This window comes from Lissotriton helveticus, chromosome 12 (assembly GCF_964261635.1).
Source record: "Lissotriton helveticus chromosome 12, aLisHel1.1, whole genome shotgun sequence".
NCBI classification, from domain to species: Eukaryota; Metazoa; Chordata; class Amphibia; order Caudata; family Salamandridae; genus Lissotriton; species Lissotriton helveticus.
Window position 1 is genome coordinate 617,092,430 of NC_136073.1, and position 1,084,551 is coordinate 618,176,980.

The 1,084,551-nt window shown below is 45.1% G+C and overlaps 1 protein-coding gene and 1 pseudogene across 1 annotated transcript; one reads left to right on the forward strand and one right to left on the reverse strand.

Moving 5' to 3' along the window:
- Nucleotides 1-390,393: 390,393 nt before the first annotated feature.
- On the reverse strand, nt 390,394-950,709 carry LOC144797634 (SLAM family member 5-like). Its single transcript, XM_078668328.1, has 5 exons — nt 950,604-950,709; nt 624,805-625,134; nt 538,901-539,146; nt 444,953-445,094; nt 390,394-390,917 (listed from the first exon to the last, which is right to left on the reverse strand). Exons 1-4 carry the CDS (start codon nt 950,644-950,646, stop codon nt 444,967-444,969), a joined length of 747 nt encoding a protein of 248 aa, XP_078524454.1. The 5' UTR covers nt 950,647-950,709; the 3' UTR covers nt 390,394-390,917; nt 444,953-444,966.
- Nucleotides 627,057-628,616, forward strand: LOC144799255 (uncharacterized; annotated as a pseudogene).
- Nucleotides 950,710-1,084,551: the final 133,842 nt, after the last annotated feature.

The window sequence follows — 1,084,551 nt, forward strand, 5'->3', positions numbered from 1 at the left end:
CCTAAAGCGAGGAACTGTCAGTAGAGCTTGGTTGGAGGAACGGAGCTCTCTGGCCGGGAGGTAAGTAGATATAATCTCACAGAGGAAGGCAGGGGCTGTCCCAGATCTGGCCTGGTAAGTCATGCAGCCCAGCTTGAAGAGGGCCCTCTCCTTCACCGGTAACCAATGCAATGATTGCAACAGGGGAGTGGTGTGGTGAAATTTAGGGAGTCCATAAATCAGGCGAGCAGCCTGATTCTGAATCTGCTGAAGTCGGTGGATCAGATAGTCTGGGGCGCCATTGTAGACCACATTCCCATAGTCAAGGCGCGATAGCACCATGGCCATGAGGATGAGCTTAAGGGCAGGAACGGAAAAAAAACGGGAAACCTTACGGATAGTGCGAAGGGAGAAGAAGCAGGAGGACACCACCGAGTGAACCTGAGTGTGAAGCGAAAGCTGGGAGTTGATAAAGATACCGAGGGTTTTGACCTTGGAGACCGGGGAGGGAGGGGAACCAAGAGAGTCGGGCCAGAAAGATGGGGACCATGGGCTGCAACCACCCCCAGTCAAAACCAACTCTGTTTTGTCGGGGTTTAACTTGAGGTGGTTGCAGTTCATCCAGTTTTGGATGAAGAGCATCACCCTCTGAAAGTTCCAGGCCGAAGAAGGGGAGTGAGAAAGGTTAAAAATAAGTTGGAGGTCATCGGCGTAATTGAACACCGAGACCTCCATCTGCTGTAAAGCAAAAATGAGGGGTGAGATGTATAAATTAAATAACAAGGGGGACAAAGAGGAACCCTGGGGAACGCCGCATGTCACTCTGCGAGGGGGGGCGGCAAAATCTGCCAGGTGGACTGCCTGCTCCCTGTCCGTTAGAAAGGAACGGAGCCAGGCATGGGCCGTGCCCCTGATGCCCGCCGCCTCGACACGGTTCAGAAGAATGTCGTGATCCACCGTGTCGAACGCGGCGGACAGATCTAAGAGGACCAAGGCCTGGGGGGTGCAGATGTCAGTGCCCTCCCTCAGTTTGTCCATCACTGACACTACCACCTTCTCGGTTGAGTGAAGTGGGCGGAAGCCTGCCTGACGGGAGGAGAGGCGGCCTGTAGACTCCACAAAGGAACTCAGAGTGCAGGTGACATGAGCCTCTGAGACCTTCGCCAGATAAGGGAGCAAGGAGATGGGGCGATAATTGGCAGGTAGGGAAGGATCAGCGCCTAGCTTTTTTAAAATAGGGATAATAACTGCAGATTTATGGGCAGTTGGGACAATGCCAGAAGTGAGGGAGTTATTGATTAAAGTGAGGGGGGGGGAGTAACAACTGGAAAAGATCTCTTTAAGGGCGAATGCCGGTCCGATGTCATGCGGTGAGCCCGATTTGACCCGAGCCAGTAAGGGGAGAAGGGTGTCCCGTGTCAGAAGGGGGAATTGGGTAAGAAGTGAGGCAGCGGCATGCGGGTCCACAGTGGACAGGATAGGAAGTGAGGGAGGGATATTCGCCTTGATGAGAGCCACCTTCTCTATAAAAAAGGAATTGAGGGAATTGCATAGGGATTGGGACGGGGGAATTTTGGAGATCACCCTGTCTGAGGCAGCGAGCTCGTGCACCGTGGCGAATATTTCCTTCGATTGATTTGCAGCTGTCAAGATCTTACCGGAGAAGTACTCAGCCTTAGCCGTTAATATGTCTTGTTTATATTCCTTGAGTACAAGGCAATACTTGGCTTTGAGAAGGGGGCAGTAGGTGCGTCGCCAAGCTCGTTCCGCTCTGCGCGCCTCCAACTTCTTAACTTTAAGAAGGGGGGAAAACCACCTGTTAGCAGCGTGGGCTCGCTTAATGGCTACTTTCTTAAGGGGAACAATGCTGTTGCATGCCTTTTGCAGCCAGGTGTTGATGGCTGTGAGCTGAGTGGGAAGAGAAAGATCACAAAGCTCTGGGCAAGATCCCGCGAGGGAGGAGCAGACATCAGGGAGGACGGCCTTATCCCACTTCCTAAACCAGGTGTTTTTAGGCAGGGGGGGTTTAGGTGGACGACCAAGGTTCAGCGCAAAGGAGATGAGGAAATGGTCTGACCAAGGGCAGGGCGAAACGGTGGGGGGGTTGGTAGGGATGTTAAGGGTCCATATTTGGTCGAGTTGATGACCTAAGGTATGGGTGGGTGTGGAAAGCTGGGGAAGAAAATTGAGACTAGTGAGCAAGGCAGAGAACTCCTTAGATCTAGCGTCCTCGGCCGGATCACTAGGCCAATAGTTTAGGTCCCCGAGGAGCAAGACTGCTGCGTTGTTTACCACTAAGGTGGCCAAGAGATCCTCAAGAGAACTGAGGAATTGGGGGGTGGACTGGGGAGGACGATAAATCAGAACACAGGTCAGGGGAACCCCAAATGAAGTGGAGCGGACTACTAAATAGTCCACAGCGGGGATGGGGGGAGAGGAAAGTGTGTGAAAATGAAAATCGGTGTGAGTAATCAAGGCTACGCCACCTCCTGTCTTGCCCCCAGGGCGGTCCATTCTAATGGCTGAATAGGTCGGGGGCAGCGTGGCTAAGAGGCTCGGAAGGGAGTCATCCCTGAACCACGTTTCAGTGAGAAACAATAGGTGGGGTTGACGAGAGTCGAGCAGATGAAATAGCTCATGCTGGTGCGCGACCGCCGACCTGGTGTTCAGGAGGATCGCATTGATGGTGGACTGGGGGGGGGAAAGAGGGGTGGGAGCGGGGAGAGGTGACGAGTGAGCGAAGGGAGGCGAAACCTCAAGCGACTGATGTGATGGCAGAGCAGAGCATGGCTGTGTAAGGGGAGGTCTGCATAGTCCAAGAGAGGAGATACGCTCCAACACTGTGAGGGATGGTGGGCGCGAGTGACACAATAAGAGCATAGTGGCCGGGAGATAACTAATGACCGGAGGAGCAGAGTAGCCAGCCCCTGGCCCCGGCCAGCCGCGGACGGGCGCAGACGGGCTTAACTCAGGCGCAACTCCGGCGCGAAGTCGGCGCGCCCGCTGCGCTCGTCCGCTGCGCTGACGCATATGAAGCGTTTAAGTAGGCAGATGCGAGGGGGGTGGGCGGAGTTAACAGGGCGGGTTGGGAGGCGGGTTAAAAAAGACCCAAACAAGCCAGCCGCTCGTGGTCAGCGGGGCAAAGGACTGCTTGCAATCAGCAGCAGAGAAAGTAAATAATTAAAAACCAAACGTGCACACAGCCTCGCGCTAGCCCTCTGCCACCGGGCTTACACGCAACACTGAGGCCAGGGAGAGAGAAGCCTAAGTAGGCAGATGCGAGGGGGGTGGGCGGAGTTAACAGGGCGGGTTGGGAGGCGGGTTAAAAAAGACCCAAACAAGCCAGCCGCTCGTGGTCAGCGGGGCAAAGGACTGCTTGCAATCAGCAGCAGAGAAAGTAAATAATTAAAAACCAAACGTGCACACAGCCTCGCGCTAGCCCTCTGCCACCGGGCTTACACGCAACACTGAGGCCAGGGAGAGAGAAGCCTAAGTAGGCAGATGCAAGGGGGGTGGGCGGAGTTAACAGGGCGGGTTGGGAGGCGGGTTAAAAAAGACCCAAACAAGCCAGCCGCTCGTGGTCAGCGGGGCAAAGGACTGCTTGCAATCAGCAGCAGAGAAAGTAAATAATTAAAAACCAAACGTGCACACAGCCTCGCGCTAGCCCTCTGCCACCGGGCTTACACGCAACACTGAGGCCAGGGAGAGAGAAGCCTAAGTAGGCAGATGCGAGGGGGGTGGGCGGAGTTAACAGGGCGGGTTGGGAGGCGGGTTAAAAAAGACCCAAACAAGCCAGCCGCTCGTGGTCAGCGGGGCAAAGGACTGCTTGCAATCAGCAGCAGAGAGAGTAAATAATTAAAAACCAAACGAGCACACAGCCTCGCGCTAGCCCTCTGCCACCGGGCTTACACGCAACACTGAGGCCAGGGAAAGAGAAGCCTAAGTAGGCAGATGCGAGGGGGGTGGGCGGAGTTAACAGGGCGGGTTGGGAGGCGGGTTAAAAAAGACCCAAACAAGCCAGCCGCTCGTGGTCAGCGGGGCAAAGGACTGCTTGCAATCAGCAGCAGAGAAAGTAAATAGTTAAAAACCAAACGTGCACACAGCCTCGCGCTAGCCCTCTGCCACCGGGCTTACACGCAACACTGAGGCCAGGGAAAGAGAAGCCTAAGTAGGCAGATGCGAGGGGGGTGGGCGGAGTTAACAGTAAACTGTAATCGTATATGATGAATAGACATTTACACTGTAGAGGAACGTAACGGGCGGGCCATTAGGTTGCAAAAACTAAGGTGTCTAACAGTTACGGAATCGGTGGACGTACATTTTATAATTAAAATACGACAGGGCCAGTTACAATAAAATTATCTAGATATACATTTGCGGGCAAGTACCATGGGTGACGTTAATTCGAATTTTCAACAGTACAGTAATCAATAACACATCAGAACTTAATATCAATAGGGATGTCGAAATATTCAATCAATTCTCGTCCCCGCCCGCCATGTGCTTCAAAACTGCATACGTATCTCGTGATTTCAAGGTTCTGCAACCAGTACACAACAAGGAGTTACGAGTCCCATTTATTCCGGCGCCATTTTGGGCGAGGACGGGCAGGTCCAGGATATAGTCAAAATGTCTCTACCAACCATCGACTATGATGATGTTCATATGCTGTATTTATTAGAGTAACACTCATCTGCCCACATGAAATTAATTTACCACAATCTAAACATGTCATTTTAATCTTTCCAAAGTTCTTCTAAATATTTGGGACCGTTTCCCTTGCCTCTGAAGCTCTCAGTGCCACTTCTTTGATGAATGTACTAGCAGGTCAGGGGTTCTCCTCCAAATCTCTCTTTTATGCAGCACTATAATTAATTGGTGCCACCTCTCCATATGACGATGCATGGTATAGTTACCACAACTATATATTTTTTCGGTTCCTCTGGAGAGTTCATCGTGGCAGATGAAGCGTGTAACATACCGGGCATTTACCTTTTTTTGCATGTACAGGAAAGGAAAAAAAAATCGAGCGTTCGAGTTCTTAGGTGTCCCAGGGCCATTTTAGTGGACCAGGCCCAAATCCAAAGAACAGCTATCTCACAGGCTAATGGGGCGACCCACGCCGAGTTTCAGCATTGTAGGATGACCACACAAGTACAGCAACTTGCTAGACATCACCTCGGTGCCATCCGGATCTCGGCGCCCCACTGCAGATGAAGTGCCTCTCAACTATGAAACCACCACGGTGACATCCGGATCTTGGCGCGTTGTGCTGCCTTCGGCCTATTCGCACATCGGTCCGCTACTGACGCCATCTCACAGGCTAATGGGGTGACCCACGCCGAGTTTCAGCATTGTAGGATGACCACACCAACTTGCTAGACATCACCTCGGTGCCATCCGAATCTTGGCATCTCAACGCCTAGTGGTATCTTCCATACAGAAAATATTGTTACGCTGCCTTTGGCCCCATTCGCACATCAGTCCGCAACTTAGACATCACCTCGATGCCATCCGGATCTTGGCATCTCAGCGCCTTGTGGTGTCAGTCAGAAAATATTGTTGCGCTGCCTTTGGCCCCATTCGCACATCAGTCCGCTACTGACACCATCTCACAGGCCAATAGGGCGCCCCACGCCGACTTTTACCATTGTACGATGGCCACACCAGTGGCACAACTTCCTAGACATCACCTCGGTGCCATCCGAATCTTGGCATCTCAACGCCTAGTGGTATCTTCCATACAGAAAATCTTGTTACGCTACCTTTGGCCCCATTCGCACATCGGTCCGCAACTTAGACATCACCTCGGTGCCATCCGGATCTTGGCATCTCAGCGCCTTGTGGTGTATTCTCTTCAGAAAATATTGTTGAGCTGCCTTTGGCCCCATTCGCACATCCGTCCGCAACTTACACATCACCTCGGTGCCATCCGGATCTTGGCATCTCAGCGCCTTGTGGTGTCTTCTACTCCGAAAATATAGTAGAAAATATTGTTGCGCTGCCTTTGGCCCCATTCACACATCAGTCCGCTACTGACACCATCTCACAGGCCAACAGGGCGCCCCACGCCGACTTTTACCATTGTACGATGGCCACACCAGTGCCACAACTTGCTAGACACCACCTCGGTGCCATCCGGATCTTGGCATCTCAGCGCCTTGTGGTGTCTTCAAATCAGAAAATATTGTTGCGCTGCCTTTGGCCCCATTCGCACATCGGTCCGCTACTGACGCCATCTCACAGGCCAACGGGGCGCCCCACGCCGACTTTCAACATTGTAGGATGGCCACAGAAGTGCGACAACTTACTAGACACCACCTCGGTGCCATCCGGATCTTGGCGCGTTGTGCTGCCTTCGACCTATTCGCACATCGGTCCGCTACTGACGCAAACTCACAGGCCAACGGGGCGCCCCACGCCGACTTTCAGCATTGTAGGATGGCCACACCAGTGCGGCAACTTACTAGACACCACCTCGGTGCCATCCGGATCTTGGCGCGTTGTGCTGCCTTCGGCCTATTCGCACATCGGTCCGCTACTGACGCAAACTCACAGGCCAACGGGGCGCCCCACGCCGACTTTCAGCATTGTAGGATGGCCACACCAGTGCGGCAACTTACTAGACACCACCTCGGTGCCATCCGGATCTTGGCGCGTTGTGCTGCCTTCGGCCTATTCGCACATCGGTCCGCTACTGACGCAAACTCACAGGCCAACGGGGCGCCCCACGCCGACTTTCAGCATTGTTGGATGGCCACACCAGTGCGACAACTTACTAGACACCACCTCGGTGCCATCCGGATCTTGGCGCGTTGTGCTGCCTTCGGCCTATTCGCACATCGGTCCGCTACTGACGCAAACTCACAGGCCAACGGGGCGCCCCACGCCGACTTTCAGCATTGTAGGATGGCCACACCAGTGCTGCAACTTGCTGGACACCACCTCGGTGCCATCCAGATCTTGGCGCGTTGTGTTGCCTTCGGCCTATTCGCACATCGGTCCGCTACTGACGCCGCCTCACGTGCCAACGTATTTTCTCCTAATTTTACACCCTATGCCGCATAACAGGTCATGTGACTTGTTTATAAAACTTTTCATTGGTTCATTTTACTTTTGGTTTCCTAATGATGGAAGGCTTGATCATGTGACCTAAAAACAACACTTTTCATAGGATGAAAACTTTTTTTTTTCCCCAAACGATGAAAGCCCCACCTTGTTTCTGGATGTTTCAGACTGAAGCTGGCGTCAGCATGAAAGCACCACCATCTCGTAGCTCAGTCGTGGTCATTCCGCGAGCAATCATGGCAGCCGCTCCCCACCAGAAGCCTGCAGGAGTCGGAGCCCCCAAAACTTTTGATGAATTCTCAAGGCGGAGGGGACGCTTTCGAGAATGAGGTCCAAGACCTAGCAGACAAGCGTCCGATTTCCAAGGTGTCCCAGGGCCATTTCAGTGGACCAGGCCCAAAAAGGAAAGAGCCTGCCGCCATTTTGAGAGTCCTGTGACAGCCGCCTATCGCTGCACCGCAAGAGTGGGCGCAACTCAGCTGAATTGCGGCTTTGACACAGTGGACCAAAAACGGACGGAATGGCAACTGAAACGGTAAAGGGGCGCCCCACTACAACAGATGACACTCCACCTGGAGAGGCCCGTTCACGCCGCCTCCCCCGGGGCGCTCCACGCCGTTATTCGGAGCAGCATTGTAGGATACCAAAACCAGTGCGGCAACTTACTGGACATCACCTTGGTGCCATCGTTCTGCTGCCTTGGAACTATTCGCGCAACAGTTTGCTACTGATGACCCACCCCCCGCGACGCCCCATGCCGTTATTTGCTGGGTGGCAACTTACTAGACATCACTTTCGTGTCATCTAGATTTCAACGCGTTCTGCTGCCTTGGAACTATTCGCACAACAGTTTGCTACTGATGACCCACCCCCCGCGACGCCCCACGCCGGAAATCTGGACGTTGTGCTGCGTTGGGACTATTCGCACAGCCGACCGCTACTTCGTTGTTTTTCCCTAAAAATGTTTATATGTTATTACTATTTTTGTTTTCTTGTATATATTTATAAATTATTAAAGTTTTATAATCTTACTACTTTGTCGGAGTGCTATATATTTTTAATGTGACACATAATTGTAAAAACTTTGATGTACAAACAGTCATCCCTGGAATCTTCCGCTTCAGGCTCGGTCCCCTCCCCAATCACAATACAGGATGGTTTTCAGATAATAGCAACGCTTCTGCTGTGACGAATCTCATCGAGTGTGGGCCTTGATCTACTATAACTCCTTTGAAGAGGGGTGATTCTTTACAGCTGTGGCCATAAACTACATCTGCAGGGCTAGCTGATACCCTAGGACCAGCCTGGACAATCGGACACAGAGGAAAAGGAGTGTCAGAGGGTGCGGTAGTGAATAGGGCGAAAGGGAGGTGTCGGGCGGGCACAGGGTGTGATTCTCAGGGAACAGCAGCGCAGATGGGGGAGGTTTATTACCCATGCATAAGACAGAGAGCGGGGGTGACCACTGCCTGGGGGAGATGTTTGCGAGGGTGGGGAGCCATGCTAAGGATCGACAGCGTGCACAGAGTGGGTCTGGTCAAGGCATCTAAAATGGCTGCCGTGCACGACAAAAGTGTGGCATTTGAAAAAAGACAAGATGGCGCAGACAATGTTTTTCAACACTTCCTGATTTCCTTCGAATCGAACGTTAACAGACGTTGGGGCATATTACCAAAGTTAAGCGATATTTATCCCTAACGATGCTTAGCAACGATTTTTTTACCGTCAGAAATTATCGCAGATAAACCTTGCTATTATCAAGGTTTATCGGAAATACGATAAAAAACGACCGCAATGCATTAATATCGCTGAAAACTCAGCGATATTCATGCATTACCGAGCTAATGCTCTTAGCCATGTTATCCACCTCCCATTGGATAACATGGCTAAGAACTGCTCAGGGCAGGTGGTAGCTTTTAGAGATATTCGCCCTTATCTCGAATATTTCCAAAAGTTGATAATAGGAGATAGCGATGTTAGCGACTGTTTCCAGTCGCTAACATCTTGGCATGCCCACTTTGCATGTCATTAGTGATAAATATCACTCACATGCAAAGTGGGGCCCAAGATGGTCGCTATCTTCTACTAGCCGTCGCTAACTGGTGTTAGCAACAGCTAGGTAATACACATATAATTTTATCTCCGCGAAGCGGAGCGCTGTTACAGATATATATCTTGTTTCTTAACGTTAATTTCTCAAAATGCACTGAAGCACATATATTGAGACCTAGCAAAGGCACATCGGGCTACCAGTCCCTACAATTTTGCCAAGTTTCGTGCAAATCCATTCAGCTGTTCGATCCTACCGAGAGACAAGATGGCGGCCGCTACGGACTGTTTGGAATGTTTACAGACACCGGAGAGCCAATCAGCTTCGCTTCGCAAAGCTCCGTAACGCGAAAAGTACGCGAAGCGGTGCGCTGTTACAGATATATACCTTTTTTTGAACGTTAATTTCTCAAAATCCACTGGAGCACATATATTGAGATCTAGCAAAGGCACATCGGGCTACCAGTCCCTACAATTTTGCCAAGTTTCGTGCAAATCCATTCAGCTGTTCGATTATTATTATTTTTAGTTTTTTTTTGCCCCGCGGGGCCCTTTTAAAACCTCCACATCAAACCTAGGGGGTGAGCGACAATGTACTATGCCCCCTTATGGTCATTTGCCCCTTCGCTTCGGCCTCCTCTTGTCTCTCGATCCTACCGAGAGACAAGATGGCGGCCGCTACGGACTGTTTGGAATGTTGACAGACGCCGGAGAACCAATCAGCTTCGCTTCACAAAGCTCCGTTGCGCGAAAAGTCCGCGAACCAGTGCGCTGCCCGGTCCGCTGTTACAGATATATATCTTTTTTTAAACGTTAATTTCTCAAAATCCACTGGAGCACATATATTGAGACCTACAAAAGGCACATCGGGCTACCAGTCCCTACAATTTTGCCAAGTTTCGTGCAAATCCATTCAGCCGTTCGGGCTAAAAGTGAGGCCAACCGCCCTATGGAAAACTCAATGTTAAAAACACGTTTTGGGACCCCCCTTTTTTCTCGGCCCCCACTGGACGAACCCCCCCCAAATTTTCAAGGGCTGCTCAGAAACAAAATGTGCCATTTTCCTGAAAATTTCAGCCAATTCCGTCCACAAACGCCAAAGTTATTAGACATAGAATTTTCAAAAAACCCATAGAGAAAAAATCCTAACTATATATACCTACTGGCGACCGCCAGTAGGTAATATATATATATATATATATATATATATATATATATATATATATATATATATATATATATATATATATATATATATATATATATATATATATATATATATATATATATATATATATATATATATATATATATATATATATATTGCTGCTTCCTTATTACGCCAAGCCAGGCACTCCAGCACGGGTGCTTCCTTGCGAGGGGCGTACCTCGCATTAATCAAAGCTGCTTTCTTCTCGTTTATCAAAAAAGAGTCAGCACTCACGGGAGGAGGATCAACGATTTTATTCTCGTCCTCAGAGCACCAGACGCGTTTCGGCTACTGCCTTTGTCAGTGGTACACTGACGCGCCATTTTTTGGTTATTTAAATACCCTTCACGTGACATACCTCGTCGTGGAGATTTAAAGAGGACTTTCCTCACTTACACCATTTTATACAGAATATCAACAGTTTATCACCACATGTGATACGGCTTGGCGTAATAAGGAAGCAGCAATTTCAAACGCCGAGCACCGCCACGACCAGGAAACAAAAATGGGAATGAACGGACTGATTTAAAAGACCGGAGCCCTGATAAGAAAAGGAAGTGGCGCACGAGGGAGTGAGAGCAGGAGTATTATTGAAAAGCAGTACTCCATTGGAATATAATCAAAAACAACATTGGCGAGCCATGTACAGCAATACTGACCGTCTGGAGGCGGCAGAAAATGCCTTTAAGAAACGCCCACAAAGGAGTGAGACAACGAAACAACATGAGGTAATAAAAGGGACAACTCTTACAACACGATTGAATAAATTGGAGAGACTGTTTGAAAGAGAAATCAGGAAATGGTGGGAGGCAACCTCCCTACAAAATTATGTAGAGGTGAAACGGGTGCCAAGAGGACTACGATTCTATACAGTCCCAGCGTATGAGAACCCAGACCCCCAGTTATTAGAAGAATGGTCAGAATATACAGGAGAATTCTGTCAAGGACTGTTAAAGTTGCTGATTAAGTTCGCGTGGAGTGATCATAGTAAAGCACGCGAAGAAATAGCAGAACTTGAAAATATAATTGAAGCAATGGGGGAGGATAAGAAAAAGCTGGAGGAACTCAAAGGTGCCATGGCGAAAAGACTGAAGGCATACGAAGATAAAATCAGAAAACGGAAACAGGAGAAATTTGAAAGAGACGAAGGAGACTATGAAATGGGCAGAGTGCTGACCTTTGCCAAAAGATATGATGCACAAATAAAAGCCTTAAGATCTAGAATAGATAAAACGACAGTTAGAAGAGGAGATGACTCAGAGGACACAACCGATTCAGAAGTCTCGGAGAATGAAGAAGCGAGAAAGGATAGAACCACTGGGGTGAGCGCGGAAACACGCAAACTCCCTTTTCACGACGAATTTCAAGTAATCAGACAGTCACGACAACAAGGAGGCAGGGGGAAACCCCCAGAGCAACAACAGAAAAGCGGTGCACGCAGAGGGGTGGGGAATGGAGGAAAAAGCAAAAGCAATTACTCACCACCCACAACCCGCAGTGCCAGATCCAACAAAAGACGATCGTAGACGAAAGAGAACAAGAAAACCTGACTATTGTGAACCTGAGCAATCGAATTTTAACCATAGAAGAAGAATATGTCTTGAAACTAGGACTCTCTTTCTGTCCTTTTAAACCAATGGAATATACGCAAACTAAAATAGATCTCTATAAATTCTCAAGGAAGCTGAAACTTCATAAATTTTATAAACTACGCCCAAAAAAAACAGTGAGAAATCCGGACCGAGAGGTGAAACAGGCACTTCAGGTAAAAGATATACCTGCACTGGAAGCCATGCAAGAATTAAGAGTGGAAGGGGCTAGTCAACCTGAGAATTTGTCACAAGTAGGGATGGTACAGAGAGGAGGAGAAACCAACTTCAAACCAACGTCAACTTTTGTGCCGCAAATGCCTAGCGACAACATAGACCTGTTCATGGAATCCGTGTCCAAAGATCTGAGAAAAATGGAAAAGAAAGGCTCCACAAATAAACAATGGAACTTGTCATGGAAACACCGACAAGCGATAAAAAACGTACAGAGTGATAAGAAACTAATAGTAAAACCCTCGGACAAAGGGGGTAATGTGGTTTTGTTGACATATGATGCCTATAATGAAGAGGCTTTAAGACAATTACAGGACATCGAGAGCTACCGGAAAGTGGGAAAGAAGGAGTACCAGGACAGCATTACAGAATGTCATGAAATGCTGAAAAAATGGTATGGAAAAGGGATAATTGAGACAGAAGAATATCTATACCTGCGATGTTTAAACCTGACAACACCTTGCTTCTACCACTTACCAAAGGTGCACAAAGATAACAAGAAGCCACCGCGACGACCAATTGTAAGTGCCCAAGGGAGCCTTTTGGAACATTTATCAATTTATATAGACTATTTTCTAATTGATCATGTAAAGACTCTAAAAAGCTATATAAAATATACCAAAGACCTTTTGTGCAAATTGGAACAGTTAAAGGTGAGAGAGGGAGATCAACTTATAGTGATGGATATCGCTAGCCTTTATACGAGCATAGGCCATGAACATGGCATGCATGTAATAGAGAATACTTTAGCAACCAGAGAAGCAAGTTTTGCAGATCATAACGTTATGCTTTTAGAATTTTTGAACTTCAGCCTTAGAAATAACATCTTCTTATACCAGGACCAGTATTATAAACAACAGATGGGGGTGGCCATGGGCACTAGCTATTCACCTAGTTTTGCTAATATTTTTGTAGGATGGTGGGAGGAAAATGTGGCATGGAATCCCCGATATGGAGAATGGACCCAACATATACTGGTATGGTACAGGTATATAGATGATTTACTGCTGGTCTGTCGTGGACCAGTAAGTAAGGCAGAAGAGTATATAGAAAAACTCAACACCAACATATATAACCTGCGTTTCACAGTAGAAATGAGTAACAGCACAGTCAATTTCCTAGATTTAGAGATAAGAATGGACCAAGGAAGGTTATGCACACAGCTATTCAGAAAGCCCACAGCAGGGAATTTGATACTACATTCTAAAAGTAGCCATCCACCAAAGTTAATCTATAGCATTCCATATGGAGAATTGCTACGTATAAAACGCAATTGTACATCAGAAAAAGACTATATAGAAAATGCCAAAAAGAGCGTGGAGAGATTCAGAGTGCGAGGTTATGATGAGAGGTGTCTGGAAGATGCCCAGAGAAAAGTAAATAATATTTCACGACAAGAAATATTAAAAAATAAAGAGAAAGAAACTGAGAAAGAAGGAAAATTTAGGTTCATCACCACCTTCTCAGAAGGGGCAAGAGAACTAAGGTTAGTTTTGAGAAAAAACTGGAAACTGTTAACTACAGATCCAGTAATAGGTACAGACATTCCTAACCAACCAATGGTGACATATAGGAGAGCAAGAGCACTTAGAAATTTCTTAACGAACAGTTACCTTGCACGCCCAGTGGATAAACCATTTGGAAATCCGATACCAGGATTTTTTCCATGTGGACGTTGCAAAGTGTGTAGAAATTGTAGAAAAGTTAGCTCCTACCAAGTGAGGGGAGAGACACGCAACATCAGGGTATTTCTAACATGTACAACAGCATTTACAGTCTATTGCCTAGTTTGTCCCTGCGGACTTCGTTACATAGGTAGCACGGTCAATCCAACGAAGATGCGTATCTTAGAGCACCGTAGGGCAATAACGAATTGTGACCCGACGTACCCAGTTGCTAGACACTATAAACAACATCATAAGAGTAATAGTGAACAACTGGTGTACTTTGCATTAGATCATGTACCGGCTAATCCTAGAGGAGGCGATAGACTCTTAAAATTGAGACGATTAGAATCTAGACACATTATAGATATTGGAACTAAGAATCCCGAGGGCCTGAATAGCCACGAAGAGATGACAGTGCACCTGGGTTAATATTATTCCTATGTAAGCAGAATAAAGACACAGTAAGAATAATTCCCGAAATCCTCAGTAATGTGGAAAAAGAAAAAAGATAAATATTTTATGGATTGTTTTATAAGATTGTTTTAGGATTTTGGTAAAGGGATTATGATTTCTACAGGGTGTGAGGAGATGCGTCAGGGGAGGGAAGAGGAGGACATAAGCCCATCAAGGGCAGGAGAATGAAGGGAAGATACTAAACCACATTTACGCAATGGGAGTGTGAGAAAAATATTAGGAGATAAGCCCATACAGGGCGTAATGGTTATGCAATATCTCCGATAAGCCCACACAGGGCGGGATAGAAAAGAAATGTAAAATAGAACAATTACGCAATGTGTATGTGATATAATGAAAAATTGTTAAGGATTGTGAAATCGTCCAATTACATACCAGATAGCCCATGTAGGGCGTAATGTGGTGATAAACTGTTGATATTCTGTATAAAACGGTGTAAGTGAGGAAAGTCTTCTTTCTATCTCCATGACGAGGTATGTCACGTGAAGGGTATTTAAATAAACAAAAAATGACGCGTCAGTGTACCACTGACAAAGGCAGTAGCCGAAACGCGTCTGGTGCTCTGAGGACGAGAATAAAATCATTGATCCTCCTCCCGTGAGTGCTGACTCTTTTTTGATAAACGAGAAGAAAGCAGCTTTGATATATATATATGTTCACTGAAAAAACCATAGGTTATAGACCATATATTGTTAGGAATTAGCATTTATAAAACCTTATTTTACTCACACAAAACCATTAAAATTCGCATATATAGTTAGTTGCACTAACTATATATTTCGCGCACCCGCAATCCACTGCTGATGATGTCACATATTACATCATTCATGACATGGTCAGTGACATCACTGATGACATCACTGATGACATCTCAAATGACATCACTGATGACATCACTGATGACATCTCATTTGACATGACTGATCACATCACTGATAACATCATTCATGTGATAATACGATGAACTTCTTCAGACTCTAATATAACCTTATATACACTCAGTGTAAACAGACACTCACAGACTGTCACTCATCCATGGAGTTACTCACACACCTAGTCAGTCATGCAAAGAATCAATCACACCTCCATTTCCTCAACTATACAGTTATACACACCTTTACACACCTTACTTATTCAAACAGATACTAACACATATTTACTCTCTTATACAATCCCTGATACAATTTCATAATGATCCATACAGCCACTCACACATTCACTGGCTCTTACGCACAGTTATTTATATATGTCAACTCTCACATATACTGTGTTTTACATATGTCTATACTTTGACATGTAGCACTGAGATATCCATTCACTCACCAATACACTCATGCACACAGTCAACCACCCATACAGCTGTTTCCACATGCACTTTTGAACCCATACATCTAGTGAATCAACTGCTCACACATCTATGCACAGAGTCATACACCTCTCAACCACCAACACACACACTCAGTCTCCCATACAAATACTTGGGCAACCAATCAATAACCCATATAGTTACTCATATAGCTACTGATCAACACATGCAGCAGTTTACAGAACAACAGACATAATGATGCACAAATTAAGACAGTTTAGTCACTAACCCATGCACTCAGTGAGACATATTTAATCACTCACTCATACAGTCAGTCATGCACCTACTAATTCCTTCATCCAGACACTTCTACATCCACTCATTCTTCAATATGTAAGACATATTTAAACTTTACAGAAACATAAAATCACTGGATGTTGTTATCAGTGATGTCATCAGTGATGTCATTTGAGATATCATCAGTGATGTCATCAGTGATGTCACTGACCATGTCATGAATGATGTAATATGTGACATCATCAGCAGTGGATTGCGGGTGCGCGAAATATATAGTTAGTGCAACTAACTATATATGCGAATTTCAATGGTTTTGAGTGAGTAAAATAAGGTTTTATGAATGCTAATTCCTAACTATATATGGTCTATAACCTGTGGTTTTTTCAGTGAATTTTCAAGGTTTTGTAAATGCTAATTCCTAACTATATATGGTCTTTAACCTATGGTTTTTTCAGTGAATATATATATATATATATATATATATATATATATATATATATATATATATTCACTGAAAAAACCATAGGTTATAGACCTTATATAGTTAGGAATTAGCATTTACAAAACCTTGAAAATTCACTGAAAAAAACATAGGTTATACACCATATATAGTTAGGAATTAGCATTTACAAAACCTTATTTTACTCACACAAAACCATTGAAATTCGCATATATAGTTAGTTGGACTAACTATATATCGCGCACCCGCAATCCACTGCTGAAATGGTTGCTGAATAAAGAATTTATAATTGAACTTCAAACCCGGTGTGGTTTCGAAATTTCTCACACGGGAGTGCATGAGGAAACAAACTTCCCCACGGGAAAAGCTGAATTCATATATATATATATATATATATATATATTTTTTTTTTTGTTTCGCTACCGGTCCGCGCACCGGGTAGCTTTCCGTTAGCTCAATTTGGTGCCGCGACCCTGTCCGCGAACCGGTAAACGTTCTGTTAGCGCAACTGTCGCGTTACAAAACAACATCGTGACATGTCGCGTAAGCGCGACGTATCGCGTTGCCGCGTAATGCGTCTTATGACGCGCCGCGTTAGCGCACCCGGAAGTGCTCCGGAGCGCGAACTGAGGCGCGAAGCGCAGCACCCCGGAAACGATCCGGGGCCCGGCGCGGAGCGCGTAACGTAAGCGTAACAGGTCATGTGACTTGTTAATAAAACTTTTCATTGGTTCATTTCACTTTTGGTTTCCTAATGATGTAAGGCTAGGTCATGTGACCTAAAAATAACACTTTTCATTGGTTTAGAACTATTTTCTTTCCCAAATGATGAAAGGCCCCACCTTTTTTCTCACTCTGACTTTCAACTTTGTGAGAGGAAGACCTATTTTGATTCATAAGAAATGGCTTCATTAGTAGCTGCAGCTGGTGCACCCCCACCAACACCACCACCTCCTAGGAAGAGAGGACCACCTCCTCAGGTTATCCTTCAGCAAGAGGAGGAAGAAGAGGAAGAAGAGGAAGAGGAGCAAGAGAAGAGGCAGTTTTTGCCTGAAGTGCCGAGGAGGTCCCATGTGAAAGAAAATTACATCTGGCAATTTTTCACATTTCCCCGGGGCCAAAAAAAAGTAAATGCCCGCTACGTTACCTGTCTCATCTGTAAAAAAGATCTCTCCAGAGGGACTGATAAGAAGTACAGCTATGACAATTACACCATGCATCGGCACATGGACAGGTGGCACTCTATAAAATATAGTGCTGCGCAGGTACGTGACCTGCAGGATAACCCCCCCTCCTGTGGCCAGTACATCATCGGAACAGGCAGTGACGGGACCAGAGGCGAGGGAGACGGTCCCAAACATACAGTTGAAGTTCGGGGACGTGAAGCAAGTCTGCATTTTTTGCGGCAAATTAATTTGCTACAGGGAGAGTAGCATAAATTTGATCAACACAGCTATTGAAAATCACAAATGTCCAAAACGCCCCAGAAAATAAATTAACTTTTTTTTTTGTTGCTCCTGTTGAGCCCTTTACAATGAGTGATTTTCGTCCCCCCCCCAAAAAAAACAAAAAAAATATAAAACCGTTCAAAAAATACAAAAAAAGTAAAAAAAATTCAGAAAAATAATAAAAAAAATATAAAACAACAAAAACAATTAAAAAAAGTTCTTTTCAGAACTACCTCGCCTTTATAAAAAATGCTAGAATGTTTAGCACTCTGGCAACCTCTATTTCTTTTGATTTGCTTCCCGGTTCGCGCTCCGGTACGCGAACCGGAAGCGAAACAGAATTTTTTTTTTTTTTAAAAAGGAAGAGTGAGTATAAGGGAAGGAAACAGAGAGTAATGTTAAAAGAAAGACAGCTAGAGGGAGTAACACAGAGATACTGTTTAATAGATCCATTTACCGAAGAAAAGATGTAAGAGGGTATAATTGAGAAAAACAAAATAGATAAGGAAGTGAAAGAAAAAAAGGAGAGTAGAAGAATAATAAACAAGAGTTTCTTAGAGAATGTGAGTGAATGTTCAAATTAAGAAGAAAAACAGTAAAGGATGTGGAATGAGAGGTAGGGATAGAACCGGACTAAAAGAACAACCCTGAGGGAAAGTGTTAAGAAAACAGTGAGCGAAAGTAAATAGGAATAAAACAAGATGTATGACAGTGACTAAGGTTAAAACATGTGGAATAACAGAGAGAAAAAACAGAAAGCAGAAAAGAAGAAGTGACAGAAAAGGAATGATTGAAAGAGCAAAGAAATGTAAATAACATAGTGGGCTTGAACTACAGGGAGAAAGCATAATGAACAAGTAGTGAAAGAGTGATGAGTCAGAGACAGTGAGAGTAATAGAGACGGAGTGAGTGAACAGGAGTGAGGAACTATGAGAACAGAGGGACTGAGAAAAGGAATGGAAGGAGTAGAGTAAGTAAGTAATAGAAAAAGGAATGAGGGAAGTAGCAAAGGCAGGAAACTGAGGGTTAAAGAAATGAAGCAGTGGAACTAATAGAAGTTAAAAGTGATAGAGATGTAACGAAAAGAGTACAAAACACTTACCTTATAATTGTCGTTAACTTAGTCACTTGTTATTTTTATACTTTCAATCTGTGAAAGAAAGAACAAAAATTTGAAAAATATTAAAACATGTATTTAAAAATTAGAAAAGACAAGGGAAAAGATTGAAAATCATCCAATTTTACAAAGAAATAAAGTTAGAGATAAACATGCAGAAAAAAAGAGAAAGAAACGGTGATAGACAGTCAGAGACAAAAAGAAATTGTAATAGAGTAAATTACTAAGTGAAAAAAAGGAAGATACTTTCAGTGACAGAAAAGAAGGATAGAAGAGAAAACTAAATTGAAGTTGTGTAAGCTACTAAAAGAAAGTGAGTAAGGTAAACTATATAAGGAAAGGGTGAATAAGGAAAAGAGAGTGAGGGAGAGAGGAGGCAGAAGAAGTGAAGGAAAGAGTGTCAGATACAGACTGAGTGAGGCAACAAAGAAAGATAAATGAGTGGAGTGAGTTATACTAACTGATTGCACCAAAAAAGGAGAACCCAAAAATATTTAATTTAGAAAACAAAGGGAGGAAAGATGGAAAAGACAAGCAAAGCAGAAGGTCTAAAAGCTGAAAAATGGTGCAAGGGAGAAAAGAAAAAAGCAGAGTTGGAATAGGGAAACAAAGGTTGAAAGATGAGTGGAGTTAGAGAGCAAGGGTGAAAGAGAATAAAACAAAAGGCAATGTGAGTATGTAAAGAGGATTGATAGAAGGTAGTAAAGGATGAGTGAGCATGAGACAAGACGAGTACAAATTAAAATTCACTATACAAAGTACAGAATTAATTATACATGTTAAATGGTTTATTTTTGCTGTTCTCAGAATGTATCAAATTTCACTAAAAACAGTGAGTTGAAGGTATTCATCATATAACAGCGGGGAAAAAAAACACAATCAAAATGATTGTGTTTAAAAAACCCATATAACATAACCAATCAGAAATCAGAACTCCTCAAAAGTAACTTACTTTCCATGACGTCGAAGGATGTCCTATGAACAGCTTATACTCTGTTGTGCTGCTATTATTTTCTGCCCGCCACTTTCTGAAACAAAAGTTCCATAGTTTTGACAAATATGTTACATACAATAAATGACTTCTCGCTCTCTACCGCACTTCTCCTCAAGGCCAAATAGTGTAAGAGCCATTTATAAGTCTTGGAATTCTTCTAAGCAAATCCCGTCATTTTCTTTTTCCGCAACTTTCAGAAAGAAAACGTTCAAGATAACTTTCACAATCCTGTACTAGTAATATCTCACCCTTCTTGCTCACTCATGTTCCACATTTCCTATGACACTGATACTGCTTACTGTGAGGCACACTTACACTACCTCTATGACTACTACAATTATTTAATTCTCTTGATCAATGTTAATCACAAAGCAATTTAAAACAGTACATAAAATTATATCAACTCCTAGAATCATTATAGGCCAGTTACCTACCCTAAATTCTCTCTTCTGAAAACACAAAATAAGAATATTTTAAGTCAAAAGGCAACATTGTTTCATAGTCAAATGGGAATCATTTCCGAAACACCAGCTTTTTTTTACATTTTAAATAAGCTGTGTAATAAGCGGATGTTGTCAAATGACCATCATGTCATATAATAGCTGCAGTTACAAATGTTCTTCCTAAAAACCACGACTGTGTAGCCACAACATTTGTAATTAAAGTTGAAAACTTACTTTCATCAGGTTTATATAGTTGGAATTTTAAAATGACATTATAACCAAATGTTTGTACAAATAATGTGGACAGCATTGCAGACTTACATTACCTCTACTCCATGTTTTGATTGGCTGCTTGAATTAGCTTATTAAAAGAAACTGTTTTTCTGAACTCATTCAAAGTGCAGTTATTTTTCCATGACGTCAAGTGTTATGGTAAGAACACCATTTGCTTTGGGAAATACTCTGTTGTCCTTTAACTAATCCGTGCCCACCACTTTCTGTAAGAAAATGTTCTTTTTTTCCAGGAACTACTTAAAACTCAGAAATAACTTTTCACTCTGTACTACACTTATCCTCAAGGCCAAATAGTGTAGGAGCCATTAGAACCTCTTGAAATTCTTCAGAGCAAATCCCGTGATTCCTTCCCTAAAAGTTTGGTTGTAAAAACACCAGGTAAGAATTTTTAAGGTCAAAAGGCAATCTTTTTTTGAAAGTTAAAACAGAATCATTGCAGAATGACCAGCCGTTTCCAGACTTCAAATAAGCTGTGTAATGTCCTGATGTTGTTGAAGGACCGTCATGATATATAATTGCTGCAGTTACAAAAGTCCTTCCTGATATTGACAACTGCCAAGCCACAAAATTTTTAATTAAAGTTGTCAATTTTGTTCCATCAGGCCTACATCGTTGGAACATTAAAATGACATACTGGCCATATGTTCGTATAAATAATGTGGACAGCATTGCAGACTTACATTGGCTACACTCCATGTTTTGATCGGCTGCTTTTACTAGCTTATTAAAGGACACTGATTTACTGTCTGGCAAAGTTAAATATATAAATCTTTCTGAGTCTACACTAGTAGTACTTGAAACCCTACAGTTCTCGCAGTCATGCTGCCATTGATAAGAAAGGCCAAACAGATGATCTACATCTACACCTTCATCTTGCAATACATCAAGCATATACATTAAAAACTCCTGACAATCTTGCTGAATATTTTGAGAGAATTGCGTTTGACCTGAACATTTGTCTAACAGATTTCGAATTTCAGACACACTTTCTATTTTTGTTCTATCAGTGCTACATTTCTCTAACACAAAGTTCAGTAAACAGCAAAAACTTTGATCCGAATTGATCACAATCTGTTCTTTTAAAGTTTCTAGAGAAAAGACAACATTAACCACTACATTAGCATAGCAGTTGACACCAGAACTATTTTCAAATTGAAAACCAACAACATCTTCAACAGAATCCATTTTCTTTCTGCTTATAATTTCAGGTTCATCAACTTTTCGTCTTTTTGCTACAACCTCCCTACTATTGGTCACATTTCTTCGTTTCCGGCCTACCACACGTTTCTCAAACAAAGGATATTGAGGCAAATGTGGCGCATACTCTCTTCTTAACCTATTGTATTCCTTAACACAATCTAGATCTGCACAAATGTTTGTGACATCACACTCAATCAAGTACAATCCCGATAAAGTTCTGACTCGTGACAGTGCCACATATGCCATACCCTCCTTGAACACAGAACTGACAATATTCACCAATGCACTGTCTACACTTAAACCTTGCGATTTATGGATTGTCACCGCATATGCCAAGCAAACAGGAAACTGCTTACGGCGAACATATAAGTCTTTTACAAGCAAAACAACCTAGCAGAGCAACAACCAATTAGCTGTACTTCCTCAATGCCATCAAATTTAATTTTTAAAAATTCAATTCAATCTCTATTTCTGTATTTCTCAAAATCAACAACATTACCCATTGATCCATTTACCAGACCTCTTTCAACATGTAAATTCCTTCTCAAAATGATATGGCAATTTAAGCACACATTCAGAGTCTTTTCAAAACCAGCAGTTTTAGATATAGTCTTCTCTAATGAATCCAATTTAGATTTCAAATTCTCAGACAAAATAATTGTTGCTCCCATATGCTCTATTCTGTCAATAGCTTCCAGTTTCACAATCTCTTGGTTTTCTAAATTCAACATTTTGTTGTTGAAGATGGCACATTCTGCAAGAGTTGGCATCAAACATATTCCAGATTTCTTCTCAGTAATTTTCTGAAAAATATTCTCTGGCAGAACGTCTTCTTCTGGATACAAATTTGACAGTAATCGTGCATGTACAGCTTCTTTCCCATGCTCGGTCACTTTCCCGATTCTAACATCTTGTAGAATATTCTTGTAATCTTCATCCTTCGCCTGACGCATATTTTCACGCAGTTCAGCATAATAGAAGTTTAACCATATGTTAACGTTGCCAATGCTCCCTAGGCACTTCCTGGTATCTTCATGCATAAGCAGTTTAAACACTGGTTGTCCTTTCACTGGTGTCAGCTGCAGAAGATCACTGAAAACAATGATGTGTTTGCCACCAAATAACACATCATACTCTGTTTTAAGAACTTCCTGCATTCTCAAATGCACAAAGGCAAGCATGACATTGGAAACCATGCTTACTTCGTCAATGATAAGAAGTTTCATTTTCCTCAAGACTCGTGAAACTTCACAACAAGCATCTCCAGATAACTTGTGGTATTGTAATTTGTTATCATGCTCCACTGGCAGCATCAGTAGACGATGCAAAGTAATACCTTTAATGTTATGTGCTGCCAGTCCAGTTGGAGCGGTGACAACACAAGACAGCGATGACTCGGTCCTTTTCTGCAAATAACATGAAATTGCTTTAATGAGGAAACTTTTTCCAGTTCCCGCTTCTCCGCTCACGTACAGTCGGACAGGCTTCAACGACATACATGAGCACTCTTTCTTCTCATGACTTAATCCATGATCAATTTGGTTGGTAACTTCGTCATATATTTTCCTCTGCTCAACGTTGAGTTGTCTTTCCAAATCTTCTAAGTTAACCGCATCCTCCTGAGCATGTGCCATGGCTCTTTCCACTTCAATCATGGCAGTGGCAGCTTCATTTTCGATAACTGGTCCTCCTAGTGGATCCTGACTCAATGAAACAGAACTCTGACTGTCCTGAGAACTGTCTCTAGCAATCTCTGCTGCAATTGTTGCTTCCTGCTCGATTTCCGCATTCAACATTTCTAGATATTTTGGAAAAACAGGACATTCTATGGTCTCTTTGGCTGCATTGAAAGAGTCTTCGTAACAGAGGAAATCTCCAAGCAGTTCCTCTTCTGCACGCCAAGGCTTGAAAAGTTGCAAAAGAGCTAAATAGAAAAAACTCTTTTCTTTCAGGAGACTCGCCACTCAATTTTCGATGATTTACCAATTGGCATTTTCTTTGCTTGACCAGACATCCCTCACTTCCAATTACAGCATACACTCCTTTATCAATATCTTCTTTGATGTTCCTCTTGAATATGTAATTTTGTAGAACCTCATACAGACAAACATTCTCGAGGTGACTGCTTCTATTTGGATATTATGTATCCAACATGTTGGTCTTCAAAATATCTGTACTGTTTGGCTCCTTTTCCGCCAAATACTCAATTTCCCGTACAGGTTTCAGAACTCGATTACGCGTTGCAGCAAGACCAAGACTCGCCCAAATGATACTCCTAGATTTGGCATAGAGACTTGCTGAAGATAACCGGTCAGAACATTCGTAAGCTCCGATTTCTCGATGCGCCAACATCTTCAGACTGAAACTGTACAACTTCTTACTGAGGCTCTTTTCATGGGAAATGTCCTCCCACATATCCTTCAATTCTGTCTTTTCTTTTTTTGTGATGTAAGATGTCACATACCGAGCCACAGCCATACAGTTATCAGCCACAAACTGTATATCCATGTTAGCATTCCACATGGACAAAATCACTGGGTTGTAGTCGTTGATGTACTTGGACTCTTCGTTTCTTTTCAAATTGTATGTATTTTGGGTGATTTCCTCGTCACATTATGTCGCAGCGAAGACATCAAACTGTTCACTCTTCCTTTAGAAATCACCGGTCGTGGAAAGCCGAAACGACATTTTGTGTAGAACTTGTCCTTGTTTCTGAATTTACGACGACAGTACTTTCCACAACGATGGCTTTGAAAGCGTAAAACTTGTTCTCTTGGGCTTTTGTCTTCCTTTGTCTTTGGAACAGCACATGTAGAATACTGTTCTATGAAACTCATCACTAAGTCATCCGGATCTGTTCCAAATTTGGGTGCATCTTTGATCCATAGCAGCATATGTATATGAGGAGCACCTCTTGCTTGGTACTCCTTTCTCCAGAAGAAATCCAACACCTCTCCAAGAGGTGGATTTTTCTTGTTCATGATGAAAGACATCATAGCTTCAAATCTATGATTGAAGTACCTGCATACATTCACTGGATCCAAAGAGCACAGTTCTCCGGGTGTCTTGAATTCGATATTTTCAATGTTTCCATTTGCCTCTCGTAGAAATTCAAGTAAGTCTTCCCAGCCATACTCGGCACAGCTGAGAGTGAGGAACCATGTGGGAGTTCCTAAGTTCCTCAGCATACATTTTAAATCACCATGACGTCGGTACCAGTACTCATTAGTACCACGCTGACATGCCATGAGATTAATCAGGTGAGAATCCAAAATACTGTCTTGCACATTGACTTTATCCATAAAGTCCCTTGCCGAGATATTTTGCATCTGTACACCACTTTTCAAGATGTGGTTCACTGCATATGACAGTCCAGACAGATCGCTTTCAAACAGTAGATGAAACAAATAGGGAATGCATTGACGAAACCGAGGATCTTCTGCATACAATCGTAAAGTCCGGTATTCAGAAGCAGGAATTTGATCAGGTCACTCATCATATCTTCCTCCTTGACCTGTTGGAAATAGCTGTGGGAAACACCGAGCTTCCAAACTTTCCTCCCAAACACTAATGGGACTCCCTTTAGCTTGTTTCATTTGAAACAACTCAATAGCATTCCCCATGACTTCCTTGGAATGCAAAGGATGAACACTATAATGTTCATATATTTCTTCATTTTTAGAGGCTTCTACTTTCTCAATTTGTCCAGCACACAAATCGCTGTCCTCTTCTTCACTTACTTCCTCTTCTGCAACACATACATTCTTGTAGTGCTTGTTGTTTTTCATCAAATACAATGTTGCCTTTTTGACTTTCCTAACATCCACTAAAACTTGCCAGATGTTCTTACTCTTTGTCGGAACCCCATTAACTAAGATAACCAGAGGTTCCTCTTCCACTTTCTCTACTCCAATTGTATTAATGTTTTCTTCAAATCTAGAGGCAAATAAACAACTCTTCCCTTTAATCCTCTCTGTAAATCTGATGGAGTCAATTTCCCTGTCTTTGGCTCCATTCGTACAATAGCCTGAAAGGGATGGACACTTTGAATCAAAATAGATTCATAAGCATTTAAATCCTTCAATTCAGAAGGAATGTCAACCAATTCCAGATTATTATGAACCGCTCTAGCAGGCATCTGGTTTTGATTTAATTTGTTACAACAATAAGTACACACACGTTGATCTGATCCCAAATCAAAACAATTTTCTACCATCAAGTATGTTGCGAAATCCTTCCATTCACTATTATTTTCCCTTTCACTTTTTGCATATAAATCCACTAACTTAGTCTGATTCTTATAATAAGTGCGTCGACAACACACACAAGTGAAATTAGGCCTCTCACTTGATTTCATCTGAAACGTGGCAATTTCCTTCTGAAAATTATCTGTACTGGAATTCTGTACACTCTCTTCCACATTACCTTCTTCTTCTGAGTCAATTTCAACATTGTTCTCTTTACTAGCAAAGTAACAAAACTCAATTTCTGCACAAATATACTTCACATCTACTTCTGAACCATGCAAAAGAGCAGTGCATAATTGTTTAAGCATAATTGCTGGACTCTTAGCATAATACAACATTCTAACTAATTTCCTCACTTTATTATGATGCACTGCTAGCATCCTGAAATGATGAAAAACACTCTGGCATACTCTCCTGGAAAGACAAGCCAATGAATGACCATGCAAACCTGTCACTTCTCTCACTCTGCAAGGATCTAATTTTTGCAACAACTTCATTTTCTGTTTTAAACTTTTCTTATTAAATGTCCGTACAAAATCACAAAGCAAATTAATGGAATCCTGTCGCACACTGCAAATACTACTACACTTCCAGGTGTACACTGGTCCCTTAGGACGTCATCCTAAAACCTCATTACCTAACACCTCTTCTGCCTCTGTTGACACAAGTTTTTCTTTTTCCACCGGACAACCATCTTTCACCTCATATGCTCGACCACTGGTGTCAACTGCATGCACCAAATCATTATCCTGGAAATAACTCTCCTCATTAAAAAATGCCTCACAACTTGAACTATGCATCCATTCTCCTGAAAAAACTTCACAAAAATTACTACGATTAACTGTTCTCTTCCATCTACTATTTGTTTTGAAATCATAAATTGCCTTGTTTAGTTTCCTAATTCTATTGATTATCAAAATAAATAACTTTCGCTTAATTTCGAATGCCTGATCAATAATTTTCTCAACGTGTTTCTTTCTCTTATAAAAAGCCACTTTCTGTTGACCTTTCTTAATATTTTTTAACAAATTGCCAATTATCCTGTTGCGGAACATTCGTCTACGAATGTCCCTAAACTGATTTTTCCTTCTACTACCATGCACAGAGTTTTCTCCTGCTCTAGCAGTAACATTTTGGAGTGGCCTTTCCTTTCCGTTTAAATTGGCTCTCTTCTTCTGGACTAAAACATGTTCTGTAGTGCTACTTTTTTTTCTGGAAATATTTCTTAGGAAAGATTTCGTTGTCTTACCCGGAGCTTTCTTGGTGACTTGACGAGTTTTTATTGTAGAGGACTGCTGAAAGCATGTAGTAAGCTGCTGTGTTTGACGTTTTGTAGCCTTCCTCCTTCTTTGCCTCGAAGGCATACTTTAATTTTGAAATGATCTGCAGTTGAATCTGTGGTAAAATATAATAAAAAATGTTATTAACCACTATTACCAAACAGTAAATCAATAACAGTCGTCAAAAAATTAACACACTAGTTGTCAATTCTACATACAATCATTTTTAGTGCATTGACACATTTAAAACTCACAAATAGTAGCAAAAAAATTGAATGCTTCCACATTTGACCTGTGCTCTTTTATATGTGAATCTGAACTAATTTTATTAGCATATTTCACTATTTCATTAAAGACACTTCACACAAGCTGTTTTGAAGTTGTATTTAATTTTAAATGAAACAGTTAACATGGTTACTTTTTATTTCCAGTTAATTAAATTTATTTTTAAAAGTCTTTATAGTTCAGTGGGCTCCATCAGGTCAGCTGCCCACCCTATGTCATACAATTCTGACAAATCAGCATCCTCATCATATTCTTCATCATCCACAGGATATAAATCATCCAAGGGATCTACGTCCACTGACGTTTCAATGACAAGTTCAATGATAAGATCGAGATCAACAGATTGCTCATTATCACTCATGGTTGATGTTGTCGTTATCTTTAGAGAAAGAGAACAACAATGAGATGTTGCAGAGTAAGAGACAAATCTCAGAGACTATAATAGTAAAATTGTTTAACAAGAGTAACATTTTGCAGATATTATTTAGCCATGTCCAGCGATGCTGAGGAGGTGAGGCCTATGTCCAAGTTTTCAGTGAGCAGGACTCATCTCTTCTTAACCTTGGATAAGCCTCACCGACTCTGTGTCCCCTGCTCATACTTAAATGTAAAGGGGCAGATTTATGTTAACTGGCGCATCCCCAGGGATGCACCAGTTAACGTGCGCCGCTGCTCTGCCACCCATGATGTGCCGCATTTACAATGCGGAGCACCATGGAGCAAAAACAGCACAGATGCGTCACGCATCTGTGCCGCAAAAGCGGCGCATTGCAGGAATCACATCGTAAGCTCGACATGACTACTGTAATGCACAGGGGCAAGCCACACATTGCATGGTGCGTCACTCCTTATGCCTGTTTCAAACAGGCGTAAGGATTTGATTCAGCAATGCCATAAAGCTGACTCAGTGAAATCTTGTAAATTTCACTGTGTTAGTTTTACAGGGCTTTCATGCAAGTGAATGCCCACCCTGCAACAAAACGCCCACATGAAACCTGACGCAGGTTTCATGTGGCGCAGGACTTTACAGCGTGACACACCTGCCTAGATGCATCAAGTTGTAAATATGTCGCAACATAGCGCATCTTTTGCGCTGCCGCTGCGTCACAAAAGTGACGCACAGCGGCGCAAAAGAGGCGCACGGCCATCATAAATCTGCCCCTAATATTTTAAATGATTGGTTCAGGATGCCGATAACGTGTGGCCTATCCAGAGGTTTGTTTGAGGTGAGGCCTACTCAGGGTTACAGATGAAATTTAAGCTTGTTGAAGAGTACAGAGGAGATAATACATGTGCAGGCCTACCAATGAAGTGAGTCATGTCCACTGCACTCTTGAACAAAGGCCAGACCTCCTCTGTCTCCCTGGACAGGCCTAAACCTCATCTGCACAATGTGATTCGTAATGTTAGGAAACACAGGTGATGTAATTGAAAAACGTGCAATTTTTTTTGCTCATTTCACAATCACATCACCTGTGTTTCCTTTGCTTAGGTATCTCATTGTGCAGATGTAGTCTAGCATATGAAAGAGTACGCAGAAGGTGAGCACTGTATGCAACAACTTTGACACTTACAGAAGCCTCAGCTTCTCCATGCCCCCTACACAGTCCTAAATGTATACAGTTTAAACTGACGGTATCTTGTTGCAGATGAAGTGAGGCCTATATTGCAACATGGTGCATCTTTTGCACCGCTGGTGCGTCACAAAAGTGACGCAACAGCAGCGCAAAAGAGGTGCACGGCCATCATAAATCTGCTCCTAACATTTTAAATGAATGATTCAGGATGCCGATAAGATGTGGCCTATCCAGAGGTTTGTTTGAGGTGAGGCCTACTCAGGGTTACAGATGAAATTTAGGCTTGTTGAAGAGTACAGAGGAGATAGTACATGTGCAGGCCTACCAATTAAGTGAGTCATGTCCACTGCACTCTTGAACAAAGGCCAGACGTCCTCTGTCTCCCTGGACAGGCCTAAACCTCATCTGCACAATGTGATTCGTAATGTTAGGAAACACAGGTGATGTAATTGAAAAACGTGCAATTTTTTTTGCTCATTTCACAATCACATCACTTGTGTTTCCTTTGCTTAGGTATCTCATTGTGCAGATGCAGTCTAGCATATCAAAGAGTACGCAGAAGGTGAGGACTGTATGCAACAACTTTGACACTTACAGAAGATTCAGCTTCTCCATGCCCCCTACACAGTCCTAAATGTATACAGTTTAAACTGACGGTATCTTGTTGCAGATGAAGTGAGGCCTATCTTGCAAAATGGTGCATCTTTTGCACCGCTGCTGCATCACAAAAGTGATGCAATGGCGGCGCAAAAGAGGGGCACGGCCATCATAAATCTGCCCCAAACATTTTAAATGATTGATTCAGGATGACGATAAGGTGTGGCCTATCCAGAGGTTTGTTTGAGGTGAGGCCTACTCAGGGTTGCAGATGAAATTTAGGCTTGTTGAAGAGTACAGAGGAGATAATACATTTGCAGGCCTACCAACGAAGTAAGTCATGTCCACTACACTCTTGAACAAAGGCCAGACCTCCTCTGTCTCCCTGGACAGGCCTAAACCTCATCTGCAAAATGTGATTCGTAATGTTAGGAAACACAGGTGATATAATTGAATAACGTGCAAATATTTTTGCTCAGTTCACAATCACATCACCTGTCTTTCCTCAGCTTAGGTATCTCATTGTGCAGATGTAGTCTAGCATATCCAAGAGTACGCAGAAGGTGAGGACTGTATGCAACAGAGCAATGTACATTACTCACCTCCCTTGACACTTACAGAAGCCTCAGTTTCTCCATGCCTCCTACACAGTTCTAAATGTATATCATTATCATCATAGTGACTATGAAACTCTAGCAGTACATATTGTGAATCCTAAATGTCTTAAAGTAACGATTTTTTAACCAACAAACAATTAAAATATTCTCCCAGATTGATGGTGAGAAGTGATATATTTATTTAAAGAAGCAGACACCTTTTTGTCATTGAAATAAATGTAAAAAGCATTCCTTTTCTTTATGAACCATTTTCATGTCATAATTTGAAAACACAGCACAACTCCTATGTACAAGTACACCCTGTCAGTATTTAAATTTGCCAAGCACACATGGGGGCGTATTTACAAGAGCCTTGCACCACAGAGAAATGACTTAAATTTACCAAGCACTCATGAGGGCTTATTTACAAGGACCTTGCACCACCTTTAAAGTCACTTTTAACATGGGGAAAATGACGTGAATGTGGCTCATAAGCTTTGTAAATTTGCCCCCATGTTGACTATGAAACTCTTGCAGAACATATTGTGAAACCTTAATGACTTCAAGAAACGTGTTTTTAAACCGGCAAACAATAAAATTATTCTCCCATATTCATGGTGGAAAATGAAATATTTATTTAAAGAAGCATACACCATATTGACCTTCTTATAAATGTAAAAAGCATTTCTTTTTTTAAAAAAACGATTTTCTGGTCATAATTTGAAAACACAACACAGCTCCTATGTACAAGCACACCCTGTCAGTACTTAAATTTGCCAAGCACACATGGGGGCGTATTTACAAGGACCTTGCACCACGGGGAAATGACTTAAATTAAAATGGGGAAAATAACGTCAAAGTGACTCAAAGGCCTTGTAAATATGCCCCAAGCAGCCTATGAAACTCTAGCAGTACATATCAAGAAACCTAATTGACTTCAAGAAACGTTTTTAAACACATCAAGTAAACAAATTAATCACCCAGATTCATGGGGAAGTGACTTAAAATGCCCTAACACACATGAAAGCGTATTTTTAAAGCCCTTGCACCATTTTTGCGTCACTTTTAACATGGCTATGTAACTCAAATAAACAAAATCTATTTGTAAAACACTTGACAAAAAGCAACATTTTAAATACACAACTGTCTTCATAATTTTATTTACAAGGACCTTGCACCACGGGGAAATGACTTAAATTAAAATGGGGAAAATAACGTCAAAGTGACTCAAAGGCCTTGTAAATATGCCCCAAGCAGCCTATGAAACTCTAGCAGTACATATCAAGAAACCTAATTGACTTCAAGAAACGTTTTTAAACACATCAAGTAAACAAATTAATCACCCAGATTCATGGGGAAGTGACTTAAAATGCCCTAACACACACGAAAGCGTATTTTTAAGGCCCTTGCACCATTTTTGCGTCACTTTTAACATAACTATGTAACTCAAAAAAACAAAATCTATTTTTAAAACACTTGACACAAAGCAACATTTTAAATACACAACTTTCTTCATAATTTTCTCCCTAAAGCATACTATTCTCTATCTAAATTAAATGAATCTTTTCTCACCTTAGCAAATACTTTTTGAGTTACAAAACAGTCTCAGACACACACCAATTTTTCTTTAGCAGAGCAAAGGGTAAGCACTCCAGAGGCTGCAACCAACAAAGGCACAGAAATGCTGTAATTCATCACAAATATCTCTCATGTCACCCAATCAAAACTCTTCCCTCACTTTTTTCAAATCAACACCCTTCCCCCCTCTGCCCTTTCTGCCTTTTTTTCCATAGCAACCACCTCCTGAAACACCTCTCATGTTTACAAGTTCACACAACAATGTTTCAATTGAACTCTGAGCTCTCAGTACACCTGCGTATCCAGTGCAATCTTTCATAAAATGATTTTTTCTTGACCATTCAAATTACATCTTTCAAAGAACTCATCCATGCACCCTAACTTTCTGTTTTCAGCAATCAAAATCCACCAATCACTGCTACTGAATCATTAGCACAGAAACTCCTCAGTTGTTTTCATTACAAACTCCTACTGTTTCAACTGCCATTTCATTCCCACACTTCATCTGACTGCAGCAGAACCTCCTCTCACCATGTTTTCTGTCTGGATTGTTGGACATAGTTACATTCACTGGGCTCAAAGGTATGTAGATAACAGAAATTTACACAACCTCAATTTACAAAATGTGGAAATCAACTGGATTGGCCACAGAGGATTAAGATGTCACCAATTGATACCATTGGTGAAAACCTTTTTGCATTTGCCAAAACCTGACCTGTTAATTGTGCACTGTGGAGGAAATGACTTGGGCACTTTGACTGGGGTAGGTCTGGAAATGCTTTTAAAGGACACCTTTGAGCAATTGATGGCACTTTTTCCTCAAACTGCCTTGGTATATTCAAATATATGCCAAAGACAGAAATGGAGGTGGTCCAATCAATTTTGTTCACAAATTGAGAAATCGAGGAAGCATGTAAATAAGTCTGTTTCAGCTTACATGAGAGACCATGGAATGGGCTCCATCTACAACAATAACTTGCGTTACTACATGCAAGATATCTACAGAGGAGATGGAGTTCACTTCTCAGATGAGGGGAACAGAGTTTTCATCCTGAATTTAAGACTATGTATTGGTACCTACTTATAAGTACCTAAATCTACCACATACCCAAAAGCTCTTTTCAGAGCTACTCTAACTATGATCACTCTAAAAAAATGTTAAATGTAACTTTTTTTTTACAAATTTTCACGATTTACGCTTTCCGGAGCGCTACCCGGTTCGCGCACCGGACGCTAACCGCGCGAAAATTTGAAAAAAATGTGGGTTTTTTTTCGCATATATGGGCCTCCTCAGCCACCCTCAGAAAACCTAGGGGGTCAGGATACGTCTCCCGTGCCGCCTTATACCCATTTCCCACATTGTTTTTCCTCCATCTTGTGATTAAATTTCACCGAAACACAACATGGCGGACTCCCGGTACGCTACCGGTTAGCTACCCGGTTCGCGTAACGGGTAGCGCCTCTACCGCGAAAAAATGATTTTTTTTTATTTTTTTCCCCGCGGGACCCTTTAATAGCCCCCTCATCAATCCTAGGGGGTCAGGAGGGGTCTACCTTGCCCCCTTTCATTAATTTCCCCCTTCGTTTTTCTTCACCTCTTGTCTCTCGATCCTACCGAGAGACAAGATGGCGGCCGCTCCGGACTGTTTAGAATGTTGACAGACACCGGAGAGCCAATCAGCTTCGCTTCGCGAAGTTCCGTTACGCGTCAGCTACGCGAACCGGGGCGCTAACCGGAGCGCTGTTACAGATATATATATTTTTTTGAACGTTAATTTATCAAAATCCACTGGAGCACATATATTGAGACCTAGCAAAGGCACATCGGGCAAACAATATCTACAACTTTGCCAAGTTTCGTGGAAATCCATTCAGCCGTTCGAGCTAAAAGTGAGTCCAACCGCCCTATGGAAAATTGCTGGGGAAAAACGCGTTTTGGGACCCCCCTTTTTTCTCGGCCCCCCCTTGACGAACCCCCCCCCAAATTTTCAGGGGTTGCTCAGAAACAAAATGTTCCATTTTCCTGAACATTTCAGCCAATTCCGTCCTCAAACGCCAAAGTTATTCGACATAGAATTTTCAAAAATCCCATAGGAAAAAAATCCTAACTATATATATATTCACTGAAAAAACCATAGGTTATAGACCATATATAGTTAGGAATTAGCATTTAAAAAACCTTATTTTACTCACACAAAACCATTGAAATTCCATATATAGTTAGTTGCACTAACTATATATCGCGCACCCGCAATCCACTGCTGATCATGTCACATATTACATCATTCATGACATGGTCAGTGACATCACTGATGACATCACTGATGACATCTCAAATGACATCACTGATGAGATCACTGATGACGTCATCCAGTGACTGTATAATTCTGTAAAGTTAAAATATGTCTTACATATTGAAGAATGAATGGATGTATAAGTGTCTTGATGAAGGATTTAGTAGGGGCATGGCTGACTGTATGAGTGACTGATTAAATGTGTCTCACTGAGTGCATGGGTTAGTGACTAAACTGTCTTAATTTGTGCATCATTATGTCTGTTGTTCTGTAAACTGCTGCATGTGTTGATCATTAGCTATATGATTAACTGTATGGGTTATTGATTGGTTGCCCAAGCATTTGTATGGGAGACTGAGTGTGTGTGTGGGTGGCTGGGAGGTGTATCACTCTCTGCATAGATGTGTGAGCAGTTAATTGACTGGATGTATGGGTTCAAAAGTGCATGTGGAAACAGCTGTATGGGCGGATGACTGTGTGCATGAGTGTATTGGTGAGTGAATGGATATCTCAGTGCTACATGTCAAAGTAAGTACATATGTAAAACACAGTACATGTGAGAGTTACCATATATAAATAACTGTGCATAAGAGCCAGTGAATGTGTGAGTGGCTGTATGGATCATTGTGAACTTGTATCCAGGATTGTATAAGTGAGTAAATATGTTTTAGTATATGTTTGAATAAGTAAGGTGTGTATAACTGTATAGTTGAGGAAATGGAGGTGTGATTGATTCTTTGCATGACTGACTAAGTGTCTGAGTAACTCCATGGATGAGTGACAGTCTATGAGTGTCTGTTTACACTGAGTATATCTAAGGTTATATTAGAGTCTGAAGAGGTTTATCGTATTATCACATGAATGATGTCATCAGTGATGTGATCAGTAATGTCAAATGAGATGTCATCAGTGATGTCATCAGTGATGTCATTTGAGATGTCATCAGTGATGTCATCAGTGATGTCATTTGAGATGTCATCAGTGATCTCATCAGTGATGTCATTTGAGATGTCATCAGTGATGTCATCAGTGATGTCACTGACCATGTCATGAATGATGTAATATGTGACATGATCAGCAGTGGATTGCGGGTGCGCGATATATAGTTAGTGCAACTAACTATATATGGAATTTCAATGGTTTTGTGTGAGTAAAATAAGGTTTTTTAAATGCTAATTCCTAACTATATATGGTCTATAACCTATGGTTTTTTCAGTGAATTTTCAAGGTTTTGTAAATGCTAATTCCTAACTATATATGGTCTATAACCTATGGTTTTTTCAGTGAATTTTCAAGGTTTTGTAAATGCTAATTCCTAACTATATATGGTCCATAACCTATGGTTTTTTCTGTGAATTTCATTGGTTTTTTAACAGCTAATATCTGTAGCTGTAAAATGTATTCTTCTTTAAATCCAAAAATATATTTTATATGTTTATGAATAATTTTTTTTTAAAATATTTTTTTTTCTTCGTTCCCGCTTCGCAAATCGGGAAGCTTCCCGTTAGCTGACCTTGATGCCGCGAAATAGACCGCGAGCCGGTAAACGTTTCTTTACCGCAAGTGCCGCGTTACAAAACAACATCGTGACGCCTCCCGTCCGCATGACGTTTCACGTTGTCGCGTGATACGTCATATGACGTACTACGTTAGCGAACTGGTCCGCGAAGCGAGTCGCAAAGCGCAGGTTTCTGGAAGCAAACCGGGAGGCCCTGCAAAGCGCTTAACGTAAACACAGCAAGTCATGTGACTTGGTAATAACACTTTTCATTGGTTCATTTCACTTTTGGTTTCCTAATGATGTAAGACTAGGTCATATAATCTAAAATGAACACTTTTGATTGGTTGAGAACTCTTGTTTTTCCCAAATGATGAAAATCCCTCCTTCTTTCCTCACTCTGACTTTCATCATTGTGAGAGAAAGACCCTTTGTGATCACTGAGCAATGGCTTCTTTAGTAGCTTCAGCTGGTGCTTCCCCACCACCTCCACCACATCCAAGGAAGAGTGGACCACCTGCTCAAGTTATAATTCAACAAGAAGAAGAAGAAGAGGAACAGGAGGACGAGCACGAAGAGAGGCAGTTTTTGCCTGAGCAGCCCAGGAGGTCTCACCGGAAAGAAAACTTCATTTGGCAATTTTTTAAAATTCCCAAAGGTCAGAAAAAAGTAAATGCAAGATACGTAACTTGCCTTATATGTCAAGATAGACTGTCCAGAGGGACCGACAAAAAATACAGTTTCGGAAACTACACAATGCATCGCCATATGACTAGGTGGCATCCTAACAACTACAGTGCTGCACAGTTTCGGAACGACCTAGATAATCTCCCTATTATGGCCAGAAGATCTGTTGTACCGGAAGTAACGGGACCAGAGGGCAGGGAGATGGTGCCAAATATACAAATGAGATTTGGTGATGTAAAACACATCTGCGTATTTTGCGATGGATTCATTTCCTACGGAGAAAAAAGCATCACTCTGATCAACAGAGCTATTGACTATCATATGCAAGTTTGTACGAAACGCCCAAAATAATAAATACTTCTTTTTTTTGTTTTGTTGCTCCTGTTGAGCCCTTTACAATGAATCGTTTTCATTGCCCCCTCCAAGAAAAACCCAAAAAAATATAAAACTGTTCAGAAAAATTCAAAAACAGTAAAAAAATGTTCAGAAAAATAAAAATAAAAGTTCTTTTCAGAACTACCTCCCCGTTATTAAAAAATTGGTACAATATTTGGAACTGTGCCAACCTCTATTTCTCTTAGTTCGCTTCCCAGTTCGCTCGCCGGTACGCGAACCGGAAGCGAACCAAAAACAGTAAGTATAAGGGAAGGAAACAGACACTTATGTTAAAAGAAAGACAGCTATAGGGGAGTAAATTAGAGATACTATTACCCGTAATCCACTGCTGATGATGTCACATATTACATCATTCATGACATGCTCAGTGACATCATCAGCAGAGGATTGCGGGTTTTTTGGCAACATGCCTTATCCACGGTTTAATAACGCTGCCTTTTGCTTTATATAAGTTTTCAAATTGTATGAAATATATACCAATAGGTCGTTATGAACCTTTAGGTAGTGCTTTTCTTCATGAGGTCTGGTCGCTTCCATACACATACAGATGTTTCAAAGATGATCAAGAAGTTTATCTGAATGGAGAGGAATGCACTGAGACGCCAGATCATTCACTAATGTGTAGGCACATACAGTTACACGGTTCATGCAACAAACACCGACCAAATATGGCTTGCGTGTTGCAAGGCACGCCAGTTCCTGCTATCATCCCCACGTTCAAGTTGTTGGAAAATGGTAGTTATTTGATGCTCAATAATGAAGATTGTTCTGAGTTAATTAAAAGTATTCCTTTTATCGTAACAGTAAGTGAACGGGTTATTTGCTGCAGAAATGTTCTATTTCCTCCCACACATGAACATAGGGAGTTTTCAATCTGGCCACAAATACCAACCTTGGGACACGTTTCAACGGCATGGCAAGAATAAGAGCTCTTTTGTCTCAGAGAGAGGTGGCCTTGAGTTCGGCCCGTGAAACTTTCGTACTTCACATAGCGAACACCCGTACAGAGGTGCACACCCTTTTCAATTAAGATTTGCCTTTCAATTTCAGCAACATGTTTCCGACTATCTTTAACGCATCCTCCACAAAGTCCCTGGCGCACTTTTTTAAAGTTGTTACCAGTGGTCTCGTGACTTCATTTGAGAAAATCTTTGGAGTCATCCCTGCTTCCTTTCATTCTATTTTCTCCACTCTGGTTCGTGGATTGGCATTTTTACTTGCATTACCAGCGGACGCTCTTGTGCTTTTTTACATTTTTAAATATGGATGTCCCTCCTATGCAACCTCCCACCCTGCAGCTGCTGACACTGTTCCGCAATCGCATGCTAGAATATTATGGCACAATGCCGTTGGCGATATTAAGCACGGCATATGGATTATCTTTTCGATTCTCCTACTTCACCTGTGTCCAGCCTGTATTTCACTGCCTGACCTGTGATTTCGATTGGGCCATTGATTTGTGTCTCTGCGGACCGGTTTCTCCTGACGTCGACTTTAATCAGCTGATGACTCCTATCATTACTCACGAGTTGGTTTGTCCTGGCGAAAGGATTATGGCTGTGGCATTGATGCATGGACTACTTGGTCCCTGGAATTTACTGGCGGCAGCACAGTCTTTCTTGGAACAGAGCTTTCTTGAAAACCCACCGAGCTGTCCTCTGATGGTGATAGAGGATCCGGTGCTGGGAGAGCACGTATGTTCTTTTCCGCTTTTAAATTGGATGGCTGAACTGTTTTCGGATGAAGACGGTGACTTCCTATTGGAGGCTGTTGCAGCTTATTTTGCATACACAGTTATGTCATAGACCTTTTTCATGTTTGATATGCTGAGTACTAGCATTTCATTGACAATTCATTGACTTATTTGTCAAGTTTTTATTATTTACCTTGCCTATTGGCTTAAGACTCGATAAAGTACTTGGCTGTTTTATTTTTCTTTAGCATAAAATTTTCCTAGTTCTTAATGCTTTACCTTGCGGACCGTCCACATATAAACTTGCAATCTGCTCTCATGAGATGGCACTTCTATTATCTTATTCAGTTCGTTTCCGGATCATGGGGAGGTGTCATCTAGGTCCTGGATATCTTTACACCGTGTTAAGTTAGCATGGGCTCATTACCGGTTTAAACGCCATTTTTCCTTTTTTGCAACTTCTGCACACGACACTTAGTTGTTGCTTTAGCTTTCCACCTAGTAGTTCATCGTGGTTTACATGAGAATAATATGTTATTGCTCTACTATCTGCTTTGCTTGTTAAACTATATCTGTACAGCGAGTGCTAAAGTTTCAAGAACAACACGATACAGAATTGTTATGAGGTCTGATCTCCACGACTTCATACTCATAACATAAGTGCAACTTCTGCCAATTCTGGGCATGAGGCGGGTTTTATATTGCTTTGCCGAACACACATACACAACAGTTGATGCGGTTCACATGAAGAGAGAGCTGGTGTATGCTGATGTGATTCCTTCAAATCTAAGACACTAAAGTATGGGCACGCCCTAAACCAACACAAAGAGACCTTCTTAGCAAATAATATAATATGTGTATTAGGGAGGGTGAGATATAAGCAGCCGCGGGCCGTGGAGGGAGTTACGATGGTGCAGGGAGGCGGGGAGGGGGAGAAGCAGGGTGGAGCCCTCTCTACCTTGCCCCTCCCCCTCCCCGCCTCCCTGCCCCACCGTAACTCCCTCCACGGCCCGCGGCTGCTTATAAGTGTTGCTAACTCTTATTCATTTACAGCATGTTAACATACTGTCACCATTCGCTTTTTATGTACTAGTAACTATGCTGGTAATTTTGCTACTGATAATATGTGTACTTGTATTCTCCACCCTGCCCCTCCCCCTCCCCGCCTCCCTGCCTCACCGTAACTCCCTCCACGGCCCGCGGCTGCTTATAAGTGTTGCTAACTCTTATTCATTTACAGCATGTTAACATACTATCACCATTCACTTTTTATGTACTAGTAACTATGCTGGTAATTTTGCTACTGATAATATGTGTACTTTTATTATCTAAGGTACTACGCCTGAGAAGACGGCATTAGTAAATAAACATTTCAAATGCACATCTGTTCTTCTTAACTCCATGTTCTGGTTTCTAAGAAATCTATAACGACCGACTGTTCATGAGTTCCACGTATCCTGAGGTACTATAAGTTCATATTCTGGATTGTCTAAACATTGAGAGTTTGTTATATCCAATGTGACACTGTACCTAGCTTGCTAAGGAGTTTTTCATTACTAACGTGAGTTTTGGGACACCCTAATTCGCCGAGGTTCCAATCCTCTGTCCACAGTTCTGTGTGAGAACAGAAACCCTGCGACAGGGGCACCCCCAACCCTTGCTGGAGCTTCATCACACTTGCGATACAACTCCAGCAATGCATTCGCCGAGGTTCCAATCCTCTGTCCACAGTTCTGTGTGAGAACAGAAACCCTGCGACAGGGGCACCCCCGACCCTTGCTGGAGCTTCATCACACTTGCGATACAACTCCAGCAATGCGCCACCTTTACGGCACAGATACATCACGCATCTGTGCTGTTTTTGCCCCATGATGTGCTGCATTGTAAATGCAGCACACCATAGGTGACGGAACAGCGGCACAGAATGACTAACACATCCCTGGTGATGCGCCAGTCATCATAAATGTATCCCTATGCTTCTTATCTTGTTAGAGATGAACCGCCATATGTATCATCAAAGTTTTTTGCATTTCCTAAATAGCGAACATTAAGGAATAAATAGCGATTCTTTACCATTCCTAGTTTGCGATGAGCTATTTGCTAATTAGCCGAATGTAGCCCAATGAAGCCCAATGTAGCCCAATGTAGCCCAAAGATGGCCGCCAGACACACAAAAAAACAAATGTAGCCCAAATATCAGCCAGATGTAGCCCAACTATAGCCCAGTGACAGAATGACCAATCAGCTTCGCAAACCTCCGTTACGCGAAGCGGAGCGCTGTTACAGATATATATCTTTTTTTGAACGTTAATTTCTCAAAATCCACTGGAGCACATATATTGAGACCTAGCAAAGGCACATCGGGCTACCAGTCCCTAATATTTTGCCAAGTTTCGTGCAAATCCATTCAGCCGTTCGATTATTATTATTATTATTTTTTTTTGCCCCGCGGGGCCCTTTTAAAACCTCCACATCAAACCTAGGGGGTCAGCGAGGATCTACTATGCCCCCTTATAGTTATTTCCCCCTTTGTTTTGACCTCCTCTTGTCTCTCGATCCTACCGAGAGACAAGATGGCGGCCGCTACGGACTGTTTGGAATGTTGACAGACGCCGGAGAACCAATCAGCTTCGCTTCACAAAGCTCCGTTGCGCGACAAGTACGCGTCCTGGGCCGCTGCCCAGTCCGCTGTTACAGATATATATCTTTTTTTAAACGTTAATTTCTCAAAATCCACTGGAGCACATATATTGAGACCTACAAAAGGCACATCGGGCTACCAGTCCCTACAATTTTGCCAAGTTTCGTGCAAATCCATTCAGCCGTTCGGGCTAAAAGTGAGGCCAACCGCCCTATGGAAATTAACATGGGAAAAATGCGTTTTGGGACCCCCCTTTTTTCTCGGCCCCCCCTTGACGAACCCCCCCAAAATTTTCAGGGGCTGCTCAGAAACAAAATGTGCAATTTTCCTGAAAATTTCAGCCAATTCCGTCCACAAACGCCAAAGTTATTAGACATAGAATTTTCAAAAAACCCATAGAGAAAAAAAATCCTAACTATATATACCTACTGGCGACCGCCAGTAGGTAATATATATATATATATATATATATATATATATATATATATATATATATATATATATATATATATATATATATATATATATATATATATCCGAAACTCCAAAACACCAGCCGGTAGCACTCGCGGGCGGGTGCACGCCAAACGGGGGTGTGCCCGTTACAAAATCTCAGCTCCACACATCCAAGGACAATAATCCAAAAGGAAAGCAGCACTTGCAGGGGGTAGTTCCAAACCAGTTTATTAGTGGAGGAACTAAACAGCAAGTTGCTGTTTAGTTCCTCCACTAATAAACTGGTTTGGAACTACCCCCTGCGAGTGCTGCTTTCCTTTTGGATTATTGTCCTTGGATGTGTGGAGCTGAGATATATATATATATATATACATATATATATATATATATAATATATATATATATATATATATATATATATATATATATATATATTCACTGAAAAACCCATAGGTTATAGACCATATATAGTTAGGAATTAGCATTTAAAAAACCTTATTTTACTCACACAAAACCATTGAAATTCCATATATAGTTAGTTGCACTAACTATATATCGCGCACCCGCAATCCACTGCTGATGATGTCACATATTACATCATTCATGACATGGTCAGTGACATCACTGATGACATCACTGATGACATCTCAAATGACATCACTGATGACATCACTGATGACATCATCCAGTGACTGTGTGTTTCTGTAAAGTTTAAATATGTTTTACATATTGAAGAATGAGTAGATGTATAAGTGTCTGGACGAAGGATTTAGTAGGTGCATGACTGAATGTATGAGTGAGTGATTAAATGTGTCTCACTGAGTGCATGGGTTAGTGACTAAACTGTCTTAATTTGTGCATCATTATGTCTGTTGTTCTGTAAACTGCTGCATGTGTTGATCAGTAGCTATATGATTAACTATATGGGTTATTGATTGATTGTCCAAGTATTTGTATGGGAGACTGAGTGTGTGTGTGGCTGGCTGGGAGGTGTGTGACTCTGTGCAGATCAATGTGTACTTGTATCAATGATTGTATAAGAAAGTAAGTATGTGTTAGTATATGTTTGAAAATGTAAGGTGCTCTATGTTTAACTGTATAGACAAGAAAATGGAAGTGTGATTGATTCTTTACAGGACTGACTAGGTGTGTGAGTAACTCCATGGATGAGTGGCAGAATGTGAGTGTCTGTATAGGTGTATGAGTGCATATGATAGTGTTGTAAAGATGAGTGATTGTATGTATGAATGATTGTATGGGTGAATGAGTGAATGTGTGTGTAGACGTAGGAATCAGTGAGTGCGTATGTAGTAACTAGTATTGGTGTGTCAATGGTTTCAAAAATTATACTCTGTATTTAACACTGGGTGAAACAGAGGTTATATTAAAATGTGAGGAGATGCATTGTATTGTCACATGAATGATATCATCAGTGATGTGGTCATTGATGTCAAATGAGATGTCATCAGTGATGTCATCAGTGATGTCATTTGAGATGTCATCAGTGATGTCACTGACCATGTCATGAATGATGTAATATGTGACATCATCAGCAGTGGATTGCGGGTGCGCGATATATAGTTAGTGCAACTAACTGTATATGGAATTTCAATGGTTTTGTGTGAGTAAAATAAGGTTTTTTAAATGCTAATTCCTAACTATATATGGTCTATAATCTATGGTTTTTTCAGTGAATTTTCAAGGTTTTGTAAATGCTAATTCCTAACTATATATGGTCTATAACCTATGGTTTTTTCAGTGAATTTCAATGGTTTTTTAATAGCAAATATCATAAGCTGTCGAATGTCAAGTACGTGGTAAGTGAAAACATTTTCGTGTTTATGCACACTGATCTGCTTTGAATGGTGCCCCCCCCCTCATTTCTATTAGGAGTACTCTCTCTTTGCAGATAGTGAAAGGTAGTTAACGCAGGCCTTTGCCCCCGTTGTAATACGTCGTGCCTGCTTCTCTTTCCATTTGATTGATTGTTATCCAAGCATTTACTGTTTTAGAATTGGTTCTCTTTGGTTCATTCTCTATTTACAAACAAACACAGAGTCGCAATACTCTGTTTAGTCTTTGCAGATAACGAAAAATCGTGTAAAAAAAAAGAAAAGGAATCGAGCAAAATCAGTAGGCCACTAATGGGATCTCTTTTTGACCTCGCTAAAATAGAAACATTAGGAACAACCCCTCATGACAAATACAAAACTAGTGAGATGAACTGAACTCCACACAATGATAGCTGCAAAACAGCTCGGCTCCGCCACCCACCCCGCCCAAAATAACGATAAAGAGCGGCTGCCATGATTGGTTGCGGAATGGCCACGACGGAGCTACGAAATGGTGGTGCTCTCATGCTAACCCCAGCTTCAGTCTGAAACATCCAGAAACACTGTAGACTACCAATTCGATCAGTTCCGGTAGCGCCCCAATGTAACCCGGTAGAGAAGAACTAGCCCTCCCCTCTTTGACTGATGGTTCTTGTTGCCTGTCCCTTCTGTTGTCATTTAACAGAACTATTTAGCCTGCTGAAAGGGGTTGTGTTCCGACCGCTGGTTGGTGGAGACATTTTGACTATATTCTGGACCTGCGTTGTCGCGTAATGCGTCATATGACGCGCCGCGTTAGCGCATCCGGAAGTCATCCGGGGCGCGACGCGCAGCGCGTAACGTAAGCATAACAAGTCATGTGACTTGTTAATAAAACTTTTCATTGGTTCATTTTACTTTTCTTATTCTAATGATGAAAGGCTTGGTCATATGACCTAAAAATTACGCTTTTTATTATTTCCGAACATTATTTTTTCTTAAATATATGTTATAATGTTCCAGGCTAATGTACTTTCCCGGAAAATTTACAACTGTCCTGCAAGTAAAATATATTCTTTTTTCGAGAAAAAGAGCGTTTCTTCGTCCCATGACGGAGCCGTTGAGCAAAAGAGGGTCGACCTGCTGTCTTAGTCGCCGATACGCCTGAATATGAGATTCTTATCGATCACTTTATGTTGCAGGAGTAGAAAACACAACAGCCCTTGACCATTTATCTTTACTGCGTTCCTGCGTAATATACCTTTTACCCTTCATGTAATTGGTCTGCTTTATTTCACTTGCCTTTTAATGATTCTAAAACAGTGACTATTATTAAAAACTTTACCAATGTATATACTACTACCATGTTTTCTTTTAAAAACCTTTATTGTGAAAATTTCATTATACAAATACGAGCCTATAACCACGTGGGCCGGCCACGGAGCAAACTGTAATCGTATATGATGAGTAGACATTTACACTGTAGAGGAACGTAACGGGCGGGCCATTAGGTTGCAAGAACTAAGGTGTCTAACAGTTGCGGAATCGGTGGACGTACATTTTATAATTAAAATACGACAGGGCCAGTTACAATAAAATTATCTAGATATACATTTGCGGGCAAGTACCATGGGTGACGTTAATTCGAACTTTCAATAGTACAGTAATCAATAACACATCAGAACTTAATATCAATAGGGATGTCGAAATATTCAATCAATTCTCGTCCCCGCCCGCCATGTGCTTCAAAACTGCATACGTATCTCGTGATTTCAAGGTTCTGCAACCAGTACACAACAAGGAGTTACGAGTCCCATTTATTTCGGCGCCATTTTGGGCGAGGACGGGCAGGTCCAGGATATAGTCAAAATGTCTCTACCAACCATCGACTATGATGATGTTCATATGCTGTATTTATTAGAGTAACACTCATCTGTCCACATGAAATTAATTTGCCACAATCTAAACATGTCATTTTAATCTTTCCAAAGTTCTTCTAAATATTTGGGACCGTTTCCCTTGCCTCTGATGCTGTCAGTGCCACTTCTTTGATGAATGTACTGGCAGGTCAGGGGTTCTCCTCCAAATCTCTCTTTTATGCAGCACTATAATTAATTGGTGCCACCTCTCCATATGACGATGCATGGTATAGTTACCATAACTATATTTTTTTTCGGTTCCTCTGGAGAGTTCATCGTGGCAGATGAAGCGTGTAACGTACCGGGCATTTACCTTTTTTTGCATGTACAGGAAAGGAAAAAAAAATCGAGCGTCCGAGTTCTAAGGTGTCCCAGGGCCATTTTAGTGGACCAGGCCCAAATCCAAAGAACAGGCCGCCATTTTGAGAGTCCTGTTGCAGCCGCCTGTCGCTGTAGCATCAAGAGCAGCCGAAACTCAGCTGAATGGCAACTGAAACGGTAAAGGGGCGCCCCACTACAGCAGACGAGCCTCCACCTAGGAAGGCCCGTTCACGCCGCCTCCCCCCCCCCCTTCGGGCACCCCACGCCGTTATTCGGAGCAGTATTGTAGGATGGCCACACCAGTGCGGCAACTTGCTAGACATCACCTCGGTGGTAACCGAATCTCAGCGCCTTGTGGTGTCTCCTCTTCAGAAAATATTCTTGCGCTACCTTTGCCCCATTCGCACATCGGTCCGCTACTGACGCCATCTCACAGGCTAATGGGGCGCCCCACGGCGAGTTTCAGCATTGTAGGATGACCACACCAGTACAGCAACTTGCTAGACATCACCTCGGTGCCATCCGGATCTTGGCATCTCAACGCCTAGTGATATCTTCCATACAGAAAATATTGTTGCGCTGCCTTTGGCCCCATTCGCACATCGGTCCGCTACTGACACCATCTCACAGGCCAACAGGGCGCCCCACGCCGACTTTTACCATTGTAGGATGGACACACCAGTGCCACAACTTGCTATACACCACCTCGGTGCCATCCGAATCTTGGCATCTCAGCGCCTTGTGGTGTCTTCTATTCAGAAAATATTGTTGCGCTGCCTTTGGCCCCATTCGCACATCGGTCCGCTACTGACGCCATCTCACAGGCCAACGGGGCGCCCCACGCCGACTTTCAACATTGTAGGATGGCCACACCAGTGCGGCAACTTACTAGACACCACCTCGGTGCCATCCGGATCTTGGCGCGTTGTGCTGCCTTCGGCCTATTCGCACATCGGTCCGCTACTGACGCAAACTCACAGGCCAACGGGGCGCCCCACGCCGACTTTCAGCATTGTAGGATGGCCACACCAGTGCTGCAACTTGCTGGACACCACCTCGGTGCCATCCGGATCTTGGCGCGTTGTGTTGCCTTCGGCCTATTCGCACATCGGTCCGCTACTGACGCCGCCTCACGTGCCAACGTATTTTCTCCGCATTTTATACCCTATGCCGCATAACAGGTCATGTGACTTGTTTATAAAACTTTTCATTGGTTCATTTTACTTTTGGTTTCCTAATGATGGAAGGCTTGATCATATGACCTAAAAACAACACTTTTTTTTTCCCAAACGATGAAAGCCCCACCTTGTTTCTGGATGTTTCAGACTGAAGCTGGCGTCAGCATGAGAGCACCACCATCTCGTAGCTCCGTCGTGGTCATTCCGCGAGCAATCATGGCAGCCGCTCCCCACCAGAAGCCTGCAGGAGTCGGGGGCCCCCAAAACTTTTGATGAATCCTCAAGGCGGAGGGGACGCTTTCGAGAATGGGGTCCAAGACCTAGCAGACAAGCGTCCGATTTCCAAGGTGTCCCAGGGCCATTTCAGTGGACCAGGCCCAAAAAGGAAACAGCCTGCCGCCATTTTGAGAGTCCTGTGACAGCCGCCTATCGCTGCACCGCAAGAGTGGGCGCAACTCAGCTGAATTGCGGCTTTTGACACAGTGGACGAAAAGCGGACGGAATGGCAACTGAAACGGTAAAGGGGCGCCCCACTACAACAGACGAGACTCCACCTGGAGAGGCCCGTTCACGCCGTCTCCCCCGGGGCGCCCCACGCCGTTATTCAGAGCAGCATTGTAGGATACCAAAACCAGTGCGGCAACTTACTGGACATCACCTTGGTGCCATCGTTCTGCTGCCTTGGAACTATTCGCACAACAGTTTGCTACTGATGACCCACCCACCGCGACGCCCCACGCCAGAAATCTGGACGTTGTGCTGCGTTGGGACTATTCGCACAGCCGACCGCTACTTCGTTGTTTTTCCCTAAAAATGTTTATATGTTATTACTGTTTTTGTTTTCTTGTATATATTTATAAGTTATTAAAGTTTTATAATCTTACTACTTTGTTGGAGTGCTATATATTTTTAATGTGACACATAATTGTAAAAACTTTGATGTACAAAGAGTCATCCCTGGAATCTTCCGCTTCAGGCTCGGTCCCCTCCCCAATCACAATACAGGATGGTTTTCAGATAATAGGAACGCGTCTGCTGTGACGGATCTCTCTATAACTCCTTTGAAGAGGGGTGATTCTTTACAGCTGGGGCCATAAACTACATCTGCAGGGCTAGCTGATACCCTAGGACCGGCCTGGACAATCGGACACAGAGGAAAAGGAGTGTCAGAGGGTGCGGTAGTGAATAGGGCGAAAGGGAGGTGTCGGGCGGGCACAGGGTGTGATTCTCAGGGAAGAGCAGCGCAGATGGGGGGTGGTTTATTACCCATGCATAAGACAGAGAGCGGGGGTGACCACTGCCTGGGGGAGATGCTTGCGAGGGTGGGGAGCCATGCTAAGCATCGACAGCGTGCAGAGAGTGGGTCTGGTCAAGGCATCTAAAATGACTGCCGTGCACGACAAAAGTGTGGCATTTGAAAAAAGGCAAGATGGCGCAGACAATGTTTTTCAACACTTCCTGATTTCCTTCGTTAACAGACGTTGGGGCATATTACCAAAGTTAAGCGATATTTATCCCTAACGATGCTTAGCAACGAATTGTTTACCGCTAAGCATCGTCAGAAATTATCGCAGATAAACCTTGCTATTATCAAGGTTTATCGTAAATACGATAAAAAACGACCGCAATGCATTAATATCGCTGAAAACTCAGCGATATTCATGCATTACCGAGCTAATGCTCTTAGCCATGTTATCCACCTCCCATTGGATAACATGGCTAAGAACTGCTCAGGGCAGGTGGTAGCTTTTGGAGATATTCGCGCTTATCGCGAATATTTCCAAAAGTTGGTAATAGGAGATAGCGATGTTAGCGACTGTTTCCAGTCGCTAACATCTTGGCATGCCCACTTTGCATGTCATTAGTGATAAATATCACTCACATGCAAAGTGGGGCCCAAGATGGTCGCTATCTCCTACTAGCCGTCGCTAACTGGTGTTAGCAACAGCTAGGTAATACAGAGATAATTTTATCTCCGCGAAGCGGAGCGCTGTTACAGATATATATCTTGTTTTTGAACGTTAATTTCTCAAAATCCACTGAAGCACATATATTGAGACCTAGCAAAGGCACATCGAGCTACCAGTCCCTACAATTTTGCCAAGTTTCGTGCAAATCCATTCAGCCGTTCGATTATTATTATTATTATTTTTTTTGCCCCGCGGGGCCCTTTTAAAACCTCCACATCAAACCTAAGAGGTCAAGGAGGATCTACTATGCCCCCTTATGGTCATTTGCCCCTTCGCTTTGGCCTCCTCTTGTCTCTCGATCCTACCGAGAGACAAGATGGCGGCCGCTACGGACTGTTTGCAATGTTTACAGACGCCGGAGAACCAATCAGCTTCGCAAACCTCCGTTACGCGAAGCGGAGCGCTGTTACAGATATATATCTTTTTTTGAACGTTAATTTCTCAAAATCCACTGGAGCACATATATTGAGACCTAGCAAAGGCACATCGGGCTACCAGTCCCTAATATTTTACTAAGTTTCGTGCAAATCCATTCAGCCGTTCGATTATTATTATTATTTATTTTTTTTGCCCCGCGGGGCCCTTTTAAAACCTCCACATCAAACCTAGGGGGTCAGCGAGGATCTACTATGCCCCCTTATGGTCATTTGCCCCTTCGCTTTGGCCTCCTCTTGTCTCTCGATCCTACCGAGAGACAAGATGGCGGCCGCTACGGACTGTTTGGAATGTTCACAGACGCCGGAGAACCAATCAGCTTCGCTTCACAAAGCTCCGTACCGCGAAAAGTCCGCGAACCGGAGCGCTGCCCGGTCCGCTGTTACAGAAATATATCTTTTTTTGAACGTTAATTTCTCAAAATCCACTGAAGCACATATATTGAGACCTAGCAAAGGCACATCGGGCTACCAGTCCCTACAATTTTGCCAAGTTTCGTGCAAATCCATTCAGCCGTTCGGGCTAAAAGTGAGGCCAACCGCCCTATGGAAAACTCAATGTTAAAAACACGTTTTGGGACCCCCCTTTTTTCTCGGCCCCCCCTTGACGAACCCCCCCCAAATTTTTAAGACATAGAATTTTCAAAAATCCCATAGAGAAAAAATCCTAACTATATATACCTACTGGCGACCGCCAGTAGGTAATATATATATATATATATATATATATATATATATATATATATATATATATATATATATATTAAGGCTTCTATACCGACTGTATTCTTAAATATTTCCTCATGTAACTGTGAAGCGCTCTGATACCCTTGGAGGTGGAGGTGTTGGGGACTGGAGGGAGCCCTGGGCACAAGAGATACAGGCACGCCTGCAACAACACGGCCCCTCTTTTGCGAGGCACACTCAGCGCTCATGTGAGCACGATTGGGCTGACACACGGACTACTTCTGGTGCATGCTGGGAGAGGTAGTTGGACATTGTACTGCCACTGCCCGAACTACCAATGGATCAGTTGACCTCCCACCTATGGGAGTGCCCAATGAGGTTCAAAAGAGGGAGAAGGCATCACCTGGCGGTTACCAGCATCTGAAGAAGGCCAAATCGCCGAAATGCATCATGCTGTACACTGCTGTGAATAAAGGGCTCCCGATACTTACCCCGCTGTGTCCCAGGATTACTTCTTTGCAAGTGGTCGTGTGTAGATATTTTCCGCGTCTGCCAGTAACGCGGTACTGGGACCCGTCTCACAAGAGTCCAGGGACATTGCTGGCAAAGAAACTGTTGTGAATCGAGGTATCGATAGTTCCCTGTGACCGCCCCAGCTACGAGCAAGTTGTGTGACCGCTGTCATTGACAGGCTGTAACTGCACGGGGAGGCGGGCTGATTCCCTCCCGCTTCAGGGGCCGACTTGTTCTACAGATGGAGGTGGAGGCGTTGGGGACCGGAGGGAGCCCTGGGCACAAGAGATACGGGCATGCCTGCAACAACACGGCCCCTCTTTTGCGAGGCACACTCAGCGCTCATGTGAGCACGATCCGGCTGCCACACGGACTACTTCTGGTGCATGCTGGGACAGGTAGTTGGACATTGTACTGCCTCTGCCCGAACTACCAATGGATCAGCTGACCTCCCACCTATGGGAGTGCCCAAGGAGGTTCAAAAGAGGGAGAAGGCATCACCTGGCGATTACCAGCATCTGAAGAAGGCCAAATTGCTGAAATGCATCATGTTGTACACTGCTGTGAATAAAGGGTTCCCGATACTTACCCCGCTGTGTCCCAGAATTACTTCTTTGCAAGTGGTCGTATGTAGATTATATATATATTAAGGCTACTATACCGACGGTATTCTAAAATATTTCCTCATGTAACTGTGAAGCGCTCTGATACCCTTGGGTCACATTCGCGCTATATAAAATTCTATAAATAAATAAATAAACTTGTGTTGGAAATGGGATTTGTGGTTCGCTAGGGCAAGCACCCAAGCAAGGCAGAAACCACCACTCTAGTCAGGGTAAGCGAGTTACAAACCGAAGATAACCCCTGCTCACACCCTTGGTAGCTTGGCTTGAGCAGTCAGGCTTATCCCAGAGGCAATGTGTAAAGCATTTGCGCAACACACTCACACAGCAGCGACACACTAGGCACACCACAAAAGAAACTGCACAAAAGGTTATATAAAAAATTAGCTTTGTATTACTCATAAACACATTAGATCACAATCACAAATATACACTGTGCCAACTGGCACTAGGTATTACTTTACAGGGGATTATATACATGGCAGGGCCAATCGGGCCTGTGTCAGAACCTGTCGTGCTTGCATTCGTGGTTGGCAAGCCGATGATTGGCGGAAACACGGAGGTGCCCTCAGGGCGCATGCGCGAGAATCAGCGTCTCTGCCGTAAGAAGAGTATTTATACCCGCCCCATGCTCCCGGATACGCTTCGCGTTTAGCCAGAGTTCAGTGTTGACGTTCCGGGGTTTCATGCGTCCGAGGAGTCAGTGGCGTGGCGTCGTGTTTGTCGGAGCGCTCCGCGTTGTATGTAAGTACTTGCCTGGTCAGCTTTGTCGCCCTTTGAATATTGCTTTCCTCGCTATGGAAATTGCAGCGAGTTGTTAATCTTGAGATTCAATGTGTGCACACGGGAACCGAGTTCCCGCTTGATATTGAGACACTACAGTCCGCCCGTATTTTATGCGGTCATATCGCGTCTTGCGTATTGAAGTCAATTATCGCAGGCGTATTGGATGCTGAATTCAAGCATTACGATTTATGCCATAGCTACATTGTCCTTATCTGTGAAATAGAACAGATTAGATTGTTCCTATGTTACTAGATAGCCTTATTTAAGGAGCCGGGTAGATAGCCTCCAGTTGGTTAATGCCGGTATAGTGTTACACTCTTTACTATCTACTGCAGTTCATGTTAAGGTGAGCAGAGTACACATAGACGCCTACAATTACTTATCTTACCAATCAGAAATATTGCTAAACTTTTGTTCCCTACTTTTAGGTCCAGAATCCTGTCTTATTGTATGATCTATGCCTATGAAGAAATAGAATAGAATCAACACCCCACTCTCTAAGGTATCCGGGGATTCATTAAGAAATATATATATCTACTAGGGGCAGAAGAATAGGGAGGGCTTGTATTAATGTTCTGCTTTCTCTTTACGTAGTTTCTACACACACCGAAGATTATCAGGAAGCCTGGCCTTTACGAAGACTGCAGATTGCTGTTCCTTTACCCCTCCTACCCTTGTTTTGTTTCCCTCTTTCCCCCTGGTCACCATCTGAGTGTTAGTGTTATCTCCTGACACTGGTTGGTGATAGGGTGAAGTTGGGTACTTATCTTCGAGCCTCCACGACACTCCCGAGACAACAAGGCGTAAGCAGGTCAAAAAGCGAAGCCTTTATACATTTGTCTCCTGAGTGCCATGGATCTCACTCTCGCAGATTTGGCTAATATGATAGGGAATCTCCAGACTGAAACCCAAGCTCTTTCAACTAGAGTAGAGAATTTGCAGAGAGATAGGGAAAGAGGAGCAGGAGCTAGTGCTACCGCTCCTGTGGTGCAAGTGGTAACCCCGCAAACCATCCCTTTAGCTCCTCCTGAACGCTTTTATGGTGACCCTAGTAAGTGTGCGGCATTCCTTACCCAATGTCAGTTACATTTCCTATGTAAGGCTCCATGTTTCCCAACTGATCAAGCAAAAGTAGCGTTTGTTATTTCCTATCTGGGAGGTTCGACTGCAAATTGGACCATACCTCTAATAGAAAAAGACAATCCTCTTTTGTTAAATTATGAAGCATTCAAGAGAGAATTGCGCACGCTGTTCGACAAGCATACCTTTACTCATGCGGCAGACACTGAGGGATTAAACCTTAAACAAGGGTCCAAAGATATTACAGCCTACATATCCACTTTCAATAGGCTGGTTGCGGAAGCTGAATGGCCTGCTGAAAAACATAGTGCCCTTTTTTATAAAGGACTACGTGACGAGCTTAAAGATGCCTTAGATCATGTGGTAGATCCCCCTGACACCTGTTCCGAACTAATCGATCTTGTTGTGAAATTAGATCACAGATTAGGTGAAAGACGAAAAGATAGAGTTAGATTTGAGTATACTAGGACTGGAAGCCGAGACAAGAAGACACCTGCTGAAAGTAACTATGCAGTAGGAGAAAGAGATCTTCTCGCCATCAAGAAAGTACTAGAAGAATGGCGTCAATATTTGCTAGGCACACATCATACTGTAACGGTCCTAACGGATCATCGTAACTTGCAGTATCTAAAAACAGCACGAGCACTCTCCATGAGACAGCTGAGATGGACCCAATTCTTTAGTGAGTATGACTTTGTTATCCATTTCCGAGCTGGCAGAAAAAACGGTAAAGCAGATGCTTTATCGCGCATAGGGTTTGAACCCTACCCCAGTGAGGAAAAACCCCCCACGATCATCAGCTCTCACAAATTCATAGGGGTACTTACCAAAGAAGAGCAGTTTCTACAACAGATCAGAGAAGCCCAGCAGGATCCTTCGATGCTGACACTGTTAGGCCAACACAATTCACAAATTAGGGAAGGCCTACATTATGTGCAGGGTGGGTTATTTGTCCCTACTCAAACCTTTCAACAACAAGTGCTAGAGTGGTGTCATTCCCATGGTGTTGCAGGTCATCCTGGGTACAAAAGAACATTGGAACTGGTAAGGAAATATTGTTGGTGGCCTCATTTAGCCAGTGATGTCCAGCAGTATGTACGTACATGTTATGTGTGTGCTCAAGGGAAGGCTTCCCATGAAGGATTGGTGGGGCTGTTACATCCTATTCCCACTCTTCCTGGACCATGGCACACAGTGTCCATGGACTTTATAGTGGAACTGCCATGCACAAAAGGGGGAAATACTACACTTCTTGTTGTAGTGGATATGTTTACCAAAACTGCCCATTTTATACCCTTAAAGAGTCTTCCTACATCTAACGTTCTGGCCAAGGTCTTCTTGCATAATATAGCCAGACTACATGGTCTACCTTCAGTGTTAATAACAGGCAGAGGAACGCAGTTCGTTTCAAGGTTCTGGAGGCAATTATGTAGCATACTCCACATAGACATGCGCCTGTCATCCAGTCACCATCCTCAAACGGATGGACAAACTGAAAGGGCTCTTGTAAATTCAAACCTAAATCTGTAGGTCCCTTTGTTATCTCCCAAGTGATCAATCCTGTTGCCATGAAGCTGATTCTGCCACAGTCTATGAAAGCACACCCCGTGTTTCATGTTTCTCTCTTGAAACCCGTCGTACCTGACACCCGTCTGCCAGCCATACCTGCTCCCACACTAGTAGATACCAATGAAGAGTATGAAGTTGGGGCCATTGTGGATTCGAGAAGGGTGCGTCGTCGCCTCCAGTATTTAATACACTAGAAAGGATATGGCATTGAAGAACGTTCTTGGGAGCCAGCTAGTCAGGTACATGCTCCTCGCCTGGTTAGGGCCTTTCACATGAGACATCCCAACAAACCCAAACCTTTGGGGGGTATTGTCGGAGGGGTGTTCTGTCGTGCTTGCATACGTGGTTGGCAAGCCGATGATTGGTGGAAACACGGAGGTGCCCTCAGGGCACATGTGCGAGAATCAGCGTCTCTGCCGTAAGAAGAGTATTTATACCCGCCCCATGCTCCCGGATACGCTTCGCGTTTAGCCAGAGTTCAGTGTTGACGTTCCGGGTCACGGGGGTTTCATGCGTCCGAGGAGTCAGTGGCGTGGCGTCGTGTTTGTCGGAGCGCTCCACGTTGTATGTAAGTACTTGCTTGGTCAGCTTTGTCGTCCTTTGAATATTGCTTTCCTCGTTATGGAAATTGCAGCGAGTTGTTAATCTTGAGATTCAATGTGTGCACACGGGAACCGAGTTCCCGCTTGATATTGAGACACTACAGTCCCTCCGTATTTTATGCAGTATATCGCGTCTTGCATGTTGAAGTCAATTATCGCAGGCGTATTGGATGCTGAATTCAAGCATTACGATTTATGCCATAGCTACGTTGTCCTAATCTGTGAATTAGAACAGATTAGGTTGTTCCTATGTTACTTGATAGCCTTATTTAAGGAGCCGGGTAGATAGCCTCCAGTTGGTTAATGCCGGTCTAGTGTTACACTCTTTACTATCTACTGCAGTTCATGTTAAGGTGAGCAGAGTACACATAGACGCCTACAATTACTTATCTTACCAATCAGAAATATTGCTAAACTTTTGTTCCCTACTTTTAGGTCCAGAATCCTGTCTTATTGTATGATCTATGCCTATGAAGAAATAGAATAGAATCAACACCCTGCTCTCTAAGGTATCCGGGGATTCATTAAGAAATATATATATCTACTAGGGGCAGAAGAATAGGGAGGGCTTGTATTAATGTTCTGCTTTCTCTTCACGTAGTTTCTACACACACTGAAGATTATCAGGAAGCCTGGCCTTTACAAAGACTGCAGATTGCTGTTCCTTTTCCCCTCCTACCCTTGTTTTGTTTCCCTCTTTCCCCCTGGTTACCATCTGAGTGTTAGTGTTATCTCCTGACACTGGTTGGTGATAGGGTGAAGTTGGGTACTTATCGTCGAGCCTCCACGAAACTCCCGAGACAACAAGGCGTAAGCAGGACAGAAGCATTAGAATGCAAGTAGTGAAAGTAAAACAACCAGCAACTACTGGTATTAGCACTTATGCATGAACCACATTAAGCATTCACATTAGGCATAAACACATTCTGCACCATCACCTTAGGCCTAAGTCAAATTATGCATCATATCACAGTAGGGCCATAAGAAATACTGAGAACGTGCCCCCGAGAACACTGTAATCACCATATGATGCGTAGAGTATCAACCCTGGGCAATGTGATCCTAAAACCTAATCACATCAGGCCATAACATAAATCATGAATCCCTGGGCCAATCGGGCCCCATTGTTATCACAGCACACATAGGACTCTAAAGTGAACACCTAATACCTGCAGGCCCCCAACACGTGGAGTAGCTAGGTCGAGCCCCCAGCACAGGAACCACTCCTGGTATCAGGTGTTAAAACAACTGCACTCAGCATGAGTATGACACCCTGATATCAAAATGATTGGCGTTAGCATGAGCTGAAGCCATCTTGTTTGTGGCATCCATTTTTTGTCAGCTATGTAATTCTTCCATCTTCACTGCTGCTTGCCTTTCAATTCTGCTTGTGTCATCAGCTTTAGTTAACTCCTTCAGTACTGAGCCAGAGCAATGTATGAGCTCAGAAAGGCCTGTAGCTGCTAGAATGCACCTGTTTAAGAATGTAACTGTTTACCATTTCAATTCTGTTTCCCCTCCCACTCTGCTGACTAAGTGATATTCATCTGCCCATGTTTGTCAGAGCTATTCCTGTGAATGCGTGTACCTTCTATTTGAGTCTACATGTTTACTCTGCAACAAACTCAGTATAAAAGGGCCATGGTCTGTGTATTCAAGTCACTACCTCCTGGAACACTTGAGGGTGTTGCATGGACATGGTCTCACTCATGAGTGAATAAACTTGTTATTTTGAATTTCAGCTTCAGTGTCAATCTCTATTTTGTTGGTCTGAAGGACACATGGACAAAGATAAGGGTGACCCCTTCAAAGGTGTGCCCCTAAAAAGGCACATTTCCACAAACGTTCCTCGCCGTAACTAGGAAGCTGCTACTCATCAGGACCGGGACCTCTGGTGAGGGTTTCCTTCCCAGCCTGCATCAGATTCCAAATCTCTTGAGGCTTCCCCACAGTGTGCCCACAAAATGCTCCTATGTCCTCGGAAGCCCTCGAGCTTCCCAGCTCACAATCTGCCCCCAAAGTCAGGACACACTATAGGGGCCCTGTACTGTGCTCGCCCTCCAAGGCCCCAAAAACAATGCCCGTAATGCAAGGGGGGGCGGGATGCCACTCACCCTTGACTCCTTCCTTGGAGTCTGGCCCGACGTTGCAGCTGCCAGCGAGCCTGCGGCGCAGCTGTGACAAGTTTCAGGAAAAACAAGTATGCCAGGCTGGCCCTACTCACCAGGGCCTCTTTGGTCAACTCTCCGGCAGCGTCGTTCTGGGGAGGTGGCCCTGTCCACAACCAGACTGTTTCCTTCCTTCCGGCGACTCAACCTCTCCTTTGACCGGGCCCCCTGACATCACCACACTGCGGCCCGGGTGGAAATGAGAAAAAGAGGCTCAGCTCCCCGTTGCAGCTGCCCGCGCTGACTTCTCCTTTCCTTAGGCACTGAATGCCTGCGAGGCTTTGTCTCTCTGGCCGGTCACCCTGCCCACAGACAGGCAAGAAGTTTGTCTGACTTCCAGCTTCCCCCGCACTTTCGCTGTTTTCTCTAAAACAAAGGGAGGGAGAGCGCTACCTCACTGCAGCTCTCCCCTCCTTACTTCTGGAGGAACTTCTCTCTGCTGCCTGATGGGCTTTAGATAACACACAGGGCTCTCCCTTCTCTCACGGGATCCCCGCTCACAGTCAGGCAAGCGCCACCTGGCTTCCTGTTTCTTCGCTCGCCTGGCTTGCGGTCCTGTCATTTCATGGAGCTTGGTCTCCGTTGCTCCTGCCGCTTCCTCTGCCACACAATGTGGAGCAGAGACTCTGGCACTTCTTGGTTTGGGGATTGTTATTGTTAGGTAGTTTTATAGAGCGCGCAGCTGCCCCAGCAAAGGGGCGTCCCGGGATGGGTGCTGCTTCACCCCAGCCTACAGCACGGCCACACGCTGCTCCTCGGCTCTGGCTTACAGGGACAATGAACCTAGAGCGCATACAAGGCGCTGGTCAGCAGGAGCCCCCCTTTCTTAGGCTCAGGAAAAAGCCACGCGCTTGCTGCCAAATCACCACCTGGCAGTCTGGGCAATAATATAAGAGGCTCCCACCTGAAGACATCAGCAGGGAGCAATAAGCACTCCCCTCCAAGGAGTGCACAGGCAGGCCAGCGCACTGGGGCTCCAGGACAGACAGCAGACCCCTCAGCTGCCAAGCAGTCAATCCCAGCGGTGGTTCCTCCTGGCAGACGGGCAGTCTGCCGGTCTCAAGTAGCACCAAGCAGCACTTTTCATGGCGTCACAGGCCCAATACTTATACCCCTTATGCCTTTGTTCTCCCCCTGGTCCCGGGCTCTGGGCCCAGTCCAAACCAGTTCTGGGGGCACTCACACCTTTCTCTAAAGGTGAACCACTACCCCCTTTGTCAGTGTAGGCCATGGCCCCAGACACACCACAGGGGGGCAGAGCCAGCATTGGGGAAGGCAGGTACAGTCCCATTCAGTCCCAGGGGCACTCCCACTGACCACTCCAAATGCAGATTGGTCTATTCAGCCAGGTGCTGACTCACCCAGCCCTTGTCACTCCCGGAGCCAGACATGCAATACATATCAGGTAGGCACAAAGACACATAGCACACAGAAATGCCCACCTCTAAAAGGGGCATTTCTAAAATAGTGATAATAAATCTGCGAACGCCATTGCACAGCATTTATTACCACTATTCCAAACATACCAAACTTGACCACTCTACTCCTCTCAGATCAGGAATTTCCATTGAAGCATACATCAGGGAATCCCCAATGTATTCCTATGAGAGAGCAGCCTCATAATAGTGAGAAACCAAAAGGACTGTTTGTCACTACCAGGACATGTACACAGTTAAGGCCCATGTCCTACCTTTACCTACAATGCACCCTACCCCTAGGGCTAGCTAGGGCCTAACTTAGGAGTGACTGATATGTAGTAAACGGGGAGTCACTTACGTGGCACCCATTTTATGTGCCATGTTACAGTGGCTGTAAACTGCGCGTGCAAGCCCTGCAATGGCAGAGGCCTGAGACAGGTTTGAAAGGCTACTTTGGTGGGTGACACAATCAGTGCTGCAAGCCCACCAGTAGCCTTTAATTTACTGGCCCCGGGTATATGAGATACCACCTTACTGGGGACTGACAGGTAAATTAAATTAGCCAAACCGGTGTAAACCAATCTTACCACGTTTTACCATAGAGAGCACACACACTTAACACTGGACAGCAGTGATTTTATTTTTTTTAAACGCATTTTATTTAGTTTTTAAATATGTGACAGACATCAGCATGGCAAATAATCGACATACATTTTCTTTCACGCAATGAATTGGCGTACAACATTTGCTTCACAAAGTTACAACAATATCAGTGTTACAAACAATAATCATTATGCGCAACTCTGTAACTCGTTGCGGATCTTCCGTGTATTTGGGTTGTACATGTACACACAATCCTTATTACTTATAAACATTACCCAACTCCCCCCCACCCTCTAATCCCCTGTCTCAGTCTATCTGCGAAGAGTGTACATGAACCATCTTTGCTATCATATATTCATAAGTAATGCATGCATAGCCACACAACTCTTCTTGATATACAATTTGTTCGAGGCATGGGCACCCTTCATTATGCCGTCTTACAATATGCTTAACCTTCTTGGTCTGTATCCAGTAATCTCATCTCTTCTAACATAGCCTCACAGTCCAGGGCTATTGGCGTTTTCCGCAGCCCTCTTATCTCTTCCCTGCGCAGCGCGACACCTTCTGCACAACTCCACCGTAACATTTCCATGTACCAGCTGTGTATGTCTGAGGGTTTATGTGACTTCCATCTCATAGTGACGGTTCTGATAGCCAGTAGTAATGCAAGGTCTATGAATCGGTATTGTACCTTATGTTTGGATAAATGAACATGGAGACCTAAGATGCATTCCTCCACTGTATTGTTGATGACATGATGTGCGGCCGTCCCAGTTATTCTTCTCACCGTGTCCCAGTATCCCCTTACCTTCGGGCACTTCCAATAACATCTGAAGTAGAACCGCTCCTTCTGTCATACATCTCGGGCATGAGTGTTGTGTCTGGGGAAACATTTTGTCTAGCCTAGTCGGGGTCAGGTAAGCGCGGTGTAGGACCATTGTCTGGATAAATTTGAATTTGGCATTTCTCGAGACTTTCCTGGGGTGTTCAATTACTGCTGACCATTCCTTGTCTGTCAGGTCTCTACCTATATCCATTGCCCATGCAGCCTTCAGTGTGTCTAAGGAGACCCGTGTGTGGGAGCTAATACCAGCATATAACCATCGGATTAAGTGACGTCCCCTACCCATAATGCACCATTTTGATCAGCTCGTTACTGGGAGGTACTCTCCTCTGTGGAGCCCAATGTGCTTTTATATATTGAATCAGAGCAGCATGTGTTAAATACAGTTGTGCTGGGGCTCCTGTTTCATTAATAAAGGTGTCTTGGTCAAGCAGTGTCTCGTCGCCGAATAGATCTGCCACTGTGCTAATACCTACATCCATCCAGGGGGGCAGTATGCGTTTATTGAGCCTGCCGCTTGCCAATGGGATACCTAATATCGGTATGTTGCCCGCGTATGCAGGAGGTGCGTTTGTGTACTGTAGCGCCGCTTTCCAGCACTTGAGCGCCGTGTTTAATAAAGGGGAAGATCACTCGAGGTTCTATTATCAGGCAACATCAAGGCATGTAATGCCCCATTGTCAATGTCCGTGTCTGTGTAATCTATTTCCTGCAAATTACGTCCCGCTGTCCAATATGACAACCATTGCAATTGGCAGGAGTAATAATAGGCGCGGTAGTCCGGTACACCCAGACCCCCCATACGAGTACCCACTTGCAGTTTTTTCAGACTAATCCGTCTTCTGCCCTTTCCCCATATTAGGTCTATAACCAGAGTATTCAGTACTTTAAATGTGGCCTGTGGCACTACCAGTGGTAAATTTGTAAAATAATACAGTAATCTTGGCAAGACGACCATTTTTGCCATGATAGACAATGGCAGCGCAGTCCAAAAAGTGACACTGGATCGTAAAGTTCTGATTGCTCTATTTAAATTGCCATCTAGCATATCTTCATGTGTCCTGTATATCTGGATGCCCAAATACTTGAAGGTGGATGGTGTTACCTGAATTCTGGTATCCCCGAATTCTGCGTCTGTGATGTCCGTATGGTCCGTGAAGAAAAATGCGTGCTATTTTTATAGTGTTTAAAGCCAGGCCCGATAAGAGTTCAAATTGTTGGTACGTCTCAAACATTGGGGTCAGGGGCAAGCGGAGATTGTGTATATATATAAGAATGTCATCGGCATAGGCCGAGAATAAGTGTGTTGTGTTCCCTATCGGTATCCCCCAATCTAGGAAATCCAGTCTCAATTTTATGGCTAAAGGTTCCAGTGCCAAAATAAAGATGAGAGGCGACAAAGGACATCCCTGTCTGGTCCCCTTATGTATGGTGTATTCTTCCAAAATGTGAACCCCCCATTCTAGCGCGTGCCGTTGCGGCGTTGTATAATAAGCGCAGCCAGGATATGTTCCCTCCCGGAATCCCAAATTTTGATAGCGCCTGAAATATATATTGCCAATTCATGGAGTCTGCTTGCCTTAGATCTAACAAGACGCATCCAGCATGAGGGTATTGCTTCAGAGCCTCTGTCATCAGGTAATGTAGTTTCCTAATGTTTAGTGAGGTACTGCGTGCCGGCAAAAACCCAGTTTGATTTATATGAACCAGTTTCGATAAGTGTGGTAGTAGTCTGTTAGCCAGCACTTTACTCAATATTTTATATTCTGTGGATAATAGCGATAGTGGGTGGTAATTAGCCATGTTGGTATGGTCTCTACCCGGCTTTGGCAGCAATATGACAAGTGCTTGCGCTGTGGTGAGGGGTAGGGAACCCTTGTCCCATATTGTTTTGAACAGCTCCACTAGCTGGGGCAATAGGGCTTATGCATATGTGGCATAGAATTCAATGGGGAGTCCATCCATGACGGGGGTTTTATTGCGCGGCAGACCTTTCATAGCGACCTTGATCTCATGTTGTGTGACGTGTCCAATGAGTTCTTTCAGAGCCGATATCGGTAGTTCTGGAAATGTAAGTGGATAGGAAAGCCTCAGTTTGCTCCCTTGTGGCACAATCGGTCGCCCCGTACAGTGTGGCATAGTATTCCCTGAATGTGGCATCGATAGCTTCCTGACTGGTCACCGTGGTCCCATTCCCTGTGTTAATTTCATGTATACCCACTGCAGGGGGAGTATCTCGAATCAGTCTAGCGAGTAGCGCTCCTGCATTGTCTGCCTCAGCGTGCGCACGTTGTGTATATGCCTGGTAATCTATGACCCTTAGCAATTCTAAAAGCTCAGCGTGCCTGATTCGCGCCTCTTGCAATGGGCCCTTTCGCTCTACATCAGTCACTGCTTCTTGCTCCAATCTACCTATTCTCTCTTCCACGTCCATGAGGGACCTATGCAGTTCCTGTCGCGTTCCCACTGTCACACTAATTGCTTTCCCCCTTATTACTGCCTTAAAGGCATCCCATTCCATCAGTCTGCTCGTGGCCGTATTGCTGTTTTCTGCAAAATAACATTCTATAGTGTCAGAGAGGTCATTGCGAAACACTGGGTCTTCCAGCATCTGCGGCCAGAGACGCCATGTAGGGACCGGGGTGGGCACTCTGCCCCATGTGACAACTATCTCTAGCGGGTTATGATCTAAGAACGTTTTGGGCAGATACGTAGATTGAAGCACTTGCATGACTATTCTATCAGAACAGAATATCCTGTCAATTCTAGTGTGGAGATCGTGTACTGTGGACTGGAAGGAGTATTCCCTATGTGTAGGATGTCTCATCCGCCATACATCACATAGCCCCCATCCTCCAGCCCACCTTCTCAATGCTTCGGCCTGCTTGAACATCCCAGTGCCATGTCAGGGCGGGTGCGATCTATCCAATGATACATCCATTACTGCGTTGCAGTCCCCTCTCACTATCCACGGATATGCATTCATCCTGCCAGTGCCCCGCTCACTACGTCCCAGTTCTTATTTTGGTCAAAGTTAGGGGCGTATATTGCACCCAGTACTACCAATTGTCCGTCTAGTGTCCCCTTCACAAATACATGTCTGCCTAGTTTGTCAATCCTCTGTTCCTGTGCCAGAAAAGGCACTCCATGCCGTATCCAAATTGTGGCCCCCCTCGCATAGTTAGAATAAAGGGTTGAAAAGATTTGACCCCTCCATTTCTTTCGGTGTTTCACCACCTCACTTTCCACCGTAGGTACACTATCTGCGTCTTATCGCGTTGTAGGTGTGCATGTATCCTGTGACGCTTTTGTATTGTGCCCATACCCCGTATGTTCCATGTTATGACAGTGTATTTCCCAGTGTATTCATCGCAACATGTTCTGTATCAAATAACTTCGCAATATGGTACCCTGGTAGGTTATCGTATCTACAAGTACAGGCAGGTTGAGACCGTCCCCCCCAACATTCCCACTTCTCGGTCTGGTCGCCACACTATACCGGACCATAAAACATCATTTAACCAATAATAACATAATGGTCGTGGAGAGAACCTTCGCCATGTGGGGGACAACGCTAGCGCTTTGCATGGGGCTGATTCGTCCTTATAGTAGTACTCTGAAGCTTCTACGGTACCCTGGGCCTTAATACTATTATGCCTTCCACTATTAATCTGCTAGTACCACAAATGAGTCAACCAGGAATACATACTACAATTACAAAGAGAAAATGATACATGCACGAGTCCAGTTAACCAAACAGATCGTTATTCAGCTGCGGGGTGGCTGAAGGGAACAGGGCCACACTGCCCTCAGAGTCTGATTCACGTGGCATGTCTTCATCTGAGGAGGATTTACTGTCCAGCTGTGGAATGTTCGTGAAGGTGGCTGTACAATAATCGCTTGGGACTTATTCTGCTGTATCTGCTGCGAGGTAACATATTTACGTGCCGGGGTTCGGCACGGCCGTCCATCCCTACGACCCGCTGCGAAACCAGCGGAAGGCCGGCTCCCGTCCTTAAGTTGAGTGGAAGTCTCCGCAGCATTGGTCAGTTAGAGGTGTGGCGCCGCGGCCAGGGTGACTGACTCCGGAATCTGGGGATCACGGTTCGATCCCCGGCACCGGCAGCAGATTAGCCCAGCACCATGTGACTCTGGGCAATAGCTTGCTTAATCTTCCCGACGGCCCCCAGCGCCTAGAGACCCTTACGGTGATTGTGCGCTTTACAAATGTGGAGTATTATTATTATTATATCACCTCCAGCCAGTCTTCAACTTCCCCAGGGCTTTAAAAAAAATAAGATTTCTGCTTGTGTATTATTTTTAAACATGCCGGAAAGAGCAGTGCATATTTCAGGTTCAGATCCCTGAGTCTCCGTTTTACCGCCATAAAGGAGGACCACTGCCACTGCACCAGCATCGTGTAATCAGGATACAATGAGATTCTTGCATTCTCAAAGTTTATCGGGGCTGATTCCCTGGCTTTTTGCAGGAGAGTGTCCCTATCACGGAAGTTAAGCAGCTTGATTATGAGTGGCCGCGGCGGAGCTCCCGGTTTTGGCCGTCTTGTAGGTATTCTGTGCACGCGCTCAATACAGTATTGCTCGGAGAGGCCCTCCGTCGTGACGTGGTCTCTAAACCATTGTTCCATGTATCGCGGTGCATCGTCTCTTTACTTTTTTCTGGCATTCCAATCACTCGGATTTTGTTCCTTCATGCCCTGCCTTCTGCATCCTCCACGCGGTCAAGTAAAGTCGCCACCTGTGTCTGCAGTTGCTTCACATCAGTTTCGATCTGTTTCTGTTTAAGTACCACTTCAGCCAGCTTCGTCGTATTTTCCTTCACCTTGTCCGACGTCTTGGCGTGGTCCACCCGGAGCAGATTAAGGCCACTAGTCAGGGTCCCAATCTGGAGCTCGATTGCTTGTCTAGAGTCACGCACTTCTTGTAGGATAAGAGCCAATGTATCCACTGGTGTAGTGACAGCAGTAGGCGGGATACAACCAGAGACAAGCGTGCGGTCTGTTATGTCCTACACAGAGTCTGTGCAGCCTTGGTCCTGTTGTTTCGCCCTGTTTCGCCCCATTGTCCTTGGCTAGTGAAATGATTGGCAGTGAGATTAGTGTCCTCCAAAGCAGTCGGCCTCCAGTGCATCCAGTTGTGCCGCAGCAGAGACCCCAATCCCTACCTCAGTGTGGCCAGTATACACCTTGCGCAGCCTGTAATATGTTATCTACAGGTGGATTGCCTCGGGCGGATCACAGGGACATCACCATCACTGTGCTTCAACTTGCTGAGCATACCATGTGCCCCACCAGTCGCCAACTCCTCAGGGCCAAGGCAGTGTTCATAATAGGATCACCGCGTGGCAACAGCCAGGAGTCCCGGACATGGCAAAGCACTGGACCCAGTCTCTGTAGTTTCTCCTGCACCAAGTGCCTCGCCCCACGGAGTCCAGGGCCAGCTAGGTGAGCTGCTACACCAGTCCCGACTGTGCCTATGTGGTCCCCGCGTCACTCAATGGGACACGAGAGTCCCCTTCTTCAATATCGTACACGGGGTCTGGAAATGGGCGCCAGTGCCTCCCACAGTGAACTCACTGCGGGGGCTGCCAGGTTTCATCAACGGCGCCGGAGCTCACCGCAGTCACAGCTGACGCTGTCCCGGTCCGGGGAGCAGCTGCGGGCAGCCGCTGCCGCTTCGGTTGGGGGTACAACCCCAGTGTTAGAATTCGGGACCGCCGCAGTCCAAGGTGCAGTCACGGTCCCGGGCGTCGGAAGGGTACCGGCGCCGATGCAAACAATATGTTCAGGGGCCTGGTGTAAGTACGGGAGCCAGAGTCACTCCGCAGCCACTGCCTAAGTATGGGCAAAATGCGTGAATTTGCGGTACGCGAATTCACGCAAAATCGAATTCGCGATCCGCATTAACCCGCGAATTTGTGCGAATTTGCAGATTTGTTTTGCATGTTCGCAGGGTTTTTTGCGTATTCGCGGACCGCTAGCAGCGCACCGACCGCGAAGTTGCCCATGCGGTCGTACATGGGCGCGGCCATCTTGTGCGCGTTTCGTATTTCCGTTTCCGGGCGCTATTGGCAATCTCGCGTTGTGTGCGGCGCGCTATTACGAGTTTGCGCGTGTTTTTGCGTGCTCGCGGGGGAAATATTGCGCGAACTTACCCACGCGGACCTCAATGGGCGCGGCCATCTTGTTTTTCATTCATTGCTATGGTTCTGGGCCTGGCTTTTCTATCCTCTGGTAATCTTTCCAATCCTTTGTTTCTTTGAACTTTTTTTTGCTCTTATTTGCTCATTATCTATCTCTCTATTTGTCTAGATCTATATTTTTTGTTTTTTTCAACTTTTTGTTACTTTAATAACTACTTTTTTTCTTTAGCTCTCTCTTTTATTTTATTTATTTCTTTCCCCCTATTGTTTTCTTCTTTCGGCCAGGACCATGGCAAAGGGAGCCGGCAAGTCAAAGGGGAAGGGTCCCGCACCCCGTAGCCGGCTCCCTTGCTGGCGATTGAGGGGAGTTGATGTAGTGGCCAGGGAGGTTTTTACCGAGGTGGAGGTGACCACCCTGATATTTTTTGTTCAGCTCCATCTCCCTAAGACCTTAGCAGCAGGGGGCAGGCCCGGTAAAGGGTATGGCCTCCGGGAGCATCAGCAGCGGTGGGATACGGTGTGCCGGGCCATGCAGAGGGAGTCGGGGGTCCGGCGCACCTACGACCAAGCGAAGCACCGGTGGGCCGACGTCCTCGACCGGGAGCATGACCTGCTCCACCTGCTAGGTGGGGAGATCCCTGGACTTGGTGAGTAGCTATTTAATAACTACTTTGTATTCTTCTGCTCTGTGTTACATTGCTAATATATGTTTTTCCCGAAGAGCAAGAATGCTGCAGATTCGATTACATTGCAGGTAAATTAATGTTTAAATAGCTTCTGTGATTGCAGGTGCTCGCCTGCTCAGTGGCGTTGCTACTATGCTTACTTGTTTGCAACTTTGTGCTCATTTGAGAGCAGAACTGCGTAATGCTAGAGAGACTAGAGACTCAAGTCTAGTCCTTCCTTTGTACTCCTGCTGCCACTAAGAAGAAGAAATAGTGATGGATTGATAGGTTGAGTATATTATGACTTGTTATTAGTAGTAGGACATTTTTTAGTGCTCTGCAATCATGATGACGGACTGTGTCTGTCACGTCGCGTGCTGCTGAGTGCTGGCAGTCGTAGTAGAACCTTTTTGTTGTTGGTTTAGTTAGTGATTTACATAACTTTCCAAGTAGACGGTCTGTGAATCCAGCAATACTGTACTAGTATCCTCCTAGTTGACCAGATCAGATAGGTCAATACATGTAGTGCAATTGTTGCTAATTTGTTTCCCCAAGATAATTTTAGATTGTGGTCAAAGAAATCAAATATTTCAAAAAAACAATCATCCATGTTGTGTTTCTTTATTTCATGATCATCAGCACCTCCCAGGGGCATGGCGACTAGCACCATTGAGACTCCGGTGGAAGAAGGTGGACAGTCACAGGATCGGTCCCTTGCAGGCTCTTTTGCTGGCCCCAGTAAGTTGTTCTATTGTTATATTAATACTTCTACTTCCCTAACTTTTACAGCTCCTATTCATTACAAACGGTTTCCTAATTCTATTTTTTACAAAATAGTCTTTGATCTTCTTCTAATCTAGACTACTTTCTACATTCTTATCCTGCCTCTACCATCACTCTCTGTGCTACTACTATTTACAATTATTAGTCGGCCTGTGTAGGTAGGTAAGCTTGCCCAGTCAGCAAACGGTGTTAAACAAAACTCTGATCCAGCAATAGCTCTAGGCACTGAGTGCAGTCATCTGGGTTGCCCATGCTGTCTATTCCAGTCTTCTTAATGTAAGTGTTTTGACAATTTCCAACAACAAAATGTCAATGTTTACACCAAGAAAAAGGTAGCAGTTGCCTTTTTTGATTTGCTAGGAGCACATACCATACCGCTAGTGTTTCAGGGACTATTCTGCACATAAAGAAGTATGGACAAGAGAAATAGGACATTATTGAAGATAGGTGCAGTTCGACTTTCCACATACCTCAGTCCGAACAGAAGTTGAACCCACAATCCCCTGACCGACTATCTAGTGTGTCTGACCAATGATTTTACGACCCAGAAGAACAGAAGAAGACTACCGCCGAGTACCGGCCTATCTGAATCACTGAAACATGACTGCCAAGTGCAGTAGTTCAAATCGTTCCGCTCACTTACTCGTGAACAAAAACCACACAGTGTTTGTTAGTTTTAAAGTTTTATTTTCAATTAAGAAATTAAAAAATTATTGCTTTATTTTTAATAGCGTAGTATTTGGAGCGAGCACTGCTGATAGATGACGTTAAAGTTTAAACAACATTCCCATAAATAAAATTACTTTAACGTAATAGTTAACAGACACCTGAAATTATTAAAATAACTGTGCGGGAGCCCCCAACATCTTTAAAGTACTTAACGTACAGCTGGTGATGACTCACTAGTAGATGGTGAATCGTCCTGTTGGCAGAAGGGCAATGTAATCTTCTTTATGTAATTAGAAAAATGGTGCAGGTTAAGCAAGCATTCATCAGTTGTCCTAAGAAGTGTAGCATTTAATGGAATAAGCAAAAAAAAGTTAACACCCTCCCCAAAACGGTTACTTTTTTTCAATCCCAGTAATAAAAAATGTGTTATGTAACATTTTCTTCCATTACGAGACGAAATAGGGGGTTGTGTATGGCATCTGAAAATATGACATGTTTTTTCTAGACGTCACAACATCTGATGCAGCACAGATGACCACCAGTGCCGGGGCCAGCAGTGCGGAGGGCTCCACTCTAGGGGCGGATGCGGCGGCGCCACCAGGAGGAGCTGGGGGGGAAGGCTCAGCGGCGGCGGATGGTGGTAAGTTATTATACTCCTTTCTTATTGAAATTTTTTCAAGTAGGCTCGTAAAGGAGTGTATGATGTACTGTACAGTACACAGTACACTAGTAAAAGTACACTGTATTGTTAAGAACAGTTTCTAATTTAGAACTACTTTTTGGGCTTGACTTGTAATAGCATTAGAGGCGGTACTTCTTGGGTAAGCAATGGCCCCCTCTATTTGACTTCAACTCAGCTGGCAAACTTTTATCGTGAAGCCAAGTCATATCAGATGTACTTTAGGGATGTGAAGAACGAGAAGTGAAAGAAGGGTGAAACGAAGGATGAGCGAGTCTCAACATTTATGACTGTAAAGAATGGTGTTTTTGAATGCAAGTCAAGAGAAGAAGACGGTGGCTTTCAAAATATAATGAAAAGAGTGTTAGTTGGTTTTTGAGAAAAAGAAAACTTGGTACATTTGAGACATTAAGAAGAATGATAGACGTACTTTGGAAGCCTGGATGTTATCTTCTTTTTCCTCATCGATAGCAGAGGTGTATGATGTAGTAGAGCAGATGCTGAGTGGATGAAGATTGTTACTTTGAACATCATTTCCGTGCCAGAGTAGCAAAGCTGAGGAAATCCAAATACTAGAATTTGTGATTGTTCACAAATACTCCCTGCCTTGACTAACAGTACAGTACTTTACTTTGCAAGCATGGCATCTATTGTGTATGGATTGTATAGTTGACAACATTATATCAAGTCAAGTCCCTTCCTCTGCCAATTATGGGTATGTCACGGGGTCACGGGATCGGTCATAGTATCCCCAGTGACTGGTTTTCAATCTACTCCACAGGATTGGACCGGGCCCTTTAATGAAAGCCTGGACTTTCCTGAGGTAACGCCCCCCTCCGTGACGTCGGATTTCGTGGGCCTATCCGCTTCAACGTTTCACGATGAAAAGGTGGACCCGGAAGAACACAGCGTCGGAGTCGTGAGAGGAGGAAGCCGACCTGAGGAGAGGACGACGAAAGACCCCGAAGGAGTTCCACACCGGGAAGAGGAGTCGACGCAGCTGAGGACTTCTAGTGACCCCGCGGGAGCACCCGACGAAGAAGACGCGACAAAGGAGAAGCCAGGAGGCCACCGTCACTACTCTTTGCCCAGCCACGCTCAGGAAGACACATGGCTCAGAAAGCCGTGACGAGGTAACCTACTCCGAAGAGCCGGAACGAGACCAGAAGGACCAGACTAAAGCACCGGACTAAACCAAGACAGTTTCTGCCTGCATACTGTGTACCCAAAATAAACCTTCTTTCAAAAAGCACTTCCTTACTATTGGCTCCTTCCCTCCTTGTTAACCCCGAAAGGTTACAGGGTACCACACTCACTCCCTATGTTAATAATTTTATTTCAGCTGTGTCATGGATGACTATCGCTGTAGTTCACTCAATCTATCAAAACAAAGCACCTAAAGGCATCCATCATATAACCAAAAATCATGTGATCGGCAGGATAATGATATATGATCAGAATTGAATAATCTTCATTCTTTTTTTGTAGTAGTCAAGGCCCGGGGGGGCAGTGCGAAAGACATCATTACATTGAGCAGTAGCCCTTGATGTAACCGAGTATGGCCAGTGGCAGAGCCACCCCTATAGAAAAGTAAGAGCTTCCTAGCCCCACCTGCATGTACTGCTTAAAGTACTGCAAGTCTGCGTCATCATGGCTTATGTCTGTTTTTCTTGGGTGCCAGCTGAATGAGCTGCCATGCCGGCTACCACAATTTCACGTACCAGTAATTTCTTTTGCAAAACAAGAGAACAAAACAGAAGACTATTTTTAGTACTCTCTGACTATGTATGTATTAGTGAGTCCATCCATAGTCCTGCTAGTGGAATTCCTGAAACTCCCAGTAATGTCAAAGGCCTACAAAGACGGCGGAAAGATACATGCCAAAATGTTATACTGTGTTTGCTACTTGCTGGTGTTACTGAGAGTCAACTTTCCGTTGAATTATTTTGACTTTATGTTAAAGACTATTGGCTACAGTATTTTTCTTTCTTTCTTCATATAGATGCTACTCCGAAAAAGCTCACCCGAAAGGAGATGGCTGTCCAGGCCAGGGCCCGTAAGTAGGAGGCTATTTGTGCCGAGTATCGGCGGCTGTGGGCAAAGGAGCAGGAGGAGGAGACAGCAACCACTGCATCATCCTCCAGTGCCCCCGTGTCCACCAGCCAGAAGCCTCCAGCCAAACGGAGCCGTGGCCCGACAGCCTCCCGCCGCGGCCGCACAGCAGCAACACAATCAGCTGCCCCCCCCCAGAGCCTGGATGGTACGTCAGCCCCGCCTCCGTAAAAGAGTGGAGTACCTGGAGCGGTTGGCCGAAAAACATCAGCACCAGCTCCGGGACCTCCGCAAAGAGTTGCGGGACGTGCAGCAACAGCTGTCCACACTACGCCACCGGAGGAAGTAACTGTCCCTTGCCCCTTTTTTAAAGACTGTTGGGGGGTGGGAATTGGGTGTTTGGGAAAGGGGACTTTTGGACTTTTGGACATTGGTTGGGGTTAGGCAGGGGGGTGAGCTGGGTTAATTTATTTTATTTTTGGACTACGTGAATATATTTCTTAATAATTCTTTTCATTACCAAAACATAGTATACGCGTTCATATTATTTTGTGTGGGGGTGGGCGGTGGTTACTGGACGTTTGGTTTCTTCCAACTTACCAGCATGAATGAAACATCTAGTCCTGAAATGTACCAAAGTGCCAGTAACCGAGTTAGTGAATTCAGTAGCCGTACTAGTACTCTACTAGTAGTACTGGCAGTCTCTGCTCTCCTCCCAGTCCTAGCCCATTTCTACCTCTCCAAAATGCTTATCTTACCTGTGATTTGTGTTTGAGAATAGGGGTAGCCACATGGCTGCCTGCATGGCAAATGGTGATTAAGGTTGGTTGTTGACTTGAATCCTCGACGGATGAAATATCATTGTTGTGCTGGTAGTAGTAGTGGTACACACTGGCAGTAGCAGCAAATGAAAAAAAAGGAAATGGAACATTGAGTGGCCTGAGCGTAGCATTAGAAACAGTACGATAGATAGTACGCTACAGAACAGTGCCATAATTGTAGCCTAAGCAGTGCTAAAGTATTCTAAATATAAGTACTAGTTTCGTGGACTATGGCTACTATAAGAAATATTATGAAGGCAAAGGATACTTAAACATAAGAATTAACCATTTGATTTGTCATGTGTACGAGCATGATGTTTGATGCTCAATCCATGATGTCGCACATGAAATTCCATTTTCCAACATTTTTCTGTTGCTTAGACCTTATCCTCCCCTGCAAGTGTGTGGAATTTCTTGTTGTCATTTAGTCATACCTCAGTGAAAAACCACACAGCCCGGGGGAAGAGGGTTAGGGTTTTTGAAGATTGGATGGAAATGAGGTTTTTTGGGAAAAGTTTTGTGGAGAGAAGAAAAAAAACACTGCATGGCAAACAACAAATGAAGAGAAACAAATTTTTGGATTCAAAGATAACCATAAATCTTTTAAGGGACATAAAGGTAGTGCGCATGAAGTTGTTTGCTAAATGGATGGTTAGGTTACTGAAAAGTTGTACTTACTACATCTTATTAGTAAGTATGAGGAAACAATTTGACATTGACACTAGTACAGGGCTGCATTAATTACGCAATTTCATTTGCCTTTCTGCCCTCATAGAGAATAAACACTTATTATTAGTACATTAAGTTAGTTATAAAAATAGCAAGGAAACGTATGAAAAAGCTGGAGAGATGACTTTGAAGCAGAGAACAAAGAAACGCACCTAGTCACATTTGTAGAAGTTCAAGTTTACAACAATAACATTTAAAAGATAAGGAGAAGTTAAGAGAGAATACTGTAACTTTATGTTGTAGTTGTCCTGTTGAATTGGTCAACTTGCATGCATCCAGCCATTCCTCTTATTCGCGATATACTCCTCCATTCCATCTTACGCTCCGTCGATCAATATTGGTGACCAGACACACTGTCCACTGGCTGCCTGACGAGTAATTGCAGATTGCGTCTGAGTTCAGCGTTTGTTCCATGGCACATGGTAAAAGCCGTCCTGTAATTTTTGATGGAAAAAAACAGGAAGTGAACCAGTTAAAAAATCTAAGGTACGCTGTGTAGTGCAAAAATAACACTTTCAGTTTTCAGAGCTCACATTATTATTATATACAATCATCACTTCAAAAGTGCATAACCTGGTTCTCCTTTACAAGGATAGTAATAGTAACTATGGTTGAATTCTGCGGATCCACCATGGATTTCCTTAAAGAAAATTGCAAACAAAATTAGACATTCCCAGGAGTGCTCCCAGACCCCTGAACAAGTCAAGTCAAGTCAAGTCAGGTCATTTATATAGCGCGCTACATACCCGGAGGGTCTCAAGGCGCTTGAAGAAGGGTGGGAAATTACTTAAGTTGCTTTCTGAATGCTAGGTGGTTCTGAGTAAGGCGAAGGTGAGTGGGAAGTGAGTTCCAGGTTTTAGCTGCTAGGTAGGAGAAGGATCTACCTCCCATGGTGGTTTTGTTGATGCGAGGTACAGTGGCAAGGGCTTGGTTGGAGGATCGTAGCTGGCGGGAGGGGGTGTAGAAGGACAGTCGTGTGTTGAGGCATTCGGGTCCGATTTCGTAGAGTGCTTTGTGTGCGTGGGTTAGGAGCCGGAAAGTAATCCTCTTATTGACGGGGAGCCAGTGGAGGTTTTTCAGGTGACCAGAGATGTGTTCTTTACGCGGGATTTCTAATATGAGCCTGGCTGAAGCGTTCTGGATGCGTTGGAGTTTTTTCTGGAGTTTTGCGGTGGTACCGGCGTAGAGGGTGTTTCCGTAGTCCAGTCGGCTCGTGACCAGAGCGTGGGTGACTGTTTTTCTAGTTTCGGTGGGGATCCAGCGAAATGTTTTTTTGAGCATGCGAAGAATGTTGAAGCAAGATGAAGAAACGGCGTTGACTTGTCTGTTCATCGAGAGTGAGGAATCCAAGATGACGCCCAGGTTCCGTGCGTGGTCCGTCGGGATGGGTGCTTTTCCAAGGGCCTCTGGCCACCAGGAGTCGTCCCAGGCGGAGGGGGAGGTGCCTAGGATGAGGACTTCTGTTTTGTCTGAGTTCAGTTTCAGACGGCTGTGCTTCATCCATTCGGCTACTTCTTTCATTCCTTCATGCAGGTTGGTTTTGGCAGTGTTAGGGTCTCTGGTGAGTGATAGGATCAGTTGAGTGTCGTCGGCGTAGGAGATGATGTTGAGGTTGTGTTGGCGTGCGATGGCCGCGAGGGGGCTCATGTATACGTTGAAGAGGGTGGGGCTGAGTGAGGATCCTTGTGGTACGCCGCAGATGACTTCAGTGGCCTCTGACTTAAATGGTGGAAGGCGGACTCTCTGGGTTCTTCCGGTGAGGAACGAGGTGATCCATTCCAGTGCTTTTCCTTGGATTCCGACGTTTCTGAGGCGTTGTAGAAGGGTGCTATGACAGACCATGTCGAAGGCTGCGGAGAGGTCGAGGAGGATGAGGGCGACTGTGTCACCATTGTCCAGTAGAGTTCGAATGTCGTCTGTTGCTGCGATGAGGGCGGTTTCAGTGCTGTGCTTGGCTCGGAAGCCGGATTGTGAGGAGTCGAGGGATTTGTTGGTTTCGAGGAATGCAGCGAGCTAGTTGTTGACCTCTTTCTCGATGACTTTGGCCGGGAATGGAAGGAGTGAGATAGGGCGGTAGTTTTTGAGTTCGGTGGGGTCAGCTGTGGGTTTCTTCAGGAGGGCGCTGAGTTCGGCATGTTTCCAGCTTTCCGGGAAGGTAGCGGAGTTGAGGGAGCAGTTGATGACGTCTCGAAGGTGCGGTGCTATGATGGAGTCTGCTTTGTTAAAGATGTGGTGAGGGCATGGGTCTGTGGGGGATCCTGAGTGGATAGAGTTCATCAGACGGATGGTGTCCTCAGTGGAGATTGGCTTCCAGTCATTGAGGATGTTCAGGGGGGGTGGGGGTCCTGCAGGGGGTTGGGTGTGTTGGTCTTCGGGTCGGTTGTCGAAGCTGTTGTGGATGTCTGCAATTTTGTTGTGGAAGAATGAGGCTAGGGAGTCACAGAGGGCTTGAGAGGGGGTGATGTCGTTGGAGTTGGCCGAGGGGTTGGTAAATTCCTTGACGATGTTGAATAGTTCCTTGCTGTTGTGGGCGTTGTTATCTAGTCGGTCCTTGAAAGCGGCTTTCTTGGCATTCCGGATCAGTTGGTGGTGTAATCGGGTGGCGTTTTTGAAGGCGTCCTTGGTGCTGGTGTTTGGGTCTTTTTTCCAGGCCTTCTCAAGGGAGCTACAGAGTTTCTTGGATTTCTTAAGCTCATCGTTGAACCAGGAGGTCCTCTTGCTGCCTAGTTTGATTTGTCGTTTTTTCAGTGGTGCTAGGTTGTCGGCGCTGTTGGATAACCATTGGGTGAGGTTGGTGGCTGCTTGGTCTGGGTTTGAGGAGTGGGCTGGGGGGTTTTGAAGAAGCGATGAGGAGATCTGGTCGATGGTGGTTTTGTTCCAGTTTCTTTGCAGAGTGGGTTGGGGGTGGTTGTTGGAAGTGGGCTTGTTGTAGGTGAAGTGAACGCAGCTGTGGTCAGTCCAAAGGAGAGCTGTGGTGTTTGCTGGAGGTGAAGATAGGGTCGAGTGTGTGACCTGCGATGTGGGTGGGGGTGGTGACAAGTTGCTTAAGTCCGAGGTTGGCGAGGTTGTCCAGAAGGGTGGTGGTGTTGCGGTCGTTATTCTTTTCGAGGTGAAAGTTGAGGTCTCCCAAAAGGATGTAATCCTCGGAGGGGAGCGCGTGTGGAGTGATGAAGTCCGTGATGTCTTCACTAAATTGTGCGCGGGGTCCTGGTGGCCTGTAAAGGAGGGTGCCTCTAAGTGTGGTCTTGGGGTCGGCGTGGATCTGGAAGTGAAGGTGTTCAGAGTTGGCGAGATTGACGTCTGAGCTGGTTGAGATGCGGATGGATTTCTTATGGACGATAGCGATGCCTCCTCCTGTGTGGCCGGTACGGTCCTTGCGAGTGATTTTGTAGCCTTCCGGGATGGCAATAGTGATGTCTGGGGCTGAAGAGGCATTCATCCATGTTTCTGTTAAGAAGGCGACGTCCGGAGAGATGGTGTCTAGTAGATTCCAGAGGTCAATGGCGTGTCTGTGGACCGAGCGGGTGTTGAGCAGGATGCATTGTAGGTGGTTGGGGTCGGATATCTGTTGTGTGTTCGAAGATGAGGAGTTGTTCTTGGTGCCGTCGAACTTGCAGGAGTTGCAGGCAAAGGGTCCATGGGTGTGTCCAGGAGCGGCTTGGACGCAGTTGGGGGAGCGGCCGGGGTTAAGGGCTAGGAGGGTGGAGGCGTCGTAAGTAATGCGAGAGGGGTGGACCTTACGAGGACCAGGGGCTCTGGCGCTGGGCGCGGGCCCGGCGCGGACGGGCGTAGACGGGCTTACCTTTGGGGCACCTTCGGCGCGGCCGTAGCGCGTGGACGCTGCGCGTGGGACCATCTGCCATTAATACACCTCGAGGGGGGGGGCGTGGGAGGGGCAGCAGGGAGGCGGGAGCGGTGCGAGGAGGAAGGGCTACAACAACAAACAAAATGGAGGTAGAGACAAGTCGAGTGAGGCTGGGGCACAGATAAAAGTTCACAGGCGCTTTAAACATGCAGATTGAAGTAAACAGGTAGAGCGCAGCTCCGTTTCCGTCGCGCTAATTAAAAATGCCTAAATTATGTTGCGCTGCAGAATACCTGAAACGTGCCACAAACTGAGCGGAATGAGAAGTAAATCACAAGCGCTAAAACAGATGCACAATCACAAGCGCTAATGCAGATGCACAAATCACAAATCACAAATCACAAGCGCTAATGCAGATGCACAAGTACACAGATGGTCTGAGGTAAGGGTAACGATACCGTCAGGAGCCAGGGAGCGTGGGAGCGACCGTGTCTGACGAAGTCAGGGCGGTCACAGTCGGCAAAATGTAGAACACCCCAAAAGTAGCCCCCTAAAAACATGCGATACTGCTACCAGGTTGAACCCTAACTTCAAAAAGGTGCCAAAACGCACTCTGCAATTAGGCCCAGACCCCCCTTTTCCACCGTGGATTTTCTTCAAAACGCTTGCAATCAAAATTAGACATTCCCAGGAGTGCCCCTAGACCCCGTAACCCAGGTGCAAAACTGTAGAACCCCCCCAAGTAGCCCCCCATAAACATGCAATACTGCGACGGGGATGAGGCCTAGTTAAAAATCAAGCAGAAAGCGCACTTTGAAATTAGGCCCAAAAGACCCCTTTTCCACCATGGATTTTCTTCAAAACACTTGCAATGATTATTAGACATTCACAGGAGTACTCCCAGACCCCTAAACCCAGTCGCAAAAATCTAGTACCCCCCAAGTAGCCCTCCGCAGAAAAGCAATTTTGGTAAAAAAAAAAGAATTTCACCTTGGATTTTCTTCAAACCACTTGCAATCACAATTACACATTCCCAGGAGTGCTCCCAGACCACTGAACCCAGTCGCAAAAATGTAGAACACCCCAAAGTAGCCCCCACAAAAAATGCAAAAGTGCTAACCCTAACTCCAAATCGTGCCAAAACGCACTCTGCAACTAGGCCCAAACCCCCCTTTTCCACCATGGATTTTCTTCAAAACACTTGCATTCAAAATTAGACATTACCAGTAGTGCTCCCAGACCCCTAAACCCATTCGCAGAAATCTAGAACACCCCCAAGTAGCCCCCTAAAAACATGCGATACTGCTACCAGGTTGAACCCTAATTACAAATCGTGCCAGAACCCACTCTGCAGCTAGGCCCTAACTCCCCTTTCCCACCATGGATTTTCTTCAAACCACTGGCAATCAAAATTAGACTATCCCAGCAGTGCTCCCAGACCCCAGACCCACCCAAAAACCTAGTACCCACCCAAATAGCCCCCCAAAAACAAGCAAGTGAGCAAAAACGCAAAAACTTTTTCACCCTGGATTTTATCCAAAACACTTGCATCCGATATTAGACCTTCCCAGCAATGCCTCCAGACCCCTCAACCCACCCGCTAAAAAGTAGAACACCCCCAAACAGGCCAAAAGCAAAAATGAAAAATGTGACACTTAGAACATTTTCGGCCTACCAGTCAACATCAGTCCAAACGCATTCTACAGCTAGGCCCTAACTCCCCTTTCCCACCATGGATTTTCTTCAAACCACTGGCAATCAACATTAGACTACACCAGCAGTGCTCCCAGACCCCCCCCAAAAAAAACTAGAACCCACGCAAACAGCCCCCCAAAAACACGCAATACTGCTAGGCCTCAGTTTAAATAGTGCCAAAACGCTGTCTGCAACTAGGCCCAAGCCCCCCTTTTCCACCATGGATTTTCTTCAAACCACTTGCAATCAATATTAGACCTTCCCAGCAGTGCTCCAAGACCCCCCGACCCACCCCCACAAATCTAGAACACCCCCAAACAGCCCCCCAAAAACATGCAATACTGGTATATTCAAAACATGGCAAATTGCGCTGTTTACAAAAAATTGCTGTTTTCAGCACTTCCACTACTTCGATCCTCTTGAAACTTATCTGGACACTTGTTCCAGCGATTCTTAAGAATCTCAGCAAGGCAGAACAAAATCGAACCACTGCGCTCTTTGAAGAAGAAGAAGAAGAAGAAGGTCTACGACTAGTTTTCACTTAGTTTTCACCCAAACACACGCGCCCGCAAAACACCAAAAAAGGCCATAATTCTGCCAATTCTGGACCAAAGAACACCAAACCCCCCTAAAACCTTGCCAAAATCATTATGAAGGAGCCTGCATCGGACCCCGAGCCCTAGACTCAGCGGGAACCCTGCCAGCTTAAACCCAAAAACCCTAGTAAATCGCACTGAACCCTAAACCCTAGATATGCTTTGTCTGTCTGTGTCAAAGAGCCTAGGTATGCTACATCAGGATGCTTCACTCAGTGGTGCCTGCCTTGACCGTCTGCATGGCCCTGCCGCAAGCATGGGCCAAAAATCCGTTCCGCCCAAGAATTTGCGATTTTTCGGTAATTTCGCGAGATTCGCGAAAAACTGAAAAACAGCAAATTTCGCAAACATAACGGATGTTTGGCCCAAGCTTTAGGCAGTGCCATGCAGACGGTCAAGGCAGGCACCACTGAGTGAAGCAACCTGATGTAGCATAGCAAGGCTCTTTGTCAGACAGACAAAGCATATCTAATTGTATGCAGCAAGCCACATAGCCCCAGTTTTACATGAACTGCTGTCTGGAGTGGACTCTGCCTGGCATAACAACAACAGTACACTGCCTCGCCCTCGACCACTACATACCAAGAATAGACAGACATGTAGTTCTGCTGTAGTAGTTGTTGTAGACTGGTTTACCTGTTTGGTCCTCACGAATTGGCCATAGTTCTTCCGTAAACCGACGCTGATGATCCATCCATCCCAGTGAGTGACTGTAAAGAAAAAAGATATATTATTTAATCAATCCTCATGGTATATTGGCAAGTGAGTCCACTCCAAGGACATTTTGCATATTGTAAAATGCAACATAGTGGCCCCTGAATTCGAAGTACAATTTGAATTAAACAATGTAAAAAAACAGAGTAGTTGACATGAGTTACAATTACTGTGTAAAAGATTAAATAATAACTAAGACAAGACATATGATTCATTTCATGCACAAAAAACAAACAGCAATTGGTTTCATCAGAGCCAGACAACCATTGCTGTCCACTGCATGCCATCTTCTCAATTATTCATTACCTGTTCTACTTTTTGTCCGCATCTTCTTCGGAAAATGAGGGCCCACAGGGCAGCTTCTCCTGTCAATTTCAGAAGTAACTCTGTCAGCAATCAGCAAGCATGTAGTCAGTCAGTAATTTCAGTCCCACTTGAGGGGACTCGTCTATGAAAACAAAGTTTCTTTATTCTTGGTAATCCATCTGCCTTGAGGGAAATGGATAGGTGGAGTCTGGAGGAGGAGGATAGAGGAGCATGATTGAGTTGTGAACTTGTGAACTTCAGGAATGCAGACTGCGGCACCTTCAAATCAATAAGGAAAATAAGATGAAGACAGTGCTTCTAATGGACTTGTTGTAATAGTTTGTTGTGGTAAAAGTTGCAAAACAAAGAAAGACACACAGGAATAAAAGTGAATAAGGACGAAAAAAAAGGAAGTCATTTTCAGGCCTCGGTGTCAGGGAAGTAGAGCTCGTCCTCAAACTCTATGAATTGAGACGGGAGTAGGTCAGCTAACAGAGAAGAACTTCCGTTACCTAAGTCGGTGTCCTCTTCTTCCTGCGTGCATTCACGTATTTTGTAATCTGGTGGTATGAAGTGCTGATTCATCTTGATCAGAGTTAACCTCTCCACATTTTTGGGCGAGAGGCGGGTCCTTTTTGAAGTTACAATGGCACCAGCAGCACTGAAAACACGTTCAGAAGTCACGCTTGCGAGTGGGCAAGACAAATAATTTAGAGCCAGGTTGGTGATCAGTGGCCATAGAGGCCTTTTCCTATACCAATACAGCAATGGGTTCTGATTAACAAAGACCTCTGTTGGGTCATCCAGATAGGCCTGCACCATCGACTCAAGGTTATCCACGGTTGCTCCACTTTGCGTCCCATCTGTGGCCTTTGCAGCACTGGAACGAGCAAACCCTTTATGAGTTAGCCAATCCGCTTCCGACAATATTATGTCTGGGCCTGGTGCAGGTGAGGATGATGATACGGTTGCTGCTGGTGTTGTTAACGGCTGTGAGGGAAAGTGACTCCCTTCGGCCACAGATTCAGAAGTGGAACTTGACGCCGGATGGCCTGCTGATTCAGTTGTACTTCTGCCGGCTCCTTGAATTTTCTGCCACTCTTTTTCGAACCGAGTGGCTGACACAGCTAGCCAATGTTTGTACTTTGAAACATCTGCTTCATCAAAAGGAATGAATTATTTGCTGGCCACTGCCTTTTTGTACCGTGGATCCAGAATTGTGGCACAAATGTAATGTTGTTCTGTATGTATGGTTTTAAGCCTTTCATTGGCAACTAGGCAGCTTAATAACCTCTCCGCCAACTGATATGCGTCTTGCTTTTTAGCATCATCTCGGAACGTTGAAGACACCGCCTTCAGTTGATGCTCTAGCATGACCAACAATGAGATAGCTTTGCCCCAAGAACAGTCATTCCTGTTGACTTTACGTGTGAAGACCTCAAAAGGACGAAGCATGTCTGTCAGGCTTGCAACTAGCTTCCATTCCTCCAACTCTAGCCTCATGTCTTTCATAGTAGAACCCAGTTTATAGACATAATCATTTATTACCCCCCACTGCTCAGACAGTCGCTCAGGCATGTACAAGGTTGAGTTCCAACGTGTTGCCACCTCCTGGATGAATCCTTTGACTGGCAGTCTACGTTCATGTTGAATGCTCCTCAGCTCCTTCCGGGGCTTAAAAGAATGGCTGAAATGTGTGCAGATTCTTTGGCAGGTGGTCAGTAACTTGCTGACTGTGTTTTCTTTTTTCAAGAAATCTTGCACCACGATGTTAATACTGTGCGCCAAACACGGTACTCTGAAATAGCCACCTTGCTGCATGGCCTTAACTATATTACTGCCATTATCCATGGAAACATAACCAACTATGCGATTTCTTGGATGCAGCCATTCAGAGACTTTCCTACCAAACTCGTCCAAAAGGTTAGGTGCAGTATGAGTTTTCTCCATGGCAAACATGGCTAATGTTGCATGTTTCCGAGTAGCTTGAAAAACTGTGTCCGGGTCAACACCTGCATTTGTCTTGTCTCTAACCCCTGCAAAAGAGACCCAGTGTGCAGTGATGCACATGTAATCAAGGGCTTGGCAACTGGTCCACATGTCTGTTGTCAAGTGGATAGTGTGAACAGCACTCTTCTGCAAAGCTGCCCCAATCACCTCCAGCACATCTTGATGTAGTGCTGAAACCGCAACTCTGGCAAAATAGGACCGGCTAGGAACCTTCCATTTAGGGCAGACTGTTGCCACAAATTCTAGAAAACCCACCCCTTCCACGAAAGAAAAAGGGAGACGGTCCAGCGCTAGCATTTTAGCCAGCTATGCGTTGGGTGGTTGCGTTCAAATGGCGCATCCGACCAAAACATGCTTCTAATGGTGGGCTGGACTGTTTTACGTGATGATGATGATGCAGACTTCTTCAAACCAGTTAGGCTCATTGATGTCGTTTTTCGCATTGGTGTCTCTCCCAGACTCTTAGTGTGCCTCATACTTGTTGCAGGGGTAGAGGGTGTGGGCGCTACCACTGCAGTGCTACTGCCAGGGGTACTGGGTGTACCCGAAAAAATGTCTGTCGGTTCTTGACTTCCCCCCTGCAGAATCAGCCCCTCATCAGCATCAGATGCAATGTGAATGGATACATTTGGATCAGTTCTACTTTGGGCTTCCCAGATGTTCCTTAGGTGCGCATCCCACTGGATAGTGTGGTGTTTTTTTAGATGACCTCTCTGGCCTCCGGTACCATAGTTGGTACGAAGCTTACCCCGACTAACTAATACTTTACAAATGGAAAAAACAACCATGTTTTCCGCCTTTTGGCTAACAGTAAAGAAGTCCCAAACTGGGGACTGGAGATGTCTGCTGGTGGTGGAGGTGCTACTTTGACTTTCAATGCCAGATGAAGTGGAGGATGGGCGTGGCTGAATTTGTTTCTGTTGTTCACTTACAGCACCACTACTTGAGGTAATGGAGGTCGAGCTGGAAGGAGGTCCCTGCCGGCCCTTCTGACTAAAAAATATGGAAGCTGTAGGTCGTGTTGGTGTTGTAGTTAACTGCTTTGGTGGTGGTACCAGTGCCACGCCACCCACATCCCGCTCAGCAGCCATTCGGGAGAGGGTGAAAATGTCTGTCTGCTGCATGCCCGCTGGGGCTGGAGTGACGACTGTGATGACTGGGTCGTCGTCTGACTGTTCATAAGCATCAGAAGACACCACTTCTTGTTTGTCGTCATAACCCATAAGTCGAAGCCTTGCGGGAACCTTCCTTTTAGGCTTAGCTACCTTTGTCGGCTCATGGCGTGCCTCACTCTCAGACTGCATTTGTGGGTTCCAATCAGGATCAAGGTCATCAGAATGAAGGGGGCTTGAAGAAGAACTTGTTGTAGTAGTAGTAGCCCTCCTTGACCTTTTTCTTGTTGGGGATGTGGAAGACAATGGATCATCATCAGGAGGAGTGGCTTCCCCGGATGATACCTCCACTTGAATATCAATTTCCTGATGTGCCCCTTCTTCTGGAGGAACAAGCGTTGTAGGCAGTTGTGCCGCTCCATGAACCTCTAGTTGCACCTCTCCATGCGCCTCTCCTTGCGCCTCTCCTTGTGCCTCTCCTTGTGCCTCGCCTTGCGCCTCTCCTTGCGCATGTACTTGCGCTTGTACTAGTTGCACCTGTGGTTGTCGTTGCGGCTGTGGTTTTTGAACACTCGTCAGCTGAGTTACACCCGGCGTTGATTGGATGGTACTTTCTTGTGATGAGTCTACATCACTGGTCGATGGTGATTGAGAAAGTAAAGTGGCTGCCTCAGCAGCACTCATGGTCTTGGACCTAACTTGGCGTGGTGGCACTGAGCCCAATGAAGCAGAGGTGCTGCTTCCAGCTTGGTCCCCGGCGGACACCGCTGCTGCTGCAGGAGTAGTTTTTTTTCTCCAAAAAAAGGTGTTGGTGGGCACACCAGTCTCCTTGGTAGGTGGTGCCCCTTGCTTCTTCTGCTCCTTCTTACTGGCAGTGGCACTGGCAACTTTTTTCGCTGATGCGCTACGGCCACCTTTCTTTGGGCCCATCTTCTTCAGATGTCAGAACAGCAGGCCGCAGTTGCACGAGTTGCAGAGTTGTCTTGTCTGTGGCCACACGTGACGTCACTGATCGTTCTCTTGTGCACCTAAAAGCAATGGAAGCCAGAGGAACATCAGTTAAACACCCCAAAAAGTCGAAAACACACAAAAATCAACACAATCCAATGCCATCCATGCCCTCAATGATGTTTAAATTCAAGCGACCCCACACAAAGCATTGGTCCATGCACCACTCACTACCCCTGGGCATAATGGGTGAAAGCAGGGCAGGCTGGGTGCAGGCCTATGGCTCAAAGCACACTGCCTGGCTTCAAAATGGCCCCTTGTCCCCCAGCCACATGGCCAGGCCCTGCCTGGACCAGGCCTCAAAATGGCCACCACCCACATGCGGTGCAAAAGGGGGTGGTAATGGACGGAGCATCTGAACCAATCAAACACTCACACCCAGTCAAAAGATCTGGGTTTAATCCATCACCGTTCTTTAGCCCACTCTGCCACCCTAGTTCAGACATGGCTATATGCAAATCAGTCTGACCCTGTGCCTCATGGGAACAGTCCAGCCCGAACTGCCAAGCCATGCCTTCCCTGGAGCGGAAACAAGCTTCAGAGGAACGGTTTCTGGCATTACAGCCGTCTTCAGCCCGGCTTGCTTGAATCCAGTGGCAAAGTGAGCAAGGGACTCATGTCTGAGCATACCCTGCCACACTTATGGCGGCCAAAAGCGGTGCAAAAGGGGGTGGTGATGGACGGAGCATCGGAACCAATCAAACACTCACACCCAGTCAAAAGATCTGGGTTTAATCCATCACCGTTCTTTAGCCCACTCTGCCACCCCAGTTCAGACATGGCTATATGCAAATCAGTCTGACCCTGTGCCTCATGGGAACAGTCCAGCCCGAACTGCCAAGCCATGCCTTCCCTGGACCGGAACCAAGCTTCCGAGGATGGGTTTCTGGCATTACAGCCGTCTTCAGCCCGGCTTGCTTGAATCCAGTGGCAAAGTGAGCAAGAGTCCCATGAGGCACAGGGTCAGAATGATTTGCATATAGCCATGTCTGAACTGGGGTGGCAGAGTGGGCTAAAGAACGGTGATGGATTAAACCCAGATCTTTTGACTGGGTGTGAGTGTTTGATTGGTTCAGATGCTCCGTCCATCACCACCCCCTTTTGTACCGCTTTTGGCCGCCATAAGTGTGGCAGGGTATGCTCAGACGTGAGTCCCTTGCTCACTTTGCCACTGGATTCAAGCAAGCCGGGCTGAAGACGGCTGTAATGCCAGAAACCGGTCCTCGGAAGCTTGTTTCCGGTCCAGGGAAGGCATGGCTTGGCAGTTCGGGCTGGACTGTTCCCATGAGGCACAGGGTCAGACTGATTTGCATATAACCATGTCTGAACTGGGGTGGCAGAGTGGACTAAAGAACGGTGATGGATTAAACCCAGATCTTTTGACTGGGTGTGAGTGTTTGATTGGGTCAGATGCTCCATCCATCACCACCCCCTTTTGTACCGCTTTTGGCCGCCATAAGTGTGACAAGGTATGCTCAGACGCGAGTCCCTTGCTCACTTTGCCACTGGATTCAAGCAAGCCGGGCTGAAGACGGCTTTAATGCCTGAAACCGGTCCTCGGAAGCTTGTTTCCGGTCCAGGGAAGGCATGGCTTGGCAGTTCGGGCTGGACTGTTCCCATGAGGCACAGGGTCAGACTGATTTGCATTTAGCCATGTCTGAACTGGGGTGGCAGAGTGGGCTAAAGAACGGTGATGGATTAAACCCAGATCTTTTGACTGGGTGTGAGTGTTTGATTGGTTCAGATGCTCCGTCCATCACCACCCCCTTTTGTACCACCACCCACATGGCCAGGCCTCAACACCCCAAAACTTCGAAAAACACACACAAATCAACACAATCCAATGCCATCCATGCCCTCAATGATGTTTCAATTCAAGAGGCCCCACACAAAGTATTGGTCCATGCACCACTCACTACCCTTGGGCATAATGGGTGAAAGCAGGACAGGCTGGGTGCAGGCCTATGGCTCAAAGCACACTGCCTGGCTTCAAAATGGCCGATTGTTCCCCAGCCACATGGCCAGGCCCTGCCTGGACCAGGCCTCAAAATGGCCACCACCCACATGGCCAGGCCCCAACACCCCAAAAAGTCAAAAAACACACAAATCCAATGCCATCCATGCCCTCAATGATGTTTAAATTCAAGACACCCCACAGAAAGACTAGGTCCATGGACCACTGAGTACCCCTGGGCATAATGGATGAAAGCAAGGCAAACTGGGTGCAGGCCAGAGCACACTGCCTGGCTTCAAAATGGGCCCTTGACCCCCAGCCACATGGCCAGGCCCTGCCTGGACCAGGCCTCAAAATGGCCCCCACCCACATGGCCAGGCCCCAACAACACCCCAAAAAGTCGAAAAACACACAAAAATCAGCACAATCCAAAGCCATCCATGCCCTCAATTATGTTTAAATTCAAGACACCCCACAGAAAGACTTGGTCCATGCACCACTCACTAGCCCTAGGCCTACTGGCTAGTGAGGCTTTACAGGCACCCCAAAATAAAAAAAATCAACATATAACAGTAAGCTAAAATGACATAAATGAGAATTAAGTTAAAAAAGAATCACAGAAACAGTTGTATCATGCACCCATGACTAACCCTGGGACTACTGGATACTGTGGCTACCCACAATATATATTTTTTTTAAGTTGTGAAAAAAGTTTTAAAACTGTAGTTGCAGCAACTGCAATGCCCCAAACAAACAACACCAACTTACTTGTAAAATCTCAAGTCCAAAAGTGATCCAAACTCCAAAGTCCAAAAAGTCCTCAAATACAAATATCCAGCAGCAGCCACAAAAAGTACTCCTTCCAGATCCAGATCCAAATCAAAAGTGACCAGGACATGGAAAAAGCACTGGGAGGAGCCTGCTAGACAGGAACAGGAAGTTGGAGACTCTGGGGCACTTCCTCCCCCCCCCCCCCGAAAATGGACTCCTTGCACCAAAAAGTGCAGCCAAATGTCAATATGAGGAGTTATTCTGATCAAAATCATCATTTTGAGAAGGTTTATGCTGCCTGCGGTGGATTTCTTTTGCAGAATTGCAATTTTTGCAATTTCGGGAAAGCGAGCTGTTCAAATCTCCCGCCGGAAGTCAACTGCGCGCCGCATCTACGTGTTCGGCATTGTTTACTCCCGCAATCCGTAATCGCGGGCCCTTATGACGTACTCGCATTGTCAAACTCTCGCTGGGCAAGATGGCGAGCCGCGATGACGTAATAGCGTTCGAAAAACTCTTGCGCGATTGCGCGATCACGCAGCAAGATCCAAAATGGCGCAGCACACGCAAACCTGGAGAAAAACAACTCGGCGGACTCAGAATCACGGTAAGTCAACGCCGCGTGCGCGATATTGTATTTTTCAAGCTCCAAAAATCCGCAAATTCCGCGAATGGAACGGATTTTACGCCCAACCTTACCGCCGCCCCACACATGCTGATCAGAGGGCGGAAAGCGGCCAGCGCCCACATTCGTGTCTCCGCACCTCGGCCTAATGTCCCACTGCAGTAGAGAGGGGATGCGGGAGAGGAAGGCCGCTCCGCAGCCCCGGCCTTACTTGCGTCTGATGTCTGTCATGCGGGCCCATCCTCCGCCCCTCGTGCCATCCGCAGGCCGAAGTCCGCACCACCTCCACTCTCCGGCGCTGGTTGTTGGTTCGCTCACACACTGCAGCAGCACCTCCCCGCCACAGGTCCACGGCGGCTAGCGGCGATCTGCCAGGCCTCCAGCTGCAGATCCAAGATGGCGCCTCCAGATAGTTGCGATGTCAGGCCCGCACGTCGGGGTTCCCGGATCTCGGCGAGTTGTCGCATCACCAGCAGTAAGGTCGGTCTGTTATCTTTCCAGTGGTTATAACGTCTGGTACATTCTTTGTTGTGTGTATTTGGTGGATCTATGTCAGAATATTGGAGGCCAAAGTCTGGAGCTCGTCTAAAAGACGACCGCCATGTTCAGCGCGTAGCCACGCCCCACACTGGACAGCAGTGATAAAGTGCCCAGAGTCCTAAAAGCACCAACACCAGGTCGGAAAAAATATCAGGAGGAAGGCAAAACGTTCAGGGATGACCCTGCAAAAAAGGGTCAAGTCCAACAACTTGTCTTTCTTGTTTAAAGAACAGTCACCAGTGTGTGAGAAACAAAATACAGGTCTACATATGCATAAACCAGTGTCCAATGATACCCTTAGCGGCTAATGCCATAATTGTTGATGGTCTTTAAGCAGGTTGAGAGGAGGTTTGGCTGAGAATCCATCAAGTGCAACTGGTTTCTCACTATATTAAAGGCACACAACAAGTCGACCTATCTAAAACAAATAGGACTCCAGTGCAGGCATGTGAGACGGACATATGGTCAGTGCCTTGCGTCTGAACTAGAAGCCTATTGATGTGCTAATAGAATGGTTGATTTGGGAGAAAAGTTGTGTTTTTTTGCGTTGAGACAAATAATGTGACCTGAAATGGGGGATCCACTATTTCAAGAGTGAAGACAAAGAAAACTTACTTGAAAAGACCTGCAAAAATATTGTCATATTTCGATATAATCAACAGGGTACACAGCAAGGTCGTAATCAAGTACAACGAGAGATGAGGCTTATTAGTGAGCAAGTCAAGGCATTTAATACAGTTGCTACTGTGTGTAAGTGTACTGGGTATATACTGGGTATTGGAGTATGTGCACAACCCCCAGCATATATTTGTGCTAACACATTTCAGATGTAATATATATAATTCATAGTTTTATCTCTTTTACCCGCTGAAATAATTGGTCGGCTAAATTGGCCAATTCCCCATGTGATAGTGTTTTGGAACAAAGCACATTGCGCCTTTCTTTGTTTTGTAAATATTATGAAATTCCTAGATTGCAAATTTTAAAGTCGCTATTACAGATATTTAATTTTAGATAGTGCAGGCCGGTGCTATTTTTTCTGCAACAACAGCATTCTACTGAAATCTGTTTTACTGTATCCAAATTTCTGTGGAGGGCTAGTACGATACATAAACAGTTGGGTGTGTAAGCTGTTTTGAATGAATGTTTATTGATCAAAGTTTCTTCTTCTGTAGTATGTGGATTTAAATGTAACAACTTTTTATGGAAGTGTTATTTTATGTTGTGAACTTTGTGGTTTTTAATATGAAAAACCGAATAAAGTATATTCTGACTTTGACAATGAGCTTGGGGTACAGAGGTCTTAGGCGGGAAGAAGATGGTATTCAAACCCAGATTAGGTGATGAGGTAACCGCGGGATGTGCTATGCAAGGAAAAAAATGGGTGTCAGGATTAAGACTTCTAGAGCACCTGCAGCAAGTGGTGACCCCACTGTGGTTGTGATTCCGTGGTTCTCCAGGACACAGAATGAGCGCAGCCAACACAGTAGGAGTGACAAAGGAGAGTGCTCTGTGGCAATGGTAAGCTGATTCTGCAGGAGTGTTGGGGATATTCTCCTAAAATGATGGCACTTTTTGCTGACATTATTTGCATATTTTGTCCTAATGATTTCCACGTATTGTGGTAATAAATGCACATTCTATGGCTATGACTAGCTCATTCTGTGGCAATGATTGCATAGATTTTTGCAACTATTGATATTTTGTGGCAAAGATAGCATTTTCTGTGTCAATGTTAGTATATTTTGTGACAATTATGTTAGGTTTCATGGCAATGATGGTATATTCTGAAGCAATGAGGAGACTATATTGCTACAAAGATACAACGTTGGCATATTCAGAGGTACTGGTTGCCCATAACCTGTTCAAATTATAGTCGTTTCTGTGACAATAATGTCAATGGCATGCCTTTACTGTGACAACGATGAGCAAATTCTTTGAGAATGACGGGCATGTGCTGTGCAATCATGGGCTTAAGGCCGGCTTTAGGGCAGTGCGACTGGTGTGGCCACACTGGGCGCTGACCTGTGGAGGGGGGCGCTGACCTCAGAGAGGGTGGGTGGGCTGTGTTTTGCAATATCTTATAATTAGAGAGATGAGGGGCACTTTTGCCTGGTGGTAGCGGGAGAACCCAAGGAAGCGGCAATGGGGCTTGTGGGATGCCAAAAGTGATGGTCGCACAGGGTGCCACCAGTGCTAAAGCTGGCCCTGGATGGTCCTATTTGGAGACAATAACCTTTTTCCAACGTAATGATAGGTCGGTACGGTGTGTGACTCGCAACTATAATGGGCTTACACTGTGACAATAACGGGCATGTTTTACTCTAAAAACTTGTTTTACGAAATTATGGCTGACTTACTTTCCATTCAAAATCACAAGTTTGTCTTGGTAGTCATTCCTACATTGAGGGATATTTCCAAGTCACCTTCCCTCAGTCAGGCTCGAAGCATCACAGGCAATGTTGAGAAGTAAATAGGTCCTGGTGTCCTTTCAACAGATTGTTTTATGCAATTATCGCGCGAAAGAAACTCAGAGTAAACAAACAGCACGTTCGCCAGAACCATTAAGTCATAAAGCTCTGCTCTGAACATCATCCCACAATCTTGTCAGAGGTGAGACACACATTCCCCCCGCTCAGCACACGCCTCAGAGGCTCTAATGGCGCATCAGAGGAGGGACGGCCAAGGTCCCGCGCAGCACTCACTCCATCAGCGTCTGAGCTCTCCCGGCTTCACAGAGCGAGCTGCGGCTCTCAGGTTACCGGCTGGGGAATACGCGACAGCCCCCTCAGGAGCGGCAGAGTATAGGACAACTGTGTACACTGACCCGAGTGACACGGTGAAATGGAGCCATAAGTGCGCCAGGCCCGCCAGACGGCGGAGGCCATTTCACGCGCAGCAACGGGGCTGGTCTGAGGCCGCAATGATAATAAGCTCGAGTTTGCATTCCTCTAGTATTTCCTAGGCGGAGCTGAGCATTTGTACAGATGCAGTGCTTCAAAAAGAAACCTAGAAGTGCTGCTAGTCACCACCCCAGAGCACGACCCCTGCTGGAAAGTGCAGGTTTACTTGCCCTCGCATATGTAAGAAGTGCAGGCACTGGGTACCTGCCCATTTAATGCACTAGGTATATGCCAGTGACCAGCATTTGACTTTGCTTCTAGAGAAGGCACGACGACTTCCAGAAGCAGAACTCAGCATTGTGTGAACACAGCTGTTCTTATCCCTTATAAAATCCTTTCTTTTCAGTCCACCTTAATAGGAAGTAATAGCGTTTCTGTGTCTTGAGCTTTCTGCGTTATGGTGTGTAAGAGTGAGGGGATGGAGAAAAAACTAGCAGGGCCACTTATCTCGCTTGCCTGTTATCCCCACGCTGGAATGAGAATGAAGCTAACGCACAGACTTCTAGTAAGTTTGCAAGCAGAAGAAGTCTGAAAAAAACAGTCCTTAGCATGAAGGTTAGCTAATGTAGTTGCAAACCCTATCTCTGTGAGGTGTGTGCCTTCCACCCATTTTGAAATCCTTTGCATCTGCACTGCCAAATAATACATATGCCAATCATGGAGACACCAAATCCGGTTACATCTAAGACATACACACGTTAGCACTGGTCAGCAGTGGTAAAGTGCCCATAGTCCACACACCAGAAAAACAAAGTCCAGCACAGAATCAAAAACAGGAGGCTGCAAGCAAAAAGACAAGAGAAAGCATGTCAAAAGATGACAGGTCTAACATTAAGTGATAAAGAAAAACATAGTCCCTAAATGTGAACAGTGGAAGCATATAGAAGCCAGCCCGCTAGCAAGGTGGTAAAGAAGGTATGCTCCAAGGATGGCATCCACAAGATGAACAGCAAATGACTCAAGAGTTGGCTCTTTCCTACATAACCTCCATACTCAAACCCAAATGTACGGCATATCCCTGTGTATATAAACATTTAGTTTTATTACAAGTATGCACCTAGACTTGTATTTCTTGATATACATATCTATAATAATATGTACATATGTTACATATGTATCTATATATTAATTACTTTACTCCTACAGTTAAAAAAACATTTGACTCTCTCCAATGCACAACCCTATATTTCTCCCTATACCTCTCTCAATATATCCGCTCTCTGACTCTTCCCCTTTCTCATTCTACGACTATGATCTGCAAAATAACACTTTCTAGACACTTCCCTCCTCTATCCCTCCTTGGATCACCCCAAACCTCACTTTAACGCCTTCCATGCTCATGACGGAGCCGCTCCGTCATGAGCCTCGGTTGAGCTGTGCTCATGACGGAGCGGTTCCGTCATAGCCCGCTCGGCGTGCCTGCGCGGCGCGATTTCCGCGCCTGCGCTGGACGTTCCATTGAGCGGGCGGGGCCATGACGGAACCGCTCCGTCATGAGCACAGCTCAACCGAGGCTCGTGACGGAGCGGCTCCGTCACAAGCATGCGAGCGCCGCTCGGCCCCCCCTCCCCCCTAGCACTGCGGCGGAATTGCCGCCGCAGCGAAAGGGTTAATACTATGATCTCCCAAAACACCCCTTCAAAATTCTTCCCTCACCTATTCCTCCTTTGACTCATCCCAAAACTCATTTTACTACTATGATCTCCCTAATCCAATTCTAAAGATTTTCCCTCCTCCATCTCTCCTTGTACTCTTCTCAAACCTCATCTTACTACTATGCTATGCTCTCAATAAACACTTTATAGACTCTTCCCTCTTCTTTCCCCCATTCTCCCTTTCAATCCACCTAACAGACTCACATGTAAACTGCTCAAATTTCACTGTTCTAATCCACCACCAATCAGGACACTGCATGGCTTTTCCTGTCCTTGTAGATATGGCCCCTTTACACGTAGCACTTTGCGTGAAAGGGGCGTTCCATGGGAGTTGCTGTTAGTGTTCCCACACAACACCCATGGAATCAGACACATTTCCAGATTTACGAGGGATTGTAAATCTGGAAATGAGGGGTGGCGTAGCGAGGTGCAACTAGGAGAATGTTTTAATTTCTCCTCTGTTTTTCCTCTTTCAATGCATGCTGCATTTTACAGCCCACATTGAAAGAGGAAAATGCCTGTAGTGATTGTTTTTGTGCAGGAAGGGGCACATTTCTGCACAAAAACAATCTCCCCGTGACGCAGGCATCCTTGCACCATGGTGCAAGGGTGCCTGCGTTGGCGCATGGCAGCAGTTTGTGCGCTAGAGCCGGAGAGATCACAGGAATGCAACATATTATTGTAAATATGTTGCATTCCTGTGCTTTGGAAGTGCCGCAGCTTGGCGCAGCCAAAGGGCTTGCGGTGATGGTACACACTTGCGTCAACATTAGTCTGATCAAATGTGATCATGCACTTTTCAGGCATCAGAAAGCATTTTAGCGATCCGATTTAATTTTAGATTCAAATTCCTGTTGAGAAATTATTTTTGGACTCACCTGTTATTGTAATTTTATATTGTGAATATTTTTAAAATAATGTGAAAAATGTACACCCAATTAATTCGAATCAAGCACTTCATTTAAGCAAATTTGCAGCAATTCCGTTCAGTGGGGCTTCATAGTTTAAATGTGAAATTTATACTTTGGAACTCTTCTCCCTCGCTGATACCTGACACCCCCAAAAAATCTGCTCACACATTTCTAAGATCAGCATTCGGAACATGCATATCTTTAAGACCATGTTAGATAGCTTCATCACACAAGGAGGAAACTATAAGGGGTAAAACGTTTTTTTTCTTTTTTATGGAATAGCTGCCTCATCCTTAGCGTCTTTGAGTCTGTACTGAGGGCTATGTAATTTATAATTTTAGGAGTCCAACACAGTACGGTCATTGTATGTGCAGTTCATGGCAGCTCCTCTACATCCTGTTGCCATCCTTGAAGGATGTAGTTTTTCAGTGGTTGTATAGTATCTCAAGTTTGCTTCCTTAAAACCTGCCTGAAGCATTACATCACCTACAGCTTACCATTCATTTCTATCTGTTCATGCATATACGCAGTCTTTGATGGTGATGTTGAATAGGCCCAGGTGAAATTTTCATAAAACCGGTGTAATCTTGCGTAATTTCCAGCATTTTGCACTACACTTGTTAGGTGAAATTCTTGAAACTACATAATTATGCCTAGTTGTGTAATTAAAGACCGTTCAGGTAAAAATGTGATTGCGGAAGCAGTTGATTATTGCGAACAACCAGAATGCAAGCGGTAGTTGTTGGCAGCACTTTTGATCTTTACACTATCTTTTTAGCTTGAAATACGCCCTCATATTCTAAAATGAAAGTGATCACACTTTTTTCCACTAAAATATATTGCAAATTGGCGAATTATCATTGAAATATTCCCCGGCTCCGGCGGCAGGTTAGCCCAGCACCATGTGACTCTGGGCAATAGCTCGCTTAATCTTCCCGACGGCCCCCAGCGCCTAGAGACCCTTACGGGTGATTGTGCGCTTTACAAATGTGGACTTTACTTTTACTTTACATGTCATGCTGCATAATTTTTCTGAAATTGTGCATAATTGCGCAAAAGGAACTTTAGCACTTCTCTCCTTCCCCTAGTTTTGACTTCATATGTACTCGTGTTACCCTCTGAAACGTCTTGTCACACATTCTATCACAAACAAGGACCACTTGCAGAACTTTGGAATCTACGTACTCTGTCACAGACCCTCTGTATTCTTTATGGTCTGGCTTGACAATGCAACTGTCCTCAGAAAATTATATGAGAATCACAAGCAGAGGGGCTTTGGCTCCACCCACATGTTGGGAGCCAGGAGCACATGTTTTGATTGGGTAGAGGTTGTGTGCTGCCACAAATAAAGTGCTTGTCCTCAACACAACACAGCTGAGATCATTTTGTTTATTTATCCAGCTGCTTGACCTTGAACTTTCAGGGACACACATAAGAGACATTGTAATGTTATTAAAGTGCCTTAGCAAACTAATTGATGGTGTTTTTCTCCAGCAACAGCAAAGATGGTAGGAGGATCAGTCAGTAACCTACCTTGATTTTTAGCTCTGGTTAGAGTGCAACGATCACCTTAGGGAGAGGTGTGGCGCCGTGGCCAGGGCGACTGACGCTGGAATCTGGGGACCACGGTTCGATCCCCGGCTCCGGCAGCAGGTTAGCCCAGCACCATGTGACTCTGGGCAATAGCTCGCTTAATCTTCCCGACGGCCCCCAGCGCCTAGAGACCCTTACGGGTGATTGTGCGCTTTACAAATGTGGACTTTACCTTTTAAACTACACCAATATTATTCTACAGCTCTTTGCTTCCACACAAATACATATTCATCCCTATATTATCTACTTCACATTAACATATAACATTTCTTTAAAGCCAGACCTATTGGCATCGCCAATGCTTGAAATGAAGTGGAATGTGGAGCCCTTAATAGGGAGGACATACAAAATTGGGAAATTTCAGATGATCCCTAACCCAGGTTAGAAGCCACGTTTGATAGACTGATAGTGGGATATATATGTCTGCCTGATGCAGTGTAAAGCATCTTCACAGGACCCGTGAGAGCCATTCACATAATGTACCAACATCAACGCGGATCACAAATCAAGCCCTAATGACTGCTGTGCCAAATTACTTTCATGCTATAAACATGTCGTGCTTGCTCAAGCCCCACCCACCTCGCGGCGCCCACGCCTGCTCTCTTAGATGACACCCCTCTGTCTGTTTCCTTCCCCACAGCCCCCCCCCCTTTCTGATTGAGCCTTGATTCATTGCCCATTGATCGATGCTAATCGCTATCAGCATTCCCATCCATTTGACACCGAGGTCTTCTGCAAATGGAAGCGGCCCATTTGTCACTGGTCGGCTGTGAGGGATTTATGGAACCCCAAGGATAGCCCAGATCTGCTAACATGCTGTCCTCTCCCTGATGCATGGCCGTAAACGCGTATTCAGCACAATTCTGCACCGCTCCGTGCTCAAATGTGAGCCGGAGGCTCAGAAGACGTGCTACGTGACTATCAGGGGTTACGCCGCGCCACTGACTCGCTCTGTGACGTGAACATTTATTACGTCATCAAAGAGCGACACGTCGCTGTGACGTGCTCCTCCTCCCAAGTAGTTTTCTTATGGCGTGTAAATGATCCATAACTTCTTTTAGGACCTGAAAGCCGCCACAGTTCAAACAGTGACCCGAGGACATATATTTCACCACTCACGTACCACACCCATGCCAAAGTGCCCTCGAACATTCTCTGACTGCGCCATGTGCAAAATATAAAAAGAAGTTGTTAGGCCATGTGCTTTAAGATGCGGCTAGAAAAAATGTAGCTGATGAGGCCGAAGCCTAAGATTATTAGTAATTGGGAGAAGCCGTGAAGATTACCTGTTCGAAGTCATGCTGTGTTTTGTTAAATGTGTTTATGTTGTATTTAATAAGCTAAACCCACCACCCCGTGCTTTATGTCTTGGGCTGTATGCTATTCATGACATGCAGTCCCAGCTTTGGAAACCTAACAAGAAAGCTTCTAAAGGAATGGAAAATGCAACTGAAAAAAAAAAGTATGGGGCAGATTTATAATTATTTGACGCAGCGCAGCAAGCCACCATGCTGGGCTGCGCTGCGTGAAAGGGAAAGGGAAGGAATGCACAGCATTTAACATTATTAGGCGCATTCCTGTCCTTTCCTTGCACTGGTGCAAAATGTGCTGCCTAGCGCCCACGCAGGCACCCCTGTATCGCGGTGGGGTGCCTGCAATGCAGGTAGGATTTTTTTGTGTAGGAAGGGACACCTACCTTCACAAGCACAATCCTCTGGGACATTTTCCTCTTTCTATGTGCACTGCAAAATGCAGCACATATAGAAAGAGAAACAAGCATTGGTAATGCATCGGTTTTGCCTATGTAATGAATAAAAAGCTTTTTGTTATCAATCGTCACCCGTGACGAAGGAAAGAGGTCCCTGACAAGTAACACAGGAGTGGAGAGGATGTGGCACAGTGGCCAGAGATGCTGACTCGAGAGCTGGGGATCCCGTTTGAGTCTCAGCAGCGCAACATCATGTGATTCTGGGCAAATCAATACATCTCTTCGGGTCATGAATTGCTATATAAATCTGCTGCAAGACAGAAAAGCAAAAAGAGGCAAACCTTTATGACAAAATAGCTCCACCAAAGCGAATGTTAACATTATTTCGGCTATGGGAAACTGACAAGAGAAGCAGACGAGAAAGAAGCATTGATAAATGCAGGAAAATATGCTACAGCAAATAGAAATGAGGGAAAGGTAAGTGACACTCATAGGAACCAATGAAAAGCTAGGAAAGAGAGGGGGTGGGATATAAGCCACTTTTTCATATGTATTCAAAATTATAGATTTCACAAGCAAAGCGAAATCGCTGGGTAGGCAAAACCTAAAAACAAGGAGAAATAAAGATATTTCTACTCATTACACCTCACCTGGGGAGGCGTAGCATTTTGACACATTCCCAGGTCTACGGATATTGGTAAATCTGGGAATTCATCAAAATCCATGTGTGGATGCATGGGAACACCCATGCTCCACCCATGGAATGCCATCCTGGGTCGGAGTAACACAACATATTGATTTGTGCTGTGTTGTGTTGCTCTTGACTTATCAAGTCACTCAGGGCCACGCAAGGTGAATTACTTGCATCTTAATGGTCGAGGGGGCAGCTTTTCCACAGTCTATCAGCCCGCCAAAATAGTAATCAGGCTCGGGGCTTCATGTAGTGACCCCCTTTTGCACAAGATTCTGCTTGCCCTGCCACTTTACTACAAAAAAGACTCAAACTGAAACTCCACCATCTAGCAAGCAGTAATGTATCTTGGCTGAAACCAGTACATGGACCCTCTTTGCACAAGACTCTGGTTGCACTACCACTTTATTGCAAACTCAAGCATAGTGAGGCACTGGCACATTATGGTCATTAAGTGGATTAAATGCTTCTGAATGGTCGAGGGGGCATCATTCACATGGTCCAACAGCCTGCCAAAATGGTAACCAGGCTTGGAGCTTTATGTTTGAAATGTTAGTGCTGAATTTGTAACAGTTAGTCTTTCTGTATTTTATTGTTTTATACACAATGTATTGTATATCTAAGCCACTTCTATTTTGCACAATCAGTTCCTCCATCACTTTATTGTTCTTAAATAAATGTATTGTTTTATTATTTTCAGAGCAAAGGTTTTAATTAACTCTGCACTCAAATAAACTTGAACAGGTGGCCTTGAGTAGCTAGATAAATCTGACTTAGTAGTTGCGTGGCGCAAGGGCGACGCAACTCAATGATACATTTGGCCCATTATATTTAAGAACATCTGCTCCACTACCCCAGAATCCGATGAACTGACTGCATGTACGCAATGCTCCTAGCAGGCAACCCGGAGAACTCTCAAACTGCACCAGTGCAGATGTGCCTTTGGCGGTGTTGGACTGGACCAGAAAATAGTCGTAGGCACCAAAATAAAAGTGGCCCCCATTAGTGAACCAAATAGCTTAAAAGTGTTTCACGATTGCGAATCGAGGCAGTTTCAAACTTGTAAAGACAAGCTGTGTAGCTGTTTCTCAAGGTATAGGGGACTGCAGGCATTTGTTTTTGCTTCAGGTAATATTTGTGGTAACAGCAGGAAAATCGAGAGATACAGCCAGCCCACCAGACAATAAAACAGGACCACAAGCTGTCAATAAACTGGCCCATACACTGACCTGTCAGACCAGTTCTTCTGGCATGGCCAGATTGCCCGAAAGGCCAGTCTGACCTTGCCTATTTTAAGGACACTGTATTGAAAAAGATAGACATTTCCTCCTCCTTCTTTTGGATTGTGCACAGAGTAGTTTGCACACCTGTGACATGCTGCAAGGAACACATTGTAACATTGATTGAGTGCCTTTTTTGCCATACAGTAATCGTTTTTCCATGCACTATCCTTTGAGCTGTGCTGGCACACCAGTCATACACAAAAATACACACACATGTTCAGCATGTTCCATACTCCAATAACAGAAGAATTAATTCATGCTTCCCCGGTTGGCACAGAATCTTCCAACAGAGGTCAAAGCTAGTACACCTTGCTATAAAGGGCAGCAGGTGCCTCCTCAACTTAGGAGGAGGACCTGCCACATCAGACTTTCACTCACAGCTATGCGAGCATCAGGGCGCATCACTGTTATAATATTGATCCAACAAATATAGAAATATGCAAATATAGGAAATTAACAATCAAGAACAAAAATATTGACCACGTATACATAACTATAAAAATCACAACTATCAAGCACTGTGGTAAATAAATAATTTATTACCGGATCTATTTTTCAGAACAATCAATAAACAGGTAGCTCAATAAATAAGAGTCAAGATTCGAGGTAGCTGGAGTTTACAGGCTTTTAATCAGGCATAAAGGACAGGAACAGGACAGCCTGTACGGGAATAGGATGGCAGCTGCCGGGGGCAGGATCTGGGAGCATAAGGAATAGGCTAACTTTTAACTTGCGAGTACAGTATATATACTTAAACAAAATACATTACATTCAATACAGTAGGCGTAGCAGTAGGCGTGGTTCGTAGCAGTCGCGAAAGATAAGGGCAAAATGATGTAACAAGAAGGCGTGTACAGGGCGTATACATAGACATGTGATGTAAACGTAACAGAAGATGTCATAAACGGGGCGGAAACATGGAGGGGGCTACCTGAGCAGCTGGGACCTCTAACCTAGTGGTGCGCGCAAACGGGCAATGACGTGTTACCAGGGAGAACTGGGGGCTATGACTTCTGCGCTAGAAGAGGAGACTAAAGTCTGGAGTGTCAGAGCGACATGTACCCAGGCATATCTAGTATCTGGTGTTTAGAGTACATGTTGATAGAATCCAAAAGTTATCAGGGCAAAGGCTAACAGACACTAAGACTGGTGCATGCATTATTCTACATGTAGTGCGTGTGTGAGGAATATTCTATGAACATTAATACAGTATTTCTCTTACATGGAGACATAAAGGCTAGACCGTGACGGAAACTATTGATGCGATTCAGTAGCTTAGGAATGCAGAGAAGGAGGGCTGGACTGATAACTAGAAACATAACATATTCTTGGCAGACTGGGAGGCAGAGCCAGGCCGGGCCGGGCACTGCGAGGCAGGAAGTAAGCTAAGGGTCAGGGATGCAGGTGGGGGCTGTATCGCTCCTCGGAGAGGGTTCAGGAGACAGGAGCTGAATCTGAGTCCGGGCCTTTTTGAGGCCTAGAAACGGGGACAATTCGATGAATTAACGTGCACACTGTAAAATGTGGCAACGTAGGTTTACATAGGCCTAATATTCGTTGCTTTCACGAAGACTGGAAACTGGCATACTAGAAATGGACACAACTGTAATTGCGTCTTTAATCGATCAGAGGGGAATACATGCATATCGATCATGCACATATAACATAAGATGGGGAACACGTAGGCACATACAACATGGCAAAATGTACTTTTCCACATTCCCTCCTTGTGCCCTACGTTTCCATCAGGAAACATCAATATTCATGATACCATCTATCATTTCATATAGCATCAATTGCTCGTCTCTAATTGTCTTGGAACGGGATTTAGGACTAGGAATACAAGAGGTAGCACACATGCCGCAAATCGCAGGGCCACATTGTATACAGAGGCAGCAACTGAATATGATCATTACTGCAATACCTAGAAATGACAATACTTTCCATCCCCAGGCAGATATAATATTCCAGAGCCAACCGGACCATGTCCAGGTGCCTGGATTCTGGTGTAACTGATGGGCAATATTATGAAGTCTGGTCATAGCTGAATAAACAGACGGCGCGTTATTAGGAATGAAAATGCAGCAACTAGATCCGATGACTCTACATGCTTCTCCTCTATCGGCCAGTATGACGTCAAGAACGAGACGATTTTGGAGCACGACAAATCTCATAGCAGATTGCTCTTCAGTTAAGTTACCTAGAGCAGAAGTAGTCTCATTCACTACTGCTTCAAGGGTTCTGGTTAACCTACGTATTAACTTACTATTCTGGACAGGTCCTATAAAGAAGAAGAAACCTTTATTAAAGTCTTGATACTGTTCTAGAGTAGTTTCAGTTTGATCGACAATTGGGGACTCGATCTCCCTTCTAGGTCTGACGTGTACTAGATGTGTGTTTCTGTGATAATCAGATGGGGCTAGGAAAACTGGTGGCAGTAGGAAGGCAATGTAACATGTTCCATCCCAATCGAGGGGCAGACGAACATGTGCGGTCTGACCACAAACAAAATAAGAATGACGTGAGGCTTTGAAAATAGATTTCCCACTGTCACTATACTCGACAATAGTAGTACAATCACTATGTCCTACATGTGCGGAACCATTCTTTCTGACACATAATTCGCCTTTGACTGGTAGTACTGAAATAGCAGGCAAATCCGGAGTAGTATCGGACTGAACATTCAGGACCATAAAATTCGAAGAATAATTACCTAAATCATATACTTCATTTTCTAGATCTAACCCTGTTCTATGGGAGAGACCTTGCTTGTCTGGAAAACATGTTCTATTCAGAAGGGACATATCATTGGAGGATGACGTTAACGTGGACCATGCTCCACACGAACCATTATGTGAAAACGGATAAGGAAAGAGTGGCAGAACTCCCTTTGGTGTCTGGAAAGGGGGGAGTCGACCACACACCCAACAATTAGTGGCATTGCTGGTCTGGTGTGAATAGTGTAACATTCTGATAAATGTATTATTTCGCATAGCAAGACGATAGGATAGCTCGTGAGGAGGCAGATCACTAAATGTGTGCTCTACTGTAGCATTAGAAAACTTATTTACATGTGAACTTGGAAAACATAAATGTAAAGCATAACTTGTGCAGGTAACCATTAGACTCACATATAATAAAAAAACTTAGAACAATGATACATCGTATAGAGTTTTGACTAACTCTCTCACTATGGGGGTCTATCTCATACATGTCAGGGACCTGTCTAACCGTTTCACCCGAGAGGGACTTAGACAATTAAACTGGCTGACTTATTTTACTAGACCGGAGTTTCAATTTATACTCCTGTTGCGGAGTTTTCTCTAACAGAGGGACTTTAAGTTCCGAGTCAAGTTCAGAGTCTGTTTTTAGGCAGTCTTTAGGAATAGAACAGTCCTTTGCAAAAGTCCTTTCACGAACTCCATGGAATTTCTTGATGTGGGACAGGTGGACCCATCCTTTCCTGCCCTCGAGTTTCACTGCAGTCCTTGTTGTTAATAAGACAAGACGAGGCTCCTTCCAACGGGGCTCCAGCGGACTTGAACGATCAAAATTCCGCACCAACACGAGGTTTCCTGGAATTACTTCATGCGGTTTCACCTCGGTGTTGTCTGGAAATGCGGCGGCAACCTGTGAACGACAAGAGTGTAGGGCAGACATCAAGGAAGCTAGGTAATCTGTCAGCATATTACTGGAAACATCTGTAATACTGCGGGGTCTAGGTGTACCCCACATGTTTGGGGGGGCGGCCGAATACGACCTCATACGGGGACAGACCTGATCTGGAATGTGCAACCATCCTCATAAAAAATAGAGCAACTGGCAGGGCAACTAGCCAGTCTACACCTTTCTCTTTACATATTTTGGCAATGCGAATTTTCAGGGTCTGATTATGTCTCTCTACGAGACCGGCTGCTTCAGGATGGCGCACACAATGGAACTTCCACTGGTACCCTAACAGAAGGGAAACATGTTTCATAAGTTCAGATGAGAATGGCTGGCCGTTATCAGAATACACGACCCTAGGGAGTCCATAGCGGGGAAAGAATTCACGAACTAACTGCCTGGCAGTGGTCGTGGCTGTGTAATCTGGAACTGGATATGCTTCTGTCCACCTGGACAAAGCGCATACAACTACGAGGACATACTTGAAACCTCGACATCGCTCCATCTGAATATAATCCATCTGGAGGACTTCAAAAGGGTGGTCAGGAGGTTGGAATCCACCTTGTTCCACCGGGACACTTTTACCTGGATTGAACTGACAACATATCATACAGGTACGGACTTTCTGCTTGGCTGCAGCTCGTAAATGCTTGTTGAACCAAAGGTTCTGAATACTGTCTAACATAGCTTTTTCTCCTAGATGTGCTGGACTATGTGCGGTATTAATAATGACTTGAACCATAGAGTCGGGGAGAAACCATGTGGCTTTTCCCTTCGTCAACCATCCCTGATCTGTCTGGACCCCTCCTTGTTCCGACCATTTCTTGATTTCTTCGGGAGTAGCATGTAACTGTATGTCTATGACATCTTGTGTAGGGTCCTTAACTGTCATACAAGTAGTCTGATCTAAAGTGAATGTCTGTGTCGTGTTAACTTGAATGTCTGGAGTCTGAGCTGTAAGCTTGGCTGTTCGATCTGCTAGATCGTTACCTTGGGAAATGATGTCAGTAACTTTCGTATGTGCTTTGCACTTCATGATAGCGATAGCTGTCGGTAAATGTATTGCATCTAACAGAGCTTGAATGAGGAGACCATGCTGAATCTTGGTTCCATGAGAAGTCATGAAACCTCTCTCCTGCCAGAGCACTCCGAAGTCGTGTACGACTCCGAATGCGTAACGTGAATCTGTATATATGTTTACTTTCAGGTTCTTGGCACGTATGCAGGCTTGGGTCAGAGCCACTAGCTCTGCTGCTTGAGCAGACAGGGTGTCAATACGATGTGTTTCTATAACTTCAGTTTCAGTAGTCACTGCATACGCGGCTACTAGTTCTCCTGTACTTGTTCTCATACATGAACCATCCACATAAAGTGTCAGGTCGGGATTAGGTAATGCAATGTCTGTCAGGTCTTGTCTTGGCTTTGTCATAATGTTAACAACTTCCACACAGTCATGTGTGGCAGGATTTGAAGTAACTGACGGTAACAGTGTAGCAGGATTTAGAATGTTGCAGCGTCTGATTTCTATGTGTGGCTGGAACAGTGTCAGTTCATAACCTGTTAAGCGTGCAATGGTCAAGTGCTGAGTCTGTGTTCGGTTTAAAAGAACTTCCACGGAGTGTGGAACTTGTACTGTCAGGGAGTGTCCTAACACTATGGAATCACTTTGTCTGATAGCTAGAGCTGTGGCTGCAACTGACTTGAGGCACGCAGGCAGAGCCTGGGCTACTGGATCTAATGTGCTCGAAAAATAAGCACAAAGCTTGTACTGTCCTGCTTGATCTTGTGTGAGAACAGATAATGCAGTACCATCACGTTCTGTGACAAAAAGTGTAAAAGGCTTACTGTAGTTCGGTGTTGCCAGAACAGGTGCTTGGCATAAGGTTTTCTTTAATTCATTGAAAACAAGTGTATGTTCCTGGGTCCAAGGGAGGACAGTCGATACGGCTGCCTCCTGTGTCGTTAACTGTATCAGTGGCTTGGCTAGAAATGCATACTGAGGAATCCATTGTCTGCAATAAGAAGTGAGGCCAATAAAAGCTCGTACCTCCTTCTGCGTCTTGGGCTGTGGAAGACTCGCTATTAACTGGATACGGTCTGGTGTCAACTGCCTACCCCACTTGGACAGTAAGTGGCCTAAGTAGATCACTTGCTGGACACAGAATTGTAATTTGGAAGGGGACACCTTGTGCCCCTGCTCGGCCAGAAAATACAGAACTATAAGTGACGCTCGCTCGCAGTCACGTTCAGAACGGGCTGTGATCAGTAGATCATCGACATACTGGAGCAGGGCATTGTCAGTTGGCATGTGAATATTGTCTAGTTGTCTCTTAAGTGCTTGACTGTAAATACTAGGACTTTCTGTGAAACCTTGAGGAGCTCGTGTGAATTTATAGCTCCTTCCATTTAAACAAAAACCAAAAAGGTACTGGCTGTCTGGATGAATGGGGACACTGAAAAATGCGTTCTTGAGGTCGATAACAGTGAAAAATGTAGCTTCAGAATCAATGGCTGTCAATAGGGAAGAAATATCTGGAACTACTGGATACTGGGGTATGATACATTTATTAAGCTCTCGAAGGTCAATCACTAATCGATATACTGGAGGTGCATTTGGATCAGTACGTTTCAAGACTGGAATGATAGGAGAATTACATACATTGGAGTCAGTTTCTACAACCACTCCTTGAGCAATAAGCTCGTCAATAATTTTGGACAAGGCTGCTACAGCCTCAGGTGGCAATCTGTACTGTCTGATTCGTGGCAAAACTATACCTTGTTTGAGAGTCACACGATGGGGTGTGATGTGCATACAACCTACATCAGTTGGACCTTGCGCCCATAAATGCTGCGGTACATTCAGTAATCTGGGATCAAAATCACGTAATACATAGTGACCTTTAAAGTCGCGTAAAAACAATCGGACTCCTTCTGGGGAGCAGCAAATTACTGCACCTAATTCTTTCAGTGTTTTAATGCCTAAATAATTTTCTGGACATGATTTCGTGAGTAACAAATCAGTAGTTCGGGACAATGGACCAACTTCTAGAGAAACTGGTTTTGAAATTTCATTAACAATAGGCTTTCCTGAAAATCCAAGGGAAACATTTTTAGAGCCTGAGAGCGGAGCCCCTGGAACCTCGTCATCACTGATAGTAGTCCTACTTGCCCCTGTATCAATCAGAAACTTTCTGTCTTTCCCTAATACTTGACTGTGTACATAGGGACCCTCTTGATCTACAGGTATCTCGATGAGAGGCAAGCCTACCTCCCTCTCTAGGCTGTTTCATGAATACTGTTGATACTCTGGATACTCCGACTGAGCATACTGGTACATTTGCTGTGTAACATGCTGTGTTGCAGCGATAGGCTGCGGTGCTGGAACTGTCTGTTGTGCATTCTGTGGTGACTGAGAAGTCTGTGAAACTTGTTCTTGTCTAGGCGGACGTGGTCTTTCTTTAGTCTTACCATTAGCTATGTTGTGTTTCAGAACTGCACACTCGTTTATAAAATGACCTGGCTGTTTACAGTAATTGCAAGTCCCTTTAACGGGAGATGCAGGATGACTGGCTTGATTCGGACCCCTCTTCTGACTGTCTTGTGGAACAGATTGTGCAACTAATACTTTCATTTTCGTATCTTTCATACGTCTCCTTTCATGTTCCTGCTCTTCCCTGATTCTGTTCTGGTGGTACTGGAGCATCTGTAGCATTTGTGACGGAGTATTAGCTTGCCAGGTACTTTCGACTTTCAATACTCGATTTTTAACTTGTGGACTTGAATTCTCGACTAGTTTAGTAACAAAAAGATGAGGGTACGATTCACTACTCGTCTTCAGACCACTGTTAATAATAAAACATTTTTCAAATCTAGAATAAAAATCACTAGTGTCTTCATCCTGTTTCTGTTTACATGCTGATATTGCATCCCAATCTTCCTTTTTCGTGGCTAGTAACCTTGGCAAGACCTGTATCAATAACTCGGGCAATTCTTTAACTTTACCCCCTAGACCGGTACCTGGTACTCGTGAAGTATCTTCAGCTTCTAGAGCTGTCCAATCAATCTTTTTCTCTCCCACCTCCCATTCTTTTTCCTTGAGTTTTTCATATACCCCTGCGGGCAACAGGACCTTTAGCATTTTAATGATATCAGGATATGTGTATTCTCCCATACGGAGCATGTCTTTTAATTCTCGATGGAACCCTGCTGGATCTTTGTCGTGACAGGGAATTAACTTTTTCATCTCTAAGAGTTCCATCTTTGTGATAGGGGTGTAAACAAATACTCGTTCTAGATCACCACCCGTTGTCCTAACTGGGTGTACTTCTCGTAACGGATGCTGTCTATCTATGTAAAATGATTTACTTTCTGGAGGTGAGACATGAACAAAATGCGGATTCAGAAACGTTCGATATTTGTGGCGCTGTTCTAGAATGACACTAATTAAATCAGTACTTAGACCTCTCCATCTATACTGGAGTAACTCGTTCAGAACATCATGTAACGGACCTGGATCAGAATGCTGACCCTCATACAGTGTAATGAGGTGCTGGATCATATACATACCCACCAGTCGCTGCTCGGCTGGGGGCAGTTTCAGAAACATTTGTGCCACGATTTCGTCTGGAAAAGTGGTAGAATCAGTAGTCCATTGGACCGCTGATCGGGCTAGTTCTTGTTCATGCATGGTACTAAGTTCACTATAACCGATTCGTGATTTCAGAATGTGATCGGTAGCTTGAAATACTTGCTCAAGAGAACCTTGTTCTGGTGCTGGAGAAGGAAAAACTTTCTTGTGTTCTAGGCGTGAATGTCGGTCGGGAAGTCTAGTTCTACCTACATACGCTATTCTGGAGGGATTCTTGTCGTCTACCTCTTCAGTATCAGAATTGTCTTCTTTCTCGTTTACTCGTACTGCTTCTCGTTTCTCGTGTAACTTTATTATTTCCTTACGGATTTTCTTGTACATACTGTCTATACAGTTCTGTGTCTTGTGTCTTCCCTCGGCTATGTGGTCACTCCACCTGGTCAGGACTTTCATTTCTTCCGGATCTTTATCCGGATAATCTTGTTCTCGTATTAAACAATTAATTAGAAACTTTAAAAGCATGAGCTGAATCTCGACTTTTCTTTGAATCATGGCCTCGCCAATACTTCCTGGATCTGCTCCTGTACGGATGAAACGATATATTCTGTCTAGATAACCTTTCATATTCGGTAGGGTGTCCAAATATTCGGTCACCTGTCTTACACGCAATGAATATATAACCATATCATCATCGCCTGGGACTGGATCATAACGGCATTCGGTAAGGGCTCGCTTGATATCGGCAACGGACTGATGTTTGGGCGCACGCTGTAACGCTCGGGCATGTAGCTCGAGTAATGTCACACGTCTGTGTTGAGGCGGGGTTCCAGGAGTACTTCCCCCCGCTGCTCCTAGACTAGAATCGTCGACGGGTATTGTACGTGCTGGCAGAGTGACTGATGTAGCGGGTACTTGTACTGTGGGCTGGACCGGGGGTACTGTAACAGGTGCTGTAACATTAACTGGACCCACGGGGCCAGCGACTGGAGGAACAGGAATCACATTATTTACAGGAGCTGGCGGAACTGTATTTGCATATTCTGGGACTGTGTCGTCCAAATAGGACGAGAGAAAAATATCAGCTGCGGTCGGGTTGTGACGTAGCTTAATCGGAACTAATGGCGGCGGAAAATTACATGGTGCTTCCGGGGTTGCTTTCGGCAAGCCCTCGGCAAGAAGAGGATACATACCCTTAATAAGGGCATTTCTCTGTCTGTCTGACTGTTCGGCTTTAACTCGTTCACCTACTTCGATTAATTCCCTTTCTTGGGCTCTTTCTGAGGATTCCCTACTTAATTCTGTTTTTCTGATTTCTTTCTCGGTTCTTTTATGAGATTCTTTGTGCCATAACTCGATGGCATCTTTCTGGGACTGTCTGGATTTCTTTTTCCATAATGCTTCTTCTACTCGCATGATGCACTCGGCATCCCATGTACCTGACATGGGCCATCTATATTTCTCTTCTAATTCCTTGGTGTACTCCACCCATAAGTCTAGATATAATATGGCACTTAAGCCATGCTTATGATACATAAAATGACCTGGACTGTCCCTAGGCGGGACAGGAACTGCTTCCTCCAGCAGACCTTTTCTAGTTTTTAACTGACGTAATTTCGAGAATAGAGGCATGACTTGGACTGGAATCTGGACACAAATACAATACACGATAAACACAATAATAACTGAAAAAAACAAATCATTCATACCACGACATTGAAAACACATGAAATAACATTTAACACATGAATTTCTTGAGAACAGAACTTACTGGACTGACTAGATGCACTGCTAAGACAGCACGAAACTTACCGGTCCCATAAAGAGACACGTCAGGACCCGCGTCCACCTAGGTGAACACTTCGTGTTGGATCTGTGTACCCAAACCCACGGACCAGAGACAAATTAATTGACCCTGTCTAGATACTACCCCAGCAACGGTACTCACCGGGCAGCAAGAACGGAAGGCCTCGGACTGGACTGGACTGCTACGACGACGGACTACGAACTTCGGACTTCAGTTACAGGTGGGCCTCCGGATACCTCGGACCTTGGACTCTCGGCTTGGGCTCTGGTCGGGACTCGCCGCGTTCCTCCACCGCCTCGTCTGGACGCTGGACCGCAACCTCCGTCTCCTCCGTGGGCCTGAGGGATACTTGAAGCAGAAATATCTGCACGTGCACGGTATGGTTCCGTCACGGCTGCAGAGGATCAGGGGGCCTGCGTGGCTTCTCCGGCGCGTGGGGAAAGGGCAAGTCCCTATTCGGGCGCCATTATGTGGTAAATAAATAATTTATTACCGGATCTATTTTTCAGAACAATCAATAAACAGGTAGCTCAATAAATAAGAGTCAAGATTCGAGGTAGCTGGAGTTTACAGGCTTTTAATCAGGCATAAAGGACAGGAAGGGGACAGCCTGTACGGGAATAGGATGGCAGCTGCCGGGGGCAGGATCTGGGAGCATAAGGAATAGGCTAACTTTTAACTTGCAAGTACAGTATATATACTTAAACAAAATAGATTACATTCAATACAGTAGGCGTAGCAGTAGGCGTGGTTCGTAGCAGTCGCGAAAGATAAGGGCAAAATGATGTAACAAGAAGGCGTGTACAGGGCGTATACATAGACATGTGATGTAAACGTAACAGAAGATGTCATAAACGGGGCGGAAACATGGAGGGGGCTACCTGAGCAGCTGGGACCTCTAACCTAGTGGTGCGCGCAAACGGGCAATGACCTGTTACCAGGGAGAACTGGGGGCTATGACTTCTGCGCTAGAAGAGGAGACTAAAGTCTGGAGTGTCAGAGCGACATGTACCCAGGCATATCTAGTATCTGGTGTTTAGAGTACATGTTGATAGAATCCAAAAGTTATCAGGGCAAAGGCTAACAGACACTAAGACTGGTGCATGCATTATTCTACATGTAGTGCGTGTGTGAGGAATATTCTATGAACATTAATACAGTATTTCTCTTACATGGAGACATAAAGGCTAGACCGTGACGGAAACTATTGATGCGATTCAGTAGCTTAGGAATGCAGAGAAGGAGGGCTGGACTGATAACTAGAAACATGACATATTCTTGGCAGACTGGGAGGCAGAGCCAGGCCGGGCCGGGCACTGCGAGGCAGGAAGTAAGCTAAGGGTGTGATCGGTAGCTTGAAATACTTGCTCAAGAGAACCTTGTTCTGGTGCTGGAGAAGGAAAAACTTTCTTGTGTTCTAGGCGTGAATGTCGGTCGGGAAGTCTAGTTCTACCTACATACGCTATTCTGGAGGGATTCTTGTCGTCTACCTCTTCAGTATCAGAATTGTCTTCTTTCTCGTTTACTCGTACTGCTTCTCGTTTCTCGTGTAACTTTATTATTTCCTTACGGATTTTCTTGTACATACTGTCTATACAGTTCTGTGTCTTGTGTCTTCCCTCGGCTATGTGGTCACTCCACCTGGTCAGGACTTTCATTTCTTCCGGATCTTTATCCGGATAATCTTGTTCTCATATTAAACAATTAATTAGAAACTTTAAAAGCATGAGCTGAATCTCGACTTTTCTTTGAATCATGGCCTCGCCAATACTTCCTGGATCTGCTCCTGTACGGATGAAACGATATATTCTGTCTAGATAACCTTTCATATTCGGTAGGGTGTCCAAATATTCGGTCACCCGTCTTACACGCAATGAATATATAACCATATCATCATCGCCTGGGACTGGATCATAACGGCATTCGGTAAGGGCTCGCTTGATATCGGCAACGGACTGATGTTTGGGCGAACGCTGTAACGCTCGGGCATGTAGCTCGAGTAATGTCACACGTCTGTGTTGAGGCGGGGTTCCAGGAGGACTTCCCCCCGCTGCTCCTAGACTAGAATCGTCGACGGGTATTGTACGTGCTGGCAGAGTGACTGATGTAGCGGGTACTTGTACTGTGGGCTGGACCGGGGGTACTGTAACAGGTGCTGTAACATTAACTGGACCCACGGGGCCAGCGACTGGAGGAACAGGAATCACATTATTTACAGGAGCTGGCGGAACTGTATTTGCATATTCTGGGACTGTGTCGTCCAAATAGGACGAGAGAAAAATATCAGCTGCGGTCGGGTTGTGACGTAGCTTAATCGGAACTAATGGCGGCGGAAAATTACATGGTGCTTCCGGGGTTGCTTTCGGCAAGCCCTCGGCAAGAAGAGGATACATACCCTTAATAAGGGCATTTCTCTGTCTGTCTGACTGTTCGGCTTTAACTCGTTCACCTACTTCGATTAATTCCCTTTCTTGGGCTCTTTCTGAGGATTCCCTACTTAATTCTGTTTTTCTGATTTCTTTCTCGGTTCTTTTATGAGATTCTTTGTGCCATAACTCGATGGCATCTTTCTGGGACTGTCTGGATTTCTTTTTCCATAATGCTTCTTCTACTCGCATGATGCACTCGGCATCCCATGTACCTGACATGGGCCATCTATATTTCTCTTCTAATTCCTTGGTGTACTCCACCCATAAGTCTAGATATAATATGGCACTTAAGCCATGCTTATGATACATAAAATGACCTGGACTGTCCCTAGGCGGGACAGGAACTGCTTCCTCCAGCAGACCTTTTCTAGTTTTTAACTGACGTAATTTCGAGAATAGAGGCATGACTTGGACTGGAATCTGGACACAAATACAATACACGATAAACACAATAATAACTGAAAAAAACAAATCATTCATACCACGACATTGAAAACACATGAAATAACATTTAACACATGAATTTCTTGAGAACAGAACTTACTGGACTGACTAGATGCACTGCTAAGACAGCACGAAACTTACCGGTCCCATAAAGAGACACGTCAGGACCCGCGTCCACCTAGGTGAACACTTCGTGTTGGATCTGTGTACCCAAACCCACGGACCAGAGACAAATTAATTGACCCTGTCTAGATACTACCCCAGCAACGGTACTCACCGGGCAGCAAGAACGGAAGGCCTCGGACTGGACTGGACTGCTACGACGACGGACTACGAACTTCGGACTTCAGTTACAGGTGGGCCTCCGGATACCTCGGACCTTGGACTCTCGGCTTGGGCTCTGGTCGGGACTCGCCGCGTTCCTCCACCGCCTCGTCTGGACGCTGGACCGCAACCTCCGTCTCCTCCGTGGGCCTGAGGGATACTTGAAGCAGAAATATCTGCACGTGCACGGTATGGTTCCGTCACGGCTGCAGAGGATCAGGGGGCCTGCGTGGCTTCTCCGGCGCGTGGGGAAAGGGCAAGTACCTATTCGGGCGCCATTATGTGGTAAATAAATAATTTATTACCGGATCTATTTTTCAGAACAATCAATAAACAGGTAGCTCAATAAATAAGAGTCAAGATTCGAGGTAGCTGGAGTTTACAGGCTTTTAATCAGGCATAAAGGACAGGAACAGGACAGCCTGTACGGGAATAGGATGGCAGCTGCCGGGGGCAGGATCTGGGAGCATAAGGAATAGGCTAACTTTTAACTTGCGAGTACAGTATATATACTTAAACAAAATACATTACATTCAATACAGTAGGCGTAGCAGTAGGCGTGGTTCGTAGCAGTCGCGAAAGATAAGGGCAAAATGATGTAACAAGAAGGCGTGTACAGGGCGTATACATAGACATGTGATGTAAACGTAACAGAAGATGTCATAAACGGGGCGGAAACATGGAGGGGGCTACCTGAGCAGCTGGGACCTCTAACCTAGTGGTGCGCGCAAACGGGCAATGACGTGTTACCAGGGAGAACTGGGGGCTATGACTTCTGCGCTAGAAGAGGAGACTAAAGTCTGGAGTGTCAGAGCGACATGTACCCAGGCATATCTAGTATCTGGTGTTTAGAGTACATGTTGATAGAATCCAAAAGTTATCAGGGCAAAGGCTAACAGACACTAAGACTGGTGCATGCATTATTCTACATGTAGTGCGTGTGTGAGGAATATTCTATGAACATTAATACAGTATTTCTCTTACATGGAGACATAAAGGCTAGACCGTGACGGAAACTATTGATGCGATTCAGTAGCTTAGGAATGCAGAGAAGGAGGGCTGGACTGATAACTAGAAACATAACATATTCTTGGCAGACTGGGAGGCAGAGCCAGGCCGGGCCGGGCACTGCGAGGCAGGAAGTAAGCTAAGGGTCAGGGATGCAGGTGGGGGCTGTATCGCTCCTCGGAGAGGGTTCAGGAGACAGGAGCTGAATCTGAGTCCGGGCCTTTTTGAGGCCTAGAAACGGGGACAATTCGATGAATTAACGTGCACACTGTAAAATGTGGCAACGTAGGTTTACATAGGCCTAATATTCGTTGCTTTCACGAAGACTGGAAACTGGCATACTAGAAATGGACACAACTGTAATTGCGTCTTTAATCGATCAGAGGGGAATACATGCATATCGATCATGCACATATAACATAAGATGGGGAACACGTAGGCACATACAACATGGCAAAATGTACTTTTCCACAGCACACAAATATCATTGTCAAAAAGTATCGAATTCTACATATATTGATAACAAATATAGAAACACAAATATCGTCACCTATGAATAAATATATAACGACAAAAAATAGTGATTCCCACATCAACTACAATATTATTGCTAACATAACAAATAAATCTTTAACAAATACACCCAAAAACTATTTTAATATAAACAAATCGCACAACTAAAATACATACAAAATAAACACCAAAAGCATTAATATTAATTATAAACTTTTAAACACAAACATGAATATACAATAATATATCTAAACAAATACATTAATATGTAAATAAATCAAGCTATATATTAAACTACAAAAAGAAAACATAAGTTACGGTTTAGCAAAGAAGGATTCAACTCATAAAAAAAGCTCAATCTATACTAAACCAACCAATAAAATAACACTATAAACAACTTTAACAAATAAAATGAAACAAGCAATGACACCGACAATATTAAAGACACACTAACGGAAACAACTAAATACTCCGAAAATGACAAACGCTTCAAGCAGAGGAAACTCTGCCGGATTCTCACAAAAATGAGCAAAAGGTAAATAATACATCTCAACAATTACATAATCAAGTAACACGTATATTTAAGGTAAAATATTACTTTTCTTAAACTTACAAATATTACTTAACAAATAAATAGTAACACACTCCGTAACTTTGATCTTTTTACATAGACTATACCTAATCAAAGAAAAATACAACTTCCAAACCTACAAATAGCGAGAAAGTACCAACTATAACAAAGCACAAACAACATGGGGGTGTGGCTGACCACCGAAGACAGCAAACGCATCTCTCTAGAGCTCCCGTTGGGTGCTCAAACTCCATATATTATCCCACACAATCAGTGCTCTATAATGGGATAAACCACTATCCCTGAAGTCCACCAGGGGGCATTTCGGACAATGTTTATTGCTGTGGGAGTTGGCAGAGTCAAACGACTCGAGATTGCCACATGGAGGATGCCATGGCAAGTGCGCAGCTTGAAGGCTTCCTTTCCTCCCTGTGGATCATAAAACTGAGCCAGGGTGTCGGCCTAGGGACATCACTCCCATAGGGGACCCTTCTGCTCTCCTCCCCTGAGGCAGCCTTGGATAATTGCGGAACAGGGGTGAGCCCCTGGGTCTCGCTCATACTACTACGAAGCCTGGTGGCCTATGGCAAAAGGCGCTGGAAGCTCCAGACGAGACAGTTGAATCGGTCCGGCCCCAGGGAACTCTTCATGCTTGCTACTATGCCATCCAAGGGTGCTAGATGATCAGTGGGATGCTGACATGAGTCGTTAGCCCCTTTTTCGCTTCCCCAGCCTACGTGGCGGAGTGAGCGGGGGGCTGTGCTGCGAACAGTGGACTTCAGCACACAGGTGAGCCAGAAAAGCTGGGCCTCTGAATACTTGCAATACAATATCAATGGGTTCTCTCCATTCCCAGGACACTGTATGGATCCAGTGCTACATGATGGGATTGTCATGGACAGGGAGCCTTACTGCCATGTGTATTGAGCATTGATTACTTGCTCCTATGGGATGACTCCCAATTTGGTTCTTGTCTACAGCTGAGATTTTAAGCCTCTCCCCCATCCTAGGAGGCCCGATGGTCAGGTGGAGTGTTTTCTTAGCTGGCACGGTGGCTTCTTCCCAACTAAGGGAGTTATTAGGATCTCGGGCAGATCGCCACTGCCCGCATGGCGGTGGCGATCCACCCAAGATCCGTCCCCGCCCGCCACCCATTTCCCCCACCATATTACTATGGCGGGGGGACCACGGCGGACGGAAAGACAGTCTGCCTATTTTTCGACCGGTCGACAAGTTGACCGAGCGGAAAAGAGTTTATTATGGTGGCGGTGTCTGCTTGACACCACCATCCATATTATGGTGGGTGCGGACACATGCCTTTCCGTGGCGGAAACCCCACTGCATAAAGGCATGCATGAATCTCTTGCGGGGGCCCGTTGCAGGCCCCCAGGGACTCTGGGGGGTGGGGGTGCACATGGGTTGCATTTCAATATACAATGTGGCAGGCACTGCGCAGTGCCTGTCATGTTGTGGATTGAAATGGATGACGTGCATTTTTAGCTTTGCGGCGTGCGGTACTTTCAGCACTGCCTGCCGCAATGTTAAATATGAGGGATGCGCTCGCCACTGTGGCAGGACCCCCGCCCTTCTGGCGGGCGGCCTCTTTTTACGTTGGGATGCGCCATCCTAATGGGCCCCTAAGTTGGGCACTGAATCAGGCCTAAATCACTTAACTTTGGGATCTCCTTCTTCGGCCCACATGGACTTCCTTGCTTTCTGTGGGCAATTCCTTTATGATTTCATATGCCACCTGATTGCCCAGGTCTAGTGTCATATTTACTTATCGAGGCACAAAACCAGGTATGTCCTACAGAACATATTTCAATGTACATAAGTGAAAGAACACACACTAAAATCGTCAACGGTTGTTTCTATATTCAATTTGTAGCGTGCTGAACAAGGGTCTCACTCTCTGATCAAAGAATGTATTCATGAACCAAAATGCTGCATTCCCTGTTAGGGTCCATCCCATCTAGCACTGTTAGGCTCATCATCCTGGGGTTATTCAACTCTCATTACACTCAAAGTAAAATTTAAACACAGTGTGTTCCTTGTTTTAAGGTGATATTTATTAATTATCGCCTTCTTCATTTTTGTCCAACAGACGTTTCTTCAAAAAATGATATATATCAACTAAGGCAGTTAATTACACTCCTCCATCCCAATGCATTTCAGGCAGAAGCCCTTCTTCAAGGGATATCAGTTCTATGAAAATATACATAATAACCCATGAGAAAACCATCCTGTCAGATAGCAATTCTCAACCAACACCCCCAGGTGCAGTGACTGATAGTTTAATGGATTATGATGTCATGCAACTGATTAAGGCTCTGTGTTCCTAAAGTCTCTATGTACCTCAAAAGTGCCAAACCAACTGACAGTGAACCACACATCATGTGTTCAAGCCATAAATAAACTGACTGCTCAAATAAGCAAAACGAGAATCATGACAAAATGAACTATGATAACACATTTCAGTCGTTTGTGTGTAACATGCATAATGTGTACTCCATGCATTATCATGCCAGTTCATGCAATTAGCAGTACAAAGATCACAGAGTGCACTACTACGTGTGTGTAACGATGATTATCATGCACGGTTCATATGCAACAGTTCCGTGTCATGCACATTCAAAACTAGTACCCGTGAGCCCAAACCTTCACCACGCTGCTCGCTCCAGTACACGTTCGCTCCCACTTGTATTAAAACCTGCTTAGTACCAATCTTTGGTATGCTCCAGGATGTTACACGTACATGCATACATCCCCGCATTCGCTCCCTCACAGTTTCCCCACTTACTTATGGACTCCAATCGTGGATGAGCTCCTGAGTGACAGACAGTGCAATCTCGAGTTGGTCTAACGTGTGTGTGATTCAAATGTCCTAACAAGCAAAGTAGGACTACTCCGTTCTGAACGGCGGTCATGTTATACAAAAATATGAACATGCATAGCGGGGGCCATTTTCAAGGAGATTGTAATGCATTATAATGCGTTGTGATAATTTTCTAACATACCCAGCCTACAGCGTAAATGTGTATATTATACTCGTTCTGCGAGCAAGTCTAAAAATGCTCAATATGCTGAACTGTGCCTAAGCCCAAGTTGAGGGATTATACCTAGACAATTTTTGTAAGAACTACGTAGAACAGAACATGTAGTATATTAACTGAACATTGTAGCCTGTAATGAATATGCGAACAATTCTTCTACAATAATACATTCACCTAGTATTGTGCATATTATGCATTTGCATGTGTTAACAAACTAATGAGAGCAAGATCAAAATTAAGAAACTAATGAAAAAACAAATGAGAAATGCAGACCTAATATTAATATTCAATAGCCATTGACTGCAGCAATGCATCCTAAACACTATAAACAGCCCCAAAACTCTATCCTGTCATTAAGACCATTAGGTCTCAAAGCATCCAGATGCTTAATCCAGAAGTTCTCCCTTTGCAGCAGGCTTTTGTTATTGCCTTTGCCTTCTTTCTTTTTAACAATTTCTAGAATCAAGAATTTCAATTGACAGACATTATGACCATTTTCCAAGAAATGACTGGCTACTACAGACTTCACATTTTTAGTACGAATTCTGCTTTTTTGCTCATTTACTCTGGTTTTGATCTTTCTTTCGGTTTTGCCCACATATACTAACCCATGTCATTTGAGCAAGTATATGACATTCTTCGAGTTGCAGTTCGCAGAAACTCTGACATCAATTTTGGTTCGTTTCAAAGGGTGTGAAATCCATGTTCCTTTGATAATGTTATTGCCGTTGCTGCAATTATAACAAGGAATCGTCCCTTTGTTAGTGACTTTTTTGATGTTACAGTCTGCTTGCGTGAGCATTTCTTTGATGTTTTCTCATCTTTGGTATGCAAAAATTGGGGTCTCTGCAAAAATGCCTCTGAAATTAGGTTCTGTGGTAAGTATAGGCAAGTGTTGTAGAATTTACTTTTTGAAATGAACACTCATCGTTGAGTATTTAGAAATCAAAACCATTCTTTTGTTTTATTTTTCCTTTTGAGTGTGCATGAGTAGTTCCTGTCTGGGTTTGTTGGTGCAACGTTCCCTGGCCTGTTCCAACACCTCTCTGGGGTATCCTCTATCAACAAATCTTATAAGCATCTTTTCCATTTGATCCTTCAATGTATCAGGGTTGGATAATATCCTTTTCACTCTTAGAAGTTGTGAATATGGCAAATGGTTCTTTAATGATTTTTAGTGGAAACTATTATAATGCAACACGTTGTTTCCAACCTTCGTTTTTCTGAAAATATTGGTTTCCAATCTATTGGGTGACCTTGAAACCTGAACATCCAAGAATGTGATGTTATTATCGTCGATGTCATATGTGAATTGTATTCTTTTGTTGACTTGGTTCAATTATGTTAATGCTCCAGGTAAATCTTCTCTGGACCCTCTCCATAATGTGAAGATGTCATCTATATACCTTAAAAATAATATAGCATTGGTCTTTCATAGGTCTTTACCCAAGATTATGTCTTCCTCAAATTTGCTCATAAACAGATTCACATACACCGGAGTGGCTCAATTACCCATAGAAGTTCCTGTGAGCTGCAGAAACCATTGATCATCCCATTTATAGTAACATTGGTACAGTGTGAAGTGTAATAACACACCATGTTTAAATTTTACTTTGAGTGTAATGAGAGTTGAATAACCCCGGGATGATGGGTCCTACGCAGTGCTAGAGGGGACGGACCCTAACAGGGAATGCAGCATTTGCCTACAGAACATATTAACATTGGTCATGGGCCGCACCAAATGAACCAGATTGAATCACTTGCAGTATCGCACGGCTTCTCAACATTGCAAGAATGTATTCCACCTAAAATAATGGATCCCTCCTGATAAACTGGATGTCGTCCTCCAAGAAATATGTGACTCCAGGGCAGCCATCAAACATTTCATTGGTACACTGGATGCAGATTTAGGCCTGCTTTTAGATTATTACCATAAATTATCAGGCAGGGTCAGGTCTGCTGAGACTACATTAGCTGATCTGGCTCCTCAATAGGCGTCACAGTCTGCCACTGTCGATAACCTGCCTAAGCAATTTCCTGTCTTGCAAAATAGAGCTGAAGATGTCGAAGGCGAGCATGTTGCAATAATGTGGGCATCATCGGAATGCCGGAGGGGATGGAAGGATCCAGCGCCACATTATTTATCAAACAATGGCTTCAAACCAGGGTGGCCCTGCTGGGCCTCTCAACTCTGTTTACAGTGGAGAGGGCACACAGAGTCCCAGCACACTGGTTACCTCCGGGGGCACCACCATGACCTATTATGACAGAGATTCTCAACTTTATAGATCGTGATGTGGTCCTATAGAAATCTACAGAGAGTGTGCCGAAAGTTGTGGACAGCATTTATGTTTCCCTTTTCCGGGACTACACTTTGGCAGTCCAGCGCAGACGAGCGACCTTCCTGGCCACCAAAAAAGCAACTTAGAACAGAGTGTCTCACCTATGCCTTGATATTCGCGACCTGGCTAAAAGTCGCCCATAAACAATGCTCTCTGTTTTTTACCACTCCGGAAGCTATGTCAGACTGGTTGAAACAGCAATATATGAAAGCACACCATCCGCCATCTGAGCCACCATCTCAAGTGCCGCAGAGACAGCCCAGCAGAGTTGACTGGTCATCACCAGATTGACAACATCTAGACCAGCCCCTTCCCCACAGCAAGTCCTGAAAGGTAGAATGGCAGAAAATGCAACAGTGTCCTAAATTAGATCACAGCAGCTGTTTCTCCAATCCAGTTCTTTGGTGAGTGCAGCTTCTGATTTGGACTCCAGTTCCAGCACATCTCTTTTTCCTTCAGTGACAAGACAAACGGCTAACAATGTAATATCATCATGATGTTGCTTTGAATGTGATCTCACTGTATTGGTAGGTCTGGTATATTTTGTTCAATATGCCCTTTGTTAGCATTTACATCAGGAAAGGAGTGTCATCCCCATTGGTCCAATTTGCTCTGACCTGCAGCATTCCACATGACATTATTATTTTCCTGTGCCCTACTGATCTAGGGTTTACATGCACACATAGACATATGCACCTCTCTTCCTCCCTTTCATTCCCTTTTCCTAGGAGGCTTAACATGATACAAACATGAGGCACCCCTTATTACTTCCTCTCAGAGGCATATTTTCTTCAATTCTACACATCGATTCCCCTCCCATTGTATTTCCTTATTATTCAGGTTTTGAGGCACCCTACACAGGGTACTGTACCTTTGTTATTTTGTAAATCTCTATCCCCCTTCCGAGCCTCATTGGCCGACCCCCAAAGCATTTACCCATGTTACTCTTTTTTATGGCTTTACAGTTTGGTCAAAAGATCATTCTTTGCTGTACCTAGTATTGAGGAAATTGTTCTTTTGTTTTCAGCTATTGTATGTGCCTACTGATCTTAAGTTGCATATTGTGTGCAATGTAGGGATTCTGTAGATGCATTGTTTGTTTTATTGTTAGATGTCAACTGCCATACACATTATAAAATATTGACCTGGAATTTCAGGGCAATGGGCTTTGTTCTTTAACGCCACAGAATAAGGCACATATGGTTTATTTACAGGAATCACTTTTTTTCTGCCACCAAAATAGTTAAGCTCCAGACAAAATGGAGAAGACAATTATTTGCTACAACAGATTCAGCATTTAAACTTGGAGCAGCAATATGATTGAGGGCTGGAGTACCATTTGAAGCAAAGAACACCAAAGTAGATACAAATGGTATATACGTATTTGTCCATGGGGTGTTGGACGGGGAAGCCATAGTGCTGGGTAGTATTTATGCCCCAAACATGGATGAAGATGTTTTCCTAGCCCACCTCTCCTCTGTACTAGTGGAGTGGTCACACCTCTTGTGGTTAATTGGTGGATAAATATTTGGACCTTTCATACCCTCCCCTACTGAGTGCTGGCTCAGGCAAACAAGCCAGGGCCTGCAGAACTGGGTTGGTCTCTGACTGGCACATGGAGGGCTCATATTATAGGGCTGAGGGAATATTCCTTTTACTACCCCTTATATAAATGACATGGCTGTTTAGATCATATCCTCTGCCCCACACACACTACAAGTGAAAGTTATGAATGCCATTTACCTGGGAAAAACACTATCAGAGTTGGGTCCCAACTCCGATTTCGAGTGGCGGTTGCAACTGCTTTTTGCTCGAGGACATTGTCTTTAAGGATGCCCTGGCCACCTTTAGAGATACCTTTTTTGTGGACAATACAGGCACTACTTCCTCCCCATTAACAGAATGGGAGGCAATTAATGTTGTGTTGGGGAGAGTGGCTATTGCCACCATCAACAGGGCATGATGGACTGCTATGGAGATTTCCAACATGTTGAAACCAGGTTGGGGTTAAATTGCAGCAGTAAATGACAACACATGTGTAGATACAGTGCAAGACAACAGAAAAAATATGCAGAGCTCCTAGGGTGCCTGAGTGTTCTAGATTATAATGATTATTCATAGAAATTGCACGATGAAGGTGATAAATCAGGTGCGTGCTTGTCCCATATGATTAATCCGATACTGTCCCCTACACCATACCTTTCAGTGATTACACCCTCTGAGGCCCATTGTACAATTATACAGGGCTCTAAGGACCCATAGCGGTGTCCATTCCTTTCTCTGAAAACTGAAATTGCCACAGGTCTCAGTTGTCAATAGGTAAAGGCTGGGAGCCCTGCTGATATCGGGTTAGTGATGCCACATAAATGAGTATATGAAGCATAATAAGATGTCTGGAGTGGATGGTTTCCCTATTGAATTTTATGCTACTTTTGCCTTTGGATTAATTCCACATATGTTGGACATGGGCAAGCTTAATAGATTATGACTGCCGGGAGCTGTGTAACCTCTTCAACTTCCATTATTGCTGTAGAATGTGATAACATATTGGAGGAGTGTGCTTAAATATATGAACTCACCTTCACACTATGCCCCTAATTTACCATTACGTGGCCTACCCACCCTGGCAGGCACACTATAGTTGGGGGGGTTGGTGCTGTGGGAAACTGCAGGGGTCTTGACAGTTGAGGATCTGTTCACAGGGGGTGCTCTGATGACCCATTGTGACTTCATACAGCTCCATGCACACCCACATTCGCTTTTGGTGACACATTGCTAACATTTTGCAATGTTTGTACCCCCTGGACACAGGCAGGGACTGAACCAGAAACATACACAGATTCAGAGGGTCTATGAAATGGGTACTGGCGGATATCTTGTCAAGTTAATCTATATGGGATTATGGGCTGCTTACACAACCCTTTCTGAGGGCTCAGTGGGAAACTGATCAACACTGTACCGTACATGATAAGTAACAGCACTTTCTCCTCGAATGCACAAGTGTGATTTCCTGGAATTCCCACTTTAAATTCATGCAATTTTCACTCTTACACAGAGTGCACTTGGCACCATTAAATAAAATCTACCCAACAGCATCACTCAGTTGTCCTAGGTGTCAGGCAGGTCCTGCAGATTTATTGCATATGTTATGGGCTTGGCCCTCACTATCATCTTATTGGGGGAAGAAGCTCACTCTCTAAACTCACTGGGCTTACCCACTGGAATATTGGAAGATTGTTTCTTGGGCCTATATCCTTGACCTAAGTTTTCCAAGACTATGGAATGGTTTGTGGACCTGGCACTCCATCTGGCTACACAACAGATCACAAGGCATTAGAAATTCCCCATGGTCTACCTTGTCTCAAGCTGGCGGGAGGAGGCTGCACAATGGGGCATGGCAGAGAGATATGCTTTGCACAGAGAGGAATTCTGTGGATTATTCAAACATCCTATAGCAATAGTGGTGGATGACTTACCGGAACAGTTTAAATAATCCCAGGAGGACAATGACCCATGATCACGATCCAGATGTTGGTGATGGTGCCCGCCCACACCCCTGACATCAAACACATCCAGATGATGAGAACAACTGAAATACAGTTACCTGTTTAAGGATTCTAGGGATGGCAGTTTGGAGCCCTTCCGACAGAATTGGTCAGTGCCGGCCGGATTCTTTCCCGACCGAGCCATTCCGATGGGCTCGGTCGGGAAGGAATCCGCCTCAGATTTCTGGATTGCGGACGACAGGCTCGAAGAGCCTGTCCGCAGTTCGGAAATCCTCCAGTACTCCCCCGGTCGCCTCTGTGCGACCGAGGGAGTACGATGGCAGCTTTTCACTGCCTTTTCGTGCCGGTCTGTCCGGCACGAAAAGGCAGTCAGAAGCTGTCTCTGTGGGCCCCCAGCAGGGCCCCCATGGGTGTGAGGCCGCCGGATGGTGGCCTGCGGGCACCATAGCCTCCGTTGATCCCTGCACCCGGTGGCAGGCACCTTGGGGTGCCGGCCACAGAGTGCAGGGATGAACTGCACCCCTGCTTTCTACATTGCAAGCATGCTTTCTGGTCCGAAAGCATGCTTGCATTGTAAGGTATACGAATGCGACCGAACCCTGTCCGGTCGCATCGTACTAGCAGGGCTGTAACTGACGACAGCAGGTTGGTCGGTTACAGCTCCTGTCCGAAGTCCGTCCGACATCGGAATAGGCCCCTAAATGTTTACTTTTACATTTTTTGTATGTATTTTTAATATCTTCATGAGTGCCCAGGATGTTGCTTGGAATATATATATATATATATATATATATATATATATATATACTGTTGTGGTTTATGTACACGTGCTCCAGGATGATGCATATTGCCAAGGACTATGCTTGACAAAACCATTATGTTTGGCTCTAGCAGAGATGCATGACTATTCCTTTGTTTGCTAAGGAAAATGCAATAAAATACGTTTAAAAAACAAAATCGCACCAAGAGCATAAGTATACATACATAAAAGTTATACACTCACCCAAACAGCGACTAATAATAAACCTAACTTCCTAAACCTAGACAAACTAGCAACAAAATACCATTTTTAATTAATCTAACTTTTTTCACTTTCATCAGAAAAGTAAGCACCTGCTCCACATTAAAACAAGCTAAAATAAACAGCTGCAAAACCATGCGAAACATCTCAACAAAACATACAAGTAAACAAATTACAAGAAACTGCATTTTTTAACATGTTAATAACAAACGTGTAAAAGTTAAATGAAAATATATAATTATTCTAATAAACTACTTACAGATACAATGACAGAAGCCGCCAAATATACCACTTTACAGAAAGGAAAGCAATTATTAAATCACATCGGCTATACCTACAGCCAAGAAAGTGCATCAACAGAAACTATAAACTGGAAATATACTAAATATTACTCTAATGCATGTTAGGGGAGGGCAACTACAAAAGCTAATGTTGTAATTAATGTTAGACAGAACAACCACCCCCCAAATGTGACAGAAATAGAGGTATGAGAAATATAACAAGATATAAGAGAGGCAAGCACCATCCCCCTCAACCTACAAGCAAAATCCTTAAAGCAAAGTCCCAAACACATAACAGGCCAACAACCACCTATCCCAATTTAAAATGTATATTTGCGCACACTAAAAAAGCCATCAGCGATACCCGGCCTGAACCCTGACAGATACCAATACATAGACATACCTGGCCATTTTAAAAAAAACACATTGGGATCAATTATGATTAGGGCTCCCGGTTTTCCGTTTTTACGGATTTATACATATAAATACAGACGGAAATCGATATTTCCTTTGTCTGTATTTATATGTATAAACGGCAAAATACTACTAAATGTTGCTGCGCGCTCTGGCCTTTATTTCGCGGGCTCACCTGCCTATTCTTCCTGTTTGCCTTTCACTACAGATGACTGTTTCCCTGCACTACGGACCGCCAGGTGTGAAGGTGCCTTACTGTTGCCACCGTCGGCTTTATCTCTGCACCAGCCCGCTGCCATTCCTATTCACAATACAAGTCTCTAACGAGTCAGAATTGCTTGTTGTGGCGGCTCTTCTTGAAGTGCGTGGGCCGCACAGTTGGGGGCATCACCTCGGCTCTCAAAGCACGGGCAGCGGGTGGAGGAGCGACTGAATCACCCAGGGGGCCCCTGCACTGATTTCCCTGCCAGGGGCATGTGAGCATGTATGGTTTCTCTGCCTATGAACTGGCCTTGGAGTTGTAAGTGTTTATTTACGCATTTCTCCAACCGTGATTCTCTCCTCCATCATCCCGCCTCGCAGTCTACCTCGACTGACCTCATGTTGTGAAGTACCCCCACCAGGCCCTCACTGCCCCCACCCCACTCCCCCACCCCCCCTCCCCCTCACAAGTCCCCTACCAGCCCCCTTCTGAAGTTGCCCAACCCAGGAGTGCACAACCACGGGTGCTTTTAAAACACGAACTTGAGAGGCACCTCTTTTATTAGATAGCTCCAAGAAGCTTTCCTATCCTTTATTGGGCGCTCGGTGTCTGTTTAAGAGATCCCAATGTTTATAATACCTTAGTGCCAGGGGCGGAGTTTGTGTGTCGAGCAGGACATTGTTACCATGGTGTAAAAGAAACGAGGTCCGGATGGGCACATTCAGAACACTGGAAGTGTGTGAAATAGCAGGGCCACATCCACGTGGGATTTCATTGAAGAAAGATGACAAAAGAGAAAAAGCGCAGAATACATTTTGTAAACTTGTGGAACGTTCAGATGTGTTTGGAATAGAATTTCGCTCTGCCACTGGGTTGCGGGGTGAAATGCCGCCCCAAACTCTTGATGTTCATTGAAAAAGTGTGCCATAGGGCAAGGCACGCACCCAGTGATAAGCACGCAGTTGCTAAACATAAATCTTTAAATGGACTAACTTGGTGAAAATTCAGTGTGCGTTCAAACCTCTTGATGGATGTAAAAGAAACTCAGACATTTATCGTGCATGTTCCCCTAGAGAAATGTTTTAAGATACAGCTCACTTTAGAGCCAGTTTTTGAATACACATCCACATGAGAGTAAATCGGAAGTGACGTGTGTATGTATGGAGGGTGGAAGTTTCACACCAATCGCGCTTTTGCCTTTAGCGTTCATTGATTTATTTAAGGTTTTTGTGGAGCGCAGACCACATCACGCTGCCTAAGAGAACTTTGCATTGGAGTGATGCAATGAGGAGAAACTAGTGAGCATACATACATAAAGACTGTATATTTTGAAATGCCATTTTACCCACACGTACTCTAATCCCAGAGAACAGGCTGGATTAGAGCAGCAAACAGACATTCTTAGATTACAGTGGTTCCTGTTCAATGCTAGACATTAAGATCTAATCTAGAAACAATGAAAGACAACGGAAATTGTTATGTGGGATGTTCCAGAACCACAATTGAGAACCAGGCATGTCCAAGGTGTGAGATATGGTAACTGTAATTTTGTGTTCAACTAGGAGCGCTTTCATTCCTCTTGAATGTGCTGTTTGTAGGGACCTTTCTCAGGACGGAGGAATGCTATTCCACGTCTTGGTTGCTGCCCAGGGAAGGATTGGTGAAGATGTTTGCGCTTTTTGAATTTAGGGGGCTAGTGTGCATTGTCAAATTAAATAAATGCGGAAAAATACTAGCTGTAGCGGCGTCTTTTTCTTGTGGCAAAAATAAATGTGGATAAATACAGACGGAAATGGCAAAAAAATAAATACCATAAAACCGGGAGCCCTAATTATGATGTCGGGTGGCTGGCAGTCATAAAGTGCTCCTTTTCACAGCGGCTTGTGCTGCAGCCCAGGAAAAGGACCGCAGCACAAGCTGCCGAGAAAAGGATCACTTCTTGCACGTCTGTGGACTGAGTGCCATGCACTATGTGGTGCAATGCTGCCTGTACATGGGGGTGTTGCTGCCATGAACAGGCTGTCAAAATGGGATATCAAACTGCTGATGGTGGTGCCTGGCTCAGCACCGCCGCCATTAAGTGCTGCGACTTGGACCACCACCCCATCGGGATCTTGCCCTCCTCCGCTTCCTCGCCGCCTGGGAAATCCTTGTGAAAACTGCACATGCGTGCACACCCGCGGATGCGCATTTCTCGCAAAAAATGCGCATGCACAGGTGTGTGTGCATGTTCTCAGGATTACCCAGACGGCGAGGAAGAGGAGGAGAGAAGCCCGGGGACGCCGCGGTACAGGTAAGTGGTTTTTAATGTAATTTTTATTAATGTAGAATTGTTAATAGGGGGTGGTGGCGAGGTCTGGCCAACTCCTCTCTGCTGCGGACTTACCTGTTCTGGCGAACAGCAGCACCATATCACAACTAGGTTCCTGTAAAATACACCCAAATAAAACCAATAGACTACAAAATAGATGGGAGCGGTTAAAAAAAATGGCCGCCAAATGAAACTAAAATAAATGACTATCGCCCCATAGAAATGAATAAGCAACATAGTAAAATTGTTTAATAATTGTAAAAAACTGTGAAAAATTATTAAAAATTATCAATTAAATAATAGTATAATATATTTAAAAATATTTAATATTTACTAATAGAGAATATGTTGAAATAATGTAAAAAATAATTTATTTTAAAAAGCTAAAAAATGTTAAACATATCAAATAATATAAAACATTTTGAAAACATTGTGAAGTATAAATTACATAATATTATATAAAGATAATAAATAATATGTTAAAGTAATATTGAAATAAGTATTTAAAATGGTTAAAAATATCTAGTTGCATTAAATGAAAAATAACCTTAAAAAATGTACATTATACAAATATATATAACATCTGATTTACTTCTGCTTTTTATAATTAAACAAAATACAAAAAATATTTTATTTACTTCACTCTATAATTGCTTTTAATTTTATTTAAAACATATATTTGTAAAAATGGAAACATATACAAATAATTTAAATTGTAAAAATAAAATATGTGTAACATCTCTTTATTGTACTAAATTAGGTGAGTATCTTACATCCTAAGAGGGTGTTGCACACCAAAGAGGTGACATTAACTGTTCCAACTCCAATCTAAACCAACTTGGGTAAGGTGTTGACCACTAAAGTGGTGACATTTACTATTCCCACTTCCATCTAAACCAAGTTGTGGAGGGATTTGGACACTAGAGGGGTAACATGTATTATTCCCTCTCCAATCTAAACCAAATTAGGAAACGTGCTGGACACTTAACTGCTGACATTTACTATTCCCCCCTCCAATCTAAACCAACTTGAAGAAGCTGTTGGACACAAAAGGGGTAATATTCCCACTCCAATCCAATTCAACTTGGGGAAGGTGTTGGACACTAAGGGGCCCATTAGGATCTCGGGCGGATCGCCACCGCACTCATGGCCGTGGCGATCTACCCGAGATCCGTCCATGCCGCCACCCATTTCCCCCGCCACATTACTATGGTGGGGGGACCGCGGCAGACGGAAAGACCGTCCGCCGCTTTTTTGCCCAGTCAACAAGTCGACCGGGCGGAAAAGAGTTTAATATGGTGGCGGTGTCTGTTAGACACCGCCAGCCATATTATCATGGGGGCGGAAACATGCAATGCCGCCACGGAAAGGCATGCAGGAATTGCTTGTGGGGGCCTGTTGCGGGCCCCCAGGGACTCTGGGGGGTGCACATGGGGGTACCTATGGTACCCCCCTGCAGTTCCATGCACAACATGGCAGGCACCGCGTGGTGCCTGTCATGTTGTGCATGGAAGTGCACGACATGCCTTCCTTGCATTGTGGCGTGCGGTGCTGAGTGCACTGCCCGCTACAATGTCAGGTATGCAGGATGCACCCGCCACTGTGGCGGGCTCATCCTAATGGCCCCCAGCGGGACCCCTGCCCTTATGGCGGGCGGTCCATTTCCTGATAGGATGACGGGCGGACAAAGCCAGCCAGCCATCCTTATGACCCCCCAAGGACCCGATTATAACGCCGTCCGGAAAGGCTCAGAACGGCATCTGATTCAGTCGAATCCGATTCCAAACCCACATTTCCGACCGACTCGGACATGTTTCCCAACGACCGATTCCAATGGCAGGAAAACGTTCAAACTGTCTGACTTGGTTCCAAAAGGCATTGGGAGTGACAGAGTTGTTCGGAGCCGAATCGTAGCAGTCTAAGGACCGTGTTTCCAGCCGAGTGATTAGGATGTCAGATTCAGACAGGCTTTCCGAATCAGTTGTACCCGCACGGATCAGCTGGTGGTATCCTACTTTGGAGGTCTGAGCAGGCCCTTCTTCACCCAGGGCCCTCTGAAATGGGCCCGTAGTCTTACCATTGGGTTCCCTCTTCCCGTGCATGCACAGTGTGGCAGGCACAGTGGGTATCTGCCACAGGGTGTAAGCTTTTCCCCACTCACCCCTTCTTTCAACTGGAGCCTGTGTAGTCAGTCAGACACAGGCTTCCATTGAAGTCAATGCGAGTCCGACCGAACGATGTCTGGAAGCATCATAATCATTCGGTTGGACTCGCAGGAACCGATTCATTCGGAAATGAGTCCAGAACCGATTCGGTTGGACTGCTCTCCGGACAACATTGTAATCTGACCCTAAACGGTAACATTTACTATTCCCACTCCAATCTAAACCAACTTGTGGAAGCTGTTTGACACTAAAGGGATAACATTTACTATTCAAATTCCAATCCAAACCAACTAGGGGAAGGTGTTGGACACTAAAGGGGTAACATTTACTATTCACACTCTAATCTAAACCAAGTTAAGGAAGGCGTTGGTCACTAATGGAGTAACATTAATTATTCCCACTCCAATCTAAACCAACTTGGGGACAGTGTTAGATACTAAAGGGGAACATTTACTATCCCCACAGTGATCTAAACCAACTTGGGGGCAGTATCGGACACTAAAGAGGTAACATTTACTTTTCTCACCCAAATCTAAACCAAATGAAGGAAAGTGTTGGATACTAAAGAAGTACCATTTACTATTCCCATTCAAATCTGAACCAAGTTTAGGAAGGTGTTGAATACTAAAAGGGTACAATTTACTTTTCAGGCTCCAATCTAAACCAAATTAAGGAAGGTGCTGGGCAGTAAAGTAATTATTTTACTATTCCCACTCCAATCTATACAAACTTGAGGGAAGGCTTAAGACACTAATGAATTAGACTGTTTTTAAATCCAGTCCAAAATAAAACAAAATCTAAAATATTGTAAAAAATAATTTGCAAAATACACAATTAATTCTGCTCATTCTCACATTTTAGAAAATTATAAAATCAATAAATATAATATATTAAAACTGACAAATTTAAACTACTAACCTTTATATAAAAACTTTATCTTCAAAATGTTAAATGTACAATTTATTTAGTATTACAAATTACAATACTCTTTAAAATATTTACTAACATGAATACACTTAAACAAAAATCACATATGATTCTAATAACGAAATTATGAATACATTAAAAAAATATTTTTAAATTTTTTACATTTTACCCATTTTGTAAATATGTTTTTAATTTTTCAAAATATATTTGTATTTAATTTTTTATATACAGGTAACAATTTATTAAAAATTATGTCATATTTCTGACTCAAACATCTAAATAAATCCAAATATACTACTTAATGAAAAATTATAAAAGATTCTTTTTATTTTAAAATATTAATTATTCATTTTCTAATTTGCATATTGTAAAATTATTACATAGACATTTAAATACATATTTTTCTAAACTTTCGCCACCCTTATCCCTAATAACCCAAAATCCAGCTACAAAAATATAATAATTAAATACATTATTACAATGTAAAATACAAATGTAAACAATTTTATAAATGACAAAAAATGTAAAATTATAAACATATAATAAAAAACATTTCATATTAATAAACACTAAAAAAAACAATATATACAACAATATTTACTATGTCGATATTTTTGACAACAGTATTAAAAACAAAACTAAAAACAATATTTTTACCTTTGATATTCCAGTCCAAGACATATTGGGAGTCCCGATATTCTTGACATGATATTTCTGTAGCACAATATTTTTTTCCGATATTTGTGCAAACACCCAACAGTTCACCAGCATTTTATACAGCAAACATCTCCTTGGGTTAGCCTGTGCTCATGTTGACCAATGCGCAATTCAAAAGATGCAAAACTCACCAAGTCACAGTTACTGGACTCTAACAATAACAGCACAATGTCGAGTAGATTTTTGTCGCCTTATAAAGGCACATAAACAGGGGGCAAAACTTTTTACCTCTCAATTTTTTCTAAATGTTAACAGAATTAACACACACAAGAGTATCCTCACCTGTGAGCTATAGAACATAACGCATTCCAACAGACATAATTTAGTCTATCTTTGCAACTTAGAAGAGCCCTCTCGAAGCGTATGCTAATTTGATTGGTTTATATACTTGCTGAGCCACATAATGAAATATTGAACTATTTAGGAGCTTACTGTACTGCTGAAGATCTATCAACTGATATTACTGCACTGTTGAGGACAAAACGCAGATCGCTGACAGTACTCTGAAGAGTGATCAAATATTAAACATTTGAAAATCCCTGGGAGCACTAGTCCTGAACTAACAGGGGTATAACATCTCTATTTGTCTATATATTATTTATACATTCTTATGCTTTAGATCCCAGACAGCAAAGAATAAGACTTTGTCATATAAGAAAGGATTTTGTTACATACTTTTTTATGCAACAAGCAATGCAACTGGATAGAGGTAATATGTGGTGATGTTTATTTCTCACTTCAGTTTTGTGATTCATGAATGAATTCTTTGAGTAGAAAAATAGAATGCATTCTGTTATGCATTTTGGATATGGGATATCATTTGAAAATATTCTGAAATATTTGAAATTGATTTGTACTGATATTAGAAAGCAGTGGTGGTTCGCCGAGGGAGTGCTGCGGGCGTTGGGGCAGGGCGTGGGGATAGTGGAGTCTGACAAACGACGGACAGGAGTAAGGAAAGTCAATAAATAAATAAAACAATTTAGCTTGTGCGCGCTGCATCAGCCTCTTCAGACAGGATAGCTTGATTCCAGAGGCACAGTGAGCCCAGGACCCATGCCTGGCATACCTGGGGCACTTAGGGCGAGAAAGCAAAAGACACACAATTGCTACCCTGAGTGGGATGGGTATGCCCAGACGTGGGTTCCGTGCTCTCCATGTCACTGGAATCAAGCTATCCTGGCTGAAAAGGGGTAAAACTGCGAAACTGGTCCTAGGGTGCTTATTTCTGGTCCAGGGAGGACCTTGCTTGGCAGTTCAGGCTGGACTGTTCCCATGAGGCACAGGGTCAAGACTGATTTGCATATGGCCAGGTCTAAACTGGGGTGGCATGGTGAGCAAAAGAATGATGGATTTACCCCAGATTCTTGAGTGGGGGTTAATTTTTGATTTGTTCTGCATTCCGTCCATCAATTGTGTGTCTTTTGTCTTCAGTATGAAACTTTGTCACTCAGTCTGCTGGGTTATGCCATATTTGTTAATTACCTCTCAGGTTAAAGGTTGGTGGCAAAGCAGATATTCTCAGGTCTGAACCCCACCACCCCTCAAAACTATGTTCCCAGACACACACCTGTGATTCATCTTACACATGACATTGGACTCATTGCAAGGTGTTTTAATCAGGTTTAAGAAATCCAGAAGTAGTTCTTACAATTGTATTGGGAAACAGACTAAGGACGTGCTCCCAGATGCCAGTGTTATGTGGGAATCTAGGACCCTAGTGTAAATTTCCTGATGCATGCCCATATAAATCACCCAATCCTTATATAGGCATATGAATCATTGCCTTATTTAGTCTTAGCCTGTGCAGCCCAAATACGGCATGGCTACTTCCACTAAACTCAGAGAATCCACAATGATTTCTTGGAAAAACCAGCCTTCAGCAGTCAGGGACTTCCCCCTGCTTGAATACTAATTTATCCAAGAACTCCTGGAGTTTTCAAGGAACTGAGGCACTAGTGACGATATTATATCCAATCTTACCTCAAACTCGGCACCTTCAAAGTATAAATATGCCTACATTTGCCCAGTCAAACACACGGTGGTTTAGGAGCAGGCCGACTAACTACTTGCCTGACGCCCTGCTGCTGCAAGTGCCGAAGGAAGCCGACCCTCCAACTGACGCACTGAGAAGACGCTGTCTTTTCTCTTGCCGAGAAATCGAGCTCCGGTGTTTCCAGGCTACCCTTGCGGGTTGCTGGGAGATCGATTCCTGAGAGAGTGATACAAGACCTCTATCATTCTAAAACCAAGGTACGGAGCTGATTAGACCCTTAGAGAATTCTTGGAACAGATTCTTGGCAGAAAATTACTAGACTAAAGCTGCACCACACTTACTCCTCCCTCGTACTAGACTTAGGTTAGGTACACCGGGGTAGGCATATTTTAGAAGCACCAGTTGAGTACTTTTAGCCACTATTTTATCACTGTATGTATTTTATGCATTTTATGTATTCTATGTATATGGCTTCGAAACCATATCATGCTCTTACAGTACTATTTTATAATACTATTCATATTATATGCATTGTATTTCTTAACTAGCATTTCAATTGTAGCAGTGCATTTCTTATGCTTAAGAAATAAGACTGTTCAATAAATACTTTTATTGAAAACGCCCGTCTCTCTATTTCTAAGCAACTCTGGTGAAACGAAGCATGCACATCTGACTGAGTGAAATAGCCGTCTATTGTTTCCGCGACTCTATAGATACGTTTCATTCTGGGGAAACAAAGTTGTCATGTTATATGGTTGTCAGAGACTAATAGTTTTTAACAAGAGGGAGAATTATTTAGACAAGGGCAATCACCACTCCTAATGAGTGGTAGGTCCAGCCTCAGCTTGCGCCCTAAAGTGAAGAGTAAGTACAAAAAAAGGCTGGGCGGTTCCTGAGGTTAAAGGAATGTACGTATCACAATAGTGTGCAGGATGTTGAGTCCTATGATTGGGCATCCATTTTGTTGGATTTAATGCCCTCACACACCCTTTCAGGTGTCATGCTTCATCATCTGGGCTGCTCCTCGTTGGGTCGGCGGTGCAATACCCAACTGGCGACACCTCAAAGTAGGGCTCTTTGGCGGAGATCTTTTATCCAACTGCCGTTTAGATGAAGTGCAGGTGTGGGGCCAGAGAGGTGTAGACGTGTTAGTGTGGGTTAAAATCAAGCTAGGAGTACCAGGAATTACTTTAGTCTAGAGGTCCCCTGCTCTAATTAAAAACAGAACTAACTGGTACTCGCTGGAATATTATGCTTCCAATTACGAATCACGATTTAGTGTGTGCCATAGTCGGTCAACATGTTTCTCGCTCTTGTGCAGTGGCTAGCGATTCTTCAGGACCTACAAATAAAGAATGTATCTTAGGTTTCAACTGTCTACATCAGTATAATTACTCTAGTATCTAATGTTAAGATTACATTCAAGTTAATAAGCTAACAGAAAAATTGTGTTTCCTGTGTAATACCTGTGTTAAGCTGCATCTACCTGGATTGGGAGAAAAGGAGCAAATCACAACAGGTTCAAAATAAAACATCGGGTGATGAAGTACATTCCTTGTATCATGCTAGATCAGGTGCCACTAGCATGTGAATTCAAAACTAATGACCAGGTGTTCGTGCAAATCCTTAGTGAGCAACATTGTGGGCATGCTCTTCTGGACAACTGTAATTAAAAGCTATTGGTTAAAATCACAAATGCAGCATCAAATACTTAGGTGGTATGGCTTCTAACTCACCTAAGTGGTTAAGTATACAGACAACAACAGTATCTGGCGGGTTATACAGCGGGTGTTGTCATCCGACATCTGGCTGATCATGGAAGAAAACCGTGGTTAAAGGCTTGTAACTAGTAGTGTGTGTCGCAGGCTATCGTTACCTAACAGTAATATCGTGGGTGGAGGTGGCTCAAAATCCCTGTCACGTGCTCTGTGGCTCAAGGTATGTCTAGCACAGAGAGAGCCCTCCCCTTGCTGGAGGTGTCCCCAGTGATTAGGACCCCCCTAAAGCCAGTAAAGTGTATCCCTAGTGCTTGGCTAGCTCAGACATGATGGTTAGTGGTCCTGTGGCTACGCCTTTTGATTGTGTGCCCGTTGTCACGTGACCGCGTGATAATGCGGAAAGGTGTGTCTCCTGTATTATAGAGAGACCATAGCGGCCATGTTGTAGTGGGGTACTGTCCATAGGCTCGTGTGGTATATAGCCAGGATATGGTTGGTAAATAGTGTTACATTTCTATTCATGCACACTGAAAATAACGAGCGCGAAAAGATTTTAGGAGAGTCCTTTGTGGTTCGTGTGTTGACGCGGGTTATATTCCTTAGTAGAGTGTGCGCTAGGTACTTCTTGTTGTGTGTCGTGTCCAGAGTGGAGGCACGAGTGAATAAAAGGGTAGGGGTTTTATATTATAAAGTTGCCTTAGTCTACCTCAGGTCACATGACTGAGGGCGTTAGGCAGGCGGCCATGACAGAGTGGAGCTCTGCAAAAGGAATCTGATCAGGTGCCACTGATAGACCTCCCGTATATTGGGGCAGGTAAACCATACATGGTGTAGATGGTGGTGGTAGTGTGGGGCCCTGCTGCATAGGTTATCCCTGCCACAAATAAGTGTCTATCATATTGATTGCGGTTTGAAAAGGTTGTCTGCTGGGGAGCTCAGTGTGTAGGTATGTGGAGAGGTTAGCTTACAGGGCGCTGCATGGTATTTCTTCGTTAAGTCCTCTGCTGTCGGTAGATAGCTATGTATCCATCGTTGTTCTTTAAAGAACAAGCTCTGTTTCGATGTTCTGGGATTCGCTTCCAGGACCAATCATTGTAGTGAATCAGGTGTATTGTTCATCTCTATGTAGTGTCTGCACATCTTTGTATTGCTCTTTTTACACCGGAATTTGCTCCGGTGTTCGGAAATTCGTGTCTTAATTGGGCGAGTCGTCATCCCAATATAGTACAGTTTGCATGGGCATATTAAGAGGTAAATGCAATTGGTAGTGTTGCAGTTCGTATGTCACTTCATCTCCCAAGTGAAGGTATCGGACAGAGTAATTGTCTTGTGTGTTTTAGTAAACGGGCAAGCACTACAACTGCCGCATGGGTAGTGTCCCTTAACTGCGGGTAATTGCCATAGGGTGGTTTGTACTCGTGTTGTCTTTTGCTTCTTAGGTCTTGTCTGTACCAGAATGTCCTTGATGTTTTTGGACCTTTTGAATGCGAACCTGGGTGGTTCTAGTTCAAGGGTTCCTGTGTTCAGGATCTGCCAGTGTCGTTTCACAATTTTCCTCACTTCGTTGGAGGCTGGTGTGAAAGTTGTTACGCATGTCATGGGTTGGTTATCTAAGGACTCCTTTATTCTGCGTTCTAGCAGGCTCTCCCTGTGGTTATGTTGTGCCCTTTTCCTCGCTCTGGTGATTTCCCTAGATGGGTAATCGCTATCCGTTAAGTTCCTGGAGAGGATCATGGATTCTGCTCTGTAGTTCTCCAGACTACTGAAGTTACGTCTGACCCTTAAGAACTGCCCAAATGGTAGATTGACTCTGAGAGCCCTGGGATGATGGCTTGTGAAGCGTAGGAGGCTAGTGCGGTCAGTACTCTTCCTAAACATGGTTGTGCTGTGTCTACCCCCTTCCTTCTTAATGGTGAGGTCTAAAAATGCAATCTGCGAAGCAGATGCCGTGATGGTGAATTTGAGGTATGGATTCAGTGTATTTAACCAACTGAAGAACTCAGTGTATGCTTCTCTGCTACCCGCCCGGAAGACCAGGATGTCATCTATAAAACGCTTCCACAGTTTTATGTTGGTCTGGTAGGGGTTAGACTGTATGGAGATGTGCTTACCCTCAAAGTTGGCCATGTATAGACAGGCCACACTAGGGGTGAAGGTGCTCCCCATCGAGGTACTCTGCGTCTGGTGGTAGTACTGTCCCTTGAACTCAAAGTAGTTCTGAGTTAAGGCTTTTTCCGCACATTCCATGATGAATGTGGTGGGTGTCGGTGACTCCCATGGGTCTGTATTGAGTACTTTCTCAATTACTTTGAGTGTGGCCCTCTGGGGGATGTTGGTGTAGAGGGCCTCCACGTCAAGGGTAATGAGGAAGTCTATTTGGGCACAGTCATCAAAATCGTGTAGTAGGCGCAACATGTATGGGAGCTAAAATTATAGTGTACGCAGATGACACGCAACTTTTATTTACGTGGCCTGATGATGTAACTAATACTGAGGTTATTTGTTCATGCCTTTCTGCTGTGTTTAACTGGCTAGCAGCAGCACAGCTGAAATGCAACGAAGACAAGACTGAAATTTTGTTGTATGGCCAGTTTCCGCCTAATTTCAGAGAACTCTTGTGGCCGTCTGATTTTCCCCAACCAGGCTCACTTACTATCCCTGCAAAGAATTTGGGAGTTTGGCTCGGAGAGGATCTGAGATTTGAAGCACACATAAAAAAACTTACAGTGGTGTGCTTCGGATCCCTTAAAGCCATGAGAAAGTTCTTTCCTTATTTACCATCTTCAGCAAGAGAGTCGGTTGCGAGGGCTCTAAGTTTATCTCGGCTCGACTATGCCAACTCTCTTCTTAGCGGAACCCCTGCCTTCTTAGTAGCAAGACTGCAGATTATCCAAAATGCGACGGCGTGCTTGTTGTGCAATGTGCCGAGTAGAGAAAGTGTTCGAATACATATGAAGGAACTACATTGGCTGCCGGTTGCGCAGAGGATAATTCTTAAAATCCTTACATTTGCATTCAAAGCAGTCAATGATCTTGGGCCTTCTTACCTGAGGAAAAGATTTAGCCGCTACATCCCCACTCGATCTCTACGCTCAGCTGATTGCAATTTTTTGAGAGTACCCCGCTTTCAGCGAGTACGTTTAGGAGGTCAGTCACTTGCTGTTCTCGCAGCTAGGACCTGGAACACTTTGCCTCTACCTTTGAGATCGATTGAAAATTTTGTTCCTTTTAAGAAGGCACTAAAAACTCATCTTTTCAGAATTGCCTACTAGTTCTTACAATTTTTTCTGTTTGCCACTTGCTTGTTTTTCTCTTCGCGCCAGGATACTCTGGTAGTAATTGAGCGCGCTATAAAACAGCTAAAATAAAATAAAATAAAATAAATGTCCATTGTATCCTGGATGTAAGAAGGGATATGTCTGACCAGCGGTTGGAGGAAGTGGTTGCAGAACTGCGACAGGGGTTCCAGTACTGAGTCGATCCCGGAGACTATCGGGCGACCTTGGACTGGTGTTATCCCCTTATGGATCTTCGGGAGGATGTAGAAATAAGGGACCCTTGGGTCTTTCTTGACCAAAAATTATGCCTCCTTTTTGCTCATCCACCCCTAGCATTCAGCTGATTCAACCATCCCTGAGATGGTGTGTTTGAGGTGTTCGGTGGGGTTCTGGGGAATGGGTGTATAGTAGCGTATGTTGCTCAGTTGTCTATGACATTCTGCGTCATAGTCTGTTGTGTTCATTAACACCGTAGCACCCCCCTTGTCCGCCTGTTTTATCGTGATTTTAGAGTCACTATCCAGAGACTCCAGTATCTCCATTTCTTTTTTGGAGATGTTGATGTGATTATTGCGTCCAGTGGGGGTTCTGATGTCCTTCAATACCGCCTGTTCATAGGTCAGTATCTCATTGAGGACCAACCCGCTGTTTGTTGTGAAAGTTGTGGCATTACGGAGGCCCGAGTCTTCACTGGTTTCCTTAGGTTTACCCTCAAAGAAAGCTTTTAGCCTGATTTTACAAAAGAACTGTTGTATTTCAACTGTTTGTGGGAAGCTTTCTATTCTGGGAGTCGGGACAAATCCGAGACCCTTCTGTAGGACCCTCTCTTCATATGGAGTGAGTTGGCATGTAGAGAGATTCACTACCAAACTCACTTCCTGTTGATTTTGCTCCTGGTGTCCATTCCCTGTGTTGTGGCATCCTCCCATTGTACTCTCTTTTCTTTCCCGTTGCCTCATTTTCAACCTCGCCCTCTGCCCCAGCCTCTGTCTAAAAAAGGTTGGTTGTTACCTTGTGGGGCGAATTGTGGTGGGTATTGAGGACCAAACGGTGGCATTGTTTGTGGGAATGTGGGCTATTGCCAGAAAGGAGGTTCCTGGTAAGGGGGTTGCGGGTTGTTGTATTGTCCTCGCCTACCTCCTCTAGCCCCTCTACGCTGGCGGGGTTGCCAATCCTCACCACTTGAGTTGCTGTCACTATTACAGCCTCTCCTTGAGGAATTGGCGCTAGAGTCAGAGAGGTAGCCTGTACCTGGGGGGATGTAATCCGCTTTCAGGTAAGGATAAACCTTCTCCTTCTCAAAGCGTTGGATGTCCTTCTGAAGTTGAGTGATTTTTTGTTTCATTAGGTACTCCTTGTGGTCGGTCTGTTCCTTGTTTATTTCATCTAGTTTAGTCTTGAAGCCAGGGTTGGGGACAGAGCTCTTGAGTGTGCTCTCCAAGGTCTGCATACGCACTAGTAGTTCATCTGCTAGGCGTTTGGCTGTATTCACTATCAAGATCAAAAGATCATGTGTGCACTTCCAGGATATTTGGGACCACTCTATTTTGAACTGGCCATCTTCCCCAAAAACTCCTAGGAAAGTTCTTGACGATTAAACCATTGGGTGCTATCTTGGCCTTAAAATATTCTGCCATGAGAACACCATGGAGGGAGATTCTTACCCATTCTCTCTTTAAGTCTGTGAGAGTCTGCAAATCAGCTGAATTACTCCCAGTGGCACTATCATTCTCTAAGCCAAGGATGGAAGGTGTCCTAAGGATTGCTGCTGCATCATCTTCCTCAAAGCTCAAACCTTGGCTGTCCATGGTGAACTTTTGGGAGTGAAGAAAGTAAAAAACCACCCAATTCGTGGATGATAATGGTACCCTCTTATGAATAGAGGGTGCCGGGCGGGGGATAGAACTATTCTTACCCACCTCAAGGTGCTCCCACGGTGGTTAGCCGTGCAATGTATAGTTTATATCAGGAGGAAGAATTATTTAGACAAGGACAATCACCACTCCTAATGAGTGGTAGGTCCAGCCTCAGCTTGCGCCCTAAAGTGAAGAGTAAGTACAAAAAAGGCTGGGCTGTTCCTTAGGTTAAAGGAATGTACGTATCACAATAGTGTGCAGGATGTTGTAGGGCCTCGTTGAGTCCTACGATTGGGCATCCATTTTGTTGGATGTAATGCCCTCACACACCCTTTCAGGTGTCATGCTTCATCATCTGGGCTGCTCCTCGTTGGGTCGGTGGTGCAATACCCAATGGGCGACACCTCAAAGAGGGGCTCTTTGGCGGAGATCTTTTATCCAACTGCCGTTTAGATGAAGTGCGGTTGTGGGGCCAGAGAGGCATAGACGTGTTAGTGTGCGTTAAAATAAAGCTAGCAGTACCAGGAATGACTTCATTCTAGAGGTCCCCTGCTCTAATTAAAAACAAAACTAACCGGTACTCGCTGGAATATTATGCTTCCAATTACGAATCACGATTTAGTGTGTGCTATAGTCGGTCTACATGTTTCTCGCTCTTGTGCAGTGGCTAGCGATTCTTCAGGACCTACAAATAAAGAATATATCTTAGGTTTCAACTGTCTACGTCAGTATAATTACTCTAGTATCTAATGGTAAGAATACATTCAAGTTAATAAGCTAACAGAAAAATGGTGCTTCCTGTGTAATACCTGTCTTAAGCTGCATCTACCTGGATTGGGAGAAAAGGAGCAAATCACTACAGGTTCAAAATAAAACATCGGGTGATGAAGTACATTCCTTGTGTCATGCTAGATCAGGTGCCGCCAGCATGTGAATTCAAAACTAATGAACAGGTGTTCGTGCAAATCCTTAGGGAGCAACATTGTGGGCATGCTCTTCTGGACAACTGTAATTAAAAGCTATGGGTTAAAATCACAAATGCAGCATCAAATACTTAGGTGGTATGGCTTCTAACTCACGTAATTGGTTAAGTATACAGACAACAACAGTATCCTGCGGGTTATACAGCGGGTTTTGTCATCCGACATCTGGCTGATCATGGGAGGAAACCGTGGTTATAGGCTTGTAACTAGTAGTGTGTGTCGCAGGCTATCGTTACCTAACAGTAATATCGTGGGTGGAGGTGGCTCAAAATCCCTGTCACGTGCTCTGTGGCTCAAGGTATGTCTAGCACAGAGAGAGCCCTCCCCTTGCTAGAGGTGTCCCCAGTGATTAGGACCCCTCTAAAGCCGGTAAAGTGTATCCCTAGTGCTTGGCTAGCTCAGACATGCTAATCTAGCAAAGCGTGCTATGGGTCCCACGTGTTAAAGGAACCTAAGAAAAGTCTTCAGGTAGGTGCAACCGGTTTAGCAGTCCCCCAGAGTGATGTGTTACCCCGTAGTCAATGAATCGGCCCGTTAGTAAAAGCAACGAGGGTTCTCCCCTTGTGAGGCGCGTATGCCTTCTCTACAGCTGCTTAGTAGCAGTGGGCTAATGCACTTACTTGATTGCTCCTGTGTAAACTCCTATGGCACCTAACCCTCGCCGCCGGAACCGGGTGGTGGTTAGTGGTCCGGTGGCTACGCCTTTTGATTGTGTGCCCGTTGTCACCTGACCGCGTGATAACGCGGAATGGTGTGTCTCCTGTATTATAGAGAGACCATAGCGGCCATGTTGTAGTGGGGTACTGTCCATAGGCTCGTGTGGTGATTTTAAAATATATTAAATCAATTCCTAGGCCTATATAGCCAGGACATGGTTGGTTAATAGTGTTACATTTCTATTCATGCACACTGAAAATAACGAGCGCGAAAAGATTTTAGGAGAGTCCTTTGTGGTTCGTGTGTTGACGAGGGTTATATTCCTTAGTAGAGTGTGCGCTAGGTAGTTCCTGTTGTGTGTCGTGTCCAGAGTGGAGGCACGAGTGAATAAAAGGGTAGGGGTTTTATATTATAAAGTTGCCTTAGTCTACCTCAGGTCACATGACTGAGGGTGTTAGGCAGGCGGCCATGACAGAGTGGAGGTCTGCAAAAGGAATCTAATTAGGTGCCACTGAAAGACCTCCTGTATATTGGGGCAGGTAAACCATACATGGTGTTGATGGTGGCGGTAGTGTGGGGCCCTGCCGCATAGGTTATCCCTGCCACAAATAAGTGTCTATCATATTGCTTGCGGTTTGAAAAGGTTGTCTGCTGTGGAGAGCTCAGTTTGTAGGTATGTGGAGAGGTTAGCTTACAGAGCGCTCCATGGTATTTCTTCGTTAAGTCCTCTGCTGTCGGTAGATAGCCTATGTATCCATCGTTGTTCTTTAAAGAGCAAGCTCTGTTTCGATGTTCTAGGATTCGCTTCCAGGACCAACCATTGTAGTGAATCAGGTGTATGGTTCATCTTTATGTAGTGTCTACACATCTTAATATTGCTCTTTTTGGAGGAGGAGCATCGCGCGCAACCAAGATGGTCGCGTGAGCACAGGGCTCCCGGACCTTCGCCACCTCCGTCGTTTATCCTGTACCCTATCCTGACTTAGAGGACGGGTAGTTAATGGCACAGCCCTGCTGATCATTTATTTGTTTTCGGATCTCGATTTGGACTCCGGGAGCCGAAGTTACGAGTCTCTGAACTTTGTTGGCCTGCTCCCTGGTGCCACCCCGGGCTCTGTTTCGCTGCCAGCCGGCCAGCAATCGAACAACAACGGATTGCCCGAGTCTCCCCGGCTCGGTCGTCTACTTTCGGTTTCGTTTTTCGCCCTGCGACCTCTCCTACTCTGTCTGGATCGGCCCATCTGGGTCGCCTTCCACCCAACCATGACTCAACAATTGCCGACCTGGCCTACTGCGTCTCACTGAATGGTGTGAAGTGCCCACTTTCTTTTTTGACATTGTTGCGGGCGCATAGAGTGTAGCCATTTTCACCAGGTCTCAGGCTACCCTTCGGGGCACGATATCTAAGATGGCCACCAAGCCCGAGGGCGAAAAGCGCAAGAGCAAGCCGGCTCTCCGTGGGGGTTCCGTACAGTCGAATGTCATGGACAGGTACACTCTCGCCAAAGGCTCTCCGGGAGGACCGACCAAATCCCCGAATAATGTTGGAGAGGACTCCTCTACGGGTGAGGACTTCTCGCTAAAAGACGTCATGGGCGCCATTGATGGCATGAAGGTCGCATTGGGTCAACAATATGAGGCCCTGGCCCACAAGCTGGACACAGTTGCTATCGATGTTACCCTGATCAGGGCAGATCTTGCGAAAACCAACGAGAAGGTCAAATCCCTCGATCTTAAGACATCCAGCCTCGTTACTGACGTCTCCGATTTACAGGTAGAAGTCGGCAACCTGCGATCCTCCCATGACTATTTCTCTCGGCGCTTGGAAGACTTTGAGAGCCGTGCACGATGGAACAACGTCCGTCTAGTTGGTGTCCCGGAGGAATCGGGAGCCTCTTCGGTGGACCTGCTGGTGGAGGATCTAGTTCTGAATCACCTTGCGCCCAAGGGCCTCAGCAAGTTCTTTGCCGTAGAAAGAGCACATAGGATACCGGGAGGCCCGCCTAAGCAGGGAGCCACCCCACGTCCCATCATTGCTCGGATTTTCCATTTTCGGGACAGAGATGCGATTCTGCAAGCATCGCGTCAGGCGGGCCCTATTGCTTTTGAAAACACTACAGTCAGTTTCTATCCGGACTTCACCCAGCAGGTGCAGAAGCAAAGACTCGGATTTCAAGAGGTGAAAAAGAGGCTGAGAGACAGAGATATGAAATATGCCATGCTTTTCCCAGCCCGGCTACGTGTGGTGTACAATGATCGAACATTTTTCTTCGACCATCCCGGGGCTGCAAGTGACTGGCTCGACACGCTGCCCTCGGGGCAGGAACACTTTGACCACTTTGGACATTCCGGAGGAGCGGAGGGCGGCCCGGTGGAGCAGGAATAGGGGGAGACACCGGCTCCCGGTTCACCGTATTGACTTTCAGCTGTGGTTTGATGCTATGCAACTATTGCCAGCAACTGTTTTGTCTTTTCGGGGTGTGGGTGGGGGGTGGGTGAGTCTTCCTCCTCTAGGGTTCTTTTCGTAGATTAGTTATATGTTGGGGCGACAGGCACACTGCAAGTTGGGGTGGCTTTTGAGTCTTACGCAGGGGTGCAGGGTGGGGGGTACGGTGTTTAGGGTCTTTTTGGGGGTCGGGGGGTGCAGTTTTTGTTTCTTTGTTCTCTTCAAGGCATAGTATTGATGATCTCCTGCTATATGGTGTTACGTCTGGTGTGGGGTGGGGATGGGGTCGGATTCTGGGATGGGGTAGGGGACTTAAATTGTTGTGTTGGAACGTCAACGGGTTGGGGGACAGGATAAAACGGGGAGTGGTGTTGCAAATGCTGCGACGTATCTCCCCTGATGTAGTGTTGCTCCAGGAGACGCACTTGATTGGCAATACGTGCCACGCAATGAATAGGCGTGGGTATCGACTCCTGGCACACTCCGGTTTCACTTCTGTCTCTAGGGGGGTGGGTGTTATGGTCCGGAACTCCCTCCCTCTTGCTGTTGACGACGTCATCCTTGATGATAGGGGGCGGTACGCTGCCATTGTGGGGCGCTTGGAGGGGAGGGTTATCACCCTGCTCTCCGTTTACGTTCCGCCTGGATTGCAGACTACTACCTTTGCCGATATGGGAAGAGTAATCCTTGGAGTCCCGTAGGGTCAGCTTGTAGTGGGCGGGGATTTCAACTCTGTAGTATCGGGGATGTGCGATCGCTACCCTCCCCGGGAAACTGCAAGGTCTCAATCTTGGTTGGGGGACTTCTTAGATACTCTGGGGCTCACTGATTGTTGGCGACTGCTCCACCCTGGGCAGTTGCAATACACCTTCCACTCTGGGGCCCACGGCAGTCTCTCGAGACTGGATTATGTGTTGATGCCCTCCTCGCAGGCCTCCTCTATAAGGGAGATAAAACACCTTGCCAGGGGTATATCGGATCACTCCCCTTTGTGGTTGGTCGTAGACACGAAGCGAGGGACTGGGGGACGAGTGGCTCCGATTAACCCCTGGTATCTCCGTGATCCTAGGGTGAAGACAGAACTGGTTAAAGCGCTTGATCATTACTTCGCTGAGAATGTGAGCTCCGTATCCTCCTCTGTCACATTGTGGGAAGCGTACAAAACTGTGATTCAGGGCCAAGCACTTTCCTTGATTAGCACTGTTAAGAGGGTTAAACAGGAGGAGGTTGTTCGAATTGAGAACGAAATCACTGTCCTCGAGGGGGAATTGGAATCCGAGGTCACCCCGGATAGACTACACCTCCTGGGTCTTAAACAACTTGACTACAGAGCACTGGTTACTGATGCGGCGAAAGAAATGGGCAGGGAACAGCAGGGACGTATGTATGATGTGGGTGACAAAGCTGGGAAGTTGCTTGCTTGGCTGGATAAGAGGGAGCGCGCGAGTCGTGTGGTCCCTGTGATTGTGAATGCGAATGAAGTGAGTCTCACTGACCCCGCTGACATCGTGGAGTGTTTCGCGGACTATTTCCGGGATGTGTACTCCCCTGTGTCCGACAGACCCGAGCATGACTCCCAGTTGCTTCTGCGAGACATCTCACTGCCTTGTTTGTCGGACCCTGAAAGGGAGCTCCTCGAGGCGCCCCCCACATTGGAGGAAGTAGCGACTGCCATCCACTCGGTTCGCTCGGGGAAGGCCACGGGCCCTAATGGGCTCCCTATTGAGCTCTACAAGCTCCGTCCGGATACGATTGCTCCATATCTACGGTCAATGTTCTTGGAATCGTTAGTGACGGGTTCCCTTCCTCCTGACCAAAGATTGGCCTCCATAGTTGTGATTCATAAGGATGGTAAGCCACGCGACCGCTGCACTTCCTTTAGGCCCATATCTCTGATCAATGCTGAACCGAAGATCCTAGCTAAGTTGCTGGCTAACCGCTTAGCAACTGTCATAGGCGACCTGGTTCACCCGGACCAATCCGGATTTATACCACACCGCAACACGGCACTTAACCTTCGGCGCCTGCATGGTGCCCTCGCGCGGGCGGGGACACTGCGAGAACCGGCCATCTTGGCGTCTCTAGACGCCACTATGGCGTTTGATACGCTGGAGTGGCCATACCTTTGGGCGGTCCTCTCTAAATTTGGCTTCGGCCCGACCTTCATTAAATGGATGAAACTGCTCTACACTGATCCCTTAGCACAAGTGGTCGTAAACGGCCATGTCTCCGCACCATTTGCCCTCGGCAGGGGGACGCGCCAGGGCTGCCCTTTGTCTCCTCTTTTATTTGCCCTCACTTTGGAGCCTCTGGCGGCCTGGTTGAGGTGGGAGCCATCTTTGAAAGGCATTAGATGGACCTCGGAATTTGAGGACCGGGTATCTTTATATGCGGACGATATCCTGTTGTACCTCACGTCGCCTCGGAAGTCGTTGATCGTCCTCTTTGACGTATTGACTTCTTTCCGTAAAAACTCTGGCCTCGTCATCAACTGGTCTAAGTTGTGTGTCTACGTTCTCTCGGGCGAGGCTCCTCTCCTGCCCCGTGGCTGTCCTATTTCGGTTGTGCGGGAAGGTTTTAAGTATCTGGGGATTTTTATTTCCTTGGACCCCGTACTTCGTTATGAGCGCAATCTGCTGCCACCGCTTCAGCGCCTTCGAGCTGATGTTATCGCGTGGGGCAGGCTCCCTCTTTCCCCCTTGGGACGAGTGGCGCTGTTCAAGATGATGTCGCTGCCCCGATTCCTTTATGCGCTACAAAACACTCTCGACACGGTGCCTGCTAGCTACTTTCGGGAGATTGAAAGTCTACAGAGACAATTGATATGGGGGGGCCGTTCCCGCATTGCTCTTGCGAAGATGACGCTCCCATGGTATGATGGTGGCATCGCGCTTCCCGATATTCGCCGTTACTATTGGGCCTCTAAGCTAGGGGCGATTAACCATGGTACTTACGGTCCTTTGCCTAACCCGGCGTTTGAAATGGACAAGTGGCTGCTACCCGGCAGAGAATATACCAGGGCTCGGTACACGAGATCTGTCTGCAAGACTCTTACGGGCCCTACCATGACAGCCGTACAGGTGTGGTATCGGTCAACGGCGGCTCTGGGCTGGGCTGACAAGCCAACTCGCGCGACTCCACTTTACGCGTCTGATAAGCTCGGGTCCCTTTGGAAGTCGAAGGGTTTTGGGTGGGATGTGATCGGTATCAGCAGGGTGAATGATGTGTGGACCAAGGGTAGGGTCAAGACGTTTGAGGAGCTGAAAGCTGAGTATGACTTGAATGATAGGGAGTTCTTTCGCTATGCGCAAATTCGGCATGCAGTGCTATCTGTCTTTCCCTTGGGCACGGATATTCCGGAGGCGTCCCCACTGGAGGACCGGATCCTGGACGGATACGTCCCGGACAGCACAATTTCGCTCATATATAAAAAGTTGATCAACAACAGGATTGACCTCCTCTGTCACCTTCGTGAGGTTTGGACCAGTGATGGTTTGGAACTTGACGATGAGGATTGGCAGGCTGCAATCTCTTCCCCGAAGGAAGTGGCTATCCAGGCGCGCCTTCAGTTTGTACAGCTCAAAATTCTTCACAGGGTGTATGTGACTGGTCCCCATCTGGTGCGCATGGGATTCTCTTTGGATGGTCTATGCAGGCGTGGCTGTGGTCTCGTGGGTACGTTTCTCCATATCATTTGGGAATGTCCAGAGGTGACGCGCTACTGGACTCGGGTGCACGAGGTAATGAGTGAGGTCACGGGTGTGCAGTCAATGCCTGAGGCGAGGAGATGCTTGCTGAATGTCTGGGAGCCGAATGACTATTACGTGGCGCAGCTTCGATGGGTGACCCTGGGCAATATGATTGCAAAGAGAGACATAGCCCAATTATGGGGTGCTCAGAGGCCACCAACGGTTCGGCTGTGGCAACAAAACATGGATTGGTGCATGTTTCGAGAGAAGACAGTATATGTTGCCCGTGGCACACCCCGTAAGTGGGGTAAGATCTGGAATCAATGGAACACATACCGTGGTGACATATGTACCCCCCCTCCCACAGATTTGGAGAACGACCTGTCTTCCTACCACCCTGATGTTTCCTCCGCGATTAATTAGACATTTTGCTTGCTCCTGGTCTCTTCTCCCCCCCCCAATCCATGTATGATTATGCAAAAAAAAAATATATATATATATATATTGCTCTTTTTACACCGGAAGTTGCTCTGGTGTTCGGAAATTTGTGTCTTAATTGGGCGAGTCATCATCCCAATATAGTACAGTTTGCATGGGCATATTAATAGGTAAATGCAATTGGTACTGTTGCAGTTCGTATGTCCCTTCATCTCCCAAGTGAAGGTATCGGACAGAGTAATTGTCTTGTGTGTTTTAGTAAACGGGCAAGCACTACAACTGCCACATAGGTAGTGTCCCTTAACTGCGGTTAATTGCCACAGGGTGGTTTGTACTCGTGTTGTCTTTTGCTTCTTAGGTCTTGTCTGTACCAGAATTTCCTTGATGTTTTTGGACCTTTTGAATGCAAACCCGGGTGGTTCTAGTTCAAGGGTTCCTGTGTTCAGGATCTGCCAGTGTCGTTTCACAATTTTCCTCACTTCGTTGGAGGCTGGTGTGAAAGTTGTTATGCATGTCATGGGTTGGTTATCTAAGGGCTCCTTTATTCTGCGTCCTAGCAGGCTCTCCCTGTGGTTATGTTGTGCCCTTTTCCTCGCTCTGGTGATTTCCCTAGATGGGTAACCCCTATCCGTTCAGTTCCTGGAGAGGATCATGGATTCTGCTCTGTAGTTCTCCAGACTACTGCAGTTACGCCTAACCCTTAAGAACTGCCCAAATGGTAGATTGACTCTGAGAGCCCTGGGATGATGGCTCGTGAAGTGTAGGAGGCTATTGCGGTCAGTACTCTTCCTAAACATGGTTGTGCTGAGTCTACCCCCTTCCTTCTTAATGGTGAGGTCTAAAAATGCAATCCGCGAAGCAGATGCCGTCATGGTGAATTTGAGGTATGGATTCAGTGTATTTAACCAACTGAATAACTCAGTGTATGCTTTTCTGCTACCCGCCCTGAAGACCAGGATGTCATCTATAAAACGCTTCCACAGTTTTATGTTGGTCTGGTAGGGGTTAGACTGTATGGAGATGTGCTTACCCTCAAAGTCGGCCATGTATTGGCAGGCCACACTAGGGGTGAAGGTGCTCCCCATCGAGTTACCCTGTGTCTGGTGGTAGTACTGTCCCTTGAACTCAAAGTAGTTCTCAGTTAAGGCTTTTTCCGCACATTCCATGATGAATGTGGTGGGTGTCGGTGACTCCCATGGGTCTGTATTGAGTACTTCCTCAATTATTTCGAGGGTGGCCCTCTGGGGGATGTTGGTGTAGAGGGCCTCCACGTCAAGGGTAATGAGGAAGTCTATTTGGGCACAGTCATCGAAATCGTGTAGTAGGCGCAACATGTCTATTCTATCCTGGATGCAAGAAGGGATATGTCTGACCAGCGGTTGGAGGAAGTGGTCACAGAACTGCGACAGGGGTTCCAGTACTGAGTCGATCCCGGAGACTATCGGACGACCTGGGACTGGTGTTATCCCCATATGGATCTTCGGGAGGATGTAGAAATAAGGGACCCTTGGGTCTTTCTTGACCAAAATTTCTGCCTCCTTTTCGCTGATCCACCCCTGGCATTCAGCTGACTCAACCATCCCTGGGGTGGTGTGTTTGAGGTGTTCAGTGGGGTTCCGGGGAATGGGTGTATAGTAGCGTATGTTGCTCAGTTCTCTATGACATACTGCGTCATAGTCTGTTGTGTTCATTAACACCGTAGCACCCCCCTTGTCCACCTGTTTTATCGTGATTTTAGAGTCACTAGCCAGAGCCTCTAGTATCTCCATTTCTTTCTTGGAGATGTTGGTGTGATTATTGCGTCCAGTGAGGTTTCTGATGTCCTTCAATACCGCCTGTTCATAGGTCAGTATTTCATTGGGGACCAACCCGCTGTGTGGTGTGAAAGTTGAGGCATTACGGAGGCCCGAGTCTTCACTGGTTTTCTTAGGTTTACCCTCAAAGAAAGCTTTAAGCCTGATTTTACGAAAGAACTGTTGTATTTCAACTGTTTGTTGGAAGCTGTCTATTCTGGGAGTCGTGACAAATCCGAGACCCTTCTGTAGGACCCTTTCTTCATCTGGAGTGAGTTGGCGTGTAGAGAGATTCACTACCAAATTCACTTCCTGTTGGTTTTGCTCCTGGTGTCCATTCCCTGTGTTGTGGCATCCTCCCAATGTACTCTCTTGTCTGGCCCGTTGCCTCTCTTTCGACCTCCCCCTCTGCCCCAGCCTCTGTCTAAAAAAGGTTGGTTGTTACCTTGTGGGGCAAATTGTGGCGGGTATTGAGGATCAAACTGTGGCATTGTTTGTGGGAATGTGGGATATTTCCAGAAAGGAGGTCCCTGGTAAGGGGCGTGCGGGTAGTTGTATTGTCCTCGCCTACCTCCTCTAGCCCCTCTACTCTGGCGGGGTTGCCAATCCTCACCGCTTGAGTTGCTGTCACTATTAGAGCTCCCCTTGAGGAATTGGCGTTAGAGTCAGAGAGGTAGCCTGTACCTGGGGGGATGTAATCCGCTTTCAGGTAAGGATAAACCTCCTCCTTCTCAAAACGTTGGATGTCCTTCTGAAGTTTAGTGATTTTTTGTTTCATTAGGTACTCCTTGTGGTCGGTCAGTTCCTTGTTTATTTCAGCTAGTTAAGTCTTGAAGCCAGGGTTGGGGACAGAGTTCTTGAGTGTGCTCTCCAAGGTCTGCATACGCACTAGTAGTTCATCTGCTAGGCGTTTGGCTGTATTCACTATCAAGATAAAAAGATCATGTATGCACTTCCAGGGTATTTGGGACCACTCTATTTTGAACTGGCCATCTTCCCAAAAATCCTAGGAAAGTTCTTGACGATTAAACCATTGGGTGCTATCTTGGCCTTAAAATATTCTGCCATGAGAGCACCATGGAGGGAGATTCTTACCCATTCTCTCTTTAAGTCTGCCAGAGTCTGCCAATCAGCTGAATTACTCCCAGTGGCACTATCATTCTCTAAGCCAAGGATGGAAGGTGTCCTAAGGATTGCTGCTGCATCATCTTCCCCAAAGCTCAAACTTGGCCGTCCATGGTGAACTTTTGGGATTGAAGAAAGTAAAAAACCACCCAATTTGTGGATGATAATGATACCCTCTTATGGATAGAGGGTGCCGGGCGGGGGATAGAACTATTCTTACCCACCTCAAGGTGCTCCCACGGTGGTTAGCCGTGCAATGGATAGTTTATAACAAGAGGAAGAATTATTTAGACAAGGGCAATCACCACTCCTAATGAGTGGTAGGTCCAGCCTCAGCTTGCGCCCTAAAGTGAAGAGTAAGTACAAAAAAGGCTGGGCTGTTCCTTAGGTTAAAGGAATGTATGTATCACAATAGTGTGCAGGATGTTGTAGGGACTCGTTGAGTCCTACGATTGGGCATCCATTTTGTTGGATGTAATGCCCTCACACACCCTTTCAGGTGTCATGCTTCATCATCTGGGCTGCTTCTCGTTGGGTCATCGGTGCAATACCCAACGGGCGACACCACAAAGAGGGGCTCTTTGGCGGAGATCTTTAATCCAACTGCCGTTTAGATGAAGTGCGGGTGTGGGGCCAGAGAGGCCCTTCTACTACTTTCGAGAAAGTTTCTAGTAACCTCTGAGCTAGCTGGCACTCACAATTAAGTCTAATATATTCGGCAGAGACCTAGTCGACATAAGTCCTATGTCTAAGCTGCAGGATATATTATTCCAATGTGCAGAGCCTATTGGGAATATAGGAACTACACTACATGGCGCCCAACGTTTGGTAAGGCGATAATTTAACACTAGATACTAGAGCAGAGCTTTCCAAACTCTGTGTCGGGACACAATACTGTGTCGCCTGCCATTTGTGGGTGTGTCGCGCGCTGATGCATAGCTGCCAAGGTTTGAGATTGCTATCATGGTTCCCTCTACAATACGCGCACTTCAAAGGATTCCGCTGCATTCAGTAAATACTTCAGTGGAGCCTCTGAAGTGCAGCTGATGGTGATGCTGCTGCACTTCCAAATGCATTTCTAAAGAAGTGTTTTTCATCTTTAGAAATGCAAATGGGGGATGTTTAAATACCTACAGGGTTGTCATTAAACAGCAGGAGACAATTCACAGAGCTTTCTCTGCAGCCATTTTCCCGTTTGCCAAGTCCACAGACCTCTGGCTCCTCCACCTCTCTTAGAGGTCTTACTTTCGTTACAGGGGGTGCGCTCTGGAAGTATCTTGTCATCCATATGAACAACATGTCCTGTAGAGTGGGTGTGAGCTTTAATTACCTTACACTGGTTTTGCACGTTTCAGCACCTCACTGCTTGCTTGTCACACTACCCCATGATTTGATCCTCATGCGGGTTTTGAACCGATGCATGTCAAGGGTTAAGTGCAGCAGCAGGAGAACTGTATGCCCAGATCTTACATCTGCATAAGCTGTCAGATGGCAGTGGCAGCACAGAGCTTGGCCTGTGTTCTGACATCAGCTTGGTAAGAAAACATTCCCAGTGCTAATCCTGCACCTTTTGTTCCGCCACTTGCACTGTATCTATGATGGAGTATTTTGGTATTTATTTATTTGACTGCATAAGTTAATTAAAACCATTGCATTACAATAAAACAGAAAGAAAAAGACATCACAATTCATAGGAGTAAAACAGGATCTGGAAACGTGCAATAGTTAAAATGCCAGCATTTGTCTAGGGGCTTCTTATCATGTTTTAAATTGGGAGTTACTTTTTGGGTAGTCCCATAGGAAAGTGTCACTTTACTGGCTTCAAGGCTTGCTTTAATTTATTTTCTTTTTGCTGATGCTCTTTAGCGTGTCGCGAAATGATGCATGTCTAGAAAGTGTGTCACCGACATGAAAAGTTTGGAAAACTGTGTACTAGAGTAACTCAGTCGTGCTTTTCACACAGACCCCTTTTTACCCGTAAAAACTCCAAAAGACGTCTGGAGTGGGCAAAAGGAAAATATCCGCCAAAACTGAGTAGGATGAAAAATCCTATGTATTAGTTTTTGGTTTATACAACGTTGAAGGGTACAGTGTTCCAAAATATTGTGCACCTAATCTTTGTTTCCTTGGAAACTTTTTCTGCAAAACTCTCAGGTAACTAAAATGTCGGATAGTGATACCGAAATAGAGAGAGCTGCAGCAGCAGCTCAAGCGGCTTTAGATGACGCTATCTTAGAAAATGACACGGATGCTATACTGCTCCCGGTAAATGTAAGGAAAAGTATAACTTACAGACTCATAAATAATGGAGTATCATCAAAAGGTGGCAGGGTAATCTTTGTCATAGAGGCACATGAGTATCGGCAGACAGAGGTATTCTATTCATGGATTCAGTTTCCAGCAGCAAATGCGGGAACACGTGAGTTGCACTACTACAAAGCAGAGGAACCTCCCGCAGAATACGTTCCTTTCGAGGACGTTGAAATTCTCACCGCTTGAGTTGCTGTCACTATTAGAGCTCCCCTTGAGGAATTGGCGTTAGAGTCAGAGAGGTAGCCTGTACCTAGGGGGATGTAATCCGCTTTCAGGTAAGGATAAACCTCCTCCTTCTCAAAACGTTGGATGTCCTTCTGAAGTTTAGTGATTTTTTGTTTCATTAGGTACTCCTTGTGGTCGGTCAGTTCCTTGTTTATTTCAGTTAGTTAAGTCTTGAAGCCAGGGTTGGGGACAGAGTTCTTGAGTGTGCTCTCCAAGGTCTGGATACGCACTAGTAGTTCATCTGCTAGGCGTTTGGCTGTATTCACTATCAAGATAAAAAGATCATGTATGCACTTCCAGGGTATTTGGGACCACTCTATTTTGAACTGGCCATCTTCCCAAAAATCCTAGGAAAGTTCTTGACGATTAAACCATTGGGTGCTATCTTGGCCTTAAAATATTCTGCCATGAGAGCACCATGGAGGGAGATTCTTACCCATTCTCTCTTTAAGTCTGCCAGAGTCTGCCAATCAGCTGAATTACTCCCAGTGGCACTATCATTCTCTAAGCCAAGGATGGAAGGTGTCCTAAGGATTGCTGCTGCATCATCTTCCCCAAAGCTCAAACTTGGCCGTCCATGGTGAACTTTTGGGATTGAAGAAAGTAAAAAACCACCCAATTTGTGGATGATAATGGTACCCTCTTATGGATAGAGGGTGCCGGGCGGGGGATAGAACTATTCTTACCCACCTCAAGGTGCTCCTAAGGTGGTTAGCCGTGCAATGGATAGTTTATAACAAGAGGAAGAATTATTTAGACAAGGGCAATCACCACTCCTAATGAGTGGTAGGTCCAGCCTCAGCTTGCGCCCTAAAGTGAAGAGTAAGTACAAAAAAGGCTGGGCTGTTCCTTAGGTTAAAGGAATGTATGTATCACAATAGTGTGCAGGATGTTGTAGGGACTCATTGAGTCCTACGATTGGGCATCCATTTTGTTGGATGTAATGCCCTCACACACCCTTTCAGGTGTCATGCTTCATCATCTGGGCTGCTTCTCGTTGGGTCATCGGTGCAATACCCAACGGGCGACACCACAAAGAGGGGCTCTTTGGCGGAGATCTTTAATCCAACTGCCGTTTAGATGAAGTGCGGGTGTGGGGCCAGAGAGGCCCTTCTACTACTTTCGAGAAAGTTTCTAGTAACCTCTGAGCTAGCTGGCACTCACAATTAAGTCTAATATATTCGGCAGAGACCTAGTCGACATAAGTCCTATGTCTAAGCTGCAGGATATATTATTCCAATGCGCAGAGCCTATTGGGAATATAGGAACTACACTACATGGCGCCCAACGTTTGGTAAGGCGATAATTTAACACTAGATACTAGAGCAGAGCTTTCCAAACTCTGTGTCGGGACACAATACTGTGTCGCCTGCCATTTGTGGGTGTGTCGCGCGCTGATGCATAGCTGCCAAGGTTTGAGATTGCTATCATGGTTCCCTCTACAATCAGCGCACTTCAAAGGATTCCGCTGCATTCAGTAAATACTTCAGTGGAGCCTCTGAAGTGCAGCTGATGGTGATGCTGCTGCACTTCCAAATGCATTTCTAAAGAAGTGTTTTTCATCTTTAGAAATGCAAATGGGGGATGTTTAAATACCTACAGGGTTGTCATTAAACAGCAGGAGACAATTCACAGAGCTTTCTCTGCAGCCATTTTCCCGTTTGCCAAGTCCACAGACCTCTGGCTCCTCCACCTCTCTTAGAGGTCTTACTTTCGTTACAGGGGGTGCGCTTGGGAAGTATCTTGTCATCCATATGAACAACATGTCCTGTAGAGTGGGTGTGAGCTTTAATTACCTTACACTGGTTTTGCACGTTTCAGCACCTCACTGCTTGCTTGTCACACTACCCCATGATTTGATCCTCATGCGGGTTTTGAACCGATGCATGTCAAGGGTTAAGTGCAGCGGCAGGAGAACTGTATGCCCAGATCTTACATCTGCATAAGCTGTCAGATGGCAGTGGCAGCACAGAGCTTGGCCTGTGTTCTGACATCAGATTGGTAAGAAAACATTCCCAGTGCTAATCCTGCACCTTTTGTTCAGCCACTTGCACTGTATCTATGATGGAGTATTTTGGTATTTATTTATTTGACTGCATAAGTTAATTAAAACCATTGCATTACAATAAAACAGAAAGAAAAAGACATCACAATTCATAGGAGTAAAACAGGATCTGGAAACGTGCAATAGTTAAAATGCCAGCATTTGTCTAGGGGCTTCTTATCATGTTTTAAATTGGGAGTTACTTTTTGGGTAGTCCCATAGGAAAGTGTCACCTTACTGGCTTCAAGGCTTGCTTTAATTTATTTTCTTTTTGCTGATGCTCTTTAGCGTGTCGCGAAATGATGCATGTCTAGAAAGTGTGTCACCGACATGAAAAGTTTGGAAAACTGTGTACTAGAGTAACTCAGTCGTGCTTTTCACACAGACCCCTTTTTACCCGTAAAAACTCCAAAAGACGTCTGGAGTGGGCAAAAGGATAATATCCGCCAAAACTGAGTAGGATGAAAAATCCTATGTATTAGTTTTTGGTTTATACAACGTTGAAGGGTACAGTGTTCCAAAATATTGTGCACCTAATCTTTGTTTCCTTGGAAACTTTTTCTGCAAAACTCTCAGGTAACTAAAATGTCGGATAGTGATACCGAAATAGAGAGAGCTGCAGCAGCAGCTCAAGCGGCTTTAGATGACGCTATCTTAGAAAATGACACGGATGCTATACTGCTCCCGGTAAATGTAAGGAAAAGTATAACTTACAGACTCGTAAATAATGGAGTATCATCAAAAGGTGGCAGGGTAATCTTTGTCATAGAGGCACATGAGTATTGGCAGACAGAGGTATTCTATTCATGGATTCAGTTTCCAGCAGCAAATGCGGGAACACGTGAGTTCCACTACTACAAAGCAGAGGAACCTCCCGCAGAATACGTTCCTTTCGAGGACGTCGAAATTCCATTAACTTACCAAGAGCATCAGCTCTGGTTTAAAGGCGCCCTAAAACATCAAAATCACATTACCAGGCTCGGTCCACTAGGTAGACCAGGAGCTACATGGCGGTACTAGTCAGCTATACACCACATCCAGACATTGAAAGGATGTCAGATGCAGAATGGTTAGCTCAGCTAAAGCAGTTAATTAAAATACATAGACAATTGTTTCAATATGTCATGCGGACATTAACAGTCCAACCAGCTGTAAGAATTCCACAGACCACTCCTCACCAGGGGAATAGAAATAAAATCACACCACAGACTATACAGTCAGTCATTGGTAAATTACCAGCAAAACGGGAACAAATTCCGTTCTGGTTAGCACAACATATTACTCAAATAGAGGCAGTATTTCCTGATAGTACGCCTCATGAGAAACAAGGGATTCTGACAATCTGCTTACCTATGGGGATTGCACCACACGTAGAGGATTGTGACACTTGGGGCACAGTCTTTGCTTCAATCTACACTAAAACACATGGGGTTTCGTCCATGGCGGTAATACCAGACGTTCTAAGACAGATTCAAAATGAATACAGTCCAGAACCGGCTTTAAATCTAGGTATGAAATTACTGAAAGATTTCAAACAGGTCTCGGCTATACTATTAGCCAACATTAGAGGTGAAGCAGCATCAGTGGCAATCCACCAGAAACTAAAAGAAACAGACATTACTGAGCAACCTTTGAGCTTGCCAGAATTATTGAAAAATCCTATGAAGAACTAGGTAGAGATAGTTGGGGAGGGGAAACCACTAAAACCACAACTAACAGAGAATCTTAAAAAAACTTTTATTAAAAATAATCTCACTACTCCTAAAAAGAAGTGGGAGAACACTAAACAAACGCTTCCTAGAGAGAAGCATTCCCAGTCCAGAGGAAGATCTCCCCAACGAGGAGGTAGGTCTCCCCAACGGGAGCCCTCTGAAAAGAGGTACAACCTCAGAAGTAGGGATACTTAAAAAAAAACCTGATAGATATCAAGATAATGATACACGTTCCTCTCGTACCTTTCAGACTTCACCGCAGAAATCAGAAAGAAGAGGACGGTCAGAACAGAAAGAAGAACACATGAAGTCCAAAGACGAACAGCACGTTCCAAAAAATAATAAAACTCAATTCACCAAGAAGAAGGTAGCAAGTGTAAAGATCAGAGATGCCGAAGATTCTGAGGACACAACTCAAGAACGGGGAATGGGCTCAGACAATGCTAGACAGCGCAGCAGAAGTAACCATAGTTCGCAAGATCCTGAAGGATCATCTGGAGACAGTGGACTTGAAGGAATGCATTCAAGATGAAACTGCCGACACAAGGGTTAGTGTACCCCACAAGTTATATGAAGTAACACTCCGGATGGAGGGGGACGTTACTAGAAAAATAAAAGCTCTCTTTTGGGACAAGCTTTCCAAGGGTTATGACATACTTCTAGCTGAAAGAGACTGACCACCTGCAGTTGTTAGGGAGTGCCCACACGGCGAAGAGATAATTATGCTAGCCTTCTCAAAACACATTCCAATTCATAAAAAATATACATATGCCAGGAAATGGGCAGTAGCTCAGGCTCCAGCATTATATAAAAATCACATAGGATGGGATGAGGATTCTCCTCACCACAAACTCCAGTTAAAAAGTCAACCTACTGCTCAGAGGCAGTATCCTGTCAAGCAAGAAGCTAAAAAACAAGTCAGGGAGATCTTAGATGAACTTGAATATCAAGGGGTGATTGAAACATGCACCTCATCTATGAACAATCCTTTGTTTCCTGTCTCCAAGCCAGACAATTCATATCGTCTAGTTTTGGATTACAGACACCTAAACTCTTGTTGCAAATCTTTTGCAGTACAAAATTCACATAGTGCTGCACTGATGAATAACATCGTGCGCAAAAAATATAAAACCACATTAGACATTTCAAATGTTTTTTTCTGTCAAAGCATTGCACCGGAAAGTAGAAACTTGACCGCTTTCTTAATCTTGGGGACACAGGGACAATTTTGCCGTCTCCCCCAGGGATTCAAGAATAGTCCAGGGTTACTTTCAGCCAGAGTAACAGAAATACTACAAATGTACGATGATGAGGCATTATCTTATGTCGATGACATATATCTTACAAACAATGATTTGGACGTGCACTTGAAAAGAGTGAACACCATAATACTTGGGTTCGCTTCTGAAGGGTACAAATTCAATTTTAAGAAAGCACGAATTGCCCACCTCAACGTCCTATTCTTAGGATACAAGTTGTCAAGTGAAGGCAAAAGCCTGGCAGCAAACTTTCTTGAGAAATGTGCGCTGCTCCAACCTCCAAAAACACTGAAAAACTTACAGTCAATTCTAGGTTTCCTGAATTTTGAAAGACCTTATGTTCTAAATTACGCAGAAAGGGTTAAACCTCTCTACGAACTAATAAAACCTGATTTCAAAACAACAAATTGGACTCAGAAACATACAGAAATTCTGTGTTCAGTACAAACAGACACGTTAGCAAAAACAATTAGATACACGCAACAATACGCGCAATCTCGTGATCCGTGTCATCCCAGGGAAATACGGATTCACATACCTGACCTTTAATGAATGTGAAAAGGTACCAATTTCATTCAAATCACACTTGTACACACAAGCTGAAATGAAGATCACTTCAACAGAAAAAATTCTGACAGCGGTTCAAACTGCAGTAGCAAAAGAGAGAGCTCTCGCGCAGGGTAAATGTATAATGATCGTTACACCTGTACCTGGTTTAAAGGCAGTGACGAAAGCGAGCATTCCAAATGCAAAAGCTTTACATGCAAGATGGATACAATGGGTTAACTCTCTTGCTGCAACAGACGTTGAATATGTTTTTGTCCCTTACTTGAAGACACAAGAATTCCTACAATAGGAATACGAATGCCCTCTGCCTCTAGAACATTACGGCTGTATAATATATATGGACGGATCAGCACAGCCCGCAATTGGGGGTAAACAAGCTTATAGTGCTGGGTGCGCGATCGTTAAAGGTCGTTGGCGCGAAGGTAAATTATGGTCATTAAAACTCAATCACTCGGAGACTGTACAGCTCAGCGAGCTGAACTACAGACTTTCAAGATGGCGCTTGAAAATACCGATCGCGAATTCCCCACACTAATAGTGTGCGATTAGTATTTCTGTGTTGAATCTTACAACAAACACTTGCAGAACTGGGTTCAAAACGGTTTCAAAAATTCAAAAGGTGTCATAATTAAGCATAAAACACTTTGGGAACAAATAGTTCTTTTAAAGAAAGAACTACAAAAGATTCATACACGGAGTCATCAACGTGATGGTGTTCACGTTACAGGGAATTCATTGGCTGATGAAGCCACGAAGGCAGCTGTGCAAACGGCTTCCGTAGCTACAATCACTCGTTCGAAAAGAGTAATAGATGGTGAAACGTTACTAGCAGTAAAAACCTCAACGGAAGGCTGCTATGCAGTGTTACCTCTAAACTATCCACTCACAAATACATACATAATTGATGCAAACTCCGTTCCTTTTGCTCAAATCCTTGGAGTGGGGGACAGAGTAATTCCAAACAGGAATAGGAGAGCTGCTTTGGTACACGAAGCACATATGGGAGAGGGTCTGAGACATCAAGGGATCTTGAAATCTTTAATAGAATTAGAAAAGATGTACTGGTGGCTGGGAGTTGATGTGTACAATTTCGTAATATATTGCCCTAACTGCAACAGAAATTGCAGCAACGAAAGCCACCAGATACCTGACTACAGAGTAGCCAGCCCAGTTCAGATACCATTACTAGACAGCATTAGACTGTCTACCTGCAAACGTCCTAATGGACGAATGCAGTCCCACAACTACTAGGACAAGATTTATTTGGATATGGCCCCAGCGCTCGGCTGACGCCAGAACTGTTATAAAGGATTTGCGAGTCTTTATCGGCACATACGCAATTGGCACGCTACATTCTGACCAGGGTCTTGCGTTTAGCTCTCGAGCTTACAAGGAGGCCATGGCTAGCTTGGGCGTTGCATTGCGGTATTCTAGTCCCTTCCATCCTGAGGGTAATGCGGTAGTGGAAAGAAAAAACCGTGACATAAAGCAATCCATACCAGCTAAGGTATTAGGTTCAGGTGATGGGTGGGTCAAACATCTAATAAGTGTCCAACGTAGTCTTAACAATCTGCCAAGAAATTCTCTGGGTGGAGTCACTACGTATGAACTAATGTTTGGTACTAGAACGATAATCGAAGACCTCGATTGTCAGACTTCAGTGGTGGAACAAAAACCCTTTGATGTCAAAGATCGTTTGACTGTTTTACAGGACTTAAATGAAACAAGAAGAAGTCTGAGTAATACAATACAGAAGCAAACGCCCACTGAAGGAAAACCACCTGTCCCAGCAAGGCCTGTCTGGATTCCAAAGATTGGGGATCTGGTCAGGGAGAAAATCGTGGTAAAGAAGGAATTTGGGCCTTCTTACAGCAAAGCAGTACCTGTCTTGGCCATCCACGAAACAAGATCCGTTTTACTACCGCCCCTTGCTGGTGAAAGGGAGAACATGAAGTACTGGGTTGTTCGGAACCGATAACCCAGCGGTGTCAGGGACAACACCCTAAGACTTCGAGTCCTTCCTGTTTTAGACTACAGAAACACAGAGTCTTCTTGGTGAAGTCAAAGATCGAATTTATTGGCTGCAGCCAGTAACAGTGTATCCTAGAAGTACAACACGGTGTATATTCTCAGGAGACTGCTCAACCTTACAAAGCCAGCCTTCTCTTTTTATACAAAATATTATGCTTTAGGCAAACATTCCTTATTTTACAGTTGACCATTCACATATTTTCACTACAAAGAAAAAGCAGAGTCATGATGACAAGCCCATATTTCAGTTTGTTCAGCCCACAATCAATTATCCGGCAAGGCCCAGTATTTTCATCAGATATCGACGGACCCTCAATAAAAACGGGCACCTCCTCCTCGTAAAGCAAGTCATAAAGAAAGAAACAGGGACAGGTGTGTGTAAGATTAGGCATGGTTTGTGTGGGATGAAAGGTTTACGGTATGTTGTGCCTTGATGCTATCTCATTCGGCCACTGGGAGAGGAACTGACCGAACAGGTTTGGCTTCTGGCAGTGGAGTCAGCTTGCCCAGGTCACAGGGAAGTCAGCAAAGGTGTACGTGTCCTTCAATTCGTTTTTAGCCTTAGTCATCTGCCTATGTGAGGGCAACACACAAAATGGCTGCCGTACACAAAATGGTACCCGAGGGTTCAGGACGAAAACTATGATTACAGGGTGATTTCGTCACTCGAACATGATGAAAATGCTTGTGCATAGTCTACTAGTCATTCTCGGTCTGCTGATATCAAAATCGTCATGATACGATTATGTTTATAACACGGGTCCAGAATTTTCAGTACCACAGACCCTCCTTTTGCCCTTACATAGGCAATTAACCTATACTCATGCTAATCTGAGTCCAGGTCTATATTTGTAAAGTCATTGAGATGTTGCTGTAGCATCATCCTATTACTTAGCTCGTCCCTTGATAAAGGTTTCCTTAAACATGATGTAGCACAGAGGCCACATATTGCAGGAGCACACGTACGCACAGACAGAACAGGAAAAGAATGGCTAAGATCATCCCAATGACCATCAGAATTTTCCATCCCCAGGCGGATATCAGTTCCCAGAACCACCCCATCAAAGACCAATCTCCTTTATCCACGTGAATAGAGTCGGAGATCTTGTGCAGTTTGGAAATGGCCTGGTACACTGTCGGAGCATTATCTGGAATGAAAACACAGCAACTCGATTGGATCACTTTACATACCCCACCTCGGTCTGCAAGTATGACATCTAACGGGACCCTATTCTGAAGGGTCATAAGACAATCCGACTGGAGCTCAGCAGTCAAGTTACTAAGGGCACCAGCAGTTTCAACTACGGTGGATTCAACCACCCTCGTCAATTGCCTAATGTTCCTGCTGTTAACCATGGGTCCCCAAAACGGCAGAAAACCCTTCACGAAGTCTCCAAATTCTTGTCCAACAGTGTCTTCTTTACTGAAGACACCTCTAACTATCCTTGTCTTATGGTAATCTGCCGTAGCTGTGTAGGTGGGAGACAACAGGAACGAAACAAAACATGTGCCCGAAAAGTCAGGGGGCAACCATGTATAGGCTCTATCATGGCAGATGAAATAGGTACCCTTAGCTGCTAGGAACGAAGGGGAAGTCTGGGACGCAAAAACATACGTTTCAGTGCAGGTACTCTTCCCTAACTGAGCTCTGGGATTCTTGCCATTACCTTGCAGACATAGGTGACCCTGATTGGGTACAATCCAAATCGGGGAAGATCTCTTAGCTTGCTGCTTCTCACTCAGAGTAACTCCATATCCGGTCACGTTCCATCCTATATATACTAGTGTCTCATCTCTCGGGATAGTCTCATAGGAAATATCTTCCCTAATCATATCTACTATACCCTTGACTAGAGCACTATTCTTAGGATTATCTTTCACAGAACGTAGGGGGTAGACTTCATGTGCGTAGATGAACATTGTTCTGTATGCCTACACAGAACCATTATGGCTGAAAGGCAGGACCAGGTAAGGGATACCTTTATCAGTAGTATGAGGCATAAGACCACACACCCAGCAGTTAGTCGTGTTCACTACTAATTGGTGTTGGTGCAACAGCTGAACAAAGGAGTTATTAATAAACTCTAATCTCCTAGCGGTTTCATGTTCAGGAAGAGGATGAAAAGAATGTGAGGCAACAGTAGAAGGAGGAGGTATGGGCGATGTAGTGGGTGCAAATGTCATTTGAAAAGAGAATAAAACATATCCTATTAAAAACATCATTACACTGAACAACATAAAAATACATAATATCAAAAAGCGTTTCTTGGTCATCATTCTACAGATTTTATCTTTAGAGTTCGTCTCTTTGGCAGGTCTCTCCATCTCGAAAAACTCCATCCTCTCTAATATGCTGCTCGCGATGGTAGGGTGTTCTATGCTACGGAATGCTTCTGTCAGTCCAGGGCAACTCCCTTAGACCAACCAGAACTGTCGACCTAACGTCATCAGCTGCACCTCAAAGACTTGGGCAACCGCGACCCTACAGCTGAACCCGGATGGTGGTTCGAAAAACAAAAATAAAAAAGTTTCTCAGATGAGAGAGCTGCACTTTGAAAAATAACAAAGGAAAAGTTTTATTAGTCCATAGGTCTCGGCCTTAGATTATAACGTTTCTTCCCAGGTACTGTCTGGTCCTGAAACAGGAGTTCAGGCTTTGTAGTGTCCAATCGAATTGACGGCGGCACAGCTTCTTGCAAAAGATTGTCACTTTCTTGTTCAGAAATTGTTCCTTTTACACGTGCATCACTGAAAGGCAGAAAACGAGGCACAGTTTCAGTCTCTGAGTCAGCGATACCCTCCTGGACCCACTGGTCGTACGGTAGAGGAAAAGGAACCCTCTTGCAGTGGACACCGTGGATCCAGTTCTTCTTTCCTTCCACTCGAACGGCTGATCTCGTTGAGAGAAGAACTAGATGGGGGCCGGTCCAGCGGGGCTGATCATTCTTTGTTCGCTGAAAATTCTTGACCAGCACCCATGTTCCAGGATCGATCGGATGTCCTGGAGCTTCAGAGACCTGAGGCAAAGTATTGTGAACCTGTTGGTGTAAAACACGCAATTTAGCCGTCAATTCGTACAAATAATCAAGCAGTACAAGGTGTTCGATCTCACTGAATTTTGTCGGCCTTGGCACTCCCCATATGTTGGCCGGACGGCCGAACACTATTTCATATGGACTAAGTCCCACTCGCGAATGCACAGTCATTCTTGTTGATAGGAGTGCTAAAGGCAGAGCGTCAGGCCATTTAAGACCAGAGCTCGCTTGAATCTTGGCCAACTTTAGTTTTAATGTGCCATTGTAGCATTCTACTAGTCCAGCTGATTGGGGATGATTTGCAGCGTGGAATTTCTGTTGGATGCCTAGCCCTTCACATACTTTCTTCATCACTCGACCCACAAATTCACTCCCATTGTCACTCCAGACCATTCTCGGCATTCCAAATCTAGGTAAAAATTCTTTGACAAGGGCTTTAGCTGTGGATAAGGCAGTGTTGTCTTTAAGGGGGTATGCTTCTATCCATCTCGAAAAGGCACAAACAACAACGAGTACGTATTGCAGATTGTTGCACCTTTCCATGTGGATGAAATCTAGCTGCAAAACCTCGAACGGATACGTAGGAGGCGCAAAATGACCAGCTGGAGTTGGGGTTCCCCTACCAGGATTGTATTTCAGACATACCTTACAATTCTTGACCACATTCTCTGCACACTTAGGAATTCCAGCATTTTGCCATACTGGAGCCAACAACTTACAAATCCCTTTTACACTGATATGAGCCATTCCATGTGCCATCATAACCACTGCAAGCACATACGCATCGGGTAGCAACCATCGCTGATGCTCTGACAATTCAATCCAACAACCATTTGCATCCATTTTACCCGTACTCTCTCTCCACACACTCAATTCTTTCTCTGTAGCTTCAGCTTGAATAGACTTCACACTCTCTATCGTATCTTCGCACATTCCAACATCACCAACCCATCTTGCAGGGCCTGCAACATACATGCGACTCATCACATCCCTTGCTGTTTCTTTTGCGACTTCGTCAGCAAATGCATTTCCACGACCAACATCATCAGTAACCTTCTTGTGTGCACTGCATTTCACAATCGCAACTTGCAACGGCAAAGTAAGTGACTCGAGAAGCTCATTCACCAACTGACCATGCTGTATCTTAGCTCCATGCGAAGTCAGAAACCCACGTTCTTTCCACAATCGTCCAAAACTGTGAGCCACACCAAACGCATACTGGCTGTCGGTATAGATGGTCACTTTCATTCCTTTTGACAACACACATGCTCTTGTGAGTGCAATCAACTCTGCTGCTTGAGCTGAATTATGTGGGATACGTGCAGCTTCAACAATCGTATGCAAAGTCGTAACAGCATATGCTGCAGTCGTATCACCATTCGGAAGCTTGAAACATGAACCATCCACCCATAAGGTACAATCACACTTCACAAGAGGAGTATCTTTTAAGTCTACTCTCCCTTTCGTTTCTTCTTCTGTCCTGAGAAAACAATCATGCTGTTCTGAAATATCTGTCTCTGCTACAATCGACAACAATGTAGCTGGATTCAACGTGTTGCATCTCTTTATGTGCACATGACTCGCTAACAGTGTCAACTCGTAACCTGACAATCGAGCACTAGTTAAGTGCTGTGTCTTGGTTCTGTTTAACAACGTGTCTACTGCACGTGGAACCATCACAATCAATGTATTATTCATCACTAAAACAGCAGACTGCCGAATGGAAACAGCTGCTGCTGCTGTGGCTCTCAAGCAACTCGGCAACGCTTTAGCTACCGGATCCAAAGTCGACGAAAAATACGCGCATGGACGCTGCTTGTCTCCGAACAACTGTGTCAACACTGACAATGCACAACCTTCTTTCTCATGGACATACAATGTAAAGGGCTTACTGTAGTCGGGGGTACCCAACACAGGAGCCGAACACAATGCATTGCGCAATTTGGAAAAACTTTTCTGACACTCTTCAGACCACGGAAGGGGATTCGGTGTATCTTTACAAGTTAATGCCACCAAAGGTTTGGTCAGCAAAGAAAAATTTGGTATCCATTGTCTGCAATAGGATGTAATACCTAGGAAAGCACGTACTTCTCTCTGTGTCCTTGGCACACTCAATTTTGCAATTGCCTGAATTCTTTCTGGGGTCAGTTTCCTTCCCTCCTTCGATAAGAGATGACCTAAGTAGGTCACTTCTTGTCGACAATATTGCAATTTCGAAAGAGACACTTTGTGATGCAAATCAGACAAATGACGCAACAACGACAACGTGGCTTCTTTACAGATCTCCTCAGTATCTGCAGCGACGAGCAAATCGTCAACGTACTGAATAAGTGTAGCGCCATCAGGTAAAACAATCCTATCAAGCTGTGTCTTTAAAGCCTGACTATATATCGATGGGCTTTCACAGTAGCCCTGGGGAGCGCGTTTGAAGCGGAAGCTTCGGCCTCCTTAACTGAAGCCGAAAATATCCCTACTCTCCTCGGCTATCGGGATGCTGAAGAAAGCATTCTTCAAGTCAATCACCGAAAACCAAGTCACAGAAGCTGTATTCATAGTCAATAGGGCAGTGATATCAGGAACAACTGGAAATTGTGGCACAACAATCTTATTGACCTCTCTAAGGTCAATCACAAACCTGTAAACAGGTGGCTGAGAAGGATCAGTACGCTTCAAAACAGGCAGAACAGGGCTATTGCAAACATTACCTCTTGCCTCTTCAATTACATCTTTTTCAATCAAATCGTAAATGATCGCTAGCAATGCCTTTTCACCTTCACTAGAGATCTTGTACTGGGGAATTCGTGGCATTTTAACATTGGCTTTCAATGTCACAACATATGGCGGTATTTCCAAAAGACCCACATCATTAGGACCAGTAGCCCAAAGAATATCAGGAAGAAATGACAATTCTGTCGGCAGTTTATCCTTCGATAAATACATTGGAGAGATCACTTTCTTACCCAGTGTAAGTTGCACTCCCGAAGGAGAACAGTACAAAGTCGCATACAATCTTTTCAACAAATCTAGTCCCAACAAGTTCTCACCACAACCTGTTGTCAGAATAAGGGGTGCTTCGAATTCACAAGGTCCAACAGAAAGGGACATAGGATTAGAAATCGGGTTCCTAACCGGGGCGCCAGAAAAACCTACTGAAACATTCATTTTGTCAGACAAAGGTGCGCCAGGGAGTTTTGAGTGCATAATAGAACTTTTTGTAGCACCAGTATCCAACAGAAAAGGCTCTGACACACCTGATGTAATCACCTCAACATAAGGTCCCCTCTGATCTACTGGAACTGAAACAACTCCCTCTCTTTGTCTATGGCTGTCCTAACAATCATTACCTTCCATATGCTCTGCTTGAGCTGAATTATGTGGGATACGTGCAGCTTCAACAATCGTATGCAAAGTCGTAACAGCATATGCTGCAGTCGTATCACCATTCGGAAGCTTGAAACATGCACCCTCCACCCATAAGGTACCATCACAGTTCACAAGAGGAGTATCTTTTAAGTCTACTCTCCCTTTCGTTTCTTCTTCTGTCCTGAGAAAACAATCATGCTGTTCTGAAATATCTGTCTCTGCTACAATCGGCAACAACGTAGCTGGATTCAATGTGTTGCATCTCTTTATGTGCACATGACTCGCTAACAGTGTCAACTCGTAACCTGACAATCGAGCACTAGTTAAGTGCTGTGTCTTGGTTCTGTTTAACAACGTGTCTACTGCATGTGGAACCATCACAATCAATGTATTATTCATCACTAAACCAGCAGACTGCCGAATGGAAACATCTGCTGCTGCTGTGGCTCTCAAGCAATTCGGCAACGCTTTAGCTACCGGATCCAAAGTCGACGAAAAATACGCGCATGGACGCTGCTTGTCTCCGAACAACTGTGTCAACACTGACAATGCACAACCTTCTTTCTCATGGACATACAATGTAAAGGGCTTACTGTAGTCGGAGGTACCCAACACAGGAGCCGAACACAATGCATTGCGCAATTCGGGAAAAAAATTCTGACACTCTTCAGACCACGGAAGGGGATTCGGTGTATCTTTACAAGTTAATGCCACCAAAGGTTTGGCCAGCAAAGAAAAATTTGGTATCCATTGTCTGCAATAGGATGTAATACCTAGGAAAGCACGTACTTCTCTCTGTGTCCTTGGCACACTCAATTTTGCAATTGCCTGAATTCTTTCTGGGGTCAGTTTCCTTCCCTCCTTCGATAAGAGATGACCTAAGTAGGTCACTTCTTGTTGACAATATTGCAATTTCGAAAGAGACACTTTGTGATGCAAATCAGACAAATGATGCAACAACGACAACGTGGCTTCTTTACAGATCTCCTCAGTATCTGCAGCGACGAGCAAATCGTCAACGTACTGAATAAGTGTACCACCATCAGGTAAAACAATCGTATCAAGCTGTGTCTTTAAAGCCTGACTATATATCGATGGGCTTTCACAGTAGCCCTGGGGAGCGCGTTTGAAGCGGAAGCTTCGGCCTCCTAAACTGAAGCCAAAAATATCCCTACTCTCCTCGGCTATCGGGATGCTGAAGAAAACATTCTTCAAGTCAATCACCGAAAACCAAGTCGCAGAAGCTGGAATCATAGTCAATAGGGCAGTGATATCAGGAACAACTGGAAATTGTGGCACAACAATCTTATTGACCTCTCTAAGGTCAATCACAAACCTGTAAACAGGTGGCTGAGAAGGATCAGTACGCTTCAAAACAGGCAGAACAGGGCTATTGCAAACATTACCTCTTGTCTCTTCAATTACATCTTTTTCAATCAAATCGTAAATGATCGCTAGCAATGCCTTTTCACCTTCACTAGAGATCTTGTACTGGGGAATTCGTGGCATTTTAACATTGGCTTTCAATGTCACAACATATGGCGGTATTTCCAAAAGACCCACATCATTAGGACCAGTAGCCCATAGAATATCAGGAAGAATTCTGTCGGCAGTTTATCCTTCGATAAATACATTGCAGAGATCACTTTCTTACCCAGTGTAAGTTGCACTCCCGAAGGAGAACAGTACAAAGTTGCATACAATCTTTTCAACAAATCTAGTCCCAACAAGTTCTCACCACAACCTGTTGTCAGAATAAGGGGTGCTTCGAATTCACAAGGTCCAACAGAAAGGGACATAGGATTAGAAATCGGGTTCCTAACCGGGGCGCCAGAAAAACCTACTGAAACATTCATTTCGCCAGACAAAGGTGCGCCAGGGAGTTTTGAGTGCATAATAGAACTCTTTGTAGCACCAGTATCCAACAGAAAAGGCTCTGACACACCTGATGTAATCACCTCAACATAAGGTCCACTCTGATCTACTGGAACTGAAACAACTCCCTCTCTTTGTCTATGGCTGTCGTAACAATCATTACCTTCCATATGCTCATCTTCTGCATAGTAGTCATCAGCATAGTACTGAGCCGTCCTACCAGACGCGTTATTCTGCTGATCAAAGCTATTCATCGAATTTTGAGGCGGAAAGGGACGCGCGTTCTGGGGGAAATTTCCACGTCCTCTACCTCTAGGAGCTTGTTGAACACCTCGACCTCTTGCGCCAGAAGCACCATTTGTGCGCTGTAACAAAATAGGACAACTATACTTGAAATGACCTTCTTCTTTACAGTATGAACACTGATTGGGACCTACAGGAACACGTGGTTGAGAAAACTCGAACCTTTGCGAGTTTCTCTGATACTGTTGAGGTTGCTGATAGTTGTTCTGGCCACCACGTGGCGGATACACCTGCTATAAAAGAACCTTCGTTTTTAACTCTTTAGTTTTCTTGTCTGCTCTATCCTCCTCATCTTTATCTCGATTTTCATAATACTGTGCAGTAGCCAATATTTGTGCTGAAGAGGAAACGGCCCAAGAACTTTCTGAATCTTTTAATTTCTTACACAACTCGGGAAGCAAATTATGCACAAACTTGTCAACGAACAACCGTTGACCACCTTCTGTACTCATATCTTGACCACTGTGGTCGACAAACGTTTCTTCAAACCTGGTGAAGAAATCAGATACTGTTTCATCTTTCTTCTGTTTACACGCAGACAACTTGTCCCAATTCACATGCATCGCAGGCATTAAAGTCTTCATGTAATTAATGATCCTACCAGGAAGGTCTGCTACTAAAGGCTCGGGTTTAGCACCACCAACTTGTCGGCCATCTGCAGCCCTAATATTAGCCCATGTGTCACCTAACTCTTGATCATGATCCGCATGACGAATCTTTCCCCATAAAGGCTGTGGAACAACATTTCCAAACAACATGTCTATATCAGCTAGATTCATAATGCATGAGCCTGCAGTCTGTGATAATTCCTTGTAATACCCTGCAGGATTCTTACGGGGATCAGGCAATGTCTGTTTAAGAGCCAATACTTCAGCGCGCTTCCATGGAACATGTCCCCAAACACGCTGAAAATGACCCGGAACAGGTGGGATAGCTGCTTGGTCCCCATCCCTCCAAACTGGGGGAACTTCTCTTATGGGGTATTGTCTCGCCCTCTTCTTAACGGAAGAACCAGGCTCAAACAACGACTGAGAAATACCCTCACTCCTAAACGACAACAATGTGGCAACTGCTCTCTTAACATCAGAACCTACAATCGTGCCTTTTGCAAACTCGAACCGGACGCGGCACAACTCAGGCGGATTGGATTCCAAATCATTTTCCTCCAATTCCTCACAAAGAAAAACACACATTTTCTCAAAAACGGATCTCTGTTTCGGTGCTTCCCACTGGTGGAAGACATCCATAACAGTTTCTAGCTCGTATGTTGTCGGGTCAGTAACCCATTTATGGGCCAAATAATCCAACGTTTCCTGGTCTCTAGAGTCAGGCAATTGGCTACGCAACTGTTTGCGCTCTGAGACAGGGATTACATTTGTTGCTCCAAAAAGAGGATACAGAAGACTAGCAACAGTGTCAGTCATTCTCTGTCGAACAGAAGGAGAAGTCGACAGAACGGGAGAAAAAGCAGACTGAGAAAATGGCAACGGAGGAGCAGTAGTGTTAGAGGTAGCAAGAACAGGTGAAAAAGTTACAGGAGATAAAGTCTGAGTAGGTAACGAAGCAGGTAGCAAAGTCAGTGGCCCTTGAGGAGGCAGGACCACAGGAGTAGGAGCCACCTGAAGAGGGGCTGGCGGTTGTGGAGGAGCAGGAGGCAACACAACCGGAGGCTGTGCAACTAAAGGTTGCGGAGGTGCCGTAGCACTCTGCGCATAAGGGGGTGGCGAACTCAATAGGTGTGACATCAAGGAATCTTTTTCAAGTTCTTTTGCTGCATCTTGCTGAAGAGGCGGCAAAACTGGATAACATTTATCAATCGCCATTTTACGTTGTCTGTGCAACTGCTCACTTGCCTGTTCTTCTTCATTATCTTTAAACTGCGTAGCAGCTTGTATTATCGAAATACCCCTTTCTCTCTTATTTTTCTTCGCTAATTTAATTTCTTTCTGTTTGGCTTCCTTACGCCATAGGCGGAAAGAGTCAAACATCGCCGGCCGGGCTTTCTTCTTGAAAAGTTTAACTTCTAGATTATCCAAAATCTCTGTGTCAAAACTACCATATAGGGGCCATTTTAAAACACCATCCTTTCTGGTGTATCGGATCCATACTTCATTGTATGTGATGGGGCCTACTCCATGTTTCACATACAATTCATAGGTTGGAGTTCCAATCGGAGGAACCGGACACGAGTCCTCCAATCGGGAATCCCTATTACAACCAAGACAAAACAAATTTCCAAGTCTGCTAAGACCAGGCATCTTCGCTCTCTAGTCTAGCTTCAAACTTCAAAGGATTATCGAATACGATATTCTCGTGAATACACGAGTCCCTCGGCTTTGGTACTTGCAAGTTCCAAATCAAAGATCCCAAGGGGATACCCAAACTAAGAACCAAACTAAGGACTGGGAGACACTCCACTTATACTTAACTGAGGTATCGATGACGTCACCAGAAGACTCGTCTAACGTTTCGCTCTACCAATCATCAAGGGTCCAAAACAGGACGATAGTCAGGGCAGCAGTCCTTCGTAGCCGTCGGGAAGCGGGGAACCTCGCAGCAAAGACTTTTGGACCACGTCGACATGCAGGGGTCTATGAAGTGGCGGCCTTCCTCCAGAATTTTCACACGAAGCTCCTCACGAACCTCAGGCTTGGACCAGTACCGCTGATATCGCCCCACGTTGGGCGCCAACTGAAGTACTGGGTTTTTCGGAACCGATAACCCAGCGGTGCCAGGGACAACACCCTAAGACTTCGAGTCCTTCCTGTTTTAGACTACAAAAACACAGAGTCTTCTTGGTGAACTCAAAGATCAAATTTATTGGCTGCAGCCAGTAACAGTGTATCCTAGAAGTACAACACAGTGTATATTCTCAGGAGACTGCTCAACCTTACAAAGCCAGCCTTCTCTTTTTATACAAAATATTATGCTTTAGGCAAACATTCCTTATTTTACAGTTGACCATTCACATATTTTCACTACAAAGAAAAAGCAGAGTCATGATGACAAGCCCATATTTCAGTTTGTTCAGCCCACAATCAATTATCCGGCAAGGCCCAGTATTTTCATCAGATATCGACGGACCCTCAATAAAAACGGGCACCTCCTCCTCGTAAAGCAAGTCATAAAGAAAGAAACAGGGACAGGTGTGTGTAAGATTAGGCATGGTTTGTGTGGGATGAAAGGTTTATGATATGTTGTGCCTTGATGCTATCTCATTCGGCCACTGGGAGAGGAACTGACCGAACAGGTTTGGCTTCTGGCAGTGGAGTCAGCTTGCCCAGGTCACAGGGAAGTCAGCAAAGATGTACGTGTCCTTCAATTCGTTTTTAGCCTTAGTCATCTGCCTATGTGAGGGCAACACACAAAATGGCTGCCGTACACAAAATGGAACCCAAGGGTTCAGGACGAAAACTATGATTACAGGGTGATTTCGTCACTCGAACATGACGAAAATGCTTGTGCATAGTCTACTAGTCATTCTCGGTCTGCTGATATCAAAATCGTCATGATACGATTATGTTTATAACACGGGTCCAGAATTTTCAGTACCACAAACAGAGTTGTGTCCATCAACCTGGTCAAACCACAATCATGTGGCCGATAATAAGTATTAAGCCTAGTGGACTCCCGAGAAGTAGCAGACGACCAAATCTTGCTACAAACCAAGAGGTTCAAACTGAAAGACTTATCACTTTTGATAAACCTGCAGTAAGAAAAGAAGGACTATGCAACAAAGTCATGGAACTTGTACTTCTGGAAACCCAAATAACAGTTCGTCAAAACAGGCCTGTCTACAATGATGTGACATCTGACTATACAAACATGGCGAAACAAGAAACAGCTCCAGTGATTTGAAGTAATCCTGATGCAATCCCAACAATTGACAGAGCTGCTTCTGGCTACTTTATCAACTTCGATAACTTTTCTGAGGATCCCAGTGAACCTGAGGATAAGCCAGCAAAGAAAAACTTCAAGGAAAAAGTAACAGAACTCCTTCATCTACTGTAAAAAACATATCTGGTTTCACCATGGGTTGAATTTTGAATTGAATTAGGTATATTTTTCCTCCTGCTCTGGCTCGTACTAGTGTTAAGCTTGGGAAGGATGATTGATGGAAAATATAGTACTATGGACACAGCAAGTAAGAAAATCAACTTGGTCCTGAAACCTTACAAATCATCTCATCGTGAAAGAAGAGGTCTGTCAGCAGTGAACATCACAGCCGTTCCTATACCTGGGGGTATAGCATGGGACAGAACTGATTATGACATCTATGGTCCGGTGGAATTATTGAACATTTCACATCAGTTTAAGGTTTCTTTGCGTGACTTTGTCGCACCCAGTACATTTTCTGATGATTGGGACTTTAAGACTGTTAACAACATGATGAAAGATTTAGAAATGTCAGCTAAATTTACAGAACATGACTACTTAGAAGGGTCGTCAAATTATGAACAAATGTATTGTTTTAATCATTATGGTCACCATTATTTGCATAAATCTGCAAGCCCTAGAAATGTGTTTCACTACAATCAATGGAAACATTGTCCAACGCCGCCAAAAGGCAGCTATAAAACATTTCAAGAAAAGTTTTCGTACTTCTCAGGGTTTAATGTTACCAATCCAGAAACGTTTTATTTTAAAAATATAAATAAGACAGGAATGTAAACAATGTTGACCAATACAAACAAATTTATTCTGCAAACTTTTATGCTCAATTGTCTGCATTAGGTTTTAACTTTTGGAAAGACAACATTGAGACGAAAACTGTCTGGGGCACTAAAGATTGGCAGGTACAGGGTATAGAAGCCTTATTTAGAGCCTGCATCATCCCAGAACAAATTATGGGCCATATGTATCAAGCCTTTTTCGATTCGCAAAGGCCGGAATTCGCCAAATTCCGGCCTTTGCGAATCGCAAAAGGCTTTTTTGCATGTTTTGATATGTAAGAAAAATCGCATCATAAGGAATCGCAAAAATTTGCGATTCCTTATTTTGCTATAACATTTTTCAATAGCGAATTTAGCTTAAGAAATCGCAATTTACCACCAACTTTCAATTGGTGGTAATTTGCGATTTCTTATAAAAATGCACAAATTGGCATTTTTGAATGTGGTATGTGAGGCACATACATGCCCATAGGGCATGTATGTGCGCCATATGCACAAACATGCTGATTTCAGGGGTGCAGCAGGGTGTCCTTGAGACACCCCTGCACCCTTGAAATCAATCTCATTTTGCGATTAGCAAATTGCGAATTGCAAAATGAAATGCATTTCACAATCATTCCTATGGGCCTCCTGGCCCATGGGAATGAATGGGAAATTATTCCTTATTTGCGAATTCGCAAATTGCGAATTCGCAAATAAGGAATATTTGGAAATCGCTAAAATATAGCGATTTTCTACATACATACCATTTTGCGATTTAAAAATTGCGATTCATTAAAAATCGCTATTTAGAAATCGCAAATGGTGATGATGATACATATGGCCCTAAGGGCCATATGTATCAAGCCTTTTTCGATTCTCAAAGGCCGGAATTCGCCGAATTCCGGCCTTTGCGAATCGCAAAAGGCTTTTTTGCATGTTTTGATATGTAAGAAAAATTGCATCATAAGGAATCGCAAAAATTTGCGATTCCTTATTTTGCTATAGCATTTAAGGAATCGCAATTTTGCGATTCCTCAAATGCTATGTATGAAGCATTTTTCTATAGCGAATTTAGCTTAAGAAATCGCAATTTACCACCAACTTTCAATTGGTGGTAATTTGCAATTTCTTATAAAAATGCACAAATTGGCATTTTTGAATGTGGCATGTGACGCACATACATGCCCCTAGGGCATTATGAGCGCCATATGCACACACATGCTGATTTCAGGGGTGCAGCAGGGTGTCCTTGAGACACCCCTGCACCCTTGAAATCATTCTCATTTTACGATTAGCAAATTGCAAATCGCAAGATGAAATGCATTTCACAATCATTCCTATGGGCCTCCTGGCCCATAGGAATGAATGGGGTATTATTCCTTATTTGCGAATTCGCAAATTGCGAATTCGCAAATAAGGAATAATTGGAAATCGCTAAAATATAGCGATTTCGACATACATACCATTTTGCGATTTCTAAATAGCGATTCCTTAAAAATCGCTATTTAGAAATCGCAAGTGGTGATGATGATACATATGGCCCACAGTTTTTAAATGACACTGTTCAACAAACTTCTTGTCTTGGCCTAGCTAAGATAAAAGTTTTAAATAAACCGTCTATACCTAAACCCACATCTGACAGTGATAATGCTACAGAAGAGGAGGTGGACGTACCATATATTTTTAAACAGAACAGAACTAATCCTGATTGAAAAAAATGGTTAATCTGGCCCACAGACACAAATAACTGTCAAGCTAGATTCCTGAACAAGGCACAGGGGTTCAAAATGAAAAGGCCAGATCCAAGATATTCCCAGAAACAACATCCAGGGATAGTAACCACTTACAGTGTAGGGAAGCTGTGCCTTGAGTGGCTTCAGAAATCTACACTTCCAGAAATTAAACAACACTTATCTTTACTTAAAGAAAGCAATGATTTGCGATATTTCTTAATGGGGCCTCGCAAACCACGGCAAAAACGTTTCATATACGCCGGAATATATGCGGCATACAACAAAATATGTAAAGTGACACAAATGGAAACTGCAGAAAGAATACAAGAAATTGATCGTATGAATTTTGAAAAAAGCCTCTCTGTAGTGGACAATGGGTTAACGACTCTTCCTCCAGAATTTATTCTTTGGACAGCATCGTGTCATCTGCCATTGACATCATAGAGCAAGAATTGATAATTCATGGCACCATTACGATACCAGTGACGTCTTTCCTGTTTCAGTATTGTCTGGAGCAAATACCAGTGGGCCTGTATGAAAGGTTGGGTAAATAATACATTAAGTCGACCTGGGTTTTACCATACACACACAGATGTTGGAATGGGGGACATGAAGTATTCCTTAGTGGTAAGAATTGTACAAACTCACTGAGTGGTACACTTTTGTACCAGGGTATTAATTTGCACGGAGCCTGCGACGGTTCTACAAATTACCTCTCGTGCCACCTGCACGGTTCCCCCTCCACAGCGATAGTACCAATTTTCAGGCAGCTATCCAATGGCAGCTACGTTATGCTCAACGATCACAGCTGTTTTGGCATGTTGCCAGGAAAAAGTTATCTCGTAACTGTGTCATCCACGGTCACTTGTTGTATGCAAGTATTGTATCCAAAAAGTGAGACAGGAAGGGAGATGGCTTTATGGCCTTCACTGAATATCTCTTCTATACAAATTGATACTTTAAGCAGAATGAAAGCCATTCTTTTACAAAAAAATGTGCCACTGACCTCGTCTAGAGAAACGTATGATCTGCAAGTAGCAAGGTCTTCTACAGAGATCCATGCGTTATTATCAACAAACTGCCCAGTACATTTCGCAGAAATGTTAAGTCAAATATTAAACATGTCTGATACCAGCGGCATCGCACATGTATTTAAGACGATTAGTTTCGGGACTGTTAACACCATTTGAAGCAGTCCTCTGTATTTTTCCAAATTTCGTGCACTCTGTGTTCGGCGGCCTGCCTCTCATCTTGCGACTAGTAGCAGGAATTCTATTTTTATTCCTTCTGCTCCGATATGGCAAGTCCGGTCACCAGCAACACCCAGACTACCATGAAACAATGCCTCCTTGCCATGAGGTATCGTGAAAGGATTTCACAGATTCTTGGCTTGGCTCGTTTAAGAGATCTGAACACAACCTGGTTTCTATCATTCAGACCAATCTGGAAAGATTGCATCTTACGAGTTCTTCGATGCCTGCTTTGCGGACAGGAATGCGTGTTGGACATTTGTCTTACACTTCCATCAGTACTGCCAACGGATGTTGACGCTTTGATGAATGTACCTTTGTTTCATTTAATGAGAGAATATATGCTCATGATTTATGCTTGATTTCAGATAACGTCTATAACTTTTGCATACAGTATATACTCATTTCATGTAAACAAGCCTATTCAAATGCATTTTTGTATTTTGGAGTGGGATTGTGAACACTTTGCATTAGATATGTTCGGTGCTTAGGTGTTATTGAACTTAATAATCGTGGAGTGGGTGTTATGTGGTAATCTAGGACCCTAGTGTAATTTTCCTGATTCATGCCCATACATAGGTATAAATCACCCAATCCTTATATAGGCATAGGAATCATTGCCTTATTTAGTCTTAGCCTGTGCAGCCCAAATATGGCATGGCTACTTCCACTAAACTCAGAGAATCCACAATGGTTTCTTGGAAAAACCAGACTTCAGCAGTCAGGGACTTCCCCCTGCTTGAATACTAATTAATCCAAGAACTCCTGGAGTTTTCAAGGAACTGAGGCACTAGTGACGATATTATGTCCAATCGTACGTCAAACTCGGCACCTTCAAAGTATAAATATGCCTACATTTGCCTAGTCAAACACACAGTGGTTTAGGAGCAGATTGACTAACTACTTGCCTGACGCCCTGCTGCTGCAAGTGCCGAAGGAAGCCGACCCTCCAACTGACGCACTGAGAAGACGCTGTCTTTTCTCTTGCCCAGAAATCCAGCTCAGGTGTTTCCAGGCTACCCTTGCGGGTTGCTGGGAGATCGAGTCCTGAGAGAGAGATAAAAGACCTCTATCATTCTAAAACCAAGGTACGGAGATGATTAGACCCTTAGAGAACTCTTGGAACAGATTCTTGGCAGAAAATTGCTAGACTTAAGCTGCACCACACTTACTCCTTCCTCGTACTAGACTTAGGTTAGGTACACTGGGGTAGGCGTATTTTAGAAGCACCTGTTGAGTACTTTTAGCCACTAATTTATCACTGTATGTATTCTATGTTTATGGCTTAGAAACCATATCATGCTCTTACAGTACTATTTTATAATACTATTCGTATTATATGCATTGTACTTCTTAACTAGCATTTCAATTGTAGCAGTGCATTTCTTATGCTTAAGAAATAAGACTGTTCAATAAATACTTTTATTGAAAACGCCAGTCTCTCTATTTTTAAGCAACTCGGGTGAAACGAAGCATGCACATCTGACTGAGTGAAATAGCCGTCTATTGTTTCCGCGACTCTAGAGATACGTTTCATTCTGGGGAAACAAAGTTGTCATGTTATATGGTTGTCAGAGACTAATCCCTTCTTGTACTTTCGAGAAAGTTTCTAGTGACCTCTGAGCTATCTGGCACTCACAATTAAGTATAATATATTCGGCAGAGGCCTAGTCGACATAAGTCCTACGTCTAAGCTGCAGGATATATTATTCCAATGTGCAGAGCCTATTGGGAATATAGGAACTACACTACACCAGCTGGTTTCAACTGACTCCTGAAACCACAAGAGATCATAGCATAAGATTCCACAAGCTGATGTTCTAAGTTAGCTTAAAGCTCCAGCATATTTCCTTTCTTATACATACAAAATAGATTAGGATATGATTACTAAAATATGCATCACCTAAGGGAACTGTTGTAATTTTTTTTATAGAATGTAATTGCACAAAAGAATGATGGAAATAATCTTCATAGCATAAAGTCATCCCACCAGATAGGTGCTCTTCGAAATGCAAGAAGTGTGATTGTTTGAAACTCTCCTTTCCAACTCTTCCTTAAGGCAGGTTGTTTGAGTTAACTAACAATACCATAGGCCTAACTTTGGTTCCCCATCTCACGTTCAATCCTGCCCAAAATTTCCTCATCAGTCATCAACATCAACTCATTGCAAACCTCCAAACTTTCACTTACCTCATTGCACTTTCATTTCTTTTGATACAAAAGTATTTTTCTTCATTTTCTAAGTCTTTACAGTTCATATGGCCATTTTCTCACCCTAAAGTGTGCTTTAAACTTCAACAATCCAGATGAAACTCTTCCATATACATTGTGAACCGAATCTCATTTCTCAGCCCTCTGTGGAGACATGCATTCAATGGGTTCCGTATCTTTTTTTCCACCTTCAGTGAGCTCATGTAACCAAAAATGCACCAACTTGGATCCATCCTTTCTACCCATGGTCTTGCAAAATGGCGAAACTCCACTTTAAATATTGACTGTAGTATGAAACGTCCTCACCATGTCTCTGACAGCCGCATATGCTCTCAAACCAGTTTAATTGCCACATCTTGGATTCCCCTCACTAACCTGTTGGAACTTTCTAGCAGGCCTTTAGATTCTGGGTAAAGCGAAATCGTAATATGCCTGATTACACTTCTAGTAAGAAAATCTCTCATTTGTTCTAAAACTAAATATGTTCCATTTCTGTGATAATGTACTCCAATACACGTTCCCAGTTAAGAACTTTTATGAAGCATGATGAGTTGACATTAATCATGAAGATTACTTCTGGCATTGAGAGTGATGATCCATTATGACAGTGGCAAATTGCTGTGATTCAGGAAGGAATGAAGGCAGACCATTGAAATCCAAACAGATCTTTACCCAACGTAAACCTGAATCTCTAATATATTGAGGCTGCCCTCCTTCATTCACACCAACTTTTAACCGCTTCTCAATTTCCTTGCAAATGGACCACACAATTAAGCTTCTAGTTATGTCTACCTCTAGTCCTCGCCAAATCTCTCTTGACCCTCTTCCTGGCCAATTCAATTCAAATCAATAAAAACGTTATTCTCTTTAAGAACAAACAATAAAAGCACATCATAAAAATGTAAGTATTTGGGGGAATATGAACAATGAAGTGGCGGAGCGTGTCATATGCCTCCTGGGCTCAAGGACACGCTCCGCCACTTCGGAAACGCAAGGCTGCATCATATTTACAAGAATGTGGTGCAGCCTTGCGTTTCCCCTAGAGTGCAAGGGTGTCTGTGTGCATGGTAGGATTGGTTATGTGTAGGAGCGTGTCCCTTCCTTCACACATAAAATACTAAAATGCCACTTTGTAACTTTCATGTGTGCTGCATTATGCAGCAAACATGAAAGTTACATTTTTTTTTTAAAGGTTTATTTATGTACAGGAAGGGGCACTTTCCTGTACATAAACTAACCATAGCTGTATTGAAACCGAACCATTTACCAGTCTTGATTATTATATCAGTTGGCTGGGTTCATCTTGTACTAAACTAATGGTCGATTTTTTCGTTATGGAAATCTTTTTTCTATGTAACAAAATGTTACGCACAATGTTATGAGTTCCATGTTCACTTAGGTACACCAGGCACCTAGTTTGAGTACTACTGTAAATACTCATGTATAGAAACATTCTGAAATTACTAGTATTATGCTGTATTTGGTCTCACTTCACTTTTTGACATCCTTCCTACTACTGTATTATTGCCATTGCGTATTACAATATTATATGCCCTACCCCTCGATCTCCGTCTGGACCCATCGGAAACTAGTTTCCGGAGGAAACTAAAAACACACCTCTTTTTAAGATAGTCGGGTCCACTCCTTATTTCTGTTTGAGTCTGTATTTTTTCAGTTAGCGCGGAGACACACTTCTTAGCGTACCAGGCGCTTTATAAATTTCCCCTTTATTATTATTTATTTATATATTGTCTATACTTTTTTCCAGAGGAACCACTGTTTCTGGTTATAGCTTACGTACCCTGGTTCTTTGTGAGTAGGATGTCCATTGTTGTCCTTACACGCATAAACAAAACATGGCATTTTGCTTTTTCCATGTGTGCTGCACAAGGCAGGACACATGGAAAAAGCAAAAACGAGGAGAAATAATGCATTTCTCCTCATTTCGGCCAACTTAAGACCAGGGTTTCCCTGGTCTTAATTTTGGCGCTGCCTCCTATGTACACCACCCTTGTACATAGGGGGCAACATCAAATACAATGGGTGTTGCGGTGGGACACCCACCACAACACCCACTGCACGCCCCTATCACGCTAAACATAGCGTGAAAGGGTGCCTTATGTACAAGGCAGTGTTAAGCCACTTAACATGGCTTTACGTTGCCTTGTACATAAGGCAAGGCCCCTATCACCACAGGAACGTCACAGCACGTGCTGTTCCAATGGCGATAGGGGCTTGTACATATGACCCTTAAAGGTTCTATGACACACATACAAAATCAAACAAAACAGATTTTCAATTAGGAGATAAAGTGCATAAGTGCATAAACAATTTCGAAATTACAGGCTACAATTCAATAAAACCAATTTAAAAGAGAGAGAATGTTTCCAAACAACAAAGCCGACCATAGCACTTCTTCTATTTCCCAATGTTGCTCCTGACTTTTAAAGCAGAAGCAATAAATCTAAAGATAGTGAGACATTTCTCACCAGTTTGCAATAGCTGTAAATATTCCATTACCTCTTTACATTTCCTAATATTTAAATACCTCAGTAATGGCCTTAATATCCAAAATCTTTGGTCTTTATACTGATCACAAAAGAACATCATATGTATTTGTGATTGGTGGACATTTAAATTACATGGGCACAACATCAGATATTTTTTATTCATTATAATCTTTATTTCGGCACAATAGAGCCATAAAAGATACATAAAAACAATAATTACATAGCAAAATCTGTATAGAAGAGTTGATAATCTTACGGATAATGATACGGTTAGGAAATCGTAACATTAAAAAATTAATTTAAATAGACTAAAAAGGCATCAAGTTATAAAAAGCACATGGGAATCATATATAAATTCATCTTTCCATCATTTCCCATTCCTACTAATACTTTAAAAATCTAAAAATATGTATACAAAATAGCAGCATCATTTACAACCAATTTCATTAAAATTATATTACAATTGTCTTTATAGCTTCAGACCCACTTTGTTACGTACAAAACTTATTGCTAGTAGGAATCTACTAACCCCAAAAACGATCACCTGCCTAGTGTCGGCCTTGAGAACCCTTTCCACTTCTTTATATGAACGCACTCCTAGATTTCGACAGAGAGGTTTAATCCATCTTTTCCTAGCTGCCTCATACCATGGACAGAAAAAAAGAATATGAGACTCATATTCTTTTGCATTACTTAAACACATAATACATTGATCACCAGTCTTTTCTTTACATGAGCTTGTCCACCTGGCAATAGTCTTATTTATTTTCAAGGTTCCATACCTGAATTTCATATATAATGTTTTAGCCAAAGGTGGTCGAACCTCGTCTAGAAACTGTTCAAAATGAGGACTATCTTTGAATACAAGAAAGTTGTTTGTCAAGGTTCCACCTATTTGGTCATTTGCCAAGCTGTGATCAATATATGCCCAAAATGCAGTTTTGAATAGTTTTTTCGAATTTTGGGTCAATGTTAAAGGCTCTTCCCAAAAATGTGCCAAACCAATTCTTTTTAACCATGTACGCACGTGTTTTAGCCAAACATTTGTGGTATTACAATCTAATCTTAATATTTCTTGGAGGCCATTTTTATAATCAACTAGCTCTGGTGTACACCAGAGTCTCACCCACAATGATAATGGTCTCAGAATGGCATAATTGTCAGTGCGTTTCATATTTAAATCAAGCAATACAGGTATTAAGGGTGTACTTAACGGCAGTCTCAGGAGTGCCCTAAAGAATTTGTTTTCGCTACTCGCGAAAACATTTCTACACATTGGCCCACATATTTCCACCCCATATAATGCAGCAGACTGGGCCTTAAACTTGAAGACCTCAAGTGCCGGGGAAACAGCCTTACTAAGACTCTTCCCATGTTTTTTCACGATTGGCAATGTGTTCTGTGTTAGTATCATTCTACTTTTTTCTACTTGGGTTTCCACGATAGTTTCGAATCCAGTGAAACGCCCAAGTATGTAAAGTTCTGCACAGATTCTAGTTTCTGATCATTTAAAAACAAATTCCCCCTGAGAGTTTTATGGGGATTTATGGCCATGTATTTTGTTTTGTTAACATTAATTTCAAGGCCCTTCTTGTTGCAATATGTTTGGAATAAGTTTAAAAGAGATTCCAGGCCTCTAGGTGTTTGAGATATCAATATGGTGTTGTCTGCAAATAAAAGGGCTGGAACTAAGCATGGGCGGATCTAGCGGATCTCGCGTACGCGAACTTGCGGATTTACGGATTCGCAATCCGCGAAGATCCGCGAACTCTAGCGGATTTGCGGATTTTCCCGTTTTTTGTGTTGGCGCGCGTTCGCGCCGATTTTGGGACAAGTTCGCAATTGCGAACTTACTTTTCGGCTCGCAACGGCCGCGACTATGTTGTTTCTACGTCTGGTTTATCATCACAGGTTCACAGCACCCTCTGTTTCACCACTGCCACCCTCTGGGACACCCATGCCCCCCTCTGGTACATCCTCACTGCCACCCATTAGGTTTATTTATCACTGTAGATTATGGTGGTTGAAAAAAGCAAGCACACCTGCCCTTCTTCAACTGCCATCAATTAATTTGTGGGTCATTAATGTGTCAGTAATTTTGAAACTTCCAGTCTGGCTGGCACCTGCTTCCTTCCTTATCTGTAATTTGCTTTTTGTTGCAGTGAAATTTTTTTTCACAGGACCTTTATGGTCTACTTGTAGCTATTCTATGAGCCTGCTGTTTGGGTCATAGCAGGGTCATAGAATAGTTGCAAACTCTGGAGGGGCCCCTCAGGAAGCACTACCTTGAATGTTACTAATGTTAAGTTTGAACTTTTGCACCTGCTCATTGCTTTCAGTTTAGCTAAAATCGTTTTTTCTGCAATTTCGCGCGTTTTTTGGGGCTCGAATCCGTGCGAGATCGATTTCGGAAGCCGCGAATACGTGCGAATACAAAATTGTTTTTTGTGCGACGTGTATGTTCGCGTGATCTTGCGCGTGTTCGCGAGGCGCTTCTAGCTATACGTTTGCCAAGTTACCCTATCGGTCGTACACGGGCGCGGCCATCTTGTTTGCGTGACGTAATTCCGTTTCCGGCCGCTATGTGTAATCTCGCAAAGTGTGCTGCTCGCTAGTACAATTTCGCGCGTGCTCGCAAGGAAAATCTCGCGCGAACTTACCCACGCGGTCGTGAACGGGCGCGGCCATCTTGTTTCTCATTCATTGCTATGGTTCTGGACATGCTTTCTCTATCCTCTCTCAATCTCTGCCATCCTTTGCTTGTTTGAAGTTTATTTGATCTAATTTTACTTATTATCTATCCCTCTATTTTTCTAGCTCTATATTTTTGTGTTTTCTGCTGCTTTTAGTTACTTTTAAACAACTTTTTTAAACTCTTTTCTTTTCTTCTTCACTATTCTATTTCTTGTTTATCATTTAACTGTATTTCTGCCCAGACCATGGTAAAGGGAGCCGGGAAGCACCCTGAGAAGGGGAAGGGTCCCGCACCCCGTGCCCGGCTCCTGTGCGGGCGTTTGAGGGGGGAGCAAGTGGTCCCGCGGGAGATCTTCAGCACGGAGGAAGTGGCGGCACTGATCTTCCACGTCCAGCGCCGCCTCCCCAAGACGATCCTGGGAGGCGGCAAGATCGCGACTGGCTATGGCATCCGGGAGCGCCGCAAGCGGTGGGAGAAGGTGTGCCGGGCCATGTATAAGATCTCTGGGGTCCGGCGCACATATAACCAGGCCACCCACCGCTGGACCGATGTCATGGACCGGGAGCGGGACTTGCTGGACGCGCTCGGCGTAGAGGTCCCCGGGCTTGGTGAGTAGTAGTAGCTATTCATTTACTACTCTGTTTTATCCGGCTCTGTTATTTGCAAATCTTTGTTCTTTACCAAGAGCAATAATGCTGCCGATTACATTGAGGTAAATTATATTTCAAAATCTTCTATGCATTTCAGGTGCACTGCTCTCCTTCTTAGTAGCCTTGCTTGCTACTATGCTTCTTTGTTTTGTATGTTGTGTTCAGAAGCATTTCATTGGCCTGAGAAATTATGTATGAGTGTAGTGTAAAGATAAGAACTGCGTAATGCTAGACAGTAAGGGTCATATTTTCAATTACCGGCGCATCCTTGCAAAGTAGCAGGGATGCGGCAGTAATTGTGTGCCATGCCACCACCACCCATTGGCCCAAAACGTCTCAGAAGCCTTACGCATCTGTGCCGTAAAGGCAGCGCATTGCTGGAGTTGCGTGCCAACGATGGCGCAGCTCCAGCAATGCTCTGGGGTACCCTATCTCCCCAATGCTGCATCAAGCCGTACGTCGGCTTCAAGCGCGCAGGGTTTGAGTCATGCATCATTGTCCTAAAAGTGACTGATTGACATCTTGTAGATTTCCCTCAGCCACTTTTAGGATTCGTTCCTGCGCAGGTACGCCCTCCCTTGCGCCGGAACGCCCCCTGATGGCGCAGGGCTTTACAACGTGATGCATCGCCCATATGCCCATATGTGTTTTTTTTTAATATATACGCCGCACCAACACCATGGCGAGTCTTTTGTTCTGCCGCTGCGTCACAAAAGGCACGCAACAATGGAGGAAAATGAGCCGCAAGGGACTTCTAAATCAGCCCCAACAGACTGAAGTCCAGTCCTTCCTTTAGACACATGGCTATAAGAAGAAATAGTGGCGGTGGTGGGTGGATTGATAGTTTGAGTATTCACTGATCTGCAAGCAGGATGGACTTTGTCTGTCACTTCGCGTGCTGCGGACTGCTGCCTGCAGTGCCAGGCCTAGGCAAACCTCTTTAGTAGTCTGTTTATTGAGTTACATAGGAACTTTCTAAGTCAACGTTCCGCAAATCAGGCAATACGAATAACGTAGTATACCACATGAGATAGATCCCGTGGAATAGTTGTCTATCTATTTGCTATTTCTCCAAAATATTTTGTTATTGTTCTTTTGAAATGTTTGATTTGGTTGAAAAATCTCATCCATGTTTTCTGGTTTTTCTTTCTTTCATGTTGTACATCAGCTCCCCCCCAAGGGCAAGAGGACACAGGAGGAGGGTGCTGAGGATGCAGGGCAGGATCGGGCAGGCGAGGGCTCCTTTGCTGGCCCCAGTAAGTTTACATTTTAATAAACAGTACCTATTTTTTCCTAGCGTTCCTCATTCGACTTTTTCTAAATCGTCTTTGATCTTCTTGTAGACTGGATATAAATTCTTATCCTGCCTCGAATATGACTCCCTGTGGTATTACTAGACTATTCTTATTAGTCTGTCTGTGTAGCTAACTAAGATTGGACATTTGGCAATTCCATTGGACTCCCATTCTATTCAGCAATAGCTCTATGCACTGTCTCCTTACTGACTAGATAGTGTGGCAGAGTCATTCAGCTCCCGAAGTCACCGATGATTGATCCCCAATGATCTCTAGATTATCGTACGCAGGACAAGAGAGTACGGAGTCACAGCACAGTCAAGAAGTGTCAGAGGCACTCATGCTTGCAAAAATTCCAAAACCTTTAGCTCATCCACTCTAGTCTGGAGGAACAAAAACCACAGAGTCTATTTAAGTTTAAAAGCTTTATTAAAAGTAAACACATTTATTAAAATCTACTTTGTCATAAAACTATTTAACTGAAAACGGAAAAGTGGTTAGTGCTGACGATTAATTGGACACATTTCTTGTGGTCGAGCCGAGCTCTCACCTGGTTTGAACTTGATCCTGGTCGTGTTCTTAGGAGTCAAGCTTCTGTCTGTTAGGAGAAAAAGTGGTGCGTGTTAAAAATCAAAAGCAAGCATTCATCAGTTGTGCATAAAAGTGCAGCAAGACAACAGCCTTCCCTGGAAAATGGGACATTTTTACTATGGAGTAGACAGTCACAAATTATTAATTGTATTCAGTTTTTTTTACATTTCTCCTAGACCAAATATTATATAGTAGTGAGTGGTGTATTCTAACATTCTTAAATGTACTTTGTAGGTGTAACATCTGGTGACGGGGCCAGCGCGGAGGTGGCTGTGTTGGGTGAGGACTCGGAGGACTCTGGGGAGGAGGCGGTGCAAGAGCCGGCGGACGGTCCTGTGGGGGTTCAAACGGTGGTGGCGGAAACAGGTAAGCTATATATTCCTTACTTATTGAGATTGAAGACTGCATAGTGTGCTTTCTGCACGGGTGTATTACAATTACAAATCAACCAGGTAGTAGCCTCCTCGAAATGTACTTCGACTTAGCTGTGAAGTTTTTGGTGAGAAGAATCCCAATAAGTTCTTAGACGAACGTGATGGATGGGATGAACGAAAAGCAAAAGAAGGGTGTAAGTAAGTGGGACGCGAACTTGTATGATGGCTGGCAAAGAAGAACGATATGTGTTTGCTTGGCCCCCGAGGTGGCTGGGAAGGAAAGAATATGGTATGGTGCATGGCTGGGTCAATGATGAAGCAAGGATGGGTGGAAGGACAGCAGCCTGGGTGGGTGAAACAGAAACTGTATGTGTGCGTATACTTTGACTGAATGGATGCCTGGAGCATGGTATTCTCTGACTCTTAGATAGCACATGTGTATCTAGAGAGAGTAGATGGTCGCCAGATGAAGTAAGTGTTACCTTGAAGAGCATGTACCACCGCACCCGCACGTCCGTTCCAGTGCAGGGAAGGCAAGGAAAAGAAATTGTAAATGTGTCCAATACTACCATGAATAGTAGCAGTACTTTGTATTGCGTCTGCAATCACAGCATATATCTGGTTATTACGGTGGACACTCCGTACCTCTCTTAATAACTTTAGTTTACTTGTAGTACGTCATTCATGTGTGGGTGTATCACTGTTCACTCAATATTAAGCAAAGCACCTAAAGTCATCCCATATGTCATCAAATACGTCCCATGTGAAGTGATAGATAATCAAATTAGTTAGCTTCTTCATTTTCCTTTTCTAGTACTCATTTGCACTGTAGGGTGAAAGGTAAATTAATTAAGCAGTAGCCCTTGTAACAGAGTATTCTCAGTGCCACCCGTAATAGAAAAGTAATAGCTTCACCACCTGCATGTACTGGACCGGTACAGTAACGCAAGTCTGTCTCACTCATCATGGTGTGCAACTTTTTTTCTCGGGTGCAAGTTCACTGTGCTGTCCATGTCATTCTGCCGGCTTGCATAAGATAACGTACCAATTTCCCTAAACAAGAGAGAAGAAGAAGAATAAGACTGGTGTACTGTCATAGTCGACTGTAATGGAAGTCCATAGTGGTCGTAGAATTTGTTCATTAAACTACCACTAATGTTAGAGCAAGGATGCAGAAGTGGGAGGTTACATAGATACTGTCCTCAATAGTTATGTACTGTGCTTTCAATTTGCTACTTGTACTGTGACCCAACTTTCGGCTCAATCACTTTGTGTTATTAATGCTAAGGAGCATTGGTTACAGACTATGTCTTTCTTTCTTCATATAGTTGCTCCTTCCAAATCAACAACACGGAGGGAGCAGGCTAGACTGGCCCGGCAACGGAGGCTGGAGGCCACTGTCGCCGAATATCGGCGGCTGGTGGCCCTGGAGGAGGAGGAGGACACGCAGTCGAGCGGGGCAACAACAACATCCTCGACTGTGACCAATGCATCCTCCTCCGTGACTAAGCCAGCGGGACCGAGCCGGGCTAAGAAAGACAACCGCCACCGCCAAGCAACAGAAATACCAGCTGCCCCCCACAGGAGCTGCAAGGAACGCCAACGCCGCCTACGAGTCCGAATGTCCAACCTGGAGCAGGAGGTCCTGAAGTATAAGAACTTGGTTAAGGGCCTCCGCTCCGAGCTTGCCACCCTCCGCAAGGAGTATGATGCCCATGCCGCAAAATGCCCCAGCACCAGCACCCTCCAGTAGTGGAGTGTCCCTTGCCCTTTTTTTATAGACTTTTGGGGGGTGGGATTTGGGAGTTGGGATAGTTTTGGGACGTTTCAAAGACAATCGTTGGGGTTAGGGTGGGTGAGGGAGATTATTTTGTTAGGGCTACATAAATATATTTTTAAACTTTATCTGACCATACCTGTTTTTTACTGCTTTTCAGTCTGGTGGGTGGGGGGCGGGGGTGTAACAGTAACTTTGTTTTCCTGAACAGTCGTAGGACTTTAGTAGTACAACCGTCAATCTCTTGTCTACTCCGAAATAATACTCCATTATACTACCTCCCACCAAACGCTTATCTTACCTGTAATTTGTGTTAGAAATTAGGGCTAGGCCCAGGGCTGGCTCCACGTGAAATGGGGATTAACGTTGTCAATCCTGGGCGGGTGACATTTCCTCATTGCGGTGGTACTAGTGGTGTGACACAGTGGCAGTTGCATGCCTATGGAAAAAAAGAAAACGAAACCTTGTTTGTCCTTACTGTAGCATTACAACGGTTACGGTACGATCGAGAATATAGCAGGTGACAGACAGAACAGTGCCATAATGTAGCCTAACAAATGGTAAAGTATTTGCTTGCAAGTATAACTAGTACTTGCGTTGAATTTATTTGACATTGGCTACTACTACTAGAAGATATAGTACTGAAGCTGAGTAAGTCTAGAAGATATCCTCGTATTCCTTCACCAGCCTGTTGCTATGACCTTATCCTCCCCAGCAAGTGTGTGGAATTATTGATGTCATTTTAGTCAGACATCAAGCAAAACAACACAGCCCGGGGGAAGAGGGTTAGGGTTTGTAAAATGGATGGGAATGGGGGTTTCTTTTTGGGTAGGTTTTGTTGAGAGAAGAAAAAAAAGCAGAGCATGGACAAACAATAATTGAAGATAAAGACAATCTTTGGTTACAAAGTAAAGCTAAGCACATGCAGTCACACTCATAGAATAATACAATGGATACTGTATCTGTATTGCGTATGTTTTTGGTGTTGTCCTTGAATTTGGTAAGTAAGTTGCATGCAGCAAACAATTCCTCTTATTGGCGGCACTCCTCCATTCCAGCTGACGCTTCGTCCATCAATGTTGGTGACCACTGACAGAAGACACCCTGTCCACTGCCTGCCTGGCGGATGTTGACTGAAACCCGGCCTGTAATTATTGAACGGAAAACAGGAAGTGCTATTACAATACCACTGATAAATAAATAAAAGGTATGTACGCTGTGTGGTTCAAAATGTGACACTTTGATTTCCCTAATAGACAGTACAATATTTTTGAAATTGCGTGCTCTGTCGGACTCACCTTTTTAAAGATAAATAAGTATGGCCAAAATATTATAGCGGATCTTTCCCCTCAATTAAGGTGTACTATAAACTGTGTTTTAGAACAAAATTTGACCTTCCCAGCAATGCTCCCACCAAGACCCTTACTAAAGCCAGTCGCAAAAATGTAGAAGAACCCCAATCAGATCTCCAAAAACGATGCCTAGCAGAAAAATGGTTACAAAACGTACTTTGAAAGTAACAGTAGGCCCAAATACAGACCGTGGATTGTATTCCAACCACTTGCAAGCAAGCAAAAGTATCCATAGCCAGCATCGCTCCAACAGTGCTCTACAACACCAGAACTGCGTTGCAATAGAACCCCCCGAAACACATGCAATCGTGCTGGTAGGGCTAACCCTAACGAACCCTAACTTACAAAAAGTGCCAAAACTGGTGTTTCCTTCAGGATTTTGTCCAAAACACTTCTATCCGGTATTGGACCTTCCCAGGAATGCCCCAGGCAAGACCCGCCAACCCACCCGGAAAAAAACCACCCGACAACACCCCCAAACAGCGAAAAAGCTAAATCTCATACTTACAATATCTCTCGGCCTTCGGTCCAAACGCGGCGCTGTGCAGCTAGGTCATCATCATCATCAATCATCATAACTCCTGTTTTCCACCACGGATTTCCTGAAAAGCAAATGCAATCAAGATTAGATTGTCGCAGCAGTGCTTCGACAGAGACCCCGGCCGCAACCCACCCACGAACAGCAGGAAGCCCCCCAAAACGCTACATTGAGCAAGATGACAGAAGAAATAGCAAAAAAAAGGCTGTTCCTTCAGGATTTTGTCCAAAACACTTCTATCCGGTATTAGACCTTCCCAGGAATGCCCCAGGCAAGACCCGCCAACCCACCCGGAAAAAACCACCCGACAACACCCCCAAACAGCGAAAAAGCTAAATCTCATACTTACAATATCTCTCGGCCTTCGGTCCAAACGCGGCGCTGTGCAGCTAGGTCATCATCATCATCAATCATCATAACTCCTGTTTTCCACCACGGATTTCCTGAAAAGCAAATGCAATCAAGATTAGACTGTCGCAACAGTGCTCCCAGACACCAAAAATTACCCACAAACACCCGGAACCCCGCCAAAGAGCACCTCAAAGGCAAGCAAGTCAGCAAAAACAGCAAGAAATTTCCACCTCATATTTGGTCCAAAACACTTTTGTCCATTATTAGAGCTTCACAGCAATGGGCCCAAATCCGTCAACTCACCCGCAAAGAAGTACAACACCCCCACAAGTGCTGAGTCTTTCTTCATTGGGCGTAATCCAGCACTCTACTTTGAGGGAAATCGCAGTCTGGAGGAGGAGGATAGAGGAGCATGTTCTTCAGAACTTGTGAACCTGAGGAATGTAGACTGCGGCACCTTCAAATCAATAAGCAAACAAGTGAAGACAGTTCTGAGGATGGTCTTGTTTTTGGGATTAGGTGATTAAAGTTTGAATTAAATTAACTGTGCAAAACAAAGAAAGAGAGACACAAAGCACACAGGAATAAAAGTGAATAAGGACGAAAAATAAAGTTCTTGATTGATTGTCTCATTTTCAGGGCTCGGTGTCAGGGAATAAGAACAAGATTTCGTCATCATACTCTGCGAATTCAGGCTGGATGAGGTCAGTGCCACCGAACAGAGAACAAATCCCCTCATCTACGTTGCCGTCCTCCTCGTCTTCATGCGGCGTGCTTTCTCGTACTTTGTAATCTGGTGGTATGAGGTGCTGATTCATCTTGATCATTGTCAGCCGCTCCACATTTTTGGGCGAGAGGCGGCTCCGTTTGGGAGTTACAATGCCACCAGCAGCACTGAAAACACGTTCAGAAGACACACTTGCGAGTGGGCAAGACAAATAGTTTATAGCCAGGTTGAAGAGCTGTGGCCACAATTGTTTTTTGCCATGCCAATACTGCAATGGCTCATCATTAAGAAAGACCTCTGTTGAGTCATTCAGATAGTCCTGCACCATCGACTCAAGGTCATCAACGGTTCCTCCACTTTGCTTACTTTTTGCTGTGGCTGTGACATTTTTTCGAGAACCATACCCAAGCAAACTTAGCCAATCCTCTACAACAGCCACTGTTTTTGTTGTGTGTGGTGCAGATGATCCAGTTGCCGGTGTCTTTAACGGCTGAGAGGTCACTTGTGCCCCAGCCACAGGTGCAGAAGTGGATTCTTGTGACTGGGGATGGCCTGCTGATGCTGATGCTGATGTACTGGCTTCTCCTTCAATAACCTGCCGTTCTTTTTCAAACCTCTTGGCTGACCAGGCTAACCAATGTTTGTACTTTTGAACATCTGCATCAGCAAAAGGAAAGAATGCTTCGCCTGCCAGCGCCTTTTTGTAGCGTGGATCCAGAATAGTAGCACAAATGTAATGCTGATCTGACTTGATCTTTTGAAGACGTTCATCACCACGTAGGCGCTCTAATAATTTCTCAGACAAAATAAAATGGTCTTTTTTTGGAACATCTTTTTCAAACTCAGAAGACACCGCCATCAGTTGGTGCTCCAGCATGCACAACAATGGGATAGCTTTTCCCAAATTACAGTCCTCCTGGCTGACTGCACGCGTGAAGAACTCAAAAGGACGAAGCATGTCTGTCAGGCTTTTAACTATGTCCCATTGCGCCGCACTCATCCGCAGGTCCTCCTTCTGAGATGTACCCTCTGTGAAGAAATAGTGATCGAGTACCGTATACTGCTCATACAGACGCTCAAGCATGTAGAAGGTTGAGTTCCAACGTGTTGCCACCTCCTGGATGAGTGCTTTCACTGGCATTCCACGTTGAAGTAGCAGTCTCCGCAGATGCTTCCGGGCCTTAAAAGAATGGCTGAAATGGTTGCACATTTTGCGGCAGGTGGCCATTACCTCGAACGCTGGACTCTGTTTATCAATCAAGAATTTTTGAACTACCAGGTTGATACAGTGCGCCAAACACGGCACTCTAACATGGTCACCCATCAACATGGCCTTAACTACATTGGCGCCATTATCCGTGGAAACATAACCAATCTTGCGTTTTAGGGGGGATAGCATTTTCAAGACCTTTTTGTCAAACTCTTCCAAAAGGTTTTCTGCTGTGTGACTTTTCGCCAAGCCAAACATGGCTAGTGTTGCATGTTTCCGAGCAGCTTTGAAAACTTTGTCCGGGTCAACACCTGCGTTTAGCTTTGCTTTAACACCTGAAAAAGAGACCCAGTGTGCAGTGATGCACATGTAATCAGCGCCTGTGCCACTGGTCCACATGTCTGTTGTCAGATGTATTGTGTGAACAGCACTCTTCTGCAAAGCTGCCCCAATCGCCTCCAGCACATCTTCATGTAGTGCTGGAACCGCAACTCTGGCAAAATAGAACCGGCTCGGAACCTTCCATTTAGGGCAGAGCGTTGCCACTAATTCAAGAAAACCTACCGCTTCTACAAAAGAAAAAGGTAGAAGGTCCACAGCTAGCATTTTAGCCAGCTTAGTGTTATACAGACGCGTCAGTGGGTGGTTGCGTTCATATGGCACGTCTGAAGTAAGCATTGTTCTAATGTTGCCCTGGACCAAGCATTTACGGGCTGATAATGACTTCGTTGACCCAATTTTGCTCGCTGGTGAACTTTTGTGCGTTGGTGTCTCACTCGCTCCAACACTCTTAGTGTGCCTCACATTGGGTGTGCTGCTCACAGGGGTACTGGGTGTAAGGGAAGTGTTTGACACGTCTTCTTCCTGCTCGTCATCATCAGATGAAACATCAACGTTTCCTTGAATTTGGCCTTTCTTGATCGCATCTAGGTGCGCAAACCATTTGACAGTGTGCTTGACCTGGCTTACCACGACTAACTGCTTGCTTACAAATGGTACAAATGGCAAACTTTGGATTTTTTGGACAAACAGTAAAGAAGTCCCAAACTGGGGACTTGAAGTGTCTGTGGGACATGGAGGAGGCGGCGATACTGGTGGTGGTGGTCATGAAGCTAATGCCAGATGAAGTGGAGGATCTGGATTGCCCAACTTTTGTACGTTTTGCACTTTCACCGCCACTAATTAAGGTCGAGGTTGACGGAGGTCTCTTCTTGCCAGAAAGAAATATGGAAGCGGGACGAGTTGGTGTACTACTTAACTCCAATGATTGTGGTGTTTCCACTGCCTCCTCATCGACAACATCATCATCATCATCACACTCAGCAGCTCTTCGGGCTAGGGTCAAAATGTCTGTTTGCTGCATGCCCGCTGGGGCTGCAGTGACCTTTATGATGACTGGGTCGTCGTTGGCAGAGTCTTCATCAGCAGCAGTATCCGCCACTTCTTGTTGAGACTCATCACACTCCATAACTCTGAGACTTTGGACGAGCTTCCTTTTACGCTTAACTACCTTTGTCGGATCATGGTGTGCCTCACTCTCAGACGGCTGTGGTGCTGGTTCCCAAGTTTGATCCGTATCATCAGAAGGAGGTGTGCTTGAAGAAGATGTAGACACCACCCTTGATCTCTTCCTTGCTAGGGGTGTGGAAGACAATGAAGGATCATCAGGAGGAGTGGCTTCCTCAAATGATACCTCGCCTTGATTGTCGATTTCCTGATGTGCCCCTACTTCGGGAGGAACAACTATTATGGGCACTTGTGACCCTCCATGCACCTCTGCTTGCGCATCTCCTTGCGCTGCCTCTCCTTCCACATGTACTTGGGCTTGTACTTGCACATGTGATTGTTGTTGCGGCTGTGGTTGTGCAACACTCGTCAGATGAGCTACAACAACCTGTGTTGATTGAGGGACATTGCTGCTGCTTTCTTGCGATGAGCCAACATCACTGGTCGATGGTGATTGAAGAACTATACTGGCTGCCTCTGCAGCACTCCAGGGCTTGGACTTAAGTTGGCGTGGTGGTGGTGGTGGCACTGAGCCCAATGGAGCGGGGGTGCTGCTGCCAGCTTGGTCCCCAGAAGATCCCGCTGCTGCTGCTGCAGGCATACTTTTTTTTTTACTCCCAAAAAAAGGGGCGGGCAGCAAACCAGTGTCCTTGGTAACTTGCTTCTTCTGCTCCTTACTGGCACCTTTCTTGCTAGAGGAGCTACGGGTTACTTTTTTTGGGGCCATCTTCTTCAGAGCAGGTCAGCACGGCAGCAGTTGCACGAGTTGCAGAGGGTTCTGTGTCCAGACGTGACGTCGCGTGACGTTATGCTGCACACACACACACACCGCTGCAGGACGTCTTCCTGGCACTGGTGGTTCTCTTGAGTCTTTTTGTGCACCTAAAAGCAATGGAAGACAGAGGAACATCAGTTCAGTTATACACCCCAAAAAATCGACAAAGCACAGAAAAATGAGCACAATCCCATGCCATCCATGATGTTTACATTGAAGACACCCCACAGAAAGACTAGGGAGTGGGACATGCAAGTATGCAACACTCAGTCACTACCCCTGTGCATAATGGATGAAAAGTAGGCAAAATAAGTGCAGGCCTCAGACACTGCCTCTCCTCAAAATGGCCCCTTACACCCCAAGCACATGTTGCCTGTACCAGCCAGCACTCAAGATGGCCACCACCACCACCCACATGGCCAGTCCACATCAACAGTACACCCCCAAAAAACAGAAAAACAGCCAGAAATCACCACAATCCAATGCCATCCATGATGTTTACATTAAAGAGAGTGAGACCACACCACAGGCACACTCAGTCCATGCACCACCACCCCTGGGCAAAAGGCCACACCAGCAGCCCCCCAAAAACGACAAAAAACAATAAAATCAGCACAATCCCAGCCCATCCATGGCCTTCAATTATGTTTAAATTCAAGAAGACACCCCACAGAAAGACTAGGCCCATGCAACACTCACCACCCACCCCTGGCCAAAGGGCCCCACCAGCAGGCCCAAAAAACCGACAAAAAACAATAAAATCAGCACAATCCCAGCCCATCCATGGCCTCAATGGTGTTTAAATTCAAGAAGACACCCCTCAGAAACACTAGGCCCATGCAACACTCACTACCCCTGGGCATAATGGATGAAAAGTAGGCAAAATAAGTGCAGGCCTCAGACACTGCCTCTCCTCAAAATGGCCCCTTACATCCCAAGCACATGTTGCCTGTACCAGCCAGCACTCAAGATGGCCACCACCACCACCCACATGGCCAGTCCACATCAACAGTACACCCCCAAAAAACAGAAAAACAGCCAGAAATCACCACAATCCAATGCCATCCATGATGTTTACATTAAAGAGAGTGAGACCACACCACAGGCACACTCAGTCCATGCACCACCACCCCTGGGCAAAAGGCCACACCAGCAGCCCCCCAAAAACAACAAAAAACAATAAAATCAGCACAATCCCAGCCCATCCATGGCCTTCAATTATGTTTAAATTCAAGAAGACACCCCACAGAAAGACTAGGCCCATGCAACACTCACCACCCACCCCTGGCCAAAGGGCCCCACCAGCAGGCCCAAAAAAACGACAAAAAACAATAAAATCAGCACAATCCCAGCCCATCCATGGCCTCAATGGTGTTTAAATTCAAGAAGACACCCCTCAGAAACACTAGGCCCATGCAACACTCACTACCCCTGGGCATAATGGATGAAAAGTAGGCAAAATAAGTGCAGGCCTCAGACACTGCCTCTCCTCAAAATGGCCCCTTACACCCCAAGCACATGTTGCCTGTACCAGCCAGCACTCAAGATGGCCACCACCACCACCCACATGGCCAGTCCACATCAACAGTACACCCCCAAAAAACAGAAAAACAGCCATAAATCACCACAATCCAATGCCATCCATGATGTTTACATTAAAGAGAGTGAGACCACACCACAGGCACACTCAGTCCATGCACCACCACCCCTGGGCAAAAGGCCACACCAGCACCCCCCCAAAAACGACAAAAAACAATAAAATAAGCACAATCCCAGCCTATCCAGGGCCTCAATTATGTTTAAATTCAAGAAGACACCCCACAGAAAGACTAGGCCCATGCAACACTCACCTCCCCTGGGCAAAGGGCCACATCAGCAGGCCCAAAAAAAGGACAAAAATCAGCACAATCCCAGCCCATCCATGTCCTCAATGGTGTTTAAATTCAACAAAACAGTTGTATCATGCACCCCTAACCAACCCTGGTCCTACTGGATACTGTGGCTACCCACAATATAATTTATTTAATGTTCTGAAAAAGTTCCAAAATTTTACTTGCAGCAACTGTAATGCCCCAAACAAACTTACTTGTGAAAGTTGATTTCTAATCCAAAAGTGATCCAAAGACAGTCAAAAAGGCCTCAAATCCAAATATCCAGCAGCACCCACAAAAAGTAATCCTTCCAGCTCCAGATCCAAATGAAAGTGACCAGGAGATGGACAAAGCACTGGGAGGAGCCTGCTGGACAGGAACAGGAAGTTGGAGACTGTGGGGCACTTCCTTCCTCCCCCCCCCCCAAAATGGACTCCTTGCAAAAAAAAAGGCCATGCAAATGTCAACCTGAGGAGTGATTCTGATAAAAATCATAATTTTCTGAAGGTTTATCCTGTTTGCTGGTGATTTTCTTGTGCGAAATTGCAAAATCTCTATTTCGCAAGTGCGAGATTGTTCCTTTCCGCCGCAACTACGTGTTCGCAATTGCGAACTCTCGCGAGGTGTGCTGTGCAAGGTGGCAAGCCGCGAGTACGTATTCGTGGGCGCCAAACTCCCGCGGGAACACGCAGCAAGATCTAAAATGGCGCGTCACTCGCAAAGAAAAACAACTCGGCAAACGCTAAATGACGGAAAGTGAACGCCGTGCACCACGCCGCGCGCCGCAACCAAGCAAAAAATCCGCCGCGAGCGGATTCACGGATTTTCGACAAATTCGCGAGAGTTCGCGGATTGCGAATTTGCCGAAAATCCGAAAAATCCGCGAGCGGAGCGGATTTTACGCCCATGCTTAGCTGGAACCCTTTCTTCATTCAATTTCGGTGCGTCATTATTACAGCCCTCCAGGTATGATGGGATATCATTAACAAACATAGAGAATAGTGTGGGAGCCAGCACACATCCTTGGCGGACTGCCCTCTTGATTGGAATAGCGTTTGTTAGTTCACCGTTTGGACCCCATCTTACTTTGGCAAAGTTGTTCTCATGTAACCTTATGATCCGTTGCAGAAGACAATCAGGAAGCCCTTGAGAATGTAATGATTCCCATAACAGTTCACGTGGGATGAGATCAAAAGCAGCCTTGAGATCTACGAATGCGACATACAAATGTCCTTTCCTTATACTAACATATTTCCAGCATATGCAACAAAATCTAAAAACCTGATCTACAGTACTTATTCTGGGTCTGAAACCTGCTTGAAACTTCGTAAGGACAGAATTTTCCTCCATCCATATATGTGTACGATTTAAAATGTGCCTTGCGTAGATTTTTTGTAAAATGTCCATTAAACTGATAGGGCGATAGTTTCCTGGTTCATTCCTATTGCCCTTTTAAAAAATCAATACGATTTCCGCCCCTCTCCAGCTATCCGGAAAGTCTATGCCTGCTGCCAAGGCGTTGCATAGATAATTAATGTAGGGTGCCCAAACATAATTTCATGCTTATATAAGTCACCCGGAACTTTATCTAGTCCGGGTGCCTTTCCACCTTTCACTGCATTCATAGCTGACACTGTTTCCTCCAATTCAAATTCCAGTTTCGCTACACTAGGGTTAAACAATAATATGTCCTTGTCCAGAGCGCCAATATTTTCTGGTGCCCTATATAACATATAACTGGGTAAAATGTTCAACCCAAGTCGTTTCATCGAGAAAAACGTCCCTAACCACTCCTCCCGTAAGGTTCCCTTTTGCCACAAATCTCCAGAACCCTACTTGGTCCTTGTTCTTAGCTGCCGTGAGCAGATCTAACCAACTCTCCTCATCCCAATTTGTCCTCGCCTTCTCTTGTATTTTCTTATATTCTCTTCTAGCCTCCTTGATCTCAGTAGAATTCTTATTTTTTATTGCTTGCAGTAGTCTAGCCTTGCCATTACGACAATCCTTATCATACCAAGGTTTTTTATTTGACATATTTTTAAACTTGGGGTGACTTTTTTTTGGCATTTTAGTCACCAATGGTATTAGTGATTTAAAGAAACCATTGTGAAAATCTACAAAAGCACTCCCTTCAAGGGGTATGGTTAGGTGGCTAGCAAATATACCGGCTAGTGAACTATACATTTCCGCTAGTCCTTCGCCATGCTCCAATATATGGGCCCACTTTAGTGAACCGCGATTGTTGCTAGCTAATATAACACCATTCGATCCATCGGCTATACTGCCTACTTCGTTATTCGTAGTTATACTGGACAATAAGCTACTAGAAACTAGCAATTGGAGCAGGCGATGGTCGCTCTCAATCCTAAACATAACCTCTATAAGACCAAATATCAAGAGAGACCATGACAAAGCCAATTTTACTTTGGCAATTATTCCTGAAGAAAGTAGAGGCCTTTAATGGATCTGATGGCAATCTTCCATTACATGCTTTCAATCCATGGTTAACTGTCAGCCTCGTAATTTGAACTGCCAATACAGTACATGGGGCCGGATTAACATTATGTAACATAGGTATATTAATGGCAGTATCCTCATCTTCAAAAATTTCTCCAAGCCCTATAATTGGCTCATAATTACAATTCAGATCGCCACCTAATATTATACTTGGTTTCTCATCCAGACAATTTAAGAATGAGTCCAACTTTTCTAATATTGGTGACTCTTTTGATAAAGGGCCTGGTCTATTATACACGTTGAATAGGTATAGCACCCTTCCTTCCTTTGTATTCATTCTTAGACCCAATATATCCACTGAGTTGATATTTAATATTGTTATTCTAATCTCAAGGGTTACTCTTACCCATATTACCAGCCCCCCGAGGGCCTACCTGTTACAGAGGGAACTGCATCAACATTGTATGTTCTATACCCCACTCTATGCGGGGTATTTAACATCCAAGTTTCCTGCAGGAGACAAATATCACTTGTTTCAATGTACTCATTCCACTTCGGATCACTAACATTTTTCCTAAGTCCCGCTATATTCCATGAAATAACTTTTATTCCTGGGCAGTTACTACCACTCATGACTGTGAGACAGGGCTCGAAAAATCATATAAAATGCACTAGACCTGCAGGTCTACTAACCTACAAAATCTCCTCGACCTAACTGAAAGGCACTTGACCTCTAACTCTGAAAGCTGAGCAAATGTGACAAATGAACATGATTTAAAAGCATTTTTTGTAGTGCTCATTTACTTTGTGAGCAATAAAGATGCCTTTAAATCTTGCAATCTTGTAACATTTGCTCTGCTTTCAGAGGCAGAGGTCAAGTGTCAGTTTGCATTCCAACTCACCAGAAAGGGCGAGTAGGACCTAAAAATAGCTCGTCCTGAATTAATGTGACTCGCAAATGCGAGCGGTCGAGTGAATTTTTCGTGCCCTGTGTAAGAGATTCATCTGGCAAAGTATCACTTAGACACATATTTTCTCCTAACAATGTTATTTCGACACCCATATTCGATGCATTTTTTCCAATCACTAACCCATCCTTGCCCATATCTGCCTCCTGTACCTTCAACATATTGGTGTGAAATACAATATCCGGCACAGCTTTTATCCCCTTCGTCTCTGTTTTTATTGGTACAGACTCTGTTCCATCTCCCAAAGTTATTAATGGATTCAATCAATCGACACCCTCCAGGGAAGATAACTCTTGGAACCTATTTGAGGTATGAAGTGGGAAGAGATTATCACAATTCTTACGTGTTTCTTCCCCATCCGGTCTATAAAAGTACCCCAAGGGGAGGGCATGGATGTTAGTATTCTGTGTCATGGACTCCTCATGTGTTCTTAACAAATTACTAACTATATGTGGGCGCCTAAAATGTACAACTATACAGTCGCCTTCGATATTTTTCCTATGGGCCCCCACCCACCCTACCCTACGCACCATTATGATTTCGTTCATTTTGTGTGGGCTGAACCTTTTAAATCTTTGGAGCCAATCTACAACCTTGTTTCTGAGATTGGGCCATGTTTCAGTTTGATTCCTCCTTAAAGCTGGCACACCAGTTAGTATTAAAACATACGGGCATACTGCTGGAGGTAGATTTAGGTTATCCTGATTGGGGATCTGGTCAATTAAGCTTGGGCTAGGTACTGGTGCCCTTAAATTACTATTGTCAGAGTGTTCTAGTCCCTTTATAGCTTGGTTTACTCCTCTCTCTTTTAAACGAACAAGCTTGCTCTGGGGTTCATCTTGTTTTAGGATTTGGGCTCTTCCATCCGCATTGCCAATACCATTGGTTAGATCTATTCTTTGTTGGACTAATGTGTTTCCATCATGGCACGCATCTTTGGATTTGTGATAGATATTGCTATACTCTAGAAGTAGTTTGGCTCATTCTTCAATGTTCTCTTTCTCCTTCCCCAGCATAAGATCTAATTTAGATACAGCCTGATTTATTTTGAAAATGTTATCATCTAAGTCCTTCATTCTAATACTCAAATTGTTGTTTATTTAAATAAGTCCGCCACAATATGTTTCAATGTCTCAACCATACTGTCTGCTCTGTTTGAATACAAGGAGTTATCAGTCTCGGTTTGGGTTCCAAAAGACCTACTTAAGGGCCCCATACATTCTACCTGTTCTCTATGCCCTTTCTTAGATATACCTAACCACCCGGATTCCCCCTTTTTATTAGTATTCCTTTCCCCTTGTAATATAATCTTTGTTTTGTTTTTCACTAGGCCCCCCTGTCTTACCCCTCGAAGCCTTGTTGCTATGGATGTTATTGGTGGCGCTTCCACCTCTACTTGAACATTAACATTAGGGATGTCGTTTGCCACGGGGCTAACTAAAATCGGGGAGATTGGTGCAATGCAGTTGCTCGGCGACGTCGGCAATGGGTCAGCTAAGTTTAATTTACCGGGTTCCTTATATGTTGGGAGTTTATCTGGATCTAGGGATAATCTTCTTTCAGCAAGAGCAATTTCATGAGTTATAATCGATTCTGCTCTTAGGATAAAGTTATCCAGAGTCCCCGCCATACATTTTTGTTTACTCATGATGATATACTGTGTTTAAACTCCCAATTATACAATATGAAAAGCGAAATTGCTTTACTAGTATTTACTAGAGAAGATTTCCCTGCTCTCAAACCAGAGAACGAGATAGATCTACACTCAATATGTAGTCGTAACTACATTGGCTAAGCTGTGTAACGTTAAGATACACTCCCTTTCTCCTTGTCACCTTCAATACCTTGTCAATATAATCGACTAACAACAGTAGCCCAGTGCATAAAAATCACAGTTCAGTGTGCTCTTTCCTCTCAGACCAACACACCCTAATTTTAGTAATAACCACTCACTTTAAAAAAAAGTAGTTAGCAACAGGTAGCAACACATAAGAAAAACCATGTATGTAAATACCCAATAAGAATCTATTGTTGTTTTTTAACACAATGGCCAAGAGGGGTGGCCCAGCCCATCCTCCTTCGGCCTCTGATGGCCGCAGACGGCCCCGCCCTTGTTCCCGGCTTCTCCCAGGGCGTGCCGCAAGAAGTTATATGGCAGCTGTGGGCGGTAGTGGGCGGGCCTCATGGGAAAGGTAGCAGCAATACCGGGGCTCCTGGGACTGCGAGTCCGAGTCCGTCGGGAACACCTCTCCCCCAGCAATGTTCAACACAGGCGGCAAAGTCCTTGAACAGCAAAGCGGCACCCCATCAGATATTCATTGGCATATGCATTGGAGGGGTAAGACACCAGGAAATGAGCCTGACCCAGCCTGTATATTAAAAGATAAAATCTCTGGTGGCTCAATGTTGTGTGCCCAATGGAAGATAAGACGCCACCAACCTCTTCTTGAGTTCGCCCTCTTTCCTCTCAACTGCTATATGCACAAGGAGTTTGTCTTTCACTGCTAATCTCATCGATTGGGTGATACTACATGGGGTATCAAACAAATCGATTCTATTAATGAATCAGAGCTCATTTTTAACATATAACAGCCATTTAAATGTATGTGCTTCCACATGATTTATACAGTCAGTAATGACTGTTTGTGGAAGAGGTGTGGCGCCGCGGCCAGGGCACCTGACTCCGGAACCTGGGGATCGCGGTTCGATGCCCGGCCCCGGTGGCAGATTAGCCCAGCACCATGTGACTCTGGGCAATAGCTTGCTTAATCTTCCCGACGACCCCCAGCGCCTAGAGACCCTTACGGGTGATTGTTTGCGCTTTACAAATGTGGATTATTTATTAGCACTGCTTCAGGTCTGGACCAGACTACTAACCACAACATAGGTCCTAATTACGATGTTTGTTGGTTGTACGATTGTCGGACTGACATTGTAGCAAAAACGGACTACCCAACAAGTAGTCTGCGATCCCGCTTCCACAATTATGATGAGACCTCCTTCACGGCTTGTGCTGTGAGTTACAGCACCAGCCTAAATAGAAAATATACACCTTTAAAACATCCCTGCACTGTGTGGAAGGCACATGGATGTTTAGGGGGGCACCGCAGGTGCCCCCGGACCGCATAGCAGAGGACCATGGTGAAAGAGGTCATGCTAGGGGCACCCAAATTAACTTTTCTACAGCCTTTGCATTTTGGAAAGGCCAACATGGAAAGGCTGTAGGAAACAGACATAATAATCATTTGGGGATTATCTGTCCTTTCGACGTTCCAATGGGCTTCTTGAGCCCGTCGGAAGTTGAGCGGGATTCCCCTTCGACTGCCAGTATCATAATACAGTGGTCAGATGGAAACCTATGATGTCAGGTGGAAAACCTTTGACGAGCTGCCAGATGGCTTTCTGTCCAACATCATAATCAGGCTCTTAATTGATGCTAATCTTACAACATCTCCCAAATACCGTAGCCCCAATTCCTCATGGGCTATCAGAGTTGGAGCGCCACGCTGGAGTGATAATAATCTGCGCAGACATTTTTTTCACTAATTTGGAGTTGGGAGTGGTCAGTATAACCCCACACCCCTGCGCCATCGGTGGCTATAAGTATGGTTCTGGCTTTGTAAATAGTGGTGATGGTATCTAAAGGCATACAGCCTAATTTTGCAGAAGATTTAACCAAGGTAGCTTTGGCTTGTTTAAAAAGGGTAACACTCACCCCTCTCAGGTGTTTCCTTGTGCTCAAACTGTTAAATGGATCCCCTAAATAGGTATATTCGGATACCCTTTTGAGATCTGTACCACCGGTGGGAAACTGAGTTAATCTGCTCCAAGGGCAGCCACAAATCATGGCAAAAGATTTGGTTTTGTTTGTGGAGAGGCCTAAATCATTCTTAAAAGCTACACAGGTGTTTAAAAGCTTCCGCAGATCTTCGCCCATTCTTGACATAAGCATGCAGTCATCTGCGTACATGAGTACAGGTAACAGGCAAGGCCCAACCTTAGGAGGATTGGCTGCCGCATCTATCAGGACACTATCAAGATTGTTAATATAAAGACTTTATATAAAACCTTTGCACAGAACGGCCTGCGGAGGATTGAAGGAGGCGACTCAGTCCCACTGCTTTTACCGCCAGCACCAGGCTCAGGATCAACGGACTACGACTTGCCGGACCCGCTGCGCGGGTCCCGCTGCGGTGAAGGACACTCTGCGAGGGTCTCTGGGGGAGCACAAAAAGCCATCAGCCACCTTGGTCATCCGGCAGGGCTGCGAGCAGGCGAGCAGGGACTCCATTGCCCAGGAGTCCCTGCGTGCAACACCTGTGGCCGCTCTCCCTGCCGGCAACGCCCCCTGACAGCGGCTCAAAACTGCAGCACTTCCCGTGCTGAATCGGGAAACCTTTGCACAGAACGGCCTGCGGAGGATTGAAGGAGGCGACTCAGTCCCACTGCTTTTACCGCCAGCAAAAGGGTCAGGATCAACGGACTACGACTTGCCGGACCCGCTGCGCGGGTCCCGCTGCGGTGAAGGACACTCTGCGAGGGTCTCTGGGGGAGCACAAAAAGCCATCAGCCACCTTGGTCATCCGGCAGGGCTGCGAGCAGGCGAGCAGGGACTCCATTGCCCAGGAGTCCCTGCGTGCAACACCTGTGGCCGCTCTCCCTGCCGGCAACGCCCCCTGACAGCGGCTCAAAACTGCAGCACTTCCCGTGCTGAATCGGGAAACCTTTGCACAGAACGGCCTGCGGAGGATTGAAGGAGGCGACTCAGTCCCACTGCTTTTACCGCCAGCACCAGGCTCAGGATCAACGGACTACGACTTGCCGGACCCGCTGCGCGGGTCCCGCTGCGGTGAAGGACACTCTGCGAGGGTCTCTGGGGGAGCACAAAAAGCCATCAGCCACCTTGGTCATCCGGCAGGGCTGCGAGCAGGCGAGCAGGGACTCCATTGCCCAGGAGTCCCTGCGTGCAACACCTGTGGCCGCTCTCCCTGCCGGCAACGCCCCCTGACAGCGGCTCAAAACTGCAGCACTTCCCGTGCTGAATCGGGAAACCTTTGCACAGAACGGCCTGCGGAGGATTGAAGGAGGCGACTCAGTCCCACTGCTTTTACCGCCAGCACCAGGCTCAGGATCAACGGACTACGACTTGCCGGACCCGCTGCGCGGGTCCCGCTGCGGTGAAGGACACTCTGCGAGGGTCTCTGGGGGAGCACAAAAAGCCATCAGCCACCTTGGTCATCCGGCAGGGCTGCGAGCAGGCGAGCAGGGACTCCATTGCCCAGGAGTCCCTGCGTGCAACACCTGTGGCCGCTCTCCCTGCCGGCAACGCCCCCTGACAGCGGCTCAAAACTGCAGCACTTCCCGTGCTGAATCGGGAAACCTTTGCACAGAACGGCCTGCGGAGGATTGAAGGAGGCGACTCAGTCCCACTGCTTTTACCGCCAGCACCAGGCTCAGGATCAACGGACTACGACTTGCCGGACCCGCTGCGCGGGTCCCTCTGCGGTGAAGGACACTCTGCGAGGGTCTCTGGGGGAGCACAAAAAGCCATCAGCCACCTTGGTCATCCGGCAGGGCTGCGAGCAGGCGAGCAGGGACTCCATTGCCCAGGAGTCCCTGCGTGCAACACCTGTGGCCGCTCTCCCTGCCGGCAACGCCCCCTGACAGCGGCTCAAAACTGCAGCACTTCCCGTGCTGAATCGGGAAACCTTTGCACAGAACGGCCTGCGGAGGATTGAAGGAGGCGACTCAGTCCCACTGCTTTTACCGCCAGCACCAGGCTCAGGATCAACGGACTACGACTTGCCGGACCCGCTGCGCGGGTCCCGCTGCGGTGAAGGACACTCTGCGAGGGTCTCTGGGGGAGCACAAAAAGCCATCAGCCACCTTGGTCATCCGGCAGGGCTGCGAGCAGGCGAGCAGGGACTCCATTGTCCAGGAGTCCCTGCGTGCAACACCTGTGGCCGCTCTCCCTGCCGGCAACGCCCCCTGACAGCGGCTCAAAACTGCAGCCCCTACCGTGCTGAATCGGGAAACCTTTGCACAGAACGGCCTGCGGAGGATTGAAGGAGGCGACTCAGTCCCACTGCTTTTACCGCCAGCACCAGGCTCAGGATCAACGGACTACGACTTGCCGGACCCGCTGCGCGGGTCCCGCTGCGGTGAAGGACACTCTGCGAGGGTCTCTGGGGGAGCACAAAAAGCCATCAGCCACCTTGGTCATCCGGCAGGGCTGCGAGCAGGCGAGCAGGGACTCCATTGCCCAGGAGTCCCTGCGTGCAACACCTGTGGCCGCTCTCCCTGCCGGCAACGCCCCCTGACAGCGGCTCAAAACTGCAGCACTTCCCGTGCTGAATCGGGAAACCTTTGCACAGAACGGCCTGCGGAGGATTGAAGGAGGCGACTCAGTCCCACTGCTTTTACCGCCAGCACCAGGCTCAGGATCAACGGACTACGACTTGCCGGACCCGCTGCGCGGGTCCCGCTGCGGTGAAGGACACTCTGCGAGGGTCTCTGGGGGAGCACAAAAAGCCATCAGCCACCTTGGTCATCCGGCAGGGCTGCGAGCAGGCGAGCAGGGACTCCATTGCCCAGGAGTCCCTGCGTGCAACACCTGTGGCCGCTCTCCCTGCCGGCAACGCCCCCTGACAGCGGCTCAAAACTGCAGCACTTCCCGTGCTGAATCGGGAAACCTTTGCACAGAACGGCCTGCGGAGGATTGAAGGAGGCGACTCAGTCCCACTGCTTTTACCGCCAGCACCAGGCTCAGGATCAACGGACTACGACTTGCCGGACCCGCTGCGCGGGTCCCGCTGCGGTGAAGGACACTCTGCGAGGGTCTCTGGGGGAGCACAAAAAGCCATCAGCCACCTTGGTCATCCGGCAGGGCTGCGAGCAGGCGAGCAGGGACTCCATTGCCCAGGAGTCCCTGCGTGCAACACCTGTGGCCGCTCTCCCTGCCGGCAACGCCCCCTGACAGCGGCTCAAAACTGCAGCACTTCCCGTGCTGAATCGGGAAACCTTTGCACAGAACGGCCTGCGGAGGATTGAAGGAGGCGACTCAGTCCCACTGCTTTTACCGCCAGCACCAGGCTCAGGATCAACGGACTACGACTTGCCGGACCCGCTGCGCGGGTCCCGCTGCGGTGAAGGACACTCTGCGAGGGTCTCTGGGGGAGCACAAAAAGCCATCAGCCACCTTGGTCATCCGGCAGGGCTGCGAGCAGGCGAGCAGGGACTCCATTGCCCAGGAGTCCCTGCGTGCAACACCTGTGGCCGCTCTCCCTGCCGGCAACGCCCATTGCCCTATTTCAATTTAAGAAGCAGCGCCTCCGCTGCGCGGGAGCGCGCGGGAGCGAAGACCGGGGGCGAAGACCGGGCTAAGAGCGGGCCGTTTGAGGCCGTTCGAGGTCTTAGAGGGCTGGGCTGGGCCACGTCCCTTGGCTGCACCTTTGCTACCTCCTTCACCAGCGGTGAGCGCGTATACTGCTAATTGTGTTTTATTATTTTCACCTTGTCCACTATGTGTACACGCGTAACACGCAGCAACACTGCTAGGGGGGCCAGTAAATCTAATGGGACTTTGGATGACTTTTTAACAAAGACTAATTTGGCTATAGATGCCGAAATTACAAAAATGCAACATAGGGTTTCACTGGAGTTGGATGCTGCTCGGAAATTGTCCCCAACTATTGCTTCCTCGAAGAAATCTTCATTAGGCAAATTTGCCTCTGCACTCACCCCAGAGCGTATAGTAGGCCCTCGCTCCTTGCTCACACAGGCAGATATACATCACCGCCCATCTTTGTCACCATGCGATCGAGTAGAGGATCTTTCACCAAACCCCCGGAGGAGGAAGTGCCACCCAATTGGGTAGCCGGTGTTAGGCCGCAAGAAATAAGTAAGACGCCTAGGGCGGTTACGAAGGATAACAAAAATGTTAAAAAAATGGCACTGCGGCAAAAGAAAAACCTGGCTAGATCTGCATTTGCCCGTAGAAAGGCAAAAATTGCGAGAGCCCAGTTTTTTAATTGCCGCCGACAATTGGGTGCTCCTGTTCCTGTGGCAGCAAGTGATAAACCCCTCACAGATAACTCCTATATAGATCTGCATACAAGTGTCACTAACCATGTTCTGGAGGGAAAAGGGGGGGTTGAACGGGTTGGAAGCCTATCTGGCTTAAGCAAAGATGGCGTAAGGGAGGGAAGATTGAGTGAGGACGGGAGGGACAAGAGGGGCGATGAGGAATTCGTACAAGCGGTTTGGGATACTCTTAAGAAGTTACTTACCCCCCTGGAACTTAAACTTTCCAGAATGGAAAATCACCTGCTTGAAATGGATAGGACTATTGTTACACTGGCCAGCCTTAGTCTCAAGCAGATGGAAGCAAGATTTTCACAGGGAGAGGCACCCCCACAACCGTTAGAAGTAGGAGCATCTGATCCTCCCTCCTTAGGGCCCAAACCTGTACCTATACCTAAACCTCGCACTCAAATCGGGAATATTATCATCCCCACCCCAAAAGCTAGGTCTGGCCCTGCTAAAGATGCTCCAGCGCTAGTCAAACCTAAGCACACTATCTCTCGTGCTGGGGCTGACTCATATTCCCAGCAGACCACTATATGTTCTAAACCTGTGCCCCTAGCTGATCTGCAATCCAACTTGCAAACCCTTAATACCCAGCCACCTCCTGCTCCTGATCCAAATAGACCCAACTTCCGCGGGGGCTATATCGACTTACCACCGGAGGCTACTCCTTATGTTATAGTTTTGGCCGGTGTACCTGTCCTTGGCCCATTAGCGAAAGAGGACCATTGGTCCCTTAAGAACAAAGTAATACACTGGCTTGAAACAAATAGACAGCTCCCTAACCACCAGAGAAGCCATGTACTCATGGTGCGCAGAGTACCATGGGTTGGACCGAGCCACAAATCTATCATGGGTGACTGCATTGTGGTGACTTTTGCGGATCCCCACACTGCACGCCACCTTTCCTCATGGGTCCCTAGCAAAGACGATCATACTGTTGTAGTCAGACCCCTCACTTTTTTTTACCCCCCTAGGAATCAGCATAGGTTGGGTGGGGCATGGACAACGGTACAAAAGTCTGGGAATAGGGGTTTTGGAATTGGGGGACCCAGTGATAGTGCTTGGTGGCAGGGTGCTCCGACATCTAATATGTTTGGTTGCCTTGAGGAGGTCGACTGACTCGGGGTGGCGACTCCAATAAGGAAGATGGTAGACCCTAAGATGAACTCCACAAAAGGAACTAGTGTAGCTTGTTCCACGCTACCAGTTGTACAACAGATAACACCTGATAATGCCACTACCCCCCCCCTGGCTGAGGTTGCGATCTCAGTTTCACCAGTAACTTGTAACACCAATAATCCTGTAACCTGCAATATTAATAATTCTGTAAATGAAATCAAAATAGCTTCATGGAATATAGCAGGGCTTCGGGGCCGCCTTGAGGATGATGATTGGGTAGATTATATCTTATCCCATGATATCATCCTCTTTCAGGAAACCTGGTCAGTTGCCCCATTGTTTAGATCTGGCTACCTAAACTTCTATAAACCTGCTGTACAGGGAATGAAGGGCAGGGCTTCGGGTGGTCTCACCATATGGCTGAGGAAAAACTTGGGTTTCACTGTTAAAGAATTAGAGGTGACGAATCCAGACCTTCTTTGCATATCCTTAAGCAAAGAGAACTGCACGGATCTAATCATTATCAATATCTATGCTAGAGGCTGTCAGGGTGGTCGGAAACAACCTATCATTAATGATCTGGAAGATCTTTTAAATGAGCACAAAAACGACCAGCTTACAATAATAGCTGGGGACTTGAACTGCTCATTTGAACCGATCTTAAACCTTGCCGAGGATGTCTGCTTAGAAGAAGATCTTATTTGGAAGATCCCCCCGTTATTAATTACTAAGGGCGTTAAGGGAACAGAGGCTGCCCTTAACTGGTTTGGGTTCTGCCTAGAATGGGGCCTCCGTGCAGTTAATGGTCGTAGCATTTCTGATAAGGAGGGAAAGCCAACCTTTGATAATGGGTCCTGTACTAGTCGTATTGATTACATATTAATCAATATCGAAGCTTGGGCTTCAGTAACAGACATGACTATTGACACCAGGCCGGAGAGTGATCATAATCCTCTCTCATTATCACTTATGGTCCCAGGACTAGGGCCCCCTCAGGTGGAATCTGATTGCCTCACATCTGACCTCACCTTATGTGACAACAGAAGGCGGGTCAAATGGTCCAGAGTGACAGCTGACCATGAGCTTGTTAATCAGATTGAAGAATTGGTCCTACAAACCAAAGATAAAATGATAGCACCTACCGCCATTGCCATGCCCAATTCCAGCAATGTTGACCTCCATGAGGCATGCTTTGCGGCCATTAAAGAACTACTTACCAGGCCGTGCCGTAAAAAGAAGGCAATCCAACCAAAGGGCTGGTATAACAAAAAATGTAGAGAATCCCATGGCACCCTTATTGCAGCTGTCAAATCTAGAAACACACTTGATATTAGGGCAGCAAGGCAGGTATATAAACGTACCATCTGGGAGGCAAAAAGAGACTGGGATGACTCATATTGGTTGGACCTCCTCCATGCATGTGAGAATTCCAACCAAACTAAGTTCTGGGAGATAGTTAGGCGGGGCAGGGGTACGGACACACTATCTCCTGAAAACCATGTCTCTGCAGCAGATTGGGTTAAATTTTTCTCTGCCCAATTCATTAACCTAAATGCCCCTCAATTGGCAGAAAGCCCCTTATCTGGGTCCATATCAGCCTCACATGGGGATAAACTTATCTTTAGTAGATCGGACACGGAGCATGCACTAGGCTTGATTCAGTCTGGGAAAGCACCTGGTATTGATGCCATCCCAGCTGACCTTTTTAAATTGAACTTAGATCTGTGGGTCCCCTACATAACTATTTTAGCAAACTCTATTACTGCCGGGGAAAGGATACCTCAGTCCTGGAAAGGGGCTGAGATCATTCCGGTTTTTAAGAAAGGGGATCGATCTTCACCTAAAAACTATCGTCCTATTAGCTTGATCGACACCATGCAGAAAGTGGTCTCACGAATGGCCCTTGCTAGAATCCAGGGGTGGATGGAGCAAAACAACATACTCTCCCCCATGCAGGCGGGGTTTAGATCAGGCACCAGTACCCTTGATCAGGTATTTCGTCTGACCATGATCTATTGGAAGGTAGTCCTTCTGGGCGGTGGAATCATTTACGCTGCTTTTGTCGACCTTCGGTCGGCGTTCGACCTGGTTCCCAGAGCTAAACTCTGGGATGCCTTGAGAGATATGGAATTTCCTCCTGAGCTATTAGATCTGGTCAGGCGCCTTCATGAGGACAACTTTGCACGTGTAAGATGGGGCAATCAGGGTCAGGTGACCACTAGCTTCCCTGTCGAACGGGGTGTCCGGCAGGGTTGTGTGCTGGCCCCTACCTTGTTTCTCCTGTTTATCAACCGGGTAGTCGCATTTTTTAAAGATACTAATACTGATGCACCTATCTTGGGGGGGTCAAAGTATCCCATGTTAATATTCGCTGATGACACCCTGCTCCTTTCAAGGACTCGAAGCGGCCTACAGGCTGCTTTAAATAGATTTTCTGAATTCTGTGCCACAAACGACCTCCAGATCAATGCTGATAAGACTAAATTTATGATTTTTAACAAGAATAAACCCATCTCCAGTTCATTTACATTAGAGGGTGTCCCAATAGAACAGGTTAAAGTCATGTCCTATTTGGGCGTGACCTTGGACCATCAATTAACCTGGAAACCCCAGCTAGAGGTGCTGACTCTTAAATTTGTCCGCCTCACAGGATGTCTGTTAAAGGAGCAGAAAAAAACCCTGACAAAAACGCATCGCACCGGTGCTAAAAATATATGAGGCTAAGGTGAATGCTGCCACCCTTTATGGTGCGGATATTTGGGGACACAAAGGGTTGCCGGCTCTTATTAGTGCTCAGAATAAGTTTCTTAGGAATCTAGTGGGGCTCCCCCAATCTTCCCCCATAACACCATTGCTCTTAGACTTGGGTTGTAGACCTCTGGACGAGATGGCTCAATATCGCCTTATAGCTCTTTGGCGCCGCCTCTGGACGAGCCAAGAGCTTATCTTGTTTGCCCAAGAACTAGGTGAGGTTAGGGCTCTATGGGGTGCACAGAACATTCCTTGGCTACGGGAGGTTAAACGAATATTATACTCTATGGGCCTCCCAGAGCTATGGTTGCACCCAGAAAGCTCTATCTTCCCATCGAAAGTGGAACTTAGAGACCTGTACTGGGCTGATAAAAAATCTGCTTTGATTACACTTTCTTCTGCCACCAACCTAACAGGTCAGTTTTTAATGCATAAGATATCCCCATTTCTCGAACCTTACTGGGACTTGATAGGCAAAACACTTGATCGCAAATTGTTCCACCAGTTCCGAGTGGGAACTTTGCCTATCAAATCTTTTACAGCAAAGTGGGCAAAGAACCAAAGTAACAAATGCCCCTTTTGTCCCGATCAGGTAGAAAGTCTAGGCCATATATTCTTTGCATGTCCTGTGTACAGATCACCTAGACTTAAATGGTTGAAGCCAATTTGCGAAACACTCAACTGCAGAAGTAGTCAGGCAGCCCTGCTTAAATTAAGAGATTTACGCACTACAAAATCAGTGATTTGCATAGCGAAATTTTTGGGCTGGCTGTGGCTTATTCGCATCAAGAAATTGTAAATTGTTCTTCTTATTTGTTTTAATGTTACCAAACTGTTATATTCAAGTCATTTCCCTTTTATCTGCTTATGTATTGGGGGAATTAATGCACAATTTTACCAAATTTGGGAAATGTTTATATTTACATGTATTTGGTTGTCTTTTATGAATTTTATTCGAAAATAAAGACTTATTGACTTGACTATAAAGACTAAAAAGGAAAGGGGCCAGTACACAACCTTGCCTGTCCCCCTCCTAATTTTTATATATTGGATACATTCCCAATTAGAACCGTACCTGATTCTGCCTTCTACATCTGCGTGCAGCAGAGAAAGAAGGTGAACTAGACTGCAAGCTATACACCAAAGTCCTAGCCACCAGACTAAACAAAGTGCTCCCTCAGTTGATCTGCAATACTCAGATAGGCTACCTCAAAACACGCATGTCTCACGACAACACCAGACTCCTCTGCCAGATAATAGAGCATTCCTCCAAATCATATGAATCAGCGGTAGCAATCACGCTTGATGGAGAAAAAGCTTTCGACAGAGTATCCTTGCGATTCCCAGAAAAATGCATGCAAGCATACAACCTAGGAGAAAGCTTCACGAAGAAAGTCATGGCACTGTACAAAAGCCCCAAAGCGCAGATTGCCATTAACGGAACAACATCGGCCCATTTCAAACTCGAAAGAGGAACGAGACAAGGCTGCCTGCTATCCCCGCTGCTATTCCTGCTGGCACTAGAACCCCTAATCAGAGATATTCTAGCCAACAGAAACATAGGAGGCGTAACCATTAACAACACTACAGCCAAGCAGGCAGCCTATGCAGATGATCTCCTCATATTAACGGAAAACCCTACTCAATCCATACCTGCACTCATGCACACCATCGAAACGTACACCACACACTCAGGATACAAGCTCACTAGAGATACATCTGAATGCATGCCCCTCAACATGCACACAACCAAAGGCATAATAGGAAACTCAGGGTTGGCCTGGCAATCCGGGTCTATCAAATATCTAGGCATCCAATTCAGGAAAACCCTGAGACTCACCCTAGAACAGAATGAGAAATCCACACTGGAAAAGATCAAAGGACTACTAGAATCCTGGTCACCCAAATTCATCACCTGGTGGGGAAGGATAGACACAGTTAAGATGATTATTACGCCCATTGTAAATTATCTGGCAGGAATGCTACCCATGGCACTCACGGACGAATTCCACAGGAAAACAGACCAAATGCTAAACAAATTTATATGGAGAGATAAGAAACCTATAATAGGCCTCAAAAAACTCAGACGGGGAAATACACTTGGGGGGCTCAACGTGGCTGACCTAAAAACCTTCCAGACAGCCTTTATAGCCAGGCAAGGGATGCACTGGGTACTCGCGAACCAACCATGCACACCAACATGGCTCTCTATTGAGAAGGCCATACTAAACAATAATGATCCCCTAACTCTCCTCACCGCCAACAAGCAGGCACAACTGAACAATCCGATCTTTAAGATCACAAGACCAGCGCTGCTCATAGTAGACCAGAAGCTCGAGCACAGTATCAGACACTCACAGTGGGAAGCACTCTGGGAAAACCCCAAGATCATATATAGGGGGAAGTCCCTGGACATAATGTCGTGGAGACAGCTTGGCTTCTTCTTCCCAGCCCAGCTAGAGACAGAAGGGTCACCCTACACTTTCAATCACTTGAAAGCTCAACGCGCACTCCCAGCTAGAGAACTATACAATTTCCTGGCTATCAAAACTTCCCTAACAAAATCAAACCTAACTAAGCACAAACCTTCACTCTCCTGCAATACATGGAATATATTCAAATCGAGCTTTATTCGATCATATACATATAATCATAAAGGCACACATCAAAATCTATACAAAAAATAAAACACAATATATAAAACTACAGATCTTGAGAGAATGGTAAAACTGTACATTTTAAAATATTTATACACAAAAAGATTTAAAAGGAGAAAGGCCCATCAAGGATCAAAGAACATACTTTTCCTCAGCCACACAGCTTTCTTCAAAAATCTAGAAACCCTCCAAGCCACAAATCCATTCTCTAAATATTGCAATCGAATAAGGGCTGGATGACATTGTCTTAGGCCGAAGGAGCTTAGAATAGGAAGTATCCAGAATTTCCTTAATTTATTAAAAAATTTACAAAAGAAAAATAAGTGAATGGTAGACTGTTCTGATGTCGAATCACACATACACCGAGGAAGTTCTCTTGACCAGTCATTCATTAGCAGAATAGTCAGAATTCTATGGACTATTCCTAATCGCAATCTCATTAACAACATTCTGTCATGGTCTTTGGAGACAAAATTTAAATAAGTTCCATATCGAAGGTTGTAAGCCTTAGCTGATGGTAGTTGACTGTGGGTTTTGGGGCTTCAACCGCGAATCTCACAAGTCTCAATGTGTCCAAACAATCTTTCTTCAAGGATTTCCTTGACATTTGGGTCATTGAGTTCGGTTTTAAATAATACTCAGGATGACCAAGATCTTTGGCAAACTGGAATATGTACCTGAGCCAAGAAATTTTCAATGCTCCATCTAGCTTCATGCAGTCATGCAGGATATTGCGATTTAATTGGGTCTGTTCACTAGACCAAATCCTGTGCCAAAGGAGTATAGGCTCAAGTTTAATAAGATCCATAATATATGAAAGACCCAACTTCTCATGGCAAACAAAAGAGGACGTACCAGGTGGGGCACCAAGAATAAAACGAAGAAAGAGATTTTCTACTGTTTGCAGGGAAGTGGTATTAGAGATGCCCCAAACCCCAGCCCCATATACCACAGACGATACACACTGAGCCTTATATATATGTATAAGCTCCGTGGGTGGTTTCCTCCCTAATCTTTTAGTAAAGGTGGACAAGGGACTAATGGATCTTTTAAAGGACAGTTTTTTCTGGGCGCTTGCTTGACTCCAAGTATCGTTGTAGCTAAAGAGGACACCAAGATATGAGAAGGTCCTTGTATTAGCTATCTTACTTCCCTCCAGAAAAATGTCTCGGCCAGTAGTGCTCCGAGACCCAGATGCACAATTCATTATGAAGGTCTTAGAGAGGTTTATTTTTTGTCCAAGTTCACCCATAAAAGTACTAAAACTGGTCAGGGCTTTTTGTAGGCCATTGCCTGTGCACGCTATGATGACTGCATCGTCGGCGTAGAGGAGAGCAGGGATTCCTCTCCCGCCAACTTGCGGAAAGTCTGAGCCCCCCTTAAGAAGTGCCTCTGCCATACCATTTATATATAAGTTTAAAAGAAAGGGGGCCAGCACGCAGCCCTGGTGCACCCCTCTTCTGACAGGAAATCCAGAAGTGCATTGCCCCTTCATCCCATATCTAACACTAGCTGAAGCTCTCTCATAAAAACGGTGCAGGAAATCGATTAGGCCATGATCCACCCCAAGATCGACAAGGGTCTCCCATAGCCTCACATGGACAACAGAATCGAAAGCTGCAGTCAAGTCGACGAAAACTAAATATAGTTTCCCATTTTGTGCTCGAGTGTACTTCCCGACTAACATAGCCAGGTTAAGACTTTGTTCCAGGGTACCCAGGCCCTCCTGGAACCCATACTGCAGTTCAGATAAGACATTAGATTCAGTTGCCCAGTCCTGCAAGCGTTGGAGGATAACTCGGCCCACCACCTTTACCATGGAGTCAAGAAGGGAGATCGGTCTGTAGCAAACAGGATCTTGATGATCTCCCTTCTTGAAAATTGGCACATTGATTGATTCAGACCAGGTCGTAGGAAAGGTGCAGCCACCACTAGCATTAATCAGCTGTGTTAAAATAGGGGCCTATAACCTTACATTTGACTTGAACAGATCTACTGGAACCCCATCGGGACCAGGGGCCTTGCCCCCCTTACTGCGCTGAAGGGCTAACATAGTGTCATCCAGAGTGACATGAAGGGTGCCCTTGTACGTGGACGGGGACTGCGGAAGTGGACCATTATATAAGGTAGAGTAATGGATTATCCAGTCCTTTTCTAAAATGGCCAATTCGATGTTAGGTCTCCCATCCCCTATCATGGGTGGAGTTCTTAGAATTTTCCAAAGAGCCGCAGAATCCTTTTTTTGTGTGGTCTCATGTAACTCCCCCCCACGCTTCTTCCCTCAGGGATCTCTTTCTATCTGCTGTTGCTTTCCTATAAGTGGCTCTTGCCCTCTTTACCTCCTGTTGTAATCTAGGTTGTTTATGAAGTTCCAGTTTAAGACTGGAATACGCTTTAGAACAAGCGCTATCAAACCAACCGGTTGTTGTAGGGGAAGAACCGCATTGGACAAACAATAGCTTTTTGACCTCCTTAGTTATCTCATTAAAGGAGGAGGTAATTTCTTCCGGACAAGAGAGCTCACTGAGGCAGATATCAAAAGCAGTTTTATGGGTAGAGATTAGCCGCTTGGTCAATACCTCGGGTTCAACATTCGACCAGCGAATAGCATATCCATTGGTTCTATTCAATTCCAGTGTGCCCGCCATACTCTTAACAGTTGTATTCCTCACGGGCCCAAAAGCTTGCAAATGGAACTTAAGACGAAGCGGGTAATGATCGCTCAAAGCCACGGTCCCTATATCAAAAGATAGCAGGCTAGGGGCAAATGTAAGTGAAACCAAAATGAAGTCTATAATAGAGGATAATCCTCTTCCATTAAAAGTAGCAGACATGGAAACGGGACAAGGAACTAAATCGTTGGCGAAACCCAAATCATAATGAGACATCAGATCATTAAGGTGGTCGCCCGGCTTAGAACGTGTAAAATGACAATTGGAGAGCCCCATGTCCATCGGGTACCCACAGATTTTAGAACTCAAAGGTCTATATAATGGGAAATTGAAATCCCCCAGCCATAAAATAATATAATCCACAGTAGTCAGGGTACAAATAGCATCCAGGGTCTTGGCAATGCAAGAGAACTCAGCCCCCAGATTCTCTGCAGAAACGTTATTATAAAAATTCACCATAAGAATTATTTTTGTGCTTGTTACTGAGAATTGAACAATCTGATGGTGGCAATCCCCCCCTTTAGTTGTAATCTTGTCCAGACATAATGAGTTGGATACATACGTACACAATCCTCCCTTGGGCCAACCTCCTAGACCTCTTACGGCCGGAGTGTTAAAAGTCAAATAACCCTGAATATGAACAGGTTCCAACGCCCACGTTTCCTGAAGGCAGATGATATCTGCTTTTTCTATATATCCAAGCCATACTGGGTTTGTAGCCTTTTAACGGAGCCCAGCAATATTCCAAGAGATGATGTTAATGTCAGATAGTTCTTTTCTACGTCTGGATGACACTCCCGTAGTAGTTGGATTGATTTTAGCATTGACAGGTATCTCTTCTATTCTGGGCAGAATATTGTCTAGACTACCATGAGTTGGACTTGGTGTACAATTAGAAGCTATGTTAGAAGTTTCAGGGTGAAGCTCCAAGCTGTCATTTTGCCCCTCGGGGGGTCCCACACACTAGTTGTTTCTAATAACCACTGTGATATCGCACTGTGTGGGGGTGGGGATAGACAGTCAGTCAACCGCATCTAGATTGCAAAGTGGCTCGTAAAAGTTTCTAACTGGTATAGAATATCCAAAATGTGGCAAAGGACCGTCAGGCACCCTCCCACGTGGTTGTTGAAATCTATCAGGTTTGTAGAAGAATCCCAATGGTACTATGTTGACTCCCTGCGGCTTTATTGGAAAAAAAGCCACTCTACTGAGAATTGTATGAACCAGCAGTGGTGAGGCAAAAGAGAGAACAACACAGTCCCCCTCCAAAGATTTTACAGAACCACCCTTCCAGTCTATCCTACGGGCCATCTTAAAGTTCGAAAAAAGCTTGTTTGACAGGCCCGTCCTCCCAGATAGAAAATGAAGAGATCTATTACGCAAAGTTGTCCAGTTCTCAAATTCCCCTTGACGTAGTGTAGGAACATTTGCTAGGACCACAGTTAATGGATTAGCTTCTGGCGGCAAGTGGAATGAGCCTGGAACATTAAGACCCCCCTCTATCTACCCTCTGTTGCGCTTGAGCCATCCTTGATTGAGTTGCTATCTCTTTACTTAATGCGTGGCGATCAAAGATAGATGTAACATGTTCAGGGATCAAAGGCCTTGTTGCCAGCCATTATAGCAGTTCCTATTTAAGAGCACCAGCCCACCAGGAGGAGGCTGCAAGGGAGTGTTCTCAACAAGATTTCCACTAGTAGACGAGGAAGCAGTAGAAATAGGGGGATTACCTAGACATGGTGGAAACCCAGACACTCTATTTAAAATTTGAATTTAAAAACATTTATTGAGCGCGCTTTTACCAAGCGGTTTCATGGCGCTTTAAGGATTACGACCAGCAGATAGCAGCAGAAGAAGGCATATTAAGTAGAAAAGGCGCTAGAAAAACAGAAAAGTTTTCAGATTTTTCCGGAACTCTAAATAAGAGGATGAAGTACGGAGGGCCAAGGGGAGGGAGTTCCAGAACACTGGTGCAAGGGCCGCAAATTTTGCCCCGCCAGCTTTCTTTTTCTTGAAGCGGGGGATGGTCAGAAGTGCCATGTGGGTTGAACGGAGTTCTCTGCCCGGTAAGTAGGGACTGATGGCTGAGCTGATGAACTCGGGGGCAGTGCCCATCCTGGCCTGGAAAGTGAGGCAGCCTAGTTTGAATAGGGATCGCTCTCTCATGGGCAGCCAGTGCAGTGCCTTCAGCAATGGGGTGGCTCGATGGTATTTGGGCAATCCATGAATCAGGTGGGCAGCCTGATTCTGCACTAGCTGCAAGCGATGTATGGCGTAGGCCGGCGCGCCGTTGTAGATTATGTTTCCATAATCAAGGCGCGAAATCACCATAGCCATTATAATGACCTTTAACGCCGGGAGGGAGAAAAAGCGAGATATTTTCCTAATTATCCTGAGGGAAAAGAAGCAGGAGGATACCACCGAACTAACTTGGGAGTGCACAGAGAGTTGTGAGTTAAGCAGAATCCCAAGGGTCTTGACTTTAGGGACCGGGAGTGGGGGAACACCAAGTGAAGGGGGCCAAAATGACGGCGACCATGGACTGCAACCACCTCCAGTCAAGACTAACTCAGTCTTGTCTGGATTGAGCTTGAGGTGGTTGCAGTTCATCCAGTCCTGAATGAATAGCATAACGGTTTGAACGTTCTGAGCGGACGAGGGGGAATGGGAGAGATTGAAGATTAGCTGGAGGTCATCGCCGTAGTTAAACACCGTGACCTCCAGCTGCTGCTACATAAAAATGAGGGGGTAAATGTATAAATTAAACAAAAGGGGGGAAAGTGATGAGCCCTGGGGGACGCCACACTCCACCTTGCGGGAGGCGGCAGTGAAGTCAGCAAGTTGGACAGCTTGAGCCCTGTCACATAGGAAGGACTCAAGCCGTGAGAGGGCTAAGCCCTCTATGCCCGCCGCCTTGACACAGGTGAGAAGGGTGGAGTGGTCCACCGTATCAAAGGCGGCGGACAGGTCCAGAAGGATAAGGGCCTGCGAGAGATTGGTATCAATGCCCTCGCGAAGTCCATCCATTACCGAAATCACTACCTTCTCCGTGGAGTGTAGCGGTCGGAAGCCTGCCTGGCGGGGGGAGAGACAGTGATTTGCTTCCACATGAGCACTCAGGGTGGTGGTGACGTGAGTTTCCAAAACCTTTCCCAAATAGGGTAGCAGGGAAATGGGGCGGTTATTGGAAGGGGATGAAGGGTCAACACCAGGTTTTTTCAGGATTGGAATAACGACCGCTGCTTTGTGGAAGTTGGGAACAACACCATTGCTAAGCGAGTCGTTAAGGAGTGTGAGGGGGGGGACAGGACAATTTAGGTAGATCTCTCTAAGAATGTGAGCAGGGCCGAAGTCCAGAGGAGAGCCAGATTTTACCCGTTGGAGCAACGGGGGAAAAGAGTCCATGGTCAGTGGAGGAATAATGGTCAGTTTAGAGGCAGTGGGAGGGGGAGAGGGGTTAACGAATGTTGGTGAGGGAGGGGGTATGTTGATTTTGATTTTTGCAACCTTCTCAAGAAAGAATTCATTGAGCGAGTTGCATAGATGTTGGGAAGGGGGGATCGTGGCCGTGGCTCTGTTGGATGAAGCTAATTCGTGCACCGTGGCAAAGATTTCTTTGGACTGGGACTCGGCCGCTAATATCCTATTAGAGTAGAACACTGTCTTGGCCTCAAGAATGGCTTTTTTGTAGGTCTAGAGAGCAGAGAGGTATGCGATTTTCAGTGTAGGGCAATAAGCTCTCCTCCAGGCTCGCTCAGCTCTCCGCGCAGCTAGCTTTTTTGCCTTAAGGTCTGAGTTGAACCATCTGTTGGCTGCGTGAGCCCTTTTAACCGTAACCCGTCTCAGGGGAGCAAATTCATTGCCTGATTGAGTCACCCAGTTGTTGATGGTTGCCAGCTGAGCAGGGGCAGTGAGGCCTGAGAGGTCAGGGCTGGTCTTAGCCAAAGACGAGCAGAAGGAAGGCATGTCAGCTTTGCCCCATTTCCTGACCCAGATGTTCTTACGGAGTGGAGGCTTAGCATCAGGGGCTAGGGCAAGGGAAAATGAGATAAGGGAGTGATCGGACCAGAGGCAGGGGGAAACAATAGGAGGTGATGTGGGGACATTTAAAGCCCAAATCTGGTCCAACATGTGACCGTGGATATGAGTGGGACTGTGAATGTGAGATGTAAAATTGAGACTGTTCATGAGGTCAGTAAAGTCCCTAGAATGGGGACTTTCAGCTGGGTCATTTGGCCAGAAGCTGAGATCCCCTAGGACTAAGACTGAAGAATTATTAATCGCCAAGGTGGCTAGGAGTTCTTGAAAGCTAGAATTGAAAGACGGGGTAAGTTGTGGGGGGCGATAAATGAGGACACAAGTCAGGGGTGTCTGATAGGAGGTCGAGCGTGCTACCAGGTAGTCCACTTCCGGAATTAGGGGGGAGGGAAGAATCTGAAAGTGGAGGTCAGTGCGAGCTATCAAGGCCACTCCTCCACCCCTCTTGCCCTCCGGCCGATCCGCTCGGATGGCAGAGTATGAAGGGGGCAATATAGCTAAAATATTGGGTAGGGAGTCCGCCTTGAACCAAGTCTCTGTTAGAAACAAGAGATCGGGTGCATGCGTGTCGATGTAGTCAGATAGCTCGTGCTGGTGACTAACCGCTGACCTGGTATTGAGTAGTGTGGCCGAGATGTTAAAAGCCGGAGCTTGGGGAGTGAAGGGATGGTCAAGGATCGGGGATGATGAGACATGCGAGGGTATCATTTGTGACACAATCGCGGGAGGGGAACGGGGAGGGGAGGTAAACAAGCCAAGGGCAAACATATAGGTTGCTACAGAGGAGGAGATGGTGCCAGGAATCCAGTAAGAGCAAAGTTGACATGAGGAATAGGTAATCAGACGAACAGAGTGAGGTGCCCCTAGCCCCTGCCAGCCGCGGACGGGCGCAGACGGGCTTAACTCAGGCGCAACTCCGGCGCGCCTTCGTCGCGCCCGCTGCGCTTGTCCGCTGCGCTGACACATGTGGGCCGTTTATATAGAGGAGTAGCGAGGGTGGAGTGGCGTGGGTGGAGTTCGCCGGTCCTGCCCGACCCAAGGCGGCCGCTGTGAGCCCGCCAGAGACAATCAGCCCACAGCCAGCCATGCACAGCCCCTGAAAAGAAGGAAGCAGGTTAGTAACCTGTTAACTTTGAGGGCAGGTTAGACATACAGTTAAAAGCACTGAGGTAACACCAATTAAAAGAGCGTGCCACCGCTCGCAATCAGCGGGACAAAGTGATATTAAAAAAGAATAGCGACCATCCAGCTACCGCTAGCAAGCCCACTGCCACCGGGCTGCTCGCAATCGCCGGGAGGGTGCAAAGAACACTCCTAAATAGAGGAGTAGCGAGGGGGGAGTGGCGTGGGTGGAGTTCGCCGGTCCTGCCCGACCCAAGATGGCGGCCGCGGCCGCTGTGAGCCCGCCAGAGACGATCAGCCCACAGCCAGCCACGCACAGCCCCTGAAAAGAAGGAAGCAGGTTAGTAACCTGTTAACTTTGAGGGCAGGTTAGACATACAGTTAAAAGCACTGAGGTAACACCAATTAAAAGAGCGTGCCACCGCTCGCAATCAGCGGAACAAAGTGATATTAAAAAAGAATAGCGACCATCCAGCTACCGCTAGCAAGCCCACTGCCACCGGGCTGCTCGCAATCGCTGGGAGGGTGCAAAGAACACTCCTAAATAGAGGAGTAGCGAGGGGGGAGTGGCGTGGGTGGAGTTCGCCGGTCCTGCCCGACCCAAGATGGCGGCCGCAGCCGCTGTGAGCCCGCCAGAGACGATCAGCCCACAGCCAGTCACGCACAGCCCCTGAAAAGAAGGAAGCAGGTTAGTAACCTGTTAACTTTGAGGGCAGGTTAGACATACAGTTAAAAGCAGTGAGGTAACACCAATTAAAAGAGCGTGCCACCGCGCGCAATCAGCGGGACAAAGTGATATTAAAAAAGAATAGCGACCATCCAGCTACCGCTAGCAAGCCCACTGCCACCGGGCTGCTCGCAATCGCCGGGAGGGTGCAAAGAACACTCCTAAATAGAGGAGTAGCGAGGGGGGGGTGGCGTGGGTGGAGTTCGCCGGTCTTGCCCGACCCAAGATGGCGGCCGCGGCCGCTGTGAGCCCGCCAGAGACGATCAGCCCACAGCCAGCCACGCACAGCCCCTGAAAAGAAGGAAGCAGGTTAGTAACCTTTTAACTTTGAGGGCAGGTTAGACATACAGTTAAAAGCACTGAGGTAACACCAATTAAAAGAGCGTGCCACCGCTCGCAATCAGCGGGACAAAGTGATATTAAAAAAGAATAGCGACCATCCAGCTACCGCTAGCAAGCCCACTGCCACCGGGCTGCTCGCAATCGCCGGGAGGGTGCAAAGATCACTCCTAAATAGAGGAGTAGCGAGGGGGGAGTGGCGTGGGTGGAGTTCGCCGGTCCTGCCCGACCCAAGATGGCGGCCGCGGCCGCTGTGGGCCCGCCTGAGACGATCAGCCCACAGCCAGCCACGCACAGCCCCTGAAAAGAAGGAAGCAGGTTAGTAACCTGTTAACTTTGAGGGCAGGTTAGACATACAGTTAAAAGCACTGAGGTAACACCAATTAAAAGAGCGTGCCACCGCTCGCAATCAGCGGAACAAAGTAATATTAAAAAAGAATAGCGACCATCCAGCTACCGCTAGCAAGCCCACTGCCACCGGGCTGCTCGCAATCGCCGGGAGGGTGCAAAGAACACTCCTAAATAGAGGAGTAGCGAGGGGGGAGTGGCGTGGGTGGAGTTCGCCGGTCCTGCCCGACCCAAGATGGCGGCCGCGGCCGCTGTGAGCCCGCCAGAGACGATCAGCCCACAGCCAGCCACGCACAGCCCCTGAAAAGAAGAAAGCAGGTTAGTAACCTGTTAACTTTGAGGGCAGGTTAGACATACAGTTAAAAGCACTGAGGTAACACCAATTAAAAGAGCGTGCCACCGCTCGCAATCAGCGGAACAAAGTGATATTAAAAAAGAATAGCGACCATCCAGCTACCGCTAGCAAGCCCACTGCCACCGGGCTGCTGGCAATCGCTGGGAGGGTGCAAAGAACACTCCTAAATAGAGGAGTAGCGAGGGGGGAGTGGCGTGGGTGGAGTTCGCCGGTCCTGCCCGACCCAAGATGGCGGCCGCAGCCGCTGTGAGCCCGCCAGAGACGATCAGCCCACAGCCAGTCACGCACAGCCCCTGAAAAGAAGGAAGCAGGTTAGTAACCTGTTAACTTTGAGGGCAGGTTAGACATACAGTTAAAAGCACTGATGTAACACCAATTAAAAGAGCGTGCCACCGCGCGCAATCAGCGGGACAAAGTGATATTAAAAAAGAATAGCGACCATCCAGCTACCGCTAGCAAGCCCACTGCCACCGGGCTGCTCGCAATCGCCGGGAGGGTGCAAAGAACACTCCTAAATAGAGGAGTAGCGAGGGGGGGGTGGCGTGGGTGGAGTTCGCCGGTCTTGCCCGACCCAAGATGGCGGCCGCGGCCGCTGTGAGCCCGCCAGAGACGATCAGCCCACAGCCAGCCACGCACAGCCCCTGAAAAGAAGGAAGCAGGTTAGTAACCTTTTAACTTTGAGGGCAGGTTAGACATACAGTTAAAAGCACTGAGGTAACACCAATTAAAAGAGCGTGCCACCGCTCGCAATCAGCGGGACAAAGTGATATTAAAAAAGAATAGCGACCATCCAGCTACCGCTAGCAAGCCCACTGCCACCGGGCTGCTCGCAATCGCCGGGAGGGTGCAAAGATCACTCCTAAATAGAGGAGTAGCGAGGGGGGAGTGGCGTGGGTGGAGTTCGCCGGTCCTGCCCGACCCAAGATGGCGGCCGCGGCCGCTGTGGGCCCGCCTGAGACGATCAGCCCACAGCCAGCCACGCACAGCCCCTGAAAAGAAGGAAGCAGGTTAGTAACCTGTTAACTTTGAGGGCAGGTTAGACATACAGTTAAAAGCACTGAGGTAACACCAATTAAAAGAGCGTGCCACCGCTCGCAATCAGCGGAACAAAGTAATATTAAAAAAGAATAGCGACCATCCAGCTACCGCTAGCAAGCCCACTGCCACCGGGCTGCTCGCAATCGCTGGGAGGGTGCAAAGAACACTCCTAAATAGAGGAGTAGCGAGGGGGGAGTGGCGTGGGTGGAGTTCGCCGGTCCTGCCCGACCCAAGATGGCGGCCGCGGCCGCTGTGAGCCCGCCAGAGACGATCAGCCCACAGCCAGCCACGCACAGCCCCTGAAAAGAAGGAAGCAGGTTAGTAACCTGTTAACTTTGAGGGCAGGTTAGACATACAGTTAAAAGCACTGAGGTAACACCAATTAAAAGAGCGTGCCACCGCTCGCAATCAGCGGGACAAAGTGATATTAAAAAAGAATAGCGACCATCCAGCTACCGCTAGCAAGCCCACTGCCACCGGGCTGCTCGCAATCGCTGGGAGGGTGCAAAGAACACTCCTAAATAGAGGAGTAGCGAGGGGGGAGTGGCGTGGGTGGAGTTCGCCGGTCCTGCCCGACCCAAGATGGCGGCCGCGGCCGCTGTGAGCCCGCCAGAGACGATCAGCCCACAGCCAGCCACGCACAGCCCCTGAAAAGAAGGAAGCAGGTTAGTAACCTGTTAACTTTGAGGGCAGGTTAGACATACAGTTAAAAGCACTGAGGTAACACCAATTAAAAGAGCGTGCCACCGCTCGCAATCAGCGGGACAAAGTGATATTAAAAAAGAATAGCGACCATCCAGCTACCGCTAGCAAGCCCACTGCCACCGGGCTGCTCGCAAGGCCGATGATGTCTGGTTGTGGCTGCTCTGTAAGATTTTTTTTTTTTTACACTGAGGGCAAAATGAAGAGCCGATAGGTAACCACCTCAGCACCGGTTTTTCAGAACGCAGGACCCAGCCCACTAAAACCCTGTTTAGCTCCTTTGTATTTAGAGGAACGTGCCGCGAGACAACTTATGCTGGCAATGAACAGCACAGATGTCCTACCTAGCGTGTCAGCCTTCTTCGCCCACAGCTGCAGATGAGATTTTACTAGCGTGTTGCCATTTCAGTGCCCGAGTGCAGCCCCTCATCACCGTTCACGTCAGGCAGGCCCTCAACCACAACTAGACAGATCCCAGAGGAGACCTCCTCTTGCCGGCTCTCCCTGAGCTGCAACCACGCTAGAATCTCCATTCTCCGACGCACACGGCGCGTGGACGCGCTCCGTCCGTCTCCAATCAACTCTTACTAGGTAACTCTATGCTGTTCGGTAGTGCATGTGGGGACTATCGGAACAATGGTTGATGCTGAGGGAGGGCTTGTGGCCGGATGGGAATTTACTGAGATAGTGGGCGTACACAGTTTTTCCAAAGTGGCCAATCTTTTTTCCATATTAGCAAGTGACGCCATTAAAGGGGAATGTGATCACCCTAACTATATCTTCCAATTTTTGCCAAAAATTCCTACTTCCCTCTACGGCCAAGACAGCTCCCGCCGTCTCCGGGGCAAAAACTTGCTCCGGAGGAGGTGGAAGTAAAGGCGGCTCGGGGAGATTAGGATGACCCATACCCGTAGTCTGTCTTTTGTTGGGAAGACCAAGGCTGTTCACTAATTTTCGTTTCTTGCCCGGAAGTTTCATTTGGGCTGAGCATGAACTTTTGGCTTTTTGGGCCCTGGTGATAGCCTTAGGTCTAGCACCCTCTTTATTACAATAAACAGAATCTTTAGATGGAGCTACCAGTATTGGACAGTCAAGAACGGGAGATATAACAACAGGGGCAGTAGGTGAGTCTACTTCCTGGGAATGCAAAACAGTTGATGTCCCTGTAACCAGGGGATCTAGAGAAAGCCTACGCTCTGTTATGGCAATCTCATGCATTAGGACTGACTCTGCTCTATTCAAAAAGGCATCCAGCGTGCCCGCTACCCCTTTCTCCGTAAGTGACTTTCTTTTGACCATTCTCAATTCCACTACACAATGTAATGTTGGTTTAAAACAACTAGTCCTGTCCACACGACCACACCACAGCAATGTCTCAATAAAAAATAGGGATTATACACAAATGATATTGGTAAGGGCTGTTAGGGCTCACCGCAACAATAGTATGATGTACAAAATGTCAAGAGGGCGGCCCAGCCCGGCCTCTGTCGGCCTCTGACGGCCTAAGACGGCCTGCCCTTGTCCCGGGCTTTGCCCGGGCACGCCCACGTGCGTCCCCCGCTGCGGGAGGCTGTAGGTGTTTTTAAGCGCCTCCTGGCGCTTGCGTGTGACGGCGTCAGTGGGCCCATGGGAAGGTCACCGGGAACTGTACTCCCTCCGCCCGTCAGCCCCTCGACCAGAGCAACAGGGCTGGAAACAATGCGGCAGCGGGAGCAAACATGGGCGATTTCCTGGGCCCCTGAAGAACAGCAGCAGGTAGGGCAAAAGTCCCACAAAATGCCCGAAAGTAAGCCTGGAGAACCTGCGCTGCAGGAGGCTGTAAGTGTTTTTAAGCGCCTCCTGGCACTTGCGTGTGACGGCGTCAGTGGGCGCACGGGAAGGTCGCCGGGAACTGTAGTCCCTCTGCCTGTCCGCCCCTCGACCAGAGCAACAGGGCTGGAAACAATGCGGCAGCGGGAGCAAACAAGGGCGATGTCCTGGGCCCCTGAAGAACAGCAGCAGGTAGGGCAAAAGTCTCACAAAATGCCCGAAAGTAAGCCTGGAGAACCCCTGAATACATGGAAACAATAAACGCAGCTGGCCACCAGGTCTCACACCTGTACAAGCTCCTCCGCCCCACTTCCACCAAACTCAACGCCAAAAACACCAACTACCGGGAAACACAACTAGGTACCAAACTCACGTAACAGGACCTACAAACCTTCTGGGCAGCCCCATCGAAAAATATGATATCACCGCTGCTAGCGCAAACAAAATTCTGGCTACTACACCAGGCATACTGGACGCCAGCGCACCTAGCATCGATGGGCCTGAGAGAGAACGACAAATGCTGGAATTGCGAAACAGAGAAGGGGGACCTCGCACACCTCATATATCAATGCAGTAGGGTCAGTAAATTTTGGGGGAAGGTAGTCAGCTTCATCAACAACACCATAGGCTGCAATCTTGTCCGAACATTCGCCACAACTACCACTGCCTACATCACAGCAGATGTATCCACCCAACAGGACAGACTCCTCCTAGACTTCCTCCTAACGACAGCAGTCAAATCAGTCCTAGCCAAATGGAAAGATACTTCCAAAGTCACATTTAAGGGGTGGTTGAACTGGGTAACCTTTCTCAGAGTGGCAGACAATACTGCACTCAGACACACACCATGGAGGAACCCCAACAGAGGACTGTGGGAAAAACTAGACATATTCCTAAACCCCTGCAAACCACCATGAATATTGAATAAACCCAGAGCCAAACCGGCCGATAAACCTGAAACAAAACAAACGCACGTCAAATTTATGTTCTATGTTACGTTTTTTGTGTATACTACAACCAAACCGCAACCACCTGCTCCAACATATATGTTCAATGTTATATGGGCGCAAGAACGATGGGCAGACTCAAAAAAACTGTACAACCAATCTCCGCTAGATACAAACTCAACCACCATCGAAACCCGGAGGGCCCTATGTAAATGCCCGACTAACCGGATATCTGTTGTATGTCACTTTATATTCTGTATCATGTAAATACCAATAAAAATATTCTGAAAAAAAAAATACCTTAAAACAAAATTACAGATGAGTCTGTGTAGCAAAAGGTAGCTGTTCAACCAATATCTGCAACTGGTGTATGGTAATGTTCTGAGCCCATAGATATAAATTGAGTGATGACCTGCAGGCATCCACTTTATCTAATGGTAGTCCACACTCCAAGCCTAAGGGAGAGGTAGCAAATTTACTAACAGCGGTTCCCAAAATGTCCTGCTACTCTTCCCAATTTTATTTTCTATTCAATCTTCTTTTTTGCCACCTACTGGCCAAGAAGAAAGGATTGTTGTTTTTTCTGGAAAATGCAGGCCCTTGTACACCTGAGTCAGGAACCTTGAAACTGCAGCGGAAGCCATAGTTCAATAGGCAAAAAAATTTTTTACGGGCCAAGCATTCGGCCAAGGGTTCAGACTGAAATCTGATTCTGTGATAAGCCTGCCCCTATTTATCTTGACCTGATTCCCCTCCTGAACACCCATCACCCAGCAACCAATGGGTGCACATTGTGGGATGGCCCATAATAATTCAAACAAAAAACCCACCACTGACTGCCACCCTTGATGGGTCTGACCCGCCCGCACCTGTCTCCGGGGCCTACAATCTCATGTCCTGGCTCCCCGAACAAGACTTAAGTTGAAAAGGCATTGTGAATGTGATACTAACTTCTATAAAAATTATCAGTGACCATGTACTTTCCCGCTCCTTCTGTCAACTCTCTTAATGCAGGAATCTTTCAGCAGCCAGCGTAGATCGGTCATGATTATTAATCACTTTAACTCAGTCAAATCATATGACTTCATATTGATTTGCTGAACTGAATTGTTCAAAGGGCAGCAAGGAGACACAGTTAAACTCAGACACTGCTTTACTGCCAGGCTGCCCTCTCTACATAAAGAGAACACACTATGCTATAAAGCAGGACCAATGTAGCAGGCTTTGCCAAGATACACAAGTTTAAATGAAAATGATCATTTGAGCAATTATAGCTAGGATGATTAGTTTAGCAAAATGGTAATATGTTGCACTTAATTAATTCAGCTGATCTGGTAGTTTGTAATTTATCTCAGTGCATCGTCTGCCGCATACATCTTTGCTGTTAATAACACATCATCACATTTTGACAGCACTGGCTCAACCGTGAATGCTTGCACAGCTCTTGTAATATTTGCTGTAATGCTGCAATTACTTACCGGTAATAGCATTACTCTGAGTCCATCTCTTGCAGTGCTGAGTCATGTAGTGAGGTTCCCATGCCTCCAATCATACACCTTCCCAACTCATAAAATTCCCCCCCCCCCTCCATACCTCCTGTTCCATACCAGGACCAAACACCAAACAGTTGGAGTGGGCTGAAAATGTCCAGGCGGGAGGGCCTGAGTCAGCACGGCAAAAGACAAGCTCAGAGTAATGCTATTTCCGGTCAGTAATCACAGCATTACCTTCTTATCCCTCTCGCCATGCTAACTCACATAGTAAGAAGTACCCAAAAACCCAACGAGAAAGCATTCCGTAAACAGCTAAAGACCTGGCTATTCTCCAATACTGAGGGCAAAATATAAAACGTACTCAGCAACCATAGTCTCTCTCCTGCCCATGTCTCAGCGGGGGGACACACCGCTGGTGTAACCATGCGCGCTACAAATGAATAAATATAAATATAAATGCAAAGGCGAAGAACAGTTTACAATACGGAAGCCAGCACCCGGGAACCCAACAAATCCAGGACTTCTGGACTCTGGGCCACCCTAAAATGGGACACAAAAGTGGAAGGAACAATCCAAATGGCAGCCCCATAGATCTCGTGCAAAGAAGTACCCTGCACCTCAGCCATAGAAGCAGATATTCCCCATGTAGACACCTCCTGAATCTTCAGAGGAGAAGACAGACCAAACTGCTTGTAGGCCAACAAATTCACAGACTTGATCCATTTGCTTAAGGTCTGAGGTGAAGGCTTAGCCCCCTTCCAGCCAGGCTCAAACTAGACAAAGAGGAAGATACCCGGAACCCTTTCACCTCATCCAGGTGAACCAGAACGGCCCTACACACATCCAGGGAATGAAGGGTCACTTCCACAGGGGACTAAGGGTTCAGACAAAACATCAGAAGAATAACTTCCTGCTGACAATAAAACAAAGAACTCACCTTGGGCACAGTACCTAGCCCTAAACGAAGAACAAGCCTGTCTTCGAACATACAAAAGAAAGGAGACAGACAAGACAACGAACCCAACTCCCCCAGCCTGCGAGCAGAGGTGACTGCCACCACAAAAAAAAACATTAAAAGTCGGAAAGCATAGCACCACATACTCCAACAGCTCAAAAGACAGATACTGAAGAGCCCGCAATACCAGCAGCAAATATTCACACCACCAATATGCACTCACCCTCTGGGGGACTGGACGGAGATTATAAAATCCTTTAAAGATCCTGGAGACCAGACCCTGATCCGTCCACCAGCCTTACCTTTCCACCAACAGAGCCTGAAAAACCTTAATCGCTGCTCACTGCACCTTAAGTGTGGTAAGGCTCATATCCAGCTGAAACTGTCCTGGAGAAATTCCAGTATCTGAGGCAGAGAAACAGACAGAGGCAGCAACCATCGTGGAACAAAACAGGAGTGAAACGTCTTCCAGTGCCTAGCATAAGAAGACCGGGAAGACAACCGTCTGGACGCCTGCACAGAAGAGGAAACTGAAGGCGAGAAACTTTGCACCATCAACCCCCCCTACTCAACCGCCAAGCCGTCAACTTGACTCACGCTACGGAGAACACCTGAAGACACGGAAACCACAGGGGAGACAGGACCAATGGAAACCTCCATTTCAGACCACCTTCATCTTCATCAACAGAGGTAACCAGACAGAGTGGGCCATGCTGGAGTTTCCAGAAAAACCTGAGCCTTCTCACTCCGAACCCCAACCAGACACCTCTGGGAAGGCAAACAGCAGGCCCACGAGCCACACACATATCAGGGCATCCACCAAGCCAATTCATTTCTCCCCTAGGAAAAGAACCGGGGAAGAAGTGCATTGCCACTGCTCGCTAACAGGTCCACCCGGGACCGGTCCCACAGGTGACACACTTTGGCAAATATCAGGGGTGAAAGACAAAAGTCCTGAGAGGACAGAATCTCCTTGCTCAGGTGATCTGCCTGACAATTCAGAGCCCCTTGAATAACCACAGCCCTCAATGAACCCACATTGCACTGAGCCAAGAGGAGCAGATGATCTGAAATTGCAGACAATGACAGGGCCCTCGTCACCCCTGACAATTGACATATGATTTGCCGGTTGTGTTGTCTGTCTGGACGATAACATCCCTGTCCTTCAGAAGAGGAGAAAAAAAGCAGAGCCAGCTGAATCTCCTCCAACTCCCACCAGTCAGAAGAATGGGACCTCTGGCCCGCAAGCCACAGACTCAGTACCATGAAAGACCCCAACCAGGCCCTCTAGCCACTCTCGCTGGCATCCGTCGTGATGATGTTCGGCTCCCGGATCCCTGAAGGAGACCCCTTTCAGGATGTCAGAGGGATCGAGCCACCACTTCAGTTCCTCCCAGATCACCTGCATCACAGGAAGAAGACAAGTCAAATCCTGCACTTTGGACACCCACCAACCCAGAATGAACCACATCAAAATATTGAGGTGCCACTGAGTCCAGGGCACCAAAATGAATGTGGCAGCCAGATCGCCCTCCACACTCATGCAAAGGGAAACCGGCTGAGTGGCAGCAGACAGCAGGGTCAGCAGATGAGAGTGAATCTTGTGAACACTGGCATCTGGCAAAGTGACAATGCCCAGATCCATCCAGAACCAGGCTCCAATGAAGATGCAATCCTGAGAGGGAACCTGACATTCACCAAGAACCCACAAGCTGACAGGAGACCCAAAACCCTCTGAAAATGTGAACAAGTCAGGTGAAGGGAATTCCTTTTCACCAAACAGTCATTGAGAAATGGGATGATGGCAATCCCCTGGAGATGAAAAATCGCTATCAGAGGGGCTAACACCTTGGTAAAATCCCAAGGAGCAGAATTCACACCAAACACCTGGAATTGGGAATGCGCTGCCCCTACTGCAAACCTCAGAAAATGTAGATGACTCGGATGCATGGGAACATAGAGGTACACATCCTGCAGATTGATGGTGGCCAACTAATCCCCAAGAGCCACCAGGGGAAGGAGCTGCTGCAGAAACTGCATCTTGAACGGAATGGTCGCTGCCCACCGTTTGAGGAGCTACAAGCCCAAGACTGCCCGAAAGTCCCTTGATGTGAGAAAGTGCCATCTTTCTTGCATTGGGATGCCCCCACTTTTTGATGAACTGCTGATCAATCAGTCAATCAGTCATTTGTTAAGCGCACTACATGCCCGTGAGGGTCTGAAGGCACTGGGGGGGAGTTGGGGGCCACTACTAATCGAACGGCCAGGTCTTTCGTGTCCCCCTAGAGGTCAGCAGGTCTTGGGTCTGTCGTAGGCTCAGTGGGAGGGTGTTCCATGTCTTGGCGGCGAGGTGGGAGAAGGATCACCCGCCGGTGGTTGTTCTTCAGATGTGCAGGACGGTGAGAGGTCAGCAGGGCATAGCTGGTGGTTGGGGGTGTAGAAGGAGAGCTGTCTGTTGAGGTAGGCTGGGCCGGTCTTGTGGAGTGCCTAGTGTGCGTGGATGAGGAGCTTGAAGGATATCCTCTTGTTGACGGGGAGCCAGTGCAGGTTTATCAGGTGGGGGGGTGATGTGGCCGTGTCGTGGTACATCGAGGATCATGCTGAGGCATTTTGGATGCGTTGTAGTTGATTGATGAGCTTGGTCGGGGCTCCCGTGTAGAGGGCGTTTCCGTAGTCGAGTCTGCTGCTGACGAGGGCCTGGGTGACTGTCTTTCTTGTATTTGTCGGGATCCATCTGTAGATCTTTCGGAGCATGCGGAGGGTGTTGAAGCAGGAGGAGGAGACGGCGTTGACTTGCTGGGTCATGGAGAGCGTTGAGTCGAGGATGATTCCCAGGTTGCGTGCGTGGTCGGTGGGGGTCGGGGCAGCCCCCAGTGCTGTTGGCCACCAGGAGTCGTCCCAGGCTGACGGGTTGGAGCCAAGGATGAGGACCTCCGTCTTGTCCGAGTTCAGCTTCAGACAGCTGATCTTCATCGAGTCGGCGACGGCCTTCATTCCTTCATGGAGGTTGGCTTTGGCGGTGATGGGGTCCTTGGTGAGGGAGAGGATCAGTTGAGTGTCGTCGGCGTAGGAGATTATGTTGACGTCGTGCTGTAGGGCGATGTGTGCAAGCGGGGCAATGTAAATGTTGAATAGTGTTGGGCTGAGGGAGGATCCATGGGGTACGCCGCAGATGATCTCGGAGGCTTCGGGATGGAACGGGGGAGGCGGACACTCTGGGTTCTGCTGGAGAGGAAGGAGGTGGTCCATTCCGGAGCCTTGTCTCGGACCCCTGCGGCATGGAGGCGTGCGCGTAGTGTGCGGTGGCAGACGGTGTCGAAGGCAGCGGAGAGGTCTAGGAGGATGAATGCTGCAGTCTCCCCATTGTCAAGCAGGGTCCTGATATCGTCGGTGGCGGCGATGAGGGCGGTCTCTGTGCTGTGGTTGCTGCTGAACCCTGACTGGGAAGGTTCCAGGATTCTGTTCTCTTCGAGGTATCGGGTTAGCTGTCTGTTAACGATTTTCTCGATTACCTTGCCCGGGAAGGGGAGCAGAGAGATGGGTCGGAAGTTCTTGAGGTCTCTTGGGTCTGCCTTGGGTTTTCTGAGTAGGGCGTTGATCTCGGCGTGTTTCCAGCTCTCTGGGAAGGTCGCAGTCTCAAGGGAGAGATTGATGACATTGCGTAGGTGGGGTGCGATGGAGCTGCTTGCTTTGTTGAAGATGTGGTGCGGGAATGGGTCTGACGGAGAGCCGGAGTGGATTGTGCTCATGGTCTTGACGGTGTCATCGACGCTCACGCTGGTCCAGTCTAGTAAGGGGAGGTGGTCGATGGTGTGCGGAGGGTCGGCTGTGTTGCTGTCTGTTGGGGCTGTCTGGGTGTTGAAGCTGTCGTGGATGTCTGCTATTTTGCGGTGGAAGAAGGTGGCAAGGGAGTCGCACAGGGCTTGCAACGGCAGGATGTCGTTGGTATTGGAGCTGGGGTTAGAGAGTTCCTTCACGATGTTGAAGAGCTCCTTGCTGCAGTGTGCGTTGTTATCGAGGCGGTCTTTGAAGGAGGTCTTCTTGGCAGCCCTTATGAGGTGGTGGTGGTTGCGGACGGCGTCCTTGTGTGCTGCATGGCTGTCCGGAGTTTTTTCACTGTGCAATTTCTTCTCTAGTTTCCGGCAGGCTTGCTTGAAATCTAGGAGTTCTGTGGTAAACCAGCTGGCCCTCTTGCTGGTGTCTCTGTGGGGGAGGGTTCTTCAGCGGGGCGAGGGTGTTGGCGCAGTCCTCGATCCAGCGTCTGAGGTTGTGGACAGCTACATCGGTGTTGGAGGGTTCGGTGGGTAGGCTGAGAGAGAGGTTTGCATGTAGTTGGTCTTCGGTGATTTTGCTCCAGCGGCGGCGGGGGATCTGCTTGGTGCGATGGTGTGTGGTGGGTTTCTGGAAGGTGAAGTGAATGCAGCGGTGGTCGGCCCAGAGGAGTTCAGTGGTGTGGCTGACGGAGACGTGCAGGCTTGAGGAGAACACGGGGTCGAGCATGTGGCCGGCGGAGTGGGTGGGTGTTGTGACGAGTTGTCTCAGTCCAAGGTTGGCGAGGTTATCGATCAGGGTTGTGGAGTTGTTCTCGTTGTTGTTCTCAAGGTGAAAGTTCAGGTTGTAGTCGGTGGAGGTCGGGGTGTGCGTGCTGATGAAGTCGGCGATGGAGTAGCTAAACTGGGGGCGGGGTCCGGGGGGTCGGTAGACGAGGGTGCCTCTGAGGGTGGAGTTGGGGTCTGTGTGGATCTGGAAATGCATGTGTTCGGGGGTGCTGAGCGCATCGTCGGTGCTAGTCGAGACCCTGATGCTGTTCTTGTGGACAGTGGCGATTCCTCCTCCGACTCCGTTGGTGCTGTCTCTGCGGGTGATCTTGTAGCCGTCTCGGATGGCTATGGCAATGTCGGGTGCGGAGGAGTTGTTCAACCAGGTTTCTGTTGGGAAGGCGACATCCGGGGAGGTTGTGTTGAGCAGGTCCCAGAGCTCGACAGCGTGTTTGCGTGCGGAGCGAGTGTTCAGTAGTATGCATCAGAGGTGGTTGAGGTCTTTCTTGGCGGGTGGTTCATTTGCTCTGTGGCTGGTGTAGCTGCAGTTCCAGCAGGTGAAGGGACCGTGTGTGCGTTTAGGGGTGGCATTGAAGCAGTTGTTTGTCCGTCCGGGGTTAAGAGTGTGCAGAGTGCTGGCGTCATAGTGGTGGCGGTCATCATAGCATGTGTGGAGGCCAGGGGTGCTAGCGCTGGGCACAGTCCAGGCACGGACGGGCACCGCGGCCGGCATGTATGGGGAGATGGGAGTGAGGAGCAGCTAGGAGGCGGGGGCAGCGAATGGGCAGTCAGGTGGGCGGAGCCGCAGGGGACGCAGGGGTGGGGGCAGTGAGGGGCGACGAAGGAAACAGAAGGCAAAGGGCACAACAATTGAGGGGTAAAGTAGTGGCACAGAGGGCAGAGAGGTCACAAAGGGCAAAAGGTCACAGAAAACAGGGGAAACAAGTGGCACAGAAGGCAAAAGATCAGAGAAAACGGCAGAAAGTTCACAAAACACGGGGGAAATGAGTGGCACAGAAGGCAGAAAGGTCACAGAAATGCAGGGGCAGCTAAGCAACAGAAGAGAAAAACGGGCAGAGAGACACGGGGGCCGCGAGGGGAGCAGAAGAAAAACCAGGCAGAGAGACACGGGGGCAGCGAGGGGAGCAGACCACGTACAGGCAGCGGGGGAGACAGACAACAGCAGTCACAGACACAACAATGAAAATGCAGTCACTACAACGGGAGCAATGAAAGAAAATACAGGCAATACAATGGAGGACGAGCAAACCTACGGCCTACCACTGGCTACCAGGGATGAGGCGCAGGTGGAAGCCTGTGGGTGGAGGAGGGCCTCGAACTCCCTCAGCAGTGGGAGCTGGGGCAGGGACACACAGGCGGTGCTGTGCGGAGGGGGAGCAAGCAACCTACCTGGAAGGGTCAAGGGTCGCTCTCCTCACCACGCAGTGGCTGGCCTATATGGGGAAGTGGGAGGGAGGAGCAGCTGGGAGGCGGGAGGTGGGGGCAGCGAATGGACAGTCAGGGGGGTGGGCCGCAGGGGATGCAGCGGTGAGGGGCAAAGAAGGAAACAGAAGGCAAAAGGGTACAACAATTGAGGGGGAAACGAGTGGCACAGAAGGCAGAAAGGTCACAAAAAGGGCAAAAGGACTGAAATATACAGGGGGAAACGAGTGGCACAGAGGCACAAATTCCCAAGAAAGGGCAGAAAGGTCACAAAAAAGGGGGGAAACGAGTGGCACAGAGGCACAAAGGTCCCAAGAAAGGGCAGAAAGGTCACAAAAAACAGGGGGAAACGACTGGTACAGAGGCACAAAGGTCAAAAGAAAGGGCACAAAGGTCAGAAAAAACAGGGGGAAACGAGTAGCACAGAGGCACAAAGAACACAAGAAAGGGCAGAAAGGTCACAAAAAACGGGGGGAAACGAGTAGCACAGAGGCACAAAGGTCACAAGAAAGGGCAGAAAGGTCACAAAAAACGGGGGAAACGAGTGGCACTGAGGCTGAAAGGTTGCAAGAAAGGGCAGAAAGGTCACAGAAAATTAGGGGAAACGAGTGGCACAGAGGCACAAAGGTCCCAAGAAAGGGCAGAAAAGTCACTAAAACGGGGGGAAACGAGTGGCACAGAGGGCAGAAAGGGCCCAAGAAAGGGCAGAAAGGTCACAAAAAATGGGGGGAAACGAGTGGCACAGAGGCACAAAGGTCACAGGAAAGGGCAGAAAGGTCAGAAAAAATGGGGGAAACGAGTGGCACAGAGGGCAGAAAGGTCCCAAGAAAGGGCAGAAAGGTCACAAAAAACGGGGGGAAACGAGTGGCACAAAAGGCAGAAAGGTCACAGAAATGCAGGGGCAGCTAAGCAACAGAAGAGAAAAACGGGCAGAGAGACACGGGAGCCGCGAGGGGAGCAGAAGGAAAAACCAGGCAGAGAGACACGGGCGCAGCGAGGGGAGCAGACCACGTACAGGCAGCGGGGGAGACAGACAACAGCAGTCACAGACACAACAATGAAAATGCAGTCACTACAACGGGAGCAATGAAAGAAAATACAGGCAATACAATGGAGGATGAGCAAACCTACGGCCTACCACTGGCTACCAGGGATGAGGCGCAGGTGGTAGTCTGTGGGTGGAGGAGGGCCTCGAACTCCCTCAGCAGTGGGAGCTGGGGCAGGGACACACAGGCGGTGCTGTGCGGAGGGGGAGCGACCTACCTGGAAGGGTCAAGGGTCGCTCTCCTCACCACGCAGCGGCCGGCCTATATGGGGAAGTGGGAGGGAGGAGCAGCTGGGAGGCGGGAGGTGGGGGCAGCGAATGGGCAGTCAGGGGGGTGGGCCGCAGGGGATGCAGCGGCGAGGGGCGAAGAAGGAAACAGAAGGCAAAAGGGCACAACAATTGAGGGGGAAAGGAGTGGCACAGAAGGCAGAAAGGTCACAAAAAGGGCAAAAGGACACAAATATACAGGGGGAAACGAGTGGCACAGAGGCACAAATTCCCAAGAAAGGGCAGAAAGGTCACAAAAAACAGGGGGAAACGAGTGGCACAGAGGCACAAAGGTCCCAAGAAAGGGCAGAAAGGTCACAAAAAACAGGGGGAAACGAGTGGCACAGAGGCACAAAGGTCCAAAGAAAGGGCACAAAGGTCAGAAAAAACAGGGGGAAACGAGTAGCACAGAGGCACAAAGGTCACAAGAAAGGGCGGAAAGGTCACAAAAAACGGGGGGAAACGAGTGGCACTGAGGCTGAAAGGTCGCAAGAAAGGGCAGAAAGGTCACAGAAAATGAGGGGAAACGAGTGGCACAGAGGCAGAAAGGTCCCAAGAAAGGGCAGAAAAGGTCACAAAAAATGGGGGGGAACGAGGGGCACAGAGGCACAAAGGTCCCAAGAAAGGGCAGAAAAGTCACAAAACGGGGGGAAACGAGTGGCACAGAGGGCAGAAAGGGCCCAAGAAAGGGCAGAAAGGTCACAAAAATGGGGGGAAACGAGTGGCACAGAGGCACAAAGGTCACAGGAAAGGGCAGAGAGGCCAGAAAAAATGGGGGAAACAAGTGGCACAGAGGGCAGAAAGGTCCCAAGAAAGGGCAGAAAAGTCACAAAAAACGGGGGGAAACGAGTGGCACAGAGGGCAGAAAGGTCCCAAGAAAGGGCAGTAAGGTCACAAAAAACAGGGGGGAAACGAGTGGCACAGAGACACAAAGGTCACAGGAAAGGGCAGAAAGGTCAGAAAAAACGGGGGGATACGAGTGGCACAGAGGGCAGAAAGGTCCCAAGAAAGGGCAGAAAGGTCACAAAAAATGGGGGGGGAAGCGAGTGGCACAGAGGCACAAAGGTCACAGGAAAGGGCAGAAAGGTCACAAAAAAACGGGGGAAACGAGTGGCACAGAGGGCAGAAAGGTCCCAAGAAAGGCCAGAAAGGTCACAAAAAACAGGGGGAAACGAGTGGCACAGAGGCACAAAGGTCACAAGAAAGGGCAGAAAGGTCAGAAAAAACGGGGGGGGCGAGTGGCACAGAGGGCAGAAAGGTCGCAAGAAAGGGCAGAAAGGTCACAAAAACGGGGGGGAACGAGTGGCACAGAAGGCAAAAGGTCACAAGAAAAGGGCAGAAAGGTCACAAAAAATGGGGGGAAGCGAGTGGCACAGAAGGCAGAAAGGTCACAGAAATGCAGGGGCAGCTAAGCAACAGAAGGCAAAAACGGGCAGAGAGACACGGGGGCAGCGAGGGGAGCAGAAGGGACCCGGGCAGAGAGACACGGGGGCAGCGAGGAGAACAGAGGGAAAGAACGGGCACAGACCACGTACAGGCAGCGGGGGGACAGACAACAGCAGTCACAGACACAACAATGAAAATGCAGTCACTACAATGGGAGCAATGAAAGAAAATACAGGCAATACAATGGAGGATGAGCAAACCTACGGCCTACCACTGGCAACCAGGGATGAGGTGCAGGTGGTAGCCTGTGGGTGGAGGAGGGCCTCGAACTCCCTCAGCAGTGGGAGCTGGGGCAGGGACACACAGGCGGTGCTGTGCGGAGGGGGAGCAACCTACCTGGAAGGGTCGCTCTCCTCACCACGCAGCGGCCGGCCTATATGGGGAAGTGGGAGGAGCAGCTGGGAGGCGGGAGGTGGGGGCAGCGAATGGGCAGTCAGGGGGGTGGGCCGCAGGGGGTGCAGCTGCGAGGGGCGAAGAAGGAAACAGAAGGCAAAAGGGCACAACAATTGAGGGGGAAACGAGTGGCACAGAAGGCAGAAAGGTCACAAAAAGGGCAAAAGGACACAAATATACAGGGGGAAACGAGTGGCACAGAGGCACAAATTCCCAAGAAAGGGCAGAAAGGTCACAAAAAATGGGGGGAAACGAGTGGCACAGAGGCACAAAGGTCCCAAGAAAGGGCAGAAAGGTCACAAAAAACAGGGGGAAACGAGTGGCACAGAGGCACAAAGGTCCTAAGAAAGGGCACAAAGGTCAGAAAAAACAGGGGGAAACGAGTAGCACAGAGGCACAAAGGTCACAAGAAAAGGCAGAAAGGTCACAAAAAACGGGGGGAAACGAGTGGCACTGAGGCTGAAAGGTCGCAAGAAAGGGCAGAAAGGTCACAGAAAATGAGGGGAAACGAGTGGCACAGAGGCAGAAAGGTCCCAAGAAAGGGCAGAAAAGGTCACAAAAAATGGGGGGAAACAAGGGGCACAGAGGCACAAAGGTCCCAAGAAAGGGCAGAAAAGTCACAAAAACGGGGGGAAACGAGTCGCACATAGGGCAGAAAGGGCCCAAGAAAGGGCAGAAAGGTCACAAAAAATGGGGGGGAAAGAGTGGCACAGAGGCACAAAGGTCACGGGAAAGGGCAGAAAGGTCAGAAAAAATGGGGGAAACGAGTGGCACAGAGGGCAGAAAGGTCCCAAGAAAGGGCAGAAATGGCACAAAAATCGGGGGGAAACGAGTGGCACAGAGGGCAGAACGGTCCCAAGAAAGGGCAGAAAGGTCACAAAAAACAGGGGGGAAACGAGTGGCACAGAGACACAAAGGTCACAGGAAAGGGCAGAAAGGTCAGAAAAAATGGGGGGATACGAGTGGCACAGAGAGCAGAAAGGTCCCAAGAAAGGGCAGAAAGGTCACAAAAAATGGGGGGGGGGGAACGAGTGGCACAGAGGCACAAAGGTCACAGGAAAGGGCAGAAAGGTCACAAAAAATGGGGGGGGGGGAACGAGTGGCACAGAGGCACAAAGGTCACAGGAAAGGGCAGAAAGGTCACAAAAAACGGTGGGAAACGAGTGGCACAGAGGGCAGAAAGGTCCCAAGAAAGGGCAGAAAGGTCACAAAAAACAGGGGGAAACGAGTGGCACAGAGGGCAGAAAGGTCGCAAGAAAGGGCAGAAAGGTCACAAAAACGGGGGGGAACGAGTGGCACAGAAGGCAAAAGGTCACAAGAAAAGGGCAGAAAGGTCACAAAAAATGGGGGGAAGCGAGTGGCACAGAAGGCAGAAAGGTCACAGAAATGCAGGGGCAGCTAAGCAACAGAAGGCAAAAACGGGCAGAGAGACACGGGGGCAGCGAGGGGAGCAGAAGGGAACCGGGCAGAGAGACACTGGGGCAGCGAGGAGAACAGAGGGAGAGAACGGGCACAGACCACGTACCGGCAGCGGGGGGACAGACAACAGCAGTCACAGACACAACAATGAAAATGCAGTCACTACAATGGGAGCAATGAAAGAAAATACAGGCAATACAATGGAGGATGAGCAAACCTACGGCCTACCACTGGCTACCAGGGATGAGGCGCAGGTGGTAGCCTGTGGGTGGAGGAGGGCCTCGAACTCCCTCAGCAGTGGGAGCTGGGGCAGGGACACACAGGCGGTGCTGTGCGGAGGGGGAGCGACCTACCTGGAAGGGTCAAGGGTCGCTCTCCTCACCACGCAGCGGCCGGCCTATATGGGGAAGTGGGAGGGAGGAGCAGCTGGGAGGCGGGAGGTGGGGGCAGCGAATGGGCAGTCAGGGGGGTGGGCCGCAGGGGATGCAGCGGCGAGGGGCGAAGAAGGAAACAGAAGGCAAAAGGGCACAACAATTGAGGAGGAAAGGAGTGGCACAGAAGGCAGAAAGGTCACAAAAAGGGCAAAAGGACACAAATATAAAGGGGAAAACGAGTGGCACAGAGGCACAAATTCCCAAGAAAGGGCAGAAAGGTCACAAAAAATGGGGGGAAACGAGTGGCACAGAGGCACAAAGGTCCTAAGAAAGGGCACACATGTCAGAAAAAACAGGGGGAAACGAGTAGCACAGAGGCACAAAGGTCACAAGAAAAGGCAGAAAGGTCACAAAAAACGGGGGGAAACGAGTGGCACTGAGGCTGAAAGGTCGCAAGAAAAGGCAGAAAGGTCACAGAAAATGAGGGGAAACGAGTGGCACAGAGGCAGAAAGGTCCCAAGAAAGGGCAGAAAAGGTCACAAAAAATGGGGGGAAACGAGGGGCACAGAGGCACAAAGGTCCCAAGAAAGGGCAGAAAAGTCACAAAAACGGGGGGAAACGAGTGGCACAGAGGGCAGAAAGGGCCCTAGAAAGGGCAGAAAGGTCACAAAAAATGGGGGGGAAAGAGTGGCACAGAGGCACAAAGGTCACAGGAAAGGGCAGAAAAATCAGAAAAAATGGGGGCAACGAGTGGCACAGAGGGCAGAAAGGTCCCAAGAAAGGGCAGAAAGGGCACAAAAATCGGGGGGAAACGAGTGGCTCAGAGGGCAGAACGGTCCCAAGAAAGGGCAGAAAGGTCACAAAAAACAGGGGGGGAAACGAGTGGCACAGAGACACAAAGGTCACAGGAAAGGGCAGAAAGGTCAGAAAAAATGGGGGGATACGAGTGGCACAGAAGGCAGAAAGGTCCCAAGAAAGGGCAGAAAGGTCACAAAAAATGGGGGGGGGAACGAGTGGCACAGAGGCACAAAGGTCACAGGAAAGGGCAGAAAGGTCACAAAAAACGGGGGGAAACGAGTGGCACAGAGGGCAGAAAGTTCCCAAGAAAGGGCAGAAAGGTCACAAAAAACAGGGGGAAACGAGTGGCACAGAGGCACAAAGGTCACAAGAAAGGGCAGAAAGGTCAGAAAAAAACAGGGGGGGACGAGTGGCACAGAGGGCAGAAAGGTGGCAAGAAAGGGCAGAAAGGTCACAAAAAATGGGGGGGAACGAGTGGCACAGAAGGCAGAAAGGTCACAGAAATGCAGGGGCAGCTAAGCAACAGAAGGCAAAAACGGGCAGAGAGACATAGGGGTCGCGAGGGGAGATGAAGGAAAAACCAGGCAGAGAGACACGGGGGCAGCGAGGGGAGCAGAAGGGAACCGGGCAGAGAGACACGGGGGCAGCGAGGAGAACAGAGGGAGAGAACGGGCACAGACCACGTACAGGCAGCGGGGGTACAGACAACAGCAGTCACAGACACAACAATGAAAATGCAGTCACTACAATGGGAGCAATGAAAGAAAATACAGGCAATACAATGGAAGATGAGCAAACCTACGGCCTACCGCTGGCCACCAGGGATGAGGCGCAGGTGGTGGCTTGCGCGTGGAGGAGGACCTCGAACTTCCTCAGCAGCGGCAGCTGGGGCAGGGACACACAGGTGGTGCTGTGCGGAGGGGGAGCGACCTACCTGGAAGATGTGCTTTGACTGAGTGTGCCCTGGGCTCCTGCCAAGCAGGTGCCCAGGGCCTGTGTTGTTCCTTCCCTTAACATGTGTTGAAACAAACCCCATTTGGCATCTTTGGCCACCTATCAGCCCCTAGCAAATGGTACCCTAGGTACCCAGGGCATGGTGACCAGAGAAGACCCCTAAGGGCTGCAGCACTTATGGTGCCACCAATACGAACGCCACAGCACCATGATGGCTTCACTGAAGACTGAGAATTTTGGTTTCAATCTGCTCAGCACAATAAACCGGCACTGATGCCAGTGTGAGGTGATGTAAAATGCACCAGAGGGCATCTTAGAGATACCCCCTGAAACCTAACCTACAATCCACGTCTGGACTGAGAGGCTGCCTTGGCTGCCATACAGCAGACATTTTGCTGGGCCCCTGGGTGGATAGCCCCCCGCTCTCCTGGGCCTGCAACAATGCACATAATGGGTGAGGTGCAAGGTCTCCTCCCCCAGGATGGGCAGGGGGAAGCTTCAAAGGCCTACCGCCTCTGTGAGCTTCTCCAGACCATTTGCTGTACCCAGCAACTGGCCCCCACCAGCTCTGACCCCCACTCTGGTGGGAAGACTGGAGGGAAACCCTACGTCGGGAAGGGGGTTTGCCAGCCTGTGCCAACCCCACCCCTCAGGTGGGAGAGGCGAGGTGAAGCACGACCCCGGGCTCCGGCCATCTTGAAGATGGGGAGCCCTGCCCAATCACAGCTAGGTTCCGGCCCTCCTCCCGCAGGAGTGGTGCAGACTATGGGGTGTACCCACCCCAGGACAGGGACCTATTGGTCCCTGCCTTTGCCCTACCGGTAATGCCCCTAAATTCAGTATTTAGGGACTCCCTGAACCTTCCTTCCTAAGATCCCCATTTTGAAAAACAAGAAGAACAAGAAGAGGAACAACCTGCCGTGCAGCTGCTAACAAAAGGATGATGACAACTGACTTGACCCCAGCCCTACTGGCCTGTTGATCCTTGAACCTGCTCCTGCTGAACCCCGGTGTCTCCTGCGGGCAACAACCTTGAGAACCCCGGAGGACCTGCCTGCCTTGACCCTCTTAGAGTCTGGGACTCCCATGAGCAGAGGCTCTGCTCCAACAGCAACACCCCTGGTGCCAGCCAGGAACCGCAAATCCAGCCGACTCTGCACCCGCCGAGCCCAGTCTGTGCCCGAGTGAACCAAGACCACGAGGACAACCCCCCGGTGACTGGGACCCGAAGACCAGTACCCAAAGACCCTCCTCGATGGACCAGACGACGCCTGCAGCCTCAGAACCAGAGACCCCTCCAACCGCGACCAGCCGAGGATAAGATTTCCCGACACCAAAAGACACCCCTGCACCCGGCTCCCTGCAGCCCCCTGTGCCTTTCTTTGGGGTACCTACCTCTTCTCCAAGATCCCAGCTTACCTCTCCAAGTGGTGGTCGCACCTGAAGATTCACCGTCCCCGAGTCTGCAGCCTTTGTTCCCTTTTTACCTTTTCCATTGAATAACATTGGGTGCCCGACGGCTCAAAAGCACCCTGCACCCAGCCGCCCGAGTGCCGCTGGAAGTGCTACGACTACCCTTCTCTACTTCCCCACTTGCCCTTAGTAAGTGACCAGGAGCTCAGCTTCCACAGCCGCGTGGCCTGCTTGCATGCAGCCACCAACCGAAGGCCCCCTCCCCTACATTCGATAACATTGGGCCTACCTACCTCTGCACCCGGCTGCCCCTGTGCCGCTGAGGGTGTACCAACTGTACCTACCTGACCCTGGGGGACCCCTGAGTCTATGCCCAGAACCTTAACTTCACCAGTCGAGTACTCACCTGGAAACCGATAACTCACTTTCCTGCCATAGGATAACATTGACTGGTTTGATTCGGAAAATCTTCATAGTGTGAAGTTTTGAAACTCTAAAATATTCCTATGAAATCAGCCGAATACCATATTCCGAAGTACTCACCTGTGATCAGGAGAGAAGCCAGAACTGTACCTTGTAGCCCAGTACTGAACCACAAAAGTAATCCTAACCGGGTTTACTAGTACCCTGTATTTTCTCCATAGGAATCCATTGTCTGCTTTTCTGTGAAATGTCTTCTAAGTGTCTACTTTTGAAAACTTGAAATATTCCTTAAAAATCGTACCAACTACTGAAACGCAATTACTTACCTGTCTTAAGCAGAGATCCCAGTGCTGGACCTAGGAGCGCAGTACTGGATTACAAAAGTAACGAGAACGTACTTTACCAGTAACCTGAATTTTCTCCCACTGGATAACATTGCTAGATTTTCACTGAAAAGTTTCTAAGTGTGAACATTTAAAATACCTTTATATTACTTAAAAATCATTGCAATAACCAAAACGTTTTTACTAAACTGTTTTCAGCTTAGACCCCAGGAATGAATCTAGGATCCAGTCCTGGAATTTTAAAAGTAATTTAAAAAGTAATTGTAGGAGAGTAGGGTCTGCTTTCCTATGGTCACCCCACTTTTTGCTTTTTGCTTTACTGGTTTTCGACTTTAATGTGGCTGTGGGCCTGCTAATCAGACCCACAGCCCAGCTGTTCTCTCTCTAAATTCACACCATGTACTTTAGGTACATTACCAATTGGAAATTGGGTCACCTTTGTGAGCCCCTGTATAGTGTACCATAGGTACCCAGGGCATAGGTGCATCCAAGGCCTACCAGGGGCTGCAGCATGAATTATGCCCCCCCTGGCTGGCCCTCCAGATTGACACAACTGGCTGATCACTCAGCTGGGGCAAGGTCGTGTAATCACCCCTTGCTTAAATATAGTATTCCTATATCTAACCTTATAAATAGACACATATGCACCTATAAGTCACTCCTATGGCAGGCCGTAACAATCCCGAAGGCAGAGTGCTTGGTTTTATGTGAGATGAGGCTCTAGCATGAGCTGAACCTGTCTACAGCTTTCGAAACCATGTCCTTATAGCTGTTCTAGGATATAGCCATACCATATACTCTTAAGTGCATTATAATCTTCGCGGTTAAATGCTAACTCTGGTTTGGCTTTATCAAAACATGTCGTGTAAGGTGTCATACCCTTTGGAATACTACCCCCTCGACAGTTCTGGCGACGGGGGTAGCATTCCACCCTTCTAGAGGGAGAAGATATGTTGTTCCTGTTAATCCCGGTTAAAGTTAACCAGAGCCTCAGCATCACAAAATGGATGCTGCTGCCACCGACACAAGTCTGACCTCCTGCTGCTGGCAGTCCTTCCAGCGAGGGAGGCTTGGACAATAGATTTCCTGCCTTGGGAGGTGCTAGCACCACCCCAGACAGGCCTTAATGTATTGGGCAGGGAGGTCTGAATGAAATGAGACACTGCCTGGGGCACACATGGTGCTCCATGCATAGTCCGATTCAAACCAGTTGCTGGGGCACTCCAGCCCCAGCTCTGGCGCGAAACTGGACAAAGGGAAAGGGGTGTAACCACCCCCTTCCCATGTCCCACCCATAGGAGGGACCTAGCAGGTAATCCAGCCCCTTTGATTGGTATAAAGGTAGGAGCTGAGCCAAGAGACTTTAGATTTATCCTGAACTGAAACTTGAAACAAAACTCTGGACCTTCAACATTCTATTGCAACTAGAAGACTGAAGAATCTCCCTTGTGGTCAAGGAGTGACCACCCTGTGCAAACAGGCACCATCCAGAGATCTGAGTTTGCTTTGATGACGCTCCCACCGGAGCCCGAGCACAGAGCCTGACAAGAACAGGACTTCCAGATTTCCTTGAGCCCGAACCACAGCCACAGCAAAGCTGAGACCTGTGGATGCAACGAGTGACGTGGGACCGGACATCTTGAAAAACCTGCTCATTGCTACTTGTGCAGCTTGTGAGGCACCCTCGAAGTTATGCATTGGAGATTGGGAAGCCCCAGCCCCGAGCACCTTTTGCACCGACGCACAGCCCTCCACACTCACCGAGTGCCGCGTGGGGCCTGCTGGTACTTTTGTGCTCGACGCGTCTGTCCGGTCACTTGCCCGTTGGCTTGTGGCTTCTGTGACGAAGAACCTTTGAATTTAAACCGCCTGCCTGGTTGCTCCAGGTTGGTCCCTGCTTCCCTGAAAAGGAGAACCCCCCAGACCTTGCTGGTCTGCCTCGAAGCGAATGTTCGATTCCTGCGTGGGTTGCATTTGCCAAGGCCTGTTGACTCCAATCCGGAAGCCGACGCCGCCAACAGCGATATCCTTTGTGGGACAGTCCGTATCCAGCTCCTGGTCATTGTCGACACCTCCTGATCTACGTGGCTGAAGAGTCAAGCTTCAGGACATCACCTGATTGCTTCGCGACATCGCCTGGTTCCTTCCTGGTCACTAGCTAGTGACCCAGACTCTGTCCCCTCTGCTTTCAGGTACTCTTCATCCTCGATCCGCCCTTGGATCCAACCGGACACTTCTCTCCTGGTCACCTGCAGCATCTTTTTGCAGGTCTCCATAGGATTCAGCGACGAAACTCGACACAACTTGACACCTATGCACCCGGCTCCTGTGGATGAGGTAACGCGGACACTCCGGTGCTCCTGTGGGTATTGACTATCCTAGTGTCCTAGTTTTCAGTAGCTTTTTCTAGTTCATCGGAAGTGTCCTAAATCAACTAGTTTCTAACTCTTACGTTCCCATTGTATTCCTATGAGAACCCACGTGTGTGTTTAGACACTGCACACGCATCCCCGGGGTCTCCTGCTTCCTAACTCTCGTTAGCTCAGTGTAGCCCCAGCGATTCCCTAGGCCCTAGGCCTACTCCCTGTTCATGACGTGGTTCTTATACCACTATTTTAATATATGGTTTGCAACACCCCCCGGGCACGACTATGTTTTGTGCAACTTATTGTATGATAATTGAGTAACTTGTTATGTGCTTTGGCCTCTGACCTCAGAAAGAGTTCAGAGGGGTTGTGTTAGTAATAAATACATATATATATTATATATAACCTGTGTGGTGTCCTTTCATTTGGTATTCAAGGGGTTACATATGGTAAAACAGCTGGCTTCAAATGCTCTCTGAAGTTTTAGCCTAAGACTGCTTTGTCCATGCTATCACTATGATAGCTGGTCTATAAGGTTGACTTTACAACCATCACCATAAGGGTTGTTTGGAATGGTGCAAGGTGCTCACTAGAATAGTGAACATCATATACCAGGCCAACTTTTCACATTGGTGTGCAGCGGTTAGGATAAGAGCTTGCTGTTGTTTTACCAATTGTAATCTTAAGATATCATTTGAAAGATCAATTAGGTACCTATAGGTACATATAACGAGTCTTATAATACTTAAGTTCTACTGAACTTAGTTGTTGTAGAGCAAAGGGCTTAGCACACCCTGACTACTAGGTTCTAGTAGGAAACACTTACTGTAGGTAGGTGCACACACCACACCTCACTAGATCATGTCTACCTCAGGAGAGCCTAGTGTGACTCTCCCTGTGGGAAGTGACCCTGCCAGGGTTCCTTCAAGATATGATACCCTAACCTTCCATGAGTTGAGGCACTTGTGCACATCTAGGAGGATAAAACAGGGTTCCAACCCTACCCTCAAGCACCTGATAGAGCTCATGGAAGGATATGATGCTCAGTAGGCCTCTAAGCCAGGCCCCTCATTTAATGCAGATGAGGTACTACCCTCAGCAGAAGATGCCACTGACCCTACAATCATAGATGATGAGGAAGAGGTGGAGGCAGAAGATTCTGGGGAGGAAGTAGACAGCCAGGTCCAAGTTAGAAGACTTAGCCAGGCTAACCTAAGCCTACATGGGGCTTATGATGGGCTAGCTCCATACAGGCCTCTCCTCTAAGTGGACTTAATCAGAGGTACAAGAGGAAAAGGTCCCACTCCAGGGACTCTCTCCACTCTAATGCTTCTAGGGGCTCTGCTCAGAGGGGAATGACTTATCCTCAGAGGAGAGAACATCAGGCAAGGATGCAGGTAGTCAATCTGAGGATCCAGAGGGAGGAAACTGCCCTCGCCAAGGAGAAACTTGCCCTTGCCAGAGAGCAAAAGTTGAGTGGGTTAGAACCCACTGGTGGCAGCACTATCCCTAAGGATAAAGAGAGGGCCTATGATAATAGAAACCTGAGTAAGATTGTGCCCCCTACAAAGTTGGCGATGACATTCACAAATGGATCACTGCTTTGGAGAGGGCCTGCAAAGTACAGCAGGTACCCCAAAATCAGTGGGCAGAAGTCTTGTGGCTCTCCTTTTCAGAAAAAGGAAGAGACAAGCTCCTCACAGTTAGTGATGATGATGCTAACAATTACACTGTCCTGAAGAGTGCTCTGATTGATGGGTTTGACTTACCCACTGAGCAATACAGGTTGTTGTTCAGAGATACCCAGAAGACACAGACTCAGGGCTGGACTGATTTTGTTGATTGTGCCACTAAGGCTCTGGAAGGCTGGTTGCTGGGAAGTAAAGTTAAGGACTATACAGGATTGTATAATTTGATCATGAGAGAGAAAATACTTAACAATTGTCAGAACCAGTTATTGCACCAACACCTGATTGACTCTGATCTGACCTCTCCCCAAGAATTTGTAAAGAAGGCAGACAAATGGGTCAGAACCAGGGTTAAGCAGAAAAACCAGAACCAAGGTGGTGATCAGAAAAAGGCAGACCACATAGGTGGGGATCAGAAACCAAAAGATCGGAAGTCTTCTTCAGGTCTCCAAAAAGCTTCTAATGAGGGGGGGGTCCCAAACTTCTAAGAAGAAGAAGAAAGATGGCCAAAAGAAACGTTGGTATAACTTTTGTAAATCTGCCTCTCACTGGTTCAGTGAGTGCACCAAGAAGGACACAGCTCCTACCACTGTTGCCCCTAAGGCATCTGCACCCCCTAGTTCAGTTAACAGTGGTAATTCTCAACCCAAGGCTATAGTGGGGTTAACCATGGGTACTGAGATGGATTCTGGCCTAGTCAGGATTCCAACTCAGGCTGTTCTTGTCTGTGATGTGGACATGGCTATGTCCTCTACTGTGAGTCCCAGTACTCTGGACAAGTACAGGCAAACTCCTTTGAACAATGATAAAGTGGCTCAGGCCTACAGGGACACATGTGCCAGTGTCACCATGGTGACGCCTAGCTTTGTGGACCCTGGACAGATTATACTGGGTGAAAATTACCTGGTGACCAATGCAAGTAATGTCACTACTACACATAGTGTGGCAGTTGTTAACTTCTCCTGGGGAGGGGTAACTGGCCAAAAACCACTTGTGGTAAGTGCAGACCTTCCTGTGGAGTGTTTGTTGGGCAATGATCTTGAATCCTTAGTCTGGTCAGAAGTGGAGTATAGGACTCATGCAGAGATGTTAGGCATATCAGCTCATGTCCTTGCTGTGACCAGGTCACAGGCCAAAAGGTGCCTAACTGAACAGGCTTTGGATCCTGAAACTAGGGACCAAGAGCCACCAAAGAGAAAGAGCAGTAGGGTTAAGGCAGTGCCTTCCCCCTTGCCTCAAAGTGAAGATCAGCCTTCTCGGGAAGCTGATAGTGAGACCCCTGAGGGAATTGTCCTAGAAGAACTTGAACCTGACCAGGTTGAGTTTCTTGGGACAGGGGGACCTTCAAGGGCAGACTTGAGGCAAGCACAGTTAGACTGCCCCTCTCTTGAACCCCTCAGACAGCAAGCTGCTGCTGAGGCTGCTGGGAATGCTACAGGTACCCATAAAGTGTACTGGGATGAAGGACTCCTTTATTCAGAGGCTAGAGACCCCAAGCCTGGTGCTTCCAGGAGGTTGGTCATACCTCTGGCATTTAGTGGTTTCCTTCTTACCTAGCCCGTGATATTCCCTTAGCAGGACATCTTGGCCAGAATAAGACTTGGGACAGGCTTGTCCCTCACTTTCACTGGCCCCATATGTCAGAAGATACCAAGGAGTTTTGTCACTGCTGTGTGACCAGCCAAGCCAGTGGCAAATCAGGTGGCACAACAAAGGCCCCCCTTATACCACTACCTGTGGTTGGGGTTCCCTTTGAAAGAGTAGGGATTGACATTGTTGGACCAATGGATCCCCAAACAGCCTCTGGGCACAGATTTATACTGGTGGTAGTGGATCATGCCACCAGGTATCCAGAAGCTATTCCCCTAAGGACCACAACAGCACCTGTTGTGGCAAGAGCCCTCCTGGGAGTTTTCTCAAGAGTGGGCTTTCCGAAGGAGGTTGTCTCAGATAGAGGTGCAAACTTTATGTCTGGGTACCTAACTGCAATGTGGAAGGAGTGTGGTGTAAATACAAATTCACTACACCCTACCATCCACAGTGCAATGGCCTTGTTGAAAGATTTAACAAGACCTTGAAGGGCATGATTGAGGGTTTACCTGAAAAGCTTAGGCGAAGATGGGACATCCTTCTGGCCTGCCTTCTGTTTGCTTACAGAGCGGTCCCACAAAAGGGTGTTGGCTACAGCCCTATTGAACTTTTGTTTGGGCATCCTGTAAGGGGACCCCTATGTCTGGTGAAGGAAGGATGGGAGTTACCTCTCAAAAAGCCTAACCAATACATAGTGGACTATGTACTTGGTCTCCGCTCCAGGATGGCCGAATACATTAAGAAGGCTTCTAAAAACCTTGAGGCTAGCCAAGAACTTCAAAAAGCTTGGCATGACTAAAAGGCTGTGCTGACTGTGTACCAGCCAGGACAGAAGGTGTGGGTGTTGGAGCCAGTGGCCCCAGCATCACTCCAAGACAAATGGTCTGGACCCCACACAATTGTTGAGCAAAAGGGAGAGGTCACCTACCTGGTGGACCTTGGAACTCCCAGGAGCCCCCACAGGGTGCTCCATGTCAACAGACTCAAAGCATATGTTGACAGGGCAGACATGGGCTTGCTCATGGCTACAGATGAGGGGCAGGAGGAAGAGAGTGACCCTCTCCCAGACCTGCTGACTCAGAACCCTGATGATGGTTCAGTTGATGGTGTGACCTTAGCTGGCACCCTCACTGGCCAGCAGCAACAGGACTGTAGACAAGTTCTCCAGTCCTTCAGACATATGTTTTCCTTGACACCTAGTCAGACAAACTAGTGCATCCATGAGGTTGACACTGGTGACAGTCTGCCTGTGAAGAGGAAAATCTACAGGCAACCTGACCATGTCAGGGAGTGCATTAAGACAGAGGTACAGAAGATGTTGGATCTGGGAGTTATTGAGCCCTCAGAGAGCCCCTGGGCCAGTCCAGTAGTCCTTGTGCCAAAGCCTCACACCCAAGATGGTAAGAGAGAGGTGAGGTTTTGTGTGGACTACAGAGGTCTCAATGCTATCACTAGGACAGATGCCCACCCAATTCCAAGGGCAGATGAGCTCATAGACAGATTGGCTTCTGCCACGTTTTTGAGCACATTTGACCTGACAGCAGGCTACTGGCAAATCAGACTAGCTGAGGATGCAAAAGCCAGAACTGCTTTCTCAACCCCAGGAGGTCATTACCAATTTGTGGTGATGCCCTTTGGCTTGAAGAATGCACCTGCCACTTTCCAAAGGTTGGTGAACCAAGTCCTCACTGGGTTGGATGACTTTTGTGCAGCTTTTCTAGATGATATTGCTGTCTTCAGCTCCACCTGGGAGGATCACCTGATCCACCTGAAGAAGGTTTTGGAGGCCCTGCAGTAGGCAGGCCTAATTATCAAGGCCATTAAGTGCCAGATAGGGCAGAGTAAGGTTGTGTACCTAGGCCACCTTGTAGGTGGGGGTCAGGTTCAACCACTGGAGAGCAAGATCCAGACCATAAAGGACTGGACTCCTCCAACCACCCAGACACAGGTCAGAGCTTTCTTGGGCCTGTCTGTTTATTTCAGAAAGTTTGTTAAGAATAATGGGTCCATTGTGACACCACTTAATGACTTGACCTCAAAGAAGATGCCAAAGAAAGTTCAGTGGACAGTAAGCTGTCAGAAAGCATTTGATGACCTGAAGAAGGTCATGTGCTCTGCACCTATTCTGAAGAGTCCAGATTACTCCAAAGAGTTCATTGTCCAAACAGATGCTACTGAGTTGGGGGTGGGAGCTGTACTTTCACAACTGAATGTAGATGGTCAAGACCAGCCCATTGCTTTTATTAGCAGAAGGCTGACCCCTAGAGAGAAACGTTGGTCAGCTATTGAGAGGGAGGCCTTTGCTGTGGTTTGGGCCCTGAAGAAGCTGAGGCCATACTTGTTTGGCACTCACTTCAAGATTCAGACAGACAATAAGCCCCTCTTGTGGCTAAATCAGATGAGGGTGAACATCCCTAACTGCTCAGGTGGTCCATTTCCCTACAGGGGTTGGACTTTACAGTGGAACATAGACCCGGGACTGACCATGGCAATGCAGATGGCCTCTCCAGATATTTCCACTTAGAACATGAAGACTCAACTAGTCAAGGTTAGTTTAATGTCCCTGCGTTTGGGGGGGGCTGTGTAGGAGAGTAGGGTCTGCTTTCCTATGGTCACCCGACTTTTTGCTTTTTGCTTTACTGGTTTTCGACTGTAATGTGGCTGTGGGCCTGCTAATCAGACCCACAGCCCAGCTGTTCTCTCTCTAAATTCACACCATGTACTTTAGGTACATTACCAATTGGAAATTGGGTCACCTTTGTGAGCCCCTGTATAGTGTGCCATAGGTACCCAGGGCATAGGTGCATCCAAGTCCTACCAGGGGCTGCAGCATGAATTATGCCACCCCTGGCTGGCCCTCCAGATTGACACAACTGGCTGATCGCTCAGCTGGGGCAAGGTCGTGTAATCACCCCTTGCTTAGGTATAGTATTCCTATACCTACCATTATATATAGACACATATGCACCTATAGGTCACTTCTATGGCAGGCCTTAACAATCCTGAAGGCAGAGTGCTTGGTTTTATGTGAGATGAGGCTCTAGCATGAGCTGAGCCTGTCTGCAGCTTTCGGAACCATGTCCTTATAGCTGTTCTAGGATACAGCCATACCATACACTCTTAAGTGCTTTATAATCCTTGCGGTTAAATGCTAACTCTGGTTTGGCTTTATCAAAACATGTTGTGTAAGGTGTCATACGCTTTGGAATACTACCCCCTCACCAGTTCTGGTGACGGGGGTAGCATTCCACCCTTCTAGAGGGAGAAGACATGTTGTTCCTGTTAATCCTGGTTAAAGTTAACCAGAGCCTCAGCATCACAAAATGAATGCTGCTGCCACCGACACAAGTCTGATCTCCTGCTTCTGGGAGTCCTTCCAGCGAGGGAGGCTTGGACAATATATTTCCTGCCTTGGGAGGTGCTAGTGATGAAGCAAAGCTTCGCATATTTTGCGACTTGCCGAATTCATGAACCTCGTTTATGTGTAACAAGGTAATAATTTGTACGTCTTACTAACGTTTATTTTATGTTTGAACGAGGTCCACGAAGCTTGCCTATGTGTTTTACTAAAACGACTTATCTGAGTCAATAAAAATGGCCGCTGCTTTGAAATAAGTGTCTGCGCATGCGTCAGTCACACTCACGTGTCCTGATGTGTTCGCGGTTTTGGAGGGAAATAGTTGCGCATGCGTAATGCATAGCTTTGCCAGTAACGTGGTACTGCTCGTGCCACTGCTCTTGTGTACGTATACATGTAGCTAACATTTAGACTGCATAAGTATATTTTTAGTGATAAGTTGAAAGTACAAACTCAATGATGTGTTTTCATATCGTTATTTCTATGTATTAATTTGTTCTCGCTTACTTTTCATGTACCGCGGGGAATGGGGGTCTGACTGAGCCGAATGCCATCTTGGAGGGCCTTTCTGCGCATGCCCCTCCGTCTGGGGAACTGACAACCTTGGCTGGTGGAACTTGGCCAGCTGGCAGGGATGGGCAAGATGCTCCTGAGAACTGACCTGCGAACCCAGCAGAACGGAGTCATGTGTCCCTATTCCGCAACAATGTAAAATTTTCATTGTATTTCCCTGCAGTTTCTCATGGGAACCCCAATCTTGCTAGGCGGTACCCAAAGATGCAAATTAGGCATCCAAATAGTGTGTTATGATTGGTGTGTTACCCAAATCCTACCTTAGGACCAATCCAAATTGAGGGATTCTGACACTTTGCAACATTGGGGGGTGGTACACTGCCCCAAAACAGTATAACTACCCTGGGTTCACCTAGGGAAATTGTCCGACTTGTCTGGTTTAGCTGACCTGTCACTGACCCAACGCACTCAATAGGTGACTGAAGATACAGAGAGCTGCGGAGCACTCTGTCCGAAATTGACCATAGACTAAGGTTCTACTGAACCTTAAAGTGCTGGCGAAGCACTTTGCTGGGAGTTCGCTGACCCAATCGGGGTCTTGATCGATAGCTGCAGAGAGGGTGGAGCGCAGGCGTTGCTTCCAAACTGCGGGTGCGGTCCTGTCCTGAGCGGTCCTGTCCTGAGGGTTTGCTGTCCTGTCCTGAGGGTCCTATCCTGATTCCTAATCCGAGGGTATCCTGTCCTGTCCTGGGTGTCCATTCTGCACCTGCTGTCCTTTGAGGGGTATCCTTCCTTGAGGGTTTCCTGTCCTTAACTGACCCTTGGCCAGGGTTTGGTTTCCACACCAGTCTAGGTAAATATTGCTCTAAATTCTTTAAACTTGCACCTTTCTATTTTTCTGTCTTTTGCTTTAATAAAGAGACACCTTTGCATATGTTGATTTTTCCATGCTTTTGCCGCAACTATTGAAACGTAAAGTCAATTGCATATTTTCTTAAAATGTTCCCATGTTACCCTACCTGTTAGAAATCATATTTTGCATTGCAGTTTGTCATTTTCTGATATGGTCTAGAACGGCCTTACTTAAACTGTCTAAAGAACTTTTACCCTAAATGCATAGCGTTTCCTGTTGCATCACATATTAGCATTTTACATGATTACCCTGACTTTATTTCTCTATAGTTATGTACTTTTCATTATCTTGGTTATTGATTGCCTCATTCTTGTAAATCTCATGCTAGAAGAAAACGAACTTTAGATAAAGATTTTAAAACTTCCAGTTGTCCGTAGTCATTTACAACAGTATTGAATGTCATTTTGAGGTTGTATATTTGCTGCCTTTCCTTTACAGCTAGCTCCCTGATCCGTTGTGGTCATAGGTACCCGTGTCGGTGGATGGTAAGTCGGGTACACTGAGGAATAACAAGTAGGGAATTCACACAAATTGGTAGCAGCCCGTGAAGTCGCCCGGTCAATGTATATTGTGAATTGAAAGTATATGGGCCGGAAACGGCGAAATTATTGGCTGGGTGACCTCGCGCGCTCTATCAGTTTTTCTGGTAGCAGAGGATGTTTAGGGACTAGCTAAAGGTTAGGTAGGACTAGTTAGGCTAGTTAAGTCGGTAGCTGCTAGTATATTGATGCTGCTAGAAGAGCGGTTGTTCCGAGGGACCTGATCATTCCCTTGTGAATAAGCGGCTTTGAAATTCATGAATTGTTTTATCATCGTTATTCTTGTTCTTATATTGTTATATGTATTAATCCATGCATTTGTAAACCGTCTCGTTTTATGTTGTCCGAACTCCCCGGGGAATTGAAAGGGCAAGTGGTGAATAGAATCCATTGTCCTGAGGTCGCAGGCTCGAGGAAAGTTAGGTGCAGGTTAGGATAACCGGGAAGCACTAACTAGGGTTTTTCTGAATACATGTGTGAATAAATGACAGTAACGAGGTTCATTGGCAAAATTCCCATAGTGGCGTAACCTAGTAAGGGTCACATCGGAAGAGTAGCAGGTTCATCGGAGCTTGGGTGAAAGCAGAGGGGTCCGCTGGGAAACCTTAGACTCGGATATATCCCGGAGAAGTGGATGAGTTTAGGGGAATAACAGGTTCACTGATGCTAGAGTGAAGGGTAGGCGGAAGAGATCTACCCGCAGCGCGTGAAAAGTAAATGGAAGTAGTTTACTTGCAGTAAAACAACGCTATCCTGTCTAGACACTTGAGCACTGTGGCGAATGTATATTCGTTGTTAAATAACCAAGCACTGAGCACTTTAGAAAGAAAGAAAGTTTCCGTTACCTTGCGAAGCGTCTCTGACGTCACTCCGTGCCGCGCTGGGATTAGTAGAAGCAGCGGGCGGGTAGCGGGGCTGGAATTGTAAAGGAGGGGTGAAGCACCGGAGCGTGAGGACAGTCTCACGAAGGGGCCGCGCACCCATTGGCCGAAATTATTTGAACGCGTGCACCCCATTGGTCGCACAGAATTATAAGACGCGTTCTGATTGGAGGTAACTTTGTAAACAAATTTAAGCATAGAAATCGTATGTGGCACTCGTATTGTCCAGAGACTAGACCCGATCCAAGAAACCAAGGGTTTGAAAGGGATCAGTGGAAAGCCAATAGATACGATATTATGTACGGAGCTAAGAGAAAAATGTCCCTTGTAAATAGGGTAAAGAATTATTTCAAAACGGACAAACCGATTAAGTCCAGAGAGGGCGTTATTGTTCCACCACCGAATACTCCCGCCTCGTTCATGATGTTTGACCGAGGGTATAATACCTGTGTGTGGTTGGAAAATTGGGTAAAGTACACAAAAGATGACGGAATATTGGCTTTTCCGTTAGACGGTACTTTCAATGGCAGGATTTTATTTAATTTGAGGACCCGAATGAATGAATTGCATCCCAGACCGAGACTAACGCAGTATGAGGCATTAGAGGAATGGGAGATTGAGGCTTTTGAAAGAGAGAAACCTCGAATGGACAAAGGTCTGACCAAGTGGTACCCAAGGCTGAAACAAGAGACCAGGGACAAGAGGATGAAACAGTGGAGACAGAGTATGATTGTTGAGGGTCTGTTTCCCATGATGCCAGCAGGTAACCCTTCTGCGGGAGAGAAAAAGACAGAAAAGAGTAAGCATTGGGGAGCGCTTGGGGAGTCAGACGATGAATTATTAGATGACATCTTTACGAGAAGTCCGCCCCCTTATAATGAGGGAGCCCGACCTTCCAGTGCAGGAGAAAATCCCCAGCGTCAATCTATTAAGGAGGAGGACAGATCCCTAAATAGGGGGGGAGGTGGGCAGGTACTGCCCTATTTTGAGAATCCCGGACCCGCGGAGGTAAGAGAGATATATCCTAGAGTGCCCGTGAGCCCGGAAGAAAAATATTCCCGTGAAAGAGCCTTTTTCCCCAGACCTCTTTATGAAAACGAAGAAAAACAATTGAGTTCAGGAATACCTTTTTTACCGCCTCCGTATGGGGAAGAGCGTAGGTCATTTGGCACAGGAACTTTGTTCCCTAAACCAAATTATGGTGGAGGACCGAGTGAAACGCATCCTACTGCCCCGAGTTTTACCCCTCACCTGACCCCACAGATAATACCTCACCGAACATTAGGAAGAGCACTAGATGAAAGGGAGCAAGAGGCCATAGCTAGACAGAGGACAGAAATAATTCAGAAGATCTCCCAGTTAAATGCCAGTCCTGAAGCTTTGACTATTCCGGTTACAATCGGACCAGTAGTTCCATTGTACGGGAATAATCAAGGAAGTCTAAACCCTCCAGTTATGAACACAGTAATGGCCCCGCCGAGGCAAGAGCCCCTACTGATAGACGATCAGTCCAGTGAGTGCGAGTCCGAAGTTGTGTTTCTGGACCTGCCAAACAAACAGAACGGAAAGGGAGTGCCGAAGAGGCAAAATCCTTTTAATGCGAAAGAAATTAAATTAGAATCAACGTCAGGTACTAGGAGTGTCTCTCTGGTAACTCCGGAAGAAATTGAAAACTGGAGTCGTGAATTAGAAAAGCAGACTCCGCAAACGAAACCTTTAGACCTCTACAAACTGAGAGTAGAAATAGAGGAATTAATGGCAGGAAATGTGGGATTAGACAGATTAAATACTTACTCGGAAGAAGAGTTGCTGTTTATGTGTAAAAGCCTTACCAGAAGTACAAGAGTGCTCCATGTGAAACTGACAGACACCGCAGCTAGTATGGGGATAGATATTTCCAGATCGAAGCCCTTGCAGAAACCATACCGAGCTGAATTCTCAGACAAGGATATAGAGAACTTGAATGTGTCAGGGAAAAAGTTGCAGATTAAAGAGTTGCTAGCGATTTTGCAAAAATGGGGAGACGTGGAAAAATGGAAAGGCAGGTGGGCACGAAAGAAAGATGAGGCTCGATCCAGACAAGCGACCCCTGAGTTCCCTTTGAGAGAAGTAGACAAGCCCGAAACGTTATGCCCCATGCGTGAAGTACCAGGTGGGAGGTATGTGCACGTTCCATGGTCCAGACAGGATATTGTGTCCTTTACTAACGATTTCCCGAAACTGCGCGAGAAGCCAGTTGACTGGTACCGGCAAGTGGAAAGGTTCGTAAAGGTGCAAAAATGTCTGTGGAAAGACCTGGATGGATTTTTCGATATTGTGGTCCCGGTAGATCTATGGACCGAGTGTAAAATTGCCATAGGCTGGCCTAGTGAGGAGTACCCGAGGGACTCTAACACAGGGGAGCCGTCGATTGAAGTGATGAAAAAATACGAACAAGTAATGCTGCATTTGAAGAATAAGGTGCCGCAAAGGAAACAGATTGGACCAGGATAGATAGAACAACGCAGGAAAGAGACGAGACAGTACACTCCTATTATGAAAGGCTGTTGCAGGTGTTTAAAACATACAGTGGTATAGATAACATCGAGATGAAGGATATGACGCATTTCATTTACAGGTTTGTAAACGGTTTAAGGCCTGAAATTTGTCAGTGGATAAAAGATAACAAAATCTGTTGGCACTCCAAAAAGATAGACGAGGTCCTGCGGTACGCAAAGTACTGCGAGGACGAAATGGCAGAAAAGAAAAAGGCTCTCATGGAAAAGGTCATGTGGGCTCAGGTGAAGCTCGCAGAACAGCAGGAAAAACAGTTGAGTAACATGGTCAAAACAACTCAGAACCAAGGTCCTGGGGGTGGGGGAGGAGGCAAGCCCCGGCCCAAAATGAGCAGGGAAGAAGCTATGAAGAAATTTCCCTGTCACCAGTGCCGAGAAATTGGACACTGGCGTAACGAGTGTCCTTTTTGGCCTGACGATAACCCCAAAACACCTGATTTAACTCCACAGACGCAGAAAGAAAGACCAAGAAAGACTCAACCACAGGTAAAAACGGTTCAGGTGCCCCGAGCTCATAAGCAAGTACATAAGGGAAAAGGCGCAGAGGGTGATGAGATAGAAGTCTGGGAAAGCAATGAGAACAGAAATGCAGCAACTTCGCAGTATTTGTTAAACGATACCTTCCTTTGTGATGACCAGTACTGACGGGGCCTGAGAGGGGAGGACGAGGAGTGCGTACTTGGCGCCTCCTTGCCGGTAGACCAGTCCGGACCATACATTGAAGGAAAGGTTGACGGAAATGATGTCACTTTTCTGTTGGACACTGGTGCTACCCGTTCTACTGTGAGAACAGTGGACGTTCCAAACCTACCCCTCTCGGGAGAAGCCATCCAAGTAGTGGGTGTATCTAATCAATTGATTAGTACTCCTGTTACCAAGCCCATGGAGATCTCAATTGGAAACTTTAAGGAAATGCATAGGTTTGTCGTTTGCGACACCAGTCCGGTGAACTTACTGGGACGTGATTTGCTGTGCAAAATGAACTGTACCATCTTTTGCACACCAAAGGGTGTTGAAATTCAGACCCCAGATGAAGATGGCATTTATAAATTAATGCTAATCAGACCCGACACAGAAATTAAACGAATGCCTATGCAGGATTTGCCCAAAGAACTTCAAGAAGCAGTGAAGCCAGAGGTATGGGACTTTACTGGGAAAGATGTAGGGTTAATGAAAAATGTGGACCCCATACAAATAGCAATAAAGGACAATGCGGTATACCCCAATACTAAACCCTACAGAATGAATGCAGAAGTGAGAGCTGGTGTTACTCTGGAAATACAGAAATTGCTAGAAGGAAACATCATACAGGAAGTAATGAGTAGCCCATGTAACTCACCGATTATGGGCATCAAGAAGCCTAGTGGCAAGTATAGAGTAGTGCAGGACCTACAAAAAGTCAACAAAATAGTGGTCCCCTGCTGCCCTATTGTCCCGAACCCAGCAGTAATTCTGTATCAGATTCCCTGGGATGCTGAGTGGTTCACTGTGATAGACCTGTGTCATGCATTCTTTTCCATTCCCTTGCATCCAGATAGCAAATTTCTTTTCTCATTTGCCTTCAATGGTCACGTGTATGTCTGGAATCGGGTCCCTCAAGGGTACACAGAGAGCCCCTCTATCTTTAATCAGATCTTGAAAAAATGTTTGGAAACTTTGGTCTTACCTGGGAACTCTGTCCTAGTGCAATACATAGACGACCTCTTGGTGGCGTCTAAAAGTCATAGGGATTGCGTGATTGACACCATTGCCCTACTGAATCACCTGAGTGATAAGGGACATAAAGTGGCCCCTGAAAAATTACAGTTCTGTACAAAATCGGTGAAATATCTGGGGCACCAGATAGAGAAAAGTGTCAGGAAAGTGACATCCGAAAGAGTGAGAATAATTCAAAGGATGCAGTTACCTCGTACTCAGAAAGAGATCAGAATGTTCCTGGGAGTGATAGGATACTGCAGGCAGTGGATTCTGGGATTTGCAGTCCTGGCTAGGCCCTTGATAAAAATGACCAAGAGAGGGACTCCAGATATTGTAGAATGGGATGATGAAAGCTTAACAGCCTTCACCAAACTGCGAGATTGTCTGTGTACAGCCCCTGCATTGGGAATGCCAGACTATTCCAAGGAATTTGCCCTATTCTGTGACACTCGCGATATTTGCGCGTTGTCAGTCCTGACACAAAATCATGGCACAACGAGGAGGTCTGTAGCATATTTCTCTGCCACCCTGGATCCAGTGGCTGCTGGATTACCAGGTTGTCTGAAAGCAGTAGCTGCTACCTGTGCAAGTTTAGAGCAGAGTGAGTCAATTGTCATGGGACATCCTGTAACAGTGTATGTTCCACATGGAGTGGTAATTTTACTGACCAGGACGAAGACCCAGTATCTCACCCCTAGTCGGCTGACTAAATACGAGAGGATTCTTGTGGGTGCTGCAAATGTAAACATTGTTAGGTGCAGTATTCTGAACCCAGCCACTTTGCTCCCCGACCCAATGGATATGGAAGGGGGGGTGGAAGATGAGCATGATTGCATTGATTTAACAGAATTCAACACCAAGCCACGCCCAGACATTAAAGAAACACCATTGCCTGTGCATGATAAGGAATTATTTGTGGATGGTTCATGCCTAAGACATGAACAAGGAGGCCTGAGTGCTGCCTATGCGGTAGTCTCCTTAGACAAAATTGAAGAAGCAGGTTATCTATATCACATAAAGTCTGCACAAGTAGCCGAATTGATCGCTATGATAAAAGCTTGCCAAATTGGGAAGAACCTACGCATAACAGTGTATACTGACAGTCAGTACTGTTATGGGGTTGTGCATGACTTTGTCCAGTTGTGGCTACAGAGGGAGTTCCTGACTTCATCAGGTACCCCTATTCGAAATGGAAAAGTGGTTCAAGACCTTTTAGAGGCAATCCAGTTACCAAAGGAACTGGCAGTGGTAAAATGTGTTGCTCATCAGAAGGGCATTGACACTGTATCACTGGGAAATGATTTTGCTGATCGAGTGGCCCAATGGTGCGCCAGAGATCGGTATATCATAAATCCAAAACGAGGGGGGCCAGGAACCAGCTGCCAACTTCAGGTGTTTGAAGAAGTGCCTACATGGGATGAAGTGAAAGAGTGGCAGCAGGCGGCACCTTGGCAAGAAAGAGAGAAGTGGAAGGAAGATGGGTGTCGACCAAGACGTGTGGATGGTGTCATCTTGGGCCCAACTGGTATGCCTGTGTTACCTAGACACTTACTTAGCACAATGGCGAGGTTGATACATGAAGGATCACACATTGGTAGGGACGCCATGATTCTAGTGTTCCAACAGACTTGGTACAGTAAAAAGTTCAGGAAAGTAGCAGAGTCCCTCTGCCAGAGGTGCCTGTCATGTCAAAAGATGAACCCAGGGAAGAAAACTGTGGTGGAACTGGGGAAAATTGGGAGATCAGGAGGTCCCTTTGTGAGAATACAGATTGATTTCATCACCATGCCCCGTTGTGAAGGGAAGCGATATGTCCTTGTCATGGTCTGTTTATTTTCGAAGTGGGTGGAAGCTTTCCCTACTCCCCAAAATGACGCAAAAACAGTAGCTAAGTGTTTACTAAAAGAACTAATACCTAGGTTCGGGGTTCCAGTCACTCTTGAATCAGATCAAGGTTCACATTTTCAGAATGAGGTGATCGCCGAACTCTGTAAGGCCTTTGGAATATCACAAAAGCTTCACTGTGCCTACCGTCCAGAGGCTTCTGGAATAGTGGAACAAATAAATGGAACTATCAAAAACAGACTAGCAAAACTGTGTGATGCATCTGGCATGACCTGGGTGAAGGCCCTGCCCCTGGTCCTGATGGGACTCAGAAGTGTTCCTGACCGCAAGACAGGCCTAAGTCCCCATGAAATCATTATGGGAAGAGTGATGAGACAAGCATGGGTGCCAGGAAGCAAACTGTTGAGTATTACTGATGATTTGGTGCTTGAATACTGCAAGAGATTGGGTGACCAAGTGCGTTCTATCTCTCGCCAGATCGGAGAAGACGCCATCCTCAATCCAACAACTCCTCTCCACAAACTGGTCCCGGGGGACTGGGTCAAGATAAAGAAGCATACTCGGAAGAGCTGCCTGGAGCCAAGGTGGGGAGAGAAACGTCAGGTGATCCTGGTAACTACCACAGCAGTAAAGTGTGCAGGGGTTCCACGTTGGATACACGCCAGCCACACCCAGAAGGTATTACCAGACGAGGAGCCAGAAGCAGAAGGGCGTCCAGCAGAGGACTCTGCAGGAGCAAGACCGGAGGTAGCTGACAACGTACAGCCCAGTACCAGTCGAGCTGCAGAATCAGCAGACGTTGGCCCAAGAATAGTTGACAACGAACTACCAAGAGCCCAACCTGCTGAAGGGGTCCAAGAAGCTGAGCCAGAAGTAGCTGAAGACGAGCTGCCGAGCATATGGCCAGAGGAGTGGATTCCGTTGATTGATCTCACTGAAGACCCCATTCGAACAAGTGAGAGACTTTGGGAAGGTAGAGAGTGGACTAGAGAGGAAAAGAAAGGCACAGGTGAAGAACCTCAGGATCTTGAGATTCACATCAAAACTGAGGAAGGAGAAGGTCAGACAGGGACAGAGCAAGTGATTGATACTCCTCCACTGACTCCTGATATCGAGAAGGGACAGACTAGACATAGCGTAATAGTTTGAGCAGAAGAAAATCCAGAGATCGAAGTGCTTGAACAGGATCAGATAGAAGTAGAAGAACGTGTTCAGGAACCAGAAACAGAGACATTTGCAAAGCAAAAACAAAACTGTCCTGAACAAGGCCAGATTAGTAACCAGGCAGAAGAAATAGATGCGAGCCCTGGAATTAGTCAGATAGAAGAGGAAGAAACTGAAACAGAATTGCCACAAACTAATGAAAACAAGAGGGCAAGAGAAGAAAACGAAGTCCAAGTGCCAACTAAAAGACTTAAGAAAAGAAAGCACGTAGAGCCTGGCTTCGTAAAGAAATTAAGACTAAGGATATAAACGGTAGAAGAAAAACGTGCAGAAGAAAGGAGAAGTGCTCGCATAGCTGAGCAACAAGAAGGTACTTCCAAAAGAAGGAGTGATCGAATAAAAAGACAAAACAAGAAGTACAAGTCTCCTGAATGGACGCTCGTTTTGGAAGAACTTGAAGATCTTGATATAACTGACGTAAGCGACGGCGAGCCCGTCCCTGAGTACTCTGACGAAGAAGAAGAAGAGCCACCGTGAATTTGCACGAAGTAAGATACTTGTGTAAAGTCACAAAGAGGGGTCGAGAAACTTCTTCTGAGCCGAAATGTCTGATTCAAACGTGAATGGTAGACCTAGTTGCAGTCGTTGCAAAACATGCTGCAAGGTATGTGTATGTAGTATAGTTGTACTGATATTAGTTTGGATAGGACTAACAGTTTTCATTCCCTTTGCGGTGAGCAAAAACACTAATATTGTCCCTACTGAAATTGTAAATACTGACAGTGAGGAGCTGGCAACACGGAGTGTAGCAAGACCTGAGAGAGCACTGAAACAAACACAACGAGACTTAGAAGCATCAGATGAGGGAGGACTACATTATCATGGAGTTAAGAACAAGACACATTTAAATGTTTTCGCAAACTTGTTAATACACCTTGTAGAGCCTATGGAAATTGAAGATTGCTATGTCTGCATGAAGCTACCTACCTCTGTAGCTGAAGGCGTGACATACCATCACCTGCCCTTGACATATGGAATCTCCTGTAGCATTTTAGCTAGTTTATTTTACAAAAGAGGACCGTTACAGTACTACTATTCCAACAATGACGTGATCTTTTCTGAACTTCCTATACGTGGGAACTTGAATCCTGTACATACCAAAAGTGACGTTACTCGCTATATGGACGAATACTTTCTGACTATAGGTAATATCGACATAGGTGACGCACACAGAGATAACTTGACCTGCTCTTTGCGTGAACAGGAAAAGATGCTCCTGAACATGGCAGAGAAAAGGAGAATTAAAATACAAAGAAAGGCAGATGACGAAAAACAGAAAAGACCAAGATGGGCAGAGAACATGGAAGGCACCTCAACTGGTGGGGCGGGTCCTGCTCTGTTGCTGGATTTTGAAAAGAAAGGCAAGCTATGTCTTCACCGCGAGAAGACTAGCTATTATAATAACATTTTCATTGGTTCCAGTGAATGCGAACATAATTACAAGGTAATTGGAGGATGGGGTTTCAAAAATGGGTCAGAGCCTGTGTTTCCTGGAATTTATTATATTTGTGGGGACAAGGCTTATTTCAAATTGCCGGATCACTGGTATGGAAGCTGCTATTTTGGCATTGTCTTCCCGAAAATATACCATGTGAATGGAGTTGCTGGAAGCAATGAAAATACTAATGGCTTAGTGCGTAGTAAAAGAGAAAGTGTAGGTGAAATTATGGGTAGTATTTTCAGTGCACTGATACCTGGAGTGGGATTGGTTCTGAACACTCACAGAATTTGAAAATTGTCTACTATAGTGGATGTGTTGTCTACTGACACAGCTCATGGATTTCTGCTGGTCAATACCGAAATGGTTGCGATCAGATCAATGGTTTTACAGAACAGACTTACTCTTGACACCTTATTAGCGAAAGAGGGCGGAGTCTGCCGGATGTTGAAGGCGCAACATTGTTGCACTTATATTCCGGACAAAAGTGTACAGCTCAAAAGATATGTGAAAAACATTACTAATTTGGAAAGGGAACTCAAACCACTCGAGGTTGATAGTGCCTGGAAGAGGCTGGTAGATGGTCTCTCAAATGTAGGTCATTGGCTTGCTAGCTTAGGTAAAAGCTTATTGTTTAAGGTACTGATGCCAATTGGAATTATAGGTCTTATCCTATTCTTCATCTTTGTCTGTTGCAAATGCCGTAAACACACCAGAAAACATCAAGTGAATGCAAGAGGAGTGAAACGAAGTGTGGATGAGCTCGAATTAGAGGAGATAAATAATCAGATCTACAAAAGGGTGAAGAATTCTCACCCTACAAAAGATGAGAAAGAGAAATTGAATCGCTTGCTGGAAGAGATAGAATTGTATAGAGTGTAAGAAAGTTGGCATCTGGTTCCATTTATTTTGTGATGATAGTAAATATCATCAAAGAGGGGATTGATGAAGCAAAGCTTCGCATATTTTGCGACTTGCCGAATTCAAGAACCTCGTTTATGTGTAACAAGGTAATAATTTGTACGTCTTACTAACGTTTATTTTATGTTTGAACGAGGTCCACGAAGCTTGCCTATGTGTTTTACTAAAACGACTTATCTGAGTCAATAAAAATGGCCGCTGCTTTGAAATAAGTGTCTGCGCATGCGTCAGTCACACTCACGTGTCCTGATGTGTTCGCGGGTTTGGAGGGAAATAGTTGCGCATGCGTAATGCATAGCTTTGCCAGTAACGTGGTACTGCTCGTGCCACTGCTCTTGTGTACGTATACATGTAGCTAACATTTAGACTGCATAAGTATATTTTTAGTGATAAGTTGAAAGTACAAACTCAATGATGTGTTTTCATATCGTTATTTCTATGTATTAATTTGTTGTCGCTTACTTTTCATGTACCGCGGGGAATGGGGGTCTGACTGAGCCGAATGCCATCTTGGAGGGCCTTTCTGCGCATGCCCCTCCGTCTGGGGAACTGACAACCTTGGCTGGTGGAACTTGGCCAGCTGGCAGGGATGGGCAAGATGCTCCTGAGAACTGACCTGCGAACCCAGCAGAACGGAGTCATGTGTCCCTATTCCGCAACAATGTAAAATTGTCATTGTATTTCCCTGCAGTTTCTCATGGGAACCCCAATCTTGCTAGGCGGTACCCAAAGATGCAAATTAGGCATCCAAATAGTGTGTTATGATTGGTGTGTTACCCAAATCCTACCTTAGGACCAATCCAAATTGAGGGATTCTGACACTTTGCAACATTGGGGGGTGGTACACTGCCCCAAAACAGTATAACTACCCTGGGTTCACCTAGGGAAATTGTCTGACTTGTCTGGTTTAGCTGACCTGTCACTGACCCAACGCACTCAATAGGTGACTGAAGATACAGAGAGCTGCGGAGCACTCTGTCCGAAATTGACCATAGACTAAGGTTCTACTGAACCTTAAAGTGCTGGCGAAGCACTTTGCTGGGAGTTCGCTGACCCAATCGGGGTCTTGATCGATAGCTGCAGAGAGGGTGGAGCGCAGGCGTTGCTTCCAAACTGCGGGTGCGGTCCTGTCCTGAGCGGTCCTGTCCTGAGGGTTTGCTGTCCTGTCCTGAGGGTCCTATCCTGATTCCTAATCCGAGGGTATCCTGTCCTGTCCTGGGTGTCCATTCTGCACCTGCTGTCCTTTGAGGGGTATCCTTCCTTGAGGGTTTCCTGTCCTTAACTGACCCTTGGCCAGGGTTTGGTTTCCACACCAGTCTAGGTAAATATTGCTCTAAATTCTTTAAACTTGCACCTTTCTATTTTTCTGTCTTTTGCTTTAATAAAGAGACACCTTTGCATATGTTGATTTTTCCATGCTTTTGCCGCAACTATTGAAACGTAAAGTCAATTGCATATTTTCTTAAAATGTTCCCATGTTACCCTACCTGTTAGAAATCATATTTTGCATTGCAGTTTGTCATTTTCTGATATGGTCTAGAACGGTCTTACTTAAACTGTCTAAAGAACTTTTACCCCAAATGCATAGCGTTTCCTGTTGCATCTCATATTAGCATTTTACATGATTACCCTGACTTTATTTCTCTATAGTTATGTACTTTTCATTATCTTGGTTATTGATTGCCTCATTCTTGTAAATCTCATGCTAGAAGAAAACGAACTTTAGATAAAGATTTTAAAACTTCCAGTTGTCCGTAGTCATTTACAAACAGTATTGAATGTCATTTTGAGGTTGTATATTTGCTGCCTTTCCTTTACAGCTAGCTCCCTGATCCGTTGTGGTCATAGGTACCCGTGTCGGTGGATGGTAAGTCGGGTACACTGAGGAATAACAGTAGGGAATTCACACAAATTGGTAGCAGCCCGTGAAGTCGCCCGGTCAATGTATATTGTGAATTGAAAGTATATGGGCCCGAAGCCGGAAACGGCGAAATTATTGGCTGGGTGACCTCGCGCGCTCTATCACTAGCACCACCCCAGACAGGCCTTAGTGCATTGGGGCAGGGAGGGCTGAATGAAATGAGACACTGCCTGGGGCACACATGGTGCTCCATGCATAGTCCGGTTCAAACCAGTTGCTGGGGCACTCCAGCCCCAGCTATGGCATGAAACTGGACAAAGGGAAAGGGGTGTAACCACCCCCTTCCCTGGTCCCACCCATAGGAGGGACCTAGCAGGTAATCCAGCCCCTTTGATTGGTATAAAGGTAGGAGCTGAGTCAAGAGACTTTAGATTTATCCTCAACTGAAACTTGAAACGAAACTCTGGACCTTCGACATTCTATTGCAACTAGAAGACTGAAGAATCTCCCTTGTGGTCAAGGAGTGACCACCCTGTGCAAACAGGCACCATCCAGCGATCTGCGGTTTGCTTTGTCGACGCTCCCGCCGGAGCCCGAGCACAGAGCCTGACAAGAACTAGACTTCCAGACTTCCTTGAGCTTGATCCACTGCCACAGCAAAGCTGAGACCCGTGGCGGCAACGAGAGACGTGGGACCGGACATCTTGAAAAACCTGCTCATTGCTACTTGCGCAGCTTCTGAGGCACCCTCGAAGTTGTGCATTAGGGATTGAGAAGCCCGAGCCCAGAGCACCTTTTGCACCAACGCACAGCCCTCCACACTCACCGAGTGCCACGTGGGGCCTGCTAGTACTTTTGTGCTCGATGCGTCTGTCCAGTCACTTGCCCGGTGGCTAGTGGCCTCTGTGATGACGAACCGTTGAATTTAAACCACCTGCCTGGTTGCTCCAGGTTGGCCCCTGCTTTCCTGAAAAGGAGAAGCACCCCAGACCTTGCTGGTCTGCCTCGAAGCGGATATTCGATTCCTGCGTGGGTTTCATTTGCCAAGGCCTGTTGACTCCAATCCAGAAGCCGATGCCGCCAACAGTGAGATCCTTCGTGGGACAGTCCGTATCCAGCTCCAGGTTTTCGTCGACGCCTCCTGGTCCACGTGGCTGCAGAGTCAAGCTTCACGACATCACCTGATTGCTTCACGACATCGCCTGGTTCCTTCCTGGTTCCTTCCTGGTCACTGGCTAGTGACCCAGACTCTGTCCCCTCTGATTTCATGTACTCTTCATCCTCGATCCGCCCTTGGATCCAACTGGACACTTCTCTCCTGTTCGCCTGCAGCATCTTTTTACAGGTCTCCATAGGATTCAGCAACGAAACCCGACACAACTTGACACCTATGCACCCGGCTCCTGTGGGTGAGGTAACGCGGGCACTCCGGTGCTCCTGTGGGTATTGACTATCCTAGTGTCCTAGTTTTCAGTAGCTTTCTCCTAGTTCATCCGGAAGTGTCCTAAATCAACTAGTTTTTAACTCTTACGTTCCCATTGTATTCCTATGAGAACCCGCATGTGTTTTTAGACACTGCACACGCATCCCGTGGGCCACCTGCTTCCTAACTCTCGTTAGCTCAGTGTAGCCCCAGCGATTCCCCTGGCCCTAGACCTACTCCCTGTTCGTGACGTGGTTCTTATACCACTATTTTAATGTATGGTTTGGAACGCCCCTAGGTCACGACTATATTTTGTGCAACTTATTGTATGATAATTGAGTAACTTGTTATGTGCTTTGGCCTCTGACCTCATAAAGAGTTCAGAGGGGTTGTGTTAGTAATAAATACATATATATTTTATATATAACCTGTGTGGTGTCCTTTCATTTGGTATTCAAGGGGTTACATATGGTAAAACAGCTGGCTTCACATGCTCTCTGAAGTTTTAGCCTAAGACTGCTTTGTCCAAGCTACCACTATGATAGCTGGTCTATAAGGTTGACTTTACAACCATCACCATAAGGGTTGTTTGGACTGGTGCAAGGTGCTCACTAGAATAGTGAACATGATATACCAGGCCATCTTCTCACAGTAATCAACTGCATTTTTTGTAGAAAACCCATTGAGCTCAATGTTAGATTGTGTTTAGAATTGTGTTGCCTACTGCAACCCCTGTACTGTTGTGTTTACAAAGTTATTTCCTTTCTGCAAAATAATTACTTGAGATCACTCATAATTGAGAAAAGTATATTTTTGATACCTGTTGGTTCTAAAAATAAAACAACTACATCTTTTTGATATAAAAACAATTGGCCTGGAGTTCAGTCCTTGAGTGTGTGATTTTTTTTGCTGACTGAGTGTGTACAACAAGTGCTTTAAACATTCATCTGGTACTGCCTTACCAAGCTACCACTTTTTGAGAGTAAGGTCAGCCCTGACTTTAACCTTTGTTATACCTCTGGGGTTGGTGGTCTCTATACACACTGTACCTTACTTTGGTCCAGTATATATAGAGCCACTTTCTCACACTTGACACCTTTTGCACAAGGAACAGGATTGAGGACACCCCCTGGCCAGCCTGATCCACAAGCACTGGTCATATTGCTTGTTTCCTCAACCAAGAATCTTATCCCTTTCAAAAGTGCCACCCTTTTGGCAGGAGACCTGGGGACAGGCATAGGGATGCACCCCGTACTTGGTGGAAGTGAGACAAAGTCTATAAGATAATCTCTCCGAACTATACCGCTCACCCACAGGCTGGTGATGGACAGCAGTCAAGCAGGAAGGAACGCCTCAATCCGAGTACCCACTGGAAGAGAGGACGTGAGAGACCCATAGTCAGGAGTGCTGACTGGATGGCCCTGCTTTGGGTGTGACATCCTGCTGCTTTGCCCTCCAGGGCTGGAACCTCTTTCTGTGAAAGGCGAAAGAAGGGTGTCCTTGCGAGGGAAATCTCGGCTCTCATGAGCCTCTGAGCAGTTCCAAGATCTTTGCTCTCACGAGCCCCTGAACGATTCCAAGACTTTGATGTCTTTGCCAGTAGGAGCACCTGTAGGACCACATCTCAAAAGGTAGCTTCAGAAAGGAAGCCTTCTCTGCCAGCTCTGTCTTCCAATCTCTCGATGACAGGTTGCGCCTGGCCATGATAGTCGCAGAGGAGGCCACAGAAGCTGCTTTGATGACATAATTCAACACATCCACCAGGAACTTAGCCTGTTGCTCCATGTGAACCAGAACATCAGACACATTGGCCCCCTCCAGTATGGCCGCCGCCAATGCCTTGAAGTCCTTCACCAACAACTGAACAGTCAATGCCCCAAATTAAGGTGACCGGAGCACCAGGTTGGAAGCCGAGAAGTATTTCTTAAGGCCACCATCCACCTTGCGGCCAACATGATCGGAAGGCAGGCAGTCATTCTAATTCAAAGAATACCCAATGAGAGGAACCAAGATGGAATCCACCTTGACAGCTCATCCCCGTCCTCTAGTACGTAGAACTCCTCAATACAAAAATAAAATAATAATAATTAAAAAAAAATAGTACGTAAGACTTCTGGAGGAACTGCGGAACCTGGCAATGTTCAGGCTCTTCCCAGGACCTACAAATCACCTCCTTGATTTTCAGATGCAAATGCAAAGCCAGCGCTGCAGGCTTAGTGAATTTCAAGAACAGAGCTTTTGCAGTACCATCCACCGGAGGCCACTCAAGGCCCATATTTTCTCTAATATGGTCCAGAATATCTGACAACTCATCCCAGGAGATGAACTTCCCACCAGGGAACACGTCTCTCAGGACCAGACACAGTAGAGTCCCCATCATCATCCAGTCGGGCAGAATGAATCCTAGCCATGCGTTTGGCAGACAGGGTTTTAGTGACAGCGGCATCAATCATAGCCTGAACCTAAGGGCCATCAGTGATACCGAAGCCCCAGATAGTACAATCCCAGCACCCCCATTTGAAACATTCAAACGGGAACCACTGTACCACAAATCCGGGGAATGCGACCTTCTCCTATTCACTCCAAGCTTCTCCATTGCATTCATCAACTAAACATACCCTCAGAAATCTCAGAATAAACATGACTCTAGAAGTCTCTCCCACGGGTCGAGAACCAGTAAAAATAGAGCATGTCTTCAATGGACATTCACATGGCCATGAAAAACCTAGAACAAATCCCGAACACACCAGGCCCCAGAATACCGGGCCACAGTCTCCACCCTGTAAGCTTGTATGCTAAGCCAGAAAGCCAGGAGGATTGTCTTGTCCAAAGCGCCAGGGGCGGGCCCAGCTGTGACACAGCAATCCCAGGAGACACCTTCTACCTGGCAGGGCCAGTTCTAGGTTTTTCGGAGCCCGGGGCCAAAGGGGAATGTGCAAGGACCTCTAATTTACATAAGTGATGCAGATCCTGAAGCTGCTTTGTGCAGACTCCGCCTGGACAGCAGCTCCTACTCCCAGCCTCCTACAAGCACCTCTTTTACAGCTCCCATCGGGCTGAAGGTGTGACTATTGATTGTGGGCTGTAAATTAACCTCTTCATCGCAGCAGACATTCCGGCCGTGGAGCTGAAAAATACAACGCATGCACGGTTCGGACGGACCCCGACCATCCTCCGCACACGTCCACTGTGATGTCCGATGCATCGAAGAGGATATAACTGTGGGGGCGCTAAAATGCTGGACAATTGACAATCCGCACTGTCTCTGAATGGTCTCCTTGCAATTGGGACAAGAGGAAGTGTCTCCCTCCCCTAGGTCTCCCGACACCAGGCGACATCTTTCTTTCAAATGGATCACCAGGGAAACAACATTCTTTCAAATGGATCACCAGGGAAACAACAGGACACACCACCGGTGCGGGGCCCCATGCTGGTGGGCTGATGCGAGGCCCTGGGCAGCTGTCCACACTGCCCATGCCTAGCACCGGCCCTGCTCACTGGAAACAAGGACCCGCACCCTAGCCGCCGGAGAAAAGCACCGGAGACCTCCGGCCAGATGCAGGAAGAGAGGCTGACAAGAGCCCTGGCCGCCGAACCCTGCACTGACCTGTAGCACGCCATCATGCCACCTCCAAAGACCAGACGCGCCAATGCAGCATGCCTCCAATGGGTTCTTACGAGCTCCCCAACCCTGCCGGCAATGCTTGGCCAAGAATGAGCCGCAACAAAACGGTGTAATGGACACAAAAAAGGAACAGGCGGTATGGATGGGAGGGGGGGGGTTATGTGTTGGGAAGGTGTGTGATTGCAGGCAGGCAGGGCTCACTATGTGAGTTAGCACAGTGAGAGGGACGAGGAGGTAATAACAGCTTTATCTAAGGGTCAGCAGAATAAATTGTTTCCCATGTGCTATCTAAATATTAGTTAATATTATATGAGCACCCTACTTGAAGTTCAGCCACTCAGAACTCTTGAAACGCGGGGACCAGCCAGTGTGAGTTGCCTGCATTTGTTGTGCAGCAACAGTGAGAAGCCGGGACAGGAAAGATAGAGTGAACGAGTTTATGGGATGTGCTAAATAAAATTAGGGAGCAGTTGCTCATGCCCTTATAGCGAAGATGGAGTAAGGCGTTATGTAATGCTTCCCTTTATTGTGCGGCCACACCTTGGGTAATGCCCGTCGATAAGGAAAGAGTAATTCACGTCCCAGCATTTCTCCCTTTGCTTGTGATTACATGTAAAACACAAAACACGTGTGTGATTGTGCTTTTGAATTTCGAACGGCCCCATTGAGTAAATAAATATCTTTGCTTTAAACAGATATTCTCATAACCCAAATCATGCTTGGTAACTTTCCTTTAAAATAACGGACTAGCTGACTAGCTTTCTCGCCTTCATTCGGCATATTCTGGATTCGTAGACTAATTCAGCGGCACTATACTGCCATCTAGTGTATAAATGTAAGAGTTGCAAGTAAACAAAACGATCGTATGCCCAGCGTATTTATCTAATATGTCTGTAAACGTGCATTCTTAATTTAAGTTGCTTCCTGGCTACAAATGGGTTTTGTCCAAGGGCAATCGGGGGAATTGTAGGGAATATACAAAAATACCAAGGGAAACTAATGCACACCAAAAACGAACTCGCGTACCAGTAAATTGATGGAGTGGAACCCTTTTGCAACGGTTCAACAGACGAGAGGATGTGGTCTCACGGCTAGACTGCCGACTTTGGAGCTGGGAAACCAAGGTTCGAGCTTCGAGGTCGACTGCACATCCTGTGATTCTGGACAAATCACTTTGGGCCTCCTTTATGAAAAGTGATGCATCTCTGCATGAAAACAGCGGTGTGTCACTTTTCATTGCGCCCTCCTTGCGACATGCTAGATGCGTCAATATGACGCATCATGTCGCAAGGAGTTACAGATATGTCAGTATTTCTGACGTATCTGTAGGCGTAAAAATGACACATTGCTGGAGTGGGTCACAAAAGTGACGCAACTTCACCAAAAGGGTAATTTAACATGGGCAAGTCCCATTTCAATGTGCCTGCGTCAATGATATGCCTGCAGTAAGGTAGGCGTAAGATATTGACGATTTCGCTGCGTCACTTCCACGAGGCTTACTTGCGTCAGAACGTCCAGCCTCCATACATTATACCTGGTGCAGGTATAATGTGGCACAGGGGTTTACAAGGTGACGCATCTATATAGATGCGTCACTTTGTGATTAGGACGCAGCATCTTTTGTGCTGCTTGTGCATCTCAAAAGTGACGCGCCTGCAGCGCAACAGCTGCGTACGGACGCGCAGCGGCCACCATAACAAGGGGAGGTGGGAGGGAGGAGCAGCTGGGAGGCTGGAGCGAGGGGGGCGGCCCACAGGGGAGCAGCGGTGGGAGGCTGAAACGCTGGGAGGGCTACGGGGGGGGGGGAGGGAGAAAAACCGGCTTACACCATTAAAAACAAAACAGAATAACAAACTACAGCATATAAAACATGGGGCAGCTGGTGACATTTGAAAGTGGTGAGGCGTAAAACTGATAATCATACTGCACCGTAGCGAGCGAGCGGAGCGAGCGAGCCCGAACCCCCTAAGGAGGGTTCGGGGGGATTTCCCCACGAGAAAATTTTGAAAAAAGCGTGGACAAATGGTGCATTTTCAAGCAAATTTGAGAAAGCAGGAAGGTTAATAAAGCAATTGCGAAAGTGCAGTTATTAGATTAATAGATGTCATAACATAGGTAGCTGCTTATTCAGTATAACCACAGAGCTTCATACATTCTGTCCTATTACGCTGCTGAATTCAGACTATAAGACTTTCATGAAAATCTCAGCTCTAAGAGTAGCAAGTAACAAAAGGATCTCTCTGACAAAAGCAGTGACTCACTGACCTATTTACATCATATGCATGTTGTGATCTGCATCAGGTACATCTATGCATTTATCTATCTGTCGCTGACTCTCCAACTCTTTATTTATATCTATTTGTACACATACATGTCTGCCTCTCTTTGTATCCACTCATCCAACATTAATCCATTTATCAATCAATCAATCAATCAATCAATCAATCAATCAATATGCCTGTCTGTCTGCCTATCTATCTATCTAGCTATCTATCTATCTAGCTATATTTTACCTGTCTACCTGTCTATCATATTTTCAATCCATCGACTTGTCTTTGATCAACCCAGCAGACAACCGCTCGAAGCAATCAAACTCACTCCTATCCTACTATAAATACATATTTGCAAATACAGGCCGGAGGCAAATGTATGTATTTATTTCACAACAATGGCCTTTGCAGATCAGCAAAGTTTGCTTGTCATGCAGAATCAGACCCAGAGCAATGCAACTCCGCTGTGCCCTTAACTAGATGAGTCCAAACATAAGCATAGAGAAAATTAAATATATCATCTTTTTGTGAACCCCTATCATTTAAAACTGACTGCACATGTGAACTGCACCTACAGTAATTTGACTGACTTGACCAATTCGTCCACCGTGGGATTCTAATTACCCACAACATTCTCCTGAATTAGTTTGCTGTCGGTATTGACCCTTAGCTGGTCACAATCATCTCATTTGTCGACGCAAGTTACACATGGAAGATAATCCACTGTTAGGAACTCATCAACAACTATCCCTGCTTTTGCCTCCTGGTTTTGAAAATGATACTGCTGAAGCCTAGTCATTTTTGTGGGCTTAAACCTTATTCCCAGCCTCATTACTGCCTCCTCAAAGCCATCAAACTCCTCTCCCTATCAGGTGCTTCAACCTTTGGCATTGGCAATGCGCGACGATAAATGTCCGGGCCTTCTGACTTCAGACAATGTAGCATGTCCCTCTAGGATGATCATGTTTTTTGTATTTCCTGTAAACCTACCAATAGAATTCTGCAGAAAATTGGTAATTATTGAATAGACGAATTCATTGATTAAGCGCCAAGATATTTACCTCGATTATGAACCCTTCATTATTGGTTCAGTATTTATGAGAGACAATAAATAATGCAAGCATTAGAGTCCCTGTGAAAATCGGGCATAATATGTATATTTGGGGATTCCTGCACCTTAATTCACATGATTCTATACTTACCAGGCCTTTTCACCTGGTAAATTGGTGCCAAACACTCTCCCACTGACTCCCGCCCTAGGCTTTTATCACGGTCACGGAGTGAGGCATGGGGGGGGCATTTCACTTCAGCCTGGGCCTTCGAGAGGCGGGGCATGCTCATATCTCTCTTCAAGCACACCCAAACTGTATACATCACATCACAAATATGAAGGGGATAATAAGGTGCCAGAGGTCATAATGTGTACTGTATCCGACCCTCGTATTGCCCAGCAGAGTCTGTGCGACACTGCGGCAGACATTGCAGCAATCTGTGGTGACTACACCATAACGGACTCGGAGTCGAGCTCTCTCTCTTTTTAATTACAACCTCCAGAGGGTCTTTTGTGGCTGCTTTTATGGGTAGAAGAGAAGACACTGGCTGCTCTTCGGTATCTAAAATCAGAAGTGCAGTTGCACAGGTCAGAAGTCCAGTGTGAGCATCATGGCAGAGGACAAACTTGGGTGCAGCCCTGGAGAGTGCAGCAGGGTCCTGCTCACGTTACTACAGAGCAAGCACTAGACACTGGAGCTTAGCACTACTCATTTGTGCAATGTTTTCTGTCTGGATTGCTCTGAAATGAAACATTAATTATTGGCATGACTAAATATAGAGGTACTGCCACAAACGCCTATCCTATCACATGCAAGGCTGGAGATGAGCTCCCTCCAGGTGTCTTTAGCGTCTCGAGTCTCGAAAAGAAAAAGCAAGATAAGGCTGACTGACAAAATTATGTGCCCCGACCAGAACGGAGTAAGTAACCCAGCGCTAGGGAGCGGACACAAAAGATAACCCAGTTTAAGAGTAAGCTTAGTCTAAACAAAAGAACCAGGTTGGTTTTTTGTTTCTTTTGGAACTGAAGTTCGGAAGCCAGCTGCCAAATTCACATCAGAAACGGACGGTTTTTACTGTTTATTTCCTTGACATTACTTACCAAAAACATTGCCTGCAGCAAACACAAATGTCATGTGTACAGTCTCGACTCTCCCACGCCTTGCCAAATACCCATACAGCATGTCTGAAGTGTAAAATGGCTGGCCCCGGCCTGTATTAATTTATTAATATTAGAGGCTGCGACATGCAGCAGAAATAAATCCGGACCGCAGCCGAATTGAAAACATTATATGCAGAACGCACCTCAATACTGTGTCTGTGATGTGACTGTTGTGGAGTACCGTGTGGACCGTCACACGTCTGCTGGGCTGGGCTGGGCTGCTGCTGGCTCTGCACGTGGCGACGACGACACTAATGTGAAACAGAAACAAACTACTACTTCAAGAACGACGTCACGGCACGCGCGTCCTCCCGAATTTGGCCAATCACTGCATGGCTTCATGCTGAAGTCACGCAGTGATTGGCCATGATTATGCAGTGCTAAGCAGTGTGCCCCCACCCACGCGCGGCATCCAATGATGGATTTTGCGCGGTGGACCAGCCAATCCTGGCGCTGCATACAGTGCCAGGATTGGCTAGGGGGGAACACTGAGTAATCGCCCTGACGCCTATGTAAACCCCGGGGCCTGGCTGAAGCAGCACCCCCGGCCCCTTCGGACCCTCTCTCACTACGGAACTTCACTGGGTGTTTGTCGCGCATGCTCGGGCAAGTCACAGCCCTAACATCCTCATGCGCACAGTGCTCCTGGCCTGCTGCAGACTGTCACTCAAGCTGCAGCAGACCAGTAGCCCCACCCCCACCCCCTGCACACTCCCCAACCCTGCGCATAACATCGTCTGTCCCCGTGTCCCGGTACTATTGAAGCTCTGCGCTGTGGCGCTTTATTGTGAATTTTAAATGCATGTGAATAGCTTGCCACGGTGCGTCCAGGCCTAGTGGGGCTACGCCCCTACGCCCCAATGTACGCACCGCGCCTGTTTAAAACAACAGCAGCACAGAGTACTACAGGAGACAGACAAATAAAACAGCAGAGAAAAATGCAAAGAGTAAGCAGACAGATACTTGCGACCCACCACTGGGCCACCAGGGATGAGGCGCATGCGGGAGCCTGCGGGTGGAGGAGGGCCTCGAACTCGCAGCAGCCGGGAGAGTTAGGAGCAAGGTACAGGGGCACGACAGGTGGAACTATGCAGTATGGGGAGCAACCTGCCTACAGCGGATATATGACGTTACCACGCGTTCTTTTACCACGCAGACCATTACCACGCATTTTTTACAACGCAGGACCCTTTACCACGCATACCATTACAACGCTGGTATTTACAACGCAGGTACTATTACAACGCATACCATTACAACGTAAGTATAGGTAAGTAAATAATATGGTAAAATAATTTAATTATTAATAATATTTTTTTAATTAATAAATTATTATTTTAATATTTAATATTTTAATTATTTATATTAATATTTATTTATTAATTTTTAAATATATGTTAAAAATACCCCTGTACCCCAAAACCCAAACCCAGCCCTAAAACCTAAAAATACCCCTGAACCCCAAAACCCAAACCCAGCCCTGAACCCTAAAAATACCCCTGTACCCCAAAAACTGAAAACTGACCCTGAACCCTAAAAATACCCCTGTACCCCAAAAACTGAAAACTGACCCTGAACCCTAAAAATACCCCTGTACCCCAAAAACTGAAAACTGACCCTGAACCCTAAAAATACCCCTGTACCCAAAAACTGAAAACTGACCCTGAACCCTAAAAATACCCCTGTACCCAAAAACTGAAAACTGACCCTGAACCCTAAAAATACCCCTTTACCCAAAAACTGAAAACTGACCCTAAACCCTAAAAATACCCATTTACCCAAAAACTGAAAACTGACCCTGAACCCTAAAAATACCCATTTACCCAAAAACCGAAAACTGACCCTGAACCCTAAAAATACCCATTTACCCAAAACCCAAACCTAAAATATTTTAAATAAAATTATATACTTACCAATACTTACGTTGTAATGGTATGCGTTGTAAAGGTACCTGCGTTGAAAATACCAGCGTTGTAATGGTATGCGTGGTAAAGGGTCCTGCGTTGTAAAAGTTGCGTGGTAAAGGTAGGTCGTGGTAAAAGTTGCATGGTAAAGGTTGTATACCCCTACAGCAGGGTCAAGGGTTGCTCTCATCACCGTGCAGCGGCCGCCATAAGAAGAGGAGGTGGGAGGGAGGAGCAGCTGGGAGGCGGGAGCGATTGGGTGTGTGAGGGTCCCACGCCACTTGTGAGTAGCGGCGGGAGGCCGAATCGCTGGAAGGGCTATGGGGGAAGGGAAAAAACCGGGCTTACACCAGTATAAACAAAACAGAATAACAGACTACAGCATATAAAACAATAGCAGCACAGAGTACTACAGGAGACAGACAAATAAAACAGCAGAGAAAAATGCAAAGAGCGAGCAGACAGATATTTACGACCAACCACTGGGCCACCAGGGATAAGGCGCAGGTGGGAACCTGCGGGTGGAGGAGGGCCTCAAACTCGCAGCAGCAGTGAGAGTTAGGAGCAAGGGACACGGGCACAACAGGTGGAGCTGTGCGGCGTGGGGAGCGACCTGCCTACAGCAGTGTCAAGGGTCACTCTCTTCACCGCGCAGCGACCGCCATAAAAAGGGGAGGTGGGAGGAAGGAACAGCTGGGAGGTGGGAGAGATTGGGTGTGCGAGTGGGGTGGGGCCACAGGGGAGCAGCGGCGGGAGGCTGAAATGCTGGGAGGGCTACGGGGGGAGGGAGAAACATGGGCTTACACCAGTATAAACAAAACAGAATAACAGACTACAGCATATAAAACAACAGCAGCACAGAGTACTACAGGAGACAGACAAATAAAACAACCTTGAAAAATGCAAAGAGCGAGCAGAAAGACACGACCCACCACTGGGCTACCAGGGATGAGGCGCAGGTGAGAGCCTGCAAGTGGAGGAGGGCCTCGAACTCGCAGCAGCAGCGAGAGTTAGGCGCAAGGGACACGGGCACAACAGGTGGAGTTGTTGTCAGAATCGTCAGCAGCACAAGAATATATAAGTCGTCACTAACCTGTCTCTTGTGACCAGCAGAGACGATGACAGACAAAATCCCTCCCTATTCCCTCTGTCGCAACTCCCGGCAGAGGAGGAATACCTACTGCTTGAAATTGCACCCAAAGGGAAAAGGGAAGTGGATAAAATAATAAACTAGCTGTAGTTTCTGTACTCCCCTCAGGGTCTGGTCAAGTAGGCAGCACAGTCGAGGAAGGGGGTTTGTACTGCAGGACAAGGAAACAAGTAGACAAACATTAGAATTCGCTCTCTTTATAGGAACTCTCTCGCTCTCAGCTCTAATCCTGCTCCAACTCACCAGGAGATATACAGCCTCGGCTGGAATACGACAGACAATGTAAGATGAAATTCCAAAGTAGTTTAACCTGGGAGTAGGCAAATGGTTCTTCGACAGGAGGCTACAAGGATCCACAAGGTATAGGTGTTGTTATAGTCACAACACGAATAGAGATGATCCGGAATGAAGGATCACCCGTTAATTATTCGTCTACACGTAGTACGCCAGCCCTATCCCTCTGAATACATAATTCGATGTCCTCGAGGAAAAGGCAAAGTATCAAAAGCGCACATTGGAACAACCAGAGACTGCTCCAAAATACAAGCGCTAACTAGCTCCTTGTCGGAACACAGCAGAGACCCAATACAATGTAAAGAAAAGGAAAGGAAAGTACTTGGGACTCTAGATGCGCTCCCTCGCGCTCTGAGTACCGATGAGAACAAGCAAAGAAACAAGAAGTATAATTAAAGGGAGGAGGCGAGCCCGCACTCCTTCCTCGATACCTGGGAATCACCGAGGAGCCCTCGGGGAAAGACGTAAACTCTCGGTTAGCAGGGAGCAGAAAGTCCGCAGGGCGGCAAGGAACACGGAGAAGAATGACAGCGCAGGCTTTTGATCGGCGTCGGTATACTGACCACGCAGGCTCTTGATCGGCGTTGGGTAGACTGACCACGCAGGCCCTTGATCGGCGTTGGTTAAACCTCTGGCTGAAATCCGGTGGGGGCACACCATACCGCTATTCCTGGTACTGGGAGGTTTGTCAAGCACCTTTCCGGTGTGGGGGAGGTGCTTATATATGACCCGCCCTATGCCGGGTTCTCATGCGCCCCATGGCCTGCTGGTAGCAGTAGTTCCTTATCCCATCTTTCAGCGAGAAAAAGGGAACTACCCTAAACCGCTTTCTCCGTCTGTACGAAATCTCTGCAGTTGTGCGGCATGGGAAGCGACCTGCCTACAGTATAAAATGAAGCAAGAGAAGTACAGAAAGAGGAAGAATGGTGCAGAAATAAGCGAGAAAAAGGGAACTACCCTAAACCGTTTTCTCCGTCTGTACGAAATCGCTACAGTACCCCCTCTCGAGGACAGCCGACACGGCGGTCGACCCGGCTTACCCGAATGATCTTCATGAAACCGGTCAACCAAGGCAGGGCAATGGAGATGGTCCTTAGGGTCCCAAGTCCGATTCTCAGGACCGAACCCTTTCCAGTCGACCAAGTATTGAATCCTGCCCCTCACCATGCGGGAGTCCAATATAGCCTGGACCTCATACTCCTCCTGTCCGTCCACCTCCACAGCCAGAGGTCGAGTCGGCAACCTCATACTAGGGGGACAGGGTTGAAGCAGGGAGACATGGAATACGGGAGGCATCTTCCATGATACAGGCAGTGACAACTTCATAGCTACGGGGTTGATCACCTCACTGATACCATAGGGCCCTACGTATTTCGGCTTCAGCTTATTAACCCCTCTCAGATGTAGGTTCTTTGTGGAGAGCCACACCTTGTCCCCCACCTTGTACGCGGGTTCCTGGGACCGCTTCCGATCTGCAAACAGTTTCTGAGACTCTTCAGCCGCTGCTAGATTACGCTGCGCATCTAACAACACTGCTTTGAGATATGCATGGTGTTCGTGTATACAGGGAACTGGGGAACTGGTAGGCCATTCAAATTGAAAAAGGTTAGGGGGAAACCCATTGAGGCAATAAAAAGGTGAACAACCTAGGGTGGCATGTACAGCGTTGTTGTAGGCGAATTCTGCCATCCATAAGAGAGTAGTCCATTCAGAGTTGTTCTGTAGGGTGAAACAACGGAGATAGTGCTCCAAGGTCTGATTCAGACGCTCTGTCTTTCCATCTGTTTGCGGATGGTAGCTAGAGGAGAGTCGTGCTTCCATTTTCAAGACAGTACAGAGGGCCTTCCAGAAGTGCGACGTGAATTGAGTACCCCTATCAGTTATCTAGACACTTGGTATTCCATGTGCACGAACAATGTGTTGGAGAAACACCTGGGCTAATTCCGATGAGGTAGGCAGGCCAGGTAAGGGAATGAAGTGTCCCATTTTCATCAGATGATCCACTATCACCACAATGACTGTCTGCTTTGCACAAGGAGGCATCTCCACGATAAAATCCATGGATAAGGTATGCCATGGCCGTGGAGGAATGGGTATTGAGTGACGTAAACCTGAAGGTTTAGTATGGATGGTTTTTCCTTGTGCACAGATCGCACAGTTCTTCACATATTCTTTTACGTCTTTACGTAAACCGGGCCACCAGAAGGAGCGTTCTACGGTGGCAGTGGTTTTATAGACACCCATATGTCCACCCAACACTGAATCATGTGCCCAATTTAGCACTTGTTGTTGCAGTTTCTCTTGTGGTAAATACAATGCATGGAAGTGATAGGCAAAATCTTCTTTTTCGCAGCGATGTTCTGGCTCATCCTGTATCCGTGCTTGAAGGTCCACATCTGCCACTGCTATTTTTACATCCTCCAAAAACTCCTGTGAGGTGATCAAGGCTAGAGTTTGCTCTGGATGTTCTGTTTCCATCAAGATGAGAGGTGGTTCAGGTTGTATACTACCACTCTCTTCCCCCAGACGGGAGAGAGCATCAGCTTTTTCATTATGGGAACCAGGTCTATACCTAATCACAAAATCAAAGTCAGAAAAGAAGAGGGTCAACCTTAGTTGCCGGGGCGTTATGGCTTTTGCTGTTTATCAGAAATAACAAATTACGGTGGTCCGTAAAGATCTCTACCGTATGTAAAGCCCCCAGTAGGTACTGTCGCCACTCCTCACACGCACTCTTAATCGCCAGTAGTTCCTTGTCCGTAATGGTGTAGTTAACTTCACAGGGAGTGAGCTTTCGTGAATAGTATGCTACAGGGTGTAGTTGTCCTGTGGTGGGATGGCGTTGGGATAACACCCCGCCCAGAGCATATTGCGAAGCATCAGTCTCCAGAACGAAAGGCATTTGTGGGTCTGGATGACGTAGAATGAGGGCCTGAGTAAATCTTGTCTTCAGGAGTTGAAACAACTCCTCCGCTTCTTCCCCCAATATAAAAGGAGCATTTTTTCCCAATAGACATGTGATGGGCTGAATGATTTTGGAAAAGTCCTTAATGAATCGTCTGTAATAGTTGGCAAAGCCAAGGAAGCTTTGCACGGATTTTATATTCTGGGGTGTTTTCCAGGTAGTGATTGCGTGGACCTTACTCATGTCCATCTGAAATCCCTGGGCGTTGATAACATAACCTAAAAAGGCAACTTCCTGTACATGAAAAAGACACTTTTCCAACTTGGCGTACAGTGAGTTTTGTTGCAGTTTTCCAAGGACTGTTTTCACATGAGTAATATGTTCCAGGAGTGTGGTTGAATAAATCAAAATATTGTCGATGTAAACGACACAAAAGGTCTCTAAACAACCCCTCAAAACCTCATCCATAAAGAACTGGAAGGCGGCTGGGGCATTGCAGAGACCAAACGGCATCACCCGGTACTCGAAGAGACCAAATTTGATTCTGAATGCCGTCTTCCACACATCTCCTTTCTGCACCCGGACCAGATGGTAGGCTCCACGGAGGTCAAGTTTCGTAAAGTAACGCGCGCCCTTTAGTTGGTCCAGTAACACTGGTATCAAAGGAAGCGGGTAACGGTTTTTGACAGTTACCCTGTTTATAGCTCTGTAGTCAATACAGGTTCTCAGTTCTTCGCAATCTTTCTTCGGAATGAAGAAAAGAGGAGAGGACGCTGGGGACGAGGAATGTCGGATGAATCCAGAGGCTAGATTGTCTTCAATATACATTTTCAAATACTGTGTCTCTTTCTCTGTTAGTGCATACACACGGCTGCAAGGGATGTCAGCTCCCGGTGTCAATTCGATCTTGCAGTCATAGGCCCTATGGGGTGGTAACTGTGTGGCTTTCTGTTTGTTAAGCAGAGCGTGATACTCTCGATATTCTGTAGGTAGGTAGGACAGTGGCACAGCAGAAGTGGTCTTGGGTGCAAGCAGCCGCCAGATATGTAGCAGGTGATGGTTCTTGGTTCTCAAACAAGGAGGTCTTGTTATTGCAGTGTTCTTTGCAATACTCCGATGTCATGGTAACAGTGCGAGAAGCCCAGCTAACCAAGGAATCATGTAAGGTGAGCCACGGCATCCCTAATATGAGGCGGAATTGGGGTGCATTGATGAGGTCAAACTGAATGTATTCATGATGGTCTCCTTCTGATTCGGGACCATTAGTTTTCCGCAGGTTCACTGGTTCTCGAGGACGCTTGTAGTCGGGGAACAAAGGTTCTTCCTGGACCAGAATTTCTGGTTCAGCATTCTTTGATGAAATGCCCCCCTTTTTCACAATATAGGCACAGTTTTAGTCTACGTCTCATATCCCTCTCTTCAGATGTGAGAGGCCCTCTTATTCCTCCGATTTGCATAGGTTCCGGCCCTTCAGTGGTCTTTGGGTGGTCTTCCACCAATACTTTTGGTCTGGGAGAGAAGAACCGGCCTTCGCCTCTGCCTCTGTCCCCTTTTCTTTCTTGTAGACGGTGGTCTAACTGAACCGTTAGATCAATAAGTTCCTCGCAGGTCTGTGGTAATTGTACTACCTGTGCTAGCACGTCTTTAAGCTCTCCTCTGAGCCCTTGATAGAACAAGGTTATCCTCTTGGAAGTAGGCCAGTCCGTCTCAACCACTAGACGATTGAAAGTGGTGATATATGACAACAGGTCTTGGGACCCTTGACGTAATGTAAGCAGTTCTCTGTCTAGTGACATCATATGAGATTTCCTATCGAACAACTTTTGTAATTCAAGACAGAAATCTGAAAAGTGCTGTAGGACAGGATCGTTTCTTTCCATCAAAGGGATTGTCCAACTAGCTGCATTGCCACCCATATAGGACATCATAAATGCCGTTTTTGCAGCCTCATCATGGCTTACATAAAAAATGAAGACGGCATTGATTTAAAAATGTCTCAAACTTCTTTGGGTCCCCGTAAAACCTCCCAGGGGTAGCCAAAGGTATTCCAGTATTTTGTATGACTTGGACCGTTGGTACTGTATCTGATGGGGCAGGGGGTGTAGGAGGTGTAACAAAAAAACCACCCCCTTGAGCGCTTGCGGAAGATGCCGGTATGGTAGGAGGAGGCAGGGTGGCTGGTCTGATGTAGGAATCCCGTCCAGCTCCCCGATGGGTAAGGCCTGCTACCTCCCTACGCATTGTGGCCATTTCCCTATGTATGGTCTGATTTTCTAAGCGCGTATTTTGTACCTTCTGCTGCAACGCATTGACGCTTTCCAGCAACGAGGCCAAAACCTCGTTCGTATCCATCGTCCGGGCTGGGCGTAACCCTTGGGCTTGACAATCTGTCAGGATCGTCTTTAGCGCAAGAATATATAAGTCGCCACTAACCTGTCTCTTGTGACCAGCAGAGACGATGACAGACAAAATTCCTCCCTATTCCCTCTGTCGCATTTCCCGGCAGAGGAGGAATACCTACTGCTTGAAATTGCGCCCAAAGGGAAAAGGGAAGTGGATAAAATATAAAACTAGCTGTAGTTTCTGTACTCCCCTTAGGGTCTGGTCAGGTAGGCAGCACGGTCGAGGAAGGGGGTGTGTACTGCAGGACAAGGAAACAAGTAGACAAACATTAGAATTCGCTCTCTTTATAGGAACTCTCTCGCTCTCAGCTCTAATCCTGCTCCAACTCACCAGGAGATATACAGCCTCGGCTGGAATACGACAGACAATGTACGATGAAATTGCAAAGTAGTTTAACCTGGGAATAGGCAAATGGTTCTTCGAAAGGAGGCTACAAGGATCCACAAGGTATAGGTGTTGTTATAGTCACAACACGAATAGAGATGAACGGGAATGAAGCATCACCCGTTAATTATTCGTCTTCACGTAGTACGCCAGCAAGCACCTATCCCTCTGAATACATAATTTGATGTTCACGAGGAAAAGGCAAAGTATCAAAAGCGCACATTGGAACAACCAGAGACTGCTCCAAAATACAAGCGCTAACTAGCTCCTTGTTGGAACACAGCAGAGACCCAACACAATGTAAAGAAAAGGAAAGTAAAGTACTCGGGACTCTAGATGCGCTCCCTCGCGCTCTGAGTACCAATGAGAACAAACAAAGAAACAAGAAGTATAATTAAAGGGAGGAGGCGAGCCCGCACTCCTTCCTTGATACCTGGGAATCACTGAGGAGCCCTCGGGGAAAGACGTAGACTCTCGGTTAGCAGGTAGCAGAAAATCCGCAGGGCGGCAAGGAACACGGAGAAGAATGACCACGCAGGCTTTTGATCGGCGTTGGTATACTGACCACGCAGGCTCTTGATCGGCGTTGGGTAGACTGACCACGCTGGCCCTTGATCGACGTTGGTTAAACCTCTGGCTGAAATCCGACGGGGGCACCCCATACCGCTATTCCTGGTACTGGGAGGATTGTCAAGCACCTTTCCGGTGTGGGGGAGGTGCTTATATATGATCCGCCCTATGCCGGGTTCTCATGCGCCCCATGGCCTTCTGGTAGTAGTAGTTCCTTATCCCATCTTTCAGCGAGAAAAAGGGAACTACCCTAAACCGCTTTCTCCGTCTGTACGAAATCGCTACAGTTGTGCGGCATGGGAAGCGACCTGCCTACAGTATAAAATGAAGCAAGAAAAGTATAGAAAGAGGAAGAATGGTGCAGAAATAAGGAAGAGAAGTACAGAAAGAGGCAGTTGAAGTGCAGACGGAAGCAAGAGAATATAAGAAAGAGGCAAGAGAGGTGCAGAAAGAAGCAAGAGAAGTACAGAAAGAAGCAAAAGAGGTGCAGTAATAGGAAGAAATATGCAAAAAGAGGCAAGTGAGGCACAGAAAGAGGCGATTGACGTGCCAAAAGAGGCAAGAGAACTATAGAAAGAGGCAAGAGAAGTGCAGAAAGAGGCAAGCGAGGTGCAGAAAGAAATAATAAAGGCACAGAAACAAGCAAGAGAAGTAGAAAGGTGCAGATAGAGGAAGAGAGGTTCAGAAAGAGGCAATAGAAGTGCAGAAAGAAGTAGAAAGGTGTAGAAAGAAGCAAGAGAGATGCAGAAAGAGGCAAGAGAAGTGAAGAAAAAGGCACAAGAGGTACAGAAAGAAGCAAGAGATGTGCAGAAAGAAGCAATCAAGACACAGAAACATGCAAGGGAAGTGCAGAAAGAGGAAAAAGGGTGCTGAAAGAGTAAGAGAGTTTCAGAAAGAGGCAAGAGAAGTACATAAAGAAGAAGAAAGGTGCAGAAAGAAGCAAGAGAGGTACAGAAACAAGCAGGAGAGGTGCAGAAGTGAAAGAAATGAGCAGAAAGAGGAATAGAGTTGCAGAAAGAGGCATGAGAAGTGCTGAAAGAAGCAAGAGAGGTGCAGAAAGAAGCATGAGTAGTGCAGAAAGAGACAAGAGAAGCACAGAAAGAGGCATGGAAGAGCATAACAAATCAAGAGAGGTGCAGAAAGAGGGAGTAAGGTGCAGAAAGAATCAGGAGATGTGCAGAAAGAGGAAAGAGAAGCACTGAAAGAGGAAGAAAGAGAAATCTAGAAAGAAGCAAGAGGGTGCATAAAGAAGCAAGTGAGGTGCAGAAAGAAACAAGAGAAGTGATGAAAGAGGTTAGAGAGGTGCAGAAAGAGGCAAGAGAGGTACAGAGAGAAGCAACAGAGGTGCAGAAAGAGACAAAAGAAGTACAGTAAGATGCAAGAGAGGTGCAGAAAGGGGCAAGAGAAGTATAGAAAGAAGCAACAGAGGTGCAGAGAGAGGCAAGAGAAGTGCAGAAAGAGGTAAGAGAGGTGCAGAAAGAGGCATGAGGGGTGCAGAAAGAAGCAAGAGAGGTGCAGAAATAAGCAAGAGAAGTGCAGAAAGAAGCAAGAGAGGATGTCTGAGTGTGTGCATGACTGACTATATGAATGAGTAATTAGGTGTCTCAGTAAATGTATGGGTCAGTGACTGGTTGTATGAATGTGCATATCTGTCAGCCAGTTAATGTGTAAGCGAGTGTGTTAGTCGGTATGTGAATGGCTATATGGGTAATTGATTGGTTGTCTGATTACGTCTATAGTTGTCTGGGTGTCTGTGTGCGTGTGTGTGGGTGAGGAGGTGTGTGACTACCTGTATGGAACAGTGAGTGGGTGAGTCACTGCCTGTATGGGGTACTGTTGTGTGTGTGTGAAAAGCTATATTTGTGAGTGAGTGTCTGTATGGATGTGTTGGTGAATGAGATGATGTGTCAGTATTGGTTGAGCAATTGAGTATGTGACAGCCAGTTTACATGAATTATGGGATATATGAGTGACTGTATGCGTGAAGCACAGTAGTTCAGAAAGGGGGCGGGGCCTCCGGCAAGTTGTGTGGTCTCTGTTTTTTTCTCCTATATTAGGAAGTGGGACTGGGTGGTCCCCTTTTCCTTGATACTTTTTGTACCCTGTGTACCCCATCACACAGGGCCTGGCCTATACAAAAGTTAATAAATAAATAAAAGGGGAAGGGAGCAGCACGGCCCTCCTCCCGAGGCCAATTTTTGCCCCAAGGACCCCATCCCCTGGGGTTGGGCCAGTTTTAATATCATTTCTTTTTTTACGGAAGGGGGCCATGTGGCCCCCCTTCCCCGGAGCCCCCATTCCTAGGGCATGGGCCCATCCTCTGCTGTAAAAAAAATAAAAATGGGTAGGGGCCTGCACGGCCCCCCTACCCAGGATATTTTCGGCCCCAGGGGCCAGGCCATTTTTTATTTAAATTAAAAAAGGGAAGGGCGATGAATGGCCTCCATCCAGGGCCGTTTTCGGCCCCGGGGATCCCATCCCCTGGGGCATGGCCATAAATTTGGGTACCGCGGGGGGAGCCCCAAGGCCCCCACAGTCCCTGCCAACTCCCCGCCTCCTGTGGGAGCTGGCGTTGCTTTTGAAGAAAAGAAGCTACTAACATGCAGCTTCCTTTGCCCAAAAAGCAATTCTGCTTCGCTTTCTGGAAGTGAGAGCATCTTGTCTGCTCTCGCTTCCATGAAGCAAAGCAGAGTTTGTTATGGCGTGGTGGAAACGCTGCTCCTGCCATGCCATAGCAAACTGCAATATCCCTGGGATGAGCACCACTGGGACATTGCTGGAGCCAGCCCTGGTGGGTGGCAGTCCCCAGACCATAGAGGTCTCCTGGAGGGGGCAGCATGGCCCCCTCCCATCTTGTGTGTAGCCCCAGTGGAGATGGTGGTCAACAGGTCTGAGGGTCCACAACAGACCCCGCATTTAATTAAAGTGTGCCCCCAGGGAGGTGGTGGTCTTCTGGGCAGTGTAAGGGGATTTGGGCTCCCCAACTTCATTTTTACAGATAGGCCCAGGGAGGTGTCAGTCCCTGGGGTTGCAGGGGGCATTTGGCCCCCTGCATTTAATGACTATAGCTCCGGGGAGGTGCCAGTCCCCAGGGCTGGGTGGGGGGAAGAAGCCCCCACACATTTTTAGAAAAAAATAAAGCCTCAGGGAGGTGGCAGTCCCGGGGATGGGGGGGCCCACGTGGCCCCCTCACCCTTCATAAATAAAGCCCCAGGGAGGTGGTGGTCCCTGGGGCTACATGGGGGTGCAGGAGCCCCCCCATGCTTTTTTTTAATAATAAAGCCCTGGGGAAGTGGTGGTCCTTGGGGCTACGGGGGCCGGATGGGCCCCCGCATATCTGATTACAAATGTCCCCAGCAACTGGGGATTACAAGAAAAAAAGCATGGGAGCCCGCTCTTTGTTTTAGTTTTTTCATTTTTGGCCAGATACGTGCCTCCAGCGCGAATCCTACCAATTTTTTTTATGCCATTCTTGGCCCTGAGTGTTTGTGGATCCTTTGTGGTAAAATATGGATACCTGTAAATAATTACATTTCTCAGGAGCCACTGAACGGATTTACACCATTTAACAGAAAGAGTACACTCTGGGCCAAGAGCTACCTTTCTGCCAAATTTAGTGTATTTCTGTCCAACAGTTCGGGCTTTAGCTGCATCAGCAGTTTCCTATGGAAATGAACATGGAGAAAAAGATTTTTGGGATCCTCCCTTTTTCTCTGCCCATGCTTGATGAATCACCCCGAAAATTTCAACACAGGAGCTGACTGGTCCCAGCCAGATCCTCGCCTCCTGCTGGAGCTGGCATTGCTTTTCCACATGGGGAGCTTCTAAGATGCAGCTGCCCGTCTGGAAAATCTATTTGGTTTGCATTATGAAAGAGGTTTCCCTGCTCGCTCTTTCAAAATGCAAACCAAGTTTGCTATGGCAGGGCGGGAGCTGCGAGGCACCTGCCAAGGCAAACTACAGTGTCCCAGGGGGTGGGCACCCCGGGACACTGCAGGAGTCGGCCCTAGGGGGGTGGTGGTCCCCAGGGCCACGAAAAGGCTCCAGGTGGGGGGCTGCATGGCCCCCCTCCCACAACCTACAAAGCCCCGGGGGTGGTGGTCCCCGGGGCTTAGGGGTCCCTCACGGACCCCCCAATTTACATATTTAGAGCCCCAGGGAGTGTGGGGGGGCTTGAGCCTCACCACACAGGGTATTTTTTTTTAAAAAAGCCCCGGGGGATGGTGGTCCATGGGGATGGGGGGGCCTGAGAGCCCTGTCAGGATGAGCCCCAGCCAGGCCTACCAGTGCTAGGGGTTCGCCCTTCTCTGCACAAGTCCTCAGACCAATAGGAAAGAAGTTGGCACGGAAACTGCAATATAAAATAGAGCGCTTTATTAACCTCAAGAGGTGGAACTACATTCACATAACACCCTTTGGTAGTGTATGCAGTAGCACACTGAACAGAAGGAACATGCTACTTTTATACCCACACATTGGCTCAAAAGAAGGCGGTACAAGTACAGAAAAGAAGGGTTCCATACATTAAAGGTCATACAGAAATGCACTGTCAACAAGTGGGAGGAGCTAGCAATTGCTAATTCTACGAAACACATCCTGACAGTTACACACTAAGGACAGATGCATGGACAGTCAAGGTCTCCTCTGTGCATGTGCAGAGTGGCAGAGCCTAAATATAGTCTGTCTCTAAGCAGAGTACAAGAGCAAACGACAGCAAGGTAGGACAGAGCACTTTGTGAGCACATGGCAGAAAGATGGCTGCAGAAAACAAGATGGCTTCAGCTAAATGCTAACCCCGATCGCTGCCAAATTACAACAGCCCCCCGCAACTAATTTATAGAAGCCCTGAGGGTGGCGGTACCCGGGGCTGGGGCGGCCTGAGAGCGCCCGCACCTAATTTCAAGAAGCCCCGGGGGATGACGGTCACTGGGGCTGTGGGGGCCTGAGAGCCCTGTTGTGACGTTATTTCTCCTTTTTGGACTCGGCTGCGTCCGGTCCCTGTTTACGTAATTTAGAATGTTCATGTCACAGCAACATTTGGTTTTAGGCTGGCATGAGGTAACACGTCTTTCTTGCTGCTTAGAGGATCGTCTTTGTTAATGGTAATAAACCGCTCCAGTCTTGATCCTGTGTCCGGTGTCATCACTACATTTTGGTGGCGACGAAAGCCAGCCGCTTGTAGTGACATCTGTGCAGCTAGAGGCTTGTGCAGTAGACGTGGACGCCAGCCTGTGGAGTCCTGTCAATGAAAACGTCTACTGAGGTGTAGCGCGGAAGCAGCGCACGAAGATTGTTTAAAGGAGTGTCTTCGGAAGGTCAGTCAGAGATTGACAGGGTCCATTGTGTAATATACAGAAGAGTGGCGTTTGGCGAGAAAATTACCTGTCATGTCATCACGAAGAGTGGGAGGAACGCATGTGAGAGGAAGCGACCTACCCTCTGGGTAGGTCGCTTCCCTACCGCTGCAGCGCCACCTCTGCCTGTGACCCCGCCTGCTCTGCTCCCCTGTGTGCCAGAGTCTGCTGCCCCATCTCCATTTTTGTGCCCCCGTGTGCGAGTGCCTGCTGCCCATTTTCTTCCTGTACCCCGTGTGCCTGTCGCCCTTTCTCTCCTTTTTACCCTTGTAGCCTTCGCTCGCCACTGAGCCCCCGTTTTTCCCGCCGCTGCCTCCCGTGCAGCCCCGCCCCGTGCCCATTCGCTGACCGGCCTACCGCCTCCCAGCTGACCCCTCCTCCCCAACTCCCTTTAAATGGCAGCCACTGCGAGGCCGCGCAGCAGGCGCGCCGCTGGTGCGCCAAAGGCAAGCCCGTCTGCGCCCGTCTGTGCCTGGACCGCGCCCAGTGCCAGAACCCCTGGCCCCAGCCGATGCCAGGGCACCCAGCTGAGGTACGACAGCACCACCCTCACCGCACTCAACACCGGACGACCTGCCGCCTGCCACCGAGCTACCCCGAGGCGCACTCATGGACCCTTCACCTGTCAAGCCTGCAAATTCACCTGCCTCCGAACCTGCACCCCGCCCACCGAACACAGCAACGACAACAACAACCACCTCGAGTGCATCCTGCTAAACACCCGCTCCGTCCACAAACACGCCGTCGAACTCTGGGAACTCCTTGATACTACAGCACCAGACGTCGCCTTCCTCACGGAAACCTGGATGAACGCCTCCTCGGACCCCGACATCGCCATAGCCATCCCGGACGGCTACAAGATCACCCGGAAGGACCGCGTCAACAAACCTGGTGGAGGAATAGCCATCATCTACAGGAACACCATCAGCGTCACAACCAACTTGGAAGACACCCTCACCGCCGCCGAACACCTACACTTCCAGATCCACACCGACCCCCAGACCACCCTCAGAGGAACGCTCATCTACAGACCCCCAGACCCATGGACACAATTCAGCGAAACCATCGCCGACTTCATCAGCCCGCACGCCCTAGCCTCACCAGAATACATCCTCCTAGGGGACCTTAACTTCCACCTGGAGAAAAACAACAACACCTCCACCCTGCTCGACAACCTCGCCTACCTCGAACTCAAGCAACTGGTGGACACGCCAACCCACCTCGCCGGCCACACGCTCAACCCCATCTTCTCCGCCAGCAACCACGTCTCCTTCAGCCACTCCACCAGACTACTCTGGACAGACCACAGCTGCATCCACTTCACCTTCAAGATGACCCCCTCCCACCTCCAGACGTCACAAATCCCCCGCAGATGCTGGAGCAAAGTCACCGCAGACCAACTGACCACATCGCTGAGCCAGAACCCGCCTGTAGACACCCCCGACACCAACGACGCAGCACACAACCTTGCACAGTGGATCACCAACTGTGCCAACGACCTCGCTCCTCTGAAGAAACCCCCAGGCAATCAAGCAACAGAAAAACCACATGGTTCACAGACGCCCTCAGAGTCGCAAAGATATCATGCCGAACCCTCGAAAAAGCTTGGCGCCACGAACGGACATCAGAAAACATGACAGCCCTCAAGAGCGCCACCCGCGAATACCACCAGATGATCTGCACCACCAAAAGGACATCATTCAAAAAGCGGCTGGAAAACAACGCCCACAACAGCAAGGAACTCTTCAGCATCGTCAAAGAGCTCTCCAACCCCAGCACCAGCAACAACGACATCACACCGTTGCAAGACCTCTGCAACTCCCTCGCCATATTCTTCCACCGCAAGATCGCAGACATACACGACAGCTTCAGACCCCAGACTCCGCCTCCAGCCACCATACCAACGACCCCCACCACCAGCCTCAGCGCAAGGACCCCCATCAGCACTGAAGACACCACCCGAGTCATGAACACCGGCCACTCCGGCTCCCCATCCGACCCATGCCCTCATCATATCTTCAACAAAGCCGACACCATCATCGCACCCCACCTACGGAACATCATCAACAGCTCCTTCACGTCAGTCACCTTCCCTGGAAGCTGGAAACACGCAGAAATCAACGCCCTTCTGAAGAAACCAACAGCGGACCCCAAAGACCTCAAGAACTTCCGCCCCATCTCTCTTCTCCCCTTCCTGGCTAAAGTCATCGAGAAGACTGTCAATAAACAGCTGACTGCATTCCTCGAAGAAAACAACTCGCTCGACCCTTCCCAGTCTGGATTTCGAGCCAACCACAGCACCAAGACCGCCCTCATCGCAGCCACCGATGACATCAGGACCCTGATGGACAACGGTGAGACAGCCGCTCTCATCCTCCTGGACGTTCCGGCAGCCTTTGATACCGTCTGCCACCGCACCCTAATAACCCGCCTCTACAATACTGGGAACCAAGGAAAGGCCCTGAACTGGATCACATCGTTCCTCTCCGACAGAACCCAGAGAGTCCGCCTCCCTCCCTTCCGCTCAGAAGCCACCAAGATCATCTGCGGTGTACCCCAGGGCTCCTCGCTCAGCCCAACCCTCTTCAATATCTACATGAGGCTACTCGCCACCATCGCACGCAAACACAACATCAACATCATCTACTACGCCGACGACACCCTACTGATACTCTACCTCACCAATGACCCTCTCACCGCCAAAGCCAACTTCCAAGACGGAATGAAAGATGTCGCGGAATGGATGAAGCACCGCCGTCTGAAGCTCAACTCGGACAAAACAGAGGTCCTCATCCTCGGACAATCCCCGTCCTCCTGGGACGACTCCTGGTGGCCCACGATGCTGGGCACCGCACCGACACCCACGGACCACGCACGCAACCTGGGATTCATCCTGGACTCCTCCCTCATGATGACCAAGCAAGTCAATGCAGTTTGTCCTCATGTTTCAACACCCTGCGCATGGTCTGAAAGATCTTCCGGTGGATCCCCACCGAAACCAGAAAGACGGTCACCCAGGCTCTCGTCACCAGCCGACTGGACTACGGGAACGCCCTATATGCAGGAACCCCAGCCAAACTTCAGAAACGCCTTCAACGCATACAGAGCGCCTCAGCACGACTCATCCTCGACATCCCTCGCCACAGCCACATATCCGCCCACCTGCGAAACCTGCACTGGCTCCCCGTCAGCAAGAGGATCACGTTCAGGCTGCTCACCCACGCACACAAAGCGCTCCACAACATGGGCCCCGAATACCTCAACAACCGCCTCTCATTCTACACCCCCACCAGCCAGCTACGCTCCACCAGTCTCGCCCTCACCACCGTCCCACGGATCTGCAGAACCACCACCGGAGGAAGATCGTTATCCTACCTGGCAGCCAAGACATGGAACTCCCTCCCCGCACCCCTATGACTGACCCAGGACCCTCTCACCTTCAGGAAACACCTCAAGACCTGGTTATTCGAGCTATAGCGCCCCCCTTCAGTGCCTTGAGACCCTCACGGGTGAGTAGCGCACACTGCAAATGTACTGATTGATTGATTGATTGTCAGAGCCAGAAAAAAAAACTGTCAGTGTGGCATAAGATCATTAGAAAGATTCAGCTGAAGGAACAGCGAGGCAGTGGTGAGAGGAGTGTTAATTTAAATAAAACAAGCATTGTTGTGCTTTAGTAGCTTGTGAATGACAGAGGATTCACATAGCGCGAAGAGAAAATTCCATCTGAGCACGAACTGCTGTGTGGGAAGAATGGGGACAAACGCAAACAGAAGCTGACTCACGTTGTTCAAGTTATGTGAGCGCTTTCAGCTCAGTTATTCCTTAACTCTTTAAACAGCTGTTTTCCTTCATTTCAATCACGTCAGTGTAGAAGGAAGATCAACATCTGTAGGCATAGTGAGCCCTCTGCTGGTTGCTGGGCGCATTGCATGTATTCTGAATAACAGCATTCATTTCTGGCCCGGGGAACTTGGCCAAGCTCCCTCGCCATCGACTAGGGCCAAGAGCCTGGGGGTCATTATCAGCCAGGACCTCACGTTGAAGGCTCAGATAGGGTCAGTGATCTCTACCTGCTTTTTCCAACTTAGGAAAATAAAAAAGATCTGCAGGTTCCTCAACTATGAAGCTAGAACCCAGGTGATTCTTGCTATGGTTATGTCTCACGTTGATTATGCCAATTCACTTTACTATAGGAAACCGAACGGGTCTTGGCTCCTAACTACAGCAAGGCTGAACCAATATACTACGTAATAAACACAACAATTGCCAGTGCTGGGGAATTTCTTTAGAACAAACTATTCAACCTTATGGCGTGCATCACAAAGGACATACACACCTGCTTTAGGAATTGCAGTGATTATTTATTTCTTTTGTTATCTGATTTTTAGATCTGCATCATTTTTTGATTTTATGCATGGGAACAACAAACACTTTCTATATACATTTATATACAAACAAAACTAAATAAACATGTGATTCGGTATGTACAATGAATAAACAACTTCCATACAACTCATTCATGGCCTTCCATTCATACAAAACATACACTCTGGTCCCAGTGTCAAATAAAATGTTAAATTCAACCAATGTACAGTCTATTCTTGATCTACTTTAAGTTAAATTTTAACTTTTCAGACAAAAAAGGAAAAACAAAACAATTTTTTTCTCGTGTTCCCCTAAGGGGTTCCTTTAAGGTAGACTCTAGATGATGACCTGGGACCTGGTCGGTCGACGCGTTTCGAGCCCTGTAATTGTCAGGGTTCTCTTCAGGACCAAACATTTACTGCAAGGGAAAGGAACAAACTAATGAATGTGGATTCTAAGGGTTCAACACCTAATGAGCACCAAATCCTATCTCAGCCTACCTCTAATGTGGGTCATAACTCCAACACGGTGTTCCGTGATGCAGAAAAGAGGAAAGGCTAGAACAAGTTGAAAGAGAGGCAATTAGTGCACTACATTTATACTTGCACATTCAACTAATTGGGGTGGCATGGTGGGGTGAGCCTACCTGTTCTGTGTGTTTTCAGTTCGGCAGGTGGAATCTGCAAAAGGGCAGAAGGGGGAAGACGTAAGTGTTGGCTGTTTGGCGGATAAAGCTTTTGGCTGTGTCGGCGAGGCGCCGTAGGCGTTGGCTTACCCGTTGCGGAGTGTAACTCCGCGTTGCTAAGGTAGTCGGCTCTCGCTCCAGTCAGAGACTGTAAAGTCGGTAGTGTTATGTAGTCAATACATGCCCTGGAAGACAACAATTGGAGACGTATGAGCGAGCTGTTTGTCTCTCGCACTTCTCTCATATGAAACGGCGGCCGCGGGGAAGCGGTGGGTCTCATGGTGGTAGATCTTACCATTAGTTTGAATGCCGTATAGAGTATGTGCCGCGCTGGTTCTCACTCCTTCCTCTTTGGACTGTGGACGCTGAGTGTGACTCCTACCAACGAAACGCGCTGTGGGAGTGGCTTACAACCTGAGGATTCTGGGACCTGTAGTCCGCAAAGAATTTTAGGAGATATTTACGTGCTTGGTCTATAAATTTCTGACAGTTCGTTAAGTCCATTCACTGCTGCATCATATTTCATTATGAGCATCGCTTCTCTCTGGTTTAGTCTTGATTCAATATTCCCACCTCTTGGGTCATTTTCGATTTTAGAGATTACAGTCCATTTTATCCTGGCTTTGTCATGTTTCATGGTGATCCAGTGGTTGACCAAGGGTGCATTCGCTACTTCCCTCCGTATCCTCGACTTATGTTGGGTGATGCGTTGCCTGATTTCTTGAGTGGTTTTACCTATATACAGCTTCGGGCATGGGCATATTATTGCGTACACAACATTTTTCGTCTTGCAATTTGTAAACGTCTCATGTTTCCAATTAATGTTATTAAAAGAAAACACTGACTCTTCAATTGTCTCCTCACAACAGGTACATGATCCACATTTGTGGTGTCCATTGATCGGTGGAAAGCCGAACAAACTTCTCAATGTCGGGACTTTCTCGCTGGGTAAGGCGGCTCTGACAATGTAATTAGCCACACTTTTTTCTTTCTTATGTGCAAACAGCGGTAATATTTTCAAGTCTTCATGTAGTCCTTTTATCAGGTGCCAGTTTGATGTAATTAGTTTCTTCAGTTGATTTGATGCCGGGCAAAATGTAGACACGCAGACTATCCGTTTCTGTTCCTTTTTGGGCCTTTTCTGTAGGAGGGATTCACGGGGCGTCCACCAAGCTCTCTTCAAAGAGTTTTTTAATAGTTTGTTGGGGTAACCTCGTTGGAGGAGTCTGTCTTTCAGTTGGTGGGCATGTTCGAAATAATCCTCCTTGCGTGAGCAATTCCTTCGTACTCTAAGGAATTGGCCGAAGGGTAAATTCTGCCTCAGGCCGCGTGGATGATTACTAGAATAGAGTAGTGCTTTATTCCTATCGGTCGCCTTACGGAAAAGTGTGGTTGCTAGTCCTCCATCTAATGGTTCTACTTTAACGTCCAAAAATGTAATTGATCTACTAGATGAAGTGCAACTAAACTTAATGTTGTTGCTTCGTGCATTCAACCAGTTCACAAATTCATTTAGGCTCTCGGGGCTACCAGTCCAGATGAGGAATACATCATCGATGTATCTCATGTAGTGGGAGATTTGCTCTTTAAACGGGTTGTCATTATAAATGAATTTTTGTTCATACAACCCCATGTACAATACCGCTAGCTCAGGGGCAAATGGACACCCCATAGCTACTCCTTTTACCTGTAAGAAGAATTCTGAGTCAAATATAAAGAAGTTTTTTTGTAGGGCCATTGTCGCCAATTCGACTAGGAAATCCGTTGGTACTTGAAAAGGTCTTTCCCGTTGGTCCAGGAAAAATGTTAATGTCTCTATGGCTTGGTCTTGAGGAATTTGTGTGTACAATGAAACAACATCTAATGTCACCATTAGTTGTTGGTTTTGGTCAAATTGTACATTCTCAATTCTTTGAAGGAAAGCGGTTGTATCCTTCAGGTGAGCTGGCACTAATTCGATGAATGGTTTTAAAAAATAATCTATGTACTTAGCTATTGGCTCAAAGAGGGATTCGCATCCAGATACTATTGGACGTCCGGGTGGATTGCTTTCGTCTTTGTGTATTTTTGGGAGAGCGTAAAATACTGCAATTCTGGGGGTTTTATTTTGTAAAAAAACCAATTCCTTTGGTCCGACAAACCCTTGTTCGTATCCTTTTTGTATGATTGGAAATAGTTGGTTCTGGAATTCAATCGTAGGATTTTTCGTGATACGTCTGTAACAGGTAGTATCGTTTAGTTGTCGGTGGACTTCCGTTTTGTATTTATTGACATCCCAGATCACCACTGCACCCCCCTTATCCGCTTGCTTTATGACAACTGATCTGTCATTTTTTAATGCTAGTAATGCGTCTTTTTCTGTTTTTGGTAAATTGTATTTCACGTAGCTTCTTTTTTTCTCAAACGTAGAAATTCCTGATAGAATTGTGCGCTCAAAGGTAATAACTTCTTTAGGTATTTTTGACCCTGCAGGGCAGAACGTGGATTTATTCTTTAAACCTGACACTTCTAGTTGATGTTCCTCAATGATGTCCGAAAAAAATGTTTTCAGTCTGATTTTGCGACAGAATTCTAGAACCTCTAGTTTCATTCTGACAAAATCTGTTGGTCTAGATGGAACAAAAGCTAAACCTTTGGTAAGAATCGATGTTTCCGCTTCTGTTAGACTTTTTTCCGATAAATTAAATATTGGGGGAAGGTTTAATTCTTGTAGAATCGGGATCGTGTCCTCATTTCCCATGGTTGTACTGGGCGTGTACGACCTCTCCCCTTCTGTGGGTCCTGGCCTAAAAAAGAATTCTGATTCTGTTGTTGTCTTTGTTGTTGTTCTGATGGGTTGCTTTGTCTATTCTGATATGATCTGTTTGAGCTATTTGCTTCACTCCCTGAGGAGGATGTATCAGAAAATGAAATGAACTTGCGACGAGACCGTCCTTGATTATCCTGTAGGAATCTCCTTGATTCTGAGTTACTATAAAAATCTTTCCTTAAGTACGGGTAGACGGACTCCAGGGAAAAATTCTTCTTATCCTCCACATTAGAGGTAGGCTGAGATAGGATTTGGTGCTCATTAGGTGTTGAACCCTTAGAATCCACATTCATTAGTTTGTTCCTTTCCCTTGCAGTAAATGTTTGGTCCTGAAGAGAACCCTGACAATTACAGGGCTCGAAACGCGTCGACCGACCAGGTCCCAGGTCATCATCTAGAGTCTACCTTAAAGGAACCCCTTAGGGGAACACGAGAAAAAAATTGTTTTGTTTTTCCTTTTTTGTCTGAAAAGTTAAAATTTAACTTAAAGTAGATCAAGAATAGACTGTACATTGGTTGAATTTAACATTTTATTTGACACTGGGACCAGAGTGTATGTTTTGTATGAATGGAAGGCCATGAATGAGTTGTATGGAAGTTGTTTATTCATTGTACATACCGAATCACTTGTTTATTTAGTTTTGTTTGTATATAAATGTATATAGAAAGTGTTTGTTGTTCCCATGCATAAAATCAAAAAATGATGCAGATCTAAAAATCAGATAACAAAAGAAATAAATAATCACTGCAATTCCTAAAGCAGGTGTGTATGTCCTTTGTGATGCACGCCATAAGGTTGAATAGTTTGTTCTAAAGAAATTCCCCAGCACTGGCAATTGTTGTGTTTATTACGTAATTCACTTTACTATGGCATTCCCCTCTATCTTTCCAAATGTTTACAACTGGTTCAGAACCAGTCGGCTCGCTTGATTACTCATCAACTCAGACATCTCCACATTACCCCCCTCCTGAAACAACTCCACTGGCTCCCAATAATCCAGCGTTGCGCCTTTAAGGTTGGGTGCCTCATTCTCAAATCCCTCAATGGGAAAAGTCCTAAATTTGTGAACATGTGAACAATCTGCTTCACAAGTATGGTCCCACGCGCAACCTTTGTTCAGCACACAAGCAACTGCTGTCTCTGCCTCCCCACAGACTAAAGCGCATTGGTGGCGCCAGGTTTGCTGTCCTGGCCCCCATGTTCTGGAACTCTCTCCCCTCCGAAATACGCCTCTGTCCCACTCTTCTTAGCTTCAGAAGCTGTCTTAAAACTTGGCACAACCGGGGCATCTATCTATGCCATGGGAGGAGTGAACTGACCTATTTGAAAATTACAACGTGGCATTAGATGGACTGGAATTCTCAGCAGGGAGGATAAAAGCACTTCTTTTGGGCACTATTGGAAAAGAAGCACATCATATTTTCAAGTATTTGCCACAGATGCTCGGAAGTGGTAATCAGGCAGTTGAGGATGAATACCAGGAAGCCAAGTTAAGGTTGGAGAAAAGGTTTGCTAAAGAAGAGAATGTCGTCCTCTCACGATACGAGTTCTACACTAGGCCACAAAAACAAGAGGAATTTGTGGAAGATTTCATATCAGTTCTGCATGAGTTGTCAATCAAATGTAACTTTCGGCAAATGGCAGATGAACTTATTCGCGGTCAATTCATCGTTCAATGCCACAGCAAAAAGACTCAAGAGCGCTTATGGGCAGCTCAGAACCCAACACTTAAAGACGCGATTTTAATTGCAAAAGTAGTAGAGGAGTCTGAGCGATGTATGAAGGTCATGAAAAAGAGAGATGAGGATTTAGAGAAGGTGGCAGTCTTGGGAAGGAAGGATTACCCTGTGAAGTCTACAAGTGAAAAGTCAAGTTTTAAAGTGCAGAAAGGCACAAAGCAAAGGCGATGTGCAAGATGTGGGAGTTCAGTACATAACAGTGATTCAAAATGGTGTTTCGCGAGCAAACAAGATTGCAGAATGTGTGGACGCAGAGGTCACTATGCAAGAATGTGTAAGACGCAGGACCGGTCAAGATTTGCTGTTGCGGAAGAATCGAGTTTGGATGGAGATAATGAAGAAAGTGTCCTGATGGTCCTTCCAGGCAATGCAATTGAAGGGAAAAGGCGACGTCCAAAGGCAACATTTGACATCCAAGGCAAGCAGGTGGAACTGATGGTGGATTGTGGATCTTTGTGGACAATTGTGCTGAAGTGGATGTGGGAAAAAGAGTGGCTGCAAGTCCCTCTTGTACCTAAGGACATTGATCCGAGAGGAGACCAAGGAGAGACCATCAATGTCTTAGGCTTCTTCATTGCTTCCATCAATTTCAAGTCGAGAAAAACTATGGGGAAGGTCTACGTGGCTGAGGCTGGACCTCCTATTTTAGGGTGGGCCATCAGTTTGATCTACATATCATCATAGATCCGCATGCTGTGGGGCAAGTTCTCTGTTTGTCGGATGCGTCCACTGAAGAAGTACTAAGAGAAATGGAGGGAGTCTTCGCTGGGGGATTGGGAGAGTTGAAGGGGTACAGCCACAAAATTATTTTGAAGAACGGCATGGTCCACGTGAAATATAAGATGAGGAGGGTACCTGTTGTGGTGAGAGAAGAGGTCAAAAAAAGTTACAGCAAATGTTGGAAGAGGGAGTCATAGAACCGGTCGAGGCCTCAGAATGGGTCTCTCCCGTGTTTATCAGCAAAAAAAGTGATGGGAAGTTAAGGTTCTGTGTGGACTTGCACAGTCTTAACCAGCATATTGTAACTGACACCTTTCCTCTTCCTAACATTAATGAAATGTTGTTATTGCTTGGGGGTGGTAAGTACTTTTCAAAACTTGATTTGAAGAGTGCTTACCACCAGATCAAGTTACACGAGGAATCAAAAGACCTCACATTGTTTGTCACCATGGAGGGAATCTTTAGATTCAGGAGACTGCCTTTCGGGCTATCCTCTGCATCCAGCATCTTCCAACGCATCATGTCAGAGGTGTTGAGGGATGTTGAAAGAGTAAACTATTTTCAGGATGACATTCTTGTGTTTGGGAAGTCTGTTCAAGACCCCAACAAGAGCTTGAGGGAAGTTTTGGGTAGACTGAGAGATGCTGGCCTGACCCTGAGGAGAGAAAAATGCAAATTTTTGGTGGAAGAAATTGAATACCTGGGGCATAACATTTCGGGTCAGGGTGTTCGTCCCAAAGTTGACCTAATAGAAACCATACACAAAGCGCCCATTCCTAACGACAAAGATATACTTAGGTCCTTTATGGGCTTAACCGAATATTACGCTAAGTTTGTCAGTTCCTTTGCCACAAAAACCAAAGCCTTAAGACTACTGTTGAAGAAGGGATGTTCCTTTTTATGGGGAGAGGCACAACAAGAAGCTTTCGAGCAAATTAAAAGAAACATATGTGATGCTGGCTTACTGGCACCTTTTAACACCCGACTTAGCACCTTTCTTACTGTAGACGCAAGTGCATGTGGTCTGGGGGCTGTCCTGTCCCAAAACCATAAGGGATGTGAATGTACTGTGGCGTTTACCTACCGTACTTTGACTGAGGGCAAATGCAACTATTCAGTCATAGAGCGGGAGGCATTGGCTGCAGCATGGTCTGTAGAACACTTCAGGACCTTCTTGTGGGGTCTTGATTTCTGTATCCGTACGGACCACAACCCCCTGGTGAAAGTGTTGAGCCCTGGTGGTGCTGGAAAGGGTTCAGCAAGATTAGCCAGACTCGCGTCTCTGCTGCAGGAATACAGGTACAAGGTCACACACATTCCTGGTTGGAGAAATGCACAGGCGGACTGTTTGTCACGGTTGTCATTAAAAAATAAGGATGTAATGAATGGAAACTCTTTGTGGGAGCAAGAGGGTGCTGTTGCCTCTTTAGGCGATGTGGCAGAGTGTGGAGGAGGTGCATTTTTGAGAGAGGAATGGAGGGCGAACATGGATCCTGACACCATCCTTAGAAAGGTAGAACATATGTTGATCGCAGGTGGAAGAAGAGAAATTGCCGTTGTGTCAGACCTTACATAAAGATATTGGATGAGTTGAGCATGAGCGAGGCTAAGGTGTTAATGAGAGGTGAAAAATGTGTACCACCCAGTGGGTTGAGACGTAAGATAACCGCACTTGCACATGAGGGTCATCTTGGCCAAACCTTGACAAAGAAATGAGTGAGAGAAAACTTTTGGTGGCCTAGTATGGACGAGGAAATTTACGCGTGGGTGGTTGATTGTGAGGTATGCTTGCAGAGCGAGAAAAGAGTCAAGACTCAAGACTTGTCCTAAGTCTGTCATTGGGCACATCGAGGATCCAGGACTATCCTGGAGTACGGTCTGCTTAGACTTCATTTGACCCATGCATGGCATGGGTGAGGAACTCAAAAATGCGCTGGTCATGGTAGATGTCCACTCCAGGTGGCTCATTGTGCATTTTATGCCTGAGATCACGACTTTTAGCACCATTGAGAAGCTTAAAGCTGTTTTCAAAGGGGAGGGTCTTCCCCATGTCCCTGATCACGGATAACGGGACCCAACTTGTATCAAAAGAAATGAGAGATTTCCTGGACAAGTGTGGTATCACTCACCATCGTACGGCCTTGTACAACTCACAAGCTAATGGCATGGTTGAACGGGCCAATCGCCTGGTCATGGGTACCATTTCAATGGCCATCCAGAGTGGGAAGAATGTGAGAGTGATGGTGGATGAGATGGTGTGGGCGCATCGAACTACTGTGCACAGGGTAAGTGAGTCTTCTCCATTTGAGAAAATGCGTGGGAGGAAGTCAGGCACTAAACTCATACCTGCATCGCTTGTTGCACCCACTACTGAAAATGTGAAGGAGGTTGTAACCAGATCAAATTCTGCTATGATCTGTGCCGATGACTTAGTTAAAATCAGGCACGGAGGGACTGTCAGAGGTCTGTCCAAGTTTTGGGGTCCATTCAGAGTAAAACAAGTGTTTACAAATTACGTTGTGCTCAATAATGGTAACAAATGGAACAAACGCAAGGTTGCATTGTTTCGAAAAGGTGGAGGAAGATGGAATAAAGCCGACAGTAAAGACACTATGGATTCTGAGAACATTTCCAATGACTTCTGGCTTTTGAGTGATGTAGAAAACAGTGTTAATGACAGTGTTGTGGGTGGTAACGGTCGTGCTGGGCCCTCCTCAGGTGGAGCACTAGACAACCTTCTCAGTAAATCTTCTCTCCCTTTGGGGGATGAGTCCGTACGTCCTGGCCGTGACCGGAGACCACCTCGTTATTTGGCCAACTATGTACTTACATGATTTACTGTGCTAATTCGTTTTATGCATTCTCTTCCTCCTCTTTCTTTCCCTCACCTTAATTTTCGTCTTTGCTCTGCTGTCCTTCCAGGTGAAGGGAGGGGGGTGTGTTGTGACGTTACTTCTCATTTTAGGACTTGGCTGCGTCCGGTCCCTGTTTACGTAATTTAGAATGTTCAATGTCACGGTGTTCCGACGGCGACAGTTGGTGTTAGGCTGGCGTGAGGTAACACGTCTTTCTTGCTGCTTAGAGGATAGTCTTTGTTTATGGTAATAAACCGCTCCAGTCTTGATCCTGTGTCCGGTGTAATCACTACAAGCCCCCCGCACATAATTAAAATAAGCCACGGGGGTGGCGGTCCCTGGGGCTTGGGGCCCCTCTGGGCCCCTGTTAGAAATGGGGGTCTCTAGTTGGCAGTTGCTGGCCCCAGTCCAAGTAGGGACCCTTCTTCCTAAGTCAGAGTAAGGGGGCTACACCCTTTGATAACCCCTGCTCAACCCTGTGGTATCGTAGCACGAGCAGCTAGGATTATCTCAGAGGCCGTGTGTAAAGCATTTATGATCATACACAGTAACACAGTGAAGGACACTACAAAGGGACACCACACAAGTAGTTATAAAAAATAAGTATCTTTATATATAGACTTAACACAAGACCAATAATGGTAAAAAGCCAGAATACTGAAAAAGGGGGGTACTCTTGACAAGCTGGAAAAAGAGTTCAAAGTGTTCAAATAGGGGTTCAGTTCAAAGCAGGGGTCTCTGCGACCCTTTTACTTACAAAGTACCTGGATTTCATAGCAAAACACGCAAAATGTCGCAAAGGAGCTGTAGCGATGACTTTTCCCACACTGGGCCGGCGATGCGTTGAATCCTTGCCGCAAGGGAGGATTACTGAAGGAATATGCAGGAGAGGACTGACCTTGTGACTGTGTGTTGTTTCTTGGTCTGGCCTGCAGTAATTCCCCTTGGACTTGGAAGAAGAGGGAAAAGGACTTTTGAGAGACTTTTATTTTGCTAAATCAATCCCGCAAGGGCTAGAAGAGAGCTAGCCTCCTGCTGGAGTCACAGGCACATCTGACTCCCCCACCAGCCTCCTGATTCCTCCCAGTGAGGATTTCTATCGGCAGGTAAGGCCCCTGTGAGTTCCAGGGCCTCTAGTTGTACTACAGAGACGAGAGTGCTGAAATCGCCGCTAACGCCCATTTGCGAGCAGCTGCAGCTGAAGAGCATAAGAAAAATCATTGCGCTGCTGCCGCCGAGCGCTCGCAAACCCATGATCATTGCATCACAAGCTTGCGGGCCACAAAGTGCTCGCTAACCCCCAGATTATCGCATTGCACATTTGCAATCATCCTCCCTCACGGCAAGGATTCAACGCATCACCGGCCCACCGTGGGGAAAATCATCACTACAGCTCCTTTGCGACATTTTGCTTGTTTTGCTACGAAATCCAGGTACTTTGTAAGTAAAAGGGTCGTAGAGACCCCTGCTTTGAACTGAACCCCTATTTGAAACCTTTGAACTTGTTTTCCAGCTTTTCAAGAGTGCCCCCTTTTTTCAGTATTGTGGCTTTTTACCGTTATTGGTCTTGTGTTAAGTCTATATATAAATATACTTATTTTTTATAACTACTTGTGTGGTGTCCCTTTGTAGTGTCCTTCACTGTGTTACTGTGTATGATCATAAATGTTTTACACACTGCCTCTGAGATAAGCCTAGCTGCTCATGCTACGTTACCACAGGGTTGAGCAGGGGTTATCAAAGGGTGTAGCCCCCTTACTCTGACTTAGGAAGAAGGGTCCCTACTTGGACTGTGGCCAGCCACTGCCAACTAGAGACCCCCATTTCTAACATTGGTGGTCAGCGGTGAGGATCTGGTCTTGCATTTGTGATCGCATACAGTAATTATAGTGTACACTACTAGTGACTGCAGACCATAACGCAACCACAGAAATTTTTGAGGTTTTTGATTCTATTTTTGCTTGATATCACTAGATATTTCTACAATGAGCAAGCCCAGATCCAATGCCTCGGAGGATCTCTCCTGGGAAGAAGAAAGAATAGATATCTATAATGTCAAGCAGCTCAAGTTTTTTTTCAAAAGTTTCACAGTCCCTATCACAGGCCTCACCAAGAGAGAGGAATTTTACAAAGCACTGAGGGCCTGGCTAGAAGCCTGGGATGCCCCTAAGAATGTGGACAAGCCTGGGGAGGAGGGACAGAATACAGGAGAGCAGCAGTTGAAAGCAATAGATTTGGTAGGAAGTAAAGCGCTTTGCAGCCCGGGCAGTAGTGTGTCCTCAAGGGGCCTGTCTCCAGAAGAGATGGAGGACAGGGAGAGAGATAGGCGGCATAATATGGAGATGGCTAAGCTCAAGATGGGGGGCCAGAGGAACCTAGAGAACAAGAAGTAAGAAGTTGAGATAATGAAGATGAAATTTGAGCATGAGAGAGTATTGAGGGAGTTTGAGATTAAGGCAAAGAGTGTAGTGATCTCCTCCTCTGGTGGCAGCATTCCCGAGTGCATACTGAGAGTAGAGTGTATATACCCAAAGACGTTATTAAGGATTTACACAAAAGTGAAGATATTGGACAGTGGTTTGCAGCATACGAATTAGCCATGGTGTCCCACCTGGTCTCTGAGAAGGATTGGGGAGCTGGGTTGTGGGGGCGCTTTGTTCGTGAGGGGAGGGATACCTTGTTGGACCTGCCCCAGGAACGCAGACTGGTTTATGACCACATGAAGGAAGCTTTGATGACCAGCTATGGTTTGACCCCTGAGATGTATAGGCAGAGATTTAGGATCTGCAAGATGTTAGCAGGTACCACGTGGGTTGAATATGTGTCTTATTTTTTGCAGAGCAGTGGAGCGCTGGGTAAAAGGTAGCAAAGTAGAAACTTTTGAGCAACTGTATGATTTGATTGCATGGGAGCATTTATCTAGTATCTGTTTTCCTGAGCGATGCCAGCACCTGATTGATTGCAAGCTAACTAACCCTAGGAAGCTTGTTGAGGAGGCGCACTGCTGGGTGACCACCCGGGTTTGCAAGGGTCTGATGGGAGACTTTGCCAGAGGTGGGCAGGGTCCTCAGCAGAGAAGTGGGGGGACAGGGGTAAACCAAGGGAGGTTCCAAGAGGGCCCCAAAGTAATTCCCAAGGGAACCAAGCAGTGGTATCCCAGCCTCCCCAAGAGCAAAGGTCAGTGCCCCCGACAGGTAGGCCTGTTCAGAGGGGGCCCCTTTCTTGTTATAAATGTGGTCAAGTAGGCCACCGGTATTTTGATCCCCAGTGTCACCTGAGGGACCACCCTGCACCAACCCGTGCACCACCCCGCCAGCTTGCTAGTGTAGCCCTGGGAGAGGAAGATATGGGCGCCCCAGAAGGGTGGGACCCCGTAGAATTGACCCTTGTTTCACTAGGAGACTTTGAGATGGTCCCTAAACCTGCGCTGCCTGAAAACACTAAGAAGTACCGGCAATGGGTGACCATCAATGGCCATAGAGTGGAGGCTCTAACGGACACAGGAGCCAATGTGAGGTGGCTCAGGTTCCCTTTGAGTGGGGGGGGGGGTCTCAGGAACTCTTCAGGTAGCTGTGAGGCCCGCCATGCCTGTAGACTGTCTGTTGTCTGTTGGGCAATGATTTAGAGAACTCCCCGTGGGCTACGGTGGAGAGGAGAGCTCACTTACAAATGTTGGGTCTGCCTGAGTGGGCGTGTGCTACCACTAGGTCCATGCAAACACAACAGTGATGGACAGAATGTGGATCAATGTCACACATTCACCCCAGTCCAAAGATCTGGGCCCAAATCTATCGTTTATCCACTCCACACCACCCTGGGTCAGACAATGGCGATATGCAAATCAGCGCTGACCCTGTGCCCCATGGGAACAGTCCAGTCCGAACTACAAAAGCCATGTCCTTCCCAGAACGGAATCAAGCATCCGAGGACCGGCCCGGTTTCGAGGTAACACCTCTCATCAGCCCGGCTAGCTTGACTCCAGTGGTGTGGAGTGCCTGGGACTCACGTCTGAGCATCCCCAGTACACTTAGAGCGGTAATTGCAAACACAACAGTGATGGACAGAATGTGGATCAATGTCACACATTCACCCCAGTCCAAAGATCTGGGCCCAAATCCATCGTTTTTCCACTCCACACCACCCTGGGTCAGACAATGGCGATATGCAAATCAGCGCTGACCCTGTGCCCCATGGGAACAGTCCAGTCCGAACTACAAAAGCCATGTCCTTCCCAGAACGGAATCAAGCATCCGAGGACCGGTCCGGTTTCGAGGTAACACCTCTCATCAGCCCGGCTAGCTTGACTCCAGTGGTGTGGAGTGCCTGGGACTCACGTCTGAGCATCCCCAGTACACTTAGAGCGGTAATTGCAAACACAACAGTGATGGACAGAATGTGGATCAATGTCACACATTCACCCCAGTCCAAAGATCTGGGCCCAAATCCATCGTTTTTCCACTCCACACCACCCTGGGTCAGACAATGGCGATATGCAAATCAGCGCTGACCCTGTGCCCCATGGGAACAGTCCAGTCCGAACTACAAAAGCCATGTCCTTCCCAGAACGGAATCAAGCATCCGAGGACCGGCCCGGTTTCGAGGTAACACCTCTCATCAGCCCGGCTAGCTTGACTCCAGTGGTGTGGAATGCCTGGGACTCACGTCTGAGCATCCCCAGTACACTTAGAGCGGTAATTGCAAACACAACAGTGATGGACAGAATGTGGATCAATGTCACACATTCACCCCAGTCCAAAGATCTGGGCCCAAATCCATCGTTTTTCCACTCCACACCACCCTGGGTCAGACAATGGCGATATGCAAATCAGCGCTGACCCTGTGCCCCATGGGAACAGTCCAGTCCGAACTACAAAAGCCATGTCCTTCCCAGAACGGAATCAAGCATCCGAGTACCGGCCCGGTTTCGAGGTAACACCTCTCATCAGCCCGGCTAGCTTGACTCCAGTGGTGTGGAGTGCCTGGGACTCACGTCTGAGCATCCCCAGTACACTTAGAGCGGTAATTGCAAACACAACAGTGATGGACAGAATGTGGATCAATGTCACACATTCACCCCAGTCCAAAGAAGCCTTTTTGCGTTTTGCGTGTTTTTTCTTATGTGTCTTGTGCCTCATTTCTACCGATTGAGGTAAAGAGTGGCTACAAGGGATTTCATTTATCTATTGACTTGTGATCAATTTATGAGTTAGTTAACAAAGATCTAACTCTAATGTATCCATAGGATAACAGCGAAACTTTTCTTTAGTGGAAACAATCAATGATAGGTAAGGAATAAGGGAAGAAACACACGAAGGAATGATTTTATCTGAAAAATATTGTATTGAATAGATCAACAAATGCATATACGGAGATATGATAGACAAATCAATAAATGCAAAAAATGTTATGGACAGGTGTATGTACTAATCAACAGGTCATTTCATAACAGTTCATGAGCTCCTTCAATTCATGGACAATAACCAAGTCAGACAATGTACGATGGTTAATTCTTGGTGCAGGTGAATTGCTTTTGGAGATGATGGAGAGGTCGACGTTTCGGTCTTGGTTGCGGATGTCTATAAGACCATCTTCTGGACAGTAATGTTTTTGCAATGAGTGCCCCTCTGCAATAAGGCGAAAAATGCTCGAATGGATGAATCACTAGAGGTGAGTAGCTACAACGCTCTAATCTGTCACAGTTAGCTGCAAAGATCCAAAATTCAAATCTGAAACCTGCAAAGTTGTCAGGTCAAAGAAGCCGCGATCTGTAGTTAGGCAGGCGCTTCAAAAAGGCAACGTGTTCCGTGTTGAGGACCGATGTTATTTAGCCTCAAGTGTGGAGTTTTGGAACTTACAAATATTCCTCTAAAATCATCGAAACTACGAATTCCGATTTACTGACCTGTTATCAAGAGGGACCTCAGTGCTGCATCTTAGAGCCCAGAGCTGACACTGAAAAGTAATTCTAACCGTACTTACCAGTAACTTCAATTTCCTTCCATAGGATATCATTGCCTGCTTTTTGCTGAAAAAGTTTCCAAGTGTCGATTTTTGAAACTTATAAATATTCCTATAAAATCAGCCGAACTATGAATTCCGATTTACTCACCTGTTATCAGGAGAGACCTCAGTGCTGCATCTTTGAGTCCAGTACTGATCCTGAAAAGTAATTCTAACCATACTTACCAGTATCTTGAATTTCCTTCCATAGGCTAACATTGACTGGTTTCACTTGGAAATTCTTCTAAGTGTGGAGTTTTGGAACTTACAAATATTCCTCTAAAATCAGCCGAACTACGGATTCCAATTTACAAACCTGTTATCAGGAGAGACCTCAGTGCTGCATATTTGAGCCCAGTACTGATCCTGAAAAGAAATTCTAACCGTACTTACCAGTCATTTGAATTTTTGTTCCATAGGATATTATTGCCTGCTTTTTGCTGAAAAAGTTTCTAAGTGTCGATTTTTGAAACTTACAAATATTCCTCTAAAACAGCTGAACTACGAATTCTGATTTACTCACCTGTAATCAGGAGAGACCTCAGTGCTGCATCTTTGAGCCCATTACTGATCCTGAAAAGTAATTCGCAGACGACACACAACTGGTCGTCTCGCTGTCTCTCTCAGAAAGTCATGGTGAAAAGTTTGCCTCCTGTTTATCAGGCATTATGTCCTGGATGTCAGGCTTCCTACTAAAACTCAATGGCACCAAGACGGAGCTGATACTCCTGGGCAACTCGGTTACCTCTCTCCGAAAAACCATGTGGCCCCCCTGTCTGGGTGCCCCCCCCCTCCCCTAAGGATGCAATAAAAAGCCTGGGGGTTTGGTTCGAGCCGGAGCTGTCAATGGGAACACAGGCCAAAAGGGTTGCGGGGACCTGTTATGTTATCTTCCGCTACTCCCGCCCAACTCCAGGAAACTTCTGGTACAGGGGCTCATTCTATCTAGGCTAGATTATAGCAAAGCCCTATTCCTGGCGGCCCCAGATTCAACCCTCAATACGCTCCAAAGAGTCCAGAACGCGGCTGCCAGGCTGCTCACCGGATCGGCAAAAAGATCTTCTGCCAAAACTGCCCTTAAGGCCCTTCACTGGCTGCCGATCCGAGCAAGAGTGAAGTTCAAGTCCCTCTGCATTGTGTTCAGATCACTTCAGGGCGTCGGCCCTCCTATCCTGAGGGACTTGATCCGCCCTTACAAGTCGTTGCGCTCCCTTCGGTCCGACCATGGCAATCTGGTGACTATTCCGAGATCGAAGAGGGCACGGTCTGGTGGCCGCCGGTTTTCCGTTAATGCCGGTCAGCTGTGGAATGCCCTCCCAGTTGCGATTCGGAAGGAACCAAGTCTGGGGAAATTTCGGAAAGCCCTGAAAACCCACTTATTCCCTCTTGACGTCTGACTTTTTGGTTCATGCTGTTGGTAGCTTTGTGTTTCTTTTAGCGCTAACCGTACTTCCCAGTAACTTGAATTTCCTTCAATAGGCTAACATTGACTGGTTTCACTTGGAAATGCATATAAGTGTGGAGTTTTGGAACTTTAAAATATTCCTCTAAAATCAGCCAAACTACAAATTCGGATTTACTCACCTGTTATCAGGAGAAACCTTAGTGCTGCATTTTTGAGCCCAGTCCTGATCCTGAAAAGTAATTCTAACCGTACTTACCAGTAACTTGAATTTCCTTCCATAGGCTAACATTGACTGGTTTCACTTGGAAATTCTTCTAAGTGTGGAGTTTTGGAACTTTATAAAATTCATCTAAAATCAGCCGATTTACGAATTCCGATTTACTTACCTGTTATCAGGAGAGACCTCAGTACTGCATCTTTGAGCCCAGTACTGATCCTGAAAAGTAATTTTAACCGTACTTACCAGTAACTTGAATTTCCTTCCCTAGGATGTCAATGCCTGAGTTTTGGTGAAAAAGTTTCCAAGTGTCGATTTTGAAACATACAAATATTCCTCTAAAATCAGCCGAACTACAAATTCCGGTTTACTCACCTGTTATCAGGAGAGACCTCAGTGCTGCATTTTTGAGCCCAGTACTGATCCTGAAAAGTAATTCTAACCATACTTACCAGTAACTTGAATTTCCTTCTATAGGCTAACATTGACTGGTTTCACTTGGAAATTCTTCTAAGTGTGGAGTTTTGGAACTTTAAAATATTCCTCTAAAATCAGCCAAACTACGAATTCCGATTTACTCACCTGTTATCAGGAGAGACCTCAGTGCTGCATCTTTGAGCCCAGTATTGATCCTGAAAAGTAATTCCAACCGTACTTACCAGTAACTTGAATGTCCTTCCGTAGGATATCATTGCCTTCTTTTTGCTGAAAAAGTTTCCAAGTGTCGATTTTTGAAACATACAAATATTTCTCTAAAATCAGCCGAACTACGAACTCCGATTTACTCGCCTGTTATCAGGAGAGACCTCAGTGCTGCATCTTTGAGCCCAGTACTGATCATGAAAAGTAATTTTAACCGTACTTACCAGTAACTTGAATTTCCTTCCATGGGATATCAATGATAACAACGTAATCACTTGCCTGTTTTATATAGAGGTCCCAGTGCTGAACGTAGGAGTCAAGCACTGAATTACAAAAGTAACGTGAACATACTTAGCACATGGACTGCTTCAAACGCCTATCCACTATGCATGCCGTCCTGTAACCACCTAGACACTTGTCTTTCACACCTTCAATTCCCCAGTCAGTTTCCATACACTTCCAGCAAACACCCTGTCACTCGCCTTGCACTCCTCTAGTGACCCATTCAGCACCATGTACAAATCCATTCACTGCGCCAAAACCCAAACACTATAAATTCACCCAGGCACTCTCCTTGCAGTACTCTAATCATTCAGTCAGTACATGCAGTGAGCCAGGCCTTAGCACATGGACTGCTTCAAACCCCTATCCACTATGCATGCAGTCCCCTAACTAACCAACACATTTATAGTTCTGTACTAATATATTCAACAACAAAAAAACATTTCAGTTTCAATATTTTAAAAAGACATTTTTATTTTCCATTTATATTAAAAACATATAATGTAATTTAAAAAATAAAATATGTAAAAATAAACAGTTAAAAAACTGTAGAAAATCAGTATAAAAAATACATATAACTATTATTACATTTAAAAACTATCATTTTAAAAACCCTTTGAAATTAACTGAAAAAACCATAGGTTTCAGATATGTTATAGTTAGGAATTAGCATTTTAAAAAACCTTAGAAATTCACTGAAAAAACTATAGCTTTCAGGGCTGTTATAGTTAGCTGCACATTTCACTCAATGTTTAATCTTTTGAGTGTAAATGACTGTTGGATATGAATACTTAATTTTGGAACTAAAATAAGTGTGTTTTGAGATATATTTTCATGCCTCAAATTGAGCAGAATTCAAGCTTCTGAGTAGGAGGAACAGTTTCTTAACATGGTACTTTTGGTCACTGTGAGGCCCTAAAAATGGTTATACAACATGAGGCATGATCCAGTTGATATATTGAATACTTTTTTGTACAGTAGAAAAAAATCAATTTTCTGATGAAAAACGACGACCCCATACCTCACGAACATTTTCCAGATGGTCAGTAATAGTGATTTTTGAATGTTTAATCTATTGAATGTAAATTACTTTTGGATCTGATTTATCGCATTTGGAACTAAAATAAATGTGTTTAGAGTAATTTTCCACCCCAAAATTAGGCAAAATACAAGCCTCTGAATAGGAGGAAAAGTCTATAAAAATGGCAATTTTGGTCACTGTGACCCCTGAAAAGTGGTTATTCAACATGAGGCTGGGTCCAGTTGACATTTTGAATATTTTTTTGTACAGTCCAAAAACTCAATTTTCTGATGAAAACCGATGTCCCCAGACCTTACGAACTTTCTCCAGTTGATCAGTAATAGTGATTTTGACTGTTTAATCTTTGGATTTTTAAATTCTTTAAAGAATGGGAATTATCACTTTTGGAACTAAACTAAGTGTGTTCAGAGTCATTTTCCTGCCCAACATCAGGCAAAATACAAGCTTCTGTTTAGGAGGGAAAGTCAATAAAAATGGCAATTTTGATCACTGTGAGGCCTCAAAAAATAATTATTCTACATGAAGCGCGATCCAATTGACATTCTGTATAATTTTTTGTACATTGCAAAAAAACACGTTTTTGGATGAAAATCGATGACCTTGCGAACTTTCTCCAGATGGTCAGCAATAGTGATTTTTGAATGTTTAATGGGGTTGAAATTTTTTTCATCACAGCCGTTCGGTGTAGGAAAAAGTAGTTTTTTTAACAGTCATCATGTTTTGATTTTTGCATGTTTTTATTTTTAGGCCCACTATGAGTCATACACTGGGACTACATTAATAATACTACTTTATTCGATAGCAAGGTATCATAAAAGTAAATACATCATAAGTTGAATTAAAATGCAATTACATCATAAAAAGAATAAAAATTGCTAAAGGGATATTCAGATATACATTTTGTTTAAAAAAAGGAGTTTTTCTAAAAATTCAGAGTTAGTAAAAAGGACAAGAGTCCAGATGAGTATGTCACAGCAAAAAAGGTGCTAATAAGTAAAGTGCTAATTCAAACAGTTTTACAGAATTTAAACATCTACCCAATACTCAATCGCACCAGCTTGGATCGTATTTGCCATGCACTCCCCAGAAATTTTGCAACCCCGGCAATTATCATCATGGAGGTAGTGTCCGTTGTCAGGATGCGAATTGCCACTGAGCACTGCCTTGTCCCCAGTTCTCTACAAACTGGGTTTAGCCATCTTTTCCTTGCCCCCTTGTATGCCCTACAGGCAAACAAGAAGTGACCAAGCGTTTCAGTGGGATTAAGGCACCCCGGACATGCCATTTGATGATGTTTAAAGTTTTTCCACCTGCTGGTAAAGATATTCAGGGGTAAGGTGCCATGCCTCATTTTAAGGAACAAAGATCTGTCTCTTGGTGAGGTGATAAAATCAAGGAATGGCTCCAGCCTTGGCATTGGCTTGTGTGATAGGAATTGGTCGGTTAGAGCACCCCACTTTGGGTTTAGCGAGTCCCTTTCTTGGATCCTCTCCCAATACAGCTTTTTAACAGTGTCTTTCGGCGGGGGCTGCTGTGATAGCCATTCTTCTTTAAGTCCCAAGTTAATCACCCGGTCCCTTAAGTTTTTCAGCCAAGGAATCACCCCAAAGCCATTCAACTCAATAAGTTTGTCAAGGACTGCAGCGTAGTGGCTAAGATCCGGCGTCCTTCTTAGGTGGACCCAAAATAATAAAAGTCGGAGGCCGACAATGTCTCTGATTGAACGGCGTCCTAAGTCATGGAGTAACGGTTTAATAGGGGTGGAGACCGGGAGACCCAATAGCTCTCTCATAAATTTGTGCTCAGCTGTGGGTAAATCAGAAACTCTTTCAGACCCCCAAATTTCGGAGCCATAGGTTGCAGCAGACAGTGCCTTGCCCTCGTACACAGCTAGGACAGGGCTAATGGGTTTGCTGGATGTCAAACGGTGATCTCTGGCAATTGCTCCTGTCACCCTTTTAAAGTTAAGCAACATCTTAGCAATATGAGCATCCCACTTCATTTTACGATTTATTCTGACCCCAAGGTAATCAAATGCATCAACCTCCTCCAATAAAGTGTCATTCAATGCAATGTGGATTTTCTTCGATTTTTTGTTTCTAGACAATACCATCAATTTGGTTTTGGTGGTGTTAATTGTAAGGCCACGGTCTTTACAAAAGCCGATGAACCAGTCTAGAAGTTTCTGGAGACCAGAGGGGGTTTTAGACATGAGGAGAGTGTCATCAGCAAAGAGGAGGGTAGGTGTTTTTTCCCCAGCCAGGGTGGGGGCATCCGCTGGGTCCTCCCTCAAATGGCCTGCCACTCCATTTATAAAGAGGGAGAACAAAGTTGGAGCCATCACACACCCCTGGCGGACCCCCTCTGCACAGGTATTCTCTCTGTCAGCTGACCTTCATTCCCCCATCTGATTCTCGCATATGTACCATCATGCAATCTTTTGATTAGTTCCAGGAGGTATCGTGGAAGGCCCATCTCGTGCAGTACCTGCCACAATTTGACCCGGGGGACAAGATCAAAAGCAGTTTTAAGGTCAATGAAGGCCAAGTATAACGACCCTTTACCAATAGAAACGGTCTTCCAATAGGTCGCTGTGAATCTAAATACCTGGTCCATTGTACCTATTTTTTGTCTAAAACCCGCTTGTAAGTGTGTTAAAATGTCCCCCTCTTCAAGCCAGGCCCCCATTCTGGAGATAAGAACCCTGCCAACCACCTTTTGGATGACATCAATTAGGCTTATTGGCCTGTAGTTGGCAGGGTCCTCTTTCCCCCCCTTCTTGTGAATTGCGACCACCTCCGCTCCCTTCCATGAATCTGGGACTGGGTAGCCCTTTAACAATAAATTCATCAGATGAAGGATAAGGTTGGCCCATAGTGTGGGGTCATGAAGAATTAGATCACCTGGCAGCCCATCTGGCCCTGCGGCCTTCCCACGGGTTATACTTTTGATAGCTGACTGGACTTCAAAAAGTGTAAAACAATCAGCGGGTTCAGGTGGCATAGGCACTGTCTCGGGGTCTGGGGGGACGATCAGGGGTTGCTCTGACCTTACCTCGCTGCAATAAAGATTTGAAAATGCATAAACCATTGTTGTTCGGTTATGGTATTAGGGATGGGATCTGAGCCCCTTCTAGTTAATTGATTTATTAAGGCCCAAAAAATAGTAGAATCTTTTAAGTAAGCCGCCTTTTTTAATTCCTGCCAATGGTCCTCCTCCCAAACCCGTTTGGCAGATTCTGTAGATTTTTTATATTCTTGTCTGGCCAGCCTTACAGCTACAGGATCTTTTTTCTGTAAGGCTGAGGAAATGGCATTCCTTCGATCTCTACATTCATTAGTGAACCATGGATTACCTTTTTTAAGTACACGATTTATCCCTCCCTTGGACCCCCTAATTTTAAAGTGAGAACCTATGTTTTCTATAAGTTCCTTATAGGATTTTCTAAGGTCTACACTGATTGTTGTTTCAAGCGCGGAGTTAAGCTGGGAAAATTCTACCACCTTTGAAGCCACTTTAAGTCCTATACCAACTAATATATCCTCTTGAAATGCTACTTTATTCCATTTGAGCTTTCGATTACAATTGGTAGGGATCACTGCTTTTGAAGCTAAGTGAATATTTATGGTGTTTCCACTAGTTTCCCATCTAATGTCTGCACAGAGTGGATTGTGATCACTATCTGGCATCTGCTTAACCTTCATGTCAACGACATATCCCCATGAATTTACATCTAGGATAATGTAATCAATACGTGAAGGCCCATTCAATCTGTTAAAGGTCATGGCCCCGCTAGGGTCCGAAATAGTTCTCCCATTGAGTGCCCGTAGATTAAATTCCATGGTCAGGGAATTGATTTGTAGTGCCCTCACCGTCCACCTCTTGATGGGAGATAGATTTAGAGGGGGGACAGAGTATTTAATATCTTCCTCCTGGGACCCTAGAAGATCTTCAATGCTTAGGGGTTCATATGTGCAGTTCAAATCCCCTCTCAAGATGATGTTAGAATGTGGGGGATGCCTGCCAGGGCCATTTCCAAACAGGAGATTGTAACAGAGTTTTGGTAAGACGGGCCTCCTCTTGCATATACATTGAAAAGGTAAATTCTGCTACCATTCAATGGCCCTTTAAAGGATAAGTGGAGGATATCTTCTGAGTTGGCATTGTGGACTTTAATGTTCAAGTTCAATGTTACTTTTACCCAGATGTGGAGTCCCCCGAGGGTCGGCCCATGCCTTGGGTCACTGCAGGTATATAAAAGGTGGAATAGCCAGGGATATACAAGGGTTCCAAGCTCCAAGTCTCCCGGAACATGCAGATTTCATGTTTATTAATAAATTCATGCCAATCAGGGATGGCCAGTTTCTTTTTGAGACCTGCAATGTTCCAGGACAAAATATGGATTATTCCGCGGTTGCCCTCTCCTACCTCACCTGCCTCTCTCATGATCTGATTTGGAGGGTCCGAGCTAGGAACAATCAGGGAAGCATTCGGTGCCTTTGAAATGTTTACCACCGGGCTCCCCTCGGAATAAGAAACTTGAAGAGAACTAGAATTGCTACCTGTTAGTCAGTCTATTCTATTAAGGCCTGAGTCGTCGTCTGCCCCTTCAGTAACCGATGAGGGCAGGCGTCTAATCTGGATGTTGGAATGACTAGGTGGGGAGGACCGGAACTCCAAATTCACCAAGTTATCCGCCATGCTTTGGTTATTAAATTGAATTTCAATACAGTCACTACTGGAGCTAAATAGGGACAATCTCTTGACACTTATCAGGTCCTCTCTAATGATGGTTCTACAGCCCCTGACGTGTCTAAGCCAGTGTATGGTTTTTTTATGTATGGAATCCCTGGATTCAAAGCCCTGCTGGTTGTTTAATTTTGGGACCCCGGTCATGTAAACTATCTTGTTAGCAGTTCTTGTGGTGTTAGGCACAGGTGTAAAAGACGAGCTCCCCTTGGCCAAACTATCTCTTTTCATCCTCGCATTACTAGATGATGGGGCAGTTGAAGGACCAGGCTTACTTTGCGAGTCTGTCCCTTGCGGTCTTATGGTATCAGCATATGATTTGGGATAAGACTTGGTGCTCAATGGTGTGTTCTTCGGGTGCTCACAAATAGATGAGGACCTAGAAGCGGGGTGCAATAGTTGTTGTAGTGGTGTTGGAATTAGTGTAGGACTGCCTGAAGGCAGAATTTTATTTGGCAGAGCTGCATTCCCTTTATGGTGTAATGTCGCCAGAATTTTCTTAATATCCACCATATCCTGTTCCAGTTTCTCTAATTTAGACAGGATAGCTTTAATCGAGCCAGAACAATTTGGGCAGCCCTCAGATCTTTCAACACAAGTGCCTATTACATTATCAATTACACCCCTTTTTGCCGCCTGCGCAATTACATCTGCTGCATCACCTGTTTCCCCCTCCAAGGCGGCATATTTATTACTACATAGAATTGTAATATCCCCAGGGCTTGGCTGTAAACACCCATTGTCGGTGATAGAGCCTTTAGCCATTGGTGGGTCATCATCTATAGATCCTGATGACCCCACTATAGCCAGCACAGAGCTATTCTCTGGTTGGGTATGAACTAAGCAGATAGGTAAAGATTGTGAAGTATTATTTTTTTTTTTTTAAATATCTGGGATCACTTTCCCTCTGCATTTACCTGGTTCTTCTGTATTGAGGGTAGTAATCACCTCGAGTTGTGGTGTGTTATCAGCTAAGATTTCCTCGAATTCACCGACAAGATTTTCAATGCGTGTCAAGGTGGATTCTGAACTATTGACAATAGGCTTTTTTGTCTTTTTCCCCTTCTTTGTTTTCGGCTGCTGGGCACCCCCCTCCATAGATTTCCGTTTGCCCATTCCACTGGTAGTTATCCAATGGAGTAGTAATGTCACACAACAGCGAATAACCTTGCTATGTTCCCCCTGTTAAGACCCCAATGTACCTTACAGACAGGGTAGGATGTCCAAGCTATGATGAGTGGGTTTTGTTGTAGAGGTTAGAGGATGGGCCCAGCCCTGCCTCTTCCTGCTGCTGACGGCTGTAGACGGCCCGCCCTCTGCCCGGGCTCAGTCCGGCGCTGCCCGCACGCGTCCCGCGGGGCGGGAGGCATTCGATGATCTTAAGGCGCCTCCGGGTGCGTTGGGAGCGTCACAGGACTGCCCCGGTCCCCAGTGCTGCTGGGGAATGTAGTCCGGTGATGCTGGGCTACTGCCGTTCCCCTCACGGCGTCCGTGGATGGAGGGAAGTGCTGCTGGAGCCTAGCGGTGGTACCGTTCCCCTCACGGCAGGCAGCGTTCTGCAGGAATGCCCCTGATCGAGTTTACTCTCTCGGACTTTGCAATTTATATAATGCTTTTGCACTATATGTGCTTTAGATCTCGGTCACCCGGTTCGATATCAGGAATGCCATCAATGGAGACTTTTTGTATCCGTCTGAGTTGTTCTTTCGCACCTTGCACTTTATAAAATGTTTTGTACTGTATTATATCTTAGGTTTCGGTCTACTGGTTTGATATCAAGAATATTATCAATAGGGATTGTTTTGGTATTTGACTGAGCTGGCTTTCTTGCATCTGGTATTTTATATAACATCTATGGTGGATATTAGGAATGTTAAAAAAAAATAGGGACTATTTGTACTTGAATGAATTTGCTAATTTGTACATTGTATTTTATATAATGTCTCAAAATTGTATTGTATTGTATTTTAGGCCATGGTCACTGAGTGGATATCAGGAATTCTTTAGCTCTCTTTAATTGTGTAAATGAAATGTATGGTTGTATGATATGATTACTTTTATGGCATTAAGTTGTCGAATAATGCATTCTTCACTGACTGACTTGACTGACTGAATGTCTAATCTTTTGATTGGAAATTACTCTTAGATGGGAATTATCAGTTTTGGAACTAAAATAAGTGTGTTTAGTGTCACTTTCCTGCCCGAAATCAGGCAAAATACAAGGTTCTGAATAGGGGGGAAAGACCATGAAAATGGCAAAATTGGTCACAGTGAGGGCTCAAAAATTAATTATTCAATATGAAGTGCGATCCAATTGACATTCTGAATCTTTTTTTTGTCCAGTGCAAAAAATCAATTTTCTGATGAAAAATTATGACCCCAGACCTTAGGAACTTTCTCCAGATGGTCAGTAAAAGTGATTTTTGAATGTATTATCTTACAATTGTAAATGACATTTAGATGGGAATTATCACTTTTTGGAACTAAAATAAGTGTCTTTAGACTCATTTTCTGGCCCAAAATCAGGCAAAAGACAAGCTTCTGAGTGCGAAGAAAAGTCTATAAAAATAGCAATTTTTGTCACTGTTACTCCTAAAAAAGTGGTTATTCAACATGAGGCGTGATCCAGTGGATATTTTGAATAATTTTTTGTACAGTCCAAAAAAAATCAATTTTCTGATGAAAAACAATGATCCTGGACCTTACGAACTTTATCCAGATGGTCAGTAATAGTGATTTTTGAATGTTTAATCTTTTGATTGTAAATGACAGCTGGATGTGAATACTCACTTTGGGACCAAAAATAAGTGTGTTTAGAATCCTTTTCATGCCCCAAATCGAGCAAAAATACAGCTTCTGAGTAGGAGGAAAAGTGTCTTAACGTGGCACTTTTGGTCACTGTGACCCCTAAAAAAATGGTTATTCAACATGAGGCGTGATCCAGTTGACATTTTGATTCCTTTATTGTACAGTCAGAAAAATCAATTTTCTGATGAAAAACAATGACCCCGGTCCTCACAAACTTTCTCCAGATGGTCAGTAATAGTGATTTTTTAATATTTAAACTATTGATTGTAAATGCATTTTAGATGGGAATTATCACTTTTGGAACTCAAATAAGTGTGTTAGAGTCATTTTCCTGCCCGAAATCAGGAAAAATCCAAGCTTCTGAATAGGAGTAAAAGTCAATAAAAATGGCAATTTTGGTCACTGTTACTCCTAAAAAAGTGGTTATTTAACGTGAGGCGCGATCCAGTGGACATTTTGAATACATTTTTGTACAGTCCAAAAAAATCAATTTTCTGATGAAAAACAATGACCCGGGCCTTACGAACTTTAACCAGATGGTCAGTAATAGTGATTTTTGAATGTTTAATCTTTTGATTGTAAATGACAGCTGGATGTGAATACTCACTTTTGGAACAGAAATAAGTGTGTTTAGAATCATTTTCATGCCCAAAATCGAGCAAAAATACAGCTTCTGAGTAGGAGGAAAAGTGTCTTAACGTGGCACTTTTGGTCACTGTGACCCCTAAAAAAGTGGTTATTCAACATGAGGCGTGATTCAGTTTACATTTTGGTTCCTTTTTTGTACAGTCAGAAAAATCAATTTTCTGATGAAAAACAATGACCCCGGACCTCACAAACTTTCTCCAGATGGTCAGTAATAGTGATTTTTGAATATTTAAACTATTGATTGTAAATGCATTTTAGATGGGAATTATCACTTTTGGAACTCAAATAAGTGTGTTAGAGTCATTTTCCTGCCCGAAATCAGGAAAAATCCAAGCTTCTGAATAGGAGTAAAAGTCAATAAAAATGGTAATTTTGGTCACTGTTACTCCTAAAAAAGTGGTTATTTAACGTGAGGCGTGATCCAGTGGACATTTTGAATAATTTTTTGTACAGTCCAAAAAAATCCATTTTCTGATGAAAAACAATGACCCGGGCCTTACGAACTTTAACCAGATGGTCAGTAATAGTGATTTTTGAATGTTTAATCTTTTGATTGTAAATGACAGCTGGATGTGAATACTCACTTTTGGAACAGAAATAAGTGTGTTTAGAATCATTTTCATGCCCAAATGCGAGCAAAAATACAGCTTCTGAGTAGGAGGAAAAGTGTCTTAACGTGGCACTTTTGGTCACTGTGACCCCTAAAAAAGTGGTTATTCAACATGAGGCGTGATTCAGTTTACATTTTGGTTCCTTTTTTGTACAGTCAGAAAAATCAATTTTCTGATGAAAAACAATGACCCCGGACCTCACGAACTTTCTCCAGATGGTCAGTAATAGTGATTTTTGAATATTTAAACTATTGATTGAAAATGCCTTTTAGATGGGAATTATCATTTTTGGAACTCAAATAAGCGTGTTAGAGTCATTTTCCTGCCCGAAATCAGGAAAAATACAAGCTTCTGAATAGGAGTAAAAGTCAATAAAAATGGCAATTTTTGGTCACTGTTACTCCTAAAAAAGTGGTTATTCAACATAAGGCATGATCCAGTGGACATTTCAAATCATCATTGTACAGTCCAAAAAATCAATATTCTGATGAAAAACGATGACTCCGAACCTTACGAACTTTCTCCAGATGGTCACTAATAGTGATTTTTGAATGCATAATCTTTTGAGTGTAAATGCCAGTTGGATGTGAACCTTCACTTTTCGAACGCAAATAAGTGTGTTTTGAGTCATTTTCATGCCCAAACCGAGCAAAATACAAGCTTCTGAGTAGGAGGAAAGGTGTCTTAACGTGGCACTTTTGGTCACTATAAGGCCTTAAAAAATGGTTATTCAACATGAGGCTTGATCAAGTTGATATTTTTAATCATTTTTTGAATGGTGCGAAAAATCCTTTTTTTGATGACAAACAATGACCCCAGACTTCGCGAAGTTTCAATGTATCGTAAATAATAGTGATTTTTGAATGTTTAATATTTTGATTGTAAATTACTCTTAGATGAGAATTATCCGTTTTTGAACTAAAATAAGTGTGTTTAGTGTAATTTCCTGCTCGAAATCAGGCAAAATACAACCTTCTGAATAGGTGGAAAAGTCTATAAAAATTGCAATATTGGTCACAGTGAGACCTCAAAAATTAATTATTCCATATGAGGTGTGATCCAATTGACATTCTGAATCATTTTTTGTACAGTGCAAAAAACATCAATTTTCTGATGAAAAACAATGACCACGGACCTTAAGAACTTTCTCCAGATGGTCAGTAAAACTGATTTTTTTAATGTTTCATCTTTTGATGGTAAATGACATTTGGATGGGAATCATCACTTTTGGAACTAAAATAAGTGTATTTAGACTCATTTTCTGGCCCCAAATCAGGCAAAATACAAGCTTCTGAATACGAAGAAAAGTCTATAAAAATGGCAATTTTGGTCACTGTGACCCCTAAAAATTGCTTATTCAACATGAGGCATGATCCAGTTGAAATTGTGACTCATTTTTTGTCCAGTCCGAAAAATCAATTTTCTGATGAAAAACGATGACCATTGACCTTACAAACTTTCTCCAGATGGCCAGTAATAATGATTCATGAATGTTTAATATTTTCATTGTAAATGAGTTTAGGATGGGAATTACCACTTTTGGAACGAAAATAAATGTGTTTAGAGTCATTTCTCCACCCAACATCAGGCAAAAAACAAGCTTCTGTATAGGAGGAAAAGTCCATAAAAATGGTAATTTCGATTCAACATAAGGTGCGATTCAATTGACATTTTGAATCTTTTTTTGTACAGTCCAATATATCAATTTTCTGATAAACAACGATGACCACTGACCTTTACAAACTTTATCCAGATGGTCAGCCATTGTATTTTTTGAATGTAGGATATTTTGACTATAAATGACTGTTGGATGTGAGTACTCAATTTTGGAACTAAAATAGGTGTGTTTGGATCATTTTCATGTCCCAAATCGAGAAAAATACAATTTTCTGAGTTGGAGGGAAAGTGTCTTAACATGGCACTTTTGGTCACTTTAAGGCCTTACAAAATGGGTATTCAACATGGGGTGTGATCTAGTTGAAATTGTGAATCATTTTTTGTCCAATCCAAAAAAAATCAATTTTCTGATGAAAAACAATGACTCCGGACCTTACGAACTATCTACAGCTGGTCAGTAATAGTGATTTTTGAATATTTAAACTATTGATTGGAAATGACTTTTAGATGGAAAATATCACTTTTGGAACTTCAATAAGTGTGTTTAGAGTCATTTTCCCGCCAGAAATCAGGAAAAATAAAAGCTTCTGAATAGGAGTATATGTCTATAAAAATGGCAATTTTGGTCACTGTGAAGCCTCAAAAAGTAATTATTCAACTTGAGGCGCAATCCAATTGACATTATGAATCATTGTTTGTAAAGTCCCCCAAAAAATTCTGATGAAAAACGACTCCTAACCTTACAAACTTTCTCCAGATTTTAAACAATAGTGATCTTTGAATTTATAATCTTTTGATTGTATATGACTTTTGGATGGGAATTATCACTTTTCGAACTAAAATAAGTGTGTTTAGAGTAATTTTCCTGCCGTAATTAGGCAAAATACAAGCATCTGAATGCGAGGAAAAGTCTATAAAACTGACCATTTTGTGTCACTCTGATACCTAAAAGGTGGTTATTCAACATGAAGCATGATGCAGTTGATATTTTGAATAATTTTTTGTACAGTTCAAAAAATCAATTTTCTGATGAACTTTCTCCAGATGGTCGGCAATAGTGATTCATGAATGTTTAATATTTCGATTGTAAATGACTTTAGGATTGGAATGATCACTTTTGGAACTAAAATGGGTGTGTTTTGAGTCATTTTTCTGCCCGAAATCAGGAAAAAAACAAGATTCTTTATAAGCGGAAAAGTCGATAAAACTCAATGTTGATTACTGGTAGGCCTACTAAAGTGGTTATTCAACATAAGGCATGATCCAGTTGATATTTGGAATCATTTTTTGTACAGTCCAAAGATATTCAATTTTCTGATGAAAAACAAGGACCTTACGAACTTTCTACAGCTGGCCAGTAATAGTGATTTTTGAATAGTTAAACTATTGATTGTAAATGACTTTTAGATGGAAATTATCCGTTTTGGAACTAAAATAAGTGTGTCTAGTGTCATTTTCCTGCTCGAAATTAGTCAAAATACAAGCTTCTGAACAGGAGGAAAAGTCTATGAAAATGGCATTTTTGGTCGCTGTCAGGCCTCAAAAAGTAATTATTCAACGTGAGGCGCAATCCAATTGACATTCTTAATATTTTTTTTGTACAGTGCAAAAAATCAAATTTCTGATGAATAACGATGTCCCCGGACCTTATGAACTTTCTCCAGATGGTCAGTAATAGTGATTTTTGAATGTTTATTCTTTTGAGTGTAAATGACAGTTGGATGTGATACTCACTTTTCAAACATAAATATGTGTGTTTTGAGTCATTTTCATGCCCAAGCTGAGCAAAATACAAGCTTCTGAGTAGGAGGAAAGGTGTCTTAATGTGTCACTTTTGGTCACCGTGAGGCCTTAAAAAATGGTTATTCAACATGAGGCATGATCAAGCTGATATTTTTAATCATTTTTTGTATGTTGCAAAAAATCCTTTTTCTGATGAAAAACAATGACCTCAGACTTCACAAACTTTCTATGGATCGTCAATAATAGTGATTTTTTTAATGTTTAATATTTTGATTGTAAATTGCTCCTAGATGGGAATTATCAGTTTTTGAACTAAAATAAGTGTGTTTAGTGTCATTTTACTGCTTGAAATCAGGCAAAATACAAGCTTCTGATTAGGAGGAACATTTTACAAAAATTACAATATTGGTTACTGTGAGCCTCAAAAATTAATTATTCAATATGAAGTGTGATCCAATTGACATTAATAATCATTTTTTTGTACAGTGCGAAAAATATATTTTTTGATGAAAAACGATGACCCCGGGCCTCAGGAACTTTCTCCAGATTTTCAGTAAAAGTGATTTTTGAATGTTTAATTATTCGATTGTAAATGACATTTGGATGGGAATTATCACTTTTGGAACTGTTACACAACCTGATTAGAGGGTGCAGCAAAGACCAATAATGCCATAGAAGGATAGTACAACTCCTTCAGTAAATCAATTAGCAAATCACACCCTAACTTTTATCATGTTTTGAAAATTTTGAGGAAGGAGCAAAGTTTCCAAGAAATGAGAATTACGCAATCATTGTCTGGTATTTTGAACCCCATGAACTTCTAAAAGAACTAAACAAATGTCTGAGAGACTATTGGGACAGATTCAACAATTTTTGCTGATGGGGGCTTCAGACTACCTAGACAATATTGCACACATCCTTCACTTTTAACTCTCACTCACACTAAGGGGCCGAGTTGGGAAGGGCACCTTATGGCATTCGCTAAGAGCACATCCGACTCAGAGCCGGGGTTTCCGACCGACTCATCCCCCATTCCGAATGACCATGTATGATGCGAAGAAGCTGTCCACACTAACCGAATTGTTTCCTGATCTGAACCAGTCTGTCTGACTCGTTAGGAGCAGAATCGCACTGTGCAATGTATGATGAGCGCGTCTGTCAGCCATATCTACTCGGACTTGCCGATACGAAATGCCTCTGGGAATCGGACTTTGGAGGGCTGTAGCAGGCCCCCCTTCACCCGGGACCTTCCGAATCAGTTGCGGGTGGGTACCCAAGGGTCCCCCAGATCCAAGCATGCACAGTGTGGCGGGCACCAAGGGTTACCTGCCGCAGGATGTACGCTTTTCCCCACCCACCCCTTTTTTGCTTTGGGAGCCTGTGTATGCATTGGTATATCCGACCGAACCAAGTCCGTCACTATACAGATTCATCGGAATCGGTTGCTCTAAGTCCCGGAGCACGATTAGCTCGGAAAGCCCTCCGGATCTGAGTCGCACAGAGGGCTTTCATAGCGAGAACGTAATCAGACCCTAAATCTATGTTGCTTGCCTGTTTTACTTTTTTTTAAACAAATACAAATTGGATTTTATAAATCAAAATCATTTTAAATACAATTGAAAAATGGGTACCTTAAGTTGTTTTCTGTCTTCATCTCTTGTTCTTCACTACAAATCCATACACATACAAGAGATGCCAGCTGAACAAAGAACCTAATTGCTTCAGATTTTTCCTTAATCCACTCACAAGCCCGTGCATATTTCTCCCAAATAAAAACACATTGGCTTTTACCCTTTTTTCAGCACGTAATTACGCTAATTAATCTGTACACCCTAATAAATCGCTTCCCAAATAAAAAAACCAGAAAAAGATTTTTAGATTGTCAAAAACTGCAAAAAAAAGATTTGAACGCTTAAATCCTGTAAACTTCGATGTCATTTACACAAAGTGCAAAAGTCTAAAAAATATACTTTTAATCCTTCAAACATTTTGAAGAAGCATCACAAAATTAATTCCTTTAAAAATGCCAATTCGCCATTGATAACTTCCTTTAAATTTATGCTATCTGTAAATTCCCAAAATGCACGTGCTTGTTGATCCATACATGCCTTTTATCCAAAAAGTCAAAAGTCCACAATTTACATTGTTTAAAAAAAAAAAACGTTTAAGTATTTTTTTGAGTGTGTTAATGAAAAACCTATGACCTCGATGTAAGCGTAAAGCAGCTGCATGTAATGGAAAAATGTTGTTAGAAAACTCATAAACATAATCCTAACCACTTCTTACTAACATAATACCTCCCTCCTCTCTCCTTACACTAAATGTTGCCAGCTACATTCTGTAAAAGATAAATGTATTGTGACTTACCCGACCGCAGATCTTCCTTCCATCCTTACTTGCTTACGACGCTCCACAGAATGAAGAAAGAAACACCCAACCGCATGCGTCACCGGCATATGTAAAAAGAAAAAAAGGGACAATCTTCCCAATTGAAAGCAATGGGAAAACGTGGGAAAGTTTTCAAAAATGTTATTGTTTAATGTTTGGAGAGTTGTGGTCCTTTTATTTCTTTATAAAAATATAAACTAAGGGAGTCACTTGGGTAGCGGGTGGATCGCCACCGCACGTATGTTGGTGGCAATCCGCCCGCTAAAAACCTCCACCCGCATAGGATTTCCCCCGCCACATTACCATGGCGGGGGGGACCCGGCGGACGGAAAGACCGTCCACCGGTTTTCCGCCCAGTCGCAGAGTCGACCGGGCGGAAAAGCTGCTAACATGGTGGCGGTGTCTGGGAGATACCGCCATCCATATTAGCATAAATGTGGGGTTGTGCCTTTGCGTGGTGGCCAAAGGATGGCGGTTTTCGCCATTGGGGGCCCGTAGCTGGCCCCCAGGGATTCTGGGGGTGGGGGGTGCACATGGGGGGGTACCTATAGTACCCCCCTGCAGTTCCATAAATAACATGGCAGGCACCGCTCAGGGCCTGCCACGTTGTGCATGGAAGTGCACAACATGCCTTCTTGGCACTGCAGCGGGCGGTCCTAATGACCCCCTAAATTTGGAGAAATATGTTATTCTTTTTTGTATATTATTTTGAAGCATATTCTGTGTTTTGTTCAATAAAAACATTATTCAGCAAACACATTAAATTTGGTGCTTTGTTTTTTTGACAATAACACTTTTTATAGTCTAAATTATTTATTAGCATTTTTCTCTTGTTTAAAAACATGCACACCAGAAAGAAAATACGTTAAAAAAATTATTAAAATTTCTAATCTAATTTTCTATTAAATTTAAATTTATAATTTCTTTAAAAAAATATTCTGATTACATTTCTGAGTTCAATTTTTTCTTTATTTTTTTCTCTTAATTTTATTCCTTTAAAAAGTTTCTTTTAAATCAACTATAAAATATTAGAAATAAAAGTGAAACTCAACAGCTTTGATTTTTTAAACTTTATTTACCATTTTCAATCAAAACAAACAAGGTTGCATACAAGTCACAGTTGGTCACATTTGGTACAAATATACAAAAGGAAAAGAGCATATATACAGGTAGCTTTATAACAACAGAAGTTCATAGTGGGTTCAACGTACTAGGGCAATAGTTGTGGTGCAGCCACATGGCATTTTTAAGCAGTGTGTGAGTGATTTAGAACACAGAAAGACAGGAAAGACGCTGTGTTTCTGGCATGCATGCGTGGAAATGTGAAAGCCAGGTATTGGAGCAAGTAAGGTGCAACGCGTTTCAGTTTGGATGTGATGTCAGGAAAAAATAGAGGTGGTAGCAAGATTTATTGGATTTACAGTCTGTTTAGGTAAGCTTATGGGTTTGGGCGCGTGTGCAGAGCATGAGTTGTTGCGTCGATGTGGGCAGCCGCCCTATCTTTTTTGATTATGTAAATCCATTATTAATACATAGCTATTCAAACCAAGCCCATGTATTACATGTTAATTTTTTTATAATTTTGCTGCTTTAACTTCCTCTTTTTACTTTAAAGTAATCCTCATCTTGTATAAACAAAATAGCTGAACTTTTTACATTTATCATAATAAACTAATATTACATTATTAATCTGATTACTCTGCCTAAGCTACGGACTTTTGTGCCTACCTTTGGGGCTTCTGCATTGGGCTCCTGCCACACGCCCTGGTTCACTGCTGCTCGTGCGGGCTCCTGACATCAGCCCAGGTCCCCCCCAGCTGCCGGAGACGCCAGACCATCGCGCGCCACGGCCGCCGGGAGGGGGGGACTACAGCCCCCAAGAGCCTTTGCGGCTGACGCCGCCCACTTCCAGCCAGCACCCGGAGGCACTTAAAAACAAGCCAGCCCTTCGGCAGAGCGGGATTACTCTGCCTAAGCTTCGGACTTTTGTGCCTACCTTTGGGGCTTCTGCATTGGGCTCCTGCCACACGCCCTGGTTCACTGGCGCTTAAAAACAAGCCAGCCCTCCCGCGTTGCGGGACGCGCGCGGACGAATCCCGGGCAAAGGGCGGGCCCTCTGAGGCCAGAGGAGGCTAGGCTGGGCCACCTCTCTATCTGCGACGGACCTACATCACGGATGTCTACTACCAAGGACAAACCGACCATGGCAGTAGGCGATAAACGAGGTACTCTTGACAATTTTGTCACTCGACCCTTATCGGTAACTGACAGGGATATTGCACTTTCTGAGCGGCGATCTGAGAGACACCGCTCGATCGAATTAATAAAAAATAAACGATCTTCCCTGGGACGTATCCAGCACGCTGCATCACCCCCACCTGCCACGATTTACGAGAGTAAGGAACATGATGTGTCTTTCAATGATAGCATTCCTCTATTGTTTCAGGATATAACCTCCCCAATGGTGAACCCTGTGGGAACTGGCTCATGCGCTGATCTTTTCAATTGTTCTGATATTCCCTTTGTTCCTGTTGAGAAAGTCGGGAATCAGTTAGTCACAATAGCTTCTGTACATGCACCTATAGATGCAAACGGCGGCCCATTGGAAGACAATTCCCCCTCCCAATTGGGCCCAGTATCACCAGATAGGCAACTTATTGCACCATCATTAATGCACAATAGGAAGTCAAGGGAAGTTTTGACCACTAAGGCTACGAAGGTAGCCTCTATTGGGGCTATTAAACACACGCTAGGCAAAAGAAAGGCCTGTAATCCCCCAAAGGGCAGCAGACAAAACGCCAAACAGCCTAGAACTACAAAAACAACTCTGGAGCCACCAGAGCAGAGGGCGGACATCGCAAAAAGTAGTACGGATAAGGTCACGGCCACGGTTGAGGTAATAGATCTAGAGAAGGGCTCACACGAGGGAGGAGGTCTCAAGATAACGGACTTTGTTACACTTCTAGATGAGCGATTAGCACACTACATAACACTAGTTATGGCTAAATTGAACCAAATAGAAGTGAGGCTAAGTTTAATGGAGAAAAGAAGGCACGGGACAAACATTAGCTTAAACAAACAAACAAGGTGCTGATATAACCCTTGCACTGAGTAGGATCATACCTAGAGTAAATGATCCGGTAGACCCGTTGATAACTCCCATGACCCCAAGCACGGTATCTAATATTGTCCCGGGCAATCACACTACAAACACTCCTTTAAGGCAGGGCTCCCAGGATGGCCCCGTGACTATGGCTGGGAAACCAGGCCCACGGGCATTTCAAGCAAAAAGGGAGTTCTCTCTTAATCTTCCACCAGAGGCGTGCCCTTATACAGTTATATTGGCAAATGTACCAAAAATTAAGGAAGCTCGTGCTGAAGCTTGGAATGCTCTCAAAAACAAAGAACTACACTTCCTCTCTGCCAAAACTGTGTTGGGGGAACACTTATGTAAACACATCAAAATGGTGCGTAGAGTGCCATGGGTGGGTACTTCACGGAAAATGATGGAGGGGGATTGTGTGGTGGTGAACTTTGGTTGCCCAAGGCTGGTCTCTGACATTTTAAAGCAGGCGGGCTCAGGCAAAATTCAACATGATTTTGTTAACGTTTTGTCTCTGGGCTTTTTTTATCACCCATCAATTGCAGGAATAGCGGTGAGTAGACAAGTAAATCACCTGACACCACCTGTGCTTAGTGAAATTAGGCTAAGTAATCGCTATCAGGCACTTAGCTCACTGGATAGCAATGATTGACTGCCCATCAGGAAGATCATGGGGCGGGAAAATAGAGGGAATAAATCGGGGAATGATCAAGTAGAGTGGAATGGCAGGGCAAAAAAGCAATCTGCACCCGATGTTATAAGGAATGTTGACAACCAACACATAGGAAGGGCAGTTAGCTCCTGCACAAGTGCCCAGATACCAGAGGAAAGAGTAGCATTAGTGGAGGGGGTTTGCATGCAGAATGAAGCCAGTATAGAGGTCCCGAGTATGGATTGTGGTGTGGTCAAAATCATCTAATGGAATATAGCAGGAATAGCAGCTAAATTTAATAATCACGAATGGCGCACATATATCAGCCAATATCAAGTGATCATCTTGCAAGAGACGTGGGCCATGGATAATTGCCCATTCCACATACAGGGATATAAGTGCTTTTTCGAGCCGGCACAAGAATCCAGATCGGGGAGAGCCAAGGGCGGCCTATCAATTTACGTGAACTTGAGTTTGGTGGGTAGTTGGTCAAAGGTGGGCAGGTCTGCATGTGATTTACAGGTAGTACAGTTTAGGGGGAGAGGACTCATCATGAGAATTTTTAATGTTTATAATAGAGTCAGCGATAGTAGGAATCACTCAGCTCTATTAGAATTGGCAACAAGACTGGGAAAAGTAAATATAGAAAAGAAAGGGGTTACACCCAGTATCATTATAGCAGGTGATTTTAATTGTCATCTTTGTCAAGCGCTGGATCGCACTGATGAAACATGGTCATCTTGCCCAGTTGCTACCGGACCCCACTTTGAACATTCGGAAGCTGGCCTAATCCTCAGTAGGATTATAGCTAAGCATGACCTTGTGCACACTATGAGTATGATGGCTAGGGAAGAGAATGGCACCCTACCGCCCACATTCAAAGGGAGAGGGTGCCTGTCATACATTGACTTTATACTGGTGTCAAGGGCACTTAAAAATAGAATAAATACTGTAGGAATTATATGGAGCGCATTTAGTGACCATAACCCTTTAGAACTTAACCTGCAGTGTGAGGAAGCGTTTGGGGCCCGCAGAAAAAACACTGGGATTATGGAGAAGGTCACTGATCAGGGACGCCGGCTCAGGTGGGCTAATCTAGACGAGGCACGTTTCTACAAATCATTGATGGAGGTAGGCAGAGCCAGCATAGAGGATTGTTTAGACATGGAAATAGAGGGACAATTATTGCTGAAAACATTCGGACAATTAACTGATATAGTGGATGGGTTGTTGAGAACTAAGGCACCATCAAGAACCAACTCAGCACCTAGATGGTTCGATGGTAATTGCTCTCGAGCCTTAAGGGAACTCAAACATAACGTAAAAAAAAGACCTAGGGACAATTTGGAAATACTACGGAGCAGACAGGCTTATAAAAAGGAAATCAATAGAAGGAAAGAGGCATTAAAGGTGGAGGCCTGGGCGGATCTTAGAGAAGCCGCAGAGAGCAAGGACATGTCAGAGTTCTGGAGGGTAATTAGCAACCCTTGTTTTAATGAGACTACTGTTAAGAACATAGGGTCTAACATCCTACCGGAAAAATGGATTGAACACTTTAAGGGCCTATACAACCATTAGGCTGCAATAGGGGGGGGTGACGTTGGTAGCATATCTCATCGTATACCAATAGAATTCACCCTTAAAGAGATTCAAGATGGGATGGAGAGCTTGTCAAAAAATAAAGCCCCAGGCCCAGATGCGCTCCCCCCTGATTTATTTTTGAGCTGTATGGACCTTTGGGCACCAATAATGACACGAGTCAACAATGCGGCTATTAAGTCGGGCCTCCCACGATCATGGTTGACCGCCATTATAGTTCCCATTTTTAAAAAAGAAAATAGGGACAACCCGAAATGCTACCGGCCTATCTCCCTGATAGATGTGTCAGCTAAGCTATTAGGGAGGCGGATTCTTAATCGCCTAACTGAGTGGTCGGAGACAAACTATTTTATCTCCAACACCCAGTACGGGTTTAGGTCAGGAAGGTCCACGGGTGATCAATGCTTGAATCTTTATATGTTAATAGCTAAATACACTAAAGCAAGCAATGAGAATATGTACTTGGGTTTCATGGACCTGGCGGCTGCATTCAACCATGTAAACCAGGAAAAATTATGGGCCATGATGTTGAGTATGGGTATTGAGGTGGGCCTGGTTAATATTTTAAGGGAGCTTCATACCGAGACCTCGGCAAAAGTACGGTACAACATGGAGGGGGGTTTGACTGATTCGTTCCCCTGCAGGAGTGGGGTTAGGCAGGGGTGCATTCTTGCCCCCTTCCTATTCTCACTCTACATTAATGGGCTGGAACACCTGAAGACCGATTGTCCTAGAGCTGGTGCACGTTTCATCCCAGTACTGCTATACGTGGACGATGCGGTTTTTCTTACCTGCACCCCGAGGAGTCTTCAAACCCTAATAGAGGGGTTTGTCAGTTTTATGGGAGAACTGGATCTGTCTGTAAACCTGGGGAAATCATTTGTGATGGTAGCAGGGCACAAATCAGGGGTAAAGCCAGTGTTCACGATAGGAAACCATAAGATCCAAAGAGTGAAGTCATTCTCATACCTAGGCATACTGTTCGATGAAACCTTAAAATTTGATAGCCTGGTGGAAGATCGGTGTTCCAAAATGTTATCCACCAATGGAGCCATTGCAGGTTACGGTAGGAGGGTGGGTAGATGGTGCCCGGAGCAAATAATGAACCTGTACAGCTCTATGTGTTGTTCGAAACTTACGTACGGGGCTGAAGTATGGGGTTTTGTCAATGTATGCAAAATAGGCACTTAAGGTCTATTCTCAAAATTCCCCAAAGTGTTCCAGCATTAATAGCTCATAGAGAATTGGGAATGCAATACTTGGAAGATTTGATTAAAAGAAGTCCAATACTGGCTTGGATTAAAATATGGTGTAATCCTGAAGCCACTCTGAGTAGAGAAATCCTAAGTGACTGCCTTAAAAAAGACAAATGTATGAGAATATCATGGCTCAGCTATGTAAAGGCAAATTTGGATGCATTGGGGTACAGCTCCCTTTTTAGTAACCCAGAAAAAATTGTTCCTTCGCATAAGCTGCATATAAAGAAGTCTTTTTTAGATTCCAGAATAAAGCTTAGAGCTGAGGCAGAAGAGGCGAAAATTACGGTAAGAGCACACAATCTAATAGTAACCACTGATGGTATGGAGCCTTACTTGCGCCTAATGCACAATGCCCAGGAGAGGTATTTTATATGTCGTTTTAGGCTCAATTTATTACCGTTCTTATTAGCATCCCCTATGGGTTTTAACACTTCAATTGAGCAGAAGGGAGCCTGCGGCTGCGACAATAGGTCTCCGCAGGATTCCCTTCATTTTGTACTTTTATGTCCTATTTATTCGATGCCAAGGCGAAAATTTTTAATCAGGGTTATTAAACGTGCTAAAATTAGACATGCCAAAACAGCTCTATTATTCCTGCAACAAGTCAATGACCCCTGGGTGCTATGTTGTGTAATTAACTTTATTAAAATTGCAGTGAGATTAAGGAGGTCCCTAGGGGATGAGTAAAACTTCTTGTGATCAGCCCTATATATAGTGTATAGTACTGCACTATTATTAGTTTTATACTATGTATTGGATTGTATTATGTAACTTGATTTTTTTTATGAACTGTATTGCAAGTCGGGTTCATTGCTGATTTAATTGTTCTTTTAAATTGTGCTTTTATGATGGTTTTTAACCGTCGAATAAAGAACTCTTGACTGACTGACATTAATAATCATCAATGATTTTTTTTTTAAATAGTCCAAAATATATTATTAAAATTAACGAACAAGATTATCGCTTTAAATATTCTCAAATATACACTCTAAATTATATTATAGGATATAAAATAATCATCCTCCATTAAAATAGCTCATATTTGTAAGTGTTTTTATAAAATGTTATACTCCATAAATGTATCTTTAAATGTAATCATCCATTACTATTTTTTTAAATACTCTACAAAATACTGTAAGATTCATTAATATATCATAAAAATAATACTTAAGTATTATTCAGTATTTCATCAACTTCATTTTTCATAATAAACTAATAATACATTAATAATTATTTTAAAAACAACTCCAAAATATAATATTAAAATGAACATTCATGATTTTTTTTATACTCTAAAATATATATACTCTAAAATTATACTCTAGGATACTTTAAAACATACTAAAATTAATACTCAAGTACTCATTTTGTACATCATTAACTAGATTTATTAATGAAATATTAAAACTTACCTTCAACTTACCTTATGCGTTGTAATGGTCAATACGTTGTAATAGCATGTGATGTAAAAGCATGCGTTGTAATAGTAAATTTGTTGTAATAGCATGTGATGAAAAATCATGCGCTGTAAAAAATGCGTTGTAAATTATGTCTCCCATGCAAGCTTTCCTGTGGAAGGATGGCACTCACCTTCTCCTCCCCGGAAGTAAAGGGCACATGTGGTGGAGGAGGGGCACCACCAGTCTGTAGTGCGGCCTCATGTTTTTTGCTGTATTCTTATATTAGATTTTGACCCTCCTTCTCACATCGTACCACCTCTTCTTGATATCAACCAGTGTGTGCCGGACAGGTGCTTCTGCATTGAAAGGAACTCAAATGAAAATAAAATTTGGAAAGGGCAACACATTACCCGGGGTATCTAGGTGCTGAGCAGATACTTTGCTTGGAAGTCCAGAAAAAACAAAGTTATTTACTGAAGAGCCAGGTTTTTCAGGTTTCCTGAAATCCATCAGATATGTCTTAAGTTTAAGTTCTATAAGAAGAGTGTTCCATAGCCTTGAGGTGCATACAATGAAGCTCCTCCCTCCCCAGTTAGCTTTTTTAAATCTGGTGACCACGAGATTTCCGCTTGTGGATGAGCGAAGGAGCCTGTTGGCACATAGCGTTGAAAACGCTGTATCAAGTAGTCAAGGCCAACGGCATGTAGAGCCCTAAAGGCAATGCAAAGGGCCTTGAACAGAATGCGTTGACCTTGTGGAGTATCTTGTCCCACATCTTAGTTTTCTGGCTGATGGGGGTCTGTTGGACTAGGGTCCTGAATAAATGTGGCTCTACTTTGAGGATTTCATCAACAAGAACTATCAACTCCTTATCTTTAAAACATGGCTGCTTCTTCTTGGGCATGGTGAGGGTAAGGGTGTGTGTGAGAGTGGATGTGAATTAGAGGGTGTTTTTAACAAAAGGAATCTGAACAAAAAAGTGATATGTGCAAGTAGTGGTGTGAATGCAGTGCATGAGTGTTTGCAGGGCTAACGGCAGTGGCTGGCCAAAAACTTCTGTCTGGGTCTTGCAGCAGTATTGTGTGAGCAAAGGATCACGGTAATTTTTTGCTCTTTATATAGGTGGATAGGTGGGAGTGTCTACCATTTAATTATTTTTTTGGACGCTGCCTATGCTGGTTGTTGTTAGGCCAGATTTTTCTGTTTGACACTTGCCATGTGGCACACAAACCGCTATGGTTCCACAGCTGCATCGGATGCATCCTAATCTGCTCGGCGGGACAACCAATGCTTGATCATAACTGGAATGCCTATAGGACAGCCTTTCTGACTGACTGGGTCAGACTGGACTTTTATCAGACTGACGCAGTCAGGCCGCAATAGTCTCCGACTGACGTGGTCGAAGTTTTGCCTGCTATACATCATAATACGGCATTTTGAAAACATCAGGGAATAGTCAGTCAGAATGCTTTCTGACCGATATTGTAATAAGCCCCTTAGAATCTCATTCATTGGAATCATAATATATCAAGTTAATAGATAAACATGAATTAAAACACTTGTTCATAGCATCACTTAATTATTGTTGCATACTGGGCTATTTTGAAGCTCACTATGTATTTTTAAATGCTCAATACAGTTTTTCAAGCCAAACATATATTGTGTGACTTTGACTATCACATGTTTAGACGTAGTATTTTGGATCTTCTTTAAGTATGAGTGTAAAATCCGTTCCGCTCGCGGATTTTGCGAATTTTTGGTAAATTCGCGATCCGCGAACTCCCGCGAATATACCGAGAATTCGCAAATCCGCGAGCGGCGGATTCCGGGGGCAAAAGTTGAAGCCTGGCTGGCCTGTTGTAACTATTTTACGATGGCGCCGGCAAGCTGCCAGCGCCATCCTAAAATAGTTACTAAGTTAGCTTCAACAGGAAGCTCTAATAGATAAAATAAAGCAGGTGCTCGAACACCTGCTTTATTTTATCTATTAGAGCTTCCTGTTGAAGCTAATTTAGTAACTATTTTAGGATGGCGCTGGCAGCTTGCCGGTGCCATCGTAAAATATTTACAACATGCCCTTCCTGTGACCAGGAGCTTTTGTCAGGTGTGCCTTCTTCCCAAATCTACCGTCGAAAATCAGCTGTGATGCTGGATAGAGGCCTTTGCATCCTTGACTTTCACGAGTGCAATCCTCGTGCTGTTCCTGTGGCCAGGAGCTGAAGGGACCCCTGCACCCTTCGGGGCTATTGCATAGTAACACACACATGGTCGCTGAAACTAGTTGAAGCTCAAATTCAGTGACTCATTCATCAGCCCAAAAACAATCGTGAGCGTCGTCGAGGCTGGGCAGGTGTGCCTTCTTCCCAAATCTACAGTCGAAAATCAGCTGTGATGCTGGATAGAGCCTTTGTATCCTCCTTTTATACGCACAAGAGGCATGTGCACTCGCATGGAAGCCCCGCCCACACACTTGCAGTGTGCACCGTCTTCCCGCCATTGACCCACTATGATGGACAGCTCACCCAAGGGACCCCTGCGCCCCTCGGGGCTATTGCATAGTAACACACACATGGTCGCTGAAACTAGTTGAAGCTCAAATTCAGTGACTCATTCATCAGCCCAAAAACAATCGTGAGCATCGTCGAGGCTGGGCAGGTGTGCCTTCTTCCCAAATCTACCGTCGAAAATCAGCTGTGATGCTGGATAGAGCCTTTGTATCCTCCTTTTATGCACACAAGAGGCATGTGCACTCGCATGGAAGCCCCGCCCACACACTCGCAGTGTGTACCGTCTTCCCGCCATTGACCCACTATGATGGACAGCTCACCCAAGGGACCCCTGCGCCCCTCGGGGCAATTGCATAGTAACACACACATGGTCGCTGGAACTAGTTGAAGCTCAAATGCAGTGACTCATTCAGCAGGGCAAATCCGCGGATCCCCAAATCCGCAAATCCGCCGATTTTGCAGATCCGCGATCCGCAAATCCGCAAAATCCGCGGATCGTGGATCCGCAAAATCCGCCCATGCTTTCTTTAACTAGACAGTATACTTGAGTTGTCATGTTGTTTATTGTTACAACTGGACATTATGAATAGCTCTCAACTGAACTGTGGGAACCTCTAAAATTGACTGTTCGAAAGTCGAATTTGAATTTGCAGTTGAAAAACATTGGCAAGGGTGAAGACTAATTGAGGGTCACAGTGAGAAGCATAGCTTTTTTTCCCTAAAATTATGCAAAAATGTTTGCAGAATGAGTCTTACCCAAAACAAGTGCAACTTGAAAGCGTTCATGTAATGCACATGAGGCATACTGTACCCACTTGACTATTGGCCAGAATTACATTTTGCATACATTTCTTTATGTATTTTCCAAGCCTCATACCTCCTCGATACATCAACCCTCCAGCCTTATGCTATACTCTCTGGGTATGGCCTAAAGCTCATGGCATTCTACAAATTATGTTGATAGCAACCATAAGCGTTACGTTGCTGTACACATCATGCAGCTGTCCATTATTTTGTTTAACCATTTCTTCTCCCTCCTTGTTTCCTTCTGTATTGATTTCTTATTAAAATATCAAGAGAAATTTTGAACAAAAAAAAGAATGCACCGTTCCAGTATACAGTGGCAACACACTGACAGCAAGTGAGAAGTCCTGTGGGTTCATTTCCTTTGATTTGATTGTCATTTCCTATCATATCACTTCCTGTGGTGTCATGGGTAGTTCAAAGGGCATGTGATTTAACTTCCACTACCCATGGCATTGTGATGCATTGAAGTCCATGGGCTAAAGGTGTTACATTCACTGCCGGTCTGCCTGTAGGATACTATTTGCTAAGGGTTCGGAGGAGCATCATGGAAACGCAACTACTCCGTTACCGCCAAGTTCCCCTTTTTAGGGCGAGACCTGCATAGGCTGCGCTTGCGCAGTCGCAGGGAGAGATCTTATGTTTCTTAGTGTGGGGGCTTGAACCCACCCCTCTTCTCCATTGGCTGGCTTCCTAAACGGAGGCCAGCCATTGGAGGAGAGGGCCGTCACTCAGTTCAAGACGGAATTCGGGGGGTGTTTTTGGTGTTCTTTCTCTCCCTGACGTCATCGGCAGAGAGCAGCCCCTCATCACGCTGCCTGCACGCTCAAGTCAGCTCTCTGATTGGTGTTCCTTATTAACCAAAGGGCCGAATGGCGCGAGCAGGCAGCGTGATGAGGGGCTGCTCTCTGCCGATGACGTCAGGGAGAGACACATCCAACAGTGATCTGTTCCTCATAGATGGTTCTCTTCCATCCAGTAGTGAGTAGTGTACAGTCATGGAGAGACCTCATCGTGATGGCCAAACATTAAAACAGTACGAGTAAAGATAACACTCAATAGCACTAGGTGTTCGATACTTTCAAATCTAAAGGCACTGGAAGCAGTCGATGGCAGCATAGAAGGTCTACCGCGTTAACACGTTTTTCTGCCCTTATGGGCATCAACAGAAACGCTGGAGCAGTCGTTGTCGCTACATGGTAGGGTTCACACGCAACTGTAATGGTCGGCATGGAGCATCCTGCGGTGGGTGGAGCGGCCCCAGGAAGAGGGTCAGACACTTAAGGGGCGGGGGAAAGGGTATTCTAATGTGTCTGAGTTGTTACACAAGGGCGAGCTTCCTTGGTGCCCAGGCAGAGAGGACCGATAATGCTCCACTCAGGTGTGTGGGGTGGCGTCATTAAGGGTTCAGTTTGCCCCAGCTGGGGTGAGTGGGGTTACAAGTCTGTATCACCCAAAATGCGTAATGAAAGCAGTAGCGGACTGCAGACAAAATCATATTGTGAGCTGGTTATTGACGGTCGCGCCTCGACAGTCGACAACAGGTGCGCAGCCCTCTTCTAGGCGCTGTCACGCGCTTGCTTCCTTCACGTGCGTGTCTCCTCACTCACCACTGCCAAAGTCAAGTCAGGGCCTGTGCAGCACACTGCAGGTGCAGCTATTGTTGGGAGACGTGAGAACAAACAGCCCACTCGGCTAAGGCCTTCCACATGCCTGGACTGCGTCCATACTGCTGGGAAGGGTGGGAAACGGAGGCGGAGAAAGGTTTTATTTCCACTTTGCAGGTAGCACAGGCCGACGGGCGTACAAGTTACATCAGCGCTGACTAGTGAATTGAGCCCTTCAAGGAGGGGAAGGCTGGGGCAGAATCAGGCACAGCCTTAGTTTGCACCTCCCGAGCAGAGCAGGGCGGCGGGCTCACCTCGGCTTGGTCGGCAAACTCGCCAGGTGTTTGTACCCACTGCATTCTTCAAAGAAGTAACGCCAGCAAGGTAGGCTTTCCGCTCTGCCTTTCAACGCCAGCTTTGAAGTCAGCTCACACCACAATAACAGCCTACGGTGTTAGGCACCGGTGCCATCTGACAGCGATGTCCTTGATAAAATAAAATCCTGCTAAATTACAGAGCCACTCCGTGTCAACACTTTCAAAACATTCAAACCCCTAAAATGAGTTAATGTTCTCTGTTCACATCACGAAGTAAGCTTTACAATACAACTCAAGTCACCAATTATTTGTTTAAACCACAAACCTAGAATAATACACATCTTTACCCTCATTTTACAAAATGTTTTTGGAGCACAGCCTCGTGATTATTTATTGCACGTTATTGCTACGAGTTCCCATCATACATTCCAAGCGCTAAGGTAAATATAATATAAAATATTTCTAAGCATATATATTGTTAAACAATAAGAATCCTGTAAATACATGATTTGCAGCGAACATAATGATATAGTAGGCGGCCCAATGTTATAGCCTCTCAAAAATGTATTAATGGTGATTAATCCAATATGCTGAGTCGGACATGAACAGACCCCCCTCCACACACACACACACACACACACATCCCTCTCAGCGCCTTGAGACCCTCAGAGATGAGTAGTCGCCCTTAACAATTACTGGTTTGTTGAAAATGCTCGCACATTGCATCTACTATGTACTTTGGTATAGTCCTGGACTAAGGGGGGACGCTTGCTCACAGCTAAAAGGAAAGATAAATGAATCGGGGAATTATAGTGGGCAGTTTTTTTTTAAATGGAAACCGAGAACTCCAGCATTTTGGTGATAATCGCAGTTAAAAGTATTATTGCCTAGAAGTGCTGGTAGATTCCCATTCAGGTTAAACATTTGAAGGTACCCCAGTGCCTAAAAGCACCTCTCCTGTTAAAACGCAGGTAAGTGGTGTCAAAGGATATCTAACGTTCAAAAACATTTTGTAACCAACTAAGCCATGGAAATACCTGTACACCCATCCATGTTATAATATGGTATTCTATTGAATGGAGGTTCGATAGGGATAAATGACGAGCTAATTGTCCCTGTTTAGGAATGAGGTTTCAGATTTCTAAATATTTGCCTATGCCTGACATGTACTGGTGATTCGTCCTGCATAGGTTTCTTACTTGGGGAAAATGTATCCAAACCATATTTAGTGAATGGTTTGAGGCTGTACGTTAACTTTACATAGGTGTTTCATAAAGAAAGACAGTCTGGGCCTTGCAACAATATTATGGTGTGTGTGTTGGGCTCTGTGTGTGTGTGTTGGGCTCTGTGTATGTGTGTGTGTTGGGCTCTGTGTGTGTGTTGGGCTGTGTGTGTGTGTGTTGGGCTCTGTGTGTGTGTGTGTGTGTTGGGCTCTGTGTGTGTGTTGGGCTGTGTGTGTTGGGCTGTGTGTGTGTGTATGTGTGTTGGGCTCTGTGTGTGTGTGTGTGTTGGGCTCTGTGTGTGTTATGCTCTGTGTGTGTATGTATCTGTGTGTGTGGCTCTGTGTGTGTGTGGGTGCGTGTAGTTCTGTGTGTGTGGGTGCGTGTGGCTGTGTGTGTGTGTGTGTGTGTGGGGGGGTGCAAATGCAATAGGTCTTGCATTTGCGAGAGATTAAGCTATTGGCATTGTAAATGACAATGCCATTTATCGGTTTTCAAAACCAACACATAAATAAAAATGTTGTCATTTACAATGCCAATAGCTCTAACTTTTGCAAAGGCGAGACCGTTGCATTGTAAATGCTTGTTGTTTTTTTTACAAATTTCTTGTGGGAATTAAGACCTGAATATACTATATCAAATGGTGTGTGAGTCATTGGGAAGGTGCACAATTATAAATAATATTGATGAAAGATAACCCCATAGTTCTGAGCAATGGTTTGAAGCAATTGAGTGAAACCCCCAGATTGTTGCTTACTGAGCCTTGTGCAAAACATTTTTTACACAAAATAGAGTTCTTGACACATGTCCCCTTTCTAAACTCGGTCTCCTTTTCTTTACCATCTGTAAAAGGCGGTTCAAGAGCACGTAATAGGCATGTAAAAAAATGATCTGGCTGTACTCGTTAAGTTATGTTTTGGTTGTACTGATTTATGTGGTAGTGTGCTTTTCTGTGTTGGACATTTGAAGCATTTAGTTTCCTTTGCTTTGTTGGCTGCAGACCTCATTCTCTGCCCTCTTAAGATGTCTGGGCAGTTGGAAGAGATGGCAGGGTGCCCTTCATCACTGTTCTATTTATTCCACTCAAATATGCTAATGTACCTACGTGCTTTGCCATCTCTCATTGGATCGTATACCCCCATAGCCATTATGAGATGTTTTTTTTTTATTTTCCTGCACTTTGCAAGCAATGTGCTTTTTACTTTTACTTTGTCATTACCAGTACCACTGAAATTATGCGATTCTAGAGTGGTAGAATTGTCTGTGTAAATATAACTTTACTCCACTAACCACATAATTCGCTATCTGCTCACACTTTATAAATAAAAACGCAAACATGATGCCACGCAGTGGGAGACCCTTGGAAATTGGTAACTAGTCTCCTTTCATTGCTGATTTCTGTACTCGTTTTTAGTGCCCAGTGTTGAAACAGCAGTACAAAAGGGAAACTTCTGCCCAGACTGTACTATGTGTTAAAAAATAAAATAGTAAAATAAGTCTGTTGCTGAACGTGGCACAGTATGCATAATTTACCCTTTCACGTCTCATAAATTAGTCAACCCTGTGCGCAATTTTGCCCATTTTTGCACTATAAGTCTTCAGGGCCTGTGCATAAGAAACGCACATAAAGACACACACTTTATGCACAGACTTTTTTTTGTATATTCTACTTTTGTTATTGCGCTCACTACGTTATTTCACAGTTCGCAACATTGTGTGCAGTGTTAAAACGTACTTATTTGCAACGCTGATTATGAAAAGTAAATTCTGGGAAGTTAATTTCCCAAATAGGTAGGTTACCGAAGTTTGTCTCAAACCATCTTTCTACGGCTTTGATTTCAGAGTACGAACCATGTGCATCCTTTTTTGGTCATGTTTTTCTGCATTGAAGGAACCACTACAGAGCGGCTAGCGCACGAAATCGGCCTGTCACAGTCCCAGATAAAGATATTTTGCTGCTGATTGGAATAATTGTTGCATTGTTTTAAAAGCTTGACTACGACGTTTTTTAATTTCAATCTGGTTATATTTTTAACTTGCCGTTGTGCTTTGCACAATTGAGTAAATAATTGTTAGCACCTACCTCACACCCTATTCCCTGTTCCGCCGCGGGAAGTCCCGTTTGTTGCGAAGGGAAAACTTGGGTATTCTCGGGCCTCCCACACAGCAGCCATCTTAGGACTGGTGGGGACTGCTGGGGACGTGCTCTAGCTGTCTCTCCATTCGGGCACAGGCTATTAAGGCAAGCCCCCGGACAGAGGATTAGTGATTGAAGGAACCACTACAGAGCGGCTAGCGCACGAAATCGACCTGTCACGGTCCCAGATAAAGATCTTTTGCTGCTGATTGGAATAGTCGTTGCATTGTTTTAAAAGCGTGACTATGACGTTTTTTAATTCCAAGCTGGTTATATTTTTAACTTGCCGTTGTACTTGGCACAATTGAAGTAAATAATTGTTAGCACCTACCTCAGACCCTATTCCCTGTTGCGCCACGGGAAGTCCCGTTTGTTGCGGAGGGAAAACTTGGGTATTCTTGGGCCTCCCACACAGCCGCCATCTTAGGACTGGTGGGGACTGCTGGGGACGTGCTCTAGCTGTCTCTCCATCCGGGCACAGGCTATTAAGGCAAGCCCCCTGACAGAGGATTAGTGATTGGAGGAACCACTACAGAGCGGCTAGCGCACAAAATCGACCTGTCACGGTCCCAGATAAAGATCTTGTGCTGCTGATTGGAATAATTGTTGCATTGTTTTAAAAGCGTGACTACGACGTTTTTTAATTTCATGCTGGTTATATTTTTAACTTGCCGTTGTACTTTGCACAACTGAGTAAATAATTGTTAGCACCTACCTCACACCCTATTCCCTGTTCCACCGCGGGAAGCCCAGTTTGATGCGGAGGGAAAACTTGGGTATTCTCAGGCCTCTCACACAGCCTCCATCTTAGGACTGGTGGGGACTGCTGGGGACGCGCTCTAGCTGTCTCTCCATCCGGGCACAGACTATTAAGGCAAGCCCCCTGACAGAGGATTAGTGATTGAAGGAACCACTACAGAGCGGCTAGAGCACAAAATCGATCTGTCACGGTCCCAGATAAAGATCTTTTGCTGCTGATTGGAATAATTGGTGCATTGTTTTAAAAGCGTGACTACAAAGTTTTTTAATTTCAAGCTGGTTATATTTTTAACTTGCCGTTGTACTTCGCACAATTGAGTAAATAATTGTTAGCACCTACCTCACACCCTATTCCCTGTTCCGCCGCGGGATGTCCCATTTGTTGCAGAGGGAAAACTTTGGTATTCTCGGGCCTCCCTCACAGCTGCCATCTTAGGACTGGAGCTAGAAGCGCTAATTACGGAGCACTCCGCTGACCTTGTGTTTCTTACAGAAACATGGGCGACCGAAACCTCAGGGCCTGACTGGAACATAGCAGCCCCCGACGGTTATTCCGTGGCACATACCGAAAGGACGGGATCAATAGGAGGCGGAATTACATACTCTCCCTCAACAAGGTCTGGAGGCAGAAACAATGAGCTTTAACGTCAAAGATAGAAATCAAACAGTATTCTCTGGTCTACTGGTCTATAGGCCCCCAGGACCCAGAGCTCCTTTTACTAAAGCACTCCATACCTTTTTGGAATCTACCTCAGACGCAGTCACCTACACTATTTTAGGAGACTTTAATTTTCATCTAGAGGAAAACAATGATTCCGAGGCAGCTGCTCTAATCGATAACTTTCTTAGCTTCGGGATGAGCCAAATAGTCACTAAACCTACACATGTAGCAGGCCATACACTCGACGGTATCTTTACCAATAACGGCCTTATAAAATTAATATCTATCCTACAAGTCCCCTGGTCCGATCACGCGGCCATCCTCTTCAATTTACAAACAAATCTCTCTATCATCCGACGCAGAGATCTTTTGCTACCAGAAAAAACACGCCCCTGGAAGAAGCTCGAAGCCTCCCAGCTAGCCAATACACTATCTAGAAACCTCCCATTACCCGAAATTTATAACAGCGATACTGGAGCGAATCATTTCCACAGTTGGATCTGCCAAGCAATGGATGAGCTGGCCCCAGTGGAATATAAAGACCTAGAAGACGCTCTGCCACCGCCCAATGGTACACCCCTGATGTGAAATTAATAAAACTTAAATGTCGACGCTATGAGCGAATCTGGCGCACCGACTATAGTCCTCACAACAGGATCTAATACACCAAAATCCTACACGAATATAAGACAAAGATAGCTCAGGCCAAATCGGCCTTCTTTACAAAAACAATTCAAGAAGCTTCAAACTCCTCCAGAGAATTATTTAAAGCGGTTGCCCATCTTGCAAAGAGCCCCCGTGACACCGCCTTTGTGCCAGATCAAAACTTTGTAGAGAACATGGCAACATTCTTTCAACAAAAGGTCCAGGCGGTCTACGATGACCTTCACACCTCTGCAGCAGACACACCTGCTACTCACCATGAACATACAACACCAGCTCTAACCAATTTTTCTCACTTTCCACTCCTAGAAAATATGCAGGTCATCAATCTTCTCACCCAGACTAAATCAGGGTCACCATTGGACCCGTGTCCTCCCTATATACTACATCTGATTCCTGAGATAATAAGTGCAGCTCCGACCCCTCTGCTAAATGAGGTCACCAGCTCGGATATATTTCCTTGCAGCTGGAAGAAAGCCTGCATTAGGCCCATTCTCAAAAAAGATACCTTAGACCCTACGGAACCCAGAAACTATCGGCCGATATCGTGCCTCCCTTTACCAGCTAAGATCCTGGAAAAAGCTATGAATCATGAGTTAATGAGGTACTTGGACTACAACAACTTACTAGATCCCTCACAACATGGTTTCCAGCCTTGCCATTCAACAGAATCCGCCTTAATTATGGCAACCGAGGATATCTGCAGGATGATGGACGAAGGTGGAAGAACGACCCTGATGCTATTGGACTTAACAGCGGAGTTCGACACCGTGAATCACGAGGTCCTACTGAACAGGCTGAGGGCTCTGGGAATTACGGACACTGCCTTAACTCTTCTCACGTCCTTCCTAGACGCAAGAATCCAGCAAATTCACTGGGGAGGCTTCCAATCTGATGAGTTCTCTCTTCCAGGTGGGGTACCCCAAGGTTCAGCCTTATCGCCGACATTATTCAACCTGTATGTAACCCCTCTAGCTGCACTAATAAAATCCCATGGTCTACACCTAGTGTCGTACGCAAATTGTAGTGTCACTCTCCCAGACGATGGAAGCCATAGCAGAACGTTTCAGAAACTGTCTCTTGGACGTTAAAAATTGGATGAGCCATAATTTCTTAAAACTTAACACCGAAAAGACAGAAGTAATAGAGTTCGGCCAGAAACCATCTATCTGGAACCACCTCTGGTGGCCTCCGGAGGCTGGCACCTGTCCTGTCCCTGCGGGTAAGGTCAGAAACCTCAGCTTTATGATCGACAAAGACCTCTCCTGCACAGCACAAATAAATCAGGTAAAATCGGCCTGCTTTTTCACCATTAAGGTGCTCAGGAAAATCCTACCGTATATTCCACTCAACCTAAGGAAGACGGTGATGGGAGCCCTTATAATGTCACGGGTGGATTACTGCAATTCACTATATTTAGGCACTGGGGAAAAACAGTTGGCAAAACTACAGGAAATTCAAAATGCAGCAGCAAGAGCCCTTATGAACCTGCCAAAACATCACCCACAACCAAAGCCATACGTGAATTGCACTGGCTCCCAGTTCAGCGAAGAATTCAATTCAAGGTCCTCTGTCTGGTCCACAAATCCCAATATGGGAATGGGCCAGAAGATCTCTCCAAACTCTTTCCTCGCTATACCCCGCAGCGTACACTAAGATCAGCTAGCCAAGATCTGGTTCGCCTACCCAGAATACGGAGAGCCCGATGGGGTGGGAAATCCTTTTCCCATCAGGCCGCTAAACTGTGGAACTCCTTGCCCCTCGCGCTGCGGTCTGACAAGACCAGAGTGGGTTTCAGGAAGGCATTAAAAACATGGCTCTTTTCCATGCCCTAACCAACCTCTGTATTTTCTTTCGTACTACAGCGCCAAGGGGCCTCAGCATAAGAGCGCTCTAAAAATATTTCAGTCAGTCAGTCATTCAGACCCGCTGTCCTCCGTGTCGAAATGAGGAACAGGCAGTTAACACCGTAACTCACCATGTGCATCTGTGACCACAAGGGTTGTCTAAATTTACCAGGCAGAGACCTTGACTTCAATTTCATATAGTATTGGCAGGTTATGGATGAGTGAATGAATACTTTCATCTAAGAATCTAATGTATGTAGCATTACCCTGGACCAGCCGTTCTTAACCTTTTGGCTTCTGTGGACCCCCACTGAATCAATACTGGAATTTGGATACCCCCACTGAGTCATTATTGGAAGTTGGAGACCCAGATCTAAGTTATTTCAATGATTTGAACTTCAAAACAACACACACAAATACAAAAACTAGTACACATCAAACAAATGTTCAAATATTTTGATTAAGTTACCATTAACTACAGAAAAAGTTTTCACATTTTCAATGTTGCTTCTTTGTTCGTATATACTTTTGAAAATGTAATATTATTTAATTTGAGCGGGCCTCGTGGACCCCCAGGGTTACTCGGACCACAGGTTGAGAATTGGCGAAGGCTTCTACAAAAACTGAGTCAATGACAAAATGCTTGTGGGCGCTGCAAGATGCTTTAGAGGGCACAGCCATACACCATGCCCTATATCTGCTGAGCATGAGCCTGTCCGGTGCTGGCTTGACACAGCAGTAGGCATCGCCTAGTGACCATAGGGGAAAGGCTGTGGTCTGACGGCTATTTTGCAGACGTTGGAGCTGGGAAACCCAGGTTCGAGCCCCTGGGTTGCGTCCACATCCTGTGATTCTGGGCAAATCACTTAATCTCCCTGTCCCTACCAAAAAAATGAATGTGTCCTTGTGTAATGTAACCAGTGCTAATGTAAAGCGCTCCAATATCTTTGAGTCGAATTTGCGCTATATAAATCTGCAAAAAAAATTTTTAAAGTCCAGGAGTACATAGCACATTGCACGGTCACAGACTTTGCCCAGTGGGGTACTAGTAACATGAGTACTTGCCCGCGGGCTGCAGGCCGTGCCCAGCAGCCTCACGCTGCCTATTGTCTGCTGTGTATAGCCTATGAATAGGTCATTGGGCTGATAGGGCAGCGGATTCGGCTGACAGATGCACTAGGGAAAGGAAGAGGTCTGCATAACTTATCCTATGCCTCAGAAGTGCTGGTATATCCCAAAAGCCTTCATTCTATCTAGCACGTCTTTTGTCATGTGAAAGTGTTGTTATATGCCCCCATTACCAAGACAGGGTCTGGGCTCACTGGCAATAAGGACAAGCCTCAAATATATAACTACAAACCATCACGAGCACCACTATTGCCTACCTATTTCAACTTGGATCCTTAATGATCGCTCGAATTACTGAAAAAAACAGTAACTCTCAGGAGTTTCTTTTTCCGGAATGAATCCAATGATTTTTATTAATTTTGCATTAGAACCACCATATGAATGGACACAATTTTTTCTATTTTTAGTACAAAACAACACTTATTTAACTCCACATCACATATAAAAAGACATAATCATCCAACATAACGACTTTCATTCAAAACACTCATACACAACAGCACATTAATATAAACAACGGTCTATTTTCTAGAACTGTACAACATTATTTACAATTTCATGGTTAAAGAGAACGTAGCACTGGAAAATACAAATAAAGAGGTTTGTATGATTTAAATTCAATCAGATACTCCTAATGCTTGATAGGGGGGTCTACGCGTTTCGATAACCCCTTGGTGTGGGGAAATCTCATCAGGACCATGTGCCTGTAAGTGAAGGACAAAGATAAATCAGCCTGGAGGGGGAAGCCAGTGGTCTGTCACTACAGTGAGGAAGGGGAAATAAATCCTACCTCTTCGGTGCTCGATTTTCTTTTTGTAAGATGTAACTGAAAGCAAAAACAAAGCGTCCTTAGCCTCTAATTCAGATGAAAAATAAAACTCTCTGTAGCTCACAGACTCATGCGTGTATACTCACATATATTTGTGACTACCACAGTTAACCACGTTTGCAGGAAATGGAGATCTGAAAAAATTAAATAAAGCGATTTTTATAGCGCATGGCCAGGAGTGCGGGTGCCTGCACTTAATTCGGAAAGGGAATGGGGCCGACTTACTTATGGGCGTGTGCGTCAACCGGAGATTAATTCCGGGCTCTTGGCGGCGGTTCTTCCCGCTGCTGTTTAGCTGCAAAGAAAGCGGAGACCTGGGTCAGATCTCAGTGTACGCCTACTGTGCCTCGTGGGGCTGGGCTGTCATCGCGCTAGCGTTTTACCTTTGAAATACGGTACAACTGAATCAATCAGGGTTTCCACGCTGTCTGGCCTCTGTCAGTCAATGCGGGGGCCAGCGCCAACTGAGCGATGTCGGTGTCCTTGCGTCTCTGTATTTTTCATACTTCCTGGTTATTTAATTTTTTCAGATCTCCATTTCCTGCAAACGTGGTTAACTGTGGTAGTCACAAATATATGTGAGTATACACGCATGAGTCTGTGAGCTACAGAGAGTTTTATTTTTCATCTGAATTAGAGGCTAAGGACGCTTTGTTTTTGCTTTCAGTTACATCTTACAAAAAGAAAATCGAGCACCGAAGAGGTAGGATTTATTTCCCCTTCCTCACTGTAGTGACAGACCACTGGCTTCCCCCTCCAGGCTGATTTATCTTTGTCCTTCACTTACAGGCACATGGTCCTGATGAGATTTCCCCACACCAAGGGGTTATCGAAACGCGTAGACCCCCCTATCAAGCATTAGGAGTATCTGATTGAATTTAAATCATACAAACCTCTTTATTTGTATTTTCCAGTGCTACGTTCTCTTTAACCATGAAATTGTAAATAATGTTGTACAGTTCTAGAAAATAGACCGTTGTTTATATTAATGTGCTGTTGTGTATGAGTGTTTTGAATGAAAGTCGTTATGTTGGATGATTATGTCTTTTTATATGTGATGTGGAGTTAAATAAGTGTTGTTTTGTACTAAAAATAGAAAAAATTGTGTCCATTCATATGGTGGTTCTAATGCAAAATTAATAAAAATCATTGGATTCATTCCGGAAAAAGAAACTCCTGAGAGTTACTGTTTTTTTCAGTAATTCGAGCGATCATTAAGGATCCAAGTTGAAATAGGTAGGCAATAGTGGTGCTCGTGTTGGTTTGTAGTTATATGCCCCCAAGCATGCCTTCTGCCTTTGTGCCTGCACTTAGCAAACATAATCTCATGCTCTAACAGTGATGTAACTAATGATGCAATTGGTGAGATCATGTGTAAGGTCAAGACCAGTGCGTTAGGGCCCCAGGGGTATTCCCTCCCATCAAATTAAGTCATAAGTGAATACTGTCACAATGACATTATTCAGATGAATATAATTACATCAAAAACCACATGATTAAAACATTCCATCCATCTCGAAAAAAACTTAGCAAGGTTCAGTTAAGGTTATTTTGGAATCACAAAAATACTAATTTCTCATTACACATATTTTAATATTCCCAAGATAAACATCAGTAGAACTGTCACTACGTAGGGCACTCAAAACAGCAAAACCTCAAACAGCTCTGTAATATTGTTAGGTCCCCCGTGCACTGATCATGCCTCTAGCTTTATTTTCACAGATCCAATTGTGAGGCATAGGATTATGAGGTCATTTTTGGGACTTAAATTAATGTTAAAACATTTACTTTGGGTTTAAGGTTGAGGTGATTTCCCAAGGTTTCTTTTGAGACACCAGTCCTGCAGCTGCAGAGAAATTTCATTTATGCGGGCGAAATTTGCAAAATTGCTGACAGGCTAATTTGCATGTAGCCAGGTTCTGAACTGGGATGGTGCAGTGAGCTAAAAACGGTGATGGATCAAGCCCTGATCTTTTGACTGGGTATGAGTGTTCTGCTTAATTCAGATGCTCCGTCCATCACCACCCCCTTTTCTGAATCGTTTTGGCCACTATAGGAGTGGAAGGGTATGCTCAGACATGAGTCCCTTGCTCACTGCATCATCAGGATTCAAGCAAGCCGGGCCGAAGACGGCTGCAATGCCAGAAACCGGTCCCCGGAAGCTTGTTTCCTTTCCAGTAAAGAATTGGCTTGGTAGTTTGGTCTGCCCTGTTCCCATGATGCACTGGGCCAGGGACAGGCTAATTTGCATGTAGCCAGGTTCTGAACTGGGATGGTGCAGTGAGCTAAAAAACGGTGATGGATCAAGCCCTGATCTTTTGACTGGGTATGAGTGTTCTGCTTAATTCAGATGCTCTGTCCATCACCACCCCCTTTTCTGAATCGTTTTGGCCACTATAGGAGTGGAAGGGTATGCTCAGACATGAGTCCCTTGCTCACTGCATCATCAGGATTCAAGCAAGCCGGGCCGAAGACGGCTGCAATGCCAGAAACCGGTCCCCGGAAGCTTGTTTCCTTTCCAGTAAAGAATTGGCTTGGTAGTTTGGTCTGCCCTGTTCCCATGATGCACTGGGCCAGGGACAGGCTAATTTGCATGTAGCCAGGTTCTGAACTGGGATGGTGCAGTGAGCTAAAAAACGGTGATGGATCAAGCCCTGATCTTTTGACTGGGTATGAGTGTTCTGCTTAATTCAGATGCTCTGTCCATCACCACCCCCTTTTCTGAATCGTTTTGGCCACTATAGGAGTGGAAGGGTATGCTCAGACATGAGTCCCTTGCTCACTGCATCATCAGGATTCAAGCAAGCCGTGCCGAAGACGGCTGCAATGCCAGAAACCGGTCCCTGGAAGCTTGTTTCCTTTCCAGTAAAGAATTGGCTTGGTAGTTTGGTCTGCCCTGTTCCCATGATGCACTGGGCCAGGGACAGGCTAATTTGCATGTAGCTAGGTTCTGAACTGGGATGGTGCAGTGAGCTAAAAAACGGTGATGGATCAAGCCCTGATCTTTTGACTGGGTATGAGTGTTCTGCTTAATACAGATGCTCTGTCCATCACCACCCCCTTTTCTGAATCGTTTTGGCCACTATAGGAGTGGAAGGGTATGCTCAGACATGAGTCCCTTGCTCACTGCATCATCAGGATTCAAGCAAGCCGGGCCGAAGACGGCTGCAATGCCAGAAACCGGTCCCCGGAAGCTTGTTTCCTTTCCAGTAAAGAATTGGCTTGGTAGTTTGGTCTGCCCTGTTCCCATGATGCACTGGGCCAGGGACAGGCTAATTTGCATGTAGCTAGGTTCTGAACTGGGATGGTGCAGTGAGCTAAAAAACGGTGATGGATCAAGCCCTGATCTTTTGACTGGGTATGAGTGTTCTGCTTAATTGAGATGCTCTGTCCATCACCACCCCCTTTTGTGAATCGTTTTGGCCACTATAGGAGTAGAAGGGTATGCTCAGACATGAGTCCCTTGCTCACTGCATCATCAGGATTCAAGCAAGCCGGGCCGAAGACGGCTGCAATGCCAGAAACCGGTCCCCGGAAGCTTGTTTCCTTTCCAGTAAAGAATAGGCTTGGTAGTTTGGTCTGCCCTGTTCCCATGATGCACTGGGCCAGGGACAGGCTAATTTGCATGTAGCCAGGTTCTGAACTGGGATGGTGCAGTGAGCTAAAAAACGGTGATGGATCAAGCCCTGATCTTTTGACTGGGTATGAGTGTTCTGCTTAATTCAGATGCTCTGTCCATCACCACCCCCTTTTCTGAATCGTTTTGGCCACTATAGGAGTGGAAGGGTATGCTCAGACATGAGTCCCTTGCTCACTGCATCATCAGGATTCAAGCAAGCCGGGCCGAAGACGGCTGCAATGCCAGAAACCGGTCCCCGGAAGCTTGTTTCCTTTCCAGTAAAGAATTGGCTTGGTAGTTTGGTCTGCCCTGTTCCCATGATGCACTGGGCCAGGGACAGGCTAATTTGCATGTAGCCAGGTTCTGAACTGGGATGGTGCAGTGAGCTAAAAAACGGTGATGGATCAAGCCCTGATCTTTTGACTGGGTATGAGTGTTCTGCTTAATTCAGATGCTCTGTCCATCACCACCCCCTTTTCTGAATCGTTTTGGCCACTATAGGAGTGGAAGGGTATGCTCAGACATGAGTCCCTTGCTCACTGCATCATCAGGATTCAAGCAAGCCGGGCCGAAGACGGCTGCAATGCCAGAAACCGGTCCCTGGAAGCTTGTTTCCTTTCCAGTAAAGAATTGGCTTGGTAGTTTGGTCTGCCCTTTTCCCATGATGCACTGGGCCAGGGACAGGCTAATTTGCAAGTAGCCAGGTTCTGAACTGGGATGGTGCAGTGAGCTAAAAAACGGTGATGGATCAAGCCCTGATCTTTTGACTGGGTATGAGTGTTCTGCTTAATACAGATGCTCTGTCCATCACCACCCCCTTTTCTGAATCGTTTTGGCCACTATAGGAGTGGAAGGGTATGCTCAGACATGAGTCCCTTGCTCACTGCATCATCAGGATTCAAGCAAGCCGGGCCGAAGACGGCTGCAATGCCAGAAACCGGTCCCCGGAAGCTTGTTTCCTTTCCAGTAAAGAATTGGCTTGGTAGTTTGGTCTGCCCTGTTCCCATGATGCACTGGGCCAGGGACAGGCTAATTTGCATGTAGCTAGGTTCTGAACTGGGATGGTGCAGTGAGCTAAAAAACGGTGATGGATCAAGCCCTGATCTTTTGACTGGGTATGAGTGTTCTGCTTAATTGAGATGCTCTGTCCATCACCACCCCCTTTTCTGAATCGTTTTGGCCACTATAGGAGTAGAAGGGTATGCTCAGACATGAGTCCCTTGCTCACTGCATCATCAGGATTCAAGCAAGCCGGGCCGAAGACGGCTGCAATGCCAGAAACCGGTCCCCGGAAGCTTGTTTCCTTTCCAGTAAAGAATAGGCTTGGTAGTTTGGTCTGCCCTGTTTCCATGATGCACTGGGCCAGGGACAGGCTAATTTGCATGTAGCCAGGTTCTGAACTGGGATGGTGCAGTGAGCTAAAAAACGGTGATGGATCAAGCCCTGATCTTTTGACTGGGTATGAGTGTTCTGCTTAATTCAGATGCTCTGTCCATCACCACCCCCTTTTCTGAATCGTTTTGGCCACTATAGGAGTGGAAGGGTATGCTCAGACATGAGTCCCTTGCTCACTGCATCATCAGGATTCAAGCAAGCCGGGCCGAGGACGGCTGCAATGCCAGAAACCGGTCCCCGGAAGCTTGTTTCTTTTCCAGTAAAGAATTGGCTTGGTAGTTTGGTCTGCCCTGTTCCCATGATGCACTGGGCCAGGGACAGGCTAATTTGCATGTAGCCAGGTTCTGAACTGGGATGGTGCAGTGAGCTAAAAAACGGTGATGGATCAAGCCCTGATCTTTTGACTGGGTATGAGGGTTCTGCTTAATACAGATGCTCTGTCCATCACCACCCCCTTTTCTGAATCGTTTTGGCCACTATAGGAGTGGAAGGGTATGCTCAGACATGAGTCCCTTGCTCACTGCATCATCAGGATTCAAGCAAGCCGGGCCGAAGACGGCTGCAATGCCAGAAACCGGTCCCCGGAAGCTTGTTTCCTTTCCAGTAAAGAATTGGCTTGGTAGTTTGGTCTGCCCTGTTCCCATGATGCACTGGGCCAGGGACAGGCTAATTTGCATGTAGCTAGGTTCTGAACTGGGATGGTGCAGTGAGCTAAAAAACGGTGATGGATCAAGCCCTGATCTTTTGACTGGGTATGAGTGTTCTGCTTAATTGAGATGCTCTGTCCATCACCACCCCCTTTTCTGAATCATTTTGGCCACTATAGGAGTAGAAGGGTATGCTCAGACATGAGTCCCTTGCTCACTGCATCATCAGGATTCAAGCAAGCCGGGCCGAAGACGGCTGCAATGCCAGAAACCGGTCCCCGGAAGCTTGTTTCCTTTCCAGTAAAGAATAGGCTTGGTAGTTTGGTCTGCCCTGTTTCCATGATGCACTGGGCCAGGGACAGGCTAATTTGCATGTAGCCAGGTTCTGAACTGGGATGGTGCAGTGAGCTAAAAAACGGTGATGGATCAAGCCCTGATCTTTTGACTAGGTATGAGTGTTCTGCTTAATTCAGATGCTCTGTCCATCACCACCCCCTTTTCTGAATCGTTTTGGCCACTATAGGAGTGGAAGGGTATGCTCAGACATGAGTCCCTTGCTCACTGCATCATCAGGATTCAAGCAAGCCGGGCCGAGGACGGCTGCAATGCCAGAAACCGGTCCCCGGAAGCTTGTTTCTTTTCCAGTAAAGAATTGGCTTGGTAGTTTGGTCTGCCCTGTTCCCATGATGCACTGGGCCAGGGACAGGCTAATTTGCATGTAGCCAGGTTCTGAACTGGGATGGTGCAGTGAGCTAAAAAACGGTGATGGATCAAGCCCTGATCTTTTGACTGGGTATGAGGGTTCTGCTTAATACAGATGCTCTGTCCATCACCACCCCCTTTTCTGAATCGTTTTGGCCACTATAGGAGTGGAAGGGTATGCTCAGACATGAGTCCCTTGCTCACTGCATCATCAGGATTCAAGCAAGCCGGGCCGAAGACGGCTGCAATGCCAGAAACCGGTCCCCGGAAGCTTGTTTCCTTTCCAGTAAAGAATTGGCTTGGTAGTTTGGTCTGCCCTGTTCCCATGATGCACTGGGCCAGGGACAGGCTAATTTGCATGTAGCTAGGTTCTGAACTGGGATGGTGCAGTGAGCTAAAAAACGGTGATGGATCAAGCCCTGATCTTTTGACTGGGTATGAGTGTTCTGCTTATTTCAGATGCTCTGTCCATCACCACCCCCTTTTATGAATAGTTTTGGCCACTCTAGGAGTAGAAGGGTATGCTCAGACATGAGTCCCTTGCTCACTGCATCATCAGGATTCAAGCAAGCCGGGCCGAAGACGGCTGCAATGCCAGAAACCGGTCCCTGGAAGCTTGTTTCCTTTCCAGTAAAGAATAGGCTTGGTAGTTTGGTCTGCCCTGTTCCCATGATGCACTGGGCCAGGGACAGGCTAATTTGCATGTAGCCAGGTTCTGAACTGGGATGGTGCAGTGAGCTAAAAAACGGTGATGGATCAAGCCCTGATCTTTTGACTGGGTATGAGTGTTCTGCTTAATTCAGATGCTCTGTCCATCACCACCCCCTTTTCTGAATCGTTTTGGCCACTATAGGAGTGGAAGGGTATGCTCAGACATGAGTCCCTTGCTCACTGCATCATCAGGATTCAAGCAAGCCGGGCCGAAGACGGCTGCAATGCCAGAAACCGGTCCCCGGAAGCTTGTTTCCTTTCCAGTAAAGAATTGGCTTGGTAGTTTGGTCTGCCCTGTTCCCATGATGCACTGGGCCAGGGACAGGCTAATTTGCATGTAGCCAGGTTCTGAACTGGGATGGTGCAGTGAGCTAAAAAACGGTGATGGATCAAGCCCTGATCTTTTGACTGGGTATGAGTGTTCTACTTAATTCAGATGCTCTGTCCATCACCACCCCCTTTTCTGAATCGTTTTGGCCACTATAGGAGTGGAAGGGTATGCTCAGACATGAGTCCCTTGCTCACTGCATCATCAGGATTCAAGCAAGCCGGGCCGAAGACGGCTGCAATGCCAGAAACCGGTCCCTGGAAGCTTGTTTCCTTTCCAGTAAAGAATTGGCTTGGTAGTTTGGTCTGCCCTTTTCCCATGATGCACTGGGCCAGGGACAGGCTAATTTGCAAGTAGCCAGGTTCTGAACTGGGATGGTGCAGTGAGCTAAAAAACGGTGATGGATCAAGCCCTGATCTTTTGACTGGGTATGAGTGTTCTGCTTAATACAGATGCTCTGTCCATCACCACCCCCTTTTCTGAATCGTTTTGGCCACTATAGGAGTGGAAGGGTATGCTCAGACATGAGTCCCTTGCTCACTGCATCATCAGGATTCAAGCAAGCCGGGCCGAAGACGGCTGCAATGCCAGAAACCGGTCCCCGGAAGCTTGTTTCCTTTCCAGTAAAGAATTGGCTTGGTAGTTTGGTCTGCCCTGTTCCCATGATGCACTGGGCCAGGGACAGGCTAATTTGCATGTAGCTAGGTTCTGAACTGGGATGGTGCAGTGAGCTAAAAAACGGTGATGGATCAAGCCCTGATCTTTTGACTGGGTATGAGTGTCCTGCTTAATTGAGATGCTCTGTCCATCACCACCCCTTTTCTGAATCGTTTTGGCCACTATAGGAGTAAAAGGGTATGCTCAGACATGAGTCCCTTGCTCACTGCATCATCAGGATTCAAGCAAGCCGGGCCGAAGACGGCTGCAATGCCAGAAACCGGTCCCCGGAAGCTTGTTTCCTTTCCAGTAAAGAATAGGCTTGGTAGTTTGGTCTGCCCTGTTCCCATGATGCACTGGGCCAGGGACAGGCTAATTTGCATGTAGCCAGGTTCTGAACTGGGATGGTGCAGTGAGCTAAAAAACGGTGATGGATCAAGCCCTGATCTTTTGACTGGGTATGAGTGTTCTGCTTAATTCAGATGCTCTGTCCATCACCACCCCCTTTTCTGAATCGTTTTGGCCACTATAGGAGTGGAAGGGTATGCTTAGACATGAGTCCCTTGCTCACTGCATCATCAGGATTCAAGCAAGCCGGGCCGAGGACGGCTGCAATGCCAGAAACCGGTCCCCGGAAGCTTGTTTCCTTTCCAATAAAGAATTGGCTTGGTAGTTTGATCTGCCCTGTTCCCATGATGCACTGGGCCAGGGACAGGCTAATTTGCATGTAGCCAGGTTCTGAACTGGGATGGTGCAGTGAGCTAAAAAACGGTGATGGATCAAGCCCTGATCTTTTGACTGGGTATGAGGGTTCTGCTTAATACAGATGCTCTGTCCATCACCACCCCCTTTTCTGAATCGTTTTGGCCACTATAGGAGTGGAAGGGTATGCTCAGACATGAGTCCCTTGCTCACTGCATCATCAGGATTCAAGAAAGCCGGGCCGAAGACGGCTGCAATGCCAGAAACCGGTCCCCGGAAGCTTGTTTCCTTTCCAGTAAAGAATAGGCTTGGTAGTTTGGTCTGCCCTGTTCCCATGATGCACTGGGCCAGGGACAGGCTAAATTGCATGTAGCCAGGTTCTGAACTGGGATGGTGCAGTGAGCTAAAAAACGGTGATGGATCAAGCCCTGATCTTTTGACTGGGTATGAGTGTTCTGCTTAATTCAGATGCTCTGTCCATCACCACCCCCTTTTCTGAATCGTTTTGGCCACTATAGGAGTGGAAGGGTATGCTCAGACATGAGTCCCTTGCTCACTGCATCATCAGGATTCAAGCAAGCCGGGCCGAGGACGGCTGCAATGCCAGAAACCGGTCCCCGGAAGCTTGTTTCCTTTCCAGTAAAGAATTGGCTTGGTAGTTTGGTCTGCCCTGTTCCCATGATGTACTGGGCCAGGGACAGGCTCATTTGCATGTAGCCAGGTTCTGAACTGGGATGGTGCAGTGAACTAAAAAACGGTGATGGATCAAGCCCTGATCTTTTGACTGGGTATGAGTGTTCTGCTTAATTCAGATGCCCTGTCCATCACCACCCCCTTTTCTGAATCGTTTTGGCCACTATAGGAGTGGAAGGGTATGCTCAGACATGAGTCCCTTGCTCACTGCATCATCAGGATTCAAGCAAGCCGGGCTGAAGACGGCTGCAATGCCAGAAACCGGTCCCCAAAGCTTGTTTCCTTTCCAGTAAAGAATTGGCTTGGTAGTTTGGTCTGCCCTGTTCCCATGATGCACTGGATGAGGGACTGGCTAATTTGCATGTAGCCAGGTTCTGAACTGGGATGGTGCAGTGAGCTAAAAAACGGTGATGGATCAAGCCCTGATCTTTTGACTGGGTATGAGTGTTCTGCTTAATTCAGATGCTCTGTCCATCACCACCCCCTTTTCTGAATCGTTTTGGCCACTATAGGAGTGGAAGGGTATGCTCAGACATGAGTCCCTTGCTCACTGCATCATCAGGATTCAAGGAAGCCGGGCCGAAGACGGCTGCAATGCCAGAAACCGGTCCCCGGAAACTTGTTTCCTTTCCAGTAAAGAATTGGCTTGGTAGTTTGGTCTGCCCTGTTCCCATGATGCACTGGCCAGGGACAGGCTAATTTGCATGTAGCCAGGTTCTGAACTGGGATGGTGCAGTGAGCTAAAAAACGGTGATGGATCAAGCCCTGATCTTTTGTCTGGGTATCAGTGTTCTGCTTAATTCAGATGCTCTGTCCATCACCACCCCCTTTTCTGAATCGTTTTGGCCACTATAGGAGTGGAAGGGTATGCTCAGACATGAGTCCCTTGCCCACTGCATCATCAGGATTCAAGCAAGCCGGGCCGAAGACAGCTGCAATGCCAGAAACCGGTCCCCGGAAGCTTGTTTCCTTTCCAGTAAAGAATTGGCTTGATAGTTTGGTCTGCCCTGTTCCCATGATGCACTGGGCCAGGGACAGGCTAATTTGCATGTAGCCAGGTTCTGAACTGGGATGGTGCAGTGAGCTAAAAAACGGTGATGGATCAAGCACTGATCTTTTGACTGGGTATGAGTGTTCTGCTTAATTCAGATGCTCTGTCCATCACCACCCCCTTTTCTGAATCGTTTTGGCCACTATAGGAGTGGAAGGGTATGCTCAGACATGAGTCCCTTGCTCACTGCATCATCAGGATTCAAGCAAGCCGGGCCGAAGACGGCTGCAATGCCAGAAACCGGTCCCCGGAAGCTTGTTTCCTTTCCAGTAAAGAATTGGCTTGGTAGTTTGGTCTGCCCTGTTCCCATGATGCACTGGGCCAGGGACAGGCTAATTTGCATGTAGCCAGGTTCTGAACTGGGATGGTGCAGTGAGCTAAAAAACGGTGATGGATCAAGCCCTAATCTTTTGACTGGGTATGAGTGTTCTGCTTAATTCAGATGCTCTGTCCATCACCACCCCCTTTCTGAATCGTTATGGCCACTATAGGAGTGGAAGGGTATGCTCAGACATGAGTCCCTTGCTCACTGCATCATCAGGATTCAAGCAAGCCGGGCTGAAGACGGCTGCAATGCCAGAAACCGGTCCCCGGAAGCTTGTTTCCTTTCCAGTAAAGAATTGGCTTGGTAGTTTGGTCTGCCCTGTTCCCATGATGCACTGGGCCAGGGACAGGCTAATTTGCATGTAGCCAGGTTCTGAACTGGGATGGTGCAGTGAGCTAAAAAACGGTGATGGATCAAGCCCTGATCTTTTGACTGGGTATGAGTGTTCTGCTTAATTCAGATGCTCTGTCCATCACCACCCCCTTTCTGAATCGTTTTGGCCACTATAGGAGTGGAAGGGTATGCTCAGACATGAGTCCCTTGCTCACTGCATCATCAGGATTCAAGCAAGCCGGGCTGAAGACGGCTGCAATGCCAGAAACCGGTCCCCGGAAGCTTGTTTCCTTTCCAGTAAAGAATTGGCTTGGTAGTTTGGTCTGCCCTGTTCCCATGATGCACTGGGCCAGGGACAGGCTAATTTGCATGTAGCTAGGTTCTGAACTGGGATGGTGCAGTGAGCCAAAAAACGGTGATGGATCAAGCCCTGATCTTTTGACTGGGTATGAGTGTTCTGCTTAATTCAGATGCTCTGTCCATCACCACCCCCTTTTCTGAATCGAATTTTGTCTTATGCGGTTTTCTGGAAATTACTTGAAATTTTGTTTTTATTAACTCTTGCATCATATTTGCTCATAAAAGCCTTGTTTGTGGAGAACAAAACGTGTAAAGAGACATTTTTTACTGCTTGAATAATTCTCCTGCTGGTATCGTATGAGAATTCTTTACCCAAACCCTGTGGTCACATGGAAAAAAGTAATCAAGATAGCATCAAATTAGAGAGGTGCGCGGTAGCGGCAAAACAAGATGGCCACCGCTTGAAGAGCTCCGTCAATTCGAGCTCCGCTCGTTGACAAAGGAACCGCAAATATGCAGCGTATCTTTACCGCATCCGCTGTTTCTGATGCAGGAAGTGCTCGGGAGGAACACTGCAAGTTTATAGACCCTGGGATGGTCTATTTGTTCTGTTATTAGCTTAGTGAATTTCCTCCTCAAAGCGGCTGCCATTTTGTGCTCTCCTGTAGCAGCACTCCACCCAACCACGATAGAAATGATTTCCTGGTAATTTCTGCAGCATTTATCTTCTCGTTAAGACTGAGTATGAAGCGCTATCATGTACCAATGAAACAGACTAGTCTATTATAGTGACTTTAAAGTTGAGAGAAGTAATTGGTATGTAGCTTGATAAGTACTCTTTCCCTACTATATTGCTGGAACCAGCTTCTGTTTATATTTTGGCAGTAATGTCACCTTTTTATTCAAGATGTGCATGCATTTTTTCTCTTTTTTGCTGTAACAAAAAATATATATTTTTTAATGCACACCTGTCTCTGAGTATTTTTGGGCTGTTCGCTATTGGTGCATTCTGCTTCCTGTCTCATATTTGGTGATATCTTGCTGGTCATACTCTTTTGGTTCTTCTTCACTATTCCAACAACGTGTCTTTTTGGCTGGCCTTTGCATCATCTACGGCTGCTTGTCTATCGCCATTGTGGATTCTCAGCATCCACATAAATCTCAGGGGGCTTCTTCTGGTGGTCAGAAAGTCGCAGCTACTTGTTCTGGTAAACGCATAATGAAGGACCCTCCCTCTCCTTCTCAGTCTCCGCTCCCTCTCACATTGGAGGATATAATGTAGGAATTACATCTCATTCGCCCCTTTATGACTAATACTGCTGCAACCCTTCAATGGTTAGATGAGAAGTGGTCTGGCCTTGGTTCACGACTTTTACAAGTGTAACAAAAAGTTAGCGATGTCTAAGATGTTCTTCCCAGAGTTGACTCCCCCACCAAAGAAGTCAATTTGCTCAAAAAATCTACAGAGGACTTAGAAAATTGAAATAGGCGTAATAATCTACGCATTTATGGTATTCCGGAAGGTTCTGAAGGATCAGATATGATTACATTTTTGAAAACACAAGTCCTTCAGATAGCTGGTCTCCCAAAAGCCATGGACTTTAACATTCAAAGACCTCATCAGTTGGGTCCACAGAGTGCATCCTCCTCATCTAAACCAAGAGGTATAATTGTCTACTTTCTTCTCTACTCGCATCTCATGGCAATCCTGAACGCAGCTAAGCAACACAAACAGATGCTCTGGTCCGGCCATAACATTTACTTCAGTCAAGATGTCTCCAAGCCAACTTCTAACCGGCGGAAGGAATTTCTTGACCTAAGGCCTGCATTGAGATCCATGAATGCCCGCTATGGCCTAATACATACTTGCTTCTTTAAAGTAACCATTAAAGAACAAACTTTGAGCTTTGATGATCCTGCTGACCTTCGAAATTCATCCATACACACACAGGAGAACTCATGGAACTGAGCAAGCCTTAATTGCCTTATGTTGTAGCTTCTTTTTTTTTTCTTGGTCTGTTTTATTGTGATTTAGTTTGTTTAGTGTGATTTAGTTTGCATTTTGTAACCTCAAACTATGTCTTTTTGTTATCTCCCATATTTCTTAGGGTCCCCTTCCACGGACTTGATGTTGATGTTCCTCACCTCTGTTGCCCCCTTGTCTGTAATGTGTGACTCGCTATGCTGCAATTCTCTCCACTGTGTGGAGAGTTCCCTTCCTCTTGTTCCATTAGTTTGCCTTTGGGATTTTTTTCCCACTCCTATATTTATTTTTAGGAGTAACCTTGTTCTTTTCTCGGTGTCTCTTTATCTGCGTGGTTGTCTTGTTCCTCGCCGCCCCCCTCACACCTCAATGTTCTTCCTCGCAGTGTTCTTTATGACTAAAGCCTTTGGGTTTTTTGTAATCTTCTTTCTGTTATCTCTTCTTGGAAGACTATGTTCTCCACTCTTGCTTTCTCTCTTTCCCTCTTTTCCCTCCTCGCTAGTGATCTTCTTCTCTCCAGCTCTTACTTAGCGATTTTACTTTCTCTCCCAACTTTCTTTCCTTTTTCTTTTCTTCTTGTCCTTCCTCAGTCCCTTTCTATACTGTTCTTTTTGTTCTCTTTTTTCTCTTTCATAATAGTGTTTATTTATTTTCCTCTTTACTCACTCCTTTTGTCGTACCAAGCAACTTTAGATATTCTCTTTCCTTTTTGCTATTCTCTTTTTCTCCTCTACTTCCTTTTTCATACTTGTATCCTGATTTATTTATTCACCCTCCTTTCTATCGAATTTTCATACTTTATTCACTAGTTCTCTTGCACCTATCATCTCTAATGGTTGTTTATCTTTCCACAAACCTTACCTATGGAAAGTCTCCGCATCATTTCATGGAATGTAAAAGGTATGCGTAATCCTGTTAAGAAGCTGAGAGTGCTGTCTCATCTTGCAGAATTGAAATGTCATATTGATTTGTCACAAGAATCACACCTCAGGTTACAAGATTTACCTTCATTATGTAAATACTGGGTGGACGAAATTTTCTGCTCCCCAGCTGACAGTAATAAGAATAGTGTTGTTATCCTGTTCCATAAATCATTAACTGTTCAATTACAAAATGAATCTAAAGATACTAATGGTAGATGGCTCTTTTTAGATGTTACTGTTAATAACACTCCTATTTCTTTTTGCAGGGGGAGAGAACCATTAGGGGGGAGAGAACCATTACGCTGCCTACCTGCATCACGCTTCACGCTCTGGGACAACGAAGGCTCCTGGGTCACCAACGCTGCAGTCTCGCCGCGCCGCCTTGCTCCATCACGCGGCCAGCGGCTTGAGACTACAGCTCCCAGGGGGCCTAGCGGTGACTTCCGCTTTGGCCGGTACATCTGAGGGAGGCTTCCTCGGTGGAGCGGGGGAGAGAACCATTACGCTGCCTACCTGCATCACGCTTCACGCTCTGGGACAACGAAGGCTCCTGGGTCACCAACGCTGCAGTCTCGCCGCGCCGCCTTGCTCCATCACGCGGCCAGCGGCTTGAGACTACAGCTCCCAGGGGGCCTAGCGGTGACTTCCGCTTTGGCCGGTACATCTGAGGGAGGCTTCCTCGGTGGAGCGGGGGAGAGAACCATTACGCTGCCTACCTGCATCACGCTTCACGCTCTGGGACAACGAAGGCTCCTGGGTCACCAACGCTGCAGTCTCGCCGCGCCGCCTTGCTCCATCACGCGGCCAGCGGCTTGAGACTACAGCTCCCAGGGGGCCTAGCGGTGACTTCCGCTTTGGCCGGTACATCTGAGGGAGGCTTCCCCCGCGTCGCGGGACGCGCGCGGGCGACGCCGGGCGGAGCCCGGGCAGAGGGCGGGCCGTCTGTGGCCGTCAGGGGACGACAGAGGGCAGGACAGGCCAACCCTCTAACATCCACGGACGAAAAATGGGTAAGAGAAAACTCCAGACTTCGCTTACAGGGGGGGCCAGCAATGTTAAAATTGCACGCAAATCGAGTGCTCCAGGAAATATTCTGACTTACCTTACCACAGCTGTGGGGAAGCTCAATAAGGAAATTGCTGCGAAAGAACGGGAACTAGGGCTAGAGGGAGCCTCGACGGATCACAACGAGCCAAGGGTACCCTTAGAACCCAACATTGTTATCAATGGGGCACGTGACAATTTACCTATTGCCCAGCAGTCGGTACACTCGGAGCACTCTATAGTGGTTTCTGACCCCCCTGCGTGTACCAAAGCTCAAGGGGGGGGTGCCAAGATACGTACTACCCGGAAAAGAGCTAGATTTTATAAAACCTTACTCCCTCAATACAGAGCCAACGCCAAAATATGTAAATCGCTAGCTAAACTTGAAGGCTCTATTAACGAGAGGCTAGAAAGGGTTTTAACAGACACTATAGAAACCATGCTCATTAAGATCTCAAGCGATATAGTCGAAACCCTTAAAGACTGCGTAGCGGGTATTATGACCCGTTGTGAAAGGATGAATTCCTTGTTGCTCCATAAGGTGGCGGAGCATTTAGCTAAAGATTCCCTACATGCCACAGGGCAAAACGGCCAACCCATGGAAGTGACTAACACTGGCACTATAATGCCCAACACAACACATCTGCCTCTTTCTCCGATAGGGATGGCTGTAAATAACCCTAAACCTGTTGGCAACAATTTGAATCCTAGCAGGCAGAATAACCCGGACCCAATCAGAAATAATAGCGAGGCAAATAAGGGGGCCACAGAGAACACACTTCAAAGGAGAACGGGGGATGGGCCGTATCGCAAGCCTAAGGTTAATTTACCCCCGGAGGCAACCTCTTTTGTGGCAGTTCTGGTGAATGTACCAAGACTCACTACGGGAGAATCAGAATCCCAAAGAACCCTTATGGAAAACGTAAAGAGCTGGTGTGATAAGAACTGCACAGGTGCTAGTGATGTTTCTGAGTATGTTAGTCTGGCAAGAAGAGTTACCTGGCTGGGCCCGACAGCCAAATGTTTCCCTGAGGATTGTGTTATTATTAATTTCAGGATACCACATGTTTGTTCAAGACTTTTCTGGGATGCAACTGATATTAGCCAAGGGCAAATACGTGCAGTTCCACTGGGTTTTTTCTATCCTCGCCCAACACAACAAACTACCCGGGACTTTGTTCACAGGCAAAATATTCAAAACATTCCAAGACAACAAGTGCCTTTAGCTAACTGGGCTACTCTACCCCTTAGCTCACATTTGTCCTTAGATTGTAACCACCATGTGGCTTCACCTCCTGGCCTGGAGCTAAGTAATCGTTTTGATGCTCTGGGAAACCTGGATACTAACATCTGACTGGGCACCAAGAGGGGGTTGCAGGAACCTTCCGGGTCAAAAGGGGCTTGCAGAAATATGAAGCTAATGACTTGGAACATCTCTGGTCTACAATCCAAAAGAGATGATAAAGAATGGCTGGGAATTATTAAGCAACATGAAGTGATTGCACTCCAAGAAACATGGGACACAGAATGTAACTTTTGGGTAGATGGTTATGTATCCCATTTTAAAGCAGCTCAAAAGTCTAACAGAGGTAGAAGTAAGGGTGGTCTTGCATTGCTAATTTCAGTAAGTCACCTTGGGGCGATGAAAGTTATAGATATTAACTCCCCTAACTGTCTCATCTTAGAGGCCTCGCTGAACACGGGGGAAAAACTTCTATACGTAAATTTTTATAACTCAACAGAAGGGTCACAAGGAGGCGAAAATATCCTAATGTTGACTGAATTTTTAAATAACTATAAGAAGAGTCAAACTACTTTGGTTTATTATATTGTGTTTGGTGATTTTAACACACACCTCTGCCAACATAATTGCTATAATGGTAGTTCCTATGATGATGACTATTTGACACATCCGCATTTTGAACACACGGTAAAGGGGGGTGCTCTAGAAGAGATGCTGATAGATATGGATATGTCTGAACCCGCTTTTGCGAATCCGTTAGACAGAGTGGTGACCTATAGTGCGAGAGGTAGTAACACCATCATTGATTATATCTTTGTGTCTCCCAGAATTCTCATAAATGTCATCTCATATAATGCTATCATTACTGCATTTAGTGACCATAATCCGGTCGTTATGGAGCTGATTAACATAAACCCCACCATAATTAATTGCGACCAACAGTTAACCTACCCTACTGTAGTCAAGACCCACGACCAAGGTAGACGGGTTAAATGGTCTAAAATTGATGTTGAGGAATTTTTTACTAAACTTTGCTATGAATTAAGTGATGAATTTAACATATGCAGGAACCCTCTGTCTACAGGAGGAAATGTTATAAAAGCTTTTGGAACCATATGCAAAAATGTTGCAGAGACCCTTACTATCAAATCATCTGTTAAGCCACGGATGGCACAGGGATGGTTCAATGCTGATTGCTCAAAGGCGCATAATAAACTTCTAGAAGCCCTTAAATGTAAGCCCCGTAATTTAACTGTAGTGTCCCAATTGAGGAAAGAATATAGGCGTGCGACCGAGGCTCGCAAAAGAGAATTAAAAGATAAGGCTTGGGAAGCACTTTATGATAATCTTACTTTAAGGGACAGTGCCCATTTTTGGAAAATAGTGAACTCTCCTTTGTTAAGTGGAACTGGGAATGAGATATTAGAGGCCAATATCACTGAGAATCAATGGTTAGAGCACTTCGAAAACATCTATGGAAGCAAGACTTCTACTACCCCTTTTACTCCTATAGATTCTTCTCCCTCAGACACACCACTAAGGGTTTCGGTAAAAGAAGTACTAAATGCTATTGAAAACACTGCCGGCGGGAAAGCCCCAGGCCCGGATGGGGTCCCCGCCGATATGTACAAAGCACATCCACTTATATGGTCTATAGTACTTGCGAATGTTTTTAATTTAGCATGCATGAACTTGTCTGATACCCCTACCACTTGGTCACATTCGGTGATCATACCTATTTTTAAGAAGGGGCAAAGGGGCGATCCCAGGTGTTATAGACCTATATCGTTACTTGATTCCTCATTTAAAATACTGGGCAAAGTTATATTAAATAAAATTAACCTGTGGGAAAAGGATAACGCAATTTTATGTGATACACAATATGGATTTAGAACAGGGAGGGGTACCGAGGAGCAGTGCCTGAATTTGTACATGACCGTTTCCAAATATACTGCTGCCTCTAGTGGGTCAATCCACCTAGCTTTTATGGATCTGTCCACAGCGTTCGACCTAGTTAATAGGTCGAAGCTGTGGATAATTCTTTCTGAGTTGGGTCTGGACCCTGCTTTGATTAACTTCTTAGCTTTCCTGCATACCGACCTGACGGCTTCGGTCCGTATGACCATAGGAGGCAAGTGCACTACTGGGTTTAGATCAGCAAGAGGGGTGAGACAGGGGTGCATTTTGGCCCCCATGTTATTTTCCCTGTATATTAATTCCCTGTACTCTGTTTTAAAAACTGCTACCCCAGATATACCGAATATGGGTGGGTTACCGCTGCCTGTACTGATGTACGCCGATGACACGGTCCTTATTGCCAGAACCCCTAATGGTCTACAACTGCTCCTTGATTCATTTGGAGCTTTTATGAATAAATTAGACCTGGTTGTAAATATGGGTAAATCGCACGTTATGTCCCTAGGGAAAGGAAAGAACACCACTAAAACCCTGCGATGCAATGGAGCGATTTTAACCAAAGTTAAAACATTTACATACCTCGGAGTCATTTTTGACGACACGGGTACATGGACCCCACAGGTTGTTAACAAAGCAATGGCTATTCGGCGGTCATTCGGAGCAATACAGAGCTTTGCTAAAAGACTGGGGGGCAAACCAACGGAAGCTATTCTCAAGTTGTATAGAGCCAAAACTTTGGCGCTGGCTAGATATGGGGCTGGAATCTGGGGATTCAGGGATCTGGCACTGATACAGAAGGAGGAGAATAGATCCATGCGTTCATTATTGGGCTTACCACAGTCTACACCCATTTTTTCGGTGTTGACAGAACTAGGGCAGGGATTTATTGAAGATACTCTTAACCTGGCCCCCCTACTTCTATGGGTGAAATTGTGGTTGAACCCGAATTTGACGTTAAATCGACAGATTATCATTGATTGCATGGGGAGAGACAGAGCCTACGATATTAAATGGCTGAGCTACATTAAGCTGGTTGCTACTCGTCTGGGCCGTGTTGACTTGTATAGTAGCCCGGAGAGACTGTGCAAAGAAGATGTCACATGGATTAAGACACAATTTTTAGAGACTAGAAACATGCTGCGAGAAGCCCAGGAATTAGAGAAAACCACTGTTAGGGCTCACTATATTGTAGTATCGACCATGAACATCCAGCCATACTTAAGGGTAGTGAATAGGCCTTATCATCGATGGCTTCTTACCAAATTTCGTTTCAACCAGATGCACCTCCTTCTGGGAGAATACTTGAAATGGAACAAGCCAAGGGACCATGCCCCATGTAAATGCGACTCCTTTTCCGACCAAGACCAGTCCCATTTTATATTTTTCTGTCCCTTTTTTGCGGAGGGGAGGAAAAAATATATCTTACCACTATTGAGAAACAGGGGATTTGTGCAAGTGAAACCGGCATTGTTGTTTTTACAAACTATGGAGACCCCTATTGTGATGTATGGAGTCGCAAGTTTTTTGGTTGCAGCAATGAGAGCAAAACGAGCTAGATCATTGTGCCACACAATACCCGATTGAACCATGTAAATATAAGTGTCACATATTATATAATCTATCCCTGCAGACTTGTATAATAATCTTGTCCAATATAGTTTTTAAATAGGTTGTATTTTAAACATTTTAAACATCATTTTAAACGTATACGACTTCCTTGCACTGCATTTGCTGAAATTTGTATGAAATGTAATTTCAATTTTATCATTCATTTATACACATTTATGTGCTTTTATATGTTTTTCATGTGTTTGTAGTATACTTTTATGATTTTAACTAATCGAATAAAGTATTTTTGACTCTATTTCTTTTTGCAATGTATATGGCCCAAATGGTATTGATTCCTCCTTTTGATCAGATTTTTCAAATCTTCTCTCCTCACATGCGACAAATAATCTGATTGTGGGCGGAGATTGCAACCGACTCATGGACACCTTTCTTGACCGAAAATCTCAAACCAAATATGTCCCCAACAAAATGCAAAAAACCTTCCATGAAGCAATTACTGCAAGGGGATTAGTGGATGCATGGAGAACATCACTACCAGATGTTTTAGAATTTTCCTTTTTTTCTCCTGCCCACAGATCCCGCTCCCGTATTGATGATATCTTCCTCACTCAACATACCCTACAATGAATAATATTGAGATTGGCTCTTTTCTCATCTCTGACCATGCCCCCATTATTTTAGATATAGATCATCTTTCTCCTACACCCTCATCTTAGCGCTGGTGCTTTAACAACTCTCTTCTCCTGGATCCTCAATTTGTTGAAAAATTCTCGCTCTTTGTACAAGAATTCTTTCTCCATAATATCTCATCTGTTTTTCAATTTCATTTAATCTGGGACACATTTAAAGCCTCTGCCAGAGGTTTTATTATTGACTTTGTCTCCCGGAAAAAGAAAAAGGCACTCTCAGAGTCAACATTTCTCCTTAAATAAATTAAATTGTTGGAACATCAGTATTTTTCCGCTAAGTGCCCGGACACACTATCTAATCTTATTAAAGCAAAAATGCAATACAACAAACATTCATGGGACTCTGCCTGTAATAACCTTAAATTCAATGCGAACATGTATGGTGGATGGAATAAAGCTGGCAGATCTTTAGCTAATTATCTTAAAATTAAAAAGCAAAAAACTATAATTGCTGCTATTAAAGATCCTTCGGGTGTGTTACATCTCTCTGATGCCAAAATTCTCGACTGCTTTACTGATTATTACACCTCTCTATATACCCAGAATCCTCCCCCTCCACTGATATTTTTGACTCCTTTTTTTAACGTTTTCCTAAATCTTCTGAGAAGCAGGCTGATCTCACTTCTTTGAACGACCCCATCTCAGAAAAAGAAATTATTGATGCCATCTTCCTTTTGCCTAAAGTTAAGACGCCGGGCCCTGATGGTTTCTCTGTTCGATTCTTCCTTCAATTTAAATCACTTTTGATTCCTCACCGCCTTTCTTTAATGAATTACTTTCATACCCCTGGTGCAGCACATGGTACTTTTACTCAAGCTATGCTTTGCTTGATACCTAAAAAAGTTAAAGACCCGTCTCTTTGTAAAAATTACAGGACTATCTCTTTGATTACAACAGATTGTAAAATATTTGCAAAGCTACTCGCCTTACGTATTAATAAAGTTAGCCCTGATCTCGTTAATATATACCAATCCGGATTTATTATGGGTCATTCCATTACAGATAACTCATGCACCTTCCTTAATATCATCCACTTGGCTTCTAAATTAGATTCTCCTTTAGCCGCCATCATGTTAGATGCTGAAAAAGCATTTGACAGGGTTAACTGGGAGTTCATTTTCGGTGCACTTAAGTGGCAAGATTTCAGCCCTCCTATCCTTCAATATATTAAATTACTTTATTCAGCCCCGACCACTTCTGTTTGGGTAAATGGTTGTCAGTCTCGTTACTTCCCTCTTCTTAGAGGAACTAGACAGAGTTGTCCCTGTTCCCCCTTCTTTTTATCCTAGGATTGGAACCCTTTCTAGAAACAATCAGACGTTTTACTCACTATACAGGTTTTCAGTACAAATCACTAGATATTAAGTATGCATATGCAGATGATATTCTTTTATATATTTCTAACCCACCCACTTCCTTGCCAGCTTTCTTCTCACTTTTACAGGAATACTCAAAAGTCTCTGGTTACAAACTTAATGTAGATAAATCTGAGATCCTACCCCTTAATAAGTTCTGCCTTCCATCCATGTTTTCAGTTACGGGTTTTGAATGGAATTCTAATCATATCATATACCTTGGAATCCTCTATGTTAACACCATCAAGGAAACCATTAAAATCAACCTTGGACATATCCTTCAGAAAATGTCTTTTCTTATTGAAGGTTGGTCTCTGCTTTTTCTTTAATGGTGGGGTAGGATAGCTACCATCAAAATGATGCTTCTCCCTATTATAAATTTCTACTCATCCATGCTTCCTGTTTCTCTTCCCAATTCCTTATAAATAGATCTCTCTCCAGATTCCTTTGGAATAATCGCAAAACCAGGATCTCATTGGTCCGCCTTCAAATATCCAAAGGTGTTAATTTTCCCAATATTCGCTGTTACCATTCTGCTTTCACCCTAAAGCAAATTTGGACTTTTCTAGATGAGACCTTTGATCCGCCTCTAACAGGTTGGCGTTCGTTAGAACAAGCTCAATATTCTCCTTTTTCTTTCATCTCTGCTGCATGCTGTCCCAACCTCCTAAACGGTTCTCTTCTCCTATTTTCATTCACTTCAAAGCAATAACTATCTGTCTGCTTCACTCTCATTTCCCATCTGTTGACCCTTTTATACGCACCCCAATTTGGTATAATAAATTCATTAAGATTAATAAACGTACTTTATTTTGGAAAGAATTGATTGACAAGGGTATTATTACCCCTTAACACCTAATGAAAGATGGATCTTTTATGGATTTTTCAGATCTCCAAACCTCTTACAACCTTTGTTCTTCTCATGCCCTTCACTATCCTTGACTCAAAGAATCTCTTACTCGCCTTTCTCTTCAGGGTTCTCCCACGACCACTCCTGAACAGACTCTCTCTGCCTCCATTGATTTCTCTACTCAATTCAAAACTTCTACTATTTATAAAATACTATCTAATTCCTCGAAAATCAGGACCAAATCCAAATTAGAGCTTGTATGGTAAAAAGATCTAGCCCTAGTAATCCCTTTATGCACATGGAATAACTTGTGGACAAAAATTCACACCTCCTCACTTCCCACTAGCATCACAGAGACTTTATATTATTATTTTTACAACAGACTTTATCTCACCCCTTGTGATATGTACACATTCCACTTAATAGATTCCCCGAAGTGTTGGTCTTGTCCTAACAATAATAGTGATTTCCTTCATATGTTTTTTCTTTGCCCTCTTGTTAAAAGCTTTTGGTCTCAAGTTTGGTTAAAATTAAATGGAATTGTATCTACTAATGTAACGTTTGAGATTTCACATGTGTTTCTGGGCAGTTGTTCTTCTGTTTGGAATGTTCATAATACTGTTGGTAAGTTCATTGACTTATTTTTCGCTATCACTCTTCAAATAATTACTACCAATTGGAAAGACACTTCAAAAATTTCCTTCCAAGCTTGGTGGAACTTGCTATGTCATCACCATGAACTTGCTCGTGCTTTTGCTAATTCTACTGCCCTGCTGATGAAAAAAGATCTGTCATGGATGCCTCTAACTTCTTTTTTTTCTAGGTTGAACAATTAAGCTTGTATATGCATTTACTATGGTGTCTTTTGGTTTCTGTACCTAATCACTGCTACACTTCTTATTTTTCTTCTTGTATCAGGTTCTTTTTTTTTTCTTCTTTCCCCTCTTTTCCTTTTCTCCCTTTCTCTTTCCTCTCTTTTCTTCTTCCCTTCTCCTTCTTCTCATAATCTTAAAAATGCATTTGAATTTGCATAGTACTCTCAACCGAGGTGTGATTCATTTTTGTATCTTATTGTTAAACTAAATCTAGTATTGTCATTCCTCATCATAAATTCTGTATTGATGTTTTGCTATGATTATCACTTCAATAAAGCTTTCTAAACTGAAAAAGATAGCAGCAAATCACATTTCCCACTTACGAGCATAATTTCTTGAAATTTGTATGGCATTTCACTAAATGTAATGTGGATTTAATATGCAATTTAGTTTGCCCTTAATTCTCGACCACATGATACCAGGAATTTTGAAATCTTATCAGGCTGAGGTAAACTGAGTTGCTGCAGTCAAGTTAGGAGTTAATGAGAGTTCCTGCTATTGCCGGACTATTTTCAGCGTGGCAACACATGCTTAAACCTATGAAAGTTGTGGTGTGGTGTTTTCATGTGCTGATCACAGCTCTTTTCTGAGTATCCAGAGTCACAGTAGAGCTGTGGGAGACAGTTATAGTTTTGACATCGGTTGGGGCAGGCATGAGAGGCTATATTTGGACAGATGGTCACTTGGTGGTATATTTACAGCTGAGGATAAGTAATCCATTTTTAGATCCATTAGGTTTTGGAAAGCTGCTCCCGCATTTTGCTTCTTGACAATGGAGTGACAGGGTCTAGTCAATCAAACACACAAAAGGTGATGGGAGGAATGCTTGCTAATTGTCTATTCACTGGCAACTGCTGGGGTAACATTCCAATCCCTTATTCTTTTGTCCTCCATGCCACCTCATATTAGACCCAGCCATATGCAAATCAGCCTTTGCCCTGCTTCAATAGGAACATTCCATTCTGAACTGCCAAGCCACATCCTCTCTCAGCCGGAACAAGAGCAAACCGAGACCCATTTTGGCTTGATAGGACCTCTTTAGTCAGGTGCAGCTGAGTTCCAGTGGCACAGTGAGAAAGGGAGACATGGCTTGGCAGTTCGGGCTGGACTGTTCCCATGAGGCACAGGGTCAGACTGATTTGCATATGGCCATGTCTGAACTGGGGTGGCGGAGTGAGCTAAAGAACAGTGATGGATTAAACCCAGATCAGTTGACTGGGGGTGAGTGTTTGTATTGTCAACGCTCCGTCCATCACCACCTATGGTTTTTCTTTGTTCACCCTAAGTTGGCAGGGTATGCTCAGACTTGAGTCCCTTGCTCACTTTGCCACTGGAGTCAAGCAAGCCCGGCTGAAGACGGCTGTAATGCCAGAAACCGGTCCTGGGAAGCTTGATTCCGGTCCAGGGAAGACATGGCTTGGCAGTTCGGGCTGGGCTGTTCCCATGAGGCACAGGGTCAGACTGATTTGCATATGGCCATGTCTGAACTGGGGTGGCGGAGTGAGCTAAAGAACGGTGATGGATTAAACACAGATCAGTTGACTGGGGGTGAGTGTTTGTATTGTCAACGCTCCGTCCATCACCACCTTTGGTTTTTCTTTGTTCGCCTTAAGTTGGCAGGGTATGCTCAGACGTGAGTCCCTTGCTCACTTTGCCACTGGAGTCAAGCAAGCCCAGCTGAAGACGGCTGTAATGCCAGAAACCGGTCCTGGGAAGCTTGATTCCGGTCCAGGGAAGACATGGCTTGGCAGTTCGGGCTGGACTGTTCCCATGAGGCACAGGGTCAGACTGATTTGCATATGGCCATGTCTGAACTGGGGTGGTGGAGTGAGCTAAAGAACGGTGATGGATTAAACACAGATCAGTTGACTGGGGGTGAGTGTTTGTATTGTCAACCCTCCGTCCATCACCACCTTTGGTTTTTCTTTGTTCGCCCTAAGTTGGCAGGGTATGCTCAGACGTGAGTCACTTGCTCACTTTGCCACTGGAGTCAAGCAAGCCCGGCTGAAGATGGCTGTAATGCCAGAAACCGGTCCTGGGAAGCTTGATTCCGGTCCAGGGAAGACATGGCTTGGCAGTTCGGGCTGGACTGTTCCCATGAGGCACAGGGTCAGACTGATTTGCATATGGCCGTGTCTGAACTGGGGTGGCGGAGTGAGCTAAAGAACGGTGATGGATTAAACCCAGATCAGGTGAGTGTTTGTATTGTCAACGCTCCTTTAATCACCACCTTTGTTTTTTATTTGATCGCCCTAAGTTGGCAGGGTATGCTCAGACGTGAGTCCCTTGCTCACTTTGCCACTGGAGTCAAGCAAGCCCGGCTGAAGACGGCTATAATGCCAGAAACCGGTCCTGGGAAGCTTGATTCCGGTCCAGGGAAGACATGGCTTGGCAGTTCGGGCTGGGCTGTTCCCATGAGGCACAGGGTCAGACTGATTTGCATATGGCCATGTCTGAACTGGGGTGGCGGAGTGAGCTAAAGAACGGTGATGGATTAAACACAGATCAGTTGACTGGGGGTGAGTGTTTGTATTGTCAACGCTCCGTCCATCACCACCTTTGGTTTTTCTTTGTTCGCCCTAAGTTGGCAGGGTATGCTCAGACGTGAGACCCTTGCTCACTTTGCCACTGGAGTCAAGCAAGCCGGGCTGAAGATGGCTGTAATGCCAGAAACCGGTCCTGGGAAGCTTGATTCCGGTCCAGGGAAGACATGGCTTGGCAGTTCGGGTTGGACTGTTCCCATGAGGCACAGGGTCAGACTGATTTGCATATGGCCGTGTCTGAACTGGGGTGGCGGAGTGAGCTAAAGAACGGTGATGGATTAAACCCAGATCAGTTGACTGGGGGTGAGTGTTTGTATTGTCAACGCTCCGTCCATCACCACCTTTGTTTTTTATTTGTTCGTCCTAAGTTGGCAGGGTATGCTCAGACGTGAGTCCCTTGCTCACTTTGCCACTGGAGTCAAGCAAGCCCGGCTGAAGACAGGTATAATGCCAGAAACCGGTCCTGGGAAGCTTGATTCCGGTCCAGGGAAGACATGGCTTGGCAGTTCGGGCTGGACTGTTCCCATGAGGCGCAGGGTCAGACTGATTTGCATATGGCCATGTCTGAACTGGGGTGGCAGAGTGAGCTAAAGAATGGTGATGGATTAAACCCAGATCAGTTGACTGGGGGTGAGTGTTTGTATTGTCAACGCTCCGTCCATCACCACCTTTTTTTGTTGTTGTTTTTTTTTAATTTTTTTTTACAGTGAGCAAGGGAGCCATGTCTGAGAATACCTTTGGCCCATTAAGGCATTACATTAAACACAGAAAAGGTGAGGGAAGGGATGCTTGCAGTTTGTCTAACCACTGGCAACCCCTCGGTATAGCATTCTAACATATCGTTCTTTTGCCAAACATGTCTTTGCAGATTCAACCCGACCATGTGCAAATCAGCCGTGACCCTACTCCAACAGCAACAGTCCAGTCAAAACTACCAAGTCAGTTCCTCTCTGAACTGGAACACAAACAACCCAAGAGTAATCTGGGTCTAATCTGAGTTGGAATTGTGGGCAAAAAAACAATGGGCTGGAATGCTATTTGCAAACATTCCTCCCAGTCCTTTTGTGTGCTTGAGAACGGAGTCAAGCATCTTCAAATTAAGATTGATGGAATTAGCAGAGGAGCATTTTCAAAACACAGGGGACAGAGAAGGCCTTGGCAGGACTTTAACACGGACTGGCAAGAGTTGCATAGGCAGGGCCCTAGTGTAAATTTGGAGGAAGCATGCAGTCTGTAGAGGGAGAAGTACAAGACCCCTGCTCCCTCAGAAAGGGGATGACACTCTTGATCCACCATGTTGGCAGGTGCATTGAGGTCCATAGGCAGAAGGAGGAATGTCTTACCTTTGTTAGGTGCTTTAAAGAAATGGTTACATTTTGAAGATGGCTGTTTCAGCACCATCACCCAGCTGGATAATAGAAAGCAATGAGTGCAAAACGCAATTATTGACCTGGAGTTTGAAAACATATTTTAAACATGTCAGTGGGCACGGGAGACATGATGTGTCTGCAGATGAAAGTCATGACTTGGTCAAGTTTGACTTTCTTGAGTGTGGGCATGATAATTGCTTCAGTTTACCTGGAACTTTGCCTTCATGTTATGACTGTATTTTAAATCATTTATATGTGGGGGCCTAGATGTCTGTGCATTCTTCCAGGATTTTGTCTGGATATGATGTCATAGGCAGTGAAGCTATCTCATAAATATCCTTAGTAGTCACTTCAGAAGTCAATGGAAGCTGGATGGAAAAAGCAACAGATTTGTGTGTGTTTTTTGTTGTTTGCTAAGATGGTTTGTTTTGTAAAAGTACTTATATACAGTCAAATGTAGTTACAGCTTTTTTTGTCACTTTGTCACAGAAAAAGGTACGAATTAGTTTGCAGAATTGATGGGACCCCCATTTATTTTGGTTCAAGAATGCCTAGGAAATGGTTTTGATTGGTTCCCAAAGCGATGTGTGGCAATAGTTAGCATTGTAGGTAAACTGATTTTTCATTAACAACAATATATTATGTGTGGTGCGTAACACTTCCAAATAAGGATTGGACAACCTTTGTTTCTTTTTATAGGACTTGGTGGCAACTTCAACTTTTGGACCAGCCGGTTGCTACTGGAAATGTGGAGTCTCATTAGGAATTAGATGGGGTGACCATTTGAGGAATGTTCTTGGAGCTCTCGCCAAAGGGTGTCCCACTTCCCATTTAGACACTCAATCAATCAATCATGACATTTGTATAGCGCGCTACTCACCCGGAAGGGTCTCAAGGCGCTGGGGGAGGGGATATGTTACTGCATGAACAGCCAGGTCTTGAGTTGCTTCCTGAAGGAGAGATGGTCCTGGGTCAGCCGAAGGTGGATGGGGAGGGAGTTCCAAGTCTTGGCTGCCAGGTAGGAGGAGGATCTTCAACCGGCAGTGGCTCTGCGGATGCGTGGTACGGCGGCGAGGGCGAGGCTGGTAGATCATAGCTGGTGGGTGGGCGTGTAGAAGGTCAGGCGGTCGTTGAGGTACTTGGGGCCCAGGTCGTGGAGAGCCTTGTGTGCGTGGGTGAGGAGCCTGAACGTGATCCTCTTGCTGATGGGGAGCCAGTGCAGGTCTCTCAGGTGGCCGGAGATGTGGCTGTGACGGGGGATGTCCAGGATGTGTCGTGCGGAGGCGTTCTGGATGCGTTGGAGTCTTTTCTGCAGTTTGGCTGTGGTTCCGGCGTAGAGGGTGTTTCTGTAGTCCAGTCGGCTGGTGACGAGTGCCTGGGTGACCGTCTTCCTGGTCTCGGTGGGGATCCAACAGAAGATCTTACGGAGATGAAGAGTTCCTTGCTGTCATGGGCGTTGTTGTCCAGTCGTTCTTTGAATGCTGTCTTCTTGGTGGTGCGGATCAGCTGGTGGTGCTTGCGGGTGGCGTGCTTGAGGGCGGTCATGTTGTCTGTGGTCTGGTCGTGGCGGCTGGTTTTCTCGAGGGTGTGGCAGTTCTTCTTGGAGTCCTTGAGTTCGTCGGTGAACCAAGGGGCTTTCTTGCTGCCGGGCCTGTTGAGAGGGTTCTTTAGTGGTGCGAGGTCGTCGGCGCAGGCGGTCAGCCACTGAGTGAGGTTGCTGGCTGCTTTGTTGGGGTCCGTTGTACTGGCGGGAAGGTTCTGGCTGAGGGAGGTGGTTAGCTGCTCGGCGGTGATCTTGCTCCAGCTTCGGCGGGGAGCCTGTTGTGGGTGGTGGTGGGTAGTGTTTCTCCTGAAGCTGAAGTGGACGCAGCTGTGATCGGTCCAGTGTAGTCCGGTGGAGTGGCTGAAGGAGACGTGCTTGCTTGCGGAGAAGACGGGGTCTAGCGTGTGGCCGGCTTAGTGGGTGGGGGTGTTCACCAGTTGCTTGAGTCCGAAGTTGGCGAGGTTGTCCAGCAGGGTGGTGGTGTTGCTGTCATTGTTGTTCTCCAGGTGGAAGTTGAGGTCCCCTAGGAAGATGTAGTCAGGGGAGGCGAGGGTGTGCGGGCTGATGAAGTCTGCAATGTCTTCGCTGAATTGTGTGCGTGGTCCCGGGGGTCTGTAGATGAGGGTGCCTCTGAGGGTCGTATTGGGGTCGGTGTGTATCTGGAAGTGGAGGTGTTCGGCGGCGGTGAGGGTGTCGTTGGAGTTGGTCGAGATGCGGATGGTGTTCTTGTGTACGATGGCGATGCCTCCTCCAGTCTGGTTGACGCGGTCCCTCCGGGTGATCTTGTATCCGTCCGGGATGGCTATGGCGATGTCGGGCGCTGAAGAGACGTTAATCCAGGTTTCCGTGAGGAAGGCGCCGTCTGGTGATGTTGTGTCGAGCAGGTTCCAGAGTTCGACGGCGTGTCTGTGGACGGAGCGGTGTTGAGCAGGATGCACTTGAGGTGGTTGCTGCTGGTGCTCGGCTTGTCGGGTGCGGTGCAGGTCCGGAGGCAGGTGAACTTGCAGGCTTGTCAGGTGAAGGGTCCATGGGTGCGTTTCGGTATGGCTCGGTAGCAGGCGGGCGTTCGGCCGGTGTTGAGTGCGTTGAGGGTGGCGGCATCGTAGGTCCGTCGTGAGGTCTGGCGATGTCGGGGGCCAGGGGTCCCAATCGGCGCACCCGCTGCGCACGTCTGCTGCGCGTACCCGTGGGCGTCATAAGTAAGGAGCCGGGAGGGAGGATCAGCTGGGTGGCGGGAGCGGGGCGGCGAATGGGCTGGCGGGGGGCGGAGCCGCAGGGAGGCAGCGTCGGGAAGAGTCTGGGGTGGGCGGGCGGCTCAGCGGCGGCTGGGTCGCCCGAAGCTGAAAAAAGAAAAGCGGCAAAATTAGGAAGCGTGGAGGCTACCTAGAAGGTAGCAGGCAGCAGTGGAGCGTGGGAGCGACCTAGCCTGGTAACAGGCCCAGCAGTCGCTCCCTACCAGGTGAACACGGTCCCCTTAAGTAAGGAGCCGGGAGGGAGGATCATCTGGGTGGTGGGAGCGGGGCGGCGAATGGGCTGGCGGGGGGCGGGGCCGCAGGGAAGCAGCGGTGGGAAGAGTCTGGGGCCGGCGGGCGGCTCAGCGGCGGCTGGGTCGCCCGAAGCAGAAAAAAGAAAAGCGGCAAAATCAGGAAGCGCGGAGGCTACCTAGAAGGTAGCAGGCAGCAGTGGAGTGTGAGGCGACCTAGCCTGGTAACAGGCTCAGCGGTCGCTCCCTACCAGGTGAACGCGGTCCCCTTAAGTAAGGAGCCGGGAGGGAGTATCAGCTGGGTGGCGGGAGCGGGCGGCGAGAGGGCTGGCGGGGGGTGGGGCCGCAGGGAGGCAGCGGCGGGAAGAGTCTGGGGCAGGCGGGTGGCTCAACGGCAGCTGGGTCGCCCAAAGCAGAAGAAAGAAAAGCGGCAAAATCAGGAAGCGTGGAGGCTACCTAGAAGGTAGCAGGCAGCAGTGGAGCGTGGAGGCGACCTAGCCTGGTAACAAGCTCAGCGGTCGCTTAGTCAGAAAGATGCGTAAGTAGAGATTTTCTGTAGAAATTTCTGTAGAGTGTGTATTTATTCTAACTTAGGCCAAAAGATACGTTTCAAACAATTCCATCCATTGCTTCCAAGGTCCACCTCTGTCTTTCTGTTAGAAACAGAGGTGGCTGTGATGTTTGAGCAGCTACATTTTTAGAACCAGAGTAGGAGAATAAGAGAGGAAAATCTGGAAAGGATAATCATTCACAGTAAGACAACAAACTATGATAACCATGTCATATAATTAAGTAACTAAGAAATCTTAAATAAAGGTCCAAAATAATATATTAGGAAAACAACATTAAAGCTCAATTGAGATACACAGATTGTTCCATTTCTTAGTATGACAAAAAGATCTTTAATGAAGTAAGCTTTGCTATCAAGAAATGAAAACTCAAAAGCTACATTTGCTGGCTATACAATCTTTCTACAGTATAGCTGGAAGAAACCCTGTCGACTACAGGTACATGCTTCTCAGCTTCCCAGGACTATATGTCCTGTGCTGCATTTATATGAAGATGTTTTCTCTGTGAGACTATGAGTGGTAGTTCATTCTGCCTTTTGAAAGCTTATGTTTGCTCAATAACCCCAATTTAGATTGTGACATGCAGCCCTGGGAAGCTTGAATCTGGAAAGGAAAATCAATGATAGTAAGATAACAACTATGATAACTATGTAATATAATCAAGTAACTAAACAATTTTAAATAAAGGTACAACATAGTAGATTAAGAAAACAACATCAGAAAGTTTTGGTCCTCCAGTCCTGGTCCTTGGAAGTGGTTCTAAAGATGCCCAGATAGCCCAAATCCGACACTTGGGACTTAGAAAATGTTCTGACAAATAGTGCCCTGAGAACCGAGGGATGTGTCCTACCTGCTTGCTGATGCCCCTGAGGTGCATCGCCTGTTAGTCTGACTTCGCAGTAGCTCCCACTAAGTTCTTCTCTGCAGCTGCAAGTCCTGTACAGCGGCTCTTCTCTGGAAGGGTAGGTACCCCACCTTCTGGAGCCCTCGTCGGATGCAGCGTTATGCTTACTCCCACTGGAGATTTTCAACTTTACAAAAATAGACTAAGTCCAAATGTAGAACTCTTCACCATGATTTCGTTTGGCAGTTCCCTGATGACAACTCCTCCACAGACACCATCAGCTGCCAAGCCCCACTGAACTCTACCTTCTCAGACATTTTTTACAAACTTTCTTCTATGTTTGAAGGTAAGTGGATATGGGGCCCAATTCACTTAGGGCCTCATTACGATGTCGGGTGGAAAGCCTCTGCCCGACAGTCGAAATCTTTGCAACTGTGTCAGAGTCCTTCCAATCGACTCAGTCAGTTACAGACGACCGCCTGATTGCGATGTTCGCGGTTGGAACGTAAACCAGCCGATCATTCCGACTCAGTTCCGACCAACTCGCAGAGTGTTCCTGTTGGTCAGAACTGCACCGTACCCTCTATGGATGGCGATTCTGCCATTGGGATTATGATGTCACTTTCCAACAGCCTTCCCATGGCGGCCTGTCCGACATGGAAAGGCTGTAGAAAAATGCACTTTGGGGACCTCTGGCTGGGCCCCCTAGCCCCAACGGCCTATGGTTGGTGATCGAGGGGGCTCCATGCACTGTGTGGCAGGCACCTAGGGGTGCCTGCAGTAGGGTGTAAGGTTTTACACACACACCCCATTTCCCCATAGGAGCCTGTGAAATTACCCGTTCTCTGGCATAACATGAGCTCCCATTAGAAACAATGGGAATCCGACTGAACAGTGCTCGGTCACATCGCAATCCGGCAGTCGGAACCGCCGACCGCAAGTCGGTCAGTCCCGAATCTGAGAAGGTGTCGGGCAGAGGCTTACTGCCTGACATCGTAATGAGCACCCTAGTCTATCCGACCTGCGCTCCATCATGGTCGGCCAAAACGCAATTAGTTGTCTGTGGTTGGCACTTTGATCTTTTAGGTATTAGTTTTCACTTAACACTTTATAAATTCATAACTCCAGTTCTACTGATTGTTTTTTGTCCTTTTGGTGTAAAATAATTTATTACAATATGCTATATTTTTTCTAAATTATTTGGGATTTTTCTTGTGTTGCGTTTTCACATTATTTCTGCTTGTGTGCTGCATAAATACTTTACACATTGCCTCTTACTTAGGCCTGATGACTTTTGTGTCAAGCTACCAGGGAGTTAAGCACAGGGTAATTTGGTGACTTTTTTTGTGGTTCATCGTGACAAGGATTGGGGCTGTTGCTTGGGTAGAATTTTACACTCTCAACCAACAACCCAATTTCTCATAGTCCTCGATAGTGGTGTGCCATGCTATTGTAGGTGTCAATATTCAGTAGCACAATCTTGAAAAATAGTAAGCAAAACAGTAGTTATTTCCGTGTTCTCTCTTCAGTCTTCTACCACACAAGAGAGTAGTACTGGCATTACATGCAGATAAAGGACGTTTTTCTGAACGGTATGATGAGTAACTAAATGCAAGTAAACTCCACTAAATTCCGATCTTGCCAAATGGCCTTTGACATCATAATTTCTGTGACTGCATGTGTCCAGTAGCTTATCCAAACAGGTATTGTCTTTTAGTGACACTCGATTCAGATCCTGTGCTGACAAGGGGCTAGTGATCACAGTAAGTTCGTTAAGAGCAAAAACAACTGTTGCACTTCTCTTTTTCAGTGTTAGACTTTTTTTTTTATAAATTAATTATCATTTATGGGCTACCCCTTTGGTCATGAGATAATGTGACCACTGACTGCTGACAAGACCTACAATTGAGCCCATATTTATTGTCTTGGTCCCTTGCCACTGCCAATATTTATATATTTTATCATTGGTGTGCATCAGGAATATCTACGACAGATTATTGAAGGATCACACATAATGGCCAGTATTTCGAGGGAAAACATATAGAAAGGTAAATTATCTATGTATATCTTCTAGGTATGTAGATGTGGAGTTAAGAATTTAATTTTTCTATTCAAATAGTTAAAAAACATCACTTAGTCATGAGTAGATTTCACAACAGTGAAGTAATAAAATATGAGCTTGAATAATACCATAGGATTCATCTGGGAATGAAGTTTAATTTGTCATGGAAGCAATTTAAGCATTTTAATATACCATGTTAATGCTTTGAATAAGCTAAAAAGTGATATATGCATCTTATCCTAACCCTGCATGTTCTTGCTCTGTGTGTTGCACACTACATTCATGACAGAGGTGCGACATTTTGAGGAGTGTTACAATTAACATTTCATCTCTGTTTTCACCATTTAAAAATATTTTCCTTTACATGTCTACCCTTAATATGGATACTCTCAGAAAAGAGAAGAGATTTTAGGGTTCTCATTTTCTGTATCATTTAAACCTGGACAATTCCTGTGTAATTTGGATGTAAGTAAGGATAATAAAACAAAAGTGTCAATCTGTACCAATTGTGACTCAATAGGTTTGCACCACTTTTACCCAGGATTAATCCGACCTCTGCTTTAACACTCTCTTGGGATTAGCCACTGTTATAAACTGGCCATTGGTTCATTATTTGTGAAACAGGTATAAAACCAAGCCTTATAACTTTTTCCAGAGTAAGAGAAAGTCCTCATTCACAGCACAAACCCTTACACAAGTCAGCAAAGATTTAGGGCTATATGTATCATCAACCTGATTAGCGATTCTGAAATAGCGATTTTTTAGAAATCGCTATTTCAGAATCGCAAATAGGGATGTATGTACAAATTCGCAATTTTTTTGTGAATTCTTAGTATTCCTTAATTGCGATTAGCAAATTGCGAATCGCAATTAAGGAATACTTTCCCATTCATTTCTATGGGCCAGGAGGCCCATAGGAATGAATGGGAAGTTATTCTCAATTTGCGATTCGCAATTTGAGAATCGCAAATTGAGAATAATTTCAAGGGTGCAGGGGTGTCCAAAGGACACCCTGTTGCACCCCTGACATAAGCATGGGTGCACATGTGGCGCACATACATGCCCTAAGGGCATGTATGTGCGTCACATGGCACTTAGAAAAACGCAAAAATTTGCATTTTTCAAGGAATTCGCAAATTACCACCTACTTGAAGTTGGTGGTAATTTGCGATTCCTTAAGGACAATTTGAATTTTTGTTTTTGCTTCGTACATTGCATTTAAGTAATTGCTAAATTTGCGATTCCCTAAATGCAATTGCAAAATAAGGAATCTCAAATTTTGCGATGCCTTGTTTTGCACCAGATTTTCCTTAATACATACCATTTGGTAAATTCGCATTCGCAAATGCTGAAATTCTGCGAATTTCGGCGTTTGCGAATGCGACTTTGCTTGATACATATGGCCCTTAGTTGGGAGAAATGGCTCCAAACCTTAGTTAATCACTTTTATTTATGGGTTATTTACTTACCAACAAAGACAACGCATATTGTTACAAAGTAAGCTGTGAGACTTGGCAAAGATGTTAATTACAGTTGAAAAACAGTGGCACAGCTTGTGGGCTTCACAAGCACGAAACAAATATATATCTTTCATTATAGCTGTATTAAATGGCTCATATATTGCTCTTTTTAAAGTCTACTTCTAATATGAAGTTGCTGCAGTTTCCATCCAAGTTTTCCATGTGTTTCACTCAAGTGATATTTTCCCCACTCTTTTCAGGCGACCTTGGTACACGGTGAGGTCTTTCTGTTCATCTTGTTCTGCACAGGAAACACACATTCATTTTAGTTATCAGCATAAACAAAACTAGTTTTAACTTCAATGATGTAACAAAGGTACAGAGTCGACACACATAAGAGCATATGTACAAGCCCCTATCGCCAGGGCCGGACTGGGAACCAGAACCGGCCCTGGCAAAGTGCTCGGCCGGCCCCCGTACCCCCTCCGGGACGACCGCGCTCTGTGCCAGGGCTGCAAAAACGGCCCTGCAACAAAAACGGCCCCCAGGGGCCCAAACCCAGCACCCAACCATGAGGCCCACCGGGGGATTGCCCGGTGCCCGCAACGGCCAGTCCGGGCCTGCCTATCGCCTATCGAAAATCCTGGTCTTAAGTTGGCGAAACAAGGAGAAATGCATTATTTCTCCTCTTTTTTTGCATTTTCCATGTGCGCTGCCTTGTGCAGCACACATGGACAAAGCAAAATGCCATGGTTTGTTTTTGTACAGGAAGGTACCCCTTCCCGTACCTAAGAAAACCTTTTCAAAAAATCCAATTTTGTAACTTTCATGTGTGCTGCATAAAGCAGCACACATGAAAGTAACAAAATGACATTTTAGGATTGTTTATGTGCAGGAAGGGAAACCTTCCTACACATAACCAATCCTCACCTGCACACAGACACCCTTGCACTCCAGTGCAAGGGTGCCTACGTTGGCGCTAAGTTGTTAAACTTAGCGCTATCTCAAGGGGAAACCCAAGGCTGCACCACATTCTTGTAAATATGGTGCAGCCTTGCATTTCCGAAGTGGCGGAGTGTGTCGTTAAGCCCAGGAGGCAAACAACACGCTCCGCCACTTCATTGTACATATCCGCCATAATTTGTTGATGTGTAGGATGAAGGAAAATTCCAGAATGAAAGATAAAAATAACTTGACTAAATTAAATATACATTTCCGGTGCCAGTGAATGTATGTTTCAGAATCACCCGAATATATTAAAATTAAACAGCTAACATAGATCAACTATTGTAATTAAACACGTTCCCTTTCCTTTTATTAGCACACAGAAATTGTGTTGAGGTTCCATATCGAAACAACCTTCTTAAGTACAGAATATGATTCAAACTTTAGGTCATTACAAACAACAGAGAGGTATAATGCCTCCAGTATATTGACTACTACAGCAATATTAGCTAAAGTAACGGTATTAACAACAATAATAAAATTAACATTAATGATAATACTGTTAACAATTGACTGCCTTTGCAATACATTCAAGGCTCAGATTAATAATTTGTCACATAGTCTGATTAGTGCTGTTGCCGACCTGGGAAAGCGCGCCTCATTCTTCCTGCAGACACTGATTACATTGATAAGCTAACTAATACTTTGTGGTGTGCTTTTGTTAAGTCTAGCCTTACTCTAAACTAGTTGTGTTTATTTCTTTAAGGAGACTGCAGTTTTGGTACTGGACGTGTGATTCAGCGTCCATGTAGCTCTCTTTCACTTTAAAGAACCCATTTACATCCACTTTCTCCCCCACAGTTTGCGTGAGGCTCAGCTCTCTTCACCAACACCCCCAAAGAACTGTGGAGAGGTCTTCCTCTCCAGCAGTCCTGTGACAGTTTTGCCTGTCTACCTAATCATGTGACCTTTGCCTAAGGACTGGGTCTACCTGCCTTGACCACATTTCTGTCAATTCTGTGATGCGTCCTTTCCTCATTCTGGGTGGCGGAAGAGGTGTCTTCTTGAAGCTGGTAAGCACTTTGTAGTATCCTGCATTTGTAATGAAATGTATTTCACACCTCCTAATCAGCCAGTGCCTGTGCTCTGTGCTCAATAGAATGTTGGAGTCATGATGAGCCTCAGAATGTTGGGACACAGAGAGGTGAAGTGAGAGTTGAGCATGGTCTGAGCAGCTGACAGGCTGCTCCTGATGGGGCTCTCCTTCACAACTTAACTACCTGTTGCCTAGAACTATACTACTTGTTACCTGCTTTAATAAATCATCTTAAATACTACTTCCTGCGTGGACCTCCTCACTACATTTATTTGGCAACGAGCTGGCGAAGAACCAACGCGTTACATCTGCACTTCAGAGACCTGCCAAAGAAAAGAGGATCTGAAGACTACAGAACTACACACTGCTTTTGTGGGCGGAAAATAGTACACAAGGAGGTATCCACTGTAAACGAATAGGTGCCAACATGAAACAAGCGTGTTCTACAATTCCTTTGCTCTAACTAGATACTGTTTGCATTGTTAAGGCTAGCTATTATTTTCTGACAGTGTCTGTGTCCCGGACCATGCTTGAAACATATTGTGGTATTGTGGAAATGTATTCTCAGAATCTGTTGTATTTTGTTACTGAAGGTCTGAGTATCCTCTTTTCGGCCTTCCCATTTGAACCCCTACACTCCATAGATTTTACTGCGACTATGAAACTAGTTTCTGAAATGACAGATCCATCCTGATTTCCACCTTGGAAGAGCCAGAAGACTATAGTCAATACAAACAGAAATGTTTCCTGAACTTACAGATATCTTTGATAGAGTTGCCCATTTACTACTGTGGCCATCAAATCTCAGCGTTCGGTAAAGCAACTGGAGATGTAGGAGCGACCACCTACTACTCGTCAGACAAGTCATTCCTCCCAAAAATCGTGTATTATGTAGATCTGTAAAAGGATTTATTTTGTTTTATTCAGTACTTTCATTAGAGTGGGCTGCCAGGAATATCCTGAATACGATCTTGAATCCTTATTCTAATGACGTGATGAGTAGTACCCATTCAAAGGCCTGTGTCATGCTGAGACAGAGAGGACATTTCACAAAAGCATTTATGAGTATGGGAAGTACTCTTCAATGTTTGCCTTAGTGAATTAGGCCCAAAATTATTACAGAATGAAAATGTGCATAAAAGACCTGGTACTTGACTGTCAGTGTACCATGTGCGCATCATTTCCACACAGTTTTATAACTTTGAAGGAGGAAGTTGAAAGTGAGTGAGAAAACACTTTAACTAGGTCAACCAAAATGGATGAGGTTTCAGTCCATTATGATGGCGGAAGATGCCCTTGGTATGTACAGAGACTGAAAATGTTTACAGTTGACTTACAGAAGTATAGATTTCTGAACCATATTTAGTCAGATAAAAACAGATACTTCAAGGAGGAAAAAAATAGCTTTTGTGTGTAAAGACCAGGTGCTAAACTTGCTTCCGAGGCTAGCAGGACTGATATCAATACCCCATGTTTACATGCTTATACTACATTACATTTTCTCCACTTTACCTTGAACTCCCTCTGCAGAACATACACCGGATAACTCATCATCTCTTGAATTTTTTGGACGGTGGAATTGTATTTCTTGAGCCAACCAAAGGCTGCAACTTCCCACCTGAAAAGATTCCACAGCTTCAGAGGTGGAAGAGCTGTACTTTGAGTCTTGTCACGGCGGTATGTCACCCCATTGTGTCTTCTTCTGCCATCTTCCTCCTCTAACATTCTTCTTATATCCTTCATTTTTTCTTCTAACTTTTCTACTCCTTCATTTATTTGTTAGCCCTTCACGCTTTTTTTTCTATCATTGCTTTTGCATATTCGGTTGTGACAAGACTCAGCAGCTGCACCGGATGTGGCCCTGAACTTTGACTTCTCTCAGATTGCAAGTGAGGGCAATCTCATAATTTGTTGTCATTAAATTGATTAGCAAAGGTATGCTGTGAATGGGGCATGCTGTGCATTATGAGTGGCAAGATGGGAGTGGGAAGCATTTCCAATGTGGTGGGCCAAAGGGCAACCCATGTCAGGGGTCGTGGCCCGCCACTCAGTAATATTGCGGGGGCTCGGAGCCATCATGGGGCTCACGGCACATGGTAGTGACGTGGTACAGAACCAACACAGCTTTTATAGGTGGGCGAGACCGAGGTTCGGCCTTTTTCAGCCTTCAATGCTCACCCGCTCATTGCCTGCCGCTGTGCCGCAGGGGAGATCTGCAACTGGACCCTCACTTCTTTCTGGGGGGGGGGGGGGGTAGATAACCAGTGAACCATGCTGGCCTGTGACGGGATTACTTCATGGTTGGCAGGTCACCCTTGAAAGTCATTAAGTAATGCATTCACAGCTCAACAGATGCATGGTGGAACTTTTTGGTACACTGGTCCTTTGGGGGTTGGAGAAGTCACTCCTTGCCAGGGTACCAGGTAATGGCCCATTTGCACGGGCAGGCTCGATGATGGGTGCGCGGTTATATGATAATACAACGCTAACATGTACCACGCATGGCATCACCACGCAAATTTTACTTCACAAGTGGCTTTACCACGCAGCATTTTAGAACGCAGGATTATACAACGCACATATGTCATTGAAATGTACATAATGATAGTGATAGCCTAAAAAAATATGTGCAGATTATTATTAGCGTTTGTCTTTTGTCAATTTCACTGACAGAGTAGGCTCTATCCTGGAAAAGGAGGCAGGGAGAGGTGGCAAGTAGAGGGTCATTCTACAGAAGGAAAGGAGACAAACACTTCATACTTTTAAGTCAGGGTAATTTTTAAGTTTAAAGATTCGTTTTCTTACCTGACACCTGTACGCCTTTCACCAGCAGCCGTTACTTCCACCAACCACGGAAACAAGCATCAATACACGTCTAGCAAAATTAAAAAAGGACTTCTATAATGACGTACACGCTACGTCGCTGGGGAGGCTCTTTCGAGCGTTTTTTATGTAAGTTTTCTTCTTTTTTTTTAAACCGCTCGTTTTTTTGGGGGGTGGGTGGACCCCCCCAGCCCACCCAAGCCCCCTTTTTTTTATTGGACCTTTAACTCACATTCCTTTACTACCTATTTCGTAGTAAAGGAATGCGTGGTAAAGGTATAGTGGTAACCACGCATGCGTTGTAAAGCATGCGTGGTTAGTGCATTTGTGCAAACGGCCGCGTTGTAGTGGCTGTTTCCCTGGGTGCGCGGGCCCTCGAGGCGTAAACGCTCAAGGAGCCACTAGTTTGGTCACAGGAGTGTCTCGGTAAGAAATACTCAGAAAAGGTACACATAATGAGTGGGTCCTGGAAAGGTCAGGAATGACCCGGGGGCGAGGCAACCATGAGCTCACTGGAAACGAATTCCTGAGGTGGTCGAGTGCTTAGATAACTCGGTTGGATGTAAGGTCACCTAGATCGTTTTTGATGTTTTTGATGTGATTTTCCCGAATTTTAGTTGACTTCTGATTGTTTGTTTGCCATTTTAAGCATAAAGTACAGGCTGAGATGTTTTGAAATTCTCTAACCAAAAAGGAAAGAGAGGTCTCAGGCTGGGTTATTTGTGGGGGTCCACCGGATGGGTGTGAGATCGGGGTTTGGCATTTTTCGTCCTTCACTGCCTGTTCACTCATATCTTGCTGCTGCACTGCAGGGAGAGACCTGCAACTGACCCCTGCTTCTTTCTCCCACCCACGTGACCCTTAGGTTATGTGGTTTGTTGGGTTTTATTGATGTTGAGATAACTTCGCCTTTTATTTTCAGGTTTGTGCAAGCTTTTGTGTTGCCTTTAGTCGTATTGGGGCGGGTGGGTTCATGGTTGGCAGGAATTTTCAGGTCATCCTAGCAAGTCATTATATAATGCATTTATGATAACTTTGTCTGTGGGACCTCAAAGGGAGTGCTTGCAGCATTCAGTAAAGAAGCTGCCAGTGGAAGAGTTGGGATGGCCGGTTCTGCAGCCCCAGCCTAGCTCAACACATTTGTTGTGCTGCTTTTTGGTACACTGGCACTTTGGGGGTAGGAGAGTGCGGTAAATGCCTGGGGAACAGGGCAAGGCCCAGTTGCACGGGCTGGCTCTATGAAGGGTGCTGGTGGTGCACGAGGCGTAAGTGCCTTGTTGCAAGCACGTCTTCCACTTGTGGCTTAAGGATACACTAGTTTGGTCAGCAGGAGGAGCGTCTTGGCAAGAGATGCTCGGAAGAACTTACACACAGCGAGTGTGTTGCTGAAAAGGCTGGGTGACTCGGTGAGGAGTCAACCATGAGCTCACTGAAAACGAATTCCTTGGTGGTAGAGGGGTTAGGTAACTGGATGTATAGCTGACTCTGTTAAATACCTGGCTGAATGAAAAATCATGTAAACAGTTTTTGATGTTTTTACTGGCCACAAACAGTGAGCAACGGAGGCAGTGCGATGGGCCAGCTCATGAGGTGGGGGACCCTAACAGAGGGGGGCACAAGACCCCCTACATTTAGTGACTCAGGTGGACAGGCTAGTGCCATGGCAACCGGTTTTAGGGCAGCCCGTGACGGGAGGGCAAATGGGGCATTTAAGTTCTGGTTGGGGCCCAGGACCATCGTTTCACTAATTGGGTGCACCAGATATGTCGATCTTTGGTGGAGGTATCCCATTATGGTGGCCTCCATTCCTTCCTGGGTCATGGGACACTGCAAGCAAAGAGACAGCTGTAGCAGCAGCAGTCAGGAGCAACAGGGGCAGGGCTGTGAAGGCGGCCTCTTCGGTGTCCAGTCACGGTTTGGCGTGGGGCAATTAACCTGTCATTAACCTGTCATATAGGAAACTGAGTAAAATAGAGGAGGAAGTATTAGGAATGGGTTTTAAATTTGTCCCTACTTCTAAAATTAATAAGTTTCAGATGGAGAAAGACCTGAGAGCTTTCTTTAGGAAGGTAAGATTGAGACGCTTCTTCGAAAACAGACCAGAAAGGGAAGCACAGGTGGACTTGGGTCTCCGAGCAAGATCCACATTCACACCTAGTTTAGGAATGGTGGGAAAAAACATTGAATTTTTTGAAGCCATGGTCAAGATGGAAGTGGGACATCTTTTAACAGAGAACCACTTTCAAACACATAATATATCTAAACTACACAAAGAAGCCATGGACAACCTCTTCAAGGACTGCACTATTACCATAAAACCTGCAGACAAGGGAGGTGGCATCGTAGTTTTTGATACAAATGACTATGAAGATAGAGTGATGTGCCTCGTATCCAATGAGTAACACTACCAAAGGGTCAAACAGTTAAGACTTGACCATCTGAAAGTGGAGGTGGAAACCATGTTAGAGACAGCAAGAAACATTGAAATTATCACAGGAGACGAATTTAAGTTTCCTAATAACCAAAATTGTAAAATCCCAGCATTCTACGGACTACCTAAGGTCCATAAAAATCTAGACAACCCGCCCTTAAGACCAATAGTTGCATCCATAGAATCATTGCTGGAACCTTTGAGCCAATATGTGGATAAATTCCTTACCGATATTACAGAGACACAAATCCTACATTAAAGACACTACCGATATGATCACTAAAATTGAAGGTATACAGTTCAATGAGAGCAATGAATATATGGTGACCCTCGATATAGAGGCACTGTATACGAATATTCCTCAAATAGACACCATTGAGGTTATAAGAGAAATCCTAGAAGAGGTAGAGATTGTGGGAGCTGATAGGAGTTTTATCCTAGATTGTGTATCAAAGGTTCTTCTGAAAAACATTTTTTTATTTAAACAGGACCTGTACTTACAACGCAAAGGGACCATCATGGGCGCAACCTGCGCACCAAGTCTGGCGTGTATATATGTAAGCTCTTTTGAGGAGCGACATATATACAATGAAATAAGTCAATATTTTGAAAATATAAGAAACTGGGCCCATTTCATAGATGATATTTTCTTTATATGGACGGTGTTGGACCTGGCCCTTTGGGCAGGTTCACCCCGAAACTTTTTGCTTTTTCCTAGCCTGTTTCTGTGACCTGGTGTTGGTGATTTTAGGCCTCTGCGCACTTTTTCACTGTGGTACAGTGTAAAGTGCGTGTGCTCTCTGTGTATGTGTGGTGAGTGACCTGCCCTCCCATAGGAATGAATGGGGAATATGTATGCCCATGGTAGTTCCTGATGTGTGGGGAGTGCAGGGTCGAGTTTGATATGTGCGAACTCGTGAGATTGAATGCTGCGTAATGGTGTATGCGGCATGGTTGTGTCTAGTCTAGAAGTGCCACTTTGAGAAGTTGGCATATTTGTGTAATTTGTGCCTGGCATGTGATTGGCTGGTGAGCCTGGCCCAGAGTGCCTGGGCCTTCTTGTGGATTGACTGTCTGGTTTGAGTGTGACAGGGGCTGCAGAGCCCCCAGGAGGTTGTCTGAGTCAGCCCGTGGATGAAAGGCAGCATCTGCTGCCAGGGAAGTGGGTGGAGATTGCACCTGATAGTGAGTGAGGCTGTGCCTGCCTGCCACAATGCTGGCTCCACCCCCCCGCTGGGCGACTGTCACCTCTGTCCCTGATACTGACAGGACTTCCCTATAACCAGTTCTTGCTGGTTCTCACACTGCCTGCACAAAGACTTCAAAGACGTTTCTGTGTATAAGAAGGGGCTGTGTCCCCTTCCAAAATGTTCTTGTTTTTGGACTTGAATCTGCCAGGGGCGTGCTGCTGCTTGGGCTCAGGGGAATCCCTGAGCTCTGCCCAGCCCCTGGACTCCTGATAAACTTTCCTGGATGCCTGGAGGACTCCTGGGGGACCCCTCTGCCTTGCCTGGGCTGATGGGGGGGACTTGGCTTTGCCCCCTGGGAATCTCTGGGACCTTTTTGCAGCATGGAGAAGCTGCATTTTCCTGCAGGAAGCGCTGTGCTTCCCCCTGAGCGCCTGGGAGCGCTCTGCCTGTTTTCTAGCGCTTTGGAGCGCTTTATTTCCCCCAAGCGCTTGAGAGCGCTTTATTTGTTGCCCTAGCGCTGGGGAGCGCTTTTGTGCACAGCCGGTGCATTGGCCTGCATTTTGCGTGGGGAGCGGCGCGGGAGCCCACTCCGCTATGTTGCCGACTTCCATGCCCCTCTATCGAGTGCCCACCTCGACTTATTGTTGATTCTTGGTTAAGGACGCCGGTGCCCACCCGGCATTTGCTCCCAATTCACCGCCACTGCCCGGGGCTTGAAATGGCCGAGAAACCGAAGGAGCAGAGCCCTGATTGGCCGGAAGCGTTGAGCCCCCTCAGCAACGCCGCGCTTGGATTGGTTCCCGGGCCGTCGCGTCATCGGGAAAGCCGCGCTGTGAGTGGCTGCAGTCCCGGTGTCACTGGGGGCTCGCCTGCAGAGCTAGGCAACGATTGGAGGTGGCACGAAGGAAGAAGGCTGATGGTGCTGACGGGGCTCCCGTCAGGAGGAGGGAGCCCCGGGAGGAGAGGAGGAAGCGTGGCCTGATGCTGGGGCTCCCGTGTGCGGAGGGAGCCCCGGTGAGAGAGAGGAGTCCGGCGCGAGGCTCCCCGAATGGAGGGAGAGCCCCGAGTGAAGAGAGCCGCCGATCGTCTCACCGACCGGTGAGTGGGGCAGGAGAAAGGGAGGGGCGCCGGACACATTGTCAGTGTCCGCCCCCCCCCCGTAGCGCGAGCTCGCGCTCCTTGTCAGTGTGAAGCCACGAGGGCTTCAAGGGTGGCCCCGGTTGGCAGTGGGTCGCCCCAACGTGTGTAGAGCCATGAGAGGCTCAGGGCCCACATCGTTATTTAGAGCCCAGTGAGGCTCTTGAGGGCAGTGGTATTTACGAGCCCAGCGAGGCTCGAGGGGCCATGGTTTGTAGAGCCTGAGGGCTCCATGGGCCATAACTGTTTTTAAGAGTCTGTGAGGCTCTTGGGGGACACAAGTGTTATGCCAGAGCCTGTGTGGCTCCAACGCGTGTAGAGTGTTTCCAGAGCCTGTGTGGCTCCAGCAGTGGGCGCAGTTTGCGCCAAAGGGTCAGTGAGGGCCCTGCCACAGTTTTGCTGATGATTCCTAGCTGCCCAGCAACTAGTGGGCAGCTGCACCGTTTAGGTCTGGGATGTTCCCAGGTGCCCAGCAAGTAGTGGGCACATACACCGTTTAGGCCCCTGACATTGAGACTCAGGGCGTCCTAGCCCCAACAAGGCCAGTTGGCCTAGGGACTGCCACAGGTGGTGGCTTATGTAGGTTTTGCGCAATGGTGTGGTTATTCCTGCACCTCTGAATGTTTTTAGACATCATGTGATTTCTGCGCTATTGTATTGTTGTGGTACCTCTGAATGTATTTTTTATTGCATCATGTGCTTTGTTCTTAACACCGCTGAATGTGTAGTTTTATGCATCATGTGTTTCCCTTTACTACTCCTCTGAATGTATATTTATGCATCATGGGTAATGTGTTCTTTCCTAGACCCCTAAACGCTGTGTGATACTTAGGTGGTTTTCCTTGAATACTCCTCTGAATGTGTTTCATACATCATGGGTAATGTGTTCTTGCTTATACCCCTAAGTGTATTTTATTCTTAGGTGGTTGTTCTTTTTAGTGCAGGTGGTCCTAGTGAGGTCCTGGTCCCCTGCGTGACATTCTCCTAAGGTGTTTAGGGTTGCGTAGGTGGTACTTACCTGTTCCCAGTAGTTACTGGATGTGATTTATAACTGTTATTTTATGTTCTTTTATTCTAATTGCTGACAATTTTTCTATTCCTACTAAGTGCTGATTATGACAGTGGCCTATGTGGCCCTGTCTTATAAATAATCCCTTGTGAATATTGCCCGTGCCAGTTGGCACAATGTACATGTGTGATTTCTATCTGATGTGGTTTTGACAATACAGAAGTTATTTTTATATAACCTTGTGTGGAGTTCCTTTTGTGGTGTGCCTAGGATGTTGTTGCTGTTGTGCGCTGGTGCAAATGCTTTACACATTGCCTCCGAGTTTAGCCTTACTGCTCGTGCCAAGCTACCAAGGGGGTGAGCAGGGGTTATCTTGGCGTGTGACTTCCTTGCCCTGACTAGAATGGTGGTTTCTGCCTGGCTTTGGCGTCAGCCTTAGCCTACCAGAAATAGCCAGTTATAACAGACGGGACCCGAAGAAGAACTTATAGAGCTTTTAGATTTGATCAATCTTGGAGATAAAAATGTGAAATTCACAGGTCAATACAGTAATAATAAAGTAAACTTTTTAGATATTAGCATCAAACACGACAATGGAGAGTTGGCAGTAGAACTATTAACGAAGGAAACAGATAGGAACACCTTACTACATTACAACAGCTACCACCCCAGAAGCCAAAAAGATAACATTCCCTTTGGAGAGTTTCTTCGTTTGTGAAGAGATTGCACCTCATTAGAAGACTTTTATAAACACTCTGAAAAAACTAAGGAAAAGTTTCGAGCTATAGGCTATCCCAAAAGACTTATCAATCACTCATCTAAGAGAGCTAGATTCTACAACAAGAAATCCCTACTGGAAGGCAAAAAACACCAGGAAAAGGAGGATAAAATAGTGATGATCAGTCAATTCCCGAATATTAGCAATAAGGTGAAAAATATCATTAACCACAACTGGAAGGTAGTTAATGAGGGAGAGAGTATCAAATTACCCAAACCTAGGTTCACATACAAGAAGAACAAGAATTTACGTAACTCACTAGTCTACACATATAGAGAAGATACAGTGGAATACCAACGGACTATCCATGGGGATAAGGCAACGGGGAATCACAGATGCGGAAATTGCAGTATCTGTGAACTCTGTATAATCACTAAAAGTATAACTCTAAACTCAGTCAAACACGATATCAAGACCCTCAATAATTGCAGAAGTAAGAACATCATTTATCTTATCCTATGTCCATGTGGCTGTGGATACATAGGAGAAACAGGGAGAGAGCTGAGGCAAAGAATATGTGAACATAGATCTGCTATAAACACTAGCAAGGAAAACGCACCGCTAGTTAATCACTGGAGAGAGAAAGGTCATAAGGCCAATGAAATCAGATGGGTCATTTTAGAAAATATGAAAGAACAAAGAAGGCTAGAGAACAGTGTACAACGGAGAAAACAGCAGGAACAGTGGTATATGGTAAGGTTTGATACAATTAGAAATGGGCTCAATAGTAGAGAGGATTGGGAGAAGATCATTACAACCTAGACATACGTAGGAAGATACACCTATGATGAATATATTGAGAACCCATCAAAGGAATCTAAACTTTGATCTGGAATAACTGGAATAGGATAATAATTGATGTAATGCATCTTTCATGTGTATAGTTAAATGTTATGTTTCATATAAAAAGCAGGGAAACAAACCTTAATAAGTTTGAATCTCATCCATATATGTAAACTCTGTGGACCCGTGTGCCTGCAGCTTAGATAATTTATATATTTATATCTATGCACATCAGGCACGAGCAGTCACCCATATTATGTGGCCTGCACAGAAATAAACAGCGAGTGGAAGGAAATTGTTATTTAAACACAAGGGAGTGTATGGGGTCAGCGACACGCCAACTTATATGATCAGAGGCTTCAATTGATTTTTCACGATAAGGGCAAACATTAAGGAACAGGGGATATCATATGAGATTTTAACTACCCGAAATGCTGGTACTGAGACTACTAAATTGGGTTCTAATATGGAATACACCTAATATGGCCGCCAGACATGCGCAGTTAGTCACGCGATGACAGCACGCTTGACGTTCAGCGTATTCGTGCAAACATTTAAATAAGGAGATGTGGAATGGTGTCTCCTATACATAGGATGCCGATGATCAAAACGCAGGCGTGAAGAGGTAAGCGGGAATAAAAAATCCGGGGAAACGAGAGTAGACCCTGTGAATGCGCGCACCTTGATAGAGTCGGTCCTTAGATAACGGGCGGGCAAGGTGTGTAGAGCGCTAATTTACTAACTGGGTCAGGGCACCTCGACCACTATATTTATATAAAAAAAAAATATACCATCTAGGGGGCGAGAGGTGATATCCTCAAATAATTTCATCATGAAATAGGGACCCCGTTTAGCGGCAAAAAGAATATGACACATAGCACCGCAAGTCAGAGCAGAACGTAGGTATTGCCGTTACTACGGTACCGGATACGTGACAACCCGGAAAATTAGTGTAACAATTGAGTCATTAGAGAACAGCTGCCACATACAAAAAAGAGGGGAATATCATTAGAAAGCGGGCTAACATTATTAAATCATGAAGTAAGGCTATTAATCATAAGGAAGATCAGAAAGGGGACAAGGATAGAAGCTATATAACTGAAATGTAAAAAGGCTTCCCGGATTATTATTCCAACAGATATCATCAGGAATTGAAATCATGAAATTCCGGTGCACCCACATTTATAAACGCATCAGAAATCGCTGGGTGTTTTTGACTACATATTAAGATGAGATAGGATACAAATTCCGCGGAAAAAAAGACTCATGCTCATATCGAGGTAAGCAGTGTTAAATTCTTTTAAATAATGAACAAAACCTAAAGAGGCAATTGAACTTAATACTATAAGATCATCTTCGTTATCTCTATACTTTCCTGCAGGGAACCACCAACCTGTATTCCAAGGGAGAGACTAAAACGAAAGATACAGGAGAGCAAGGTTTTAATGAAAACTATATAACAAGCTGCATAATTAGAGAGAGAGGGATATATCTCCCGTAATAAACAGAAGGTAAGATAGTTAATTTGGGAGTATAAATAAAGGCGAAATATGTATATATTTATATATACTCAACTATAATAAGGGTTTTCCCCTTTATGAGTCCCAGCTATAGCAAGCGGACCAAGGATTGGAGTATTTTTTAAGTCAAACAAGAGATATGGTCAAAAGGCCACCATTCATCCTATCCAATGGTTAGTATAGGAGCTTGAAAAGCGATATATTGTTTATGTATGAGCTTGTACGCCTGTATGAAGTGATGTATTCGGATGTACATGGGGAAGGCCATATCTTCCTAGTAGGGACCATTCAAGGGGGTGGCACTTTTATTAATGAAATCTAGAAAGGAAGGTAGTGCTAAACAGATTAAAATGAGGTTTTGGAATACGATAAGATGATTATGTTGACTAAAGTGTTATAGGAAGTTAATATAGGGAAATGTAAATGGAAAGATGTTATTAATAAATTAAAGAAATCCCATGTATCTAGGGGATATAAGAGAATGTTTTGCTTATTTTAATACTAAAATATTGGACATTAGGCTGACATTTGTTTTTCTTTGTTTAGATTAACCAGTTGAAAAATTGGAAAAGTAGACGCTGCGTCTATAATTTTTAGTCCTGAAGAAGGTGGTTGGGTAATAGGAATTGACACCACCGAAACGACGCACTCGTTAAGAATCCAATGTAGAAGGGCTTTCAGGACAAAAAAGAAAATACAGTCCTTTGCTGAAATCACCCTTATATCACACATCTGGATTGGATCAAATGTTTGGCCACAACTATATTTTAATATTGGGTTGTTGAGGTCATAGGTCTTGTGTTTTTGTATTGTAAATTGTGTACAATTGATGTTTCTTTATATATATTTTGTATGTTTTTAAACGGATCAGCATCCTCCATAAAAACCCATGAAGGAGCTTTTTTTAAAATATTTGTATTAATGTAATTATAAGCCTGTGTAAAGTAATAAATTGTTTTTATAAAATAAACTCAAATTTGCACTACTTTTCAGTTTGGTTCTAGATTCATGCCGCAGCGGGGGCAGTCTTGCAAGGACACTAGTTTAAGGGGAGAGTGAATGTTTTATGCTGACATATTTGTGAGTAATAAGTAGTACTGGATGTGAATACATATCTGTAACCTAAAGTCCAGGGGAACCCTTTTTGCTTTCTGTGGGGCAAAGACCAACAAGGCGCATGTCCTCAAGACGGCAACCTTTGAGCACTAGCGACTAATCCAATGGGCAGGATAGCAGGAACAGGAACGCGGCCAGTGAATACATGTGTCCATCACCTGGGAGTCCACCAATGACAGCCAGGGAGACTGGGCCAGTGTAATAATGAAGACAAAGAGCAAGTAAGTGTAGAACTCTTCTTTATTCGTCTTCACACCACCACAGGTTCCAGACAGCAGAGTGTACTGTGGAATGTTGGCGAACAGGGACCAGGACAGTACCAACAGGGACAGGGAGGGGAGGGGGGTCCGAAATGTACCAAAGAGAGGAGATTACAACAGCCAAACAGCTTGATACCACTGTCAGTAAAGGAGAAGATTTGCCAGAAAGAGTATATTCAACTCTTCTTGCAACTGGATATCAGGCAGGCATAGTTGGACCTGATCCAAGAGAAAAAGGAGAAGGATAGCAAGAACAGGAGGAAACCCAGGATAGACAGATCTTTAGAAAACTGTCTGCATCCGTTTCAGACACTGGATTGTGTGATGGTAGAAAAGTTTCCAGACAGCCTTACTCCTCTTGTATGAGCAAGAGATACTCAGCGCCCAGCGCATGCATCATGGGGACGCGTGGCTGAAGTACGATAAGGGTTTCAGGGTCAAGATGCAGACGTGGCACAGTATTGAGTGGGGCTTTCAGGATGTAACAGACTACGCTGAAATGATGGTGGCGGCCAGGGGTAGAACCAGTTGCAGTACATGTAATGGCAACATCCAGTGAGCGAGTGTACTAAGGGTAAGCCCCGCATAAGAAGAACCCCCACATAGAGGAGGTACTTTTAAACAGGCACACTCACAACCAAGGGACAAGAGGGGGCAGGGGGTCGAGGTGAGCACAAAATGCAATGCAGACTACCACAGCAATTTCACTGGGGCCCACACCCATTCACACTCAGAGGTTATACCAGTTACTGAATGAGTACCACAGTAGGGTGGACGCTACCCTCCTGGCCCGTGGGGTTAACAAGGCTTTTATTATACCAACCAAGGGGCAACCCAGAGGCAGGCAGAGCAAAAAACTGAAGTCTATCATATAGCACATGAAAGTGGCCAGGCTGAAAGTAGCCAAAGGAGCTAGGTCTTGGCTGCATGACAGTGCATTAGGAGGCCCCGCTGCAGGCACACTTAGTGGTTTCCCCTGGGATCGTCCCCATGAAAGAGCTGAGGCGGTTCTGACTCATTAACCGTTGAGCATATCCCGAGGGATTATGGGTGAATGACGGCGTTGACCAGGACCAATACTCTGGGTCTTACAACCACATTTGACGATGCTGTCAAGCTGGTCAAAAAGGAAGGAAGAGGCGCAAAGATGCCAAAGGCAAACATACCATCTGCATTCAGGTTACTCCCAGTCCACCCTGAGAACTTCCACCTCTTGGGGTTTCAGCTATGTGGCCAGTATTACGACAAGTGCCTGTCAATGGGTTATGCCAAATCGTGTGCATACTTTCAGCACATTTCTGGAATGGGTGGTGGCACAGAAGCATCTAGAGAGAGGGTGTCAACACTACCTGGATAACTTCCTCTTTGTCAGGGAGGCACAGTTCATTGAGTGCCAGGGACTCCGGGGCACCTACATGGGGGTGGCAGACTGGCTGGGCATTCCTCTGGCACCAAACAAGCCAACAGGCCCCACTACGAGGATCACATTTCAGGGGATCAAGCTGGATTCAAGGGAGGGTGACAGCTGGCTGCCCGAAGACAAAGTTCAGGGTCCATGACAGAAAATTCAAACATTACTGGACAAGAGAAAGGCGACCCTAGCGAAGTTGAAGAAGTTGATGGGGAACTGAACTATCCTGGTACTGCGATCCCAGCAAGGCGTTTTTTTGTGAGGCGGTTGGCTTGGCTGACGAGCACTTTGATCAAGAAGCCTCACAGGGTTAGGCTCCCGGTGGGGGTGCACCAATCTGGAGCAGTAGAGGGTCCTTCTGACACTCTTCAGTGGCATCTTGGTTTATAGTGAACCATGGTTAACAGCCAAGCAGCTAGAGCTGCTCACGGATGCGTCTGCAAGGCACGGTTTCGGGGCAATCCTGGGTAAGGAATGGTGCAAGGAGGCCTGGGCAGGGAGCTGGGTGAAAGCCAGCCTCACGAAGAACATTATGCTGCTTGTGCTCTTTCTCCTAGTCGTAGCTATTTCAGTCTTGAGGGGGAGGCGGGCAAACAGGCAGGTCACACTTTGGTCCGACAACCAGGCAGTGGTGCAGCTAGGGAACAATAAATCAGCACCTTGAGACAGAGTTCTCGCCTTACTGCCACTTAGTGGTTTGCCAGCTAGGATGAAATATTGCAGTCAGGACCAGGCACCTGCTAGCTTTACTTAATGAGGTTGCTGATGCTCTTTCTCGGTTTCAGTGGGCGCGATTCAGAATACTGGTCCCCAGGCAGTCCATAGAAAGATGGTGGTCCCAGAGGAGCCTAACGAGATTAATTGAGAGCCCTCGTGGACAAGGCCTTGGCCCCCAAGAAAGCCAACAGATACCACAAGAGGGTGTCGCAGGCAGAAGGTCTGGCTAGTTGGACACTCCACATCACGAGAGCACAGAAGAGGATGCGTGGGAGGGAGCAATATGAGGGCTCTGGCTCCACAACAGGGACCTTACCTGGCTGGGCAGGTCAGGGATGCAAAGGGAGCAGCTGTTTCCCACGGTATGCAGCACACTAGCAAGCAGAGGGCAGCCTGATGTACTAGTGGTGCACCTGGGTGGGAACGACTTGACTGTCAAAGACAGACGACACCTCCTGGAGGTCATGAAAAGAGAACTTATAGAGTTATCCAGCTTGGTAAGACCAGGGAACATTGTGTTCAGTCAGAGATTATGTCACAATTTGAGTGGAGGGGGGCTCAAGAGCATGATGCAATCGAAGAGTCAAAGAAGAAGCTTGACATTGCAATGAGCAAGTTCTGCAGGGGCGTGGGATGGGACTTCGTCCAGCACAGATTGATCATCTTACGGGTACCTGACTATTACACGGATAACAAGGTGCACTTGTCACGGGTCAGGAGGTAAATCTTCATGTTAAACTTCGTGGGTGCACTTGAGCTCATAGGGTAATGAGCGGGAAGAGTGGTTGGAAATGCACAGCACTTGCAGCCTGGGTGGGGGCCGGGCAGGGCCCACAGATGCCACACTCTGGAAGCAAGGGGGTGTGTGGAACCTGTAGCTCTCAACCCCAGGGGGGCTTGTGCTGGACCTCCAGCTGTGAGTGATTAAGGACTTCAGAGTGAATTATGACTTACCAAAATGATTTATGAGACAGTAATTTATCACATGTATCTGTCAAAAGGATTTATGAGGATATGATTTATGACCTAAGTGATTTATGACTCTCTGGTGTCATGACAACTGACAATGATTATGACGAAAGTAATCAATGTAATTGTGCAATAAAGAAGATAGAGCCCTGCACCTCATCAGCAATTAATAAACTGCAGCCTTCTTTTCTCCACACCACAGTCAGAGTGTCTTTCAGCTCAAATAGAGGGCGAAGGAGGCAGGGAGAAGAGAGGTGGTGCACAAGGTGCTGCAGAAGGAGGGCAGTGGGGGGGGGGTCCGCGCCTGGATGGCATTGAAGCTAGGGCCAGGTAGGACGCAGGATGGACATGAGGGGCCTGACCTAACACCAGCCGGATGGGACAGCAGGGCCAGAAATGGGGGCCCAGGAATAAATGGAGGAGGCAAGGCACCCGAGTAGTGTGGCCCCCCACCCTAAGTGAGGATCGTGGGACCAAGGAGAGGCAGATTGGCCCCTTTGAAAAAAGCAGGCGAACTTCACAGCTGTGACGTGGGATAGCTAAAAGAGCTCCAAGGCACCCACCTCGCCACTCTTCTCTGCACAAGCGCAGATGCTCTGAACCAAGATCGAGACCAACATTGCCCATGTACACACACCTTCGAGCTAGGCGGTGTCAAGGCCGCTATGCAGAGGGGGGTGCCAAGCAGATAGTGTCCCATTGGATCATTAACAGGAAATACTAATAGCAGTGGGGAAACAATTGGGAACAAAGCATGGTCCTACTGTGGTCCTTGAGATGCCTAACGGCAGGGAAACCTAGAGGCAGTAAAAGGAGATCCCATACCCAAATGGGAAGAGAGGTTGGACAGGCACGAATGCCACACTCTGGTAGCAAAGAGGGGGCCTGAAATGAACCTACAGTGCTTAACCCCATGGGGGACTCAAGCCGGACCCTCCACAGCAAGTTATTTGTGACTTCAGAGTGATTTATGACTTGCCAAAATTATTTCTCAGCTGGTGATTTATTACCTGTATCTATCAAAATGATTTATGACAATATGATTTATGACCCTTGGTCGTCATGGCAACCAACAATGATTTATGACCAAAGTAATCAATGTAAGTGTACAATAAAGAAGACAGGGCCATTCACATGTCATCAGCAATTAATAAACTGTGGTCTTCTTGTTTCACGCCAGAGTCAGAGTCTTATTCTGCTCAATCGCACCCCAACAACCCGCCTCCACAACGCTGGGATCCAAGGAAAAACCCTAGACTGGATCACCTCGTTCCTCTCCGACAGGACCCAGAGAGTCCGCCTCCCTCCCTTCCGCTCCGCGGCCACCGAGATCATCTGCGGCGCACCCCAAGGCTCTTCGCTCAGCCCAACCGTCTTCGATATCTACATGAGCCCCCTCGCCGCCATCACACGCAAACACAACCCCAACATCATCTCCTAAGCCGAAGACACCCAGCTGATACTCTCCCTCACCAAAGACCCAGCCACCGCCAAAACCAACCTCCAGGAAGGAATGAAAGACGTTGCGGAATGGATGAAGCTCAGCCGTCTGAAACTGAACTCAGACAAGACGGAGGTCCTCATCCTCGGACCATCCCCATCCGCCTGGGACGACTCATGGTGGCCCACAGGGCTGGGCACAGCACCGACACCCACAGACCACACATGCAACCTGGGATTCATCCTGGACTCCTCCCTCACGATGACCAAACAAGTCAACGCCATCTCATCCTCATGCTTCGACACAAGGCGCATGCTCTGGAAAATCTTCCGGTGGATCCCTACCGGAACCAGAATGACTGTCACCCAGGCCCTCGTCACCAGCTGACTGGACTATGGGAACGCCCTATACGCAGGAAGCCCAGCAAAATTTCAGAAAAGACTTCCGCACATACAGAACGCTTCCGCATGACTCATCCTCGACATCCCTTGCCACAGCCACATATCTGCCCACCTGAGAAACCTGCACTGGCTCCCCATCAGCAAAAGGATCACGTTCAGGCTCCTCACCCACGCACAAAAAGCGCTCCACGACATGGGCCCCGAATACCTCAACAACCGCCTAACGTTCTACACTTCGACCCGCCAACTCAGCTCCACCAGCCTTGCCCTCGCCAACGTCCCACAGATTCGCAGAACCACCACCGGAAGAAGTTCGTTCTCCTACCTGGCCGCCAAGACGTGGAACTCCCTCCCCGCCCACCTACGACTGACCCAGGACCATCTCACCTTCAGGATACACCTCAAGACCTGGCTATTCGAGCAGTAGCAGCACCCCCCCCCCCCTTCCCTTCAGCGCCTTGAGACCCTGACGGGTGAGTAGCATGCTCTACAAATGTATTAATTGATTGATTGATTGAAAAGGGGAAGGAGGGAGCGGGAGGCAGGGAGAAGGGAGAGTGTCCTCAAGGTGCTACAGCAGGATGGCAACAGAGCCGGGGCAGCGATCCCTGTCTGGATTGTCTTAAAGCAGGGGCGTAACACCCCCCCCCCGCAGCCCCCGCGGTGCGGGGGGGGGCCCAGTCTTGGTAGGTGAATGGAGCCCCCTCAGCTCTTTGTCGAGATCTGTGAGGCTCTGAAGCAGCAGCTGCAGTTTGCAGCCTGCTCTGAGCCCCTCGCTCTGACCCAGGACTGAAGAGAAACAATGTAACAGCATACAATGTTTCTCTTCAGTCAGAGCCAGGCCCAGAAAGAGGATGGGGGTGGGGGCCTCAGAGAGCAGGAGGCAGCACAGAGCACTGCTCAGGACCCTGACAAGGATGGGAATGGGGGCCCTCAGAGACAGCATTCCCCACAGGGCACAGCCTCTGAGAAGGGTGAGAACAAGGATGGGGGTGGGGGCCCCAGAGAAAGCGCAGGAGGCAGCGCAGAGGAGAGCTGACAGGGGAAAGGATGGGGGTGGGGGCCCCAGAGACAGCGCAGGAGGCAGCGCAGAAGAGAGCTGGCTGGAGAAAGGATGGGGGTGGGACCCCAGAGACAGCGCAGGAGGCAGCGCAGAGGAGAGCTGACAGGAGAAAGGATGGGGATGGGGCCCCAGAGACAGCATTCTCCACAGGGCTCTGCTCCTCTGAGGAAGCACAGAGCTGACTTCGGCCATAATGTTTGCAGCTCTAGAAACAGGATCTGCTGGGACGCATTTGAAGGTGAGAGTTAGAGCTATTGATGTTGTAAAGGACAATGCATTTTACCTATGCATTTTACCCATGCGTTTTCTGTTTAGAGTGGAGGTAATATGTGTGGTGTCAAGTTGACATATATGGTTTGGATTGAAATTGTTGGTTGTGGAATTGTGTTGCGTTGATTGGATCTGTGTAGTGAAATAATGTGGCATGGTGTGCAGTGTAATTATGTGGTATTGAGTGGAGTGGGTTTGTGTGTCTTGGAGTGGTATTATCTGGAATGGTGTTTTGTGTTCTGGAGTGGTATGTAGTAGAGTTTACTTATGTGGTGTGCTGTTAAATATTGTAGCATGAAGTGGAATTTTGTGGTGTAGATTGGATGTATGTGGTGTGTTGTGCATTTGTGGTGTTAGTCTGAATTGTGTAGTTTGTTGTGAATTATGTGGTGTGGAATGGAAATGTGTAGAGTTGAATTGTGTGACGTGGAAGTTGCGGTGTTGAGTGAAATTATGTTGAGTGGTATTATGAGGCATGGTGCGAAGTGTAGCTATGTGGAGTGTTGCTACGTGGCATAGACTGGATTTATGTGGAGTGTATGTATGCAGTATGGAGTAGAGCATAATTATGTGGAGGTTAATTATGTGGAGCTGTGTGGTATGTGTGGAGTGTTATTATGCTGTGTGACAAATGGCGTGGGGATGAATTGTGGAATTGTGTGGAATTATGTGGCGTGGTGTATAATTATGCGGAGTGGTATGATGCAACATGTTGCAGAGTTGTATTTGTGGAGGGTAATTATGTGTTTTAGAGTTGAGTGTAAATATGTTGTCTGAAGTGTAATTATATAGGTTGAAGTTGGTAGTTGAGTTGTGTGGAGTGTAATTATGATGTTGTTGGGAGTGGTATTAAGTTGTGTGGAATGTTATTCTGTGTTTTGGACTTATGTGGTATGGAGTAAAGTGGAAATATGTGTATTTTTAGGATTATAATTATGTGGTATGGAATGTTGCATTGTTAAATTATTTATAGTTGAATTGTATGGTGTGAAATTATAAGCAGGGGCATAACACAGGCCTCAGGGGCGTAACACGGCCCCCACAGCCCCCATGTTGCGGGGGACCCCTGCGCTATAGGGGCCCTCTCTGCGGTGCCAGCAAGCACTACACATCAGTGACCGTCTGGGATAGGTAATTAATTATTATAGGTAGGTTATGTAACTTACGCTCGCTCTAGACTTTTTTTCACAAATTAAATGGTAAAATGTAACAAAATGGTAATGGTGCACACTGCGCAGCATGCATATGTCTCCACCGCCGCGTCTGCGTGGTCTTACCCGTCACCCTTAGGGTGGGGCTGGTGACCAATTGTCATGCGCATTGCTGGCTGATGAAGCGAGGAGGCATCCCAGAGGCCAGAGTGGAGACAATTGAGAGGTGACATGCGATTTCTCTGGCTAGCCTTGTTTGCCCTGTGTTCTGCGGCTCGCGCAGGTGAGTCTGTCTGTTCCCCTAGTCTATGCCACCCCCCTCCCCCGCAGACAGTGCACCCTACCCAAAATTAATTGTGACAACCACTTGTGTGCGTAAGGTCTCCAGTTTAGAGTGAAGTCATTTAGTAAAAGAAAGGCACCTTTGGTACATTAAGGTTGTTTGGAAAAGAGGGGGGTTATGTTACGCATTAAAGATTAAAAGTGCGTGTCATCAGATTCACCTGCAATTTATGTTGATTTGCGGATTTTACAGAAAACACAAAAATTGTCTTTGAGGTTTGTGGGCGCAAGAAAATGTACCTTTCACCTATGAATTTACACCTTTGTCTGTGACTTTGGGAGAAGTTTCCCGGTTTCGCCCGACTTTATCAGGGCAAAGTGTTACCCACTTCCCCCCAAAACTGACCCGATTTCTTTTGTCGTTGATTTCTAGTTGCCGACTGATGTCAGTTCTGAAGGGGCGGGGTCCAGCTGAACTGGACATCAGGGTGTGAGTGGGTGGAGTGGGGGAGGGTTGGGGCAGAGAGGGTGAGGATTGGGGCTGTGGTGGCAGTAGTGTTACATAAATTGCAGCTTGCAGAAAGAAATAGTTTCTAGCTGAGACAGATAAAAGTTACTAAAAGTACAGCAACATGCATTGCTGCACAGTCGAATGCCCTTCGCCAAAATTGACAGGCCACCTTTCAGTTACACTCTGCTGTTTGGTTGTTAAACTGAGACTGACGTGAAACGTTTGCCAGAACAGTCTTAAAAGGTGTAAAAATTACAAAAAATTAAGTATAAGAATCACAAAATGTGCGGCATTTTACCGCATAATTTGCCTTTTCCTGCTGCATAATTGAGTACCTGCAGCATAATTCTCATGGCACTGCATACCATGTACTTCCCCTCTGTTTACTACTGTCACAAAGAGCCACCAATCCTACCCCATTCATATGAAAGGAAAAAAATAACATTTACAGCCTTTCTACGTTACGAAACATGTTCTACCAGAGGTTGTACGTGACTTACGTGGAACCAGACACAAGCATGTATAACTATCTTCTCTTTCTGGACTTTTTTTTTTAACACCTTCACAACCTACCACACTTGCAACCTTTGAACTGTGGGGCGCTCCGTGCACCTTTCCGCCCTGAAGCCGTTGTACTCTGCTCAGTAGCAGTAAAAGGATCAACGTTTCTGGTCCATAAATGTCTCCAAATCCCTGACCCTGTGGGTGTGATAAGATCACCCAGCAACCTGACCCAGAAACCTGCCAGCCCCAGAGACCTCTCCAGGCAGAGAAACCTGTCAGTCCTACAGACCTCTCTGGGCACAGATACCTGCCAGCCTCACAGACCTCCCCAGGCAGAGAAACCAGCCAGCCCCACAGACCTCCCCAGGCACAGAAACCTGCCAGCCCCACAGACCTCTCCGGGCACAGAAACCTGCCAGCCCCACAGACCTACCCAAGCACAGAAACCTGCCAGTCCCACAGACCTCCCCAATGAGAGAATCCTGCCAGTCCCACAGACCACCCCAGGCAGAGAAACCTGCCAGCCCCACAGACCTACCCGGGGACAGAAACTTGTCAGTCCCACAGAACTCCTTGGGCAGAGAATCCAGTCAGTCCCACAGTTTTCCCCAGGCACAGAAACTTGGTGGCCCCACAGACCTCCCCGGGCACAGAAACCTGCCAGTCCTACAGACCTCCCCAGGCATAGAAACCTGCCAGCCCCACAGACCCCACATTGTACAGAAGCCTGCCAGTCCCACAGACCTCCACAGGCACAGAATCGCCATCCCCACAGACCTCTTCAGGCAGAGAAACCTGCCAGCCCCACAGACCTCCCCAATCACAGAAACCTGCCAGTCCCACAGATCTCCCCTGGCATAGAAACCTGCCTGTTCCATTGACCTCCCCAGGCACTGAAACCTGCCAGCCACACAGACCTCCTAAAGCACAGAAACCTCCCAGTCCCACAGACCTCCCCAGGCAGGGAAACCAGCCAGACCCACAAACCTCCCCGGGCACAGAAACCTGCCAGCCTCACAGACCTCCCTGGGCACATAAATCTGACAGCTCCACAGGCCTCCCCAAGCAACGAATCCTGCCACCCCCACAGAACTCCCCAGGCAGAGAAACCTGCCAGCCCCACAGACCTCCCCAAGCACAGAATCCTGCCAGCCCCACAGACCTCCCCAGGCAGAGAAACCTGCCAACCCCACAGACCTCTCCAGGCAGAGAAACCTGCCAGTCCCACAGATCTCCCCAGGCAGAGAAACCTGCCACTCCCACTGGCCTCCCCAGGCACAGAAACCTGTTAGCCCCACCGACCTCCCAGGGCACAGAAACCTGCCAGCCCCACACACCTCCCCAAGCACAGGAACCTGCAAGTCCCACAGACCTTCACGGGCACAGGATCAATCTACCATCCCCACAGACCTCTCCAGGCAGAGAAACCTGCCAGCCCCACAGACCTTCCCAAGCACAGAATCCTGCCAGCCCCACAGACCTCCCCAGGCAGAGAAACCTGCCAGTCCCACAGACCTCCCCAGGCAGAGAAACCTGCCAGCCCCACAGACCTCCCCAGGCACAGAAACCAGCCAGTCCCACAGATCTCCCCGGGTACAGAAACATGCCAGTCCCACAGACCTCCCCAAGCACAGAAACCTGCCAGCCTCACAGACCTCCCCAAGCACAGAAACCTGCCAGTCCCACAGACCTCCACGTACATAGAATCTGCCATCTCCACAGACCTCTCCAGGTAGAGAAACCTGCCAGCCCCACAGACCTCCCCAAGCACAGAATCTTGCCAGCCCCACAGACCTCCCCAGGCAGAGAAACCTGCTAGTCTCACAGACCTCCACAGGCACAGAAACCTGTTAGCCCCACAGATGTCCCAGGGCACAGAAACCTACCAGTCCCACAGACTTCCCCGGGCACAGAAACCTGCTAGCCCCACAGACCTCACCAAGTACAGAAACCTGCTAGCCCCACATACCTCCCCAGGCAGAGAAACTTGCCAGCCCCGCCGACCACCCCAGGCACAGAAACCAGCCAGTCCCACAGACCTCCCCAGGCACAGAAACCTGTTAGCCCCACAGACCTCCCCGTGCACAGAAACCTGCCAGCCCCACACACCTCCCCAAGCACAGGAACCTGCAAGTCCCACAGACCTTCACGGGCACAGGATCAATCTACCATCCCCACAGACCTCTCCAGGCAGAGAAACCTGCCAGCCCCACAGACCTTCCCAAGCACAGAATCCTGCCAGCCCCACAGACCTCCCCAGGCAGAGAAACCTGCCAGTCCCACAGACCTCCCCAGGCAGAGAAACCTGCCAGCCCCACAGACCTCCCCAGGCACAGAAACCAGCCAGTCCCACAGATCTCCCCGGGTACAGAAACATGCCAGTCCCACAGACCTCCCCAAGCACAGAAACCTGCCAGCCTCACAGACCTCCCCAAGCACAGAAACCTGCCAGTCCCACAGACCTCCACGTACATAGAATCTGCCATCTCCACAGACCTCTCCAGGTAGAGAAACCTGCCAGCCCCACAGACCTCCCCAAGCACAGAATCTTGCCAGCCCCACAGACCTCCCCAGGCAGAGAAACCTGCTAGACTCACAGACCTCCACAGGCACAGAAACCTGTTAGCCCCACAGATGTCCCAGGGCACAGAAACCTACCAGTCCCACAGACTTCCCCGGGCACAGAAACCTGCTAGCCCCACAGACCTCACCAAGTACAGAAACCTGCTAGCCCCACATACCTCCCCAGGCAGAGAAACTTGCCAGCCCCGCCGACCACCCCAGGCACAGAAACCAGCCAGTCCCACAGACCTCCCCAGGCACAGAAACCTGTTAGCCCCACAGACCTCCCAGGTTATATACGCCTGCCAGTCCCACAGACCTCCCCAGGCACAGAAACCTTCCAGTCCCACAGACCTCCCCGTGCACAGAAATCTGCCAGTCCCACAGACCTCCCCAAGCACAGAAACCTGCCAGCCCCACAGACCTCCCCAGGCACAGAAACCTATCAGCCCCACAGACCTTCTAGGGTACAGAAACCTGCCAGTCCCACAGACCTCCCCAGACGCAGAAATCTGCCCGTCCCACAGACCTCCCCGGGCACAGAAACCTGCCAGTCCCACAGACCTCCCTAAGCACAGAAACATGCCAGCCCCACAGACCTCCCCGGGCAGAGAAACCTGCCAGCCCCAGGAAGAGAAACGAGCCAGTCCCACAGACCTCCCCGGGCACAGAAACATGCCAGTCCCACAGGGCTACACAGGCACAGAATATGCCATCCCCACAGACCTCTCCAAGAAGAGAAACCTGCCAACGCCACAGACCTCCCCAAGCACAGAATCCTGCCAGCCCCACAGACCTCACCAGGCAGAGAAACCTGCCAGCCCCACAGACGTCGCTGGGCACAGAAACCTGCCAGTCCCACAGACCTCCCTGGCCACAAAAACCTGCCAGTCCCACTGACCTCACCGCCGGGGCACATGAGAATGTTTTTCTATTTTTGTGCTGTGGCCAAAATAGAATAAGCTTACTATGGGCTAATTATTGTTGCTATGTCAGTGCAAAATGAATTTGTTCTGTTTCTTACCTGGTGTTAAAGTGGACTTATGGCCCGAAGTAGTACGTCTGTTGTGTTTCTAATGAGCTAGCTCCATTACTGAAATAAGAGGCATTTCTGGCATCTTCACAGTGGCATAATATTAGCCCCCGCGGCCCCCTCGGTGCAGGGTGGGCCCTCAAGCTCCAGGGGGCCTCCTCTGCAAAAGTGGTAGGTGGTGGCACGGGAAGGGGGCCCCTTCCATGTACTTTGCAGGGGGGGCCCCCTCAACTTTCGTTACGCGACTGTGTTAAAGCGAGGTAGTTGCAGGCTGGACGTTAGGGGCCTGGGCCTAATGCCAACTGGATGGGACGGCAGGGCCAGACGTGGAGGACCAGGAAGAGGTCGGAGACGCACAGTCACCTAAAACCTCTTCCAGATTTAGCAGAGTTCTGCTAGCGGTGGAATTCCGGTCCATCGTACACGCTTGTGTAAATTCAATCTTCCCAGTAGTTTAGAAGAAGTCCAGGACACAAGTTTGTACCTGGTACAGTGGCGGCTTCTGTTCCAGGCCATTTCCCTCCCTGTAACTTGCCTGGCCAGGCTGGGATTTGGGCAGAAGGGAGATTTCATCAGAGGTGGGGAATTTCAGACAATTGCCCAATCTGCGCTCCGGACGCCTGGTCGATGCTACTTACTGGCACTGCGGAGGGGTGCAAGCAAGCCTCTGTGCTGCTGTCCCATGCTGAACAAAAGGCCTGGATCCCCATCTCCATCACCTTATGGCTTTCCCACTCTGCAGTGATCCTTACGCACTGCTGGAGTCAGACCAGACACTATTCACAGGCGGTGGACCTGATGCATGATGATTTGGTACAAACTGGTGTTTTCCTTTTTCTGTGTTTGCAGTTTGGAAGACACCTTCTAAGAGACAACACATATTTGTGTCGGTGCGCTGCTTTCCTTGCAGGGTGAACAAGGTGGCCATATTTAAAGGGCTCTTCCGTATCACTCTCTAGAAAGATCAAACGGTGACAGGTGAATAGATTTTAACAATATGCTGCTTGCGCTAAACGTGTTTTCTCTTTCATCTTGTTCACGTTCTGGTCAATATTATTGTGCACAGTTAAGGCTCTGAGCAACACTAAGTGCATGGCACCTGGGGAATGCGTTAGCTTAATGATGTGCTCTTGTTGACAGTATGTCGAAAAAAACAGAAACTTCTGGCCATCTTCTAACGTCCTAAACTGTATTTGCCTGAAAGTAATGCCACGGACAACGTCGCATTCCAACAGTTATTAGCAATCAATGAAAATCATATTTTTCCAAATAGGAACGTGTATGTGCTTTGTCTTTAATTTAATAGATCTGTAATAAAATAGTTGACACTTATTGTTTTGTTTTTCCTCCAAAGCTTGATTTTCAAATAAAACGTCAAAGGTATCAATGAGCAAAGCGGGCAGGCACATTTTAGCCTTTTATTTTGCGTGTTTGTGGATGTTTTACCACTAAGAACCCCATCTCAAAGATGGCAATCTGCCTTACGATTGTCGTGTAAGCCTGTCTTTTGTTTCTAAAGGGCCGCCATAACCTGTTTGCCTGGAGGAACGGGAGGCTATAGATTCCGCTGCCTGGTGTGGCCCTGATGCGGGAAACATCCTTTACAACGAAACTTTTACAATGCAGTGCTTTTACAACGCAGGTTTTACAACGAAAACCATTACAACGCATTGCGCTGGGGGGGGTGCTCTAGGATAGGGAATAGATTTAATTTACTATCCAACACCTTCCCTAGTGTCCACGGGGACTGGAGTTGGAATAGTAAATTAAACTATTCACTATCCAGCACCCCAAAGCGCTATGCGTTGTAAACGTTTGGGTTGTAAAAACTGCGTTGTAATAGCATGCGTGGTAAAAGCATGCGTTGTAACGTCATACATCCCCCTGATGCTGGGAAGCTGTCATATCCTATGCTGTACTCACACACCAATAGAAGGTGATGCGGCTGTATAAGAAAGCTCTTACCCATCTGGAGTCCAGGGTGGTGTTCTGGCACCAGAAAATACACTAACCCTGCAGAATGACAATCTCCTATAGTTCTCCATCAGCACTGTCACCTTGACCCACCCCTGTGCCAGCCAGAGTGCGAGACTTGTACGAGTTGCATCACCACAGTGTAGGTAAGAGCACGCTTGCCCTTACACCCCAGGGACTCCAGTGCAGGAGGTTATGCGCAGTTCAGTTATATGCCCCTATTCCCTCGATCATCTGCCGAAATTGTCCCTTTGCATGTTAACCTTTATTAGGGGTGGCATTGGTAAACTCTGCTACACTGTGGAGCTTTTGTCAAACTCCACACTCCAAGTGGAGCGCTGAGTGACAAAAGTCTGCGAACTCCCGCAGTAGAAATAAGTTTACCGCCCACTCCTATTTATAAGCCAGTGATTTATGGTATGTATCTGTCAGAATAATTTATGAGGATATGATTTATGACCCAATAAGGTATGGACCTCTGTTGTCATGGCAACTGACTTTTTTTATTTATTTTTTATATTTTTATTGGGAATCAAAATGCAACACAGAAATAGACACAGAACATTGATAAATTAGTCCGGACATAAAAACATAAAATAATCAACAAGCTTAATGTATAAATATTCTCTACAGATGATACAAAAGGTTCAATGAATAGATATTTCCTACAGATAGTACAAAAAAATGCATAAAACCTCCAACGGTGAGTTTGTACAAGGCCTGAATCAACTAGTTCAAAGTTCATGGAACAAGACTTAAATAAAACCTAATGATAAAACAGGTAGAGTGCCAAGATGCGACTCAAGCTATTAGCTTGGACTGCCTCCAATTTGTAACCGGGGCCCAAAACCTTCTTCCAAAGTCCCGTGTTTTCCGCCCCTTTCGCTCATACAGACATGTTTCAATGTTGTGGATTCCAAGAAGCCTAGAGAGCCACATTTGAAAGGTAGGTGCTACAACATCCTTCCAACCTGCTGAAATCAAAATCCTGAGCACAGCCACGGATATAAACACCAAAGCTGCTTCATCTTTCCCCAGATTTAAATTAGAGTCTGTTCCCAAGATCATAAGGGTAGGGGATAGATCGATCTTATGACCTAGCAGCCCCTCCTAGAATGTTTCAATCTCATTCTTTACTGGGGTCAATAGTCTGCAATTAAAAAACATATGCAATAAGTCAGCTTGTCCATCCCCACATCTTGGACACGTATCATCTGCACTAACCCCCCATGCGAATAATTTCGCTGGTGTATAATACAGGTTAAACACAGTTTTATAATGCTGGGCTCTTAAATTTGTGGCTCTAAAAATCTTTTTATTTAATAACAGGGCCAAGTCAACATCTATATCTGGGTTTCCCAGTTTTCTAGACCAAGCTACCTCAGTCTTGTCAACATCGTCTTGTATCTCTTGGATAAGAATGTTATAAAGGGTCCTGATTTTTTTACAACGACTCGACAAAGCATCTAAAAGGGGGCTGTTGTCGGGAGGAGGAGGTCTTGGTTTTATAGCCTTCAAGGAGCGAGCCAGTTGGACATAGACAAACCAATGATTACTTGGGATTCCGAAACCGTTTTGTAAAGCCTCAAAGCTTACGATCCCTTCTCCGTCCAATAATTCCCACAGAGTCTTAATGCCCAGCCCACTCCAAACTTTTAAGATCCTTTCTGCACCTAACCCTGAGAAAAGACTAGCATTATATATATGAATATATGGATTAATTTTGGGGATGTTACACAGATTTCTACAAGCCTTCCAGACCCTCCAAACACCATCAATAATCTTAAATCTTGCTTTTTTATAGAATCTTCGATCCACCTCACAAAGCAACAAACCCATTGCCTTTCTACCTAGCAATAACTCAAAAATAGAAGGGGGCTGCTGTACTTCGGGGCTTAAGTCACTGTGGGAAGCCACTGGCTGTAAAAGCACGGTCATTTGGGTCAAGAGGCATGTCCAATGATATAATCTTAGATTAGGCAACGCTAGTCCACCCCTCTCTTTTGGAAGAGACAAAAGGTTTGTGGATCGCCTTACCTTCCCAAATTGCCAAATAAATTTGATAAAAATAGATTCAAGATTCGCGATTATTTTCTCGTCCAAAAATAGAGGTATGGCACGGAAGAGATATAATATCTTAGGGAACATCGTCATTTTGACAGCATTTACCCTTCCAATCAAGGAGAGATGTAGCCCATCCCATCTTCTCAAATCAGTCTCTATTGATTTAATGAGCGGTAAATAATTTCCTTCCACTATCTTCTCGACTGTGGCATTAATTGTCACCCCTAAATATACAGCGGCATCCACATATCTTGAATCTAGTTTAACCATATATTTTGTGCAGATAATCTGGGTCTTTGCTTCATTTAATAAATACCCTGAGCTAGCACCAAATTGTTTTGTCAACTCGGACAGGATCATCATTGCCTGTTGGGGATCGGAGGAAAATACAGCAAGATCATCAGCATATGCTAAAATCTTGTTCTCAAACCCATTAATGACAACTGGTCTTAGTCTAGAGCACCCTAAGATGGCCTGAATAAGAGGATCAATATAAAGAGAGAACAGAATCGGAGAGCAAGGGCATCCTTGACGGATTCCCCTCTTTATAGAGATCAGTTCCGATTTCTCGCCCATGACCGTAACTCTAGCAACTGGCTCTTGATACATCGCTCTGAGCGCTCTGATGGTTTTCTGCCCAAAACCTCTTCCTGCCAAAACCCCCCAGAGAAAGCTCCAGACCACACGGTCGAAAGCCTTCTCTGCGTCGAGCAGAATCATGGCCATCTCCTCTTCCCTGGCAGCATGGGCGTCAAATAGAGCACTCGCTCTACTGGTATGATCCGTCGTGCCACGACCGGGGACAAACCCATGCTGCCAAGGGGAGACGAGACCGCCAATAATCCTGCCCAACCTCAAAGCCCAGATCTTAGAATAAAGCTTGGTATCGGAGTTGATCAATGAGATTGGTCGGTATGACCCCGGATTCTCACTAGGTTTTCCCTTTTAATGGAATATAATGTTTGTCTCTTTCCAAGAATCCGGGATCAGCCCAGTACAAACAATCCCATTAAAGAGATCTACCAGCAAACCAATAATTTCTGATTCAATGCGTTTAAACACTTCCAAGGGAATGCCGTCGGGTCCGGCGGCCTTCCCTGAGGCTAACTCCTGAAGGGCAGTCCTCACTTCCATTTCGGTGATGTCCCTATCAAGTTCTTCTTGAAATGAGGCTTCCAGGCGTGGACCTGTGTCACACATATTTACCTGCTGTCCTCCACTTCTTGTCTCCTCGTCATATAATCTCTGATAAAAATCTCTGAACACCTGTAAAATCTCTTTTACTTCTGTATATTCCCTACCGTTTTCAACTATCTTTGTGATTACATTTTTAGACTGCTCTTGGCTAAGACGAAGAGCCAGGGCTCTACCGGCGTGTTCTCCTGTTTTGTACCGGTTGGTTCATGTTGTCATGGCAACTGACAATGATTTATGATGAAAGTAATCATAATTGTGCAATAAAGAAGATAGAGCCATGCAAACATCATCAGCAAGTAATAAACTGCGGCCTTTCTTTTTCCACACCAGAGTCAGAGTTTTATTCTGCTCAAAAGGGGAAGTAGAGAGCAGGAGGCAGGAATAAGGGAGGAAGGCCACAAGGTGCTTCAGAAGCTTGGATGTTGTTTGGGCAGTGACAGTTGGAGGTGACACCACTGCTGACGCCACGGCATGCTAAAGCCCAGACACCGGGTCTGAGGCACATCTTGAAGTGTGCGCAGCGTAGGGAATGATGTACCTGGGGATGAAAGACCTGAGGTTGCAGGTAAGTAAGGGCTCCTTCCATGATCCTGAGAGCCAGTTGAGGTCTGTGACAGCCCCCATCACAGACTGGTGCACAAAGGGTGATCCCATGATGAGGCAGTGTCAGGGTCTGCATCAGGGGAACCTGCATGTAGCATGTGGAAACTGTCCATCTCTTGGTTCATCCGCAGTTATTCTCTACCCTCAGGCCCACCAAGGGCCGTATGTGAAACTTGCTTTGTCCGCAGAGGTCCTCGGTACCAGCACAATGTTTTCACCAGTGTCCATGATGACATCCAGAGCACCATGAGCTCTGCTTCGGCAAGGACACCCAGGACCCAAATCAGTTTCAGCCTCTGAGCAGCGGGGGAGGGAGTGGCAGGCGGAGGGTGCTTTGCTGGGGCACTGCAGGTGAACCTATGGAGCAGAGCTGACAGCACTTGGCGGGGCAGTGGAGTGGTTCGAGAGGTCTAAGAGCTGCCTTGTGGATGACCTAGAAGGACAATTCAGGATCCAACTGTAGGTTGCAGAAGGTGTCCCAGTGAGGGCCGAATGGCATCTGGTGCATGGTTCATAAATGGTGGAAGCAGAGTGCGCATCAGTAGGGCAACTTGATGGCCTAGGGGCAGCATGTGCTGTCCATATTTCACTTAGGGTGGCAGCAGAAGTTGTACCCAAAGGGCCCACAGGCTGCCTGTGTTGAGCATGGTATGTGGATGGTGGCTGCAGAGGGTGCACCAGAATGGCACATTAGGTTACCATGTCTTTCTCAGATGGTGGCAGCAGTGGGCACATTGAGCACTAAGGCCAGAGGGGTATCTGGTGGTGTGGTTCATGGGGGGTGGCAGCAAAGGGTGTACCAGGAGGGCACCTTGTGGGCCTGATGTCAGGCTACACTGTCCCAGATTCACAAATGGTAGCATGAGTGGGTGCACCTGGGGCAGCTTACACTGGGTACGGTTCACAGAGGGTGGCACCAGGATGGCACCTTGAGATCTAAGCGGCAGTTGGCCTTGTCAGTCAATAAGAGAGTGGTGTGTGTGCAGGGTGAGTGGTCTGTGTGTACTGGAACAATGATGAGCGTGTGCAGGTGTGGTGTAGGAGATGTGTCAGAATGGTATATGAGAGCAGGGCCATTAGATTGAGTGCACTGTGAATGGTAGATTAGTTCATTGTGAGTGGTGCTTGGTGGGTGAGCGCTGGGTGAAAGATGGACAGATGACTGCTGAGCAAGTACTAGATCAGCGCTTCATGAGTTGTGTGTCGTGCTGTGAGCACAAAGAGCAGTCTGAGTTTAGAGAGAGTGTGTGGGAGTACAAGGTCAAGGGTGTTGGTGCACAGTGAGCAACATCTGAGTGCAGGGTTGGTGTGGAGAATAAGGGTATCCGACGGCAAGCTGACAGGTGTCTTAGTGAGTTAGAAACAGTGTTATTGCAGGATGAGTGCTGTTTGAGTGAAGGGTGAGTGGTGCCTGAGTTGGGTGGGGCAGTGTGTGAGTGCAGGCTGATAGGTGTGTGAGTGGTAAGAGTGAGAGGTGCATTAGTAGAGAGTATGTGATGTGAATGTGAATGTGAAAGGTGAGCAGCATGTGGGTTTAGGGTGAGTGGTGCAAGTGTGTAGGGTGAACAGTTTGTGAGTCCACAGTGGGAGGTATTGGACTGTTCAAGGTGAGATGTGAGAGAATAAAGGTTGAGCAGTCAGCGCAAGTAATGATTTAGTGGTTTGTGAGTGCATAATTACAGTTGCATGAATAGTGTCTGGGTTAAGGACGAGTGGTGTTTGTGTGGAATGTATGACGTTACAACACATACATTTACAATGCATGCCTTTACAACACAGTTTTTACAACGCAACATACTTTACAACGCATTCTTTTACATAGCATACCATTACATCGCATTTTCAGAAACTACCTTTACAACGCATTCCATTACATCCCATCACACCTTTGCAACACATACCATTACAATGCATACCATTACATTGCATTTAAGTTAAGTGTTGGATAGTATAGGGGTAATAATTCCTATTCTAACTCCAGTGAGTTTAACAGTAGGGTAAGTGTTGGATAGTGTAGGGGTAAAAATTACTATTCTAACTCCAGTGAGTGCAACAGTAGGGTAAGTGTTGGATAGGGTAGGGGTAAAAATTACTATTCTAACTCCAGTGGGTGCAACAGTAGGGTAAGTGTCGGATAGTGTAAGGGTACTATGCTTTGTAATGACTTGTGATGTAATGCCTGCTTTGTAGTGACATGCATCGTGATGACATGCGTTGTAGTGACTTGCAATCTAATGGCTGCATTGTAATGACATGCGATGTAAAGGATGTTGTGATGTAATGACTGCTATGTAGAGGTAGTGTGATGTAATGACTGCGTTGTAAAGGCGGTTTCCCGTTTGTTTGCAGTGTGGACTGTGGTTGAGTGCAGGTTTAGCTTTGGTTGAGGGCAGAGTGTGAAGTGTAAGAGTGCAAGAGATGTGGTGTGTGACTGCAGGGTAAGTGGAGGGTGAGAAGTGGGTAAGAGGGGGAATAAGGGCAGAGCTTGCTGTTTTTGGTGCAGGTTAAGAGATGAGTGGTGTTCACATGTGATTGCAGGATAAATGAGTTTTAGGGTGGAAGGTGTACCCATGGCAATGCAAAATGAGTGCCATGCGTTGGTGAGTGCAGGGTGTAGCACAGTAATGCCAGACTTATTTGCATTGCCAATGCATGTTACTTCTGTTCACACACCTGACAAACAAAAGTTTCTATTGACTTTAATGGGATCACCCTGTATCACCTTCAAAAAGGGTTAATTCTTCACTGATTTTAATGGGATCACCCTCTTAAATTCTCTCTTAAATGCCTGGCTTTGCTCAGATTTTTGAGGGAGGATGTTGACAGGTATGTTAGTGATGCAGTCTCAGCTGTGCCCCTCACTTGTCACTGAGAGCATTACAGCGACAACAAGATCTTATCTAGCCTTCATTTATTGATTCTTGTTCACCCTTTCCCATCTCACAGTGTCGGGTGGGGCCAAAGAAGCTTGCTGATCCCAACCCACCCTGTCGGCAGATTTTAAAGAGTGGTGACTGCTGGTGACATGGATGTAGGCTAGAGGGTAAAATACCCAAAGCTATTTTCGGTAGGCACTGATTTGAACTAGACAGTGGAACAAATGCACATGTGATCCAAATAAATATGAGGGCGGAGTATAGGCAAGCCTTAGGAATGCTGCAGCCCTATTGACATTCTTGCACATGCTTTGAGGACCGCTCTAAATGCCTGTCTGCCCTACTTTCATTCAGTCAAGCACGATCTTGTATTATATTTTAGATTATTTACATATTGTGTCCACAAATGGGGGTGGATAGGAACCCCAACACCCTTATACGTGAGCCACATCTGTAAGTGGGTGGTGGACAAAACTATCAGATTAAATGAAAATGAGGGAATATGTATTGTTTCCTAATCCCTATACTGAGCAGAGTCCGTTTTGTATTACGTTTCATACATGGACATAGAACATAACTTATTTTTGTGAAGGCTGCCCACACCCCCTTGCTCCTCAAAATAGTGTACATTAAGGCACACACTAACCATACCTAATCTGATTGGCAGCCTGTCGGAACGGCCTTAATCAAGGTACTTTTTCTCAGTAATTTGTGAAACAGCAGGTTGTTTCAGCAATTATCGATGGTCTCTCTTAACGTGTCAGAATAGCTGTGGCACAACTGCATGTGGCTTGTGTAAGGAAACTAATGGTAATTGGGGTTGTGAGGAGCACTCCGAATCTAAACAAGTCCTTTAAGTTCCTCCAATGGTGCTATGATTAATCAGGAGAGTCACTCCTGAATACTTGATAAATGGTTATGGTGGGTTTTAGCTCACCTAATCATGCACTGTTCACTTGGTGCTCCGCACCTTAAAAAATAAAATGTTTAACAACACTCTTTTTGGTTCATTTTTACACTTGGTTGTGCATTTATTTTACTATTCCTCTATGTTGTTTGTTGGCTTATGTTATTTTCAATATTCATAACAATTTCCATAAACATTTATAGATACATTTGCATCAAAAGTTGTATACAGGACATTATTTTACAAGCATTTGTAAATAGGCCCAATGCATTTCGGCACCCGAAGTGGTGCCTTCATCAGGGGCAATTCTGAAAGAAATGAAAAAGTATTCAGTGTAAGAGTGGAATGTAGTTTATATGGTTGATCATGAGGGTGTGGAAATATATTAGATAAATGGCGTACCTGTTGTCAACTGAAATTCAATTGTTGGTATACTTGGGTGATGGCCTGTATGTCTGAAGCGCTATGTGAATGAAAAAAATGATAATAATAAGGACTAAGAATATCATGTTTTTTAGAACCTCTGTGCCTATGATGGTAATAACGACATACCTGCTTGTCTTGCTCTTGGTAAGCTGTAACAACAGGCATATGTCTAATAAGTATTCTGATCGTAAGTTAGAAACAACATAACCGTGTTTCAATAAGATGGGACACCCTACCTTATCTTCGTTACTGAGATTCTTTATCTACAAAATCAAAAGAATGTCACGCCGTTACTACCTCGTTAATTGTAAACGTTCCCAGTGTCACGCACTGTCATTCCCTGACAATAAATACCTGTCATGTAGAAAAATTCGACCCTCATTGAAAATAGCCGCCGCTCGGTAAATGTTTGCTCGTGTTCGTCCCGGAGGTAAACTCCATTTGAGCTCAGTCATTACGTTGCGTATGCGCGGTGTGGAAACTGAAAACGGGCTCACTCTGTGCAGATCGCTCAATGTGGTGGTTACTATACGCGCCATCTTGGGGTTGTGATTATGTTAATCAAACCGGCTCTATTTCTCGACAAAGTCCTGGTAGGAAGGGTGATAAACAACCTATTATCTGCAGTAAATTGATATTTCATGATATCTTAGCAGGCACGCTATCTTAGTGTCAATATCAAAATTATTTGGCTGTGATGATATGTGGGTCTCTACTTTGTATGGATTTAAAATATAGGCGCACGTGTGTGCTCATTTCTCATAACGGTTGGAGCGGAGGGGTAATTATGTTGGTTAGTTGATGGATGTTAGTGTACAGTGTCGCATGTTCACAGTGGTTTCAAGAAACATATTCACAGTGGTTTCAAACTAACATAAAAAAACATATCAATCCTGATTCATCACAATGAATAAAGTAAATGCATGCTCTCAATGCAGTTATTGTGAAAAATACATCAACATCACTACTACTAAGTTATTACATATAAATCGCTAAATACTTGAAATATCAGTACAAGAAATCCTGATTAAACGTGTCTTCCACTGTTACGAACTTTTACAAACAGTGTTATTTCATTGCATCCGTTGTAATGAACATTACCAGTTGGAAATACCATCACTATGTGCATATTGTGCATTACTTTAAGTATTTTAGTTGGATGTAAGAGTAATGCTAGTATCAATTCATGAATCCTATAAGTAGCAAGCCAGATCATATTTGTCATTAAGACCTGTTGGTGACAGGGTCCCTAAGTACTTAATCCAAAATAGTTCTCGTTGCAATAACCTCTGGTGATTGTCTATACCAAATTGGATCTGTACATGTTCAATAACGAAAAATCTCAATTGAGAAATTGTGTGACGTGCTTCTCGCCAGTGTGTCACCAGTGGTGAAGTCATATTCTCATTGCGGATACGACTTTTATGCTCCGTAATCCGTACTTTTATTTTGCGTTCCGTCTTCCCAATGTACATCTTGCCACATGGACATTTGATGGCATACACCACATTTTTGGTGTTGCAATCACTTGAGTGTTTTAGGTTGATGAGTTTGCCAGTCGTGGGGTGTGTGCACGTATTACCGATGATTACATTGTTGCAATTAGTGCAGTTTAAACATCTAGTTGTGCCATTGTAATTAATTGGTTCTGTAGGTTGTTGTTTCCGTTTAAGTCTTTCCCTTAAATTTGGACCTCACGTATATGCATGTAGAGGTGGATCTTTGAAGATTCCATGAAAATCAGGTTCCATGGATAAAAGTTCCCATCTTTTGTTCACAATTTTTTTAATCCTTGTAGACAAAGTTGTGTATTTAGTGACGAATACCATCCTATTCTGTGATGTTTTTTTGCGTTGTTTCAACAGATCCAATCTGTTCATTTGTTGTACCCTAGCCATTTGTGCTGCTAGTACATCTGGTACATATCCTCTATCTTGGTACTTTTGTGCCTGATGTTCCAGTGTGGTTAGGCATGTTTGTTCATTTGAACATATTCGTTTGATCCTGATAAACTGGGATACTGGTAAGTTCCTTATGAGATTTTTTGGGTGAAAGCTTGTGTATTCAAGTGCACTATTGCGGTCTGTAGACTTAGTATACAATGATGTTTCGAATCCATTAGCTGTTTTAGTGATTCTAACATCTAAGTAGTCAATGGTGTCCTTGCTTATTTTGTGTGTAAATTGCATTCTAGTGTCCACTTGATTTAATTGATTGATTAGTAGTTCAAGAGATGCAGGAGTGTCGTCCCAAATTAAAAAAATATCGTCAATGAATCGACTATACATTTTCACATGTCTCCACTCACTAGATGACATCAGGTTGTCTGCTTCATACTGGGCCATAAAAGTATTCGCGTACGCAGGAGCCCCTGCAAAACCCATGGCTGTTCCATTCAGTTGTGCGTAAAACTCATCTTTCCATATGAAGTGGCTGTTGTGTAGACAAAATTTCAATAGCTGTAGTAAAATTTTTTTTTTAGTGGTGGGTAAGTCTTCCATTTTGAGCAATGCCCATTCTGTCGCTTCTAGTCCAGCTTGATGAGGTATAGAGGTGTAAAGTGCCACCACGTCTATGGTGCACATAATCCAATGGTCTTGATATCCTTCTTCTATCCACTTTAATTTGTTCAAAAAGTCTGTCTTATCCCGTATGTAGGATCCCCATTGCTGGACAAATTGTTGTAGATAGTGGTCAATATATTTGCCAAGGGGGTCAAAAATTGACCCACAGCCTGACACTATAGGTCTGAAGGGTGGATTTGTAGGGTGTTTGTGGATTTTCGGGATCATATACAGAGTAGGTCGTCTAGGATTTTTTTGTGCGAGGTACATCGATGTTTGCTGATCTATCCATTCATTCTCTCTAGCTGTTTGTAGAATGGTATTTAACATTTGTTGTAGTGTTGTCGTAGGATCCACTGATAGTTTGAAGTAAATATCTTGATCGGCCACGTGTTCATTAATTTTGTGTTCATAAAAAGTTGTGTCCATTAAAACAAGGGCGCCGCCCTTGTCTGCCGGTTGTATCGTGATTGTTGCATTATTTGCCAAATTGTTGATGGTGTTTAATTCTGCTTTGGTTAAATTGTTGTGATAAGTCCTTTTGTAATTTAACGCTTGCAAGTCTTTTTTAACCATTACCTCAAATGTATCTAGCATTTGATGTGATTCAGGTGCTTGAAACACGCTTTTTGGTTTAAATGTTCTCTCTGTGGTGTGTTCGCTCTGTTCTGTGGGTTCCACCACGTTTTCAAAGTAATGTCTAAGTTTTAATGTTCTCATAAATCTAAAGAACGCACCTTCAGTCTCCATTTCATTAGTTACCACTGTGGGTACAAATGTTAAACCTTTGTTTAATGTATTCGTTTGTTGTTTTGTTAATGTCATTGATGATATATTAATGATCAAACCACAGTTCGTCCGCTCCTCAATTCTTTTCCGGCCGTTTCCTCGCCTTGTTTTCCTTTTGTTGCAGGTGTTTCTGCTTGTGGTGTTGGTGGTTGTCCTTGAGTTTGAGCCTGTGACAAAAAAGCTGGGTCTCTACTGGTGGTTGCTTGATTGCTGGCCTCAGAGGATAGTATGACACCCTCTTGTGTAGCTGATATTGGTCCCCTGCGTATAGATGTTTCTCTATCTGTGACTAAACTTTCTTCCGAAGAGCGATTTGATGGTGGTGTTTTTTTGGGGATGAATTGACGCCGGGCATAGATGTCAGCCCATGTATATACTTCGTTAAGTTTATAGTCTAGAGTGTCACGTTTATATTTACGCAATTTGCCCTCCTGTAGTTCTTTTTCGTATTTATCCAATTTGATGTTGATGTTATCCAGACTGATTTTCCAAGAATCTGTTTCCATTCTGGCCTCTAATTCTGACTTTAGTGTGTAGATCTCTTCTTCTAATTTGCGTATTGTTTTGGCTAATTCCTCGATTATAAGTAGGATCAGATCCAGGGAACATTTGTTCAATATGCTAAACCATTTATCCATGAATTTTGAGTTTAGGTTAAAACGGAATAACATTGGTTTTATTGATAAGCGTAGTCCTCTTGCTATCCGTTTAGCTCGGTGATATTGAATAAGTGTAGAAGCATGCATCCTTTGGTTCAGTTGGCGCCTTGTTAAGTACTCCAATTGTTTTAGTTGCTGACTAATAGATCCCCCATGAACATCCATGTTTTTCACTTCTTTTATGAGAGAATAAATTTGATCCGCCTGATCATTTGTATAGGCCAATGTGCTGGCCCTATTGTCCGTCATGCCAGTAATCGTGTCAAATTGCATCTTTATTCAGTCAGTGGGTGCCTCCTCGCTGAAATGACTGGTTGAAAACTAATGGTAATTGGGGTTGTGAGGAGCACTCCGAATCTAAACAAGTCCTTTAAGTTCCTCCAATGGTGCTATGATTAATCAGGAGAGTCACTCCTGAATACTTGATAAATGGTTATGGTGGGTTTTAGCTCACCTAATCATGCACTGTTCACTTGGTGCTCCGCACCTTAACAAATAAAATGTTTAACAACACTCTTTTTGGTTCATTTTTACACTTGGTTGTGCATTTATTTTACTATTCCTCTATGTTGTTTGTTGGCTTATGTTATTTTCAATATTCATAACAATTTCCATAAACATTTATAGATACATTTGCATCAAAAGTTGTATACATGACATTATTTTACAAGCATTTGTAAATAGGCCGAATGCATTTCGGCACCCGAAGTGGTGCCTTCATCAGGGGAAATTCTGAAAGAAATGAAAAAGTATTCAGTGTAAGAGTGGAATGTAGTTTATATGGTTGATCATGAGGGTGTGGAAATATATTAGATAAATGGCGTACCTGTTGTCAACTGAAATTCAATTGTTGGTATACTTGGGTGATGGCCTGTATGTCTGAAGCGCTATGTGAATGAAAAAAATGATAATAATAAGGACTAAGAATATCATGTTTTTTAGAACCTCTGTGCCTATGATGGTAATAACGACATACCTGCTTGTCTTGCTCTTGGTAAGCTGTAACAACAGGCATATGTCTAATAAGTATTCTGATCGTAAGTTAGAAACAACATAACCGTGTTTCAATAAGATGGGACACCCTACCTTATCTTCGTTACTGAGATTCTTTATCTACAAAATCAAAAGAATGTCACGCCGTTACTACCTCGTTAATTGTAAACGTTCCCAGTGTCACGCACTGTCATTCCCTGACAATAAATACCTGTCATGTAGAAAAATTCGACCCTCATTGAAAATAGCCGCCGCTCGGTAAATGTTTGCTCGTGTTCGTCCCGGAGGTAAACTCCATTTGAGCTCAGTCATTACGTTGCGTATGCGCGGTGTGGAAACTGAAAACGGGCTCACTCTGTGCAGATCGCTCAATGTGGTGGTTACTATACGCGCCATCTTGGGGTTGTGATTATGTTAATCAAACCGGCTCTATTTCTCGACAAAGTCCTGGTAGGAAGGGTGATAAACAACCTATTATCTGCAGTAAATTGATATTTCATGATATCTTAGCAGGCACGCTATCTTAGTGTCAATATCAAAATTATTTGGCTGTGATGATATGTGGGTCTCTACTTTGTATGGACTTAAAATATAGGCGCACGTGTGTGCTCATTTCTCATAACGGTTGGAGCGGAGGGGTAATTATGTTGGTTAGTTGATGGATGTTAGTGTACAGTGTCGCATGTTCACAGTGGTTTCAAGAAACATATTCACAGTGGTTTCAAACTAACATAAAAAAAATATCATTCCTGATTCATCACAATGAATAAAGTAAATGCATGCTTGTGTAAGGAAAGGCATTGTCACAGAAGTCTCTGTGGAAATCAGGTTAAATTCTTCATTTTACAACAACAGGTAAGTGGAATTGATTCCTACAAAAGGCCAATTCACACTGGAATTGTCTTCTGCTCTCAGCAAACAGGAATACATAATGTTATGCCGGGCTCTACTTTTGCAACAGTCCATCGACAGGTGGTTGGCTGTGTATATAAATTGGATGACATATGAATGGATACGGATGGATGCTTGAGCATGAATAGATGCTTTAGTGTGGATGAATGCATAACTGTGTTTAGGAGGGCACATAATGCATGGTGCGCTTGGGCAGATAAATGAAAGAATGGCCGGAGAGGTGGAAAATTGAATGCATTGATTTCGGTAGATGGATGGATCCATTGGGGTGTTGCTTGTTAACCAAATGGATGAAAGGATGTAGAAGGGGGTATTTGGGCATAGATAGATGAGTATTGATGGATGGATAAATGCATATGTGGTGTGGGTGGATAGACTGATGCATACTTAAAGCAGATTTATGGGTTAGTGAATCCACTGGTCTGATTTGCTAAATGCATGAATTGATGGATAGGGGTAAGTGGAACTCTCAGAATTTGACTATGTGGAATTCCACAGAGTTACATAAAAACTCTGCGAGATTTCAAGGAGTTCCACCAATGGGTGGAAATTTGTAGGTTCCACTGCTCGCACTGTAACTTAGCGCCATTTGTGCGAGCAGTGCAGAAAAAATCAGCACGAGCGGCACCATGCACTGTGCAGGAGCATGCAGCCATTCAAGTTGATTTTGCTGCCTCTCAAGTAGATTTAGTTCAGTGGCAACAAATCTACTCAAGAACAATCCTTCTGACCGAGACTGCTCGCATTAGAAAACCGCGCTGGGGATGCCAAAATCTCCCTACTTTTTCAGTAGGTATGCACTTTTGCACAGGCAAAATGCCTTCACTGACAGGGAAGACAGCCATTTGCTGAAGAAATCTGGCCTAGCCTCATGCTGTATGCTTGGTAGCCTGAAGCAAAATGCAAAGGGCTGAACAAAAACATCGAATCTGGGAGAATTCTGAATGGTAGTAAGCAAGTGAGAAGGCACACCACAGTCAAGTAAGGGCAGATGAAGAAAGGGGCTGATTTTGACTTCTATTCTGAGACCAGATGAGCTGTACACTTATGGAAGATTAATAATATTTACATTTTTATATCTACCATTATACACTTTCAAGCACTTGCACTTTACAGTTCATACAATTTATGAAACACTCTTCAATTACTCCGAAAACATCATGTAAAGTGTTGATTGGCTATCAGTGAATGCTGTTAAGTTTACAGGACCCAAAAAATGTGAATAACAAAAACACTTTACAATTAATCAATGCCAACTTCAAATGAGTGGTAAAATATCAGTGTCAATTATCCCCCACTTTAAAGTACGGTTAGCCATGCCGATAAGTATCCGTAATTTAAATATAGACATAGTCCGTGGAACACAGTCTTTTTATGTTGTTATTACTGTATAGTGCATGTTTTCATAACCGTAGCGAAAGGAAATCTAAAATAAAATGCCTCGCACCGGAAATACAGACAATGCGGGAAAGGTAATTGTAATGATAACAAGTGTTGTCTTGTTTATAATTTAACCAGCGTTGAAAATATGTATTTTCTGACAATCCCTGTTTTTATATTTATAAAAATGCCGAACATAACAAACCATTTTTACAACAGAAGCAATTCCGAAATTGCCCTGTTAATGTGCATGTAGGATTAAGGAATCGCAATATTTATTGTATACCCGCATTTGAAATAAACTCAAGGGGGCAGATTTACAAGCCCCTTGCTCTACTTTTGCGTCACTTTAACATGGGAAAAAGACGTAAAAGTGGCGCAAGGGGCTTGTATATCTGCTCCAAGGACTTTTGTCATCTTGAATGAGAGGGCGAATGTGATATTGCGTGTCACACGGATCAGGCCAGTAAGTAAAAGCGCTGCTATTTTATCAATTGCTTTTGAAACGGTTGACTTCAAATAATTCTACTAAGTGATAAATTGGGAGGAAGGTCAGTGGCAGCAGTGCTTAAATGGGCCTGCCCGGTTCTCACCAGTACTGAGTATTTGCACTTCCCAGTTTTCTCCCTCAGAGGACCAGAACTTCTCCTTGGCCAAGGAGAGTGCCGGTTATCCTAGTGGCTGCAGGACCCAGGATCTGAAGTATGGGTATGTGAGCGCAAACGCTGCTGAAAATTATCCTTTCAGATGGAGCGTATCTATGTGCTGCTCGGACAGGCAAAAGCCAGTGTACAGGTCTGGGGCAGGGGCTAATTGAGGGTCGCCATGGAGGGGGAGTGGTGGGCAGGTGACTGTTGTCAGTGCGTATGATGGTTTGGCTGGCCGTCTCAGGCTGGCCAAACATATTACCTTCGTTATGGGAACTTTTGACAGAATTAATTCAAGTCACAACACCTTCATTCCAAGAAGACTCCCCTCTTCGTACCTATTCCTTCGAAGGATCACGCATGAATTTGGCTAAATAACACTCAAGCCAAACTCAATAAAAATGGACGGTGAATGTTTAGTGATTCATTTAAAATGTTTACAGGGGTACAAACTGTCTCCCCCCACTTTCTTGCAGTGGGGTGCTTAATTAAGACATTCCCTTTTTTGAAGACGTGTGGAGGAAGAATAAAAGCACAGAATGCGGCCCCCGGGGGAAGTGAAGGTCGCAGACCAGTCTTCCCCCGTGGTGTTCGCGCAATAGCGGAAGGACAAGGCGGGGGCGGGACTAGAGGGGTTAAAGGGAGTGGGAGGACATATTAGGTGTCAGGAGAGGAAGATCCGGCCTCTTCCTGCCACCTGACCACCACCGGGGGGAATTAGAAAAGTTTGTTAGGAAAGTTTGTAGACGGTTGGAGGGTGGTTGGGGCAGGTTGCCGATTTGTCAAACGGCGGGGGGGTTTATGGATCAACAGTGTATCAGGGAGGGCTAGGGAGACTTTCTCCGGGGTTGTGGTGCCCGATGGAGACATCCGACGCGGCAGCTGGCTTTGCCGCGATGTGTGCGCGTGACCGAGCGGGCCGGGCGGAGCAGTTGTGGCCGGGCATGTGCAGCAGGCGCAGGCCGGGATGGCCTGCATGCATGGTAGACCGAAGGTACAGGTGCTGCTGCGGTGGTGGCTTGTGAGGAAGAGCCACCACCGGGAACGACGGCTGTGGCAAGTGGGGGGGGCATTCAGTTCTGGTGACCGGGGGAGAGGGGGCGGGTAGCAGAGCCTCGCCGCGTGCCTGCCCGCTGCTGCGTTACAGGGTGGTGTAAATGCCGTCATCACCCGCGAGTGGGGGGGGTGGGCGGGAGCCAGAGTGCGCAGCTGTTGGAGGCTCAGAATCGACCGGAGGCGCGGGAGTAAGGGCAGGGGCTACCGGGCATCTACATACCTGGCTACGGCAGCAGGCAGTGAGGAGGGCGCCGGTGGCAATTATGAGGGGGAACAATATTGCCCCTGCCGTTATTGGTAGGGAGCTGGCCGGCCTTTCAGGGTTGATGGGGAGGGAGGGGGGGCTGCTAGCGCTGCAGTGCATTGGGGGTCCGGAAGCTTGTTTCCTTCCCAGTATAAGAATTGGCTTGGTAGTTTGGTTTGCCCTGTTCCCATCATGCACTGGGACAGGAACAGACTAATTTGCATTTAGCCAGGTTCTGAGCTGGGATGGTGCAGTGAGCTAAAAAACGGTGATGGATTAAAACCATGATCTCTTGACTTGGTAAGAGTATTCTGCATCATTCAGAAGCTCTGTCCATCACCACCCCCCCTTTTCCAAAATCGGTTTTATCCACACTATGTGTGGGAGGGTATACTCAGACGTGAGTCCCTTGCTCATTGCACCATCAGGATTCAAGCAAGCCGGGCCGAAGAAGGCTGTGATGCCAGAAACCGGTCCCCGGAAACTTGTTTCCTTCCCAGTATAAGAATTGGCTTGGTAGTTTGGTTTGCCCTGTTCCCATCATGCACTGGGACAGGAACAGACTAATTTGCATATAGCCAGGTTCTGAGCTGGGATGGTGCAGTGAGCTAAAAAACGGTGATGGATTAAAACCATGATCTCTTGACTTGGTAAGAGTATTCTGGATCATTCAGAAGCTCTGTCCATCACCACCCCCCCTTTTCCAAAATCGGTTTTATCCACACTATGTGTGGGAGGGTATACTCAGACGTGAGTCCCTTGCTCATTGCACCATCAGGATTCAAGCAAGCCGGGCCGAAGAAGGCTGTGATGCCAGAAACTGGTCCCCGGAAGCTTGTTTCCTTCCCAGTATAAGAATTGGCTTGGTAGTTTGGTTTGCCCTGTTCCCATCATGCACTGGGACAGGAACAGACTAATTTGCATATAGCCAGGTTCTGAGCTGGGATGGTGCAGTGAGCTAAAAAACGGTGATGGATTAAAACCATGATCTCTTGACTTGGTAAGAGTATTCTGGATCATTCAGAAGCTCTGTCCATCACCACCCCCCCTTTTCCAAAATCGGTTTTATCCACACTATGTGTGGGAGGGTATACTCAGACGTGAGTCCCTTGCTCATTGCACCATCAGGATTCAAGCAAGCCGGGCCGAAGAAGGCTGTGATGCCAGAAACTGGTCCCCGGAAGCTTGTTTCCTTCCCAGTATAAGAATTGGCTTGGTAGTTTGGTTTGCCCTGTTCCCATCATGCACTGGGACAGGAACAGACTAATTTGCATATAGCCAGGTTCTGAGCTGGGATGGTGCAGTGAGGTAAAAAACGGTGATGGATTAAAACCATGATCTCTTGACTTGGTAAGAGTATTCTGCATCATTCAGAAGCTCTGTCCATCACCACCCCCCCTTTTCCAAAATCGGTTTTATCCACACTATGTGTGGGAGGGTATACTCAGACGTGAGTCCCTTGCTCATTGCACCATCAGGATTCAAGCAAGCCGGGCCGAAGAAGGCTGTGATGCCAGAAACCGGTCCCCGGAAGCTTGTTTCCTTCCCAGTATAAGAATTGGCTTGGTAGTTTGGTTTGCCCTGTTCCCATCATGCACTGGGACAGGAACAGACTAATTTGCATATAGCCAGGTTCTGAGCTGGGATGGTGCAGTGAGCTAAAAAACGGTGATGGATTAAAACCATGATCTCTTGACTTGGTAAGAGTATTCTGCATCATTCAGAAGCTCTGTCCATCACCACCCCCCCTTTTCCAAAATTGGGGGATCCAATATTCCTTGCAGGGCACCCCGGGTAAGACCCAAACAGACTTTTTTTTTTGGGGCCTCCCTCCCGGCGAACTCGCACCCCAGACAGGGGGGGGAGACCCCGGGGGCCCTGGGGCATCGGGGGGTGCCAGCGGGGAGGGCGAGACTGGGCCCTGGTTAGGGGTTACGGCCTGGGAGGGAGGTGGGGGGGCGGGTGCAGGGATGCTGTCGGGGCGTGCATGTGACACTTTTAGGGGTACCCGGGGCAGGGGCAAGGGACTGCCAGCACGGCACGCGGCCCAGTGGTGCTGGGGTTCGCCTGGTTGGAGCGACCTGGCGGGGGGGAACCAGGGCCGATGTTTGAGCCCGGCAGTAAGGGGTGATGCCAGCGGGTCGCACAACGGCCTCAGAGCGCTGGCTAGAAGCAGTAGGGGGGTCCGCGGTGGCCTGCCCTCTGTCGGGGGATCGCACAGCGAACAATACAACATTCTGAATTTGACAATGTCACGAATATCATTTGTGAGAGATGGCATGGATGTTGAGGGAAAGAGTGGGGGTCGGTGGGGGTGGATGTGAGGGACAAAGTAGGAGCTATGGGAAGGTGTGCGACGGGGTTGAAGTGTGGAATGGAAGTTGAGGTGAAAAGGGCTCAGGCTGAGTGGGTTTGCTACAGGGAGGGGGGGGGTACATGGTAACCGGACTGTTTCATTGTTGTTGCAGGAGTCAAGTGCGGCCACAGACTGACCTGAGGGCATGGAGACTTAGGCAGCAGGAGCTCCGAGCAAACGGAGGAGGTCCTGGACTAACCCTCAGGTACAGGATTATGGCTGAGGCCTGGGGACGCAGAAATCAATACTTGGGGACTTTGGCTGGTCAGCTGAGGTGTGCTATGGGTGTGAGGGATGTTGCGGATATACAAGTGCTGCTGCGGCAGGCGACGGGAGACATGACGGGAACCCAACGTTGGGTGGCATGGGTCTGAGAGGACAATACGGCAACCAAGGGACAGACGAGTGTCAACAAGGGGTCACTGATCACAAGAGCACATGGGGCTGGAAGTGCCGGTCAGCACACAAGCGGTCATTGGTGGCAAAGCATTGGGGATGCAAATGATGGTAGGGCTCAGGGGCCAGGCACTTGCCCCGGCGGTAGCTGGGGGGCGCAGTGAAGGACGAGAGGACTGAGGGGTTGTTTCCGCTGGGTTACGACAGGTGGGGAGTCAGGTCAAGGTGGGCCCAAGCGTGACGATGCCAGGGGGGGCGTCAACGCAAGATGCAGACATTACCCGCAGCCAGGGCATGCTGGCGATTTTGGCAGCATTACGTGGGCTCAATTCTGTAGCGGAGACGGGGGCAGAGCGGATTGGGAGGGCAGGTTTCAATGGGACGAAATATACCTGACAGGTCCCTCTGGGGACAGGGGGACCGGATACCCAATGACGTTACCCAGGCAGTTGCGGGGGTGATTCGGGGGCCAGGGGGTCCTTCCTGGTTAACTGGAGGCCATGGGTCCATGGTGCTCGATGTCTCCTGAGAGGAAGCCAGGCTTCCAGCGACGATGTAAGAGGTGGCATGCTTCACATCACGGCCTACCGAATGCGCGGGGTGGGCTTGTCGGATAGGCTGGCCACACTCTGTGGGGGTTGGTTGCGAAGTGCTATATAACAGAGGGTACAAGGGTTAGTATCGGGGACTTGTTGCATTGTATTTTCTCTGAGGGTGGGGGGTCACTCGAGACAAGTGCGGGATGTAAGGCACGGTCCACGACAGCTAATACAGGGTTGAACAGTGCGACGCAAGGGGTACGTGGGATGAAAGTACTAGGTGGACAGGCGGCTGACGCGCAGGCATGGACGGGGCATTTTTTGTGGTACAGTAGGGGGTGGGGTTTTTAGGCGGGGGAACAAGCGGATACTGAAGGCCTGAGGCATGAGTGCAGGGGTGCAGGTGGAGGCTCGGGGGGCAATTGTTTGGACAAGTGCGAATGGTATGACAAAGGCGTGTAATGTGGGGTTTGTGCGGGGATGGCCAAGGAGGTAGGGAACAGGAAGACGGAACACTGTGGTAGTCATAGAGACACTGACAATATGATATAGTCCAAGGGTTTTTAGTTGAACTGGGTGTATGTTAATGCATGCCCTGGAGGCAGGAGGTTATGGTCCAGGTGGAGCTGCAGACAAAGGGGGCTGTGGTGAGGGACAGGTTATGTAGCGCTGGGTGTTTGGGGGTGACAAAATGGGGCACATGAATTTCGAGCAGAGCAGCGTTGGTGCGGTACAGCACAGATGTGAAAGAGGTGTGCCCGGCAGTAGAGGTGGGGTGTAGAGGCTCTGTTGGTGGTGGTTTTTTGGTGAATGGGGGAGTGTGCGTGTCAAAATAGCAAGGGGAAGCAAAGAGAGGGCATGAGGCAGTGGTGATTGGGGGGCATGAGAGTGAAGGCCATGGATGGAGGACGATGTTTTCCGAAGGGGGAAGGTCATTTCTACAGGTCATTATTGGCCTGGTACGAAGTCCGGGTGTTTGTGGTAGGGCTGTCCTACGGAGACGTATGGTTCTTGTGTATTGGGGGCTGTAACAGCTGTGGTGTCAGGGGGGCCCGGGGGAAGAGGGCTGCAGACTGGGGACGAAAGGAGTACAGTAAGGTGTTTCTGTGGCGACATAGGTACTGGGCTAGGGGCTTTTTGGATGGGTTTAGAATGAATGCCGTACGAGGGCTGAGGGAAAAGGATGTATTTCTTGCTGGACTAACTTTTCTTTTTCTACCATAGGACCTGGGAGTAGAGCAGGAGCCAGGGCAGTCGCCTGGATGGGGTGGCCATTCTCCCGGGCATTTGGACAGCACAGGAGGCGAACTAGCAAGTGTACAGACGTCACCGGGCGGGGACCACAGTCATTGGGCTGTGAGATGATGGGGGAAACAGTCGAATGTAATTGGGGGGGTGTTGTTGCCAGTACGGCTGACATTGTGTCACAAGAAATAAGAAGTTGCCCCGATCTGAGGATACATGCGGGGGAAAAAAGTTTTCTGGGATATGTCAGGACTGGTGTTATCCTATGATGCCTGGACTCGGATATGGTTCAAGGGAACGGAGGGTGGGGCAACCTGGTCATGTGCATGAATTGTGCATTGCAGAAGACCGGATTGGGGGTTTATTGAATTGGATGGCCAGGTCATGGCACACTGGTGATGAGACTGTTTTCAAGGTGAAATGGGGGGGGGGGTCTTGTTCAAAAGGGGGCACCTGTCACAGACAAGGATTGGTCGGGAACTGTTCCTCATTGACATTGGGACACAGGTGCAGGTGGCGGATGGTCGTCCACAGGGGACGGGGGGGCACCTCTCATGGATGAAGATTGGCCCGAGCATGTTCCGTGTTTACAGGGACGCAGGTCCAGGTGGTGATTGGTTGTTCACTGCATTGGGGGTACCTTTTTACTGACAAGGAGTGGTCCAAAATGTTATTGTTTACAAGGGACACATGTACAAGGGGTGAATGGTCATTCTCCACGAGGGGGGCTCCTTGTGTGAACAATGGATTGGCCCGAAAAGATTGATTGTTTGCTGGGGACACAGGTTCGGGTGGCGTATGGGCGTCCACTGCGATGGGGGCACCTTTTTACGGACAGGGATTGGCCCGCAGATGTTAATTGCTTCCACGGGACACAGGTACAGGTGGTGGATGGTCAATTGCCGTGAGGGGGGCAATTTTCTTGGTCAAGGATGGGCCCAAAAAATGTAGCCTGCTTACATGGGACCCAGGTCCAGGTGGGAGTGGTTGTTCACTGCGAGGGGGGGCACCTTTTTTGCGGACAGGGATTGGCCCGAAAAGGTTACTTGTTCCACGGGGTGCAGGTCCAGGTGGTGGATGGTCGTTCACCGCGAAAGGGGGCACCCCTTTTTTGGTCAAATAATTGGCCCAGACATGTTGCTTGTTTATACGGGACACAGGTCCAGGTGGTGGATGGTCGTTCACCGCGTTGGGGGCACCATTTATGGCAAGGAGTGGCGCCATTAAATTTTACTTGTTTACACGGGACGCAGGTCCAGGTGGGTGATGGACAATCACCGCGTTTTGAGCATCTTTCATGGTTGGGGTTTGGCCTGGGAAAGTTAGTGGCTTGCAAGGGACGCTCGTTGAGGTGGATGGTCATTCACCGGTGTGCTGTGGAGTGGGGAAGTGTTTAGGCGCACAGAACTGAAGGGTACCAGGTCCCACTTAGGATGGGCACCTTTCTTGATCAACGTTGGTCCAAATAATTGTAATTTTTTTACAGGACACGGGGGGGGGTGGATTGGTCGTCCACTGGGGGGCTCAGGGTCGGCTGACAGGAGGCGAAAGTTGCCCAGGAAAGTGGGGGGGGGCAGGTAACCGCCCTACGGCGATTTCCTGGTTGGCGGTACTTTGGAGGGGTGGTGAGTCACATATGGGTGGATCCATCCTTTGGGGGAGAACGGTACACAGGTGGCTGATAGTGGGGCGAGGGAGGCAATGAGCAATGAAGGCAAAGTAAACAGAGGATGCTTGGATGGCAAGTGAAGGTGAGAATCGGGAAAGGAAGGAGGTTACAGAGTGAATGGGGAAGAGCCAAACAGGTGAGATGGTTTTGAGAAGGCCGAATGGAGAATGTGTGGGTATGGGATGGGAAAGTATATTTCCTGCATTCATGTAGTGTTAATAAGTCTAAATGATTGCAACCTTGTCCTAATAAAATGGCCTTTTTATGCTTCAAGTAACAGCTTGGACTGTAATTATTGTGCGATGCGGCTCCCGGGGGAAGTGAAGGTCGCAGACCAGTCTTCTCCAGGGGTATTCGCGCCATAGCGGAAGGACAAAGTGGGGGTGGGACTAGAGGGGTTAAAGGAGGGGGCAGGAATGGTAGGGCATATAAGGTGTCAGGAGAGGAAAATCTGGTCTCTTCCTGACACCTGAGCACCGCCGGGGGGAGTTAGAAAAGTTTGGCCATCCACCCACCCTACAGGTCTTAAGCAAAGGACTAAAGGTGGTTTTTTGGGTCTGAGAGTGCCAGTTTTGGGCACTGGGCAGGCTGCGAAGCAGAGACGTTACGGTACTTTGGATGGGTGGTGAGTCACATACGGGCGGATCCACCCCTCGGGGGGGAGAACGGTGTGCAGGTGACTGATAGATAGGGGTGGGAGGCAATGAGCAATGAAGGCAAAGTCAACAGAGGATGCTTGGAGGTAAAGTGAAGGTGAAAATGGGGAAAGGAAGGAGGTTACAGAGTGAATGAGGAAGAGTCAAACAGGTGAGATGGTTTTGAGAAGGCCGAATGGAGAATGTGTGGGTATGGGATGGGAAAGTATATTTCTAGAGTTTATGTACTGTTAATAAGTCTAAATGATTGCAACTTTGTCCTAAAAAAATGGCCTTTAACGCTTCAAGTAACAGCGTGGAGTGTAGTTATTGCCCGATAAAAGAGGCCGCACACATTACAGCAGGTGGTCAGAAAAGGATTGTGCTCTTGCAAACATCAATTGATTTCGCAAGCCATTTACAAAATAAAGTGCTCTTGTTTACGAATCTGCCCCAACTTAGAGTGCGAAGCAAAATCTGTCATAGTGATACATATTATATTAGCAGAGAGAAAACTTTCGCTTTGCATTGAATCATTTCAAAAATCTAATGATAGTGCCTTTTAAGTCTACTTCTTTCAAAAATCCACTCCAGTTATTCATAATCTAGAAATGACTATTTCAAACTTGCAGTGTTTTGTCTTATCTAAAGTCTACTACGAATTGTGAAAAAAGTAGATCTGAAGTTAACAGAAAGCCACATCATTAGCAAACACATATAGAATTGTAGTGCAGCACTCCAAAGTAGCAATTACATTAAATTAGCAAATAGCCACCTGCAGTTGTATAATGTAAATTTTTACCTTGCTAGTCTTTCCTAGCACCGTATAGTGATAACAATACCGGCAGCGACAGCAACGAGGATAATAGCAGCACGAACATATGGAAAAACACTTGTACTTGAATCAAGATCACCGAGAGAATTGCAATTTGAGTGATTGTAGCCTGTAGGAGAAGAAATAAGCATGAATAAAACACACAAAAAAGATTTTTAATTCCACATATTATAGTTGGTTCTCTATGCACTTGTTATGAAATTGTAATTTTCATATCAGCAAAACTGTGTCCTACAAAGACCTCTTCATGGTCAATAATCCTCAGAATTCTACTGTGGGCAAACAGACATTGTGACTTTTAGCCTCTTGTATCTGCATACATCGATGAGTTGAAGGGGAAGCAGTTACAGTTAAAATTGGAGTCTAGGTCTAGAGGCTCCAAAGGAGAAGTAGGATGTTTTAATTTGTCGGCAAGTTCTCACTAGATGTTTTCTCACTTGGTGTGTTTTTAACTTAAAATTCACACGTTCTTGCTAACAGTTTCTCACTTAAAATGTTCTCACTTCTGTTTAAAATGTTCAACCTAGATGGTGCCTTGATAGATGACTCTATGCTCACTTTCAGATTAAGTAAGAACTCCATATTACTGGCAGTGGGAGGTAAAGGTGAAAGTAGTAATATGATGTACTGTAATGTAATAAAAACTCTGTATTCGAATATACATCATAATCATAAAAGATAAAAACATAAAAAACACATAAATACATTAAAAACATGAAAATATATAGGCCACCATATGGTGCTCAAGATCACACATTCTATAAACAGTGGGTACAATTTAGAGGAAAACAGACCAACCTATCAAATCATTGTAAATTAGCCGCTCATAATTTTATTCCAATATAGAGCTCCTTTTGAATAGGAAGTAACCACCAGCATCACCGCAAAATCAGGTAATAGCTGTAAATGTGAAAAGGCAGCCCGAAATTGGAAAAAAACCTGGATTTTAAAAGTGGTGTTAAATACTTTTTACGCAAAAAATCATAACATTTACAGAATAAAACCCGATGTATCAGGGTTTGAGAGGAGCAACTGTCACAGGGACAAACTAGAAGTGCATGGGGATCAAACTGACCGGGGGATACAGATCAATGTACGGATAGAACCCAGATGGAATTTTGTAGGCAATGATCTGTCCCAAATATGTCTAACAGCTAGGAGCAAAAAGGATCTGTTAGTGTATTTCTCCAGCGCCCTGGCTTCTTTCTCATCCTTCAGTTGGTTTAAGAATCATTACCTAAGTCTAGGGAGCGAGCAACGGTTTTAATGTAATTTAACCACGGTATCTTGTGGCGATACATACACCGAGACAATCCTCAATCCCACTCTTGTTAAAATTCCGTTTCTCGCCACACCATATTGAAATCCAAAGTAACAATGGGGCCAATTTAACTTTGTCCTCCACATAATCCAAACCCAGTTCTTTATGAATAAAAAAGGATGCACATAAGAAGCGGTGAGGCAAGGGTCCCATGCTGTGGGACGCCTATTGCATTTTTGTGGTGCACCGGCACACAAAGATGACGTTGCGGCCTCCGGGCCTCCGGTCAAGGCAAAGGGTGCAGGAAGGTGTGGTCTCTCTCCCTCCGAACCAGAAACAAGAAGCAGTGAGTCAAGCGTTTAATTAGTAATATGATTATATGTGGAAGGTAGGGGAGGTTTTAGAGGAGTTCAATATCAAGGAATGGGGAGCAATACAGGGCCTTAAGATATTTGGAAATGTTAGATTGGAGTTATGGTGACAAGTGTGGAATTGAGAAGATGCACATGTAGATGAAAGGTAGAGGTTAAAGAGGCTATGATGTCACAACGAGGAGAGTGTATAGAGAAAGAATAATAGATGAACTACGATAAATCCAGAGGCAATACAGCTGATATCGGAGTGGGAGAGGACCACCAAGAAATAGTGGTAACAGTGATCCAAAGAGAGAACCAGATAACAGCATTCCCAGAAATGACAAGTGCTGGAAGAGCGTGGAGCATAGTAGAGAGTTAAAAAGTGTTGAAGGTGCGGAAAAAAATGATGGAGCAGACTTATTGTGGTGGACGGATGTGAGGACGTTTGAGAAGAGTGAGTGATCCCTTTTCCATGTAGTGAAATTGTTGGAAACTAGGTTGTAGTGGATAAAAAAGAGGTGAATTAAATTGTTCACGTCTTGAACACCAGCATTTAAAGGCGTTTGGAGAAAAATACAATTTGAAATTCTGTATGGTTGCTGGATGGGGATAATGACTAGCAATTATTTTTTTAGTATTGGCAGAAAAACTACAGGTTTCAAGCTTTCAATGTAGATATATACTAGGAAACTGATTTGGAAGAGTGAGATCAGCAAGGAAATAATATTTTGGTAAAGCACTAAGGGCTGTTTGAAATGATTGTTTGGTTGTATGGTCACTATGTCTGCAGATTGCAAGTTGTAGGTGTTTGCCAATACAAAAAAATGGACTTTGTGAATATATATTGAATGCATTTTGGTGAGCACATAACTGTTCAGGGAGCCACTGAAAGCTCCCCACAACTCCCTTTGCATTATGTCAGTGTTTTCTAATATAGCATGTAAGAAAATGCCTCTTTTTAGCATGATCACCCCATTTGTTTGGACTGATGCTTCTGGTTGTTTGACTCTGGGCACGGGAACTTCCCTAACCAGGCCCCAGTGCAAATGCTCGTAGCCTTAAAACATGTTAAAATTGACCATACTCCTAATTTGTACCTTTAATTTTCTGATAAACCCCTGATATATAGTACAACATGTACCCCAGGTCAATAATTCAAATGGCACTAGTGGACTGCAGCACATATTGTGCCATCACTAAAGGGAGAATGCTAAACATGACTGCAGGCCTGTGGTCAGTAACCTGGCTGTACAAGTTTAAACTAGGGTGGTGCGCAACTTATTTCATTCCATGTACCACATTCATGCAGGTCTACTCAGGAATTCAGCGAGATTATGCAAATTACATAGGTATAGTATTTCTGCCTTTAGTTCTATTACTTAGCGCAGAAATGCCTCTTTCGATGTGTGATGCATTTTATGCTAAAAAAAAAGCACTAATTGTAACAGAAGACAAATAATGAGTGCGTAATGTACTCTTGGGGTGGATTTTTCTCCAACTTACTTCCAGCATCTAGTACTATTTTCTTAAGGCAAAATGACCCCTCATGTCCAAAATTGATGAGAGGATGCATTTTGCGCTAAGAAATAGCGCTAAATGCGATAGGCAACAAATAACGAGCGCAAGCAGTCACTTGTGCTTGCTAAATGTACTCTTAGGAATGGATTTCCCCCCAAAATACTCCCGGCATTTAGTGCTATTTTCTTAGCACAAAATGCATCCTTGTGTCCAAAAAGGACGCAGAGGTGCATTTTGCACTAAGGAACAGTGTTACATGCCACAGAACACAAATAGCGAGCAGGCACTTGCTAAATGTGATCTTGCTATAGTATTTTCCCCAAATATTTACTCTTAATTACCAGGAGTAATCCTGTAATAAAAAGTAATACGCATTAAAAAGTAATGTGGAATTACTAAAATTACTCCTATTACTCTGGTGTAATCAAAAATCCTCCCAGGCGTAGGCTAAACTGCAAACCTGACCTGTCAAAATAACCCCTTTTAGCAGGCATAAATCCTCCTTTTAAATATGAATAAGTCATCCAAAAGTAGACCTTAATGCTAAATAAGGCAGGGTGCATGGTGTTTAAAAGTAGCACATGTAAATGTTTAATGTAACACGTCCTTACAATGACAAGTCACCAAAAGCTGTTTTCACTGTAGCTGGATGAGTTGGTCCATTAGAAGGCATAGAGATATAAAATGAAAATTAAAAATGCATCTTTGCCTGGGAACCAGATAAAAAAGTCAATTCTTTGACTTTTTAAAATATTTTATAGGAGTCCAGTGTATTGGTAAAACTGGATTTGTAATAAGTATTTGACAACAGGTACTTTTACATGGTCACCTTTAAGTTGCATAAAGCCTCTAGAAACCCACTTGCCTGAGCTAACAACTGTCACCCAGGGACTAAATAGCTCCTTGATGAGGTGTGAACAGGATCCCAGAGTGGCAACAAATGCCTTTGGTGTTCAGAAAGGTTGACCTTCCCTTGAGAAAATGGCCTGGGAGCTGTGCACAGCCCCTTGTATAACTTCAAAGGATGCTTAAAATGTTACTGCCATATGTAGCTCACATCTGAGTCTACCTCTCTTTTGTTCTCCTAGCCAGTCAGGCCCCAATCCCAGTGGGTGGGAAGCTGGCCCCAGAACTCGTTTTGAGGCACCACAGAGGAGGGTTTGCTCATTTGTCTGACCACATGTCTTGGGTGGACACAGGAGCTCTGCACAAGGGAAGAAAGGTTCTGCCAAGTTGGATTTAACAGAGAGGGGCATTGGATTTAACTGAGAGAGGCATTCTGAGATTGTTTTGCAGTAGGACACACATAGCAACTGCTGCAATAATAGATGAAGTTACCCCTGAGAACATTTTCCCTATTGGTTAGGGAGAGGCCAGGAGTCACCCCAAACCACAGGCTAGTGCCAGGCATAAATGTGGCACCTCGTGTACCTTTTTAGGAAAACCACTGGATGTGTGCAAGACAGAAGGACTGCATTTGCTATTGAGACCTTTGAGGAGAGCCCAAAAAGCAGTTCCCGCTCACAGTTGTACCCAAGACATGAAATGCAATGCAAGGGTCACTTGAGTGACATCCTGCTCTGCTACAGACAAAAAAGCAGCAAGAACCCAACTGTCCTGAAAGAGTCCAGGTGACGAGTTTGAACTGAGCTTGCCCTCAATCCTTCTGCCGGCATACCTGGGAGTGAATCATGATAACCTTTGCTGTTCCTGAGGCTCTGAAAACCTTGGCTGTTGTCAGAGTGAGAGTGTACTCCTCCTGCCTGTAGTAAAGTAGGATATGCTTCTTATGGTTACCCCCACTTGTTGTTTGATGTTGCACTGTTTTGACTAGTCTGACTGGGATCCTGCTAATCAGGACTCCAGTCTATCTGCTTTCTCCTTTAAATTGTTATGCATGTACTTTGGTACACTTCTGATTGGATGCTGGGGTACCCCTATATGTCCCTAGTATATGGTACCCATGTACCCAGGGCATAGGTTCCCTAGAGGCCTCCCGTGGGCTGAAGCATGTATTATGCCACCTATGAGAGTCCATGCAAAATGGAACTACAAGTCTGCTACTGCAACCTGTGTAAGCTGGTGCTTGCACCACTTACTTTAGATATAGGTTCACTATATCTATATGTCACTACACTTAAAACGTTTAAGTTACCCCTATAGCAGGACTTATCATTCCTGAAGGCAGGGTGCTGGGTTTTACATGAGAGGGTGCCCCTGCATGAGCAGAGCCTCTCTGCAGCCTTCGGAGACCATTCTCCCGGATTGTCTGTGACTCAGTCGGACATATAGGTGGAGGTGCATTATAACCTTGCGGTAAATGCTATCTCGAGAACGGCTGCATAGAAACATATCGTGTTTGGTATAAAACACCTTCGAATCATACCTCCACACTGGTAACCGGTGTGGGAGGTATGATTACACCCCTCTGAAGCGAGCTTCATGGGGTCACTGGTCTATCCGGGGCCAGACTTCTCGACCCAGTCAGCACAAATTGGATGCTGCCGACCAGAGACATATTTCTGCCCTGCTGCTGCTGAGCCAAGCTCGAGCAGAGGAAGGCAGCACAATAGGCAGCCTGTCACAGGGAGGTGTGACCACCTCCCAGACAGGATTTAGTGTTTTAGGGCTGGGTGGGTGCACTCTGAGAGTGCCTGAAAGTCTGCACCTGGGGCACATTTGGTGTCCCTGTGCATAGTCCAGCTCAAACCAGTTCTGGGAGCCGTTGGCTCCTGCTCTGGCATGAAACTGGACAAAGGACAGGGGAGTATCCTCCCCCTTGTCCTGACCCTCCCCTAGGAGGGTCCCCTGAATCTGTCCAACCCTCTCCTGTGGGTACAAAAGAGCTTACCTGACTGTAGCTCTTTAGATTTGACTTGGACAAGATTCTACAAGAAGAAACCACTGACCTTCAACCATCTGGACATGCTGGCCTTTGCTGGACTTCGACTGGGACCGAATTCATCTCCCTTTCTGTCCAAAGCTCCATCTGTGTGCTTGCTCCATACAGACTCGATGCAGGACCTGTGGTGCTCTAAGGACAACTGAAGAATCTCCCTTGGGGTGAAGGAGTCACTCCCCTGCATTGGCAGGCACCTCAATGCAACTGACCGGTCTGCTGCTCCCAAACTCCTGTAGCCTCTGAAGACTCCAGAAACACAGAAGGTGGGTTCTGAAGGTCCCTGAGGTTGGTCTGCCCTCTCAGCAAATTTGAGGCCAATATCCCTCGTGGGGACTACATAACCCGGATCCAAATGCACCATGTCTATTTGCAAGTGCATATGCTTGTTGGCGATTTCCGAGATTGTGCATTGGATTCTGTATAGACCTCACCCCAAGCAGTATTTCCACCAAAGAACTCCGGCCTCTTCACACCTAGTGCTCCGTGGGATGGTACTTTGTAATCTTGCTGAAGTTCCCCTTGTGACTCCTCGTCATTCGACCTGTGGGTCCTCCTGAGGGTCCTCTTCATTTATGTTGGGATTTCCTGGTTGCTCCAGATGTGCCCTGACTCTCTGTTGCTTGGTGAGTCCCCTGGACCTTGCTGGTCCGCACCGAACCTGCTTGACCTTCCTGCTTGGGTTGGTTTTGTCAAGGCTTGTTGGTGCTCCAGTCAGACACCGACCCCTCAACACTCAACGTCCTTCGTGGGACAGCTTACATCTGGCTCCTGGTCATCATCGACATCTACTGGCCCTCGTGGCTGCAGAGTCAAGCATCCCTTCTTTGCACCTGAAGCACCCGACATTGGTGAACATTTGTCTACCGAGCTCCTGGTCACTCTAAAGTGACCCAGACTCTGTCCCCTCTGCTTTCAGGTTCCTTCCTTCCAGAATCCCGGCTTTGTTTCCACCGGACCCTTTTCACCTTCACAGCAGCAGCACTTCTTTGAAGTCTTTCATAGAGAACGATTGCAGTTTTGATGCCACTTTATCCCTATGCACCCGGCTCCTCTGGGATAGGTAACTCTGGTACTTCGGTATCCACGGGTGTGGTGGCTCTCCAACCTCTTATGTTCTGAAGGGTTTCCTCAAAGTCCTCCCAAAAGGGTCCTTAAACTGTAAATTTGGAACTGCGACTTCCCCATATTATTGTACGGAGCCCGCGGTCGTGTTAGCACATTGTACCCGTCCTCCGTGGGGTCCCTATCTACTCACCTTGGGTGGTTCCTTGGGATCCCACTGATTCTACGTGCTCCAGGCCTTGCCTTGACCTGAGTCGTGGTTGTTATACCACTATTTTAGTATATGGTTCGGTCTCCCCCTGGAGCCCACTGTGTATTGTGCTACTTACAACTGTCTATTGATATTGTATTGTGTGCTTTGTGTTGAATCCTCAGGTAGAGGAAACTAGAGACTGTTATATTAATAAATACATATTTTCATATAACTACAGTGTGGTTCTCCTTTTATTTAATCAATTCTGGTGGTGATATTCTGGTAAAACAAGCTGCTTTACATTCTTTCAAGAATAAGCCTGAAGGCTGTTCTCCACAGCTACCACTAGGATAGCTTTCTAAAGGTTATCTTTGACCTCATACATCATAAGGGTCATTTGGACTGGTGAAAGGTGCCTACTTTAATTAGTGGACAGCATATACCAGGCCAACTTCTCACACTGCCTAACCATAACAGCTGGTATTTAGAATTTTTTTTCTGAATTTCTGCATGGAGATCTGGCTGTTTATCCTTCTATGAATTTCCTAGCCATCTTCATCCTGCTACTGCTAGCTCCGGGACTCCCCCGTTGGGGGTAGCCGTGTGCTCTATAAGTGGTAATAATAATAATCATAATAATTGAGGGACTGGGGCCAACCTTCTAGCCAATCCACTGAGGGTGCATCACCTGTGGCCTTGATTTCACTGCAGCTCCTGCTATGATCTTCTCTACAGCAGTAAATCTGATTCAGCGAGCCCAATGCCAACTAGCATCCGGTTGATTTCGAACACTCCACAGCTACAGCTTGCAGCAATTTAGAAATTTCAGCCGGCCTAGTGTACATTTCTAGCATTTCCAGGAACTGAAGCCATGGCGGTTCTTGTCAATGCATTGTAAGTTTGACCAATAGCTCTGTCAACACGACAGAGCAGTACGGCCAACGTATAATGTTTCTTTTTTAGTTTCAAAAAGAAAATTCTGCTTTGGGATTTCCTTTTTTAAAATAAAAGAACAATGCGCGCCTCACAATAGGAGTTTCCTGCCATGATGAGGGGGGCAATGAGCACTTTTCAATGCACTTTACAACCAGATTTTTCCTAGTGGCTTTGAAAATCATCTCTATGTCAGCCCATCTAAATTAGGTGGGCGGACACACAGCCAAATCTCTGATGGCTCTTTCTCCGTCGGGGGGTGGGGGGGTTTGACCATGGAAGTGATGGACTAGTCTACAATGACGAGCAGACTAAAATCTTGGCAGGGAGAGAATCCAGTTGCTGTTACGTCTGAGTTCCCTCTGTGCCAACATTTGAATCAGGCCTTATGTCAGAAGTTAGAAATCTTCTCCAGCCTGACGCTAAGCAGCATCCTATTGACGTCAACAGCTTCCTGGCTGTGAACCTGGTGTTTTCCTGCTCTGATCCTTTTCTTCTGTCATTGACGGCTTCACCAAGACCTCGTTGTTTGTCAACCCATCATCGACAAGCCCATATTTGGATTGACCTTGCAGCCTTGCCCTGCTGAAGACGCTAACTTCTTGAAAAAAGTTTGAAGTTACCTTTTTGAGAAGAGGCCAACCTGGTCCTCGTATCTGACTTACACTCCAATGTGTGCAGCCTCATACCTTACCTTTGTCCCGGTCTAGCATGACCAGGTGCCGGTGTTGTGGCTTTGAGATTTTTGCCACTGTTCAAAAATTGGAGCAGGATTTTTATTGTACTGTGTATTTGACTATTATAACTGTTTTGGTAAAACATTTTTTAAGTTAAGCCTGCCTGCTCTGTAACATAGCTATGAGGTGTTGGGGTAAATTTAAATTACCGAAATCTTTACTGGATGTAACAAGAATAGTGACATTCTTATTTGTGGTGAACTACCATCCACTGCAATTATTAACACAAAGTTCTTCTCCTTTTAAAAGACAGGGGCTGCGATTTCAGCATCTTGAATTTACACATGCAGGGATGGCAATCTGCTGTCCCCCACAAACCTGCATCCTTGCATTTGCCACCATTTGGAATGATCTGCATCAAAATCCTGTCTCATATGTATGAAAAAAGCATGATTTTGGTGAATCCTACAGAGTGTCAGTTTTTTGCTCTAGACAAATTAGTATACATTCCTGTGTGACATGAGAATAATAAAGATGATCCCACCTTCTCTCATAATTGGAAGTGTAGTCTATTTAAATATCTAAGCATTCACGTTCTCTTCTTACCCAATGCCAGGGTAAGTGGTAGCATGCTGCACTACTGGAATGTGCTTGATTGATAGAGTTTGCATTTGCTGTGTGCTTTGTGGTTTCGTGTTATGCATGAGCAACCTGGAAGGTGTTTATATTTTATCTTGTTGCATAACACTTATTGATGTGATTAAATATTATGGGGAGCAGTTTGCAACAAAGATTATGAATTTTGGCAGTGATTGGTTATGTGCGTTGCTGCTGGGCTGAAGATTCAGGTGTTTCCCCCTCAGGGCTTTTTTGCCACAGCAAGTCCTCTGCAGTGAGACCTTACACAAATGGTACCTGGCCTCATGGATCCCTCTTCGGCTGCAGTCTTACCCCGCTGGAGGAATCCAAAATCCAAAAAAGTGACTACATGCAAACGTAGAAATCTTGACTGAGTGGCCGTACCAAAATTATCTGGGCATAAGTCACCTTTTCATGGTCCAAAACTTAAATTTCTACCGCTCTTGGCTTTTACACCAAAAACTAATGGCTTTGCCAGGATCACTGCCAATGGCTAGGTTCAGCCTACTGGATTGCCATGCTGAACATTTTTGACGTACATTTTTGAGACTATGTCGCAAGGTAAAACCTCAGCAGGTTTGAACCTGGTCCCAGGATCTGACACTTGCTTCATTGAAGTTGGAGACAAATTGCACCTAGTTCTCTGCCTACCACAACATGTTGGGCATAACTCTTTTTGGCACTATTTTCAATTTAGACCTTAAAAATTCTTATCTCCTGTTCCCTTAATTGAATTTTTGTCATTTTAGTGTCATCTTATTTAATGACATATTCTCTCTTTTCTTATATTGGTTTAGGATTTGTATTGTGTTGGGATTAAAGTTTATTAGTGCTTTGGTACAGCATAAATATTCTACAGTTTGTCTCTAACTTAAGCCTGTCTGCTCTGTGCCACAAGTACCAGGGTTTGAGCTCAGGTTAATTTAGTCACTTTAGTGGTTCACCCGGACAAGGATTGTGTTCATTACTTAGGGTGGGAAATTACTCTCCTTAACCAATAACCCAATTACTTACAGATGTCTAACTTGAAGTCCCAAAAGTTAAGACCTTACACTAGCTCATCTCCAAAGGTGGGAGGAATGTTTCTTTTGAAGGGGCCAAGGTTCAAAGATATGTTACTCCTGATCTGCAATTCCACTAACTCACTGCCTTTAAAAAGGCTCAGAAGACTTATATTGTAACTAGTAACTATAAGACCCACAAGAAGCGACTTCTTTGGGTAATATGTGCAATAACAGTAGTTTTTCAGTCAACTGACTAGGTGGGGAGAAAAAGGTCGGGAGAGTTTGTGTGATGTGTTAAGAAAGCTGAGAGATAGATGAGTTCATATTTGGAAGATGTGGCAAAGGAGTCAAGCTAAGTCTTGTGGGAGGTGGGAGAAGCGGAAAACATGATGTAGGGATAGAAGCATTGATTGTGATTTTCAAGTGTGTGTCTGATAGGCATGAGTTTTGTAGCTAAGTTCGAGTAGGTTGGCTCTGTGGTTATAAACAGGCTTGTTTGAGGAGCAAGACAAGAGGGCAAGATAGTTTCTGAAGGTGTTATTGAGAAAGGAGATTTGGTATTCTCAAATGCATCGATAGGTATGCTTAAGTACATTTCTTTCAGGAATCAATACTTTTTTGGAATAGGATAGCGCCAATCAAAGTAGCCTGCACACATTTGGAGTTCTGTTGTTGAAAATAAAATCTAGCTCTTTGGGTGAGGAGTAGATGGTCTGAAATTACAAATTAAATATCAGGAGTTGAAGGTGGACAACAAAGTATTTTTAAGTGGTCACGAGGCATATTTTACATGAGTACCCAATTTGTCACATACCTTTTACAGGCACTCAGCGAATATGTCCGCACAGATACTTATTTAGTGGTAGGTGCTGTATTATCTGGAGAAGCAGTTCTTACCCTCTGATCCGCTAAGAGACTACAGGAACACACTCTATGTAGGAGTCAATGCATGCATCCTGAAGAGAACACAGACAATACAAAACTCAGTGGCAAGACTCATCCTCAACCTTCTCCAGATTGGCACACATCACACATCACCTCAAGAAACGACACTGGCTCCCCCTCTAGAAGAGATGCCAGTTCAAGATGAAACAAAAATGCACAGGTGCACCACTTAATCAATAGGACTGAATATAGGGTTCAAAACCAATAGATAACAAAGGCAGAGATCTTCAATTTGATTTCTTTATTCCATGTTGACTCTCTATATAAGTAAAAACTGAATTAGTGTACAACAATGGTGATAAGTGGGATATCACCATTGTCATACCTTGCCACTTTAGGACATTTTGGACAGCTGGCCCTCTGGATTCGTAAACCCATAACGTGGACTATAACCTATGAATTAAAAAAAAAAGTAACAGTCGTAAAACAGTTTAAAAAGCCATTACTGCTTGTCTGTCTTTCTGGATTTCATTGTAATGTATAAAGCCCTTGCAATGTTTTTTAAAAATTGTTTATATGTAAGTTTGTAATTAGTGTCGTATATTTGTTGTAAATATCTATTTATGTACATATGTATGTATTTGTTTGTTTAACAGCCCTGAAGAAGTCCTATAGTAGGACGAAACGCGTCGGCTGTATTGTTTTTTCTACACAACAAGAAAATGGAATAAAGAAATCAAACTGAAGATCTCTGCCTTTGTTATCTATTGGTTTTGAACCCTATAATCAGTCCTATTTGAACTATTGATTAAGTGGTGCACCTGTGCATTTTTGTTTCAAATTGTTAAATTCCTGAGGGAATAGGCACTGTGACAGTGGGTCCCGTTCGGTGTGCACACTGACCCCCATAAGAATAGAAGGGGTAGGAGTTTGGGAGCAATAGTAGGTTAGGTGCTGGCAGTGAGAAGGCTCACTGTCTTCCAAAAACGTTATTTGTGCCAGTTCGAGATGCTGACCCACGCAGAAAACGTCTTGCACAACGAAGGACCATCATACATCAACAAAACATGACCTTTCACCAACCGATCGGACACCTATGATCTGCATCCCTCTTCGTCACAGACACCCCCTGATCTGCTGAAATATCAGTGGAGGACGCTCCTTCTCACTCCTGGCGGCCAAAGCTTGGAACAACCTTCCCCTGCACCTTAGGACCACCCAATCGCTCTTGCAAATTCAGGAAAGTACTCAAGACCTGGTAGTTTGTTTTTTTATCTTAAAAATCTTTATTCAAGGTTTTTCCATTTCTTAACACCCCCCCTTGGCAGACAGATATACAATAATCCATAATACATATTACTTTATGAGCAATACATTGTGACTCTGCCAAGAAGTCTACTTCATCAAATATTTTGATAAACAGTTTTCACTAGTATGAATCTCACTTAGAGGACAGGAAAAACAGGGATGCAACCAAAAAGAAAAAACATACAATAGACACCCATTAATTTTGAGCGGCACACCATTGTGTAATAGGAGTCCAAATCCTGAGCCCACTTTTGCCCCGCTGTTTACCCTTCCGTAAGTAGATGACTATCTCAATGTTGTAAATGGCTAGGAGTCTAGCTAACCACTGTTGGAGAAAGGGTGCTATATGATCTATCCCAAGCCGAAGCAATGCATAATCGCAAGACCCCCATTGCAACAAAAAGAAGCTTGTGACCACTACCAGGCTCATCAGCCCCTAGTAAGATTAATTCACTTGATAGAGCTATTTCTCTATGGAGTATATCTGTCAAAAATCTTTCTATGTCTCGTTTTAGGGATGTGAGAGTGGTGCAGGTGGTGAAAATATGAATCAAGTCTACTTTAAATTGATTACATCTCGGACAGCAAGTCCCCTTGCCACTTCCCCACTTGGCAAATTTGTCTGGCGTGTAATATAAAGAAAAGCAAGTTTTATAAAATTGTGCCTGCAGCTTGGTAGAAATTAGAATAGTTTGAGCTAACTGAAAAGTATATAAAAATCCCTTGTTTGTTATCTCTACTTTGCCCTGCGATTTCAGCACTGTTTTTTTTTTTAAATCATCAGGGAACATTGCTGTCAGAGAGGCGATGGTATAGTTCCTAGTGTGAATAATTGTCTCCACTAGTGTTGTTTTTTCACCTAGTGACCTTCCCCCTAGTTTGCGTAGCAGAAAGTCCCTGATTTGGAGATATTTAAAAAAGTCTCGCCAATCTAGGTGAAAATAATTCTTCGGGTCTTCGAAGGTTTTAACCCCGAGTGGAGTAAACAGACATCCTAGCTGAGTTATTCCTGCCTTGTACCATTTACTTATGTAGTTATCCTTGAAGATGATTGCAGGAAGAAATGGGTTATCCAATATGGGGGTGTAGTGTGAGAATTGTCCTAAGCCTAGCATTTTCTTCACCGCCTTCCATACCTTAAACCCGCTATATAGTATTTTGAACATAACTCAAGTCAAATAAGTCTTTATTTCGACACAAGTAATAAAAGACTGGACAATTAAAAAAAAAATTAAAAAGTACACTTGTTAAAAACCAGGGACGAGCTGTGAAACACTATAGTATCGAAAAAACATTATTCCTACCAAATAAACATGACTTCTGGTTATTCCATTACAATCAATTACAGTCAATTAGCGTCATTATATTAAAAAAAAATTACAAAATTGAAAACCTAGTCAATAATTTAAATTTAAAAAGAAGTGTGAGGTCGTTAAACCATTCGTATCACAGTGGTAACGGTGCCTGAAAAAATTAAGAAGAATATACTCTATTTATTTAAACATAACTTTCTCCTTCGTATAGCCCACATCCAATGCAAAAATTTAGAAATGGCAATTATAATACTTTCGGAACAGTCCATTTTAAAACCCTTAGTGCCTCTGTCCCGTTAGTAATGCCCTTCAGCAAACATATAGACTTTAACCACTTGTGGCGTGGGTGTTTTTACTCTGGGCAAATAAAAAGATGGGGGCTAAGCTCTCCGGTTGGGTATTACAGAATGGGCATGATGCACTGTTTCCGACCAACCATTTGCCATTAAAAGAATTAACGGGAAGGGTACCCACCCTGTACTGGTGAAACCATTTCCTATCCTCGGGGATTGAAGTGATGTCCCAATAACCTTCACAAACTGGTTCATGCTTGAGCTCTAGAAAGTCTTGTGTTAATGATGGGCCATTGCATGTTTGAAAGTCTCGCATTGACACCATTGACCAGTAGAGCTCCTTTAGAACCTTTCGGGGTGGAAAGGGGTTGTCTGCAGGATTCTCCCACAATATGCCCAGGCCCATAGCGATATATACCGCCTTGACCTCTCAAAGCCATGGAATTCTACTTGCTGAATCCATGTCCCGAACTCTGAGGAAGGCCAGGGCATACTGGGAGAGTTCTGGTGTTACCCAGAGCCTCCTCCAACATGCCACGGGTCTGTACCGTGCCACATCCTCAATTCGCTGGCAGCCCAAGTCTAAGTAGAGAGGCAAGAGTGGCGTAGATGGTGGAAGACTAACTAATCCCCTCACAAACTTGTTTTGGGAAATAACTAATGGTGAAGTGTTGCTAGGCCCCCATAGTTCAGCCCCATATGGTATAGATTACAAAAAAGGGGGTATAGAAGCACATATTTTGGCATCATAAATTTTAAGTGCTGGGGCGATGGGTTTAGTAACCGAGCAGCGCAGTTCCCTTAAAAGTACCCCCGCCAATTGGGCGTGTCTGGCAACTAGATGGTTGATGTGGGGTTTCCATTCAAGCCTTGAACCCAGTGTAATTGCAAGGTAAGTGAAGGATTGGGATTGTTCAAGTAATTCACCATTCATGGTGGCCCTCCCTTTCACAAACTTATGTTTGTGCATGACCATAAATTTGGTCTTTGACACGTTAATGGTTAGGCCGTAGTCTTTGCAGAATATTTCAAAGCGCCCAATAGCCTTCTGAAGCCCTTGTTGCGTCTTAGAAATTAAAAGAGTATCATCTGCAAACATTAGCCGGGGTATCGACATTCCATTCAGCTTTGGGGCATCCGTTGGGTAGTCCTTGTTATAGTCGATAACCCTGTTAATGTACAATAAAAAAAGTGTTGGCGCCAGGACACACCCTTGCCTTACTTCTCTGAGGGTCGGGAACCTATCTGTGACCTGGTCTTGTTCGCCCCACCGGAACCTGAGCGAAGTTGTTATCGTGGAGTTTAACTAAAAAGAGCGAGTATTTCAAGTGGCATGCCTTGTTCCTGGAAGTCACTCCACATCTTAAGGCGCGGTACCAAGTCGAAAGCCGACTTATGCCGCATATAATGTGCCACCTCCAAGAACTACCCACCTCCAATAAATCATAACAAATCTAAAAACCTGAGCAACAGTGCTCGTGTGTGCACGAAACCCAGCCTGGAGAGGAGACAAAACTTCTGCCTCATCTATCCAGTTCAGGATCCTAGACAACACGAGCCTGGCTACCACCTTCTGGACACAATCTATCAGGCTAATCGACCTGTAGTTAGCAGGGTCGGAACGATCCCCCTTCTTAAAGATGGGGATTATCTCGGCTCTCTTCCAGGTGTCAGGTATAGGGGAACCTTTAGCGATGGCATTTACAAGGGACTGAATGTAAGGTGCCCACACTCCTTTCCCATGTATAAAGAGATCCGCAGGAATACTATCTAACCCGGGCGCTCTGCCCTTTGGGACGGAGTTAAGGGCGTGTTCAACATCGTTTACACTAAAGTATATTGGCGTAGTATCTATATCGGAAATAGAGATGTTGAAACTCAGCCCCATGTCATGGGTCGGACATGCAAACTGCGTCTTAAAATGCGAGACCCACAATTCTGGGGGGACATGGTTTTGTGGGTGAACCCCGGGGCGCCCTTTACCCCATTTTACCAGGTCCCAAAATACTATCATGTTCCTTGTTCTGCTCGCATTGTATAGCTCTAACCAGTATTGTTCGTCCCAGGATCACTTTGCTTCCAGCTGGGCAAACTTATACGTCCTCCTTGCAGCTCGTATTCGGTCCCTATGAACTTAACTCTTTTATGGTAGCTGTTATGTAGGTGTCTCCATAAATACCCTCTGCTTGTATTGCCCAGAAGAAGTTGAAATATAGATGGCGTATCGTCATCCCGACCTGTTTCATCCAGCCCCGCATTTTGTAGTAATTCCCTGCTGTAAAGTAGCACCGACGCCCAATAATACCCTTTGGATAAGGGAGAGCGAGCCCTTCTCTATCTTTGGGAAGTGTGAGGAATTTATAGGCCCGTCTGGGTTGTGAATGTGCCCAAATGAATCTAGAAAATGTGCATTCAATTGCTTTAAACCATTGGTTCGGCAATTCGAGACAGATTGCCATGAACAGATATAAGATTTTTTGGAAAAAAACATTTTGATTGCATTAGCTCTACCGATAATAGACAGATGGAGGTTGTCTAACCGACGTGGATCTTTCTGGATTGAGTACAGCATTGGGTTTAAGTTAATGTCCACCAAATTCTCGAGATCCGCAGTGATGGCGACTCCCAGGTATGTAACTTTTTCCGCCACACGGCAATCGTTCATCCTACTTTTTTTGTTCAGAACAATCTGAGTCTTCCCTTGATTTAGCGCATACCCAGCGACTGATCCAAACTCCTTAGCTTCTCTCTCTATGGCGAGCATAGCTGTTGTAGGATTGGTGGAGACAATAGCAATGTCATCTGCATATGCTAATGTTTTTGTGGCGTATCTCTGTAACACGATAGGGGCCTCACAGTTTGAATGAACAGATCACCACGAAACAGTTAGCCCTCCTATGCCTTAAAATGCTCACATGTGACATGCAGCGCTTTATAAATCCTTGATTGAATGATCTGTGGATCCCTGGGGGTCCTCAACGCATAGTCAGGGGGTCTGTGACTGTTTATAACATGTAATATTATTAGTAGATTACTAATGTACATAAACAAAATAATTGAAAAATTGAGATTTTAAAACCAATTTGAAATTGGAAGCTAGAAATTTGGTTGGTGTCCTTATGTTGGATTGTGGAAGCGGCGCAAGTACAGCAAATGGAGTCTAGTGTGAATGATAGATGGCGCCATTAAAGCAGCACTGGTATGCGCCGCCAAAATGAAAGGATGCATTTGTATAACAAAAGACATTGTGATATGTCACCATCTACCATCCCTTATTGTCTTTTAGAAATAAAACCACATTTTGAATATCTCCAAACTTCCCATTAAAATGTTTGATAATTTTTTTGTTTGTGAATTAAATACCATATTACATAATTTGTGTATTTGTTTGAAGTACACTTGTTTTGTATTTGTGTGTATTATTTTGAGGTTCAGATACTAAAAATTGCTTTTGTGGGGATCTCTGGCTTTTAGGCAGTGGCTGCTCCTTCACTGAGGTGGAGGAGCATCGCCCCACTGCTTGTAAGCAGTGTAAAGAAAGGAAACAAAATGATAATAACTCAAAGTAATTATCATTTTATGTTTCCCTGCTGCTTTGCGGGTGGGCAGGGCTGCTTTGCTCTCAGAGCAGGGCAGAGGAGGAGTGGTTTTCCCACATCAAGTGCGCAATGACTGTGTTGCCGGTCCTCTGGGGCCGGCCAAACAGTCATGCGCACTTTGCATGTTCTCCATACAGGCTGCATTACAGACTGCGAGGAGAACATGCACAGGGCCCCAAGCCCCATCTGAGCTATGAACCACGGTGCTCAGACCAATCACAATGCTTCATTGCAGCATTGTGATCGGTATGGGGAGCCTGGGTTCTTACCAATCACAATGCTGCATTGCAGCATTGGTATTGGTCAGGGGAGCCTGTGTGCTTCCTGGTTCCTGTGCGGCGGAGTTGAGATGCGGTGGCGAGATAAGTTATTATTATTTCTTTACATTAGAGTACCTCCTTACTATCAGAATGTTTTGCATACAACGTTCAGACTACAGTGTACATTGGACCTGGTGGCTATAGATTTTGGCTCACTTTCAAAGGTATGTCCACCAGTTTTTCCAAAAGACTACCAAACTTTCATTCTATTTTATGTGTTTGATCTAGAGGGAAACGACCTGACACTATACACAGTGTGTGATATTATTTTCCCTTAATATGTGGTTTGTTCCATTACAGTCCTGTACTACACTTTTATGGTATGCTTAATATAGAATGTTTGGATTAAAAGAGAAGCCTTGAATAAAGTTGCTTAGCTGGATCCTATTTGCTCTGCTATGGCTTCAGTTTCTACCCTATTTCAAATTATCTTTATATTCTTATACCTTCTGATGTCCTTCATTTTCTTTATTGAACTTCATATTGGCTATGATCAGCTTCTGGCCTCACATGTGTGTGGAGAAACCTCAACACGTCTCTTATACAGCCCCGTATCATTGGAATAAACTTTTTTTTACTCTCCGCACCTGCTCAGATTTCCTTTCCTTTAAAGACTTGGTTGTTTTAAAATCTTTTATCCTCATTTCGAGCAGCACAGCGCCAAGACATTACTCCGGGAATGAGTTGTGCGCTCTACCAAATGCCAAATAAATTACGTGGATTAGCCTAGAACTTGGATTTTCTAATTCTACATGCATTGCCTGTGCAACTAAGGTACTGCTTTATTTGTCACCCATCTTGGCCTTGCATTCTAGACGGTCTTTACTCCTAGATTTCATTACGCTGAAGCATGATGCTGATCCACAGCTACAAGGTTCTATACAACCAAGGACTAGCATACATCAACCACCACCTGAACTTCCATCAATCCTCCAGACACCATCGTTCTACTTCCCTCTCCCTCACTTAAACACCCTGAATCCACTGAAGCAACAGTGGGGAACGCTGCTTCGCTGCGAGGCCCTGGAACAACCCCCCCCCCTCCATCTCCGGACCTCATCCTCCCTGCTTGAATTCAGGAAAGGACTCAAGACCTGACTGTTCAACTGAACCCACCTATGCTGCAGCGTTCTCAGTGCCTGGAGGCCCTCACAGGTGATTAGTCGTGCTATACAAATCCTGTTTGATTGAGTGACTATTTTTTCTAGTGAAATCTGTAACGTGATAATTCATTGTAATTACTGACAAATTATCGAAATTAAAAAAATCGAAATACAAAAATTTTGAGTCATAAATATCGATGACAATTAAATCGACACCCTATATTTAACTATAAAACAACATAAACATCGATTAAAAAAATATCGTAATACAAAAACATCGACCCCACAAAAATCGTACACACACATATCGAGTTTTAAAATATCGACAGTTATAAATAAATATAGCACATAACAAAAATATCGAAAACAAAAATATAGACATCAATATTATCGACATGACCAAAATATCTTCATCTCTAAAATAATAAATAAATATTATTAAACACACTAGACCTTTACACTATTAAAAATACACTGATATAACTTTTAATATACATACCAAACACAACTAAAAAAATATATCTCCCTAAAATAAATATTTAAAAATACTACATAAAGGAAAACGTTTTAAACAAACACATTTAAAATACACACATTTTTAAATAAATATAATACATTTTTAAATGCAATACATCTTCTAAAAAAACTTCAGAAAATAAATGAAAGACAGAAAATCTCAAAATAACAATTTCAGATACAACTAACATAATTAAATTACTTTAAAAAATTCAAACTAACCAATAGAAACACATTTCAATGTATCTGACCAATGACATACAAAGACTAATTAAAAACACACTATATAAAGAATTAAACTCAATACTCTAACACCAGCAGAAAATATTCAGCTTGAAGAAACTCTGCAAAATTCTCAACAACCTTAAAGAATCATCTGATAACAAACAAACTACAGATAATAAAAAGTAAGTAATCTAATCTTTCTAAATAAAATGCAAAATTAAATGTAACCTACAATTCATAGTCAAAACTTAAAAACTAAATTATATTTCTATCTTTTCATATTTCCACAACAGATTCAATTTTAAGAAAAATAAGAACATTTTCTACAAACTAAAACAACAAACTGAAAAAGTAAGTATACTAAAAGGAAAAGCTAAATAAAATGCTCAAGTGTTATAACCATCAAAGAAACTCCAATTTTACTTTCAACAATGTTAAAAAATGTAAACACATGTTTAAAATAAAGAAAATCTAAAAAGATTGTTTAAAAAAGCCAACTTCACATATAAATACAAATCATAATATTAAACATACTTTTATTTCTTTCCACAGACAACTTAAAAAGGAAAAGCAGCAATATATCAAGAAAAGATCAACATTGAACAACAAATAAAGAACACTTGGTAAGTATATAAGACATGCACATGTACTATTATTTCTCTAAAACACATAAGAATGTTAATATTTAACTTGACTAAATAAGTCTAATTAATTTTAAAAAGCTGTATGAATTTTTTATAAAATAAATATAACTTTTTAATAATAAGATATAGTACCCTACAACATGTTTAACCAAAATACAGATGTAAACATTCACTAAAATATACTTAACTTTCTTTCCACAGGCCACTAAAATACAGAACAACATCAACCAAAATAGACAAAATCTACATTGAAAGCCAACTAAATTATAATTGGTAAGTACCTTACAATAGTACATATATTGTTGATTATTCCTATATTTTAACTACATTTTCTAATACTATTTAATACATCCTTTCTAGATTTAAGAAACCAACAATGACTGAAGATGCAAAATGTATTACATCTCAGAAAGGAAACATTTTGTTATGCTATATGGGGTATATTTATACTCAGGAAAAACAAAAAGACCTTAAAGTAAACTGGAAATGTACTAAGTATTACTCAAACAAATGTTATGGGCGTGCAACAACCAGAGAAACAAGTGTAAGTAATACAACTGAACACAACCATCCACCTAATATCTCAGAAATAGAGGTTAGATCTACTATAGAAAATATTAAAGAAATAAGCAGCACCTCAGAACTACCAACAAGTGTAATACTTAAAGAAATACTACCTACAGTACCTAGAGAAGCAAGGGGTCAATTACCAACAATAGCTTCTATAAAAAGAATCATAGCTAGAACAAAAAGATCCACAAGACCAACAATACCAACACCGAAAACTATTGAAGAGGTAATAATTCCACCTGACCTTACCATAACTCATAACGATGAACCTTTTATCTTCTACGATAACAACAATAAAGATAAAAGGATAATAATGTTTGCTACAATAAACAACATTAAAAAATTAAAAGAAAGCCAAACATGGATGATAGATGGCACATTTACCATATGCCCTAAACCACTCTATCAATTGTATACCATACATGGGCAATACCATAACACTTCCATACCATTTATCTATTGTTTGTTACCAAACAAACAAACTTCAACATACACAGAAATATTAAACAAAATAAAAGAAGAAACAACAGACTTCTTTTCCCTAAAAATAATAGTAGCCTTTGAACAAGCCATGATTAATTCCATCCTTAAAATATATCCTCACACATCCATACAAGGATGTTACTTCCTCTAAGTAGGGTGGGTGCTGGACACTGAAGCTATTTAATTTAATATTCCAACTCCAAACTACATTTAATTAGCGTAGGTGCTGGACACTGAATCTTTTTAATGTACTATTCCCACTACAATCTACATTTAATGAGGGTAAGTGCTGGACACTGAACCTAATTAATTTACTATTCCCACTCCAATCTACATTTCATTGATGTAGGTGCTGGACACTGAACCTATTTAATTTAATATTCCAACTCCAATCTACATTTAGTTAGGGTAGGTGCTGAACACTTAAAATATTTAATTTACTATTCCAACTCCAATCTACATTTAATTAGGGTAGGTGCTGGACAATGAACCTATTTAATTTACTATTCAAACTCCAATCTACATTTAATTAGGGTAGGTGCTGGACACTGAACCTAATTAATTTACTATTCCAACTCCAATCTACATTTAATTAGGGTAGGTGCTGGACACTGAACATAATTAATTTACTATTCCCACTCCAATCTACATTTAATTGAGGTAGGTGCTGGACACTGAACCTATTTAATGTACTATTCCAACTCAAATCTACATTTAATTAGGGTAGGTGCTGGACAGGTAAAATATTTAATTTACTATTCCAACTCCAATCTAAATTTAATTAGGGTAGGTGCTGGACGCTTAAAATATTTAATTTACTATTCTAACTCCAATCTAATACCTTTGTGTCCGGGGGCAATTCTAATTGAGAAACCTTCTGCGCCCTTGCCTTTGTGAAGAACTGTCTGCAGCAACCACCGACACCCCTGCTAAACCCACTTCATCTTTGCAGTAGTCCTCCCGCCGCCGCTATTTCCACCAGCGGCCGCCGAGTGGAGGACTACATTACCCAGGGGGCTTAGCGGCAGGAGCCGCCAACGTCATCTCCCGGCACCAGCGGCGCTATTAATAGAGCACATCCTCAGCTTCGCGGGGCAAAGGGCGGGCCGTTTTGTGGCCGTTCGGGGGCCGAAGGAGGCTGGGCCGGGCCACCCCTCCTGGCCCTAGGCTGATCTCTCCGTAGGACCTCACCACACCACAAAGTAAGAACTGCCTATATTAGTTTTTTGGTCTACTGTGCTTAATTAGCCCTTTTTGTCTGTCATCATGCCCGCCTCAAAATCTGCTAAACATCCCACGACTAACACGTATTCACTGACAGCCATTGATCGTATGTTACAAAGGACCATCGGAGCAGTGACAACCGCAATTGAGCATACTGAAAGACGCTTGTCGCTTCCCGTGGGCTCACTGCCCCCGTTTCCCATGATCAACCTGTCGGATACCACTATTAATTCTCAGGACTCGTACCTACTACCATCATTTGTATCCCTTCCGCGTATTCCCTTTGCAACACATGTACAGCACATTCAAAAGGACACTAGTATTACAGAATCGTCTTCCTTGCATTCTATGGCATTTTGTCCATCGCCGGCTAAGGATATCACTGCGTCTTTGGGGGTAGCCAGCAAGGTCATGTCTCCCCCACACCAACTGGATGCCTTAGACAAAGAGGGAGATATTAGCATTCCCCTCCAATTACGTGATCAGAATTCTTTATCCAATCCTATAATAGACTTATTAGAAAATGAGGCTTCAATGGAAAGGACTTCGCTGACATTGCCCCAACCACTTACTCTTTCACCCATAATGCCCAAGACCCGGGTTGCCACTAGAAAGAGGAAACGAAGGGTGGACATATCTCAAGGTAGAACCGCTAAGCTTAGGAAGAAATCAGACACCAAACAAGGGAACGTTAAGAATATAGCAAAAGATCTGACATCAATCGAGACAAATGCGCAAAATAATCATATAGCACAACCCCCTTTAATTAAGGAAATGGTAGGGAATCTCGAGCACTTGATAACATCGTTAATTTTACCCATAGTACATAGGTTAATAATTATTTCAGAAAAGCTAGGAGAACTGGAAAGTACAACTCAAACCAATGTAGAACTCACAAGGGAACTCATTAAACAGACAACCAAGAATACAGCATGTAGGAAACCTACCGTCCCACCAGCTTTTCAGGAAAAACACACTAGATCTGACACCAAAATATCGAAAGGGCAAAAAAAACCTAAATCCACTTCTGAAAATACCAATATGGCGCAACCCCCACAGCCTGAGTTGGCTCTTAAAAAAAAACCTCCATCTATATCTCAAAGTCAACAAGGCTTAAATAATACAGGGGTTAAACGCACTATGGCTGTTTTAGCAAACAGAGATTCTAACGGTGGAAACAAAAGCATAATAGACCCTAATATGACCAAAAATGAGGATATTTCCATATCTGGTAAAAATAACTCTACTCTCCAAAGTAGGTCAGAAACTAGAACCTGGCGAGAGATTCAAATTACGCTTCCTCCTGAATCAGCCCCCTACGTTGCTGTGTTGACAGGGGTTCCTGAATTACTTCCAGGCCAATATGAGGACTATAGGAGCCTCAAAAACAAAACCATATATTGGTTAAAAAGGAATAGACCCCTTCCCCCAAACATTAATGGAGAGATCCTACATGTGAGAAGGACCAAATGGCTGGGTGTTAGACCAAAGGACATCTGTGGAGATGTCATAATAATTAACTTTAAAAACTACAGAGTCATGAACTTCCTAAACGACTGGTACCAGGAAAATGAGAACTTAGGGATACAGCTGCACCAATTAAATTACATCTACCCCAGGACACTGATACTACCCAAACACCAACAGGAGTTTCAATATCGTAAAAATCATGAGGTCCATTACTATTCACCCTCATTAACAAATAGATACCACGCACTCCTAGTTCTAGACAGTGTAGACTGACGTACCCAGGGATTCTCATCTGAGACAAACCCCCAATCCCAACCACATCATACGGGTGAACAACCATTAGCTCACCTTGAATCTAGAGTTAATCTGAGAAATGCAATTAGTTCCCCTATTCAAATCACCAAAATTTAATCGATTGTAGAACTTCCAAAATGATCCACTATCCCTCTTAAATACAGAAATCCCAGGCTCAATTATTACCTGGAATGTGGCGGGTCTAGCTGGAAAAATCGAAGATACCTACTGGCAGATAATAACAATGACCTATTCCATCATTGCCGTGCAGGAAACATGGGCAACTGAGGAATTCCATCTTTTGGGTTACAAAACGTTTTCTACTCCAGCTATACCAAGTAGACGAGGTAGACCCAAGGGAGGTTTATCCCTGTACCTATCAATCACCACTGGTCCAACCGTCCTAAAAACCTATCTGGACAATAATTATTTCCAAATTTTAATTACATCCTGGGGCCTTCAAAAAAATCTGCTGATAATAAACTTCTATAATAATATCCCAACACCAGAAGTAGAAAATGTAACTAAAACATTTTCAGCTCTTCTCCATGCTATCGAAGAATCCCTAACTGGGGACATGATCATTATTTGGGTAGGCGATTTCAATTGTCCATATGCCCATTGAGCTCAAAGGGGGTGTGTGGCTTAGAGGGAGAAGACCATAGGGAGATACCCCATCACTTCTCCCACACAAAGTTTGGGGATCTAATGAATAACATAATGGGAGATTACTCCCTGGCCTTTGTCAATGAGCTTTGCAATCCACCTAAAACATTCAGCCCAACCTTTAATGGCAGAGGGGCAAAATCAATTATAGATTTTGCACTTTTTTCAACCCGCTATGCTGCATGTGTAACTAACTGGGACACTGTTACTACAGCTATGAGTGACCATTACCCCATTTCGGTCACTTATAATTTCGGCTCTAGTAACCGAGTTCAATTCAATCATACTCAATATGACGTGAACCCGATCCTTGGCCAAAAAAATGGGTTTTCCATTAAATGGGAGGAAGTAATCCCAGAAAACTTTATAAAAAGTCTGACAACTACTACCCTTAATGATATTAATATTTGTCTCTCCTTAGAGGAAGAACCAACCTCTGCCCTTAGATCTTTTATTAATATTTGTTTCGAATTAAAGAGCTTTTGGTGAGAATCCCTCGTAATACCATCAAGGGTTCCCCGGGATGGTTTGATGGAAGTTGTACAAGGGCACTCTCAGCACTTAAAAAAATTCTACATTCCAGGTCATCTACTAGAACACAGATTCAAATTCCAAGACGTAGATACCGCTTAGCCCTCACCAACAGAAAAAAGATCTTAAAGCTAAAGCCTGGTCCACTTTGCATTTGGCGTCCGAACAAAAGGACAATGTTGCCTTTTGGAAGGCCGTAAATGCACCGTTCTATCAAGAGCGCTTGGGCCCCCGTATAGAGAATGCAATTTCAGCTCAGAAATGGGTGAAACATTTTCAGGCTCTTTATAGTATTCCCGCTTCCTTAGAAGATTCCCCTCATTTAAGACCTATATCAGAAAATTCAGGCATTTCCTTCCCAATAGATATTCACTTTGAAATGGAAGAGGTTCAAAAAGCTCTAAGGGAAAGCCCAGCGGCTAAAGCTCCCGGACCCGATTGTGTTCCAATCGACGCTTTTAAAAATCTTCCTGACCGCTGGGTCCCAATACTCACAAAAGTACTAAACTCTTCTAATCAAATTGGTTTTATGAAGACTTGGCAAGAGGCAGTCCTGGTTCCCATATATAAAAAGGGGGATAGGAATGATCCTGTCTGCTATCGGCCTATTTCGCTTTTAGATGGTTTAATGAAAATGGCAGGCAGGATCATTCTTGCTCGAATACAGGAATGGCTCGAGGATAATGATGTTCTATCCCCATTACAATATGGATTTAGGAGAGGGAGGGGGACAATAGAACAAGGTCTAAATCTTGCCCTTATTACCTCAAAATATATACATGCCAAAAAGAACAATCTATATGTAACATACGTAGACCTTAGTTCTGCGTTCGACTGCGTAAGGCATGATATTTTGTGGCAAACCTTAACGGATATTGGGCTAGACAACAGGATACTTACTTTTATCAAAGAACTCTATTCTGGGGCTGGCGCCCGCGTGAGATATGGCAAAAAAGGGGAATGCTCAGATTTTTTTCCCATTCATAGAGGAGTAAGACAGGGGTGCATTCTCACACCCCTGCTTTTTAATCTATATATAAACAATGTGGGCTCTTTTCTTACACAACATTACCATGATTACCCAGTAATTAAGGGAAAACCCATACCCATACTCCTCTATGCCGATGACGCGGCAATTTTATCACAGACAAAGAGGGGATTACAAAAGGCGGTAGAAACATTCTCATATTATATGAGCAAAAGGGGGCTTCATATAAACGTTTCTAAGACCTTTACCATGTCATGCGGTCCAAGGAAAGTTAGAGCACCTTGTAATATTATCTTAGAAGATAGACGTGTCGAGTTAGCAGATACATTTTGTTATCTAGATGTGCACTTTGATAGACGAGGCACCTGGAAACCCGCAGTCAACGGGAGAGCCCTAGCTTTTAGCAAAGCAACGGGAGCACTCCTAAACTTTGCTAAAAAGATAGGGTCGAGGCCACCTAGGGAGCTCCTCCAAATTTTTAAAGCAAAATGTGTCTCAATAGGAACCTACGGAGCAGGTTTATGGGGAATATAGCCTGTCGAAGCAATTCAACGTATAGAGAATACATTCCTACGATACCTCCTGGCAATGCCAAGTAGCACATCTACATACGTGCTCCATGCCAAGCTGGCCATACAATATATCTCGGACATTATAAAGGTGGCACCAATTTTACTTTGGCATAACATCTGGACTAATCCTGCCACATCATTAAACAGAACTATAATAGAGGACTGCTTGATGTGTGAAGGGGTAAAAAACATTACATGGTTCACCTATATAAAGAATATTGTTTCCGAAATTGGTCATCCGGAATATTTCTCAAATCCAACTACATTGGACTTTGTCTCACGATCTGTGCTAAAAAAAACTCTGCGGGAACATCTCGAAATGAAAAGATGGAATAAAGAGAGATCCAAGATATCAGTTATTAATCATGATGATGTTACATTGCACAGAAACATTCAGCTCTATCTTGTAGTAGATCAACCTTTCTTCTTCCGTAGGCTTTTAACATGCTTTCGATTGGAAACGTTTTATAGATTAATAACTCTCCCAAGGTGTAATGACTGGTCTAAAGGAAAAATAACCTCTCCATGTGATGAGGTGTCAACTCAATCAAACATTCATTGTACCCTCTACTGTACCTTCTACTCACATCCAAGGCGACACATTTTAAGACCTCTTCTGTTATCCTGGGTAGTTAGAAAGTCAAGAGAGGCATATAATAAACTAAGGACACTGGGAGATTACTACACCATTAACACTATAACCATGTATCTGAGAGCAATATTGAGATTGAGAAGGTCCATCATAATTGAATAACCGTTGCTTCCTTGATGAATTAATTCTTAAGTCCTTTTTAACTTAAATGCTCCCACTGAAATTTTGCGTCTATTCTCTAGGATCCTGTTAGAATGAATTTTAAGATTGGTTTTCTCATTTAATCAAAATTGTACATATGATGAATTTTAATGATTATGATTGTATTGCATATGCTTTTATGAATTGTTTTTACACTTCGAATAAAGCCTTTGAACTTGAACTTGAACTCCAATCTACATTTAATTAGGGTAGGTGGTGGACACTGAACCTATTTAATTTACTAATCCAACTCCAATCTACATTTAATTAGGGTAGGTGCTGGACACTGATCCTAATTAATTTACTATTCCAACTCCAATCTACATTTAATTAGGGTAGGTGCTGGACACTGAACATAATTAATTTACTATTCCCACCCCAATCTACATTTAATTGAGGTAGGTGCTGGACACTAAACCTATTTAATGTACTATTCCAACTCAAATCTACATTTAATTAGGGTAGGTGCTGGACGCTGAACCTATTTAATTTACTATTCCAACCCCAATCTACATTTAATTAGGGTAGGTGCTGGACACTTAAAATATTTAGTTTACTATTCCAACTCCAATCTACATTTAATAAGGCTAAGTTCTGGACACTGAACCTAATTAACTTACTATTCCCACTCCAATCTACATTTAATTAGGGTAGGTGCTGGACACTGAACCTATTTCATTTACTATTACTACTCCAATCTACTTTTAATTAGGGTAGGTGCTGGACACTTAAAATATTTAATTTACTATCCCAACTCCAATCTACATTTAATAAGGGTAGGTGCTGAACACTTGAAATATTTAATTTACTATTCTAACTCCAATCTACATTTAATTAGGGTAGGTGCTGGACACTGAATCTATTTAATGTACTATTCCCACTCCAATCTACATTTAATGAGGGTAGGTGCTGGACACTGAACCTAATTAATTTACTGTTCCCACTCCAATCTACATTTAATTGATGTAGGTGCTGGACACTGAGCCTATTTAATTTAATATTCCAACTGCAATCTACATTTAGTTAGGGTAGGTGCTGGACACTTAGAAATATTTAATTTACTATTCCAACTCCAATCTACATTTAATTAGGGTAGGTGCTGGACATTGAACATATTTAATTTACTATTCCAACTCCAATCTACATTTAATTAGGGTAGGTGCTGGACACTGAACCTAATTCATTTACTATTCCCACTCCAATCTACATTTAATTGAGGTAGATGCTGGACACTGAACCTATTTATTTACTATTCCAACTCCAATCTACATTTAATTAGGGTAGGTGCTGGACACTTAAAATATTTAATTTACTATTCCAAATCCAATCTACATTTAATTAGGGTAGGTGCTGGGCACTGAACCTATTTAATTTACTATTCCAACTCCAATCTATATTTAATTAGGGATGGTGCTGGACACTGAACCTATTTAATTTAATATTCCAACTCCAATCTACATTTATTTAGGGTAGGTGCTGGACACTGAACCTATTTAATGTACTATTCCAACTCCAATCTACATTTAATATGGGTAAGTGCTGGACACTAAACCTACTTAATTTACTATTCCCACTCCAATCTACATTTAGTTGATGTAGGTGCTGGACACTGAACCTATTTAATTTAATATTCCAACTCCAATCTACATTTAATTAGGGTAGGTGTTGGACACTTAAAATATTTAATTCACTATTCCAACTCCAATCTACATTTAATTAGGGTAGGTGCTGGACACTTAAAATATTTGATTTACTATTCCAACTCCAATCTACATTTAATTAGGGTAGGTGCTGGACACTGAACCTATTTAATTTACTATTACAACTCCAATCTACATTTAACCGCATGCGCGCTAGCGGTTTTCCCGCTGCGCGCTGAAAATTTTAAAAACCCGCGTTACGTGACAAAGCCAGCTCATCATGCGCGTAGCGCAGGTAACGCCCATGACGAGCTGGCTCTGTCATCAGCACTGAAGGGGTTAATTAGGGTAGGTGCTGGACACTTGAAATATTTAATTTAATATTCCAACTCCAATCTACATTTAATTAGGATGGGAGCTGGACACTGAACCTATTTAATTCAATATTCCAACTCCAATCTACATTTAATTAGGGTAGGTGCTGGACACTGAATCTATTTAATGTACTATTCCCACTCCAATCTACATTTAATGAGGGTAAGTGCTGGACACTGAACCTAATTGAGTTACTGTTCCCACTCCAATCTACATTTAATTGATGTAGGTGCTGGACACTGAACCAATTTAATTTAATATTCCAACTCCAATCTACATTTAGTTAGGGTAGGTGCTGGACACTTACAATATTTAATTTACTATTCCAACTCCAATCTACATTTAATTAGGGTAGGTGCTGGACACTTAAAATATTTAATTTACTATTCCAACTCCAATCTACATTTAATTAGGGTAGGTGCTGGACACTGAACATATTTAATTTACTATTCCTACTCCCATCTACATTTAATTAGGGTAGGTGCTGGACACTGAACCTAATTAATTTACTATTCCAACCCCAATATACATTTAATTAGCATAGGTGCTGGAGACTGAACCTAATTAATTCACTATTCCCACTCCAATCTACATTTAATTGAGGTAGATGCTGGACACTGAACCTATATAATTTACTATTCCAACTCCAATCTACATTTAATTAGGGTAGGTGCTGGACATATACAATATTTAATTTACTATTCCAACTCCAATCTACATGTAATTAGGGTAGGTGCTGGACACTGAACCTAATTAATTTTCTATTCCAACTCCAATCTACATTTAATTAGGGTAGTTGCTGGACACTGAATCCATTTAATTTACTATTCCCACTCCAATCTACATTTAATTAGGGTACGTGCTGGACACTGAACCTAATTAATTTACTATTCCCACTCCAATCTACATTTAATTGATGTAGGTGCTGGACACTGAACCTATTTAGTTTAATATTCCAACTCCAATCTACATTTAATTAGGGTAGGTGCTGGACACTGAACATATTTAATTTACTATTCCAACTCCAATCTACATTTAATTAGGGTAGGTGCTGGACACTGAACATATTTAATTTACTATTCCAACTCCAATCTACATTTAATTAGGGTAGGTGCTGGCCACTGAACCTAATTAATTTACTATTCCAACCCCAATATACATTTAATTAGCGTAGGTACTGGAGACTGAACCTAATTAATTCACTATTCCCACTCCAATCTACATTTAATTGAGGTAGATGCTGGACACTGAACCTATATAATTTACTATTCCAACTCCAATCTACATTTAATTAGGGTAGGTGCTGGACACTTACAATATTTAATTTACTATTCAAACTCCAATCTACATTTAATTAGGGTAGGTGCTGGACACTGAACCTATTTAATTTACTATTCCAACTCCAATCTATATGTAATTAGGGTAGGTGCTGGACACTGAACCTAATTAATTTTCTATTCCAACTCCAATCTACATTTAATTAGGGTAGTTGCTGGACACTGAATCCATTTAATTTACTATTCCCACTCCAATCCACATTTAATTAGGGTACGTGCTGGACACTGAACCTAATTAATTTACTATTCCCACTCCAATCTACATTTAATTGATGTAGGTGCTGGACACTGAACCTATTTAGTTTAATATTCCAACTCCAATCTACATTTAATTAGGGTAGGTGCTGGACACTTAAAATATTTAATTCACTATTCCAACTCCAATCTACATTTAATTAGGGTAGGTGCTGGACACTTAAAATATTTAATTTACTATTCCAACTCCAATCTACATTTAATTAGGGTAGGTGCTGGACACTGAACCTATTTAATTTACTATTTCAATTCCAATCTACATTTAATTAGGGTAGGTGCTGGACACTGAACCTAATTAATTTACTATTCCAACTCCAATCCACATTTAATTAGGGTAGGTGCTGGACACTGAAAATAATTAATTTACTATTCCCACTCCAATCTACATTTAATTGAGGTGGCTGCTGGACACTGAACCTATTTAATGTACTATTCCAACTCAAATCTACATTTAATTAGGGTAGGTTCTAGACACTTAAAATATTTAATTCACTATTCCAACTCCAATCTACATTTAATTAGGGTAGGTGCTGGACACTTAAAATATTTAATTTACTATTCCAACTCCAATCTACATTTAATTAGGGTAGGTGCTGGACACTTAAAATATTTAATTTACTATTCCAACTCCAATCTACATTTAATTAGGGTAGGTGCTGGACACTGAACCTAATTAATTTACTATTCCCACTCCAATCTACATTTAATTGAGGTAGATGCTGGACACTGAACCTATTTATTTACTATTGCAACTCCAATCCACATTTAATTAGGGTAGGTGCTGGACACTTAAAATATTTAATTTACTATTCCAACTCCAATCTACATTTAATTAGGGTAGGTGCTGGGCACTGAACCTATTTAATTTACTATTCCAACTCCAATCTATATTTAATTAGGGATGGTGCTGGACACTGAACCTATTTAATTTAATATTCCAACTCCAATCTACATTTATTTAGGGTAGGTGCTGGACACTGAACCTATTTAATGTAATATTCCAACTCCAATCTACATTTAATATGGGTAAGTGCTGGACACTAAACCTACTTAATTTACTATTCCCACTCCAATCTACATTTAGTTGATGTAGGTGCTGGACACTGAACCTATTTAATTTAATATTCCAACTCCAATCTACATTTAATTAGTGTAGGTGTTGGACACTTAAAATATTTAATTCACTATTCCAACTCCAATCTACATTTAATTAGGGTAGGTGCTGGACACTTAAAATATTTGATTTACTATCCCAACTCCAATCTACATTTAATTAGGGTAGGTGCTGGACACTGAACCTATTTAATTTACTATTACAACTCCAATCTACATTTAACCGCATGCGCGCTAGCGGTTTTCCCGCTGCGCGCTGAAAATTTTAAAAACCCGCGTTACGTGACAAAGCCAGCTCATCATGCGCGTAGCGCAGGTAACGCCCATGACGAGCTGGCTCTGTCATCAGCACTGAAGGGGTTAATTAGGGTAGGTGCTGGACACTTGAAATATTTAATTTAATTTTCCAACTCCAATCTACATTTAATTAGGATGGGAGCTGGACACTGAACCTATTTAATTCAATATTCCAACTCCAATCTACATTTAATTAGGGTAGGTGCTGGACACTGAATCTATTTAATGTACTATTCCCACTCCAATCTACATTTAATGAGGGTAAGTGCTGGACACTGAACCTAATTGAGTTACTGTTCCCACTCCAATCTACATTTAATTGATGTAGGTGCTGGACACTGAACCAATTTAATTTAATATTCCAACTCCAATCTACATTTAGTTAGGGTAGGTGCTGGACACTTACAATATTTAATTTACTATTCCAACTCCAATATACATTTAATTAGGGTAGGTGCTGGACACTTAAAATATTTAATTTACTATTCCAACTCCAATCTACATTTAATTAGGGTAGGTGCTGGACACTGAACATATTTAATTTACTATTCCTACTCCCATCTACATTTAATTAGGGTAGGTGCTGGACACTGAACCTAATTAATTTACTATTCCAACCCCAATATACATTTAATTAGCATAGGTGCTGGAGACTGAACCTAATTAATTCACTATTCCCACTCCAATCTACATTTAATTGAGGTAGATGCTGGACACTGAACCTATATAATTTACTATTCCAACTCCAATCTACATTTAATTAGGGTAGGTGCTGGACACTTACAATATTTAATTTACTATTCCAACTCCAATCTACATGTAATTAGGGTAGGTGCTGGACACTGAACCTAATTAATTTTCTATTCCAACTCCAATCTACATTTAATTAGGGTAGTTGCTGGACACTGAATCCATTTAATTTACTATTCCCACTCCAATCTACATTTAATTAGGGTACGTGCTGGACACTGAACCTAATTAATTTACTATTCCCACTCCAATCTACATTTAATTGATGTAGGTGCTGGACACTGAACCTATTTAGTTTAATATTCCAACTCCAATCTACATTTAATTAGGGTAGGTGCTGGACACTGAACATATTTAATTTACTATTCCAACTCCAATCTACATTTAATTAGGGTAGGTGCTGGACACTGAACATATTTAATTTACTATTCCAACTCCAATCTACATTTAATTAGGGTAGGTGCTGGCCACTGAACCTAATTAATTTACTATTCCAACCCCAATATACATTTAATTAGCGTAGGTACTGGAGACTGAACCTAATTAATTCACTATTCCCACTCCAATCTACATTTAATTGAGGTAGATGCTGGACACTGAACCTATATAATTTACTATTCCAACTCCAATCTACATTTAATTAGGGTAGGTGCTGGACACTTACAATATTTAATTTACTATTCAAACTCCAATCTACATTTAATTAGGGTAGGTGCTGGACACTGAACCTATTTAATTTACTATTCCAACTCCAATCTATATGTAATTAGGGTAGGTGCTGGACACTGAACCTAATTAATTTTCTATTCCAACTCCAATCTACATTTAATTAGGGTAGTTGCTGGACACTGAATCCATTTAATTTACTATTCCCACTCCAATCTACATTTAATTAGGGTACGTGCTGGACACTGAACCTAATTAATTTACTATTCCCACTCCAATCTACATTTAATTGATGTAGGTGCTGGACACTGAACCTATTTAGTTTAATATTCCAACTCCAATCTACATTTAATTAGGGTAGGTGCTGGACACTTAAAATATTTAATTCACTATTCCAACTCCAATCTACATTTAATTAGGGTAGGTGCTGGACACTTAAAATATTTAATTTACTATTCCAACTCCAATCTACATTTAATTAGGGTAGGTGCTGGACACTGAACCTATTTAATTTACTATTTCAATTCCAATCTACATTTAATTAGGGTAGGTGCTGGACACTGAACCTAATTAATTTACTATTCCAACTCCAATCCACATTTAATTAGGGTAGGTGCTGGACACTGAAAATAATTAATTTACTATTCCCACTCCAATCTACATTTAATTGAGGTGGCTGCTGGACACTGAACCTATTTAATGTACTATTCCAACTCAAATCTACATTTAATTAGGGTAGGTTCTAGACACTTAAAATATTTAATTCACTATTCCAACTCCAATCTACATTTAATTAGGGTAGGTGCTGGACACTTAAAATATTTAATTTACTATACCAACTCCAATCTACATTTAATTAGGGTAGGTGCTGGACACTGAACCTATTTAATTTACTATTTCAAATCCAATCTACATTTAATTAGGGTAGGTGCTGGACACTGAACCTAATTAATTTACTATTCCAACTCCAATCCACATTAAATTAGGGTGGGTGCTGGACACTGAAAATAATTAATTTACTATTCCCACTCCAATCTACATTTAATTGAGGTGGCTGCTGGACACTGAACCTATTTAATGTACTATTCCAACTCAAATCTACATTTAATTAGGGTAGGTTCTAGACACTTAAAATATTTAATTTACTATTCCAACTCCAATCTACATTTAATTAGGGTAGGTGCTGGACACTGAATCCATTTAATTTACTATTCCCACTCCAATCTACATTTAATTAGGGTAAGTGCTGGACACTGAACCTAATTAATTTACTATTCCCACTCCAATCTACATTTAATTGATGTAGGTGCTGGACACTGAACCTATTTAGTTTAATATTCCAACTCCAATCTACATTTAATTAAGGTAGGTGCTGGACACTTAAAATATTTAATTCACTATTCCAACTCCAATCTACATTTAATTAGTGTAGGTGCTGGACACTTAAAATATTTAATTTACTATTCCAACTCCAATCTACATTTAATAAGGCTAAGTGCTGGACACTGAACCTAATTAACTTACTATTCCCACTCCAATCTACATTCAATTAGGGTAGGTGCTGGACACTGAACCTAATTAATTTACTATTCCAACTCCAATCTACATTTAATTAGGGTAGGTGCTGGACACTGAAAATAATTAATTTACTATTCCCACCCCAATCTACATTTAATTGAGGTAGGTGCTGGACACTAAACCTATTTAGTGTACTATTCCAACTCAAATCTACATTTAATTAGCGTAGGTGCTGGACACTGAATCTATTTAATTTACTATTCCCACTCCAATCTACATTTAATTAGGGTTCGTGCTGGACACTGAACCTAATTAATGTACTATTCCCACTCCAATCTATATTTAATTGAGGTAGGTGCTGGACACTGAACCTATTTAATTTACTATTCCAACTCCAATCTACATTTAATTTAGGTAGGTGCTGGACACTAAACATAATAATTTACTATTCCAACTCCAATCTACATTTAATTAGGGTAGGTGCTGGACACTGAAAATATTTAATTTAGTATTTCAACTCCAATCTACATTTAATTAGGGTAGGTGCTGGACACTGAACCTATTTAATTTACTATTCCAATTTAAATTTCTAAATAATAAATAATTTTGAAATATATTATCTTTTGTCCTAGTTAATTTCAAATAATTTAAATAAATATTGTTAAATTTTGTAATATTCTAAAAATAATCTCACATAAACACAACATCCAAATCATTACATTTTTGTACAAATTAAAAATTCAATTTTACTATTTAAAAATAATTTTTTAATTTAACCATTTAATATTTTTCAAAACACTCCCCACCCTCAGCCCCTATAAACCAAACATCCCGCTGCTAAAATTAGAAATCAAATTCGAAAATTCAAATTTCAAATTCCTAATTCATGTATTAACCCCTTCGGTGCTCATGACGGAGCGGTTCCGTCATAAGCGCCGGTTGGGCTGTGCTCATGACGGAACCGTTCCGTCATGACCACACCCGTTTTTAAGAACGTTCAGCACAGTGCGAAAATTTGCGCCGCGCTGAACGGGTTAAACATCTTTTTTAATTTATTTTACAAATTTAACATTTTTAAAACACTCCCCACCCTTATCCCCTATAAACCCAACATCCTGCTCCTAAAATTTAAAATGAAATTAGAAATTTAAATTTTCAAATTCCTATTCCAATTTAAATTTTTTAATACAATTTTTTTTTTAAAACACTTCCCACCCTTGTCTCCTATAAACCCAACATCCCGCTCCTAAAATTTTACATGAAATCAAAATTTTAAAATTCAAATTAATATTTAAATTAAAAAAAATAATAATAATTATTAATTTTTAAAACACTCCCCACCCTTATCCCCTATAAACCCAACATTCCACTCCTAAAAATGTTTAAAACATTACAATACATTTTTAAATAACTATAAAAAAAATTCATAACAATTACAAATTTAAATATTATAAATCATAAAACAACGATATTTTGACATTTCGATATTTTAACATATCGATATTTCTTTTTTCGACATTACTTGACTCGATATTAAACACACTAATTCAAATCGATATTTTACACTTCGATATTTACAACATCGACATTTCTTACCTTCGATATTTCAGACTCGATATTACTGCAAGTCGACATCAGGGACTCAATATTTTTACTGTTTACCAATTCATTGATATGTACTTATTATTGTACTTATTATTTTCCTGAATTACTCCCTTGTTTCACTTTTACTTTTGCAGGTGCTGGAATTCTTTGTATTGGTTTGCTCGTATGTACATTGTGAGGTGGCACTAATGATTCCAGCTTTAGACATTTATTTGCTCTCAAGCTTCTCTTTCAATAGGTTCATGAGCGCACTGCTCTCAAACTCCACTTTCAGCCAGAATTGTTTGCAAAATTCGCAAAGCCTTTCTTGCACCCTGGTTGCCTTGCACTCCCGTGATCACACTGCACATCCTCTACATTTATGCTTCTGCTCTCATCTACCAACTCTAACATTTGGTGGCTTTTTAGCGACTTTAGCACTCCCACATTTCCCAGTTTTTACCTACAAGAACAGACTCGCTACTTTTCTGTCTCCACCCTGCACCTTGTGTCATGATTTATTGGCCTCATCTCCAGAGACCTGCATCCTCCTCACCTATATGAACAGAATCTCTGTTACTCTGCAAGTTCCTCCCATATTCAATGGCAGTCAAGAAATCATCATAAATAGGCCTGCTTCTCATCGTGCTTAAAGTAAAACGATGGATTTCGTGACTGTTTTCCAGAGGTTTAATTTTCACCTTATCCCGGGCTTTAAGTGGGCCGGGTCTCACCGGTGCTGAGCACCGGCAGTTTTTTACCGGGGGCCCCCAAACGGGTCTCTATCAGGCTCTGTTTTGTGCCCTGGCACTTTTTTGCAGCCTGCAGTGACAGCAGTGACTGCTATCTGGATAAAAATGGACCACATGTGCCAGGGCACAAAACAGAGCCCGCTAGAGACCCGTTTCGAGACAGCAGGCCCATCATGTGCGCGTGCTCACGCTGCTCACTTCACACTCGTGGAGAAGCTACAGCATGACTTCATGCCAGGTGAGCATTGTAGGGGACGGGAAATCCTTTAAAGAGTCCTTTTCTCTCTGGGTTTCCCTTCTCTTTTTTGAAACTCAGGAACAGCAACATTGTGGTGGTGTCACCATAGCATTAAGTGGAAGCTTTTTCAATATTATATACAAGCCATAGTTGTTGCTTATTTATCTTATACAACTAACAGCCAATGACAAAGCCAATAGTCCTGACTTGTTGTAGGTATGATGTTACTTGTTGTATCATACATCTTGATGCAATGACAGAAACAGCAAAATACTAGTCAGGTGGCACACTATGCTAACCACGGATTTTTAGCTTATGTGTTTTTAAGCCATGCCCTTAATTACATTGGCCATGCCCCTATGAGAGACCCCCCAGTTTTTTCTTCCCACTTAAAGCCCTGACCTTAGTGCATCATCATATTTGTTTTCTTTTTTCCCAGGTGGTTCTGGGTACTGATTCGAGGTGTTCTTTGTCGTGTGCACTTCTATTCTTTATTTTTCTTTCCGTACATTATGCTGCTAATACTTTACTACCACTATACAAAATATCACTCCACCCCCTTTCTTTGTAATTTCCCCTGGTGACCCAATTGGTCAAAATGGAAAAAGTATTCTTTAATATTTAAGGGTTTGTAGTCGAAATTTAACACCTGAAAAAATAATCCATGTTCATACATTGTTTTGGTGCAGAAGCCCAAGAAATACTTGAAAATTTAAAGGAAGTGGTGTTGTTTCTTTAAATTAAGAGGAATCTGCTATTAACCCCTTCCGTCATGAGCATCGGTGCTCCTGTGCTGCTGACGGAACCATTCCGTCATGAGGCCAGGGGCATGAAATCCCTCTGCTGCAGACAGGAGAGGGATTTGCTTTTCACCCCTCTGACCTTGGGAGCTGCTTCCCCAGCTCCCGAGGCCCCCTCCCTGGTTTCTGTTCAATGACGAACAGCACGCACGTCGCGCTGTTCTCATTGAACACAAACCGAAACTAAAATGAGCCTTTAGGCTCATTTCAGTTTCACTTTCTACATGCTCAGTGGGCTATATCAGCCCCCTGAGCACGTAGAAAGACGGGAGAGGTATCATTGGAAAGGGGAGAATCTCCTCATTCCAATGGTACCCCTCCTGAGTGGATCCCTGCTTGGGGATCGCCCCAGGAGGGCGATCCCCAAGCAGGGATCCACCCACTAGACACCAGGTAGGGGGGAGCGGCCCCTTGGGCAAGGGCCTACACTACCCCCATAAATACATTTATAGTATTTAGTCTTTCTGCCCCCCCTGGTGGGCAGATGGGGCAATAGCCCCCCAATCTGCCCCCCCGAGGGGCAGAAAGCCCACTATACACCAGGGAATTTTTTTGGTGGCACTTTTTTTAGGGTGGGGGCTGCCGGAAATGGGCGCGCCAATGCCCCCACCCCCTGGCACCATTACAGCCTTTCTGCCCCCCCTGGGGGGCAAATGGGAGCAGTAGCCCCCAATTTGCCCCCCGGGGGGGCAGAAAGCCCACTATGCACCAGGGATTTTTTTGTGTGCACTTGTTTTTTAGGGTGGGGGCTGCCCGAAACGGGCACGCCAATGCCCCCACCCCCACCACCACCATTACAGACTTTCTGCCCCCCCTGTGGGACAGATGGGGGCAGTAGCCCCCAATTTGCCACCCGGGAGGCAGAAAGCCCACTAGACGGCAGGGATTTTTTAGCGGGCAAATTTGAATTTGGATGGGCTGCCCAAAACGGGCATGCCTATGCCTCCACCCCCTCCCCCATAAAAATAACAGCCTTCCTGCCCCCCCTGGGGGCTGATGGGGCAGTAGCTTCCAACCTGCCCCCCCTGGGGGGGGGCAAAAAGCCCACTGGACACCAGGGATTTTTTAGGCAAATTTTTATTAGGGTGGGGGCATTGGCATGTCCGTCTTGGGCAGACCCCACCCTAATCAAAATTTGCCCCAAAAACTCCCTGGTGTCTAGTGGACTTTCTGCCCGCCCTGGGGGGCAGTTGGGGGCATTAGCCCCAATCTGCCCCGCCAGGGGGGGCAAAAAGGCCACTAGACGCCATGGATTTTTTGAGGGGGCAAATATGAAATAGTTTGTGGCTGGCCAAAACAGGCATACCCATGCCCCCACCCCCTCCCCGCAACAATTACAGCCTTCCTGCCCCCCTGGGGGGCAGATGAGGCAGTAGCCCCCAATCTGCCCCCCCAGGGGGGCAAAAAGGCCACTAGACACCAGGGATTTTTTTGGGCATATTGTTATTAAGTTGAGGGCATTGGCATGCCCGTTTTGGGCAGACTCCACCCTAATTAAAATTTACCCATAAAACTCCCTGGCGTCTAGTGGTCTTTCTGACCCCCTTGGGGGGCATATGGGGGCATTACCCCTCAATCTGCCCCGCCGGGGGGGGGGGGCAACAAGCCCACTAGACGCCAGGGATTTTTTTGTGGGCAAATTTGAATTTGGATGGGCTGCCCAAAACTGGCATGCCTATGCCCCCACCCCCTCCCCCACAAAAATAACAGCCTTCCTGCCCCCCCGGGGGCTGATGGGGCAGTAGCCTCCAATCTGCCCCCGCCAGGGATTTTTTGAGGGGGCAAATATGAAATAGTTTGTGGCTGCCCAAAACAGGCATACCCATGCCCCCACCCCCTCCCCGCAACAATTACAGCCTTCCTGCCCCCCTGGGGGGCAGATGAGGCAGTAGCCCCCAATATGCCCCCCCAGGGGGGCAAAAAGCCCACTAGATACCAGGGATTTTTTTAGGCACATTTTTATTAGGGTGGGGGCATTGGCATGCCCGTCTTGGGCAGACCGCACCCTAATCAAAATTTGCCCCCAAAACTCCCTGGCGTCTAGTGGACTTTCTGACCCCCTGGGGGTAGATGGGGGCATTACCCCCAATCTGCCCCGCCGGGGGGGCAAAAAGCCCACTAGACGCCAGGGATTATTTTGCGGGCAAATTTGAATTTGGATGGGCTGCCCAAAACGGGCATGCCTATGCCCCCACCCCCTCCGCCACAAAAATACCATCCTTCTTTCCCCCCCTGGGAGCTGATGGGGCAGTAGCCTCCAATCTGCCCCCCCTGCGGGGGCAAAAAGCCCACTAGACACCAGGGATTTTTTTAGGCAAATTTTTATTAGGGTGAGGGCGTTGGCATGCCCGTCTTGGGCAGACCCCACCCTAATAAAAATTTGCCCCAATAACTCCCTGGCGTTTAGTGGACTTTCTGAACCCCTGGGGTAGAAGGGGGCATTACCCCCAATCTGCCCCGCCGGGGGGAGCAAAAAGCCCACTAGACGCCAGGGATTATTTTGCGGGCAAATTTGAATTTGGATGGGCTGCCCAAAACGGGCATGCCTATGCCCCCACCCCCTTCCCCACAAAAATAACAGCCTTCCTGCCCCCCCTGGGCGCTGATGGGGCAGTAGCCTCCAATCTGCCCCCCTGGGGGGGCAAAAAGTCCACTAGACACCAGGGATTTCTTTAGGCAAATTTTTATTAGGGTGGGGGCATTGGCATGCCCGTCAAAATTTGCCCCAAAAACTCCCTGGCGTCTAGTGGACTTTCTGACCCCCCTGGGGGTAGATAGGGGCATTACCCCCCAATCTGCCCTGCCGGGGGGCCAAAAAGCCCACTAGACACCAGGGATTTTTAGGGGGGGGCAAATATGAAATAGGGTAGGGCTGTCCAAAACTGGCATGTCCATGCCCACCCCCTCCCCTGCTAAAATTACAGCCTTCCTGCCCCTCCCGGGGACAGATGGGGCAGTAGCCCCAATCTCCCCCCCTGGGGGGGGCAAGAAACCCACCAGACACACAGGATTTTTGGGCACATTTGTCTTAGGGTGGAGGCTGCCCAAAATGGGCATGCCAATGCCCCCACCCCACACCCGCAACAATGACAGCCTTTCTGCCCCCCCTAGAGGGAGGATGGGGGCAATAGCCCCGAATCTGCCCCCGGGGGGGGCAAAAAGCCTACTTGACGCCTTGATAGCCACAATGTTTCATTTTACTCGGGAGAACAAGGGGAACACTGGGCTGTATGACATTTGTGCCGGCACGGAGATCCCACGCAAAAATGTATGAAAAAGTGGTTTTTTAACCTAATTTTAAGGTTTGCAGGGAATTCTGGGTAGGCAAACCTTGGGGGACCCATGCATGCCATACCTCGGTGGACTCCCCCGGGTGTCTAGTTTCCAGAAATGTGTGGGTTAGGTAGGTTTTCCTACATGGCCGCCGAGCCCCGGGCCAAAAACTCATGGGAACCCCCTTGCAAAACCAGGTTGGTTAGTGATAGGTTATTTTGATGTCCCGGGTCCTTGAGCCACCCACGCAAGTGAGGTACCATTTTTATCGGGAGACCTGGGGGGACACTGGGCGGGAGGAAATTTGTGTGAGCCCAGTGGTGCCACGCATTCCCACACATAAAGGTGTGATAAAAACATTTTTTTCAGCAAAAAATGAGGTTTGCAAGGGATTCTGGGTAAGAGAACGTTGGGGGATCCACGCAAGCCATAGCTCCTTGAAAGCCCCCGGGTTTCTGCTTTGTAGAAATGTGTGGGTTTGGTAGGTTTCCCTAGATGTACATCTAGCACGGGGCCAAAAACCCAGATGAGCACACTTTCAAAAGCTGGTGGGTTTGACAGAGTCAATGTTGAAGTCGCCTATGTCAAAACCTCCAGCTTTTGCTAGTGGGGACATCTGGGTTTTTGGTCCCGTGCTAGACGGCCATCTAGGGAAACCTACCAAACCCACACATTTCTACAAAGTAGACACCCGGGGGCTTTCAAGGAGCTATGGCTTGCGTGGATCCCCCAATGTTCTCTTACCCAGAATCCCTTGCAAACCTCATTTTTTGCTGAAACAAATCGTTTTTTCCACATTTTTGTGTGGAAATGCGTGCCACCACTGGGCTCACACAAATTTCCTCCCACCCAGTGTTCCCCCAGGTCTCCCGATAAAAATGGTACCTCACTTGCGTGGGTGGCTCAAGGACCCGTGACAGGCAAGGGCCCCAAACCTAAGGAGGCAACATCAAAATAATCAAACACTAACCAACCTGTTTTTGAAAGGGGGGTTCCCATGTGTTTTTGGCCTGGGGCTTGGCGGTCATCTAGGGAAACCTACTTAACCCACACATTTCTTGAAACTACACACCCGGGGGAGTCCAGCAAGGTATGGCATGCGTGGTTCCCCCAAGGTTTTCCTACCCAGAATTCCCTGCAAACCCTAAAATTTGGTTAAAAAAAACACTTTTTCATACATGTTTGCGTGGGATCTCCGTGCCGGCACAAATGTCCTACAGCCCAGTGTTCCCCTTGTACTCCCAAGTAAAATGATACCTCACTTGTGTGGGTGCCCCAAAGCAGAACAGGCTAAAAATGAATTTTTAAAAATTGTAGTGTTTGGGATTGACAAATTAAGCACCTCACCTTCGTCACAGGCCTTTGGCCCACCCACACAAATGAGGTATCATTTTACTCAGGAGAACAAGGGGAACGCGGGGTGGTAGGTCATTTGAGCCGGCACGGAGATCCCGCGCAAAAATGTTTGGAAAAGTGATTTTTTTACCTAAATTTAAGGTTTTCAAGGAATTCTGGGTAGGAAAACATTAGGGGACCCACGCTTGCCATACCTCGCTGGACTCCCCTGGGTGTGTAGTTTCAAGAAATGTGTGGGTTAGGTATGTTTCCCTAGATGACCGCCGAGCCCCGGGCCAAAAACACATGGGAACCCCCTTGCAAAACCAGGTTGGTTAGTGATAGGTTATTTTGATGTCGCCTCCTTAGGTTTGGGGCCCTTGCCTGTCGCGGGTCCTTGAGCCACCCACGCAAGTGAGGTACCATTTTTATCGGGAGACCTGGCGGGACACTGGGTGGGAGGAAATTTGTGTGAGCCCAGTGGTGCCACGCATTCCCACACAAAAATGTGTGAAAAAAATGATTTTTTTCAGCAACAAATGAGATTTTTAAGGGATTCTGGGTAAGAGAACGTTGGGGTATCCACCCAAGCCATAGCTCCTTGGAAGCCCCCAGGTGTCTACATTGTACAAATGTGTGGGTTTGGTAGGTTTCCCTAGATGCCCGCCGAGTCCCGGACCAAAAACTCATGGGAACCCCCTTGCAAAACCCGGTTGGTTAGTGATAGGTTATTTTGATGTTGCCCCATTAGGTTTGGGGCCCTAACCTGTTGCGGGTCCTTGAGCCACCCACGCAAGTGAGGTACCATTTTTTCGGGAGACCTGGGGGAACGCTGGGTGGGTGGAAATTTGTTGATCCACGCAGATTCCAGAACTTTCCACCTCAGAAATGTGAGGAAAATGCGTATTTTTGTAAATTTCTTAGCTTTGCAAGGGATTCTGGGTAACAGAACCTAGTGGTAGGCAGTCGAGTCACCCCATCCTGAATTCCCCTGGGTGTCTAGTTTTGAAAAATGTATAGGTTTGCTAGGTTTCCCTAGGTGCCGGCAGAGCTAGGGTTAAAAAACAAAAGGTAGATCTTTGCCAAAAAAGGGCACCATTTCACTGCAAAATTGAGGTGCGACCATGTTCTGTATTGCGCTGTTTCCTGTCGCAGGCACTAGGCAGACCCAGGCAAGTGAGGTATGATTTTTTTCAGGAGACCCGGGGGAACGCTGGGTGGGTGGAAATTTGTTCATCCACGCAGATTCCAGAACTTTCCACCACAGAAATGTGAGGAAAATGCATTTTGTTTGTCAATTGCTTAGCTTTGCAAGGGATTCTGGGTAACAGAACCTGGTGGTGGGCAGTCGAGTCACCCCATCCTGAATTCCCCTGGGTGCCTAGTTTTCAAAAATTTATAGGTTTGCTAGGTTTCCCTAGGTGCCGGCAGAGCTAGGGTTCAAAAACCAAAAGGTAGGCTCTTTGCCAAAAAAGGGCACATTTTCACTGCGAAATTGCGGTGCGACCATATTGCGTTTTGTGCTGTTTCCTGTCGCAGGCACTAGGCAGACCCAGGCAAGTGAGGTACCATTTTTTTCGGGAGACCCGGACGAACGCTGGGTGGGTGGAAATCTGTTGACCTACGCAGATTTCAGAACTTTCCACCACAGAAATGTGAGCAAAATACGTTTTTTTTGTCAATTTCTTAGCTTTGCAAGGGATTCTGGGTAACAGAACCTGGTGGTAGGCAGTCGAGTCACCCCATCCTGAATTTCCCTGGGTGTCTAGTTTTCGAAAATGTATAGGTTTGCTAGGTTTCCATAGGTGCTGGCAGAGGTAGGGTTCAAAAACAAAAGGTAGGCTCTTTGCCACAAAAAGGGCACGATTTCACTGCGAAATTGAGGTGCGATCACGTTGCGTTTTGCGCTGTTTCCTGTCGCAGGCACTAGGCAGACCCAGGCAAGTGAGGTACCATTTTTTTTGGGAGACCCAGGGGAACGCTGGGTGGGTGGAAATTTGTTGATCCACGCAGATTCCAGAACTTTCCACCACAGAAATGTGAAGAAAATGCATTTTGTTTGTCAATTTCATATCTTTGCAAGGGATTCTGGGTAACAGAACCTGGTGGTAGGCAGTCGAGTCAACCGATCCTGAATTCCCCTGGGTGTCTAGTTTTCAAAAATGTATAGGTTTGCTAGGTTTCCCTAGGTGCCGGCAGAGCTAGGGTTCAAAAACAAAAGGTAGGCTCGTTGTCAAAAAAGGGCACGTTTTCACTGCGAAATTGAGGTGCGACCACGTTGCGTTTTGCGCTGTTTCCTGTCGCAGGCACTAGGCAGACCCAGGCAAGTGAGGTAAAAATTTTTTCGAGAGAACTGGGGGAACGCTGGGTGGGTGGAAATTTGTTGATCCACGCAGATTCCAGAACTTTCCACCACAGAAATGTGAGGAAAATGCATTTTGTTTGTCAATTTCATATCTTTGCAAGGGATTCTGGGTAACAGAACCTGGTGGTAGGCAGTCGAGTCAACTGATCCTGAATTTCCCTGGGTGTCTAGTTTTCAAAAATGTATAGGTTTGCTAGGTTTCCCTAGGTGCCGGCAGAGCTAGGGTTCAAAGACAAAAGGTAGGCTCGTTGTCAAAAAAGGGCACGTTTTCACTGCGAAATTGAGGTGCGACCACGTTGCGTTTTGCGCTGTTTCCTGTCGCAGGCACTAGGCAGACCCAGGCAAGTGAGGTAAAAAAAATTTCAAGACAACTGGGGGAACGCTGGGTGGGTGGAAATTTGTTGATCCACGCAGATTCCAGAACTTTCCACCACAGAAATGTGAGGAAAATGCGTTTTTTTGGTCAATTTCTTAGCTTTGCAAGGGATTCTGGGTAACAGAACCTGGTGGTAGGCAGTCAAGTCACCCCATCCTGAATTCTCCAGGGTGTCTACTTTTCAAAAATGTATAGGTTTGCTAAGTTTCCCTAGGTGCCGGCAGACCTAGGGTTAAAAAACGAAAGGTAGGCTCTTTGACAAAAAAGGGCACATTTTCACTGCGAAATTGCGGTGCGACCACGTTGCGTTTTGTGCTGTTTCCTGTCGCAGGCACTAGGCAGACCCAGGCAAGTGAGGTACCATTTTTTTGGGAGACCTGGGGGAACGCTGGGTGGGTGGAAATTTGTTGATTCAAGCAGCTCGCCACCGCCCGGCCACCTGAGTTGTATGCCAGATTTATTACACATTTTACTGGTGCCTCTTGTGCTATTCGAGGAAAGAAGCCCAATGATGGAATGATGGCGCTAAAAGATAATTTGTTGATTTAATGTTGAATCTAGCTTTGGCACGATGTTTCAAGAGCTTAATTCCAGGTTCACCATGTTGTGTCGTCACTGGCATTAGTGATAAAGGTCTAGGGACTTCCTTGGTACAAAATCAGAATGGTAATTAGATCATTATAGGCTTTGCTTCTAGATCATTGCAAAATGCAGAAATGTGGTATTCCACCATAGAGAACGAGGCCCTGGCCATATTTTGGGTAAAAAAGAAATGTAAGCAGTTTTTGTGAGGTGTGAAGTTTGTTGTTCAGTCTGATCATAAACCACTTTAGGAAGTATTTGGGGAAAAAAGGATTAGAATGCATGTCATCTCACATCTGTCAGAGGCTGGTGGAGTTAAATATACTTTTGTTTTTATGTATTTGCCTGGTTTTGAAAATAAAACTGCTGATTGCTTGTCAAGTTTAGTTGAGGATTCCCTGGGCAGAGAAGTAGATGATGAAACCTGCTGGAAGGATAAAGACTTCAACGCTTGCAATATTACTTTGGGTGGTGTATCTGATGTAGAATGGCTACTTGAAATAGAGAAACATGATGCATTAAAACTTGTGTGTGAGGCCATTGTCAGTGCTAAAAAGAAGTGGAGTGTTCATAGGAGGCTGTCGGGATTTGGGAAAAATATTTGATGGGCTTCCAGTCACTAATAATCTCTTACTAATAGGAAGAATATTTGTTCCATGTCTAGTGATCAGAGACACCTGTAGTAGACCTGGTTCATGAAAGTCACCAAGGTATTTGCAAAACTAAGGCAAGGTTAAGGTGCATTTATTGGTGGCCTTGTGTGGATTTCTTCATCAAGAGGATAGTAAGAGACTAATGTGAGTACATTATGAGTGATACAACTTTGAAAAAAAGTACGTCTTCTCTGCTTTTTTGTGACATTTCCAAGGAAGTTTGGTCTGTAACAGCTTTTGATATATTATGGGATTGGTGAGTGCGGGTCTCATACTATGCGTATTAGCGGGAAACGTCCATTACAACGCTCGCATTGCATTGCAGTACCTTTACAACGCAACTTTTACCATGCAGGTGACATTACATTGCATGCCATTACAATCCATGTGCCATTACAATGCATGTCATTACAATGCATAGTAAGGTAAGTCATAAATGTAAGTGAGGTAAGTTGTTATTTTTAATTATTTTTTTATATTTTGTTTTTTTAGGAAAGTAATAGTTAATATAGTATTATTTTACACATTTTATTTGTCTAAAAATAGATATCATAAAGTGTAATTAAAAGGGATAGGTTTTGTTTGGGTATTGTATTAATACTCAGGTGTTATTTCAAAATAGTTTAGTTTAAAAAATGATTATTTGTTAATTTAATTTTTTTTTAAATATTATGTATCTATAATTCAATATATTAATTTAAAATATATTAAATGTGCCTTGCACTTTTTCCCTGGGGTGGGATGTATGGTAGATAGGGGTTTTGGGTGGGGGGGTATTAATACTCAGGTGTTAATTTTAATACTTGAGAATTAAATGATATTTAGTTTTAGACATTGTAAATTCTAAAAAAAACTTTTTTTTAAATAAAATAAAAGCAGTAGGCACCAATCCTCTGGGATGGGATGCATGTGAAAAAGGGGATTTGGGTGGGGGAGTGTATTAATACTTGGGTAATAATTTTGACTTGGGTCTGTCGGGCTGGATATCTATCTGCAGCTCCTGTGCAGGATGGAGACAACAAGGAATTAAAGCGGGCTTCATTTTATGTTTGCCCACACGTGCCGCCCCATGAATAAGGTGCTTGCAGCACAGAAACGCATCAGAGTAAGAATTGGTTGGGCCACGTGACGCCGCTTTGCTAAAAAAACGGTTTGGAAAACCCATCTCCATGGAGTGCGACTTTAAAGCTCTGAGCTTTCTTTGTTGTTTTTATTTTCTTTGTAGGTTTTCCCACAGTTTCCCATTGAAGTCAATGGGAGAAATTGTCCTTTTTTCCTTTTTCCGGAAAGTAAAGACATCGCCGCTTGTACATAAGTTTCGTCATTGCAAGGTTCATCGCGATCAGGATCAGAAGCAAGGGAGAGCTGCGTCCAGGTAAGGCAAATTTAAATTATTAAAAATATATTAAGGGTGGTATAGTTTATTGTACGGAGAGAGGAGGGAGGTAGTAAGAAAAAGGGAAGTTGTATTTTGAGATTATTGTGTGTTTTAACTCTAAAATGTTTTCCAAAACAGGTAGCACCTTGACACCTTCAAACCCACGTGCCCTATCATCACCACGAAGGATGTGTCTGTCGTCAGTTCCTGGTTGACATCAGCCCTAGACTTATGTCTTCCAACTCAGAGAAATAAATCACAGATCCACCATCCTCCGGCTCCCTGGTTTAATGAGGCACTTCGCCTTGAAAAATCAGGTTGTAAGAAATTGGAACGCATTTGGCGCTCCAATTACTGTGCGACTAGTAAAATCAGATATAAGGACGCTTTGCGAGCCTACCACTCTGCCTGCGACACCGCCAGAGCTAATTACGCCAATACTACCATACTTAACGCTCAAAATCGGCCAAAGGCCCTGTTCAAAGTGGTAAAAGATCTTTCAGGCATGTCTTCTGTGCCTAAAGACCCTAGTCTGGACACAGCCCAATGTAATGCCTTGGCAACTTTTTTTCTAGAGAAAATAGATAAGATTTACGCTATTTTCGATGCTACTCCCTCGGTTCTCTCTGCTCCCGTGTCTCATTTGCCTAATCTTGTTCCTACTGATACTGTCAATCTAACTATTACTGTTCCATCACTGCACTTTTGGGAGCCGATTTCGCTCTCACTTTTTCAAAACTATCTTAATGAAATTAAATCCGGATCTCCCCTTGATTCTATGCCTCCACAAATTCTGCGTACTCTGGACCCAGCCATACTTCAGATCATTCTAAATCTCCTAAATGCTTCTCTGGTTGAATCTACGGTCCCTAATGAATGGAAGCATGCGATGGTGGTTCCACTGATAAAAAAGGCTAACGCAGACCCAAATATTCCTTCTAATTTTCGCCCTATTTCTTTACTTCCCTGCTATTCCAAGGTTTTGGAAAAACACGTCAACTCTCTTCTTACTTCTTACGTTGAATCCTATAATCTTTTACATTGCTCTCAATCTGGGTTCAGGGCTGGCTTTTCCACCGAGACTACACTCCTAGGTGTGTCTGAGACCATCAGAAAACAGGTGGACAGCGGGGAGACTGTGGCACTCATTCTGCTAGACTTGAGTGCCGCATTTGACACCGTCTCCCATTCCATCTTGCTGTCTACCCTGAATTCTGTGGGTATCACTGGCCCTGCCCTGGCCTGGATTGCTAGTTTTCTTTCTAATCGTACTTTTCAAGTCTTTTCTTCTTCGTCTGTCTCTTCTATCTTTTCTTCTTCTCACGGTGTCCCCCAGGGGTCTATTCTCAGTCCTCTATTCTTCAATCTCTATGTGAGACCTCTTGCCTTTTTGGCAGAGCAAGCAGGTCTCACTATATATTCTTACGCAAATGACACACAAATCATTTATTCATTATCTACCAACAAACACCTTCCGACGTCCTCTCTTCGGTACGGGTTGGAGCAAATCGCCAACTGGATGCACAGTCATAAATTAAAATTGAATGGCGATAAAACTGAGCTACTTTTATTCGGTCCTCTCACCTCTCTCTGGGGCCCTCAACATTGGCCTCATCAGATGGGTCCCACTCCTACCCCTTCAGCCTCAGTTCGCAACCTCGGGGTCTCTTTTGACAACCAACTGTCATTTAAGCAACATGTTGTAAAAGTCTCTGCCACCTGTACTACCATCATAAGATGGCTGAGAAAAATCACATGGATGCTTCCAGCTGATACCCTGAGGATTGTAGTCCAGGCCCTTGTCACCTCTCGCATGGACTACGGGAACATTCTGCTTCTGGGTGCTTGTAAGGAGGTAACAAGGAAATTTCAATTGGTCCAGAATATGGCAGTTCGCCTCCTCTGTAACTTGCCGGCCAGGGCATCGGCCTCTATCCATCTGCGCAAGTTGCACTGGTTGCGCATTGAGAACCGAGCAAAATTTAAAGCTCTATGTATAATGCACCACATTAAAATGGGTAAAGCTCCCAAATATCTTTCCTCTTTAGTCCAGCACTATGTCCCCTCCCGTACACTGAGATCCTCCACTCAAAACAAATTTCTGGTCCCTCGGGTCAATAGAGCTAAAATGGGCGGCCGCTCGTTTGCTCTACTGGCACCGTCTTTATGGAACTCCATGCCTCAATCTTTACGATCTGAGTGCTGCTACCTTACATTCCGTAAAGGAATTAAGACCTGGCTTTTTAATACTTAGTTGTGTCCTGATTTTCTTTTAAACTTACTCACTCTCTGTTGTTCTTTAGCGCCGGGAAACCTTCGGGTAGCTGCGCGCTTAACAAATGTAATTATAATAATAATAATAATATTAGCAGTTGTAGGCCCTCGTTGGGTTGATTGCTTTCATAACACTTTTTGTTTAATAGGATTACTTTAACAGCTTGATTCTTTTTTCTATTAAATAATAGTGTCATTAAAGTAATATTTTTGATACCACTGTTTTTTTTTAGAAATTTTGTTATTGCGTCATCGTGGTTTTCCGGACACGGACAAAGACTTCGTGAGTTGAAAAAATACTTTTTGGGACATTTTTAAAGCATTGCAGCATGGTTTTGGGGAGTTATGCTGGACTTTGGTCAAGAGAGGATTTCAGCAATTAATTTTTTATTTTTTACTTTTTTTTATGAATTTACTTTTTTCATGGTTTTTTAAACTTGAATTCAAGCGGGATTGCATCAATGGAATCTTGTGTTTTTTGCCAAACAAGTATTCTTTTTCTGGATTTTTTTTTGGTACCTTTTTTGTAGGTCTGCACAGTACAGTTTACCGCACAATTTTTGCTGTTAAAGTATGGCTTTGCCGAACTGTGTCCATTTTGGTTAGCTTAACTCAGGTCATGGCGTATTACACTCTCAGTTTGAGGGAACATTTATCTGATCCCATCTTACATTCTAATGTAAAAATAAGTCAATTAATTGTTGTTTGTAAATAAACAATCCAGGTACATATCGTAAACACGGGAAGTGATTGGTGCCCAAATGCCAGTCAGGAAGTAAAGGACAGAGAGTCCTATATAAAAATAGGGCTGCAATCTAATCATCCAAGGGTATGAGAAGATATTAGCCATGTTTGTAGGCACAAATCCAAATGAGGCATGAAGTACTGCCCCTTGAGAATGCTACTAGAGAATGGGTTGATGACACCCTAGGTAAGAAATGCCCCAATGGTATGAGTAACATGCCCTGCTTCATTTCATGTGACCCGTATGATGAAACAGTCACTATATTGCTGCCTCTTTTTATTTGTTCTTTAGTACTTCTGTTTTTAATATTGCCAATCTTTAGTCATTCTGCCGAGTTTACTCATTATGGTGGCAAATTTATCCTGCCCTTCGCACTAACAGGGATATGTACCAATCCCGCTGTCAGGGTTTTCAAATATGGCACCTTATTGCACTGCGCCTCCCTTCATTAAGTATCACACACATTCATGTTTCCATCTGATATGTTATGTAGGAATGTTTGGAATGATGGGTCATCTCTACACTGATGACGCTGTCACTATTGTCGGTTTTTCTCTCGGGACGGTATTCTTACTAAACCCCTTGTTTAGGTTTATCAATATGGTGTAGTTTTTCAATTTCACCTTGCGTCATCTCATATAACTTGTATGATGCAGTCACCAGGTTGCTGCCTCTACTTATTGTTTTTAGTACTATATATTTATATTACCCACATTTTAGATAATTTGTCTTACTTACACCTTATTTTGGCAGCTCCAACTTACCTTTCTCACTGACATGGACACTTACCTATTCGGTTGTCAGGCTTTTTCAAATATGGTGCATGATTACACTGTGCCCCGTCATTACGTATTGCACACACAATGACGTGTCCTCATTTCACTGCATGATGTTTCTATCTTGCTGAAATTATCTTTATTTAGTACACACAATTTTTTCTACATTAGTACCTTGAACTAGCTTTTTTATTAGGCTGGCGTATTTTTCTGACTTTTTATTGTCAGCTGACATTTTCTACACGCCATTAGGCTTCCAACTTGGCGTGTCTCTGCCCTTTGCCCTGCATCATCATGCACACAAGCCACGCATCATGACGCTGATGGTGCCCATATTTTCCCTTAAAATAATGGCGTGCCAAGACAGACTGGACTGCTGCCCGCCACCATGCAGTTACTGTGATTTTTGTTCTTTTAAGTTGAGTGATACCCCAGGCCCCGACAGTGACGGGTTGCACCTCCATGGAGTGCGGGATAAAATAACAGGGGGTTTGCTACTTGTGTTTCCATTGGTTTGCATGTTCCTTCTAATCCCGCACACAAAATGCTTTTTATAATACAGCCCAGCAATTTAGGGTTCCTTTGTGCATATTAATAGGCAACTTCAGTTCCTTTGCACTCGCTTTATGGTGATGGTCAGTTACATTTAACTTTGGGCTATTATGCCTCAAATTTCCCTACACCTTATACCACTGGGCTTATGAGTTAAATATAAGGGACTTCCGCTAGTGGTGATGACTTTGGTCTTTTAACGTCTTAAGATAAGGCGTTTCCAGTTCTTGGGTACCTTATTTTGGAGACCCTTTTGTTACTCATAACTTTGGGGCATTTCTTACCTAGGGTATCATCAACCCATTCACTAGTAGCATCCTCAAGGGCCAGTACATCATGCCTCATGTGGATTTGTGCCTACAAATATGGCTAATACCTTCTTGTACCCTCTGGCGGATTAGATTGCTGCCCTATTTTTATATAGGACTCTCTGTCCTTTACTTCCTGACTGGCATTTGAGCACCAATCACTCCCCGTGTTTACGATATGTACCTGGATTGTTTATGTACAAACTACTATTAATTGACTTATTTTTACATTAGAATGTAAGCTGGGATCAGATTAATTTTCCCCCCAACTGAGAGTGTATCACTGGGACAACTTCTCTATCCATTACTTGGATCTTGTGTGAACACTCTGCATAATAATAATAATAATAATAATAATATTAATAAGGAGATTTATAAAGCGCCTGGTTACGCCAGACGGCGTTTCCCCACGCTGGAGTAGGTGGGAGAAAAAGATCCCCAAAGCCCAGGCCAGACCATCTTATTAATGAAGGAACAAGTATGTTTTAAGCTCTCTTCTAAACCTAATCTCAGAGGGTTCCAGCCGAAGCTCCGGAGGGAGTTTGTTCCAGCTCTTGGCTGCCAAGAGCCAGAAAGATCTACCACCCATCCTGGCCCTCTTGACTTTAGGGACAAGCAACAAGCCAGTCCCACTTGATCTAAAGGACCGTGCGGGCCTACAGAGGGTAATAAGATTCTGCAAGTACGCAGGACCGATGCCCTGGATAAAGCGGTGGCATGTACAGAGGACCTTGAACATAATTATTTTCCTACCTGGGAGCCAGTGTAGAGTGTCCAAGGCCCTTTTAGAGGCAGACCTTCTCAGTTGCATGAGGACCAGCCGTGCCGCCACAATTTGCATGACCTGAAGTCGGTTTAGACTTTCAACAGTGGCACCCAAATATAGTATGTTACCATAATCTAAGCGCGAAGTAACAAGTGCATGCACTAGCGTCTTCCTGGCCTCTATTGAGAGGAGGTCCATAGTTTTGCATAGGCCCTTTAGGACACCAAAGCAGGTCCCCACTACACGTCTGATATGAGGTTCAAGTGTGAGATCAGAGTCCACCCATACACCCAGGTTCTTTGCCTGGGAGCACAGTATGGGGGTGGGACCTAAGCTAGACGGCCACCATGCCGATGACCACACCGACGGACCCCCTCCTACCACAAGCACCTCTGTCTTGCTTCCATTAAGTTTCAGGGAGTTGTTTGCCATCCAAGAAGCAAGCTCCTGCATGCATGCCCTGAAATTGGAAGCTGCCAGATACGGTGCCCGTGATAGCGAGATTACCAGTTGCGTGTAATCGGCATATGACACAATCCTAACACCAAAGCCCTCCACTATTTTTGCCACAGGAGATACATATAGATTAAATAGGGTGGGGCTCAGGGCAGAGCCCTGAGGCACACCCTTATCCAATTTAATAGCTTTGGAGTAGTGGGCGCCCTGTCTGACCTGAAAACTGCGCTCCATCAAGAAGGATTGTATCCATTTTAGAGCCGAATCTGAGACACCGCCCTTTTTCAGACAGTGTAGCAAGGTGTAATGAGCCACGGTGTCAAAAGCGGCGCTCAGGTCCAGGAGAATGAGAGCCATAGTTTGCCCCTCATCTGCTCCCTGTCTAATGGCCTCCGTGGCCATTAGTAGAGCTGACTCAGTAGAGTGTAGTGACCAAAATCCAAATTGAGTGGGGTGGAGGAGATCAGCTTCTTCCACATATGCCATAAGCTGTAAATTTACTACCTTCTCCGCAACTTTCGCCAAATACGGTAGCAGTGAAATGGGGCAAAGATTTTCCAATTTGTATGGGCTGATATTAGGTTTCTTCTGAAGTGGAAGAACAACTGCCTTTTTCCAACTAGCAGGCACCATATGCATACTAAATGATATACCTAGAAGATGCCTGATGTATGGCTCAAGAGTAGCAATACTCTCACCAAGCAATTTAGGTGAGGCTGGATCTCTAGGCGAGCCATACTTAATAGTTAGACAGATCCTGCAAAGTGACTCGGGGGTGGGATGATGAAACTATCCAGCCTCTGGCTTTCCCCAGCTGCTCCAATCCGTTCCACAAATTCTGCACCCGTTTTTACAGCTCCAGGAAAGGGAGAATACAGGTGCTGCCAAGGAGGAAATCTCCTTATAGATCTTGTATAATTATTTGGAGGAGTTTCCTGCTGCTCCAATTCTCTCTGCATAATACGGGGCCTTGGCCCGTCTAATAAGCCCATGGTAATATTTGCGCGTTTCTAAGTATTCCAGCTTGGCCTGACTAAGAAAACCTTTCCTTGTCTCTCGAGATGTTTACACTCTGTCTTAGCCAGGCGCAAATCAGCATTGTACCATGGTGCATATTTCTGTGCTCTATTCGGAGTTTTATTCCGTAATAACGGGGCCACACTGTCTAGAGCTTCAGTTATGCGTCTTTCTAAATTGTGGCAAGCAGTTTCAGCGTCAGAACCCCCCGGTGACCCCCCTCATACCAGGGCTTCGTCGAACTGGGGTGGCTGAGTGGGCTAAAGAATGGTGATGGATTAAACCCAGATCAGTTGACTGGGGGTGAGTGTTTGATTTGTTCAAACGCTCCGTCCATCATCCCCTTTTGTATCATCATCATCAAAATCTTTATTTCGGCCAAAGAAGCCATAAAAGCAAAGCAAACGTGAATACAATACAACAACAGAAAAGTACATTTCATTTCATGAATTAAAGCTACAATTTATAAAAACATGGAGCCAACTTCTTTTTACATGTCATCCTGGCAGACAGTAAAATTAATCCGTTAAAAGGTCAAAATCGATAAAAAGTAATTATATGTGATGATGATTATGGCATTGTAGGTTTAATCTACAGGCCTGGTTAGCAGACTTCTTCTCTTCAGCCAGAAGGCTTCCAAGTATTTTGCTACCGCACACACTATCATGGGAGAAAGGTCGATTTTCAAAACCCTGTATGCCTGCATACAGTGAGTGAAACCTAGATTTCTGCAGGCCGGGACTAACCACTTCCTACTTGCTTGCCCATAGGATTGACAAAAAAAGAGTATGTGCAGCTCAGTCTCTTGGTGGTAGCTGCACCCAGGGCAATGACTCAGTGAGGGATCAGTCCACTTACTAGTGAAGGCTCGGATTGGGAGACATCCGTACCTCCACTGTAGGCACAATTTCCTAGTGTGAGATGGAAATATAACATCAAGGAATCCCTCCAGTTTTTAGGTGTCCTTAGCCTTTAGGAAGGAGTCAGTCAGGGTACCTGACTGCGTGGCCTGTCTCCGAGCTACGATTTTACTTTCATGGTAGAGTGAAGTCAGCTGTTTTCTTGAAACCGTGAAGCAGGCGGTCGCAGGGTCAAGCCACATATTGGGTAGCCCCAGACACACAAACTCGTTTTTTATGTGCTGGACCCAGGGGATATTGCCTGCGATCGGATAGTTCACGACCTCATGAAGCTCAGACCTATAGCTTGCCAACTCTGGTGTGGTCCAAACTCTGCGCCAAAAGATTAGGGGCCTAACCCCCAAATCTTCGTCGAGTGGCCTTAGTCCCAAATCGAGCCTCATCGGCAAAAGGGGAGTACTTGGGGGGAGAGATAAAAGTTGCCTAATAAATTTATTCTCCGTTGCCACTAACTCGCGGTTTCACATATGGCCCCAAAGTTCACTGCCATACATAACCGCGCCCCTAGCCTGCGCTCTATAAATCTCTAGGGGGGGGGGCCAATTGCCTTGATGGATGATTTGTTTTTATTTATAAGGGCAATGACTCCTCCTGCCATTTGGGCCAGTTTGAGTTGCGATTTGGTCCGATGGTGGCACCAGGACATATGCTCATTTAAGGTCACCCCCAAATATTCGAAGGATCGGACCCTCTCCAGCCTATTACCGCCAATGCAGGGATTAGATCGTGTTTTATAAGGGGGGTTGAAAATCATGTATTTGGTCTTGAGAGCATTAATCTGAAGACCATGGGTTCCACAAAATTCCTCAAAACCCTTGAGGACTCGTTGAATCCCCATGGGTGACTTAGACAGGAGCAGGGTGTCGTCGGCGAACATAATCGCCGGCACCCTGCTTCCGGCAAGTCTAGGGGCATCGCTGTCCTGTACCTCATTTAGATGAGAGATTACCCCTGTCTCACCCCCCTGTCAACGGGGAATCTGTGGGAAAGTGAACCATCCCGGCCACATCTAACCTGCGCGTAGTTGTTTGTGTGAAGGCGAATAATCATATTTAGAAGGTGATGTGGTACCCCCATGTTGGACAAAACAGACCAGAGTTTTCTACGGGTACGAGATCAAATGCGGCCCATAGATCCACGAAAACGGTATAGAGGCTGCCACCCTCCAACTTTACCGTTTTCCAAAATGGGAGAGCCAGGCGGAAAATTTGGTCTATAGTGGAAACCTTCTTTCTAAACCCCGCTTGATAGGGGCTCAGGATAGAGTGTTCAAGCATCCACTCCAATAGGCGGTCGAGAATAAGCCTAGCAAAAACTTTTTGGGGGACGTCTATGAGGCTAATAGGCCTGTAGTTGGCTGGGAGCGGAGGAGAGCCCTTCTTGAAGATCGGTACAATCTCTGCCCCCAGCCAAGTACTAGGGACCTCCATCCCACCCAAAATTTAATTAAAAAGAACCTGTAGATATGGAGCCCATACGATTGGTTTGTTCTTGAACAAGGCTCCAGGCAGCCTGTCCAAGCCAGGGGCTTTCTCTGCACTTAATTTTTCAATGGCAGCTTCAACCTCCTCAACTGTAAACTCATTCTGGGGAATTTCAGAGCCAGGGCCCCTTGGTAAATTACAAGTTTCATCTTGTTGTTCTATATCGGCCAGGGAATACAAGGTGCTGAAGTGAGCCTCCCAAACACTGGGAGCAATATTTGTTTCTGATGCTGGTATTGGATCTGCAGAGCCATTTTTGACAATCTGCCAAAATTTGCGAGCATCTTTAAAATTAAGAGCGCTCACCATTTCGGACCAGTTATCAGTGTCCCAGTCAATCTTGGCATTCTGGACTTGGTTTCTGTATTCTGACCTTCTTACCCTTATCGTCACAATGCAAGCCCCTTGCTTTGTTGACTTAAGAAGTTCAGCTTTGGCCTTTCTGCAGGCAGCGTTGTACCACAAGGCTTTTATTACTTTTGTGGGTTTTTTATTTATTCGTGGATTCAACACTTCTGCCAATGCATTGGTGAGCTGTAAATGAAGGTCACCAAGAGTGTTATGCTTCTCCACGGAGGGGCTTAATGGGATTAGGTCTTCTACACTTTGGAAGACCGGTAGAATTGTGGCATAAAGCCGGGCAATAGTTGCAGGATTCCCAATAACTTTAGCCCATCTTATTCTCCGTCTATTACTGCATAGGGTCGCACTTAGGTCCGAGGGTGTGCTAGCCAGCTGACTCTGAACGTTGATACCAGGAAGCTCAAAGTTCAGGATCAGTGGGTTGTGATCACTTTCATCACGTGGGGTGACCTGGAAGCTCCTAACCTTAGCCCAGTTACAGGTTTCCACAAAAATGTAATCTATGCGTGACTCAGATCCTAATTTATTATAGGTGGGCTTCGGGGGAATGTCCCCGCTAACCCGCCCATTGCATGCCCTTATAGAGTAATTAAATGTCAGGGCCGTGATCTGAGTAGCAAGTGGTGTCCATGCCTTAGCCGGTAACCCCCCACCAGATGGTATATCCCATTGGTCATCCTCCTCCAGTGAGGTACCTTCAAGGAAAGCTGGTAGTGGCTCAAATTGGCAGTTAAAGTCACCCCCTACCAGATATGGAATACCTTGAGGTATAGAGCCAAGAAAGAGGGATAAATCCTCAACAGTACCCGAAGCACTGGACACGGTCGTTGGTCTTGAATATACATTAATTAGTATTAGTTTGGCCGCATTGGGCCATTCCAACAGCACACTTTGGATATCCGCAGAGTTAGTCTCTAAATTACTTGCTGAACAACCCAAATGGGAACCCACCCAGATGAGTAAGGCACCGGAGGGCCGTCCCTTCCCACCCCATTTAGCCTGGATAGAAAATGAGGCAAAGCCTGTGCGGTGGTGATCTTCCCTGGCCCAGGTTTCCTGAAATAGGCAAATATCTTGGGAGTCTATAAATGTCCCCCAGTCCGGCAGGTCGAGTTTATTCATTATTCCTGCCAGATTCCAGGAAACCAATGCCAGGTGACCCTGTTCCATGTTTACTCTGGTTCTAGGACTCCTGGGCCCGCTCACACCCTGTATCGCTTCGTCGAACTTAATCCGTGAGAAACCTGCCCATTTACGACACGGGCGGTTCAACACAGGTTGTTCGGGAGCTCTAGGTTCTGGGACCTTCACCAAAAAGGGAACAAAAAAATGGTCGGACCAGGGGACAGGGGTGGGAGTAGTAACTCCATCTCCCTCCCAATTAGCGAATACCGGATCCAGTAAATGGCCATGCTGATGGGTAGGGGCATTAGATTTCAGACCTAACTGCAGCGGCTGGAGTTCCTGACACAGATCTAAAGCCCCCCTATGAGGGGATTCTCCAGATGAATATTAAGGTCACCCAACAATAGGAATTTATCATTCCGTAGGGCTGAGTACGTAATTCCTTCCAATAAGCTAGGCACAAACCGTGTATGTGGGCCAGGAGGTCTATAGACCAGGAGTCCTTTCACCATAAGGTTAGGGCTGACCCTAATTATAAATGAGCCTGCCTCACTGTCAGCTATGGTCATATGTTCCAGAGAGCAGCACAGTGGATATTTAAAAACAATAGCTACCGCACCACCTCTGCCAGACGCCCTGTCAATCCTGGCTATCATATACCCAGAGGGTAGGGCCTCGATAATTTCTGGCTCGGAGTCGGAGTCTAACCATGTCTCCGTGAGAAACAAAAGGTCAAGTTTTCTGTCAGCAAGCAAATCGAAAATATCAAATTTATGCTTGCGCAGAGATCTACAATTCAACAGGCCGCAAGACAGCCCTGTAATCCCTGGCTTTAATTTTCCTACAGTGCTGTAGCTGAACGGGCAGTAATCACATCCAGCGTCCTGACAAGCCATCATACTGTGGCAACATGCGCTAGATATCCTAGGGCGCAGATCGTACAATTGTGCCACATTCCACTGAATTCGAACCTTATTTTGGCCAGGGTTTCTGGCCCTGGTCCCCAAACAGCCGCAGACGGGCGCAGACGGGCTTGCCTTTGGCACGCCGCCGGTGCGCCCGCTGCGCGGCTGCTCTCGTATGTGCTCTTTATCCCTGTGCTCCAACCACTAGACCGCTGAACGCTAACGGAAGTGCCTTAGCTCTCCCTTCCACGCCCTCCGTGCAACGGCGCTATTCGCCGCGTCGGACCGGGGCGGGAAGGAGGGACAGTCAAGCACAGGCCACCGGAGCGTACCGTCAGCCCCACACTCCCACTGACAGGCTTCTGAAGCCCCAAGTACGTTCCTTCAGTTTTATATAAAAAAAAGAAGAGTAAAACAAATTGAAGATTAAAAATAGCACAAAGCTAGTGTTGGGCTGAGCATCAGCAGCTTATGGGCTAAGCCACCGCCCACTTACCACAACGTGGCCACTCTCCCAAGCTTCCTTTATCCCTGTGCTCCAACCAGTAGACCGCTGACCGCTACCGGAAGTGCCTTAGCTCTCCCTTCCACGCCCTTCGCACAACAGCGCGATTTGCCGCGTCGGACCGGGGCGGGAAGGAGGGACAGTCGAGCACAGGCCACCGGAGCGTACCGTCAGCCCCACACTCCCACTGACAGGCTTCTGGAGCCCCAAGTACGTTCCTTCAGTTTTATTTTTTTTAAAAGAAGAGTAAAGCAAATTGCAGACTAAAAATAGCTCAAAGCTAGTGTTGGGCTGAGCATCAGCAGCTTATGGGCTCTGCCACCGCCCACTTACCACAACGCGGCCGCTCTCCCAAGCTCCCTTTATCCCTGTGCTCCAACCACTAGACCGCTGACCGCTACCGGAAGTGCCTTAGCTCTCCCTTCCACGCCCTCCGCGCAACGGCGCAATTCGCCGCTTCGGACCGGGGCGGGAAGGAGGGACAGTCGAGCACAGGCCACCGGAGCATACCGTCAGCCCCACACTCCCACTCTGCTTTTTATTAAGGTGAGATTCCATTGATTTACCCTTTAGGGGATTAGTATGCACAATTCTTCCAATTTGATTGGGCCTGCTTTCTTGTAGGCCTATGCCTGCGAATACACCAAGCGTCTCTATCTGTGGTCAGGTCCATTACTTGGGACCTCTGTATTTTAATAAAAATGTATTGCTTGATTAGCACCTTAACACCGATTACTCTAATGTTATTACGCCATGTACCTTGATCTTTTCGCATGTTATGTTCACTACTTAGTGACTTATTATTTATAATAGAATTCGAGCTGGGATCTGATCCATTTACCCCTCAATATGATTTGAACACTGGCCGAAATGCATGAATATCGCTGAAAAGTCAGCGATATTCATGCATTACTGAGCTAATGCTCTTAGCCATGTTATCCACCTACCATTGGGTAACATGGCTAAGAACAGCTCAGGGGCAGGTGTTAGCTTTTGGAGATAATCGCGCTTAGCGCGAATATCTCCAAAAGTTGGTAATAGGAGATAGCGATGTTAGCGACTGTTTCCAGTCGCTAACATCTTGTCACGCCCACTTTGCATGTCATTAGTGATACATTTCACTGACATGCAAAGCGGGGCCCAAGATGGTCGCTATCTCCTACTAGCTGTCGCTAACTGGTGTTAGCGACAGCTAGGTAATAGGGAGATAATTTTATCTTCGCTTTTAAAGCCAAAAAAGCAGAGATAAACCCCCTTGATAATATGCCCCACGTTATTTATTAAGGTGAGATCCGATTGAGTTATCATTTCAGTGATACATTCTTTCCTGTATATTGAGTTACTTCCCTTTCCTCACTACACTTTAAGGGGATTCTCTTATCTATTTATTATCTTGATTCATTTCTTTTCCCACCTGAGCACATTCCAAACTTATTCTTAGTATTGCACTATTAGAACTTACTCTTTGGTCATACACACACCTTCATGTATGTTTATACATGTGATTCTATTGTTGTATTGTCTTTAGTGTATATAATTGTGGATATATGTTATGTGGGCTGTCAAGCAACTTGATCATTTCCAGTGTGAAAATGTACTTTGTTTTTAATAATAAACCTGAGTTATGCGTCATCTCGTTGTGACTTGTGTGTAACTACCATTTATGTGTTATGTATATATCAATGTACATAATTCTTTCTTGTGATGTCCTTTTATATTTTTGTTCCTCTATATTAATTTATATTGTGTCCTTATGTGACTGTTTCAGCCCTGATGAAGTTCCTGCTGCACCAGGAACAATACGCGTTGGCTGTGTGCCGGTTTTAACATATGTTTTGAATAAAGAAGTCTGATGGCCTCAATTTGTTCTCTCGAATACTTTCTTGGTGCACCTTCCATTCCAAAAGTAACCATCCAACACTTTCCTTGAGCCAAGCACCTTTCGGAATAGGAATAGTAGATTTGCGCCACCACCATCTAGCACTTTCACTGAGGCAAGCACAGGTCGGAGTTGTAATAGTAAATTTCCCCCCACGACCATCCAACACTTTCCCTGTGGCAAGCACCTGTCACAGTAGGATTAGTATCTTTGCCCCCGCCATCCAACACTTTCCCTGAGGCAAGCACAAGTTGGAGTAGGAATAGTAAATTTGACCCCACCACCATCCAGTACTTTCCCTGAGGTAAGCACAGGTCAGATTAGGAATAGTAAATTTGTCCCACCACCATCCATCACATTCACTGAGGCAAGCACAGGTCAGAGTTGAGTAGTAAATTTGCCCCCACCACCATCCAGAACCTTCCCTGAGGCCATCACCTGTTGGAGTATGAATAGTAAATGTGCCTCTCCACCATCCAGCACCCTCCCTGAGGCCAGAACCTGCCAAAGTAGGAATAGTAAATTTGCTCCCACCACCATCCAACACTTTCCCTGAGGCAAGCACCTGTTGCGTTAGCAATAGTAAATGTGGCCCACCACCATCCAGCACTTTCCCTGCGGCAAGCACAGGTCGTAGTAGAAATACTTATTGTGCCCCACAACCATTCAACACTTTCCCGAGGCAAGCACCTGTCAGAGTCGGAATATTAAATTTGCCCTCTCCACCACCCAACACTTTCCATGAAGTAATCATCTGTCGGAGTAGGAATAGTAAATATTCCCCCACCACCAGTGGCGGCTGGTGAAATTTGAAAGTGGTGAGGCGTAAACTAATTGTTGTATTGCACTGCGGCGAGCGAGCGCAGCGAGCGAGCCCTAACAATCTACATTTTTGAAAAAAGGGCGGACAAATGGTGCATTTTCAAGCAAATGTGAGGAAGCAGGAAGGTTAATAAAGCAATTGTGAATCTGTTCTAACAAAGGCAATGACTGACAAAACTGTCAGTCTGGATGCATATCAGGCGCCAGCCTACCACGTTCTCTGTCTATCTGTGCCACTGTAAGCTCTTCTTTCACAGTAGGTATATTGTTGTTCTATGGCCATTGATGCTCTAGGTCTTTTTGCAGTGATAGCTCAGGTCTTTGTGTGGATGTGAGCATCCTGCCCGGCCCTCAGTGGGGGAGCAGGCATAGACTTAGATGAAGACTCCTGCCAAGTCAGGCTGAGACAGAAAGTGTGTGTCCCTGAGGAGGAAATACTCCTTACGTCATGAATGACGGGTAAAACTTAAAATGGCTGAAAAGAGCGGCCCCTTACTCTTCGTCTCTCTCTATTGTGCTTGAGGTCTGCTAAACATGCTAAACACCTAAGCAGTCTCTAGCCGGAACGAAGAATAGGTTTCATTATTACTGTGGATGAAAAGTGTAGACGTACAGCAGGTGCCTGAATACAAGGAAGCAGCTATTCCTCCTGTTAGGACATAATCACACCAACAACCTCACAAAGGCATGATTATTATGAGTTTATTTGTCAGAGAACCGTGCCCCATCCTTCACCACGGAGAGCTGGGCCCTGACAATAGATATTACATGGAGAACAAGTGTTCCGGTTCATTAGGAGGCCATAATGGAGATTCAGCCAATCTGCTGTCAAATATGCTACTGGATTGTTTCATCAAGTCTGTAACCATGAGAAATGCAGCTGCCCTGTCACTGCTTCTGTAGATAAACCCCCATTTGTGTGCCTTCTTCAAGACACCCCCATCTCACTTGCTCACCAGACTAGGAAATGTCGCATGGATTTGCAGTTTTTAGATAATAAACCACGTGTAAATAACAAGGCTGGGACCTATATTACCCTGAGGCATGGGCTGTTTCTTACTTATCAATTCTGTCCATTCGAATGAGCTCAGCATTTACAAAGAGCATTTGAGCATTTTCTCAAACTAGTTGTGTACATTGTTTGGCTCATTTTGTATCTTAAGTCAAATTTGCACTTTTGTAATTTTCTTTTAAAAAGTTAACAAAGCTTTTATGACACAAGTTAGGCAAAATAAAGCATACACTGCTACTACTACTACATTTACAAAGAGCACATGTTTTAAAAGGCCAATGTGTGCAAATTAATTACAATACACATCTGGATCATATAATACATTCATATACACCAAACATCATCCACCCATCAAATGTTAAAGCATTGTTTAAAATCTGTAGATTTTTTTTAAAAATGGGCCCTGACTCAAGGAATGACACTTTACCTGAAAAGGCCACAGCTAACATAAACAAGACACCTCAGCTAAAAAATAAACCTGTTGGTAGTTTAGTTATTCATGAAAAGTCCTGTGTAAAGAAAGGGACATGTGCATTACTTGTTGACACTCTCAGTAGAGCGATCAAGTGCAGAGCGATCCTGGAATCTAAACTCCTCCTTCGCCGTTCTACACAGGCTCAATGATGCATAATCAGAGAAGTGAGAAACACAATAGTGCAGCCATCTCTGCAGGCCCAAAACACTAATGCCACACCACACCACTAGTTTTTTTGCGTCTGGATGGCTGGGGATTTAATGCACTACAGTAAGAGAGCCATACAGCAGGCCTCCTATACATTTATGAAAAAAGGAAAGCAGCTTTCATCGAGGCAGCGTACTTTTAAGTACGCTGCTAAAGTTTAATTGCCATTGTAGCATCACTCCTTAACAACCACAGCAGGATTCCCCGGCCCCACACCTTTTAAAATAAGAACGATGCACACTAATAGGGAACAGCGGAAGAACACCAACCAACTGCAGCAGTAAAGGTATTATTTATTTTATAAAATAAATAAAAGGTCCAAAATGCAGCGGCAAGGCTGCTCACGGACATTCCGAGGAAACAATCTGCGAAACCAGCATTGAAGGCACTGCATTGGCTCCCCGTGCGGGAGAGAGTGACTTTTAAAGCACTCTGTACCGCTCATAAAATTCTTGCAGGCAAAGGTCCCCTTATTTTAAAAAATCTAGTGACTCCCTACAAAGCTGGCAGAACGTTGCGGTCAGACACAAAACATCTCTTGATGGTGCCCAGAGTCAAAAAGGCCCGCACTGGTGGGAGAAGATTTTCATTTAACACGGCAAAGCTCTGGAACTCGCTTCCCCTAAAACTCCGAGCTGAGCCCTGCACACTGCGTTTCCGCAAGGGTCTTAAAACCTTCCTGTTTCCAGCATAACGCCTTGATGCTGTTTCCTTTTACCATCCGATGTTGTCTTGAAGCGCCGGGATGCCCTAGGGTAGCTGCGCGCTATATAAGATTTTAAAATAAATTTAAAATAAATAAAATAGCACACCCGCTTAAACTGTGCGCTGTGTGCCTGCATCCCTCTCCCTCCCCTACATCCTTCCATGCGACGACACCACCCTAAACAGGCCAATATAAGATTTAAAAAAAATGCCCGCCTGGGGCTTACCTTGTGAACTGCCCCAGTTCACAACAAGTCAGTCGGTGCAGTCCAGTCCTACTGCCCTTCTCCCTCCGGACAGCAACCTGCAGTGAAATAATTCAGAGCCCGAAGACAGACTGCCTGGCCTGTGAGGCCTCAACTCTGAATGCAGTCTAGCTCGAGTGACGCCGTAAAATGGCAGCTGCTTCCACAACTCCAACTCTCATTGCAGACTCACACGTGCAGGAAGCTTCTTTCAGAGATTGAGTCTGCGCAGGCTCTGATTCCTCTGCTTCCCGCCTGCCACACCCTTTCCCATCTCCTCACAGGGAAGGGTCCCACCCACGCCCTGCAAGGAGTTGGGAAAGGGTGGGGTGAAAAGCTCTCTACTTTCTGATTGACGTGGAGGGTTAGCGATCCCGGGCTTGTATTTAAAACGCCCGGGTCTAACTTTACCTCCACGCCATCAGAGGGTGGAGACTCCGTCTTGCAGCCTTGGTTTTGCCGAGCTGATGACATCACAGCCTTCAGGGCTGTGAGGTTTTCAGCCGGCAAACACTGACGTAGGCTTCTTTGGACCCGCCCGGGCCGGGGTGTAAATGGAGAGACTGAATCAGATGATGTGACGTAGTCACGTAGCAGAGGTATTGGTGAGTGTTCAAGCAAGCAATTATATTTTACATAATGACTCCGAGGGTAGCAGTAGTGTAGACTATAATAAAGCAGTACTGCAATAAATAATGTTTTTTATTACATGATATGAGCCGAGCACTTTGTAACGAGGGCGGAGCCCCGACGCCCATGAAGAGAAACCGCCACTGCTCACCACTATCCAACACTTTCCCTGAGCCTGTTTTCTGAGGCAAAGTCATGAAGGTGTTAAATTAGTGATATTTTAAACATAATTCTGATCTGTCTCTGTGAATGTTTTATTTTTTAGATGAGTTTTTTTCTTTTTTTAACAGATTATTGTAAATATTTTACTTACATTTGATTCTGTAAAGGTTTGATTCTTCCTGCTAGGTATTTGGTGTTGATTTATGTCCAATCTCTGTTAATATCAAAGGTAAAATGTAATTGAATGTTTTTCTCCCTTATGTGCTTTTTAAATTTATGTACTGTTTGTTACTTTATTCACTTACTTTTCAACAGTAAGATCATTTGTCGACTATCTGCTTTAGATTGATGGCTGCTCTTCAAAATTAGTAAATGCTGTAAATTAATTAAAAATGATATCGGAAGTACTTGTGATTTAGCTGTCAATATTTTGATGCTGTTTTATTGTAAACATACACTTACTTCGGACTGTAGACAGCAGTGTTCAATTTGACAAACAGCCAAATTCTACTGCTACTCTTGCTGTGGTCACCTTGGAAGTCAGTTTACCACTGAACACAAGATGATAAATGGAAAATATGTATTGGAAACAGTTTTTTCACCTGATTCACAACCTGAGAGAATGTATATTTATTTTGCCATGTGTAAAAATGTTTGTTTATACGCTCTTTCTCTGAATGTCAGCCATTTTGTGTTGTTGCTGCCACAGGGACTGTAATAAAAATAGTTGAAGGACTTCCGTTTTATGTTCTTCAACAAAGATTGTATGTATAATCGCTTTTTGACTCTGAGAGTAGTGTGTTTTTTCTGTAAAATGTTTAAAATGTATGTTTAATTTTCCCCTTCTTTTTATACATTTTTATAGATTTTATTATTAATACTCAGGAATTTGAATGGATAGGCTCTTTAAAAAGTACACGAGTATTATAATTCATACCTGGGCATTAATAATCTTTCCCACCCAAATCCAAATTTTTTTTTTTTAAATTTTTATTTCATCAGCCATTTCAAATAAATCAATACAAAATAAACATAGTTTGAGAACAAGTACACGCCATACAATCAAACACAAAATATATATATCCACTTTTCTTTTTCTCCCTCCTCCCTAAGCCCCCCCTCCAACCCACCCACTTCCCGGAACCAAAGTAGACCACATTTCAAAATGAATTATAACCGGACCTGTCCTGTAACTAATACCTTTAGTCTAGCCGATTCTGATTCTTACCGATTCTTCCTACCCCATAGGACCGCTCATCCAGACCGCAAGCTTAAAACAAAGATTCGTTAATCCATGAGCTAATTGAAGCCCAAATATCGGCCCCTTTTTTCCTAGCTCTTAAGCCTCTGCGTTTATATATCTCTTTCTCCCAGCGATATGTAGCTAACAATTTTCCCAGCCAGCAGTGAACTGAAGGGGGCTCTTTATCAAGCCAAACTGTCGCTATAGTGAGCCTGAACACCGCCATCATAATAAAAAGCAGTGTCTTCCTGGGTATTGTCAGAGCCTGGTTGCTTACGCCCAACAGGATAACTTGTGGTGACAATTCTATATCACAATCCAAAATTTGTTTAACGTAATAGCCCATTTATCCAATCAGACTCATTAAGCAGGGGCATGTAGCAAATATATGTACACTATCGGCGGCAAGCTCTCCACAGCGAGAGCAATAAATACCTGTAGTACCTCCCCACTTAAAAATCTGCGCCGGAGTAATATACAGGTTTAGCCACGTCTTATAGCATTGAACCTGTATATTAGCTGAGATGGCTGCAGTAGAGCTTAACATTAAAGAGTCCTCGCAGACCCCCGGGTCAGCTTGGACCTTATCTTGCCACCGGTCCATGTACGAGATCATCATCCATTGTGTCGCTAAGCAGTGTGTACAGCTTGGAAAATGATGCCCCTTGAGTACCCAGGGCTGCCTCCAATAGGGGGATTTTATGGCCCTGAATCATCTTTTTAAAGAGGAAGTCCCTGATTTGTAAATATTTAAAAAAGTAATTGTTTCCCACACCAAATTTTTCTTTAATTAAAGCAAATGACAGAATTGTGTTATCCCTTATTAGATCCCCGATATGTCTTATCCCTTTCTCCCTCCAAGATTCCATATAGCCATCGTGAAAATTTTCTGGTAAAAGTTGGTTGTTTTGCAAAGGCGTATACCTATGTATCCTATTCAATTTCAGTTTTTTCCTGATTGAGGTCCATATTTTAAAAGCACCCAACAAAACCTTGAACTTTACTCTTTTAAAGTAGGCAAAATCAACGTGCCGCATCAAGCACCCATGGGCCTCATCCCCAAGCAATAATTTGTATATGGAGGGGTAAGATCCCTCTTGGGCGTTAGAGTATCCTTTACCCAACAGCTCGGACATCTGTTGAAGATTTGCAGCCCAATAAAAAATCTGAATATCTGGGACAGACCACCCACCCCGGTCCTTGGGAAGAGTCTTATACTTCAAAGCTCTCCGTGGGTGCTTCCCAGCCCATAAAAACTTAGAAATGGCTTGGTTGAAGGCAGAGAGCCAGGTTTTAAATTACTTCCAGAGGGATGGATCTAAAAACATATAAAATTCTGGGCAAAAACAGCATCTTGATAACATTATACCTTTTTTTTTTTAAACCTTTATTAGAACAAACCCATACATCATTGCACATACAGATTGGTTACTTGAATACGAGGCACAATGCAATAGATTACAATAGATGAGATCACATTTCACAGCGGGCATGACACATTAGAGTCTCAGGTACGGCCTAACATATGATGCACTGAACAATGTACAGCAGGGCCAAGTTACAGAAGGGGGAGTGTCACAGCGGATAGGGTCACAGCGCAGTATAGTGTACAGTGTACGGTATCGGTAGATCTCAGTAACTCCCATCAGTCAGTGACAATTCCAGTAATGCATATAGTGTTAGAAGTACAGAAGATGATAGCATCCTGGAGCACCCCAATCGTCAGAAATCAACAACCGGTGACCACCTCTCATGGCATTCCGGCGCAGGCAGCGCTCAGCGTAATCAAGCACACCTTTCTCCACAGCATCAGTACGCATCTACCAGGGATGGCTACCTTCACACCACGCCACCCTGGCTATCACTTTCTGAGTCTGCCTGCTGTGTGGTCCTGGACAGCCAGTAAGTCTGCAGTGGGCTCCAGAAGTCCCTGGGTCTACATCGCACAGGCATCAAGTCAGCATATACATTATATTGATCCTGACAATAGTCTACATCATCTAACCAGTCCTTGAATTTCGGAGCCCTGCCTCTTCCCCATCTGCAGGCTATCCTTCTTTTCGCCAGTAGTAATGCAACATCTGCAAACCTGCGGTAAGACCCTGGCACTTCCTTCGTGTATCCCAGCAGCATAACCAGGGGATCCAATGTTACAGCCCCCTCAGTCATGATTTGTAGTGCGTCGTATACCTGAACCCAGTAGTCATGTACCGCACTGCACTCCCATGCCAGGTGAAGAAAGCCAGCCCCTTCCGCCCGACACCGAGCGCACCTGTCATCTTCTGCCAAGCGAAACCTAAACTTCCTAGCTGGTGTGTAATAGAACCTCTGAACAAATTTATAATGTATTATCTTAAGCCTGCAGCTCGACGAGATATTGGCAGTGACGCCACAACAATAGGTCCACTGCTCATCAGTGATGTCAATGCCCAGTTCAAGACTCCACCGTTCCCGTGCAGTACTAACCGGAGTCTCTCGCTGTGTTCTAATGGTGTTGTATAACTTCGAAACCAGGTGTCGGCCATCAGATACCAGCATAGCATGCAGTGGCAGAACTACCCCTGGTTCGTCCGGAAACTGGGGAAGCAAGTCACGAAGCCCCTGACGGAGCCTTATGTAATAGAAAACGTCTAAAGGAGAGGGCTGTTCCTTACGAAAGAACTGGTCCCTCGTACGAAGAGTACCCTTGAGAAACAGGTCGCCCCACGTGGACAGCTCGTTACGCCTGCACATGTTTTGAAACGCTGTTTCCTGCAATAGCGACAATTGGGGGTGATACGTAAGTGGCAGCGCCGGTGAGTAAAGCACCGTGGCGTCCAAAATCTTTGCAATACGAGTCCACGCATCTATCATGCATGTCACTGTAGTAGCCGGCGTTTCCACATCACTAACTCTCCCCAGTACCACTCCATTGAGTGGGAGTGGATGCACAATCCATTCCTCAGCAGCTATCTGCGGCATAAAAGGAGTGGGGCGCATCCAATAATAAGAATATTGCGCCTGGGCGCTCAGATAGTATACCTCAAAATCCGGGATATCGAACCCCCCTTTTTCATAAGGCTTTGTTAGGGTGGACCATTTCAATCGCGGTTGTTTGCCCCCCCAGAACAATCTAATGAGTTCCGACCTAAGTCGTTTGAAAAAGTAGGCGCCGGGGTGGTAGGGGACATTCTGAAAGAGATACAAGAAGCGGGGGAGTACCACCATTTTCACCAGCGAAGCTCTGCCCGCCATAGAGAGCGGCAGGGACATCCATCGCGTGACATTATCAGCTAGTTTAGAGATATCTACTCCATAATTGAGTCTAATCGTCTCTTCTCTATTAAGTGAGATCATTATACCCAAATAGCGAAGATCGGTATCGCACCACTCCAGGGGATAATCCAGCTGGAATCTCTCAACAGCCGCCGTGAGTGGGAAGAATTGTGACTTCTTCCAGTTCATGTGCACCCCCGATAGTCCGCCAAAAACGAGAAGCTCCCGCAGGAGCGGATTTAGATTCACCTGTGGGTCTTTCACATACAAGGTGATGTCCTCCGCGTAGAGTGACACACCTATCTGGCGCTGAAAGCAGTTGAACGCACTGTGCTTATATAGTTGCCGAATTCGACACGCCAGTGGCTCTATTGCGATGGCAAAGAGCAGTGGGGAAAGAGGACAGCCCTGTCTAGTACCTCTCGTTATAGGCAATTGAGGTGAGAGAGTTCCGTTAACAATCACTCTAGCCACAGGTTTGGTGTACAACAATTTCACCCAAGCAATAAATATTTTAGGAAACCCCATTCTACACAATATATCGATGAGGTAGTTCCATTCCACCGAATCGAATGCTTTCGTAGCATCCAAAAAAACTGCGGCAACAGGGAGCTCAGGAGCTATAGTCGGGATTAAGGAGAAGAGCGTGCGAAGATTATGGCTAGTTGCACGGCCCGGCACGAAGCCAGACTGGTCCGGAAGCACTATAATGGGCATAATCAAAGACAACCGCGACGCCAGCACTTTTGCTAGTATTTTTGCGTCACAATTAAGCAGTGATAGGGGACGGTAGGAATCTGTGTCCAGAGGGTCCTTGCCAGGTTTTAGCAGAGACGTAATTGCCACCTCCCTCATCGATCCTGGCAGAATCCCTCCCTCCAGAGACTCCTCAAATACCTCTTTAAGCACAGGGGCCATCGCATCAATATAGCATTTATAGAACTCGGCAGGGAGTCCATCCAAAACCGTCGCCTTTCCATTACTCAAAGACATAATGGCATCCCGTATTTCTTCTACTTCCAGGGGCCCCCGCGAGAAATGCTCTATGACCATCAGAGAGCCAACACAGTGCAATGTCGTCAAGAAAGCCCCCATAGCGGACCTCCCCGTCTGTTGGGTAGAGTACAACTGTTCATAATGTTGTAGGAAAGCCTTCTGAATCCCTATCGTGTCTTGACACCGTATACCTTCTTTCGTGTCAATTTCTAGGATACCAGTGCTAAAGCGTTGATGTCACGTGAGGGCAGCAAGTACTTTACCCGGCCTTTCCCCCTCGCAGTACTTCCTAGCAGTCCAATATTTCCCCCTATATTTCACTTCTCTAGCAGCCTCCTCTTCAAATTCCGACAGTTTGTCCCTAAACTTAAGACAAAGCTCTGGGTCAGTGTCACTTATCATCCTGTTCTCCAAGTCTCTTAGTTCCGATTCCAATTTCGCTATGGTCTTAACGAGTTCTCTTAGTATCCCACAGCTTTTAGAGATTGTAATCCCTCGAATTGTCACCTTAAATGCCTCCCATATCGTCTCCACACTATCGACCGACCCCTTATTCCTGAGAAAGAATGCTTCTATCTCCTCCCCAAGCTCCGTCTTGAAAACGGGATCTAATAGTACTGAAGGGAACAATATCCAGGGGGGTCGCGGCCTATGGAGACCGGGGACCGTCACAACAACCATAACCGGACAGTGGTCTGAGTAAGTCCTGGAGAGGTGCTCCACCTTGTGCAATCCCATGCTAAGTCCCCGCGACAGAAAACAATAGTCCAAGCGCGCCCAAGTTCGTGCATGTGTAGTGAAGTGTGTGCCTTCTCTACTGTCGGGGTGTGCAAACCTCCAGCTATCTACCAATCCAGCTTCCTCCAGTATGCCTTGTAGGGCGTCTCTCGCTTGTGTGTTATATTGGGTACTCCCGTCAGACCTATCCGCCACGGGCCTCAGAGCTATATTAAAGTCACCGCCCCATATAATATGTGTGGCTTCTATAGCAAGGACGTGTCCCCAGAGAGCTATAAAAAAAACGGGAGTGTCAACATTGGGTGCATAGCAGTTCACGATCACAACAGTATCCAAACCAAGCCTACCCCACAATATCACATACCGCCCATCAGGATCTAATTTCACCCCCAGCTCCTGAAAATGAAGCGTCTTTTTAACCAACACAGCTGTCCCTCTAGCATACGACGAGTATGATGAGAATTTCCTAACGAGGGCCCAATGACTAGCGAATTTAGTGTCCACCCGCGGGCGGAGATGCGTTTCTTGTAATAAAGCTATCTGCACCTGATGTCTATCTAAGTATGCTAAGACATTCCTACACTTTCGTGCATCATTAAGACCCCGTACATTCCAGGACAGGATCGATATTTTATCCAGCGCAGTGTCAGCCATTATCCATATTGCAAACCATCAGCGCAAACCCAATCATGTGTATATCCCGCTGCCTAGGCGAAGAGCATCTCAGCAAATATACATTATGCAACTGTATCCGTTTCCAATCTACATCACAAACACACCCCCCCTCCCCAACTCGACAACATCCAACTACCACACATCGGCCCCATACTGCTTCAGAATGCAAGTCCATAAACTGGAACAGTCCGGACAATGCATGTTGTCTAATACGAGAGGCCACAGCATGCCATCCACTGAACACCCAACAAGATCCGGTCATCCAGCGGAAGCAGGAACGCACTTGAGAGCAATTCACAAGACCTCCACACAGTATGATGAAATAAGAGAGGCCTGTCACGGAACAGTTCCAGCGAAAACCTCAATCCAGATAGGCAGCCATGAGTACATCAGTGAAGAAAACAAAAAAACAGGGAAAAGCAGTCCCAAGGGACCATCGCACTTCAATACAAGTGCACCCACCCGCCACCCACCTAAGCAACCCCAACCTGCCAGGAACCCCTGACCCCCCCCACCCGTAACAAACCCCAAACAGCTCAACACCCGCACCAGAAGCAACAAGTTCGATGGGGAATACCCTTCAGGGTGTAATCTAGAAGCGCACATAACCACCCCCCACACCTCGCCTTTGACCCTCAGTTCACAAAGTAGGCACGGCCCAGGTAGTGGGGGGGGGGTGCCTGGAGTACATTACCACCGCAGTCCAGTGTTCGTCCAGTGACCTCTGGCAGTACGCGACATGTCCATCTCGCAGGCCTCCGCAGTGGAATCAGACAAACAGGAAAGGGAAAGATGGCGGAGCCTCGTAAGTACAGTTACAGATGCCACGCACACAGTGTTCAGCATCATTCATCTTCGTTGGCCGAATGGAAATCTTCCTGTCTGTCGTCTCCATTTCGTCGTCCCGCTGCACGCTCTCTCTTAAGTTGTTTCACAATATCCTCCACCTGTTGCGGATTGGTAAAGAAATGCTGCTTCGCCTGGTGCGTCACTCTTAACTTAGCAGGGTACAACAGTGCATAGTCTACTTGCAGCTCTCTAAGCTTCTTTTTGACGTCAAGGAACTTTCGCCTCTGTTCCTGTACCACAGGTGTGAAGTCCGGATAGATAGAAAAGGTGACCCCCTCACAGGATAGTGTGCGGTTGGCACGAGCCGCCCGGAGAGCCGCGTCTCGATCTCGGTAGTTTAGGAGACGGGCGATAATGGGTCGCGGCGGGGTCCCAGTGTTAGGCCTCGGTCCCAGTGATCTATGCGCCCTCTCCACTACAAATTGCTTGGAAAAGGCCTCCGGGCCGATCGCTGCAAGCAGAATCTTCTCCACGTAGGTCTCCATCCTACCCACATTGGTCGACTCCGGCACACCCACCACGCGTATATTATTGCGACGACTTCTGGCTACCAACTCCTCATTCTTTGCAGCTATGATCCGGAGCACATTGTCCATTCGCGCAAGTTGCGTCGTGTGTGTAGCTGTTGTGTCATCATGATCGGAGATACGTTGCTCGGCCGCTGTAATGCGTTCCTCATGGACGTCCATTTTTTGCACCACCGCATCCATTCGCGACAACATTTTGTCCACCTTATCCACTATAGTGGCGAACCCCTGCCTCATTTCCTGCATCATCTGCTGAAAGTCAGGAGCGCCTGAATGGGAGCCAGTGTCAGATACAGCAGGGGGGGAGTGGGATCCACCTGCGTCCTGCGCATTTCGCAGTCCCCTCTTGGCTGCTAATGAGTCAAACGACAGCTTCGGCTGTTTATTGTCTGGTTTACCCATGACCGGTCGTCAGCAGTCACCCACAGCAATCACTGGAAGATGTGCGTTACAAAAAGCGATCAACAACCACAGAATAGGGTAGGACAAGAACTCTTCCGTCCCCAAGCACTCCCACGTGAAGTACGAGCGAGGGAATATGCAGCACGTAGGGAACCCCAACGCCAGATATGGAGCACACAGGCCTTAGTCCAGTCCAAGGGACAACCAGCAGGGAGTGGGGTCATGATTATCAGTAGCTGTTTCCCCCGTGCGCAGCTCCCTCAGTATCAGACGCAGTCCAGCAGCGCCGCAGTCAGGGAAGAGGATCACCAAGCCTGCTGACCCCCCCTTCAGGGAGTAGGCCACAATCAGCGTCATGTTGTTCGGCAGACACAGCAGGTAGGAAAGTGCCCCGCAGCACCACTGCCTCACCCCAGGCTGGAATCAGAGATAGAGCAGAGAGACCTCCCCACTATTCGCCAGGAGCGTCCTCCGTTAGCGCCACAGGTTGGGGGTGAAGACAGCGCTCTCCGCCGGCAGCTCCCTCGGCCCCACGCAGCTCTGAAGGGTCAGCTGCACCGGCTCTCTATGGCCCTGTGCATGGGCAGAATAAACACTCGACGCCGCTTCTAGCGCCAGGGACACCAACCTCGGCAGCCAAGTGCACCACAGCCAGGTTCCAGAGGCAGCGCTCAGCGACCGCAGCAATCAGGGGCAAGAGCAGCCACAATGCTCCGAGTCATCCGCCCCGCACAATGGCCGCCACTCCCCACGGCCGTCGGAGCCAGCCACCACAACGCGACTCTCCAGGCGGCAGCCGACCTAATGTACCGCAGTTGCCTCACCGCGCGTGAAGGCGGGACCTCCGCCAGTTGTCCTCTCACTCCGACGGGGATTGTCCAGCGGTCAGCGTTGCTCTGAAAGGCTCCACCGGGAGTCCATGCGACGGCCCACTTGCCTCGTGGTGCGCCGCGGTCTCACGTAGATCGTTAGCCCCGCCAGCAGTAGCAGGCACTTCCAGGTCACCTCTCAGTCGGAACTGCTACCGGCTGTAACTCCGGTCAGGAGCGTCGTAGACGAACGAAACTTGAACCGAGGGTGCACCAAGACAGGCTCAAGCAATGATCATGGACAGAACGAGCACAGGTGGTGGTAAAGCAGGATAAGTGACGGATATTGTCTCCAGGCTGCAGGAGCCTCACATCAGTGCGGCCATGCTGCTAGTGCGCCCTCTAGCGCCCCGATAACATTATACCTTCCCAGTAATGTCAGGTGTAGGTTGTTCATTCTATTGAAGTCGGATTTGGTCTTGAGTAACAAGGGTGCCAGGTTGCATTGCACTATATCGTCCACATTGGCTGTGATTGCAACCCCTAAATATCTAGCCTTCTCTGTGACCCTGCTATCAACCAGGTCTGCCCGGGAGTTTTTAACAATCATGGTTTTCTCCCCTTTCAAATAGTAACCTGAGACTTCCCCAAATTTGGGCCTCTTTTTCCAGCTTCCTAATTGCATCCACAGGATTAGTTGTTGTTATAGCAAGATCATCTGCGTATGCTATGATCTTTGATTCTCCCCCCAAGGGTTGAGCTGCCCGGATGTCGTTGTTCTCCACTATTATCCTAATAAAAGGGTCTATATATAATGCAAATAATAGTGGAGAGCAAGGACACCCTTGACGAGAGCCGCGTGTGATTTTAATTGGATCCGATGAGGCGCCCATCACGTTAATCCTTGCCTCAGGATTTTGATACATGCAGCCTATTGCATTAATATAGTTTCTGCCCAGTCCCTGTTTTTTCATGGTGGCCCACAGAAAGGGCCAGAAGACCCTATCGAAGGCCTTCTCTGCGTCCAGAAATATGGCCGTGATAGGGTCCCCTGAAACTCTAGCAAGATCAAACAGCGTGATTATCCTTCTTATGTGATCTGTAGACCCCCTGCCTGGTACAAATCCGTGCTGGAACGGAGAGACTAGTTTTCCTATGAATGCTGAGAGCCTATTTGCCAGAATTTTAGAGTATATCTTTAAATCACTATTCAGCAGGGTTATTGGCCTGTAGGATCCTAGTTCCGCAATAGGCTTGCCTTTTTTCGGGAATACTATGATATTTGCCCCTTTCTACGAATCTGGCGTGATCTGGTCCCATTGTGCCCTTTGGAGGACTTCCAACATCAATCCCATAATGTGTATTTTACATTTTTTATAAAATTCCCCTGGAACTAAGTCTGGGCCTGTGGCTTTGCCTGTTGGGGACTGATCTATTGCTGTTGACACTTCTTCCCAGGTGATTGGCTCATCTAGGCGGTTTCTTTCTTCTGCCGAGAGCTGACCCAGGGCCACCCCTGATAAATAGTCCTGAATTTCCTGACTCCCGCCCGAGTATCTTCGGTATACAGATTTTGGTAGAATTTCTGAAAAGCGGTGATAATTGCCTTTGTCTCGGTCACCAACCCCACACCCGGATCCCTGATCTCTCTTATTGTGGCGTGCACTCTTTTCTCCCTAGTGCGTGTCACTAATAGATGCCCTATTCTTTCACTGCTCTCGTAAGCCCGTGTTTTCAATGCCAGATATTTACTAGCTGCCTTTTTCGCTGAGATTTGTGTGATTGCAGATATAGCAACGGTAACTTTTATCTGCATAGCCTCTGAGTCTGTTCCAGCAGAGAGCGCTTTATCAGCTGAGCACCTGCTGCTTCTAGATCTTGATATAATGCTTGCAACAGGCTTTACTCTTCCCTCTGTGATTCCCACCCAAACCTGTTTGATTCTCCCGTTACCCCTGCTTTCAGTGTGTCCCACACATTGCTTAGGTTAGTACTTCCATAATTGTCTTCAATAAACCTGGGGCTCCACTCGTCCATCTGACGGATATATTCTGTATCGCTTAAATATGCCCTGTTGAAAAAGACCACTGTGTCTGCCTGAGAGGAAGCTTGATATCTAGCTCGATCACCAAGGGGTTGTGATCTGACATAACCTTTGGGAATAGGTCAATAGTGCTTTTTGAGGCTAATTCTTGTGACTCTAGAAAATAATCCAACCTAGCATAAACCTTATGAGGAGTGGAGAAATATGTGTATCCTAAATCTGCCCCCCTATTCAAGGTCATACATCTTCTAACCCATGGAGTGCCTGGAGCTGGGATAATGATTTAAACACTTTGGGCTTTCTGCCCTGATAGAGGATTTTCCTGGAGCCAACTTGGCAATTCAGATTAATATTTAAGTCTCCACAAACAATCAGAGGTAAAGTCCAGCCTACTAATTCAGTTCTAAGCCAATCTAGCGGAGCTAGGTCATCCAGCACTGAACCGTATACTGAGCATAGGGTAAATATTTTATTTTCTATACACTCTTGTATGATCACCCATCTGTCCAAGCTGTCAGCCTGACATCGAGGGAAGCTGAGGAAGCTCCTTGTCCCATTCCGTGCCAAGATAGCCACCCCCTTTGTGCGAGTTTCTTGTGATGTGTTTGCTACAATATAATACCCAGACAATTCTAGAAGTCTTTTTCTGCACCCCTCGATGTGAGTTTCCTGGAGGCATAGGACATCAGCCCTTAAAGCTTGCACATCCACACTAACCTGCCTCCTTTTTTGGAGGTCATTTAAGCCACAAATATTAACTGAGGCAATTCTAATCCTCTCCCCCCATTTACAAAATAAAGTAATATCAGAAAAACGCGATCCAACCAAATACAACAGTGTTCACGCCTGTGCACTGTAACATACTGCTTCTCCCATGGTCCCGCCACCCCTCCTTCCCCAACCTATCCCTCCCACTCCCTTCAAAATGGCAAAAAAGGTCCGGAGACCCTTGTGATGCCTCCTGCATGTGGTTACGCCCCTAGCCGCTCCCGGCCCTGACCTCACACCAAACCATTAAGTGATACTGCCTATCTTCAAAGTTGACCCTCATTTCCTAGTTTCCCTGTTCTTAAGCTCATTCAGGTACTCCTGTGCTAGGATTTCCGAAGTGAACACTCTAGTCATGCCTTTACAAATAACTTTAAGCCTGGCCGGATTCATCAAAAAAACTTTGCACCCCTGTTGCTGGAAGGGAGAGATCAGAGAGCGTAGAGTGACAAAAGTCAGGGCGAACGAAAAAGGAATGTCCTGCAGCAGTTCTTTTTGCATCGGGTCTGGCCTTCTCAAAAATAGCTTGACGTAAAAGAAAATTGCCAAAAAATATTAATATGGCTCTGGGTTTATCTTCCTGGCCTGGCCTTTTCTTAAGTATTAAGGGGAACCTATGCACCCTTTGCACTTCTGCGTCCCAGTTCCAGTGAGACAGCTCTGGGAAGAAGTTTCAGAACAAAGCCTCGGATGTCGTCACCTTCCGCTTTCTCCGCAATTCCTAGTAGCCGTAGATTGTTTTGCCGTTGTCTATTTTCAAAGTCCTCCACCTTCTAGAGGACGTCGGTCATTCTGGCTTCATTAGAGGTGAATTGTTTGTCAGAGTTCTCCACACTTGCCTCCAGATGAACTATGCGCTCCTCCAGAGCAGTAGTCCGATCGTTGATCTCGGAACAAGCCTGATTGACCTTCCTGACAGCGCCCGGGAGTTTCCTAGTAGCTGCGTGGGCCCTCTTATGTTCCTGTCGTGCTTCCGTCTGTATTTGTTTTAGAGTTGCATAGATCAGTTCCATAGAGGGTGGGCATCCTTGGGCCCCTGCACCGTTATCAACACCATTTGTGATACCCTGTCCAGGTGTGGGTTTTGGCTCTAGCGCACCTTCTAGATGTGAGGAGGCGGAATAGTCTCATATCAGTTGGTTTGACTGGCTACAGTCGGCAGTAAAACCATGATCTTTCCCCAAGTCTCTTAAATTTTTCTTTTTGCTGCGAAAGGGTATGCGCTTCTGAGTATCAGGCTTAAAAGCAGGACTTCCGCTGTCTGATGAAAACTCGTCAGAGCTGTTTTTCCAGCTGTCCTCTGAGGCCTCAGATTCATCCATCATTGAAAAGAAATTATCCACCTCCGGGGTTCCTGCAGCAGCTCCTTCTGTTTGCGCCTAAAAGGACATGTCCAATAATCCCTTTACCGGGGTGTGTGGAGGCCTGTTACCTGTTCCCCCTAACTTCCCTGCAATTTCCTCCCTGTCCTCCGCGGGAGGTTCCTCGGTGATGTGATTTTTGGACCCACTGATTGTACTAGGGGGAGCGATAGTGAAAATGTTTGCCAAATCATTAGCAAGGCCATTAATCTCCTCAGCACTAGACACTATGCTTACAGGGGTAATCAGCCCATTGTCTTGCGCCCCTATATCCACTACTTGCTTTTTTTCCCAGTATCCTTAAGCGATTTACCATTTGTGTTGAAAGCAATTTTACCTTTATTTTGATTTAGTCCTGTATTCGCCTGCGCTGATGAAGAAGAGACGATATTGGCTCCTTTGCCGGCAAACATCCCTGGCACAGTTGGGCCCTTACCTCGGGCTCCCTTCTCCCCCTTCTGCTCGCCGGCTCCACTCGGAACTGTTCTCCCCCCCTGAGGGCCTTCTTTGATCAGACCAGAGTGCCGAGCATCGGTGCTGGATTCCAGGGCTCTACTTTCCCCGGCACGCCGAGTCGAAGATGCCATCATGGATGCCTGCTTGGCCCCAGTCCCGTCCGTGTCTATCACCGCCGGTTTTCCTTTCGGAGGCATACCTGCAGCGATACAGGTTATCTCACCGGAGCTTGAGGAGTCCTCTGTATCAGCAACAAAGTATCGCCGGACCCCCCGCCGCTCCACACGTCTGTCTGCGGCTGCCGCTGCTGCTCTCCACGCTCTCAGCGCTTGAGTTGCGAGGGTCAGCGCCGCTGGGGAAAGTTGTATCCACATCCGGCTGTAGCCAGGTAGGTGATGTTTTTACGAATGCTCCAATGTCCGATGTCTGATATCTTCAATTTTCAGTTTTTTAGGCAGTCATCTTAGTCTCCTTGTCATTTATGGGGCCGTAGTCGGGAGACAGCTACCCGCAAGACTCACGCAACCGCCATCTTGCCCCTGGACAGTTTATTCCAAAACCCAAATTTCCCTTGCATACTGTCCTAGAGGATGGTTTGAAAAAATATATATACTTATTTAAAGACACATATTAAAATCATAGTATGCATTATAATGGTATGCATAGTATTAGTATGCATTTTAATGGTATGCGTTGTAATGGTAGTTTTAATGTATCTCAATGTACATGTGTTGTAATGGTATGCGTTGTAAAAACTGTGATGAAAGCATGCGTTTGTAATGTTGTGCATTGTAATGTTGTATATTCCATATTAGCTGCTAATTCTCGCTAGTTGGCCGGAAGTGGGTGTTACTAATGAAATTACCACTTTGTTATCACACTTTTGACAGAAGTGTTCTCTAGGGAAAGAAGTCCCAGAGTTATTCTCATGGACAATGAGGTACAATTAACTTCCAAAGAAGTGGAGAGGTTCCTGGATGAGAGACGAATTATGCATAAGAAATGTGCCTTTTACCACCCTGAAACCAACAGGATGGTGGAAAGGTTCAATAGGATATTGAAAGAAACCAAACAGATTTCAGTCTAAAGGGATTAGTTGGGATCAAATTGTGAAAGGTAGAGTGGAGGAGTACAGTTTTAATCCTCATACCACTAGAAGAGAGTACATTTGAATTTTTCAACAAGTGTAGACCTCTTATTCTGGTTAGCGTGTACTGCAAAGAATCTTCAGTTGCAGAAGATCTGATTAAAAATGGTAAATTTAGAGAGTTACAACTACAGAACTACAGAACTACAGAAGTAAAGGAAACAGAGGTATGATCTTCACAAAGCAATTAAACATTTTACAATTAAGTTTGGTGATGTTGTGAATGTCAAATCACTAAAAGACCCATATTTTTTCCCAATTTTAGCAAACCTTAGACAGTGACAAAGTTGTTTCGGGGATCTGCCAATTTGGATGATAGACATGTTTAGAACTTTAATAGAATTGTTGTCATGAAATGATTTTTATTCACAAGTTGAAATAATATTGTAGTTCTTGTTATTGTTCTTTCTATAATGTTTTGTTAATTTTTTTTTTTGTCTGTTCTGTAAGAGCAGAGGCATGTAATATTGTAACCAATTCTCATCTGATATAGCTTGTTCCATTACTTTTCCTATTATTACACTATTCTGGTTTGTTCCATACAGAATATTTATAGTTAAAAGAGAAGCTGTGAAGACAATTGCTGAGTTGGCTCTTATCTTCCATGCTGTTGCAGGAGTTTCTCCATTACATTAAATGATCTTCATATTGTTCTCCCTTCTGATTCCTTTATTTTCTTTATAATACTTCACTCAGATCTTGGTATTTGAAGAGGTGAGGTGTATAAAGATTGATAAGGGCAGGATAGGAAAAAGTGGTTCGAATTATTTGGGCCAGAGCATAATAAAGAATAGTATGACACTTATGGAAAATCTTGTGGTTGTGTGCATGAACACCAGTTCAGTGATTATAGAACAATTAGGCTTGTTATCTGAGTTTCTTTAGTTTTATGCAGACTGTCGCAGGGTTTCTGTACTCACACAGAACTGTGCACAGAGGAGTGGAACCTCGGCAAATTAGGGTGTCCCAAAACTTACCTTAGCAACCAACTCACCCCTTACCGAGCTAGCTACAGTGTCTCATTGGACATATCAAACTTCCAATGTTTAGACAAACCAGAACATGAACTTACAGTACCTCAGGGTACGTGGGACTCATGAACACTCTTTCGTTATATTATCATTACAAACCAGAACATGGAGTAAAGAAGACACATGTGCATTTGAAATGTTTATTTACTAATGCCGTCTTCTCAGGCGCAGTATCTTAGATAATACAAGTATACTTATTATCAGTAGCAAAATTATCAGCATAGTTACTAAGACATAAAAAGCGAATGGTGACAGCATGTTAACATGCTGTAATGAATAAGAGTTAACAACACTTATATCTCACCCTCCCTAACACATATATTATATTATTAGCTAAGAAGGTCTCTTTGGGTTGTTTTAGGGCGGGCCCATACCTTAGTGTCCTAGCATGAAGGAATCACATCAGCATACACCAGCTCTCTCTGCATGTGCACCGCATCAAGTGTGTTAACAAAATCTCGTGCAAAGCAATATCAATCCCGCCTCAAGCCCAAGTTGGCAAAGGCTGCACTTGTGTTATGACTATGAAGGCGTGGAGATCAGACCTCATAACAATTCCTTATCGTGTTGCTCCTGAAACTTCAGCACTCTCCGTGCAGACATGGTTTATTAAACAAAACTGATATCAGAGCAATAACATATTATTCTCACATACACCACGGCAAACCACTAGGTTGAAAGCTAAGTCAACAATTAAGGGTCGTGTGCAGAAGTTGCAAGAAAGGAAAAATGGCGTTTAAATCTCAAATGTACCTATGCTAACTTAACACGATATAAGGATATATAGGAGCTATACAACACCCCCCCATGATCCGAGAACGGACTAAATAAGATAACAGAAGTGCCATCACATGAGAGCAGAATCCAACAATAAACGAGCATGAATAAAAATTCAATTATAAAAACTAATGCTAAAAAATAGCCCACAAGTATAATGTGGCTCAAGCCAATAGGCAAGCAAAAATAAAATGTCTTGACCAAAAGTCAATAAAATCAAGGAAATGCTATCAATCAGCATGTCAATTTGAGGCAGTGTTTATGATAAGACTGTATATGAAAAGTAAGCTGCAACAGCCTCCAGGAGGAAGTCACTGTCCTCATCCGAAAACAGTTCAGCCATCCAATTTAAAAGATGAAAGGAACATACGTGATCTCCCAGCACCGGATCCCCTATAACCATCAGAGGACAGCTCGGTGGGTTTTCAAGAAAACTTCGTTCCAAGAAATTTTGTGCTGCCGACAACACATCCCAGGGACCCATTAGTCCATGTGCCACCGCCAAGGCCATAATCCTTTCGTCAGAACAAACCAACTCGTGAGCAATGATAGGACTCATCAGTTGATCAAAATCGACGTCAGAAGAAATCGGTCCGCAGAGACACAAATCAATGGCCCAAAGGAAATCACAGGTCAGGCAGCGAAATACAGGCTGGACACAGGTAAAATAGGAGAACCGAAAAGATAATCCAAACGCCGTGCTTAGAGTCGCCAACGGCAGTGTGCCATAATAATCAAGCATGCGGTTGCGAAACCGCGTCAGTAGCACTTGCGCGTGGTCTTGCACAGGAAGGGCATCCATATTTAAAAAGGCAGAAAACCACCAAAGCGCCAGCCGCTAATGCAAGGAAAAACGGGAATCCTCCAAACAAGGATGAAAAAATAGAATGGAAGAAGGCAGGGATGACTCCAAAAATCTTCTCAAAGGAAGTCACGAGACCACTGCTAACAACGTTAAAAAAATGTGCTAGGCCCGTCGTGGAGGATGCGTTAAAGATAGAACGAACCATGGCTCCGAAATGCCAACCTCGGCATGAAAAAGGAAAATCTAGTGAGACAAGGATAGAAAATGAACCCTGGGTGAAGTACTACGCTCCGCTTGCATAGTTTGCAAAGTTTGTGCTACTTGGCACACGTAGCACAGTGCAAACACGTGTAGCGGTCATTTTTTACTTGCTCGCGGATCTCAACGTCATGTTGGTGACCGCGAGCGAGTAAAATGACATCCCGGCGAGACTTTTTCCTCGTTCGCGATCAGCAATATCAAGTTGCCGATTGCGAGCATGGAAAATAAACCTCATGGTGAGATTCTCAATGCGGGGAGGTCAGGCTTCTCATTGCGAGTGGTCGCGTTTGCTCACGACCACTCACGATGGGAAACTACCAGTCCGCGTTGAGAAAGCTGAGGCTCGAGTAGAAATCTACTCAAGTGGCAGAAAAGGACCGCATGCACTGTGCAAGATGCGGTTTGCACTGATTGCACAGTGCGGACAAGCATCGGCACTGTGCAATCAGTGCGAACAGCATTTTGCACAGTGCACTACGCAGCTATGCGTAGCTCGCATAGTGCGAAGTGCACTTCGCATAGCTACGCATAGCGCTACTATGCGAACTATGCCCAGGGTTATAGAAAATGCAAATAAATCTGTCTTATTCACTCTATAGTGAATATTTGTATCCTTGAACATCCTATTTGGTTTTTGGTCTTTAATTTCATTTAACTTCAGTTATATGCTTATCGGCAGGGGCGGCAGGCACAACCCACATGCTCTGCTGCCGTTAACATGATCACCTTGCCCCTCCCCCCCTTCGTCCACTCGCGGATACGGCGTCTGTCAGATTTTAAAAGTGGAGAGTGGAGGGGAAAATGCAGAGAAAAATGCCAATGCTATAATCACAGTGGCAGCGGCGATTTTGCAAATTCTATCCTCCCAGCTTCCTGACATTGAAGGAGAGAGTTTAAGCAGCATTGTGCTGGTCGGAGAGGGAAAAAAAGCCAGCGGTAACTGGCTGCTATCCCTTCACTCCAGACTCAGCTGGTCTTTTCAGGCGGTTACATCAGAGGCTGACATTGATATTGGATTTGAAGGACTCCAGCTGCTGTGGGGACATTTTTCAAGCTGGTAAGTGCTGGAGTTTAGCCCGAGTGAGCTGTTCAAGGCTGCTAAAGGTGGTTGTTAGTTGAATTCTTGCTCTTTGCCTCTTGTGTAGTATACCTATTTTTTAAAAATGTACTAAATAGAGCCACCTTATTAGTGACCTATTGAGTATGATAGTGTACCGAAAGGCAGCGGCACCCCCAGTTTACCAACATTAGAAGCGTAAGGAGGGGGAGAAAAAGGCTTAAAGGAGCTTACACAATAGGAAAGCATTTAGAAAGCCCCGAGCACACTAGCAAATGTGTCAATTGTGCACACTGACAAAGTTTAAGTGCGCACAGCTGAGAAGAAGGCAGCGGCAGCCGGAAGAGCCGAGAGCAGTTTAAAATAAAGGTGCGGTTCTGCACTCCTAAGCCCTCTGAGCTCTGAGTAAGACTCTTTGCAGTCTAGATGGGAGACAGCAACCTGTGGTTAAGACATTAAGAATGCATCACAAGGGAAGTTGGGCAATGGAATAAGGCTTGAGGAAGAGCTCCCCCCTCACAAAATAATGTATCAGGCTCCATTGTTGAAGGTGATGGAGTTTGCAAGGCCGATTGTAAGGGAATTGACAAATGGGACAGTCCTGGGGGGGGGATCCTCCTGCTCATATGGAGGCTAATGTGAAAGATAACACAAAGATTATCCATTGTTCCTCAAAGTTAAAACAGTATTGATACCACCAATATCACCATTGGTCTTGCATACGTCTCATGATATACAGGACAGCTCGCTAAAGGGGATCTCTCCGCAGCTACGCTCACCCAAAAGGAAACCAGTATTTTAGTGGACTCCCAGCTACCGCCACAGCAACAGCCACTGCCATAGCGACAGTCACAGCTACAGTTTCAGCAAGGGTCCTACCCTCAAAGTGGAGGAGAAGATGGGGAGACAGCATCACAGGAAGAACTATTAGCAGAGGTAGGGAAACCTCCATCAGAGACAATAGGACAGCAGAAAGGAGAGGCGAACTTGATGCAATGCGACATAAAGATCATGTTAAATCTTATCCTGGATGAGATAGGAGAATTGAAGATTGCACAAGTCAGTGAGATAGCGTCTCTCCATCATCGTTTAACAAAAATTGAGGCTGCAGTTGGTGACCTCTCCATCAGATTGCAAGAGGCAGAGGGCCGAATTTCCCAGCCCGAGGATCAGATGAACTTGATGCAGCAGAAAGTCAACTCCGCTAGAAAAGAAAAAGCTTCACTGGAGAGCAAGCTCGAGAAGCTGGAGAACCACTCAAGGCGGTCTAACCTATGCATAGTTGGTATTCCTGAAGGATGTGTAGTGGGCCAAACAATCCAATGGGTCGAGACAATGGGTCGAGACATTTATTAAAAAAATGTTATCCCAGAATTTTCCGGGGACCTCACTATTACAAGAGCCCACAGAGTACCATCTCAGCTGTTTCCAAGGACATAGATCAACATTGTATAGTAAAATGGTTCTGGGCGTTGGGGGGAGGGACTGATCACATAGGGTGCAATTCCATGGCACCCAAAGGGGAGAACCACCCGAGTGGAGAAGAGAGGGGTATGGTGGGCAATTCCGCATCCCCTGAAGGAGGCGGACTTGGGCACTGAGGGTGGAGAAAGGGGGTGTGGGCACTGAGGGAGGGTGGTGGAGTTAAAAAAGAAAATGAGCAGAGTTATAGATGGCAATACACTGGAAGGAAATGTATGATTGATAGCGCCTTAGATTTAAGTAACAGTTGTAGGGATGGGTCATAAAGTCTGCATAATTAAAAAATAATGTAAATGGTATTTCCAACAAAAAAAATATGGTGGATTAATAAGATGGTTGGCTTCATTCCCACCACAAATTTTGTTTCTTCAGGAAACTCATCTCAAGACGAATACACCAAAACTCTATATTCCTAAGGTTTTTTTTAAGGCTTATTTTGCATCAGCCTAGATGACAATAAGGGGGGTTGCCATCTACTTTGGACGTTGGATAGATTGGGAAATTGTTCAAATTCAGAGAGATTTGCATGGTAGATGGATAAGGTTACAGTCAAGGTAAACAGCAATATATTGAGTATCATGAATTACTATGCACCAGTTGTAGATGACCCGAACAGCTATTAGGAAGATCAATAATATAGCTAGAGGGCTGTGGGCCAATAATTTTAGGTGGCAATTACAATTTTGTTCAAGACCTGGCAATGGAGACATCAAATAAAGCCAAGAAACAACTGAAGCCAAGGACCAAAAGAGTGATAGACATAATAAAACAAGATTATCAATGAATTGATCCATCTTGCAAGGGTCATAGGGAAACTATGCAATATACTTGCTATTCCCGCCAATACCAGTCTGCCTTCGGCATTGATTTTTTTTTAATAACCGTTCTTTGAACTGTCTGAATGCAGAGATATGGGCTAAACCTTTTTCAGACCAGGCGCTAGTCGAAATTGATCTAGAGGTAGGAAGGAGGGAAAGATCCAGGTGGCAGATGTATAGACTTCTTTTAACCAATCCACAATGGATGAATAGCATGCGAGAATGGATCAAAGAGTTTTCCCAGGTTAGCAAGGGTACTGCAATGCTCTTCTCTGTCTGGGGGGCCTTTAAGGCCTCAGTACGTGGGCAAATGATCGCCTATATGTCAGAGAAAACAAGAATTCATACGTTTTGAATAGCAGAACTCCAGCAAGCAGTCAATATAGCCTTGTTAAGAAAAAACAGCTCTTTGGGAGGAGGACATTTAGCTAAGGAACAATTATGGAAAGCAAAACAGGAGTTAAGGGAGTTTTTTTAATATTGAAGAAATAAATAAATCACAATCATACCAGCAGAGAGTTTACAAGGATAGCCAAATGATAGGAACATTATCAGCAATAACAACTAAAGTAAAACAAGAAGCAGCAGCAATCAATGAATTAGTGGTACCTGGGACACAGATCTTAGTATCGATAAAGACACAATTGCTCAAATATTTTTAGATCATTATAACAAACTATATGCAACTGATTATCAGTTATCGAAGCGAGAAATTCAGCAATACTTCCTCGATATAAAACTCCCTCAGATCCTTAGTGGGCAGAAAGAAGCATTGATTGCAGATATTTCTGCAGCTGAAATTCTTCAGGCCTTAGCTTCAATGCCAGGAGTTAAGGTCTGCGGAAATGATGGTCTTCCGACTGAATTTTATAAGGCATTCTCGGAAAAGCTAGTACCATTCTTGCATGAGCTTTTAATCATGTTAAGCCGGGAGGCGAGGTTCCATCAGCTTTTAAGGAATCCTCCATAGTTAGCTTTGTAAAGAAGGGGACGTTAGTTCATACAGGCCAATTAGTCTGCTAAATGCAGATTATAAAATCCTGATGATAATTTGGGCAAATCGATTTACTCCAATGGCCCAGCATGTGATTCACACTGAGCAAACAGGTTTTGTAGCAGGTCTATGTCTTCCAGCACCGGCTTTTTAGTTCAATCGCTCAACTTTTTCAATGTTAATCTAACACCAGCTCTGATAATGATGGTCGATGCAGAGAAGGCATTCCATTTGGTAAACTGGGGTGCTCTTTTTTATGGTCTTGAAAGCTTTACGTTCCCCCCAGATCATCTCCATGCTTCAGACTATATATCAAGGGGCTCAGGCGCAGGTTAGAATAAACTCTAATCTGGCAGGTACAATAGATATAAGACTGTGAACTCGACAGGGGTGCCCCCTAGCCCCTTTATTATTCACTTTTTTTTATTTGAACCCATGTCTGTTAGGATTCGTGACAATACAGTGATAAAAACTCCAATAGCGGGAATGTCAAAACTAAAACTATTTGCAAATGACGTTATATTGTACCTTAAACCTGAAAAACTAAATATCAGAACAATCTTCAGAGATTTTTCAGAGTTTGTGTCAATCGGTGGATATAAAATTAATCACAAAAAAACTGAAGTCCTGGTCCTAAATGCTTTTAGCAATTTTCTTCCAGACAGTTTAAAACAACAAGCTCTCTCTCTTGTTCTGATACGATATCTGGGGATATTAGTTTCAAATCAATAGGCGGATATCTACAGATTAAATCATGAAGCCATGCTAAAAATATATATATATATATATTGGATGAATGGATACTGCTTCCCCTCGCATTGCACTTATAAAGATGTCGATTTTACCATTGCCAATCTTTCTTTTTGCTAATATTCCAATTATAATCAATACGATATTTTTTAAAGAGTTGGAAAAAAAAAACACCAGTTCATTTTGGAATCAAAAAACGCCAAGGGTAAAATTATCTATACTTCAAATTGACACTAGTTGGGGTGGGCTTGTACTTCCTCGTATTCGTACTTACTATGAGGCAGCATTTTTGGATATAATTGTTAGCTTAATCGACAGGAAGGGATCCTTGGATATGTTTTTTGGGATAGGATGGTTCAGGAAGCCTGGTCACAGATTCCTTTTTTTATCAAAACAGCACAACTTGGCAAAAAACAAGATATAAGACGCTCCAGGCACTTAGTAATAGACTTCAGATATTTTATTCTCTAAAGGCTCATTTTGCAGGGTATGAATATTTGAGGCTCACAGAATGCAGAAGTTTGGGCCTTCAAATCCAGAATAGCCATTTAAGATTTTGGGAAACAAATGGATTTAAAGAACTGGGCCACTTTTTAATTAGAGGGAGATGTATTAATTGGCAGGAGATTCAAGCTACATGCGGAAATCGGAGCAAGCTTTTCTTTTTCGGCTATCTACAGGTTAGACAATATTAAATAAATATGCACTTCCAGACAATACAGGTACCTCTCCAGTTTTATTTGCTTTGGTTAGAACTAACTTAAGTGGTATAGGGAATTGGTATCGATTACTATGAAATCAAGGGGAGCCCCTTTTGGTTACCAATTTTTCGAAGAGATAAAACAGGAAACACAATGTAATTTTGCAGATGAGGAGTGGCAAGCCATTTCACAATATGGTAGTACGGTATTGAGAGAATTTGAAAAGAATGGCATTTTTATCTCACTGAATGGCTTACTACACTCCCAAAACACTCCATAAAATGTATCCCGAGGTGGAGAACAAATGTTTCCGGCGTCAGCTGGTGGAAGAGGGATGCTTGTCGCACGTCTGTTTTACATGCTCAATGGTAAGACAGTTCTGGGAGAAAATTTTTGTTGAGCTTTGCCATGGCCTGCAGAGAAGGGTGGAATCTGAGGCTGAGTTAGCACTCTTTGGTTTATTAAAACAGAGATAAACCCAGCCAATAACTACAGGGGAAAAAACTTTTTAGCAATTTCTTCCTTGGTGGCACGCTCTCTGATCCTCCAGAATCTGAAGCCAACTAAAGTACCAACATTTCTAGAATGGTATATAAAAATGAGTCGAGAAAGAAAGTTTGAAGAGGTTTATGCGAAAAGGGTTGGAGCTAATAAAAGATACATCTCAGTATGGAAGCATATGGACAAGATAGACAAAAATCTCCAAGTGTGAATACACCTAACTGGCTTTTTAGTAATTTATTCAAGCACACGTGCACTCTGAAAATTATCGGATAGAAGATAAGTCAATGTATTAGATCAATGTATTAATAATGCATTAGAGAGGAAGTATGGAACATTTTGAGATTTTGCACACTGCACTTGCAATTTATTATTTAAGAAAAGTCTTGATAATGTAATAATGTTTGCTAAAAGAATACTTTTTTTAATTGCTTTGATTGTAGAATTAGGAAATTTGTTGTGTGCATCAGTATCCTTTTTACTATGCTAAAAAAAAAAAGTTAAAAAAAATAGATTAAAAAAAAAAAGTTATATGCTTATCAGGGGGATGAATGTATTGGGTTAATATGTATCCTCTAGGGTGTGTGTTTCCTTTCACTACAACCCCTCAACCGATTCCTGCTGCAGTGCTATGTCCGATGCCTGCTTGCCCTATGTGTACCATCTTCTTTACGTGAGTGGTTGAGCAAAGACTTTAATATGTCGTGTCCATAAAGAGACATTGAGCTAAGAATAGGGAAAGATATTAGGCTTTGTAACTCCAGTTGATATTTCTTAAAACAGATTGAAAATATTAAATAATTAATTTCAGTGCTGCTTTTCATGAAACTGTAAATAATAGATGTCTCATAGTAGTTGTATTTTCACTCAAGCACGGTTTCTCTGTTGCATAGAAAGACATAACATGTATAAACACAGTGGGGCTTATTTACAAGCCCTTTGCGCCGCCGATACTTCCCTTTTCCCATATTAAAGTGACGCACCAGTGGCGCAAGAGGCTTGTAAATAAGCCTGTGTGTGTATTAAAAAACATTTTTCAGCTGAGTTACTATTACTGCTACTGTTTCAGTAGTAAAGCATGATACTTTGAAATTAAGAAATGTTTATGAAAAGATATTTTTGCTCCATTTTGTGAATTACTTGAAAATAGTTTTGAAGTGAGGAATGCACAAAAAAGAGAAATTATTTTTGGGTAAATACACACAATTACACGCGTTCTATCTTTGATAAGGACCGAATGACATTGATTCCTTACTTGATCAGGACATTCTCTTCATATAGCAGTAAGTAGTTTCTTTCCTATAGGTTTAGCCGGGCTAAACCCCTTCCAAAAAGAGAAGACTTTTTGTCATGACGTTCTTCCTTCTGGATGCTGCCTTATGAAGATCTGCCTAAACATTCCAATCCATAAGCAGCTTAACATGCAGAGAAAAACATGAGAATACACGAAAAAAGCACAAGGAGTCACTTAACAGACTGCAAATGACATTTTCCGTGAATATTTACCTTGAGTAGTTTGTTCCCAGGGAATGATGCACTGCTCTGAGGTGCTAACAGGGTTTTGGACTTCACAGCAAGCTTCCAGTTTGCTATCATTTGCCGTCAAGCTGACTTTAAGGATGGGTTCCACACTTGTTTTCACTTGTCCTTTTCTCCACTCAACGCTCACATTGTTTCCATCCTTTTCAGTGCAATTCAAAATGATGTCGCAGGGTCCATTGACCGTGATGTTTACTTGTGCCGCAACACGATCTAAGATAGAGGAGGACATTATGCAACGTGAGTTTCCAAGGCATATGTTAACCGTGTGTTTTCTCCAGCAAAGATCCATGTTCCAGCTTCAACAGAAGAACAGGTTTAATGTAGAAGCCAGTTACACCATCAAAATCCAGACAGAATTCAACCCTTCAGCAACTACCAGGAAGGGGCACAGTTTATGACATACACTCTAAAAATGGTACGTTAGAGTCTGACCCTATATGAAATGATTGCCCCATACACCATAAGAACCCGAACATTAAAATCGTATTTAGTTTTCTATTTTATTTATTTAGCACACACGCTCCTTTGTTGTGATTTGACACAAATATATTGTCTGTGAAGGTTTTGCCTGAAATGATCAGGCGATTTTGCAAAAAGCAATTGAGTGAGTGAAGTCCTCTAACACTTACGTGGGGTGGTTGAAGAACTCTACGGAAAAGGTCAAGGCATATGGTGATGACAACGGCGATATATAGTTCACCGTTTGATAAGAGAGATTTGGTTTTCTATCATTTTAGTCACAAACCTTAACATATTAAATGATGACTATGTTTATTCAAATTCAGAACTTAGAAAAAAACAATATCAAGTTTAGGCTAAGAAATAAACACAGTCAAAGATTCAAATATCAGTCAGGGCACTTATGGTGACTGTATTGATGCTAGGTTTATGACTTATTTTTACATGTTTTGCAAACTCCATTTCAGGGATCAGATCATGTGCTGAATTAAATATCCAGAGAACTGACCAGGTTTGCCCCATGCGCCTCCCTCAACTGGAAGCAACAAGCACGGACAGGGACCGGATGCTCAATTACAGAAAAAAATGTAGTGTACTGAGTCCGGGTTTGTGCATTGACAGCTTATGTCTGCGCTGATTACAGCACATCAATTAAAGATGGAGCCTTGGTTTAAAACTGCGTCTCTTTCTTTTGCTGGAAAGATGCTCAGACTCATTTTTAAAAGAGGGAAGGAATCTCCCTGCAAGCCAATTCAGTGGGTGACTACGCTCTGTTGTATGGCGTTTTAGATTCTGTTTTTAAAAAAAATATATTTTTATTAACCATTTCCAAGGTAATTTTTCCGCATATTCCTGTATATGTTACAGCACACAACAGTTTCACAAGTGGTTGTATACATTACAATATTGTTCTGCTGCATTGTGACATAAATGATCCACCAAACATGTATGTGATATGTACTACCCATTCCAATACAGCAAAATAAAGAAAAAGCGTCTATAAGATATTATGATGGCCTTCCATTCACAATCCTAGATTTAGCCTACTATTTTTCCACCTTGTGATAGGTTGCCATATTCTGTTACCTAGTAACTTAGCTCTCCTACCTTTCCTCTCATAGATTGCTTTTTCTAGATTATACATAGAAAGAAGGCTTGCAATCCAAACTTGAAACGGGGGGGAGCCTTGTCCAACCAATTTCTTGCTATACATATGCGATAAACTGCAAGTGAGACAAAAATAAACTCTACTGGCAGAACATCTGCCACATCAGCCTCATCCCCCACCCCCAACATAATTAATTCATCTGTGAGTTTAATCTTGATCCTAAGTGATTTATCAAAAAACTCTTCAATAGCCATTTTCAAGGTAAACAATTGTGGACACTGCGAAAACATGTGCACAATATCTGCTTCAGTTGAATCGCATCAAGGGCATGTTATTCCCGTTGAACCGCCCCACTGGGCGATTCTGGCCGGGGTGTGATATAGTGAGAACACTGTCTTAAAATGTTGTGATTGCAGGGTAGCAGAGCATAACACCGTTCTGCCCAGAACCAAAGATACCTGAAAGGTTTCTAGCCCTGACCCCAGTTTTTCTGACCATTTTTGTGAGTATTTCGCCCTTTCATCAGTTTTACTGTCTTTCAGTTCCGCATATAACTGTCTTATTGTACACTTATTAGCTGTTTTTATATATTCCATGACTTTACATTGTCCCAGTCCTGCCGGACCGCCTTGTTTTTGCATTAAGAAGCTTCTGGTTTGGAGATATTTGTAAAAACTACTATGTTCTAACCCGAATTTTGTTTGTAACGCCTCAAACTGTAACATATTCCCCTGGCTGTCCAGCAAATTCCCTATTTTCACTATACCCTTGTTATGCCAGTCCCTCATGGTAGTGTCCCTGAAAATGTCCCTCGGTAATGAGCAATTTGTATACAGTCGTGTGTAATTGTTATACCTTCCTAAACCAAATTTTTTTGTCATTCCTTTCCAAACCCTATAGGCCGCCTTTAAGGTCTTAAACCGTGTGTGTTTAAAATAAGTGAAGTCGGTTGTGTTTAAAAACCCGTTCTCTGCCCCCTCTCCCAGTAGTGTAGTATATACATTAGTGAACCCTGTCTCGGTTTCTGTTGTGTGTTCTCTGCCTCCCCCGCCTAGTAGCCCCTGGCAATACTGCATTACGGCAGCCCAATAATAGAGCCTAAAGTCCGGTGCCCCCCAGCCGCCTTTTTCTCTAGATACTGTTAGGTGTCTATAGGCTCTCCTTGTCTTCCCTTTGACCCAGATAAATTTGTTCAAGATCGCTTCCAACTTATTGAACCACATGTTGTCAAAAAATAATGGGATAGACCTAAACAGATACAGAACTTTTGGGAATGTTACCATTTTTATTACATTGATCCGACCCATCAAGGTCAGATGCAAATTATTAATTCTCTCCGTATTTGCTTTTATTTTTGCCAACAGTGGACTCATATTAATTTCGACTAGCCTATCTAAGTCGGCTGTAATCTTAACACCTAGATACGTAACTTCGGGAGCTACTCTTATGTCCTGAAAGTTCACCCACTTATTTTGTATAATTTGTGTTTTTCCTTTATTCAGTGAGTAGCCTGACACGGCCCCAAAAGCTACAGCCTCCTGTTCGATTTCTAGGATAGCCGATCCTGGTTCTGGGGTAACCACCGCCACGTCATCTGCGTAAGCAAGTGTTTTATATTCATAAGAATGCAACTTTATCGGGAGAATGTTAAGGTTCCGTTCCAGTCTACGCAGAAGGGGGTCAAGATATAAAGCAAATACCAGTGGCGAGGCCGGGCAGCCCTGTCGTGTGCCGCGTCTTATACGTATTCCCGCAGTATACCCCCTGTTTATCCTCACCTTAGCCGTAGGTTCTAAATACAGTGCCTGTATAGCCTTTATATAGCCTGCTCCTATCCCAAACCACTCCAAGGCCTTCCACAGATATCCCCAGGAGACCCTGTCAAAGGCCTTCTCTGCATCCAAGAAGATGGCCGAGGCAGGGTCTCCTGTGGCACCTGCAGCATCCAGTATAGTAACCATCTGCCTTGTGTGTTGTGTAGTCCCCTTTCCGGGTATGAATCCGTGTTGTGTTGTGCATACCAGCCCCTCAATTACCCTACTTAATCTTTGTGAGAGCGCCTTGGAGTAGATTTTGGCGTCGGCATTCATGAGTGTTATTGGCCTATATGAACCGGGATCTAAATGTGATTTGTTTTTTTTCAAAATTACAATGATATTTGCTCCGGCCCATGATTGTGGTACATTTTTCCCCCTCTGTGCTTGACTTAGGATTTCCAGCATATCAATCCCCAGGGTGTCCCAAAAGGTTTTATAGAATTACGCCGGAATTTGGTCGGGCCCGCTGCCTTCCCTGAGGGGAGTTTAGTTACTGCATTATGGACTTCTCCCAATGTCAATGGTAGCTCCAGAGCCTCCTTATTCTCCTCACTCAATTCCTCGTGAGAAGTTCCTGTTAAGTAGTCCTCTATCTCAGTTTCAACATTCCCCAGATCTGGTCATATAAATCAGAATAGAACTCCCTAAACACCTCTCTCACATCTTCTACCTTAGTCACAATTTTCCCCCCTTTATCCTTAATTTCTTTAATTTCTCCCGCTGCCAGATTTTGTCTAATTCGGACTGCTAGCATATGACCTACCCTCTCATTAAATTCATAGCATTTTTCTTTTTTCATTAAATAATTACTTGCCGCTTTATTTGCCAATTTTTCGCTGGCCTCTGCTCTTTTCAGCTCTATCTCTAATAGAATCTCCTCAAGAGATTCTTGATTGATGACAGCTTGAATAGGCTGTTGTTCTAATTCCATTAAATCATGTAACCTCTTGGTTAATTTGAGTTTTTCATTTTTACTCCTGTGGAGGGTATAGGCCAGTGTTTCCCCTCTTATCCCTGCCTTAAAGGTATCCCAGACCACTCCTGCAGATGCCGTACCTCTATTTATTTCCCAAAATTGTCTGATCCATACCTTCATTCTATTTACATAATCTTCTTCCCTAAGTAACCCTCTTTCAAATGTCCAGTTATATTTTTTATAGATAGGACTGAGGTTCTGAGGGATAGTTATTACTAGAGGGTTATGGTCTGAGAAGAGCCGAGGGAGCCTTTCTATTTTTAAGTCTGGTGCTAGGGAGCTAGTGACCAAAAAGTAATCCAGTCTAGCGATAACCTTGTGGGGAGCAGAATAAAAGGTACTGCCTGTTCCAATGGGATTGTATGCTGACCAAACATCAACCAAAGCATTGTTAGACATTAAGTTAGCAATAGCCCTTCGTGTTCTCTTTTTGCGGTCGCCCTGCATCCCCCCACCCAACAAACCCAACCCTGATAATCCATTAATGTTAAAGTCCCCGCAAAAAATTACCGGTTCTGTCCACAATGCCAACTCGACATCTAAAAAGTCAAATAATTCGGGTTTGTCTTCATTAGAGCCATATACAGATACAATTGTATATCGTCCTCCAGCTGTTTCCCCTTCTACCATAGCCCATCTCCCTCCCTCATCTTCCTTCTTTTTCTTTACCTGCATAATTCCTTTTTTTGCAAAAATAGCCACTCCTTTTGTTTTTGAATCTTGCTGTGTACATGCTAAGACTTCGTAACCAAGCTGATCCATAAGATATTTATCCTTTCCCCTCACATGCGTCTCCTGAAGGCATATAACATCCAATTTCAGTAATCTACACATAGCCGCAACTTTCTGTCTTTTCCCACCATCGTTTAAACCGCAAATATTAATAGTAGCAAACCTTAACGCCATCTAATCTTAAAAGTTGAGCTATCAGACATCATCCTTTTAAAATTTACTACCACTTGTTTACTCCTACACATCTTCTTACCTTGTGCTGTACATGACCTTAATTCTTCTCCGCCCCCGCCCCCCCCCCCTCCCCCATCCCCCAGTCAACCCCCCCCCTTACTTACCTCCCCCTGCTAGAGGCAAATAGGTCAATCTTGACCTATGTGTGACTGCTCACTGCTGTAGTGTCGCCTCCTTCTCCTACCCAACCTACCCAAATATTACCATATTCAATACTTTCCTCAGTACTGTAGTATGGATCTTATGCTGGTTCAGTATCCCTGCTCTTCTTGCTCTTTTGATTCTCCGTAATTTCTGCAAGATACTCGCCTGCCTTTATTTCTGAGTAGAACATTCTGATACGACCCCCTGTAATAACTTTCAGCTTTGCTGGAAACATCAGGTATGCTTCGGAGCCCTGGCGCTGAAATGGAGTAATTAACTGCCTGAGTTTCCATCTCCTTTCTACGGTCGTATGGCAGAAATCCGGCCTAGCAAAGAATGTAAACCCTTCAACTGTCTTCTTTTTATCTGGTCTGGCAGTTTCCATAACTTCCTGCCTGGCCAAGAAGTTACCAAAAAAAACTAGCATTGCCCTTGTTAAGACATCTTGACCGGCGCCTCTTATTTTCTTCTGCGTCAGTGGGAATCTGTGTGCTCTCTGAACTTCTAATTCCCATTGCCACTGAGCCTCTGGGTATGCGCCTTTCAACAGTTTAATCACAAACCCCCTTGGGTCCTTCCCTTCCACTCCTTCCTCCAAACCGAGAAGTCTCAAATTGTTCCGCCGCTGGCGATTCTCGAAATCCTCCATCTTCCACTGTAAATCTTCGATCACCTTCCCTTGCTCCATTCTAGAAGACTGCCAGTCTGTGACTTCATCCTCCAATCTACCAGTTCTCTCTTCCACCTGCACCACTCTTTCTTCCACCTCTTCATATTTTTTATTCATTTTCCTAATACTCGCTTGTATTTTTTTAGTGTCTTGTCTGGCTCTCCTGCTTTCTAATCTAGCCTCTGTGTGCATTTGCTTTAACATAGCAAACATTCCATCTAGAGTTGCTTGAGGCGATGATTCGGTGGTATCTTGAGAGGCATTGTCTGGGTGGTTATCAGGTGATTCGCCTAGGCCATGTTCCGGATATATTTTAGAAGTGCTGCCATAATCCCAAAGCAGTTTCCTGTTCGTGCTTGATGCTGATCTATCTATGTCTCTGTCTCGTCTTATCATGGTTCTCCTTTTCTTCCTCTGTGTTTCTTTGCGTCTGGGTTCGGTAGAGTGGGACCCCTCTGATTCTGACCCTAACGAAAGATCTGTAGTAGTAGTACCCTCCTCCTCTGAGCCCAGTAAGGAGGAATCAGACCCTTCAGTCACAGAGTAAAATTTTTCCACTTCAGGGGAGCGTACTCTCCTTCCTTTGTCCCCTTTAGGCCCCCTTGATGTACGGCTTTCAACACTTCTCATGCTCCCCCAGTTAGATTGGATTAGTGTATTACTGTCCCCAGGGGTGGGAGCGAGGTTTACCTGCAACAAAGCCTCTAGCATTTGGGCATTATTGAAGTTTACCGGGTCTTCTGTCTCCTCCAGCTGTCCGCTGTTCAGCCTGCCGGTACCGCTCTCCAAAGCTGTGGCTGCATCTGTGTCTTTGCCTGCCTTCTCGGTGTTCTCCCCTCCCAGCGCGGCTCCGGCGTGAGGCATGCATGATTGGAGCTCCTGTTGCTTAGCAACCGCCGTGCTAGCGTCCTCGCGGTCGGTGAAGGCTGTATCCGCGTTTGTCTCCGTGTTTGTGTCTGCAGTGGTTTCGGAAATCAAAATCACCGGCTGAACTTTGCCCGCAAAAGCCTCCGTGACGGTAGATTGTCTTAGATCTTTGCAGGGTACAGGTACAGTGATCGCGTGCTTCAACGTTCCGCTGTCTGACTGTGGGCGCCTCTGCCTCTGCTGTTGCTGTCCTTTCATTCCAGGGGTTCCCGCTTGCGTCAATGCCTTAGTTTCCACTTTTTCTTTCTCTTTGGTAACTTTGTCTGGCTTCTCTCCTTTCTTGAACTGACTCTTTTGGGCGGCAGTATTCGCCGCAGCGGCTCGTTTATTCATTGTTGTATTTGTTGTTTTCGGTATCGCTCCAGTGCGCTGTGCCATCTCTATAATTGTGCTGATACCTTGAATGTACACTTTCCTCCAGCGCTCTCCAAAATAGAAAAGTAAAGCTGCCAGGGCCTTCTGTATCACCCCAGTGTTTCCTGCATTACTGGTCGTGGTTGTTCCTTGGAGAATCAGCATATCCTTATCCAGCTCCCAGCTGCATGTTCCATAGGTCAGGAGAAGGAGTAGGTGCGACTGCACTCTACATCAGCATAGCGGCCATCTTGCCCCCTCTGGCGTTTTAGATTCTGACTGAATTTTCCCGATTCATGCCCTTATACAGGTACAATTCACGTTGCCCCTATATAGGCATAGAAATCAAGCCCTTATTTAGGCATAGCCCATGCTACCCAAATACAGGCATGGCTACTTCCATCAGGAAATTTAAACAACAAAAGAGTGTAAATTAAATTACTTCAGAAGAGCGAGCATGAGAAAGATCCGTAAATCTCATTTAGATTTGTATAGAAGGCCCTCACTCACCAACCTGGTTGGTGACATGCTTCATCATTGGGCCCCATCGGGAGAGACCGAATGCCTCCCGGTGTGCTTCGATGCCAGGTTACTGCGGAGCTGGTTTTTTGTGAGGATGTGTAGATGTCATAGATTTAAAAATGTCCAGATTGTGTCTCACACTACATTTTTTTTAATTAAGTGGCAAATCCGGCATATTAAAAACAATGTGTTGGGAAATTACCAAATAAATTGTTCGGCTATTTCCTCTATGGTGGGGTCAACATGTTTCTGCCATTAGTGTATAATTTACTAGGAATTCGTCAGGACCAGGGGAAGTGTACCTCGGCGGTATGAGCACACTAAGGCCCACCCTGACCAGAGGACGTGAGAGTATAAAAAGGGTGTAAAAAAGGTGCAAACAAACCAACAAGGTTATAGGGTTATTTTACCTCTAAATCAGAGGAACCTGTTGAACTTGTATTGTGAGTGATCCACACCCCATGGGTCTCGGGAGGGGGGTGGCAGCAAAATAGGCACACCGCCCGCAACGCCAGGCACCCGCTCGATACCTGAGTAGAACCCTCGGGGTCCGGTAAGGTATCTATCACATCTACACATCCTCACAAAAAACCAGCTCTGCAGTAACCTGGCGTCGAAGCACACCGGGGAGCCATTCGTTCTTTCCCGGTGGGGCCCAATGATGAAGCATTTCACCAACCAGGTTGGTGAGTGAGGGCCTTCTATACAAATCTAAAAGAGATTTACGTATCTTTAACATGCTCGCTCTTCTGAAGTAATTTAAGTTACACTCTTTTGTTGTTTACATTTACTAATTAGGGGGACTAAGAGTGTACTCAATTTTCCCTCTCTCTCTCATTGATAAACAATAATTCCATCGGGAAACAAACATTACTATGCAGTCAAAACACTGCAGTGCCATAACAACGCAGATTTTACAATGCAAGTCGTTACCACGACTTGAACTGAAGGGTGCTCTAGACGAAGGAATAGTGTGATTTACTATTCCATCACCTTCCCTACTGTACGTAGGCTGGAGTTGGAATAGTAAATCATACTATTCATAAGTCCAGCACCCTACAGCGCAAGTCGTGGTAACGACTTGCATTGTAAAAGCTGCTTTGTGATGTACTGCGTTGTGATGTACTGCGTGGTAACGTCATACATCCCTTCCATCCGTTCACCAAACGTCACAACGATTTCTTGGAAAACCATACTCTTAAGCAGAAGGGACTTCCCAAAAGCCTGGATATTGATTTCTCCAAGAACTCATTTATTATGCATGAACATCTATTCCTTAGGGGTTCATTCATGAAGTTCGTATGCCCGACTTTACGTCAAAGATGGCATTCCTAAACCCCTTCAAGGTATAAATATACCTTAACTTGCCATAGCAAAGCACTGTGTGGTTCGGTGCAGTTCGACTACCTACTTGCCCGACACAGCTCGCTACAGCAAGTGCCGAAGGAAGCCGATTCTCCAGTTGACCCACTGACCAGGAAGCTGCCCTCCTCTGCTGAGAAATCCAGCTCCAGTGTTTCTGACTCCCCTTGCAGGGTATTGGGAAATCGACTCCCGAGACAGAGATACCAGACCTCCTTCACTCTAAGGAATGGAGCTGATTAGAACCTAAAGAAACCTTTGGCAAATTCTTGGCAAAACTAAACCTATGCTAAAGACCATACTTACTTCTTCCCTCGTACTAGACTTAGGTTAGGTACATTGGGGTAGGCGTATTTTTGAAGCACCAGTTGAGTATTTTAGCATATGTTATTTATGTATGTATTTTTATATGGCTTAGAAACCATACAATGCTATTACAGTATTATTTCATAATACTGTTTACGCTGTACGCATTATACTTTGCATTCTGCCTAACGATTGTAGCAGTTCACCTCTCTTGCATGAGAAAGAAGACTGTTCAATAAACCTTTTTATAAAAACTTCCGTCTCTCTATTTCTGTGCACCCTCTGTAGAAACGAAGCATGCACGATTGACTGAGTAGAATATGTATCTATTGTTTCCACGACTCTGAAGATATTTGTTCCAGTCCTAGGGAAACAAAGTTGTCATGTTTATGCTGTTGTCAGAAACTAATCCCTTCTTGTGCATTCGAGAAAGTTTCTAATGACCTCTGAGCTAGCTGGCACTCACTATTAAGTTTAGTATATTCAATAGAGACCTACTGACCTAAGTCCTACGTCATATCTATAGGATATATTATTCCAATGCGCAGAGCCTATTGAGAATTTAGGAACTACACTACTTGGAGCCAAACGTTTGGTAAGGCACCAATTTAGCGCTAGATACTAAAGTAACTTAGTCATGCTTTACTCAGAAACCCCTTCTCTGTAATTCTCTAATAGATGTCTGGAGTGGGTAAAGGGATAATATCCGCCACAGCTGAGTAGGACGAAAAATCCTATGTATTCGTTTTTTGGTTTGGTTAACGTTGAAGGATACAGTGTTCCAAAATATTGTGCACCTCATCTTTGTTTCCTTGAAACTTGCTCTGCAAACTTTCAGTCAACAAATTCCGGATAGCGACAACAGCTCTGAGAACGGTGGAGCTGCAGCTGATCCAGCAGCATTTAACATAACAGGTTTCCAAGAAACTGACGATGATGCTATAAGCATACCTCTACATTTAAGGAAATCCATCACTATAAAACTTATAAAACATGGCCTATCAGCAAGAGGTGGTATAGACGTGGAGGAGCTCTGGTCAGCCTCTTGTGTAGTACTTTGGGACCTAGTTAAACCTGCGTGGCTCCGCAGGAACCATCTTTTTACAATACATAGGGCATACTATTCCCCACAGAGGTTGACAAAGTTTTCTCTAACGGGCCCGGTCTTATGCCCAAGGTGCGGGTTCGCCGCAGCATCTGACATCCATATGTTTTACGAATGTCCAATCATATCTACATTCTGGGACTCTATTGGTAACAAATTATCCCTGTCCTTGGGCGAACATATCTCCATAGACCTTGTTCTTGTCATCTTCGGCCTGAGAAGTAAAGCCCGTAATGCTGCTTCTAATTTGCTATTTTATTCCATCCTGGCGGCACGTAGGGAGATATGTAGGCACTGGAAAGATGCTCAACCGCCCACCATGCAAGAATGGCGGTCATCGCTTCTTCAGATTTCCAAACTCGACCTGGACAGGGGAGGGAATCCTAGTAGGAGAGCTTTTTGGTCCATGCTAGGGTAGTAGTGATGAGCCTGTTTTTTTTTTGTTTTTTTTCCAGGTCCTATGATTAATGCGGGCATTGCCTACCCTTGTATCCATGACAAATCGCCATGGCGCCATAGGGGCCTCGGTATCTCGGGCACTATCTACCAACTAACAGCCCCAAGCAAGATCTCGCATGGCCGGTGTGAATGTGCTGCTGGGAACTGGTCTCCCCCCCTCTCTAATAAATTTCCTGCCAGCTATACGCTGAGACAGCACACAAACACTACCTAATCTTTTGCTCTGTGGCAGTTCTTAGTTGGGATAGATTGGAGCCATGCACGCAAATGAGGATAAAAAAAAAAAAAAAAAGAGGTGGTAGGGCAGTTTTTGTGATAGAGGCACATGAATATCACCAGAGAGAGGTATTCTATTCATGGATAGTCTTACCTGAAGCAGATCCAAGAACACATGTGTTTCACTTCTACAAAGAAGATGAACCACCAACAGAATACAATCCTTTCAAGGATATTGAAATTCCACTAACATACCAAGAGCATGCACTCTGGTTTAAAGACGCCCTAAAACATATAAATCGCATTACCAGGCTCGGTCCACTAGGTAGACCAGGAGCAACATGGCTGGGCTTAGCCAGCTATACACCACATCCTGAAATTAATGAAATGACAGATGTGGCACTAGTAGCTCAACTCAAAGAGCTAATCAAAATCTATAGACAATTGGTTCAATTTGTCATCGGACTCTTATAGTCCAACCGGCAAAAATGATTCCACAACATCCCCCTCACCAGGGGAACATAAATAAAATTACACCACATACTCTACATTCGGTCGCTGGTTAATTACCCGCAAAACGGGAACAAATTCCATTCTGAATAGCTAAAAAAATTACTCAAATCAAAGCAATATTTCCTAATACTACCCCTCATGAGAAACACAGAATTCTAACAATCTGTTTACCAATGGGGATCGCACCACATCTGGAGGACTGCGACACTTGGGGTACAGTCTTTGCTGCAATCTACACTAAAACACATGGCGTTCCGTCTATGGCGGTAATACCAGACGTCCTGAAACAGAATAAAAATGAATGAGGGGCAGAGCCCGCTTTAAATTTAGGTATGAAACTACTGAAAGATTTCAAACAGGTCTCAACAATGATATTAGCTCATTTTAAAGGAGAAGCAGCATCCATGGCGATACGCCAAAAGTTAAGGGAATTTGATGTAACTGAGCAACTTCAAGAACTAGCCAGAAAAATTGAAAAATCCTATGAAGAATTAGGCAGAGACAGCTTTGGAGGGAAACTAGTAAAACCTCAACTGCCTGAAAGTCCTGAAAAGGTCTTTACTAAAATCACTCCTACTCCTTCTAAAAAGAAGTGGGATGTTGCGGGATATAAGAACTCACTGGGACTCTAGGTGAAGGTAAGGATGGTTTTATTGGTTTAAATAAACGCCGCCGGCGAACCACACTATGATAGTAGGGTAAAGGCGGTTCAGAGTCTCTCCTTGTTGGAGATGTCTTCTCCTTCCAGTACTCCGGTCCGGCTCTTCTCCTGTCCCGGGTATTTCTGGGGGATGTAGTCTCCCTCGTCTCCGTTGTGGCCGCTGGTATCAAACAAAACCAAAAAAAGAAAAGGTGGACTTTCTTCAGTCAGGTGCTCTCTTTTATACAGTTGCAAGGGGAAAGGAGTGAGGTTCCACACATGTGCACTGTTGTTTAGCACAAAAAGGATGTGAGAAACGTTGTGCTGATGGTTCGGGGAACAGGGAAGTGCAGGGAATGGTCGAGTGAGGTTCAGGGTGGTTTAAAACCGTTTTACGAGCCCAGCCTACGATACGGGAACGTACCTGGATGAGCCACGCTTTCCTTGAAGCGTGGCTTGGTGATGCGCCTTGTCGTTGGCCTCCTGGCTCCTCGGGTAGATGACTCGCCTCCGCTTTCGGGTCTCCACCTCTCGACTCCCTCCTAACGCCGTCCTCTCCTCCTCCGCCTTCGCTCGGTTCCTTGTTTTCTCCGTCTCCACTCCTCATGCCTTTACTTCCTCCGGGTGATGAACACCCCGGCGTAGTGTAGAACCCCGTATTTACTTCCGTGACTACGTCATCTCTGGGGGTGTGTCTTGGCTCAAACTCCGCCCAATTAAAGAAGCAGTGTTCCTCGTCACTTCCCAGTTCAGGTAAAGGAATGTCCGCTGTTTGTCTCCAGTTCTCCGTTTGCTGCATGAATAAAGGAGACCAGGTGTTGTTGCTACGTCTAGGGGATGCATCGTGATATAAGGGCTCATCCTGCACCCCCCTGTCACACACCACCACCCCTGGATCTTCCCGATCGGGGAGAAGAAAACGTGAAAGGTAGTCGGCACTCCCATTGTCCGTGCCCTTCCGATGGTGGATTTGGAATGAGAAGGGTTGGAGGGTCAAGAACCACCATAGAACCCTAGGATTGTAGGAGATGTTGCGGCTCATCCATGTTAGGGGAGCATGGTCCGTATATAGGGTGAATGGGTGACCCTCCAGACAATATCGTAGCTTATCTACAGCCCACTTGATGGCAAGGCACTCTTTTTCTATCGTGGGGTATTTCACCTCCCGGGGGAATAGTTTCCTGCTTATATGGGTGTTCGATTCCGTCTTTTGAAACCTGGGACAACACCGCCCCCACCCCGTAGTCAGAAGCGTCAGTGTGGAGGATGAATGGTCGTGTGAAATCAGGTGAGGACAGTACAGGGCTGGTGGTGATGATACGTTTGAGGGCATTAAACGCCCTCCACATCTCCGGATTTGGTTCTTGAAAGCCTAGGGGTTTATAATCCTTTTTGAGTGTGTCTGTGAGGGGGGGTTGCTATTTCCGAGAAGGAGGGTATAAACCTACAGTAGTAACCGATTAATCCCAGGAACGCCCTCATCTCTTTCTTATTCCTAGGAAAGGGAGTATCAGAAATGGCTCTTATCTTCTCTATTTGTGGTTCGATCATTCCGTGTCTTAACACGTATCCTAGGTATTTAACCTTTTGGTATCCTATCCGTGATAGTTTTTGAGTTGACATGTAGACCGGCTTCACGTAGTTGTTACAGAATTGTTTGTAGATGTTGTAGATGGTCTTCCCAGGACGGACTGAAGATTATAATATCATCGAGGTAGGCTGAGCTGAAGGCTTGATGGTCTTTCAGGATCTCGTTCATCAACCGCTGGAACGTCGCAGGCGCTCCATGTAACCCGAAGGGCAGAACGTTAAATTCATACAGACCATCCGGGGTTGCTAAGGCGGTTTTTTTCCTGTCTTCCTCCCTTAAGGGCACCTGCCAATACCCTTTGGTCAGGTCGAGTGTGCTGATATATTTAGCATCTCCCAATTTCTCGATTAATTTATCGATACGTTGTATCGGATAGGCATCGAAGGAGGACACGGAATTCAGGGCGCGGAAATCCATGCAGAATCTTGTGCTGCCATCAGGTTTGGGTACCATTACTATTGGCGAAGACCACTCACTCCTGGATGGTCGGATTACGTCTAGCTTTACCATTTCCTGTACCTCCTTATGGATGGCTGATCTTTTGGCAGCGGGAATGCGATATGGTCGTTGTTTGATAATCGTTCCTGTGGGTGTCTCTATTCGGTGTTCTATGCGGGTGGTCTTGCCGGGTAGATCCGAAAATAAGGAGGAAAAAGGTCGGAGGGTCTTCTGTAAACCCTCTCGGTCTATGAGTTGCAACTCTTCGTTGATGACAAGATCATCTAAAGTGGACGTGTGGCTGGAGCCCGTGGGTATGGCGAGGTGATGTATCTTAGGTGGTGGCCCAATCCACGTTTTTTAACACATTGATGTGAAAAATCTGAGTCTTTCTAGGAGTCAACTGTAGTTTATATGTTGTCTTGCCGATGGTGTCAATCACCTGGAAGGGCCCTTGCCATTCGGTTTGAAACTTCTTGGTATTGGAGGGCAATAGTACGAGGGCCCTGTCGTTCACCTCAAGACGTCTCCATTTCTTTCCTTTGTCAAAGCACAGTTTTTGCTTTTCCTGGCTTGTCTCGAGGTTGGAGTAGGCGAGGTCTCGTATCTTCTCCAGGTTGTTTTTCAGAGTCTGGCTATACTCTAGCAGGGTCTTGGTTTCTCCTTGTTGTTCCGATTCCCAGACTTCTTTGGTCATCTCGAGCAGGCTTCTAGGTTGGCGTCCATATAACATTTCAAAAGAGGAACACCCCAAGCTGCTTTGTTTTTGTCCTCGGATCACGTGGAGGGCTAAGGGGAGAAGGCGGTCCCACTTTTTCCCATTCACCGTCAGCATTTTCTTAAGAGTCGCTTTGAGTGTTCCATTATACCTCTCCACCAGTCCGTCTGTCTGGGGATGGTACACTGATGTTCGGATCTGGTGAAGGTCAAGGAGCTGACAGACTTCCCGCATTAGTCTGGACATGAAGGGGGTGCCTTGGTCTGTTAAGACTTCTTTTGGAAACCCCACTCATGAAAACAATTCTAGGAACTTCTCCGCTATGACTTTGGTTGTTGGGGCTCAGAGGGGAAAGGCCTCTAGGAACCTCGTGGCGTAGTCCACTATGACTAACGCGTACTGGTTCCCCCGACTGCTTTTCGGCAGGGGTCCGATCAGGTCCATGGCCACCCTTTCAAACGGCACCCTATAATCGGTAGGGGTTGCAGTGGGACGGCGGATGGTCCATGGGTGTTCTTTCTTTGGCAGACGTCACAAGCCTGGCAGTGGATTTTGATATCCTTATATACCCCTGGCCAATAAAAAATAGCCAAGGACGTTCTGGGTAGTTTTTTCACTTCCGGTATGTCCTGCTAAGAGATGAGTGTGGGAATAGAACATTATTTGTTCTCTAAAGGAGGAAGGCACCAGAATCTGGAGTGGATCGTTGGGGTTTCCTTGCCTGTACAGTAGGTCGTCTTTAATCAGAAACCTCGGGTATTTGGGATTGGGGTTATCTTGGTTACAGTGTGCATGCTCCCATGCATTGAACAAGGTTGCGTCATTGGACTGTGCAAAATTAAAGCCACGGTCTGTGGTCCACGGGTCGGAGAGATCATAGCAGGGGTAGGAGAGATGACGGTAAGGGTTGGTTGCCGTAAAGTCTGTGTAAAGAGGTCCAGGAAATGGGGATTGTCCGTCCCTATAATAACCTCCTCCGGGAGTGTCTCTAGGACACCTACTTTAACCACTAGTGTTCTTCCCTCTGTTAGTACCAACGGAATATACGCCACCGGATAACCCTTAACGTCTCCATGGACACATTTGATATGTACTACCGTGTCCGGTACTACCTGATGGGACTGTACAAAAACCCCTTGCACTACCGACTGCTTGCATACTGAGTCCAGAAGGGCCCTTATTTTCACCCCATTCACCCATACACTTACATGGTAGGCTCCGCCTAACTCCGCTGTGTACATGATTGATTTCGGTAGGTATCCTACTTCCATGGGTTCTTCTGCGTTTCTTCTCTGGGGACATAGTCGGGCTATATGTCCCCAGGAACCACACTCAAAGCATTGTGGACCTTTGAAGCTTGGGATCTCGGGCTTCACAGGACGAGGCCCAGAGGAGTCAGTGGGTTGGCGAGGTCGCCTTTCTAACCGGGGTGGTATTTTGGGATGTTTGTCTTGCTCCCCCGGATTGAACTGTGGCTGAGCTCGGGCAAAGGTGGACGCCATCTCCATGGCCTGGACAGTGGTTAGATTCGAGTGTTGTCGCAACCACTTCTATGTTCCATATGGCCGGGCTTCTAGATATTGTTCTAGGTATATCTTATCCATAATGTCTTCTTTGGTGCTTGTGTTAGGGGTTAACCACTTATCCGCTGCCATCTTCAGGCGGAAAAAGAGAGTCTTTGGGTTCTCTCCGTGGGTACCTCTCTCCTTCCTAAAGCGTACCCTGTATGCTTCGGTGTCTAGGTCAAGGTGGTCCAAAATTATGGTTTTGATATGGTTATAGGGGGCCTGACCAGAAGCATTAGCCACCTGGTAAGCCGCTTGGGCCTCACTGGTTAGAAGTGGCGCCAAAAAGAAAGGTCATTTGTCCATAGGCCAACCACATGCTAGAGCAACCCTCTCAAAATTGGTCAGAAATGCGTCAGGATCTTCCCCTGGTATGTACTTTTGAAGGGAGATCCCGGATGGAGTCGGGTGTGGAGGCCGGGTTTCTCTTGTGACAGGGCTACCGGGATCCGCAATCAGTTTCTGTAAGCACTCTATTTGGGCGGAAATAGTGTTCCTGAACGTTTCCTGGTCAGCTTGGGAAGAGGTTAATTGCTGCTCTACTGCCCAACGAGTTGTTCCTGTCCTTTAACCAGGTGTTGTAAGAGTTCTTCCATCTTTGGGTCACAGATGGTTATTCCGCTGCCCGCATTCTCCACCACTTGTTGCGGGATATAAGAACTCACTGGGACTCTAGGTGAAGGTAAGGATGGTTTTATTGGTTTCAATAAACGCCGCCGGCGAACCACACTACAATAGTAGGGTAAAGGGGGTTCAGAGTCTCTCCGTGTTGGAGATGTCTTCTCCTTCCAGTACTCCGGTCCGGCTCTTCTCCTGTCCCGGGTGTTTCTGGGTGATGTAGTCTCCCTCGTCTCCGTCGTGGCCGCCGGTATCAAACAAAACCAAAAAAAGAAAAGGTAGACTTTCTTCAGTCAGGTGCTCCCTTTTATACAGTGGCAAGGGGAAAGGAGTGAGGTTCCACACACATGCACTGTTGTTTAGCCCAAAAAGGAGGTGAGAAACGTTGTGCCGATGGTGCGGAGAACATGGAAGTGCAGGGAATGGTCGAGTGAGGTTCAGGGTGGTTTAAAACCCGTTTTACCCGCCCAGGTTACGATACGGGAACATACCTGGGTGAGCCACGCTTCCCTTGAAGCGTGGCTGGGCGATGCGCCTTGTCGTTGGCCTCCTGGCTCCTCGGGTAGATGACTTGCCTCCGCTTTCGGGTCTCCGCCTCTCGACTCCCTCCTAACGCCGTCCTCTCCTCCTCCGCCTTCGCTCGGTTCCTTGTTTTCTCCGTCTCCACTCCTCACGCCTTTACTTCCTCCGGGTGATGAACACCCCGGCATAGTGTAGAACCCCGTATTTACTTCCGTGACTACGTCATCTCTGGGGGTGTGTCTTGGCTCAAACTCCGCCCAATTAAAGAAGCAGTGTTTCTCGTCGCTTCCCAGTTCAGGTAAAGGAATGCCCGCTGTTTGTCTCTAGTTCTCTGTTTGCTGCATGAATAAAGGAGACAAGGTGTTTTTGCTACGTCTAGGGGATGCATCGTGATATAAGGGCTCATCCTGCACCCCCTGTCACATGGGAAAACACTAAACAACTTTCTAAAGAGAAGTGTTCTCATTCCAGAGGTAAGTCTCCTCAAAAGGAGCCCTCTGCTTAGGCATAGGGATAATTTGAGAAAACCTGATAGATATCAAGATACTGATACACATTCCTCTCGTGTCTTTCAGACTTCGTCACAGAAATCCGAAAAAGAGGACGGTCAGAACACAACAAAGAACGTGTGAAGTCCAAAGACGATCAGCATGTTCAGAAAAACAAGAAACCTCAATTTACCAAAAAGAAGCTAGCAGGTCTAAAGATCAGACATGCCGAGGTTCTTGAGGACACAACTCAAGAACGGGGAATGGGCTCAGACAATGTTGGACAGCGCAGCAGAAGTCACCATAGCTCGCAAGAACTTGAAGGATCATCTGGAGACAGTGGACTTGAATTACTTCATCCAAGTTGAAACTGCAGATACCAGGGTTAGTTGTCCACATAAGTCATATGAAGTGACACTCCGGATGGAGGGAGACATACCAAGAAAAGTGAGAGCGCTATTTTGGGAACGACTCTCTCAGGTTTATGACATTCTTCTTGCTGAACAAGACTGGCCACCAGAATTTGTCAGGGAGTGCCCACATGGCGAAGACATCATTATGCCAGCCTTCTCCAACAACTTTCCAATTCATTTAAAATATACCTATGCCAGGAAATGGGCAGTAGCCCAGGCTCCTGCATTATACAAAAATCATGTAGGATGGGATAAGGATTCACCTCACCATAAAGTCCAGTTAAAAAATCAACCAACTGCACAAAGGCAGTATCCAGTTAAGCAAGAAGCTAAAAAACAGGTCAGGGAGATATTAGATCAACTTGAATACCAAGGGGTGATTAAAACATGCACCTCGTCCATGAACAATCCTTTGTTTCCTGTCTCCAAACCAGACAATATATATTGTCTAGTTTTGGATTACAGACATCTAAACTCTTGTTGCAAAACATTTGCAGTCCAAAATGCACACAGAGCAGCATTAATGAATAACAAAGTGTGTAAAAAGTACAAAACCACGCTAGATATTTTTAACAGTTTCTTCTGTCAAAACATTGCACCAGAAAGTAGGCATTCTGAATTATGGGGACACAGCGTCACTTCTGTGGTCTCCCTCAGGGATTCAAGAATAGTCCTGGGTTATTCTCAGCGAGGGTAACAGAGTTACTACAAACATATGATGACGAAGCTTTGTCATATGTCGATAACATCTATCTAATAGACGATGACTTGGATAGGCACTTGAACAGGGAGAACACCATTATATTGGGCTTTGCCCCTGAAGGTTACAAATTCAATTTTAAGAAATCAAGAATTGCCCATCTCAACGTCCTTTTTCTAGGATATGAACTTTCAAGTGAAGGCAAGAGTCGGGCAGCCAACTTTCTAGAGAAATGTGCGCTGCTCCAATCTCCAAAAACAGGGAAAAACATACCGACGATTCTAGGTTTCCTGAACTTCGAAAGAACACACATTCTAAATTACACAGAAAGGGTTAAACCTCTCTACGAATTAATCAAACCTGATTTTAAAACAGATAATTGAACACAAAAACACCCTGAAATTTTGCATTCATTGCAAAAAGACATGTTAGCGACAAAACATTTGCAAGCAAGCGTAAACGTGCGCAACTTAGTGATCCGAATCATTCCAGGATGATGCGGATTCACGCACTTAACTTTTTACAAAGGTGAAAAAGTACCAATAGGTTACAAATCACATTTGTACACACAAGCAGAAACAAAATTCACTTCTACAGAAAAAATTCTGACAGCGGTTCAGACTGCTGTAGCAAAAGAAAGAGCCCTCGCACAGGGTAAGCACATTATGGTTGTTACACCTGCACCTGCCTTAGAAGCAGTGACGAAAGCGAGCATTCCAAATGCTAAAGCATTACATCCGAGATGGATACAATGGGTTAATTCTCTTGCTGCAACAGTTGTTGAATACGTTTTTGATCCTTATTTGAAAACACAAGAATTTCTACAATATGAACAAGAATGTCCTCTACCTACTGAAATTCTGCCTCAAGAGCAGTATGAATGTATAATTTATACTGACGGATCAGCTCAACCCGCTACGGAGGGTAAACAAGCTTATAGTGCGGCGTGCCCAATCGTTAAAGATCATTGGCGCAATGGCAAATTCCGACCAATGGTCACTAAAATGCAAGGTCTAGGAGATTGTACAGCTCAGCGAGCTGAACTACAAGCATTCAATATGGCACTTGAGAATACGGACCGCGAATTCCCCACACTCATAGTGTGCGATTCGTATTACTGTGTTCAATCTTACAATGAATACCTGCAGAACTGGATTCAAAACGGTTATAAATATGCAAAAGGTGGCACAATTAAACATAAGTTGCTTTGGGAACAAATAGTTCAGTTATGACAAGAACTACAAAACACTCATGTGATACATACGCTGAGTCATCAACGTGATGGCGTTCACGCTGCAGGGAATTCATTGGCTGATGAAGCCGTGAAGGCAGCTGTGCAAACGGCTTCCGTAGCTGCAATTACTCGTTCAAAAATGAAAATAGATGGTGAAATAATGCTAGCTGTCAATGCCACAAGCCAAGGCAGCGGTGCAGTGTTACCTAATAAGTTTCCACTCGAATACTCATATATATTTGATGCAAACTCCGTTCCTTTTGCTTAAATCCCTTGTGTGGGGGGTAGAGTAATTCGAAACAGGAAACGTAGAGTAGCTTTCAAATACGAAGCACATGTGGGAGAGAGTCTGATACATCAAGGGATCTCTAAAACGGTATTAACTGATAAGGAGACATACTGGTGGCCAAGAATGAATGCCCACATTCACACTGAGGGAAATTTGGTAGTGGAGAGAAAAAAATGGGGCACAAAGCAATCTATAACAGCTAGGGTATTAGGCTCGGGTGATGGGTGGTTCAGACATCTAATAAGTGGCCAACATAGTCTTAACAATCTGCCAAGAAGTTCTCTAGGGGGTATCACTCCATATGAATTCCTTTTTGGGACCAGAATGATAGTAGCAGACCTCGATTGTCAGACTTCAGTGGTAGACCAAACATCCTTTGATTTCAAAGACCGTTTAGCTGTTTTACAGGACTTAAATGAAATAAGAACGAAACAAAGTAACATGTTCCTGAAGCCAACCACCACTGAAGAGAAACCGACCGTCCCAGCAAGACCTGTCTGGATCCCAAAGCTTGGTGACGTAGTCAGAGAGAAGATCGCAGACAAGTAGGAATTTGGGCCTTCTTACAGAAAACCAGTACCTGTCCTAGCAATCAATGGATCAAGAACAGTATTACTGCCGCCACTTGCTGGAAAAAAGGAGAACAGGTTTGTGTCTATCGACCTGGTCAAACCACATCATGTGTCCGATCATAAGCAGTAGGCCAAGTGGACTCCTCCAATGTAGCAGAGCCCAGCTCTGGCTACTATTCAAGAGGTTCAATCTGAGAGACTCATCACCTTTGAAGAATCTGCAGTGTGAAATGAAGGACAAAGCAACAAAGCTATGGAACTTGTACCTCTTGAAACCCAAATAACAGTTTGGCGAGAAATACCGGTCTACAACGATGTAGCATCTGATTATACAAATGTAACAAGTGATCAAGTGGCTCCAGTGATTTCAACGAATCCTGATGCAATCCCAACAATTGACAGAACTGCCTCTGGCTATTTCATTAACTTTGATACATTTTCCGAGGATCCCAGCGAACCTGAATCAACACCAGTAAATAGAACTTTTAAAAAACAAGCAACAGACCTTTTCATCACCTGGAAAAGACTTATCTGGTTTCACCATGGATTGAACTTTGGATTGTGTTGGGTGTGCTTTTTCTTCTACTTTGTTTGACTCTAGTAATAACCATGGGAATGCTGATACATGGAAGATATGTCAAAATGGACACAGCAAGTAAGAACATCAACATACTCCTCAAGCCACACAAATCATCTCATCGTGAACAAAGAGACTTGTCATCAGTGAACATCACAGCCGTTCCTATACCTAGGGTATAGCTTGGGACAGAACTGACTATGACATTTTTGGCCCTGCTGAGCTGTTGAAGATTCCACACCAGTTCAAGATTTCCTTGAATGACTTTGTTTCATCTTGTACCTTTTCTGATGATTGGGACTTCGAAACTGTTAATAATATGATGTTAGACTTAGAAGTGTCTGCAGTATTCACAAATCACGAATATTTAGATGGTTCATCAGACTATGAACAAATGTATTGTTATAATTATTATGGTCATCATTTCTTGCACAAATCTACAAACCCTAGAAATGTATTGATGTATATCCAATGGGAACATTGTCCTATGCCACCAAAGGGTAGCTCAAGAACATTTAATGGAAAATGTCAATACTTTTCAGGTTTCAATGTATCCAATCCAGAATTGGTTTTCTTTAAAAATGTGAACAAAACAGGATTGAAAAGTATGTTAACAAATACCAAACAAATTGATTCTGAAGCCTTTTATGCTCAGCTGTCTACATTAGGTTTTGACTTTTGGAAAGACAGCATTGAGACAAAAATTGTCTGGGGCACAAAAAATTGGCAAGTACAGGGGAAAGAAGCTTTATTTAGAGCCTGTATCATCCCAGAACAAATTATATTTTTGAATGGCACTGTCCAACTGACGTCTTGTCTTGGGTTAGCCAAGATAAAGGACCTAAACAATCTGTCTATACCTACACCTGTTAGTGATAACACTTCAGAGGGAGAAGTCAACATACATACTATTTTGCATCACAACAGAACAGATTGGAATAAATGGTTAATCTGGCCCCCAGACACAAACAACTGTCAAGATAGATTCCTGAACAAAACACAGGGTTTCAAATTCAATAGGCCAGATCCAAGATACGTTCAGAGACAGCATCCAGGAATAGTAACAACATACAGTGTAGGGAAATTATGCCTTGAATGGCTACAAAGATCTACACTTAAGGATGTTAAACAACACGTATCTTTACTTAAAGATGGCGCTGATATTAGGGAATTTTTGCTAGGACCAACAACACTGCATCATAAACATTTTATATATGCCGGTATATATGCTGCATATAATGAAATATGGAAGATTACCCAATCAGAGACTGCGGAAAGGCTACAAGAAATTGATCATATTAACTTAGAGAAATCTCTCTCTGTGGTTGACAATGGGTTAACGACTCTGTCGTCCAAGATATATTTATTGGACAGCAAGCATAGTGTCTTCTGCCATAGACATCATGGAACAGGACTTGGTCATGTTGCAACATGATCAGTCCCAATTACGTTCTATATTGCTATTAGGCTGGACGCAGTAAGCGGTTCCCTATTTTGTCAGGATATTAGCGTACACGGGGCCTGCGATGGTTCCTCTAACAACTTATCCTGCCACCTGCACTTTTTGGACTATAGTTACCTTATGTTGAATGATCACAGCTGCTGTGGCATGTTGTCAGGAATACCATATCTAGTAACTGTGTCAGCCAGTGTCACTTGCTGTATGCAATTATTGTTTCTTAAAACCAAGACAGACCAGGAGTCACCACTTTGGTCTTCACTGAACATCTCTTCTATACAAATTGATACTTTAAGCAGAATGAAAGCCATTCTTTTGCAAAAAACTGTGCCACTGACCTCAGCCAAAGAAACGTATGATCTGCAAGTCGCAAGGACTTCTGCAGAAATACATGCCTTCTTAACTTCAAAGTGCCCTATACGTTCCTCAGAAATGTTAGGTTGTATCTTAAAGATGTCTGATACGAGCGGTATTGTACATGTATTTAAGACCGTGTTTTCTGGACTGTTAGCACCTTTTGAAGCAGTCCTTGGAATATTTCCAAACTACGTGCACTCTGTGTTTGGCGGATTGCCTCTCATTTTGGGACTCCCAGCAGGGATACTATTTTTGCTCCTACTGCTGCGATATGGCAAGTCAATTCACCAGCGATACCCAGTTCACCATGGAGACAACTCTACTGGTGATGAAGTGTCATGAGCGCATTGTCCAAATTTTGGGACTACCTCGTCTAAGAGAATTAAATACCACATGGTTTCTTTCACTCATACCAATTTGGCAAGATTGCATCTTACCTGTTCTATGCTGCCTGATATGTGGAGAAGAATGGGTGTTAGACGGGGAACATCCTTTACAACGCAACTTTTACAATGCACTACCATTACGACGCAACTTTTACAACGCAATTTATTACAACGCATTGCGCTGGGGGGCGCTCTAGGATAGGGAATAGTTTAATTACTATCCAACACCTTCCCTACTATCCACGGGGACTGGAGTTGGAATAGTAAATTAAACTATTCACTATCCAGCGTCCCCCCAACACAAGTCGTTGTAATGACTTGCGTTGTAAAACCTGCGTCGTAATGGCATGCGTTGTAAAGGCATTTGTTGAAACATCATACATCCGTGTTAGACTAATGTCTCACACTCCCATCAGTCATGCCAACGGATGTTGATACTTTGCTTGAACAAGTAACGGCCCATGCACTGTGTTGTCCCCTGCGGCTACCAATTCTGATGTCGGCATTCATTGAGATCTCACAGACGCAAAATGCTACTGCTGAGGTACAAGAAACGACAGGCACACAGGTGCCATCTGATTCGAACATTGCTAATGCGACCAATGCTGACGGCGATGCTTCACATCTATGTGCGGTTGATCTTCTTAATGAAGTAATCCAACTTTCACCTACAATGGTGGACAACTTTTTTACAGACTTAGAAGATTTGATGTTTTCTCCAAACACTAACACTGACTTTTGATTTGGCACACAGTGTTCTGAGAGTCTCTGAATTTCGACCTTCATTTTTTCAAAACAAAAGTTCTAACTTTGGAACTCTTTTTTCCTATGATTAATTTTTGTTTTCCAAATTTGTATTTTTCACTTTTTGACACAAAGTAATCTCCTTAAAGTAGAACTATTCATAGAGAACTAGAATTCTTTGAAAACGTCCAGGGACAATTTTGACATTGTCACATGCAAAACAGTTATATGAAATCTGTGATGAAATAGTTTCGGCAGATGTTTTTCTTCTGAATTAACGAGCCATTTCATAAATGTATATATTTTCATGATTCATTCAGATAGCATTTTTTAAAATATCAACTATATGCTTAGAATCAAACATTTCTTTAAATGCGTACAGCACCAATGCTTTTATGTGTGTAGCACCAGTTCCAATGCCTTTCTTATGTATTTTGGGTGGGTTCTAAACACTTGTTGTAAGATAGTTTTTTAGATACCTTTATACATGTTTAGAACTTGGCAATTAGTAGAAGTCGTACATAAGAAAGTGGAGTGGGTGTTGTATGGCGTTTTAGATTTCGAATGAATTTTCCCGATTCATGCCCTTATATAGGTACAATTCAAGTTGCCCTTATATAGGCATAGCAATCAATCCCTTATTTAGGCATAGCCCATGCTACCTAAATACAGGCATGGCTACTTTCATCCGTTCACCAAACGTCACAGCGATTTCTTGGATAACCAGACTCTTAAGCAGAAGGGACTTCCCCCAGCCTGGGTATTGATTTCTCCAAGAACATCTATTTCTTAGGGGTTCATTCATGAAGTTCATATGCCCAACTTTACGTCAAAGATAGTATTCCTAAACACCTTCAAGGTATAAATATACCTTCACATACCATAGCAAAGCACGGTGTGGTTCGGTGCAGTTCGACGACCTACTTGCCCGACGCAGCTCGCTACAGCAAGTGCCGAAGGAAGCCGACTCTCCAGCTGACACACTGATCAGGAAGCTGCCCTCCTCTGCCGAGAAATCCAGCTCCAGTGTTTCTGACTCCCCTTGCGGGGTGTTGGGAAATTGAGTCCCGAGACAGAGATACCAGAGCTCCTTCATTCTAAGGTATGGAGGTGATTAGAACCTAGAGAAAACTTTAGCAAATTCTTGGCAAAAATAAACCTATGCTAAAGACCATACTTACTTCTTCCCTCGTACTAGACTTAGGTTGGGTACATTGGGATAGGCGTATTTTAGAAGCACCAGTGGAGTATTTTAGCATATGTTATTTATGTATGTATTTTTAAATGGCTTAGAAACTATAGAATGAAATTACAGTATTATTTCATATTACTGTTTACCCTGTACGCATTATACTTAGCATTCTGCCTAATGATTGTAGCAGTTCACCTCTCTTGCATTGAAACACCCGTCTCTCTATTTCTGTGCACCCTCTATAGAAACAAAGCATGCATGATTGACTGAGTAAAATAGTTATCTATTGTTTCCACAACTCTGAAGATATTTGTGCCAGTCCTAGGGAAACAAAGTTGTCATGTTTATGCGGTTGTCATGAAATAATACCTTCTTCTGTATTCGAGAAAGTTTCTAGTAACCTCTGAGCTAGCTGGCACTCACTATTAAGTTTAGTATATTCGATAGAGACCTACTGACCTAAGTCCTACGTCATATCTGTAGGATATATTATGGCAGTGCGCAGAGCCTATTGGGAATATAGGAACTACACTACAACTCACCTGTATAGAACTGACTGGGGGTTGTTGGGATGCCCCCATCTGCAAAATGGTGGCGGCACAAGGGCAAAGGCATTCTGTTATTTGCACAGGGCTATGACATTATGCAAAGTAGTGAACACCTTAATCTGATCATACTGATACACATTCTGCACTGCCTCAATCCATATTACAAAGGGACCTGAAGCATCTATGAAATGAAATGAAATGAAAATGTATAAAGCGCGGAGGTTACCCTGAGGCGTCCCAACGCTACAGAACAGACTCTGCAAGCTGGAAGCAGGGAAGTTTAGTCAGGGTAGGAGAATAGTAACGTTTTTAACTGTTTGCGAAAACGGAGTAGGTTAGATTCTGAACGTAGGTTGAGGGGGAGGGAATTCCAAAGTTTGGGGGCATTATAAGAAAAAGAAGGGCATGGCTACTTTCACTTCTAGATTTTTTAATCCTAGGGACAGTGGCCAGTGAAGAAAAAGATGACCTGAGGTGTCTTGCCGGTTTGTGAGGGGTAATCAGAGGATGGTTTATGAGGGGACCAGTTTTCCAGAAGGCTTGGTGGGAGATGCAAAGGGCCTTGAACTCGATTCTGCGCCTAACTGGTAGCCAGTGTAAAGTACGCAGACCGGCCTTTATTGAAAGACGCCTGGGAATTTGAAGAAGAGTCCGGGCTGCAGCGTTCTGCGCCACCTGGAGAATGTTAAGGGTGAGTTGGGGGGCACCTAGGTAGAGGGCGTTTCCAAAATCCAATCTAGAAAGGATTAGACCTTGAACCATTATTTTCCTTGCTTCAAAAGGTAGTAAGGGAAGGATCTTCCGGATTAGCCTAAGAAGGCCAAAGCAGGTTGCCGAGAGTTTGGTGGCTTGGGCATTAAAGCTCAGGGTTTTATCGAGCCATATGCCCAGACTCTTGATTTTTTCCCTAGGTAAGGGAGGCGCACCCAGAGAAGGGGGCCAGAACGTGCTAAGAGCCAAGGGGGAGGGATTGCCTAAAAACATTAACTCGGTTTTGTCACCGTTCAGTTTCAGGTATGATTGTGTCATCCAGTTTGAGACTTCTTCCAAGCAGGTCCTAAGATTGTCTGGGTTTGTGTCATGTTGGTTGAGGGAGACCACCAGCTGGGTGTCGTCCGCGTATGTTATTATTTTGATGCCAAATGGATGAACTACCTCAGCTAGTGGCCCCATGTAGACATTAAACAATGTGGGGCTCAAGGATGAGCCCTGAGGGACACCGCAAGGAAGAGATTTGCTTGGGGAGATGGCAGAGCCCTCAAACACCTGAAAGGAGCGGTCAGTGAGAAACGATTCCAGTCAAGAAATGGCCGTGCCCGCAATCCCAATATCAGAAAGCAGTGAAAGAAGTGTGCTGTGGTTGACAGTGTCGAAAGCGGCACTAAGGTCCAGGAGGATTATGGCCGCTGATCCTCCCTGGTCCAAGATCTTTCGTGCCTCCTCCATCACAGCCAATAGCGCGGTTTCTGTTCCGTGCCTGGGACGGAAGCCAGTTTGGGAAACATCGAGTAGATGGTTGGATTCGATGAAATCTACCAAAGTGGCATTAGCGTATTTTTCCAAAACTTTGCTCATCCAAGGAAGCAAAGATATGGGCCTATAGTTTTTTAGCTCGGACTGGTCGAGATTAGTTTTTTTTAAAAGAGCCCTGACCATCGCACGTTTCCAGGGTGGTGGAACCACACCTGAGCCTAGCGAGGAATTCAGTAGGTTAAGCACTGTGGGAAGAATGATGTCATTGACCATTTGCAGTGACCGAGAGGTAGCTGGGTCCTTGGGCGAGCCTGATTTGACCTGAGGTACTATGGAGTTTAAGAGGCTAGGATTGAGTGGCAGAAAGGCTTGTATGGTGACTGAATGATGAGTGACGGAGGGCAGGGTATTTGAGAGTTGGACAGTAGGGGAAGGGGATGGGAAAGCAGAGTAAATGATTTAAATTTTTTCTGAGAAAAATTCTGCTAGATCATTACAGCGGACTTGTGCGTTGCTTGGGTCTAACGACTGCTTTGGGCGCTCTAGAAGGGATTTTGCTATCCTGTAGATTTCTTTAGGTTTAGATGCCGCTGTGTTGATTTTTCCGGCGAAAAAGGCCAATTGGGCCGTTTTAATCTCCCTTTTATATGCTCTAAGCATGAGTCTGCCAGTTTGCTAACAAGAGAGAAATCTAGTCTCCATTTTCTTTCAAGACGTTTGCACTTGGTTTTTAATTCCCGAAGTGCAGGGGAGTACCAGGGAGCCTTCTTGGTACTTCGCTTAGGGTCCACGGTGCTCAAGGGCAGAACCATGTCTAAGGAATTGGAGATCCAGTAGTTAAAATCCTCGTTAGCTGAGGTAGGGTCTGGGTTGTCAGGAGGTCTGGTGTTCACCAGGGTAGACCTCCAGTCCTCCAATGGCAGTTTAGACCAATTCCTACGCTTAGCGGGATGGGCTTGTGCCGGTGGACGAGATTTAGGGACCGTCCTCTTAATGCATTTTCTGGATTTCTCTTCAGAACATGGAGCACAATACATTTTCTCTAAACTCCCAGACACCAAGGACTTAGTCAATGCACCAACAGGAGACAGAGAACCTGATGGACTTAACCTCCCCAAACCAAAGAGCATTACATGCATGCGGTCCATATTTTGTAGCAATCAGTTCTCTGAAACTACACAAGAATGTTTGTGGAACTCCAACTTTCTCTTATCATGAATAGGGACTCAAGAACACTAGAAAGCAAGGATTATATTTCCAGGGTTTATCACCATCACAATCATATTCTTGTGCACACAATAGGAGAGTAATTATTATTAAAATAAACATAATAGAAGCAATTATATTTGTCGGCATGCAGAACAATAGAACATGTTGTAACATTGTGGAAGTATTGAAGGCTTTCACTGCTTCCTCCAACCTTCCCATCCATTAGCTGACTGAGCCAAGCCTGGCACAAAAAGAGACCTACTCAAGTTGCCTAGATGCTTCACACCCATTTACCTTTCTGAACAATAGAAGCAGTGTACAATAAGGAAACAGCAGCTGCTGTGCCTGTCTCAGTGTTCCAGCGGCTATATGCTTGAGTACAGCAAATAAGCTGAACTGCATTGAGCACTCAATGTGCCTTCTCTGTAGCCTTCAGCAAGAGACGGTGTTGACAGTTACCGGATGACCCTTAGTCCTGAATCCATGGAGGGAAATTCCCCACTATCTAAAAATGCTTTATTCCAGCTTGTATACTCTGTCTGCATGTTAAGAACATCTTCAGGATAAACAATTACTAATGAAAACTATCTAAAATCCCCCTAATTATATTCTATGAAGCGTTACTTTTGTTTAAAAACAATAACTTTGAAATAAAGATATCAATTTCTATGAAACATTGTTCATTACTTAACAAGTAGAAAAACAATCCGGGCCAGACTAAAATATAGTGTGAATATATTAGAGCACGCTGAATTATCACAGTGCAGAGCGTTTAAACTTTAACAACATTGGCATCTGGGTGCTTTCATATAAAACATACACCTTAATAAATGACAAAATAAATTCCAAAGCAGGATACCTAAAAATAAAAAATACATGACTACTATAACAACTTCTCTAATACCAAAGTGCCCATAGGTGGGTGTGGGGTGAGGTGTAAAAAAGCAGGTGCAGATGCTTGCTATGTCAAGTCAAGTCAAATAGCTTTATTTCGATAGCAAGTATCATAAAAGTATCAGACAATCCATTAGTACAAAAAAGAAAAAATACAATCTATTAAAATGAATAAAATATAGCAGTACATAATTTAAAAGCAATCAAGATATAAAACTGTTTTATCTTAGATTGAACATTTCATTTTTAGTTAATGGGATAAGAACAATAAAAACATTATTAAAAATAGGGATATTTGATATTCCATATAGGGGACAATGTATGACAATTCCGATTACATAGGACCTCGACTTTGGCTCAGCTGTGCATGGTCGTAAGGGTTCTGGATCAAGATCAGGTCGGCCTTCGTATGGCTCTGTGCCTGATTTTCCAGGCACAGCCTAGGAACTTGGCAACTCCGCAAACAAAGAGGGTTCTTAGATCAGATTTTTATATACATAAAGCAACTCGATGATCGAGAGCACCTAGTTGTTTACAGATTGGCTCAAGCACCTAGACCTAGCGTTTGCAAAGCCTGGGCAAGCAAACATAAGATGGGCAACGCTCTCTTTCAGAGCCCCTCAAGAAGGGCATTCTTCCGTCTTCTGATGTGGGGGGGGGGGGGGGGGGGGGGGGGGGGGGGGCACCACTTCGCAGTAAATTCATGAACTGGAAGTGAGCCGAATCTGAATTGGGTGTAAAGTGCCCTGTCTCTTGGGATCTGAAATATATCCAAGTATGGTTCAAGGCCTCTAGATTGTTTATGCTGGAAGAATTCCTCAGTGAGCCTTCCCATACATGGATTAATGAGAGCTCTGGCATTTATCCAGTCCCAATAGGTACGTTTGAGTTCTGCCTTGCACAGGGGATTTTGAGTGTCCCAGGATTCCTTAAGACCAAGAGTTGTTATTAGTGCCTTAACATTGAAAATCCATTTGACCCCCTTGTTGGTATCTAAACTCAATACTTCTGCAAATGCTTTTGCATAATTAGTGAATTCGGGGGTACACCTAAGGCGAGCCCAAAAAAGCAGCAGGCGAAGTTTCGCTATGTCTATGAAATGGCGCCTGTACATGTCTTGTGTCAAGGGAATTAGAGGGACACCCTGTGGTAGCATGATCAGATCCCTAAAAAACTTGTGTTCAGACCAGCTGATCTCTTCTAGATTATTGAAGCCCCAAAACTTGGGTCCGTAAAGAGCCGAGCTAACTGCCTTAGCACCATAAACAGCGAGTGCCGGGGAAACAGGTATACTGAATGATTGGCGGTGTTCTTTGCTCAGAGCCCCTGCAGCGCGCTTGTGGTTCAGAAGCATTTTGTCAAGATGGGATCTCCACCTATTTTTTCAGAGAGTTGTATCCCAAGATAATCAAAGGTGACAATTCTCTCTAGGTGTGTCTAGGGTGATGTTATTTCTGAACAATTTGTGGGGCTTGAATGTCATCAATGTTGTCTTAAATGTGTTTATGACCAGCCCCGAGTGTTGCAAAAGAGTTGGAATCTATTCAGTAGTTTTTGCAGGCCAGAAGGGGTCTTGGAGATCAGCAATGTGTTGTCCGCAAACAGGCGAGTTGGTACCTTGTTACCCGCCAGGGCATCAGCTGGTATTTCTTACAAAAAGCTGACCACCCTGTTCATGTATAAGGAGAAAAGGGTGGGTGCCATCCCAAAGCCCTGTCATACTCCCCTGTTTACTGGGATCTTTTCCGTCAGCTGTCCTTGGGACCCCCATCTCACTTGCGTATAGTTACCCTCATGAAGCCCTATTAGCAAATTAAGAAATACCGAAGGGATGCCCATGTCTTGCAATGTTTCCCATAACCTTTTCCTAGGGACCAGATCAAAGGCAGTCTTTAAATTGATAAATGCAAGATAAAGACTGCCCTTGCCAATCACTACCAATTTCCACTAGATCAAGAGGAGCCTGAAGACCTGGCCCACCATTCCCGTATTGGCCCGGAATCCCACCTGATATTGAGAGAGGATGTACTCCTCTTTTGCCCACGATTGGATTCTCTGCAATATGACCCTGCCAACTATCTTCTTCATTTCAGCGATTAAGTTAATTGGCCTATAGTTGGCGGGGTCCTCTCTTGCTCCCTTCTTAAAAATTGTGACTACCTCCGCACCCTTCCAGGACTTTTTAACTGTACATCCATTAGAGATGGAATTGATAAGAAGGAGGACATACTCAGCCCATTTTTTGCGATCTGCCAGGAATAACTCACCAGGGAGGCCATCTGGTCCCGGGGCTTTTGCGGGGACTATCCTGCTTATAGCTGACTCAACTTCATTCAGAGTGAATGGGTCACTGTCGCCACCCCCAAGATAGGTCAGGCGGTGGAGATAGGTCAGGGGATGGTCACATTGCCCATCAACACTTACATTATTGGACCCAAAGTAGAGTTCCCCAAAATTGTCGTACTAAGCCTGGGATGGGATATGGTTGGAGATCTGGTCTATTTCCCCCTTGTTTGCCCATCTAACGAGCGTCCAAAAGAGGTTGATGTCCCTTGCTAGACTAGCATCTTTTAAAACTGGCCAGCGGTTTCGTTCCAATCTAGCTTTGCATGGTGCAGGGCCACTCTATAATCTTACCTTGTGGCCTTAATAGCAGGGCCATTCTTAGCTCTAATTGTTTCTATCAAGGCCTTCCTCTTAAGTCTGCAGTCGGTGGTATGCCATGATTTCCCACACCTCGGTTGTGCAGCATGCTTAATGGCCTATTGAGTTCTTGGAAATTAGCGCTAATCTGTTCAATTGTATGTGTATGGATAATGAGAGCATTAGTGGGGCCTACTATTATCCTACCCACAACTCAGTGGTGTTTTTATACAGTACTTGCCTAATGGCCTCTAACTTTGCATCTTGTAGAGCAACCTTGTGCCATTTTAGGGTTCTCCTAGAGTTTGAGGGGATCACCTCTTTGGTCACAGAATGCATATGGGTATTCAAGGGCAAGCAAGAATGTGCCCATGGGGATTTCATAGACAGACAGAGAGGGTTATGATCGCTATCAGTTGTGCTCCCCACCACCATGTCTGGAACATACCCCCAAAGTCTAACGTCTAGTAGGATGTAGTCAATACGAGACGGGCAGCTTACAGGTGTACAGCTTACAGCTTATAGGTGTAAGCCCCCTGGGCATCTGATTTGGTCCTGCCATTCGCTGCGCTCAAACCATATTCCATGGTGAGTGCAATTAGTTGAATAGCAATCTGTGACCATCTTTTTACCGGGGGTATAGTTAGCGGGGGAACCCCCTGTTTTCTGTCATCTCCCTCTATCCCTAATATGTCCTCTATGCTAAGAGGCTCAAAAGTGCTATTAAAGTCTCATACGGCCACAACTCTAGAATGGGGTAAACAGCTAGACAAGCCTTGTTTGAGTAAGGTAATGATGGGTGAGTGTTTTCCACCTGCTGTCCCCCTTATATAAACGTTAAATAGGTCCATCGTTACGCCCCCCCCCACCCTTGGGCCCTTAATTATAAGCCTCATGACATCTGGGCTCAAACTTTGATGTTCAAAGATTCTACAGTTTTCTGGAAAGCGCAGATGTTGTAGCCCTCTACTAAATCTTTCCAATGGGGTAATAGTAATTTGCTACTAAGGCAGCAACATTCCAAAAAATGATTTTAAGCAGGTGGGGGAGGGCTAGGTTTAAAGTTGTGTCAGTAATAGGAATATGAGCTGCGGCTGTTGACATAGCAAAAGAAACAAAATAATCAGATGCTGCGGATAAAGTAGCCACCTGAGCCCTAACAGTGGCTGTTTGATTGGGGGTTTGGACAGCAAAATCCAGATTAGCTTGCAATGGTTCAAAATCAAAATAGGAGGTTTGGTGGTTTGCAGAGCTGTGGTCGACAACTAAGGGGTTAACTTGTGCCGACTGCACTAACCGTGTCTCATTTTGTGGTCAATCAGTAGATTTCAGTGGAGACGAGCCTCTTGAGGTCCCTGACGAGTGCTTGTCAGTTAGTCTTTCGGGAGGTGGTGCAGATGGAAATCGCCTAAACTGTACTAATGAAGGATCAGGGGAGCAAGTGCGAAACTCAAGTAAGAGAAGATTCTCTGCCAAGTCTGCATTATTCAGAGTAAGTTCAATGCAGTCAAATGGTTGTGTGCATGACGTGCATCTCCTAAACCTGACAATGTCCTCTCGAATGAGCGAACGGCAACCCCTGACATGATGAATCCATTGTTTCAACTTGTTAATTAGTGAGTCTTTGTTTTCATAACCACCCACAGCATCTATTTTAGGAACATTAACCATAAAAACAGTTTTTGCCTGTGTAGAGGGAGTGAACGGTGGGAAGTTCCTCTTTTGTGGGTTTGCCAGCATAGGACACATAGCTGTTGGCGCACTTAGTTGGGTGGTATGGTGTGCTGGGGTTTGTAAAGAAACTGGAATCTGGGGATAAGGTTTTTGGGTATCGGCCTGTTCTTTGATGGATGTTGGTAATACTTGTTGAGCATTTTCTGGGAGGGCGCAAGGGGTCTGTCGCCTATTTGGTTCCTTTCTTCCTCAGTGGAGAGGGGGAGGTTTGCTGGGCCTGTGTCCACTGTTCGATCGATGGACATAAGGGCTGCTTGTACTTGTGTGGTGCATTCCTCAGGGTTAGGAATTTGACCGTGGTAATAAGCTCCTCAATGTTATCTCTTTTGACTCCAATATCCGACCAAAGAGAACTAACAAGCTGGTGGAGGTCTTGCGATGATGGAATCGCCTCTTCACTACTCTCAATTTGAGTTGGGGGCAACAGAGGCGTAAACTGAGCTGCTGAGCTGTCAGGAATATCTGCCAAGATTGCAAACATATTCGTGCAGGGAACAGAAGGGCCAAGTTGACTTTCACTAATTATAATTGGAGGGGTTAGGTCTTGGGGGAGTGTGGCATGAGTAAAGGGTTCTGTTGTGTGCAATTCAGTGAGTTCCAATGGTGTCTCATTACTGTGTGCAGGAGCTCCCTTCCTGGAGTGCTTACGAAACATTGTGGGAATGGTGGGTGTATGTGATGCGCTGGCACTTTGGGGTGATGGTTGGATGTTAGAAGTAGGTGTTACTAATTCTGTATCAAGGATTTCTTCACACTCATAAATGAGGGTGTCTATCCTATCCATCACACAGTTGTTACAGGCACGTTTGTGTGACCTTTTTGCTTTTTTACCCTTCCCTGCCCCCCATTCGGGCCATTGCTTGCCCCCACTCCATCCATCAATTTCCTTTTGCCCATTTTATAACCCCAATTAACTTAATGTGTCACCGAAGAACAATACAATAGGCCTCTAGCCTGTTTCTACCCACAGTGACCAAGTCCAAGGATGAGTGTTCGATTAGGGTCAGCTTTTCCTGCTAAGTTCCAGAGCCCTGAGCAAATGTTACACTATTAGATTCCTGGTATGGCCCTGCTTCGGTGAAGGTAGACCCAGTATGGAACAATGTCACGTAACACGATACCTTGTTGGTTCATAAACTGTGCGCTGCCCAGCCCAGCGGTTGAATGAAAGGTGGTGGCCCTGCCCTACTTCTTCCTAGCAATGACGGGCAAGGACGGGCCCGCCCTTGGCCCTGGCTTGGCCCAGGCGGAGCCGGCGTGCATCCTGCGCTGCGATGGGAGAGGCTGCTCTTTGTAGAGCAATGGAAACTCCTCCCCCTCACCTGTGACACCTGTGGCAGCGGGAGTGGGGCTGGTGTTCCTCGCATTGCACCCTCCACCAGGGTGGACGACGGCCACCCTGTGGGGTGAGTTTATGAAGGGGAAGATGTAGCTTATGCTCCCACCAGGGTCAGTTTTTCAGGGAAACAGAGAAACAGAGAGCAACAAGCCCACTTCACTTCCAAGCTATGGCTCCTGAGGTAGTTTCCAATTGCTATAGATCCTTACTCAGAACCAAATAAAGTGTATAATTGTTATGACACTAGAATTGGTCACACCATGCTCTAATAGTTTCCCAATTGTAGGGATTCCTAAGATACTTGGATCTCACTGATGCTCGTACTTCACTGATTACAGATGGCCTAGAGAATATCTTCATTTTTAAAAATAATATATTTTTTATTAGTTTTCAACCCAAACAACGTCATCAGTAAGGCAATATGCGGAACACAATTCGTACAGCCATTGTCCTCAGGTAGGCTTATGCTTATATTGATATCAACATCACAATGATCGTTCCTGCCTCGCCCACACTCTACTTGCCACCTATACAACCCATTATTTCAATGGAGTTCCAACACGGTACTCCCGCTGGTTTAAGTCTCGCCCGCCCCCCACCCACCTTACCCCTTACACCGGTGTGCTCTATATACTCTAGACCAGGATGTCCAATCACCTTCAACACGTTGGGGTGCGTTCACGGCCCACTACATTCAGGCTGTCCTCCAATCCCCATCCCATCCAAGCTCATTTCCGCCTACTCAATCACCACCCATATCCCGGCTATATGCAGTGTGTCTCAACAGGCCCCTATGGAGTCCCCAAGGAGTCAGAGTACGAGTCTGGTTCCGGTCGTGCTAGTAGTGCCACCAATGCTTCCCATGCTCGTGCAGTTTCCATCGCCTTTTCATTATTCGGTCTTCTGGCTTGTTGGAGTCTGACCATGCCAAAGCATAAGCAACAAAAAAAACAAAATTCCACCTATTCTCACATCAGTGCTGAACTAAAATGTGCCTTAAGTGCTCAAAATGTGCTCAAAAACCCTTCGAGCAGACAGGATTAGATCCGGTGCTCTAGTTGTAACAGCGCCGTGCTGGGACGCGGTATGCTGCTAGACCCATCAGATACTAAGACGGGTTTTAGAAGTGGATTCGGGATACATTCCATTGTGTAAGGTAGGTGTTTCGGTTTTTACGATGTTTGGTCGGACATCGCGGGTGAGGCTGAGGTTACATGAATGTTCGTTCCATTTGTTGTTTCAGATACTCTAGGATTGGAGCCCCTGAAATTACGTACAGCTCGCTCGGTCGGGTAGGGCTTTGACCTAATTGTGGATGTTGCGAACTATCCTGAATACTTTGAATTGCAGGTATTTACAACTTGCTAATAGGGTTTTTGAGCACGTTCTGAGCACTTAACGCACATTTTAGTTCAGCACTGATGTGAGAATAGGTGGAATTTTGTATTTTTTTGTTGCTTATGCTTTGGTTGCATTGTTTGGCCTTTTTATAATCCTTTACACTTGGGTCTCTATCTGCACGCTTGTCGGGTGATACCTATAAAGTCACGTTGCCTAAATACCTTAGGGACCTTGCATTGCTATATTAGGATGGTCACTTGGAGATATGGTGTTATTTATCGTGACAATGAAGTAGTAATAATGTATAATTTTCAATATGATTTAATTATGTTTTAGGAGAATATTTTGTTGCCCAAAGTCTTGAGGAGGCCTAAACTAGTATAGGCTGAAACGCGTCGACTGTTGGTTATATTGGCGTCATCAGAAATACAGAATATAGTTTGGAAAGACTTTGTGAGAGCCTGAAGTAAAAAAGGAAGAAGAAAGTATTTGATCTTCCCCGGCTCCATTTAAATCCGATGTGGTGACCAATAAGAAAGAATAAGGTCTTATAATTTTGTGCCAGAAGTTTCCTTGTGTAAATAATTAGGCATTGGAACCATCAAAACGGTTCCGAAAAAATTCCCTTGCTCCTTTGTGTTTGTTTTTATGTTTGTAGACATTGTAGATATTGTACAGATATATTTGTTTTTGTACAAATACATATGCTTAGAAATGCTATATATGTTTATATATGTAAAAAATGAATGAACATTGAAAAACAAGAATTAGTTAAGAAAAGAAAAAAGATATGGTTTACTAAAAATAAGTTATAGAAACCAATTCTTGGTGTTTGGATTTATTGAATTGTTTTGGATGGTGATGAGATGAAGGATGATTAAGTAGATTTGGAGATTAATTCAGAAAGTATTTAAGAAAACTGAAGACAGATAATTTTTGGTATCTGCCTTATATCAGACATTCCACAAAATATTACCATAGGCATCATTGTCTGTAAAGTAAAGTTTGTATTCCCAGATGCCTTAGTTGTTTAATGGGTCGCCCCTGTGATAATAGGCCATTACTACATATTGACACGTCGGAGATGTCTGCGGTTCCATCAGCCCTTCCCCCCAGTATTCCTGAATTGCTGCAACCAAGGTGGCATGCAACAAGAAATCACCCCTTGGCAATCCGTGTTTGTCCTGCAGTGATTGGTAGGGCAAAAGAGCACCATCCTCGTACAAGTCTCCAACCATCCCAGTTCTTCCCACTCAGCTAATGTAGACCAGTCCCCTCCGTGCCGAAGGGCCGAACACATTCCAAGAGGGATCTCCGGTGCATACGGTCGAGACTCCCCTACTCTACGCCTGCTGCTATTCCAGCATGCTCTCTCTTCAGAAGTCAACGATGCAATCCGTAATCGCTGGCCCCAAACCACAAAAGATAATACATGTCGTGGAACCCAACGATCCTCTGGTACATCCGGTCCCCTGAATTCTCGAGCAACTGCCTGCGTAAGCCACTGTAGTTGGGCCGCTAAATAATATAGTTCAAAGTCTGGGACTGTCCATCCCCCCTCCGCTCTAGGTCTCATAATTGTGGCCAAAGCCACCCGCCTTCTGCCGCTTCCCCATAAAAAGCCCCCCACCATAGTTCTAATTGTCCTAAACACCTGTCCCGGAATCTAGATCAGTAGCGTCCTGAAATAATATAGTAGCCTAGGGAGCGCCACCATTTTCAGGAGCGCCACTCTTCCCGCCACCGAGAGCGGCAGGGTACCCCAGAACGATATACTGCCCATTACTCCTCTCACTGGTCTATTCACATTCCCTCCAGAAGATCCACTTGCTCATGGTAAATGTTAGTTCCTAGATACGGCAGGCAGGAAGGCTCCCATTGTATTCCAAGCAATCTGTCAGGGATTTCCATCGTCCGAAGCACCGGGAAGACACTATTTTTTTCCCAATTCACGCACAGCCCTGATGCCGCACCAAACGCCCGCAGCAGCTCCACCGCTCCCCCTAAATCCCTGTCAGGACCCGCCAGGAACATCAACAGGTCATCCGCATAAAGCGATATATAATGTACGTCTCCATGCATCTCCAGCCCAGTATAGTGCTTTCCCGTTCTAGCTTGCACCGCCAGGGGCTCAATCGCAAGTGCAAATAACAGTGGAGAAAGCGGGCAACCCTGTCTCATGCCTCATCTCACTGTGCAGGAAGCCGATACCGTCCCCCCGTTCACACCCGAGCCGTCGCCAATGTATATAATATTTGTGTCCACCGCACGAAGGTCTCCCCCAACTCCATCTTACGCATAAACTGAAAAAGAAAGGGCCACTCCAGGCTATCAAATGCCTTTTCTATGTCCACCGATAAGATCAGAGCACTCGGTAAGTGATCTCAACAGTTCTCCAGAATACGCAACAACCGTCGCACATTAAAAGCCGTGTTACGGCTAGGGATGAAACTGGATTGATCTCGGTGTATTAGCTGGGACATATAGGGGAGGAGGTGCGACGCCAGTATTCTGCTCATAATGTTATAGTTAGTCATCAACATTGACAGCGGGCGGTATGCCTTCATATCCGTGGCTTCTCTCCCAGGCTTCAGAAGAGGGATAATAATAGCCTCCCTGGTAGTTTTGGGTAACCTCCCCGCTTCTAATGCCTCCCGATAGAGCAATTGCAACCGCGGAGCCAAACAATCTGCATATTTAGAGTAAAACTCCATGGGGAGGCCGTCCACTAAAGGAGTTTTGTTACGAGCCATATGCTCAATCGCTCCCCGTATCTCACCTATCACGATCTCGCTGCCCAGCAGCTCCCCCTGCTCTTTGGTCAAACTCGGCAGAGCCACCTCTTCCAAATATTCCCATATAGCGTCCAGGCCCTGAGCCAGCTGACTACTGTACAATCCATCATAATATTCCAGGAACAGGCGATTTATCCCCGACTGCGTGTGTACCACCTCCCCTGACGGGGCTAGCATGCCCAAAATTGGCAATCCTCTGGGGGTCGGATTAGTCAATCATGCCAGCAGCGCGCTCAATTTATCCCCTCAGCATGCATCCTTGCCCTATAACTCTTAAAATCAAAGGAGCGCAGTCTCTCCACCTGTACCGCTACTGCCTCTCTAGCTGCCGATACCTCAGCCTGCCCCCCTGGATTCCCAGGTCGGACCTTTTCCGCGTCGCGTAACCGGCTTTCCGCCCCGTCTAGGTCAGTCAAAATCGACTTCCGCACCCCCACCACCTTACTTATTCAAATCCCCCTAGTCACAACCTTAAACGGATCCCATTCAATCGCTAGGGATGTCGTCCCCCCTGCATTCTCCTCAAAGTATCGTTTAATACCTGTTCTCAGCTCCTCCCCAAAGACCGGGTCTTCCAAAGCTTCCGGTTTGAGCTGCCAGGTCGGTATGACCGCCCTCTCCCGATTCCACCGTTAGGGCACTAGTAACGGGTTATGGTCAGACAGCGTTCTCGCCAGGTACTCACTACCTATTACCTTGGAATGAACAGCAGGGGCACATAACATCGCATCCAGTCTCACATGCAAGTCATGGAGGGCAGAATAATACGAGTAATCCCTCTCTTCCAGATGCTGGGCGCGCCATGTGTCTGTAAGACCCCAATTGGCTTGCAGGTGCCCCTTGCCTTGGAGACCCTATGTACCGAGGTCCCGAGTAGCGGGGGTGAGATCTATTGTGCTCCACGTCAGTTATTGAATTAAAGTCTCCCCCACTATAGCCGCAGTAGTCAGATATGACGCTAGGCACCCCGACAATTTCTCAAAAAAGGGGGGTTGGTCAACATTAGGGGCATAGACACTACAAAATGCATCATCCATTCCATCGAGCCGACCCATTACTGCCACAAACCGCCCTTCCGGATCAACCAAGTGATGACCTTTTTTTTTTTAATGCTTCCCCCTCAGTTAGGTTAAGATGTGTTTCCTGAAGGAAAGCTATATGTAACCCCGCCATACCAAGCAGGCATGGACCTTGTGCCGCCTTTGCATAGTGTGCAGCCCCCGCACATTCCAAGTAATACATTTCAAGTCATGTAATGAACCCATTAATCCTACCGTTCCTCCTATGCACCCCCCTCACGTCTAAAAGCACACCGGTGTCATCAACATCCCTGACCAACCTCCCCACCCCTCTCCCACTCCCACCCCCCAGAACAGGCACTACAACATTGGAACCCATCCAAACTATTTCTCAAACACACAACTAAGCTCCTAATGAGTCAACCCACACAAACTAGGCCGCAGAAGATCAAACAACTAAATGTCCATCGTCCTGCACTCAACCCCCATATCACTGAGCCAGCCCCTTCCTGGGCCAAGCATGTACGAGGTGTCTTCTACATACGTCCCAAAGATCCCCCATATTCCCCCAATCTCTAAACAATCAGTTACCATCCAACCAAATCTGCAGCAAGCCCCACCCCTTGTCCCGCCCCACCTCAACTCCCCTCTCAGGAGCAGCCAATGTCTACATCACCCATCAACAATCTTGTCTGCAGTCCCAGCTGTTACATGTGGAAGTTTTTGACTCCCACTCTCCGATTGTTCCTCATCTTCTTCCAGGGACACTCCATCTGAGTTCGATCCCTCAGGGTGCAGCCCGCCCCCTCCTGTGAGATAGCCATGACAGCCTGCAAAGCGGGCGTGCGCTCCATCCTAGTTTGCGTCGTCGACGGTTTCTGGGTCGCTGGTTGGCGCCGGCGGTTGCGCCTCATCCTTCGAGGCTGCGGTCTTGTCCATCTTCCGGCATACCACCTCCCGCTTTACCGCGCCCTGCTTTATGCATCTCCAGCCAGTCCCATGCCTCCTCTGGGCTATCATGGAATGTCGACTTGTCACCCATCAATATTTTCAGTCGCGCCGGGAACATCAGTGAGTATTGAATGCCCTTGTCTCTCAGTGCCCTCTTAACTGCCACAAACGAGACTCTGCGGTGCTGGTCCTCAAACGTATATCCGGAAACAATGTGACCTTGCTGTTGTCCACCGTATAGGGGCCCGCTCTCCTGGCTTGGTTCAACAAAAGATCCCTGTCCTTGTAGTGAAGGAGCCTGGCCACCACGGGCGTCCGCGGCCTCCCGGGCGCCAACGGCCTGGCGGGCACACTATGGGCTCTTTCCAGAGTGAAAAAGGACGGCAGTCCTGCCGGCGCGATGGTGACCTTCAACCAGTTTTCCAAGTATACTACCATGTCCGGCCCTTCCACTCCTTCCGGCAGCCCCACCACTCGGATGTTGTTTCTTCGATTCCTCCCCTCAGCATCCTCCGCGCGCTTTTCCAGGGTCCGCAGCCTATGTTGAAAGTCGGCCATCTGCACTGTCATCAATTTCTGAGCTGGTTCCAGGACCGCTATGGATGTTTCCGTTTGTTTCACCCTATCGGCCAGCTTGACATGATCCGCACAAAGTAATCCCAGCTCTTGCGCCACATGACCATTGTCTTTGTGCAGGGCTTCCTTTGTGTCTGCAATAGCTTGTAGTATTTGATCAACTTGTTGCTTAGGCAGCCTCTCTAGACGTTGTGGTAGTCCCTCACGCGTCTCTGTGATCGTCGTATCACCTTCCTATTCCTGAGGCGCTCCCATCTGCTTTCCTCTGGGCTTCCCCATGCCCCCACCGGAATGTGGGATTGCCTGGTCGCTGGACTGTCTCTATAGTGCAACGCTCCATCCCTGTTGCTCTCTCTGCATACGTGGTCAGGCAATGCGACAATTTCTATGCCTCGGTCGCCGCCCTCTCGTAGACGCACCAGCCAAAGCAGGCCAAACCACCAAGCTCACCTAGGCCTTTACGCTCTGCACTCCTAGTTCCCCAGCAGGTCCAATCCTGCCTCCAGATAGTCACATCCCAGCCCAGCTCTGTATTGGGGTGAGTGTATGACATTGTTATGCATTCTGTCCCTCAACTGTTGTTTTTTTAATTTGCCATCCCTAGTGGGATGATTATGCTCAGACGTGAGTCCCGTGCACTCCATGCCACTGGAATCAAGCTATCCTGGCTGATGAGGGCTGAAAGCCCGAAACTGGTCCTAGATGCTTGTTTTCCAGTCAAGGGAGGACCTGGCTTGGCATGGTGAGCAAAAAAACGATGGATTTAGGCCCAGATCTCTGTACTGGGGTGAATGTATGACATTGTTCTGCATTCTGTCCTTCAACTGTTGTTTTTGCATTTGTCACCCCCGAGTGGGACGAGTATGCTCTGACGTGAGTCCCGTACTCTCCATGTCACTGGGATCAAGCTATTGTGGCTGATGAGGACTGAAAGCCCGAAACCAGTCCTAGGGTGCATGTTTTCAGTCCAGGGAGGACCTGGCTTGGCAGTTCGGGCTGGACTGTTCCCATGGGGCACAGGGTCAAGACTGATTTGCATATGGCTAGGTTCAAACTGGAATGGCATGGTGAGCAAAAAAACGATGGATTTAGGCCCAGATCTCTGTACTGGGGTGAATGTATGACATTGGTCTGCATTCTGTCCATCAACTGTTGTTTTTGCATTTGTCACCCCGAGTGGGACGGGTATGCACAGACGTGAGTCCCGTGCTGTCCATGCCACTGGAATCAAGCTATCCTGGCTGATGAGGGCTGAAAGCCCGAAACCAGTGCTAGGATGCTTGTTTCCAGTCCAGGGAGGACCTGGCTTGGCAGTTCGGGCTGTACTGTTCCCATGGGGCACAGGGTCAGACTGATTTACATATGGCTAGGTATAAACTGGAATGGCATGGTGAGCAAAAAAAAACAATGGATTTAGGCCAAGAGCTCTGTACTGGGGTGATTGTATGACATTGTTCTGCATTCTGTCCATCAACTGTTGTTTTTGCATCCACCAGCCATGGCTATTGGAAGCTTGAGCCATCTCTCAATTTTATCGCCCAATATCTCCATAGCTGGACCATAATTAAGTAAAAGTATTTGAGCCAGATCCCTGTGTACCCATATCCCCAAATATTTCACTGAGTTGTCACACCACCTCAAGGAGAACTCAGCGTTCTGGTTACAGGGGGCCTCCAACAGCGGAAAAAAGTCTGATTTACTCCAGTTAATATGCAAATCCACAGAGCACTAAAGCGGTGTATCTCCCGCACCAGGGGCCCTAACTTGTCATCAGGGTGTCTTACATATAAAATGATATAATCGGCATACAGTGTGATCAACAGTGGGCCTGTCTTAAATTGTATGCCCCATGAGAATGATTATCCTGGAGGTGACGCACCAGGAGGTCTATCGCTATTACAAATAACAACGGGGAGAGTGGCACCCCTGGCACGTTCCCCTTGACAGTGTAAAGGGTGCCGTCAATGAACCATTCACCTGGATTCGTGCCGAAGGACGCATGTATAATAACAAAACCACCGCTATAAACCTCAGCGGTATCCCCAACCTGATTAGCGTAGCCCGAAGGAAGGGCCACTCTTGTGAATCAAAGGCCTTTTCTGCATCCAAAAGTATTGCTGCTGGTGAGAGTATGGGTGAAATTGTGTGTAAGGTTGCAAACAGGTTGCAAAGATTCAGAGCGGTGGACCTGTGTGGGATGAATCCTGCCTGGGCAGGTGATATCAGTTGGTCGACTATCAGGGCCATTCAAGTAGCTAACATTTTAGCCAGGACCTTATAATTGCAATTCAATAGAGACAGCGGCATGTATGAGCCACAACTCATGGGATCCTTTCCTGCTTTGGGAAGTAGTGTATTCACCGCTTTGAGTAGGGTCAGGGGGGAGCACACCGGTGTCCATTGCCTCCTGATAAACATCTATAAGATGGGGAGCTAGTGTTTTCTTCAATGCCTTATAAAAGCTGCAGGAGAAACCATCTAGGCCTGTCACCTTCGACCCGTCCATTGCCTCTATGGCCTGAACCACGTCTTCTACTGTGAATGGCTCCGCCAGAAACTCCCAGCCAAACCAAGGCAATTTTGTCAAGGTAGCTATTTCTGGCAGCGGTGTCTGGAGAGACTTTGGTAGTATATAAATCTTTATAATACGAAAGTATTTTGTTCTCTATACACTCGTAATCAGTCATAGTCCCACCTTTATCCACGATCAAGCTGGTAGTGTGTGGGGGGGCCCTGTTGGGTTGACTCATTCTAGCTAATGTGCTGCCTGGGAGTTCTCCCTCCCCATACCTCCTGGCAACTACACATTTCCCAAAATAGTGTCATTCCCGCTCCGCAGCCTTATGAAATTCGGCCAGGAGAGCTGCCCGATGTTAGACGACAAGTATCCTGTACCCTTTCATTGCCTGGAAGACTAAAGACTACCTCTCCCATAATGCAATTGTTAGGATGTTGGGTTGTGTGTCTTCCCATACTGCACTGGTAGAGGTCAACTCATAGAGTCAGCATATAAGCCTTCAGCGCCCTGTCACAGGTGCTTGGCTTTGCTTCCTGTGAGGACCACGCCCTCTCTCTGTTGGTAACCTTCCTTTGAGTCAGTTTGCCTGGTTCGTGATTAACATCTTGCAATAGACGGTTCTCCCTGAGCTTTCCTAGACTGACGGTTCATCCGTTTATTAGCGTGTGGTAGCACTGTGAATTCTCCTGTGTACCGTGAGTTTGCTTGATGTTTATTTAGCCCCGCTGGTGAGCGTGAGGACGCGCTGAAGTTACAGGTTTGCTATCTACACATGTGTAGGTGGCCTTGCCTTGATGCCTTTTTATTTTTTTCCCTTTTATTCAGCTAAGTGCTAGATCTTGAAGCGCCCTAGCTGTTGAATAAACAGTGCCTAGCGCGAAGTCCGTCACGCTACTGCTTCTGTCTTTTCAATTAGCATAGGACGCGTAGGCTAAGCCGCATTCCTGCTGTCTCCTTTGTTTCCTTATGTGACAACATTGAGAACTCTCTCGCTTCTGCTGAATCCAGCGTCAATACGCTTGAAATACACAGAATTGTAACCCAGTTCTACTGTGATCAAATATCGCTCTTAAAGTGCACTTGTCTAATTATTTTGTTACATTTTTTGCATGAGAAGATGATTCATTGTACCTCAGGGATTCAGCCTTTCTCTTTCATTACCTCTGGATTGCTCTATGGAGCAATAGAGTTTGTGGAAGCCTTACATTCTGCCGGATAGAGTTTAATACAGAATAGAACTCCCTAAATACCGGTCCCAGACTTCAGTGCTTCCTTGGAGGACATTGATCAACATTCTGACTTTTGCCTTCAGGATTGGAGAGTATACAAGTCCAGTAGTAATATTCTTGTTGGATTCTTATTATTTTGACTGCTGGGAATGTCACTTTATTTCAAGAGGACTTCCAATTATTACCCTTGTGAGTATGTGAGGATACACAAACCCTGTTTTAATTTATAGAGTCCTGGATATCTGGTGTGTAGTGTTGCTCTCCTTTAACCTGTTCTTTTTGTCTTCTTGTCTATTGCCACAGCTTACCTATTTCCAGAGTCGCCCCTCCTTTCCATTGGATTGGCCAGAGCATTCCTGGGTGGTCCTGCCTCGTCTCTTCGCTCCCCGTGGATATTGCTATATCTCTTTGCTTATTGCTCTTAGAGGGAGGAGACTCTACAGGGAGAGGAAAGACTCAAGCTTTGCTCCCGTAGATTTTGGATCTTCTGTTCAGAGACCTGATCCTGCAAACGGAAAAGCCAATCCCAGGTTACTATTGTCCCCTGAGCGAAGATGAACAAGGGTGCATCTTTTGATGCGCTCATGGATGATGCCCAGTCTCTAGAGGCCTCACAAACCACCATGAATGAGTTAGCAGCAGCAGTAGTAAACCTACAGGCTGAACTTAGAATGCTGAGAGGTTAAAACCAACGTCTTGTCTCAGAATTAGGTGCCCTCAAGAGACAAAAACAGTTTGAGGCCAAAGTAACAGAGGTCTTGCCAAAACATAAAAGAAGCTATATACAACCTGCTCACTTCCAGGTTCCTTCCATTACCCTTGTCCCTGCACCTACAGACTCTTACTCCTCTCCACTGAACGTGACTGTCGTAACACCTCCCCAGACCCCTTTAGCAATGCCCAAGAGACTCAACGGGGACAGCAGCAAGTATGGGGTGATCATGAACCAGTGTCACCTCCAGTTTCTCTGTAGAGCTTCTTCTTTCCCAGATGACACGGCTAAAGTAGCATTTATTATTTCCTATTTAAGTGGTAATGCAGCACTCTGGGCAGTACCCCTTGTAGAAAATGACGACCCTTTTTTGTATGACCTATCACTATTTAAAGAACGAATGAGGAGTCTCTTTGCATGTCACTCATATATGCAGGCAAGTGACAATGAGCTATTGAATCTCAAACAAGGTTCAAAGGACCTGTTAACCTATATTACCACCTTCAATAGGTTGGTAACTGAAACTCAATGGCCAGAGGAAAAAAGAACTTCCTTGTTCTACCAAGGGTTAAAAGATGAGTTAAAAGACATCTTGTCCCAGATAGTAAACCCACCAGAAGATTGTTTATCGTTCATGGATCTAGTCATTAAACTAGATCATAGATTAGCAGAAAGGAAAGGGGAAAAGTCCAAGGGGGAATAGACCCGTCTTTTTCTAGCAAAAAACAAGAAGAAAGAGACACAAGATTCCAGTGAACCCATGCAGATAGGGTGTGTGAGAGGCCCTTTATCCACAGAAGAATGAGAAAAACGTAGAAAATTGAAGCTTTGCCTATACTGTGGCAAAGGTGGTCATTTTGCTAAAGATTGTCCGGTCAAACCCAAATCTTCCTTGAAAACAGTTGCGATCAAAACTGGAGCAGCGGTGCTACCGGAAAACTAAAGGACTTGGAGATTGATGAGGTCGCTCTTCCAAGTCCTTCCCTCTTACAGATCTCACAATTCCTGGCTAATACACTAGCTCCTGTACCCAAGCATTTTGCGTTTACTGTTGTATTTGTATTACCGTCTCAATATAGAAAGTCCATGTCTATTCTGCTAGATTCTGGAGCCACAGGAAATTTTCTAGATATTTCAGTATCTAAAGCTCTTGGTAAAGAATTTATTCCTAAAGCACAACCCGAAAGAGCAAGGGCAGTTGACGGAACAGAGTTATCTTCTGGTCTAATTGCCTACCAAACCCCTGAGCTTATCATGGTGTGTGACAATGGGCATTCATAAGTAATATCTAGGGGTGGGCGGAAGTCGCGTAAGGGACTTTCGCGGAGAGGCACGGAGATTGAACCAATCTCTGTGCCTCTCCGCATATTTCCGTTACGCGCCGCCCGCCTCCCAGCCGCCCCCGCCCGCCTTATTAAATTACATTTAAAAGCCTAACATTAAACTTAAATATAACTTACCTTATTGCGGCCGCATCCTTGCCCATCGCGGCTTCATCTGGAAATTGTGCATGCGCGGGAGCCTGCGCATGTGCATTCCTCGCCAGGACTGCGCATGCGCAGGCTCCCGCGCAAGCGCAGTTTCCAGATGAAGCCGAGATGGGCAAGGATGCAGGTGCACTAAGGTAAGTTTTTATTTAAGTTTCATTTTAGGCTTTTAAATATAATTTAATAAGGCGGGAGGTGGGCGGGCGGGCGGCCAATTTCGGTTCCGCCCCTGATTGTGTGGAGATTCGCCTCAAATCTCCTCCTTCTTTGCGCAAGGGCGGAAGGGCAAATCTCCGCACATTCCATGGGCGGAACGGAGATGTCCGCCCACCCCTAGTAATATCCTTCAACCTAATCAACACCCCTTTTTTTGGTACCATTCTGGGAGTTCCATGGTTACAGTTACACAATGTGCTTATTGATTGGGTGTCTAGAAGAGTAACACTACGTTCTTCTTATTGTTTAACGCATTGCTACCAAGAAACTTCATTCTGGCAAACCCCTTTATGTTGTGACTTAGCTAATCCATGTTCTTCCGTCCTGCCCTCTGGATATCTTGAGTTCGCAGGAGTCTTTGATGAGGTAAAAGCAGTAGCATAACCCCACACAGGTCCTATGATTGTAGAATTGATTTGGTACCTGGCGCTGATTTGCCTGTTAGTAGGGTATATGCACTTACTCAACCGGAGACTAAATATCTCTATGACTATCTTCAAGACATGTTAAAAAGGGGTTTATACGACACTCAACTTCTCCTGTCTCATCTCCTATTTCTTTATCCCTAAAAGAGAGGGAGGTTTACGAGGTTGTTTGGACTGCCGCGCCTCAAACAAAGTGACCATAAAAAACAAATACCCTCTTCCACTCATCTCCAATCTTTTAGACCAGGTGCATAAGGCCAAAGTCTTTACTAAATGAGATCTCAAGGGGCCCCATCATTTGATTTGAGTCAGAGAAGGAGATGAGTGGAAGACAGGCTTCCGTACAAAGTTCGGATTGTATGAATACTGCGTCATGCCCTTCGACTTGTGCAATGCCCCCGCAGCATTCCAGTTCTTTGTAAATTACATTCTTAGGGAGTACTTGGACATATTTGTCATTGTCTATATCGACGACATTTTAATCTATTCCCAAACGGAACAAGAACATGTGAAACATGTTCAACTGATTTTACAAAGATTGCAGGATAACCATCTGTTTGCCAAGCTTGACAAATGTCTATTTCATGCCCAGAAAGTGGATTTCTTGGGGTTCGTGATCTCCCCTGCAGGTATACACATGGATCTTGCTACGGTGTCCACTATAACCAAGTGGAATAACCCTAAGACAGTCAAAGAGGTGCAATCCTTTTTAGGATTCGCTAATTTCTATAGGAGATTTATGAATTGTTTTTCTGATCTAGTTGCTCCTATCACTAGGCTTTTAAAAAAGGGGGTGGCATTTGAGTGGAATGAGGCAGCTGAAACAACGTTTCAAGCACTAAAGAACAGCTTCATCTCTGCTCCCATCATACGCCACGCAAACGAATCTCAGCCCTACTGTGTTGAAGCTGATGCATCTCAGTATGCCCGAGGTGGTGTTTTATCACAGTGTGATCTGAAAACAGGAACTCTCCATCCGGTAGCCAACTTTTCTAAGACACTGACACAAGCGGAACAAAACTATCCAACAGGGGAAAGAGAACTGCTAGCCATTAAAATGGCTTTACAAGAATGGCACCATTAATTTATGGGTTCGCCTCATACTATTTTATTTATTTATTTATTTATAGAGTTTTGTATAGCGCGGACTTGACCCTTGGATATCAGAGCGCTTCACAGTTGCATATGGAACATTTGTGATAAATTTCGATTGGCTATATAAAACATTTCCTGTACAATATTTCCTTATCAGTTTCAGCAAAACGGCAGCATTGCTATATAAAATATTCCTGTACAAGACATTCTTATCCGTTTCAGCAAAGTAAACATTCCTGTACAAGACATTCTTATCTATTTCAGCAAAGCAACAGTATTTTGTATACAAGGTTCTGAAGTGCTTTCTGTGGATTTTACCACAAGACTGGTTCATGATCGATGTTTGGTATTCAAAGCTAAAGGGTAGTCTACTCTTATCACCATTTACTCCAATCATCGAAATTACAGTTCTTTAAATCAGCCAGAGCCCTCACGCCAAGACAGATGAGGTGAGCTTCTTTCTTTTGTGAGAATAATTTTGTCATCACCTTTCGCCCTGGCGCAAAACAAGGGAAAGCGGACGCCCTGTCTCGCTTGGGAAAAGACCAGAAATTCATAGTGGAGACACCTGTGCCCATCATACCCGAAAACAAAATTGTAGCTGTAGGTGATATGTCTGACTCTTTTGCCGCTCAACTAGAATGTGCTTTTGCCACTCTTCATCGTGAGAGATGGTTGACAGATCCTTTGAACAAAATAGTACACAATCTGTTCTAGCATGAGGACCACTTGTTAATCCCATCGGACAATACCCGAAAACAAATTATGGAGTGGTGTCGCATCCTGCCCTTGGCCGGTCATCCCGGGGGAGAGAAGATCTTACAGACTTGCCAGCGATGGTTCTGGTGGAAAGGCATGTCCCAAGACATCATGAATTTTGTTAAAGCCTGTCCTACTTGTGCTCGTCAAAATTCATTACACTGTGCACCTGCAGGTCTGTTATAGCCCTTGCCCGTCCCTGAAGTTCCCTGGTCCTCCCTCAGCATGGATTTTATTACAGACCTGCCCGCCATACGAGGATTCACCACTATAATGGTGGTGGACATACTGTCCAAGATGGCCCATTTCATTCCTCTAAAAAAGTTGCCAAAGAGCTCACGGACTCCTTCATTGATGGGATAGTTTGTTTACATGAGCTGCCCTCTGTCATTGTTTCCGATAGGGAACCACAATTCATATCCAAGTTCTGGCAAGGACTTTGTAAGACACTTCACATTGACCATCGCCTCTCCTCTGCGTACCATCCACAAACAGATGGACAAACGGAGAGAACCAGCCAGGCCCTAGAACAGTATCTCAGGTACTACCACTGGTGATTGGGTTCAGGCTCTCCCTTTGGCTGAATTTGCATACAACAATTCCACGCATTCTGCTATCAAAATATCACCCTTCTATTTTAATAAAGGGTATCATCCTAAGTTTCTCCCTCCTTCTCGGGCTCTAATGTATCCGCTGTTGCAGAGCTCCATACACAACTCTTATCCATATGGGAACTAGCCAAACGCAAACTACATGAAGCCAAACAATTCATGAAAACCCAAGCAGATAAGCACTAACATCCCGCCCCAGATTACACTGAAGGAGATCAGGTGTGGCTATCCACAAAAAACCTCCGGTTGACAGGTCCTCATAAATTACAACCCAGATACATCAGACCCTTCACCATAGCACGTGTAGTTAACCCTGTTGCAGTTAAAGTTGAGCTTTCCCCAGATATGCAGGTATATCCTGTTTTTCATACTTCACTGCTTAAGATCTACACACCTCCCTCCTGTCCTGAGCCTCCCCCTCCTCCAGTTACCATAGACGGAGAGTTGGAGTATGAAGTATGATGAATTATAGATTCTAGGCGACATAGGGGTAGACTACAATACCTGGTAGACTGGGTGGGATATGCCCCAGAAGACCGCACCTGGGATCCCACTAAGAATGTCTATTCTCCTGTGTTGGTAAGGAGATATAACGCTTTAAACCCATCTAAACCCAGACCTGTGAATAGGCCATTATGGGGGAGAACTGTTTGACGACAAGCATCCTGTACCCTTTCATTGCCTGGAAGACTGAAGACTACCTCTCCCATAATGCAATAGTTAGGATGTTGGGTTGTGTGTCTTCCCATACTGCACTGGTAGAGGTCAGCTGATAGTGTCAGCATATAAGCCTTCAGCGCCCTGTCACAGGTGCTTGGCTTTGATTCCTCTGAGGACCACACCCACTCTCTATTCGAAACCTTCCTTTGAGTCCATTTGCCTGGTTCGCGATTAACATCTTGCAATAAACGGTTCTCCCTGAGCTTTCCTGGACTGACGGTTCATCCGTCTATTAGCGCGTGGTAGCATTGTGATTTCTCCAGTTTACCTTGAGTTTGCTTGATGTTTATTTAGCCCCGCTGGTGAGCATGCGGACGCGCTGAAGTTCCGGCTTTACTATGTACACGTGTGTAGGTGGCCTTGCTTGCTGCCTTTTATTTTTTTTCCTTTTATTCAGCTGAGCGCTAGAGCTTGACGCGCCCCAGCTGTTTAATAAACAGCGCCTATTGCGCAGTCTGTCACGCTACTGCTGCTGTCTTTTCAATTAGCATAGGACCCGTAGGCTAAGCTGCGTTCCTGCTATCTCCTTTGTCTCTTTATGTGAAAACAGTGAGGACTCTCTCGCTTCTGCTGAATCCAGCGTCAATACGCTTGAAATACACAGAATTGTAACCCAGTTCTACTGTGATCAAATAACGCTCTAAGTGCCCTTGTCTAATTATTTTGTTGTTACATTTTTTGTGCGAGAAGAGGATTCATTGTACCTCAGGGATTCGGCCTTTCTCTTTCATTACTTCTGGATAGCTCTATGGAGCAATAGAGCTTGTGGAAGCCATACATTCTGCAGGATAGAGTTTAGTACGGAATAGAACTCCCTAAATACCGGTCACAGACTTCAGTGCTTCCTTGGAGGACATTGATCAACATTCTGACGTTTGCCTTTTGCTACAGGATCGGAGAGTATACAAGTCCAGTAGTAATATTTTTGTTGGATTCTTATTATTTTGACCTTTGGGAACATCACTTTATTTCAAGAGGACTACCAAGTGTTATGTTGTGCAGTCTAGTAGTTGTAGTGGGCGGAGTGAGAGGGGCCAAAGGAAGAGGAGGAGGAACAACAGGAAAGGGACAGTTAGAGTAGGGACAGGGACAGGGATGGATGTATAGAATAAAGCTCCCTTATAACCATAAGATATTTGTCTGTCATTATTGTGAGGACACGACAACTGGCGACGAGGGTGGGATGAGGCAAACTCACTAATCACAATACCCCACAAGAGCGCCCTGTCCCAGGCAGCCTCGAGGCGAAGAGAACGCTGCCCAAGTGAAACGGAGTTGCTGCCTGAGCAAAGAAGCTAGCAGCAGGTGACCCTACTCCTCCAGCAATCGAGAGGGACCCAAGAGGGAGCCGAAGCACCGAGCGCTAAACCGCTCGAAGAAGAGACGCTGTTCGCGCCGAAACGCGACTCACGCGGGAAGCGTGCAAAACTGGTGAGCGCTGCATGAGCAGAAGTTGGGAGCCCACTCCGACTCTGCCAAGCCCCAGAGTGAAGAGAAAAGTGCCTCAGCGTGGAGGACGTTGCCCCACGAAGGTCTGCTGCCAAGCGCTGCTGAGCGCGCTGAAATCGGAGCCCGAGGGAGATCCGACGTCGGAAAACCTCACGTTTGATGCGTGAGTTTCGGCACGCCGCCGCCGAAGAAGCACGGGACCCTGCAAAGTAAGGCGGGAGCCCACCCCAACCTCACCTGACCGTAGCAGCGACTGAAGGGAGCCGAATCTGGAGGGTGCTGCCCCTGAAAACGACTGCCGGTGAGTCCAAAGTGAAGGAGCTGGGCCGAGTGAGCAGGGAGAAAGTAGTGCCTGCAGACAGCTACGGCGGCCATCTTGAAGTCAGGCAGACTCAGACAGACCCATTAGTCAATGTGGGGCGGCCATCTTAGAGTCAGGCGAATGTGGAATTGGCCAGCAAGCACGAGCAAATGCAAAGCCAAAGTAATAAGCCTTAGCAAACACAATTGCCCAAAATAACAAGTACTAGTAAATGCTATTATCGGAAGCCAACAAGCACTAGCAAAGACAGCTGTTGAGAACAAAGACGATCGGAGAGGCAACAGGCACAAGCCCATGCAAGCGTCGAACGTAAACAAACATAAACAAATGCAAGTCCTGGAGTAAGCAAGCACAAGCAAACACAAGAGGCGACACAAAACAAACACGAGCGAGTGCAAGAGGTGCAACAAGAAAACAAGCACGAGTGAACGCAAGAGACTGACACCGAACAAGCACGAACACCTGCATGAGGTGCAGTAAGAAAAGAAGCACTGGCCAGACTAAGAAGACAAGCATTGACAAGGTCAAATCAACAACCATTGGTGATAACAAGCAAACAAACATTGACAAGAGTGAACAAATAAGCAGTAACAAGATCAAATAAACAAGCACTGGAGAGAAGAAGCAAACAAGCGTAGGCAAATACGAGTAATAGGTAAAGGTGATCGTGAGCACATACCGAAGAGCGCAAAAGGGAGAAGAGCTGCCGGGCAGAACTGCAGAAGAATTCAGAAGAGGGCAAGACTGCAAAAGACAGTCTCGGAAACAAGCACAACATACACTAGACTTCTCGCATCAATGAAGTGACTGGAGGACTTGCACTAGTGTAAAGGAAACGCCCGAACGAACAATGATGTCAAACGTGCCCAGCATCACTGCAGAAGGGTTACCAACCACCAGCAACTAGCATGCGACTCTAAAGAGAGGGAGCCCCGTGTCTAGTACAGTGCAGCTGAGTGGTGGACATTCTGAACTCAAGAAAGCTAAGCTCTATTCACTGACGCATACTGTGATAGTCGCAAAGATTATCAACGTCCAAGCAAATGACCGGACCAAAGACCCTGACTAAAGAGAGACTGCTAAGAAGACGAGAAGCAAAGTGAACATCTCAGTACCCCGCGAGGATAATAGATCAGAATTTTCTCTCATGGCGAGGGGAGAAGCAACACAACGGTTCATACCCTGCATTAAAGAACCGCCTCCAGCGGTGCAGACTGATGCTTGGAGCCTGAGTCTCAAACGGAACCGATGGCTGGAAGCACTGGATGACTTCCTGGACGCCAATGGTGAGCAAAGAGAAAAAAAATGTCTGATACTACTCCTCCATCTGGTGGGCCCTGAGGGCCGATGCCCAATCAGTACATTTTCCAAAGAAGACACGGAAATCTATGACAGACTCCAAGAGAAGCTATGTGCCCATCTCGACGCACAGGCAGATGTGGATCACGATCGCATCGTTTTCAACACAGCACGGCAGGAACCAGGCGAATCACTGCCAAATTTCATCATTCGGTTGCAAAATCTGGTACAAGGCTGCCATTTCAACACCCTTACAAATGAGGACACAGTTCGACTGCGGATAATCGAAGGCTGCGCAAACCCCGACACAAAGCACAAGATCCTGCGAGGGCATTGGTCGCTAGGGGAAATTATCAGGAAGGCTGAAATCGGAATGCTCGTCAAGGCCAGAGACAGATCGAAGAACTTGCATCTGAAGGCAAAGAGTCAAGATACCTGGACGGATAAAACTCAGAAAACAAACAAAACGAAGAGGAGAGATGGGGAAGACAGACCAGCTAAAAGACAACCAGAGAGACAAGGAAAGTGACAAGGATTACTCCGAGTCGACCATTCAAAGGACAACCCCAAGGAGTTATTCACCTTCAAGGTATCATTCAAAGTCTGACACACACTACTCTGACGAGGAGGGAGTGTCAGAAGGGACCAATCGCACCCCTGGACAAAATGGCGACCTGCACAACGAGAGGGTAAGAAAGACAAACTATAGAAGAAGAAACCACAATGGTCAACACTGGAAATCGGCACAGGAACATCATTCGGCAAGCTGTGAGGATGAGTCCGAGGGAACATCCAGCAGGAGAACATATCACACCCGTACCATAAGTGTCCAAGCACCAAACAAGTGGGAAGGAGAAACAGATCGTGTAAGACGGACTGATCCTCTCCCACAACAAACAGGACACGATCATCGCATCAATGGCACCCGCGACAACGAAGAAACTAGGAAGAGGTCGCTGACATCACGCGAGAAAGGCAAAGAAGAAAAGCCTCGAGATCAAACACAAGGAACAAGCACGTGGTCATTGAACAACCTCTCGAATGAAACAACACCGAAGACAAGTCGACAAAGACACCTGGAGAAGCGTCTCAAAGACAACCCTGAATTAAAGAGCAACTTGTCACGGCCTACTCATCTCAGAAATCCATTACTGGGGACATTCTCAAAGAAACGTTCCAGAAAGAACGTGGCAAGGGACTCCTCGGATTCAGAGAGCGCGTCTGTCCGATCCAGGAAGTCGACAACAGACCTCTCTGACTCTGAAAGCATGTCCGTTCAATCCTGTGAGTCTGCTGAGTCATGGTGCCGACAATGGCCATGGTGTCAAGCATCCGAAAATACCATAGAACCAAAAGACACCCTGCCCATCAGGCGCACCCCATCCCACACCAATGTGCCTGAAGACTTGATCACCTCACAAGATAACCTGGCATGGTGGTCGCGGGTAAATCATGACAAAAAGAATGTACCATCACCCCTGATGGGGTCAGCGAGGCTGACTCAAAGGACGTGCCGAAAGAAAACAAACATAAGAGACACTACACGTCGAAGGAGAGAGGAACATGCATCTACTCAGATAGCTAAAGGATTCATCAGCCTTAGACGCGAAGGGCAGGGGGTGAGACAACCAGAAGCTACAAAGGACTCCCCGGACCAGATGAGGAAGACCCGTTCAGATATTACCTTACCGTCTGGCGCTAATGACTTTGCACAAAAGGACAGTAGTGTTTTCGACTGGACCAGACAAAGAGACACAAAATCACACCTGGACACTCGGAAGAGAACCAGAACGACATCCGCTCATGAAGGAGAGCGAGTGTCAATCAAACAAGAGCCCGACACCTCACGAGGGGCAATTAGGACCGCCCCAGAAGATGAAGATGAGTGGATGACCCGGAAGTACATGGGAACTTGCCATGAGTTGGTAGACAAGAAGGTAACACAAGACATTATGCCGTTTCAAAGATGCATTCGTGTTGTCAAGGAGACCCTTGTTAAGGCCAGGGAAAGTCACGCCACGGAAACGGATGGGTGTCCCCATAGCTTAAATGGGACAACTGTGGACCCGTGTGGCTGACGGTGTACTCATACCATGGAAGAGGCTCTCAACAAAGACAAGGAGCAACCGTATACTGAGAGACTTGATCATACAGCCGCAGGACAGAAATTGGAAGCTCAACCAGAGGATGATCAAGTTTGTTTGTTTGTTTGTTTGTTAACAAAGGGGGAGATGTTATGTTGTGCAGTCTAGTAGTTGTAGTGGGCGGAGCGAGAGGGGCCAAAGGAAGAGGAGGAGGAACAACAGGAAAGGGACAGTTAGAGTAGGGACAGGGACAGGGATGGATGTATAGAATAAAGCTCCCTTATAACCATAAGATATTTGTCTGTCATTATTGTGAGGACACGACACCAAGTATTACCCTTGTGAGTATGTGAGGATACACAACCCCTGTTCTAATTTATAGTGTCCTAGATATCTGGTGTGTAGTGTTGCTCTTCTTTAACCTGTTCTTTTTCTCTTCTTGTCTATTGTCACAGCTTACCTATTACCTGAGTCGTCCCTCCATTCTATTGGAGTGGCCAGAGCTTTCCTGGGTGGTCCTGCCTCGTCTCTTCGCACCCTGTGGATATTGTTATATCCCTTTGCTTATTGCTCTTAGAGGGAGGAGACTCTATCTACAGGGAGAGGAAAGACTCACGCTTCGCTCCCATGGATGTTGGATCTTCTGTTCAGAGACCTGATCCTGCAACACCCGGCGCCTCAAACCCAAAGCCATCTGAATGTTTCCCCGGTCTGCGTCTATTGCCATCAACTGAGCTTCAATCCTGGATAGGGTGGTGCGCAAGTCTTTGAAAATTCCGGCCCCTTTGGATATACACACCCCCCTGATGTAAGCTTTAAATGCCTCCCAAAGCATGGCTTTATTGTCCACTGTGCCTGTATTAAGCTCAAAGTACTCGTCAATGGCCTGACCTAACTCGGTTTCAAATGCTTGATCACGGAGTGCTATTTCAGGGAATCTCTGACGCCTGGGTCTATCACCCGAACTTGGGATCCTTAGTCCTATCACGACTTGTGCATGGTCTGACAAAGTATGTGGAAAGCAATTCGCCTTGCCCAGCCATGTGGCTATGTTGGCAACCAGTAGTCCAACCTGGTCTTGGTGTCATGGGAGGCCGCGTAGTGTGTGTGCATTGGCATGCCACAAGCGCTCTGAGACCTTCGGGTAATTTATGCGCTATACAAACGCAAATAAAACTAAAAGAACTAAAAAACTATGTCTGAGTGTAAGCGACGCCACACATCAATCAACTGGTGTATCAGACTAAATAATGTGTGCCTGGCCCTTGGCTTTGTGTCTGATGTCTTAGCTGTGCCATATAATCTTGGATTCAATAAAATATTCAAATCCCCACCCATACATAACCGATCCGCCCCATCCTGTCTAAGCTAATGTGTAGGTCTATGAAGAACTCCGGATTGTCTATGTTTGGACCATACACGTTAACAAATAACATGGTGTTCCCCAATAGCCATCCCTTTACCAACAGATACCCGCCCGCCTGGTCCGAAGAAACCTCCATCGCCTGGAATGGCACCCGCTTTTGTATTAGAATAGAGACCCCCTCTAGATTATGTGCTGTAACTCGCAAAATATTGATTTGGGCCCCAACTGGAGGCGAAACTGGGGGAAGTTATGTGGTGACAAGTGTGTGTCCTGTAAGAAGGCTACATCTACGTTATGACGTTGTAGGTAATGCAGGACTTGTTTTCGTGCATCATTGAGTCCCCATACATTCCAAGACATTAGTACCATATTATCAATGTTATTATTACTATGTATCATTCTCCAATTTTGTAGCTAATCCACTGTTTGGATTCTCAACCGTTATATACATTCTGAGCATGTGTTTACAATTACAAAGTGAAGGCAAATCTTGGAACTTGGCCCATCCCTCCCACTCCCCTCCCATCCTCTCTACGTTCTTAAGGGGAAGACCCCAACTCCCAAACAACAGAATAATCATAATACTAAAGATTCCAAGTGATCAAACAAGTGAGGGTGCCTAAGCACTGAGGGGTGACAACGCTACACCTAATCCCCGATTGCATGTTATCGAATAAAGGAGAAACTATTCATTTGACTGCCTCCACAGCCTCGAGCACCCCAGCACTCGTGGTATAGCAGGAAGCACAGGAAATACTTATCAACAATATATATAACAGCTAGTTCATCAGCTGGCAGAGAACAAATCAGCACTGTTACCAGAGTTCGGCATTCGTGAAGATCGGTCCGGCATTGGGGACTTTCTTGGGCGACCATTTGCAATACCTGTTTGGAGGAATTCTTCCCCCGCTGCAGGCGTTTCAAAAAGAAAAGGCCGACTATCTACATCAACTCTAAGCCTAGCAGGGTACAACATACCATATTTCAGAACTGCCCGTCTCAGAGCGAGCTTGTCCATAGTGTATTTCTTACGGGCATCCTCACCATTGCCGTAATGTTTGGGTACAAGGCAATACTTGAACCCTGACAATCCAATGCCCCTTTTTCACAAGCCATACGCAGGGCAGTGTCTCGGTCCCTAAAGGTGGGAAGCAGTGCCATTATTGGACATCCAGGACATCCTGGATTGGGCCGAGTGCCAAGGGTGCAGTGTGCTCTTTTAATGATAAATGTGGTAGTAAAGGAGTCTCGACCAAATAGATCAACCAGTAACCCTTCCACAAATCCATGCAGCCAGTCTATGTTCATTGTCTCCGGCACATCCATAATGCGTATATTGTCTGGCCTCCCCCCTGGCCTCCAAGTCTTCATTCTTGATGGCTATTGTTTTACGCACCCTTTCCTTTCTCTCTATACCTTTGGTGACTTGTGCTGCGCCGGTCTCTAGCCTCCCTCCATGTTGATCCAACCGAGCCCCCATTTCGTCAAGCCATTTGTCCAGGGAGTCGAAGCGCGTGTCAAGCACCTTGAATCCTGTTCGTAACTCAGTCATTAGTGCTTCACTACTCTGAGGGTTTGTCTGTGGAGGTGCAGCAGTGTCGCCTCCTTCCGCCATTAATGTTCCAGTTGTGTCCGACCCTCAACCAGGCTTCTCAAAGTTGAGCTTCCTTTGTTTGGGCTCCGCTTTGCCCATACCAATCCTTTACAGGTACCCCCACGAGGCCGAAGGTGCACTCTTGTCCTTGTCAATGTTTGTGTCACCAGTACACTGGTGGGTCTGCAAGCAATCAACGTGCCCAGTCCCTGCAACAGCTTTTCTTCCCGCAGCCGGGGATCTTACTTTTGCCTCATGTGGCGTGGTTCTGCCTGCGCGCCGTGCTGAAGCCGATTCACCTTCTCACTCCCTCTACCAGCTCAGTTCCTTCCTATATCTGGACCCCAACAGATCTTGACGCAGCGACAGAGTTTAATGTGGAAGTGTTCATGAACATCCAGGAAAAGCAGCATATTGGCCCCAATGGAGTCCAGCGAATCTTCTTGAGCCGCTCACCCACACAAGCCTAAATTGGCAACCAGAGGGCAGCCCACTCATGCAATACAGCCTAGAGTGCAACCACCAAGCGCACCGGCCATCCGTATCACCGCAGGGGCCACAGGGATAGTAAGTATGCGGCTTACGTGCTTAACGAGGGCCACCAGGCCTCCCCACCAACAGGCCTCTCGCCGCTTATCAGGCAGGTCCTCTGGCCCGGCGGCGCCACCCTCTTATGGCCGCTCTTTCCCTGGGTCTCACCTGCTCATGCACTTCACCCGGCCGACTGTTATCCATGTCGTTCTTCAACTTTTTTCCACAAACACAAAGCGAGAGTACGGTCCTCAAGGCGTATCCACCAATATGCAGATGGGTTGTCCCCACTGGGTCCCTGCTAATCTGCTTGACTCCGCATTGCATGTGGTCTCAAGTGGGCAACCTGGAGACAGCCCACTGCCACAATGGCCACTCTGCTGCCCTCAGCTCTGCGGGCCCCCCGGGGGGCTAGATACTCGGCTCACTAGTTGTTAAATGCCTCAATCAGCATGCCACGCGTAGCTGCTCTGACTCTCCGTAGTTTCTAATCAATGTGTGGCCATCTTGTTTCTGCCACAGTGAGGACCACCCAGTCTCAAGACAGTCCAGGCCACGCCACTGATCTCAGCCCCAGCCCAGCCAATACTCAAGCGCCCAGACTCTGGCTGCCACGCCCTACCTGGGCTCGCTATTACCGATGCACACATCTCTGGATAACGGCCTCAGTTTCAGACCGGAGCAAGATCGTCATGTTGTCAGCCGTGACGACTCTCACCTGTGCTTTTGCAGTGTGTCTGGGGGGGCCACTACCACAGGGCAGCCAATGTCATCAAGGGAGTTTGTTGGAGCTCCTCTGCTACGGGGCCATCTTGGTCCGCAGCTTGGCCACTCCCCCGCCACTAGATAGTTAAGCTACAAGTCTGGTACTTTCAGAACACCTTTTTCAATTGGAAGTGTTAGAATGTTCCAACCAATCCAGGGTTGTTTTCCAGTCCAGATTAGTTTGGTTAAAGCGGGGCCAAGAGTGTTACAGAGAATCTTGGTGAGTGGGATTGGGAAATTAGTAAAAAGGAATAGAAAACAGGTAAGAACAACCATCTTAATGATGGCTACCCTGCCCGGAAGTGCCAAAGGTAATTTAAGTCATCTCTCCGCCTGAAACTCAAGACGCTTAATCTTGGGACCATGGTTTTGTTGCAATATTGTATCTTTAGCTCAATGTAGGACTATGCCTAGGTGCTTAACTGAGTCAGTGACCCAGCAGACAAGGAAATCCAGGTGGGTCGGCATTGTGCAATCAGTAAGTGAGGATATATCCGACTTCGTCCAACTGATGACTAGGGGGAATGGCTAGGTTCTAACAAAAGCAAAATAAACAGTTGATGGACAATGCAAACATTCACCCCCAGTCACAAGGATCAGGGAGGACCTGGCTTGGCAGTTCAGTTTGGACTATTACCATGAGGCACAGGGTCAAGACTGATTTGCATATGGTTGGGTCTAAATTGGGGGTGGCATGGTGAGCAAAAGAACAATGGATTTAACCCAGTTCTCTTGACTGGGGGTGAATGCATGATTTTTTTTCAGCATTCCGTCCATCATTTATTTGTGTTGCACTTTTCACCCTAAGTGGGATGGGTATGCCCAGACGTTGGTCCCTTGCTCACTGTGTCACTGGATTCAAGCTAGCCAGGCTGATGAAGGGTAATACCCAGAAACCGGTCCTAGGATGCTTGTTTCTGGTCCAGGGAGGACCTGGCTTGGCAGTAAGGTCTGGACTGTTCCCATGAGGCACATGATCAAGACTGATTTACATATGGCTGGATCTAAACTGAGGTGGCATGGTGAGCAAAAGAACAATGGATTTAACCCAGATTTCTTGACTGGCGGTGAATGTATGATTTATTCAGCATTCCGTCCATCATTTGTTTGAGTAACACTTTTCACCCTAAGTGGGATGGGTATGCCCAGACTTGGGTCCCTTGCTCACTGCTAATCCACTGGATTCAAGCTAGCCTGGCTGATGAAGGGTAATTCCCAGAAACCGGTCCCAGGATGCTTGTTTCCTGTCCAGGGAGGACCTTGCTTGGCAGTTCGGTCTGGACTGTTCCCATGAGGCACAGGGTCAAGACTGATTTGCATATTGCTGGATCTAAACTGGGGTGGCATGGTGAGCAAAAGAACAATGGATTTAACCCAGATCTCTTGACTTGGGGTTAATGTAGGATTTATACAGCTTTCCGTTAATCATTTGTTTGCTTAGCACTTTTTACCCTAAGTGGGATGGGTATGCCCAGATGTGGGTCCCTTGCTCACTGTGCCACTGGATTCACGCTAGACTGGCTGATGAAGGGTAATACTCGGAAACTAGTCCCAGGATGCTTGTTTCTGGTCCAGGAAGGACTTGGCTTGGTAGTTCGGTCTGGATTGTTCCCATGAGGCACAGGGTCAAGACTGATTTGCATATGTCTGGGTCTAAACTGGGGTGGCATGGTGAGCAAAACAACAATGGATTTAACCCAGGTCTCTTGACTGGGGGTGAATGTATGATTTATTCGGCATTCCGTCCATCATTTGTTTGCGTAGCACTTTTCACCCTAAGTGGGATGAGTATGCCCAGACTTGGGTCCCTTGCTCACTGTGCCACTGGATTCAAGCTAGCCTGGGTGATGATGGGTAATTCCCAGAAACCGGTCCCAGGATGCTTGTTTCCTGTCCAGGGAAGACCTTGCTTGGCAGTTCGGTCTGGACTGTTCCCATGAGGCACAGGGTCAAGACTGATTTGAATATGGCTGGGTCTAAACTGGGGTGGTATGGTGAGCAAAAGAACAATAGATGTACCCCTGATCTCTTGACTGGGGGCCAATGTATGATTTATTCAGCATTCCGTCCATCATTAGTTTGCATAGCAGGGTTATAACAAACATACAAGATTTCATCTGCACACTTAAGTGATAGAAGGCTTCATCCCTGAAATGCCAGACCTCTGTACAAGTGATGTTCCTGCAAGAGGCTTGTGAGGGGGGTTCTTTGCAAGCACAAATAGCAGGGGTAAAATCGGGCACCCATGCCGGGTGCCCCTATGAATTGGTATGGGATCCATTTGCGAGTTGTTATTCAAGATACGAGCAACCAGATCTGTATATTGGAGCTTGTTAAGTGCATTGAAGCCAGCGATTTTTCCCACCTAAGCAAAGACATTAAAGAGAAAAGGCCACTCCAGTGGGTCATAAGCCTTCTCTGTGCCTAGGAGAACCACCGCCACTGAGACATTTTGGGCTATTTGCGAATACAGTGCAGAGGTTGATGGATGTAGACCTGTGAGGAACAAATTGAAACTGGACTGATGAGATCAGATGTTCCATTAATCCTACTGGCAATCACCTTCACCAGTATTTTACTATCAAGATTGATTAGTTGCAATGGCCTAAAAGAGGTACAGAGTGTGGGGTCTTTACTTGGCTTGGTTAACAGTGTAATCACCGCTTTGCGAAGCGAGGGAGGAAGGGTCCTCATCTGCTCTGCTTTAGCATATGCCTACACCACCGGGGGCTAGAAGAGCTCTGAACGCTTTATAAAATTCACCAGTCAGTCCATCTAGACCAGGTGCCTTGTGGCCTTGAATGCTTTCAGTTGCTGCCAGTATTTCATCAAGAGTGATAGGCGCACTTATAAATAGTTGGTGTCCCTGGTCAAACCACACCCTTGCAATATCATAAGGTATTCTGGAGTGGCAGTGAGGGATTCTTCTGCATGGGTGGTGTATTAATGACCGTAATAACTGACATATTTGGCTGATATTGCTTCATTGGTGAAGAGTGAGTCCCCTGTGGTGATGTGGAGGTGAATGATATGTGTTCAGTGCGAATAGCCTCTCAGTAGTTTGGTCAGTGTTCTACCCCCCACTCTCTCTCTCCCTCACCATATCGATGAGCGTGTTTACCCAGGAATTTCTCCTTATTGTACACAAATGTCCTATTTTTTGTAGTAAATAGTGGCACTACTATTGGTATGCAACGGGGAATGATATTACACTGGATGAGTTTAACAGAGCAAGGTCTAACTTGGTTTTGGAAAGTAGTGTGCATATGGGTTTCAACGTGCCAACTTGTTTGGAAATTGCTATTCCCCTGATGTATACTTTGAGTGCTTCCGAGAGTGTAGAGTGTGTGGAAACAGATCCTTAATTTAACCAGAAGTACTTCTCAATTTCCTCATGTATTTCACAGTTGAAGATCTCATCAGTTAGGGCTTCACTGGGGAATCTCAAAGGGGAGGCTGGGCCCATGACCGGGTATGTAGAATGTCAATTCAGCTGGAGAATGGTCCAATATGGTGTGTAATGATGTAATTTACCCATGATGTGACAGAGCGTGGGGTGAGCCAGTAATTGATACAAGATTGGGACCCATGGGGGGTCGAGTAGAACATGTATTCCCGAGTATTTGCCTTTCTTTGTCGCCATGCATTTAAGTGGCTAATATTTTGGTAAAGTGAATTTTTGTTGTACCCCTGGGACCTATCTATTAGTTGTAGCCTATGCTCATGGACTTGATTCTTGTAGGGTATATTCCCATTATAACCGTAGTCTTTCCTCTATGGGAAGAATCGTACCGTGATTCCTGATTCAGGTCTGTTGCAATGCCACTAAGCTGCAGCTTATTACTAGCATATTTAGATCTTTAGTCCACTCATTAATACATTTCCTATTTTTTCTTTGGAAAACGTGCTCCTGACTTTGGAGTGATACACATCTTTGTATCACAATCATCATGGGTTGCTAATGCAGCCTTAATTTCATTTGGCCACTGTAAGCTTTCACCAGTGGCAACCACTGAAAATTTCCCTTTCTATTTCCCGTTTGACCTCACCCCTATAGCATGCAGTGAAGTCACTTTTTGCCAGCGACCATTTCACACCCTGAACTGAGCAAATACACTGCTTGAACTATTTTATTCATTAGGAAGATGAAAGAGAGGAAAGCCCTTTCAATGACTGATTTCTTGTTTTACATCAGGTTTTTGAAGCAAAAAACATATGAATTCAATACCACATGATTCGTTATAAAAAAAGTATCATATGCATATATGTATTTTTATGTAATCTTAATTTTGTCTGTCTTGGGTTTTTTTTTTTTTTTTTTTTTAATGAGTTTTGATATATTTTCACTGAAAAAAACAAAGGTTAAAGTAACTATACAGGTGGATGGCTGGGAGTCTGGGACTACTTCACACTGCAGTCCTCGGTCTTATGTAACATGGCCTATCCGCTACGTTAAAAAAAAGCGGTCCTTTCAGAGCACATTGCCCCTGAATGTTTGAAAGTTTGAAGAAACCTTACCCCGAACAGATCTGAGTAAACAGGGGGGGAGGTAATGCATTTAAATGGACAGACCGAATGGGTGTCATTCAAGAGGGCTCAGGGTTAATTTGCCTGTTGAAGGGGTCCTATGTCCCACGGGCTGGCGTTAGCCTCTCTGGATAGACTGATGTAAATGCCGCAAGGGTTTTTTACCTGCTTTAGTGGAATCTATGGTGATTCAAAGAATTATGCAGGTGTATGTTGGTGTTCTGCAGACGTATTGTCTAGCGGTTTTAATTATTTAAAATCATGTGGTTTCTTATTCATAATCCATAAGGTAGCAAGCATAGAAAATTTCTGGGACCTGTATTATTTGCCATTACTGGTGATTCCATTTTTCTAAATATAGGGATGGTAGCATGAAGGCAATCACATGCAGGTTTCAGACAAGAGCGACTGGAACCATGAAACTGATTAAGAACTGTTCACTGACTAAATTACATCCTTATCACCTCCCTGCAGGAGTAGACGAGTTAGCTGTCTTCCCTTTATTGGCGTCAATATTATTCTTAATTATTAGGGTAATCAAGGCTCGCCTTGGGCCACAGGGATCGCCGAACGCACATCGGGACACCTGGTTGAGGCAGAACATACACCTCTCAGCACTTCATCTGATATCAAATTGGACATATTTAATAGAGGGATTTCGTACTTGCATGGTTGCACGTTCGGAAAATAGAAGACAGGGACAGAAAGTTCACTGTTGTCGAATTGGGTAGCAGCTTGAGCTGCAGACTTCGGAGCTTTGGCCACCAAGTTCGATGGCCGGCGGCAACACTCTGTGATTCTGGGCAGATGACCTAATCGCCCAGTGCCTACAAGTTAGCGATCCGTTTCCCAGGCAAGAAGGCACACAAAGTACAAGGTCTGTCGGGCTGCAGTCCTGGGCAGCATCCATCAGGGCCAGGAGGCTAGAGTGCAGGCTGCATACGGATGCCGACAGGGCAGTAGCCAGGTCCAGCGTTAGGGCTAAAGGGATTTTAGAAAGATGCTGCTGCAGAGTTCTTTGTTTGGATCAGCAGTCCCGGGCACAAATAGAGACATCAGCTAACCCTGGCGAGCAAACGTTCTTACTGGAGAGAGAATGGAGTATTGATTGGGCCAGCTCTGCTTCCGATACAATAACATAGAGGGTCAGGGTACCCGCTTGGGAGGATCGGGCACTAGGCAGAGCACAAGATGGTTTACAAACTTAGCTGGGTGGTAACCCTTGTTTTTCTTTTAGAACGTGAAGTTCATAACTTCCAACCTAATATAGCCCAGTGGGCTAACAGCTGCCAGAAAAGATGTACTGACAGAATGGGAAGGTATTGGGTAGGTGCGTAGGTTTTCTCCAGTGCCTATATATATGATGGGAAATACAAGAGGATAGCTGGAACCAGAATAATGACCCCCAGCTCTGTACCACTTTATTAGTATTACTGAGCGATGGTCTTCTGGTTAGGGAAAATATGTGGGGAATATTTGGTTCATTCCAGGACTTGTGCAAAGCTGACTAGAAGTTACCCTGCCTATGGGAGAGTAGGATGGCTGGAAATTGGCGTCCAGTCATCCCGGCAACATAGTGAAATCACAAAAGCTTGCCGGGGGCAGCATGAGCTAATCACGAGTTACAGGGCTGCTAATGCTGAAGGTGAGCTAGGCTACAAACAATACTGGTAAATGGAGATAAACTGGGGGCCATCCACGAACAGCGACCACACACAGGTTCACTTGTACATGGTAAGGGGGCAATGGCATGCCGTCAGTAGGGGCCTATTGGAGCACTAGTCCGCCTGGCCAAAGTGATTTTTTCAGAGATAATGGTGCGCAAAGCATGGAGAGATGCCGTGGGTCTGGGGGAGCTGGAGAAGTCCAGGCGTAAGCTAAATTTCACCATGGCAAAAATATGCTGGGCTGACTGCTGGGTATTCGTGAGGTACAGGGGAGGGGATGGACATGTTCTTGCTAAACATCGTAAGGGTGCTAGAGCAGATGGATTTCTAGTGAGGAAGGAAGGGAAGGGAGAGCAGGAGGAGCTCTCTCTAATCGTAAAACCGTAGGTAGCGTTGCGGAAGAAACCCAGGAAAGATATACAAAAGAGAGAAAAATTTCTAGCGGTAGATGGAAGGCTCACACAGTGTTCTTAGCATGCCTCATGGCAGGGGCACTGAGGGAGCTAATGATGGCACACATCCACAGGCAGGGTAGATGTGATGCTCCCACAGGGCCCTTGGGATGCCTCACGGCAGGGGTACTGAGGGAGCTAAATGACAGGACACAGTCACAGGTAGAGTAGATGAGATTCTCACACAGAGTCTTTGGGATGCCACATGGCAGGGGCCCTGAGGAGCAGGTAAGGTGCTAACAAAGGGTCCAGGGCAAGCGAGATGGCACTTGCAGCCTGGGCGGGTCCTGACGGACAACCACCAAATTCAGTAGCAAGTTGAAGCCTGGAACCGCAGACACAGAGGCCCGGCCAACAAAGGGGCAGCTCACAAAACTATACTGTCTGGGAGCAAATAACGACAATGAATGTACAAAGACAATGAAAGTATACAATACCATGTCAGTATGTATAGGACTTAAAACATTTTTTGATTTACTTCGTTTTTTTGTCAAAATTTTTACCTTGTGCTTCGAGGATAATTTCTGAGCCGAGCCCTCTCCTGAATCTGATGTGGCTACTGCCTCTGTCGCTAACCCAGACATTGTTAAATCATTCTCCGTTTCCGCAGAACTTGAGGGGGATGCAGAGGAGCTTTCCCCTCCCTTCCCCTCTCCTCCCCCGTCCACCTCTACCTCCTCCTCTTCCTCCTGACCCTCATTCACAGAAAAAAAGCATTCATCAGAAGGTGAGCCTGGATTTACCAAAAGATGCATACTAGATTGCCCCCCTTTTTTTTTTCAAATACGGATCATCAGAGTCTACAGTGCCCAATCCGCTCACTGTTTGCACAGTCCCAGAGTTAGTGAGCCCTTGAGTAGATCCCGCCCCCAAATTATCTTCCAGAGTAACACCCAGGTCTTCAGCCTGTACTTCAGCTCTTATTTCCACTGCCGATGCCATATCCTTGTCCATGCATATAGATATTGCTCCCTCTTCAACCACACAATTTTCATTGTCATAATTGTCATTACTTACTGCCCCCTGTCCTTGTTCTTTCTCATGACATATTACTGTCAGCATCTGTGGAATTCCTATGCTTACTGGCTTTGCAATTATTGCAGGTGTTGCAGGTGTTGCCAATCCACTCTGCTCCTTCGCTTGTAACAGTACACTTTCTCCCTTATTTGCTTCCTCAGTCTGCAATATTGATTCCTCCCCCGACTGCTTTGAAGTTTCTTGTCCCGCCCCCTGCTTGTTTGTTGTTGTGTCCGTTACCTCCAAACTTTCCAGCACTGCCGCTGCCGCCGCAGCTGAATCCTCTCTACCATGCGGATCCGCTGCAGACACCATCGCAGCACCCTCTCGACCCAAGTCCCCCGGAGCCGGGGCCGAGGTCAAACCATCCGCAGTACATTCCCTGGGATCCACCGCACCAGCCGGCACCCCGCGGGCGCCAACAGGTAGGAACGCCTCATAGACCGTAGGCTGCCTCATGGTTGCCTGCTCAGTCGCTTTAACTCCTGTGGCGGTCTTCTTGCTGGATGCCGCCTTCTCCTTACTTTTCTCTTTTTTCTTCTTCCTTTCCGTCATGCTGGTAGCTGTAGCAGCCGCAGCAACACTTTTAACTTGGTCAGTGACACGGAGATTATCACGCTCCTCCTGATTCCGCGTCACCTTCTTCGCTCGGAGATTAGCTGCCGGAGCATCCGAATCGCTCCAGGCAGCTTTCTCCCTCTCTTTTCTCAGGTTCCTCAATATCTTCGGGGCCATCATGTCCCAGTAATTACGCGACGATAACAGCGCCTTCTGGTAGCAAAGCCGACTCCAACCAGTGAACTCAGCTATCACCTGAGTTGAACGCGTCAGTGCCCACTCCGCCGCTGCCCTAGCACTCCAAAAAGACGAATTCTCCCTCGATAAGATTAACTTGTACTCAGCTGTGGAGGGAAATGCTGAGATCAAGCCTTTATCGTCATTTTGTCCAAGCACGTACAACATGCCCTTGTATATCAGGAACATTCTACTATTGTAGTGCCGGTCTGCATATTTTGTTCGTTTTTTCCATCAAAAAGCCAGGAAGAGTGGAGAGACATGTCCTCTCCCTACAGCCTGCCAGCGGCCATCTTGACATAGCAAAGCGATTGGATTGGGATTATTCTGCGACATCGCAGTTATATCACGAGACTGGTGGGGAGGTAAGAACAAGATCTATAGAGATTACAGAGACACCAGAGCTAGATTTAGAACAAGTACAGAGGCAGAGGCAGAGTCAGTCCCAAGAGCAACCATCGCCTAAGGGGTTCGAAATGATGTTCTCAATGTTGAAACAGATACAGATGGAGGCGAGAGTGGAAAGCCGCAGAGCCAGACAGGAAAGTAAAAAGATACAGGGATCTCTCTGTAAAGTGAATAAATTATATGCAGATTTGTCAGGAAGAGTAACGGAGGTGGAAGAGAGAACCGGTATGCTGGAGGATGAAATGAAGAAATGGCAGGAGTTCAGGCAGGATCAGGAGAAGACTACATCAGATATTATATGGAAATTGGAAGATTTCGAAAATCGGCAGCGTAGAAACAACATCAGACTTTTGGGTATTGCGAAGGGGAAAGAGGGGCAGGATGTTAGGTCATATGTTATTGAGTTACTCAAAGGTGCATTCCCTGGTACAGAAGGCTGGGAATGGGAAACTGAGATACAGCGTGCGCATAGATTCCCATTTACACAGAGAAAGGGGGGTACATCTAATAAACCTAGAGCGATACTCATATATGTGGGTAACTACTTGCTGAGAGAGGAGATTATGGCAAAGGCAAAACCTCAGGCTAAGTGCAGATATGAGGATGTTGAGTTTTTTGCTAGGCCTGATTTCTGCCACACAACAGTAGAAAGGAGGTGGAGAATGCGGGAGTTGATTGTGCCATTTCAAAAAATAGGATGCGAGGCATTCCTGATGTTTCCTAGTAGGTTAAAAGTGGTAAGGGATGGACAGTTTAAAATGTTTTATTCCGAAATTAAGGCCCAAGAATTTTTGACCTGGCTGAAAGAGAGTAAGACACAGACACAGACACAGGCTGACAAAGAGCGAGTGGTAGCTCTGGTGTCGCAAGGAAATAAAAAGACATAAAAGTATACAAAATGAATAAAATGCATAATGACTCTATAATAAAGTAAGGAAAAGATGTATATACTGGGGGGGAAAAAATCTTTTGTTTTTGTGCTTTCATCTGCATAGGTTGGTATTACGACAGGCGGAGTGGGGGACGCGGGGCTCCCAGTCAGTCACAGCTGCCACACATAGGTCCTACGGATCTATTTGCCAGTAGGGGGGGTGGGATCAGTAGGGCGGGAGCTCAGGGATGGGGGAGGGCGGAGGGGGGGGGTGAGGAACAAAAATTCTGGAGATATTACAGAGGAACAAAGCAAGTAAGTCAGAAGATAATGACTAATAAAAAGGTTAAAAAAAAAATTCTACTCTTACATGGCTGTTAGTTTACTATGTACAAGTTATGAGTTATGTAATGATACGTAATGATATGAGAAATGTTGATTTATTTAACAATCAAGAATGAATACTCGGATAATGACATGGAATGTCTGTGGGTTAAACGATAGACAAAAGAGACAAAAAGTGTCTATTCTAATAAAAAGTCTCGGATTGGATTTCCTAATACTGCAAGAAACTCATATCCAGGTGTCTGAAATATATTTGCTCGAACAATTAGGACTCTCAATTTTAGCGTATTCACGGCAGGGGTCTAGGAATAGGGGAGTAGCAGTACTAGCGAGACAGCGGGGCATTAGCACTAGGAAAAAGTGGGAAGATGCTTGGGGGAGATGGGCTCTGGTAGAATGCCTGGTAGGAGAGCAATGGATAACTCTTGGCTCTATATATGGATCTACTAGGGATGATGCGGAAATTTTTGAACAGATAGACATAGAGTTGGCAACTTGGGCCCCTTATGTAGTGCTAGGAGGGGATTTTAACATTAATGGTGCAGGTGGGCTGGGATTAGGTCTAGGACCTCCAGTTAAATATCAAGGAAGGAAAAGAAGAGTATTCCAAGCAGTTTGCTCTTTAGCAAGGAATAACGGCTTATTAGATGTCTGGGACACCCTCAAACCAGGAGAGAATGGATATACGTATTATTCTGCACCGCACAGAGTGAGTGCAAGATTAGATTATTTTTTGGTTAGTAACCACTGTGTTTCTGGTACACATATTGAGAGACTGCCAAGATTATTAGCGGATCATAACCCCCTAATTATTAACCTAAAAGGAATATCAGAGTTAAAAGGGGGCTCAGTCTGGACCTTTGAAAGAGCACTGTTAGAAGATGAGGTATATATCCAACATATGAAAAAATGGATAGTGGAATACTTGACAATAAATAGGGACACAGCAACCGAAGGTATGGTTTGGGATAGCTTTAAGGCTGGAGTGAGGGGAGAGACTTTAAGTTTTGGTGTAAGGAGAAGGAAGCAGGAGCAAGAGAGAAACCATGTTCTAAGAAGGGAGATATTACTAGCAGAGGAAGAAGTAAGTGAGGGTGTAGTAAATCAGGAAAACACACTCAATAGTAATGGGAATGTACTAGACTCTGCTATAATTAAATTAGCAAAGCTGAGATTGGAGGCAGAAGAATATATAGCATCTAAGGCAGCAAAACAATATGTGACCAATAGGGAAAAATGCTATGAGTTGAGTGACCGAGTAGGCCGAATATTAGCAGTTAGAGCAAGGCAAAAGTCAGCACTTGGGGAGATAAATGCAATTAAAGATAGCTCTGGAAAGGTGGTAACGGGCACGCATCAAATTAGAGAAGTCTTTAGGAAATTCTATACGAACCTTTATCAAGAAAGTCATGTAAAAGATTTAGGGGGGATAGCAACATACTTGAATGATTCCCCAAGGGTGGAGTTGGATGAATCAGAGAGAAAAAGACTAGATAACTTATTAGATCAACAGGAGATTGAAAGGGCACTTAAGAGTCTCCCATCTGGTAAAGCGGCTGGACCAGACAAGATACCGCTAGAATTCTACAAGGTTTTTTGGGAAGAAGTAGGGAAGGATATGGTATGTGCTATGCAACAGGCGCAGAGGGGTGTATCAATACCAAACTCCTGGTCCGGCGCAGAAATTGTGGTCATTTTAAAGAAAGGAAAGGTATCTACAGACCCGGGTTCGTACAGACCAATAACATTAATGAATACTGATACAAAGATCTATTCAAAAGCACTAGCAACAAGATTTGCTAGTGTAATAACTCCATTAGTTACCATCAGCCAGCATGGATTTATACCTGGGCGAGGAACCACTCACCACACGCGGAAATTAATTACTCTTTTTGACAAGATGGAAGTAACAGGGGAACCATTAGCGGTATTGCTTTTAGATGCTGAGAAAGCATTCGATCGAGTGTCTTGGGACTATATGTGGAGTTTTCTAGAAAGGGTAGGATTTGGGAATGGCTTTCTCACGGCAATAAAGACACTGTACAGAGATCCGGTGGCCGCTATAAGAATAAACTCAGGGATAACTGAACAAGTGCAAATTAGTAGGGGTACTAGACAGGGATGCCCATGCTCCCCTCTACTTTTTGCCATGTATCTGGACCCATTAATACGTAGAATGGAAAGGAATGGGAATATACCTCCAGTAACTACACCTAGGGGGGACTGCAAGATACTTGCATATGCCGATGACGTGGCTGTTGTAACACCAGTACCCACAGAGGCTATTAGATACTTGGAATTGGAGGCTAAAAATTTTGGAAAAGTTTCAGGATATTCTCTAAACACCGGTAAAACACAAATTATAAAAAATGACAAAGCAATATGTCAAGATCTGCGGGTGGTGCAGACAGGAACATATCTGGGTATAACAATCACAGCAGATTTGGGAAAGATAGTAGAATTGAATATAGACCCCATTATAAGGAAGGTGGGTAAAGATCTAGATAGGCTTCATAATCTACACCTCACAATAGTTGGTAGAGTAAATATTATTAAGATGTTAATTTTACCGAAATTCTTATATATGTTTAGGACAATCCCTTTATGGTTCGACAATCTTTGGTTTAAAAAGATTGAAGGTATGATCAATAGATTTATCTGGTCTAAAGGAAAAACTAGGAGAGCAGCAAGATTTATGGCACTTCCTAGAGAGAGAGGAGGGTGGGCTTTACCGGATTTGAAACTCTACTACTGGGCGGCTGCCCTACAATACATGGCTGGATTGATAGGTGGAGCAGAAGTAGAGGGAGAGGATGCCTTAGGATCACTAGCAATATATGGTTTATTGATGGGGGAAGAGGTAAAGAATATATTTTTAAAACACTTTGATACAGCTTACTTTAAAAGAACACGATTTAGGACCATTTTGAGGGCCTATAACATCTGGAAAGCTTTCAGTAAAAAATATGGTTTGGGGAAAATGAATAGATATACTAGAATAAAAAACAATCTAGCATTCCCTGAGGATGTATTTTCCGATTCAGTTTATATAGAATGGCACAGGAAGGGAATAATAAGAGTGGGGGATTTGATGGGTATGCAGGGGATGAAACAATTTGCAGAAATTCAGGGGAAATATGATCTGGCAACAAGGCATTTTTTTAAGTACCTCCAAGTAAGAAGTTTTCTGGCGAACAAAAGGGGGGGTTCGAGTGGATTTGAGGAAAACCCCATACTTGAGGAGGTACATAAGGGAGTAAACTGCACTATTAAAAGGTTTTATGCAGAGTTAATTAAAACAAAACCAGATGATATGGATAAGTGGGGGGAAAGTTGGTCGATGAAGTTGGAGACAGAATTGGAATGTTTCAATCTGTCACTAGAATTGGGTCAAAATATTCTGTGCTCTGCAACATTACAGGCACAGCATTATAAAACGATATATCGGCTGTACTATACTCCGGCAAAACTTGCACAATGGGGGGCGGTCACTGGAATTAGTTGTCCTAGATGTGGAAGTTTGCAGGCCGATATAATTCATATTTTTGCAACATGTCCATGCTTATCTACAATATTGAAAGAAATACAGAATTTTTTACAAAGAGCATTGAAAATAGTCGTCAACTTAACCCCTACGATTGTGATCTTGGGAGTGAATTCTGACAGCACTCAGGGAGAGGGTTGTTATTTTATTTTTGTTGCAATGGCTGTATTTAGATTATGTATTGCCTCAGCATGGCTCGATCAGTCACCACCAGTATTTCAACAATGGCTAGCCAGGATCCTAAATATTTACAGTTTGGAAAAAGTAATATATTCGAGAAAAGGAAAAAAGGGGAGGAAACTAGGGTTGAAAATATGGGAGCCGATAACAAACTGGAAGGAAGAATTATAATGTATTAAAAAGTATAGGCTCTTAATGTTTATTGTGCTAGGAGGTAGGAATTCTAAGTTTCTAGTAAGAAATAAGGTTTTATATGGTTTCTTCCCCTATTTCTTATTGCCTACCCCTTTTTTTTTTTTTTTTCTTTTGGTTTTTCGTGTTTTGTTTGGACTCTAATATTTTCTCTATACGGATTTACTCTGTTATCTGTCAAATATAGTTAAAAATCTTATATATGATGTATATGTTCCTCTGTTTGTAATGAAGTATTAGATTTGTTTGGTTCGGAAAATATGTTTGAAGGTATATGGTAGTTTGTTCCTCATCCCCGGTGTAGGGGGTGTAAAAATGTGTTAAAAATTTCAATAAAAAGAATAATTAAAAAAAAGAAAGTATACAATACCATGGATGTTTAGAATCTCCAATAAAATTGCGAAGTGTACCATGTTATGTTTGAATAAACTGCGACTTTTTAACCGCATGCGCGCTGCGGCGATTTTCGCGCTACGCGGCTTTTTTCAAAAAGCCGCGTTGGATGACGAGCTCAGCTCGCCATCAGCATGCGAGCGGCTCAACTGATGACGAGCTGAGCTCGTCATCAGCGCCGAATGGGTTAAGGTACCAAATCACGATGTCAGTGGTGTAATTTAAAGGTAAAAGGGACGCAGTTAGGTGGACAAGGGGAGGGGAGACTCGCCCCTGGGAGGGGTAGAAACCCAGGCTGAGGAAGGCGCAGCTGGACCTGATGGAGGCCCGGGACAAACGCTGCCTGGAGGCGGGAAGCCCTCCCCCCCAGGCGGAAGCCTGCGAAAGAGGTGGTGATCAGGATTTGTCGCCCCAAGGTAGCCAACGCCCTCCCCTATCAGGGGGCGAGTTGGCAAGCAGCTGGGGGGTTAAATAAGGGCTCAAGGCCCTGAGTTAGCATACAACCCGCCCTCTGCAAGGAGAAGAAGTAATCCCACCCACACCAATGAACGTGGGTGTTGCAGCCACAAATTAGAGGTGAGGCGGAAGAAACCCAGGAAAGATAGACAAAAGAGAGAAAAATTACTAGAGGTAGATGGAAGGCTCACACAGTGTCCTTGGGATGCCTCACCGCAGGGGCACTGAGGGAGCTAATGATGGCACACAGCCACAGGCAGAGGAGATATGATGCTCCCACAGGGCCCTTGGGATGTGTCACAGCAGGGGTACTGAGGGAGCTAAATGAAAGGACACAGGCAGAGTAGATCAGATGCTCATACATGATCCTTGGGACGCCACATGACAGGGTCCCTGATGAGCAGGCGAGGGGCCAACAAAGGGTTCAGGGCATGTGGAACAGTACTTGCAGCCCGGGCAGGTCCTAACGGACACCCACCAAATTCGGTAGCAAGTTGAAGCCTGGAACCGCAAACACAGAAGCCTAGCCAAAGGGGCACCTCTCAAAACTATAACGTCTGGGAGTTAATAATGACAATGAATGTACAAAGACAATGAAAGTATACAATAACATGGATGTTTATGAATGACAAATAAAATTGCGAAATGTACAACCATGTTATATTCTAATAAACTTTAACCTTTTAAGGCACAAATCACATTGTCAGTGGTGTAATTTAAAGGTATAAGGGACGCAGACATGTGGGCGGGGGGAGAAAGACTTACCCCTGGGAGGGGTTCTGATGTGGCAGACTCTGGACTCGCTGCTAAAAAAAGGCAAATTTCGATCACGTTAAAGAAATTGAATGAGGCACTCTTCCCAACAGCTGACTGAGTTCCCTAGGTGGACAAGCAGAGAGAGAATTATTGTGCATTATCACAGCACCACCTCTAGGTGTGCCATAATTCTGATGTTATATAAGCAGACCATTAATGCATACACAGTAATTAATGTACGCTACTAGGCTCATGAATTTATGAACTGTGCAAAGCTCCAGTGCCTGTTAGTAGACCCATTGGTGGAAGTACAGAGGCACTGTTACTTTTTATTAGAGTATGTTCTTAACTGGGCACATTGATGAATTCACAATGGACTAGATGTACATACACCTGGCCGCAAAATACAGGTCGCAATTTATTACCAGTATTTTTGCAGCCAATGTGGTAATTTGGCCCCAATGTACAACTGATTAAGAGGTTGCAAGCAGACAATCGGCCCGTTTGGGGCCACTGAAAAGTTCAAGTTCAAGTTCAAGTTCAGAAATGTGTATAGTGCACTACTCACCCAGAGGGTCTCAAGGCGCTTGAGTGAGGGTGGGTACACTACTTATCGAACAGCCAGGTTTTTAGCTGCTTTCTGAAGGAGAGGTGGTTCTGTGTAAGGCGGAGGTGAGTGGGGAGAGAATTCCAGGTCTTGGCCGCCAAGAAGGAGAAAGATCTTCCTCCCATGGTGGATCTATTGATGCGCGGGATTGCGGCGAGGGCTTGATTGGATGAACGTAGTTGGCGGGTGGGTGTGTAGAAGGACAGTCGTTTGTTGAGGCATTCGGGTCCTAGGTCGTAGAGGGCCTTGTGTGCGTGGGTGAGGAGACGGAACATTATTCTCTTGTTGACGGGGAGCCAGTGAAGATCTTTCAGGTGACCGGCAATGTGTGCTTGACGGGGGATGTCCAGCACGAGTCTGGCTGAGGCGTTTTGGATGCGTTGGAGTTTTTTCTGTAGTTTGGCTGTGGTTCCGGCGTAAAGGGTGTTTCCATAATCTAGTCGGCTAGTGACTAGTGCGTGGGTGACCGTCTTTCTTGTTTCGGTGGGGATCCAGCGGAAGATTTTTTTGAGCATGCGTAGGATGTTGAAGCAGGATGATGAGACGGCGTTGACTTGTCTGGTCATCGAGAGGGAGGAGTCTAGAATGAAGCCAAGGTTACGTGCGTGGTCCGTTGGTATGGGTGCGGTTCCCAGGGCCGGTGGCCACCATGAGTTGTCCCATGCAGAGGGGGATGATCCTAAGATGAGGACTTCCGTTTTGTCCGAGTTTAGTTTTAAACGGCTGTTCTTCATCCATTCAATCAATCAATCAATCAGTGACACTTATAAAGCGCGCTACATACCCGTAGGGTCTCAAGGCGCTGGGGGGGGGGGGGTGCCGCTACTGCTCGAACAGCCAGGTCTTCAGCTTCTTCCTGAAGGAGAGGTGGTCTTGGGTCAGGCGCAGGTCGGACGGGAGGGAGTTCCAGGTCTTGGCGGCCAGGTAGGAGAAGGACCTTCCTCCTGTAGTCGCTCTTCAGATGCGGGGGACGGCGGCGAGGGCGTGGTTGGCTGAACGGAGGTGGCGTTTGGGAGCGTAGAAGTTGACTCGGCTGTTGAGGTAGCTCGGGCCTTGGTCGTGTAGGACTTTCGGCTACTTCTTTCATTCCTTCATGTAAGTTGGTTTTGGCGGTGTTTGGGTCTTTTGTGAGGGAGAGGATTAGCTGGGTGTCGTCTGCGTAGGAGATGATGTTGAGGTTGTGTTGTCGTGCGATGGAAGCGAGGGGACTCATGTAAACGTTGAAGAGGGTGGGACTAAGTGATGATCCTTGTGTCATGTATTCCTATAGGTTCTGAATCGATCCCCCTATTCCTGACCCTATTCTGGTTAAACTAACTATCAAGTTAACTAACAGTCAGCCCATGAGGCAAGAACAGCCCCCATGATGCAGATACCGTTATCTGACGCAGTCACACTACGGCACAGGAACGTGTTATCTGATTAGGTCATAACGCTTGAGATCTAATTAGACAAGCGACATTCCTCCAGCCCCTGATAAGGCATACGACATTCTCATAACAAATCAAACCTATGACAACCTGGAAAATCCGTGCGGCCATTGTTTTGATTTCACAGAGAACTTTAGTAAAGAATGTGCTAACGAGCAAGTCGTATGACATCTTTATTGACGTATCTATGTCCATCCTTACGTCAATCTCGGCACCTTTAAGGTATAAATATTGCCGATCTTGCCCTATGCAAACACACGCGTGGTGACAAGACGGAGCAGCCACACTTGCCGAAGCCGAGAGCAGAAGCAGACCCCGCTGGCAGCAGCCCCGCCTTCCTGACGCGCTGAGAGACGCGCTGCTATCTCAAGCCGAGAGACCCAGCACCGGCGTTTCTGGGCAGCCCTCGCAGGCAGCCTGGAATATCGAGAGCAGAGAAAGAGATACCATTCCTCATTCATCCTAACTTCCAGGTACAGAACTGAATAACCCCTCACAGAGAATTCTTTAGTTATTCACTTGGCAAAAACAAACTTAACTTAAACTGTAACTTTCTATTCCCGCCCACGCATTAGACTTAGGTCAGGTACAGGGGGTAGGCGTATTTAGAAACACCAGTTGAGTACGTTTAGTCAAATGTATATGTGTATGTAAATATATTTTAATCATTTTAAACATCATATGGCTCAGAAACCATATCAATGTTTTTACAGTATTATTTTATACTATTGCTTTTAATGTATGCACTTTACTTAACTATAAGTATTGCAATAATATCGATCCATTTCTCATGTATGAGAAAAGAGACTGATCAATAAATAACACCTTTTTATTGAACACGCCCGTCTCTTCCTTTTCTCTACAATCTGATGAGACTAAGAATGCACGTACTGACTGAGTAAAATAATTGCCTTGTGCTCACACGACTCTCGAGATTGACTCTTGATTAGGGGAGAGCAAAGTTGTCATGTTCTATGGTTGTCAGAAACTAAATCCCTTCTTGTCTAATCAGGGAAGTTAATTCCTCCTTGAACATTCGAGAAAGTTTCTAGCGAACTCTGAGCTACGCTGGCAAACCCAAAAATTAAGTCTAGTATCGACAGTAGTAGACCTAGTTAACGTCTGGTCTAGGCCTTTACTGCTGTAGGTATTATTCCAATGCGCAGAGCCTATTGGGAAAATAGGAGCTACACTACACTTGTGGTACGCCGCAGATGACTTCGGTGGCCTCTGATTTGAATGGGGGGAGGCGGACTCTCTGGGTTCTTCCGGCGAGGAACGAGTCGATCCAGTCCAGCGCTTTTCCTTGTATTCCGGCGTTGCTGAGGCGAAGTATGAGGGTGTTATGACAGACTGTGTCGAAGGAGGCGGAGAGGTCAAGTAGGATGAGGGCAACTGTTTCTCCGTTGTCCAGAAGCATTCGGATGTCGTCTGTAGCAGCGATGAGGGCGGTTTCGGTGCTGTGTTTGGCTCGGAAGTCGGACTGTGAGGGGTCGAGTGAATTGTTGGATTCGAGGAAGGCGGCGAGTTGATTATTGACGGCTTTATCGATGACTTTGGCCGGTAAGGGTAGGAGTGAGATGGGGCAGTAGTTAAGTTCAGAGGGGTTCGCTGTGGGTTTCTTCAGAAGGGCGCTGAGTTTGGCATGTTTCCAGCTTTCTGGGAAGGTAGCGGAGTTGAAGGAGCAGTTGATGATGTCGCGAAGATGGGGTGCGATGATGGAGTCTGCTTTGTTGAAGATGTGGTGGGGGCATGGGTCAGTTGGTGAACCTGAGTGGATGGAGTTCATTAGACGGATGGTGTCTTGGGTAGTGATTGGGTTCCAGGCGCAGAGGTTGTTAGAGTGCTGTTTTGGTTCGGAGGTGGGTGGAGTGGATTGTTCTTCGGACAGGTTTTCAAAGCTGTTATGAATGTCGGCGATTTTGTTGTGGAAGAAAGAGGATAGGGAGTCGCAGAGGGCTTGGGAGGGAGTGATGTCGTTGGAGCCGGCGGTGGGGTTGGTAAAATCTTTGACGATGTTGAATAGTTCCTTGCTGTTGTGGGCGTTGTTGTCGAGTTGATCCTTGAATGCTAATTTCTTGGTGGATCGGATCAATTGGTGGTGTTTGCGGGTGGCGGCTTTGAAGGTGGTCAGGTTGTTAGTGGTAGGGTTTTTTCTCCAGGTTTTCTCGAGGGTACGACATAGCTTCTTGGATTTCTTACGGTCATCGTTGAACCAAGGGGCCTTTTTGCTACCTTGTTTGATCTGGTGGTTTTTAAAGGGTGCTAATTCGTCAGCGCTGTGGGTGATCCATTGTGTGAGTTTTGTGGCAGCTTGGTTTGGGTCCGATGATATGGCGGGGGGTTTAGGTTAAGTGATGTGAAGAGTTGGTCGGTGGTGATTTTGTTCCAGTTTCTTCGAGGAATAGGTTGTGGGGGGTTGTGGGTCGTGGTCTTTTTGTAGCTGAAGTGGACGCAGTTGTGGTCCGTCCAGTGGAGAGCTGTGGTGTGATCAAAGGAGATGTGTTTGCTGGAGGTGAAGATAGGGTCGAGCGTGTGTCCGGCTAAGTGGGTGGGGGTGTCAACAAGTTGTTTGAGTCCGAGATTGGCCAGGTTGTCCAGAAGGGTGGTGGTGTTGCTGTCATTATTCTTTTCAAGGTGGAAGTTGAGGTCTCCCAGTAGAATGTAGTTCTCGGAGGTGAGGGCATGTGGGCTGATGAAGTCAGTGATGTCTTCGTTGAATTGTGTGCGGGTTCCTGGTGGTCTGTAGATGAGGGTGCCTCTAAGTGTGGTCCTGGGGTCGGTGTGGATGTGGAAGTGAAGGTGTTCGGCGGTCGCGATGTTATCATCTGAGCTGGTCGTAATTCGGATGGTGTTCTTATGGACGATGGCGATGCCTCCACCTGTTTGGATGGTGCGGTCTTTTCGGATGATCTTGTAGGCGTCCGGGATGGCTATGGCAATGTCGGGCCCTGATGAGGCGTTCATCCAAGTTTCTGTAAGGAAGGCGACGTCCGGCGATGTAGTGTCGAGTAGGTCCCAGAGTTCAGTGGCGTGTTTGTGGATCGAGCGGGTGTTCAGCAGAATGCCCTTCAGGTGGTTAGAGTCGGAGCAGTGTTTGGAGGAGGAGGGTTTGGTGTGGGTCCTGGTGCAGGCAAACTTGCAGGAGTGGCAGACGAATGGTCCGTGGGTGTGTCCTGGGGTAGCAACGCAGCATTGTGGTTTGCGTTCGGGGTTAAGGGCAAGGAGAGTTGTGGCGTCATACGTTATGCGGGTGGAGTGGGTTTTGTGAGGACCAGGGGGTCTGGCGCTGGGCGCGGTCCAGGCGCGGACGGGCGTAGACGGGCTTACCTTTGGCACGCCTTCGGCGCGCATGGGGCGCAACCGCTGCGCGTGAACGCTGCGCGCAAAAGCATCTGTCATATGTGGATAGTGGAGGGGAGGGGCGAGGGAGGGTCAGCTGGGAGGCGGTAGCGGGGCGGAGGTCCGGGCGGGGAGGCACGACAACAAACAACAAGATGGCTGCAGGCCAAAAGCCAAACTGGATTGGGGCGCAAGTTAAAAATATACGCTATGCACAGATCAAATCCACACTTCTATGAACGCTATGCACACAGTGAATTATAGATCCAAAGGCAGCCAATCACTATACAATGCAGTTAGAAGCGCGATTTTCAAACATAACGCTACACTCAATTTATAAATCTAGCAGCAGGCAGGCACTAACGCGCGATTAATAAATAAAGCGACAGTACAATTGAAAAAGGCAAGCAGGTAACAAAAGCAGTTCAAGTAGGCGGTCTGGCGGTGCAAAGAGCTGAGATACCGCAATAGTGCTGGGAGCTGCGTGGGGAGCGACCGCTTCTGCCGGCTTGCAGTAGCATGTACCAAAACTATGTTGCGAGTTGGTAACATGTTACTGACTCGCAAAATAGGTTTGGGGAGTCCTAATAGCGAGTTGCAAGGCAATGTAACATTGTTTTGTGACCACAAATGCGGTAGCAAAACAATTGAATTTACTACCAATTTCAAATTGGTGGTGAGCCAGTCGCAAATGTAAAGGGGTACCCAGGAGACACCTTCCCTTTTGTCATTGGCAACAAAAATGTTTGTTAACAGCAGGCAGTGGTCACATGGACCACTGTTTGCTCTTAAAAAAAGAAATGAAACGTTTAATTTTTTTGGGCAAAATGGGCTGCATTAAAAAAATGCTTTATTGAAAAAGCAGTCACAGACATGGTGGTCTGATGACCCCCGCAGGCAGCCATCCCTGTGAGTGCCGACCATTCCTAATGGGTCGTAAAATGTGACATGCTTCATGAACATTAATAAGGCAGGTCCTTTGTGACCCATTTGGGAATTGCAGACAGTGCCTCAGAAACTGTTGTACATCAGCGTTTACGACTCACAATTTGCGGGTAGCAAAGAAATGTGAATTGCGTGTTGCAAACACTGAGGGTTGTACATCATGCCCTTGCTTTGGAAATTACTGATTCGTAGTGGGTTACAATTCGTCCTACATTATAAATATTAATGAGGTAGGTCGCAATTTGTGATCCACCAAAATGTGCTGCCATCACAGGGATGGTGGCCTGTTGGGGTCAGCAGACCACCATGTCTGTGAATGCTTTTAAATAAAGCAATATTTTTTTTTTTAAACCAGCCTGCGTTCCTTAAAGGATGCGTTAAAAATAAAAAATGCAATGTTTCATTTTTATTTTTCAAGAGTAGGCACTGGTCCCTGTGGCCACTGCCTGCCCTTGAAAAATACTTTTTATAACATTCTCAAAAGGGAAGGGACCACTTCTCATTTGTGAAGGGGTTGCCACAAACTTTGTTTGAGTTGGTGGTAAAGTACGAATGATTTGCAACCGCATTTCGATTGCAAAACTTTAGTACATACCACTACAATTTTGTTTTTTGGAAGGGAATGCCCTAAGCACGGGCCCTTCCAAATATGGAATTGTTATTAAGTCGCAAACCTAAATTGTGATTCGATAATGTGTTACTGAATCACAAGTTGGTATGATAGATTTGAAAAATCCTTTTTGATTTTGCAAATGGGCGATTCTGTGAATTCGGCCGTGTACAACTGCAAAATAGCTTCATACATCTAGCCTTATGTGAGGTCACTAATGTTCGTTGCTAGACATGCTGATATTTGTACTGCACAAGTCAATTAGTAGGACGAAAACAGTGGGCTTGTCTTTATCGTACAGGTTTTGTCGATGTAGGAAATACACTAATATGCCCACAGCGCAAATGAAAGCAGAACATTTCCCAAATCGACACCTGAATCTTATTGAGGGATTTCTGACCGCAGCTTCGGTTCTGTAGCAATATGGGTTTCATCACTTCAGTGGTGAGCCCTGCCTGTAAAGGGAAAGCACATGCATACCGAAAACTGGGGCATATTACCAACAACTAGCGATAATTATCGCTATGTTGGCTTAGCGGCAATATTTTTATCGCCGAGCTGCGGCGATTTTTATCGCTTAGGAACCTTGCTATTATCAAGGTTTATCTCCTAAGCGATAAAAATTGGCCGAAATGCATGAATATCGCTGAAAAGTCAGCGATATTCATGCATTACCGAGCTAATGCTCTTAGCCATGTTATCCACCTACCATTGGATAACATGGCTAAGAACTGCTCAGGGGCAGGTGTTAGCTTTTGGAGACATTCGCGCTTAGCGCGAATATCTCCAAAAGTTGGTAATAGGAGATAGCGATGTTAGCGACTGTTTCCAGTCGCTAACATCTTGGCAAGCCCACTTTGCATGTCATTAGTGATAAATTTCACTGACATGCAAAGCAGGGCCCAAGATGGTCGCTATCTCCTACTAGATGTCGCTAACTGGTGTTAGCGACAGCTAGGTAATAGGGAGATAATTGTATCTCCGCTTTCTTGGCTTTTAAAGCCAAAAAAGCGGAGATAAACCCCCTTGATAATATGCCCCACTATCTCATCCTATACCTTGCACTGTTCATCAACTGATCAGTCCTCTACAAGTGCTGGAGCTGTCGGCTTTGTTGATGCTGGCGGTTCGTTCGTCTGCCCAACACTGCTTTTTGTGTACAGAGGTCGTGTGTTTTTGTCCTATGTAACCAATCATGGCAAAGGTTGATAAAGACTTACTGAATATACGGAAGGAGTACTTTATCCGGTTTGACAACCATGGATATGACTTCAAGCTTATAAAAACTTCATATTCTCCACTGTCTTCTGTTCTCAGGTCCAGAATCTGTAAAGAGCGGGTTTGACCGTTTATAGATACTCTTCCTTCGAATTGTTCTCTTCTGTCGGTAACGTAAGTCGGTTGTTCAAAAATAGCCACCACGCTCTCCTTGAAATACCACACAGTATGTCCACTCTCGAAGTCATCTGGGATCGGAACAGGGAACGTGACTTCAGCGCTCACCGCAGCATTTAGTACAAGTGGTGGCCGTTCACTTGCCTCCCAGGATTCTACACCAGAGAAGACAAAAAAAACAGTTTCAGGAAATAGATGTTCCTTTCAGTGTAGTGAGCAATACCTGAGCACGTCTTTTTCCAAAATAAATATGCATCTTTTAGGATGAGTACATTTGTTTAAAAAAAGTTAATTATGAGTATTTTTAAATTCAATTTAAATTAATTCAATTAACTGATTAGAAAGTATGAGAGCTCCCAAACCACCACTAGGCGCATTAGTTTCACAAAGCAAGTGTCTAAGATGCCACCACGATTAAAATGCCCTCGGAAGTTACCAAAACGAGACCACTGGAACACACACAAATATTCCGTTTAGCAGCAAATAGTAAATTATAAGCACTGGCATCATGAGATTTTTCACAGCGCCTCTCTGCTGCTTCGGGGAGTTGATGTGGCTCCATTGCCCATTTATTTATGTTACATTGAGGCCACCGAAACAAGTCAGGCTTTTCACTTTGCGTTTTTTATTTTTACATAATGCAGCTAAGAAAAGATAAGTAGAAAACGATATTCCCCATTTCATCCAGAATGGTATGGTATTTTTATGCAAAGTAAGAGACCCTTATTATGTTCGGGATGATGCAATTTAAGAACAAAGCAGCCAAGAAATACAACTAGATCAGCAATAATAATATTTGCAACCAGTGGAAAGCCCCTTCATACCCCTGTTCAAGAGAGGAATTGAAGAAGTCATATCAAAAGAGAAATTACCTCACAATGGTGTATATGTAAGACATTTTGCTGCCTTACTGCTCAAATAACTGTCTGCTAACTATATTATCAGTAACATTCAGCACCATGATATAAACTACAATGGGTCGTCTTTCTCTTAGAGTTTATATAGTCTGTGTGTGTCAGGATAAACATTCACAAGAGTCTGATGCTATTCGTGGTGCAGAAGGTTGTGTCCATGGAAAGCAACATGTACGTCCATGGCATGTGGAAACACAGGTTGCTGCCCGATCAAAGCTAGACTGTGGAGTTTTCTTAACTGCCAACAGAGAGGGTGAGAGATGTCACATTGACCCAATATGCTATGCTCTCCAAGCCTCGTTCTTAGGGTGGAGCATACAACATTTGATTCAATTATATTGTCTCCCAATCAGGCTGGATAGACATATTGCCATTTAGTTTACTCTATGTCCCTCCCAGGCTAACCCTGGTGGTAAAGGACAATAAAACAGTAATAATGTCTCCCTGCCATGGGAGATAACTCACATAGCGAGGGAGTAGTAATCAGGAACACCTTTCACATCAAGCAAAAAGTGACAATTGACACCACATGGTCACGTGCTTCCCCCAGGAAGTGACATCACTTCTGTTAACGGGACTTCTGGGCTCCTGGGGCCCCTCCCTGGCAGTAACGTCACTTCTGGGGGGGGGTGACCATATTGGGTCACGTGTGTTGGGACATCACCCTGGTCATTTGCTAGTTACGTGCTCATGTTCCTAAAATGTGGTTAGGGCATTGCTGCAGGCCTCAACGAACAAGAGTCGAGATCAGGTGACCATGATGTGATGTAGAGGAGTGCGCCCCTTTTTTGATGCCTAGTATACATATAAGGAGCCCTCAGCAGCCTATGCCAAACCCAGGAGCAGCCCTCCAGAAAGAGGTCGCTCGGTCATTATGAAGAGATACAGCCAACTCATCAAAAAGACACCCTCTGATGGTGGTTTGCAAAACTATTGATAGATATTTGTGTAGCCTGATACCAGCGGCAATGGAGCAGAATGCACAGCAAAGTGACTTTAAAGAGGCTGGGCAGCACATTATCGGTTTTGACGAGGAGCTCTGCCAACAGTTGGAAACGCTGAGCCTCAAGGATTTGCTGCAACTGATGTTCTGTATTAAGGGCCCGAGCAGCTGCAGTGAATCCTCGAGTAACTAAGCAAATGTTAGAAACAATTTCATCAACATGGAAGTTGGTGAAGAATCTATAACAGCTCATAAGTCACCAGTCTATGAAGAAATGGGGTTTCCGGAGGATTCAGCTCTGGAGGCTATTGTTGTGCAACAGCTGAGTGCAAACTCCGATGCCAGTTATGCCTCAATGGACCTCAGCGACTCTCAAGATTTCAGAGCTGCAGACGAGTCTCATGAAAATGATGAGGTTAGTCAAATTTGTTAGACACTTACTCATACTGTATCTGTTGCTAATTTTTATTTTTAAGTAATAGTCTGTCTTTCTTTCTTTTTTTGAACCGTAGAAAGCATCAGCAAAAAGAGCCATGTTAGCGGGGATGCTGCCAAAGGTTAACACCATGCGTTTTTATTGCTTATGCTGTTCAAAACAGACTGAAAGTGATTCAATCCAGCAAAAGGAGGCGCATAAGAAATGTGTTTGTACCTATAACTGGCAGATTTTGAAAAGGAAGTTCCAGGCACACCTTACAACGCCAAATGGCCTGTTAAAGATTCTGCATCGATAGTTGTGAGTGTGTGTGTCAAACGTGATCATTATCAGCCAGATTCATCAAAGACCCGTTTTGCGAGTCTTTAATAGCGATTCATAAGGAATCGCTATTAAGGACTTGCAAAACAGGATTCATGTAGGAATTGCAAAAAACATTGTGATTCCTACATGTTCCTTATTTGCGATTAGCAAATTGCTAATCGCAAATAAGGAATAACTCCCCATGCATTCCTATGGGGAATGAATGGGGAGTTATTCCTTATTTGCGATTAGCAATTTGCTAATCGCAAATAAGGATGCGATTTCAAGGGTGCAGGGGTGTCCAAAGGACACCCTGTAGCACCCCTGAAATGTGAATTTACACTGATGTTGTGCACACACATGTCCAAAGGACATGTGTGTGTGTAACATGCAACTTAGAAAAATGCATTAAAATGCATTTTTCTAAGTTTTCGCTATTTACCACGAGGTTTGACTTCGTGGTAAATAGCGGTACTAAATTGCGAATTTGCAATTTCTAAATGTTTCATGAATAGCATTTAAGGAATCTCTAATAGAGATTCCTTAAATGCTAATCCTCGCATATTTGCGAATTCTTTATTAGCGATTTTTGCATTTGGGATGATGAATCCCAAATGCAAAAATTGCACTCGCAAAGGGCCAGATTCTCAGAATCTGGCCCTTTTGCGAGCGCATTTCGCTTGATGAATCTGGCTGTATATTCTTTGTTATGGCCATAAAATTAATGATCCACAGCAGGAGTCTCACGATTGTCTATACGACTCATACACTTCAAGAATAATCTGTCATATATGTAGCTTGCTAGAGTCGAACAAAGTATATAAACTGTTAAAGTTGGTGTATGGTTTGTCTGAGGAAAAGAAAGAAATCCACCCTGATATGATTAAGGTCTTGTCGACCACGCTCAAAGAGATATGATGCTCGAGCAAGCCAAGCTCAAAATTCTGTCATATGCAAGGTTTGTGTATGTATTTTGTTAGAGGGATGACAGAAAGGGCAATAGAAAGAGGTATGTGTGAAATGCATTTAAAAAATAAATGAATCAGCTCTTAAAACCCCACAAAAACTGTTTTAAAAATAATGAGTCCCCTCGGTATTGAACCATTAATATATTGTTTACCGCTACATACTTACTCACTTTTCGGACAAGCATCAGAATGTTAATGCGAAAGATGCTCCTGAGTTACATCCATGATACATATGTATTGTCAGATTGATATATCTTTTACTTAAAGAAAGCATAGCTGAAATATAACCTGTAACTCTGCACCATCTGAAGCTTGATGAGCCACTTACGGCGATGCAGTGTGACAGTCCTATGTGCACAGCAAACTGGTGTATCAATGCATGACTACCTACAGCGGATTAATACTGGAGCGCATACAAATGCTGTAAGCAGGGAGTCAATACCACCACGGATGAACAATCTTGGAGCTTCTGCCCAAAGATTTCATTTGAAATAAAGATTTTGTATTGTACGACAGAGAATTGTATGATATTTTGAATGCCGTCAGTATCCTATGTGTACAAAGTTATTGGATGGGTCCTCGGGAAGTCCTATCTGGAGCCGTTGAGTTTATAGCTGTAAAATTATCAAAACTTGTGGCACTGAGGCAAATTATCTGTCAGGCTCCTAATAATGTATGTAGCATGTGTAAAATTATGTATACGTACTGAGGATTTAGCAAACTGCTCAACAACAATGAGATGTGTACCATGAAACTGTAAAGTATACCCTGTTTACATGTTGCAAACATTCTTTATTTTTAATAAAATGCCCTTTCACAAAACCAACGTCTTTCATTACATGGGATGCTGGGGCTGAAATAACATGTCAGGTGCCAGGTTAAGGAAGATTTATTATGATACAAGCTGGGTCGGAAGCTTTGGAAGGGTTGAAGCTCTGTTTAGAAGGACTAAAGTTGAAAATGAGCCGGTAATCAGAGTGCAGGTGAAGAACTGGTTATCTGGGGAGAGTGCATGTTCACTCCACAAGCCTGGCCGGAGGCGTTTTCAGAGGAGACCGACAATCGTTAACGCACTGCTAGATTATCAATGGCAGGTTGACATAATCAGTCTTCAAGATCTAGCCAAGCATAGCAACAGAGCTCGATATATATTAAATGCAATAGATGTATTGTCCAAGTACGCCTTTGCAGAAGCACTAAGCAATAAAAGTAGTACTTGCGTCACCACAGCCTTTAAAACCATCTTAGAAACTGCATATAGATGCTGAAAAATACTTTAAAAACAATTTATCAGAAATTATTGAAACAGCACGCTGTTCATCATTTTGTAACGCACACAGTGGTAAAAGCTGCTTATTTCACAGCCTACAACACCTACGGATATATGGACGTTCTACAAGCGTTTATAGATGCTTATAACACCAGTTGTCTCCAGTGGAGGTGACATCCGATAATTCCTTAGCGGTGTGGAGAACAGCATACGGGAGGCGTTTCGCTGCCAAGGTAAAGAAGCCTCTTTTAAAAGAAGGTGATCATGTTAGCGTTTCAAAGTTGAAGGGGGTCTTTACTAAGGGCTACTCACAAACTTTTAGCGATTAAATATTTATTTTGGAGAGTGTGGAGTTTAAAGGAGGTATTTATATATATTTACAGATTAAAAGACTACGACGGTGAATCAGTGTTGGGTGTCTTTTATAACAAAGAGTTACAGAAGGTACTGGATAATCCACACTGGGTGAACAGGGTTGAAAAGGTTCTGAAACGGAAAGGTAGTAGCGCTAATAGTCAGGCCTTTGTCAAATGGAGGGGGTGACCCGAGAAACGTAACAGTTGGATGCTGGTCAGCTCAATGCAGGGTATGAAGGCTGCAATATGGAGGAGCATCATTTTATATTACCTTGCCGTTCAATGACTCAAAGGACATGCTCCTCGAAAATAGAATTTCTCATTATACCTTGAAACTGGCTAAACCTGTGGACCTAAAAGGGGACTGGGTAGCCCTAATCGAAATCCAAAACCCAAGAACTTGGAATATATTACAATGCCTGAGGCCAAATGTACATGATCAAGACCCATGAGCATCCACACAGGCTTTACACCAGCATCACAGTGGTTGATGAGGCCATCAACAAATCCATAGCCAGCATCAAAACATATTCGAATATTCAACTAGTATTAGATAAAGTTAGAAGAAAGGTATTTCTTAAAACTCCAAATTGCCATACAGAGTTTAGCTGTACGGGTAAATTAAGAAGGGTTTTAGGCACAGTACAACATATAAAAAGCTAGGTAGAGGCTGACACAATATGCCCCGATGTTAATGAAGGGTTCAATACTCTAAATATAGAGCGACATAGTAGAGCTGCTGAGGATTGGGGATAGTTATTCACCATTGTTAATATAGGTCCAGTTGGGTGGGGGAAATAACATGGTGATTAATATTCAACATATCAAACCTGACTATATAGCAATTTCTAAAAAAATATTTGACACTATTTCGGTCATCATCTTGGACGATCAGTTCATGGTGATCATGAAAACATATGGCAACCCGGACTTCACAGGGTTAATTACAGACACCAGGCCAGATTTGAAGGACCACAGTTTTTTTAAGGGGCCCTAGTTATGTACGGGGAAGGACTTTGAGGTTTTTTTCATAGTTGTTTTAGAAGAGCTATGCCTTTCTTGAGAAGAGGCTATGAAATTGCAAAACCTCACACTAAAGCAGCAGCCTTGAACATTGCCCAGGATGTGGTGGGATCTGTGACTTCTGCTGTCGCCAAACGCATTAAACAACAACCCCAAGAAGGAGCGTGACTTGTGTACAAGCCAAGCACAAGTATTAAAAGGAAGCAAAGGTCTTCAAGGCTTAGGGGTCTGACGGCTCCGTATAAAAAAGAAGGTGCTCTTCAAAAAGCTCGCACAGAAGAAAATCTGTAAGGCAGAAGAGAGGTACACATAACAAGAGAACACCTGCTAGCATAGATATGTTTTTTAATGTACCAACTTGAAACATGGCCTTCGTACATTGCACATCTGGAGAATGCACCAAATCAGAATTAGACTAGTTTTATCTAAATCTCACTCAGACCAGTATCGAAAATAGTTTTTTCATAGAAGTATCACCTCTCTTTGACTCTGTTGGAGTTTTTTGTGTCAGTATCCACAGCTATGTATCTAGATCTCAACAATACACTGCTGCATCTTTTTTTTTAAATCGTAAAAGCAGACAGTGCCAATATACCGGCCACCGCTAAAGTGGCGATGATCGCTTACGCCATCACGACCATGTTTAATCAGGTGGACATTACCCTCAGCAATTGACTCATCAAGCAAAGAGATTACATGTATGACTATGGAGCATACATCAAGAGTATTCCAAATTACAACTGTGATGCCCTGGGCACACTGCCTTCAGCAGAACTCTTCACAGATACTTATGCACATTTTGAAGACAAGGAGCTGGAAGGTGACAATCATGGTTTTGTAAAAAGAGCAAGCTTTGCCGCCGGGCAGTAGACAGTTTGACCTCCTCAGGCATACACATTCATACCTTTTCTTCCAAGATAAACTGCTCATCTATGATAATGATCTTAAGTTAAAACTTAACCGCAGCAAGGAATTGTTCTGTCTCATCAGCGGGGATGGGAACAGTATAAACTTGTCATATTGTCCACTAGTTTGTTTGTAAAGAGGGTGAAAGTGTCCCCAAATGTCAGACTGGCTCATGCCGAAGCTTTACAGCTATTGAACGCCAAGTATGCTGTTGAAAGAGTAACTCTGAAGATATTCAGCATCCCAGCCAGTACCAGATTAGCCCAGCTCCAAAATGTATAGTGGGGCAACTATTGAAACTTATTAGCATAGGTGTTGTTGACAACACAGCTTTTAGCGTTCTCTGTACCTCAAACCCTTTCAGTTTCAAAAACTACAAAATCAACTACGTGGCGTTGTTCTGCGAGGGGACTGAGATTCCTGCAAAACTATACACACCCAGCTTTAGAGATGCTAATTTTATCTGGTAATATCTGGGCGTGGTTACAATAACTGAGAAGCACCTGCGTGAATCCAGAGTCGTCGTGTCAAGAGAAGGATATGGGAAGGGTTGCACGCTGTTCGCTTTTGAACTGACACCTGGCATGGAAGATGGTGATCATTACAGGTGGATCAAAATAAGAAATCTAAAAGCAGAAATATGTTTTAGTCAGCCCTTGGCAACAAATGTGAGCATGGTTGTATTCTCTGTATTCAATAACATCATTCAGATCAACCATGCCCGGCAGATTTTGTTTGACTATCTTTAAAATATTGTAAAATAGACACTGTTTAGACTCAGGATTTCTTAAGCCACCATAAATACGCTAAGAAATACTTTTTAGGTGTTTTTCCAAACAACACTCTACCTGGTGAAATAGGGTCCGAAAGTTCCCATATGCTCATCTTTAACACAGATCAGCACTACATGGAAGTAATTCACTGATCTGACCTTTTTTTAAATAAAGACAAGGTTACAGTGTTTGACAGCACAGAGGCATTCCCGAGCATAGCATCTACACAAAACCTATATTCAAGTATTTTTAAAAAGCTGCTGCGAGGGTAGAGTATAAGAAAGTACGGGTACAGGATTCTCTCGCCATCATATGCGGTGAACTCTGTAAATATTTTATTAGTAAAATGTCTGATTGTGTGTCATTTTGATTTTTTTAATCTATATTTGAACAACCTAGTTAACAAAGACAGTTGCTATAAAATATGTGAAAGAAAACTCTAGATCTTCTTTAGGTGCTGTTAAAACAGAATATGCAGTTTGTCAAAAGTGTATTGTGCAGTTTGTCAAACGTTTAAGATTGTGTAACACCTCTTATCTGTAGCAGTTACTGTCTAAAATAAATTAATGAAAACTTGAATGCAGACTCAGTATCTTTATTCTATGCAAGGGCGCATATTTAAACTGCTTTTAAAAGATGACAGAAACACTTTGCAAACATTAAAAAGGTTTCTTTATAAAACAGTTTTTCCGTAGTACAAGCAACACGTTGATAAACGTACTTAAGAAATAAAAGAAGAAAAACATCAAAATGTTAACTATGGCAAAACTTTACACACACAAACGCAGGCACACATATTCATAGGTTAATAAGTCAGATGAGACATCAGACATGTAACCACATGTCCATTTTGGACAATGTCTTTTTTTAGGTTCTAGAGGCAGAGCCTCAGTGCTTCCAGAGGGTGATAGCCGGGGAAAGAAAGGAGATTATGGCATCTTAGAGGGGGGGGGGGGTTAAAAACAACAGGTGTTAGAGCACTTACAGGGCTGGAAGTCCGACCTAGCCAGATGCTAAGCCAGAACCATGTGTCAGCCATTGCATTGCTCTCTTCAAACTTACAGGTAGTTAGCCATCTTAACAGGGAGGGGTGCTTGTGGGTGGGAAGCCAGCACTACAACGCCTACCAGGCCCCCTTGCCCCACAGCTCATAAAGATGGAGCACTCCCCACAGCCAGAACCATGTGTTAGCCATTGCATTGCTCTCTTCAAACTTACAGGTAGGTAGCCAACTTAACAGGGAGAGTTGTTTGTGTTTGGGAAGCCAGCGCTACAACTCCCACCAGGCCCTCTTGTCCCACAGCAGAGCAGGATGGAACACAACCATGTGGCAGCCATTGCATTGCTCTCTTCAAACTTACAGGTAGGTAGCCTTTCAATGCTCTCTTGTCTCACCCCTGAGAAGGATGGAACACTCTCCCCATCCAAGAGCCATGTGTCACCTACTCCCTTCCTCTGCTCCATTTCACAGGTAGGTAGCCATCTTAACAGGGAGGGTTGTTTGTGGGTGGGAGTCAGCACTACAACTCCCGCCAGGCACCCTTGTCTCACAGCTCAGCAGGAAGGTACACCACTCTCACGCATAACCATGTAGCAGCAATTTTCTTCCACTGTGTCACTGAACAGATAGGTAGAGAGTGCATGCACCCTGCCATCCTTCTCAAAATGCATGGAGCCATATGACCACACCAGCCCTCACATGTCATCCAACTTGTCATAGATCCAAAAGCCACATTCAGTGTGCAAGCAGCTAGGCGAACATAACTGTCACAGAAATTAAACTTTGACTCACCAAGTCACATGTTGAAGAAATTCAGGGCCCAATCATGTATAGAACAGAATGCAATATGTAAGTGCCATGGTGTCGGAGCATGAAGGCTAGGGGTGGGTGTCAAATTCCGTTCTGCTCACGGAAATTGCGATAATTTGACATTTTCGCGTTCCGGGAGAGTGCGAACATGTCAAAATCTCTGCGAGACGCAGCGTAGCGGGGATTTTTTCCATGCTTGTGCTTTGAAAATACGTTCTCGCACAAGCGATCGCCTTACCAGGATCCCCGCGTTTGCCGACGAGTTTTCCGATCCGTCCGCGTGCTCCACGATAATGTCATTTGTCTCGCGATCAGGCACCACGAGAGTATTGAGATCTCAAACACGTCACTCTCCACTGCGAGCGAGAGCATGAGGACGCGAACACGTCATATCGAACGCGACAGGGAGCTTGAGAACACGAACACATCATTTTGGTCACGCCATCAACATCCGGCGGAAGTGTGGTGAAGCTCGAGAACTCGAACACGTAAAATTTTCAATCTGGAGAAGAATATCATCTCTAGCAGCATACAACCTTCTGTAAATGATGGTTTGCATGAAAAAAACTCCTCAGGTTGACATTTGACTGTCTTTTTTTGTGCAAGGAGTCCTTTTTTAAAATGGGGGAGAGGGAGGAAGGGCCACAGAATCTCCAACTTCCTGTTCCTGTCCAGCAGGCTCCTCCTAGTGCTTTGTCCATCTTGTGCTCATTCTGCCTTTGGATTTTGAGCTTGAAGGATCACTCTTTGTGTCTGCTGCAGCATTATTATCATTGGATTTGAGGACTTTTGAATTTGATATTTTACAAGTAAGTGGGAGTTGTGTCTGTTTGATTGGGGGCATTGCAGTTGTTGAAACTACAATTTAATTTTGGTACTTATCATTCCTTTTTTTAAAATTGTTGTGGGTAGTAGTAGTCAGTGGGTCAAGAGCTAGTCATGGGTGGGTGCATGATGAAGCAACTGGTCCTTTGGTGTGTTTTGAATGTATTTCATTTTCAAGCATCATTTAGGGAATGGATGGCATTGGATTGAGTTGGGAAATGTTTTTTTTTGGGGGGGTTCTGTTGTTGGGTGTCTTAAAGAAATGCCTTTGTTGTGCGTGCCTGGTGTGTTTGTGTGCAATTCATGCACCCTGCAGACCATTTTTTTGGCCTGTGTATTTCCTTTTTGCATTAAAAAGACAAAGCAGTGTGCTTTAGCATGCATCCTTTGCCTTGCTTTTATAGGTCTTTTGTCAGTTCATGGTGTTTCCCAGGCCTCCTGCTTGTTGCTTGTGATTTGTGAGTGTCCATGTGGCTGGTGGCCTTTTGTGGTGGGAGTTATTAGTGTGCGGCTTTTGCCATATAGGCCTGCATTGTCTGTCTTCTGTTTCTTGTAGTTGGGTGGGCCTGGCCATGTGGCTGGTGGCCATTTTGAAACCTAGGCCTGCATGCTTGTCTGGCCTTGTCTGCCAACAGGCCTGCTTTCATCCAGTAGGCTCAGAGCAGGTAGCCACAGGTGCATTAAACAAGTGTTTCTGTGTGGTCTGTTGAATTTAGACATCATTTAGGGCATGGATGGCATTGGATTGAGTTGGGAAATGTTTTTTTTGGGGGTGGGTTCTGTTGCTGGGTGTCTTAAAGAAATGCCTTTGTTGTGTGTCTCTGGTGTGTTGGTGTGCAATGCATGCACCCTGCAGACCTTCTATTTGGCCTGTGTATTTTCGTTTTAGCATTTTTTTGCATTAAAAAGGCAAAGCAGTGTGCTTTAGCATGCATCCTTTGCCTGGCTTTTATAGGCTTTTGTCAGTACATGGTGTTTTCCAGGCCTCCTGCTTGTTGCTTGTGATTTGTGAGTGTCCATGTGGCTGGTGGCCTTTTGTGGTGGGAGTTATTAGTGTGCGGCTTTTGCCACATAGGCCTGCATGCTATTCCTTTGTGGTCTAGGCTTCTTGTTGTGGGTAGGCCTGGCCCTGAGGCTGGCGGCCATTTTGAAGGCTGGTAGTGCACTTTTTGCAATAGGCCTGCATTGTCTGTCTTCTGTTTCTTGTAGTTGGGTGGGCCTGGCCATGTGGCTGGTGGCCATTTTGAAGCCTAGGCCTGCAAGCTTGTCTGGCCTTGCCTGCCAACAGGCCTGCTTTCATCCAGTAGGCTCAGAGCAGGTAGCCACAGGTGCATTAAACAAGTGTTGCTGTGTGGTTTGTTGAATTTAGACATCATTTAGGGCATGGATGGAATTGGGTTGAGTGGGGAAATGTGTTTTTTGGGGGGTTTATGTTGTTGGGTGTCTTAAAGAAATGCCTTTGTTGTGTGTGTCTGGTGTGTTGGTGTGCAATGCATGCACCCTGCAGACCTTTTTTTTGGCCTGTGTATTTTCGTTTTTGCATTTTATTGCATTAAAAAGGCAAAGCAGTGTGCTTTAGCACGCATGCTTTGCCTGGCTTTTATAGGCCTTTTGTCAGTTCATGGTGTTTCCCAGGCCTCCTGCTTGTTGCTTGTGATTTGTGAGTGTCCATGTGGCTGGTGGCCTTTTGTGGTGGGAGTTATTAGTGTGCTGCTTTTGCCATATATGCCTGCATGCTATTTCTATGTGGCCGAGGCTTCTTGTTGTGGGTAGGCCTGGCCATGAGGCTGGTGGCCATTTTGAAGGCTGGCAGTGTGCTTTTTGCAATAGGCCTGCATTGTCTGTCTTCTGTTTCATGTAGTTCGGTGGGCATGGCCATGTGGCTGGTGGCCATTTTGAAGCCTAGGCCTGCATGCTTGTCTGGCCTTGTCTGCCAACAGGCCTGCTTTCATCCAGTAGGCTCAGAGCAGGTAGCCACAGGTGCATTAAACAAGTGTTTCTGTGTGGTCTGTTGAATTTAGACATCATTTAGGGCATGGATGGCATTGGATTGAGTTGGGAAATTTTTTTTTGGGTGGGTTCTGTTATTGGGTGTCTTAAAGAAATGCCTTTGTTGCGTGTCTCTGGTGTGTTGGTGTGCAATGGATGCACCCTGCAGACCTTCTTTTTGGCCTGTGTATTTTCGTTTTAGCATTTTTTGCATTAAAAAGGCAAAGTAGTGTGCTTTAGCATGCATCCTTTGCCTGGCTTTTATAGGCTTTTGTCAGTTCATGGTGTTTTCCAGGCCTCCTGCTTGTTGCTTGTGATTTGTGAGTGTCCATGTGGCTGGTGGCCTTTTGTGGTGGGAGTTATTAGTGTGCGGCTTTTGCCATATAGGCCTGCATGCTATTCCTTTGTGGTCTAGGCTTCTTGTTGTCGGTAGGCCTGGCCATGAGGCTGGCGGCCATTTTGAAGGCTGGTAGTGTGCTTTTTGCAATAGGCCTGCATTGTCTGTCTTCTGTTTCTTGTAGTTGAGTGGGTCTGGCCATGTGGCTGGTGGCCATTTTTAAGCATAGGCCGGCAAGCTTGTCTGGCCTTGTCTGCCAACAGGCCTGCTTTCATCCAGTAGGCTCAGAGCAGGTAGCCACAGGTGCATTAAACAAGTGTTTCTGTGTGGTTTGTTGACTTTAGACATCATTTAGGGCATGGATGGCATTGGGTTGAGTTGGGAAATGTGTTTTTGGGGGGTTTATGTTGTTGGGTGTCTGAAAGAAATGCCTTTGTTGTGTGTGTCTGGTGTGTTGGTGTGCAATGCATGCACCCTGCAGACCTTTTTTTTGGCCTGTGTATTTTCGTTTTTGCATTTTATTGCATTAAAAAGGCAAAGCAGTGTGCTTTAGCACGCATCCTTTGCCTGGCTTTTATAGGCCTTTTGTCAGTTCATGGTGTTTCCCAGGCCTCCTGCTTGTTGCTTGTGATTTGTGAGTGTCCATGTGGCTGGTGGCCTTTTGTGGTGGGAGTTATTAGTGTGCGGCTTTTGCCATATAGGCCTGCATGCTATTCCTTTGTGGTCTAGGCTTCTTGTTGTGGGTAGGCCTGGCCATGAGGCTGGTGGCCATTTTGAAGGCTGGAAGTGTGCTTTTTGCAATAGGCCTGCAATGTCTGTCTTCTGTTTCTTGTAGTTGGGCGGGCCTGGCCATGTGGCTGGTGGCCATTTTGAAGACTAGGCCTGCATGCTTGTCTGGCCTTGTCTGCCAACAGGCCTGCTTTCATCCAATAGGCTCAGAGCAGGTAGCCACAGGTGCATTAAACAAGTGTTTCTGTGTGGTCTGTTGAATTTAGACATCATTTAGGGCATGGATGGCATTGGATTGAGTTGGGAAATGTTTTTTTTTTGGGGTGGGTTCTGTTGTTGGGTGTCTTAAAGAAATGCCTTTGTTGTGTGTCTCTGGTGTGTTGGTGTGCAATGCATGCACCCTGCAGACCTTCTTTTCGGCCTGTGTATTTTCGTTTTAGCAATTTTTTGCATTAAAAAGGCAAAGCACTGTGCTTTAGCATGCATCCTTTGCCTGTCTTTTATAGGCCTTTTGTCAGTTCATGGTGTTTCCCAGGCCTCCTGCTTGTTGCTTGTGATTTGTGAGTGTCCATGTGGCTGGTGGCCTTTTGTGGTGGGAGTTATTAGTGTGCGGATTTTGCCATATAGGCCTGCATGCTATTCCTTTGTGGTCCAGGCTTCTTGTTGTGGGTGGCCTGGCCATGAGGCTGGCGGCCATTTTGAAGCCTAGGCCTGCAAGCTTGTCTGGCCTTGTCTGCCAACAGGCCTGCTTTCATCCAGTAGGCTCAGAGCAGGTAGCCACAGGTGCATTAAACAAGTGTTTCTGTGTGGTTTGTTGAATTTAGACATCATTTAGGGCATGGATGGCATTGGGTTGAGTTGGGAAATGTGTTTTTTGGGGGGTTTATGTTGTTGGGTGTCTTAAAGAAATGCCTTTGTTGTGTGTGTCTGGTGTGTTGGTGTGCAATGCATGCACCCTGCAGACTTTTTTTTTGGCCTGTGTATTTTCGTTTTTGCATTTTATCGCATTAAAAAGGCAAAGCAGTGTGCTTTAGCACGCATCCCTTGCCTGGCTTTTATAGGCCTTTTGTCAGTCCATGGTGTTTCCCAGGCCTCCTGCTTGTTGCTTGTGATTTGTGAGTGTCCATGTGGCTGGTGGCCTTTTGTGGTGGGAGTTATTAGTGTGCTGCTTTTGCCATATAGGCCTGCATGGTTTTCCTATTGGCTTACTGCTTCCATCCATCCATCCAGCTCTATGAATGATGTGATGCTCAAATAATTTAATGTCAAACAGGGTCCACCCCACTTCCATTACGTTTGTATTTTGGTGGTTCTTGTTTGTATTTTGGTGGTTCTTATTCTCTTTCCTATCCGTCCTGAGAGTATAGCGTGTACATAGTAGTATACCATAGCCCTTGTTGACAAAGTCTCAGAAATGGCTAGACTATATCTTTTGTTTGTTTGTGTGTTTGTTTGTACTGGTACAGTAGTAATTTAACCACAACAACAAATGCAACATTTCACTGATGTTCTTCTCCTGGCTTATTTGCTTTTATGTGAACAAAAAGCCAGAGGAGGAGGTGTCATCATCATCATCACGCGTTGTACTGCCAGACAGAAGTCCTGCTGCGCATCACATCCACGTGTGACCACAACTTCTGCACCTGCATCCTGCCTGACATCTGAAGAAGATGGCCCCAAAGAAATGTACCAGGTCCAGTACCAAGTAAGTTGCCGGTGAGAAGAAGGAACAGAAAAAGGAAGTGCCACTAACCACGACTTGTGTGCTGGCCAATGTTTTTTTTGGGACCCAAAAAATTACGTATGCAGCAGCTTTGTCCAGGAACCAAGCTGGGAGCAGCACCTTCGCACCAGCGGTCTATCCCCACCAACTTAGGCCCAAGCCCTTGAGTGTCGCAGACGGAGCCAGTCTACTAACGAGCAGCGATGGTGAAATGTCATTATCGCAAAGTAGTACACAATCAACGCAGGCGGAAACTCAGCATATAAGTGTGCAGCAGCAGCCACAACAACAACAGCAGCAGCCGCAGGAACAACCCACAACCACAATAGTAGTTGTTGCTCCTGAAGTAGGGTCATTTCAGGAAATCAAGCTACCTGCAGACAAAGTGGAGCAAACCACTGTTTCAGATGATCTATTGTCTTCCAGACCAACAGCAAGGAAAAGATGCTTAGTCTATCATCTTCTTCTTCAAGCCCCGCTTCTGATGATCGTGAAGCCACTTGGAAGCCACCACCTCAGTCTGAGAGTGATGGACGCCACAAGACAATGCTAGTGAAAAGGAAGGTTCTAGAAAGACTTAGAGTTATGGAGGTAGATGTACAAGAGGGGGATGATGTTGATGATGATGAGCCAGTCATCACGCACATCACTCCCGCCCCAAAGGGGATGGAGACCAACATTTTCACCCTATCCAAAAATGCTGCTGCTGAGCGGGATGTAGCACGGATACCACCAACACAGGTTACACCACCATGACCTCCAGCTGCCATATTTTCAAAGGCCCAGCAGGGACCTACATCCAGCTCAACCATCTCAGTAGGTAGTGGTAGAAGTCACAGTGTAGCTGCACAGAGTCACATTCGAAACACACCCTCCAGTTCATCTGGTGTTGAAAGTGGCACATCCAGCAGCACCAGAAAGTTCTCCTCCCCAGTTTGGGACTTCTTTTCGGTTAGCACTAAGGAAGAGAACGTTGCTATATGCTCAATTTGTCGACAAAGTGTTCGACGGGGTAAGCTTGGTACAAACTATGGTACAAACAAATCATCTCAAAATACACCACACTATCGTGTGGGAGGATCAGCTACTTCACTTACAACAAAGTAAAAAGACTCAACCCATCAATGTTGGGCATGAAGAATCAGGGCACGATATTATTGCGGTGGAAGGTGAAGAAGAGGGTGTCATTTCTAGCCCTGTCAATCAATCATTTGTAAAGCGCACTACATACCCGCGAGGATATCAAGGTGCTGGGGGGGGGGGCGCTACTGATCGACCAGCCAATTCTTGAGTATCCTCCTGAAGGTCAGCAGGTCTTGGGTCTGTCGTAGGCTCAGTGGGAGAGTGTTCCATGTCTTGGCGGCGAGGTGGGAGAATGATCTCCCACCCGTGGTTGTTCTTCGAATGTGCGGGACGGTGGCGAGTGAGAGGTCAGCGGAGCAGAGCGGGCGGTTGGGGATATAGAAGGAGAGCCGTCTGTTGAGGTAGGATGGGCCAGTATTGTGGAGTGCCTTGTGTGTGTGGGTGAGGAGCTTGAAGGATATCCTCTTGTTGATGGGGAGCCAGTGCAGGTTTCTCAGGTGGGGGCGATGTGGTCGTGGCGTGGTACGTCAAGGATCAGTCGTGCCGAGGCGTTTTGGATGCGTTGTAGTCATTTGATGAGCTTGGTTGGGGCTCCTGCGTAGAGGGCATTTCCGTAGTTGAGTCTGCTGCTGACGAGGGCCTGAGTGACTGTCTTTCTTGTATCTATCGGGATCCATCTGTAGATCTTGCGGAGCATGCAGAGAGTGTTGAAGCATGAGGAGAGGGCATTGACTTGCTTTGTTATTGAGAGCGTTGAGTCGAGGATGATTCCCAGGTTGCGTGCATGGTCGGTGGGTGTCGGAGCTGCCCCCAGTGCCGTCCGCCACCAGGAGTCGGCCCAGGCTGAAGGGTTGGAGCCGAGGATGAGGACCTCTGTCTTGTCTGAGTTCAGCTTCAGATGGCTGGTCTTCATCCAGTCGGCGACGGCCTTCATTTTTTCGTGGAGGTTGGCTTTGGCGGTGATGGGGTCCTTGGTGAGGAAGAGGATCAGCTGAGTGTCGTCGGCGTATGAGATTATGTTGAGGTCGTGCTGTCGGGCTACGTGTGCGAGCGGGCCATGTAAATGTTTAACAGCGCCGGGCTGAGCGAGAATCCCTGGGGTACGCCGCAGATGATCTCGGAGGCTTTGGAACGGAATGGGTTGAGGCAGACGCTCTGTGTTCTGCCGGAAAGGAAGGAGGTGGTCCAATCCAGGGCCTTGTCTCGGATCCCTGCGGTGTGGAGGCGTGCATATAGTGTGCGGTGGCAGACGGCGTCGAAGGCGTCAGAGAGGTCTAGGAGGATAAGTGCTGTTGTCTCGCAGTTGTCCAGCAGGGTCCTGATGTCGTCTGTGGAGACGATGAGGGCAGTCTCAGTGCTGTGGTAGCTGTGGAACCCTGACTGGGAAGGGTCCAGGAATCTGTTTTCTTCGAGGTATCGGGTTAGCTGTCTGTTGACGGTTTTCTCCTAGAAGACCTTGGCTGGGAAGGGAAGTAGAGAGATGGGCCGGAAGTTCTTTAGGTCTCTTGGGTGTGCCTTAGGTTTTTTGAGTTGATCTCGGCGTGTTTCCAGATCTCTGGGAAGGTCGCGGTCTCGAGGGAGAGATTGATGAAGTTGCGCAGATGTGGTGCGATGGAGCTGCTTGCCCTGTTAAAGACGTGGTGCGGGAATTGGTCTGACGGAGAGCCGGAATGGATTATGCGCATGGTCTTGATGCTGTCATCGATGCTCACAGAGGCCCAGGCTAGCAGGGGGTTGTGGTTGATGGTGTACGGAGGGTATGTTGTGTTACTGTCTGTTGGGACTGTCTGGGTGTTGAAGCTGTCGTGGATGTCTGCTATCTTTCGGTGGAAGAAGGTGGCGAGGGAGTCACACAGGGCTTGCGATGGCGGGATGTCGTTGGTGTTGGGGCTGGGGTTGTAGAGTTCCTTCATGATGTTGAAGAGCTCCTTGTTATTGTGTGCATTATTGTTGAGGCGGTCTATGAAGGAGGTTGGTGCGGATGGCATCCTTGTGCCCTGCGTGGCTGTCTGGAGTTTGTTCACTGTGCCATTTCTTCTCTATTTTCCGGCAGGCTTGCTTGGAGGCTAGGAGTTCTGGGGTGAACCAGCTGGCCATCTTGCTGGTCTCTTTGTGGGGGGGTTACTTCAGCGGGGCGAGCATTTTGGCGCAGTCCTCGATCCAGCGTCTGAGTCTGTGGGCAGCGTCGTCGGTGTTGGAGGGTTCGGTGGGTGGGCTGAGAGCGAGGTTTGCGTGTAGTTGGTCTTCGGTGATTTTGCTCCAGCAGCGGCGGGGGATCTGTTGGGTGCGGTGGTGTGTGATGGGTTTCTGGAAGGCAAAGTAGATGCAGCGGTGGTCGGTCCAGAGGAGTTCAGTGGTGTGGCTGATGGAGACGTACGGGCTTAAGGAGAAGAGGGGGTCGAGCGTGTGGCCGGCGAAGTGGGTGGGCGGTGTGACGAGTTGCTTCAGTCCGAGGTTGTCGAGGTTATCACCTTAAGTGCTGCCGTCGGCCAACGGTCGTCACGGGCACTACCTCCCCAGTGCTGCGTGCGACCGCTGGACGTCCAGTTCAGCACTGGATAATGGACAGCGCAGCACTGGGGAGGTTTATTTACGAAGCTCCTAAGGTGTTATTGATCAGGGTTGTTGAGTTGTTGTCGTTGTAGTTCTCAAGGTAAAAGTTTAGGTCTCCGAGGAGGATGTAGTCAGTGGAGGTCAGGGCGTGTGTGCTGATCAAGTCGGCAATGGAGTCGCTGAACTGCTGTTGGGGTCCGGGGGGGGTCGGTAGACAAGGATGCCTCTGAGGGTGGAATTAGGGTCTGTGTGGATCTGGAAATGCATGTGTTTGGCGGTGCTGAGCGCATCGTCGGTGCTAGTCGAGATCCTGATGCTGTTCTTGTGGACGATGGCGATTCCTCCTCCGACACCGTTAGTGCGGTCTCTGTGGGTGATCGTGTAGCCATCTGGGATGGCTATGGCGATGTCGGGTGCGGAGGAGTCGTTAAACCAGGTCTCTGTCAGGAAGGCGACGTCCGGGATTGTTGTGTCGAGCAGGTCTCAGAGCTCAATGGCATGCTTGCGTGCGGCGCGCAAATTCAGTAGTATGCATCAGAGGTGGTTGCGGTCTTTCTTGGCGTGTGGTTCGTCTGCCCTGAGGCTGGTGTAGCTGCAGTTCCGGCAGGTGAAGGGGCCGTGTGTGCGTTTCGGGGTGGCCTTGAAGCAGGTGTGGCTCCGTCTGGAGTTGAGAGCGTGCAGAGTGCTGGCGTCGTAGTGGCGGCGGTCGTCGTGGTGGGTGCGGGGGCCAGGGGTTCTGGCACCTGGCGCGGTGCAGGCGCAGACAGGCGCAGACAGGCTCCCCTTAGGGGTGCTAGCGGCATGGCTGCTCAGCGGCTGGCATATATAGGGATGTGGGAGGGAGGAGGAGCTGTGAGGCGGGGGCAGCGAATGGGCAGTGGGAAGTCAAGAGGGAGGGGACGCAGGGGCGAGGGCGGTGAGGGACAAAAAAGGTAACAGAAGGAAAAGGGGCACAAAATAGAGGTTAAAACGAGTGCCACAGAAGGCAAAAGGGCACAAAAACGAGTTGAACAGAAGGCAAAAGGGGCCCAGAAATGAGGGGAAAACGAGTGGAACGGAGGGCAGAAGGGCAGAAAAAACGAGTGGAACAGAAGGCTAAAGGGGCACAAAAACAAGGGAAAAACGAGTGGCACAAAGGGCAGGAGGGCACAAAAAAATGAGTGGAACAGAGGGCAGAAGGGCACAAAAACAAGTGGATCAGAAGGCAAATGGGGCACAAAAACGAGGGAAAATCAAGTGGCACAGAAGGCAGAAGGGCACAAAAAACGAGTGGAACAGAAGGCAAAGGGGCACAAAAACGAGGGAAAAAAGAGTGGCATAGAGGGCAGAAGGGCACTAAAAACCGAGTGGAACAGAGGGCAGGAGGGCACAAAAAATGAGTGGAACAGAAGGCAAAAGGGGCACAAAAATGAGGGAAAAACGAGTGGCACAGAAGGCCAACGGGCACAAAAAATGAATGGAACAGAAGCCAAAATGGGCACAAAAACGAGTGGCACAGAAGGCAAAAAGGGCACAGAAATACCGGAAAAACGAGTGGCACAGAGGCAAAATACAGAATACAGAAATACAGGGGCAGCTAAGAACAGAAGGCAGACCGGGCAGAGAGAGCACTGGGACAGCGAGGGGAACAGAGGGAAGAAAAAGGGGCATGGACCACGTACAGTCAGCGGGGAAAGACAGACAACAGCAGTCACAGACACAACAATGAAAATATAGGCAATACAATAAAAGCAATAAAGCCCAGTAGTCCCCAGTAGTGTAGTGGTACCGCCCACATCCTCCTCAGCAACATATCAGTGGCACAGAAGTAAGAGCCATACTCACAGTCAGGCTGAGACACCAAGGCAACTGAGTACTGCAATGAAACAAAGTGCGTCATTGAGCCTAAGTAGGTTAATGAAAACAACAGCACCACAAAGGAAAGTAATCCAGCCTACCATTGAGAGCAGGCTTAGGTTGGAGGGGCAGTTTCAACGCAACAACCCAACGGCACGGTTGTACAATGCGAAGCTGGCTAAAATGTTAGCGCTGGACCTTCTCCCTTTTTCATTTGTGGAAGGGATGGGTTTCCTTGAATTTGTGTCAGCCATTTGCCCTAAATGGAAGGTTCCCAGCCGGTCCTATTTCGCAAGAATTGCTGTTCCGGCACTACATCATGATGTGCTGGAATTGGTTGGACAAGCTTTGCAGCACAGCGCTGTTCACAATATTCACCTGACAACAGACATGTGGACCAGTTGCCAAGCCACAGATTACATGTGCATCACTGCACACTGGGTCTCTTTTGTGGGGGTTAGAGATAAGCTATCTGAAGGAGGCGCTGTTGACACAGCTAAGATTTTTAAAGCTACTCGGAAACATGCAAGTGTAGCCATGTTCGCAATTGAGAAATCTCATACTGCTGTAAACATTTTGCAAGAGCTTTGCAGCAAGGTTTTTGCATGGCTGCGCCCAAGAGGGCTTAGTATTGGTTTTGTTTCCACAGATAATGGCAGTAATGTACTTAAGGCCATGGAGATTGGTTCCTATTTCAGGGTTCTGTGTTTGGTGCACTGCATAAACATTATAGTTCAAGACTTTCTGAAAAAAGAACCCATAGTCAGCAACTTACTGACCACCTGCCGAAGAATATGCACTCATTTTAGCCATTTTTTTAAAGCTCGAAGCAGCTGAGGATCATTCAACTTGACTATAGAATGCCAGTCAAAGCACTAATCCGGGAGGTGGCAACACGTTGGAACTCAACCTATTACATGCTTGATCGTCTGTTTGAGCAGTACAGGCCACTCAATGAATATGTCATGCGAAGAGGGGATGCTACTGTGAAAGGCATGACCCATCAGATGGACCAATGGTGCCTAGTTAAATGCTTGACTGAGATGCTTCGTCCTTTTGAGGTCTTCACACAGGAAGTCAGCAAGGAGGACTGTACAATGGGCCAAGCTATCCCATTATTGCACATGCTAGAGCATCAGCTGAAGGTGGTGTCTGAATCATACAAAGGTGTAGAGGAAAAAAAAGAAGCCTATGAGTTGGTGGAGAGCTTAGCCCGTCGCTTATCTGACAATACAAGGGTGCAAAATAAGATTTTGTCACAAGAACATTACATTTCAGCCACAATTCTGGATCCACTGGCAAAATTGGCGCTGAAGATATTAATTCCTTTTTCAGAGATGGATGTTGCCCGCTACAAAACTTGGATAGCTGAGGCAGCGAGTAAGTTGGAAAATGAACGGCTGCTAATTAAAAGCCCGCTAGATCAACCCACAACAAGTACTGCAGCAGGGCATACGGCATTAAGTGCAACTTCGGAGGCTGAGGGCAGTGCGTTTGGCTCAGAACACTCACCATCACTATCGACAACAGCAATAACTGGATCATTCGGCCCAGTAGCATCATTACAGGATTGGTATTTACATTTAGGCATTGGTAAACGCCGTGCTGATGCACAGAGAAAAGAGCCCGAAAAAAGTTTAGTACCCCTGAACATTAATCAGATGGTCCAGGCCTACCTGGACGACCCAACAGAAGTATACATTGATCAAAACCCATTGAGGTAGTGGTATGAGAAAAGGGCCCAATGGCCACTGCTCAGCAGGCGGGCGATAAGCTATCTGGCTTGCCCTGTTGCAAGTGACTCTTCCGAACGTGTTTTCAGTGCTGCTGGTTCCATTGTAACAGTGAGAAGGACCAGTCTCTCGCCCAAAAACGTGGAGAGGTTAAGAACGATCAAAATGAATCAGCACTTCATACCACCGAATTACACAATATATGAATCAAGGGAGGAAGATGAGGATAGCGGCTCAGGTGATGGAAGTAGTGTGTTACATGATGATTACCTACTTCTGGTTGAACCCCCAGAGTTTGAGGACGAGCTATACTTCCCTGACAATTAGGCTTGCATTTAATGTCTTCCTCCCTTATTTTCCTTTATTTGTGTGTCTGTCTTTCGGGTTACAAACTTTGAATCACAACAAATCCATCACCACCATCTTCTACTCTTTTTATTTCAATATACGAGTTTTAGCTGTCTGCCTTTCACAGTACAGTCCTCCGAATCCTGCTCCTCCGCTCCATCCTCCTGAATCTTCCTACATCCATTGCCCTCAAGACAGGTGATGATTGGATGATGCAAAATAGAAGAAATAACAAAATCTTTCCTAGTGCCTCCAAAAGAAGTGGAACATGATGATGACTACTATAGCTATCCTCGTTTCTGAGCCGAGAGAGACTGCCCATTAACTGAAAATAAGATGGAACAGGTAATGAATGATGCCATGCATTGAACGCAGACTGAGTGATTTTGTTGTTGATTGTTGTGCGTGAAGTTATTTCATTGTGCACTATTTGTAATAATCATCATTCTACACACTAAAAGTAACTCAAGGCAATTTTCCCCTTCTTGCAACTATTTTTAATAAGAAATGTGTACTTCTACTGCAGCCTGATACATTGCTTTTGAATACAGGAAGGGGACTCAATCTGTACACTGCACACTGAGTAGGACAACAGCACCATGATGATGATGGCGAGAGAGACGGCCCCTTGACTTAAGATGAGAATGAACAGGTTATGAAAATGAATGGAATGACATCTGACTCTGAGTGATTACTGTTTGTGTTTTTGTTGTTTGTTGTGCATGCAGTGAAGTCAAAGTGTACTAGTCTTACTGTACACACTAAAGAGTGACTGAAGTCAATAATATTTCGGCTCTTGTTGTTTAATAACAAAATTGTACTTCTACTGCAGGCCGATCTTCACAGTCACTCAGTACAGGTATCGATGATGATTGATAGAATAATAAGTCAGGACGTTTCATGAGTGGCATAAAATTTAAACAAGTCAACAACAACCACAGCAGACCTAAATGTCTGTGTAGAAGTGGAGTCAAGTGTAGCAGTGGTATGACTGTGGTGCATTGATTCAGTCACTTAAATTGTAAAATGCTATGTTGCTGGATATGTGCTTTGTCCAACTCTTTCAAAAAATATATACTAAACAGAGGATGTGCTAAGCGACGTGCCATCACTGTGGGCCTGCTCTGTCCTGTTGTTGTTGTAGGTCAATGCTGGAAACAGACTAGAGTAGAGATGATGCATACATGCCGCCTCGGAAAGTGTTCTTGTTGCACTACACCATAACTTGTGAATTTTTTTCAACTTTGTTTCTCAATATCCCTTTTGTTTTTCCATCTACAATTACAGGCCGGGCCTTACCCTGTGATATACTTGGGAAAACAATGCACACTTACCTTACCAATAAATCTACATCTGCCAGGCAGGCAGTGGCGACACCCAAGATTGATGGACAAGAGGACCAAGAGGAATGCAGAGATGCAAATCCACATTTTTGACCAGGATAACACAGTAACAGTATCAACTTTCATCATCTTTTAAATAATATTTTTTTGTCTACAATCTTTACAACAGTGTGTTCTTCCTGTTGTTATTATTATCATTAGGTTTGCTCTCTGTTTATGATTCATCCCTACTGATATTAAAAAAAATTCTTTGCTATCTGTAAAAGTATGCTTTAGAAGACAAAGGTCCTAAGCTTATCACGATAAGGAAAGTAAATGAAATATAGGCCATAATAGGAAGCTATATTTATCCTCTGTCCAGCCGGACAGGGTATTTATTTTCAACAGATTCAAAATTACTTATATAAATAAGTCAAGGCACAGTCCTGTACCTTACTCAAGAATGACAAACAACACATAGGGAAAGCTTTCCACAGGCAAGAAAGAGCAATACTGGCCACTTTTACATCAGTGTTAAATTAAAGTTTTTTGCCAGTCAGTACAAAACACAACTAAGGTACAGCACAATTGCTAGGTTGTGAAAGTACTGCTTATAGTCGACGTTTCGATCCCTTTACGCTCTAATTACATGGGATCATCATCAGGACAACATTTGAAAAACATTTGCCTGTTTGTATTTAAAATTGCGACCACCTGCACGTCCGCCGAATCTGGCTTCTAATACAGGTCTGCATAGGTAAGGACGCTGTATCCATGTGGCATACTAGCCACAAGAAGGACGGGGTTCTTGGGAACGGGAAGGACGGGGTTCTGTCAATTCCTCCAATGCGTGATGAAGGTATTCCAAGGGTTTGCCTTAGTATTTCAGTTGTTCCATAGTAACTGGGTTTCTGGTGGGAGAAGGAACGGTGTCAATTCTATCCACTGCATCGATTACAGTCCTTCTTTCTCTATGTGTTGTTTGTCGTTCTTGAGTAAGGTACAGGACTGTGCCTTGACTTATTTATATAAGTAATTTTGAATCTGTTGAAAATAAATACCCTGTCCGGCTGGACAGAGGATAAATATAGCTTCCTATTATGGCCTATATTTCATTTACTTTCCTTATCGTGATAAGCTTAGGACCTTTGTCTTCTAAAGCATAATTCCCCATGGTCCTCAGTCAACCGTTTGGGTTCCCTTGTAGCATTAAGAATCTTTAAAAGTAAGCCTGGAACAACTGAACACAAACTGTATGTAATCCGGGTCTCCTTATCAATCATCATCATGCATGCATTTCCTTTTTCTCCCTTAACTTATTGATATTGATATGGTAGTCTACAGAGTTTGTTGTTTGTCCATGCGTACGGTTTTTCATTTTCAAACCTTTCCCCAAACCCCCCTTCCCATCCATTCAACAAACCTTAACCCTCTTCCCCCGGGCTGTGTGACTTATTGAGGTGTGACTAAATTAATCTACACCAATAATTTATCACACGCTTGCTGGGGTGGATGTGGCAAAAGCAACAGTACTTCAATTTCAAGGCAGAGCGAGGCTCTTCTTCTGCTTGCCCACCCATGAGCAGTATATTTCAGAGGTGATTTTTATTTACCAAAGGAACATATACATCCGCATTAATTGCCAGCATTGATTGGATTTGTTGTCATCCTCCTACACAGCACTAACTGTTACGCTTGTGTCGAGTGTACTGTAGGCCTAGTCAAGTGACTAGACACAGCTATAGTTTGTAAATCTGTGTAGTAGGCTATCCCCACCACCATTATGTTTTGTTGTACAATATGTTTGCATATTATTGTTTCACGGTAAGTTCTGTACTGTACTTCATTCTACTACTCCTCGAAGTCTCTCTCAGGCGACTGGCTGTCTAATTTTCTTTTTTTGCAAATGCTGCTGGCAGTGTCTACTACTACTACCACCACAACCATGGCATGTTAGGAAAGGAAACCATCATCACCATGCAGCCATTGCTGTGCCTAAGTTACACATCAAGCAAAGGTTAAAGAAGTTTGGGGGAGGCATAATTAATAATGGACATGTTTTCAATCAATTCACACACCCCTTTGAGTCTAGTTAAAGAATGCATAGACTAGAAGAGACTGACAGTACTAGTAGGGCAACTCAATCAGTGAGGGGTGCCACATCTATCTGTTTGTATCTTAAAAAGTCAGCTAATTATTTAAATCAAACACTGGCTATGGGCGGCCCTGCTCCAGCAAGGAAACAGTGTGATGTAAAACAGTAACCCCACCCACAAAACATTAACAACATGGTATGTAAAGTAGAAATATTGCTTTAATAACCCTAACAAAAATAAACTATGTAAAAAAAAAACACAAAACCTGACCCACCCCTCTCCCTAACCCCAACCAATGTCCGTAAAGAAAATGTCCAACCTAATGTCGAATTGTCCAAAGAAACCCCAACGCCCGATTCCCACCCACCAAAACAATAAATAAGGTCAACAAGAAGGTTGATGCGGCGCTTCAAAGTACGGCAGGTGCAGCCACAGTGGGGGGGGGGGCACCAGTGATGCCAAGGGAATGGCAGCGGTGGGCGGCTGCCAGACGGCAGTGTCGTACCACTGGAGGGCAGTGGCTGGGGCCCGGGGCATTGGAGGAGGCTGCAGCTGCTGCTGCCTCCTCCTCCTCCTCTTTCAGGACCACCAGTTGACGATATTCACGCTGGATGGCCTCCAGCTTCAGGCGCTGTGCCTTGGTGGCCAACTCCGTCCGATCCGGTTTCCCCGTGGAAGGAGTAGCTATATATCAAAAAGAAAAAACAAGGCTATTGTAAAATATACTCTTAGAAAAACTGAAAGACAAGTTTATTATACACATAGTGGCATGGAAGCACTATAAAGCACAGTACATAACATTTGTGGTATGTATCTATCCAACCACTTCCTTGGGCTTTAACCCCTTCACTGCGGGGGTTATTCCCCCGCTGTGCTGGGGGGAGGGGGGGCGCGCACAGCGCCCCTATGCTCATGACGAGCTGAGCTCATCATGAGCTACGGCGCTCCTGTGCTCATGACGAGCTCAGCTGAAAAATATGGATCCGTAACAGTACCGGACTCGAGAATAAAAACTTCGTCGAAATAGGACGAATTTGGTATCAAAAGACCGGAAATGACGAGTACATCAAGCACATGTATTTTCAGTATATTCGAGTGACAATTTCACCTCGAAATCGTCATTTACCTTCTGAACCCTTAATTGCATGTTGCCCTTTTCATAGGCCTTAATCCAGTCGAATTTGATTCCACAAGGACACGTACTCCTTAATCGACTTCTTCCTGACCCCAGTACAAGTTAGAACCATTGCCCCAGGCCGAGCTCGTTAGGTCAGTTCCCTCCCAGTGACCAAGCAAGATAGTATCTAGGCCCAACCGGCCATAAAGCCATTTCAGCACGCTCACCTGCCATATCTCGCTCACATCTTTCTTCTTTCCTTTTCCTCATTTATTTTATGGTGGGGAGGTGACCATTTTTTATTAGGGGTCCAGCGATATCTGATGAAATGTTGGGCCTTGCCGGATGATTTGTTATGGGCATCACAACGTGAAATATGTACATGTCATCATGACTCTGCTTTCTTTTGTAATCAGTAACCATAAATGAAATACCGCTCACCCAAGGAATGTTTCGCCAAAGGGCAAATGTTATGTATAAGAAGAGAAGCCTAACTTTGTGAAAGTGTGCAGTCTCCTGAATATACTGGCATTGTACTTCTAGGACCCTGTCACCTTGGTTGCAGCCAATAAACTAATCTTTGACTTCACCTAGAAGACTCTGAAGTTTCTGTGGGTCTGACTCAGGAGAACCCGAGGTCTTTGGTGTGTTGATCCCCTGGCACCGCTGGGTTACCGGTTCGGTACCGGTTCCTAAAAACCCAGTACCTCAGCCTCCCGTGGAACGCTCAGCACAGCGGGGGAATTCTCCCTGCACCTGAGCGTTCCACGGGCCATGACGAGCTGAGCTCGTCATGAGCACCGGAGCGCCGTGGCTCATGACGAGCTCAGCTCGTCATGAGCGTTCAAGGAGTTAACATTTGTGGGATTTTTTCAGGCATTCAATCAACCATGCATCTGATTCCTATCAGCCACCTATGCATGCATTGCATGCATGCAACACACGTATCCTTCTCTCTGTCAGTCATAAATATTAAATCTCGCCCATCCGTCTTCCTTCCACCCGTCTTTCCCTTTTAGTTCAACACCAGGTGATCTGATCTGACTTTTAGTCTTCTCCATAAAACTTTCAAAGCAGAGTTGAAATCAGATAGAAGAGGCTATTGGTTACTCAATACTCCCGCCGCTAATGCCTTTACTAATGCCAATAAAAGGGTGTCTTCACTCTTCAAACGTTCACAGCAACTTCTTACTTACTAAGTCTTAACAATGCAGTATACATACAGTACACCCTTGCAGTGAGTGTAATGTCAATAGTTAAGGATTAGGAATCTAACTTACCACCTCCCGCCACTGGTGCTGGCTCTCCCCCTGCAGCTCCATCGCAACTGTCGCATCCTCGCCAGCCGCGTCGCCTTTGCCGCTGGCCCCGGCACTGGTGGTCGGTAGTGTGCTTAGAAAAAACAATACACATTGTTTAGGTGTCATATACCTCCCCCTATTGTTCAGTAGCAAGATTGAAAAATGAGTTAATAGTAATACATACATATACAACATACATCACTAGTACAAATCAGATAGTAGTAGAGTAGACACTAGTAGTTATATATGGTCCCTAGGGTCATTCTAGTCTTTGCTTAGTTAGCCTGAGCCATGCAACCATTTTACCTTTGTGTCTTTTATTTTTGCACACATGACGTTACCTCGGAGCTTGTTGTATAAGACACCTTTGAGCCCACATGACCTCATACTGCTACTGTCTAAGCGCTGCATACCAGGTCAACCAAAACATTAACAAGCCACATTATGGAGTTCTGGTGTTAGTCCATATTGCTTATCCATAAAAATGCTACACTTTTTGGCACGGCTGAGAAATGCTTGCAATATAGTAACGCGCACCATTTTTCTCATTACAGACCGAAGATTCCCGTATATGAAACAGAGCTTTGCAGAGCTTATGATGTAACAACTACCAGTACTAGGTTCTTCTAAGGTGAGGGGTCCCCAGAATTCGCTCAGAGATTTTCATTTATAATTTTATATAAACTATATGCCTACCAAGGGGATGGTGGTGCTTCCACCACTGTTCAGTTATCATGATTTCCCATTTTTTTCTATGGACTTGTAGTTGTTGTAACTGTAACTAAGTGTAACAATGTTTATTGTTTTGATGTTATGCATTTTTATGTTGGTTCTGCATTATAGAACAACGTACAGAGCTTGTCAAAACTCTGTGGTATTTGGTGTGGACTTACACGAGTGAGCGAGCAAAAGGAAGGGTGTGCTTGTGCATTGCTTCCACGACTGAGAGGTCGGGAGTGTTATGTTCTGGGTTGTCTACCTGTTGGGTATCTTGGGGGGGTTCGGAGAGCTAATAGTTATGACGAGACACTACTATAACTAGTCGAGCAGGGGATTGTGGTGGGTTCTGAACTTCTGATTGAGGTGTCAGGAAGGTCCAACCTACCATCACCAACATCCTATTTTCTTGTGCAAAGTTCTGTATTTGCTAAATCCCTACAACAGTAGTAGTATGTCCTATCCTATCAAAATAGTAAAATCTGGTAGGGCATTTGTTGGTGGGAATTTTCGAAAAGCCTCAAGATTAACAAAGACTCAAGATCAATAGGAATAGAAGTAGTACAAGAGGACAACCCAAAGGACTAGACTCAATGGCTAGAGCTACTGGGGAATCTGAGTTTTATTTCAAACCTTTTAAATAAAGAGTGGCCAACTTGGAAAGCTTAGCTACAGACAGTCTAATAGTAGTAGTACAGAGAGTCATCATAGCAGAGGAAGTTAGAAGCAGGGATAACAAGAATTTACAAACAGATAGTCCAGATCGAAGGATAATTGTTAGTAAAAAATAGCATTAGGAAACGGAAACAATAGTTCGGAAAAAATATGGTGCAGTAAAAGCTCGGGAATAAGAATTATTAATATTAAAAACAAGAAGACTTACTAGGTCCAGGAGAAAAGCCCTCGTCGTTGTCCTCGTGTTGTTGTCCTCCCGCTGACTGAAACCCTGTCTGCTTGCCCCTGGGTGCTGAACATGAAAGATATAAGAAAGAGAAAAACATTGATGATTGGTGTGAAACAACTAAAATATTTTTAAAGGACGGTCAAAAAAACATTTATGTAAACAATAATTGCAATACATAAATTGACTTATCTCATCTGGTCAACAAGTAGTATTGGGGGATTCGCGGATCGACTACTTGCTATTTATCAACAATAATCCAGTCTTCCATTCTTATTCAAGAATACTAACTAAGCCTAAGTAGTATGTACCACCTGACCTAGCCCACCTATTCCAGGCGTGCCAATTGTACATTAAGTATGCATTTCTACTTCTTTTAGTCCTCAAAAATGCATAAACGGTCAAATGGAGGACACATGACTACATTTTTGCATACACCAAATTGTTGGTTGATTGATTGGTGCTGATGTTCTGCTAGTGCTAAGCCTATTACCACTCATTGAACAAACTAAAAAAGGTTCTACTAAGGACTGGGGTAAGCACTAGCAGCACGTGATGTAACATAGGGGGCATAATGCATACCAATAAGTAACTAAACCTAAGTATGATTTCAATAATTTCATTTGTAACTTTATTTTGATTTGTATAAAATCACAAAAGTTAAAACACATATACAAAATACATAATAAAAACAATGACAGGGCTGCACGAGTTAGTTACATTAAAAAGTGCAGTAAATATGATCTAGCACCTTATTTAAAGATTTAAGACTTATAATTAATAAATATTTAAAAAAACATTAACACATTTGAAATGCAAAAAAAATCCATGATTATAAACTTATGTTTGGCTCACAGCAATTGCAGAGGGTACGTTTAATCTAGGGGGTTAGTACTGTAGGGTGATTCAAGGTTAAGGAGGTCACACTAGAAATGGGCCTTTGCCTCTGCGTCTTCTCTTTCCAGCGAAGCACCCATACCAACCCTAATACTTTGCTACTGCTACCACAACCGGAATGGCCACAGAGGTTTTAAGGATTCGAAGGGCCTCAAGACTAGACCTAGTACCCAAATTAGCACAGGTTGGTTTCAGCCACCTCTTTCTTGGTTTGCTGTATGCAGGACAAGCAAAGAAAATATGACCTATTGTTTCTATGGTGTCCACGCAAAACGGGCAGTTACTGGATTGTGTATTGGCCCACTTGCTTGTAAAATTGTTGTTAGGGACGTTTCCCACTCTAAATTGGTGGAGCAACTTCCTATCGCGGGTCAATGAAATAATATCCCAATACTCCTCAAGTTTGGGCTCCAGCTTGAAATCCAAAAGAGCACTAGAAAGAGAGGTGCCGGAGGAGGTCTGGATACGTTTCATGTTGACCATAGCCCAATAGACAGCTTTAAATTCAGATTTTTAGGGGAATGTACTATCAGCTGGACCAGACCCATATCTGATAGTATATTATGTACTGTCCTAAACAACCCCAATTTCTTGTTGACATCCAAGTCTTTAACTTCCAGCAAGGCTTTTGCATAATGGATAAGTTCTGGGGTGACCCATATTCTTCTCCAATAGACAACTAACCGATAATGTACCACTTCTCTGAAAGTGTTGCACCAAGATCCAAAAACAAGGGGACTAAAGGGGTCGATTGCGGAAGACCAATTATGGAACGTAAGAATTTGTTCTGACCCATGACTAGGCAGTCAACATTAGCATAACCCCACAGCTCAGCTCCGTATAATATCGAAGCACCAATTTTGGATTTATAGAGCTGGAGCACCGGTGCTATGGGTTTGGTGTGGGTCTGACTGTGTTCCATCAATAAGGCTCCTGCAAGTTGGGCATGCCTAATTGCTTGTTGAGTAACCTGAGGCTTCCAGGTGACCTTTCTGTCTATTAAAATACCCAGGTAAGAAAAAGTCTCAGTTTGTTCAAGGATTTCCTCGTTCATCCGGACGACACCAACAGCCTTGGAGGAGTTCGACAGAACCATGTACTTGGTCTTGTCAACATTGACAACAAGCTCATGTTCCAGACAAAACTCCTTGAATCTGGTCAGGGCACACTGAAGACCCTGCCTGGTCTTTGAGAGTATGAGTGTGTCGTCCGCGAACATTAATAGTGGTAGCTTATTCCCCGCTAATGTTGGAGCATCTGTGGGAAAATCCTTGAAATAATTTACCATACCGTTTATATATATGGAAAAGAGGGTGGGAGCAAGGACACACCCTTGTCTCACTCCCCTGTCAACCGGGAATTTTTGTGTGGTGTTACCCCTTTCACCCCATCTAACCTGGACAAAGTTATTAGTGTATAATTTCACCACAAAAGGCAGGTCAGCCGGCATGCCCAGTTTTTGTAGTGTACTCCACATCTTGTTGCGCGGGACCAAGTCAAACGCATGCTTGAGGTCCACAAACGCTGCATAGATGGTACCCCTCCCTATGGTCACAGTGCGCCAGTATAACAGAATGAACCTCATAACCTGGTCCACAGTGCTTGTGCATTGCTGGAACCCTGCCTGAAGATTTGAGAGGATGGCAAATTCCTCGAGCCAGGCCTGGATTCTGCACAGCACCACCCATGCAATGACTTTTTGAATACAATCTATAAGGCGATGGGCCTATAATTAGCCGGTAACAATCTATCCCCTTTTTTATAGATGGGCAAAATCACTGCTCCTGCCCAGGTACAGGGTCCTATCTCTTAGTGACAGGACAAATTAAGGACTAGAGTCACTATAGCATTACGTAACGTAATTTCTCTAAAATAAATTCTTACATAATCACGCTAAGCGAGCGCAAACGCAAAGTTGTAAACAAGTACGTTTAGCAGCGCAGAAGAGCACCTGTGTCATAACAATCACAGAAGACTTTTAAACGTAATTTACCTGCAATGTAAGCAGCAGCATTCTAGCTGTTTGGAACAAAAAGATATTCACAATATATAACACAGAGCAGAAGAACAGACACAAAGTACTAATAATTAAAAAGTTACTCACAAAGACCCGGGACCTCCACTCCTAGCAGGTCCAGCAGGTCCTGCTCCCGGTCCAGGATATCGGACCACCGGTGCGTCTATTGGTTCTGGGTGTGCCGGACACCAGAGCAGCGAAACACTGCCCGGCGTACCTTCCCCCACCGCTGCTGATGCTCCTGGAGCCCGTACCCGGACCCAGGCCTGCCACCTGCTGCCAGGGTTAAGGGGAGGTGGCGCTGCACAAAGAAGACCAGTGCAGCCAACTCCACCTCCCCAAATAAGGCCTGTGCCTGCACCCCTTGTGGGCGCCTCTTTCCGCAAGGAAGTCGGTCGCGGCTCTGGCTCCGGTGTCGAGCCCTTTGCCCTTTGGACATGGTTCTGGGGTAGGCGAGGCGGGAAAGAAAAGGTAAAAATTAAAAAAGTAAGTAAAGGTAATGAAAAGAGCAGGCAATAGAAAAAGAGTGAAAAAGTAGTTAAATACACACAAAAAGTAGACAAAAACACAAAATATGGACTCAGGAAAATAGTCTGAGAGATAATAAATAAAAAAGCTTAAAAGAAAGTTTCTTGAAACAAAGGATTGAAAAGATAGAGGGAGGATTCAAAAGCAGGCCCCAGAACCATAGCAATAGAGTGGAAAACAAGATAGCCACGGCCATTGCGACTACGTGGGCAAGTTTGAGCGATATTTTCCCCCGAGCACGCAAAAAGCGGCGCGAACACGTAAAAGCGTTCCCGAACAGGAAATACGTATCGTGAAAGGGCGCGAGCATGCATTGTGTGACCCAGAACAAGAAATAAGCATTGGGAGTGGGCGGGACAAATAAAAACAAGATAGCCGTGCCCCTAGGCGACCGCATGGGTAAGTTGGCAAGACATTTCCAATGCGGTCACACAGAAAATATCACGAACAGGCGGGAAAATAACTTCCATGTCTTCGCAACATTTCCGCGTGTTTGCGAAGATTTTTGAAATGTTTGCGAAGAGTTGCTTTACGCGATAACGCAAATTCCGCCCACTCCTAATGAAGGCCCATATGAACACAAAACATGCATGGTGAATCAGAAAAACAAAGTAAAGTACATGATATGAAAAAGGTATGTATAACATTACAATGGCTAGTTCTTGCTTAGCTGAAACTGATTTCATGCATAGCAAAACAAAAAAACGCATCACATAAAGTTGATGTGCCACAAGTCGTTAGATGATGACATGTCATTGTAACCACACAATCTGAACGTGGCACATGGTTACTATTTACATGTCACACCATGGACAAGTAATGTATGTACCTCAACATCATGTCATGATGCTCAGTACCTTGAAGCCATATCAAGTGATTGCAATGTAAAGTGTGTGGTGTATCACATGTAACATCCAAACATCTAACACCAAGCTTGTGAAGTGCATTTCAATGACAATTTCACCTCCGTTCAACAGGAGATACACAAGCAACTGCTGCAGAAGACAACACCAACCTGCAGAGCCAGTCTCCACACACAGAACATGAACTCTTGGGTGCAGACTCCCTATGTTTCTCAGATGAGGAGCACCAACCAGGCCCAGCCGGACTGCCTTGGCGCACCATGTCCCAGGCTCCATTGTCCTCATCAGCGCCACCACCACACCAACAACAACAGCGCTGACCCCTTCTGCAATGACCTGTGCAGCCTCAACCACCACCACTGCTGCCTGCAACACTCTCCCTGCCTCAGTGGTTACCAACATCACCACACAATCAGAAGAGGTCAGGGATAGTTTGTGGGTACGTCGAGTGTCAATGCCACAGGTCCGGGTCAGCAGGGCAGGTGGGAGAGCAACTGTGGGACAAATACAGGAAGACGCTGGGACCAAAGCCCTGGCCACTATCACCAGAGTCCTTGGGGCATATGAGCAGATCCAGGGACAGATGGGCCAGGTTGTGGAAGAAGTGAGTGAGCTCCGCCTGCTGCTGAGGTCCATGGACATGCATATGGGCCAACTTGTGGACCTCATGGACCAGCTCATGGGTGTTCTGAGGGACAGACATGCGGCTCAAAGGACAGCTCAATCCCCCTCCAGTGGTCTGCAGGATGATACTCCCACCACCTCAGCTGCGGCAACAGAGAGGGGTGAGCTGCTACAAAATGACTCCTCAGGCATCGCTGAGCCTGCAGCAGTGGCCCCCCCCTGCCAAACGCACAAGGGGCCATCCGAGAAACATCAGGGTAGATCACGTGGTATTGCACCATCTAAACGCTAGTTGCCGAGCCAGCCATGATGGCACATCTGTTCTCCTAGACATTGACTTTGTTGACTATCCTTACCCACTTTGCCATGTTGATGGCAGGTGTCTGTTGGACTGTGTGACTATATCAATGTGGTGACTACTCTACTGTCTCATTTACCATCACTGACAACTCATACATTCACTTAGCCTCATTTTTTAAATAATCACTTTTCTGTCACAAATACTCATTGAAAATAAACACTCTTTACACACCTATGTCTTTTTAGTCAGCTCCATGTTTATCACAGTATGTACAATGTCAACTCAGATTCCAATGTGCCACAAGCTCTGATTGTGATGAGGCATTGAGAGGGTGAAGGGATCTAGAAAGACACAAGAGAATGACATTTACTTGTCAGGTGATGCCATCACTGCTAGAACACACTACTAGTCATCAAGGTACACAAACCAGAACATATAACAATGGACAACATCATCAGCATAGTCATTAGGTATCTGGTCATCAATACACTGTGCCACACACATCAACCATTAGCACAGAGCCAACAACAGCCAGCAGTCAAAAAGCTCTTCTAGGCCTTGTCACTACCATTAAAGTCAACAGACAATGTCACTGTTGTACAATGTCACTCACACTCAAGGGAAGTAGTTGTTGATGAGCTGTTGACGCAGGTCAATACCTTCCTCCTCACCACTATCAGCGTCACTAGACATGTGTGGGTTTGCAAGGAGGGCATCTGCTACTCAGCATTGTCCAGGAGCAGGGGGACCTCTTTGCGCAAGGCCAGGTTGTGGAGCATGCAGCATGCAACTAGGATCTGACACACCTTTTAGGGAGAGTAGAGTAGTGCCTCTCCGCTCTTGTCCAGACACTGCAATCTAGACTTCCCTTACAGCATTCAGCACTCAGCACTTTCTTCCTCCAGAGACCAAGGCACACCGCACTTTACTCTCGTTGGGGGGCCAAGACACGCTGCACTGTCCCTTGCTGGGAGCCAAGGCATGCTGCACTTTTTACATGCCACATCCCGTGGAGAGGACTTCAATTCCCACAAGGCTAAGCGCCAGGAGGCGCCACTGTCATCCCTTCGTGCCTGGAGGTGTATAAGAACAGCCCAGGACTCCCGCGGTGCGGGACTCCCTTACAGCACTCAGCACTTTCTTCCTCCAGAGACCAAGGCACGCCGCACTTTAATCTCATTGTGGGGCCAAGGCATGCTGCACTTTCCCTCGCTGGGGGCCAAGGCACGTTGTACTTTTTACATGCCGCATCCCATGGAGAGGACTTCAATTCCCACAAGGCTTAGTGCCAGGAGGCACTACTGTCATCCCTTTGCGCCTGGAGGTGTATAAGAACAGCCCAGGGCTCCCGCGGTGCGGGACTCCTTTACAGCACTCAGCACTTTCTTCCTCCAGAGATCAAGGCACGCCACACTTTACTCTTGTTGGGAGGCTAAGGCATATTGCACTTTCCCTCGCTGGGGGCCAAGGCACGTTGTACTTATTACACGTCGCATCCCGTGGAGAGGACTTCAATTCCCACAAGGCTTAGCGCCAGGAGGCGCTACTGACATCTCTTCCGCCCGGAGGTGCATAAGAACAGCCCAAGGCTCCCGGGGCATTGGATGCGTGTGGGACGCTCACCAGCAGCGCCCGGGCAAAGCCCGGTCGCAAGGCAGGCCCGTCAGAGACCGAAGGAGGACGGGCTGGGCCATACCACATTGACATTGCAATGTTTCTGGTCGATTATCACTGTTCCTTCTGTAAGGTGTCATGAAACAAATTAATTTTAACTGCACTGAGGGTCTGTATAGCAGGGGGGCCAGAATGCGTAGGCCAAAGTCTATAACAGGGTGGGGGGGGGTAGGGACACTGGATGCCTTTTTATTAAGGGCCCAATCAGCTCTTATACATGAGAAAAACTCACTGAGTGGAGACAAACCCTAGAACCTCAAAGTTCCACTAATCGAACGGTATCCTCTATATCCTCTGCCACTGTGTTGCCATCTAACAACAGAGATATTTCTTCACACGTTATTATCATATCAGACTCACTGGCCTCGGGCCCCGAAATCACAAATGCCCCGGAGATCGCTGAGAAACCACTTAGGCCAAATGTTATTACCAGGGGTCAGAAAGCAAAGATAGCACATGGGAATAGCCTCACACCACCATCCAAGAAAAGGAAATGGCTGGGCACCCATAAGCAAAGTCAGCTTCTGCTCAAACATCCAGGACGTAAAGTTGGCCACCCAACAGTGAGCCCAACCAGGGACCGATTTTGGCTTCAAAAGAAGGTGCTATAGCGGAAACATCGCATACTCTGGAGAAAGAAGATCTTCTGTGAAATCTAGAGTTAATGTTATCAGCCCTATTGGACCCAATAATGCAAAAGCTAACTCAAATGTAAGGTAGGTTAGCCAATTTTGAAAAATCCATGACTAGTACCTCTTTAATATCCTCCGATAACTGTAGGAGAAGGGGTGAGGTCACTTCTATAAATAATCAAACTAATAATTTTGAAATGAATAGGGGTCTGTCTCAGTTTAACTTCCCCTTAAGGCCCCGTAATACTGCACCTGAAGCTAGTAATTTGGCTAAGAATGACCAGCCATCTGCTGCACAAAATACGAGACCCAAATTGTGCCGGATGGCGCAAGTCGGGGACATGCTTTGTTCACACATGGCTCAAATAGGGACCTTAATGGTAGGGATAACTATACTCAACCTGAGAGAGCCCAGTTGTTAAGCACTCTGAGTACGCAGTCTTCTGATCAAAGGGTTAATTCCAGCCCAACCACTAACGTACACCGCTCCTACTGCATTGTCCAGCAATAATGAGCACTGTTCATCATTGAGAAACAAATTCATTTATTTTCTTAGTGCAAGGACTGGGATAACTAATTCGCTCCTCTTTTCAGAATTTAAGATGGCACGTAGGATTGGCTTGGTTGGCAAGTCCAGAAAGTCACTAGCTAGAGACTATGCTGTGTTGTCATTTAGGTCCCCACGTTTGGCACAGTCAATATTAGAAAGGGTTGGTAATAGGCCTGTTAGGCCAAATGAGATAGCCATACTACTCCTGGGGTATTTTTATCCACCATCCAGACATTTATGGTATACTACTGAGGAAGAGATGTTTAGTCAGGGTAGACAATTTCAATAAGTAATCACTTCGATATCTTGAATACATTAGAGGATATTGATTGACTGGTCTCTCAGAGGTTTTGTTTAAGATCTGAAGTTGAGCGACTAGGGTATTCTGAAGACAAGGTGTTAAGGCAGGATAATAGATCCCTAACCATAACAGGGCAGGAAAATTCCATGCCACTTACAGCCTCTATTGAGAAGGAAGTCCAGGTCATTGGCTTTACTCCTCGGGGTCAGGCCCCTCCCCTTGAATTATCTATTCCTGAGGTTATGGCTCAGCCACAGTTCTGTTATGGTGACTGAACCCCCACAATTTGGTGGTAGGCAGACTCCCTTATACGAATGTGAGTTCTGGCTGTATTTTTGTGATAAAGTGCTTACAGCACTCTAAATTGTATGGGTGCACTATAATCATCGTTTAAATGCACTCACATGCAGTTTTATTGTGTGCAATGTTTTAGGCTTATCAAGATGTATTCATTTACGTTATATACGTATTGAAATGTAGTGCACACAATTAAGTAGGATTTTACATGTATTAGAGACACTTATAATTCCTGTAAGCCTAATGTACATGATGATATTATACCCATATAATATAACCATGTATTGTTAAAATTGCCTGCACTATAGGCCCAGAACTGCAGGTTGTTGTTGATTCCCAAAAAGTCTTTGGTTGCTCAAGAAATAATCAAATGAATCCTTTTTTGTATGCAAAGACACCATGTTCTCATCCTTCTGCAGGTGCAGGAATGCAACATAGTTATTCTTAGACTAAAAAAGTTAAGGGAATACCCGGAATGTCTTTGAAGAAGTCTGAATGGTGAGAAGGGAGGATGCCTTCCGTGCCTGGCCTATCAGAAACTCAAAGTCACCATGCAGGAGCTGAACAGCACAGCTCCAGTGGAAAAGTACAGACAGAAGAGATTGAAAGGCTTTTTGATGTATTAGGGGCAGAACATTGTCTTTTTGTATGATGCGCAGGGACAGTGAAAGAGTCTTCTGCATTTTTCGGAGGAAAAGGAGCATCTTAGAGCGAGCTCTATAGCCTTAAGCTTTCTGAACCATTTCGAAGTGAGTACTTCTTAGGAAGTCAACATGTGCTGATACCTTTGGGAATGATATAAGGGAAATAGGCAGGACCCTCAGTGAGAGTAGTGTAGGGAAAGATTTGGTTTTCTTCCTCTTGAAAAAGGAGCTTCAATTTTGGGTTGCATTTTGATTCTGGAGTTCATCACTTTATGCCTTCTATGCCAAATTAATTAAATTCATAGATTTGGCTCTGTATTGATTTTATGTATCTATATTCTCTGATATTAAGGTGTGTTTATATTCAATTATTTTCGGCTTCATAATAAAATGTATAAACAGAAATTTGGAGTCTGTGTTCCTTTAAATGACAAAATTGTAAGTATAATTTTGAATGATTTACTCCCCTCAACGGCTTTAGCAGGCAAATAAAAGACCATCTCTACTGAATTTAGTAGAGAAGGCAAGACTACATTTAGCGTAATCAAATGGTAGGAGAGGATGGTTTGTCTCTAAAGTGAGGACAGAATAGGAATTTAGAGTCAAAGCGGAAGAAAATCGCGCTCTGGACTTGGAGTAGATGTCGGCGAAAATGAGGATTGATGGATGTAGGCGGATGCTGATCGTGCGACAGAAACAGTGGTAGAGTGAGTATGAAACTGTGTGGTGTGCTAGATTGTGGTGATGAAATAATTGTGTGATGTCTTGCGAAGTTGTAATGCAAGTTGAGTGGTTGTGGGCTAATCGGTTTACTGGTCCGAACACGTGCGGATCAGGAAGTTTGGTGAACGGACTCAAGAGAAGTCCAAGATTGCTCCATGGCTTTCCAGCACTGTCCACTTCACTTTGGGTTAGCACATTTATACCCTTCCAGTTCAGATTACTCGAGGGACACGACAGGGATGCCCGTGTTCGCCATTATTGTTTGCCATGTACAAGGAGCCGCTCATACGCAGGATGGAAGCTAATGAGACCATCCCTCCATTAGATACGCACAGGGGGCATTGCAAAATTTTGGCGTATGCTGATGACGTGGCGATAGTTACATCAGATCCCACAGAGGCTATAAGGCAGGTGGTAATAGAAGCCCTACATTTTGGTCAGGTGTCAGGATATGCCCTAAACACCTCTAAGAGGCAAATTATTGAGAATAAGAATGTGGGCTGCGATGACCCTCGTGTGGTCTCATCAGGTACATATCTAGGGGTAACAATTACGGCGGATCTAGATAGACTGGTGGAATTGAATATAGCCCCAATAATTAGTAAAGCTAAGAGGGATCTAGATAGACTACATAACTTACATCTTTCCATAGTAGGACGCACTAATATTATTAAAATGATTTTTTTGCCGAAATTTTTGTACATTTTTAGGGCCTTTCCGTTAACATTTGAATCAAAGTGGTTTAGTATACTAGAGCATATGATAAATAGATTTATCTGGGCGCATGGCAAGACAAGAAGGGCAATGAGGTTCATGGCATTGCCTAGGGAGAGAGGAGGGTGGGCCCTACCGGACTTGAAATTATATTACTGGGCAGCCGCCCTGCAATACATGTCAGGCTTAATGGGAGGAGCAGAGGCTGAAGGCCAGGATGCTCTGGGAACAGTTGCCATTTATGCTTTAGTCTTGGGCACCGAGGCAGAGAATGTTTTTTTAAAATGCACCGACTCTACTTATTTTAAAAGGACTAAATTTAAGACTGTGATGGCAGCGTATAATATCTGGAAGGCTTTCACCAAAAACTTTGGATTAGGGAAATATTATATGTATACTAGGATGTTCCACAATGATACACTTCCTCTGGATATATTTTCAGATGCAGCCTTTGCAGAATGGGGTAGACACGGAATAATTAAATTGGGAGATATAATGGGGACACAGGGAATGATGCAATTCTCTGATATTCGGGCAAAATATGATCTAGACCCAAGGTATTTTTTCAAGTTTTTGCACATTAGAAGTTTCATGGCGGCAAAGAAGGGTGGACCGGCGGGGTTTAGTACAAACCCAGTTTTAGAAGTTATTCAGGGAGGAGTAGACTGTACAATTAAAAGACTGTATGCAGAATTGTTGAGGCACAAGCCAGATGACTTGGAGAAATATGAGCAAAAATAGGTGCATAAAATGGGTATAGGCAAAGAAACCTTTCATTTGTCACTAGAGTTGGGGCAGAAACTCTTATGTTCAGCATCACTCCAGGCGCAACATTATAAAACATTATATTCTTTATAGTACAAACCGGCAAGGATAGCGCAATGGGGGGCAACTGCAGGTATCACTTGCCCTAGATGTGGTACTGATCAGGCGGGTATAGTACATATGTTTGCGTCATGCACTCACCTGCAAACGACACAGGAAGGCATAGAGTTATTCTTACAAAGATATTTAGGAATAGAAATTGAACTAACACCGGCAATAATTATAAATGGAGTAATGGATTCTGATGTACAGCCGGAGCATGGTTACTTTCTCTTTCTAGCCATGGCAATATTCCGCTTATCAGTTGCAGCGGCATGGCTTGACCAAATCCCTCCAACCTCTCATCATGGTTAGGTAGACTCCTGTCAGCATATAATCTGGAGAAAGCAATATATGCTAGGAGAGGGAAAAGGGGGAAGAGGTTAGGGTTGCAAAGATGGGGCCCTATAACCGGATGGAAGGAAGAAGAATCTAGGCAAAACCCATGAAACCCAGTGAAATTATAGAATGAGGGGTTTAGGTAAGATTGGGGAGTGCCTAGCCATTAGACCGATTGAAGAACTTTGGGTATGAATCATACTGTTGATTTCTGGATTTTGGTGAGGGCTGCTCTGTTTTTCTTTTTGTTTTATTTTTTGTGCTCTTTTTTCCTTTTCTTTTTCTTTTCTCTTTTAGTTGATTCCTTCTGTTGCTTCACTTTAATTGCCTTATTGTTCTCAATGTTAGTAGTATTGTTAAAGTGCTGCGATATATATGTATTCTTTATTATTCTTGTAAATATGTAATGTTATGCTGTGCTCTGCACCAAAAAAAAGGGGTAAATAAGGGTTAGCACATTTATTGTCCTCCATTGCTGCTGACCTATGGTATGTGTGTATGGCAGAGTGTCAGTGTGGGATCTTTCTGAGGGACTAGACAAGCAGTGTGACCAGTTCAGTAGTTGTTCTTATGCAGTAAGAGTCTTGATTTCTTAATTATACTCAGTTTGATTCACATGAGTGGAAGGTAGGTGTGAGGAGGAGGGTTGTCCACCCCCTGACCTTCTGTGCAGGGTGTTCATCTTCATCCTCACCTTCCCAGTCAATCTACCTTGTCCTTTTATATGTTAGGTGTGAGGTCTAGCCACACCTGGCTGATAAATTGTGCAGGGGGCACAGGAGGAGGACACAGCATGTGCCCAAAGGGTGTGGGAAGCGTATTGTGGGTAGGGTGAAGGTGGAGGCCTGTGAATCAAGCCAAACTGCCCATGGCTGGTGCCGGCCCTGCCTACTACATTGTGCACAGGTTTTCACGAGTCTTCACCACTGCAGTGAATTGCGCGGGACATTAAAATGATTTCACGGTTAATGGGTGACCCGGATGCGAAGGTTTGGGTTTCTATTAGGCAGGAGATATGTGACTACACTGGGGGATATGTCCCTGTCCCCACCAGAGTTTCTGATGTGGACAGGAACCATATTTCAGCACAGGAGTTGTGTGTTGTGATTGTATGGGGAGTTGTGTTTTTACGTACCTGCAGTGTTGTCCATGGCGATGTCTTATTTGCTGGTAGTGGATGAGGTACAGCAGTGGAAGGGTTTGAAGAGCTGGATCCATGGCGGTCAGGACCGAGTGGAGGTGACCGGGATTCTAGTTTCGCTCTCCGCAGTAGTGCTTCCGCCTTCTCCGGGTGGCTGGATTCTCCACTGCGGTGTGATGGGCTGTTTGCGGCATCGTTGCAGACAGAAATTTCTGGAAGATCACGTCACTCTGCAGTGGACGGAAAATGTGCTATGTTTGCCTATTGTAAAATGGCAGACTCGAGGACCGCTGATGGAGTGCGGAAAAGGAAATTTTACACCATCATCGGCAATGCGGATGTGCCTAAGACGCAATTGTAATGAAACCCTATGTTGTGAAAATGCTGAATTGTATAATGTATTAAACTGTGTGAACGATTCCGAAAATGATGTAATTAGAAGGGAAGTAAAACAATAGTCTATAGTAGTCATGAATGGGAACCTGATGGAGTGACCCACCATCTCCAAAATCCACCAAACAACTGTTGTATTTTGTGAAATGTTTCAACTTATGTGGGATGGACATGTAGGTTTTAGGGTATAACTCGGGTACCTTTGGGGGTGTGGTTTAGGTCGTCCTGGGTTGTTTTATGAGGAGAAAGAAGAGAGGGGTGATGCATTGCTGTTCGTATGTTTGCAGAGAGGCCTAGCTGTTCCTGTCCTGTTCCATTCCTGTCCCTGAAATCTTTGTTCACTGACTTTCAGGGGACCCCATCACTTCCTTTGCCAGGGGGGTGGTATTCCACACATCCTTTGGGTCTGTTTTAATATTAAGACTCGTACTTTGCATAATCATTTTTGTAAATGTCTTCTTTTTTTGTCTCTGAAACTTATATCTCTTCACCTATCCAATCCATCATAATGATATTGTTTTGCATCAGTTTTTGCTGAAACTGATTTCTCTTAATCTATCCACTCCTTCTTGTAAAGTTAATTGAATGATGAGTTTGATACTTTTTGCATATGCTGATGTTTTCTGTCCCTCTTGTGAGTTTCATTGTTTGCATTTGTGACCGTACGCAATGAGCATTATATTTGACCATTTAAGATAAAACTTTATTAACAGAGAGTCTGTGATTATTTAGCTGACTGAATAGTTAGTTAGAGAGTATTATCATTACCATCAACTATTCAACTAATTGGTCCGTCGACCAAGCAAAAGGAAAGTTGATGTAATAAGTTAGATATATATTTAGAGATGCCAACATGAACCTGTGAAGGGAACTGAATTTTGAAGTCATTATAAAAATTGACCCCCAGCGCATCAGGGTTTTGGGTGAATGTGTATGGGCCCTTTTTCTGTGATGTTATCTAGTATTGACCCCAGATCAATTGTGGTGAGCGCTGGATGTAAATGTACATGTAAATGTACATGGATTTGTATAGCGCAAATCACCACTGGTTTCTAAGCGCTTGCTTAGGGAACCCGTCCTGGTATTCCCCTGTGAGATACCCCGGCAGGGTATCCGCAAGGTGAAAGCTAGGCATCCCGCCGCGAGGGGCCGTTGTGGAGATTAAGCAATCTATTGCCCAGAGTCGCAGAGTGTAAACCCTTGAATCGATTAGGCACCGGAGTGAGAATTGTCGAGTCCATGGACATTTTAGGACTCAAGACCCCGCCGAGCTGGGAATTGAACCCTGGTCCCGGGCTGACCTCTGCTTCCAGGTCTGCCTCCTCTAACCAGTGAGCCACACTTCTCCACTGGATCAAGAATTAACAACAGTGGGAGACACCTCGCTGCATCTTAGGCCGGATGAGTTTGCTCTGGATGGACGCTTTGGAGGTTGAGACCCCTGAGCTGCGCCGAACTTGTGTGGCGGGAGTCCTGCGATTTCACGTCTAAGGGGGCCCTGCTGCATCCCCTGCATCGGGCGGTTCCCCAGCGGACTTGGCGGCAACTGCTGGACCGAGGCTTGTGAAATCTCACATGGCTGAGGCACAGATTTGGAGATACTGCAGCTGATTGCACCATGGTGTCAATGTCCAGGGAAGGAGAAGGTGGGATGTGTAGCAGAGGAAGACCTTGGATTGATTCTCCCAGGCCTAGCACCTGGTGTGATGCACTCCCAGTAGGGGCGCATCCGCAATGATTGAAGAGCATAACCCCATTGCTTTCAAGCAGACTCGGGGGAGCAGAAGCAACGAAGACACGGGACCCGGCCTCGAGGTAAGATGTCTTTCATTTAAACATTTACAACACCCGCTCACACACACACCCCACATCCCCGCCCCATCCAGTGTACTTTCCGGCATTTCCCACCTCCCAGCTCTCCAGTTCACCCCGCAGCACTTCTCTATGGTGGGTGCTGTGCGTCCCCAATGCACAGCAGCCGTACCACTGGTGTGCCAAAGGTATATATGACGTAACAACGTATACCATAACATCTTCTTCCATTACTATACATTCTAATACTACTCATATTGCAACAGTAGGCAAAGTGCTGGATAGCAGAGATGAACCCTAAAACTAACCCTTGCACCCGAAAACACAACTTGAACCCTAAGATTCATATTTGACCCCAAAACACACCCTAAAATTCATATTTGACCCCAAAACACATCCCAAATTTCACATTTGACCCCAAAACGCACCCTAAAATTCATATTTGACCCCCAAAACACACCCCAAATTGCATATTTTACATAAAAACACACCGTAAAATTCATATTTGACTCCAAAATACACCTCAAAGTTCATATTTTAACCCCCCAAATCCATATCCACCCTAAAACTTAAAAACACAATTACTAACCTCACAATGCATTGGAATTGAATGCGATGTAAAGGCACCTGCGTTGTTGTAGTTGTGTTGTAAAGGTATTACGATGTAATGCCTAGTTTGTAATGCACATCTTCTGTGCCAAAGGCAAGCCATAGGCAAGCCCGTCTGTGTCCGTCTGCCCCTGGACCGCGCTCAGCATCCAGCACCCTCCTTGCCATCAACCCTGGATGCCACATCACCTGCCTGGACCAATCTCTGCACCGGACCGGACATCACCATCACTGATGGCTACTAAATCACTTGCAAGGACCACCCCCACCATCCAGGAGCAAACATTGCCATCACCTACAGAAGCACACTCCAACTGACCACGCACTCTAATGACCCAACAGTGACCATGGAACATCTCAACTTCCAGATCCAGTCCAACCCCAACCCCATCCTCTGTGGCACCCTCATCTGCAGGCCCCCCGGGTCATGAACCCCCATTCTCCAGTACCATTGTAGACCTCATTAAACCCCAGGCTCTCCCATCCACTGACAACATCCTACTCGGTGAACTCTACTTCCACCTCGAAAACCCCAGTGACCAGAACACCACCCCTTCCTGGGGAAGCTGGTCAACATCAGACTCAAGCAGCTAGTCACTGCAGCAAGCCATATAGCTGGACACCCGGTCCAGCACGTCTCCTCCGCCAGTGGGAACTTCAACTACAGCCACACCACCGGACTCTGCTGGACTGACCATCATTGTATACATCACGTCTTCACCATGCCCACCATACACCACCGTCATCATCTCCCCCCCTCGCAGCTGGATCAAGGCCACGAAAGAACTTCTCATCAACTCCCTCACCTCCACCACTCCGCCAATGCTTACAGGCGATAACACTGTAGTGTGCAACCACCACCGATGGATCTCCAACTGCGCTGACACCCTGGCACCCCTCAAGAAAAGACCAGGCAAAATCTAGCACCACATTGGGCCGTATTTGCAAAGTGACGCATATAGGCATAGATGTGACCTTGTGAACCCCTGCGCCGCATCATACCTGCATCAGGTATGATGTATGCAAGGTGTGTGTTCCCATTTGACAAGGCCTCACAGGAGTGGCACAGTGAAATCCATCAGATTTCACTGCAACAATTGTATGATGGCAGGCATATGGGTGATGCAGTGCCACATGGATAGGCTGGCCCCATGCATTGCTGGAGTTGCGTTATGCAGTCATGTTTGTGACACAACTACAGCAATGCGTGATTTTAGTGCAGAAAGATACGTCAGGATTCAAGACGTATCTGTCATTACTTGCGTCATAGAGCGCTGTCTAGTGAATACAGCGCATCCATGGTGTCACAAGAAGGGCGTAGTGAAAAGTGTTGCAACGTTGTCTTGTCGCATCGCTGAAACACTTTTCATGACTGAGGCCCAGGAATGCACACTAGCTTATTCATGGTGCGCATCCCTGTCCTGTAGTTTTGTTGCAGGGCAGCGCAGCAACATTGCTTGCAGAGCTGTCCAGCACCAAAACCTGCTGAAATGAGGCCCAAGTGTTATCTCCATTTTTAAGACCAGCTATTTTCTGGTCTTAAAAAACTGCCTCTAACTGCAGTTACAGGCATTTTTTTATTCCTCCTACCTTCAAGAATTCCCTTGTAAATATTGCAAAGTGGGGTTAGTGGCTGTTTTTGCAAGGGAATGCCTCCTTTGCATGTCATTATCGCAAAAATAAGTGGCGATCTCTTCTATGAACATTTTAGGAGGAAAACTGTCGCTAACAGAGGTTAGCGATAGCTTGTACACATGGCGATGGAAATATCGCCGCCGAACCTTTGGAAAAGTGCTGCTAATGAGGCGTTAACTCCTTATACGTATCCCCCTTAGATTTAGCAGATTAGTTCTGCCGGACTGATTCCGTGGCTGGTGTATGTCGCTGGTAACCTGCGGGCCATAGGAAGGTCCGATCTGTTTTGATAATCCCTCTTCGTTAACATGTTCTGTGGGTAAAAAGGCAGTAATAGCGCTTAGGGAAAAGTTGGAGTCAGTGCTCAAGGATTTAGCATTAACAAAATACTCCATGCGGCATGCAATTTTAGTACAAACTGTCAGTAACATAGAACCATATTTAACCTGTACTATGACACGCCATCAACGTTGTTTGTTGACCCATTTCAGGTTGAACCTATTACCTTGCCTTATCCCTTCTAATTACAGTTGTTTTTTGTACTCTTACCTGTCCCGTTGTGATTGTTACAATATAACGATTAATGATACTTTACATGTCACTATGTTTTGTGCAAAATATAATAACTTGTGCCATCAGTTTCTACTTCCAATTTTAAAGCCAATACATTTTTCTTAAGTTAGGCCTGCTTTATTGTTTTTACAGCTTTTAAAATCTCCATTTGTCTGCTCTTGTCTTGTGCGTTTTCTGTTGGGAGTGTTAAATAGGTATGACTTTGACTATGACAATCTGTGCATAAACCTTTATGATATTTTATGTCTTTTATGATTTTATTTGTAAAATCGAATAAAGTATTGATTGATTGATTGAACAAGAACCACTCAAGAGCCCAAAGAGTCAGTGCATGCATATTATGAGAGCTTGATGCAAGTTTTCAAACAGCAGAAAGCTTTGAAAGTCTGACCCAAAAGAATCTTAGTAATCAGTTTCTCAATGCACTAAAGTCTGGCCTCACTCTTGTGGCCGACTGGATGCAGAGGAATTGTCTCAAACTGAATGGGGAGAAGACAGAGGTGGTCATTCTGGGCAGAAATAAGAACTTATGGGGCCCTCAGCACTGGCCAAATGAGATGGGTTCACTTCCTGTGCCCACACATGCTGTACGCAATTTGGGCATCCTAATTGACGACAAGTTAACAATGAAGCAGCAGGCCACTAAGGTCGCAGCAACCTGTTTTTCCATTCTTAGGTGGCTACAAAAGATCCTATGGATGCTTCCTACTCCCTCCCGTAGAACGGTTGTCCAGGCATTGATAACATCTCGCCTGGACTATGGTAATATACTCTATTTGGGTGCGGACGCAGCCACTATTAAAGTACTGCAGGTTGTACAAAATGCAGCCGCGAGACTTTTGAAGAATGTTCCTAGAAGAACTTCGCCATCATTTGCCTTGCAGGATCTTCATTGGCTTAAGGTCTTTAGTCGCATAAAGTTTAAGACATTGTGGTACATGTTTAGAATCAAGCAAGGTACTGCACCTACATACTTACAAAAGCTGGTGCAACCTTACAGGCCCAAGCGCACTTTACGATCTTCGGAAATTGGGAATTTCATTGTACCAAGATTTAAGCTGGTAAGGACGGGGGGACGATCCTTTTCCTATCTTGGTCCCAAATATTGGAATGCCCTGCCCACAGCTCTCAAACCAGAGACCAGTCTTCTTCGCTTTCGCAGAGCACTGAAAACGCTGTTGTTCACATAAGTAGTTGGTACCTATATGCTGGCTTTATTTGACATCTTCTTCTCTAGTCTATCCCTAGCGCCGGGAAACCCACTGCGGGTAGCTGTGCGCGGTAAAAGTTCAAATAAATAAATAAAATAAATATTTGGTTTGGCCAGAAATTATTTCTCATATACATCGGAATCTGATTTCTTGGCAAATGAAACCCTAAGGTGAGATACTAAAGTATGCAAAATATTGCAGTAATAATCAGGAAGCAAACCAGAGGTAGATTAGGGAGAAATCCATGTTGGCACAATTCTGTGTCAGGAATGCAAGGCGTTGATTTGCAAGGTGGCCAGCTGGGGCAAGTAGGGAATTTTCTTCTGCAAAGCAGAGACAGATGGATAGTAGTTGACTCGAATGTGAGTACGGCCATAAATATGTTGGAAGAAGCTACTGCTTGTCATATTTGTAAGAAGGTGGGCCATCGGAAATGAGAATGCAGATGGTAACTAAATAGGGTGCGAAATGATGTTTAAATACAAATTATGAATGCAAGAACAATGCAGAATATGCAAGTACAAAGGCCATACAATGGTAATGTGCCCCAAGCCCCAATAATACAACAAAATATGGTAAACAGAAGGTATGGTTTAAATCCAAACACCAAAATTCAGCAGAAATCTTTCATAATCACTAATAACCTCCACCAGTTTCCATTTATTGACAGTCCCTCTGAACTGAATGACAGCACTTGAGAGGGGAGGAGGATAATGTGCTTGGAGTAGTTCTAGAGGTAGGCAAGATTGAGACATACATGGATGGAGAAGTGAATGGTCACCCGTATCATTTCTAATTGATACTGGAGCTACCAGCTGTACTGTGAGAACTGCAGAGGTTCCTAATCTACCCCTCTCAGGAAAAGAAGTCTATGTGATAGACATCTCCAACAGACCAGAGTATGAACCAGTTGTAAAGATCCATTCATGAAGCCGTCATGTAGGTTCATATCTTCTTTATTACAGAGCACCTCATCCACACAACTCCACATTCCCAGGACTGGCTCAACTGACACAGAATAGAACTCATGAGTCCGATCACCCCACCTTCTTTTACATCAACACCCTTTTACATCAAAAGAATCTGTCTCACAATCCTCACTCCACAAAAAGTCCTCTCTCTTCTTTAGTAACTGTCTTGTCTTACTTGTCCTTGATGCTCATTTCACGATGAACTTAGCATGAAATTCCACCATCCCAAAAAGGGCATTAACTCTTCCTTCTTAGATGGACTGAATAATGACAGTATACTTGAAATCAATTCTTTTTTGGGACAAATTCCATCACTTTTTATACTGTGTTCCAAATACTCAATTTCTTGCCTACCAAGCTTGCACTTGCTTAGTTAGAGAGTCAAAACACTTTTCTTTAGCACATCCAAAATCCACAATTTCAAGTCTCTGTACATTGGTCCTCTATATGGCTCTGATGTAATCCTCTCTCAGCCTAACAGGAGGTGATGCATTAGAATACAAAAGAATACCCACATTCTTCTGGTGTGGCCAACTCAACATCATGTCCCCTTTTACAGGAAAGTGCACTTTACCCTGGATTTTGCTACTTTGACTCCTATGTCATCTTCGAAGAACCCTTTCAGTTTGATGTTCTGTCCTTCATATCCACCTGAGACAACATCAGGTTCTTGCAAAACAATTTTATAACTAAAGATCATGTTGAACACGTCATTGGATATTAACGTCAGCCAAGCAGCTGAGTCAACCAGTGCTTCCATGCATAAGCCATCAATGGAAATTATATCTTTAGGATACTTTTTTTCTACCTTAGTGGAAAAAGACAAAATACATTCTTCAACAATTTGAATGGATTCTAAAGATACATCATCACCCAATCCCCCTGTTTTGTTTGAACGACAGCACATGGCAAAATGCCCTTTCCTATTGCATAATTTGCATTAAAAATTCATAGCTGGAAATGTTTTAAAAGAAGCACAATGACCTATATTACCGCACCTATAACACATACTACTCCTGAACCTAGTCTGAACTTGTTGAGGCATTTTACCTTTGTTCTCCTCAATCTTAAGATCAACTTTGCTATCTGGAGGTTTGACATTTTTCCCTAATCCTTCCACACTGCCAATAAATGTTAAATTTTCTCAGCTATAACAATCACTCCCGTACGTGTGGGATCATCCTTCAACTAAAGTTCTTGTCTGACTTCGTCTGAGGAGCACCGCAACAGAAACTAATCTCTGATGCGCTCTTCCACAGAAGCCTCAAATCTACAAGATGGAGTCAATTTCCTCAACCTGGTAAGGTATTCCTCTACACTCTTGCCACACCCCTGCTCTCTCATTCCAAAACTATGCCTTCCCATCGATGTACTGACTATTGGAAGAAAATGCAGCTCCAATTTTTGTATGCAAGTGTCAAAGTCGTTCAAGTCTTCTTCCTTCATTTCTGTTTAAGTTTCAAAACTTTCCTGGCCTTCACATCCCAAACAGTGCATTTAAAGAGAGGTTTTCCTCTCTGATGTGAGATTAGATCCACATACTTGGCGTAATGTCCAAAAGTTTTCTTTCATTTAGACCATTTAATAGGTAGTTCTCCTTGTGAGGTGAGGAAAACAGGAGAAAACAACATTCTGCATCTTTGAAGGGCTCCTGTGATTAAAATTATTTAATACTTTACACAAGAACACTGGAAAACCGAAGCAAATTAAATATAATTTCACTGTGCGTAAACTATGTTACCTAGTGTGGTCAAAGTAATACCCAAACGGAGTACATTAAACAACCACTGAGAAAAAACAAACAAACAAACTTAAATGTAAAAAGTGAATAGGCACAGGTAAAGTTAATCTTCCTATTTGTTTATACGTGCTATTCAGTGAGAGTAAGGTTGGCAGTCTATTTTTTTGTATGTACACTCACGGCTGCAGGATTACAGGGCATACAATGATGAAGATAGGTGGTCTAGTTATTAAATTCCCATGCGCACTTCTTGATGGCAGAGAGATAGACACCGCCGAAGATCCTGTGCTAAGCTGAAACAGTGCAGCAGAGCTCAGCTGTGTCTATTAAGTCGCGGCCCGTTGCAGCATGCCTTTGTAAATCCACAACAGGGGAACAGGGTGATGATTCATCTTTAGAATGTATTCCAATTTTTGAAGATTGTATCTGTGGCATGATCAAGCCTCCTTTTGAGACTGCATAGGATTTGAATTACAACTCTCACCTAGAGAGTGTGCGAGAACTGGCCCTGCAGCGCTCACAAGGTGAGGCGAGAGTTTTAATTCAAATCCTCTGCATCTTGGAAACGCAGCTTGATCATGCCAGATCATGCCAGAAATTTAAAAAAAACACACACTGGGAAAGAGTCGAAACGCTGAGGTACTCATAAGCCCGGGGTTTAATCTTCTAGTAACAACAACAGTGAAGAAAAGTAACCAGGCTTGCTATCTTTACGGCACATGGGGTGATAGAAAAATGCACAAATCCTCACGAGATGAGGGGGCAAAATCTTCAGCGCTGGAAAGTATTGGCACAAAGGGAGCAGGCCCACTTAATGAAGCAGCATGAAAAAGTCACTCAACCCTTTAAAGAGGAATACTTGTAGAATATTGAATGGTGTTGAGGTGCTCTTGCCTAGTCATCGCCACTCTAAAGACCCATTCATGACGCTTTCGTGTGGGTTCAAATATTCTATATTACAGAGCACCTCATCCACACATCTTCACATTCCCAGGACTGACTCAATTGACAAAGAAGATAACTCCTGAGTCAGATCATCACCCACTAGGAATGCCCACAGCAACATTCCAATTCAATACAGTGTGCATATACATAGACAAGAAAGATTACCACACCAGTGTTGGCTAAGGGCCCTTGAAAAAATAGGTTCTAAAAAAAATGACGATCAGTTTACAATATGGGACTCTTGTCCAGTAAATCTGTTGGGCAAGGATTTGCTCTACAAAACAAAGTGGGTAATTGTAGGAAGGTAGATCCCTGACTATGGTTGCCCCCAACTTTTTGCCTAGTGTTTTGCTGGTTTTCTGACTTAGTTGACCTGGGACCCTGCTATTCAGGGCCCCAGGCCTACTGCTCTCTCTGTAAAACGGATTCCATGTACCCTAGGTACATATCCAATTGGCACTGGGCCCTCTCCAAGTCCCTGTACCCAGGGCTGAGGTGCACCCAGAAGTCTCCCAGGGGCTGCAGCATGTATTATGCTACCCCTGGGCTGACTAACTAAATCTGACACAACTGGCTGCACGACAGCTGGGGCAAGGTGGTGTAATCACCCCTTGTTGTAGATATAGTATTCCTATATCTAAACCTAAATGGGCACACAGATCTCCTATCAGTCACTCCTATGGCAGGCCTTAACAATCCTGAAGGCAGAGTGCTTGGAATCGTGTGAGATGGTGCTCTGGCATGAGCTGAGCCTGTCTGCGGCTTTCGGGATCCATCCCTTAGCCGTTTCCATGATATCGCATACCATATACTCTTAAGTGCATTATAATCCTCGCGGTTATATGCCAACTCTGGTATCGCTTTATCAAAACATGTCGAGTAAGGTGTCATACGAATTGGAATACTAACCCCTCGCCAATTCTGGCGACGGGGTTAGCATTCCACCCTTCTAGAGGGACACGACATGTATGTAGCCTGTAACCCCGGTTAAAGTCAAACAGAGCCTTAGCTCCACAAAATGGATGCTGCCACCGAGACACAAGTCTGCCCTCCTGCTGCTGGGAGTCCTCCCAGAGCAGGAGGCAAGGACAAAGGGTTTCCTGCCAGGGGCGGTGCCAGCACCGTCCCAGACAGGGTTTTGTGTATTCTAGGTAGGCAGGGCTTCAGAGGAAGGTGACTGCAAGTGGCACCCCGGTGCTCACTGTGCATAGGCCGGCTTGAACCAGTTCCAGGGGCACACCAGACCCTGAGCTGGGGAAAGCCCGCCAAAGGAGAGGGGTGTAACCACCCCCCTTCTGGTCCCACCCATAGGGCAGGACCTAGTCGCATGCCAGCCCCCTTTTCCAAGATAAAGGTAGGAGCAGGCCCCCTTCCAAATTAGATCATCTTTGGAATCAAGACACGACTTTCTGCGAAAGGACTTCAAGATTTCTTCTTCAAGATTCTCCCTTGTGACTAAGGAGTAGTCACCCTGCATCCGCAGGCACCATCTCAAGAACACTGCGGTCTGCTGCAAGTCCTTCCTCCGGAATCCGACGGCCCAGCTCGACAAGACCTGGCTTCCCTGGCACCTCCGACCTCTACAGCCAAGCTGAGAACCGTGAGTGCGACGAGACCTCAAGGGACCGGCTATTGCCAAGACTGCACGACTTCTTCACAGCAAGCCCGCCGGGTAATCTACTGGCGAGTGCTTTGGGGTCCGAGAAGCCCCGACCCTGAGCAGCTCCAGCCCCGAAGATCGGCCCCCCAGCATCTCCACGATCGGCGTGGGGCCCTTCTGCTTTTTGCTGCTCACCGCGTTGTTTGGCTACTAGCCCGCTGGCTTGTGGCCTCCTTAACGATGCCCGACGACATCACTACTGCTGGTCTGGTTGCTCCAGACTGGCCCTCGCTTCCCTTCTTCAGAGAAGCACCCCGGACCCTCCTGGTCCACTCCAGACGCCATTTTGAGTCCACCGCGTGGGCTTGAATTAGCCAAGGCTTTGTTGCCCAATCCTGGGTTCTTCGACGCCGACAGCTTCATCCATCGTGGGACAGCTCGCCCCTCCATCCAGGTCACCGACAACGCCTCCTGGTCCGTGAGATCCGCAGAGCACAGCGTCGCCCACTCACCTAGTCGAGGTGACTACCATCCGGTGCCCTCCTGGTGCCCCCTGACTACTGGCTAGTAGTCACGAACTTGGTCCCCTCTGCTTTCAGGTATCATCCATCTTCAAGATCCAGGCTTGGATCACTTCGAACTCTCTTCACTGGTCGCCTGCCAGCATCTTTCTTCCAGGCTCCTGGTTCGTCAACGAGGATTCCCGACGTCTTTTGAGACATAAGCAGCTGCAGCCCCTGGGCTAGGTAACTTCGGCATTTCGGTGCCCCAGCATAGCCTCACTATCCAAGGGTCAGGATCCACTTTCGTTTTCTCCCTACCAGGTCGGGTTCGCCCGTGAACACTAACTTTACCTTTACTAGCTATCATAGACTTTGTCCCGCATCCCGCGTGAGAGTGCCCACTCTGCACCCGAGTCCCCTGGGCCTCCTAGAAGTAATCTAACGATTCTATAGTCAAGTCCTAGCGATTCCAAAGCCTATTAGTACTGTACTTACCTGCTAGTAATTTCGCATTCCACTTTTAGAGTATATGGTTTTTCGTGCCCCTCGGGCATTGGTGTAAATTGTGCGACTTAAAGTATTTTCGTAAGAGTTTTGTTGTGTGCTTAGCTCCCTGTCTCATAAAGAGCCAGGGTAGTCTTGTTATAAATAAATACACTGTTTATTTTCATAACAACTTGTGTGGTGTCCTTTCACTGGGTGTTCAAGGGGTAATGTGATGGTAAAACAGCTGGCTTAACACGCCCTCTAGAGTCTTAGCCTTAGACTGCTCGTATCCATGCTACTAGGATAGCTGGTCTATAAGGTTGACTTACAACCAATCATCAATAAGGGTTGTTTGGACTGATATATAGTGATCACTAGAATAGTGAGCACTGCACATCAGGCCAACTTCTCACATTGGTGGCAGCGGTGGGATTTGAGCTTGCTGTTGTTTTACCACACATATCCTAAGAATATCTTGTGAAAGATCACATAAGTACTAAAGGTACATATAACTTAGCTTAGAATACTCTGAGTTCTACTGAACCAGCTGTTGTAGCTCCTAGGGCCTAGCACACCCTAAACTACAACTCTAGCAAGGGATCAGTAGGCAAACATATAGTGTAGGTAAGTGCACCACTTACACCTCACTAGAAAAGCATGTCTAACCAGGGAGAGTCTACTGAGACCCCTCTTGTGGTTTTTGACCCTCCACAGGTCACTTCAAGATATGCAGCTCTCAGTTTCCAGGAGATGAGACAAGTGTGTACCTCCAGGAAACTAAAACAGGGGTCTAACCCCACCATTCCCTTTTTAATAGGTCTCTTAGAGACTTATGATGCGAGAAAGATTTCTCAGCTAGATGGGAATATGCCAGCCTTAGAGGGTACCTCTGGAGATCCAGACCTCCCCAACACTGTCAATGCAGTTGAGGAGGAGGAACAAGAGGAACTCTCTGGGGATGAGGTAGACAAAGGTCTTGAGGTAGTCAGAAGGCTAACTAGGGCCAACTTAGACTTACTTGGGCTAGGATCTGGGGAACCCCCAGTACTAACCCGAAGTGGGCCTAACCTTGGAGTTAGGAGAGATAGATCTCTTTCTAGGGACTCCAATAGATCTCTGCACTCTAATGCCTCTTCCCAGAGGAGAAGGAATTCTCCACAGAGGAGATTTACTTCCCCTCAGAGAATAGAGCATGAAGCTAGGATGAGACAGGCTACTCTGAGGATTGAAAGGGAAGAACTTGCCCTGGCCAAAGAAAAGCTTGCCTTTGCTAGAGAGCAGCAGATGAGTGGGATAGTTCCCACTGGTGGCAGCAATCTCCCAAGAGATAGAGAGAAGGGTTTAGATACTAAACACCTGACAAAGATAGTGCCCCCCTTTAAACAAGGGGATGACATCCAGAAATGGATGGCTGCTTTGGAGAGGGCCTGCACTGTGCAGTGCATTCCCCAGAGTCAGTGGGCAGCTATACTGTGGCTCTCCTTTGATGGCAAAGGTAGAGATAAGCTCCTCACTACTAGAGTTGAGGATGCTAACAATTACCAGGTCCTGAAAAATGCACTGGTTGATGGGTTTGGCTTAACCACTGAGCAGTACAGGTTGCTGTTCAGAGACGCCCAGAAAACTCAGTCTCAGGACTGGTCAGATTTTGTTGATTGTGCCACTAAGGCTTTGGAAGGCTGGCTACTGGGTAGCAAGGTTACTGACTTCACAGGATTGTATAATCTTATTATGAGAGAGCAAGTCTTAAATAATTGTCAGAACCAGTTATTACACCAGCACCTGGTAGACTCTGATCTGACCTCTCCACAAGAATTGGGTAAGAGGGCAGACAAGTGGGTCAGAACCAGGATTAGGCCCAAGAACCAAGGTGGTGACCAGAAAAAGGAATCAACCAAGCCTCAAGAGAAGGGTGGGAATAAATCTACAGATCAAACCACATCAGGGCCCCAAACATCCTCTGAGTGGGGTGGGTCCCAGAATCCTTCCAATAACCAGAAGAAACCTTATTGTTATCCCTGTAAACAGGTGGGTCATTTGAAAACTGACAGCAGTTGCCCAAAGAATAACAATAAGGAAAACATACCCCCAAGTAACATTCCCAAACCTCCTGTTACTACTAGTAGTAATCCCCCAGGTGGTGGGAGTGCCCCCAAGAATTTGGGTGCATTTACTTTGGGAGTTCCTGGGGACTCTGGCCTAACCAGGTCCCCAAACTTAGATACTCTTGTCTGTGAGACTGGCATGGGGGTTGCCAACTTCACAACTTGTCCCAACACTTTGGGCAAGTACAGACAGGAACCCCTCATCAATGGTATAAAAGTTAAGGCCTATAGAGATACAGGGGCTAGCATCACCATGGTGACTGAGAGTCTAGTCCCCTCAAGGCAACTTTTACCTGGTGCCACATACCAGGTGACCAATATTGATGGAGTACAGAGAGATCATCCCATGGCAGTGGTTAATCTCAGCTGGGGAGGTGTCACTGGCCACAAGAGGGTGGCAGTGTCACCAAACTTGCCTGTAGATTGCCTACTGGGGAATGATTTGGAGCTCTCAGCCTGGGCTGAAGTAGAGCAAGAAACCCATTCTAAAATGGTAAACCTCCATGGTAAGGTTAGTAGGGCAGTGATAGCCACAGCCCCAGTCCAAGATGTCCTCCCTGAACAGGTCAGGAGGGCTGTGCCAGTCACAGCCCAATCTCAGACAGCTTCCTTCCCAGAAAAGGTTAGCAGGGCTGTAAAGGTCACAGCCCATACCCAAACTGAGTCCCCTCCTGAAAAGGTTGGTGGAGTTGTGATGGCCACAGCTCAAACTCAGACAGATAATAGTGTTGTGAAGCCTGAAACTATGGATCACTCCACTCAGACAGAGAGCATTGAGGAGGAAGAGAAATCTCCCTCCCACCAGACTTTAGGAAAGGATCAGCCTCCTCAGGGAACTGATCTGACCCCTTGTGAAGAAACTGCCACAGAGGTAGTCAGGCCTAGCCTGGCAGAACCCCTGATGTCAGTGGACCCTTCCAAGGTGGGACCCAGTCTGGAGCAGGTAACCTGCCCCTCTCTACCCTGCCTCAGTCAGCCCAGGGCTGTAGAGGTCAGGGAGGCCAGTGTTGGACCCCAAAGGGCCCCCTGTCCAAAAGAATTCCCCAATCAGCAGATTAAGGGCACTGAAGCTAGTAGTCCTAGCCAAGTGAAAATAAAACAAACTCCTGAGGGATCCCCCTTAAAATTAGTTAGGGACCTCCCACAGATGGACACTGTTGGGCACAGCCAAACTTGGGACCTGAGGGCCCCAGACCTGACCTGTCCCTCCAGTAAGCCAAACAGAGGGACCCAACCTCCAGCTGTAGGTAGCCAGAGGTTGACCCTGAGAGCCCAAAACAACTCAGTCTTGGAAAGAAAGGCCTCTATGGTGGATAATGATTGGAGGAAGCTGATCCCAAAATTAGTGGAGCCTCACTTCAGTACTGCATTTCAGCACCAGCCTTTTACTTTGCCAAAACACACCACAGGTAGAGATTCCCTATGGTGGAGACCCTCAGACACCCTTAGGGTGAGGGATTGCTTAGTGGACCATGAGATAGGGGGTAACCATGCCAGTGCTGGTACTTCCTTATATGGCCACTCAGGCAATATAGGCTTACCTGGCAAGGCTAGCCTTATCTCCTTTCGTTTGGGGGGGGGGTTATGTAGGAAGGTAGATCCCTGACTATGGTTGCCCCCAACTTTTTGCCTGGTGTTTTGCTGGTTTTCTGACTTAGTTGACCTGGGACCCTGCTATTCAGGGCCCCAGGCCTACTGCTCTCTCTGTAAAACGGATTCCATGTACCCTAGGTACATATCCAATTGGCACTGGGCCCTCTCCAAGTCCCTGTACCCAGGGCTGAGGTGCACCCAGAAGTCTCCCAGGGGCTGCAGCATGTATTATGCCACCCCTGGGCTGACTAACTAAATCTGACACAACTGGCTGCACGACAGCTGGGGCAAGGTGGTGTAATCACCCCTTGTTGTAGATATAGTATTCCTATATCTAAACCTAAATGGGCACACAGATCTCCTATCAGTCACTCCTATGGCAGGCCTTAACAATCCTGAAGGCAGAGTGCTTGGAATCGTGTGAGATGGTGCTCTGGCATGAGCTGAGCCTGTCTGCGGCTTTCGGGATCCATCCCTTAGCCGTTTCCATGATATCGCATACCATATACTCTTTAGTGCATTATAATCCTCGCGGTTATATGCCAACTCTGGTATCGCTTTATCAAAACATGTCGAGTAAGGTGTCATACGAATTGGAATACTAACCCCTCGCCAATTCTGGCGACGGGGTTAGCATTCCACCCTTCTAGAGGGACACGATATGTATGTAGCCTGTAACCCCGGTTAAAGTCAAACAGAGCCTTAGCTCCACAAAATGGATGCTGCCACCGAGACACAAGTCTGCCCTCCTGCTGCTGGGAGTCCTCCCAGAGCAGGAGGCAAGGACAAAGGGTTTCCTGCCAGGGGCGGTGCCAGCACCGTCCCAGACAGGGTTTTGTGTATTCTAGGTAGGCAGGGCTTCAGAGGAAGGTGACTGCAAGTGGCACCCCGGTGCTCACTGTGCATAGGCCGGCTTGAACCAGTTCCAGGGGCACACCAGACCCTGAGCTGGGGAAAGCCCGCCAAAGGAGAGGGGTGTAACCACCCCCCTCCTGGTCCCACCCATAGGGCAGGACCTAATTGCGTGCCAGCCCCCTTTTCCAAGATAAAGGTAGGAGCAGGCCCCCTTCCAAATTAGATCATCTTTGGAATCAAGACACGACTTTCTGCGAAAGGACTTCAAGATTTCTTCTTCAAGATTCTCCCTTGTGACTAAGGAGTAGTCACCCTGCATCCGCAGGCACCATCTCAAGAACACTGCGGTCTGCTGCAAGTCCTTCCTCCGGAATCCGACTGCCCAGCTCGACAAGACCCGGCTTCCCTGGCACCTCCGACCTCTACTCACCTCTACAGCCAAGCTGAGAACCGTGAGTGCGACGAGACCTCAAGGGACCGGCTATTGCCAAGACTGCACGACTTCTTCACAGCAAGCCCCCCGGGTAATCTACTGGCGAGTGCTTTGGGGTCCGAGAAGCCCCGACCCTGAGCAGCTCCAGCCCCGAAGATCAGCCCCCCAGCATCTCCACGATCGGCGTGGGGCCCTTCTGCTTTTTGCTGCTCACCGCGTTGTTTTGCTACTAGCCCGCTGGCTTGTGGCCTCCTTAACGACGCCCGACGACATCACTACTGCTGGTCTGGTTGCTCCAGACTGGCCCTCGCTTCCCTTCTTCAGAGAAGCACCCCGGACCCTCCTGGTCCACTCCAGACGCCATTTTGAGTCCACCGCGTGGGCTTGAATTAGCCAAGGCTTTGTTGCCCAATCCTGGGTTCTTCGACGCCGACAGCTTCATCCATCGTGGGACAGCTCGCCCCTCCATCCAGGTCGCCGACAACGCCTCCTGGTCCGTGAGATCCGCAGAGCACAGCGTCGCCCACTCACCTAGTCGAGGTGACTACCATCCGGTGCCCTCCTGGTGCCCCCTGACTACTGGCTAGTAGTCACGAACTTGGTCCCCTCTGCTTTCAGGTATCATCCATCTTCAAGATCCAGGCTTGGATCACTTCGAACTCTCTTCACTGGTCGCCTGCCAGCATCTTTCTTCCAGGCTCCTGGTTCGTCAACGAGGATTCCCGACGTCTTTTGAGACATATGCAGCTGCAGCCCCTGGGCTAGGTAACTTCGGCATTTCGGTGCCCCAGCATAGCCTCACTATCCAAGGGTCAGGATCCACTTTCGTTTTCTCCCTACCAGGTCGGGTTCGCCCGTGAACACTAACTTTACCTTTACTAGCTATCATAGACTTTGTCCCGCATCCCGCGTGAGAGTGCCCACTCTGCACCCGAGTCCCCTGGGCCTCCTAGAAGTAATCTAACGATTCTATAGTCAAGTCCTAGCGATTCCAAAGCCTATTAGTACTGTACTTACCTGCTAGTAATTTCGCATTCCACTTTTAGAGTATATGGTTTTTCGTGCCCCTCGGGCATTGGTGTAAATTGTGCGACTTAGTATTTTCGTAAGAGTTTTGTTGTGTGCTTAGCTCCCTGTCTCATAAAGAGCCAGGGTAGTCTTGTTATAAATAAATACACTGTTTATTTTCATAACAACTTGTGTGGTGTCCTTTCACTGGGTGTTCAAGGGGTAATGTGATGGTAAAACAGCTGGCTTAACACGCCCTCTAGAGTCTTAGCCTTCGACTGCTCGTATCCATGCTACTAGGATAGCTGGTCTATAAGGTTGACTTACAACCAATCATCAATAAGGGTTGTTTGGACTGATATATAGTGATCACTAGAATAGTGAGCACTGCACATCAGGCCAACTTTTCACAGTAATCTATTGCACACTGGATGATGTGGAACTTCAAACCCACGGTAAGTATGTAGATGTTAAAATGAAATCACGAGAAGGAGCAGTTGAGTTGTTCCCAGCTCTTACCAAGGAAGGCACCCTCCAGCCCAATGACTTGAGACGTACAGTGACTGAGGAAGTCTGGGATTTTATAGGCAGATACACTGGATTGATAAAAAATGCAGAGCCAGTGAGAATCATAGCGAGAGCCAATGCAGAGTATTGAAAAATGCCTCAATATAACATCACACCTAACAGGCAGTGGCAGGAATTATGCCTGTCATCGAGTCCTTGCTAGAACCAGGCATCTTTAGGTTAGTGGCAGGGTGGCCTTGCAGCTCACTAATAATGGGTTTGCAAAAACCAAACAAAATATTGGGAATATTTCAGGACTTCAGGAAGAGGAATTGAATGTTAGTTCTGTGTTGTCCACTAGTACTGAATCGTGCAGGGATACTCTTTATTTTGTAATGCAGAGTGGTTCTCAGTCGCTGATCTGTGTCACGCACTCTTTTCCATTTTGTTACATTTATTTTTGCTTTCTGATTTTTAGGAAAAATCTCCGTGTGGTGTTGAGTTCCACTGGGGTTTACAGAGAGTCCCTCAGTCTTTATTCTAATTCTGAAAAACAATCTGGAGAAGATACAGCAGCCTTACAGCTTGGTACAAGTGCAGTCCATAGAGGACACATTGAAGGCATTTATAACTTGAGAAGCCTGTAAGCATGACTCAAGTGCTTTACTGAATCACCTTGCAGAGAATGGACACGAGGTGTCGCTTACAAAACTTCAGTACTGCCAGAGAGAGGTCCCATACCTAGAACACCACATTAAGAAAGAATTCATGAGAGTGTACAAGGAACATGTCCCCACAATCCTGAGAAGGAACCTACCCAAGACACAGAAAAAAAGTCAAGATGTTCCTCAGAATGGCGGGTTACTGTCCTCAGTGGATTCCCAACTTTTCCTTAGTGGCTATGCCTCTACAGAGGCTTACACCCAATGATGCAAATGATCCACTACCATGGGACAACAAATTCATGAACTCATTCCTAGAGCTTAGAAATAAACACTGCAGTGCACCAGCACTAAGAATGCTCAATTAAGATAAGGGCTTTTTCCCATATTGTCATTTGATAGAAGGGTCTGCGTTGTGTCTATTGACACAGACCCATGGAGTGGCAAAACTGCCAGGGGCTTATTTCTCTGTCACACTTGATCCAGTAGCCATGTTTCTCATTAGATTGACTTGGTGACCCGACCCTCAGCTCAAGAGCTCAGTCCAGGGGATTGGAAATTAGTGAAGAAACACATCAGGAAAATGTACCTTGAGCAACATTGAAAGGACCATTCCAGGTGATTCTGGTGACAAACACTGCTGTTAAGTTAAGTGTTGCAGATTGCCCCACTTGTACATGCCTCCCATGCTTAGAGAGTCAGACAAGTCGGTAGATGAGTGGTGGCACCAACCACTGATTCACAGACTCAAACTCCAGTTGAGTGTCAATGAACAGAGGGAGGAAGAGAAAACATTGTACAACTGTCTCAAAGTAAGATTGTGCTGAATGAACAGAGTTTTTTTAACAGCAATCAATCAAGCAGCTGAGGATGAGAATGTGCACCACAAACTAGAAGAAAGTACAAACACTTCAGATGGTAGAGCACAGTGGCAAAAGAATTGCCGAAAAGAGGGTAGAGACTGAAAAATGCTGCGACAGAAGAACAAATTCCAGAGATGGGCAGGTAAGGGCTAGGGCCAACTGAACAGAGTGCTAGTGACAGTGAACAACCAGAAGTCAGAAGAACTAAGAGACAAAGAGTGCAACAGTGAAGCTATTCAGCGATTGAATTGACCACTTTGTTAAAAGTAGACCTGATCTGAGAGCTTACAAATCTGAAAGTCATAAAAATTTGTTTGAAAACCCCTATGAACGATGTTGTCACAGTAAAGGATTTAATACAATTCATATTAATGAACTCAAGTGACATACGATCATATGGTTGACAATTCATTTTTTGCTCTTTAGATAACCAGATGCAGATATTAGGTTCCCATATCTAGCGGAAAAGTTAGAGCTTCCCTTAGATATCCAGTCTATGTTGTAGGTTCCTTAATCTTCCACCAAATTGGGCAAGGAGTTGTTATTTGGGAAACAGCCTTTACCACACAACCGTTACAATGCATGCCATTACATCACATACTGTTGCAATGAAAAAGGTGTGCAGCAGTGGGTAGATGGTGTTGGATTTAACTCCAACACCTTTCCTTCTGTTGCACACACTGGAGTTGGAATGGAAAATTAATCTTAATCTCCCAGCGCTTCCCCGACAGAAAGTCGGGGTAAATGTTAACGTTGCAACGGCATGCAGTGTAATGACACACGTTGTAACGTCGCATATTCTAATATTTAGCTTTAGTGTTTCCTAAGCTATACCAAGTAGATGACATAGATGATAGGAGTGTGAAACCTCCTGGGAAAGCTAAGCTTAATGCTTCACAAATAGACAATGACATATTTGGAGCTATGACACCTTCTGCAGGCATAGTTTTAAAGGATTCGAAGATTAGAAAGCTGTCGACTTTAGTAATTTGCCATGCAAATAACATGGCTCACACTTTAACCACAGTAAATACAGAACTTATGGCCATAGGAACTACGATATTGCAGAAAAGACATCCTACTAGATAAAGGAAGTTGGAGTCTGTTGCATACTTTACGTTCAGCAATGTTGTACCTTTTTGCTGCTACCAGTAACCAGATTAGCAAGTGCATTACTAACATGGCAGCTATCTCTCGAGCGATAGGAAAAATAATTTTGAAGATTGGTGAGTGATTTAGTGGTATTGGAGGAGGAATCCTCAGGCCTTTATTAACATCAATACTATGGGGCCCATTAGGATGGCGGGCGGATTGCCCCCGCCATGCTGGCGGTAGCCACCGCCGGCTTGGCGGGGGAAATTCGCCCGCCATCCGCACCTAAATAACCACCTGCCATATTAGTATGGTGGGTGGGACCGCAGCGGATGGAAAGACTGTCCGCCGCTTTTCCACCCTGGTCGCCTTGCGACCGGGGCGGAAAAGGTCTAATATGGTGGTGGTGTCTAATAGACACCGCCAGCCATATTAGGATGGGCTGTTTCAGATGCTTTTCCGTGGCGGCGATGCTGCCACGGAAAGGCATGTGGTCTTCACTTTGGGGGCCCCCTGCGGGCCCCCAGAGTGAAGGAGAGGTGGGGGGTGCACACACGGGGTACCTGTGGTACACCCCAGCATTTGCATAAACAAAGCGGCAGGCACCGCACGGTGCCTGCCGCTCTGTTTATGCAAATGCGTCACGTGCATTTATAGCATTGTGGCGGGCGGTGCTGAGAGCATGGCCCGCCACAATGCTAAAAATGGAGGATGCGCCCGCCACAGTGGGGGGCGCATCCTAATACCCCCCACGGGACCCCTGCCCTTATGGTGGGCGGTCCCCATCAAAGATAGGATGGCGGGCGGACTAAGTCCGCCGCCATCCTAATGAACCCCTATTTCTTTTGTTTTGTACAATATGCATCTTTCTTTCTATAGGCGGGGTCAAAATGATTTATGCGAACCACTGACATAATATTGAACACAAAAATATCTACCTGCACAAATATCGATGCAAAATTATCGATAGTCAAAATATCGACATCCTATCCTTATAATGTAAATTACTAAAATATCGATAAATATAGGTCTAAAAAATATTGATGTTAAAAATATCGTTTTTTATATATAAAAAATATGTTAAATAAATAAAATAATAAAATGAACTTTAAAATAATGACTTAGATGTAATGTACATTTAAAAAAATATAACAAATGTAATTAAAAAATGTAGACATACATATATAACATGTAATATATGCATGTATATACTTTAAAACAATTAATAAACTAACAACTTTTTTGAAAATAATATAAATATATAAACATTAACTATTAAATATATATATATATACATACACCTATAACACAATATCTAATTATGAAACCATTATATTATCAAATGAATTGTTAAAATATTTATACATTTTTAAATTTATATTTTGCACTCCACTGAGTGCAACAGTAGGAAAATTGTTGCATAGCATAGTGATAAAAATTACTATTTCCACTCCAGTGAGTGCAACAGTAGTGAAAGTGTTGGATAGCGGAGGGGAAAAAATTACTATTCCGACTCCAATGAGTGCAACAGTAGTGAAAGTGTTGGATAGCGGAGGGGTTCAAATTACTACTCCCACTTCAGGGAGTGCAACAGTAGGGAAAGTGTTGGATAGCGAAGGGTATAAATTTCAATTCCAACTCTAGAGAGTGCAACAGTTGGGAAAATGTTGAATAGCAGAGGGTTAAAATTTATTATTTTCAAAACAATAAATTCTACATAAGAAAAGAAACAAAATATCAACTACAATACAAAAATTTTCAATAACACCATAATAAAAAATATATAAAAATATAAAAAATGAAATAAACCTAGAAAAGTATTATAATGTTAAAAAATAAGAAAAAATAACTACAAACATTAATTTATAAAAAAATATAAAACATTTTACAAACAAATAACTATATTTAATATAAATTAGTTATTATCAAAAACATTAATTATTACACAAAAACAATACTTTTTATTTCCTACCCTATAACCCTACACCTTTCATAACACACATCTAGATTTCTATAAAAGTGTACCTCCATAATCAATATAATGAATTATCAAATATTTATACAATTATTATTAATTAAAAATGAATTTAAACATATAAAAATCAATTAACTCACCAAACATTACCCCAATAAATTCAAAATCCCCACACAAAATAAAAGTAAATATTTGCCATAAAAAGGTATCAATTAATAAATCAATAATAATTAGCCAAAATTTATTAATCAATAAAACTTCAAATAATTTCCACCCTCTACCCCAACAAACCCCACAACACACACATAAAATAATTACACAATTTCTGTAACAACAACTTATTTGTTGGTTGAAATTAATTTACTTCCCACCCTTTAGTACTATAAACCCAACATCTCGAATTAATTACGCAATTTCCATATTCAGGGGTCTATTAGAATAGCGGGTGGATCACCACCGCCTGTATGATGGTGGCAATCCACCCGCTATTTCTCCCCGCCCGCCTACAATTCCCCCCACCATGCTACGATGGTGGGGGGGACCCCGGCAGATGGAAAGACCGTCTGCCAGTTTTCCGCCCGTCGACGAGTCGACCGGGCGGAAAAGGGGCTGAATATGGTGGCGGTGTCTGCAAGACACCGCCATCCATATTGTAATGCAGGTGGGGATGTGCCTTTCCATGGCGGTGTTGCCACCATGGAAAGGCATGCGGTTACTGCATGTGGGGGCCCATTGTGGGCCCCCTGAGTGTTTGGGGGGGTGCACATGGGGTTACCTATGCTACCCCCTACACTGGCGTGGACAAGGTGGCAGGAACTGCACGGTGTCTGCCACCTTGTGCATGCCGATGCACAAGCTGCATCCACAGCATTGTGGCGGGTGGTATTGTGAGCACCGCCCGTCACAATGTTGTGGATGGGGAATGCCACTGCCACTGTGGCAGTGGCATCCTGATTGCTGGTGCGGTACCGCTGCGCCATTGGCGGCTTGTCCCAGCACCGCTAGGGTCTGCCCGCCATCCTGATAGACCCCTTAATTTTTAATTAATGAATTACCATTATTCAACAATTAATTATTAAATAAATTACTTCACACCCTATTCCCCCAGAAACCCACAAAATACTCCTAAATAAGTGACACAATTAACATAACAGGTAGGGCGCTTTATTCAACTTTGCAGCGCTTTGGGAGATCGCGTTTCAGGCCTCATATTGCGGTGGGCAATAGCGAGTTTTAAACTACCCGTTTTTTATTTGATTTGCATTTCGTTATATTTCCCTTGTTTTTAAACTTGGCCAATCCCAGCTTACTTGCACTATAATACTGTAACGCACCGCGTTTTGGCGGGTCCCTTTCATCCCTCTTTTCACTGGCGGCCATCTTGGGGGAAACACGGGACGCCCGGCGGCGCCATCTTTGTTGGCGCGCTAGTGTCCATAGGCAGCTATTTAGGGCGGCCATGCTAACGCGCAGCGTTCGCGCGCAGCGTGAGCACGCCGGAGTCACGCCAGAGTCCAGCCCGTCTGCGCCCGTCCGCGCACGGACGGGCACGGGGGCCTGGACTCTTGGTCGGCGGCGTGTCAATACCTCGGGAGAGCTACACCAGCTTGATAGGGAGGGACAGTCCCTAGATTTAGCCACGATGACTAAATTGGACGAGATATCCATTGTAAGATCATCTATTGGTTTGACTGGATCCCATCCATGCTCCCTGAAATCGACCTGTTTAAATACAAGGTCACTGCACAAACATAATTTAGAAATATTCTCCCTGCTTCAGGATGAAGATATTGATGTCCTAACTCTCACTGAGACTTGGCTCGGGGACAATTCACTGCCAGACATCATAGCCGCTCTTCCGAATGAGTATGATGTAGTATGGCACAATCGTGCAGATAATGCTCGAGGGGGGGGAGTAGCAATTCTGTTTAAAAAAACCTTAACAGTAGTTAAAATAGTGGCAGAAACCGTGGATTTAGCCGACGTTCTTGGAGTTAAAATCATGTTTGATAATTTGTGTCTTGTGATTCTCACAGTTTATCGTCCACCCAATTCTACCTCAGCCTTCAATGACCTATTTATGTCCACTATAGCTGACATTTGTTCAAGATATAAAAAAGTAGTGGTAACCGGGGATTTTAATTTACATTGGGACAAGGCTCATAGGGAGCCGGCAGCTCGATTCTTGGAGACAACCATGTCCTCACTGGGCTTTGGGCAACTGGTAGAAGCTCCTACACACATAAAGGGACACATCCTTGATCATATTTGGACTTTAGATCCTAAGGTGGCTCTTTTGGACATTCTACCTTGCATTTGGTCGGACCACCACCTGGTCTATTGTGATATCCCTATTGATGCTAAGCTGACACAACCACCCTCTAAAATGAAGAAAGAACGTCAATGGAGGAAAGTTGACTTACATACTTTAACGGATACCCTTTCGGAATTTGTTCAACCAATGGCCCTTAATGGCAATTTAGATCAGGATTATAGGGACATAGTGTGTAGTCTGAGTAAAGCGATTGATCAGATCGCACCGGAGAGGCTACAAAGAGCTAAAGGAGCCTGAAGGGGGGCACCATGGTTTACACCGCCTTTGAGGGAACATAAAAAGAAGCTCCGTCATGTAGAAGGAAACTGGAGGAGAACAAAAGATGAAGGGGATCGAGAGCAGTATAAAAACTCGCTCAACTCATACAAAAAACTAATTCTGGCTACTAAAGCAAAATATTACGAAACCCGTATAAACCAGGCTGAGAATGTTCAGAAAGAAACATTCAAAATATTAACAGAGCTGAGCAAAAAACCTGAAAACGCTGAAACAACAATTAGTTGTAATATGTTTCAAGACTACTTTCTGGAGAAGGTGGAAACCATTCTCTGTGATATTAGGAATGGTACTGTGACTGGATCTATCATGTCACAGGATGTCCAGACCCCTTCGGAAGTCCTTATTTCAAAGTTCCCATTGATAGATCCGGTGAGTCTTGAGCAACTTATGAGCAAAACTAAATCAGGCTCTCCGGCAGATCCATGCCCCACTAGTGTCTTCCGTTTGGCACGCCCTATTCTAGAAGATCACATCGTCTCCCTTCTGAACAACTCATTGGAAACAGGGCTGTTACCAGCCAGTTTCAAGGAAGCACGAGTGAAGCCTATGATAAAGAAGCCAGGAGCCGACCCCACTATTTTGAAAAACTATAGGCCCATTTCCCAACTCCCGTTCTTGTCCAAAATCTTAGAACAAAATGCAGCTCCCCCGCCTAGGGAGAGAACACCTCCGAGCACAACCCAGGTGGACCAAAGGTCTTATTCCATAATCATATGGTAGTCATCCAATATTAATCCAAAAATAGTTATCCAACTTTCAAAGTTTATTTAAACAAGAAATGTCTTGATTTATCGACATGTGAAGATGATGTTATTCCACATCAGGTTCAAAATGGTAATTCATGTTTTAACACACATCCCGATGCATTTCGGGCGGAGCCCTTCGTCAGGGGATTACTCTACAAAAAAAGCAACAAAACCAAGCTATAATATAATGTCACATCCAAAGGTACAAAAATTCATAATGCTACCGTATCATTCATAAAAAGATAAAAAAGATAAAATGAACATGCAAAGCTGCGTGAACCAGTGATAGTCAACCTAAGTACTAAAAAAGTGCCTAAAGCGGAAAGAATCCACCCAAATCAACATGCGTCGTGCACAGTATAGATGTTGTTAACCCTACGTCGTGCATAGTATGTACATATGTGACCAACAGGTAAAAATCCAGAACATACCAAAAGTAAGAAGAGTATAAACTCGTGTGTTCAAAATATAAGTGAAAAGCGGTAAACGAAGGCAAACCTACGTGTGCTAGAGCCCGGTTAAGTCATACCGTGAAAGAACGGTGAAGACAGTAAAAGAGTCCCCAGGAGGGTACTTACGTTTGTGCGTTAAATGTGTGGACCCCGCGGAGTTCCACAAGCAAGGAGCAACCGCGGGGACGGAAACAAACCACAATAAAGGCAAAGCCGGGTGTATCAAAATAGAAAACGGACTACGTCACCGAAGGTGAAGGTACACATATATTCAAGCGCCATATTGAAACGATCAAAAATAATAGGAAATGAGTAAGCACACAACAATAAAGCATGAATGGATAGAAAATAAAGGGAGTAACGAGGAGAAATGAAACTAAGAGAAATGATAGAAATTACAAAGTGGGAAATTCACAGAACAGAGATATACAATCAAGAACAAACATAATACATTATAGGTAGCAAAGAAATTCAATACGGTCATTGAGCCCATGGGGGACCATCGTGGACAGAAAACGGATCCAGAAATTTTCTCGTTTTAACAAGATATTCTTATTGTTCAACGTGATTTCAACTTGTTCCAGTATCTGGAATTTGAGTTGTGCAACAGTGTGTCTATTCTCCAAAAAATGGGTAGCAACAGTAGATTTGAGATTCTGTGTCCGAATGTTGCTCTTGTGTTCTAAGATCCTCACGCGGATCTTCCTCTCAGTGTGGCCCACATAGCACTTACCGCAAGGACATTTAAGAACATATATGACATTCATACTGTTACATGTGGCATTGACCTTGAGTTTAATGGGATTCCCTTTCATCGGGTGGTTGATGGTATTACCAAGGATACAATTGTTGCAATTACTGCAATTGAAGCAGGGTCTAAGGCCCTTATAGACAGTATTCTTTTTAGTCCCACTCGGTTGGCTGAGAATTTCCTTAAGGTTCCTGCCTCTGGAAAATGCAAACATAGGCGGTTGGTCAAATAAACCCCTAAAATCAGGTTCAAGGGACAAGATACTCCAATGTTTGCGAATGATTTGTTGGAAAAGGTGTGAAGTCTTAGAGTATTTCGATACCACGACCATCCGGTCAGTGGGAGTTTTGACCTTGGGTTGCAGGAGAGAAGATCTCGTACATTTCTCGCTCCTTTCGGCTGCCAGATCCAGAATAGGAGTAGGATATCCGCATGCTTTAAGTCTTTCCAGAACGATCTTAATCTGTTTTTTGCATTCATCGTCTTTCGACACAATTCTTTTTATCCTGAGAATTTGTGCATACGGTAAGTTGTTCTTCAATCCAGCACGGTGAAAGCTTTGGTAGTGTAAGGTAGAATTCCTGTGCGTGGGCTTACGGAAAACGGTAGTAGACCATTCTCCCAATTCTCTCATAATTTTAACGTCCAAGTAATGGACACATTGTTCACTATGATCCCATGTGAATTGTATCCGCTGGTTAAAGGTATTCCAGGTAGTCAAAAAGGTCAAGAGCGTTTCAGTGGTGCCTTCCCAAAGTAATAAAATGTCATCAATATAACGCACGTATAACCTGCCATGTTCCTGCCAGCTGCGATGGCTTAAAATGTGTTGTGACTCAAAGATCCTCATGTAGATGTTTGCGTAGCAAGGAGCAGCCGAATTTCCCATGGCTGTGCCATTTAATTGTAAGAACCATTTGTCAAAGATCGTAAAATAACTGTGGTATAAAGTGAACATGGTGAGTTCCATCAAAAAGACTTTCAAATCTTGATCCAGATCCGATTGAGCCAAAACCTGCTCAATAGCTTCAATGCCTCCATCATGGGGGATGGAGGTGTACAAAGAACACACGTCTACAGTGCACATGATCAATTGGGTGTTTCTCAATTCATTCATGATGGGATCAATTTTAAGTAGAAAGTCTGTAGTGTCCTTTACATGTGATGCTGTAGTAAGCACGATAGGTTGCAGATATTTATCCAAAAACTTGCCAACGTTTTGATGGATACTACCAATCGTCGACACAATGGGACGAAATGGCGGGTTGGTCGAATGCTTGTGCATTTTTGGTAGCATGTACAAGGTAGGAGCTCTCGGGTTCATGGGTGTCAAATATCTTCTTGTTCTGTCAGTGATAGTACCGTTTTCAAAAGCATTGGTGATAATCTTAATGAGATTGTCAGTGTATTCCCTGGTCGGGTCGCCAGGTAAAATGTCATAAGTATTAGAATCACTAATATGTGCTTGGACCTGCTGTTCATAAAAAGAGGTGTCCATGATGACCAGGGCACCACCTTTGTTAGCTTTTTGGCACGTGATGTTCGAATTGTCCGCCAATTTTTGTAGGATGTTTCTCTCTTTTCGGGTGAGGTTCCCATGCCTCTCCGGTTGTGTGAAAGGTAATTTCAAAATGTCTTGTTTCACCAAGTTCTCAAAAGCATCGATAATTTTGTGGCTTTGGGGTGCCACAAAATTGCTGTGAGGTCGTAGTCCTCGAAGCATATCTTCTTCTTGAATGGTGATGGGGCTAATATTCTTAAAGTAGTGTTTCAATCGAATGTTACGTACCAACTTAAAAGTACTCACTTCGAGTTCCAGTGTGTTGGTTCTAGTGGTTGGAACAAATGATAACCCCTTTTGTAAAGTGTTGATATCTTCGGTAGACAGTGTGGTAGAGGAGATGTTAATCACCAAGTTTTCCGTCTTATTTACTTCCTCGTTTTCGGTTTTTTGCCCTTGGTTGTCGGAGGAGTTTTTTCTGTTTCCTCGGCGGGTTTTTCCTTTCCGGGATCTTTTTGTTGATCTGGTCCAGAATCTAAAAAATGAACCGCAGGTTCAGTTGAGGGCCCAGGCATCTGTGATTCGACATCAGTACGAACAGTAGTCGGTCGTTGTCTTGATTCTTCTTCAGAAGAAGACGTTTCGTTAGCCGAGAATGGGTTATAAGGTTTGTTGGGTCGTCGGCGGGCGTACACCTCTGCCCAGGTGTACACCTCGCCGAGCTTATAATCGATTGTGTCTCTTTTGAATTTTCTTAATTTACGTTCCTGTGTTTCCCGAGCATGCTTATCAAGTTGAATGTTCACATCCTCCAACATCTTTTTAAGTTCTTCTTCAGACACGGCATCGTCCAGTTCCTTTTTTACGCTAGTAATTTCATGGGAAAGTTCATCAAGTGTCTTTGATAATTCCTCAACAATCAGGAGAATAAGATCAAGGGAGCACTTATTTAAAATAGAGTACCAGCGTTCAACAAATTTCACGTTGTTTTTACACAGTAAAGGTTTCAAGGGGACCCGTAGGCCACGGGGGATCCGTTGGACACGATGGTACCGGATGAGGGTACTGGCGTGTAATTTTTGATTACATTGTTTCTTTATTAAGTAGAGTAATTGTCGAAGGTTACTCTCCACACTTCGAGTGTTACCAGGGGTGCTGATGTCGTCTTGAATCAACCCATATATCTTATCTGCATCCTCAATGGAATAAGCAAATGTACTGGCTTTTTGGTCGGTCATACCAGAGACCGCATCGAAATTCATCATGGTTGCGTGCTGAGATCCGTGGTCAGAAAAGTAGAATATCAAAAATGGAGAGGAGCTCGCACAGCAAGGTTAATCAAAAAAGGTAAAGGGTTTTGAAGATTTGTAGTGTGCTGCTGAGGGAACACTGTCTGGCCAGGCAGTGGAACGTGATAAACAAAATGCAGCTCCCCCGCCTAGGGAGAGAACACCTCCGAGCACAACCCAGGTGGACCAAAGGTCTTATTCCATAATCATATGGTAGTCATCCAATATTAATCCAAAAATAGTTATCCAACTTTCAAAGTTTATTTAAACAAGAAATGTCTTGATTTATCGACATGTGAAGATGATGTTATTCCACATCAGGTTCAAAATGGTAATTCATGTTTTAACACACATCCCGATGCATTTCGGGCGGAGCCCTTCGTCAGGGGATTACTCTACAAAAAAAGCAACAAAACCAAGCTATAATATAATGTCACATCCAAAGGTACAAAAATTCATAATGCTACCGTATCATTCATAAAAAGATAAAAAAGATAAAATGAACATGCAAAGCTGCGTGAACCAGTGATAGTCAACCTAAGTACTAAAAAAGTGCCTAAAGCGGAAAGAATCCACCCAAATCAACATGCGTCGTGCACAGTATAGATGTTGTTAACCCTACGTCGTGCATAGTATGTACATATGTGACCAACAGGTAAAAATCCAGAACATACCAAAAGTAAGAAGAGTATAAACTCGTGTGTTCAAAATATAAGTGAAAAGCGGTAAACGAAGGCAAACCTACGTGTGCTAGAGCCCGGTTAAGTCATACCGTGAAAGAACGGTGAAGACAGTAAAAGAGTCCCCAGGAGGGTACTTACGTTTGTGCGTTAAATGTGTGGACCCCGCGGAGTTCCACAAGCAAGGAGCAACCGCGGGGACGGAAACAAACCACAATAAAGGCAAAGCCGGGTGTATCAAAATAGAAAACGGACTACGTCACCGAAGGTGAAGGTACACACATATTCAAGCGCCATATTGAAACGATCAAAAATAATAGGAAATGAGTAAGCACACAACAATAAAGCATGAATGGATAGAAAATAAAGGGAGTAACGAGGAGAAATGAAACTAAGAGAAATGATAGAAATTACAAAGTGGGAAATTCACAGAACAGAGATATACAATCAAGAACAAACATAATACATTATAGGTAGCAAAGAAATTCAATACGGTCATTGAGCCCATGGGGGACCATCGTGGACAGAAAACAGATCCAGAAATGTTCTCGTTTTAACAAGATATTCTTATTGTTCAACGTGATTTCAACTTGTTCCAGTATCTGGAATTTGAGTTGTGCAACAGTGTGTCTATTCTCCAAAAAATGGGTAGCAACAGTAGATTTGAGATTCTGTGTCCGAATGTTGCTCTTGTGTTCTAAGATCCTCACGCGGATCTTCCTCTCAGTGTGGCCCACATAGCACTTACCGCAAGGACATTTAAGAACATATATGACATTCATACTGTTACATGTGGCATTGACCTTGAGTTTAATGGGATTCCCTTTCATCGGGTGGTTGATGGTATTACCAATGATACAATTGTTGCAATTACTGCAATTGAAGCAGGGTCTAAGGCCCGTATAGACAGTATTCTTTTTAGTCCCGCTCGGTTGGCTGAGAATTTCCTTAAGGTTCCTGCCTCTGGAAAATGCAAACATAGGCGGTTGGTCAAATAAACCCCTAAAATCAGGTTCAAGGGACCGGATGGTCGTGGTATCGAAATACTCCTTTTCCAACAAATCATTCGCAAACATTGGAGTATCTTGTCCCTTGAACCTGATTTTAGGGGTTTATTTGACCAACCGCCTATGTTTGCATTTTCCAGAGGCAGGAACCTTAAGGAAATTCTCAGCCAACCGAGTGGGACTAAAAAGAATACTGTCTATACGGGCCTTAGACCCTGCTTCAATTGCAGTAATTGCAACAATTGTATCCTTGGTAATACCATCAACCACCCGATGAAAGGGAATCCCATTAAACTCAAGGTCAATGCCACATGTAACAGTATGAATGTCATATATGTTCTTAAATGTCCTTGCGGTAAGTGCTATGTGGGCCACACTGAGAGGAAGATCCGCGTGAGGATCTTAGAACACAAGAGCAACATTCGGACACAGAATCTCAAATCTACTGTTGCTACCCATTTTTTGGAGAATAGACACACTGTTGCACAACTCAAATTCCAGATACTGGAACAAGTTGAAATTACGTTGAACAATAAGAATATCTTGTTAAAACGAGAAAATTTCTGGATCCGTTTTCTGTCCACGATGGTCCCCCATGGGCTCAATGACCGTATTGAATTTCTTTGCTACCTATAATGTATTATGTTTGTTCTTGATTGTATATCTCTGTTCTGTGAATTTCCCACTTTGTAATTTCTATCATTTCTCTTAGTTTCATTTCTCCTCGTTACTCCCTTTATTTTCTGTCCATTCATGCTTTATTGTTGTGTGCTTACTCATTTCCTATTATTTTTGATCGTTTCAATATGGCGCTTGAATATATGTGTACCTTCACCTTCGGTGACGTAGTCCGTTTTCTATTTTGATACACCCGGCTTTGCCTTTATTGTGGTTTGTTTCCGTCCCCGCGGTTGCTCCTTGCTTGTGGAACTCCGCGGGGTCCACACATTTAACGCACAAACGTAAGTACCCTCCTGGGGACTCTTTTACTGTCTTCACCGTTCTTTCACGGTATGACTTAACCGGGCTCTAGCACACGTAGGTTTGCCTTCGTTTACCGCTTTTCACTTATATTTTGAACACACGAGTTTATACTCTTCTTACTTTTGGTATGTTCTGGATTTTTACCTGTTGGTCACATATGTACATACTATGCACGACGTAGGGTTAACAACATCTATACTGTGCACGACGCATGTTGATTTGGGTGGATTCTTTCCGCTTTAGGCACTTTTTTAGTACTTAGGTTGACTATCACTGGTTCACGCAGCTTTGCATGTTCATTTTATCTTTTTTATCTTTTTATGAATGATACGGTAGCATTATGAATTTTTGTACCTTTGGATGTGACATTATATTATAGCTTGGTTTTGTTGCTTTTTTTGTAGAGTAATCCCCTGACGAAGGGCTCCGCCCGAAATGCATCGGGATGTGTGTTAAAACATGAATTACCATTTTGAACCTGATGTGGAATAACATCATCTTCACATGTCGATAAATCAAGACATTTTTTGTTTAAATAAACTTTGAAAGTTGGATAACTATTTTTGGATTAATATTGGATGACTACCATATGATTATGGAATAAGACCTTTGGTCCACCTGGGTTGTGCTCGGAGGTGTTCTCTCCCTAGGCGGGGGAGCTGCATTTTGTTTATCACGTTCCACTGCCTGGCCAGACAGTGTTCCCTCAGCAGCACACCACAAATCTTCAAAACCCTTTACCTTTTTTGATTAACCTTGCTGTGCGAGCTCCTCTCCATTTTTGATATTCTACTTTTCTGACCACGGATCTCAGCACGCAACCATGATGAATTTCGATGCGGTCTCTGGTATGACCGACCAAAAAGCCAGTACATTTGCTTATTCCATTGAGGATGCAGATAAGATATATGGGTTGATTCAAGACGACATCAGCACCCCTGGTAACACTCGAAGTGTGGAGAGTAACCTTCGACAATTACTCTACTTAATGAAGAAACAATGTAATCAAAAATTACACGCCAGTACCCTCATCCGGTACCATCGTGTCCAACGGATCCCCCGTGGCCTACGGGTCCCCTTGAAACCTTTACTGTGTAAAAACAACGTGAAATTTGTTGAACGCTGGTACTCTATTTTAAATAAGTGCTCCCTTGATCTTATTCTCCTGATTGTTGAGGAATTATCAAAGACACTTGATGAACTTTCCCATGAAATTACTAGCGTAAAAAAGGAACTGGACGATGCCGTGTCTGAAGAAGAACTTAAAAAGATGTTGGAGGATGTGAACATTCAACTTGATAAGCATGCTCGGGAAACACAGGAACGTAAATTAAGAAAATTCAAAAGAGACACAATCGATTATAAGCTCGGCGAGGTGTACACCTGGGCAGAGGTGTACGCCCGCCGACGACCCAACAAACCTTATAACCCATTCTCGGCTAACGAAACGTCTTCTTCTGAAGAAGAATCAAGACAACGACCGACTACTGTTCGTACTGATGTCGAATCACAGATGCCTGGGCCCTCAACTGAACCTGCGGTTCATTTTTTAGATTCTGGACCAGATCAACAAAAAGATCCCGGAAAGGAAAAACCCGCCGAGGAAACAGAAAAAACTCCTCCGACAACCAAGGGCAAAAAACCGAAAACGAGGAAGTAAATAAGACGGAAAACTTGGTGATTAACATCTCCTCTACCACACTGTCTACCGAAGATATCAACACTTTACAAAAGGGGTTATCATTTGTTCCAACCACTAGAACCAACACACTGGAACTCGAAGTGAGTACTTTTAAGTTGGTACGTAACATTCGATTGAAACACTACTTTAAGAATATTAGCCCCATCACCATTCAAGAAGAAGATATGCTTCGAGGACTACGACCTCACAGCAATTTTGTGGCACCCCAAAGCCACAAAATTATCGATGCTTTTGAGAACTTGGTGAAACAAGACATTTTGAAATTACCTTTCACACAACCGGAGAGGCATGGGAACCTCACCCGAAAAGAGAGAAACATCCTACAAAAATTGGCGGACAATTCGAACATCACGTGCCAAAAAGCTGACAAAGGTGGTGCCCTGGTCATCATGGACACCTCTTTTTATGAACAGCAGGTCCAAGCACATATTAGTGATTCTAATACTTATGACATTTTACCTGGCGACCCGACCAGGGAATACACTGACAATCTCATTAAGATTATCACCAATGCTTTTGAAAACGGTACTATCACTGACAGAACAAGAAGATATTTGACACCCATGAACCCGAGAGCTCCTACCTTGTACATGCTACCAAAAATGCACAAGCATTCGACCAACCCGCCATTTCGTCCCATTGTGTCGACGATTGGTAGTATCCATCAAAACGTTGGCAAGTTTTTGGATAAATATCTGCAACCTATCGTGCTTACTACAGCATCACATGTAAAGGACACTACAGACTTTCTACTTAAAATTGATCCCATCATGAATGAATTGAGAAACACCCAATTGATCATGTGCACTGTAGACGTGTGTTCTTTGTACACCTCCATCCCCCATGATGGAGGCATTGAAGCTATTGAGCAGGTTTTGGCTCAATCGGATCTGGATCAAGATTTGAAAGTCTTTTTGATGGAACTCACCATGTTCACTTTATACCACAGTTATTTTACGATCTTTGACAAATGGTTCTTACAATTAAATGGCACAGCCATGGGAAATTCGGCTGCTCCTTGCTACGCAAACATCTACATGAGGATCTTTGAGTCACAACACATTTTAAGCCATCGCAGCTGGCAGGAACATGGCAGGTTATACGTGCGTTATATTGATGACATTTTATTACTTTGGGAAGGCACCACTGAAACGCTCTTGACCTTTTTGACTACCTGGAATACCTTTAACCAGCGGATACAATTCACATGGGATCATAGTGAACAATGTGTCCATTACTTGGACGTTAAAATTATGAGAGAATTGGGAGAATGGTCTACTACCGTTTTCCGTAAGCCCACGGACAGGAATTCTACCTTACACTACCAAAGCTTTCACCGTGCTGGATTGAAGAACAACTTACCGTATGCACAAATTCTCAGGATAAAAAGAATTGTGTCGAAAGACGATGAATGCAAAAAACAGAGTAAGATCGTTCTGGAAAGACTTAAAGCACGCGGATATCCTACTCCTATTCTGGATCTGGCAGCCGAAAGGAGCGAGAAATGTACGAGATCTTCTCTCCTGCAACCCAAGGTCAAAACTCCCACTGACCGGATGGTCGTGGTATCGAAATACTCTAAGACTTCGCACCTTTTCCAACAAATCATTCGCAAACATTGGAGTATCTTGTCCCTTGAACCTGATTTTAGGGGTTTATTTGACCAACCGCCTATGTTTGCATTTTCCAGAGGCAGGAACCTTAAGGAAATTCTCAGCCAACCGAGTGGGACTAAAAAGAATACTGTCTATACGGGCCTTAGACCCTGCTTCAATTGCAGTAATTGCAACAATTGTATCCTTGGTAATACCATCAACCACCCGATGAAATGGAATCCCATTAAACTCAAGGTCAATGCCACATGTAACAGTATGAATGTCATATATGTTCTTAAATGTCCTTGCGGTAAGTGCTATGTGGGCCACACTGAGAGGAAGATCCGCGTGAGGATCTTAGAACACAAGAGCAACATTCGGACACAGAATCTCAAATCTACTGTTGCTACCCATTTTTTGGAGAATAGACACACTGTTGCACAACTCAAATTCCAGATACTGGAACAAGTTGAAATCACGTTGAACAATAAGAATATCTTGTTAAAACGAGAAAATTTCTGGATCCGTTTTCTGTCCACGATGGTCCCCCATGGGCTCAATGACCGTATTGAATTTCTTTGCTACCTATAATGTATTATGTTTGTTCTTGATTGTATATCTCTGTTCTGTGAATTTCCCACTTTGTAATTTCTATCATTTCTCTTAGTTTCATTTCTCCTCGTTACTCCCTTTATTTTCTATCCATTCATGCTTTATTGTTGTGTGCTTACTCATTTCCTATTATTTTTGATCGTTTCAATATGGCGCTTGAATATATGTGTACCTTCACCTTCGGTGACGTAGTCCGTTTTCTATTTTGATACACCCGGCTTTGCCTTTATTGTGGTTTGTTTCCGTCCCCGCGGTTGCTCCTTGCTTGTGGAACTCCGCAGGGTCCACACATTTAACGCACAAACGTAAGTACCCTCCTGGGGACTCTTTTACTGTCTTCACCGTTCTTTCACGGTATGACTTAACCGGGCTCTAGCACACGTAGGTTTGCCTTCGTTTACCGCTTTTCACTTATATTTTGAACACACGAGTTTATACTCTTCTTACTTTTGGTATGTTCTGGATTTTTACCTGTTGGTCACATATGTACATACTATGCACGACGTAGGGTTAACAACATCTATACTGTGCACGACGCATGTTGATTTGGGTGGATTCTTTCCGCTTTAGGCACTTTTTTAGTACTTAGGTTGACTATCACTGGTTCACGCAGCTTTGCATGTTCATTTTATCTTTTTTATCTTTTTATGAATGATACGGTAGCATTATGAATTTTTGTACCTTTGGATGTGACATTATATTATAGCTTGGTTTTGTTGCTTTTTTTGTAGAGTAATCCCCTGACGAAGGGCTCCGCCCGAAATGCATCGGGATGTGTGTTAAAACATGAATTACCATTTTGAACCTGATGTGGAATAACATCATCTTCACATGTCGATAAATCAAGACATTTCTTGTTTAAATAAACTTTGAAAGTTGGATAACTATTTTTGGATTAATATTGGATGACTACCATATGATTATGGAATAAGACCTTTGGTCCACCTGGGTTGTGCTCGGAGGTGTTCTCTCCCTAGGCGGGGGAGCTGCATTTTGTTTATCACGTTCCACTGCCTGGCCAGACAGTGTTCCCTCAGCAGCACACCACAAATCTTCAAAACCCTTTACCTTTTTTGATTAACCTTGCTGTGCGAGCTCCTCTCCATTTTCAAAATCTTAGAACAACATGTGCTGAAGACCCTGGCCTCGTCTCTGGAGTCACACCATCTCCTCCAGGAACGTCAGGCAGGGTTTCGTGCACACCACAGCACCGAGTTGGTGATGCTCTCGGTGCTGGATGAGCTTAGAGGGATGGCTGACAGCAAGAAACCGAGCGCCCTGATACTTTTAGATCTATCAGCGGCGTTCAATACTGTCAGCCATGCCCTGCTCTTGGATAGATTGGCCAATTTTGGGATTCGGGATACGGCCTTTCAGTGGCTTCAATCCTTCCTGTCGGGAAGGACACAGCGGATTCAGCTGGGGGACGGCATATCAGAGGTGGGTAACTTGATGTGCGGCGTCCCACAGGGTTCCGCACTATCCCCATTATTGTTTAATCTTTATCTACAACCATCGATTAACTCCCTGGCCAATATGGGTTGCCGTGTGTTTAATTACGCTGACGACACCCAGCTGCTACTTAGCATAGACAATACGGTCTCCGCGCAGAAATACGCGCAGGATATTCTCAGATATGCAGTCAGTTGGATGACTGCAAATCTGTTGAAAATTAATCCTGAAAAAACTGAGGTTCTAGTGGTCTCGACTATAAGTTCCCCCTGGAGTGATCTATATTGGCCCCAGGAATTAGGTCCCACCCCAATACTATGTGACAAGGTGAAAAGTCTTGGTATTAAGATTGACTGCAAACTGTCAATGGCCAGCCAGATTTCCTCTGTTGTGGGGACTTGCACTGGTCTAATTAGGCAGTTGCGTAAGTTAGTTCCTCTTCTATCCCCGTCCATGCTTCGCACTGTAGTCTCTGCTACAATCATCTCGAGGCTGGACTACGGGAATGCTCTCTATTTAGGTCTGCCGAAAATCTTGACCAATAGATTGCAGGTTGTCCTGAATGACGCCGCACAACTCATTTTCAGGCTCCCGAGAAGATCCCACGCCTCTCTCTTTGTTACAGAGCCTTCATTGGCTGCCCATTAGGCAAAGGGCAGAGTTCAAAAGCTTATGCACGGCCCATAAGGCAATCTATGGGCAAGCACCTGCCTATATTAAAGAACGGTTGGAGGTGTATAAACCTGAACGAAGGCTGAGGTCTTCTGATGCTCAGCTGTTAGTTTGCCCATGGTTTAAACTAGCAACAAAGGGTGGGAGATCCTTTTCTGTTCTAACTCCTCAAATCTGGAACAGACTACCCGAGTCCCTTCGCAAAGAAGGCAATCTTCTGCGTTTTAGGGAATCGTTAAAAACACTTCTATTCAGGGAGGCTTTGGGTTCAACTTAGTCCGCATTGTGTTACTGGTCTTTCTGATCTGCTAATAGTTGTTCTGTCCTTCGGTCATGAGCGCCTTGAGACCTGCCGGTGAGTTGGCGCTATATAAACGGAAGCTAACAATAACAATAACAATAACAATAATTTCCAATCAATTAATAATAATTATCAAACAATTAATAATTAATTATTAATAAATGAACTACCACAAACAATACTATAAAATAAAAATTAAATACATTCTAATAAATAAAATGTTGTCATTACTTTATTAAAATTGAATTACTTCCCACCCTAGTCCCCTATAAACCCACAACCCACTTCTGGAAAATTAACACAATTAACATAATTATCAATCAATTAATTAATAAAAAGTAATAGCCAAATAATAACTAATTAAAAGAAAAATAATTATAAATACTAATATATTAAAATGATTAATTACTTTATTATAATTAAATTACTTCCCACTTATTCCCCTATAAACCCACAACCTGCTCCTAAAAAAATAACACAACTAACTTAATTATCAATTAATTAATTAACACACATTAATAACCAATTAATATTTAATTCAAAGAAAAATAATTATAAATACTAATATATAAAAAATATTAATTACTTTATTATAATTAAATGACTTCTCACCCTATTCGCTTATAAAGCCACAACCCCCTAAAAAAAACAATTAAAACAATTATCAATTAATTAATTAAATAACATTAATAACCATTAAATAATTAAATATTACAAAATTATAAATACTAATAAATAAAAAGGATGAATTTACTTATTATAATTAAATTACTTCCCACCCTATTCCCCTATAAACCCACCACCCGCTACAGAACTAAATAACGCAAAATTGTAATTAACATAAAATTATTAATTTCTAAACATTTTACACATACATTAAAAAAAGCAATACTTATACAAAAAAATGAGATCACATAATTTTAAAATACATACTAAAACACATCATACTAATATAAAACAAAAATCCTGAAATCGTTATAAAAAAAAAAGATATTTCTCCCCTTACTGTCGATATTCTGGACCACGATATTCTTGCAGTCGATATTCTTCTATAATGATATTTGCAATTCGATATTATGGTAGTTCAATAACCACAACTCAATATTCTGTCTGTGCACTGATTTCTGCAAAGGGTGGGTGACCTGTTTAATTCTTTATTTGGTCTTAAAAATTACCATAAAAACACAAGTCTAAAGATACATTAACATCAGATAATAGGAAAAACAATCTTTAGGAGCTAAATTCATAAACTAAAACGATTAAAAGGCATTTAACATGCTTAGGAGCGAAATTTAGCATATCATTAGTGCATCAATTTCCATAAATTGATGACCACAAAATACATTTTATGGCAGCTAAAAGTTTTGATGAATCATAAAAGCGACAATCGATGTATAGTAAAAGAAAATCAATGAAATACTTGTGCTAATAAAATATAATATATGGATTATTTTACAGACAGAGGGGCTTAAAACCGTAAAAAGATTATAGGTGTGATGAGATACCTACTTCGCTATCATAAATAAGAACAGCACTAAGGGCATCATTACGATGACGGGCGGACGCAACAGCACCGGCAAATGGGAAAGCCCGCAAGAGGTGTGGCAGTCCCGCAATGGCAATTAGTATGCCACCGCCATGGTGGCGGAGACTTCCAGCATATATTACATTGTGGCGGGCGGTGCTGTAAGCAACAAACCCCACAATGCAATATATGCATACTGTGCATTGGCATGCACAACATGACAGGCACCGTGTGGTGCCTGCCACCTTGCCCATGCCAATGTTGGGGGGTACCATAGGTACCCCCCCCAAGTGCAGCCTCAACCACCACACTCCCATGGGGGCCTGCAACAGGTCCCCGAAATGAAAACTGCAGCCTTTCCATGGAGGAGTCTCCACCATGGAAAGGCATTGTAAATTCCACCTTTTCCACCTAGTAGGCAATCTGGATTATTGCCTACCGGTGGAAAGTCTTTCCATCCGCCGCGGTACCCCCACCATGCTAATGTGGCGAAGGGTAAAAGGCCGTCCGGTGGGGTGTGTTGGTGGGCGGACCGCCACGCGATCTGCCCACCATGCTAATGGGCCCCAAAGAACTGTCATAAGGCATACCACTTTCTCAATTTGATTGCAGCAGAAATATAGTTAGGAACAGCTGAGCAGGTTGTGGGTGTATTTAGACATTTCAAAAAGATCATCCCTTCTTGATGAAATGTAAAGTGCATGTGCTTTAGAATTGGTAATAAAACGCAAACTTTCAAACTGCTAGATTGAGTGCAAAAAAGCATAAAATGCACAGTTGATTGGGGCATAGTATCGTTACATGGGTAACCTTGAAGTGATTCAAGCCAAGATCCCAGTAGGGGAAAAGCCCCTAGATAGTGATTCATATTTAATCTTAACCTCGTAAGATAAAACCTGTGATTTGGGTTTTCCACCCATGTTAAATAGTGCTCGATCCCAGGGGTTGTACAAATTGGCAGCTAACTAGAGACCAAGGCCATATGTAATGAACTTGCTGTTCTAGTCTTCTCCTTAAGCGTAAGGATTTTTGTCTTATCTATAGCCTTAGTTTGACGCCCAATGCTATCCGGGAAATCAAAACTGTGCTTAGATCCAAGTCCATGAATGTTTTCCTAACATATGCCAGCCACGGGATGGAGTTTTTATTGTCTAAGCCTAAACAATCTCCTAAAATACTCCTGGAAAAACCTGCCCCAAGGGTCCCCCAAATATTAACCAAAAGCAAAACGGGAGCCATTTTTACTTGGTCTTCCAGGAAGCCCATGCCCAATTCCCTGTGAGAGATAAGACTTGAAGTTGATTTAGGGATAGCTAGAATCCTTTAAAGAAACTTGGGTGGGTCAAATTGCAAGCGAGAAAATAAGCTGTCAGCAACAAGGGGTGGAAAGAGGAAGAGAGAAAAATTTGTGATGATGAAATCCAAGATAAATTCCACTGCAAACTCAAGGGGGTTGTGGGGGTCCAGTTGCAAGCTGTGAAAAACAACAGTTAGGGGGTGATTATGATGGGCGGATCTCCACCAACGGGCCGGCGGTGGTGATCCGCCCTCGATCTCAACCTGATTTACCCCCACCATATTATTAAGGAGGGGGTATCGCAGTGGACGCAATGTGCATCTGCCGCTTTTCCGCCAGTCTGCAATCATTATGATTGCTGGCCGGGCAAAGCTGGGGCACAATATGGTGGCGGTGCCTAGATGGCATTGCCATCCATATTATTGTGCATGTTCTTAAAGGCTTTTCCATGGCGGGGATGCCGCCATGGAAGAGCTGGTGTGGATGCGCTTTGGGGACCCGTTGCTGGCCCCCAGGAGGGGTGAGGGGGTGGGGGGTTCACTTGGGCGGTACCCATGGTACCCACCTCCATTCACATGTACAAGGTGGCAGGCACCGTGCGATGCCTGCCACGTTGTGCATGGGAATGCACAACATGTATATATATATATATTTTTTTAAATGTATTGACATTTTCAGAACAAGACAACAAGAGAAAAACAGACATTGCAATGCTTTTCCGCTGTAAGTCAAATTCGAGAAACATGTTTTGCACTTCATCGTTAAGAGTCCACAGCATACAATCGATAGTAGACAACATCTTAGTACATAGGTCAAGCAAGAGGCGCGCTACTCCCACCCATCCAATTGCAACCACATAGGAACATTGCAAGAAGTACCATAGTTGAAACACAAGTCCCAATAGCAATACATTACTCTTCTCTGGTGAGCAACCAGGTCACAAATGGTTCCCAGATATCTTTGGGACGGGATTTGGTTGGTTGGAGTTCCCAGTAATTGGTAAGCTGTGTGTTACAGTAAGTGACCTGTGCGACCCAGTCTTTCAACAGTGGTGGTCTCGCTGTCCCCCAATGTAGTGCTATCTGTCGTTTGGCCATAAGCAGTAGTATTACAAGCAATTGCGCATTTCCAATACTCCAAGCAAGGATGTCAGGGGAGATATAGGGATGTCTAGGCCAGTTATGCATTTAATGTGTTGGTGTATTTCCAGCCAGAAGTTTGCAATTGGCCTGCAGCTCCAGGCCAGATGTATAAATGAGGCAAGTGGAGCGCCACATTTCCAGCAGCAGTCATCTGCCCTCAGCCCCATTTTATGCAGCTGTTTGGGGGTTCGGTAGAGATGGGGCAAATACTTAAAGTGTATGAGCCGGAGGCGATAATTGGGCGATAACCGCTCGAGTTGTTGGCAGCTCAACTTCCATTGTGCGTGTCGGTGAGGGGCTCGTCCAGGTCCTGATCCCAGGCACTACGGGAGGGTGGGATAATTATGGGCAATGTTCTTTGAGTGTGCTTGTATATGCGAGATATGAGTTTCTGTCCCGTTTCCACCGTCAGAAAGTTCTCAAGTGCCGGGAGAGTTGGCGGGAGAGCTGGGAACGCAGGGAATTTGCTTCTGCAGGACGCCCTAAGCTGGTAGTATAGCAGCCTGTCGAGTGCAGTGGGCTCTGCATGCAAGCACATTTGGTCAAGGGTGAAGAACGTGTCATCTGGGAAAAGATCCTCACTCACTGCTAATTTATGGATGGTTGCGCGTGTCTGAGCCTGTTTATCAGTCAGGGGGGAAATAGTGGGTTATTGAAGAGCGGTATGGATGGAGCATAAAGCATGTCCAGATATGCCCTTTTACGAATTCCGCCCCATGCCCATCTTAGAGCTTGTACTGTGTCTAGTTCGCCACGCGGGCGCTTGTAAGGCTAATAAAGTGCTGTTGATAATGGCAGAGGGGCAACACGGTCTATTTCTATAGTTACGTGTGGCTGATATGGTGTGGGGTGAGCCCAGAAATGTAAGAATTGCGCGCTGTAAGCGTACAACGTGAAGTCCGGGGCAGCTAGGCCGCCCTGTTCCTGCAGCAAGGTCAGTACTTCCTATGCTATCCTGGGTTGACCTCCCGCCCATATTAGGTCAATCATGAGTGATTTGATGCGTTGGAGTAAGTGTAATGGAAGGCGGAGGGGCAAGTTAACAAACAGGTAGAGTAACTTAGGCAATATGATAATTTTTCCTATTGCTATCCTGCCCGCCAATGATAAGGGAAGGGTTTTCCATTGTTTTATCCTGTCTTCTATCCACATTATCACTTTCCCATAGTTAGCTGTCCATAGGTCTTGTAAGTTGTTAGTTACCCATATGCGCAAATAACGAACAGGCTCTGAAGCCCACGTCATCGGGTATTCAGTATCTAAGCGCTTTGTGCCTGTCGTGAGCGACAAGACAACCGACTTTGTCCAGTTTATATGGACGCCAGAAAGCCCACCAAATTGGACCACTTCTCTCACCATAGGGGCCTGGTTTTCCCGAGGATGCACCATGTATAATGTGATATCGTCTGCATACATGGGGACCGTGAGTGTCCTCGGGGTGAAGCCGATTCCGCTGTGTGCATGGTGTTAGAGCAGGTGCGCGGCAAGAGGTTCCCTTGCGATCGCAAATAGTAACGGCGACAGAGGGCACCCCTGTCTCGTGCCATGAGTTATATCGAATGTTTCTGATATCTGACCATTTATTTTGTGGAGCGCTGTCGGTTGTGTGTAGAGGAGTTGTATATGTTTTATAAAGAGTGGGCTTAGACCAATTCTGATAAGCAGAGGGAAGAGGAATCCCCACTCCAACGAATCAAATGCCTTGGAGGCATCTAACAGTGCTGCAGCCGCAAGCAGTGTTGGCGCTAGATAGTGCAATAGTCCAACTAGGGTCCTTATGTTGTGTGAAGTTGCCCTGCCAGGCACGAAACCCGATTGGTCTGATAGGACTATCATCGGGAGTAGTGGTTGGAGTCTGGTCGCCACTAATTTGGCAAATATCTTGGCGTCAAGGTTAATCAATCAGAGCGGACGATAGGAGTCTCTGCACTGGGGATCCTTGTCTGGTTTAAGGAGTGTAGTAATAATCGCCTCTCTCATCGATTTAGGGAGAAACCAGTTCTGTAGCGCCTCCTGATAAACTGCGAGAAGGTGAGGGGCGATCTCCTATGAAAATTCTTTATAGAACTGCGCTGTGAGGCCGTCCGCCCCCAACGCTTTCTCTGCCTTCATGCCCCAATAACTTGTTGCACATCCTCAACTGTAAAGAGTAGATCCATATACTGTCGGTGTGCATTGTTAAACCACACAAGCCCCTATGGAATCCAGGTAGTCCTCCAATGCGGAGGCTGCGGGTGTTACCTGGGTCGTGTATAGCTGTAAGTAAAAATCTCTCATGGTGGTTAAGATTTCTGGGGGCGAATGAACAAGCTCATCCTTAGAAGTTAGTAGTGCAGTAATATAAGCCGTCCCCCTAGGTTGCTTCAGTAGGTTCGCAAGAGTCTTCCCGGGCCTGTCCCCTTCTCTATACCTCCTCGCAATCGCAAATGAATGGAGGGATTTAACCTCCCTGTCAGCTTCTTCCTGGAAGGCGGTCAGTTTGCTATGGATACACCCTAGAGTTTCTTTTGATGGCGCAGTGTAGTAGGCCCGTTCTAGTGTATGCAGCTCCGATTCCAGCCTATCAAGGGAATTTCTAATGTCCCTGAGTACTCTATTCTGTCCCGCTATGCAGTGACCACGGATAACCACCTTGAAGGCCTCCCACAGAGATCCTACCGAATCTACAGATCCTGTGTTTTTGTCAAAATATTCCTCAATATGTGTGCGTGTTTCTTCCTTAAATACTGGGTCTCGCAGAGCATTAGGACGTAGTCGCCATGTAAAGGGTTGTCTGTATGGTCGGGGTACCAATAGGGATAATGTAACTGGTGAGTGATCAGAGAGTGTGCGGGCATGATGGGAGACATCCGTCACCCAGGAATGAAGGTCGTGGGAGGTGAGCCAGAAGTCTAGACGCGACCATGCATTATGTTGTTGTGTGATGCAGCTGCCTTCCCGAATTTGAGGGTGTGTGTTCCGCCAGTTGTCGACAAGCCCATAATCCTCCATCAGCTGCTTTAAGACTGCAGCTGCTTGCGGGTGATGTGTATTTGCAGTTCCCACCCTATCAGTGTCCAGGGACATAACGGTGTTAAAGTCACCCCTCCCATATCAGTGCAGCATCCCCCAGTGTTTGTATGGAATGCCAAAGGTGTTGAAAGAAGGTGGGGTTGTCCACATTCGGTCTGTATACATTAGCAATGAGGACCTTCTTGTGAAACAGTATTCTCGAGACCAGGACATATCGCCCCTCTGTGTCACTTAGCACCTGTAAAGTTGTCCACGGAGTGCCTCTCCTTATTAACGTGGCTACCCCATGTGAATAGGTGGAGTAACAGGAGGTGAACACTTCGCTTCATTTGTGTGTGCGAAGCCTAGCGCAAGTCCTGTCCAGTAGATGTGTCTCTTGGAGGAGATAGATCGCCGCTCAGTTCCTCGTCAGGTGGGAATGGACCAGGCGCATCTTTCTTTGGTCATTTAGGCAACGTACATTCCAAGTGAGGCATGTTAAACTAGACAGTGAGAGGAAAAATTACGCCTGTCTCACAGCGCAGTCTGTGTTAACTGATGGTAAGTTCCCGGTGGTACAGTATGTGTTATCTCCCCACGCGAAGCGAAGTCTGTTGAACAAGGTGTGGTGTATCTACTGCCAGTGAGGTACGATACAAAAGCAGAATTACATTGCAATGAACAGCAAATTTAAACAAATCCCTACCTTCCCCACCGACTCCAACCCCTCAAACAGGTTGAGTGTCAGAACTAGCCTCCCCGTAACACAAACGATCAAAAATTTAAAGAATAAGGGAATCATCCAGTAGGGGCGTGAGGTCACCGGCATACTGCCCTGTCACAAACGTAACAGGGTGGCCGAGCATTTAAGCTACCCAACACATTCAAATGTCTCGACAACTTGTGATGCGTACTGTTTGGCAATGTCCCATTTCGCCCAACTACAGTGTGTATTAATACATTGCTTATCTTTGTGTCACAACAGGGTCAATACGTTAGTCATTGTCACTTAGCTGAGTCAGCAATTGATCATCTCTGTTTCGCTCCTTTTCTCGATGTTGTCGTGCTTGTTGTTTGGCAAATTTCATAGTGGCATTGGCTTCTGTGAAAAAGGAGAGTTTGCCATTTACCAAGACGCAAAGTTTGGCGGGTTAGAGCATTGCATATTTAATTCCCGCTTTCTGTAGGAGTTTTTTTGCCGGTACGAACTCTCGTTTTGCCGCCTGGACCACCTGCGTAAAATCAGGATAGATTGAAATGACGTTATTTTGGTAGACTGGCCATGCAGAGGATCGTGCCTCTATCTCTGTAATTAGGTAACCGGGCCAGTATAGCTCTCGGGGGAGCGTCCGGTGGTGGTCGAGGCCCCAGAGTACAGTGAGCCCGCTCCACCAAAAACATAGCTGAGAGATAAGTTACAAACAGTTCTTGAAGGAGACCTTCCACATATTTCACCATGTTGGGTATGTTGGTGGATTCCGGCACTCCCGTCAGGCGAACTTTATTCCGTCTCGAGCGGGCCTCAAGATCCTCATTCCGTGCCTTAATGACCTTCAGTAAATGTAAATGTACAGGAATTTATATAGCGCAAATCACCAAGCGGTTTCTAAGCGCTTGCTTAGGGAACCCTTCCTGGTATTCCCCTGTGAGATAACCCCGGCAGGGTATCCGCAAGGTGAAAGCCAGGCATCCCGCCACGAGGGGCCGTTGTGGATATTAAGCAAGCTATTGCCCAGAGTCGCAGAGTGTGAACCCGTGAATCGAGTAGGCACCGGAGCGAGAATTGTCAAGTCCATGGACATTTTAGGACTCAAGACCCCGCCGAGCCGGGAATTGAACCCTGGTCCCGGGCTGACCTCTGCTTCCAGGTCTGCCTCCTCTAACCAGTGAGCCACACTTCTCCACCTTCCAGGTCTGCCTCCTCTAACCAGTGAGCCACACCTTGTCCATATGTAGGAGCTGTCCATGTGTCTCCACTTGGCAATCGTCGGCATCAGACACTCGCGTTACGAGCTCAGTAAGCCTTGTTTCCTGCTTTTCCACTCTGTGTGAGACTTGGTCCATGCGGACCGCCAGCGAGTCTATTTTGGCATCTATATCTTTGAGGCAGCCCTTCACCTCACGTAGCAGCGTTGTTATGTCCTCATCTTGCTCCGGCTCCAGTTGCGATTCGGGCACCAATGTTTGCGAAACTGCTCCTCCATCTTCCTGTCCTGTGGCGCGCTTTTCAAACGAAATCTTGGTTTGTTTATTGTCGCTCTTCCCCATAGTGGCTCTTCGCTGTGGCAACACCATCTGTAACTAGAAGAACAATACACGTCAGGAAGACAGGCACCGCAATGAGCGCAGGCGCCTCGTGTATGTCACCAACTCAGTTGAAAGTCAGAGCGTGGATTCCGAAGGAGGGTGTCAACCAGCCCCTGCCCTTGCAGTGTATAGCCCTATGGTGGTCCACTTCCCGGATTCTACCCAGCTGTCTGCTCTGCCCCGGCCACGTGCACACAACACTGTAGGACTTTTCAGGGGCAGGCACTCAATTTATGGCAGGTACAGTTTGGGGATTAGCCATGGAATGCGCTATGTACTCTGCCCTGTATGCCTCCACGTAGCTGCAGGCAGCAGTAAGTTGTTTTGTGCCTTTGGGAGCCTCTCAGTCAGGCTATGTAATGGCGGGCACCAGCTCCCAGCTCAGAACCCTCCACTGCACTTCTAACTGTTTAAGAAGGAGAACGTCTCTAAGGGCAAGGTTCACTCATGTAGCATGGTGTATGGGCGGCGCTCTGCATGCGGCAATCAATCACTATCCAGAGCGTTTCAGCAGCATTTTTCCCCTCACAGTGAGCTCGCGGGCCGGTCCTCCTCCCACACCCGCTCCGTGCAGCGTTGCTTTAGAGGCGCGCCTGGGCCCACCTGCAGTTTCTCGTGCCGCGGGCTCTCCCAGCACCCATAGGCACACTGTGCGGCCGTCACCAGAGGCCGGATCCGGGTCTTTCCAGGGCTGGCGCTGGGCCACCCACGCATACTCCAACTCGGGCGCAACAGACCCACAGCAGATGTACCGCAGAGGCACCCGCCCCTCTCACGGCCCAGCAACAACTCGAGTACGGGTGCGGCCGCTCGCCACTTATCACTAGGCCACCCGTGTCCACGGGCACCACAGGTACCTCCGCGCCGATTCTCACAGAGCAAAGCACACTGCTGTGTACCCCGCTGCGTCGTGGACAGAGGTAGGTCTCGTGGGTCAGGGTGTAGTGCCGGATAACTGTTGGATGTTGTGCGCGGCCAGAAGAGCCCCTCTAACAAGCGGCCATTTGCAGCTCGGCTTGGCCACGCCCCCGCACAACATGTATATTTGGCATTGCAGCAGGTGCTGCTGTAAGTAGCACCTGCCCCAATGTTAAATATGCGAAATGCGGCTGCCGGGGTGGCAGTCGCATCCTAATTAGCAGTGCGGGACCGCCCCATGTATGGCGGCTGGTCCCAGCTCCGCGAGGATGGCAGGCGGTGCCTGCCATCCTAAGGCGCCCCTAAGTGTCTAGTTGGAGAATAAAATGTATTATGTGGTGATTCCCAGAAGCACCAGAGGGATGGATTTGAGAAAGTCTTTTCTATACATTACAAATGTTTGCATTATCATGACATTAACTCGTAGTCATGCTGATTCTCATCTTGTTACAGATTGTGTAGTTTGAAGTATGCAGGTAGAAGATTGTATTAAGAGAAAACCTTGAGAACCTGTTGAGATTGTAATTGCATAATGTTGCTTGAACCTGATTGGACTGTTTTCCTGAGAACTGTTTGCCCTTGTTCTAAATATTACATTTCTTTTTGTTTCCAGTAAGACGTTTATAATGCCCTCTCAGTTAGGGGACTATTTTTTTTTTTGACATTCCCTTAACCCTTTGACGGCGACACCCTATGCTGATCATCCACTCATTTAAAAAGACTTTAATTTAACGCTATGCGCCTATTAATTGATGCTTATGCATTTCAATGCTTTCCTGCTGCTAACCTGATTTTTGCTAGCTGTGTATCATTAATGTTCAATATATGATTCTAAAAATATTCTATGCCATTTATTTTTATATTAATGTGCTTCACATTTTATTGAATGTATTTGATTTGTTGACCAGGATCAGGTTTGGAGCTGTTAAGGGATTAACACAGCTCCAGTCCATCAAGAGAAGTGCTATTTAGACTTCAAAATTGCCACTGAAAAAATTGGTAACACATCTATGACAAAATTTACCCAGAGCTTATTCAGCAAACTTTTAGAGCCATTGTTGGCGTCTAAGGGGTCTATTAGGATGGCGGTCATAAAAACACCCAACCGCCATGGTAGCGGAAATCAACCGCCCACCGGTACCATGGCAAAACCGGCGATCCCATTAGGATCAACCTCCCAAAAAATCCATCCGCGGTGGAAAGTGGCAACAAAAAACCACCCGCAGTGGGCGTCAGGCAGACAGAGTAATCAACAAAGAGGCCTTACATAAATTTGTTGTTGCTCTAGTCGTTAGATGACAACATGTCCCTGTAATCACAAAATATGCACGTCGCGCATGGTATGTATTGACACGTCACACCATGGACAAGTAACGCATGTACATCAACATCATGTCAGGATGCACAGTAGTGTGCATACAAACAATGTGATAACTAGTCAACTATGTGGTGTGTAAACAATTAATAAGTTACCTCTAACTCCAAGCTTGAGGGGTGCACTTCAATGACCATTTACCACCTGGCAAACAGGTGACCAAGAACTGACTACAGAGGACAACAACAGCAACCTGCAGAGCCAGTCTCCCCCCTGGAACATAGACTCTCAAATGTTGATTCCCTGGATTCTGAGGATGAGGAGTTCGAAGCTGGTCCATCTGGTTCGCCAGGGTGCAACAGGTCCCAGGACCCCAATGAGCCCACACCACATCTGCAGCAATAACAGCTTATCTGCAGACCCCTGCTGTAATGGCTTGTGCGTCCTCCACTACCGCCACCACCAGTGTTGCCTGCAACACTCTCCCTGTCACAGAGGATGACCACCCCACACCACCAACTGAGGAAGGCAGTGAGAGGATGTGGGTGCCTACAGTGGTGAGGCAACAGGTCCGTCGTAGCAGGGCAGGTGGGCGGTCAAGGGTCAGTCACAGACAACGGGACAGTGGCACCGAAGCCCTAGACAACATCAACAGAGTCCTTGGGGCCTATGAACAGTCCCATGGACGAACGGGCCGGGCTGAGGAAGATTCACGTGAGCTCCTCCTGCTGTTGAGGTCCATGGACACCCGAATGGGCCAAATCGTGGACCTCTTGGGCCAACTAGTTGCGGTACTGAGGGACAGGCCTGCGCCACAACCAACACCTCCACCTCCTTCTGGTGGGCTGCAGGATGACAGTTCATCATCCTCCCCTGTGGCCACAGAGAAGGGTGAGTCCTCAGACCACACCCGCCCTGCAGCAGTGAGCCCCCCCTGCCAAATGACCAAGGGGCCATCCAAAGAAATCCCAGGGAGTTTCATATGGCAAAGCACCTGCCAAATGCCAGTCACGGAGCCAGCCATGATGGCAACTCTCTTCAATACTGCATTGACTTTTTGGACTGTCCTCACCCACACTGCCTTGTGAATGGCATCTGTCTGTTGGACTGGGTCACCACACAGATTTATTGACTACTTGATTGTCTCATTTGCCATAACTGTCAACTCACTGCTACACTAATCACCTTATTGTACAAATCAACCCCCCACATGTCACTATTGTAAATAAACACTCCTTACACACACGTCATTGTGTCAGCCCCATGTTTATTCCAGAATGTGCAGTCTTCACCATGATTACAATATACCAGGGGTATGGAATGTATGTAGGCATGATGAGACTGAAGAGACCTAGGAAAACATTACAGAACAATATTCACTAGTCAGGGGTTGGCATCACAGCAATCACATAACATGTGTATTTGTAAAGCGCACATTCACCCCTGACGGGGCATCCCGGTGCTGAATAACAGATGGTACTCATTTTATCGACCTCCGATGGATGAAAGGCTGAGTGGACCTGCCAGGATTTGAACCTGTGCCCATGAGGTCAAACACAGGCCCCTGTAGTGGATGCATTAGTCCATTGTGCCACCAGAACCGGCACAACACTTACCATCAAGCTACTCCAATCTGCACACATTACAAAGAGCAACAGCGCAGACATAAACATCCTGTAGATGTGCCAAACCACCCTGTCCCTGAAACATTGTCAGCCACCACTGAGTCAACAATCGGATGCAGTCACAAAGCTAACATACACCTTAACAACAACAGCGGCATCATCAGACAATGGGTCTGTTGTACATTGTCACTCACCTTCAAGTGAAGTAGCGGTTGGTGAGCTGTCAACGCGGGTCAACACCTTCCTCCTCTCCACTATCCTCGTTACTGGACACAGGTTGGTTTGCAGGCGGGGGCCTTGGCTGCTCATCAGCATCCAGGAGCAGGGGGATCTCCTTGAGCAAGGCCATGTTGTGGAGCATACAGCATGCAACTACGATCTGACACACCTTCTTGGACGAGTACATCAATTTACCTCTGGTCTTGTCCAGGCAACGGAAACGTGACTTCAGGAGACCGAAAGTACGTTTCACCACACGATATGTCCTCCCATGGGCATCATTGTAGCGGACTTCAACTGGTGTCCTGGGATTCTGTAGTGGGCTCAGCAATCAAGAACGGTTGGGATATGCTGAATCACCTAGGTGTGAGAAACACAGAGAAACCTTGAAATGTAACTGTGGCAGAGTACAGCATGTCACACACACAGCACGCTACAGGACTCTTTGTACTCACCCACAATCCATGCATGCTTTGGAAGCAGATTATCCATCAGTCGTGACACAATGCTGTTACGAGTGATGTACGAGTCGTGGGCCGAGCCTCGGAATTAGGCCCAGACGTGTGAAATTATCCTATCCGCTTAGCACACCACTTGCACATTGATGGAATGGAAATGTTTCCTATTCCTGTAGATGTGCTTACATGCCTGTGGTGGAACCAGGCCAACATGTGTGCAGTCAATGGCACCAACAACATTGGGGATGTGCCCAAGTGCATAAATCTCCCTTCACAGCCGCCAATTCATTCCTCCTGGGGAAATGGATATATCTGTCCCTGTAGATCATCATAGCGGACAGGACATCACGTAGTACCATGCTGAACATAGGTTGCGACATCCCACCTGTGCTGGACACTGTGTAATGGAAAGATCCCGAAGCAAAATAATGCAGGGCCGCCATCACCTTAAACGTTGGTGTGAAAGCACCCGGATATGTCCTGTGAGGCTGCAGGTGGGGCTCCAACATTGCACATAGGTCTTTGAGGGTGTATCGATTCAGACAGAATTTACGTATAACTTCCTCATCCTCCATGTCTGCCAGCACTGTGAATGGACGCTGCACTTTTGGTCTCCTCCTAGGTGAGATGAATGAGGACACATGTCAATGCAATCCACCAGGAGATGTGTCTGACATCTTACGTTTTGACTTGATACAATGGAAACAATGACTAGCATCACAGTCCAGCTTACAGCACAACTCACTTGTAGGGACACATTCAGCTACACCATCCATACACCTCTCCACTTTTCACACAACTAGCATCTCACAAACAATATTTGACTATGTGAATGCACAAAGGGATATGGCCACATCTTGCATGGGCAGCCGTGAGAGTAGTACCAACATCATATGTGTTTGGCTGCCACACTACTGTCTCCTACCATAGATGCTGTACCTGCCACACATTCTGGCATGATCACACATGGCACACATCAACTACACAATGACCCAAGGCTGTGCATCTCTTGTCCAGTATGTGAATGATCCAAGAAAAGTAGACAGTCAAATCTGCACAATGTGTAGTAAGACATCCATCACTGTGAGTTGCTCAGCCCTTTCACACATTGACATGTGTACCCATTGGAGGGTCCATCACAACACCGTTCTGTGTACATGCCCAGCTACATCTCAAGTGCCATGTGAGTGAGCAAATGCCAATGTTTCTAATCATATACAACAACATTACATGTGTAGTCAGCAGTGGGGTGAAGGTCAGATTGCAATTGACTGCACAATCTTGTGCCATTAATCATGTGTCTACTGTGCACTGTTGAGAAATGGCCTCTGGCCATTCACACTGCATGACGTGCCCATAGGGGCTGTCAAGGTGATCTGACACCCAAATCACGGTCATCCTAGCAATGCATGGCATACATATCGCCGTAGCTACCGCTTGGCCCCGGAGGTGTGCCACAGCCAATGCCCAAGCCACAATTACGGTAGTGATATGCATATACACATGGGCAAATGGTGGTTGGCATGCTCTGCCACCCAAATCATGGTCAACATTAGCAATGTATGGCACCCATATCGCAGTAGCTACCACCTGGCCCTGGCGGTATGTCACTGCCATGGACCATGCCCTTACAGCCAATGGGAACCACAATCGCGTTAGACTAATGGAAGTTTTGAAAATCGTGGTAAGCGTGCCCCACCACGGCGAAGCTGGTCTTTGGATGCATTTGAAAAATGCACGGCTGCGGTAGCAACCGCCTGGCCCTTGCGGTGTGTCACCACCAAGGACCATGCCCTTACAGCCAATGGGTACCGCAATCGTGGTAGACTAATGGAATTTTGAGAATTACTGTAGGCATGCTCCGCCACTGCAGAGCAGGTCATTGGATGCATTTGAAAAAGGCTGACCTGGAACACCAATTGCAGCAGCTTAGAACCACTGATACTGCCCAAGAGGGCTCTATATGTGTGGGAAAGAGCTCCACATTTCCACAGCTCACAGTGCATTCTGCCTGACACCCCTCACCACCACCTGTTGCTGCTCCTGTCTCCAGAACCTGCTGCCTGCCACCTCTCACCACCAACTGCTGCAGCTGCTGCTCCTGTCTCCAGAGCCTGCTGCCTGCCACCCCTCACCATCAACTGCTGCTGCTGCTGCTGCTCCTGTCTCCAGGGCCTGCTGCCTGCCACCCCTCACCACCAACTGCTGCTGCTGCTCCTGTCTCCAGAGCCTGCTGCCTGTCACCTCTCACCACCACCTGCTGCTGCTCCTGTCTCCAGAGCCTTCTGCCTGCCACCCCTCACCACCAACTGCTGCTGTTCCTGTCTCCTGGCTGCAGTGATGGCAAGGACTGAGAAGATCCACCCCAGTCCCTTCACCAGAGAGGAGCTTGAGGTCCTGGTGGAAGAGGTGCTCACACTGTATCCGAGGCTATACAGTGTTCTAAATGTTGTTAAGTGTTTCAGAGTGGAAGTGAGAGGACAGGGGGGCACTCATGATGTTTATTTGCTGCAGTATGTGCCTGAGAGTGTGGGGCTGCTGCATGCACTGCCTAGCATGCTGTCTCCAGGGGAAAGGGGTGTGTAGCATATTTCACACGTTTCCCTGCCTGCACATCGAGATTGGAGCAACATGTATTGTCTTGTCAGCCATACAGTGATGCAGCAAGGTGGTAACTGCTGGAGTCTGGACAGTAATTGCCTGTGTGTACGGATGTGGGGGTCCCTGAGGTCCTTCGGAAACTCAACTGTGGCATTAGAAAGGGTTTACGCCCAGAGGGTAGTGATGGCATTATGCCTGACTCTAAATTTGCAGCAGCCATGGCTCAGCACAATAATCAGGACTTTAAGACCAGAGGATGACACTCTTGGGGGTCATTCACCTATGACACAGCAGATGATCATACTTTTGTGCACAGCCCCTTCCATTTCCACCAGGATGTGTACTGACTGGCAAGTGTAGGCACTCTTTACGTTCTCAAATTGTTCCTTCATGTGACATTTCTGATGCCCCACGTTTGACCTCAGTGTGATCCCACCTGACCTGCCTGCACAGTCACTGCCCAATCTGACTAGGACACATCACTGAATGAACAGGGTGTAACATGTGTGTGGTTTGCTGGACTCTCCATCAAAGAGCCATCTTAGCCCTGTATAGTGCCGGCGACAGGCCATGTGAGAAGGATGTGGGATTTTGAGATCATGTCCCTCGATGTGACCTCCATGACATAGTGGACCATTCACTGGGATAGGATATTGTTGGCTGCGCAGTGTTGGACACAGTAAGTCGGCCCCTAAACATATAAGGAAATGTGATGTATGTCTTGCTCACCCTCAGACTGGATAGTAGATGTGGGCATCCTACACATGACTTTCTGTTTTGGCATCCTGCATGCGTCTGAAATGGGAAGGTACTGTATCCACCCTCATGCCTGCATGCATTTTCATATGATTTTCCCATGCAAATGTGCCATATGAGATGCAGTATTGTCTCAGCTTGACATGTCTGTGGAGTTGGGCTGAGTTAGTATCATGCACCTGTACTGAGAAATAGTGGTACAGAACACTGTCACTGATTTTTCCCCCTCTTGTCTCCCATGCCTGTACCTCAAAGTCCAACAGGGGAAGGCTGTGAGGAGGGCCATTGCACGCACGGTGCAGACTCTGGGTATCTCCAACCGATGGTACACACACTGTCACAAGAGGTGGGATGACATCTGCCGGCTGACCAAGAACGTGGCAGACATGAGGCTGGGGCTGCTCCCTCGGACTGGCAGGTTGGCGCGCAGGAGCATGACACCACTAATGGCCCACATCTGAGCTGTGAAACAGCCTGAGCTGGATGCACGTTTGAAGGAACATCAGCAGCAAGCTGGGGGTGAGTATTCTGGGAAGGGTGACTTTGGTTGTGAGTGGCTGCATGTGTTCACAGCCTGGGTCAGCGCTGAGCTCTGTGATGTTGGTGGTGTGCTGCAGTGGCTTGTAAGTGGCCACTGTGTTGTGTGCATCTGTCATGCATTTGCCCTACCTGTACTTTCTCATGTCATTGGAGTAATGGCCCTTGACATTGCATTCAGAGACGTGGCCTTCTGGCATTGTCTGCATTGGAGTAGTCAGGGACATCCCATGGAAGGGAATGGCAGTGTGAATCATCTGAGTGTGTGTTCCTCAATTTGTGCATTGCCTGATGTCAGAATTGTGAGGACTAGACGTGCCCCCAGATGTGACAGTGGCAACATGTTTGGTGGTAAATCTTTTCTCCACTCAGGGCCCTAGGTGTGCTCTGAGGGATTTGTGTCTGGTTAAATGGAGCCGGCGACAGGCTATTTGGCTGTGTGGTCATCACATGGCTCACTTATGCCACGTTTGAATGATAACACACAAAAATTGAGTTGTGAATTGAGTTTTCACATTGTTACTTCACAGGGTGGTGTGCAACATGGGGATTTCATCATCTTGTTTAGTGCATTGCTTGCATATGATGTTTGTGTTGATACCACTGAACTGACCCTACATATCTATTTCTTGCATCATCTCCCACGGGCATGGAAGGACAGGGGACGAACACCAGTGGTGAGGCATCAAGCATGACTGCTACACACAGGCACAGTGACACAGATGTGACCAGCGCCTCGGAGGGGGACAGGAGTCTGCTTGAGGAATCATAGCCAGAGACACCAACCTCAACGTCATCTGACGCCAGCGGTGACCCATCCATGTTGGCGGGCACAGGGAACGGGGACTCTGCCTCCTCTTCCACCACACAAAGTACAGTGCCCACCCTCTAAGCTACCTCCAATGTTGCTGCCCGTGTTCGTACCAGTAGGAAGGGAAGAGTGTTCTTCACTTCAGGCACCGCTGTCCGTGCCCCTGTCCCCCCTGCTGCCATCAGTGCTGAGTCTGTGGACCTTTTGCACCAGCTGTGTGTGGGCCAGACAACTCTCCTCAATGCCTTCCTGGACTACGACAAAAAGTTGGCACAGGTGGTTGGTTTCATGGAGGGCATTCATTCAGATGTGGGTGGGCTACATCGTACTGCCCAGTCTTTGTCCTCCGCAGTGATGGCAGCCATTCAACTGGCACAATCTCTAAGTCTGGCTCCAGTCCCTTTGGGCACCCCCCTGCCAGTGGCTACACATGAATGATGTAATATGTGACGTCATGAGCAGTGCATTGTGGGGGCGCAAGTTATAGTTAGCTGAGCTAACTATAACAGTGGAATTTCTATTGTTTGGTGAGAGTGAAATGTCCAGCTAACTATAATGCCCCTGAAACACCCCTGAAACCCATGTTTTTTCAGTGAATATATATATATATATATATATATATATATATATATATATATATATATATATATAAAGAAAAGGGTGCCCCCATGTAAGCCGCACACACAGGAAGTAAGCGGTGCTGGTGATTAAGGAGTGGGAGCTGTGTGGTGGCATTGGGGTGAGCACCTGCCTGAGTGACCGGAACAATTTTTAAACCTACACTGCAAGCTGCCATGCCTCCCACTTGGGAAATTATGTTTGGACATCCAGTCCCATAGTGCTTGCCATATGCTCAACTGACTGTGCTTGTATTCAGAAATAAAGGAAGGGTATATTCTGGAACTCTGTCTCGCTGGTGGTTTGTAGAGTCGAGCCCTTTGATCTTATCATATCTTATCTTAAGGGGTTCTTCTATAGCGCTCTGACACCTTAAGTTTCCTGGCGCTGGTTCAGTGTTGTGAGATGTAAAGACGGGGGTCTAGCCAGTCTGCAGGAAAAGGTAGGTTTTCAGAAGTCTTCTGAATTCCAGAAGAGAGTTGGCGGATTTGAGCGGAGGGGACAACTGATTCCAGAGATTTGGAGCCTGGTGAGCGAATCTGCGGCCGCCGAACTTTTTAAGTTTAATAGAGGGAACAACTAAAAGTTGGCGATGAGAAGACCGGAGGTTGCGTACCGGGCAATAGGGAGTGACCAGGGATTTGAGGAAGGCGGGAGAAGTCCCAGACACAGCCTTGAATGTCAGGCAGCCGATCTTAAACGCAGTCCTCTGCTCCACCGGCAGCCAGTGGATTTTGCGAAGTAGTGGTTTCGCAGACTGCCACTTCGGGATTTGATAGGCCAATCTAGCCGCTTGGTTCTGTACAATTTGGAGCCTATAGAGGAGGGTTTTAGGTAGGCCATGGTACAGAGAGTTTTGAAAATCCAGGCGGGAGAGCACCAAGGCAATCAAGACTTGTATCAGAGCCTCAGGTGTAAGGAGGTAGGAGACTTTCCTGATTTTTCTGAGCTGGAACATACAAGATGACACAACAGCACCCACCTGGGCTTGAGGGAGAGCTCCGTGTCAATTATGACCCCGAGGCTCTTTGATGACTTGGCCGGGGCGGGCGGGGAGCCAAGCTCAACCGGCCAGAACTGTGAACCCCAGTAAGTGGAGCTGTTTCCCGGAAGAATTAGCTCGGTCTTCCCCGGATTCAGCTTAAGCTGGTGGGAGTTCATCCAATGCTGGATGTGTAGCATAACCGCTTGGCAGTCGAGAGGGCCTGCTCGAAACGCGTCGGGGACACTGCCTACTCTCCCGGAATCTACACTTACCTCCTGTGTGTGCAGCTTACCTGGGGGCACTCTTTTCTTTATATATATATATATATATATATATATATATATATATATATATATATATATATAGATATATATATATATATATATACATATATATATATATATATATATATATATATATATATTCACAGAAAAAACCATAGGTTATAGACCATATATAGTTAGGAATTAGCATTTAAAAAACCTTATTTTACTCACACAAAACCATTGAAATTCCATATATAGTTAGTTGCATTAACTATATATCGCGCACCCGCAATCCACTGCTGATGATGTCACATATTACATCATTCATGACATGGTCAGTGACATCACTGATGACATCACTGATGACATCTCAAATGACATCACTGATGACATCACTGATGACATCTCATTTGACATTACTGATCACATCACTGATAACATCATTCATGTGATGATACGATGAACCTCTTCAGACTCTAATATAACCTTAGATACACTCAGTGTAAACAGACACTCACAGACTGTCACTCATCCATGGAGTTACTCACACACCTAGTCAGTCTTGCAAAGAATCAATCACACCTCCATTTCCTCAACTATATAGTTATACACACCTTACTTATTGAAACATATAATAACACATATTTACTCTGTTATACAATCCCTGATACAAGTTCACAATAATCCATACAGCCACTCACACATTCACTGGTTCTTATGCACAGTTATTTATATATGTCAACTATCACATGTACTGTGTTTTACATATGTACTTACTTTGACATGTAGCACTGAGATATCCATTCACTCACCAATACACTCATGCATACAGTCAACTGCCCAAACAGCTGTTTCCACATGCACTTTTGAACCCATACATCTGCTCACACATCTATGCACAGAGTCATACACCTCCCAGCCACCCACACACACACTCAGTCTCCCATACAAATACTTGGGCAACCAATCAATAACCCATATAGTTACTCATTTAGCTACTGATCAACACATGCATCAGATTACAGAACAACAGACACAATAATGCACAATTTAAAACAGTTTAGTCACTAACCCATGCACTCAGTGAGACACATTTAATCACTCACTTATACAGTCAGTCATGCACCTACTAAATCCTTCATCCAGACACTTATACATCCACTCATTCTTCAATATGTAAGACATATTTTAACTTTACAGAAACATACAGTCACTGGATGTTGTCATCAGTGATGTCATCAGTGATGTCATTTGAGATGTCATCAGTGATGTCATCAGTGATGTCACTGACCATGTCATGAATGATGTAATATGTGACATCATCAGCAGTGGATTGCGGGTGCGCGATATATAGTTAGTGCAACTAACTATATATGGAATTTCAATGGTTTTGTGTGAGTAAAATAAGGTTTTTTAAATGCTAATTCCTAACTATATATGGTCTATAACCTATGGTTTTTTCTGTGAATTTCATTGGTTTTTTAACAGCTAATATCTGTAGCTGTAAAATGTATTCTTCTTTAAATCCAAAAATATATTTTATATGTTTATGAATAATTTTTTTTTTAAATATTTTTTTTTCTTCGTTCCCGCTTCGCGAATCGGGAAGCTTCCCGTTAGCTGACCTTGATGCCGCGAAATAGACCGCGAGCCGGTAAACGTTTCTTTACCGCAAGTGCCGCGTTACAAAACAACATCGTGACGCCTCCCGTCCGCATGACGTTTCACGTTGTCGCGTGATACGTCATATGACGTGCTACGTTAGCGAACTGGTACGCGAAGCGAGTCGCAAAGCGCAGGTTTCTGGAAGCAAACCGGGAGGCCCTGCAAAGCGCTTAACGTAAACACAGCAAGTCATGTGACTTGGTAATAACACTTTTCATTGGTTCATTTCACTTTTGGTTTCCTAATGATGTAAGACTAGGTCATATAATCTAAAATGAACACTTTTGATTGGTTGAGAACTCTTGTTTTTCCCAAATGATGAAAATCCCTCCTTCTTTCCTCACTCTGACTTTCATCATTGTGAGAGAAAGACCCTTTGTGATCACTGAGCAATGGCTTCTTTAGTAGCTTCAGCTGGTGCTTCCCCACCACCTCCACCACATCCAAGGAAGAGTGGACCACCTGCTCAAGTTGTAATTCAACAAGAAGAAGAAGAAGAGGAACAGGAGGACGAGCACGAAGAGAGGCAGTTTTTGCCTGAGCAGCCCAGGACGTCTCACCGGAAAGAAAACTTCATTTGGCAATTTTTTTAAATTCCCAAAGGTCAGAAAAAAGTAAATGCAAGATACGTAACTTGCCTTATATGTCAAGATAGACTGTCCAGAGGGACCGACAAAAAATACAGTTTCGGAAACTACACAATGCATCGCCATATGACTAGGTGGCATCCTAACAACTACAGTGCTGCACAGTTTCGGAACGACCTAGATAATCTCCCTATTATGGCCAGAAGATCTGTTGTACCGGAAGTAACGGGACCAGAGGGCAGGGAGATGGTGCCAAATATACAAATGAGATTTGGTGAAGTAAAACACACCTGCGTATTTTGCGATGGATTCATTTCCTACGGAGAAAGAAGCATCACTCTGATCAACAGAGCTATTGACTATCATATGCAAGTTTGTCCGAAACGCCCAAAATAATAAATACTTCTTTTTTTTGTTTTGTTGCTCCTGTTGAGCCCTTTACAATGAATCGTTTTCATTGCCCCCTCCAAGAAAAACCCAAAAAAATATAAAACTGTTCCGAAAAATTCAAAAACAGTAAAAAAATGTTCAGAAAAATAAAAAAAAAAAGTTCTTTTCAGAACTACCTCCCCGTTATTAAAAAATTGGTACAATATTTGGAACTGTGCCAACCTCTATTTCTCTTAGTTCGCTTCCCAGTTCGCTCGCGGGTACGCGAACCGGAAGCGACCCAAAAACAGTAAGTATAAGGGAAGGAAACAGACACTTATGTTAAAAGAAAGACAGCTATAAGGGAGTAAACTAGAGATACCATTACCCGTAATCCACTGCTGATGATGTCACATATTACATCATTCATGACATGCTCAGTGACATCATCAGCAGAGGATTGCGGGTTTTTTTTTGCAACATGCCTTATCCACGGTTTAATAACGCTGCCTTTTGCTTTATATAAGTTTTCAAATTGTATGAAATATATACCAATAGGTCGTTATGAACCTTTAGGTAGTGCTTTTCTTCATGAGGTCTGGTCGCTTCCATACACATACAGATGTTTCAAAGATGATCAAGAAGTTTATCTGAATGGAGAGGAATGCACTGAGACGCCAGATCATTCACTAATGTGTAGGCACATACAGTTACACGGTTCATGCAACAAACACGGACCAAATATGGCTTGCGTGTTGCAAGGCACGCCAGTTCCTGCTATCATCCCCACGTTCAAGTTGTTGGAAAATGGTAGTTATTTGATGCTCAATAATGAAGATTGTTCTGAGTTAATTAAAAGTATTCCTTTTATCGTAACAGTAAGTGAACGGGTTATTTGCTGCAGAAATGTTCTATTTCCTCCCACACATGAACATAGGGAGTTTTCAATCTGGCCACAAATACCAACCTTGGGACACGTTTCAACGGCATGGCAAGAATAAGAGCTCTTTTGTCTCAGAGAGAGGTGGCCTTGAGTTCGGCCCGTGAAACTTTCGTACTTCACATAGCGAACACCCATACAGAGGTGCAAAACCTTTTTCAATTAACATTTGCCTTTCAATTTCAGCAACATGTTTCCGACTATCTTTAACGCATCCTCCACAAAGTCCCTGGTGCACTTTTTTAAAGTTGTTACCAGTGGTCTCGTGACTTCATTTGAGAAAATCTTTGGAGTCATCCCTGCTTCCTTTCATTGTATTTTCTGCACTCTGGTTCGTGGATTGGCATTTTTACTTGCATTACCAGCGGACGCTCTTGTGCTTTTTTACATTTTTAAATATGGATGTCCCTCCTATGCAACCTCCGACCCTGCAGCTGCTGACACTGTTCCGCAATCGCATGCTAGAATATTATGGCACAATGCCGTTGGCGATATTAAGCACGGCATATGGATTATCTTTTCGGTTCTCCTACTTCACCTGTGTCCAGCCTGTATTTCACTGCCTGACCTGTGATTTCGATTGGGCCATTGATTTGTGTCTCTGCGGACCGGTTTCTCCTGACGTCGACTTTAATCAGCTGATGACTCCTATCATTACTCACGAGTTGGTTTGTCCTGGCGAAAGGATTATGGCTGTGGCATTGATGCATGGACTACTTGGTCCCTGGAATTTACTGGCGGCAGCACAGTCTTTCTTGGAAGAGAGCTTTCTTGAAAACCCACCGAGCTGTCCTCTGATGGTGATAGAGGATCCGGTGCTGGGAGAGCACGTATGTTCTTTTCCGCTTTTAAATTGGATGGCTGAACTGTTTTCGGATGAAGACGGTGACTTCCTATTGGAGGCTGTTGCAGCTTATTTTGCATACACAGTTATGTCATAGACCTTTTTCATGTTTGATATGCTGAGTACTAGCATTTCATTGACAATTCATTGACTTATTTGTCAAGTTTTTATTATTTACCTTGCCTATTGGCTTAAGACTCGATAAAGTACTTGGCTGTTTTATTTTTCTTTAGCATTAAATTTTCCTAGTTTTTAATGCTTTACCTTGCGGACCGTCCACATATAAACTTGCAATCTGCTCTCATGAGATGGCACTTCTATTATCTTATTCAGTTCGTTTCCGGATCATGAGGAGGTGTCATCTAGGTCCTGGATATCTTTACACCGTGTTAAGTTAGCATGGGCTCATTACCGGTTTAAACGCCATTTTTCCTTTTTTGCAACTTCTGCACACGACACTTAGTTGTTGCTTTAGCTTTCCACCTAGTAGTTCATCGTGGTTTACATGAGAATAATATGTTATTGGTCTACTATCTGCTTTACTTGTTAAACTATATCTGTACAGCGAGTGCTAAAGTTTCAAGAACAACACGATACAGAATTGTTATGAGGTCTGATCTCCACGACTTCATACTCATAACATAAGTGCAACTTCTGCCAATTCTGGGCATGAGGCGGGTTTTATATAGCTTTGCCGAACACACATACACAACAGTTGATGCGGTTCACATGAAGAGAGAGCTGGTGTATGGTGATGTGATTCCTTCAAATCTAAGACACTAAAGTATGGGCACGCCCTAAACCAACACAAAGAGACCTTCTTAGCAAATAATATAATATGTGTATTAGGGAGGGTGAGATATAAGCAGCCGCGGGCCGTGGAGGGAGTTACGGTGAGGCAGGGAGGCGGGGAGGGGGAGAAGCAGGGTGGAGCCCTCTCTACCTTGCCCCTCCCCCTCCCCGCCTCCCTGCCCCACCGTAACTCCCTCCACGGCCCGCGGCTGCTTATAAGTGTTGCTAACTCTTATTCATTTACAGCATGTTAACATACTGTCACCATTCGCTTTTTATGTACTAGTAACTATGCTGGTAATTTTGCTACTGATAATATGTGTACTTGTATTCTCCACCCTGCTTCTCCCCCTCCCCGCCTCCCTGCCTCACCGTAACTCCCTCCACGGCCCGCGGCTGCTTATAAGTGTTGCTAACTCTTATTCATTTACAGCATGTTAACATACTATCACCATTCACTTTTTATGTACTAGTAACTATGCTGGTAATTTTGCTACTGATAATATGTGTACTTTTATTATCTAAGGTACTACGCCTGAGAAGACGGCATTAGTAAATAAACATTTCAAATACACATCTGTTCTTCTTAACTCCATGTTCTGGTTTCTAAGAAATCTATAACGACCGACTGTTCATGAGTTCCACGTATCCTGAGGTACTATAAGTTCATATTCTGGATTGTCTAAACATTGAGAGTTTGTTATATCCAATGTGACACTGTACCTAGCTTGCTAAGGAGTTTTTGATTACTAACGTGAGTTTTGGGACACCCTAATTCGCCGAGGTTCCAATCCTCTGTCCACAGTTCTGTGTGACAACAGAAACCCTGCGACAGGGGCACCCCCGACCCTTGCTGGAGCTTCATCACACTTGCGATACAACTCCAGCAATGCATTCGCCGAGGTTCCAATCCTCTGTCCACAGTTCTGTGTGAGAACAGAAACCCTGCGACAGGGGCACCCCCGACCCTTGCTGGAGCTTCATCACACTTGCGATACAACTCCAGCAATGCGCCACCTTTACGGCACAGATACATCACGCATCTGTGCTGTTTTTGCCCCATGATGCGCCGCATTGTAAATGCAGCACACCATAGGTGACGGAACAGCGGCACAGAATGATTAACACATCCCTGGTGATGCGCCAGTCATCATAAATGTATCCCTATGCTTCTTATCTTGTTAGAGATGAACCGCCATATATATCATCAAAGTTTTTTGCATTTCCTAAATAGCGAACTTTAAGGAATAAATAGCGATTCTTTACCATTCCTAGTTTGCGATGAGCTATTTGCTAATTAGCCGAATGTAGCCCAATGAAGCCCAATGTAGCCCAATGTAGCCCAAAGATGGCCGCCAGACACACAAAAAAACAAATGTAGCCCAAATATCAGCCAGATGTAGCCCAACTATAGCCCAGTGACAGAATGACCAATCAGCTTCGCAAACCTCCGTTACGCGAAGCGGAGCGCTGTTACAGATATATATCTTTTTTTGAACGTTAATTTCTCAAAATCCACTGGAGCACATATATTGAGACCTAGCAAAGGCACATCGGGCTACCAGTCCCTAATATTTTGCCAAGTTTCGTGCAAATCCATTCAGCCGTTCAATTATTATTATTATTTTTTTTTTTTTGCCCCGCGGGGCCCTTTTAAAACCTCCACATCAAACCTAGGGGGTCAGCGAGGATCTACTATGCCCCCTTATAGTTATTTCCCCCTTTGTTTTGACCTCCTCTTGTCTCTCGATCCTACCGAGAGACAAGATGGCGGCCGCTACGGACTGTTTGGAATGTTGACAGACGCCGGAGAACCAATCAGCTTCGCTTCACAAAGCTCCGTTGCGCGAAAAGTCCGCGAACCAGAGCGCTGCCCGGTCCGCTGTTACAGATATATATCTTTTTTTAAACGTTAATTTCTCAAAATCCACTGGAGCACATATATTGAGACCTACAAAAGGCCCATCGGGCTACCAGTCCCTACAATTTTGCCAAGTTTCGTGCAAATCCATTCAGCCGTTCGGGCTAAAAGTGAGGCCAACCGCCCTATGGAAAACTCAATGTTAAAAACACGTTTTGGGACCCCCCTTTTTTCTCGGCCCCCACTGGACGAACCCCCCCCAAATTTTCAAGGGCTGCTCAGAAACAAAATGTGCCATTTTCCTGAAAATTTCAGCCAATTCCGTCCACAAACGCCAAAGTTATTAGACATAGAATTTTCAAAAAACCCATAGAGAAAAAATCCTAACTATATATACCTACTGGCGACCGCCAGTAGGTAATATATATATATATATATATATATTTATTACCTACTGGCGGTCGCCAGTAGGTATATATAGTTAGGATTTTTTCTCTATGGGATTTTTGAAAATTCTATGTCGAATAACTTTGGCGTTCGAGGACGGAATTGGCTGAAATTTTCAGGAAAATTGAACATTGTATTTCTGAGCAGCCCTTGAAAATTTGGGGGGGTTTCGTCAAGGGGGGGACGAGAAAAAAGGGGGGTCCCAAAACATGTTTTTCCCATGCAATTTTCCATAGGGCGGTTGGACTCACTTTTAGCTCGAATGGCTGAATGGATTTCCATGAAACTTGGCAAAATTGTAGGGACTGGTAGCCCGATGTGCCTTTGCTAGGTCTCAATATATGTGCTCCAGTGGATTTTGAGAAATTAACGTTCAAAAAAATATATATATCTGTAAGCGCGCTCCGGGCAGCGCCCCTGTTCGCGTACCTGACGCGTAACGGAACTTCGCGATGCGAAGCTGATTGGCTCTCCGGTGTCTGTCAACATTCTAAACAGTCCGGAGCGGCCGCCATCTTGTCTCTCGGTAGGATCGAGAGACAAGAGGAGGCCAAAACAAAGGGGTAAATGACCATAAGGGGGCATAGCAGATCCTCCCTGACCCCCTAGGTTTGATGTGGAGGCTTTAAAAGGGCCCCGCGGGGGGAAACAAAAGAAATCTTTTTTTTTTGCGTGGGGAGCGCCCGGTACGCACACCGGGAAGCGGTCTGGGGAGCGTACTATAAGGAAAAAAGAATGATAGACTTTTTAAATATTGTATGTTTATTGATTGTTCATTTTGTTGTTTTTTTTTTTTTTTATTAAATATACATTTATTTTTGTGATTCTTTTTCCAAATTTAACAGAACATTTAACAACACATTGTCGGAAATGTCCTCATTTTCAATCAGCGAATCTACTGCATCTACACATTGAACTAATTCATGGTCCCGTGATTCATCCATGAAATCTGAGTCATCATTGTCCTCAATATCTTTTTCTGTGTTGTTCTCCAGAACAATTTTGAAGGAAATATTCTGCTCTCCTTCCATTTTCTTGCTGTAAAAAATAAATATATCAGTAGAGATAGGGCACTGTTGGGTTTAAGTTCAGACAGGTACTTGTGAGTTTATAACAGAGAAGTAATGTATGGGCACTGTATGGTTTCAGGCGTGAAGTAGTACTATTAAAAAGTGCCTGTGAAGAAGCCTAAGTAAATTCATAATTATACCACAGAAACCTAAATCAATCCATAATTATAATAAACAAGCCTTTCTCAATGTCTAACTCTTACAGAGGGACAGTATATAACTATCTAAAAATGTTTTCCCAAATTAATTTAAAGTGCATGACATAGTTCTCCTTTCAAATTTACAAAATAACATCTTACCTTTTAAAAACAAGTTTAAGTTGTTAGTGAAAATGCTCTTGCAATGTACTTCAGGAAGTAGTAGTCAAAATGGCTGTGTTTCTCTCTCTTTCTTTATATATATTCAGGTACATAACCAATCAAATGTCAGGTAAAAAAAGTAGAAAATGAAAGTAACATTTTAATTGGTTGTCAATTCCAACAATTCAGATGTGTTTTGTGAAGTAATTTACCTCAGGGTATTTAGAGAGGTCTACAGGCTAAATGGCTAAATGGAATTCCAACCAAATTTGTGAAAATGGTAGGGATTGGTATGTAGTATGAGCTAATCTATATTTGGTGAAAGTGTCTCCAGTGGTTTTTCTGTATATTACTTTCCCACCTTTTTTGAGCGAGCTCTTCCCGGTGCGCGCCCCGGTACGCGAACCGGCAGCGTTACGGGAGTCCTCCATTTTGTGTTTCGGTAGATTTGAGATACAAGATGGAGGGCAAATAATGTTGAGAATGGGTAGAAGGGGGCACGGTAGACGTATCCTGACCCCCTAGGTTTTCTGAGGGTGGCTGAGGAGGCCCATATGTGCGAGAAAAAAAACATTTTTTTTCAAATTTTTGCACGGTTAGCGTCCGGTGCGCGTACCGGGTAGCGCTCCGGGGAGCGTACTTTGGTGAAAATTAGTGAAAAAAGTTAGAGTAAAATAATAATTGTGAGTGATCAGATGTAGGGTAGCTCTGAAAAGAGCTTTTGGGTCCTGTGGCTGATTTAGGTACCTACAAGTAGGTACCAATGCACAGTCTTAAATTCAGGATGAAAATTCTGTTTCCCTCATCTGAGAAGTGAACTCCATCTCTTCTGTAGATATCGTGCATGTAGTAACGCAAGTTATTGTTGTAGATGGAGCCCATTCCATGGTCTCTCATGTAAGCTGAAACAGACTTATTTACATGCTTCCTTGATTTCTCAATTTGTGGACAAAATTGGTTGGACCACCTCCATTTCTGTCTTTGGCATATATTTGAATATGCCAAGGCAGTTTGAGGGAAAAGTGCCATCAATTGGTCAAAGGTGTCTTTTAAAAGCATTTCCAGACCTACCCCAGTCAAAGTGCCCAAGTCATTTCCTCCACAGTGCACAATTAACAGGTCAGGTTTTGGCAAATGCAAAAAGGTTTTCACCAATGGTATCAATTGGTGACATCTTAATCCTCTGTGGCCAATCCAGTTGATTTCCACATTTTGTAAATTGAGGTTGTGTAAATTTCTGTTATCAGCATACCTTTGAGCCCAGTGGATATAACTATGTCCAACAATCCAGACAGAAAACATGGTGAGAGGAGGTTCTGCTGCAGTCAGATGAAGTGTGGGAATGAAATGGCAGTTGGAACAGTAGGAGTATGTAATGAAAAAAACTGTGGAGTTTCTGTGGTAATTAATCAGTAGCAGTGATTGGTGGATTTTGATTGCTAAAAACAGAAAGTTAGGGTGCATGGATGAGTTCTTTGAAAGATGTAATTTGAATGGTCAAGAAAAAATCATTTTATGAAAGATTGCACTGGATACGCAGGTGTACTGAGAGTTCAGAGTTCAATTGAAACATTGTTGTGTGAACTTGCAAACATGAGAGGTCTTTCAGGAGGTGGTTGCTATGGAAAAAGGCAGAAAGGGCAGAAGGGGGAAGGGTGTTGATTTGAAAAAAGTGAGGGAAGAGTTTTGATTAGGTGACATGAGAGATATGTGTGATGAATTACAGCATTTTTGTGCCATTGTTGGTTGCAGCCTCTGGAGTGCATACCTTTTGCTCTGCTGAAGACAAATTGGTGTGTGTCTGAGACTGTTTTGAAACTCAAAAAGTATTTGCTAAGGTGAGAAAATATTCATTTAATTTAGATAGAGAATAGTATGCTTTAGGGAGAAAATTATGAAGAAAGTTGTGTATTTAAAATGTTGCTTTGTTTCATAGGTTGCTTGGGGCATATTTACAAGGCCTTTGAGTCCCTTTGATGTTATTTTCCCCATTTTAATTTAAGACATTTCCCCGTGGTGCATGGTCCTTGTAAATACGCCGCCATGTGTGCTTGGCAAATTTAGATTTTGTTTCTTTGAGTTACATAGCCATGTTAAAAGTGATGCAAAAATGGTTTAAGGGCCTTCAAAATACGCTTTCATGTGTGTTAGGGCATTTTAAGTCACTTCCCCATGAATGTAGTTGAATAACTGCTTTACTTGATGTGTTTAAAAACGTTTATTGAAGTCATTTAAGTTTCTTGATATGTACTGCTAAAGTTTCATAGGCTGCTTGGGGCATATTTACAAGGCCTTTGAGTCCCTTTGATGTTATTTTCCCCATTTTAATTTAAGTCATTTCCCCGTGGTGAAAGGTCCTTGTAAATACGCCCCCATGTGTGCTTGGCAAATTTAGATTTTGTTTCTTTGAGTTACATAGCCATGTTAAAAGTGATGGAAAATGGTGCAAGGGCCTTCAAAATACGCTTTCATGTGTGTTAGGGCATTTTAAGTCACTTCCCCTTGAATGTAGTTGAATAACTGCTTTACTTGATGTGTTTAAAAACGTTTATTGAAGTCATTTAAGTTTCTTGATATGTACTGCTAGAGTTTCATAGGCTGCTTGGGGCATATTTACAAGGCCTTTGAGTCCCTTTGATGTTATTTTCCCCATTTTAATTTAAGTCATTTCCCCGTGGTGCAAGGTCCTTGTAAATACGCCCCCATGTGTGCTTGGCAAATTTAGATTTTGTTTCTTTGAGTTACATAGCCATGTTAAAAGTGATGGAAAAATGGTGCAAGGGCCTTCAAAATACGCTTTAATGTGTGTTAGGGCATTTTAAGTCACTTCCCCTTGAATGTAGTTGAATAACTGCTTTACTTGATGTGTTTAAAAACGTTTATTGAAGTCATTTAAGTTTCTTGATATGTACTGCTAGAGTTTCATAGGCTGCTTGGGGCATATTTAAAAGGCCTTTGAGTCCCTTTGATGTTATTTTCCCCATTTTAATTTAAGTTATTTCCCCGTGGTGTAAGGTCCTTGTAAATACGCCCCCATGTGTGCTTGGCTAATTTAAGTACTGATAGGATGTGCTTCTACATAGGACCTGTGTTGTGTTTTCAAATTATGACCAGAAAAATGTTTTTTTTTTTTTTTTAAAACGCTTTTCACATTTATGAGAAGGTCATATTGGTGTCTGCTTCTTTAAATAAATATTGAACTGAGAAATATTAAACTGAGGCTTCTGTAAGTGTCAAAGGAGGTGAGTAATGTACATTGCTCTGTTGCATACAGTCCTCATCCTCTGCGTACTCTTGGATATGCTAGACTAAATCTGCTCAATGAGATAACTAAGCTGAGGAAACACAGGTGATGTGATTGTGAATTGAGCATAAATATTTGCACGTTTTTCAATTACATCACCTGTGTTTCCTAACATTATGAATCACATTGTGCAGATGAGGTTTAGGACTGTCCAGGGAGATAGAGGAGGTCTGGCCTTTGTTCAAGAGTGCAGTGGACATGACTCACTTCGTTGGTAGGCCTGCACATGTATTATCTCCTCTGTACTCTTCAATAAGCCTAAATTTCATCTGCAACACTGAATAGGCCTCACCTCAAACAAACCTCTGGATAGGCCACACCTTATCGTCATCCTGAATCAATCATTTAAAATGTTAGGGGCAGATTTATGATGGCCGTGCGCCTCTTTTGTGCCGCTGTTGCGTCACTTTTGTGATGCAGCAGTGATGCAAAAGATGCACCATGTTGCAAGACAGGCCTCACTTCATCTCCAACAAGATACCGTCAGTTTAAACTGTAAACATTTAGGACTGTGTAGGGGGCATGGAGAAGCTGAATCTTCTGTAAATGTCAAAATTGTTGCATACAGTGCTCAACTTCTGCGTAGTCTTTGATATGTTAGTTTCCATCTGCACAATGAGATACCTAAGCAAAGGAAACACAGGTTATGTGATTCTGAAATGAGGAAAATAAATTCCACATTTTTCAATTACATCAACTGTGTTTCCTAACATTATGAATCACATTGTGCAGTTGAGGTTTAGGCTTGTCCAGGGACACAGAAGAGGTCTGGCCTTTGTTCAAGAGTGAAGTGGACATGACTCACTTCATTGGTAGGCCTGCACATGTATTATCTCCTCTGTACTCTTCAACAAGCCTAAATTTCATCTGCAACCCTGAGTAGGCCTCACATCAAACAAACCTCTGGATAGTCCACACCTTATCATCATCCTGAATCAATCATTTAAAATGTTAGGGGCAGATTTATGATGGCCGTGCGCCTCTTTTGCGCCGCTGTTTCGTCACTTTTGTGATGCAGCAGTGATGCAAAAGATGCACCATGTTGCAAGATAGGCCTCACTTCATCTCCAACAAGATACCATCAGTTTAAACTGTAAACATTTAGGACTGTGTAGGGGGCATGGAGAAGCTGAATCCTCTGTAAATGTCAAAATTGTTGTATACAGTGCTCAACTCCTGCGTACCCTTTGATATGCTAGACTCCATCTGCACAATGAGATACCTAAGCAAAGGAAACACAGGTGATGTGATTGTGAAATGAGGAAAAGAAATTCCACATTTTTCAATTACATCACCTGTGTTTCCTAACATTACGAATCACATTGTGCAGATGAGGTTTAGGCCTGTTCACGGACACAGAAGAGGTCTGACCTTTGTTCAAGAGTGCAGTGGACATGATTCACTTCATTGGTAGGCCTGCACATGTATTATCTCCTCTGTACTCTTCAACAAGCCTAAATTTCATCTGCAACCCTGAGTAGGCCTCACCTCAAACAAACCTCTGGATAGGCCACACCTTATCGTCATCCTGAATCAATCATTTAAAATGTTAGGGACAGATTTATGATAGCCGTGTGCCTCTTTTGCGCCGCTGTGCGTCACTTTTGTGACGCAGCGGCGGTGCAAAAGATTTGCTATGTTGCGACATATTTACAACTTGATGCATCTAGGCAGATGTGTCATGCTGTAAAGTCCTGTGCCACATTAAACCTGCGTCAGATTTCATGTGAGCGTTTTGTTGTAGGGTGGGCAGTCATTTGCATGGAAGCCCTGTAAAACTAACACAGTAAAATTAAGAAGATTTCACTGAGTCACATTTATGGCATTGCTGAATCAAATCCTTACGCCTGTTTGAAACAGGCATAAGGAGTGATGCACCATGCAATGTGTGGCTTGCCCCTGTGCATTGCTGTAGATATGTCGCGCTTATGATGTGATTCCTGCAATGCGCCGTTTTTGTGGAACAGATGCGTGACGCATCTGTGCTGTTTTTGCTCAATGGTGCTCTGCATGGTAAATGCGGCACATCATGGGTGGCAGAGCAGTGGCGCACGTTAACTGGTGCATCCCTGGGGATGCACCAGTTAACATAAATCTGCTCCTTTAAATTTAAGTATTAGCAGGGGACACAGTGTTGGTGAGGCTTATCCAAGGTTAAGAAGAGATGAGTCCTGTTCACTGAAAAATTGGACATAGGCCTCACCTCCTCAGCATCGCTGGACATGGTTAAATAATATCTGCAAAATGTTACTCTTGTTAAACAATTTTACAATTATAGTCTCTGAGATTTGTCTCTTACTCTGCAACATCTCATTGTTGTTCTCTTTCTTTAAAGATAACGACAACATCAAGCATGAGTGATAATGAGCAATCTGTTGATCTCGATATTATCATTGAAATTGTGATTGAAACATCAGTGGAAGTAGATCCCTTGGATGATTTAAATCCTGAGGATGATGAAGAACATGATGAGGATGCTGATTTGTCAGAATTGTATGACATAGGGTGGGAAGCTGACCTGCTCGAGCCTATGGAACTATAAACAGTTATTTTTAAAAGTTACTGGAAATGAAAAGTAACCATGTTAACCGTTTCATTTAAAATTAAACACAACTTCAAAAACAGCTTGTGTGAAGTGCCTTTAATAAAATAGGGAAATATGCTGATAAAAATTAGTTCAGATTCACATATAAAAGAGGAAAGGTCAAATGTAGAAGCATTCTATTTCTTTGCTACTATTTGTGAGTACTAAATTTGCCAATGCACTAAAAATTATTGTATGTAAAATTGACAAGTAGTGTGTTAATTTTTTGACGACTGTTATTGATTTACTGTTTGGTAATAGTGGTTAATAACATTTTTTATTATATTTTACCACAGATTCAACTGCAGATCATTTCAAAAGTACAATATGCCATCTAAAGAAAGAAGCCGAAAGGCTACAAAACGTCAAAGACAGCAGATTACTAAATGCTTGCAGCAGTCCTCTACAATAAAAACTCGTCAAGTCACTAAGAAAGCTCCGGGTAAGACAACGAAATCATTCCTAAGAAACATTTTTAGAAAAAAAAGTATTACTACAGAATATGTTTTAGTCCAGAAAAAGAGAGCCAATTTAAACGGAAAGGAAAGGCCAATCAAAAATGTTACTGCTAGAGCAGGAGATAACTCTGTGCATGGTAGTAGAAGGAAAAATCAGTTTAGGGACATTCGTAGACGAATGTTCCGCAACAGGATAATTGGCAATTTGTTAAAAAATATTAAGAAAGGTCAACAGAAAGTGGTTTTTTATAAGAGAAAAAAAAAAGTTGAGAAAATTATTGATCAGGCATTCGAAATTAAGCGAAAGTTATTTATTTTGATAATCAATAGAATTAGGAAACTAAACAAGGCAATTTATGATTTCAAAACAAATAGTAGATGGAAGAGAACAGTTAATCGTAGTAATTTTTGTGAAGTTTTTTCAGGAGAATGGATGCATAGTTCAAGTTGTGAGGCATTTTTTAATGAGGAGAGTTATTTCCAGGATAATGATTTGGTGCATGCAGTTGACACCAGTGGTCGAGCTTATGAGGTGAAAGATGGTTGTCCAGTTGAAAAAGAAAAACTTGTGACAACAGAGGCAGAAGAGGTGTTAGGTAATGAGGTTTTAGGAAGACGTCCTAAGGGACCAGTGTATACCTGGAAGTGTAGTAGTATTTGCAGTGTGCGACAGGATTCTATCAATTTGCTTTGTGATTTTGTACGGACATTTAATAAGAAAACTTTAAAACAGAAAATGAAGTTGTTGCAAGAATTAGATCCTTGCAGAGTGAGAGAAGTGACAGGTTTGCATGGTCATTCACTGGCTTGTCTTTCCAGGAGAGTATGCCAGAGTGTTTTTCATCATTTCAGGATGCTAGCAGTGCATCATAATAAAGTGAGGAAATTAGTTAGAATGTTGTATTATGCTAAGAGTCCAGCAATTATGCTTAAACAATTATGCACTGCTCTTTTGCATGGTTCTGAAGTAGATGTGAAGAATATTTGTGAAGAAATTGAGTTTTGTTACTTTGCAAGTAAAGAGGAGAATGTTGAAATTGACCCAGAAGAAGAAGGTAATGTGGAGGATAGTGTACAGGTTTCCAGTACAGATAATTTTCAGAAAGAAATTGCCACGTTTCAGGTGAAATCAAGTGAGAGGCCTAATTTCACTTGTGTGTGTTGTCGACGCACTTATTATAAGAATCAGACTAAGTTAGTGGATTTATATGCGAAAAGTGAAAGGGAAAATAATAGTGAATGGAAGGATTTTGCAACATACTTGATGGTAGAAAATTGTTTTGATTTGGGATCGGATCAACGTGTGTGTACTTATTGTTGTAACAAATTAAATCTAAACCTGCTAGAGCGGTTCATAATAATCTGGAATTGGTTGAGATTCCTTCTGAATCGAAGGATTTAAATACTTATTAATCTATTTTGATTCAAAGTATCCATCCCTTTCAGGCTATTGTACGAATGGAGCCAAAGACAGGGAAATTGCCTCCATCAGATTTACAGAGAGGATTAAAGGGAAGAGTTGTTTATTTGCCTCTAGATTTTAAGAAAAACATTAATACAATTGGAGTAGAGAAAGTGGAAGAGGAACCTCTGGTTATCTTAGTTAATGGGGTTCCGACAAAGAGTAAGAAAATCTGGCAAGATTTAGTGGATGTTAGGAAAGTCAAAAAGGCAACATTGTATTTGAAGAAAAACAATAAGTACTACAAGAATGTATATGTTGCAGAAGAGGAAGTAAGTGAAGAAGAGGATAGCGATTTGTGTGCTGGTCAAATTGAGAAAGTAGAAGCCTCTAAAAATGAAGAAATATATGAACAATATAGTGTTCATCCTTTGCATTCCAAGGAAGTCATGGGGAATGCTATTGAGTTGTTTCAAATGAAACAAGCCAAAGGAAGTCCCATTAGTGTTTGGGAGGAAAGTTTAGAAGCTCGGTGTTTTCCACAGCTATTTCCAACAGGTCAAGGAGGAAGATATGATGAGCGACCTGATCAAATTCCTGCTTCTGAATACCGGACTTTACGATTGTATGCAGAAGATCCTAGGTTTCGTCAATGCATTCCCTATTTGTTTCATCTACTGTTTGAAAGCGATTTGTCTGGACTGTCATATGCAGTGAATCACATCTTGAAAAGTGGTGTACACATGCAAAATATCTCGGCAAGGGACTTTATGGATAAAGTCAATGTGCAAGACAGTATTTTGGATTCTCACCTGATTAATCTCATGGCGTGTCAGCGTTGTACTAATGAGTACTGGTACCGTTGTCATGGTGATATAAAATGTATGCTGAGGAACTTAGGAACTCCCACATGGTTCCTCACTCTCAGCTGTCCCGAGTATGGCTGGGAAGACTTACTTGAATTTCTACGAGAGGCAAATGGAAACATTGAAAATATCGAATTCAAGACACCCGGAGAACTGTGCTCTTTGGATCCAGTGAATGTATGCAGGTACTTCAATCATAGATTTGAAGCTATGATGTCTTTCATCATGAACACGAAAAATCCACCTCTTGGAGAGGTGTTGGATTTCTTCTGGAGAAAGGAGTACCAAGCAAGAGGTGCTCCTCATATACATATGCTGCTGTGGATCAAAGATGCACCCAAATTTGGAACAGATCCGGATGACTTAGTGATGAGTTTCATAGAACAGTATTCTACATGTGCTGTTCCAAAGGCAAAGGAAGACAAAAGCCTAAGAGAACAAGTTTTACGCTTCCAAAGCCATCGTTGTGGAAAGTACTGTCGTCGTAAATTCAGAAACAAGGACAAGTTCTACACAAAATGTCGTTTCACCTTTCCACGACCGGTGATTTCTGAAGGAAGAGTGAACAGTTTGATGTCTTCGCTGAGACATAATGTGATAAAGAAATCACCCAAAAATACCTACAATTTGAAAAGGAACGAAGAGTCCAAGTACATCAACGACTACAACCCAGTGATTTTGTCCATGTGGAATGCTAACATGGATATACAGTTTGTGGCTGATAACTGTATGGCTGTGGCTCGGTATGTGACATCTTACATCACCAAAAAAGAAAAGACAGAATTGAAGGATATGTGGGAGGACATTTCCCATGAAAAGAGCCTCAGTAAGAAGTTGTACAGTTTCAGTCTGAGGATGTTGTCGCATCGAGAAATCGGAGCTTACGAATGTTCTGACCGGTTGTCTTCAGCAAGTCTCTATGCCAAATCCAGGAGTATCATTTGGGCGAGTCTTGGTCTTGCTGCAACGTGTAATCGAGTTCTGAAACCTGTACGGGAAATTGAGTATTTGGCGGAAAAGGAGCCAAACAGTACAGATATTTTGAAGACCAACATGTTGGATACATATTATCCAAATAGAAGCAGTCACCTCGAGAATGTTTGTCTATATGAGGTTCTACAAAATTACATATTCAAGAGGAACATCAAAGAAGATATTGATAAAGTAGTGTATGCTGTAATTGGAAGTGAGGGATGTCTGGTCAAGCAAAGAAAATGCCACTTGCTAAACCATCGAAAATTGAGTGGCGAATCTCCTGAAAAAAAAGAGTTTTTCTATTTAGCACTTTTGCAACTTTTCAAGCCTTGGCGTGCAGAAGAGGAACTGCTTGGAGATTTCCTCTGTTACGAAGACTCTTTCAATGCCGCCAAGGAGACCATAGAATGTCCTGTTTTTCCCAAATATCTAGAAATGTTGAATGCGGAAATCGAGCAGGAAGCAACAATTGCAGCCGAGATTGCTAGAGACAGTTCTCAGGACAGTCGGAGTTCTGTTTCGTTGAGTCAGGATCCACTAGGAGGACCAGTTATCGAAAATGAAGCTGCCACTGCCATGATTGAAGTGGAAAGAGCCATGGCACATGCTCAGGAGGATGCGGTTAACTTAGAAGACTTGGAAAGACAACTCAACGTTGAGCAGAGGAAAATATATGACGAAGTTACCAACCAAATTGATCATGGATTAAGTCATGAGAAGAAAGAGTGCTCATGTACGTCGTTGAAGCCTGTCCGACTGTACGTGAGTGGAGAAGCGGGAACTGGAAAAAGTTTCCTCATTAAAGCAATTTCATGTTATTTGCAGAAAAGGACTGAGTCATCGCTGTCTTGTGTTGTCACCGCTCCAACTGGACTGGCAGCACATAACATTAAAGGTATTACTTTGCATCGTCTACTGATGCTGCCAGTGGAGCATGATAACAAATTACAATACCACAAGTTATCTGGAGATGCTTGTTGTGAAGTTTCAAGAGTCTTGAGGAAAATGAAACTTCTTATCATTGACGAAGTAAGCATGGTTTCCAATGTCATGCTTGTCTTTGTGCATTTGAGAATGCAAGAAGTTCTCAAAACAGAGTATGATGTGTTATTTGGTGGCAAACACATCATTGTTTTCGGTGATCTTCTGCAGCTGACACCAGTGAAAGGACAACCTGTGTTCAAAATGCTCACGCATGAAGATACCAGGAAGTGCCTAGGTAGCATTGGCAACGTTAATATATGGTTAAACTTTAATTATGCTGAACTGCGTGAAAATATGCGTCAAGCGAAGGATGAAGATTATAAGAATATTCTACAAGATGTTAGAATTGGAAAAGTGACCGAGCATGGGAAAGAAGCTTTACATGCACGATTACTATCAAATTTGTATCCAGAAGAAGACGTTGTGCCTGAGAATATTTTTTCGAAAATTACTGAGAAGAAATCTGGAATATGTTTGATGCCAACTCTTGCAGAATGTGCCATCTTTAACAACAAAATGTTGAATTTAGAAAACCAAGAGATTGTGAAACTGGAAGCTATTGACAGAATGGAGCATATGGGAGCAACAATTATTTTGTCTGAGAATTTGAAATCAAAATTGGATTCATTAGAGAAGACTATATCTAAAACTGCTGGTTTGGAAAAGACTCTGAATGTGTGCTTAAATTGCCGTATAATTTTAAGAAGGAATTTACATGTTGAAAGAGGTCTGGTAAATGGATCAATGGGTAATGTTGTTGATTTTGAGAAATACAGAAATAGAGGTGGAATTGAATTTTTAAAAATTAAATTTGATGGCATTGAGGAAGTACAGCTAATTGGTCGTTGCGCTGCTAGGTTTTTGCTTGTAAAAGACTTATATGTTCGCCGTAAGCAGTTTCCTGTTTGCTTGGCATATGCGGTGACAATCCATAAATCGCAAGGTTTAAGTGTAGACAGTGCATTGGTGAATATTGGCAGTTCTGTGTTCAAGGAAGGTATGGCATATGTGGCATTGTCACGAGTCAGAACTTTATCGGGATTGTACTTGATTGAGTGTGATGTCACAAACATTTGTGCGGATCTAGATTGTGTTAAGGAATACAATAGGTTAAGAAGAGAGTATGCGCCACATTTGCCTCAATATCCTTTGTTTGAGAAACGTGTGGTAGGCCGGAAACGAAGAAATGTGACCAATAGTAGGGAGGTTGTAGCAAAAAGATGAAAAGTCGATGAACCCAAAATTATAAGCAGAAAAAAAATGGATTCTGTTGAAGATGTTGTTGTTTTTCAATTTGAAAATAGTTCTGGTGTCAACTGCTATGCTAATGTTGTGGTTAATGTTGTCTTTTCTCTAGAAACTTTAAAAGAAGAGATTGTGGTCAATTCGGATCAAAGATTTTGCAGTTTGTTGAATTCTGTGTTAGAGAAATGTAGCACTGATAGAACAAAAATAGAAAGTGTGTCTGAAATTCGAAATCTGGTAGACAAATGTTCAGGTCAAACGCAATTCTCTCAAAATATTCAGCAAGATTGTCAGGAGTTTTTAATGTATATGCTTGATGTATTGCAAGATGAAGGTGTAGATGTAGATCACCTCTTTGGCCTTTCTTATCAATGGCAGCATGACTGCGAGAACTGTAGGGTATCAAGTACTACTAGTGTAGACTCAGAAAAATGTATATATTTAACTTTGCCAGACAGTAAATCAGTGTCCTTTAATAAGCTAGTAAAAGCAGCCGATCACAACATGGAGTGTAGCCAATGTAAGTCTGAAATGTTGTCCACATTATTTATACGAACATATGGCCAGTATGTCATTTTAATGTTCCAACGATGTAGGCCTGATGGAACAAAATTGACAACTTTAATTAAAAATTTTGTGGCTTCGCAGTTGTCAATATCAGGAAGGACTTTTGTAACTGCAGCAATTATATATCATGACGGTCCTTCAACAACATCAGGACATTACACAGCTTATTTGAAGTCTAGAAACGGCTGGTCATTCTGCAATGATTCTGTTTTAACTTTAAAAAAAAGTTGCCTTTTGACCTTAAAAATTCTTACCTGGTGTTTTTACAACCAAAATTTTAGGGAAAGAATCTCGGGATTTGCTCTGAGGAATTTCAAGAGGTTCTAATGGCTCCTACACTATTTGGCCTTGAGGATAAGTGTAGTACAGAGTCAAAAGTTATTTTTGAGTTTTAAGTAGTTCCTGAAAAAAAAGAAGGTTTTCTTACAGAAAGTGGTGGGCACGGATTAGTTAAAGGACAACAGAGTATTTCCCAAAGCAAACGGTGTTCTTACCATAACACTTGACGTCATGGAAAAATAACTGCACTTTGAATGAGTTCAGAAAAACTGTTTCTTTTAATAAGCTAATTCAAGCAGCCAATCAAAACATGGAGTAGAGGTAATGTAAGTCTGCAATGCTGTCGACATATTTTGAACAAACTTTTGGTTATAATGTCATTTAAAAATTCCAACTATATAAACCTGATGAAAATAAGTTTTCAACTTTAATTACAAATGTTATGGCTACACAGTCGTTGATTTTAGGAAGAACATTTCTAACTGCAGCTATTATATGGCATGATGGTCCTTTGACAACATCCACTTATTACACATCTTATTCAAAATGTAAAAAAAGCTGATGTTCCGGAAATATTTCACATTGCACTATGAAACAATGTTGCCTTTTTATTTAAAAATATTCTTACTTTCTGTTTTCAGAAGAAAGAATTTAGGGTAGGTAACTGGCCTATAATGATTTTAGGAGTTGATATAATGTTATGTACTGTTTTAAATTGCTTTGTGATTAAAAGTGATGTAGAGAATTAAATAATTGTAGTAGTCATAGAGGTAGTGTAAGTCTGCTTCATAGTAAGCAGTATCAGTGTCATAGGAAATGTGGAACATGAGTGAGCAAGAAGGGTGAGATATTACTAGTACAGGATTGTGAAAGTGATCTTGAACGTTTTCTTTCTGAAAGTTGCGGAAAAAGAAAATGACGGGATTTGCTTAGAAGAATTCCAAGAGTTATAAATGGCTCTTACACGATTTGGCCTTGAGGAGAAGTGCGGTAGAGAGCGAGAAGTCATTTATTGTATGTACCATATTTGTCAAAACGATTGAGCTTTTCTTTCAGAAAGTGGCGGGCTGAAAATAATAACAGCACAACAGAGTATAAGCTATTCATAGGACATCCTTCTACGTCATGGAAAGTAAGTTACTTTTGAGGAGTTCTGATTTCTGATTGGTTATGTTATATGGGTTTTTTAAACACAATCATTTTGATTGTGTTTTTTTTTCCCCGCTGTTATATGATGAATACCTTCAAGTCACTGTTTTTAGTGAAATTTGATATATTCTGAGAACAGCAAAAATAAACCATTTAACATGTATAATTAATTCTGTACTTTTTGTATTTATGATATACATTTAGAACTGTGTAGGAGGCATGGAGAAACTGAGGCTTCTGTAAGTGTCAAGGGAGGTGAGTAATGTACATTGCTCTGTTGCATACAGTCCTCACCTTCTGCGTACTCTTGGATATGCTAGACTACATCTGTACAATGAGATACCTAAGCTGAGGAAATACAGGTGATGTGATTGTTAAATGAGCAAAAATATTTGCACGTTTTTCAATTATATCACCTGTGTTTCCTAACATTACGAATCACATTGTGCAGATGAGGTTTAGGCCTGTCCAGGGAGACAGAGGAGGTCTGGCCTTTGTTCAAGAGTGCAGTGGACATGACTCACTTCGTTGGTAGGCTTGCACATGTATTATCTCCTCTGTACTCTTCAACAAGCCTAAATTTAATCTGTAACTCTGAGTAGACCTCACCTCAAACAAATCTCTGGATAGGCCACACCTTATCGGCATCCTGAAACAATCATTTAAAATGTTAGGGGCAGTTTTATGATGGCCGTGCACCTCTTTTGCGCTGCCGTTGTGTCACTTTTGTGACACAGCAGCAGTGCAAAAGATGCACCATGTTGCAAGATAGGCCTCACTTCATCTGCAACAAGATACTGTTAGTTTAAAATGTATATATTTAGGACTGTGTAGGGGGCATGGAGAAGCAGAGGCTTCTGTAAGTGTCAAAGTTGTTGCATACAGTGGTCACCTTCTGCGTAGTCTTTCATATGCTAGACTACATCTGCACAATGAGATACCTAAGCAAAGGAAACACAAGTGATGTGATTGTGGAATAAACAAAAAAAATTGAACGTTTTTCAATTACATTACCTGTGTTTCCTAACATTATGAATCACATTGTGTAGATGCCTCACTCAGTCTGTATCTGACACTCTTTCCTTCACTTCCTCTGTCTCCTCTCTCCCTCACTCTCTTTTCCTTATTCACCCTTTCCTTATATAGTTTACCTTACTCAGTTTCTTTTAGTAGCTTTCACAACTTCAATTTAGTTTTCTCTTCTATCCTTCTTTTCTGTCACTGAAAGTATCTTCTTTTTTTTCTCTTAGTAATTTACTCTATTTCAATTTTTTTTTGTCTATGACTGTCTATCACCGTTTCTTTCTCTTTTTTTCTGCATGTTTATCTCTAACTTTATTTCTTTGTAAAATTGGATGATTGTCAATCTTTTCCCTTGTCTTTTCTAATTTTTAAATACATGTTTTAATATTTTTAAATTTTTGTTGTTTCTTTCACAGATTGAAAGTATAAAAATATCAAGTGACTAAGTTAACGACAATTATAAGGTAAATGTTTTGTACTCTTTTCGTTACATTTCTATCACATTTAACTTCTATTAGTTCCACTGCTTCATTTCTTTAACCCTCAGTTTCCTGCCTTTGCTAATTCCCTCATTCCTTTCTCTATTACTTACTTACTCTACTCCTTCCACTCTTTTTCTCAGTCCCTCTGTTCTCATAGTTCCTCACTCCTGTTCACTCACTCCGTCTCTATTACTCTAACTGTCTCTGACTGATCACTCTTTCACTACTTGTTCATTATGCTTTCTCCCTGTAGTTCAAGCACACTAAGGGGCATATTATCAACACAGGCGATAAAATTATCGCTGCTTTTATCGGCAGAAAACTGCCGCAAAAGCGGCTTTAGCAGCAGTTTTCTGCTGCAAAAGCGGCTTTAGCGTCAGATTTCTGCCGATAAAAGCAGCGATAATTTTATCGCTTGTGTTGATAATATGCCCCTATGTTATTTACATTTCTTTGCTGTTTCAATCATTCCTTTTCTGTCACTTCTTCTTTTCTACTTTCTGTTTTTTCTCTCTGTTATTCCACATGTTTTAACCTTAGTCACTATCATACATCTTGTTTTATTCCTATTTACTTTTGCTCACTGTTTTCTTAACACTTTCCCTCATGATTGTTCTTTTAGTCCGGTTCTATCCCTACCTCTCATTCCACATCCTTTACTATTTTTCTTCTTATTTTGAACATTCACTCACATTCTCTAAGAAACTCTTGTTTATTATTCTTCTACTCTCCTTTTTTTCTTTCACTTCCTTATCTATTTTGTTTTTCACAATTACACCCTCTTCCATCTTTTCTTCGGTAAATAGATCTATTAAACAGTATCTCTGTGTTACTCCCTCTAGCTGTCTTTCTTTTAATGTCATTTGAGATGTCATCAGTGATGTCATCAGTGATGTCACCGACCATGTCATGAATGATGTAATATGTGACATGATCAGCAGTGGATTGCGGGTGCGCGGTATATAGTTAGTACAATTAACTATATATGCGAATTTTAATGGTTTTGTGTGAGTAAAATAAGGTTTTGTAAATGCTAATTCCTAACTATATATGGTCTATAACCTATGGTTTTTTCTGTGAATTTTCAAGGTTTTGTAAATGCTAATTCCTAACTATATATGGTCTATAACCTATGGTTTTTTCAGTGAATATATATATATATGATAGCTTCAGTCGCCTTCCCTTCAAGAAAACGTTAAACGCACTCCGGGGATCAATAGCCAAAAGTTTATTCAGCCCACAAACAAGTGTGACAGACGCATTTCGGACAAAAAGTCACACTGACGAAGGACTTTTTGTCCGAAACGCGTCTGTCACACTTGTTTGTGGGCTGAATAAACTTTTGGCTATTGACCCCCGGAGTGCGTTTAACGTTTTCTTGAAGGGAAGGCGACTGAAGCTATCATTATTGACCGCGAGTATCGACGCGGGAAACGACACCCGCTTGTGAGTGCCTCGGGATCACCGATGCGATTCTGGAGCTTGGATATATATATATATATATATATATATATATATATATATATATATATATATATATATATATATATATATATATATATATATATATATTCACACAAAAAACTTAGGTGAGATGTCATCAGAGATGTCATCAGTGATGTCGCTGACCATGTCATGAGTGATGTAATATGTGACATTATTAGCAGTGCATTGCGGGCCCGCGAGTTAAAGTTAGCTCAACTAACTATAACAGGCGAATTTCTCTGGTTTTATATGAGTCAAATGTCCAACTAACTATAACGTCCCTGAAACCTATGTTTTTTTTTAGTGAACTTCAAAGGTTTTTTAAATGCTAATTCCTAACTATAACGTCTGTAAAACCTATGGTTTTTTCTAACCCTGGGCAGTGAACTACGCTCCGCTCGCGAAGTTTGCGAAGTAGCTGCAACTTGCGCTTCGCAGTGAATGCGAAGTTGTCAAATACTTCGCAATCTACAGCGTAGCGTAGTTGTTTTCTTCCTCGCGCTTAATAGCGTTCTCGCGTGCGTGGTAACGACTTACAGTGGTTCTGCGTTCGCCTTCTCGATTTTCTCTCCCAGTCGCGTGCGCCACGAAGTTTGGAATCCAGCCGCACAATCCCGCGAGACTGTGTGAAAGGGATCACGTCATTTGGACGCGCGAACACGTCATTAGGACGCGCGAGCTTCCTTCCGGCGCAATGTTGGTAAGATCGCGTTTCCGAACACGCAGAAACTGCAATCTAGCACAGAATATCTCTCGAGCATGATAAAACCTTCTAAAAAATTATCATTTTGCTCAGAAAAACTCCTCAGATTGTGATTTTGCTGTAGTCTTTTGTGCAAGGAGTCCTCTTTTTTTCTACTCTTTTTTTCAAGAGTAAGGAAGTGCCCCTGAGTCTCCAACTTCCTGTTCCTGTCCAGCAGGCTCCTCCCAGTGCTTTGTCCATGTGCTGTTCACGTTCATTTGGCTTTTAGAGCTGGAAGGATCACTTTTTGTGTATGTCTGCTGCATCATATCATTTGATTGGATTTATTGAGGAGTTTTGGATTTGAAATTTTCTTTTACAAGTAAGTTGGAGAATTGGTGTACATGTTTGTTTGATTTGGGCTTTTTTTTACCTACAGTTTTCTGGGCTTTTCAATCCCTGTTAAAAATTATTGTTGAGGGAGGCATGTACTTTCATGAGGGGCCAATCTCTTTGAAATTTCATCCAGTAGGCCTAGAGGTACCCATGGGTCTAACCATGTTTCTGTGGTGTCTGTTGAATTTCAAGTTTTTAAACATCATGGATGGCATTGGATTCAATTGCAAACTGTGTTTTTTGGAGTGGAATTTCAGTTTCTGTGTGTGTGTTAATTAAATATTGGCTTTTGAGCCAATAGGTAACCCTAGGAGTTCATATCATTGGTGTAGGCCTGCTTGAGTTCATTGTATGTACTTTCTGTGGGTGGCTTGGTCATGTGTTGGCGGCCATTTTGTCGGACCAGCCACTGTGCTTTTGCCATAGGCGTCCAAGCTTGTGACTTACTCTGCCAGTAGACCCTGCGGTACTACTCGAGTCATCATGGGTGCATGAAAGTTAATCAACTGTTTTTGTGGTGTTTGTTTAATTTGTAACATCATGTATGGCATGGATGGCTTTGGATTGATTTGCAAAATGTGCTTTTTGGTGTGGAATTTCAGGTTTTGGGTGTGTGTTAAATAATATGGCTTTTTCTGCCAGTAGGTAACCCTAGGAATTCAGCTCGCGTTCTTTTGGTAACTTTGCATAGTGCGACAACGTGACCTTACAGTTTTTGTCTTCTTCGCATGCTCAATCTGTGTGCTCGGGCACGTGATAACGAGTTTTTGTACAGTTCGCGCTGCCGAACACGCCAAATTTGCAATCTCGTGAGCAATATGTCTCGAGTTGCATAAAACCTTCTCGAAAATGATGATTTTGTTCATTTTGCTAAAAATACTCCTCAGGTTGTCATTTGGTTGTAGTTTTTGGAGCATGGAGTCATCTTTCTGTTCATTTTTTTTTTTTAAAGAGGAAGGAAGTTACCCAGAGACCTCAACTTCCTGTTCCTGTCCTTTGTATGTACTTTGTTGTTTGAGGGTGGGCTGACCATGTGGGTGGTGGCCATTTTGTGAAGCCAAGCATTGTCCTTTAGGACTAGAGTCCCAGAGGTAGTCATCGGGGGTGCTTGATGTAGCTGTTTCTATGTTGTCTGTTGAATGTAACATCATTTAGGGTATGGATAGCATTGGATTGAATTCCCAAATGTAGTGTTTGGGGTGTAGTTAACTTTTTGGTAAGCATGGGCGTAAAATCCGGAATTTGCAAATTTTCTGCAATTTCGCGGTCCGCGAATCTCGCGAAATTGCAGAAAAATCCGCGAAATCGCGTTCGGGACAGATTTTCAAAAACTGAAGTACATGAAGCACTTACAGGGTTACAGCAGGTGCCCAAGTTGAAGTTAATTTCTTTGTAACCATTTTGTAAATGGTTACAAAGAAATTAACTTCAACTTGGGCACCTGCAGTAACCCTGTAAGTGCTTCCTGAGGCGCCTCATTGCCTACTTGCAACTATTCTCTGACCCTGCTCTGACCCTCGAAGCAGGGTCAGAGAATAGTTACAAGTATGGCACAATGCTCCAGGCTGTCACAAAAATTAAACCACAACAGGAAGCACCTACAGATAAGGAAGCAGGTGCCGGACTTGAAGCTCAAATTCAGTAACACATTAACCAGCCCCCGGTTGAGGCTGGGCAGGTGTACTTTCTCCCCATAATCTACAGTGGTGAACCAGAGGGTGCTGTGATGAACCAGAAGGTGCATTTGTGAACCAGAGGGTGCTGTGATGAACCAGAGAGGGGCAGTGGTGAACCAGAGGGTGGCAGTGGTGAACCAGAGGGTGCTGTGATGAACCAGAGGGTGGCAGTGATGAACCAGAGGGTGGCAGTGATGAACCAGAGGGTGACAGTGATGAACCAGAGGGTGGCAGTGGTGAAACAGAGGGTGGCAGTGATGAACCAGAGTGTGGCAGTGATGAACCAGAGGGTGCTGTGATGAACCAGAGGGTGGCAGTGATGAACCAGCGAGGGAAAGTGATGAACCAGAGGGTGACAGTGATGAACCAGAGGGTGGCAGTGGTGATCCAGAGGGTGGCAGTGATGAACCAGAGGGTGGCAGGGGTGAACCAGAGGGTGTCAGTGGTGAACCAGAGGGTGGCAGTGGTGAACCAGAGGGTGCTATGATGAACCAGAGGGTGGCCGTGATGAACCAGAGGGTGACAGTGATGAACCAGAGGGTGGCAGTGGTGAACCAGAGGGTGGCAGTGATGAACCAGAGGGTAGCAGTGGTGAACCAGAGGGTGACAGTGATGAACCAGACGGTGGCAGTGATGAACCAGAGGGTGGCAGTGGTGAACCAAAGGGTGGCAGTGGTGAACCAGGGGGTGGCAGTGCTGAATCAGAGGGTGGCAGTAGTGAACCAGAGGGTGGCAGTGGTGAACCAGAGGGTGGCAGTGATGAACCAGAGGGTGGTAGTGATGAACCAGAGGGTGGAAGGGGTGAACCAGAGGTTGGCAGTGGTGAACCAGAGGGTGGCAGTGATGAACCAGAGGGAGGCAGTGATGAACCAGAGGGTGCCGGTGGTGAACCAAAGGGTGACAGTGGTGAACCAGAGGGTGACAGTGGTGAACCAGGGGGTGCTGTGATGAATCAGATGGTGGCAGGGGTGAACCGGAGGGTGGCAGTGGTGTACCATAGGGTGGCAGTGGTGAACCAGAGGGTGCTGTGATGAACCAGAGGGTGGCAGTGGTGAACCAGAGGGTGTCAGTGGTGAACCAGAGGGTGGCAGTGATGAACCAGAGGGTGACACTGATGATCCAGAGGGTGGCAGTGGTGAACCAGAGGGTGGCAGTGATGAACTAAAGGGTGGCAGTGATTAACCAGAGGGTGGCAGTGGTGAACCAGAGGGTGCTGTGATGAACCAGAGGGTGGCAGCGATGAACCAGAGGGTGGCAGTGGAGAACCAGAGGGTGGCAGTGGTGAACCAGAGGGAGCTGTGATGAACCAGAGGGTGGCAGTGATGAGCCAGAAGGTGGCAGTGGTGAACCAGAGGGTGCTGTGATGAACCAGAGGATGGCAGTGATCAACCAGAGGGTAGCAGTCGTGAACCAGAGGGTGGCAGTGATGAACCAGAGGGCAGCAGTGATGAACCAGAGGGTGCTGTGATGAACCAGAGGGTGGCAGTGATGAACCAGAGGGTGACGGTGATGATCCAGAAGGTGGCAGTGGCAAACCAGAGGGTGGCAGTGATGAACCAGAGGGTGGCAGTGATGATCCAGAGGGTGGTAATGGTGAACCAGAGGGTGGCACTAATGAACCAGAGGGTGGCAGTGATGAACCAGAGGGTGGCAGTGATGAACCAGAGGGTGGCAGTGGTGAACCAGAGGGTGCTGTGACGAACCAGAGGGTGGCAGTGATGAACCAGAGGGTGACAGTGATGAACCGGAGGGTGGCAGTGGTGAACCAGAGGGTGGTATTGATGAACCAGAGGGTGACAGTGATGAACCAGAGGGTGGCAGTGGTGAACCAGAGGGTGGTAGTGGTGAACCAGAGGGTGGCAGTGGTGAACCAGAGGGTGCTGTGATGAACCAGAGGGTGGCAGTGATGAACCAGAGGGTGATGTGATGAACCAGAGGGTGGCAGTGATGAACCAGAGGGTGACAGTGATGAACCAGAGGGTGACAGTGGTGAACCAGAGGGTGGCAGTGGTGAACCAGAGGGTGGCAGTGATGAACCAGAGGGTGGCAGTGGTGAACCAGAGGGTGGCAGTAATGAACGAGAGGAACGGCGCTGCTAAACTGCCCGGGAGCCCTTTGGATGTGAGCCCCTGCGCTGCTGAGCTGCCCAGGGGTTGTGAGCCCACGCGCTACTGAACTGCCCCGGGGCCCAGTGGGTGTGATCCCCCGTGCTGCTGAACTGCCCTGGAGCCCTCTCAGTGTGAAAATCATTCGTGCTCATTTGCCTGTGAGCCCTCTGGGTGTGATCACACATTGTGCTAAGTGTCCCCCTACCCCCAGTACATATACCCGTACAGCACAGCACCATGAAGTCTGGTGCCTGGATGCTCCTGATCCGTGTAGGTGGTACCACCGTCTGGTGCAGTCAAAATGTAAAGTCATAACTTGCTACACAGCAGCAATAAATACGTGTCCCCCTGGTACCGGTAGGCGCATGTACCAGGCGTGGAGCACCCGCATGCCACTGCACCCTACTGCCCAGCGCCAGCATATGCCTGTACGGGGCAGTTTAGTATGAGATGGGACATTGTCCAGCAGCAGCAGCTGTATGCGCCTGAACCCACTGAGCAGGATCAGAATGACTTTGTACCAACACGCGCAGCAGAGCTATCTTGGACATCTGAAGGATTCGGGGGTCCTGTGCCAAACGTATTTTTGCATCCATGAGTTTCCCGAACGCCATCCCTGTGTAGCTCCTGTGACCAGGAGGCTGCTTTCTCCTCATCTGCTGCTCTGCTCGGTCTCTGACCCTTTATAAACAAGATGCATGTGAACTCGCATAGAAGCCCTGCCCGTTTGGCCCCATCCATCACACACTAGTGGTATGAGACGTCTTCCCGCCCGTCCCCACTATAATGGCCAGCTCACTCAAGGGACCTCGGCACCTTTTGGCGCGCTGGCAAAGTTACAGGCACGCGTGGTCACATATTTGTGCAAATGGCACAAAAATCCAGGAGTTCGTGGGAAAATTTGCAATTTCGCACAAATTCGCAGACCGCGAATTCGCAAATTTCGCCCATACTTACTTTTTGGTTGTGTGTTAATAAATGCTTTTGTTGTATGTGTTCTTGTTGTGTAACTTTCCAACCTTTTTAGCCATGGGGATTTTCTTTTTTGCATTAAGCTGTGATGTGTAACAGGCATCCTCCTTTGTCTGGCCATATAGGGATATAGGCCTGCTTGAGTTTATTGTTTTCTGGACTTTACCCATGTGCCTATTATGGGTGGCCATGTGGCTGGGTGCCGTGGTGGTGGTAGTAGTAGTGTGCTGTTTTGTTTTTGCCACATAGGCCTGTGTGTCTTTCCATTGTTCCTGTTGGCTTACTGTTTCCATCCCCATTGCTATCTGCTGCAGGTCACTGATGCTGCATCCATCCGACATGATGCACAAATTAAGGATAAACAAGTTCAACTTCCACAACATTTGTATTTTAGTTTTTTGCTATTCTTACTCTTACTGAGTGTACTAACAATACTAGTAATTAAAGCACAACAAATTCCACATTTGACTGATGTTCTTCTGCCTTCTTTGCTTGTAGGTGCACAAAAGACTGAGGAGGAGGTGTCTGTCATCATTCATCGCCCGTTTTACTGCCAGACGGACATCCTTCTGTTGTACGTGACGTGTGGTGTGACCTGACCAGACATCTCTGCAACTTGTGCAACTGAATGCTGCTGACATCTGAAGAAGATGGGCCCAAGAAAGCAGGTACCAGGTCCTCCAAGACCAAGAAAGTTGCTGAGAAGAAGAAAGAAGAATAGAAGAAGGAAGTGACACTTAAGTCTGGTGTTGACCCCAAAATGTTTTTGGGGAAACCAAAAAGTACGCCCGCAGCAGCGGTGTCCAGGGTGCAAGCTGGGGCCAGCATCAGTGGGCCCAACCCACCAACCCAGGCCCAAGCAGATGAGTGTGAAAGAGGTAGTCAACCTAATGGTGGAAAGCAGTGATGCTGAGCCTGACCTAAACGTATCGTTATCTCAAAGTAGTACACAATCAACGTATGAGGGAACACAGAAGATAAGTGGTGCACAACAACAACCGCAACCACCGCCCGCAATGGTAGTTGTTGTTCATCCCGAAAGTAGGGGCAGTTCAGGAAATTGAGCCTTATGCAGAGCAAGAAGAAGAGGAAGCCACTCATGCAGGAGATATATTGTCTTCCAAATCCCCACCAAGGAAAAGGAGGGTTAGTTCATCGAGTTCTTCGCCAAGCATCCCTTCTGATGATTTAGATCTCACTTGGGAGCCACAACAACCTGAGCATGAGAGGGAGACACATCCCAAGACCAGGCTAGGGAAAAGGAAGGTTCCAGAAAGCCTTACACTTATGGAGGCCGATGTAGAACAGCAGGATAATGATGATGATGAGTCTGACCCAGTCATCACAAGCATCACTCCAGGCCCGAGGACATGGAGACCAACATTTTTACCCTATCCAGAATGGCTGCGACTAGTAGGGATGTAGCACGCATACCTCCAACACAGGCAACACCAACACGGCCTCCAGCTTCCATATTTACATTAAGAAAGGGCCGGCAGCGTCCTACATCCAGCACAAGCACCACCTCAGCAGAAGTAGGTAGCGGTACTACTGCACAGCCACATAGTCAAATTCAACACACACCCTCCAGTTCATCCGGCATTGGAAGTGGCACCTCTAGCAGGAGACAAATGTTAAGCTCCCCCGTGTGGGACTTCTTTATGGTTAGCGTAAAGGAGGAGAACATTGCTATATGCTCCATTTGTCATTCCTCTGTTAGTCGTGGTAAGCTTGGTACAAACTATGGTACTGGAGGCCAAATGATCCATTTGAAAAAACACCACGCAATCAAGTGGGAGGACCACCTTCGTAGCATAAAAACTGGAACCATTGATGTAGGTGGAGATAAACTAGTACAAGGTCCACTCACGGTCGAACAGGAAAAAGAAGAAGAGGGAGACATTCTATCTGGTAGTGGTACACAAAGTAGCCCTGTCCCCAGCACTGCAGTGGTACAGCCCACATCCTCCGCATCAGTAAGATCTCAGAGGCACAAGAGTAAGAGTCATCTGGAGACACCAAGGAGTACTGCGAAGTCTGCGATGCAAAGTGCTGCGTCGAGCCGAACCGAAAGAAATACCACGCAGCGTACCATTCTTAGCATGTTTACTAGGCAGGAGGGAAAGTATGAACGCAACCACCCAATAGCACATTTGTACAATGCTAAGCTTGCTAAAATGTTAGCACTGGACCTTCTCCCTTTTTCTTTTGTTGAAAGGGTGGGTTTTCTAAATTTGTGACAACCATCTGCTCAAAATGGAAGGTTCCCAGCCGCTACTATTTTGCCAGAGTTTCTGTTCCAGCACTACATCACGACGTGCTGGAATTGCTTGGAAAAGCTTTACATCAGAGTGCTGTTCATAGTATCCACCTGACAACAGACATGTGGACCAGTTGCCAAGCCACTGATTACATGTGCATCACTGCACACTGGATCTCTTTTTCAGGTGTTAGACTCAAGCTATCTGCAGGCGTTGACACTGTTGAGATTTCTAATGAGACTCGCAGACATGCAACTGTAGCCATGTTTGCTATGGTGAAATCTCATACTGCTGCAAACATTTTGTCTGATTTTAACAGCAAAGTCTTTGAATGGCTGCGACCAAGAGGGCTTAACATTGGTTTTGTTGCCACGGACAATGGTAGTAATGTAGTTAAGGCCATGAAAGATGGTGGCTATTTCAGGGTCCCGTGTTTGGCACACTGCATTAACATATTTGTTCAAGACTTTCTGAATAATGAAAGCAAAGTCAGCAACTTACTGACCACTTGCAGAAGAATATGCACACATTTAAACCATTCTTTTAAAGCTCGGAAGCAGCTAAGGGTCATTCAACGTGAGCATAAAATGCCAGTCAAAGCACTCATCCAGGAGGTGCCAACACTTTGGAATTCAACTTATTACATGCTTGATGGTCTGTTTGAGCAGTACATACTACTTAATGCTTATGTCATGACAAGAATATTAGGGGATCCTACTGTGAAAGCCATGACTGTTGAGATGTGGCAATGGGACCTCATTAAATGCCTGACAGAGATCCTACTTCCTTTTGAGGTCTTCAAGCGTGCAGTCAGCAGGGAGGACTGTACTATGGGCCAAGCTATCCCATTGTTGTACATGCTAAAACAGCAGCCGAAGGAGGTGTCTGAAACATACAAATGTGTGGAAGACAAAGTAGACACATGCTATTTGGTGAACGTCTTAGCCGCCCGCTTATCTGACAATACAAAGATTCAAAATAAGATTGTGTCACATCGACATTACATTACTGCCACAATTTCGGATCCACGGTACAAATTATTTCTGAACAGTAATGCAGTAATTCCTTTTTCCGAAGGGGATGTTGCCAAGTACAAAACTTTAATAGCTGAGGAAGCCACTGATTTAGAAAACAAATGGCTCTCAATTAGAGGCCTGCCAGTGCCATCCCAGGACAGTGCAAGTACTACAGGGCATCCAGAGTCAAGTTCTTATTCAGAGCAAGAGAGCAGTGCATTTGCTTCCAAGCAGTCACCAACACTACGAATAACATCAACAACAGCACCAACAGGATCTGATTCATCAGACACAGCAAAAAAAATAGCTGCTTGGTTTCTAGAGAAAGGGATGGGTAAGTCCGTTGCTGGTGTAAAGTCAAAAGAGGCCAAGCAAATCGGAGCACCACTGAACATTGAGCAGATGGTCCAGGCCTATCTGGATGACACAACAAAGGTATTCATAGAGCAAAGCCCATTGGTGTATTGGTATGGGAAAAGAAGCCAATGGCCAGTGCTCGTACGTAAAAAACAATATCCCAACAGGTATCAGTTCAAAGACAGTTATGTATGTATGTGGAAAGCATTACACAAACAAGAAACAAGGAGACTCAATTGGATTGTCTAAAGGTTGTTATTCACCAAATTATATCAAAAACAGTTACATAGGGGTATACAGTTAAAGCAGCACTGTATAGAGAAAATCATATGACAACCCGAAGGCACTTGGTGTATAGTGATATATACAAGTGGATCAAGGTGACGACGCAAGTGATCAGAGTGAACAGCGTGAACGGCGCAAGGTGAACAATAGTAAAAAAATAATACACAGTGGTGGCTCAAAGAGTAACAATTTACATCAATTGCATTCATTATTTTCCATTTTTTTGTGTGAGCCAAACGGAAGAAATACGCCAAAAATTGAGCTGTGGTGTCGACGGCGTTTCGATCCTCTCTACTAGGGATCGTCTTCAGGACGGGGTTGTCAAATTTGCTGAGTGCTAAAAGGCACCACCCTGGGTCTCGGGTGCCTGGGGAGCCGGCCGGAACGGCAGCGTCTCCGTGACTTGATTGAGGAATATGGACGTGTTTCTGAGCGGGTCCGGGGGAGCGGTAAAGTGAATTGAGCAGCTCCTGGTGGATTCACGTAAGGTGTGGGGTTGAAGTCCAGGGCGAGCATTGCAGCACCTGATTAAATCGTGGCAGCTGGCAAGAGGCTGAGTCCCGGGCAGGAAAGAAGGGAGGATGGCACGTTGGTATAAAAGCCAGTGCTCAGCAGGCTGGCGATAAAGTATCTGGCTTGCCCTGTCGCAAGTGTCTCTTCCGAGTGTGTTTTCAGTACTGCTGGTGCTATTGTAACTGTGAAAAGGACCAGTCTCTCGCCCAAAAGCGTGGAGAGATTAACCTTGATCCAAATGAATCAGCACTTCATACCACCGGACTACAAAATACCAGAAACACAGCAGGAAGAGGAGAGCGACTCCGAAGACATAAGTAGTGGGTTACATGACCTATTATGTCCGAACCACCAGGGTTTTTGAGGACGAGCTCCTCTTCCCTGACAACTAGGCTTTCAAATTGTTACTTTCTCCCTTCCTTTATTTGTGTGTATATCTGTCTTTCTGGTTCAAATCAAACCACAACAAATCCATCACCACCGTCTCTTATTTTTATTTACCTATTAGAGTTGCACGTCTGTGCATTTAACTGTCCACTCCACTCCTTAGAGTCCTGCTCCATCTTCCTGACTTGCCCTAAATACATTTCCATCTTGCCAGACATTGGATGGAGATGGAGAATAGTACAATAATGTAGCCTCTAACAGTCCCTCGATAACAAGTGCAACGTACGTGACTATAGCCATCTTCTGTTTTGTTTCCAATCCGAAACTCATCACTGTCTTAAGGCTACCACCTCTGTCTGCAGGCATACACAACTCTTCATTGTCAGAACTTGAGCAGGCATCCAAAACTAAAGTAAACTCGTCATCACTTTCAGAAGGCTCGGCATGTCTGATCTGACAGCCAAAGAGAAGAGCAAGACAGGTATATGATTAATGAATGATGCCATGCAATGCAGTGGATGCTTGCTGACTATGACCAAATGTGCATGAAGTAAAACTATACTAGTACTTTAAATAATAACAAAGTAAAAGTGACTCAAATGATAGTCAATGTTTCCATGTTGTTTAATAATAACCAATTGTACTCCTACTACTGCAGGTGTAGTCTAGACTTACTTAATCGGAGTCATTCACTACAGACTGAGTTGCTGTTGGTCTGTTGGACAATACATACACGTACCACACCTGATGATGATGATGATGACCATACTATCTTTGCACGCAGTGAGTCAGTTGGATGTGAGATGTTTGATGGAATACGTTTCAGGAAGTGGAATAAAAGGTAAACACAACGAATCAACAAGAACCACAGACCTAGGCTATGTGTCTGTGCAGTGGTGGAGTCGAATAGTGGTATGATGACTGACAGTGGCGCATTGATTTAGTCATTTGATTTGGAAAATGCTAGGTTGCTGTATATGCCTTCTGTCTGGCTCTGTCAAAAATTAAGGTAAATGGAGTTTGGGTCACGGCCCGGTGCCGTAGGCCTGTTCTGTGCTGGCTCCTATCTTGTTGTTCTTGTACATTAATGCTGTGCAACTAGTAGAGTTGACACAATATATCCAAGCCGCCTCAGTCTGAAAGTCTTCTCGCTCAAGAGTCTTGTCTTTTTGCACTACACCATAATTGATGTTTTTTTAATTCATTTATTTTTCAATACTCCTTTTGTTTTTCCATCAACACTTACAGGCCGGCCTTTTACCCAGTGCTATTATACTTGGAGCAACAACTCACACTTACCTTACCAATCCTCATCAGCCAGCCAGTGGCACCCAAGAATGATGTTCAGAGTGTCCATGGAAGGATGGACCAAGATGAATGACGAGATACAACTACACATTTGGAGCTGGATAAGACGGTAACTTTAGTATCCTTTTCGGATTTTTAATGATTTGATTCCTTTTTTCTCTTCATTCATTTTACGACTATCTGATTTTGTTTGCTAATTGCTCCCTACAGCTATTTCTTAATTCTCTTTGCTAGCTTTCTGCCTGGTACAGCAGGTAATTAGGGTTTCTCTGAGGGCATACAGCCAAGGCAAACTTCATATAATACTACTTCCTTGTACTGTTGAGTAGTAGTTAAGTACTACTCATTAACCTTCAAGTTATCTTCATCATGCATGCATTTCCTTTTTCTACCTTTAGTTTATAGATTTATTGGATAGTGGATCATCATTGTCTTCATTGTTTTGCTTTTGTTGTCTCCATGCGTAGTGTTTTTCTTTGTCAAACCTTTCCCCAAATCCCCCTTCCCATCCATTCATCAAACCCTAACCCTCTTCCCCCGGGCTGTGTGGTTTTATATTGAGGTGTGATGTGACTACATTAAATTCACACCAATAATTGATCACACGCTTGCTGGGGCAGATGTGGTGAAAGCAACACTAATTAAATGTCAATGAGGCAGGGTGAGGATCTTCTTCTGCTTGCCCACCCATGCTCAGTGTATGTACTAGCCAATTAATTTTCCAAAGGGACCCACCAAATACATCTTAATTAATTGCCGGCATTGATTGGATTTACAGCATTAAAGTTTACGAATTAGGATTGTGTTTAAGTGACTCCTTCAACACAACTACAGTTTAACTTCTTAGCTTCTTGTACTAGGCTGTCCCTGACACCATTGTTTTCTTTTAGTTTAGCAGTTGCAATATTGTTTGTTTGGCAATCTTCTTATGTACTGTACTTTTCTACTACTCTCACAGTCCATCTCAGGCAAATGACTGTCTCTTTTTTTTGTTTGCAAATGCTGGTGCCAGTGTCCACTACTACCACCACAACCACGGCATCTTCTCCATTCTCTTGGGAAACCATGCAGCCATTGCTGTGCCGAACTTAATCCTCATTAATCACAGGTAAGATACGTTTGCTGGGAGGTATAATGGAGTAGGAGGAGCGACTGGTAGTACTGGTAGTACTAGTAGGACAAATATAACTCAGTGAGGGGTACCGCATCTATCTGTTTGCATGTTACAAAATTGGCAGATTATTTAAATCAAACACTGGCTGCTGCCCTGCATCTGCAAGAAAACCTTGTGACATACATTAATTCGGGAAACAGTAACCCCACCTCAAATCATTAACATCGAATGTGTAAGTATAAATAAATAACATTTATTTTCTTACCAAAAATAGCCTATCCCACACCTCACCCAACCCTCTCCCTAACCTCAACCAATGTCCAAGTCCAACGAATGTCCAAAATATAAGAGAAACCCCAACACCCAATTCCCACCCACCAACAAAAGTATTAAAAAAGGGGCAAATCAACAGGGTCCATCTATAATCGGCGGGGTTTAAGGTGTTTGTCCACCAGGATTTTGTCGCGCTTCTCTAATTGGTCCTCCATGGCATGGTCAGTGACATCACTGATGACATCTCAAATGACATCACTGATGACATCATCCACATGACAATCTGATGCACCTCTTCATGCTCTATGTTTTTGTAAGAGTGAACTGTCCAGCTAACTATATTGCCCCGAAACCTATGGTTTTTTCAGTGAATTTCACACGTTTTTTAAATCCTAATTTCTAACTCTAACGTCTGTAAAACCTATGGTTTTTTCAGTGAATTTCAAAGGTTTTTTAAATGCTAATTTCTAACTATAATGTCTGTAAAACCTATGGTTTTTTCAGTGAATTTCAAAGGTTTTATAAATGCTAATTTCTAACTACAATGTCCCTGTCCCTAAATTGGTTTAAAGTACATTTTAAAAAGACAAGCATACTTTTTGTTGTGAAAAACTAACTGTAACAGTAGTCTGATATAAGTTATAATGTACTAATGTTTAAAACTTAATTAGCACTAATTAAAATCTAAGTGTAGAAAAACTGTGACGCAGCATCTATGATACCTGACTTCGAACAACACCGTTCAAAGTTCCATCCCGGGCGGCACGTTAGCCCACCACTTTGTCACTATAGGCAATACCTTGCTTAATCTTTCCAACACCCCGGGTGCTGGGAAAACCCTCTGGTGGTAGCTGTATGCTTTACAAATCCTGGCATTTTAAATTTTTTAAATCATAATGAAGACAAATAGTAGCACGTATTTTATTTATATTCTATTCTGAACATTTTTTTTTAATGTCTTCTATTTAGAATTACAGCAATTAATAGATGTTTTTAGTCACACGAAACTAAATGACACGGTTTGCGGGTAACAGTTTTTAAGCTCTCCAATGTTATACATATACGTGTGAGGATCTAAATCAAACCTTACAGGAAGCAAATACCACAATCACCTCCTTGCCTTCCACTTGTTGTGTAACAGCGGTCCCTAACCCTCTAACGCTGACTTCTGTGGTCAAAATGCTCATGCGGTTGACATCAAAATTTCCTTAAGTAAGGGCTGCAACTATGGATTGTTTTATTTTGTTAAAAGTGCTTTGACACTCGGAAATCCAATTAATCTGAATACCCTTCTTTAAAAGGTCTCTCAACTGAGATCGTCAAAGTTTTTTATGAATTTGGGCATAAGCTCAGAAAACCCGAGAAAGGATTTGATTTCTTCCTTGGAAGTCAGAGATGGGGCTTCTCTAACTCTTTCAATCAAGTCAATCTAGGGGTGGATCTCTGGATATAGCGTCGCCTAAATAATCTACCAAAAATAGAATGGCATTTCGGTATGTATGAATGGCATTTTCAATGGTCTAATTTGCAATGTCCATCATTTGCAAATCGCATTAAATAGGAAATTGCAAATTATTCCAAATAGTGACTTACTATGAAGAAAAGATTTCCTAACTGCAAATAGTTGCAAAATGGCCATTCAAGAAATGCAATTACCATCAATGTGTATAAGGTGGTCACCGGGTTAAAAAGTCACCCACAATGCATTTGGCTCTTTCAGAATGGCAGCTCTGTATGTCTTGGCGAGGAGGATGAGGATTTTGGCTGGTAGGGAGAGAATGAGGATGAGAGGATATTTACCCTGTTTGAGCAGACTGAGGAGGAGGAGATATATGACTAAGTCATGAGGTCATTTTGGATTAATTGCTGAGTTACAACCTCATCTACAAACCCCAACAGTCAGAACCAATGCAATCCCACCACATGTGCAGGTATTGTGTTGTATACACCTTTTAGCTTCTGGCAGTTACCAGGGAGTCAAAGCAATGGCTCTGGGAGTGTCACAGAGTGTTTTTTTCATGTTTTTTCACAGGTTTCTGGACATTATGGTTAGCAAAGTGAACCAACATTTTTTTTTCAAATGCTCCTCAACGTTTACAACAGGAAACCGGCTCCCCATTCAACACTGGATCTCTTTTTTTTGTCCTCATTTCACTAATAAGCATGCTGCAGATCTTACAAATCTAGAACAACAAACAAGGGCTTTGACTCATATACAGTAAAGCAGAGTCCAATACTAGAAAAACCAAAGAAAGTGCCAATACTGTAACCAGTTAAGCTAAACAAGCCAACCTAATTGGGGCTCAGACTAACACAGAATCAATTGTTAGTCGACTGTTGAGACATATCAAATGTATTTATTTCTTTTTACTAGAAAAATGTTTTTTTAGATAACACAACCAAAACAAGCAAAATACTTTTCTTATATATATATATATATATATATAGAAGGAACGAAGGAATCCAAAGAAAGATAAATTGAAAAGTAGGACAGACAATCTGTGTGGTGAACATAGATTTTTGACAACTCTTTCAAACACCAATCATTCAACTATCATACTCACAATCCTTACAACACATACCAAATACTGTGCGTGTGGGATGAAACCAGAAAATAAAAAAAGGGGGTCAAAAGACAAAGTCAAGAGCGGTTCAACAATAATTAGAACCTAATTACACAAGGTACTTAATATCAAAACAATTATAAAAAACAATCAGTATATACATTTCTTTTTAACCATAGACCTAACGAAGAAGGTACACAAGGTCGACGCGTTTCGAATCGGACCCTTTGTCCGATTCTCATCAGGACCAGGGGATCTAAAATAAGGAAAGAAATTGTTTCCTTTAGTATGTAACGTTTAAGAAAAAGAAGCGACCAAACTCCAACAAAAGCACTGCCTCCTACCTGTGTGTATTCAAAGTAGTGTCAATGAAGGAGACAGATGTCTGTGGGTGAAAGAGTGGCCCAGGATTAGTGACTAAGCTCAACTGACAAACATATATATAATATAGCAACTATAAAAGATAAATATAAAGAAGAAGTCATGAGCCAATTAAACAACTTAGAGTGCTACAGAAAAATTAGGAGTGATCCTACGGCAGATCTACAAGGACAACTAGCTAACTTTATTCAATTTGGACTTGAACAAGGATTCCTTGGACCAAAAGAAGCCTCTTTCCTCCAGAATAAAAGACCGCGTATACCAATTTTTTATGCACTTCCTAAAGTCCATAAAAATGAAACCAACCCACCCGGCAGACCGATCATCTCCGGGTGTGAGTCACTGTGGGAACCAGTGTCCAAGTACATCGATTTTTTCTTAAAACCGTTTACTTCCTCAATCCCAGCTCATCTACAAGATACCACTGCATTTATCAATAGACTGTCTAACATCACATATGATCCAGGATCTCAGCTGCTCGTCACAATGGACGTGGTCGCCCTTTACACTCAGATACCTCAAGATGAAGCACTTGAGGTACTGTCCCATTTCTTAAACAAAAGGGAACAACCAGTGAGGGTGCCCACAGACTTTATTATCAATTTGGCCAAACTAGCACTTCAAAAAAACTTCTTCATGTTTGGTTCTGACTTCTATTATCAAATCAAAGGGGTAGCGATGGGCTGCCCCTTTGCTCCAGAATTGGCCATTCTGTTCATGGGTTTATTTGAAGCGAAATTTATCATGGATAACAACCCATTTAAAGAATGTATTAGCAATTACATGCGCTACATTGATGACGCATTCTTCATTTGGAATGAATCAGAAGAACATCTTAAAAAATTCTTGGATTGGCTGAATGAACGGACTCAGGACATTAAATTCACCATCAATTATAACACCCACCAAATTACATTCTTGGATGTCAAAGTTTATGCATTGGAAGGGACATTGGCGACTACTCTATTCAGGAAAACAACAGATCGAAATCGGGCGTTACATTACACCAGCAATCACCCGAGAAATCTTCGCCAAAACCTCCCATTCGGCCAATTCTTGAGAATTAGGCGCAACTGCTCTGTTAAAAATGAATACTTTGACCATGCCCAAAAGCTACTGGAACGCCTAATGGAGCGCGGATACCCCAAAAAACTACTCAAAAATGCCATGCGTAGAGCATGGTGGACCCCGCGTGAGACCTTATTGGAGAAAAAGAAGAAACAGAACCTTGAAAGAACTGTCTGCGTCACCACGTTCTGTCCACACGCTAATCAATTTAAAAAAATCATCAACCAGAACTGGCACCTAGTAAGGCATCTTGAAGACAGCCTGCTCAAACCCCCTCTTTTCGCTTTCAAAAAAGAAAAGAGCGTCGCAAACTTTCTAGTGCGCGCTGCAGTCCCTTTGAAGGAACCACCTACATTAAGAAATTTACTTGGCCTGCAGCCCATACGCGGCCACCATAAATGTGGTACCTGTGTCTGCTGCGATAAGACCATTGAGGGAGATGTTTTCTCCTACAATGGCATATTTTGGAAACACCAGACTTTTACTAATTGTAAATCTAGAAATGTCGTATACGGTATTTTATGCCCGTGCAAAAAATTGTATGTGGGGAAAACATCTCAAGAAATACGACAGCGGATTTGCCAACATAAATCGAGAGTCAGAAAATCTGTAGCTAATGCACCGCTTGTCAATCATTGGAATACAGAAGGACATACGGAACATGACATTAAATGGACTGTACTGTCAAAATTGGAATTGGATATTCGGGGAGGCGACATGGAGACAAAACTCTGCCAACGAGAAGCGACCCTCATCCTAAAATTTAATACAGTTTTAAATGGATTAAATGAACTTTCTGAAGTCTCTAGAGTCCTCTGAATCATGGCCCTCTCAATTATGCACGCTAACCGAAAATCATGTACTACAACTCCCACAATTCCGATCAGTGATCATGTGACTGAGTCCTAATCTCACGTTTTTTCGTGTCTTTTTCTGCTATCCCTTAATGTCCACAGAACATCGGCTGCATGTGTACTGAGATGCGCCCCACTTTCTACTACGTGGACAACTAAAAGAAGGTAATTTATCGCTACCGAGCCGCGCCGCTCTGCTTAAGCACCCGCCATCCTGTGAAAAACTCACCGAGCTCTGTGCTTTCCATTTTAGCTCACGGCCGCCAGACTTCCATTCGCCGCCATTAATGCAACTTGGAGGCCGAACACAACCTCCCGCCTGACAGGTAATAATTCCGCCCCAATGAACCTCTGGTTTCCAACTTGAGTGTTCAATTAATTCATGCTGCCCACGTCTCCTTCACAGCTCTCATCGAATGAGCCCTTCACTGTGACGGCCCTATGATTACTCGGGCACCACGCATTTTGACTTGGATTTCTTCCATTGACAAAAAGAAAACGTGCAGGTATTTTATTCCACCCTTTTTGTCCCTGAAGTTGCTATATTATATATATGTTTGTCAGTTGAGCTTAGTCACTAATCCTGGGCCACTCTTTCACCCACAGACATCTGTCTCCTTCATTGACACTACTTTGAATACACACAGGTAGGAGGCAGTGCTTTTGTTGGAGTTTGGTCGCTTCTTTTTCTTAAACGTTACATACTAAAGGAAACAATTTCTTTCCTTATTTTAGATCCCCTGGTCCTGATGAGAATCGGACAAAGGGTCCGATTCGAAACGCGTCGACCTTGTGTACCTTCTTCGTTAGGTCTATGGTTAAAAAGAAATGTATATACTGATTGTTTTTTATAATTGTTTTGATATTAAGTACCTTGTGTAATTAGGTTCTAATTATTGTTGAACCGCTCTTGACTTTGTCTTTTGACCCCCTTTTTTTATTTTCTGGTTTCATCCCACACGCACAGTATTTGGTATGTGTTGTAAGGATTGTGAGTATGATAGTTGAATGATTGGTGTTTGAAAGAGTTGTCAAAAATCTATGTTCACCACACAGATTGTCTGTCCTACTTTTCAATTTATCTTTCTTTGGATTCCTTCGTTCCTTCTATATATATATATATATATATATAAGAAAAGTATTTTGCTTGTTTTGGTTGTGTTATCTAAAAAAACATTTTTCTAGTAAAAAGAAATAAATACATTTGATATGTCTCAACAGTCAACTAACAATTGATTCTGTGTTAGTCTGAGCCCCAATTAGGTTGGCTTGTTTAGCTTAACTGGTTACAGTATTCGCAGATCTTACAAAGCCATCGTTTTTGAACTGGGCGCCCTTAAGCTTCCTGCACTTGCTTAGGTCCCCCGACCAGCCCCCTTTTTTGGGGGGAAGGGGGTTTGGTGTAATCATAGGACCAAATGATTTTAACCGTAGATGTCATAGTAGTCTCAGATCTCGCCCTATGGTGATAAAAGGCTGCCAAATATTCATTAAGCTATCACTGGTCCCGACAGGTTTGAGGCGAGCCATTGCAAGTGAGGATTTTAGCCAATCTTCTGTTTTAGGAGGGAGGGGATCTTTCCATTTTATACATATTTCCCTACGGGCAAGCAAAATCAAACATAGCAACAGCCCTCTGTGTATCTGGGTTAAGTCTTGGGTGGAGAGTCCATCATTAGCAAAAAACACGAATGAACCATTAAACTCGATGTTAACTTTGAAGATGTTGCGCAGATAGACTCTAACCCCCTTCCAAAACAAACCTAATTCAGGGCAATCATAGAACATAAGGATATCATTGGCTTTGGGTGCCATGCATCTAGCATATTTTGGCTCAGGAAGTGGGGCGAATTTAGAAATTCTAGCAGGTGTATAATAAATGCGATTAGTGACAAAAAAGTGATTTTTCTTCAGACTAGCTGATTTAATTAACTTCTACAGTAGCTTTAAAGATGGTTCTAAAAGATCACCAATGATGGATTCAAGGGGGATTGGTTCCAAGCTGATGACTGTAATGGAACTCCTAGATCATCAGCATCTAAAAGCTTTTTATACCAGATGGAAATGTCTTTCTTCTACGGCTGAACAGATTGAAAAAGGATCTCTGTATCCCAGGTTCCTCTAATACCCCCATTGTCTGCCTCAAACCAAGATTTGAGTTGTAGGAACTTAAACTTTGAGAAACTGGGACCTATCCTAGCTCTTAGCAATTCCCACGGATGGATTCCATTTGCATGCCCCAGATCGGACCATATAGAGATTCCCGCTCTTTTAATGGGGCCAGCTAAACCATCTTGTAGGTAGGGTGTTGTCCCCGGGGAATCCCATATGGGGGCAAAATCGGAATAGTAGCCAATTTCCTATCTGGTTCTAACTTTAAACCAAGTTTCTAGCGCAGTCTTAAGAACCTTCAAGCGTACTCCTTTAAAGAACTTGGGAGACCCAAAATTGTAAAGACACCCTTCTGCGTCTCCACCTCCCTCATTTGTTGCTAATTCTAAAAGAAGCCTTCCCCATGCCATTCCGGCTGGTTTGGACAATAGCATCCTTGTAGCTTTAAATTGGAATGCCACTAAATACCAGCTAATATCTGGAAGAGCTAACCCGCCTTTAACTAATCTACGCCTCAGTTTCTTCCATGACAGACTTACTCCGTTATCCCCCCCAGACAAAACTCCAGATCTTACTTTGAACCTTGGAAATATTCTGTTGGGAAAAAGTCAGTGGGACTGCATTGAACAGATAGGTCAGCTTCGGGAGGATGATAATTTTCACTAGGTTGACCTTCCCGTAAATAGTCAGGGGAAGGTTCCTCCACCTTGCAAAGAGACGATCGATCTCCTTAATAATTTTATTCAGATTAAAGAGGTGGATTTTCTCAAGATCTTTAACAATGTTAATGCCCAAATATTTGAACTATTTTCTAATCGGTCCCCCCCACTGATCGATATTCCAGCACATCACCTCTGTCTTGGAGGAATTAGCTAAATAACCAGAGATAGAGCCAAACTCCTCCAGTAGGGTTCCAAACCGCAGGATAGTCACTTCTGGGTTACTAGTGTATAGGATTATATTGTCAGCATAAAAAAGCTATTTTAGATTGATAAATCTGAGATTTAAAGGGGGGATTAGGTCTTCTGATATAATAGCATGAGCCAATGGCTCTATATATCGGTCAATAGACGAAGCTTAGCCAACCTCCCTGACAAAATGCCCATAAAGATCTTATAATCTGCATTTAGCAGGGAGATCGGATGGTATGAGTCTGCCTTAAGTGGATCCTTCCCGGGTTTTAATATTAGGACAATGGTTGCTTCCTTCCGGGAACTAGGAATTTGACCTGTTAAACTATATGTTGAATGAAACAAAGTTCCCAAGGCTAGGGTCAATTGGCCTGAGAAAAATGTGTAAACTTTATTTGGCAATGCACCCATACCTGATGCTTTATTATTCTTAGATAACTTAATTTGATTTTTTATTCCTTCCAGCGTAATAGGGGCGTCAAGAAGGTCTCGGCTGGCTTCAGTTAAAGTAGGTAGAGATTTACTACTCAGCCATGTTTGTAGTTGTTCTTTTGAAGGTATTAAATTCTCTTTATAGAGATCTGAGAATAATGTGAGGAGACAGGTCTGTATGTCCTCTATGCTAGTAGATGTATCCCCGTTATTGTGTATTACTAGCTCGCTGATATTATTTTTGGAACGGTCAACTCTGGCCTTCCAAGCTAGAAGGGCACCTGTTTTCTTCCCATATTCATAATTTTCCATATTCTTAATAAGCCATTGAGCTTTGCATTTCTCATCTAACTTCCCTCTAAACTCTTGCCTAGCCTTATCGAGGTCATCCTGCACTTTACCCAACCTTCCTGGGCTCTCACCCGTTGACAGGATCCTTTCGGCTTGTAGCCGCTGTATTTTTTCTTCGATTGATCTTAGCTCCCGGGCTTCAGCTTGATTTTTGAAGCAGATGAGGCATCCCAAACAAATTCAATAGCCATAGAACCGATATTAAGGTAAAAAAACTCTAAAGAAGATATTTTGATGGCCTGAATAATTTCAGGGTCTGCCTATTTTGCCCTGTTGAGTGTCCATCTTGTTTGTGTCACATTATTTTTTTTTTATAAAAAACAAGATTGGGGCATGGTCTAAGAGATGACTTGGTAATATGGCGACCTCAGACGTGGTATCCAGGAGATTTCTACTAAGAAATAGTCAATCCTGGAAAAATGATGGTATTTTCTACTATAAAACGTAAACCCGGGGAGGCCTCCCTTCTTTCCCCTCCAGGCGTCAACCAACTCCGAGCCATGCATCAGATTCTTCATGCCCCAATATAATGCGTTTGATTTGACCTGTCTTTTAGAGGATCTAAAAGAACATTAAAATCCCCACATATTATCATAGTGGGGGGTTCCATGATTAACTTGGACTGCAATTTAGAAATATAGGTTGGATCGTTCACGTTAGGTCCATAAAAAGAGGCACAGGTTAATTCTGTACCTCCAAGGTCCAGTTGTGCAATGATCCACTTCCCCGTTAGATCAGTCTGTGCCGATTTTATTGAACAGGTGAACCCCTGCTTAAACAAGATTGCGGCACCCCGGCTATTAATCGTTTGTTCGGAAGAACAGTGACCTTTAATCAAAGGAATACTAGAAAACAATAGTTTAGATTCCCCTGACATCAAGTGTGTCTCCTGCAGGAGACAAACCTGTGCTACGGAGAGCTCTAGGTATTCCAATATCAATCTTTGCCTCCTTGGACATCTCAGCCCGTTTACTTTCCAAGAGATAAAACATGTCTTAATATTCTTTATCGGATCACCTGCCATCAGCTTACAAATCCTTGACCCAAGTCGATTGACCAAATTTTTGTGCACTTCAAATGAGATGAGGTATTTTTTTTGTTTTTACCCATTGCGTCCTACCCTGTGCTCCCCCACCCCCTCCCTCTTGTGCCCCCTTACTCCTATGAGGAACCCTCCCTTCCAATAGGCAAAGCCTATTATGTCACTGCTCCCTCGGCTATATACTAAAAAGAAAGAATAGAAGCGATCTGGGAATCTGAAGCCGAAGAGCCCCTGACACTACATTGCCTCCCTATTCTGTATCATTTCCCTTTTTTAATCTTCACCATAAAGGCGTCCACCTCCTCTATTGCGCGGAACTGAGGCATCTTATTATCATACATCACCCGTAATTGAACTGGGAATTTTAATTGGGCCTTAGCTCCCAAACTTTTTAACTCATATAGTCTGCTCTCCAACTCCCATTGCCTTGTTGCTGTAGTGTGTGAAATATCAGATCTTATCAAAAAGGAAAATGGTTCTTGACCTGTGAGTGAGGAAGTTATAGAGCCGTCCTTGAGGGCCGCAGATAGTATTTGTTCCTTGACAGAATAGGAAAGGAAGTTAATCAAAATCTTCCTAGGTTTTTGTCTGCTAGGATTCCTCCTATAAGGATCTCGATGGACCATTTGAATCTCATGGGCCAGGTTGATACTAGGTGAGCTCTTCAAAACAGTTCCCTGTATCAGAGAAATGACAAATCCCTTGATGTCTGATCCCTCCAGGTCTTCAGGAATATTTAACAGTCTCAGTCTGTTTTTCCTGGAGTGATTTTCCAACCGTTGTAGGTCCTCCTTAAGTTCTTTATTCTGTCCTGTCAATTTTGCCACATCCTTTGATGCAGAGTCTATGGCCTCCTTAATTGTGGGGATCTCCGACTCTATTAGATCTGTCCTGGATATAACCTCCTTCAATTTCTGAGCTAACACCTTGTAAGAAGATTGGATTGCTGCCTGGTTTGCTTCAGACATGGAACATCTACTGACCAGCTCAGCCTGGTTAGTTTCTGAGATCTTAAACGCACTCAACATCTCCTCCTTAATGGCGAGTAGGATATCAGATAGAGAGCACGGCATAGATCCTTGAGCCCCTGCTTCTCCAGTTTCCCCAGTTTCTGTTTCAGTTAAAGTTTCAGTAACTATTTCCTTTGCACTGTCTTGAGATTTCTTGAAAGTCTTGGGAGTCTTGGATTTCAAGAAGGTTGTATCTATTAGACAGGCTTACTGCCAGGTGGAGAGCAGGTGGAGTTGCTGACAGGGTTACTGTAGCCCCCCCTGCTGCTTAAGTCCTCTCTGTTTACACTGCAAGAATGGGGTAAGGGCTGGAGAGGGGGTGAAGGTGACCCTATATCGTTAACTAATACCTTGGTCTTAAGCGTAGGCTTGGGCTTAGAGGGTCCCCCCTCAGGTTCCTATTGCGTATTTATTTTAACTGGCTCTCCAGTGGCTGCAGCAGAGGAGGACATGACTTTATAATAGGTCTTTAAGGATGCGGTAATTTTCACTTTTAAAGATGGCTTTTTCTTCGCCTTAACTCTCCCTCTACCCTTAGATACCTCTTTCCCTTTTAAATCCGCTTCGTCAATCGTAGCCCCTTGCTTGCGCTGTTTGATTATTGCATTTGTTTCCAAGATAGGAGGAGATTTTTTGGGCCGTCACTATAGGCTGAGTGATGTCAATATTCTGTGAGGTGTGGGCGGCTCTGGCACGCAGAATGTACTGACCGAGTTTGGGAGGGGAGGATATCCCTTTTGCTTCTATTCCACCTCCTTCGCCAGTCTCCATACTGTAGAAATTTCCTCCCTTACTTCCCCCCCACAACTGGCAAAAAGCCTGCACTTAATGGCTCTTTGCTCGCTGAGCAAGCTCTATGCGACAAACTAGCCAGGGGGTGAGCTGTGCATGTTGTCGCACCAAGCTGGAGCGCTACATATCTTCTCCCTCCTTCATGCTACAGCTCCTCACCTTCCCGTAGCCGCCCAAGCCTCACAGCAACATCCAGAAAAAAAGGCACTAGTGCTGTCTCCGCCCCCAGCAACACGGAGCTAGAAGCAGGCAGCATCTTGGAGTCTCCGCAGCCACGCTGCCTCCTCCCACCACCATTCCCCGACCTCCCAGGAGCAGGGGAGCAAAGGTATTGGCTCGCCTGAGGGAAGAACACTGAGCGTGCCCCCCATCGCCCGCTCCGTGGCAAAAACGAAGAAAGTAAAGGAAGGCAAAAATCCCCTTAAACTTGAAAAAAAGGTAAAACCAGCAAGATCAGGCACATGGTTTACGATGTTGAGTTTATGGCTTCAGACCGCCATCCTAGAGCCCGAGGTGAGACGAGACCGCGGTCGTTTAGCTGGAGGCCGCCATGTTCCTTCAACACTGGATCTCTGACCTACTTCTGGTCGATGCTTATACTGAGGGATTTAACTGCATTAGAAGTGGAAAGAGAGCAGTTGAGAGCTTTAAGGTCAGAGATCCAGTGTTTACTTTAAAGCTCTCAACTGCTCTCTTTCCACTTCTAACACAGAGGGATATAACTGCGTTAGAAGTGGAATGAGAGTGGAAGGAGAGCAGTTGAGAGCTTTAAGGTCAAAACTGGATCTCGTACCTTAAAACTCTCAACTGCTCTCTTTCCACTTCTAACGCAGTTAAATCCCTCAGTATAAGCATCGACCAGAACCTCAGTCTTATTCCCCACATAAAAAACTTGGCCAAAGGGCTCTCTTCACTCTCCATCACCTTAAGAAAATTAAACCCTTTATTCCTGCTGATGACTTTAAATTAGTTGGTCAATCACTGGTACTGTCTAGAGCGGACTACGGTAATGCCATTCTCTTGGGAACTCCGAAAGTCCACTTAGCTCCAATCAAATCAGTCCTTAACCTCGTGGCAAGGCTTATCACTGATTGTAAGCAGTTTGATCACATCTCCCCCGCCCTCAAAGGTCTCAAATGGCTTCCCATCGAAGACAGATCCACCTACAAGACCTCTTTTACATTACACATAAAACCCTTCATCAACAAATGTATGACATTACAACGCATGCTATTACAACGCATGCCATTACAACGCATTTTTCACAACGCAAAAACCATTACAACTAATGTTTCTTTAACGCATACCATAACTACGCAATGTAATTAGAATCCATTAAAAGTACCATTACAACGAAAAACAATACTACGCATACCATTACAAAGCATACACTTTAAAATAAATTAATACGCAGGTATTAAAATTAATACTCGAGTATTAATCGAGTAACAATCAATATTAAAAATAAACAATATCAACATCATAAATGAAATGAAAGTCAACAAGTAAATAAACTATAAACCATAAAAAGAGCCACCATTTTAACTCCTTCGTGAAGAACAAATCCTACAACAGTTTTCACTCGAGAACCATAACCCACAGAAAACAAAATGGAGGAGTAAACACTGACGAAGATAATAAACTGTAACTTCAATATAACTAAAGTAAAATAGAGGTTCTCACATCAAACGAATCCCAAAAAAACACAAATAAAATCGCATATTTTCCCTTTAAATATGGTGACAGACACAAAAACCTATAAATAAGGCTAAGCCACCATTTTGAAGTCAGTGGTCAACAGAATACCAGCGAGAGCAGACGGATTTTAGGCTCACTCTAACGTACACACAAAAACAAAGACTCTGCAATTTTCATACAACAATTCACCAAAAAACAAGTAAGTATAACACATTTAACTATGAATATTATCTTTAAATAAATTAATTTTGAAATTTTAAAAAAATAGATTCATAGGGCCAGATGTAGGTAATGCCAATTTACCTATTCTTAAATACCGAATTTTACCGATTCGGTATTTAAGAATAGGTAATGGGATGTAGATACATTTTTGGTAAAAATTACCGAATCTGTAAGATTCGGTATTTACCAAATCGGTATTTACCGATTCGGTAATTGCCATTCATTCCTATGGGCCTGGAGGCCCATAGGAATGAATGGCAATTACCGAATCGGTAAATACTGATTCGGTAAAATGGGGGAAACATTCAAGGGTGCCAGGGTGTCACTTTGACACCCTGTTGCACCCCTGAATCGTGCTTGTGTGCAGATGTGGCATACATACATGCCCTAAGGGCAAGTATGTCTGCCACATGGCACAGTTGAAAATGCACAGATTTGCATTTTCAAAGGTATTCGTTATTTACCACCAACTTATAGTTGGTGGTAAATAACGAATCCTTACAGGTGAAAAGCACTCACTTGAGTGCTTCCTACATTTCAGATTCGGTAATTTACCGAATCGGTATTTAAGAATTCGGTAATTTACCGAATTCTTAAATACCGATTCGGTAAACTACCGAATCTGAAATGTAGCCACCTACATCTCAAATGCCTAATACCGGTCGGTTATGGCCGAAATTCGGTAATTTCAGCCGTTACGGACCGGTATTAGGGTTCCTACATCTGGCCCATTATATTTTACAGTTTTGTTCACACTTCAAAAATGAAAAAACAAGGAACAGAATATTGACAAGCAATTACAGCAATTAGTAGCAAGTACATTTTTAAAAATAAACTTTATAAGTAGTATGTCACACAAAATGAATATTAGTAATGATAACAAAAACCCTCAAAAACGAATAATTATTTAGCACACCCCTTAATCTAGCCCAGTTAGAGAAAAGTTAAATTTAGATGATGGATGGGACATTTAAAAGCACGCCCCATCCATTCACATAAATATACACTATTCATGCAAAAATTAACAATATAGTAGTCCCCTTAGTTTACTGTTTGCTACCTGATTAAGAATCCACAACGTACACTGAACTTTTGACAGTGATTAAATCAAAAACATCAAACAGAATTCCTAGGAAAATAATAATTGATTTTGAATTCGCAATGATAAATGTTATTACTAAAACGTACACGGATACACAAATTCAGGGATGTTTTTTCCATTTTCCCCACGCATTTTGGCGTAAAATACAAAAAAAATCCCTAGTTGTGGATTATTCTTCAGATAGCAAACTGCACATTCGTTTTTTTTATTTTAAATATTTTTATTAAAGATTTTTCCCCATATGTATACATGTACAGAGCACTTATTTTATAAACAGGAAAGACAAACCATTCTCAATTACTACAGGGTAATACATTGCAATTACCTTCATTACATTCTTACATTAATCATATTACTATAGATTTATCGAACATAAGTAAACAATCAAAATGTTAAGTAATTTTATGTTGCAACTTAAAGATAAGAATTAGAAATAAGATAGAGACCAATAAATACTTTTTTAAACAGAGTAAAATAAGTAAGGAGAGAAACACCAACAAATCAGATCATATTATCTATTTTAACAAGAAGTTCCCTCCTTCCATAATGTGATAGGTTCCCAGATCTGCTTTCCCAATTTATTCCCCCTTTTTCGCCCTTCTGGCATATATTTCAATTTCTAAATTGTATATTGACAATAATTTGTCCAACCACTGTGAGTAAGTTGGTGGCAAAGGGTCCAACCATGCCGTGGCTATAGATAATCTCAAAACTGCCATGGCCCAAAAAATAAATCTATTGCCATTTATCTTCATATCTTCGTTATTTACTCCCAAAAGTATTAATGTTGGGGTTAGAACTATCTCTTTTCCTAGTAGTGTACTTAAAAAATTTCAGATATCTTTTTTTGTTGTTTGTAGGTGAGGACATAAAGCGAAGATATGTAATAGATCTGCCGCTGAACTTCCACATCTGAAACATGTGATGCCTGCTGTCCCTCCCCATTGGGCTATCTTTGCAGGTGTGTAATATAAGTGGTAAAGGGTTTTATAATGTTGTGCCTGTAATAAGGCTGAGCAAAGTGTTTGTTGCCCCAACTCCAGTGACTGATAACAAGTTTCCCCCCCAGTGTCTAAACTGTTTGCCCACTTCTCTGCCCATTTTTCCATATCATCTTGTTTTGATTTTATAAGTGCAGAATATATTCTTTTAATCGTACAGTCAACGCCCCTCTGAATAATTTCCATAATTGGGTTTTTACCAAATCCAGCCGGTCCCCCCCTTTTTGTGATAAGAAAGCTTCAAACTTGCAAATATTTAAAAAAATGTCTCATATCTACATCATATAGAGCCTGTAATTCTGAAAATTGCAACAATCCCTGTGGACCAATCATATTACCAATCATAGTTATTCCCTTCCTCCCCCATTCATCAAAAGCTGAATGATTAGATACCTCATACGGGAAGGTAGGATTACTATTCATTCTTGTATATAAATTGTATTTCCCCAGTCCTGACTTTTTAGCAAACGCTTTCCATACCGTGTATGCAGCCTGAAGTGTCTTAAATCTAGTCCTTTTAAAATAACTAGGTTCTGTGAACTTCAATAAAAGGTTTTCTGTTTCTGCCCCCATGACCAGGCCCTTCTGCCTCTGCGCCTCCTAAAAGGCCAGCCATATACTAAAAAGCCGCTGCCCAATAATAGAGTTTAAGATCTGGGACAGACCACCCTCCCCTTTCACGAGGAAGTGTCATATATCGCAGGGCTCTCCTAGTTTTCCCCTTCGCCCATAAGAACCTGTTAATTATATGCTTGCAACTCTTAAACCATTTAGCTTCAAATAGTAATGGAATGCTTCTAAATATGTATAGAAATTTGGGCAGAATAATTTTGTCCACCCTAAGCGTGGAAGGGTATACTCAGATGTGAGTCCCTTGCTCATTGCACCATCAGGATTCAAGCAAGCCGGGCCGAAGACGGCTGAAATGCCAGAAACCGGTCCCCGGAAGCTTGTTTCCTTCCCAGTGTAAGAATTGGCTTTTGTAGTCTGGTCTGCCCTGTTCCCATGATGCACTGGGCCAGGGACAGACTAATTTGCATACAGCCAGGTTCTGAAACTGGGATGGTGCAATGAGCTAAAAAACAGTGTTGGATCTAGCCCTGATCTCTTGACTGGGTGAGAGTACTCTGCTTAATTCAGAGACTCTGTCCATCACCACCCCTTGTTGTAAATAATTTTGTCCACCCTAAGCGTGGAAGGGTATACTCAGATGTGAGTCCCTTGCTCATTGCACCATCAGGATTCAAGCAAGCCGGGCCGAAGACGGCTGAAATGCCAGAAACCGGTCCCCGGAAGCTTGTTTCCTTCCCAGTGTAAGAATTGGCTTTTGTAGTCTGGTCTGCCCTGTTCCCATGATGCACTGGGCCAGGGACAGACTAATTTGCATACAGCCAGGTTCTGAAACTGGGATGGTGCAATGAGCTAAAAACGGTGTTGGATCTAGCCCTGATCTCTTGACTGGGTGAGAGTACTCTGCTTAATTCAGAGACTCTGTCCATCACCACCCCTTGTTGTAAACATTTTTCCATATCATCTTGTTTTGATTTTATAAGTGCAGAATATATTCTTTTAATCGTACAGTCAACGCCCCTCTGAATAATTTCCATAATTGGGTTTTTACCCAATCCAGCCGGTCCCCCCCTTTTTGTGATAAGAAAGCTTCAAACTTGCAAATATTTAAAAAAATGTCTCATATCTACATCATATAGAGCCTGTAATTCTGAAAATTGCAACAATCCCTGTGGACCAATCATATTACCAATCATAGTTATTCCCTTCCTCCCCCATTCATCAAAAGCTGAATGATTAGATACCTCATACGGGAAGGTAGGATTACTATTCATTCTTGTATATAAATTGTATTTCCCCAGTCCTGACTTTTTAGCAAACGCTTTCCATACCGTGTATGCAGCCTGAAGTGTCTTAAATCTAGTCCTTTTAAAATAACTAGGTTCTGTGAACTTCAATAAAAGGTTTTCTGTTTCTGCCCCCATGACCAGGCCGTATATAGCTAGCGTACCTAATTTGTCTTGCCCTTCTGCCTCTGCGCCTCCTAAAAGGCCAGCCATATACTGAAAAGCTGCTGCCCAATAATAGAGTTTAAGATCTGGGACAGACCACCCTCCCCTTTCACGAGGAAGTGTCATATATCGCAGGGCTCTCCTAGTTTTCCCCTTCGCCCATAAGAACCTGTTAATTATATGCTTGCAACTCTTAAACCATTTAGCTTCAAATAGTAATGGAATGCTTCTAAATATGTATAGAAATTTGGGCAGAATCTACATTTTTATGATATTAGTACGACCGACCATTGTTAAATGTAAATTATCAAGCCTGTCCAATTCTTTCTTTACATTAACTATTATTGGCGTAATGTTTTTTCCACTAATATGTCCAAGTCAGCAGTGATAGTCACTCCCAGATACACTCCTGACTGAGCTACCCGATTATCGGAGCAATCTACCTGTTGATTTTTAATTATCTGCGTCTTGGCAATATTTTACACATACCCTGAGATCTTCCCAAATCTTCCGGCCTCCATCTCTACCTCCCTTATCGCCTCCGTGGGGTCCGATGTAATCACTGCCACATCATCAGCATATGCAAGTATCTTGCATTGGCCCATACATGTATCCAGTGGGGTAATTCTCTCATTCGACTCTATTTTGCGTATCAAAGGATCCATGTACATTGCGAACAGAAGCGGGGAGCAGGGACATCCCTGCCTTGTTCCTCGCCTAACCTGGAAGATGCGCGTGGATCCTGAGTTGACCCGTATAGAGGCTGCTGGGGAAGTATACAATGATTGGTTTGCTTTTATGAATCCTTCTTTAAACCCTGTTTTACTTAAAACCTGCCACAGGTAGTCCCAGGAGACCCGATCAAAAGCCTTCTCGGCATCTAATAACATAACCGCCATCGGGTCCCCTGCGACTTCTGCTGCATCAAACAGAGTGATTACCTTACGTATGTGATGGGTGGTGCCCCTACCCGGTATAAATCCGTGTTGGTTGTCTGAAACCAGATTTCCTATTATTTTGGCAAATCTTATGGCCAACACCTTTGAGTACATTTTCGTGTCCGAATTCATTAAAGTGATCGGCCTATAAGACCCTGGTTCAGTAGCAGGTTTCCCCTTTTTAAGTATTATTACAATTTCTGCTCCCCCCCAGCTCCCTGGTATGGATGCCCCCATCTGTGCTGTTTTCATAACTGTAGCCATATCTTCAGCCAGCACGTCCCAAAAAACCTTATAAAATTCAATTGGTAAGTGATCTGGACCAGCAGCTTTCCCTGAGGGAAGATGCGTCATAGCTTTTTTTATTTCTTCCAAATCTACCGAGTCCTCCAACCTTTCTGCCTCATCTTCTGTCAAACTGTCAAGCGAGATTTCATTTAGGTAATCATTTATTTCCCCTAAATCACTGACCTGCCTGTCATCATAGAGATTCTCGTAAAAATGTCTAAATACTTCTTGTATTTCTTCAGAGTCTGTACGCAGAGTACCTGTGGTGTCTCTGATTTCCCTTACTGATCCTAAAGCCGCTTTTTGTCTAGTGCGAATGGCCAGCGTTCGCCCAATTCTCTCGCTGAATTCGTAACATTTCTCTCTTTTTATAGTGAAAATTTTAGCTGCCCTTGTTGCAATGTCTTCTTCTGCCTTCATTTTCGTTCTTAAAAGCTTATTTAGGACATGGTCCAATTCGGCCCCTACTAACACACATTGATGTAATTCTTCTTCAACTTCAAGGATCGCATTGAACATTTCTATATTTTTAAGTTGCTCTTGCTTACGTTTGAAAGTACTGAAGCTTAATGTCTCACCACGCGCCCCTGCCTTAAAGGCGTCCCAGACCATCCCTACTGTCGTACTACCCCTGTTAATCTCAAAAAAACTTTTAATCCATTTTTTCATATGGTAAATATATTTATCATCTTGTAATAACGCTCTTTCAAAGGTCCAGATCCTTTCTTTTCTTCTCTCAATAGATAGTGCTAAAGTTAAAATAAGCGGATTATGGTCACTAAATATACGTGGAAGTCTATCTATACTAGATTTAGAAAGTAGTGCAGATGAAATATAAAAATATTCCAGCCTTACACATAGTCGATGTGGGTGTGAATAGTAAGTGAACCCTTTCTCGTTTGACCTAATTTTCCCCCACACGTCTGTAAGCCCATTATTCGTTGCCAAACTGAGCAGTGCCCGGTATACCCTTTTTTTCCTGCCCTTGTATTTACCAAATGAACCAACCCCTAGCCCGTCCGTCCCATTAATGTTAAAGTCTCCAGCAATAATCACTCTAGGAGCCCAAGCAGCAAGTTCCATATCTAAGAATTCAAAAATCTCAGGGTCATCTTCTGTAGAACCATATACCGCACCAATAGTAGTCCATTCCCCTTCCAAGAAGCATTCAACTAGTGGCCATCTTCCCCACTGGTCTCCCATTTTTTTCCTAGTGATCACATTTTTATTCCTTGCTAATATAGCGACCCCTCTATTTTTAGCACCTTGCTTTGAACATACTAGCACGTGAAATCCCAGCTGGTCCAGCAGATATTCTTGTGAGACCATTATGTGTGTTTCCTGTAAGAGGATAAAATCTGCATTCATCTGCTTTAATGTAATAGAAATCCTTTGTCTTTTTTGTCGGTCATTGAGGCCACACACATTCCATGTTACTAACCTGATGCCCATATCTGTGTTGTAATAGATTTCCCAGCTGCGCTATCTAACGGACCTTGCTGCATTTCGCTTGATCCAGTATCCTGTTGCTTATTCTTGCTATTTGTCCACATGTCTCTACCTGTTCTGCTTAATCTCGTCAATATTTTGTCTATTCCTTCCTTGTATTCTTCTATTGAGTAGTGCTCTGTACCGTCCCCCTCCCTCCCCCTCCCCTGACAACCTACCCTCGATTGCCCTCCCCTCATAATGGCAAATAGGTCAATCCTGACCTAAATCTGACAGCCAGGGCCCCTGGGTTGCCCCTCCCTCCCCCTCTCCCTTGCCATTATACCAAACCCTCGTCCACCCTTACCATTTCAGTGAAAACGTAAATCTAATCCAAAACCATATTTTTCCTTCCCCCTTTGTCACCATCTAGCCACATTTCCTGAGGTACCTACTCTCATTTACGGACTACTTCTTACTTACTGACTGCCTTACTGCGACTACTTGACTACTCTCTCCTCTATTCTCTCTGAGAGAATTGAGGTACTCCTGGGCCATGACCTCTGAGTAAAAGATTCTGAAATGACCATTAAATCCAACCTTTAGCCGTGATGGGAACATTAAGTAAACCTCCCAGCCTGCATTCTGAAAAGGAGTAATTAGTTGACGCATACGCCACCTCCTTTCTACCGTGGCATGGCAGAAATCAGGTCGGGCAAAGAAGGTTATTCCCTTATATGTGCGCTTCGCCTGTGGTTTTGCTTTGCTCATTATCTCTTCTCTTAAAAGATAATTCCCCACATAGATCAGGATTGCCCGTGAACTACTAGACGTGCTCCCTTTTTTCTGAATCAGTGGAAACCTTTGTGCCCGCTGGATTTCGTTTTCCCAATCCCACTTATCAAAATCCGGAAAAGCACCCTTGAGTAACTCAACCACAAATACCCGCACATCCTGCCCTTCTTTCCCTTCCTCCACCCCAAGAAGTCTTATGTTATTGCGCCTCTGTCTATTTTCAAAATCTTCAAGTTTCCACATCATGTCTGAAGTAGTCTTTTCTTGTTCCGATCTGGTTTCTTGAAGTTTTACCACTGCGTCTTCTACTATGCTGGTTCTCTCCTCCACTTCTGTAACTCACCCTGCTACTTCAGCATATAGTTTATTTACTTTTCTTAACGCTCCTTGTATCTTTTTGTTAGCTTGTTTTGCCCTGCGACTCTCAGTTCTGGCTTCACTCTGAATCTGTTTTAGGGTAGTAAACAGAAGGTCAAAATTGGAGTTGGAACCAGAGCTCGCATTAAGAGTTGCCCCCATTGTCCCTGCTTCTAATTGCAGTAAATAGCCGGCTCCCTCATGATGTAGCTGGGAAGTAGCTGAATAATCCCAGTCTAATTTTTTTGCAACTTCCGACTGCTCGGGACTTAAAGAAGTCTTGGCTTTGCTGTGCTGCCTATGTTTCATCTTGGCAGCTCGACGACTTGATCCCTTCTTCTGTATAGTGTCCAGCTCTGATTCTATATCTGATTCCTGGCTCTCTCTTAAAGATGAGTTAGGCTCAAGTTCAATGTAGGTACCCGTGTCCGTGTCCGTTTCGGGACCCTCACTCGGAGTTGTCTCTGAATCCTCCCCCTCCTCCTCCATCAACTCGCTATCCTCCTCCTCATCGTCTTCGCCATCATTCCCAGTAAAAAAACACTCATCACTAGGTGAACAAATGGCTAATGTAGAAATGTTATTCTGCAGCATGGGAACAGCTTGTACAAACTCAGAACTCATACTGTTCATATTAATGCCAATCTGACCCTCTATATTGATTGCTTCGGCTTTGGCGCATTCAACCTGTTCTATTAAGCTACCAGATGGAGTTAAAGTCTTCTTCCCCAGTATAGCATCACTACTATTGGTGCCAATTTGAACTACCTCGGCACCATTCTGTGCACCGTTAGTATCAATATCATTACCGGGCTTATGCATCATCGTGCAAACTAATTCATAGCTTCCTGTCACGACTCCATCTGCCGCCTTTTGTATCATATCGCCGTCTGTGCCGTTAATCAACACTGTCTCTGCTTTCCCAGAATCAGGCTGCGATGCCTCTCCAACCTGCCTTTGTATCTGGTTGCTTAAAACTGAAGTGTCATTTAGAGAGTCTGTTTCTCTTACTTTTTTCGGCTCTCCCTCTGTCTGTTTCACTCTCCCGACCTCTGTTGTAACAGTACAAGCCCCGCCGCTCACCTCTCTCTTGTCCTGCATCTCGTGCTCTGTGACCGATTCTGTTACCTGCGCAACAGCTGCTGGCTCGTTGCTCATTCCGTCGCTGCGTTCTCTGCTAAATTCCACAGGAAAAACGGCTTCTGTAAGATCAGGTGATAGGGACGTGGAGGGCAATACTTGCGATAGTTGTAGAGGAACCGAATGTCTCCGCGTCTGCCCTGCAGTCTCGCTCGGTTTCAGCATCGCATTCGCAGATCTTGTGGAAAAGGATTCAAGCAAGGTAGGCTGACGGAAGATCGCTTCTCTCGTGCCGTCCGTACACTCTGTCTGATCCTGGAGTTTGTCTTTATTCTTTTTACTTGAGCCCGTCTTCTTTTTAAAGGTGTCCTTTTCTTTTTCTTTTTGCAAGCCTGTTAATGCTTTTTTTGTACCGAGTTCTTCTTCTAACCCCTTTTGGGCTCCTTTGCGGTTTGTACCTCGCAGTCGGGATTTCGCCCTTAAATTAGATGCAGGGACATCTCCATCGCTAGAATCGTCTTCAGGGTGATCCACCTTTTCCCGGCCCGTAGTTAACTTCTGGAGTTTTGGTGCCATTATTTGCCTCAAGCTGCTCCAACCCCAGTATCGGCGTTTAAAGATATCTAGAGCTGCAGTCAGTCCTCGTGAAAAGAATGTGCTGCGAGCCGTCCAAAGGGACTGCAATTCGAATTAAAAAAACTAACAGCACTTTGCTTCGTTCCTCCTGAAAGTGTAGACGAGTACTACACTGCAATTACTGAATCAGACTTTTACACAGCAAACGAAGAAAAATTGGCACCCATACTAAATTATTTTGAAGACACATGGATTGGGCATCTAAGCAGGTCGGGTCGCAGGAGGAAGCCACAATTCCATGTGGAGTGGTAGAGCTGCTACACAAGTTGCTTAGAAGGAGGAGCAAAGAAAAACAATGCCATAGAGGGATGGCACAACTCCTTCAACCACACTACTGGAAAACCTCACCCTAACTTTTATCATTTTTTGAAAACTTTGAGGAAGGAGCAAAGTTTCCAAGAAATGAGAATGTCACAAGCATTAACAGGTAATCTAAACCCACGGATTTCTAAAAGATCAAAAGAAATGTCTGAAAGACTATTGGGTGCATTACAACAATTTTCGTTGTGTGTGGCTTCAGACTACCTGGATAATGTTGCTCACATACTACATTACAAACTCTACCTACACCATTACTTTCCTGTTTTGCCCTAAATTAAATAAACAATGTAATTAAATTGACATTTTTCAAAAACATTTTTTCAAATTAAAAAGTCGGGTGACCTTACCTAAGATGTCTTCTATATTCTTTTCTTTTTTTTTGTAAATCCAAACCATATCCAAGCTTTTTGAAATCCATAATAAAATCCAGCCCAAAAAAAGAACCATTCTCTAAAATTGGTAATCCATTCGATAATAAAAGAGACCTTTAGAAAAAGATCGATTAAAACTAGTCCCAATTATAAAATCTTCACCAAATCGAAACGATTGCAATGTGAAAACCAAAAATAAAATTCGATCCATCTTCTTTCTTCTCTTAAAAATCCAAGTCTTCCAAAACAACAATCCAAAGAATCCCAAAAAACAAAGACAGCTTCCTCGATTCCAAAAAATGAAGAAAAAAAATCAATCCATTTTCCAAAGAATAAATCCAATCCCACGATTTCGATCTTCTTCTGTGTCCGGTCTTTTCCATTCCGAAATATTTCATGAAAAAAACATTCAAAAGCAACTTTTTACAGTATTAGAAACATTACTAATAATATAAAAAAATAATTTCATTTTTATAACTAATAACACGTGACCCGACAACGGCATACTCTAGCAACACGATCGACGACATGCTAAAAAGCTAATAATAACCTAAATATATATATAAACTAATCCTCCCTCTTCTCTCCTTGCAATATATGGAATTCTAAACAACTTTCAAAGTATAAATAAAGTTGTAAAAGTTTCCTACCTGAGCGCAGGTCCCTTGCTTCTGCTCTGTCCATCGACGCTCCTAAATATGGCCGCGATGAATCATGTCTACGCGTATACGTCATCCGGAGCTATGAAAAAAGAAAAGGGACAATTTATTTTAGTTTTATTATTAAAAGCAATATATGTTTTAAAACATTATTTCTTATATAATAAAATACATCAACATTTTTTAATTAATATTTAATTTATTAAAAAAATATTCTTTAATAAAGAATACGTTTTATTATAAAATTGAAAATTAAACAGTCTCGCATTCCAATTTTTTTTATATAAATATTTTATTTATTGTACGAGTAGTAATCTAAGCATGTGAATTTTTTAAAAATATTGTACTTAGCTTTATGCTGCTCCCACTTGCTTCTGTTCCATTCCGCATCAGTCTTCAAATGAACTCAACAATGATACACAAGGTAAACACATAGCCAGCAATGGAAATAAATGAAGGACAAAACATTACATTGAAGTCAATGTAAAAGCGTGAGAAAATATGCACAATACATTTTTTTTTTAATTTCAACATATCTAACTTTTAAAAATAATTTAAGTAGTATGTTTTGAATTTAATAACAATACTTTTAGGGGATGATAAAAAAGTATAGTAAGTGTTGGAATCTTGTTGAGTAATATTTACTAATAAAAGTCAAGAAGAGAGTAATATTATGGTAAGAGTTAAATAGTATATTAATTTTAATAACTATTTTAATTACTTTTTAACTTTAAAAATAGACTGAGTACTGGATAGTGTAGTAGTATAAATTAGTATTCTAACTCCAGGGGGTTGTAAAATTAGGGTAAGAGCTGGATAGGGTACGAGTATTACTTACTATTTTAACTCCAGGGGGGTGTTAAAGTAGAGTAAGTGCTGGATAGTGTAGGAGTATTAATTTCTAATTTAGCTCCAGGGGGGTAAAAGTAGGGCAAGTCCTGGATAATGTAGGAGTATTAATTACTTTTGTAACTCCAGGGGGGGTAAAAGTAGGGAAAGTGGTGGATAGTGTAGGAGAAGTAATTACTATTATAACTCCAGGGGGGTGTAAAAGTAGGGAAAGTGCTGGACAGTGTAGGATTATTAATTTCTATTCTAACTCCAGGTGGGTGTAAAATTAGGGTAAGTGGTGGATAGTATAGGAGTATTAATTCCTATTCTATGTCCAGGGGTGTGTAAAAGTAGGGTAAGTGCTGGATAGTGTAGGGTATCAATTTCTATTCTAACTCAAGGGGAGGGGGGAAAGTAGGTTAAGTGCTGGATAGAGAAGGAGTATTAATAACCAATCTAACTCAAGGCAGTTGTAAAAAAAAGAAAGTGCAGGATAGTGTAGGAGTATTAATGTAACTACTGGGGAGTTTAACATTATGGTAAGTGCTGGTTAGTGCTGGAGTATTAATTGCTATTCTAACTCCAGGGGGGTGTTAAAGTAGGGTAACTGCTGGATAGTGTAGGGGTATTCATTTCTATTCTAACTCCAGGGTTGTAAAATTAGGGTAAATTGTGGATAGTGTAGTAGTATTAATTTCTATTCTAACTCAAGTGGGTTGTAAAAGTAGGGTAAGTGCTGGATAGTGTAGGAGTATTAATTACTATTCTAACTCCAGAGGGGGTCTAAAAGTAGGGTACGTGCTGGATAGTATACGAGTATTAATAACTATTCTAACTCCAGGAGGGTGTTAAAGTAGTGTAAGTGCTGGATAGTGTAGGAGTACTAATTTCTATTTTAACACCAGGGGGGTGTTAAAGTAGGGTGAGAGCTGGATAGTTTAGGAATATTAATTTCTATTCTAACTCCAGGGGGGTGTTAAAGTAGGGTAAGTGCTGGATAGTGCAGTAGTATTAATTTCTATTCTAACTCAAGGGGGGTGTAAAAGTAGGGTAAGTGCTGGATAGTATAGGATTATTAATAACTATTCTAACTCCAGGGGGGTGTTAAGGTAGTGTAAGTGCTGGATAGTGTAGGAGTATTAATTCCTTGTTTTAACACCAGGGGGGTGTAAAAGTAGGGTGAGAGCTGGATAGTGTAGAAATATTAATTTCTATTCTAACTCAAGGGTGGTGTAAAAGTAGGGTAAGTGTTGGATAGTATAGGAGTATTAATAACTATTCTAACTCCAGGGGGGTGTTAAAGTAGTGTACATGCTGGATAGTGTAGGAGTATTAATCTAACTACTGGGGGTTTTAAAATTAGGGTATTAGGAGGGTGTAATAAACAATAAAATACCATATTAATAATAATAAAAAAATTACAATAACTTTAAATTAAAAAATACAATAAAAAACATACCCAAACTTAAGTTGTAATAGCATGCGTTGTAATAACATCTGCGTTGTAATGGCATGCGTTGTAATAGCATGAGTTGTGAAGGATCTTGCGTTGTAATAGATTCGTTGTAAAGGTACTGCGTTGAAAAAGTTACGTTGTAAAGACCGTTTCCCTTAATCAACACACCCCATTGTATCTCTCAGATAAACTCTACAAAGCGGGCTGCTCGAGAGAAATGAGGAGCACTAATACTCTCATGCTAGCCCCTCCGTTGTTAAACAAGAAATCTACACAAACACGCTCTTACGCTGGAAATGCACCTAGTATCTGGAACTCACTCCCTAAAGATCTATGTTGCAACCCCTCCTACATCAGCTTAAAAAAAGACCTCATGCTGCACCTTCTCAACAAATACTGTGGTCCTTAATCCTTGCCACCTAAAGCGGTTTCACTACCCGCCCCCGACTGTACTAGGTTCCCACTACATTATACCTGACTCAAATTCAAATAGCTTTATTCGACAAATGTGTCATAAATGCACAACATATACATTACAACATACAGTTTAAAATGTATAAATATTCTGAACCTAAAAACATTTTAAGAAGATATTAAACATTTAAACTGCCGAATCAGGTGAATCTAAAAAAAGTATTATTTTATTTTTTTTAAACTTTTTCATACAATCACATTAGGCCCCAAGCATTTCATGCTTCCTATTCATAACTTGTAGTACAGGGTAACATTAAGACTAAAAATCAATTTAATGGACCTAGGAAAACACCCTAGATCGGATAGACCAGGCCCAACCTAAGAACTTGGCCATTGCAATTGCTATTGGTGGCGATGGATCCGTAGTAAGGACTCTCAGCACCTCTTCATGCCTTCTAAAGCCTAATAGCTTGCAGATAGGTATGACCCACATAGCACAAGGTTTCTTGTATAGTGGGCAAAAAAGCAACAGGTGACTGACCGTTTCTTCTCTATCTTGGCACCTTGGACATACATTCTCAGTAGTCCCTGTCCATTTGCTGGTGAATGTCCTAACAGGTAGGGTACCCACCCTCAGCTGGAAGTACAACTTCCTATCAAGGGGTTTCTCAATGGTCTCCCAGTACTGTTCTAATGCAGGCCTTATCTTAAATTCTAGGAACCGGCCTGACAAATGCTTTACTGAACCACTAGAACATACTGTTACCATTACCATATTCCAGTACATCTCCTTCAAAATCTTCTTTGACAGAAAAGGAGCGTTGTGGGGGTCGTCCCATAGTTCTCTCAGGCCTAAATTTACCAACAACAACCTAATCTCTCTCAACCATTTAACCTTATGGAAACGATCTGCATCCATTACATCTTTAAGCCCCTTTACATAGTGTGCGAGTTCTACCGTGCACCACAATCTTCGCCAATATAAAAGGGGGCGAAGTTTCGCCAAGTCCATTACTGCTTTCCTTCCCAGGTCTAGCAATAATGGGCACATAGGTGTACTTTTTGGGACACTGGTGACCTTTCGCAGAAAAGAGTTTTCAGCTGCAATTAGGGTGGATAGGTTTGTAAACCTCCAGAGCTCTGCTCCATACAGAGTGGAGCTTAGGACTTTCATACCATAAAGCTCCATCAGTGGGCTAATTGGTTTAGAGAAAGAGGATTTAAATTTAGCTGCAAGAATCCCGGCCTGTTGTTTGTGCTTTAGTGTGGCCACATTAATTTGGTTAGACCACCCTATATCTGCCTATAACGTAACTCCCAGATAGGTGAAGGCTTCGACTTTTTCAAGGGGAGCATTATTCATGTATACCTTGCCCCTGAATGATCTGTGCTCGTTAAATGACATGAACTTTGTCTTTTCCGTATTAATTACAAGGCCCCGAATGGTGCAGAAGTCCTCAAACCTACTTAGGGCTTTTTGCGGACCGCTGGGAGTTTTGGAGATGATCAAAGTATCGTCCGCGAACATGAGGATAGGTATATGTTCTTCCGCCAGCATAGGGGCGCCGGAGGGGACCGCCGAGAGGAAATCGGCCACCCCGTTTACGAAGAGTGAAAACAGGGTAGGTGCGAGCACGCAACCCTGGCGCACTCCTCTGTTCACGGCAAATGACTCGGTAACCTCACCCCTGGCCCCCCACCGGACCCGTGCATGGTTACCCTCATGTAAGCGGATGATCAAAGTTAATAATTCAGGGGAGATCCCCATCTCACTTAAAACATGCTACAGCCTACATCGTGGCACCAGATCGAAGGCTGCCTTCAAATCCACAAATACCGCGTATAAGGCCTCTTTACCCAGAACAACTGTCTTCCAGTAAATATTAATAAAGCGGAAGACCTGATCAATAGTGCTTGTAAGGGGTCGTAACCCCGCCTGCAGTGGGGTAAGGATTTGCTCATCTTCCATCCATGACTGAAGTTTTTGTAAAATTAGTCTGCCCATAATTTTTTGGATGGAATCTATAAGACTAATTGACCTGTAGTTGGCTGCTACATATTTGTCGCCCTTCTTAAATACTGGGATTATCTCGGCCCCTTTCCAGGATGCCGGGATTGGGACACCACAGGCAATTGCGTTTGCTAGATATCTAATATACAAACGCCAGGATGGTTTGTAACTTAGAAAGACGTCCGCTGGGATGCTGTCCGTTCCAGGGGCACAGCCTGGTGTGATGGTATCTAATGCCCTATCCACATCCTCTAGTGTGAATATCCCACTAGTGAAAAAAGTATGATCGAACCGATCAGTGTTTTGTTCATCATCCAAGGAAGCATACTGGGTTTAAAATATTCCACCCATAAGTGATGGGCAACGTTATTCTGCGGGGGTTACGGGCACCCCCCCTGTCCCACTTGTACGTATCCCAGAATACTTTAGAATTTCGAGACACGCAAGCTTCCTTGAGCTCCTGCCATCTTGTCTGGTCCCAGAGTTTTTTAGCTTCTTTGACTGCTTTCCTATAGGAATCCCGCGCCTGCCTTACTATTACTGGATCCCCTGCGCCAAGGGCTAGCCCCAATGCCCTCCGTGAATGGCGACAATTGTCATTGAACCACCCTACAGCTTTCTTATTCCTGCCTTTCGTAACCTTAACAGGTTTACAAAAGAACAGTTTTAGTTGGTCAAAAAGCACAGTGTGCATCTCGGTAATATGGGACAAGAAGGTCTGGCTTCCCTCACTCGTTCCCCAGACTTCTAATACCCTGTCTACCTCATTATTCATCACTAACAACGATTCTGGGGATTCTACAACATTTCTCCATTTCAGGTGTCTAGTGTCGTTAGTCAATGCCAGCTCGCTAGCCCCTGCCTCTACCCTTGTGAATGAAGCTTCTCCGAACAGCCCAGCCGTTGTAACAATAAGTGGGTTATGGTCGCTCTCGACTCGAGTGATAACAGCCATATCCCTTACAAACTGCCACAAAGTCAGGCTTACTGGCACGTAATCAATACGGCTCGACCTGAATCCGTTGTTAAAGGTGTCGGCCCCCATCTTATCGGACAATGTTTGCCCATTTGCGGCCCTCATCTGGTGCCCTATACACATCCCTTTCATTTGGATGGCCGCCTCTGACCATTTTTTGATTGGCTCAATCTCAAGGATAGGTATACCCCATTTTGGGTCTTCATCCTCCGTGAGGCACTGATCCTCGGGCCCTAGTGGTTCAAACGTAGTGTTGAAATCCCCCATGACCATCGGACTAGTGTTCCTCGGCATACCATCCAACAACCTCTCCAGGTCAGCTACAACATCTGAACGTCACCCACCAATGAGGCCTCTTGCATAGACGTTGAAGATATGCAGGCTAGGACCCTGCTCTGGAATGACTTTTATCGCAAGAATATCAATATTATTTGTGGTTATTTGGGATACTTTACACCGCAGTGCCTGCCGTACCCAAATCACCAGGCCACCCATTGCACGGCCCTTCGCTTGTTTTACTGCTGGAACCTGGAAATTAAGATACCCCGGACGAAACACGGGCTCTACCGCCCATGTTTCTTGAAAGAGACATAAATCATGGGCTTCGATGAAGTCTGACCATTCAGGAAGTGCTAGTTTGGGACCCAACCCTGCAATGTTCCAGGATAATAGCATCACGGTAGTAGGCCTATGAACACAGAAATCCATTGTCATAGGACAGCCATCCTGGATAGGGTGCGTACCAGTACTTGTGGACAACCCCGAGGTCGGTACGAATTCATTAGCCTCATTTCCACCAAGGGACTTTAGACCACCATCAGCAGGAGCTTTATTCACTATAGTCCTGCCAAGCGGGTGATTAATTAAGCTAGGATCAACATAAACCAAGTCAACCCATCTTTGGCCAGGGTTAGGGGATTAGCACCTTTGGGAGCACATGCTGGAGCTATATGATTGGGAGTGTTTTGATGTCAATCACACTCCTCTAGGCCGGATAATACATCATACCTATTCCCTGTGGGAATGCCAAGACCCCCCCAAGGCCTTTGGACTAGCCTGCTCCTTCCTGCCTTGGCATTCAAGGGACCTATGGGGGAAGCAGGATAAAACAATGTTAACAGGAGTGATTTAATAGGGGAATCCGTACCTTGATGTTGCCAGCCACAAATGTGCTCAACAGCTCTGGTATCCCTAAAATTAATGATAATACTATCACCCTTAATAGTTTTATGACTTGACCCAACCCAATCCACCCTTCTTGCAAATAGGATTTCAGCCGAGAACCCAAGGGGTAAAGTCCGATTCACATTGAGCCAATGGATACACTTATTTTTCAAATCTGTATAATCCTCACGTTGGCCTGGTCTCAGTGGGGGAACCCCGTCAAGATACACACATATGGAGCGGAGGCAGGGGGAAGATCTATACTTGGAAGGCAGACAAAAGATATATCATTGGACGTACTGTTACATCTGCCTAGGTGTTGGGGCGCTATATTAGGACCACCAACCCCTACTCCCAAACCACACGGTAGCTGCACTCCATCGGTACCACACAAGCTAGACTGGGGGATGGAATCGCTAGCAGTCGTGGTAAGATTACTTTTCGGTGACGCTACCTGCGTTGGCTGTACTGGAGGATTAGGACTTAAAGTAACCTCATGGGCGCCCACAGCCCCATTCCCACTCCCAGCACTGCACACAGACCCAGGCCTACTAGTGTCTTTGGCCTTAGCCTCTGCAGATTTAAGAGTTGTGAGTCTCTTTTCAATGGAGTACAGTCTATTATAAATTGGAATACAGGATCTGTAAAAGAGCTGTTCAAATTTGTCCTACGTTTCCTGGGTCCATTCCAATGGAGTGTCCAACCTGAGTGGCGTCACTGGCTCCACCGCATCCGCCGTCGGGGACAGAACCTCAGTGCTATTAGTTAAGGATATCGATATAACCCCTGAAGTCTCAGCAGGAGCATTTGGATTCTTTACTTTAGCTTTTCTGCCCTTGTGGGCTGCACCCCCACGCTTCCTCTTAGAACACCAGTATCGATTGCACAGATTTTACACCACGTGTAGGATAGGCCCCAACAGTACTCTCTGTGGGGTCAGACAAGATGCTACGTTCTGGTGAGCCAGGTTGTACTTCCAGCATATTACTTGGGTGGGGCATGAAAGAACAGACTCCCTACGGACTGAATGGACTGAATGGACTAAGACAGAATGTGCACCATGATCTGCCCCAGTACGTTGACTTGGAGGAGCATCAGAGCCTGGGATGATAGTGGGGACACCGCCCTAGCTAGTGGACCTATTGGAGACCTTTTGTTAAAAGCAGGATCCAGTGACAGTCTTTTTTCTGTACGGTCGATTTCATGAGCTAAAATTGAAGAAGCCCGTACAATGAATTGGTCAAGCGTTCCCATAATAGTACCAGTGGGGGCCTTTTTGCCTCCCTTCGCAGCCTTTAATGCCATTTTTCACAATGAGTGTAGACTTGCTACAGATGGTAATCCAGGTAGTAATCCAGTAAAGAAACCCTCAAACAGCCAACAGCCAGTGGACAGGTTACAAGTCCCAGGATGGGGCCCCAATAACTAATACGTACTAACCTTGGGAAGTAGATGTTCGGGGGTGGCCCCGTCCCGTCCTCGAGCCATTCTCAAACGGGCTCAAACGGGCCCGCCCTTGGCCCGGGTTTAGCCCAGCACGGCCCGCGCGCGGTCCCGCGATGCGGGGGCTCTGCTCTAATTTAAGCGCCTCCGTGCGCAGTATGGGCGGTGGCGGCTTCCGCGGCTAGGTATCCTGGGGATTGTGGTCCCCTCTCTCCGTGGCCGCGGCGCGTTGTTGGTGAGCTGCGGCGGCAGTGGCGAGAGAGAGACTGGGGAGACCGGCTGCAGGAAACTGTGTATCCCAGGTATGTGGCCCCCAAAGTGCAGAAAAGAGTCCTTAGAGCACCCGCTCTACCGGGGCTCTGCTCTAATTTAAGCGCCTCCGGGCGCAGTATGGGCGGTGGCGGCTTCCGCCGCTAGGGCTCCTCGGGATTGTGGTCCTTTCTCTCCGAGGCTACGCCACGTTGTTGGTGAGTTGCGGTGGCGGCGAGAGAGAGACCGGGGAGACCGGCAGCAGAAGACTGGCAGCAGGAAACTATGTATCCCAGGTATGTGGCCCCCAAAGTGCAGAAAATAGTCCTTAGAGCACCCGCTCCACCGGGGCTCTGCTCTAATTTAAGCGCCTCCTGGCGCGGGATGGGTGGTGGCGGCCTCCGCCGCTAGGGCTCCTGGGGATTGTGGTCCCCTCTCTCCGTGGCCGCGCCGCGTTGTTGGTGAGCTCCGGCGGCGGCTGCGGCGGCGAGAGAGAGACCGGGGAGACCGGCAGCAGAAGACTGGCAGTAGGAAACTGTGTATCCCAGGTATGTGGCCCCCAAAGTGCAGAAAAGAGTCCTTAGAGCCTGACTCATTTCCCCCTTCCCATTCCTGCATATACTTCTACCCTCCCCCTCTAGTTCTCTTGTAAGTACTGCCTACTCCCGCATAATATCCCCTTTCCCATCACCCTCCTCAGTCCCCCCTACTTTTACACTCCCCTCTCATCCCTGACCATCCATGCTAGTTTAACTATTCAATACTGGCTAGGGTCTAATGGTACTCCTTATCTATAGTCCCATGTTATCACCGTACTGTTGTAGATTGCTCTAATTGTCTTGCTTTTTACCTTTTTGTACAAATGTTATATTGCAATTTTTTTGCTACAGACCAGAGACCTATTGTGACTTCATTACCACATGTGCCATTCTCCGCAACATAGACATGAGGAAAGATCTTCACAACTTCAACATATAGCCAGAATCAAACTCAGATGATTGTAATTGTAATTGAGTTTTGTATAGCGCTAATCACCAGCGGGTCTCTAAGCGCATTACAGGGAATAGCCATAGGTCGTGGGTAGATGTAAGGCCCCACAGTGTGGTGAGTTACACAGTGTCCAGTACCTCCCTAAACAGGAGCGTTTTGGTGATGAACTACAAGCACTGCAGATTCATTCAGCTTAACACACAGAGATCATCAACAGCTATTTTTATGGTAAGAATGATAACCACATCTATGAAATAGACAACACACATGATGATAGTGTTTTTACATGACTGAAAGATAACCTTTTATTCACGTTATAATTATGTACTTCATTATCGTCAACTGTATCCTTATAGGATGCTTTGTTTTAAACAAAGCAACACAGTATGCTTTGTTTAAGTAGTCTCATAAATCAGTGTCTCTAAAAGTCACTTTATACGGCCTCTGGTGTTGGTCGCCTTCTCATCAGGACTTGGCTGTGGAGGTGGGATACGTCTGTCTGTTCCAGACGGATACAGCATCCATCTGGCACAGATGTGCCACTGAGGTTAGAGCCGTCTTCACTTTCAGGTGGTGGTACAATGTTAGGGACAGACAGGTTATATGTCTCTATGTTTTTCAGAGCTGTGGTTACTTGGACCAGCCTGTGTGCTATATCTTGGCAGCAGTGCCCCATGTAATTTTGGATATCGACTGTTCTCCTGGCAAGGCACAGCACTTAAACGGCACATTTACTCCACACTACTGTTACCTCCATGCATTGTGACACTACAAGCACACATGCATCCAGCACATAAATTCCATCTGCTGCAATGTTCAGTACTGTAGTCTTTCTGTCTTTAGCACTGATATGTTTAAATACAGATATAAAAATAGATGGGAGAAGTATTCTGTGGGAGAATTAGATGAAAAAGTATCATCAGAAATCTGTATAAGTCTAATAAAATATCCATTTTCTTATGCTATGCTACAATCTTCATATAAACTGCCAAAGATGGATTTCGATAAAGATTTATGATTAAAACTATTACACACGTAAAACCTCAACATAACTCTGGCTGTATCAATTAACTGGGAAAACCTACATACAATGTCTGAAGTATAAGCTATACCTTTTATTCTACCAATGTACATACTAGGGACCTGATTCAAAATCATGGAGGAGTCTCTGCACTCAGGGTGGAATCTCTGTAGTTAGAATGAAATTCTCCCCCAAGTGCGAAGATTACCCCACAACTGCAAGGCCTCCACCATGAGTGCAGAGGCCCCTTGTGAATCAGGTCCTGGGATATCTATTGTGTGCCACTGAATATAGAATAAACTATATCGATGAGACAGAATATTGTGGACAAAAAATCTAAAATAAAATATTGACAGGTAAGTCTGGGTTTTCCATACCTAACTCCAAATATATGTACCTTTGCAACCTTTGTGGTACATATCCCTTCACGGTTGGAGTGGAGTTAGAAATAGTAAATCAATACCCAATATGCACTAACCTTTCGATATTTTGTCCCACAATATTCTATCTTCGATATTAGAATGCCACAAAATTGTTGGTATCAAATATTCAGTGGTACACTCTCTATCCATAAATGTTATTGGGACCCTGGAAAACTTTATAAACAAGGTCTACCTGACTCCACAAATTGTAAGAGATGCACAGATAAACATGCAGATTTATTGTATTTAAATGCACTAATGTCAAATTACTCTGGACTCAGATTGAACTGATAATAAACAACATTTTCCAATTGAATATTACAAAAAAATGCATGCAACATTTTACTTGGCCCCAGAATCCTACACTCAAACATACGAATCCTGACTGATTCCTCATAGACTTATTCATAACAATCTGTATTAAGACAATCTTATGCGCATGGAAGCACTCCAACACTATATCACATCATATGTGGTCAGCATGGGCCTGCTTTATCAGATGTTCAGATAAAATGTTAGCCCATTATAAACCTACAACCAAATCCCAAATGAACATAGCTTAAACTATACCTGTACTTACGGAAGATAAAACCTCCCTTGCAGACTATGCATGCAGAGCCCTTACAAAGGAAGAGCAGGGGGAAAGAGAGATAGATGTGGTCCATAGATGATTGCACTCTCCCTAGTAGATATCACTGTCCATAAAAGCAAGCGGTTACCGTAGTCCGGAAGCTGTGCCATCCCGGGCTCCTGTACACAATATCTGTGAGCCAACCCCCCTCCCTCATTCCTATCCCAAAGCACAGCACTATGATCCACCCCCCAGCAGGGGATGGCTGCTACAGCTGGAGACCTGTTTTGCCCGTAACTTCGGTGCAGGACGGCCTCGAACGGACAAGGAGGGGCCCGCACACTGTGTTCACGGCCGAGACTTCCAGGGAGACTGGTACTTTGGCAGGAGTATCGGTGGGCCCTGGAGAGGGCTAAACATCTGGAGAGGGTTAAACATCCTGCGGACCTCTCACAAACAAACCGGCAGCTGTCCTTTAAACAGGCTTAGGATCAACTGTCCCAACACGCCCACTGGCCGCCGCTTGACCAGAGGGGAGATCCAGAGGATTGCCAATCGTTTGCGGTGACCTGAAAGGATCTGCCAGCAGGTACGGTCCCCCGCTTTACTATTTCATTAATTTTAATCAATATGAACACCGCAGTCTTCCATACTTATTCAGCAGCGTGTTGCATGACCCTAAGATGGCGTCTACTTTCTGTTGCAGTAGTTTTTACTCCACTCACGCTGACCTAACATCACCCGGCATAAGTGTCCCTCACCATTGCTCTGCCGCTATCAAGGGAAGCCCACATACCATTGTTGAGTGGTTCAAGCCTTTGTAATTACCTGACATCATAATGATGCCTGCATATCTGGTTCCTAGAAGCTTTGCCACCGAGCTCACAACAACCATCCAGCAAGGCTCTACCTGCTTCCATTCTACAAGAGAGCCTCATGAGTAAGAAGGTGAGCTGCTCACTTAGCAGGACAGATTCATGCTGCAGCCCTTACACCACCAAAAAGTAGCCACCAATGTCTCCAACTACTGAGACATCCCACCTGGACTGACAATGTCGATGCCCCATGGGTGGATTCTAAAACTGTTATACCACGCAATACATAATTATCCCTAAATTTACCATCATGGTGTGTGCCATTTACCAAAGTATTCCTTCTCCCCTTGTTGGGGAGGGATCCAGCATTTATATGCAGGAGTCTCAGAGACCCCGCTGAGAGAGTCCACAGCAACAAGGGAGCCACACACAGCGGAGGTGTGGGAATGGAGGTCCTTGCCAAAGCACTCCTTCTCCCCTTGTTGGGGAGGGATCCAGTATTTATGCCCTGGAGTTTCAGAGACTCCTCTGAGAGAGTCCACAGCGCATAGGGAGCCACACTCAGCGGAAGTGTGGGAATGATACCACTTCGACTGCAATCACAGCACACCGGTCGTCAGACACTGTTTCTCTTCGTCACCCGGTTGTGTTTTCCTTCACCCTCCCCCACTTCTTTCCCTCTCTCATTCTTGGTCTACCTCCCCTGCTCGTATCCTCTCTCTCCTGAATCTCTTTCCCCTTGCCTCTTTTTTCCCTATATCTATGTTTTTAACGCATGTAACTTCTCTCCAGTAACTCATGTAACTTGTAACTATACTCTGAAATAATGTTCATCCTCATGTAAAGCGCTCTGATACCTCCGGGTCTAGCCATCGCTACATAAAACTTTTCAAATAAATAAATAAAATATCCCACTCTCCCCAAAGTATCCTCTAATGGCAGGAGGGCCCTCAGATGTGTCAAGGGCACCTACAGGGATAAAGGGGAAAAGGATCCAGATAAGGTCTATCATGCAGACCACGGCACTCATAATGGCAATGGAACACCTTAAACCCACCAACATCTTCTTTCCTCCCATCCCTTTGACCAACCACTCCTCTCATTCGTTATGTACTGGGCCCTTTCACTTGCTTTCTCCTATATACTAATCATACTTATTACTTTCTATTTTATTTTCTCTCTTTGCTACAAATGCCCTTCAATGGCAGTGTGCTGAGAAGACCTACCAAGCTATGAAATGTAATCATGTGGACAAGACAAAATCTGTGATAACAAATCTAATGTCCTGGGAATATTGTAATCATCTTTCCTCCTCAATATATTTTTTATGCAAAGCACGTATTGCCTTATAAATCTGTTATAAGTTTACTAATAAATACTAACTTTTGAAATAAAAAAAACTGTCAATTCAACCTGTCAAAAGAACCACCTCTGACAGGCCTCAACCCTCCTTTTAAATATTAATAAATCACCCCTAAGTAGGCCTTAATGCCCAGTAAGCAGGATGCGTGGTATTTAAAAGTAGGTTAAGTAAATGTTTATTGTAAAACGTGCTCTTACAGTGACAAGGCCCTAAAAGCTATCTTCATTGTCGCAGGGTTTGCTGTTCCATAGGAAGGGACTGGGATACATTATTAAAGTTAATACAGTTATCTCATACTAAGAATCAGCAAAAAATTAATTCTTGGACTCTTTAAAATATATATTACAAACCCATTTCATTGGTAAAGTTACAGTTGTGCTAAATATTTTGCAAACGGCACTTCTAAAGGCCACCTTTTACCTGCTAAAAGCCTCTAGAAGTCCATTTATATGAGCTTCCAACTGTCATCCAGGAACTGAATAGCTCCTTGATGAGGTGAGTACTGGCTCTCAGATCTGAAACAAACACCTTTGGTGTGGAGAGGGGTCCTGTTCCACTGACAGTATGAACATCTCGGCAGTGCTTAGGGACTTAATTAACATCCAGGAGGCCTAATCTGCCAGAAGCTGCTGTAGCCAACACCTGAGCCTGCCACATAATTTGCCATTCTAACTGCCAGGCACCAATCCCAGGCAGTGAAGCATGGCCTCCATAACCTGTTTTGAGTAACACAGAAAAGGGATTGTACATTTCTATTGTTACACCACTAGATTGGGCCCAGGAGCTCTCCACATGGGAAGAAAGGTTCTGCCATGTTGGATTTAGGTAGATAGGAGCACTAAGGGATTTGTTTGCATTATAGCACGCAGGAAGTGCTGCAAACATTGGTTAGGTTACCCATGAAAGCTTTTTTATATTGGTTATGAAGGGACCAGGAGTTACCCCTTCCCATAGGTTAGTGCCAGTCATTAAAGTGGCACCCTCTTCAGAACACTACTGGACCTTTGGTGACAGAGGGACTGTATCTGCTGTTGAGACCTGTGAGGAGATCCCTAAGGGCTGGAACTCCCCCCACTTGTACCCAGTGCAAAGTGTGTACTCCAAGGGTCAGCTGTCTGACTACCTCTTAAGCTACAGGGCCACAAAAGGTACAGGAAGCCCATTTTTCTGGAAGAGCAAAGTTGACCAACTTCCCGTGGCCCTGACATGGACCCTGCTGGTGGCTTGTGTTGAAGTGAATCCTGACTTCCCAGTGCTGGTCCTGAGGTCGTGGGACCTTGGTTGGTGTCAAGAGTATGCTCCTCCTACCTAACTCTAAAAACTTGTCAATTAGAAACTTTTTTGCTACCTTTTTGAATGGAGAACCATCAGGAGTCTGGGACCAACTCGTTAGCTGATCTGTCATGAGTTCATCACCAGTGGACCAGACTTCGCAGGAGCTCCCACTATATTTTTCTCAAAAGCATCAAATCACTCTCAGCAGGACTGATGCCAACCGACAGCCGATGATGGCGAACCTTCTTTGGCCACAGCCTGCAGTCTTGCCCCATTGAGGAAGTATGACTTTCAGAGAAAAGTCTTTGATCAACATCAATGACTTTCTGGACGAGAACTCAGATTTTTCCTACATGTAGCTTTTCCTGCCTTCATTGATTGCTTCGCTGAGGCCTAGTCTTTCGTCAACCCATCACCAATGACCCTGTCTTTGGATTCAGCTTGCAGCCTGACCCCAGTGAAGGCTCTACCTTTTCTTAAATTTTCTAAGTGTTGAGATAACCTTCAGGCCAGGACATATCCATCTATATATCTTATCCGTGCTCCACCACGGTTGGGTTTAAACCATACCCATGCACCATTCTAGCATGACCGCTTGCCCCCGCTGGTGCTTTGCACTTTTTTGGTGCTGTATTTATATAAAACTCATTTAAAAAGTTAAAATTCATATCTGGGTATTCCCCTAGCGGACATTTTGTTCAATACAATGTTCTCTATTTGTATAATTTAGAGTGGGATTTTTATTGTACTATGTTTTCAACTTTTTAACTATTTATATATATAAGTTAAGCCTGTCTGCTCAGTGCCAGAATTACTAGGTTTGAGCTCAGATTTAAATTACTCAAACCTTTGCTGGACCTAATAAAGCTAGTTACAATTATTAATTGTGGTGGATAACCATCCACTTCAACTAATAGTCCACTGTCTCACATTGAATACATACTCTTATTTTACTTTCATATAATATTTAGCCGCCTTAAGTCTTCATGTTTTTCTGCTATCAATTTTGGGAAATTCTGCCTTCCACAAAATAGGGGCCAAGTAATTTACATTCACTATACCAATCACACACAGCACTTCTTCGCTCCCTTTGCGATCAAAATTTCCAACTTTCCTTGATCAACCCATTGTATACTGTAATAATTTCTTCACTGCATGCAATTTTCCCCATATCTCTCATTCTTTGAATCAAAAGAATAATTTTTATGCAAGTTTATGGTCATGCCATTGTAGTCTGTAGGGTTCACATCTGTTGGAGTAACCATACCTCACAATTCTTGACAAAGCTCTCCTTCATATCTCTTTATTGTAACTATCTAGAAAGGCATCCCTTAATCAGCTGCCATAATTATCTTGAAAGGCATCCCTTAATCAGCTGCCATTTTTGTGGCATTCCAGATTTAGGACAGAAGTAGTAGGAACTCAAGTATTAAGGAATTGGAGGGGTGTTGCTCCCAGGTCAATTGGATTTAAGAGGGATATTCTATCACTTCCTTTCTAGCCTGTATACAGAGGATTGCAGGAGATCTCATGAGGAGTGTGATAATTATCTAAAAATGCTCATAACACAAGAGCTATCAGCCCAGCAAAGAGATGCTTTGGATTCAATTGTAAATTGTGCAGAGATAGTGAAGAAAATTTCTCGGATGTCAGCTAGTAAAGCGACAGGTCTTGATTCAATTCCTATGGAATTTTATAACTTTTTTCTAATTTCTTGATCCCCCTTGAATGAAATGTATAATTCGGTGATATTTAAGAAGTCTGTATCCTCTTCAAGGGGTGAAAGATATATCTATAGGTCTTGAGTAAAATAAGGACCCTTGAGGAACCATTCTTATCATCCAATTTCATAGGTCAATTCAGACTCAAGAATCTACAATAGACCCCGAGGATGTGAACCTGCCCTGAAAAAAAGTTAATATTTTCCATGCTAGGGATGATTGTAGCAAACAGAGAAATTTTGTGGAGCTTGGGGTTATCCTCACTGCCCACGAAAGACCAATGCTTTGCTGGAAAGCTCCCCTCAAGTATCAGTTCAGGAGGACATCTCTGGTGAGTCCTAATCATGACTAAGCAATCCACTCTCTTATGGCATGTGTTTATGTTTTTGCCATCACTGTCTTCTGACTTGGAATAGCACAGCTTTGGGTTAAAAAGGATCCTCCTGACCCCAGAGCATGGTAACCGGAATTTGGAATTCTATGTGGCTTAGGAATGTCTAATATTCAAAATGAACCATGTTGGATTAATCTCATAAGAATATGAGATCCAATAAAAGAATGGATGTTGATGTTCATTCCTGGTTACATTCCAGCAATAGCTTGAGAATTATTTGTCCATGACGGAACCTTGAGTTGTGTTTTTATGAATTTGTTCCATTATGAAATTTTGTGGAGCTTGGGGTTATCCTCACTGCCCACGAAAGACCAATGCTTTGCTGGAAAGCTCCCCTCAAATATCAGTTCAGGAGGACATCTCTGGTGAGTCCTAATCATGACTAAGCAATTACCTCTTTGAAGGTTGATGGGGATCCTGTGGGAGGGTGATCACTGATCTTTGCTTTGGCCGTCCCGAATGTGAACAATACCTCCCTTAGTTTGGGTTCATTGGGAAGTCCGAAGGGTCTATAACTGACTCCTTGGGCCTCCTATCCTATTGTTGCTCCTGTGCTCTATTGTATCCTGGTATTACAGTATGCTCTTTGTTTATGACTCACACTTTGTGATATGTGTTTGAAAATGCTAATACAAATATATATAAACAAAAAAAATCTACACAATAATATTGTGTAATTGTCTTGCAGAAACTATTAGCAGCTTGGTAGATTGCATGCAACATGGATTCATTCCTTCCAGGAACACAACTTCCCATGTCAATACAGCGATAACTGTGCTTTAGGTCAGCGATATGCTGGGAAGGCACTACTGGACAATATGGTAGTATCTATGGCTATAAACTAAATATTACAAATCACAGATAGGGAAAATTGTATCTCCATTGACTTCAGATTCTTGTTTTGCATAGAGGATGCAATTGGTCTTAATTATGATGCATGATATGTGAAATCGCTTGAGACCCCCGAAAATGGAATAGACTCCCTCTGGGAAAAATTGGTAAAACATCATCGAGATGGCTCTTTTGGCACAATATCTTTATCTATTCAGGTCTAGTGCTCCCTAGCTTCTGGAAGCCTAGTTTAAAGAAGCTGACGCAAGACGGCAAACGTTTATTAGGAAGTATAAAATGCTGCACTCTGGAATTCATTTTCTTCAACTTCCTCACAATTTGGGTAGAATGTTGCTCGCATCACTTTGGCTTTATTATATCTGGTTATGCCACTAAGACCAGGAAAGTTTTATTGACACTGCCTATTTCACAAACCAGATTCAAAACATGTATGTTATTTCATCAAATATGGCAGAATATAAGGAGTCCATGTAACATCTCCTGGTATAATCAGTATACATTGCTAGACTTCAATATTTATATGCTATCATCCGTACACAGAAGTTATTTATCTTGTTGACGAGATTTGCACTTTAAGACTTTAGGACAAATTGTTAGCAATGGTGTCCTACTCTAGTATAAGAAGCTGCAGAAGGATTCCACAATAGCCAAGCAAAGTTTTTTTCAGATACTTACAGCATAGATAATTTTTCCAGCACCTGCCTTCGAGTGAGATTGATCCAATATAAAATGTGTTTTTGAAACTTTTTAATAAGATTCAGCGTCAAGGGTTTATACAGCTATTTTCAGATTTTGAAAATAAATTTGATCTTCAGACTTCTAAATGGAGGAGACTTCTTGATACTGATGTCTCAGTTGATGGCATCAGATATGTTTGCATATTTCACTTTAATTTCTCCAGTATGAGAGTAGCATTTTAAAGTATTATATTATCTATATTATACCCTCCCTTATAGATTGCACAAATGAGGGCATAGAGAAACTTCCAAGTGCTTTTGGTGTTCTCATTTGGAGGCAAACACCATACTTCTTTTTATATTATGTCTTCTTATCTATTTATTAAATGCTATTTTGATTGGATGCTTTATCGACTTAATTGTTTATTGAAAGTTTATTGTTTTGGGGATTCTAAATTGTGATATGAGGTCATTCAATGAGGATCCACTCTCTTATGGCATGTGTTTACGTTTTTGCCATCACTGTCTTCTGACTTGGAATAGCACAGCTTTGGGTTAAAAAGGATCCTCCTGACCCCAGAGCATGGTAACCGGAATTTGGAATTCTATGTGGCTTAGGAATGTCTAATATTCAAAATGAACCATGTTGGATTAATCTCATAAGAATATGAGATCCAATAAAAGAATGGATGTTGATGTTCATTCCTGGTTACATTCCAACAATAGCTTGAGAATTATTTGTCCATGACGGAACCTTGAGTTGTGTTTTTATGAATTTGTTCCATTATGTATGATGCATATCGCACTTCAGCATGACATTTAAACTTCTCTTTGTAATTTTATTCATGTTTGATATTTTCCTAATCAAAAAAATAAAATATGGATTCTGTTGCAGTGGTATTTGGTGGCAGGATTAACTCAAGTCAACCTTTCTGATCGTGGTTACGCTCTTCACCAACGCCTACCCGTGTTATGTCGTTAAGTGAAATGAGGTTGGTTGATTATGAATGGAATGTAGAATATGTAGATGAACTCCTGATAGATTAGAAATCTGAGGATGATTTGTGAAATGAAATGAGGGCTAGAATGTGTGCTGAGTGATTCATACTGGAGAGGCAGTTAGAAAGAGTCCTACCATAACAAACAGGGTGTGTTCTACGTTGCTTCCATATTCCAGATATTCGTTTAAGAGAATAACGCTACATTAAGTCAGGACCTATTTACAGTCATCTTTTAACCCACATCTTAGACATTACTTATTATGGTTTATGGGAAATGGTTCACACATTGGTTGTTATTTAACTCTCTCAAATCTACACACAGCCTCCTTGTGCTACCGCCAGTTGAGCCAATCATAACGAAGAATTAATAATATATATTTAGCATATGTTTTCATTTCTTAAACTCTTTTTGATATGTATCACTGAAGTATTAAGGAATTCCGTTCCCTTTCTGAATCTTTAGTAAGTCCTCTTATTTTATTGTCATTTGACCCTTAGATGACTTGAGTCTTGAAAATTTGGGCTATACATTGTTGGAAATTCATCCTTCAACACGATAGTATCCAAAGTCTTCATATTTGCCATAACAATCACACTCAAGACTTCTTCATTCCCATTGGGATCAAAAGTTATTTTCATCTTTCCTTCATCTCATCAAATACTGTAGTCCCTTCTTTACTTTAATGCACTTTTCCCGAGCTCTCTCTTTTTTGATTATAAATAATAATCTGTTTCACAGCATGTTTATGGTCCCACCAGTGTTTCCCTTAGGGTTAATATATGCTGGCGTAACCCTTCTTCACAAGACATTACAAGTTTCTCCTTCATATTTATTTTTTGTAATTATCTTGATTATCTGATTCAATGTCACTCCCTTTGTCTGCCTTTTTGATTTTTGTATGGTGGTTCTGCCTCAGGTCTTGAACTGTCATTTTTCTTTGAGGCTCAAATTGTGCATAAATATTTTGACTTTTCCCATGTTTTCAAAATTCTAGCTCCAGCTCCCTTATGACTGCCATGCATAAGAATCATGGGGTGTATCTAACACCAGGGAATTGTTCAAGGTCTACATTTGAAAATGTTGATAGAAAGTGTATATATTCTTCTCTTCCCACTAGGCATTAATGTTGCAGTATTACATACAGATGGTGACATCACGGAGGCATGGACGACAAAAACATGCTGTTACAAAAAGCCCATCAATCATTCAACAAACAAAATACAGTTTGCTTTGCAAACTAAGGGGCCTATTAGGATGGCGGGCCGATTGCCCTGCCAGGCTGGCGGTAGCCACCGCCGGCCTGGCGGGGGCAATCCGCCCACCATCCGCACCTAAATGACCCCCCCGCCAAATTAGTATGGTGGGGGGACCGCGGCAGACGGAAAGACCGTCCGCCGCTTTTCCTTGCGACCGGGGGCGGAAAAGGTCTAATATGGTGGTGGTATCTAATAGACACCGCCAGCCATATTAGGATGGGCTTTCAGATGCCTTTCCGTGGCGGCGATGCCGCCATAGAAAGACATGCGGTCTTCACTTTGGGGGCCCCCTGTGGGACCCCAGAGTGAAGGAGAGGTGGGGGTGCACACGGGGGGTATCTGTGGAAACCCCCAGCATTTGCATAAACAAAGCGGCAGGCACCGTGCGGTGCCTGCTGCTTTGTTTATGCAAATGCGTCACATGCATTTTCAGCATTGTGGCGGGCGGTGCTGAGAGCACCGCCCGCCACAATGCTAAAAATGCAGGATGCGCCCGCCACAGTGGCGGGCACATCCTAATACCTCCCACGGGACCCCCACCCTTATGGTGGGCGGTCCCCATCACCGATTAGGATGGCGGGTGGACTAAGTCCGTCCGCCATCCTAATGACCCCCTAAGTTGGAAGAATAGTATCATCAAGGATTTTTATCCTTGATAGAAATCACTGTCTATTTCTAGAACACTCAATAATGGCTACCTTCTTTCTCTTTCTAAAAATACATACAAAGGGATTTCCGTCACCTGGAAGACTCACAATAGTTGCAATTGATTTAATTTATTCCACAGCAGGCCCATATATGGGTCACTATTTGCAACCATTCATGAAGAGTTTATCACACATCAGAGACATGAAGGATATTCTTTTGAAACTGAACAACATTGAATGGCAGAAGGAATATTATTTAGCTACCACTCACATAGTAAGTTTGTATACCTCAATAAAGCATGAGGATGGGATACAAGCAGGTATAAACGTATTGGCTAATAAATCAACATATTTCTTGGAAAGAAACAGTAGAACATTTGATATGTTATGAGTATGCCTTTCAAATAATGTACTCAGCTTTGACAACAAGTACTACCTTCAGGAACAAGGGCCAGTGAAAGGTTCAAAATGTGCCCCTGTACATGTATACTTATAGAAAAGTGGAAGAATTTTGACTGTGGTATGATGCTTTTCATGAATTCACTCCAAATGTAATTTGTGGTAGGGATGTTATCTGTACAACATTCTGTTTATCTGGCAAGAATTACTCCATCAATTCAAGAACTGTCTAAAAATAATTAATTAAATCAAGTGGAACATACAAGCATCCTCCATTATCTCAACAAAACCAGTAGATTTCCTGGAACTTATTATTTGCATTGAGGACAACATTCAACCAAATTACACAGCAAAGAATTTGCAAATAGCTTTCATCCTCCTGGTACTATACAAAACATCTCAAAGGGTGATTTTTTTGAGAACTAAAAGAAACGAGAGATTTTTTTTTTTTTTTTTTTTTAACATTTTTATTGTTTGCAAGAAGTGACAATATTCATGACAAATCAATTCCATAATTAACATACAATTACCATTGATACATACAAAAAAAAATAAGATTGAGGAATGAAAACATTATAAAGTTTTCCGTAAATCGTACTTCACATTGATTCTACTAGTAAAGTAATAATCTACTATAACAAAAAAACCAAATTAGGCCTAATCACAGCTCTTGACCATCAAAAAATCTCCTCCATATCTTTTCTTTCCTCTGAAGGGCTTTAGGACCTCTAAGCTTAGCTAGAGAGAACTCCATAGTTCTAATTTCATATACCAATGATAGCCAATCTGCAACCATGGGGGGTTCTTTAGAGATCCAGACCCTGGCTATAATTAATCTAGCACATGCTAGCAAAATCGTTAAAAGATCTTTATTGGGACAGTTCCTATCTTGAATATCTAACAAAACCCACTGTGCCGTAAGATCCATTGAACTTATTTGATTGAATTGAAGATGGTAAGATATACGATTCCAAAAATTGGAAAGTGCGGGGCAGTGAAATAACATATGTTCGATTCCAGCCGCGACAGTATTACATTTAGCGCACTTGGATTTATCTGTCAAAGAATTATCCTGTGACCAGCTGGATATTCTTTGTGGTGTATAATATAGTTCCGTGACTGTCCTATATAGTTGCATTTTCAAGTTGGAAGAATGAACTATATCATTTAAGTGGGTTAGGGCATTACCAATGTGGACTAAATTAATATTTTGATCTAATCTACGAGACCATTTAGCTGCGATTTGAGTTGTATTTTCTCCCTTCTCCTTAATGAGCCATTGATATCCCCATTTAATCAGTGATTTAGTTTTTCCTGAATAAATACCCTCAAGAATTTCAGATTGTTTAACTTCCATTATCTTCAATTTGTTATAAAAAAAATCTCTAAGTTGTCTATATTTAAAGTGCATATCATCCGTAAGCCCATTTGTGATTTTTAAAGTCTCAAAATCCATCAAACCATTGATACCATACAGGTCTCCTAGTGTGTTTATATCCAGTCTCATCCACCGATTACCCAAACCATCCGAGAAAATGCCAGGAAGGCCAGGATTATTCCATAACCTAAGCTCAGCGTTGTAAAATGTGCAATTGCTAATGTGCAGGATTTTGTCCCAAATTCTGATAGCATGCTTAGCCGTCTTGAATTTTACTCTTTTAAAGTAATTAGGGTCATGGACACGTAATAGAAATTGGTTGGCATCTGCCCCCAGCATATACTGATGAAAAAATAAAGGAGGAGTATTCTTTAATAGGCTCCTAATGCCAAAAAAAAAGTAGCTAAAAAGTAGAGATTAAAATCCGGAAAGGTAAGTCCCCCCTTAGAGATAGGTAATGTCAAAAATGTTACCGCCCTTCGTGCCTTTTTATACCCCCAGATAAAGCTGCTACAGATGCCATCCAATTTCTTAAAAAACAGCTTATTTGGCAGTAGCGGTATAGCTCTACACAAATAGAGTAGCTTAGGTAAAATTTTCATTTTGATCAGATTTAATCTCCCTAGTAGACTCAAAGGTATCTTATGCCATTTTTTAAAGCTCGCAGTTGTTTCTTTGAGAAATGACCCATAGTTTATTTCAACAATTTTCTCCACATTAGCCATAAGCTTTATACCTAAATATACGGCTTCTTTGCAGGTTTTATAGGTGCATGTAACCGGGGTGTAGTTAAGTATGATTTGGGTTTTGTTAACATTTAAATTATACCCAGAGACTTTCCCATACTTGTATGCTTCCTCTATAATTGCAGGCATAGCCTTACAAACATCTGATGTATATATTGCGATATCATCCGCGAAAGCAGTTAATTTAAGGGTTATGTCCCCATGCTGAGCTGGTATTATATTAGTTTGGGCATTTAACGCATTTAAAAAAGGTTCTAAGGATAAAGCAAATAGTAATGGTGAGAGGGGGCATCCCTGTCTTGTACCTCTAGCAATCTTAAAATTATTAGAATCTGTGCCTCCATAGCTAATCACGGCCCGTGGTTCATCATAGATTGACTTAACCCAGTCTAAGTAGGAGCCATTTATACCCATTTTACTTAATACTGTCCACAGATAATCCCACCCCACTCGGTCGAATGCCTTTTCCGCATCTAGCATTATCATACCGAGTGGGGTGTTAGTGGTTTCTGCTACATCCAAAGCGGTTATTGAGGTATTGACATGCATAGTGGTATCTCTACCCATCACAAAGCCATGCTGTTGTGGATTTACAATATCTGGCATATGGGGCGCTAGCCGATTAGCTAGGATTTTAGCAAAGATTTTCACATCAGAATTTAGTAGAGATATGGGCCGATACGAGCCACACTCTTTTTCTGGCTTCCCCTTTTTCAGAAAAAATATAATTTTAGCGAGTTTCCATGAAGAAGGAGCTTGTTTAGAGACAATAATAGAGTTAATAACTGTTTGTAGTAATGGAGCCAACTCTTGATAGCAGAGTTTGTAGAGTTCTCCTGGTATACAATCTTCACCAACCGCCTTACCTAAAGGTAAATGATCGATAGCTATTTTAATCTCTTCAATAGTAATGTTTGAATTTAGATGTTGAATTATTTCATGTTTGAGTTCTCGCGTTGAGCCTAGATGTTGATCAAGATATTTTTCAATCTCTATTTTGCTCGGTAGCTCCTCTGGGGTATATAAATGTTGGTAAAATTTAACAAATTGATGTAAAATTTGATCCTCTTGCCCATATACCACTAAATCTGACCCAATTATTTCCTTTATTCTAGTTTTCGCTTTCCTATCTGCAGTTTTAAAGGCTAATATTTTTCCGATACAGTCGCCGCCTTCGTATTGATCTAATTTGTATTTATGTAATCTAACTGCATATCTTTCCCTTAGCGTTTTCCTAAGTCCAGCTTGTAGCCCTGCTAATTGTGTTCTAATCAAATCAATATTATTTTTTGATTGCAATGTTGCTTCAGCCAGTTGTAATTCCAGATCTGACAGTTTAAATGTCATATCCTTATTCTTATTGCGATTTTCTGCATTAAGCTTATATACATACTGTTGGACACACCCTCTGATGCTACACTTGCAGGTGTCCCATACAGTATTGATGTTAGCTGAGTTAATATTTAGCACAATAAATTCCTGTATATGATTTTTGATCAATATAATGAATGTTGGGTCAACCAATAGGTGTCTAGGAAAAGTGAATTTTCTTAATTTTACATTCTGATTTTCAATATTAATTTCCACAAGGAGAGGATTATGATCCGATGTTACTTTAGGACAGATTTCAATCATACAGTTTTCTAAAATACGTTCAGAGGCCCATAACATATCAATCCTAGAACATGATCTGTGCGGGGCAGAATAATAAGTAAAACCTGGCACCTTTGGGTGTTTAGACCGCCATATGTCTCTAATATTATTTAGTCTTGCCAGTTCTAAAATTGCAGTTCTTACTTTGTACATTCTTTTATAATTCATTGGCCCCGTAGAATCCATTTTATAGTTCATCACACAGTTAAAGTCTCCAGCAATAATAATTTCCCCTTCCCATTCTAGTAGTTCTAAACTTAAATCTTCATAGATTTTAGGCTTATCAATATTCGGGCCATATACCGCACAGAATACTAGTTTAGTGTTAGCACCTTGAATCTGTGCTATTGCCCACCTACCTCTATTATCTGAGGCAGTTTTCATTATGTCTAATTGAAGTGTTCTTTGTTTTAAAATAGCGACCCCCCTTACGGTCTCATTCAGCGAAGTACAGATAACCAATTCATAACCTAGTTGTGTTAGCAGTTTTCTATCTTGATATTTTATATGAGTTTCTGTCAGCAGCACTATGTTAGGGTTATACATTTTAATCTCTTCCTGTACTAAATTTCTTTTACTTTTATTATTTAGGCCATCTACATTCCAACATAGGATTCTTAGCTTAAGCATTTATTTAATATTGGTCTTATACATAATGTACTCCTATTCCTCCATATTTTAACCTTCATTAACATTACATTCCTACTTTTCTTAAACAAAAATAAAGCGTCAAATCTTGCAAACACATTTTTCACTTTTAACACCACCCCCCACCCACGACTCCCGTTGCCACCCTTGCCCTTGTGGCAACCCCACCCCCTCCCTTGCAACGCCCCGTTCCTTGGGGGGGAGCTCCCCTCTAGCATTGCTGCCGCTGGAGTGGCAGCGCTGTGAAGAAGCATACATGAGTGGTTGCTCAAACCTATGTTGATTCATGCCTTTTGTATCTATATTTAACTCACATTCAAAATATCGCACTAAAATAAAGGAAAAAAAAGAAAGAGAACAGAGGGTATACACATATACCTGTATCTAACTTGCCTTTTTGTACTTAAGCAAAAAAAAGAAGGAAAAAGAATAAAAGTAAAGCACTAATTCTCTTTTTCTTTTTGCTTTCTACTTTCATTATCACATAAGAATTTTTCCAAACATTGTTCCGCAGATAGGGGATCGGTGAAAAAGGCCACTTGTCCATCCCGAATGACCTTAAGGCGAGCAGGCTCTTGAAGGTAGGCCAAACATCCTATATTTTTAAAGGCATCAATTAATTTCCGAAGTTCCCACCGTTTATCCATAGTTGCCTTGGTTAAATCAGACTTCACAAAAAAAGTGAAATTATCAACGGTTACAGGATTATTTGGTTTTGCTTTTAGTGCCACTGCTTGTCGCAAAAGAAAATTGCCAAAGTATATCAAAAAAGGTCTTGGAAACTTGCTGTTAGTATTCCTTTGAACTAACGGGAGTCTGTGTACTCTTTGGAGTTGAGAGTCCCAATCCCAATCGGCGAGATCGACAAAGGCCCTTTGGAAAAGTTTGACCACAAAAGCTCTCGGATCTGACCCCTCAATACCTTCCGGTATCCCAAATAATCTAAGATTTTGTCTTCGGGCCCTATTTTCCAAATCTTCCACTTTGGCTTCCAGAAGGGACACTCTAGAAGTATTCTGTTTAATAGTTGAAGTAGCATGGTTAACATCTTCTTCCACCTCCACTATTCGTGTTTTAATATCTTCTATTTCTTTGCTTATTCCTCCTAGATTTTGGCAGATATCCCTCATGGTTCCTTGTATTTTAGTGTTATCCTCTCTTAGTTGGAGGTATTGTTGTTGACTCTCCACCCTCTGATCTAACAAGGTCTGCATAATTGCCTCCATTGATATAGCTTTTGGCGGTATGAAATTGGAAGTATCAGAGGAGCATGGCGGAGAAGAGTTTCTAGCTTGTACTATAGACCCACCAGGTATTGATTCTTGCAGATTTATATATGTACCTGCTAACACATCAACCAAAGAGTCTGATTCCACTACTTTTCCTGGATTATCATCCGAGTTATGATCTATTTGATCTAGTTGTGTCTGCATTTTCCTCAAGCTGGATACTATAGTTTCCTCGACTTCGTTTATCTCCTCGCTATTAGGATTTAAAAGCTCGAGATTTTGTTCCACACTTGATTTCTCAGCCTCATTTGGTGTGGTAGGCAACATAGAGGTATCTGAAGTACCAATAGGAATAGGAGAAACTCCAGGAGTCTCTGAATGTGTCACAACATTTAAGTCATCATTCTCCTCTTCAGAGACTATGGTCATGTTACTAGAAACCTCCTGATTCAAAGGTAGTAGTACATTCAAGTTAGAGTCAGTTAGAGGATCCATAGGTCTGTCCAAGTTTAAGCTTGTATCATTCCTTAAATTATCCTCTTGAGTTTTATTCAACTGCTCATTGAGCTCATCAGGACTGGCCCCCGAGAGTCTTAAAGCCATATTCTTTACTCCGCCTTTAGCTTCCATCCACCTTCTCAAAGGGCTGTCATCAATTAAGCGACTTCTTTTATTTTCTACCATTTCTTTACCTGTTGTTTTTAATAGGAGGATTTTTTGTTTCGTCTTGACCTTTCTCTTAGCTTTCCTTGGTACCAGTTTTTTATTAGTTGTCACTTTGGGAATCTCATTGGTCCCTTCTTCTTCTTGTTCCGAAATTTCCTCATAGTCAGCATTTGAATCTTCATCTGATTTGGTCCCCGATTCCTGACCTAAATCAATCACACCCTCTCTCTCCTTCTCCTTCTCTTTTGATTTGTGTTTATCAGTCTTTACACATATCTTGTTACTAACGTTAGAGAGCTCGGAGCCTCCCAGTTGAACTTGTACCATATGTAGTGGTTTCTTAGTTAAATCAATCTCTGTATTGATCATAGTTTCACTGATCTGGACCAACTTCGTATCACTAATTTCCTTAGTTACTAAGTTTATAGGCCCCTTGTCCATGGAGACTTTATCCGATCCTTTCTTGCCACCAGTAGCAAGCCCAATGTCCTGAATGGCTTCCTGAGTACACTTCTCAGCCTGTGCCTCTCCAGATTTATTACATAATTCTTTATTTCTTGCATGTATTTCTTCATTTTTATTTTTATTTTTATCGCCTTTGCCATTCTCATTCCTCTTATGTTTGCCAGCAGGCAGCGTCTCTGTTAACCTTGAATCCACATTTAGCTCGCCCCTGATGTTTCCCTTTGCGGCAGCGGTGGAATCAAATATCTTCCCTGGGCACAAACTCTTACCGACATCGCTTTCCAATTTTTTAGCACCATTATTACCCCCATGGACATTAAGACCGGGGTTACTCGTCCCACTTGAAGAAGTTTGTAAAGTCTCATTCTTATCCCCCAGGGTGCTTACCACCGTTACCCCTACAGCCACCGCAGTCATAGTACCTGTAGGCGTTTTTTTAAGTGCCAAAGCGGTCTTCCTGGATCTGGTCTGGCGTGAGGACATCGACTCGTGCACTACTGCTGTTTCTGCCAATTCCGCCAATTCCGCCACTTCAGTCAGTCTCTGCAGCCGTGTTCCTGGGAAAGCTCTCAGGTGTGTGCCCTGAGTCAAAGCTGGGAACGCCCAGCTTGCCGAAAAGGTAGAGGGCGGTGTAGTTCGAGTGAAGCTCACTGCACGGCTCCGGGAGCGAAGCAAGCTCCTGCCGTGCTGAAACAACTTCCACAGCATCGATCCCGCCAAACGCCGGTCTCCGGCTAACCCTCTCGCTCCTCTCAGTAAGTAAGTACAAAAATCGCCGGCAAAACAAGTTAAGTTCTCCTTCTCCGTTCTCCGTTAGAGCTCCATGATGCGGAATTCGTGCATTCGTGCATTAAACGCGGTTACCAGGAGCAGACCACACATGCAGCGTCTCCACTCGGCGGCGTTCAACCCGCCATCTTGACTCCTCCCCTCAATAAACGAGAGATTTCAAAGAACAAGCATAAGAATTAATTCACAACAAGTACTGAGGGGCTATAAACACCCAAGCCTGGAAAATATAGTCTGGGACATAACTTCAATAAATGCTGGAAATCAGTTTGCAGCTTCTAGAAGAAGAAATAATTCAGACAACGATCCAATCCCGTTTATTACTATCTTTCATAATGAACATTGTTGCATCAGACGTAGGTCTCAAGAATGTTGAAATTTGGTATTTTACATTCAATCAATCAAGGACAGGACTTCACCAGCTCCACAAATTGGATTCAGAAGAGCTCCGAATCTTAAACAATGCTATGCCATTCAAAGTTTGTGTACAAAATGAAATCAAACACAACCTATTTTTAAAAAGCAGAGTGGGTTTTACACAAGCCGTGAATGCCCCATCTGAAAACTGAGAAATAATTACTTCTTGGTACAAAATCATGATAATAAAATAGCAGATAAATTGCAGCAGCGCTTATGTCATCTACTTCATTCAATATCCCAGTCAAAAAATCTGCATCAGGAGTACAATTAGTCCCGTCAAATGAGACCTCCAGACTATTACTGAAATATGCACAAGACAGATACCTCAATATCACTGATATAACACTTTCTACAGCTCCAATACCATAACAGGACTTTCAATGTCTTTGGACTGGAATAAATCCCACAACATGTTTACTGAGGAAAACTGGTACTGAGATGATGGACAAGGGAAAGCAAATAAACTTGAACAAAAAGCAGAGATAAGCTACTGCATACATTGGCGATCTGACCACCTTAATTTCAACATTACAATTTGTTTACACAACTACTACTAAGAATCACTATGCATACTGACTTAAGCCAGTCACCACAAATTCCACTCTATACTTAATAAACAATGCTGTCCATATAGGCAAAAGGTCTATAGGACTACAACAGTTAGCCATATGTCTAATATTATTCACCAATTCTAGAACAAGCATACAAGGTACATATATTAACGGTTTTTAGTCCTAATAGAAAGAATTATCAATACAGTGATGAGTAATTCAAATGCTTAAATTGTAACTCAAAAATATTCGTGAGTCACAACTCTATAACTTGTGTATTTCCAACTCTTCAGTATCTACTGATATAAAGATGAAACATGAACCAATTAGAAATATGTTCTCATTATGCTACAGTGAAATGTAATAACTAAATTTGAATCATGATAATGGAACAATAGATGGAGTATTAGAAATTGAGAAAAAATTTGATGTCATTTTAGGCTGTCTTTTAACATCTGAATATCATATATCTGGACATATATACCAAGACGGTGCAATCTGGCATTCCATGACATGATATGGACTTGAACAACTTACCATGTTATGGATTACTTTATTAGCAACCTCTCAAGAAAACATACAATTATACACATATGCCCCTGACGTGCTTGTCTCAAGTGCATTCCCGTTTGTTAAGGTAGTCATTTGGTTTTAGGTCAGGCCTTCAACAGCCATTACTTTTGACAATACTAACATGGCTGGCAACTACAGCCATTTTTCTATTGTTGCTTCCAGTACTCAGTCTTCTTAATGGCTTCTGAACATTAACCAGACAGCAAATTTTCAAGCAGACACAGCTTGAACTGACTGTGCCTCTTGACTTCAGACCATAACAATGTCTAAGATTGCTCACCTGGCTCCATTGGACTTTTTGATAGACAGCCAACAGGTACACCATTGATTTGCAATCCCCAGATCTTGTCTTGAGAACAGTGTCCTACACCTTTCTGCTACTTTTTTCTTCCCCCACTTGTTTTTAACCAATTTGTAATAAGGACTCACTTTATTTCAGGTAGGCAGTGACTGCTCGGATATATTCCACATACTATTCTGTACTATTGACATTTTACATCTTAATTATTTCCTTTCCATCTTTTTGTAATCAACATCTAGCATGGGATGTTTTACTGCAATGTTTCACTGCTTCCTATTGCCATCACTGACCTTTCATGCTTCAACAGTCTTGCCCACCTAGGACTTGCTCCTACATTTCCAAACCCCATGACACTCGTGACTGGAAGATCTTAAATGGGTTCCTAGGCATATTGCACGAAACAGATCACATGACCATCCTTTTCCTCCCCATCTCTATCATTAATACTGTATGATTCAAAAGGTCTCTGTAGTTAGTCATAGTTACCTTCAACATTATATGAGTACTCTACAGTATGTTTTCACAGGGTATTTACTATATAGTACACTACAGTTAGGATCCTGCATGAGCTGTCTCGTCCACATGCTTCTTCTCTCCCAGTTTCCACCATTTCCCGTTATGCGTGAAGGGTCTTCCCCATGCACTTACTCTTCCATTTCTCCCTCTTATACACAATGATTTTGGTACCAAACTACCATGGAAGAAAAAATACTTATGCCTATCAAGTGGTAATTACTTTTGGCCAAAGTCACTGACTCATAATTGTACCACAGATCATCCCGTTGGAACTCCGCCCATATCCTTCTATGAGTGAAATAAAGATAGCACAACATACAGACAACAGACCACCCACTCTTTTTTCCTAACAAAGGGCCCGATTCACAGAATGAACTTAAGACTAAATCCTAAACTTACTACTATGTGGTATTCACAGAATGCACTTACTACTTTCGGGATTCACAGAGTGAACTTACTACTTTCGGGATTCACAGAATAAACGTACTACTTTCGGTATTCACAGAATAGATTTAAGACTCCTCGCAGCAGAAAGGTATTAGGCTGTGTGAAAGAGCTCAAGGTAACAGTGCTTATGGCTATCATTTTGAATTCTTGTGCGCGTTCCAGTATTCTCGTTTTGGTAACTTCCACGGGCATTTTAATCGTGGTGGCCTCTTAGAAATTTGCTTTGTGAAATTAATGCGTCCTGTGGTGGTTAGGGAGCTGTCACACTTTCTTACCATTTAACTGAATGAATCCATTTATTGAATTAAAAAAAATATACACAACGTTGTTTGACAAATGTTTCATCATCTTAAAAAAATGCATATATAGTTTTTAGAAATAATGCGCTCTAGCATTGCCCACTGTGCTGAGAGGGGCTATATTTACTGAAATATTTTCTGTCTTCTCAGGCGTAGAACCCTCGCCGATTTCACCACGAGGAGCAGGCTCAAATGATAAAGCATGACGCCTAGCTTGCTGGGTGTGTGAGAGCCCTAGTTCCTAAAGGAGGAATTCACCCTCCTCCTTTATTTTTAGACCCCTGTCTGATATACGCCACCACATAGATCTATTTTGGTGGCGTTTTTTTGAATAATATTTCACTAAGGAACTGCGTACCATTTCTTTGTTGCATGAAGTTTGGGGCAGGTACGCTGGACCAAGTTAAAAGTCCTAATACTATTCCCTCCCTTTTGATGTAAGAAATATTAGTGGGAATTTTTTGTTAGTAGCGTAGTTGTAGGGATAGGCCATCTGTACTCAGTCGAGTGTTGCTGGCGGTAGATTGTTGGAGCTTATTACGGCCAAATATCAGCTCAATCAATTACCTGGCAGCGGAGGGCATGTAGGAGCCTGACCATGAGGCGGTGCGGCCCGCACTGCGAGTGCTTGTGCAAGTGGGCCACGCAGACCTGCTGCGGCCCGGTGTCCTGGAGTAGGCATGGGTCGGCATGGTATGACCCCCGCAAACCGCTTCAGCGGGTGTTGCTGCAGCGGTGGCAGCATGCCAAGAAGACCCGCCACCGTTGAAAAAAGGAACAGGATCCAATCGGCGGGGCCACCCAGCAGCAACCCAAGTGCGGAGGCCGAAGGCAGAGCCTGCCCACGTGGTTGCGGGACGATGCACCCCACGCTGGGACGGTGAGTCAGGGGGGAAAGGCTAATCACTGATGACCCTGCCCAGCAGCTTGCTAAAGCCGGTGTTAGGCCTGGGGAAGTGGGCAGCCCAGATTATGTTTTGGGGACTGTTGAGGCTTCTCCCTGGGAGTATGTTGGAAGGGGATGAGGTCAGAATGCCCCCAATCAAACCATGGGCTCTGAGAGGGGCGGGGCCAAGCAGACTTCCTCAATTGTTATGGGGGGGCACAAGGAGGTAGGCAGCAGGTGGATGAGCCCCCCCAGCTTACCAAGGTGGGAAGGTTTAGATTTAGAGGCCAAGATCCGGGAGCAGAGGAAGATAATTCAGGAGACAGAGAGCAAGTGGGGTGCATTGTGTGCTGGCACGTAAGGCAGAGGGCTGGAGGCCACGGGTGGGGGATCGCCCCCTACCGTGGGATGAGAAGGAACCAACAGGGCAGGGCCCACGGACAGTAGGGGAAAGGGGTAAGTGGGTGTAGGTTGAGGAGATGTCACAGATAGGGTCAGGTTCAGGGACAGCCATGACGGCAGATAGACCTGGTGGTGCTGGGGCCCCCTCGGGTTGGAGCAGCCAAGGGCGGTGCAAACTGGCAGCTGAGGCCGGTAGAAGCGAGATAGTGCAGCTGGGGCACAAAACGGCTCTGAGATGTTGGCCAGAAGCAGCAGGGGGCTCTGCAGTGGCCTACCCTCCAACGAGGGATCAGGTAGCAACATCAGGGACAGAGGAGTGCCGTGGTGTGCTTAGAAAGGTTGGGAAAGGACAGAAGAGAGTGGCGCAGGAAGTGATATGGGCGCCTGCAGAATCAATCAATCAATCAAGCATTTATATAGCGCACTACTCACCCGGAGGGTCTCAAGGCGCTGGGGGGAGGGGGTCCGCTACTGCTCGAACAGCCAGGTCTTGAGCTGCTTCCTGAAGGCGAGGTGGTCTTGGGTCAGGCGGAGGTGGGTCGGAAGGGAGTTCCAAGTCTTGGCGGCCAGGTAGGAGAAGGACCTTCCTCCTGTGGTGGCTCTTCGGATGCGGGGGACGGCGGCGAGGGCGTCGCTGGTCGATCGAAGCTGGCGTTTGGGAGCGTAGAAGTTGAGGCGGCTGTTGAGGTATCCTGGGCCTTGGTTGTGTAGGGCTTTGTGTGCGTGGGTGAGGAGCCGGAAGGTGATTCTCTTGTTGACCGGGAGCCAGTGCAGGTCTCTCAGGTGTCCGGAGATGTGGCTGCGGCGGGGGATGTCCAGGATGAGTCGTGCTGAGGTGTTCTGGATCTGCTGGAGTCTCTTCTGGAGTTTGGCGGTTGTTCCGGCGTAGAGGGAGTTGCCGTAGTCCAGACGGCTGGTGACGAGGGCCTGGGTGATCGTCTTCCTGGTCTCGGTGGGGATCCATCGGAAGATCTTACATAGCATGCGCAGGATGTTGAAGCATGACGAGGAGACGGCGTTGACTTGTCTGGTCATGGAGAGGGAGGAGTCCAGGATGAAGCCTAGGTTGCGTGCGTGGTCTGTGGGTTTGGGTGCGCTGCCCAGGGCGGGGGGCCACCAGGAGTCGTCCCAGGCGGAGGGTGAAGATCCCAGGATGAGGACTTCCGTCTTCTCCGAGTTCAGTTTCAGGCGACTGTTCGTCATCCACTTGGCAACGTCTGTCATCCCTTCGTGTAGGTTGGCTCTGGCGTTGGTGAGGGAGAGGATCAGCTGGGAGTCGTCGGCGTAGGAGATGATGTTGAGGTTGTGCTGGCGTGCGATGGCTGCGAGGGGGCTCATGTAGACGTTGAAGAGGGTTGGGCTGAGCGAGGAGCCTTGAGGGACGCCGCAGATGACTTCGGTGGCCTCCGATCTGAACGGGGGGAGGCGGACTCTCTGTGTCCTTCCGGCGAGGAAGGAGATGATCCACTCCAGTGCCTTCTCCTGGATTCCGACGTTGCTGAGGCGCTGTACTAGGGTCCGGTGGCAGACAGTGTCGAAGGCCGCGGAGAGATCCAGGAGGATGAGGGCCGCTGTTTCTCCGTTGTCGAGCAGGGCTCGGATGTCATCGGTAGCTGCGATCAGGGCGGTCTCGGTGCTGTGGTTGGCCCGGAAGCCAGACTGCGAGAGGTCGAGGGAGCCGTTCGTCTCGAGGAAGGCGGCCAGTTGCTTGTTGACTGTCTTCTCGATGACTTTTGCCGGAAACAGGAGCAGCGAGATGGGGCGGTAGTTCTTGAGGTCGGTGGGGTCGCCTGATGGCTTCTTAAGTAGGGCGCGGAGTTCGGCGTGCTTCCAGCTCTCCGGGAAGGTAGCGGTGTCGAAGGAGGTGTTGATGATGTCCCGCAGGTGGGGTGCGATGACAGCGTCGGCCTTGTTGAAGACGTGGTGAGGGCAGGGGTCTGTCGGAGATCCGGAGTGGATGGAGTTCATCGTGTTGACGGTGTCTTCGGTGCTGATCGGGGTCCAGGCACGGAGGGTGGCTGTAGGGGGCGGTGGTTCGGTCGTGGCGTGCATCGGTTGAGTGCTGAAGCTGTTGTGTATGTCCGCGATCTTGTTGTGGAAGTAGGAGGCGAGGGAGTTGCAGAGGTCTTGCGAAGGGGTGATGTCGTTGTTTCCGGCGTTGGGGTTGGAGAGCTCTTTCACGATGTTGAAGAGTTCTTTGCTGTTGTGTGCATTGTTGTCCAGTCGTTCCTTGAATGCGGTTTTCTTGGTGGCGTGGATCAGTTGGTGGTGTTTTCGGGTGGCGAGCTTGAGGGCAGTCATGTTGTCAGGTGTTGGGTCTCTGCGCCAGGTTTTCTCGAGTGCTCTGCAGTTCTTCTTGGAGCTCTTGAGTTCGTCGTTAAACCATGGTGCTTTCTTGCTGCCGGGTCTGCTCGGCGGGGTCTACTGAGGGGCGAGGTCGTCTGCGCAGTCGCTGATCCATTTCGTGAGCTTGGTGGCCGCTTGGCTGGGGTTCGTTGTGCTGGGGGGAGGGTTCTTGCTCAGGGAAGTAGCGAGCTGGTCTGCAGTTATCTTGTTCCAGCTTCTGCGGGGAACCTGTTGCTGGTGATGGTGGAGCGTGGTGCTTCTGAAGCTGAAGTGGACGCAGCTGTGGTCCATCCAGTGGAGTCCCGTGGCGCGGCTGAAGGCGATGTCCTTGCTGGAGGAGAAGACCGGGTCGAGTGTGTGTCCGGCGTAGTGGGTGGGGGTGTTGACCAGTTGCTTGAGTCCGAGGTTGGCGAGGTTGTCCAGCAGGGTGGTGGTGTTGCGGTCGTTGTTGTTCTCCAGGTGGAAGTTGAGGTCCCCGAGGAGGATGTAGTCGTCGGAGGGGAGGGCGTGCGGGCTGATGAAGTCGGCGATGTCTTCGCTGAATTGTGTGCGTGGTCCCGGGGGTCTGTAGATGAGGGTGCCTCTGAGGGTGGTTTTGGGGTTGACGTGGATCTGGAAGTGCAGGTGTTGGGCGGGTGCGGGGGTATTGTCGGTGTCGGTCTTGATGCGGATGGTGATCCTGTGGATGATGGCGATGCCTCCTCCTGTCTGGTTGACGCGGTCCCTCCGGATGATCTTGTATCCTTCCGGGATGGCGATGGCGATGTCGGGCGCTGAGGAGGCGTTCATCCAGGTTTCCGTGAGGAAGGCGAGACTGAGATGCTGTTGGATTATGGTGACGAGAGTGATGAGTTGGAAGAGGGTGAATTGCAGGACGACGATGATATAAATGCAGGGATTACTGGGACACCGGAGAAGGCAACCAGAAAGGTTGGTGTTTTGCAGGAGGCAAGTGTGGTAAACAACAAGACGAAGTCAACAGGCCAGAAGAAGGCCAGCAACAATTGCAAGGACAAGGAGGCCCATGGAAGTCTATCAGGTGAGGGTGACTGGTGAGCAGCTTGGGATGGGGGGCCAAAGGCAGAGGAAAAAAAAGCCTGCCGGTCAGTGGGTTTGGGAGATGGTTCTGTTAGAGACGCTGTGATTAACGCAGGTGCAGCAGCAGCTCCAGCGTCAGGTGCGAAGGACAGCAGCACAAAACAGTTAATTGGTGCAAGTGTCCAGGCGGACAAGGTAGAAGGCAGTGAAGGAAAAGAGGAAAAAGGGGAGGACAAACACCACAAGAAGGTGCCATATATTGGACTGGCAATGAATTTGGGGTCACATCTATCTGACAAAACAAAAAATAGGATATGGAAGCACAAATACGTCAACGTATTCAAGTTAGTCCATAGGGAGATCCAAGTAAAAGAAGGATCAAACGAAGAAGAGTGGGAGCTGACGAGGAGGCCCAAGGTTCCCATCAATATGGAGAACTGGACCTCAGCCTTCCTCATATATGCCAGTATTTACTGCGAGAAACATTTAGACAGGGCAATCGCATTACTGAAATATATGGATATCATACAAAAGGTGCCGATGCACTTCAGGATTTTTCATGGTTGAGTTATGATGAGGAGTTTAGGGCCAGAATCAGCATCAACCCTGACAAGCCATGGGGGGGGAGGTAGATCAAGAACTGTGGATGCAATGGATATCGTCCACACAGTCATCGGCATCTACTCATACAGCTAGCGGCCTACCAGTGACGTATCGGTCCTTTCTATCTCGCCCCGCCCAGTCAGGAGTGGGAGGGGCTAATATCAGCGCAGGAAGTGCAGGTCAGACACCAAAGCAAGGGGGAAGCACCATGGGGCATGCTGGAATATCAACAAGGGTTTCTGTTCAAGACACTCTTGCAAGTTTAAGCACAAGTGTTCCAAGTGTGGGGTCGACACCCACTCACCCAGTGTTTTACACTGTCCACCTAAGCCGAGCAATGGTGGGCCACTAGGGGCCAGGGACAGTCTGGGCCAAAGGGCTCCTACCACTGTTGGGATCAAACCCATGGGCCCATAACTCTCGATTTACCCTGATGGAGAGCCTTCATTGACGATTCAATGGGGTTTTATTGAAGGTTTCTGGGTGGGATACCAAGGTCCCAGAGAACAAAGGTGGGCAGAGAATTTGAAATCAGCCAGAAAATTGCCAGAGGTAGTAGCAGCGAAATTGAAAAAGGAAGCCGAAGAAGGGAGGATAGCGGGCCCATTTGAAGATTGGCTGGTGAAGGATCTGCTTAAATCACCTCTAGGGGTGGTACTGAAGAAATAACCAGGGGAGTACAGGATAATCCATCATTTATCTTGGCCCGAAGGAAGGGCAGTCAATAACGTCATTGCGGAGGAGGATTCAAGGGTGCTGTATGCTTCAGTTAACGACGCAATGCACCTAGTGGGGTTGTGTGGGCAGAGGGCGGAAATGGCAAAATGTGATGTAAAATCGTTTTTTTCTCTTGCTACCTATACACCCTGCACATTTCTCACTGTTGGGGATGCAGTTTGAGGGTGCCATCTTTGTGGACAATGTACTGCCGATAGGTTGTGCGATTTCTTGTGCACACTTCAAGATGTTCAGCACTTTGTTACAGTGGGTTTTCATGAAGAATAGTGGTCACCGGGAAGTGTCCCATTAGCTGGATGACTTTCTATTCATAGGAAAGGGAACTTCTGGAGAGTGTGGGAAGGCGCTGCAGCACTTCCGGGAATTGGCACAGTCCTTTGGGGTCCCTTTAGCACCGGAAAAGACAGCTGAGCCCAGCTTTAGACTGACTTTTCTGGGCATTGATTTGGACTTGGTCTAATGGGTGTTGAGACTGCCTACTGAGAAAGTGATGGACATACAGGCTTTTTTTCTGTGGGTGGTAGGGGAGAAGAAGATTGACCTGAGAAATGTTCAACACTTGATGGGTTTCCTGAACTTTGCTTGTTGGGTCGTGAGGGCGGGGAGAACATTCTGGCACCGTCATGGCATGGCTATGTCTGGGGCAGTGCTACCCCACCACAGGGCCAGGATTTCGATGGGAGTTTGGGCAGGCCTTTTTGGCAGATTTCAATGGAGTGTCTTTGAACTTTGGGGAAGACAGGATGATCTGGCAGGTTAAATATTTTGGGGATACAGCAGGGTCCTATGGCTTTGGACTGTTTTGGGATGGATTTTGGTGCTTGGAGCAATGGCCGGCACATTGGTTTAAACAAGGACGGAGTATAGCTTTCCTGGAGTTCTTTCCACTGTTAGTAGCACTGGCAGTGTTGGGCACGGAACTACAGAATAGGACAGTTTTGTTCCATGTGGACAACATGACGGTGATGGAGCTAATGAACAGGCAGAAAGCGAGGGACTTGAGGGTCTTGCGACTATTGCGAAAGTTCATGTTGAAGTGCTTTAGTCTGAATGTGGTATTTTATGCAGAACGCATTCCAGGGGCAACTAATGACATTTGGGATGCTTTGTCTCATTCACAGTGGCGGCGATTCAGACGACTGGCACCTGGAGCGGACGCATACAAGACAGAGCTGCGAGACAGCATCTGGGCCTGGGGGAGTGAGAGTGATTGGCCTAGTTGAGAAATCTCTGGTGGAATCTACAAGGCGGAGTTACAGGCCGGCCTGGGTGGAGATGCATGGAACAGGACAAGACGGGACACTGAGAAGGGAGTTACGTCTTTTGTTTTAAGTTGTATTGAGAAGGGTTTGTCACAGAGGACAATAGCGGGGAAACTAGCAGGGATCTCATTCTATAGGAAACTGTATCTGGGTTTCGATCCCGCAAAGGATGGGTGGGGGGGAAGCCCCAAGGGAGGCTATAAGGTTTGAATCCAGGCTAGCTTGTATCCAGTGGCACAGTGAGCAAGGAACCCACGTCTGGGCATACCCATCCCACTTTGGGTGAAAAGTGCTACGCAAACAAATGATGGACGGAATGCTGAATAAATCATACATTCACCCCCAGTCAAGAGATCCGGGTTATAATCCATTGATCTTTTGCTCACCATGCCATGCCAGTTTAGACCCAGCCATATGCAAATCAATCTTGACCCTGTGCCTCATGGGAACAGTCCAGACTGAACTGCCAAGCCAGGTCCTCCCTGGACAGGAAACAAGCATCCTGGGACAGGTTTCTGGGTATTTCCCTTCATTAGTCAGGCTAGCTTGAATCCAGAGGCACAGTGAGCAAGGGACCCACGTCTGGGCATACCCATCCCACTTAGGGTGAAAAGTGCTACGCAAACAAATGATGGACGGAATGATGAATACATCATACATTCACCCCCCAGTCAAGAGATCTGGGTTAAATCCATTGTTCTTTTGCTCACCATGCCACCCCAGTTTAAACTCAGCCATATGCAAATCAGTCTTGACCCTGTGCCTCATGGGAAGAGTCCAGCCCGAACTGCCAAGCCAGGTCCTCTCTGAATCGGAAACAAGCATCCTGGGACCGGTTTCTGGGTATTACCCTTCATCAGCCAGACTAGCTTCAATCCAGTGGCACAGTGAGAACAGGACCCACGTCTAGGCATACCTGGCACACTTAGGGCGAAAAAGTAAAAGACACACAATTGATGGACGAAATGCAGAACAAATCAAAACATTCACCCCCAGTCAAGAGATCTGAGTTAAATCCATTGTTCTTTTGCTCACCATGCCACCTCAGTTTAGACCCAGCCATATGCAAATCCGTCGTGACCCTGTGCCTCATGGGAACAGTCCAGACCGAACTGCCAAGCCAGATCCTTCCTGGACCAGAAACAAGCATCCTGGGACAGGTTTCTGGGTATTTCCCTTCATTAGCCAGGCTAGCTCGAATCCAGTGGCACAGTGAGCAAGGGACCCATGTCTGGGCATACCCATCCCACTTAGCGTGGAAAGTGCTATGCAAACAAATGATGGACGGAAAGCTGAATAAATCATACATTCACCCCCAGTCAAGAGATCTGGCTTCAATCCATTGTTCTTCTGCTGACCATGCCACTCCAGTTTAGACCCAGCCATATGCAATTCAGTCTTGACCCTGTGCCTCATGGAAAAGTCCAGACCGAACTGCCAAGCCAGGTCCTCCCTGGACCGGAAACAAGCATCCTGGGACAGGTTTCTGGGTATTTCCCTTCATCAGCCAGGCTAGCTTCAATCCAGTGGAACAGTTAGCAAGGGACCCACATCTGGGCATACCGATCACACTTAGGGTGAAAAGTGCTATGCAAACAAATGATGGACGGAATGCTGAATAAATCATACCTTCACCCCTAGTCAAGAGATCTGGGTTAAATCCATCGTTCTTTTGCTCACCATGCCACCCCAGTTTAGACCCGGCCATATGTAAATCAGTCTTGACCCTGTGCCTCAGTATGTCACATTTTAAAGCAATGTGTTGGAATGTTGCAGGTCTAAATCGGCCACTAAAGTGCTGACTGGCTAAGGAAGAAGTTGAAGCCTCTAAAACGCATATTTTATGTCTGACTGAAACCCATCTTGCCTTTAAAATAGGACATATTTATAGTAGCTAGGTTATAAATCTATTGTCTGTGCAACACAGCAGGTTTCGTTCCGAGGGGTCACAATTCTAAGTCTTCCAACATTGAGCCACAAATCATGCAGACTGCATCTGATCCACAGGGTAGGTGGGTAATTGTTCAGGTTATGCTCATCTTCAAAATGTATGATTGTCGGCGGTATATGGACCTATTAGAGATGATCCAGGGATATTTTACTTCCTAAACTTCTAATTCTCCAGCACACGTGCTGCTGATATTAGATGATTTTTAATGTGTTATGAATTATATACAGGATACAACCAATAGAGCTGCTGTCCTCTGGATGCACAATATTACGCAGGCTAATAAGGAGCTTGCCAGAGTACACAGGCTTGTTGATCTTTGGAGTACCTTACATCCGACTATTCCTAGCTATCTATATTGCTCTGCTCCTCATTGCCAGTACTCTAGGATTGACATGATTTTCATAAGTTCAGACCCTAATTAACAAATCTAGAGTCGGGATCTGTCCAAAGATCACCTCAGATTGTATTACTTTAATAATAACATTTCGCACCGGTGACATCAAGTGTGACCAGCACAGATGGACCTTCCCTAGATCTCTATTGTTAGATCCTGAAAATATCAAAAGAATGCATGTCAAGTTTTATGCTTTTATCTCCTTAAATATGGGCTCCTCAACTCCCCATGTCATTTGGGATACCTTAAAACATATGAACATGGGGTCACCATACAATTTATCACCCAACAGACTAAGGATCGAAAGGGCCAAAGGCAGTCTGCGCACTTTGAATTGCTAAGGTGTGAGTAGAAGCACTCCCAGGCTGTTCTGACAAATAGTCTTGACGAATCAAACATCAGAATTGAGTTGATAAAATGCCGAAACAGCTTGGATTGGGCACAAAGAGATAAAGCGGCTGCTGCCTGTCTCAATGGTCAGGTTGGTCTGTTTGAGCATGGCAAAAAAGCGGGGAAGGTTGTGGCACACAGAACTGCAGAGAGGAGGCATCTGAATGTGGTGCAATCTATGCAAAATGGTCATGGTAACAAACATCATGATACTCAGGATATATTCAAGCAGTTTAGGATTTTTTATCAGGGACTTTACATGGAAACCTGCCAATCGATTTTACACGATAATTGAAGAATACATTCAGACAACCATGGTATCCAACCTTAACCCCATTGCTGCTCAAGCACGTGAGGAGTCAATCACTACTGAGGAGATCATGAGTGCTATTAGAATACTTCCTTCTAGTAGGGTGGCCAGTGAAGATGCACTCCCTGTAGAGTTTTATAAAATATTTAAAAACAGTGTGGCACCATTGCTTCTGACCCTTATCCAATATGCAGAATGCACAGGTTAGATCCCTGATTCCTGTGGCCTTGCAAATATTGTGATTTTTCTTAAAAGGACAAACCCGCAGAAGAGAGAGGGTCTTATTGCCCAATTTCTTTGATTAACGGTGATGCTAAAACATTTGCTAAAATCTTGCCTACACGGCTTGCTGTTTGTATCCAAGATCTCGTCTCCCCGCAGCAACATAGTTTTATTCAGGATAAAGACTCTACCAGCCATACTAATGCTGCTATAGTGCTGTTGGACTGCTCTAATACCCTTGGGATAAGTGCTGGGACCATCTTCATTGACACTTTGCAAGCTATGGGCATTGGGAATCGACCTTTAAGATGGAACCAGTTTCTATATCAGTTTCCAATGGCTTGTATTGTTTTTGCTGGGTCTATTTCTTCCTAATTTATGGTCACTTGCTGCAATAGACAGGGGTGTCCTTTATCTCCATTGATATATGCTCTTTATCTGGAACCCTAGCCACGGCAAATTGTTCAGCATGCTGGGATAGACCCTGTTTCAATATATGGTCATGCCATTGAAATAAGCACATATGCGTGCGATGTGACTGTGTACTCAACAAATCCTTTTCATGCTATTAGGTTAATCACCGCAGAGGCTGAGAGATTCCTGAAGTTTTCAAGGGTACCAACTTAAAATACCCAAAACTCAAATTATTGTTAATTTTTCAACACTTGAGAGCAAATTTAATGTGTCCTCCTTTGCCACCTATTTAGGCATTAAGATTACCTCTTCATTTAGTCGTATCACTACGTTAGATGCAGACCTGGAATAAGCTTCCAATAAGCATAATAGGCAGATGTAACTTTATGAAGATTGACATTTTGCCAACATTTTTATATCTTTCTGCTCTATCCCTCTAAGGGTCCCTGACTCAGTCAGTCATATTAGCTTTATTCGACAATTAGTCATCAAAGCAGATAAACAAAAGCTTAAAAAACACATGACCATTAAAATAATAGAAAATTAAAATATGACTTCTCAATAAAAATGTAGAATCCGTTAAAAACTATTAAAAGAAAACATAGACATTAAACACTTCAGGGTACTAGTTAGATATAGGATGTCTTATACCACTTATACTAAATACCGAAACATTTATTCATATCAACCTTTACCCTGCACATTATTCCTTCCAAATATAGTCAAAATCAAAAATGGAAAATGGTCTGAGATTGTCGAAATGGCGGCCAGGATTCTAGAGGTATATGGTAAACACATAATCACATGATCACCCCTCTACACAACAGATATTGCTTGAGATCTAATAGACCATGCCCAGCCTAGGAATTTTGCCAGGGCAATGACAATAGGTGTCGTTGTTTTTGAGCACAGTAGTCTAAGCGCCGTATCATTGCTTCTAGTTCCCAATGATCTACAGATTGAAGTCAGCCACATGCGGCGTGGGGCTGCATAATCTGGGCACGCAAATAACAAATGGGCCAATGATTCTAAATGTACATGGCAAGCTAGGCAGGAAACATTAGCTTGCATCTCCCATTTAGCCGAAAATTACCTTACTGGTAAAGTGCCAACTCTAAATTGGAAATATAGCTTCCTGTCATGTGGCTTAGTTATTATATCCCAGTATGGTTCCTGCTTTTGTAGTGGCTTCACATTCAGAAAGAGCCCTGTTAGTGATGAAGAATCACTATTTATAAAGATGTTTTCAGTCACCCAGCTCCAATATCTTTCCTTTAGCAAAGCTTTAGCTGGAAACGGGGTGTTTTCTGGATTCTCCCACAATGTAACCATTCTAATATTGGTTAGAAAGAGTCTGATTTCCTGCAACCTTGTGATTTTTTTTTGTTGATCTACTCTAATTACGTTCTTAAGGCCCATAGCATAAGCTCTTAGTTCCGGTGTAGACCAGATTCTCCGGCAGTATAGCAGGGGTCGCTATCTGGCTGTGTCAGCCAGTGACTTCCTGCCTAGGTCATGAAGCAGCAGACATACTGGGATATTTTGTGGGAGGTTAGTGATATTCCGTAGGTCAACATGTTTCAACCGTATGTGGATTGTCGGTTTTCGTCAGGACCAAGAGGAGCCGGGGGTCTGCAAGTGGGCATGTGTGTGTAAAAAATAATATATAATAACCCAGCTGGGTCACACTATTCGGCACCTCACAGTATGGTGTAAAATAGCATGCACGTCTGAACAAATTGTTTGCATGCAACAATGAGCATCACGGAGACAATAAACACACCGCATGGAGAGAATTTGAACACAATTGTATACCCAGCTGAGTCACACTATTCGGCACCTCACAGTATGGTGTAATATAAAATGCACATCTAAACAAATTGTTTGCATGCAACAATGAGCATCGCGGAGACGATAAACACACCGCATGGAGAGAATTTGAACACAATTGTGTACCCATGCACCACCATTACGTCTTGTTTTATTGTTTCAGATTGTCCTTACACAGAAAGCTGTAAGCAAAACAAAACCGTAAGTACACGGTCTAGCATACTGGTGAGCCAGGGAAGGGTGCACCTTAGCGTGTGCAGACCCCCGGCTCCTCTTGGTCCTGACGAAAACCGACAATCCACATACAGTTGAAACATGTTGACCATTTCACAACTAAAAGACTGATACTCCTTGGTCGAATCATACCAATAGTAGTATCCCACCTGTTTTTACTAGTGTCACACTGACTCCACATAAAAGTTGATAGGATGTACATGTAGCACACTTTTTAATTTCACCACTTCACTCATTCACAAAAAACCCAGCTCATCTGCAGTTGCAGGCCTCGAAGCACACCTGAGTGGCACTCAGTCACTCGGGTGGGCCCCGATGATGAAGCATGTCACCGACCAGGTCGGTGAGTGAGGGGTTTCCTAAGAAAGAAAGAACTCTTTCTCCAGTGCTCGCTCTCCGTGCTAGGACCTTGGGTCCTGAGGACACTCCTTTCATTTGTTTTTGTTTAATTGACTCTAGGGGACTAAGGAGTGGAACCCCTCTAAAAAAAAAAACCTCACTCTCCCTTTGATGATTACGCACTTTGCATGTTCTCCACAGGCTGTAATACACAGCCTGGTGAGGTACATGCACAGGCTTCCTGTCCCCGTCTGAGCGGCGAACCATGGTGCTAAGACAAAATGAAATGAAAATATATACTGCGCACTACTACCCGAAGGTGTCTAGGCTGCATTGCAGCGTTGTCATTGGCTGAGGTGAACCAATCACAATGCTGTAATACACAGCCTGGTGAGGTACATGCACAGGCTTCCTGTCCCCGTCTGAGCGGCGAACCATGGTGCTAAGACAAAATGAAATGAAAATATATACCCCACACCCCGCCACCAATCCCTACCAGCCGCCACTGCCTGTTATGGATCAAGCAGGAGCTTGATGGGCGTATGTCTGCTACCATTTCTATTGCCTGGGTCTCATTGCGGCAAGGGATAAACAGAGACTGAGGTACTCCAACACACCCCATGGGTTATCATAGGTTGACATTATTCAATCAGGTATACAAGATAGAGACAGCAGTCCTCCGGTTGCATTGAAAAGGGGGAAATTGAATTATTGATCAGCTTTGGACCCCACTTTTTGCTGAGTAATTGATTACCTTTTTTCCTCAAATGGCCCTAGCCAACCTTATCCGACACACTTGGTATTCTCTGTTATCCTGCAACCAGACAGGTATAAATGTATAGGTGCGCAAAACTCTCTATCTGTGTTTCATATTATCTTCTATTATCTTCTTCCCCCGAAGCTCACTTAAAAAAGTATGGGAGATATGTACAAGAACAGGCGCTAATGCTAGTTAGAGGCAGTTTTCTTAACGCGACCTATCACCCAAAACTATTGCCCTGTTAGCGATGTATTTACAATACGTCGCTACATGGCAATAGTTTCAGGTAGCCGTGGTGAAAACTGCCGGTTACACTAGCATGAAGACTATACAAATTCTGGTGTTAGCGGGTGAAAACTGACAAAAGACCAATAAGCAGGCAAAAAACTCAAGTTAGTCAGTCCAAAGTGACTCTAGAGGCAAAAATAGTCTAAAAGTCCACCTCGAATGAGAAATAGGAAACAAAACCAATGTAATGTAGATTGTAGCTGCCAGGGCCAAGTGCAGCACAGATCAACAACCCCCCATGTTCCCCAACAGCCAGGATGCCCAGTCAGAGTCCATGGGGAAGAGGAAATCCAGAGCTACCACCATGAAAAGAGGCGCATTACTGGACAAAACCAGTGATGCATCACTTATCTGTGCGCACTCCTTGTAACACCATGGCGTTCAAAACCTTGAAAGCGCAGACAGTCCCCGGGCCCAGAGACCTCACTGGGCCTGAGTCTGGGACCCGGAGTGGGATGTGGAGGTGCTGTGGAGTTGCTTGCCATGGTGGTAGACATTGAGGCATCGACAATCACCCTTACCTGGTGGTGAAGTCTGCCAGGTTGCATAGAGAAAAATTGCTGACCTGTGTGAGAAGACCGCCTGGTGCCCCTTGGAGCTGTGAACAGTAGAGGCGTTCCTGCGCACCAATGTAGGGAGGTCTGCATCGCACACCATATGCCACCAATACACCGGGGGGCACGGAGGAGATTACCAATCGTGGGCTGCTCCTCTCTGCATCACACGCGGAGGATGTTGCACCGGCTGGATGCTGTGGAGGGCGAGGTCCCTGAGCTGGGCCAAGCTTGTATGGTGGGAGTGCTGCAACTTCACGCCTAAAGAGGCCCGGTTGCATCATCTGCATCGGGAGGTTCTCCAGCGGGCTTGGCAGTGACTGCTGTAACCTGGCTTGTGAAATCCCACCTGGCTCAGGCTCCTGCTGGCTGAGTCACAGATTTGGAGAGAGTGCAGCGGATAGCACCACCGTCTCAATGTCCAGTTGAGGAGAAGGTGGGACACGTAGCAAAGGAGGCCCAGGGGTCAAGTCCGGCTCAGGCCAAGCACCTGTGGGTAACACATCCCTGTGGCGGCTCATCAGCTATGGCTGAAGAGTGTCGCCCCACAGCTTTCAAGCAGTGCAAGAAGAGGAAACATAACATGACTTTCTGATGTACTCTTGCTATGTTTCCTTTACGAGCGGTAGGGGGGCAGAGCTGCTCTATCCATGGAGCAGAGCAGGGGCAGAGTGATATGCCCACATCCCCGTCCCCTCAGGGTCATTTTCCTGCGTTCCGCACTTCCCAGCTGTCCAGCCCCCCGCAGTACTACATAATGGCAGCCACTGGACAGCCATGTGCTACAGGCGCAACACTGGTGCACCAAAGGCAAGCCTCTCTACGTCCGTCTGCCCCTGCACCGCACCGAGCACCAAAGACCCTTCCTCTCGCACACTCTACTGCTACGATGCTGGCACCCTCCTCGCCATCAACCCTGGATGCCACACCATCCGCATCTAGCAAAACTGTAAAATTATTTTGCAGTCGTCGAAACTGCAAACGCACCTTCTGCCACATCAGCACACCAGCGCCTCCTGCTGCCCAGCCGACAGGCTCAATTGCATCCTCCTCAAAGTGCGGTCCCTCCACAAACACACAACAGAAATCTGGGACATCTTCAACGCCACGTCTTCAGACATCACCTTCTTCATGGAAACTTGAGCCAACCTCTGCTCCGGACCGGACATCGCCATATCCATCCACGGTGGCGCAAATTCACTCGCATGGACCACCCCAAGCAGCCAGAAGTAGGCATTGGCATTTTCTAAAAAAAGGCCAACTATGACTGACCATGCACTCTAATGACCAGACGGTGACCAAGGAACACCTCCACTTCCAGCTCCGGACCAACCCCAACACCACATTCCGTGGCACCCTCATCTACAGGCCCCTTGGGCCATAAACCCCCATTCACCGATGCCATTGTAGACCTCACCGCACCCCAGGCTCTCCCATCCACTGACTACATCCTACTCGGAGACCTCAAGTTCCACCTGGACATCCCCAGTGACCAGAACACCCACCCCTTTCTGGGGAACCTCGTCAACATCGGACTTAAGCAGCCAGTCACCGCACCAACCAACATACCCACACCACATGACTCTCCTATACTGACCAACATTGTTTACATCACGCCTTCACCATGCCCCCTGTACACCTTCGCCATCATTGCCCACCCCACATCGTGGCTGGATCAAGGCCACCGAAGAACTTCCAGTCAACTCCCTCAGCACCACCACTCCGCAAATGCTTAGAGATGCCAACACCACAGCGCACAACCTCTACCGATGAATCTCCAACTGCATTAAACCCCTGGCACCCCTCAAGAAAAGACCATGCAAACAACACTTCAAGAAGGCCAACTGGTTGACTCCCGCCCTCCACTAGTCCAACCCCACCTGTAGAGGCCTCGAGAAGAGATGGAGCCACAACATCAATCATCTCCGCAACACTGTCATCCATGAACCATGGTGCAAGGGTGGCTGCATTGGCGCAAGGCAGCCACTGAGTGCCAAATTGGGGGAAGAAGACAGGGGGGTTTATCATGAGCCCCTTCTGACAATTTCACTCCACCGGTGCGTCATTTTCTTGACGTACTTGCAGTGTGATTCTTGCACCACGTTGTACAGTTTTTGCAAAGTGATGCATCTAGGCATATGCATGACCTTGTGCCACATTATTCCTTCATCAGGTATGACGTATGCAGGGTGGGCGTTCCCATGCAACAAATCCTAATAGGATTGGTACAGTGAAATCTATCAGAGTTCACTGCAACAATTATTGGATGCCACTGCATGAGTACCTATCGCCTGCCTCATGGCAGGCAGAAGGGTGACACAGTGTCACAGGGATAGGCTGGCCCCATGCATTGCTGGAGTTGCGTTGTGCTTGTGTCAAAATTGCAGCAATGCGTGACTTTTGCGCTGACAGATTCCAGAAATATCTGTCATTAATTGAGACATGGAGCGTTGTTCAGTAAATACAGCACATCCATGGTGTCGCAAGAAGGGCGTAGTGAAAAGTGTTGCAACGCAGTTTTGTCACAGCGTGCAACACTTTTCATGAATGAGTCCCAGGATTGCGCCCTATCTTATTGATGGTGCACATTCCTGCCCTGTAGTTTTGTCGCAGGGCAGCACAATAACATTCCTTGCAGCCCTGTCCAGCACTAAAACCTTCTGAAATGAGGCCCCAAGTGTTTAGCACCATTTTTAAGATTAGCTATTTTCTGGTCTTAAAAAAACTCCCTCTAACTGGAATTAGAGGCAGTTTTTTTGGTTTTGCACCATACAAGGGATTTCTTGTAAATATCGCGAAGTGGGGTTATCGGCGGCAATATTTACACGGGGACACCCACCTTGCAGCTCATCTTCGTTAAATCCCGCTAACAGAAGTGCTGATCCCAGAAATTCACGTTTACGCTGTAAAACTGCTGTAAAACTGCTGCTAACTGTGGTTAGTGGCAACTTGTACATATGGCGATAAAAAAAAGCTTCTTGTACACTTACCCCTATGTCTTACAGATAAGGCTTCAATGGAAAATAACTTTCACACTTTAATGAGATGTGCCCTGCCTGCCATCTTGTCTGGCTCCTAGCATACCTCTGGCAGTCCGTCAAATTTACTGATTTGATTCTGCACTTCGGCCTGGGTTGGGATTTTATTTGCAGCTGCATGACTTCGGAGCAGAGGTCACCAGTTCTGTTAGTTTGCTTCAGTTGTCTACCTGCAATACCATTGCAGTAAGTTGAGGTACATTTATGTGGTTTATCAAATATAAAATCTTTCACATAATAAATAATTAATGTTCGTTTATTTATTTCAGAACTGTTGTTATGCTCATCTCTAAAGTAGACATTCAGCACCCCCAGATGGCAGACTGTCATAGGGTGCCGGTCTGCCAATTAAGTGCCAGTGCCGCGAATCCACCGGCGCACACTTATCAAAGGTTCCTTTAGCATCTGTCAGTCCTGAGCAGCCTGCCTTCTAGAATAAGGTGAGAACAGTTTTGGATTTAGTTTTCCTGGGAGAAACTTAGTACTCTGACTCTTATTATTGTTCAAACCTTTTCCATCTGCAACATGATGAGCACCATAATTCTCATTGTGCTTGAATACGACTCGAGCGTCTCATATCTGTCCCAGTTCCCAATGCTCTGCACACTGCATGTCTATCGCGCCAAGCCCCCAAACTTCTCACAATAATATGAACACCGATATCAACGCTATTTTTGCATCCAAGCATCATTTAGATTTGTAAATAGAAGCATTTACTAGAACAAATTGAGCTTTCTTATTTATAGAATGTGGATCTGAACTCGTAAATGGAATTTCTCACAAGTAACATTATTCCCCCATTCGGTAAATTTACATACAAACAAATCTGCTCTAAGGAATAGGGATGCCTGCCACAATATGTGAAAATCTGCAAACTTTTGTAAGGCTCGTTCTAGTCGGAGAATATGGTTGGCACTTTACTATTCAGAGCAAGAGCAAATCTACAGTAGGGAACGTGTTGGATAGCAGAGGGGTAAACATTTCTATTCCCACTCCAGAGAGTGCAAAGGTAGGTAAAGTGTTGGATAGCGGAGGGGTAAAAATTACTATTCCCACCCCGAAGAATGCAACAGTAGGGAACGTCTTGGATAGCGGAGGGGTGAAAATTACTATTCCCATTCCAGTGAGTGCAACAGTAGGGAAAGTGTTTGGTAAGGGAGGGGTAAAAATTACTATTCCCACTCCAGAGAGTGCAAAGGTAGGTAAAGTGTTGGATAGCGGAGGGGTAAAAATTACTATTCCCACCCCGAAGAATGCAACAGTAGGGAACGTCTTGGATAGCGGAGGGGTGAAAATTACTATTCCCATTCCAGTGAGTGCAACAGTAGGGAAAGTGTTTGGTAAGGGAGGGGTAAAAATTACTATTCCCACTCCAGAGAGTGCAAAGGTAGGTAAAGTGTTGGATAGCGGAGGGGTAAAAATTACTATTCCCATTCCAGTGAGTGCAACAGTAGGGAAAGTGTTTGATAGCGGAGGAGTAATAATTACTATTCCCACTCCAGTGAGTGCAACAGTAGGGAAAGTGCTGGATAGTAGAGGGGTAAAAATTACTATTCCCACTCCAAAGAATGCAACAGTAGGGAAAGTGTTGGATTGCAGAAGGGTACAAATAACTATTCCCACTCCATTGAATTCAACAGTAGGGAAAGTGCTGAATAGCAGAGGGGTACAAATTACTATTCCCACTCCAAAGAATGCAACAGTAGAGAAAGTGTTGGATAGTGGAGGGGTAAAAATTACTATTTCCACTCCAGTGAGTGCAACAGTAGGGAATGTATTGGATAGCGGAGGGGAAACAATTACTATTTTCACTCCAATGAGTGCAACAGTAGAGGTGCTGGATACCGTTGTAAACTTAAAATATATATATATATATATATTAAAAAATCAAAAAGATAATAACAATTAATAATCAATATTTAACTTATTAAAATTAAATGTTTAAAACATGAAAAAACACATTTAACAATAGTAATTACATATAAGAAAAACTTTCAAATACTATATATAATAAAATAATAAAATTACCAATAAATCTTTATTTTGAAATACAAAATATTTACAAAAAAAGATTAGTGACAAAATAAATGTATGTATTTAATTTCCTAACCTATAGCAACACATTCATAATATAAAAACATCTTCACATTTCTTAATTAAGTGTATTTACATATTATGCATAATTAATAAACAATTAAAACATTCTTACTAATAACAAAATTATAAACATTAATCTACTTCACACACTTTAATAGCATAATTTGCACAACACAAACTAAATTAAACTATCAAATGATAAAACATATTTAAAACTTATCTTAAAATTACAATCAATTACTATTAACAACCAATAATTAAAATTTTAAAATGTATTTAATACCCAATTACACCTTTTAAAAATAAATATAACAAAAATATATTTACAAATGACCCCTAAAATGTATCTATTAATTAACATTAATTAACAACTATATATGAATTAAACACAAATTACTTCCCACTATTTACACCTATAAACACCACAACTCACTCATAAAATTACACAATTACCATAATTAATTAACAATTACTTAATTAAAATAATTAACAACTAATTAATAATTCATAAATTAAAAATACATTACTTACAACCAGTTACACCTACAAACACAACACACACTTAAAATTAATTACACAATTACCATCATTATTTAACAATTATTCAATTAAAATGAATTAACAATTATTAATTCATGAATTACAAATAAATGACTTCCAACCATTTATATCTACAAACACCACAACACACACCTAAAATTAATTACATAATTACCATAATTAAATAGTAAATAATTAATTACAATTCATTAACAGCCAAATATGCATTAATTATTAATAAATAATGTACACATTTAACAGTATAAAACATCAATAAAACACATATTAATCAATGAAAATCAATCAATGCATTTAATATAATTGAATTCCTTTCCACCCTATTCTCCTATAAACCCACAACCTGCTGCAAAACTAAAAGCACACAATTTGTAATTAAAAGAATTAATACATTTAATATAATTAAATCACTTCCCACCCTATTCCCCTATAAACCCACAACCCGCTACGGATCTAAAAGCGCAAAATTCATATTACATTTTCTAAAATAAATGTAATATACTTAAATTACTTCCCACCCTATAAACCCACAACCTGCTACAGAACTAAAAGCGCAAAATGAAAATAATTTTATTATGTAACTACTAAAAATTTAACAAATATATTAAAAATACAAATTATTCTTATACACAAAAACATATATCACATTCATATAAAATATACACAAAACTACATAACAATAATAATAAACGATATTTTTAACAACTATATTTTTCCAAACGATATTAAACACTTTGATATTTTTAAAATCGATAATATTTACCTGAATTCGATATAATTAACCTCGATATTCTTGCCATCGATATTTGTGCACCTCGACATTTTGTACTCGATATTCTGTCTCTACACCATGTACAAGGGCAGAAAAAGCCACCCTGCGTGACTTTGCATGGCCCCTTTACAAACAGCACTGAAAGGGGCGTTCAATGGGTGTTGCTGTGGGTGTTCCCAGGCATAACCCATGGAACCTGACACATTTCCAGATATACAATAAATCGTAAATTTGGAAATGCATCTGAATGCTATGCCTCCCTAGGGGAGGCGTAGGAAGGCGCAAAAAGGAGAAATGTATTTATTTATTCTTATGTTTTTTCCTCTTTCTATGCGTTCTGCATTATGCAGCACACATAGAAACAGGAAATCACCTCTGGTAATTGTTTATGTACAGGAAGGTGTCCCTTCCTGCACATATACAATCATTAAAACAATGACGTTTTGCACGTTCTATGTGTGCTAATACAGCACACATAGAAGTTGTAAAACGCCATTTGTGATTGTTTATGTGCAGGAAGGGAACCCTTCCTGCACATAAACAATCATCCCCATGACACAGGCATTCTTGCACCATGGTGCAAGGGTGCCTGCGTCGGCGCATGGCAGCAGTTTGTGCACCAGCGCAGGGGGAAGCACAGTGATGCAACATATTGTTGTAAATATGTTGCATCCCTGTGCTTTGAAACTAAGGCAGTGGGGTGCAGCAAAATGACGCACTGCATTGCGCTGTGTCAGTTTATCGTAAATCTGGCCCCTAGAGTTTGACATGACAACAGGTACTATGTGTCCCTGTGGTTAGTGTCCTCACCCAGCGTGTCCATGTGTATGAAGCTCCTCATTAAACCTATCCATGGACATCTAACCTCTCACTGGACTTGTTTCCTGCACTCTTCACCTTAATGTTTATACAGTGACTGTTAGACCCAGCACCCTTGGTGTGGTATTCTTCTAAACTTTTTGTCTTAACCCCTTCTGTTGCTTTACTCATTTTTGTTGGCATTAGGACTCCACACATTTTTTCCTGCTAAAGTGCTTGGGCTCCCTCTCCCTACAACACGGTAAAATTGCCATATACCTGATTGGTACATTTAATTTTCGTATAAATCCCTAGTAAACATTACTACATGTACCCAGAATCTGTACATTTAATGCTTCTAGTGGCTGCAACACAGATTGTGCCTACCACTAAAGTAGCCCTGTCAAACATCTCTACAGGCCTGCCCCTGTAGCCTTTTTGTGCAGTTTTAAAACTACCACTTTGACCTGGAGAAACCAAAACATTTGCCAAGCATAAACCTTCCTTTTAAGTTACATATAAGACAACCCTAAGATAGGTCCTAAAGGATCGCAGGGCAGAGTGCTTGGTATTTAAAAAGTAGGACATGTGGTCCTACATTTTACATGCCCAGTAGTGAAAACCCCCTAAAGTCATTATCCACTGTTGCAAGCCTACCTTTCCCATAGACTAAAACTGGGTTACCTATTGCACTTAACATGTGATAACTTCAGATTGGGAGCAGCTAAAGACATATGTCTTAGGCTCTGTGGAATTGTAATTTAAAATCCCCTTTAATTATAAAGTAGGATTTGAAATTACTATTCTGACAATGACACTTTTAGAAAGTTGGCATTTCCCTACCTAAACCAAATGTGCCTTTTTGCCAGCCATCAGGGTCACCTGACTGAGACTGTCTCTCCTGTAGTGGATTGCTGATCTCTTCAATGCATGGGGACAAAGGGAACTTAGGTGTGGACAGGACGGACAGGATGGCTAGGGAAGGGCTCAGGTCAGCCCTGATTAAACTTCAAAGGACCATGCCTGCAGCACACACATAGGGCCGTGACACTGGGCCTGCCCTTGCTTTTGTCATCCTAGACAGTTGGGATTCAAATCCAGGGAGGAAAGGGAACTGTTCATAACTAGTTTGTGAGTAGCCCAGGGTTTGTATCCCACACAAAGGTTAGCATTGGATATAAATGTAGCACCGTCTAAACCTCTCACAAGGAAACTCCAGGACCTGTGGACGATTCAGAAGAAGGACTGTCTGAGGGTAAGGCACAGCTCTGCTGACTGAAGAAGGAAGATTTAACCTACTTGCCCTGAACCTAAGCAACCCCAAGTGACTCCAAGGCTTACTTCATGTGTGAGCTCCAAGGACACACAAGCTTACAGATGCCTATCTGCAACTCTCCAGCTGATAAGCTCCAACTGGACTGGCCAGGACCTGCCTGAGCCCTGCTACTGGCCTCTGCCTTGAGTGAGTCTTGGTCCCAAAGAGGTACCCTCAGGTTCTGGACACATGGCTGGCATAAGTGGAAATCCACATGATTTGGGCTTCTTGTGAGTGCAAACTTGTCTTTACACGCTGAAACTTGGCCTCCTGCATCACCTGCCAACTGGAGTATCCAGGAACGGTCTGCTCTTCACGTCGACAACAACCATTGGTGAGTTCAGCAACGTGAGCATTCAGTGACGGCCTTTGTAGACAGAGACTGCCTGTGACGCCCACCAAAGTGAAGCTCCTTTTATGACCAGCTCTTCACGCTACAAGAGCCACTGTTTGCAACACCTGGCCTGCTCCTCATCATTAAATCAATTAATCAGGGGGTTGTAAAGTTCGACTACTCACCCATGAGGGTAACAAGGCACTGGGGGAGGAGGGCTGCTGGTCAAACTGGGTGGAGAATCATTCAGAGAGCCAGGTCTTGAAGCCCTTCCTGAATTGGTTCAGCAGCATGGACTGACTGAGGTGGAGGGCAGAGTGTTCCAGGTCTTGGCGGCGAGGTAGGAGAATGACCTTCCTCCGGTTCTGGTCTTGTGGATCCTGGGGACAGAGGTGAGGGAGAGTTGGGAGGATCGGAAGTGTCTGGCGAGAATGTGGAATGTGAGGCGATGGTTCAGGTATGCTGGTCCTTTGCCGTGTAAAGTTTGTAGGCGTGAGGGAGGAGCTTGAAAGTGACTCTACTGTTGACTGGGAGCCAGTGGAGTTGTCGGAGGTGTTGCGTGATGTGGCTGCGGGGGCATTATCTAGGACCAGTCTGACTGCATTGTTTTGGATGATCTGTAGTTTCTTGAGCTGTTGACACTGGCATAGAGTGTGTTGCGGTAGTCGAGTCTGCTATTGATGAGTGTGTGGTTGACTATCTTTCTGGATTCTGTGGAGATCCATCTGAATGTCTTTCAAAGCAGGGGGAGCGTGTGGAAGCAGGCTGAGGAAACTGCATTAATATGGCAGTTCATAATAAGCGATGAGTCCAGTATGATGCCAAGTTTGCGTGCATTGTCCATCAGGTGGGGGGAGAAACCAGAGCGGCTGGCCACCAGGAGTCATCCCAGGTTGAAGGGGTGGGTCCCAGGATGAGTACTTCGGTGTTGTTGGAGCTGAGCTGAGGCAGATGTCTTTCATCCAGGTAGTAATAGAGGACAAGCCTGGTCCCTATATCCGACCCGCACTCCATACCCATCGGATTTTGTCCTGGTCCAGCACGACCAGAAAACCACAATTGTCGTGTGGTGCTTTTTAGGGCTATTTTCACCCAGAACTTTAAAAAGTCATAACTTCAGTTCTACTGCTTGAATTTTTTGGTCAGTTTATATAGTAAAATATACTCTATTATTTTAAATTGGCTTTGGATTTTTCTTATGTTGGGTTTTCATTTTATTATTGTTTGAGTTCTGCCTAAATACTTTAAACATTGCCTTTAAGTTAAGCCTGACTGCTCTGTGCCAAGCCACCAGAGGGTAAACATATGCTCATTTAGAGACTTTTACAGTACACGCTGACTAGGATTGTGTTTATCATTTGAGAGGGGCTTTCATCCACCTCAACTAATAACCCATTTTCTCACAGTAACTCTCCTTATACTGAGTTTGTTGGATGCCGTTAGATATGGTTATGCACCCTGTATTAAGAAGGGTTCATATGGAGTATGAAAAACATTTGAAAGCAAGCTGATGTTTAAGACAAAAAGTAGTGGGTATTTATTAAGTGGAAGTAATACATGTTAGAAATTGGGTTTCTGGTTGCTAAATGTATGCGGCATGTCCAAGAAGGAGCCACAATCTACGTCATGGTAAATCAGATACATAACCTAAATTAACCTGTGCTCACCCTCTGGTAGCTTGGGACACAGAAGTCAGGCTTAACTAAAGAGACAATGTGTAAAGTGTGTGTTCAACACTTAATACAGTACAACAGTGGAAACACCACACAAAAATAATCCACACCAGGTTAGAAAGATAGGTCTTAATTTAATGAACAAAACAAGACCAAAACAACAAATATCCAATAAATAGAACAGAATCTATGAATTTTTAAAGAATATCTTGAAATATAGCACTTAGAAAAATATTACGCCAACTGGGACTATCTGGTCGTGCTTGACCGAGTCAAATCTGAAAGTTCAGGCTGACGGCAATGGAGCATGGGTCGGATACAGGGACCAACCTTGCCCCCTGAAAACTTACTGTGCTGATGTCGAAGCCAGATGTGAGTAGCAGAGGGGATGCGTCGGCGTTGATCCATTTGAATGCAGCTATGCGTTGGTTCTGACCTGTACTGTCAAAGATACATCATTGTCGAACCCCACACGACAAAGGTGGTGCATTGTCGTTGAGCCGCACAGCTGGTGGTGCAATGTCCCTGTCTTTGGCAATAGCAGCCATGCGTTGGCGTCAGGGTGAGATGTGTTGGTTCCTGTCGCAATGATGGTGGGTTTTGTTGCCAGACTTCATTAAACCCACCCCCAAGGGCCCAGGACTGGATTGGCACAACTTGGCGGGGTAAACTCATAGCTAACAGAGTCCCAAACGTTGCAGGAGGGTTGATGGAAGTCTTTGAAATCCCTAGACTTCAAAATAGGAGGCAAGCCAGCAAGCCCTTGGAGTCACCTATGTTCTGAAGATGTAGATAGGCAGGTTCAGTCCTTCTCACTCCCAGGCAAAGAGGGCAGCAGGCCAGGAACAGCAAAGCAAGAGCCCAGCAGAGTGACAGTCCTTTCAGCATCTTGGAATGTAGTGCTTGGAAACATAAAGATATAGTGCCACCCAGGGCTATCTGGCCATGCTTGACCAGGTCAAGTCTGAAAGTTCAAGCCAACCATTATAAAGCATGGGTTGTATACAGGGACCAACCTTGTACCGTTATATTAGTACCCTGGATGGAGGGAATGCGTTGATATCGAGGCCCGGTATGAGAAGCTGAGGATGTAATACATCGGCGTTGATCCCTTTGGATGCAGGTGATGCATTGGTCCTGATCCGCACATTTGGAGATGTGTTGTTGTCGAATCCCTCTTGATGAAGGCAATGCGTCATCGTTGTCATGTTGCACAGTCCGCAATGTGATGTCCTCATCTTCAGCGGCAGCGGTGATGCATTGGGTGAGATGCTTAAGTTCTGACCAGCTAAATGATTGCGGTGCCTGGATTTTACAGCCAAACTTCAGTAAACCCATCTGCAAGGGCACAGGACTGGATTGGCACCACTTGGGAGGCAAAACTCACAGTTAGCACAGTCCCAAAAGTTGCAGGACAGTGGATGGATTTTTTTGATATCCCCGATACAATAAAACAGGAGGCAAGCCAGCGAGCTCTTGGAGTCACTTAGGTTCTGAAGATGTAGAGTTGCAGGTCCAGTTCATCTCACTCCCAGGCAAGGAATGCATGAGGCAGCAGGGCAGGCACATCAAAGAAGGGGTTCAGCAGAGTCCATCAGAGTGACAACCCTTTCAGTAGCACAGCAGTCCTTCTTCCAGGAAGATTATCTTCAGGTGCAGAAGTGTACTGAGTTGGTTGTATCATGGGTCCATTACTTACACCCATTGTGCCTTTGAAGTGGGGAAGACTTAAAAGAGAGGCCTTTGAAGTACACACAGTCCATTCCCTTCCTGCCCATGCTCCAGACTCACTACAGGGGGGTATGCAGCTCTTTGTGTGGAGACAGGCACAGCCCATTCACATGCAAGTGTCAGCTCCTCCCTCCCATCCTGCCCAGGATGACCCATCAGGAGGTTAATGACCCATCAGGATGTGAATGGTCCCATCGGAAACAAGTAGGCTCCCTTTGTGTGGGGCTGTCTAGAGGGAATCCACAAAGCCCAGCGGTCATCTCCCCCATATGTGTATTCAGAGACATGCAGAAGGCACAGAATAGTTAATGTAAGAAAATGACAACTTTTTTAAAGTTTGACAAGATAAAAGTGATTACCCGAGCCTACAAATTACTTCCAGCATATTTTTTAATGCTGAAGTGATCAACAAACATGACTTTTGTTCAATCAGGTTTTTATTAACCCGTATTATTTTCTCAAAAATTCCTTTGTTTTCTGAAAATGTATAAAGAGAAAGATATGTAGTCATAACAATAAATAATTACATACATTATTAAAAAAAACAATCAACAACTGAATTCACATAATCGACAATACACATTGAACATTACACGAAATGGGACCAAACAATGACTAATAATAACAAAGACAAAATAAACACCTACTGTTTCTTTTACACGATTTCACAATTACTGTTCATAATGTGTAATTCATTGAATTTTCATAATACTCTTTTACAATCAAAGGGAACAATATTAGACAGAAAGGGGAAACAGTGAGACTCCCTCACAATCTGTGAATATTTAAGTTGAGTTCCTCAGTGAAAAGAATGACATGTTTAAAGGGCTACTGAAGTGGGTGGCATAATCAGTGTGGCATGGCCACGAGTCACATTCGATTTATAGGACCTGATCACATGTAGTGCACTTTACTAGGGACATATAAGAACATTAAATATGCCAATTGGGGATGAGCCAATGTGACTATGATTTAAGTAGAGAGTGCATGCACTTTAGCACTGGTTAGCATTGGTAAAATGCCAGAGTAATAAAGTAATCGAAAATAGGTCAGAATTGGGGAAGGGGAAAGGCAGAAAGTTTTGGGGTGACCCTAGTGGAAAGGGCAACATTTCAATTTTACGCATAAATGTGCAGCATGTTATCCCTCAGCCAACAGAAATGCTTTTACTGGACTTTGACAGAATGAATTGAGCAAAGTCTTCTCTGTTCTGTATTTCTGACATTTAGACGTGACTGCTCTGACAACATTTTTAAATTGTATTTAAAGTATTTCTAGTGTTCAGACCCAGACATGTGGGCAGTGGACTGCTGCCTGATGGGGCTGCACTTCCCATAGAATGTAACAATAATATAGAACCTTGTGAGAAAATAGACAGTTGTATCGGTCGAAATCTAGGAAGGCAAGTTATTCTGAGACGTAAAGTCTGAAGAGATATTTAAACGTTTGCATAAGGCAAGAAGATCAGAATTGTTTGATGGGTTCAAGAATGAAGGTCTAGAGTCTTGGAGCTAAGCAGGAAAAGGCTTGTTTCGAGGTTTTGTCTTTTTCTTGCTTCAGGGATTTCCAGGATTAGGGGGCTTCCTTTCGGGTGTTATTCTGATCACTAATATATTGTAGTTTGTTGTTCACAGGAGGTGTTAAGTTGGTATGTATTGTTTTATGTGTGATGCAAACTATCTTTAATTGAGCCCTAGCTTCAAGAGGTAGGCAATAGCAATGTCCTAAAATGGCAGTTATTTGATAATTCTGTTTTGACTCATGTAACCAACCATGGGCCATTGAGGACCACTCTAAGAGGCACAGTACACGATTTGGTAAGACATCCATAATTTCATTTCCTACATTGGATCAGTTACTGTTCCTACAGATCACTTATTGTTGGATCAGGTATTACATTATATTAATTTATGTTTACTGGTTTACAGTTTGTGAAGTGGTCATGTACTGCCAGATGGTGCTTAACATAGAACTCAGTTGAATGTATATCACATACATGACAAAAGTCAGATGATGAATTACTTGTTATAAACGGAAATGGATTTTGGAAATATACTGTTTGGTGGCAACAAAACTAGTTGACAGTTTGGGAGCATAATCCGGAATGCTGTTTATAGCTATTTACTCCCCTGGTCATTGATGCATATAGTGCCTGCAGCCACTGATGCATATACTTTCTGGCACAACTAAAGAATGTTATTATTACATAAGTATTGATGCTTGTATTTATCAGAGGACACAGTCACATTACTCTTTGGTAAAACTGATGCTCAATATTGTGTGGCGTTCTGGATCAGGGCCGGCTTTAGGGTAGTGCAACTGGTGCAGTCGCACCTGGGGCCAATTAAGGGGTGTGCTGTGTTTAGAAAAACCGTATGGGATTAAAAGCACCTGCTACAGAGTTCCATCTGTGCCCAGCAGTTTTCATGCAAACAATAAAAATGTCAAGACAACTCTGGTGATTAATGTTCCTGCTGGAGAGAGAGCGGAGCTTTGGCAGTTTTGACTCATCATAAGGTAGCGCAGAGAGTTAATATGCCTGCTGTAAAGAACGTGTAACATGTAGATCACAGAACTGTAGTTTATCTGCATAGCTCTGTGGGTTACAGCTTTTGTCACGGAGATCCTTTTGATACTTGCAGTTCATAAGCTGCAATCCTACTATAGCACAGTGAGCTAGGAACTGTCATCAAAGGGCTATGTACAACCTGCATAGTCTTTCGTTATCCCGAAGTTGCTAAAAAGGGTTTGTTTGGGTAGAAATGCATTCTTATTAGTAAAGCCAACCCCAACCACTGTGGTTCATTTTAAATATTGATTGTGAGCTTCTCTAGACCGAACATTCTAAAAATATACTGTCTACTAGTATGGATGGCATATGATTCTTACACCTTGTAATCCTCTTTGTCTTGTGTAACATTACCTATAGACTGATTTACAGATGTAGGATTTATTGTCACTCTATAATGTGTATGTGATGTAAAGTGCTCTGACACCCTGCACTAGTATTAGTTGCACCATCAACCAAATATAAGACATGTGAGAGAGGGGCTATGAAGAGATAAGGGCACTGTTGGTTGGTGGTCGTGAGGGAATCTGTGTAGAATAAGGTCACTGGATGGTGAGGAGGAGGGTCCCAAAAAAATTGTTGCGAAAGCCAAACTTGTCATGGACACATGTTGCATATTCACCAGCCTGCCTCTCCTAAGAATCATTCCAAGAGGAAGCCTTATAGATTTAGAGAAGAGAGGGATCTGTGCAAGTGAACATATGTAACATGTACACAAATGCACATACTTACCACACCCTCACTTCGATCCCAAGATGGACATATCTTTGATGATGTCCAGGTTTTGGACAGATGTTTTGGAAATGTCAAAGCTATTGTGTTTGTTAATGCTTCCTTTAGAAAAGTCTCTATGTTTGAAGTCCACTATTTCCAATTGGACTATACTAAAATATATGAAAAGAACTTATGTCCTATTTGTGCCCTTCCATAAGTTTACCATGGGCTTGATTCACAGAGCCACCTGAGCACCTAAGTTGAGCTAACAAAATTCATATTTTATCACTGCATATGGGTTCTTTAAATGTATATAACATGCACTTATTCACATGTAATTTCACATACATTTAGGTTAACATTACATGGCAGTAAGTCTTCTTACAGGAATGTGAAGTGGGGTAGGAATAACTAGCAGCTGAATAGGTGAGCACTCACAAAAATGTTTATAAGGCACACCCCCTTCCTCGACACAACCAGAAAGAGGCAAGAGAAAACCAGCATGAATGATGGGAATAAGGAGGGATCACCTCAAAAACTATCGGGCTATCGGCTAAGTAATTTTTCATTCTGAAAGGGCTACGTCCTTGGTCCGCCGCTGCAGTTTCCTGTTGATTGAGGGGGGGGGACGCGGCTCCTCCACCCCTGGCTGCACCCACTTCCAGTAGGGTGATGGGCTAGTGGTTGGATTTTTACGATTTAACCAGCATGCTGGGCCGGACGTGCAGCACATTAGAAGCTTGCTAATAGCACGGTGAGGGATAATTTTAAAACTTCAGACTTACTCCTCAGCTGACATTAATTTTAAAAGGTATTTCTTTTAGCCTGCATGGTTTTTAGCACATAGAAGCAAGGTGTTTAATTTACCTGCATAGTTTTTAAACCGCTGATCTTTTCTGCACGTTGCACTTTTCCTATCTTTCTGGGCTACGTCCTTTATCCGCTGCGGAAGATTCCTGCCGATTGGGCAGAGGGACGCAGCTCCTCCCCCTTGACTGCACCGACTTCAGTCAGGGTGACAGGCTAGTGGTTGGATTTTTACTATTTAACCAGCATGCTGGGCCCGACACGTGCAGCAGATGCGCCACCGGCACAGCAAAGTCAAGCCCGTCTGTGCCCATCCATGCCTGGACCGCGCCCAGTGCCAGAGACACTGCCCGTCGCTCCAACCATCCGGCTGGTCGCCTATCCTACACAGCAAGGATTCGTGGGCTTTAAATCATACTCCTGCTGCTATTCTTGAGAAGTGTGCATGCTTCTCCCTGTACAAATTGTCTATAAAAAGGCCGACAAAATGTTCGAATTGCAGCTTTTTGTTAACTTGTAGCTTAACAGCACACACATTTCATTCTAATAATAGGCCTCCCCTGAAAATCACCACTAAGCCCAAGGAAACACCTTGTGGAGCACTTATCAATGCACGATCCTTGCCTAAACACAAGCTGGACATTGCGAGCTAATAGATGATCAGGGCTTAGACATGCTCTTTATTACAGAAACATGGGCCAATCAAGCATCAGGCACTGATTTCTGCATTGCCGTTCCTCAGGGCTTGACGGTTTTCAGACAGGATGGAATCCACAAAAAAGCGAGTGGTCTTACTATAATCTATCGAGACACATACTCAGCCTCCTTTGAACCTATATCCTCTCCAGATTGCGAAGCCTTCTCTTTCAATTTAAAAATAGCCAACAACGTCTCATTTAAGGGGCTGCTATTATACCTCCCCCCGGGGCTAAGAATGTGTTCCTTACCTTCCTCAATACACTTCTTGAAACCTGTGCCCTTGAGAATAATGTTGTCATAATGGGCAATTTTAATTTTCATGTTGATGCTATCACTGATCCAAATACTATTTCCTTACTTGACACCATGACATTGGCAGGTCTCAGCGAAAGGGTCATGTGCCCTACACATCAGGCAGGCAATACCTTGGATGGTATTTTCACTAATTATGTCTCATTTGAGATTAAGGAGATCCTACCACTGACCTGGACTGATCATTGTGCCATTATTTTTGAGCTTAACAGCTTATTCAAGGACCAACCTAGTCTATCAAACGGGTCATCTAGATCATACCGCAATTGGAAGCAGGTAGATAACAACTTTCTTAATCTCTAACTTTCTTGCTCGCAAACAAAACTACCTCAAAAGGAGGAACACGCCTCCATTCATTTTATTCAGTGGCTCATGTCAGCTGCCAATAATATAGCTCCCCTTAAAAAAACCTCGGGCAACAGGATTACCCATGGTTTTCGTACACCCTTAGATATAAAAAACAGGAGTGTAGAAGACAGGAGAGATGTTGGAGAACAAAGTATAATGAACTTGATCTTGCCAAGTACAAGATCGTATTAGCTGAATATAAAAAACTGATCTTGTCAGAAAAATGTTCATATTTTTCTAAACAAATCAAGGAAGCACAAAACTCATCTAAAGAGCTCTTTCAGGTGATGACTAAACTGTCCACACTCCTTGAAAAAAGGGGAATGATCAATCTCATGAATTTTGTATTTCACTAGCCCAGCATTTTCAAAACAAAGTGGAACAAATCTATAGCATTTTTGATAACAGTGTAAGATCTGATGCTTATGATATGGTAAGGCCACAATGCCTGAATCCTCCCACCTTTTCAGAATTCAGAGCAGTAACCGTGATGAGATAACTACTCACATTTTAAAAGCAAAATCGGGGTCTTCCCATGATCCCTTTCCCCATGCGATATTCAAACAAGCCCTTAAGGTCCTTGGCATCAGTTCAACCTCCATTTTTCACTCAATGTTCACAGAAGGTGTTTTTCCTTCCATTTGGAAGAGGGTCTCGATGTTGTCCCTTCTGAAAAAATCTAACCTCAATGCATCAGATCCAAGTAACTATAGGCCTATCTCGTGTCTTCCACTTCCAGCTAAACTTGTGTAAAAAGTCATGAATAACCAGCTCACACTAGATCTACATGAACACAATTTTCTGGATGAGTCCCAATTCGTATTCAGGGCAGAATATAGCACCGAAACAGCACTTATAAAGGCCACAGATGAAATCAGAGCAGTTTTAGATGCAGGAGGCGCAGCAGCCCTTATTTTGCTCAACCTGTCTGCAGCATTCGACACGGTCGACCATAAGATGCTGCATGACCGTCTGAATACTCTTGGCATTGCAGATTAGGCATTAGCACTGGTTTCTTCTTTTTTATCTGATAGGATGCAATCAGTTGCCTTGTGCGACTACGCCTCTCCGTCCTTCACTCTGCCATGTGGGGTAACTCTGGGATCCTCTATGACTCCTACACTTTTTAATGTATACATATCTGAATTGATGGAAATAATTAGATCGTTCGGGATGGCTTTAATATCCTACACGGACGACACTCAAATTGTCCTGTCCATCTGTAAAAATATCATGCCGCCAGTAAAAAGATTCAGGGATTGCATGATGGCAGTCAATTTATGGATTAGTTTGCACTCCGTAAGCTGAACTCAGGAAAAACTGAGATAATCCTGTTTGCCAACTACTCCCCAGCTGGTCTCAGATTTGGTGGCCAGATGACCTGGGAACAGTACCTATCCCGGCCCTTAAAGCTAAAAATCTGGGAGTGGTGATAGAGAAGAGACTGAAATTCAAAGCTCCAGTCAAGGGAGTTTCTTCATCCAGTTTTTTTCTACTCAAAGCAATTAAGAAAATCTTAGCCTTGATCCCAGCAGAAAGCAGGAAAACAGTAGTTACATCTTTAGTCCTTTCCAAACTGTATTATTGCAACGGGCTATATCTTGGTATACCCAAGAAGCAGCTACATAAGCTTCAGGTGATCCAGAAGGTGGCTGGAAGGCTCCTCCTGGGGATACCCAAATATCAATCAATGGGAAAGCACCTTCGAAGTTTGCATTGGTTGGCAGTCAAGAGTCATATTAAGTTCAAGGCCTTCTGTGTTACATATAAGGCACTACACAGTACTGGTCCTCAGTTTCTGAGGTGGTCACTGCACTGGTACTCTACAAACAGATGCCTTCCGTCAGAAGGGACAAAACTGATACTCTCTCAGAGATTTTTTAGTTCAAATTGGGGTGGCAGAAGCTTCACAGTGGGTGCTACGAAGCTCTGGAACACTCTCCCCATCACCATCAGAAGTCTCCCTTCTTTGATTTCTTTCAGGAAAGCCATTAAGACCGGGTTGTTCAATTAATAGTGCTCCAGCACACTTCTAGACTGTTAGCGCCAAGACACCACTTGGTATTTGTGCACTGTATACATTTATAACATAAAATAAAATTCAGCATGGGCCAATATATTCTAGTAAGTGTCCGCATGTGCTAATATACACACTAGATACATTTACATAAGTGTAAATACTAACATGTACAATTGAATATCTGCATCTCTCCCAGTTTCCCAGATTTTTTGTGTGGAATATTTTGAGAATTCCCTGAAATCATAAATCTACACACAATGTAGGTGCAAAGCTATGGGTCTAGAATCACACATTTCTTAAATTTTGTTTAACTGTATTCAGATATCAGAGCCCTATTTGGCTATGAGAGCTGCTTTGCTTCCTCTGCTTTATGATTGCTGATTATTCAGCTACCTAAATATGGTCCTTCTCATGATTGGTACAGATAAAATACCTCAGTAATACTGCACATGGATTAACCAATATAGTATTATAATTTCAGGGTGCAGGTCTTGTAAATCTAGCTGAATTGGCTGTGCTCCTACTGGAAAGGGTAAGTAGAAAATAGTTGTGGACTAGAAGACACTTGACTCCTGGATTGATCCAATGTGTATGAGTGAGTACGGTCACCATAGTTCTAGAACTGTAGTCAATCAATCAATAAAAGCTTTATTCGATTTTTTGCATAAAGATCATAAAAGCATACATAATAAAACACATATGTATTACATTATTAAAAACTAAGTAAAATAACATTACTTACAGATTATTTGATAGTGCAAAATTTAGTTAAAACCATTACTGCAAATCAGTTCAGTTTACTTCAGGGATTTCATATCAGAATAGTTTTCTACATTTAAATACGCTTTTAAAAAAATATGCAATTGACCTTGTGAAACATTCATTTTCTAAGAATTGCAGTAATAAAAATGCTGGTCGACATTGTCTCAGACCCATTAATCTTAAAATTGGTAAAATCCATCTTCTTCTTGGCATTTCATACAATTTGCAGAATAAAACTGCATGTATTGTCGAATGCTGGGATAGGTCATCACATGATTACACAATGTCATGGACCTTTCGTTTGTTGTAGGGAAACGTATCAAACAATGGAAAATTTCAAATCTAAAACGGGTCAGTACAAATCTAACATAAACGCTTAATATAGTTTTCAGGTACGGCTGGATACTGTAGTACTGATGCTGGGTTTATTGTCAACATTGCTAAGTTAGCATGAGCTTCGCTGCCATTAGGCTGCTTTTGCGCACAACACTACATGCCTTTATTTTGCATGACTTTTCATATGAGAACTGTCGCGTTCTCTGCCGTGCTTTGAGGTTTAGTCTGCACACGAAGTACAAGGTCTAGCAACAATGCCCCTTGTTATTCTGTTCTGGTCAGTCCCTCGCACCTAGACATAACATGACACACAGCTGGATCTATGTTCAACGCACACCATTACATTGCGTGCTTTACCCACGCGGTCATTACATCGTCAGCTCCACAAGATCGCGTATTTTAACACCATACGATGTTGCAATGCCAATGCGTTGATTGGTATGGGCATGTAGTTCACTTGGCACACCACTAAATCGCACCTTTTTACAACGCGATTTGTGGTGTCCTCCCTCAGTTTTTGCATTCTTTTGTTTGAATGCGTCATTCCGCCTCTAACCCCTGGCCCCCACAGCCCCCCTCTCCCGCTCACACCCCCCCCCACCCTCACCCCAGGCGACTCCACGACGATCAATCTTACCTTTCTATTCCCCCGTTTTTTTTATTAACATCTTGGCAATACATTTTTAATCGTGCAATTACTGCATTATTAAAATGCTTATATTCGGGGGGCGTGGCTAGCGCCCGCAGGAGATGGCGGCGTCTCTGTGACTCTCCCGGGCAGCGGCGGTGACGGAGGGCATGGTGTGACTCCTTGTGATGATTTAGGATGTCGGAGCTGCGCGTCTAATTATCGGAAGGCATGCTGACTCACAACAGCCCACTACATGCAGCCTACGAGGTCTAGAGGGTCCGCTTCCACACGCTGAGCTCTCTGTGGTACCTGGTGAGATTGCGGCCATTTTCCGGTCACCGCTGACGGAGCCTCGCTCTTAGCGGCATTCCGGTTTCCTCACGCTGCTGTAAATAGCTTCTCTGGCTATTTCTTTTCTCACGTTCAAGCGCTTGACTGGCTCAATATGTGGAATAACTAACTCTCAATGCGCACCTTCTTTATTGCCAACCTAATTCTTGTTCAGTTCTAAGGTGACGCAGCTGCCATTTAATGAGCCCCGCTGACGGAGCTCGGCTCCTAGCGGTAGCTCGATGTTTTTGCTGAAGGCTGCGCGCTTCACCAGCTCTGCCTAATTTATTTTGCTGCCTATTTGAGAGATGGTTCCTGCTGCCATACGTTAATTATCCTACAATGTGACTCATTTAAATGAACGGCTGAGGCTATTCCTTATTTCCTCGTCACAGCAGCCTGTTTCATTTCATAACACAGCTTCTGAACTTCACATGAGGAGATCGTTTTCTTATGATTCATCACTCCCTCTGCACTGCTTCAAGCCTCAGCTGGTTTTCTATTTTCTATCAACTTTCAATTATCTGGCTACAGCCTTGATGGTTCTTTATGCATTAGCCTGTGTTTAATGTTTCACCTGAATTTTTATTTCTGACTTTTTTACACCTTTTACTCCATATCCATTCAAGTTGATGCTTGTTTTTTTTTATTCATTTATTTATTTTTTTATTCTACATGCTTACTGACTTTTAATACAGCCAATTATTGTGAATGTTCCTCACAGTTCCTTTCTGCATGGTTTCACACACTGCGGTTTCTGCACAATGTTCTCATGAGTATTTGCATGCATATTTTTCCTCGCATCCTCTTTTCTTCTGCAATGGTTCGCTTATGTCTTAATTGTTTGCGATTTGCCCTATGATTACATTGTGCTGTGCTTTCTAATGTTATTACCTTGTGCATAATAAGATTTTGAATTCATTCTCTCTGCATAAGTGGCACTCTCACCATTGTACTCCTCGCATAATTCTATAAGCAGGAATTCTGATATTACATTGGCTTTTCTATAGTCTTATTACATTTACAGTGTCCTGTGAGGTTTATTACTGCTTTTTTGGACTCACTCTCTTCTTAATGGGAAGATTAACCAAGGATTTGCATAAACCCTCATCCTCTTCACGCAAATTCCTAATTCATACGAGCTCCAGATATCAGTGCCTTGCAATGGAGGATTCGTTGGAGTCATCTTCTTCTAAAAATTCATCATCATCGTCAAATCCGTCCAAGTCTTCAACTATTAAAGGCCCTATGAAAAGGTTAAAAAAGGATCCTCCCTCTCCTCCAAAGCAGTCCAACTTGGCCACTATGGATATCCTATTGGAGGAAATAAGGGCGCTGCGCCCTTTCATTGATGAGACCAGAGCCACATTTCAAACGATCACAGACAAATTACTAACTGTAGACGGACGTGTTACCCAATTGGAGCAAGATGTTACCTCTTTAACTTCGTCTGTCTCTAAGGTTGACCCGTTGTGTGCGCAGATTTCAGTCATGCATAAACAACTCGAAAATTTAGAAAATCGCAATAGAAGAAACAACCTACGAATTTATGGGCTTCCGGAGGGGACAGAGGGGTCGGACCCCCTGGTGTTTTTCAAGACCTTCCTACCAAAAGTCCTCTCACTACCCGATAGCACCAATCTCAATATACAGAGGGCACACCGTCTGGGCTCACCTCCAAATGCAATGTCCACCTCGGTTGCCAGGAAGCCAAGGGGAGTTATCATTTACTTCCTTGAATATACTGATTTGCTCAAAATTTTATCAGCTGCAAGAGCCATGAAGCGAATTATATGGTTAGGTAACCCTCTTTTCTTCTCTCAGGACTATGCCAAAGTTACCGCTGACAGGCGCAAGGAATTCTTGTCCCTACGTCCTCAATTGCGCTCGATTGGAGCACGTTTTGGTTTGTTTCATCCTTGTCTTTTTAGGGTGACTCTTAATAACAAAACCACAACTTATGAGGATCCATTGAAGCTGAAGAGTTTTCTCAATTCCCACAGCTCTACTGCGATGGATGTTGCTTCTACGTCTCATTTCGCTTGATGTTCCTTATTGTTGACTTAAGGTTTTATTCACATGCACTTATTGCCTCTAATTGTTAACTCTTAGCTATGCTTTATCTTGGGTTATATTCTAATTTCTAGTTGTTAATGTTTTTTATATGTTCTTCTGTTTCCATTTCTATAGATCATTGCTCCGTGTGTTCTTTCTTCCCTCATTTTACTCCTGGAGTTTGCCGAGTTGTCTCTCCTTCCCGCCCTCCCTTCCGAGTTACAGTCCCGTCATTGTCCTATGTGGTCTCCATCCTCCCTACCCGTACTTGTCCTGGATGTTCTGTAAGTCATTTTGCTTCCTTCATATCTTTCTTCTAAATATTTTTCTTTTCTTGCTTTTTTCTCCTTCTCGTCCCTTGGATTCCAATCTTTTTTCAACTTTTTCCTTTTCTCCTATTTCTTCCTGGATGATCTCTTCTTTTTTCTTGTATTATAATATTCAAAGTTCATTTTCTCACATTTTTACTTATGTATATGTACAAAATTGTTGCATTATGGATTGCTTATTTTTCCACACTTAAATGGTTTTTCATCATTTTTCCTTCACATTTATTGCTGATTGCTTACTATTGAATCATATTTACCAGCTTGTTATGTATTCTTTCTTGCTTTTTTGAATGCCTTTAAAGATTGTTTCATGGAACGTTAGGGGTTTGCACTCACCCATAAAGAGGCAGAGGGTTTTGACACACTTAGCTAAGCTTAAGGCGGACATGGCCTGTTTACAAGAATCGCACCTCTCACCTGAGGAATCTATCAAACTTAAAAGAAATTGGGTTGGGGAGGTATTTTTTTCCCCTGGTGACGGTAAACGCAATGGAGTTCTTATCTCTTTCAGTCAAATTTGTTGCTGACTCAGCGGATCAATCTGGCAGATGGGTTTTGGTTAAGTTTGTTGTAAATAGTACTCCAGTTTCCCTCCTCAATATCTATGCCCCAACTACAGGTGATGCTTCTTTTTGGTCTTCCCTATCCCCTCACATCACCCAATATTATGAAGACAATTTTATTTTGGCGGGAGATTGTAATGAGGTTTTTGATCCTTTTTTAGATAGGAATTCTGTCACCACTTACAATCCCCACAAATCACATAAATCTTTCACGGCACTCATACATCAATTCAAACTTATTGACGCCTGGAGGTTGTGTAATCCCACCCTGAGAGAATATTCTTTTTATTCTCCACCACATCAGACGCAATCCCGACTTGATTATTTCTATATCTCACATCATCTTTCTCAATCTCTCTTTGCTTCTGACATAGGTTCCATTTTGATATCGGATCATGCACCAGTCTCCATTCACCTCGACATTTTACAGAAGCCAGCTCTAAACAAAAAATGGCGTTTTAATAATTCTCTCCTTCTTGACTCCGATTTTGTTTCACTCTTTACTGCCTTCTTCCATGATTTTTTCCTACGTAATGAGTCTTCCGAGGTGTCTTTTCCTGTTGTGTGGGATGCCTTTAAGGCATCTGCTAGGGATTTCATTATTGGTTTTGTTTCTCGTAAACGCAAGAAAGCTGAGCAAATCAATAACGAACTCTTCTCTAAGATCAAGAATCTAGAACACTCATACTTTGCTTCTAAATCTTCTGATTGCCTACACGAGCTCATAGCTACTAAGTTGCAATTTAATAAGGATACCACAAACAATGCTTCCAACTACCTATTGTGTTCTAGTGCTAAATTTTATGGAGGCCAAAATAAAGCTGGCAAATTACTGGCTAATTATTTAAAAATTAAAAAGAATAAGACCAATATAGACAGTATTTATGATCGGCATTCTGTCTTAAAACACACAGATGAAGACATCTTAACGGAAATTCTTCAATTTTTTAAATCACTATATTCCTCAGAAACCACCTCCTCATCACAGGATATTTCTCAATTTCTCTCTGTCATTGATTCTCCTTTCACTACTCCCCCTGATTTTTCTTCATTAGAGTCACATATAACTCAAAAAGAACTCCTTAGTGCTTTGAAGACTCTCAAAAAAGATAAGGCTCCTGGTCCGGATGGCTTTACTGTAGAATTTTTTCTTCACTTCTCAGCTTTACTTATTCCAAAATTAACTTCTCTTATTTCTTCTTTTCTTGACTCTGGTTCTTCCTCCGGTTCTTTTTCTGATGCTCTTATTTGCATTCTCCCCAAACCAGGTAAGGATCCGCAGTACTGTAAAAATTATAGACCCATTTCTCTGGTAAATATTGATTACAAAATTTTCTCCAAATCCTTGGCGTTTCGTTTAGAATCCTTCTTACCAGATTTATTAGGGAAGGAGCAGTCTGGCTTTGTTAAGGGTAGATTGCTTTCAGATAATACTAGACTGTTCTTTGATATTCTCTCCAAGACCTCACACTCTTCTCATCCTCTTGCTGCCATTGCCTTGGATGCGGAAAAGGCTTTTGATAGAGTCGAGTGGTCGTATCTTTTTCAAACGCTGAAATGGTTCGGATTTGGTCCACGAATCTCAATCCTCATTTCTCTTTTGTATTCTCACCCCAGAGCTGCTATTGCAGCGAATGGTGGCATTTCTTCTTATTTCCCCCTCGCTAGAGGGGTGCGTCAAGGTTGTCCTCTTTCTCCTTTCTTGTTTAATCTTGCCCTAGAACCCTTTCTTTTGCGAATCCGCCAAAATGCTGCTTTAAAGGGTTTTACGTTTCATCAATCCACAATCAAAATGGCTGCTTATGCAGATGATGTCTTATTATTTTTGTCTGAACCTACAACTTCCCTACCTGCTTTTTTAAATGAAGTCAATTCATTTGCCTTTGTTTCAGGTTACAAATTAAATAAAGATAAATGTGAAATTTTACCTCTTACCAAATTTACTTATAAATCTGACTTCATTTCCTCCGGCTTTACGTGGAATCCTAATTGCATCAAGTATTTGGGTCTTCATTTCACCCCCACTCTTTCAGGCACGGTTACCCGCTGTATGGATGAATGTATTAAAAAGTTGACCGATCTTACTACTAAATGGCACCCCTTATATCTTTCTTGGTGGGGTAGGTTGGATACGATCAAGATGATGCTTTCCCCCTTGGTCTTATTTATGATTTCCAACATTCCTTTTTCAATTCCTTTACTCCATTTCAAGAAAATTAACTCCATCTTGTCTTCCTTTTTATGGGGTCGCAAGAAGGCTCGTATGTCTTTGTCTAAGTTAACAAGACCAAAGGAGGAGGGTGGGGTGAATTTTCCAAATTTTTCTTTGTATCATAAATCTTTTTTATTAAACCAAGCTTCTAGATGGCTCGATGTTTCTCCTAATTTCTCTCCCCTATGGACAACACTGGAATTGGAATACATTTCTCCCTTTTCTTTCCTAGAATACCTCTCTTTTTCTCGTTCACCACAATCTATTTCTACTCCAATTCTCAAATATACCTTAAAAATTCTACCGCCTCCTTTGATCTCTTCCTTTCACGATCAAACCATATGACGCAACTCTTCGATTTTAATAAATAATAAGCCTTTCTTCTGGAAGTCATGGAGAAATCGTGGTCTTATATGGGTACGTCAATTATTTCATCAATCATGTATTCTCCCATTTTCAGTTGTTGCGGAATCCTTCCGTCTCCCTTCTTCCTTTCGCACCAATTATCTCAGATTAACACAAGCACTTCAATCTGCATTTGATTTGCATGTCCGGTTATCCTCTACATCACTTCAGGAGTCTCCTAGCATATCTCAACTACGAACTTTACTTACTAAAGGATCCAGGGCGTCAAGAATATATTCTTTCTTACATGCTCCAACGTCGCCACGCACCAAGACAAAGGTGGAGGAGGCATGGGAAGTTGACAAGGGCCTTTCATGGCCTATAGAACTTTGGGATAGACTATGGCTTAAATTATGAAAATCATCTAGGGCTGCAAATACTATTCAGACTCTATTTTTCATCTATAATCGACTCCTACTTTCTCCATTAACACTTAGTAAAAGATATCCTGCCCTATCTCACGCTTGTTGGTCCTGTTCAACTCCTCAGGCGGATCTACTACACATGCTTTTCAATTGCCATCTGGGTCCAGGTTTGGTCACAAATTAACAAAATCTTCTCCACTACACATCCGTTTCACATATCCCATATTTTTTTAGGTAGTATTTCATCTATCTGGAACCCTTACAATTTCGATATAAAAATAATTGACTTACTTCTTGCAGTAGCTTTTCAGAAAATTACCAAAACTTGGAAAGACTCCACAAAACTCTCTTATCAGGCTTGGTGGTATGCTGTGTGCTATAATCATAGATTAGATACAACATATGTTTATCCACCTGTTTTAGCACCAAAACGAAAGCAGTTATGGGATCCGGTCACTTCATTTTTTGATTCCTGTGCCCTTCGTTCTCTGCCTAAAACTCCCTTTCAACAAGAAGTTGCTAAACCTCCTTGAGTTCCTCTTATTGTATCATCTTTTTTGTTTTCTTTTTCATAATATTCACAAAATTGCTATGTTGTTTATTATTGTATTTCAAAGTAATGTATTACTCTTTATCTCCTAGCTGGTATTTTCCTTTTATTATTTTTTTTCTTGTTCTATTTATCTCATATGAATTTTATTCTCCTTCTCATGTGTTTCATTTATTCTTTCTGTATCAATTTCATGCATTCGTGTATTTAAATTGTTTATATGACTTTTTCAAAAATTTCAATAAAGCTTATTTTGAACTTTAAAATGCTTATATTCAATATTAGGATCAACGTTTGGGGGGGTACAAAAGGTGCCGCGCGCCGTTCCTCCATTCATTTCTGCGTCTGTTGTCCAGCTCAATTCGTTGTGATGGGTGTTCGCCTTTTACACGCACAACAGATTACTTTTCACATTTAATTTGTAGCCTTTTTTATCGATGATAAAGGATTCCCTCCTAGCTTTTATCTGAGACATTGTAAGCCTGTGTTTCAGATCGTTGTGACATGGTCACCCGGAGATTAAGCGATTTGCACAAAATCACAGAATGTTGATCTGATGCTGAGACTCGGTTAAATGGACGCTAATGCTGGCGAAGGTTGGAGACTTCCTTCCCTGTACGCAAGCATGCTTCTACATGATGACTAAATAACAGGGTTTCAGTGCAAAATGTAAGTAACAAGGAGTGAATTTACAGCGAGATAAGAATCTACTTTGAAAGCCCGTAGAAGCAGTAGGCACTTCCCACACAGCTCACACGGAGAATAGAATAATGTGACTCCCAAATGAAGGCCTGAATCCCCTTCAGTAGAATGAAAGGCCAAATCAGCCAGTAGATATTCAAAGCTTCACGAGCAGGCCGTATGTGTATTTTATCCACTGAACCTTCTCACTACCCGAAAATTCCCGAATTCACTGTAAATTTATGTGCACGGTCACATTTTCTGACTTTTAAAACATTTCCGAATTCACTGGAAGTTCATCTGCGCGGTCACTTTTTCTGACTTTTAAAACATTTCCGAATTCACTTGAAGTTCATGTGCGCGGTCACTTTTTCTGACTTTTAAAACATTTCCGAATTCACTGAAAGTTTATGTGCGCGGTCACTTTTTCTGATTTGAGTGCATGTGCATGCTGCCAACAACAGTAGGTACCAGGGGCCAGATTTATGAGTTCTGGCGCATCTCTGCAAATCAGCAGGGATGCGCCAGAACTGATGCGTCACACAGTTCCCTCCATGCGGCACCACAGATGCGCCGCATTTACAATGCGGCACACCATGGTGCAAGGAAGGGCAGATGCGTGACGCATCTTGTGGTGTACGGGCGGCGTATTGCTGGAGTAGCGTCGCAAGTGCGACGCAACTCCTGCAATGTACAGAGGCCACCCATACATAACGTGGTATGTCACTCCTTACGCCTGCTTCGAGCAGGCGTAAGGATTTGACCCAGCAACGTCGTAAAACTGACTCAGTGAAATCTTGTAGATTTCACTGCGTCAGTTTTACGGGGCTTTCCTACCAGGGAATGGCCACCCTGCGACAGAACGCCCACATGAAACCTGACGCAGGTTTCATGTGGCGCAGGGCTTTACAATGTGACGCATCTACCTAGATGCGTCACGTTGTACATAGGTCGCAGGGATGCGCCACTTTTTCCGCGCCGTTGCGTGACGCAACGGCGGCGTAAACGTGGCGCAAGTCCGACATAAATCTGCCCCCAGGTACGGTAGAGCACAAGAGCAGCAGCACAGAAGAATGCATTTTAGGCAGTATTAATGAACTTTTAATGTGCACGTGATTTGGAGACATGCTGAATCGCATTATTTGGAGCGTTTGCAGTCAGAGCGGTATTAATGAATGCATTAGAAACAATTCAGTCAAGTGGCATTAACGCGCGTGTCTGTAATTAACGTTATGAGCGGTATGTATGTTGCCTTTTACAAACAATGCAGAACATTGTTTAAGAGCGTTATTAACGTTATGAGCGGTATTAGTACAACGCATTAAGATACAATTCAGTCATGTGCCATAAAACAATTCAGTGAAGGGCGTTATTAACGTTATGAGGCGCATGACTGTAATGAATGTTATGAGCGGTATGAATACAATGCATTAAGATCGCATTAACGTTTACATCCTAATGTTGCGTTGTTGTGGCTTACGCTGCTATGCCTTACGATGTAACCGTTTACTCGTTGCTGTGCCTTACGATGTAAACATTAATGCGATCTTCTAAATGCGTTGTAATGTCCTCGCGAACTGATCACTTCGTTGTGATGGGTGTTCCCCCACACAGCTGCACTACTGAGAATCGTATGCTTTAATATTGCAAGATAGGCATGTTGTTAACGCACTTGGAGAGAGACCTCTCCAGAGAGAAGAGTTGTGCTTGTCTTGAGATGTAAACCTTTCATCTAGGCCTTGATGTATGAGGTCTGCTGACAAAGCCTAGAGGTCTTCTTTTTTTATAATAAACTATGTCTTAGCACGGGGAGGGTGGTTAGGCACTGTAGCCCTTTTCCACTGTCTTTATAAAATGATATCCCCGTTTGTACTTTATGGAATTGTGACAATGCTGACAATATTGTTTCTTTGCATTTTGCTGCTAGTAATGACATGTGAACTGTACCATAGAACGCGTTAGTTAAAATAAACATTTTAAACTATACAGTGACTCTGAATACCCTTATTGTGGACAAGTACGAGTGAGTGAGCGAAAAAGTTGTCTTGCTCCCACGATTCCTGAGATTGTCGGGAGTGTTGTGTTCTGGGTTGTCTAATCATTGGTAACTTTGATGTTAGTTGGAGAACAAATGAGACACTATTACTAGTTGTTTTTTGGGATTTTGGGTACTGAGGTGATAGGTTGGTACACCACTATTTACCGAGGTCCTGGTTTCCTGTGCATAGTTCGGTATATGTGCAGAATCCCTGCAACATGGCGCCGCCAACGTTTGGTCTGGTTCTTATCTGCGAGACGCCTGAGTCGTGCTTGTGCTTGTCCACAAAAACCCTCACTTCAGTTCCGGAGGCAGCTGTGACGGTGTAACCTCCTATATTGATGTTTTTTTTTATTTATTTTTTTTATATATCTTTTTATTAACAAAAGAAAAATGAAAACAACATTACTCAATTACTTAAACAAGCATCAGGTGAGTCCAATTTTCATCACATTTGTCCTATAGTCACGTTTGCCTAGTTAATTACAATAATTTACCTACTTTGGGAACCTGGGGAGTCTTGCGCCTCCGAAACTGATCGTGGTGTTGGCGGTTCACAAATATCACCCCAGTGGCTATTCCAAGCCCCCCCAGACCTTCCCCATTTCTCTGGGGACCCACTGGCCACATATACAGATTTTTCCTTGAACATAAACCAGTCCAAGTCATCAGCCCATCTAGAAACCCGAGCCGGCTGATTCACACCCCATAGCTGAGCTATATTGCGCTTCAACACCATATACGCTAGTGTAGCCCAATGCTTCTGGCTCTCATTCAAATCAGTAGGTTCACACACATTCAACAGACACCTGCGAGCCTCCGGATGCATATCTCCCCCCAATACCTCTTTCATCTCGTCATGGATTTTCTTCCAGTATATCTGGATCACCCCACAATGCCAGAGGATATGCATAAAAGAGCCGGGTTCTCCGCATTCCGTCCTACAATCTCCACTCTCTGCTCGCCCCATACGCACCAATCGGGGTCCCGTAATATATGATCTTTGCAAAATCTTTAATTGCACTAAGCAAAGCCTCATCTAGATCGCCACCGCCCTCGGGAAGGAAATAGCCACCACCCAATCCTCGTCATCCAACTCCAACCCCTCTTCACTCCACTGTCCTCTGATTCGGCCGAGCTAGTCCTCCATATTATTGATTAATTTGCTATATATTAAGGAGATAGTCTTCTCCGGAAGGTGCCCGTCAAGTATCCGGTCCTCGAGAGGAGAGGCCTCTGGAAGCGAGGCACCCCTAGGCACTTAGCAAGGAGGGCATGTCTCACCTGTAGATATCTAAAGTGTTCAGTATCATGCATGCAGTGCTGTTGTTTAAGAGAATCAAACGTATGTATCTCCCCTCCTCCCAATATATCCTTTATCTGGGCAATCCCAATAAGTTCCCACTTGTCAAATCCCTTGGTTTTCCATAAGCTACCAAGTTTCTCCGAGCTGAACAGTGCAGTGTAATTTTATTTCGCATAGTTACTTAAAACCATTGCAATACATAAAAATAAAAAAAAATAGGTTAAGACAAAGAATAATACATTTACATTTTACATTTTCAAAGCTTTATTCGACAGCAGTCATAAAAGCATTTTCACCCTAACCCTATACAATAAATACTAAATCTAAAATGATTACATACAAGACAATCTTAAACAAATAGCGGTACGCAATTAATATAAGGATTTAAAAACACTCCTTTACAATCCATACGTTTTTGATAAGACAAGTATTAAACAATTGATGCTGACGAATTTGATAAGTGAATATAATTTTTTTTAGTAAAAACAGAAACCTGGTTATCATGAATCATTAGGTTACTTTGCCCAATAGCGTGCGTGTACGAATTAACCATGCCCAGCCGAGAAATTTTGCAACTGCAATTGCAAAATAGGGTGTGCAATCTGATTCTAATATTCTAAGTGCAACTATTTGCCTACGAGTCCCAAGATTACAACACACTGGTTTTAGCCATTTCCGGCGTGGGCCTGCATATATGGGGCAAACAAATAACAAATGAGAGACATTCTCAGTTTGATCTGTACAATGATGACAATATTCATCCCTTGTTGTTGACCAATGTTTCGTGAATGCATTCTCTGGAAGTGTTCCAATCCTAAATTGGAAATACAACTTTCTGTCGTGTGGTTTCTCAATAATGTCCCAATATGTTTCACACAGTGGGACCATTTTTGTATCTAAAAAGCGACCAGTTAGGTTAAAACTGCCTCCAGAATGAAAAGCTGTGGAATAGACCATCTCCCAATATATTTTCTTCAAAATTGCCTTTGTGGGAAAGCATGACATGTCCAGATTTCCCCAAAGATGATCTAGTTTCAGCTTGGCCAGCAAGCCTTGCAGTTCTTTTAGCCACGGAATTGTATGAAATCGGTCCATAGTAATGACATCAGCCAGTGCTGCAGCATAATGGGCTAGTTCAGGAGTCACCATTAGACGTCTCCAATATAGCAGAGGGTGCAGACGAGCTAAATCCTCTATACTTTTCCTTCCCAGGTCAAGCAGTAGAGGGACTATAGGAGTACTTTTGGGTACCATCACTAGCCGCCGTAGAAATCTATTCTCCGCTAGAGTCAGATCCTTTAGTTTTGAAATCCCCCATAGTTCAGAACCATAAAGAGATGCGCTATTTACCTTCATTTTGTAAATCTCCAGGGCACAATTTACTGGTTTAGTCAGAGAGGCACGATGTTTAAGTGCTACTACGCCTGCTAACTGGTTAAACTTTAGAACTGCCATATCAATATGGGTGTTCCATCTCATGTTGGCCTGCAGAGTCACACCTAGGTAGGTAAAAGCTTCTACTTGTTCCAAGTACAGTTCTAATAAAAAAGAATAAAACATTCACATTTCCTTGGTTCGAATGTGCACGCAGCAAGTTCGTAAGCAGTGAAGTTTTTTTTTTTTTTTTAAGAGTTCAACTTTATGATTCTAAAATGTTTCTACTTTCCCGATGTCATCATAGGCGCTTTGAGTCAGTAGTGTCATTCGACAAAGTGATATTAGATCAATAGTACAGGGACCGCTATAGATTAATTTCAGGCATCTTTTTTTCCACCGCCATCATAAATTTTACGAAGCTACAGCTCAGGCGAGAGTCATGGGAAGAAAAGCAAGCCAGAGCTGCCTTCCTTCGTGTGCGGATTCCTTGCCGATTGAAGTGGTGTTTCAACAAGTATTTCCGATCATCGTGTAATTTCTCGCAAGAGCATATCAAATGCAGCATGTCCTCTTGCCCCAAGCCACATAGCCGACAAAGGGGATCAGCTTTTATTTTAATCCAGTGTGGGAGATTTTGAGTGCAGGGTAGCAGGCCCAGCCTGTGCTTTAAGAAGCGCATTTTTACGGATTTGGAGTATCCCTCGCCAAAGTAGCTCTGTAGTGCCTTAGTAGTATACGAGTTTAGGGTCATCCAGCCATGCATTCTTTTAGAGAGGGCTGCCTTGTCTTGGACCCATGATAGCTGTTTGATCGATTTCTTGACCAATTTTTTAAAAGTTATATGATTTACTGGGGTATCCCAGAGCTTCTCTAGTCCCGTGTTCGTCCAGCTGTCCAGTAGGAACTTGGCTGCTGCATAGGACGGATGTTGTACTAACTCACTCCACAAATATTCATTTAATGTTCCCTGTTTTGATTTTCTCACTTTGTCCCAGGCTATCATGTAGGTTCCCTGCCTTGCTAGGAGCTGTTGCTCGATGCCAAATTCTAGCCTGATTTGAGCCGGTGAGGTTTGTTTGGGCAGGCTGAAGATGATTCTGTAAGCAGCTGTTATTGTATTGTCAAGGATCTTGGCATCCCTTCCTCTAAGTGCCTCACTCCCATAGGTAATTGTTGGGAGAAGTTTAGCACGAATTACTTGCGTCAAGGGTAGAAGAGAAGAGCCAGAAAGTTTGCGGTTTAGAGACTTCAGCGAAATTGCCAAAGATAACTCTTTCCCTCGTATGCTCGTTCTCTGGGCGGAGAACTGCCCACCGTTGTCGATCTTCACTCCTAAGTACTTATATGTTGGGGTGTCTCCAATTCTTGTCTTATTCCAGTACCATGATGTTGGTTTCCTTTTTTTCCTGCTGATGGTCATTGTCTGTGTTTTCTCAAGGTTTACTGTAAGCTCATTTTTATCTTAGTGGCATTGTGTTGCAGTCAGGAGGTGTTGAAGTCCTACATTGGTATAACTTATAAGGACGATATCATCAGCATATAGTAGACAAGGTAGATGCAGTCCTCCTAGCTTCGGAGCGTGGGAGTTACAACCATTTAAAATGGGGACCAGGTCACTTAGGAACAAGTTAAATAGGGTGGGGGCCAGGACGCAGCCTTGTTTCAGGCCCTTGTTGGTCTGTATGCGCCTGGACAAAACGGATCCATCCCCCACCTTTAGCTGTACCCAGGTCTCTGTGTGGAGGTTAATTAGCAGGTCCAAAAGGGTACTCGGTATCCCCCAGTTGTTCAGTTTAGACCATAAGAGGTTCCGGTTTATGTGGTCGAAAGTGGCCTTATAGTCAATGAAGCAGAAATGAATGGGCATTTTGTTAAATTCTGCCTTGTCTATGAGCATGCCCATGCTCAAAATGTTAGTCATTGTGCCTACAGATTTGGCAAAGCCTGTCTGGTTGGCCGGGATTAAGGATCTCTCTGTTGCCCAGGCCATCAGCTCTTCTAGAAGAATGCCTGCAAAATATTTTGCCTCGTTGTTGATTAAAGCCACCAATCGATAGTTTTGAGGGGAAGCCTTATCTCCTGCCTTGTAAATTGGGGAGATAATTGAGCCCTTCCAAGAGCTTGGCATGATGTTGAAATGTCTTATCTCTAAAAAAAGGGGTTCCAGGGCTGCTGCCCAGCCTGCCACATCTTGTTTGTAAAGAATTGGCGGGATTCCATTCGGCCCCGGTGCTCCCTCTCTTGTTCCCTTCTTGATTTGACGCTGAATGATGTTTTTTAAGTTCTGCAAATTCCCTATTGCGCTCGGAGAGTGCCATTCTGTGGAGCTTATGTCATTGCTCGCTGGAAGTTTTTTGTAAGTAGCAAGCTCCTGGTCCTGGTTATTTCCCTCAGCCTGGTTAAAATGGGTGCCAAGATAGTTTGCCCATGTGTCCTCTGAGATGTTAGATGAGATCCCATGGTGCGTTGGTCTTATAAATGAATTTATTGATTTCCAGAACCTTGCCCCATCGTTCCGTTTAATGTCAGCATGAAGTCTCGCCCATAAATTATCCTCAGCGGATTTGTTTGCTTCCCATTTTGATTTTTTCAGTGTTGATTTTAATTTCCGTAATTGGTCGTGCGTTGCTGTGTCCTTGGGTTTAAGTTGAAGCTCTCTCATTGTGCGATAGATTCTGGTTTTTATACCTCTAATTTTACCTTTATGTTCTTGAGAGAAGTTGCCCAATCTTTCATTGCCTGTTTGTGACTGTGGCTTAGATATTGTTGCATATGTAGACATAATATTTGTAAATTGTTCCCATTTTGTGGTTTCCCTGGATCCGGAGCAGCTCCCAAGATGCTGTTTTGCTCTTTCCACTAGAGTTTCATATATTGCTGCTGAATATTTAATTTTTTTGAAGTTGATGATGTAGATTGACTCTTTCAGTTCTTTAGATAGCTCAAAGTTGGGCTTTTTGACCTTAAAGATGGTTTCTTGGGGGCAGTGATCGCTGTCTCCGCTGCGACCTATCTGGTATGACTTTAAGAACTGGAATAGTGGTAATGAAATAAAGGTATAGTCTAGATGCTACTTGTTCTTGTTGAATGAAAGGTTGCGGCTGAGGGGTTTTCCCCAGAGGTCCTTCCATTTAGGGCCCTGATATTGACGTATTCCAGATCTTTTAACGTTTTATTGCCAAGCTTTGTGTGCTTGGAGAATTGTGGAGTCACTTGTGATGGAATGTCCCAGATTGCATTTTGGATTAATGGCTCGTCTTCTTGCGTGGTACCCATGAGGTTAAGGTTGAAGTCCCCAGTAAGAACGACATTTGTTGTGGGTCTTTCCCTTATGCAAGTCTCCATAAAGCTGCAAAGGTCGTTGGCTGCTTTTCTTTTTCTTCTAGGATGGATATAGACGTTAATTAAAGTAAAGTCGGTGTCAACGGTACCTGTTTTAAATTGTGACAGGTAAATATTAACAGCCAGCGAGGTTGTAGAAGTTGGTCCGACTTCTTTAGTCTTTAGCCGTCAAGGCGCTTGTGGCCGATATATAAGTTGCTAGTCCACCTTGAGGGTGCCCATATTTAGCTGTCCTTTTTGCAGCGGAGTAGAAGCGTAAGTAGCCATGAAGGTGCGGGGGATCTGCAAGCCATGTTTCTTGAAATACCAAGACATCGTAGTTTCTAATATAGGTCCAAAACTCTGGGTCAGTTATTTTAGGTGCCAAGCCATTAATGTTCCAAGAGCATATTCTCAATAAATCATGAGCGCCCTCCTTTTGCTTGAGGCTAATCTGTCATTCATTATTATTTAAAGTTCTGGCTGTCCATCTTGGGTCGGGCAGTCCAGATAGTTGTGTATGTTCATCTGCAATACGACGGGTGCTCTCGTTATGTTGCTCGGCGTTATTGCCCCCTGGCCCTACCGCTCCTCTCAGGACCGAGTTTCTGAGACTTTTCGTGATAGCTTTTTCTGCCTCATTTTCCGCCAGGACAAGAATATCAGGATATCTTGGCTTCATATATGGTTTTATTGTGATCCCCCAGCTTTTAAAGGTTTCAGCTTCGGCATATATTTTTTGTGAAGTTGCCAAGGATGTCCAAGTTGCTTTTGTTTTTTCTCTACCTGTGACCTCATCGACTATAAATTCAATGGATACTAATTCCGAACTTTTTACTTCTGCCAAAGAGGGAATATGGGATAGCAGCCGTAAGATATTGCCTCGGTTCAGTGTGTCATGTCTTCCTTGCGAGGCGTAGTCAGGGTTGAACCAAACGACACCTGTTGTGTTTCTTTGTTCCCTTGTCAGCCCACTCTCTATTTTCGGTTGGCTAGATCGCAGTTCCTCTACTAGTCTTATTGCAGTTGTTTTCGTTTGATTAAAATTAGGTGCAGTGACTCTTAGCTCCCGGCCAGGTATTTGCTGATTTCGTGCAGACGACTCAGCGTTTCTTTGTTCGTTTAACTGCCCTCCCTCTATTTTGGGAAGGCTGGGTCGCATGTCCTCTACTAGTCGTGTTGCAGTCATTTTAAGCTGGTTTGTATTGAGTGCAGTTACTCTTAGCTCTCGGCCGATGGTGTGCAGATTCCATGCTGACTGCCCGGCCGGGTAATAATTGTCTCCAGGCCTGGAGATAAAGCAAATAGAATCCGCTGTCCCTGTGGTGGATGATTCTTCTTCTCTCTTTATGGACGATGTTCCTTGGGTGATTATAGGTAGATAGCTTTCTGGCAGCCCTTTGCCTATCTCTGCGTTATCTAGTCCCGGATTATTCTCAGGCTTCGCACCCAGAGTATGTTCTTGTTTTTTTTTTGCGGGAAGTTAGGGCCGGGCTGCCTGCTGCTTTTTTGTGCCTGTTCTGCGCTTGGTTCAGGGGTTATATTGCTGGCTTCACCGATTGGAAGGCATGAATTTTGTTTTCCTGTTTCAGGCACTTTTTGTGTACAAGTCCCATATGTTTCCATGGTTTTTGTTTTGGTTTCACTGTTGCACCCCATCCCATTAATAGTTGTTACCTCGGTAGGAGTCTCAGGTGTGTTGATGTCTTCCTCGCATTCCGATAGACACGTGGCACCCTCGAGTTGAGCTGCGCTATGTTCCATAGTTGGAATATTCCCAAAGAGGTGCAAAAAGCCTTTCCGTTGAGAATCAATTTTGTATTTCCTGCCTTTGCGTTTTTTTGCTCGTCTTTGCTTGGCATTCATTTTTAAGTTTGCTTTGTCTTCCTCCGCATTTTCAAAGAATGGAGGATCTTTATTTCCGGTCTCGCTCACCCCTGTGCTTGTGGTATTATAGGTGGAGAGGCCCTTGATTTAGAGTTGCCTTGTCTATTACTCACCGACGCTTCTTTGGTCCTTAAGTTGTCTATGTCCGCCTTGAAGGAGCTGTCGCAAGGATTGCTTTGTTTGCACTTGGATGATCTTCTGAGCTGTGTACAAAGGCCGCTCAATATTGTTGGTAATGTTGCCAATTTATCGATGATTGGGCCACATCCGCATCCTTCTCTATCTTGGTTCGGCTGAGCCAGTTTGTTTTGAAGAAGCGTATTTAGCGTGCCCAATTTCCCTTCAATGGCAACCACAAATACAGCCAGAGTGTCGAGTAGCGTCAAATGGGTGTCATTTTTATCCGACTGGTAGTTGAGGGCTTCTACCAGGAGTTGTGTTGTTTTGAGTAAACTGCACCATGCGCTTTCATACTTTGTGTGCTTTGGGGTTTCGTCGTGATTTTCTGCAGTTGTGGGGCTTTTTTTGCCCGTCTCTGAAGCCCCCGTGTCCTGCATTGGGTGTTCATGAGAGGCGTCGCTTATTGTAATAGGCGTATTCGGCACTTTGATATTAGTCTCGCTTTTACTTTTGTCCTGAGTGTATGCAGCTAATAGATCTTCCCGCTCTTCCTTACCCAGGTATGAGGATATTTCTAATACCTCTAGCGGCGAGGTTGATGACCTGTCAGTTTGGACCGTTATCTTCCCAGGCCTCGACGTACTATTGTGGTCAGTTGCTTGTTCGATATGGGTTGAAGTTTGGTTTCCCAAAATTGAGTCGTTCTTTTCCCAGCGCTCCTTTTCAGTGTTTACATTTGCTTCATTATAGTCGCTGCGATGCTTTGTTTGTTCTTGGCTTATTGCAATGCAGTTCATCGATCCATTGGCTTCGCCTCCCTTACCGGGTATGATGCCCTCACAAGAATTTACATCAGCAGTACTGCCAGGGTCTATGAAGCTTTTGTAGGGTGTGTTTATAGACAGGCTTTTTATATTGTTGTTTGCCCTGTGCACTTGAATAAGGTTTGCTTCTAGGGCAAATTTCATTCCTGGCTTTATCACTTTGGTTGTAACGGTCCTTGTGATGGAGCTTTTGTCCCACTGAGGGGTTGATGTCACTTGTAGTGATCCTCTGGCCGTAGGACTGGGGCTTCCCTTGGTGTTGATTGCTGGCAGTAAGCCAGTGTGCTGCACAGGCTGAGGAAGCTGAGATGGTTAAATGGGTTGCTGTAAGCCTAAAGATTCATTGGTGTTTGAGAGTAATGTGTCCCCCGCATTTCTTAAAAATGAAACTTTGTATACATTTTTGGTTGAAGCATTGCGAGGTTGGTTTTTGTTTTATTACCGCTCTGAGTTGTTTGCCTGGTTTTGGTCGGTGGCTCTTCTCTTACGAGAGCTTTTGGCGATCTTTTGCATTTATTCGTGCGTTTGTTTGCCCCCCTTTATTCGTGGGGCATCCAGAAATACGCCCTGATCTCATATCACCAGGACAGACCGGGCGTCTAGATCCCGTCCGGTGGTGCCCAATGACCAGCGGCTGGGAAAATATGGTTTAGAGTAATGCCTTCCTGCGCAGCCTCAGGGGGTCGGGCAATTAAACTGGTGCTTGGCAATTAGCAGGACTGGTGAGGCCTTTGGCGGTCGACGTTCCTGCTACGAGCCGCTGGCTACTGCCGCCTGATGCCTGTCAATAGGTTCCGAGTCTGTTACGGCTCTTCCACCACTGAGCCTTCTCTGCAAAACCTGCCTCAGTGCCTCCACTCCTTTGGCGTGCGGTGGCTTTCCTTGGGACCCCGCTTCACCAACTAACAAAATGCTCACAGGGTACTGGGATGTCCAAGCTTAATCCCAGCCCTCCACAGTAATAACGCCTTGCTGTGACCAGAATTGCTAGCACCTTTGTTCTCTGCTCCACCTGCTCTCATTCGCCACCTCCACCAATCCCTTACATACTCCTTACCTCACCTCATATTTTCTGAGAGCGAGGACAAAGGAGAGGGAGAGGGCAAGTCAGCTGAAGCAAGTAGCGAGTAGCGGCTTATCTCACACTTCACCCGCTTTGCTGTTCAGATTAAAAAGATTTCACTGCGCTGCCCCCTTTGCGCTCACCGTCAATTCAGGTCCACCGCTGTACCTCGCTCCACCACCGGGCTCCAGCACACAATCACGAGTGGCGGCGCAGGGGGAGACCCTGGTGGAGGGGGTAGAGGGGGTGTGGAGGGAGTGCCTCAATTAAGCGCGGCAACCCCAGAGCCTTCTGGGGCTTTGAGTCCAAAAACGACGTTGAGGCGTCTCACGGAGAAAAAAACAGCCCCCAGTGACCTCCTCAGTAGCGGGCTATCTCCACTCAGTTCCCGCTTAAGTCCGTTCAAAAGTATGCAAGAAAGCCCAAGAAAGAAAGCCCAAGGAGCAACAGCACTCCTGGACGCTGCAGTCACTTACGCGCTTTCACCGCGCTATATGGCTTCCACGGTGCCGGCAGCCGGTAAACCTACTTCCGTCGTGGCAAAAACGGTTGGCAGCAGGGAACCATGGTCTCACCTCCCTCTCAGGCTCCGTCTCAATGATCCAGCACACTAGACTCACCAGTCTGCCGGTCTAAATCTGCCGCCGCCGCACTCACCACTCTTGCTGCCCCCAGGCTCATAAACAAAGAACAGGGGGGAGCGGGCTTACCGGCGTGCAGAGACTCGGCTAAAAACCCAGGCACCAGTAACTCTGCTCTTGTGCTGCTGAGACCGATTCCCGATTTCCCGGGCACAGCCGCCCCTCCTGCTGGCACCTCGCTCCTCTCTCGTCCCTCTCTCCTCACTTCCCAACTGGCCAAAAAAAAAGCTGAACAGAGGAGGTGCTAGAGTCAGCCTGCCTTCCCAACCCATAAATCGATTAGCTGCGTGCCACACCTGCACCGCATGAGCCGTTGGACCTGTCAACTCTAATCGCCCTGGCTTGGCGTACAGGGCTCTATTATTATCCCCTCCTGGCACCAGCCCTATATTGATGTTTTTATAGGTTCTTTCAAGCTTGAAGTTTAAAAAAGTTTTTTCTATTTCTTCTCAACCCTTTATTGTGCTGTCTCTTTTTAGGTTGTTACCTCTTTCATCTCGTCATGGATCTCGTGACATCTGGATCACCCCACAATGCCAGAGGATATGCATAAAAGTGCAGGGTTCTCCGCATTCCGTCCTACAATCTCCACTCTCTGCTCGCCCCATACTCACCAATCGGGGTCCCGTAATATATGATCTATGCAAAATCTTTAATTGCACTAAGCAAAGCCTCATCTATATCGCCACCGCCCTCGGGAAGGAAATAGCCGCCACCCAATCCTCGTCATCCAACTCCAACCCGTCTTCACTCCACTGTCCTCTGATTCGGCCGAGCGAGTCCTCCATAATATTGATTAATTTCCTATATATTAAGGAGATAGTCTTCTCCGGAAGGTGCCCGTCAAGTATCCGGTCCTCAAGAGGAGAGGCCTCTGGAAGCGGGGCACCCCTAGGCACATAAGCAAGGAGGGCATGTCTCACCTGTAGATATCTAAAGTGTTCAGTATCATGCATGCAGTGCTGTTGTTTAAGAGACGATACAGAAAAGGGGGTGGTGATGATTAAGAGAGTCAAACGTATGTATCTCTTCTCTTTCCCATATATCCTTTATCTGGGCAATCCCAATAAGTTCCCACTTGTCAAATCCCTTGGTTTTCCATAAGCTACCAAGTTTCTCCGAGCTGAACAGAGGAGGTGCTAGAGTCAGCCTGCCTTCCCAACCCATATATCGATTAGCTGCGTGCCACACTTGCACTGCATGAGCCGTTGGACCTGTAAACTCCAATCGTGTTGGCTTGGTGTACAGGGCTCTATTAATATCCCCTCCTGGAACCAGCCCTATATTGATGTTTGTATAGGTTCTTTCAAGCTTGAAGTTTTAAAAAGTTTTTTCCATTTCTACTCAACCCTTTATTGTGCTGCCACTTTTTAGGTTGTTACTCTTTGTTTTCCATGATGGCGGTTGATATTCCGCCTCACAGCCGCGCAGCCCTCCAGACATATCTGGCTCAATATGGGGTAACCCAGCTTACCACTACGAGGTATTTTATTCTTGGGTCACTTTTCCGGTGAGGGATGGAAGGGATGGTCTGTTTCATACATACACTGCCACTGCCCTTCCTCATAATTATCAGCCTTATAGAGCTTTTGAAGTTCCGATTACAGCTTGGAAATACCATATTTGGTTTAATGCACCCTTTCTCACCCAGTATCACCATTCCGTTTAGGTCCTTTATTGGTTGATGGGGCCACTTGGCCCATTTTGGCTGGGTACACCCCACACCCACGTTATTTAACTCTTTAAATTGGGAACCTTCGTGTCTCGCATACATCTTTGATATGCGTGCATAGAGCTGTTATACAATACGTGACGCGCAACGTCCAGGTCGGACCACCTGGTGCTGCAGCGCATCCTGCGGGACCTGGTGGTGTGACTATCAGTCCTGTTATGGTTAGTTCAATAATGGGGAAGGGGCCTATGAATAAGGATGAAATACCTTTTTGACTTGCTGAGAAATTTGGCCAGATAGAAGCTGTTTTTCCTAATACCTCTTCTGTGGAGAAACCCAGGATATTTACTATTAGTTTGCCTAAAGACTTACTTCCTGAATTGGCTGATTGTAGCACCTGGGGCAAAGTGTTCGCAGTGATATATTCGAAGTGTTTTGGCACTCCCTTCATGAATGTACTCCCTTCTGTGATTCAACGTGTTCAAGATGAGCATGGAGTCGAAGCAGCTGTGGAGCTGGGGATGAGACTGGTGGGGGTGTTCGGCGTGGTTGCTGATATGATCCTTGCCAATTTCAAGGGCGATGAGGTAATCTTTCAAGTGGCAAACCACTTGGAGGCTGTCCCTGAGGCAGACAAACCATGCAAGTTACCAAAGATTATTGGAAAGGCTTTTATGACCATAGGCCGTAATAGTTTGGGAGTTAAGCCTTTCACTCAAACACAAACTCAATCTCAAACACAACAAAAAGCTCAGTCTGATAAAGACGGGCGTCCAGTCTTTCCTAAAAAGAACTGGTAAAAATAAAAAACAGGGGCAGAAACAAGAGAAGCAAGGTTTGCATGCTGGTTCACTGACACCTGACTCTCCTGAGCGTACTTATGACTTGCGCGACCGTGCAAAAACTAAGACTCCTGATGAATTTCAGATCCCTGATCAGCATTCTTCTCGTTCTTCACAGGACACATCTGGCTCCCAAGTCGGTGGTGGGGACCGCCAGGAACGTGGCAAGAGTCATCCTGCACCACAGGGACGTGATCAGCCTCGTCAGTTTGACGTCAAAGGAAAACAAGAGGATCAACCTCGTTTTCGAACACCTTTTCAGAAGAAAAAAGCTGCCGCTTTAACAGTGAGATATGCCTCAGTCGGTGAGAACACAACTACTGGATTGGACTTGGGCGGTGACTCTGCTCGACAGCGCTGCAGAAGTTACCATAGTGTGGTAGGCACTGCATACTTGTCTGGAGGTGACAACAACTGAAACTTTCATTCAGTAGAGACAGCTGACACCTGAGTAGCCCCCCTGATAGATTGTATATTATAGTTTTTCAAATTGAAGGTGACATTGAGTGTGAAATCACAGGGATTTTTTGGAAGAATCTGACCTCTTCTTACGACATTTTGTTGGCGGAGGCGGATTGGCTCTCACCAATTGTTCTGGCCGTATCGAGGGGGAAGGCTGTGATACTTCCGAGCTTTTCACGTCATGTCCCCAAAGAGCATGCAGAGGCCTTTGCAGCTGAGTGGGCATTGGCCCTTGCACCAGCAGTGTCCCGTAATCAAGTGGGCTGGGATAAAGATTCTCCGCCACAACCTCAACCCCAATATCTAATCCGGAGGCTAAAGGTCCTTTTTCTGATGTTCTAACTGAGTTGGAGTATCAAGGAGTGATTGAGATGTGTATGTCACCGATGAATAATCCTCTTTTTACTGTATCCAAACCTAATGGGTCTTACGTATAGTTTTAGCTTACCGGCATTTGAACTCTCATTGTCTTTTTTTCCCCTCATTACACCATGGTTACTGCAAACTGGGCCAATTCGGAAACCGAGACACCCTTGATCCTTCTATGGTCCAAGCAGTTACGCCCAGCAACTTCCATGGCACCCAGTTGTCCTTCTTAGAAGAACACGGGAGAAGCGAGATAATCTGCTTGCCCCCCCAATCCATGGGTTGATGTAATCATTGGACTGAGTTTCTGAATTAGATTTCTAAGTTAATTATCATTTCAGTTCAGCCAGTTCAAAAAGGGGGCCCACACTTCAGCCGGAGTCTTTTTTCCACTTTTTGTATCAAATCTACATGTCCATTTGACCACATTCATCCAGGTAATTCCATTGGGGGGTTAGGGATCTAACCAGAATTTACAAATGTTCCTTCTAGCCAGAAGGAATAAATAGAACAATAACCCCCTCTGTTTAAATCTTAGAGCCTGTTGAGTTACATAGTCCACTCCTAAGAACACCAGGGTTTCTGTTAAAATTATATTTTCTCCTAGAATGTCCCTTATATTATTTTCCACTGAGCTCCAATAGTCCTTTAGCCCTGGGCATATAAAAAAAACACATGTAGATCATTTGCCTTTAGATGGTTACACCTTTTACATTTTAGCACCGGCTGTTGCACAAATGTTGATAATTTATTTGGCGTCCATTATAGCCTATGCATGACAAAGAAATGGTGTCTTTTGAGATTAGTTGGGGTTACAATATCGTATAGGAGTTTAACTGAGTCAGTCCATATATCCTTCATACTTCCCTCCTGCAACACCCCAGTCCACATCTCAGATGGATCTTGAGCTTTTTCCTCCTACGCATCCAAGAAAGTTCTGTACCACATTGCTAGTTCTTTTGCTTTCTGTGAGGAGTCCTGTATTAACGTCTCAAATTCCCAATTACCTCCAACTTCATGCCCTGCCATCATAGCCCATGAGGTAAGCTGTAGGTATTAGAATCTTGAGAGCCTGCTACCTGTCCTAATATATAAAGCTTCCCATGGGACCATTGTGCCTTCTGATGTTAGGTCACCCCATTTTTCAACTCCTGCCTGTTTTAGAGGTAGGCGCAGGGCATCCTTGAGACATTCTGGTGTCCCCGGGGAGTTCCATATTGGAGCGAACTCTGAGAAATAGCCAATCTTGAGGATTCATCTTACTGGCAGTCGTAGGCTTAAGGCTGTATTCAGCACTTTCAATCTTACTTTTAAAAAAAAATTCTGAGCTCCAAATTTATAAAGAAAAACTCCACCTGCGTCTTTGGTCATTTCACTCAAGATTAAGCCCCATGTGGTTCTCTCGGGGTTTCCCACCAGCATACGAAGGTTCTCCCATTGAAAGGCCATACAATACAACCTAATATCTGGTAATGCCAGTCCCCCTTTTTTAAAGATCTTCTAAGTTTTTTCCAAGACAACCGTACCACCCGGGAAGCCGAAATAAATCTAGAGATCTTTCCTTGGATTTTCGTAATTTCTTCTTTTGGGAAGCTGAGTGGGATACTGTTAAAAAGGTAGAATAGGTTTGGTAGGACTGACATTTTAATCCAATTAACCCTCCCATATATAGACAGTGGTAGATTTTTCCACCTGGCCAAATTCTTGTCTATTTCCTTCATAAAATGCTTCAGGTTTACCCGGGGGATCTCGTCAATCTTCTCTATAATTAATATCCCTAAATATTTTATCTCCGGGGAAACTCTGCCACCCCATCCATCCATATTCCAAAACATTACTTCAGTTTTTTTCTAGGTTGATAAGACACCCTGAAAGTAAGCCAAATTTAACGGTCAGATGGTCTAAACTTGCCAATGTTCGCGTTGGGTCCGAAGTATAGACTACAAGGTCATCCACGTATAAGGCTATTTTGCTGTGGGTCGGGAGTTGGTGTATGGGCATTACCTTATCATCTAAGCTTAATTTGTGTGCAAGTGGTTCCATATATATATCTAAAAGAAGGGGGGACAGGGGGCAGCCCTGACGCGTCCTCCTCCTAATTGCGAATCCTCTTGTTAGTACCCCATTCAGCAGAATTTTCGCCGTGGGCTGCTCTTATAATTTTTGTACTGCGCCAATAAAGTTAGAGCTAAATCCCATTATGTCTAAAGCGGCTCACAAAAAAGACCAGCTAACCCGATCAAATGCTTCTGCGGCGTCTATTGTGATCACCGCCAAAGGAATTGATCTTCCGACTGCTACATCTATTGTTCCAATTAATGAAAGTGTTAGATCTTGTATCTGTCTCTTTGGGACAAAACCTTTCTGGTCAGGATGTATCAGTTGTGCTGCCACCTTAGCTAATCTCCTCATCAATATACCAGTATATATTTTTAAATCCACATTTAATAAAGATATAGGTCGATATGAGTCGGGATTTTTTGGGTTCTAGCAGGTTTTAAAATTAATATGATAATAGCCTCGTTCCAGGAATTTGGAATTTTATCCCCCTCCTTATATATAGCATTAAGAAGAAACATCAATTCTGGAACTATCTCTTCTGTTAGTGACTTATAAACCTCAGCCAGAATTGAATACGTGCCTGCCACCTTACCATTCTTCATATGTTTATTTGTTCTCTTATTTCTACCTCAGACAACTGGGAATCTAACCTGTCCCTCCCTTCTGCTGTTACGACTGGGAGACCAATGTTACTCAACCAGCTCTTTACAGCCTCGACATCTGGTCTTTCTGACTCCAAATAAAGTTCTGCAAATGTGTTATCATTCTTTCCTGCATTAATTCCTCATTGTTATATACATCCCCCTCAGGAGTTATGACCAACTCTCTAAAATGATATCTTTCCCTTTCTGCCCTCGCCTTCCAGGCTAAGAGAGCCCCTGCTTTTTCCCCATATTTAAAATGCTGCTTACAGCTTGCCTCCCACTTTTCCCTACTCTGTAGACTCTTAGTCTCCAATTTCAGCCTATAACATATGCTCATAGAGCTAAGAATGGTTGATGTCTGGAGACATTTAAGGAAGGGTAAAAGAGCTTACACTTTCCATAGTAAGAAGTACCACTCCTTCTCCCGATTAGATTACATATTGGTGGATAGAGAATGGGCAGGGAAAATAAAGGATGTCCATATATCCCCTGGCCACATATCGGACCATAGTATGGTTAGTATCACACTGGGAGGGATTTCAATAAGGAAATGGGGCAGAGAAATTTGATCAGATCCAAGAGTTGTCACCACTATGAAGGAAAAAACAGTGGAATTCTGTAATAATAATGCCAATTCAGCACCAATAAGTACTGTATGGGACACCAATAAGGCATATCTCAGAGGGGTACTGCAAAATCAGGCTGCACATAAGAAAAAAGAGGAATGAGCAGAATTACAAAAATTACAGGAGGAGATAGAGACCTTGGAAAGGATATTGCAGCAAGATGTATATTCCGATGATAAGACAGTTGCACTCTCGTTGTCGTACTTTTGCGGTACAGAATAGCCATAGCTCTGCTCTTGTAGACAGTCTTGTTCGACAGGAATACAAAATGACACTTGACATTTTCAATAGCTTGTATAGCTATAACCTGTCCCCTGAATGCAGTCAATGGACCGCATTCGCAGCTGGTGGAAAACAGAAAAAAATTCGGCATTTACCTATGGGGTATAAGAATAGCTCCGGGCTTTTCGCCGCCTGTGTTGTCTCTTTGTTATACAAAATTGACCCAGATGCATACTCGTACGTTGACGATATTTATCTGAGGGACTACGAACTTTGGCCACATTTATGCTGTGTTGACTGCATCATTCTTATGTTTGCAGACTACGGGAACAAGTTTAACTTTGCTAAATCTCACATCTCTTGCTATGCGGTGCCCTTTTTGGGCTATGTGCTCAATAATGAAGGTAAGGTCTTGGCACCCCACTTTCTGGAGAAATGTGTGAGTTTGTGATCTCCATCTACACTGAAGAAACTTCAGTCTTTGTTGAGATTTCTAAATTTTGGGCGGTCTTACATTCCAGATTATGCCCAGCGTATCAAGCCTCTTTACGCTTAGATACAACCTACCTTTTCAAAGGCTAGCTGGCACCCGGAACACTCTGCTATACTGCAATCTTTGCAGTCTGATTCACTTGAATCTTAGTACTTGTTGACACGTGATAACCACACAAACCTAGTGATACGAATCGAGAACGGCAATGAAGGCGACACAGTTCCTATTGCATACAAAACACATTTGTACATTTCGGGCAAAATTAAGTTTTCTACTGTTGAAAATGTTTTAACAGCTGTACAGATGGAGGTCCTAAAGGAAGGAGCTCTGGCGCAAGGGAAACACATTTTGATACTTAATCCTTACCCTGCCTTAGAACAGTGACAAAGGCAAGTGTACCAAACTCCAAAGCATTACATCCCTGTTGGATACAATGGGCTACTTCTTTGACATCTCCTGATGTCATGTTTATCTTTGACCCCTCTCTTCAGATTCAGGAGTTCTTGCAGTATAAACACGTTCATCCACCTCCTCTGTCTTTGCTTCCTTTAGAGGAGTACACATGTATTATTTACATCTGATTACTGTGTTCAGTCTTTCAATGACAACCTATACTTTTGGTCTCAAAATGATTATCGAGATTCTAAAGGCAGCGCAATTAAGCATAAAAAAACGTTGGGTTCGGGGGCAGTTCTTAAACAACGTCTGTCCCTCACTCATGTTATACATACTCTTGGCCATCAGCGTTTTGTAGCACATGCTCTTGGTTTTTCTTTGGCTAATGAAGCAGCCAAATCTGCAGTAGCCACGTGTTCCATATCAGCGGTTACAAGGTCCATGACTAAGATTGATAATGAGATTTTGGCAGCTATAGCTGCTACTACGAAGGGCACTGATTACCCACTGGGTTTCCCTTCAAAGTATTCTTATCAGTTACATCTGGAACAAGTTCCCTGTGCAAGAATACCGGACGTTGGTGATCGGCTTATTCTTAACGCGGACGACAGATACTCTTTGATCAAAGCCACAAAGGAAGGCTTGGCTTCGCCCCATGCTGGCGTGTCTGCAACCGTTTCTATCTTGCAGCAACTTTATTGGTGGCAGGGTTTATATAAACAGACCCGTAATTATGTACTTTCTTGTGACATCTGTCAGCAAATGAAGCCTTCTATGGTGACATGCCCACCGCAAACACAGCTATACATTTCCAATAGGCCTTGTAGTTGTGTCTATCTTGATCACTGCAGTCCATTTTCTTCAGATACTGCTTATAAATACAGTTTGGTTTCAGTTGATTCGTGCACTAGATTCCTTTGGGTATGGCCACAACGTAGTGCTGACACTTGATATGTCATCAGAGATTTGCGTGTCTTTGTAAGGATCTTTGCCTGTGGCACCTTTCATTTAGACCAAGGTCCAGCGTTTGCCTCTGAGGCGTACATGGAGGCGATGAAGTCTTTGAGGGTGCTGGTGCAGTTTTTATCTCCATACAGGCCTGAGGGCAATTCGGTTGTGGAGCGGATGAACCGTGGCTTAAAGCAATCTTTGACAGCTAGAGTCTTAGGTACTGGCAGGAACTGGCTAGCCCATGTGTATAGAGTCCAACGTGCACTTAATAATCTCCCTAGAAGACCTCTGGGTGGACGGACACCATACGAGATGCTCTTTGGCATCAAAATGTTTATGCCGGACCTTGATGGTCTAGACGTTGTGGCGGCTGTGGCATCCTTTGACATAGAAGATCATTCTACTATGTTACAGGACCTACAAGAAACCCTTGACAGTCTTGCAACTGAACATTTTCCCTCTGCCACTGATGCTGCACTGACGATTCCGGTGGCCGTCTGGCTTCCGAAAGTTGGTGAACTGGTCTGAGCGGAGTTGGAGAACAAAAAAAAATGTGTCTCTCTTATCATGTACTGGTTCCAGTGCTTGGCTTGAAGGGTACCCGTACAGTCATTATACCACTGCTCCCTGGTCGCAAAGACAGCAGACACATCTCAATTGACAATGTCAAGCTACAACATCTGGCCAATTCTGAATAGTGTGACGCCTGCTGTTTCGTGCCCCACAATTTCGAGGAATCCCAGGGTTGGCACATCTTTCAACCTGCCACACAACACGGTCCTCGAGATGGACACTGTTGTTGACCATTTGCCTGTCCCTCCTGCTTTCTCCTGCAATGAGGATGTGGAATATGCATACCCCACAGGAGAGTCTTTGCATGGATTGCCCAAAAGTCATTTACACCATGGCAGCTTTTCTTATGACTCTTCCTCCACCACTTCCATTGCCCCTACCAAATTGACTATTTTCGTCTTTTGGTTTAAACAGACTTATTTAGTTCCTCCTTGGACATACATCTGGTTGGTCCTCATCCTGATTTTTCTCTTCATGTCAATTGATTTTGTAAGACTGTTTTTCCTATTCATCAATGGTCACTACTTACCAGAACGCTCTGCTGTGAACTTTGTTGATGGTATTTTGGTCCCCCACTCTTCTTCCCACATCATGAAGCGTGACCAGACTCTTGTTAACATCTCAGCATTCCCAGTTGCGGATGGCATCAATTTGGAATAAAGAGGATTTTCAGGTCCATGGCCCAACGGAAATTTTAAAAGTGCCATACGTCTTTTGTGTTTTGCTGATTTTAATGCTGTGAAGATTTGTATTTAAATTCTGCCAATTATGCTGATTTGTTCTGTTATCAACATTATGGGCATCATTTCCTATATAAGACAAATACTAAACGTCCTGTTGTTAATTATACACTATGGGAATATTGCCCTACACCGTTAAAAGGAAGTTCTAAAACACTTAGAAATAAATGTACATACTTTACAGATTGTGATAGGTTAACACCTGAGTCCTATTATTTTAAATTAAATGTTCCTTCAATTCCCAAAGTCATGTTGACCCATACAAAATTAAGTTATTCAAATTCTTTCAGATATGATCTGCCAGTCAGGGGTTATGATGACTGGAAGACCACCATTGATTAGAAATCGATCTGGGGTTCTGAGACCTGGCAGGTGCAAGGCATTGAAACCTTACATCGTGCCTGCCTCATCCCAGGACAAATTTTGTTTTCAAATGAAACAGTGTACCAGACAAGTTGCTTTGGTTTGAAAACTACAAAAAAGTGAAATGCCCCTGCCATTCCCTCTTTAGCTGAATATAAAAGTTGGCGCTCATACACAAATTATACCATTGATGCCTTACAAGCTTTATTCCAAAATAACATGTTTAATGTATCTGAAATGGATCCTTTAGGTTAGTTAGTTTGGCAGACAAATTCCTATGCCTGCCAACTCCGTTTTCATAACACTAGTTCAGCTTATATGCAAGACAGACCCAACCCAAGATTTCCAGATACATATTCGGTAACAACCTATTCTGCTGGAAAATTATGTAACAATGGTTGCAGCACTCTACGCTATCATCCAGTAAACAACACTTATCGTTGTTGTCCAATAACATACTGTTAGAAGCGGCTGTCTCTAGCTGGCAGAGGTATACACTTCTGACAAATAGGGACACACCTTTTATAGTCAGGGCAAGGGGATCACACACTTAGATAACCCATGCTCACCCCCATGGTAGCTTGGCAAAGCAGACAGGCTTATCTCAGAGGCAGTGCGTTAAGCATTTATGACCACATACAGTAATAAAGTGAATACACTACAAATGGACACGACACAGTAGTATTATAAAAATAAGGATGTTTATATAAGGCTTAGCACAAGACCAAATAACGACAAAAATATAGCACAATCTTAATAAATACTCTTGGAAGGAAAAATAATAGTTCAAGTGTAGTTTCTTCTTAGCACAAAGTCTTTAGTAACAAAAGCAACTCTTCTTCTTTAAATCACAGTTCTTGGCAACACTGTAACTCCCACAGGAGTCACACGACGTCGAGGCAAAGTTAATCCCAAGGTTCGGCGTCGACCGCGAGGAGCGCTACGTCGAGCCCGGAGTCGCAACAGACCCCCACAACACAGTACCTTGGAAAAGGGAAGCACACGATGATCAGCGGCGTCGAGATGTCCGGCGTCGCGTCTTCGGCGTCGATCGGGCCTCGGAGTCGGGGCGATCTGCAGCGGTGTCGACAGATGTCAGGCAGGAGCAGCGCCGATGGTGATGTTGCAAGAGTGAGCAGCGCTCACGGCGTCGAGAGGGCTTGGTGTCGAGGCGTCGGTAGCGGCTTCGCTACTAGCGTCGATCGGGCCCGGCGGCCGGCGTCGAAGGTGCGGGACACGGGAGCTGCACTCACGATGTCGAGCTGGATTCGGCACCGTACGTCGGCGTCGAGATTGCTGGATTCTTCAGAGGTGCTGGCTTTTCAGGTTCCAGCAACAGCACTTTCAGCAAATGATGAAGTCCTTTACCCTGTGACTTCAACAGGAGGCTGGCACTCTTCCAGCCCTTGGAGATTTCCTTGGCAAAGCTTGAGAGTACACACTCAGTACCTCTCTCCTGGTTCCTTGGCAAAAATAAAGAAGCAACTGCAGGATTCCCCCAACAAACAGCACACTGGCAGAAGGGGTAGGCAAGTCCTTGGATCAGCAGGCTTCTTGTCCTTGGTTCAGGTTTCCTTATCAGAAGTGATCTAAGTTCTTTGGTTCAGGGGTCCTTCTCTTATACCCCTTTTCTGCTTTGATCCCTTTGTCTGTGTAGAGAGATTTCCCCCATCCTGGATTTGTTGTGGGTGTTGCCAGGCCGAGGCACCTGGCCTATTCACTGTGCAGGGCAAGGTCTTCAGCCGCCCCGCAGGAGGTGGAGCCAGCATTGTCACTGGCAGGGGCAGGGCCATCAGTCGCCCGGCAGGAGGTGGAGACAGCATTGTGTCAGGCAGGGCAGGCTATCAGTGAGCTACTCTTCCCCTACTCTCAATGCAAATGCCTCACTCACCCCACACTGACTCACTCAGACCTCTGGAGCCACCCAGCTCCTGTCATGTGCACACCAAACCAGCAGAGTCCAGTAGACAGTCAGACAAAAAAATAGCCACTTTCTAAAAGTGCTATTTTCAAACACTGAGTCTAAAAACCCTTCACCCAAACGGATGCGTTATTAAACTCTGAGTTCAGGGATACCAAACTCGACATTCTACCCTGCTCCCCGAGCCCGCTAGGATTATAGCGTTAATAATCCTGGCAGCCCATTCTAACTTATGGAGAGCAGGTAACCTTACAATAGTGAAAAACTAATATGGCTGTAATTCACTATTAGGACATGCCAACCTCACCAGGCTTGTCCTACCTTATGCTTATAATGCACCCTGCCCTTGGGCCTACCATAGGGGTGACTAACATGAAGTTAAGGGAAGGTTTAGGGACTGGCAAGTAGGTGTACTTGCGCAGCCCGTGTGACAGTACCAGACTGCACGTATGTCTAGCAATGGCAGACCTTTAGGCATACTTTTACTAGGCCGCCCTTGTGGGTGGCACAGCTCGTGCTGCAAGCCCACGAGCAGCATTTGTTTTTACAAGCCCTGGGAATCCTGGTGCACGCTACTAGGGACTGACAGTAAACCAAATAAGCCAAACATGGAATTCAATCAATACATCAATTTCACATAGGGAGCACTTGGCCTGTGGCACTGATCAGCAGTGGCACAGTGCCCAAAGCAATATTCCAGCAAAAACATCGTAAACAGAGGAGGCAAACAGAAAAAATGGAGGAGATACTCATGCCAATGATGCCAGATCTAACACGTGTCCCCTCCAGCAGAAATGTGGGGAGAAGTACCGTTACCCTAGGGAGTCCTCATCACTATGGCGGAAAGATCTGGACAGACCATCAGCATTGGTGTGATCTGTACCAGGGCGGTGTTCCACCGTGAAGTCCATCCCCTGTAGGGAAATGGACCACCTCAACAGCTTTGGATTCTCACCCCTCATCTGCATCAACCATCTGAGGGGCCTGTGGTCTGTCTGAACCCGGAAGTGAGTCCCAAACAGGTAGGGTCTTAGCTTCTTCAGCGCCCAGACCACAGCAAATGCTTCTCGCTCTATCGCACTCCACCTCTGTTCCCTGGGAAGTAACCTCCTACTGATGAAGGCTACAGGTAAGTCTCGGCCCTCTTCATTCACCCACGCCATGCTCTGAAGCGTCCGTCTGGACAACAAATTCTTTAGAAAAGTCGGGTGCCTGGAGTATAGGTGCTGTGCACATTGCAGTTTTCAGGGTGTCAAAGGCCGTCTGACAGGCGTCAGTCCAGATCACAAGTCTTGGCTGCTTCCTGGAAGTCAGCGAAGTCAAGGGGTGCACAATGTTGCCATAATCTTTGACAAACCTCCTGTAGTAACCCGTGAGACCTAGGAAGGCTCTCACCTGAGTCTGGGTTTTGGGTGGTGCCCAAGCCCGGATGGTATCAATCTTGGGTTGCATGGGGGCCACCTTGCCTCTCCCTACTTGGTGCCCCAAGTACACCACTGAACCCTGCCCAATCTGGCACTGATTGTGAGGCCTGATCTGCGCAGGGCCAACAATACTTCTTGGAGGTGGCGCAAGTGTTCCTCCCAGCTGGCGCTAAACACTGCTATGTCGTCCAGGTAGGCGGCACTGAAATCCTCCAGTCCAGCCAATACCTGGTTGACCAACCTCTGGAAGGTGGCAGGGGCATTCTTCATCCCAATGGGCATAACCCGGAACTGGTAGTGCCCATCTGGTATGAAGAATGCGGACCTCTCTTTTGCCCCATCAGTCAAGGCGATCTGCCAGTACCCAGATGTTAGATCAAACGTACTAAGGTACCGGGCAGTCCCTAACCGATCTATGAGCTCATCAGCTCTGGGGATGGGGTGCAGTCTTGGTGACTGAATTGAGTCCTCAGTAATCCACACAGAACCGAAGTTCTGGTGAAGCACCAGCCGCTGCAGCCTTCGGGACCAAGACCACTGGGCTGGCCCAAGGACTGCTAGAGGACTCAATCACCACTAAGGCAAACATTTTGGAGACCTCCTCCTTGATGTATGCTCTGACCTTGTCAGTCACTCTGTAGGCCTTGTGCTTCACAGGAGTGCTGTCCCCGGTGTCCACATCATGGACACACCACTGAGTGACACCAGGAATCAAGGAGAACAGATCAGGGAATTGTCCCAACAGTTGGCGACAATCTTGCTGCTGCTCAGGGGTCAGTGTGTCAGAGAGGACAACACCATCCACTGACCCATCTTGCTCTTTTGCATACAGGAGGTCAGGAAGAGGCTCACTCTCCTCCTCCATTCCAGCATCTGTAGCTAGGAGCATGCCCACTTCGGACCTTTCTAAGTGGGGCTTTAAACGGTTGACATGCAGGCCCCTCAAGGGGTTCCTGGGAGACTTCAAGTCCACCATGTAGGTGACATCGCTCTTTTTCTCCACAACCTCAAATGGTCCAGTCCACCTGTCCTTGAGCGCACAAGGTTCCACAGGGGACACGATCCAAACTTTCTGACCAGGCTGAAGCTCCACCAGAGTGGCATTCCGGTCGTACCACCGCTTCATCTCTTCCTGGCTGGCCTCCAGATTTGCCTGAGCAAGATCTCTGAAGCGCCTAGTCTGGTTCCTAAAGGCCAGCATGTAACTTTATACATCCTGGGGAGGTTTCCTGGGAGTTTGCTCCCAGCCTTCTTCGACCAGACTCAAAGGTCCTCTTACTGGGTGTCCATAAAAAAGCTCAAAGGGGCTGAACCCTAGAGACTTCTGTGGCACCTCACGGTAAGCAAACAGCAGGCATGGCAAGAGGACGTCCCATTTACGCCTCATTGGTTCTTCAAGACCCATAATCATGCCTTTAAGGGTACGGTTAAATCTCTCAACCAACCCATTACCTTGAGGGTGGTAAGGAGTGGTGAACTTGTAGGTTACCCCACACTCCTTCCACAGAGACTTCATATAATTGGAAATGAAGTTGGTGCCCCGGTCTGACACCACCTCTCTGGGGAACCCCACGCGGGAGAAAACACCCATCAGTGCCCGTCCCACCACGGGGGCCGTCACTGTTCTGAGAGGTATGGCTTCCGGGTACCGTGTGGCATGGTCCACCAAGACCAGGATGAACCTGTTGCCCATGGCTGTCTTGGGGTCCAGGGGCCCAACAATGTCAATCCCCACCCGGTCAAAGAGGGTACTGACGACGGGAAAAGGTTGGAGGGGAGCCTTCTGCTTCCGCCAGCTTTTCCCACTTGCCTGGCAAGTTTGACAGGTTTTGCAATGGATATCTGTATCCCTTCTCATCTGAGGCCAATAAAAATGGGTGACAAGCCTGTCATAGGTCCTGTCCTGCCCCAGATGTCCAGCTAACGGAATGTCATGAGCCAAACCCAGTAGGAAGGCTCTGAAGCGCTGGGATACCACCAGCACACGGGCTGACCCAGGCTCAGCAGCCTTAGGCTCGCTATACAGGAGATCGTTCTCCCAGTAGACCAAATGTGACCCTGACTGATCACCTGTTGTCTGGGTTGAGGCCTGCTGCCTCATACCCACAAGAGAAGGGCACACTTTCTGTCCTGCACAAAATTCTTCCCTGGAGGGACCACCATCCTGCTGCCAGTGGGTCAGCTCGGGCAGGTCTCCCAGTTCAGCAACTTGTTCCCCTGTGGGTTCCAGGGCATCCCCCTCAAGGTCTGCCTCCTCCTGGACCACGGGAACTATGGGGGGCGGTTTCCTGCGCCCCCTGCCTCTTCTTGTCACAGCTTGGTCCTGGGCCATACTTTCAGGCTCCGGGACCCCATCAACACCCTTACTTGCTGTCATCGATCAAGTGGTTGCACACACCCACTCTGGCACGCCCAACATTTTCAAATGTGTCTCTCGCTCTACCTTAGCCCAAGGGGAGTCCTCCAAATCATTGCCCAGGAGACAATCAACGGGCATGGCGGGCCTAACAGCAACCTGAGGAGTACCTGAACCCCCCCCCCCATTCAAAGGGAACCTGAGCTACCTCACACTCTCTCTGGGAGTTGTCAGCAGCTATAACAGGGTAAAATGCATGAGGGACACCAAGTGACACTTGACAGCTGTCACACTTGCTCCGGTGTCTCTGAGAGCTTCCACCCTATGGCCATTCATGGTCACCCACTGCCTATATTTCTTAGTGTTTTACTAGGCAGAGGGGGTGGAGGGACCATTTCCATGTCTCCTAAAGAGACCAGGGACATCTCTGCGTGGCCCTCCCCACCAGGGGCAACCATCTCCTCCCCTCCCAAGGCTACACTCGCCAACTGACGGGAGGGTGCACATGGTGGTGCATTAGAGTTCTTCAGGGGACACTGAGGATCATAAAAACGGTGTCCCACCTGCTTACAAGCGTAGCAGGTCGTTGGGCCCCTATGAACAGGTTTACCTGTCGGGCCTCTGACTTCTTCACTGGGGGAGGCTGGGAACCCTTCCCTTGCTTCCCTTGGGCATTACTTTGGGGCCCTTTCTGGAACTCCCTCTGTTTACCCTTGTCCCCCCCACTCTTCTGCTGGGGACCCTGCCCACCTTTCGCTGAGTCTCCCACTGGACCCTTGTGGACCCTGGTACTGACCAGCGGTCCGCCTCCTCAGCAAGTTTTCTAGGGCTAGATATCTTGCTATCAATAAGGTGCTGGCGCAGCCCTGGAAAACAGTTATTAAACAAGTGCTCCCAAGCAAACAAATCATAAAAGCATCATAACTTTTCACTTTGCTGCCCTTTACCCAACCATCCATGGCTCTGCAAAAAATGACACATATTCAACCCACGTAGTACCAGGCAATTTCTTACATTCTCTAAAGGCTTGTCTGTACTTTTCTGGGGTTAGGCCATACCTTAACATTAAAAAATCTTTCATATGAGCATAAGACATCTTATCCTCAACAGGCATGTCCAACAGGGTATCTCTCCCCTCATTCACAAAGCGACCCCACAACCCCGCTCCCCAATCCTTCTCAGGGACCCGGTGGGCCAACAATGCTAACTCATACGCTTTAAACCATTGGCCAATATCTTCAATCTTATAAAAATCTTTGATAATATCTTTGGGAAAATAAAACCTACTTTCTGCAGGCACAGATGGGATGCTGCCACCAGAGGGATTCAATTCTAAATTCTTAGCTTTGAGCTCCATTTCCCTCACCATTTTCTCACGCTCAAAGGCTAACTTTTCTCTTTCAAAATCTAACCTTTTGCTCTCCAATTCAGCTTCTCTCCTGCTTCTTGCATTCTCTAACTCCAACTGCCCTCCTAATCTAAGTTTTGCCATTTCTAGCTGGTGCTCTCGTTCCTTTGCCCTGTCTTCCAATTCTTCAGGAAAAAGACCCTTGGAGGAAACACTGCTGCCGGGAGAGGCCCCAGGCCCATTCACGGGCTCTGCCTCTTCCCCTTCCTCTGGCGGTACCATCACCACATCAGAGGGATCTCTGTCCTCTAACCAGGCCTCCAATGCTTTGAGAAATTCTTCCTTATATTTGAGGCCTGTTGTAGGAACTTTAAACTGCTGGCAACATTTTTCCCGCTGCTTTTTCTTGTAGTCCTTTAGCAAATTTATATCAAATTCCTCCACAAGAACAGGGGTAGTGACTCCGGCATCACTCATGGTCAAAACTGGCAGTTTTCAAAAACAAGCTCCAGGAAAGCGGAGAACAAAAATAGAATATCCAACCAAAATAGATTGTGGCTGCGCTATGGTCTGCTTTTACTATGTAGTGCACACTAATCACTGCACATGGGTCATAAATGCAAAGTTCAAATCCTCACAGCTGACCCACCAATGTTAGAAGCGGCTGTCTCTAGTTGGCAGAGGTATTCATTTCTGACAAATAGGGACACACCTTTTCTAGTCAGGGCAAGGGGATCATACACTTAGATAACCCCTGCTCACCCCCTTGGTAGCTTGGCAAAGCAGACAGGCTTATCTCAGAGGCAGTGCGTTAAGCATTTATGACCACATACAGTAATACAGTGAATACACTACAAATGGACACGACACAGTAGGATTATAAAAATAAGGATGTTTATATAAGACTTAGCACAAGACCAAATAACGACAAAAATATACCACAATCTTAATAAATACTATTGGAAGGAAAAATAATAGTTCAAGTGTAGTTTCTTCTTAGCACAAAGTCTTTAGTAACAAAAGCAACTCTTCCTCTTTAAATCACAGTTCTTGGCAACACTGTAACCCCCACAGGAGTCACACGACGTCGAGGCAAAGTTAATCCCAAGGTTCGGCGTCGACCGCGAGGAGCGCTACGTCGAGCCCGGAGTCGCAACAGACCCCCACAACACAGTACCTTGGAAAAGTGAAGCACACGATGATCAGCGGCGTCGAGATATCTGGAGTCGCGTCTTCGGCGTCGATCAGGCCTCGGAGTCGGAGCGATCTGCAGCGACGTCGACAGATGTCAGGCAGGAGCAGGGCTCACGAGGCGAAGCAGAATACAGCGTCGTCGTCAATGTCGATGGTGATGTTGCAAGAGTGAGCAGTGCTCACGGCGTCGAGAGGGCTCGGTGTCGAGGCGTCGGTAGCGGCTTCGCTACTAGCGTCGATCGGGCCCGGCGGCCGGCGTCGAAGGTGCGGGACACGGGAGCTGCACTCACGATGTCGAGCTGGATTCGGCGGCGTCCGTTGGCGTCGAGATTGCTGGATTCTTCAGAGGTGCTGGATTTTCAGGTTCCAGCAACAGCACTTTCAGCAAATGATGAAGTCCTTTAACCCTGTGACTTCAACAGGAGGCTGGTACTCTTCCAGCCCGTGGAGATTTCCTTGGCAAAGCTTGAGAGTACACACTCAGTTCCTCTCTCCTGGTTCCTTGGCAAAAATAAAGAAGCAACTGCAGGATTCCCCCAACAAACAGCACACTGGCAGAAGGGGTAGGCAAGTCCTTGGATCAGCAGGCTTCTTGTCCTTGGTTCAGGTTTCCTTGTCAGAAGTGATCTAAGTTCTTTGGTTCAGGGGTCCTTCTCTTATATCCCTTTTCTGCTTTGATCCCTTTGTCTGTGTAGGGAGATTTCCCCCATCCTGGGTTTGGTGTGGGTGTTGCCAGGCCGAGGCACCTGGCCTATGCACTGTGCAGGGCAGGGTCTTCAGCCGCCCCGCAGGAGGTGGAGCCAGCATTGTCACTGGCAGCGGCAGGGGCAGGGCCCTCAGTCGCCCGGCAGGAGGTGGAGCCAGCATTGTGTCAGGCAGGGCAGGCTATCAGGAGCTACTCTTCCCCTACTCTTAATGCAAATGCCTCACTCACCCCACACTGACTCATTCACACCTCTGGAGCCACCCAGCTCCTTTCACGCGCACACCAAACCAGCAGAGTCCAGTAGACAGTCAGACAAAAAAATAGCCACTTTCTAAAAGTGCTATTTTCAAACACAGAATCTAAAAACCATCCACCCAAACTGATGCGTTATTAAACTCTGAGTTCAGGGATACCAAACTCGACACTGTACCCTGCTCCCCGAGCCCGCTAGGATTATAGCGTTAATAATCCTGGCAGCCCATTCTAATTTATGGAGAGCAGGTAACCTTACAATAGTGAAAAACGAATATGGCTTTAATTCACTATTAGGACATGCCAACCTCATCAGGCTTGTCCTACCTTATGCTTACAATGCACCCTGCCCTTGGGCCTACCATAGGGGTGACTAACATGAAGTTAAGGGAAGGTTTAGGGGCTGGCAAGTAGGTGTACTTGCGCAGCCCGTGTTACAGTACCCAACTGCACGTAGGTCTAGCAATGGCAGACCTTTAGGCATACTTTTACTAGGCCGCTCTTGTGGGTGGCACAACACGTGTTGCAAGCCCACGAGCAGCATTTGTTTTTACCAGCCCTGGCACTCCTGGTGCACGCTACTAGGGACTGACAGTGAACCAAATAAGCCAAACATGGAATTCAATCAATACATCAATTTCACACAGGGAGCACTTGCACTGTGGCACTGATCAGCAGTGGCACAGTGCCCAAAGCAATATTACAGCAAAAACATCGTAAACAGAGGAGGCAAACAGAAAAAATGGAGGAGAGACTCATGCCAATGATGCCAGGTCTAACACATACATTTGACCGACTTTGTCTTGGGACCTAGGGTTCTGTTAGAACCGGGGTCTCTAGTTGGCAGGGTTATGCACCCTAGTCCAAGTAGGGACCACCGCTTCCGACCTGGTAGCTTGGCGCAGAGCAGCAAAGGCGTAACTTCAGAGGCAATGTGTAAAGTATTTGTGCAACACACATCGGCGATGACACAGTAAAAACACTCACAAAAGGAACACCACACAAGTTTTGTATAAGAATAAGAATTTCTTTATCTAAAAACTATGCGAGAACCAAAAGCAGGTAAATCCAGCTCCAGGCAAGATCAATAATAAAAAGGATTCCAGTTTCCAAGCAAGATCAATAATCAATAAGAATGAATCCAGTTCCCAGGCTTGATCAATAACAAAAAAGGATTCCAGTTTCCAAGCAAGATCAATAATCAATAAGAATGAATCCAGTTCCCAGGCCTGATCAAATCACCAAAAGCTCATGTGTGCCAAGGGCTCTTGCTGGTAATGTCTTTCTCACAGTGTCCTTGGATGGTAAAAGTACACTTGAGGTAGGTTCTTATGGTCAAAATTCACTGGGGGAAGGTTCTTAGGCCAAAGTTCCCTTGTAGCGTAATAAGTGTGCCTCTCATAGAAATGATGCTCCCAGCGTAGGAAGTGCGGATGCCCAGGCGCTGCTGGTAATGCTAAAAAATGCCCCAGTGTCCATTACCAAGTAATTATGCCCCCGTAGGCCGGTCAGTGAAGGACGGTTCCCAGCCAAGCACAAAGCTCACACTCCAGGTACCCAACCAACCCGCAACCACCACCCCAGGTAACGCCTCAGTGCAATCAGGCTGCTGCGAGGGGGCGGGGTGCGGGTTGGTTGGGTACCTGGAGTGTGAGCTTTGTGCTTGGCTGGGGACCGTCCTTCACTGACCGGCCTACGGGGGCATAATTACTTGGTAATTGACACAGGGGCATTTTTTAGCATTACCAGCAGCGCCTGGGCAGCCGCACTTCCTACGCTGGGAGCATCATTTCTATGAGAGGCACACTTATTACGCTATAAGGGAACTTTGGCCTAAGAACCTTCCCCAGCTGAAAGTGGGGAGAACTACCCAACCTCCAGGGTGTTCTCATCACTAAGGCGGAAAAACCGAGAGAGACCGTCAGCATTGGCGTGGTCTACTCCGGGTCTGTGTTCCACCCTGAAGTCCATCCCCTGTAGAGAAATGGACCAGCTCAACAATTTGGGATTCTCGCCCCTCATTTGCATGAGCCACCTGAGGGGCCGGTGGTCAGTCTGAATCAGGAAGTGGGAGCCAAACAAGTATGGTCTCAGCTTCTTCACAGCCCAGACCACCGCGAAGGCTTCTCTCTCTATCGCACTCCACTGCTGTTCTCGGGGGAGCAGCCTCCTGGAGATGAAGGCTACTGGTTGGTCCCTTCCCTCCTCGTTGAGTTGCGAAAGTACTGCCCCTATGCTATGCTCTGAGGCGTCTGTTTGGACAATGAACTCTTTGGAGAAGTCAGGAGCCCTGAGCACAGGAGCGGTGCACATGGCCTGCTTTAGAGAGTCAAAAGCTTTTTGGCAAGCCTCTGTCCAGATCACTTTCCTAGGGTATTTCTTTAAGGTTAGCTCAGTCAAGGGGGCCACAATGGTGCCATAGCCCTTGACAAATCTGCGGTAGTAACCCGTGAGGCCCAGGAATGCCCTGACCTCAGTCTGTGTTTTGGGAGGCTCCCAAGCCAGGATGGTTTCTATCTTGGCCTGTAGGGGCTGCACCTTGCCCCCTCCTACCAAGTGTCCTAGGTAGACTACCGACCCCTGCCCTATCTGGCATTTGCTAGCTTTGACAGTCAGGCCTGCCTGCTGCAGAGCCTGAAGCACTTCCTGGAGGTGACTCAAATGGTCCTCCCAGCTGCTACTGAAGACAGCTATGTCGTCCAGGTAGGCAGCAGAGAAGGCCTCTAAACCGGAGAGGACCCAGTTCACCAGCCGCTGGAAGGTGGCAGGAGCATTTTTCAGTCCAAAGGGCATCACCCTAAACTGGTAGTGGCCCTCTGGGGTGGAAAAGGCGGACCTCTCTTTAGCTCCATCTGTTAGGGCGATCTGCCAGTACCCTGATGTGAGGTCAAAGGTACTCAGGTATCGGGCAGCCCCCAGCCTGTCAATGAGCTCATCCGCCCTCGGGATAGGATGAGCGTCAGTCTTGGTCACAGAGTTCAGTCCCCTGTAATCCACACAGAACCTAAGTTCTGGTGTGGTGCCCGGTGGGGCAGCTTTTGGTACCAGAACCACCGGACTGGACCAAGGGCTGTTGGAGGGCTCTTTCATCCCCAACTCCAGCATCTTGTGACCTCACTCTGGATGCTGGCCTTCACCTTATCTGACAACCTGTAAGACTTGGACTTGACAGGGGGGCTGTCTCCTGTGTCCACATCATGGGTACACAGGTGGGTAATCCCAGGGATAAGGGAGAACACTGAGCAGAACTGCCCCAGGACCTGGCGGCAGTCCCTCTGTTGCTCAGGAGTCAAGGATGGGGAGAGGACCACTCCCTCCACCGATCCATCCTTCTCTTTGGAAGCAAAGAGGTCCGGGAGAGGTTCACTTTCCTCTTCCTCGGCCCCATCAGTTACCATCAGTAAGGTAAGCTCAGACCTCTCATGGTGGGGTTTGAGGCGGTTGGCGTGTAGCACCCTGTGGGGCTGCCTGGGGGTTTTAAGGTCCACTAGGTAAGTGACCTTGCCCTTCTTCTCCAATATCTCATAAGGGCCAGTCCAGCGATCCTGGAGGGCACTAAGCTCTCCAGGCTCCATGACCCACACCTTCTGTCCAGGTTTTAACTCCACAGGGTGAGAATTCTGGTTGTACCATTCCTTCATTACCGCCTGGCTGGCCTCTAAGTTGTCAGAAGCTTGTTTCCACAACTTAGCCATTTGGCTACGGAAGGCCAGCATGTAGCTCACTACATCCTGGGGAAGCCTCCTTGGAGTCTTCTCCCACCCATCCTTCCCTAAACTGAGAGGCCCCCTAACAGGGTGACCGTACAAAAGCTCGAAGGGGCTGAAACCCACCCCCTTCTGCGGTACCTTCCTGTAGGAAAACAGCAAACAGGGCAAGAGGATGTCCCACTTTTTCCTCAGGCCCTCAGGCAGACTCCTGATCATGCCTTTTAGGGTCTTGTTAAATCTCTCCACGAGACCATTGGTTTGTGGGTGGTAAGAGGTGGAGAGCTTATAAGTAACCCCACACTCCTTCCACATGGCTTGCATGTAGGCAGACATAAAGTTGGTACCCCTGTCGGACACCACCTCTTTGGGAAAACCCACTCTGGTAAAAATCCCCATCAGGGCCCGTGCCATTGCAGGTGCAGTGATGGTTCTCAGAGGAATAGCCTCTGGGTACCGGGTGGCGTGGTCCACCAGAACCAGGATAAACCTGTGACCAGAAGAAGTCGGTGGATCCATGGGCCCAACAATGTTGATGCCCACCCTCTCAAAGGGGGTGCTAACGACAGGCAGCGGTTCCAGGGGAGCCTTCAGCTTAGTCCCTGTTTTCCCACTAGCTTGGCAGGCCAGACAGGTCCTGCAGAATGTATCTGAGGAGATCCTCATCTGCGGCCAATAAAAATGTGGGACAAGCCTAGCAAAGGTCTTGTCTTGGCCCAAGTGTCCTGCCAATGGGATCTCATGAGCCAGTTCCAAAAGAAAGGCCCTGTAGCACTGGGGGACCACTAAGGCCCTTGATGACCCATGCACAGGAGCCTTGGGCTCACTGTAAAGGAGCCCATCCTCCCAGTAAATATGATACTTCGCGGAGGCATTGCCTGCTGCTTGGGCTTCGGCCTGTCGCCTCATGCCCTCAAGGGTAGGACACTCCTTCTGTGCCCGGCAAAACTCCTCCCTGGTGGGCCCTCCTTCCACCTGCCACCCTGCAGGGGTAGGTAGGTCCCCCAAGGGAGTAACGTCCCCCTCCGTGGACTCCGGTGCAACCTCCTCAGGTGCCCCATCCATCTCAAGGGGTGACTGCCCCGGGGCGGGCTTCCCACGCCCTCGGGCTCCTCCCTTCTTAGCAGCTGGCTGGGCCATTTTTCCAGGCTCCAGCCCTGGCTGACTCCCTTTCCGGGCAGCCATAGACCGTGTGGTAGCACAAATCCACTCCGGTAACCCCAGCATCTCCACATGCGCTTTGAGCTCTACCTCCTTCCAGGCAGTATGCTCTAGGTCATTCCCTAACAGACAGTCCACTGGCATGGCAGGGCTCACAGCAACTCTTAAAAGGCCTGAAACCCCTCCCCACTCAAATGGAACCTGTGCTATGGGATAGTGACACCCCCTGTTGTCAGCCATCACAACTGGATGGACTGCATCGGGAATTATTTGCTCTGGGGACACCAGCTGACTCCTTACCATAGTCATGCTGGCACCTGCGTCCCTCAGGGCCTCCACCCCCCGACCATTGAGGGTGACCTACTGCCTATACTTGGTAGTATTTGAGGGCACATGGACCTTGGGAACCATCTCACTGTCTCCCAGAGACACTAGGACAAGCCCTGCCCCCTCACTCCCATCATCTAGGGACAGCTCCTCCCCAAGCGCTACACTAGCCACCCCGGGGTTTTTACCTCCAGTGGGCTGTGGTGCTCTCTTGCGACACTTGGGATCCCCCTTGTAGTGTCCAAGTTCACCACACTCATAGCACCGGACAATTCTGGGCTGCTGACCTTTGTCAGGATAAGTGGGCTTCTGGTGGCCAGATTGGGGCTGGGACCCAGACCCTTTCCCTTGTGAATTATTTTGGGGGCCTTTGGAGAACTCTTTCTTTTTGTCTCCCCCCTCTTTCCTCTGGTGGGAACCCTGACCACCCCTTTGGGAGTCCCCCCCAGAACCCTTGTTGGACACCCTGGTACTGACCCAGGTGTCCGCCTCCTCCGCAAGCTTCCTAGGATTGGTCAACTTGCGGTCAACCAGGTGTTGGCGCAGCTCTGGAAAACATTTCTCTAGAAGGTGCTCTCTTAAAAACAAGTCATACAACCCTTCATAGTCATGCACATTACTGCCCCGCACCCAACCATCTAAAGCTTTACTAGCGTAGTCCAGGAAGTCTACCCAGTTCTGTGTGGGAAGTTTGTGGCTATTCCTAAACCTCTGCCTATACCTCTCAGGGGTAAGACCGAACCTCTTAAGCAATGCAGCTTTCATTACAGAATAGTTAGTCTGGTCTTCCTTCTCTAGGTAAAGGAGGGTGTCCCTAACATCTGGAGGTAGGTACTTATACAAACCACGCCCCCAATAACTCTCTGGGACCCCATGGGCTCTTAAAGATACCTCATAGGCGGCTAACCACTTATCAATATCATCCCCCACCTTAAAACTGGCCATCTCATCTTTAGGCATAAAGACCCTGGACTCACGTGAAGCTTCCATAGGTACGCTGCCACCATTCTTGTTGCTGTTGGCCCCTACTTCTAGGGTCCGGATTTCCAGTTCCTTCAGGCTGAGCTCATGGGCAAGTTCTTTTTCCTGCATAGCCAGTCGCTTGTTCTCGCGATCCTGCTCCATGGCCTACCGTTCTCTTTCCCGCTCTCTCTCCAGCTTGGCAAGCTCCAACTTGAGCTGTCTCTCCTCCCTCCTGTCCTCCAGGTCCTCTAAGGACAGGCTCTTCACTGACACACTACTGCCTGCCCTGGAAGGTACCCTTGTACCTGGTAACAAATGACCATCTCCCGCCAAGTGCAGTAGGTCAAGGTTTCCTGTGGCGTCATGCTCTGGTCCTTGCTCGTTCCCATCTCCTTCTGAGTGGGCTGTTACCCATGCTCTCAAAGCTTTCTGAAGCTCTGCCTTCTTGGCGCTTCGCTTGAAGGGCACCCCTTTCTCCTCGCAGAACTCTTTGAGTTGCGCCACTGTGTAAACTTCCAGATTGGCCAGCTCGAATTCCATGTTGCTAGGTGGGGCCTCAGACGTTTGTAGAGAAAACCAAATGGGACTTAGGCAAAAGGACTTTTAAAAAGAGCAGCCAGTCAGGGAGAATTAAAAAAAAATTCAAAAATGCCAATTGGAGAGGGTAGACAAAAATTCAGTAGAGTCAGGTGTAGGGTTGCGGTGTACACTGCGTCGCTGCGTGGTGTTACACAAGCACAAGTCCTATCCCACCGCTGCCACCAATGTTAGAACCGGGGTCTCTAGTTGGCAAGCTTATGCACCCTAGTCCAAGTAGGGACCACCGCTACCGACCTGGTAGCTTGGCGCAGAGCAGCAAAGGCGTAACTTCAGAGGCAATGTGTAAAGTATTTGTGCAACACACAACGGCGATGACACAGTAAAAACACTCACAAAAGGAACACCACACCAGTTTTGTATAAGAATAAGAATGTCTTTATCTAAAAACTATGCGAGAACCAAAAGCAGGTAAATCCAGCTCCAGGCAAGATCAATAATAAAAAGGATTCCAGTTTCCAAGCAAGATCAATAATCAATAAGAATGAATCCAGTTCCCAGGCTTGATCAATAACAAAAAAGGATTCCAGTTTCCAAGCAAGATCAATAATCAATAGGAATGAATCCAGTTCCCAGGCCTGATCAAATCACCAAAAGCTCATGTGTGCCAAGGGCTCTTGCTGGGAATGTCTTTCTCACAGTGTCCTTGGATGGTAAAAGTACACTTGAGGTAGGTTCTTATGGTTAAAATTCACTGGGGGAAGGTTCTTAGGACAAAGTTCCCTTGTAGCGTAATAAGTGTGCCTCTCATAGAAATGATGCTCCCAGCGTAGGAAGTGCGGCTGCCCAGGCGCTGCTGGTAATGCTAAAAAATGCCCCAGTGTCAATTACCAAGTAATTATGCCCCCGTAGGCCGGTCAGTGAAGGACGGTTCCCAGCCAAGCACAAAGCTCACACTCCAGGTACCCAACCAACCTGCACCCCGCCCCCTCGCAGCAGCCTGATTGCACTGAGGCGTTACCTGGGGTGGTGGTTGCGGGCTCAGCAGGCGCTGCACGGGTGGGGGTCACAGCCACACAGCGCTCCTTTAGCACAGCGCTTAACAGTGCCTCCAAGTCCTGGGCAACAAAGGAGCCTCCTGCCACACAGCGCTTCGCTTCTCAGCGCTACACAGCGCGCTCCGGTCCCAGTGGCGGTGACCTCAGGGCCAGTTTCAGTGGGCTTGCGCCAGAAGCAGAGGCAATCACAGAGCCCTGGGAGGATCACGGGGCAAGCAGTGCTGAGGGCAGGCACAGCGTTGCAGGGCAAATTTTGAGAGTGTTGTTGCTGTTCCAAAGGGCAGTCTTTAAAACGCTGTGGTCCAAGGACAGGTAGTTTCCTTTAGCTTAAAAAGGGTGCAGTCCCAATAAGGCAATCTTTAAAGGGTTGAAGACTCTTTAAAATGCTGTTCAAAGAAAAGTAGTTCCTTTGGGATGTTGTGGAGACACTCTGGTGGTGATGTTGCAGTCTCCCATGCAGGGCAGGATCAGCAGACAGTAGGGCAGCTCAGCAGGTTGTGGGGCAGCAGTCCCTTGGAGCAGTCAGCCTCCTTCCCAGTGGCAATCCTCTTGCGCAGCAGTACTCAGTCCAGCAGGGATTCTTCCAGGTCCAGCAGTGTAACAAGAATGTGAGGCCAGGACCCTCCCTTATATATCTTTTTAGTCTAAGGGCTAGAAAGTGGTGGAAGTCTCTGGAAGGGTCTGGGGGCAGGGGCTTCTGGAAGAGTCCAGGGAATTCTGGTATGTTCCCTGCCTTCCCTGACCTAGCTGTCACAGTGACGAGAGACAGGCCGTTAAGGCTACAGTGGGCAGCCCATCACAGCTCATCCCAGGGAAGAAGGTGTGAATCACCACTCCCACCTCCCAACACAGGCAGGCTATCAGTATGCAGAGGGGAGGGGGGAGTCTGCAGCCTAATCTAAGTGTAGGCAGGAAAAGGTCCCCTTTATAAAAGTGGGATCCCTAGCGAAGGAATGCCCAAACCCTATATATCATTGGAAAGGGTTCCCCGCCCCGAGTCCAACAAGACCAAACATGATAGACTTACTAGGTCCCTGTCAGAAGTTAGTCCATAAGGGGAGGTTTCCAATGTTAGCCTAGGGAGGAGTAAGCCTTACTGCGTTAGCAGTGGCTGGTGGCAGATATGCCAGCCTCACAAGGTTTTAGGGGAGAGCACCTGCACCTCAGCACTGTTTAGCAGTGGTGAGGCGCCCAGAGTCCTAAGTCCAACAAAATATAGGATAAAAATGGGAGGCAAAAACGGCAAAAATGTAGGGGAGACCACCCTAAGGCTGACAGGTCCAACAGGTTCCAAGAACAAAGATTCATTTATGCAGTTTACACTGAAATATGGAAACTTTCACAGACTGAAGCAGCATCCAGTCTGCGGAAAATTGGCCAAGCGAACTTAGAAAAGGTTCTTGCTGTTGTTGACAATAGTATTAACACACTGTCTTCCTGCCTTTATACGTTGGATAACATTGTTTCTTCTGTTATTGATATTGTGCAAGAAGATGTGGCTTTGTTATATCATGCATAAACAAAAAGAAGACCTGAAGGTCAGATAACGTTGAGACGCTTAGACTAACACTGAACTTAGCACAACAGAGAAGTGATACATCAGTTATCACCAACAAGAGTGGCACTCAACATGACTGTTTGAGTCCTATCAGCCCACCTGCATGGCGGAGCCTCATCATGTAGGACCTCCAGAACTAGGTCTGTGTCGAGAAGCCCAGATGTATTTTGGCTTCGTGTCACTAGGCCATAGTCCTGTCACTGCAAGTGTCCTTACCAATGGTGGAGCTGATGTGTGCAGTGCAACAAAATAATAAAGTGTTGTGTGTTAAAATGGCTATCAAGGCAAACAAAGGCATTTATTGGTGTTCACCTGGACGTCAGTCTAAAAAACAGTGTGGGGACAGTGTGAAAAAATCACTGTCTAATTTGCTTGGTTATTAAATAGGGCCAACATGTTTCTGCCATACAGTGGATGTTCACCGGCATTCGTCAGGGCCAAGCTTTTGTGTATGCTACTGCAAATTACACTATCATTAGTGCTCAATAAAAAACAACAACATTACTAACAGACCATTATCAAGAGACATACGAGCGGTCATTGGGACCATCCTACCATATCCTCCTGATTGGTACGAGTGTTAGTAGAAAACCTTCCTGTGAAAAATACCAAAGGAAAAAATTATAATCTACTTTTTAACATTCTATTAGTTTAATTTGTAAATAGTGCCAAAGATAAATCAACGGTTCGCACCTGAAGAGAAGTGCTTTATGTGCAAAATCAGTGATGATCAACAATTCTCAACATACCATTCACTAATAATGATGGTCATTTGAAGTGTGCGCTATGCTTAGTCGCCAACAGATAATCTGTACATCATTTTGAAAAACATTGTGAAACACTTACCCAAATCTGATGGGAAGATAGCCTCACCTCACCCGGCAACTGCTCGGAGAATGAGGCCCTGCTCTAAACGTGTAAACAAGGACAGTTTCAAGATTAGATAACTGTCGCCCTTAATGTCTACACATCTATTGATAAACCAACAGTTTTCTGAATATGCCTGTCATGGCTACCAACCTTGGGACCAAGATGGAAGCGCTTAACAACTAAAATCTACAAAAAATCCTCTAGCATTACTTGTCATGTAACTGCATAGTGATGGAAATCACGAATCTACTAGAATCAACAAACTTACTTCCATTAATGTTTAAAGTCAAAAATTCTTCTAGCATTAATGGTCATGTGACTGTGTAGTAATGAATCTTGTCTAGAATCAATAAACTTGCTTCCAATCAGATTTAAGGACGCAAAGTCTCTGTCTTCTATTCATTTGTGAACTTGGCCCATGGCAAAATTAGGCCACACCTTCTGCTCACAAGTAGCTGATGTAATGACTACATATACATTTGGGGAGAAGGAACCCTCCCTTGGTAAGGCATTTGTCTCACTATTGAAATCAAACAGGTACAAACACCAGAAATTAAGTCTTAGTTAAGTGCACCCGCTACCTGTTCCTCAATAGTAACATAGCTGTCTTGCGGTGCAGTGGTCCTGTGGTGTCACACAGCATAACCATCTACCCCTCTGGTACAACTTGATTGCTCTAAGTATGGAGACAGTACAGGACCAGTATTTTACTCTAAAAATTTAGTATAAAGAGTATCTTTAGGTTGCCAGGCTTGATCGTTACTACCACACCACGACTCTTTCTCACCGACAAAGAGTTTTTGAAGAATTGGGCACTGATCGCATGGCGATGCACAGGCGATTGGCTCATTCTGATTATCAAAACAGCCAAGAAAACCGCCGATGCCCTACTAATTGAGATCCAAGTTCTGGAGGGTCAAATAAATGCAGCAATCCGTCCTGTGTTATACAAGAAGAATTTGGAAGACGCCAATAAAACCAATAAGGAGTACCGTGATAACATTCTGCTGAACAAAGTGGACAAGTTCAAGAAAGATCTGGCACGTTTCTCTATGGAATTAGCCTACCCATATTTAAGTGACTCCTATGTAGCTCCTTTGACCAATTCTAAAGGTAAAAGATACGGGTCGAATTACTCGTCCTCTGGCTCAGATTCTGGCTCTAGTGACCAAGGAAATACCAACGCAGGTTCCAACACCGGAGTGAGGGGGAGAGGTTCCCAAAGGAGATCCAACAGGGGTAGAGGTACTCAACAGTACCCTAGCCCAGGCCAATGGTGGCCCCCAGGACCTTGGAACTACCATCAATCTCCAATGGGACCCCCGCCATTAGGTCACCCGATGCCCTTTTATCCACCTAACCCGTCATTCTACTATGACCAGTCTTTTTTATGGCAGGGACGCAGCAGGAACCGCGGCAAAAGGAGAGGCCAGCAGTCAGTCAATTGGGCTCCAGAGACAACCAACAACAGAGCAGGTCCACCGACGACAGGAACAACGACCTAGTGGTGAATCTGAGCTCAAGGATTATCACACCTATTGAAAACTCGGTCCTAAACAAAGGGTTAGGATTTGTCCCTACCAATGAGGGAGATCCATTCAAGTTGAGGTGTGAACTCGAGAGCTTCTACAGAAAAATACGTCTGCATTTTTTCTTTAAAGTAGCTCGTTCAAACTTGGACGTAGGTAACACGGACGAACAGGAGGATTGCAACACTGGTCTCAGACCAAAGTCGACCTTTACACCACTGAACCAGCAAGTACCAGCCAGAGTTTTAGCCTTTGAACAGGCAGTGACGCATGATATAATGGGCCACACCCAACCTCGTAAAAAGATCTTTCATAACATGACTACCCCCGAGAAACGAGCATTGTCCGTTTTATCAAACGATAAATCTCTTACCATCAAGCCCGCCGACAAGGGCGGTGCCATTGTGTTACAAGACACCAGTATTTATCATGATGAATGCCAGAGACAATTGACCGATACTAGAGCTTATCGCCGCCTCACTGAAGATCCCACATCGAGAATCTCGAATGACATCAAGAGTCTAATAGAGGAAGGATCATCGGAAGGTTGGATCACTCCCCAAGAGGCAAGATATCTTATCACAGCACATCCAGTGATTCCATATTTCTATTGCCTTCCGAAAATTCATAAGGCTCAGAGACCGCCTCCTGGACGACCCATTATTTCGAGTATAGGCTCTCTACTTGAGCCTCTGTCTACCTTCGTAGACTTCTTCCTGAAACCCATTGTAAAAGAGACACCCACGTACTTACAAGACACGGGGGATGTGCTCAGACTATTAGCAGACACTGAGTTCTACGTCGAGACTGACCTTCTGGTAAGCTTCGACGTTGAGGCGTTGTATACCTCGATCCCTCAACAAGAAACGTTGGATTGCATTAGAGCTCTCTTAGAAGCCAGACAAATGGACACAATAACACCAGTACCCTTCATCATGGAATGCACCAGGCTTGCTATGATGGAGAACTATTTTCAATATCAAAATGACCTCTATTTACAGGTCTCAGGGACCTCAATGGGGAGTGTCTTTGCACCCAGCCTTGCTAATCTCTATATGCACCAGTTCGAGCAAGATCACGTCCTGATCCACAGCAACCCATTTTTCCATCAGGTGGTGCTGTGGAGAAGATATATCGATGACATCATAGTGATCTGGAGAGGCTCATCTGCTGAGGCGTCGGCTTTTCACAACTGGTTAAACTCAAGAAACCAATATCTCAAGTTTACCATGGAGAGCAGTAAAGAAAAACTGGCTTACCTTGATCTCCTCATATTCCCAGGAGAAGGAGGCTTACAAAGTGAACTCTACAAGAAGCCCATGGCGCGAAACTCTTTGTTATCCTTTCAAAGTTTCCACCCTCAATCACTTCGTGAGAACTTACCAGTAGGACAATTCCTCAGGGTAAGAAGAAACTGTTCCTCCAACAGCCTCTTCCAACAACATGCCAAGGAGCTGTCATCGAACCTGATAAAACGACACTATCCCAACCATCTAGTACGCCGGGCATGTAAGAGGGCGTTCCACAATAATCGAGATGCGCTCTTACAACATAGCAAGTCAGACGCTACCAATGATCGGATGACGATGGTGCAAACTTTCAGCACATTATCAAACGGAGTGAAGAAGACCATATTGAAGCATTGGAAGATCCTCAACACAGGGGCAGGTGAAATACCTCGACCACTCTTTGCATTCAGGAGAGGACCATCCATCAGGGACAATCTGGTTCATACCAGACCCAGAAATCAACCGCAGGTAACCACGAATACCCTCTGGAGTACTAACCGAGTACAAGGTCACTACCCATGCGGGGGCTGTGCGGCTTGCCCACAGACACAGAAGACCCTGACAATAGACATCGGTACCGCTAGACCTTGGCGATTAACCAAACATACGAATTGTAACTCTGAGAAATTGATCTACATGATCACATGTCCTTGTATGATGAAGTATGTGGGCCATACCACAAGAAAGATCAAGTCACGTATCACTGAACATAAGAGTACTGTTCGTTGTAACAAACAATCTACATGCCTAATGAAGCACTTCATGGACAAGAAACATAAAGCTGAGGACTTAACATGGGTGGTATTAGAACAGCCATACATTCCTCCACACATCACTGATGTCTCACGCTTTCTCTTCATCAAAGAACAACGTTGGATTTTTAAATTGAAGACTGACATCACTGGGCTCAATGACAACATTCCGTTGGTCTCGATCTGATGATCACACTTACCATCTTGTACTCAATATAATCATAGTCTGGGATTGTTGTAGATCTGATTTATTTAAGCTGCTGGCTGCTTATATTGCCCTCGGAGCCTGTAGAATTAAGCAACAGGCTATCCTTCACTGAGTACTTGACAAGTGGCTGTGGGCAAACCTGATTGTCCGTGGGACTTGTTTTGGTTGCCTATTAGCCACCGTCAGGTATATCGTCTCCTTAGTATTACCAATGGTTCTGACGATCAATACCATATGTTGGTTAACATACACAAGAGACATTTCCAGTGCAGACTTGTTCTATCAACTTAGATACATGCTCACAGGCCATCGCTCTAACAGGAATGAGGATGACCAGACTGAAATCTCCTGCTTTACCCCCCTACTTGGAGGCTTTTGATTATGAAGTATGAACTCAGGCTTGAGTTCTCAGGCTCTCTATAGGACCATATATGCTATATGTGTTCTAGGTACCATTACTGGAGAAGTATGAACTCAAGCTTGAGATTTCAGGCTCTCTATAGGACCATATATGCTACATGTGCTCTAGGTACCATTACTGGAGAAACAGTATTCCCCTCAGCCAGAAACAGTGATTTATATCATTCTTTCTTTAATAAGAAATGTTGACTGAATCTCGATGATCCTGATGTATACGCACCGGTAGCCATTTCGTTATATCAGTTATCTCCCTAATCGACATACACAGTGGAGATATACTCAATACGCGGGACAATACACAGATACGAGGGAGGTCTACATATTGGAGTAATACTCAGTAGCACAGCACTGTTTTTTTCTCTTGTTATTGGCTTTATTAGCATAAGGTAGAAACTCTACTCTCTCTGAGCTTCGCTTAGTAGCGGCGCAATAGACGTAGAGAAGGATCACTTAAAATCGACCGCATACATATCGCACGCATGCGCGAGTGAATAGTCTTCAGAAGTCAGTAAGCACGCTGGTCGCACGCATGCGCGAGTGTATATTTCATTTATCCGCGCACGCGTGGTCCTCAATACCTTATCTGACTAGCGTAACTGCAAGCACGCACGCGTGCTGCAGTGAAGATATCTTCAGCTGTAGCTTATTAAGCTCAGGGGCGGCAGTATAAAAGGAGACCCCGCCTGTCCGTCATTGCCTCCCCTTCGGCTCGTGATCACGCCGCGAGGTACCGACGGACAGGTAAGAGGGAACATGGGTTTTAAGAGGGCAAACCGGCAACCTAAAGATACTCTTTATACTAAATTTTTAGAGTAAAATACTGGTCCTGTACTGTCTCCATACTTAGAGCAATCAAGTTCTACCAGAGGGGTAGATGGTTATGCTGTGTGACACCACAGGACCACTGCACCGCAAGACAGCTATGTTACTATTGAGGAACAGGTAGCGGGTGCACTTAACTAAGACTTAATTTCTGGTGTTTGTACCTGTTTGATTTCAATAGTGAGACAAATGCCTTACCAAGGGAGGGTTCCTTCTCTGGCTACATTGTCCTCCTCCCCAAATGTATATGTAGTCATTACATCAGCTACTTGTGAGCAGAAGGTGTGGCCTAATTTTGCCATGGGCCAAGTTCACAAATGAATAGAAGACAGAGACTTTGCGTCCTTAAATCTGATTGGAAGCAAGTTTATTGATTCTAGACAAGATTCATTACTACACAGTCACATGACCATTAATGCTAGAAGAATTTTTGACTTTAAACATTAATGGAAGTAAGTTTGTTGATTCTAGGCAGATTCGTGATATCCATCACTATACAGTTACATGACAAGTAATGCTAGAGGATTTTTTGTAGATTTTAGTTGTTAAGCGCTTCCATCTTGGTCCCAAGGTTGGTAGCCATGACAGGCATATTCAGAAAACTGTTGGTTTATCAATAGATGTGTAGACATTAAGGGCGACAGTTATCTAATCTTGAAACTGTCCTTGTTTACACGTTTAGAGTGGGGCCTCATTCTCCGAGCAGTTGCCGGGTGAGGTGAGGCTATCTTCCCATCAGATTTGGGTAAGTGTTTCACAATGTTTTTCAAAATGATGTACAGATTATCTGTTGGCGACTAAGCATAGCGCACTCTTCAAATGACCATCATTATTAGTGAATGGTATGTTGAGAATTGTTGATCATCACTGATTTTGCACATAAAGCACTTCTCTTCAGGTGCGAACCGTTGATTTATCTTTGGCACTTTTTACAGATTAAACTAATAGAATGTTAAAAAGTGGATTATAATTTTTTCCTTTGGTATTTTTCACAGGAAGGTTTTCTACTAACACTCGTACCAATCAGGAGGATATGGTAGGATGGTCCCAATGACCGCTCGTATGTCTCTTGATAATGGTCTGTTAGTAATGTTGTTGTTTTTTATTGAGCACTAATGATAGTGTAATTTGCAGTAGCATACACAAAAGCTTGGCCCTGACGAATGCCGGTGAACATCCACTGTATGGCAGAAACATGTTGGCCCTATTTAATAACCAAGCAAATTAGACAGTGATTTTTTCACACTGTCCCCACACTGTTTTTTAGACTGACGTCCAGGTGAACACCAATAAATGCCTTTGTTTGCCTTGATAGCCATTTTAACACACAACACTTTATTATTTTGTTGCACTGCACGCATCAGCTCCACCATTGGTAAGGACACTTGCGGTGACAGGTCTATGGCCTAGTGACACGAAGCCAAAATACATCTGGGCTTCTCGACACAGACCTAGTTCTGGAGGTCCTACATGATGAGGCTCCGCCATGCAGGTGGGCTGATAGGACTCAAACAGTCATGTTGAGTGCCACTCTTGTTGGTGATAACTGATGTATCACTTCTCTGTTGTGCTAAGTTCAGTGTTAGTCTAAGCGTCTCAACGTTATCTGACCTTCAGGTCTTGTTTTTGTTTATGCAGTTGTACTGGGGGTATATTCCTGATTGGTCGTTAAACACTTCCCTCTGACCCTCCTCTGAAAGTTGTTGTTTTGTTTGTTATATCATGGTCAAAATCAATTGCGTTTTGTGATGCAATTTGTATGGACTTTGCAAACTCTAAAAAATGGTAAAAGAACCATCGGATTATTTTAATGAGTCTGCTTTGTTTTTGCCGTTTAATTTGACAAGATGTAATATACACTCTTCTACACATAAAGAATAGACTTTACCTTTCTCTGTGGCGGAGACAGACTCTGCTGTCTGGCTCATCCATGGAGTTATATCTTTACCTTTCTCTTTGTTTCAATTTAGCTCCTGTATGAAACATTACCTGCTAGGCTGCTTTGTACCCCTGGTTAGCGCTTTTCTGCACAAACTGTGGTCTTTGCCTTTCACAAACAGATGGTTACGGGATGAGAAGGAGGTATACCTAACAGGCGAAGACTGTGATTCTACAGTAGGTCATTCCCTTGTTTGTAAAAACATAAAGTTGCACAGGGCTTGTAATGTGTCTGCTCCGAATCTTGCTTGTGTTTTAAAAAGTAATCCAGTTCCCGCAATAACTTCCACATTCACTCTGCTTGCTAACGGTAGTTATCTTATTTTCAAATAGCCAAGAATGCTGCGTTTGCTTGCTGGAATACCGTCCATTGTAACGGTTTCACAGTGCATTGTTTGCTGTAAAAATTAGCTTTTTCCTCCCCCACGTGGGAAGCTTAATAGCTCAATTCGGCCTTCCATACCAACTTTGAAAATGGATTTCAACAAGTTGAGCAGACTAAAAGCACTTTTATTCCAACAAGAAGTCCCCCTTACTTCCACGTGCAAGACCTTCAATCTTCAGGTGTCGAGCCCTGCTAGCGAAATTCAAACGCTTAGGAACACTAACCTCCCACTACATTTTGGGGAGCTTATACACCACATTTTTAAAGTGTCTAATACTCAAGGTCTTGCACATCTTTTTAAAGCTGTCAGCTCTGGCCTTGTGACTTCTTTTCAATATTTGGTGTAATACCTGCATTCATTCATTATGTCTTTTCCAGTGTCTTTGGAGAATTCCCTTTAATACTGTCCTGCTTCTTCTGTGCCTGCTCACCAATGGCTGCTCTTCTTGCATTGCTAACACAGACCGGGCTGGCTGCAATTGCTCCTTGACCGTTTGCATGGATGCTTCGGTACATTACCATTGACTACTTTCGGTGTGTCTTATGGGTTGTCCTTCCACTTTGCGTACTTCACTTGCGTGCAACCAGTCTTTTCATGCTTACGATGTCCGTTTACATGGGCATTGGATTTGTGCCTCTTGAATACTTCATGTTCAGACCCGGATTTTGACCAGTTAATGGGCCCCTTAATGGCCCATGAGCAGAACAGTTCTGGGATTGGCCTTTTGGCATGTGCGTCTGCACTTGGAGGCTTGGCTCAATGGGATATCTGTGAGGCTACACAGAATCTCCTACTTCAGTGTTACATCAAATATCATGCAAGTTATCTGACCATGCTCATGGCGGCACCCGACTGTGAGGAGCACACTTGTTCATTCAACTTACTGAATTGGATGGCATCCCTTTTCTCTACCAACAACAATGATGTCCTTTTGGAGGGTGTTGCATTCTTTTGCTCATATACTCTAATGGATTAAACTAGCTAATGCACCACAGGCATATAACAGGTTCTTACATTCTGTAAGTATTTCTTCATCCTAAACACTTTTTCCCCTTCTTTTCGCTCTTCTTTATATTTTCTTTTTACAAACGAAGGCACTTTTGAACTCTGTTTACACTTTCGAATTCTGTGTTTGTCCTATATCTACATACTATGGACTTACCAGGGGGAGGGTGTAGTATGGATGGTGGGTTCATTGTTGACATTGCTAAGTCAGCATGAGATTCGCTGCCATTAGGCTGCTTTTGCGCACAACACTACATGCATTTATTTTGCAAGACTTTATTTGTGCCCTTTACACATAAGAAATGTCTATTTTTTGAGTTCTCTGCTGTGCTCTGAGGTTTAGTTTGCACACGAAGTACAAGGTCGATCAACAATGTCCTTGTTATTCTGTTCTGGTCAGTCCCTCGCACCTAGACATAACATGACACACAGCTGCACTACTGAGAATTGTATGCTTTAATATTGCAAGATAAGCATGTTGTTAACGCACTTGGAGAGAGACCTTTCCAGAGAAAAGAGTTGTGCTTGTCCTAAGTTATAAACCTTTCATCTAGGCCTTGATGTATGGGGTCTGCTGACAAAGCCCAGAGGTCTTCTTTTTTCATATAATAAACTACATCTTAGCATGGGGAGGGTGGTTAGGCACGGTAGCCCTTTTCCACTGTCTTTATAAAATGATGTCCCCATTTGTATTCTATGGAATTGTGACAATGCTGACAATATTGTTTCTATGCATTTTGCTGCTAGTAATCTCACGTGTACTGTACCATAGAGCGCATTAGTTAAAATAAACATTTTAAATTATACCGTGACTCTGAATACTCTTATTGTGGGCAAGTATGAGTGATTGAGCGAAAGAGTTGTCTTGCTCCCGCGATTCCTGAGAGAGCCGGGAGTGTCGTGTTCTGAGTTGTCTAATCATTGGTAGCTTCGCTGTTAGTTGGAGAACGAATGTGACACTATTGCTATTCGGTTTTTGGGATTTTGGGCACTGAGGTGATAGGTTGGTACACCACTATCTACCGAGGTCCTGCTTTCCTCTGCATAGTTCTGTATATGTGCAGAATCCCTACAACAATACCATAGGTGGTCAATATCATTTGAGTAGATTGTACTGGAGGCCTTAATGCCTCAACAGTGAATCTATTTGCCTCCAAATGTGTCATGCAATATCTTTTTAAATCCTTTCTGGAGATGGAAATTATGGAACCTGGGTCATCGTAATATTCAGGGTGGCCAAGATCACTCATAAAATGTTTTATTTATTTTAGCCAAGGGATATCAAGTACCCGGTCCAACTTGAGGCTATCTCCTATAATATCACAATTAAAAGTAGTTTTTGTGTAAGTCCAAACCCTATGCCACAAAAGAACAGGTTGGGCTTTTATTAGGTCCAAGATGAACGGGATCCCAAATTCGGAATGGCATATATAGGTGGAAGTGCTGCCTGGAACTGTCAGAAGGAATTTAAAAAATGCATTCTCAAACTCCTGTATGGGGTAAGAGTTGCACTAACCCCACACACCTGTGTCAATACTTTACTAAATATTACCTTGACTCTTGCTGGAGACTCTTTTCTGATCGCTGCCCACCTCTCGCAGCCCCCGCTCCGCGGGTGCCGCTTGTTCTTCGATAGTGAAGGGAGTGCTTTGACTGTGAAGGGAGTGCTGCCTCTAACACTACAGCTGGGAACTGTAGCAGCACCGAACCTTGAACCGGACACCCACTCACAGGCTGACGATGGGACTGTGAGGACCAGCGTGCAGCGCGGCATTGATCGGCCGCAGCTGGTCCTCTTCCCGCCCCTCCTTGCTGATTAAAATCGCCACGGAGATCTCACCTGTTGGATGCCACTTGTTTGAATATTATCGAGGGAGTGCTGTTCAAGCCCCGGATTCTTGACTCTTGCTGGAGACTCTTTTCTGACCGCTGCCCACCTCTCGCGGCCCCCGCTCCGCGGGAGCTGCTCGTGCTTCGATAGTGAAGGGAGTGCTTTGACTGTGAAGGGAGTGCTGCCTCTAACACTACAGCTGGGATCTGTAGCAGCGCCGAACCTTGAACCGGACACCCACTCACAGGCTGACGACGGGACTGCGAGGACCAGCGTGCAGTGCGGCGTTGATCGGCCGCGGCTGGTCCTCTTCCCGCCCCTCCCTCACTTCCCCCTATATTACAGCTAGCCACCTCACGCACGCGGGACTTGCGCGGGACAAGGGCGGGCCCGTTTGTGCCCGTTCGTGACCGAGCGAGACCGGACCGGGCCCCTCCTTTAAGCCTTGTAACTGTCTGATTTGTAAGTTCATTTTGACATTTTCTAGAAATTGTTCAGTCTAACTATTCATTTGTAAATTTGCCGTGTTTCTGTGCTTACGCATTGGGCTTAGCTTTTTATAATGACTACTAGAGGTTCTCGGAGTAAAACGGCAGCGGGGGGGATAAGCTAACTGGCCCATTAGACAGTTTTATCATAAGGGCAAATTTGTTCATCGATCAAGGGATTACCCTTATGGAACGTAGAGTTTCCCAAGACCTTGCCTTGGCAAAAAGATCGTGCCTGGGTCTTATTTCAGCTGCTAGAACCCCTGAGCAGGCTAGGGAAATAGGCCTTGTACATGCCCATGCTGATATTCATAGTGTTCCAAATGAGGTAGATTTGTCAGTATCCCAGTTCCTAACGGACTCTCAACTAAGCCTGGCTTTAGAAAAAACACCGGAACTAACCATGAATTTACTGACAGACAATAACTGCACTAGGCAGTCCAGGGGAAGGAGGGAGGGTGCTATACCAAAGAAAAAAAAGGATAAAAAGAAGAACACAAAAAAAGCCGGGGAAACACATGAAGTATCCAACAATCATAGGGAGGAATCTGACCAACTAGCATTACGGGGTTATGGTCAACCAGAACTGGATTTGACAAACGGGGATGTCAGTTCAGTAAGTGTTAGGGCTTCTGCCATACTTGTTGGAGATTCTGACAACGACGATGTCGATGGGTTACTCCTAACTAAAATGGGTGAGCTACTTAAAGTTCATCTCTCCCCTCTAGAGGTTAGATTGTCCTATATAGAAAAACAGTTAGCTAATTTATGTGCTCTGACCAAAAACGCACCAACCAAATTGGCGCCTAAAAGTGGTGCCAACAAACTTAACCAATCAACTAAAACAAAAAATAACAAACCTGTGGGGCCTCCAGTTAAAATTATACCTACTCCTGTGGTCCCTACAAAATCGAAGACCCCCGTAGATACAAAGGGGAATATGGGAGATAAATCCCAAAATCCTAGTATACATCTTAGTCAGGAAGGAAAACCATGCGGGCCCTATCTGTACCTCCAACCAGAGAACGGAACAGGGGAGGAGGAGAAGGCAGACCCACTGTGAATTTACCGCCTGAGTCGACCCCCTACGTGGTGGTCATGACGGGGGTCCCAGAGTTGGTTGACCATACGGAGGAACCGAACTGGTCATTGAAAAATAAGGTCCAACACTGGTTAAATAGTAACAGACCACTCCCGCTAAACCGGTCTAGCAAGATCTTAACGATGCGTAGGGTACATTGGATAGGGAAGGAGAGGAAAACAACCCAGGGTGATTTCATTGTGGTAAACTTTGAGGATCCATACACGGTTGACCATATTTGCTCATGGAACTTGCAAGGTGCAAATGAAGGTATAGATACCAAACGCCTCTCTTTTTTCTACCCCCCCAGATGGCGTTGGGGCCCCGATCACGATTATGAGGGTAACTGGCGAAGAGTAGGTCGACGAGACTGGGGGGGTGACTGGGGGGATTGGGGCGGTAATTTTAATAGAGATTTAGCTTTTGGAGACACCTGGAGAGGTATCCAGACCACCAATAGATTCGGCTGTCTGGAGATGGTAGACTGACTGTCACCGGCGCCCGAGGGTAAGGATACTGATAAAGCAGTAAATCCTACCATTTCATGCCCTATAGTCAATGGGAAGTTCAGGCCAGGTACTCTAGTGAACACCTACCCCGAGACGGCTAATATGGGCATTCCAACTCGAAGTGAGTTACCTGTTAAGAATACGGGGGGTGTTGATGATAGAGCAGTACCTACATCCGGCCTAAGTCGCACTCCAACCCCTATCACACAAGATCCAGGGACGCTACGATATGCCCAAAGGGTTGGGATGGGCCTACTATCATGGAACGTAGCGGGTCTTTCAAATAAAATAAAGGACCCAACATTCCTGGAACTTGTAGACAAGTTCGATGTAATCTGCCTCCAGGAATGCTGGGAGAAGGTTGAGATACATCTAAAGGGCTATCGCACAAATTTTTTAGCAGCACAACCCAATAATAGAGGCAGATGTTCAGTGGGGTTATGTACCTTTATATCCAACAAAATTAATTTAACCACCAATTGTTTACCTATGTGGGGGGTCTCATTATTACCAGGTCCTCTCTCTAAAGTCGGGAGAAAATCACCCTATTACTTTGAATAATTTGTACAACAATATCCCAAAGGCTGATCAACACAGGGCCCTAGATGAATTAAATGATGCCCTTTGTAGGGGATTAGGACCTGAACAGAAAGAACGATATATCATAGTGACGGGGGACTTTAACTGCCACTTATGTCCACATAGCGACACAGAGATTTGTGGTATGTTGAATCTTAAGGGTGATCCTTGTACACACTTTGAGCACACCGGGCTCGGGAATTTATCCAACCATTATTATAAGACTGGGACTTAGGTTTTGAAAATTAATTATGCAACCCACAGATTGATTTCCAACCCACCTTTGTCGGGCAGGGGGTCTCGGTCCATTATCGATTACACATTGGTTTCTACAAGTTACCATCGCAGTGTCCTCTCATTTAACACAGAGCACATTGCGCTTAGTGATCACTTTCCTATTAGCTCAATCTTTGATATAGGGCTGTGTGGTAGGAAAGTTTCTAACGTAGCTGAAAACTTAAATTCTTATGGGATTTCCCTGACTAGAACCAATGGTTATGCAATCAAATGGAACAAGGTAAACCCCATTAACTTTTTACAGAACTTAGTTGAGGGTCAGATAGAAGATTTTATGATTTGTCTTGAGGAGAACCCCAACCCTACTAAGGTTATCGCAGCTTTTCAAAAGATTTCTGCTCATATTAGTAGTAAGTTGACTGGCTCATCATGAAAAGGGGGGAAGAGCAAAGCTGAGGGTTGGTTTAACCATGAGTGCACTAAAGCACATTCCTACCTAATCCAAACCTTAAAAAAGGTACCTAGAAATGTGCTAGATATCAGATCTGCCAGGGCATCTTATAAGGTTGCCCTACAAAGACGGAGGAAGGACTTGAAGGAGGCATCATGGGGAGCCTTACTTAAGGCTAGTGCTTTGAAAGATAATACCGCATTTTGGAATGCGGTTAACGCCCCGTTCTTTGTTGAAAGGAATTCTGACCAGGTTGAGATCGCTATAGAGGAGAACGTCTGGGTTAATCATTTTACCGAGTTATACAAGCAAGACGCTCGACCCGGACAAAAGAGCCTAGGCCTGGGACAGTCGAGATCCATAGAACCAGATGCATCAGACTTATTTCCCCTCAACGTAGTCTTTTCCCTAGCAGAGGTGGAATTAGCAATAGCAGAAAGCACCAATAGCAAAGCCCCGGGACCAGACGGTATTCCAATTGATATCTACAAGGATAATGTCACCCTGTGGGCACCGCTCCTGACCAACGTGTTAAACAGCTGTAACATCAAGGGTTTTCCAACTACGTGGCAGGAACCTATTGTAGTTCCAATATTTAAAAAGGGGGATCGCAATGACCCTAAATGCTATAGGCCGATCTCCCTCCTCGATTCTTTGATGAAGGTTGCAGGCAGAATCCTCTTAAATCGTTTGCAGACATGTGCTGAGGATGAAGCTATCCTTTCCAAATTTCAGTATGGCTTTAGGTCAGGACTCGGCACTGTCGAACAAGGGCTAAATTTGGCATTGTTAATAGGTAAATACACGGCAGTAAAGAAGGGAAATTTATTTATGACATTCGTTGATCTTAGCTCAGCATTTGACTGTCTGAATCACGATATTATGTGGGATACCTTAGCAGATCTCTGCATTAATTTTAACATTCTTAATTTTCTTAAAGAGCTATATAGAGGAGCGGGGACCAAAGTCCGGTATGGGAAAATAGGCGAGTGCACCTCCAAATTCCCAATTGGGAAAGGCGTTCGCCAGGGATGCATCCTGGCTCCATTTCCCCTCAATTTGTATATCAATGGGGTGGCAGACCATTTAATAAAATTGGAGGTGGACTACCCCCAAATTGATGGAGAACAAGTGCCTATCCTACTGTATGCCGATGATGCTGTTATTATGGTTAGAACTCAAATAGGCCTTCATAAGGCTTTAACCCGCTTCTCGGCATACATGGGAGATAGGGGCCTCAAGATTAATATAGGGAAGACCTTCACCATGTGCTGCTCGAATAAGGCAAAAGAAAATTGTAATACACACTTAGAAAAGTCAAAGATAGGCTTAACCAATACTTTTTCATATCTAGGGATTGTTTTTAATAAAAGGGGTACCTGAAAATCAGCTATTATGACAAGGAATTTAGCCTTTTCACGGGCTATCGGTGCATTAAAACAGTTTGCAAATAAGCTAGGGGATAGGCCAGTACGCATCCTGCTTGATATATACAGGGCCAAATGTGTATCTACGGCTGTGTATGGAGCTGGTATCTGGGGGGTTGCAGATTGCCATGAAATTCAAACAAAGGAAAATGGTTTCCTGTGTTATCTGCTTGCTGTCCCCCGGTCCACCTCCAATTACGTTTGTCACAAAGAGCTGGCTCTGCCCTATATTTCAGATCTAATTAAGATTAGCCCCATGCTGCTTTGGCACAAGATCTGGAATTCTACAGAAACTGTCTTTAACAGGGCGATTATTGGGAACTGTATCAAACTTGAGGGGTCTAAACAGATTCAATGGCTTACATATGTACAGGAATTTTTAACAAATATAGGGCGCCCTGAATTTTATAACTCAGCCTCATCATTGTCTTTAACTTCCAGAAAGGCATTAAAGGAATTTTGCCTTGCTCTTTTGGAAGATCGACGCTGGTGTTCAGAGGGAAAAAAGGCTTCTGTTATTTATCACCAATTTTTGCTGAAGAGTTCTGGCCTGCAGCTTTATCTATCATCTGATCAGATAAGCTATAGTAGAATGCTTTTAGCTCGTCTGAGAACTGGAAGCTTTTTCAGGATGTTAACTTTTCCTAATCCAAACGATTGGTCGTCACAATTAACTAATTGTCCGTGTGATGATTCCTCCGCCCAATCTACCATCCATTGTGTCTTGTTCTGTAGATTTTATGAGTGGGGGCAGAAGAGATATTTATTACCTCTTCTTAAGCTTTGGAACTTGAGACAATGTAGACCTGCACTACTTAAATTACTCACTTTATCTGATGAAATGACTATTACTGCTGTGTCTAGGTACCTGAAATTTGTAATCAGATGTAGATCCACCATGGTTTAATTTTAACTCTACATGAAAGTTAACGACTCTGTGTTTCACATCACTGCAGCGTTTCCTGTGAACATGGTGTGTAGAATTGATGTTCTTAAAATTTGTTCTTAATAGGAATCCCAGTATGAATCATGTTTATCTGTATGTACTCTTTTAAACGTTTAAAGCAAGTTTTTTATAGGATGTATTTACCTTTTTATGTGCTTTTATGATTTTATTGTAAAATCGAATAAAGCTATCTTTGACTTTGACTTTGAATAACTTCCTAGTTTTAAGTGACTGGGACCATGTCCCCTTTTGGTCAAATAAAATACCTAAATAGGGAAATGTTTTGGTGGATTCCACCTTTTTGTTATTGATGAATATATACCTACATGTTGCACTACCTTTCCCACACTTCTTGATGAAAGAGTTTGTAGTACTCACTCCCAACCCTAGATTTTCCATATACTCAGTATAATTTGTAAGTGCCTTTGGAGCCGCCAATGTGTGCGGGCCTTCAGCACTACGTCGTCTGTGTACAGAAGGGCGGGTAGGGCGCGGTTGTTTATTTGTGGCAGGTCCTGGCACTTCTCCACCATGGCTTGTCCCAAACCATTGGGGTAGAGTTTAAATAGAAAAGGTGCCAGGACACAGCCCTGTCTAACCCCTCTCTCCACATTGAATGGTGCAGTGCATTTGCCCTTAGCCCCATAACGAACCCTCGCTTTCGCATTGCTGTAATACTGTCTCAAAAACTGTAATAATGGAGCTTCCACCCCCATATCGGCTAAAATATTCCATAGTTTACCATGAATTACGTAGTCAAAAGGTGCCGTAAGATCTACAAATGCCAGGTATAATCTTCCCTGTTTAGACAGTGAATACTTCCCCAATGAGATGTTAAGATTTAATCCTTGTTCCACTGTGCCTAAACCCTGTCAAAAACCGAATTGTAAATCTGATAGAGTGTTCTTATCTTCTGCCCAATCCTGGAGCCGGTTAAGACAATCTACCCACCACCTTGACCGAGGAATCTAACAGCGGTAACATCCTGGATTCTGTCTGTCACCTTTCTTGTATATTGGGACCAATATTGATTCTGACCATGTCTCTATAAATCAGGTAGAACAACAGGCTGCTAGTACCTGTGCTAAAACGGGGACCCCTAGATGTACCTTTGATTTAAAACAATCTACTGGAACGCCATCCGGTCCAGGTGTCATCCCTCCCTTACTAGCCATTATTGTGCAGCTGACCTCGTCTAAAGTAACAGAGATCTATAGGTTATTTCACAGGGGGGAGTGTTCCATGCGGTGTCTGTGAGGTGTTTATGACGCTCACATGCAGTACCTGTTTATACACTTTTGAGAAGTAACCCACCCATTGACATTCATCTATGGCAATCTCTATGGTCGGTATATCTTGAGCTGTGAGAAATGGAGCCTTTACAAAATGCTGTATTGTCTCTATTCAGCCAGGCTTCCTGTAGGATAGCCCATGCATTATCTTTTAGTTCGCCTTTGTGAGCTTTCAGGGCTTGGTTATATTCCCTTCTACACTCCTTTATTTCGATACTATTTCCTACTGGTTTATGCAATGCATGCTTTAATTTTGAATAGGCTTTTGTGCATCTAGAGTCAAACCATACTAAGGGTGGGCGGCCAGCTACGCTCCGTGCACGGAGTGCATGGAGTGCCGTCTCCTACGCATTTTGCGTAGCGGGCGTAGCCAGGCGGCACTACGCGCGCTCCGCAGACGGAGCGTAGCCGGCCGCCACCCGCCTCCCTCCCGCCCTCCCTAAATACATTAATAAAAGTATGAAAAGCTATTAAAAACACTTACCTTGTCTGCCGCGTCCCCGGGGCTCCCTCTCGCCATCCCGCGATTCTCGCCGCCATTTCGGGTCCTAATGCGCATGCGCGGGCGGCCGCGCATGCGCATTTCTCATGAGGAATGCGCATGCGCGGCCGCCCGCGCATGCGCATTAGTATCCGGGTCGGTGGCGGCGCGAATCGCGGGACGGCGAGAGGGAGCCCCGGGGACGCGGCAGACAAGGTAAGTGTTTTTAATAGCTTTTTATACTTTTATTGATGTATTTAGGGAGGGCGGGAGGGAGGCGGGCGGCGCGGAGTGGGGCTACGCGGAGTGCGCGGGTGGGCGTAGTTGTGTGCCCACTTCGCGTAGCTCCGCGGAGCCCCACTCCGCACACTACGCCCAGGGTTAAACCACACTTGATTGTTCATGTGAGTTTTTTATTCTCCACCCTTAAAGCATTTTTTATTTCGCAGGGAATCTGTGCATAAGAATTTAAAATGTCTGCATTGGGTGTTGTCTCGTCGAAAAAAAAAAAAAATAGTTATGACAGTTTGCCACAATTTTCTTAGTAAAGTCAATTGGCTCTACCTTGAACCACTGTAAGAAATAGCCATTTATTTTGTCCAAGGCTATGTTCTGAACCAAGTGTACAAAGTTGCATTGGGCGTTTCGCACATTGTTAGGGAGGAATAAAGTCACGCTCAAGGGAAGTGGTCGCTCAAGGCGTTCTTATGAGTTCTATAGCCTGTGAGCCTTGTCGAATGTGTATTAGGTAGAATTATGAAATCGATGATCGAATTCATACCTCTCCCATTGAACATCTGACTGAAAGGAACTGTTAGAAAACATAAATTGTTAGCAAATCCTAAATCAAATGACAATACAATCTTGTTTAATAGTCCCCATAAGTTGAATGGGAGAAATGGGGGTAGATATTGTCATCATCAGATAATAATCCACAATTTTCCCCTCCAATTAGAGAGCACAAAGCAATATTAAAATCCCCACCCCAAACAACAAACACACCTTTTACATCTTCATGTTGTAACTTATTTAGATCACTGATTAATTTGTTTTAATGCTTTAATGCTCCCACAATTTGATCAGGCGGGACATTATTATAAAAGTTTATCAGTGCAATACAATGATGTTTATCCATATATATGCCCACAATTTGGTAATAAATCTGATATTGTCAAGGTTATCTTGATGGCATTCACATAGTTTGAAACATATGTACTTAGGCCCCCTTAGATATACTGTGTACCGACAGCATTGCGGCAGTATGAAAGGTCTTAAAGCCATTAATATGGATTGTATCCACCGCCCATGTTTCTTGGAAACAAAGAATATTAAATTTCCCAACAAACTCATGCTATAGGGGGTTTATCAACTTCGTACCCAGACCTGCAATGTTCCTAAATAGTACAGAAGTGCTATTAAAAGTGTTTTTACAATGAGCTAGCCTGTCGGATAATCCTATGGTGGTCTTTGATGCCTCTTGTGTCAAGCCTGTGTCTCGATTTGGTCTTGTACTCATGCTACAAGATGAGGTGTCAAGACTTAGCTGAATATTGCCTGAAGGTCTATCTCCACAATCTATAATTGTGCCCTTTTCTGAGTTTGGTCCACACTCAGAGTTAAGCCCGAGTGCATCTAAGGGAGAATGTGAATTGTCTGTCATTCGGGGTATATCACTGATGGCTAAGATGTTTAGTCAATCTACCTCATCTAATATAGGAAAGAAATCAAACCGTTTTTTCACCACAACATTGCATGTGTAGTGACTGTTTTCATTTATATCTCTCCTATTAGTTCTTTTTTTTTAAATACATCTTTTTAATCACAACTGAACATAAATCAAAATCAAACAAAACAAATGCAGTCACAAATGTTAATATACCACCGGAAAAATGATACATTCACAACAACTCAAGACAATAGGTCGAAAGCAAATCAATTTGGCATCTTCTCATTTAACAAAAGAAAACACGTACAGTGTCTCCTTATCCATTATTCCCGAAGAGACCTCAGAAAATGGAATACAAATAACATTTCTGCCCATATTTTAGTCCATTTACCATTGCAGCCCCTGCTTTCGTACACCGCCCTCCCCGCTTGCATACACCAATCCATATCAGATTCCCAATCATTATTCCGTAATTCACCCCCTCCCTTCCACGTTCTAGCAATATTCCGTTTTGCGACCATGCAGCCCAGCGTGAACCATCAAACTTGGGACATTGGCAAGAATGAATGTATATGGAGTAACGGCTGGTGGCAAGTCCAGACAGATTGAATTGGATAGGATTATCCTTCGAGGTAAAGGCACGTTGGGATAATTATTATTTGACTGGGTAAAGGTACCAACTCGTGTATTGGTACCTTTTCTATCATTATCTATTTTAACGTTAGAGTGGTTGGAGAATTGAGGGAACTTTAGAGATTCTGCTGGAGTCCTTGGGCAGTCTTTCTATGACACACTGTGCCTTGGGTCCCTGTACTATCTCTAACTAATATGGGGGTTGGCTGTTGATGAGGTGATTTGTTCTCTCATTCCTATTTACTTCTCCTAATCTTTCTTGGTTATGGGGTAGTCTGCCATATTTGTCCATCCCCTTGCTTCACTGGGAGTTATTCAATCTCTCTTTGATTTATGTTATTTATTTATTCAACTTATAAAGCGCACTATCACCTTGCAGGCATCCTGGCGCTCGTAGCTCATGAGAAGGCAGGAGGATGTATCAGGACAAGGTCAAACGTCTAGGTCTTGGGAAACAGCCAGGTTTTTACACTTTTTCTAAATGGGAGAAGCTCCCTGATTTGTCTAGTCTCCCAGGGGAGTCTATTCCACAATTTGGCTGCTGCCACCCCAAAAGATCTTCCCCCTGACCTAGTTTTCCTAAACCTTGGTACCCTCACCAGTCTTGCCGATGAGGAGCGAAGCAGTCTTGTTGGAGTGTACCAGTCAAATTTTGTTTGCATCAATACGGGTCCTATCCCATGAAGAGCTTTGAAGACGAGGCAGAGGGACTTAAATTGTACTCTCTGCCTCAGATCAGGGCACCACTTTAAGTTTTCTGGCTATTGTATCTCTTAAGAATATATCTAGATCTTTCACTAATGTGGTTAAGTTCCCAAGTTTGTTGAGGAGTTAATGGATTGTGTTTTAAGGTGAGACCATCCCTTTTGCCCTGCATCAAGATAGGCTGATGTTTTAGTACGTTTAGTCAATTTCTTATAGGGCTATGAAAGTGGAGACCTAGATTCCATAAGGGTTTAATCATTTTCTATAGCAACCACCTTCGTATATCTTATTACCTCTGGGTTTCTTGGGCATTTCGAAAGTGGTTGTGTGTCAGGCTTCTGATCGCTAGCTGATATATGTTCCGACACATTTTGAATGCAACCATTCTTGGATTGTTTGCCCCTTGAAGGCCCAGGAGTACCGGCCTGTGCAGCTGTTGTCTCATTGTCCTGGCTGATACCCCCAGTTTTTCAGAGTTCAAAGTCTCTTCTACTGTAGTAATCGGCTTTTCAATAGCCCAGATTGCCCCTGTGAGGTAGTTCATTAGTGTTAAGCTAGATATCTCTGTGGTCTTTATCGATGGAAGTGGCTGGTTAGTTGTAGCCTTTCTTTTCCCATTGTGTAAGGAGAAGTGTACGTCACAGGTTCACCACTTTGCCGCCAATGTCTAAAGATAAAGATGGAGCCTTGAGACTGTAAAGCGTTAAGACTTGTAATATGCTTTCTTATGCAAGTTCCAGCAAGGATATGTGTAGTTATAAAAAATGTTTTAAAGAACTTACAAGGCCTGCTCACACCCAATGGAATCACTCTTCGATCACACGATGGACCGTTAAAAACAGATGTGACTTTTATAGCTCTACTAAGTCAGAGCTTAGATACAGCTCCACCTGTATTCACATCTGTTCATAGTTGTCTATATATTGTTTGTGATCCCGGGCATCCAAACTCCTGCAGTCTCTCAGGAAGTCAAAGCCTAAAATGCCAAATACAAATAAATAAAAGCCAGAAAGCCAAGAGGGGGGCCCAGCCTCCTCCGGTCTCTGACGGGCTAAGATGGGCCCGTCTTGGCCAAGGCCGAGCCCGGGTATGACCCATGGGCATCCCACACTGCAGGACGCCTCCGTGATTTTTATGGCGCTCCTGCACCCGTTGTGCAGCATGGCCCCTCCTCTCCGGACCGGCAAGGGCAATGGTTCTAGGCAAAAGTGCAATATGCTAGGGCTCCCGCGCTACCAGATGCCTCCGTGATTTTTATGGCGCTCCTTCGCCCGTTGAGCAGCGAGGCCCCTCCTTTCAGGACTGAAGAGGGCAAGGGTTTGAGGCAAAAGTGCAGAGTGCAAGGACTCCCACGCTGCGGGACATCTACCTGATTTTTATGGTGCTCCTGCGTTCATTAAGCAGCGTGGCTCCTCCTCTCAGGACTGAAGAGGGCAAGGGTTTGAGGCAAAAGTGCAGTGTGCAAGGACTCCAGCGCTGCGGGACGCCTTTGTGATTTTTATAACAAAACACAACGATTGTCAATGCTGAGCAATATTTCTAGATCTATTTAATCATCTGAACCTAAGACTAAAACACATAGGTCCACACTTTCTACTGTGCCATCATTTATTTTATTTGGCAAATATCCTTCAATTCACTTTATCAAAAAAATGCTTTTTATATACATGTGCATAAACAAAAAATCAACAGATATTTACACAAGACTAACTTTCAATAGACTCAATCTCCAAGACACCGTCACACATTCAATGCGCGCTTTCAAACACACCTCGCACAAATTCGCCAAACACTTGCACCACTCACACAAACCACACAACCACCACACCAGGGCGGGTCTAGAAACACTCTACACTAACTTCCAAGTGTCCACAGACCTGGTGGGCCACACTTTCAAAACAAAGGTCAAACAACCAGATCCATTCTGTAAAGGTCTCACTGAAGTGCAGAAGTTGATTCACAAAAACAATTCCTATGACCATGTACTGAAAAACAACATACACCCCAACGGTGCATTTCGCCTACCTTTTCCAATAGGCAGACCAACACTGTGGCTTTGTTGTAAATATTCTGTGAGGGACATACATACAACAGACAGACATTTACCACCTAATGTCAAGCTAACAAAATACTCAAAAAACGGCTCAGAGAGAAACTCCTAGTGACTTACCACAAGAGGGGGAGTCTTGTGTATATCTTCCCTGAAGGATGGTATTAAATCAGGGGTGACCTGCTGACAAATGGCAGACGTTTTAGTATTTGCTGAAATTGCCTAAATGCCATGTTTTAAATGTAGCACTGTGAAACTTACCTTGGGCAGCTGCCAAGGAAACAATGGAAGCACTCGTCTGAATTTTAATCTCACAAAGCAATCTGGAGGGCGGAGATTGAATTATTTGTTTAATGCCATGAAATCCTCATTATCCAAAGAGTAGAAACCAAAAATACCATAGCTAGTTCTTTCCTATTGCGAATAACTTTAGTGAAGCACCGTCAACGTCCTCTGACTTGGCGTTTGACGTTAAACCCCGCATAGAATGGTGGGATTCATGGGGTGCCTGGGAATTGTAGTATATACACTGTCCGCTGGGAAGGAAATAGCCACTCAGGCAATGCGCTTGCCAGCTATACGTTACCACGTGTTCAGACACGTATCTATTCCCCAATGTCGTCGTCATGGAGAAACCAAAACAAACGAAAACTTTATTAATATGACCCAGACAGGAGTGTCGGGGCCCAACGCACTTGCCTCCCACTTTCTTTTTAGATTTCGGGCACCTTTTCCAGGTTGCTTGCGAAGAGGGCAATTCATAATATGTCTATAATGCGCATGCTAATACGAACGTTGTGATTAATTCATAAACAAGGGTTTTCTAAACAAAGTTGTCGCCAATCACCCTTCTGATGGATAGACTTGGACATCCAGAAAAACTTGGATAAAACATGACTGCAGCCCCCTCTTTTTGCATTTAAAAAGGAGAAGAGCATTGCAAATCATGTTGTAAAGGCTGCGTTAACTAAATCAGAAGGAACCACCTTATGGAGTTTGATGGGGTTGACACCGGTAAGGGGACATCATAAATGCGGTTCTTGCTCCTGCTGTGATCAGACGTTGGAAGGAGTATTGTTTTCCCATGAAGGAATAAACTGGAGGCATGAAACATTTACAAACTGCAAATCAAAGAACGTGGTTTATGGGATTCTCTGTCCCTGCCCCAAACTTTATGTGGGCAAAACTAGTCAGGAAGTGCCCCAACGGATCACGCAGCATAAGTCAAGGCTGAGGAGGAATGTTGTGAATGCTCCACTTGTGAACCATTGGAAAATGAAGGAGCATCTGGAAAAAGACTTAAAATGGACTGTTATTTCCAAAATAGAGGCCGATACCCAGTGGGGTGACATTGAGGCCAAACTAGGCCAACGAGAAGCGTTGTTAATCATGAAATTCAACACGGCAATACATGGACTCAATGAGGTGTCTGAAATCTTTAAACCATAATTGCATGAGTTATGTCTTCATTTTACATCTGTTATTGGGAGCCAAACTGCTTTTCCAATTTTTTTATGTAGAGTCTAACATTTTGTCATGATGTGGTGGGCGAGGATGTCTGTGATTCACTCATTAACATTGAATCTATTTTACTGTTCTAAGGGTCACTTGCAGAAAGGCAAGTTCATCCAACTGTATATTTCAAGCAATACCATGATTCAGCATGTCTTTCTCACTGGCGGGCAATTTTTGCTGAAGGAAGAAATCGGGTGACATTATGAAGGAATTTCTGCTTGGGAAACATTACATTCTGGTGATGGGAAGGAGCATTTTTGCATTTCGTTGTTATCGGGATTATGAATTAATCACAACGTTCGTATTAGCATGAGCATTATAGACAACCTGGAAAAGGTGCCCGAAATCTAAAAAGAAAGCGGGAGGCAGGTGCGTTGAGCCCCGATGCTCCTGTCTGGGTCATATTAATAAAGTTTTCGGTTGTTTTGGTTTCTCCATGACGACGACGTTGAGGAATAGATACGTGTCTGAACAAGTGGTAAGGTATAGCTGGCAAGCGCATGGGCTGAGTGGCTATTTCCTTCCCAGCGAACAGTGTATATTCTACAATTCCCAGGCACCCCATGAATCCCACCATTCTATGCGGGGTTTGACGTCACACGCCGAAGTCAGAGGACGTTGACGGTGCTGTACTAAAATTATTCGCAATAGGTAAGAACTCGCTATGGTATTTTTGGTTTCTACTCCTTGGACAATGAGGACTTCATGGCATTAAACAAATAATTCAATCTCCGCCCTCCAGATTGCTTCGTGAGATTAAAATTCGGACGAGTGCTTTCATTGTTTTCTCGGCAGCTGCCCGAGGTAAGTTTTACAGCGCTACATTTAAAACATGACATTTAGGCAGTTTCAGCATGTACTAAAACGTCTGCCATTTGTCGGCAGGTCACCCCTGATTTAATACCATCCTTCAGGGAAGATATACACAAGACTCCCCCTCTTGTGGTAAGTCACTAGGAGTTTCTCCCTGAGCCGTTTTTTGAGTATTTTGTTAGCTTGACATTAGGTGGTAAAATGTCTGTCTGTTTTATATCTGTCCCTCACAGAATATTTACAACAAAGCCACAGTTTTGGTCTGTCTATTGGAAAAGGTAGGCAAAATGCACCGTTGGGGTGTATGTTGTTTTTCAGTACATGGTCATAGGAATTTTTCTAAAAATGCATTGTTGTTTTCTTTCTTTATAGACATCCCTGGTCCTGATGAGAACCCTGCAAATAGTCGGGTTCGAAACGCGTTGACCCTTTTGTGTTCTGTCAAACAAACCATCTTTTGTTGGGTATCCACTGGTGTAGTTTAGTAGTTATAGGAAATTGTACTTGTTTTTGTGAATCATCTTCTGCACTTCAGTGAGACCTTTACAGAATTGATCTGGTTGTTTGACCTGGGTTTTGTAAGTGTGGCCCACCAGGTCTGTGGACACTTGGAAGTTAGTGTAGAGTGTTTCTAGACCCACCCTGGTGTGGTGGTTGTGTGGTTTGTGTGAGTGGTGCAAGTGTTTGGCCAATTTGTGTGAGGTGTGTTTGAAAGCACCCATTGAATGTGTGATGTGTGATGTGTCATGAAGATTGTTTGAGTCTATTGAAAGTTAGTCTTGTGTACATATCTGTTGCTTTTGATTTTTTGTTTATGCACATGTATATAAAAAGCATTTTTTAAATAAAGTGAATTGAAGGATATTTGCCAAATAAAATAAATGATGGCACAGTAGAAAGCGTGGACCTATATGTTTTAGTCTTAGGTTCAGACGATTAAATAGATCTAGGAATATTGCTCAGTATTGGCAAGTGTTGTGTTTTGTTAGGATAGTGACTCAGCCTTACTGAGTAGAGTCAAAGCCCTTTGGTGTTTCTTGATTTGTTATTTTTATGGCCCTCCTGTGCTCATTGAGCAGCGTGGCCCCTCCTCTCAGGACCGGCAAGGGTTTCAAGGCAAAAGTGCAGTGTGCAAGGACTCCCACACTGCATGACGCCTCCGTGACTTTTATGGTGCTCCTGCGCCCGTTGAGCAGTGTGGCCTCTCCTCTTAGGACCGGCAAGGGTTAGAGGCAACAGTGCAATGTTCAAGGGTACCCTTCAAAGAACAGAAGCCCCATCACAGCTATGCAGCTATGCTATGGGAGGTGGGGGGGGGGGGCAGGATGGGTATTCCACTGGGAGACAGAATGCTTGCGGTTCTCTGTATGTTAACAGCATTCTACTGTATCTTTGGGATTTCACAGAGGGCTGTTGAGATATAGATCTCACTCACCAGAAATTATATGCAATATCTAATTGCGACCTCGTTCCCTGCTCACAGGCAGGTCGCTCCCCACGCTGCTGCATGGCTCTGCCTGCATTGTTTTTGCCTAATCTTGTATTTTTCCCCTGTGCCTAACTTGCTTTCTCGCCCAGACTTGTTTTTATTCCTCTGTGCCGCCTGTACTTGCTTTCTTGCCCAGACTTGTTTTTATTCCTCTGTGCCTGTACTTGTTTTCCTGCCCAGACTTGTTTTTATTCATCTGTGCCTGTACTTGCTTTCTTGCCCAGACTTGTTTTTATTCCTCTGTGCCTGTACTTGTTTTCCTGCCCAGACTTGTTTTTATTCCTCTGCACCTGTACTTGCTTTCTTGCCCAGACTTGTTTTACTCCTCTGTGCCTGTACTTGTTTTCTTGCCCAGGCTTGTTTTTATTCCTCTGTGCCTGTACGTGCTTTCTTGCCAGACTTGTTTTTATTCCGCTGTGCATGTTCTTGCTTTCTTGCCCAGACTTGTTTTTATTCCTCTGTGCCTGTACTTGTTTTCCTGCCCAGACTTGTTTTTATTCATCTGTGCCTGTACTTGCTTTCTTGCCCAGACTTGTTTTTATTCCTCTGTGCCTGTACTTGTTTTCCTGCCCAGGCTTGTTTTTATTCCTCCGTGCCTGTACTTGCTTTCTTGCCCAGACTTGTTTTTATTCCGCTGTGCATGTACTTGCTTTCTTGCCAGACTTGTTTTTATTCATCTGTGCCTGTACTTGTTTTCTTGCCTAAACTTGTTTTTCCTTCCTTTGCCCAGTTCTCCCACAGCCCCTGCCTGTTTTTCCCACCGCTGTGTCTGTGCGACCCCGACCCCCTGCAATCCCATTCGCCGCCCGCTCTCGCCTCCCAGCTGCTCCTTCCTCCCACATCCCCTCATATGGAGGCCGCACAGCAGCCGCACAGTGGCCGTGCCGCTGGCTCGCCGAAGGCACGCCTAAGGCAAGCCTGTCTGTGCCCGTCCGTGCCTGGATCCCACCCAGCACCAGGACCCCTGGACCTCACGAACGCCACAACGCCTGACACCATTATGATGCCAAAACCCTCCACGCACGCAACACTGGATGGTCACACACCTGCTTCCTGGCCGCCCCAAAGCGCACCCACGGAGCTTTCACCTGCCGGAACTGCAGCTTCACAAGCATCAGCCCCACCATGCTACTGACCAGGAAAGAACCCAACCACCTCAGATGCATCCTTCCCAACAGCCGCTCCGCCCGCAAACACACCGTTGAACTCTGGGACCTACTCAACTCAACCTCCCCAGACGTCGCCTTCCTGACGGAGACCTGGCTGAACCCCGCCTCGGCACCCGACATAGCTATAGCTGTCCCGGAAGGCTACAAGATCACCCGCAGGGACCGCACCAACGGAGCAGGAGGCTGAATCGCCATCGTCCACAGGAACACTCTCAGAGTCTCGACCAACACCGACAACACCCTCAGCACTGTCGAACACCTGCACTTCCAGATTCACACCAACCCCAACACCACACTCAGAGGAACCCTCATCTACAGACCCCCGGACCCCAACCACAGTTCAGCAACTCCATCACCGACTTTGTCAGCACACATGCCCTCACCTCCATGGACTACATCCTCCCTGGGGACCTGAACTTCCACCTCGAGAACAACGACGACACCAACTCCACCACCCTGATCGACAACCTAGCCAACCTCGGACTCAGACAACTCGTCACAACACCCACCCACTCTGCCGGTCAAACGCTTGACCCCAACTTCTCCGCAAGCCCCCACGTCTCCTTCAACCACATCACCAAACTCCACTGGACCAACCATCGCTGCATCCACTTCACCTTAAAAAAATCCACCATGCACCACCGCACCCAACAGATGCCTTGCCGCTGCTGGAGCAAAGTCACCGAAGACCAGCTAACTACCACCCTTGCCCAGAGCCCACCTGCCGACCCCACCGACCCCGGCACCGCCTCTTGCAACCTGTGCGACTCGCTGGCCGCCTTCTTCCACTGCAAGATCGCAGACATCCACGACAGCTTCAATGTCACAACCTTCCGACAACCACTGAGACCTCCGCCCCCACGACCACCATCCACACCAACCGCCTGCTCTCCTGGACCAACATAAACGACGACGACACCATCAAGATCATGATCACCATCCACTCCAGATCTCCGTCAGACCCATGCCCACACCACATCTTCAACAAAGCCAGCACAGCCATCTCACCCCATCTCCAGAAAGTCATCAACACCTCTTTCGAGACAGCAACCTTCCCAGAGAGCTGGAAGCACGCCTAGATCAACGCCTTACTCAAGAAACCAAAGGCGGACCCTAAGAACCTCAAGAACTTCCGGCCCATCTCCCTGCTCCCGTTCCTGGCAAAGGTCATCGAGAAGACCGTCAACGAACAACTGACCCGCTTCCTCGAGGAGAACAACATCCTGGACCCTTCCCAGTTCGGGTTCTACAGCACCAAGACTGCCCTCATCGCCGCCACCTATGAAATCAAGTCCCTGCTAGACAACGGAGAAACGGCGGCCCTCATCCTACTGGACCTGTCAGCTGCCTTCGACATGGTCTGCCACCACACACTAAGAACATGCCTCCACAACACCAGGATCTAAGAGAAGGCCCTGGAGTGGACCACCTCCTTCCTCTCCAGCAGAACACAGAGCGTCCGCCTTTCTCCCTTCTGCTCCGAAGCCACCGAGATCCTCTGCAGCATACCCCAGGGCTCAACCCTCAGCCCAACTTGGTTTAACATCTACATGGCACCGCTCGCCCACATCGCCCGTGGGCACGACCTAAACATCATCTCCTACGCCGATGACACCCAGCTGATCCTCTCCCTCAACAAGGACATCCACACCACCAAAACCAACCTTCACGAAGGAATGAAGGTCGTCGCTGAATGGATGAGGAACAGCCGACTGGCGCTGAACTCGGACAAGACGGAGGTCCTCATCCTCTGAGCCACCCCTTCGGCCTGGGACGACTCCTGGTGGGCGACCACACTGGGAACCGCCCCAACACCCACCGACCAAGCACGCAACCTAGGGGTCATCCTCGACTCCACCGTCTCCATGACTAAACAGGTCAACGCCATCTCCTCCTCCTGCTTCAACACCCTCTGCATGCTCCGCAGGATATACAAGTGGATCCGCACTGAAACAAGCAGAATGGTCACCCAGGCCCTCATCAGCGGCAGGTTGGACTATGGAAACGCCCTCTACGCAGGAGCCTCAGCCAAACTCCTGAGATGGATCCAATGCATCCAGAACGCCTCTGCACGCATGATCCTCGACATCCCTCGCCGCAGCCACATCACACCCCACCTGAGAGACCTGCACTGGCTACCGGTCAACAAGAGGATTACCTTCAAGCTCCTCACAAACGCACACAAGGCACTCCACAACACGGGACCAACGTACCTCAACAGACGACTCAGCTTCTACACCCCCACCGCCAGCTCCGCTCCGCAGACCTCGCCCTCGCCACAGTCCCCCACTTCCAAAGAGTGACCTCCGGCAGCAGGTCATTCTCCCACCTCGCTGCCAAGACCTGGAACACCGTCCCCAGCCACCTACGGCAGACCAAAGACCTGCTGACCTTCAGAAAACTCCTCAAGACCTGGCTTTTCGAGCAGTAGCAGCATTTCCCACCCAAACGCCTTGAGACCCTCACCGGTGAGTAGTGTGCTTTACAAATGATATGATTGATTTGATTGTCAACTGGCAGAAGTTCTGCCTGCCCCTGTGCCTTTCAGTGCCGGTGGTACAGTTGAACGTAAGACTGTCTGTTTTGTGTCTGCAAGCCCACACCTCCCATTATCTGTGCAAACAAGTATTCCATTCTGACCAGGACTTGCTTGATGGGAACGTTAAGTGTGCATTAACTGCCCTCTGGGAAAGACAGCCTTTTTCGAGTATTCTACCATTATCTGGTATGGGCAGAATTGCCCTGTTAAAAATGCTCCTGCTCCCTCTCTTGATCTGCTACTTCATTAATCTACCACTTCGTTTACCTGCAAAATGTTTCTGCCAACTTGATAGCCTGCTAGGTGAGCTGATTTGCAATAAAGGCCAGAGACTGATAGCATTTGTGAAACCACAATGCTCAACTGATCAGAGCGGTGTGGGCGCCCCGAACTTTGAACACTATTACATCCCCTCACAGCTCCATTGGCTTTATCAGTGGCTGGCAGGTACTTGTCCTGATCACAGAGCCCCTAAGAGTGTGCAGTGGACTACATAAGATGTGCTTAGATGTTTCAGCCCAGTAGGGTGCTTTCCATGGCCCTCTCCCCGACTCTTACAGGTCCCTCACTAATGCTATTGTAGAGCTTTACGTGTCACAGCGAGGGTTCTCCCTTCCAGAGCCTGCTGTACTTTGGTAATGACCATGCCTTTCACCCGCATTGACACATCCTTGTTCTTGAGACCAGGGTGTATATTTGAGGATGCACAGTTGCTCCCTTTGGAGAATCACACAGAGTTCTACCGGGGTGTCTCAGGGGCACATTCTGACCTACAATGCGCTGATGCACACACCTTGCCATTATTGGCAGATTGTGGCGGATGAGCGACCCATGCATGAAGGACTGCAGTCGCCTCATACCATGGGCAAAGGGTAACACCTTATTAGATGATTTGACACAGCATTACTGTCACATATTCAGACTCCCCTTGGTGTGTTGTACGCCAAATGGTAAGTAGAATTCTTCAGAGAGCTGCATGATGCAGAATGGGACAGTGCTTTTACTTACCCATTCAGGACTCTAGAAATGTCCTGCTAAAACGTATACAATTTTCTGTCCTACACAGCTTACGCCGCCCAAAGCAAAAAATGAATTCTGTCCAGGTGCTAATTCCACTTTTCCCAAAGCTGCTTGATAAGCACTAATCTACATCATATATTCCGGTCACTCAAGCAGCTCCGTACAGTGATAAAATATCTCCATACCAAAATATTGTTACCAAAATTTAGCTGTCAAAAAAATTATCATTCTATACCTATAAGGGTAAGTACAAAAATATTTTAAAATATATATATATTTGCCATTAATATTGATGTATTAAATATCGGTTTTTTTCCAATATGTATACATTTAAATCTTACATATTAACTATATTAAATAGTAACATTAATTTAATAGGAATAAAATAGATATAATGTCTATTTGAACAAGTATAACAATTAAATGTATTTAAAAAAGTTACCAACACATATATAAATATATATGTATTTACATATATCTAGTTTAAAAACTATTATTAAACAAACAATTTTAATTTATATTGTAATTTCTGAATTTATAAAATAATGTACTGATATAACAAATATATATATATATATATATATATATATATATATATATATATATATATATATATATATATATATATATTTACCAAGAACATGAAATATTTAAAAAAAATTGCCATTTTAAGTAAAAGTAAACCACACAAATGTCCTGCAATATAATACAAATATTTTACACATTAAACATATTAATACTTATAAATATTATAATTTTAAATAAGCAAACCCATACCAATATAAATTTCAACATTATAAAATAAATTGTAAAATTTTACATTTAATATGTATACTTACCTCACTACAATTTATACAAAAGTGGATCAAGGGCCTCCTTACGATGTCGGCCGGAAAGCATTCGGACCGACTCTGTGTCGCAATGGTTTCCAACCGAATCAGACCAAACAGTTTCCAACTATCATAATCAGTCGGTCGGATGTGTTTCCGATTCGGTCGAAAACGCGGGTTCCGAATCGGATATGGACAAATAGAATCCCACTCAGGGCCTTTCCGACCAACATCGTAATTAGCCCCAAAGTGTTGGACTGGATGTATAAAATTAACTACTCCCACTTCACGCAACGCAACAATAGGAAAACTGTTATGATGTAACAGGGGTAAAATGTACTATTGCCACTACAGTCATTGCAACAGGAGATAAGGTGTTGGATTGCTGAGAGGTAAAATATACTATTCTCACTACAGTCAGTGGAGCACTACGGAAAGCGTTGAATAGCAGAGAGATAAATTAAACTATTCCCACTCCACTCACTGCAGCAGTAGGGACACTGTTGGATTGCAGAGGGGTAAAAATTAAAATTCTCACTCCAGTTAGTGCAACAGTAAGTAAAGTGTTGGATTGTGGAGGGGTATAAATTACTACTCCCACTCCAGTCAGTGCAACAGTAGGGACAGTGTTGGATTGTGACGGGGTAAAATGTACTAATCCCACTCCAGTCAGTACAGCAGTGGGGTAAGTGTTAGATTGCAGATAAGTAAAATTTACTATTCAAACTCCAATAAGTGCAACAGTAGGGAACGTGTTGGATGGAGGAGGGGTCAACTTTATTATTCCCTCTCCAATTAATGCAACAGTAGGGAAAGTGTAGGGTTATGGAGGGATACAATTTAATATTCCCACTCCAGTCAGTGCAACATTAGAAGCAAATATATTCTTGTCAACTTACTCAAATAATTTCAAACACATAGAAAACAATAACAAATTTAAATATGCAAAATAAAAAAAATACAACTATATTTTAAATTAAAAATAAAATAAAATAAATGTTAAATACATATCATAAATAACTACAAATATTAGTATAATTTCTATACACCCTTTACACATGCAAGATACAACACACACCTCAAAAAAACATTTAATATATTACACAATTTACATACATATTTATCATTAAAATGAATACAATGATTAAAAAAGTATTAATTAACAAAAGAATATTGATTAAATAATTCTAAGTTAGTTTACTTTCCACTCAATGCCCCTACAAACCTCACAACCCACACTTAAACGTGACTTTAAAAGCTATTTATTTTCACTATTAACATACATATTTATCAATTAATTAATTATAATTAATTAAAAATGTATCATTACTTTATATTATTTAATTTACCTCCCACAACATAAACCTACAAAACACACAATATGCTCCTAAAAGTTAACTAACACAAAAATTAATTACACAATTAAGATAATTAACAATTTAACTAATGTCAATTTAAAATTACTACTTAATTAAAATTACATTACTTCCCACCATATAGCCCTAAAAACCCCACAATCTACACCTAAAACTTAAGTAAAGAAATAATAATTGCTCAATTAACATAAGTAATTGTCAATTAATTAATTATTCATAATTAAAAAGTAAATATTTAATATAATTAATTTACTTCCCAACCTGTACCCCTATTAACCCCACAACCTGCATCTAAAATTAAAAAAAATATATTAATGACCCAATTACATAATGAATTATCAATTAAACAATTAATATTAATTACCAACTAATTATTAATTCTATTTAAATTATGTATCCTGCACCTAAAATTTAAATTAAAAAACTGTAATTGCACAATTAACGTAATTAATTATAAATTACATAATTAATAATAATTCAAAACTAATTATTAATTATTTATAATTAGATTACTTCCCACCCTAAACCCCTATAAACCTACAACCGGCTACGGTACTAAATACATAACAATTATAAAAAACGATACTATTAACAACTATATTTTTGTAAACGATTTTGACTGTGATATTTTCAAAATCGATATTACTTACCTTAAAATCGATATTCTTGAGAACGATATTATAGCAGACGATTTGTAAACAATATTTTGGTAGGATGATCTTTTAGTTTCAATATTTTGTCTGAATACCCTGGAGCTCATAAGCTTCTGGACTGAAGTCACGGATCAGTTACAAAACTTATCTGGTTATGAAAGCTCACTCCAATTGGCACCTTGGTATGCTTTGTGTAAACTAGAAAGCAGAATGTTTTCCCCCGCTTTCTCAACTTGGAGATTTCGTGCATGATCCAGTCAGTTATGCGCCTGTGGAAGGCCATGTTACCCCCTTCCAAGGCTGCATGGCATTGGGAGGTTATGGCTTGGCAGAGGCTGAGAGCACCCACCTGCTCCATCATGAGGAAGCCAGGGGTCTCCTTAAATATCCACTTTCGCTGGGCTGAGACGAGTTCCATGAAACTTTCTGCGCTCCAAAAGGTGATGCTGTCCCACTGTAGATCCCTATTACGGGCCCCCTACTGGCTAATGTGGGTGATTGAAACTACTTTTACTCTGCAGTGATTTGTGGAACATGGTTTGGACTCACCGAGGGCCTCCAGGATGGTGTGACTTTTTCAAATACCTCATATAAGGCCACTACTACAGTTGCTGATTTACCTGGCACCTGTGTCTGAATTGCATGTGGCACTTGCAATGCTTATAGTTACCCAAGTAGACACAGCCTTTATACTACATAAAGTTCCCACTCATTGTTTTCTCGCCTCTTGCACTTAAATAATACATTTTTCTAAACAATTCAATGAAGGATATTAGAAAAAACAGCAAAAGAACTCCCAGAAACAGAAGACCATCTGAAAAACAGTTTAGGTTTGATGGCTCTCTCATATATGGTATGATTCCTGATATGACAAATCTCTAGTGATAGCTTGCTCCAAAGATGTAGGCCAAGACTGATTTGCCACCACTAGACAGCCTGAAATCAGGAACAGAAAGTTGTAATTGTAAAGAGGAGCAAAGAAATCACCCAGAGGCATGAATTAACAATCTGTACAAAATCAGTCAGAACCAAGACTATAAAATGCTTTAAGCCTAGCACAGTTATTAGGGGCTCATTTAGAGGGTAGCAGCTGGCCCAGCAGCCCACCAGGTCAGCAGATCACCAATGGCTGAATCCAATTTTTAGAGATCCCAACCAGGCAGGCAGCAAACCTTGGCCCAGATTAACAACACCTTCACACAATGCAAGGTAGCAAACACATTTGTTTTGCTGGATTGCTTGAGGGAGAGAAGCAGGAAAATGTCATAGCTACAAGAATATGCCACTATCTTGCTCTCTCTCACTAGTGCTGGTGCACAATTAGGCCACCGAGCACCACACACACACCTCTGCATTGTGGTGCAAATGTGTCTAACATAGGTTTTGTACAGGAAAGGTGCCCTTCCAGTGCTAATTTTTATGCCTAGACAGATTTTAAAACTTTCCCCGCGTTGCATGTGTGTAAATCAGTGCAGCACGTATACAAAGTGGAAAAACTTAGGTGAAATAAAAGCATTTCCCCCTTTTAACGCCTGCCCAAAGTGGCGTTATTTTTTGTCACAAATCTTGTTAGTGGATAAGGTTTTGCATCAAAAACCATGGGTTGTTGCATGGGAACGCCAATGTGCCACCCATGGAACGCCACCTTGATAACACAAAGCATTGCTTTGATCTGCTTTGCATTACTTTCATGCAACTTTCCAGTGCAAAACACGTTTTGTGCTGGAAAGTAAATGAAACAAACTTTTTTTGCAAGTTTGCATCTCTTTTGTGATGCGAACTAAGGGCAAACAGTTTGCTAATCCTGGCCTTTGTGTCTTGAGTGGCGCCTCCATTGTGGTGGTTCCACTGAAGATACTGAATTAGCACCATGTTTGATTCATGTGCTCAGCAAAGGCTTTTCTTTTCTAAAAAGACCTCAAAAACATAAATTTGTTTTCAGAAAACAAACACCCAATGGACTTAGTGTGCAGAGTCTTCTTCTTGCACAGGTGGGCAATTGAACCTTTTTCCTACCCAGGACCGCCACCCTCCAAACAAACAGATTGACCATTACTGTGTCCTCACAGCCGTATGGTGATCAGGGTGCCAGGTCAAGAGTTACACTGTTTGAGCCAACTATGGATGTACTGGGGTAAACCCAGTGGTACCTACTACTCTATGAAGAGTAGGGGAACTGCAACTTTGGTGGTTCTGAGTACTGCTGATTTAGGTGGTACAACAGCCGCTTAAATTGTAAATGATCTTAAGTCTGTGCTATGTGAAATGTGGGCAATGTAATCCTGAAGCATACCAAATCTTAATATTATTAGGTTTTGGAATGTTTTGAATATACACATATGTTTATTTTATTTTAATCATTTTTTTTATAGCGTGAACATGACCCATGCGGGTATTAGAGCACTTTACAGAATTACATTGTGTAGAGTGCTAAAAGCAGTAAATTCACGTTCAATACAGAATCATTAACAGTCAAATGACATAAAGCCTTCGTTAATAATAACATCGTGTCAGAGTTCAGGCCAGTGCAGATACAGGGCAATGTTGTGAAGCAGGGGGCTAACGTCGGTACTGCATGGAAGAGCGCGTTAGGTAGCAAGAGATAATTATTTATGTGAGCAAACAGGGGTGATAAGAGTGATTTGAATAGGGAAGAAATACTCACTAATAATAACAACATGATAGTGAGAAGGGAATCCAACACAAATGAATAGGTCCGTAACCAAATAATGTCATCCAATGATGGAGAGCTCGAGCTACATACAAGCTGGCAGCATTCAGAGTATGCGTTACTCCCTATACCAGGTATTCATACTGTACATGTAGTACGTGTTTGTGTATTATGACCTATTCACTTCTAAACTATCTTTTAAAATTATTCTATATAATTGTTATTTGCATGGAATGGCCCGCCATAGAAATGTGGCTCTGGTTATAGGCCCAGACTAAATTAATCAGCCAGCTAAAAATTGGCCCCTCTTAATCTTCAACTGTCCTTGGCATCGCCCTTATTTCTCCGCCTTGCACTTCAACCTTACTCCTTCCTCTCTGCCTCCCCCTCTCTTTTACTGTTATCTATCTCTGTCTCTCTTTTCTCTTCTTTACTCTCCTGTATTTGACGCACCTTCTTTGTTCAACTCATCTTCCTTTAACTACCTCACCCCACCTCACTTTTTTATCACCACGTCTCTCTCCACACTTCCTCTGCCTTCCTCTCTACACCATTCTTCTCTCACTCAACACTCATATTAACACATATCACCCACAAACCAACAGAATTACAAGGATTTCTCTCACAACGCTTGCAAACAGCGCAAGACAAAACTAACAGCCAATACATGCAAAAAGGTTTGAGACCGCAAAGTAATGCGTTACAAGTGGGACAGCCACCAGACAACGGCCATATTATCAAGAAGGGCGATAACATTATCGCCGCTTTAGCGGCAGGAAACTGCCGCTAAAGCAGCGATAAGGGGCTTGATAATATGCCGTAGTGAATTCCCATAGCAGCCCAGGTTCTGGTGTCAACCTGGGCTTCTACGGGAATTCACAAGGGCATATTATCAAGCCACTTATCGCCGCTTTAGCGGCAGATTCCTGCCGCTAAAGCGGCAATAATGTTATTGCCCTTCTTGATAATATGGCCCCAAATTCCTTAGACCTATGGTCAAGTACTGATCTTCAATTCAGACAAGTAACTTAATTAATTCACACATTTGTGACACTTTTTGACTAAGTTTAGTTAAATGCAGCAAGCAAATGCTGCTTATGCTCAACCCAGAAGAGATGGAAGGTCAAATAAGATAACTCAAACAGATTTACATGAGAATTAGGGTAAGTACAGACCCAAAACATCTGGAGCTTTATCGCATAAAGTAAGCACTGGGAATGCTAAGTTAACAGGCAGTGTCTGCAACAGTTGTCAGCTGAATGGTGTCTTATGTAGCTAAAGAGCTGCAGCACCGCTATTTTACTTCACCGGAAATTGCAACGCCTGTGCTGCTTTTGGCTGGAAATGTAGGAGCATTTGTTTACATATTTAAAGTATACAACAGGATTTAAGAGAATAATGTATGCAAACTAACTTAACAACACAATTCATTCATATTAGTGTACACAAAAACAAACAGAATGCAATACAGCAACTGCAGTACAAATCAACAAAATCACACAGCATTAATGCAGCATAAAACACACCAGCACAAAAACCATAGAACAAATCTCCACCACAACAAATTGCCACACAACAAACATGCACAAATGTTCTTGTCCAACATTATCACCTCCAGAAACGTTTTTTCATATTAAGGATGTAAAAGATGTTTGATGCAAGCACTGCTTTAACTTACTACTAAGGACATGAATAGTACCAGTCAAATAGGTTTTAGTGTAGTCTGAAATCTGTAACTCTCTCTTTTGCATTGTCAGTCTATAGGGGGGGGGAGCTTTAAGTAACTCAAGCATTTTTCTGTAATACATCTTCTCAATGCTGCTTAGCTCATTTGGGAATGCTAATGTCCACAACCGAGCACCTTGAAGGCTGCTAAACAGAGTCACCTTCATGCTTTCTTAATCTGTTGGTGTAAATGTAGTTATTAACAATATTTAAAAATAATTGTGTGGATTTACATCATCGATTAGATTAGGGCATTCCTACATTATCATTGACGGATTCCCCTTCCAATCAGAAAACAAATGTATACATTCAAATAAATGATGCTTCAACATTAAACCTATACATAATTATGTGTATGCTTTTCCAGTACTGTGAGCTTAAAGATAATTACGAAAAATATTGTTGGAAACTTGCAGAGAAAGCAGGTTTCTCACATCAAGAGCAACTAGTAACATCCTGACAGAAACAGAAACAAAAAATAAATTTAAAACAAAATACAGATGTCAAAACCAATCATATTTATAATGCAAATTAATGTATTTGCATACATTAATACAGATTATGGCAACATTGTTCATAAAACATTATCCCAAAAACTTCAACTAACTCGGAAAATACACATGAATGTTCGTCAGTATGCTGCCTGGTTGCTATATTTGCATTTTTATACACCTGGCATTACGTGGTATTAGTTTTGTTTCGTTTTTTCATTTTTATGCTTTCTTCGCACCCATATAACATGCCTGAACTGCTCCCATGTACGCAGAACATCTGAAAATCTGTAATTGTATCAGACGATTGCCTGACCAGCGATGTGTTCAGTTAGCCTCGAAAGTGACATTGCTTGATGCTGAGTCTGAACAACAATTGCAAAGTTAATTATTCAGGTTTTTAATCATTAGATGTGCCATGATAAAATAACTTCACTATCTGAAAATAACAGGTTCACTTACCAATTAGTGCACAAAGGAGACAGCTCCACAGAAAAGCTTTCATTTTTACTGAAAACAGATTTTTCCAACAAAGAACAAAAATAAGAACGTGTTGCTCCAAAATAGCTGTTAAGCAGAATGGAGTTGCAGATCAGTGCTGACAACGCAGTCCGAAGAGGAAGTGGTTTCATCGCGCCTCAGGGGAACATGCGACAAGTGTCCCCGTGTCTCGTGGGACATCTCCAGCCAGTTCATACTTTCAAGCCAACCGCTCTCTGCAACCTTGGCTTAATTGTTCACTTTCTCAACTTTGAGATTAAGCCAAATATACTGCTGAGTGCCCTTGATTTAAAATTCTGGGAGGGCTGGATTTTTAACTTGGGAGATATATTCATGCATTTTCTGTATAGTGCTCGAATTTGAGGTCATATGTTTTTATAGAGCAACAAGAGACACATTTATGCAGTCTATACTCATGGTAATTTCATTTTCAATCAGAGAAAACAATATATTATAGTTTATTTTCATTTAATCTGATTTTGAGTTAATTTAGCTTGATTTGATAGTTTTCAAAGCTATGTTAAATTCATAACGAGTCTCTCAAATCAAGAAAAGTTTCAAAAATGCAAAAAAAAAAAAAGAAGATATTTGTAACTAGTTGCACTAGGAACTTTCAACATTTCTCACTAATTAGTTGTGTGAAAATTAAATTACAGTTGATCAACGGAAAGGAATCCCACTAAAAAGGATTTACCCATCTTTCTTTCCCTGACCTAGAGGGGCAGCCTTAAAGTGTTTTTAAAAAGACTCCCACCCACTGGGGTACTGGGGGCATGCTTGATTAAAATAGTCCTCATCCACATACCTTCTGTATCTGGACGAGCTCAATCTTGAACCTCAAGAGAGCTCCTTGGGATTCTTATGGGATGCAAGAGTAAAACTGTCTATGGGGCTCTAAATTTGGTGTATTAGAACGGAACCCGTACAATGTTAAAACAAGTGGGGATTCTATTACCTCCAGAAACTGCAGGACACATGTTTCAGCCAATAAACTTTGCCTTTATAAGTCAAATGACCATCTTAAGGGCCGAGTAGGGATCCCTAAGCTTACCTAATTAGATTATCTAATTGTCATTATAAATATTGTTCACAGGCACTCTCCACTATTTTTAGGTGTTTTTCACAAGTCATGGTTATAATCCTCCATATGATATAATCATAATGTGATTGTCATATATGGATGAACAATTTGTAGATGGATCCTTCTCGATCGATTAATTATGTTTTGTGATGGAATTGGGAAGTTGAAGTGACGCCCTCGAGTGCTTCGCTTCTCACTTCCTCATATTGCTTAAGGGAAAATACATTACACCATTAATTCTTTCAGAGCTATTTCATAATGATCTGTGTTAATTATTAGTGAACTCTTTCATTAAGACTAATAGACACAATAATATGACAGACAATTGTTCATATGAAAGTGGAAATACACACCCTTATAGGAATACCTAGAAACCATCTTCCATATACATACTCTGACCTACCCATGAGAGTCATTGGTACATATACAGTTACTTCCAGACCTCAATTGTGCCACAGGTTCAATACTGCATAAGCAAAAAGGAAAACTGTCTAAATGATTTCCAACATATCATAAGGATAGTAGAGAGAGTAGATATTCATTTGCTATTGTTCAACGATGTTCTTGGATTTAATCCCTACATTTTCCCCGTTTTCGGCCCTTATAAATCTTGGGGCAGGCACACTCACAACAAAAAATATAGAAGACGCTATGCTATTTATGGATGTGTTAAAGTTGTCGTTCTGTTCACTATCATTGAATTATGTCCTTATCGAATAATGTACAATTTAACGGGATAAAGTACAATTTTGTTTCATTTTGGTTGCAGAGGGCCACTGTGCTCACAGAAGAGCACTAAATTATTGGTGCTATGATCATTTGGGCTCTGGATTTGACTTGGAATTAACACCTTCCCAATTGTTGATTGCGGAACATCAGGCGTAACTAATTTAAGGTCAGGCTCCATATGTAAACTGTTCTAACTTCTTCGAGTATATTTTAAAAATCTGTGTGAGAGGAGGTAATGCATCTACTGATGATGCACGTTCTTAGGATATAGAGTAATCATTTTCATTTTGGAACCCTGCATTATTCTTATAGAGAAACTTGCTGCAGAGACAAAGCAAGATTTTGTCATATAGGTATCTTGTCTGCATCACCATGTGTCCAGTACCTCTTCTAGTCTGGTTTGAACAGGCATTTCGCCTTTCATAACAGCCGATGATGGGGTTTGCATAAGAGGGAGCAAAGAAGATACCCATAACTGTAACACAAATTATGGTTTCTAAAACACCCAATTAACTCAGGGATATCCTGGCCTTGATGGACAACTAATAGGAATAGATGGTTAGTTAGAAGTGAACAAGAAGCTTTTAATTTGCTTTCAGAAATAAAAAGTGGTCATAAACATGTCATAAACAAGCCTTCCTAACCTCCAGAAGCCTAAGAAGATGTGCGGTAGAGGATCACCAGGTATGAGAGCGAACTTGTTAAGTAAAACTTTGTTGCAAATAGATAGGATGGCTAAGAAAGTGTACTAGGAAGCAGATACAGAGTAAGTAAGAGATGTATTGTTTGGCCACTCAGAGCCAATGGGGATGTTTAAGATGAACAGAGGAGGGATGGTAAGAAACCAAGAATGTAACTAGTTGATGCATGTTGAATACATTGTAGGTGACCAATGAGGTAGATTGACGCACCAAAATAGAGCGAATGAACTTAATCCAGGCGTGACATAATATTTGCCTGAACTACAGTCTTATGACAATTCACTGGGCAAAGTGGGATGATTTTCCAAAGCATTCTGATATCAAAATAAGCAAATGTTACAATCCTACAGTTCATCATTTAATGAAAGTGACTGATAAAATGTAAAGCCCATGTTCTTGATGATTCTAGCTGGAAAAGGCCAGATGCTCCCTTCTGAGGCCACCAATGAGAACACCACAGACTGGGGAAGAGCTGAACATCAGAATCTCAGTTTTCCCACCATTTAATGTGAAATAGTGATCATTAATTGAGACAACAATGTTAGTGTCACTTGCATAAGACATTAGAGGTAGGTATGAATGGATAATATGAGCCACAGGCATAATATATATCTTAAACAGAGGAAGGTTAGGTGATGATCCATTAAGGACATGACAAGAAAGATGTTTGAAAGGGGATCTGAAAGGGGGAAGATGTACTGGTCTATTTAATAGAATGGACGAAATCCAAGTGAGTGATTTGCCTTGCATTCTAATGGTGGCCATCCTAACAAAGGGGGCTCAAGGAGGTATGGTTTCAAAGCTCATCGAGATACCCAGTAGCATTAGTGTGGCTCAGCCACCCTGCTGCTAGATCAGCCTCTGTCAATCTCTTTGAAAAAAAATTCAATATCATTCTCAACACATTGCTCTGCAAAATACTTTGAAATATTTTGGTTAGCATCATTATGTTTTGCACATAATTAGCAGAGCTGGTGTTTAAAAATAAATGTACTGCTTCTATACCTATATTACCTTATAGAGTACTTTAGAAAATCTGACAATCCAACATTATAAACTGGTCATGCGGTCTCCTGGATAGATTGGTTTCAATGTTATACAGAACAGGCTCATCAAAATGTGAGTAGAATTCATTACATATGAAGGCAAGGTAGTGACAGACTTGTTAATAAAAAACTATTGACATACTCCTTGACACCCTGTGTGAAGAAAATGTAATATACTTATTCCAACGTGTTCAGTTACAGTTATAAATTTTAGGTGACAGGTAACTTGGAAGTAGTATATAATTGATAACTATGAGGACCAAGGTTATTAATATAGATGAGGTACACCTAGCAACTCAAAAAACCCGCTCTGAGTAGGTCAAAACATGTTTTAAAAAAAGTCTTAGTCCCTGGAAGCTTAGCACTAGCAACAGGCGATCCCCAGAGAAGTGTGTATTAAGTTCAACAAGTACCAACAATTTTTAACAAAACACAGTAAAATTCCAGAACACGTCTAGATAACTAGAAACAAAATAATGAGAAGAAATATACTGAGATCATTAAACAGGTTAAGTGAAACATGAGTTGTGAATTTTAAAATTTTTAGGCCAAAAGCACCAAGAAAAAGTAAGGCACCAATCAAAAGGCGTGATTTGAGACCGACCACATTGGGGCAGAGGCCAGAGACACTAAGAGGGTTGTCACAGCGAATGTTTTTACCATAGGACTTGAACTCGGAAATGGAGGTCAACATTTTCTATTGGAGTGTTAGACCTGGCACCTTGGCGTGAGTCTCCCTTCCACTTTTTGCTGCTGTGCCTCATATGTTTTACTGGTGTTAGCTGCTCAGAGCACTGTGCCACTGCCAATCAGTGCCACAGTGCAAGTGCTCCTTGTATAAAGTGTATCTATGATAGGTTTCCATGATTGACTTATTTGGTTTACTGTCAGATCCCAGTAAAGTGCATTAGGAGTGCCAGGGCTTGTAAATCCAAATGCTGCTAGTGGGCCTGCAGCACTGGTTGTGCCACCCACAGAAGCAGTCTTGTAAAATGTGTCTAAGGTCTGCCATTGCAGAACCTGCGTGCAGTCTGGTACTGTCATGCTGGCTGGGCAAGTGCACACACTTGTCAGCCCCTCAACCTTCCCTTTACTTCATGTGAGTCACCCCTATGGTAGGCCCAAGGGCAGGGTGCATTGTAAGCATAAGGTAGGACAAGCCCTTATGTGTGTGGCATGTCCTAATAGTGAATTACAGCCATTTTTGTTTTTCACTATTGTAAGGCTACCTGTTCTCATAGGCCAGAATGGGCTGCTGGAATTATTACACTCTATAATCCTAGCAGGCTCAGGGGACATGGTAGGAATTTGAGTTAGGTATGCCTGAACTCAGAATAATAAAATACATCTTTAGGCAAAGTTTATTTTAATGTTCTGTGTTTGCAAATGGCACTTTTAGAAAGTTGGTATTTGCTTGCCTAACCATTTCAGCCCGCCTCTGCTCACCGCAAGGCAGAGTACGGCCCGTACGCTCGAAGCGTACCGGCAGCCTCGCACTGCGCTCCTGATCCCAGAGACCGCCCCGCACTCCAAGAGCCCGGCCCGTACGCCTCGTACCAGACGCCTCGTGCCGTGCTGTCCTCATCTAAAGAACAGCCCCCGCTACGGAAGGTACGGCTCGGACGCCACACCGCACTGTGACCCCCTGAGGACCCAGATCGTCCGCCTCACCGCCCCGTGGCCCCCGCTCTACGCCTCGTCCAGAAGACGCCGCGACCAGCCGGGATCACCGCACAGAGAGGCCGACAATGCTCCAAGTCCGCGTCACATCCTGTACGCCTCATTCGAGCTGGACTTCACCTCTCTAATGGTACTGTACTTCAACGCGCACCCCTGAGTGTGCGCCTCGGACCGGTGAGTCCGCAACGCCTGTGAAGTCCCGTGAAACATTATTTACCCTGTGAGAGACAGACAAGAGTGCGCAACACGCACAGAACAAGAGAATCACGCATCTTTTTAAGAACTCTTTGCCTGAATAGTATTGTGGCCCAATTTTAAACGTTATTTGGATCTTGTGCTAAGCCTTATATAAATTACCTATTTTTGATATAAAACTAGACTGGTGTCCATTTGTGGTGTATCATCTAATTACTGTATGCGGTCATAAATGCTTAACCCATAACGCTCTAAGATTAGCCTTGTCTGCTCCCGCCACACTGCCTAGAAGGTGAGCAGGGGTTATTTTTAAGAGTAAGTCCCTTGCCCTGACTAAAGGAGAGGGTCCCTGCTTGTCACAAGTACTCACCTGTGCCAACCAGAGACCCCCAATTCTAACATGGAGTAAAGCCCAAATCTGTGGCCAGCAAGAGTCTCAGGAAGTGGGATACCTTGTCATTGACCTCCTGCTATAGCCATTGGTTTTGGCAACAAAAGCTCCAAGCTGGACTAACCCAAATTTCATAGCCACCCAGGTTGTTTTGCGGGTCTGATAGCATTGTTGGTTCCTCTATAGGGGCATTGACCCACTACCCCCACTGCGCGCCAGTACATTCCTGGCTGTAATATGAAAAAATACAGATTAAAGTACTTTCTCCCTGTGCCATGCGTCATTCATGATTTCCCAATGGGGCGAAGCCTCCACAGAGCTGTCTCTCTGAGAGCAGTAGGCGTGGTTGGTTGGGACACAGTGGTGAGGCTGTCTAATTGAACTGTGCATGTCAGATTGACCGATATTTTGCTGTGTCTTGCCTGACATGTGCAGTTTAGGCTTCCACAGTCAGCACTGACAGAGAGCTGGGGAAACAGAGACACAGTCCCAGTACTCTTGGATGGAGCGATGTGTTCTCATGCCCCAGCCAATGTCACAATTCATGCCCACCACCAGAGGGGTGCATAGTGTGACTTTACTTAGTTCTAAGAAGCTTCAAGAGACTCCTCTGTATGCATATCCTGACTTCCATCTATTTGGTCACTATTTGGGATTTGACATCCATTCCAAATCCATGCCGGGTTTTGTGGAAGCCAGTCTGCTCATGCTTGAAGCCAGCCTGCTAATGTTTGACACTCTCTTACCTAGAATTCCCTGCTCACTGCTTTGTCTCCACCCCTGCAGGCCAAGGATGGGTGGAGGAAATAAGCTCACAAATGGCTGGCTGCTGCTAGCCTGCTCACACCTGATACATGTGATTAATGTGAGCTTGTTTAAGCCCCAGCTCCCTTCAGGCCAAGGTTGGTCATTATAGCTGTGTACTGGTCAGACCGGCCCTTGTTTCCACTGTTTCCTGAGTTTTTGGTCTCTTTGTTTCCTGAGCCTTAGCATTCCTTGTTCAAACCTACAGCAGTTTCCCTTGTACCTTGGCCAGCACTGCCTTCAGTGCTACTTTGTTTTCTTTATTCCTGAACCGGCACTCTTCTAGTATACCCTTGTAGCCTCCCCTTTTGTATATCCTTTTCTAGTCCATGCCTTTCTTCCATTTCCTTGGTTCCAGTTCCTAGTTTGCTGTCTTTCTATTCTACTGTTGTGCTTCTATTACCTTGTATGTTTGTTACTTGCTGTCTGTCTGCAAAGTGTGCCCTGTGATTTATTCCTTTCCTGTTAAGAACCCCTCCTTGCTAGCTTCTTGTCTATTGTGTTTGTATTTAGTTCTACCCCCTTTCTGTTACTACCTTGCGTGTTCCCGTTTGATTGCCAGAATCCTTGTTCACAGCTGACAACATAGGTGGTGTTTCTTGTTCACTGTGAGTATTGTCTTTGAATTACCTTTATACCATCACCATAGGTATCTGCTCTACAGACCCTGCCTTTGCATGCATATCCTATAGTGGGAATTTCCAGTCAGTATCTGTAACAGCTATTGTGGGTGAGGAACTTACTGAGCTTCAGTCTTACTGTGTGGAGCTCTTGAGTGCTTTACTCCACACTCTCCTTTACTGTTAATGTTGTTTTATATATATATGACTTGCACGTCCATCCTGGGTGTAGTTAGTCTGAATGCTAAATTGCCTCATGAGTGCCCTTCATTTCTGAGTCTTAGCCATCTTGTTCACTTGTGCAGTCTTCTCCTTTTGATCTCTTTCCTCTTCTGCCTTCCTGTGAGAACCAGGCCAGCGCTGTACTCCCCTTTCTGTTTTCATTTTCTACCCAGAAGCTAATCATTTCCCAAGTACCTGACTGTGTCCCAGACAGTCCCGGGCAGTCCCCGACAAACAATCCTGGCACTGCTCATATGCTATTGACTAGTATAGTCAGCATAGAGCAGTGCTTGGATTGGGTGAGAGGGAGGTGTGGCGCTTAGTTTCCAAAGGGCTTATAAGCACTTCATTACGGGCAGGCAGAGATGAACTGATGTAGTTTTGAAGTGCTGACTCTCTGCTGTATAATATTTCAAAGAATAAGTTGTCAGTAAGGTTATGTTTATTTCTACAGTACTCGATCTACGAACACCCCCCTCCCCAGCCCCATAAAGTGGCTACATTTCAATTGACACTGAAGTGCCTGTATAAAATGAAAACACAGGAGGTCACCTTAAAAAAGACAGTGTGCTGTCGAGTCACACATAAGAAGAGGCACAACATGGCACACTTTATGAAATATGTTTGGTACCTCTGTAAAAGTGTGTGACTGGATACCGAAGCTGCACATTTTCAAATAACATAAACACATGGCCCAGAGAGGGCCCCCACACACTTGCGCTAAACACAGTTTACTTTGCACCTTTTGGTAGAGACTAACACATGAAAAGTGCTGGTACAAGTCTAGGACTTGCAAGTTTCAACAAATATTTAGCAGTTAATTTAGCCCCAAAAATCATGCAACGCTTTTGTTCTTCACTCCATACTACAGAGAGCTATAATAAAATGTAAAACAAAAAGTGACTTTATGATGGAAAAATGTTCTAAGCACATAGATGCATGTGGGACAGCCCCAGCTGTGTTAATTTAATGTTTTTTACTTTAGGGTCACTGTTTGTAGGCAAGATGGCGCCCACGCGAGTGGACGTGTAGGCTGCTTGCTCCCTGCTAAATCCACAGGCAGCTTATGTGGAAGGAAAGTGCGGGCGAGAGGAAAGGAAAGGCCGCCGAAGGCTTGTGAATTACGGGAGAGAATTTACCGGCAAAGAGGAGCCGCAGTAGCCGCTGAGTTGGAGGACGCCGGGAAGACGCCGCGGACTCTGCCTTTCTCTTCGATTCAGCCCCGGTGGTGCGCTGCGCTGGGTCGTGGCGACTGGCGGAGAGCGATCGCGTCTACAGGTGATGCAGGCGGGCGGAACAGCGGACAGTTGATTGGTATTGAAGGAGCAAGTTACAGATGCAGCCGCCGAGGAAAAAAACGTCTGCTGTGCGCTTTACTGACCTACTTGTTTTTGAGTGCAGGGCCATTTCTTCTGGTAAAGCGGTTCAGGGAGTGTTTGCCATGCCTCCCAAAGGAGCAAGAGGGAAGGCACGAATACAGGAGGAACAAGTGGAGAATTGCACCCCCTCAGAGGTGAGCAAAAAAGCGGCTACTCCCCCGCAAACTAACATTAAAAACTCTAAAAGCCAACAGGAAAGTTTAAAAGCAAAAATAGCGAGACTGGAAAAAAATAAGATTATACGGTCAATTTTTGCAGAGGTTAAGGATAAATCTAAAGGGGGTAAAAACGTGTCTAATGTGGCAACAGAACTGGCTGTAGAACACATTACCCTAACTACTACAACTGCAACAGATACAGAGACAGATCTCTCAGCAGTGGATGATAATCGATTGCAGAGTAATACTGCTGGAATTGCTTTAAAAGAAACAGTTTGTTCTAACTGGACTGCATTAGTAGCCGAGAATTCAAAATTTGCAAACATTCGTGACAAGAATTTTCAATTCTATTAAGGACTAGGAGGCGAGGATTATGCTTTCTCATTTCTTTAATGAAATGCCCAGCAGCCAATAAAAACAAAACTACAAATCCCATGAACACTTGGGAATGACCATAGAGGTTACACTATATAAGGTCCAAACACTAGTCCTTCTTCCTCTTTCTTTGGGGAAACAGTTCAACATTCAAAAACAATCCCAGGTAGAGCAACAATAAAAGTTCCAAGCACGCTGCCGAAATCCAAAGGATCCTGTAGCAGAGGATGGAGGAATCCTGGGCCCGAGAACAAGGAGACATAGGAGACTCTCGAGGAAGATCAACCACATCATTTCTGGTCCGAACCTGAAAAGATACAGAGCCGTAATATCCAAATAATGGAGAAAAGTCAAGCAAGTCAGGGGGGGAAAAAGAACAAGGAAAGATAAACTGCAACAATATGCAAATATCACACAGTACATAACAATGCAATATAGTCTGAACAAGGGTGGGATAATCCTCGCCTCCTAGTCCTTAATAGAATTGAAAATTCTTGTCACGAATGTTTGCAAATTTTGAATTCTATGTCAGGACAGGAGGCTCCGATTATGCTTGTTCAAAGCTCGTCCACCACAACAGAGGCAACACTAACAATTGGTTTATAATAAAATTGTTTGAAGACAGAGTCTGAAGACCAGTCTGCAGCCTTCATAATGTCAAATAGAGTAACACCCATGGAATAAGCTTTTGAGGCCATTGCCCCTCTAGCAGAATGTGCCCCAAACACAGAAACATCAATGCCTGCCTCAGACATGAGCCAGCGTACCCAGCGAGCCAGGGTAGCCGGTGCGACAGGACGGAAAGGCTTCTGCAAGGCAATCAACAACTGACCTTGCATGTCCGTACGCAAAGAAGCGGTACTCACCTCATAATCCTTCAAACACTGGACAACACAGAGATTGGGATGATCAGGAAAAGAAGGATATTGTATTGAGGAAGTGTTGGATTTAGTCCTCCTAGAGAGAGTGAAAGTAACACCCTCAGGGGTGAAACTGCAACCCGCAAGGTCCAAGGCGCGAATATCCGAAACCCGCTTGCAAGACACCAGACACAGCAACATGGTCAGTTTTGCAGACAACTGTTTACGGGACAACAAAAGATTAGAAGACCAAGCCTCCAAAAACCGCAGGACAACCGAAACATCCCACAAAGACACATATTTCGGTGTGGGGGGTTTCGCAAGACGAATCCCTTTGAGCAGTTTGGAAAGCAAATGATGTTCACCAACAGGCTTACCATCAATGTGGACATGGCCCGCAGAAATAGCAGAACGAAAACTATTAACGGTCCGGTAAGCCAGACCGGAAGTGGCCAAGGAAGTCAAAAAATTAATGATCAGACTGACATCCACAGAAACGGGATCAACTTCCCGTTGAACACACCAATCACACCAGCGTTTCCATGCTCCTCGATACCGTTTGTGGGTATTGGGAGACCAGGCGTTACTAATGAATGTGGCAGCGTCGCTAGAAATGCCTGGGATCGACCAACGATCCCCGAGATTCGCCATGCCAGTAACCGGAGAGTGCCGGAAAGAATGAGGGGATGCGGATCTCCGAGAGGATCCTGCAACAGATTCCACTTCAGGGGAAGAAGGAGGGGAGGCTCGCAACACATCTCCAGGAGTACCGGGAACCACGCTTGAGCCTTCCATAAGGGAGCAATCAGAATCAGCTCCGCTCGAAACCGCTTGGTGTAAGCAAGCACTCTGGGAATCATCATGAACGGGGGAAACGCGTAACAAAGAGTCGATGGCCACTGTTGGAGAAAAGCGTCCGTGGCCAGAGCCAAGGGATCCGGTCTCCAGCTGTAGAACTGGGGAAGCTGCGCGTTGAGGCGAGAGGCAAACAGATCCAGGTGACACCGGCCCCACTGCCGAAGAATGGCACGGAAGACTCGAGGATGAAGTCTCCAGTCGCTGAAATCCCGAAGATGGCGGGAGTGCCAATCCGCAACCTGATTGTTGCGGCCCGGAAGATACTCTGCAATAACCGTGATCTTCCGGTGGAGGCAAAAATGCCAAAAATCCTTGGCGATCTCCGCCAAGATCTTGGACCGAGTCCCGCCCAGCTTGTTGACATAGCGGACTGCGGACACGTTGTCCATTCGGAGAAGAATGCAACAACTCGTTTGTAGGGGGGAAAAACACCGTATCGCAAAGGAACCCGCCAGGAGTTCCAGACAATTTATGTGGAGAGACAACTCCTGGGGCGACCAACGACCCCCTGTCGAAACAGACCCGCAACGGGCTCCCCAACCCCACTGACTGGCATCCGATTCGATCACCAGTTCCGGAGATGAACCGAACAGGGCTCGACCGTTCCAGGCCTCCATGTGGTCCAACCACCATTGCATCTCCCCCCGCACTTCCTCCGAAAGAGGAACTTGATCCGAATAGCGGAGGCCTTTCCGGAGATGTTGAATCTTCAGGCGTTGCATCGCCCTGTAATGAAGAGGACCTGGAAAGATCGCCTGAATGGAGGAAGCTAGAAGACCTACCACACGAGCCAACGACCTCAATGACACAGTCTGTTTGGAAATAACAGACGTCAACTCCCTCCTGATGTAGCGGAGCTTCTGATTGGGCAAAAGAAGTTGGCAAGTCACCGAGTCTATCCGAAAGCCCAGAAAATCGATAGATTGAGTGGGAACCAAAACCGATTTCGGAACATTGACCAGAAAACCGAGAGACTGCAAGAGTGTGATGGACCACTCCAGGTGCTGCAGAAGTCGGAGAGGGCAATCCGCCATAAAAAGAATGTCGTCCAGATATATGATCAGTCTGACCCCCCTGGAACGAAGATGTTCTACAACTGGTCTCAGTAATTTCGTGAAGCACCATGGCGCCGACGAAAGGCCGAACGGGAGAACCTGATACTCGTACCAGCGACCCAGCCATTGGAACTGGAGAAAACGACGATGGGGCCCGTAAATCGGGATTGACAGATATGCGTCCTTCAGGTCCAGACGGACCATCCAATCTCCCTCCCGAAGGAGATCCCGCAACAGATGGATGCCCTCCATCTTGAAGTGCCTGTAGACCACCCCGCTGTTGAAGTCTTTCAGGTTGAGAACCAGGCGAGACCCGCCTCCTTTCTTCTCGACCAGAAAGACTGAGCTGACAAAGCCCTTCGGATGGCGTTCGGTAGGAACAACCGCTCCTTTTTTGAGGAGAACCCCGATTTCTTCTGATAGACAAGCCTGAGAGTGACGGGAAAAAAGCATAGGAGGTGGAAGACGGGTCTGATGTATTGGGTGATAGAACTCTATCCTGAAACCCTGAACAGTTTCTAGCACCCAAGCATCGTTGGAGATCATGCGCCAATTGTGCAGGAAAAATCGCACTCTGCCCCCCAACATCACATCGCATGCTTGAAGTAGGCTCACCTGTAGCTCCGGAATCTTGATAGTGGCCTTGGTGTCCACCAGATCGCCCTTTGCCGTATTGACCTTTTCCTTTACGGGAAGGATAGAAATTGGCGCGGGTGGAGTAACCAGAGTCATACTGCCCACCACGCTGCTGCGAGGCTCCTCTCTGGGACTGCTGCTGCGACCCACGGCCGAACGATCGTCCCCGTTGTCGTCCGGCCCTGGTAAAAACCGGACGCATGGCCCGGCGCAAGGACGCCTGTGCCTTATCAATGCCGCTGAAGGCGGACACAAATTTAGTCAGTTCCTTCAAGAAGGGTTGGCCAAATAGAAGGCCCTGCGCCTCCGGACCGGCCTCCGAAGTTGCCAATTCTGCCAATTTGGGATCCAATTTAAGGAGAATGGACCTACGCCGTTCTGCAGAAATTGCACAATTAACATTTCCGAACATGCAGACAGCCCTCTGAGCCCACTCAATGAGCTCATCAGGATTGACAGTTGCCGAAGCTTCCTTCACTTTGAAGCCGAGATCCAGGATCTTGGAGAGGGGGCCCAGCATGTCCATCAATTTATCCTGGCAAGACCTCCAGGAACGGTCCAGGCCCTTTTTAGGATCTTTTGAATACTTCTTAAGGTAGGTAACCATCATCGGGTCCACCTCCGGAGTCTCTGCTATGTGGTCCGCAAGGTCCGGTCTCGGGCATTCGGAGCGAAGTCTAGCCCGGACAGGCGCCTCAAAGGGTTGGCAAACATGCGCCTCAAGATAAGCGGCCACTGCCGGAGCGGGCAACCACGATGTCGAATGTGGATGGACAATGTCCTCCGGTTCGAAATTTAAAAGGGGGGGACGCTCAGAGGCGTCAACAAAACGCTCCTTGCGGAGACGCTTCTTAGGAGGGGGAGAATCCTGACCCGAAGAAGCCTGAGCATGGTCAGACTCCTCCATGTAATGTGACCCAGAAGATGTGGGCTTATCAGAAGTCAAAACCTTCGCAAGTCTCTGAAAGTCCGATGTATGCGGGTTATGAGGCGACTTGGCGGACTTCTGGGAGGGGGGTAACCAACCCTGTTGAACAGCATATTCATTCAAATGACGTTTCAGGGGATTAATAGCCCTAACAAGCGCCTTATTCACTGAAAGCTGTACACCTTTATCCAATTCCTCCACCAGGTTGTACTCAAGAGGGTCATCCTCTTCCTCATTGTAAAAACAGTCATCATCAGCTTCATAGAAATCAGCCATCGCACCAGAGTGCAGAAATTCAATGCCCACAAGATGACTGGAACAGATATGGAGTATCAAGGATACAAGTAAGGGGGGAGTGACAACCCCAAAGCAGGCTAAAGAGAGGTTGGAAGGACCAAACTCCAGACAAACAATTCAAACGTGGAGGGAGATAAGCCTGCCAACAAATAATCACTCTAGGCAGAGCCTATGCACACAAAACATCAACCAAAGCACTTTCCTGTGCTCCGGCGTAGACGGGGTCGAGAGTTCAGGGCTGTGGGCGTGAGCGCTGGTGAGAAGCGTTCATTCACTCGACCGGCGTGAGGAGAAAACAGCCACAAGCCGGAAACAAAGCAGCGCGCATGCGCGACGCTGCTGCCGCTGAAACACCGGCTCGAGAGCGCTCGCGCTCTCCCAAGAAGCCGACGACCCCTGCTCCCACTCCACCAACGCAACCGGGCACCAAAGCGGCCAGGCGCAGGGAGGCGAACACACGCTCCCAAGAAGACACGCCGCAAACGGACGCGCAAAATACCGGCACCGAAGCCGAGAGAAAGTACACAAGCACCGCGCACAAGAAACACAAGCAGCGGAATACAAGGCAAGTGTACACAACAATATGCACAACAGCAATATCAGCAAAAGCAATGTAATAAAGGTAAAGAGACTTAACTGGCTGCGGAGCAGCAAAGAAAGAGGAAGAAGGACTAGTGTTTGGACCTTATATAGTGTAACCTCTATGGTCATTCCCAAGTGTTCATGGGATTTGTAGTTTTGTTTTTATTGGCTGCTGGGCATTTCATTAAAGAAATGAGAAAGCATAATCGGAGCCTCCTGTCCTGACATAGAATTCTTATTCTCTCCCACCTGTAACGCGAACTCGGATTCGCAATCTAAACAACAAAGCAGTTATGATGGAGATTCTGATGATAATGACCCTCGGGTACTAGGAGGTGGGAAGGAAGCTCAGAATTTACAACAGGACGCGGAATCTGGAGATTTTTATTCTCTGTCTGAACAATCGCTATCTTCATCTTGTGAAGATTTAGTGTCACAGTATGCTCAGCATATGAGTACGGAGGGGGGGAGCCCTTGTAGTAGCATTTGTCTGGATGACTCGGTGGATATTGTGGAGAATAGTCCATCTACGGTGTGTAAAAACTAGGAAAAAAAGACAGATAACAAGGGTAAACAAGATACCCAGCATCAGTCTCAGGATGGAACAGATGGTGGAGTTTCTCTAGTATTGATCTACAAATCCATAATGTCCCTGCGGGACGAGACAAGGTAAGAAAGTTAGAGGGTTCAAACTCTCTGTCGCAAACTGCAGAGCTCCATTCGTAGAGTAGCAAAATCACAGGCTGACTTTGCATCTAGATTTACTGAGGCTGAAACCCGTATTTCAAACTTAGAGGATGAAGTTGGGCAACAGAAAGTGGTGACTGATTCATTGAACGCGATAAAAGAGGATACGCAATGGAAATTGGCGGACTTTGAAAATAGAGCACGAAGAAATAGCTTGCGGGTGCTACTAGTCCTAGAGGGAAAGGAGGGTCAGGACCCCCGTAAATTTATGGTTGATTTATTCAAGAACGCTTTCCCTGAATTAAGTAAATGGGATTGGGACAGAGAAATTGAAAGGGCGCATCCCTTCCCTTTCAATAATCGAGTACGCAATGGACAACCTGCTGGAGCTTCGGGCGGTAAAAACATGGATAGACCCAGAGCATTGCTAATTTCGTTTAACAGCTTTTTGGCCCGCGAGGATGTGATTAAACTTGCTTGCACAGATAAGCGGAGAACTGGTCTAGGTCTCGAATTCTTTGTTAGACCTGATTTTTGCAGATACACTATGGAAACTCGGTGGCAACTCCACCAATTAATCACACCATTTCAAGCTAAAGGGGCTCAAGCTTACTTATTGAATCCTGCTAAATTGAAGATAATACAGCAGGAGCATAGACAATACTTCTCTATAGTGGGCCCTGCTAAATAATTTTTTAACAATATTTAGTTAAACATTGGCTAACTACTCAATCGATTGAAATATGATTGAAATATGACTTACAATTTATGATTCATGATTTAGATTACATAAATTATGCAATGTTCTTTTGTAAATTAATTCCTCTTTACTTGTTCCTTTCGCTTCCTTAAGTAGGGAGACAGATGTTTTGTTGAAGATCATTTATTGTTTATAGACTTGGTTCTTCCTTTAATGAATGAGGATAACTCATCTAACCGGCCTGTGGGTAAATGCAGGGAAACCGGCAGCCAGCATCTACAGGACCATACGTCCTAAAGCCTTGTTAGAGGCTGGGGTGGGGGGAGCGAAGTTCTTGGGGTTTGGGGGATTTGGGAGGTAGGGGAGTTCACGGTGGTTGGGTAAAAGGGGGTATAAAATTCAGTTTCAGCAAAACGAAAAAAAAGAGAGTTAATAAAAGGGCAAAAAAAGCATCAAATAAACCTTTTTTGGGGGTCAAAGGCAATGCTTATCCTTGGGCGATCGCATTGGGAAGTTGCTATGTGGTTGGATGGCGGCTAGAGATATTCGAATATGCTCTCCTAATGTCTCTGGCTTAAATAATATCAATAAAACAAAGAGGATTGCACCTGAACTGCGCTATATTCATCCGGAAATTGTTTGTATTCAAGAGACACATTTGTCATAGAGTAAACGTTACTTATTAACAGAGTTGGGGTTTTCCATTCTCGTCTCTTCGCAACAATCAGTCACAATTAGGGGGGTTGGCTATTTTAGCTAAAAAAAACATGTTTATTGTTCACCGAACATTAGCAGATAAATTCGGCAAATGGGTTATTGTTGAACTTAGTGTTGGGTCTATGACCATTACTATATGTAACATCTATGGGTCTAATTTAGATGCACCGGCGATCTTGGAAGAACTACATACAATACTGGCAACGTGGCCTACCCCTTTAATTATTTGTGGTGATATGAATATCAATTTAAGTAGACTTAATTCTTGGGAAGACCAAAAAGTTATAGAGGCCGTAAACCACAGGTTTTTAAAGCTTTGTTTAATATACTAGAGGACTACGGCCTGGTAGACGTATGGAGTACATTATTTTCAAATGACCCCGGCCATACGTTTTATTCCTTCCCTCATAAAAAGAAAGTGCGCTTAGACTATTTTTTTAGGGGTACGGCATATTTGTCCAGGGCAAAAATGCAGATTTATCCAAAAATTGCATCTGACCATTCTCCGATCCTTTTAATAATTTCTGGCTGGGGAGGAATTGGAGGGATTAAAATTTTTCCCTTTACTGGAAGCTCTGTCTGAATGATAATTTTAAGAATTATATGTCTGTCTGGCTAAAAGATTTTTTTGATAATAACAGGGATTCAGCTAGTATCAGTACTGTTTGGGATACTTTTAAAGCTTGTTTTAGGGGGGAGGTGTTAAGCTTTGGGCAATTCCAGCAAATAAAATTAAAAAGAGAGATGGAGAGTTATTATTATGAGCTACAGCAGGCTGAGGAGAAATTGACTCAGGGCATTGCAAATCAGGGTATTATCTCTAATTTAGAGGATGAGGTTGCTAGAAAAAGGGCTAAAATAATGGAGGTTTGGGATGAGGAGATAGCAAGAAAATATATGCCCCAGAGGAAAATATGTCATGAGTATGGAGAATCTGTTGGCAGATCTTTAGCGCTTACATTACGGATGAATGATGCTAATCGTAATATTGCTTCATTAAAGGATAAGGCAGGGATTTTAAGATCGGACCCAAAAGAGATATTAGCTATCTTTCAACAATTTTATATGGATCTTTATACTTCCCAACAAGGGGGGCCTGTGGAAATTACACCAAATGTGTTAGACGAGATGCCCAAATTGTATTCAGAGGCGATAGAAATGTTAGAAGCCCCAATAACGATGTAAGAACTAGCAAATGCAGTGACGATGGTACCGGTGGGGAAGGCAGCGGGCCAGGACTTATTACCAGGAGAGATATATAAACTCTTTTTTTGATGATTTGAAGGAGATTATGTTAGCTACGTTCAGGGCAGCTCAAAATGGTTTCATACCAAAATCTTGGGATGAACCGACAATTGTAGTTTTTAGCAAAAAGAGGAAAGATGCAGAGCTACCGGGTTCATACCGCCCCATTTCACTTCTAAATTGTGATGGGAAAATATATTCAAAAATTTTAGCTAACCGTCTCTCCAAAGTAATATCCTTATTGGTATCTCAGGATCAACATGGTTTTATACAAGGGCCAGCCTTGTGCGCCCCAAGCAGTGTCTGGTTTCTTTCAAACCTCCCTGCTACAATCCACTATCTCCTGTCTGGGGGGTGTAACACCTCCCTGCGACAGGAAACCCTTTGTCCAGGCCCCTTTGGCTGAGTTTCGGTCAGCTTCAGGGGGTCAGACTCTTGTCTGTGGCAGAGGCATCCATTTTGTGGATCTAAGGTCCTTTTAGAAATTAACCGCATTTAAGTAAAGTAACATGTCTCACCCCTCTAGAGGGGTGGAATGCTATCCCCGCCAACAGAACTGGCGAGGGGATAGTATTCCAAATCGTATGACACCCTACACGACATGTTTTGATAAAGCCAAACCAGAGTTGCTATATAACCGCGAGGATTATAAGGCACTTAAGAGTATATGGTATGGCATTATCCTGAAACAGCTTAGGGAGTTGTTCCCGACAGCTGCAGACAGGCTCAGCTCATGCTAGAGCTCCATCTCACATTAAACCACGCACTCTGCCTCCAGGATTGATGAGGCCTTCCATAGGAGTGGCTCACAGGTTAATATGTGTCCAGATATAGGTTTAGATATAGGTATACTATATCTAAGTAAGGGGTGATTACACCACCTTACCCCAGCTGAGTGATCAGCCAGTTGTGTCAATTTAAGAACCAGCCAGGGGTGGCAAAAGATATGCTGCAGCCCCTGATAGGCCTTGGTGGCCCCTATGCCCTGGGCACCTATAGTGCATTATACAGGGGCTGACAAGGAGTCCATTTCCAATTGTGGTATGTGCCTATAGCACATGTATCATTAATTTAGTGAGAGAACAGCAGGCTGGGGGTCTGATCAGCAGGCCCACAGCCTCAGTAGTCGAAAACCAGTGAAGCAAAAAGCAAAAATTTGGGGTGACCATAGGATAGCAGACCCTACTCTCCTACACAACACCCCCCCCCAAACGCAAGGACATTAAACTAACCTTGACCAGATAAGTCTTCATGTTCTAAGTGGAAGTACCTGGAGAGACCATCTGCGTTACCATGGTCACTCCCTGGTCGGTGCTCCACTGTAAAGTCCATCCCCTGTAGGGAAATGGACCACCTGAGCAGTTTGGGATTTTCACCCTTCATCTGATTGAGCCACAAGAGGGGCTTATGGTCTGTCTGAACTAGGAAGTGAGTTCCAAACAAGTAGGACCTCAACTTCTTCAGGGCCCAAACCACAGCAAAGGCCTCCCTCTCAATGGCCGACCAACGTTTCTCTCTGGGGGTCAGCCTTCTGCTAATAAAAGCAATGGGCTGGTCTTGACCATCTTGATTAAGTTGTGAGAGCACAGCTCCCACCCCCAACTCAGAAGCATCTGTCTGTACAATGAACTGTTTGGAGTAGTCAGGACTCTTCAGGATAGGTGCAGAGCACATGGCCTTCTTCAGGTCATCAAATGCCTTTTGACAGCTAACTGTCCACTGAACCTTTTTTTGCATCTTCTTGGATGTCGATGGTCGATGGTCTTCTTGGATGTCGATGCTCGATGGTCAAGCACCAAACCGACATCCTGCATCTTCTTATGTCTGAAAGCCCCGACGTCTTATTGTTATCTGAGACTTGGCTTACAGACGACTCTCTCCCAGACATCCTGGCTGCGTTACCCCCTGATTACTTTTTAATCAACAACAACCGATCAGGGGGCCGCACCGGGGGAGGGGTGGCAGCGGTAATACGCAAGGATCTTAAGATTATTGCCTCTGCGGCCATGACTCTACCGGATGTAGACACCCTGGTTCTCAGCCTGGGGACCGAGGTAGGCGCAGTTACTGTCGTGCTACTATACCGTCCTCCCCATTCCATGCCGTCCTTTCCCTCATCCTTCATCGATCAGCTAACCAGTATTGCTACCTGCTCGTCCCGTATCATCATCATTGGGGACTTTAATTACTGGTTTCAACACGTGGACGCCGGCCCACATGCTTCCGAACTGTTCGAGGGTCTCTCAAACCTGAATTTCAACCAACTAGTCAGGTCTGCCACCCACAAGGGTGGCCACATCCTCGACCATGTTTGGACCCACGGAGTCACGTCCTCTTGCCCACTAATAACACCTTGTGTGTGGTCGGACCATTGCCTGATCGATACCACCTTTTCAGCGGTCGGCCAGATTAAGGTCCCCCCACGGGAGAATGGCAGGGCCCGCAAGTGGAAGGCTGTCGATCCCTCCAAACTACTGGTTCACTTGTCCCAAACCTATCCTCTGCCACCTAATGACACTGGTATCGACGAGCTCCACGGCCTCGTGGCAGACTGGCTTACTACAGCCAGTGACATCTTTGCTCCCCTCACTGAGTTCCCCCAATCCCGGCACAGTAACTCCCACAAATGGTTTACCCCCCACCTAAAAGCCCTCCATCTGGAACTTCGCCAGCTTGAGCGCAAGTGGAGGAGAGACTACAGCCCTGTGAGCAGAGACGCCTACGTGGCTGCCCGCAATGGGTATAAACTTGCTATTCTGGCTGCCAAAAAAACCTATGCCTCTGGTAAAATTTCATCTGCTCCTGGCCAGTCTAAGGAAATCTTTAAAATCCTTAATGAATTCACCTCCGACCCCAGGACGCTTCCCACTCAGGCCCCTACACAGGAAGCATGTAATGCCCTCAGCACTTTTTTCGTGGAAAAAATCGCACTGATTAAGGACACCATCCCTGTTATGGCTCCTGGTGCTGGATCTGTTCCCCCTCCCCACAACACTTCTTCTTTTACACAATTCCCCCTCCTAGACCCCACCTCTTTGGCCATTCTCGCCACCCGCGTCAAGTCGGGATCCCCGGATGACTGCTGCCCTCCCTCTATTCTGAGGGACATCTGTCATACTCTACCTGACTGTATCCTCCCCCTGCTAAATTCTTCCCTTTCTTCCGGGACGGTGCCGGGCTCCTTCAAGGAGGCCGTGTTGGTGCCTCTTTTGAAGAAGCCGGGGGCTGACCCCGCCGCTCCGGCAAACTACCGCCCCATCTCCCTTCTACCTTTCTTTTCAAAAATCCTGGAAGCCCACGTCACCACCTGTCTCTCACAGTTTATCGAGAGCTCCAACTTCCTCGAGGTCAACCAAGCTGGCTTCAGACCCGGCCACTCTACGGAGACAGTGATCTTGGCCGTGCTGGATGCCCTGAGGGACGGTGTTGACAGGGGCACCCCCCAGGCCCTGGTATTGTTAGATCTGTCAGCCGCTTTCGACACGGTGGATCACAACATCCTTCTCCGCCGTGTCGAGCAGGCTGGCATCCAGGGCCTGGCTCTGGCCTGGGTCAGATCCTTCCTGACGGGCAGGTCTCAGACCCTAAGCCTGGGTGCTTTCAGGGCGCCTAGAGAGCATTCGCTCTGTGGGGTCCCCCAGGGTTCTTCTCTGTCTCCTCTTCTTTTCAATCTTTATCTTCGCCCCCTTCTTCTCTCTCTAAGGCTGTGGGACGTCACCGTGTTTAATTACGCGGACGACCTGCAGCTTATCTTCCCTCTTAATTCCCCCTCTGCTATTCCCAACTTTCAGTCAGCTATGTCCCATATTCTCCAGTGGATGGGCCATAACCAGCTAAAGTTGAACCCCGGTAAGACGGAGCTCCTCCTTCCTGGTAGGAGCTCCACTTTCTGGGGGCCCCAATTCTGGCCGGTGGAATTGGGCCCTTCTCCCACCCCTGTGGCTTCGGTGAAGAGCTTGGGGGTCACTATTGACTCCGCCCTATCCCTAGGGCCGCAGGTGGCGACCGTGGTCTCGTCCTGCATCTACCAACTGCGCAGGATCAGGAAAGTGGCATATCTTTTGACACCCGATGCCCTCCTGCAGGTCATCATGGCCCTCGTCCTCTCCCGCCTGGATTTTTCCAACTCGATCTACCATGGTCTGCCTAAAACATCGGTGGGCAGACTACAGGTGGTCCAAAATCAGGCGGCGAGACTGGCCTTAGGGATCCCCAAGTGGCAATCTGCCAAGCCCCTTCTCGTCAAACTCCACTGGCTCCCTGTTGCTTCTAGGGCAGCCTTCAAGATCGGCTGCCTCACTTTCAAATCTTTGGCTGGTCTCTGTCCCACCTTTGTAAAATCTCTCATCCGACCCTATTGCCCGTCCCGCAATTTGAGATCTTCCCATCTTCACTTCCTGACTGTTCCCTCTTATAAGCTCTGCATATCCGGGGGCCGGAGATTTGCATACCTGGCCCCCAAGCTTTGGAACTCTTTCCCCCTCTCCTTAAAAATTTCTAACTCTTTGACACTTTTTCGTAAATCTTTAAAAACTTGGCTTTTTCCCCAATCTGGTTAATTTCTCTGCCCCCTCTACTTCCAACCAGCGCCAGGAAACCCATGGTGTCAGTGCGCTTTATAAGCATCCCTTACGATACGATACGATACGATGTCAAGTCATTTAATGGTGTCACTATAGACCCATAGTTTTTCACAAACTTTCTGTAATACCCAGTCAGGCCCAAGAAGGCTCTGACTTGTGTCTGGGTAACTGGAGGAGCCCAGTCCTGTATGGTCTGGATTTTGCTCTCCAGTGGTTGAACCTGACCTCCACCTACTAGGTGGCCCAAGTATACAACCTTACTCTGCCCTATCTGGCACTTGGTGGCCTTGATAGTCAGGCCTGCCTTTTGCAGGGCCTCCAAAACTTTCTTCAGGTGGATCAGGTGATCCTCCCAGGTGGAGCTAAAGACAGCAATATCATCTAGATATGCTGCACAAAAGTCATCCAACCCAGCAAGGACTTGGTTCACCAACCTTTGGAAAGTGGCAGGTGCATTCTTCAAACCAAAGGGCATTACCACAAACTGATAATGTCCACTAGGGGTAGAGAATGCTGTTTTGGCTTTTGACTCCTCAGCTAGCCTGATTTGCCAGTAGCCAGCTGTCAAATCAAATGTGCTCAGAAACTTGTCAGAAGCCAATCTGTCAATGAGCTCATCTGCTCTTGGAATGGGGTGAGCATCTGTCCTAGTGACAGCATTGAGACCCCTGTAGTCCACGCAAAATCTAATTTCTCTCTTTCCATCTTGGGTATGAGGTTTTGGCACAAGGACTACTGGGCTGGCCCATGGGCTCTCTGATGGCTCAATCACTCCAAGCTCCAACATCTTTTGCACCTCAGCCTTGATGCAATCCCTGACATGGTCAGGTTGCCTGTAGATCTTATTCTTCACAGGCAGACTGTCACCAGTGTCCACCTCATGGGTGCACCAGTTAGTCTGGCTGGGTGTGAGTGAAAACAAATGCCTGTGGGCTTGCAAAACTTGTCTGCAGTCCATCTGTTGCTGGTCAGTGAGGCTGCCCGCCAAGGCTACTCCATCAACTGAACCATCATCAGGGTTCTGAGAAAGCAGGTCTGGGAGAGGGTCACTCTCTTCCTCCTGATCCCCATCTGTGGCCATGAGCAAGCTCATGTCCGCCCTGTCCACAAATGCTTTCAAACGATTCACATGGATCACCCTTTGAGGGCTCCTAGGGGTTCCAAAGTCAACCAAATAGGTGACTTCTCCCTTTTTCTCAATGATAGGATAGGGTCCACTCCATTTGTCCTGGAGTGCTGCTGGGGCCACTGGCTCCAGTACCCACACCTTCTGTCCTGGTTGGAACTCTACCAGTACAGCCTTTTGGTCATGCCAAGCTTTCTGTAATTCTTGGCTGGCCTCCAGGTTTTTGGATGCTCTCTCCATGTATTCAGCCATCCTGGAGCGGAGACCAAGTACATAGTACACTATGTCTAGTTTAGGCTTTTTGAGAGGTAACTCCCATCCTTCCTCCACCAAACACAATGGACCCCTCACAGGGTGGCCAAACAAAAGTTCAAAAGGGCTGTAGCCAACCCCCTTCTGTGGGACCTCTCTGTAAACAAAGAGCAAGCAGGGTAAAAGAATGTCCCATTTCCGCCTAAGCTTCTCTGGTAATCCTTTTATCATTCCCTTCAGGGTCTTGTTGAATCTCTCCACAAGCCCATTGCACTGTGGGTGATAGGGTGTGGTAAACTTGTAGTTTACTCCACACTCCTTCCACATTGCTTTCAGATAGCTAGACATAAAATGTGTGCCTCTATCTGATAGTACCTCCTTTGGAAAGCCCACTCTGGAGAAAACTGCAATGAGGGCTTTTGCCACCACAGGTGCTGTGGTGGTCCTCAGGGGAATAGCCTCTGGATACCTGGTGGCATGATCCACTACCACCAGTATTAATCTGTTTCCAGATGCTGTTTGAGGATCCATGGGACCCACAATATCTATTCCAACTCTTTCAAAGGGTACCCCCACCACAGGTAGTGGTATGAGGGGGGCCTTTGTTGTGCCACCTGACTTACCACTGGCTTGGCAAGTGACACAGGAGCGACAAAACTCCTTGACATTTTCTGACATATGAGGCCAGTGAAAGTGTGAAACAAGCCTGTCCCACGTCTTGTTCTGGCCTAAGTGTCCTGCAAGGGGAATATCATGGGCCAAGGTAAGGAGGAAGCCCCTAAACTTCAGAGGTATAACCAACCTCCTGGCTGTACCAGGCTTGGGGTCTCTAGCCTCTGAGTAAAGGAGTCCATCATCCCAATACACAGTATGGGTACCTTGGGCATCCCCAGCAGCCTCAGCAGCAGCCTGCTGTCTGAGGGGTTCAAGGGAAGGGCAATCTAATTGAGCCTGCCTCAGGTCTGCCCTTGAGGGTCCCCCTGTCCCCAGAAACTCAACCTGGTCAGGTTCAAGTTCCTCAGAGACAGTCTCCGCTTGGACTGCAGAATCAGTTTCCTCTGAAACTTGATCCTCAACCTGGGGCAAGGTGGAAGGCTCAGCCTTTCCTCTCTTGCTCCTTCTCTTGGGTTGTGGTTGGTCTATTGTTCCAAGATCCACCACTGGTTCAGGAAGGCACTTCTTAGCCTGAGACCTTGTCACTGCAAGGACATGAGCTGAAATCCCTAGCATTTCTGCATGAGTCCTGTACTCCACTTCTGATCAAACTGAGCTTTCAAGATCATTGCCTAACAGACAGTCTACTGGGAGGTCTGCACTCACAACAACTTTCTTTAGGCCATCTACCCCTCCCCAGGAGAAGTTCACAACTGCCACACTATGGGAAGTAGTGGAGTTGCTTGCATTGGTTACTAGGTAACTTTCACCTAGTACAATTTGTCCAGGGTCCACAAAGTCAGGTGTCACCATTGTGACACTGGCACATGTGTCCCTGTAGGCCTGAGCCAGTTTCTCATTAATTAAAGGCGTCTGCCTATATTTGCCCAGGTTACTGGGGCTTACTGTAGTGGGCAAAGTCAAGTCCACATCATATAGGAGAACTGCCTGAGTAGGGGTTCTGACTAGGCCAGATCCTACTTCAATACCCAGGGTCAACCCTGCTACACCCTTGGACTGTGTTCCACCACTGCTTACTGGACTAGGGGTTGCAGTTGCTTTAGGAGCTGTAGTGGTGGGGACTGGATTTGTCTTGGTGCATTCACTGCCCCAGTGTGAAACTGATTTGCAGGTATTACACCAAGGTTTCTTTGGGCCATTATTCTTCTTTTTCTTGTTTCCATTTTGGGAACCACCCTCCTTACTATTAGTTTGGGGGCCTGAAGACTTCTGGTCTTTTTCTTTATCTTTCTGATTTCCACCCTTCTGGTCTGTTTTCTTCTGGTCACCACCTTGGTTCTGGGGTTTCTGCTTAATCCTTGTTCTGACCCATTTGTCTGCCTTCTTTCCCAATTCTTGGGGAGAGGTCAGATCAGAGTCAATAAGGTATTGATGCAACAGCTGGTTTGTACAGTTATTAAGGATCTGTTCTCTCATGATAAGATTGTACAATCCTGTATAGTCTGAAACTTTATTTCCCTGCAACCAACCCTCCAGAGCCTTAGTGGCACAATCAACAAAATCGGTCCAGTCTTGAATCTGTGCTTTTTGGGTGTCTCTGAACAACAACCTGTATTGCTCAGTGGTTAGGCCAAACCCTTCAATAAGAGCACTCTTCAAGACAGAGTAGTTTTTGGCATCCTCAGGTCTAACTGTGAGGAGCCTATCTCTCCCTTTCTCTGAAAAGGAGTACCATAAAATTGCAGCCCACTGATCCTGAGGAACCTGCTGTACCATGCAGGCTCTCTCAAGAGCAGTCATCCATTTGTGGATGTCATCCCCTTCCTTGTAGGGGGCCACGATTTTTGTCAGGTTTCTAGTATCATAGGACCTGGGTTTCTCTATAGGAATATTGCTGCCACCAGTGGCATCTAAGCAACACAATTTCTGCTCTCTTGCCAAGGCAAGTCTAGCTTGAGCCAAGGCTACCTCCTCCCTCTCTATTTGGAGTTTGACAGCCCTCATTCTGGCCCTATGCTCTATCTTCTGAGAGGCAGTCATACCTCTCTGAGATTCTCTTGAGGCACTAGAAATATGAGAGTCCCCTGAGGGAGATCTCACTCTTCTGTTGCCTGGGAGAATGACATGGTGGGATCTGGGGAGGTGCTGGCCCTCTCCATTTCCCAGTAGGTCTAAGTTGGCCTGGTTAAGCCTGGCAACTAGGACCTGGCTACCCCTCTGATCCTGTTTTTCTGGGTCCTCTACATCTGAGTCCTCCTCCTCCTCCTCTTCCTCCTCTTATTCTTCCTCTGGAGGGGTATCAGTTACAGGGGGGTTCACTCCATCTCCTGACTCTAAGGGAACTGCATTCGCCTTTTCTAAGTCATCCTGTTCTAGAATGGCTATCAGGGAAGGACTGGTGGGACTTCTGCCCCTTTGTAACCCTCTTGATATGCACAAGGCAACCAAGTCTTTGTGGGTTAACTTGTCATAGCTGGAAGTTGCCTTGGTAAGGTCAACTGTCACAGGAACAGACCCTGAGGCTTTTCCTGTGTCAGACATGACTCTAGTGTGGTGTAAGTGATGCACCTACCTACACTAAGTGTTTCCCTACTGTACCTTGCTAGTGAGTTGTAGTCAGGGTGTGCTAATCCCTTTAATCTACAACTACTAAGTTCAGTAGAACTTATATATGCTAAGCTTTTGATTTTATATGTACCTAGAGGTACTTGATGTGATCTTTCAATTTGATAAAAGATTGCAATGGTAAAACAACAGCAAGCTCAAATCCGCACCGCTGCTCACCAATGTGAGAAGTTGGCCTGATAGGTGATGTTTCCAATTCTGGAACCACCTGTTATCAGACCAAACAATCCCTTATGGTGTCTGGTTGTAAGTCAACCTTATTAGACAAGCTATCCTAGGGGTAGCATGGACTAAGCAGCCTAAAGGCTTAACTTAAGAGGTCGTGTTAAGCGAGCTGTTTTACCACATACAATCCTGTAATATCAAATGAAAGGACACCACACAAGTATATATTATAAAAATATATGTGTTTATTACTAAAAACAATCCCCAGTATTCTTTATGAATAAAGGGGCACAAGCGTTAAATCAAAAGCACAGTATAGCATACAAAGTTGCACAAATATGGATGAGGGCGAGGGGCCACTCAGACCATATACTAAACAAGTGGTATAAGAGATACCAATCGAACAATGGTTAGGCCTAGGGCCTAGGGAATCGCTGGGAGCAGTCGGGACAAGCAATGCTGAAGTCGGGAAAAGCCCACGGGATTTGGGTGCAGTGCGGAAAGCGCACGCATGCACCAATGTTAACCAATGGTGCGTAAAAGTTACAAAGTCAAAGTTAAAGGACACTTCCGCTGAACCTAGAGGAACAAAACTTAAGACACAGACCCTAGAGATGTGTACCAGTGTGGGAACACCGGCGGAGCAAAGTTACCTCACCCACAGGAAGCGGGTGCACAGGGTCGAAGTTGAGTCGGGTTTCGTCACGCAGGCTCTTGGTGCTTGAAGCTGAAAAGGCTGCAGGCGGGGTGAAAGAGAAGTGTCCGGTGGAGTCCAAGGGTGGACTCAAGTCGAAAAGTACCTGAAAGCAGAGGTGACAGAGTCTGGGTCACTCAGCAGTGACCAGGGTGGAACCAGGACGGAACCAGGCAATGTTGGGCGCAATCAGGTGGTCGTCGAGGAGCTTCTCTCCGCTGTCACGTGGGCTCTGGGGCATCTGCGACGTCCAGCAGCGGGTCACGATCTGTCCCACAAGGGTTCTCACCGTCGGCGCAGTCGGTTTCAAGTTTGGAGCAAACAACACTTGGCAAGAGCAATCCACGCGGAACCGGGAGATTGCTTCTCACTCAAACCAGGAGGGTTAGAGTGGGGGCTCCTTTTCAGGGGAGCTGGTGCAAATCTGGAGCAACCAGAATCGCAGGTCGAATTTCAAGTTTCGTCGGCACAGGGGCCACTAGCCGGCTGGCAAGTGACCGGGCCAACGCGTTGAGCCAAAAGTAGCAGAAGGGCCCCACGCAGCACTCGGTGAGTGTAGAGGGGTGAGCTTCAGTGCAAGAGTGGCTCAGGGTTGGGGCTTCTCAAACCCCGTTGTACAGCTTCGAGGGTCACTCGTGGGCTGCACGGTCAGCGTCTCGTGGTCTTTCCAAGATGGCGTGCCCCATGCTTCCGGTCGCCTCCACGGGTCTCAGCTCTGCAGGGACTGTGGATCGGGCTGTTAGAAGGCAGACAAGCTTGATCTCGTCGATCTCTGTCGCTCGAGTTCCGGCGGGAACTGCAACAAAGCAGACGTCGATGGCTGGATGGTGCCTGTTTGCACAGGGTGGTCACTCCTTGACCACAAGGGAGATTCTTCGGGATTCTGCGTCGAGTAGGATGTCGAAGGGTCCAGAATTTCGTTTCTTGTGTTTCTTCAGGATAATCTGAAGTGCATTGGCACTGCTCCCAGTCTTATACTAATTTTGGGGGCTGGATTACCTGCTAGGTCCCCTCCTATGGGTGGGACCCAGGAAGTGGGTGGATACACCCCCTTCCTTTGATCCAGGCCGCCCTGGCACGAGGGCTGGAGTGCCCCAGAACCGGTTTGGCCGGATTATGCAAGGGGCAGCCTTGTGCGCCCCAAGCAGTGTCTGGTTTCTTTCAAACCTCCCTGCTACAATCCACTATCTCCTGTCTGGGGGGGTGTAACACCTCCCTGCGACAGGAAACCCTTTGTCCAGGCCCCTTTGGCTGAGTTTCGGTCAGCTTCAGGGGGTCAGACTCTTGTCTGTGGCAGAGGCATCCATTTTGTGGATCTAAGGTCCTTTTAGAAATTAACCGCATTTAAGTAAAGTAACATGTCTCACCCCTCTAGAGGGGTGGAATGCTATCCCCGTCGCCAGAACTGGCGAGGGGATAGTATTCCAAATCGTATGACACCTTACACGACATGTTTTGATAAAGCCAAACCAGAGTTGCTATATAACCGCGAGGATTATAAGGCACTTAAGAGTATATGGTATGGCATTATCCTGAAACAGCTTAGGGAGTTGTTCCCGACAGCTGCAGACAGGCTCAGCTCATGCTAGAGCTCCATCTCACATTAAACCACGCACTCTGCCTCCAGGATTGATGAGGCCTTCCATAGGAGTGGCTTACAGGTTAATATGTGTCCAGATATAGGTTTAGATATAGGTATACTATATCTAAGTAAGGGGTGATTACACCACCTTACCCCAGCTGAGTGATCAGCCAGTTGTGTCAATTTAAGAACCAGCCAGGGGTGGCAAAAGATATGCTGCAGCCCCAGGTAGGCCTTGGTGGCCCCTATGCCCTGGGCACCTATAGTGCATTATACAGGGGCTGACAAGGAGTCCATTTCCAATTGTGGTATGTGCCTATAGCACATGTATCATTAATTTAGTGAGAGAACAGCAGGCTGGGGGTCTGATCAGCAGGCCCACAGCCTCAGTAGTCGAAAACCAGTGAAGCAAAAAGCAAAAATTTGGGGTGACCATAGGATAGCAGACCCTACTCTCCTACATGGGGGGACCGCTATGATGGTAAATGTTTTCGATATGGGGATGCTAATGCTGACATAGAACATATTTTTTCAGTTGTGTCAAATAAATGTATTTCTACATGATATGGAAAATTTCCTATCCATTATTTTGGGGGTTGTGATTAATATTACTCCAGCCTTAATGCTTCTCGGGCTGGGGCAGCCAGTCACAAGAGGGAATGTACTGTATAAACATCGATTGTTCTTGTTTGTTGCAATGACGGTTGCTCGCTTGTGTATTGCCGGGGACTGGCTATGCCCTGAGCCACGAAGGTTTGAAGTCTGGAGGGCACAAATTCATCGATTAGCTAATCTAGAATTTAGCTTATATTCCGTAAAGGGTACTACCAAACGTAAATTAGGATTAAATATTTGGGAATTGTTTATCTCCCATATGAATACTTGAATGTACGATGATATGATATATTGATATATTGGTTTTATGATGACTTAGGTATTATTTTTTTCGCTTTTTAAACGGCATATTTTGGATTTTATGTCTGTTTTCCTTTTCTTTATGTATTTTGTTGTTTTATCTTTTTGCTATTTCATGTTGCTGAACTGTGGAATTAAAGAAATAATAATAAAAAAAGGGTCACTGTTTGTGGACTGGTACTCACACTATCGTGATTCTAAGCATGGCCAGTGTATTCTAACTAGAAAATAAGTCAACACTTTTTTCCCAAACTCTCTTACTCCCAAACATTCTAATGTGGCTCCACCCCGAATGCATCCGTGCTCACAACAACAGCTGCATAGGCTGGCCACGTTTTTCATTTTACTTTGTGGTTTCGTTGTTATGCATTAGGTCTCTCTAAAGGGGTGCTGCTGTTTTATCACACTATCAAAATTCAAACCAGAAAAAAAAAACGTTTTCTTTCTACTGCTCTCACACAGGAGTGATCACCCAGTCACCCATCTGGAAAGCGTGAGCCTTTTATAATTCACACAAGGGCCCCAGATCACTCTTGGTAGCACATCAACTTCCCAGTCTCGGCTTTCATTTTACAAAGCAATCTGAAAAGGTTTGTTTGTCCAACTGTTTCCTTTTAAGCATAGGAAGAGGCTAATTCTCAAAATGCACTGCTAGTGAAATGAAAGCAGTGGCATGAAATTATTAGAGTAATGCAGGCTTTTTCCGGGGTTGATTCATAGAATCACACAATATGAACTAAAATTGCATTTTCCTTATCATTGGTTCCTGGATCCTGAGAGTATGGAATGACAAATGCAAAGGCATTATTTATTTATTTATTTATTGTTTCATAATCATTGGTTGGGAGACGAGTCGAGTTTGTGGCCAGTTGCAGCAGTGGGGCAGAACCAGGACTCCCAGGAACCAGCGGGGCCGTCAGCGGACCGGCAGCCACTCCCCTTCATCACCGGGTGTTTATCTACCTCTCGCGCCTCCCGCCGGCAGCCCCTCCCCCTCGTCACCGGGGGTTTATCTACCTCTCGCACCTCCCGCTTCGCGTCCAAAAGGGCTGTCATATTGAAGACAATTTGATTTGCTTAGCTCATATGATTGAGACACACTGCAGGCCCGCAGCTTATTTGGTCTCTCTAAAGGGGTGCTGCTGTTGTATCACTCTATCAAAATTCAAACCAGAAAAAAAAGCCACAAAAGGTAAATCATTATACTGGGGCTTTATTGACTTTCGGAAGGCCTTTGATAGTGTGATTCGCCCCAAACTTTGGGCAAAATTGGCAAAATGGGGCATCCCTCAACCCCTACTGAAAGCTCTCATAGGTCTACACACAGATACTTGGGTGAAAATATGAGTCACCTCGAAATGGTCATCAACCAATAAAATCTTTACCAACAGAGGCCTAAAACAAGGATGTATCCTTGCACCCTTACTCTTCAACCTGTATCTTGCAGACCTCCCTGAATGGCTAGCCCGATGCCGAGCTTTCCCTCCGAGAATAGAATTAACAAAAATTCAAACTTTGCAATATGCCGACGACACCATCTTACTCGATCAAACCCAGGTGGACCTTCAACTACTATTCGATTCCCTCGTGATTTATTGCAATACCAACACATTGGAGATCAACATCACCAAAACCAAAGTGGTGACAGTTTCCCCCTCGAAAATAAAAACGAGCACTTGGTTCATCGAGGGGAAGGCACTGGAATTAGTCACCGCATATAAATATCTGGGTGTCTGGATAGACCACAAAGGGAGACCGAACGGGCACATAACCGCAATGCAGGGTGTCGCCCGCAGCTTGGAGGGGGCTTTCATCAGAACAAAGAGAGCCCTCCACTCCCGGATTTTGCGCCGTTAATAAGACTGATTGGCGCAAAACTCTTGCCGACAATAGCTTTCGGTGCCTCAACCTATAAAGACAAGATGTCTATCTGGCTATATAGAGCTCAGTCAGCATGCTTCCACAGAGTGTTCCAATTACCAAACTCGACCTCACACGCTCAAATGCGAATGGAATTCTCTCTGTCTTCCCAACACTGGGTCATGAGTGCAAGATTTATTGCCTATAGTCTAAAAACAAAACAAGCTCGCCCTCATACTCTAAAGAGCAGTATATGGTCATTGCTTAGCAATCCCGATACATCCAGGAATAAATATTTGACATATTGTTTGGAATCACTAAAGGCCCAGGATATATGGTCAGCCTCGCTACCCATACAAATGATATCCAAACTTTTAACTAAACAAGCAAAAACTTTGTCCTACGAGCATGACGCACAATCAGTGCTAAAGCTTTTTCACAGCAGTTGGGCATCTCTAAACTTTATACTCCCAAAACATTACTGCCCTACTTTTCGACGCCTATGAAACCATACGTAAAGCACCAATTAATGAGATTTCGTTTTGGCTTAATTCCACTGATGGCGTATATGTTCTGACAAGGATACAAGAAAGCAGCTCCCACACAATGCCGCTTCTGCAAACAAGAGGAAGAAAACCTAATTCATATCCTATGTATTTGCAGACGCTTACTTGCTCTTCGAACCTTTTGGCTTCGTCTGATTTGGCTTTCTTTTAACATCAGGACATGCCAAGACGCACTAGAATTATGCATAAAGGGCCACTCATCTCAGATGGCCACTCGCTTTGTAAAATTCATGTTTGAAATTAACCTTTTATTACCCCAGGTGACCAAGAATGAACTCTAACCTCCAAAATTAATTGCCCCTTCTCTTTGTGCTCACTGTTTTTATTCAAATTTGATTTGTTTTTTAATTTTCAACAAGTGCCTGTACGAATAGCAACGATTTTAATTAATTTTGCAAATAAAATTACTTACTTACTCCCGCTTCGTGGGAGACGCGTCGCATTTGTGGCCAGTTGCAGCAGTGGAGGCAGAACAAGGACTCTAAGCCCCAGGAACCAGCGGGGCCGGCAGCGGACCGGCAGCCCCACCCCCTCGTCACCCGGGGTTTATCTACCTCTCGCGCCTCCCTCTTCGCGGGAGACACGTCATGTTTGTGGCCAGTTGCAGCAGTGGGGGCAGAACCAGGACTCTAAGCCCCAGAACCAGCGGGGCATTCAGCGGACCGGCAGCCCCTCCCCCTCGTCACCGGGGGTTTATCTACCTCTCGCGCCTCCCGCTTCGCGGGAGATGCGTCGTGTTTGTGGCCAGTTGCAGCAGTGGGGGTAGAACCAGGACTCTAAGCCCCAGGAACCAGCGGGCCGTCAGCGAACCGGCAGCCCCTCCCCCTCCTCACCGGGGGTTTATCTACCTCTCGCGCCACCCTGTTTGCGGGAGACGCGTCTTGTTTGTGGCCAGTTGCAGCAGTGGGGGCAAAACCAGGACTGTAAGCCCCAGGAACCAGCGGGGCCGTCAGAGGACCGGCAACCCCTCCCCCTCATCATCGCGAGAATTGAAACGCCTGCGGACTCCTGCGATGCGGGATGCTCGCGGGCGGGCGCTGGGCTAAGCCGGACAAAGGGCGGGCCGTCCGTGGCCATCGGGGGCCGGAGGAGGCTGGGCTGGGCCAACCCACTTGGTTCGGTAAACGAAGACTGTTTGGGACTTGTGAGTAAGCAGCCAAGCATGTGCATCGTAAAATATTTGTAATTGGCTCTTCGTATTTTTTTCAGCGCTTTAACAATTTTAATGCCTGTGGAAAATAGACGATCAGTAAGCTTTTTTATACATGTTTAATTTTGATGTTTAGGTGCTTAGTATACCCATTCGGTAAGCTGTTTCTGTACTACATTATTGAGTTCAGTTCTTCAATTTAACTTAGTATTAGGTCAGGATTCTGGTATACTCAGTGGACTGGGCTAATCGTGTATCGCTGATTTATAGTTAAGCATGTCGAAACGTAAATTACCAAAGGGGACCAATAGTGCCATCGAGACACCGGGTACCACAATATATTGCTACTTTGTGAAGGCGGTTAGAGCTATAAATGTTGAGATAGACAGGGCAGAACGGCGGCTCTCGATTAGGTAATGTACCTGACTCTACAAAAGCAACCACTTCCCAACTGGAGTCTAATACTGTATCTAACATATGTAATGACCTACCCACTGTTTCCCATCTGAACTCCTCAAGTGCAGACCATGTCCTTGACCTTGGACATGGCGATGCACATAGAGTTTCAGAAAGTAATGGCCCCCCTACCCCCAAAAGAAAAAGGAACTATAGGAAAACCCAGCAAAAACAGGGACCAGATAAAAAGGCACCAAGGTCCCCTCTTCTGATCCTATTGTGGAAGACCCAACTAGTGGAGGGATTATGTGTGATGCTCAGGTCAATGAGATCAGCTGCTGTAACTTGCACACTAGTAACATACCTTAAACCTCTGGAAGATAGAATAGAGAAACTAAATGGTGAGGTTGTCAGACTTAAAGGGATAATTACCACTTTTCAAAAAACCTATAAAGATAACATAAATAGGAAGCCTGAAGGAATACAAGGTATAGGAACTGCCCCAGGGAATGGGGTTATTTCCCCAAGGACTGGAAGGGCTGGACCACCGATAAGCCCTACCTAAGGAGCATCAAGTATTGCGGGGGACTTAACCCCTTTAGGGCAGAGCACGGAAATGCCCGCGAATAGTCTCCCTGGGAAGGCAGGAAGCCAAGGAACGACGAACAAGGAGGCCATACAGGTGCTCATAAACAGGACAGAGAAAAACCCAGAGGTGGTAAAAAGAATTAGATCCATCAATCTGCCCCCAGATTGCTGTCCGTATGTGGCAATATAAGTGAATATTCCACCACTTAGCCCAAGTACAATAGAAACGCAGGCCTCCCTTAAAAATAAAGTGGTGGATTGGTTAAACCGCAACTGTGGCTACCCTACTAATCATGCAGATCAGATCCTCACGACTAGGAGAGTCAACTGGATTGGCTCCTCTAATAAATCTATGAAGGGGGACTGCATTTTTGTTAATTTTAACCACATCGATGCTCGATGAGTTCCAGCCCTGTGCTGGAATATGCAAAAACCCATTATTCATGACGAGCTGGGCTCGTCATGAGCGTGCTGGGAGGCTACTGCATGACGAGCCCAGCTCGTCATGAGTGTGGAAGGGGTTAAGAACCCTTATTACGCTAGGACTACCCTGGATAGTTCATGATGATAGTATCCTGCTTTTCCACTTGGTTTTTTCTATAGACATTTAAAACAAGACACACCCATGGTATTAGATCAGAACCATCGGAGAGCCAATTGGCTAATCCCACCTCCGCAACACCTTGCCCTTCCTACCCATAATAGATTCATGCCAGTTACCTCCCTTGAGGAGATTGATTGACATAGTCCCGCCCGCCACAATAGAGGAACGGCGGGCCCCAGAAGTATAAATCAACAAGGGGCAGTGGGATCTCTAGGACATCTGTTGCCTATACAGGAATTTAGCCATCAGGAGGACAAAAATGTATCGGAAGGTATTGGTTTTAGTAAAGAGTAAGGTGACTTTATAGAGAGCTATGTGAATGAACCTATAGTAGAAGATCATATGACCCGGGATGTGACTAATATGCCTAAAGTGATCGGGGACGCTTTGCCCATGTTGACCTAGGTAGCCGGACCCACAGAGGGAGCTAATAACCCTGGGTATAGTATAATCACATGGAATATAGCTGGATTGATGAAGAAGATAGACATGTTAGGATGGAAGGATTTTGGTAATAGTCATGACATTTTATGTTTCCAAGAAACCTGGTGTCTGGAACATGTTAACCTCGATGGGTTTGTTTCTTTTAATCTAACTGCTCTACGCTTTACAGCTGGCAGAGTGAAAGGGGGGTTGTTAACACTCACGTCCATTAAACTTCCTGTAGAGGTTAAAATATTCATAAATGTCGGATGCCATTCACAAGTATTGTGGTTACACCATAAAAATGGACGTGATGTTTTGTTAATCAATTTTTATAACAACTTGTTTGATTCTAAACAACATAAAGTGGTTAGAGAATTGGAGAATGTAATTGACAATTTGGGTAATGATGAAGGTGTTAATTTTGATATTAAATGGGTGGGTGATTTTAATACGCCACTATGCCCCCTGTCCGCCACCAAGGTTTGCGGGTTCAGGAATGATATAGGCGACGACTGTGTGCACTTTCCGCATAACTCATATAGTGAGATTTTAAATCTTTTATAGCTAAATTCGACCTGGATGTATTGCAGTGTGCAAAAGATAGAGAGGGAAACTCTTTACCAACATTTACAGGCAGAAATGCCAACCCTGCGATTGATCATGTTTTGACATCTGTAAATATTGCATCCTTCTGTACCACCCCGGTGATAAAAGATCTATTAGTAAGCGATCATAACTATAGCACTTTGTCTCTAACTATATGGGGCAATATATGCCAAGAAATTCAAACCATGGTAGGTAATATAACCCCATGTAGACCCAATGGTACTAGGATAAAGTGGAAAGGGGTGAACCCGGACAAGGTATTAAAAAATATTGTTACGGTTTGCCAGACTGAGATATTTGAGAGTCTGGATGATAATGTCGAACCAACGCTGATTTTAACACACTTTTGTAAAATAAATGGAAATATCAATAGTATTATGACTACGACCACTAATAAAAAATCTGTGTAGAATAGAGGGTGGTTTGACCACGCATGTACTCACTTCCTGAACCAGCTAAAACAAGCCCTGTCTAGTAGTAATAGGGACATGATGCTTGTTAAAAATTTAAGACTGGCTTATAAAGTACAATTAAAATGGAGAAAGAGGGAGCTTCAAGAGGAGGCCTGGGACAAACTAACAATGGCCGTGGATACATCTAACAGCCAGTTGTTCTGGGAAACAGTTAATTCACCCTTTTTAAAAAACGATAAGGCCCCCAACTTGACATCACATGTTAGTAGTGAAGCATGGGTTGCACATTTTACCAGCATTTTTAATTCAGGAGGTGTAGTTAGAATATATTCTAGAGATACAGACATCTGGCCAATTCTACCTCTTAATATCACGCTTGCAGAGGTAGAGCAAGGAATCAACAGTAGCAAGGGAGGGAAAGCACCCGGCCCGGATGGTGTACCAGTAGATGTGTATAAAGCCACACCAGTACTCTGGGGCCCCATATTAAACAGAGTTTTTAATGCTGCCGTAATGGAAGGAGCACCCCCAACATGGAGCGAATCTATAATAATCCCTATATTTAGGAAAGGGAACAGATCTCAAGCCAAAAATTACCAACCGATCTCTCTTTTAGATTCGTCAATCAAAATTATGAGCAGGGTCCTACTTGTTAGGTTAGAGGAGTAGGTCGAGGAAAATGGGATCTTAACGCAGTCCCAATACGGATTCAGGAAAGGGCGGGGGAACCCTGGAACAATGCATTAACTTGGAGCTAATAATTGGTAAAGATACCCGTGCAAAGCAAGGGTCCCTTTTTCTTTGCTTCGCTGACCTAAGCAGTGCATTTGATTTAGTGGACCACGCTCTGTTATGGACGATTTTATTGGGTCTTGGCACTCCGGAGTCTATCATATCTATGAAAAATGATTAACATCCGTGCGGTATGGCCAAAGGGGCGAGTGTACCTCTAAATTTGAGGTCAAATTAGGCATCCGGCAAGGCTGCGTCCTTGCCCCACTTCTTTTTACCCTTTTTATAAATTAAGTAGACTGTAAAGTCGGATGCACCCCAGGTGGAGGGTCAAGATATGCCGGTTCTGCTTTACGCAGATGATGCGGTACTTTTATCAAGGACACCAATGGGCCTACAGAGGTTAATAGATACGTTTACTGATTTCATTAAGGGTAGAAAGTTGCAGATTAATAAAACCAAAACGTATACCATGATCTGTGGTTCGAGCACTGGGAGAACGAAATCTTTTTTTGTAGATCGACAACATTTTTTAACAGTTGACAAGTTCTGTTACCTAGGGATAATTTTTACTGGTATATGGTCACAGGAAGTGATGAATGTTAGGTCCGAATTGGCTAAAAGTGCATACGGGGTTCTCAAGTTTGCTGATAAAATAGGGGACCACCGAATTCGCGATATGTTGCACATTTACCAATCCAGATGTACCGCAATAGCACTTTACGGTGCGGGGGTTTGGGGCCATTACCACCATGAAGATTTACAAATAGAGGAAAACAGGTTCCTTAAAAAGTTACTCTGTCTACCCATGTCTGCTTCCTCTGATTTAATACATAGCGAAGTGGGGCTCAACTATCTGACGGATTTAATCGGGTTGAGACCACTGCTTGTATGGAGATCTATATGGCTGAAGAAAGAAACTATACTTAATAGAAGTATTATTAACGATTGCCTTCAACTAGATAATTATTTAAAGATCCCTTGGCTTAAATATATAGTAACAACATTTAAAGATCTTTTAATATAAACATTATGGAAAACCCCAATGGAGCAATTGATATTCCAAAAACTGAAATGAAAAATACATTTTTGAGGAAGAAAAACTATGAACGCCAAAAAATTAATGACCATTTAACAACTAGTAAGTTCTATACCTCATATCTGGAAACTGAGGAATTCCAACAATATTTAGGCTTGGTAACTAGAACATCACACCGATTTGTTCTCACTAGAATGAAATTAGGTATTGTCCATCATCTGGTTGCATTTCCCTGTGGAAAAAGGTACCCTGTCTCCCCATGCCCATGTGATGGACCTACTAAACAGAGCACTTTGCACTTTCTCCTTATATGTGACTTGTATTTGCACCTCCGTATTGCCTTCCTTAAACCCTTGTTTAAAAAATACTGGACTTTAACTACGAATGCTGCTATGAGTCTGTTGTTTACATTGCAAGAGCCAGTCATCTGTTTTTTTACCGCGACTTCTATTTTGCGATCAATTGATGTTAGGAAAAGTATGCTGTTTTAAATATATTTTATACTCATCATTGATTACCATAAATCAAATGAAATGTATAGGCTTTTTAACACTGTTTTATATGTGCTTTTATGGTTGTTTTATTATAATCGAATAAAGCTTATTGAATTGAAATTTAATTGATTCATAATCATTGGTTGGTTCTTTGCTCAGTGTGTAATCGGAACAATCACACACTGGCTTGTGACTGAATTAATTGCCAAATATTTTGCTATTGGTCACCTATTTTGTTTCTTGCAGGTGCCATAAATAATGTCCTAACTTTTTTATTACCTCTCACTGGATAAGATAAACAAATAATTTAACATCAACACCTCCGATTGCCTGAGTTGCCGGCTTATAGGCTCTGACTTCCTGCATATGCTGTGGTCTTGTCCCCTGCTCCTGCCCTATTGGCGCACGATAACAGAGACACTCACAAACTGCACTAACACTGCGGTACCTAACACATGGGAGGTCTGTATCCTGGGGTTTTATAGTTGAACTAAAGCCAATAAAGAAAGCTCTAGGTTTTGTGATCTGGGCCTAATAACCGCAAAAAGACTGATCACTAAGAGATGGAAGCATAAGGATCCCCCGGAGGCACTCAGCTGGATAAAATCCCTAGTGGTGTGGGCACAGGCGGAAAGCACTATCCTTCACAGGGAAGAAACTGCAGGGTTGCGAAAGTACCTCATAGCACAATCCTAGCTGTGGAGGGGACAACTGCAGTGCGTTTATTGATAACAGTTTCCGTTTGATGATTAAATTAATGGTGCACTGTTTAATATAACAGTCTGGTGTAATGAGTGTTTATTTCAATGTAATGGTAAGGCAATCATATGTTCTTTATTCAAATCGTTTACATTTTACTTTGCTAACTGTACTCCTAATACTCTTTTATGCAGCATACCCCAAAAAGAAGTTCTCTCCATTTGCACAGTCTTAAACATTCAGTAAAGTTGTGCACAAAATATGTTGAAATTGAATTTAGATCCACACATCTGCAGCCAATGTGCACAATTTAATTTACTTTGATCCATTTCGCAGTGTGTCTTTTTCTCATATTACTAACAGATGTGGATGCTTGAATTTGGACATGAGTGTTGATTTTTTTTTCTTTATATCTTTATTGCATTTTATCTTTTCTGATACATACAAAACAAATATTGGTACATATAACACTTATAGCAAAAGCAATGATGCTATGTTTCCATGTACATAAAGCCGGGTATTTCCATCATAAAATCGTAGCGAGTTATGCATCTACAGCACATGGTTTGGTGTAAATGCATAAATTATCATTGGCATCGACTGCCTACGTACACTGCCATCTCTATTTGTAAAGCAAGATGTGTCTTCCATGCGCGCATCTCCCCAACAATGGTTGTCAAAGTACAGATACATCGATTTTCGTAGAAATACTCTGTGCATACCTAGCTCATCTTTGAAATTTAACTCACAATGTTTCATAGGTAAAATATGTATACATCATTACGAGTTGCTAGATATCTTCATTTTTTAACATTTGAACTACAACTGGGAAAACAAAGGAAAATCAAAAGAAAGAGAGATGTTAAATATCAGAAGGAGTATGAAGTCGTCATATAAAGTGCCATATGAATTTAGCTGTTGCTAAGCCAGTTTGTTTGTAGTGAATGCGAGCCACTTTTCCTATTCTATACACGGTTATATGGGTGCTAGGGCAACGTGACTAAAGTCGTGTCCATGAAATGTCACCAAGGCATGTGGAGTCGTTACCCAACCCGATACCTGTGACAGGGGTCTCCTGTGTTTGTAGCATACTGGTTTTACTGAGAGACATTATAGGTGTTATCCCCTGTCTGTTGTGTAGAGGGTGCAGGCAGTGTCGCATTTGGGAGAGAGGAGTTGGCCTAACGGCTCGACCTCGAGCCTGGGGATATGGATTCGAGTCTTGGTAATGACGCTAAAACATCCTGTGATTCTGGGCAAATCACTTTTAGGCCTAGATGTAGGTAATTTCATTTTACCACTTCTTAAATACCGAATTTTACCGATTCGGTATTTAAGAATTGGTAAAATAGAGGGGGGGGGATGTAGGTATTACAGAATTGGTAAATACCGAATCGTTAAGATTCGGTATTTACTGATTCTGTAAATTCCGATTCGGTAATGCCCATTGATTCCTATGGGCACTGAAGCCCATAGGAATCAATGGGCATTACCGAATCGGTATTTACCGATTCGGTAAATACCGATTCCAGCAAGGGTGCAGGGGGTGTCACTTTGACACCCTCTAGCACCCCAAATACAGGCATGTGTGCCATGTGGCACACAGACATGCCCTAAGGGCATGTCTGTCTGTCACATGGCATAGGTGTGCATGCACACATGTGCATGCACACCTGGATTCGGTATTTTACCACCCAATTGGATTGGGTGGTAAAATACCGAATCTGAAAGGCCTTTGGGACTCAGAAGAGTCCCACCTACATCTAGCAGTTACCGAATCGGTAAAATACCGATTCGGTATTTTACCGAATCGGTAAATTTACCGATTCGGTAAATTTACCGATTCGGTAAAATTGGCCCCCTACATTCCAATAACCCATTTACCGGTCGGTAACGGCCGAAATCGGCCGTTACCGGCCGGTAAATGGAAACCTACATCTGGCCCTTAATCTCCCCGTGCCTAACAAAAAAAAATGTGTGTCCTCATGTAACGCAACTGGTGCTATGTAAGCACTCTGATAACCGATTCGGGTCCAGTTCGCACAGTAGTTTGTTTGTCAAATAAACAGTTTACCCTGTAGTATTACACAGCTTGACATGGACCATAGATCGTTTTGTGTTTCATCCTTTAAACACTTCAGTTAAGTTATTTTGTTCTAATGTGTTATTTATATGTCGTCTCTCCAACTTATTGCTAGCTATAATGCATCTTGACTTGACCTTTCCTTTAATTTTTTCAACATTTATTTGACAAGCACGCTACTGTGCCATCCAGCGAAGCCTTCACTCAACCATCCTGCTTACAGTGGGTGGCGTCCTACTTATTATTCTGGACTGCAAGTCTTTTTAGGTCAGTAAGCTGCTGCAAATGCCTCACTATTTTTGCACCATATTTTTTTCTATATTGGTCAGTGGAGTCATACTGTTTTTCTTTCTTTCATTATTGTTATTAGGCCCCGTTAGGAGCCTACTCTACGCCCTCTGTCTAGTGACATTCTGCTTTCCGCTCATTATTCGTCGAGCGAGATTCAAACAATCGAGACCGGGAAAAATTCTTCAACTAGACCTGACAAGGTTAGTTTGCTCGGTTGTAACTTATTCTGTCATTTTTCAAATTAATTGTGCAGGTCACAAGGTTAGGCTGATTACCTCTATGACCAGTTTCACCATCATTTTTAGTCATTCATCTTTTTTGTCTTTTTTACCTGGCTCATACTGATCACTTTATCTTCAATAATTATTGTCTTGGGGGGGCGTGGCCAACAACATGGCCGACTAGGTCGAGTCTCCCGGTAGCTCCGGCGAGCCGATCCTGATCCGACTGCTAATAACTTGCCCAGAAGTCCCGTAACTGCCTCCAAACACGCTTTGTGGCCCCCAGACGCTGGAGTAGTAATATCGGACCATAGGTTGCCCGACGAGCGGCGGCGGAGACAGAAAACGATCCGGCGAAGGTCCCGAGTCGGACCCAAGATGGCGCCTTCCCGCGATCGGGAAGCGGAGAGCCCAACAGCCTAAACGGCTGACGGAGCGGGCCTGTGGTGGGGGAAACAAGGTCCCGAAGCCCGGGCCGGCTGAGAGACACGGAGTGCGGCGGCTCCATGACAATCAGAGCCCAGGAACCTCCGGCCGACGCGGCGTCACAGCTGCCGCGATCCGCGTTGCACAGTGTACCGGTACCGGCAGGGGGGGCATTCACCGGCACCCAGCACACTACCAGCCCCTTGCCCCCTCTCGGAGAGATCTGGCCAGAGGTTCCGGCACTGGGAATCGGCGGTCCGGCGGAGCCAACGGGCTGCCTCCCAGCGGAAGCGTGACGCCGGGTGAGTGAGGCGGCCCCGGCCGGGCCTGGGAGACGCGGCGGCGAGGCCTACAGGCCGCAACAGACTGCCGAGAGTGGACGCTGTGCATGCCGGCCCAAGCAATCGGAGCAGCACATGATCCGGTGAGTGAGGCGGAGAGACTGGCAAACCCACCCAGGAGTGGGCGCAGTGGAACCCTGGGAAGCACGACCAATCGGAGGTACAGCTTGTTGGAGCGTTGAAGGCCTGGGCCCGGAACGTGGGGCCTGGCTGTGAATCGGAGGGCCCTGCCGGAGCCGTCTGCGGAGAACTGGGTACTGGGCTGGGAGGGGACGGATTGGACCTACACCCTCCCGGAGGCCCTGGAGATTGACTCGGGCCCCGAGCGCGAGACGGTGCCCAGAAGTGGAGGAGAGTGAAGTGCCTCGTGTGCAGTGGTCGGTGATTGCGGCCTGCAGGAGTTGGGGACGGTGGTGGTCCCACACCACCACGCAAGACGGGGAAAAGGGAGACACCGGCCAGGACCCAGAAGCAAGGAACCCTTGACAGGTATGCTACAGGCCAGCCGACTGCTGATGCCACGGCGTCCCCCACACGATCGGACACGGCCCTATTGATGGAAGAAATACAGGCCTCCAGAAGCGATATCCAGGCCTCTCGAGCGGCGCTGGAGGTTAAAATTGGTGAGGTGGGCTCCGAGGTGACGCTATTGCGCCAAGACTTTTGCAACCTGACGGAGAGAGTGACCATGGCGGAGCAAAGAGTGGGAGACGCCGAGGACGTCATCCGAGGACTGCAGAAGGATGTAGAGGACCTCCGGGCATCACATAAAAGCCTCCAGTGGAAGGTGGACGATGGGGAAATAGGGCCCGACGAAACAACCTCCGTTTTGTGGGCTTTGGAGAGGGAATCGAAGAGAACAACATGGAGGCCTTTCTACACGCATGGCTCCTGAAAACCTTCCAGACTGCGCGCTTCTCTAATTGCTTCGTCATAGAGAGAGCACACCGCGCTCTCCTTGCAAAACCGCCGGAGGGGGCGCGGCCGAGACCCGTGATAGCCCGCTTCCTGAACTTTGCAGATAGAGACACGATACTCCGGGAGGCCAGCCGACTAGGGGACGTCAGGCTGGAGAATGTGTCCATCATGATATTCCCGGACTATAGTCAGGAGGTCCAGAGACAGCGGAGATCCTTTGACCAAATAAAAGCGAGGCTCAGAGATCTACAGATGCAATACATGCTCCTCTTTCCTGCAAAGCTAAAAATAATCTACCAGGGAAAATCGCACTTCTTCACACACCCAGATGACGCCTGGCAGTGGCTGGAGGAGCGTCCCCCGCGGCGAGACCCAGAGGCAGGCGTCAGGGCAGGACCGAGCAGGCCAACGGAGGGTACAGGATGGAGGCAACAGAGATCCCAAAGGCCTAGGGGGCCCCGCGGCACGCGGCGACAACAATCGACTCCTTACCCGGCGCATCTTACGACTCAAAGACCCAGAAGAAACTCATCTTCGCCGCTACGGAATGCACGCGCCGGCTCCAGATTCAGCTGTCTTTTACGAGATGCTAGATCCGAGGGAGAGGAGGACAACGATGGGCGATCCTCTGGTGAGGAGGGGGCAAAAACACCGTCGCTACATCCACTGGTGGTGGCGATAAACGAGATGGAGAGAGGAGCGGGCGGAGGGGCCGCCACATCTTCAGGTGATCTGCAAGACTCACATTCGTGAAGTGGGAACTTCTGCGACATGACTGATACCGGCTCGAAGCCGGACTGCACGCAAGTTGGCATATCCCTCCCTGCATTTCCTTCCTTCCTTCTTCTCTATCACCTTAACTCTGAGAGGGTTAGACATTGACTGGTGGTTTGAGGGATTGGTTGAGGAGGAGATTCGGGCCTCCAAGTTTTCTGTGAGTTTGGAGTTCTAAAGGGAGGGAGTTTCAAGAGGGTGGGCGACAGACCCTTCTCACCGGGCCCGTCCCTTTGGTACCCAATGGTCGGAGAGGGACTGACGGGGGGAGGTGGTGGGGTGGGCGGTGGGAGGTCAGGGGGGATTTGCATCCAGGTTTGGGTGGTTGGAAGGAGAGGGACACGGATTGCTGATGTTGATGGGTGGGGGGAAGTTTGAGGGGGGAATTGTTGTATGCATGTCAATTCACTTCGAAGGTACCGACACAATGGGCTCTTATTATGGCACCTCCGAGACGCTCTCTACATTATGATGAAATGGGATGATGATGGTACCATTAGCAGATGACACACCCAGTGGGAAGTTGAGGATTTTGACGTGGAACGTCAATGGACTGGGCATCAAAATAAAGAGGGGATTGGTAAATAACTATGTTAAAAGACTGAAAGTTGACGTGGTCCTCTTACAAGAGACACACCTACAGGGTACCTGTTGTAACTTCCTCGTTAGAGGGTAATATAGGTTGTTAGTGCATGCAGGCTTTACCTCGGGCTCGAGGGGGGTGGCGATCCTCATCCGGAAACAGCCACCGTTCCACATTACACAGACATGGGTGGATCCACAAGGATCGTTTGTAGGGGTGAGGGGGCGCTGGAGGAGAGGAGACTACACGCTCATTTCGGCCTACGCCCCACCTAAATTACAGGCCAACACACTGAAAGCTGTGGCAGATATACTAATAGCAACGTCCGACATGATCCAAATAGTAGGGGGAGACTTTATTGATGTCATGGACCCCACAAGGGATAGAACGGGAGGGGGAGTCAGAGCATCGACAACCACACAACTAGCAAAGACTATGGTAGCACTGGGCCTCACGGATATGTGGAGGTGGCGACATCCTGGGAGGGCGGAGTTTTCTTTCTTCTCAAGGGCACACAGGGTCTACTCCCGGCTAGATGACATTTTTATGGCCCGGAGGACTCTACACGACACGGACACTATAGAATACCAAGCAAGGGGAATTTCGGACCACTCCCCCCTCATGGCTGTTATTGGGGTAGGAACGAGAAAGCCGAGATCTGACACATGGAGACTAGCGGCATGGGATCTCCAGAATGCGGATGTAGTATGTGGCCTTCGGGCAGACGTGAAGGTGTACCTGGCGGAGAATGTGGGTTCTGTGGAATCCCGAGTGACACTGTGGGAAGCGCTCAAGGCGGTCCTTCGAGACAGGGCCCAAAATAGAGTAGCGGGCGAAAAGAGGAAGGTGGAGGAAGAGGTGACCCCGCTGGAGGGGCGGGTCAGGGAGCTGGACCGCAGGTATCGCTCAGGGGGTGACTCGTCGGTCCTTAGGCAACTGTTAGATACCCAACGTCACTACAAACATCTAGTGACAGGCGAGGCGAAGGCGCAGGCTCTGGCGACGCTTCACCGCCTCTACGACGTCGGAGACAAGTCCGGCAGGCTATTGGCCTGGCTCAGCAGGAAGGAACGGGATGCACGCTGGGTGGAACAGGTTCGTGATGAGCTGGGCAACTGGGCACGGACGGATGAAAAGATAGCGGAGGCATTTGCGGCCTATTACCGCGCCTTCTACGAGGCCAGGCCGCTGGGGACTGTGGAGGATGCGCTCCATTACATGGCTTCCATTGACCTCCCAAAATTAGAGGAGGCAGACCTTACCGATTTGGAAGCGAACATTACTGTAGAGGAGGTCAGAACGGCACTATCTAGGCTCCGGGTGGGGAAATCACCAGGTCCTAACGGTTTCCCGGCCGAATTTTTTTTTAAAAACGGCGGACCTGCTGGCTAAACATATGCTGGGCTTGTTCGAGGATGCCCTGGAGGAGGGTTCGCTGCCAGTGGACCTCCGCCAGGCCACAATTGTGCCTATCTACAAAGAGGGCAAATCCCCCAAGGACTGTGCATCCTACAGGCCCATCTCCTTACTGAATGTGGAGGTCAAACTCCTGGCGACGATCCTGGCATTGCGCTTACGGGGGGTCATATCAGGCCTAGTACACCTGGATCAGACAGGTTTCCTGCCGGACAGGGCCACCCGATATAATCTCAGGAGGACGCATAACTGGCTGATGGAGGTTTGTGGCCGCGAGGACCCCTACCTTTTCTTATCCCTTGATGCCGAAAAGGCATTCGATGCAGTCCACTGGCCATTCCTGGAGGGGGTCTTGATTATATTTGGGTTTGGCCCGAAATTTAGGAACTGGGTAAACCTGCTATATACGGAACCTAGAGCGAGAGTCAGGGTGAACGGAGCACTGTCCACAGACTTCCCGGTACAACGAGGCACTAGGCAGGGGTGTCCCCTATCACCTCTGCTGTTCGCACTCACAATAGAGGTCCTTGCGTGTACAATTCGACAGAATGAGGACATTACGGGGTTCGGCACGGACGTGGGAGGTGCCGCACAAGAGAAGATATCCTTGTACGAGGACGATATCCTACTTTACGTTACACGTCTGACTAGCACGATCCCTGCGCTGTTTGGGGAGCTGGCTAGATACGGGGCCCGAGCGGGGTACCAACTAAACTCGCACAAGTCGGTCCTCTATGACCCTGGAGCCAGAGAGTATTGGCCTGCCCTGCCGGAGAAGCTCCTGACGACAAGGGAGGGCTTTAAGTACCTGGGGGTGTTCGTTACCACCGACGGCTCCAACTCATACGCCAGAAATATCCAGAGAGTGGTGAGCGGCTTCTCGGAGCATGCTGCACGCTGGAGACTCCTCCCGTTGACGCTCCTGGGCCGATCGGCCATGTTTAAAATGCGCCTTCGGCCTGGTCGCCTCCACGCTCCTCGCTTCTCCTGCTTCTGAGCCTCCTGCTGCCTGTGCCTGAGCCTCCTGCTGCCTGTTCGCCGACGCCGATCCCGGTGCCCCACACGCCGCAGGGCCGCCCGCCAAGCACGCACAGATTTTCCCGCCGCTGCCTGCCTGCGGCCCCGCCCCCCCGCGAGCCGATTGGCTCACATGCTCCCGCCTCCCAGCGAACCCTCCCTCCCGGCTCCCTTCTTTTGACGCCCCCTGAGCGACCGCGCGCAGCGGACGCGCACAGCGGGAGCACCGAATGTGCGCCGAAGGTGCGCCAAAGGTAAGCCCGTCTGCACCCGTCCGCGCCTGGACCGCGCCCAGTGCCAGGACCCCTGGCTCCCGCAGTCACCAGCCCTCCCGCCGGACCTACGCCGCCATCGACCTCTACGCACTCAACGCCAGCAGACTCCCGGGCTGCTACCGAGCCACCCCGAGACGCACCCACGGACCCTTCTGCTGCAACTCCTGCAAGTTCACCTGCATCCGAATCTGCACCACTCCAGCAGTGCCCAAGACCTCGACGAGCAACAGCAGCAGCCACCTGAAGTGCATCCTGCTCAACACCCGCTCAGTCCACAGACACGCCGTCGAGCTCTGGAACCTGCTCGACACCACAGCCCCAGACGTCGCCTTTCTCACGGAAACATGGATGACCGCCTCCTCAGCGCCCGACATCACCATCGCCATCCCGGACGGCTACAAGATCATCCGGAGGGACCGCGTCAACCAGACAGGAGGAGGCATCGCCATCATCCACAGGAACTCCATCCGCATCACGACCAACACCGACGACACCCTCGCACCCGCCGAGCACCTGCACTTCCAGATCCACATCAACCCCAAGACCACCCTCAGAGGCACCCTCATCTACAGACCCCCGGGACCACGCACCCAATTCAGTGAGGACATCGCCGATGTCGTCAGCCCGCACGCCCTCCTCTCCGCTGAATACATCCTCCTCTGGGACCTCAACTTCCACCTGGAGAACAACAACGACCACAACACCACCACCCTGCTGGACAACCTCGCCAACCTCGGACTCAAGCAACTGGTGACCACCCCCACCCACTACGCCGGACACACACTCGACCCCATCTTCTCCTCCAGCAAGGACATCACCTTCAGCCACGCCACCGGACTCCACTGGACGGACCACAGCTGCGTCCACTTCAGCTTCAAAAGGACCACGATCCACCACCAACAGCAAAAGGTTGCACGCAGAAGCTGGAACAAGATCACAGTCGACCAGCTCGCAACTTCCCTGAGCAAAAACCCACCCACCAGCGCAACGAACCCCAGCCAAGCGGCCACCAACCTCACGAAGTGGATCAGCGACTGCACAGACAACCTCGCCCCTCTGAGGACCCCGCCTAGCAGACCCGGCAGCAAGAAAGCCCCATGGTTCACCGACGAACTCAAGAACTCGAAGAAGAACTGCAGAGCCCTTGAGAAAGCCTGGCGCAGAGACCCAACACCGGACAACATGACTGCCCTCAAGCTCGCCACCCAAAAACACCACCAACTGATCCACACCACCAAGAAAACTGCGTTCAAGGAACGACTGGACAACAACGCACACAACAGCAAGGAACTCTTCAACATCGTTAAAGAGCTCTCCAACCCCAACGCCGGAAACAACGACATCACCCCTTCGCAAGACCTCTGCAACTCCCTCGCCTCCTACTTCCACAACAAGATCGCGGACATACACAACAGCTTCAGCACTCAGCCGACGCACGCCACGACCGAACCACCGCCCCCCACCACCACCCTCCGCGCCTGGAGCCCAATCAGCACCGAAGACACCGTCTGCACGATGAACTCCATCCACTCCGGTTCTCCGACCGACCCTTGCCCTCACCACGTCTTCAACAAGGCCGACGCTGTCATTGCACCCCACCTGCGGGACATCATCAACACCTCCTTCAACACCGCCACCTTCCCGGAGAACTGGAAGCACGCCGAACTCAGCGCCCTACTAAAGAAGCCATCAGCCGACCCCTCCGACCTCAAGAACTACCGACCCATCTCGCTGCTCCCGTTCCCCGCTAAAGTCATCGAGAAGACCGTCAACAAGCAGCTGGCCGCCTTCCTCGAGACGAACGGATCCCTCGACCTCTCGCAGTCTGGCTTCCGGGCCAACCACAGCACCGAGACCGCCCTGATCGCAGCCACCGATGACATCCGAGCTCTGCTCGACAACGGAGAAACAGCGGCCCTCATCCTCCTAGACCTCTCCGCGGCCTTCGACACTGTCTGCCACCGTACCCTAATACAGCGCCTTAGCAACGTCGGAATCCAGGAGAAGGCACTGGAGTGGACCATCTCCTTCCTCTCCGGAAGGACACAGAGAGTCCGCCTCCCCCCGTTCAGATCAGAAGCCACCGAAGTCATCTGTGGCGTTCCTCAAGGCTCCTCGCTCAGCCCAACCCTCTTCAACATCTACATGAGTCCCCTCGCAGCCATCGCATGCCAGCACAACCTCAACATCATCTCCTACGCCGACGACACCCAGCTGATCCTCTCCCTCACCAACGACCCCGCCACCGCCAGAGCCAACCTACACGAAGGGATGAAAGAGGTAGCCGAATGGATGAAGAACAGCCGCCTGAAACTGAACTCGGACAAGACGGAAGTCCTCATCATGGGATCCTCACCCTCCGCCTGGGACGACTCCTGGTGGCCCCCCGCCCTTGGCAGCGCACCCAAACCAACAGACCACGTCCGCAACCTGGGCTTCATCCTGGACTCCTCCCTCTCCATGACCAGACAAGTCAACGCCGTCTCCTCGTCGTCCTTCAACATCCTACGCATGCTACGCAAGATCTTCCGGTGGATCCCCACCGAGACCAGGAAGACGGTCACCCAGGCCCTCGTCACCATCCGACTGGACTACGGCAACCCCCTCTACGCCGGAACCACCGCCAAACTCCAGAAGAGACTCCAGCGGATCCAGAACGCCTCAGCAAGACGCATCCTGGACATCCCCCGTCGCAACCACATCTCCGGACACCTGAGAGACCTGCACTGGCTCCCGGTCAACAAGAGAATCACCTTCCGTCTCCTCACCCACGCACACAAAGCCCTGCACAACCAAGGCCCAGGATACCTCAACAGCCGCCTCAATTTCTACGCTCCCAGATGCCAGCTTCGATCGACCGGCCACGCCCTCGCCGCCGTCCCCCACATCCGAAGAGCCACCACAGGGGGAAGGTCCTTCTCCTACCTCGCCGCCAAGACCTGGAACTCCCTCCCGACCCACCTCCGCCTGACCCAGGACCACCTCGCCTTCAGGAAGCAGCTCAAGACCTGGCTGTTCGAGCAGTAGCGGACCCCCCCTCCCCAAGCGCCTTGAGACCCTCCGGGTGAGTAGCGCACTATACAAATGCTTTGATTGATTGATTGATTGATTGATTGATTTAAAATGATTACTCTCCCAAAATTTCTGTACACCTTCCAAAATGAATATTTCCCCCTCAGGAGACAGGTTTTTAGCGACATCCATGCAGAGCTTCGTACGTTCCTATGGCTAGGGAAACAGCCCCGAATCGCGCTGACCACCCTGCAGAGACACCAGTATGACGGGGGTATATCTCTACCCAACCTAGAGGCCTACTACTGGGCTGAAAACCTCACACCAATAAATGACTGGATACACGGCACAACACCCTACGTACAGCCTCGAAAGACACACGATGAGCACACATACATTTATGCACTTTTTGTATGGGGGGAAGGGTAGGGGCAAACTGCTGCCAGCTCCCAAAATCACCCTAGGGGCGTGGGTTACAGCCACGAAGGTCACAGGATGGCAGGGCAGGCCTACTCGTCAGACACCCCTTTGGAAATGTACCTGGCTCAAGGAACTGCATAAACTAAAGGGCTTTGGGGCCTGGGATGCCATAGGGATTACTACCCTGGGCGATGTGATAAAGAGGGGGGAACTGCAAACGTTTGCGGAACTGAGGAGGGAATATGGTCTGGGGCCCACACAACCCTTTAGGTACATGCAATTAAGGCACGCCTGGAGGGCAGAGGCGACTCTGGCAACGCCGCTTCCGGAATACGCGCCACTGGAGGGTCGCCTCCTACAGGAACAGATCCCGGGAAAGGCAGTCTCCCTCACATACAAGACACTCATGTGTAACATACCTAATGGGCTGGTAAGGCTACGACAACTCTGGGAAAATGAAGTGGGGGAAATGGATGAGGTGGACTGGGGTACTGTTTTAATGCATCCACGCGAAGTGGCAATTAAATCCCGCTTGCGGCTGATACAGTTCAAGGTGCTCCACAGGACCTATTTTGATCGGGTGAGACTGCATAAAATGGGGAGGGCGCCAGATCCATGCTGCCTAGGTCGTGGGTTTGAAAGAGGGGATTTTTTCCACACCATCTGGGCATGCTCGAAAATTCAGAATTATTGGGAGGCTGTACTCCAAGAACTGGGAGCGGTGCTGGAGACCGCACTTCAGCTGGACCCCAAAATGGTCCTCTTGGGAATGACAAATGATGTTGATGTAAGCCGGCCACAGTTAATTTTCCTGGTGCTGGCCTTAGTGGTGGCCAAGAGGGATGTGGCCAGGAAGTGGGGAGCCCCAGAGTGCCCGAGACTGGTAGAATGGCGTGATGGCCTTGACCTGTATATGGCTGCAGAGAGGGTCACTTACAAGGCACGGGGGTGTCCAAAGAAGTTTGGGAGGGTGTGGGGGAAATGGCACCAATATCATGGGTGGATGGTGGCCTCTGAATTGTTGCTGGGAGAGGGGTTGGGGGACCATGTGGGACACGGACTAGCGGGTGCTGTCCTAATCGTTTTTGCCAGAGACTTTGATGTGGACTTTACGCTGCTAAGACTTTCCATGATGAGTGGAGGATTGGGGCTCGGGGGGGTTGGTGGGGGGGCTCGGGGTTTGGATCTTTGGAGCGAGATTGACATGCCTGTTTTGTTGTTTTGCACTGAAAATGCTAATAAAAATATTTAAAAAAAATAATAAATTCTTGTCTTGATTTTATACACCTTGGTTATACTGACCACTGGATTCCCAATTCTTTGAATTTTTTTTTGTGTTGTTCATTATTATAGATAAATTCACCTGGGACGCCAGATATATTATACTGCAGAGAAGGTTGGGATAGCAACAGGCCACTCACCAATTGGTGTTAGTATACAATTGTTGAGGTGAGATTACAATCTTTCCAGCTTTTGTATAATGCTCCCTGTCTGGTAGCGGTCCATTCTCTCCTCTATTTGGCGCTCATTACTTACCTCCCCTCTAGCCCTACAAATTGAGATAGAGGGATCACGATGTTCAGATATTTACTAACCCTGGGCCTAGTGGGGCTCCGCGGAGCTACGCGGAGTGGGCGAGAAGCTACGCCCACTCCCGCACTCCGCGTAGCCCCACTACGCACCTCCCTCCCGCTCTCCTCTACATACATTATTTAAGCAAAATACCCTTAATAAAACAATTTTAAAGCACTTACCGTGTCCGGGGCTCGTCCGGGGCTCCCTCTTGGAATCGCGTCGTCATGGATACCAATGCGCATGCGCGGGCGGCCGCGCATGCGCATTTCTCCCGAGGAATGCGCATGCGCGGCCGCCCGCGCATGCGCATTGGTATCTGTGAAGGGACGCTATTCCAAGAGGGAGCCCCGGACGAGCCCCGGACACGGTAAGTCCTTTAAAATTGTTTTATTAAGGGTAGTTTGCTTAAATAATGTATGTAGGGGAGGGCGGGAGGGAGGCGGGTGGCGGACGACTCGACTACGCTCACGGAGTGGGCGTAGTGTTGCCGGCTACGCTGTCTACGCAAAATGTGTAGGAGGCAACACTACGCCTACTCCGTGGGCGTAGCCGATTCGGACGCCCAGGCTTAATATTTACCTCTTCATACACACATTTATGTTTTCTTTGTCACCTGTTTTCTTTTTTTCTCTCATGTTTTGATTGATCATGGTGTTTTGATATGGTCATTAATTTGGATTGAATACAGAATACAATTAATAGAGGGTTAGTGTATGAATTATTTGTTTGTTGTTCATAATATGTTGTTTCATGTTTTTTTCTGTTACTTATTATGTCTTAGTGATGATTATATTTGTCTAATTGTGCCTATTCGAATATTGTTTTGTTTTTTTTGCTTTTGAACTTTTGTCTATAAGCAGTTCCTTTGAAATGGAAAGAATTATGTTTTTTAATGAACTTGAAGATACATTTTTCTTTATGGGCTGATGCTCAATGTTCATATTTCTGTCTCTTGAATGTTATTTAGCCTTAGATCATATAGCATTGCTCTCCCATTTATCAGCTATAGTCTATGACAAGAGTTTGGTGAAATTATGAAATCTCAAAAAATCTTGATTCATTGGAATTCTCTTATCCCTTTTATAACAATGGCATTTCTTTCCAATGTAATTGTCTATTATGTTGTGCTTTTTTGATTGTTCATGTGTATTTTTATATGTATTTATTGGCTGTTGGAGAAAATTTCTGAAGACAATTTGGTCCTCAAAGTTTTTTTCTTTGTGTATATTTTTATGTAGATATCAATGATGTGGTTTTACATTATGGCTTTATCTTTTGGATTCCTCTTTTCATATGTTGTTATGTTTGGGTGATATTAATTTTGTTTTTTTTACTTTTTTCAGCCCTGATGAAGTTCTCCGAAGGAGAACGAAACGCGTTGCTCGAGTTTAAAGTTCTATTTTGATATTGAATTTACAATAAAGAAACTCAAGTTAAAACAACTTGCTAGCTACCCATTTGTAATTTGGAGGATCTGGAGCACAGTGGCACCATTAGACGGTTGATGCCTGGGCTGTTTGCGTTGGATTACTTTGGATATCGGAGCTGGCATGAGGTGCAGAAGTTTGTAGTCAACCGTCCTTTTTCTTACAATTACATAAAAGCCTCGGCAGTACTATCATTTTGATTAAGGTGATACGACTCGTCGCATTGAGTGGTAGTGTCTTCCAGAATTGCATCTGCGCTCTGACTGAGGAGATGGCGGGTACTAGGTTACCCTCTAGCATATCTGCTGGGGACCTATAGATATACACGCCTAAGAATCTGAATGTAGTCGGATACCAGGTAAGTGCGGTCCCGTTGACGATTATGTCAGTCTCAGCCACGTCTTTGTGGAAAGAGTAAACGCCCGATTTAGCCCAATTTACCCTAAGGCCCGACACTGCCTCAACACTACGGACCAATGTGGATATAGTCGGAGGCATAGCATGTAGGTCTCTTATATATAGCAACAGATCGCCCGCATATAGGGACACTGTGTGGAGCCCGTCACCTAGAGGAATGCCACAGTCCGCGCCACTTTCTCGGAGGAGAGCTGCTAATGGCTCCATGCCAAGGGAAAAGAGCAATGGGGACAGTGGGAACCACTGCCTACTTGCCCGCCTGACTCTGATCGTGTCAGAAATGAGCTTGCCCGTGCAAAACCGTACTGTAGGGCACTGATACAGTAGTCACACCAGCTGCAAACATCCTTCTCCCAACTCGTACTTATGCAAGACCGCTGGAAGATAGGGCCACTCCAATGAGTCGAAGGCCTTTTCCAGATCCAGCACTAGACAGCCAGATCATGGCCAGTTCTCCCTTGCGTATTGATGGCGCATGGAGTTACCTGCTCAATTACCATACTCACCTGGGCCCATAAACATACACACTTTCATTTTTTTTAAAAATATATTTTAAGACCTTTATTGATTGAAGTGTACAGTACACAGCATTCGGCTTACAACCCGTTCGGGCCAGCCGCGTACGGTTGAAATTATATCTCATGTATTAAATGAACACAGCCACAAGGCCGACAACCCTGGGGTCCGGCGGCGTATAGGAGATTGAATTAGAATTTCACAAGCATGCAAACATTCGGCAATGCAATAAAACGAAAAACAAAATAATGAGTGTAGATCCGCAGGTCTTTTTTTTCCTTTTGTTAATATGCAAACTCATAAACGCAGTGCTATGTTAGCGCTCATCGATGTCATTTTGTGAGCCGTGGCCCGCTGTAACACTTGTAGGTCACATGGAAGGATGACAGACTAGCTCACTCTCTAGGAGGGTGCGGGATAGCATCAAGGGGGGATAAGGCTGCATAGCTTCTTGAGCTGTTTGGTTATCGGGTGATTATACAGCGTATCTGACCTGATGGGGGTGTCTGGTGTCCGTAGTTGTGTTCGGGTAGGATCACCTCGGCCCTGGCAGTTACCCTCAAAGGCCCCATGATGTAGCGTGTACGCAAAGCAATGGTAAAGGGTTTGGTCCAGAGGAAGGTGGGACCAGTAGGTCAATAACGTTTATAACAGTAACTTGGGAAATACAAATGAAAGGGAGGAGGGTAGTGGGATGGAAGTAGCCATGCGTTAGGGGGGGTGGTGTGGTGTCAATGTGTCAGTAGCTATTCAGCGGGCGGGGTAGCTCGGGAGGCGCAGCATGGGGCCCGCCTGTGTGTCAAGCACATGAGGGAGGGTTTCCAGCGTGAAGGCATGTCAGTTGTAGCAGGATAGCGCTGGTCATAAGGTAGTCGGTGGTAGGACCCCTGGCTATGGTATAGTACGCGGGGACGTGGGTGCGGAAGAGGCAATACACCCGTCACTGCGAGACAGCCGGGTACGTAGCATACAGTAGCCAAGACCCGGGAGTCATGGAGGCAGCGAGCATTGCAGCATAGGCTATATTGCAATATCGCGGCAGGACTGGAGAGGGGGGAAATGGAATAGGGGGAATCCGCCAGGTGCAATCACGTTTCGTGTTGTCAATCACAGTGTGGGGAAGTGGGGGTAGCCTACACCTCATCACGTGATCCCCTGCTCTACACATTTCTGTTGAAAGGATTGGAGGATAGTGTCCCAGTGTTGTGCAATCGGAAATTTTCTGAGGCCCGCTGTTTCCTCTCGTCGCAGGGCAGCGCTCTCTGCCCGTGCCCAGTTTACCAACGATAGGCTCCAGTGTCGGATGTGCAGAGGTGTGTCGGCCTTCCACCGCTTAGTGAGCAGTCGCTTGACCGTGATGAGCCCGAGATCCCAGTACCGGGCCTGGACTTTATTCAGCCGCGTACGTTTGTATAGTCCCAATATGTAGGCCTCCCAAGTTCTTGGCATTCGTTCGTCAGTGCAATGTGTCAGTAGCATGGTCACCCCATCCCAATATTGTTGAAGGGCAGGACAGAGCCAGAGCATGTGTAGGAGGTCTGCTCCTATCTGGGAGCAGCGGTTGCAGGCCGTATCCGTGACCGAGAAATATCTATTTATCTTGTCCGGAGTGAGGTATGCGCGGTGCAGTATGTAGAGTTGTATTATTTTAAAGCGAGGGTTACTAGGGACATTAACCGGGCCAACGAGGATCATTGCCCACTCCTTATCCGTCCAGTCTCGTCCTCTGTCAGTCGCCCATTTCTCCCTCAGTTGCACAGTGGTGGGATGAGTATGGAGAAGAAGAGCTTGCGCTAGCCAGTGGATTATGTGTGTGCCATTACTCATGACGTGAAGGTACTGCAGGAAATGATGGGTGGGCAATTCGACAGTTATGTCACCCCAGGCGGCAGTCAGTGTGCGGGTGAGAGACGCATGTAATAGGAACTGTCCAGCTGGTAGAGATGTGTCATCCACGAGGGAGGCAAAGGGGAGGAGGGCGACGTCAGAGTATAGATCTCCCAACGTTTCCACTCCCGCTGCGGTCCAGCTGTCAAGATTCACAGCCGTCAGTACCCCTGTCGCAGTTGGGGTACCCAATAGAGGGAGTATTGGGGCGTATGGTGTTATCGCCCGCGTTAGGCGTAGGCAGCGGAGGAAGCATCTGCGCGCTATGCAGTTGCGACGGGCGCGGAGTTCGGGTCAGCGGGTGAAACAACATTTGGACCTGTGACTGCGTCCAGACCGCGACATCCGTGGCCGTATCTCCCAAGTCCCTTCCGCCTAGCCACCCTGACACCCACTGCATTTGCGCTGCCAGATAGTATAGCTCCAGATTGGGAACAGCCAGTCCCCCCGCTTCAGTTGGCATATATAATTTCGCCAGAGCGATGCGTGGCCGGCCCTTGTTCCAGAGCAGATCGCGTAATAGGACTTCGAGGTCTCGAAACACCCGGTTGGGGACATATGTTGGAATATTAGCAAAGTAGTATAGTAGCCGTGGCAGGACGATCATTTTCGTCAGGGCCACGCGACTAGGAACGTTCAGTGGCAGCGTTTTCCAGAACTCAACCTGCGATCGGATGGATGCAATCGCCCGCAGCAGATTCCCGTCCAGTATATCTGCAGGTTCACGGTAAATATGAATCCCAAGATATCTGAATGTCGTGGGATACCACTGCAGTCTCACACCCCTGATGCGTATCTCACTTTCTGGAGTATTCGGGTCAAAGGAGTAGGCCCCTGATTTGGCCCAGTTGACTTTGAAGCCTGACATTTCCTCAAAGGTGCCAAAAATGTCAGTGAGGGACTCCGGAACATCACTGAGGTCTTTCACATATAGAAGAAGATCGTCAGCATATAATGACACCGCATGTAGGCCATCTGCCATCGGTATACCCCACTCCGCCCCTCGGGGCCTGAGTGTCTCGGCCAGGGGTTCCACAGCTTAGGAGAATAACAGTGGCGACAGGGGGCAGCCCTGTCTGGTGCCTCTCTGCACAGGTATAGGGTCAGATAGTAGAGTACCAGTGCGGACGCGGACTGTAGGTCTGCGGTACAAGAGGCCAACCATGGTCACATAGTCGTCTCCTAGCTCAAATTTGTCGATGACCGCTCGCAGGTAGGGCCATTCCACGGAATCAAACGCCTTCTCCAGATCTACTACCAGGCACCCAGCGCGCGGCCACTGTCGTGTGGCATATTCCTGAATTCGGAATAGGCGGCGGATATTACGGGAAGTGTGGCGCGTTGGTACAAACCTGTTCTGGTCATGGTGTAGCAGTGTGGGTACCATAGGGGCCAGTCTACGGGCAAGCGTGGAGGCGAGTATTTTATAGTCTGTGTTGAGGAGAGCTAAGGGGCGGTAGGATCCCATCCGCTCGCTATCCTTGTCGGGTTTGAGCAGAGACACGAGGGTAGCCTCATTAAGCGTCGGGGGTAAGGAAAAATCATCTGTCGCCGCAGTGTACATTTTCACCAGTTGGGGAATGAGGGTGTCAGAGGCGGCCTTGTAGAATTCGGCTGGTAAGCCATCCGGCCCCGGAGATTTGCCGTTCGAAAGATTAAATATGGTGTTGCGGAGCTCCTCGGGGTCTAGCGGCGCTCCAAGGTCATCCTGCTGCTCAGCTGTTAAAGTGGGCAGAGGTATGGGCAAGAGATATTCGGCTATGTCAGACATCGAGGAGCGCAAGCCGGAACGGTACAGCCCCGAGTAGTGACCGGTAAATGCCTCGTGTATTTGGCGTTGGGTATAAAGTAAACCACCTCCCTCTGCCCGAATCGCCGAGATGGAAGACGAACGATTCTCACGTGCAATCAGCCAGGTTAATAGCTTGCCAGGCCTGTCACGCTGTCGATGCATGCGGGCAGAGTGTGCCGCGAAGTTGATGGTGCGTGAGCGCTCTAAGAGGCGACCATGCTCCGCCGTGGCCTCCGTCAACCGAGCGTCCGCATCCCCCTCCGTAGCGTGTTCGAGGTCTAGCAGTTCAGTCTCCAGTCGTGTCAGTTCAATTTCTAGTTGTCGCTTAATGTGTCCCTGCGTCCCTAAACAGAGTCCCCGGGTCACCACCTTAAAGGCTTCCCATTCGATCTGGGGGGAGGACGCCGTGTCAGCATTGAGTTCAAAGTATTGGGCTGTCTGCGTGAGCAGGGAGTCACGGAAGGTCGCATCCAGTAAGAGGTCTGCTTGGAGGCGCCAAGTGGGGATAGGCGGGTGTGGGTTCTCCCAAGCAATCACTAGTGTATGGGGGTTGTGATTCGAGTGCGTGCGGCCCATATATTGTGTGTCTTTGACCAGCGGGAGAAGTTCAGTAGAAATCATGTATCTGTCTAATCTAACATGTAGTGCATGTGCCCCTGACCAGTAGGAATACGTCCGTGCAGTGGGGTTGCGTGACCTCCATGCATCCTGGAGGTCCCATCGCATGGCCCAATTGAGGAGAGCTTTCGTGGTGGTATGTGTCTGGGCAGTGGCTGTGGGTGCGGATGATCTGTCTAGCTGGACATCTAGGATGCAGTTGTAGTCGCCCCCAAGAATCCATGGGATCCCATGCCAGGACGCCAGTTTTGTGGAGAGGCCATCAAAGAATTTACCCTGGTCAATGTTAGGAGAGTATATAGAGGCAATCACCACAGGGCGTCCATCAAGTCTGCCTCGGGCAATCACGTATCTACCCTCTGAGTCAATCTGTGTATCCACGACCGCCCACGGGGTGCCCGGTCGGATCCATATGAGTGCCCCACGAGCAAAGGAGGAATACTCGGTGGCATAAAGTTGTCCGCGCCATTTGCGGCGCAGTGCGTGTATCTCTGCCTCATTCAAGTGCGTTTCCTGTAATAATGCTATGTGAAATTTGTGACGTTTCAAGTAGGAATAGATTTGGTAGCGTCTCGATGGTGTGTGCATGCCTCTGACTTCCACGTACATATCCTGATCTCAGCCATACTCACAGTGCCGGCAAGGAGCGCCCGTCCCACCCACCATCCGCCTCCAGGGTGCGAGCCTCCATAGGCCCCCCAGCCCCCCCCCCGCTCAAGTCAAACACAGGCACCTGCTCATGAAGGAATAGGTTAGGCAATTCTCCGAGGGCAAGGGTAGGGTAAGAAGCATAATGATCAAACAACGCAAAACAGTAACAAATACCAAAAGGTCGGCCACGTAACATGTCGCCGTCCAAACACACCAAAGAGGCAAAAGATCAGTATTCAAGTCTAGGGGGTATCATGTGCTAATCACAGTCTTGGCGGTGTATATATTCAAAGAGGGGAAGGGGATCAATGGTCCTTCCCTGGGCCATATGCCGATTGTGCTGTGTAGTCAAAGTTATTGTCCGGGGAATCATCGCCGCCCCGTGCTGCGCGGTCTCCCGCTCGGCCAATCATGTAGAGGGAGTGCAAGCAGTTCTCATTCCCCTACTCCTCGGTAGAGGAAAGCCTCAAGATGGGAGGGACAGCAGATATGGAGGAGAGAAGGGGAAAGACCGCAGTACGTTCCTACCACCACCTTACCTTCTCAGTGTCTATGCGGCTGGGAGGAATACCCACTGTAGTAAGGTCGCTCCATCTACCACCGGGGCGGCGGGAGTCGTCTCGTCCGATGACCTGCACTCATAGCGTCCAGCGGTCATCTCGTCCTCGGCTCCATCACTGTCACCTCGATAGGGTCCGTTTGCAGTGCTCAGTTGGCTTCAGTGGAGCATGTCCGCCGTCTGCGGTGTGACGTCTGGCAGTTCCACGGACACCTGGGAGTCCGGTAGTCCGTAAATAGCGTCTTCATCGCTGGGAATTGTCTGTGGGCCGTCGTCTGGGATAACTTCCGATGATGGCGAATTGCTCAATTGGGAGACTCTCCGGAGCGCATCTTGCTGTTCCTGAATCATTTGGTCCGCCGGCGGAGAGTGCCGTGACACTTCCTCCAGGCGTTGGGCCTGCTAGTCTCTGTTTCTGCGGCGGCGCCGTGGCCCGCGTGATCGCGGCTTCACCTCATAACTCAGTGCTTGCCTGGGTGCTGTGTCCGTACCGCCGTCCAGCCACTCACCGACCTCCTCCGGAGTGTTAAAGAAGTAGGTCTTGTCCCGTGCCACCACTCTCAGTTTTGCAGGAAAGAGTAGGTAATACTTTAGGCCTGCAGTGCGGAGTCTCCGTTTTACCTCCAAGAAATTGTGCCTTTGACGTTGTACTTGGACAGTGTAGTCCGGGAAAAACATTATTGTAGCATTGTCTATACGAATTTCCCCTAGTCGTCTGGTTTCTCTCAGCACCGTGTCTCTGTCCCTATAGTTCAGTATCTTGAAGAGCAGCGGCCTCGGGTTAGTGCCTGTGGTGTGGGGCCTCGTAGGTACTCGGTGCACCCGCTCCACTACGAAGTAGGGCGAAAGCATGCCTTCAGGTAGCATGTTTCTGAGCCAGTCCTCCACACGTTGGGCAGGTTGATTTCCCTCCCACTTCTCCGGGACCCCCACGAGTCTGATGTTATTGCGTCTCGCCTTCCCTTTCGCATCCTCAGCGCGGTCCTCCAGGAATTCCACTCTGTTTAGGAGGTCCTGTACTTGCTTGTCCGTCTAGGTGACTTTAGGTTCGAGTTCCTTCACAGTTCCCTCCAGAGACTTGGTCCGATCAGTCAGTTTCCTGTGGTCGTCTCGCAGGTGGGTGAGATCTATGGCGACACTGTCTATTTTGGACTACAGGGAGATTCTGGTGAGCTGGAGCGACTGTTCCATGCGCTCCATAGCCGCTAACACGCTGTACAGTCTCGTGGTCACTTGATCGCTGCCATCTTGCTCAGTGATTTGTCAGTTTTTCCCTTCGGCGGGGCACCTCCAGTCCCAGTGCGGGTCCTTACCCCTCCGGACATGTGCGGGGTCGCCCGGCTAACAGTTCAGATTGAGTGGCAGAAGGGTAACACTTCGTCTGGTGTGCGATTCAGGCAACGTCTGTGATTGGCAGCGCGGCCCACGGTTGCGTCGGTTTCCACACGGTCGGCCGGTCGGCGTCTCACGCACCGTGCGTACCAGGTTGTAGAGTGGGCTGGAGTGGTAGTATGACTGAGTAGACGTAGGTCAACAGTCCGGAGCAGGCATGTACATATTGTAGGTAGCTGGTCGTGCGGTAGCGGGCGATCCCTCTGTTCTCGAAATGCACAGGGTTTCCAGGGCAGGCAGTACAGGTAGAGTGTTGTAGCATGCGCGTCGGAGGATCCACAAGTACGTGACTGTACTGTCGTCGTCTCTCCGCGTGTCGCGAGAGGGCCAGGCCCCTCCGGTCACGAAGATCTGCAGCGCGAGGCCCCTCCGTGTGTGCGCGACCTCTCCCGCTCCACCAGGTCCCGGGTCTTCGCCCAATGTCTCGCTTGCTCTCGGTGGTTCCAGTGCCCAGGCAAAGGCGCCGCCGTGCAGTTCACATCGGGGCCCCACTGGTCAGTCGATCACGAAGGGCCCGGGGGGAGTCAACAGTAGTCAGGGTCAGGTACCGGTCTCTTCGGTATAATATGTGCACAGAATGAGCGTAAGGCTCCAGTAGAGGTCCGGCGCACCCCGCGCGCAGGGCCCGGCGCCCACTTCAGGCTCTCCGTGGCAACCGCCACTCGCTGCAACACCGTGTATGCGCGGGGGAGGGGGGCCCCGCCGGTTAACCACGGCCACCCAGTGAGGCACGAAAGGGGGATCTCGCTTGCTCGGCACCGCAGCCCCACCTGTGTCTCGCCGGCAGCACCCCGGAGGTCACGTTATTGCCAGGTGGGGGATCAGGCAGTCAGCAGTCCCTTCTGCGGTTGAGGCCGCTGCCGGTGTGGCGGGCGAGGTCCGTCGAGCGGGCCCTCGCCTCTCTCTGAAGCAGGGTCTCCGCGCTGTTCTGGGTGCAACGGGGAACCGGGGCCAGAGCGGTGTGTGGGCTCTCGGGGTCCGAGTCCAAAGGGTAGGCATGTAGAGCAAGTCCGTCTGTAGGCCGCACGTTGAGGCCCAGGCGCCAGGCCCAAGCCGCGGCCTCTCGTGATCTCCCCCGCCGGCCGGGCAGCAGCTAGCCCTGCAAGAGGCCTGTAAGAGAGTCCAGTGTAGAGCGGACCGATGCAGGTCTTTGACACAAAAAAAAACGGCTAGATTGCCGAAAGTAGCGACATGTCGTTCAGCATGCGGAGTCGGGCAGCTTCGCCTCCAGCAGAGTGTGCGTTTCGCAATGAGCGAGCCGCTCCAGCAGGTGTTCGGCGGTTCCCCTGCATGGGCCCCAGTGCCTGTCACAGCTGCTCTGCAGTGTCCGCCGCTGGTCACGGCAATGCAGGTAGGCGAGGAGGGGTCTCACCGGGTGGGTCCGGTCTTGTGGCAAGGTTCGGACGGGGGGCTCTGTCGGCTGGTTCCGCCACCCCGCCGGTGCTTCGCCGGCAAAGCCTCGGGAGTCGCGTCGTCACCGGGCGCGTCGTCAGGCAGTCAAGCTGGCGCGCCTCTCGCCTGGATCAGCAGCAGCGTGGCGGCCGTGGTATTGGGGCCGGGTGTCCGCTCTTCTCCCAAGCCGGGTCCTCCGCGGGTGTCCAGCAGCAAGGTGGAGCGAGGGTCAGGGTTGCCAGAGGGCTCCCTTGGCTCGGTGGCAGCTGGCAGGGAGGCCGCGTATACTAGAGCGGGGGTCGCGTGTTGAGGCCTGGGCGCTGGGCCCGAGCCGCGTCCTCTCGTAATCACTCCGCCGGCTGGGAAGCTTCAAGTCTCGCAGGAGGGCCGCAGGAAAGGCCGGTGTGGACCGCGCCGGGTCTCTGATATCAAAGTCACCCAGAATGCCGAATACTGCTCTGGGAAGGTCCGCCTGCAATTCCGGGCGGCTACGATTAAATTTGGCGGCGAATCGGCCCAGGGAAGGGGAGCTTAACACGGAGCTCTACCCTATTGCAACCTCCGCCATTTTGTGCTTAGCCACGCCCCCAACATACACACTTTCATGAGGTAATCCGGCCTTTACCACTTGCCAATCAGGATTTTAATTTACATTAGGATTTATACCTATACACATTGACTTACCAATCCTTGTCACCTGTATTTAAAGTCCAAAGGAATCAAAGTTGTTAGAATAATAGGTAGAAAATAAGCATTTATCATAAATAACCACAGACTCTGGAAAGTTTTCAACACTTTATATCTATGTAAATTCTTAAATGTCAGAGTCCATAAAGATGTAATTGAAGCCTTTTCAATTAGGAAAATATTTACTAATACAATGAGGTATGGAAATATTACAAGATCACTTTTGGGCATTGATACCTGGGAAGGGTGAGAAAGGGGAAATATTTCAATGACATACCCACACAGAGTATATTCAGGGCCGGACTGACTACCGGACAGTTTGGAATGCTGCCGAGCTGGGGCCTGATTTAATTGCAGTGTGTGCTGATTTCGTTCATGGAGACCTGCGTGTGCTTCGAAATAATGAAAGCAAAACGAATTTCGTTTTGTACACACAGATCTCCATCAACGAAATCAGCCACTTGCTCAGGAGCATTCTAAACTGCCCGATAGCCAGTCCGGCCCTGAGTATATTTACCTAGAATGGTGTGAAGACCAACCCTGGCCAAGGGCTGGGACAAAGAGACAGGACTCCCGATAGTTCAGGTGTCAATGGGACAGGAAAGGTGCAGCTCAAGACGGGTGAGGATCAAGACAGGACAGATGCTGGTCAGGACAAGTACGCTCAGCTAAGTGCAACTCCAGAATCACACCCCTCTCTGTGGCTAACAGTCGTACCCCGATCGGGTTATCGATAATTCTCCTCCAGCAACACCCCGATTCTTCTGACAGAGTGCTCCGCCAGCACCTTTGCTCTCCATCTCCTACAGCATGCGTTGTGTCTGTGGCAGATCAGCTATTCTGACAAGTCTGGCAATCTAACTAACTAAGCCTACCTTAGTTATACCATTTTCAGGGGAAAGTACCACCCCCCAGTGTTGCAAATGTGTGTATTGCCTTGATTTGATTGGTCAAAAGATGAGGAGAGGTCATCACACCATACCAGTATGATATCACTTTCATTCAATATTTAGATCAATGTTCCCACCCATAATTTACTTTCCCATGATTTTATTCCACCCAGCTTTATTGTAGCAAAAGATATACAATTTTATAACATTTGTATTTTCTTCTTCCTCCGGAGAGTGCATAGGGTGAGGTTCCCAGGCGCTTGGCAGGCATGACTGTCACTGGCAGAGATTCAATGCCATTGCATGTGGACTCTTGAACTTCAGGCTCATGCGCATTGAGGGCTTCAATATGGAGTTACATTCACTTTCCAGGCCCACATACAAGCTAGCAGTAAAGTAAAAAAGAAACAATTTTAGAACAAAGAATAAATGAACGCACTGTATACCACTTATCGCTACACTATTCCAATTACTTTATTTTAACTATAGCATTAATAGTTAAGCAGAACAAACACGGTTCAGTGAGAGCAGCAGCAGGTGCATTAGCATATAACACATGAAGCAGCCATCTTTAATACTAGTGCACAGCTGCAAAAATTCCCTCCAAAGCATAGATACGTCACATCACATGAGTGTGGCAGACGCATGCGAGAAAGAATTCCCGCGTTTTCGGTGGCCATTTTAATACATTTGAGTTACTGTTAGTACAAGCACATAGGAAAGCTTCCCCTAGATACTAGAAATGTTGTGTGGTGCATTAACAGTAAGACGAAACATGTTGACTATTATATCACATGCTATTTCGAGATGATTTAATCCAAGCAAGTTTCTTTACGTATGAAACCTTGCTCCATTAATCCCCTCTTTGACGGTATTCTGTACCTTCTGAACAAGATGCCAACTTTAACATTTTCCCAGTTCTATTTCTTCAATCACTCTGTTAGGTTTCTGTTCATTGTTCATATGGAATTTTTTAATTTTCCTATATAAATCTCCTTTCATTCCTTCGAGCTCTATCTCTTCAAATTTTCTCTTCTTTCTTTCCCTATTTACTGCATACTTCTTTCTGTTTCTGCAGCATTTACACCAAATCATTATCCCTAAAATCAGTATGCTTATTCCCGTTATTTGCATCAGTATTCTACCCTCAATACTTTTACCTAAGTTTGAAAACCAACAGAGGAGAGACCATTAATTAGTCTCTTCCATGCACTGTCAACCTCCAGTGGTTTCAGTTCTTCTTGCAAATGAGTAATATTTCTAGCATACTTCCATACTTTTATCAGGAATGTACGTGCAACAATGTTGCGTTTTCAACATTCTACAGACTCCGCCTTCTTTTGCCAATAATGTATCAAGAGCAAGTTGATTTTGTAAAACCATTGATCTTACCGCAGGCAATTTGGTATTGATCATCAGAAATCCACCAGCAGTGTCTGTCGATAAGCGAACCACTCCCACTGAAGGTATTATTGCACTACATATATCACCTACAATTTCAGCAAATGTTGCTCTTCTACTGTGTTAGTCCATTAGTTTCTTCATTGCTTCCAGTGATTTTCTTTACATGATATACCTTCGGGAATACTTTTCTGAAATAGCACCTCCCGTACCAATGATCAGGCAGTTTAAAATATGCCTTGTTCCCACAGATGTAATACATTCCAGGAAATACTGGTTCAGTTCCATCTTTGAATCCCCAACCCCCAATTACTTTGAAATTGTGTTCACACTCACTGGAGCCAATGAATATATTGTTATTATAATCAGTTTTTTTCTCTACGGAGACAGAGTTTCCCTTTCTTTTCAAAATCCAGCCACATAGCAGCTTGAGTCTTGCCATTTGTGATGAACTCATTACTTTCGGCCCACTTAGGAATTTTACGTTTTGATCCAGCAGCCTTTTTATGGAAATCCTGCCTCCTTGTTTCTACTAAATTTAATAACACTTTCTCTTTCTCGTGAAACTTACATGTTAAATTGTCTTTGTGTGCTTCAGCTATATCTATTGCTCCTACTGTTAGAAAATATTCACCCATAAAATGTGTAGAGTCTCTAGTACTAGTGACAGGGTTTAGATTTCTACGCAAAGGAACTTCAGAGAAAACGATATAAAAATTAGATAAGTAATACTGTAACTTTCTAGTTCTATAAAATAAATTAGTTCTATAAATAAACTAGCCAAAATGCTACATGAGATACCATAGGTTAGAGGTAAATGATGGTATGTAACCCCTTCAGCTACCGATTAGGCCTGGGTGGCAAATTATGTTCCACTCGCGGAAATTACGGAGTTTGGGTAATTTTGCGTTCCGCGGAGAACGCAAAATGACCCAGATTCTGCATTCCGCGACTTCGCGAAATTTCTTGCTTGTTCTCGTTCTCAAAATGCGTGTTCGAGAGATATTTTCCCCCTAGCACGCAAACAGCGATTGCGAACAGGAAAAAAGCTTTGCGAACAAGCAATTCTGCATATTCGCGGAATATCTGCATGTTCGCTGAGAATTTTTACCGTTTCGCAGAGATTTGCGTAACGCGATTACGCAAATTCTGCCCACCCCTACTACCGATGTGGGCAATTTCATGCACACATAAGAATCACTTATTTCCATAGCTTCTACATAGTGTACTAACAAATTAGCAAATACATTTAAGTCTGTTCTGTTATAGTGTAAATCTGTCTCATCTGGTGCTTCTACATCTACTCTATCTTGTTGAAGGCTATTCAGCTTTACAGGTGTATTTACCTTTTCTGGTGTATCTACCTTTTCATGTATACTAGTGTTATTCTACTCATTTTTGCTCATTAGGTAAGATATAGCTAATGTCAATCCTAACCATATTATTAATATCAATATACTACATGTGCATATTCTACTGCATGTTTTCAGACAGTTTCTTTTCGGTCTTCCAATAACATTGCATTTCTGACTAAGAAGGTTTTACCCCTCTTTGTAACTTTACACAGCCTATAACCTGTCCAATTTCTTTTAGGTTGGCCTCACTTCTTCATCAGTCTGGTCGACAATTAATTCGTCATCACTTTCATCACTTATTTCTAAGTTTTCAAAGTCTTCAAGGATGACATGGGTCCATTCAGAGCCTTTGAATTTTATTATTCAGTCTTTTAAATTGTGGACTCCTCCTTTTTTGGTTTTTCTGTGGATGGTTCAGCTTGGTTTGTCACTTTATTTACTTGTTCTGGTTCTTCATCTATTGCTTTAAGGTGGAATTTTAGCCTTTTGATAAACTCAGGCCACTTATCACCTTTTCTGAGCCTTTTAGCTGGCACCCTGCTTTGACTTTATTCAGATGCTCTTTTGTTTTCTTTCAGCTATGGCACAGTTTGTTCATTGTCGTCTTCTGAATTCCTCTCTATCTGACCTTGTCCAGGGCTTATTATTTTTATAGTTTCTGCCTGGATGGGTTCTTCTAGACTAATCTGATCTGGTTCAGGAGTTTGCTGACTTTTATTTTGACTTTGAATTGGTTCGCCTTCTTCTTCCTGAACACGTTTTTCTACACCTGTCTGATCCAGCTCAGGTCTTTCAATCTCTTGATTGTCTTCCGCCTGAAATTTTGCACTAGTTCCTGACTGTCCCTCTTCAGTTCTGGTGGGTGTGTTGATCTTTCCTTATCTGGTCCTCCTCAGTATCACTATTGAATTTGATTTCTATGATCTGAGTGTGTTCTTCTATTCCTGTCTCATCCTCACTATCACCTTGTCTATCTAGATAGGTTTGGCTTCTGGTTCTTATAATATCTTCAGGTATGTCGACTACTGGAATCCATTCATCATGACTGGTGCTCGGTTGTTCCTCATCAGCTACTTCGGGATCGATTTCTTGGGACTCTTCAGCTGTACAACTTTCAGCTTCTACTTCATCTGGTTCTGTCACCCTTTTAGTGTGACTGGCGTGGATCCAGTATGGAATTCCCTTGCACTTTACAGCTGTGGTGGTGACCAATATTACTTGATGTGGCTCTTCCCACTTTGGTGCTAGGCAAGATTCTCGGTTCCTGTATCACTGCCCAATCACCTGGATTCAGGTCATGTGCTGGAGTTGATTGGCTGGCGACAGAATCTTCCCCAACCTGGTGAGAGATAGAACGCACTTGGTCAGCCAGTTCGTTGCAGTACTGTAATACTAAATCATCAGTTATATTTATCAGCTTGTGTCCTGTCACCCATGCTTGCCTCATTGCTCTTCTCATGAGTATCTCATGGGGACTCAAGCCTGTCTTCTTGTCTGGAATGCATCTAAGTCCTGTCAGAACAAGAGGTAAAGCATCAGGCCACTCCAATCGGGTAGATTCATACATCTTTCCCAATCTTGACTTGATTGTGGCATTCAATTGTTCTACCACTCCAGAAGCCTCTGGGCGGTATGCACAGTGCAGCTTTTGCTCAATTTGGAATTCTTCACAGATAAGACAAATTATTTCATTATTAAAATGAGACCCTTGTTCTATTGTTACTGGAAAACCGAACCAAGGAATGAGCTCTCTTAGTAGGAGTTTTGCTACAGTTAAGCTATCAATTCTGCAGGTAGGGTAGGCTTCCACCCATTTTGAAAACAGGCGGACAATGATAAGGACGTATTTCATTCCTGGACGAGGAGGTAACTGGCTGAAATCGATCTGAAGTCTTATGGAGGGACCTTCTGCCTTTCCAATTTTCCCCGGGCAAACTACCGTTTTCCTACCAGGATTCATTTGTTGACAAATTAAGCATCTCTGGCAAAGACTCTCTGCTACATTTCTGAACTTCGCATTAAACCAAGTTTGCCTGAACAATCTGATCATCGCGTCTCTACCTATGTGAGTGTCTCCGTGGTACATCCTAGCCATAGGAGCAAGCATAGAGTCTGGTAATACAGGCCTCCCATCCAAGTAAACAATGACACCATCTTCTGCCCTCGTCTGACAACCTATTTTCTCCCATTGTTCCTTTTCTTTGGGTTCTGCTTCATTTTGTAATTCTCTCACTTCTTCCCATGTTCTTACACCCTCTAACATCATAAGTTGGCAGCTGTTTCCACATGCATCGATTTTCTTGTTTAATGCCAATTTATATTTGGCACAATATTGGGCTACCTGGTCAGCATATTGGTTACCTGCTGTCACTCTGTCGTTTCCAGATTGGTGAGCAGCACACTTGACCACAGCCACTTCTTTTGGCAATTGGAGTGCTTCAAACAATTCCTTTACAAAATGTAAATTTTTAATAGGAGTACTTGATGAAGTCATGAACTCCCTTTGCATCCAGAGCTGGCCAAAGTCATGCACAACCCCGTAACCATACTGACTATCAGTGTATATGGTCACTTTCCAGTTGTTCCCAATTTTGCAAGCTTTTATTAAAGCAATCGATTTTGCTACTTGTGCAGACTTGACTCCTGGCAAATAGGATGCTTCAACTACACCACCCAACGTGCACATAGCATAAGCCGCACTCAAACCTCCTTCCTCATGTCTCATGCATGAGCCATCTACAAACAGCTCATATTCTGAGTTTTTAAGGGGCTCTTCCCTTATGTCAGGGCGTGGTTTAGTACAGTATTCTGTCAGGTTGATACAATCATGTTCAACTTCTTCCTTTAATGCTTCGAAATGTGAATTCTGCAATAAAGTTGCTGGAGTCAAGACAGTACATCTGGCAATTGTCACATTTTCTGCACCTAGAATGATTCTTTCATACTTAGTCTGCCGGGTCAGAACAGACAGTGCACAATTGTCACGTGCATCACAGAACAGTGCAAATTCTTTCGAATAATCAGGCATTCCTAATGCTGGAGCTGAACACAGACAGTTTCATAATTTCAAGTAAGCAGTCATGCTTTCTTCGTCCCATTCTACTGGGTCCTTGGCACGTTACTTTGTCATTTGTATCAATGGTTTAGCTAGGCCTGAAAATCCCACTATCCACTGCCTGTAGTATCCTACAACACCGAGAAACATTCTGATTTCTTTTTGTGTTTGAGGTAGATTCTTGTTTCTGATTATTTTGATCCTTTCTGATGTTACTCTTCTCACCCCTCTTTCTATCTGGTGCCCCAGATACTTCACCGATGTGGTGAAAAACTGCAGCTTTTCAGGTGACACCTTATGTCTTTCTTCAGCCAAATGACTCAGTAATGCGATAGTGTCAAAAACACAGTAATTTTGAGTCTTAGACGCCACCAACAGGTCGTCGATATACTGCACCAGGACAGACTGTCCTGGCGGCACCAGAGATGCAAGACATTTTTTCAAAATCTGATTGATGAACTTTTAGTGTACCCTTGAGGAACGCGATTCCAGACATGGACATGCTTGTCAAACTTAAACGAAAATAAAAATGTATTTTCTGGATGCAATGGAATAGAGAGAAAGGCATGATATAAAACGATTACAGTGAACCATCTGGCTCCCCACGGTATCTGATATAAAATTGCTGAGGGATTTGGCACTACTGGGCAACATGGCACAACAATTTCATTTATTTTTCGAAGGTCTGGCACGGCTCTATATTTCCTGCTCAGTTTCTTTATACCAATTGTAGGTGAATGACATGGACTGCTCATTATTTCTTTTAGAATGCCTTGGTTCACCAAATGCTCTATTTCTGCTGCAACACCTGCTTTTATTTCTGGGCTCATTTTGTATTGTCGAATATTTGGGTAAACTGCACCTTTTTTACGGTCACTTTTATGGGATCAACATTTGTCATTAATCCTACTTCTTTCCCGGTAAAATCCCACACATTAGGATTTAGGGTATTCTGCAATTCTTCTGGTAAGTCTTGTAGGGTAATCATTTAACTTTAGCTTCCTGTTTTGCTAACATTAACTTATAGATTCCGTCTTCATCTGGAGTCTGAATTTCAACACCACTCGGGATACAAAAGATTGTGCAATTCATTTTACACAACAAGTCCCTGCCTAACAGATTCACTGGACTGGAGTCACATACCTCAAATGTATGCATTTCTTTAAAGTTGCCTATCCTTCCTGCCATTGGTTCTGTGTCATGGTCCTAATTTGTTGATTAGAAACGTCCACTACTTGAATCGCTTCTCCCGAGAGGGATAGGTTTGGAATGTTCTCACAGTAGAATGGGTAGCACCAGTGTCCAACAGAAAGGTAACATCATTTCCCTCAACCTTTTCTTCAATGTATGGACCTGACTGATCTACCGGCAAGGATGTGCCAAGTACGCATTCCTCTTCCCGCCTCTCAGGCACCGTCAGTATTCTTCGTTCTCAAAAAACATGTTGTGCAAAAGAAATTGTCGTGTCAATGTCTCTCTCCTATGACTTCCCTCCCAATTTGTGGTATCCCCACTGTATTTAGCTTGGCTCCCAGAATCTGGCATAGGGGCAAGGGGTAGCTGGTTTTGTATTAGCTGTTGCTGTTGCTTTCTTAACACCCCATTCTGCACCTGTGGATTGAAATTTTCATTTTGGCCATTATTACTTTGTACAACCTTACATTCCTTCTCCCAATGCCCCTATTTTCTGCACCCATGACATGGAAACTTTTTCTTTGCCTCATCTCTGTTCATTCTTGCCCTTGTTCTGCCCCCATTTCCTTCTCCCTGACCTTCTCCTTTTCCTGTTTTTTTTTTCAACTAGCTAAACTGTAGTTCCTGTTGCTCTGCTAATTTTACTTGTGCCCACATTACCTTTTCCTCTAAATTCTTTCGTCTGTTATCAATTTCATCCCCCAATATTTTGCATATTTGAGAATTTCATCAACAGGCTTAGCCTACCAGCAGATTTTATGACCTTTAATCATTTGCGGACTTAACCCTGACACAAACTGATAAGTAAAATGTGTCATGTCTTTGGTATTAATATTCTCTAACCCACTGTACTGCTTAAATACCTGTAAAAGGCGTTCATAATATGGATGCACTGAATCATCTTTTTTTTGGGTAGTTCTATCTATTCTTGTCCAACCTGTCTCATTTGGAGGTACCTTTCCCTTCAAATATGTTATTACTTGATGGTACTTTTTCATGACGTCATTTGACGGGGCTCCTGTCTTTGGGTCTCTAGGGTACTCATCATTGGGCCAATCTACTGTAATTTTACATTCTGTCCACAAATCTGCAGGAACAACAATGTCAATAAACCATCTAAATCTTTTAACAATACCTTTGAGACCTTTACAAATCTTTCAACTTGCCTGAAACATTCTACAGGTTTTGCTCTGAGTTTCGGGAAATCATTTGTAAATGACAGAATATCCTGTCGGGACCATGGGACATGCACATAACCTCCTCCTTGAACTTCTCTCATTGGGCACAACCTTTCTACCTTTTGTGGTTCTTTTAGTAAATATTCCGATGTAGTGCGAACAATAGTTCTGTAATTTGCACTTTTCGTCCTGACACATTCATGTTTTCTAAATCTTTGTCAGAAAAATCAGTTCAGTAAGGTTTCTGTAACACTTTAGATTTACCTATGTCAATTCCCATGTCAGAGGCCAAATTCATTAATTTCTCATGAAACGTTTTTGTATTTTGAGTGATACTCCTGCATATGAATAACAGCTCTTCTTCACTGAATGTATTTATCCTTTCCAACCCCACATTTCTGGCAATCATTTCTTCCAATTCGACTCTCAATTTAAAAATGTCTAATACTTTAGGCTGTGATTTTGGCTTTTCTATTTCTTGGGACCACCTCTCTATCTCTTCTGGGGATACTACTGTGGCACTTCTCGATCCTGTAAATGTTTCCATCTGTACTTCTCTAGAGCTTCCAGGAGTGTTTTTCCTGATCGAACCACCCACAGGTTCCCTTATAGGTAAATCTATTAGGGAAATTACCGACTCACACTCACTTGCCTGATCATCGATTATTAAGGTTTCTTTTCTCGGTTGTACTACAGGTGTAGTCAGAACGGGGGTTTTAGGACTGGGCTGTTTATCTCCATACAAGGGAACAACAGGACCTATAGTTGCCTGAATTATCAAGGCCTCAGGACTCCCATTCAACTGGGTAATTTTCTGAATCAACTCACTTCTCTGTTTATTTATGGCTTATCTTTCCTTTTCCTGTCATACCTTTTCTAATATGGTCTCATGTATAACTTGCATAATTAAAGGTGGTTTTAGGAACGGAGCACTAGGATTAATTCTATGTGCCTCTTCATGATAAGGTGGTGGATTTTTTATTAACAAATCCTCCAGGTAATCAGCGTCTGAATCACCACTAGTCATTAAATTTCTCGTTTTCTCTGTACTCTTACTACCTGATGGTTCGTCTAGTGTTAATACAGGATATACAGGTACCTGCATCAAGCGATTAAGAAATCGCAAAACGTGCGAATCGCTAAAAATGCATTTGCGATCGCAAATAACAGTGTTCCAATGCATCAACCTTATTTTTGCGAGAATCTGTATTTTTTTGCAAAAATAAGGAATCTCAAAATAATTCTGAGAAAACATTTGCGATTCCATATTTGCGATTCTCAAATACAGAATCGCAAATAAAGAATCGCAATTGAAATGCATAAAAATAGCAAAAACTGCGATTTCCATAGAAATCGCAAAATTGCTATAGCAAATTAAGAAGGGACACAACCAGGGGGTAATCATGAGTGCAAATCTGAAACAGCTGCAAATCAACAAAAACTGATTTAAACGCACCCACAATGAGCCCCCAGAAGTCAAAATGGCAGGGCTGTACCTGATGGCGAGGAGGATGAGGCTGCAAGCTGCTCGACAGAGAGAGAGGCGAATCAATGAGCGCATCTTCAGAGTCCGCAAAACTTTGCTAGGACAGCAGGAGGACGAGATATACGATAAGTATAGGCTGAATGCACAAATGATACATGATCTCATCAATGAATTGGACCCCATCCTGCAACAACAGACTCATAGGACCAATGCAATCCCAACGCATGTACAGATTTTATGTTGCCTACATCTACTGGCGTCAGGCAGTTTTCAGGGTGCAATTGCAGTAGCAGGAGGTGTGTCACAAAGCGCATTGTCACGAATATTCAAAGCGTTCCTTGATGCCATGATGGTCAGGATACACTCACATAGAAATGTCATGGGCTGTGGTAGGGAAACTTATAAGACCAAGCAGGAGTTATACCAAATTGCAGGCTTCCCCCAAGTCCTGGGTTGTATTGATTGCACCCATGTGGCAATATGTCCCCCTGCAGCACAGGAATATTTGTATAGGAATAGGAAATGTTATCATTCCCTCAATATTCAGGTTGTGTGTAATGCCAAAAACATCATAACGGACATTGTTGCGCAATTTCCCGGCAGTGCACATGATTCATATATCTCCAGGCAAAGTGGCATTCACACCCGTCTTGCAAGGGGAGAATTTGGAGAGGGACATTTGCTAGGTAAATATGTGCAATACAGTAATCCATTCATTGTACAAATGTCAATGTCAAACAACCTCTGACAGCCTTTGCTCCCTCACATGTAGGTGACAGCGCATGCGCCTTGTGGAATTACCTGATGACACCGTATCTCAATCCTACGACTGCCGCCCAAAGGAGATACAATGCAGCACATATCTCAACAAGGGACGTCATAGAGCGAACATTTGGGCTGCTGAAGAGCCGATTTAGACGCCTTCATAAGACCGGTGGAGCAATGAAATACAACCCTGAACAATGCTGCAAGATAGTGGCAGCATGTGCCATGCTGCACAACATTGCGACAAAGGGAGGTTTGGAAATGGAGCTGTCTGACCGTGACCTGGAGGAGGGGTACCAGCAAGAGCAACACCACCCTGCCCTACAAGGATCAGGCGCAGCAGAAGGGCGCAGGCGCAGATTGGAGATTACACAGAATTACTTCTAAGGTGAGTAATGATGGCACAAACACAGTACATGAACTGAAAAGTAAGCTTTATGTAAACAAATTGTGACCAAGGAGTTGAAGCACACTTCCAAAGTGAGTAGTGGCACAATAGTCTTTCAAATAAACATGTAAAAATTGAAAAAAAACAATTACTTGAAAGTCAGTAATGAGGTCACATTGTAACAATGGTTACGTCACCATCTCAGGTAAACATTGTACATGGGAGCCTAGCGCTTTCTCCCACAAACACCTTGACGCCTGTCAGCGGCAGGATCTTCTTGCCTTACGTTGGGAGTGGAGGGGGTGGTGCTGCGTGTATTGTGTCTCACTGCACTGGCAATTGGCATTGTTGTACTGCCCATGCTTGAGGCACACTCACTACTATCTTCCTGTGCAGACATGTTGCCTCCACTAGTGGATGCATTCATCATCTCAACCGCATTTGTTACTTGGTCTAGTGCTTTGGTAACATCTCCGCTCCAATTACACATTTGGGTCTGCATGGTCACAGATCTACGTGCCAGCAGTGCTGTTGCAGTGGACAGCCTATTGTTTGACTTTACTTGCAGTTTCAGCTGCTGCATGAGTTGCCGATGTTGTCTATTGTGCGATGCATGCCCCTCCTGCATGACCTTTGTCAGTTCCTGCACACTACTGGATAGTACTGCTATGTTGCCTGCCATCTTTGCAATTTCCTCCCTGACTAATTGAGTGTTCTTGCTCTGCAGGCGATGGGAATGGAGCATCTGTCTCTCCAGGCCACTCAAGACCTGATTTGTCTGCTCCACCTGCTGTGGTCTGCGTGCTCTGCATCTTCTCCGTTGCACTCTGCGACTGCCTCTACGGATCTGTGTTGGTGTAGTTGTGGCGCTAGTACTTTGCCGAAGGCTGACCTCAGGTGCTGCATTGGCCTCATCATCTGACGCCATGGGAACCAGTGTTGGGACAGGTGACATACCGGAATGTGGTACACGCGACTGTGTTGTTGGCAGAGCTGGTGTGTACTCATGTTCTGACGTGCTGCTGCGCTGCATTTCCAGGACCTCACTATCCCCGGCCTCACCACGTTCTGCATCTGTGAGGTTAAACAGTGCAAAACAGCATTAATGTATGCTTGTGAGGTCATGTCACAGTTGACAAATATTAAATTTTCATTTCATTGGAACATCTGCTACACTATTTGAAATCGTTTTTTACATATGTGTGTGTTTGTCATTGTAACTGCTTGCCCTGGCTACATCTCCCATGATGCACTTCCCTTAGTAATGAAATTGTAGTAAATGCTTTACAGTGTGTGCTTACGCTGTGCTGAGCTCACATTCTGACTTCAGTAATTGGGACAATGGCAACATGCATTCCTCTTACCTTCAGACGTGTGTGCAGCTCCTGAGGTGTCCAGCTGCGTCACACCAACAACAGATTCAGGCTGGATTGTTGACTTCACCAAGTCCTCCATGGGAGTGTTTCCAGTGTCTATTGGTGTACCCCTCCTGTTTTATGTGCCTCCTTCAACCGGTCTGCAATGCGCACCTTGGCCCGACTGCGCAGATCGTACCATCTCTTTTTTAGTTCTTCATTGGTGCGGTGCGTCACCCCAATTGCATTGACTCTGTTCTGGATTCGGATCCATATCTTCCTTTTTTCCTGCTCTGGTACCTTCAGAGAAGCTTTTCCAAACAGCTTATCGTGGCTGTGCACTACTCCCTCAATCAGTGTTTCAATTTCTTTTTCAGAAAATTTCACTTTTCTTTTCCTGACACTTTGGCTGTCCTCTGCTGTTTGTGCAGGTTCCATTTTCTGTTGTTTGCAGGTGTTCTCAATCTCTCGCTCCAACTCCTCTTCTGCTCCCAGGGCCAGCTCCCTCCTCTCCCTGAGCCTCAGCACTGAAAATGAGGCTTGGAGTGCAGACTTCCTGCTTATGATGTCATCAACATGCATCAATGTGCAACTCCGGAAATTGCGAAATCGCAAATTGCGAAATCGCAATTTGCAGGTTCGCAAACACAAGAAATCTCAATATTTTCTGCGATTTTTACTGATTCCTTATTTATTTGCAGAATTCATGATGCAGCGCGTTTTGCGATTCCTTATTTGCGATTCCTTAAAAATCGCAGATAAGGAATCGCAAACTCATTTCTTGATGCATGTGCCTGATAATCCCTCCACTAACATGGACAGTCCCCATTGTTTCATCTGCTTATCTCTTTTCTCTCGGGGGAATCTAGGATGGAACTTACTCCAGTTTCTGTTACTTCTGGGTCTGTCTCGCTCAAAAGCCTCAGTTTCCCATTATTCCAATGCCTCATACTGGGTTAATCTAGGTCTGGGATCTAACTCATTCATGCGAGTTCTTAAATTGTGCAAAATTCTACCATTAAAGGTACCATTTTTGGAAATGCCCAAATTCCATCATCTGTACTCAGTCTAATTTTCTAATCACATACAGGTGTGATAGCCCCTTTCAACCATCATGTATGATGTGGGCGTATTTGGTGGTGGAATAATAATCCCTTCTCTTGTCTTAATTGCTTTATCCTTTTTGAAATAATTCTTTATTTTCTATAAAAATGAATTTTTTCTCTTTTCTCCGTACATGATATAGGGTCTTCCTCTTATGTACTGTTCTTGCGCAAAACTTAAGTACCTCCTATCGGGTCTGTTTCCCATAACTGCTGGATCCAAATGCCACATATAATTCGTACCAAATTAAATTTTGAGTAGTTTACTTAAATGCCTTTCCAATACCAGCGTTTCACTTATTTTCAATTGACCAATCAACAATTAGAATTCAACACAGATTCAACCAATATTTGCACGGTTTATACCGTGAGACGTGTTTTCACGCTCCTGCAATCCCCCCCTCCTTTACAATTTCACCTCAGCTACACACTTGCTGTCTCAACCAATACCAGCGCGGCTCTCTGTGACGTCAGTGCAGCCCCGCAACTGACTTCCTCCTTTGCAAGGTAATACGAAACGTAATTCTTTTCACTTTTAAATGCAATGTTCATTAATTAACAACGTAGAAACATTCGTCACTGTGCCTGATTGACTAAATTCAAAGGAAAGACAATTTTCTTTTACTGCAAGTAAATCCCTTCTGTTTACCCTTCACTCACTACGAGTAAATCTCTTCCGCTTACTCTTCACACAAGCATTAGAGAACCTGTTACTCCCTTAGGCTTACCCTTTTCGGTGATATAAAGCCAAAGTTTCACCAGCGAACTCCTTTGCTATCACTTATTCACACATTTATACAGAATTCGCTAATTAGTGCCTCAACTTCTACCTAACTTTATGCACTTACTTCATCAGACCAGTGACCTCACTGCAGTATGGCTTCCATTTACCACCCGCTATTCCATGCCCCCAGGGTTTCCAGACAACGTAAAACAATACAAACAGGTTTTGGTAAATACATGAAAATCAATACGAAATCAATAATCAATATACAACTAACTACCTATCTTAACTAAACCCTAACCATCATGCTGCTACCAACGAAATACTGATGGCGCGTGGAGTTACCTGCTCAATTACCATACTCACCTGGGCCCATAAACATACACACTTTGAACAGGTAATCTAGCCTTTACCACTTGCCAATCAGGATTTTAATTTACATTAGGACTTATACCTATACACACTGACTTACCAATCCTTGTCACCTGTTTTTAAAGTCCTAAGGGATCATAGGTGTTAGAATAATAGGTAGAAAATAAGCATTTATCATAAATAACCACACACTGGAAAGTTTTCAACACTTTATGTCAATTCTTAAATGTCAGAATCCATAAAGATGTAATTTTCAATTAGGAAAATAATAACTAATACAATGAGGTATAGAAATATTACGAGATCACTTTTGAGCTTCGATACCTGGGAAGGGTAAGAAAAGAGAAATAGTTCAGTGACATACCACACAGAGTATATTTACCTAGAATGCTGTGAAGAGCAGCCCTGACCACGGGCTGGGACAAAGAGACAGGACTCCCGATAGTTCAGGTATCAACAGGACAGGACAGGTGCAGCTCAGGACAGGTGAGGATCAGGACAGGACAGATGCAGGTCAGGACAGGTACCCTCAGCTAAATGCAACGCCAGCATCACACCCCTCTCTGCGGCTAACAGTCGGAGCCCGATCGGGTTATCGATAATTCTCCTCCAGCAACACCCCAATTCTTCTGACAGAGTGCTCCGCCAGCACCTTTGCTCTCGATCTCCTACAGCATGCGTTGGGTCTGTGGCAGATCAGATATTCTGACAAGTCTGGCAATCTAACTAACTAAGCCTACCTTAGTTATACCATTTTCAGGGCAATGTACCACCCCCCAGTGTTGCAAATGTATGTATTGCCTTGATTTGATTGGTCAAAAGATGAGGAGAGGTCATCACACCATACCAGTATAATATCACTTTCATTCAATATTTAGATCAATGTTCCCACCCATAATTTACTTTCCCATGATTTTATTCCACCCCGCTTTATTGTAGCAAAAGATATACAATTTTATAACATTTGTATTTTCTTCTTCTTCCGGAGAGTGCATAGGGTGAGGTTCTATTGGGTTATCGATAATTCTCCTCCAGCAACACCCCCAGTCTTCTGACAGAGTGCTCCGCCAGCACCTCTGCTCACGATCTCCTACATTATGCGTTGGGTCAGTGACAGGTTAGCTATTCGGACAAGTCAGACACTCTAACTAACTAAGCCTACCTTAGTTATACCATTTTCAGGGCAATGTACCACTCCCCAGTGTTGCAAATGTATGTATTGCCTTGATTTGATTGGTCAAAAGATGAGGAGAGGTCATCACACCATACCAGTATGATATCACTTTCATTCAATATTTAGATCAATGTTCCCACCCATAATTTACTTTCCCATGATTTTATTCCACCCCGCTTTATTGTAGCAAACGATATACAATTTTATAACATTTGTATTTTCTTCTTCTTCCGGAGAGTGCATAGGGTGACGTTCTATTGGGTTATCGATAATTCTCCTCCAGCAACACCCCCAGTCTTCTGACAGAGTGCTCCGCCAGCACCTCTGCTCACGATCTCCTACATTATGCGTTGGGTCAGTGACAGGTTAGCTATTCGGACAAGTCAGACAATCTAACTAACTAAGCCTACCTTAGTTATACCATTTTCAGGGCAATGTACCACCCCCCAGTGTTGCAAATGTATGTGTTGCCTTGATTTGATTGGTCAAAAGATGAGGAGAGGTCATCACACCATACCAGTATGATATCACTTTCATTCAATATATATATCCATGTTCCCGCCCATAATTTACTTTCCCATGATTTTATTCCACCCAGCATTATTGTAGCAAAAGATATACAATTTTATTACAGTTGTATTTTCTTCTTCCTCCAGAGAGTTCATAGGGTGAGGTTCCCAGGCGCATCGCAGGCATGACTGTCACTGGGAGAGATTCAATGCCATTGCTTGTGGACTCTTGAACTTCAGGCTCATGCGCATTGAGGGCTTCAATATGGAGTTACATTCACTTTCCAGGCCCAAATAAGAGCTAGCAGTAAAGTCAAAAAGAAACAATTTTAGAACAAAGAATAAATGAATGCACTGTACACCACTTATCTCTATACTATTCCCATTACTTTATTTTAAGTATAGCATTAATAGATAAGCAGAACAAACACAGTTTAGTGAGAGCAGCAGCAGGTGCATTAGCATATAATACATGAAGCAGCCATCTCTAATACCAGGGTGCAGCTGCAAAGATTTCCCACTAAAGCATACATATGTCACACCACATGAGTGTGTCAGACGCATGCGCAAAAATGTTCCCGCGTTTTCGGAGACCATGTTAATGCATTCGAGTTACTGTTAGTAAAAGCACATAGGAAAGCTTCCCCTAGATACTAGAAATATCGTGTGGTGCATTATTAGTAAGACGAAACATGCTGATTAATATATTACGTGTTATTTCGAGAGAATTGAATCCAAGCAAGTTTCTTTACATATGAAACCTTGCTCCATCAGCATTTCTGGTTTCTGAATAGTCTGCGTATATTGAGAGAGGTACTCCTGGTTGGGACAAATCTGTTTTGATGAGTATGTACCAGAGTCAGTACAAATGGGGCTATTAGTTTAGCTAGGATGGAGGCGAATATTTCATAGTCTGGGTTTAACAGAGCCAGTGGACGTAGGCGCCTAGGAGTTCAGGGTCTCTGCCTGGTTTTAAGAGTGAGATTAGCATTGCCTCATTTTGGGTAGGTGTGAGTGCTCAGTATCTAGTGCCGCTGCATATACCCGCAACAATTCTGGTATTAATATGTCTGAATAAGCTTTATAAAATTCAAACGGTAGCCCATCCGGACCCGGAGATTTGCCATTCAAAAGGGAGAAAATACTATCCCTTATTTCCTCCAGTAGCAGAGGAGCATCCAGTTCCTCTTGTTGATACGGCATCAGTTGCGGCAGTGTTAGGGCGGGAAGAAATTCCTGTATGCCTGCGTCTGTAGCTAGCAAATAAGACTTGTACATTGCAGAATAGTGTTCCACAAAGGCATTTTGGATGTCACGCTGCACATGCACTGTGACACCTCATGTGTTCCTTATGGACGTCACAGGCACGGCGACAGCATCTTGTCGTATCAGTCACAACAGCAGTTTGCCAGGTTTGTCCCCTATGTGATGGGTGTGCGCTGAGTGCGCTGCATATTTCAAATGGCGGAGCCGGTCTAGCAATCTGGTGTGTTCCTCCCTATTCCGCTCCAATGACATAGCGTTGCCCCCTAGCGCCTCACCTTCCCTCCGGAGCAATTTGTTTTCAAGTTGTGTGAGTTCAGCCTCCAACTGCCTCCGCATACCCGCCTGTGCAAAGAGGCAGTCACCTCTAATCACTACCTTAAATGGATCCCATTCTACCTGTGGTGTCGTAGCTGTATAATCAACTGGATGCAACCGCCAGGTTGGAATTGGTGGCCGGGGGTGTTCCCATGCCACCTCTAATACATGCGGATTGTGGTCTGAATGCGTCCTGCCTATATAAGACCGCAGATACATGCAGGAGCAGTTCATCTGAGAGCATGTAGCGGTCTAACCGCACATGCAAATCGTGAGCACCTGAGTAATAGGAGTATACTTTATCATGGGGATTGCGATGTCTCCAGATGTCCTTCAGGCGGGATTGTGTTGCCCAGCTAGTTAGCGCCTTCATAGTGTTGTGTGTGCTTGTGCCCGGAAGGGGCGGAAAGGAGCGGTCTAATGATACGTCTAGCACGCTATTGTAATCTCCCCCCAAAAACATAGGAATATCATGCTATTTTGCTAGGATGCGCGAAAGATTGTCAAAAAAAGCAGCATACTCTGTGTTGGGGGAAAATAATGATGCAATGACAGCCTGCCAGCCATCCAATGTGCCTTTAACCGCGGCATACCTGCCCTCCGTGTCACATGAATTTGTGATTTTAAATGGAACCCCTGGACGCACCCATAGAAGTGTGCCTCGTGTGAAAGCCTAATACTCTGTTGCATACAGTTGGCCATGCCAGCGGCGGTGTAAGCTTTGGATTTCTGTTTTGGCCAGGTGTGTCTCTTGGAGAAGAGCTATTTGTATGTGATGTTGTTTAAGATATGAATATATCTGATACCTGCATGATGGTGAGTGTGAGAAGTTAGCCTGGCATATGATGTCCACTAGTTCTAGTGGGCACCTTGTACCAGTCTAATCGACCCTTATTGATGGTGGTTGTAAAGTCAACCTTATAGAAAGCTATCCTTGTGGTAGCATGGACCAGCAGTCATTAGGCTAAGACTATAGAGAGCATGTTAAGCCAGTTGTTTTACCAATTATAATCCCTTGAGTACCAAATGAAAGAACACCACACAAGGTATATATCAAATGTATATGTATATGTATTTACTCTAAACACAACCCCTCTGCACTCTTTATGAGGTCAGAGGTCAAAGTACATTACAAAATTCTGAATTAGTATACGATAAGTTGCACAAATACAGTTATGCCCTAGGGGCCTCACAAACCATATACTATAATAGTGGTATAAGAACCACGTGAGGAATAGAAAGCAGGCCTGGGGCCTGTGGAATCACTGGGGCTACTCTAAACAACTAAAGGTTAGGAAGTAGGAGGCCCACGGGAGACTCGTGCAGTGTCTAAACACAGCCGCGGGTTACCATTGACTTTCTATGGGAAACAAAGAAGTTACAAAAGTACAATTTAAGGACACTTCCAGATGGACTTGGATGAAACCCTTTTAAACTAGGACACTTCAAGAGTCAAGACCCACGGGAGCACCGGAGTACTCGTGTTACCTCACCCGGGGAAGCCGAGTGCATAGGTGCCTTTTCGTGTCGGGTTTCGTCGTAGGTTTCTATGGAGAGCTGCAAAGAAGTGCTGCAGGCGACCAGAGGAAAAGTGTCCGGGTTGATCCAAGGGTGGATCGAAGATCTGAAGAACCTGAAAGCAGAGGGGAAAGAGTCTGGGTCACTAGCCAGTGACCAGAAAGGTACCAGGAAGGAACCAGGCGATGTCGGGGGATTTCAGGTGAAGAAGGTGAGTTTGTCTCTTCAGCCACGAGGTCCAGGATGCATCGACAATGACCAGGCGCTGGATTGAAGCCATCCCACAACGGATCTCGTTGACTGCAGTGTCGGTATCCGGATTGGACCCAACAAGCCTTGGCAACCACAACCCATGCAGGATGTCAAGATTGGCTCTGTTGCAGGCCAGCAAGATCAGTGGTGCTTCTCCTTTGTAGGGAAGCTGGAGCAAGCCAGGAGCAGCCAGGAAAGCAAGTTTCTTGAAAAGAAAAAAGTCTTCAGGGGGCTCACTAGCCAATGGGCAAGGAACCGGGAAGATGCATCAAGCTCAAATGCAAAAGCAGGGCCCACAGGACACTCGTGGAGTGTGGGGGCCTGTGCTTAGGTGCAAATGGTGCTTGCATCTGGGGCTTCTCATACCCCAATGCACAACTGCAAGGGTACCCCGAGAGTTGATGCAGTTAGCAAAATGCAGGATGTCCAGGAGTTCTGGTCTCACGTCTCTCGTGTCCGCCACATGTCTCAGCTTTGCTGTGGATCTGGGTCGAGATCAGAGAAGTCCATTTCCTGTGTCACAGATTCTTTGGGATCCGGCGGGAGCCTCAAAAATGCAGACCGGCAAAGTTGCTGTTGGTGCCTGTTTGCACAGGGTGCACTCCTTGACGACAAGGGAGATGTCTTCCAGTCCAAATGGAATGTCAAAGGTCCAGGATATGTCTTGCAAAGTTTCGTCCAGGGTAATCTAAAGTCCTAGGGACACAGCTCCTATACTTATACTAAGGTTGTGGGCTGGACTACCTGACTAGGATCCTCCTATGGGTGGACCAGGAGAGGGGGTGGCTACACCCCCTTTTCTTTGTCCAGTTTCGCACCAGAGCTGGGGCTGTGTGCCCCAGCAACCAGTTTGGACTGGACTATGCATTCTGACTTGTGGCATGTTGCACTGTATGACCTGGCATACAATAAATGATATCTCACAATAAAACCATAACAATAACATAATCATAAGTAGTTCCAAAAGGGTGAAAATGCAACCAGCAATCGTCCAAACTCTCAATAGCGATCAGGGGTGTGTGCTGTGTGCTGTGTGCTGTGTGCTGCGCACAGATAATTTACAACATGTGTGGCCTGTGTCGCAGAGGCTCTCCATCTTCAGGCAGAATGCAGTGTAAAAAAGGAAGACTGTTTGCACCAATGCAATGTCACTCGCCAAGTGAAAGGTGTGAACTGGAGCACATTTGTCAGCAGCAAGGCGTACGATTAAGTCCCGCCCTCCCAGTCCGGATCATGGTGACACCCCAGGCCTCATGCTAATGCTCGAGATCCCAGCAGTAACCACCACATGTGACTATATATTGAACGACTGCATACCCCCACATGCAAATCACAGTACCTCTAGTTGCATTCCAATCAATGACAGGGTCCCGCAATGCTCATACTATTATGCCAGCCATCTGTGGGGTGACATCTGGTAGTTCATTTGAATCTTGGGAATTCTGCAGGCCATATACTTGTTTGTCATCACTCGATATGTCATGTTGACTGGAGTTGGATGTGTCCTCGGTCACCAAAGAGCCACTGATTTCCGCTACCTCCTGAAGGGCTTCCCGTTGTCCGCTGAGGATCAGATCTGAGTGCGGTCCCACAGTTGGTGAAGGCGGCGTCCGTGCCCCCGCAGAACTTCGCTCCCTCCGGCGGCAGCGAAAGGGGCCCCTCAGCCTTGGCAGAGTCACTGTTGTGGTAGGGTCTCAAGGTCCCGCGGCAGTGAAGGTGTCCAGCTAATCCTCCGCCTCTTCCGATGTGGTAAAGAAATGCGTTTTGTTATTTGCAACCATCCGCAGGCGCACCAGAAAGAGCAGAGAATATTTCAAGTTGCTTTGCCGAAGACGTTTTTTCACCACCATGAATGAGAATCTCTGTCCCTGCACCTGGATGGAATAGTCCAGAAAAAAACATTATTTTATGATTGTCTAAAGGAGCCTCATGAATGTTAGGACAGCTTCACAAGATGAAGCATCAAGTACCAAGAAAACTGTTGTATTTTATTTTGAGGGGCCAAATGCTATGGGTATACAGCTATACCTCGTTTTTATTATTAATGTTCAGCATAGATTCTACCTATCAAGACTACGGATGATCACATTACACTATCTTTTTGCTTTCCCTAAAAGGGGTAAGTGGTGTGCTAAACTTACAAACTGCCTGTGTGATGGTAGGCACAAAGTACCCTTAATTTTTTACTTTTTTGTAAATTTTATATGGAAATTAGGAAATGTTTTTAAACATAATTGCCTGTACTCCTATAAGGCTGGTTTTAATTCTTTACAAAATTTGGAAAAAATATCAGCCTGTAATGCAGTGATATGTTATATAAGGTCGTCAATCAAACAAAGGAATGAACTTGTTCCCTTAGAAAAACTGAACTATGAAATCATATAAAGTCTATATTCTTTATGATATGTATGATTGTATAATGAATATACATATTTTAAATATGTTAAAGATGTTGTTTTCTCTTGATATTTTTGGTCATAAATGGATTTTATTGTATTTTATAGTATGCTTTTATGGACATTTTGTATGATCCGAATAAAGCTTGATTTGATTTGATTTGATTGTCTATGTGGACATCTTGCAGCTTTCTGGTTTCTTGTAGGATTGAGCCCTTGTCTCTGTAGTTGAGAAGTCAGAGAAGTAAGGGCCGTGGATTCGAGCCTGTAGGAGGGGGCATCGCCGGAACTCTGTGTGCATGCTCTATGACAAAGTGAGGCGAGAGGGTCCCCTCAGGTAGCAGGTCTCTGAGCCATTTTTCCATGTGAGAGGCAGGCTCCTTCCCTTCCCAGTGTTCCGGCACACCCACTATGCGCACATTGTTTCTCCGTGCTCGTCCTTCAGCATCCTTGGCTCTTTCCTCCAGGAACTCCACACGATTCAACAAGTTCTGCACATGTTTATCTGTCTGAGCCATCTGTGGTTTGATGTCAGCGAGCGTGGTTTCCAACATGGTGGTGCGAAGATCCGTCAGTTTCTGGTGATCCGCATGCAGATGGGTGAGATCAATGGCCACCTTATCGATTTTAGACTCCAGGGAGGTGCGGGTCTGATTGATGGTTTCCTCCAGCCTCCCCATTGCAGTGAGCACAGCGTTCAGTTTATTCACAGTTTGGTCCGTGAGTCCCTGCTTCGCCATCTTGTCTGATTTAGGCTTGGGTGGCGGCGGTGGGGCTTGTGTTCCACCCGTTCTGGTCCGTGCGTGGGTCCCACCCGACATGAGGCACAGAATATGCACACCAATGCTGTTCCCTGTGTAGAGTGATCCCAACACAATGTCCCTAGGGTGTGGGTATCACAGCGTGGCTCGTGTCGATGCTGATGGGTCGTGATAAACAACTGCCCCACAGCTCGAAGACCACTTCATGTGGGCACCCGCACCGCAGCGCGGCCGTCGTCTACACCATGTAAAGGCACCTGTAAATCAATCACAGCATCGGTCAATGTGGCATGAGAACTGCCCTGGTGATGGTTGTGCAATCAAAAGTGTGGAGCCCCTTTGGAGCCAATAGCGATCATGTCCGCAGGAAGTATTTATAGGGTTTAGGCGATGGTCACCAAAGTTAGGTATATATCTGGGGTTGAGTGTCACATCCCCATTACACAGGCCACGCATATTGTCGCCACAGCAAGGAGCCATTGATGTTTGGTGGCCCATACTGCGTGTGCCCCCGCAGGCACTGGCATGGCCCATCCCAGCGGGCCACTTGGATAACTCGTATCGAACTTAGTAGGTGCAGCACACCAAGATCAGAGGTGTGTTAGCTCTTAGGGTAAAGCGGCAGCCAGAGCAACAGTGCATATTCTGTTCCTGCTATAAGTAATGGTGGAAGCATTTCAAGATGGCGTAAAGTTTCCTGCATGGTGCCGGCCCGGGGGACCCCTGGCGTAGGGCACTGCAGTTACTGGTTGGGGCAGGCTCAGACTATCCCAATATGCCACCTTGCAGCTCCTACGATGATACCAGCAGCTCCCCTGATAGAGTGAAGCCTCATGCATGCCCCAGCAGGTCCCCACCGCTGTCAGCGATGTATTAGTCACTGTAGCAGGAGAGTCTGGCGTCTCAAAGGAGAGACTAGCGGGTCACGACAGCTAATTTCACAGCGGGGACTCACATCCATTGATCGCTCCGTGAGGGCAGCGTCGGCGCAGGTGATCCAGGTGGTGTCGGCGCAGGCGATCCTTCTCCCCACGTCACAGTGATGAGCAGACAGCCTGAGTGAGTTTAGGCCCCTGAGATGGGCAGGCTCCTCAGCTCATCAGTGATTGTTAAATGAGGTGGCGGCAGGGAGGACAACAGCAGCACACTTTTGATAGTTCATTTAATCTGCACCATCATTTGTGGCCCTGTGGGCGGAGCCAAGCCACACACTCTGGGTGGCCCACTCGGGCAGGAGTCACAAAGCGGGGCATGGGCAAGGCGGAAACAGCAACGGAGCCCTGGGCTGCTATCTGGACAAAGTTGCACCTAGCGAGAGTACCATCAGGTGACTACATACGGAAAGCAGGGCCTGTTTAGGGGAGCCTCTGACGGAGCTCTACCCAGACACGTTTGTCTCCATTGTAGTCGTAGCCACGCCCTTGGACATGAATGTTGATGTGCAAAACTGACCTCAATGAAATCAGAAATCTTCTATTGCAAGAAGGAGCAGTTTTATATAAAAGAATGAAAAATGGGCATCACATATGCTGGGAGCTGACTACTATCATTTGATTAAGAGATACTCTTCTTGATTGGGACAATAGGCACACTGAAAATATTTACTGCCACAAGAAATGGGCATGCTCTTTCAAGTTTTTAAATATTTCCAAGGGACACTAAGAATTGCCATATAAATGTTACTGTTTTCAAACCAAATTCTTTAACATTGTTTTCTTTAAACGTCCCACTTCGCCATCTATTTTCCAAAATTTCTAAGGTGAGAACACCTATTACCCGACCTTATGACAATCTAACTTGTTTGTTTCTCACACTTCATATGTCAAACTCATCTCCATCAACTTCAAAAGTCACCAGCCACCACTGTCTGATAGATTTCGCTCCAGTAGGCCCAGATTTACTACTCATCATCAGTCATCATGGGTGCATGAAAGTTAAACAACTGTTTTTGTGGTGTCTGTTGAATTTTTAACATCAGTACAGTTCGCGATGCCGAAAATGCCGAATTTGCAATCTGGCGAACAATATCTCTCGAGCTGCTTAAAACCTTCTCGAAAATTTTGATTTTGTTCATTTTGCTAAAAAAACTCCTTTGGTTGTAGTTTTTGGAGCATGGAGTAATTTTTCTGTTTCTAATTCTTTTTAAAAGAGGAAGGAAGTTCCCCAGAGACTCCAACTTCCTGTTCCTGTCCTTAGTATGTACTTTCTTGTTTTGGGTGGGCTGACCATGTGGGTGGCGGCCATTTTGTGAAGCCAAGCATTGTGCTTTTGCCATAGACCTGCAATTTTTGTCTTTTCTTTCTTTTCATGTTGTTGTGGGTGGCCAGGCCATGTGGTGGCGGCCATTTTGTGGGACCATCCACTGTGCTTTTGCCATAGGCCTCCAAACATGTGGCCTAGTCTGCCAGTAGGCCCAGACTCCCAGAGGTACTCATCAGGGGTGCTTGAAGCAACAGTTTCTATGCTGTCTGTTGAATTTAAACATCATTTAAGGCATGGATGGAATTGGACTGAATTCCAAAATGTGGTTTTTGGGGTGCAGTTAACTTTTTGGGTGTCTGTGTATTAATAAATGCCTTTTTTGCAGGTGTATGTGTTGTTGTTGTGTAACTTTCCAACCTTTTAAGCCATGCAGATTTTCTTTTTTGCACAAAGCTGTGTTGTGTAAGAGGGCATCCTTTGTCTGGCCATATAGGGATATAGACCTGCTTGAGTTCATTGTTTTCTGTGCCTTACCCTTGTGCCTGTGATGAGTGATCATGTGGCTGGGGGCCATTTTGCGGTGGTAGTAGTAGTGTGCTGTTTTTGCCACATAGGCCAGTGTGTCTTTCCATTGTTCATCTTGGCTTACTGCTTCTATCCCCATTGCCAGCTACAGGTCCCTGATGCTGCATCCATCCCACATGATGCACAAATTAAGGCCAAGCAGGTTCCACTTCCACTACATTTGTATTTTTGTTCTTTGCTATTCTTACTCTTACTGAGAGAACACAGTACACTAGTAGTAATTTAAATTAAAGCACAACAAATTCCACGTTTGACTGATGTTCTTCTGGCTTTTTTGCTTTTAGGTGCACAAAAGACTTAGGAGGAGGTGTCTGTCATCATCGCCCTTTGTACTGCCAGACAGAGGTCCTGCTGTTGTACACGACGTGACGTGTGGTGTGACCTGACCAGAGATCTCTGCAACTTGTGCAACTGAGTGCTGCTGACATCTGAAGCAGATGGACCCAAAGGAAGCAGGTACCAGGTCCTCCAAGACCAAGAAAGTTGCTGAGAAGAAGAAGGAAGAACAGAAGAAGGAAGTGACACTTAAGTCTGATGTTGACCCCAAAACCTTTTTTGGGAACCCAAAAATTACAACTGCAGCAGCGGTGCTCGGAGGGCAAGCTGGGAGCAGCACCTCCGCATCAGTGGGCCCAACCCACCAACCCAGGCCCAAGCAAATGAGTGTGGAAGAGGTAGCCAACCTCAGTGATGCTGAGTCTGACCTAAACTTTTCGCTATCTCAAAGTAGTACACAATCAACGCAGGAGGATACACAGCAGATAAGTAGTGAACAACAACAACCGCAACCACTCCCCGCAATAGTATCAAATCAAATCAAATCAAAAAAGTTTATTACATGATTAATTAAAATCTTTACAATCTTCCCATAGAATGAAAATGACTGTACAGAAACAATTAATATCAAGCGACGTTAAAATTACCCATTAGTTTTATAACTTTAAGTCCATGTGAGTGACTAACGTATAAAATGTTATAAATACAGCAGTTAAAATTTGGATTTAGGCCAGCTTCTGTGGACCTGCCATCTAAGTGGGCTCTTTATCAGTTTTACATACTGTCCGTGTGTGGCGTGGTTGGCCCGTAGGGACCTGACCTGGTGGAACATTCTCCTCTGTTTTCTTCCTGCTCGGCTTGCCATAAGCGTTTTCTTACCTCTGCCAGGAATTTTACTCCCCGGCAAGCCAGAATTATTGAGGAGCCTCCCAGCCAGCTTATCACTGCCTGTCTGCATGTGCGAATGTTCTGTTCATTGAAGGTGGGTTTTAAATACCGTCTCCTCAGGTCAGTGACTGCTGGGCATGCGCATAATAGGTGGGATAAGGATTCTGTTTTATATCCACATAGTCGACACAGCTCTGTTTGATGTTTTTATTTCCAGAATGGCAGAAGATCTTTTAAGACGTGCTGTCCCATCCGATAGTCTATGTAACTCTTTTTTAAATGCCCGCTAAAGTGTGATAATAAATATGTTTGCGGTTTAAGAGATTTAAAGGAGGAAATGATGGTCGACCCATGCCGACGTTTAGAGATTGTATTTTTATCCTCCAGAAAGGATTTCCTTTTTGCTGCTTCGTTGACTACTCTACTAATACTTGCTTTGTCTGCCCTGATTTCCCATACTGTTTCTAAATCAAGATCTGCCAAACAAGTTTTCAAGTACCTTCCTCAGGTACTCGGTGTTTCATTGTCCACCTGATACGTGATTTCTTACCAGCATAGACTGTCCATGGTCTCTGGGTCAGCGGAGCGAAATTTTTGGCAAAGCTTCACAAAACCGCTCATGCTCCGGAATTTCTGATGTTGAAGGCCAAATTCAAGCCGCATTTGTGATGGGGAGGTAGATTTTGGCAGATTGAAAATGGCCTTGTAGATCTTTGTCTGAAGGTCATTTAGTAGGTCAGCCTCCTTGCCACACCAAGTGACTAAGCCATAAGTCAGGGTGGGCAGAATTTGAGCAGCCATAACCTTTAGGAGGTGGTTATAATTCGGGCAGTCCAGTTTTGTTTTTAATAATCGATATGCAAAAATTAGCGGTTGTGCTTTGGCTTTTATTGCCGATTTGTGCTCCTTGGGTGTTAAGCCTTGCCCTATTGTAATGCCAAGGTATTTATAGGACCCTTGCTATTCCACCATTGCCCCATTCGCCGTCCATTTGAACTTGATTTTTTTTGGATCCACTAAGCGAACGACTTTTGTTTTAGCTTTATTTATTTCCACTTTTTCCCGGTTCAAGTAGGATGCTAATTTATGTATTGCTCTTTGTAGGCTTATTGGTGTTTGGCTTAGCACTACTATGTCGTCCGCGTATTGTAATATATTGATGGGCTTGTTGGTCATGATCGGTGGCTGATATTCGGCAGCTTCCATAACTTTGCTAATGTCTGAGAGGTACAGGTTGAATAGGCTTGGTGTTAACACGCACCCTTGTTTTAAGCTTAGTTGCGTGGTAATACTCGAAGTTGTACTGCATCCATCGCCTAATTTCACTCTTGCCCATGTGTTGTTGTGAAGGGCGACTATTGCCTTTAATAGTTGACTCGGAAGTCCCCATATGATTAACTTTGCCCACAGGTGCTCTCTGCTTACTCTGTCAAAAGCTGATTTTATGTCAACAAAACATGGGTACAACCGTGTTCCCTTATTTACTGCTTTTTCCGTTAAAATCAACAGGACAGCCACATTTGTTACGGTTCCCATCCCTTGCCTGAACCCTGTTTGGAACTTAGGAATTATGTTTGTGTCTTCCATCCAGTCTCGTAGCTGTACTAGGAGGCAAGAAGCGTAAAGTTTGGCCTCAACGTCAATTAAGGATATTAACCTGTAATTTGCTGGGTTGCGGTGGTCTCCCTGTTTAAATATCGGGTGAATTATATTCCCTTTCCAAGAGACAGGGACGTCTGTATGTGTGTATATGTGATTGAAAAGAGGTGTTAAGATCTCTGACCAGAAGTCTGGGTCGTTCCTAAAAAGCGCGTTGGGCAGCCCATTTGGACCTGCTGCTCCTTCTGTCATTGATTTTAATATTATGCCCCTCAATTGTTTTTTGGTGACTAGTGGATTTAGTTCTTTGCCCCCGATTTCTTGTTCCCAGTCTTCCTTTTCTCTGTTATCCGAACTCAGATTTCTTTTTCTTTTCCCCACTTCTCACTCCAACCCCCCTTAAACCTTCAATGGTGCTTAGGTCTGTGTTGCAGTACAAGTTTCGCACGTGTTGAACCCACGTTTCTTCTCCAATCCCTGCCTCTTGTTGGAGACTTAGGGCCAGATGTAGGTCGGTCGGTAACGGACGAAAATCGGTATTTTCGGCCGTTACCGAGCGGTATTCAAGATTTGGTATGTAGGAGCACTTTTTTACAGAATCGGTAAATTTACCGATTCGGTAAATTTACCGATTCTGTAAAATACCGAATCGGTATTTATACCGATTCGGTAAATCTCAGATGTAGGTGGGACTCTTCAGAGTCCCAAAGGCCCTACAAATTCGGTATTTTAACACCCAATCCAATTGGGTGTTAAAATACCGAATTCAGGTGTGCATGCACAGGTGTGCATGCACACCTATGCCATGTGACAGACAGACATGCCCTTAGGGCATGTCTGTGTGCCACATGGCGCACATGTCAATTTTTGGGGTGCCAGAGGGTGTCAAAGTGACACCCCCTGCACCCTTGCTAAAATCGGTATTTACCGATTCTGTAATTACAGAATCGATATTTCCCATTGATTCCTATGGGCTTCACAGCCCATTGGAATCAATAGGAAATACCGATTCTGTAATTACAGAATCGGTAAATACCGAATATTACCGATTCGGTAATTCCACATCTGGAATTACCTACATCTCCCCCCCTCTAATTTAACACTTCTTAAATACCGATTCGGTAAAATTCGGTATTTAAGAAGTGGTAAAATAGATTTACCTACATCTAGCCCTTACTCCTTTTTTCTGATCATTTATAATGCCCCAGAAGTCCCTACCTGCGCATAATAATTTATTCCAGATGGTTTCCTTGTGTGTATTCTTGGCAATCCTCAACATCTTCCTGTATACATTCCTTGCTTTCGTTAGTTTGCTTTTATTTGGGCTTTTTCCCATTCTTTTTGCCCGCGCCTGTAATCTAAACTCTCTTGTGACCCTTCTCTTTTGATTTCGTAGGTCTACGTTAAACCATGGCTCCTTACTGGTGTTAAATCTTCTTTGATTAGCTGACAAATTTGGAAATTTATGGATAAGGTCCTGGGCCAACTGTTCCCAGTTGATTACGCGGTCTCCCTCTAACTGAGGCCCTAATTTACTCACATAAACCCTTGCTGTGTCCTGGATACTTTTCAACCCCCCTCCTCACCATTTTAGTTTTTTAGGTTGAACTTTTCAGCGTGTTGTATGAGAGAGTTCATTCTTTGTGCCGAAGTGAGAGAGATGTTCATTCTCATTATTAGGAGGAAGTGATAGATTTCTATGCGTTGATCGATTTGAAATGCTTCAGTACAGGGAAGTAACTCATTACTAGTGATTGTGAAGTCTATTGTTGAGTGAGCCTTGCCACTCAAGTATGTGACAGCTGCTGGTATGTCGCCCTTTGTTTCACCATTCAAAATTGTCAATCCCAAGTCTTCTAATGTATTGAAATGAAATGAAATGAATTCGTACTTGTATAGCGCACTTATACCCTGAGGTGTCTTGGCGCTGTACGCATACCGCTGTGGAACCCTTCCTGGCTTTTCCCTGTGAAATGCCCACTCCTGGGCACCCCCAAGGTGTAGCCAGGCACCCCAGCGCTGTTGGGTCCGTTGTGGAGATTAAGCAAGCTACTGCCCAGAGTTGCAGAGTGGGACCCATGATTAGAATAAGCACCGAGGCGAGAATTATCAGGTCCGAGGAAATTGAGCCCAAGACCCGCCGAGGCGGGAATTGAACCCTGGTCCCGGGCTAGACCTCTGCATCAGGGTCTGCCGCTCTAACCATTGAGCCACACTTCTCCACAATTTGTTATTTTTTGTTCACCACAGGTCACCTGCATCTTCCCTTCAGACTGATTTTTAATTGTGAGGTTGCAATTGAAGTTTCCTGAGATGAACATTGGGCATTGCGCATAGGATCTTTGCATTGCTTTTATCAGGGACATTAAATTTGAATATTTTTCTTTCTTGGTCTTCCTCTCTGGGTGGATGTAGACATTAATCACTAGAAGTTGCCACTTTTGGATCTCTGATGGGGACCTATCACTAATTTTGATCACTTGAGCCCAATTAACCCCCACGTCCTGTTCTTAACCAGTCGTACTTTTGGGTTACGTTTATTGATAATCCGCCTCGCGGATGCCCAAAAGGTGAAAGTCTTTCTGCAAAAATGTGATGTTCTTTGAATCCTGGGATTGAAATGGGTGTCAATTTCCATGTTTCCTGGAGCAAAATTATATCTTGTTGCTGAAAGAAGGCTAGGGTTTCATTGTCCTGGGCCATTTCTTGAAAACCGTGGACATTCCAAGAGCAAAACGCGACGCTACGCGGCCTTTTTTCCTTCTGGATTTGGTCCCGCTTCTCCGCTGCCATGGGAATATTAGGATCTTCGTTAGGTATGTTGTTTGCTTAATGCCATTGGTACCCATGACCAATCCATCGTGTCCAATATTCGACGTCCCGTGTGTTGCGTACTTACTAGTGTGTTGACCCTGTTCCCACCGATTGAAGATGCTGGCGCGGTGGCACGAGCGCCACGAGCGCCACAAACGCATGTGCTCTGGCTTTTCCCATCTGTATCTTCCTTTTTTGGATTTCTTAGACTATCTAATAGGGGATAGGGATACCTTGGGTGTTTATGTAGCAATAAAGTAATTCCCCATGTTCCAAAACTTGGTCTTACAGATTATATCTTTTCCACCAGGTCCTTTGCAGCCCAGGTTGTCACGGAATCCTCAGTGTCCGGATTTTGTCTTTTTTGTTGAAATTCAACGGCTATTAAATCCTGGGAGGTTATCCCTTTTAATTCTGGGATTTCCTGGAACAATTTTAACAGGTTCCCTAGATTAAGGATATCCTGCCTTCCGTTTGTGGGGTATTCGGGCACAAATGTCAATTTTGATTCAAATGCCTCTGTATGGTAAGGATGGTCTTCGGGCAATTGTGCAGAAACATCTTTAAAGGCTGCAGAATTGTGAATTGTGAATAAGTTGCACCTTGCAAGTGAATTTTGTTGCTCTCATTCTTCGTTAACCTCCTCATTTTTTTTCCTCTGTTATTTCCAGAGTGTTTATTTTTCTTATCCTTGTTGGTTCGAGGGCTGCATCGCTGGAGGGTAGCGTGCATCAGCTGTCCTTACCAATTATTGTAACTTTCAAGGGATGTAGCTTGGTGGCGTTTTCAGATATTATTTTTTCCGGGTTTGTTTTGTTTTTTATATCTTCCTGTATTCTGGTTGCGTACTGTGTTTTGCTACCCTTTGTCCCCTGTGGGGAATCTTCTCCCGTTGCGCTTTTTTACGCATGTTATCCACAGGGGCGAGTGTCTCTGTCGTTTGAATTGATCCAGTTTGACCTGACCCTTTAATTGGTTCAGGTTTTTCAGTAATATTATATCGTGTTTCCTGTCTACTTTTAGATTCAGTTACTTTAGTCCATTAACAACGTTGATCTACGGAGGAGAGTTGTATCATCTTGGTTTTTTGAAGGGGGGGTAATATGGTTACTCCTGAGACAGGGCTTCCTTCCATTGGGATGGGGTCTGAAGAACACTTCCGTTGTGGTGTGTTGATTTTTACTTCTCCACTTAGAGACGTATTGGATGATTTACTTTTGCCTCCGATGGGAGTTTTCATTTTAAATATTGAAAAGTTTTTTCCTGGGGCTATGCTTTGTTGCTTTTTATATTTAAGCCTAGTCTTCCTTGCCTGTTTTCTTTGCCTCTTTGCTGGTTTTACATCGGTCATGGACTTGTTGGAAGACTGTGTTGCTTCCATTGAATTGACTGTTATTTCTGGTTGCTCCTCCGGTACCGCTTGCTCTAGGTCTTCTTTTGCATTACTTCTTACATTTCTTATTGCATTATTGCATTTTGAAATTGCCAGCAGGTCCAGATTATATTGCGTTTCCTTATTCTGCTTGTTGTTACGGGTTAATTATACAGCCCCTGAAATGTCATTTAAAATGTCCGGAAGACTTGCCAATTTCTCGATTATGCACCTGCAACCACAGTTAGACTGTTGTTGTCTTCGTGAGTATAGAGCTCCCGTTTCCCCCTGTTGGTTAGAAGTGACATAAGTGAATCCATCTTGGCGTTAGTGCCTGAGATATGGCCAGTGATTAGGTTTATGAGGTCTATTTGAACTTCCGTTTTGTCGGATTCATAATTCAGCACCCTTATCGCTTGATCTAGGGTTCCTAGCAAGGGCTGGCTCCATTGGGTGCTTGGCTGTTGTTCTTGGGACTTTCGCAAAACCTCTGATTCATGGTCAATCATACTGATGGAAGAAATTGTTATAGGTGCTGAGAGGTTCAAATGATTCAATTTAATTGGAGTACCTGAGCTATCATCCAGTACAAGCCGTTGTTGGTCTTTATTAACTAAGGGGCTTCGCGGAGTAGAAACCACCATTCCCAGGCTACTCTGTTGAGCTTTATTACCAGTCGCTGCTAGTAAGGCGTTCCCTTGGGGATCTTTATTCTGGGTTGTTGTTTCCATAATTTCTAACAAATTGGGCTAATTAGATAAGGAGAATTAATTTAGCCATTGTATCTCCTCTTGTGCTAGCGGCTTGGATGACTCACTGGGTTTTAAGATTTCCTCCATTGCTTCCTTTGTAGGGACCTTTGCGTTTGTAATTCCCTCCGTTGCTATGTCTCTGAGTTTTATACTTCTGCTTGAGTTCATTTGGTTTAACTTTAACAAGGAGTCCTCTGTACTTCCCTTAATTACTGTGCTTCTCATTGTTTCCCTTGTGTTTGTTGGAGTTTTAGGTTGGTGCACTAGTGCTGTTACTATTACCGACTTATTCTGACGTTGATGTGACATTCGATTCTGTGGAAGTTGGGTCCCTGTTAGGGCATCATTGATGTTAGTCATGCCTTGTGCCAAGGGGACCACTGAGCTATCTGGAACAATGGGGCTTGGCAATTTGGAGGCTTCGGCTGTTGGTGCGTAGATCGCCGCCATAGGATCCTTTAAATAAAAGAATTTATATATTCCGGTTTTCCTTCTTGGACTCAGAGTTGTTGTTTCTGGAGTCGGTGCTGTGACCAGCCTCTCTCTTGAGCTTGGACGCTTCCCTCTATGGTTTGTCAGAGAGCCTTCCTCGAGTGCTTTTTTAGTTTTTTTTTGTTTTTTGCCTATCACCACTTGACGAACTTTCCCTGATCTCATTTCCAGTTTTGTTCCTTAGCACTCCTTCGGTCCTGTGTATACTTCTAGCCGTGAAGTTATGGTGATCTTCTTGCTCACTGCGTCTGGATGAAAAACTGAAAATGAGTGACCATGCGCTCTCCCAAAACCGGTAGGGGGTAGCTACAATTACTGTCGAATGCACCAGGGGGATTGGAGTATCTAACAGACCCAAGAGATTCTGTGTTGGTCTTTTACATTTCAACGTGCCTTTTTTTTTTTTTGGTGCAATAGTGGCCACATTTATATGGGAACGGCAGTGGGGTGCGCTTCTAGTCTGGCTTTATAACTCACACCATTGAAATGTGGTAAAGAAAAGTCACAAAAGTAAAATACTTTAAACTGCACATGGCACAAAAAGAGTGAACAAAGTACTCGAGCCCCACCGTTTCTTGTGAGGGCTCGGAGGAGTTGTTTCTCTCAGGGAAAAAAAGGTTTTAAAATGATGCCTCACTGTTTTCGCCACCACTCGAGGCTCCAGCATGTGTCACCCACTGCTCGCTGCCGCAACTGCTGCCACCCGCCGCTGCTCACCTCCACACGCAGATGACTTGTGTATCCCACTACTCCCGTCTCTTCACGAGGTAGGAATCCCACGGCTTCAAGGCTTCATGGCCCCTGGCTTATGGCTCCCATGGCTCCACGCAGTTCAGGGCTCCTCACTGCCGCCACTGCTGCTGTTACCGCCCACCGCCGTGCTACCCGCAGCTGGGCTGGGCTGGGCTTGGCTGGGTCTCGCGCGGCTCCACACTGCTCGCGGCTCCTCACTGCTGCCGCCGCCGCTGCCGCACTGGGCTGGGCTGAGTCTCCCGCGAGTCATGCCTCCCACTCAAGCAAGGAAGCGGAAGGGCAGGATCACCGGCGGGCTGGGCTTGGTTTCTGGGCACCCTGTGGCTCCTGCCACATTTGAAAGTATTCATGGCGCTGTCGCGTTGTGGAGCACCCTGCGGCTCCTGCGCGTTTCAAAGTATTCACGGCTCTGCCACGTTACCGAGCACCCTGCGGCTCCTGCCGCGTTTCAAAGTATTTGCGGCTCTGCCGCGTTGCCGGGCACCCTGCGGCTGTATGCAGCTCCAGCTCCGGCAGCAGTTTGGAAATGCTGATGGGAAGTGTCTCGGGCAGGCAAAGGAATCAGCAGCCAGTTCAATGATTTCACCAAAGCAGCAGCAAAACAAGAGAGACCAAGCCGCGGATCCACACGGCTTGCGGCTCCTCCCTGCTGCCGCTGCCGCTGCCGCTACCGCGCTGGGCTGGGTGTCCCGCGGCTCCCGCCTCCCGCCTCCCACGCAGAGCTAGGAAGCAGGTGGGCAGGATCAACAGCGGACTCCCGCAGCTCTGGTTGCTTCCTCCCTCCGACTCGCGGTACACTCGCGGTACACCTCAACACCTCGGCACCACGGCTCAACGGCAGCTCCACACAGCTCCGTACAGCGTCTCCTATCGGCCTGATTTAGCGTTTGGTAGACAGGCAACTCAATCCCATCAATAGTAGTTGTTGTTCCTTCAAAGTAGGGGCAGTTCAGGAAATTGAGCCACATGCAGAGGGAGAAGAAGAGGAAGCCACTCATTCAGGAGATCCATTGTCTTCCAAATCCCCAGCAAGGAAAAGGAGGGTTAGTCCATCGAGTTCTTCGCCAAGCATCCCTCCTGATGATCTAGATCTCACTTGGGAGCCACAACAATCTGAGCATGAGAGGGAGACACATCCCAAGACCAGGCTAGGGAAAAGGAAGGTTCCAGAAAGCCTTAGACTTATGGAAGTCGATGTAGAGCAGCAGGATAATGATGATGAGCCAGTCATCATGCAGATCACTCCTGGCCCCGAAGACATGGAGACCAGCATTATTACCCTATCCAGAATGGCTGCGACTAGTAGGGGTGTAGCAAGCATACCTCCAACACAGGTAACACCAACACTACCTCCAGCTTCCATATTTACATTAGCAAAGGGCTGGCAGCATCCTACATCCAGCACAAGCACCACCTCAGCAGAAGTAGGTAGTGGTACTGCACAGCCCCAGAGTCAAATTCAACACACACCCTCCAGCTCATCCATCATTGGAAGTGGCACCTCCACCAAGAGACAAAATGTAAGCTCCCCAGTGTGGGACTTCTTTATGGTTAGCGTAAAGGAGGAGAACATTGCTATATGCTCCATTTGTCATACCTCTGTTAGTCATGGTAAGCTTGGTACAAACTATGTTACCGGAGGCCAAATGACCCATCTGAAAAAACACCATGCAATCAACTGGGAGAACCACCTTTGTCACATAAAAACTGGAACCATTGCTGTTGGTGGGGATAAATGAGTAGAAGGTCCGCTCACAGTGGAACAGGAAGAAGAAGAGGGAGACATTCTATCTGGTAGTGGTACACAAAGTAGCCCTGTCCCCAGCACTGCAGTGGTACCGCCCACATCCTCTGCATCAGCAACATCTCAGTGGCACAAGACAAGAGTCAGCCTGAGACACCAAGGAGTACTGCAATGCAAAAAAGTGCTGTGTCGAGGCGAACAGAAAGGAATACCATGCAGTGTACCATTCTTATGTTTACTAGGCTGGAGGGACAGTAGGAACGCAACCACCCAATAGCACGTTTGTACAATGCGAAGCTGGCTAAAATGTTAGCACTGGACCTTCTCCCTTTTTCTTTTGTTGAAGGGGTGGGTTTTCTGGAATTTGTGACAACCATCTGCTCAAAATGGAAGGTTCCCAGCCGCTACTATTTCGCCAGAGTTGCTGTTCCAGCACTACATCACGATGTGCTGGAATTGCTTGGAAAAGCCTTAAAAGAGAGTGCTGTTCAGAGTATCCACCTGACAACAGACATGTGGACCAGTTCCCAAGCTACTGATTACATGTGCATCACTGCACACTGGATCTCTTTTTTGGGTGTTAGAGAAAAGATATCTGCAGGCATTGACACTGCTGAGATTTTTAATGATACTTGCAAACATGCAACTGAAGCCGTGTTTGCTATGGAAAAATCTCATACTGCTGCAAACATTTTTGATGAGTTTAACAGCAAGGCCTTTGAGCGGCTGCGACCAAAAGGACTTAACATTGGTTTTGTTGCCACGGACAATGGCAGTAATGTAGTTAAGGCCATGAAAGATGGTGGCTATTTCAGGGTCCCGTGTTTGGCACACTGCATTAATATTGTTGTTCAAGACTTTCTGAAAAATTAAAGCAAAGTCAGTGCACACATTTCAACCATTCTTTTAAAGCCCGGAAGCAGCTGAGGGTCATTCAATGTGAGCATAAAATGCCAGTCAAAGCACTCATCCAGGAGGTGCCAACATGTTGGAACTCAACTTATTACATGCTTGATCGTCTGTTTGAGCAGTACATACCACTTAATGCCATTGTCATGACAAGAAGATTAGGGGATCCTACTGTGAAAGCCATGACCATTGAGATAGGCCAATGGGACCTCGTTAAATGCTTGACAGAGATGCTACTTCCTTTTGAGGTCTTCACACGTGCAGTCAGCAGGGAGGACTGTACTATGGGCCAAGCTATCCCAATGTTGTACATGGTAGAGCAACAGCTGAAGGAGGTGTCTGAAACGTACGAAGGTGTGGAAGACAAAGTAGACGCATGTTATTTGGCGAACGACTTAGCCGTTCGCTTATCTGAAAATACAAGGATTCAAAATAAGATTGTGTCACATCGACATTACATTACTGCCAAAATTTTGGATCCACAGTACAAATTATTTCTGCACAGTAATGCAGTAATTCCTTTTTCAGAAGTGGATGTTGCCAAGTACAAAACTTTGATAGCTGAGGAAGCCACTGATTTAGAAAACGAACGGCTCTTAATTAGAGGCCTGCCACCCCAGGACAGAGAAAGCACTACAGGGCATCCAGAGTCAAGTTCTATTTCAGAGCATGAGAGTAGTGCGTTTGCTTCCCAGCAGTCACCAACACTACCAATAATAACATCAGCAACAGCACCAACAGGATCATCAGACACATCAAACCAAATGATAACTGATTGGTTTCTACGGAAAGGGATGGGTAAGTCCATTGCTGATGCAAAGTCAAAAGAGGCCAAGCAAATCGGAGCACCCCTGAACATTGAGCGGATGGTCCAGGCCTATCTGGATGACACAACAGAGGTCTTCGTGGAGCAAAGCCCATTGGTGTATTGGTATGGGAAAAGAAGCCAATGGCCAGTGCTCAGCAGACTGGCGATAAAATATCTGGCATGCCCTGTCGCAAGGGTATCTTCTGAGCATGTTTTCAGTGCTGCTGGTGCCATTGTAACTGTGAAAAGGACCAGTCTCTCGCCCAAAAGCGTGGAGAGGTTAACCATGATCAACATGAATCAGCACTTCATACCACCGGACTACAAAATACGTGAATCACAGCAGGAAGAGGAGAGCGACTCCGAAGACATAAGTAGTGGGTTACATAACCTACTTCTGTCCGAACCACCAGAGTTTGAAGACGAGCTCCTCTTCTCTGACAACTAGACTTTCAAATTGTTACTTCCTTCCTTTATTTGTGTGTGTATCTGTCTTTCTGGTTCAAATCAAATCACATTAAATCCATCACCACTGTCTCCTATTTGTATTTACCTATTGGAGTTGCACGTCTGTGCATTTAACTGTCCACTCCACTCCTCAGAGTCCTGCTCCATCTTCCTGACTCGCCCTAAATAAATTTCCATCAAGCCAGACATTGGATGGAGATGGAGAATAGTACAATAATTGTTGCCTCTAACAGTCCCTCCATAAGAAATGAAATGTATGTGACTATAGCCATCTTCTGCTTTGTTTCCAGGCCGAATCTCATCACTGTCCTAAGGCTACCACCTCTGTCTGCAGGCATCCACAACTCTTCACTGTCAGAACTTGAGCAAGCATCCAAAAATAAACTCGTCATCACTGTCAGAAGGCTCAGCATCTGATCTGACAGCCAAAGAGAAGAGCAATACAGGTATGATTAATGAATGATGCCATGCATTGCATTGGATGCTTGCTGACTCTGAGCGAATGTGCATGAAGTCGAACTATACAAGTAGTTAATCTACAAAGTAAAAGTGACTCAAGTGACAGTCAATGTTTCCTTGTTGTTTAATAACCGCATTGTACTCCTACTATTGCAGGTGCAGTCTGGACTTACTTAATCGGAGTCACTCACTACAGACTGAGTTGGTGTTGGACAACACGGTCACGTACCACACCTTGATGATGATGACCATACTATCTTTGCACGCAGTCAGTCAGTTGGATCAGAGATGATTGATAGAATAACTGCATTTCATGAACTGGCATAAAAGGTAAACACAACAATTCAACAAGAACCACAGCAGACCTAGACTACATGTCCATGCAGTGGTGGAGTCGAATAGTTGTATGACTGACAGTGGCGCATTGATTAAGTCACTTGATTTGGAAAATGCTAGGTTGCTGTATATGCCTTTTGTCTGGCTCTGTCAAAATTTAAGGTAATTGGGGGTTGGGTCACGGCCCGGTGCCGTGGGCCTGTTCTGTGCTGGCTCCTGTCCTGTGGTTCTTGTAGCTTAATGCTGTGTAAATACTAGAGTAGACACGATGTATCCAAGCCGCCTCAGTCCGAAAGTGTTCTCGCTCAAGAGCCTTGTCTTCTTGCACTACACTGTAATTTATGCTTTTTTTTAAATTTATTTATTTTCAATAACCCTTTTGTTTTTCCATCTGCACTTACAGGTCGGCCTTTACCCACTGCTATTATACTGGGAGCAAAAACTCACACTTACCTTACCAATCCGCATCAGCCAGCCAGTGGCACCCAAGAATGATGTGCAGAGTGTCCATGGAAGGGAGGACCAAGATGAATGACGAGATACAACTCCACAATTGGACCTGGATAATACAGTAACTTTAGTATCATATTCATCATTCGTCTTTTAAATAATTTGATTACTTTTTCTCTTCAATCATTATGACTGTGTGTTGTTGTATTGTTGGTTGTATGCTAATTGATCCCTACAACTATTTTTTAATTTTCTTTGCTAGCTTTAAGCCCGGTACAGCAGGTAATTTGGGTTTCTCTGAGGGCATACAGACAAGGCACATTTCATATAATACTGCTGCCCTGTACTGTCCAATTGTGTAGTAGTAGTTAAGTACTACTCATTAACCATCAAGTTATTTTCATCATGCACACATTTCCTTTTTCTCCCTTTATAGATTTATTCGATAGTGGATCATGGTCTTCTTCAAAGTTTGTGTTTTACTTTTGTTGTGTTCATGCGTACTCTTTTTCTTTGTCAAACCTTTCCCCAAACCCCCCTTCCCATCCATTCATCAAACCCTAACCCTCTTCCCCTGGGTTGTGTGATTTATATTGAGGTACATTAAATTTACACCAACAATTGATCACACGGTTGCTGGGGCAGATGTGGTGAAAGCAACACTAATTCAATTTCAGGGCGAGGATCTCCTTCTGCTTGCCCACCCATGCTCAGTCTATGTACACGCCATTTTTGTTCCAAAGGGACCCACCTAATACATCATAATTAATTGCCGGCATTGATTGGATTCCTCACATTCAACATCCTAGAACACAGCAGTAAAGTTTACGAATTACGATTGTGTTAAATCACTCCTTCGACACAACTACAGTTTAACTTCTTAACTTCTTGTACTAGGCTGTCCCCGCCACCATTATGTTTTATTTTACTTTAGCAGTTGCAATATTGTTTGTTTGGCAGTCTTCTTCTGTACTGTACTTTACTTTGTTCTACTACTCCCACAGTCTCTCTCAGGCAAGTTACTGTCTCTTTTTTTTGTTTGCAAATGCTAGTGCCAGTGTCTACTACTACTACCACCACAACCATGGCATCTTCTCCATTCTCTTGGGAAACCATGCAGCCATTGCTGTGCCGAACTTAATCATCATCAATCACAGGTAAGATAAGTTTGCTGGGAGGTATAATGGACTAGGCGGAGCGACTGACAGTACTGGTAGGACAAATGTAACTCAGTGAGGGGTACCGCATCTATCTGTTTGCGTGTTACAAAATTGGCAGATTATTTAAATCCAGCACTGGCTGCTGCCCTGCAGCAGTAAGGAAACCATGTGACATAAATACATTCGTAAAACAGTAACCCCCCACAAAACATTAACATCGTATGTGTAAGTATAAATAAATAAAATGTATTTCCCTAACAAAAATAAACTATCCCACACCTGACCCACCCCTCTCCCTAACCCCAACCAACGTCCAAATCGAAAAAAGTCCAAACAATGTCCAGAAAGTCAGATTCCCCAACACCCAATTCCCACCCACCAACAAAAGTAATAAAAAAGGGGCAATTTAACAGGGTCCTTCTACAATCAGCGGGCTGTTAGGTATTTGTCCACCATGATTTGTACTCGCTCCTCTAACTGGTCCTCGAGCTGTGCCACCCAGAGGATAATTTGGCGATGAAATGCCCTGCACTTGTATTTGCATCCATGGGGGGCCGCAGTTGTTGAAAATGTGTGGCGGTGGGCGTCGTGCCATACCACTGGAGGTGGGGCCTGGCTGGGGCCCGGGGCATTGGAAGAGGCTGCAGCTGCTGCCACCTCCTCCTCCTCCTCCTCTGCCTGATCCACCAGCCGGCGGTATTCTTCGCAGATGGCCTCCAGTTTCCGGCGCCGTGCCCTGGCTGCCAACTCCTTCAGCATTGGTTTTTCATGGGAAGGAGGATCTATAAAGAAAGAAACAGAATTGTAACCAATACTCTTAGCAAAACAGTAACACAAAATTAATTCAACACATAGTGGCACAGTAGCACTAGCAAGCGCAGTACATAGCATTTGTGGTAAGTATCTATCCTCCCGCTTCCTCAGCCTCTAACTTTTTTTTTTTTTTTTTTTAAAGAACCTTTATTGTTACCGCAAATGAGTACAAGCATGGGCCTACAACCACCTTGGCCGGCCGCTAGTCAAGTCGGAAGTACAATAAGTCAATATAGAAAAATACAGCCGCCCAACAATCGGGGTCTAATAAGTGTCCAGGATAGGATTTGCATTCTAGCGCACTGTGCAAGAATCAGGATTCGAGAAGGTTCGTTTTACAATAAAGAAAACTCAAAGTCGATGTCATACGCTCATACACGGCCCCACAGTAGCAATCATGAAGCAAGAAATCCGCAGATAGAGCAAATACGTTTGAAGTATTGGGGTTAAGGCATACGAGTCAGGATAAATGTGAAAACAAACACGTTTCATAGCGAACTGTACCCCACCCTCAAAACGAAACATACTGTAGGAGACATGAAGAACGACGACACCAAAAATAAGAACGACAAAGGGCCATAGAAACAAAAAAAGGACAAAGGAACAAACCCCATCCCCCTACCCCCCACCCTGCACCCCTGCAGAAGGCTACGGCCTATCCCCCCCCCAGCAGCGTGCCTGTCACCCTAAATAGGAGACCCGAAATATAGAGAAAGAGAAAAGAAGAAAAAGGGAGGAAAAATGTGGGGAAGGGCCATCGATCTAGCCACCCGGCCCCCTCTCCACCACCGCGTACAGTAAACGTCCTAAAAGCAAGATCAGGACAGCCACGGAAAACAGCAATCACCGACAGCACAATCAATTACATCCCCGCTGATTGTCCCCCAAATCACCATCAGCCAACAAAGAAGGTCCACCAAGCCCTATACCGTCTCACCCCTGGCCTTTTCTATCAGGAACACCAACATATGTCCACCTATCAAGCGGCATAGAGAGCAGTGTGGAGGGTCCGAGTGTTCCGGGCGGACCGGGCAGAGCCGGTATTTCAAGAGACCTCAGCCACCAAAACCCAGCCGAACAGGTATGGCGGAAATCCGTCTGTGCCAGCTTCGACCCCAAAGTCATCCTCCAGTCCGAACACAATCTCATCAGCCAAGGAGAGAGAGGCACATCTTCCGACAAGCGCCGAAACGCCACCGGGGCAGTCCAAACCATAGATCGACGTTGTTCCCCCAACCGCCGAACAACGAAGGGCGCCGACAAGTCACTTATATGCACAACAGATCTGGACAGAGCGATCTCATACACCGGGTCTTCCAGCGTCTCCACGATCACAGGTGCTGCTGGAGCTCTCAGCACTGACGCAGAGGCGGACACATCGGCGCTTACTTGAGACCGAGCCATGCCCGTGTGGAACGGCGGGACAACAATGGCGGCCATCTTCCGTCCCAGATCCATGGCGTCCCAGAGTAGGGTCGTGTGCAGGGTTGTTAGTGCAGCCAGGATATCTCTGGTCGTGGGTTCTCTCTCGTGTCGCCAAACCCCAGGATTCTCTCTCACAGCGGCTCCTCTACCCGGGGGTGGTGCGCGTAATAGGGCGCCATCCGCCATCTTAGCTGATCCGGCCTCGTCCGTTCTCCACCTCACCCCGAGACCGGGTCCCACACCAGAGGGGCCACAGGAGTCACCACGGGGACCCCGAAAGTCAAGGCAGGCATCACAAAGGAGGGCCACCAAAAGGCTAAACAAAATCTCCGCCGCTCCCTGGGAGCCGCCCGTTAGTTCCAGGAGAGGCCAACAATCCTGCCCGGGCACAACACTGGAAGGGGGGCCGAGTATCGTGCACTCCCCTCGAGACACTGCACCACCGCACGACCCACAAGGCACTCCGCTAGATGAACTGTGTCGGCATTCTCGCCATCGGCCCATCAGGTCCCGGTCTTCTCCGGCCGACTCCGCACCTCCACCAGTGGCCAGTGTTGGCGCAGTCGCGGCCGGCCACTCTCCTCACTCGACACCCCGGTCCCAGCTCCTTGAAGGCCGGAAAGCAGTTGGGGACATTTCCACGGGACTGCCGCACGTAGGAGCCTCAGGAGCAGATGGTAAGTGAAAGCTATCCTTCGCCTACTTAAATATGCCGTTACGGCTCAGGATGATCGCCAGGATGTAGGTGCGGGGTGAGAAGGCTCACGGAGCCAAGCGTTTATACAACCATCTCGGTCGCCATCTTGGCTCCTCCATGCCTCTAACATTTGTTGAAGTTTTTTCCGGCATTACACTTACCCTATGTGGAAATGGGGGAGATGACAGGTCGATTGAGGGGGTGTAAATGATGGAGGTGCATGCGAAAGGTTCTGAGTAGGCGTTTTATTTCAGAGTACAACAGTCCTCTTAACGAAAATAAGGAGGAGAATCCTCTCAGGTACACCCCCTTTGTTCAGTAAACAAAAAAAAGAAACAAAAGCAGGGAATAGTCCAGGTCTTTGAGTCCTTCCTGACTCTGGCCCTCTCACGTCTCAGGCAATCATCCGGCTGGGGTTCTCATCCAGCGTCGCCATATACAAAGGAAAAGAAAAAGAACAATCCCGGAAATACTGGTACGTTCGGGAATTAACCTTTGAATGAGGGGGAAGAGGGGAGTGAAGTAGTAGTAGGGCCCGCTACCAAAAACACTTTGTGACTGATGGGAAGTAAGCGTGTTGAGAGGTGAGGTGTACACACAGTCAAACGGTCCTGTGAACCTCCCTCAAGCCTCTCCTACCCCGTCCCACCCTGTGAAGAGAAGAGACCCTTGAGACGGCCCCGTACCTTGTCCAGCCACACTTCTCCAGAAGTGAGGCAGGGTGGCTCGTGGTATCGGTGGCCTCCAGGCGTACTCGTTCTCCCGGTCTGTAGATCTCCTTCTTCTCCTGGACTCTCGTCTTGAGGGTGGCTCCTCTCCGGCGTCTTCTCCCGCGTTCTTCCTCCGGCTTGCGCGCTGTGAAACTCCGGCCGGGCTTCCTTATCCGCCTCCCTTGATTCCGATTGGTCAGGCACGCCCGACGTCATGACAGCCGACTCCTCCTCCGCTGGCGATAACCATGCTGCATTAAAGGGGCCGTAATCACCCTGAAGACGGGGCGGAAAGGAACAATCGTTAAAGTCCCCGCCCCGTCCTCCGCCGTCCTCAGAGGCCCCGTGACACCCTAGTACTATGGGCTCCAGTACACAGAACACCAGTCTTTTTCTTATCTCTAGTTTAGCTAAATAACATAACTTTGTTATAGCCGGCATGCCAGCTCAGTCAGCTAAGCTTGCGTCCAAGAGCAACATACGAGTCAATACGCAGACTCCCGTTACTTTTATTTACTACTGTCTGCGGGTGGGGAAGCTCGTATTTTTTGATTATGGGCGGCACTGGCCCTACTCTCTCTGTTACATGAATTGCTCAATTTTACTTTCACTGTGCCCTAGCTACTACAAAAAAGCAGATTAATCTTATATATCTGATCCAATGATCATTGCTTATATATGGGACGATGCCATATCAGTCCAGTAGCGGTCAGTAGTGGGAGCGCTCATGGGTGGTGATGTGGGGAGGGGCTGGGTGGGGGGTAGCAAACTATGGATTTCGAACAATTACTGGTAAGTAAACATATAAATAAATAAAACAAATTGTGTTGTGCGCACTGCATTCATAATCCATAGTTTACTACCCCCCACCTTGCCCCTCCCCTTCCCACATCACCGCCCGCCAGCACTCCCACCACCGACCGCTACTGCAGAAGGTACTTTGTTCATTGATTGTGTAACCAACAGATAGGCCACCCTTTGCAGACTGGCTGACACAATTGAAAATAAATTAACATAGGTAGGAAGTGGTCCTCGGAGTCAGAGGAAGGCGCTTGATAATATTTATATGATGTGCTTGCAAAATACTGAGTCTACTGTATTTTGAAAATATTACTTTTATATTACCCTCTGCTTTGCTACTCTGGTGCAGTTTCTTTTACATTCCCTTCAAAGTAAGACTCCATCCAGTGACAGTCTCCACCTATGCTGTCTATGGTGAATTCATCCAGGTATCCATCCATTAAAAGTAAATGTCTATCATTCTTTTGTTATATGTTGCTTAACAAACCTTGGCTGGTTTCACCAGCAACCACCCATGCGTCCACTCCTTCCTTCCTTGACTTGGCTTTGAGTTTAACACAAACACCGCAGATGATTCTTGCTATCCAGTATCCACCCATACTGTGTCGCCCACCCAGGCAGGCATCTTCTTTCACTTTCCACCCATCCTTCAAGAACCCATGCATCTGATTCCTATTAGCCACCTGCATGCTGCTTCCAAAGTATCCTTCTCCGCTAATCGTATTACATCTCCCCCGTCCTTCCTCTTCCATCCCTTCTTTCCCTTTTTGTTCAACACATCCATCAAGGTCATGTGATCTGACTTTTAGTCTTCTCCATAAAACTTTCACAGTTGAATTGGAGTCAGATAGAAGAGGCCATTGGTTACTCAACTCACGCTGGTAAAGCTATTGCTAATGCATTGGTAATGCTAAGTAAAGGGTGTTTTCTTCAACCATTGTATACTGTTCAGTACAACTTCAAGTTCATACTTAATTAATAAGTCTCACAGTACAGTGAGTGAAGTGTTCCCCTTCCAGCTAGTAATGCCAATAAGTAATTAATATGACTTACCACCCCCACCACTGCTGCTGGCTCCCCCCCCGAGCTCCTGCAGGTGCTGCATCTCCTGCCCCCTCCGGAATGGCAGCATTGCCATCGCCGCTGGCCCCGCCAGCACTGGTGGTTGGTACTGGTAGTACACATAAAAAAAATTACACATTTTTAGATGCCTGTACACCTCCCCCTATTTTACTCGTTTTCACTAGGAAGATTGAAAAAAACTGTTAAAGTACAACATTCATCATCACTAGTCCAAATTGCGTACTTGAGTAGAGCCAGTAGACAGACAATAGTAGTATTGTGGTTCCTAGGGTCATATCTACTCCTACTCTACTCTTTGGAAAGTTAGCCTGAGCCATGTAACCATTTTAGATTCATGTCTACTCTTTTGCACATGTTACCTTGCAACTTGTTGTGCAGTAAGACGCCTTTGAGGCCACATGACATGAGTGTTGCATACAAGTGAAGAGGTTGAAAAACAAGCCACTTTTTTTTTATGGAGTTCGGTTAGTAACTATTGCTTAGCCATAATGTTACAATTTTTGGCATGACTGCGAAATGCTTGCATAATTGCATTATACTGTCTAACATGCACCATTTTTCTCATAATAGGCAGAAGATTCCCTACTATACAAACCAGAGATTTGCAGAGCTTACGATGCATGTAACCAACCAGTATTTCTACGTTCAATGGTGAGGGGTCTCCCAGAATTCACACAGATCTTTTGTCTTCCATCATGCATTTGTAACAAATGTTTTCTGTTTTTTTTAAATCTTATGCATGTTGGAGCTGGCTGTAGTAATTTCATAGAGCAACGTACAAAGCTTGTTATTTGTAAATAAATAAACCTTTTGAACTTACAAATAGACTCTGTGGTATTTGGTGTGTTGTTGTGGACTTACACAAGTGAGTGAGCGAAAGGGTGTTATGTTCTGGGTTGTGTAATCATTGGGTATCTTCGTGTGGGGGTTCGGGACCTAATGAGACACTATAGCTAGTCAGTCAGGGGAGTGTGGGTTCTGAGTTCTGACTGAGGTGTGAGTAAGGTCCAACCTCCCATCACCAACATCCTATTTTCTTGTGCATAGTTCTGTATGTGGCTGTGCAGAATCCCCACAAAAGTAGTAGTATGTACTACTAGCTTAACAAAAATACTAGTCAAACATCTGGTTGCGCATTTTGTTGGTGGGAATTGTTAAAGCCTCGACATTAAAGAGGATAACCCAAAGGACAGGAGTGGACCCAGTGGCTACCGATATTGGTCTATCTGAGCTTTATTAAAAAGAAAACCTTAAATAAAGAGTTGCCAACTGGGCAAACTTAGCTAAGGACAGATTAATAGTAGTAGTACAGAGAGTCAAAGCAGAGGCAGTTAGAATTAACTTAAAGGCAGGGATAACCAGAATTTGGAAACAGATAGCCAAGGTCAAAGAAGCTTTTGTAAAAAAGTTGAATTATAGTTCAGAAAAAAGAAGGTGCAGTAAAAGTTAGGGAAATATAATTGTTAATATAACCACTGGAGGACTTACTGGGGCCAGCAGCAGGGCCCTCGGTAGAGGAGCGGTCCTCTGGTGGTTGTCCCACCGACTCGGACCCCTTCTTCTTGCCCCTGGGTGCTGATCATGTAAGAAATAATAAAGAAAGAGACAAATATTAAAGAGTGCTGTGAAACAAATAAATCATTTTAAAAAACCCTAAAAAAACTTTTTAGGAAACAACAATTGCAATAAAATTGGCCTATCTAATCAGATCGACTACTGGCTTGCAGGATTCACGGACTGACTACTTATTTATGAACACTAATCAATGTTCCATAATCATTCTGAATCCAGAATACTAACGAAGCCTAAGTACCACCTGACCTAGACCACCTATTCCAGATGGGCCAATTGTTCCTTAAGTCTGCATTTCCATTTTATTTTTGCCTTCAAAAATGCATAGATTAGATGGTGGACACATGCATAAATGTGTGCATACACCAAATTGTTGGTTGCGTCTGATGTTGTTCTGCTACTGACTGACAATGCTAAGCCTACCACTCACTAAACAAACTACAAAAGGTTCTACGGAGGACTGGGGTAAGCAGCATTCAGTGACAGAGGAGGCGTCACGCAGACCGTAAAAAAACATATGAACTACTACTAAGTAAACCTATTATCCATCCACCACTATTTCACAGAAGGACAATGGAAGGACTAGACTTTCTTGAGCAATAGCATTAACTAACTTCAGTTCTCTAAAGTAAACTCTTACATTAATCAGCCCAAGCTAGCGCAAAGTTGCAAATCAGTAAAAGTAGTGCCGAGCAGCACCTGTGTCCTACAATCACAGAAGATTTTGAAACATAATTTACCTGCAATGTAAGCACCAGTAATTGTTTTTTTCGTAAAAAAATTATACACAATACTTATACTACTATATATTAGCTACACACCAAGCCCCACGACCTCGACACCTAGCAGGTCCAACAGGACCTGTCAGCAGAAAGAGCCAACACAGGCCAAACACTGCATACATCCACAAGAACAACACAACAGAGGCACATACCAATACATCACATAGCAAACTCAGCTGGACATCAGGGGGATGCACACCAAGCAAATACAAGGCAACATACACTGACAGCACTGCATGCACACCAAGAACTTTGTGCACAACTACAAAACCAGGAGCACACATATCTGAGTGCCACACCATGAACTCCCACAACACAAATCATCACAGCACAAAGACAACATCACACTCAGGAAGGGTAGCACTACCGCAGCAAACACACATGCAGCTTAGCCTTCACCCACAGATGCACATCTCTGGGAAACCCAGATGCAAACAACGTGACTAGAGGACTGTGATGCTCAAACATAGGCATTGCATATGAGCAACCATGACTGTAAACCAGTGGAACAAATTAACATGAAACTAATTGTGAAACTGTCCTGAGTGGCACATTAGTCCTGTACACAGAACATCCTCACACAGCATAGTGTCACACTATGAAGTGGTGGTGAGGCTCCCAAACTTGCAAGGTACGGGGTGGAAGACTCCACATGCCACATACCATACTGGAACCAGAAATGTAACAAGTGACAGCAATGCATTAGAAAACTCACAAATAATGTCAGTGTGGCTGAGCAGGTCTGCGCAGACAGCACAAGCAGAAACAAATCACATGGCTAATCAACAAAACACAACACAGACTTGGCAGCCACACTCTATGCATACTCACAACTGTCGGCAACAACACGAAGGTGTCCCCCAGGAATGCAAGGACACACCAACACACTGCACAGTGCTCAGCCTACAACTCCTACACGTGCCCACAATCTGAAGCACATGGCTGACAAAGTAAACAAACAGGCACTCATTACCTGGATCATACATGTGTGTAATTAGCATTGCAGGAGCACACACACATCAATACTACTGACAATGACAGCCCATTCACACTATATGGCTGCTCAAGTTTACATATTCAAATGTACCCATGTGACTATGAAGACAGGCCTACACAAGATGACTACACATCAACACTGCTGTTCACACATCAAGAAAGATCAGACAGATATGATGGACCCTGGCCACCCCACAAATAATCCTGTGGATAGAATACACCTCTGTTGAGGTATTACATCCTAACATGACTTGTGTTCAATTTACCAAAGCTGGGCATAGAATTATTAAGATAATAGTAGATCATCCCAAACAACCATCATTGCACCCTCAAGTCTCAGAGTCAAGAAGAACAAAAGTGCCTGTTACCTCTGGCAAACTCTGAAAAAGTCAAACAAGCAATTGGCAATGTTAAAGTGGCATACAGGGGGGGGCGCTAGAGGGCGCGCAAATGGAATGGCCGCCTAACAGGGAGGCTCCCGTTCCCTGGAACACTTATCCTTCTGAAATCCTTGTCCGCTGCTGACTGAGTGTCCCCAAAACCAGCTCGTCCTGTGGGCTATACTGCCAGCTGCCCTCGGTCTGATTTCTGGACCGCCACCAGCCTCTGGAGCCGAGTAAGCGATCCGGACTGCAACTCCCCGGTGGTATCTGTGGAGCTGCTGAGCTGACCTGCGTGGGCACCTGCTGCTGGGCAAGGCCGGGGATCGCCGTGAGGCGGCAGGCCCCGGCCGTTGGTGATTGCGGAGTGGGCTGCATGCCCGGACACTGCCGGCCCGCTCACTGCGCCTCCGCCTCCCCGCCTGCTGTGGTATCTCTGCAGTGCCTACCTGCTGTACGGCGTGGGACTGCCTGGCCTGATGGCCCCTGCGCTGGCCCCCCTATGCGACTGCCGCTGACTCTGCGGGTTCGCCGGCGGCCGACTGGTGAGTGCCTCGGTGCTGGCTGCAGGGGGAGCGGGCCATTTCTTTGCTGTGGCGGCGAGCGGCAAAACCTACCGGCGGACTCTTCCGATCCCGGCCCACTCCGCGCTGCTAAATACCGGGCGGGTATTCGGCCAGACATCCGCCATTACAACCCGCCACGGAGAGACTGCTGAACTGCTCCCTGGCATCGCCGGCGCGTGAGGAGAACTGCTCACTGGGGCGTCTCCGGATCCGCGCTCATAGCAGAGAGCCCCCCCCCCACCCCCGGCACTGAGGTGGCCTGCTGCGACTTCAGACACAGGAGGGGGAGTAAGGAGCGAAGTGGGGGCACATGGTGATTGTTGCCTTATGGTACGAGGACTCAATCCAGTATCCTGAGTGGCAGGCCATACTGTGGTATACTCCTTGGCCTACCGCGCCTAATCTCTTGAGTGGTGTGTCGCAGCTGACTTGCCTCTAACGCGCAGGGGCCCCCATTTCTCTCTGAGGCACGACCCCATGCGCCCTGGGTTCACGAGGGGTTGAAGATACATGATCCCCACCCGGACTACGCTCTATGCGACCTGACTAGTGGTGGACCACTGCCATCCGAGTACTGGCACTGCCAAACGTTGGTGCCCTCCTCCCTGGGGACGGACCTGGACACAATCGGCTGCCGCCCCTAACCAGCCGGGGGGGGTGTTCCCCCACTTTGAGTCCCTCTGAGGTGGCGGGCAGTGACAAGAGCAGAAGCACGATGGTGCGGCCAGACAACCGACAGTCGAAGCTGATTTTCGACGCCGCGAAGAAGGGATCGAAGTCGGCGACGGAGGACGCGAGGATTAGCGGAGCGGGCGCGGCCATCCCTGAAACTCCAGCTGCAGAGCTCAATATGCACCGACTGTTGCAGGAAATGCGCCAGGGCTTCGCCACGGTGGTAGAGAAGGTGGACAGGATGTCCTCCAGGATGGACGCTCTGGTGCATAAAGTGGACCAGCATGAGGAGCGGCTTACGACAACGGAGCAACGTATCTCGGACAATGACGATATCACCACATCGCATACGACTCAACTCGCCCGCATGGATAACCTACTGCGTGTTATAGCTGCCAAACATGAGGATTTGGAAGCCCGTTGCCGACGCAACAACATCCGCGTCACGGGCGTTCCGGAGTCCACGGACACGGGCAGGATGGAGCTCTATGTGGAAAACCTCCTCAAAGCATCGGTGGGAGATGATGCTTTCTCGCCTCAGTTTATTGTGGAAAGGGCAAACAGATCGTTGGCTCCTGTCCCCAAACCTGGAGCCCCACCGCGTCTGATCATTGCTCGCCTACTAAACTATCGCGACCGAGACGTTGCTCAGAGAGCAGCCCGCACCAAACAGTCCCTCCATTACAATGGCGTCAATTTTTCAATCTATCCTGATTTCACTCCACTAGTACAGGAGGAGAGACGTACATTTCTCAACGTCATAAAAAAACTGCGCGATGCCCAGATAGACTATGCCTTGCTTTACCCGGCGAAGTTGCGCATCACGCACCAAGGAAGGCAGCGTTTTTTCACAAATCCGCAAAAGGTGGAAGAATATTTGAAAACCATCAGGAAAGCACAGAGAGGCGGACAGGACAGGAACGCTGGGCAGGAGGATGATCTACCGGCACCGGATGATGATGCTTCAAGTACAGTGCTTCCACCGGCCTGGAGGTCTTGTTTGCTGTCCTGGCTGTCTGGACCACAAAGTCTCGGTGCCTGTGGGCTTATGCACCGCACTGACAATGGGGACACTTGAACTCAACTAGCGGTAATGTATCCCAGGGACCACTATCCCGCCTATACCTCCACCGAGGGCGGTACAGAACGGGAGGCTAACAGGGGGAGAAGTGGCTGTGCGCTCTTGATGTGTAGTCCCCTACGGGTATACCCCATACATGAGTGCAAGTTACGAGTGTTGTGGGGGCGTGGGGGGATGGCCAGGGAGGGAATAGGTGGCTACTGGCATGATTGGGATGCGGTAGTGGGAGGGGGGGTGGAGGGACGTTAAAGCGGGGGGATTTGTGGTTTGCAGGAGGGAGTACTGTTGTTTGTCATATGTGGGCCGGTTATGCACCTGCACAGAAATGTTATTATTCACAATATTATGGCATGTTGTCTATTTACACCATTTCATAACTAATGGCGGGGTCGAAGCTTAATGCACAACTGAATTGCATGTCTTGGAATATCAGGGGCCTTATTGATGCAAAAAAGTGTCGGAATGTAATCGCATATCTGGAACGGCATAGGGTTCAGATCGCTATGTTGCAGGAAACGCACCTACCACCAAGGGCACGCCCCACACTTGCCAGTAAGTGGGCGGGAGCCCGAGTCTTCTCATCCTATTCCACGTACGCACGAGGGGTGGCCATCCTCATTGGACGTACAGTACCTTTCCAGATGTGTGGGGAATTGTCGGATGCTGATGGCCGCTTTGCCATGCTTTGGGGCCGCCTAGGCCGTGATACAATTACATTAGTGAACTGTTATGCCCCTAATGTGGATAGTCCTGTCTTTTTTACCAGACTATGGGGCAAGATCCTTGATGTTGGCTCCAGACATATCATTTGGGGAGGAGACTTTAACTTGGCACTGGCACCCCCCCCTTGACAGAGCGGATGGGGTGACACACTATAAGCCCAGATCCAGGGAGGCACTATTGGATGTACTATTTGAGGGTGACTTAATTGACAGCTGGAGATCTCTGCACCCTTTCCGGAAAGACGGCACACACTTTACCTCACTGACAGGCACATGGGCACGGTTAGACTACTTCTTCATGACTAAAGAGCTTGGAGCTGGGATAGCTAGGGTGGAGCACTTGCCGAGAACATACTCTGACCATTGCCCGGTCCTGTTACAACTGCGGGTACCTGGCTGGGACAACCCCTGACCGCACTTGCGGCTACAGCCTGCGGTCCTGTTAGATGTGGTGTTCCGCACCGAGCTTGGTGAAGAGATTATTGCATTCTTCCCTAGAAACAAGGGGTCAGTGGACTCGGTTAACCACATCTGGGAGGCATTCAAAGTCACAGTCAGGGGCTACTGTATTTCGAAAAGCTTCAGGGTACTACGCGACATACAGCGCACCATCGCTACACTGGACAGTGAACTGAAAGTATTGGAAACTCGAATGGTTGCGGAAGGTACGCCTGACATCCATGCGGAGTTTAGGGCTAAGTTATCGCGCTACGAGGAAGAGGCAGCCAGAGAGGTTAGGTTCCGGGGGAAATACTGGCGGGCGAGGAGATATTGCGAGGGGGACAGACCTGGCAGGGCCCTCGCAATGTTGACACGCCCACCACACTCACAGAACACAGTGCTGGAACTCATGAATGACCTTGGCCATATGGTCAGAGACACCGACGACATACTGACCGCCTTCACGACTCACTATCACGCACTCTACACCACTGCCACTACCACAGACGTGTCCTACGATAACTTCCTGGGCGATGTAGCTCTCTGCTGGCTTAGTGACGCTGGTAGGGCCTTTCTTGCCGCTCCATTTGACCTGGACGAGATCAGGGATGCCATTATGTCTCTTCAGAATGGCAAAGCGCCCGGCCTGGATGGGATCCTGGCTGAGTTTTATAAAGCGTACATAGACATCATGGCCCCTGTACTCAGAGAAGTCTTCGAGGAATCCTTGGCTGATGGAATCCTGCCCTGCTCCATGCGGGAGGTCGTGATTACCTCTCGTTTGAAGCCTGGCAAAAGCCCCACTGCCTGTGATTCATATAGAATGCTCTCGCTCTTCAACTGCGATGTTAAAATACTTGCGAAGGTCCTGGCCACTAGATTGTCTCTTCTGATGACCCGTATCGTCCTACCTGACCAGTCAGGGTTTGTCCCTGGTCGATCTACCTCCCATAATCTTCATACCCTATTCTCCTTAATACGCACGCTACACCCTGATCTCCCTGTCGCAGCGGTCTTTCTGGACGCCACTAAGGCATTCGATTCCGTTGAATGGCCATATCTGTTTGCTGTTTTGATACGCATGGGATTCCCTAAACTGTTTATTTCCTGGGTTCAGTTGCTGTATGCTCAGCAGTCGGCGAAGATATTGATTAATGGACATCTCTCTCCCTCTATTGCTATCACGAGGGGTACCCGTCAGGGCTGCCCGTTATCCCCCCTCCTATTTGCGATCACTATCGAGCCACTAGTCTGCAGGCTACGTCAGTTGCACAGAAAAAAGTGCGGTTCGCTGTTTTCAGCGACAGATAGATGTGTCTCTATATGCGGATGACATGACGCTGTTTGTCAAAGATCCGCTACACAACCTGAATCCCCTGCTGAGAGAGTTTGTTGTATTTGGCAGACTCTCTGGAATCCAGGTCAACTGGGCCAAATCTCAACTCTTCCCTCTTACGGATGCGGTCTCTGACTTCTCCCTCGACTTTCCGTTAGAGTGGTGCCACTAAGACTTGCGATACCTTGGTATACAACTTTCCCGTGATAAGGATGAAACACTGCGTCTTAACTATGGCGTAGCGATCACGAAGCTGACTTCGTCGGTCGATCGCTGGATCTCCCTCCCTCTGTCTATGGCGGGAAGAGCCTCGCTAATTAAAATGGTGGTCTTGCCCCGCTTCCTGTATCTTTTTCTTAATATCCCCTACAATCCGGGTGCGTATTTTTTTTAAACATTAAGGACGGAGCTATGTCGCTTGTTTTGGGGAGGCAAACAACCACGGTTGCGGTGGTCCACGCTGATTCTACCATATGACAAGGGGGGCTTCGACGTACCGGACTTCGAGGCTTATTATCTTTGTGCGCAGGCGCATTACGCCTATCACTGGATGATCCCCACTCCCTGCATGCCTCAACTGGCAGTAGAGGACTGGATAGTGAACCCCCTACCTCTCAATGAGCTTATACATTGCACAGCGGCATCCATAGACACCCCATACACAACTGTTACATGCACTATCGATGCTTGGAGCCGCCTGGCCAAGAAGCTGGGATGTCCCCTACCATACTCACCTAGGTTGTCACTGGCATATCACCCTAAGCTTGAACTCCTGCAGGAACGCGGCTTTCTGTTACTTTGCCGGCGCATAGGAATCACCTGTTGGGGAGATCTCTTCTCCAATGGACAGTTTCGTCCTGCAGATTTGTTTTTTAAAAAAACTTGCATCCCTACACCCCTCGACTCGTTTTATTATATGCGACTCCGCCAGGGCATGAGGGAACTTCTGCCTGACTTTCCCGTGAGCCCGAAATCTTCCCTCCGTTACACTTCCTGTTAGGTTCCCAGGATGGATCCCATTTAGTGTCAGGACTGTACCGGCATGTGAGGGCATCGGGCCTGGTTCCGGACAGCCCGGCCAGGGTGCACAGGTCTTCCGACCTTCCTACGGAGGTCACTGACGAACAATGGCTCTATTGCTGTAACCTCACGGCAAGGATATCTGCCAGTAGTCGGCTCAAGATGATCCACTATAAATTCTTGCACCGGTTATGCTATACGCCTGTCAAAAAGTATAGGTTCCAGTTGTCCAGTGATGACAGATGCGAACGGTGTCATGCGGAGCATGCCGGTTTCCTTCACCTGGCCTGGGAATGCCCCCCGGTGCAGAACTATTGGCAGCAGGTACATGTCGCCCTCGAATCTATGGTTGGTACTACGTTACATCCGGATCCGTTATTGATGCTACTGGGGTACACTCCACATATCCCTAAGACTTGTAGGAAATTCCTGGATGTTGCTCTGCTACTTGCCAGGCGACGCGTTGCGTGTAGATGGGGCCGTGGCAGGGCGCCAAAATTCAAAGACTGGCTTGCAGACATGACATACTGTCAGGACCAACACATGATCTTTGCTGAGATTCTCCCTCTCTCCAGTAGGCCTAGGGACATATGGGGCCCTCTAATCACCTACACGCTGGCTCAAACAGTTGAGGATGAGGAATCGGGTGGAGATGGGGCTTGAGGTGATGGGGATGTAGATACTGGATCTGCCTGACTTCCTCTGTGACGCTGCCGGATCATACACTATACTTGTGCCCACCTACTGCATATGTCATTATATCTCTGTTTGTCTACAATGCCCTGCACTGCTGTCTGCTACTCAACATGCAGAGATGTTGACCGACCTCCTAAGTCTCCTTGTCATAAACTAGACTGTGTTACTTTTAGGATGTGCTCCACTCTCGGGCCATTGCCCTTACCTGGCATACAATGTAACTATGTTGTTGATATTTTTCCCAATGTATCATGCTGCTGCCTCGCTGATGACTGTATGATGATGTACGAATAAGGTATTGCTCGCCTGCACCACATTGCCAACCTTTGTATTGACTTATGTTGAAAATCTCAAAAATAAAGTTTATAAAAAAAAAAAAAGTGGCATACAGAGCATGTGTCACATGAAACCATACCCATACATAAAACATTTTATTTAGCAAGGACATTGACAAAGCAGACAGCAGGAGTAACTGTCTTTATTACATAATACCCATATAGGCATCAAAATCACAAAACTGCAAGGCCATTGTCCAGTACAAATTCAAAGTATGTACATGTGTGCATGAGAAACTGTACAGGGAATGGCATCCAAAGTGACAAACAGCAATGCCATTGGCCTGTACAAATTCAAAGTATGCACATGTGTGCATGAGAAACTGCACAGGGAATGGGCATCCAAATTGACAAACAGCATGGCCATTGGCCAGTCCATAGTTCCAGTGTGCACGTGTGTGCATTGGAAACTGCACAGGGAATGGGCATCCAAAGTGACAAACAACAAGGCCATTGGCCAGTACAAATTCAAAGTATGTACATGTGTGCATGAGAAACTGCACAGGGAATGGCATCCAAAGTGACAAACAGCAAGGCCATTGGCCAGTACAAATTCAAAGTATGCACATGTGTGCATGAGAAACTGCACAGGGAATGGTCATCCTAAGTGACAAACAGCAAGGCCATTGGCCGGTACACATTCAAAGTATGCACATGTGTGCATGAGAAACTGCACAGGGAATGGGTAACACCCTCCTCTGCCATGGGAATCACCACAGCTCCGGGGATACAAATGGGCAGTCCATGCACCACTGTGGGAGAGATGGTGTTGGGAGGGGGACTTTGCCTCAGATTTGGCGGTCAGTTGAACTCGGAGGTGGCTGATTGTTGGGGCCATTTGGAGGACTTGACCTGGGAGAGAGAGGCCCTGCTGAGGTAGAGGCATCAGTGGCTGTGGGAGCCTGAGGGCTGCTTGGACCGGGTGGTGTGGTGGCACGGGGAGGTGGAGACATGCTGCAGTGAGACACAGTGTGTGAGGGTGAATATTGAGGGCTGGGTCTCAACTTCTTGGGGATTCGATAGCCCACAATTGTCTTGGCAGGAGTGGGAAATGGGGTGGGCACAACAGCCTCACTTTCCACTAATGGTGTATCAGGTGCAGGTGGCTTTCCCAGTGGGGATTTGCTGAATCTGGTGGTACGCTTAGGGTGGCCTTGCCTTTTCCCCTCCATCCCCTGTTGTCCAGGTGAACCAGACACTTTGCTCCCCTGACCCAGCTTCACAGGGGTGTGGGTGGGAGTTGAGGTTTGGATGAATGTGCCTTAGAGAAGTGTTTGTGCTGAGTCTTTGCAGGCACCACGTTCACAGCAGATAGGGCAACTGTTTGTCTATGGGAGCAGGTGTGGGTATTAGATGGGGGTGTTTTGGATGAATGTGAGGTTGAGGCCTGTTTCTTGGCCTGATGCCCCTGAGTGTCATGTGATGGGCTTTTTCCTTTGCGCTCCTGTGTGCCTGTTTTGTGTTTTGGGGATGGAGTCTGATCTCTGGGCCATTTGGAGTGCTGCTGTTGTGTGCTGCATGTGGAGGACTTTGCGCCTTAGGGCTGTGGCATGTGGGCACTTTCGCAGGTGGTGCCACTGGCAGGGTGGTTGCTGAAGGGTCTGGATCTGAACTGGGAGCCTTTGACAGCTGAATGGCTGCCGTCACTGTGGAGGACAAAGACTGGACAGTTCGGTGTAGCCCACCCATGTCAGAATGAATCCCCTCCATGAAGGCAACGACCTGTGCCAACTTCTTGTCATGATCCTGGAAGGCATTCAGGAGAGCCGCCTGACCCACACACAGCAGGCGCAAAATGTCCACCGCCTCCACACTGATGGCAGATGGTGAGACAGGGGCAGAGGCAGCGGTGCCTGGGGGGAAGGACACTCTACCTTTCCTAGGGCTGCGGGCACAGACAGCACTGCTGGTAGCAGCTGGGAGGGTGGGCACTGGACGATGTGTGGTGGAAGATGAGGCTTATTTTGAACTCCCGCCAACATCAAGGAGTCACCGCTGGAGTCGGATGATGTTGAGGTTGGTCTTTCCGGGTGTGATTCATCCAGGGCACTCCTGTGCCCCTCCGAGGCGCTGGTCACATCAGGGTCAGTGAGCTCATGTGTAGCAGTTGTGCCAGAAGCTTCACCACTGGTGTCTGTCCCCTGTCCTTCCGGGCCCTCAGTAGATGCTGCAATAGACAGAGACATAGGTTCAGTAAAGTGCTATACTCAAAACCATCCTATGCAAACAAAGCACAACATTAGAAAATGATACCCCCATGTTGCCCACCATCATATGCAGTCTGCATGTGCAACCTTTATACAATCCTCAGAAGATGCATGGAAACATGCATAGTTCACATGAATGACCCATGTGACGTTGACACAGCCAAATAGCTGGCCTGTGCCTCCTTGTAACCTAACATACTAATCTATGTAAGTATACCTACGTGCCTGTAGGTGACATAGATATACATCTCAACATGTCTCTGTCACATATGAAGTCATTTTAAGGGAACAACCTAGATACTGACTCCCAAATGTCCTATTGCAATGGCACGTAAGCTACTGATATCCACCATGTTGTGCTTTGAAGCACAACAACAGTTGCACATTGGTGTCAGATGTGCAGTTCTCACAATTTCCAAGTTGTGCACAGCACACATCTACAAAAGCACACTAAGATGATGCTCACTGCTGTTCACTGCCAGGTGATGTCTATGACACCCATAATGCAGCATATATGATGCAAGTATCACAGTATCCTTTTTAATTAGTTCATGAAGTAAGTTTATTCCAGGAGTTCAGGAGGACAGCTTAACAATCACTTACATCTCCCTGCCCCGTAGCCACCTCCCCAACTGCCCCCACATGGAACCTATTTACAGAATTTTGAATAAGGAATGCCAAGATGACATAATACATTCCAAATACTACCATATTACCATGCACGGGATAACACACACCTCCCCCCTTTGAAAAAAAAATTGTAAATAAAGAAAGTAGAACCACTAAAATTGAAAAGCAATAATATACAATCAAATTAAAATCTAACAAAAGCTATCATTTTAACAGGTACACTTTTGATACGAGAACTTCTCCTCACCACAATTTCTTGTTCATTAAGTGCAGGTGTACATTCTATAGGAGTAGCATTTCGATTTACAATAGGATCAGTTACCACCTCTGTGTTATTAGTTACCACCACTGTGTTATCAGCAACATCATGCGTATTTTCAAAATCATTAAAATTATCCCCCAAAATTTGAAAATCTTCTTCTTCGATACTCTTTGAAGGTTTAGAAACTATTTGAGGTTTCAAAATCACTTGTGAATCAGTTGTCATCCCTTTGGATCTATACATAGATACTCATCTAAAATTCCACACTTTACCACCTTCAACTCTGACAGCTTTACTGAATACTTCAATGACCTTCAATGGATTAAACTATTTAGACCATCTCTTGGAAGTGGAACTACCAAGTTTCACTCGAACTAAGTCACCTATTCGAACTCTATGACTAGTAAACCGATGTTTATTACTATTCTTCATCATTTTCTCTTGGTATCTCTTAACGCATTCCCTTACTTGTTGTGAGAAGTTGGCCTGATGTATGATGTCTCCAATTCTGGGGGCACCTTATATCAGTCCAAACAATCCCTTTTGGTGGTGGTTGTAAGTCAACCTTAAAGACAAGCTATCCTAGAGAGGTAGCATGGACTAAGCAGCCTAAAGGCTTAACTCAAGAGGACATGTGAAGCCAGCTGTTTTACCATATGCAATCCTGTAATATCAAATGAAAGGACACCACACAAGTTATATATTATAAAAATGTATGTATTTATTCTCAGAATAATCCCCAATACTCTTTATGAGTAAAGAAGCACAAGCGTTTAAACAAAAGCACAATATAACATATGAAAGTTGCACAATTATGGATGAGGCCGGTGGCCACTCAAACCATATATCAAAAAAGTGGTATAAGTATCACTATTCGATCAGTGGTAAGGCCTAGGGCCTTGGGAATCACTGGGACTACACTGGACTAACAGCAGTTAGGACGGGAGTAGCCCGCGGGATTCGGGTGCAGCGCTAAAAGCACACGCATGCACCAATGCAAAGTCAATGGTGCGTAAAAGTTATCGAGTTTACATTTTTAAGAGTCTTCCGACTGGACTAGAAGGACAAAACTTTAGAATTAGACACTAGAGGTGTAAACCACTACATGAGCACCGGCGTTCAAGAGTTACGTCACCCACAGGAAGCGGGTGCACAGGTGCAAAGATGTGTCGGGTTTCGTCACGAAGATCTATGGTGCCTGGAGACGAAGATGCTGCAGGCGTCCAGAAGAGAAGTGTCCGGTTTGATCCAAGGGTGGATCGACGATGTAGAGTACCTGAAAGCAGAGGGGACAGAGTCTGGGTCACTAGCTAGTGACCAGGAAGGAACCAGGCAATGTCAGGCGCAATCAGGTGGTTGTCGTGAAGCTTGTCTCCGCTGCCACGTGGTCTCTGGGGCACCGAGGATGTACTGGAGTGAATCACAAGCTGTCCCACAAAGGCTCTCGCTGTCGGCGGTGTCGGTTTCAAGATTGGAGTCAACAGGCCTTGGCAAATGCAACCCACGCAGGATTCAAAGATCGCTTCTTACTCGGACCAGCAAGGTCTGAGCTGGTGCTCCTTTTCAGAGGAGCGAGGGCCAGTCTGGAGCAACCAGACTAGCAGAGCAAATTCAAAGGTTCGTCGGTACTGGGGCCACTAGCCAATGGGCAAGTGACCGGACCAACGCGTCGAGCAGGAAAATGCAAAAGGGCCCCACGCAGCACTCGATGAGTGTGGAGGGGTGAGCTTCAGTGCAAAAGCTGCTCAGGCTGGAGCTTCTCAAACTCCAATGCACAGCTTTGAGGGAGCCTCGGATGCTGCACGGTCAGTGCTTCGTAGTTTCTCCAAGATGGCCGGCCCCACGCTTCAGGTCGCCTCCACGGGTCTCAGCTCTGCAGGGACTGTGGCTCGGGCTGTTAGAAGGCAGGCACGCTGGGTCTTGTCGATCTCTGTCACTCGAGTTCCGGCGGGAAATGCAACAAAGCAAACGTCGAGGTGCTGGATGGTGCCTGTTTGCACAGGGTGGTAACTCCTTGACCACAAGGGAGATTCTTCAGTCTTCCACGTCGAGTGGGATGTCGAAGGGTCCAGAGTTTCGTTTCATAAGTTTCAGTCACGATAATCTGATGTGCATCTGCACAGCTCCGACTTTTATTCCAAATCAAGGGGCTGGATTACCTGCTAGGTCCCTCCTATGGGTGGGACCCAGGAAGGGGGTGGTTACACCCCTTTCCCTTTGTCTAGTTTCGCGCCAGGACTGGGGCTGGAGTGCCCCAGAACCGGTTTGACTGGATTTTGCATGGGACACCTTGTGTGCCCCAGCCAGTGTCTAGTTTCTTTCAATACACCCTGTTCCAATCCACTTTCTCCTGTCTGGGGAGGTGTAGCACCTCCCTGTGACAGGAAACCCTTTGTCCAGGCCTCCCCTGCCAAGTTTTGGTCAGTAGCAGGAGGTCAGACTTGTGTCGGGGCAGCAGCATCCATTTTCTGATGCTGAGGCTCTGGTTAGGATTAACTGAGTCTTAAGTAAAGTAACATGTCTTCTCCCTCTAGAAGGGTGGAATGCTACCCCCGTCGCCAGAACTGGCAAGGGGGTAGTATTCCAAAGTGTATGACACCAAACACGACATGTTTTGATAAAGCCAAACCAAAGTTAGCATTAACCGCGAGGATTATAATGCACTTAAGAGTATATGTTATGGCAGTATCACTGGAACAGCAGTAAGGAAATGGTTCCGAACACTGCAGACAGGCTCAGCTCATGCTAGAGCACCATCTCACATAAAACCAAGCACTCTGCCTCCAGGATTGTAAAGGCCTTCCATAGGAGTGACTTATAGGTGCATATGTGTCCAGATATAGGGTTAGACATAGGTATACTATATCTAAGCAAGAGGAGAGTACACCACCTTGCCCCAGCTGTGTGAACAGCCAGTTGTGTCGATTTAAGTACCAGCCAGGGGTGGCAAAAGATATGCTGCCGCCCCTGGTAGGCCTTGGATGCACCTATGCCCTGGGCACCTATAGTGCACTGTACAGGGTCTGATAAGGTGTCCAGTACCAAATTGGTGATGTACCTATAGTACATGGAGTCTATTTAAAGAGAGAGCAGATAGCCTGGGGCCCTGATTAGCAGGATCCCAGGCCAACTAAGTCGAAAACCAGCTAAATACAAGGCAAACAAATCTGGGGTAACCATAGTCAGGTATCCACCTTCCTGCACTTCCTTCCTGAAAAATCCAACACAGAATCATCAGAATTATTAGACTTCAACCACCATGGCAATAGTTTAGATCCTGGTTTCCTACCTCTTAGCATTTCAAAAGGTGAACAACCAGTGACAGAATTAGGAGATGTACGATATGTAAGTAACGTAGCGCGTAGCGCTTTTCTCCAGTCAAAACCACTCTTCACGGCCAATTGGATTGATTCCTTTATAACCCTTTTGAAGCGCTCAACTTGACCATTGGCCTGGGGATTATAATTAGAAACTCTCTTGTGAACTATGCCATATTTCTTAAAAAACAACTCCATTTCTCTACTTGTGATTTGTGTACCATTATCAGAAAGTACTTCTGCAGGTAATCCCATCCTCGTCGCCAAACGTGATGCAAGTATCACAGTATCCTTTTAAATTAGTTCATGAAGTAAGATTATTCCAGGAGTTCCGTAGGACAGCTTAACAACCACTTACATCTCTCTGCTCCATAGCCAACTCCCCACCTGCCCCCACATGGAACCTATTTACAGAATGTTGAATAAGGAATGCCAAGATGACATAATACATTCCAAATAATACCGTATTACCATGCACGGGATACCACAATATATCACAAGGCCACATCTCATCTTGCAATGTCAAGGGTCATTGTATTAAAAACATGAGAAAGTACATGTAGCGAAAATGCATGACAGCTAACTCAGCACAGAGGCCACTTACAAGCCATTGCATCACACTAGAAACATCACAGAGCTCCGCTCTGGCTCAGGGTTGGGATACATGCAGTTACTCACACTCAAAGTCACCCTTCGCAGAATACTCACCCCAACTTGCTGCTGATGAGCCCTCAAATGTCCATCCAGCTCTGGCTGTGTCACTGCCAGGATGCGGGCCTTTAGTGGTGTCATGCTCCTGCGTGCCAACCTGCCAGTCCGAGGGAGCACCCCCAGCCTCATCTCTGCCATGTTTTTGCTCAACCCGCAGATGTCATCCAATCTCTTGTGACAGTGTGTGTGCCGACGGTTGGAAACAGCCAGAGCCCGCACCTTGCGTGCAATGGCCCTCCATATGGCCTTACGTTGGTGGACTTTAAGCTGCAAGCATGGGAAACAAGAAGAGGAAGTTTCAGTGACACTGTTTCATGTATAACTGTGTGTCAGTACAGGAGCATGTAAAAACAGAGCACACCAAGACATAAATGTTGAGCAGAGGCCATACAGCATGACACCTAGTATACTTACATCAAATACTTTAATAGAAACGTATACATGTACGAGGATGGACATAGAACATGAGCATCTCATACACATGCAGAGTGCCAGCATAGACACCAATGTTAAGAAGACCCTCATCTGTGATGCAGGATGTCAGTGAGCAAGACATACAATACATTTGTAATGATGTGTTGGGGCAGACTCACTGTGTCCAACACTACACACCCCTCAATGTCATTGGCCAGTGAATGGCTGCCTGTGTAATGGAGGTTGTCACATTTCGGGCAATGATCTTACATTCTCACACTCTTCCCACAAGGTGTATGCCTGTCTTGTGCAATCCTCAGGCCTAAGATAGCTCATTAAGAAATAGGGTGGCAGACAACACACTCCATCCATTTACTGATGGGTCCTTGTCAATTCGGGCAATTCCTGTGCAGGCCAGGGAGACCCACACTGAGATTAAGCGTGGGCCATCAGAACATTCACAGACATGTACAATATGAGAGGGCAAACAGTGCCTACACATTAGAGTCAGTACACATAATGAAAACAATGGAATGCTGAAAGCACCGCGTCCACCAGGACCTCCAGCTCCCCTAATGTTCTCAGTTCTCGCCATCACTGGGTCCAGGAGACAGGAACAGCAGCAGTTGGGGATGAAGAATGGCAGGCAGTAGCATCTGGATGCAGTGGAAATGTGTGGCTCTCTCAAATACATATATAGCCCCCTGATGTTGTTTCAGTGGTACTCAGCTGCTGCAATTGGTGTTCCTGGTCAGCTTTTTTCAAATGTAACCAATGACCAGGACAGCGATGGCGGAGCACGCCTACTGTGATTACACTACCGCGATCGCGGTTCCCATTGGCTTGTAGGGTATGGGCATTGGCAGTGACACACAGCGGGCCAGTCAGTCGCTTCCGCAATCGTGCATCTTCAATTGTATCCAATGACCGGGCCCACGGTAGAGAACAACACCTACCACGGGTTTCAAATGTGTAATTCACTACTGCGATCATGGTTCCCATTGGCTGGAAGGGCATGGGCAATGGCAGTGACACACCGCGGGGGCCAGGCGGTAGCTACCGTGATCGTGCATCTTTCAATTGCATCCAATTACCAGGCCTGTGGTAGCGGAGAAGACCTGCTGCGGGTTTGAAATGTGTAATTCACTACCGCGATCGTGGTTCCCATTGGCTGGTAGGGCATGGGCATTGGCAGTGTGACACCGCGGGGCCCAGGTGGTCGATACCTTGAATTGGCATTTTTCAATTGGAGCCAAAGACCGTGATTGCCGTGGCGTTGCACGCATACAGCACCTATGGACACACCATGCTATAGAAATGGCCACGTCTCATCATTGAACACTAGACACTTACAATGATTCATTCCACCTGATTGGTAAATGCAATGCTAGTGTGACATTGAACTCACTGATGACTACACATGCCATGTCAGTGCACAGGATTACATGCATTGGCATGGACTTCGTAATGGACTCTCAAACTTGTAAACATGTCAATGTGTGAGATGGCTAATCAACCCACAGTAATGATGGACTGACTACATAATATCCCTATTTAACGGTGTAGATTGGAGAAATCATTTTGATAGTTGATTTGCTTACACACACTGTGCTCATTGTGTTGTAAATGTGTGCTCTGTCCGACTCACGCAAGAAGGTGTGGCAGGTACAGCAGCTACATAGAAGCCAGCAGTGTTGCTGTTTCAAAAATGTGCGGTGTCAACTACTCTCAGGGCTGGTGACACAAGATGTCAGAATGTACCATTTTCCATTCACATAGTCAGAATCTGTTTTGGGGGTACTCAGTATGTACATACTGAACACATGTACAACTACTTGAGGTCAAGGTGTCTCTGCATGTGACTTGTGCTATAAGGTGTTGTTTCAGTCCAGTCATTGTTGGCGCTGTGTCAGTCAAGACGTAAGATGTTGGACACATCTCATAGGGGAATTTACATGTGTCCACTTTCATTTTATGTAGGAGACGACCAAATGTGCATCGTCCATTCACATTGCTGGCGGACATGGAGGATGAGGACATCATACGGAAATTCCGTTTGGATCGACCTACCCTTCAAGACCTATGTGGTCGGTTGGAGCCCTATCTGAGGCCTTGCAGAACCTATCCGACTGCTTTGACACCAACAGTTAAGGTTATGGCGGCCCTGCCTTTCTTTGCAACTGGTTCGCTCCAGCACAAAGTGTCCAGCGCACGTGGGATGTCTCAATCAATGTTCAGCATGGTGCTACGTGATGTCCTGTCTGCAATGATGTCGTACAAGGACTGCTACATCCATTTTCCCAGGAGACATGAACTTGCAGCTGTGAAGGGGGATTTTTATGACCTTTCCCACATCCCCAATGTTGTGGGCACCATTGACTGCAAACATGTCGGCCTGGTTCCACCACAGGCACATGAGCACATATACGGGAACAGGAAGCATTTCCATTCCATTAATGTGCAAGTGTTATGCCAAGCGGATATGATAATCTACCATGTCTGTGTCAGATTTTCAGAATCAGCACAGGACTCCTACATTTTGCGCAACAGCATCATATGACAGCTGATGGCAAATCTGTATCCGGAGCATGCGTGGATTGTGGGTGAGTATGCAGAGTCAAGTAGTGTGCTGTATGTGTGACATGCTGTCCTCAGCTACTGTTATATTACAAAATTGGTCTGTGTATCTCACACCTAGGTGACTCTGTATATCCCAAACGCCTTGGTTGCTGAGCCCACTGAGGAATTCCATGACCCCAGGTGAAGTCTGCTACAATGATGCACATGGGGGGACACGTCATCTGGTGGAGCATACTTTTGGTCTTCTGAAGTCTAGATTCTGGTATCTGGACAAGAGGGAAGGTGCACTACTCTACTCTCTCCAAAAGGTATGTCAGATCATAGTTGCATGCTACATGCTCCACAACCTGGCCTTGCGCAAAGAGATGCCCCTGCTCCTGGAAGATGATGAGCAGCAGATGCCACCCCCTGGAAACCCACACATGTCCAGTGACGACGATAGTGGAGAGGAGGAAGGTGTCGACCTGCGTCAACAGCTCATCAACAATTAGTCAGTCATAATACTTTTATTTGATTTCATTAAAATAATAAAAGGGTATACACCACTATAATACACTATAAATACAACTTAGGGAATGCTTGATAATGTTCAGAAAACGTATGTGAGGCAATCAGGTGCTTAAGATGCGACGAGCAATAGCTTTAGAAGTGTCTGATTGTGAAATAAAATATTATTCTGAACATTTTTACAAACAATAAAATGCAAGATGGCAAGGCTAATTAGAAATTGAGCAGGCCGTTCAGTTCTGGACTGCTCCAGTTATTTCATTTGCTTTTTTATCCAGTTCCTTTGCCGCCATTTGCCAGAAGGTTATGGCTCTGCAAGATAGTTGAATTGACGAGCCTCCGAGACATAGTATGACTGCCCCTCTGCATGTCCTTGATTGTGCCTTCCTCAACAACTCGCGGAGCAATGTTTTTCTCATTTCTAGTAAAGAGGGGCAAATACATAGCAGGTGTAGCAGTGACTCTTCTCCTTGTCCACAGAGGCGGCATTCTTTGGTCGGCCAGTTGCATATCCACTTCGGAGTAGGAGGAGCTCATCAACAATTACTTCCCTTGAGTGTGAGTGACATTGTAAACAGTGACATTGCTGTCTTTGGTGGCAGTGACAAGGCTTAGAAGAGCTTTATGACTGCTGCCTGTTGTTGGCTCTCTGCTAACGACTGATGTTTGTGGCACAGGTTAGTCATGACCAGCCACATTATGTTTATGTTGATATTGTTGCTCATTGTAATGTGTGCTGGTTAGCGTACCTTGATAACTAGTGTTGCGTACTAGCTGTGATGCCATCACCTGACAATTAAATGTCATTCTATTGTGTCTTTCTAGGTTCCTTTACCCTATCAATGCCTCATCACAATCTGAGC

What these genes read in the sequence shown, in the direction of transcription:
- LOC144797634 (XM_078668328.1), bottom strand. Translation starts at nt 950,646, where the DNA reads ATGAAAGCTTTTCTGTGGAGCTGTCTCCTTTGTGCACTAATTG. An exon ending in TCTCCTTTGTGCACTAATTG is followed by an intron (nt 625,135 to 950,603) that starts GTAAGTGAACCT and finishes TCTCTGGTGTAG; the next exon opens with AATCCTGGGAGGCAAGTGAA. An exon ending in CTGGGAACAAACTACTCAAG is followed by an intron (nt 445,095 to 538,900) that starts GTAAATATTCAC and finishes CTTCTCCTACAG; the next exon opens with GCTACAATCACTCAAATTGC.